Source organism: Sarcophilus harrisii, chromosome 1, assembly GCF_902635505.1.
Source record: "Sarcophilus harrisii chromosome 1, mSarHar1.11, whole genome shotgun sequence".
Lineage (NCBI taxonomy): Eukaryota > Metazoa > Chordata > Mammalia > Dasyuromorphia > Dasyuridae > Sarcophilus > Sarcophilus harrisii.
The window spans coordinates 632,339,875-633,398,403 of NC_045426.1; the positions used below are offsets into that span (position 1 = coordinate 632,339,875).

General features: G+C 35.1%; 1 protein-coding gene, 1 long non-coding RNA gene and 1 pseudogene across 5 annotated transcripts; 1 reads left to right on the top strand and 2 right to left on the bottom strand.

Annotated features, from left to right (window-relative positions):
* Nucleotides 1-9,959: 9,959 nt before the first annotated feature.
* On the bottom strand, nucleotides 9,960-965,443 carry TRAPPC9 (trafficking protein particle complex 9). 3 transcript variants are annotated; one of them, XM_031955089.1, is made up of 23 exons: nucleotides 965,280-965,443; nucleotides 956,826-957,425; nucleotides 942,814-942,959; nucleotides 938,825-938,953; nucleotides 933,228-933,254; nucleotides 916,731-916,852; nucleotides 914,252-914,377; nucleotides 891,815-892,031; nucleotides 874,884-875,027; nucleotides 813,864-813,990; nucleotides 798,073-798,218; nucleotides 790,591-790,676; nucleotides 760,857-760,983; nucleotides 749,727-749,859; nucleotides 741,365-741,528; nucleotides 724,006-724,158; nucleotides 667,752-667,876; nucleotides 500,126-500,268; nucleotides 480,911-481,021; nucleotides 348,895-349,048; nucleotides 293,973-294,063; nucleotides 20,317-20,540; nucleotides 9,960-12,501 (listed from the first exon to the last, which is right to left on the bottom strand). In XM_031955089.1, the coding sequence occupies exons 2-23, from the start codon at nucleotides 957,407-957,409 to the stop codon at nucleotides 12,328-12,330; spliced, it is 3,453 nt and encodes a 1,150-aa protein (XP_031810949.1). In that variant the 5' UTR covers nucleotides 957,410-957,425; nucleotides 965,280-965,443; the 3' UTR covers nucleotides 9,960-12,327. The 3 variants fall into 3 exon arrangements, with proteins under 3 accessions (XP_031810949.1, XP_031810999.1, XP_031811062.1); XM_031955139.1 differs by lacking the exon at nucleotides 933,228-933,254; XM_031955202.1 differs by lacking the exons at nucleotides 9,960-12,501; nucleotides 20,317-20,540 and adding an exon at nucleotides 247,594-247,665.
* Nucleotides 154,438-161,005, top strand: LOC116421837. 2 transcript variants are annotated; one of them, XR_004232401.1, is made up of 3 exons: nucleotides 154,438-154,469; nucleotides 158,381-158,550; nucleotides 160,765-161,005. It is a non-coding gene; the product is annotated as an uncharacterized LOC116421837 (long non-coding RNA). The 2 variants fall into 2 exon arrangements; XR_004232398.1 differs by lacking the exon at nucleotides 154,438-154,469 and having other exon boundaries at nucleotides 158,028-158,550.
* Nucleotides 332,761-334,621, bottom strand: LOC111719147 (annotated as a pseudogene).
* Nucleotides 965,444-1,058,529: the final 93,086 nt, after the last annotated feature.

Below are 1,058,529 nucleotides of genomic sequence, written 5' to 3' on the forward strand. Positions count from 1 at the left end.
TTAACAGGCTTTAACAAAATGAGTAAAAAATCAAAAAGGCAATAGCTTCATACAGAAAGAAACACTTTTAAACCCAAAACTAACAACATTTCAACAATTTTTCCCCAACACAAAAACCTCCCTAAAAAGAACATTAAAAACAAAAAAACAAAAAAAAAAAAAAAAACATAAAAAAAAAAAACCAAAACTCACTAAAAAAAATTTGATAAAGTAAAAACAACTTCCCTAAATTGAATCCAAAAAAAAAAACTCCCAAAAATGCAAACAAAAATTTGGAATTGAAAAAAAAATAACTCACTAAAAAAAAAAAATTAGGAAAAAAAAAACCCCAAAAGCAAAAACAACTCAATTAAAATTCAATTGACATATACAAAAAAAAAAAAAAAACACTAAGAAAACACAAAAACAAAGCAAAAAAAAGAATTCATTGATTTAAATCAAAAAAAACCAAAAAAAAATTAAAAAAAAAAAATATTTACCCGAAAAACAACAACCAAAAAATCAGGAAAAAACCAGGCATTACTACCTAAAAAAGGAAAAAAAAAAACCAATACTTTTCCCAAAATCATCAAAAAACCCCAAAAAAAAAAACCGGAAAAATAAAAAAAAGCTGAAAAAAATAACACCTTCAAAAAAACCCTAAAACCCAAAAAAGCCTTGGGCCCAAAAAAACAAAAAAAAAACAAGCAATCAGAAAAAAACAAATTAAATACAGCCACAAAAAAATCCCAAAAATCCAACTCAAAATTAAAAATCAAAACCAAATCCAATATTCCAAAAGCAAAAACGGTCAGCAAAAACCAAATTTTAAAACATTTCCAAGAAAAAAGACATTTAAAAAAAGAAAATCCATTTTTTCTAAGAAAAAACAAATTTAAACAAAAAAATCTCCAACCACAGGAACTGAAAAAAAAAAAAAACTCCCCTTATTTTTTGAAATAAAAATATTATAAAATTTTACAACAACAAAAAAAAAAAAAGAAATGTCAAAAAAAAAAAAAAAAAATTTCCACCAAACAAAAAACCCCCTACTTAAAAAACAAAAACTTATGAAATCCCACCTCAAAATTGCCAAAAAAATAATAAATTTTAACAAAAATCTTTCCACCTTTAAAAAAAAAAAAAAAAAATACAAAAAAAAATTAAAAAAAAATCCCAAAAAAAAAAAAACCCTAAATTTAAACAAGAAAAAAAAAAAAACATATCTGAAATTAAAAAGGCAAAACAAAATGAAAACCAAATAAAAAGAAAAACTCCCAATAAAAACAAAAAATAAAATCACCAAAAACCCCTATTTTTTTTACAAAAAGCCAAAAGGAAACATTACAAAAAAATAAAAAAAATTCCACCCGGAATCAAAAAAAGGGCCATCCTTTTCTCAAATCAAACAAAAAAATCTATTAAAAAAAAAAAAAACTATCTTCTAAAAAACAAAAAAACACCATACAAAATTTAAAACAAAATTTTACATCAACTTCCCTAAAAAGGGTAAAATTTCAAAAAAACAAACAAAAAAAAGAAAATTCTTAACCTCAAAATAAACAAACCACAAACAAAAAAAAGAAAAAAAAAAAAGAAAAAAAAAAAAAATCTTTTACGAAATAAAAACAAAAAAATATACTTTCTTCTCAAAATAGAAACCTATACAAAAGTAACCATAAAGAACATAAAAAACCCCTCAAAAAAAAAACTTTTTTTTCACATCCCCCAACAAAAGGAAAATAAAAAAAAAAACCCCTAAAAATCCATCAAAAAAGTTGAAACAGCAATCAAAACAATAACTCACTCAAAATAAGAACAAAAAAAACCAAAAAGGGAATCAGCAAAGCAGAAAAAATTTTTCTTTAAACTTACCCAAAAAAAAAAAAAAAAATCAAAACTTTTAAAAACAAAAAAACCAATAAAATCCCAAAACCAAATTAAAATAAAAAATTTAAAAAAAAGTAAAAAAAACTTTGAAATTAAAAAAAAAAAAAAAAAACCTAAAAAAATAAACCGCAAATCCCCAAAAAAGGAAAAAAACCAAAAGTTTAAATCTTAAAAAAAAAAACTTTCCACAAAAAAAAGAAAAAAACAAAATTAACAAACTTTAACAAAGTAAAAGAGGCCCCACCCCCAAAAAATTTATACAGAGAAAAAAGCCATCCCTATTTAAAAAAAAAAAGAAAACAACCAATCACCCCTAAAAAAAAATCCCAAAACCAAATGGCCCCAAAAACCCCAAAAATTTAAAAAACAACACCCCCCAGCATCCATTTGCAAAAGGCAAAAACCAAAAATTCCTTTTAACACAAAACATGGCCAACCAAACCAGGATTGCGAAAAAAAAAATGCCAAACCTCAATGGCAATAAAAAAAACCCCAAAAAAAAATTTCCAAGGAAATACAACCAAGAAAACCCCATTCAAAAAAAAGCCAACACTTAACCCCAAACATTAAAACCAAACCCTCCCTGGCCGAAAACATTTTAAAATTCCTCCACCCAAAAAGAGAATAGAAAAAGGAAATTTTCCCAAAAAAGGCCCCATACCCAGACATCAATTAATAAAAACTAAAACCCCCAAAATCAAAAGAAAACAAAAATTCCCCACCTCCACCCCTTTTAAAAGCCCCACCCCCAAAGACCCAAAAAAAAAGCAAAGCCAACTTCACCACCCATTTGCAAGGAGTGGAAGGAAACCCAAAAAAAGGCTATAAAAAACCACCACTTAAAACACAAAACCCCAACCCTCCCAAGAAACCACCACCACCCTCCCAGCAAAAAAAGAAAAAACATTCCCAAAAAAAACCCTAAAAAAAGAAAAACTTACCAAAAAACCAACTTTTACCAAAAACAAAAATCAAATTTAAAAAGAAAAAAATCTCTTAAAAGCTACCCCAACCCCAAAGTTCTTTTTTGGCTAACTAATCAACCTCAAAAAAAAATTCAAAAAAAAAAAAACAAACTTATGGAAAACAAAATTAAAGAATTCAACTAGGGCAGAACTAGTTAAACTAGTATGGGAAAAAAAGCAAACTCACACCTAACCATTAAAAAAAAAGGCTAAATTTCAACCAATAAAAAAAAAAAATTAAAAGAAAAGGGAACCTCCCAACCTGTAAGAAAAGCCCCAAAAAAAAACAAATCTTTTGTCCAAAAAGAAAAATCAAAAAATTTTAAACAAACAAAAAAGCAACAAGTTAAAGGGAATCAAAACTGGAAAAAATTTTTTCCAAAGGATCTGATAAAGGCCTAATTTCTAAAATATATAGAAAATTGACTCAAATTTATAAGAAATCAAGCCATTATTCAACTGATAAATGGTCAAAGGATATGAACATTCATTTTTAGATGAAGAAATTGAAATTATTTGTAGCCACATGAAAAGATGCTCCAAATCACTATTGATCAGAGAAATGCAAATTAAGACAACTCTGAGATACCCCTACATACCTGTCAGATTGGCTAAGCTGACACAAAAAGGTAATTACGAATGTTGGAGGGGATATGAAAAAACTGGGACACTGATACATGTTGGTGGAATGAATCTAACCATTCTGGAGAGCAGTTTGGAACTATGCTCAAAAAGTTATCAAACTATGCATACCCTTTGATCCAGCAGTGTATCTACTGGGCTTATATCCCAAAGAGAACTTAAAGGAGGGAAAGGGACCCACATGTGCAAAAATGTTTGTGGCAGCCCTTTTCATTGTGGCTAGAAACTGGAAACTGAATGGATGCCCATCAGTTGGAGAATGGCTAAATAAACTATGGTATATGAATGTTTATGGAATATTATTGTTCTGTAAGAAATGACCAACAGGATGATTTCAGAGAGACTTGGAGAGACCTACGTGAACTGATGCTAAGTGAAATGAGTAGAACCAGGAGATCATTATACACCGTAACAACAAGGCTATATGATGATCAATTCTGACAGACATGGCTCTCTTCAACGCTGAGCTGATTCAAACCAGTTCCAATTGTTTAGTGATGAAGAGAGCCATCTACATCCAGAGAGAGAACCATGGGAACAGAGTGTGGAATACAACATAGCATTCTCACTCTCTCTGTTGTTAATTGCTTGCATTTTGTTTTCTTTCTGTTTTTCTTTTTCTTCCTTCTTGATCTGATTTTTCTTGTGCAACAAGATAACTATAAATATGTTGGATCTAACATGTATTTCAACATATTTAACATGTATTGGACTACCTGCCAGCTAGCAGAGGGGGTGGAGGGGGTGGAGGGGAAAATTTGGAACAAAAGGTTGTGCATGGGTCAATGTTAGAAAAATTATGCTTTGTAAATAAAAAGCTTTAATAATAACAATAATATTAAAGGATTTCTGATGTATTTTGTTTAGCTTCTCTTATATATGTTTTTTCCCTTTGTCATTAGAAGAGAAATATGTGCTTTAAAATGTTCCACTATGGCTAGATAACTATGTGTTTCTAGAGTCTTTTTGCAACTCTTCATTAGTTTTTTCAAGCCCCTTATGCCATGCTGATATTTTATATTTACCCTGAAGACTATTCCTGGATAGTTCAACCTTTTCCTTATGTTTCTCATTGCTCCAAGTGTTATAGAATATACTCCTAAAGTATTTAGGTTCTAAAATTATGCTATATTCTTTGTTAAATAATATCTGAGAATAATTTTTTGATTCATCATACCAGTTTTTCAAAATTAATCTATTTTTGTATAGTTTCTTTTATACTTGGCCTTGTAGTTCTTGGATTTGTGTCATCAAATGCAAAAGAAGCATTTCAAAATTTCCATTTAAGAAGGCTAATCTCCTTTTCAAAGTTATTTAAAAAGATCAACTTTATTGCTTTATGTCTGGGCATTTATTTAATTATTAAGCAGTTCTGTAGTGTATTGTGTAAATTTTCATAATGCCTTTAAGTTTTTCCTTTTTTTTTCTTCTTCAAGTTTAAATAACTTTTCATTTCCCACTTTTATTTCATCTCATCTGGGTTTAGAATTGATATCTTTTTTTTTTTTTTATAATTTCCCTACATTAATATATCGCGGGGTTACTTGACACAAGAATATCATAACAAAAAGCAGTATGAAGTCCTTTCAGGTAAGATCTGATTCCTGGTTTTTGTCATGTACCAGGTACATAAAAAAGCACCCTAAAGTTCAGTCTCCTTGTGCTTTTGAAGTTCTTCTATTTCAGTCATCAATGTCATCTATACCAAAGCTGTTCCAGCCAGTGAAGTGTTGGTATTTCTTCATTGTTCTAATATACCTTGTCTTCTTGTTATACCAGAACATGAAGCAGTTCTATTTAGTCTAGGGGAGGGGGCGGAGGGAGGGAGGGAAAAAGTCGGAACAGAAGTGATTGCAAGGGATTGTTTGTTTTTGCCTTTTTTGGAGTATTCTCAGCATAATAGAGAGCTTGGGATACAGCAGATATTTAATAAATGCTAAATATTGATTAAAGAATTCTAGATATGAGGGATAGTCAGTAAAAATATCTGGAGTTCAATCAATAAAGATTTATAAGTATCTACTATGTACCAGGTACTCTGCTAAATGCTGGAGATACAAAGAAATGACAGTTCCTATTTTCAAGAAGCTCACAATCTAACAGAAGATAAGGGAGGGGAGGGAGGTTACCAAGGTATTGAAGAGAAATGATGAGCTTATGCAGAGGGAAGGGGAGGATTGATGATGAACTAGGATGAACTAGCTAGGGTAGGAAATGATCTGAGGTTTCTGTATATGACTTGATTTCATCTTGCAAAATGGAGTTTCTAGAGATGATAAAATCCAGGAAAGTAGCTGAGTAGGAATGATGAGAATTCCCTGGATGCATATGGAGAAGATGGATGAAGTTGGGAGAAAAATGTGTTGTGTCAGAAGCAGAGCGACGAAACTTCTGTCTCTCAAGAACTAAAAGTTTTTCTGCTAATAGAAAGGACTAACACTCTAGATGAATATAGCATGGCAACATCCCAACCAAAATGCATCCAGCCAAGCCAATGATGATGAGAAAAAAAAGACTTCAGCTATTGTGAGACCCCTGAATCACCCAGTTGGACCCTCAGAAGAGCTTGCCTGATTCCGCCTGGAACAATTGCCCAACAGCGGCATGAAGGACCTGTCCAGCAGCCAGCGGCAGGGAGGCTGGGCTTCTTCTTGCAGCCACTGCCCACTCTAGCCTCCTTCCACACCTATTGTCTACGGTTTCCCTTGAAGAGAGATGTGACTCATGCTTCCCTACTCATCCAGCAGACTTCCGAATTCCCATCCTGTATGTTATTGTGATCTTTATGGAAATTGCTCTTCTAGTCCAGTGTTCTTTCCATGTTGCTCTCCCCCCCTCCCCCCCAAGACTTAATTTCTCAACCACTGTTTTCCCACCGGAACTTTGTGGCAATTAAATCGATTCATTCCCAAGTAGCAGAAAAAGTTCTGTGCACTCCAGCTCTGTTTTCAGAGCTTCTCCCCAGGGCTGTTTGTGAAGTGCCCCCAGCTCACCCCATCATACTTTGCAGTTGTCCATAGGCCATTGCTTTTGTCCCTCAGGGCCAGGGATTGGCAGCCTTCTCTAGGCTGCCACTTCATTTCAATCTGGGTCTCTGTGTGTGTGTCTCTCTCTCCCTCCCCCTCTTTTTGTATCACTCTCTGTCTCTCTTTCTCTCTATTCCCCTCCCTCTCTTTTTCCCTCTCCCTCCCTCCATTCTTCCCTCCCTCTCTTCCTGTGTCTGTCTCTTCCCCTCTGCTTCCTTACAAACCCACCTATAATTTTGTTTCTCCTCTGTCTCTGTCTTACCTGTATCTGGCTCTCTAATAGCTCACCCTAACTTTGTTTTTATTTATTTATTTATTTTTTATTTAATAGCCTTTTAATTACAGGTTATATGTATGGGTAACTTTACAGCATTAACAATTGCCAAACCTCTTGTTCCAATTTTTCACCTCTTACCCCCCACCCCCTCCCCCAGATGGCAGGATGACCAGTAGATGTTAATATATTTAAATACAAATTAGATACACAATAAGTATACATGAGCAACCTGTTATTTTGCTGTACAAAAAGAATCAGACTCTGAAATATTGTACAATTAGCTTGTGAAGGAAATAAAAAATGCAGGTGGGCATAAATATAGGAATTGGGAATTCAATGTAATGGGTTTTTAGTCATCACTCAGAGTTCTTTCTCTGGGCGTAGCTGGTTCAATTCATTACTGCTCCATTGGAAATGATTTGGTTGATCTCGTTCCTGAGGATGGCCTGGTCCATCAGAACTGGTCATCATATAGTATTGTTGTTGAAGTATAGAATGATCTCCTGGTCCTGCTCATTTCACTCAGCATCAGTTCATGTAAGTCTCTCCAGGCCTTTCTGAAATCATCCTGTTGGTCATTTCTTACAGAACAGTAATATCCCATAATATTCATATACCACAATTTATTCAGCCATTCTCCAACTGATGGGCATCCATTCAGTTTCCAGTTTCTAGCCACTACAAAGAGGGCTGCCACAAACATTCGTGCACATACCGGTCTCTTTTCCTTCTTTAGTATCTCTTTGGGATATAATCCCAGTAGTAACACTGCTGGATCAAAGAGTATGCACAGTTTGATAACTTTTTGAGCATAGTTCCAAACTACTCTCCAGAATGATTGGATTCGTTCACAACTCCAACAACAATGCATCAATGTCCCAGTTTTCCCGCATCCCCTCCAACAATCATCATTATTTTTTCCTGTCATCTTAGCCAATCTGACAGGTGTGTAGTGGTATCTTAGAGTTGTCTTAATTTGCATTTCTCTGATTAATAATGACTTGGAGCATCTTTTCATATGACTAGAAATAGTTTCAATTTCTTCATCTGAGAATTGTCTGTTCATATCCTTTGACCATTTTTCAATTGGAGAATGGCTTGATTTTTTATAAATTAGAGTTAATTCTCTATATATTTTGGAAATGAGGCCTTTATCAGAACCTTTGACTGTAAAAATATTTTCCCAGTTTATTGCTTCCCTTCTAATCTTGTCTGCATTAGTTTTGTTTGTACAAAAACTTTTCAGTTTGGTATAATCGAAATTTTCTATTTTGTGATCAGTAATGATCTCTAGTTCTGCTTTGGTCATAAAGACCTTCCCCTTCCACAGGTCTGAGAGGTAAACTATCCTGTGTTCCTCTAATTTATTAATAATTTCATTCTTTATGCCTAGGTCATGAACCCATTTTGACCTTATCTTGGTGTACGGTGTTAGGTGTGGATCAATGCCTAGTTTCTGCCATATTAGTTTCCAATTTTCCCAGCAATTTTTGTCAAACAGTAAGTTCTTATCCCAAAAGCTGGGGTCTTTGTCACCCTAACTTTGAATAACTACTTTCTTTAGTTCTTTAAGGTTTACAAAGTGCTTTTTTCATAACCCTTTATGGCATGAAGCATGAATTTCAGTAGCAACTCCATTTTGTGGATGAGGACACTGAAGTTCATTGCTCATTTCTACATAGTTAGAAAAAGTCACAGTCAATCTGGGAGGAGAGAAGTGGAGAGAGAGATCTGGAAATAAAGGTGATGTTAAGAAAAGCGCTTTCAATTTTTAAAAAGTCAGTCAGTATTCAAATACAGGTTTTCAAATGTAGAGTTCTTTCCACTATTGTGGGCTATGTGAAGCCAGCACTAAGTCTTCAGAAGCTTTTTTTTCCAGGTTGTTTTCTGCTGGGAACTGAAGTTCTGGCATAAAAATAACTAAGAAACTTAGCAGGTGCAAGAGTTTGAAACACTGAGCTAATTGTCCAATAGTAATGACAGGGGAGCCTTTCTTATGGTTCAGAGAATGTTAGAATATAAGATGTTACAGCTGAAAGGAGACTTAGAATACAGAATTGAGTTGAATGAGACCTTGGAATATGGAATGTTGGAAGTGAAAAGTATGGAATATAGAATGCTGAAAGTGAAAGGGACCTTGCAAAATAGAATGTTGGAGAAGAAAGTAATCATGGAATATAGAATGTTGGAAGTGAAAGGGACCTTAGAATATAGAATATTTCCTAGCTGTGTGATCCTGGGCAAGTCATTCAACCCCAATTGTCTCAAAAAAAAAAAAAAAACTCAACACAGAATGTTGGAGCATAATGGAACCATGGAATGTAGAATATTAGAAGTGAAAAGGATCATGGAATATTGAATGTTGGAGAAGAAAGGAGTCATGGAATATAGAATGTTGGAAGTGAAAGGAAAGGATATAGAATGTTGGAGTAGAATGAAACCATGGAATATAGAATATTAAAAGAGAAAGGGACATTGGAATATAGAATGTTTGGGTTTTTGGTAAGTAACAAATCACAGGATCTCAGAAGGCTCCAAAACAAATCAAGTTGTCCAATAACAGAATGGGCTGCTTTGTGAAACAATGAACTACCAGAGACATTCCTTCCATTGACTTTCACTTCCTAGGTATTACTACTACCTTCTCTTCCTTCTCTTGCCTCCTAGCTCCAATGATGAATGGGCTACTCATCCAAATTCCTTCTACTCTCTCTCCAAGGCATTTTGTCTATGCTTCAGGCCAGTTCTCACCTAGATATTAATTTCCTTTTATTCAGGTCCCAGACACCTAGTGCATGCCTGGCCTATCCCTGGGTACAGTGCTATGGGCAAAATGAGAGAAGACTGCTTGCTTCTGCTAGACAGTGGATTTAACCTAGCATTTAAGTAAGTGCTAGGTTATCTTTAGACAAGTAATTCTGCCCTTCTGAGCCTATTATCTTAGCTGTGAAATGGGCAGGTAGCCCTTCAGGTAGTCTGGGAAGGGGCTTTGTAAGCCACAAAGTGAATTATTTTTACAGTGTCAATGGGAGTGCTGGGAACAAGACTTGTATCAAGGGTTTTGAACAAAGATGGCTAAGAGGCGAGTTTGTTCTTCCTATAGAACACTGTGGATTCCTTGAGCCAAAGAGGGCCATACTCTGAAACCATATCCAGGAAAGCACACGAGCAACTGTTTTAGCAAGGCAAGATTTTTATTTGGACAATAGAACTTAGATGGGACCCACATTTATCGAGAGCAGATGTTCTGAGGGTTACAGCAAGTAAGACAATTACCTTTTGTTTTGAGAGAAGGCCAAGAGCCCAGGACAATCATAACCTTTAGCTTAACCTCCCTGTTGTGTCCTCATGGGCTCCTTGACACGCTGCATGCATGGGCCCTGATTCTCCTTCAAGAACCATCTAAAAATCCTCTCTGCCTCTGAAGGTGGACAAAGCCACATCTCTGGGCAGGGCAGGGCAGGGCAAAGTAGCCAGAAGTTTAGTAGATAGCATCAGCAGATGGTGATGCTCTCACTTGTTGTAGAGAAATCAGGGGATTATGGCAGTAACTTGAGATAACTCAGACTCATAGCAGTGCTTTGCTTGGGGAAAATGGATAGTTGATAAGACCAGAAACTACAGGCAAAACTCCTACTTCCCCTATACTAACTGCCAGCTTCTGCTTCTGATAGAGGGAGCACTTTGTGAGTTGGGTCCTAAGAATGGACGGGGAACAAGCCTGCCTTGAGATTCTTCAAGTTTATTAGATGGTCTTATTTTAAAGTTTGCTAACTACCAGGACAGGAATGTGGCTGGGTGAGTCTGTGGGAGGTAAACAGCACAGCGCCCAAGGGGCTGGGAGAGGCACTATCAACAATGAGATAGATCATTCTCATCCTTCCTTAGCTCTGAGGCTTGACTGCAGAGGGAGGTGGGATGAGGTCCTAGTTTTGTTTAGAATTCCCAGAGAATGAGCCCTTTCTAGTATCAGGAGGTTTGCCTTTTTCTCCTGATAATACTTCAGAGGGACTTTTTGTTTCTTTAAACTAGGGACCTTGAGAATCCTGCTATGGTAAATCCAACATCTTCACCATTCCATGTAGTAAATCTATGTGTTTTTCTTTCTATTGGGAATATTAAATTATTCAGTTAAAGAAAAATCTGACTACAGTAAATCAAACCTTCTCACGTTGCCCCTCCAAGACTACTTTATATTTTTATAGGTAATATAAACATCTGAAGAGAATGAATATTGTAAGGTCATTGGTAGCAGGGGTTAGATTCCCTAGAAATAATTCAGCAGGAAACAGGTAAATATATAGTTTCCAAAACTATGTTATGTTCAGATGGTTCAAAAGAGTTAGGAGCTAGGCAATTTGGTTCAAATAAAGTGGTCTTTTCTTTTCCTCATGCAAATATACAAAGTATAGTAATAGTATTAAATCTCATAAGGGCAATAGGACCCCTACCCACATCCCGAATGATCTTGCCTCACTTGGGCACCCAGAAACTGGAAGCATAATTTCCTAGGTTTTACCCAGGGAGGGAAGGATCAGAGACAGGCCTTTGTGGTGCAGGGGAAACTATTACTATTGAGGATTGAGGAAACTCCTCTCTCCCCATTAAATAGCACAGGAACTCCCAAGATGACTGGTTAGCTGTCAATTGGGAAGAAGTCTGAAATTATCCAGGGAAACTCTGAACTTTCTAGGGAAAAATGAGAAGTGTTTAGCTTGATTCTTTTCTCTCCAAAGAAGCTACTCTTCCTGTAGATGTAACCCCTAGGGAAGTTGTCTTTAGAAATGATTTTATGTCCACTCCCACCATTACTCTGAATTTTCTCTAGGGCTTTGTAGCCCAAAAGGCTGTTTGTCAGATAGCAAATTTTGCCTAAATTTAAACTACAATTGGGATCAAGGAGGTGTGGAAATACCAAGGCCCTCTATGGCTAAAGTTGTGTTTGTGTTGACTAATGACTGGCCCATGGTGGGCTCTAAGTAATCCCAGCTTCTATTTAAAAAGCTCAGGGAGACAGCTCTGGGTTTGAAAGGCTGAGGATTAGTTTTCCCATCTCTGGGGTATGGTGTGATATGTTGCTGACCACACTAGTGCAGGGCAAAGCTCATAAACACAACTCCTCATGCTATGTGCTTGAAAAACAATCCCTTCTTGCCAACATAATTTAGTGGCTAAGGACATTTATAGAAAAAATGAAGAAAGGGTGAATTAGATATAACCTGACTGTTCATTTTCAGGTAAAGATTGAGAAAGCCAGGGATAAGGGCACAAGGATAGAATAAAGTTGAGAGAGCAATCCACCTTCTATTCCTCCCTCTTTCAGAGAGTGTGTTGGGGAGAGAGGACCTATGCATATATATACCCTTTAGAACCTCTACTCTACTCTGCTCTACTGCTACAGCTGTCTCAATAATTCTCTTACTGCTTTTCTAAGGATGTTAGGTATTTAGCTTTGGGAAGAAATGGGTGTTCAAGTGTCAATGTGGGGTTCAAATGTTATGTAGGCTAGGCAGTTTCCAGTCCACCTGAGCCCATATGACCTTGGCCTTCACGCCTGGAGGTCAGGTCCTTGGGCTCGGATGTGGACGCTGGGCAGGCAGAACCAGGACAGCGGCAGCTCCTTACTGGTGGTGTCTTCATGGAACTTGATATTTAGGTAGAAGTCACCAGTGTAGAGGAAGAGGAGGGCACCCAGACACACAGAGTTCTCTGTTGGTCGAACCTGTTGGAGGAGCAAAGATGGAGGCAGTTGAAATGTTATTGCAACTAGTACAATTGCCTAGATGGTATTTTAGAAAGTAGTTGCATGTGATATCACACAAGATCACTCCTGCCTGTCCCATAGGAAACACTTGATAGCCACTTGTTGGCTGACTCATTGAATGTTGTGGATAGTCTTTTACTCTCCAATCTATGGGCTCTAAAGTATTAATTAGAACTATCCCCCATACCTGAGAACCTACACTTTTACTCTCTCTACCTGCTGTAATCCTTTTTTGCCTTCAAGATCCAGCCCCATTGAAGCTTCTCAGATCCTCCAGATGAAAAGGACCACTGCATTGGCAGTCTCTTACAGAATCTTCATATCTTACCATCACACAGTAGGTTTTTTTTTTAAATTAATATTTGGTTTAATTCAAATAGATGACCATTTATTAACACTTGCAGAGTTCAGAGCTGTATTTACTGTATGTTGTAAGGGAAGAAGTAAATAAAAACTTGTAAAATATGCTTATTACCCTCATGTATCTTTTGTAAATCTGTAAAAAATAAAGGAATTGTTTCTGCTTTGCCATTATTCTTATTTCATTACTTCCCTTCACTCATATATCCAGTCAATTCTCAATTTTTTTTCTTCTACCTCCATAAAACCTTTTGCTTCAATCCCATCTTTCTACTTACTTCAGCGTAGGCCTTCATCAACCTTGCCTCAAGGATCTCCCTAAACCAAAACAATGTCCACTGAACTGCTGGTGGTTTTTCTAAAGTATAAGTCTGACACTATCACCCTCTTAGTCAATACATATAAGTGTCTCCCTATCACCTTTAGGATAAACTCTCTTTAGCTTTCAAAACCCTTCACAAGGCAGCCCCAATCAAGCTTTCCAGTCTTATTGAACTATGTTCTTTTAAAAAAATTTTTCACAGCTTTTTTTTTTCAAAACATATATACGGGTAATTTGACAACAATGTTTCTATTTTTTTCCTCCTTCCCCTGACCCTCTCCCCTAGATGGCAAGCAATCCAATATATGTTAAACATGTTAAAATATATGTTAAATCCAGTGTGTATAAACATATTTATACAATTCTCTTGCTGCACAAGAAGAATCAGATCAAAAAAAGAACGTAAATGAATAAGGACACAAAATGCAAGTGAACAACAATCAAAAAGAGTGAGAATGTTATGTTATAATCCACATTCAGTTCTCACAGTCCTCTCTCTGGATGTAGATGGCTCTCTTCATCACAAGATCATTGGAACTGGAATCAGACATGTCGTCTCAAAGAGTCATATTCATCAGAACTGATCATCATATAGTCTTCTTGTTGCTATGTATAATGATCTCCTGGTTCTGCTCATTTCACTCAGCCTCAGTAAATGTAAGTCTCTCCAGGCCTCTCTAAAATCATCCTTCTGATCATTTCTCATAAAACAATAATATTCCACAACATTCATATACCATAATTTATTCAACCATTCTCCAACTGATGGGCATCCACTAAGTTTCCAGTTTCTTGCCACTACAAAAAGGGCTGCCACAAACATTTTTACACACATGGGTCCCTTTCATTCCTTTAAGATCTCTTTGGGATATAAGCCCAATAGTAACACTGCTGGGTTAAAGGAAATACACAGTTTGATAATTTTTTGAGCATAGTTCCAAATTGCTCTCCAGAATGGCTAGATCTGTTCACAAGTCCACCTACAAGGTATTATTGTTCCATTTTTCCCACATCCCTTCCAACATTCATCATTAATTTTTCCTGTCATCTTAGCCAATCTGAGAGGTTGTAGTGGTATCTCAGAGTTGTCTTAATCACTGATCAATAGTGATTTAGAGCCCCTTTTCATATGGTTTTAATTTATCTGAAAATTTTCTGCTCATATCCTTTGATCATTTATCAACTGGAAAATGGCTTGAATTATTATAAATTTGAGTCAATTCTCTCTATATTTTAGAAATGAGGCCTTTATCAGAACCCTTAAATGTAAAAATGATTTCCCAATTTATTGTTTCCCTTCTGATCCTGTCTGCATTAGTTTTGTTTTGTGCAAGAATTTTTTTAACTTAATATAATCAAAATTACCTATCTGGTGTTTAATTATGAGTTCCAATTCTTCTTTGGACACAAATTCCTTCCCTCTCCACAGATTTGAAAAGTAAATATTCTATGTTCTTCTAATTTGCTTATACTATCACTATGTCTAAAACACGAACCCATTTAGATCTTATCTTGGTATGTGGTATTAGGTGTGGGTCAAGCCCTAATTTCTTCCCAGTAGTTTTTGTCAAATAGTGAGTTCTTATCCTAAAAGCTAGGGCCTTTGGGTTCGGCAACTAGATTGCTATAGTTATTGACTATTTTGTCCTGTAAATCCTAATTATTCCACTGATCAACTACCTTATTTCTTAGCCATTATTAAATGGTTTTGCTTTATAATATAGTTTTAGATCTGGCACAGCTAGGCCACTTTCATTGCATTTTTTTTTCATTAATTCCCTTGAAATTCTTGACCTTTTGTTCTTCCAGATGAACTTTATTATTATTTTTTCTAGATCTGTAAAATAATTTCTTGGGAGTTTGATTGGTATGACATGAAAAAAGTAGATTAATTTAGGTAGTATTGTCATTTTTATTATATTTGCTTGGTCTACCCATGAGCACTTGATATTTTTCCAACTGATTAGATGTGATTTTATTTGTGTGGAAAGTGTTTTTTAGTTGTATTCATATAGTATTATTTCCCTTGGCTTTCCCTTGGCAAATAGATTCCCAAATATTTTATATTATTGACAGTTATTTTGATTGGAATATTTTTGTATCTTTTGCTGCTGGACTTTGTTCATAATATATAAAAATGCTGATGATTTATGTGGATTTACTTTGTATCCTGAAATTCTGCTAAAGTTGTGAATTGTTTCTAGTAGTTTTTTGGTTGATTCTCTAAGGTTTTATAAGTATACCATCATATCATCTGCAAAGAGTGATAATTTGATTTCCTTATATGGCCTACTGTGATTCCTTTAATTTCTTTTTCTTTTCTTATTGCCAAAGCTAACATTTCTAATACAATACTGAATAGTAGTGGTGATAGTGGGCAGCCTTGTTTCACTCTTGATCTTATTGGGAATGATTCTAGTTTGTCCTCATTACATATGATGCTTGCTGATGGTTTTAAATAGATGTTACTGATCATTTTAAGGAAAAGTCGATTTATTCCTATGCTCTCTAGTGTTTTGTTTTTGTTTTTTGCTGAGGTAAATGGAGTTAAGTGACTTGCTCAGAGTCACACAACTAGGGAGGGTTAAATGTCTGAGACCATATTTAAACTCAGGTCCTCCTGACTTCAGTGCTGGTACTCTATTCACTGTGCCACCTGACTGCCCTTCTCTAGTGTTTATAATAAGAATGGGTGTTGGATTTTATCAAATGCTTTTTCTGCATCTATTGAGATAATGATATGATTTTTGCTAGTCTGGTTATTGATAAGGTTGATTATGCTAATAGTTTTCCTAATATGGAATCATTCCTGAATTCCTGGTATAAATCCTACTTGGTCATAGTGTATTATCTTGAGGACGACTTTCTGTAATCTTGTTGCTAGTATTTTATTTAAAAATTTTGCATCAATATTCATTAGGGAAATTGGTCTATAATTTTCTTTCTCTGTTTTTACACTACCTGGTTTAACTATCAGCAGCTAATCACACAGTAGGTTTCTTAATAAGTGAATGAATAGATCCTTACTTAAATGACAAAATTGAGACTTATAGGGATGGAATGATTTGCCCAAAGTCATAACCTCATGGAATTTTGTGTTAGAAGATACTTTAGTGATCATTTTGTCCAAACTTTTCTATTTTGTAAGTGAGGAAAATGAGGTAAAGGGAAGAGAAATGCCTTGTTCAAAGTTATCTAGCAAGGCAGCAGAAGAGCTAGGACTAGAACTTGGGTCTTTTCTGGCACACAGGCATCACAGCTCTTTCCATATGCCCCCAAATACTGTTTGCATCATAGCCAGAAGTCAAACTCAAATATTGTTGTACTAAGTCCAGTTCTTCTTCCCAAGGACCTTATAGTTAATTTCACTCAATTCATAAGGAAAGAAATGATTCAAATGGTCTAAATCATGGAATGTTAGGACTAGAAGGGGCCTTAGAGATCATGTGGTTCAAATGACTCATTCTGCAGAGGAGAAATGACTGTCTGCCCAACGTGCACAATAGAGCAGATCTCCAGGTCCAAGGGTCAGGGTTCTTTTCATTATGCCATGTTGCCTCTCCAGAAATATCACTGCGTTTCAAACCAAGTTTCCTTTAAGGAATTTAACCAAGAGGCAATTAATTTGCACCTCAAATTGGAATCCATCTTTACATTTCTTCCTTCCCAAAGGAACTTCTGACTTCTTCAACTTATTAAGAGGCATAAAACAGCCTTTGTGAAAATCTAAACAAATGTGATTCCATTAAAAAAAGACAAAGGCAAAGTCTGGGCCAGTCTCTCTTTAGGCCATCTCTTGCAAGTAAATGAAAAGGGATCAGTAATAATAGGGAAGAATGAATAAGATCTTAAGACAAATATTTTTCCACTTTTTGATGATTTCAGTATCCAGGAATGAGGACAAATGACTTCCCTCCTCTAGACCTCTGTTTCATCATCTAAATTAAAGGGGATGAGTTAGGTTAATTCTAAGATTCCATCTAGAACTAACATTCTACTCCTTTCCAGATCTTTCATTCTAAAGGCAAATCATTTCAACTTGCTTGATCGCAGTTTCTTCATTTATAGAATGGGCATAACAATAGCACCAACTTTACAGTTAATGGGGGGGGGAGGAGTGCAGATCAGATGAGATTATATTTATCTAGTGTATATATTTATGAATTTCAGTAAACTAAAAAATGCTATTTTACTGATTAGCTATTATAATTATTATTATTCTATCTATGAAACTTCCATATTATGGGAGAACATGCAAAAGAGTCATGAAGTTGCTAAATTAGACATTAAGACTTTCATATGGCAGGATTTTGTTTTGGGGAGCTAATCCTTTTTTCATTATTATTTTCTAAATGTAAAGTTCAGTCTAGTAGATGCTACTGATATAAATTTGTTTTACATATGAGAACAATCATAGACAGGTTGTTATCTGCATCACTGGAGAGAACTTCTGAATTAATGAGATCATAGATCCATCTGGAGTACTTCATGACTTATGCTCTAAGACCCCATCTAATCCAATTCTAACATTCTCAGATTCCATTTTGGAGAAAATGCATTTTTCTGTGGTGGGAGGAATCAGAAGAGTCAAGAACAATTCTAAATATTCTTTATAACCTGGCAAGACTTCAAGTATGTGTCCACTGTTAGACACACAGAGTCTGACTGACCAAAGATGGACCTGAGTAGTGATTATGATAAAAATAAAACTAATAATAACAGTAAAACTATAATTTATATAATGTTTTAAGGTATGAAAAACTTATCTCATTTTATCTTCACAACAACCTTGGGAAGTAGGTGCTATTATTATCCCTATTTAGAGATGAGGAGAATGAAACAGAGAGAAATGAAGTGTCTAGAGTCACAGTGGTTAAGTATCTGAGGCCATATATGAGTTCGGTGTTTCCTAATCTAGACTCCATCTACTGTACCACCTACATGCATTAAAGGTTTCTAGAAGAATAAAAGCAAGTTTTGTTTAAATATTCTAATATTCCAATAGATTTGTGATCTTATTGATAGGTGGGGTGTAATTCCCTCCATTGCTGCAAATGACAACTCAACCATATCTAGCTATCTCTTATGCCTTCCATATATATCTTCTCATGTGTTCCCTAGAAGGATATCTGCCCAAAGTGCTGGGGCACATTCTTGTTTGCTCTTGACATTGGGAGAACGCCAGTTGAGTACATGGGCTGTCTAGGCAGGAAATATACTTCCCTTTATTTTTCTATTTTTGGGGGTTTATTTTAAATTAAAAGAACAGATCTTTAAAATAGCATTATATTAAATCAGTTGTTCCAAGCAGAATGTAACACACTATTGCTCATCCTTTACTCTCAGTACACGATCCGCCTATCTTCTTTTTTGGTCATATAATTCTTTGATAATATCCCTTTCCTTTGTAATTCCTTATTTATAATGTGTTATAGACTGCTGGTTCCCACTATGCCCTATCCTTTTTAGCATCCCAATAGGTGATCATCCTTTGTAGGAACCCTTTCAGTGTTGTGGAATTCATTACTGCAAAAGGCATTTTGGATAGCTGTGACTGTTAAATTCTTCCTCATGTTAAGTCTCCCTGTAATTTCTACTAAATAGTTCTAGTTTTATACTCTGGAGATGGGGTCAAATCTATTTCCTTTTCCACAGTCCTATCTGCACATATCTGAAGGCAGCTGTCATATGTCTTCTAAGTCTTCTCTTTTTCAGGCTAAACATCTCAGGTTCCTTCAACTAATTCATATAGCATAGTCTTCACTCCCCTCACTACACTTCTGACATATCCTTACATGCCACGTTCTTGAAACATAGTGACTAGACCAAAGTACTTCAGATAAAGTCTTAACAGACAACATCAGGATGATCCCAAGTATAAACCTTAAGTCTTGAGTCCATGATTCAAATAGTGTTTTAGTTTGTTTGTTTAGAAAAAGCAGCCATATCACATAGTTGATTCATATTGAACTTGTTGTCCCTAAACCCTTTACATTTTCTCCACCTGTAATGAATACAGAGGCACCTAATAAATACTTCAGAAAGACATAACAAAGCAAGGATGGGAACTCTTTAGGTGAAAAGACTTAGGTGAAACTGGAGAGCACGGCTGGTCACACCAGGTTAGACACCTATAGTTAAACTAAAGTCTGCTCTCAGTGAAAGGAACAACCATAATTTGTGACGCTCAGCCTCTCACCTCTTCCTACTCTCCTCTAAGAACCCGCTGTTAAGATCCCTGGTTTTGAGCTTGTGTCTATTTCAGGTACAGATTCTTGCATCTCTACTGTGCATCAGCTCCATTCTTATCCACCTTACCCCTTTTTCCCCATCTGCACAGAAACTGCTGGACTAATCTAATCATTTTCCTTGCTCTCCATAGCGAGGCAAGGCCAATCAGCACCATGGACAGCACTCAGTTCTATTCCTTATTGAGACCTCAAAAGGAACAGTACAGGAATATGTCAGAAGACCTTGAAGACTCATCTCCCACAGCCAAGATCCAAAACTTCTTTCTGCTGTCATTTTTTTCATCTTCCTAGCCTATTCTGCTTGTACAGCCACAACATGTGTTATTCTTTCCTCTTGGTCTCTTTGACATTTCCTAGTGAGAGTTTTTGTTCTTCACTTTTCAATTTCAGGTGCCAGTGTCTCAGCACTGGCAGCGAGCCATTTCAGGGGCCAAACAGCTTTCTGAGAAACAGGACTTTGTGCACACTTGTGGAATGGGCTTTAGTCTCATTAGTCTAGTAACATACCTAGACAAAAAAAAAGGGGGAAGAGCTTCTTCGAAAAAGTGAAAAATAATGAGGCAGGGCTTGGGCTGTAGGCAACAGGCACTGGATTTGATTAGATGACCTCAGAGACTCCTTCCAATACAAACATCATAGGATTCAGTGATTCCTAGCATTCTATCTACAGTTCTATGATTATAAAATTCCAAGGTTTTATGTCTGAAAAATTCTATGTTGTAGAATTGGATTATAATATTCTTTGCAAAAGAAGATGAGAATTCAGGACTAAATAAATCCACAGGCATTAAGCCTAGAAGTTTTTTCCTTTCTGTTTTTAAAAAGAACAAACCAACTCACTGAGTCAATATAAAAGGTGTTGGATCCCACAAAGGTGATGGCATCCTGAAGCTCATAGTTGTGCACACCATTCTGGTAGTCTTGATAGGGGATTACTGTGAGGGCAAAAGGTCCCACATTTCGCTTGCTCCAATTGGTTAGCCGCACTTCAAGTGGGATGGGGTCACCAACTCGGCAGTCTGCCACAACATCACAGTCACACAGCTGACCATCCACCAGCACATCTGGAAGGCAAGAGAAGAAACCATGGGTGAATAGCTGCATGAATGCAAATCAGCACATTTTTACTGAGTAATTACTGTGTACCTAGCCATATGCTATATGCTAGGGTGAGAGTTATCTGAGAAGGAGGGAAGAAGAGATAGTGCAGGATTTCCATCCATTTGAAAGAACAAATCTTAACATATCAAGCAGTCCAGGTACAATCACATATTTGTGTTAAACAACAACTTACATTGTTATCTTACATTTACATAACACTTTACAATTTTTGAAGCATTTCCATATTTAATCTTTTATTATATCTTTCTAAAAAGAGAATTAATTTTATTGTGATTGCATGAGAAACCTGTGAGATAAATCATGGCAATTGAAAATCTCCAGAAGAGGTATGAAAATTATACTCCTTCTGTGTACTAGAGGTTTTGAGATTTTTATTAGACATATGACCTGACTCACTGAAAAACAGGCCCCCAAAATCACATAAAAAATATGTACAGTTATAAAAATTTTCATCAAAAAATGTCTCATATGGCACAAAGTCTTTGGTGTCAAACTCAAATAGAAATAGAGGCACTAAACTTTATTAAATTTTAAATTTATTAAAAATTTAAATTTTTATTAGTATTTATTAAATATTAATATTAATTATAAATATATATTATATATAATGTATATAATATATATATAAATATATATATATATTAATATTTGTTAAAAATTTTAAATTTTATTAAAAAGATTCTTGCAGGTTGCATATTAATTTAGAAAAGTACATATTAATATTATTTTCTACAGTATTTTTATTTATTTTGTTAAATATTCTACATTTCATTTTAATCTGATTTGGTCAATACTTGAGAGTATTGTGGACTTCAGGCTGGCTGCAGTAGACCTCTGCTATATTTACTGGGAGTTTAGTGAATCCTTTTAAAAATAAATAGCTGTTCTTCAATTGATAAATGGTTAAAGAATGTGAACAGACAATTTTCAGATGAAGAAATTAAAACCATTTCTAGTCATATAAAAATCTCTAAATCACTACTGAACAAAGACAACTCTGAGAAACCATTACACACCTCTCAGATTGGCTAAGATGACAGGAAAAGATAAAGTGAATGTTGCAGGAGATGTGGAAAAACTGGGACTCTAATACATGTTGGTGGAATTGTGAACTGATCCAACCATTCTGGAGAGTAATTTGGGAAAGTAGTCACGGCCTAGTGGGTCTAGTGGAAAAAGCACTGGAGTTAATATCACAAAATCTGGGCACAAGTTTTGGCTCTATCATCTCTTAGCAATGTGATCAAAGATAAGTCACTTTACCTTTCTAGGTTTCATTTTCCTTATTTGCAAAAAAAAAAAAAAAAACTTTTCTAGATAGTGTTTTTAGGTTTACAATCCCTTTCCTCATCACAACCCTGTCTTGTAACTAGTGCAACAATCATACGTCATTAAAAAACAAGCAAAAAACTTTGATTTCATTGGCATAAAGGAAATATCTGATGAAAAATTTCTTTCCTATCAACACCAGTTCTGCAACTCTGAATTTGGGGAACTTCCTTTGGACAGAGGCTGGACATTAAATTTAGTTCTTCCTGACTTAAAGATTGATTCTTCTTACTATCCCACCATGTTGATGATCTCCATTGCAAAGATGAAGAAACAGGGCATGAGAAGTGTCTTGCTCAAGATCATGTAGCAAGTATTAGTGATGTGAGATGATACTTGTTTTGTTGTGGGGATGATAAAAATAACATAGAAGAGCTGCTTTCTAACCAACATGCTCTACAAACATCTACAATCATGTGAACTTTGTCAGGTCTAGGTAGAATAAGCCAGACAGGGAGAGGATATAAGGGGTTTGGATTCTTGGAGGAAGATAAGACAAACTTCATCCATTTTTATAATTTTATTGAGTCCTAGCCTCATTTTCTACCTCTAATACTTATGATTCATTGCTTATGTCTGAAAAAAAATGCTTTGAGATCCCACTGGTGATAGATTGTAAACTGAATTCCTGAATTAATCAATGTATCAGAGAATGGACTTAATTATTTTATTTTAATCTACTCAGAAAATGAAGCTCTTCCCAATGAGAATGTTCTACTTCCCCGCCCCCCCCCCCACTAAATAGTATTTTATTTTTTCCCAATTGCAGGTAAAGATACTTTTCACATTCCTTTTGTATGATTTTGAGTTTCAAAATTATCTCCTTTCTTCTACTCCCTTTCCCCTCCATATGACAGGATGTACTCTGATACAGGTGATATATGTACAATCATGTTTAACATAATTTCACATTTGTTGTGTTGTGAAAGAAGAATTGGAACAAAAAGGAGAAACTACGCATTTCTTATTTTTCTTGACACTGACTTTATATGGCATTTAGATAAGGCTTGGACTCAAATCTTGGATATGCCTTCTTTCTACTCTCATGATTACAACTCTAATTCATGTATCATTTCCTCTTGATTTACTCAATTATTATGATACTCTCCCAACTTGTCTCTAACTTTGTTCTTTTCTAATCCATTCCTTATTCTATTAGCAGAATTATCCTGATGTGGAAGCCATCATTCAGATCCAACATCTTCTCAGTGGTGCCCCACTGCCTAGAGGAAGAAAATGAAAATCCCTTTGCTTAGCATTTAGTTTTTTCTATGATATGACTCCATGCTTAGTTTATATCACTACACTTCAGGTACTCTCTTTTCAGGTCATCTGGACTACCAAATATTCTTTGATCTTACTTTGCCCTCTCCAGCCTTGGTGCTTTTTAAACATAAAGAAATTCTGCAATGGGCTCCCTTCATATTGAGCTCCTGGGGTGGATTCCTTCAATCACTATCTCTTGAAGTCCTTCCCTTCTTTCAAAGTCCTTCTCAGGTGCAACATCCTACAAAAATCTCTCTCTAATCCTCCCTCTTTAAAATGATTGTTGTCCAATTTATCATACCTCTCCTGTGTACTTACATTCTGGTTATATTGGATTTCTTTCTTTATTTCTCATTCTCAGAGCAGATTTTAAGTTCCTTGAAGGGTAAGGGTTTTGCTATTTTTTATTTTTGTATTCCCTGTGCTGAACACGGGCTTTTCAACATACCATGCATGCCTTATAGTCAATGTTTGCTGACTTGTTTTTGGTACTGAATTTTCAAGATCTGTCCTTGTGAACTGAATGTGTTGTTGCCATGTCCAACATCCCAGCCTTCAATGAATGCTTTCTTAGTGCTGATCATTTTGGTAAATCCAAAAAAAAAAAAAAAAAATCAGAGATGGACCTTCTACATGAAATATTTTATTTTTACTGAGGCAGGAAAGTAGGTCACTGAACTGGATCTGAAGCAATAAAAAAAAAAAAAAACCCTTTTGTTGCTTAGAGGGGTAAGCTTCAGTTATCTGGAAAAGCCATGGGGATTTTTTGACAGCATTGGGTAAATGAGATTTGACTGTGTCATGTGTGAATGAGCTAATTTTATATTTGTTGACAGGTTGCTCTGTAGTTCTTCTCAAGTAATTTCTTATATTCATGCTTTGTTTTCTCCCAGACTCCTCTGGGGAAAAGGGAAAATCATCAGAGAATCCTAGCATTGCAGAGTTGAAAGGGACCTTAGTGGTCACTTAGCACCCCTCCCTGATGGACGACGTTTTCCACAACATCCTTGACCACGGCTACTCCATAAATGCTGGCTGACAGGGTCCTCAGACAAGCAGCAGCTCAGGCTGGGAAGGATGATTAACCTTGTGTTGACACCCTGCTGTGGTGCCCCTGCCAACATACCAGAATGACGATGATCTTTGAACCCCAACTCCAAAAGTGACATTCAGAGGGGGTGGGGGTGGGGGTTCAGATTCTACACAGGGATGGAGTTAATTACATTTGTGGCTTCTGCATCCAGAGTTCCTAGGAGGAAGTCAGGCCCTGCAAACACTCTGTAAATGGGATTGTCTTGTTTGGAATGAAACTGATTTCTGCTTGTTATTTATAGATTTCTTTCAGCATTTCTTTCCCTGGAAGGAGGTTAGGAAAGGAAAGACTTTTAGGCTATGTTCAAGTCAATGGGTGTAGTGACAAGTGTGCTGGATTCAAATCATGGCCCTGTTATTTGCTACCTGGGTAATGATAGACATGTCAGTTTGCCTTTCTCGATCAGTTTCCTTATCTGTAAAATAAGAAGATTGAGCTACACTGTTACTTATAAGGTTGCAAATAGCTCTAGATTTTAAAAAACTAGCACTTCTAGCACTGGAAAATCTGGGGCTATCTTAACACAACCTCTGCCCCCGGGGATATGATGGGAAGGCAGACAAATGTTGGTGCAAAACAGAATACATTAAGGCTTTTATGCACCCAATTGCCACATAATGTTTATATGTATATATATAATTTCACATTTAATTTCTTAGTATCAAAGAAATTTTCTCATCGAAGCACTTTTTACAACAGGGAGATTGTCTGATTTCCAAACTGGGTTCTGGTTTGGGAAATGCTGCTCTAGCAGAAAGCGCCCTGGACTTGTGAGCAAAAGTGGCCTCAGCTCTGCCACTTACCAGCTGTGTGACCTTATTTACCACTCAAGTCCCTTCTGCTGTGTGGCACAGGAGAAAGAACACTGCACTTGGAGTTAAAGGACATCGATATGAATTTTGACTCTTTATTATCTGTGACCTTAGCAACTTTATTTCTCTGGGTCTGTTTTTTCTTTCTCTTTTTTTTAAAAGGTAGGGATGGGGGGAGGAAAATGATCCCTTTAGGTCCTACCTAGTTCTATAATACTTTGGTGGGTGTGTAATCTCACCTTGTGGACACTCCTTCCAGCAAGGAAGACTGAAAGCTACCCACAACTTCTTTATTGGTGAAGCCTTCCTCTAAGTCTTCTTGTAATTCCCTTATAAGGGGGTCCATCTTACACCGGAAGGATCTTCCTCAAGATTTCTTCTTAGTTCATGGATATGGTGAAGTGTGAAGGCTGTCCACTGTTACTTTTATTACAGGACCAGTCCACATGCTTTCTAATTATAGTGATAGAAAGATGTCCTGCCTATATGTCACTTGCACAGTGTAGTCTGCTTTCCCCCACCAGATGCCTCCCCACGATCTTTTGGTGACCTTGCAAAGCTTTAAATATTCAGAAGCCCTGGCATTCTATGACTCTTAACATCACCAGAAAAACGCTGATGTTGAAAAGATCCTGCTCTAGAACTCATCAATTCTTTCTTGTTGAACCTCAGCTTTCTAATCTGTAAAGTGAGGATAATCACAGGACTACCCACTACATAGCAGTGCCATGGACTCACATGGCACAATAGCTGTTAATCTGTTAACATAAATTATGATATAAATATGAGCTATAGCAATGATGGGCTCCCCCAGTGAGGATGTACTGAAATACCTTCCATACAGGGGCCATGTTTTAAATAGTGTGGAGGCCATCAGAAGCTAGAATGATATCACTATCTGTACCTTGTCATCAGGCGAGCAGACCGAATGATGTTAATAAAAACTGCCATTTATATATTGCTTTAAGATTGGCAAAGTGCTTTACATAACATCATCTCATTTGGACAATGGTGGTTATTGGTACTGCCACAGTTAGTGTTTGTTTGAAAATCTTGGAAAGGCAGAAAAGTCCTAGCTATAAAAGTTATAGTTCTTCATTTTTGTTTAGTAATTTGTAGCTTATTGACACATTTGCAGAAAGACCCAGACAAATTGGAGCACGTATAGTTAAGGGTAATAAGAATGAAAAGAGGGTTGGAGACCAGGCATCATGAAAACAGATTGAAGAAACTAGAGATGATTAGTCCAGAAGAGATCTGTTGGGAGATAGCAAATTTCTTCAAGTGTCTGAGGGATATTTAGAGAAGAAGGAACAGTTTTATTCTGCTTGGCCCTAGAAGATACCATTAGGATGACTAATGAGTGATTTCTGGTAGAGAGGCTGATTTGAACTATGTAAAACAAACAAACAAAAAAAAAAAAAACACAAAAAAACACTTCCTAATGATTAGGCCTGTACAAAAGGGAAATGGACTGCCATTATCACTAGCAGTCATCATGTAGTATCTAGATAACCACTGAAATGAAACAATGATGATGATGATTTTTAAAAAAAACAACAATAATATCTGCATTTTGGTAATATTTTACACTACATTTTGTAGTGTAATGTGACTTTTGGTGACTTTTGTTGTTTTACACTACATTTACAAAGCGCTTTACCAATATTATCTCATTTTCTCCTCATAGCAACCTTAGGAGATAGGTTTTATTATTAACCCCATATTATAAATCGGGAAACTGAAGCACAGTAAATGACTTGCTGAGGATCATACAGCTATTAAGTTTCTGAAGCCAGGTTTGAACTTGGGTCTTCTTGTCTTTAGGCCCAGAACACTGGCTGGCGTAAAGGAAATTTCTTATAAACTGTGTCTCTGAGGTTCCTTTCTTCTTTGCTATTCTGATTCTGGTCCTCTAAATCCATCGTTTTATTTGACTCAAAGCAATTCAATGAGAGGACTTAAAGTAGAGTTTCTTATTGTCTCAAAAAAGGACAATACAGCAGTAGAATCTAGGGAAAATGACTATATTAGAGGAAAAAAATTTTATTTTATAGGAAAAAAACATTAAATATTAACTCTTCAGGCTAAATTCAGTTAAAAAGCTAAGCTCTAGAGAAGTCAGTATAAACTTTCAGTGTTGTTCAATAGCGGCATACTTACCCTGGGGGAGACGGTTTTGTCCCACCCTGACTTGATAATACAAGCCACCTCACTCTTAGGGGTCTCAAATTTTAATGTATTCTCTAGGTTTAGGCTTATCTCTCTTAAAAATCAGAAGCAGATTCTGAGATCTTTCCATTCTAGATAGAAAAAGATGATATTATAGAAGAACTTAGTTATTTTCCAACATTTAAATAACCAAGAGATAAATAGTACAACTGCTATTATATATACAGATGAAAGAAACTGAGGCTGAGACAGATTGTGACTCTAAAATCATAGAAGTTTAGAGGTAGTAGAGACCTTAGAGGTCAATCCAGCAGAAACAGTTTTCATGAGCTCATTAGGAATCCCCTTTATAGTATCGCTGACAATATTCTAGCTTGAAAACCCCCAGGAAAGCTCACTAACTCCCAAGGCAACTTATTTCACCATAAGACAGCTTGGCTTGTTTTGAAATTCCTCCTTGTATTGGGCCAGAACTTGCCTCTTTATGATTCCCCTCTACTAATCCTAGGGCTACCCTCTGGAGAGGACATCTAATCCCTCTCTCACAAGATTGACAAATAGCTCCAAAAACTTCTTGAATCATGAAAAACGGTGGGGAATATGTCATCCTTTCTACTTCAGTCAGTGTTACTATCCCAGTAATGGGGTCATGATGGGCACATATCTCAGGAAAACTTATTGGATGGAAAATATCTGAGAGAAATAAATAAAACCTCTCAGCTACAAATTCCATAATAGTATGGATTAGGAACAGTGGTTCATTTAACTGGGCTAATTAGCCATCTTCAGACAGAGAGAACATCAAAATTCTAAAATTCCCTGTAATCGCAAATTTGAAATACTTTTATTTTTATTCTTTTGTTTTTGAATCTATCTAGGCACAAATGAGTTCTTCTTCCCACCTTACACAATGCATATATCTTTGCTATCCATTTATTTTGTTCTATTTTAAATTACTTGCATCCGTGTCCTATCCTTCAATCATAATTGTATGCTCCTTGAGAGCAGGGAGCTTGATCTATTTGTCCATATCATTTCCATAAACAGTCCCAGCTATTATTCTTTGCCATAATAAGACCATACCTATGTTCAGTTCTGGGTACCACATTTCAAGCTGGAGAGTGTCTCCCCAGAAGAGGATGACAAGTAGGGTGAAGAGGCTAGACAATATGTCATTCAAGGACTGGTTGAAGGGGAGGTAACACAGTATATAAAGTGCACTGCCTCTTGAATGAAGAGGTCTTGGGTTCCACTCTCTCCTCTGTGTGTCACTTAGCTTTTCTGTGTATCTATTTCCTCATCTGTGAAATGAGGCTATTGTCTTTTCTGTCTGTGGTTACCGGATTGTAGTAATCAAAATTTATGGCTAGCTAGAGAATAAGGAGAGCTTCCTGGTAGGGTGAAGTTTTAATTGCTGAGGCTACCTGGGCAGTGTGCTTCTTCTTGTTGACTGAGAAATGAGTGAGTTCAAGGCTGAATTCCCAGTTAAACTGTGATTTTCTAGTCCCATCTTCCTTCCTACTCAGTTTGGAAAGAAAGAGAAAGAAGGAGAAACAGAGGACTGTCCATCTCGCATGACTTAGCCAAAAGCAAACAGAACTTACTTATTTGATTTATTTCTGACCATATCCTCCTGCATTCTTACATATGTGCCAATGTGGCTGATAAATGCAAAATCTGGCAGTCGCCTAAAACAAATGAGGGGTCTCTAACAGAGTCCCTTCAAGCATTTAAATCTAATTCCCATGATTTTATGTTTAGTTTGGAGAGGAGAAGGGAAGACTTAAGGATGACACAATAACTGTCTCAAGTATCTGAAGTGCTACCATAGAATAGAATGATTATATTTCTTCTGTTTAATGCCAGAAGGCAGAACTAGGAGTAATAAAGTCACAAGAGGAAGATTTCAGCTTATGGTAAGAGAAAAATATTTCCTGACAACTGGAGCTGTCCAAAAATGAAACGGGCTACCTCAGATGGGAGCACTACAGTGATGATGGGTTGGAGATGGTATATGGCAGAGCAGCTGTGTTCAGGCTCAGGATGGACTCAATGACCCCAGGGAACCTTTCTAGTTCTAAAATTCTGTGGATATGAAATATTGTCCTCACTTCAATGATCCCTTTGATTTTACAACTTTAAAAACAAGCTTTTGACCCCAAGTCAGCAAGCCCTGGCCCTAATCCTGGCACAGCCACTAATGGCCCCACTAGCTGTTCTGAGAATTCCTGATTCTGAGAGAAGCACTTACCCAGTTTTCAGCCCCCTTTCTATCTTTTCCAATTTATTATGTGCTTTCTTGCTTAAACCATTCTTTCTGGTCCCTTTTCATAGCTTTCTTCTTTTTCTGACTCCTCTAGCAGGCAGCAGGTAATACATCTTTTCCCTCCCTGAGTGGAGGTTTCAGATTCATTACACACACACACACACACACACACACACACACACACACACACACACCAGTCTTGCTCTATTGTTTGCCCATTCTGAGCTTGCTAATGTTATTGTAAATTCAATTCAAACAAAAGATAGACATGATAGCTGTCAGCCTTAGTGTCTCCTAAGGATGGTCACCATGCAATTGCTGAATTAGTGTTCTCTCTGTCCTTAGCTCCCGCCAGACAGCTCTGGGCACAGAGCAGGTCCTCTGGCCCATCCCATTACCTGCCCTTTGTACTGGGAGACAAGGGCCCTAACAAGCTCACTCCACAGCAACCGCAAATACTGTCAACAGAGTCACTGAGCTGGTCATAATTGAGCATCAGCTCCAGGACTTAACTCTTTGCATAAACAACACTAATAATAACAACAACTAACATTTCAAGGGCAGTTTACAAAGTACTTTCACAGACATTAATTCATTTAATCTATGTTCTAAAGCCCTTCCAAGTGCTGACAGTCTATGATTCTATGGGCTAAACTATGAGTCCAGTAAACAAATCCATCCACACCTTATTTAGAAAACTGTTAAGCAGGTAGTAGAATCCTAGATCCTGACAAGAGACACATGAATCAAAAAGGAATGCAGTGCAGTTGATGAAAGCTAAATACTTTTTCATAAAGAAATGCTCCAAAGGTGCCAAATGGGGTGGGAATCAAGAAATGAGTGCAGTCTCAGCTGGAAAATAGAAACTAATGCCCAAGATAGGGCAAGACTCTTTTGACCTACCATAATCTCAGAGCACAGATTAGAAGGGTCCTTTGCAGGTCTAACATGATATATCCCTCATGGAAAGTTGAAAAGACTTTTCAGAGGCCATCTAATGCAATCCATAACTGATCAGGAATACTCATTTAGTTGCTCCTTGATAATTTCCAAGGTTTTTGCTACCTCCCAAAGTAACCCAACTCGTGTGGGATTATTTTGAATATTGGGAAGTTTTTCCTTTTATGAAGTGGAAATCTGTTTCCCCATAATTTCATTATTCATTATTCTTGTTTCTGCCTCCTGCCAAGAAGAGAAAACACAACCCCTCTTTTGAATGAAAACTCTTTGGATACTTGAAGACAATGTTTACCCCCGGGGCCTACTCATACCCAATTTTTTTGTTGTAAAGCTAAAGATTTAGTATAGGTCTAATGAAATCCTGTATGAGGTTTGCTTGAGGACTAGTCTAGCTAGATTTGGAAAGATTCCTCAGAGATCATCTACTAAGTTAAAAAGTGATTGTGAACTGCATTGGTGGATAAAAGTATAGGTCCCCCAAATGTTGAAGCATCTAAGATGAGTACTTTTGTTTGTCATTTAATATCTACTAGTGGAACTATAGTTGGAAATCTTACATCAGACAGGGTATTCGACTAAATATTTTCTGAAGTCTTTTCTTAGCATAGGATGTTATGATTCCCACTATAGGTACCTTCAGAGATAAAACCCCTTCCAAGCCTGTCCCTTATGTGCAGATAGTTTCAGAGTTTAGATTTCCCCTTTAGGAGGGGATTCTTAGAGATCAGTTAGTATATACTGTCATTTTGCAGATGAGGAAACAAACTTGAAAAAGGAAGTCACTTGTTTGGGACAATAGCCTCGGTCTTCTACTTTAGATCCTCCTACTCTTCTCCTCATTGCACCTCATTGCTCTCACTGGCAGTAGGAGCTTAGTTGCTGAGGCAATAGGAAAGGAGATCCAAGACCAACTGCTCTCAATGTTTTTCTCATAAGAAAAAAGGTAAAGCAAAGTGAAGAGTTACTTGCCCGAGTTTACAAAGCCTGAGGTTTTGAGAAAACAAAATAAGTCATATTTCATATAGTACTTAACTGCTATAAATAGTATGTACAGACATAGACAAATTAGTGATTCTCATAATTCTCTCTGAATTTTCCTAGAGAATTTTTTCTGGATCTCTCCTTTACCTTCTTCCTAATCTATCATATGTCATTGATTTAAAATGGACCTGGCATAAAATATATGCTCTTTGAGAAAAGGATTACAGATAGGATCACACATGTAGATCTAGAAGGGATATTAAAGGTTAATCATTTCAACCTTCCCAGTGCCTTCTCTTTTAAACATGAAGAAATGGAGGTTCAAAAAGGTTAAGTGATTTGCCCAGCATCACATAACTTGTATTATTGGAAGCATGACTTAAACCCAAGCCTTCCTAATTCTAAGGTCAGCACTTTACCCACTGTACCATGTCTTTTCTCCTCCTATCTTTTTATTCCCCCAAAGAGTCAAGCATACAGGTCAATAAATATTTATTGCATTGAATAAGATTCCAAGTAGGCATGGTAAGTATTATATCCTCCATTTTACAAAAGGAAAAACCCCATCATTGAGAGAGACCTGAGTCTCTGGTGGAGAAATAAAATTGATTAATACCCAAAATTTTTAGCGGATCACACACCAGATTTTTTTTTCTTGTACTACAGGTTCTGTTCCATGTTGAATTACCTTCCCTAGAAATTCCTTAAGGCAAATGTTGGATGCCCATCTCCTCTAGGATGTCTGTCATTTGACAAAGAGCAATGAGATAGTTCTGGGGATGAAGATATGTTTATCTTTTGCATATTCATGCAGAGCAACTGGATTCTCAAATCTGCCTCTTCAAAAAACTTTAATCAAGACCCTTTTTAATCCTTAGAGTACTGATCCAATGAGCCACAAAATTTCATTTAATTTTATGCCATCTTTCTTGTTTTTAGTCACTAAATATCCCATTATCTTAACTAATGAAAGTTGCTTACAAGGGGGGACTTTTGTTTTCATCTTTCTTTAGGAAGGCAACTAGGGTACAGATCATGGAGGTAGGAAAAAAAATGTTGAGAGCAAGTGGATTTGGATCTCTTTCTCTACTGCCTCTGTAACTAAGCTCATTGCTTCCAATGAGAGGCAATGAAGTGCAGTGAGAAGAGTGGGAAGTTTAGTATAATACAGTATTGTAGGTTAGTGTAGGAAATCTAGAGCTGTGTTCTTAGTTCTGGCATTATCTTGCAGTGTCATCTTAGACAAGCTACTTCCTTTTTCTAGGCCTTAGTCTCCATATCTGTAAGATAAAAGGGTTGAATTCTATGTTTCCTAGGTAACTTTTAAGATTCAGAACTGAAAGGAACCTTGGAAATCATTCTAGTCTAACCCACTTGAATTACAGATGGAAAAACTGAGGCCCAGAGTGAATTATCTATGGTCACACTGAAAGTTAGTGAAAGAAAATTGTGGTTTTTCTGAGCAGCTATGAATCCTCCACAGATGTTCAGTATAGTGCCTACCATGGAACAGATATCTAATAAATCCTCAATGAATACAACTGAATATGCTAGAGATCAATCACCACAGCCATAATGTTTTCTCTTTCATTAGAATATAAGTTCCTTGAGGACAGAAAGCATTTCATTTTTGTTTTTGTACTCCCAGAATTGAAGAGAATGTATGATACACAGTGAATGTTAAATAAATGATTACTGATTGATGGATGAGTTAGGTCCTTTTTAGTTTGCCAAAAACATTTCACATTTAATACTGAATTTGATACTCATAAAAATTTATGCATTTATTGGAACGGTTATCCAATCCAATCCAATTCAATCAGCATTTATTAAATGTCTACTCTGTTCAAAGATAAAATGAAAAACAGTCCTTATTAGTAAGGATTCAATCTTACAGCTGAAGAAACTGAGACTCAGTGAGAGCAAAATGATTTGCTTAAGGTCACAACCAGTCATGGTCAGACCTAGGATTCTGCCTTATGCCTCTGACTCCAAAGCCACTTTTCATGGCCTTTGCACAAGACATGGCCATTGTACAAGACAAAAACCTCGAATGATCAAATTCCCCTAGTGATCTGGTGCTAGTTCTCTCCTCCACAGTTACAAATGAATCCCTCTCTATCATGCTCCTAGACACTTGTTCATATTTCATGGATAGGTCCAAGGATATAAAGGTCATTTGATTCATCCTGATTTTTTTTCCCACCAAGGGAAAGAAAAGATGGTGATAGACTGAGTGAGCATAAACAGTTCGATAAGAAATAAATTTCACTTGAAGTTTTTCCTGCTTGACACCCAATTCCCAACTTTGACACCAGCAATGTGACCCTGGGGTCACAACTTCATATACTTATTCTCATTACCCACCTTGCAGAACTGCCATGAGAAAAACACTTTGTAAATCCTACAGGCCCATTTAAGTGTGAGCTGTTATTATCATTGTTATTCTTATGACATTCCATTTTATCCTCAAGGGAAACCATTGGTTTTCCATGAGATAACAGCATAGACTGCAGCTGGGACAATTTGTGTTGGCTCTGAGATAATAAACAATTAATCACAATGTCCTGGCCAGACCCCATCTGGAGTAATGTGTCTAGTTCTGGGTGCTACATTTCAGAAAGTAAATTGACAATCTGGAGTCTGCCCAGAGGACAGTGACCAGGATGGTGAGGAGACTAAATCTTATTAGGATCAGCTGAAGGAACCAGGGATGTTGAGCTTAAAGAAAATTTAGTGGGGAAAAATTGGGTTGGAAGGCCTGTCATTGAGAAACGAGAACATTGTTTTGTATTGTTTCAAAGGGATGACTGGAAAGTTCTAAAGTTAATATAAGGTGGAAATACAAGCAGATTTGAATTCAACCAAATCAACCCATCAATCAATTAGCACTGATTGTCTACCTTCTATGCCAAGAGAAAAAAGGTATTTTCCAATAAACTGAATAATCTTAACAATACAAAGGTCTCAACTAGGGAGGAATTTCTTATTACCTGAAATATTTAAGAAGAGGATGGGTAACCATCTGTCAGGTATGAACTTGTAGAGACTGGACTAAATGACCTTTCAGATCTCTTCAAAATTTAATGAGCCGAGTCTCTCTCTGTTTCATGGCTGCTCTTTCTCTCACTAATCAAGCCTTTCCACTGTGATAACCATGTTCCTTTAACTTCACGTTGGGGATGATTTAGCTGAATTGATGTATTTTGTTTACTTCTGGCTGGCATCTGCATCCTGGAACCCTGAGCATTATGTCCTGGGGGAGAGGGGTGAATGGTGGTAGTGGTGGATACAAAGTCAAGTTCCTTATCCAAATAGGGACTTGGAACAGGATGGACCACAGTGGTAATCTTGTCTGCCCCACAGGTGGAGAAAGTGAACTGCTCAAAGTTACACAGACACTAAGTGGCTATGTAAGGATTCAAAGCTGCTTCGGACTATAAATCCACTGCTCTTTGATGACACCAGAGTTGGAACAGAGATACAAACGCTGAAAACAAAATGTTACCACTTTCCTGATGCACGGCTGCTTGCACCATTAAACAAGCTGGCTTCCCCAAGTTTGATTTGTTTACTTGTATGACCTGAAGTCCAGCCAATCAAATTCAAAGTAGCTTGTCTGGTCACCCAGACCTCCTGAACGAAAGGGAAAGAACAAGTGTCACAGTCTGGATTGTTGTTGCTGATTCCATTAAGTAAAAGATAGAATCATGTGCAAATCAGTGGAGGGGGGCTGGCTCATTAAGCCTTTTTTCCCTAGGAATTATTTGTGTACTTGTGGGAGGCAGAGAGGCCTGGGTTATCAGATTATCAGAAGAACAGGATACCTTCAAGTACTGGAGCTTGGTGATGCTCAGATACTGCACTAGAAGACACAGTGATAGCTTATTAACCCTTGACCATCCACTATGGAGTTAAACAGTGACTTCTATGGGTTCTAGGAAGATAGAAAGGGAGCTCTAAAACAGAGAAAGTTCAGTTCCTTTTATAAGTGAGGCTCAAAAATGATGTCAGTTTAGAGAGCAGGGACCACAGTTTCCATTTCTTTTCCATTTTCCAAAGAATAGAAGGTTCTTTGTGTATAAGGCACTCATTAACTCCTGTTTATATAGACAGCACTTATAGGAATAGAAAACACTTTATTACAGCCCCACAAAGCAAGAAATATAATTAATAGAATTATTATTATCCCCATTTTATAGATGATGAAACAGCCTAAGAGAGATGTTATTTGTCAAGCACCACACAACCTAAAGGGTTGTTCATTTCTCTTTACACTTCTTTACACAAAACTAGTAGTTTGTTCAAAATGAAGGTTTACCTCTTTGTGCTGTTTGTGTTATCAATTAATTCAAAAAAAATCTGAACTCCAGAAACACCAAATAAAATATAGATGGAAAAAAAAAAACAAAAACAAAAGAAGACTGCATATGAACCTATGAATCCAGCTGTAGAGCTTGTTTTCATTTTTTGGTATAAAATAATTCCACATGTAATTTTCAAATACAGTCTTTCTATTTGTTCTCTTCTCATTTTTCTTTTTTGAATTTCCTTTTCACTTTTTTCCTTTCCCTCTCACTTTCTCCAAACTGGAAAGAAAAACTATTAACAAAAATGTATAGTCAAGCAAAACTAATTCTCACATTGGCCATAACCAAAAATGGATGTGTCATTCTGCAATTTGAGGTCATTACCTCTTTGGCAGGAAGTGGGAGGCATGCTTTGTCACCAGTATTGGGGATGCATGGATAGCCATTACAATGATCAAAGTTCTTATATTCAAGGTAGCTTCACTTATAGTCTTTTCTACATAACTGAATTGAAAATACATAAATTCTGGGATCTGCTTAAGGAAGGACCTAAATAAGCTAAAGATAGAATAGGAGTGACTAGGATGGTCAGAGACCAGGAGGAAAGGTCACAGGATGGCAAGGTTGAAGTCACTGGGAATTTAGGCTAGAGAATATTTGTTAGGGGACATGATTACTGTCTTCTACTATTTGAAAGGTTCCAAGGTGGAAGAGGAGACAAAATTAATAGTTTTTAAAAAAATTATTTTCAGTTCCAAATTCTCTCTCCACCTCTTCCTCATTCACTGAGAAAGCATGAAATATAATTCCCATTAAATATGTGAAGTCATGTCAAATATATAGCAGAATTACTGTATGCTTGTAGAGCGTAATTTATAGGGAAGCACAATTTATTTAATCTAAAAATGGGCTACCTAAAAATTCAAATTGATTAGTAAAAATTCAAATTGATTAGAAGTGCCTCAGGAAATGGTATGTTCTCTGTTTCTAGAGATGTTTAAGTAGATGTGAATGTTCTCTCATTGGAGGATATCTTAAAAGGAAATGAGAAATAGGCTTTGACTAGTTGATATCTGAAATTCCTTCTAACTCTGTGCTCATCATTCTGAATCTAGAAAGAATGACTTGGTCCTGGAGAGCCATACCATCTTTCCTCAGGAATTAGAGAATGGGAAAAGAAAGACAATATTGTCTAGGACAGAAGTTCTTAATCTGAAGTCTATTAACTACTTTTAAAGGTTCAAAATAATTGTTTTTTTTTGCAATCCTATGTATTTTATTTTTTGCATTTAAAAATATTACTCTGAGATGGCATCCATAAATTTCACCAGCCTGACAAAGGGGTCCTTGACACAAAGGATGGTAAGGCCCCTTAGGGACATAAGCAAGTGAAAGAAAGTAAACAACAATGAGGACAAAAAGAATAATCCTGGGGGAAAGTCCACTTTTAATCCTTTCTCCCCCCTAGATTCTCTATTGCACTTCCAATAAAGCTCAGGATGGGAGAGGGGAGCATTTATTGTACAACAGAGTAGGATATGGGGTGCCTCTTGAATGGTTACTTAATGTCCCTCTCTTCCTACCCCAATCTGTAACTTCTAGAGGATAAGGTTTAAATTTTGGATTTCTCCCAGTTCTGGCAAGGACTCTGCATAGAATGAGTACTTGTTGAATCTGGACAGGTTCCTTGATCTGGAGGGATGTGCGAACCTTTGCTAAATTTCAGGCCCAACTAGGCCCCTACTTAACATTCTGCTGGCTGGAAAACTGCTTTGTCAGTACAAAGGTCTATTTTCTCTGACACATCTTTTGGTAATGATTTATTAAGAATATCATGGCATTCTCCTCTTGGGCCTGCAGAGTTCCCTCTAAGAAGTACTGTAAAACCACATGAGCATTAATGATAATAGTTCCCATTTCTATAGCACTTTAAGGCTTAAAAAATATTTTCTTCACAACAACCCTGTGCAGGATGATCATAGGATTTACAGCTTCAAGAGACTTAGAGATCATCTGGTCCTAACTCATCATTTTATAACTGAGGAAGTTGAAGCCCTGTGGACAAGTGACTTGTCCAAGGTCACAGAGCTGCCAAGTGGTAGAACCAGTGTTTCTGACTCCAAATATTCTTTTCATATGAGTGTAAATATTAGCTCCATTTTCCCAATGAGATTTCCTTGGCTGGGAAAGATTTTTTTTTTGATAATTCTATTTCTATGTAATTGTTTTCCTTGTAATCTTATGCATTTTATGCATATAAAAATAATAATTTGATAAGTGATCCAAAGCTTCCTTAGATAGCTAAAAAAGCTCATGCTTAAAAAAGGCAAGAACTGTGGCCTTAGAAAATAGAATACTAGGACTGAAAGGTGTTGGAATCTTTACAAAGTGTTAAGCCATTAGAGTTGATAGAGACAATAATTATCTAATTTAGCATGGTTCAGTATGATTGATCTGATCTTAGAAGGAGATATTTTGGGCCAGAACTTGAAACAAGGTACTAAGTACAACTGATAGAAACGATGCTTGTGTTCACACCTTTATAGAACTCATAAGTATCTAAGTACTCAATGGAGTTCACACGTTTGGGAGATTTCAGGTTTAGTATGAGATATCCCAATTCATACCTCCCTTAGGGCCAGAAAGTACTCTGGGAGATAACCCAGAATCCCTCTCTCTCCAGAAGGAGGAGTTAACTTTTGGGAGATCATATATATACAGGGAACTCTTAGGGATACAGGGATAACTGGAAATTAGTATGGCAGAAATTAGGCATGGATCCACACTTAACACCATATACCAAGATAAGATCAAAATGGGTCCATGATTTAGGAATAAAGAATGAGATTATAAATAAATTAGAGGAACATAGGATAGTTTACCTCTCAGACTTGTGGAGGAGGAAGAAATTTGTGACCAAAGATGAACTAAAGACCATTATTGATCACAAAATAGAAAATTTTGATTACATCAAATTAAAAAGCCTTTGTACAAACAAAACTAAAGCACACAAGATTAGGAGCGAAGCAACAAACTGGGAAAACATTTTCACAGGTAAAGGTTCTGATAAAGGCCTCATTTCCAAAATATATAGAGAATTGACTCTAATTTATAAGAAATCAAGGCATTCTCTAATTGATAAATGGTCAAAGGAGATGAACAGACAATTTTCAGATGATGAAATTGAAACTATTGCCACTCATATGAAAGTGTTCCAAATCACTATTGATCAGAGAAATACATATTAAGACAACTCTGAGATACCACTACACACCTGTCAGACTGACTAAGATGACGGGAAAAAATAATGATTAATGTTGGAGGGGATGTGGGAAAACTGGAACACTGATGCGCTATTGGTGGAGTTGTGAACAAATCCAACCATTCTGGGGCGCAATCTGGAATTATGTCCAAAAAGTTATCAAACTGTGCATACCCTTTGATCCAGCAGTGTTATTACTGGGCTTATAACCCCAAAGAGATACTAAAGAAGGGAAAAGGACCTGTATGTGCCAAAATGTTTGTGGCAGCCCTGTTTGTAGTGGCTAGAAACTGGAAAACGAATGGATGCCCATGAATTGGAGAATGTTTGGGTAAATTGTGTTATATGAATGTTATGCAATATTATTGTTCTGTAAGAAATGACCAGCAGGATGAATACAGAGAGGCTTGGAGAGACTTACATGAACTGATGCTGAGTGAAATGAGCAGAACCAGGAGATCATTATACACTTCAACAACGATACTGTATGAGGATGTATTCTGATGGAAGTGGATTTCTTTGACAAAGAGAAGATCTAGCTCAGTTTCAATTAATCAATGATAGACAGAAGCAGCTACACCCAAAGAAAGAACACTGGGAAATGAATGTAAACTGTTTGCATTTTTGTTTTTTTTCCTGGGTTATTTTTACCTTCTGAAGCCAATTCTTCCTGTGCAACAAGAAAACTGTTTGGTTCTGCACACATATATTGGTTCTTGGATATACTGGGACATATTTAACATGTATAGGACTGCTTGCCATCTGGGGGAGGGGGTGGAGGGAGGGAGGGAAAAAGTCGGAACAGAAGTGAGTGCAAGGGATAATGTTGTAAAAAATTACCCAGGCATGGGTTCTGTCAATAAAAAGTTATAATTATGAAAAAAAATTTAATAAAAAAAAGATTCAAAGAGAATTTCTCCTTCAAGAAGTTTTAGAGAGAGCTTCTGGGCTCCCCTCATCATATGTACATATAGATATAAATATATAAAAACAATATCATTGGTTACATAATAAACAATGCTATTGTGATTATTATTATTATTAAAATATACTAACTACTAAAAAAAAAGAAAGAAAATAAATTGTGTGCAAAAATGTTTGTAGCAGTCCCTTTTGTAGTGGCAAGGGAAATTGAATGGATGCTAATGGAATATTATTCTATAAGAAACAATCAACAGGATGATTCCAGAAAGACCTGAAGAGACTTACATGAACTAATGCTAAGTGAAGTGAGCAGAACCAAGAAAACATTGCAGGTAGCAACAAGATTATGTGATAATCAACTATGATGGACTTGGCTCTTTTCATTAACAAGATGATTAATGCCAATTCCAATAGATTTGTAAAGGAGAGAGCCATTTGCATTCAGAAATAGGACTGGAACTGAATGTGGATCGCAAAAGTATTTTCACCTTTTTTGTTATTGCTGTTTGCTTGCTTTATTTCTTTCTCATTTTTTCCCCTTCTTGATCTGATTTTTCTTGTGTAACATGATAAATGTGGAAATATGTTTAGAAGAATTATACATTTAACCTATACTAAATTGTTTGCTCTTTGGGGGGGGGGGAGGAGAAAAATTTGGAACACAAGGTTTTGCAGAGGTAATGTTGAAAACTCTCTTTACAGGTATTGTGAAAAATGAAAGCTATTATTATTTTTTAAAAAAGAAAATAAAATGTTGGACAAGATGATCTCAAAGGTTTCTTTCAGCTCTAATAACCGATTGATCACAGGCCATAGGGGGATTCTGTGTAGCCTTTTTGTTGACAGTATTTGTCCAGCCTGTGGGTGGATGTAGAGTAAACAAATTACCAAAGGTTTTCCAAGCAGGCCAGACTATAGATTCTGATACCTGGTAAGACATTTGACATTTTACACGCTTCTTTTGTTGACCACAAAACAGTTGTCAACACAGGTTTCATCCTTTTTGGATCACCTCCTGTTTTGTATATGATCAAAAACATATTTCTTACTGAGGAATATTAACAATGAAAGGTACCCTGGTGTAATGGAAACAACAGTAGCCTTAGGGTTAGGAATCTGGAGCAGACCTTGGCTTAGTTAGAAGCTATTCAACTTCCTAACAATTGGAAATATCCCAAGGTCAAGTGAGCTGTCTGAGGAGGTAATGAGGCAATGAGTCTCTCCATATTGGTCCTCCATAAAAGGCTGAATGACCACTTGTTGGGAATTTTCTGGAAGACATTCTTATTCAAGTATAGATCGAATTAAATGGTCACTGAGGTTCCTTCTAGTTTTGAAATTCTGTGCTTCTAGAAGCATGGACAAGTCATCAAACCTCACTAGATCTGAATTTCCTCACCTGGAAAGGACATATAATAATATTTGCATTAGTTATCTCACAGAGCAGTTGTGAGGGTCAAATGACATAATTGCACAAGAGCTCTGCTGGTACTCCTATCACACCATTCATGTTGGAGCTTCAGAAAAAATGACTGTGAGGAGCTCGGTTCTTGGGATCATGCTGTTTTGTCCCTGGCCATTTTCTACCCTTGTGTAGTACCCATCACATCTCATTCCGCCACCACCTCTGTAATTCATTTAACACTATCACTGCCTTTGGCACAGGGATGCCAGTGGATTGTTATGTTGCATTTATGATCCCCGGAACCCGCCTGACCAAAACATCTTTCCTATCTATCTTTCCCTATTTATACCATCTTCCTCTATTAGAATATAAACTCTCTGAGGTTAGACGCTTTATAGCTTTTGTATTTGTATACCCTGTCCTTAGAATGGTATCTAATACTGAATATTTAATAAAAGCTTTTTTCATTCATTTATGAATATATTCATCTATGAATTACTTCAACAGAGCTATATCTTCACTATGTGGGCATTTTCTCCAGCAGTGCTTATCACTGCTTATCATAAATCCTTCAAGACTTTCTTATTCTACATGGTTCTTAACTATATTTTTCCATCAGTCCTCCACAGATAGTCTATCTATCACATCACTGGCTTTCTGAAGCATCTAACTGGTACAGTGGTTGGAGTACTGGGCCTGGAGTCAGAAAGAACCAAGATCAAATCTAATTTCATACACTTCTGGACTTGTTTGAGGATAAGCCCAACTAGGTTTGGAGAGGTTTATCACCAGACTGGTCCTTGGTGGTTATCTTTTAGTCACAATAATTCTGTTTTCAGCTGTCTGTTTAAAAATTACCTCCAACTTTAATTGAAGTTGAAAAAATGGAGGAATAAATGTCTTTCAATAAAAGTTGAAGAGCAATGATTAACATTTGTTTAGTTGTAATTTAATAAATATGTCAGAAAGACAAATTTCAACTCAAAATAATGAAAGTCTAACCAAGGAAAAGGCCATCTCATATAGTATTGAACACCATGTCTTGGGAAGTGTTCATGGACGTATTAGATGAACATCTATCAGGAAGGTTTTCTTATTTCTAATAATTCTAGGATTGTTTGATTTTATGATTTTGGAATAGGTTTTCACATCTATTATCAAATCAGGATTTTCCAGAAGTCACAGAACTACTACATGGCAGATCTGACTCTGGGTCTTATTTTTTGACTGTTTTAATTTCAAGCCCAGTGTTTTTTCTACTATACCTTACGCCTTTGAACTGGAATGAAGGAACATCATAATTTTATGATCCATTACTGACACTATCAATAGGACATTTTAAAACTTTGTTGGAGGACTAGTCCAGTGACCTTTGGGGAGGTTCCTTCTAGCTCTGAAATTCTGTGATTTGTTACTTACCAAAAACCCAAACAAAAACAAAAACAAAAAGACTTTTCAGGGAAAGAATCATTGTTAACTCTATCTGACAGACAGGAAAACTGAGGCTTAGATAAGCTAAAAGACTTTCCAAAAGTTTGACAATAAATCAGTACAGAATCTTAAACTCTTAGGGCTAGAAGAGACCTCTCTATAGAGCATCAATGAGAAACCCATTTAAACATCACTGATGAATACCCAATCTAGGAAACTTGCTTCATTGTGAAACAACTGAGATATTTTTGTTTATCTTGATCCACAACTTCCCTGCCACCCCTAACTATGACTTCATGACTTCTCCCCCAATAGTTCCACTTCTGCCCTCTAAAGGTATTTAGGATACATTCAATCTCTTTTCCACAAACATGGCAAGTAGTTACTTTGAATGCTAAATATGAGAGCAGAAAGAAACCTTAGAGCTCATCTAATCTATTTGTATCAAACTCAAGTAAAACGGGGCCCATCAATCTGTACATAAAGATGCCTGTAGGCTACATATTGACTTAACTATATAATGTAACATTATCTATGTTTTAATGAATTTTTACTTATTTTGTTAAATACTTCTCAATTAATTTTAATCTAGTTTGGATTTCATGGTATGTTAGATTCCTTTGATCTAATCTAATCCTTTAATTCTAAAGATGAAATGGAGGCCCAGAGAATTGATGTGATTTGTTACCTGTCCAAAGCTATCCCGCACTATCGACTCTACCTAATAGTTCTAGTTTCTAATTGGTGATTTTTTATCAGTCTGGTCTGTTCTAGGCACCTGCACTACTGTGCCCAGGCCATCTCCACACCATGTTGGTAAAAACTTATAGCACACTCTCTCCACTTTCCTCAATTCTTCTATAGCCTCTAGCTATAGGAATTATAATTAAATCAATACTACTAGTTCTGGAAAAAAGAAGTGCCAATCAATAGTCTTATGACTTCATTCTGTGACTTCCCTGACCAAAACACCCCTCTTTGTCCACTAACTCCGATATATGTATTATTTTCTATTACTAGAATACAAGTTCTGCTCTTAAGGGCAGAAACTGATTTGTCTTTTCTATTTGTGTCAGCAGAACTAAGTACCATATATAGCATACAGTAAGCACTTAATAAATGCTTTTAAAAAATCAGTTAATAATTCAACGTCACAAAGTCAGTGACTTTATTTTCATTATCATTTCTCACCTGGCAGTACTCCTTTGGATTTCATTATATCCCCAGGAGTCTCTTCATCCTGCAAGATCACATCAACCCTGGAATATACCCCTCATTAGTGTCCCCCACTCCTGGAGCACTTCTGTCCCCATTATTGGAGAGGGTGGAGAGTGAAGAAATCCCCCCAGGTTCCCCATTTAAAAAAATGTCCAGCCAGGCATCTCTTCATTGCACAGCCAATTGCACTCCTCTGGGCTTCATGATACCTGGTACCTGATCTGATACCCCAATCCCCCTACCCCCTTCACTTTTCAGCTTCTTTTTTTATGTGTTGTCTTCCCCTATTAGACTCTGAATTCCTTGAGAACAGGGATTGTCTTTTGCCTCTCTTTATATCTCCAGGCCTTAGCACAATGCCTGATATACAGTTGACTAAAATAACAGAACTGGTACTTCAATCTAAGTCTTTGCCAAGTCCAAAGCTATTCCTACTATAGTAAGCTTCTTTTAAGTGGGATGATTTGCCATTTTCAGATGGGACACCGAGGACAAACCATATATTTAAAATTCATTCCAGCAGTATCAAGAGAAATCTTTAAATAACTTGATGTTCTATTCCTGAATTTGAAAAGTAGATTCTTTTCCCTCTGATTTCACATAGTGTATTACATGCATCTTTCCTATAAGTATCTTGATCTATTTTCATTTATTAAGCATTTTCAGTGTTAAGGACTGGGCATATAAAGAAACCTAAAATAGCCTTTGCCCTGAAGGACCTCGATCTATTTGGGGTGACAAAATGTAAACAACTATTATATACAAACAAGCTAGATACAGGATAAATTGGAGATAACCACAGAGAGAAGGCACTAGTACTAAGAAAGGGGGGCAGGGAAAGTCATTACATTAAGTGAGATTCTAATTGAGACCATGGTAGCACAAGTAAGTAAGGAAAGGACTCTAGAGACAACCAGTGATAATATGCAACTGGCAATGTCATGTTGGAAGAAGCACAAAGCCAGGGTCAGTAGATCACAGAGTTTTTGGGTATGAGGTGGCAGGTGTTGGGGGAGAGGGGTGAAGGCTATGAAGGGTTCTGAAAGACAAAGAGCTTTATATTTGTTACTGGAGGTGATAGGAAATCACTGAATTTGAAGATGGGGGTGATTGTTACATGTTCAAACCTATGGTTTTAGAAGATCCATTTGGCACTGAACGTAGAATGGACTGGAGTGGCAGAAGAGACTTATGGCTGCAAGACCACCTACAAGTTATGACAATGGTCTAAGAATGAGATGATAAAAGACCTACATTGGGGAGGGTGGCAGTGTCAGAGAAGAGAAGGGAGCTGATATGAAAGCTGTTGTGAAGGTAGAATCAACAGGGTTTGGCAACATATTTGATTTGAAAGGGGGAAGAGAGAATGAGGAGATAAGGATGACACCTAAGTTGCAAGCCTGGGTGTCCAGGAAGTTGGTGGTAAACCTCAACAGTGATGGAGAAATTAAGACAACAGGGGGGTTTGAGAAAAAAGATCAGTTTTGAACATGGTGAGTTTAAGATGTCGATAGGACACGTGGTTCAAGATGTCTGAGAGGTGAGAGTTGGATAAATAGATCTAAGAACCATCTGCATAGAGTTGATAATTGAGCCAATGGAGGCTGATGAGATCACTAAAAGAAATAATATAGAGGGAAAAGAGAAGAAGGCTCCAGACGTAGCCTTGGTGGACACCCATAACTAGTGAGGGCAACATGGATGAAGATGCAGCAAAGGTGAGGGAAAAGAAACAATCAGGGACGTAGGAGGAGAGCCGGGAGAAAGAGAAATATCAAGAAAACCTAGGGCGAAGAGAGGATGGAAGAAAAAAGGATCATCAGCATGCCATGAGACTCAGGTTGAATTTCTTCTTAAAGCAGTATCATAGTTAAGAATGAAGAGGATGATAGAGGTTATTTAGTTAAATCTCTTTATTTTATAATTGAATAATAAATTATCAATAAAAATGACTACCATTTATGTGGCATTTGAAGGTAACAGCACTTGAGCCATATATCTCTTTGCATTAATAAGGTTATAAAGCATTTTATATATTATTTAATATAATTCTCACATTAAACCTGTGGGATAGGTAGGCAGAAAATTATTTTATCCAAGTTTACAAAAGAAGAATATGAGCTGGACTGAAGTTCAGTGACTTACAAAAAGCAGAAGGAAAACTCAAATCCATGTCCTGAGATTCTAGCCCAATATGCTTTGCACTAGAACTAAAGATTAAGCTCTTGTTTCTTAAGCACTCTTCCTTCCTTTGCTCTTTTCATGCCAATTAACTGAAGAACTAACCTGTTGGTAATTACAGAGGGCCAGATGAAGACAAAGTCTAAAGAAAGGTGTATGATCTAATTTGAAAGCATTCAGATAAAGTAATAGTGAGATGGCCACCATCAAATAAGAATGACAAGGAAGCAACACTTACCAAATGTTAACTACAGCAGCCTTGCACATGAGCAAAGGAATCATTGCCATATAGCAAGAAAAGACAGGTACCTTTCAATGGTCAGGCAGAGGGGAGTATCAAGCAGCAGTATGAGAATAAGACAATGCTAAGACTTCATGTCTCTCTTCCTTATGTGATTAAAGAAGATATCCAATTTGTTCAGCTTTGGAATTTTTGCCCTTATCTAGACTCTTTTGATTGATGGGTGAGTGATTGGAGGGCACATTCAACTAGTCTGATCTCTCTAGAGCCAGTCCTAGGCCATCAGAGCATTCTATGCTTCCCATTGTTGACTCGCCCATTTTGCCATCTTCCCCAGGTGGGTGTCTGTCCATGTTTCCTACACTTTCTACCTCTTGCTCTGGGACCAGTAACCATAGGAATATCACCATTGTTCCTGGATCAACCGATTGCCTTATTGATCAATTCACCATCCCAGTGATTCATCAAATTCTCCCTTTCTGGGCCACCAGTCCTATAAATATGTTCTCTTCCCCATGTAAATTCACTGAGGAGGACAACCTTACTTTTGTGTTTATATCTTCAGTACTAAGCATAATCTAGGGCACACAGTGTGCCCTTGAGAAAGCCTTTTTCTTTCATTCACTTTCTACATATTCAGCTTCCTGAAACTGTTCCTCTCCTGGTTAAGAACCTATGGGGGCTCTCCATCATCTCATCTCTTTGTATTCAGTTTCCTCCTCTGTAAAAAAGGCAGTGATTAGAGTACATCAACTCTATGGTCCCTTCTAGCTCTGGATTTCTCTGTTTTATGGTCCTTCTTCAGCTTCTAGTAGGATGAAATCAAATCTCTGTACACACCCCAAAGCCTACTTTACCTACCCAACCTTTTCCTATAATGCTCCAGTTAGGTTGTCCTATCAATTCCAAAACTAGACAGAAAGATAGAGCATTTGGGAATGCAAATGTAAGCAGCCAAGACAAGTTCCTGCCCTCATGATACTTACAGTCTGGGGTGGGGGGAGGGAAGAAAAAACAATACATCATGAGAAGTTAAACCTATAGAGATAAAGTGAACACTCAAGACCTCTGGGGAAGAGCCTAAGTTTGTGGAAGAGGGAGATGAAGAATGAGGCCAGAGGATAAGTATCATCCTGCTCTACCTAGAATTTTTTCTCTTCCAACTATGTAAATTCTACACATATTTCAAGGCCCAGCATTAAATTCTATTTTTTCCTCTTTTCTGATGACCTCAGAATAATCTTTCCATAACTCACTGCATGCATTATTTGCTATCTGGATTTTCTATTTTGGTGCTAGGATTGTGTACAATGTTTTATCTTATTGATGTCATACTATTCTGCCACATTCTTTTTTCATGGATATTGGTTTTGCTTCCCCAATAAGACTGGGTACACTTTGAGGATGGTATAGTGCTATCTACTTCCCTTGCCTACCTATCAGAAGACCTGGTTCTAGACTCTACCATTTACTGGCTGTATGGTCTTGAAGAGGTCATAGCCTTTCCATGCCTCAGTCCCCTATTCTGTAGATTAAGGGGGATGTCTTAAATGACCTCCAAGATTTCTTCTAGCTCTAAATGTCTGAACACAAGATTATACATTGTGTAATATAGTTGCTGAACTCTACTTTGTTCAGAGCACATCAGCTCTAATATGCTCAGTTTTGAGGTATCACATTTTAGGAAGGGCATTGATAAGCTATAGGGCATCCAGAGGAATTGTATCTTAAAGGAAGTGAGGAAGGTAGATGGAAGAACAGAGTATATTTCAGGGATGCAAGCTGCTCCTGAAAAAGTATGGAGATAAGAGATAGAATACCTTTTAGGGCTCAGAAAAAGAGAGTTTGGACTGAGGAATGTGGGAAGGGGAGTCATGAGGCTGCAAGGACAAGCTGAGTGCAGACTATGATGAGCTTTCAAAGTCAAAGACAAGTTTGTATTTTATCCTAAAGGCAAAGGGGAACCACTGAAGTTTACTGAGTAGGGGGGGGTGACCTGGTTTTTGATATATTCTTAAGGGAAATCACTCTGAAAGCTGTTAAAAGTAGAGAATGTTAGATCTGGGAAAGACTAAAGAAATCATGTAATCTAACACTCATTACAAATGAAGAAAAAGAGGTTTTGAGAGGGAAAGTACCTTTTCAGATTCTGAGTGTACCAACCACTGCACAGATTATAATGTTTATTTCTATAGGCTTTTGTTGATTTTAATTACATTCCATGTGTATCCTGCCCAGTAGGATTACAAATTTCTTGAGGACAGAGATCATGTTTGCTTCTGTATCTTTACATGGTAGGAAGCACATGAAGAATTTTTTTTCCCCTGGAAGTAGGAAATTTTTCCCTGAGAGTGGAGAGAGTCCAGACCTGTGGTGAAACACTATGTATTATCACAAACTGGGAAGTCCCATGTAGCCTACATGAGTTAGTCAAGAGGCAATGTCACTTTGATGGTGTCTAACTCTTAGAGAGTTGGTTAGCTCATGGTCACATAGCTTATGGTCAGACAGTATATGTCAGAGGTAAGAATAAAACCCTAGTTTTTTCTATCTTGAAGGTTGCCTTTTATCTAGCATGGGTTTTTTTTTTTTTTTTTTTTTTTTTTTGACCTTCTACATCATAGATGATGTGCAAAAGTCCTTCCATGGAAGGAATTCTCATGCCATAGAAAATATTGTTGTATTGAGAAGTGCAGAACCTGTGATCACAGTTCTAATCAATATTTCTAATCCTCATCCTACCACTAGTCCAAAATGGCATGGGGAAACACCTCTAAATCTGAAATCCTAAGAAACAATAGACAAATAATTAGGAGATTTGAGTTCAAGTCTCAGTTCTTCAGTGCGTAACCATTTAATCTTGAACAAATATTTCCCTTCTCTGGGCCTCAATTTACTTGGCGGAAAATAATTTCTAAATAAACAATGTGACATAATGGACAGAGACATGGTCTTGGGTCAGAAAATCTTAGGTCTAAATTCTGACTGACACCATGGGACCAAAGGCAGGTGACTTTTCAGCACTCTCAAGCAACTTTCTAAGATTATAATGTATAGGCAAGATGATGGTATATATTAATAGAAGGAATTTTCCCTCAGGAAAATCGTTATAAATTACAGGCCCAATCCCCCTATTAAAAATGAAAAAACAAAACAAAACAAAAGAAAAAACCTAAATAGCACCTTCCTAGCTTACCTATTGTATAAAGTTTGATATGAAGAAAAGATATATGAAGAACTTTGAAAAGTATTAAGTCCTATATAAATTTTATTTTTAACTACTTATAGGATAGAAAACTAGAAGAGACCTAAGATTCCATTTAATTGTACACCTAAGAAAGCTGAGGCCCAGAGAGGTTAAGTGATTTGTCCAAAAATACACAGTATTAAGTAGGAAGATGAGGTCCTCTGACTTTGAATCCAGAGGTTTTCCAACTGTACATATCTCTTCCACAAAAGGATCTGAACTTTGCATTTGTATTACAATGGCTTTCCTCACAAAGCTCCAGAGGTGACTTTACATTATTCTTGCCAAATGTTCCACTTTAAGAAAGCCCTAGTGTAGGTCAAATAGGACAGACTAGGAAAGAGAGTTGGTCCCAGTACAGCTGGCTGTTAATCCCCACTGCAAATAAGGAAATGACTGTATGTATATAGATTCTCTTCAGATCTTTCATAAAGAAATTGTGTTCTGATTTTTGGTAAGAAGTGCAAAATAGGTAGGGGTGGGAAAGGGAGAAGGGAAAATATGGTTAAGTAAGCAGAAGAATGGGGAGGAAAGGGAATATGCATTTATGTAATACATAATATGTGTCAGGTATTGTGCTAGCTGCTTTTTACTATTATTTCACATATGTATAAAAGAATTGCATATATTTAACATATATTGGATTACTTTCTGTCTAATGGGAGGGGGTAGGGAAAAAGGAAGGAAAAAAAATTGGAACACAAGGTTTTGTAAGGGTAAATGTTGAAAACTATCCATATATTTTGAAAATAAAAAGCAAAAAAAATCCCACAAATATTACATTTAATTTTTACAACAACCCTATAAAATAGACTTTATTATTGTTCCCATCTTACAGCTGAGGAAATAGACACAGAGATTAAGTGACTTTCTCAGAGTCACACAATAAATATTTGAGGCTAAATTTGAACTCGGATCTGGGCTCAGAGCTTTATTTGCTGTGCTACCAGCTGCCTCATGAGGCAAAAAAGAGGGGAAAAAGAAGTTAATTGAAAGAAATTCCAAAGATCAGATGGGCCCTCGCCCTCTGTCACTCTACAGGCCATAGAATACAATTTAACTGAACATTTGGGTAAAGAACAGAGCACTATTCTTAGAGATAGATATTCCAGTTCTGACACTGGCCAGCTGTTGAGTCATGTAAAATTTTTGAGCCTCATTTATAAAATGAGGTTTGTACTACCCACCTCACAGGTTGCAAACTTTAAAATTCCTACTGAAATGTGTATGAATATTATAATAATTATTATTGTGGTAGTTGGCAAACACTTATCCAAGGTGTCAGCATCACATTGTACTCTCAGGCACCAAGTCCCAATTTGGTCCTTAGACTAGGGTTTTCCAGGCTCTTAACTGTTGGGTTCGCCCTTCCCTATCAACATCCTTCCTAACAGATGATCGTGGTACTACCATAATCTACTTATGTCTCTTGATGGCATATGATCAGAACAGAGAATAGTCAAACGCTTTTCTTCCTTTCCAAAAGTTAGAAGCAGCATGAGATCTCTTGTAAAGTCTGACAATCTAAGAGAAAAGACTTTCACAAACCATACACCACACAAATGTCTCTCACACTGGCAGGCCTCCTTCTTAAATCTCTTCTTCTTGGTGAATCCCTATTTTTAGCATGCCATCAGCTGCCTCTGCCTAACATCTTTCCTACTGACTCGGCCGTCTCGGATAAGCCGACCTTACAGTCACTTGGCTGAAGCTGTGAGCCCTCAATAGGCAACTGAACTTGGTCTGGAACTGGAAATCACTCTAGGTCGTCATAGTGTCTTTGATACTTTCCGAGGCCTGAAGGGACAGACTCAGGCTGGAGAACACTTCTAGGCACAATGTAACCCAGGGAAGATATGATTCCAGGAGGAAATCTTGGTGTCTATTTTCTTTTAGACCTTAGAAATAGTAGAAACGGGGCAGGGATAGAGGGTATACTTCAGACAGGAGGGCTCTGACATTAGCAATCACATAATAACTATAATTATTTGTAGGATTGTCATATGGAATAATAGGGATTAGACATTTTGAACCTGACCTTAGAAGGCAGAACAGGAACAATGGATGAAAATTGGCTCATTTTGGCCAATTTTGGCTCATTGGAAGGAAAAACTTTCTAATAATTAATGCTACTCTGAAGTGAAATAGGCTATTTCATTAAGCTTCTGACATACAGAAGACTTCAAATAAAGTCTGGATGACCAAATCTGGATATTGTGAAGGGGATTTGGACAAGAATTAGACTAAGTGACCACAGAGATTCTTTCTCTCTGGGATTATAGAAATTAAATAGAATTAGATAGAATCTAAAAAGGTAGGAAGACCTGGAAGAGTCAAGGTGAGCTCCTAGGACAGGAAGGTTATAAATCAAATCCAAACAGGATTAAAAAAATTTGAAAGATGGATTCCAGGGCCTGGGAAGTGAAAAGCATAATCAGGGAGAAATGAGAAAGGAAATTCAAGTCTCAGCTCTACCATTTTCCAGCTTTAAGAAATTAGACAAGTCACTTAGTTTCTTTGATTCTCTCTTTTTCTTTCTGGAAATTGGAATAATAATACTGGAAATGACCAACTTCTTAGATTATTTGTGAAAATCAAATGAAATAAATGGATATAAAATACTTTGTGACTATAAAACACTAGAAAAATATACAGAATCACTAAGAGCAGTGAGCAGGAAGCCCCCAGATAAACTTTGTTTTTTTTTTTGTTTTTTTTTTTTTTTTTTTATTTAATAGCCTTTAATTTACAGGATATATACATGGGTAACTTTACAGCATTAACAATTGCCAAACCTCTTGTTCCAATTTTTCACCTCTTACCCCCCCCCACCCCCTCCCCTAAATGGCAGGATGACCAGTAGATGTTAAATATATTAAAATATAACTTAGATACACAATAAGTATGCATGACCAAAACATTATTTTGCTGTACAAAAAGAATCAGACTCTGAATTATTGTACAATTAGCTTGTGAAGGAAATCAAAGATGCAGGTGTGCATAAATATAGGGACTGGAATTCAATGTAATGGTTTTAGTCATCTCCCAGAGTTCTTTTCTGGGTATAGTTAGTTCAGTTCATTACTGCTCCATTAGAAATGATTTGGTTGATCTTGTTGCTGAGGATGGCCTGATCCATCAGGACTAGTCATCATCTAGTATTGTTGTTGAAGTATATAATGATCTCCTGGTCCTGCTCATTTCACTCAGCATCAGTTCGTGTAAGTCTCTCAGGCCTTTCTGAAATCATCCTGTTGGTCATTTCTTACAGAACAGTAATATTCCATAATTTTCATATACCACAATTTATTCAGCCATTCTCCAACTGATGGACATCCATTCAGTTTCAGTTTCTAGCCACTACAAAAGGGCTGCCACAAACATTCGTGCACATACAGGTCCCTTTCCCTTCTTTATAATCTCTTTGGGATATAATCCCAGTAGTAACACTGCTGGATCAAAGGGTATGCACAGTTTGATAACTTTTTGAGCATAGTTCCAAACTACTCTCCAAAATGGTTGGATTCGTTCACAACTCCACCAACAATGAATCAATGTCCCAGTTTTCCCACATCCCCTCCAACAATCATCATTATTTTTTCCTGTCATCTTAGCCAATCTGACAGGTGTGTAGTGGTATCTTAGAGTTGTCTTAATTTGCATTTCTCTGATTAATAATGACTTGGAGCATCTTTTCATATGACTAGAAATAGTTTCAATTTCTTCATCTGAGAATTGTCTGTTCATATCCTTTGACCATTTTTCAATTGGAGAATGGCTTGATTTTTTATAAATTAGACCCCCAGATAAACTTTGACAATAGAAGAGAGGATATTGGTATTCTCTATTCTCTGACGAATATTTTTGCCATGTGTGAGCTAGGTTTGGTGTTCAGGTATTGAACAAGATTTGGGAAGTTCTACTTATATACAGGATGGAGAATTGGAAAGGATATTAGAGATAATTTAATTTAAACCATTTATTTTAATTAGGAAAATGAGTGATCTAATTAAGTAAACTTTTATTAATTACTTAGTATATGCAAGGCACTATGCTAGATGCTGGAGTTATAAAGAAGCTGGCCTAAAAATACTTACATTCTGAAGGAGGGATAAAAATTATGCACAAGTAAACACAAGAAGGGGGAGATTCATTTCTAGATGTAACCACAATAATAACAACAACAGTGTCATATATATAGGAAAAGAAGGTGGGCTTATCAAGAATTGAAAGAGAAGAAAAATCAATAGATAGACTATGTTTTGTTCTGATTTCTATGGAATATTAAAAGTCAGAAGAAACTTTTCAACAAGTTGACTAGGCTCATTAGGGATCTTAACCTGGATTTCTGAACTTTTCATAATATATATATATATTTTGATAACTGTATTTCATTCAATACTATTGATTTATGGTGCATTTCCATTTTCTTAGGAGGTCTTTTTGCACTGTCAAAGGATACATGACAAAAAAATTAAGGAAGGATTTAAGAGAATTGGATCAAAATTATGGAAAATAAAAGTTAGATGGGTTGTGATTTGTACAATAAAAGAGAGTGTTCAAATCAATAAGATCATGGATTCACTGAAGTATTGACAATAGAAACACAAATATCTAAGTATAAATGTGAGATTCCACCCTCAATTATTTAATATAATTCCAAGGTGTTAAATGTCAGGGTGGTCATATGTGATTAAGTTTCAGAAACATAAGCAAGATAGTTTTCACTTTGGGATTTCTTTACTAAATGTAAATTCCTATTTAATTAAGTTAAAATAGGCATAGCATGAATGGCTAATAACATAAGCCAACCATACCACTGAGACTTTAAACAACAGATTAATTTTAGTGACTTATTTCAGCATTGTCATCAAGTTCCTTCTCCTCAAGGAGGTAGATTTTTGTGTCCATATCACAGACACTGTGTGTGTGTGTGTGTGTGTGTGTGTGTGTGTGTGTGTGTGTGTGAGAATCCAGAGGAAGCATTACACTCCTCCCTTTTCTCCACAACTGACCATATTATAGAGGAGACTGGACCAGTAATAGACACTACATCCAGAGGATACAATGAGAATCCAGGCTCAGACAGATAACAAAAAGAAAAAAAAAAAAAAAAAAAAAAAAAAAAAAGAGCCATTCAAGAGAGGAAGAGACTTCAAGGATCTTCATGTCTACTCCTAGAGAAGAATGCTAGCTATAGATTCAGGAAAGGACTGGTTTATCCTCTAGCCACATGAGGTCTCTATACTTTCCCATTCTTCCATGTACCTGTGTGTACTTGTGTGCCCGGCAGACATTAGGACGATATTTTGTATCAATTATAATTGCTATGTGACCTTATATTAAATCCCTTTAAAAAAAAAAAGATAATTGAGGCCTGAGGGCTATATTATTGGAAAGGAAAATGGTAGGATTTCATGAGTTACAGTAATAGAAATCCTATCCTCTTAGGTGTACCCTAGAACCATAATGGGAGTAGTAGTCAGCTACCTTCTTGGGACCTGGCCTCCTACTAGGAGTGCAAATTGAGTGAATGGCCTCAGAAGAGATATCACCTATAACTCACAAAGGCTATATTTTTTCAGAACACTCCTGTGAGATAATTATGCTAGTAAAATATTCCCATTTTATCTGGGGCTGAGATAAGTTCGGATAGTTTGGATCAGGCAGAATCAAGACTCAAAACCAGGAACCATGACATTAAAGGTAATACTCCTTCCATCAACCATGTTTTCTTGAGGTGGGGGTGTGGCAAGGTCCTTCCTTTACTAGACACGTTTCTGTGCCTATGGAATTGCTGACTCTAATTCATACTTCAATGCAAGACTCTTTATGTAGGCAAATCTCATATTATGAGGGTGCCCTGGGGAAAGGATTAAAGTCTCTTATTTGGGAGCATTAAACTAGGGCACAGATGATGTTTCTCTTCCCTTGTTCTCTTCCTATTTAATATTAGCTAGTTATAGATTTCACTTTGTCCTACATAAAATTGCTCCCCCAAATCACTGCCATGTTTATGTTACTGTAGCACAACAGACAGTTTTGTAAAAAAATACCCTACTCTAAACAGATAATGAACTGAAGAAAGATGCTGTTCTTGGTCCCCTTTCTCTAGGTGAGGAAGAGTTGGACTTTTCTTAGGTGATTCTTCTTTATTTCCCCATGTTCAGGAAATCAGAGAATGGGAATTGAGATGTTAATCTGTGGAACTCATAAATTTAGGATTAGAAAAGCTCACAGAGGCCTAGTCCAAACTCTTCTTGGTCTTTATGGTCAGGTAAGTTTACAAACAGGCTAGGAAGCAAAGTCCCTAGTGAAAAACTCATCATGGAACAGTAATAACAATGACAATTAACATTCATATAGCATTTTAAGGTTGGCAAAGTATGTTTATTGGAACAATCTAATAATGAAGGTAGTACAAGAACTCACACCCCCATCTTATATTTGAGAAAACAAAAAAATTAAGTGACTTGTCCAACATCACACAGCCAATAAGTGTCAAGGCTTGGACCTCATGTCTTCTGATTCACAGCCTGATGCTCTTTCAATGATAGCATAGGCACCATGAACCCCCTTGGACACTGACCTGATTTTCCAAAGTTTTCCCCCATTTTTGTGTGGGGATCAGTGTCTTTGTTGGTTTCTTCACATTTGTGATGTATAGACATGAGTAGTTTGACAATCACTCCAGAAACTATAATATTATACTCTGCTAAACTGAGAAGAAGAGAATGGTGGAAAGCTTTCCTGTATATGTCATTGGTTATCTGCTTTGTCAGCTGTTTCTTATTCAACACAGCAGATATTTATTGAGATCCTATCGTATGACATAAACAAGACCACATCTGCCTGAAGGGGGCTCACCATCTAGTAAGGGTATAAGATATAGGCAAAAATAACTAGGCTAAAAAGTCAAGAGATCCTTCAGATCCTGGCCTAGAGATCATATTGGGCTCTTGAAGCCTAGGCCAGCAGAGAGCAAGTCTTTAAAAATTCACGCTTCATCCCTGAGAACCAGTCTAGCAAAGAACATGGAAGCTGAAAGGATGAATAGTCACAAGAGGCTATTTTGGCTATAGCTACAAAAGACGAATTGACTGATCTGCATGGATGAAGAGAGTAGTAATAAAACTTCAAAGGATGATGGTGAAAGGGACCTAAGACATCATCTAGTCTGATCTCCTCATTTTGCAGATGAGGACACTCAGGACCAGAGAAATCAGTGAGCCCCCTTCCCCAAACTTGGTGCCCCCACACCTCTGTGGTTTTCTTTAGCTGGGTCCTTTTATCTGGAATGTTCTTATTCCCTTCTGCCTTTCTCAATCCCTGATCACCCCATTAAAGGAAAAAAAAAATGATACTTTCTCCCTAAGACCTTCTGCAATTAATTCTCTAGTCTTAGACAATTTTGTTCCTCAAACCTTTCATAGCATTTTATTTTCTGTTATTGTCACATATACCATTAGGCAAAATGGGCAGCTCAGTGACCAAGTGTATAGAAGGCTGGGCTAGATGTCAGGAAGACCTGAATTCAAATCCAGCCTCAGACACTTACTAGCTATATGACCCTGGGTAAGTCATTTAATCCCTCCTTGTTTCTATTCTTTATCTGTAAAATGGAGACGTAATGGAGAAGGAAATGGCAAACTACATTATCTTTGTCATGAAAACCTCAAGTTGGATTTGGTTTACAACTGAATAACAACAGCAAAATTATTCAATATAGTGATCTGAGTTGGTGTTTTAAATTCCTTCTCCACTAGAAAATAAGCTTCTTGCGGTCAGGGAATATCTTATCTAAACTCTATTATTGTCCCTAGTACTTAAAATAGTGCTCAACATGCAAACATATTTTATTAAATGTTTGTTTCATTATAATAGATTATTCAAAGTTATGCAGGAAGAAGTGGCAGTGTCAGGACTCGAACTCAGGGATCCTTGAGTTTTTCACAGTATTCCTTTCATAACAACATGCTGACCCATATCTTTGAAGTATTAACAGAGAGAAGGATAAGAACAACAAGGAAAGCACAAAAGGCCATGCTAATTCAGAGGAACAAAGGCCATTTCTTGGAGGGATGAGAGGAAACTTCCTAGAGAAGGCAATATGAATGGAGTCTTAAAGGATGGGAAAGGGTTCAACGGGCAGTAAAAGTGGGGCATGCCAGACAAGGACCTCTGGAGACTGGGCAGAGGTTAAGGAACATACTCAAGGGAGGTCCATAGTCCAGTCTGGGTGGAGTCAGTGGTGCAGTGGATAGAGCACCACGCCAGAAGGCAGGAAGGCCTGAGTTAAAATCCAGCCACACACAAACACTTGCTCTTGCCCATGTGATTCTGGGCAAGTCATTCAACTCTGTTTGATTCAGTTTCCTTATCTATAAAATGAGGTGGAGTGTGGTGAACCACTCCAGTATCTTTGCTGAATGGGAAAAATAGAATCAGACAAGACTGAAACTACTCATTGATTCTACTGTCTATCCACAGACTACATGGACTCTCCTTGAGGTTTCTGGGATAGGCAGGCTTTGCAGCAGACAGTATGATGGTAAGGTCAGGAAACCTAAATTGTAACCCCACCTCCCATGCCTATTCTTAGTATTACCTCTCTGAGCCTCAGTTTTCTCAGACAAAAATGGGGGTAACAGTATTTGAGAAATCTGTCATAGTTGCTGTAAGAAAAAATCTTAATAAACTTAAGGCTACTAACATGGGATATGATAATTATAATGCTACTTATAGTGCATACTTGCACATTATGCCCCTTTAGTGCAGCTGCAGGGAGTACCAAGGAGGGGCAGAGGACCTTTGCAAATAGACCTTTTGCATGAAGGAGCTTCATTATCCATATTACTGAGGCCTCAAAGCAGATGCAGGAAGCCAGCAAACAGGGCTCCCCTTTAGGGTCTTTGCTAACATGGCATCAGGATGGAAGGAGCCAGTGAACAAGCCAATTTCCCTCCAGTCCCACAGTAATAATGATACTAACATCCTTACAATTTTTACATTGTTCAGGCTGTCCTCTGTGTTTAAGATTGCCCTTCCTTCCTTGCTTTGTCTACTACTGAATTTTACCCATTCTCTGAAGTCCACTCATTTATTTCCAGGAAGCCATTTTTGATCCCCTCAGCTGACTTCATAAATAATACCAATAACATTGATAACGACCAGTCATAGTAACAGTTAATAGCATCTAATGCTTTAAAGTTTGCTAAGTAGTTTACAGACACTACATGGATGATCTCAGTTGAGTATTTCAAATTGAGGTCAGGGAAACTGAATTTTAGAGGGTGACTTTCTTGTAATGTCAGAGATTGTCTATATTCTTTCCATTTTACTATGGTACCTCTCACATAGCAGGGGCTTGTACCTACCTCTTTAATGCTTTCACCATGTTAACACTCTGCATTATGGGTGTCTGTGTTGGTATCTATGTACTATGAGGGCAGGGATGTCTTCATATGTAAATTTGCTATTTGCTCTATTTCTAGAATACCATATTACTACAGTGGGGGCTCAGTAATAACAACAGAAATTCAATGAATATGGTAAGAATAAGAAATTCTTAGAGCTATGAGGGACCTCAGAGACTACTTGTTATAAGCCATATCTCAACAAAAACCCTCTAGTTGAAAAGTGGCCATTTACCTTTATGCTTGAAGATGCCCCAAAAGGTAAAAAGTTTAAATTTACTTCTACTCTTAGAGCAAACAATAATGGCTATAATTTTTATCTCAACTGGACTGATTTGATTTATATCGGCAACTCCCACTGTAAATGTACATAATACTTTCTTAGCAACCTAGAGTATTAGGGTTGCCTGGGGCACAGGAGGGTAAGGGACTAACTTTCTCAGGGCCAGGAACAAATGTCAGAAATGGATTTTAATTCCTATCTTCCTGACTTTGAGACTGGTTCATTATTCTTTATGCCATGCAACCTCTTGTTGTCGACAAAATACTACCACCACAAATACTGATCAGAAAGGAAGAAGACAGGTAAATGTTTTTAGAGAATACAATAAACAGACTTAAAAATGTGTCGAAATACCTTTGAAACCAATGGACCTCATTTAGTACAGGCTGACAAGACGTATATACCACTGAATTTTTTGAATACAAATGAAAGTGATCATTTTTGCTTGGAGCTTATGAAACAGCAAATATCCTAGAGTTGGAATCAAAAGATGTTGCATGGATAACATCCACATGGACTCAACCAAACATATGTCAACAAAGAAGAACCGAACAAATGGCTGAGTCAAACACATTTGTTTATGGAAACAAAGAAATTCACAATAGAGATTTAGGATCAAGTTGTAGCTCTCAAAAACCACATAAAAGTTATCCTTCAAAGAGCTTGAACTTACTGATAGATGTAGATTTTGCAACAAAGTAGTGGGAACTGTTTAGAATATTAATGCAGTTTGCAAAGATTTCGTTATCCAGTGGATACCTAAAAAGACAGAATCAACTGGCAAGAAATATACACCAGAAGCTTGCAATCCTTCATAAATAAATAGATGATAAATATTTGTACTATAAAAAAAATCTCCCAAAATACCCTTGAGAATTCAGGAAATAAACTTCACTGTAAATGGAACAATCATTAGATACAGAACTATAACCTACAAAGGTCCAAATATGCCAAATGATCCATAAAAATTTACTATACCAAATACTCAATTTGTAAACTACAAAGAATGAAAAGCTCTTCTAATATAGACAATTCAGAAAAGAAGACCATATGGATACAGGAGAATGTGAACCCATGTCATCTGCTACTCTAGTTGTCTTAAATATGTTTTCAGAAAGCCTACAACAAATGAGTTAAGATCCCAATTTTCATTTGATCACAAAAGACATCATTTTATTCACCTGTGCAAGTTGAACAGTGAATTTGAAGGAAAATAGCAGGAGAACAACTTGTCCTCAGAATGTTTTTGTATGAACATCATCAAAAAGATAAGAAGAATGAGAAAGTGATTTATATAGTGGTTTAAGGCTTACAAAGCACTTTACATACATTATTTTTATATGTTCCTTATAAAAATTCTGTGAAATTTATAGGATAGGAATTATCATTCCCATTGGATAGGTGAAAAAACTGAAGTTCAAGGATATAAAATGACCTGAGTAGATTATAAACATTATGGAGAGAGTTCTAGAATAATAGCACAGCATGGCTTCTAACCATTATTTCTCTATCACTTTGAGATTTAACAAAAAGCTTTCCTTCCCATAAAAGTAAGATCAATCTTCATTTTACAGACAGAAAATTGAATCTCACAAATATCTAAATCCACAAGATATGAGAGTTAGGAATGAGGGTTTTAAACCAAGTCTTTTGGCTCCAAGACCAGAGTTCAGTGGATCAATAGAATCCCTGACAAGTAGTATCAGCCAGGGAAACTTGATATCACCAGTAAAAAAATAAATGGATATTTTTATTTATATATTGTTTGCATTCAGCCCATGTGATAATACTAGGATTTGATTCTTTATAAATCTTTATAAATGATCCTTCCAATTTCAAAAAGTCATAGCTACCCAATCCCTCAAAGTAGGCAATTAGAAGATAAAATTCACAGAACTAATTATCAGAGTGGAACACCAGTACTTTAAATGGAACACAGAAGGCTTCAAAGTATGTCTCAGTGTGTGTGTGTGTCTGTGTGTGTGTGACTATATTGACAATTCCTCCAAGAATTCCATCATGGCCATCACGGAATTCTCCTACGGTCTTTCAAGTAAGGTTGAGAGTTTACTGTGTATCTTCAGAAGTGGGTATATGTCTATCTGGAGATAGAGAACTCAGATTTCCTGACAATTTATACTAGGTGCTATGTTTTGGTAAGAATATTAATAAACTGGGATGACCATAGAAGGGGTAACTGAAAACCAGGCTCAATGAGGATTGATTGAATGAAGTGAGGATATTTAGCCTCAAGAGGAAAAAGAAGATACAGAGATGGTGGGGAAGGGGAAAGAAAGAGATGAGAGTTGTCAACTACCTGAAGAGCTGTCACACTGGAAAGCAGATGTATTCTGTGAGCCACCAGAGGACAAAACTGGGATTGATAGAAGCTATAGGAAGGTAGATTTTGGCTAAGAAGGAGAAAGAACAACGAGACTATTCAATATCAAGTATGTAGCCTCCTAGAGCAGCAAATTCTCCATCATTGGAGATTTCAATAACCACTTAGAAGGATATATGCAAGAGGTAAAGTTTAGACTAGGTACTCTCTGAGGTTCTTGTCGACTCTAAAATTCTGTGACTCTGCAATTCTTTTAGAAAAAGAAGATGAAATTGTTTTGAAATTCCAGAGATGGTGGACAAAATGTCTAAATAAAAGACTGGGGGTGATTAGGGAATGGATCAGTCTTTGTATCTCTCAGGGACTCAACACATACTGATTATTGCCCTGTGAAAAGTCATTTATCTAAATAGATTCCCTCCTCTTTACTTGTAAGTCACATGGGGCTCAATTTGTAGAGCTCAAGGCTTCAGAGGTAAGTAAATCTTGATTAAAGTTAAAACACAGTTAAGTAGAATCTCTTTCCTCTTTTACCAGGAAAAGTATTGCTTCTAAATTTGCCAGCTAGAATTTTCAATAATGGTCTTAATTACTTCTCTTTATATTGACAGTACTTAATTAGTTGCTTTGTTGATACCAGGCTCCTTCTCCACTTTATTTCTTTTTCCTAACACTGACATAGAAGCAAGGCAACAATAGGTTTTCTCCCACCCCTCCCTAAATTTTATACCTATATCAATATACTGACCTACTCTAATGGCTCATCTAGAAGTGAACTTGGGCTCTTTGTGGTTCCTATCAGACTAGAAAGGTCTGGAGTATGGTTTCTGTTTGACCATGTTTTTGTCACGAGAACACCAGTCTAGCTAAATAGTAAGAGGCTCATCACCAGATTGATCACCAAGTAATAAATCTTTTTGAACACAACAACTTAGAAATCATGAAAGGGTTTTGATCTGTACTGGTAGAAGTAAGTCACAGATATTTGAAAATTCCAAGGTAAAGAAAGGTAGGCCCAGTGAAAGCAAAATCCTTAACCAGAATTCTGCTTTAGTTTGAGGGCAGCAGAGGGTGGTAAGAATAAATAGAGCACAAGTCAAGAATAAAGGAAAGACCCACATCTCATGCCAGATGAATCAGGTCTTTACCAGCCACGGTTGGGTTATGTGATTTGAAGACTATTAGAAGTACTAATTGTAACTAAGTACAGAACCAATATGCCAGGGTCAACTAAACAACATTTGTTGTTGAAATTTCTCCTCATATCTGGCTTATAAAAACTAAGCTTAACACACACACACACACACACACACACACACATTTTTCTTTATCATTCTAGAAATGAATGGCTTATATTGGGAAGAATATAAGTATATGTTTTTGAAAAATGTTAATATGGTTCACTTTTATTTAGTAAAACTTTTTTGAGGGATACATTGTGTTTCTTATGCCAGTCATTCACTGGCAAAAAAGAGTTATACAAAACGGACAATATATACAACATTCCATATACATAGTCCTCCATGATTCTTCCAAAGAAGAGGGAAACTTTATCATCTGTTCCTGGAACTTGGCTTATGTTTAGAGAAATGGTTTCCTGGATTCTAAGCAAAGAAAGATGTTTCAAGTTTTCCTTGTAGTTCAAGAAATCAGTAATGGGCAACACAATTATAGCAGAAAAAGCCCTGGATTGGGAATAATGATCCCTAATTTCTAGTTATTTGATTGGCTTTTTTCTGGGTCTTAGTTTTCTCCTTTGTATAGTAAGGGAGCTGGCCTAAAAGACATTTAACATTCTAGAATTCTGAGAATATCCTTGACACACCCCACTATCCTCCCCTCCTGTCTAGTCATAATTCACTTGACCCAATGCCAGAAAGTACAAATGCAAAATAAAATAAAAAAATTAATTTTGGTTTTTTAAAAATACATTATCTAAGGACAACAGAATCCAAGTAAATTAGTTGGTGCACCCAGGAACTTTCAAAATGAGTCATGTGTTCTTAACTTCCAGAAAGCCTGTTTCAGCTGAAGTATATTTAAATTTTAAACTCCTCGACACTCACATTTCCCTTGCCAATATAAATCTTTAGCAGGTTTCCATTCTTAAACCAAATTTTATTCCAGCAAGGTTTGCCTTTGGAATTAATCAAGTGGCCTTGTCATATTCTAGATGAAGCAAATGTCGTGTTTCAGGAGTTTAATAAAGAAGACCATACTTGAAAAAATTAGAAAACATGGATGGAGTTTGGAGATGAGGGATGGGGGATAGGATCCCAGACCACTAGCTCATTGCTATAAATCCGATAGTCTTATTCCCTTCCACTGAAGGAAAAAACAAAGTTGTTTCTCTCCATTAGGGAAAGAAGACTGATTCAGCATAAAACTCAAGAATATTGCCAGGACCAAGCCCAAGACTACCAAGCTGGTAGTCTTCAAGGGATACCAAAACAACTAGTTGTCATTGGAAATATCCAAGTAGGGGGCGAATGACACTTTGGCAGATAACAGATTTCTTCTTTGGGCTTCAGATGTAGGACTAGATGAACAACCCCCTCGTTTTACACTGGTCCCTCCCCCCTCCCGTTTCCAATCTTAAAATTCGATTATTCTGCTTTGGTTGATTCATTCAGTCACAGTGGGGGACAAAGGGATAGAGAGGAAAACAGTTTGGTAGCATATAGATAAAATAACTGGGGATTAAATGATCACAACTTCTCTAATAGTACTTGGTTTATGTATACACAGCATTTAATAAAACATCAAGACAATGGGGTCTAGATCATCAGCCTATAAGTGGGAATATTGCTTTGGGTATGAGAGATCCTGGGTTCTAGTCTTAGTTTAGGAAAGTCAGCTCCCATTTCTAAGTCATAATTTCTTTCTCTGCAAAATAAGATTAGTTTTCATGATCTTAAACACTCTTTTCAGATTTAAAATATTATCATCTGTGTTCTAATAGTCTACATTTTAATAGCCCTTATAGCTCTGATTCTGTGTGCTTGAAGACCCTTTCTCTTCAGAATGATAATATAAAGGACCACAAAAAGATAGCAAACCTCTATCTCTTCCTGCTTCTGGGAACTCAGTAAAAGAAAATGGGCTCAGGGACATTCAAGATGTAAAAACAAAGAAACTTCTAAAATCCTGTTAGTCTCTTTAAGCAGCAGATTATTATAAGGTAAAAGAGAGTTTTCATCATCTTTAATCCAATTAAAGCTTTGCAAGTATTATTTTTTCTCTATAGATATATATTTTAAGTTCTTATAAAACTGTACAATTTCTCTTTTGTTAGCAGGTGCTGAGTAGGAATTGATCAGATCTTCTTCTTATCTTGCCTGGACAATATCATTGCAACATTTTGAACAGATCAGGAAATTAAAGAGAAGCCTGCTTAATATAATTGATACATTGTGGAAACAACATGAGCCCATGTTCCTAATGATAGTCTGACAAGGCTTGATATGCTGAGAAGAGACAAAAACAAAGAAAAATAATTTACTCTTCAGGGAAGTGTATGTTGGATACCATCTTGGTTTGGAGATGGGGATGAGTCTAAGGAGTGTTTTCTAGATCTCTAACATTGTTTGGAACTATGGGATGAGGGCCAAGTTGTTCAATCCCTAGGTCTCGGTTTGCTCATATGTAAATCGAGGAGTTTGGAGTAGCTGGCCCCTAAAGTTCCTTCCAGTTCCAAATCTAAGCTCAACTGAACAATGTATAACATGGTGGGACAGTGGATTGACTTTAGGGTCAATAGACATGGGTCTGAGTCTTCGTTCTACCACTAATTGGCTGTTCAACCTTGGACAAAGAAGTTCTCAAATTTATTTGCTCCTCTTTAAAATGGGAGTTTTAATCCCTACCTTGCCCTGTCTCCATCCTATGGTGATTGTAATGACTGAATCAGATATTGCTGTGACAGAACTTTGACAACCTTAAGATAATACAAAAATTTCAAATATGATTAATTTGGGGGAGGAGTGCAGATAGCATGTTCTATCAGATAGAATAAATATGCTTTATCTATCTACCACTGATAAAACTGCTCCTCTTGGGTGGGAACAGCCTCTAAGATGTTTGCCTCCTGTCCAAATGAAAGAGGAGAATGCATTATTCTCATTGGCAGAGGAGGAAATTTTGACCCAGGGAGTTTTAAGTGACAGATTCATTATCCCTGAGCTATTACTGAACAGAGCTGAAGAGAAGAACAGATTAGATCAGAGATCACAGAACCATTAATTCTAAAAGCAAATACTTATTTCAGGAACTCATAATGGATAAGGGATTAGTCAGTCAATAAGCATTTATTAAGTGCCTATTATGTACCAGGCATTGTAATAAGTGCTGAAGGTGCAAAAACAAACAAACAAGCAAACAAATGAGAATAGGCAAAAGACAGTCCCTGCCATCTCTAATTGGGGAGACAACAAGCAAACAAAAAAGTATAAACAAATTATACCAAGGACAAATAGGAAATAACAGAGGGAAAGCACTAGAATTCAGAGGGAGTACATACATATATCTATATATAAATACAAGTGTTTACAACATATATCACATCCATGTGTTTTATATATGTATATCCACATGTAAACACCATACCATAAAGCACCTTTAGCAGTCTTTGACTTGTCAGGGAGAAGTTTGGAAGCACAAACAGCCCCATATCATGAATTCCAGATTACCTTCATTTTAGAATTGTACCTGTTTATCTGCAGTGTCTGTCAAAAATTTCCATAGACATGGTCTGGCTTAATAGTCTCTTCATTCATCTACATGGAAAAAACCTAGCTTATCAAACCCAGTGGTCGTGGATCTTATTCAAGCAGTCCTGGTCTCACTGAGGAAGGCTGGTAGTATTAGGGGATTGATGAAATTAGTGCTATATTACTCACAGATAGAAGTATGTGGAGGATGTTAGCTCTTTAACAATTTTTTTTTAAATTTTTTTTATTTAATAGCCTTTTATTTACAGGATATATACATGGGTAACTTTACAGCATTAACAATTGCCAAACTTCTTGTTCCAATTTTTCACCTCTTACCCCCCCCCCCCTCCCCTAAATGTCAGGATGACCAGTAGATGTTAAATATATTAAAATATAACTTAGATACACAATAAGTATACATGACCAAAACATTATTTTGCTGTACAAAAAGAATCAGACTCTGAATTATTGTACAATTAGCTTGTGAAGGAAATCAAAAATGCAGGTGTGCATAACTATAGGGATTGGGAATTCAATGTAATGGTTTTTAGTCATCTCCCAGAGTTCTTTTTCTGGTATAGCTAGTTCAGTTCATTACTGCTCCATTAGAAATGATTTGGTTGATCTCGTTGCTGAGGATGGCCTGGTCCATCAGAACTGGTCATCATCTAGTATTGTTGTAGAAGTATATAATGATCTCCTGGTCCTGCTCATTTCACTCAGCATCAGTTCGTGTAAGTCTCTCCAGGCCTTTCTGAAATCATCCTGTTGGTCATTTCTTACAGAACAGTAATATTCCATAATTTTCATATACCACAATTTATTCAGCCATTCTCCAACTGATGGACATCCATTCAGTTTCCAGTTTCTAGCCACTACAAAAAGGGCTGCCACAAACATTCGTGCACATACAGGTCCCTTTCCCTTCTTTATAATCTCTTTGGGATATAATCCCAGTAGTAACACTGCTGGATCAAAGGGTATGCACAGTTTGATAACTTTTTGAGCATAGATCCAAACTACTCTCCAAAATGGTTGGATTCGTTCACAACTCCACCAACAATGAATCAATGTCCCAGTTTTCCCACATCCCTCCAACAATCATCATTATTTTTTCCTGTCATCTTAGCCAATCTGACAGGTGTGTAGTGGTATCTTAGAGTTGTCTTAATTTGCATTTCTCTGATTAATAATGACTTGGAGCATCTTTTCATATGACTAGAAATAGTTTCAATTTCTTCATCTGAGAATTGTCTGTTCATATCCTTTGACCATTTTTCAATTGGAGAATGGCTTTAGCAATGGTTTTTAACCTCATATCCATGGTCCCCCAAGGAATATCACGGAGAGATTTCAGAATAAAAATACGTAGATGGGTTGTGATTGATATTTGTGGTTCATATCATGGTTATACAGAAGTGTTTTAATTCAAAGACTTTTAATAACATCTGATGTAAAACACACACACACACACACACACAAAAACCCCCCAAAAAAACACACACCACCCTAGAAGCCTGGATGGTAACAGAATTAAGAAGATTCTCAGATGGGGATAATTATATATTGTGTTGATTAATGGGACATATTATTGTCAGGGGTTCTGTGGGTTTGAATTAGGAAAAAATGTATCTTTATTTTTATACAGTTTCCCTGTAACACAATGTATTTTGTTTTATGTATTAAAAAACATGATTCCTCCTAGGTTTCATCTCATTGCTATAAAGGGTTCATGACACAAAAAGGTTAAGAATCTCAGATTCCCTCTTATAATTAGAAGCTAAGCAAGATATCTTCTGGAAAAGTGGTTCACATCTTTGCTGAGCATACATCTCTTTGTTATTTGTCTTTCTTCTTATCAAGAATCAGAGGTTTGTTGAATAAAATATCTGGATGGTGGTATCCATTAAGGAAACATGTACAATCTTTAATTCATTCAGATGACACACTTCATTGGAAGATAACCTTTAAGGCAGTGTTTTGCTCTATTGAGTCAAATGTTACTTGATAATCAGCCAACAGTAAGCACAGTGGGATCTTGTATGTTTTATACCTTTCAGTCAATTGCACCACTGTGAAGATGTGGTTCACTGGAGAAAATCATTGTCAAAAGTCTGCCTGTTTCCTTCTCATATTTTTCCTCTCTAAGAATTTTTTTTAAACATTGACATTCTTCCAGGGATGCTATATGATTGGAAATCAGGAGACACAAGAGAATTGCAACTGTGGGTGACTGGAAGGACAATACAGTACAAGATATCTCCAAGATATTACCAATGCTAACTTGTGGGTAAGAAGTAGCAGAGAAAATATCGAGGAATGTGTGGCTGGGAAGAAACGTGGTCAGTCATAGAACACTTACTAGCTATAATGGATGACCAGCCTGAGGGCTGTAAAAAGGTCTAGACAAAGGCTTCCGACACATTGGAAGGATCTTATGTGGAGAATTTATGGGAGGAGATGGACATAAAAGCTCAGAATAAAAATATGTAAATGGATTGTGATTAATGTTCTGGGTGTGGTTCATATTATGGATCCACAGAAGTGTTTTAATTCAAAGACTTTTAATAACACCTGATATATATTTAAAAAACCCACCACCCTAGAAACCTGGATGGTAACAGAATTAAGAAGATTCTCAGATGGGGGACAATTGTATATTGTGTTGATTAATGGAACATATTATCAGGCTAGAGATGGCAGCAAGTAGAAATGCTTTCACTCTTCCTTGCCGCAGAAACGACACCAACATTCCTGCCAACACATCCTTTTCCCTTTTCCTTTTCTAGCCGGACAGTGACTCCAAGAATAACAAATGCTTCTCTACAACCATCATTCAGGATTAATTCTTGAGATTAGATCTGTCACTAGACTCTGTACATTCTGTAGACCTTTTCTCCTAAGCAGCCAAAGCTACTGAAGACCAGGAAAAGGCAGTTATTTCCACTAAAGGCCTCGGCATTGTCAAATGGTTCAATGTCACAGATAGATGTGTTTTATTTCAATGGAAATGAGATGAAAGAAGATGCATGACTCCCTGCTTTGCTATTGCATTTGGAGAACCACTAAGCCTTTCCATTTGCCTTGAAGTTGAAACCTCCAATAAGTATTCTCTCATGCAAACTCCTTGAAAATAAGGCTTGTTTTTTACTTTTCTACTTGTACTTCCTGAACTTAGCAAGTGTGTTACCCATAGTAAGTACTCAAAAAATAAATGTTTATTCATTTGTTGAAGGTTACTTCAGAGGGAGGTCTCTAGTTCTTCTTTGCCCTCACAGAATTTTAAGAATTTGAAAGAGCTTCAAAGATTATTTAGTTCAGGTCTTGCCCAAATAAAATCTTTCCTATAGTATCCTTGGCAAGTGGTCATACACCCTGACTGGGAAGCAAACTCATTTCCTAGGGAGTTCAATTTACTGAACAGGTGCAATTTATGGGAAGGTTTTTCCCCTCCATTAAACCAAAATCTGATGCTAGTAACTTTTACTTGTTACTAATAGTTCTTCCCCATGTGTTCAAGCAGAATAAATTTAATCCTTATTAGGATTATGTGGCATAAGGGATAGAATGCTGGGTTTATAGTGAGGAAGATGAAATCAAATCTGATTTAAAATTAGAGGGGTCCTTGGAGATCATCTAGGCTAATGCCTTCCTTTTACAAATAAGAAAACTGAGGCTTGGAGAAGCAATCTTGCCAGGGATTTGGGGCTGTCATGTCTGCCTTTTATTGTCCCAGGATGATGTCTTCTTCCATTCTCTCCATACCCAGCTTTATTTTCTTTTCATTTGCTTACAAATGTCCTTAAAACTCAGTCCTGACTGAACATAATACTCCAGTAAGGGTCTGACCAGGGCTTGGGAAAATTTGGAGAGAGAGGTAGTATTTTTACTTGACAGAAAAGGTCCAAAAAGATCCCCTGAATAGTTAGAATAATTGAAAAGGGTCATATGTGAAATATTGCATTTTGAATTAAATATAACTGTAGCAGAAGTTTTTTTTTTTTTCCCTGAAAAAGACCTGAGAGTTTTAATAGATCACAATTTCAACATGGGCCAGTGGCAGCTAAGTGACACAGATCACAGAGTTCTTCACTTCTTCAAGAAGTCCTGAGTTCAAATCCAACCTCAGACACTTATTAGCTGTATGACCCTCAGCAAGTCATTTGACCTCTGTCTGTTTTAGTTTCCTCAACAGTGAAATAGGTTTAAAAACAGCATTTACATCTCAGAATTGTGAGAATCAAGTGAAATAATATTTGTAAAGTGTTTAGCATAATGTTTGGGCACACAGTAATAATATGTACCTATTAGCTATAATTGTTACTAAGAAATTCCTTTAAAAACAACAGTTAAAGTTTAATGTCACTGAAACTAGATTCCTTTTGGAACTGCTGATCAACTAAGTCTATTCTCAAAGTTCCAATATTATATGCTCATGAACCCAAATTTTAGGGACTTGTACAAAATAGTAAAATTATAGGAGAGACATTTCTTAAAGAAAGGAAGTTTACTACCCTCTCAGGGTAAATTTTGTTTCATTCAGGCTGTCTGCCATTCCTGAAGTTGTTAACTGTGGGACATTAGCTTTACAAGGTAGATATATCTCTTTTGGCCAAGATATCACAGCAAGAGATATGAATGTAACTCAGTGGTTTAATGTAATAGATATAATTATATGTGTCCTGTTCTGGAGAAAGTTAGTACTGCTTAAGTGGGGGGAAAAACTCCCAATTAGGCATAAATGGTTCTGTTATATTTTAAGAGTTCACCAGAAATTTCATTGTCTTAATGACCAAATATAATTAAAAGAAGTAAAATATTACGCTGGGAGAGACCTAGCCCTTTCTTTTACAGCTAAATGGTGCAATATGTAGAGTACTGAACTGGGAAGTCAGTGAGATGTGAGTTCAAATTCTACTTCAGACACAAGTTGTGTGATTCTAGTCAGGTCAATTCTCAGTCTTTGTTTCCTCATCTGTCAAAATGGACAGAAGAATAGTACCTACATCAAAGGACTGTTGTGAAGATTGAATGAATTAATATTATGGAGCACTATGTATACATTAAAGAGCTCTATGAAAGTTTTATTATTATTGTTTTTGTTGTCATTGCAGATGAGGAAATTGAGGCTCAGGGAAGTGACCTGCAGACCTCAAGGTTGAAGCCAAATCCTCTGACTCTAGTTTGAATGTTCTTTCTTATTGGACACTATACACTTAAAGCAGATTTCTAGGACTCTTTTCAGTTCTAGTATCCTATGATTCTAAAACATGGCTGGAACTGAAAGCAGAGACTATAGGTTCAAATCCTGATTTAACATCTTACATCTTATAAAACTATAACTTCTCTGGGCTTCAGTTTCCTTGATCATAAAGTTGGATTTGAGGATCTCTAAAGTAATTTCTGTCCTAAGGCTAGGAATCTATGGTTTCTGCTTCACTGAGGGGTCAGTTGCATGCCATATTCCTTCCAAAAATGATGACATCTGGACCTGGATTCAGCTTTGTGCTTTACCACTCAATGGGTTCCCTTAGCCAGGGTTCTTTATCCCTCTGAGTATGAGTTTCCTCATGAAGAAAATGAATACAATTATATTTAGATTACTTTTCTCAACAGTGGTATTATGAAGAGTGTTCTACCTGTCTCAAAAGAGGTATCATAGTGTAGTAGAAAGAGCATGGTATAGCGGATCTGGAATTGGAGAATGTAGGTCCAAATTCATATTCTGCTATTTATTACCTGTAATCCCCTCAATTTTCTGGGCCTGAGTTTTCTCATATAGAAAATGTAGTGGTTGGACTGAGATGACCTATTAAATCTCCTTCCAGTGCAAAATCTAAGACCTACAATCTTCTGCATGTAAGTTATTTATACAGATCATTTATATAGTATAATGAATGGCCTACAATATAGAGTGAAAAAGCTTGAATAAAAGAAGTTAGTGTATTCATATATAGTAATTGGTCTATAATACATATTGATGGATCCATAATTACATCCTACCATCTGGGCAGATTAGAATTTAACTATGCCTTTTCATTCTATATGGTTCTTAGTAATGTCCTTTCATGAATGGAGGCTCTATCTCAATGCCTGCTCACCTGGGAAATTCAAAAGCTCTGATGGGTTTCAATGATCATCTCCATGGAAGTGACTCCTGGGCTAATTATATATATAGGTCCATCTTACTATTATCCTAGATCTCACTCATTCCAGATGCAACTGGTGGCCAGAGTTTATTTTTATCTCTGCAACATCTTTTCTATATATTCCCTTCTCTCCATTTATCTTGTCTCCCTTCCCCTATTTCAGTATATTGTCACTTTCTCATCTATACTAATAACAAAGTATATATAGCCTCCTAAATGATTTCCCTGCCTCAAGTTTCTTCCTATTCCAATTCACCATCCATTCATTGTCAAAGTGCAGATCTGACCATGTTGTCCGTTTTCATTTCTTCCCCCTTGCTCTGACTAATAAACTCCAGCAGCTTTCCAATTACCTTTACATTCAAAGATAAATTTCTTTGACTCTTAATGGAATCATCTCAGGTGGAATGATGAAATACATCATCTGCAGGGGAAACTTGTAGATAGCATGCTGGACTTGGAACAGGGAAGAAATGAATTTGAATCTTGCCTAAAATATTTAGTACCTATGGGATCATGAGCATGTAACTGCCTCTTAATGCTTCAGTTTTTTCATCTTTAAAATATGGAGAATAATTATACCTACCTCCTAAGTGTCATTGTGAGAATAAAATGAGGTAATAAAGTACTTTGGAAACTTTAAAGTGCCATGCCAATGTTAGCTGGTTTTATTACTATTGCATATTATTGACATTACCTATATAAGTCCATGTTGCTTCCCCCTTTAAAATGTTAGGTTGTGGAGAACAGAAACTATTTTCCCTTTTGTGTTTGTAGTCACAGTGCCTGGTACAGAGTGAGTACTCAATAAATACTTGTTGACTGATTCAATGTACATCAGTCCTTCTTTTATACCTTTTACTATCTCATATCTAACAGTATAACACTTGGGAAGAACATCTCTTATTACTCCTCATTCATTATACAACCAGCCCCAAATCCTGGCTCTGAAGGCTATTAATAATATTTCCTACACCATTTCCAGCAAGGTATTCTTGGTAACAAGTTGTGGCATATGTATGCCAACTGTATTTTTGTTCACTGCCTTTGGCTTCACAATTTTGATTGATGGGCTTTTGTATTAAGGAGTAACCAGAGATTAGTTATACTAATTTCCCCAATCCATACCAGCCTGATATATTCATTCTGGACCTAGCATATTGATATTTCTAACATAGTTAATGCATATGACCAATGTTAGCTATTATTATTGCCACATGGATATATAGGCATATGCTGTTTCCTCCATTAACATGGTAGGTCCTACAAGGTAGAAACTATTTTCCTTTCTGTCTTTGTAGCCACAGGGCCTGGTACAGCATAAATACTTAGTGGTATAATTCAATGGACTTACCATCCAACTACATTCATAATCTAGACAATGGAAATTCTTCATCTATACTCTATGTGTGGGTGTGTGTATTATTAGAACATTCTCTTAAGAGTAATTATGGATCTCACTGAGGAGGTTCTGTAGTGTTCTGAGGCTTGTAAAAAGTAATGTTTAGAATAATGATTTATTTAGAGAACGTGACATATAAAACAGTATTTGGTATTGATGATAGCTAATAGCTTATATATGCCATACTAGCCTATATACAGTACAAAAACTGTAGTTTCAGTTAGTCAAAGAGCCTAGAAATCAACCATCTAGATTGGATGAAGTACAGAATCATTAAGAGAGAATTAAATGTTAAAAGAATTAATCTTAAGAAAAGGAGGAGGGCTAAGTTGTTTTGTGGCCAGTCTAAGTAGGCTTTGCTTCCCACTATGATCAGAAAAGGCATATAGCTTCAACTCATTTAATTGTGTTGAAGAGATGGATTTTCAGAACATAGTACCATACAGGTATGAGATTGCTAAATATTGGATGTAGAAAAGGCTTCTATGACCTATTCTTAAAGCTCTCAGCTACACTGGTCCTCAATTCTTAAATTTTTCAACTTTGCTTCTTTGTAGCTTTGTTGGGGCAGACTTTTGTTCTTTCAGATTTGGTCATTCCAGTCTATGTTCAGTGTTCTCACTGTCCCATCTTCAATTATCCTCTTTTTCCTCTTCCTACATTCTTTTGACATTCTACGTTTTAAGGGCTTTTTTAGCTCTAGCATTCTATGTTCTTTGTTTTCCCATTTTAAGGTTTTATGGATAGTATGCTACCAACATAAGCCGTGACACTCACTGGACTATATTGAGATTATCATTTTAGTAATAACAGACATTTTTGCTAATGTTCCAGCCTCGATTAGTCTATTCTCTTGTGGGTCCTTAAGAGCAGCAAATACGAGATTAAAATAAGAGATCCATCTGTCAATGGATTCGTTTTCTACCTTGACTCCTAACTCAAGGAAAATTGGGCTGTCCAACGAGTACTGCAATCCTGAAGCAACAAGGCACAAAAATATTCAATAAAAATGGATCAATTAAAAGGATCAAAGGAAGCTGCAGAGAAAAACAGATCGATAGCCTCATCATTCCTGGTCTCTGGGACCTCCCTGTATTTGTTATGTACCAATTAAGCATAAGTTTTCCTTGCAAATCTCTATGCTGTTGAAGAACAGTATCAAATTGATGAACCAATAGCTGCATATGACCAAAAATCCTTTCTCTTAGTCCTTAACAAAGGGGCTCATCCCAGCCCAGAAAAGGGGCATCATGCCTCTAATACTAATTTGTCTCTCCTCTTAGAGTTTGCTTATACTTAATAACTCATCTATGAAATGAAAACAAATGAATTTAAAACTACCCTTCTTTTCCAAACAGAGACCTTAGTATTTCTCTTTCAGCAATCAAAACTGAACCTTGGCCCCAAACCAAAGGTCTCACTCTTCTCATTATTTGACCTGCTCATTTAATTCTCTCTCAGTACTGTTGCTGTTCCTGTCAGGTCAGGTTATTGGACTCAAGTCCCCTTAGTGTGAACTAAAAAAAAGAAGCTTTTGATGGTGTAATTTGAGGTATCAGCTATTCTTAGGATGGACTTTTCTGAGAGAAGACAAGATCTGGGAGTAGGCAGAATGGTGTTTAAAAGTAATTATTTTTTTCTTAATATATGCTCAAGAGACTACAGTTAGAGTTTGTAGACTCTTGCAGTATAGAATACTAGAACTGAAAGATAACTTGAGATCATTTAATCCAACCTTCTCATATCACAGGCATGAGAACAGGGGATCAGAGAGTCCTGCTTCATTACTCTTTGATTTATTTTTTTTTTAATTATGGCAAGAGTTTTTCTTTTTTTCAGATTAGACTGATGTAATAGGACTGGCTCAAGAAAAAATTGTCAAATCTGTTAAGTTTGCATTTTATGGCACCAATCTGCACACTTTTCTCTATTTCATTGAATATTGTTAAGAATCATAGAATCCCAGATTATTAGAGATGGAAGGGACTTTAAGGATTATTATAGTCCAAATCTTCATTTTACAAATGAGAATACTAAGGTCTGGAGAGGTCAAGAGAAGGTCATTAATACTGAACAGTAGTAAATAAAAGAATCATAAGACCTTTTCCAAAAGAGACTCTGAAAAAAAAGGGTGTAAAACTCATTCTTGCTATTGTGTAAATAACAAAGAATAGTGTCAAGTATGCCTTCTCCCTTGAGACTGGAATTTTAACAGGGATCAAAGGCAGGAATTGTGAACCACGAGGGGATAACTGACAACTCTGGCAATCTAGTGAAACCTATGGTCTCTTTCTCAGAATAATACTGCTAAATGTACTGGGGGAAAAAATCCAAAGCAACAAAACACAAAAACCAAGTGTCTAGATCCCAGGTAAGGAACCCTTGATCCAAAAAATGAAGCTCTTATGAAGGGATTTCAAAGCTAAGAAAAAAAAATTGGGGGGGGGGGACAGGACTTGGGAGGGACAGGGGAAGAATTGAGACTTCCAAAGGGCTCTAAAATAATTCTCTCCAATTCTTTCTTTTCTTTTTACTCTCTTCCCCTTGCCCTATTCCCCTTTTCTTCTTCTTCTTTCCTTGTTTCTCTCCCTTGCTTCCCACCTCCCTCCTTCTCTTTGACTGTGTCTGTCTGTCTATCTCTCCTCCTAGGCTTTGTTGCTCTTGTTCAAAGTTCTATTTTATGAGTATATCTTATCATGACTTTCTTTAGATTCAACTTCACATCTCTCCTCCATAGTCTCCTCTCCTCTACCCCAGCTCCTCAGGAGAGGGTCAATAGCAAATATGGATTGTGGGATAGAGATTTAATTAATTAGGCATAAAGGTGCTTTGCAGGGGGTAAGGACAAATAGTGGAAGTGATTTGTAAGTCTGTAACTGATCAGATGAGTAATGTAACACTAATAATGTGGGGACAAAAGTAAGAAAAATACAATTCTGGAATACTACAGTTAGAAAAATCTTAGAATTCAGAAAATTAGAATAAAGAATGTTTGATTGAAGAGAGACTTTAGACATCATCTAATTCAAATGGCCTAATCTGTGGATGAGAAACTAGGGTTGAAAAAGGCAATGACTTGCCTAAAGTCATTACACACACACACACACACACACACACACACACACACACACACCCTATATATATATATACTATATATGTGTATGTGTGTATATGTATGCAGTGCAGAGGAGGTTAGTGGCAAAACCGGGGCTAGTATTCAGGTGTTTTGACTCCCTAATTGAGACCTTTGACTACCTACCACATAACAAAAAGAAATGATTTTCCTGGATGGCCAAACCTACTTTGACCTTGATTTCAGGAATACCATAGAAATTAATTCTTCTCCATAGCTGGAAATACAATTTAGTGCAGTGGAAAGAATGCTAGATTTAAATCAATGAACTTGAGTTTGAACTCTGATTCTGCCACTTATAACTTATGTGCCCTTGGATGTGTCAGGAGGTCCCTCTGGGTCTCAATTTACTTAACTAGAAAATTAAGATATTGAAATGGATGGCTTCTAAGACTCCTTCAAGTTCTACATCTTCTCTATGATCTGATCTAAGACATGGATTCCAATTTCGACTCAGTTACTCATTTATTGTATGATGTTAGGCAAATCAGTTTCTCAGTCTGCAAAATGAAGGGGTTGATGGTCTAGAATGATCTATCTATGTTCTGTTTTCTTTCTATATAATAAAATATTCCAACTCTTATTCAACAATTCAATAAATATCTACTAAGTGATTATTATAAGGCAACATGCTAAATATGAATAATACAATGAAAATGGAACAATTTATTCCTTGAGATCATATACAATATGTACTCAGATCAGGATAATTCAAGGTAGGAAGATAAGGGTTAAAGAGAAACAAAAATCCCCTAGAAATATTTATGTTCTATATTTTCTTACATTCTATGTACTCAGGAATATTGTGGAGGATGTGTGTTTAACTATGATTTGGACTAGGTGCTCTCGGAGATCTCTTCTAACTAGGATTCTATTAATCAGTTTTACTTGAGCATGTGAGTAAAGGATTCAGGAATATCTTTAGAGAAGAGAAGATACCCAAGGAGCCTTAAATTGTACTTATGTTACTCTATCTTTCAGGGGTGATATTAAGAAAATATTTTGTTACCTGCAAACAAGTTGTGATCATCACAAGGCCAACTCCCTGCTTACAGGTTGGATTGGACCAAAACCCAGATCACCTTGAAGCAGGGTTTTTTTTTGCTATATGATGAGAGTCAAGGTACTTCATTTTGGGGGGCAAAAGTTTCTTTATCTGTAAATTGGAGTCAAGGGGATTTCCTGAAGGAATCACTATGGTCTTGCCCAGCTCACTCCTTTAAATAGTTAAGTCCTAGGCTGCAAAAATTGGGTGAAACATAACAATAGCAAAGAATATATTTTATCTTTCCAGTGATCTAGTTTTTGACATGTGAAACCAAACCTTCATTTTTAATCCAATCAGATGCATGTTTAACAGTTATTGAAGTACGTAATTAGTTCAGAAAACCCCATGCCTCTTACTGCTTTGCAAGCAGGCAGAGTGCTGGTGTAGACATTTTTAAAAGGCCTCTATATGTGTAATTACCCTCAAGTCTAGAACTACTCCTGAGGAGCTATTTGGATCTCTTGGGTAAATAATTTACTTTTACAACTTTCCATTAAAGATTAAAGGGAACTAAATTAAAATTAAGATGTATTAGAGTTGGAAAGCAAACTGGAAATAGAGCTGAGAATTGCTCTATTCATGGCATGCTACTAGTTCACTCTTGCAAAGATACTAGTTTGGTGCTAATTCCCAGATTTGACAATAATTTCTCCACAGTCTTAGTAATCCTCTTTCTTCTGGTCATTACCAAATAGCTTGAGATATGACTTTTCTTTCATGAAGGAAAGATAAAGGTCAAGGATGATTCAGGTTGTGAAACTGGAGGGTCAGAAGGATGGCAGTGCTTTCAAGATACATAGTGTAGTGCAGGGGACTTCAAACTTTTTAAACAGGGGGCCAGTTCACTGTCCCTCAGACTGTTGGAGGGCCAGACTATAGTAAGAACAAAAACTTTGTTTTGTGGGCCTTTAAATAAAGAAACTTCATAGCCCTGGGTGAGGGGGACAATCATCTTCAGCTGCCGCATCTGGCATGTGGGCCGTAGTTTGAGGACCCCTGGTAGAGGATAGGGGGCAGGGTTGGAGAAGATAATGAGATCAGTTTTAGACATACTAAATTTTAGATTTTGATGACATATCAGATTAAGATGTCCAGGACATCTTAATCCAGCAGAAAATAGAAGTAGCATCTGAGGGATAAAAAACGGGGAGGGGGGAGAGAGAGAGCGAGAGCTAGAGCGAGAGAGAGAGAGAGAGAGAGAGAGAGAGAGAGAGAGAGAATGAGAATGAATAAAAGAAGGCCATTGGAGTTGGAGGCTCTGCCTTCAAACTCTAAAGTCTGCTGCTTACTCCTTATGTGACTTTGTAGAAGTAACCTCAATTCTCTAGGTATCAGTTTCTTCATCTAAAAAAGAAGAGGGTGGAACTAAAGGACTTTTAAGATTCCTTTCAATTCTGATTACTATGATTCTATGACCTGGTGTCCTGTAGAAGATTGTGACAAGAATATTATGTGATTATAGATCAGAAGTGTTAAACTTGCAGCCCAAACTAGATTAAAATGTAATTATGAAATATTTTAACAAAATAAATAAAAATACAACATAGATAATGTTAATTTGTGGTTTTCTAAATCAATATGTGGCCATTTATATTTGAATCCCATACCATTGATATAGACTGAGAAAAGAAATGTCAAAGGAAAAGAAACTATGGTCAAAAGATGATCCACTTGTGATGAGGAGGATCAAGGAAAAGCCTAATTGTCTTGATCTTAAGTACACGAAAAAAATCCCACGCTTTGAAAAGGTGGTCACTATGTAGCCGAGAAGCAGGATCTCCTGGAGAGAGCTAGATTTCCTTAAGTTCTGCATAGAAAGATTATGTGATTAAAAAAAAAAAAACTAAGATTAAGGGGGATTTACTAACAATACAGTAAAGTTTCAGAGGCCACAAGAGCAAAGTCAGGACAAAGAAAGAAATGGATTGAGGATCAGAAGAGATAATATATGTAAAGAGTTTTATAAATCTTAAAGGGTTATAGAAATGCTAGTTATTAATATGGAAAGAAATAGCCGAGGAGAAAAGTTTTTTGCCTCAGCAGACAGTGGTTCTGAATCATAGGGATTAGAGAAACAAATAATGAGACCCAGAATAGAGGAAGAAATAGTTGATCCAGAATATCAACCCCCAGGGTCCAAGGACAACTGAGCAGAACTAGCAAAAGTAAAACTGGTTTCTTTCTCAAGAGAAATCATTCACACATGAAATATTCTTCTGATCACTATGTTAGTGACTCCTACCTCACAATAACTCAGAAGAACCCAGCAAAAAGAAAATCCAATATATAGTGGTCAGATGTATTATGCAATGAATGAATGATTCTAAAAAGGTGGCAGAATTTCAAATATCTCTTCTATCTCTAAGCCGTGCTCTTTCTTTCTCCATCAAATCTCTCACTTTCCATTTCCCTATTGATTTGTTACTGTTCAGTTGTTTCAGTCATGTTATGATCCTATTTGAGATTTTCTTGGCAGAGATACTGGAGTGATTTGCCATTTTCTTCTTGAGCTCATTTTATAGATGAGGAAACTGAGGCAAACAAAATAAGTGATCTGCCCAGGGTCTCACAATGTGTGGTGCCAGACTTGAAGTCAGGAATATAGTACTGTATTCATTGCACTACCCCGCTGCCTATCCCTATTGATAGGAACTACAAAAAATTTTTTTTTAATTTTGAGTTTTGAAGAAGAGATCCAGGGAATGGAAGGCAGTGAAAGTTAGCCTCTTGGTATTCTCCTACATTTTAGCTAGCTAGGTGGTACAAGGGAAAGAACAATGGGTTTGGAATCAGGAAGACGAGTTCAAATCTAGCTTCAGATATTTACTAGCTGTGTGATCCTAGGGTAGTCATTTATTCTCTGCCTCAGTTTTCTCAGCTGTAAATGGAGTATAAAAATAGCACCTATCTACCTCTTAAGGTTATTGTGAGAATCAGATGAAATGATATTTATAAGTACTTAGAACAATCTCTTGCACATAGTAGGTACTATATAAATGCTAGTTATCATTATATCATCCTAGTCAAAACATTTGTCACCTAAATTGTGTCAACTCATTAAGTAGAAATTCTAATGAGCCCTTTTCTAGTAGTGGCTTTCCCTGGGATAGGTGACTTCCCCAATGCTGATGGTTTGGTTATCGACTGAGAAATATCCATAGAATTAAGAGGAGAGATTTTAGAGATGAATTAGCCATCTTTATTTATAGATGAGAAAACTGAGGTTCAGGGAAAGGAGCTGATTTGGCCATGTTCACACAGATAAGAGCATTTAGATTTGGAAGAAGGACATAGTTTTATAGATGAAGAAAATGAAGATTGCAAAGAAGAAATTAATTGTTTAGAGCTACACAGGCACTAGATAGAAAACAATGAATTTAAACTCAGATTTATTCTCTGATTCTAAAATCCATGAGAAATATTAATAATAATAACTCAATTTATGTGTATTTACAGCCAGAAATCATTTTATAACCACTGTCTAATTTCAGTTCAATTCAACAAGCATTTCTTAAACATCTCTTCTGTGCCAGGGACTGTGCAAGGTACTGCATACACAAATAGTGAAAAAGAAACAGTCCCTGGCCTAAAGGAGTTGTCCTTCCAGTTTAACTAGAGGGAAATAAAATGTGTACAGAAAATATTTTGAAGATAAAATGGGGCAGATAATAACAATTGGGTAAATTGGGAAAAATATCTTGAAGGAAGTGGGATTTGGACTGAGTTTTGAAGAAGAGATCCAGGGAAGGAGATAAGAAGGAACTACATTCTAGGCATGGGGGAAAGGGGTAATCAGTTAGAACAAAGGCAAGGATGTCAGATACAGAAATAGCAGCCATACCATTTGGTTAGAACTAGATTGAATGGAAGGCAGGAATATGTGACCTTAATGGAAGTCTAGATTTCAACCAGATTGTAAAGACAGATGCCAACCAGAAGAGCCTGTATTTCACTCTACAAGCAATGGGGAGCAACATGAGTGGGAGAGTGATATGGTTAAACTTGTGCTTTAATTTGCCAGCTATGTGAAGAACGAATTTGAGAGAAGAAATGGATCCAGATTAAGAGGCTATCACTATAATCTAGAAAATTAGTCAGGAGGTATAAAGACCGCGTATTTTAAAATCAGCGGGAGTCAGGAATTCAGGTTAGGGGAAAATTGTCAATCTTTATTCTCAGTGAAGAAAGATCAGAGGTGGAAGGGAATGGGCAATAGCAATGTGTGCAGATGAGTCAAGAAGGTAGCTAGACCAGCAGCCACACGAACGGCAGCTACGAGCATAGAACCCAGGCCAATCTCTCCCAGCTTCTCTTCCTGTCTCTCTGCCTCCACCCATCAATATCGTCATTTCCTATACAACACATCTGGACTTGCACAGAGAGTGGACGGGGGCCATTCTTTATCCAATCATGTATATTAATAGAGTATAGCCCAATTACTATTTAGCCTCACGTGCTTGAGACCTCAGTGCATCAACTCAAGCCACAGCCCATTGATCATTTATATTAAAAACACTCCTCCTCACCATAGCTTTTCTATGAGTACGAGCATCGTACCCACGATTCTGCTACAATCAACTAATACACCTTCTATGAAAAAATTTCTTACCTATAACTCTGGCAATATGCTTATGATTTATCTCCCTACCAATCACTCTATCCTGCATTCCTCCACAAATATAGAAATGTCTGACAAAAAATTATCTTGATAGGGTAAAAAATAGGGGTGCAAGCCCCCTTATTTCTAGGACAACAGGACTCGAACCTATACCAAAGAACTCAAAATCCTTTGTGCTCCCATTACACCACATCCTAGTAAGGTCAGCTAGGTGAACTAGGTGGTTGTCATGTGAATGAAGAGATGCTGAGGGAAGTGAGAGATGTTATATAAGTAGGACTGACATGACTTGGCAGATGAGTGGATACGGGGATGGGATGGGATGGGGAGTAAAAGTTAAGGATTGGAACTCCAGAGTTACAAATCTGGACAGCTGAAAGAATAATGATACTTTGGTAAAAACAGAATAAGTCAGAGGAGGGCGTAGTTTATGGGAAAATCAAATGAATGACCTGGAAACCTCTCTGAGAGGAAGTAAGTCTTTTGCCCAGGGTTATGCAGCTGCTAAGTGGCACAAACTCAGGTCTTCTAACTCCAGTGCTCTTTCTATCACAGGGAAAAACTATAGATGGGTGATATTAGGGACACCAAAAAATGCCCATTGATCTTTCTCTGGTGCCTCAAATTCTACCATTACTCATTCCTAAAGGGATTATTAACTAATTCCAGGGCTGGAAAGGACCTCTGAGGTGATTTACCATAACCTCATACATACTACAGAAGCTCTTTTATAACATTTGTATGAACAACTAATTAATAATAGCTATCATTTACATAGCACTTATTATGTGCCAGACACTGTGCTAAATGTTTTTATAAATATTTTGTTTCATTCTAACAACAACCCTGAGAGGTAGGTGTTAGTTATTATTATCTCTATTTTGTGGATGAGGAAACTGAGGCAAACAGGGTTAAGTGACTTGCCTACGGTCACCCAGTTAGTAAATGTCTGAAGCTGAATTTGAATTCAGGTCTTCCTGACTCCAGGCCTGGCACTCTACTGACAATAAACTGCCTTAATCCCACTTCTTCACTGTATCTCACTATCCCATGGCCTCCCATGACTCAGGCTCTTAGAAAAATCTTTAGGATGAGCTAAAACATGTTTGTCCCTACATCTTCTACCCAATTCACTGATTGCAGTTTTGACTTACGGAACTAGAGACAAAGGTAGCTCTGCCTTCTAAATGTCAGTCCTACAATATCTAGAGTCAGATCTTGTCATGGCATGGTGTGGGGGAATGCTTCTGATTTAAAAGTAAGACGACAGGTTCCAGTCCAACTCTGTCAGGTACAAGTTATACGGCTTTCTTATGCCTCACACTTTCCTTCTCTGTCCATAACAGAAATTCCATGAGAAAACCAGAAGATCCCACTTAATACTGGAACATTTCTCTTTGAAATGTTTGTGCCTTCCTTTTAGTTGGTCCAAATACTCAGGACACATTCCCTTGCTTTACAACACACTGGCTGCATAATGCAATGCAAGGGACATTGGTCTGGGAATCAGGAGAACTAGTTAAATTCTGGTTCCAAATCTTTCAATAATTTGTGATATATTCCTGGGTACATTCCTTTACCTCACTGGGTCTTAGTTTCCCTATTTACAAAATGAGTGGATTGGATGAAATGATCTCTAAGGTTTTTTCCATTTCTTACATTCAATGCTATAATATTCCATTCAGCTCCAAGTACTATGATGTTGTGATTCTAAGCCACATTTCCAAACAGTTGCCTAATTGAAGCCCTGAAGATAATTCATCTCCTTTTATCTATTCCCTGCCAGGCAGAGCTCCAATTTCCAAATGAACCTCCCTTTGGTCGCTGGCAACAGTTTTGCTAATGCAAATCATCTTTTTCTCCTTGTTGGTCTTGCTTCATCTCTTCCTCCTGAGTCACCAAAGCCCTTGGAGCAGGGGGACATGGAAAGCACTTTAGAAAGAAGCTACTGTGCTAAGAGCTAAGGAGAAGGATTATAGGAAGGACACAAAAAGTGATTTGGATAGAATGAAGAGTGAGTTTACCCTATGGGATAAACTAAAACAGGCAGAGGAAAGTTTCTGATGAAGATAATGTCAGGTAGTCCTTTTAACTTTCTTTTTCCTGAGGCAATTGGGGTTAAGTGACTTGCCCAGGGTCACACAGCTAGAAGTGTTAAGTGTCTGAGATCACATTTGAACTCAGGATCTCCTGACTTCAGGGCTGGTACTCTATCTACCACACCAACTAGGTGTCCTTTTAACTTTTCAAAGCACTTTTTTCATCTATTAGTCATGATAATTTGGCACCATGTTACATAAGCATAAGATGAAGCCCAGAGAGGAAAGGTTTGTGGTATAATAGAAAATTCACTAAGCTTGTAGAAGACTTGGATTTGGGACTATAAGACGTGGATTCAAGTCCTGGCCCTGTTCTTTCCTTACTGTCTGAGTTTAGGTTATTTACTTCATTTCCCTAGATCTCAATTTCTTCTCCACAGTATGGAAAGGGGATGCTAAGTGATCTATAAGGATAGTTTCAGTTTTGAAGTTTGTAGTTCTAGGGAAGTTATATGACTAAAATCACAGAGTACATCACTTCCAAATCTAAGACTAGAATCCAGGTTTCTAGCCCATTACTTCAGTTTGTTGTGCATATCTCAATCAAGCAGTAAGCATTTTAAAAATGCATCCACTATATATGCCAAGTACTGCATTACGGTGATAAGAAGGCAAATACAAATCAGAGATTGTCCCTGCCTTCAAGGGTCTTATCTTCTAGAGGAAAAATATAACATGTTCAGAGACAAATGTGTATAGGCTATTTACAAAACAAAAACATTGTGATTTGAGACTGTAGACAATTGGGAAAAGTAGCATTTGGTCTGAGCTTTGAAGGAAGGCAAGAAATAGAAGCTCCAAAAACTGCAGTTGAGGAAGCAGCACATTCCAGAAGTGAGGGATAGAGCCTTTACAAAGGGTATGCTCTTAAAAATATAAACAAGAATATGAAGATCATAACTATTATATGTAAATTATGAGCCAATTGGCTAAAAATGAGGATCCATGGGGTCTTTTCTACAGAGCACAGACCAAGCATATACATGGTTGCCTTTGTGAATGCTGCTTAAACAATTCAGAGGCCTAGTTCAGGAGCATATTTTAGATGTCTAAAAATTGCTGGAAATTTTAGCTTCAGATAGAGAGTAGCATTTTACTTCTAGGGCTATGATGTGAAAGACATTAGTTTTGTCCTGTTTAGCCCTTGAAGACAGAACTAAGAGTAAACTAGAGAAGTTGTAGAGAAAAAAGATTTTGATTCATTTGATAAAAACTTCCTAATCACTTGCTCAGATAAGATAGAAGGAATTTTATATAAAGTAAGTCCATTTTTAATTCTGATGTTTTGTGATTCTAACACTCTACAAGTTTAAGACCAGAAATCTGTTTAGGATTTTATGATTTTTAAGCTTCGTAGATTTCTTCAATTGTAAGATTCTTTTATTCTAAGTTTCTATGTATTAAAGATATCTGAGTTTAAGCTTCTATAATATTAAGATCCTAAAAGTTTATGTTCTAAAATTCTGCTAATCTAAGAATACTAAGAGTATAGAATTCTATTTGTGAAATTTTAAGTTTCACAACACAGTGATAAAATCATGCATATTAAATTGATACATCTGAAAAGCCATTTGCAAAATCCAATAATGAATCCAATAATGGCCTTTCATTATTGCCTGCCATGCTGAATCATTTAATGGGACAACTAAGTAAATACCTTCTTATATGTTTTTTATGTTCTACTGTGGTGACTTCTTTTGGCTGCATAAGAGAAAATGAAGATACCATTGAAAATGTATATGTAAAACAGAATGACCAGAGTTTGGCAATGAGTCATATGAGCAAGACATTTTTTAAGACCTTTCTTTGTCTAGAAATCATGTCCTTTTCCTCTGCCTATTTGGATTCACAGTTCATAGGAGGGAGTTTTCACCATATCACATGTTACTTGATTTAACACAAAATCAATCTCTAAGGGTCACAAGGACAGGATTTTCTAGCATTAAAATTATGTGCATATATCAAAAGTCCTAAGAAAGGGTATACCTTACAAAGATCCACATGTACAAAAATATTTATAGCAGCTCTTTTTGTGGTGGCAAAGAATTGGACATTGAGAGGATGCCCATCAATTGCAGAATGGCTGAACAAATTGTGATATATGAATGTAATTGAATGTAAATGAATGTAAGAAATAATGAGCAAGCAGATTTCAGAGAAACCTGGAAAAACTTAAAGGAACTGATGTTCAGTGAGGTGAACAGTACTGGAAGAACATTGTATACAGTAACAACACTGTGTGATGATCAACTATGATAGACTTAATTCTTCTCAGCAATACATGGATCCAAGACAAGTACAAAGGACTCATGATAGAAAATGCTATCTGCATCCAGAGAAAGAATTACATAGTCTGAATGGAGATGGAAGAATTTATTTTCACTTTTTTTTCTCATGGTTTTTTCCTTTTGTTCTGAATCTTCTTTTACAACATGACTAATGTAGAAATATGATTTATGTGATTAAATATTTGTAACAAAAAAAAAAAGAAAAAAGAAAAGGTATACCTTGTCTTATCCAACAGTTGCAACCTGTGGTGGCTGCCAATTTTGCTTATCCTTAGCACCAAAGCTGCAAATGAGAGTAGGAGAAAAGACTTAGGGGGAAGGGAAGGATAAGACAGAACAAAATTATCTTTAAATATTTGAAGTGTGATGGAAGAAAGATCAGGCTTATTCTGCTTTGCCCTAGAAGCCTAAGTGGTAGAACCCATGAGGAGGGAGAAGGAAGGATGCCTTCTGACTGTTTGAACCATTGCAACAATATAAAGGAATCCTTCATAAGGATTCATAAAAAATCCTACCATAAGGTAGCAAGATTTCTATCAATGGACATGTTTGTTGGACAGTTCCTTGTCAGAGATGTTATAGAGAGAATTTATGCTTTGGATAGGATCTGAATAAAAGATATCTTAAGTCCTTTCCAATCTGATATTCTATGATTTTATGTGTGGGTAATGAGTCCTGGGAAAAACATCCAGATCAGAATCATTACTCCTGTGTCATTCTGCTTGTTGAAAACAAATCTCCAAGTTACATTAATGATCATCTTTTTCACATTTTTGTAGCATTGTAAAATTTATATTCCTTATACTAATTCTGGGAGATAAATAGTGAAAAATGAACTATCTCATTTCACAGATAAGAAAACTGGGGCTCAGACAGGTCACAATAACTATAAGATGTCAAAGGCAGAATTCAAATTCTGATCTCAATGTAAATTCAAGGTGCTTTCTTCTCCCTCGTGTGGTCTTTGGGATCAGGCAAAGCTGTTGGAGCTGATGCCTCACATGTAAGCAGAACAACTGATTAAATTATGAAACAAATTGATGTAATGTGGAAAGATGGGAGCAATTATCCAACAAGCAGGCTCTGAAGATCTTGAGTTAGAGAGTGTTTTCAGACCAATCTAAGCCTAAGCACTCTCACAGGGTGGGGAAATGAAACTGGCTAGAGGATATTGAATGAGGCTGTGATATTATAGTTATTAATAAGAGTAATAATCATAATTATATACAACACTTACCAATGTGTTGAGTCTAATGCAGCAGTTAGTGAATGGTTTTCTGGGAGTTAATGCTCACCCATGTGAAATGGATGGATTGCTACAGGGCTTCAGTGTATGTAGGTGGGTGTGTTTAATCTAGGTGCATTTGATTTTATATAGTGGACCAGTCTTTGAACAGCTGTTTGCAAAACATATTTGGGGAGACCATAGTATCCTAGAATGTACTTGAAAGAAGACCAAATTTACTCCTTCATTTTGTCTATGGGTAAACTGAGTCCCATAGAAAGGAAAAGACTTATTCAAAGATCCACAGCAAGTAAGTTATAGAATTCAGGCTCAGAATTAGGTCTTTTGATTACAAATCCAGTACTCTGTTCATTCCACCTTCTTGACTCTGTATTTCAGATTAATAAAGGTAATTTCTGAGATAGCTCCTACTCAATTGTTCATTTATTCAACAAACATCTTATTGAGTACTGTTGTGGGCAGAGCACTGGGGGAGAATTGAATAATGATTAAAATGCAGTTCTTCACTTCAAGGAGCTCTTGGGTCTAGTAGGAGATGTCAAGATTTGTAGAAATAACAAAATAAAGATTAAAATGTGAAAAACATGAGGGACAGCAGAAACCTAATAATGTTGATTGATTGATGAGGCCAGATGAGGGAGAAATACTTGTATTTTATGAGGAGGATTAGAGAAGTGGTCATAGAATGAGAGGAAAAGTTGGAAGGGACTTTTGAGGTCATTTGATCCAACCTTTCATTTTACAGATAAAAAAACTGGAGCCAAGAGAAGTGAAATCATTTTCACTTTATGAACACATAGCTATTAAATGGTGAACCTGGGATGTGAATTCAGATACTTAGATCCTCTTATTCAAAGCTATCAATTAATTTGGGCCTTAAAGGACAGAGAGTGTAAATAGAAGGCTAAGAAGAGAAAGGGACAGGACTGGAGGAAAGTTTAAGATGTTTGGAGCAAAGATAAGAGCAAAGAGAATGCAAAGAGTAATACTGAGGGATGATGCTGAAGAAGTAGGTTGAAGCGAGAAAGTCTTGAATGTCAGCACTTAGCACAACATTGAAGCTTAAGAAATGTTTGCTGAATAAATAAACGAACAAATACTTAATTCAACTAAGTTGAATGCAGGTCTTGAGCTTTTGAATTTTTTCTGATTGATGTTGTTTGCTGCTAAAGTATCTCAACAATTTACAGTCCTTCAGTTGCAAAGGAGAAAGTAACCTCCTATTCAGCTGTTCCCAATTGAATCTATGCTATGAAAACCCAAGAGAAGATTGATCTTTGATAAAAAGCATAGAATTAATCATAAAACATTTTGGTTCTCAAAATAGACTCTATCTTTAGAGAGGGGAAACAATTGTAACCAGCTTCTGTTAGATACATAGATGCCAAAACCTCAAAAGATTGGCCAACTGCCTAGTAGTAATCTCTTGCCAATGGCATTACCTGTTATGAATTATTAGTGTTATTACAGTCATGATGGCCAAGTGGATAGAGAACTGGCCTATGAGTCAGGATGGCCTGGATTCAAGTACCACCTCTGACACACATTTCTCTGTGACCCTAGGAAAACCACCGAATCACTCAGTATCCCTAAGGAGCTTTCTAAGATCATAAATTATAAAATAGTTGTCAATCGGAATTGGTAGAGGGATACTGCTCACCAGAAATCATTTGTAGCAATTAAATACTTTATATGTGTTTCATTTGATGCTCACAACATCCCTATTTGGTAGGCAGAACAGGGATCATTTCCCCAATTTGACAAATGGTACAACTGACTGATATTCATATGTTAAGGTCCATTGTTTGTGTGAATGTTGCCACTTTGGAGATCAGTTGAAGGAAGTGGTAATGTTTGAGAAGAATTAAATATGTGAAGACATTAATCATACCCTTTCTATGGATAGAGAAATGGGATTAAATGTATCATGTGTGGTTTCAAAGGACAGAACTAAAAGAAGTGGTGGAAGTAACAAGTAGTGATCTTTTCTCTTAATAAAATAAAGAACTCTTTAACAATTACAGTTATGCAAGAATAGATAGGGCCACCTTGTGCAGTATACTCTCCATTCTTAGTAGAGGCTGAAGGATACATGTGTGGTTCCCTACCTCTCCCTTTCAGCCCTCCTCCAGATTTTCCCCCAGCCATCCCCCTGACACACACACATATTGCCAGTCAGGGAAATCATGGAGTCGATTCTCATATGAAGTGGAGAGGGGTTGTCAATGTAGCTTCTGATGTCCCTTAGAGCTCTGGAACTTTGTAATTTCATGACTTCTTTGGAAAATGACACTCAGGAAGAGGAAGCCAGTCAGCATTGGTTTTGTTTTTTATTTTTTGGAAGGAATTACAATGATGCTGTGTTTGGCCTCCCAATAAATATATTATTTGATGAACTAAGTCTGGATAAGATCTGTTTAATGAGGTGATCCTGAGATTAGCCTGCATTATACTTTAAATCTTAAGACTGAATTTATTTGGTTAATTATTTGAAATCAAAACTGAACTTTTGGTTCTGAAGGCATGATCAACTAAAAGAAAATTCTCAGTGGCAAAAAAGAAACATGTCTATCTGTGCCTTAGAAGTCAGCCAGCCAGTGTAGAGGGCCACAGATAGTGGAGAACCCTGGATGAGGGATAAGACCCTTTAGTGAAATAAGGAATTCTACTGAATGTCTGGTTTGGCTCCCCTTCCTCCCTAAAGGCACCTCAGTCTTCCTGAGAAGTCAGGCGGTGTGACAATGTGTGTTGTAATTAAAGCAGAGTTATACTAAGGAGGCAAGAAAACATCTGCACATAATAGCAAGTTGTTTATGTGTTCCTGCTTGTGCAGTATCCTATAGTTATGTAAGTGTATTATATAAGCATAGGGTATATAATGCTGAGGGTTTCTTTGAATAAATGGGCTCCTACTTAATCATCCTCCTGAGTTCTGCCTCTTTTACTCCTCACCCAAGATCAGAGCTCGGGCTGGTACCAAAGTCCTCCCATGAGCAGATCCAGACAAGCCAGACCTGACCTTCCTCTGAAATTCCAGAATACATAAAACAATTTATTTCCTCCAAACCCACTCCTTCTCCTAGCTTCACTATTTCTATTTATAACACTAACATTCACAACTCTCTAATTTTCACAAAATTGAGTTTAAAGACTTCCTTTTTTTTCCTCTCTCAAAGTCAATTAACAAGTTTTATAGATTCTATATGCTTAATATTTCAGAACCATTGATTGTAAAAGGAGAGACTGAAGGGATGCATGGCACCTTATCTCTCCCTTTCAGTCTGCCTCCAGATTTCCCCCTCCTTACTCTCCCAAAACATACACATAAGATTGGTTTCATGGGGAAAAAAAAACAACAAAATAGATAAAACTGGTTAATTTGATTAGAAAAAGGAAAGAAAACCAAATTATCAGTATCAAAACTGAAAAGGGTGAACTTAGCATCAATAAAGAGGAAATTACAACAGTATTTAAGATCTATTATCTATTTTGCCCAACTGTATGCCAATAAATCTGACAATCTAAGTGAAATGGATGAATACTTAGAAAAATACTTATGAAAGTGGCGAAATGGATGAATACTTACATAAGAGTTAATAAAATATTTAAATAGTTCCATTTTAGGAAAAGAAAAAAAACATTGAACAAACCATCAATGAACTTCCTAAAAAAAAATCTACAGAGTCAGATGGATTTACAAGTGAATTCTACCAAACATTTAAAGAACAATTAATTCCAAAACTATATGAATTACTTGAAAAAATAGATGAAGAAGGAATCCTACCTTTAATGACAGAGATATGGTATTGATACCTAAACCAGGAAGGGCCAAAACAGAAAAAGAAAAGTATAGACCAATTTCCCTAATGAATATTGATGCAAAAATCTTAAATAAAATATTAGCAAAGAGATTGCAGAAAATTATCACCAGGATAATACACCATGACCAAGTAGAATTTATACCAGGAATGCAGGGTTGGTTCAATATTAGGAAAACTATTAGCATAATTGACTATATAAATAACCAAACTAACAATAATCATATGATTGTCTCAATAGATGCAGAAAAAGCATTTACAGAATCCAACATTCATTCCCATCAAAAACACTAGAGAGCATAGGAATAAATGGAATTTTCCTTAAAATGGTAAGTAGAATCTATCTAAAACCATCAGAAAGCATTATATGTAATGGGGATATGTTAGAAGCATTCCAATAAGATCAGTGGTGAAACAAGGATGCCCATTATCACCAATATTATTCAATATTGTACTAGAAATGTTAGTTTAGGAATAAGAGAAGAAATGGAAGGAATTAAGAGAAAGTAACGAGGAAACAAAACTATCATTCTTTGCAGATGAAATTATGGTATACTTAAAGAATCAGTTAAAAAACAACTAGAAAGAATTTTTAGCAAAATAGCTGCATATAAAATAAATCCATATAAAATTACTGGTATTTCTATATGTTAACAACAAAGCCCAGCAGCAAGAGGTAGAAAGAGAAATCCCATTTAAAACAAGTGTAGACAATATAAAATATTCAGAAATCTGCCAAGACAAAGTCAAGAACTATATGAACACAATTATAAAATGCTTTTCACACAAATAGAGTTAGACCTAAACAATTAGAAAACTATCAATTGCTCATGGGTAGGCTGAGCTAATATAATGAAAATGACAACTCTACCTAAATTAATCTTTTTATTCAGTGCCATACAAATCAAACTGCCAAAAAATTATTTTATAGAGCTAGAAAAAATAATAAAATTCATCTGGAAGAACAAAAGGTCAAGAATATTTAGAGAATTCATGAAAAAAAAAAAAGCAAAGAAAGGTGGCCTAGTCATACCAAACCTAAAACTATACTGTAAAGTGACATTTATTAAAACCATTTGGCACTGGCTGAGAAATAGAATAGTGGATTAGCAGAATAGGTTTGGTACACAAAACATAATCATCAATGACCATAGTCATCTAGTATATGATAAATCCAAAGAGTCCAGCTTCTAGGATAAGAACTCAGTATTTGACAAAAATTGCTGGAAAATTAGAAAATTGCTGGCATAAAATAGACAATGACCAACATCTAACACCCTTTATCAAGATAAGGTCAAAATGGGTTCATGACTTAGACATAAAAGATAAAATCATAAGCAATTTAGGGATAGTCTATAAGTCAGATCTGTGAAGAAGGGAGGAATTTATGATCAAACAAAAAACATACTACATTATGAAATGCAAAATGGATAATTTTGATTATATTAAATTAAAAAGGTTTTGCACAAAGAAAATCAATGCAGCCAAGATTAGAATGGAAGCAGAAAGCTGGGAATAAATTTTTATAGTCAGTGTTTCTGATAAAGGCCTCATTTCTAAAATATATAGACAACTTAAAAATAAATATATATATTCTAAAATATGTAGAATCAAATATATAAGAATATAAGTCATTTCCCAACTAATAAATGGCGAGAGGATATGAACAGATAATATTCAAGTGAAGAAACTAAAGCCATTTTTAGTTATATGGAAAAAAATGTTCTAAATCACTATTGATTAGAGAAATGCCAATCAAGATAATTCTGTTGTACTACTTTACAGCTCACAGATTGGCTAAGATTACAGGAAAAAAAATGATAAATATTAGAGGGGATGTGGGAAAACTGGGACACTAATGCATTGCTGATAGATTTGTAGACTGATTCTGGAGAGCAATTTTAAACTCTGCCCAAAGGACTATAAAACTGTATACACCCTTTGATCCAGCAGTGTCACTACTGGATCTGTATTCCAAAGAGATCATTAAAAAAAGGGAACAGAACCCACATGTATAGAAATGTTTGTAGAAGCTCTTTTTTGTTGCTAGATATTTTATATCCAGCAAGAAATTAGAAATTGAATAGATGCCCATTAGTTAAGAAATGGCTGAATAAGTTATGGCATATGAAGTTATGACATAGGAGAATATTATTTTTCTATAATAAATGATGAGTGAGTTGATTTCAGAAAAGCCTGGAGAGACTTACATGAACTGACGCTGAGTGAAGTGAGAAGAACCAGAAGAACACTATCTACAATAACAGCAAGATTATGTGATGACCAACTATGATGGCCTTGTGGTGATTCAAGACAATTCTAATAGACTTACGATAGAAAGATTTAAAAGGTTTGCATATATTTAACCTATATCAGATTGCTTGCTATCTTGGGAAGGGGGAGGCAAAGATGAGAAGGAGAAAAATTTGGAACACAAAGCCTTATAAAAATGAATGTTGAAAACTATCTTTACATGTATTTGGAAAAATAAAATACTACTAAGGAGAAAAAAAGAGAATTTTTTTGGATTATAAAGGACAAAATGAAAATGACTATTAGGAAGTGGATTCTCAAAATAAGTAAAAAAGATAGAGAAAACCTCGTTGCCACTGATGAAGAGTTCTAGACTGTAAATCAGAATGAACTGCAAGCCAGAGTACCAAAAGTGATATGATTGTTAATTTACCTTTAGAGAACTTTAAAAGATTATAGAGACAATGAATAAGTGGTCAAAAAATATAAACACAGTATTTTTTAAATAATTAAAAATTTTAAGCAACTATATGCAAGATTGCTCTAGCTTTACATTTAGGAAATGGACAAAGATATACAAAAATGGAAAGAATTCATATCAGAGGAAATACAGATACACTAATACACTGTTGATGGAGCTTTGAACAGGCACAATCATTTCAGAAAGCAACAAAAAAGAGTGATGAAAATATCTATACCTGAACAATCCACTGCTAGGCATATATCCAAGAGGGATTCAGAAAGCAAAGTCCCATGTAATAATAGTTATGATGTTAATTATCCTGATAATAGTTAACATTTATTTAGTGTTTTAAGGTTTACAAAGTTCTTTATATGTATCATTTCACTGGATCCTTACAACAACCTGTGAAGGAGATGCTATTATTATCCATATTTTAAAAAATGAGGAAACTAAAACTCAGAGATATTTAACTACTTATCCAAGGTCTCATGGTTAAGTCTTAGGCAGGATGTGTCTTTCTGACTACAAATCCAGTGCTCTACTCATTCTGTACCCCAAAGACTAAAATGCTCATAGAAGCACCCTTTTTTGAGGGGAGGGTAATATTAAAATGAAAACTAAGCAAATTAAAATGAAAACTAAGTAAATACCAATCAGTTGAGATATGGCTTAAAAAACTCTGGTACATGAATATATTATTATGCCAGCTAGTAAGTCAAGTCAACTAGTATTTATAAAGGCTTACTATATGCCAGGCACTATTCAAAGAGCTGGATACACACACAAGCAAAAAAGAAAGACAGTCCCTTCCCATAAGGAGCTTACATCAGAATTGGAGAAGACAAAATATAAAATGGAACTGAGAAGCAGGGAGTGGGAGAAAATTGAGAGTCAGATGAAGAAATGGAAGAGGAATGAAGAATGGCAGACCTGAATCTATTCTCAAAATGGAAGTCCTGGAGAAACTCATGAATAGGAGAGAGGGAGCCCTAGGGGTGGAGAGATGTTCTGGTATGAGATGGCCACAGGAGAAAAGTGAATTTCTAGGGTGAGAAGGTAAACAAGGTATAGTAGGAAGGTCCAGAGAGTCAGAAGAAGAACCAAAAGAGTTATAAGAAACAAACAAACAAACAAAAAAAAGAAATCAGAGAAGTAAGATATGATTTATTTGAATTGATGCAAAATAAACCAGGATCAAAATAATGAAAACAATTTACACAATGATTACAGCAATGGAAATAAAAAAGAAAATTTAAATTCAACATTAACTTATAGAGATTTTTAAACATCTATAACAGATGATGAAATAGACATTAGAGAGTGAAATCCCCTAAATGTGGGACTTCAAGCTAGTTTAGCCAAAAGAAGAGATGAAAGAAAAAAAAAGTATCTCCTTCCCTTTTTTGCAGAGGTCAGAGACTATGGCTTTGGAACACTGTATATTGTATTAGATCTAGTTAATACATTAATTTTGCTGAGCTGATTTTTTTTTTTTTTTTTAGTACAGAAGATGGGTCACTGGCTAAGGGAAAGGGAGGGACATATTGGAAATTAAAGGGATATTAAGATATCTATCGTTATGTTTCTTTTTAATGATCTGATTATGTGATAGGATTTTGTGAAAAAGTTTCCTTGAAAGAATCAATGTGCCCATTACTACTTCTTATACTAATTATTCCAATGTCATCTCTGTGTAGGGGATGGGGCCAATATCCCCACCTGTCCCTTAAAGAAATCCTTCTAGTCCTACATTTTCCCTCATTTACAGTTTAGTTGGGGCTTTGTGGTCCATCAGAGACCTAACCCATAGACAACCTAGAACATCAACATGCCCAATATTTGGGATCAACCAACCAGCCACAAATGATGACTTTCTGAGATGGGGATTCATTGGATAAAACAAGTACTCTGGTTTCTGCTGACTGAGAAGAACAAGAGAAAGCTGTCTTAAAAGCATAAGGTCAGCCCTTTTAAAGTTGCCAAGGTTCCTATGTAATGACCCTAGTGATGAGGTTTGGCGCAGGGCAGGGAGTTGTGGGAACCCTCTTCTAGTCAACGCAGATCCTTTGTAAACGAATTTATGAACCTGAAAAATTAAACTGGCAAAAGAAGTTTATTATTAGAATTGAGAAATCAGCTTTTGCAGGCTGACTTCCTTAGTGGCAGGGTCCCAACAGAGAAGTAAAGATCTAGCAAAGAAATCCCAACAGAGAGGTGAAAACGGTCCTGTTGGGGAAACAGGTGAGAAAGATAAAAAGGGAGTAAGGGTGAAAGAGAATGCCTTTTCAGCAGGCAGAGGGTCCCAGCTATGCCAAGGAGAGAGAGAGAGGTTACTTGGCATGATTCCGGCTTCTGGCCCTCTGCCAGGAATTGAGCCGAAGGAACCTTCTTATATGGCTAGCTCTTGGTGGGGGCTGGGAGCAGTTTGAGTTGAAATCAAAATAGAGAATCTTCCAATTGAATGAGTGTCCCTGTACTAATATCCAACTAATAAAGGTAAATAGGAGGGGTCCTAGACTCAACTAGTCCCACCCAGATATGAGAATGAAACCATTTTATCTGATTTCCTGGGGCGGGTCTCTCAGGGGAGAGCTTCTCTGAGGGAGTTTCCCAAGCTTTCCCCCCAAAGTCAGAGAGAGAGAGAGTGTGTGTGTGTGTGTGTGTGTGTTGTGTGAGAGAGAGAGTGTTTTTGGGACTCCCCTCCTCACTAGCAAGAGAGAAATTGCATGTAATTATGGTTCAATTAATAATAATGAATTATCTAAATTGCCAAAGAGCCCTTACTTCCCCTACACAAATCTCTCCCCAGCAAGGACCATCAACTGTCTAATAAAATTTTCATTCTTCACTGAAGTATCTTGAAAGGGGATTAAGAGAATTTAAAACTATTAGAATAGACATAAAATGAGCATTTAACTTCCCTACCTCATCTATCTCTCTATCTTTAAAAAAGAGAGGACACCAGAAAAACAACAGGATTAAAAAAGGGCAAGTATTCTTATTTTCATAAAAGGAAAGAGAGCAGATTCTGTAAACTATAAGTATCAATTCTTGGCAAAATTCTACAGTGTGTTATTAAAGGAAGGACTGATGAACATCTAGAAAAAGAAGCAGTCATCAAAAAGAAGTAGCACTGCTTGATCAATCAACTGAAAATCATTACTGTCTGATTGCTATATCCCAGGTATTGTGCTAAATGCTGGGTATATAAATATAAAAATGAAACAGCCCTTGTCCTCAAAGAGTTTACATTCTCTAAAGGGGGTAAAAATGTTCACAGGTAAGAAAATACAAGCTGTTTACTGGATGCCAATAAATGGGTAATTCTGGAAAGGTCTTGATGTGGGTGTGGTCCCTTTAAGAATTGACTTATTTGGAACTATGCTCAAAAAGTTATCATACTGTGCATACCCTTTGATCCAGCAGTGTTTCTGTGGGTTTATACCCCAAAGAGATCATAAAGAAGGAAAGGGACCTGTATGTGCACGAATGTTTGTGGCAGGTCTCTTTGTTGTGGCCAGAAACTGGAAACTGAGTAGATTCCCATCTGGAGAATGGCTGAATAAATTGTGGTATATGAATGTTATGGAATATTATTGTTCTGTAAGAAATGACCAGTAGGATGATTTCAGAAAGGCCTGGGGAGACTTACACGAACTGATGCTGAGTAAAACGAGCAGGGCCAGGAGATCATTATATACTTCAACAACAATACTATATGATGATCGATTCTGATGGACGTGGCCATCTCCAGCAATGAGATGAAACAAATCAGTTCCAATGGAGCAGTAATGAACTGAACCAGCTACGCCCAGCAAAAGAACTCTGGGAGATGACTAAAAACCATTACATTGAATTCCCAATCCCTATAATTTTGCCCACTGGCATTTTTGATTTCCTTCACAGGCTAATTGTACAATATTTCAGAGTCTGATTCTTTTTGTACAGCAAAATAACGGTTCGGTCATGTTAAAAAAAAAAAAAAAAAAAGAATTGACTTATTCCTGTCTTTGTATTCCCAATCCCTTCCAGTTAATGTAATTATTCATAAACCTTGGTCCCTTTGAATTCCAATAGAAGATCTGGACCTATCCCAACCCTACCCAGATTTGAACCAATTTTGGGGCTACACCCACAAGCCCCTCTAGTTAAATCTCCCATAATAAAAGGGCCAACCTGGGACTCCCTCTTTGCAGAGGTCCCAAACATGCCAGCCATGTCAGGATTCTCTGTCCACTGGACTCTCTGTCCGGTGCCCTCCTTATCTCTACCTTCACCTATTTCCTTACTTCCAAATCCCATAATAAATCTCTTTTATTAATCTAGCTTTTCGGGCCAATAAATGCTTTTATTGGGTACTCATGCCGCCACTAGGCTTCATTTTAATGCCGTATCTTTGTGCCGAAGCCAAAGGGGTTGCAGGGGAACTCTATTTGACTCCCTGTACTCCAAACCTGCCACTAGACCTCAACTAAACCCTAATTTCATTTAGGTACCCCAAAGTTAGACTTCATCAGTCTCTTGAAGGTGTTAGCATTCAAACTGAGCCCTGAAGGGAATTAGAGGCTTCAAGAGAAGGAGCTAAAGAGAGAGAACATTCTAGGCCTGATGAGAATGTGCAAAGACACAGAAGTGAGGAAAAAAATGTGCATTATAGGTAGAAGAAGAAGGCCAGTTTGGCTAGAACTAGGGGGTATATGGGGAGTGGGGTGGGGTGGGATGGGGAAGGTATAATTAGCTTGGAAAGGCAAGGCAAAACCAGTCTGTGAAAGACTTTAAATGCCAAACAGAAAAGTTTGCATTTTATTCTAAGTAAAGGCACGGCCAGACACAATAAAAAGAGCTTCAGGGAGAACTAGAGGGAAGTTTCTTGAAGAGTCTTTTAAAAGTTCTCAGTTTTAACTTTGATCCTGCCAGGTAAGCAGTAAGATCTCAAGAGTTCTGAGCTGTTCTAACAGTAATTATTCTGATGCCTACACAAGTGGGACTTTTGTCCTTTTAAGAAAATGAGCACACAGTTTAAAAAGGAAGAAAGCCAAAAAAATTAAGAGGGCAGGGGAAAGAGGGTGGGATAGTTTTCAAAACAGAGTGAAAAGATTTGGTTTGCTTATCAAAAAACAGGACATGTTGGACTAAGCACTTCGGGTTTTTTTTGGACATATTAGTAGGATGGCAGATCAGGGAAATGTGGCAGTTAAGAGTTTACTTAGATTTCACGGAAGTATTTGAAAAAGTCTTTCATGCTAACCTTATAAATGAGCTATGTTTTAGTATACATCGACTACTGTGCAACCATGTAATCAGGTGGACTTGGAAGGGGTGGACTGATGTGACCCAAAGACTAGATCAATCATCTTATTCAACTTCAGATAAAGAAACTGAGCCCTGGAGAAATGAAATATATTCCCAAGGATACTCTATTAGTAACTAGAGTGCCAAAGCTCAAAGATAGTCCTCTGATTCTAAATCCAAAACACTTTTCACAAAACCATGCTATCTCATGAGGTTCTAAAACAACGAATTCTAAGGCATGCTAAGGAGAGTGGGGCCTGTAAAATTTAGTTCAATGCCCACTCTCTCATAGAAAGGCTTGAGGAATAAACCGTTTTCTCAGCCATTCCTCACAACCCTCCTTTCACTGGCCTCTTTTATTTTTTAGTATATATTAGGCAATTCTATCTAGCTTTGCAATCTTATATATTTCCATTGGGATGCAGCCTGCAATAGCATGAGTACTAGTGATTAACTCCTGATATTTTCTTTTCTTTCCTTTTTTTGTTTTGCTGAGACAGTTGGGGTTAAGTGACTTGCCCAGGGTAACACAGCCAGAAAGTGTTAAGTGTTTGAGGCCAGATTTGAACGCAGGTCCTCCTGACTTCAGGGCTGGTGCTCTATCCTAGCTGCTCCAACTCCTGATATTTTCATAGCACTTTTTGGTTTTAGGAAGAGGTATCATGGCATGGTGAATAAGATTTGGCCTCAGAGTCAGGAAAACATGACTTCAAGCTCTGTCTCCCACATACACTTGTTGTGTGCCAGAGGGGATCACTGAACGTCTCTGGGTTCCAGGCAACTCCAAGAAGATGATTGCAGAGGTCACAATCTTCAGGGCCGAGGGAGCTCCTTATCAAGAGCTTCCTAAATTGGTAAGAATCATAGGTTCAGTGAGAGAAGAGTGCTTTATATGCTTGTGTTATGGTAGCCAAAAATGTGATAGGCAACTGGATAAGGACCAAGTTAGGCAGGAAAACATAGATTTATTTTCCAATGACTTGTCCAGAGTCATACAGTAAATGTTGCAGGGTCCTTGTCAGTGGAAGAATACACCAGAGTTATAGATTTTTGAAGTAATGACACGAGAACAATAGCAATATCATAATCTCTATATCAGTTCACACAACATTTCTCTATATATTATCTCATTTGATCCTTTCAAACACCAAGTAAGTCAGATGATTGACAGATTAGATTGTCAACAAATTAGAGTGCTTCTCCATACAGGAACAGTTTGTTACTAACTTGGAGGGAAAGCTGAACTAACCCATATTTGGCAACAGAGGAACAGAAAAAACCGATTTGACAAAAATAATGGGGAAATTCAAAAGATGCTAAGTGAAAAACCAAAAACTCCACAGGGTACGAAGGATAGTTCATCCATCTCTAAAAAGAGAATTTAACTCCATCAAAAGTAAAGTGCAAGCAAAGCTTAGAAAGGTGTAGGATTCTTGGCTTAGTAAGAAGGTAAATGAAATTCAGTTTTACACTCATAGTAACAATCCTAAGTGCTTTTATGATACCCTGAAAGCTATTTATGGGCCAAAGATCTATGGTACATCTCATCTACTCAGTGCTGATAGAACCACATTGATTAATGATAAGGACATGTCCTGGAGAGATGGGCTGAACACTTTCAGTATTCTCCAAAAAACTGTTATCAACCAACGCTGAAGCCATTGATCATATATTTCAGGTTGAAGTCAATGTCTCTCTGAGATTCCAGAAGAAGAGGTTTTGAATGTCATTAGGCTCTTCTCATGTGACCAAATGCTAGATGGTGAATCTATTTAAGCTGAGATTTCCAAGGGAGGAGGGAACACTTCTTATACAAAGGCTGATTAAAATATTCTAAGTTATATGCATACAATGTTTGTGGATCTGACCAAGGCTTTTGATGTTGTAAATTGTGAAGGCTTGTGGATGTTCATGGTCCAGTCTAGTGGCCTGAAGTTCATCAGTCTTGTATGTCGGTTCCATCAATGCTTGATTGCACAGTTCTGCATAATGGATGATGCTCTTGCACTTTCCTAGTCATCAATGGAGAGAAGCAGGACTGTGTGGCTGCTCCCATGCTTTTCATCATGATATTTTCAGAGATGCTTTCAGACCCTTTAAAGAGGATGAAAGTGGCCTTAAGGTCTCCACTGATAGTAAGTTATTTAACTTGAAAAGGCTGCAAGCCAAGACTAATGTGGAAGGAGAGTTGGTGTGTGATTTTCTGTTTACAGCCGACTGTGTCCTCAATGTAATCTGAGGCTGGGATGCAACCGAGTATGGATTGATTCTTTGACACTTATTTATTTATTATTTTATTCTTATTTATTTTGACTCATTTTATTCTGACAACTGAGACCAAGAAAAGAGAGGTTCTCCAGCAGCCAGCAGCACCACACCATCTGTATGCAGAACCACTTATTACAATAAATAGACAAATTCTGAATGAGGCGGGCAAGTGCACTTACTTTGGAAGCATGCTTTCCAGGCATCCACACCCAGATGATGAAGTTGATGTAAGCCTTGCTACAGCCAGCTTGGTATTTGATAGACTGCAAAGGTAAGTGTGGGAGAAAAGAGGCAGTAGACTGCCTTCCAAACTTAAGGTCTACAGAGCCATTATGCTGACTACCTTACTGCAAGCCTGTGAAACTTAGACAGTAAACCAAACCACGTCAAGAAATCGCTTCCATTTGCATTGCCTTAGGAAGATTCTGAAGATCACCTGCCAAGAACAGGTACTGGAGACTGAGGTCATTTTTTGGGCTGAACTGCCAAGCATTCAAACTCTGCAGTAGAGTACAACTCTGATGGACTGGCTACTGTATTCAAATACTAGACATATAGTTGCCTAAAAGATAATTTTATGGGGAGAACTCACACAATGCAAGCTCTCACATGGAGGTAAGAAAAAGTGAGAGAAGAACACCCTCAAGGTCTCTTTGAAGAACTTTGGAATTGATTATGAGTCACGGGAGATACTGGCACAGGCTCACCCAGCATGTTTTTCTGCGTCAAAGAAGGTTCTGTGCTCTATGAACAAAGCAGAATTTCAGGAGCTTGAAAGAAATGTGAGATGGGCATATTTAGAGACATCAGTCCAAATGTTCACACGAACTATTTGTGCAGAGCCTTGTGAACTTGTATTGGTCTGATTGATCATGGTCAAACTTACAGTATCTGGCCCTTGACAAAGGGACAGAATTCTGGTCCTCTTTCAGCAAGGATAACCCTCAAGTAAGTTAATTTAAGAATTGCTGACTATTTTACAGATGGGAAAAACTGAGCCCCATGGAAGTGAAATGACCTGTCCAAGATTAAAGAGCTAGAAAGTGGCTGCATTAGAACCCAGGTTTTTTGACTTTGAGGTCAGTGTTTTTTTCCATTATACCCCATTATTTATCTTATGATTGGTGGTGCTTAATTATTGGGGTTTGGGGTTGAAAGGCTCTGCCAAGTGATTTAAAATATGGCATCACTAGAAGAGGGCTTATTTTTTATGTTAAACAAATGTATCCATTGTAATTGTGCTGGGGAATGCTATTTCATCCTTTAGAGAATGCTGCAATTAGAAAATGAATTAAAAACAAATTAATCTTTGCCCTCTCCCACTTGGATTGGGCTCATAAGCTTCACAGAGGGACATATGCTTCAACAAAAAGCACCCATATCCATCCAATAAATCTGAGTTTGGAGCAGGGAGGTAGGTTTACATATTATACTTCATTTGCCAGCAAAAGGCAGGAGCAGAGGCCAATGTCTCTACCTTGGGTCCAGTGATAACTTGAATTATACTGCCCAGAACTGAGGTGAAAAGTTTTTTTTTTCTTTTCTTCCTGGCTTTAAAGTTTGAATTAAGTTGGCTGGCATTTAATGAGGAAAAAAAAAACAGATTTTGCTCACGAATAGTAATAGTTCCAATTTTCATAGTTCTTTGTAAAATTCTTTTTTTCTGAGCAACGCTGTGAGGTAGATAATATAAGGAATCATGCCCTCCATTTGATAAATGAAGATATGGGAGATTAAAGGGGGTGTGTGTGTGTGAGATCTGAAATACCAGAAGTAATAAGGGTCAATATGAACTGAGCCAAAGTTTCCCAGACTAATGCTCATTCCATTATCCAATGCTGCCCCTCAAACGTGCCACACAAACTCTGGAATTGTGTTTTGAGGAGAACTGGACTTGTAGTCAGAGGAATCACAGAATTTCAGAGTTTGAAAGGGTTTTTAGAAATCATCTACACCTAAAAAAGCAACATCTTCAGTATCAATCACCAACCAATTAGTGAGTATTTCATAAGTGATTTCTATGCATCTCTGTGCCAAGTGCTGAGGATACAAAGAAAAAGGAAAACAACCAATCACTAAAAACAAAGGGACAATGTTTAAATGGAGGAGTCACTATGTAGTAAACAGATACAGATAAAATAGAGAAAAGGGGAGTTAGAAAAAGGCTTTGGTAGTAAGAAGCAATGAAACAGGTCTCCAATAGAAGGTTCTATTGATTTCAGTCAATAGGACTCATCTAATCTTTCCTTAAAAAGCTCCAGTCTCTGAGAACTCACAGCCTCTTGAGAATGCACATTTATTTCACTTTTGGATGATTCTGTTAGAATATCCAGAGAGCTGAAATCTTTTTCTGACTTTCAATCCTGTGCTTCTCCCCTTGAAGTCACATAATAGGTCTGGTCTGTTTTTTCTTCCATATGAACATTCTTCTAGTAGCAACCAGATCCCAACTCACTCTGATGATGCCTGTTCCTAACTATCTTGGTCATCTTCCCCTTCACAAGTCTTGTTTAAGATTATACTCTTAGTTCTATCCCTAAGTCACTACATGAAACTGGATAAGTTTCATCCTTGGTAAATCAAGAGAGCTTGATCTAAAGCACAAGTTCTTAACCTTTTGTGTGTCATGGATCCTTCTGGCAGTCTGGTGGAGCCTATGAACCCTTAATCATAATATTTTTAAATATATTAAACACATAAGATAACAAAGGAAGCCAATTGTATTGACATATGATTAACTTAATTATTCAAATAATTAAAAAACAAAAAACTAAGAACTTCATGAACCACAGCCTGAGAAACCCCACTGTAAAGGATCTCTAAGGCTCTTTCCATGAGGAGGAAAAGATTTAGCTAGAAAGTAAGTTTGGGGGAAGACTGTTCAAGATGGACTTCGATAATAAACTAAGAAGTTTGGATTTCATCCTTTGGTCACTGGGAAGCCATGCCTGATGGTAAAGGGAAAAAATTGGACAGAATGTTTAAAGAATAGGTCTATTTTGCTGAGGTAACAAGCTATAAATTGCTCCTGGGGAAGATCTCAAACTGTTTTTGAATGATGAGGTCAGTGAGCAGATGACTTTTTTGGGATTCGGCCTGCAATATTGAAAGCCAATTCCTCTTTTCACAGCAAGTCTCATTGTCCATTTTTGTCACCTGAACTCTCCCCTGTATTCTCAATTCCTGCAGCAATGAAACATCGCCATGCAAATATCCAACAAAGTCTGGCACCCAGCAGAAAAATGAAGTGCCCATGCTGCTAACATGGACTTGATCAGATCCCTTTTCAGTGATTCAGGACAAGCTTGAAGTAGCACAAAAGAGAATTATGAAGAATTATATATTTGAAGAATTGTAAGTTAGCGAAAAGAATGTTGGCTTAGAAAGTAGATTTAAATTGAAAGTAAGAACTACTCATGTGACCATAATCAAATCACTTCTCTCTGGACATCAGTTTCCCCCTTTGTAAATGGAAAAATATACTATTCTCATTTTATGGATTGAAAATTTGAGGCAGAGAGGTAAAGATATTTAATACTGTTTCTGCTTTTGGCAGTGTGTAGAGAGGGCTAGATTTGGAATCAAAAAGACCTTATTTAGTTTAAATTCTGCCTCAGACACTAATTCCTGAGGCAATGATTTACATATGTTAAATCAGGTGGACCTGTACCTTTCACTTAAGCATATATCCTCTCATGAAGTATATGAGTTCAGTCCAAGTGGGAGAGCAAAAATATTAATTTGTTATTAATTCATTTTTGATTTATAACATTTTTCAAAAGGATTAAATAGCATTTCTCATAATAATTACACTATGTATATTATTATTCTTATTTTACAAAAGAGGTCATTTGGGTTACCAAGGTCATGCAGTTTCAAATTGGCCGAGTTGGGGCTTAAATTCAAGTATCCTGTGCTATATAGTCTTATGAGCTGCCCTCTATTATGTTGCAATTTTCTCCCTTTTTTGATTCCTGAAAAAGATACCCAAAGCTTGTGATAAATGAGCTTCTATCACAGTTGCTTTGATCTTTGTTTTGCAACCAACACACATGGAAACATAACCTTTGGTGCTACCACAAGATGCATCATGTTAATTTACAGGAGGTATTGCAAGGAGTACCAAAAATGAATGTCACATTATTTATTTTTCTCTGCATTTGGCACTGCAGTTTAGGAACTGGTTCAAACTATGCAGAGCAAAAGCCCATTTGAAAATATGGGCACTCTTGCATACAGTTTTTTGGGTACAATGCATCCAGTCACTTCCCCTGAAATCATCATGTCTAGGAAAATAAGTGATAGCAGAACCGTTTACTTATTCATGACACTCAGATTCAAGATTCTGGATGACAACTTAACCAGGATGCCATTTTAAGGATTCTTATTTCAGGTCAAAATAGATGACCTTGATATCCCTGCCAATTCTGATATTCTACAAGTTAGCAAAGTGATATAATATTGCTAACATTTACATAGGCTGTCCATAATGCCTAAAATAAACATCTTTCCTGTGTCTATCAAAATTCTTATTGCTTCACTTTGCAAAATTTTGGTTTCCTTGTCTGTATAATGAATTCGGACTATACACTAGAAGATCCCTTTTAGCTCTAAACCTATAATCCCATGATCCCTTGATCTTCCTTCAAGGATCAGCTTGGGTGAGAACTCTTTTGCATAGCCTTTCCTGATTTCTTCTCTCCCTCTCCCATCATACTACCCTCACCAAGTCATCGTTATTCCCTTCCTTCTTAAATATTCCTGAGACACTTTTGTGTTAGCTGTTTCATTTTTTAATTATATTAATTCATTTGTTTATGTCATTCCATTCCCAACCCTCATTCCCCAAATGTAAGCTTCAGAATGGCAGGGATTATATCATTTTGTTTATGTATTCCCAGTACAGAATTTTCTGCATAATAAGTCCTTAATAAATGCTTGTTTAATTGAACTGAATAGAATCTTAAGAATTGGAGATGATTTCTGAGGTCATACAGCTCAACTCATACCTAGGCAAGAATACCCATAACAGCATGCATTTCTTAATAGGCTCCACAGTAGAGCAGTAGCCACCAACTCTGACTGAAGGGAGCCAAGGACCTTCTGCTACCTCAACCAATCCTCATTTCCCCATTCCCTAGTTCTCACTGTCAGCTGGATGCTGAGGCCCCACATTTCCACCTCTGCTGAAGATATCCCAAAGGCCCACTCTATTCTAACCTATTCTCTTGGTAGGGGACCATCTGCTCTGTCATTGCTCCCCAAATACTCAGACCTTGCCAACTGCCTTGCTGATTTCCCTGCTTAAATGCTACCTAGCTTTTTCATCTATCATGAACTGAACATGAAGCCTTATTTATATGTTCTCTCAAACTAATTTTAAGTTCCTTCAGATAAAGAATTATCTTAAAAAAAGAGAGAATTGTCTAAACTGTTTTTTATATCCCTAGTATTAGCTTTGCATTATGTTTGCATACAGTAAGTATTTTATAAGTGCTTCTTAATTCAATTTCATTCTATAACAACTCTTTCCCTTTTTAGCTACTTATAAATGTTAGGCAATTTCAGAAAGAGCCCAAGTCTATCTTTGAAACTTGCACCCATCTTTCCCAGTTCTGATCCTTGGGGTAAAGCAAAACAAGCTTGATTTCCTTTCTAAAGAACAATCCTTTGATACTTAAAATGTTGTCCTATTCCCAACTAAGTCTTTTCTATGATAGATATTTCCAATTTTTCTAATTGGTGCTTGTGTAGGATAGACTTGAGTCTTCTTTAGAGGCAGTTAGGTAGGACCATTGTGCCTAGCATCAGAAGACCTGGTTCAAATACAACCTCAGACACTTACTAGCTATGTGACTCTGGGCATGTCATCTTGATTTCTTTGGTTTCCTCAACTGTAAATTGGGGATAATAACAATACCTACCTTGGTAGTTGCTGTGAGAAACAAGTGAGATATTCAAATAAGATACTACCTATTAAGAGTTTAGTACAGTGCCTGGCATATAATAGGAGCTACATAAATGTTTATTCTCTTTATTTCCCTTCCCTTCCATCCTGGTTACCCCTCCTGACCATATTCGAATTTGTCACTGTTATTCTTAAAACCTACCACTAAACTGTAATATAAAAACTTATTCTGTATCAGACTCCCTAGTCTGTAACACCCTTCTTTTATTAATGGAATTTAAAGGTGAATTGGTTTATTTTGGGCTACTCTGAGAATTCTGTGTATACTAGAAATCCAGGGCAAAGTCTCTGTATGAGTTTACTTAGGGGAAAGGGAATAATATCTCCAGGGAACTTATTCTAGTCCTGTCTGTCTGCTGATACAGGATGAGGTTGAGCAAAACTAAACTTGTTTACTCCTCTGAAGGGGATCTGTCTCCTATTAGGGCCCTGGGGACTATTTCTAGGAAAGGGAATCATGTTTACTGTGTCCCCTGGCAAGTTTCCTTTCTGAGTCTCTGCTTGTCTATATGCATTTGGTTTGTTGTTGTTGTTCTTTGGCCTGAGCTGACCAAGACACCAGGAGTTAGAGTCTAAAAATAAGAACACTCTTAAGCTGATCTTAAGAAGTATGTGAGGTGGCTACATGGCACAATGGATAGAGTTCTGGGCTGGACTTAAAGAAGACTCATTTTCCTGAGTTCAAATCTATTCTCAGACACTTAGCTGCGGGACTTTGAGTTTCTTCATTTGTAAAATGAGCTGGAGAAAGGAATGGCAAAGCACTTCAGTATATTTGCCAAAACTTCAAATGAAGTTACAAAAAAACTGGACATGAGTACAAACAACTGATCAAAATGACCATACATGAGCCCTGGTATCTATCACTCAGCTATAACCTGGGATGAGAAGCTGAATTTGGCCATGTAACAGAAACCTCATGGTAAAGGTATAAAATGAGGAAGAAGGTGGTTTATGAGAAGCACATATTCTCTATGACTGCAAGTGACCTGATTTGAAATGAAAGAAAAATTTTAAATGAATTTTAAATTGTACATTTAAATTTTAAATGAAAGACTAAAAAGTCACTAGCCACATTTTCTTTAAGGACAATGCTTCAAACCCAAATCACTCTGGCTCTCATTAATTGGCCAACAATAGAGCCCAGGCCAAGTCCTACTTGGTCATAGTTTGGGCCTTGACTGCCTTAGCGTAAATGTAAAAAGCAATTGTTTCTATTTTGGCCAGAAATCCCAAAAGTCTTCCCCTTCCCTTTTTCTCCCCAACATTTTTTTGACTAGGTAAAAAAGGCTGTTCACCCCCTCATTTCTTAGCTAACCTTAATTGGGCCTTGTCTCAGTCAAAATAAGACTTGTTAAAGACCTTAGCTTATAAAGATTTACATCTCTCACTACATCCAAGGCTATTTCCAGTCATCCTGATCTATATATTTTCACCGGACCCAGATGCTCTGGAAGAGAAAGTGAGGCTGGTGACTTTGCACAGCCCTCCCTCATTTAAATCCAATTCACTTGCCTGTCATGGCATCACTTCCCTGATGTCTCAATCCTTTTTGAGAACAAGGGGCAAACTACAACAATATCCTTTAGAATAGGATTTTCTTTGAGGGATGGGGGAGGGGGGCAGCTTCTCATTGTGATATTCCATAATGAATGGAATCATTTATTTTCTCCGAAGAGTGGTCTTTTTACTGGGACTATAAAACTGAGAGACTCAGCTATCTACCTCTAAAGTAATTAGCTTCAATATAACTAGAAAGGAGTAAACGACCTTATCATTAAATAACAACTCATATTTAGGTTAAACATTGTAATGTGTGAAGGGGAGTAACATGTAATATGGTTAAAAAGATATGATGGGTTTAGGCTGTGAGGATTTTTAAAACCCCCAAAAGGAAGTTGATATCTAATCATAGAATTAATAGGGGATGACCTGAGTTTAGCAGGATACTGACACGTTAATGTCAGTATTTACAAAACTAATTTTGGTCCCATCTTACTTCTCACATAGTGTGATCTCAAAGTCTATCATCACCTGATTGCTCTCTAGCTTACATATATTCTTCCTACAATGGTGTATGAAAGTGAATATAGTGTTCTTGATAGTATGTGAACAAGACTATCATACCTCTTAATTTCTAAATACCATAACTTGTCAATAAAGTCTAAATTTCTATCAATTATTTTTTTGCTGTATGTCACACACTATTAACTCAAATTGAGAACACAGTCTATTAAAAAACATTTGATCTTTTCTCAAAAGCTAGGCATGACTATGCTCTTATTCTTGTAAAGTTTATTTCCCCCCTAAATCACAGATTAAGACATTATTATGAAATAAAAAGAAGAACATAGATGTTTAGAGTTGGAATAGCCTTAGAGTACGGGATGACAGGAAATAGAACATTAAAACTGGGATGATCTAAGGCAATCAAGGCATTGAGGAAAGACTGTACAACTGAGGAAAGTCTGAGGAAGACTGTATGGGACTTGTGAAAAGTCACGCTGCAAAGTACAGGTAGAATTCTGAGATTAGACTCAGGCTATCCTGCCTGCCAAACCACTGCTTGGACTGGAACGAGGAAGCCTGTTTCTCTTCTTATTATCCCATCATCTTTAGCATCCATGACTTTGTCTCTTACCTTGCTCTGTTTCAGTAAACTCTTAACAGTGATGTTAAGTTTTTCTCCCTTGGTTGGAAGAAGCCTCGACTCAGCCCTCTTTCTAATCAGAAATCACTGATTTATAGTTTCCATAAACTATAAAAGTGTTGTCAAACCAAAAGCTGCTATCAGTTCTGTGGAGGTCTTAGGTAGATCACCTATATGAGGAGCAAATAGAATATTCAATGGAAGCGGTTGGCCACTGGCCTAATGGTGCAGATTGTGGTTATTTAAACTTTAAAAGCCTGCTTTCACCCCTAGTTCAGTGTGGTCATAGATGCTGGGAAGAAAAATGGCCACAGGCCCCATGCCAAGCCTTCTCAGTACTTTGCTTTGCGTGCCCAGAAAATGCCTTGGTGGACAAACAGGCATAGTCCATAAAGAAATAAGAATTCACAGATACAAAGTGATATGGACAGGGCCTTTCTTTGGTGGCCAATTCAATTCCAAGAACTACATCAGACCTGCATATAGGAACATGGAAGAAAATGATGGCTGGAATAGTAGAGGGGAATGTGTATCAGACTGGGAAGGCAGAAGACCTAGGATTCAATTTAATCTGTCCTGTGGACTCAAAATTCTGGCTGCAATTTCCTCAGAGATGAGACCTCCCAAAACAGTTGAGGAAATGAGGGCTTAGTGAAGTGAACAGATTTGCTCATGGTCACAGGGAGAGAAAATATAAAAGGGAGGATTTGAACTCAGATCTCTCTGGATCACAAGTCCAGGACTTTTCCCACTATACCATGTTTGCCCTATTTGGGAAAAACTAGATAAGGAATCAACTTGTCTAATATCACAAAGCTAGGGTCAGAGCTGGAATTAGAACCAAGGTTGTAATTCCCAGAACAGGGATCTGGATTTTTTCTCTTCATTAATATCACTTAGGTATCATTATTCATTCCTAAGCTATGGAGTCTTTAAATGTTTCAAGAAGGAAAGACACCCATGTCTTTGATTTGGAAATCAGGAGCAGAAAAAGCATTTCCAGATGACTGACTGCCAATCAGAAGATGGAAACAAGATTCTGTTTCTTCCTCAAGCACAGCCCTCAAAGCAGAGCCATTTGTAACATGGCACTAATGAAATAAGCCACAGGGAGTCTATCCATCGGTGCTCAGGGTATTGGGGAAGATCCTGAGAACGACCTGTTCCTCCCTGCGGCACCCACCTTATGAGGCCTATTCTTTTCTTCCTAATAGCAGGCCTGTCAAACCACCTGCAGTGAGATGGCCACACCTAGAGACCTAACCCGTGTCGGGCTTGCTGCCTGAATGTCATATGCTAGCTGGATTACAGGATTACAGAAGGTTGGAATCTGTGGAAGTCTAAGAAGGTAAGGGCCTTGAACTACAGGATGTGAGCAAATGGCATTTAAGATCTGGAACAGTGTTAGAACACCTAACACTGAAACTCAGAGCTGTAAGGGACCGCAGAAATCAGTGAGGCCGGTCCTCTCCATTAGAGAGAAGAGGTGTGACTTTTCTAAGGTGTCACAGATAGAGATATGCAAAATCAAGTCCCAAAAGGAAGCCTTTTGACTGCTAGGAGGCTCTTCACAATGCCAAAATCCTCCATCACATGGATACACACATTCATGTACACATGAAATTATTTCTATCTTCAAAAAGCTTACAGTTTAGTGATATGTATGCACTTCATAGTATGTATGCATGTAATATATTTATGTATGTATGTATGTATGTAGTTTCCTTAGTCATCAGTTCCAGCTCTCTAACCACCATCACAGATTCCAGTGAATGTCATCTTTACATATCTGTCACCATCCATTCTCTACTAGGAAGCCAGTGCCAATCATGCTTTTTAGAGTGCACATTCCTGGGACATACAAATGCACAGGACCTGAACTCCTCATGCAATTCCATAACTCAGCTTATAGGAATAATTCTATAATTTGGGGATTATATTTTCAGGTAGTCAAAATTTAGACTAAAATAACTTAGCTTTTCTAGAGACCCAAAACTAATTTTTTTTAAAAACAATAAAAGCTCTTTCTACACTTCCTACAGCACAGAGAATTGGAAGTTTCAGTAGATGGGTAAGAATGACTCCCTATATTTCCCTCTGTTTTCCAAGAGGAGAAGTATGGAGTTGGGTTAGGGGGAAAGAAGAAGCTCAGGTTATAGTACAGCAGCCACTAACATTTTCTAGAGAAAATGATGCAGGGCAACACAGACATCAAAGCAAGGAAGATGTCCTTAGGATTTTGTTAATGTCATTCCAGGATTGCAGAAGTACTGTTTTGTTTGTTTGTTTGTTTGTTTTATATGATTGATTTCACTATTAAAGCCCTATGATCCACTTTCTGCTTTGGAACAATCAGAATTAACTTGACTAAATGAATGAAAAAGGCATTTATTAAGTGTTTGTTGTGTTTCAGGCATTGTGCTAAGTACTGAGGACACATATATAAGCAAGCCAGACAGTCTCAGACTTCAGAGATTTTACACTCTAAAAGAAGACAGAGAAGTTAAATTGATTGAATTGACAATTGATTGAAATACCACAAAAATGGCAGGGATGAGGGTGGAGGAGAAAATCCCATATCTTTGATAGTTTAGCAAGAAAGCAGGGATTGGCATTTTGAAGGGGGGATGGAGGGGGAAAAAATCCTGAATTTTACAGCCTACCAGGGGTCCTCAAACTATGGCCCGCGGGCCAGATGCGGCAGCTGAGAACATTTATCCCCCTCACCCAAGGCTATGAGGTTTCTTTATTTAAAGGCCCACAAAACAAAGTTTTTGTTTTTACTATAGTCCGGCCCTCCAACAGTTTGAGGGACAGTGAACTGGCCCCCTATTTAAAAAGTTTGAGGACCTCTGAAAACTATTCCCTCAGTAGGGGAGGAGCATTGATTATCTTGACCTTTTGATCTTAATTGGAAAAGTGGAGTTTTATCACAGTCCCATACCCTAAATTGAAACCTCTGGTGGAATTCTTAGCTGAATTCTTTGCACTGACAAAACCATCATAACTCCACAGTTACTATATCCAATCAGAAAGCCAAGATAGGATGCCAACCCTGCGAGGTTATTTTTGTCCTTTCTTTGCTTTTTAGCTAATGGATTTAGCCTACTCTTAGGAGCATAATAAAAACTTTGCCTATTGATTTGGAGTAGTCTAAGCCTACAAGTTCTTTTGAGACACCAGCTAGTAACCCCAATACACTTTGGGGTCCAACATCACTGAGTCCCAACAGCAGGATTGATTTGATTACTACTCTCATTGTTTGGTTTAGAAAACCATGGCATGAGAAAGGAAGGATCTGAGTGTAGCAATCTGGCAGCAAGAAAATTCTTGAGGAACAGTATGGCTGGTCTGGATTAGGGCTGGATGTGGTGAATTGACCACTAACAAAAAGCCCAAGGGAAGGAGCTGGAGTTGCAGATGGAGAATAGAGTGAAGGAGTATGGTGAATCAGAAAGAAGTGGGAAGTATTTGCATCTCCTAGAATAGCTTCCCTTACTAAACTCTAGGTTTTTTATCTTAAAGTGGGGCATTCATTCATGCTTCCTTAGTTCAACCAACAGACACTAAGTACCAATTATGAGCACTGCATAGTATTGCCCTAATATCACTTAGTCTAGGAAATAACAATGTATATTTCAAGATTTACAATTTAGTATTAACTTATGGGATCCATCAATTAACATGCAACTGAAAGACTTCTCATAATAGATCTTTGAGATAGATAGTTTAAGTACTATTATTATCCCTATTTTATAATGGAACAATTAGAAGCTCAGAGTAACAAAGATTCTTGCCTAAGGTCTGAAGCTCACTAGGCCTTCTCACTTGGTAATGATGTATAAACCATTGATTGGTACATTCTGACTTCAGGGTACACCTGTATTAGACAATACGCTCAGTGGAAACTCTCCCCGTTCTGATATTGGATCTATAATTGACAAGAGATATGTGGGAGGACATGGGTCCTTGGCAAAACAGGGGGCCAAAGTAGATAACTTTCTAGTGTCCTTCCTTGAGAAAAATTTTCTTTTTTTCAGGAAGATGATTGGGATACATGACCCACCATCTAGGAACATTCCAATTATTGTTATCTTCCACTATTGGGGCTTATTTTCCATTCCCAAACGCCCTGACTTCTACTCCGCTATGAGGAATGGAATGGGAGGGTTCTTCTGACTTCTTGGGACAACTGTGGAATAAGTTGCTTCGATGATTCTATGGCTATGATTTTCAAAGGGAAAGCAAAGCGGAAAATACATTACCTTTGTCCCTGAGAATGAGTAACTACCCAATCTATGCCAAATCATCTGTTGTCCACCAAACCAAGAGATGACTCATTTTCTGCTGACTCAGGACTGGATAAGGAAAAAGCTTGCCTATAGTGTGAGTGTTTAGAATTAGCTCACAAAAAAATTACAGCTGGGAGGACTCTCCCAGTATGAATCAGAGAATGTCAGAAATGGAAGAGATATTAGGAAATAGGATGTTTGAACTTAAAGGAGTTTAAAACAAATACTAATAGCAAGGCAAGTTAAGGAGCAGAATTAAAGCAAAGAGTCAGCAGGGACAGGAAAGATGTGCATGTGGAGGGAGATGAAAGGGAGAAAAAAGAATAAAATAAAAAAGGTGTACAACAGAGAACAAAAGAACAATTTACAAAGAGGTAAAGAAAAGATGGATATTCACGAATATAATTTCTTCTATTAATACATACATATTTTCTTGAACTGGTAATTTGTTGTTACATATTTTGAATCTTCCCTGATGGAATGTATGAACTGGAAGAAAATTTAAAATACAGAAAGCTAGGACAGAGGAAGTTAGAGCTGGACTTAGGTTTTGGGAATAATTTTGTCTAAATTTTCTTTTTATGGACAGAGAATTAAGACACAGAAAGGGGAAACTACTTGCCCAAACTCACAGAGCAGTAGTTCAGTAACAGTGGGGACTAGAACTTATATGTCCTAAATATTAGTCTGACCATTTTTCTATTATACTCCACTCTTCCACTTTGTTCTCAAAGCACTAACAAGGATTCGTGACATGGAAATGAAAAGCAGTTAGTGTATAACTAAATAGAAATGTTTCTTAAAAAAATATATGTGTGGGTGTATGTATGTGTGTATATATGTATATGTATATATATACATATATATGTAAACAAAAACAGGAACAGACACCATTTAAAAAAAAATTATTTTGCTTGCCATGGGTTTAGAATATCACATATTCAACTTGGAATGAGGAGGCAGGTTATAAACACAACCTGATCATCAAGCCATTGTTCTTCTCTGAAGCTCCGGTTCCCCTTTTAAAGATAAAAGGGCCAGACTAGATGATACCTAAGGTTTCTTCTAGCTCTGAAATGTTATGATTCTATTCCATGTAAACACAGAGTTAAACTAAGACCAATTTAGAGAAATCAAAGGGAGAAAATAATTTCTTCTATATTTGAAAGTGTTTCTAATTGTTTGCAAAAGATGTTGTTTATCATCAGAATCATTAAAATTAACCACTAATTTTCTTGTAGTTTGAAGAAGAGAAACTTTTTTTCCCCTTGAAAGTAATTTATTGGATTTTTAGACTGGTATCTCCCCCTCCTCCACCCCCCCCCCCCACATTCAGATGTTCTCAGCACTTTTTCTTTTTCTTTTTTTTTTTTTTTGCATTATTTCTTGCATTATAAAGTTCAGGTTATTTGACTTAGCATATTTATCTAGCAAGGCCTGTAATCTTTAAGACTCCTTTAAACATCCTGTCTTTGAGAGTAATGCATTTTACTTGTACAAAAATTTCAAATTCTTTTATTGTTGTTACTTTTGGGTTCTCTTCTTACAAACTGTTCTCCACTTCAGTATATTTGTATTACATAATCCGTTTCCTTTTACTGCTTTGTAAAAACCAGACATTATAGATTTGTTTTTTTTTAATTCTACTAATTGTTTCTGCTTTTCAACACACAAATTCTAACATTTGTTCTCTTATAAGTTGTTCTTTCAACTTGTTATGATTTCAACTTTCATTATGATTTGTCTCTTGAACTATTATGACATTTCTTGCTGAGGTAGCATGCTCTCTTGGGAATCCATAGGGTTCTGTATTTTGCCACTTTCTTTTATCTTACAATATTTGTTGAGGGATATTTGTAATCTTTTAGATGTCTTCTTAATCATCTTCCCTTCTGATTTTATTCTTTTTTGTCTTCATTTATAAGATTGTGATTCAATTTCGTCAAAATCTACTTCTTTCTACCAGCCTCTTTGTGATTATATTTCTTCTATGGAGTAGAGTTTACAATGTTTTATCTCCTTATCAAAAGTTTTTAATTTAACCCATTAAAAGAATTTTGTTATTGTAAATATGGAAACATATCTCTAAAGAAATTAAAAGAAACAAGATTAGTTTAGAGAAATTAATTGAGACAACTTTGATAGAAAACATCTTTTGTTCTAAAGTAATAGATCTGTAGATGGCCTGAACTCTGAACTTAAATCTAGGTCAGCAAGGTACTTAGAGCTAAGCATATACATAGTACTTAGTATGGCGATGTAATGGTACATGCTCAGTGTGCTGTAGTGATGTAATCATACTGAGGTATTTAAGGGAGTCTCAGATTCAGAAGTGCTCTCTCTCAGCCACAGACACAAGAGAAGACGCCAGACTCCATCTTTGACCAGCCACGTGGCCCTCCTGCCTCCTTCATTACTCCACTAAGACTAAGGACTCAGGCTAATGCTGAGGTCCTTCAGAGAGCCAGTCCAGACATTACATGTATCTGTATTTTTACTTTTTAAAAAAATCATAAAATTAAGAAACTAAAAAGATTCTTATTACACCCCCCCCCATTTTAAAAATGAGGAAACTGAGAGCAAGAGAGGTTATGTGACTTAGTAAAGGTCATATGATTAGTGAGTAGCACAACTAGGTTTTGGACATCTCAGAAAAAATAATTTTTTAATATAATCTAATCAAAATCAAATAGGTCAACTAAATTCAAATACAATCACATAACTTTCAGAGCCAAAATGATTCTCAGAACACCATGTAGTCCAACTGGCTTCATTTTGTAAATAAAATTCATTTACAAAGTGACTTTTTTGAGTCACAAGGCTAGTTACAAGAAGAGTCAAGAATTGGAATCCATTTTTCCTAATTCCAAATCTAAATATTCCTATGCTTACTATATTTATACTTGAAGTGACACATTTGTCATTTAATATACTCCAGGAGCTTCCTATTACTTCCAGAATTAAATTTAAAATGCTGTTTAGCTTTTAAAACCCTTCCTATCTTGGTTCCTTCTTATCTTTCCAGTCTTCTTACAACCTGTTCCTCTGTATGTACTCTGCAATTCCCTGACAATGACCTCTTCACTGTTCCTTGCAATCAACACTCTATTCCTAGATAATGTTTTTACTGGCTGTCCTCCATGTCTATAATGCTCTCCTTCTTCATCTCTGTCTCTTAGCTTCTCCTCACTTTTTTAAAGTTTTAGGTAAAATTCTATTTTCTGCAAGAAGTCTTACCATAACCTCTTTAATCTTAATACCTTTTCTCTTTTGATTATTTACAATTTATCCTGTATATAACTTGCTTCTCCATAGTTATATGCATATTATTTCTTTCATTAAACTGTGAAGCTTCTGCAGAGTAGGAACTTCCCTCTTGCCCATTTTCTTTATATTCCAGAACTTAATATAGTGCCTGGCACAAAGGCACTGAAATGCTAACTGAATGACTGACTAAACTGAGTTTTCTCACTCCTGAGATTTTTGTTTTTAGTTATGTTGCCCCCTAATATTTTCTTGTTGCTCACTTTTTTCTTCTTTCCCTTTTGATGGTAGGTTCAAAGCTGTCTATACCTTCCTCTAAATTGAGGAAATTACTTTACACTGGTTTTGATCCTTGCCCCACATAACTTCTAGAGGGATAGGACTGGTAAACTTTCGTAACTCCCTGTTAACACCATTCTCTATGTGTCCCAGGATCCTACTTCCACTTCCTCTTTCCTTTCCTGCCCCACAATGTGGAGCAAGATATGTACATGTTTGAGAAAACAGTTTAGGATCACTTGCACATTGCCTATCATTTCTCAGCATTTACAATGGTGCTTTTTTTATGTACCTAATGGTCCATGGAAATAATTTGTTCTTTTCAGGAATTTAACCATTACTCCTACAATCCAATTTGTACTGTTAATATACATTAGCATGAGGTTGGCAGGAAGAAGTGTTTGTAGCCTATGTGAATGGTAACAAATTCTAATTGAATGGTTTTGTACTAACTCTCAGTGGCAATATGCAGTAAGAGTCTGGCTTAGTCAATAACCCTGAACACAGTCTTCCTCCCTTTTGCCTCTTGTGCCTTTGTTTTATGGAGCTCCCTGTGCTTACCCACTTCGCCAGGCTCCACTGGATGCAATCCTACCTCTCCCGAATCACTATTGCCAGATAGCCTTAGTCCATGCTTTATTTCACTCCCTACTCAAAAGGAGAAAGATAATTCTTATAATCAGAGTTTGCTCACAATACTGCCTTATGAGTAATGAGTTCTTTGCCACTTAAAAGTATTGGTACAGGGATGGATGCAATTAAATAACTCAAAAAGGATGTAGTGTAAGGAATTTGTCTTTCCCCTAGAGCAGTGGTTCTCAAAGTATGGTCTAGAGAATCCTGGGGATCTCTGAAACCCTTTAGAGGGTCTACAAATTCAAAAACAGTTTTTATTTCCAATATGGTAAATGTCTATAAATATAACCCAGATAAACAAAAACGCTTCGGAGAGATCCTCAATAATTTTTAATAGGATAAAGATACTGAAAACAGAAGTTTGAGAACCACTGCCCTAGAGGGATGGACTAGATCCCTCTAAGGTCTCTTTCACTTTAGAAGCATAGATTTTGAAGCTAGAAGGAACCTTACAGACCATTGAGTCAGACTAACCCCATTTTATAGATGAGGAAACTGAGGACCAGAAAAGATAAATGATTTGCCCAGATTCCACATCTATTGAATATCTGAAGTTTAAATACTCAAGTTCAAGGACTTGAACCTTCATTTTTGCCCACCACACCATACTGTCAGCTCGGAGACTCCGAGATTCTATCAAGCATTAACTGTACCTGAGAACAGTTTTAGAAATTTCTAGTCACTTCTCAAAGATTAGAAACAAGGAAACCCAATTCATTTTACTTCTTTCTCTTTATGTGTTTCAGGGACATGAGTCCCATGGCAAATAACTTGAGAAATCAATTAGCTTAACATAGGTTGTTGGGGAAAATATCAACCAAAAGGAATGCATGATTTATCTCATATGTGCCTCTAGGATCCTTGTTTGATTAAAGCATGACAACTAGAATTTATGAGGAGATGAACCTGGAGGCTAATTTGCTAGTGGTCCCATGAGCTGATGTTCTATTATCATGACAGAGTTATCAGCACAAGAGATGAGGAAGACTTTGGATATAAGAATGCTTTTAGCTGTTAGAATTTTAGTTAAATAAAGTTGCTTAAGTTATTATTATATCTTGTAGGATAAAAAAGGACGCCAACCTAGCAACTATTAATTTCTTTTCCCTTGTCAACTCCAACTCAGCCTATAACTGCTAATCCAAGTTCTATCTCTTAACCTGATTACTCCATGTTCAGGCTGATTTCTCTCGTCATTTAACTGTTATCATTGATATTTGTTGAGTCACAAAATGTTAGAATTGGAAGGAACCTTAGAAATCACTTAGGACAAAACATATATTTTATAGAAGAAGAAATTTAGAGTCAAAGGCCTTAAGTGAATCATCCAAGCAAGTAGCTTAGTGGTACACTGAGTAGAGAAGATGTTGGGCCTGGAGTTATAAAGATGAGAGTTGAAATTCAATCTCAGATACTTAATTAGTATCTTACTAGGCAAATTGCTTCACTTTTGTCTTCCTCAGTTTCTTCAATTGTAAAATGGGAATGATAATGGTATTTACCTTCCAGGATTTTTGTGAGATAAATACTTATAAAGTATTTAGCACAGTGCGTAGTACATAGTAGATTCAAAATATATGATTGTCTCTTCCCTTATTCCTCAAGATCACAGAGTGAATAAGCATCAGAACTTACTTGAACTCAACACCATAGGTTTTGGCTTCACAAGGATTAATAGCTAAGTATTTCTGGGAAGTTGGTCATAAAAAGTGAAGAATCAAAACTGGAGGGGGGCAAATATTGATAGTAGAAGTACAAGAAGTATGATAAGAGAGAAAATGCTGGCTGGAGAGTTAGAAGATGTATTACAATCCTGCTTTGTACTTATGTATGTGATTTTGGTGGTGTGGGCCCCTTCTCCTTTTGGGATTCAAGTTGCTTTTCTGATAAATTAATTGTTGGACTAGATAATCTTTTTATTTATACAATTATCATGCCACACAAGAGAAAAAGTAAACCAAAATAAAATGCAAGCAAACAAAAACAAAAAGAGTGAAAATGCTATGTTATGAACCATTCAGTTACCATGGTCCTCTCTCTGGGTGTAGCTGACTCTCTTCATCACTGAACAATTAGAACTGATATGAATCATCTCATTGTTAGAGAGCCATGTCCGTCAGAAGTGATCATTGTATAATCTTGTTGCCATGTATAGTGATCTCCTGGTTCTGCTCATTTCACTTAGCATCAGTTCATGTAAGTGTCTCCAAGCCTTTCCGAAATCATCCTGCTGATTGTTTCTTACAGAACAATAATATTACATAACATTCATATACCATAACTTATTCAGCTATTCTCCAATTGATGGGATCCACTCAGTTTCTGGCCACTACAAACAGGGCTGCCACAAACATTCTTGCACATACAGGTCCCTTTCCCTTCTTTAGAATCTCTTTGGGGTATAAGCCCAGTTTGATAACTTTTGGAGGATAGTTCCAAATTGCTCTCCAGAATGGTTGGTCTCTGTTCACAACTGCACCAACAATGCATCAATGTCCCAGTTTTCCCACATCCCCTCCAACATTTGTCATTGTCTTTTCCTGTCATCTTAGCCAATCTGACAGGTGTATAGTAGTGTCTCAGAGTTGTCTTAATTTGTATTTCTCTGATCAATAGTAATTTAAAGCACCTTTTCATATAAATAGAAATAGTTTCAATTTCTTGATGTGAAAATTGTCTTTGACATTTTTCATATCCTTTGACCATTTATCAATTGGAGAATGGCTTGAATTCTTATAAATTTGAGTCAATTCTCTACATATTTTTGGACTAGATAGTCTTTAAGGTTTCTTCCAGCTCTGAAAGGCTATGAAAGCACTAAATCATGATGAAAACTAGGAAAGCCTGAGAGAAAGGAAGTCATAAGGCATTATGACAAAAGGGGTCAAACAAAGTAGAAAATGTTAATGGCAGGTTTTCACAATGGAATAAACACACAGGATTGGGGCTTGAGAAAAAGCCAAGGGTCAATGGTACAGCAAAATTGAAAACACCAAGAAAGTTAACTTATATAGGAGGCTCAAGGCTGTCAACAGATCAATTCCCTTTACTCACTGTATGCTCCTGTCCTGAGTCCTTTTAATAACAACTTACATTTATGTTGCATTTGAAGTTTACAAAGCCCTTTCTTATAAGAACTCCATGACATAGACAGTGTAAATATTATAATTTATATTTTGGAGATAAGGAGCTGCAAGTTCAAGGATGTGGCAAAATCCTGTTCAAAGACACACAACTAAAAACTATAGTGGCAGTGATGTGGATTCAGGTTCCTAACTCCAAGTACAGGCTCCTTTTCACTATGCCATGCTGCCTTACTTGCATGGAGTTAGTGCCTTGCCAAACCCCACTTCTTTCTGCTCCTTAAAGATAAGCCTGAAAGAAGTCAATTTCTTATCATCTGTCGTATGAAATTTTTAATTTTTATTTTTACAATATTTAAATATATAAGATATTAGAAGTTAAAGAGAACTTAGAACTGAACATGACAGCAATGTGTAAACTGGAAAAATTTTAGAACAAAAGGACCTTGTTAGGACATAGAATATAAAACATTACAACTGGAAAAAAAAAAAAAAAGTTAGGTATCCAATTCACACCTCTCAGATTACCTAAGAAGACAGGAAAAGATAATGATAAATGTTGGAGGGGATGTGGGAAACTGGGGCACTAGTGGTGGAGTTGTGAACTGATCCAACCATTCTGAAGGACAATTTGGAACTATGCCCAAATGGCTATAAAGCTGTGCATACCCTTAGATCCAGCAGTGTTTCTACTGGGCCTGTATCCCAAGAGATCTTAAAGGAGGGAAAGGAACTCACATGTGCAAAAATGTCTGTGGCGGCCTTTTTTTGTAGTGGCAAGGAACTGTAAACTGAGTGGATGCCCATTGGATGGAGAATGGCTGAATAAGTTGTGGTATATGAAGATTATGGAATATTATTGTTCTATAAGAAATGACCAGCAGGATGAATACAGAGAAGCTTGGAGAGAATTACATGAACTGATACTGAGAGAAAGGAGCAGAACTAGGAGATCATTATATACTTCAACAACAAGAATATATGAAGATCAATTCTGATGCACGTGGCCATCTTCAGCAATGAGATAATTTAAGCCAGTTCAAATGATCTTGTGATGATGAGAGTCATCTTCACCCAGAGAGAGGACTGTGGGAACTGAGGGTGAATCACAACACAGCATTTTCACGCTGTTGTTGTTTGCATGCATTTTGTTTTCCTTCTCAGGTTTTTTTTTCTACATCTGATTTTTCTTGTGAAGCAAGATAACTGTATAAATATGTATGCATATAATGGATTTAACATATACTTTAACATATTTAACATGTATTGGACTACCTGCCATCTAGGGGAGGGGGTGGGAGTAAGAAAGTTTTGCAAGGGTTAATGTTGAAAAATTATACATGCATATGTTTTGTAAATAAAAAGCTTTAATAAAAAAAGAAAAAACCAATAGGATAGCTCAGAAGAAAGATTGGGGCAGAATTAAAGCAGAAATAGTAATTTAGCCAAACAAATGAAGTGCAGAGGAAGAATTAGCACAGAGGTATTAGAACAGAGAGGAAGGCCTGGAGTTCTGAAAATCTATTCACATCGGATTAAACAGGTAACACTACATATATACTATGAAGAGTACAATATCTTCCAAAATCTATAAAGAAATAAGGGGGGGGGGGTGGATAGGTGAATGGATGGAGGGGGAAGCAAAGAGTGAGGGAAGAAGACAAGGTAGGGATCCAGGCAAGTTAAGTAGCAGAATCAAAATAAAGAGTCAGCAGAGATAGGAAAGATGTGTGTCTATGTATGTATATATCTACATATGTATATATAAATATGTTTTCTCTTAACTACAGTTTGCTTGGAGGTGGTGGTGGGATAAAAGGGAGAAAAAGAAAAAAGTAAAAAAGGTATACAGCAGAAAGCAAAACAACCATTTACAAAGAAGTAAAGAAAAGATAGACACTCATGAATATAATTTCTTCTACACACACACACACACACACACACTTTCTTGAATTGGTAATTTGTTGTTTTTTAAATTTTCCCTGATGCTCTGCTTGGTATATGACAATGGTCTCTTTTGTTTGGTTTTATTTTGCTTTACATTCCTTTTCTGTTTTACTTATTCCATTTTTAAAATAAATAAATATAAAGATTTATATAGAGATTTAAGGCAGAGTTGAGGAGAGAGAGAATTACAGGCAGACTATTATATTGGAGCTGGGAAATGGAGTGTCTTATCTGAGAAATAGCAAGGAATAAATGTTGCTGGATCAAAGAATAAGGTAAGAAGACTGGAAAGGTAAGAGGGTGTCAGGTTATAAAGGACTTTGAACAACAGAGGATTTATATTTGATTCTGGAGGCAGTAGGGAGTTATTGGGATTTATTGAATGTAGAAGAGATAGAGTGGGCAGGTAGGGGTAGTGGTGATGACATGGTAAACGGTGAACTTTGAGAAGCTCACTCTGGCAGCTAAATGGAGAATGGACTGAAGGAGGGAGAGACTTGAGAAGGAAGACCAAGCATCAGGACAAATATGAGGTGATGAGAGCTTGCACTAGGGGTAGTATCAGAAGAGAGAAGAGGGGACATACAAGAGACATTATAAAGGTAAAAGGGACAAGCTTTGGCAGTATATTGAATGGGAAGGAGGGGTGAGAGAGAGAGAGAGAAAGGAGTTGATTATGACAATGAGGTCCTGAGCCTAGGAGACTAGATAGTAAGTAGGAATAGTAACAGGGAAGTCTGTTTTGGATAGGTTTTGGAAAATAGTTTTGGAGGAATGATAATTACTTTGGATGTGTTGAATTAAGATGTCTACCACTCAGAATATCCAGTTTAAGATGGTTAGTAGTCAATTAGAGATATGGGACCAGAGGGAAGCAGAATAAGTAGATTTCAGAATGATCCCCACAGATATAATCAATGAATCCATGAGAACGGATGAGATCACCAAGTGAAATAGTACAGAGTGAGAAGAGAAGAAGGACACTTGTGGGACATTCATGAATTAGTAAGTATGACATGGTTGAAGATGGTAAACAAAGGAAAACTGAGAAGGAGCAGTGAGATAGGTAGGAGAAGAGCCAGGAGAGAGGCGTATCCTGAAAACTGAGAGAAAAGAGAGTATCAGGAGAAGAGGGTCATTTATAGGATCAAAGACTGCAGCACAGGGAAGAAGGATGCATTTGGCAATTCACTGGTAACTTTAGAAAGAGCAGTTTCAGTTGACTGGATGAGTTCAGAAGCCTTCTTTACAGAGAGAAAAATGGGATTAGAAAGCCTAAATGACATGTTCACGGTCATTTATATAATAAATACCCAACTCACAACTCGAACCTGGTCCTAATGAATCTGGGCCTAGTGTTCTTGGCACACTTCCATGTGTCCTGGCATTATTTATTTTTCTTATATTTTCCTCTAAAAACCTGGAAAACACTGGGTAAAATTTAACATTATCCTATTAAACCTAAGGGCTATAAATATGAAAGGAGGAACCCTCTGCCCTCATGCATGAAGAGAAGTAGCATAAAATAGCCTGAAAAGATAAACTAGATCTAGATTATCAAAGCTCTTTAAATGCCAAATAGAATATCTTATCCTAAAGGCAATAAAAATCACAGAATCTTGCTCAACAGTTTAAGCCTATAGTCACTTCTGTGCTTAGATTGGAGAGGAAAGATGGACTAGATTCAAAGAGGACTTAGAATGCTATTGTAATAGTCCAGAGGAGAGGTGATGAAGGCCTGAGATCTGAGATTAGGGGAAAGATGTGAGACATGTGGAAGAGGTAAAATCAACAATATTTGGTCACATATTAGATATGTACTCTATATATAGTAAGTATATAGCATATACTGAATGCTTACTGACTGACAGTTGACTAATCTCATTGATGAGTTTGGGAGAAGCCAGAGTACTAAAGCTGTTGGCAGCAGAAAGAACTTAGATAAATTATCTGACCTTTCTATGCTTTTGTTTCTTCATAGATGATTACATTAAATGGTTTGCACCCGAAGATGATTTCTAAGGTCCTTTTAGTTATTGTATTCTGCATCCCTATGATTCTCTTTATGGTAGAGACAACAATATCATATTTGTATGGGACAAAGAGAGCCAGCAAAAGGCTCAAGAGGCTTTGGGAACCAATTTAAGAATCATGATATAAAAGAGTTTGGTCATAAAAGTCTGTATAAATTCAATATAAGTTTGACCTGTGATTCAATAAATCAAGGATTAGGGTGAAAGGTAACAAATTTCACTTTAATATTTCTTTTAGAAATTTTTCTATGATATTCTGCTTTCCTTAATAAATCCAAAATTGTTTAATAATATTAATGGAGTTATATTACATTTTTATAATAAAGGTCCGAAAAGCATCCGGATTTTCTATAGAATGCTCCTGTTTTATGAGAGTACATTTTAAACTCTTTGAAGGATGGTTTCATTTTTGTTTTTCTTACTCCAGAAACTAGAAAACTCAATGGCAGCTAATTATCTTGGTTTAAAGATCAAACAGGAGGTGATAGTACATTTCTACTATTTGATGGCTGTGAATCTAAACTATAGGGTTAGTTTATTTCTGAGAAACAAATAATTTAAGAGTAACAATACTTGGCTTTATATAGAACCTTATAATGCTTTACGTATTATCTTTTCACTACGGCACCTAGCCAGAGCTAACAAAAAGCATTAAACCAGATTTTAGGAGATTGGCATTCTAGCACTGAGCTGTATAAGTTCAAACATATTTTTTTGTTTACTGGGGACTCAATTTCTTTTTTTGTATAGGCCCTTGTTGCCTCTCAAATAGGATCTGACATTCTGTTCTTAAGATCTGTTACTGTTCTAATATTCTATGTCCTAAAATTCAATGTTCTCAGGCCCATTTTAGTTCAAACATTCTATTGTGTAACATCTTGTGTTCTAACATTCTGTGTTGAAAGATCTCTTTCAATTGCAACATTCTAAGATTCTGATTTGCTCCAATGGCTCTCTCTGCACCTACAAGAATATGGAAAGTTTCAACAATTTACACAATACTTTCTCAGTTTGCCTTATATCTAGTGGAGGTAGAATTAAACCAATTAGCAGTAGCTTCTAGAGTCACAAGTGAAACCTTACCATTTATTAAGTGTCCAGAGCAATAGGAACAGGCTAATGAGAAGTCTAATTGATATCTGTATACACTTCCTTTTCTTTGGACTTAGGAGCAGAGGCAAGATCAATATGGAGCTGTACTTGGAGATGAGCAGTGAAAGAGATTTCAAATCTCAGCTATATCTGAATCATGAGCATAAATATGAGGGTTGGATTGGCCCTGGGGGAAATCTTTAAGATAGAATATTAAGGTGACAGCCAGGGTGTCTGTGCTAAGGAAAATCCTGACCCTGAAAATCAGTGATGTGCTAAAGAGGCCTTGCAGCCCACAGATTAAGTCAATGAGAAATAGTTTTAATTGTTTTATACGAAGAAAGCAGCTTAATTGTAGGGGATTTTCAGCTATCTCAGATAAAGGAAATATTTTGGGACAATTAAGAGATGGTAAGGAGGCTAATGATAGGAATCAGAGACATCAAGTACTCAATGACCACGGACTTTCTTTTTAGTAACATGTTATCAGAAGGTTTTGTCATTCCCTGGCTGCTCCTCTCTGATAAGATTTTTTTTTTCTTCCCTTTTAATTATATAATGTATTCTGGCTAAGCATGTTCAAGAAAAAGGAGATGATTAGTGAGATGAAATGACTTGCCTAAGATGTCTCAGTAAATAGAGGAGTTGAAATTTGAATTCAATACTCTAATTTCCAGTTTTTAATCTCTGTCTTCCAACTCTCACTACCCTCCCCTATATACCAAACTAAAAGTTGTGATCTAAAGGTAGAATCCTTATATAAAATTAAGACCCGTTTCCTTAAGACAAATCTACAGAGAAGGAAGGAAGTACACAAATCTAGAGAGAAGGAAGGAAGGAAGGGAGGGAGGGAAGGAAGGAGGAAGGGAGGAAGGAAGAAGGGAGAGAGGGAAGGAGGAAAGGAGGGAGGAAGGAAGGAGGAAGGGAGGGAGGAAGAAGGGAAAGAGGGAAGGAAGAAAGGAGGGAGGAAGAAGGAAGGAGGAAGGGAGGTAGGGAGGAAGAAGGGAGGGAGGGAGGGAAGGACTTCTGAAATGTCTACAAAGCATTATCTCATTTGATCCTCACAACATCTACCCTGGGGGGTAGATGCTATTATTATCTTTATTCTATGGTTGAAGAAACCAAGGTAGATAGATTAAGTGACTTGCTTAGGTCACAGAGCTAGTAAGTGTCTGAGGCTAGATTTGAACTGCTATAAACCCAACATTTATTCCATTGTGATAACTAGCTATTTATCTCTATGTCTTCTCTTTAATAGTAGTCTTCAGGAAAGGCTTTATGGAAGGGGTGGGCCTTGAATATTCTATATGATATGGAGAGATGAAATTGCAGTAGGGCTATAATGGCAAAGCCAAGGAGTTGGTAAGGCTGATAAATTCTACAGTATTTCCAGTTGAATGCTAGTTTCCTTTTTATTCAGTATCAGTGCAAGGGACTTCCCTAGTCCTCTAAGTTTTCTTTTTTGCTCAAACTGAGACTTGTTGAAGACCTTAGTTTAAAAAGGACAAAATCTCCCACTGCATCCAGGGCCATCTCCAATTGTCCTGAACTATATTTGGCCACTGGACCCAGATACTCTGGAGGGGAAAGCAAGGCAGTTCTCCCTCACTTCAATTCAATTCACTTGCATGTCATGGCATCATCTCCCTGAAGTCATGGTCCTCTTTGAGAACAACGGACAAGCAACAAGTCTCTTTGTACCTCTTTTCAGTTGTATCTGACCCCATTTGGGGTTTTCTTGGCAAAAATATTGGAGTGGTTTGCCATTTCCTTTTTTAGTTCATTCTACAAATGAGAAAATTGAGACAAATAGGGTTAAGTGAGTTGCTAAGTGTCACATAGCTAATAAGTATCTGAGGGCAGATTTGAACTCAGAAATGCTGAGTCTTCCTGACTCCAGGCCCAGCATTCTTTCCACTGCATCACCTCGCTGCTCCTTTTTTCATGATTTCTCCTTAAATACAGAAAGAAGATTATTATATTTCTTTCTAGGCCAGATTCAAGGAGAAAAATGGATTTTTCAAAAGTAACTGACAAATGTACTTTCAGGAATATCTGGATGTAAGAGATTGTGGTGAATATCAAAAAATGTTTAGAAGGAAGCCAGTGGTTTTTGGGGTTAGAGTTATCAGATGTGCATAGGAAAAAGACAGGTAGAAATTAGGAGGCGAGGTGTGATGTAGTTGGGATAGTACTTCGGGCAGTTGGTTGTAGGAGTCCTTCCTTTGTGTCACCACTGTGATGTTTGTGTGGGGGTTAACAGGTGACTGTTTTGGGACTAATGAGAATTTTGTTAAGATCCTTTTTTTTGTTATTGTTGTTCAGTTATGTCCAATTCTTTGTGAATCTATGGACCATACTGTCTATAACGCTTTTTTGGCAAAGATATAGAAGTGGTTTGTCGTTTCATTTTCCAGTGGATTAAGGCAAACAGTCAGAGTCCCACAGTTACTCAGTTTTAAGGCTTCATCTGAACTCAAGTTGTCCTGGTTCTAGGCCAAGTGTTCTATCCACTGAGCTTCCTAGCTACTTCTGAGATGTACTTTAGTTCTGCTTATCTGAATTGAACCAACTGAACAAGTTTCCAGTTTGCCATTCCTAAAGAAGGATGCAGTGGACATAAGTACCAGCAGAGGTAACTGGCCCAGTCTTTAGCAGAACTGCTATCTTGGGATAAAGGCTATCTCCCAAGAAGCCCCAGGGACTTTCAGCCTATTCTAAACTGGACAATTTTAATTCACTTTTTCTTCTTAGTTTAATCCTTCCTCTGGAAGTTTTATTTACACTATTTATTTCCTTAAATAAAGAGAGGTAATGGAAAAAAGCTAGATGTAGGTCACCAGATCTGGTCCTTTTTCAATTCACTTAAGAACTACGTAACTTGGGCAAATCACTTAATTTAGGTTTCTCCCCCAAATCAAACCCATGTGATTTTGCTACTTCCATTCCTTCCTGGGATCACTGGGAGCTCAAACTAGATATTGGGTATAAACAGTCTGAAAACCACCAACTAAATGATCATTATTAGGATTGTTTATTATGATTGCTGACCTAATTGTGGTAACAATGTGGGGGAAAAAAATCACACAGATATGCATTAGAATCCGAACTTAGCAGCCGTTTATTAGCTGGGTGCCCTTGGGTTGCCCACTGGTTTTTTGAGTAAAATAAGGGTAATTATTCCTTGTAGGATTATAGTAAGGAGGATCAATAGACATAATGCCTATAAAATGCTTTTTAACCATAAGGCATTTCATCAGTTACTATGATTTTTAGTAATAAATTCAAAATTGGTTGAGACTAAATTGCTACAGATTTCTTCATTATTGAAGACTACATTATTGCATTTTTCATCGACAGTATTAAGGCTTCTTGATATTAGGAAGACAGGCAACAAGTCAAGAAAAACAGTTAATTTAAACACACTCCCCCCACACACCCCTTGTCTCCTTGATAAAAAGGAATTTTTTTTTTTTCTGTAACCTGTTGATAAATGAAAGACTTACAAGAGAGTGATAGGTCAGTTTCCATCACCTTGGAAATGCTAAAGAAAATTTCAACATCACCTTACAGCAATAGGACAATCAGTATTCCATACTGAATTTGAGTCTAGAGGCCAGAATCAGTATTCCATACTGAATTTGAGTCTAGAGGCCAGATAAATACCCATTACATTTTCTAGCCATAGCAGAATTAGGTTCTTCCAGGCTTTGCCCTATATTGTTTTCAACTCATCTTTCAATGTGAGTCTAAATTCACTATAAATGCAATTTTCCATTTTTAAATAGGAGAATCTCTTTTCCATAGATGTATAGAATCAGAGACCTAGACTTCAGACTAGTATGCTAAAGCTAATAAGATACCAGAATATACTTCAACATACAGAGGCCTGAATATTTGGCTAAAGGGGATCTTAAAAAGAAAATATAATGTTAGAACTAGAAAGGATCTTAGAGATAATCCTGCTGTATCCTTTCTTTTTTTAGATTATAAGAAAGAAAAGTTAAGGGATTCCCAAGGCCTTAATGGCAGAGTTTATATGCTAGCTCTGAAAAACAAAGTTCTTTCTAGTATACCATATCATTTAGAGGAATGAGTTTTCCCACCCTCTTCCTCTTTCTTCCCACTCTCAAATTACTAAGTGTTCAATCAATTCATCAATCAAGAAATTTTGACTGCCTCTTATGTGCCCAGCACTGTAAGAAACACAAAGCATGGCATCCTGAATAAGTTATCATCAAGCCTGTGCTAAATGGCACAGTGGATAGAGCACCAGCCCTGAAATCAGGAGGACCTGAGTTCGAATTCAGTCTCAGACACTTAATACTCCCTAGCTGTGTGATTCTGGGCAAGTTACTTAACCCCAATTGCCTCCAAAGAGAAAAAAGGAGAAAGGGAAAAAAAGAGAGAGAGAAAAGAGAAAAACTCCAAAGACATAGAACTTGATCACATAAAGTAACATTTCCAATCAGTCAAAAATCTGCCTCCTTATACTATCTATCTTTCATTCCTAATTCTGTCTTTTAGACCAAACAGAACAAGTCCAATACTGTTTTCACACAACAGTCCTTCAAATGTTTGAGGAAAGCTATTATCTATCCTTTAAATTGTTTCTTCTCTAGACCAAAGATCTCTAATTGCCTGAATGATTTATTTTAACCATTGACATTCTGGTCAACCTCTTCTGAATGTGTTTGAGTTTGTCAATCCCTTCTTAAATTGTGGCCCTGAAAAGAAAATCTACCTGTACAAAGATTTTTACAGCAACATTACATGTAATACTTTTATCAAACTCCAACAATCTAAATGTTCAAAAATAAGAAAATGGCTAAATAAACTGAGGCACATTAAAACAATGGTAATCCTTTCATGTGACTGCCTGACAAGTATACAATATATAAAGAAATCTGAAATAAACTCTTTATGAAATAATGCAAAGGGGAAAAAAGGCCAAACTCTAAAAATGAGTTCACACAATATAACTATATTCACAGAGAAAAGTAAATGAGAAAGAATGCAGGGTAATTCTGATAGAGACTTAAGAGATGGTAACTGAAATGAATTGTGACATTTTCAGCATGGGAATAAATTTAAATGCAAATATTTACTAAGGAAGTTCAAAAAGTTGTATTGATGTTCAATGTAAAACTTATTAAAATATTTTAAATCTGTGTTTCTGAAACTTGAACTGGAGAACTGATACTGAAGCTTTCTTCTTTAGTAACTTCAACCTAGAACTTCTGCTTCTTTTTGGTTTTATATACTATCTGCATATAGCCAAGGAGAAAGAGAAAAGACCAGTACCATCCTTAGAAGAATTGTTAGCAGTAGCTAGGTCAGCATTCTCACAGCTCAGCTGCCATAATTTCCTTAGTGTAGTCATAGCTAGCTCCTTGGGATCTATTTAGTTCTTATTAGTCGCATAATGAGATATCTAGTCTTTTGGAGAACAGAGACCTTTGAGTTTTTCCCTAGTTTTTGTCTCTGAACAAGAAGAAGCCAGAGAACATAGTGAGAGAGGAAGTAGTCACTTAAAAAAAAAAAAAAATCCAAACAATGTCAGCACCATGGACAGGTCTATAGCAGCCAACTTGGGGACAGTGAAAGTCAGCATTATGGTAAAGACAATATCAAGCAGAATTCTAGAAGCTAAAAAGTAAACCAGTAAACCAGTGTGAAGAAACAACAAGAGGGGAGATTTAAATAGTAACAGTAAATCCTACTGTCGCCCATACTAGATTTACTTACTATTATGCAGGTTTGTGGAACATTCTGTTTTTGCAAAAAGTGATACAGACCTAAGAAATACACTGAGATTCAGAACATTGTTAGGATGACCTGGGAGTCTTCTCTGATGTGGATACTTCTGTGTATTTCTGATGTGTCAACCTATGAGAAGATAGTTAGGGCATCCATATGTATTGTCTCTTTCCTCTTTGATATCTTTTTGCTGGGCTCCTGATACCTGAGGATCCAAGGGATCAGTACTTTGACACTGGTCCAAAACAGTCTATGCTGGCTTTCTAATACAAATGAGCCCTGATTCTAATAATCTGTATTGTAGTTTAAGAGGCCCAAATACAATCTTTACTACTTCATTTTCACAGTCCCTGTTGGGGGATAAGACTCACTCAGCACCTGGCTTCAAAGTGTAATAAGCAAGAGGATACTTGTGATTATTTTCAAGTTTGGATAGCAGCCAAGTTAGGGCAGAGGAGATGGGGACAAAAAACTAGAAAGGATGGAGCCTGAGTTTATAAATGGGAGTCAATATTTCTGAAGAATGGTATTTATGCACCCTAAGTCAAGTTTTCACTTAGCAATATAGCAGCAGCAAACAAACCAAGCAATAATTGTAAACTGAATAGAGTTTTACCAATGAGTATCAGTTTCTATATTTATTGGCCATTTCAATGATTATTCAAGCAATTTCCCTAATACTCAAACTGTCTGAACACCCTCAGACTATTTACAGCTTGGATAAAGCAAGCTATGAATGGAATCATGCATTACCTCTCATTAGGTCTATGCCAACAAATGTCAGATATTGCTTCCACAGCCCAGCCTTCCTATATTCTGACCCTATTTAATGTTTCCCTCAACTACTCTTTCAATCTTCCAATTTGAAGAATGTTGGCTTGAGGGCCATTAAATGCTTCCCCTTCCCCAAATTTTTATTTTTGCTGCTATTGTTGCATTAATAATGCCTTACTTTCACAACTTTGTGGATTATAGCTACATTTTTCATTAGCAGTCCAAGTCCACAATCTTTGAGCAGCCGAATCAAGAGGGGTAATGGTGGTCCAACCCTGGTAATGAGCTAATATAAAACTAAAGGATAGGAGTAGGGAATATAAGAAGCTGACATAAAAGATAAAAGCACTAGGGAGGTGGTTAAGTCACACAGATGGCCTTTTAACACAATATATACTATATACAATTCTTTCAACATGCCCTATATCCTGATCTAATGCCAACCAGTCCAACATTTTATGGCTGAATCTCTATTCTTACCATTAATTTTCCTATTTGTTTCAATACTTTGGATTTGGATGCTGTAAAGAAATCCAGGTATTGGTTATTTGGAGACTTTTGGCTTATGTTTATGTTTATGTATACCCCCATTTTACCTATAGCCTCTCTTCCCCTCACTGTCTGCCCTCCTTCTTCCTATCATAAGATTAACTGTCTCTCTTTATTTAGCTAATAAATGGCAAGCACCAGACCTCCCTGGGTAGGATCATACAACAGACCTTTACATTAAAGGCAACTTCTATTGTCTTAATCTATACATTCTCCAACTTCCTCCAATTGTCAGAGGCTACATGAAAGGTTTGGAAAAGATAATAGAGACATAAAGGAACAAGATCTAAATCTACTCTTTGGAAAGAATTAGGAATTTTTAATAAAAAGCAATGACCATGTTAGTCTAAAATCAATAGGAAAGACATAAACATTGTCATTTTCTTTTAGAACTACTTTGTACATCACAGGAAAACTTGGTTTAGAAAGATATGAGTTCAGCTACCAGTAGTTTTATTTATGAACCAATGAAGCATCTCTTGGGTGAATAAGAGGAATGTGGGTGATAGTTGCTGAGCAAAGATGACAAAGGCATTAGGATAATTCCTAAAAGCATCATAAGCCTTGATAATTTCTCTTAACTGGGTGATTTGGAAGAGACAGGTTAAGCTAACAGGTTCTGGAGCTCTAACTCCAATTCTAAGAAATCTGACTCCAAACCCAAATCCAGAGTTCTTCACTTTGCTTACTCCAGGTTAGAACCTGCACATAAAATGATGGGGGTTAAGAGATAAAGGGGTCAAGTCAATCCATAGAATCTATAGTTTAGTATATTGGGGAAAACACACACACACAAACACACAAAATAAAACACTGAATTTAAGAGTCAACAGAAACTTGAAATTCAAACACTGATTCTGACCTGATTAGCTACAAGACTTCGTAAATTTTCATTCAAAAATGGGGATAAATGTACCTGTAACACCTATCTCACAGACCAAATGAGATAACATGTAGAGTGATTTGTACATTTCAAAAGTTGATATAAATATCAGCTTCCTGTTTCTTTTTGCTATGACCAGAAAATAATAACTGTTTGGAATTCTCTGCAACTGTGTACACAACAGTTATTTACAAGTTTGTTCATATATTTGTAAGTGTACTGGGAGAGAGCTGTCAAATGTCCAATTTGAGAAACAATGGAATATAGTTGTTTTTTTTTTATAGTAGATGATTCTACATTGCCAGTAACTAAAAAAGGAATTAAATGTGTGTGTTTTTGTATATGCGTGTATATATGTATATGTATGTACACATAAACAAATCCAGTAAAAGTCAATATCAAGGTTAGAATGTGAAGTTTCTTTGAACTGACCAAAAAAAGATCCATTGATACAGTTCTCTCCAATATCATAATCATGTTTCTTTCCACCCTAACTTAATTCTCCGCTTAATCCATAACAATTCTAATAACACACAGTAGGGCAAGAGGGCACAGGGGAGATTCTTTACAATCATCTAAAGGATAACAAGCATAGAAAGTTAAAACAATAAAGTGACAAAAAAAAAATAAATTAGACTCAGAATCTAAAGAGCTAGATCTTAGATGTGGGGCTGCCACTAATTAGCTATGAGACTTCTGGGCAGAGTATTTTATTTCCCAGGGCCTCAGTTTCTACTTCTATGAAGTGAGAATTGGTCATCCCCAGTTCTGCCTCTAACTGCATTTTTTGTCAAATTACATTACCTCTTAGAATCCATTTTTTCATCTGTAAGATGAGTAGATTAGAGCAAATGATCTTAGGATCACAGACATTATAGCTTGACCTCAGAGATCAAATATTTTTGCTTCTTCCTTTTACAGGCTAGAAAATTAGAACCTAGAGAAAGAAGTTTAACAACTTGTTCAAATTCACATAACTAGAAAATGATAGAGTGGACTCTGGTCAGGAAATGAAGGCAGAGGGAAATGTTTTGCCTGAGGTCACACAGTAATTTGGTGGCAAAATGAGATCTAAAATCTCAGCAATTGTGATTGATCACTTCTGCAGTTGTAGTTTTCAGATCTAATAAGCCATATTCTCAGATTCCTTCTAGTTCAAGTGTCTGTCTTCAAATCCCTTCTTTCCTTCCAAGCTCAGCTCAGACAGTAGCTTATCCATATGACTTTTCTTGTTCTTCCTCACTGCTCTTTTCTTCCCAAGCAAGATTATCTTGTATAGCCTTATATACATGCTATCTTCCCCAAGCAGAATATAAGTTCTTTAAAGGCAGATAACACTTTCAATTTGTCTTTATATCCTTAGCATAGTGCTTGGCACATGATAGGTACTAAATAAATTACTGCTTGATTAGTAAACAATAAATGGACTAGGAATTTAACTAGGTACCTTTTAAAGCCCCTTCCAGCTCTAAGATTCTATGACCAACTGTGCTAGGCTTTTGAGATATCAGGAAAAAAAAGGCATGAATAAGAGTTCTTCCCCTCTAGAAACTTTCAGTATGATTGTGGAGATAAGACATATGCATAAAAAAGAAAAGACAAAGTAGAAAAATGGTAAGTGGCAAGTATGCTTTACAGATACTATAGGAATTCAGAGCCACATGCCAAACATGAGAATCACAGAAGAGAAAACTTCCTCCCCCTGGATTGTCTGAGCGAAGTGAAACACTTCCTAGCCCATATCAAACTGTTGTTGTGATTACATAGGTGCCCAAAAGGCCTGTGAATATGAGACAGAGATGACATTACAACAGATGGATGTCTACAGGCCCAAAATAACTCTGGTTAGACCTCTGCTACTTCTTGATAAACAAAAGAATAAATGCCAAGCTAGCTGCATTCAAAGGCAGTGATAGTTTGCACATTTGGGGATTCAAGAACAATTTACCATTTTGTTGGTATTTTATCTCTACAAAATAGGCCTTCTCTGGCTATCCCACTCTAATCTCTTCTTCGTTTGATCTTAAGTATTTACTGTTGGGAATCATGGAAACAGAGAATCTCAGAGTTGGAAGGTCATTTAGTCTGACTCTTCATAATGGAAGGTTCACTATGAGTGAGGTCAGCCCTTTCCATTTTTGAGAGAGGTTAAGGGTCTTGCTTGGGAGTAATGGAGCTAATCGAGTCAGAGGCATGATCCAATCTCAGTTCTTCCTGACTCCAGTTCCATTATCACCCTCTTGCTACTTCGTGAAAGGAAGAAGTCACTTGAGGAGGAAAACAACAGTTAAAATATCTGAGTTCTACTTCTGGATTTCTCACAAATTCACTTTCTAATTAATCATGTGCTTGGACAAATCACTTAAATAGCCTAGTTCTCAATTTAATTACCTATAAAATAAGGAGCTTGGATTAGATGATATACAAATTCCTTTTCAGAGCTTAAATACTATAATTCTAAGGTCATATGACAAAAAATGTTGGTCAATGTCATTATAATCTTCAGAATTCTTTGCATGTAAAGATAGTTAGAATTAACAAAGATATACAAAATTTCATTTGCATTCTACACTATGATAACAATAGTAAAGATTAGTATTATTCCAATTTTCCAGATGAAAAAAAACTTAAGCTTATGTAGGTTGAGCAAAATGCTTGAGGTCACAGTAAGTAAGCTAGTAAGTGGTTGATCTAATTTTACTGGGGGGAAAAAAAAACCTCACTGAATTCAGAGTTAGAATCCCTCCTAACTTCTGTGAATAGGCAAATCACTTTATCCCACTAAGTCTCAATTTCCTCATATTTAAAAAAAAAAAGAGATAATACTTGTACCTTAAAGAATTTTGAGGAAAACTCTTTGTAAAAACTTTAAGTGCTTTAGAAATGCCATTACTCTTGTTATCATATGCTTGCCCTCTCACTGTGCTTGCTATCTTCATACAGGAATACAGATATGATATGAAAAATCCATTTGTCTTGAATGCAAGGTTTAGTGCATGGGTTATTTCAATTATACAAGGTGATGCCATTTCTTCCTTAACTCTATGGAAACCTGCTACAAAGTAAGAGCACTCTTTTCCTTATTCACAAAATGATATCAGCTGATGTGCCTCCCACAACTCGCAGTGAAGGGAGCATCATCAGAAATGACCAGCTGGCCAAGAGCTTCTGAAAAACGATCTGCTCCCTGCAGCGATGTTTGCTTACTGAACCAGATGGACAACACCACATACTGCTGAAAAGCAACCTCCTCTCCTTCCAAAATCAACTGACAGATTTGGAAAAGCCTGTGGATGTCTGCCAAACCGACTGGCAATTCTGGTCTGAGGGTAGTCTCTTCATGGTCTTTGCCAGGAGAATTGTTGGGGGCAAAATAGGATAATAACACATCCATGAGCCAGTACAACCCAAATTACCCCTTTAGCCAATGGTTTAAATGGCTGTGCCTGAAATAGGATTATGGGCCAATGAATGATTTTAGGCATTTTTGCCCAGACATTCTTACCTAGAATTTGCATCAGACTCACAAGCTTTACCTGTGTACTTATTCTCACCTACTTATGGCAACCTTCAAAATACTTACTTATATCCTTCAATACCTATTCATGCCTACACTTTCACCCACTAACACATTTCCTTACAAAAAGTCCATACACATCACACACCTATGCACATGGACAGACATACAGCCATACAGTTATGTTCTTATCTCCTCTCTAATTGATTATCGTATTCTCTCCCTTATGTAGCTGCATATAGATAGATCAATTGCTCTATACACATATATATGTACATATATAAATCCCTATACATATATATATTTATACACACATACATATTCATATTTAAGCCCTTGTATGTGTGTCCTCACTTTCTCCCTCCCTTCTTTCCTTTGTCTTTATGTCTCTCTCCCTGCTGTATAATCCCCATATCTCTTCTCATAAATACTCTACTAATTCCATCTGCCACATGTATACTGACCTCACCGGTATGCACAAAACCATTTTTCACAAACACACGTTCTCTACCATCCTGCTTGAGTCCCTTGAGATAGGGGACTTCTCCTTCCCCTCTCCACCAAAAGTAAAAAAACAAAAAAACACATAATTCAAGGTTTTTAATATTATGGAAATGAGTAAATTATAGGAGAGCAGGAAAAAGAGAGAGGAGGAGAGGAAAATGAAGAAGGGAAGAAAGGAATCAGGACAGTTTTAGGAGAAACATTTTAACTATGAAGTTTCCATTTTATTTTACTGAATCAAAAAAAAAATCATATAACTTTAGAATTTGATATTGAAAGGAGCTTTAGAAGATAAACTTTGACCAAACCCAACCCCTAATTACAACATCTCTGATAGGAGGCTATTCAGACTTCACCTGAACCCTTATAGCACACCTCTAGAGATAGAGAATTCAGTGCTTGCTGAAGCTGGGTGATCCATTCTACTTATGGAAATGCATCTATTAGGAAGATTTTCATTGGTCTGGGTTTAAGTATGCTTTCTCTACAACTTCCTACTCTTTTCTTCATTCATCCCTATAAGGGATGAATCTGTTTCCTTTGTCTCAAGAGGAGGCTTAAAGGCAGCTTTCACATCCCTTCCTCTGTACCTTCAAATCTTTCCCCCTTTTTAGGCTGATGTATACTCAGTCTTGGTCATCTTTCAAAGCCCATCACCATCCTAGAGCAGAAACTAGGTTTCTGGACAGTCAGTCCCTCTCTGATAACTAGAGCTAGTCTGAGAACTTCCTTTCTGTCCATTCTGGAAGTCAAAGGATTTTTTCATATTCTTGCACAACAAATAATTGCTTGTCCCCTTAGAGTCAGCCTTTTCCCCTTGGGACTTGACCCTGATAACGCTAGTTTATGACTGACATTTCTTTCAAACTCCCTGCAGGTTGGCTTTGTCCCAGGTCTTGGTTATCGGAGATGTTGTCTTGCCTTTGGTGCTTACTAAAATAGCCTAGTGCCTTTGTAGGGCTTCTGATTTTGATAACAGACCCTGCTTTCACACCAATAACAGAGATCTGAGGGCAGATTATCAGTTATTTTAAGATTCTCCAGGGGCAGACAAAAGTTCAGCTCTGAGCGTGCTTTGTTTGTTAATCTCAAAGACCCTTGGACAAACAATCATAGAATATAGAATTTTAGAGCCTAAAAAGATCTTAGAACATAGGCCGTTGGAATAAAGAATATTAGGGCCAGAAAGATGTTTCTAACATAAAATGTAAAAATAAAGAACATTTGAAGTGGAAAGAACTTTAATAATATTGTATATTAACTCTCTCTTTTTAAGAGAAGGCTTAGAAAGATTAAATCATTTCACCAAGATTACAAAGCAAACAAAGGTATAACAAAGGTAGGTATTCTGATTCCTGAGCCAGAGATTTTTTTCAAGTCATCTTGAAATGACAAACAGAATTTGCCTGGCATTTATGTAGTGCTTCACTCTTATTAGCAAGTGTTTTACATACATTAAATCATTGGATCCTTGCAACAGTCTAGTTAAGGGTGTCAAGACTGATCTTTTATGTTGCAAGGATCCAATGATTTAATGTATGTAAAACACTTGCTAATAAGAGTGAAGCACTACATAAATGCCAGGATTATGGCACCTGTTTAGATGCCTTACTGTGCTATGGAGTTCTCATGAGTTCTCAAAAGCCATGCCTACATTGGCAGGTCCCAGTCTTCATAAAGTTGGTTACCAGGGAAAAATCTGTTTTAGTACTGACTACTTGAGAAATCACTCTTTCAAGCATGACAGAATTCTGATCTAGGCAGCTGAATGGATTCCCTGCCCCAACAAAGTCATAGATCTTTTAAAGTGTTATTACTAGTATTAGTGATCATGAGGAAGTATGATTCCAAAAAAACAAATAAATACCACTTGTCATATCTAATTTCTGATGAAATACTATTTGGAACTTCTCTAGTTTTCCTTTGTCTTCACAGAACATGCATGTCCCCTGATTTTCCTACTAACTGAGCTCTGTGCTTAATGGTGACTTATTGCCCACATTTTTAGTCTTATGCCAGGGGTTGCTAGGCTGGCGTGGCTGCTAGATTTGGTCCCTCCTGGTCTGTCCTGTCCCCCTGCTATCCGTGACCCTCACTATGCTGACGCTTCACTCTACCTAGAGATGGATTAATTTTTAAAGACAACTTGCCTTCCTTTTCCACAGGGGAAAGGAGTACGGACAGCTTTCTAAATTTAGCTCAGCCTGTCATAACGATTAACTATCACATGGGGCAGGGAAAGGGGCTGATCCAATAGGGAAAGCAGCAAAGAAAGGGAAAGGCAAAGAAGTGATGAGGAGATAAAGTCCATGCTGCAGCTGGACAAACATCTAATGCCAGATGGCAAACATACTCAATTAGGGAGTGTTCTGATTAATGTTCATGGCAGAACCATAAAAAATAGGAATTTCACAGCTCACCATTGTCACACTTGAGTAGCAATCACTTGTTTTGCCAAAATGGGGGCTCTGACAAATTTGTATCTTCTCATAGATTAAACCAAAGAGCATATTCACAGATATGCAGGTTGAAAGGGACACAATTATAGCTGGATATCTTTCGTGCAGTCTATGAAGATGACCTTTGATTTTTCAGGGCACTTTTTAAGTAAAAACTTGCTCGATGCTTTCCTTAAGTGCTCTTTTTTTTTTCCTTTTTGTTTTTTTTTTCCCCTCTGAAAGATGAGAGGTTAGGAGAGATGCTCTCTTAAGTGTTCTTTTAGTTAGAAGAGACTTCAAAAGTCATCTGGGCCAACCCTTAACTGGGTCATGAATGTCATCTCCAAAATCCCCACCAAGATCTTGTAGACCTTCTGTAACAGAGAATTATCAAAGATGTTTAATTATCTGGAAGCTTTTTCATACTTTGAACTTCATATAATCTCCTTGGTACATGCTACTTCACTCTTCTCAGTTCTACTCTGAAGGGACAAGAAGAATCAGTATTATTCCTCTTTACATGAGATATTTTAGATTTTTGAAGAGAACGCTCATGTTTCCCCTAAGCTTTCCCTTCTCCAAGCTGAACACCCTCAGCCCTTTCAAGGCCTAGCTTCTTCCATGATAATAATAACTGATGTTTCTATAGTGTTTTTTATGGTCTGCAAAACCTTTTTTTTTTTTTTTTTTACAATTCTGTGAGGTAGGCCCTGTGTATACTACTGATTCCTCCCTTCCTTTCTTCCTTTTACCTAGGTGATAACAAAAAGGCCAAGAGGAATTTGAACCTGGGATCTCTGACTCTAAATGTAGTACTTTTTCAAATACATAACAATAATCTAATAATAATAAAAGATGTTCCAGGATTCTTACCTAGAGAGATGGCTCAGTTAAAAAAAAATATCTGCTTTGCTCTGGCTATTATTTCTCCACCTTCAAATACTATGCAAAGTAATTTTAGAATGTGTCCAAATAAATTAATCCAGACTTTAAATAAAATTGCATGGAACAGTTCACTCGACTTCTCCTAGCCTTCTAAGATGACCTTCCAGGTACATGCCTGCCCCTGGAACACTAGGGAAAAAAAAATCAGAAAATCAAATCAAAGGGATACTTATTTGAGGCACAACTGTCAAAATCCATCAGTTTGTAATAACAGAAGAGATGCTATGACATGAGCAGGGCATGTTTGACCAGAGTGAAAATTTAGGGAGATGAAAGTGTGATATGAAGGAATTAAGATAGGATTTGGATTCAAATCCCAGTCCTATCATGACTCTGAGGATCACTCTACTTCTCTGGGCCTCTGCTGACTCATAAATAAAGTGATAAAGTTAAACAAGTTAATCTTTAAATCCTTTACAGATCTTATAATTGGAATTTAGGATTATTCTTCCTAAAATTTCTTCTGATAATTTTTTCTCTAACAAAATGTAGTCTTCTCACTATTGAAAATATTGAATAATGATCATAGTTTTAGAAGTGGAATTGACCTTAGAGGAGATCTGGTAGAAACTGATATTAAATGGCTTATCCAAAGTCACATGAGGCATTTATTAAGCAGTAATTATCAAAGTAATTATCTTCTGAATCCACAGCCTTAAAATGTAATTGACATGGTGGTATCAAAGTGAAAAGCAGGCTGGCCTTGAAGTCTGCTCTGAGTTCAAATCTTGGTATCTACTTAACTGTACGACCGTGGACAAGTGTCAAAGGGATTGTTAAACAAAGGCTGCCTTGATTAATTTCATAGTGTCTGGTTTGTGATTTCCATGACATTGGAAGACATGACATTGTCTCTATTACATATCAGGATATTTGTTTCTTAGAAGTTAGCAAATGTGATGTCTTTTCTCTGAGAAATGTAAATGAATTAATATTGCTCCCTAGAAAATATATATCCATATATGCACATTTATACATATGTATATTGATAATCACAAAGTCTTCCCCCTCCTCATTAGGATCTTTGTATACTAAAAATTTATTCCTTCTCTCTCCACCCCCACCTCAAACAGAATGTTAGTATTCACATGCACTATCAAAAAGGGAAAAATTTTAAGCACCTCTAACAGAGACCTTTGATGCTTATTTGAGAGAAAGAAAATCCTCCTGACAGTGTTTGGACTATTTGAAGGCATGCTCTGGAAAGACTCTGACTTATGCTAATTGGCTACTATATTTTTGTATAATAGTACTGTTTTAATTGTTTCTTGAATTTGTTTTGCTTTTTCCTCCCAAAGCATATGAAGGCTTCTCCTGCCATACATCCAGTTTCTTTCTTTTTTTAAAAGCAAAAGCAACTTATTTATTTGCTTGCTTTGCAAGGCAATTGGGGTTAAATGGCTTGCTTAGAGTCACACAGATACTAAGTGTGAAATGCTTGAGGACGAATTTGAAGTCAGGTTCTCCTGACTCTAGGGCCACTGCTCTTTCCACTGTGTTATTTAGCTTGCTCCTACTTTCTGCTATTATAACTCATACACATATGTTAACTAGGAGACAAATGGTCGCCATCATTACTAGAATCACAGATAATAAGATTTTCCATAATTCTCTTGTTACCTGACCTTGAATAGATTGAAAAACGTTTCAATCCAGTAATTCCATCCTACTTGTCAATTACTAAACTCAAAGATCCCAAATTGTAGATCTGGAAATGAAGAAAAAAGAAAACACCTTGCTTCCTCCATCAATCACCATCTTCTGAAATAGAAATAGCATTCCTAACATGCAACCTGAGATGAAACTTTTCCTGTTTGGAGTCATGATAATACAAACATAAAGGAGATGCAGATTTGGAGGATCACAATATCTCTGCTCCCAATTTTAGCTAGTTCTAAAAATTTTTAATTGAATTAATATATCTCTATTAGGCATGCAAAACATATGTTTTCTCCTTTTCTGGTACAGACATTGAATTACCATGTAATTACATACTGGCAGTGAGTAACCCAAACTACACAAGTGTCTTAGCTTTTCTTAATCTCTGGTTCTCTCCCCTGTAACATAGATATAATAGTGCTTGTGCTATGTAGCTCTGAATAGAGATGAAAGCACCTTGAATTCTTTAAAACATCAGAGTATTGTTAGTTCTTGGTATATATAAGCCTAGGAAATTTGACAGTGATCAACAAACTAAAATTGTTATACAATGTATAACTAAACAACATTTATACAATAAATAAAATATGATAAATATTTAAAACCCTATTATGCTACTTTTACAGAACCTGTTGCCAAACAGAAATCACACATTCAACCCTCTTTCCAATGGTATGTAAACAATTCTAGATTAGTAGAGTCTACCTAAGTCCGGGTTATTTTTCACTGAGGTAATTGTAGTATAATAAGACTGGCACATAATAAGTGCTTGATAAATGTTCGATTGGTTGGTTGACTTTTCAACAAACAAATCAACATTTCTCTCAAGCAGCATGATTATTCCAATGTTGCCTGATGCCATGGCTCAGAATGCATCAGTATTCCTTTTCTGGATCTGCCCTATGGGGTAAGATGTAAGGTCTCTTTAAGCCATCAATAATGTTTGCTAATTCTCCCATTAGGATGGATTAAATTTTTGGAAAGAATGAAGAAATTTTTTGAAATCAAGTCAAAAATAGCAAATAGGGAAAGGAACTTATAAAACAATGTCATTGATGGAAGGGAAAATAGAATAAAATCTGAGTTGGAAGGGTTCTCAAAAGACATTTAGTCTAACCCATAACTAAACAGCAATTCCTTCTACAATTTACCCAATAAATAGCCATTCAGACTTCATTTGAAAAAACTCTGCTGATGGAGAATTCTCCTTATTTCCTTTAAGTAGGCCTTAATTTCCCTTTGCAACTTCAATAGATTATTTCTAATTTTTTTTCTCTTGAGTAAAGAAAAATAAGTCTAATTCCCCTTTCTTCAAATACCTGAACATAAAGGTTCCTTGAATGTATGTTCCTCCTGAGTCTTTTCTTCTCCAAATTAAACATCTCTAATTATTTAAATTGATCTTCACATAGCATGTCAAAGGCCCCATATATTGGACACATTGTAACTTACAGATGTCATTCCTAAAATGAAGCAACTAGAACTGAACAATATAGTATCTTTCTTAATACAGTCTAAGATCAAATTAGGTTTATTAGGATCCATATTATACTGATATCTTATCCTGAACTTGCAGTATGCTAAAATCAGCGATCTTTTTCATATGAATTGCTCCTTTTAGCTACATCTCTCCTATCTTGTAATGGCAAAGTTGATTTTTTGAATCTATAGTTCATTAAATTTATTCCAATTGTTCTAGTTTATTAAGATGTTTTTCACTAAGTCACTGAGTTAAAAGTGATCTTGTAAGCAATATGGTTCAAGATATACCTAAAATGTGACTTTTTATTATCCTAGTAAAAATTAGTGGTACAGTTTCCACTTAAATACCTGTAATGATGGGAAAGTCACTATACCACAGATTTAATTGTTAGATAACTCTGACTTGTTGTGGAGACACAACTTTTAAAAATCCTATCATAAGATATGTTAGCAATCCCTATCAATCTAATTTTTTTCCATTGGCAAATTGACAAGCATGCTAACAATATAGAATTTTAGACCATGAAGTATTAGAATTAGAAATCAAAATGGACAATATTGGAAGTAGAACAGACTTTAGAACATAAAATTCTCACATATAGAGTGTGAGAGTTGTTTAGAATACATAAGGTTAAAACATAGAGTACAAAAAATTGCCCAAAGTGGAAGAGATCTAAGAAATCATGTGGTTTAGTATCTTACATTTTAGAAGTGAGAAAACTGAGACCTAGGAATGAGAAGTAACTTTCTAAGATCTTTCTAAGAAGTAACTTTCTAAGTTGGCTAGAAACTAAACTATGGATAGAACCCATATCTCCTAATCTTCAATCAAGGTACTATGCTTATAAAATAGTAGTAACTTAATAAATGCTTGATGATTGACTAATCTACTTACTATAGCACTGTTTCTCTGGTAAATAAGGTAACTGATCAGATGGATAATACTATTTTGGTATAAAATGAGATGTGATTATAACAAAATTATTTTTCTTGTATACTATAATATTGACTTCCTAGGGTTATTGTAAGGATCAAATGAGATAATCTACATACATTTAAATTTTACAACGATAGAGAAATATTAGATACTATTGAAAACTGGCTCTGATAGCCATTTTTTTTCCTTCCCTCTAAAAAAAATGAGTTTCAAACATTTTTTTGTTCAATTGAAGATTAACTGGAACCACTGCCTATTCTCCAATGAGGATTACTTTGAAGGTGATTAAATTCATTTGGCTCTATGGGACTTACTCTGGTCCTACAGGACAAACTTAGGACTAGTGAATTGTAATTGTAGAAAGACATTTTGGCTTAATGGGAAGAATAAGTCCCAATGATCAGGACTGTCCAACAATAAAATGGATTGCATTATCCAATAGCATATGTCCCCTCAGCAGAAGTGGTATCTTCCTCTTGTGAAATGCTATGATTCTAAGTTTTATTATGTTTCTTGGAAAAATAAAAGCAAGTCAGACCTCATTTATAATTAAGCTAATCTGAAAGTGCAAAATTCTGTATTATAGTAAACTGTCCATAAAAAAAAACTTCTGCCAGAGGAGAAGGTTACAGCAGGGGAGGCAGAGAAGATACAATCATGTTATTACAAGAAAACAAGAGTATAACCTTATTGAATGCCGATCTTACTCTGTGACTAACACATTCATTTTATTAAGAGACCTGAATTGGGACATTTGAAAACAGCAATCTGATTAAGTCAGGCTGACTCTCCTCTATCCCCCTCCCCCTGTGTTAAGGAAATTATTTCATGTGTATCATCTTTTCCAATAAAGAGGTATTTTTTCCATTGTCTGGTTGAAGAACATTAAAGTCCTTCCTTGCTAAAGTGGAACACCAGGTGTTTGGGGCTATATCTGTATAAAATGGTAACAATTCAATCTTCAGATCTGGACAAAACACACACTTGTGTATGCACATGTACATGCACACAGCAAAGACAAGGAAAAACTGAATCTTATCACTAATTTATGGAACTAACACCTGCCATTAAGACTCAAATACAGTATGTTTTCTAGGAGATAAGTTTAACCTTGTTTGAACAGGAAAATGAATTGTTAAAACTCATGCTAAACTACTCAGTGGAAATGGCACTAGATTCAGAGAACTTGGGTTTGAATTCTAGTTCTGAAAATCATTTAACATCTCTAGGTATCATGTCTTCTTATGTAAAATGAGGAATTGGATTAAATGCTCTCTGGGGTTCCTTCCAACTTGAAATCTTTTGTTCCTATGAGCTAAGTTTATTGGATCCATGAATTCTGAATCAACCTTCTGGAGGTTTTTGATATCTAAAAATAAACATTAAACAGAATGATGCTTTGTTACTAGGTAGAATCATTCTGGAGTTTCAAAGCATAGTTTACAACTGAATGCAACAAACATTTGTTGAGCCTCCTAGGTCTTTGATACAGAGGATCCATTGCTAAGCATATACCCAAGGAAGGAAAAGACAATAAGGTACCATATATATCAAAATGTTCATGGCAGCACTTTCTGTGGCAACAAAGAATTGGACATAAAGGATTACATGAATATAATGGAATATTATCGTGCCAGGAAAAAAAAAAGATGAGCAGGAATAATTCAGAGCATCACAGGAACAGAAGATTCATATGAACTCATACATTAAAGCAGAACCTAAAAAAAATACACAAAACAACTACAATAGTATAAATTAAAAAAAAATAACAATAAACAAAATTGAGTGCTACTTAATTATAAATGTTGAAATCTGACCCTAGAAATAAGAAAATGTTCCTTCCTTTTGTATATAGGATGGATTCTATGAGTGTGGTACATTATAATACTGTCAGATATAAATGATATGTAGCTTAGTCTAAAATGTAGTTTTTTCCCTTCCCCCTCTACTCCCAAGATTATAAGATAATAGTTTAGTAGTTTAGAGACAGGATGTGACAATTATAAATGTAGATGATTCAAAATCAAAATAGATTAGCAAAAATTTATTTTAAAAAGCACTATAGTTGCAAGGTACTATATCAATGCTGTGGAAGTTATAAAAGTGAAATTTAATTATAGAACCAGAATTGGTAATTCAAATGTTTTTTTTTTTGTCTTTTAAATTTTATGTTTTCAATTAACAAACATTTATTTACTTTCCTTTCTACCCTCATTCCCCTCCCTATCCCCGCCTATGCCACCAAAGGTTATTTTGTCTAATCCACAGCCACATAACTTCTCTAACGTGATCATTTATCCTATTAAACATCCAGAACCACCAAATCAACTCAGCATTGAAAGAAATTTCTGAGATCATCCTTTAACTCAAAAGATAAAAATCCCATCTACAATAAATGACAGCTTAGTCCAGTCTTCATTTAAATAGTTCTAATCAGAAGAAAAGTTCTAATGAATCAGTTCATTTCACAGTACAAACTTTCTAACGGTTAGAAGACTTTTTCTTATATAAAATTGAAATCTGTCTCCCTAGTCTCTTTCACTATCACCCTCACCCTCAACCCTTGAGAGCTTAAGCCAAGCAGATTGTCGTCCATGTGAAAAAGGCAAAGATTAATTCTGCCTTCATGGAACTCATATTCTTATACAGGATATTTTTTCTAAATAAATATACATATATACACACAAATGTGTCTGAATTTGAAGTTCAAACTGGAAGATTATTTTCAATCTTGAGAAATAGTAGAGGGAAAGTCAGAGAAAGTTTTGTAGAGGTATAACTTTTCAACCTAAACTATCTGACTAATCCTTACATGGAAAAATCAAAAAAGAACCTCCAGTTCCTGATGTCTAGACTAAGACCTGATACATCTGCAATAACTTTACAAGTTAAGAACTACAATATAGTTCCTAATATTACCAGGTCCCTAGGCAGTACAAAGAAAATAGAACTTGAGAAATTCAAATGCTTTCTAATAGTTCAGTATGGCTCTATATAAATGTCTTTCTCCTTCAATATAATATACTTAATAGAGATTTTAATAGATGATAGGACAAATGAGTGAAGGAATGAAAGTTCTGGGTAAATGACAAGTAGCACTAAAAAACTTTTCTCATCAATTTCTTTCATTCTGTTCTCATTTTCAGGAGCTCTTGCCTATACTTAAGTCCTGTACAATGCCTGCTACATAAGCCTGTTTCTTACTGCCTGTATAACTGATGGACTTTAAGGATGATAGAATATTTAATAGACATAATTACCCTAATAAACAGAAAGCCTTCATATTTAGGGCTCAGTAATTTTGAAAAAAAATATCCTCAGAACACTAGGGATCACCAGGGGACAACATTTGGCTACAAGTCTTAATAAATCCATTAACCAAGGTGTAGCATGGACAATAGGAATACATGGCATGTAGATAGTGCATTAAGGTTGGCAAGGAACTTTACATATATTACCATATTGGAGTCTTAGAACAACAGTCAGAGATGTACCACAAGGATTCTAACCCCTAGTTTAGAGGTGAAAAACCTGAGGCCTAGAAATATGAAATGATTAAGTGATGATCATAGAGGCAATTAAGTGTCAGAGCTGGAATGTGAGCTTAGGAATTCTTGAATCCAAATCCAGCACTCTAACCACTATACCATGATACTTCCTAATATGGATAGGAGGATTAGAGAGGCACTATGATACTAAAAAAATAAATAAATAAATGGATGAATAAATGAAAGAAAAGGTCACCAACTCTGGAGTCACAGACTTGGGTTCAAATCTCTCCTTAGATACTTAATACGTGCATGACTGCAGGCATGTTATCCTCCTAGGCCTCAATGACTTCATTGAAGTTGCTTCCATTTAAAATCTATTATTATTTGTTGGTGGGATTACTCTTACTAATGCAAATGTGGTTTCTTGGGGTATTGAATTAAGTAAAGAGCCCTATGGTCCTAAAGAATACACACATACACACACACACACACACACACACACACACACACTTATTTATAAACTGTTCTTAAGTGGAAGTTTTTGATAATTGGCCATCACTCTATATATTCTACCATTAAAAATACCAACCAAGTAGACTTTCAATCAGAGGTGAGCTAGAGAAATAATGAATGACAGACTCTCAGATTGGAGAGAACATCAGTCTTTCTAGAAATGAACTATGTACTCCTTTTCCCCCTCAAAAGCATTTAAAAATTTTTAACATTAATTTTTAAAAGTTTAGATTCCAAATTCTTTCCCTCTCTTCTGCCCCTCCCCTACCCACTGAGAAGGCAAACAATATGATATCAATTATTCTATGTATTACTTTTAACTTCTCCAAAGAGTATTGATCCATTCTCTATTAGAGGACCTACAATGAAAGCAACTCATCATCACCACATTTGCACAGATCGTTTAGGAAGCTTTCCCTTTCATCAAAAATAATTTTAAAAAATTTTTGTAACTTTTCTTTGCTGAGCCTAATTCCATCCTGTAAAGACAAACAGAACAATCTAATTCCACCTAATTCTACTTCATTGTTATAGTCATTAAGCTCCGATACCCTTGACATATACCTTCTCTTCTCCTGATTAAACATCCTTAGCTCCTTTAACTGATGCTTGTACGCTATGGTCTCCAGGCTTCTCATTCTCCAGACTATCCAACTATGGCCATGTTCTAGTGTTTCAGTGTCCATAAAATGTGATAACCAGGTCTGAACATTCTACTTCAGCTGGAGTGACCAGGGAGAGGAAAGTTGAGATTGACACTTTCCTCATTCAGGATGTAGGGCTTCAATTACTGAATTAATGATTATGCATCCTCTGGGGAGGAAAGCAAACCTGAAAAATGCAAATTCCAAAGATCCTTTTGTACTTGTTGGCTTATCTGATTTATAGCCCCACAACAAGAGAGGAATAAAAACTCTTGCCAAATGTTGAAAAAGAAGAGAAATGAACTCTGTCATCTGTTATCCAATTATGGCCCTGTCTGACTCTGCTGGACAGTCTTCTGGAGACAGCCAAATTAGGAAAAGGCCAAGGCCACTTCAATCAGGTCACTTCAGGCCATAGCTATGTAGAGCCAGTGTGGTGTGGCAGAAATAATAGCAGCTCATATTTTTATAGCACTTTAAGGATTATTTAGAGTTTTACTCAAAACTTACTTATATGGAAGATAATATAGAAGTATTATACCCATTTCGCAGAATAAGAAACTGAATCTTGAAGAGGAGAAATGACTTGGTCTTAGTTAAAATGCTATTGTTAGAACCAGGATCTAAAATGGATTTTCTGGCTTCAAAGTCAGTAAAATTTCCATTAAACCCAGAAGGTCAGAAAATTTGGATTCAGGTCTTGAATTTCTTCTCTAAGGCTTTGGTGTGTTAGTGCAAGGGATGTGGAAGAAAAGGTCAAGCAATGAGCTGAGAGATGTTCAGAAGCAGTGTGATATAATAGAAAGAACACTAGAAGTGCTTGGAGTCAGAAAATCACAGAAAAGTTCTCATCACTCCATGCCGTCCCCAAAAGAATGGTTCATGGAGGACAATACTTCAAGTGGCTATAAAGCAGATTAATATCTGAAATGCCTAATTAAGTCTGTAAATTATTAACCACATGTGACAATTATAGGGACAGACACACATCTGAATGGATTTAAAAATGTATCTCTCTTGTTCTTGACTTTTGCTTTCTTAAAACAAAAATAAAGTACTGATTATTGCTTGACATCATTATACAGAGACTTGGTTGGTCTCCCAAATGTCTTTCCCCCATGTTCATTCCTGACTCTGGAAAGCCCTTTGTCTAAGCGTAAAATTCCATTCTTCTCCCATGGCCTAACCCAGATGCTACCTTCTATAAGCAATCTTTCCTGTCTGCTCTAACCCATGCTTATCTTTCTGATCTCTTCTAGCACTTCCTATCTAAACCATTTTGCCATTTATTCATATACTATCTTAAGTAATCACTCATTCATTCATTTGCTATTTACTAAGATATTATAGGCATAAGACCCTGATCTGTACTAGTTACTGGGACAGTGGAAAGGTGGATCACAGGATTTTAGAACTGAAAATGGTTTTAGAAATGTGCTTGTCCAATCACCTTATTTTTCCTGAAAAAGAAAATGAATACTAGAGGCTAAGCAATCTTTCCAAAGTCTTCTAGGTCATTCACAAATGATCCAGGATTCAAACCTGGCCTGTCTGACTCTAAACCCTATTATATCATGCAATAATACAAGTACAATAAACAAATAAAATAAAAATAAAAACATATAGTTTTATCAAAACATAAGAGAACCAAAAAGTATTATTCAGCATTTTAAGAAGAAAAGTTCATATCCAGGAAAGCTTTCCGGAGGAGGGAATGTTTGAATTGGTGTAGAAGGGTATGGTAGATTTGCAGTGACAGATTAGAATGGTGAGAGGATATTGGATATGAGAATTAGACAATTATAGAGGAAGGACCCTGAGAGTCTGCCAAATAGGGAGAAATATCTAACTCCATCACATGTACACTATCTTCTCTCCTTATTAAGCTTACTGGGGAACAGAACACTTTTATATTGTTCTCACTATTAAAATTCAATTCAATTAAAATTTATTAAGCATCTGAGTGTACAGGGTGTTCAATGAGGACTAGCACTTCTGGGGTGAGCCCCTCTTCAGGGTTGTTCATCCACTTTTGGTGTCCTTCATCCCCAACGTCTCTCCAAGAAGCTGTAATATGCACACCAGCCACATCTTAGTAAATCATCTCTGGAGATGGCTATCCCAGGCTGAGGGTAATGATGGCCTCAAACGTGAGGGTGAGTTGGGGGGATAAGACTTTTCCAGATGGAATGGGCAGATGAGAACACTTTGTTTCAATGGCCATGAAGGGGGCTGAAGGAGACATTGTGGAAAACTTAAGAACTTGGTTAGGCCACAAAGATGCCAAAATTACTGCCTGCATTCTGAGCCATTGCCGTTTGCTTTGACTTTTGTCTAGCAACTGAACTTCCATGACTCAAGGAGAGTAAAGCTGACAACTTTGTGCAGCTCTGCCTCACTGAAATCTAATTCATGAGTTAACCAATACATCATCCTGTGATGTCACTGATCCTCCTTGAAAATGAAGAATCACAAACACCTACTATGTGCCAGACAGCATGCTGAGTGCCAGCTACAGGTATACAAAAAAAGGCAAAAGACAGTCTGTCCTCAAAGAACTAACAATCTAATAGGGGAGACAACATGACAACAAATATATTTAAAGTAAGTTATATATAAGACAGATAGGAAACAATTAGGAGAGGCAAATATTGGAATTGAGTTATTAGGGAAGGCTTCTTGTAGAAGGTGGGATTTTAGCTGGGACTTAGAGGAAGCCAGGAGTTTAGCACTTGGAGTGGAACAAAGAGAGCATTACAGGCATGGGGGACAGCAAGAGAAAATGCTTTGACTAAAAGATTGAACAAATAGAATGTGTTTAGTAAATGTTTATAAGATTCAATCACAGAACTATATCAGAACTGATAGGGACTTCATCCCCATACTTTAGTTTCCTCAGTTTTAAAATGGAGATAGTAATCTCTGCCCTGTCTTCTTTATGGGGTATTGCCAGGAAAATCCTAAATTGTAAAAATGTTATAGAAATAGAGCTGTTATTATTGTTGTGTGTCAATAATATATTGAATTAATCCATCTATAAGTGTTTATTTAAGTGCTACTTATAGTCTAGGCACAGTGCTGGATGCTGGGCATGAAAAAAGACAAAAATAAGACTGTCTTCCATCCTCAGGGAGCTTACATTTTAAAGGGGAAGACAAAAAGAACACATATGAGTATGTACAAAATCTGTACAAAGTAATTTTGTTGGAATAGGGAAAGACTATCTGTAGGAGGTGGCATTTGAGTAGAACTCTGATCTATTTATAAATGTCTGCCATAAATGTGTGGCTCTTCACAAATAAAAGACACAAAGAAAGCTGAGGACAGAGAAGTGACTTTAGTATCGTCAGAGCACTGTCTATTTTAAGAAGGTGAAATCCAGGGGCTGGAAACCTGGACCCCAATAGCTGTTATATCACAAAAACGTCTTTTTATGAAAACAAGGTCCTCTCCTGCAACTCTGTCCCTGACTCAGAGATCTTGTCCCTTCTGAGAAGGACTTTCCTGTACTTAAATCCTTGTTTCAAAACCAATGTTTGGCTGATTTGAAGATCCCCAATAGACTCTCTTGGCTACTTATTTCTCACTGAAGCTCTTAAGCATCCATTCTTGGAAAGAAGGAGAGACACTGGTGGCAGAGTAGAGAGAGGGATGGTTTCAGAAGCAACAAGACTTGAGTTCAAATCTGCCTCTAACATATAGTGTCTGTGTGATTCTGGGCAAGTTACTTAACTTCTTAGTACTGCAGGCAAATCTTTAAGCCTATGAATTATAGAGACTGTACCAACCTATAAAGGCAGAATGAAGACTGGCTCTGATTGCTGCCCTTTGTACTTTTTAATTTAATTTAATTAATTTATTTATTTATTTTTGATGAGGCAATTAGGGTTAAGTGACTTGCCCAGGGTCACACAACCAGGAAGTGTTAAGTGTCTGAGACCAGATTTGAACTCGGGTCCTCCTGACTTCAGAGCACCTGGAACTCTATCCAATGCGTGACACAGTTGCCCCTGCTGCCCTTTGTTCTTGAAGAAGAATAAAATGACATCACGCTGGGATCAAGGTAAAGCAAATCTGACTATGGCTTATCAGGCCAATGTGAGCTTAGAAGGTTCTACCATCGAGCACAAATGTCCATGTGAACACTTTGTACACCTCACATTTCTTTTGAGTGCAATTCTGCTTTGCTCATAGAGCATGATGAGGGCAAGCCACAGTGGCAGTCCTATGCCAGTGTCTCCCATATTTCCAGAGACTACAAAGATAAATTCTTGTCGATGACCTCTGTAGTAACTCAGAATAATAATTCATTGAGCATTTAGACCAAGTTTTGGGGGAACATTGGGAGGGAATAATAGGAAACTGCTTTGTAAACTTTTTTTGTCCATTATACTCTGCTGCCTTTATCCCTTCACAATGCAACCCCTTACTACCTTTCTAATCTTCTCACATGAAACTCTCCTTGAAACATTCTATTTTCCAACTAGCTTGGCTTACTAGCTGTTCCCCCACACAGGGCATTCTACATCTTGATTCCAAACTTTACTGCTGGTTCTTCTTATATCTGGAATTCTCTCCCTCCTCACCTCTACCTCTTGGCTTTCCAAGCTTTCTTCAAGATTGAGTTCAAATATCTCCTTCAACTGGAAACTTTTCCCAATTGTGTCTTTATATGCATTCCCTGCCCCCCACTCCAGTGTCTTCTTCCTAAGATTACTTTCCACTTAGACTGTACATATTATACACTTTATATATATATATATGTATATATATTACATTACACACACATATATATATGCTATATACAACACATATTGCACATGTGTACATGTAGATACATTTATAATATAAATTATGAACTATGCACATATATACTATATAAAATTACACTATGTGTATATTTATACATACACATATAAACACATAAGACAAATGCAATCAAAGTTATTTGGATAGGCTTTCCTCTCTCTTTTTTCTCTTTCCTTTCCTTTTATCTTACTTTTAATAATAGTTTTTTATTATCAAAATACATGCATAGATAGCATTCAAAATTCACCCTTCCAAAACCTTGTGTTTCAAATTTCTCTCTCCCTTTTCTCAACCTCCTCCCCAAGACAACAAACAATCTAATAAATGTTAGGCATGTACAATTTTTCTTTACATATTTCTATACTTATTGTGCTGCACAAGAAAAATCAGATTAAAAGGGGAAAATGAGAAAGAAAAAAAAAGCAAGTAAACAACAACAAAAAAGTGAAAATAGTATGTTGTGATCCATATTCAGTCTCTACAATGCTCTTTCTGGCTCTCTCCATCATAAGTCTATTGGAATAGTCATGAATCACCTCAATGTTGAAAAGAGCCAAGCTCACCACAGTTATCATCATATAATCTTTTTGTTGCCGTGTACAATGTTTTCTTAGTTCTACTCATTTCACTTAGCATCATTTAAGTTTCTCCAGACTTTTCTGAAATCAGCCTGTTTATCATTTTGTATAAAACAATAATATTCCATAACATTCATATACCATAATTTATTCAGCCATTCTCCAACTGATGGGCATCCACTCAGTTTCCAGTTTCTAGCCACTACAAAAAGGGCTGCCACAAACATTTTTGCACAGGCGTGTAGCAGGCCAGAACTCTGAAAGGGTGGACTTGAATCTGGGACAGCAGGGTGCCTGTAGTTAAGGACCTCCTTGGTGGGAGATGGCGGTTCTCTAAGCACATACTTGATGTAATGTAATGATGTGGTCAATCTAGTTGGCATAGACTTGGGGTAATGTGATGTCATGTTCTATAGCTGCGCATGCCCAGTGTGGTGTGGTAATGTAGTCGTGCTGGGGTATTTAAGGGAGTCCCAGAGACTGTGGGGATCTCAGCCATAGAGAAGACTTCAGGCTCCAGACTCCAGAGTCCAGACTCCATCTTGGACCAGCCACGTGGCGACTTTCCTGTCTCCTTCACTTCTCCACCCTAAGATCAAGGATTTTGCCTGATCCTGAGGTCCTCTAGAGAGCTAGCCCAGACCAGACATTATATGCATAGATCTTTTATAATCTCTTTGGGATATAAGCCCAGTAGAGACACTGCTGGATCAAAGGGCATTCCCAGTTTGTAAGCCCTTTGGGCATAGTTCCAAATTGCTCTCCAGAACGGCTAGATCAGTTCACAACTCCAAGAACAAGGTATTAGTGTCCCAACTTTCCCACATCCTCTCCAATATTCATCATTATCTTTTCCTACCGTCTTACATGCTGTCTCTTTTAATAGGATATTAGCCCCTTGCTGGTGGAAACTTCTTTTTTGGGGGGATGGAGGGAACCTTTCTTTGCATCTCCATTGCTTAGCATTGTACCTGACACATGGTAAGTACTTAATAAATGTTTGTTAAGTGACTGATGTGAACACTGGAGGCAATTTATAGGTAACCTTACAACAGAGAATATTATAACATTGGATATTAGCCCTTGACGGGACCCAATATCATCAAATCCATTTCTTTCACTTAACAGAAGAAGAAACTCAGGTCCAGAATGGGAAAGGCATTTACCCAAGGTAACACCCAAATTAGTGGCAGAGCCAGGACTACAAACCAGCCTACTGATTGGCTTTCAAAAATAAGATACCAAGGTCAATTCTGTGCAGCCATCCTCTACTGAACAACCACAACCAGATTTATATGGTAAGATGGGGTGGGACAGCAGTAGCTTCAGGGGCCCTTCTTACCATAGCCCCTGATACAAAAGGATACCTAACTGTAATGGGCTGAGGTTTGAGTTGATGCACTGAGGTCCCAAGTACATGAGGCTAAATAGTAATTGGACTATACCCTATTAATATACATGATTGGATAAAGAATGGCCCCGGCCCACTCTTTGTGCAAGTCCTGATGTGTTGTATAGGAAATGACGATTTTGGAGGGGTGGAGGCAGAGAGAGACAGGAAGAGAAACTGGGAGAGATTGGCCTGGGTTCTATGCTCGTAGCTGCTGGTCATGTGGCTATTGGTCTAGCTAGCTTCTTGACTCAGCTGCACACATTGCTATCGCCGATTCTCTTCCACCTCCAATCTTTCTTCACTGAGAATAAAGATTGACGATTTTCCCCTAACCTGAATTCCTGACTCCGGCTGATTTTAAAATACACGGTCTTCACACCTAACAAAAGGAAGCATCCCATTAAAATGTTAGAGATTCAATCAGAGTTGAAAAGAAGCTTAGATTTCACATAGTCCAAAGGAATTACTTTATAGAAGAGGGAACTTGAAGTTCAGGAGTCACCCGACTTGTCTAAGCTCCAGTGGCCAGCAAGTGTTGGGGCTGAAGCTTGAAATCAAGTTTAACTCAAGAGTTCAGTTCTCTGTCCCTTAGTATTCTGTAACTCGATAATACCATTCACCACATTGCTTCCATGCAACTTGGCAGAAAGCTCCTCAGATTCTCAAGCTGCAAATCTCAATGTCATATCTGACCTCAGGGGAAAATGCCTGGGTGATTTTTATCAGTTTCTATAAATAGATCCTAATTGAAATGCAAACTTGAACCAATTAAGGATGACTGCTTTTCTCCAGGAAATCTGGGACTGGGCACTAAAGCAGGTGTGGTGTGCCCTCCCCTTCTCTAATCAGGCCGACAGCATACCATTGCAGCACCACCTGTCTGGGTAACAAGTTAAAGCTCTCATTAGCCAGAAAGACTTCTCTCCCCCATTCCTAGGGAACTTCAAGGAAGTTAGAAAAAATAATTCCACTTTAAGAAAACTGCAACTTAACAAAAAGCCAATTTGTATGTGTAGTATATTTGGATTTTAGCCAACAAACATGAATTCCAATCCAGCACAATGCCATTTATTAGCGGGGTGACCCCAGCCTAGTCTATTAACCCTTCTGTGCCTCAGTTTCTCCATCTATAATGGAGAAAAGTCAGGATATTAGTAGTCACTATTAACCCTGCAAAGTAGTTGCAAGAAAAGCATTTTGTAAACCTTACTGCACTACAAAAATGTGTGTGTGTTGTGTGTGTGTGTGTGTGTGTGTGTGTGTGTGTGTCAAATTCTGGGAAGTTTGAACTCTTTTTTAACCCACTTTTTCCATTTAAGAGGCAAATTAATGGCTGGCCTGGTAAAGGAATAGACTAATATAACTAAAGGGAATAACAATAATAATAATCCCCCACCAACACCATCAAATAAACACCTAAAAGTTCTGTGAAATAGACAGGACATGTATGATTGTACCCTTTTAAAAGAAGCAAACTAAGGTCCACCGTTACACAGCTAGTAAGTGTTGAGATTCAAATTGAGATTCAAACCTATGCCTTAGGTCTCAGCACAGGGTCTGGGTAAAGGATGCTTCTCTGGAAATTAAGACAGGGAGGGGACTCTTCATAGAGGGTCGCCTGCAAGGAGAAGGCATATGGCACACTCTGGTTTCTCAGAGCTGGGGTGGGAAATGCAGGGAAAAAAACATGTGCGGCAAAAACAGGCCAATGACACAGAGCTAGAAGGAACATTGGAAATCACTGAGTTGGGGTTCAGACAGCTCAGGGGGACAGTGGGCAGAGTGCTGGGCCTGAAGGCAGGAAGACTAATGTCCCCGAGTTCAAGTTTGGCCTCAGACACCAGACAAGCCACTTAACCCTGTCTGCCTTGGTTCCCTCATCTGTAAAATGAGCTTGAGAAGGAAATGTCAAACTATTCCAGAGTCTCTGCCAAGAAAACTCGAGATGGGGTCACGAGGAGTCAGACATGACAGCAGTAACTGAACAACAGAAGAGGTTCCCACTCAAACAGAAATGGGAGCCACAAAACCATAAATAAGGTCCCCCATGGGTACATCAAATGTGGAGAATCACAGGTTAACATTCTCTCTGCTTTACGGGGTTTTTATTTTTGTTTAGTGTCTCCCCGTGACATTTTCATCTGGCTCAGGCAGTCCTCAGGTGCATGTGGCCCAAGTGATCTGGACCAACCTCCTCAGGTTACAGAAGAGGAAACTGAGACTAATGGAGGGGAACTCTCAATGCACAGAGGATTAGAGGCACGTTTGAACCCAGGCCTTCCGACTCCAAAATTAAGGCTTATTCCATTGCATGACATAGAGGTAAAGGGATTTGGAATTTTTTTTTTCCTGCAGTAGAAGATAAACATTGGTGCTATGAGCAGCACTTGCTTGGAGAAGACGTTATCTAGGGACAGATGGGGCTCCCCTATTTCTAAGAGATCTGATGAGAATTTGTTGAGAGCTTGTTATACAGGAGCAAGTGCTGCTTTAGCAGAAATACAAAGACAAATTCAAGGAAGTTTAGAGGAAGCACTACCACCAACAAACTGGAGGAGCCTGATTTATAAGCTTTCTTCAGGTATAAACTCAAGATGAATAACTTCCCTGAGCAAGGATGAAAAGAGAAGATGCTTTTGTACAAATATATGAAGGATGGGGAAAAATAAATAAGAGAAGTCTCAGTGAGGGGAAAGTCACAAGGGCAGCTGTGAAATGGAAATTCTACAGAACTTGTACCACTCCATGCTACTGTTTTCTGATTGGTGTAGGGCTACCACAGCAAGAATCATAATAATGATAACTATAATAATAGTTGCATTTCCATGGCATGTTCCAGTTCACAGGGTACTTTCCTCATGAGCATGTTATGTTGAAATAGACAGTGCAAGAGGTCCAGTCAGTTAATGTGAACAATTACAATTAATTTTTCTAAAGTCCTTTGATGTTTATAAAGTTCTTTTTCCATTATAGCCCTGTCAGGGTTATCTTCATTAAATCCTTAACCTTTCACAAATCACTTAATTTCTCTAAACCTCAGCTTCCTTATCTGTAAAATCGAAATAGTAACAACTCAAATTTCTAAAATGTTTTTAAGACTTATAAAGTGTCTTACAACAATACTTGAAGTTATGATCTCAGGTGTTCTGAGGTTTAAAAGTGACAAAAAAGCATATATAGATGTGTACCATTACTGCTCCTACCTTTGTTTAAAACCCAACTAAAATACCCTAACCTTCTTTAATCTTCTTTGAGAACTGGAAAGCTAATTGTCTATTAATTGAGAAAAGGCTGAAAAAATTTTGGCATGTGACTGTTTTTAAAAGAAAAAATATTGCAATTATATTATTACATTTTTATAATCGTATTATTTGAGAAATATTGTTATAACAAAAAACACTGAAAATATAGAAATCAGAGAAACGTAGGAACTTTTTATAAGTGATGAAATGTGAAGAAAATAGAACAAAAAGTATAACATATATGATGGTTACAGTAATGTAAAACATAATAATACTAATAAACAATCAAACTGTTATGAATAATACTGGTCCTGGGAAACAGATTAGGACATACATCCAGCTTCTATGAACAGAAAGGTGGGGATTTCAAATGCTGTAGGCAATAAACATTGTTAGAGGAGGCTGGTGAGACTGACTTTACTTATATTTTTCTTTTATCATAAGAAGTAGTTCAATAGTAGTGATAAGAGGTTAAAGGGAACTGGCTATGATGTAAAAACAAATAACAATAAAATGTTCTTAAAAATAAAATTAATTTAAAAATAGATGAAGAGAAGAAATTTGTTCAAGTTCACATGGACCGCAATAAGCAGGACAAGGATAACAGGAAGTTCAGTTTCTCACAGCTATTTCTACTATTCCACAGTATCTTTCTTATCTATTTTCCATCATAGGTTGTCTCCAAGTAAAGCTTGGATAATCATTTGCTAGAGATGCTAAAGAGGGGATTCTCTTTTATTAATGTATTAGACTAGATGATATGTTTATCTGTAATTGTGAACTTACTTTTCGAACTCTGTGATAGTGACTTGTTTGAAACAATGGAGAATGCTGAATTAGCCACCTCTTCCCCCCAAATCAAGCATATCACTGGACTATAAAGTTCTAAGGGCAGGCACTGTCTGTCCTATTCATGTTTCCATTCTTCACAACAAGGAATGTCCCTATAACTTTGACCATTACTACCTGTGGATGACAAGCAAGCTGCTTAACCTCTTTGGGATTTGGGCATATCAACTATAAAATAGGGACAAAAATATTTATACTACCCACCTTACTTGGTGGCAGTGTGAAAGGTCTTTAAAAATTTTAAAGGACTCTAGAAATGTGATTTTTCATTATTATTGCTATCCTCCCAGAGTTCTGAATACAGGCAATACTTCCTAAGTGTTTGTTGATTTAAATTGAATACTCTAGCCAACAATATAACAGAGTGAACACTGCCCTGAGCCCTAGGGGAAAAAAAGTGCTCTAGAAATCTAATAAATGAGTAGCAATGTGGCTAACATCTATCATTGTGTCTAGATACTTTCAAATCAATCCATTAATATAGCATTGATTATATTCATGTAAAACCTTGGCTTTGCTGGGCCATGCTTGATAGGATCAGCATCTTATTTTTAGATGTCTTAGGAATCTAACATTTTCCTTTGGATGAAAATGTTTGGCAAGGAAGATTATAGACAATTCTGTTACAGAAGTATAGGGAGGAAGCATGCTATAAATACTAAGCAATTCCCATGATCTGTGTGAGCAGTGCTTCTATAGCACCTCGATCAGGGTGGGTTCTATGCCAAATGAGCAATACTGAGGTTCAGTGTTGTTCAATACTGCTCTCTACAAACCCTTCCTCCTTTTCAGTACTTTCCTTTAAACCTTCCAGTGTTTTCATATTTTATCTCCCTTCAGACAAATTGAATCTTTTCTCTAGGACAATTTCTTCCCCTATAAAATGAGGGGGTTGAATTATGTTATTTCTAAAGTCCCTTTCAGCTCTAACATTTTATGATTTATCACTCTCAATCCATAAATCCCTTCCATTTCTAATATTCTCTTCTGCATTTGAAGGTTTCTTTCAGTGACGACATTCTATTTTAGGATAGAGAGGCAGCAAAGAGTCATGGAAAGAAGGGGCTGATCAGGGAAGAAAAGATCTGGATTTGAATCCAAACTCTGACACTAATTAGCTGTATAACTCTCACATTTATCTCTGAAGCCTAGGCTTTCTCACTAGGAAAAAAAGACATAACATAACAAATATTCAATTCAACAAGCATTTATTAAGTGCCTCCTTTGTGTAAGACACTGTTCTAGGCACTGAGGATACCAAAATAATGAAGTTATCAATCATACAGGGTTTCTATGAGGAAAGCATTTGTAAACTTTAAAGCACTATAGAAATGTGAGTTGCAGGTAATCAAGCTCCTCTCAATTCCAAATTTTGGAGATTTATGCCTTTTAGAAGTAGATTATATTAAACACATATTTTATAATACATACTGGTATGTCTTAATATTTTCTAATTATTTCAAGTGTGTTTGTTTTTTCTCCTTAAAATATTCTAGTTATTTTTGTGGAGCACCACTATAAATCTTTCTGAGCTTTCCCACAGCACCTAGGTTCAGTACTATGGACACACCATAAATGCTTACAGACTGCATTTTCCCCTAGGGCTCAGGGCAGTGTTCACTCTGTTATATTGTTGGCTAGAGTATTCAATTTAAATCAACAAACACTTAGGAAGTATTGCCTATGTTCAGCACAAATTTTTTTAAAAGGACTTTTTTTGTTTTGTTTTGGCAGTGCTCACAGATAGAGGTTTGAATGCATATCTTCTGAGGAACTGAAGCCTGGGTCAATATCTAGTCTTTCATGACTTAAAAATACCTTGGAAGAATCAAATAGACCTCTCATTTTCAATTGTGAAACTTCCATTGAATTGCATCATCAAACTGTAGGGAAATAGATTCTTACCCTTTTAATTTGAGGCTCTAGTTTACTGGTGAGGAAGAAAATGTGGTCATTCAATATACATGGTCATGGAGACATGTCATTTACCAGACTAATATGATTCCAGTACTTTTTGAAATATGCCAAAAAGCAGTTGAGGAATGGATACATATGGGATCCCCATTTCAAAGAAAATAATGGTTTCTAAATGTTTTATGGCAGTCACAAAATGTTTACTAGTGGAATAAATTCATTCTCCTTTCCTCTGCATCACTCACAATCACCCACTTCACCACCATAACCCCAAGTCCCAACAATAATAGCTTTTATTTCATTTCAAACACATCAATGTCTTTCGCTTCCCATCTCTGAAGCAGCACCTTCTCCATTTTTATCTTCTCCTTTCATGGAAAATGCTATTGGAATAACACTTAAACATTCTACTCTAAGAGAGTAGAATAAATCATTGTAAAGACTAGTTTACTGTATTTCTTTCTCCCAGTTTCTGTCTGTTTCTCTTTCTCTTTTTTCTGTTTATCTTTCCCCCTCTCTCCTTCTTCCCCTTCCATCCCTCTCCCCCTTGCAATGATAATTAGAAGGAGCTTTGTAGAATACATTCATCCCAAATGCCATTATTTTAAGGATTGAGGTAAAAAACAGTTAAGTGATTTGATAGAAGTTATTTCACTATTAAGTATAAATGGCAGTACTGGGATTTGAACCCAATTTTATCTGCAGATCCACAAGTTCTTTCCACTGAACTATATTAATGCTGCCTCAGTCATGAGTGATTTGGTGTACAGTGTACCTGAGACATTAGGTTGCTTAGTGACTAAGGGGAAAAGTTTGTTCAATTAAGTAGAACAAACATTTATAATCATCTACCATGTGTAAGGCACTCTTAGACAAAGTAATTAAAAGACACAATAATCTCTGCCCTTAAGGTACCTGCATTTTACTAAGAAATAAAAAACAAAATGAAAAAAGAACCAAATGTGTCAACCACAGATTCTGAGGTCCATTTAAAGTGGGCTAGGGAGCAGTTTCCTGGGCTAATAAATCCTCTTCCCATTTGGTGAGCCTTATCTCTAGCCTAATTCATGGAGAGTCATCATGCTTTCCCTGGAGAATTCCTAGCATATCTTTGACCTGGATGAATCAAACCTAAGTCTCAGTTCAGGGAATGGATTGTTGGAATGATTATTGATTCCAGAACTTCTGTCTTTAGTTCTGTTTCCCACTATATTGTGCTATGTGTAAATCAGAATAACTGGGAAAAAAGGTTGGCAGAATTCTGGCTTATCCATATATTTACAGAATTCAAGATTTGTTGGGGTCGTATTTCAAGAATTTAGCCCCTTTAAAAAAAAACTTTGACATTTCAGCCCTTTGAATTTTTATTCCACAATCAGACTTTCATATAATTATCATGTATCATTTAGTATTATACTTATTTAATGTCATAGGTCACTGGGTCTAAAGGTGAAAAAGTCAAATTTTTTTATTTTATAGGTGAGGAAACTGAGGTCCAGAGCAATGAATAGCTTGTCTAAAGCCATACATAATAGGATATCTAGAAAAGATTCAAACATATGACTTCCCCAAATCAGAGTCTCACAGATAAAAGAGACTGAAAAAAGCAAGTTAGTCCAATCTATGCCTGAACAGTAATATGAATACAAGAAACTTGAGAGAAGATAGTATGACACATTGGAAAGAAAGCTAGAACTGGAGACATAAGGTCAAACTCTAGCTCAACTACATACTGCCTGTGTGACTATAAACAAGTTTTTTAACTTGATTATCTCTCAGAGATAACCACACACCCCAAAGAATTGGATGGATGTCCTTAGATGGATGGGACGTCATCATTATTAACATTCCTTCTATTGGTGGGGACTGCAGTCTAGCTTTACCTTTGAATTTTACATGTCTTTCCTTAAATGTTTTTTAGAAGATTCATGGCTGGGCTTGAAACCTTGTTCTGGCTGCTTTCACACTCAAGGATGCCAGAGAGCCACAGAATCATCAGAAATTTGTGTTGAAAAGTTCCTCAGAAATGTCTATTTCAACTCTACCTGAAAGAGCATCCTCTCCAACATCTCTGATGAGAGGTCATCCAGTCTCCTCTTGAAAGGCAACCACAGAATGTCTCAGGCTTGCCTATGATTCTTGATAACAAATGACTGGGTTATTAATTGGTGGCTAGATTACAGTATCTAAAAAAAATCTCCATTCTTTTGATTTTAGACAGAGAAGATATGTCCTATATTGTATAGAAGATTTTGAGTTTTTATAGTAAGTCTATCGTACTGTAGGAATTTTCAGAAAAAATGTAATTTACCTATAGTCAGGTTAAGCCTTGCTTAATTATTTTCCTACCCTTATTCCAAACAATTTTAATTGCACTGAATAGGTGTTTCCTGAACTCATTCCAATGAATACTGTCTTTCAGGTTTTTTTTTTTTTTAAGTTCTTGTGAATTGTTATGATAAATTTTTGCTATTAAAAAATCTTTTGCTCTTTCCAAAATTTGCTAGTAAATATACATTAGTAACTACATTAGTATCTAGTATACTCTAAACATTCTGAGCATCAGAAGAACCAGTGAGAGAAGGGAGTAGTATTGTCAGTTGTCAAAGGTAAGAAATTAGATATGTTAGTTGTTATTTCATCTTCCTGCTGTTATGATTGAAATGCAGGAAAAAGAAATGCTTCGGAATGAACTCTCAGGTATATGCTGATTTATGCTGGTCAGGAGAATGCAGTGGCAAAATATCATAGCCAGAAATTCTACTTAACTATCATTGGAAGCTGATATTGCTTTTTTACATATTACCTTCAATCACTACTTGAACATCTAAATGAAGTTAGCTGACCCCAGACTTCTGTAACTTTGATTCTTTTGATTTTCTTTCAGTGTTAAGAATTTAGTTATGAATTAGTCTAAGGATGTTCTAAGCTAGGGCTTCTTAAACTTCTGATACCTTTTTGCTCAAAAACTTTTTCTGCCAAGTATATAGATATACAAATCAAATATTTACTGATAATAAATCATAATTTCACAACCCCCCCCACACACACATTCAGCAATATAACCCCATGTTGGATTACAAACCAAAGTATAAGACGCTTTGTTCCAAGTCAGCCATTGGACTCTATTTATCTGTATTCTTGAGAGAGGCCAAAGAGAGAAATCTAGAATGTAGGTCAGATTCTAGCATGGAGCAGACAGATGAAGTAAATGTATATTCTCATAAAATAAAGTCAATTAGAAAGTAATTGACCTAGCCAGGATTTGAAACTTTCTCACATTTCTTTTCTTTTTCTTTTTTTTTTTTTAACCTGAAAAACTTTCTTAAATTGTTTACCAGAAGGAATTCCTACCCAATTCTTCCCAGGCTTCTAAAAGTGTGAACCCTTTATTGGGTAGTGCTAATTATAAGTTTTTACCTGACCTACTCTAGTTCATCCAGACACAAGGAATTGTCTCAAGAATTAAAATATCTAAGTGTTCAGTGAGAAGAAAAGGAACTAGGTGTATATACAAACCAGCCATAAATTTCAAGTAAACCTTAATGTTTACAAACTGTGAAACACTTAAATTTTTTTAACACATTTGTTTGATTCTTTTTTCACAAAATAAAGTTAGCAACTCATCAATATCACACATGGTACACTTAAATGGTATTAAGATAGAATGTTGAATTAATCTCTTGTTTGAAAGAGACTTTGAAATGCTCAATAAGCAAATCTAAAAAACACTATAATTTGCAGTTGGCAAGGTTCTTTCCATTAAAGCAATTTTCCCAATTCCAGGGGTGGTTGAATCCCCTGAGCCAAAATCCATCCAAGTTCCCATTGCTGACTTTAGCACCAGCCTACTGGAGGGCCTCGGCAGCAACCATAGCTTTACTACTTGCTCAGACTGGGTGATTTCTTAAAGGATGCTCATGAAATATACTTAGGTGAAGAAGTGAAAGGAATCTGGCAAGAAGATCTGATCCCTACATTTCATAGGCACTTTGGGCTGAAGTGAGAATAATAACTCTTTTTAAGTTCTACTGTCTGGTGAGGTGTTAACCAAGGAGACAACTCATCTAATGTGCTGAGTGTGTGTGAGATTTTTTTGCATAATTAAAAAAAACAGAATTTGCTTTGGAAGGTAAGGCTCTTTAAAAGATCCCCTTTTCAAGAGAATCTGTTAATAATTGAATCAAGCTCTGCACACTAGAAAGCTTCTTCAGTGAAATCTACATTAATAGAAAAAGAGGTCTTTTTAAATATCCAGAGTACAAAACCAAAATAGATGAAAAAACACATCATTGTCTAGTCTATGGCATTTGCTAGCTGGATTTCCATTGAAGTAGTATAGCAATATGTATATCTTAGACAAACCCTGAAGTTAGATAGCAATCTGGGTCCAAAATTTAGTAGTAGAGGAAAAACAGAAAGAGGAGATAAAACTAAATTATAGTGGGGAAAGTGGGGGAATTGCATAGTGTTTTTAATGCTCCTAAGTTGCTGCTAGTGGTCTTTCAAAAACACCGATCTCTTTAACAACAATATTTTGGGTTTGTAACTATGTGTGAAAGTATAACTTTTTTTTTTTTTAATTCTGAGTTCCAAATTTTCTCTTTCATTCCTATCCTTCCCTTAACAACTGAAAAGACAAGCAATGTGATGCTAATTATACATATGAAATCATGTGAAATATATTTTCGTATTAACCATTACATTGCATCAGTTCATATAGCTCTTCCCATGTTTTTCTAACACCATTTCCCTTGTCATTAATTACAGCACCATCATAATCATATGCTACAACTTGTTCAGCAATTCTCTACTTAATGGGCATCCCCTCAATTTCCAACTTTCTGTCAGCACAAAAGAGCTGCTGTACATAGTATTGTACAGCTAGGTTCTTTTTTTTTTCCGTTGAATAAAATTGCCAATTAGCATCAGGTACACCTAGATAAAAGGATCCTCTGTAATCTCCTTCTGACGAGTTGTGTAGAATCTCCCACCACCTTTACCATCTCTGATTTGAGAATTTCAGAAGCTGTTTCTGCTGCTGTAACAGTCAACTTGAAGATCTAGAGATAGTGTTGGTGATGAGTTCACTCTGGATCAATTCCTCACTTAATGTCACAAACCTCTCCTATTGCCCTAAGTTTTCTTAAGATGGAAAAATATCTCACTCTCCCCTTTTTATTGCCACTGCCATTCCAAAATTTTATTTGAGGTGTTATTTTAAAGCTATTTATAGGAAAATGTTGGGAGAACTCAATTGGGTAGCTGTTCCTAAATCAATACCTTGATTCAGCCTATTCAATAATGTTCTATTAAAGCTCAATTGATATGGATTATACTGAGGAATTATATACTGAGGAATTAAATGACAAATAACCCAAAGGACAATGGAAAGACTCATTATATATAATGTCTCATTATACAATGCGAAGAACTACTAGTACTTGGGTGGCTGAGATTTTGGGTGTAAACATAGAACCATTTTCCTGGCTGCTTCATCCCTGTGTTCCTGTGCCAGACCATATTCAACTCTCCCAGATCTCTCACTTGGCCATTATCCTCTGCCATAACTGGTGGCAGTCATGGCACCATGGGTTTGACCCATGTTCTTGCATCATCTTAAAGTTAAAGGAGATGAAGAAGGCAATACAGAAGGAAAATATAAGAGACTGGGTATGCTGGGGCAACAGGCATTTCATTCCCCCACCATGGATTGCTCTTGGGAAAGCCCCTAGAGGGAAAGGCATGTAGGATACAGATACAGAAATCTTTGAACACCGTCCTTTGTCTCAGGGGCCAGAATTCCTAGCTATAGATCTGACCAGTTAGTCAGCGATGTTTAGCTCTCACTCATTCATGAGATGCCCTCCTGAAGCAAGAAGTCAGAGTTCTGGCTCTCAGAAGAGCAATTGCTCCTCACCTGTATGTCACTTTTGGATGGTGCTGATTGTAAGGAAATTTTCCTTACATTAAGCCAATATCTGATCCCTTCCTGCTTCTACCTAAAAGCTTTTCTAGGGCCCAGCAGAATGAGCAAAATGGTAATTCACGATATTTATTGATTCTAATTTCACAGTCCTTTCAGGTTTGCAAATCTTTTATAGTTTATAATCACCACAGCCCAGTGTGGTGAAAAGAGGGAATGCTTTTTTTTTTTTTTTTTTTTTTTTTCCCATTTTGCAGGGAAAAACTTGACTGTTTGGAGGAGCCCAAAGTTGCACAGTTAGAGATTTAAAATAGGATCTTCAAAATATACATTCTGTGCTCTTTCTACCACCGAAACACACTGCCTTCTGAAAATATTCCTTTAAACACTCAAATCCAATGATTATGTTCTTCCCCGGACTTCGATCTTCTTGACTAAATATTGAGTTCCTTTGACTGATCCTTATTTGGCATGTACTTCATGCTACACATTCTATCTCTCAACAAACTGAACTACAAAGGAGCACAATGAAACTAAGAAAGTACCTGTGAAATCCTGACTTCAATGCCCCACAGATCTGGTGGTTCTTCTCCTGCCTACTCAGACAAGCATACCTTCATGCTTTAGCAGATGTCTTGAGAGTCGCTGTGGTAAACAAAGGCATCATCTTGAAACCAATGAGGTACTGATCCTGTTAAAACTGAACTACGTGATTTTCTAAATAACTAATGCCCAGGCCCCGAGCCTTTCCTGGGCCTTCCCTACCTAGGAGACATGTTGGTACACTATGAGGCATCAGATGAAAGGACTTCATTGTCCTCAAACAATAATAAAACATAATGTGTCTTTGAAATGATAGCTGCCTGATATAGCATTAACTCTAGCTGGGATCCTTCTCTTTGACTTTTTCTTCTGTTTTTATATGTATCTATTAAGGAAGGAAATATAAAAAATCCTAGATTAGTTTATACTGATTGCTGTTGTTTTCCATAGCATATAATAAAAAAAAATAAATGAGTATGTAGACTCCTTTCAAAGAAACAAAGAAAACAAAGAAAATTTTCTTGCCAAACCCTGGTTAGGTATAGGAATATGAGAAACTTGCACACTAAAATCCCCAAATCTCCATCTGGGAGACTCCATCGCTAGGAATGAAAATTCTAATTTTTATTTCATTTACCATAACTGGCCAAATAAGAAGTCAGAAATTAGGTTTTTACTATATCTTCATATAGGTCTCTGATATAACACTTTTTATAGATAAAAACTCTCTAGAGGTGTTTAAAAACTAAAGACCCAAAACAAAAAAGTCTCCTACACACAACCCCCATCTGGTTATACAGATAGAGCACAGGGACAAGTAATAATCTCTTAATCAATCTTACACGTTTGAGAGACTGAAGGAATCTTCTCAAAGATCTTCAAGAAAACAATCTTAATTGAGTAATTTACTCTCTTCATGTGGGAGATATTGTAGCAGCACAGAGCTCTAAGCTTTTAAGAACCAGAACCACCACTCAAAAGAACATAGTTTTAAAAATGGAGGAAAGGATACTTCAGAGGTCATCTAGGCTAAGTCCCTCTGAGGCTTCAGAAATGAGGTGACTTTGCCCAGTGTCATGTGGGTAGAAATAAAAAGAGCTGGGATTCTGACTTGTATTCTCTAATTTCAAATCAAGTACTCCACTGTAGCATGGACCTCCTCCCAGAGGAGGATCCCAGAATGTTTTGAAATGCAGAAAATAAAATAAGATTACAAAAGAAATCAATTATGTTGAAAAACAATTATCAAGATAATTTTCCCATCAAAATTCATAGAGCTCCCTAATATCTATCCATGGATCTCTTGATAGGGGTAGAAGTCTGCAGATCCCAGGTTGAGGATCCTTATGCATATTAAAGCGCTTTTTAAGTCTTAAAGTGTTACATAAAGCCAAACATGATTACTACAATTGAGGTATTACTATTCAAAGTGCAAATATTTATGTTGAGTCTCTAGCAATAAGTAATTTTGAAATACTCCTGTGAGAACCACATCTAATAACCCAAAGGTTCTTAAATGAGCTCTGTAATGGTATGCCAAACAATGGATCTGCCTAGGAGAGTTTTCTCTTAAAATCTGTCACAGTTCCAGCATGTCAGAGTGATGTCTCACAGCTTGTCCAAAGACTTCAAATTATGGGATTAAAAACTCTACAAGTCGACTGATCTCAGGATTTGGCTCTCTACCACCACCACTGCTAAACAGCAACATACTTCCTTTTAAGAAAGCAGATTTTTCTCCTTCTCAAAGTTGGAAGTAGGAGATAGGTAAGACAGCATTTGCTAAAAGTGCAACACCCACGCCAAAGGAATAATAAGACCTCACATTTATAAATTAAGGCTTACAAATAATTTGACTTATATTATATTGTTTGATTTTTGCAATAACATGAAAAGATAGATTCTCCATTTTCAAATGAAGAAACTAAATTTCAAAGTGGTTATGTCTTGCTTAGAGCCATTCTGCGAGCATTTGAGGCAGATTTTGAATTCAGGTCTTCCTGATTCAAATCCAGTACTACATCCACCAGGCTATATTTCCTCTCTATAACTATTTCCAAGGTCTGCATTATTCCATACATCCCTTATGTGTGTGACACAAAGAATCAAAGCCCTAGTCCTTAAAGGAACCTCAAAAAGGCGATCTCCTCCAACCTCCTCATTTAGTAGCACAGGAATTTGCAGCTCGAGGAGGCTAGGTGATTAGTTTAACATCACACATCAGGAAGGCATTAGAAACTCCAGGCCTCTGACTCCAGAACCAGTGTCCTTTGCCCCATACCCTGTTGTCTCTCAAAGTCCAGCTGAGCTATTTTAAATGACACTTACTCTATTACTGTACTGGACAGTTAGGTGGCACAGTGGAGAGTGCCAAAGTCAGGAAGACTTATTTTTTCCCCCTGGGTTCAAATCTACCTTCAGACACTTACTAGAATATGATCCCGGGCAAGTCACTTAACCCTGTTTTTCTCAGTTTCCTCATTTGTTAAATGAGTTGGAGAAGGATAAAGCAAAACCACTCCAGTATCTTAACCAAGAAAACCTCAGCTAGGATTACAAAGAATTTGACATAACTGAAAACAACTGAATACAACTGAACAATTATGATTAACAAGTGTAAAGGGACTATTGTTGATAACAACAATGTACACATGTTTATGTGTCGCTTGTAAAAAAAATTCTTTATATCTGAATAGCACTATATATTTTTCAAGTCATTATAAACTATATGAAGGCAGGAACTATAGTTCATCTAAATTCTTTCTTTTCACTTTGTGGGCCCTAAATAAATATTCACTGAATTTGGTGAACTGACACTCATTTGATCATCACTACAAGCCTTTCAGGATCGACAGGACAAGTCATTTTACAAATGAAGAAATCAAAGCCTACAAAAGTAAAATGACTTATTAAGTGCTACACAGCTTGTTGGTAAGTGAACTAGAACCCTGGGCTTTTGACTTCTAATATTGTACACTCTCTATTCACCTATAGCAGCTTCCACTCATGAGGATACACAATAGAAACAGAAGGACAATGAATGTAGTGATAAAGAAGAATTTGAGTGCATGAATAAATGTTACTATCAGGATATGATATCCACATTATATGAAAATTCCTAAAAATAGAGTTTGATTTATGATACCAATAAGAGGTTTTTATGTAGTACAAAAAAATTTTAGCAATTGCTTGAGAAGAAACACCAAACAATAATAATGTTTATTTTCTCTCAAAGAGTAAAATATAAAACTAATCGAACATAGCAATTAAGTATAATGTCCTGCAAGAGATAAGATGAGCTATAATGCTTATTTCCATTTCTATTGGGCTCTAAGATTTGCAAAATATTTTCTTAACAAATAACATTGTGGGATAGGTAGTATAAGCATTCTTATCCTTGTTTTATAATGTTCAAATAGAGACAATTCCGATCCATGTACTTACTCTATGATCCAATGACATTTACCTTGTTGCTGTTCCTCACATTCGACCCCCTCCCATCTCTGTCAGTACTTGGAATGCTCTCCCTCCTCATCTGTGGCTCTTGGCTTCCTTCAACACTTAGTTCAAATCTTACCTTCTGCAAGAGAACTTTCCTTGTCATTCCCTCTCTGTTAACTTCCCCACCCCTATCCATGCTTTGCCTCTGAGATTGCCTCTCATTTACACTGTAGATATCTTCTATGTTCCCAGTTGTTTGGGTGTTGTATCCCCTCCTAGAATGTGAGTTCCTTAAGGGCAGGGCCTATTTTTTTCTTTTTATCACTGGTGGTTAGCATGATAACTGACATGCAGGAGGCTTCTGGTGTCCTTCATTCTCAAAGAGGACCAAAAATGATATCACTAAGTTAGAAAATCTAACCTCATTGAAGGCATTTGACAACATGGATGTAAATATCCTGCTAAAAAAAGCATGGGAGCAAGAACACAGCCTTACAGCCTTGTTTTCCTCCAGTTGTCTCTGGGAAAGTGCATTATCCATTGTCCAGAACCTGGGCAAGTGCACCTTTGTGAAATTAATATACAATATTGATGAATTTTTCAGACAACCAAATTTGGACATAGTATTTCATAAGCTCTCATGACTGACCGTATCAAAGGCCTTAATCAGATCTATAAACATTGTATACAGTCCTCTGTTCTGCTCCTGACATTTCTCTGGGATGATGGGCAGCAAACACCATGTTGGTGTTTATATTGGCTCTTATATAGATGACCATTTTCCAGGTGAAGAATAAGCCTATTAAAGAGCACTCTGGCAAGAATCCTGGCCAGGAAGCTCATTAATGCTAGTTGAAAAACTGTCTAGATGACACACTCATTTTCAGATGATGAAACAGAGACTCAAGGACTTACCTAAGACAACGAGTGTTAGGGCAGGGATTCAAGCACAGGTCTTCTAAGATAAGTGTAGAGGGCTGAAACTCTTGAGTTCATGCACTGAGGTCGGTTCAGGCACTTAAGGCTAATTACCATTGGACAATACGAAATACTGATTGGACATGTGCTTGGAAAATGGCCCTTCCTACTATCCTGTGCTGGCTCGATGATTGGTGTATACAGAGAATTGTAGGAGGGACTAGGGGGTAGAGTAAGACTAACCAGGGTCACTGCTGGGCAGGAGACAAAGAGGAGAGGTCGTGGAGATCCTGTGTCCATCCAATTCACTCCTACCCCTAAAAACCAAGATAAAGACTAAGGACTTTTGCTTATCCTGACTCCGGCTGATTCTAAGGTATCCAGGATGCTAACTCGGTCATCACAATAAGTATGACACAGGTATCTAATCTTGAAACAAGGTAGAACCTCCTTTGAAGAACTATGGCCTTGGACCTTATGGATTCTTTTCTAGAGATGACTTAGCTTACATGTTCATCCATGTTTTGGGTCCAGGATCCTCAGACTCTATGCTGCTATCCAAGGCAAATTAATACAGTGTAAAAAAATGGAGTTAGAGTTAAAGATCTGAGCTGTAGGGAATGGGCTTATATTTGCAGTCAGTAATTTCTAGGGTGAGGATAGGGGCAGAACTGAGGAAGGGAATGTCTACCAGCTGGTATCTTGAGTGACACAGCACTCATGCATGTGCATGTGCAGACACACACATAAACGCAGACCCATCTAAAACCACTTATACTATCAGATGGCAAAATGAGTATTGCCACCAATTACACCAATCTCTTGGTAGGCAAATATCATTAGCTTCTTTTAAAAACAGATGAAGAAATTGAGGGTCAGAGATGTAGCTGACAAAGATTCAATACACTATCTCATAAGGTTTCCCTTGGCATTCACTATAATCTGCTAGGGGAGGAACCATCACCATCTTCTTATCCTCAATTAACATCTCCTTCCAAAGCCTTATCATGAAATAGAGACGATTTGAGAGTGACTGGGAGATTCCACGAGGCCAAGTCAAGACCGAGCAAGTGGCTCTTGTGTCTGTCACCTGAGGGCCAAATTTGGAGAGGTTTTTCACCAGAGGATTGGGCAACAGATGATGATTTGTTTATTTCAGACCCAGTATCTTACAAAGACTACTTCCTAAAAACTGAAGGGTTACAATCCAGATTTGTAGAGGGGAGGGCCCATACCAACGAAATCATAATTAACTGACTGACTAGCTGACACACTCATTTTACAGATGATGAAACAGAGGCTCAAGGGACTTACCTAAGACAATGAATGTTAGGGTTTGGATTCAAGCACATTTTTTTTAGTTTGAAGTGATAATTACAAAAATAATTTTGACTACAAAGAGACTTATAATTATAAAACATTTGATTCTCTCCATTAATTCTCAAAACAGCCTTGTAAAGACATCAATGCAAGGATTATTAAGCCCACTTTATAGACAATGAAACTGAGGGTTTAGAGTGGTACAAGGAATGACTAATTTAGTGTTATATGGTAAAAAATATGGTAGAATTAGATGTTCTGATTTCTAATCTGTTCATCTCATTAACTTTCTCACATAAAAATGCATGTGTAACTAGGTAGGAGAACAGAGGGTGGCTGGCTTAAGATTGAATGAAGATGTGTACTGGGACTTGGGATCCCAAGTGGAAAAAAAAAAAAAAAAAAGGGTCATTCAATACTTTCAGGGCTCTGGAGTCCTATTAAGGATCCCAAATGATTGCAAAGCCTTTTAAATTTGCTGTGACTTGCTAGAATTTAGACTCAACTGGCGTAACCATGGAAAATTTGGGGTTCCCTCCATACCACCAGAAGGCAGGGGTAGATAGCTTTCAAAGAGGTCAACAATACATCAAACAAAATTTAAAAAAGAATCACAATTTGAAGAGCTGATTTCTGGTCTCTGATTCAACAGTCGGCAAGAATTTGTCAGATAGAAGCTAAACTCTATTACACAGGTTGTGCTTTGTTAGCTCCATTCTCAAAAAGCTTTCTTCTTAAACTTTCTGAAGGCCAATTAGCAAACAAAGAGGATTTGCCACGCACACTGCTAGTGAATGTCAAACACCACAAAGTGGTTGTTCAGGCTGTTAAGTAAGCACAGCTTAAGTAACCTTTCCAATCAGGGATATTTACACTCAGAATTCACTAGCAGCCCAGAGAGAATTGACTTTTCCTTTTCAGTAAGCCCATTGCTAAACTGGGAAAGAACCTTTACTACCTAAAGCCTTCAGAAGAGAAGCCAAATCCCAAGAACCGAACCACTACGAATGCATCAAGCTTAACAGGCGATTGGCTCCTAGATGTGCTTATCCTTATGTATTCTGAGCTGATTCTCATTCCTCCATCCTCAGACCAATCACACAACGAGGAATATGAAGGACAAAACATGTCTTGGCAAAAGATACAATACAAGTATTCAAAGAAGGAAGGCACAGTAAGTACAGCTGTGACTTAAGTTCTATTCCTCCAAGAAGATAGTCCTCTGGTGGTTTTATATGCTAAGCAAGTGATCCTGGTCTTTTACATCTGGGACAGGGGATATCAAGCAGGTTATACGAAACTGGAAAGAATCAGCTTTGTATGTATCTGTCATCCAGTGACTGGCCCAGACAGCTGAGCATGAAAAGGAACATCTGAATATTAGCCACCAGAGGATAATTTGTTTTTGTTTATTATTTGTTTTTCTTACTACCACAACTCATAGAAGTTGTCAAATATGGATGGGTTGCAATCTGCATCAGTGGCAGGAGTATTCCCTAAAAGATGAAAACACCATTTTTTTGGGGGGGAGTACTGACATGCCTAAATCAAAAATTACAAATGATAATCGTGTTATTTTAACTGAGGGTTTATTTATGCTTCAATAATATTGCAGCGATAGACTGTTGGCTGAAGTGTTGGTTTCCACCGCTTGTTAAACCATAAACATTTTAAAATCAATATATCAAAACCTCAACTTATTTTTCTCCTCAAAGCCTCTCTACTTCCGAAATTCACTGTTACTGTTGAAAGAACTACTATCCTCCCAATCACCACAACCAAAGCATCATCCTCAACTCTCTCTCTCTTCATTATCCAATCTGTTGCCAAGCCTTATTGATTTTACCTTCATAACAACTACTGGACACAACTCCTTTCTTCTGACACTGTACTGCCTTCCTTTTTGAGGTCCTTATCACCTCAGTCTTTATTATTGTAATAGCCTACTGCTTGATCTCCTTGCCCAGATTCTCTCCCCACTGTAATACAAATCACAGCCTCCCCATTCAATAAATTCCAGGGGTCCCAATCATCACCAGAATTGAATATAAAATCTCCTGTTGACATTTCCACAAAGTTACTGCTTTGGTAGAATTCATGTAATTGCTCTCACTCTTATTATGGTACTATAAGACAAGACAACAGGCTTTCATTCCATTATACTTGGTGTAGAAAAACCTGTAAAGGTGGACTAGAAAAAGGCTTCTCCAAGCCTCACTTGTCTTGTTTTTGTTTTTGTTTGTCTTAAATAAGAGATATGACTAGACGAGTCCTAAAATACAAATACTAACATATATAGTCTCTCTCTGGATTTTCCCATCTTTTCTAACAAGTACAGATAAGCGGAAAAAAGCAAAGACTATATGTTTAAAACATACTACCCCCATGAGTGTTTGTTACATACTGATTAGTTATATTGCTTCACAATAAGTGGAAGGCAAAGTGGGATAGCAGGAAGAACACTGGCCTGGAAGATTCAGTTCCTATCCTCATTCTCATAAAAACTGCTAGAATAATTTTCAACAACTTTCTTTGCCTTTCTGATTCTCAGTTTCCACTTTTGTAAAATGAGATGGCCAAGTTGGACCAAATGAACTGTCTATTTCTTTCCAACAATAAGATTCTGTGTCTTTTTTAGAACTCTTCCAGGTCTAGCACACTATATTCTGTATTCTAACATACTCTATGTTCTAAGATCTTTTCTATTTCTAAATTCTAGGAATTTGTTACTACTATTATTCATAAAAGGGGTTAACTCCATTAAGTAAGCTCATATTGAGAAGAGAAATTATAAAAGAGGCTCTGAGAAGCTCTGTCAAAGCCCACAAAGCTACATCAGGGGTTGCCCACTTTGCAAAGAAGGATGCCAACATTCCAATCTTTTTCCTTCTGGCATGCCAAAGAAGGATGGAGAAGGGAATGCTGCACACTGCTCACTGATTCCTGGCTCTAAGAATAAAAATATCTGTTGGAGGTAGGGATAAAGTGTGGTGTAACGGTGGGAGGTCTTATCAGGTCAATGAAAATCACCTACATAACTTCTTGAGTTCAGATTCCCAGAGCTTGAGTTACATTCCCAAGCAATTTTAGTTTCCAATTATTTCTTTTTTTTTTTTTATTTAATAGCCTTTTATTTACAGGTTATATGCATGGGTAACTTTACAGCATTAACAATTGCCAAACCTCTTGTTCCAATTTTTCACCTCTTACCCCCCCACCCCCTCCCCCAGATGGCAGGATAACCAGTAGATGTTAAATATATTAAAATATAAATTAGATATACAATAAGTATACATGACCAAACCGTTATTTTGCTGTACAAAAAGAATCAGACTCTGAAATATTGTACAATTAGCTTGTGAAGGAAATCAAAAATGCAGGTGGACATAAATATAAGGATTGGGAATTCAATGTAATGGTTTTTAGTCATCTTCCAGAGTTTCTCTGGGCGTAGCTGGTTCAATTCATTACTGCTCCATTGGAAATGATTTGGTTGATCTCATTGCTGAGGATGGCCAGGTCCATCAGAACTGGTCATCATATATTATTGTTGTTGAAGTATATAATGATCTCCTGGTCCTGCTCATTTCACTCAGCATCAGTTCGTGTAAGTCTCTCCAGGCCTTTCTGAAATCATCCTGTTGGTCATTTCTTACAGAACAATAATATTCCATAATTCCAATTATTTCTTTATATCAAATCTGACAGTTCAATAGGGCAGCTAGGAACCAGAATTTCCATGCTATCCTAGGGGAAACCTGGGATTTGCTATATAGGGGTAAGGAAGCCACTGAGGAACTGAATAGTAGTAAAAATTGTATGATACAGTAAAAAAGAGTTCTATGTCCAAATTAGGAGTACTAGATTCAATTCCGAGCTTTAATATATACTAATTTTGTGTTCCTGGGCATCCCATCCCCTTCTTGGACTTTCTTCATTATCTGTAAAGTGAAAAGAAATATACTTGCAGAATCACTACTAGAATTCTTTTACATAAGGCTAAAAACCATTTGAAGGTGGGTTACTGGTGACAGTTCAGTATGGATGGGGGCCAAGATGCCAGAAATCCTATGTTGGAAATTCTGACAGGGTAAGAGTGACAGTGCAGAGGACAGGTTGTACAACTATGAGTGCAATCTTGCCAAGAAAAGCTTTCTGGGGGATGAAGGAAAGGCTGGTTCTAGGAACAGGGTTCCACAGGAATAGAACTCTAAGAATGGGTGCCAGAGCCTGGGCAAAGAAGTAGGATTGCACGATATAGCTCATACTAGTAGAGAACTGGAACTGAAAGGAAGTGAAGAAATCTCCTTAAGGAGGCTGCTATATTCCACCTTTCTCAGGCTAGTGCCCTCGAAAAAAGCTCTAGTCACTGCATCCAATTACAACTCTAAATACTTACACTTTCTTTTTCATTTGATTCTCCTGAAAAGGCACTTCACGAACCTGAAAGCACCATATAAATGCGAGTAATATTAAAGTGAGGGCAAAAAGAGGAAAAGGTGAATGATAACCCTCTCTCCTGCTTCTTCTTTGGGATAACTCAGTGATGTTTGTAGATAGAGGGGTTCAGAAAAGCTATCTTTTCTCCACTGTGCCAAATGTTTCCTCTTCTGAAATCAGTAGGGGTGGCTTGAAATAGCTGCAGGTGTGTGTGGCAGATGGTTTTTCCACATGGGGCTCTTCCTTATTAAGTAAGGACTGGTGTGAGAATTTCTCACCTTACAGATATGACTCCCATAAATCAGGGTTAGTGTAGATTGATTCATTGAGGAGGCTAATTGGTCTAACATGTACTGAAAATGATTCATTCACAGCCTCACTGGGTCCCAGCAGTCGCTTCTCTTGTTCATGGCCCTTTGAAGATACTAGACTGAGTTTTCTAACTCTTCAGCAATGAAAGCTTAATCTCACTAAATTGAGGCTCTTGCTTTTCTGAAGAGCCAAGATTTAGGGGAAGAAGAGACTGTTTACTTCCCATTTAGTAAAGGGTCTCCAAATTCATTTAAACTAGATCTGTGTCCTTCAATATAAAGGGTAAAGAAGGTAACATTTTTAGGTAGTACCAGTTCACATTTATATTGTAATTTACAGTTTAGGAAATGATTCTCCTTTGACAATTCTGTGAGGATGAAATAGAATCCTGACAAGTAGAAAGGGCCTTCAAAATGGAAAGAATCACTGAGGTTATTAAGTCATCAATAGTTTAGCCCATCACTGAAAAGGAATACTTTGTACAATATCCCTGACATGTAGAAAAATATCTTCTCTTCTCCAGCCTAAATATCTTTGGTTCCCTTAACCATTTGTCAGTTAAAATGATTTAGAATTCCTTCCTAATCCTGGTCATTCCCTTCTGGATACATTACAATCTGTCAATGTCAATGTCCTGTGTTCCTTTAGCACTCTGTCAGTATCTTCTTCTCCCCTTTTTCCTTCTCACAATAGCTAACATTTATAGAACACTTAGTAAGCTCAGGAACATAACCAGTATAAGATTCTGTGGCAGGATTCAAGTCCTGCTCTTCTTGACTATAGTTAGGAACTCTTATGACATGCCTCTTATTTTGTAATTATTGAAAAGTAATGAAATAATTCCAGGCAAGGAGAGTCTCCTAAATCCAATATCCTTGACTTTGGCCATTGGATTTGGAGTCAGAGACTCTGATCTTAATCTAGAAAAATAACAACCAGGAACTAGGAGTGAGTTGAAGGGTCATGTCAGGGCTGGTGGTCAAAGAGCAAGATAAATATCTAAGAAGCAAAAGAGACAGGGAAAAAATCATAAAGAAAATAACATATATGGATCCAGAATTTAAGCTTTTCTCATAAGAAGTCTTTGAGATTAACAATGTATTGTTCTATTATGAGGAGAAAACAAAAGCTCAGCAAGATTAGAAGATTGGCCCCAGATCAGAGAGTTAATAAATGGTAGAGACAAGACTTGAGCCCATATCAGATCACACAAGGTGGGAAATTAAAGATCATTTAATCAGATGCTCTCATTTAGGGCTAGGACAGAGAATTCCTAGGTCACAATGGTAGTAAGAAGCAAAGCTGAGATTATGACCCCATGTCTTCCCAAATCAAGTCCAATGTTACTTCCAGTACAAGATTACAAATTACCTCAGAGAACATCCCATAGCAACACAGATGCTTCTTCTGCCTTTAATCACCTTCTCTCAGCAAATACAAGTAATAATGAAAAAGAGGAAACAGAAAGAGCAGGTATAGTCAGCGTCCTAAAGACAAAATCAACCTTTTCGCTGGCCAAGAGTTGACTTTGGTTATGATTTCTGAACAAGATAAATCAATAATCAATTATTAACTTTCTACAATGTGCCACGGCACTGAACTAGGCACTGAGAATACAAATGCCAAATAATGAAGCCTTCTTCACTGTAGTAGGAGCAATATCTTAATCCCTTCTCCCATTCAAGTAAGGATAGTTTTATCCTTAAAAGGCATTTTGGCAATCCATTGGACTTGGTTGGTTTAGGAGACCTAGGGGAGCACGAGAAACTCACTGATGCTTGGCTGGTGGATACTAGACATACTAGACAATTAAGGTAAGGGAAATTCATTCAGCTGAGTAAACTGGAAATATCCTCAAAGCCTTATCGTTGTTGAATGTCCTCCTGCTATGGCAAAACAAATCTCTTTGTTTTATCTTTTGAATGACATAAATATCTCATTTTCTTCTAATATTGAACTTGAATTACCAATGGAATGGTCTGAGAAAGGGCAACCCAGACTACCCACTCACTTATGATATTTATGATGGGGAAGACAACAAGGAAATAAGTGTCTTCACAGTAAGCATAAAGAGAAAAAATGCAGCTAAATATTAAGGACTTAAGAAGTATTTTGAAAGGGAGGGTATAAACAAATGAGGAAATCTGTAAATACTTCATATAGAAGGTGGTACTGAGTTAGTTATGTCTTGCATGAAAAGAGGCAGTCAGTTTATAAGGTAGAGGGAAGGAGGGAATACATTACAGATATAGTGGAAAACCAGTGCAAAGGCATTGAGATGGAAGATGGAATATCATGTGTGAGCAAAAGAGAGAAGGCCAGTTTGTCTTGATTATAGAGTATAGGAGGGGAAAAAAAGTGTATAACAAGTCTGGAAAAATAGGCTGGAGATGGGCTGCAAAAGGCTTTAAGAGCTAATCATGGCAGTTTATTGTCTATTCTAGGGATAACTGGATGCCATTAGAGTTTACTGAGTATAGCAGTAGTGACTATGGCCAGATCTGTACTTAAGGAAAATGACTTGGCAGCACTGTGGATGATGAACTAAAGTGAGGAGATGCTTGATATAGCAAGACCAGTTGAGACTATTAAAGTCATCTAGGAAAGAGGTGATGACAGCGAGCTAATGTGGTAGCTGTATGAATTAAAGAGTGGGTCAGATGTAAGAGATGCTGTGGCGGAAAATCTGACAAATGATTGAATATATGGGGTGAAGAGTTGAAGATAATATCAAAGTCATAACTTGGGGAGACTGGAAGATGATTATATCTTCAACAGAAAGAGAGACCTACAGAATAACCATGGGGAGAGAGCATTAAGGTGGTGATAAGAAGACAGAAAAGAAGGCAGTCCTTCCTAAAAGTTTCCTAATATGGAGCTGTAAACTTTCCTACCTCCCAACTTATCAGTCCTTTGTTCTCTCCCACCTTGATATATTTTCTTTAAATTTATAATAAATTCTTTAAATTTGTAATAATTACAAATTAATCACTTGACAAGCCACAACAAGGTTATATATAAGTATAGAGAGAATAAATATAAAAATAAAATAAATACAAAGTAGTTAAATATAAGATTATATGAGAACCTTAGGCTAGATACTGTTCCAGATACTGGTGATACAAAGGGGAAAAACTTAAAACAATCCCTACTCTCAAGGAGATTCAGTTCTATCAGAAGTGAAGAAAAAAGTGAAAGATAAATAGACAAACTTTATACATATATAATTACTAAATAAATATATGATAAAAACAAGGAAATTGTGAAGGGCACTAAGAGTAGGGATAAGGAAAGGTTATGTAGAAGGTTGTGCTTGAGTTGAGGTTTGAAGAAAGCAAGGGTTCTATAATCAGGAAATAAAGAAGTGCATTTCAGGTATGGGAGATGATCCGTGCAAGGAGAAAAGGGAAGTGTCATCACTGAAGAACAAAGAGAAGACTAAATTTGGCTGGACCACAAAGTATAGGAAGGAGAATAATACATGATATGATGAGGTTAGAAAGATAGATTGGATCAAGTGAGAAGCACGTTAAAATCCAAAGACAACTTTTTTTGATCATAGAGGTAATAGGGAGTAACACTGTGTGGGAAAGTAACAAGAGTAGATCTGTATTTAAGAAAATTCATTTCGATACTTTGAGTAAAGGATGCATTGGCATGGAAAGAGATATGAGGTATAGAGAATAGTACAGGTGAAAAATGATAAGAGCTTGGAGAGAAGAAGTGTCAAACCAATGTACATACATATTCCTTTATGCAGGAGACTTATAAGATCTCAGTGTCAGAAATAAAAATCATTTTTTAATGCAAAAAAGGAACATTTTAAAATTTGAAATTTTTTTGTGTAAAGATCAAGAAAAATCTCATGGAGATTGAATCGAAATTAAATAACACATTTTTTTTTTCCAATCACTGTTTTTTTTTTTATTTTTTTTATTTAATAGCCTTTTATTTACAGGCTAAAAAAAATTACATATTTTATTTATATGCATGGATAACTTTACAGCATTAACAATTGCTAAACCTCTTGTTCCAATTTTTCACCTCTTACCCCCCACCCCCTCCCCCAGATGGCAGGATGACCAGTAGATGTTAAATATATTAAAATATAAATTAGATACACAATAAGTATACATGACCAAACCAAAATGACACATTTCTTGAGGTTAAATATTATTCCTAGAGTAAGGGGACTAGTGGAACACAGAAAGATTCAACTAGAGAGAAGTGTTACTATTTTTAAAAGACCACTCGTGTCACCATAGCAACCCCCTATAAACTTCTTAGAGGCCCTATTTTAAAAGATTTCATTGGTTTCAGCTCAAAGATGGTCATGCATTTTATAGCAGAAAAAGAACTGAATCTGAAGTCAGAGGACTTAGATTAGAGTCTCTATTCTGTTCTTCACTACATGTGGGACACTGAGACAAATCACTTTACCTTTCTTTCTGAAATACTCGCTTTTTCATCTGTAAAATGGGGAAACTTGTATCACCATCTTCCCAGTGGGCAATTAGTTGTGAATACAACACCATGTCAATTATATATCAGTGCTAAGAGAAAATATTGCTAATACTATTTTTTCCAATGTCAAAGCTGAAAGTTTTCATTCAAAGCCAATCACTGATCTATTAAACCAATTGGACTCATAAGCCATGGATATTTTCCTTTGATTTAATGAATTCTTCATTAAAATAGTGAAATAAACTAATTACATTGGTGCTGGCAATTCGTATGGAGTGGTTACACTCCATAAGCTTTTGCAAGGATGGGCATAATCATGGTTTCCAGTTTTGGGAAAGAACTGTAGACTGGGAATCTTGAGACTGGGGAGAAGCTTAAGTAATCTTGATTATTGAGAAGTCTGCATTAACCAGAATATCCCATTCATCAGTTTTAGATAAATAACCTTTCTTATACAATTAGTGGGAACTATATATAGGCATGGGAGTAAAGCACTAGTGGAACAACAAGCAACTTTAGAAAAATGTTTATTAAGATGGGAGTATTTATAATCCACAAACAGGAAACATCCAGATTTAGGAAATCACAATTTAATTCAACAAATGATCATTAAACTTCTCACATTATAGCAAGAATCCCCTAAAGAGGTAGCATGACTTCCTCTTGTATAAGGATAACATAGGATACAAACCAAGGATACAACAAAAAATGAAAGTCCTTTCAAGGATCTTATATTCTCCTGGGGAGAAACAGCATGAACACAAATTAAATACAAGGTACAGAGTAAAAAGAGGGATTCAGATTAAAAAAAAATCAGAAAAATGTGAGAAAGGAGTCAGAATTAATAACTGGTGGGTGGAGTGAGATTGTAGAAGTATTCACAGAGGAGGTGGCCCCTGAGCTGAAAAAACTATTGAACCCTGGGTCCTGTTACTGTCTAAGTTACTTAGACAATATTGGTGAAATAAAAGCATTTATAGGATAATGAAAGAAACACTGGTTTTCATGTCAAAAGACTCATCTTGTAAAAGGTACTTGAGAAAGGAGTACAAATGGCGACGACTGAAGAAATATTATCCTAAGTAATGTCTAAGTTGCAAAGTATAGCTGAACAATGCTAGAGGAATCTCAGAGAAGGAAGGCAGTAATGTGGACTGAAAGAAAATGCTAGAAAGGTTTTATAAAAAAGCTGAAAGTGAGAACTGGTCTTTGACCATTTGATACACCCAGGTACTAGTACATTACTGTTTATATTTTTCTGTTTAAACATACTGCTTCCCGCTAGCAGAATAAGGACATAAATTTCCTTAGAATAGGAACATTTCCCCTTTGTCTCTGTATTTCAGGTATTATATCTAGCAGAGTATCAGGTACACAGTAAAGGTTTAAGAAAGGAATAAATTATTAGTAAAAAGAAGAGAGATAAAGCTGTGGGCTGAGATAATAAAAGAAGGTCTCATTTTAAAAACTGATTTGATGGTCTTCATGGTTCACTTTAGTTCTGACATTCTAGGATCCTCACAACAGCCCCCCATTGTATAGATATATTCTTTTCATTGTACAGATGAGCAAATTAAGGCCCAAAAAGAAGACATTTCTTGCCTAAGGTCACCCAGCTGCCACACAGTGGCACTTAGGGTGGCACTGCCACCCAGACTTGAGCCTGTTTCCTATCTATCAGTACCTAGGTCTTTTTATTTTGCTATGTCGTTTGCTACAAAATCAAAAGTACATTATAAAAGTGACATATTGAGGGAAAAGGAAAGCAAAGGGGAAAAGTATCTATATTGTACCTTTTATGTATCAGACACTATGCTAAGAGCTTTAACTATATTATTTCATTTCTTCCTCACATCAAACTCTGAACTTGCTTGCTGTTGTTATCCTAATTTATAGTTTAGTAGAGGTTAAGTGACTGCCACAACTAAGAAGTATCTGAAGCCAAATTTGAACTCAAGATTTCCTGACTCCAGTATTAAAGCTCTATCCTTTTTACCACCTGTCTGCCTCAAATAATAATTGTATATTATCTATTGAATATTTGAACAGATCTAATAGAGGAAGTGGAAGGAAGGGAACAAAAATTTAAATGATACATCCATTGTGTCAGACACTATGCTAAACACTTCATGAATATCTAATTTGATACAACAATCCTGGGAGGAAAGTGCTATTATTACCCCCATTTTATAGGTGAGGAAACTAAGGCATCCAGAAGTTAAATAGCCTGTGCCATAGCTGAGAAATGAAGGCTAGATTTGAACTCAAGACTTCCTGACTCTAGGTCCACTGCTCTATATAACGTGCCACCAAGCTGCCTCTTATTCTTTGTCCCTGGAGAAAACATTAATGGCATTTTAGCTGGAGAAGGCTCCTGGGAGGCAGGTTAGTGCTCAGGCATGCCCCATTGCCCAGAGGTAGGCCAGACTGCTCCATGTAGCAGAAAGTCTGTCATATGATAGGAGAAGAAACAGAATTTTCAAGCCCCTAAATGAGGGAATATTTATATCTCACTGTGAAATGTCTGCTGTTCAAGCCCCAGGGAAAACTTAAATAGATGCTGTTTCTGAAACAATCAGTCTTAACCATGGGGACTATTGTGAATTGCTCTTTGTTTGGGAAAGTGTGAGAGGTGTGTGTGTGTGTGTGTGTGTGTGTGTGTGTGTGTGTGTGTGTGTGTGTGTTGGCCAAGGGGCAAGGCACAGGATCTGTCTGGCCACCTGAGGTCTTAATTTTCTTTTTGACCTCATAATTTGCTACTGAGGACCAGATAAGCAATTAGGATGTCAATCCCATAGGACTAGGGCTGCCTTTCAGAAGCAGCAGCAGGTGTGGATGAACTTTCTCAGCCAAGATGCTATTTCCATGCCAATGGCCTTCCTATCAGGAAGCTGAGACATGAAGAAACATGCTACATGGATATCCTGAAATCAAGCTGTGTGAAAAGAGGGAGAGCAATTAGTATTGTAAAGGTAGAAGGCAAACCTACCACAGAGAACACAGAGTGTCAGGGTTCTAAGGAACCCTAGAATGGAAAACAAAGCTCAAAAGGAATATGCAATACAAAGCAGCAGCCAGCCCTTGGAGGGGCTTTCGAGGAGACACAGAATGTAGAATACAAAATGTTTGAGATAGAAAGGACTTGAGAATACAAGATATCAGAAATAAGTATCATAAAACTAACTATTAGAAAAAAGAACATGAAGGTAAAATGTGATCTTAGATATAACTTAGTTTAATTCTTTAGTTTTCTAGAAGAAAACAGGTTCAACCACTAGAGGTGACTATCCTAAAGTCACATATTAGGTTGGTAGCAAAAGCAGGATGCAAACCCATTGTCCGGTTTGGTTTATTGGGGTAGTATTTGGACAGAATCTGCTCTTGATATTCTTCCCTAAGTGCATTGAGGGCATTAAGGCCTCATATCTCCTGGCTCAGATCACATCATTTTTTTTTTTTTTTTTTTTTTAAACACCGCTTACCCTCAAAACAAAACAACAACAAAAAAAAAGTCACCAGAAAATTTTTTTTAAACCTTACAGTTCCACATTCCCTAAAAGTTCCTTAGCTTGCTACTCAAAGTCTTCAACAATCTGTGTTTACCCTGTCATCCCAATGCTTTCTTACCTTAATCCCCAATATAAAAGTTCCACTTCAGTCACACTGATCTGCACCCTGTCCATTCTTATTCCTCTCTTTTGGTATAATTCCTCTCTCCTATATCATAATCATTTAAAATTTTCTTGTTCATTTCTCCTCTCCTATGGAGAATATATCAGATTGCATCGATATTTACTTATGCCAGAATCCTATAATTCAATTTGATTCAACAAGTATTTATTAATCATCTATTTTTTTCAAATTTATTTTATTTAAATATACAGAATAAGAAAAAAGAAAAACAGAAAAGGAATTTAAAACAAAATAAAAGAGAATATTGCCAGCAGAATATCAAGGAAGATTCAAAATACATAACAACCAATACCAGTTTAAGAAAGTATATGTATGTATGTATGTGTGTATGCAACCAGCAACATCCCTGCCCCACTGCCTTGGCACTCACTGGTTGGACTAGTTCTTTCTTGCTTATGGCCATCACTCTGTAGCCCAGTTGGGCCTGGCCTTCCTAATCAGCCTAGGTTCCCTCAGTCTGCCCAGAGTCAGACAAGGACTCCACAGTCTAGGGGTGAAAGTTTCTGTGGTTCCTGCAGAGGCTCCAGTCACCCTCAGCTAGCTCGAGGGGATCTTCACTTGGTGTTTCTTCAGAGCTAGCCCGGATGTGTTTTACTTCACACAGCCTGAGTCTTTCTTCAGATCTTCTTAGGTTGTATCAGGAGGAACCCAGTTCTGCCCCAAGTCTTTTCAATTTTTCATATGTCTATGTTTTCCTGAGGAGCAAATTTGTTCTGTTTGTGGAGGAAATGTAGAGAACTTGAAATTTACCAACCTGCTCCTTCATCTCCCAGAATCCTCCTCTCTTAGTACCTATTTTTTTTTTAACAGGGTCTTGTATCAGGTCCTAAGAGATGCAAAGATTACATAAATTATGCCCCAAAATCAAGCTGACAAAATTTTGTTAAGCACTTCTTACATGCTAGGCACTGGGCAACACACTGATAATGTGAGGTCCCTTGTTCTCATGCTGCTTAAAAAGGGCTTGGCTTATCCCAACCCTGAAGTAGGTGGTGCAGAGAGAAAGAAGCCAGCTTCAGAGAGGTCATGTAGCTTGTTAATGGCAGACATACAAGCATCCTGATGCCCACTTTACACCACCTCCCACCCCAGCCCACTGACTCTCTGTTTGCATCAAGAAGCAATGGCAAAGAAAGAGGAGTGAGACTCCAAGTTTTTAATACATGAAATGCTACTGCAGTGAGACTGAAGGCAAAAAAAAAAAAAAAAAAAAAAAAAGTTATAAAGCCAGGAATTACTGCCCATGATTTAGCTCTAAAATCAGTCAAAACATTTAAAGTACATTATGCTGACATTTCATTCATTCCTATAACTAAGCTAATGAAATGCCAGGTTAATTAACCTCAGGCCATTTACTTTGTAGAAAAGGCTATTTTCTCCTGGCTGTTGTAAGGAGACTGCTATGACTCCATCAGTGGACAGGCAAATGTTTACAATGACAAGCACCCCAAATCAGGCGGCTCCCCAGATACTCTTTTATGCTGATCATCAATTCCAGGAGGCTGATGGCTCCTGATGCTGCCCTACTGCTCTTCTTTTTTCTTCTTTCCTGGGAGAAGATGCGATCTTTGACATATAGAAGAATGGACGAGCAATAGCAAACAAGTATTGAAAATGGGTAGTATTCTTAATTTTAGGGAGAGATAGGCCATGATAGGGACTAATCAGTATGTTAAGGTAAATAGTGTGAAGGACCCTGTTCTTAGAATGAGAGGATGTAACTAAAGTCCTGGCTCAGCTACATCACCTTGGATAAGTTATTTCAGTCTCTGTAACCCAGTTTCCTCACTTGTAAAATGGGAGTGATAACAATTGCACAGTATATCTCAAGAAGTTGTTGTCAGAAAAGAATTTTTGTAAATAAAGCAATATATAAATAATAACTATTATTTTTATATTTAAAAATCACATGATATCAGAGTTGGAAGGAATTTCAGAGGACATCTAGTTAGAATATAAAATTCATTCATATCCTGGACAGATGGTCATGTGGTTTGTTTGTTTTTTTTAATCTCCTTCCTGAGCTAACTCAAATACCTATCCTACTGTTGGACATCTTCAAAAGTTAAGAAGATGTGTTCTTCTTCTGAATTGAAATATGACTCCATTTACTATTATCCACTATTATCCATTGTGTCAACTAGAATAACTAAATGCCTTTTCCACATTGTGACTCTTTAACCTTTAAAGGCAGAAATTGTTGTAGTCCAAAAAAATAAAAATAAAAATCCTTTTGGATTTTCCTGATTGACCTGTCTCCTTCCAGAGGTCTCTGTGTTCTAGTCATATCCCCTTTCTCTATTTCCTAGCTAAATGATGTCTCTCTGAATGTGATTTGAAAGAATCAAGCATTTGTTAAACACCTCGTATATGGAGAGAGTTATGGTTGGCATTGGCCTTCCTGCTACTGTGAATTTTGTAAAATGATTTAATCACTTTGTAGTCATACCCTGTATATGAATTATAAATACATCTTTCTACTTAGAGCTCAAATATTATTGGTTGAATGAAGAGAACATTGGCTCTAGAGCTAAACAAACCTAGAGGTAAACACACCTCTACCCATGTGATCTTGGCCAACTTACTTAACATCCTTGGGCCTCAGCGAAAATGTTGTATTAAAAGGTTTCTAAGGTCAATTCTAGCTCTGGATGGAGAAGTCCATGATCTTATTTTTTACTGCAAGAAACCTCTCATGATCTCTCCAATATCAATGGATTTTTCTTTTTTCAGACTTAGCAGTTGGTGCCTTTCATCATTTTCCTTAGTTGAAACAAGGAAAATACTTATAAACCACAAAATATATGCAATTAGAGCAGGTAAAATTCATATAGGGTTTTATGATTCACTATATACTTTCTTCACAATAATCCTATAAGGTAGAGAGTGTAAATAGTATCCCTAGTTTGTAGAAATAGATGCTTTGAGAAATTCATTTACTTACTCATAGTTATAAAAAAAAAAAGCTTCAACATTTTGGCTAATGTTGCTATGGAAGAGTGATGGCAAAACATGGGTAAAAATAATACAGCATGAGAAAATGGGTGTGAGACCTGCTTTGGTGGAAGATGCTAACATAAAGGTAAGCACTGATTTTTCCAAGTTTCATCACAACAAAATGTTACTTACTATATATGTGAATCTATGTAATATTCCTACTTCTAGTATATAGGTTTCATGAAGAAAGGGGTCGTTTTCCCATTATATGAACATAATTAAGGATAGCATGATACTTAATAAAATATGCAAGAAAGAAAAGAAGGAGGAAGTAAGGGAGAGAGACACTTTAGCTTCCAATATTAAAGTCATCAATTTACTTGTTTCCCCAGACCTCATTGGTTTACAATGTCAGTATTAATAGGATCCTTAGGAAATAATATTTTAGATTTAGAGCTAGAAGAAATCTTAGAGATCATATAGTACAGTCTCTTTGCTTTACAGATAACGAAACTGAGGTCTAAAGAGATTGTAGCTTGACCAAAGTCACTGAACTCCAAGCATTCTGATCCCAATCCAATACTCTTTTGACTATTACTATGTTGTGTGTCTATGAGATGTTTGGACTTTGTCTGCTGCCACATTATTCACATTTATTCTCAAAAGTTTTTCATGACTATATGGACATGTAAAAGTCATATCAATGTAGTAAGAAATTAGCTGCATGGCCCAAGAAAATCATTCTATGTGCCTGACCCTCAATTTCTCCATGTGTAATATGAAGACAATTATACTGAACAGACACTTGGGATAAAAGCACTTACCACATTTTAAAGAACTATACTGTCTTAGCCACCATCTAGTAAACTATTTCCATTTTATAGATAAGAAAATTGAGGCCAGAGAAATGAAGGGGCTTGTTAAAATTCACCTACAAAGTTAATATAGATGTGGAATGGACAATAAGGTTTGCCCCTGTAGTTTGCTGTTACAGGCATTCGGGACTTTGATGCACATGCATCATATCCCTGGGATTGATTCCTATGAGACTCTATTTTATATATATATATTTTAGAATATAACAATCCCTGTGCATTTTAGCCTACTATATTGCTTTCATCTGAATTTAGTTTTAATTGGGGATGGGAGTAAAGGGAGGTGATCTCTAGTACAAATTCAGTAGGAGATAAATTGTTACTGGTAAAAAGCCCCCAACCCTCTTCTTTTTGTGTTGCCTTCCTAACCCCATCTTTATGTAAACTTTTGTCCAATTGACCACTTTTGGCTTTTGATCCTAAATCTTGAGCATGTTTTTCTATTTAGTCCTTTGTTTTGGTTACCTGATGGATTTCTGGTTTTGATATTTGAACTTTCATATGACTTGTCACAGTTGCTGTGAATGATATAGAAGAGATTTCTATTTTCAGTAGGAGACTGTACTAAATGATTTTTAAAGTCCTTTCCAGGTGGTAGATACTATAATTCAATCTGACTGGGTATAGAGTAAGTGACACAAAGTAGTGTGAGTTACAGTTGAAAACCAATTTTAAAATGAGACTGAGAGATTTTTTTTTTTTGGTGGCCAAAATACCATATTAAACAAAGGAGTCTTGTGGCTAGGAGATATGTATAATAAAGGAATAATTCTGGTGGTAGGAGAACTATAGACTTGTTTCTTCATCATGTTTCCTTTTGTTCAGATACAAATTCATTTGTATGCTAAACATGAGGGGATTTTAGGAATGTATAATTCTAAATTAGATAGTTAGTTACCTGTAATTTAAGGGATCTCTATAGAGGTACAGGTATTTGAAAGACAATTTTAGCCTAGGGACTTTTGTTAGCTGGGTTTATTGACAATTACTAAAGAGTTGTTGGCTGGTCCTTACCAGCGAGTAGTTCTAGCCACTTTATATAAGAAAATTGGAACAAAAATTACTAGCAGGTGGCCCTAAAGAGATGAGCCAAGAAGCTGGTAGCAATGGCAGACACCAGGTACCATGAGATTTAGGAGAACAACAGGTGTGTATGCCCAGCAGTTATCACAAAACCATTAGGGACAGACTAAGAAATCAAGTTGCTCAATGGTCTACTCACACCTTGACAGGAGTAGTCCCAATGAAAACTGGAGCAACGACATTGAGTCAATAAAAGGGAACAAGAATCAATTAAAAGCCTTTGTGCTTAGCACATGATAAGAACTGGTGCTGAAGATTTGGAGGTATGACTTGTCCATTACATGTGTGCCTTGCTCACAAGTAATTAAACAGCTAGCATTTATATGGTATTTTAGGTTTGCAAAGCATTTTAAGTATGCTAACTCATTTGAGTAGCATCCTATCTGTGTGCCCCTTGCACATGATTATTGGGTACATCTACTCTCCCCAGTGATGGTTGGTAAATCTGTGGTACAGTGTGCCCTAGGTTTATGAGAAAGTTCTATTTGTATTTTCTTACTATAATATTTCATTATTTCATTTAATACCTTTGTTTTGAATTGTGTCCTTTGATTCACTAAAGTAAAAAAACAACAACACATCAATGGCAGCTTTTGAATTATGTTTGTGAGTAGATGCAGACTTACTGAAAATACTGAAGATGAAGTACATTTTGGGATCTCTACATATAAGAGGAAGCTGCCTCAAATACTACTGAATTGATTCATTATTACTGAGAGTCTTAAAACACAAAGCTAGACAGGAAACACTAAATGTTGTTCAGTAAGTGAGGAAAATATCAACCAATAGTCTGAAAAAGCTAAATTCTGTATGTTGAATGGATTGCCTTAGTAATCAACTTAGCAAGTTGAAAGGGACCTCAGAGACTTCATATAGCCTAATTTAATAGGAATTCTTTTTTATAATATCTCTCTTATAAGTAGTCTTTCACTTTGGCTTAAATATCTCCAGGATTGGACTCATGGTCTCCTGAAGCAGAATCATTTTAGACTCCTTTAGTTGTTTGGAAATTTTTTCTTTACAAGCCTAAATGTGCCTTTCTCACTTCCACTGATTGATTTTAATTCTGTTTGCTGGGGAGCTATCAATATGAATTTAATCTTTTTATTCCACATTATCTCTTCAAATTTTTGGAAACACTTAGCTTGCCATTACTAAATCTTTTCATAAGGAGAGAAAGTGACAAAGAGAGACAGACAGATTCAGATAGAAAGACAAACAGACAGATGGGGCTTTTATTAAGAACTTAACTATCTTCCAGGTCAGGAGCTAAATGTTAGGGATATAAACAGAAGCAATCAAGACTTTTCCTGTTCTCAGGATGCTTATATTCTAATAAGGGAAAGACAAATAACAAATAAAGAATTAACAAATGTGGGAGTATGTGTGTGTGTATGGGCAGTCACAATGGCATGGAAATGGCTAATATCCTCAGAACTTTCAATCATTTCCCAAATGGCACAGTATGCAGGAGCCACCTTACTATATTGGCTGCCTTCTAGACATGCTCCAGGTTAACCACATCCTTCCTAAAATGCAGGGGCCCTGAACTGAATCTTTGGGGTTTGATTAGAGCAGTTTGAGTCCTTTGCTTTTTACAAGTCTTGGGAGAAGTGCCCAACCAGCTCTAAAGCAATACTGTACTAATAAGAGATGTCCAAATGGTAATGCATTGTTTCAGCAACTCCATTCATCTTTTCTAGTGAGAGTTCCATCTGTAGTCTTTCAAAATATGCACACAGTACACAAAGTATCTTTGAGTTTGAAGAAATTTGAAGCTTGTTTCTGAGACGATGCTATATTTTATTCAGTAGGGATGAGAACTAGTAGCTAAGATTTGAATGATGTGGCTCCAAATGTCTTACCCAGCTCTCTATACTAGCAGGTCCCACACCCCATTGAAAGTAAAGGTTAAGTAGTTTTCGAGTTTGAGGAAAGATGAAGGAGAGAGTTAGGAGGGGGAAGGGTCGGAAATCAGGAAAAGATCTTGGCGTGGTGAGGGAAGCACCTTCGGGCAGGCCCTACTTGATTCTGGTCTCTGTGTACTCCTTTAAGTGAGCAAGGCGCCTAGCAAAGAGAAGGCACTCAATAAATGCTTGGGAGAGGAGACTAGAATAGCTGTCATAATCTCATAAGGAAAAAAGCAGCTCCTTCCGAAGAGAAGCAGTGCTTGGCGGCAGGAACACTAACACAAAATGAGGCACTAAAGATGCTGGGTTCCAGACTTGGCTTAGGTCAAATGACCATTTCCAGCTCTTACTTCCAGGAACGACTCTATATAGAGAGGGAGGGAGAAGGAAGTGTGACGATGCCAAGAACTGGGGGTACGTAAGGGCTGGGGCTGGCGGGAGCCCTTCCTTCCAGAGCCTGGGGCTCAGGAATCTACTTCGACATGGAGTGGGACTTATGAGGTGAAAGGGAAAGAGCAGGTCCAGGAAACCAGTCATTTCCTAGTTATGGGAAAGTCATTTCCATGCTTTCTTTCTCTCATCAGTAAAAGGCGGTAACAGTATCATCACAACCTAAATGACAGTGTAGGGAAGAAAGAGTTTTTTAAACTTCAAAATAACATAATTATATTTTTATAATTATTTCCAATCTAAAGGGATGCAAACTTTCATATATATATATATATATATATATATATATATATATATATATATGCATGCTAGTATATGATATAGTATACTATAGAAATATAGTACATACATACATGAGTTGTCCTAAAGTATATGTATATATATATGAAAAGTATATAAATATAGCATATATATGAAAATATTCATCTTTTGAGATACACATATGTGTTTATATATATGTATATATATATATATGCATATATGTATGAGTGTATAAACATGCTTATATGACTAGTCCTTCCATGAAAGTAGATCATAATATTATCAAACAATTTCGTTACTTGCTGTGGCCAAGTAAAATGATCAGAAAGCTTTGTGCCTCTGCCCCAGTTTCATTATATGTTAGCCAACTTTCTGACTGTGGGCTTCCTTGAATTTATTTAGGTTGGTCACTGATCTACAGAATCACAGAAACTAATACATAGAAGAACTTCTCATCCCAGGAGTTCTTAACCTTTTTGCTGTGTATGCAGTCTGAAGAAATCCATGGACCCCTTTCTGAAATGAAATTTTAAGTGTACAAAATATATAATTATGTAGATGCAGTTATTAAAATATTTTTTAAAACTAGCTAAGAACTGTTGCTGTAGTTCAACTTTAACCTGAACACAAATGTCCTTTACAACATTTCTGACAAGTGGCCATTCAGCCTTTGTTTGAAAACCTCTTTCTCTGACAGAGAAGAGCAATCTTTCAAAACATCTTATTCTTCTTTAGGACAGATCTAATAGCTAGGATAGTAGAGTGTGAAAGAGGAGAAATGTTAGACCGAGTACCAAACTGAAGGTCTACAGGGTCATTGTGCAGATCTCATTGTTGTTCACCTGTGAAATTTGGACAGTTTACCAGCACCATGGCAGGAAATTGAATCACTTCCATTTGAATTGTCTGAGGAAGATTCTGAAGATCACCTGGTAGGATAAGATACCAGACACTGAGATCCTTCCTAGAACTAAACTGCCAAGTGTTCCAGTTCTCCTGCAGAGAGTGTAACCATGTTGGGCTAGACATATTGTTTGAATGCCAAATGTATGCTTGCCAAAAAACTTATTTTCTGGAGAACTCACCCAGGGCAAATACTCACAAGGTAGTCAGAAAAAGTGATACAAGGACTCTCTCAAAGTTTCTCTTAAGAACTTTGGAATTGATTTATGGCATGGGAGAGACACTGGCATAGGACTTCCCAGCATGGCATGCCCTCAACAGAGAAGGTGCTGTGCTTTATGAGCAAAGAAGAACTGAATTAGCTCAGAAGAAACATGAAGTACTCCAAATTAAAGAAGGCACCCCAAATGTTCATATGGACTATTTGTGTCCCACTTGCGGCAGAGCATTCTAAACTAAGCTCGTATTGGTCTGCTCAGACACAGTCTGAGATACTGTAATTCAATTCTAACAGAGTGATGTCAGATTAGTCTTCTTCCAGAACAAAGGACAAGAACCACTAACCAACCACCAACACTAAAAGGAAAGTTTTAATAACACCAAAGGTAAGTCCTTTCTTCTACCTCCCAGCAGAACACTTCCTTCTGCCCTACCTAAACTATGACTACTTGCTCTTTCAAAAGAGGGCTTCCCAATTACTTTAAGATAATGGTGTCAAATCCAAGTAGAAAGAAGGATTTGTGAAACTATAAAAAGGAACCGCCAGGGCCATACTTTTACTTTAAAAACAATGTTATCTGCTTTGTTGATTTTGTTAAATTCTTCCCAATTACAGGTTCAGCTGGTTTGGGCAGCACTAAAGTGACGGGCCTGAAGTCAGGGAGACCAGAGTTCAAATTTTGACTCAGATACTTTGGGCAAATCATTTAATCTAATTTAGCTTAAATGAAAAATGGGAATAATCATTGAACTTTCCTCTCAGGGCTGTTGAAAGGATTAAAGGAAGCAATATTTGTATAGCTCTTAAGACAATGTCTGGCACATGCCTGTTGTTGCTTACCATTGTTGTTGTTGTTATCATCATCATCTATCCTATTCTCTTTAAGATTTTTTCTTATTTAAGCTCAACATCTCAAGTTCCTTCAACCAGTCCTTTTACCAATGTGACCTCCTGCTCTCGGTGTACCTCAGTTTGTCAATTCCTCCAAAAGCATGCACCCCCAAATTGAATGTAGATGTGTCTGCATTAAAGATATTGGCATCATTATAGCTTTTAGAAAATGGACAGCAGTTCTACACTAATATCATAAATGATAATGGGGCAGCCAGGTACCATTTGTCTTCTGCTCCTACCAAGTTAAGATCCTTTTGCAACTCCTCAAGAGACCAGAATAAAAATGTCTTAGAAAGAGAAAATAGCAATAAAATTCCTAATTTGGTCATGAGGGCACTATAGGCACTTTTCCATTCAAGCCACCTGAAGGGCAAGAAATCCCTCAGCACCAGAGAAGGACTAGTTATTCATCATATGAAAGTTATATTCTACTACTGTTCTCTACTTCATCTAGTTATTCAGGGATTTTCAAACCACCTAAAATAAGAATTGGGAACTGGAACTGATTCTGATGAAGGGGTTACTGACCAGGAAGAGGAAACTGCTTCTAAATGCCAGAATTATTCTCTGCCTCCTTACAATAAGTAAGTCTATTTTATTTATTTATTTTTCTTCTTTTCAGAAGTCATAAATACAGCTCTCGTTTGGAGGGCTGACACCTTCCTTGACCTAGAATCTATGTTTTTTATAAGAAATACAGAGTAAAAATTGGACCCACATTCAATTTCTTTACATTTTGGGCTCTGCCAGAGCTGGCAAACAAATGACACAGTTTTTAAGATTTCAGGGTTACTATTATATTATGATCAGGTATCAGAGCAAGTCTTTAGAAAAGTATTATTATCATTGATCACAGAAAGCACATGAATAATGTGAAATCACTTCGTGATCGTAAAAATCTAAGTAAAAGTCAATTATTTTTGTCATACTGCTATTTGTGAAATACCTTTTTATTTTATTTTGTTAATGTCATTTTTGCTACTGCTATTACTATCTCATTAACTGATGTGGAGAGACCTTGTTGCAAAAGGTCTTTACCACCTGAAAAACCAACACTGCCACTTCATGGTGAGAACCATAAACTGCAGGGTGCAGGTTAGTTGGGAGGCTTTGAAGAATGAATGGGCTTAGCTGATTCAGCTCACTTCAGAGAGACAAACATTTCCATCACAAGACTATTAAAAATGCACCACCCTTGGTGGGAGTTAGCTTTCCTCTGGAATCAAACTGGCACATCTTTCCCAAGATACTCTTTTGGTCCTCTATTTCTAAAAGAGCCAGGACTGTTATAATTCTCATTCATGACATTCATTTTTTTAAAGCACTCGGTAGCTAGCCTATACTATCTAGATCTCAGAAAGAAAGAATTATTATTGGATGCAATGGTTAAATAAAGACCACAAAAAAAAAAAAAAAAAAGAAAGAAAGTGGGGAAAGGAGAGTTGGGGAAACTGGCAAAACTTTGTGCAAATATCTTGGCCCTCTTTTTTTTTTTAAGTGTCAAAATTGGGTCTGCTACAAACATGTCTTCAAAACTCTCAACCATTTACTTCAAAGTGTTTCTATGTGCAATCCCTATGGGATCAATTAATCTTCACAATAAAAATGGAAATTTAATTTCCAAAATAAGTTCTAAAGAAAAGGTCAGTTGTACCTCCCAAGGGAAATTCATTTCCCTAGCTTATTTTGTTTTAGATAGGTTTTCAAAGAAATGTGAAGACAAATATCTCATGGTTAAATATTTTGGGGTTCCATTCATCCCCAAAAGAAAAAAAAATAATTTCAAGGAAAAACTCTTCTGAAACTTTGGAGAGTATCTACTCTCTATGCTGAGATCCATACAAATGGGGTCTACATCTTAGATTCTCTAATAATTCACTCAACTATTCTCCCTTAACATTTAAAGGAAATATGAGGTAATGAAAAGAACATTGAATCTGGAGTGAGAAGATATAGATTTGATTTCTTACTTTGACAATTATGAATTGTATGGTTCTTAGCAAGTCACTTAAGTTTTCTGAGCTTCTGCTGCAAAAAGGTAATAATGAAAGTTACTGTTATTGCTGTTATTATTTTCTGTGATGCCCAAACAGCGCAATCTCCATTTCAACAATTGTCCATTTCCTCACTTTTAAATAAAGAAATTATAATTTTTTTTTACAAAAATACAAGAAGTATACAAATCAGAATTTTTGGTTTTAGGAAAACAAATCTAATTGAATTAAGTTCAAAGTCATAATGGGGTGGTGCTATTAAGGCACCACATATTGGAGATTGAAACATTGAAGGAGGAAGAGAAAGCAAGCCAAGGAAAACTAATAGAGGATATTTACATTCAGAGATAATGAGGAGGTATTAAAAGAGAAGAAGTTAAAGATATGAGTAAAGTCTTTGAAGTAGAAGGAGGGGTTATTACTTAGAAGTGGGTCATCAGTAGTTTCAAAAAGTGGAGGACATTGAATGAGAAGAAATAAAAGATATATGAATATTGGTGACCTTAGAGAGAATAGCAGGACTAGAAGTCCGGTTTCAAGGAGTTAAAGAGAGAGTAGAAAATGAAGATGTGTAGGTATTCGTGTTAGGGAACTTTTTCTATTTTTGTCTTTTAGGAATGTTAGCGAGGAAGAGAAAAGATAGAGACAAGCTAAACAAGTATATCTGGGCAGTGGGTGGAGTGACCAGCCTGCAGTCAGAAAGATTGCTTTTCCTAATTTCAATCAGCCACTTACTTGTTATGTGACTTTGGTCAAGTCACTTAATCCTGTTTGCCTCAATTTCCTCATCTATAAAATGAACTGGAAAAGGAAATGGGCTTTGCCAAGAAAACCTTGAAAGGATTCATGAAAAGTTGAATATGACTGAAAAATAGTTAAATAAGAATATGTATGTAATTAGAAGAAGCAGGTACTGAAGGAGAAAATGAAGCTGCTTAAAAGAGAAGAGATGACTATAGGAGCAAACTCTGGGAAAAGGTGCAAAGGAATGAATGAGATCAAGGTAAAAGGTAGAGAGAATGGCCTTAGTAAATAGTATTTTACACACACACACACACACACACACACACACACACACACACACACGTATACTATATTCCTCTGCCCAGAGGAATAAGGGATAGAAGGTGACGCAAAAAATAAATAAATAAGTTTAAAGGAAGAGGAAGGAAGGTGATGGAGGTCAGTCAGAAAATGACAAATCCATGAGTTGCCTTTAGGTTTCCTTCCTTTGAATCCAATGTTTCTTCTTCTGTAGTAGTCTGTCTCCCAACTCAACTGGGAGACTACCCCTTCACAGGATGTGAGGAAGTTCTTCCTCCTAGTGATCTGAAATCACTCTAAAGAATACAGGGAGATTCTGGTAACTCATACCTAAGAAATAATTTTGAAAAACTGACTGTTTTCCACTGTATAACTATGAACTATGTCACATCATTGACATCTGAACACTGGAAACAAATATCCAGAAAGATTAAGTGATTTGTCTGAGGCTGTATAATGACTTGGCAGAATCGGCAGACCAGGACAACTCAAGGACTAGAGCCTGGCCAACCACATCTCAGTAGGGATGAGGCGTCTATGCCTGTGCTTAATTGGGAAATTATGACACTGCTATGAACTCTTCCAAAGAAAGGATCATAATAAACACACTCAACAGCACACAACTTGAATAAGATGAGAGGCCCTATTTACAAACCAAATGGATAAGAATGAACTGGCTCCTGCAATGATCATTAATAACACAATGAAAGAATACTTTATAAGCATTCTTCAGCCTCAAATGTGAAAAATTCCATTAATGGCATATTATGAAATTGCTGCACTTTCCTGACTCCCATGTCTAAGTGCATCAGTTATTTAAAATGTCACAAAAGAGCATATTACATTTACTGGCACTGGTCAAATCTTGTCAGTTATTTGAAGAGTTCTCCATGTTACAAAGTAGGAAGTAAATCTTGAGTCACTTTACACAACAAAGAGTTATTACTAATTAGATTCTTAAGACAAGATCTCAGATCTCAGTTTGGGAAGAAACCTAAAATTTACCTAATTCAAGACCTGTTTAAAGTACAAAACCCACATAAATATGCCTGCAATTTTCCATGCTGACACTACCTAAACACTAGTGATGCAGAACATATAAGGCAGCATTGTCTATTGTGGAAAACCTGATAGTTAAAAGTTCATCTTAGCATTGGTCTAAAATCTAACTTCAATTCAAACCAATATTAAACATCTAATGTACAGAGCACTCTGCTAGATGCAAGGAGAGATATAAAGATTGAATAAAATAGAAGCTCTGTTCTATTGCAGGCAGCACTGTGGAACGATATTCCTCACATTTTTATAGTACTATAAGGCTTACAAAACACTTTGCTCAATAACCCTATAAGGTAAATAGAAAGTGAACTGCATGTGAAAGAATATTATCCTTGGAAGTAGGAGACATGTATTTAAATTTGGATTCAAAACTTAGTAATTATATGATGATGGGTAAATACAAAACCTCAGTGACCTCCGATTTCCTCATTTGTCAAATGGATACAATAATCTTTGTTCCTCAGAGAATTGTTATGAGGAAGGCACTTTGTAAACCCTAAAGTTCCATATAAATATGAATCCTTATCACATATAGAACTTCTAATTTAGAAAGGAGCTGGTAATCGTACAATTTTCTTTTATGGGTGATGGGGAATTGGATCTGATTTTATTGGTATAACAAAATCCCACGATGAAAACTTCTTTTTACCAGTACAGTACTTGCTTTGCAATTTACATTTTCAAAAGATTGTCTACAGCTGGAGGAGATGAGGTGACCATAAAACTAGTTTTATGTCAGAGGTAGGGCTTGAACTTAGGTTTCATAGATTTTGAGGTCAATTCTCTATGCACTATCAAACTATTTCTCTGTGAGCTAAGTAAAGAGTGCTGTGCACAAATAGTTGTAAAACAAAATAATATTGTGTGGTTGTGAAAAGTGCAAATTGCCATGCACATTCTGATAGGGAACGGACCTTGCAATGATCAGCAAAGTTTCCTGGAAGAGATGACTCCTTTAAAGATAAGATTTAATATCATAATTCTCTGGAAATACCATTCACATTTTAAGACTGAGGAAACAATAAAAGAATTGCACATATTTAATCTATATCTGATTGTTTCCTGTCTTGGGGAGGGAAGAGGTAAGGGAGGATAGAAGAAAAAATTAGAGCACAAAGTTTTTACAAAAATGAATGTTAAACTATCTTTACATGTATTGAGAAAAATAAAACTGTTTAAAAAAAAAAGATTAAGGAAACAAATGATCCAAAAGATTAGTTAACTTAAGGCAGGTGATGAAGTCTTTAAAAAAGGAGGTTTGATCTGCTGCATATATAGGATGCAGCTAAAGGACAAACAATAGAGGTAAGGTGACCAGCCGGATAGAAAACTGCTGTAATAATGCATCTACTGATCTAGTTTTGATCCCTGAACTATGCAAAATTTAAGTAAACCTCTTTATTACGACAAACCTTTATATTCATGTATTAAATTACCTCTCCTCCAACATTAAACATCTCTTATAGATATTTCATGGAAGGATCGACACATTAATACACATAATATTAGTAAGACATCCTGAAGAAAATTGCTGAGCTCTCACCATTTGAAAGTTTCCTTGTCAATGCGTTTATCCCAATCCATTTTCTACATATTTACCAGGATAACCTTTCTCAGACATGGTTTTAATAAAGTCATATTTCTGATAAGGATTCCTTAATGGTTACACATTGCTTATTGGAGCAAACTAACTTTTAAGTTGAGCACTTAAGGTTATATAGGTTTCTTCCCTCTTGGATATATGTTTATCCTTTTCTTACTTCCCAATACAACTCACATATTTTAGAGCTCAGAGAAATCTGGTTAAGCAGGATGGCAACATGTCTGGTAAGTTTTGAATGCCAAATAAAGAAATTTGAATTTTATTTGGGAAACAATGAAGAATCCATTGATGACTTTTAAGTGGTATAACCAACTCTTTGCATAAAAGAGATTATTCTGGAAACACAATCAATGAATACATTAAAAGAGGCAAAAGCCAGGAAAAGGAATCAGGCAGATCTGCAATAGTTCAGGTATCTACATCATTGTAAACATGGAGAGCTTGGGGTTGGCAGGTTTTTGAATTAAGAATTGACAGAATTTTTTAAATGCTCATCTATGAGTGATGAGAAAGAGGGTGGGAAGACTCAAAGACAATGCCAAAGTTTTAATATAAATCTTGGAAAATGAAAAGAATTTATTATTTACCATGTGGTTAGTACTATGCTAAGTATAAGGGTTACAGAGAAAAATAATGAATTCAATAGAAGTACTTTTTTTGTACATTTTGAGTTTGAGAACTTGTTGAACATCTAGGAGAAGATAATCCAAAGAAAGCTGAAGATAAAGGTCTAGAACTCAGAAGAGAAGATATCACTAGAAAAAGTTTTAGGACTGATCTACATGGATAAGAGTTGAAATCCTGAGAATGAGTGAGAGTTCCAAGGGAGAGAGTGTAGCAAGAGAGGAGAAAGTCAAGAAAAGGCTTAAGGGGAAATACAAGTTCAAAAGTCAGAAAGAGGAAGAGGACATAGGAAAAGAACATTGAAAGTAGCTTATCTCTGAAGATAAGGGAGGAAAAAGTTGATTATTCAGTGAGAAAGAATGGTCAATAGGATCAAAAATAGCAGAGATGCCTGGGAGGATAGGGACTGAAAAAGAACCATTAGATTTAATGATAAGGGAAACACTGTGATCATTTGAGAGAAGTAGAATATTTAGTTTGGAAGGCAGATGGCAAAGAATTAAAGAGCTGGTAGTGGATGGTGTATAGTGGAGGGACTGTATAGAGAAACCTTAAAAAAAATTAGCAGTGACAAGGAGGCTAGAGATGATATCCAGACAGTATAGAAGGATTTATGACAGTGGATCTGGAGTTCCAATATTGGTTCTTTCTCACTATGACAAGGTCACTCTGTGTGACCTTGGGTTTCTCTGTTCCTCATTTGTAAAATGTAGTACTTAGATGAAATTACTTCTGACTGCCTTTCTGGTTCTAAATTTTTAATACTTTTTTTTTTTTAATTAGAGAGAACTAAGTATTTCTTGGCAAATTAAGTTGATCAATTAATAAACATTTGTTAAACACTCACCACATGACAAGCATTGTGTTAAGTGTTGGGTATAGATAGGACTAAGAAATTTAAGACATGTTCTGTTACTGCCCTTAAGCAATAGCAATCATCCCCTTGATCCGAGTTCCCAAGTATTTATATTTTCTTGTATGTATTACCTTTTGGTTTCAATTCTGCAACAAGATGTCCCTCCCAGAATAAGCTAGTCACTTCTAAACTCATCACTAGCATAAGCCTTGATTGACTCCCCTTGCCTCCCTTTCCCTCCAGATTAAGGGTTGGGGAGCGAGTACCAACTCTTCCATGCCTTTCCCATGAGTACAGAAACGACCTTATCAATTCACTTTGAATCTGCTGTTCTCTACCTGCTTTCAGCTCCCCAGAACAAGATGTCTCAGAGCAAAGCATCTGTGCCTTTTTTTATTCCAAGAAGTTAAACTTTTTCACTCTCCTTTTTTCCCAAAAAATTTTTATGAATCCGGTTTAAAGGTAATTAAAAAAAAAAATTTATTATAAATTATAATTATAATAATTGGGATTTAAGGATTTAAGGGGTTTGGGAAAAGGAAGGAAAGAAGGAAAGAAGGGAAGGAAGGAAAAGGGGGGAAGGAAGGGGGGAGGGAGGGAGGGGAAGGAAGGGGAAGGGGGGGGGGGAGGGAGGGAGGGAGGACGGAAGGGAGGGAGAGAGGGTGGGAGGGAGGAAAGGGGGGAAGGGAAGGAAAAAGGGGAAGGAGGAAGGGGAAGGAGGGGAAAGGAGGAAAGGGAGAAAGGAGGGAAAAAGGCAAGAGAGGAGGGGGGAAGAGGGAGAAAGGAGGAAAAAGGAGGGGAGGAGGGAGGAAGGGGGGAAAGGAAGGAAGGGAAAGGGGAAGGGGAAGGGGAAGAGAAAGGGAAGGGAAGGGAGGGGGAAGGAAAAAAAAAAAAAAAAGGGGGGAAAAAAGGAGGAAGGGGAGGAAGGAAAAAGGGAAGGGGGGAGGGAAAGGGGAAAGGGAGGGGGGGGGGAAGGAGGAAGGGAAAAAAGGGGAGGAAAGGGGGAAAGGAAAAGGGAAAAAAAGGGGAGGGCAAAGAGGGGAAAAAAGGAAGAGAAAGAAGGGGAGTTGAAAAGGAGGGGGAAGGGAGGGAAAAAGGGAAAGGTTTTAAAGGGGGTGTAATATCTTTGAATTTTAAAAATTCCTTTGAAACCTTGGAGGCAGAATTGGTTGGAAGAAAAAAAATTTTGCTGTTTGGCTTTCCTTCTGGAATTTACGGGGAATTTGGGAACTCCTTTGGGGGGGTTTTTGATTTTTCCCAAAAAGTTAAAAAAAAGTTTTTATTAAACTAATAGTTTTGGGGCCCTTTAAAGAGGGAAAGAGAAAAAGAAGAAAAAAAAGAAGGGGTGAAAATTTGGGAAAAGGGGAAAAGTGGGGAAAAGAAGAAATTTCTCTCCCCCCTTTTTTAAAAAAACTTCTTTTCCCTTTCCCTCTCCTTCCCCTTTTTTTATCTTTCCATTTGGTTTACAAAAATCTTTCTTTTCCTTCTTTCCTCTTTTTCCCTCAAAAAAAAAAAAAGGGGGGAAAAAGGGGGAATTTTTTTTTTTTTTCCCTTTTCTCTCCTCCTCTCCCTTTTTCCTTCCTTCCTTCTTTTCCTCCTTCCTTTTCCTTCTTTTTTTCCCCTTTTTTCCTTTTTTTCCTTCTTTTTTTTTTTTTTTTCTTTCCTTCCTCCCTTATTTCTTTTCCCTCCTTCCTTATTTCCTTGCTTCTTTACTTTACATTCTTTCTTCCTTCCTTCCTTCTTTCCTTTCCTCCTTCCTCTCTCTCTTTCTTTCTTTCTTTTTCTTTCCTTCCTTCCTTCCTTCCTTATTTCTTTTCACTCCTTCCTTATTTCCTTGCTTCTTTACTTCCTTGCTTCTTTCCATTCTTCCTTCCTTCCTTCTTTCCTTTCCTCCTTCCTTCCTTCTTTCCTCTTCTCTTCCTTCCTTCCTTCCTTCCTTCCTTCCTTCCTTCCTTCCTTCCTTCCTTCCTTTCTTCCTTCCTTCCCCTAATCTCAATAAGCATTGTTAAAAAATATATACTTTAATGAATGATGAATTTATGATGTTACACTTGACCAATCTAATGACTTTCACCACTTCAGACATGACACCGATTACTCTAGAACCATAACCTCTTCCATTCTCTCACAAGTTAGAATCTCTTTTCATTATAAGTACTCTTCACTTCTGTCACTTTGGAGAGCAAGTCATTGCCACCAGATGTGAAGTACTGACTGACTGGAGGGTAAGAGAATCACTTTGCACTCAGGTAATGTTAATTCTCAGATACAATAAATGATGAAGGCTAGATAAATATTCTTGAATTGTAAATGAAAGAGATATATTTTCTTTACAGAATCATCAATCCTTTTCATTTTATTCCATTGTATTTTTGCAGAGAGATCATATAGATTGACTTGACTATTGAAGCCAGAGACTATGGAGTAATACTGGGAAATCCTGCGGCTAATTTTTGAATCTAGCCTCAGTGTTTCTGGATCACTGCATTTCTTCCATTTAAGGATGGAAAGAATCTAAAATTTCATAAGGGTAATAAAACCATCCCAAGAAGCATGCTTTCTAAGGAACTGAATAAATTTAAACCTAATTGCTTATATAGATGATTGTTTCTATTTTCTACATGCACTCATCCTCAAATCATGCAATAATAGTATCTGGAGTTGTGAAAGACACCAAAGAATATATAATCCAACCCATGCTCCAACCCATGCCTCTGTAAGAATTCCTTCTGCAATGCCATCAATAAGTGCTTGTATAACCTTAACCTGACAAGATTAAGTGATGGGTAATTTACTGTCTCCCATGGTACCATATTCTATTTCTTGGACAGTTGAAAGTACTAGCATCATGTGGGGCCAAAATCTTCCACTTAATTTATTAATCCTGATTCTTCATTCTGGAGCCAAGAAAACATGATTTATTTTTCTTTCATATGACAGCTTTTCAAATATTTTCATAAGTATTACGATTGCCCCCCCTGATTGCAGCAAATTTCCTGGCAAAAACACCTCAAATAGAATGAAGTAGTGACGGTTTACTCAGTTCCAATCCTATTTGACTCTTCTGTAGTTGATGCTGTTTACCACAATCTTCAAAATATTCTCTGGAAAGAACACTGAATCTGGAGTCAGGAGTCTGATCGTGAATGCTGACACTATGATCCTGTAATTCACAAGCATGCTTTACCTTTTTTTACTTTGATAAAAGTACCATTTTCTCATCTGTAAAATAGGGATGATTTAATAGGTGTGTTATAAGAATCAAATGAAATAATCTTTAAAATCCTTTATAATTATATTCAACAAATACATTGTCTTTACTATGATCAAGCATCATTATTATTTTTGAAAAGAGGCATTCAGTTGTCATTTTTTAAAAAATCCCTCCAAACCCTTCTAGATATTAGATTTGAGATATGCCAATAAATTTCTAAGATAAGGAAAGATCAGGTCATGATTTAATCATCTTCAGTGACTTCCTCTCCCATGAATAGAACAATTATAGCTGAGAAATCTAAATATAAAGGTCAGAAATTTAGAGTGCTAATCCTAGCTGTGACAGGAACACACTCAATTGGTTATTTAAATTCTGGCTCTCTGGTTTGAAAAAAAAAAAAAAGAAATCACTGACCTTAAGAAATTCATGGCTCCTCTTTAGTGCAGCTAAGAATCCCTTTACTGTTTATAAGGGATAGTTTCCTATCCTTATTATGATTACTGTTGGAAACTATCTTTATTTTCCTTTTTTTCCTGGAAGAGCTCAAAAAAGTTTTTATTTTGTTTTAAGTGGTATTTTATTTTTTTGAATTTTTAAAAAATGAGTGTTAAAGATTATATGGATAATTTTTAACACTCATTTTAAAATATTTCGAGTTACAGTATTTTCTACCTACTCCCTTCCCTCCTTACTAAAATGATAAGCAATTTGTTATTGGTTATGTATGTTCAATCATGAAAACATATTTCTGTGTTGGTTATGTTATGAAAAAGGAAACAGACCAAAAGAAAAAAAAAAAAACATGAAAAAAATACTTTGATTTGGATTCAGACTCCATCAGTTCTTTCTCTAGATGTGGACAGCATTTTCCATATAATTCCTTTGGAATGATATTGGATCATTTTATTACTTAGAAGAACTAAGATATTCATACATAAGTTGATCATTATACAATGTTGCTGTTATTGTGTACAATGGGGGAACAGTATCTTTCAATAGAAGAGATTATCATATATAAAATATGGGTTGGTGGATTAGATTCAGAAATCTAGAAGAGACCTTAGCCACACTATATTAATATTGAAGAGGATGGAGGCACATAAAATGTTAGACCAAAACCCCCAAAAAAGTTAACTGGAGGAAACCTAAGAGATAATTTTAATTACCTCATAAGAGAAAATTGACAACTACAGAAAGGAAAGATTCCTGTGCCTAAGAGGTTACACAATCAGACTCACTTTCCAGGATTGTTTTTGTATCAAAAACTTTAACTTGGCTCTTCTTTATTACTGTTATAGTATTTATTGGTCCCCTTGTGGGCATCTTTACTTGAACAAATATAAACTCACCTCTTTTATTGACACTTCCTGGCATAGAGACCTGCATTTCTTTGTTCAACCAAATTGAACCTATATTAATTCCTCCTAAAATGTTACCTTTGAAAATTTAAGATTTGAAAGTACCAATTTCTTCTGTTGTTACAGTAGTTTGGAAGCAATTGGGGTTAAGTGACTTGCCCAGGATCACACAGCCAGGTGTGTCTGAGACCAGATTCAAACTCAGTCCTCCTGACTTTAGGACTGGTGAGCTATCCTCTGCACTACTTAGCTGCCCCCAAAGGATACTGTTTCTTATAGAAATAATTATTTTCTATCTGTCCATTTTTTCCCCTGAACATAGTATCATAGAGAGCCACACAGTCTAAAAATAAGACCATGATTTTGTGTTCTGAAATCATAAACATGAAAATTTATGCAGAATTAGGCTGAAGGTTGACATGTGAAGATAATGGTTTTTTCTACTAAGTAGGTCAAAGGTAGGTCAGAAAATTGGGAAATGTTTCATTGAGGTAACAACCTGCTATTTTTAAGTAGGCAAGTTGCAAGTCAATTAGTATTTATTTACTAAGAGTCTGTTATGGGCACAAAGAACAGAGAAGTAAGATAATGTTCAAATCCTACCAGGAAAGAAGCATTTTGTCATATTCCAATTAATCACTACTATGAAACTCAGTGAGAACAAATCTAGTAGAATTATAAATTTGTTTGAAAAAGTTATTAAATAATTACAATAGTTAATAATCCACATTTGTAAAGTGCCTAATTATTTTTCAGCCCTTTAGAATTATTATCCTAGTGTCTTTTAAACATTTTGGCCACATTGAACTTAGGAAACTGTAATATCATGAAGAAATCCACACTTGTCCATCCTGGTGAAGTGAATGGGGTCCCTTTAAGAATTGACTTAATCCTTTCTTTCTGATTCCCAACCCCTCTTAGTTAACCTTTTGATTCACAAATCCTGGTCCCTTTGAATTCCAATAGAAAATCCAAGCCTGTCCCAGCCCCATCCCGATCTGAGCCAACTTGGGACTCCACCCACAGCCCCTCTAGCTAAATCTCCCATTATAAAAGAGCCAAACTGGGACCCTCTCTTTGCAGAGATTCCAAACATACCAGCCACGGGAGGACCCTCTGTCCACTGGAACCCTGTTTCTGGTGTCCCTTTATCTCTACCTTCACCTATTTCCTTAACTATACTTTAATCCTACTTCCAAACCCCATAATAAATCTCTTTTATTAATTTAGCTTTTTGGGCCAATAAATTCCTTTATTGGGAACTCTAGAGCCAATATTACTAGACTTATTTAACTCCATATCCTTGCGCTGAATCCAAAGGGGTTGCAGGGGAACTCTATTCGACTCCCTATACCCCACACCTGTCACTAGACTCAATTAAACCCTAATTTCATTTAGGGTTTATTTAGACCCCCCCCCCCATATCTAGCTCATCACTGGATTCAGAAAGAGAGAGATATTGGGGAAATCCTTTGAGCAAATTTAAAAAAGCCAATTCTATACTGCAAATTTATCACATGCAATAAGTACTTTACATTTATGCTATTAATATGCTAAATATATGCAAATTTTAAATTAAAATATTTTAGAGAGGACACTATCATTATTATTGAAATATTTTTACTAAATTATATTATGCTTGATAGTCAATAACAGAATTCCTTGGAATTATCTTATTCTAGTCTCATAATAGCCATGTGAAGAAGAAAGAGAAGAAAGACTACCATTTTATTGATGAGGAAGCTGAGGCTTGGAAAGATTTAGTGACTTGTTTATAATCCCATAGTCTGGAATTGAACCCAAATTTTCTGAAATTCCATGATTTTTCTGCTCCTGCCTCTCAAAAATTTCTAAATTTAGCAAATGTGACCATCACATTTCATAAATTCAAAATTCAGTTGGGAAAATGAATAAAGTATATATGTATGTATATACACATATGCATGTGTGCATATACACAAAAATTACAAAAACATACCACATATCTGAATTTAGAGATGGTAGGAGTAGTGGTGTGAGCTGCAGAATGCTTAGAATTGGCTGCCAAAATTGTACTGAATTTGAGTTAAAAAAAAAAAAAAACAGATGGTTAGGTAGATTTTGAAACTACATGGCATTTCTTTAATGCAAGAGTAAACTATTATGAATGAAGCTGTCATCCTGAATGGCAAGCTATTTGATTTACAGTTATTCACCTTCTGCTTTTTCCTGGTTCATTTTAATGGTAATGTGAAGCCTTTAGATAAGCTAACACTACTATGGGTGTAAGTCTCAGTTCTAATCTTTAACAATGACATACATAAAGGATATTAAAGGCAAAAAAAAAAAAAGATGAAAAGAGAAAATTGGAATTGGCTTATAGAGGAGATATGGAAAATTAACTGTTGATGTGAATACTTAAGTTCCAAGTAATTATTCAATAAAAGAGATAGGATTTTAGGTCTTTATCTTTACTTGGATCATAGAATATCAGAACTAGAAGGAATGAATATTAACAAAGAAAGTTTTACATGATAAAAAACAAAACAAAACAAAACAAGGTAGAGTCCTTTAGTTTAGGAGTTCTTAACAGTTTTTGTATCCTGGAGTCCCTGGGCAGTCTACTGAAAAGCCAGTGGAGTTTTTCTAAGAATAATATTGTTTTTGTTGTTAAGACATTTCAGTCATGTCTGACTCTTCGTGATGCCATTTGGGGTTTCCTTGGCAAAGACAATAGAGCAGTTTTCATTTCCTTTTCCGGCTCATAATACAGATAAGGAAACTGCAGCAAGCAGGGTTAAGCAACTTGTCCAGAGCTGAATATCTGGTCAGTGTCTGAACTTTGGAAGTGTCTGTCATTTGAACTCTGGAAGATGATACTTCTTGACTTCAGGCCCAGCACTTGATCCACTGAGCCACCTAGCTGTCCCAAGGCATCAAATAAAATAGATTACAAGGAAAACCAATTTACATTCAAATGCAGTTGTGTATGGGGGGAACAAACATAACTTTAAATCCTACCTTCTAGTTCAACTCCTTTTAGAGATGATAAAAGGGAAATGGGGAAAAGGAAGTAACATGCTAAGCAGCTGAATCTGAGATGGTGCCTAGAGCTCAAAAGCAATGTAAGAAAACTTAAATCAAAAGAGCACAGACTCTCAGTCCTGCAATCAATCATTCCACTACACCAAACTCTCCCTTTACTTAAGATATGCAGAGTATCTGATATATTCTTAATGTACCTCACTAACAGTTTTGTTTTTCATATGGTGAGCTCCCTGACATTGGAAGTGTTCAAGGGAAAGCCATTTTGTCAAGGATGGTGTAAAAAATTCTACTACTAGATAGTGTATAGGGAAATGGGGGGTAGGAGGGAGGATGGAATAGATAATTTAGAAGTTAGTAACAAATCTCATAAAGCTGAAAAGAAATTCTGAGAGAATTTAGTATAAACACTTTCTTGCCAGCAATACCTTCTACAGAATTACTGACAAGTGGTACTAGACGGCTTTGGGAGGCAAGTAAATTCCTGGAAGTCAGCTAGCAACCAGGGATTGTACTGGAGCTGAAGGAGCTGGGACCAAACAGTAAGGAAGGCAAGACACAAACTGCCAGAAAAGGATCCTGAAACAGGCTTCCCTGCTCAGCCTCAGATGCCTTTAGTTTTCTCTCCCTCCAAGGAGTCCTAATAGTCTTTGACTCTGGTTTAGGGGCTTACAAAATGAGAAAGGAAAGAGCTAATTGGCTCATATGAACATGAAGGAAAGGATATGGGAAGAAAGAAAAGACAGTTCCCTTACCCCAATCCCTAATCCATTACAAGGTCAATCTGTTATGCCACAGTTCTCTTTTATTATCCTGACTCAGTTTCCCTAATTATCCTGACTCAGTCCTGCTTCTCAATTCTGCAAAATCTCCCTACCTCTTTATCAGAATACTTGATAGAACATCAGAATGTCTCCCCATCCCAAGCTATTAGAATATCAGACACTGTCTATCAAGACGCCTTTCCCCATGTCCAGGTGCCTTCCCCTGATTATGTCATCCCTCTCTCCCAAGGCTCACCCCACCTTGTCAGAGTCCCCTTCCACTCTCAGCACCCTGACTCCACCCCTGTTTCAGTCTACCCTCTGCATCTGAGCCACATATATATATCTCATTGAGAACTCTGATGGTTTGCTGGAGAAGATAGTCTCATTCAGCCCTAGGACCAAACCATGGATCCAATTTGATCCCAGTATATCTCTCCACTTAATAAATTATTAAATACTCTCTAATCTCTATCTTGCTCAGTTTCTCCAGCATTACAAACTCTCCATACCCTTCCACTCCCAAGTCAAACAATATCCACCTAAAATTAGGAAGAGATGGTAAGAGAACTTCTGACCAACCAACATCACAGATGTGAAAAACAAATGATGAAAAAATATCTTGACAGGCAGAAAGTCCTGTACAAATGTGTGGCATTTATGAATGTAAGGTAGAGGTATAAAGATTTAGAAGAGAAAGCAATCACAGTTGTGAAAGCAATACCCTTTCTATTATATTCACATGATGAAAATGACCCCAGAGAGGTTAACAGATTGTATTCAAATTCACACAGAATATAAATGGCAGAGTCACAATTTGAACTGAGGCACTCTGACATCAAATCCAATTAGCTTTCACTTCATCGTGCTGTCATTATTGTGGTGAAAGAGAAAGGGAAAGAAAAAAGGGAATCAAAGTTATTAAGCTTTGAATCCTGGCTTTGCCATGCATCAGTTATGTCTCTTTGGGTGAGCCAAGGAGCGTTATCTCCCCTTCTTGCTCAGAAAGAGGAAGGTGTTGGACCAGAATGCCTCCAAGGTCTCTTCCAGTCCTATCTGATTCAAGGATGTGATGAACCTTTGAGTGGTTTGGAAACTTAATAGTACTTCATTTATCACTGCAGGAAAATTGACCCCAACATGTTTGTAATGTAGAGTTGAATCACTCTTTCCAGTACAGCAAAGAGTTCAAAGTTAATGGTTATTAGAAGATAAAGAAATGAACTTGGAGAAAAGATGATCTGGGAAGGAAGGAAAGAATGACAAGCTAGAGCTAATCTAGTCAGTGATTAAGACAAAGAGAGAGTCTTTCCAGGTCCCCCTGGTCCACCACGACTTTTTAACAGGTACCTCATATACCACTTATTTTTCCACTTTTCTTATTCACTTATTCTATAAATTGCATTGTACTCATCTGGGTTTGTGCTTGATCCCCTGGTGAGCTCTATGAAAGCAAGGACCATATTTTATCTAAAATTTGTCTAGTTCTTCATTGCCTAGCCCAGGGCTATGGGCAAGCAGGGAAAGAAAGCAGAGAGATAGAAAAGGTAGGCTGGATTAAAGGAGACTTATTAAAGGAGAGTTATCTTCAAACGTTAGAATGGCTGTTGTGCAGAAAACATTAGATAAAGGAGAACTACCATGAAAGGATTAAGAGCTCTGATCAATGCAATAACCAATTCAGAAGACAGATGCTATAGCATGCCCTCTGTTGCTAGAAGAGAGATGATATTCTGGGGGCACATGCTGGGCACAGTCAATGTATGAGAATGTTTTACTTTGAGCATGCTTACATATTATGAGAGAGGACTTCTGGGGGTATTTCTGTGTGGGGAGAATTGCTGAGAGGATAACTGTTGGATAGTGATGTTGAAGCAAAAAGAAAAGAGCATCCATGAAATATTAAAAATACACAATTGAGAGCAGAAGGAAATTTAAAAGCAATAGACATGCAGGGCAGTCTGTTACTATTATGTTAAATTTAATATATACTGGAAAAATAATTTGTAATAGTTTATAATTAACTTTTCTCTCCTTTGTATATTGAAATGTTTGTATTTGTTGATATTTATTGAATTTATAATAAAAGTAAAATTAGTCTAAAGGGGAGGTAAAATTTGTTGAATTTTATCTGTGAGAATGGAACTAGGAGCTAGGGCATAGAAATTGCTGGAAGACAGAGTTGTATTTAATATAAGGGATAACTGTCTAAATCATAACAGAATAAATTTTGAAGAAAAAAAAGAAAACCAACATGTATTGAAAGGCATTGCTCTTTAAATTTCCTATTGAGAACAACATACAGGAACTAGTTCTTCAGGTCCTTATACCGAAAGAGGCATCAGGGAGAAAGAAGCAAAGTCCTGAAGAAAAAAACCCTGAAAAAACAGATCATTATTTTTCCATTCTCTGTGGTGTTCTTCTTCTTTTATATAATATAATCGTTCTCTGTGAGAGCAGGTTTCTCGGGGAGCTTTTCTGGAGGCAGCCTTAGTTTCGCTTCAGAGTAATAACCACCTCCAAATGCAGCCAGCAGATAAAATCCAAACGTTTATTTTCTCCTTCCTTGGGCCCGGGTAGATTTCTTAGAGGCCTCAGCTTTCCTTGGTTCCAAGAGCTTTCATTGCTACTTTTTTGCCTCTAGCTCAACTCCAAATGTCTCCAGCCAGCACCAAGGTGAAAGTTGGAATGAATCTGTCTTGGCTCCAAGAGAGGGCTTCTGGCTCTCCCTGAATGCTCTGTGTCTGTCCCAGAGTGCCCTTTGGCCCTGGGAGCTTCTTCCTTATATGAGCTCTCTAAAGGTGTGAACACAAGCATTGTTTCTATCAGTTCCACTTAGTACCTTGTTTCAAGTTCTGGCCCATAACATCTCGAAAGATCAGATCAATCATACTGAACCATGCTAAATTAGATAATTATTGTCTATCAGCTCTAATGGGTTAACACTTTGTAAGGATTCCAACAATTCTCCTAGACCTTTCTGCAACAATTGGGTTATTATCTTTTGGAAATTCTTTCCAGGTTTTCATAACATTTCTGTTATGAAGTGACAGCTATTTCTAGATTTTCTTTGTTAGCTCTCCCATCATCCAGGTCATGCTTACTAACTGTATCACATAAGGTTCTACCCTAGGTCCTCTTTTCTTCTGTCTTTATAATGACTCACTTGGTGAACTCATTAGCTTTCATGGGTTCAAACAACATTGTGCAGATGATTCTCAGAACTATATATCTAGCTCTAGTCTCTCTCTTGAGTTCTAATCCCACATCACTAGGCCTGAATAGTCATATTAAGTTTGTATGAAAACAAGTGCTACTGATGGTAGAAATTCTCTATAGTAGGTAGAGCAACTTTGAAAGGTAGCAGAATTTGGTTCTGAAGCCCTGAAGAATGCTGGGATGAAGTCCATTGTGGGGACTGTGTGGATGTCAATGTAAGGGAAGGACAAGTTTATTATAAAAAAACAAGCCCTTACCTTAAACTGAGACATTAGAGATAATAACATCAATGATATCTGATACAAAATGATAATTTGCTCAATTTATATAATAAGAACACTGCTCATAAAGTACTTCACAGACATCTCATTTGATCCTCACAACCTTATGAGGTGAGCTAATCAACTATTATCTCTTCCTTGCAGATTAGAAAACTGAAGTTCAAAAGGCTATATTCAACAAATACTTAAGTAACTATTACTTAGAAAGCAATGTGGGAAGTACTAAAGATAGAGATAAAAAATGATAAAGTTTGAGCCTACACAAGGAGTTTATTTATAATCTACCACAGTAAGGGTAAGAGAATGCCACATTTATACAAATAAATATACTATAAAGTAGAATAAGATGGCAGCAAAAGAGCCAAAGTTTTCTAAAAAAAAAAAAAAAAAAAAAAAATTTAAGAGATCTAAATAGGAAAGGATCCCTGGATGAAGTAGCATCTGAGTTGGATCACAACAAAAGGGAAGTATTTTAATAATAAAACTAGAAAGGAACAGATTACAGGTACCAGGTATAGGGGGTTTGAGGGGAAGGGGATGGGTTATTTGATGAAGAAAAGACAAAGCAGGATATTTGGGAACATAGCGCATAGGGTATAGTCTAGAACACAGTGATGAATATAGACTAGAACACACTAGAACACAAAAATGAGCTGAAGCTGACCTTGAAAGGCCTTAAATACTAGACCAAAGAGTTTATATTTTACCATGGAGGTTCACAGAACTAGTAAATGCAAAACTGGGACACAAACTAGCTCCTAAACTAATATGCCACAGACCTAATTCTCCAGGAGCATCATCTAAGTTGTCCTACGAAGTATGATATATCTTGGACATATTTTCTAATCAAAGTGTAAAATGAACTCTATTTCTTGGCCTTCTTGCAAAAACAGACACACTTGCAATGATAATAATCTGACTACCATCCGGCTCTGAGAATGTTTTTCATATTTAAGATCTGACAAGGCACATACAACACAAGAGACAGAATGCTCAGAATATCCTGGCAAGATTGGCTCATAGAGCTGTGATTTTTTGGGGTGGAGGTGGGGAACAGAACAAGAGGAGGGGAGGAATACTCATCTAGTTGTAACTTGATTCGTTTCTTTAAAATGAACCCTTTGCCTATTTTATCTGACCAATGTTGATGAATTAGTAAATACCTTCTCTAGAAATATATGATGATGTGGTAATAATAATAAAAGGTATCATAGTAATAAGTTTTATACAGTACATTTCAAAGTGCTTCTTGTACAAGTATGAAATAAATGCTTATTGAGAAATGAATGGTCATTTGATCTTCACAACTCTTTAATTAGATGATAAAATTATAATTATCCTCATTTTATAAATGATGAAACAAAGGCTCTGAATAGTTAAATAACTTGTCCATAATGATCATGGCAATGCTTTAGTATCAGAGCTGGGTTTAAAATAGAGATTTTTCCTAACACCATTTTTACAGCTTTTTTCCACAACTCTATGCTGAAGAGATATAGATATAAGAAGAGAGCTTAGTGTCAGAAGAGATTCTTAATAGGTTTTCCACTGACTTGTGGCCAATCGCTTCCGCTCTCTGGGCCTCAGTTTCCTGATTTGTTATATAGGGATTTTTTAAAATAAAAATTAAATAAAATGTTTTTTCCCTGCTTTGTTAAATTGGCAAATGGAACTGGCTTAATGTTTCCTTCCAACTCAATTCAACAATCATGCATTAAGCACATGCTTTGTGCAACACACTTTAGGTCAACTCCAGAGATACAAGGGCAGATAAGGTTCTATGCTTAGGATCTCATGGGGTGAAAAGATGTATAATTAAATAAATGCAATACAAAAGAGTGTGATAAGTGCAGATAAGAAGACAGTCAAAGAGCTGGGATTCTACTAGATAAACACTTGAGGCCAGGATTAGCAAACTGCACAAAAGGGGGGTAGGGGCATGAAGAACAAGCCACTTCTGCCTTCTGGATTCCCTTTATTCCTTCAAGTTCCCACTAAAATCTCACCTTCCATAAGAAGCTTTTCTAGATCTCCTTAAATAACAATGTCTTTAATCTAAGAACATCTCCAAATTCAACATCTAGCTTGTTTGTACATAATTGTTTTCATGTTATTTCTCCTATTAGACCACAAGCTCATTGAGAGTAGGAACTCTCTTTTGCCCCCACCCCCCCCTTCTTTTTTTTTTTTTTTTTAAATCTCCAGCACTTAACAGAATGTCTGGCATATACTTATATGCTTATATATAAATGTACTTAATAAATGCTTACTGACTGTGGAGATTTATATAGTTCTTTGTTGCTTCCATCCATTCTTTAATTTTATCTTCATAGCCCTATGAGGTAGGTCGAATAAATAATATCTTCTTTTGTAGATTAAGAAGAGAAGGGCAGCATAGTCTAGGAGAAAGAGCACTGGATCAGGAGTCAAAGGACCTGGTCTTGAGTCTGAACTTGATACTTTTCATCTGCATTTACTTTGGGCAAATGATTTCTGATTCTAGGCTGCTGGATGTCAGTCCTAAACTGTCAAATGTGGGGATTGGTTAGAGCAAGAATTCTTAATCTGGGATTCATGGATACGTTTCAAGGAGTTTGAGAATTTGGATAGAAAAAAATTACTAAACACCTTATTGAAATTTAGCATTTGTTACTGCTATGTTTAAACAGCAACATTATTCTGAGAAGGCATCCATAAATTTCATCAGAATATCACAGGGATCCATGACACACATAAAGGTTAAGCATCCCTAAACTAAGGGATCGCTAAGATTCTTTCCATCTCTAGGTCCTCTAAGGTCCCATTCAACTCTCAGAGTTTCATATGTTTCTCTTGGGTCAGTTTTGTGGACCAAAGGTCTGCCAGAAGCAGCAAAAAGTCCTCTTGGAAAATGAAGCCGCATCCCCCTTGAATGCAGGCTATCTGATCTGGAAGTCCTCTGCTTTCCCTGGGATCTGTCACTCCCTGTGGAATAAATTGGGTAGGTGGTGCATTTTCAGAAAGAGCTCAGATGAAAATAGAAAGCTCTTTTAATAGAAAAAGAAGCTTGAAGGAGATCTCAGCACATCTTCCCATGCTGAAGAGTGAGTGCTATTTACTTTTTAATTAGAAGAACTGAAAGGCGAGCTGCCTTAATTGTTTTTTGAGATTTTTTTTTAAAGCCTCAGTCTCTCTGCACATTCAGAAACTTGAATGTATTGGTTGGGGGAGGGGAAATGGTACATTTTGTACTTAGGCCTATAGTAGATAGGGATAACACTGTGTTTCCATAGTGATTAAATGGCCAAGTTGGATTTCCCAATATGACCTATAACACTGCTAAAAATCCTGGTTTATTATTATTTTGAATGACTCTGGGTTTAGTAGTCCTCTCCTTAAGAGCAAACTCTGATTACAGGGAAAAAATAAAATTACAAGTCCAGCTCAGAAAGCTTTTAGCCAAAATTATAAGAGAGATAATACTTAAAGTTATATAAAGTCAGAGAAGAAAAAGAACCATAAAACATAGAAAGTTAGACCACAGAGTGCTGGAGTTGGATAGAATCCTAGAACACACAATGTCCACGAAGAGAATAAGAAAGAATTGGAGCTTAGAGAAGCCTTAGAATTCAAATGGTTTAAATCCTTTCATTTTATAAAGCAACACAATGTAGCTCAGAGAGAATAAATTACTTCTCCAAAGACCCTGTCATTTAGTGGTAAAGAGAATGCTAAGACCCAAGACTCCTGATTCCCGGTCAAAAGTTCTGTCATCCTATCTAGTTTCTCTTCTTGTCCTTTCTAACCAAGTTGATTGAACATTTGATCTAGTCATCCCCTCCTACTGAATTATTTCTTATAGTCTTTTTCTCAACCACTTCTATCTTCTCCAGGGAAACTTCCACTGGGGGCCCTCTGGGAGCCCTCTCTTCTTGCTAGTGACTACCTCTCTCTCTGAACACTTTTCAAGAAAATCCTTAGCCATATTTTACTTCAATCCTTCCTTTTTGGCTACCTCCATAATATATATCCCTGACAATCACCTTGCCTTCTGAAATCACATACCCTGAACAAACTATCTTTATCAAAAACCCTGGTTGTGGTCTGTCAGTCTATTTCCCTGTGGCCCATTTAGCATTCCTATAATTTTCTGGACAAAAGTGCCTCCTCCCCCAGCCTCACTCAATCAATAAGCATGCCAGCCTAGATGAGGAGATGGGATAGATAGGAGGGGACAAGCTTCAGGCAATTCAAACAACCAGCTCCATGTTAACCACCTCCCACCTTAAGGCCCTGATGGAAATATCCTGAGTTTCCTCAACCCAGTATCTTAGGAATAATGGTGATCCCCTGCTTATAGCTGGTCTCCTGCAGCCCTAATGCAAGGAGCAATCTCTGTAGAGAAAGAAGCTACCCTCTTTCCTTATCACCAACAGTAATTGTTGTCCAAATTCTACCTATAGTTAGATAATTCAAAAAGCCATGGGAGCGGCAGTGCCTGTCCCCCCAAAAACCACTAGTCCTGTTTTCAGCCCTCTAAGTACACTTTTATAACCATCATCTCAAGAACCAGCTACTCCAGAGATACATTAAGAAATAGCAACTGTTGAAACTGAATGGATGTCCATCAGTTGGAGAATAGCTGAATAAATTGTGGTATATGAAAATTATGGAATATTACTGTTCTGTAAGAAATGACCAACAGGATGATTTCAGAAAGGCCTGGAGAGACTTACACGAACTGATGCTGAGTGAAATGAGCAGGACCAGGAGATCATTATATACTTCAACAACAATACTATATGATGACCAGTTCTGATGGATCAGGCCATCCTCAGCAACGAGATCAACCAAATCATTTCTAATGGAGCAGTAATGAACTGAACTAGCTATGCCCAGAAAAAGAACTCTGGGAGATGACTAAAAACCATTACATTGAATTCCCAATCCCTATATTTATGCACACATGCATTTTTGATTTCCTTCACAAGCTAATTGTACAATAATTCAGAGTCTGATTCTTTTTGTACAGCAAAATAATGTTTTGGTCATGTATACTTATTGTGTATCTAAGTTATATTTTAATATATTTAACATCTACTGGTCATCCTGCCATTTAGGGGAGGGGGTGGGGGGGGTAAGAGGTGAAAAATTGGAACAAGAGGTTTGGCAATTGTTAATCCTGTAAAGTTACCCATGCATATATCCTGTAAATAAAAGGCTATTAAATAAAAAAAAAAATAAAATAAAATAAATGGTCAGCCAGAACCAAAAAAAAAAAAAAAAAAAGAAAAGAAAAGAAATAGCAACTGTTTCTCTATAAGTGCTGATGGCAAGATCTTCTCAATAACCACAGCTACTGAAGGTCCAAAAATCAAAATCCTTAACACTGATATATTTGACACTATTAAATGTTAATGTAAGAAGCATACATGTTTTCATCAGTGGAAATGATATTAAAGAAAATGCAACACCAGCTGCTTTGCTGTATGTACTCCATTGACGATGGTAAGCACTTAATGAATGGATTTTTTTCCCCATTTATTCATATGAAGCACTATCTCTATGCTTAATACAAGAAACATATATGTTTTATTCCATGGCAATGACACCAAAGAAGATATATTGCCATTTGCTTTGCCATTGTACCCCAATGATCATGGTAAGCACTTGGTAAACATATATTCACATTAAGCACTATCCCAGCACTAGTGCTGGGTACTAGGCTAAGCAATGTAGATATAAAGAAAAAGCAAAAAGCAGTCCCTGCTATTAACAGCTTAGATTCTAAAGAGGACATGGAAGATACAGCATGACAGCATACAAAAAATAAGAAAACAAATATAGAGAGGATGGCCAATGAGGAGACCAGGAAAGGTCTCCTAGAACCAACAGCGCTGGAAATGAATTTTGTAGAAGCCAAGGATTCTACAAGTCAAAAGTTGGAAGGGAGAGCCTTCTAGGCCTAGGGAAGACTGGAAGGAAGGAGATGGAGCATTATATGCAAGAACCAATGAGCAGGTCTGGGTTATTGGGTCACAGAGTGGGAGAAGAGGAACAGAGTTTACAAGATTTGGAAGAGCAAGAAGGGCCAGAAGCTGAAGAGCTTTAAATGCCAAACAAGACTTTATTTTTGATCTATAGGGAATAGGAAGATATAGGGATGTATTAGTAGGGAAGGTTAGTTTCATAGTTAAAGCTAGACTTGAGAAAAATCACTCTGACAGCTGATGACAGAATTGGAACAGGGAGAGAGTTGAGGTAGCAGACCAATTAGAAGGTTAACATTCCTCATGTGTTTTCCCATTAGACTATGAGTTCCTTGGGGGAAGCAAATGTCTTTGTTTTTGTATTTATTATCCCCAGACCTTGGCATGTAGGAAACACTTACATGCTTTTTTATTTATTTGTTTGGCTACTCATTCATTCCTTCATTCACTCAGTGGGTGTTCTTCAATCACACCAAAGGCCCTTTTTGTTTTGGGTCTTGACTTATGCCATTCTTGACATCCAGCATGTCTGTCTCTCTCTGTAACATTAACTTTATTCAATTTTCAAAGCCTATCTGGACCTGCTCCCTCCAAGAAGCATGTACTGACTGTTTCATCTATATGGATTCTTCTTCTTTTTTTAAACTTCTAGAGAATTTAGACTCTATAGCACATGATGCAGTTCTCAATTAATTCAAGAAACATTAAATGTGTAAGTCACAAATCAAATACTTGCTTGTACTGTTTTTCAGTTGTCCTGATAGTACTAATTTCCTCTTGAACAGGAAATGGATCTTTTGACTTCCCTGAAGTCTTAAAGGGGTACAAGAAATATTCTTGTATTTTATTTTTACTAAAGTGGATTCAGAAACAATTATAAGACTTATAAATGTTACTGGCTGACTATTCTATTAATTAGCATTAGTCTAGTCAGTGTTAATTTTAATAAGTTGTGATATCATTGCTGACTGGCTTGACGCTGTCTGAAAGATCAGCTAGTTAATGACAAGGAAAGACAGTTATCATTTCACATACCTTACCCTACCTCAGTCCTCCTGTGATTCATAACAACATTGTACATCAGGCAGCTGTCTAAGGATTTAAAGTGAACCTGAGTTCAAATTATCTACATCACAAATAACAAAATGTGAGAGGTACGGCTAGACAAGAGTCTGCTTGAAAACACTTCCACTGGTTTCAGATCCATAATGAGACACCCCATTGGTTTCTTCCTGCCATTTTCCTGCCTCCTTTTATGTATTGTCTCTCACCTGTGAGACTGTAAGCTACTTGAGGAAAAGGCTGTCTTTCCATTTATTAACTGTATCTCCAATACTTAGCATCTGGGGAGAGGCAGGTCTCAATAAATTCAAAAAGATGAAAGTGAAAAGAATGGAAGAGGTCAAGGGATCTTTGTTGGTCACAAAGTGGAAATTCCAGAAGAAACTTAGTAAAAAGCATAGATGGAGTTGAATTGGAAGGGAAGTTTGTTGATACAGAGTAGAGATTCTAGAAGTCACCGTAGAAAGAGTATGCAGAGTTCGATTAGGACATGGAGGAGGTTGCAGGATTGATATGGGAATGATGGAGCAGGCAGCAGATGTTGGAAAAGGGAGTTTGCTCTTGGAAAGTTGGGCATGTCTTATAGAGACTGAGAAAATAAGAGGAAGAAGGAGTGTGTTAATCTTTGAGAAAAAGAGTCCAAGTATAGTTATCAGGGTATGAAAGGAATTCAGCTGGAGAAGGCAGGTTAATAAAATATTCATGGTCACAAAGCCTCACAGTCCCCTGAGTCAGAGGTCTTCTACCTCATTTTCTAGGAAGATTTGCTCTGCCTGTGCAGGAGCATTAGCCTCCTGGTTTTGTGGAAGTTGGTGGGAGAGGAGGATGTCTTTCTTATTATTTAAATGTTTTAGTATGTGAAACTGCAATTATTTCTTTCACATATATAACAAAATTATTAAGTAAATTTCTTTTCCCCTTTTTTCCCCTTACCCATCTGTCCTAGAGACAGTTATCACTAGAAATAAATATGTAGATATAAGGACATATGAAGGAAGCCTGCTATTTTAAAGTCTATCAATAAAGAAATTACAGTTTAGGGCAAAACAAGTCTTTAAGAAGAGATTCATATTTTAGGTGGCAATTAGATCATCTCTGAAGTTCCAGAATTCTAGATTCCTTACCAAGAACATAAGTAGCAAACCTAGGATTTGAATACAGAACCTCTGAAGGCAAATCTGTTGCTCTTCCCATTAGGCTTGGGGTGAAGGTGGGGGATTTGACAAAATGACTTTAAAGCCCTCTTCTGTTTTCAGAATTTTATAATGTATTGACTAATAATTCCAGGTTGTTTGGTAGAAAAGTGAAAGCAATTATTTTATTTGTTGGAAATTCATTAACTCTTAAAATGACATTAGAGATAATTGACAGCCTTACAAAAGAGAGGTTTTTTTCCCATTAAACCTGAGATCGATAACACCTGTCAAAATGAAATGAGGTAACTTCAAGCCTCATTTGGTATGGAAAATTTTAAGTTTCTTTATGAGAAAGCCTATAGAAGTCTTTAAAAGAAATAAGAGATATGAAATGTTTAAAAGATGATTAAACTCATGTTCCCAAATCATGGAACGGGGAGAAAACTTGAACAATTCTTATCAGTCCCTCACAATGACATTTGTAATGCTGGAGAAACTGAGGCAAGATAGAGATTAGAAAGTTTTTTAATATTTTATTTGAAAGGGAGAGATTTACTGGGACCAAATGAATCTATGGTTTGGTCCAAGGGCTGAATGAGACTATGGTCTCCAAGAATCCAGCATCCAGCCAGCATCCAGCAGTAATTGAAAGTTCTCCATGACATATTTATACACAGTAGCTAAACAAAGGCAGGGGGATGGAATCCAAACTTTGATGAGTGGGAATCTCCAGGCAGGAACCATCAATTGGGCTCTGACAGGCTGGGGGGTAGGACCATAAATTCTAACAAGCTGGGAGTTAAGAAAGTGTCTGGCTACAGACAGAATGTCTGGAGTCCCCCTTTCTGAGTTTACACATTGACAATTTATAACCTTAGAGTAGATAACTCTGAGTTATATCAGTCTTCATGAACCAGAGTGGGGTTTGCAACTAAGGGAATTGAGGCAGAACAATTAAGGAAACTGAGGCAGGACCAATTAGAGAAACAGAGGCAGAACAATTTAGGGAAACTGAGGCAGAACAATTTAGGACAATTAAAAGAACTGTGGCACAACATAATTTCTGTTGATGGGAACAGAGACATTACAAAAAAGGATCTGTCATTATAAAGTGGTGTGTGCTCTCCTTCTTGTAGGTTTTCCTTTAGTCATTCTACTTCTTAAACTCAGAATAGCCTCCTTTCCCTTGTTCAATTTGCTGATCCCCTACTTATTCTTTAAGTCCAACTTAAAAACACTACTTTTTGGATGAACTTTTCCTGATACCCTTTTTTCTCATGAGGAAGGGAGTTCAGCTGAAGAAGGCAGGGACTGTATGTGTGAAAGGAAAGAGTGTGTCCCCAGATTGAAAGGAATGTTTTATATATCACAAAAATTGCTACTATTGCTACGTCTCAGTAAATACCCTTTCTCAAAAGCTAATTGTTTTATTGGTTGATTAATATTAGCAATCACAGTAGATGGGTATTCATAAGCAACAGTACTGGAAAACTACAACTCATCAAAGTTGACTAAACTCAAGAGAAAAGTAATTATTAGTATTTGTGAAATGGGGAGTAACAATAGCATCTAACTCACAAGATTGTTGTGAAAGGATAACATAGGTAAAGTGCTCTGTAAACCTTGAAGCATAAATAAATGCTAATTATCATCATTATTAATATTATTTTTATCACCATCACTGTCAACAGTATTTTCATGAAGAACACCCTCAATGGATGAAGTAACCATACTATTAAAATTCTAGGTTCTTAAATATAAGGTATAATCATATTTAGATTTTTCACATCCCTCTACTATAAACTCCATAAGAATAGGTATCATATCTTTCCTAAATTTTATATTTTCACCCAGAACCTAGTACAATGCTCAGTCCATAGAAAATACTTGATTTTTATTTAATTGATCTATTGAATTAAAACCAAGTGTGGCTAATAACTATGGCAAAAATATTATATGACAGAGCAGAAAATGCTAAGAGCAATTGTGGCAGGAGGAGGGGCAGAAAGAAATTGCATCCATCTTCCAGAAAGGAATTGAATCTAGAAAGAAGACCACATTCTTGGCAACTATTCAGAGCATTCTGCTGAATTCCCCTGAGCACAGGCAAGGATTCTGAGAAATTCCAGTTTATTCATCATTTATTGTAAATGTTTTACTGTTTCAGGCTGTTTCAAGAGATGGCTTTCAATAGAACCTATTTCGTTTTGTCAACTAAAGCATATGTCTTTAAAAAAAAAAAAAGAAAAGAAAAGAAAACTTAATTTTTTGTTATCGCTGTTACTACAAAAATGATTAAGCCATAGGCCACCTGAGAGTTTCAAAAGGCTCTACATTTATTACTTCCTCCCCAGAATATAGCTCTCTTTTTGTGGAAAGAAATCATAATAATCACTCCTATTTCCATAGTTGTTTACATAGTGCTTGCCTTTAAAAATTAGGTGATGTGAGGATTGTTATTATCTAGAATGCGGGAATACTAGAGTTAAAAGGAAACAGATTATTAGAACATAAACTCTTACAAGTGGGAGGGTTTTTAGCATATAGAGCTTTAATTGTGGAAAGTACCTTAGAATATGAACTGTTATAATATGGAAGGCCAAAACTGGAAAACCCTTCTGAGAGCATCATATGACCGTTATCAATTTACAGGTGAAGACATTAACAAAATGTGCTCAATGTCTGATTATTATGAGGGAACCTGAATTCTGATTTTTTGACTCAGTTGACCTCTCTCCATAATATTCCCTTCCCAAATATGAGAAATCCTTCAACAAAATCAGTCTCCTTTTATTTCTCCAAAAAGTCTTTTACCAGAAAACTCAGGGTGATTTAAGTAGCATGCCAGATTTAAGTAATTTAAACAACAGAAAAAAAAAAAAAAATTCCCCCAAGGCTGCACACTGCTTCAGCCTTCTAGGTTCAGTTATACATTCAAAGAATAGGTAAAGCTATTCAAGTAAAGTATCCAAGCAGATATTAAAGATGCCTTTTTTAAAATTTAATTTAAAAGATCCTCTAATTCAACCAACAATATATCTCTATGCTCATCTACACCATCAATAACATTTTTAAATTATTTTGAGCTCAGATCCAATTCTAAACGCAAATACTCCAATTAATGGATGAGGTGGAATCTAGAAAAATGAGTCTTTATTAAAAACACAGAATCACCCCACTAAAAACATGAGAACACAGATTGTTAAAGATGGAAGGGCTTTGAGAATATAGAATATTAAAACCAATTGGGTCTTTTGTTCATTTCATCCAACAAAAAATTGTTAAGAATCTACCCCAAGCAAAGCCCCATTTTAGGCAAGGAGGACACAAAGACAAAATTAAAAACAAGCAAATACAAAAAACAGTTTCTGTTTTCCAGAAACTTTGCAAACATGAGTCAATAAAATAAGCTTTCAGGAGGAAAACAACACTAACACCGACAAGGGGATTAAGAAAAGCTTCTCATAGAAGTGTCACCTAAATTACTTCTAAGGAGTTAAGGACTCTAAGAGTGGAGAAGGTCATTCTAGGCATGGAGGGATTGTCAAAAGGTCCAGCAGGGTCAATAAATGGAGCAGACACTAATGCTAATGCTGGAAAAGATCTTAGAATTGATACTGTAGAATATTAGGTCTGGGAAGGATTCTGGAAAGATGGTGAAGTAAGTCAAAAAATTCCAAGCTCTCCAGATTTCCCTCACAAACAAAACAAGATAGCATCTCAGGGCAAACATAAGTGGGTGAAAAACAATTAAGATTTGGGACAGAATAGGGGTCCTCCTGGGTCAACCAGAGAATATTGGAAGAAAGATCCAGGACCAGGATGTAAAGTACAAACACCTCCAGACTAGCGCAGTAGAAACTGCACATGGGGAGCCCTAAAATGAGCTGGGTTTGGAAGATGCTTCAACTGGAACTACAGAAACTTTCACCTCCTGGACAGGTGGGAAATCAGCATCTGAGTCCAGGAAGACTGAGGGAACTTGGGCTGATTAGGAATGCTAGGCAGGCCCCCACTGTGCTGCAAGAGGAGCAGCCCTAGGCAAAAAGGAACCAACAGTGGGGTAGGGACACTGCATTTGCAGGGGGTGGGGGGTGGGGGGTGGGGTGGAGTTTTTTGATTTAGGTTTCCAGGTCAGAGGGAAAAGCTGAAATAAAACCACAGCCATTTTCCCTACCCAACCATTAGATGTGCTAACACAAATAGTTCTTATTAAAAAAAAAAAAAAAAAAAATTAACTGGCAAAGAAGAAAAAACTCAACTACAGGAACTTATGGGAATGTGGAAAACTGGGGTTCATCTTCAGAGGAGGACAGTGAAGTAAAAAAAAAAGCTTCTACCCAAAAGTTAATGTTAAATGGCTCCCTGCACAAAAATAATTTACAGAAGAATTCAAAAAAGATGTCAAAAATTAAATGAGACTGAAGAAAAAAAAAAAAAAACAAGAAAAACAAGAAAATTGTGAAAAATAAGCTAACCAACTAGTAAAGGAGATACAATGTCTTAAAGAAGAAAATAATTTTTGGAAAATTAGAATTAGACAAAGGGAAGCCAGTGAATCTATAAGAGCCCAAGAAATAAGAAAACAGAATATAAGGAATGAAAAATCAGATGTGTGAAATATCTAAGAAAAACAACAGATTTGAAGAACAGATCAAGAAGACCTGAAAGCTGGGAACAAAAAAAGAACCTTGACATAATAATTAAAAAAAAATAAAGCAAGAAAATTGTTCTAGAGCCTGGAGAGATTAAGTGATTTACTAAGGACCATACAGGGAGTAAGAAGCAGAGACAAAATATGAAAACAAATCCTCTGGATTCACATCCCAGGTCGAGTTGACATTACTCTGTTGTTCAAATTTAAACATCAGTATAACAAACATTTAACCAGATACCTACAATATGAAAATCTTCCTAAATCAACTGGACTTTCAGGGTCTTCGGGTCTTAGTATTTTTGGATAAGATAGAATATAGTATATATTTATGTACCAGACCATTATCCCTGCCCTTTAGTGTTAGAATCTTTATAAGGTGTTAAGTCACTAGAATTGATAGAAACAATGCTTATGTTTACACCTTTGAGAGTTCACACATTAGTTCACAAGTTTGGGAGATTCACAAGTCAGGATTTATACCTCCTACAATCCCTCTCTTGGAGAAGGGGTCAACCTTTGAGTTTACACCTCTAAAAGAGCATAAAAGGAGCTGAGTCACTGGAGTCAGTCAGTTGAAGAGATTGAGAAGCTAGAGACTGCAGTCGGGCAGAACTGGGGATTCAGAAGAGGAGAGGCTGAAGCTGGTAGAAGTAGAGGGAAAAGACTAGCAACAAGAGCTGTCAGAACCAAGGAAAGCTTACCAGTCTATTTTGGAAGAGACAATAACGGATTTAAACTTTTAACACCTGGCTGCATTTGAAGTGATTATTACTTGGAACTGAAACTAAGGCTAATCTTAATTCTAGATCTGCTACATATTAACTCTTATGAATCTGGATTAGCTACTTTCTAAGTCGCAAGTCTCTTTGTTTATGAAAAGAGGGATTCAACTAGATGGTGTCTTTTAGCTCTAACAATCCTTAATGGGAGGAGGTAATCAGGAAAACCTCCAGACAACCTGGGAATGTCCTCTGATTCTTCATCCTCCTTGATGAAAGGAAAAGACCCGTGTGGAGATGACATCTGATCCCATTCTCTTCAATTCAGTGCAAATTGATATTTATTAAATACTTACCCTTAGGCAGACACTGTATTTGGCAGCAGGAAGGCACAGAGTTTAGGTAACATACTGACTCTCTGTTTCTTTCTCTGTCTCTCCCTCTGTCTCTTTGTTTGCACACAAGCACACACGCACACGTATACACACATATATACGCTCTCACAACTTGAAACTAAAATAATGAATGGCAGAGACAATAGAGAAGTACAAAACAATGTGCCATGTGAAGTCCAAGAAGCAATGTGGTTAGCAATAAAAAAAAAAAAAAACAAAAAAAAACTGAAAAGGCTTTTCTGAAGAATATAGTGTTTAAGAGGGTCTTTGAAGAAAGTATAAAAATTAAATAGGCAAAGAGGGGAAGGGAAGAGAATCACAGATTTAGAGATGAAACCAAATATAAATTCCACTGGCATTTAAAACCCTTCATAACCTTGCCTCAACCTACATTTATAGTCTCATTATACTTTATTCCTCTCCATGCACTCCTATCAAACTGGCATTCTTACTGTCCTAAAAACAAAGAACCATGTCTTTCTATTGTCTGTCTCCTCCACCTGGGATATACTCCCTCCTCATCTCTATCATTTAGGATCCCTAGTCTCTTTCAAGACTCACCTTAAATATGAGGCTTTTTCTGATTTCCCCTAAATTACTTTTTTGTTGTATCTTTTATCATACATGTTGTTTTTCTTGACAAATTGCAAGTCTCTTGGGAGCCAGGAGCTGTTTTATTTTTTCTTCTGTACACAGAACTGAACACAGATCCTGGCATAGAGTAGGTGCTAAATAAATGCATGTTGCTTAGAGCAGCAGCAGCAGAGCACCATGAATGTTCAAAAGATGCTTAGGGGATACTGAGGAGTCAAATTTGGCTGGATGTAGGGTTACATGGCAGGAAATAATATAAGAAAGAAATAAGATTTCCACATTTATTATTTCATTGCATCTTCATATAATTTAGTGACAAAACAAAGTTCTGGATGTAGTGATTAGAGAAAACTACATTGAGGAGACTGCATTTGACCTATGGGGTCCTGACAAATGGCCAGAATTTGGCTTAGAGATGATGAGGGATAAGCAGAGGAAGGAAGCATAAAAGTCAGTCAGAAAGAATGACAGGAGTAAGGAGAGGTTCAGAGATAAAAGCCATAATTGGGCCAAAACTAAAAATAGTAAATTATTTTGGTAGAAGTAAAGGGTTAATGATGAGGAATAGTAAGAGAAAAGAAAGGCTAGAAAGAGATGCTTTGCAATATGTTTCTGTAAGAAAAGAACTGTCTTTTGGAAGTTATGTATTCTTAGGAATCAACTTAGGTTGATTTTTTTCTGGGTTTTGAAGAAATGGAAATCCTATTTGTCTGTACCTGTTAATAGTTCCTTGTTTTTCACTCTTCAGTTGAGTGCAGGGGGGAGGTTATGTGGAGTTAATTCCTTAATGATTTAGAAATGTAAACAGAACACCCACAGCCTACAAGAGAATCAAGAAGATCATGATGGACAGAGAATGGGCCAGATATTGGAGTTGAGGCAGAGGGAAGGGCATAAAGAAGAAAGAGTTCTGGGAATAGAGAGCCCTGAGATGAGTAACCCTATTCATGTCTCAGAAGCAATAGGAGGTAGTGATAATAAGGCAAGCTCAACCTAAAAACCTTTAGTAAGATAGATGAACTTAGGAATTTTAAGTATTACTTTGTTATGAGGCATTTGGTAGTTTTCTTTTACTTGTACTTCTAATGATCTTTCCAGGTAAAGTAGCTCTGAAAGTGTGTGTGTGTGTGTGTGTGTGTGTGTGTGTGTGTATACTGAGAGAACAGAATGGAAGTTGTTCTGGTCAAATCCCATCTGAAGTATTTTGTTCAGAATTTTGTTCATTTTAGGAAAGATATTGACAAACGCGAAAATATCCAGAGGAGAGGGGACAAGATGGTGGGGTGACTGAAGTCTTTCAGGACCAAAAAGAAAGTGGACATTTAGAAAAGATGTAGTAGAAATATCACAGCTATTTTCTTTGAAAGACTGTCTTCGAAAGACAGGTTAGACTTGTTCAGCTTGGCCTTACAGCAAAGAACTTGGAGCAATAACAGTCGTGGTAGAAGTTGAAAGAAAGTATATTCTAGCTTGAAAAAGAAAAGTTTCCTAACAACAAGAGCCATCTGAAAGTTACAATACATACTCAGAAGGGAGGTTCCCATGTGAAACTCTCAAATGCAGGCTGGATGACCACTTATCCTGCATGTTATAGGGATCCTTATTCAGATATGGATTGGGGAAGAAAAAAGAACGACAAAAGGAAAAACAAGAAAAGGGAGGGAAAAAGCATTTACATAGTGTATACTATGTGCCAGTAGTCAACAATTATTTTATTAAGGCCCACTATGGGCCAGGCACTATGCTAAGCATTTTTACAAATATGATTTCATTTGTATTGGACTATTTGATCTCTAAGGTGCTTCCACCTCTTGAGAGTCTGTGAATTGAGCCTCTAGTTAAGGTGGCAGCAGAAGAATAATTGGATTAAAGATTTAGATCCAGATACAACAAAAAAAGGATAAGCATTCAAGCTGGGTATCTGACGATCAGGGAAAAAGCAGAAAAAAGTAAAAGATAAAAGCCATGGAACCAATAGCTCCTCCAGAGGAGCTCCAAGGAAAAATGATTGTGTTGGGGAAGTAGCCCCAAGTTCTCTGGGTGTTGTTGCAAGAGATTGAAGTTCTCTGAATAGTTTTCCATTTTATTACTTAGATGACATTCAAATTCTGGTATAAACTTAAAAAAGAATAATTCTTGCCCCCAACAGCCTTTCAGAAACTGTTGCTAACTTAGGAAGAGAATGGATATTTATTGGCTCCTACCTAGTTCCCTATCTATGACACTGGAGACCAGAGAGAAAACTGGTTCTTTCATGCTATAAAAATCAAGACAATTATCTGTGGTGGAAGCAACAGGAATACTAATAAAAGGAAATCATATCAATTTTAGAAGAATGAGTGTACAAATAACCATCGTTCATTCTTGAAGACCACCATTCCTGGGATTCTGTCTACTGACTCTTCTCATGGCTGAGAAGATGTAATAATGTCCTTGTATTAAATCCCTTTCCTCACTAACCCTGTTCTCTCATGTTCCTAGGTACTCTCTTGTGTGGCTTAAATATTCTATAATGAAGGCTCATTGCTTTATGAACTACTATCCCGTCTGGTTCTTTTTGAAAATTTCCTACTCTCTGAGGAAACCAGGAAAATAAAGAATATCAAGACATAAGGTCCTGAATGGAAGTTTTCAGTCTCTTCCTAAAATTCTCTCTTCAAGAAGAATTATATGATGATAAATATTTTAAATGATTTGCTATATCTCCTTCACCATATAAAGAGCTTTCCAAGATAATCCTTGGCACAAAGATTTAGGTCTTAAACAGGTATAAGAAGGAAGAAAGAAATCCTGAGATAATTGTACTCCTGTGGAATACTCTGGATAGTGTTTTTTGTCTCCAGATGGAAAGAGTCAGAGTGAAGGGTGATAAGATGAAACAAACTGATGTCCAAGTTCCTAAGCAACCCCTAAGCCATGGGCACTCATTTAAAGAGACCATCTGCCAGGTATAGCAATAAAAATACCTTCTATAAGCTTGAGCAGCCAAGTCACTTCATGCCAACATTTTACTTCAACTAGCTGGGGCCAGGACCCAGCCGGGGTGCAGTCATAAGTGAAATAAGATCAGCTCCAATGCCCCTCGTCAACATTTACCATAACACACACATCTCCTTATTGCCACAGCCAGTGGGCTTCCCTGCAGGGGATGCTGGGGAAGGGAACCTGGAGTGGGCTTGGATCAGTGTTGTGGAGAAGCATGTACAGACACCCCTTGTTTACTGTATGGTTCACAAAGCAGTCAAAGATCAGAAAAGAATTCTTCCCTCTAAAGATTCTTCGCCAAATGAACAGAAGTTGTATCCATCAGGGTGACATTCACAAAAATAGCCTGGTATAGCAAAAAGGAAAATGACTTTGGCCTTTGCTCTTTCCATGCTTCATGATCTCTCTGCAGTACCTCACATTGCTACACACCTTGATTGTTCTGTGTTCTCTAGGTTTTTAATCACATTACTGGATCTTGGTTCTTTTCATACCTGTATAATTATTCTTTATCCTCTGGAGGAACTCCTTTTGTTAGAATATTTGGTGTTTGTATATATACATACACATTTACATGTATATGCACACACATTACAAATATTTTATGTGCATAAAGTAAAATGCATTATTATATGGAAGTATGTCTGTCTGTATATGTCCAAGGTCCTTTATATATGCACCAAGATTTTAGCCTGATTTATTTTCTCTTCATTCCCTGTGATTTCTTAAATTCCTACAGCTATATTTATCAGTTTATGTAATGATTCTCAGTTACACACACACATGTATTTATATGTGTATGTTTATGTGTGTGTCATCTCTCTTTCTATCTGCTTACATACAAATATATACATCTATCTCTAAGCTCAGTTATTGTCTTCTAAACACTAGCCCCATAATGCCAGTTGTCTATTGAATATTTTGAACGGGATGGCCCACTGGCATCTCAAACTCAGTTTGTTCAAAGAGTTCATCATCTTTCTCTGCTCCCTAAACTAACCATTTTTTGAAGTCTGTAGAATTCACTCTTTCCAGGAATTTAATTTGCAAATTTGTTGGCAGTCAGGTGGCACAGCAAATAGAGCACTAGATCTGAGATCAGGAAGACTTGAATTCTAATCTGTCCTTAGATTAGTATCACTGTCATTTAACTTCTGTCTGCTTCAATTTCCTCATCTTTTAAACTGGTGATAATATGTAAAGATGAGATAATATTTGTAAAGTGGTTTGCAAACCTTAAAAGTACTAATTAAATGCTATCATCATCATCATCTTTAACTCTTTCACTCCAGTCAATAAGCAAGTAGCTTTTATTAAATATTTACTACGTGATCAACCACATATAAGCAAAAAATCAAAAACAAAAACAAAAAAAATCTATCCCTACCATAAGGATTTTACATTCTAAAAGAGGAAGACAATACAACAACTATTCTGGCCCTGAACAACTGATATGACTTTTGTGTATTTTCTATATAGGGGAAAACAGATTCTAATGGGTAGAAAGAAACAAGAAATAAATTTTAGCTCAACATAAGAAAAAGCTTCATAATAATTAAAACAATCCTAACCAAGGAAGACAATGAATTTACTACTCACAATAGAGGCATCCAAGAAAAAGCTGTGTGACCATTTGAGAATCAACAGACTCTTCTGAAAAGGGGCTGAACTAAGGAGGATGTATGGTATGATAGATCACAGGATTTCATGTCATGGGTTCAAATCACAGGTCTGGGATCTTAGGCAATCCCCTTAATCTCTGGTGGTCTCAGTTTCATCATCTATACAATGAGAGGTGAACTAGAAAGAGCCCGTCAGGTACCTTCTAGTTCTAAATCTAAATCATGATCTCTCTGCAGTATCTCACATTGCTGACCACCTTGATTGTTCTATGCTCTCTGGGTTTTTATCACATTACTGCATCTTGGTCCTTTTTATACTTGTATAATTATTCTCTCACTGCCCTTTTAGTGCCTTAGGTCCTCAGGCTGAAGTTCTGAACCTGAGATTTTATACTCTAATGCTCCTTAGTCTAAAGTTTTGGCTCCAACAAGCCTTTGCTTCCATGATTTCTAGGTAAATTACACAGCCGGTGAATGAAATGAGAGGGTACTTTGTTCATTCCTCGGACGGCTTCCTGCTGTGTTGAAATTAATACTAACTGGGCACCTTCTGTTCATGTCCCAGCTTGCTTCTTGGCTGTGTATTTTGTTTCTTGTGATTATTTATCACCATGTTTTCCCTCCAGTCAAACATCTCCATTTTCTGGTACCGGAAATGCTGAAATTCCATTGGTTTCACTGAAATATTTTGCATATTTTCAGTCAGCAATCTGACTCTCATTCACAATCATTTGTTTTTGAGTATGAGTAAGGAACTGAGATGAATTTGCTTAAATAAGCAGTTTTATTAAATTAGGATAATATAGAGCTTAAATTTATAAACTTTAGTTACTATAAAACTGACACTAACATCCTGCCTGTAGCATTCTAAAAAATAATGAATTTGGGTTAATCCATCTTTGGTATGGCTACTTGTAATAGTTTATTCCAGAACTATGTTAGATTTGACAACATGAGATTCCTTAATACAACAAATGTACTTTTGGGGGAAATCTATTCCTGCATAGTATAGAGATATTTGCTAAAGTCATTTAAGCAAGGGCTGGATAATAATTTATATGGGTATTGTAGGGTGAATTTTTTTTCAAGTATTAGTTGGACTATGAATAAAGAGGCTTCTTCCAAAACTGACAATCCATTGATAATATTTCGTGAGAAATCTAATGACAGGTAAAAAGACATTGCAATGAAAATTTTATTGTACTTGAAGTCCAAAGTCCTGGATTCAATGCTTGCTTCTATTACTTACTTTCTACGTGATCTTTGTAATCACAGAAGCTCTCTGGGATTCAGTATCTTCATCTGTAAAATAAGGGAGTCCAGAATACTAATGCTACACCTGGTAACCTTATGCTCTGATAGGAAAATGTTTACTTATCTCCCCTAGAACTCAGGTCATCATATCATCGGCTAGTCATTCCAAACTGCCATTTAAATTCTGGTCACCCTTCTCCTCACGTCAGGATTCAATCATAGTTCCTGACCCAGGTCTCTACTAAATGATCCCTCTCTAAACTCCACCTCCTGCTTTCACATTCTACCCTTCATAAATTGTCTTTTCCCATTAGAAAGGAGCTTCTTGAGGGGAGAAATGGTCTGGCTTATTTGTATCTGTATCCCTAGCACTTAACACAGTGCCTGAACTTAATAAACCTTTTCATTTTTTCATCCTTTCTCTCTCCCTCCCTTTTCTTTCTTCCTTGATTCCTTCTTTCCTTCTTTGTATCCTTCTTTCTTTTTTTTCATTCCTTCCTTTCTTTTCTTCCTTTTTTCCATGATTCGCTGAAAAGCAGTTTTATAGGAATATTATTATGAAATGACACTTGCTGTTGTTATGTCATACAACCAAGCCTGAATTTTTTCTTAATGCATTTCCTTGAACCTGGAATGTGATCTTATTCTATTATTTCTCTTCACTAAAGTCCTAGTATCCATCAAGTTCTTGCTTAAATATCACCCACCATTTGAAGGAAGCTTTCTTTAATACCTTTAGTCAGAAGTGATGCTTTTACTTTTCAGATCTCAAAAAGTACTTTGCTTAAATTTTAATTTTTTTCTCATGTTATTATGAGAATTACTATCTGCCTTAATGCTATACCCTAAGGACCAGGACACTTTTCTAACAGTCTGGTAGCCAAAACCTTCCACATGTTGTTAGAATGTAAGCTCAGGGGCAGCTAGATGTCACAATGAATAGAGCATCAGCCCTGGAGTCAGGAAGACCCAAGTTAAAATCTGGCCTCAGACATTGAACACTTCTTAGCTGTGTGACCCTGAGCAAGTCACTTAACCCAAATACCTTGCCAAAAAAAAGAGAAAGAGAAAAAAAGAATGTGAGCTTCTTGAAAGCAAAGGCCATCTTAATTTTCTTTTTATATCCACAATGTGCAATATAGTGTTTAAACAAAATAAGTGCCTAATAAATGTCTCATTCATTTATTTATTTACATTCCTGTTTGTATTATGTCTGCTATGCCACATGTTCCTGTTTCTTATCTAACTTACAATTTTCCTAACTTGCCAGGTATTGCGCATAGCAAATTTAAGATAAAATATCTGTTGAGGAGAAAAAAATACTGGCTGGTATTTATACTTCTTTATAACTCACAAAGTGTTTTCTACCTGTTAACATCACAGAATCATTTCTGTCATGCAATCTGCAACTAGAGGAGGCTTTCCAGATCAATTTATCTAATCCCCACTTTTGACAGGGGAGAAAATGGAGGCTCAGCTGTGAGAAGTGATTTGCCCCAAGTGATTACCTTTGCATTTCTGTAAGACAGAGAATGCACATATCATTATCCATACTTGACAAAGGGGGAAACTACAGATTAGAAAAGGTGAGTGACTTGTCTGATGTGACGTAGCTAATAAATGTCATATCCAGGAAGTTTCCTCAGGTGCTTAGGGATTTGCTCTTTCAACCTTCGTGCACTGATGAATGAACAATTGATTAATAGAGGAATGAATGGCTGGATGGATGCTCCCTCTTACTCTAAAATGTTATGATTGTTTCAGTGTTAGCCTAGATATCCTCCTACAATGGTTCAACACTGAGTATGGCATTTAAACTGCCTACATAAAACAGATGGTTTCTTCCTTAGATACACAGTGACACTTATCTGTATCTAATGGTCACCGGCTCTGACATTGGCATTTCTAGGATATCACTAAATAATATTTGGGATCTCGATGAAATGAGTTGATCCTTAATGCTCATTTTCCCCAGTCACTTACAAAAAAGATTTAAAATAAATAGAAGCAAGAAGATTTCTGCTTTACTTAAATGAAACTCAAAGACAGCATCTTTACAGTAGGAAGAGTCCCAGATTGGGAATCAAAGGATGTGGTTCCGTTTCTGTGGCTTTCTTACTGTTAAATATTTCACAACCAAACTAGCACAATAGCTAGCATAATGGATCTCATTGGAAAAGCAGAGACACTGGAAGCGGAGAACCACTTGCTTTGCTGGGCTCAGTCTTAAAAATTCAAAACAAAAAAAAAATTATTTTTGTTTAGAGTTTTTTAGGGGGCATCTTAGTTTCTGTATTTGTAAAATGAGAAGTTGAACTAGATAATGATTTCTAGGTGTTTTTTAGCGCTATACCTCATGGTCCCATAACATTCAAATGTAATACTTAACTGTTATATAAAAGTCACAGATGAAGATGAGGAACTGCAGTCTATTATGGATTATCAAACTATTTTGCTGGACTCAATGCTACCTTTCTAAATTCAAATCAATTTAAAACAGACTTAATAAAAGACTATTACATGCATGATAATGTGCTTAAAATTGAATTCAACAAATATTTATTAAGTAACTTCTTTTTATAAGCCTACTATGCTATACCCTGAGGAAATTTAAAAAAAATCTGGCCTCTGCCCTCATAATTACAAATACAAAATATTATAAAGAATATCATAAAGGTATAGAACACGGGACCTCTAACAACATTGTGGTACATAATGATATGTAGAATGCAGATTAGGATAAGGCTGGGAGCCAGGGTAGCTTTTTAATCATGGTAGCTTTCAATTGTTATTCCATTATTAAATCTTGAAGGAATTTATGTAACTCTTTCCTTCTTCTGGATTTAGGTTGAGAAAGGAGTGTCTAGAGGCTATCCAAGAAAATACTGATTCCTGAGGAAGATGCTATTGTTCTTTTCATCTCTGGGAACTCAACCACAGGCAGATAATAGGAAATAGATGTGGAAATTTGACTCTGGACTCTACAGACTAATATGTTCTTTAGAAGCATCTTTCTACATAGCTCACTAACCTATTTATAGAATAATAACAAGAGAACAGTAGGAGATACCTCAGAAAAACTCAAAGGCCAACTTATGGTCTTTCCTTATTTTCTTTCATATTTTCCTAAATATGACCATGTAGAAGTGTTTTTGTTTGTTTGTTTGTTTTTTTACCATCCACTCTCTATTGAGGGATAACAAATGTTATGGCTGAGATGACCATGATTTTGAAGTTCCCATCCCTAAGTTGCAAAGATTAGGAAGGAGTAAGTTTGTATGTGCTGGAAGATTGCATTAATAGTGATAGGGCCTCCTGATACAGATGAACTTGCTTTCTCCATATTCCTATCCCCACAGCAACAGTATTTCTCTCAGCCTCCTTTCCTTGACATCCACCAGGACACTTGTTAGCACAATAAGGGATACTCTGGCTAAGGCAATCAGGAAATAAATTAACACAATTAGGATCAATAAACACACTGTGCTCCCTTTCTGATTTATTAGCCTCATTTTTAATCCACCAAATATGAAAGTTTATAAAAGAGACTTTGATAGATAGTTTAGTGCTTACTAGAACTATAATTATTTTTTAATGTAAAAGTAGGCACATTGTGTCTAAAGGATGTATATTTTAAAATTGTATTTTGCATTCTTTTTCCTTCACATAAGTTCCAGAAGAGTTAAACGAAAAGGGGGGGGAAAAAAGCAACAGAATCAAAGCTAGCTATCATCCTGTATCTCCTCTTCCTTTTGTGGCTAAACTGAGAAGGGTATTGTAATGCTGGAGAAACTGAGGCAAGATAGAGATTATAGAGTTTTCAATATTTTATTTGAATTTCTGAGAGGGGGAGATTTGTGATGACTGCATATTTTGAAATCAGCTAGAGTCAGGAATTTAGGTTAAGGGAAAATCTTCGATCTTTATTCTTTGCAGAGGTGAGGGGGAATGGCGATAGGAAGTGAGAGCAGTTGTGACATGAACCCAACCCGCAGTCTCTCTCCTCTCTTTCTCCACCCACCAAAATCATCTCTACGTCATTTCCTATACAACACATCAAAAATTTCACAGAGAGTGAGTGGGGCCATTCTTTCTCCAAACGTATTAATAGAGTATTGTCCAACTGCTATTTAGCCTCACGTGCTTGGGACCTCAGTGCATCAACTCGAGCTTCAGCCCATTACAGAGATTGTCTGGGGGAAGAGCAGAATCTATTTTGCCCCATAGGGCTGAATTGGACTTTCATCTCAAAGGATTCAGCATCGAATGTGAGATTTCAATGATTTTTATAGGGCTCTAGCGATCAGGAGTGACAAAGGCAAAGGATGGAGTCTGAACACTGGAGAGCTCAGGAATTTCCAGGCAGGGACCATCAATTCGGTTCTGACAGATTGGGAGTAGGACTATAAATTCTGATAAACTGGGAGTGAAGGGGATAGTTAGCTAGAGACAGAAAGTCTGGAACTTAGAGGAAGAGGATGCCAATTAGGTATCTAAGATAGGCCATCTGGAGTTTTATGACTCTTTTGGAATGCCAGAGTGGTCAGATCTCTACAACCCTAAATATCCCAGTCCTAATGAATAGGAAAGGGGATTGCAACCAGGGGGATTGAGTCAGAACAATTCAGGGAAACTGAGGCAGAATAATAAAAGGAAACTATGGCACAACATTATCTACAATGGGTGCCTCCACTTCTTTTCCTCTCATTCTTAGTTTTTTTCCCTTAACTTTGCAGTCTGGTTTCTACTTCATTGTTTAACTGAAATTATTTTCTCCAAAGTTACCATGACTCTTAATTGTCAGTTCTAATGACCTTTTTTCAGACCTCATCCTTCTTAATCTCTGCAGTCTTTGACACTGTCTATAACCTTTTCTCTCTAAGTTTTTATGACACAGCTTTCTCATAAGGTCTTCTTCAACCTGATTGCTCTTTTTCTGTCTTCTTTGTTGGGTTTTTATCAAAGTCAAATCTTCTAACTATAGGTGAATCCTAATGCTTTGAAATGGAATGTCTTTTCTTCTGCTTCCATACTCTTTCACTTGGTTATTTCACCATCTCCTATGTATTCAATCACATATATATTCAATGCATATAATTCTCAGTAATATCTGCCCTTGCCTCCAGTCATACCTATTAATCATATACTGTACATTCTTGAATTAGGTTTCCCACTGATATCTAAATTCAAAAACTGAATTTCTAAATTGAACTCATTTTCTTTACTTCCAGACCTTCTCCTTTTTCCTATTTTTCCTCTTACTGTCAAAGACAATGATTTACAAGACAAAAACTTAACATGTTACCATCTTATTTCATCATTTCGATGGTCGTCTGATATATATCTATGCTATAGATATTATTATTTCCATTTTACAGACATAAATGAGATCTGAAGAGGTGAAGTTATTTGCTCATGGTCATGTAACTGATCAAGAAGAAGATGCAAACTTCAGAACCAAGTATGACTCCAGAGGACTGATGATAGAGGGTGAAGGAGTTGAAATGCAAACACAGTCAATGAACAGTTTTTCTCTGTTTCTGCTCTTCTGTCACAAAGTTGTGTGTGTGAGTGTGTTTGCGTTTGTTTTGTTTTTTAACTTAGGAATGCAAATTTCCATGGAGGTGAATAACAATTGGCAAAAAAGAAAAAAAAAAAAAAAGAAGGGTGACTGAAGCATTTTAAAATGCACAGAAGAGACCTGGAGATTCAGAAGATGACATAAATAAGGAGAATATTATTATATTTGTTATATTATATTTGCTTTTTAAAAAGCAAGATGTAACAGAGATATGTAATTTCAAATGCAATCTTCTTTCTTTGTATATGGAAATCTTCATATTAACTGGTATTTGTTAAGAAGAGAATAACAATTTTTTAGAAAACAGAACTCAAATCCAGGCCTTCCTCATTCCCAGATCAATACTTTTTTTCTACTACATTCCACTACTTCAGAGTGCTCTGGAGTTTAGAACCTAGATGACCAGAAGGATAGTAATACCATCAGCAGAATGAGATTTAATCCCATCCATGACATTTAATATCTGTGTGATCAAAAGCAAATAATATTACTTCTCAACACTTAGGAATTCTGTAAAGAAGGATAAATGTGTTGTAAAAATATGAGCTATTGTTATTAAATATCTAACCATCAGTTGTTTCATCTGTAAAATGAAAATCATTATTTTGCTCTCCATAATCTACAGGTCTATTGTGAAGAAAGTGCTTTGCAAGCATTAAAACTCTTAAAAAAAAAAAGAAATCTGAATTATATTATTTTTAAAAACTATCTTTAGGTATCTAATGTAAGGAAAAAAAACAACAAATTCTTGTTTGACATCACAATATCAAATTAAAAGTGAACAAGAGTTTATAAGGGGGAAAATACTTTTTACTTCTTTTGAGCTAGATTCTGGTTTCGATCTGCACAGACATCCCCCACTGAGATCGTCTTAACAGCAGACCCAGCAAATAAACAAAAGCAGCAGGTATTTTATCACATTTGTAAATTGAATCAGTGCCTTGGCTACTCTTGCTACCTGGGGCCATGACCATTAATTCCCTAAGAAACCACTGAGGAGGTGAAGGCAGTGACAGTCAGCAAGGGAGGCCAGCAGCCCTCCTGCAGGGAAGAAGACAGAATGACAGCCCATCTAACTAGCAAAAGTCCAATCTCCAGGCCTCAATAGAAAGCCTTCATATATTGCCACAGATTAAAAAAAAAATCATCCCCTGGTAGTCAAACCCTTGAGAATGAACTTGAGAATTCAACCTTTCTAATTGAATAGTTACCCGGTTCTATTTTCGTGGTTGTTCAATCATCTCAGTTGGATCCAACACTCTTGTGATCCCATTTGGGGTTTTCTTGGCAAAGATATTCAAATGTTTTGTCATTTTCTTCTTTAGCTATTTTACAAGGAGGAAACTGGGGCAAAGAGAGTGAAGTGACTTGCCCAGGGTCACCCTGTTAGTAAGTGTCTGAAGCTGGATTTGAATTCAGGTGGATGAGCCTTCCTGACTCTTAGTCTGGCACTTTATCCTTTTATCCACTTAAATCTGTTTTTCTGTAACTTCCAGATATTGGTCTGGAGCTAAACAGAATACAGTTAATTATTTTACTTAAAAACAACCCTTCAAATATTTGGAGATTATTACCATGGTCTTTCCAAATTTTCCCTTTTCTAAGATAAAGATTCCTTGAGCTTAAATTGATTTTTGTATGGAAGGTTTCTTGTCTCCTTACTATCGTGGATATTACCCTCCTCTGACTTAAAATGTTCAACCAAAAGAGGACCTAATATTACAAATGCAGAGTATGTTCTAATTAAGACAGAGTACAGAAAAATTACCTATTCATGTGGTACCTACATTACTGGGTTGCTATGAGTTATTGATGATATGCCACATGTAATATCTTTTAAAAAGTTAATATGCTAATTAATGCCAACTAGTATATAGCTGCTGCTCAGCGATTTTCTGGAGATACCATCTTTTGGTAGTAGGCTAGTAGGCTGGCAGACTGGTTCCATAATTTTCAACATGGTCCTTCTTTCAGTTCTGAGTCCATGAGATTCTATCTCTGCTTTTTCCTTGGCTGTTCTCCCATGCCTACAATTTTCTCCTTCCTCATCTCTGTTTGCTGGCTTCCTTCAAGTTTCATCTCAAATGCTATTTTTTTGTAAGTAGCCCTGCCTAGGCCATACTACTGCTAGTGCCTTCAAGTATATAAGTCTTATGTATTTGTCCATTTTGGTGTTTAATGAATCTGTATTTTCACTTTATTAAGCAACAAGGAATCCAAACCAGGGAGTAAGAGATTGCTGAATATTAAAACTGTGTAATACATCACATAGAAAGGAAAGAAAAAAAAATACAAGACTTGTTTTCTATGTAATTATGAAGTGGCAGTATTGTAAGAGCCACACCTTTACCAGATACAATGTCCTTAATCATATTTGAATTAAATAAGAGAAAACATAGAAGGAGGAAAAATAAACAAAGGAAGTAGGGAGAGTGAGAGAGAGAGAGGGAGAAGCAGAAGAATGGAATGGAAGAAGAGAGAGGGAGAAAAAGGGAAAAGAAGGAAGAAAAAGGCAGGAAGAAGGAGAGGCAAATGAAAAATACAATACAGAAGAAAAGCAGACTATTAACTTTCAGTTGCTCATGCTAATAAATGGGAATGGTCAAACAGATAATGTTTCTCTGAGCTGGGATCTGAATTCAATATTGCTAGATTTTTGAATCAAAAAGACTTGGCTTTGAATCTGCCTCAAACACCTACTAGTTATGTGACTTTGAGCAAGTCACTGAAACCTTTCACATTCATTGATTTCTTCGTCTATAAAATGGGGAGTTTACCTCTTGGGGTTAAGATTAGGGATAACATATATAAAGTACTCAGAAAACATTAAATTGCTATTACTATTATTGTGAATATTATTAATCTTATAACTTCTATCTCACAGAGTTCTTCTGGAGATCCTCTCCCCTCAAATATATGTAAACTACTTTGCAAAATTTAAAGTACAATATAAAGAAATACTAGTTAATATTATACCATACTGCTTACATCAGCAGAGAATATGATAAGGCTCAGGAGATGTCACCACCTTCCTTTGAATGCAAGGATGAGACATGCCGTTCTTTTTTTTTCCTTTCCCTAAAAATATGGTGGCAATTAATTTTACTAGCAGAAATGTTATATGGAAATTTATTTTCTTGTATGTCACAAAGACATATAGATGTCCAATATTTAGACACATTAAAGTTGAAGTTGACTGAAAAATGTCTCTTTAGAGACTTGTTTCTTGCCTAGATGACCAGAATCCAAGAAAATCCATGCTTATTTGAATAGAGACATGCATTCCCCCATCCACCATGAGAGAGTTGGATACTTGGCAGATGAATGGGATACCCACCTGCTAGCATGCTTCCACTGAACTTTTCCCAGCTCCTGTCATGCACAGCTTTCTATCACACACAAGCATGTCTAGGAAAGGAAGTTAAAGTATGTCAGGCTGCAGAACACATTTGGGCATCAGTGCAGGTCAGAAAAACAACTGAAGTTACAGATCTGGTTTTCATTAACGCACAGCATTTCTTTTCCTCTAAATCCATGTAAGTTATTAGGCTATCAGAACAGGAGCATGGACATTGTGACATGTTTGATATGACACTGACATCATCACAGTGCCTGGAACACTGTAAAAGCTTAATAAAGTTTTGTTGATTGATTAGGTGAGATCAATTATAACCCCAGAAAAATAGAATTTAGAACTAAAAAAGGCCTTGGGGCCTTTTTTTCCCTCCCTACTTTCCAAGTAAAGACATTTAAGACCCAGGGAAGTAAAATGATTCAACCAAGTCTGAAGCACGTGTTGTTAGATTTTGCGCATAGTACATTCAAAGGCTAGCACGAAACTGGGAATGCTTTGCCTAAAGGGCTGGAATTCCACTACCTATTAGTTTTTATTTAGTTAGTTGATATTTCTCCCTTGGAACCCTCATGTTTGGTTTTTAGATATCTATCTTATGCTTGTGTTTCTGAGTTGAGGGTCAGAAGGATGCATTTTAATAAGACAGACTTTAAAAACAAAATGCATTTATTAAGGGCTTTTTCATTAAAAGAAGTTTTAATTATTACCAAATACTTTTTCCATATCACCTATCCTCATCCTCACAACAATCCTTGAGTTAATGTAACCTATGATCATTATTTTATAACTATAATTTACATAACTATCATTCTTATCTTTATTTCACAAATTAGGGGAATAAGGATCAAAGAAATGAAATTAACTTGCCATAGTCAAATAGTAAACTAGAAGGTCAAGAATCAAACTTTAGTCTTCCAACTATACTCTGCATATATCTCCCAGTAAAACTCACAATCATGCCTGACATTCCTATAGCACTGTATGATTTACAAAGCACTTTTGTTGACATTCAATTTGATTTTCAAAACAACCCTATGAGAATATCAGTGTAAGTATTATTACCATTTTACAGATAAGGAAACTGAGGGTGAGATGTGAAATGACTGGCCCATGGTAACATAGCTACTAAGGGAAAGGATCTCAATTCAACCCCAGTTCATTTGATTCCAGGTTGGAGCTCCATCCATACATCATACTGCTTCTAGAAACCCATACTTCCACACCAGCCAGGTACTGATCACATGTACTGTCTTGTGTTAAAAATTCTAAATATTCTGGGTTAAAAACAAATACCCAAACAATTGATAATGGCTCTTCACATAACTTTAGCTGTTTGAAATTATGCTGACTTCACAAACAGACGGACAACTCATTATTTGCTATCCAGACTGGAACTGGATGTGCCATATAATGCTGGAGACAGATCTGTTATGTAATGAACATTTTGTAAACACTGGAAGTTAAAGTTAAAATTATATAGGAAGGGGTTTGGCTGATCAATTCATAACTTTTGATGGCAGATTTCAGGGCATGATAAATCCCTTCAAAAGAAAATGCGACTGGATAGAAGTTCATAAGATAACATCTGTGGCTTTTAGTTGACTTCAAGATCAATGTGTGTCAATAAGGTGACATCATTGTAAAAAAAAAAAAAGTAATGCAAATGTAGCCTGCAATTAAGAAAGGTAGAATTTTCATTCTAAAGGAAGACATAAATTTTTAGTCAGACCATATCTGATGCCTTGTGTACAATTCTGGAAGCCACAGTTTAGTAGACATTGATGAGCTGGAACACATTCAGGGGGTGAATAGGATGGTAAGGTGCTATAACTCATGTCATGTGAGGGTGAACTGAATAACATTCAGCCCTAATGAAGAGAAAAGACAGGTCAATAGATGTCCCTATTTGATGGGTTACAAATTAATATTGAAATATTTATTAAGCACTTATATTGTGTAAGGCACTGTGCAATATTTTTAGGTTACAAATATTAATAAAAGAAATCCCTGCCTTCAAGGAGATTAGACTCTAAACAGAGAGTGACAAAACCGGAAAGAGAGCCAAAGGTAAAAGGGGTATACAATAGTCAGTATAATTGTGACAATATAGCCTGAAGATATCTTGAAAATAACATAATAGGTCCAAAAATAGGCACAAAAAAATAATAATAATAATAATAAAATTTTAAAAAGTTTAGCTCAAGAGCCCTTGGTCACAACATAGGATATAATATATATATTCTCATTAGGTAAATTAAAAAGAGAGCAGAATACAGAGAAATTTGCCACAAAGATTTTTTTTCCCTCATTTGATCACTTTCCATCTTATTTTACTAGGCACATTAATTTTGTGCAGAAAAATTTCAGTTTCAAGTAATCAAAGTTATCTATTTTATCTTTTGTTATTGTTATCTCTTCTTTTGGGTAGGAATACGTTTCCTACCAACAATTCTATTCGCTTAGAATGTATTGTGGATTATGATATGAGATGGGGGTCTAAGTCTAATTTCTGTCAGATTGCTTTTCAATTTCCCCAATAGTTTTCACCAAATACTTTTTTTTTTTTTTTTGGCTGAGGCAATTGGGTTAAGTGATTTGCCCAGAGTCATACAGCTAGGAAGTATTAAGTGTCTGAAACCAGATTTGAATTCAGATCCTCCTGACTTCAGGGCTGGTGCTCTATCCACTGTGCCACTTAGCTGCCCCCAAATACTTTTTTAAGTTGATGTATGTTTTCAACTTTATTGAAATTGTATTAGTTTTGTTTCTCCCTTATTTAGGCCCTTTACTGAATGTCATATTTATTGCATTATGATCTGGAAAAGGTACCTTTCATATTTCTGCTTTTCTGCATTTGGTTGTGAGGTTTTTATGCTCTAATATATGGTCAATTTTTATAAAGGCATCATATGTAACTAAAAAGAAAGGTATATTCCTTTCTATTTCTATTCAATTTTCTTCTGAGGTATATCACAACTAACTTTTCTAAAAGTCTATTTATCTCCTTAACGTCTTTCCAATTTTATGACTGGATTTATTTATTTCATATAAGGGAAGGGAAAGTTGAAGTCCTCTATTAGTAAAGCTTTACTATTTCCTCTTGTAATTCATATAATTTTTCCTTTAAGAATTTGGGTGCTCAACTATTTGGTCCAATTTACTTATTTCTCCTCTAATTTTTTATATCTTTTCTTTTGTGCTCATTTTACTTTTGTTTATTTTTTGACTTTGTAATTTTTAAAAGATGCATCTTCAGTTCATTTATCTTCCCCACCTGTTTTATCCATCTGATAGTGTATATTAGCAAAGTTATTATTTCTTCCTTGAGGATTAATTTACCTGCTTCCCAGAAATTCTGAATATTTTTTCACCATTATGATTTTCTTTTAAAAAGTTATTATTTTTAGAACTTATTTCTTGACACACTCTTCATTTAGAATTTCATTTTTAAGTCTATATTTTCTTTATAGTCCTTAAACCAATTATTATTTTTATTGGATTGTGACCATTAAAGGATGTACTAAGTATTTCTGCCTTTTTATTTCTGATTATGGTACTGAGAAATGTGTATATACATATATTTTTTGTTGACACCTTTAGGTGACAGTCATATCTCTAACCTCTAGTTTCTTTAGTGATTTTTTTTCAGTTCTTTATTTTTCCCTTTGTTTATCATCTTTCTCCCGGAGAGGGATAGTCAAGTCTTCTGTCACTATTGCGATTATGCCTATGTATTCTTAAACTTCAGATCATATTTCCTTTATAGATTTGGATGAAAAGGAATCTGGAATGTATAAGTTTATTATTGATATAGTTTCCCTGTTTTTCTCTTAAATATTTTGGTTTTGCTTTGATCACAATTTTCATTTTTTTGATTCACATGATGCACAATAAATTTTTTCCCATCCCCTCAGGTTTATTTTGTGAATGTCTTTTTAATATGTTTCTTATAAGCAGCATATTGTAGGATTTATTTTTTATCCAATATATCATTCATTTTCTTTTTATTGGATTGTTTAATCTATTTATATTTAAAGTAATGAAAGTGAACACAGGTAATGGACTTACCTAGGGTAACACAGTCAGTAAATTCCTGAGGTCAGTTTTGAACTCAGGTCCTCCTGATTCCAGGGATGACCTAGGTCTAAAATCATGTGCTCTGAATCTCATGCTAGATGCTATCTGTACTATGTTTAATGCATTTTGGCAAGGAAATTGATGAGCTAGAGCATATTCAGGAGGTGATTAGGATGGTAAGGTATTATCACCAAACCAAGCTTATTAAAAACAAATATTAAAAATCTAAATGTTATCAGAATGCTTACTAGTGAATGCTTACTATTCAGTTTCTTTGATTTCTTTATGGTATCTATTAAAAAACAACTGAGAAATCCTCATGGGTCAAAATTTAGTCTACAAATATTAATTTTCTAGAATTACAAATGCCCAGGACTGGAAGCAACTTCTGATGTCATTCAATTCAATTATTTGTCCAAAGTAGAGAAATTACTCCTACAATATCTCTAACAAGTGGTTATGCAAACTTCAAAGAATAACTGACTTTGTCCTCTAGTTTTATTTTTAATTTTGTATGGATCTTTACATTTCAAATATGTTTCTTATCAACAACATAATATTGGAATTTTGCTCTCTAAATCATCTTACTGTTCTTGTTTTATTAATGAGATCATCTAATTCATGTTCATATCATTGGTTAATTGGATATTTCCCTCCAATTTATTCTCTTGTGTATTTTTCCTTTCTTTCTCTATCCCCTCCTTACAAAGAAAATGGTGACAGAATTGACACTAGTGATCTATAATTGAAGTAATCCGTTTTGGCTCTTCTTTTTCTTTCTTAATTTTACCTTCTCATAATAGATTTTTACTTTTCCCTTACTTCCTTTTAATCTCTCCTTCATGATCAATCTTCTGATAGTGGATTTTGCATTATTCATGACATTCTCATTCTTGCTTTCCTTCTTAATCTCTTCCCCATCTCAACTTCTTTCCCTATTGAATTTGATATATTTCTTTGTGTTATCCAATCTTCTCTGTTCAATTCATGAGGGTGAAGGTCATGTATAGCCTATTATTACAACATATTGTGTATTTTTCATCTAATGCACTTCTATTATGTGAAATATAAGTTGTATTCCTTATTTCTATTTTATTCCTTAATATATTTTCTTTTCTTTCTTAAGACTAACAAACCAGCCACAGTTTCTGTTTGCCTAATTTAATTCTCTCTACATCCCTTGATGATATGAGGGTTTATAATATTTACTTATGTCTTCTCCCTTTACTTAGTGGTGAGTAATTTATCATTATGTATCTCTTTTCAAATGTTCAAAATTATATTCCTTTTTATATGTCTCTGATTCTTATATGAATGTTACAAATTTATCTTTAGTGTTTCCATAGACATTCATGAGAGTCCTCTCTTCTATTAACGATACAATTTTCCTCTTTAAGATTATACTAAATCTTGCAAGGTAAGTCATTTTTAGTTAGTCTTTATTTTCTACCTATCAGAATGTTATATTCCAAAATCTCCATTTATAAAGGTAGTAACTTGGAAGTCTTTTGTAATTATGACTCTGGTTACTTGATATTTGAACTCTTTATTTCTGATTTATTGCAGTATTTGTTTTTTCCTTGACTTAAACTTTCTCCATGAAATTTATGAAAGTTTTCATTTGGGAGTTTCTTTTGGGAAGTGATTGGTGAATTCTATGTTCACTTTCCCCTGTTTTAAAAAAATGGATAAATTTTCCATTTTGAAAGAATTAAGTGGTGAAGTAAAGTGCAGTTAACAAGCATTTTATTAAATACCTAATATGAATCAGTTCCTGTGTCAAGCACTAGGGTTAAAAAGAAAAACCAAAAAACAACCAAAAACTAGTTCCTTCTCAGTCTAAAGGTGTTCACAGTCTCATGGGGAGGAAAGGCAAACTACTATACACAAACAAGACATACACAGGACAAATTGGATGTGATTTCAGGAAAAAAGTTGAGGACCAGGAAAGGCTTTTTATAGACTTGCCTAGAAGGGGATAGCCAGAGAAAAACTTCAGAGTTGGGAGATGGAGTCATATTCAAGGAACATAAAGTCCTAGGGCCACTGGAATGAGAAGACTGGAAATGAGGAAGGTGTGAGAATTTTGGAAAATGAGGAAGGGTCAGTTTATAGGGACTTGAAAAGACAAATAAAGGATTTTGTCTTTGACCCTGGGATCAAGAGGGAACCACGGGCATTTACCAACAAAAGTGGGGATAGGGGACATGGACAGTGGTGCTTTAGAAAGATCAATCTGACAGGGGAGTGCAAGACAGACTAGACTAAAGATTTGGGCATAGAGACCAAGCAGTAGGCTATTGTAAATGTCTAAGCATAGGGTTATGGGGGCCTACATCAGGAGAGGGGTGACACATTAAGAGGGTGATTGACAGTGTCATCAGCTGCCCAGACATCAAGAAGGATGAATTTTTAAAAGACCATTAAATTTGGCAAAGAAAAGATCACTATTAATTTTGGAGAGAGTAGTTTCAATTATTACAATTATATTTGCTAGTATGTGAAAACTGGTCCATTTGCAAATATTTCATATGTTCATAATAAACAATTACTCTATGCTGTTGTTTTCTCCTTCACTGACTCTTCCTGAACTCCATAAAATCTTGGGTGGTATGGAAAAAAGATGTAGTTTTAAGAAACGAATTTCCTCAGAGAAAGAACATCTTTCTTGATATCCACAGATACATAATGTCCCTAATGAACAGTTTCTTTTGATAAAATCAATAAAAATAATGATATGGATCAAATATCTAATAATTAACTTGGTCTGATCTAGTCCAGTGAAAGCAGGTAGTTGTTATCCTAATTGGGTGACCAACTATGGTTTGTTTATCCCTTACAAAATGGGGAAGGGGAGATGGTCACAGCTGCATAAATTACCTTAAGTGGTAGTCAGTTATAACTTTCTTTTCAATTTTTAAATAAGCCAATTCATTCACTTAGAAAAATTAGAAGGTTGAAAGTTTAAAGATCCCTTGCCAGATTGAGCATTCTATGTTCCAAAGTACCTTGGAGACAGTGTGGTATAGTGAATAGAGAAATAGAGAAATCCAACCATTTTGTCTCCATCTTGTTAATTAACTTAGCCAATCTCTACACATAGCTGCCTAATAACCCTCAGGTTCCTTCAATGGTTTGATATCCCCCCTCTAAATTCTGCCTTGTATCTTTCAACTATGTCCTGTTCCTTCATGAATCTTATGACGGACGGACAGACAGAAGGAAGGAAGGAAGGAAGGGAGAGAAAGAGGGAAAAAGGAACAGAGGGGGGGAGGGAAGGAAGAAGGGAGGGAGAGAGGGAGGGAGAGAAGAAGGGAGGGAGGGAGGGAGGAAGGAAGGAAGGAAGGAAGTCAGGAAGGGAGGGAGAGAAAATAGGGAAAAAGGAATGGAAGGAGGGAGGGAAGGAGAGAGGGAAGGAAGGAGGGAGGAAGGGAAGGAGGGGGGGGGCGGGGGAGGAAGGCCTTATTAAGTGTCTAGTATGTGCCAGATTCTCTTCTGAATGTTTTACAAATACTATCCTATTTTCTCTGCACAACCACAGGAGATAAGAGTGATGGATCTGGAGTCAAGAAGAAAGAGTTCAAATTTGGTCTTAGGTACTTACTGGCTATGTGACCTTAGGGTTACTACAATGCTTGATATATATTAGGCACTTAAAATTTATTGGCTTTTTTTCCTTCTTTCTTTCCTTCCTTCTTCCCTCTTTTCCTCCCTCCCTCTCTTCCTCATTTTCCAAAATGCTTAATATATATGTAAGAGACATGTTTAGAGAATGTTTTAAAATACCAAAGATTCTATTATTGAGATGTTGCTTTTATAGATTAGGTATATTCTGGGGAAGAGGTGACATAGCAGAAGGCTGTGAATCAGTCACCCAGGTTCTCTTTGATTCACAAAGAATAAGAATGATACCTGGTTCAGAGGATCTTATTGGGCCTCATTCCTTGAGGAAAAAGCATCTTCAAAGGTTTCCAGATGCTAAGAAGTCTGGGGAAATGCTTCAATAAACAAAATTAATTCCAAGAAAGAGATAGTATAGCTACAAGAATGATGAAACCAGAAACAACCATCTAGACCCTAATCTACAAACCTCCTTTGCCAGGAAGATCACTTTTCCCAAAAGAATTTGCCAAAGACAGAAGTCCCAGTTAGGACTCTAGTCAATGGGTTCCACACTCTATAATAAATAACAGTAGTGTAGACAATAACTAATTTTCACACAAGTCTTAGTTTTTATCTTTGCTGAGTCATACATTAAGAGGAAGGATATGTATTATCATCCCAATCTTGCATTTGAGAAAACTGAAAGCCTTAGGAGTTTCAAATGATTTGCTCAAAAATACAAACCTTGTAGCAGTGTAGGTCTAAAATATAGGTCTTCCAACTCCTAGTTCATTGGGATAGATTATAGAACACTCTAAATGGGCCACTGGACTTTGGCATCATTCATAACATTATATAATATTAGAGCTAGGGGGATTATCTTTAGGATCATTTAGTCTCTCATCTCCCAATTTTTCAACACAAACTCAGAGAGAGAAATGTACTGGTTTATGGTCAAAAAGTTAGTGGCAGATTAAGAACTAAAATAGAAGTCATAAAATAAGAAAATTTAAAGTTAGAAAGGATCATAGTCCTAATCTAGTTAAATCATCCCCATTTCACAGAAGAGAAAACTTTCAATGATTCAACAAGTATTTACAAAACATTTAATATTTGCTAGTCACTAGGCTAAACAGAGATGATACAAAGACTAAAAACAGAAACAAAAACAAATAAAACTATTCCTTAGAGGTACAATATCACACACACAATAAGTAGTAGAACCAGGATTCCAATTCAATTGTAGTTCTCTGATTCTAAACAAATACTGCATAAAGCTGAGGTCCAGACAGGTGGTGTAACCTGCCACAAGTTGCCCCCCAAAACAGCTACAGTTGGATTAGAATCTGGGTGGAGATCAAATCCCTGGTCAAAATAGTTCCAAGATTTCCACAGGATTCAAAAAGAAGCCAATGGTTACAGAACTTGGAGTAGCCATAACCTTTCCAATTCATCACCATAATAGTTAATGCCCTGTACCAGACTTTGTAAAGAGGATCTCTGGCTCCAGCTGCTTTTTGATCAATCACCTTTTACAAACAAATGATACAGTTGGACTCGTGTGTGTGTCAATTATTAAACCATGATTTGCTCAACTCCCTGATGGGAGGGTGGAGAGGGAGTCTATCTTCTCCACAAACACACCTGGAAGACAATGAGATCTCCCCTGTTACCCAGAGTTACACCCTATGGCTACCCAAATAAATAAAGAGGAAGCAAAAGCTACCAATCTGAGAACATCAAACTAATAGGCCAGGGAAGTGACTTGAGGGCAGCCAAATATTTGTTTTGCCTGACAATCAGGTAAGTTTACACTAGCTAAGGTTGGGGGTGGAGAGGATGTTGTAAACCTTCTGTTTGGATTCCCAAGCTATCTATAATTCCAACCCAATGATTCGGCTCCACAATAATCTATAACAGATGACAGCCTTCTCTCTCCCCTGAAATGTTTCAGGAGATCTGTCAATCTTTTCTTTTTTTATTAATATCCCCGCAATATTGCTGCTCTTGTAAATTTGAATGTGCTACTGAACAAGTCAGTCATCAGTCAATAAATGTTTACAATCACTTCCTGGACCCTAGAGGCCACTGAGACCCCTCCAGATTGGGATTATATGTATTAAGACTTTGAGCTAGAGGTATAAGATGAGGATGGGTGACTGTTTAAGAGAAGTTATAAAGGTATGTTGCTCTTCTGCCAATCCCATAGAAAGAGGAGACAATGTTAGAATACAATAGATCTTAAAAGTAATCAAGTCTAACCCCAAAGTTTTTCAAAGTTGGAACTGAGACCTAGAAACAGGAACTCACTTTTTATCATTTAGTCATTTTAGTTGTGTCCAACCTTTCATGATCCCATTTGGATTTCCTTGGCAAAGATATTGGGGTGGTTTGCTATTTCCCTCTCCAGCTCATTTTACATAAGAGGAAACTGAGGCAGACAAGGTTAAGTGACTTGTCAAGGTCACACAACTAGTAAATGTCTGAGGCCAGATTTGAAGTCAGGTCTTACTGACTCCAGGCCTGGTGTTCTATTTACTGTGATCGAGAAATTCACTTGCTCAAAGGTCTAATGAGGATGGAGATGATAACAGAATCAGAGATTTCTCTGACTATAAATTCATTGTAGCTCTCATTTCTTCTCTTTGCCTCAAGTCTCTCTGCACCCTATTTTATCCCCTGAAGCTGCCAGGCATTTTCCCAAAACATAGATCAGAATATGTTGACTCACCCCTACCCTTTCCCCCACTCAACAAATTACAGGGACTTCTTTGCAAACTCTAGGGTAAAATTTTATTGGCTAATAGGGTAATATTTTTTGGCAATTTTTGACATTTAAAGCTCTTCAACATTTCGATCCCTTCTTACCTTTCCTGTATCATTACACATTATTTCCCTCCTCAAAAGCCCTGTGATCCCATCATATCTGTCTACTCATACTTCTCTTCTCTTCCCAATCAGTCCATCTCCTGTGTCTATGCAATGTCTGTCTGGGTACCTGGAAATCAATCCTGCCTCACCTCTTGGAATATCTGGTTTCTTTTATGATTCAGTTCGAGGGTCACCTTCTAAAAGAAGTTACTTCTGATCCCTCAGCTGCCAGAGCATTCTCCAAACTACTTTGTATTTATTTTGAAAATACAATACAAATACTTAAATATGTTCCTGCAGACTCTCTCAGAGGAGGGGGTGTATCTTTGTCTCAGTTATCAACAATAGTGTTTAGAATAGTGTTCAAAATAAAGTAATGTGTTTAATAGTTGTTGATTAATCAGTTCTTTCTATTTCACAAATAACTGTTTTCCTCAAGTGTGAGCACAGCCAGAAATGGTAAATATGCTACTCACTTTTTTTTGGTTGTATTTGTTAATAAGTGTTTCCTTCATCTAACTAAGTGCAGATTACTAAAGAACTCATTGGAGGGGATGAGGGAAAAGTCAGAATAATCAGCTCATGTTGAAAATGAGAAAAAAAAAATACCACCACTCAATGAAGCATCTAGTAGTAAGAGCAAAATTAAGAGCAAATCAAAATAGCACAGAAATAAGAATAATAATACTGGATATTTCTATTTGTATACTTGGGTTCCCTTCTAAGGAGCTGCTTACTCTCACTATAATTTTAATATGTGTCAGCACCTTAACTAGACAGGAAGAGGAAGTAAATCTTTAAAGGACATTAAAGATCACCTAGCCCAACCCTCTTATTTTACACATGAGAAATATGAGGCCTTTGAAGCTAGGAATTACTAAAATGTGAATTATGTTTTGACTTCAAGTCTAGTATTCATTTCATTATACAACACTGCCTCCCTGGTCAGCCCATTTGATTCCTTAGATTCAGTGGTTTCCTGAGCTAGGAGAATCATTTCAGATCAATATTTTTAAAACAGTTTTATTAATACCTTTTCTTTTTTCATCATATTTTGGAATACATTCTTCCCCTCATGGCCCTATGGTTGTGAACATTCCTTGGTACAGAAAGAAAAAAAAAAAAGAGTATCAAAATCACAATGAATTCTCTCTGACAGGGTATGAAATATAATCCATATTTCTAAATGAAAAACCCATGAAAATCCATTATTTCTCAGTCTCTCTAGATCATGGAATTAGTCAGTCAATCAATATTTATTAAACACCTATAATGTGATAGGCATTGTGCTAAGTGCTGGGATACAAAAAAATACAAATTCAGTTGAAGATACTAACTTTGGGTTTTGAACCTGAGGGACTAGGAGGATGGTACAGCCACTGGTAGTAATAAGGAAATTGAGGGGAGAGTCTTTAGGGGAAAAGATAATGAGTTGGATTTTGGATATGTTAAATAACTGCACAAATAGTTCAAGAAGTTTGAAACAGCTGGAAACGTGCAAGACTGAAGGGTAGCAGAGATAGGTAGGATAATCATAATTGTAAAGCACTTAGCACAGTTGCTGGCACATAGTAAGCATTATATCCGCAGGATAAGATGGGTTTGAGAACCATGGTAAGTAAATTTATGGGAGCTAATGAGATCACCAAATGAAGAGAATCCTATAGATATCTATAGTTAGTGTGATCTGGATGAAGATCCAGTAAAGAACACCTAGAAGGAAAGGTCAGATAGGCAGAAGTAGAAATAGGAGAGAGTGGTGTCCCAAAAACCTAAAGAAGAAAGTAACCCTAATAATATTAGCTAACAATGACTGAGAATTTACTATGTGCCAGGAGCTGTGCTAAGAGACTTATATTTATTATTTCATGTGATCCTCATAACACTAAGAGGTAGTCTCCTTGTGACAGATGAGGAAACTGAGGCAAACTGGGTAAAGTGACTTGTCCAAGACCACATAGTCACAGTCTGAAGCTGTTTTGGAACTCGGATTCCATGTTCAGCAATACATAACCTATTTGCCCCTCAAGGAGGAGAGTGATTAACAGTGTCTGGGGCTGCAAAGTGGCTGAAGAGAATGAAGATCAAGAAAAGATCACTGAAAGAAAAAAAAGGAAAGGTCACTGGACAATTAAGAAGTCTTGGTAAATGTGGAGATAACCATTTTGATGGAATGATGAGATCAGAAGCCAGATCATAAAGGGTTAAGAATAGAGCCAAGGGAGAGAAGCTGGAAGAATTTATTGTAACTGGCCTATTCAGGGAGTTTGGTCACAAAGGCTGGGAATCATAAGGAACAAGTGAGAGTTTTCTGAGGGTGGGCAGAGCCATGAGCATGTTGGCAAGTAGCAAGAAAGCAGACGATATTCAGGAAGAGATCAAAGATAAGAGATGGGGTGAGGATGACAGAACCAGCAAGGTAATCTGTTGGAGGAGACAGGATGAAATAAGCTCACTTGTGCAGGTAGCCTCAACCTTCTTTTAGAGAAGTCAAAATTGAGACCAAAAAGCTGAAGATACAGGGCAACATGGCAGAAAGCACTGTGGACAGAGAATGTGAAGATTTAAATAAAAGTCTGCTTTGACACCGAGCAGAGCTCTGGGACCATGTCACTTCAGTTCTGGGAGCTTCCCTTTTCTAATCTGTAAAATCAGGGTAATAATACTTACACTATCTCCCTCACAAGATTGGTTTTGGAGTGCTACAAAAATATGAGTTATTATTGTTCAAGGTCACATAGTAAACTGAAAAGAGAAGCCCTTGAATACTTTGAAAAGTGATGACTTGGAAACTTAGCTGCTGCATGACCTTAGGCAATACCTAAGTTTCCCCATCTATATACTGATGCTTAGCTATCAAATTTATTGTGAAAGTTGAATGAGAACACAGTACTTGCTGAATTCCAAAGCTCTACTGAGAATTGTGCAATTATTATTACAACTACTAGCAAACAGCAGTATACAGAGGAAAGCTCCAGTCTCCTGACTCTAAGCCACTGCTCCTATGAATACTCTGAATAGCAATATCACGTTCTAACACCAGTGGCAAAAAGAGATAGTACATCTCTTCCTTGCTGCATATTACTATTAGAAGTATAATTAGGCATTGGGAGTTCCAGAGATGGAGCCAAGATGGCAAAGCCAAGCCAGGAAGCTGCTCTAGTTCCCCCATTTTCCCTCAAAAAACAGAGGAAACCCTGGTCAATTTCTCAACCTCCTTTAGCAACTAAGACTTGCACCTTCATTTTATCTCAGTCACATGCAGGAGTTTTCATACTCTTAAGCTCAAAATTACTCTACTGATCTTCCTGCATGATTCAGAACTCAGAAATGATTTTTATAAAGAATATAATCTCTGGTCCTTCCACCCTCACTTTGCTTCACTGTTCTAAAACCTTCTTATCATAATCACTTATTCCGTTTTCCCCTGGGTCTTTCAGTTCATCACCCTAATTTTGGTCTCACTTTGTTCTCTTCATAATTCTGACCCTATAGTTAACAAAATAAACACACTTGTCTACTACTCTTAAACCTCTGTCTTATTACTACTCATGCTTTGATAAACCCCAATATTGACTTCTCATCTTCATCTTTGTTCTCTGATCTTGACTGCATTGTTCCAAATATTACTGGATGAAATCACTTAGTCATGTGACAAAGACCACCATAATATGATGTAATATAATATCAGTTGAACCTTCATTGCTGCATTGCAATTTTTTTATTTTCTCAAATAACTCCATATCACTTCTTACAGCAATTTTTCCAAATCTCTATTAACACCCCCTTATCTTCCTTCTTTGGAAAGGGTCTCACCACATGATTTATCAAGAAATTAGAGAACAGTTGCTGTGAACTCCTTACATTTTTATCATAGAACCTCTTTAGATAAGTTCCCACTTTCTCCTCTTTCCTTCAGTTTCTGACAACAAAGTGGACATCCACTCTCTGTATCATGGTCATTTTCTCTTCTCCTATTCTTGGTCTATTTCTTCCCATTCTCTCCTCTAGAATTCTTCTTCAATCAATTCTATCTCCCAACTCACAGTATTTGGTCTGTCCTTTTCCACTGGTTCCTTCCCCATGTCACAAATGCATACAGATTTTGATCCTTAAAAAAACCTGCATTTGACCTTGATACCTGTCAAATTACTATACTAATTTATATCAAAGTCACAAAACAAAACAAAAAAAATTTGTTACATTTATTGTATCTTCTCAGATTTTTGAAATTTTGCTTCTGGCTACATCATTTAGCTGAAATTCCTCTAAGGAATGATTTTTCCAATGCCAGACTTGATGGTTTTTCTCAGTTCTCCTACTTGTAAATGGCTCTACATCTTTTGATATGCTGGCTAATGACTCTTCTCTCTGCTTTCATGAAGCTTCTATCTCATGGTTTTTCTTTCCATCTACTCTGTTGTATTATCACTAGTATCCTTCCCCTAAGTCACTTTTTCATAAAGATTCTATCTTGAGTTTCCTTCTCTTCTTAACCTTTCTTAGGTAATCTTAGCAGCTCTTGTGAGTTCAAGCTTAATTTGTAAGCAGATGACTCATAAATCTCCCTTGTAGCCCAAATTTTTCTCCCAAGTTCAGTTCTACATCAAAAACCACCTGCTGGACTTCTCTACCACAATATCTTCTAAAGATCTCAAACAAAAAATGTCTAAAATGATATTCATTATCTTTTCCTCAAAACTGTTGCTCCTTTAAACTTTCCTTTCCTTCCCCCCTCAATATAATAGTATTTTATTTTTCTCTCAGGTATATTACCAGAAAATTTTTAGCATTCAGTTTTACAGTATTTTGAATTCCAAAATTTTCTCTCATCCTTCCTTCTTCTGAAGAAGGGAAGAAGTTTGATATAGTTGATATGTGTTATTGTGTAAGACATCTTTCCATATTAGTCACATTGTGAAAGAAGAAACCTATCAAAAGGGGAAAAAAACCACAAGAAAGGTTAATATGAGTGAAAAAAAAAAGTTTTAATCAGCATTCAGAGTCGATCAGTTTTTTGCTGGGTATGGACACCATTTTTCATTATAAGTCCTTCAGAGTTGTCTTGGATTATTATTGGATCACTGAGAATAGTTAATTCATTTATAGCTGATCATCTTACAATATTGCTGTTACTTTGTACACAGTACATTTCACTTTGCATCAGCTCATTAAACTTCCCTTATTTTTTGAGGGCATCATCATTCTTCTAATAACCCATGACCTCAAAATATTCCTCAAATATTCTCTCTTCATCTTCCAGCTCCAATTAATTGGCAATTCTTGTGATCATACCATCTTTCACATTTACCCCATCTCTACATTCAGTCATCATACCAAGTCAGATCCTCATAACCTCTCATGTGGAATATTATGCTAGCCTCTTCATGGTTTGCAGCCTCTCTCTGAACAATTTTAATTTAAATCCAAATCTTCTGATTCAAAATCTAGTGAAAACAGAAAGACAGGGTAATGAAAAGTATGACAGATTTGGAATCAGAGTACTTGAAGTTTGAATATTGGTTCTGCCACTTATTCTCTGGGTCATTTCCCGCTTGAAATCTTTAATCTTTCCACTATACTATATTGCCCCCTTTAATCAAATTCATTTTTCAGCTTCTTTCTTAAACAGAGCAAAATCAATATACCTCATTGTCCTAATAATCCTGAGAAACATTTTAAAAGGTTTAATACCAACAATATACATGCCCTTAGAAATGCATACTGAACTGACTAATGGTGAATCAAGTTCAAAATCAAAGGAAGAATGCCACGAACAAAAGGCTTCCATGTACAATCCCTCAGTAAGTATGAATTAATGATCCTCATTATAATTATTGGAATATTAAGGAAATGCTTTCTTTTCAGACTGTACTGTCAACAATCAGGGACAATACTTGGAAAGATGGCAATGACAATGATGACGGCCCAGGATCATAACTTAGGTTGGAAGGGGATCTTAGAAAATATCTAGTGAAGAGATTTTTAACATGTTCTGTAGGTGATACTATAATTTCAGGGGTTCTGTGTACTTTAAAAAATGTTTTCTTGGGCAGCTAGATGGAATAGTGGTTAGAGTAGTGGAACTGGAATCAGAAATACCTTAGTTCAAATATGGCTTCAGACATTTGCTGGTGGTGTGATTCTGGGCAAATCACTTAAACTGTTTACCTCAGTTTCCTCATCTGTAAAAGATGAGCTGGAATAGGAAGGGGTAAATCACTTATTACCTTCAGTAAGAAAACCCTAAATAGGTCACAAAGACTTGGATAGGATTGAACAACAAAACTAAGCTATAAGGTTGGCTGATTGCTTGGGGACTTCCACTAGCGACAGAACAGTCAGTATACTGATGATGAGAGATGGACAGCAAGAAGCCCATAGGTGTGTTTAGACAAAACAAAACAACAGAAAGGTTTTCTTTTTGTCTGGATTTCAATATAATTGCTTTCCTTTGCAATCCTTATTTTATTTTATGTGTTTAAAAAAATTATTCTGAGAAGTGAGCACATAGGCTTCACCAAACTACCAGAAGGATTCATTATACAAAAAAACTAAGAACCTGCAATCTAGTATAATTCTGTCATTTTACAGACTACAAGGAATTTAATCCTCAAGAGTTTAAATAACTTTGACTAGGCTAACATGGCTATTACATGATCACAGCAAAGCTGGAAAGAGAACAATCTCAAATTGTCTGACTCTTAAAAATGATGCACCTTCCATTCTCTACTTTACTTGATGGCTCTTTAGCATAAGGGAGATCCTAAATTCCAGAAAGCCTTGCCAGATAAGTACACTCTCCACCAAGGCCTACTGAGGTAGAAAAGGGCAAAGTATGACCCCATAGATGAGCTGTTGTTTCTCCAATCAGACTAAGGCTCATTTATATCAAAATTTTCGCTACTTGGTGATAGTTTTTTTTTTTTTTTAAACTGGCTACAGGAATTTGGAAAATAGTTTATTAACATAAAATGGGCTGCAATCTGTCAGCAGAGGGTATACATATACTGATGAAACCACAAATAACAATGTATATATAGCTCTCTGTGTACTTGCTGATTACATACCATTTGTAATTTATTTGTCACTTTCATAGTCCTGTGCATTGTATTCCCAACATTTTTGTTTTGTGGATGAGGGAAAAGACTAGAGATGTGAAATGATTTGTCCAAGATCACAAAGCTTAAGTGTAATTGATTTGGACTTTCACATCCAGGACTCTGATCAGTAAACAAGTAAAGAACAAATTCAGTGAATACCCCATGCAATTAAAATATAATATACAAAATATTTATATATATATATATATAATATATATATTTATAAAATAAATATATAAAATATAAAATGATGGATTTCCTTGCTTTCTCTCTGATGTGGATTTTCAGAAAATTTCCAGGCATAAAAAAAGGCAATTCATTTTTCAGAGAGCTACCTGTTGATCCTGTATAAAGACCATTTCCACTATGTGTTCCTACAACAGAATGCTCTGTAATTATCACAATTGTGATGGGAAATCATCATCCACCAAATATATAATATAGTATCCCATTTTGTAAATGGAATGGGAGATTGCAATAAAATACAGTAAATGACATCCCTGTCCCAGCTTCTCCTTTCCAGAAACAAAGAGGCTTTGCAAGCACATTACCATTCTCTTCTCAGCCCCCCCCCAAAAGAGAAACACTTAAAGAATGATTTTTTTAGATTAAAATGTTTTAAAATTGGATAAAATTATCTCTCCATTATAATTTCTTTTGTCATCTAATACTAAAGATAAACGAAAATCCTGCAGTGTTTTACGATGCTTTTCTGAGAGATAAATGAACTGAAACTTAAAGGGATTAATAACTTCTTCAAGGTAGCAAAGGAAGTAGTATCAGAACTAGGATTTAAAGAGAGATGCAAGGCTTTTCCTACTACACAATGCTTCCTTTTGGTGCTAGAGATGGAGACTAATGAAACATATAAACTAAGTGACCCCAAAGCTACAGATTGTCATTAGTATTTCCTTTGAATATAATGAGTACATAGAGAAAGAGAAGATATTCAAATGTGGCATGAGGCAAATGAGTCATTGACTACTATTTTGGCCACTATGCCTGAAGAGCTCTCATCTAGGGATAAAAATCTCTCTCATGCCAGTCCTGCATGCAAACAATTAGACCATTCTGGATCAGAGTGCAAGAAAAAGTTGACACTTACATGATTTCTTTTAATTTTATTTTTTATTAAAGCTTTTTATTTTCAAAACATATGCACAGATAATTTTCAACATGCACCTTTGCAAAACCTTATGTTTCAAATTTTTTCCCTCCTTTCTTCCAACCTTCTTCCCTAGAGAGCAAGAAATCCAATATATGTTAAATGTGCAGTTCTTCTATACATATTTCCATGTATGCTGCACAAAAAAAAAACATATCAAAAAGGAAAAAATGAGAAAGAAAACAAAACACAAGCAAACAACAACAAAAAAGTGAAAATACTATGTTGTGATCCACAGAGTGGTCCCCACAGTCCTCTCTCTAGGTGCAGATGGCTCTTTCCATCACAAGACCATTAGAACTGGCGTGAATCACCTCATAGTTGAAAAAAGCCATGCCCATCAGAATTGATCATCATATAGTCTTGTTGTTGCTGTACAATGATCTCCTGGTTCTACTCATTTCACTTAGCACCAGTTGATGTTAAGTCTCTCCAGACCTTTCTGAAATCATCCTGCTGGTCATTTCTTACAGAACAATAATATTCCATAGCATTCATATACCACAATTTATTCAGCCATTTTCCAATGGATGGGCACCCACTCAGTTTCTAGTTTTTTGCCTCTACAAAAAAGGCTGTCACAAACATTTTTGCACATGTGGGTCCCTTTCCCTCCTTTAAGATCTCTTTGGGATATAAGCCCAGTAGAAACACTGCTGGGTCAAAGGGTATGTACAATTTGATAGCCCTTTGGGTACAGTTCCAAATTGCTCTCCAGAATAATTGAATCAGTCCACAGTTCCACCAATGATGTATTAGTGTCCCAGTTTTCTCACATCTCCTCCAACATTCATCATTATCATTTATCATCTTAGCCAATCTGAAAAGTTTGTAGTGGTATCTCAGAGTTCTAACTTGCATTTCTTTGATCAATAATGATTTAGAGTAACTTTTCATATAACTAGAAATTGTTTTAATTTCTTCATTTGAAAATTGTCTATTCAAAGGTGTTCACTGCAATTTTATTATGTTTAATAAATCATGTGGTTATGGAAAATGTACTAATTATAAGCTCCTGTTAGAATGTAATCTCTTTGTGAGAGGATTGTTGCATTTATTATATTTTAATTTCCAATGCCTAGCATAGTGTAGGCACTTAACAAATGGCTGGTGATTGATAGATATTTGGTCAGACTGAGGAAAGAAATTCCAGATATAATGTCAGAACAGAGTCATATGTTTAACTATAATATTCAAAAAATCCTGAGCAACATTGCATTTTCATCCTCTACTGTATTTTTTTTTTTTTTTTACCTGTAGGGTTTCTATCTTGCCTAGTTTCATACTGGAAGGAATCTTCTGCTCACCGGGGATTGGGACCACTGCGTTCGTACTGTGAGTACATTGCCATCTTGCATGTTCAACCCATTCCACCTGGAATATTCCATTCCCTTGCTGGTTAATTGATAGTAAAGTAATACCCTATATTTCTGTGGAATGAGAAAAGGTAACTATGAACTGATGTGAGCTTCTAGTACAAGTGCTACCTTACGTGTCACCCAGCATAATCACCAAGTGTGTATAAAGTCTTCCTTATGGTTACTTGAGTTTTCAAAAGTAGAAACTAATCAGTCCATATAAGAAAGTAAGATTAGCCTTCCCAGGCATTTCTAAATGCAAGAGGAATGAATACACCCTATTTCCAGTAGAAAATGGATTTCTGAGAGATGCTCATAATGCTATATTCGCTGTCTTTCAGATTTCAAGAATCTGTGATCATAAATTCATGTCTAAAAACTAATGACCTTTACAACATACCCAACAAGTGATCATCCAGCTTTCCTTGAACACATACATGAAGGGAAATGTGACCCACACTATTGAAAGATAGCTCTAATTGTTAAGAAGCTTCTTTCCTCAGTTTGAATAGAAATTTGTCTACTTGCAACTTCTACCTTCTGAACAAGTCAAATCCTTTTCACCCAACAATACTTCAGATATTTGAGAGAGACATTATGTCATTCTAAAATTTTCCCTTCTACAAGGTAAGCATCCCCAATTCCTCCAAATGATGTTCATAAAAGGTATGAGAACTTCAAAGCAGCACTAGTTTTCATTCTTAAAGGAACTAAGAGATCCAAGGAGGTAGAACTGAGAGAGAATAGATTCTGGGCATTAAAAACCAGCAAATGTCAAGATACGGAGACAGGAGATTGAGCTTTATGTATATGAAACTGAAAGTAGGTCAATATGGCTGAACTACAGAGTAAAAAAAAAAACTAGAAAAGTAGAAAGGGGTTAGATTATGAAAAGATATAAATACCATACAGAAAAGTTTACACTTGAAGCTTTAAATAATAGGGAACTACAAGAATTTGTTGGGTAGAGGAATGACATGGTCAGATCCACACTTTGGGAAAATCATGTTGATAGGTGTATGAATAATGAATTGGAGTAAAGAGATGCTTGATATAGAAGACTATTGCAACAGATATAATGAGGACCTGAACTCAGGCTGGTTGGTATATGAATAGTGAGAAATATGAGCTATATGGCGGAGCTAGAATTGAAAAGATTCATTAAATGACTGAATATAAAAGGAAGCTATATAATCTTTCACAATTTTCAGTATCTTTCAAAAGGATGTGTTTCATTTGGCATAGGATTTTCTTAAACCGTTACTTACTTTAAAAAGTCAATATCACAAGCAGAAGAGGCCTAATAAGTATTCATTATGCTAGAGTATAGAACATATTATTCATTTCTAACACACATTTCTAATATAAGTCCCTCATACTACAGATGCAAAAATTGAGGCCCAAAGAAATGAAGTAATTTACCCAGTATCACACACACACACACACACACACACACACACACACACACAAAAAAAAAAGTCTCATATATTTTACTCTTGAAAAGGGACCAATCAGTGTCCAGGAATAGATTCATATTTTTGTGGCCTGGGGGAAGGGGGTTAGTTTCAGCCTCAAAAACTATTGTTTAATGGAATATTCTGAGAAAAATTTCATTTTATCATAGAAATTTTCAAGGAGTTTGTTTGGAAGGTTAAAAATCAGTTCCATTGTCTCTTTCAATGGAGCAACAGCTGCTATATTTGACATTTTATCGCTGCATTACATTTAAGGCCACAGATTTTCATTGTGCATTTGGGACCTTGGAGACAGAGTGCTCTGATCATTTTGTATCTGAGTATTATTTCTCCTAGTGCTACCCTAAAGCTGGCTTGTTAGCACTTAGAATTAAAATGACCTCTTCTGCCAAATTCCAATTACTAAATAAGAAGCTATCCTGGGGAGAATTTCTAGCATTTTTTTACATATTTGGGAAATATTTCCTAAACTGAAGACTAAATAACCCAACCTAAATTCAGGTATTACAAGTTGGTTCTTACACATAATAGGTATTCTATATATAAGAATAAAATTCTTGTTGCTAGTAATAATATTTTAAATTTACATATTTCCTAATCAAATGTTCTCCTTTGCTCCTAGTAATCTCACCATAGTAAAACCTCATCAATCTGCAAGATCAAATAAATAAATATTGGGACTCACATCTCATTGGTATCCATTGCCACTCTGATAAAAGGACAGAGATGAACTCCAAAAACTCTATTATAGGAGAGGGACTAGTCAATAATTTTTTCATTTGTCATCTAGCTTTTTTTTTTTTTTTAGGTATTGTCTCTCCCTGTTAGATTGTAAGCTTCTTGAGGGCCGGAACTATGTTTCTTTTTCTTGTCTGTATTCCCAGAACTTAGCATAATACCTGGAAATACATGTTTACTGACTGAAATGATATTTTATGAGTTTACAAAACTCACACAAACACATACACACACATATATATATAAAATTATATTTGTTTTTCAAAATAAGGCTATGAGGCAGTAATAAATACTGCCTCATAAATTAAATAAATAAAAATTATGTTCTCTATTATACATATAAGGAAACAAGCCTAGAGGGATAAAATATGTTACTGAAAGTCAAATAGTTTAGATACTGTGAAAGTTGGATTCAAACCTATAGACTGAAAATATGGGGGAAAGGAATCTGATTTGTGTTCTTTAATCCAAAAGGTAGTAATGAGGAACAATGGGTGGAACATTGAATTTCCTCATCCACTAGAAACTTTCTATAGTAATATTAAAACGTCATTTGGAATCAATAATTATAAAATTCTTGATGTACATAAAGGATATTGACTAAAGAAGTTGAGCTACAATTTTGAGATCAAATAAAACAGTGGATAATTCTTTTCTAACCAAGTCACATACGGAATAAAGTTTTCAACAAGAAAGCTGTAGTTATGTATGCTAAAATATTATATTACATCTTAAGATCAAAGCTAAATGGGACAAAATGATTTAGCATATTTGGAAACTATGCAATATCATTCTTAACATATTTTGGCAGCATTAAATGATAAATAATGGATTATAAAGGTACCCCAAAAGATGACCATTTCCTTATCAGAAAGGATCAAGATGATTATTTTTGGAGCATATGTCAAAGAGGCTAAAAATCTACAGAAAAGGCTTTGGAACAACCTGACTTCACTTCATCAAAAAACAGTCAAGACTCACAATGGGTTTGTGCGACTAATTTATCTCTGAACACAACATATGAAATATTTAAGATTCAAGAGTGGAATTAAATTATTCTCCATGGGCTATAAGCACATGAACTCAACTTAACAATGTGATGATAAATGTCAAATAAATGACTTAGTAATTCTGATTTATTTAAAGGAATAAGGTTATCCCTTTAAAGAGATTGGTTTTAGTGACCAATACACATAATGCAATTAAATGATGTGAAAATAAGCTCATTTCTGGAAGCTGCAAATATTTAATATCTACCAGAAGATTTGAAAGATATGATTAGGTAGCTACAATTAAATACTAGAAGATCATTCTCCTTTATTAACAACAAATGACAAATTCCCATATAACAAGTTTAATCCCAAATTATCCTTGACAATTCAGTAATCAAACTATCTTGGAAATACAGTTTTATCACAGAGAAAGATATATTGCCCACAATCACTCAGATCTGATCCACAAAAATTCAAGAACATTTTTAATAGTTCATAATATTCCAAATATTCATAATATCCAAACTACAATGAATGAAAAACTCTAAAATTATAGATTTTGTGAAAAAAGGTGAAGTAAAAAGGGAACAAACCATAGTACAAGTCATCCCCACCATCCTGTCTGCTACTAGAATTCTTCCAAAGATGGTTTTGGGAATCTAAAGAATGCAAAGTTTACATCTTAATATTCTTATCACTATTCTTATCTCAGTTGCCAAAAAGTTAATCATTTTATTTAACTATGAAGCACTTTACAGAAAAATAAATATAAAATGGTGAGTTGTCCTCAGATCTTTTTTATTTAAATTCTATGAAAAGATTAGAAGAATGAAATAACAGAAATAATACTAATAGTAAATTATACCAATGGGTCTCAATGGAGGAGTTATTCATAATTACCTTCAAATAAAATAGTCTTAAGTATTGAATAGGATTTTCTTACTTCTACTCCAAACATGTTAACCCCATTGCACTTTTGCAGAATTTAAAACAGTGGACTGATATCATGGTATTTCTCCCCAAGTTTGACTTATTTTCTTCCAAAGTTCATATGATTTTGATCTGGAAGAAATTACAGCAATTATCTATTCCAATCATTAAATTTACATAGAAGAAGACAAGTCCAAAACAGAGATGTGACTTTCTCAAAGTTACAAAGCTAGTAGGAAGACCTGGGAAATCAAACCCCAATATACTGACTCAAAAGCCAGGGTCATTGTCAAAATATCACTTTACTTTTGTGAAGACGCAATTTCAGAATGATTTTAAGTGAAACAACAACAGAATTGCTAGACCCTGGGATCCAGAGCTCTCACAAAGGGGTTTCTTTTTGGGTTTACATGGGCCGTATTCAATTCTAGAGGAGTCTGACTTCTAAGAGCTGAGACTCTTATCATCTTTGACTTTTACATCTTTATTTTGGTTCTTTATATAAGGATAAGGATCTCTTTGCTAGTTGTAAATCACTTAGAGCTTAGGAGATTTAATTCCTGTATAGAATCTCCTCAAAAGGGACTAAATATAAAATATAGGTCAGATTCAGGATGGCTTTTTATTTTCTTCACATTAAATAAAATTATTAAAATATAAACAATGCATAAACAGTAAATGACAATGACTGAAAACAACTTCCTACAACTTCTAATATACTTAGGCATATTTGTATATATGCACAGACACATAGATATATATATAGAGAGAGATACATACAAACTTACATACATAAAACCTCAGAACAGGAAACATTTTATGGGACTGCTAAATATCATTTCACCTTTCCCTCAGCTCTGCACCTTCTACTTCCTCACATTTTATGTCTTATGACAAGCCAAAGTCCACCTAGTGGTAGCCTTTTCATGTAAAATATGTAGTTGCAGAAATCTCTTGTTTCTAGTCAAGTTTTGCCTGAGGAATCTAGGTAATCCCAAGTTATAACGAGAGAGATTCCTGAAAAGTCACTCTCAGAGGGCTGCTTCTTCATCTGTCCCCATGTGCACATACATGTACACGTATACATACACACACATGGGCAGTTGCCTGAGGTTCAGGGTCAGACTTGCCTTGGCAGACCACATACTCAATGCCATGTTTCATCAATTGCTATAACTTCAGAGGGGAAGGGATAGATCATAGCTCATTTTCTACCTTCATACAAAGTCCAAGACAGCAGCTTGATGTATGGAAAAGGGGAGTACCAGAGGGCAGAGTCGCATCTTTTAAGGACTAACAAGAAGCCACTCTTCCTGTCTTCGTAGATTATGATACTATTGCACCAAACAGTATCTCGTACATGGCACAGGGGAGTGGCAAGTCAGGAGAAAGGTCTTATACTTCCCTTAGCAAGGGGCTGAAACCTGTGTGAGCACAAAGCTTATGCTCCAATGGGACTCTCTATTACAGAGATAATGTTGACAAAAGGGAGCTAAAACAGTTTTTGTTGATTCCTGTGGGCAGGAACTTCAACTCTTAGGGGAACCTTGAAGTCACAACCTCTGGGAATAATTACCATCAAGATGATGAGGATGATGATGAGGATGAAGATGAGGATGATGTCTTCGTTATCATCCTCATCGTCATCATGACTTACTATATAATTCTTGTCTCCCTGTCCAAGTTGTGGTTCTTTCCCCTATTATGATAGTGCGTGACTTTGAGTAAACTATGTTACTTCTTTGGACATCAGTGTTATCTTCTAGAAAATGGTCATAATTATCACATTTGTATTACATTTCATGGGGCAGAACAGCATAACATAAAGAGTGCTGAGAACAGAATAATATAAAGAGTGCTGGAGTCAAATGACATGAATTCAAATTTAGAATTGTAATTATTTGCTAGCTGTGTGATTTAGGACAAGTCATGGATCTTCTTTGATTATTCATATCTTCATAATACTTTCAATTGTTTTCAAAGTAATTTCATATTCTCAATTCTCAATTCTCAAAAACAAAAACACCTGATTAAAAAGGTAGTTTCTCTGATTATCAGAGCAATACTTTTCCTACTATATCTAGCTGTTTTTGAACTAACTGTTACACTAGGGATGCTCTGAGTCTTTGGGTTAAATTAAATGACCTCAGAGGATCCTTCTAACTCTGACTGTTAATGAACCCTTAAATACATGTGGCAGGTCACTAATGGATGGCTTTATGGAACAGAGATAATTCCATTCAGAAGAAAGAAGAGTGGAAATACATCTGCTTATACTTCCACCTGATTCTTTGCATGTTGAGAACATACAATTCACATTTAGATAATATCTATTATTTTAATTTCAGTACCTAGAAAAAAAGGTGGCTGGGGAATTACATCTGAGCATGCACTGTTCACATCCTGCCTACCTATATTTATTTGTGTACATAAAAACAGCTTGCATTTCTATGGTATTTTAAGTTTAGAAAGTATTTTCTCCATAACAATTATATTGTAAGGATTATTACCCTTCTTTTATAGATGAGCTAAGAGAGGTTTATAATGTTTAGAAAGCAGATCCATGGCAGTAGAATTTCCTTATCTCTTCTTACAATCTTCTATTGTGACTAAAGCAACCAAACTCAAGTATTTCCAAAAGAAGGGGAGCAGAATGGCCAGTAAAATAAAAACTATATGAAGACAACTAGGTAGCTTTTGACACAGTAGGTATTTAATTATCTTTTGTTGTGGTTGTTGTTGAATCAAATTTAATTGATATTTATTCTGGGGGAAAAAAAGAAGACAAGGAAGGATACTATTGATGTCTTAAAATATTTACAAAGAGAGAGAGGTATGACTTACTCCGATAGGCCTTACAGAGGGCAGGATGAACACCAGTCAGAGGACGTTACACAGAAACAAATTTTGACTCAGCAGAAGGAAGAATTTCTAAAGATCAGAGCAGTCCAGCAGTGGAAAGAGAGGGAAGTAAAGAGCTCTCTGTTATGAGGATCCACAAGTAGAGATTAGATGATAATTTACTGTGTATTCTGTAAAAGTAATTCCTATTTTAGACAGAGGTTACCTCAGAGGTCTCTTCCAGTTCTAAGATTTTGTTTTTTCAATCCTGAAGAAGGATGACACAGTAAATAGTAGAAAGGCAGTGATATTGAGGTTGGGGTGGGATGGGAGACAGGAGGGCAGACAAAACAATATAATACTATACTTATTCTCAGCTGACTCTGTAACCTTTTCTGCCTCAGTTTGAATGTTGCAGCTAAAAATATCATTTGTGGCTGACAGAAACTGGGAGCTTCATGATAGAATGTGGCAAAGAACAGCTGCATGCCCTAATGGTCTTACTATAAATAGACTCTCGTCAAGGCTGATGAGCTCTTCATTAGCAGCCTTCTTAACTACAACCTACACGAGCAGCAATTGCCACCAAATCTGATGTTCTGTGTGAGACTCCAATTCCAAAACATGTCAGCCTTAGGAAGAAAATCAGGCAATGCAATGGGATTAAGGGAAAAGGCCATTCTCTCAAAGTGAATGATCTTCAGGGTCTGACCTCTGCTGTCTGTACTTTAGGCACAGAAAAAGCGTCAGTTCTTCCAGAAGTCAAACACTGGTTTGGTAATAAACAAACATTTACCAATGCTTATTATGGGGCAGGTTCTAGAAATGAAAAGATAAAAACAAGACTTGCCTCCCATAAGCTTACATTCCCTCACGATGGGGCATCTGGTAGAATGCTTTCAAATCTGCAAAGAGATGTTCATTGAATATTTCATGTGATTCTCATTACTTTGTGAAATAGAGGCATTTCTATGCCTCTATGTCAGTATGAAGACAGTGAGGTGGTACAGTAGATGGAGCGCTTAGCTTGGAGTCACAAAGACCTGGGTTCAGATCTGATCTCATCTACTCACTAGCTGTGTGATCCTGGGCAAGTTGTTTAATCTCTCTTTGTCTAATGTACTGGAGAAGAAAATGGTAAAACACTATAGTATCTTTGCTAAGAAAATCCCACTGGCATGCTATAGTTCACAGAGTCATGAAAAGTTGGACATGAACAAAGGAGCTGAACAACAAACTCGGCACACATAAGATTTGAGGAAAAGGGAGATCACTAATGAGTGGAAGGATCCAGGAAAGTATATGCCCTTATTAAAATATCTTGTGTTTCCTTTATATATAAAGTAATATGTAACATTATTTACAATTGGGAAACTGAGGCAGACAAGATTAAATGATTTGCCAGGGATCTGTGTTTCTGAAATTCTGTTATTTTGAGAAGTTAGATGCTTCCCTGGATGAGCAGGCTTCCACGCCCTACCTCAGTGGACAGACCCTATCCTGACTCTATTTTATGAAAAAAAGATAATAAGGGTCCATGAGTTAAAGTGGATGTCATTAAAAAATGGACAAGTTGACACTGCTCACAACATTTAAACACAATATTATAAGTAGTAAGGAATTTTTAGATCCTAATACCAAATATCTTTAGGAAGTCTGGATCATATGAAAATAGTGAAATAGCTGGATGCAGATACTTCTCTTTGCATTGATACACATAAACACTCAGGATAGCATTGCTGGGATAGCATTGTTGGGACCATGGATTAATATCATAACCTTGAAGAAGAGAATACATGTCTTTTGCTTTCATCCACAACAAGAATGAACAATTCAGGAGATAGTCTCTGAATATTTTTCAAAAAGCACCCTTATGGAGCACTTAGCAACTTCTAGATTCTTAGGATGGCAAAGGTGGAAGAAACTTTAAAGGATTGAATATTAGAGGTGAAAAAGAGCTCCATACATAGAATTTTAGTACTTCAGAGGCTATGAGGATGTACAATTTTAGAGTGCATGGTATTTGGGCTAGAAAGGACCCTTAGAGGAGAGAATGTAAGAATATAAAGTATTACATTTGAAAGGGGAAAATGAGATGTCACCTAGCAAAATCCAATAATTTAGGGCCCAGAGAACTAAAATGGACTATCATGTCTGGATGGGTCTTTTAAGGGCAAAGCTCAAATTAGAAGCCAGATCTTTTTGCTCTTAGACCAGTGCGTTTACTAAAAACAATCTTCTCTCCATCTACTAATGACTGTTGTAAGCCCTCTTTTTCTTTTTTGCTATATTTCTTTTGGTTTTCTCCTTTCTAATCAGACCTTTCTTTTTTAGAGCTCAGCACAATTCCTCTGCCTTCTGTTCTATTTTCTCATTAAAAGAAACTCTATGTTCTCAGAGAAGAATCACTTGTCAATGACATTGAGTTATCTTCATAGAAATGCAGAATGCTAAGAACAGGAAAAGAATATAGAATCAGAAGATGAAATGTGGCAACTGAAAGACACATTGGAATATGGAATGATAGAGCTAAAATATTTATGATCTCCATTTATTTTATAAACAAGGCTCCCCATACTATTATTTATATATGTTTCGATATATTTAAAGCCCTAATGGATTTGATGGCAAATGAATTTAAAAATCCATTTAATAAGTCTAACCTGCAACCCAGAACTCAGAATGGTGGCAGTTGGAGGGACTTTAAAAACAATCTGTTCAAATTCCATTACTTAACAACTGAAAAATATCCTCAAGAGGATGTTAGAAGTATTTGTGTGTTCTAAGTCACACATAATTCATGGCAGATTATAAAGGACTGAAACTCAGAAAAAGGTGCACTTGAATCAGACTACCAAGGACTTAAGGCTAATTACCTATTCAATGTGAGACAATGACTCTATTAGCATATGTTTGGATAAATGGCTCTTCTCATTGTTTGGTGCTTACTCAAAGTTTGATATTAAGATAATGGTAGGCAAGGATTAGAGGGTGGGGTGAGACAGGCCAGAGTCACTTTGGGGCAGGACTAGGAGCAGAGAAGTTGGTGACTTTGAACTTGAGAATCCAGGAGCCTCATTGGCAGTTTGTCTGTCTCCTTCACTTCTTCCTGTAAAGACCAAGGACTTTTACTTATCCTGATTGGCTGATCCTGAGGCCTCCAGGGAGGTAGCCTGAACTTAACAACAGATCTCTAATTAGAATTTGAATGACATATAATAAAATTATATGTAATTGAATTGATATACCATTTGATTTTAATCATGGCCTTTTTGTTATCACAAGGTATTCTTATTTTGAAGATGAAGAAATGGAAATTTAGAAAGGCTCAATAACTTATTCCATATTATATGTCTAGTTAGAAGTGGCATTGAGTTTGTAAGTTAGATAGGTTTTCTAGTTCTGGGCAAGATAAAAAGGTAATTGAAACATACTTCCTACTCTCAAAAAATATACAGTTTATTAGTAATAGACAAAATTGGTACAGAAATAATTTAAATGAAAATTAGAATATTTTAAGTATGTAAATCGTATACAAAATTCAGTGAATTAAGAGGAGAGAGAAATAAGAGAAAGCTTACTAGAGAAGGTAACATTTAAGTTGGGTGTAGAAGGATGGATGAATGGACAGAAGTTCAACAGGTGGGGGGCATTCCAGACATAAGGCAGAGTAAATTAAAGGAATGGAGGAAGGAAAGTGTGGGGCATGTGCAAAGAATTAATATTTCAAGCTCTCTGGAATACAGAATAAATGTTAAGGGACAAGTGTTGTGATACGGGAACCACCTGCCAGTGGCTGCTGGAAGTCTAACTCAGACTGTAGAATGAATCTCTTCATGTGAGAGGATGATGATGATACAAAGAGACTGAGAGGCAGTTGCTGTTCTCTGACCTCTCTCCTCTTGCCTCCAATTTATCTCATTCCCATTTCACAAGGAACATTTGCAAAGACTGCTTTGCAACTCCTTCAAGTGTTATGATCCACAGCTGCGAGGTTCTTGGAGAATTGAGCTGCCCCTTCACATCATCATGGTTCTTAACAGACAAAAGTAGCAGTAAGACATGAGGCTAAAAAGGTAAATTGGGGAGGGCCTTAAATGCCAAGTTAAAGAGACTGAGACAGCTGGATCATTTTCTTAGTGCTCATCTTGGGTTTCAGTTTTCAGACTCAATGCTTCCTAACTTTTAATGGCACAATGGCCAATGCTGAGAAGTGGGCACTGTTCTTATTCCCATTTTACAGTTAAGGAAACTAAGATAAACACAACTAATCAGTGTCCAAGACTGGATTTGAACTCGGGTCCTCCTAACTCTAGACTTAATGTTATACACTGTACCGCCTGTTAGAACTTAAAAGTTGTAGAACTTTATAGATAAAAAATGATTTGGAGATTTTATAGCTTTTTCTGAGGCCCCAACAACACAGTTTCTGCATATTGAAAACTTCAGATTCTATACAAAAAGATCCCCAAATTAGGGGTTATCTTGATGCTAACAATATCAGTAAAAGAATTCCAAAATAAGATACAATAAATAAGGTACAATAACAAGGTAAATTTTTAAAAATCAGAAAAGATTTAAAAATCAAAAATGGAAAGAGAAACAAAGGTTACTAATGCAAATGCTGGGGAAAATAGTAGACATACCCTGGACCTGTTTAAAAAAAAAAAAAAAAAAAAACCCAGTCAAGGAGAAAAGAACAAGAGAATTGGAGGAAGTGATTGGCATTTTGGGACTACATCAAAAGGAAAAGGATAAAAGAATTGTAAAGTGATTAAAAGAACACTCATAGAGGAAAGGGAATGGAGATTAATTGACTGAGGCAATTTCGCTATAAAGACTAAGGAAAATGTTAAAGGGGACTGTATTAGAGACATTCATTTATTCAATTCAAAATCACAGGCTCTTAGAACATAAGAATTACAGGATCACAATCTTGAAATAACTTTTAAAAAGCCATTTAAATAGAGTTTTAGAATTAAAACAAAAACAAAACCTCAAAGTGGGAAGGGGCTCTGAGATCTTCTAATTAAAAACTCTACCATGCTGAATGAATTCCCATATAATATGCTAACATTAGTCCCTGGTGATAGAGCAGTGTTCTATGCTGTTGTCATTTTTCAATCATGTTCAATTCTTCCTAATCTCATTCTTGGCAAAGCTTTGTGGTGCATTTCTTTAAAGTGATTTACCATCTCCTTCTCTAGCTCATTTTACAGATCAGGAAACTGAGACAAATAGGGTTCAGTGACTTATCTAGAGTCACATAGCTAGGAAGTGTCTTAGACCATGTCTGAACTCAGGAAGATGAGTCTATCCACTGAATCATCTAGCTGCCCTACACTACTATTCTACTATGTCATTCTATTCTATTATACTGTGTCATTATTACTATGTGTTTCCTTTACGTGTCAAAATCTGCCTGCCCTGGAATCCCTCCCATTGGTCCCAATAATATTCCATAATAGTCATATACCACAGTTTATTCAGCCATTTCCCAACTGATGGGCATCCACTCAGTTTCCAATTCCTTGCCACTACAAAAAAGGATGCTACAAAGTTTTTGTATTTGTTGGTCCTTTTTCCTTTTTTACAATCTGTTTGGGATACATATCCAGTAAAGGCACTTAGATCAAAAGGTATGCACCAAATCTACACTTTTCAATCAAACAATCAATCAACAAGCATTTATTAGCATCTATCTTATTTCAGAGACTGTGCTAGGCTCTGGAGATTAAAAACAAAACCAAAATTAAACAATCTTTGTCCTCAAAGAGCTTGTCTTCTGTTTGAGGAAAAGAATATAAATAAAATACAAGAAAAATATAAAGTATTTCTTTGCAAAGGGCATCAGTCTACTATGAAAGGCAGACTGTAAGAACACAAGATGGATTTCAGAGGGAACATTGGAACACTGGAAGAGGGCAAAGAATAAGTGGGATGGAGACACCAAAGCAATGGAACTGGTGTGGATGGAAATAAGCAGGCAGGGAGTTGTGGGAAGTAAGGGAGCTTTTGGGATGCTCATGATTTAGTAAATGGTAGAGCTTAAGCTCAAAGATTCACAGAAGGGATCTAAGGGATGTTCTAATCTTGTGCCCTTATAAGAAAGATAACTGAGTCTAAAAGAGATGAAATGACTTGCTCAAAGAGACATAAATAATATGTAGCAAAATCTTTGAATTTAGCAGTTGGGACTATGTATAGGAAAGGGTATGGATGGCAAAAGGACTAGGCATGTTTCTTTTTGTGATGTTTCCATAAAAGAACATTTTTAATGCAATATAATTACATACACTGGCAACTCATGTGTGTATGTGGGAAAAAATTGAAGTGGCATAAGTTAATGGTTTTAAAGGGTTTTTTTTCCTCCATGTTTCCAGTCTTCTTGCATCTCATTTTTCTCTTCTTACTCAACTATCTGGCAAAAATGATCTCTTTACTAATGCTCACTGTGCATTATCTTTTCTTAAAAAAAAAAAAAAAAAAAGCTTTTGCAGATTTTTGTTTTACTAAATCACCATAATTTCCCCAACATTCTATAGAAGAAATAGTTTTTTTTTAATTTAATAACTTTTTATTGACAGAGCCCATGCCTGGGTAATTTTTTACAACATTATCCCTTGCACTCATTTCTGTTCCGATTTTTCTCCTCCTTCCCTCCACCCCCTCCCCAAGATGGCAAGCAGTCCTACTAATGTTAAAGAGGTTACAGTATATCCTAGATACAATATATATGTGCAGAACCGAATAGTTCTCTTGTTGCACAGGAAGAATTGGATTCAGAAGGCATAAACAACCTGGGAAGAAAAACAAAAATGCAAACAGTTTACATTCATTTCCCAGTGTTCTTTCTTTGGGTGTAGCTGCTTCTGTCCACCCTTGATCAATTGAAACTAAGTTAGATCTTCTCTTTGTTGAAGAAATCCACTTCCATCAGAATACATCCTCACACAGTATCATTGTTGAAGTGTATAATGATCTCCTGGTTCTGTTCATTTCACTTAGCATCAGTTCATGTAAGTCTTTCCAAGCCTCTCTGTATTCATCCTGCTGGTCATTTCTTACAGAATAATAATATTTCATAATATTCATATACCACAATTTACCCAGCCATTCTTCATCTGATGGGCATCCATTCATTTTCCAGTTTCTAGCCACTACAAACAGGGCTGTCACAAACATTTTGGCACATACAGGTCCCTTGTCCTTCTTTAGTATCTCTTTGGGGTATAAGCCCAGTAGAAACACTGCTGGATCAAAGGGTATGCACAGTTTGATAACTTTTTGGGCATAATTCCAGATTGCTCTCCAGAATGGTTGGATTCATTCACAACTTCACCAACAATGCATCAGAGTCCCAGTTTTCCCGCATCCCCTCCAACATTCATCATTATTTTTTCCTTTCATCTTAGCCAATCTGAGAGGTGTATAGTGGTATCTCAAAGCTGTCTTAATTTGCATTTCTCTGATCAATAGTGATTTGGAACACTCTTTCATATGAATAGTAATAGTTTCAATTTCATCATCTGAAAATTGTCTGTTCATATCCTTTGACCATTTGTCAATTGGAGAATGGCTTGATAAGAAATAGTATTTTTAAGACAAAAGAGGAAAAGGAAAAAAATCAGCATAACTAATCAATACATCAAAAAAAATCTGAAAATACATGCAATGTGTAACATTTATGAACCTCAAAGATCTGCAAAAGGTTAGAAAGTGTTTTCTGATATTTTTCTTTTGAGACATGCTTGTTCTCTGTAATTTTTGAAACACTGACTTTTAATTTGTACAGACATGTTTGTTCTTTCTATGGCCACTGTAGTTACTGTGTATATTATTTTCTTGGAGATACTTAACTTTGTGTCAGTTAATTATCACTCAGATATTTTATGAATAGTAGAGATATTTGGAATGGGATTTTTTTTCTATTATTCTCTATTAGATTTTGTCATTATTATATTTTTTATTTTTATAAGAGTTTATTTTATAAACTAAAATTTGATTGAAACTATTGACTCAATTAGCATTAGCAAACAAGAATAATCTTGTCCTTACCTATCTTTATGCTACCATCTTTTATGGATTCACTAGATGTATGATAATTTTCCCCCATCCCTTCATTTTTATTCTGTGTGTATCATTGTTCCTAAAATGTGTTTCCTGTAAGCAATAGATTGTGAGATTTCATTTTCTTATTGAATCTGTCACTATTTAATTTTATTGGATTGTATAATTCATTCAAAGTTATGAGATTTAGGTTTATATTTTCCTTCATGTATAGAGATCATGCTTTCCTTCAAATGTATAGAGATCATGATTTCTAATATTGATTTTTTTCCAAGTTAAAATTTTTCCAACTTCTTCTATCAACATAACTTTTCAGTTATTTTAGCTTAAATCTATTTTAAAGCTATACTATTTCCACTGACCTCTCTTCCGCTCATCCTCAAGAAAACCTCTCCTTTCTGTTGACCTCATTTGTTACCTTCCCCCCTAGTTTTGGTGTTTTGTTTCTTTCTTTTTCTTTACAGACTTTAAATAGTTATATAATTATTCTATCCCCGCTTTCAGTTAAACATTCAAGTAAAACTTACCTTCATCTCCTTCCTTTCAACTTATTCTGTTAGGTTTTAACATTTTATTATTCTGTGCTTTTTTTTTTTTTTTTTGAAAGAACATAGATACCCCTACTCCCAATTTTCCTCACTATCATTCCTTTCTGGAAAAGACTTTTATTCATGGTCTTTATGCCAATAAGTCTTTCTATGGTCTCTCTATCTCTCGTGGAATTAAAGGTTCTGAGGTATTGATTTAGCTTCCCAAACATTTTCTGTTATTATCCTGTAGATTTTGTCTTCTGCTCTCTTTTTCTTGTGGTGCCTCCCTCATTTAGAAATATCAACTCCTTCAGGGGATAGAAAAGATGCTGTCCTATGGCATTAATTTTCTTCTGTCCCTTATAGTGCCATTTATTATTGATCTTTGCCCTCACTTAAGGTATTTCCCTGCATTTGCCTCAAAATCTTCCTGAGAGATTAGAAGTATTATTATTTTCCTTTCACTAACTTTTCTTGATTAAACTACATCATATATTCTTCTTTGCTTTCTTTCCCCCTCCAGTTTTATATGCACTTCTCTTTAGTATACTTCCTCTAAAACAAAACAAACAAAAAAGCTCAATTATTTATTTATAGGTTGAATTTGAGGAGTCTGACCCATGTTTCAGGTCTGTTTCTCCATCTTCACTGACTTCTGCTGGCATTCTTGTCTCCTCATGCACATTTTTATCATTTAAAAAAAAGTTTATTCCTTTTGGACATAGGCCAAAATTTTTTTTTCCAGGAATACAGAATAATATTTATGATTTGAATTTACATTCCATACTATTAACTTAAAATAAACCCCAGCAACTATGTAATAAATACTATACATCATTTGAACACTTTTCTGTGTTTCCATCTATGTTTCCGTTTGGTTTTTGTTGTATACTTTTTTTCCCCCTCCTTTCGTCTTTACCCCCTTAGAGGGCCACCATTAGACACAAATATGTGTATATATGTACACACATACTTGTAAAACCATACTCTACAAAGCTCTATTTGTCAGTTCTTTCTCTGGATGTGGATAGTATTTTTTGTCATAGGTTCTTTATAACCAATTTAAGTATTTGTAATACTCAAAAGGACTTACTCATTCAAAGCTGTTCTTGGAACAATACTGATGCTATTGTATACAATGTTCTTTTGGTCCTGCTCTTTTCACTCCACCTTATTTCATGCAAATCTTTCCATGATCATCATTTTTTATATGATGATCATTATTCCATTAACTCATATAAAAATAACTTGTTTAGCCATTACCCAATTAACAACCATTCTCTCAATTTCCCTCATATACATTTAGAAATACATTGTTATTTGATTGTTGTATTTATCTCTCATTTTTATGTTTTCTGAGAATACTTGAGACTTTGGATCTAATTTTCTTTCTAGAATATTTCAACTGCTTTTTTAATGAACATCTTAATTTTTTCATTTATGATTAGGATCAAATTATAGGGAGCTTTATCTTAGCTCCTTTCCTTTTCAGAACAAATTCTTCCATTCCTTTCCACATTTTCTAGGTTTTCTGGTCAGTGTAGACAGAACTGTTTTGTTCAAATTTTCATTCTTTTATATTTGAAGATCTGTTCACTTGCAGAATTTATTTTTGTCAATGGAATTTCTAAACTTAATTACTATGAGTCTTGGAGTTAATTCAGAGCACCTTAACCCACCATGTAATCTGTGGATTCTAACAATTGGCTCTTTGTATTTCATGATCAGAAATTCTGATAATTTTTTTATATTATTTCCCATATTATGGTATTCAAGTTTTTTCACGTATTCTTCTGGTAGTTTTATACTGCTTAAATTATTTTTATGGTCATTCTTCAAAATCAATATGTTTTGATTGTACAGAGATTATGCTTTCTAAGTGCTTTTACCTTTATTGACTTTTTCTCCTTCATTTCCATGTATTTACATTTCCAATTGGTTACTGTCTCATTTACTTCTTTGGTGAGATGTGCCACCATAGTAAAAACTTTCTATTCTCTCAATTATTTTTGTTGTATAGGCCATACACTCTACTTTTACAATTTTTATTTCTCTTTATAAACATCCAGGAACATCCAGTTGTGATTCGTGCTTTCTTGGGGATCTAGAGCATTCTCTGCTGCATCAGATGTAGACTTATTTTTCTTTGTCTTTCAATATTTATTTCCAAGTATCCAAGAAATCTTTTATCTGATCTGGCCATGTTTCCTCCTATTATTGATATCTTCCCTTCTTCCTGGGGTCTTTGGTATTTTCAGTGGGTTTTTTCTTTATTTTCTTCTCTTGCTCATTTTCTGTGTCACTTGCCTTTGAGGGTGGTTTCCCTGACAGGTAGACCTCAAAGCATCTCAACCTCCTCCCATGCTGAGGAACAGCTTATCATCCTCTGTTCTGACTCAAGTGACATTTGAACAGATGTAACCCCCGGTTGATGTTGGGCTCTTTCCCTCAGACTGTGGAGTGTCACACAACCATCTTTTCATGTGTTCTATCCCCTTTTCCTCTCTTTCTTCCTCCAAGCTCAGTTATGCAGAACTCTGCATAACAAATTTCTGCCTTTTGGATCTCTGTGCCACTGGGAGAATTGGCAAAGCGTTTCAGGATATAAAGTTGTTTTCTGTAGCAAGTACATAGGTTGGCTTGTGCAGTCACACTTCCAGGAATACAGGAGATGGTGAGTGAAGAAGGGCTGAGGATTTTAAGAGTTAAGAATTGCCTTTTTGGGGTTACTTCATTGGGACACTGCCTTGTTTGGATTCATTGTATCCTAGAACTACTAAGAAAGTTGGTATTGCTTTATATCTTATGTTTAATTCCTATTATGGAGAGATTTGAAAGGCATGAGAATGAGAAAAAATGTCTAATCATCCCTAAGCACCACATGGTAGGTGATTAATAAATTCATGTTGACTTGATTTTCCCAGAAACACACAAGTGTCTTGAATCAGCTCGGACTTTAACCTATGTCATAGGATCATATTTTAGAACAGGATAGGACTTTATAGGCCACCTAATATAACATCTTCAATTTACAGGTAAGGCAACTGAATCACAAAGAGATTAAGTGAGTTGTGTTTAGTCACATAGTTATTAAGTGATTGAGCTTGAAATAACAATCAGATCTTTCTAATTCCAAATCTAACTTTCTATGCACTGCACTATCCAGTTATGTAATGGGAAAGTAGAATGATGAAATAGAATGAGCCTTGCAAGAGAAGTTAGGACACCTAGACCTGAATACTATCTCTGAGACTAACTAGATTAATGAATAGGTCAAGGCACATTCTCCAATCTGAACTTCCCTTGTGTCCTTGGTATGATATTAGCACTACCTCAGAGGTCTTTAAAGCATATCAAATAAAATAACTCTGTAAACTATAAACCAATATAAAATGTCAGACTGTAAAATTGAGTCTAAAAGTTTTACTGCCAACTGTACAAAAACAAAATAGATTTTCTGGTTAGTCTGTCAAAAGCATTGAAATGCCTACTATGTGCCACATTTACACTCAGTGCTGGGAAACAAGGGCAACTAAGTGACATAGTGAATAAAATAACAGACCTGGAGTCAGGGAAACATAAGACACTTACTAGCTATGTGATCATAGGCAAGTCATTTACCCTATCAGTAAAATGAGCTGGAGAAGGAAATGGCAAATTATTCCCTTTTCCTTGTCAAGAAAACCCTAAATGTTGTCATGAAGAGTCAGACATGAATGGAACAAATAAACAACAACCTCAAATCAAGGCAAAACAAAGTTCAAGGAGCTCAAAGTTCAATGGATAAACATTCAAACAACTTTGGATAAACAAGATATATACAGGATAAACTGGAAAAAGACACTAGCTTATTAGGACAGATAGGAAAAAGCTTTTGGCAAAAAGTTAAGATTTTTAACTTGCACTTGATTTTAAAGTCAAGAGGTACAAGATGAGGAGGGAGACAACTCTAAGCACAGAAGATAGCTAGTGAAGTTATATGAAGCTGGAAATGAAGTGTTTCTTTTGAGGATAAAAGATCAGTGTGTCTAGACTAAAGAGTATATGGGGGAGAATAAGGAACACAAAGTCTGGAAAGGTGAGGGAGGGCAGTATTAAGGCTTTAATTCCAAGGAGGATTTCATATTTGATGCTAGAAGTAATAGGGAACTATTAGAGCTTACTGAATATAGGTACAATGTGGTGAGACATGTTTTAAGATCAATTTGAAAACTGAGTAGACGATTGGATTGGTGTTGGAAGAGATTGCCAAAGAGATCAGACAAAAAGCTATTGTAATAGTTCAGGTGGGATGGTAAGGTAATGAAGACCTGCACTGTGATGATGGCAATGTCAGAGAAAAGAAGGGGGTCTACAAAAGAGATTTTATAAAGCTAAAACAGACAGGACTTAGAAAAAGACTGGATACAGAGAGGTAAGAGAGTGAGGAGTTGAAGATGACACCCAGATTGTGAGTTTAGGTAAGTAAGGGGATGCTAGTTTGGAGATAAGGAGAGAAATTGGGGCTAGATAAATGGATTTAAGAATAATTAGCAAAAAAAGACAATTTTATCCGTGGGAGTTGATAAGATCATCAAGCAAAACAGTATACATACAAAAGAAAGAAAGCCCAAAACAGAAAAGTCCCAGAGAATACCCACTTTTAATGGGCATGACCTGAATGAAGATCTACATGAATAAAAAACATTGGTGAGACAGGTAGAGAAAAAGGAGGATAGAATAGGGCCATATTAATCTAGAGAGAAAGTAATATCAAGGAGAATGAGGTGATCAACTGTATCAGAGAGTAAAAAGAAGTCAAGAAGAATGAAAATTGAGAAATGACCACGGAATTTGGCAAGGCAATACCTGAGAGGTTTGGCCTATCAGTGTTTCAGCAGGCAGAGTAGTTTGCAGTCAAACTAAACATGTCACATGTCTCCAACCATGACTTAGATATAAGGTAATGATACAATAATTAATCAGTGGCCTTAGGAGTGAAATTACCAACTTGGATTTCATAAAAAGTAAAGCATTTAATTAGCCAACCCCTCTAGTTTGGACAGGAGATCACAGCATGGTACTACATAAAGAGGAACTTGTCTCTGATGTTTACTCCCTGATTACCTTGGGCAAGTCAAACCTCTTAGGGTCTTAGTTTTCTTATTTGTCAAATGGAGTTGAGATGTGATGCATGCTGCCGCCTCTAAGCCTATAAATCTTCATTACCAGATGAAGCCAAGAGTCACATTATTTCAGAGTCGGTTAGAAAGTACTGTAATGATCATTCAGTCCAGTCTCTTAGTTTAAAGGGAAAGAAAGTGAGGTTCAAAGAGAGAGCAACTGCCCAAGGATATAAACCAAATTGGTAGTTGATCCAGGACCCAATCTTAGATCCTCTTACTGTAAATATGATGCCTTTTCTTCCTTTTATAATGAGCCCATTTATTATTTGGATTTATATAATATGCCAAGTCATTTTTTGTGGCTCTAATTTCTGTAAAGCTTCTAATAGAATCAGAACCCAAGAACCTTTGGAAAATCTTTATTGTGTCATTGCCACTAAATCAATAAGGTAGATCATTCTATATTGCAAGAGGGACAAATACTAGTCCCAACTGTGCATTTTGGGGCAAGAGACTTTCAACCTCTTTTAGAAAGAAGAGTTATGATTCCATTCCTTTTAACTAACATTGGTTTAGTGCCCAAATTGTGTACTAATAGGTTTCAGTGTATTTGCACTTACTCTTTTACATCAGACCAACAAAAAAGTCAGACTGATTTGGAAGAAAACTTAGAGGTCATTTTATCCAATCCTCTCTCTGACACTGGAATCCTCTACAATCACCTCTTTGCATCTTCTATGTCTGTCCCACTGCTCTTGGTCTAAATCTGAAGGGACAAAGAATGTTTCTTGGCAGCTCTATTGGCTTTTATTATCATGTCTCAGCCTAGACCCTGTCTGATGGAAGGTAGTGAGAAAACTATTTTTAGGTAAGTCTTATTAGTTCTGCACTTATCTGAGGTAGATAACCTGGCATCTGTCACGCAGAGGTTTCAGACTTCCAGCCTCAGCTCTTTCTAAAACGTAAAGGATTTTCCCCCCTTCCTTCTTGATATGAAACCTGAATGCTTGCATGCTATGTAAGCAGTTTTATTTCATCACATAACTCTTGGTAATTTTACTGAGCAGATGAGAAATTCAAATCTCTTATTATAGCCTTTAAGAATGCAATAAAAGAAACAACAATTAAAATTGTTATTAATAGCTTTGGGGCAATGAGACAAGCACAGGGCTAGAAATCATGGGACCTAGGCTGGAGTACCAGCTTATAACCTACGTTCCGTGATCTTGGGCAAGTCATCAACCTCTCTATTTCTGAGCTTCCTTTTCTGCCAAGTAAAGGGTTTGGGATATATGATCTTTAACTGTTCCTACAAGTTTCTACACACTTATCTTCCAAGATCCTTGCCATCTCTAACATTCTACATCCAACTCTTTTAGTTGTTAGACTTATACTTATCTCTAAGTTCCAAGTAAAATACCATCTAAGACGATTGGGAGATGGACAGACAATGCATTAAATACTGCATACTATAGAAAGTTTACAATCTTAAGATTAAGATGGTCAATGGCTTGATTTTTTTCAAATGTACTTTGTTAACCAACCAAAACTAATTCATTATTTGTTAAAAAATGACAGAAGTGCTGACTAATATACTCATAGAGAACAGATGTTTGGGAATATCTAGGGTGTAAGAACAATTTACATCACATTATAGTTACTAAGTAACCCTGGGTTAAGCCACAGAGGGTCAGCTGGCAAGTTGATTGGTTTGTATACATACAGTAGTACCCAGATGTTTACTGTCCAATATGTAGCCTGAAAATTCTCCCAATCAAGCTTTTCTCCCTTTCCTCGTACCATAGGAAGAAACAGAAGCTGGTAAGGAAAAAAACAAGTGGTTCTTAAAACTCTATATTATTAGTATTTTGGGGTAGGAGAAACTTTACTAATCATAACCTGACTTTTTACCCATATTTATGGAGGCTGCAGAAAGAGAGATCCCTTTCCCCCAATATCTGCCCACTTCTGGCCTTATGAGAATGCTTTCTTTGTTTAGTTCATTTAAGAAATTTATGTGATCTTCTGAAGACTTTACAAATAGCCAAGAGTAAGAAACTGTAACTTACAAAGCATTGAAGTTTTTAGTTAAAAAGTGTGTAAAGCTTCTAGGCATAACTGGCTATACTCTTTCTTATCTGCCAAGGCATGAGATGTTGAAATGGTGAACTGCCATCCTGCCTCAGCAGGAACCTCAGATCTTGCTTCTCTATTTCCAGCATGGACTGGTGAGAATGACACTATATTTTAAAGAATAAAACCTGGTTTTGAATTCTGGCTCTCCTACTTAGTGACTATGTGACTTTGGTCAGGTTACATCACCTATCTATTAAATGACATGGTCACACATTATCTATAAGGTCTGTTAGAAGCTCTAAATTCTAGGAATTTTCATTCCTGACTCCTTCCAACAACTTCCTGTGTCACAACCTGTAAGAGTCAACAATCTTTCACATTAGCATGGTGCGACTCATTTCCCATTGCTCCAAACTAATGAGGTATGGTTCACACACCGAGGAAGTGTGCATCAATTACTTCATATATAAGGAGTCTAGGTGGCTAGAAGCCTGCATGCTTCATTGCCATCTGTAAAATTCCATGAGAATTTGACAAAGTTCTCAGAAACATTAGGTGAAACCCCCAACAGTAAACTTATCAAAGAATATGCAAAAGACTCAGGGAAAAAATGAAGGCAATACCCACATCAATGAGATCACAAATCTAATGGAAAACCGGAGTATGCAGTATGCTTATAATCATATAAATTCTAGTCAATATCAAGAAATGGGTTATTTATACATACATACCTATCATTTTAATTTTGTTTTGGTATTGTAGAATTAACCAGCATAACATCATTTAAAAAACAACCGCTTTGCTATTTGCTGATTTTAAGAAAAACACAAGTTTGTATTTTCCAAGTACCACTTGTCTAGAGGAAAACAACAAACAATTCCAGTTTTGTCATCAGAAGATCATGGAATAATTAATAAGCTTCCTAGTACTACTATAAATCAGATATTCTAACATACTTGCCTTGACATTAAAGCTGGCATTTAGGCTTAAGCATTCCAATTTATCTCAGTCTAAATACAAGTCACCTTACAGTTTATTTGAAAATTTAAAAGCCATTCTTAGCTCATAGACTGTATAAAAACAGGCAGCAGGTTGGATTTGGTCAGTAGGCTACACTTTATGGAACCCTACTCTAGAATACAAGATCCTGTATCTCAGATATGTCAAAGTATATAGAATTTGTATATTTTAATAACTACTTTTAATAAAGCTAAACAAGAGAGCTAGTCAGATCACCAATATCACAAGCCTCACTGATGCTGGAAAATATCTAACATAACTGCTTCCATCTTGGGAAAGAAACAGATGAGAATGAAGTCTCATCTAACTATATCCAATACTTTTTTCATACCATATCTTCTTTCCCCTACTATGGAATTTGTATTCTTGATCTTCCTTTCTTTAGTGTCTCTGATGAAAAGGTCACTTCTGTTGACAATAATCATGTGGTAGGTGTGAACTTATCCAATATTTTAATAATTTGTTCATTTTCTACCAGATGTCTGAATTCTAGAACCCCAGAGGAATTCTGGCACTGACTTCCACCCACTGAGATTATTATTTATAATAATCTTCAAGTAAAAAAGAGCAAAGACAAATGCAATGACGTCTGTTTGGTATCCAGTTTGTTATTAATAATACACTGATTTTTTTAAAAATAACAAACAAGATAATAAAAAGCAATAGTAAAAAATAAGCTGAATTCTTGCTTTTGGAATTTAATCTTTAGTATTATATTTTAGCCTCTCTTTTCCAGATTTACTTCCTATTATTTTCCTTCATGAAATCAGTAGTCCAAATAAAACAGCCTATTTGCTTTTCTTTTTACCCAGCAGTCATACTTCATCTATATCTTTGTATGGCAGAATATAAGGGATGGAATGAACTCCATCTTTACCTTGTCTCATAGAATTCCTAATTTCCTTTAAGGTTCAGCTCAAAAAAAGATCTTAATCTCATACTACTCCACTCTCCCTTATCTTAAACCCTTCCCTCACCCCCACCAAATTGCTAGTGCTTTCACTTCAAAAGTTATTTTGTATACATTTTGAATTCAATTATCTATTTCCATGCTATAGTCTCTCCAACATATAAGTTCCTTGATGATAGGGGATGAAAGTCTCTGACTGATATGGGGCATGGAGAAAGCATGTAATTGATACTTAATAGATATTTAGTCAATGAAACTTTCAGAGCTTATGACATTGTTCCAGGAAGGGCTCAAGTCTACTAGAAGGACATATTTTGATTCTTCTTAATAAGAAGAATAACCCAGCTACTTTGCAGAAAATAAAAATCTTCATTCCATAGGTTCTGTAAATTGTAACTTTTGATATAGGAAAGAAAATGATTATAAATAAGAAGGGTGGCAGCACCTTTGCTGGAAAACTGATGAACTCCTCAATCTAAGAAAAGGATGCTAGAAGAGGTCGGAATTAGAAGTATAGCAAGAAGTGCTTTTCCTGAGCTTTTCCAATAGAGTAGACAAACCTTATTCATTGTTTTCAGGTTTTGATTTTGTTTTTTGTTTTTAAACAACAGATTAAAAGATTTGATCTAAAACAGGCTCATACTGTGCCTGTGTCATGTCAAGTAAATACAAGTAGAAAAAAATTACTCTGACTTCAAAGCAGTGTGATATGTTCTTTCTTAATAAAGAAAAACAGAAAATTCATCTCTTGGAAAAAAAACAGATCACAATATCTTTTCCTATATATATATATATCAGGAGGTAAGCCTTTAAATAAAAGATTAATAATAACAAATAGAAAAAGTCATTCTTTCTGGGCTATACTCTCTTATTCAAGTCACTTTCAAAATAAGTACTTGTGCATCCTTGTCCATAAAAGTACACAAGGAGCTCGTTTATCCTAACATGATTTTAGCTCAAGAAACTAGGACTAATGGTTGTGAGTTCAACTGAAGCTACTTGACCCTTCTGAAATTACTTGTTGCAGGCTTCTTTCGACAACAAAGTTCAGTATGTACTCTCCACATATTATACTGCACTAAATTCCACTAACTTATCCAGAAGACATGCTTATCAGAAAACCATAACGTGCCATTTTGTTTCAAAAGAGAAGCTTAAATCACAAACCAAACAAGGTGTATATTGATATTTTTTGATAGCAAAGCCAAAGTTCTTTCAAAACTTACAAAACACTGAGATGGAACCGAGTCAAAAAACTCAAACCAAGTTGAAATGAAGTCTTGCTGTTCAATCAATAAATTTAGCTAGCACAATTTCTGAAATCCAATTGTAACAAAATTATCTTCTTATAGCTTCTTCCAATGTAAAGGTTTTCATGCAATATCACATGAATATTTAAGATTTCTCTAATAACTAACCTTTAAATGACTGATTATTAAGTTAAAGAAACAATATATATCCAAGCAAAATTGCTTTATCTTTCAGAGATTACTCACCCCACTGCAAAGGAGCCAACTGGAGATGCTCTAGAACCAGCTGATTGAGGATCCCCTCAACACTTGCTTCCCCATGTCGCTTCAAAGATGGGTAAATCAAAATTAAGGAAAACTGAAGTTCTGAATAAGAAATTCTCCACAAATGCAAAAAGGCATATATTGTACATACTATTGAATTACACCACAGGGAAATAAAATTTTAAATATATGATAAAAACATTAAGATGAGCAAATACACAGAAATTTTTTAAAAATCTCTAAAATAACAGTTTGATCAGGGAAGAAACCTAGGAAATACATGAAAATACAATCACATTTTAAAACACTGAAGATACAACCAATATCAATAGAGAGAAATAAGAAATATAATCATTAGTCTATATCTGAAGTCTTTGTAAAAGAAACAAAGGAATAAGCCTACAAACAAGAGAAAGAATAGAAGAAAAAAGTCAGAGAGCAGCAATAAAGTAATTGGATTAATAAATACAAGTAAGTTGTTAGAGGATATTCCTTTAAGGTACGGATCGATCTAGGTGACTGTTGAGCTTCAAAGCTCCAATTCTGTGATTTTAGAAAATCAATAAAATAAAAAAACACTGATAACTTCCCTTCTTCCAAAAGATAGACAACACAAATTATCAGAATTAGAAAAAAGAAAGGAGAACAATGAATAACCAGGAAATAAAGAAAAAATCAGGAAATATTATGCATAGCTATACCACACCTGAATGATCTAGGAGTCAATTAGTATGGATACATTCTCCAGTGATGCACTGTACAACTCCTCCAAGTCATACGGAGAGCAAGGCGAAGAAACATTTATGAAATGTCAACTATGTGCCAGACATTGTGCTAAATGTTTTACAAATATTCTCTCATTGTATTCTCCTAACAATCCTGTGACGTAAACATTTTTATTATTCTCCATTTTACAGTTAAGGCAGTTAGCTGGATCCTGGAGTCAGGAAGAGTTGAGTTCAAAGCTCTATCTGACCCCAGATAAGTCATTTAATCCTGTTGTCTCAGTTTCCTCATCTGAAAAATGAGCTGGAGAAGGAATTGGCAAACTACTCCAGTAGCTTTGCCAAAAAAAACACCAAAAAGAAGATACAAAGAATCAGACACAACTGAAAACAACTAAACCACCACCTCAAATGAAGAACCTATAGCAAAAAGTGATTTGCTCATGGTCACACAACTATTTTAGGTCAAATTTGAACTTAGCTCTTTTGGAGTTCAATTTCTGGGAATACTTATCCCATTTCACACAAGCAGATCAGGCATTCAGATCTTAATTAACTCAAATAAATAAGCATTAATAAAGTACTTATTATGTACTAGCCACTGTGCTGAGTGCAGGAAATACAAATAAAAGAACTGTTTTTGTGCTCAAGGACCTTACATTCTAATAGGAGAAGATAACATATGAAGAGGAGCTGAAAAATAAAAATCTTATCCATAAGGGCACATATAGGAGAAAGTCCAGAGTAAGGAATGGAGTCCAGAGAGGGATGAAGGCATGACTTAGTATGGAGGTTCTGGGAGAAAAGATGAATTAGAAAAAGGGGATACAAGGATCAAGTGCCCTTCTGTGATGAAAAGACTGATATGACATGGTGGAAGGAGTCTAAAGTATCTGAAGCTGAGCCTAGAAGGAAATTGGCTACCTTTATCTTCTCTTCAGGAGCCTAAGTGTAAATCCTGAAAGAATATGGAATTTCTTATAATTTTATTGGCTTAAAGCCTCCATTGGAGTATACCTCCCTCCAAAAAAAATTGTTAGTGGTAGTCATTATCACAATATTATCAATCCCTTTTATAAACTAACAATTTAATCACTTAACACAATTTAACTTTTATAAGGAGGTATTTCATGAGAAGACACAATGAGAACGAAGTACACAAACCAGAAGCGAAATCTTCCCCTATCCCTTCTTGCCCTTAGAAGGATGGTTCCAGATTTAAAGCATTCACACTAAACTCCTTCCCAAACATAATATCATTAGTAATAGGAACTGTTTCCTTGCTGTAAAAGCACCTTGGTTTGCTGGGTCAGTTCACAGCTGGGCTGGATCCTTAGAGCTGAGCTCTTGATTAAGTCCTTCAGCCTCAGTGATCTTTCAGTTTTCTCAGCTAACAAAGGACAGGGTTCCAGTTCTTGCCGTCTGTGTTCTATAATCAACAAAACATTTTTCCAGCTTTATAAAGCATTAATCATGTATTTTAAAAAAATCTACATGAATATTAATAGACCTATCAATTGTACTAACTGTACTAAGAGCTCACGTTTCTCTAGTGTTTTAAAGTCTACAAATTGCTTTCCTTATGATAGACATGTGAAGTATAGAGTGAAAATATCATCTTCATTTTATGGATGAGGAGAATAAAGTTCAAAAAGTTTGTGTGAATCCTCTGTGGTCACACAACTAGTAAAGGACAGGGCTAGATTTGAAACCCAAATCAAGACAAGTTTTCCTTCTACCATACTGTGTAGATAAGTTATGTGTCCCTTTTGTTGCTAAGGACATCCAAAAGTTAAACCACCCATGCCCATTCATAGCATCTACAATAATCAGGAGAAAGCTCTGGTTTTATGGAAATAATGGAATCACTTTTTAGGCAATCAGGGTTAAGTGAAACAATAGAATAATTCAGAAACAGGAAAACAGTCTCTGAAGACAATGAGATCATCATCTTAGACTAAGCTGGTTCAATATTATAGCAATAATGTTACTGTAAAAGTAGATAGAAGCTTTTGGGGCTATGTTATCTTATTTAGAAGCTTCTAGTCCACTCCATTCCTATTTTGCTCATAAAAAAGCTTGAGTCACGGAGAGGGAAAGGGACTGGCCCCAAATCCTACAATTATTATTTTTTTTAGTCTCATAGGAGGTTGGGGACCAAATATGACATTCATATTTTAAGAATCTGACTTCCATCACAGGCATAGAATCTTAGAGCTAAAAGGACCTTTATAAGATCATCAAACACAAGCCCCTTATTTAAAAAGAGAAAATTAAGGCCTAGAGAAGGCAAATAAATTGCTTAAGACTACACAAAAAGTTAGTGAAAAGTATTGAGACTAGAATACAGGTCTCTAGACTAATAATGAAACTACTGTATTCTATTTCTTTTATATATGAAACAGAAACTGATAACTACCTAGTAAATGGAAGTTTAAAAAAGAAATCTAAATTAGAGTGAAAGTTTCTAAGAATTTGAGCTATCTCAAAATAAAATGAATTACTGTACACAAGAATTAGTGAAAGTTTCATAGCCCTTTAAGTTTTCTAAGTTTCTAATAGAAGTACTGGTTAGGAGAAACATCATAGAAGAAAGTCTTGCTAGGGTTGTGCTGGTCCTTGAAAATCCTTTCTAACTCTGAGAATCTGTGACTGTGATAAAGTGAGAATTACCTGAAAATTCCCCTAGAATGAGGCACATTCACATTCAGGGTCTCAAAATTAAGGATGGTGGGAAGGGTGGGGGGAGAAGCCCTGAATTTGAAGTCAAGAAACCTGAGATCAAGACCTAGATCTGAGGTTTCCTAATGGTATAACTAAGGAAAAATAAGTCATTTAACCTCTCTAAACATTAGTACTTTGTAAACCTGTAAACAGGATAGGATATCAGCTTATTAATAAGTGTCCTTGCTTGCTTTTTAAAACAAAAAAATTAAATGCCCAGGTAATTAATCTCATTGTCACTTCAAGATACCATTCTTATGTCACCTCCTCCAAGAAACCACTGCTAACCCATCAGATCTAATAGAATCTTGTATTTGTCTTATTGTACATTTTATTTTGTATTACCTACATTTATGTGTTTCTCATTTTCCTTAAACCCTGTAAGGGTAAGATTGAATTTTATGTATCTTTGTGTTATTTTTTTCCCCAAAACCAAGTACATGTATTTTAAGCCCATGAATTCATATCTCCTTTATAACAGATGATACGAAAAGATCAGATAATCATACTAATTGTGTATTAATTGTTACCTGACAATTTTCTGTTGTGGAACCCCTTCTTCAACTTCAAAATATTTATGATTTAATTGGTATAGATCTTGTTCCACAAAGCTTATGAATTATTTTTGCCAAAAATATTACTTGGAGGCAGCTAGGTGGCACAGTGGATAGAGCACCAGTCCTGAAGTCAGGAAGGCCTGAGTTCAAATCTGGTCTCAGACACTAAACACTTCCTAGCTGTGTGACTCTGGATAAGTCACTTAACCCCAATTGACTCAGAAATAAAAAAAAACAAATAAATAAGCAAATAAGTGAATAAATAAATAAGTAAGTAAATGTATATGTATTACTTGATGTCTCCACAGAGTCTAGCATACTCCTTTATAGGGTGCTGAAATTTAACAAGTGTTTGTGGAATTCAATTAAACTGAACCTATTAAATCATGGAAGGGTTTGCAATCTTTGTCAATGGATAAAACTGCCTGATGAAAGCCAAGAAAACAAAAATACCATAAATTTATAGGTAACATTATTAATATTTAATAATATGATTGATAATAAATTATTATTAATGAATAACTGTACTTAAAAAAAATTTCCACTGAGAAGCAGTAAAAGCAAATTGACCACCCTCTAGCTAAGTAATCTTTGGTACTTATTTTGAAAATTTATGATAAGAACAAAAAAAACATATATAGGATAATATTAATGTATACTACTAATATTACTCTATAATATTCAAATATATGATGAATTTTGAAGAGTTTTTATTTTAGAAGGGAAATGGAAAAGTTTACAGATCATCCATCTGTAAACTTTATCTCTATTTCTTTGTTTTTCTTTGCCTCTGTTCTCACAGTTATTAATATATTTGCCTGGAATTAGTGGCATGATTTTTGATCACTGAAAAGTTTGATTATTATCTATGAAATTTAAATTAATTGGGCCATATCAGGATGGAACCTATGATGCTGACCTCAGAAGCAGAATCCTCTACTTAACCAAACAAAAAAGTCACAGCAATTTTGTGTGTTCTTTATATAGGGACAGCGGTTCAATAATGATAATTGTTCCAGAATGCCACATTATCCTCAGGGATATGGCTTTGAAAAGATAGTATTGGAGAGCATTGTACTAGGAAACAACAAATACTAGTTCTTTTTCTCACATTTTTGTATAATTTTAATTAATTAAAATTTTTAAAAAATTGAATTCACATTTAAATGATATATAACAAGTGAACTTAATGAAATTCACAATTATTTTAGAGGAAATTTAGAGGAAAAGAATCTTAAAATAAAATGGAAATGTTTCCTTAAGCCTTTGGAGAAACAGAATTTATTAACTAATTTTCTAAGATTTGCTTTGTGTTGGACTTTAAACGAGACTAATACCAAGGTAGCTATTTAATACCACTCTGTCATGAAAGGATAAGTTAACTCAGTAGTTAAGAAGGAACATAATTGCATTCAAAGAGACATAACTAGCTTCTTACCAAGTTCTGCAGCTTTTAGGTTGTAAATTTCAAACTTTTGTGATATGAGGGGCCAGCATATGGGCTCTTTCATCTGAAGATCACTTATTTAGATTCAGGTAAGTTTCAATAAACAAGAAATTCATCAAATGAACAAATTAGATTAAGTACTTGGAAATGAAACTACTTTAAAACTGAATTTATACCCATTTGTAACTGATAATCATCCCTAAGAATTCAATTCAATTCATTTCTGTAATGGGCTGAAGCTCAAGTTGATGCATTGAGGTCCCAAGCACGTGAGGCTAAATAGGAATTGGACCATACTCTATTGCTCTATGATCTATGAGCAATAACCATGGCAGTGACAGTGAAGGCTTCCAGTGACCTCAGCTTACAAATGGGGTTGGGGGAGTGGAGAGGAGAGAGACAGCTGGTCAGGAGGAGATTGCAGCATGCCTCTTTACTAGCACTGAGTCAGAACTTTGTTGTTTTGCTCATACCTGGAAGTGAGTTGCAGTGCCGGCTCATAGTACAAATCCCTAGAAGAATCTCTGAAAACTGCACAAAACCTCTGAATCATGGACAATATATTCTCTGCCTTGGAAACAGTCTTTAATAAAAAGTTAACCACCTAGTAATAGGCTGCAAAAATGAGCAAACCACAGGAAAAGATTCTGACCAGAGAAAGTTACTATGGTAACAAGGAAGATCAAAATACACATTCAAAAGATGCTAACAAAGTCAAAGCCTCCAAGAAAAATAAGAATTGGTCTCATTCCATGGTAAGGCTCAAAAGGGATTTTGAAAATCAAGTAAAAGAGGCAGAGGAAAAATCAGGAATAGAAATGAGAGTGAAGCAAAAGGAAATGCAAAAAATTAATGAGGAGAATGTCTTAAAAAGCAAAACTGGCCAAATGGAAAAGGATGTACAAAATCTCACTGAGGAAAATAATTCCTTAAAAATTATAAATGACCAAATGCAAGCTAATAACTTTATAAGAAATCAAGATACAATAAAACAAATCCATAAGAATGAAAAAATAGGAAAAAAAGTGAAATATCTCACTGGAAAAACAGCTGACTTGGAAAATAAATCCAGAAGAGATCATTTAAAAAAGTATTGGTCTACACTACATACCTGTCAGATTGGCTAAGAGGACAAGAAAAAATAATGATGAATATTAGAGGGGATGTGGGAAAACTGGGATACTGATGCATTGTTGGTGGAGTTGTGAACGAATCCAACCATTCTGGAGAGCAATTTGGAATTATGTCCCCAAAATTATCAAACTGTACATACCCTTTGATCCAGCAATGGGCTTATATCCTAAAGAGATACAAGGGAAAGGGACCTGTACGTGCCAAAATGTTTGTGGCAGCCTTGTTTGTAGTGGCTAGAAACTGGAAAATGAATAGATGCCCATCAATTGGAGAATGGCTGAGTAAATTGTGGTATATGAATATTATAGAATATCATTGTTCTGTAAGAAATAATGAGTAGGATAAATACAGAGAATTTTGGAGAGACTTACATGAACTGATGCTGAGTGAAATAAGCAGAACCAGGAGATGATTATATACTTCAACAATGATACTGTATGAAGATGTATTCTGATGGAAGTGAATATCAAAGAGCAGATCTAATTCAGTTCCAATTGATCAATGATGGACAGAATCAGCTACACCCAGAGAAGGAACACTGGGAAATGAATATGGACTACTTGCATTTTTGTTTTTCTTCCTGGGTTATTTTTACCTTCTGAATCCAATTCTTCCTGTGCAACAAGAGAACTGTATTGTTCTGTACACATATATTGTATCTAGGATATACTATAACATATTTAACATGTATGAGACTGCCTACCATCTAGGGGAGGGGGTGGAAGGAGGGAAGGGAAAAGTCGGAACAGAACTGAGTGCAAGGTATAATGTTGTAAAAAAAAATTACCCAATATTCTGTCAATAAAAAGTTATTAAAAAAAAAATATTGGTCTACCTGAAAGCCATGATCAAAAAAAAAAAAAAAAAAAAAAAAGGGTATTATCTTTCTTTCTTTTTTTTTTTTTAAATAGCATTTTATTTATAAGTTATATGTATAGGTAATTTTACAGCACTGACAATTGCCCAACCTTTCTGGTTAACCTCTGGTTCTAACCTCTGGTCTGGTTCTAACCAGACATCTACCAGAGTTCTTTTTCTGGGCATAGCTGGTTCAGTTAATTACTGCTCTATTGGAAATGATTTGGTTCATCTCATTGCTGAGGATGGCCAGGTCCATCAGAATTGATCATCATATAGTATTGTTGTTGAAGTATAGAATGATCTCCTGGTCCCTGCTCCTTTCACTCAGCATCAGTTCTGTAAGTCTTTCCAGGCCTTTCTGAAATCATCCTGTTGGTCTGGACATTATCTTTCAAGAAATTATCAAGGAGAACTGTCCTGACATTCTAGAACTAGAGGGTAAAATAGAAATTGAAAAATCGGCCAATCAACCTGGTGAAAGAAATCCCAAGGTGAAAATTCTCAGGAATATTATAGCCAAATTCCAGAACTCCCAGGTGAAGGAGAAAATGTTGCAAGCATCAAGAAAGAAATAATTCAAGTATAGTGGAGTCAGTCAAGACAACACAAGATTTAGCAGCTTCTATATTAAAATATCTGGAATATGATATTCCAGAGAGCAATAGAGTTAGGATTATAACCAAGAATCATCTACCCTTTATAATTCTTTAGGGGGAAAAAGGTAGACATTCAATGAAATAAAGGATTTTCAAGCATTTGTGATGATACATCATAGCTAAAGAGAAAATCTGATTTTCAAATACAGGACTCAGAAGAAACAGTGGTAATCAGGAAAAGGAAATCATAAGGGATTTAACAAGGTTTATCTGTTTACATTCCTATATGGGAGATAATACTTGTAACTCATTAGAACTTTCTCATTATTATGGCAATTAGGAAAATATATAGACAGAGTTATGAATGGGATAATAGCTAAAAGATAAAATAAATCATGGAGTGAGAAAGAAATGCATTAGAAGAAAGGGAAAGAAAGAGGTATAATATTGTAAAATATGTGCCATAAAAGAGGCTACAGAATAAGCTTTTACAGTGAAGAGAAAGAAGAAGGGAGTGAACCTTACTTTCATCAGAATTCTCAAACAATAAGGAACTGAGTCCGTTTATTAAAAAAAAAAAAAAAAGACCTATTGAGAAATTGAGAAATGATCAAAAGGGAGTATATATGCCCAAAGGTTATAAAATCATGCACATTCTTTGACCTTTGATCCTACTACTACTAGGCATGACTCTTAAATGAGATTTTTTTAAAAAAGAAAAAGAATCTATATGTACAAAAATATTTATAAGAACTCTTTTCTCAGGACAAAGAATTGGAAATTTAGGGGATGCCCATCAATTGGGGAATGACTAAATAAATTGTGCTATGTAATTATGAAGGAATATTATTGTTTTGTAAGAAATGATGAACAGGATGCTCTAAGAAAAATCTGGACCATCCTTCATGAGTTCAAAGTGAAATGTACTATGTATATAGTAATAGCAAAGTCGTGGGATGATCAGCTGCAAATATCTTTACTATTCTCAACAATACAATGATCCAAGACTACTCTGAAGGATTTATGATGAAAAATGCTATCCATACCCAGAAAAAAAAATGATTGTGTTTAAATACATACTAACATATACTTTAAAAAAATTTTCTTTTTGGGGGGGGAGGGGAGATCTATGTTTTATTTTTCCACAAAACTTTTATTGAAATATTTTATACAACATGGTTCTTTTCAAGGGGGGTGGGGAGCAGGCTAGGGAGGAAGGAAAAAAGAATCTGGAACTCAAAATTTTAAAAGCAAATGTAAAAACATTTGTTTTACATGTAACTGAAAAAATTTTAAAAATTAATAAAATTAATGTTAAAATACCTTCCAAAAAGTACAAATCTGGCATCAGACAGTTTCTAGCTATGTGACCATTGGCAAGTCACTTAATTCTGTTTGCCTCAGTTTCCTCTTCTATGAAATAAGCTGGAGAAGGAAATGGTGAACCACTCGTGTATCTTTTTGTCAAGATGGGTTTCAAATGGGACCATGAAGAGCCAGGCACAATTGAAACTGAACAACTAAAGTCATGTATTGATGGTGACAGGTTACAGATGGAAAGTTAGAATGTTAAACTAGAATTAGGGATATATTAAAATGATTAGATGAAGACATCTGATGTGATAGATATTCCAAGGAATGACATGGAAATCAATTTCAAAGTATGAGAAGAAATAGTTAGGCACTGATTTTTACTTGGAGAGAGTGTATCTGCAAAGATGAAATTATATAGCAAGTAAAAAAGGACTAATGATGAAGCATGCTACCCGCCCTCCAGAGAAAGAAGTGATATTGACTAAATATAAACTGAAACATGCTAATTTTAATTTTCTTTAATTTTTTTTCTTTTATTTGAGTCTTATACAAAATGACCAAGATGGGAATATTTTATATAATTGCACATATATAATCTATATCTAACTGCTTAACCATCTCAGAAAGAGTGAAGAGAAGAGGAATAATGGATAGAATCTGAAATTCAAAACTTTAAATAATTTTTTTTTTAATGGGGAAAAATTTATCAGAAAAGGTGGGACTGAATAACCTGGATAACTGAAAAAATACATAGTTTTTATTTTAATCATGTGGCCCTAGATCAATTATAATTTACTCTGGGGCTCTCAGGTTATCTTCAGAATAAGGGGGTTGGAGTAAATGTTCCCTAAGGTTACTTTTTACTCTAATATGTGAAGATCATGGATAGTAGATGACTAAGACAGAGCTCAGGACTCAGTCTTCTTCTCATCAACATTTTTAATCAATGATTTGGATGAAAACACAGATGCCATCCCTTTCAATTTGCAGATGACATGAAGATGAGAGGAACAACTTATATGATAGATGACAGAAACAGGATCCAAATATTACTGGGATGGAAAACAAGTCTAATAAAAAGGCATTTAACAAATATAAAACTCATTAATTAAAAAACACCTCAAATGTTCTAGTATGAGATAAGGGGAACATGGCTAGACAAAAGTAAGTATTTTAGTTTCATATAACAATAAAAGTAACCGTGATGAGGTAGCCATATAAATTCATGTGATATTATGTTTTATGAATATAGGCATATTGTTAAGACCAAGGTAGGTAATGATCCATTGTCTTTTGTTAAGGTCTGAGTAAGTATAAAGTGCTGTACAGAGATCTAAGTTTTGTATTTGGGAAGAACATCATAAAATGTCTGAAGAAGAAGGGCTAGGATAATAAAAGGCCTAAAAACTAAGTTCTATGGGAATTACTTGAAGCAACTAGGGATGTTTAACCTAGAAAAGACATGACTTTAGGACAATGTCCTCATGTACTTTTAATGTTTGAGAAACTCTCATTGTGAAGAAAGATTAGACTTCTACTTGAGCTCAAATGGCTGATTTAAAACTATTACACACAATTACAGAGAAATAAAATTCAGGTCAACATAAGAAGACCTTCTCACAACTAGAATTGGCCAATTACAGAACAGATTGGCTCCAAAAGATTTTCTTTTCATTAGAAGTCTTTAAGAAGATTTTAGATGACCACATATGGGAAATGTTATATAGAAAATTAATGTTTCAAATATAGGATTGACTGGAGAACAATAATGATCTTTAAGACAGGAAGGCAGATTGCACTGTAGATAGTGCCGTTAAACCTAGAATCAGCAAGACCTGAGTTCAAATTCAAGATCCTGGGCAATTCTCCTAATTTGCATCAATTTCTTCATCTGCAAAATGGGAATAATAATAATAGCATCAACTTTCCAGGGTGGTTGTGAAGATCAAATGAGAAGATATTTGTAAAGCACTTTACAAACCTTATGGCATATAAATGCTATCACTACTAGCATAATGAGGATGATCCATTGCCAAGCTTATAATTTTACAGCATCCTGATTCTAAAAATGCTTATATATAAAGGGAAGAAAGACAAATAGTTACATCAACTAAAATAGAAAAAATAATTTAAAAGTAAGCATTTACAATGTGCTTTATAGTGTAGAAGGCGCTTTTTATGTTTTACAATTTGAGCCTGACCACAACCCTGAAAGATGATTTCATATTTACCCCCATTTCAAATATGGGAAAATATGTTAACAGACATTTTATGATTTGCCCAGTCTCAGAGTTATTAAGTGTCTAAGGTAGGACTTGAACACTAGTCCAGCTCTCTATCCACTATGACACCTTGATGTCCAATGACAAAGAGAGGCTTATACAGAGAGCTAAGAAATTTGAAGTGAGACAGCTTTGTTTTCACCTTGAGAGGTTGTTGGGGACTGAATCAAAGAAGGCTGTAAAGAAAATTCTGGCATCTCAACTGGACCTCGAACTTTGGGAGGGACTTCAACAGCTGGAAATAGGATAGGGTAAGGTGAAGGGCAGTCCCTTCTAGATAGATGTACAATGGTGTGAGCAAAAGCAATGTATGTGAGACGACAATATGGCGAGAGAGAACAAAGAGTATGCAGTGTAGAATGGGTGAAATGGTTATAGCCAGTAATGTGGAATCACTGTGTCCATTTTGGTATGATTCTCTTTATGATTGTTTTATGGAAAGTGTTTTTTGAAACTGTTATACTGTATATAAATCAGAGCTACTACTACTGAGAGAGTAGGCAATGATATGTACATTATTATATGTGCAATTACAATATATAGTATATAAAAATAATACTGGTAAGACAATACAGATATTTAGGATGCTATTAACTTTCATTGTGCATATATTCATACTAGCTTTCATTCTCAGGGTTGTGCAATGAAGTACAGAAGTAATGAAATTATTAATGGCAAATTCAAAGGTGAGATAGACATAATTGATATTGGTTATTTGTTATAAATATTAGGAACTGAGAGTTCTTTAGCTCCTGGTCTAAAAAACAAATCCAAATGTATACCCAAAATAGCATCCTTGAAAACTGCAGGTTTCCACATATAACAGGTTTTCAGTCTTCCTATCCCCTTCCTCCCCCAACATCCCAAGAACTGAGAATCAAAGTGACAGAGAACAGCCAAATCCTGATTTTTTTCTGAAGAACTGAGGGTACAAGGACCTGACTGAATATCTAGTCATCTCTAAATCTGTAACCTAAAGTAAAATACAGCCTTTTACTAACTCTGTGACCATGAGCAAGTCATTTAAATCCTACTGACCTCAGTTACCTCAACTATAAAAATGTATAACATAATAACCTACTTGCTATGGCTGTTGTGTGGATCAAATGAGATATTTGTAAAATGCTTAGCACAGTGTCTAGCACATAGTGATGCTTAATAAATGCTCATTCAAAGGACAGAATATTTTAAACAGACATAAAGATTTTTATTTATCCACCTTAAAAAAGAAGAAACCAGAGGAAAAAGACAAATACAGTCACTCTGTTTCTGTTAAAATAAAAATAGACACACTGGTCATCGTACCCAATTAGTAAGGTGTCTTTGAAATGTGTCACAACACCCACATTTTACTGATTTACTTGGTAACAGTGCATGATGTCCAGAAACACACAGTCTTTAGGATTCAGGCTACCTCTGCTGGTGCATATCTGCTTCCAGATGGCACCATCACTGCTGCGCTTATGAAGAAATCTCACAGTTAGCCAAGAGACTTTAAAAATGCAGTTGCCATGGACTTAATTCACTGAGAAATTTGAAGCGTGAGTGTAAAAAGATAGGCAGTGTAGTATAGTTATACACTCTGGCCATGGGATCAGGAGAATGAATTACAGCTCATGATCAGTCATTACAGTGCTGTTGAACTTTGGGCAAGTATTTAAGTCTCTTTGAGTCACAATTTCTACAAAATTGGGCTAACTCTTTAAGATCCCTTCTAGCTCTGATGTTCTATGTTCTAAGAGCCTCATCAATAAATCCTGGGTTCTACTCCATGAATGGCCAGCCTCAATGTACTTAGGAGCAATGTCAAAAATAAAATAAAACAAAATAAAAAGATAAATGAGGAAAATGATGTGCAGTAAAGTAAGATGATCTGGCCAGATATCATAAAGTGATAAATATGGACAAAAATCCCAGATCGTCTGTCAAATATAGTTGACTTTCAACTAGTCTACTCTTATACACTCATTATTTTGCAATTAAAACATTCCTTGATATTTTAATTGTCTTGAGTCACCAACAAATATGTACTACTTGATAAGAAAATGATAGAATTTGGTCATTATGTACAATAACCGGTCATTCCTCTAATATTCATTGTGATGACTATTCCATTTAACATGTTCCTATTATCCAACAATTATTGATATAGACCCTATCTTGGGTCTGATGGGGAATGAAAAGACATGAGACTCAAATTAATGGAGGAAATCAAATCTTAATATAAGGAAAAATATGGTAAATATGATATCAATAAGTCATAGAAAATTCCAGGAGAATTAAGAAGTGTGAAAACACTTTGGGAGGGGGGAAGTAAAGACAGAAAAGGAAAAGAAGGTTTCATTTGAACTGGACCTTTAAGTTGGTTAGAGAGGCAATAGCCCAAACAAAGCTAACAGTGAAGACCAACAAATCATATGTAGATAACAGTAGATGTATTCCAGTTTGGCTAAAGTAGTCTCTTCCATTAAAATGTAAGCTACTTGAGGCCAAAGTTTGTCTGGCCTTCAATCTGTATCACTAGTACTTGGCATATAATAAGGCTTAATAAATGATGTCCATTCATTTATTCCTGATGTTCTAAAATGCTAGGCCAAGAAGAATGGACTTTATTGTTACATACATACACATACACACATACATACATAGAAAGAGAGAGAAAATGAAAAAGACAGACAGACATTACTGGAATATAATTATTGGAAAGTGGTACCATAATACTATTCTGCCTGTCCTCCTTTCATTTTTCCTCCTCCTTTTGAATAAGACATTCTTTTGTGGAATCATATTCCAGTAATGGTTTTTATGTCACCAAGTCTCAATGATATTGTAAGGTCCAATTTGCCTCCCTGTTTTAAGCTCTCTAATTCATCTTGTTATGTACTGGGGTGGATAAAGATATGGATAGCTATGAATGCTGTGAAAATAAGAATCTACAGGCTATAATAATTGTATGGGAGTGAAAGGTAACAGAGGGAAGAGTTAAAGATTTAGTAACAACGTGTTAAATGCCTATTGTATGTCAGTCACTATTCTGGGCACTGGAGATATAAACATTTAAAAAATGAAACTATCTCTGACTTCAAGATGATTCTGTTCTATTGGGCATAGGAGGGCTAGGTCACTGGTGGTACCACACAGAAAAAATAAAGTCAGTCAATAAGTATTTTTTAATCACTTGCTATAATCCAGGCACTATGCTAAGTAAGGATACAAACAAAGGCAGGATTATCAATAAGAACATTTCTTCATGCCTTGTGATTCTGTGAATCTTGGCCAGAAAATGGTGTTGGCAAGTGACAGTATTCTCCATGGAAAGCTTGAAAGCTGGATTGTAGGATGGGATTTCATAGAAGTAAAACAGCTCGTGGTATGGTGAATATAGCCCTGGCCTGGAGTCAAGAAGAAGTGAGATCAAACCTAGTCTAAGATATTTACTAGTTATGTGGCTCAAGATAAGTTACTTTACTTTGACTTATCTCAATTTCCTCATCTATAAAATGAAGATGATAATAGCATTTCTGACAAATATAAGAATATTTGTAAAGTGCTAAGCACAGTTACTAGCACAAAGTAGGTACTTTAAAAATGTTAATATTTCTATTTTTTTCTTGGCTCTATTAACTATTTCATTAATCCTTGTTTCCTGAAGAACACCCTTTAAGGCTATCTGAATATAAAGCTATTCAGAAGAAAAAAAAGCAGTATGTTGCATGGTATAGTGTAAAGAATCTCAGTTTTTCCATCCATAAAATGGTAATGCTTTGAGTATCTATTTTCCTCAGTTGCTGTGAGTAAAACATTCATAAACATTAAAGCACTATGTAAAATGAAATTAGACTCTAATATTTATTTTTTTCCTATACCTAATAATATTTTCTGAGTCAATGGAGAGCTTATTACATGCAGAAGACAATGGATATTTTTATACAGAGAAGCTAACAAACTTTTTATATAAACTATAGAACTTTATTTATATAAACTGCTAGCTAGGTGTAGATCCTCCTCCTCACTTCACATCTGGAATATCACTACTAATCTGGTTTCCCTGCCTTAGATCTCTCCCTAATGCAACCCACCCTCCATTTAGCTCCCAAAGTTATGTTCCTAAAATTCAACCTTTATAATAAACTCAATAAATTGCAGTGGCTCCCTATGACTTCCAGAATCAAATATAAAATCCTTTGTTTGACATTCAAATCCTTACATAATCTGGGTTCCCTTCTAATTTTCTAGCCCTATACACTTACCCCAATATACTCTTCATTTGGTAATAATGGCTTCCTTGGTGTTCCTCAAACAATAAACTCAATCTCCTGACTCTAGGAATTTTCAATGGCTGTCCCTCAGCCAAATGAAATTTTTATTGTACTCATCTTTTGTCTCTTGGCTTCCTTGGCTCCCATCAAATCCCAATTAAAACCTTACTTTCTACGGGAAGTTTTTTTCTAATCTCCCTTCAAGTTAATGCCTCCCCATCAATTGATCATCTTTAGAATACACAATATAGGGTTAGTTTGTACAAAGTTGTCTGCCTATTAGGCTGTAAATTCCTTGAGAGTAAGGACTGTCTTTTCCCTCTCTTTGTATTCCCAGCTCTTAGCACAGTGTCTGCCATATAGTAGGAACTTAAAATATATAAACTAACCATAGTGATGGAAAAGACCTTGGATATAACCCTCCCCCCCAATTTTATAAAGGAAGAAACCCAGAGAAAAACAATGGCTGAAATTTATGAATTACTAGAATAGCAGAAGTGCTAGTTCTAGAATCTAGACCTCCTGACCCCCAGTGCTACTTTCCATGCTACAGATCCTGCAGTTTACAGACAAATATATGAGAGTTCAGAGAGGGAAAAGTGATTTGTTAAAAGTCACGTATCCAGGAAGTGTTGAATCAAGATAAGCTTAAATCAACCCCTAAGTCCAATGATGCCCAAAGGACCTCTCTGATGTAAGAGTGAACATTTTTAGGGCTATCTCAAAATCACAAGAAGAGTAGGCATAAAAGCATAAAAAAAGTTTTTTTTTTTTTTTTTTTGGTCTAGCTTTCAGATACATGTTCTTGTTAAGAAAGCTGATTTCTTAGATAGCTATTTCTTATCTTTGTTTTCAAAAGGAGACTTCAAAATAGGATGGTGGCTGACTGGTTGTTGCCCTTTATTCTTGAAGAGGATCAAAATGATATCACTATGATAGAATTGAGTTGCAGTGTGTCCAACTGTGGCTGATCAGACCAATATGAGCTCAGAATGCTCTGCCACAGTCAAACAAAAATAGTCCATAGTCCATATGAATATTTGGGGTGACTTCTCTAATTTTGTGCAGTAGGGCAGCTTGAGAGTGCAGTGGATAGAGTTAGATAAGTCTTCCTGAGTTCAAATCTGGTTTCAGACCATTATTAGTTATATGATCCCAGGCAAGCCAATTCAAAATACTTACTCATAGGATCACAGATATAGAGCTAGAAGAGCCCTTAAAGGCCAACTAGTTTAACCTTCTCATTTTACAGATAAGGAAACTGAGGCCTAGGATAATAATTGTATCAGAGGTGAGATTCCAACCCAGATTTTCTGACTCTAAAGTTAGTGCTCTTTTTATTTAGTTCTCATTGAACATAAAATAGTGCAATAAAAACTGAAGGCTTTATACATAACCTCACATTATCTCAGAGACTGTAAGTAGTGTCTAAAGCACTCTGTCAGAATAGGGAGATCTCTATGTAATTATATAAAAAGGCAAGCAACCAGGATCATAATTATAAAGTTGTAAAATAGCATTTATGGCTTTGTAAATTGAGCCAGTGGCATATTTCTATATTCATTTATTTTGTGGGATACAGTACATTAAAAATATACAGCTGAACTAATAAAGTTAATTACTTGACTGGACACTCCATCCCTTACAATCCCACAAATAAACAAAAAGGTTTAAGTACATATTTACAAACATAACTGGCATAATCACTCCAATAAGTGATGCTAGTTTGCAAATTCAGTTCATCAAAGTATAGAGTCAATGAGGTAAATTAAACATAGAATTGTTTGAGGGATCAAAAGACATGGGTTTTATCCCTGCCTCTGCTACTTATTTGCTGGGCAACTTGGAACAAGTTCCTTCTGCTCAGCAGCATTCAGTTTTACCTTATTAACAATGGAAGAGTCACATTGGATAATTTCTGAAGTTATAAGATCAGAGGATTTGGAGCTGAAGCTGTCACCTCCAACTATAGTCCATGGTTCAAAATGCCTAATAGTAACAGCTGACATTTATATGTGGCTTTTGAGTATACAAAATACTTCAATTTAATACTCTGATTTCATAATCATACTAATCCTGGGAGAAAAACAGATGTATTATGTATCTCCATACTGCCAATGAAGATACTGGCTCTCAGAGAGTTTATTAAGGTTACAAATAGGAAGAAGAAGGGATATGAATGCAACCATCTGACACCAAATTCCATAATCTTTTCAGCATACATTATCTCTTATATTCACCTAATCTGACTAACAAAATGCACAGTGAAGTTGGAACTAGAACTCCAATCTTAATTTCAAATTTAATTTTTTTGTACAACTTTGAAGTTGCCTCTTTGCATGTGAACATGGCCTGATTCTGTAAGCAAGTAGAAAAGTAGACAGAGAAGCTTGCTCTCTCCATGGTGTTGAAAGAATATTTCTTGGTAAGGAAACCTTCTGACATTCATAAATCAAGAAGTTGTAAAACTGTTCCTTCTCACTCTCTGAAAGTATATATTCATAGACAATTCTTTTCTCTTAGAAATAGGTTTCCCTTTGGTAATCCTTCATAATAAAAATGAATGTTCTCAGAACACATGATTAAAAAAAAAAGTTGAAAACATACAGAAATGCTTTTGGAACACATAGGTGTTACTCCATTAAACAATAATAAAGGACAATAAAAGTACACTGCTAAATGTAGATTTGCTGGAATTTGCTTAATGTAACCAAAAGTGTTGTACCATCATATGGAATCTATGAAGCAATTAAGATACAAGAATGCAATTAAAAGGTTGTTAATGAGTGACATTCATATGAACTAAAGTGATAATATGCCAACAAAAACCATGAACTGCTGGCTGAAATTACATATCAGAAGCTCACTATCTTTTATGGACTAAGATGACAAACCCCTATACTGCAAATACTGATTTCAAAATATCCTTTAGAATTCAACCAGTGAACTGTACTGGAATTGAACAGTGAACTGTACTGGAATAGAACAAGTATTGTCCACAATTGTCTGAATATAACAACATTGATCTATTAGAAAAATTTCACTTAACAAGAATGTTTTAAATAAATTTTGCCACATGAAAAATAATTTTAGATTATATTCAGCTACAAAAAGAGCAGTTTTTAAATTTACCTATGTAAAACAGTATATACAATATTACATATAAAAGAATAATATCAGGATAGTAACTTATACCAGAACTATTTGTATTTTTACCAAATATACTTCATCAACAAGATGAAAATGAGATAATCATCATGATCATAATCATAGCAGAGACATCTGGTTTGTAGATCTTAAGTCAGGGGAAAAAAAAAAACTTCAATTAACTCTTTCAATCCTGTAGGGTACCAAGAACCCAGCAGAATTCAAATCTTTTTTAGCTTTTTAGGATTGTTCAGAACTTTTACACCATAGATAATTATCAAAATTTCTGGAGTATCTCTATACTATGAGGAAGAATGAGTAAACAATATTTTATTGAGATTAATAATACATCAGTTTAAAATGGATTACATATTAAAGAGAAATTTTAAGATTAGATTATCAACACCAGAAATGAGAGAGTTTAATCCTAGAAAGTGCAAAATTATTCAATGGAATTTATATAAGGAAAGTTTATAATATATTATTATAGGTTGCAAAAATTTAATACCTGATGAATATTTAGCAAATTATGACCAGATGGCAAGAATTACATACTGAAAGCTTATCTTTCATAAACCAAGAAACAACAAATTTTTGTATTACACACCAAGATTCAAATGTGTCCTGGAGAATTCAACAAATAAACTATACAGAAACTGGATCATAAACACAAATAAAACTGTTGCCCAAAATTGCTTCGACGTAGCATTGATCTGTGAAAATTTCAGAATAACATTTTACATAGATGTCCCCATACCAAACACTCATAATCCTCAAGCTATGTAAAATATAAAGTTTTCAAAATCTGCAGATTAGGAAAGAAATCAAAATCATATGAGAACAGAATGAAGTTCAAATCACTTCTGATTGTACTGTCACTGAATTTATTTCAAAGATGAGCCTACAGAAGTTGAACTTATAACAATATGAAATTATTTTATTTATTGTATAATGCTCCAGAGAACATTAAATATAAAAGAAACATGAGGACAATGAATTCTCCCAGAATAATTCTTATCTGAACTTCATCAAAAATAGATGAGAAAAACACAATAATTACTAATGAAAATGTCTCAAAATCAAGAGATTTAAAAGAAGAAATCAAAATCATGGAGGAAAGGAATTAGTATATATCGACAATGTTTTCCTGTATGCTACAGGATTTGCTCTGAAGATGTTTTTCAGAGAGTCTAAAGAAAAGGAACTAAAATTTTTATCTCAATGTAAAGTACTTTGCCAAACACTGAACACAGAAGAATAAAAGTAGTATAGCAACTTGTCCTGGGACTATTTCTATGTCAATTCAATTGAAAGGTAAAGATAAGAATTAAATAGTAATAACAAAAAATCTGAATTCCCCTTGGAAAAGATGAAAATAAGATAATTATAATAACTTATTTATAGAAAACTCTGAGAACTGTGAAACATGTTATTCTAAACAACCATGTCAGATAACTTTAAGTATCATTGTCACTATTCTAGAAATGAAGTTCAGAGGTGAATTGATGTGTAGGGTCATCTAGTTAGTGGTATTAGAAAACAAGTATCTAATATATTCTTCTGCCCTTCATGGGAAAAAGTTCTGAAAAAAGAAAGTTTACAGGAGAAATAAAATGATGACAACTGGGTTCTAAATTTCATTCTGCCATGTACTTATTTTTTAAAAACAATATGAGAGATTTCACTTTATAACATTTAACAAGTCTAATTCAACTACCCTTTGAGAGTTTATATTTCTTGTTTCTCTTTGAAACAGTGTGGCCCAGTTAGAAGATGGAATTTCAAATAGGGAATGGACCCCAGAGGTTAGACTATCAAGCCGAAGGCTAACCAAGAATCCCTTCTAAACCAGCCTAACAACCAATGCTCATCTAGCCATTACTTGAAAATTTCAGTTAGAGACCTCACTTCATCATCCAAGGTACCTGGATCCCATTATGTAATGTAACGATAGGTTTTTTTTTTCTTCTTAAAATCTAAGTCTCTTACAGTTATAATAATAGTCAGACAACTAGGTGACTATAGAGGAAAAAGTGTGAGACTTGTATTCAGAAAGATCATAGTTATCCTGCCACAAATATTTACTACATGTGTGACCAAGAATAAGTCATTTAATCTCTGTGTCAGTTTCTACTTCTGGAAAATGGGTATCAATAATAGCTATTATTTTACAAGATTGCCGTGAGGATCAAATGAGTTAATATTTGTAAAATGCATTTGTTAATGCCAGACATTACTGTTACCTATGTGATGAATTAAAGTTGCATAACATTTTAACAATGTTATCTCATTTGATCCTTCAATTATAAAATATGTTCTACTATTATCCTTATTTTGTAAAAGAAGAAAATGAAACTGCAGGGGCATACAGCTAGTGGTATCAGAAGTAGTATTTTAACTCAGATCTTCTGGATTCCAGGTTCAGCACTCTATGGACAGTGACATCTAGCTGCCTCTGTTTCTGTGTAATTTCTACCTAAGCTCAAATTCCAGATTTGCCATTTCTATTTCTTAAAAAAACAAAAACAAAAAACATATATCCACAGAATTTAAACCAAGACTTATGAATTTCTTTTTTTATAGTTCCAAATTCTCTCCCTCCTCCTATACATTTCTTCACCCAATGCAAAAGCAAGAAAAACAAAATCTATTACAAATATATGTAGTCATGCAAAATACATTTCTGTGTTAGGCAGGTCTGCAATTTCTTACTTGTATCACTTAAAGCAAATAATAACCTCTCACCTCAGTTAGCCATAAGCTTTTCTTTTCTTCTTTTTCTTTTCTTTATTTTATTCTGAATATAAGAAATAAAACAAGCATTTCCATAACATAGAAGGGGGAAGGGGGAGAAAGATTGCACATGAAACTACAAGTCTGTTAGGTGCAACTTGATGTTCCTTTTAAATATATAATAAAATTATCATGTAATTTCCTTTTTTTTTCGTCCCACTTCCCTACCCAATCACATATTAAAATCATTTTATACATATATTTATTGGCTCTTTCTCAGATGCAGACAGAGTCTTCTTCACAGGTCTTTTGTAGTCAATTTGGGGTATTTATAATTGTCAATATGACTTAGTCATTCAAAGTTGTTACTAAAACATTGTTATTACTGTCTACAATGTTCTTTTGGTTCTACTAATTTCATTCTTCAATATATTTTGTGCAAATCTACATATTTTTCTAAGATTATTGAGCTCATCATTTCTTATAGTGTAGTAATCTTCCATGACAATCATATGCCATAACTTATTGTCATCCTCCAATTGATAGTTCTTTGCCACCACAAAAAAGAGATGCAATGAATATTTTAGAACATATAAGTTCTGTTTCTTTTTCCCTCATTATCTCTTGAAACAGATCTAGTAGTGGTAGCTAGGTTAAGGGCTATAGGCAGACAGAATACCATACTGCTCTCAGAAGTGATTGGATCAGTTCACTCTTCCACCAACAGTACATTTTTCTATATCTCCTCCAACATTTATTATTTTTCCCATTAGTTCATTTTAGGTATTTTAGATCTAATAGGTATAAAATGATATCTCAAGGTTGTTTTAATTTGCACTTCTTAAATCAGTAATGATCATTTTTCTATGAATAGGCAGACATTTTTCTAACATTATATAGTTCGTAGGTTTTAGGATTAAGACTGAACCTCCCACTCTATCCACTACATTATGACTCCTGAATGGAACAAAGTTTGGGCGTATAGCATGTTACAGTGGAAAGTCATGGATTTGAAAAAAAGACCTGCATTCAAATTCCAGTTCTGTCAATTACTAAACACGTGATCTTGGGGAAGTGAATTAATAACTTAGAACCTCAGTTTTCCTATTTATAAAAGAAGGCTAGATTATTTGACCTTTTTATATTAATTCAACTTTTAAATCCAATGATTCGGGTCTCATAAAGGCCAATTAAACTGTTCTCTCTTTGATGCCTAAAAGTTGTGCCCAACTCCAATCAGTCATCTGTCAAATACATTAGATCACAGAACATTAACTGCTAAAAGAGGTAAAAATATAGTGATCACAAAATCACAATGTTTCAGAGAGAGAACAAATACCTCCACAGTTCATAGAGTTACCCCTACATTTCACTTAACACATGATTATCTAGTTTTTACATAAGGACTTTTATAATCTACTATGTCCCAAAAGCATATTCTACTCTTGGAGGGTTCTACTGGTTAAAAAGATTTTCCTGATAATAATCTAAATTTATATTTTTGTAACTCCCATATGTTGCTCATAGTTCTGCTTTTTTAGAGCCAAGTAGGGAAAGCAATATAGAATACATAAAATGACTTGCTTCTTCAGCATAAGAATCCTTCAAACACTTGAACACAGCCTCAATCTCTCTTGCTCACAGATATATAGACATTAAATATCATAAGTGGGACATTAGCCCCAAGTTCCAATTACATACTCAAGAACTCTTTCAAAACATGGTTCCTAAACCTGAGAGACTTGCAGACTACCTGAGAAATAGGAAAGGGACATAGGAAGAATAATTAAAGGAAATGATGATGGCATATGCGGCTAGGTTTAAATCTAAGTCTTATCTTCCACATATTTCCAAAGAACTAAGTTGTTGTTGTCCTGTTTTCCCCTTCCTATTTTGTAACACACAAGCATGCATTATATGTATGCATAAATATATGTGTCACTTTATATATATATATATATATATATATATATATATATATATATATGTATATGTATACCATTAATAGAAAATGATTTCTCCATAGCATTAATAACTGACAGCAAAGTGTAAAATAGGTTTTCATATATGTGATCCTTTCAATTCATCATTTTCAGAAAATACTTTGTAGAAAAACGAAGAAGAAACCCAGGTAACAAGTGAAAGAAGAAAGAGCAAACTGAGAGAGATCCAAGCAGACAAGATACATATATTTATAAAATGTTTTTTCAAGAGACCTGGATTATACATACATAGGCTGGAATTTCAATTTGGACCAATGGTTCAGGAGTGTATATGGAAAAGGTTCTATATATATTTCATATATTTAAAGGTTCTTCCTCCTCCTCTTTTTTTCCTCCTGTTTCTCCTCGTCCTCCTTATTTTGTCTCTCTTTCTTTATTCAACATTCATTTAAATGGGTAATTCTTGAATCACAGGAGAGTAGAGCTGGAAGGGATCTTGTTAATGTCATAGTAAAAGCTTCTTGTTTGGAAGAAAATGAAATTGTAAGCTAGAAAGGGGAGGTGACAGAGCTAGTAGGAGGGAAGGGCTTTACTTATTTACATTACTTATTTACCATATCTCATTTTCATGTCTTTTTGATCAGTTTTTATGCATTTGTACAAACTTTACCTTGTTACTTGTTATTTGTTACTCCTTGATATCAAAATGGATTAAAAATCAGGGAATCTTCTATTTGAACTTTGGAAATGCTGCCCATATCTGAAAATTCCTGACAAGAAGTGATATTAGTCTCTGCTTGAAGAACTGTAGTGGGTAAAAACTCACAGTACATTTGACCTTGGAATAGAAATGATTTCTAGGAAGGTTTTCCTTAAACCAAGTGGATATTTGCCTCTCTGGATCTGCCCACTGGGAGCAAGCAAAGCAAACATAATCTCCATTACACATGACAGTCCTTTCAATTCTTGAAGATAACTATGATATGCCCTATGACCCAGTTCTATCATTTCATCTTTGCTACCCTTCCCTCATCCACAGCAAGCTAAAATCCCTCTCCTTTGTATTTATATCACTTTTTCCACACATTATGGTTATTTATGTGCATGTCTGCCCTCCGTGGCCCTTCTCTTTCCATTAGATTGAGACGTCCTTTAATTTTTACTGTATCCTCAGTGCCTAGATAAGTATTTGAGCAGAATAGCTACTTGAGCAACATTTGCCAAAATGAACAGAACAAAATGAATGAATTAACTTCAGGATTCTTTTTTTTTTGTTTGTTTTTTTACTAGAACATGAAGTTTTCTTAAAAAAAAAAAGTATGACCTATTGTTTTAAATTTGGGGGATGGGTGGGAGGGGAGATAGGGAGAAGGATAAAGAAAGCAGAATAACAGAGGAGAGCAGTCAGGAAATTAAAGAAAATTTACAGGTACCTAGGTTGAGAGACAGAGCTGGAAAGGCCCTTTAAAGGTCATTTAATTCAACCTCTTTATTTACAGATGAAATAACTTAGGTCTGCAGGGTGGAATTATTTGTCCAGAGTGACACAGGTTATAAATGACAGATACAAGACTAGAATCTAGATCATCTATCTCCAAGTTCAAAGTCCTTTCCATTGTATTACATTGTTCCCAAGAAGAATGAAGAAGAAGCAAAGTCAGGATGGGGAAAAAAAAATCATAAGAAAAGATCAAAGGCAAATAAACAATTCAATTTCATTGAAGGGAAAGTTTATATGAGGGAAATAGTAAAAGGTAATACTGGAATAAATGATAGGTTATGGTCAGATAATAGAAGATACTGAATTATTTTGTTAGTTAAAAAAAATAATAGCTCAAAGGAATATCTACCTAGTTAAAACACACACACATTCCTTTCACAGCTTCTTTTTAGGTCATTAACAGAGAAATATTGAGTAACACAAGAAAAGCAAAGGGTTTCACATCACTGAGCAATATTTTACTAAAATTCAACCCTAATAACTAGTCCTTTTAAACTGAGTGGATGTCCATCAGTTGAAAAAATGGTTGAATGTTATGGTATATGAATGTAATGGAATGTTGTTGTTCTATAAGAAACGATCAGCAGGATGATTTAAGACAGGTCTGGACAGACGTACATGAACTGATACTAAGTGAACTGGGTAAAACAAGAAAATACCGTACACAGCAACAACAGTATTATGTGATGATCAATTCTGATGGATGTCGCTCTTTTCAACAATCAGGTGATTCAGGCCAATTCCAATAGACCTGTGATGGAGGAGGCCATCTGCATCTAGAGAGAGACCTATGGGGACTGAATGTGGATCACAACATAGGGTTTGGTTTTTTTTCTTCACTTTTTTTTTATGGTTTGCTTGCTTTTAGTTTTCTTTCTCATTTTTTTCTTTTTGATTTGATTTTTCTTGTGAAGTATGATAAATGTGGAAAGATGTAAAGAAGAATTGTACATGTTTAACATACATTGGGTTGCATGCTGTCTAAGGGAGGGGTTGGAGGAAGACAGGGAGAAAAATTTGGAATACAAGGTTTTCCAAGGGTGAATAGAAAACTATTTTTGCATGTATTTTGAAAATAAAAAGCTATTATTAGAAAAAAAAGGAAGAAAATTAGTCCATTATTTATATAACTTAAATTTACCACGACCTGTTTGGCTATTATATGGAATATGATTGATCAAACAGGAAATCCCCTCTCCCCCAGCCCCAGCTTGGGCAACATGAGAAGGAGGAGGGTCTTGGCATTAATGATAACCTTTCAAAAGAGAACTAATAATAACTTGTGATTTCTATAGCATTTTTCGATTTATTAGGCATTTCCTTACAGAAATGAGCTACTGAGTAGGTAATAAAAATATTTCCATTTCACAGAGCAGGAAGATGAGGCTCAGAGTGATAAAGTGACTTATTTGAGGTAAAACTAGCTAGTAAATAACAGAGATGGAACTTGAACCTGATGTTATAGTGGAAAGAAGTTTGGACTAGGTACTTGAACCTGATACCTAGTCCAAACTTCTTTCCACTATAACATACAGTCTCTAATTATTCTCTTAAATCATTATATTCTAGACATTAATAAAAGAACTTTTGATTTGAGACTCTTAGCATTGAATAATGGATCTGGAATCAATCAACCCATTGACCACTTATATACATACCTACTATGTAGCAGCTGGGGTAGCTAGGTGGCACAATATTTAGAGCACAGGGCCTAAAGTCAGGAAGGTTCATCCAGCTTTATAATACCTGTGTTACCCTGGGCAAATCACTTAGATCTATTTGTCCCAATTTTCTCATCTGTAAAATGAGCTGAAGAAATGGTTAACTACCCCAGAATCTTTGTTAAATAAATCCCAAATGGGGTCACAAAGAGTCATCTACAAATACTAACAAACTGGATGACAGAATCATGACTAAAAGGGAAAAAAAATCATAATATACTTAGAGCATTGGGTTGAAATTCATAAGATGGAATACAACAGGAACAAACAAACAAAACAAAACATTTCACAAGTATATGAGTAGGAAGCACAGTTAAACAAAAGTTGATTCCAAAAAAAGATCAGGGGTTTTTCATAGATTACAAGTCAACAGTATGTTAACAATGTGATGTGACATCCAAAAAAGTAAATGGATGTTTGAGCTTCACTATAAGCAGCATAGTGAATAAGATGGTTCCACTGGGGTGACAGCCCCCCATCAGACTGCATCTAGAGAACTATGTTCAGCTCTCTGCACCATGGTTTAAAAAGGACATCAGTATGCCAAAGGAAAGTGTCTAAAACGAAAACTAGTATGGTGACACCTTGAAATGTCAGTTGAAAACTAAGCATGGTTAGTTTGGAAAAGGGAAGATAGAGATAAAAGGGGAGCAGTGATGGTGTCAAGATAGCTGTATTCAATTTTACGAAGGGCTATCATGAGAAAGAAGAAATATATTTGTTTGGTCTGCCCTCAGAGCCAACAATTGTAAACTTGTAAATTCAAGCCCTCCCTATTTCATGAGAGAAGACTTGGGCTGGCGATCTTGGTCCAAAAAGGTAAAGACAGGAGCAATATATGGAAGTGGCAAAGAGGCAAATACAAGCTTATGATTGTTAAGATTAGAGCTGTCCAAAAATAGAATGGGTTGTCTCAAGAAATTATAGATTCTCCCTCCTTAGAGATGCAGAGACTGTATAACAACTTGCTGGGTTTATTGTAGTAGGGTTTCTGTTGAGGTATGATTTGGCATAGAAAGCTGCTGAGGTCATTTCTAACTTTCAAATACTGGATTTTGGAAACTGATTTTTTGCTGCTATGATCAAATGAATAAAGAAAGGGAATATTCTTCTGTCTACTTGATTAAAACTTACAGCTAGCTATTTAGCTTAAAGTTAAAGGAGGAGACATATACAGGGTCTCAATAAGAAGAAAGTCCCCACATACAATAAAATATTAACAGCAGCACTTTTTGTGTTAGCAAAAAATTGATACAAAGTAGACTTCCATCAATTATGGAAGCCCTTCTCTAGAACAATTTGTGGCACACTGAATATAATGTAATATTTCTGTGCTGTAAAAAATGATGAATATAGAGAAGCATGAAAATATCTATGTGAAATGATCCAGAGTAAAGTAAGCAGAGTCAAGAAAAACATGTAAACAATACTTTTTACATAAATGAAAACCACTAAAAAAAAAATCAAAAGTGAATGCTAAAAAATTATTTAAAAATAATCTAGGTAGACTTTTGGCAATCACTACTTAATGTAACTTTTTTTCTGTGTTTGTACTCAGCACAGTGACTGGCATACAACAGACACTATATAAATGTTTACTTCCTTTATTCCTTCTTCCCCACCTGTAGTGTTCTGGTTGGTTTTTTGGAGTTCTTGGGACCAGCCTTGTTTCAGTAGAATAATCACCACAAGAACACCCAGGTGTTAAAGTACAAATCTTTATTGTCTCCTTTCCTGTGGTCTGGGCTAGCTTGATCTCAGTGGAGGAATGCAGGAGGACAGGTCAGCCACCATGGTGGTGTGAGATAGAGTGAATCTCTCTCCTTGGCTCCTAGAGCTTGAGCTCCTGCCTCCAGTCCTCTATCTTCTCTGGCTTTGACCCTGGCTAAGTCTGCCCCAGCTTATATGCTCTATGATAATTAGATCATTTACAGTATGCTGAGAATAAACCAATCATTATATCACTAGGGAACCATTGCTTGTTGTAAGATTAAATCAATCATAGTGAACTAGAGAATTATTAATCACCATGCTGAAGTAGATAACCATTGTCTTATCAATTCCACTGAGTTAGCACCTTGTAAGAATCCTTGTTTCAAGTACAGAGCTTTGGCCCATAACACCCACCACCCTCTTGGTAGATAACAACCATATCTAGTATGATATATCAATACAAAGTTATAGAATTCAGCTAGGACTTTACTGACTTAAAAACACTGTTTCTGTGTGCTCTTCCTCTTCTATGAAAATCAAATTTGCCCTTTTCCAATTCAGTGGTCTTTTTTCCACTTTCCTCATTCATTTACTAATTTTAAGGATTTAGGGATGAATTTTTACTGTATTTCTAGATTTAGAAACTAAAGCTTATCAAGGGTAGTTAGGTATTCTTTTTCTTATTTACTTTGGGCTTCTAATTTCCTTTATTCCTTTGTGTTCTATATTTTTCATTGCAAAGGTTATTCTCTCCATTGTGGAAAAAATAAAATAAAATTAAGAATTGATAACTTTCCTCTTTACTATTATCTATTAGCCCAAAGCAGGGGTTCTATAGTTTCTTTATAATTTAATTTTCTTCTTTTCCCAATATAGTTAAAAAAAAAAACTAACTAAAAGAAAACAATACCTCTTTTGTTGTCAACTAGTTTTCTTAATCAGCCTTATATTATTCTAGTCTTAAGCCTTGTAGACACTATTCATACAGTGCTATGCAACATATCATATCTATATTTGGTCCTTTTTCCCCTTCAGAGTTTCTATTTTTTATACACACCTTTTAAGCATTGAATATGTGGCGAGTTCCTTGCATATTGATATCAGTGTCTTTCAAATGCCTTTCCTTTTAAACTCAACAAAATTAGTTTTTTTTTTTCCCCTTATCACAATTTCATTTTTGAGAGTTTACCAACTTTCTGTATGGTTTCACTTAAGAGAAGAAGCCCTTTATCATTTGGACATTCCATGTCTGAAGGTTTCTTCTAACTTTTAGAATAATAATCTGTGCTTTAGAGGTTCTTCAATCTATAATATGTTATACAGGATCCTATGATTTGGGATGATTTAGTTCAAACCCCATATTTTACATGTTAGGAAACTGAGACCCAAAGATGTGAATTTTCTACTAACATTCAGTGTTTTAGGATTTGCTGCTGAAAGGAAATTGATATGAAATTTTCCAGAGAGGCATTGAGTTTAAAGCTTCTCCTTTTTTTTTTTTTTTTTTCTTCTTCTCAATTTAGGCATCCCCCATGAAGATGGGTTCTTGCCACTGCACCTGTCAATTTCTGTGGGAATAAATACAAGCAGTAAAATGTATCCTAGTCCCATTTCAGGACAAATAAATTAGAAAATTTTCATAAATAGAAATTACACTAATGGAAAAACTGCTTTAAATGATTAATGAGCGCTCTTTACCATAAATCGACTGCCTAATTTGCATCCTGAACTTTCAGAATGCTGATTTAGTTATTATTCCGACCTCACTAAGTGCACTATTTCAGGTTGTAAAATACATTTCTATTAAGCTTCACAGTGACCAAGAAACAAATGTACAAAAACTGCTATACAGACATTCATGAGATGACCTCCAAGTGATAAAAAGTTTTATTCATAGAAGCTCCTAAATAAGAAAAGGAAAGCACTGAATTATGCTGTGGTGGATAGAAGTTATATTCTGGAGAAATTGTAGAACTTTTGGAATATCTTACCCTCAAGCTATATTCAATTTCTATCCTTCCTTTCTCAGACAAACTTCTTGAAAAATTAATTTATGCTTGTTGCCTTCATTTTATCACCTTTCATTTCCCCATCAACACTTTGTAATCTGGTTTCTAACCTCATCACTCAAGTGCAGTTATTCTTTCTAAAATCTGCTCAATCTTATGGTCTTTTTTCAGTCCACATTTACCTTAATCTATTTGTTGCATTGGACAGTTGATCTAGTAGGCAGTCTTCTTTCTGAGTTTTTGTGAAACTATTCTTTCCTATTTCTCCTCCTAAATCCACATTCTTTTAGTAATCTTCTTAACTCCTATGTAGATGGAGAGGATAAATTGAGGACCACGGTGAACACCTACAAGTAAATGATAAGGCTCTAAGGATGCTGATAAGCAAATGAGCCTGAGACATGCTCAGACAAGAAGAATTGTGGAGAGGTCAGCCAAGTAGGGCAGCACTGGGTCAACCATACAGAGTTTTAATTGATCTCCAATAGCATCCATAGTCACTAAATTGATTGATTTCACCATCTAGTTAGGAAAAATAAAGTAAATGAAAATAATTATTCTTTAAACAAGTATTTCAATGAGCAATCTACTGAATTAGTGTATTAGTGAATCTATCTGAGAAACATCAAATGGGGAGCATACTCACGATAGGAATGACTAGAAGAAAGAGGATGTATAGGATACCTTGAAACCATTTAAGGCTTTCAATAGTTACAAGCATCTCCTTGCCACAAACATCTATTTTTTTTTAATATCAACATAACCCAGTTGCATATTATATTATTTTTCCAATGACAATATGCATACCAAGAAGCATAAAATACATTATCAGCTGCTGTGAATAGAACCAAGAGAACATTGTACACAGCAATGACAAGATTATTTGAGGATCAACTGTGATGGACTTGGCTCTTTTCAACAATGAAGTGATTCAGGGTAATTTATAGACTTGTGATGGAAAGAGACATCTGTATCTAGAGAAAGAACTATGGAGACTGAATGTCCATCACAGCATAACAACATTTTTTAGTTGTTATTGTTTGTTTGCTTCTTTTTTCTCATGTTTTTTCTTTCTTTCACTTTTTCATGTGATTTGTTTTTGCATAGCATGACAAATATGGAAATATGTTTAGAAGAACTGCTCATGTTTAATCTCTACAGGATTGCTTGCTGTCTATTGGAGGGGGTGGAGGAGAAGGAGGGAGAAAAAGTTGGAATACAAGGTTTTGCAAAGATGAAATTTTTTTCAGGTAAGTTTCTTTTCTTATCAGATTATTCTTTTGTTTCTTTTTTTAAAATAATATCTTTTATTTTTCAAAATACATGCAAAGATAGTTTTCAACATTCACCATTGCAAAACTTGTATTACAAATTTTTCTCCCTCCTTCTCCATCTCCTTCCTCTCCTAGAGAGCAAGTAATCCAATACAGGTTAAACATGCAATTCTTCCAAACATATTTTCACTTTTATCATGCTGCACCAAACAAAAACAAAAACAAAAAAGATCAATAAAGGAAAAAATATGAGAAAGAAAAAACAAGCAAGCAAACAACAATAAAAAAGATGAAAATGTTATGCTGTGATCTATATTCAGTACCCATTACCCTCTCTGGATGCAGATGGCTCTCTCCACTACAAGTGTATTGAAACTGGCCTGAAATCACCTCATTGTTGAAAAGAGCCAAATCCATCCCAGTTGATCATCACATAATCTTGTCGTTTGCTGTGTAGAATGTTCTTTTAGTTCTACTCATTTTACTTAGCATCAGTTCATGTTAGCCTCTCTAGGCCTTTCTGAAATCAGTCTGCTGATTGTTTCTTATAGAACAATAGTATTCAATTACATTCATATACCACAACTTATTCAGCCATTTCCCAAATGATGGGCATCCACCCAGTTTCCAGTTTCTTGCCATTATAAAAAGGGCTGTTATAAACATTGCACATGTGGGTCCTTTTCCCTTTTTTATGATCTCTTTGGGATACAGACCTGGTAGAGAAATTGCTAAATCAAAGGGTATGCACAGTTTTGTAGCCTTTTGGGCTAGTTTTTTGGGTAGCCTTTTGGGTAGTTGGATCAGTTCATAACTCCACCAACATTGTATTATTATCCCAGGCTTCCTGCATCCCCTCCAACATTTATCATTATCTTTTCCTTTCATCTTAGCAAATCTGAGAAGTAAGAAATGGTTCCTCAGAGTTGTCTTAATTTGCATTTCTCTAATCAATAGTAATTTCCAGCATTTTTTCATATGACTAGAAATGCATTTAATTTCTTCATCTGAAAATTATTCATAACTTTTCAAAGGTGAATGTTGAAAAGTGAATGTTACATATATTCAGTAAATAAAAAGCTATTAAAAAGTGGAGGAGGAAGATATTAGTAGAACACATAGGAATATAATAGGAGAAAAGCCAGTCATGTGAAGATTGAGAATAGAATGAGTATTCATCAACAGAATGAGTATTCATCATTATTGATGAATATTTTTTAAAACTGAAGTAAGCCTTCATGAGATTCTCTATGACCAATTTTTGCCAATACAAGGACAAGATTAGACAGGATATAAGCCAATATGTACTAAGAAAAAGAGTTCAGCATTAAGATCATGCATTCAATGAAGTGACTGAATAAGTACAAATGAAAGGAGTATGTGGATAACAAATATTTGGGTTTTGGAACTATCTTTGCAACAAATTAGCTGTGGGCAAGATTCTTTCTTTACCTTTCTCAATTACATTTTCTTTATCTACAAAAGGGAGAGAGCCTTGTGCAACTTTACAAGGTTATTTTAAGGATAAAAGTGCTATGTCAATATATATGTATAAAAATAAAGTTGCTATTGTTCAATAGTTTCAATTGTGTCTGACTCTTCATGATTCCATTTGGGAGAGTATGAATCTAAAGTATATTTATGTAAAAGTGGCATCATGGGAAAAACACAGCACTAGGAGAAAAAAAAACTGAATTCTAGTCTCAATTCTAACACTTAACAGATGTATGATCGTAGTCAAATCATTAACTGTCAAAGGTCTAAGTTTACATTCATCTATTCATGTTGCAAACAATTATTAAGTACTTGATAAGTTTACTAAACCATTCTGGGTAAAAACTAATAAACTGAGAAATTGCTTCTGCCTTCAAGAAGCTTATAGACTAGTAGAGAAATTATAATACATGCATACAAATAATGAGTGCATATTTAAAGATAAGAAAGAAGATTATTTAGCATTGGGAAGATAGTATAAGGAAGTTCAGAAGAAGGTCCAAATAAACAATTTATTGACAATTTGTTTCTATGGTGATAAAATTAATATACACTTAAAAAAACTAAATATAACAAAAACTTTACATTTTCATATACAATCCTCCTTTCTATGCTTAGTAATTGAAATATTCATGTTTATAAATCTTAAGTTTATAATACATTTTTAAAAAAGAATGTGTTATGATCGTTCAAATTAAAGTAACAGACAGTATTAGGTTGTGACTTCAATGCAAAGATAGGCAGAGGGGAGAAAAGAGAAAAATATGGCTCAGGATTAAGAAATGAAAGAGTTAAGATTTGTTCCTTATACAGACTTATGTATCATGAATGTTTTTAGTAAAAAAAAAAAAATGTTGAGAAGATCTGACATGCTGAGCAGGAAATCACATTTTAAAAATTTATATTTTAACAAACAAAAAAACAACCAAATATGAGATACTGATGTGGGAGTAATTTTCAAATAAGCTAATTTGTATAGTCAGACCAAAAGATCAAAATCAGCAACAAATTGGGAGATTTAAAATGGGAAGATAGGAATTACATTGAAAACAACTGTTCTGACCTATTTTTTAAAATGCCTAAAGTGGAGTTATATACCACATAGTATTCAGTAAGCTTTAGGAAGAGTCTGTCTTCAAAAAAAAAAAAAAAAAAAATCTTTCTCTAACCAGAAAGTAACTCATAGCATATAACAGGCATTTTATATATTTTTATTCAATTGAATAATTGGAAAAAGGTATGTAAAAGACAGATGCCAAATCATACCTAGGAAGTTATCATAATCCACCACTCCAATGATTCAAAACAAGATATAGGGATCATAGTACTATGAAGAACAGAAAGTCAGAATATGACCCTTAATGAAAAGAAACAGCCTACAGAGTCAAATAAAGTATTTGGAGATCACTGTGAATGTTAAAACATATTGACAAGTTTTCTCCATTAAATCCCAAGTACATAGTTGTAAAGGGCTGAAACTGAATAGGTGCATTTGAATCAGACAACCAAGCACTTAAGACTAATTACCTATTGGACAATAACTTTATTAGCATGTTTGGATTTTCTCTTCTCACAGTTAATGCTAACTCAATGTTTGGAGTTAAGAGAATCATAGGAGGGATTAGGGGATAGAGTGAGAAGAGCCAGAGTCACTTTGGGTGGACAAAGAGAAGGAAGGTTGTGGAGAGCTTGTGGCAGTCTTGTCCACCCCCTTCACTTTGCCCCCTAAGACTAAGGACTTTTGCTTATCCTAACTCTGGCTGATTCTGAGGCCTCCAAGGGGCTAACCCGGACTTCACACATAGCTAAGAGCAGCTTGTGAAGTGGGAGCAAGGTCACATGAAGGACCTATTAAAAGCCAAAGTACATAATGTATATGTATTGGAATTTTTTTGATTCTCAAATAGTTGTCAGGACAAACTCTACTTAGGACTGGCATCAAAAAAGCAGGAATAGATCAAGAAAAGAATTAATCTAGGCATGCTATACATGTTCAACGTTGTGTTATTAATATATTATAAGCAGGCTATATCGTAAATTGGCAAAACTATCTTGTAATGGTGGCTAATTTCAAGAGACATATATCCTTTTCGCTCCTTTATTTAAAAACGAGAAGGCATAAAAAGAGTCTTAAGTGTCAGAAATAAAAAACAATTATGGAGACGATCAAGAACAGTACCTTGACTTACATGTCCCTGTGCTGTGTTTGAGGCCTGAGTAATACACCAAAAATGTACTAAGTATACAGCAGTAAGAGATTTGTATTTTTTAAAAGATCTATTCCAAATTGTAAACTTTTAAAATGTTCTAAATTAAGATAACTTTCTATATTAAGAAGTCAAAAGACCTGTGACCAAATCCCTGTGCTAGAAACTGTCCATGTGATTTTTAGCTAACCACAACTCTTCCTAAGCCTCAGTTTTGTTAACTCTAAAATGATAACCTGTAAGGCTATGTCCAACTCTAAGATCCTACAATCACATTGCTAAGTATATTTCCAGAAAAAATCTATTTCTGCTCAATTATACAATTTCCTTAATTATAAAAGGGGGATAACAATTACTTACAGCTCATAGTGTTGTCATAAGAAAAATGGTTTTAAAACTTAAAATGAGGTATGGCCTGTAGGCCTCTCCACTTTATATATGAGGAAATACTTTGAGGCAATACTTTGACAGGTCATGTGCAGATGAGAAAACAGATCTTAAATGATTTGCTCATGAGATCAAAGCAACTAAATACATGAGGCAGGATTAAAATCTAGTTCTAATATTAATTTCCACTCTTGTGTTCTATAATGATCTAAGATTTCACAGCTGGTGAGAAATTGGTCAGTTTTACACCATCATAGGCCATGTGACAGCATTTATTCAAGAGGAGCTATCTCTTAGATAAGTGACTTAGAATATATGCCACTGAGGTTCCATGAATACAATAAGATTTTCTTGGGGGTTAATAGTTACATAGGGATGATAAGGTTGAAAGGAAAAGGAAAAGGAAAAAGGAAGGCTATGTTTTCTCCAAAGGTATTTAGACATATCAAGGTTCCAAATGGGTAATCTTTAAACACAGATCCGAAACCAGGCAGCTAAACTGATGTTGCAAACAAGCATGTTCTTATCCTAAAAGAAAGATTTAAGCTGGAAAATTACTTTTGAAACATAACAAGCTTAATTTCGACAATAATAATTATGATCCACGTGTAATTCAGAACTGCCTAAAAGGTACTGATGATGATTATTTTATTCTCAAATCTTTTACACATAGATAAGGATAAATTTTTCACATCCATCATCTCATCAGAACTTCATATCAAAGTTGTGAGGCTAGAAACAGAAATATCACTTTTCCAGCGTAGTTATTAACAAGTATGACAAAGAATTCAAGGTTTCTCACCCAATAGGGAGAATTTTAAAGTGACTTGCACAGAATATGAAGCATTTATACTTCCATCTCCTATTTTCTTTGCACTGTCCATGTTCCATGTCTGTACTCCCATTTCAACTGACTCCAAGAATTCTGAGTTTCCTTCAAGATTCAGTTCAAGTTCATCACATGAAGCCCTTCTTTGCCACTTCCCCCAACTATTTCTTTCTTCCCCTTTAAATCACCTATTTTGTGTATGGAATACATATATATGTTCTTGGACCTGGCTAGAATATAAGTTTCATGGGGGCAGAGACTTCCTAATCTATCACAATGCCTGGAAAATCAGAGGCCCTAAAAATAGCTTTCTGCCTGATACAGGATTGCTATAAAGATCAAATAAGATAAAATTTGCACAGCTTATTACAAGCCACTATATTATATGCCCCTATATAAATTTCTACTATAAACCTGAGATTCCATGATTCTGCTGCAATCCACATTTTACAAATGTGAAAATTGACACTAAATATTTAAGTGAATTTGCCCATGGTCACATGGTTCATAAGGATCAGAGCCATGACTAAACCCCACAGTCTGTTGACTTTAAATCTAGTGTATTACAAACCTGTTTCTCTTTTATATATTCTTTTTAATAAAATACAGCATAATGCCATTTTCTTAAGTAAGGTTTAAGAATTCTTTTTTGTCAATTGAATGGATCAAAAATAAAAGGATTTAATAAGCACTAATTTCATTTATTTTCAGCATGTTGATAACAACTCTAGTTATCTTTACTCCACCATTACAAATTGTATCCTCACCTGAAATAGCTACATTACTTATGTAAGCATTATTCAAAAAGAAGGCCAGACAAAACTGAAAGGGTGTATCAGTATAAATATTTCACTATTCCCAATAACAAAGGGTTGACATATTCTCCAACAAAGGGCCAACATAAGGTTTAGATGTAGAAGAACACTTAGAAATCACCCATTCTAATCCTCTTATTTTCTAAATGATAAATCTGAGGCTTAAGGAACTTAAGTGAGTTTTGTAAGATCATACAAGTATTAAGTAGGAAGAATATAAACTTCCAAACTTCTGACTCCAAATCTAGCCTTCTTTCTATTCTAGTATATTTTTGGTAAATACAACCCAGCATGGTAGAATGGGAAAAGAGTCAGAATATCAAAATTGGAAGCCTTAATTTCATCAGAAGCACCAATCATGCTTCTGAGATGAAATCGTATGATATATAACTTTGAGCAAGTCACTCAAACTTAATTTATTTACAAGATGGTGAAGTTAATCTATTATTACCTGCTAATAAATATGATTGTTGAGAAAAAGGAACTTTGTAAATGTATTTTCTCCTTTTTACAAATGAGTTTTATTTTCAATACTTATTTTTGCAACTCTCCATATTTACCCTTTCCTCCCTAGCACTCTTTACAAACAAAGAATTTTTAAAAACAAACAATAACATAATAGTCTTCTTAAATGTAATGATCTGATCCCCAGTTTCCTTTTGGCAGTATCATTTCTTGTTTCATTGCTTTTTAAACTGAAAAGTCCAAAAATTATTGGGTTACATATAGTAGTGCCAATTTCTTTGCCCTATGACCAACTAAAAGGAAATCCCTTGTGTAAAGGGCTGAAATTCTTAAAAGGTGTACTGGAATCAGACAACTGAGCACTTAAGACTAATTACCTATTCGACAATGACTGTATTAGGATATGTTTGGAAAAATGGCCCTTCTCACCACTGGTGCTGGCTCAGTGTTTGGGGTTGAGATAAGTGTAGGCAAGGATTGGGGGGCTGGGGGAAGGGTCGAGACAAGCCAGACTCACTAGGCAGCAGGACAAGAAGGAGAAAGGTGGAGATTCTGGACTCTAGGAATTGAGAAGAGATCTTTGGCTAAACTCCTGGCAGTTTGCCTGCTTCTCCCCCTAAAGACCAAGAACTTTTACTTATCCTGACTCTAGCTGATCCTGAGACCTCCAGGGAGCTAGCCTGGGGCTTAACACCCTTGGAGGTCAAACACTTAGAATGAAACCTTAATAACACAACTAAATAATACCCTGGCTCTTATTTAATAAAATACCTTGAAAAAAAGGGCTTTGAGGTGAAGAGAGAGTTTTCATAATGTTTTCCCTAAGAGTTATTGATATCAGAAACTAAAATACTTTTAAATATTTCAATGAACTCTAAAAGTTCCCTTACTCCCTCTGTTGAGATATTAAAATCAGCCTCTCTTATAAAGGAGCATCTGTTTTCTAAAGCAGCAGAGTAAATCAGCCTATTTACTGATCCAGAGGATCCGCACTTCTATTCTGACTTAGGGATGAGAAATGTGTCTGTCCAAAAGCTCCAAAAGATTAGCACAGTTCAATAATCACTTTCTGGTCCAACAAATTCTACATAGAAACAAACTTACATAGAAACACTAGAGAGAAAAAAGACCACACTGACACTTAAAAGCTCACCAGCCACCAAGCAGTGCATAGGTAATAATTCTCCTAACAGTAGGAAAACTACGAAAATACCAATTTTGTTTTTGAAAAAAAAAATTGGGTTCACAAAAAATAAACTTTAAACACAGATCTAATGCAACCCTGTACAGGTTAGTCTGTTTCCATGTCAGATCTAGATATATTTCTTTATCTAGAGAGAGTGAAGATTTATCCCAGCACTTTTAATCCCTTTAAAAATACCAAGTACCAAGTGAATTGAGCTGAATTTCAGAGGCTGTATTAAAGTATCTTTTGAAAATTAAAACTGTGGGTAAAGAACCTTTGTGATCTTTACCTGATCCCCAAACTTTTACTCAGTAGGAAGGTCAATGGTTTCTCATCAAACACATTCTCAGTTATCAGGAAAAGAGAATTAACATCCTATAAAGTTGGCTTCAAGTTCTCAAGCTAAGACTTTCAAGAGACAAATAACAGAATCATACAAAACGTCATGAAAATATTCCACAAAGCAATGAAGGTTCAAAAGTATTTAAGACTTAATAAGAAGTCCCTGATGTTGTCACCTGTATTTGGCTCCTCTGACTCCTTTGCAAACCCCTTCGGGTGTCTTTTTTTTTTTTTTAATCAGCTTGAAATTGAGCATGGTTCCTATGCTCTTTAACATCATTCCAAACAGCAATATTTCCCCAGTCATGGTGACTGCCAAGCAGCCACTGAAACCAGAACTGGACTGTAAAATTTAAAATGCTAGCTAAGTGTTATTGTTGTTGTTTGCCTCTCTGAATTTTATATATTCTGTTGCCATCTCATTCCCTGACACAAGAACAAGTAAGAGAAAAGAAATTAAAACACATGAAGACATGAGCAAACACTTGGTTTGCAAAAATCAGTAGTAGGCATGCCTTGACATAGGGGACTGGGTGACTGTTTCAGCAGAGCAGGTTATTATTGCTAAATAAAAAGCAGGAATAAGCTCACCTACAGCATTATGTAACTGCCCCCTATCATGTAGTTATGTGACATACCACCACTCAGATTTGGATTTATGGAAATTGTGTCTTAACTGTTCCCAGGACAAGTGGGGTCCTTCTGAGCAGGATGTGTTTGTCTATCTGTGAGTAATGAAAAGGGATGAGAAGGTTTCCTTCAGCTGGTCAGATTATGAGAAATATCTATTATTTGTGAAACCTGGGCCCAATTTTTTTTCCTCTAAGGATCTAATTTAAATTAATTTCAATATTTGGTATTTATACATGATAAATAGGGAGATACAAATACCTAAATGGGGCAGCCAGGTGGATGGAATGGAGTGCCTGGAGTTAGGAAGACTCCTTTTTCAGACACTTTCTAGCTGTGTAACCTGGGCAAGTCACTTAATCCTGTTTGCCTCAATTCCTCATCTGTAAAATGATCTGGAAAAGGAAATGGCAAGTCATTCCAGAATCTTTGCCAAGAAAACCCCAAATGGGATCACAAAGAATTGAACAAGACAAGACATGACAAGAAAAATGACAAATACAAGTGTCTTAATACTTGCTTAAAAAAAAAAAAAATGAAGCACATTCATTAATTTCAATGTATCTGTAATAGTCTCTCTTCACATAGGAGAGACAATATACGAAAAGATATTCCAGTCCTTTATTTAGCTGTCAAGCTGTGCATTGGGAACAATGCATAGGCCTGATCATATTATATAGACATCATCTCACTCTGTTTTTCAGACACAAAATTCCAACAGTCTCACACTCCCTCCTCCAGGATCCAATACAAAATCCTGTTTGGCATTCAAAGCCCTTCAAAGCCATTCCATTCCAGTCTTCTTACATTTCCTTACCTTACAACAGGGTGACACTGGTCCCTTTCACAAGATACCATGCCCTTTCATTGGCTGTCCCCTTTGACTGGAACTCTCTCTTGCCTCATTTTTCTCCTGGTTTCCTTCAAGTTTCATCTGATATCCTACTTTCCACAAGAAGCCTTTCTTGATCATACTTAATACTAATGTCTTCCCTTTGTTGGTTATTTTATTTGTCTTATATCTACTTTGTACATAATTATTTGAATGTTTTCTGCACCCTACACTGTGGAGTTCTGGGGGCAAGAACTTTCTCTTGCTTTTCTTTGTATTCCCAGTACCCTAGTCCACTACCAGGCACATAGTAGGCATTCAATAAATGCCTGCTGATTCGATAGTCTTAGCTTATTTGTTGTTCCCCAAATGCAATTCTTCATTCCCTATCTCTGTGCCTTTGCATGGTCTGTTCCATGAAATTCAAATACATTCCCTACTCCTCTCCTTCTCTGAGGATTTTTACCTTGATTTAAGGAATAGCTCAGGTACCATCTCTTATTTGAAGTATCACCTTTTCTGATACCTAAAACTGGATATTCTATACACAAGTAAATCAGAAGGTTTTCTGGAAGGGGTAAAAAACAATATAGTGATCAGCCCACCCAAATATAATCTCTCCATGGTTTTTGGCTTTTTTCCCCCTCTTTACTGTCTTTGTCCAGTTGTTGAGTAGATGGGTATAAATCATACTTGTTGTATATTCAAAACTAGGGGATAATGGCATGTATTACACATTAGACTTGACCCTGACATTTAAAGATGACATTGTACAATCCATTTAGAATAAGAGAATCCTAGAACGTCAAACGAAAGGGACTTGATTATATATTTTTGTTAAAGCTGGAAAGGATCTAAGAATACTAGTAGTAAAGTGAATGTGATTCCATTTGAGGTTTTCTTGGCAAAGAAAATGGAATAGTTTGTCATTCCTTATCCACTTTACAGGTAAGGAACTGAGGCAAACAGGGTTAAATGGCTTGCCCAGGGTCACATGAAGTGTCTGAGGCTAGATTTGAACTCAGGAAGATGAATCTTTTGATTACAGGCCCAGCACTCTACTGCTGATTATTAGATTATCAGCACTCAAAAAGTATTTAAGAAATAGAATGTTCAAGCTAGAAAGGACTTTAGAACACAGAGCCTTTTTATAACACAATGTTTTAGAACTTCACAATATTTGAACATGGAATATTAAAACAAAAAGGAATATTAGAGATTGTCAATTCTATACAACTCTAACTTTTTATAACTGAGGAAATGAAAGTTCAGAGAAGTTAAGCAAATAATGAGATTATGACTGATAGTGCTACTGTTTCTTTACAAGTTGGCTTTTTTCCCCTCTTTACTGTCTATGCCCAGTTGTTAAGTAGATAGGTATAAATCTATTTATAATTTTAATAACAGAAATGTCATAATGGAACATTTTTGCAGCATTAAGTAGTCACCCTTATTTACTAGTTTAATTTGAAAATTTCTAAGATAGTATATAGATGTCAAATTGCATTGAATTTAAAAGATCCTCTAAATATTTAGAAAATACCATTAAAAGCACATGATGAAATTATTGGCCAATTCAAACTTTGACTGCTCCATCTGTTTGGATTCTGACTTACAATAACAAAAGTTGACTGTTCAGTCAATACCAGATGTCACTCCAGATGCTAAAAGAGAAAGACAGAGACAGAGACCAAGATCGTGTTCTTAATGTAAATTATCTCAGTACCGCTTAATTAAATTCATTCTACAGCTCTTCTTAATTGAAAGAACACAGCAGTCAGGTTCTTTACAGAAAACCTATCACGGCCATTGGCTGTCAATGTCTCTAGAGTTCCCATATTTAGAAGCTTGGAGTTGTAACAAAGGAAGGAAAGGGATTTCTCTAAATCATTTCCGCAAAGGTAAGGAAGTACAAGTTTCAAATGGGCTTTTCTATTTTCTTTTCAAAACCAACTTAAAGGTTTGTATTCAAATTTAATTGTTTTTAATACAATTCAAGCTCTTAATGACCATATATTATGTAGCTGGCTTTGAAAGGATCCAAAATTAAAGTCATTATAAGGTAGGTAACCATGGCACTGGAGTCAGGAAGACCTAAGTTCAAATTCAGTTTCAGACACTTGCAAGCTTTGTGACTTTGGGCAAATCATTTGCCCATCTGCTTAAGATTCCTCATTTGTAAGTATACTTGAAACAAGGTGTTAACTCAGAGGAATTGATAAGACAAGGGTTATCTAGTTTAGCATGTGAATTCTCTAGTTCAGTATGATTGAGGTGTTAACTTAGTGGAATTAAGATAATGATTCTCTAGTTTATATGCACTTAGTACATAATATAGTTCTACAAGATTGACACCTACAATGATGTAATTATAATAGAGTACATAAGAGCCAACAAATACTGGATGAGAGACATTCCATCTCCCACCATCATGGTGGCTGGCCTGTCCTCCTGATTCCCCCCCTGAGACCAAGGCTTGTCTGAAGGCCCTCCAGAAAGCTAGGTGAAGGAGATAATAAGACTGTGAAGTGGATAATAGAGACTTTGGACTTCATCCCTGGCTATTCTCATGATTATTATTCTTCTAAATTGAAGGCTGGTCCCAAGACCTCCAGAAATCTAACCAGAACCTTACAAAAAAGGGCAGGAAATAATAATTGCTGCCAGGGGTGTTACAAGGATCAAATTAAGATATCTGTAGGGTACTTTGAAAAACCTTAAATGATATGTAAATGCTAAAATATTAAGAATTTTAAAGTTGGAAAGGTTGTTGGAATACATAGATGCTCTAAGCTAGAAGAGACTATTCAACACATAATGTTTCTGGAATATAGAAAGTTAAAGCATAAAGTAGAGTGTTAAAGTTTTGAAGTAGCTTTCAGATAGATAAAACTCTGATCAGCCTTCTCAGTTTTGTTGTTGTTTAGTCATATTGACTCCCCATGATCCCATTTGGGGTTTTCTTGACAGAGATGCCAAGTAGAGATACTAGAATGGTTTGTCATTTCTTTCTCTAGCTCATTTTAAAGATGACGAAACTGAGGCAAATAAGGGTGAGTCACTTGCCCAGGATCACTCAGCTAGGAAGTGTATGCCTCCAAATTTAAACAATTAGAACTGTATAAGATGGAGAATATACTTCTTAGAGAAGCAGTGATGTACTTAGTGTTACATTTTTTCTGTAGATTATTCTGGATGACCACTTATTAGAGATTCTATTCAGGGAGAAATTTTAGGTCCCTTCCAATTTTGAGATGCTAAAATTCTGCATGATTGATAGTTCTCTAATTCAGAGAATTATGGAATCCTCATGCTAAATAGAGCCTTACAGATCACCTAAGAATAACTGGATATATTATTCTTTAAACTCAATAATCCTGTCATATTAGTTACATTTCAGAGAATTATAATAGTAATTTACAAAATAATAGTAGCAATACTTAACTAATACAACTAATTTCTACTTTCAGTTTTCTGACACAAGAATGACAAAAAAAAAAAAAAAAAGGATGAAGTTGCAGAGAATCAGATAGGAAGGAAAAAGAGGCTTTAGTTGCCTGCAAATTGTCTATTCTATTAGTCTGTGAGCTACTAGAAGGCTGGGATTCTTTTACCTTTCTTTGTATCTCCAGTACTTAGCACAGCACTTGCTCGAAAATGATAATTGTCCTTCATTCTTGAAGAGGATCAAATATCATTACTATGTTGGAGTCAAGTTGCAGTGTATTAAACTGTGGCTGATCATACTAATACAAGCTTAGAAGCTCTACCATAGGTTAGGAACAAGAACAAACAGTCCATGTGAACATTTGGGGTGAAGATGCCTCTATCTGCACATCTTACTTTTTTTTGATTTACCAGGCACATAGTAGGTATTTAATATATTTTACTGGCTGACTGGGGAAAACACATGACACTTACAGAATAATGAACAATTCAGTTTGGCAGTAACAAAAGCTGTGGATAATATTGTGAGAGGAGATAATACTGGAGGTTGTATGGGATTAATAGGAAGAGAAATCTGGTCTTTATTCTGATCTCATCATGAACTAAGGACATGAAATAGGGAAAATTATGTTATCTTTGTATTGTCCTTGCTCATAAAATTAGAATAACAATGCCTGACCTACTTATCTCACTGGGTTATTGTTTAGACAAAACAAGATAAAGGACACAAAAAAGAGTTGTGAACCACCTTATCCCACAATTAAAGTTATTGGGAATTAATAAAATATGTCTTAAACTTTAATACCATACTGCTTATATCATATGTCTCTCCTACATTCACTTTCTGATAAACACAAGAGATCAATCAAGCCAAATAAGTACAATACCCATTTATATAATATAATCTCAATTGGACAAAGCAATCCTTTGACTCATCTCTAATTATCTCTCCCTCCAGAAGCCATCCAAATCTTCTTCACGAAGCTTTTCATGTTTTCTCTTCTCTCAACCTTCTCAGTTGAAGACCTTACTTCATACTTCACTGGGAAATTTGGGGGAAAAAAGGAGGGGGGGAGGTTACTTTATTTTTTTCTTTGTATTCTCAGCATATACTACACTGCCACACCATATTAAAAGATGCTTATTGATTAAGGAATTTTTTCTTACAGTTTCATCTTTATCAGAAGAGGGCAACTGTTTTCCTTCCACTCCTTTTTCTGACCCAAAGTAGTATATCTATCATTTTACCTGATCAACAAGGCTGACATTATTCAATTTGTTATTAAAGACTCTTTAATAGAAGCTTATCTTCCACTGTTCATCTCCATATTGATTATGCTTTAATCATGTTATATTGGCTTTCTATGAATATACACCACACTTAGGTTATGGCTTATGTTAATCACTTATACTTAGAACATCCTTTCCCTCAATCTGGATCTACTGAAATATTAACTAATCTTTAAGAACCAATTCAAATGCCAACTGCTTCAGGAAGCCTTTTCCGATTTCCGTAAGTGAAAAATGAACCCTCCTTCCTAGGAACTTGTAGAATACTTTGTTCCCCTTGCATATATTTTTATATTTTATTACATTCTCTTTTTCCTTATGTGAATCTTAGAATCTTAGCATTGAAAGAGACTCTTAAAAGTAATGGTAATCAGGTAATCACAGTGTGTGTGTATATATATACATTATATATATATTATATACATGTATATATACAATATACATTATATATAATATATATATAATGTATATATACACACACATACACGTGTGTATATATGTGTACATATAAATACATGTTGTACATACATATATATATATATATATATATATATATGTATATTACACTATCTCATTCAAGTCTTATAACGACTTCATGAGTTTGATGCTACAGGTATTATTAGATATTATTCCCATTTTACAGATGAGGTTAAATGACTTGTCCAGTCACATAGCTAATAAATATCTGAGGTGAAAATTGAAATCAAAACTTTTTCAGTCTGAATCCAACTTCCATAAGAAACTTCCTCTTTATTAACAGACTATTTCTCTCTCCATCAACAGATGAACAGCTCGTCTGAACTCCTCCAAGAAAGGGAAACTCATTATCCTGTGGAAACCCATTTAGTCTCAGACAACTTTAATCAGTAAGAAAATCTTGTGATATTTAACAAAATCTGCATATTCCTAGAGTTACCCTCAGGAGATAAGGAGAATAAATGTAATCCTTCTTTGTGCCCATGACATTGATCATTTCATCTAATCAATTAGCACAAAACAAAGGGCTTCACAGAAGTTCACATGAGTCACTTATTGAATGTTCATGAAAAATGTATTTATTCCTGTGCTAGGCACAAAGGGAAAAGAAGAAAAAAGGAAAGTAGAACCTATTACCATGAAGAGAATGCACCTGGTATAAGAGAAATAGCACTGGACTTAAAAGTTAGGAGTCCTACATGTGCAAAAATGTTTGTGGCAGCCCTTTTCATAGTGGCAAGAAACTGGAAACTGAGTGGATGCCCATCAGATGGAAAATGGCTGAATAAATTGTGGTATATGAATGTTATGGAATATTATTGTTCTATAAGAAATGATCAGCCCGATGATTTCAGAGAGGCCTAGAGATCTGATGCTAAGTGAAATGAGCATAACTAGGAGATCATTGTACCTGGTAACAACAATATTATACACTATCAATTCTGATGGAGTGGCTCTTTCCAACAATTAGATGATTTACACCAGTTCCAATGATCTTGTGATGAGAGAGTCATCTACACCCAGAGAGAGGACTGTGGGAACTGAGTGTATATCACAGCATAACATTCTTACTCTTTTTGTTGTTTGCTTGCATTTTTTTCCATCTTATTCATTTTCTTTCTTTTTTGATCTGATTCTTCTTGTTTAATAAGATAATTGTATGAATATGTTTACATATATTGGATTTAACATATATTTTAACAATTATAATATTTATTAGATTGCTTGCCATCTAGGGGAGGGGATGGACGAAGGAGGAGAAAATCTGAAACATAAGGCTATGCAAGGGTCAATGTTGAAAAATTATCTGTGCTTATGTTTTGAAAATAAACAGCTTTAATTAAAAAAAAGCAAAAAACAACATCATCAACAAAATAGTTAAGAGTCCTATAATCAAATGCCTGCTCATGATAGCTATGTCAACCTTAACTTTTCTATGCCTCAATTTCCTCATCTGTGAAATAAGAATCATTATACCAATGTATCTCACTGGGATATCATGACAAAAACACTCTAAAAATGAAGTTTATATAAAAGCCAGCTAGCATTATTCTTAATGAATATGACAATGATATAACATGACTATTAATCTCTAAAAGTCCCAGTTTCCTGCTTTGCAAAATAGGGATAAAAACACTTTGACCACTAACAGATTTTGTAAAGTTGCAGTGCAAACTTTAAAGGGCTATGGATTTGGTCTCATTATTTTTTGGTTTCTTTGGCTAGCAATAGAATATCTCTAAGTCCACTGCCCACTGTGAATCCAACCAAGTTCTGTATGCCTTGAATCTGCTTCAGATACACTTCAATCTAAATGCAAATGTTTCATGTTTCCAACAAGTCCTGAGAGATTGCCTGGGTCCCCTCAGTTCAGGGTTAGCTGAGTTCAGAATGAATAGTGTTGCAGCTCAAAAAAATTGTTTCAACCTGAATTTAGGCTCCTGGCATTTGCAAGTTTGATACCAGATTGGACCAACACTGACTGCCCTTCACACTGGATCTTGGAGACCAAGAAAAATTAGAAAGTCATAAAAATTCTTGATCTATTTTTTAAACAAAGAGATCAGAATCATTTTTTTTTCCAAGGAGAGTAGATGTCTTCTATGAAATACCAAAGTTAAAGTCATATCTTGATTCAATCGATCCCAACACTGAATTATGCCTGGCCCTCTCTCTGCTAAGAGACTGTTGAGAACATGACTGAGTCGTCTGAATGTCCTCAATGGTTACAGATTTTGACTGCATCAATTCCTAAACTATGGCCCCATTTACCAACTATTTTTCAATAACAAATGTCTATGAAAAGTAGCCTATGCCTCCTAGCTCCACTCTCTCACCTGGATTATCACTAAAAATAATAAATAATTGAAAAATATTTATTATTCTTAGTTTTCCTTGCCATCTCATTCTGCGTTTTAGAAATCCTTACTATTCTTAGTAGAAATACTATAGTAATTGCCATACTGTTCTTATAGGGCTATGCCATATTATAATGTTATAATCATTCTCTGCTATCTACATTGTCTGTCACTTTTTGTACATGCTCTTTAAAATACAATTTAACATATTTTAATTTTAATATAAAATTAAAGTTTAAAATTTTTTTGACTTCCATTTTTTAGGACATTCGTTTTTCCATTCCTTTTCAGAATTATTTCTCTATGACTTCAGAATTTCATTCTTAAGAATAGTATCCAACATCCAATCAATTACCAAAATCTATTGGTTTGGCCTCCAAAATATTTTTTCAGATACGATATAAGAATGACCAGGGAAGACTAGTACTTCTGGAGAAAGGGCTGCTGAACCCTTTTCCTTCTTTCCACCATTCGTATCTACCTGATTTACCTAACTCTCACCTGTGGCTCTAAGAAGCTATAGCATGCACAGCAGCCACACTCTGGTAAACCATTTCAATAGAAAGAATAACCTCAGTTAAGTTAGAGAGTCATCTACTTCAAATATGAAAGACTTACTCTGGTGGAATGGACAGTTGAGAACAACTTGTTCCAATGGCCATGAAGGCAGTTGAAGCAGATGCTATGGAGTGCTTAGAACTTGGTTAGAGATTGAAAACACCAAGGTCATTTGTTGCATCTAGAGCTATCACTATTTGTCTTGACTGTCCTGCCACTGGACTGTGAGGACCCTGGAAGAGAGAGTAGCAGATACAGATAGACTGGCACACAGTCTGGCAGGTAGAATGGCACATAGTCACACAGGCAGTCTAGACCATAAAGTCATCTTCTCATGGAAAGCAGTGGTGGGATCTGGCAGCATTCTGGAAAGTGTGCACACTTAGAGAACTCAGTGGATCTGAAATACGAACAGTTCTTGCTAAGAAAGAACTCAGCAGATATTACATCCAAATAGCAGCCCTGAGTGAAACAAGCTGGCAAATGAAGGCCACCTTTTTGAAGTCAGAGATGGACACATATTTTTCTGGAATGGGTATAGTGAAGGGGAGTGCCGTGAAGCTGGTGTAGGTTTTGCAATCAAAATGCAAATCAGAAATTCAACAAACTTGTATGCCTACTAAAAGAAGTATGACAGGCTCATGACAATATGATTGCCACTTGCAGGAATATGCTACACCATCATTATTAGTTCTTCTGTTTCCACAATGATGAATCCTGATGAGGTTGGAGAAAAACTGTATAAAGATCTGGAGACCTTTATCCTCAATGTGTCAAAAGAAGATAAGTTTATAATTCTGTATAATTTTAGTGCTAGAGAAGACTCAGACTACCAGCCATGGAAGGGAGTCCTTGGGAGGAATGGAGTTGGAAACAGTAACAGCAATGGTCATTTATACTGAAGACCTGTGCATCTCATGACCTTCTCATCACCAATATTGTATTCCATTTGCCTAAATGCAATAAAGCTTCATGGATGTACCCTTGCAACAAACATTGGCATTTAATAGACTATGTGATTGTATGGAGCAGAGACGGACAGGATGTGAGAGTGACCAAGACAATGTGTGGTGCAGAGTGCTGGACTGATCATAGACTTATCCTCTCCAAGCTGAATATTAATTCAACAAATGTGGAAGCATTCTGGAGATCCTGATCACAGATGTACCAAAAGAGGATAAGCATAATTCTAGGTGATTTGGATGCTAGAGTAGATTCAGATGACCAGACAAGGCAGAGTTCTTGAGAGGAAAGGAACTGGAAATAGCAACAGCAATAGTCATCATCAACCCTGTCTTCCATTTACCCAAATACAATAAAACCTCATGGACGCACCTTTACAACCAATATTGGCATTTATTAGACTATGTGATTGCGAGGAGAAGAAATGGACAAGATGTGAGCGTGACAAGGAAACATGTGGCATGGAAAGCTGGACTGATCAAATTTTATTTTCTTCAAGGTAGATATTCATATTCAACAAAAGTGGTAATCCCAAGACAAAATGACTACCAAAAGAATTAATATAAACAGATTAGAGAGTCTCTCTGAGTAGAACAGTTTGTTGCTAACATGGAGGGAAAGTTGAGCCAACACACAAATGGCAAGCAGTGAAGGAGAAAAGGACTGGGCAGCTTTCAGAAATCTGGTGTACAGCACTGCATTTGCTCACAAACATCTTGGTTTGACAAAAATGATAGGGAAATTCTGAAGCTGCTAAGTGAAAAATGAGAACTCCACATGTTATACCAGCAGGACAATGTATTCATCTCTAAGTAGGCAGCATTTTAATTTCATGAAAAGTAAAGTACAAGTGGAGCTTAGTGAGCTGCAGGATTTTTGGCTCAGTAAGAAGGTAGATGAAATTCCATTTTATGCTTATAGTAACAATCTAAATTACTTTTATGATATTCTGATGTCTATTTTTTAGCCAAAGGATCCATGGTACATCTCAACTAGTTAATGCTGATGGATCCACATTGATTAGTGATAAGGACAAGCTCCTAGAAAAATAGGCTGAACACTTTCCTAGTATTCTCAAGTCACTGACCGTTTGCTTCAGGCTTTTGGCTCCTTTTGTGTGACAAAGAACCTGGGGCTGATTCTTTTCCAGCTGAAATTTTACAAGATATAGTGTTATGGGCCAGAACTCTGTACTTGAAACAAGGATTCTTACAAAGTGCTAACTCAATGGAATTGATAAGACAATGGTGATCTAGTTCAGCATGGTGATTAATAGTTCTCTAGTTCAGTAAGATTGATTTAATCTTACCACAAATAATGGTTCCTTAGTGATATAATGATTGGTTCATACTCAGTATACTGTAAATGATCTAATTATAAGAGAGCACATAAGCTGGGACAAACTCAGCCAGGGTCAGAGCCAGAGAAGACAGAGGACTGGAAGCAGGAGCTCAAGCTCTCAGAGCCAAGGAGACAGATTCATTCCATCTTACATGCCTTGATGGCAGGCTTCTCCTCCTTCTCTTCTCCACTGAAACCAAGACTTTGGAAGGCATCCAAGAAAGCTAGTGGAAGCCCCAGGCAAAGAGACAAGACTTTGAAGGAGATAAGAAAGGATTTGGCTATTCTTGTGGTGATTAGTTTGCTGAAAAGGCTGGTCCAGAGACCTCCAGAAAACCAACCAGAACATTACAACTGAGGATATCTTGCTCATATAAAGCTGATTGAAATTTTCTGGCTTATATGGTAAGAAGAGGTTATCCCCAAGGAATTCAAGGATGCCTCCACTGTTAATCTCAGGTCTTGGTTGCCTAGGAAAGTTCATCACTTTTGTAATCAATTTCTCAATAAATTAAGTACAAGCCATTCTGTAATCTCATACTATGTTCTACTGACTCCATGTCTGTGCAAATACTTTCCAACGTACTTGGAATGATCTCTCTCACCACCAGCAACCCGCTGAGTTCCCTTCTCCTTCATTATCCTTTGCCATATCCTCACTTTCTTCAAGACTGAATTTAGGTGTCACCTCCTCTATTAAGCCTTTCATGATCCCTGACTGAAAGTAAACCTTTCTCAAATATTTCATATGACTATTTTGGGCCACTTCAATAGAAAATGTACCACATATGCTTATTTTACTTCATAGTTTGTAAACTCCTTTGGAGGAGCAATTATTGTTACATTTCTTCAGCATCAGTCCCAGACACAGTACACTGTGCATTTAATAAATGGTTGCTTTTCACATGGCATTTTTAAAGAATTAAATGACATTTTAAAAGTAATTAGAATGATAAAGTCCAGAAAGTACCTTAGAAATCACTGCCTACAACCTTCATTTTAAATTGAGTCTTAAAGAATGGAAGGGACTTAGGCCAGGCTGTGCAACAACTTTCTGAAAAATCAGTGCTAGAATTAAGACAATTTCTGACCCTACAAAGCCAAGCTTAATGAATTTTAAAAGATTACTAAACAGTGTTTTCAATGTACTCAGACCCTCCCTTCCCAAACCAACAATGACAAAAATAAATTGTAACTATAAATGAAGGGGACCTATTTTGAGCCACTTGAGATCATTTCCAATGTTAATCTCCCCAAAAGGTTTCAAGATATTCTATGAATAGTAGCAATGTCCAGAGTGTACCACTTCCAAAAGAGAGTATCTCTTTCAAAAGTACAGCACTCTCATCTGGGTGAATGGTCTTTGTTACAAAATCTGCATTACTATATTGTGGGCTCGAAAATCTGTGAAATCCTTCTCAGGTTTAACATTCATTGAGTCAGAGAAAATCAGGGCTTAAGGAGTCCCCAGAGTCCTGGAAAAAAACTAATTCCATGCTATATTACTGAGAAGGACCAAACTATCTTCTTTCTGAAGACCTTTAGGGAGATAATCCATTCTACTTGTGAGCAGTTCTCAATATTAGGAGGATTTTTCTCATACTCAACTAAAAGTTCTTTACAACTTCCAAGTTTTGGTATATCTCAAAGATCATGTAAAACAAGTCTAGTTTATCTTTAAAAAGACAGCCTTCAAATACTTGAAGACAGTTATTATGTTTCCCCTAAAGCCTTTCCTTTTCCACTTAAAGAATCAATTGATAAATCTTTATAAACCTTAAAATACTATATAAATGTTAGCTTTTATAATTACTATCATATTATGGCCAAATCTTCACTATTGAAAATATATGGGGACATTTGTAAAAATCTATTCTTATACATCATAAAGAAGGGAAAGGGACCTGTATGTACACGAATGTTTGTGGCAGCCCACTTTGTAGTGGCCAGAAAGTGGAAAATGAGTAGATGCCCATCAATTGGAGAATGGCTGAATAAATTGTGGTATATGAATATTATGGAATATTATTGTTCTGCAAGAAATGACCAACAGGATGATTTCAGAAAGGCCTGGAGAGACTTACATGAACTGATGCTGAGTGAAACGAGCAGGGCCAGGAGATCATTATATACTTCAACAACAATACTATATGATGATCAATTCTGATGGATGTGGCCATCTCCAGCAATGAGATGAAACTAATCAGTTCCAATGGAGCACTAATGAACAGAACCAGCTACGCCCAGCAAAAAAACACTGGGAAATGAATAAGAACCATTACATTGAATTCCCAATCCCTATATTTTTGCCTGCCTGCATTTTGGATTTCCTTTACAAGCTAATTGTACAATATTTCAGAGTCCAATTCTTTTTGTTTAGCAAAATAACGGTTTGGTCATGTATACTTATTGTATATCTAATTTGTACTTTAATATATTTAACATCTACTGGTCATCCTGCCATCCAGGGGAGACTTGGGAGGAAGGAGGGGAAAAATTTGGAACAAAAGGTTTGGCAATTGTCAATGTTGTAAAATTACCCAGGCATATAACTTGTAAATAAAAAACTATTAAAAAATATAAAAATAAAATTTTTTTAAATCTGTTCTTATATATGGGTTCATCCACTGACAGTTTTCTTTCTCAGTAGTTGCATGGGGGTTATACTTTAATCTTAAAGGACTAAAGAGATTAAATGATTAAAATTCACACGATTAAAATTTTAAAATATTAAAATAAAAATTAAACAGTGGTTAAAGGAACATTAGAGATTATCTAGTCCAATTTCTTTATTTGAAAGATTATAACACTAAAGGCAAAAATGCCTAAAGAGTTTATCAATACCATACAACCAATTGTAGGGTTTTTTTGTCTTGGTCAAATGCTCTTTCCCCTTTACAAGGCAGTCTCCCCTCCCTAAAGCCATAAAGAAGACAAATGACTATTAGAATTAAAGAATTTCAACACTGGAAAAGACTTCAATGTAGCACATACCTGAATAGGAATTCCCTTGACCACAAATTACTAAAACCAGAATTGGCAATAATTATTTTTCTCTAAATCAGAGACTATAAAACCCCCCAAACCAATATTTCATTATATGCAACCTTAAAAATGTTATGATTTAAAGAAAAAAAAAACCAACATCTATTTTTTGTAGACCTTCCCATCATGACATTTCTGGGTTATTTATAATATAAGCAATAGTTAGAAATCTATAATTAAATAGCTTATTTGGTTTCCCTTTCAAGAACCCAAACACTTATAAAATTGGTATTAAATTTAATACTCAGTAAACTGGTATTTTTCATTAACAATCCATTTTGTCACCTCTCAAAGGATATGATATTCCAGTGGATGTCTAACTTGCTGTTGATCTCCAGACCCCGAGCTTCCTGCCTCTCCTCTTCAAGCTGTTTGGGGTTTGTAAACTGAGTTCTTTCTGCAGGAGACTCTGGGAAACTCTCAAAGTTGAACTTGTCTACTTGAATCGCCATTCTGCAAGAAGGGATAGCAGGAGAAAAACAAAAGAAGAATGAATCAGAAAAATTATTTCCCTTAAATAAGTTGGTCAAGATCAGCATTAGACAATATAATGAACTGTTAACGACTATTCACAGAATGAGATAATTGAAATTTAGAAGGGACTTCAGTGGCAATCTAGACCAACTCATAAGCCACCACAATTCCCATAAAACATACAAAAAGTGATTTTCATGTCTTTACTTGAAGACCAAAGGGAGAAAAAGAATACTTCTCAAGGTATTCCATTTCTCTTTCATTAATTCATAGCATTTATTTAAATAATAAGAAATAACATAACTACCAATCATTTACCTTTAAATTTGAACAACTGAGATCCTACTTGGAAACTAAGATACAGTTGAAAATTCACACAAGTAAGCTGATGTGTGATTAAAGGAAACACTAAAAGTTCCTCAGAGTAATCTCCATTTTGCAAAGAAATAAAAGAAACTTCACCTTATATGCTTCAGATACTTCAAAGATTCATGATTTTGTTAGTATGGGTAGCACTTCCTCTGATTCAAATCATAATTCAGCAACAATAAAAACCAATATAAACATATTGTTTAAAGGTTTATAAAGCTCTTTCCTTGTAATCATCATATATTAGGTGAGTAGTTCAATACTATTATGCTCTTTTGACATTGAGATAAAGGACTTTCCAGCAGTCACCAAACCTATTTGGTATTGGCTAAGAAATAGATTAGTTGATCAGTGGAATAGGTTAGGTTCAAAAGACAAAATAGTCAACTATAGCAATCTAGTGTTTGACAAACCGAAAGATCTTAACTTTTGGGATAAGAATTCATTATTTGACAAAAACTGCTGGGAAAACTGGAAATTAGTATGGCAGAAATTAGGCATGGACCCACACTTAACACTGTATACCAAGATAAGATTAAAATGGGTCCATGACTTAGGAATAAAGAATGAAATATTAGAGGAATATATGATAGTTTAGCTCTCAGACTTGTGGAGGAGGAAGGATTTTGTGACCAAAGATGAACTAGAGATATTATTGATCATAAAATAGAAAATTTTGATTATATCAAATTAAAAAGCCTTTGTACAAACAAAACTAATGCAGACAAGATTAGAAGGGAAGTAACAAACTGGGAAAACATCTTCACAGTTAAAGGTTCTGATAAAGGTTTCATTTCCAAAATATATAGAGAATTGACTCTAATTTATAAGAAATCAAACCATTCTCCAATTGATAAATGGTCAAAGGATATGAACAGACAATTTTCAGATGATGAAATTGAAACTAATTCCACTCATATGAGTGTTCCAAATCACTATTGATCAGAGAAATGCAAATTAAGACAACTCTGAGATACCACTATACACTTGTCAGATTAGCTAAGATGACAGGAAAAAATAATGATGAATGTTGGAGGGGATGTGGGAAAACTGAGACACTGATGCATTGTTGGTGGAGTTGTGAACGAATCCAACCATTCTGGAGAGCAATCTGCAATTATGCCCAAAAAGTTATCAAACTGTGCATAGCCTTTGATCCAGCAGTGCTACTACTGGGCTTATACTCCAAAGAGATACTAAAGAAGGGAAAGGGATCTGTATGTCCAAAATGTTTGTGGCAGCCCTGTTTGTAGTGGCTAGAAACTGGAAAATGAATGGATGCCCTTCAATTGGAGAATGGTTGGGTAAATTGTGGTATATGAATGTTATGGAATATTATTGTTCTGTAAGAAATGACCAGCAGGATGAATACAGAGAGGATTGAAGAGACTTACATGAACTGATGCTAAGTGAAATGAGCAGAACCAGGAGATCATTATATACTTCAACAACGATACTGTATGAGGATGTATTCTGACAGAAGTAGATTTCTTCGACAAAGAGAAGATCTAATTCAGTTTCAATTGATCAATGATGGACAGAAGCAGCTACACCCAAAGAAAGAACACTGGGAAATGAATGTAAACTGTTTGCATTTTGATTTTTCTTCCCAGGTTATTTTTACCTTCTGAATCCAATTCTTCCTGTGCAACAAGAGAACTGTACAGTTTTGAACACATATAGTGTATCTAGAATATACTGCGACATATTTAACATGTATAGGACTGCTTACCATCTGGGGGAGGGAAAAAATCAGAACAGAAGTGAGTGCAAGGGATAATGTTGTAAAGAAATTTTTTTCAAAATGAAAAAAAAAATTAAAAAGCATATGCTTGGCAAAAAAAAAGAAAAAAAAGAGATAAAGGACTTTCTAAAGTTCACAGAGAGAGGTTTCAAACCCAGATATCCCAACTTCTATGGAAGTACTCTTTTTATTATACCATATAAGACCATAAGTCTTTTTTCTTTTCTTCCTTTTTGAATTTCTCCCCACTCTTTAAATCTTAAAATTAAAGCTACCTAATGCCTAAAGTTTCTGATGCTCCTCAGTGGGTAACATTTTTTCTCAGGACATTTTGGTTGCACTTCCCTGATACATTTATAGTATAAAAGTATATTTACTTTGGTCTCAGGAAGCAGCTAGTTGGCACAATAGACAGAGTGCTGGCCTTGGAATCAGGAGAACTTGAGTTCAAAACACACCTCAGACACTTAACTAGCTGCACAACTCTAAACAAGTCACTAAAACTCATAGCATCTACCTCATAGGACTTTTATGAAGATCAAATTAAATGATATTCATAAAGTGCTTTATAAACATTAAAGTATTACATAAATGTTAGTGATACTAATAGTTGTCTAATTCTAATAGAAGTACATCTATATTTGTGATTTTATTGGTAAATGTAACTCCCAGATAAAGAAACTCTGTTCATGCTGGCTGGCACCTTGTTTGCAAATTAATGTATCAGACCAATATGTATCAAAAGCTTTTTACTCATGGGCAAAGAAAACAGTGTTAGACTTGAAGTGCTGGGGTGGAAAGAGGAGCTATGGGGTGTGTGTGTGTATATATATAAACTTTGTGTCTCTAGTTCTCTAATCACTCTTTTCTAAATCTTCAGTAATTTGACTTCTGACCTGAAACTGATCTCTCCAGTGCTGCCAATGTCCCTCTTCCACCCATTGAGAAGGTAAGTAAAGTCATGCAAAACATATTTCCATATTAGCCATTGGAGGTAAAAAATAAGAAAAAGAAAGTTAAAAAAATACGCTTCAATCTATACTCGGAGTTTATCAGTACTTTCTCTGGAACTGAATAGCATTTTTCAGCACTCCTTTGGAATTGTTTTGGATTACTGTCTTGATCAGAGTAGATAAGTCCTTCATAGTTGATCATCATTACAATGTTGCTGTTTCTGTGTACAATGTTCTCCTGGATCTGCTCATTTCACTTTGCATCAGCTCACATATGTTTTCTCAAGTTTTCCTGAAACCAGTCTCCTCCTCATCTCTTATAGGAGAATAGTTTTCTATCACAATTATATACCCATAGTTTGTTCAGTTAATCCCCACTTGTTGAACATTTCAATTTCCAATTCTGTTACCACAAAAATAGCTGCAATAACTATTTCTGAACATATAGGTCTGACCACTCAATCTTAGTCTCCTTTGGGATCATCAATCATGTCTCACTTGCTAATTAATTATTAATTCCCCCATCTATGTCCTGACCCTCTTCTCTAGGCTCTCTATACTATCTAACTTGGTGATCTCATCAGCCCCTGAGGGTAATTAACTTTTCTATGCAGATGATTCTTGGTTCTTTAAATCCAACATCAGACTCTCTTGAAATCCATTATGACCCTAGTAGCTGTCAATTGGCCAATTCAAATTGGATATTCTATAGGCTACTTAGATTCATCATAATAACCTCTCCACTGATTTCTTCACCTTTGTCTTAGATGCAAAGGTGACCCATCTTTGCCAAGGAAAATTCTTTTAGGCGCACCCTTAATTTCATTCCATCCCATCTTCTATATAGCAAATTGCCCCCCCCCTTTTTTTAATCATCTATTCTGCATTTTTCATTTTATTTCTTTTTTTTAAATAACTTTTTACTGAAAGAACCCCTGCCAGGGTAATTTTTTACAACATTATCCCTTGCACTCACTTCTGTTCCGATTTTTCCCCTCCCTCCTTCCACCTCCTCCCCCAGACAGCAAGCAGTCCTATACATGTTAAATAGGTTACAGTAGATCTTGGATACAATATATGTGTGCAGAACCGAACAGTTCTCTTGTTGCTCAGGGAGAATTGGATTTAGAAGGTATAAATAACCCGGGAAGAAGAACAAAAATGCAAGCAGTTTACATTCATTTCCTAGTATTCTTTCTTTGGGTATAGCTGCTTCTGCCCATCCTTGATCAATTGAAACTGAGCTAGATCTTCTCTTTGTCGAAGAAATCCACTTCCATCAGAATACATCCTCATACAATATCATTGTTGAGGTATATAATGATCTCCTGGTTCTGCTCATTTCACTCAGCATCAGTTCATGTAAGTCTTGCCAATCCTCTCTGTATTCATCCTGCTGGTCATTTCTTACAGAACAATAATATTCCATAACATTCATATACCACAATTTACTCAACCACTCTCAAATTGATGGGCATCCATTCATTTTCCAGCTTCTAGCCACTACAAACAGGGCTGCCACAAACATTTTGGCACATACAGGTCCCTTTCCCTTCTTTACTATCTCTTTGGGGTATAAACCCAGTAGAGACACTGCTGGATCAAAGGGTATGCACAGTTTGATAACTTTTTGAACATAGTTTCAAATTGCTCTCCAGAATGGCTGGATGTGTTCACAAATCCACCAACAATATATCAGTGTCCCTGTTTTCCCACATCCCCTCCAACATTCCGCGTTATCTTTCCCTGTCATTCTAGCCAATCTGACAGGTGTGTAGTGGTATCTCAGAGTTGTCTTAATTTGCATTTCTCTGATCAATAGTGAATTGGAACACTTTCATATGAGTGATAATAGTTTCAATTTCATCATCTGAAAATTGTCTGTTCATATCCTTTGACATTTATCAATTGGAAAATGGCTTGATTTCTTATAAATTAGAGTCAATTCTCTATATATTTTGGAAATGAGTCCTTTATTAGAACCTTTGACTGTAAAAATGTTTTCCCAGTTTACAGTTTCTCTTCTAATCTTGCCTGCATTAGTTTTGTTTCTACAAAAACTTTTCAATTTGATATAATCAAAATTTTCTATTTTTTAGTCAATAGTGATCTCTAGTTCTTCTTTGGTCATAAATTCCTTCCTCTTCCACAGGTCTGAGAGGTAAACTATCCTATGCTCTTCCAATTTATTTATAATATCATTCTTTATGCCTAGATCATGAACCCATTTTGACCTTATCTTGGTGTACGGTGTTAAGTGTGGGTCAATGCCTAGTTTCTGCCATACTAATTTCCACAAATTATCCCCTTTATCATCTCTGTTCTGTTACTAATCTTCAATTTCCTCTTGTCACGAGGCTGCTTAGCAGCATGCTACTGACCAGCTTACTCAGATGCCCCTTTTTCTGAAAAAATTCCCAGCTGATCCAACCACCTGCACTAGCTGTCATTTTATATGTTCTTCCCCTTTTCAGCTAAACTTCTAGAAAGGGCCACCTATATTCTGTTCCTCCACTTCCTTTCCTCTAACTCTTTTCTTAACTCTCTGCAATCTGGCTTCTGACCTTAACATAAAACTGAAATTGCTTTTCCCAAAGTTGCCAATGTTCACAACTTGCACATCTAACATTTTTTCTTAATCTCTTTTTGTTCTCTCTGTAGTTTTTGACACTATAGAGCATTCTCCTTTTTCTGAATACTCTCTCAACTCCAGGTTTTTGTGACATTGCTCTCTCTTAGCCTTCCTTTTAACTTCTCATTTTCAGACTTCTTTACTGGATTTTTATCCAGATTTCCCTAATAACCATTGGTGCCCCAAAAGCTCTCTTCTCTGCTCCCTCTCTACTATCTTGCTTTCTCACTTCTGTTTCCAGTTTCCCTATTACTATAGGGAGTATATTTATTTTCCCTGTTTCTTCCTCATCTCCTAACACATTCACCTCTCATATCCAACTGGCTGCCAAGTCCAGTCATTTCTATCTTCAACATATCCCTATTTATATCTGTTCACTTCTTTTCTTTAAGGCTTCAATCAGGAGCAGCTAGATGGTGCATTGAATAAAGCACCAGCCCTGAAGTCAGGAGGACCTGAGTTGTCCTCAGCTGCTTAATATTTCTTAGCTGTGTGACCCTGGGCAAGTCACTTAACCTAGACTGTCTCAGCCAAGGGGGGGAAAAACTTAGCTCAAATCATACTTTTGTAAAAAAATCACAGTCTTTCCAATTATTGATAACTTCTTTCTGAATTACCTACAATTTATCCTGTATATATAATGATTGTATGATCTCCCCTACTGAAATGTTTCTTCTTGAGGACAGAATCTGCTTTTTATATTTCTTTATTTCCCCAGAACTTAAATACATTTGCTTCTCACTTATAAAGGTTTAATAAATATTGGTTTATGAATTTCTGACATGTCTAAAACAGAAAACGCTTGCCGAAGAGGCAACCTTTCAAAAACTACTTTCTTCCTTTTGAAAGCAATGCCAACTTTCTTACTACTTAAGCTCAAAATCTCAGTGTCATGTTCAGCTTTTTCCTCTCAAGCAATATAACTATCTAACGACTTACTAAACCTTAATGTTTCTTTGTCTATAACATCTCTCACATATACTTCCATCTTCCATTCACAAAGCCAGAATGTAATTTAGACCCTCATCATCTCTTTCCTAGACTACCATAATAGCTTCCTAAATGATATTCATACTCCCTAATCTCTCCCTAGTCCAACCATTCCCAAAGCTATTTTCCCAAATAATACCCCTGACATTGTAACTTTCCAACCCAATAATATTTAATGGCTATTTACAATCTCAAGGATCAAATATAAACTCCTTTGATTGTTATTTAAAATTCTTTACAACATATTTTTACTATCTTTACACATTACCCTTCATGTACTCTATTGTGAGACATACTGGTTCACTTGTCCCTTTACTTTGCCATATTAATATTGCCTTTCCCTACTCCTGCCCAATATGTTTTTGCTCCTAATTCCTATCTTATTCAATGCTTGCTTTCCTTTATATATAATCCATTAAAATATAAGCTCACTAAGGTCAGATGTTTTTTACTTCATTTTATCTCCAGTATTTAGCAGAGTTCCTGGCAGATAATAAATTTATATCATGCACTTGTCAATTAACTGACTAATATGACAACAATATGAACACTGGAATGAAAAGAAAAAAATTTGTGTTCAAATCTAAGTTTTGCACATTTCATCGTATGCTCTAGAGCAAGTCGGTACTTCCTTTACAGCATTTCTTCCTATGCAGGGAGGAAACTATAAGGAAAAGATTACTGGAACTAAAATTTTAGATCTGGGATTGAATCTTAGCTCTGCTATTTACTAGATGTGTGATCATTAGCAAACTATTTAACCTCATGAGTTTTTTATTATACATTTATAAAATGAGTGGGTGGAACTAGATAAACTTGATGTTCCCTTCTGGCTCTTCCCTAAAATGACATTCTATATCCTTAGGTCTCTGAGCTCCAATATTCTAGATTTCACCAAAAACTCTTAATGTTTTCTATTCTGAACTCAAACAGTTTTAAGATTCCTTCCACATTTTACTTTCTACAATTCTAAATTTAAACTCACAAAAGCATTATCAATAGTTTCCTCAGTCTAGGTTCTATGTCAATAAATCATTCCTTCTCAGAGAACCACTTATCCATTTATAGTAATATGTGAAAACTCTTGTGGACAAATGAATGTGTGTAGGTCCATAGGGATTAATTTGATTTAGTAGCAAACAGGAAACTTGGTTTCCCACCTCCTCTAAAGAAGTAGATATTTTCCATCCTTCTAAATATCGATGTAAAACATGGAATTGCCCTAAAGATAAAGGTCAGAACATTTCCTGTTTCACTAAAAAGGTCAAGATAAGTTCAAGACCTCTACTATGAAACCCAAAAGGAACTAATGACTTTCACCTTTCAATCACTTAAAAAGGTATTCAAATAAAGGTTTCCTTTTTTTTCTCCAAAACGTAGTTCAAGGAATATGGTTAGAGTAAAATTGTAAGCCAACTGAGAAAAGGTTACATTAGAGTGGTCCTTATTTCTGTGATACTTCTTGCTATAATATTTTGATTAATATCACACATGTAGGAGTAATATTGTAATAATCCTTGATGTTTACATGATACTTGGTGTTTAAAAGACTTTGACATGAATTTTCTCATTGGTCCTGTTAGCAACCACGTGTGACAGGTAGTTTAAGTTTTATTCCCATTTTATTAATGAGGAAATTGAATTTATAGAGGTAAAATAACTTACTCTAAATCACATAGCTAGAACTTGAAAGAAGGTTTTCTGACCCTGGACCTAGAATTATTTCTTATTCAAGAAGATATGAGTTTAAATTCTGCATTTAACAGAATTAATTATTATGTGACTTGGACAAGTCATTCAACTTCTCCAAATTTCAGCTCACTTAACTGTAAAATGAGGATAATACATATAGTTGTTCTCTAAAGGCAATTTTGAAATTCATATGAAATAAAAAAAAGTTTCATAAATATTAAAGTGCTATAAGGATGTTAATGATAACTATGGCTATGTTTCCATTAAACTGGATTTATTCTTTGCCTGACAAAGGACAACTATCACCAGTATTAGGTGGATTTCAGCTCATCATAAAGACATTTTAACAACTGGAGTTATCTAACAAAGAAAAGCGATGTGTACTTTTGAGATGGTAAATTCCCAAACACTAGAGGCCTTTAAGGAGACAACTACATCAAAAGCATGCAATATAGCAGAGATTCACGTAATGAAGGAGAAGTGAAGCTAAAGGATCCAGAAAAAAACAGCATGGTATAATAGAGAAAAAAAAAATAGAACTAGACTGGGATTTGGAAAGACCTAGCTAAAAGAGTGTGACACCTGAAAAGTGTCAACATCTTGATATTCATAAAAAGACAAGACTGGATACCATGACTTTTAATTTTGCTTCTAGCGCTTCACCTGTGATCTTAAGTTTCCAATCTTTCTTTCCAGTTTCAGAGTTACTTCATGTTGAAGATATGATAATTAAGAATTATTGAACTGCTATTAATAATTTAGTTTTTGTAAGCTTTTAGGTTGATACATATGTGGCAAAGTGCAATGGTTTCAAATCTGAGAGGGAGAGAGTAGTAAACAGAACAAGGGCCAGCAGAAAGAAGAATTTTTCCAAACTGGGGGATTTTTGGCTATGTGTTGCCATAAATTGTCTAAACAACAATAATCCAATATGTTGGAAGCCTTCTTCTGATTTCCTAAAATGCCAGGGTCAATGATATGTACTCAAGCTGTCTTTCATTCTAAATACATCACTAGGTCAACCACTTTGCTAATGTTTGATAGTGCCTTTCATTCCACTTCTTCCATAGAAGCCATCCTGATAATAGGCGTCAGAGTATTTAGGCCCACTATTTCCATTATTCTTTGGGTTATTTATAATCTGAATTCTTCCAATTCATTAAATTCAGTAAGAATTTATTAGGTGCCTATTATTTAGCACAGACACTGTAGTAAGTGCTGAGGACACAAAACCAGAAACTAAATAAGTCATTTCCCCTCTCAACTAAATTATATTCTCTTGAAAAAGCATAATGTTCAATGACTTGTAGCTACAATGCATGTATAATATTGATGTTAAAAAGACTTCTGTGACTGAGAAAACTGTGATCACTGTAATCAGTTGGAAGTTTCACAAATGTGATCTAGCCTAATCTTGTTTTCTGATTCAGTTCTGAGCACTTATGCAATGGACTCTTTACAAAGTTTCCTGATAGACTAAGAAATAAGGTTTTTAAATATATCTTTTCCTGACACAATGGATGACTGGGTTAATATCTTATCTATTCTGATTTTTGTTCAATAATATTGAAAAGGAAATCAACCAATAATAATAAAATGAAACAATACCAACTACCATCATTTATAACAAGAATTAAATATTATAGACACGAATATACTTGACTCAAGAGGTTTGAGTTTCTAGACAACCTGAATTATGAAATCAAATATTAGAAAGGTTCTGTTTCTTTCCTTGAAATGTAAAGTTACTTTTTCCAATTCAGATTTCCTTAAGAAGGTATAGACTCTAAACCTCAGTAGATACTGTCATTCACTTTTTATTTATTTTTCCTTTTCTGAAATATGAAATAATAGATTAATTATGCTAGTCATGAGTAGACAGCAGAGTATTTTCTGATTTCAATAATTCAAATATAAGAGGGAATGAAAAGATATTAGCAATAAAATGTGAGAATGAGATTATCCCTAAAATGAAAAGAATGTGAAGAAGGTTTCTAGCATAATGGGTGCATCATCTGTGCAGGATTTATGAAAAGACATTGTCAAGAATGGAATAAGATAAATAGAAATGAAGAAGTTATGATCTATTTAAGTGAAGGAAGTAGTCACACTGAAGAAATCCATCAAAGCATCAACGCATGTGCCTGATACACCCATTTTATCAGTCCAAGACATACTATGGCAAAATAATGAATAAATAGGTGGTCAATATAGAGCCCTATAGGTTGCTTCTTCTGTCTTCATTATGGATTGATACTGATAATCACATCCTGACAAAAAGGAATTTGTAGTATCTCAGTGATGGAGTGATGAGGCATTTCATCAGTGTTTGGGGTGGGGGGGGGAAGAGGGAGAGGAAGTAGCTACTGTACAGGGACAGGTTGACGGAGAAGAAGAATTTAGATTTCTAGTAGATTTCCAAATTCTACTGTGTTAGTCTTCTGCTCTTTTTCAATGAAAATGTAAGTGTGAATATTGGCTATTTCAATCATTGCTCTGGAGATAGATATACTGGTGGTATTAGTGGATATGTAATCTCACTTTGGGGAATTTTAGATAATGGCTCTGCTGTCCCGTACTCTTTAGGAAATAATGACAGATCTTTCAATGTCTCTGGAAGTACTAACCTAAGCAGATGATTTCTTGAATGGTTGTATTTGCTGCTGGTACTTCTGTCCTGGATATGAGTGTTCAGAAATTGTGACTGCTCTGACTGCTAGGCTGAGGGCACTTGATGTGCTGATCAGGAAATGGTGGTCCTTGTAACTGATAGAGTATCATTAAGCATCTGCTATTTGCCTTCAAATAATGATCTTTTAATACATATCAACAGCTATGTCTTGAATAAACTGTAACTACTACTTCCTACAAACTGGTGTTACTTTTCCATGCTAGTATTTAAAAATTGCACAAAAGGATTCTTACTCACATTTAGCTAATATCTTTATATAGAAGACAATATAGTTAAGAGATCTGTTCAAGATCATAAAGGTAGAAGGTGAAACAGTGGGGATCAAATCCAGTTCTTCTGACTCCAAATCCAATGATATTTCTATTATATTATGATACTTCTTCATTCAGAAGCCTTGACAAGTTCAAAGAGAAAGAGATCTTTCTCTTTGAACTTGTCAATGCTCACCAGACATTTTCAATGAAGCAAGCCAGATTCTAATTTGTAATATGGCTATTTGTCCTCATGACTACCTATCTCAATTTGATTGCAAATTTGTTAAAGGTAAGTAATCCTCAACTTATTTACCTGTATCTCTCCAGGATCCTGTGCTGTGTTTTATCTGTAGTAGATACTTAAAAATGCTTGTTTAAAATTAATTTTGTTGAATTCCAGCATTTCCACAAAAACATTACAATAATGGATCACATAAATATGTGTTTTACTTATATTACCTCACTAGATGGTCATAATCCTATGAAATAAATAATTACTCAGATTTTTATACCATTTTAAAGTTCATAAAGGTTTTTACTCATAATAGCTATCTAAGTTAAGCATTACAAATATTAGACACATACACACACACACACCAGATAGAAATAGAAACTAAGGTTAAGAAAACCTTAACCTAAAGTCTCACATCCAGACATACAAAACCAGGACTTAAACCCAGATCCTTTAATTGGATTGCTCTTTCAAGTACACTCCAAAGATTCCAACAGGCTCATTGTTAATAACAATGTCATCTAGTGTGCTTAAATACATAAATGTACATAGACACTTAGCAAAAGAAGGCTATGGTTACAAAGAAGTCTTCTTTACCTTGCAAATGGTGATAGGTTCTTGGAAGAGATAAGAGTTTTAATAAAACATGAGAGATCTGCATGAAAAGGATGAATTATGCAAAACAATATTCAAGGCCATAGATACTCATGAGGGAAAGGAGAGCTCTGTTTCCTTCTGTGCTCTAATGGATAACCTTGCTAGTGATCAGAAAGGGGAACTGACAAGACTTTTAATGAATAATGAAACAATCATGTTTTGAGGCCATTCACTTTGGTCCTAAAATGAGCTTGTCTGCCCATGACAGTTGTTTGAAGGAAAGTAAGGTATTACTGGCATGCAAAAAGAATAAAATACAAATGAGTAAATGAGGAAGAAAAAAGGGCCAGCCTACAAACTACTGATGAGGTATCAGAACAGCTGGATGTCACTCATCAAAGTCACTTAAGGAGAACAGAGATTGGCACAGTCTTAAAAGCAGAAGTAACAGGAGTGATTAAAGATAAATATAAAATCACAGGACATCAGACAGAAAGGACATAAGATAGCCTCTATTCCAATCATTGTCCAAAGAAGGAGTGTGATTTGCATGAGGCAACATACTAAATTAGTGGTCAAGCTGGAAACTTCCTAAGACAGTAATGTAGAAGACAGAGTTAATGATATGCAAAAAAGAAAAGGCATTTGGGAAAAAGCATCACTAAGTAAAAGCATATAATGTAGAGGGTGGGGGAATGTGTCAGGGAAAAAAAGTTGTATGCAATCATTTCCATAATTGTATAAGTTCTCAACAATGTTGCATTTCCAGACAAAATAGACCAAAACGATCCACAAATAACAATTACCATTATTATTAATGGTCTACAAAGTGCTTTGCTTGCAACAGTTCTGTAAGGTAGGCAGTATAAATGTTATCATCATCTCTTTTTAAAGATGAGCAAGTGAAGTCTCTGAATAGTTTGAGTGACTTTTCTAAGATCACAGATAATATACTAAGAGCAGTATAGAAATCAAGGCCCAGCTAAAGCCCATTCTCTCCATTGAAATCTTCACCATTTACTTTAATATACACTCATCTCTCCCTTCCTTGAACATCCACAAACAGCATTTAAACTCTTATACTACACAACTTAGTACTTGATCACCTACCATCTCATATAGTTCTTTATTTCAGCTATATGAGTCTTCCCTGACTCCACACTGTGAGGCAGGTAGAGGCATTTCAGTCACAGGAGAGTTAGAATCAGAAGAGAATTTAGCCCAACCCCTTATATTATAGCTGAGGAAAGTAGGTAACAAGAAGGGAAATGACTCCACTGAGTTACAGACATAGAAATGAATAGGATCTTAGAGATCATTTAGTTCAAAGATGAGGCCCAGAAAAGTGCAGTCCTTTACTCAAGGCTGCAGAGGGAAGCAGTTGCAGAGCCAGAAATGAATCCCAGTACTCCCATAGCTACATGTGAGATGAAGGCACTTGCCCAAGGTGACAGAGCTGATGAAGAACAGGGGCAGAACATATTAATAGGACTACCAGTGATTTAGGTTTGACTCATATCTCTGCCTCTTACCTCCTTTCCCATCCACAGAAAGTTACTTAAACTTGCCTGGCTTCAGTTTCCTTATGGACAGATTGCATGATTTCTGATGTTCCTTCCTGGTCTAGATCTATGATATTAAAATCTGTGAATTAAGTTCTTAACCTCTCTTAATTTTCTCAACACTACAAATTTAGATTATCTACTCTCAAGGAGGTCTTTGATTCTTTTATTTTTCTCTAATAGGACCTCTATCACAGATTCCACAAACGCTATTCTAAGCCATTTTCTCTGTCTTCAAGATACCTTATATCATCTCTTCTTGTCAAGAAAGTGATCTTATCTCCTAATTTACTGACAAGTAACTTACTAATTTACTGAGAGAAGATGGCCTTCTCTCTATCTTCTCTCTTCTCTTTAACTCCAGCCCTCAATAGTCCATCATCCTGCTTTTCATTCCCTTTGTCCTAGTCTCTAAGGGAGATTTTTTCCTTGCCAAGGCTGATTTCAGGTTCTTTCTCTTGTATCTTCCTATCTCCTGATTCTAGGAACTTGCCCCTAGAATGAATCCCTCTCTTTTATTCATTTTCAAACTCTCTATCTACTTGTACTTCAGATTTCCAACTTTGGAGTCATCCTTTACTTTCTCATCAATATCCATATACAATCAGCTGTTAAGTTTAATAAATACATCCTACTTGTACAGGATCTTTCCTGTCCACCCATGTTCTCTGCTTGTATATTTTGCTGTTGTTGTCATGTCTGACTCTTTATGACCCGTTTGGGGTTTTCTTGGTAAAGATAATACAGTGGTTTATAATTTCGTTCTCCAGCTTATTTTGCAGAAGAAGAACTGAGGCAAACAGGGTTAAGGGACTGGTCCAAGATCAAACAGCTAGTAAGAATCTGATGATAGAATTAAATTCAGGAAGTTGAGCCTTCCTGATTCTGAGCCTGGCAGAATCTGTACCACCTAGTATCTGTCTATTCACACAATCTCTACTCTAATTCAGGCTCCCATGACCTATACTATTATAATAACCTCCTAAATATTCTAAATATTCTCCTGAACTCTAATCTTCTTCAATTCATAGTCCAGGTAGTTGTTAATTTGATATTCCTAAAACAATTCACTTCTACTCAAATTAAAACAAACAAACACTTCAACATTTATGTACTAGATCTTGAGTAAATAAATAAATAATCTGCATCTTGGTATATAAAAACCTTCACGATCTGGCTCTCCTTCCCTTTCAATGTCTGATTTTATATTGCTTGCCTTCAAACTCTCAGCAGTTTCATGACACAACGTTTCATCTTTGCCCTTAAAGATATTTCCTAAATAGTTCCCAATATGTAGTACTGTCTCCCCCTTCATCCTTTCTAGATTCCCTGGCTTTTTTCAAATTACAGTTCAGTTGCTATCTTTTATAAGAACTCTTTCTCTATTTCATGAATTATTAGCACATTCTTCCATATGAAGTCAATTTTAATACAATTTATATATACTTATTTAATTGTGTACATGCCCTATATTCCTTTAGTAAAATGTAAGCTCTTTCAGAGCAGAGATGACTACCTTTTTTTTTTTCTTTTTTTTATACAGTTAGAGTCTAACCCAGGGATTTGATAACAGTCATTTGATAAATGCTGAAATGAACTGAATTAAAAATTAAGGTTCTTCATTATTAACAATATCACCTAGGAATATAACAATATTTTTTTCTCTCTCTTAAAAGAGAAATCACTTGTTGGTCTTTGAAACTCACGAGTTAAGTGTAATCATTTACTGAATGCTCATTTTTAGGTTTAATTTTGTGCCTGACTATGAAAATAAATAACTGTCAACAGTTGGCACTTAAAAAAATTCTTATTTCTAAAAGCTCTATAAAAAGGTGGATTTTTAATATCATGTCATATGACCAGTCTCTAAACAACTGATAAAATCACCAGGGAAGTTATAATGATGATATTTCAATAAAAATCAAGGATCTAGATTTTAAAAAGCCTAGATATAATTACATTGAACTTTCAACCTTGAGATAATTGATAGCTATATGGTGGCTATTTTAAATTACTATCTGCACCACATGGATCTCTTTGACTATGAAGAATATCAGCCCATTTTGTATTTTCTAATGAAATATGATTGTAAATGGAAATGACCTGCGCAACCTGTAGGAATGATCTGGCTTTCCGAATGCAAAGCTAACTTCATGAAGAAAAAGGATTAACATTGATATCTGAACCACAGAAAAGAAAAGATACTGTTTTCATTAATCCCTTTAAAGGTCAATTAAGTTCATAAAACTGCACTTTTATAGTTAATTATTTATTTAAAATAATTTAAGTGAAGAGATTGCCTTGTAAAAGTCAAAGTTTCTGAAATTCAGCAAAAGCATCTTTAGTACCAACAAAATAAAAACCCTGGAGAGGTAGAAGAAAGTCCAAAGTGGCATGATAGGAAGATGCTAATGGACTGGAAACTATTTAAACACAAACTACATCTCAGGCAGAAACCCAACATGAGATAGTGGAATGGTAATGGGACTAAGAATCACAAGACCCAGAGGTGAATCACTTTTCTACCAAGCTTCCGGAAGGCTCCAGGAGGTAGGATACTTCAGCATAGAGTAAGAGAATGTGAATGCTAAATCAAGAAGAGGCTTTAAAATAACAAGTTTTATAATATGAAATTTAATCTAATCAGTAGTGTGACCACTGGACCAGCAAAGTGGATAGAGTATAAAAACTGAAGTCAGGAATATGCAATTTGAAATCTAGTCTTAGAAATTACTAGTTGTATAGCCCTGGACAATCAACTTCACTACCTATCTATAAAATGAAAATAATAATAGCACCCTGGGTTGTTATGAAAATAAATGATAATATTTGATAAATGTTCTGGAAATATTTAAACTTATAGCAATGCTAGTTGTTGTTATCATTTTAATAAGCTTTTACTTCTGATCTCCCCATTAGAATGTAAGCTCTTTGAAGGCAGGGACAATCAATACTTCTGCTTGTATTTGTTTTTCCAGCACTTAAAACAATTCCTGGCATGCAGTAAGCACTTAATAAGTGATTGTTCTTTTTATTTATCTATTCATCTAGACTGAGGCATGTTATGGGCCAGAACTCTGAACCTGAAACAAAAGATTCTTACAAGGTACTAAGTCAGTGGAATTGATAGAGACAATAGTTATCTAAGCATGGTTCAGTATGATTGATTTAATCCTACAAGGAGATGGTATGGGCCAGAACTTGAAACAAGGTACTAAGTGGAATTGAGGAGATAATGGTTAAATCTAGTTTAGCATTGATTTAATCCTACGAATAATGATTTCCTAGTGATATAATGATTGGTTTGTACTCAGTGTGGATATAAGCTAGAAGCTCTCAGGACCAGGAAGGCAGTGCACTAGAAGCTCTCGGAGCTGAGACAGATCATTCCATCTTCCACCTTTGTGGTGGTTGGAGGCTAAAACACAAACCTTTGGATTCAGAGACATTTGGAGAGATTCAGAGGGCAGAGAAGAAGGCAGGAGCTCAAGCCCACGGAACCAAGGAAAGAGATAGGCCTCTAAGAAAGCTAACCAGGCCCCAGGAAAGGAGACAAAACATTGAAAGAGACAATAAAGGATTTGGACTTTAACCCTGGCTGCACTTGTGGTGATTACTGCACTAAAAACGAAGGCTGCTCCCAGAGACCCCCAAGGAAACCTCAACAGAGAATATTACATTTTAGAGAAAATATTACAGAAGTGTTGTTAGGATAGGTAGAAGGAAAAAAGAGAGTGAGCGAGCAAGAAAGAGAGAAAAGAGCCAGAGAGTGAAAATAGAGAATATACAGGAGGAGGAAGTAGTCAAGAGTCCAGTGCTACACAAAAGATAAGCAGACTAAGGATTGAAAAAAGACCATCAAAGTCTAAGTTAACAATGGTAACTCTGGAAAAAGAAGTTTTAATCCAGTGGAAGTAGATAGAGAGTTGGACCTGGAGACAGAAGTCTAAGTCGAGAATTCAGCCCAGACATTAGCTTTTTGACACCATCTGCCTCAAGTTTCTCAACAGTAAAATGGCAATAATAATAATAATAATATAATAGCACCTACTTCCCAGGTAGGTTATAAGGATAAAATAGGACAGTATTTGTAAAGTTCTTAGCATAGTGTCTAGCACAAAGAGGTACTTAATAAACATTGACTTCAATTTAATTATTGGGAAAGGATTTATATTGGAGTTAGCAATTGACAAAGCTTGTAAGTAAAGGTAAAGTAGGCGCGCCTGGAAAGGCAGGCGGTACAATGTCAAATTCAGATATGGGCAAGTAGAATATCAAGGCTTTAACACAACTTAAGAGATGAAATAAACAACTAGAGAACAGATCATCAAGACAGAGCAACAATAAAGGGACTTGTCCATGGTCAATCTCATTGCAGATATAGGATTCAAAACTAAGAACCCAGATCTAGTGATTTTTTCACCACACCATACACATCATGTCTCCTAATTCATTTCTTACCCTAACTCCCCCCAAACACAGATATCCTCACACATAGATGTCACCAGTAAAATATTTAATGCCATTTTATAAATGAGTAAAAGAAGATAAAGTTTAAAGGTCACACAATCTGTGACAAAGCTGGATTTGTAACTATGTAGCCTGATTTTCAATTCAATAATCTTATTACCTGATATTAATAATAGTTGTAATTACTTCTGATATCTATTGTGCAATAACAATAAGTAATAAAATACCCTCACTGTGAGGGGCACACCAATTCTAATGAAGTCAATGAACCATTAAAATTCAACTTCATTATAAATGGGATGAATCAAGCAAGGCACCCACACCCTAAAGAATAGGCTCCTGAATAAAGCAGGAAAACTACAAAGTCTTGGATCCAGATTAGCAGTATATTTTAATTTAGAGTTAAAAGGCTTCTAAGTTCTCCAGAGAAATTAGTTTAAGAATTTTAGATCACAAATAGTCACAATGCCCTACCCAATATGAAGTAATCATAAAACAGAATTCAAAGAGATACTACATTTTAACATGCTAACATACAGAGTATTGTAGTTTAAAAGGTTTAGCCTCTCACTGAATTAATAAGGAAAATGAGGTTCAGAGAGTTTAAAAATATTTTCTAAGACATTACAGCTGGAAAAGATTCAGGGCAAGGAATTATGACTGCTAGTTCAGTCTTCTTTTGTAAAATACCACACTCGCCCTTCTCCTTTCATTGTTGCAGATGGACATTTATTAATGGGTTTTACCTAATTTTCTTAAGAAAAAATGATATCTGGGGAAAAAAACACTGGATGTTGTTTGCATTTAGTGTTCCTCTACTTATGTTTCAGTTCAAAGCAATATTTAATAAGCATATATTGTGTTCATAGTGCCAAACAAGGTGATGAAGATACAGAAATCAAAATATTACCTGCTCTTAACTTGGTTAAGTTGGCAGGTGGAATGGTGAGAAAACAAAAGATAAACAAGGAAATATATGATATATATAACATAAAAAGTTAATTTCAAGACAGGTAAGCATTTACAGCAGCTACCTTACAAGAAAACAATCTTCACTTAATTCAGTTTCCAGTGATTTCCCTGGGTAGTTTTCCCCAGGAGGCATTAACTATTTTAATGATGTACCCAATGACCACCACTGGACCAGAGTCACCTTATCTAGGAGAAGAAACTAGGAACAAAACAATTGTTCCACTCAGAAAGGCAACTGAAAATAAATCTGACCACAATTTCATCTTACTTACTTTTCCAACCCTGGGTTCTGTGATGGCAAAATCTTTAAATCTAAACCTTTAAATCTACAGAATGCAAATGAATTTAACCTTCTTCAGGATAGCTGTTAGTATCAGTAATGAGTGGTTGAAAATAAGTAAAGCATAGCAATAGTACTCAAGAATAAATATCTTTTGAACACAATGTTTCAAGGTCTGAGCGAGGACCACACAAAGGGTGGTGATTTAGTAAAAAATAATCAACTAGTTAATACTTGTTAAACATCCAATGTGTACCAAGAATTAAAGCTAAAAAGACAAAAACAAACTATCTTGGTCTTCAAGAAGCTTAAGATGATTAGATTAGATGACATATATATTCCTTCCAACTCTAAAATCTATGATCCTTTGAATATATATTAGTAAATATAAATTACTTACAAAGTAAATCAAAGTAAGTTTGAAGATAGGGAGATCAACAGTCAAGTGAACAGGGGTCGGAGGAGGAGTTGGATTTGTTTATATGTAGTGGGGAAGATGCCAGTAGATAGAGAAACTAAAGTTTGAAGTGGGTAGGAATAATTAATCATCTTTACTGCCCCACCTCCAATTTATATTCCATTTATATCAACATTTGAATTTATCACAATAATTATGATAAAGATAATTATCAATACTATTTAGCTGAATATAGTGAAATACCACTTTGCTCATAATAATCAAGTGAGATAGACCAACAAGTATTATTCTCCTTTTTATAGATGAGAAAACTGAGGCACGAAGAAGTTAAGTGCTTCCTTTATAGTTACACAGCTACTATGTAACTTGACTTGGGCTCTGTTCTTTCAACTATATGATTAATTCTTTTACCACTTAATCAGGTTTGTTCTAATTTGTCACACAGGCAGAAAAATGGGAAAAGAAATAATTGATCAAGAATTTCAAACAAGATCTTAGCAAACTGTACTTATATAGCTCAGGTAGATTTTTCATAAGCTGAAAGACACTCCTTCCACTCATTCATTCCCCCTCTGCTATTCACTAATGCTTTGAAATTCACATCAGGCATAACTTGATGCTTGAGATCTGTTTCTGGACATTAACTATGTAAAATGTTGCCAGTTTTCACGGCTGGAATTCTCCTAGGTCCAAGTAATCTAAGAAATTTATTGACCACTGTCAGCACATCTCCTGTTTCCCAGCTGTGTGTGTTGATGAAACCTGTCTGCATGTTCTGGATCTAGGGAATCATATCTTAGTGTGTGTGCTCCAGTGATAGTTGGGACCCCAGATTAGAAGCCTCATTAAACTGTACTGTCTGTGTGCAATAGTAATTAAGACAAAAAGAAGTTTGATCAGATAATTAAAGAAAGATACTATTGGATAAAAAAATTAGCAATGGACTCAGATGAGTAGGCTCTTGTGAGAGACAAACTCTGAGGCATTTTCTATTGTTATTCTCTGAGGAAAATGGCTTTGTAATCATGGAGTACACCACTTTTTCAAGAACTTTCTCTTCTTTTTTTTAAATGCTTTTTATTGTTATAGCTTTTTATTTACAAGATATATGCATGGGTAATTTTTCAGCATTGACAATTGCAAAACCTTTTGTTCCAATTTTTCCTCTCCTTCCTCCCACCTCCTCCCCTAGATGGCAGGTAGACCAATACATGTTAAATATGTTAAAGTATAATTTAAGTATAATATATGTATACATGTCCATACAGTTGTTTTGCTGTATAAAAAGAGTCAGACTCTGAAATAGTGTACAATTAGCCTATGAAGGAAATCAAAAATGCAGGTGGACAAAAGTAGAGGGATTGGGAATTCTATGTAGTGGTTCATAGTCATCTCCCAGAATGCTTTCACTGGGTGAAGCTGGTTCAATTCATTACTGCTCTATTGGAACTGATTTGGTTCATCTGATTGTTGAAGATGGCCACGTCCATCAGAATTGATCATCATATAGTATTGTTGTTGAAGTATATAATGATCTCCTGGCTCTGCTCGTTTCACTCAGCATCAGTTTGTGTAAGTCTCTCAGGCCTTTCTGAAATCATCCTGCTTGTCATTTCTTACCGAACAATAATATTCCATAACATTCATATAACATAAATTATTCAGCCATTCTCCAATTGATGGAGAATTGATAGAACACTACAAAGAGGGCTGCTACAAACATTCTTGCACATACAGGTTCCTTTCCCTTCTTTAAAATCTCTTTGGGTTATAAGCCCAGTAGTAACACTTCTGGATCAAAGGGTATGCATATTTTGATAACTTTTTGAGCATAGTTCCAAATCGTTCTCCAGAATGGCTGGATGTATTCACAAAAGAATTTTTTCTTCTTTAAAAATGTGCCAATACCGCATCTCCATTTTACCCCATTTACTATCTTAAGAGTCAAGAGTCACTCCCCAGTCCCTAACATGGAACCTGAAATGACAATTACTCTGATTCTCCATTCTTCGGGGGATAATTCTAGGTTCAAAGTTCTATATATAGTCCAATAATATATAAATATAGAATCTTAAAATTAAATACACAAATATCATTTTTGTATGAAGTTTAAAAAAAAAAAGAACACATAAATGGAACAGTTTAGATATCCTTATGTCTAAAATGATGAAACCTTCCTATGTGGTCTGGACATCTGGATTTAAGAAAGTACATGGCAGTTTCTCTCATCAGTCTTTATTAAGAGAAAAGGAATGAGCATGGTTAAATCCTAAAATAAATTCCTGAGTGTAGCTACCCACAGATTACAAGAGTAATCTGATTAACACACATTAACAAGGCTCCTGATCCTATGACAATTTCCATGGCAAACAAAAAATATATATTTTACAATATACAAAATGCTATGAGATTTTATTGATTATGGATAGAATTGAAGATATGATAGTCATTTCTAACATTCAGTGGTTTGCGTGAAGAAATTAAGGAAGTTTAACATAGAAAAGATAAGACTAAGAGGAAGCAGTATAACTGTCCTGAACTATTTAAAAGACTCTTAGAAAAGAGCAATTAGACATTTCCTTCTAGGTTTCAGAGAGTAATATTAAGAAATTGGAACTAATATGAAGAAATTTTTACTCACTTCCCAATATTATTCCAAACAATTTTGCAAAGTGACCTAATCAAACATTCATTAAGCTTCCTCAAGACATAGGTAGATTTTCCACAGCTAGAAGTATTCAAATACAGACTGGCTAACTATTTGTTAAGTGTGCTATAGAATGGGTTACTGTTTTTGCATGGGCGAGAATAATTGACCTCCAAGGTTCCTTCCAACTATGATTCAATAAGTATCTTCTCCTGAACATCATACTGTGACCCTTGTTTGTATGTCTTTGCACTGTCTATGAACAGATTGTTTTTAATTGTTAATGCAATAAAGAAAAGAAAAAAAAAGATAATGCTAAGCTATAAATCAAAGGAGAAAAACAGTGAAGGGTCCTTTTATTCCTATTTAATATAATTGAGTTTCCTCAAGGGATTTACAAATTGGAAATTGCCAAATTATCATCTAATAGGCAGAAACAACATAGGCGAGACCAATTAAATAGAAGGCAGAAAGTTGTACTACACAAGTAATTAAAAGCAATTCTTTTAGAAGATGGAAATTGGATTCACTTTACAAAAGGCCAAAATTAATTCTCCTCAGCATGGGAAGGAGATATGGATGTATTGCTTAAATGAATGTTTAGAGGGATACACTTTTTACCAGAATATATCATTAAAAAATTAAACTTCACTGGAGATGTTCAGCATTGTTGTGGTCCTTTCAGTAGAGCAGTTGCTTATGGGAAACCAACCTATCACAATAAATCATTATTAGATGGTCAATGAAACAAAGGCGACAGAGAGAGAGATCCCTTAGTCTTATGAGCCCTACTTAACAATAACATATTAGTGTAGTGGGAAGGTGAGCAGCAGGGGCCAAGAATCACAGTTTTTAATAACCTTTCATTTGATTGTCAGTACTGTAAATGATCTTCTCAATGACCAGTGAACAGAGATATTATTGGAGGAATTCAATCATATACATTTTGACATTTTTCTTATAAAGAAGACCAGAAGAAACAAGAAGTCGCTCATTAAAAGGAAAGATGGCTTACGGGTACCTCCTGGAGAAAAATAAAAATAAAAGGAGTTTGTGGAATGAGCTTTAAAGAACATCCAAACATAAGAAAATTATTCCATGGGATATTCTAATGATACATATTTTCAAAAAGATTACAAGTGTAGACTTAGGTTTTGTCCAGTGAAATGGAATATATATTTAATAGACAAGAGAAGGCTTGTTATTGATGTGGGAGTTATTCCTAAATCAGTTGTTGGTTTAATCAATTCTTCAAATTCTCAGATCTAAACTTGCAATTTTTTTTAATGATTAGAAAATAATGAATGAATAAATGAATTTTAAAAAGTTATCTTCCTTAACTTTTATTCAATTTGGTCCATTGTTTTTTAGCCTGTCAAGGTTTTTCTGAAATATTCATTCTGTTATTTAAATTGTTAACTGTTCTTTCCAGTTTGCTATAATCTCAAAATGTGGGAAATATGTCATCTATGTCTTTATTCAAACAATATATTAAATGTTGAATACAACAGGGAGGGAGGGAAGGAGGGAAGGAGGGAAGGAGGGAAGGAGGGAAGGAGGGAAGGAGGGAAGGAGGGAAGGAGGGAAGGAGGGAAGGAGGGAAGGAGGGAAGGAAGGAAGGAAGGAAGGAAGGAAGGAAGGAAGGAAGGAAGGAAGGAAGGAAGGAAGGAAGGAAGGAAGGGGAAGGAAGGAAGGAAGGAAGGAAGGAAGGAAGGAAGGAAGGAAGGAAGGAAGGAAGGAAGGAAGGAAGGAAGGAAGGAAGGGAGAAAAGGTGAGGAAGGGAGGAAAGAAAAGGGAGGGAGAAAAGGGGAGGAAGGGAAAGGAAGGAGGAAAAGGGAAAGAGAAAGAGGGAACAAAGTAGAAAATATATTGAGAAAAAATGCACATTGAAAAAAGAATTATGTTAAAATATTTAAAGAAGCAATTGAAAATCAATAATGAAAATGAATGCCAGAAATTATATTAACACTAACTATAATGATTTTATATGTAAATTTTTTATACAGAAATTTACTAACTGCTGCAAACTTTTTGTTGTTCACCTGTTTTTGAAGACGATGAATGACATCATGGGATGATGTATGACTTATACGTGAATTGGATTTAAATGAGGCAGAGCTGCACAAAGTTATCACCCTTACTTTTTTCCAGAGTTATCAAAAAGCAATGGTAAGACAAAAGTCAGGACAAGTGGCGATTATCCAGGATGCAGTGAAAGATCTTGGCATCTTTGATGTCTGACCAAGCTTCAAGCACTTCATAGCACTTGCTTCATCTTTCTCCACTGCCATTGGAACAAATTTTTCTCATCTACCTATTCTGCCAGGGAACATCCTATATACCCCAAAGTAACTGTCATCATAAGGATATATAAAGAACCCAAAAAAGCCCCTTAGTTACCACGTGACTTACCAAAAAATGTTGCTAAAAGATAACACTATTAAAATTTAAACTCATTTATAATATTTTACAAAGAAAGATGATGGACTATTCTGACCAGTATCAATATTTCATAATTCAAGAAAATAAAATCAATCTCAAGAAAGCTCAGCATGGTAGTCACTTAAATAAAGTTATCCTAAGGGCATTACAAGATAAAAGATATAGATGTAGAAGTAGAAGGAGCACTACAGAAAACTAAGACAGGAAAAGCAGTCAGATGGGATCAAGTATGAATAAGGGTGAGCTGTGTTAGGGGCAATACAATTATAATGGCATTCAGGAATCAACATACATGGTATATAAACTAGGGAAAGTTACCAAAAGTATGGGGAGAAAAATCTCAGATCTTAGTAATGTTGAAAAAAATGGCTGAGAGAACATCAATAACTACCAATCTGCATTCTTACTCATTCTTCCATGTAAAATCTTTATGAGAATTAGCAATACATAAAGAGCATCCTTAATGAGAGTGTTTATACTTTTTCTAAAGCCAGCTTTTTCAAGAAATATTCAATAATGGACCACATTTTTTACCACTTCATAATTAACTAAAATGTATAGTGACTATAAGATCTCAGATGTGCATTGATTGTTGATCATGAAAAGCATCTGATCCAGTGGAAAGAATGATGTCCTACAGGCTCTTTTACAACAAGGTATCACCTATCCATATATCAAAATCATTCAAGATTTCCTAGAAAATATAAGAATAGAAAGAAAATTATTCAATGAAACAAACCTCTGACAACAAATAACAAGTGAGGAACAAAACTTTCTCCCTCTTCCTTTTAGACTTTGTCCTACTCAGAATCAGTTTGGGGTGGGTTTTTTGTTTGTTTATCTTCTATTTTTCTAGGTGCAGGCAATGGAGTCCCCAGATCTGGGTGCTTGGAAGCAGAATTTGAGGACAGATGTTGCTGTAGTCCAGCAGGAAAGTCTTGAGAAGCAAGAGTACTAAGACTCATGCTCAGGAGGCCTTTGGACTTGAAAGTTGGTAGTATGATGCTATGAAGGAAAAATTGTGAACCTAATACCCCTATTCTCCACAAAGAAGTAGACAGAATATGGGGGGATTATGCCCTTCATAGGGGTAATATTTGTTCATTTGTCCTTGCTGTATTAAAGGAAACATGCCTCTTTAAAAGTTAATCTGAAGGTTAATTGGCTAATGGAACTAAGATATAGTTCCAAAAATTTGGGAAATATAATTAGTGAGAGTTTCAATCAATGGTAGAAACTAGAAATTATCAACCCTCACCATAGTAACAGAGGTCAGGAGAAGAAATGTAACCAACTCTACAGTCTGAAGGAACTGGGGATGGACTATTATACCTATAGATACACATAGGTGGCCTCTTGAAGCTTCAGGAACACATGACAACAATCCACAAATGTAATTCCCTTGAGACTTTTGGGAGTAGCAGTATAAAAACATCAATCAGGATTGATTGCCTTAAGAGCTGGGGATGAGGGTGAATCTTGAATCCATACATGGCTCATTTATCTTCCCTCCCTTGTGGAGATCAATAGAATTTGGATTTGGAACTTGGTTTTACTCTGGTGGCTCTCCCTTGTTTAATCAATTCTCAAGAGCTGTGAATAAACTCAATTTGTACAAACTGAATCATACTGCATAGGAAGAGCTGGCCATTTTAAGGAACCTTGCACAAGATGCTCAATGTGAACTAAGAATCTGGTATTCTGAGCCAAACTCAAGGTGAGCTGGAAGAGAAAGAATCTGAGGTCCAGGATCAGCTCTTCCATTTACTAACTGTCACCATGGACAAGTCATGTTACTCTCCTAGAAACAGCATAATAAAGTAGCTGCTGTGCTGGATCTGAAGTCAGGAAGATCTAGGGTCAAATTCTACCTGTGATTCCCTGATTTCCTTCAAGTCCCAACTACCTTCTACAAAATGCCTTTTCTGATCTCCCTTAATGCTAGTCCTTTCTATCTAATGATTTAGCTTTATATATTTTTGCTTATCTCTTTTTTTGATATATAGTTTATTGCAAATTATCTTCCTTATTATGATGGTCAGCTCCTTTTGACCAGTTTTGACTACTTTTTGACTTTCTTTGTATCCACAGTACACAGTGTCTGGCATATGTTTAACAAAGGCCTAGTGACTGACTATATTTGACAAAGCATTTATCACTACAAGGGAGGTTATTCAGGACACAGTCTAAGTTGAAAAGAGATTTGCTGTGGAAGTTTAAAAGGTTCTTTACATACATCCTCTTTGAGATGGCATTGTACTGATCACATCAAGCTCTAGAACATTTGTATGGTTTCATAGAAATGATGTATAATCAACCAAAGTACCTTGGCTTGTCCACATGCACAGATAAGACCAAAAGATGAAGAATATCATTGTTAGATGGCAACAGGTATGTAAATATGAACAATTATTTCACATGACTTCATTTCATAAATACTATTTTCCACTCAAATTGGTATTTCTAGCCTTTCCCTGATGTTCTCCTGATTATCATTCAACTACATGAATTTAGGAAATCTATCTCCCATGTCTAGTTGTTCCAAGAAACTATAGCATACACAGTGACCAAACCTTGGTAAAACCATAGGCTAAACCAGGTTGAGGTTTCATGATGGGCCTCAAACCTTTACGTGATAGAATGAGAGAATAAGAATAATTTGCTCCAATGGCCATGAAGGAGGCTGAAGCAAGGATTGTAGAATACTTAGAGCTGCGTCAGAGATCAAAGAAACCAAAGCCATTCACTGCATCCCAAGTCATTTGTCAGGCCATTGGCACATGTCAAAACCTTGTGATGTCAATGGTTCTCTTTGAAAATGAAGAAAGAATAACAACAATATATGAAATAGACAATAAAGATGGATAATATTTTGAGTCCAGCCCTAAAAAGGAATAAAAAATATTACTTTCAGCTACTTTCAATAACACACAAAGCTCTTCTATTCATCTAAGTTTTCTAGAAAAGCAAAGGCCCATCTTTTCAATACTAACATTCTATCTAGTAAATATAATGGCACTACGGCACAAAACTTACTAAAGAATTAAAAGTGAATACCAGAGAGGACAGGATTTTAAGATATCATCAAGAAATTTAATGGGAGAAAGGGAATATAGATTAATCATATATGCAGAATGTGGGCTGATGAGGGGATAGTCAGAGTGCTTTATCAGCATCTTCTCAACGTCAGGGAAAAGTAAGGATAGATTACTGCATATTGTATGGATCTCTTTTGGAAAATGTTTGGGAGAATGCAGATGGTAGTGCATAAGATGGAAAGGTAGTCTGTGAAGCAAAAAACTTCCAAATCAATTACATCGCAGATCCATTTGAATATCTTGAATATTCAATAAGTGTATACAGATAATAGTATTGTATTATATACAAACAATAGTATCAAATTTATCCTTCATTTGGATCACACTTCAACTCTTTAGAAATAATACCTCACTTAAGACTCATAGCAATTCTAAAGGCAGATGGCACAAATACTATTTCCTCCATTTTCAGAGTAGGAAACTGAGGCTCAAAAAAATAAAATGAAATGGCATTCCTAAAGTCGGGAGAGAAACAAGGCAAAGAAGACACAAATTGGAATTCCAACACCTTAGGCAAATTTGAATAGAAACTGGTGAGGTGGATAAAGTATTAGGCCTGGAGTCAAGAAGTCCCGAGTTAAAATCCAGTATCAGAAGCTTAATTATCTGTATAACCCTGGGCAAGACACTTCACCAATGTTTGCCTAATTTATAAGAGGAGAAAATGGCAAACCATTTCAATATCTTTGCCAAGAAAAACCCAATGGTTCGTGAAGAATCAGACATGACTGAACAACAACAACACTGATATATTATTAGATAGAATCCCTAAAGCTACTTGTGAAGAACTGCCCTGGGCATCCATGTGGCAGAGCTACTGGTTGGGAATTAATTTTTTCAATAGACTTGCAGTGATAAAAGGCAGCCTCAGGGAGTAGGGTATAAAAAAGCACAGAAAAAGGAAAGAAGGCAGAGGCCTGCAGCTGGAGTTCTTGCTTTACTATAGGCAGCAAGGAGCTTGTAGAAAACCACTGTGTTCTCTAGATTCAAGAATATTTGACATGAGTTACATACAATGTAGGGGCAGAGACGTGAGTTTAAATTTACCAATTTTAATTTAGTGCTCTTCCCACTACACTGTGATGTTAAATAAAATCAAAAGGTGTGGTGGGGGGAAGAATGCAGGAAACTGGAAAAAGGCATTAACTGTCATTTCTATCATAAAATAAGTAAGGGCTGAAACATTTTAGATATCTTTAAATATGTGAAAGAGAATCCCAATATAAATGAGAGATTTGGCATTTCCTTTTCAGGCCTTTATGAACGTTGGCCCTCCAAAATTGTTTTCTCTGACAGAAGTAATCATACTGAAATGACATTCTATGTAGTGCAGGATAATTAATGAACAAAGTAGTTGTGACTTAACTAAGTCTGGCTTTTAAAAAAAGTCTACTCACTGTACCAGGAGTGCAGTGAATATTAAGGCTGGTTATTAGCAATATGCCATTGGGCAAGTAAGCTCCTTCTTCTCTTAGTGCCTCAGGTTCTTTCATGTGTAAAATTAGTACCATAGACTGGATAATTTTTTAAGTTCCTTCACACTCTAAATTATATGCATGAGTATGAATGAGTGTACATAGTATGCAGCAGAATGTGTTTTTAAGCAGCTAAATGCCACTATTTTGTTAATAAAATGTCTTAATCACACTAAATCAGTTACCATTAAAAGAAGAGTGCTATTAAATGTAATTACACATTTCATTTATTACAAGTTAAACTTCACATTTACAATAAATGCAATAGGAAGCAGACAGGAAACATGAAGATTTTCCTTACACACTACCAAAGAGAATATAATAGTGTGCATGAAGAGTTGAACACAGGTAAACTTTTATGCTGTTCTATTAGGCATTCTGTCAAGAGATAGAGCAACCTTTTTCAATCCCCACATACACACTAAAGGTATCTCTAATCTAATCAAGAAAGCAGAAGGCATAAGAGCTTATTATATTCCAGATACTATGCTAAATGCTGGAGATATGGAGGGGGCAAAATAGTCCTTGTCTTCATTTTAAAGAAGATATATATATATAAAATCTCTTAATTGTCACACCAAAGGTAAGACAAAAGAGTGCACTTAAGGATGTTCTATTCAATATGTTTGCCAGTAACTTTCATAAAGGGATATATGGTATGTTTATCCAATTTTGAAGTTACACTAAGATAGAAGGGGTTGTTAACAATTCATATGACTGACATGCTTTCCAGAGGAAAAAAAAATCTTGTCAGGCTAGATGTGATAGGCCAAATCTAATAAAATTTAGAATGACAAACTATCAATTCATGCATTGAGAAATAGTTCACACAGGAAAGATTTGTAGTGACTGAAGATTTTAGTGAACTGTAACCTCATTTTGGAACTACAATATAACATGATAGCCAAAAAACAAAAAAATCCTAACACAAACAAAGGCTGAATTTAGCAGAATGATATCTGTAACAAGATGGGGAACATTTTTTTCTGCCATGAGCCATCTGGATATTGATAGCATCATCTCAGGCCCATACAAATTTATCAACTTAAAAACTCAAGCAGTGGAAGGTTGTTATACTTAGCTTTCAGCTTATGATCACCTGCAGTTGCCTTGGCAGGGGAGACCAACTGATTTCCACAGTTCTTTTATGACCTGTGGGCTGGATATTCCCAACTCCTGATATATGACAAGGCAAATGATTATCTTCTTATAACATTATATCTGGTTCTAAACATCTTATTTTAGGAAAGAAAGACACAGAAAAGAGTTAAACTGCCTCTTTGTTTGCTAAAACAATTTTTATTTCAGTGTCTGAGTTATTTGGTGATCACTATGTCTAATGCTATGCAACTAACTTTTTAAAAAAATCTTTTTAAATTTTTTTTCCGGGTATGCATATACATTCTTTTTTAAAAATACTTTTCCTTATGGATCACGTTGGCAGAGAAAAATCAGAACAATAGAGGAAAACCGAAAGACAAGAGAAAAAAAAACAGAAAAAAAAAAAAAGGAAAAAATCAAACATGGCATGTGTTGATTTATGTACAGTGTCCATAGTTCTCTCTCAGATGCAGATGCTGTTTTACATCCTAAGCTTATTGGGATTGCCTTGAATCACTGAATTGATGAGAAGAACCAAGTCTTTTATACTTGATCATTGCATAATCTTGTTGTTGCTGTGTATGATGTATTCCTTGTTCTGTTTGTTTTGTTCAGCATCAGTTTATGTAAATCTTTCCAGGCTGTTCTCAAATCAGCTTATTCATCATTTTTTCTAGAACAATAATATTCCTTATTTTTATATACTATAACTTATTCAGCCATTTCTCAACTGATGGGCATCTACTCATTTTCCAATTCTTTGCCACTACAAGCAAAGCTGCTACATGTAAGTCCTTTTCCCTTTTTTATAATTTGCTTAGGATACAAACTCAAAGTGGCACTGCTGGATCAAAGTCCTTTTATAGTCCCTTAGGGCATAGTTACAAATTGCTCTTGAGAATGGTTGGATAATTTCACAACTTCACCAGGAATGCATTAGGAATCCAGTTTTCCCCCATTCCCTCCAATATTTATTATTATATTTTCCTGTCATCTTAGCTAATTTGAGACTTGTGGCATGGTATCTCAAAGTTGTTTTAATTTGCAGTTCTATAATTAATAGTGATTTAAAGCATTTTACTTTTAAGTTTTTAAAGCATTTGACTATAGATGTATGCAACTCTTTTCTTAAAAAAAGAAGAATGATAAATATGAAACTTCTCTGTGATTTAAGTCATTGCCCTCTCTCGTTTGTATTCATATTTTTCATCTCCTCCCTCTACTCTCTTTTGCATATAAGCTACTGAAAATCAAATAAATGTTAATTTAATTTGGATAGAATTTTTTTTCTTTTTTGAGTTCATTAAGGCATTCCTCTATGTCTATTCTCTATTCCCCCATTCCTCCATCTATAACAGGTGTTACCACATAAAGTTATGTTCGTTTCATATTAATATGTTAGCAAATGAACACTGCAACAACCAAATGTTCCATGAAATGATGTTTCCTATTATCTATAGACAAATAATTAACTAAATATCAACTCCTTTAACTGTCTCCCTAAGAGTCCATGAGTAAGTTTTCCATTTAACTATAACTTCTTTGTCTTATGATTTCACTTATAATGAAAACATTAAAATTGATATGATGTAATTCTTCAAACAGAATTTGCACTTGTTGAATCCATAAGGATCTCAAATTTAGAGTAAAAGACAACAGCAACATTAAAGTTCAAGTATCTTCTGTCCCATTTTTTAGCTGTCCTCATAGAAATAGGTATAGATCTCCATAGATCTAAGTATCACTTTACATTTATTTCTGTTTCATAGAGACTACATTTTGTACCAAACAAGGAACACACATGTTGCAATATGAAACAGAATCCATCAGGTCTCAAAGTATCTAGTGTTTTGGATATCACCAAATAAAACACCAAGAACTCTCCAAAATAGCATTTAACTGTAATTTTCAGAAATTCAACTTAACTCAATAAAACACCATGTAACTCTACAAAGCCAATTCTCCAACTCCAAAAAAGAAAGGAAGGAGAAAAGGGAAGGCAAAAAACATAAGTGGAATAGATATAAATCCCTAGGAAAGGAAAATAAAGGGCATGGGGCATGACAAAAAAGAGAGGAGAGAGAAGGAAGTAGGGAATAAGGAGAGAGAGAAAGGAGATAAAGACAGAGAAAGAAGAAAGGAGAGATAGTGAAGATAGAGGAAGCATTGCAGCACGGTTCTCCCTCACTACGATACAACTACTCTAAGAAAGAGCTGGAGAAAGCACAAAACTGAGTCAAGAATTGCTTTAAATCACTGAACTGTTGAAAAGAAACAAGTCAAGAATTAGTCAAGAATTCACAGGAAAAGTCAGTTAGGCATTTTTTGTCCCCAACATAGTTAAGCTTAGGGAAATATCAGGTAACCTACAGGTATTTGTAAGGGGTCTTTCCAGGAAGTCTGTACATGTAGTCTTCTAGTATAGGGACTAGACTGGAGTCTGCAACTATCTAAAAGGTTAAGATGTAGCTGTGCTTTAACAGGGACCAGACTTGTAAATGGCTACAGTGCGTAGGAACAGAAGCCTGCTTATAGTATATACCTCTAGAATTAGTGCACATATAACAAATAGGGACTTGCAACAATGAATAAATCCATAGTTTAGACTTATGACTGTGTACTAACACAAAAAGAATGAGCATAAATGAGTAGCAGAAGAATGGCTCCAATCTCAGACCTAAGGGGAAAGGGAGTTCAGACCAAAGAAAAATCTAAAGATCTATTGCTCTGAACCTACAAGGTCTTCTAGTAACTAGGTGTGAAAACAGGGGACAGCAGGCTTATACTAATACCTAGACTGAAATTGAAACAGAGAGCTTGAAAAACTAAAAAGGGGAAGAAGCTGGAATAATCAGATTTTGTTCTAAATAACACAACTCTGGACCACTGAAAGTTTGTAGGTTTCTATCCTGACCAGTCTTAAAAGTCTTAAAGAATAGACCACTTACTACTTAGAAAAACCATCTATAGGGCTTCAGAGAATGCATATAAGAACCAAACAAGGTTCTGGGATTTCCTAAAAAAAAAAAAAAAATGTGCAGAAGCTACTACTAAAAACAAGAGTCAAAATCTGGAAGTAAAGCTACAAGTAATCAAAAAAAAAAAAAAAACAGCAATACAAAGAGATATTATGATTCCACACACAACAAATTCAGAGAAAAAATAACTCTCAACACTTAAAACTAAAACCTCAAAGAAAGACATATCTTGGACAGTAGGTCAACTAGAGATCCTGAAGGAAAGGAAGCAATAATATTAAAAACGAAATGAATATGTTAGAGGAAAAACATGGGGCAGATGGCAGGAGAGATTGAGAGAAATATGATCTCCATTAAAAAGACATGGAAGGAAAATTAATAGTTTTGTAAAAGAGATATAATGTCTTGCTCATGTAACAAAGTCCCTAAAATTCAGAATGGACCACATAGAAATTAATGACTCCATGAAATATATTTTTTAAAAGTCAAAAGATTCTTGATAAAAGAAAATAAAAGGTATTTCCTATCTAATAATATGAAAAACAGATCAAGTAGAGACAATCATGAAAAGTCATCATGAAAACTACCCAGATGTATTAGAAAAAGAAGACAAAAGGAAAGTAGAAAGAAGCAACTGATAAGTTCCAAAAAGAAACCCTAAAACATATATATATATATATAGCAGAATTTTGAGATCTATGGGAAAAAAAAGTGGGGGGAGTTTGAAGCTGAAAGAAAGAGCTTAGGTACCAAGAAGACATGTGTAAATGAAACAGGATTAGGCAAAAACAGAGTATTGTTGATATCACAGAGAGTAACAGAGAGATTAGATCACACTATTCCTCAAAGCAAAAGATGTACTTAGAAAAAAACAATACTTTTTCTAGCTAAACTGGATATAATACTTGAGTGGGAAGAGTGGATTTTCAATGAAACAGAGGACTTTAAATATTTCTGATGAAAATACATTTTGAAATAATAACACAACAGTCAAAAGATATATAGAAAGCCAATGAATTAGGGAATAAAGCAAAGAGGTTCTGGGGGAAATAATAAAATAAGTAAAGCATTGGAAATTTTGATTTAAAATAAAGGAAAAAATGAAATTGTAAGTATAGAAATTTAAAAATTAAGAATATTAGAAAGTACTATAGTTAACTATACACTAATAAAACTGAATATTGAAATGAAATCAGTATTTCCAAGAAAATATAAAATTCCTAAAACAACAAAAAAAATGGAGAATTTAAATAACTCAATATGGGAAAAGAAAATTGAATCAATCATACCATATATAAACTCCAAAAAAAAGAGAAAAGAGGGTGAGGCAGGATATTCCCAAATTCCCTGATACTAATATAATCTTGGTACCTAAACAAAGAAAGACTATAGACCAATAGACCCAATGAAATTGTCACAAAAAGCTTAAATAAAATATTATCAAAGAAGACATAGAAACACATCACAAATTTTATACTTTATGATAAGATTGAAATTTTACCAGGAAAACAACATTAGTTCAATATTTAACAAAGTATAAATAAAAATTAATTCCATTAACAGAAATCAAATGATTATACCAATACACATACAAAAATTTTTCATCAAATACCCATTTAGTTTTTCCAAGTACCCTGGAAAACATATTAAATATAGATATTTCCTTAATAAAATAATATCTTGTAGAAAACCAAGAGTTGGCATTGTATAGAATAGGGATGAACTATAGATTCTTTGAATAATATTAGGGATAAAGCAAAGATGTTTACCATCACCACTATTATTTGATACAGTACAAGAAATGATAACTACAGCTATGAAATAAAAAAATGCAGGATAAGCACAGGAAAAGAAGAAACAAAAAAATGATTTTTCGGATACATGATGGTTTACGTAGAGAAACCTAGAGTCAAGTAAAAAAAAAAAATAAGTACATCAATTAATAACTTCAGCAAAGTTTTAAGATATGAAATGAACATGTATACAACATCGATATTTCTGTATATTGTCAACATAACTCAACAGGAAGAAATAAAGAGTGGAGAAGAGGAATAGGCATTTATTAAGTGCCTATTATATGCCAGATGTAGTGCTAAATGCTTTTAAAGATACCTCGAAAATTTAGTGGAATAGGAGAAATTTCATTTAAAAGAGATATTTTCAGTCTAAAAGCATACACTCAGGAACTATATGAATATGACTAAAAAATACTTTTTACAGAAATAAAAATCTCAATAATTTGAAAAATATTACTTACTCAAGAGTAGCCCAAACCTAAATTAAACATGGCATTGCTTTGGGCTAATTAACTATGACAATGTCATAATAATTAAAATGCCAAAAGATTATTTCATGGCATTAATTTTTTTTAAAATTTATTTTAAGGAATGACAAGTCAAGAATCTCACAAAAAATTGTTGAAAAAAAAGTAGAAAGAAAGAAGTCCTAGAAAAGATAATCTCATAGATGCCCAAAGAGTTCATGACCAAAGAAGGGATTTTAGAGAAGATCATGGGGGGGGGGAGGAAAAATAATTATAATCACATACAATGTATGAGTTTTTTGGTAGAAACAAAACAAATATAGTCAAGAGGAATACAGAAAAAAAAAAAAAAAACTGAGAAAACAATCTATACAGCAAATCTTCTGTCTCAGACATCCTGGCTCCTTGCCTCCCAAGTTATCAGAATTTATGATCCTTCCTTAACCCCAACCTGTCAGGACTGAATTTATGGTCCATTCCTGGAAGTTCCCATTCACCAGTGGTCTGCCCTTACCTCTGCCCCCTGATCAGTAGAGTCCCATAACAGTCTCTGGAATCCATCTATCCCTGCTGGATACTTTGAGACAAAAGTCCGATCCAGCTGCCTGGGGTCAACATGGATCCTGTTTGTCCACAGTCAAGTTCTCCATTAAAAAATATTAAAAACTCTCTTATCTCTATCTTGCCTTAGTTTCTCTAGCATTACATTTCAAAAGTTTTCAAAAAATGAAATTCAAATTATCTATTGCCATATTTTAAAAATGATTCAAATTACTAATAATTAGTAAATGCAAATTAAAGTAATTTAGAAGCCCCATCTCATATTCATCAGACTGCAATTTTATTTTTTCATTAAAAAAAAAAAAAAAGCAGAGCAGGAAAAAAAGGAAAACAGAAAAAGAAAACAAAATAAAACAACATTTTCAAGTGCTCAGCAGAACAATCAAGATATATAATTAGATAGATAGATAGATAACTATATCTATCTATGTATATATATATATAAAAACAATAAATTACTAGTTTAGGAAAGGTTATATGATGATGAAAGAAATTATATCTATGAGTGTCCTCCTTTTCTTTGCTTCCTTGTAAGTCATTCTTTTGTTTTCTGGTGCACACTTTTTTTACTTTATTTTTTACTCCCTTTCATCCCTCCCACATCCCCTAAACAAGCATAGCTATACACACATACACACACACACCCCTATATGTATGTGTGTGTGTATATATATATATATATATATATATATATATACACACACACACACACACCTATATATATATATACACACACACACACACATACAGAGATAAACATATGTACACACATTCACATCCACCCACAGACCCACTCATATATACATATAACTATATATACACATAGAGTGATATGTATACATAACTACATATAATCAGACACACATTTTTGATAGATAGAGAGACAGATATAGATATAAACACATATACACATGCATTTACCCATATATAAACAAACAACTAAAACAATATTAGTATGGCTGCCAAATAATTTAGATTTCTCTCTTGATTGAATTTTTAAGTTTGACTTATCTCTTCTTTCCTATCCCTGCTAACTCTTCTGATTCAACTCTGCACCTTAACTTGCCCTGCTATTACTTAACCCCTCCCCACCCATGAATCCTTCCCTTATTATCTTCCCCTACCCTTTGCTTCCTCCTCTGCCCATCTCTCCTTATTTCTTTATAGAATTTGGAGGGTGTTACACTCTTCATAGTATATATGTAATGTTGCTTATTTAGCCCATTCCTGATGTAGGTTTTCAGAATTATGAGGCCTTCTCCCCCTTATAATACCTCTGTGCATTTACTTCCTCCGCGCTTTATTTGTATAACATAATTACTATTTTACCTTTTTCTTTGTGGTTTTGATTTTTTACAGTCTACTCAACTCTACCCCAATCTTTCTTTTGAGCCAGCCAATTGTTGATATCAATCTTAAACATATGATATATATTTCCATGTAAAAACAATTTCTTATGCTAAGTTTCTTGAAATTGATGTTTTATATTGTCTCATATCTTAAACTTTCTATTAAGTTCAGGTTTGGTTGAATGAAACTCCTGAAATTTCTAACCATATGAAAATAGGCTCCAAATCATTATTAATCAGAGAAATGCAAATTAAGACAACTCTGATACCACTACACACCTGTCAGATTGGCTAGAATGACAGGGAAAGATAATGCGGAATGCTGGAGGGGATTTGGAAAAACAAGGACACTGATACATTGTTGGTGGAATTGTGAACACATCCAGCCATTCTGGCGAGCAATCTAGAACTATGCTCAAAAAGTTATCAAACTGTGCATACCCTTTGATCCAGCAGTGTTACTGCTGGGCTTATATCCCAAAGAGATTTTAAAGGTGGGAAAGAGACATGTATGTGCCAAAATGTTTGTGGCAGCCCTGTTTGTAGTGGCTAGAAACTGGAAACTGAGTGGATGCCCATCAATTGGTGAATGGTTGGGTAAATTGTGGTATATGAATGTTATGGAATATTATTGTTCTATAAGAAATGACCAGTACGATGAATACAGAGAGGCTTGGATAGACTTACATGAACTGATGCTGAGTGAAATGAGCAGAACCAGGAGATCATTAGATACCTCAACAACGATACTGTATGAGGATGTATTCTGATGGAAGTGGATTTCTTCGACAAAGAGAAGATCTAGCTCAGTTTCAATTGATCAAGGATGGACAGAAGCAGCTATACCCAAAGAAAGAATGCTAGGAAATGAATGTAAACTGCTTGCATTTTTGTTTTTCCTCCTGGGTTATTTATACCTTCTGAATCTAATTTTCCATGAGCAACAAGAGAACTGTTTGGTTCTGCATACATATATTGTATCTATGATATACTGTAACCTCTTTAACATGTATAGGACTGCTTGCCATCTGAGGGAGAGGGTGGAGGGAGGGAGGGGAAAAATCGGAACAGAAGTGAGTGCAAGGGATAATGTTGTAAAAAATTACCCTGGCATGGGTTCTGGCAATAAAAAGTTATTTAAAAAAAAAGAAAGAAAGAAAGAAACTCCTGAAAATCTGCAAGTTCAATGAATATCTATTTTGTTCGTTCAGTATTAAGAATAATTTTGTTGGGTATGATATATTTGACTGCAAGCCTAGTTGTTTTGTTTGTCAATATATATGATTCCAGGATCTATGGTCTTTGCTAAGTCCTATATAATTCTAATTGTAGCTCCAGCATATTTTAATTGTTTTTTTCCTTATTTCTTGCAGAATTTTGTCTTTGATGTGGGGATTTTGAAATTTGTCAATAATATTCCTATGCATTTTTCACAAAAAATCTCTTTAAGGTGGTGATAGGTGGATTTTTTCTCTCCTTACTTTCCAACATTCCAGGACAATTTTCATGCATTATTGTGTCAAGGTTCTTTTTTTGATCACAGGTATAAGGTACTTCAATTATTCTTATATTTTCTCTTCTTGATCTGCTTTCCAGATCTGTTTTTTTTTTTTTAATGTTTACATTCAGTTCTATTTTTTTTTCCATTATTATGCTTTATTATTTCGTGCTCTCTTTTAGCTTCACTGGCTTTTCCTTGCCCAATTCTAATTTTCAAAGAGTTTTTTTTTTTTTTTTTTTTTTTTTTAATCTTTTGGACTTTGTACCTCCTTTTCTAGCAGGTTATTGTTATGGGCCAGAACTCTGAAACAAGGATTCTTACAAGGTGTTAAGTCAGTGGAAATGATAAATACAATGGTTATCTAGTTTAGCATGGTGATTAATAGTTCTCTAGTTTAGTACATGTAATTAGTACTTCATATTGTTCCACAAGATTCACACCTATGATGATGTAATTATAATAGAGTATATAACAGCCAGCTGGGACTCAGAGACAGAAGTATTCCATATTCAGTTAGGCTCTTGGTAGCTCTCCTCAGGCACTGAGAGGATCAGAGAGAGAGCTAGAGAGGACAAGTGGACTGGAGGTGTGAGCTCAAGCTCTCAGAGCCAAGGAAAGATAGATTCATTCCATCTTCAGTCAGGCTCCTGGTGTCTGGCTCCTGCATTTCTCCCACTGAGACTATGGCCAGTCTAAAAGGTTGTCAAAAAAGCTAGTAGGACCCCAGGCAAGGAAACTAGATTGTGAAGGAGATAATAAAGGATTTGGACTTTAACACCTGGCTATCCTCGTGGTGATTACTCTATTAAAAAGAAGGCTGTTCCAAGACCTCCAGAAAACCAAACAAGAACATTACATTTTGGCGTCTGAACATGAGACTAAGGATCTACATCTGTAACCCAGAAATTAGGATGAGTACAAAAACAAACAAGAAGAAAACTTTGTTAAGGGCTAAAGTAGTGTTTCAGCTGAAATGGGACAAATGTTTAGAAAACAACCTTCTCCACATCAAGGAAAATGTGTCGAAAGCTTAAACTCACAAAAAACCAAGATTTGATTGTAACTTGATCATTCTGCTTTTAGAAACATTACAATATTCATCTCCTTGGTTCTTGCCTTGGTGGCAAGAGCTCTCAGAACCAAGGAGAGAGATAGGCCTCTAAGAAAGCTAACCAGGAAGCAATTTTGAAGGAAACAATAAAGGATTTGGACTTTAACAGCTTGGCTGCATTTGAGGTGATTATTGAGCTGAACTGAAACAAAGGTTGCCTCCAGAAGCCCCCCAAGAAATCTGCTCCCAGAGAACATTACACTTTAGAGAAGAACATTACAATTAAGCACCATGTTAAACTCAATAACCATTGTCTCATCAATTTCACCGACTTAACATCTTGTAAGAATTCTTGTTTCAAGTTCAGAGTTCCATAACAGGTTACCATTTTTTTTCATAATCTTTTTGTTTTTCTTGGATGGTTTTTATATATTTTTAAAATTTTTTTCTCAATGTCTCTCATTTGATTTTTGAATTCTTTTTTGAATTATTCTATAAATCCTCTCTGGGGAGAATGCCATTTAACATTACTCTCTGAGGTAGAAAAGGCTTTTTAAAAATTTTTTTATTTCAGTGTTCTCTTATGAAGATGAATCCCCAGTTTTCCCTATTTCCATGTTAAGTTTCTATGGTTAGGTTCTTTGCTGATTATTATTATTTTTTGATAAGTATTAGTCTAAATACATCTAATTGTGGAATAGGGGTATGGTTCCTCTAGCTTCTCTCCAGCTCTCCCCCCGAAGCAGAACCCCAAATCAAAAACTCCACCCTCCTGCAAGTGCCCTATTCATGGGTATCTTGGCTTCTTCCTACTAAGGGCCACATTTGTGAAGGAGGAGGAGGAAGAGGAAGAGAAAAAAGGAAGAAGGAGAAGGAAGGAGAAGAAGGAGGAGAAGAGGGAAAAGGGAGAAGGAAAAGGAAGAAGAAGGAGAAAGAAAAAGAAAAAAGAAGAAGAAAGAGAAGTAGGAGAAGGAAGAGCAGGAGGAGAGGGAGGGGGAGAGGAAGGAAGGAAGGAAGGAAGGAAGGAAGGAAGGAAGGAAGGAAGGAAGGAAGGAAGGAAGGAAGGAAGGAAGGAAGGAAGGAAGGAGAAAACAAATGATGCAGGGGATGCGAGTAAGCAGGTATATTAATACAGTTAAGTGAAGTGGAGAATAAGTCCAAATCTTCTGGAAAATTATTTGGAACTATGCCCCCAAGATTAATCAATCTGCATGTCCTTTTGTTGATGTGATGGCAAAGAATTCAAAACTAAATTATGGTATGTGGGAGGCAGTCTGTGTACAAAATATAGTATATGGAAATCTGAATGGTAACATGAATGAGATAATAATGGAATACTATTTTCATTTACAATGATTTTTTAAAAAGACTCTTTTATAGAAACCTGGGAAGACAGTTTCAAAATAAAGTAAACTAAATATGTAGAATAACTTATTCAATAACATTGTGAAGATAACTTTGAAAGAACTATGAATAAAATGACTAACTGTAATTCTAGAGAAGTAATGAAGGTAAATTCTACCCACCTCCTGACTGAGAGATGGACTCAAGAAACAGAATGAGAAATATATTTTTGATTACTTTTTTTTTTGTGCTGAGGCAATTGGGGTTAAATGACTTGCCCAGGGTCCCACAGCTAGGAAGTGTTAAGTGTATATCTGTGACCAGTGTAAATCTGAGACTAAATCTGAACTCAGGTCCTCCTGATTTCATGCCACTTAGCTGCCCCCCAAAATATATTTTTGATCAAGTCCAAATGCAGGAATTTTTTTTTGGCTTAACTATGCAAGTTTCATAAGAATTTAATTCTTTATTCATTTGTTTGTTTTCAGAATTGGAGTAGGAGGGCAATCAAGAGGAGTTAAAGAAAACAAATGTTTATTAATTAAAAACTTCTTAGAATAAAAGGATTTATAAAGAGAAAAGTTTCAGAAGAGAAGAGAGGAAGTCCTTCATATGAAATTCAATTGCTCTCCCTCTTTTGGATGCAAAGCCACACCAATCAATGAAAACAGAGTAGCTTTTGTTTGAAGAAGCCATAGAATTCATTGAATTTAAAAACCCAACTTAAAGAGAGGCAGAGATTAATTAATAAATGAGGCAATGATAAGAGCTCTGGATTTAAGAGTTTGAAGAACCAAATCTTAATCTGAGTTTTGCCCTTAGTTTGGAAAAAGGCACCTTTCCCTCAATAGAAAGGAAAATTCTTCATTTGGTTTTCATCCTAATTAACATGGTAAAACTCAGGACAAAGAGAATGAAAGGATTTTAATATAAGTCCTTCAAAGTAGAATCACAGTTGATCACTGAAGATCAACAAAGACTTCAAGGTCAGGGTGGCATTTATAGGTAACTTTAAAACAGCTCAGATAGATCCAACTCAGCAGAAGAGGCCAGGCCCTTCCTTACATTTCAATTACTCTCCAAGGTAGCAAGAACTCAATAGTTCTCAGATAGGAGTAATACAGTTAATTGCAGTAATACAAAAAGCTGAAGATTTTATATCTCCTTCCCCACCTCAGCAGCCCTCAACACTGATGGATAAGGTGGGTTGGGCACAATGGGATATTTAGTCACCATAACTGTCAACACTCCCAGACTTACTTTTATCTTTTGTAGAATACAGAAATAAAAAACAAATGATCACTGTCTTCCTCCTATATATATCTTATAGAGGGATGGAAACCTTGGCTAACTTTCATTATTTTTTGCACCAGATTCCAATTTCCAGAAGAACAAGACTTATTTTATAACTAAACTTTGCATGTTCTACTGTACATAGTTCTATTATTAGTTCAGTGGCCTATATATAGGAGCTGTTTAATAAATATTATCACTGAATTATTGAATACATCAAATTTAAAAATCAGACCCTCATGTATTCTTTAGACATACAGAGAGCACAGTGATTTGTTTATAATAGCTGGAATCCATTAAAGAAATCTGGTCCTCTCCAGTTGTTATTTTTCCTTTTTTTTCTAAGAGGATCAGTGACATCATGGGGGATGTCTCAACTTATTCATGAATTGGATTTAAATGAAATAGAGTTGCACAAAGTCACCAGCCTCCCTCTTTCAGAGTAATCAAAGAGCAATGGCAAGATAAAACTCACAAAAACTGGCAATGGGTCAGGACGTAGCAGATGACTTTAGTGTCTTCCATGTTTGACCAAGCTCTAAGTGCTCTATAGCACCTGCTTCAGTTACCTTCATGCTTGTAGTAACAAATTATTCTCATCTGCCCATTCCATGTGGGGAGTTTTCACATAGGATAGACATACTTCTAATTCACTAACAGGTTTGAGATTTATAGATTACTCTAAACTTGATTTAGCCAGTTTGCCAAGATGGTTTTACTGGGGTATGACCACTGCAAATCTAAAGCTTTTTGGAGCCACAGGTGAGAACTGAAGAAAATGGATACCAAAGGTGGATAAGCAGCTGTGAAAAGGACTTGCAAAAGTCTTCACACCAGAAGTACTAGTTCTTCTTTACTCCCATATACTCCTCCTCTCCAGCACTTCTTAAATAAAACTACAGAATAATTGCTAGATGATCAGAAAGGTAGCTGAAAGGTAGAACTGACAGCAGAGGTTGGGGTGGAGGAAACAATGTCAATCAATGTGCTAATTTGGACCTGAAATAGAAGCTGTAATGCTAACTGGGTGAGCTGTAGTGCTAACTGAATGTAAATATGATATACAAAAGAGTATATAAAAGCTATATCCATATCCTTTAAGCTAAAGGCTATCTCACAAAAAAGCTTTTTCTACTCCCCAAGGAAGTTTTAGTAATTATAACTCTGCTGAGAAGATGTAAGCAAATGGTAATAATAGTTCATCAGAATCAGCAGATGGACAGGCAATAGGACAATGTTAATTCACAGTTCAGTAATGGCTACCAACTGGTCAGGAAACCAGCCAGTAAAATGATTAGCTAAGAAAGAAAGAAAGATATATAAGCAGCAAGCAGCAGCTCAGAAGATAAAGAGATATTTAAGATGGTACTCAATCCTAGAAGATGAAATTTTCCAAAAAGGCAAAGTACTCCAGTATTTTTGCCAAAAAAAAAACCCTAAATGGGGTCATAAAGAATTGGATATGATTTTAAAAGACCAGACAACAAAAGAACAGTAAGAAAAAAGGATAGCTTTTTAGCTTCCAGACAAAATGGGTAAAGGGAGGAGAATGATGTGAATAGGGGCTATCCAAAGGAAGAAATATTATACTTAAATCTGGTTGGCAAAACTACAAATAGGATAAAAAGTACAATGAGATAAATTTCAGATTAGAAAAACTTTCTAACAATTAGAGATATCAAAAAGTAGAATAGATTTTCTCAGAACATAGGAGGTTCCCTCTGCTGGAGATTTTCCAGCATTTTCCACAAAAATCCAGCTTTTGATGGATGACTAAGTTATCATGTATATTGTTATAGAAGGCAAAGGAATAAATTGGATCAGATAGTGGTTAAAGTCCTTCTAAGATCCTATGAAGCAAATTTTAATAGACAAGTAAATTCTGTCTGAAAGGAAAAAGAATAAAGGTAGTCCGGGGTGATGAAAAGATAAGGAGAAATCTAAAATCTCAATATTCATGGCATATCTGGCCAGACCAGGTCAATGGGTCTAAGAAAATTTTGCAACATAGCAGAAAGGCTTGACAGCTACACCTGAATACTGTTTTATGATATAGGAAGTAAGAGAAGAGACTTTCTTCCAAGAGGATATTGTATCTCTTAGTACTTTTTACTTCATAGTATTTTCCATATTGTATTTTAGACAAGGTCTCCCTTAGACTATGTAGTCAGACTTGTCTCAGACCATTTATTAGTAGCCTAGCAGGAGCCTGATTTCTGACAAACTTTGGTGAACTTCACTAACTCTCTCCTATTCTTCAGAAACCAGAGACTTCCAACTCAAGGTCTTCCTCTGTTAGGATGAATAATAACAGCATATCTGTGCACTAGCATCTGAGTCACTGACAGAGTGAAACATTCATTACAGTAGGGCAGGACGGACTAAATCAGGAGACATTGCCATGGGCAAAACCTGTGTAAAACCAAATACTAAAGGAACCTTTCTATGTTCTTTCCTCAAAGAAATCACTCTACAGATAATTCCTCAGGTTGGAAAGAAGATTATCAGAATTACCAGAGAAGATTGTCCCATGCTAGATTATACATCTAAATTCCACTTCTTGCCAATTACGGCCAATTAGTGTTCATAGGAAACTATCTGTGACCTTCTACAGCTGTGTTCCTGGACTCAGGAGGTAATGTGCTACAGAGTTTCAGTCAGAAGCCTGGTAGGTGCCAAGGAACTAGCATTTTCCACAAATTAAATTTCTAGGAATTAGACCAGAATTCAGCAATGTACCATATTTTATGGGATAACATCTGCCTGTGAGTAGCAAAGATGAAAGTTATCATTTAAATTTCCCATAGTGATTCTGTATATTAATATTACAAGGGAAATGATCATGAAACTTTTTTCGCTCCAATTCCCTAGCAATTCAGAACTTAGGATCTTTTGACCATGGCACCCTGAATAACACACTTCATGGTAAAAATAGAACTATGCAATTATGAAGGTACAGGATCAAAATATAAACCAATAACACAGAGATAAAAAAGTGGGTGCAAGCACATTCTCAGACTTCTAGGTATGACTAATGGGAAAATCACTTTTCTTCTTTGAGGTTCCATTTCATTCAGTAAAATAGAGATGTTCCTATATCCACTTTCTAGCTTACAGAGCTATTGTGGTTAAAAAACTGCAATGTGAAGTATAAATGTAAGTTATTATCATCATTTTTTCCTAAATTGTGGCAAGGAAACAATATTCAGATACCTGAATGAAATGTAGAGGAGATAGGGAAGTCGGGACCCTGATGATAAATTCAGTCAACTTCAAACTATAGCTACCAGCCAGTACTACCTGACTTTTTCTCATTGATTACATGAGTATAATTCAAAATATTCATATTTCTTTTTCCATAATTCAATTAAGATCTAAGCTTGTCAAGAGCCACTTGACAGATACTACAGAAAACTTCAGGAAAAGAGACCCTGCAAAAAAAAAAAAAAAAAAAAGATCTGCAAACCCTAATTTCAACTGAAAATACCTTAAAAACTAAGTATATTTGGCAATATTTTTTTTTCTTGCAGGGTTTCCAATGTTGATGTTACTGAAACTACTAAGTATTAATTTATGCCATGTTCTTATCCCATTCTATGATCTTTGGTACTTTAGAAATATTTAGAGACAGTAAATATGTCTCATACTTTGTACCTTAAGATAAACTGTGGGAAAAAAGGATATTTTTCTTTGTTGAAGATATCCGTATAAAGAAATTTTTCTGATAAATCAAGTTAAAAATGATCTTGACCCCTATTAAATCTATGGTTTACTTAGGAAACATGGAAAATGTCATCTGCCATTTTGTTAACACGTGCAAAGTTTATAAAATGGTAACTCACAAACAGCACTATGACATATGGAATACAGGAATAATTATCTTCACCTGAAAGGAAGGCAGGATTCAAAAAAGATTAAGTGTATTCCTCATTATCACACAGTTCTTACATATTGAAGATGAGACTGAAATTCTTGTCTTCTTATTCTAAGACTAGTGCTCTTTTCACTATAATAGGGAACTGATAATCTCACAATATTGCCTTTCAGACTTCATCTGGAGTATGGCATTTAGTTATGAGCGCCATGGTTTACAAAAGTAATTTATAAATAAAAGAATGCCCAGCAGAGGACAACTAGGATAGAAAAGAGTCTTGAGTTCATGACATAGGTGGATTGGTTGAATGTGGATAAATTTTTGTAAACACTAAATCAAAAATAGGACATACTGCATATTAAAAATGTTTCAATAGATATAGTTTTATTATATGAAGATTTATTATAAAATATTAAGGTATATTTTTATAAATAAGTGAATTTAATTATTTTACTTTATTGCAAGTACTTGTATACTATTGTAATGTCAGGGCTTTCTGTAATGTTTGGGCTAGCTTTCTGGAGGATCTCAGGACTAGCCTGAGCCCTTGGACTTAGTACAGAAGTGATGAAGGCAGGAGAGCCAAGAAGATGGTCAAAGATGGAGTCCCAAGGGTTCTCTGTGTGTATGGTTGAGAGGCTCATTCCCAGTCTTCCTAGCCCTTAAATACTTTAGTACAATTACATCACTACAGCAACTGAGCATGTGCAACTATTACATCACCATGTTACATTAAGTATATGTTTACAGAACCATTATCTCATACTGAATAGGTGCTTAACAATAAGCATTCTGCTGTCCTTGATACAAGTACACCTTTTGAGAGTTCCAGCTGGCCCTCAACAGCTTTCTTGGACTACATGGACTACTTCCGTTGCTTGTTAGCAAGTCAAGCAAAAAATGTTAAAATACAGAATATAAACAGATAAGTAAAAGCAAATGAGGAAAAAAAAAATTAACGTTGATAAATGATAAAATGATAAGATGATGTTTTATACTTCACAATAATCAGAATAAATCTTAAAAACCAATTCCAAGACATAAGGACATGAATATGTGCTCTAAATAATATGAGAGATAGTTCAAGGAAAGGATACAATTGGCTTCAAAGCCAAAAAGGCATGGAATTGATTTAAGTCCTGCTTCTGACATAATGACTATAAGACCATGGGGAAATCACTTAACTTCTGAATACTCTAAACAGTACCCTAAGATTAGAAAGTGAAGAAAATCTGTGTTGGTAAACAAAGTTTCTTCATTTGGTGTTATGGGCCAGAACTTGAAACAAGTCAGTGGAATTGATAGAGACAATGGTTATTTAGCATGGTGCTTAACAGTTCTCTAGTTCAGTACATGTACTTAGTACTTACTAAAGTTCTACAAGATTCCTTTGAGAAGCTTGGACAAGCTCAGCCAGAATGAGAACGAGGGAAGACAGAGAAGTGGCAGGGTGTCCTCCTTCACTTCTCCACTGAAACCAAGATCTAGAAGGCCTCCAGAAAAACTAGCCCAGCCCCAGTGAAGGAGACAAGACTTTGAAGGACACAATAAAGGATTTGGACTTTAACAACTGGCTGAATTTGTGGTGATTACTCTGAACTGAAAAAAGGCTGCTTCCAGTGACCCCAAGAAAACCCCAACAAGAGAATACTACATTTTAGAGAGAATATTACAATTTGGAACTTCACCATACCAATGAAAAAAATTCAGTATTTATCCCTAATCCAATACATACATAGTTTTGTAAAGTAGAATTAAATGTATATAAGTTTCTCACTTTCTTCAAAACAACCCTGGAAGCAATATGATGGTTTTCCTCACTATTCACATGAAGAAACTGAGTTTCAGAGAAACGAAATGATTTGTCCATAGACATAGCAAGTTAATATTAATACCATCTGAAAATTTTCTATCCTTTAACCATTTATCATTTGGGGAAAACCTTGTATTCTTATAAATTTGACAACGTCTTTATATATTTTAGAAATGAGATCTTTATCAGAAATACTAACTATAAAGATTTTTTTTCCCAGCTTTGTACTTCGCTTCTAATCTTGTTTCTGTTGGTTTTGTTTATGCAAAATCTTTTTAATTTAATGTAATCAAAGTTGTCCATTTTGCCTTTCATAATGTTCTTCATTTCTTTGGACTTCTCCAAAAATCTGATAGGTAAAGTATGCCTAATTTGTTTATGGTATCATTCTTTATTCCTAAATCATATATCCATTTTGACCTTATTTTGGTATGAGGTGTAAGATGTAGGTCTATGTCAATTTTCTGACATATTATTTTCCAGTTTTCCCAGCAATTTTTGTCAAACAATGGGTTCTTATTCCAGAAGCTGGAGTTTGGGAATTTATCAAATATTAGATTGCTATAGGCCTTGATTATTGTGTTATGTGTATATAATCTATTCTACTGATTTACCACTTTAATTCTTAACCAGTACCAAATGGTTTTGATGATTGCTGTTTTATAATATAATTTTACTTTTGGTATTGCTAAATTACCATCCTTTGTATTATTTTTCATTAATCCTCTTTATATTCCTGACCTCTTGTTCTTCCAGATGAATTTTGTTAGTATTTTTCTAGTTCTATAAAATAATGTTTTGGCAGTTTGATTGGTATGGCACTGAACCTGTAGAACAATGTAGGCAAAATTGTCATTTTGTATTATATTAGCTCAGCCTACCCTTGAACAACTGATATTTTCCTAATTGTTTAGATCTGATTTTATTTTTGTGAGAAGTGTTTTGTAATTGTGTTCATATAGTTCTTGGGTTTCTTTGGCAGAGAGACTCCCAAGTATTTTATTTTGTCTGTAGTAATTTTAAATGGAATTTCTTTTTCTATCTCTTGCTTTTGGACTTTGTCAGTAATATATTGTTGGTGAAGTTGTGAAACAATTCAACCACTCTAGAGAACAATCTGGAACTATGCCCAAAAGACTATAAAACTGCACATACCCTTTGACCCAGCAGTGCCATTACTGACTCTGTATCCCAAGGAAATCATAAAGGAAGAAAAAGGGCCCACCTGTGCAAAAATGGTTGTAGCAACTCTTTATGTGTTAGCAAAGAAATGGAAAAAGAGTGGATGCTCATCAGTGGGAGAATAGCTGAACAAGCTGTGGTACACAAAAATAATATAACATCATTATTCTATAAAAAATGATGAAAAAGCTGATTATAGAAAGATCTGGAAAGATTTACAGGAATTGATGCTGAATGAAACAAGCAGAATCAGGAATACATTGTACAGCAAGAATGTGTGATGATCAACCATGAAAGACTTGGTTCTTCTCAGCCGTTCAGTAATCCAAAGCAATGCCAAAAGACTTTGGACAGAAAATGCCATCTGCATCCAGAAAATGGTCTGAGACTGAATATAAATCAACACTTGCTATCTTCATTTCTTTTTTGGTTTTTAATCTCTCCCATGATTTTTTCCCTTTTGCTCTGATTTTTCTCTCCCAACATGATTCATAAAGCAATGTGAATTAAAAATAAATAAACTTATTATAACAAAAAAAAATTGTCTTGGGCTGGAAAAAAAAAGTTAGTGCCACAAAGTTTCAAATTCATGTATCTTGTCTCCAAGGTCACTGCCCTTCAGGTTCTAACATCTAATATAGCTCCATACTTCATTTAAATATGGGATGATGTGATCATCTTTTCCCAAGTTTATTTCCTATGTCTTAATAACAAGAGTATTTTGCATTTCTATTTTCCTAGTATTAAAAGAGGGGATAGAAATTTCTCATAGTGTATATGTATTTGTATGTGTCTCTACAGATAAATGTGTGTGTGTATATTTATATGTATATATGTTTATGTATGTTATGTATCTCAAATTCAAGCACCATCTGAGTCACAACCATTAGTATTCTCTGCAATTCTAAAATTCTATTCTACCTACAAGAAACTGATTCCTTTTTTCAAAAGAAACAGCACTTATTCTGATGACTAACTCTTAGTTTTGTAGGAAAGATGCTAAAGACCATCACATTGAAACCTTTCAACAATGAATAAATGTAGGTGAGGAGTAGAGGTCGGGGAAAGGAGAGTGGTGGAAAAGAAGAACTTGATTGGAAGGAAATCCAAAAATGAGGATTTTTCCTGTCAAGTTTTACACTAAGACTGGAAGGTCTACTATTGTGATCTTACCAACTCACAGTATTTTAGATCTTCCCTTTTCCTCAAAATACTATTAAAATCTCTTGGTTAAGAAACCTAGTATAGAATAGAGTTATCAAATGCCAGCAGGCTGCTTATAGCCTACAATAGTACTTAAAAGTCTTGAAACTGATTAAAATGTGACTGGAAATATTTGAAAAAAAAAATAAAAATACAATAAAATACTGTTAATGTTACTATGTGATTTTTAAGTTAATATGCACAAGGATCCACAATCATGGTTTAGTGGCCCCATTCCTATTTGAGTGTCATACTGGTGGTGCAGAATAAAGAACACTGAATTTCAAATCAGCAAATTGGTATGCTTAGTCTGTTCACTGTACCTTAGTTCTCCAAACTGAAAGATGAAAGAATTATACTGAATAATTTCCAAAGTCCCTTCAAGTCCCATGAAAGTCTAGAGAAAGCAAGTTGTCTGATTATAAACAAAGTTGGCCATCTTTTTTGTTGCATGGTAACTCAGGTTTTCCTGACTAAACCTGATATTCTATCCACTGAGTTAACAAAATAAATTTACTCCTACTATTATATGGTAGAAATTTTAAATATGATCTTAAGCTCCATTTAATTGGGGTAAAGAAGAGACTTTTCTCATAACAAACTTAGGAGATAAGTAATACAAGTATTATTCTCATCATTCAGGAAAAGAAAATGAGACTTCAGATTTCAATGACATTGAAGGAAAATTTAGATTTAGAAACATATGATTACACAGTATGACCAGTTTGGATTAATGCTATAAAATCATGATTAGTTTAACATTAGGAAAACTACAAATGTAACTGATCACATTAATAACAATAAAAATCATATGATTATTGCAGTAGATGTAGAAAAAGATTTTGACAAAATACAACACATTTCTGTGAAACACACACATGAAAACATAAAAACAAATGGATTGTTGTAAAACATCTTTTAAAAATTGTAAATAGTAAATATCTAAACTCAAGGGGGGGGGGTGTTAAAAAAACGACTTTTCAACATTGCCACTGGAAAAGCAAGGATGTTCATTGTTACTACTATATGACATTCCTATTTATCCTGTCTCTTACACCCGAGAATTTAAGGGTTAACTTCCTTTTTCTTCTTCCTCAACTCTCATGTCTAATTAGTTGCCAAGTACTATTGAATATACCATACCTCCACAAAAACTCTGACAAGCTGGGCATACCACTACCTGCCCCATTCCACAGGAACTAGGCAGTAACATATCCTTATTATGCACATAACCAGTGGCTTCTGATTAGGTTTTTTCCTACTTACTATTTCTCTTTCTGAAATCCATACTTCTTATAGCTCATAATATGGAACTCTTCTGTTCAGAACTTTCTGTGGCCCACTAATCCTTTTCAAAAAAAGTTCAAACTCCTCTGGTTGGTTTTCAAAGCTGCCTACAATCTAGTGGTATATGTCTTTTCTAATCTTATCACATATTACTTCTCTCTTCTCCAACCAAACCTGTTACTTCTCTGTCTTTTGAATATGTTCTCAAAACAATACAATTTTATGCAGACTATTGGTCATTTTCTCCACTGCTAGAAATGGTCAACTAGAGATAGAATCTGTCAGGAATGCTGCAGAGAGAATTCCTGAACTGTGGGCTTGAAACTACTAAGGTCTATTTTATTTCAGTATTTAACAATCTTTTAAAGCAGGAAGCATTGCAGATTTTTCACTATGAGTTTTCTCCTGCTGAAATATAGGTTTGTCACTTCCTGCAAAGTTTTGAGTGAAATTGAAGATCTGATTTTCATCCATATCATAAGAATATTTCATATAGCTAAAAACAATGTTAAAATACTCCTCTCTAGGCAATATTCTCACATTCTCTAGTCTTTCCTTATAGTTCCTATTTGATTTTATATCATTGCTGCTAATATCTCTCTCTCTCTCTCTCTCTCTCTCTCTCTCTCTCTCTCTCTCTCTCCCCCTCTCCCTCTCTCCCTCTCTCTCTTCCCTCTCCTCTCTCTCTCTTCTTTCTCTGTTTCTCTTTATCTCTTTTTGTCTCTCTGTGTCAGCATGTCTCTCTTTAAGTTGTCAGCAGGAAAAACTGAAGACTTTAGCCCAACTCCTCATTAAAATATCTACCAATTAGGGTTGGTCATCACTTGTCAGGGAGGTTCCCTTTCAAAAGGGATTTAAGGTGTTTCAAGGTCTCCCTTAATATCTTTGGTTATCTAGAAAAATCACTGGCCATCAATTTAATGATTGTAATTAATTGACTGTTAATAAATTGACTATTAATTACCCAGAAAATCTTTCTCTTGGGGTTTCCATTTGTCACACTTGGGACTTTCAAGCTCTGGATTTGTGTGAGCATAGAACCAGGTCTCATCAATGATTACATGAAATTTCAGAGTACAGTACAGTATGTGGAAATAGATAGTTAACAAATTTATGGAAGAATGTAATAAATTGATACAATAATGACAGAGTTTATCTCTCAATTAGTGAGTTATTTTTCAATGGAAGCTCCATCAAGCTGAAGTGAGATAACTCTTTTGCAACAATATATAGAGAATATTTGTGTATTACTTAGGAGAATAAACTAGATGACCTCAACAATATCTTCAATTTTAAGATTTACTATTTGAGAGAATAGTATTTGGCAATGTCAAAAAAGGTTCATTGGTACATGTAAAATAAATCCTAGATTTTGAAAATTTTATGTTTATTGTATGAAAAGATCTGAGGAGGTGGATGCCCATCAATTGGAGAATGGTTGGGTAAATTGTAGTATATGAATGTTATGGAATATTATTATTCTGTAAGAAATGACCAGCAGGATGAATACAGAGAGGCTTGGAGAGACTTGTATGAACTGATGCTAAGTGAAATGAGCAGAACCAAGAGAACATTATATACTTCAACAACGATACCATATGAAGATGTATTCTGATGGAAGTGGATTTCTTTGACAAAGAGATCTAACTCAGTTTCAATTGATCAATGATGGACAGAAGCAGCTACACCCAAAGAAAGAACACTGGGAAATGAATGTAAACTGTTTGCATTTTTGTTTTTCTTCCTAGGTTATTTCTACTTTCTGAATTCAATTCTCCCTGTGCAACAAGAGAACTGTTCGGTTCTGCACACATATATTGTATCTAGGATATACTGCTACATATTTAACATATATAGAACTGCTTGTCATCTGGGGAAGGGGGTGGAGGGAGAGAGGGGAAAAATTGGAACAGAAGTGAGTGCAAGGGATAATGTTGTGGAGGTTGTCTGGAGGCAGCTTTAGTCTCAGTTGAAATAAATAATTACTCCAAAATCACAGCCAGCTAGTAAAAATGCAAACGTTTATTTCTCCTTCCAAATTAGCCTGGTTAGTTCAGAGACCTATCTCTCTGCTTGAGCTCTTGCAGCTTTGTCCTTGGCTTCTGCCTCTGCCTTCTTCAGCCTCCAGCCAGCACCAAGTTGGAAGATGCAATGGATCTCTCTTGCCTCGAAGATAGGGCTTGTGGGTTCCAAGAGCTCTCTCCGACTCCAAGTAAAACTCTCTCTCTCGAGCTCACAGTTTCTAGTAACTCCTCAAGCAACTAACTCAAGTAAGTACCTCAAGTAAGTACCTCCAGTCAGTTCCCAAGCTCCAAGAGCTCCCTCTATTTATGTGATCTCCCAAAGGTTAACTCCACCTTCTGGAGGGAGAGGGATTCTGGGTTATCTCCCAGAGTGCAAAACCCTAACCCTGAACTCTCCCAAACGTGTGAACCCCATTGAGTACTTAGATACTTATGAGCTCTCTAAAGGTGTGAACACAAGCATTGTTCTATCAGTTCCACTTAGTACTTTGTTTCAAGTTCTGGCCCAAAATATCTCTTTCTAAGATCAAATCAACTCCAATGGCTTAACACTTTGTAAAGATTCCAACATAATGTGGTAAAAAATTACCCTGGCATGAGTTCTGTCATTAAAAAAGTTATTATAATTAAAAAAATAAATAAACAAAAAAGAAAAAGAAAAAAGAAAAGCTCTGAGGAGAGATCTAAGGAGTCATCTAACCTAATATCTTCCTTTTTCAGGTGAGGGGAATAAATGCAAGAGACAGACATTTCTGGCGGCACATGCATACAGAAATCCATAAACCTAGGGCAACTCAACTCTGTATTATAACTCTTGAAGTCCTTTGTCTCTTCAAAGACAATCTACAACACAAAAGCCACTTCCAATCCATATCTATTTTATGTCCTCACAAATCTCCCTAGGTTCAAGGAAATTTTTTTTTTCAATTTGATAATGCATCAACATTTTTTTAAAATTATAGATACCCAAATAAGGTATTCTGAAAATGTCATATTGCTACAATGTACCCCCTCCACTGTTACAATTCAACATACATAGGTAACCTTCAACATTCATGTATTTAATTTTTGCAACTTCAGGCATTTGTTTGATTTTACTAGTAATCTAATTTTCACTATCTACTTTGTTGTGGCACAGTTCCCTTTTATTGTCCTGACTCAGTTTCCCTAATTGTCCTGACTGCCTCAGTTTCCCTGAATTGTTCTGCCTCAGTTTCTAATTGTTCTACTCAATCCTGCAAAATCACCCCTCCCTCTTAATCATTAGAATATTTGATAAGGATAAAAGATCTTATGTTTTAGAATATCAGAATACCTCTCCCCATCCCAATCTATCAGAATATCTGATACTGTTTTGTCAGATGCCTCTCCCTATCTCTGGGGGCCTCCTCTCATTATGTCATTCCCATCTCCAGTGCCTCCCCCCATCCTGTCAGAGTCCTATTCCTGCTCTCAGCACCTTGACTCCGCTCCTGCCTCGATTTACCCCCTGTGTCTGAGCCATGTGTATATATGTCATTGAGAACTCACATTGGTTGCTGGATGCTTGGAGACGATAGTCTCATTCAGCCCTGGGACCAAACCGTGGATCCATTTGGTCCCAGTAAATCTCTCCCTTTCAGATAAAATATTAATTACTCTCTAATCTCTATCTTGCCTTAGTTTCTCCAGCATTACATTTTGGAAGCTTCCCACTGAGATATTAGAAAATGAGAGCAGGATTAGAGATTAGGGACCTTCAGGTCTCCCTCTTGGGCCTCGGGGAGGCTAGAGATCTGAGTTCTTGGCCCAGAGAGGCCGGCTCTCTGGATTTATTTCCAGAGTTTCCAAGGAAAAAAACAATTTTCAGCCACAGCCACACCTGATGGTGGGCACCTCCATTTCAGCCAGAGTAAATCTAGATGTCTTAGGACATAATCTGACCTGTTTACCTGTTCTGTCTGTCTATCTGTGCTAAATCTGGATTCTCAGAATTATGGGACACTGACAGGTACTAAAATCTGAGAGTAGTGTCCACTGGATGCAGTGTGGCACTCTGGGTGTCTTCTAAGACACATCTGGTCTGATCTGATTCTGAGCACCTTTTTGGGCACTATCTGGTTATATATGTTAAATGCTTTGTTTCGTGTTGTAGTGCAGTCTGTATGATTTGTGTTCTGTGTGATTTGTCTATCTGTTTTATCAATTTAAGAGCTCTGTTAAGTTTTAAGAACACTGATTAAGAAATTTGGGAATTGGTTATTTCAATGTTGCAACTATACTTAGTATAAAATTTGCTTGTGATTTTAAACTTTTTAACTGATTAAGACTGGCAGAAGCAGTTTTCAAAGCCAGCTAATAGGATTTCAAGGGAAAGAGCAATTAAACCTTATCTGATTCAGATTCAAACCTGGCCTAGACTGGGTTAGGCAGATAAGGCCTCTGGAGGACAAAGGAGTTTATGCTAATTGCTTTGGAACTCATGCAGGAGAAAACATTTGATCAGGAATTTTAGGATGATTTTGAAATTGTGGGAAACAATTCTACTATTGCTTTTGCATGCCAAATTTGTTCTGAGTATTCTTTTGGTCAGTTTTAAAATTGTAGGAAATAATTTTATTGTTTGTGAAAGAGAAGTTCTGTTAACTTGTCTGAAAGGAGTCATATGCCTCTAATTAGGTAAAGTATGTTACCTTCACTTTGGATATATAACATTTAAGTTATGTTTTAAATTCAGCTCTGTTGGACATGAGAATACAGGTGATTTTTGAAGGATTGGTTTGTAGGAGTAATTAAAGGTTTAGATGATTTAGGGGAGTAAGAGATACTAGAGATAGTATTGGGAAGGTATTTGGAAGGAGAAAAGAAAAGGTGGGGGAGGAAGAAACGGGAGAGGATTTTTTTGTCTTCAAAAGTGAAAATTAAACTCTCCCCTCCACACCAGTGCTTTTTGCTACTTTAGCAATGGAGCTTGTTTAAGGCATGTGGCTGAGGGAAAGAGAAGAGTTAGGTAGGAAAAGAGGAAAGTTTTTAATGGAGGGATTTCAGTGTGGGGAACACTGAATGGGAAACAGGGGGGAATCTTTTGTCCAGGGGTGCAGTCTAGCCCTGTAGCTGAGCCACATGTGTGTCATTGAGAACTCACATTGGTTGCTGGATTCTTGGAGATGATAGTTTCATTCAGGCCTGGGACCAAACCATGGATCCATTTGGTCCCAGTAAATCTCTCCCTTTCAAATAAAATATTAAATACTCTCTAATCTCTATCTTGCCTCAGTTTCTCCAGCACTACAGTTAACAACCACACCCATTTGTGTCTAATACACAGTAGAGAAAAAAAATAAGAGGTGTGATGGGCCAGCATTGGGTGGAATCTGAACACAATGTGGGTTGGGGACTCACCCTGAAGTATGTGCTTTTCAATCCTGAGCAATTCAACCACCTTCAGAAAGGAAGATTAGAGTGGCATAAAGCCCTTTCCCCCCTTTTTTTTAATTGAAAATAAAATTTTTTATCATGGGGATCTTTTGACACTGGGTCCTTCCCATTCTGTATTACCTCTTCTCAATACTGCATGGGTAATTTCATGATTACTATATTAGGAAAAGAATGCAATGTCAAAATTAATGTTTCATTACAAAGAATTATATGCCAAAAAAAAAAAAAAAAAAAAACCAAACATTTTTTCAACACTCGCTAACTAAATACAGGTTTTGGTGATCCTGGGAATCTAATTTTTCATAAGTTCAGTTGAAATTTTTACTTTTGAGTTACTTTTTAGGAACCAGGAAAATTGAGAATTACTAAATATTCATTCAATGAAAAACAAATTCCCATAAGTCAAAGAAATGCAAAACCTCAGGTTGGTTCTCTGTGCGTTGGAGACAAGCCCAGTCTAAGTCAGTTCTTAACTCAAAGCAGTTTTCTGCTTTGTCCAATCCACTCTTAAGAAATCAAGCCTCTTATCATAGCAAAGTAGATGCAAAATCTGTTTCTCTCTTTTAAACCACAGAGGCTAGTAAAGAAAAAGCAGACATCAATGAGAGGTTTTTTCTCCAGAGAGCAATAAACACAGAGAGCTCTTAACCTAACAATCAGATTGAACTCTCCTTTTTAACAACATCTGAACTGAACAGCTCCTGTAACTGAGTCAACCTTTGTTACTGTCAGTCATCAAAAAGACTTCTCCTTTCCACACAGCAGGCTCTCATTACAACAAGCAAGCATTATCTTCTATCCCTGCTTCTTGGGACTCCTGAAATCACTTGACTTTGCTTCTTCTTTTTTTTTTTTTTTTTTATTCCTACAGTTTCTTCTCTGGTTTCTGATTATTTTCCTAATGACCAGACTCATCTTTAACTTACAAGATAAACCCCAAGAAATGCACTGTTCTGTCACGTATATATCCAATCATACTCATACAATCTTCCCATTAGAATGTAAGCAACTCTTTGATTAAGAGTTCTGTAACCTTTTAAACTCTGAAAACAGTTACATGCAAATAAACTGATGAACAATAATAACCCACAGGTGCCATTATTAAAGCCTTTATTCTTTCTTCATGATTTTCTCATTACTTTCATCTGAGATGAAACTGGCTATCTGGTATTTAGAAGAATCTATGTCTTTTCTCTCAATATTTTATCTTGGTGGCTATGTTGCTTCCCAAGCTGATTCCTATCAGTTTTTCTAATACAAACATTCTTATGTAGTTTTTCTGCCTCTTCCTGAAACAAAGTGTCCACATATAAAAGAGGCAGTAACACATGCCAATATTGATACATATAAAGAGTGTTCTAAAATCTTTCTGCAATTATAAGCATTAGTATCTTAAAATTGCATTCAGATTTTTGAAAACCCCACATTTATACATATGTGTATTACATGCATGTATTTATTATTGTATTGCTTCTGTGCATGTATTTCCCTCAACAAACATATAAGGACATTGAAAGCAGGAACTATTTCATTTTTGTCTTTGTACCCCAGAAGTTAATATTGTTCTGGCACATCACTGGAATTTAATAAATGCTCCTTAATCAGCTTAGTGATGAAAATCAATGTTAGGGTGTTAGAGCAAAATTGTTTTTCTCATAGTCTTATAGTAGCAAAGGTAAATTAAAATAAGAGAATAGTTTTACCAGGAATTTTTTTTCTTTAAAACAAATAACCAATAAAAAAAGTTTCTAGGCATGAAGTGTGGGATATGCATCATGAGAGACTTTTACACAAAAACAGGGATATTGCAAAATGGACTCCTGTTGTAATAAAGATGAGACAAACTACCTTCTGATGGTCAATTCTGAGATTCTTTAATTTTGTGACTTCCCAGAACAAGTCATACTGTCCTGGAAACTAGAACAACTAGAAGGCAAAGGTGAGCCATCAGTTCTTTGATATAAAATATATACAAACATGGAAAACAAAACACAGAAAAGATTTAGCATTTCTAAAGAAATGCATACCCAAGACAATACTATGTTCATTTGGGGGCATTGTATTTTGGGAAGAACATTCACAAAGAAGATGCATTAGAGAAAGGTAACCAATAAAACAATAATAAAAATGGAGACACACCACATGAAGATCGGTTTAAGGAATTATAAATGTTTGGCTTGAATAAGAGTTAGATGAAACATGATGAATTGCTAAAGATTATTTAATGACATATTTAAATGTCACTTTATCCATGAAGTCTTCTTTGATAGGTCCCAAATTTAATAAATTTTCTCTGGGTACTAATGTGGTACTTTTTTTTCATGCCTTAGATGGACTTATCAGTCAACATTACATATTATGGTTATCTGTTTTTGTGTCTTATCCCTCCTACTGGATTATAAACACCATTAGAGGAAGTCATATCCTATCTATGCTTTTTATCTTCCCCAATTCCTAGCACAGTACTTTTTTTTCAGTAGTGATCTAACATGTTTACTGACATAAACAAATAGGTGAAGGGTTGTCATGTGGAGAAGGGATGAGACTTGCTTGAAAAACAGACCAAGAAGAAATGGAAAGTTACAAAGGGGTAAATATTAGCTCAATATTAGCAAGAACTTACTGATAGAATTATTCAGTAGAAGAGGAGCAATACCGAATTTGCCAATTATTAAAGAAATTAGAGAAGAGGCTAGGGATAATCAGTAGTTGGAGATAATATGTGGGGTTCCCATTTCAGATATGGGTTGAACATTTTTGCTTCTGAGGTTCCTTTCTACTCCGAAAGTCTTTAATTCCTTCCTTCACCAATTCCATTCTAGAATCAGAGATAGTTGTCTTTCAAACACTAGCATCTGAGTCAAATATACAGAACTAAAAATTTTACACAAAAAAATTTCAAAGAGATTGGACATTAAATTTCAAATTCTTAAAAAAAGGCAGAAATGTATTAAAATGAAATACCAATTTATGAAAAGCAAAAATATAAACTATGATTTAAGAGTTTCTCAATTTCTAATGAATTCTGGATTTGAACTAGAAGACAAATTCTAGCCCTATCTTATGCCACTAACTTGTTACATGACCATAGATGGGCAATTCCCTTCTCTGGGGCTTAGTTTTCTACCCTCCATAAATGAGGGTAAATTAGATTAAATAAGTCCTAAGATTCTAACTTCAAAATTTTATTGTATAAAGTCATAAAAGAATAGAAATTCAGAGTTTGAAAAGACTCCAATGGCAGTTGAGAATAACTCATATCTGAAAAAGAGCTTTGTCTCTCCAACATATATGTGACAAACAGCCACCCAATCTTTTCATAAAATCTCTAGTGAGGATTAAGCAACTACCCTCCAAGATAATCCCATTCCACTTCTGAGAAACTCTAACTTATTTCCTGACATCAAGATTAACTTTTCCACTTTAAAACTTTTACATGTTTTACTGAGTTCTGTCTTCTGTGACCAAGTAGAATAAATTACAGGTTATATCCAATAACCTATTATGGATTACAATGACTCTCTATAAAACACCAAAGCACTTCTAAGTTATCAAAGAAAGACTTAAAATAAATTAAATACAATTTTAGGCAGTTTCATTTAATTAAAACTTCAATTTATTGTCATTACAAATTGGTGGTGCAGGTTTTTATTTCTTGGAATTACTAACCAAAACATTTCAATAATCAAAGCATTACCTTCCATAACAGATAATAATTTATCATATATTGAAAAAAGTAAGAACACTGGTGTACAATCATAAATCCTGGTTTCAAATTTGGTTGCTATTATCTGGTTTTTATATACCTGAGTAAATTTCTTCCCCTTTTCAACTACAATTTGTTAAACAAGAATAATAACCCTTGTTAGCCCTACCTAGAAAATTATTGTGAATTTCAAATGAACTTACTAACAGTAAAACACTTTATAAGCTGTACAGAGCAGTATAAATGTGAGAGATTAGAAAACTTTCCTCAATATAAGAATAAGAAGTAGCAGAGATAACTTTTCTTTTTAATTTGTATTTGCTATCTATTCAGCTAGTATTCAACAAGTGCTACCATCATCTTCATTTCACATTTCATACTGTAACAGTCTCACAAAGTCAGATGGAAGGAAATGAAAAATCACAAAGGCAAAAAAAAAAAAAAAAAAAAAAAAAAAAAAAAGACAATGGATGAAATTGCCTCAAAGAATGTACCACTGTTACTGCTCCTTATCATTTACCTAAACCTGAACAATGTGGCATTTCTAATTTTGAAAAAAAGTTACTAATATCATGCTGTGACTTGATAGATTTCATTTTACATAGACAAAACATATAGCTACCTTTCATTAGCCTGTGTATTTCACAGATCTGATAAATGCAATCAGGCATATGATAATATCTGTATTTTCATCTCATGGTCCATAAAGCAACATTTGATTAAGTCAAATACTGGCTTTTTAAAAATAAACTTGTAATCTTACTGGTTTTAAGAATTCTTGATGTGGAAGCTCTTGATAAAGAAACTCATGTAGATTTGTATCTGCTCTGAAACTTAGTCTTAGGGAGTTTAGTTGTCTGGGGATACTGAGAAGTTAAATGATGTGTCTAAGACAATACAATATATGGCAAAGGCCAAATGGAAATCCAGGTATTCCTAATACCAAATACTAATTTTTCATCCATTGTGCTTTGCTATCAGGCTATTCTATGTTTTAAAGCCCTTGCTTTTTGTTAATAGTTACCACATTATCAATCATCTATTATGTGATGGTTTATTAAGGATAATATAGTTATAGCACACAAATAATTAAGTTGTTATAAATAACACATTGAAATAGGACTTCACAAGTACAAAGCACTTTACACATAATGTTATTTGATCCTCATCATAATCCTGTTGATATTGATAATGCATGTATTATCACTTTACAGATGAGAAAAAAAATGAGGCTTAAAGAGATAAAATTAGTAAGTCAATAAATATTTTATATGCCTTTTATGATCAGTAAAGAATGGAGTCAAGTGAGTAGCAGAGATAGATAAACAAAGAAACTGTCGAAGTTGCAGCTCTGCCTGAATAAAGTCCTTAATTTGACCACCTCATTTAAAATCAGAACATCATTCTCTGAATCCACAGCTATTTTCCAGAATTTGGGAGGAAGGTTCAAGTTTACTCACTAAAATAATAATAATAATTCAAACACAGAGAGCACTGTTTATAGTACTTTGCAAATGGAGACAATGAACCTTAGCACGTAAGGTAATGTGCCCAAAGTTACATAGTTAAAGGTTGTACCAGCATCTGAACTGAGATCTCCCTGCTCAAAACCTAAAACTCCTTTCTACTGCGCCCCTAGGAAAGTCCCACTTGACCTCTTCAGTTTTTTCATCTTTGTGACTAAACTCTCCTTAAGAACATGATATATACAAATAATTTCAGTTAGTCAATTAATAGATATTAAGCACCTAATATGCATCAGACACTGTGCTAAATGTTGATAATACAAAAAAATATAAAATCCCTGATTTTAGGAAGCAGGACAGACAATATGCAAACAACTACATGTAATCTATAAACAGGATAAATTAGAAATAATCAACAAAGAGAAAGCACTAGAATTAAGGGAGAATGGAAAAGACTTCGTGGATAAAATGGGATTTTAGCTGGCACTTGAAGGAAACCACAAAAAACAAAAGTCTTTGGGGACTCTGGGTTGGGGAGATAAACACAGGAGATAATGAAAAAACTAAGACTGTACTTGATAAAAGGACAGAAATACACACACACACACACACACACACACTCCACATAAATACATACATATATGTATGCATGTATATATGCATACATAATATACATATATACATATATACACATAAATGCATATATATGTCAGTGTACACATATTTAAAAGTTGCTACATATATATACATGAAACTGCAAGCCTAGTTAAATCATTTCACTGCCTGAGAAGGAACTACATCTATTTCTGCCAACATATTGCCTTTTTCCTGATAAATATTACATGTCTCTGGGCTGGAGTGTATTCAGATAAGATGTGACAAAAGCCTGGGTAGTTGGAAGGAACAAATATCCCAGCAAAGCTATTTTATTTTTTTAATTTCAAAGACATCACAGAGCATGAGTTTCTTTTTTTGTCTTTCATTGTCTTCTCCAGTACCTAGCACATATAAACTTGCTGACTGACTTGACTAACTATAAAATGAAAGGATTGGCTTGGGTCCCTTCTAGATCCAAACTTAGAATCTTATATGAGTCAGTCCTATGCACAAAGCAACAGATCCAAAATGAAAACATGAAAATGGAAATTTTTTTCTTTTTCTTTTTCTTCTTCTTCTTCTTTTTTTTTTTTTTAAACAACAAACCATCTCTAGATAAAAACTCCATCTATCATCATGCCTGTAGTCAATGCCCATACTAAGAAACCTGGCACTTCGTTGGAATTACTGAGAATCCAGGAATATGCACATATCACATAAAAAATCACTGAAGGAGGATGTGAAATGAAAGTGAATATCACTACTCTTATTTACAGATCAGGAAACTGAAGGCTAAAGAAGTCACATGACTTTTGGATCACTTACTTTAAGTGATCACTTAAGAGCAATCAGGTGGTATCAAGGGGAGAGCTTGACTCTAGACTCAAGAAGATTTGAATTCTAACAGATCCTCAAAAAATGAGTGGCTGCATAGCCCTGGGCAAGTCACTTTGCCTAGTTTCCTCATCTGTAAAACGGGGAAAATTAGAGTACCCACCTACTAGGGTTGTTGCAAGAAGTCAGTAAGATAATAATTGTAGAGCACCTGGCACTTGGTAGGCTTTATATAAATGTTAATAATGATCACCGTGATCTTCATCACTCACTTCAGTGACCCCTGGTTTCGGCAGCATGGTGCACCCTCCACAACAGTGTGGTTATCTAAAGAAGCTGTCACTTCAGTGTCACCAGACCTGGCTTGGGGTTGAACGAGATGAGGTGAGATCTTTCAAGACAGTTGTGAAAATCGAGTAAGGCTTCATCTATTTCAAAGTTTGAGTAGGCCTGAAGGACTTTAAGCATCAAGTCAAGGGCATACTTAAGTTCCCTCCCTGCTATCCCCTAAGGGCATACTTAAGTCCCCTTGTTATCCTCCTATGAGGTCCCTTTCTGTTAGGTCAAATATGTACTTATTGGTCAAGTTCAATTTCTTGTGTAGCTCCTGAGTTTAGAATGTAAGATCCTCAGCCAATAAGGATGAGGGTCAGTGGTGGGAGGGGGTATTTGTGTTAGGGATAAAAAGTGTTGACCCTGCCCCCTACGGCGCTTCCTCCCTTCTGTCTGCTCCATGGGTGGGACACCCGATTCTTGAGAGATCCTATAATAAACTTTGCTTTGTTTCTAGATATCTCTCCAGCTTTTTTATTAAATGCTGTCTGAACCACACAGGGTGTTCTCCCCAGGAGGTGCTATGTGGGTGATATGGAACATGTCTCTTTAGGTCCTTTACTATTTGTCACACATATAACATTTCTACTTCTGATCCCACAGTGGTATTATGAAAAATACAAATGGATGATGACTAAATAAATGAATGTTTTCACTAATGGCAAATATATGCGAAGTACTGTGTTTAAAGCTGGAGATTAAACATATAAAATCAAGATAGTCCCTGACCTCCAAGAGCTCCCATTCTAATCAGGGATATAGCAGATACAGAAGTATGATAACCAGAGTCGTCACAAAGATGGTCAATGGAACAACAGAACAACCAATTGAAACCAGCTTTCTAGAGGCAGTGATAAATGTTTATTTGACTGTAGCTCTCAGGGTTGGAGAGGACAATGCAGGTAAAAAAAAAAAAAAATGGCCTAATGGAAAGGATGGTGAATGGATTCATAAAATGAGACTATTGGTTTGGCTCATCCTAAGCAAAATATCTCAAGAGCTGCTTGTGAAGGTGGGAGGAAATAGCTAGTAAAAAGGAAATGGTCATCATAATATCTTTATCAATTTGAGCTGTCTAAAAAGAGAAGGCTATTTACACAGGTAGTGATATCACTGTAAGTAAAGATCTTCAAACTGAGGACATATGACTCCTTGCTGAGGACAACAAAAAAGAGTATTCCTATAAAACATGGGTTTTGTAAGATGATCTCAGGTTTTGTTTCCCCTTAACCCCAACTCTAAGATGTTACCATTCTAGGAAACTTGTACTCTTACAAAAAGCCTTTCCCGATATACCTCTTTTGACAATTTCTTTTCTTCCTCACATTTAAAATGTCATTTTCCTTGAATTTTTTTGTTTTTCTTATTCTTATTCTCATTCTTCCTGGAACCATCATTTTAAAGAAAATGTCCAGGCCAGTCACATATTTACTCCCTTTGTCTTTCTGTGGACTCTGGATCTCTTTCTACACCAAAATCCTGCTATGGTATCTTTTATTCCCTCCTTTCCAGCTTTCTATCTAGAATGTGTTATCCTCCCTCATTCAAATATAAGCTCCTTAAATTTAGGCATTATATTTTTTGCTTGTATTTGTATTCTCAACACTTAGCACAGCATCTGATATGTAGTAAGCACTTAATAAATGTTTCCTGTCTAATCTACTGGATGCTACTTTATAATACATTTATTTGTATTTTTGTCTGATGCCTACTATCAGAATGTAAGACTGTATTACATCCTTTTCCCCTCATGACTTCTAGAAGTGCTCTGAACAAAGAAAACAATATGAGGGGAAGTAACTGTTCTAGGTTGCAATTTTTGAAATTTGAGGAACAATGTTTATATACTTGGGGGGAGTGAAAAAATTGTGGAAAAAAGGATGGACTGAATAATCATCAAGAAAAGGTAGGGTTTTAATAATAATAATCTTATAGAATGTCAAAAGCATCTAAAAAGAAGGATTCAAGCAGTTAGTATTTATTTAGACTCTACTATGTGTCAGCAACTTTACTAAGTGTTAGGGATACATAGACCAAAAAGAAGAAAAGATATTCAATGAACATCTGATCTATTTGGGGAGACAACATGTAAATATATAAGCATATGTAAAAATCATACAAAAGAGAAAGAGAATAATCTTAGATGAAAGGCATTAGCTGCTGAGAAGACCAGTAAAAGCCTTTTTGTAGAAGGTAGCATTTGGGCTAAGGATTAAAGAAAGGCAGGGGCTCTGAGAAGCAAGAAGACCTTGATTACAAGCAAGGGTGATAGCTTAAGCTCAGAGGCATAAGAGAGGGAATATTGAGCATTACATTTGAGGAAAAGCAAGTATACCTCATATTCCAAATGGTCATTCTTGACTGATATCTTTTATAACCCCATTTGTGCATAGGTCATCACTGGCAATATACTACAGTGTGCTTTTAGCCAAATTGGTTTTTTCCACTGCTCTCTAGTTATCCACAACTGTTAATCTTCAGAGATTGTATGACACTCCAATATTTATAACCATACAGCATCAGCAGGTGGATAGTGATATTACAAAGCTAGGCTGATGTGTCAGCAAACATCCTGTGGGAAACAGAATGCATGGTACAATTTTCCCATATAACTCACCCTTTATTGTAGGACCCCTTAGTTTTATATATGAAATACACATCTGAGATATATGCATTGACATATAAACTTGATAGACTGCCAAATCTAATTATATATGAGTCAAGACAATAGTTTGCTGTTGTTTTCATCTATTTGTTGCTGTTATTTCTACCCATATAGATTTTTTTTTTAGCTGATCTCTTTGGAGTAGTTATCCATATCACGGAGGAGGTATTGCAACACTACTAGGACCTGACACTTTCAGAAGCAACTTCTTGGTCAAAAACAAAGAAGTTGATATGATAACTTCTTAATCTGCATTCATGAAAATTTGATCCTTCAAAAAGTGAAGAAACCAACAAAGAAAAATCCTGCTCAGAATCGGATTCCTACTAAAGGGAAGAAACCAGTGTCTAAAAACCCTGGGATGAAGTGATAACTTCACTTAAGAGAAAGAAAGAGAGGAAGGTCAAGCACAGTCTGTTACACAATCTTGTTTTGGGGACAGCAGATTCCAAGAAGTCCACAGGAAGAATGAATAGGACTCCTAAATTCAAAAGGGAAAAGTCCTGAAGAATCAAATGTAAAGAATATCAATGGGAAAGAGGAAGAAGAATTATCTGAAGACACCAATAAAGAACTCATCAACCAATTATTATTTTAAACAGATATGTATGATAGAATCAAGAACAGATAGTAATAGTTGTAGAAGGAGCACCAGTAGCAGCAGCAGCAGCAGCAGTACCTTTTATGGAATCTACTATTTGCCAGGTACTGTGCTCAGACTTTACATATATAATCTCATTTGATCCTCAAAAGAATCTTGTAAAATAGGCACAATTATCTTCATTTTACAGTTGAGGAAACTGAGACCAACAGAGGATGAGACAACATTAACATATTCACATACACAAAAGTGAAAAAGGCCAGATTTGAACTCATATTTTCCTGACTACAGGTCCAACACTCTATTCTCAGTCCCACCAGCTGTCTGAATATAATAATAACTTAAGATGGTTATAAAATATAGATATAAAATGTGGTATGCGCCTCTAAAATTAGTATCAGAAGTGTTAAAATTCAGAATGAGTTAAGGCTCACAAAGGAAGCTAAAGACAATAAAAAGAGGTTTGTTTTTATTTTTAGCTTTATGAGAAGAAAAAGATGTATGTGGAAAAAAGGACAGAAGTATTGTTTGGGGTAGATGAGATAATAATACCTGATAAACCAAAGAAGACAAAACTACTGAATTCTTATTATACTTCTTTCTTTGCCAAGGATCATGATCTTTGCACTGAAAATTTTTTAAATTAAAATGGCTACAAGACAAAAAAATACTCCTAATATAAGAAAACAGACAGTATCAAGTAGTCCTTGACAATTTTAAATGACCTGGCCTAGAAGAACTACATTCTTAAGAATTGGAAGCTGTGATTGCTGAGCCACTATTAGTGATATCTGAAAAACCAAGGAAGGTAGAGATTTCAAAATTAGACAGAGACAAACGTCCTAAATTTTGAAAAAAGAGAAGGGAAAATAGAAACAAAAACTGCAAAAAAAAAAAAAAAAAAAAAATAGGCCTGTAAGTTTTAATTATTGAGAAAATTCAAGATTATTAAAAAGAATTGCTAGTGAACACCTAGGAGAAACAGCAGTGATTAACAAGAGTTAGTATTGTTATATTATCAAGGCAAGATCAGGCCAAAAATGTTTTCTCTTTATTTTCGTGATTATTCAAATGGTAGATGAAGGCAATATAATAAAAATACTTTAGCTATTTTTTTTCCCCAAGGCATTTGACAGAGCACCTCATACTTTTGGATATGAAGGAGGAATATGGACAAGCAGCTAAAACAATCAGATGAAAGCAAAGCTGGTTGTGTGACAAAGTTCAAAAAATACTGTTTAATTGTTTAAAATCAACGATGGCAGGGAACCTTCAATGGAGTTTTCCAGGGATATGTGCTTGGCACTGTGCTATTTTCATTCAATCAGTAGACAAGTAGTTACTTAAGTATTTCCCATTTGTCAGGCACTATACTCAAAACTGGGGATACAAGAGAAGCAAAACCAATTTCTATGGTGAAGGATCTTTTATCATATAAAGGAAGACAGCAAATAAATAACTAGTATACATAAGATACATACAAAGTAGATGGAAGCAATTTGGAAGAAGAAAGCATTAATACTCTTTTTTCTGAAATTAGTTCTACCAGTTAATTTTGCATATATACAAGGAAAGATCTCGAGAAAGTAGGGTTTGAAATGAATCTTGACACTGTTATCTTTGTTCATTTTCTTAATGATTTTTATATAAGGGTACTGATATCTTGCCTAGCACATTTGAAGATGATACAAAACTAGAGATCAATTAACTAATGGCCTATGGAGGACTTAAGTTCTGGTAGTCTGATTCTAAGAGAATGCCTTAGACAGTATACTACTTCTTCAGTCATTAAAGAGTGAGATGGCCATATCTCTCTAATTCTACCATCCTCAGAGGCCTGAAAAATAAGACTGTTATCTTCCCTAATAAAGTCATACTGGCTACTCTGGGTGGTGTTCATAAAACATTTTTCTTAATAACAAGCTATGAAAATTTTTTTATGAAAGAGTGTTACAAGAGTGTAGAAAAAGTGTCAGATTAGTAGTACACATACTAAGGTACTATTTTTTAGTATTATTAATTCACTGTGTAACTTTGGGCATGTCATTTTCCATATCTGGGCATACTTTTCTCATTTTTAAACTCAGAAGTTCTGTAAGATTCTATAAAACTAAAATACCTTAACATCCTGTGTTTTGTTTTAAAATTCTTAAAATATTATGCGTTCTTATTACCAATCCAAGTTCTACCATTCTCTATAGTCCAGAAAAACTTTATAGAATTCCAGATATTGCTACATGATGGATGAGAAATATTTTATCAAGTTGAAATAGAAGGAAAACACATATGTTTTCCATATGATGATGAAATAGGTCTAAATAGCCTTTTATTTTAGAATGTTAATGAATTCATCTCATCTCCCAATCTTGGCTATTAGTGCTCTCTTGGAAAAAATTTTTTTGCTGAAAAATCTCATGCTACATTTAAAACCTATAGGTTTTCCTCCCAGCATAAGCTAAGAATAGAATCAACAACAAAATTCCAATTAGTGGCAGTAGCAACAATAACCTTTGTCAAGATAAATTTGGGGTGTAAGGTTCGGTGATAGTTGCTATAGAAACAAGGAGCATTTTGCAAGGTACCATTAATGAGAATGGCAGTAACCGCCACATAAGAAATTAAATAGCTTTGGTAGCTTGACTCTTTCTCTGAAGGGCCATCCTGCAATGTTTGCTTTCCTGTTCTGTTGAAAAACAAAAAAATAAAGGAAGGAGAGAGAAGCAAGAACCCAAAGACCTACAAGACTAAGCATTGCTTGCATTTTGGGTCTAAAAACATTCCCTCAAAATATCTTCCTTAAATAAACATCATAAAAAAAAAGAATTGGGGGAAATGAGTCCTTAGATAGATAAACATATGCCATCTTTAATAAAGTCCTATCCCATTAAATCATTGGAGTTTGGAGGCTGGGTTCTTGAAGTCAATTCAAGTAGAAAAACAAAAAAACAAAAACACTGAGAAATACAACCAAGCTAGAATGACTTTGAACAAAGGCTCTATAATGGGCTATATGTCTGTTGTCTAGCATTGGAGTAACTAAATGTGAAGAAAGTTTGTCACGATAAGGCTTGTATCCCCATAACAAATTTTTTGGCCATAGCTACTCATGACGACTATGTATTAAAGCTAGAAGTGTTGGAATATATAATGATAGAGCACACACCCAAACAGAAAAATGAAAAAAAAAAATCACAGATCCGGGAAAAGAATAAATTAAAATTCAGAATGTCTCATGGTAAAAGGACACACATCAAAGATATGTGAGAGGAAAGAATTATTTGTGCTGTATGGGTCCAATAAAATTAGTTCTGGAATGTTAAATTAGGGTTATAGTTAAGTTGAAGATAAAACTGACATTTCAAACCTAGAACACCAAAAGAATGGTGGTACCTTTGGCAAAAATAGCTAAGTTCAGAAGAAGAAGAAGAAAAAATAATTATTTCTTGTGTATTGATACAGCAATAAAACTAGATCTATCCTAAAGAGATTTTTAAAAAAAAAAAGGATAATCACTTATTTGTATAAAAATATTTATAGTATCTCTTTTTGTGGGGACAAGGAATTGGAAACTGAGGGGGAAATTATTATATTGGGGAATGGCTAAGCTGTGGCATATAATTGTCATAAAAGAAGACAGAGAGATCAATTAGGAGATTATAAGTACAGGTCAAGTAAGAAATGATGAAAGCCTGAACTAGGGTGTGTTCAAGAAAGAAAATCAGGAGAAATTAAGATCTCAGAAGGCAGAAGAAAGGATACTTCCCAATGTCAAAAGCAGGATAAAGACTGAGAAAAGACCTCTAGAATGAGCAGTTAGGACAGTGTTGGTAACCTTATAGAGAGCAATTTGAATTGAGTAATGAAGTTAGAAGTTAGAATAAAAGGAGTTGAGAAATGCGAAAATGATAAAGCAGACATAGTGAGTACAAATGACTTTATGAGTTTTGGATTAACAATTAGGAGAGATATAAAATGATAACTTGTAGAGAAGACAGGATTAACTGGAAAGTTTTTAAGAGCAGAGAATCCTCACACATCTGACTCTTTGTTTCTACTCATGATAAGAAGCCAAAGTGAAACAAATAGCAAGACAAATAAAGAGATATAGCTATAGATAGCTATGATGACTTTTAGGACAATTTCCCAGAAAAGATGGGAGGATGTGAAGAAGAATATAAGCAAAAGGATTGACCATGACAAGGAGAAGGCAATGGAATAAAGGAAGAAGAGGCTCTTAAAGCACAAATTAGATAAAATGAGGAAACTCAATTTTCTCAGAAAAGTATAATATGAAAAATGGAATATTCATTTACTTTTATTCACAGATTAAGTTCCTGCTACCTGCAGTTCAAGAGACAATTTATTTTTAACAAAGGCATTTATTAATATGGTAGAACAAGCATAAGAGATATAAAAAAAATTCCCCCAGAAGTGTGACCTTTCCCATAAATATACATAACATCTGTGAAAAAAGTAGGCTCAAAATGCAGAGTATAATAATAGTTGTTTATATGTAGTATACAAATGTAAAGGGTAATTCAGAATTCCTAATATCAGAAGTTCAGTTTCTTCTTGTAGAGACTTCTTGTAGCTCTTTATTGCCTAGACTACTCAACTTATAGTTCCAGTATCTGATTCTTTCTTGAATCTATAGCTAACATTTCTCTTCACCATGAGAAGCTAGGGTCTCTAAGGCTTCTTCTGTTGTTGCTATCTTGAATAAGATTCTCTATTCTTAGGTAGATACATTATCTTTTTTGATTTAATACTTCAGATGGTATGTCATATGAATGAAGGAAATAAGAAAAAGTATTTTGCTCCACTCCCATGGAGAAGTTCCCTTTAAAGAGGTTCACAGGTCTCATTCTTGACTTCTGGCTTTAACTTTCCAACCAGAGAACTGATAAAAATTCAAACTGTTATTTAAAAAGCCTGTAGAGAAGAGACATGAACAAAGAAGGGTCATTATACTCTCTTCTTAACCCAATCAAAAAGGTTGGGACCCCAAAAAGAGATTACCTAGGCAAAGACTCATCTTATTTAAATATTACATGCTCATCAAGTATTTAGAACCTCACACTTAAAAAGTTATGATTATACTGTGGATTCTCATTAGATGAATAGAATTGCAAGGTAAGATACTCTCCTTTCCAAAGGTAAGAGGCAAAAATCATGTGCCATGAGTGGGAGCCTGAAGAGATAACATAAGGGGCTTGAAAAGAAAGAAGGTTTAGCAGCCTGTCTTAAAAAAACAAAAAATAAAACTAACAAAAACAGGACAACAGGACTCAATGCAGTCTAAAACCATGCTTAATTTTTTTGACTACCCAATTACACCGGCTGATCAGGTAAGGTGGGGGAAGGTTATGGCAGTGCCTTCCCACCCTTTAAAAAAAACCACAATAAATGTTTCTTGACAACAGGGAAGCAAGAAGGCAGGTAGCAAAGGAGGTAAGAAGGCAGGAAGGAAGGAAAAGAGGGGAGAATAGTTAAGAAAAAAAACTCAGAAAGTTGATAAATATGGATGGTAACACTTCTCCCCCTTCCCTAAATTAGAGCTTTCTTTTAGAAGATCACAAAACTGAACACTCAGTGTCTAAATAAGGTTCCCATTATACATAGATTGAAAATCTCACAAAGTTTTCAGGATGCATTCTGTCTTAGATGTGAGTCAGAAAGAGGAAGGTATACACAGAATTTATTCAAAGATGTTTGAACTTTGGAAAATGCCAAGATGCCACAGGTTGATACTTAGAAAGCAGAAAAAAAGCTTGTTAATGGTATCAAGTTCATATCATTCCTAAATAAAGTAAAAGAAAAATTGGACATGTTTTAGAACCTTATAGCAACTTAGAACATGAAACAATAGAAAGAGAAGGTTCTCTTTGAAATACAAATCACTGAAAATATAAGGTTGGAGGAGGAAAAAGAATAAATATTTATTGAGTACTTACCATATGCCAACCATCGTGCTAAATACTCTGCAAATATCTCATGTGAACCTCACAAAGACTCTATGAGGTCTATTATGATCATTTTACAGTTTAGGAAAGGGGAAGACAATGGTTAAGTGACTTGCTCAGTCATATATCTATTTTTGGAGGTTTTTGATTTGAGATTGTATTTGAACTCTGACCTTCCTGACATTAAGCTGAGGACACTATCCACCGTACCATCTAACTGCCTCCAACCATAAGAAATTTTAAGGTTATATGGTTGAGCACTATTTCACAGAAAGGGGAAACATAACTCAGATGTTTGTTCAGGTCACACATATAGAGAGTTTTCATTGGATTTCATATTAATAACTAGGAAGGACTCAAAAGTCAAGTACTCCAACAATCTCATTAAAGAAACAAGGAAATTGGGGCCAGAAATGTTAAACCAAATCCATGGCAACAGAGTTTGTATCTGAACCAAAGTGACAATTCCTTACAGATATAAGACCAGAACTTGAAGCTCAATTCCCAGCTGAATACACTTTTCACTATACTCTACTATACAAAATGGAAAGATTTCACATTTCTAAAATTTGCATAATATTCAAATGAGAAGATGGATCTATGTCCCAGAAGGTTGGGACATTTTTATTAGAATACACATTTGTTGTTGACAAGGTCCTATTGTTTTTCATCCTTTTATCTCAACACATAAAATAATAAGCTACTACACATAATAGGTTTTTAATAAACATCTGTTCTAGTCACATGAAAAGGTGCTCCAAATCACCAAAGATTTGAGAAATGCAAATTAAGACTACTCTGAGATACCACTACATATCCTCAGACTGGCTAGAATGACAGGGAAAGATAATGCGGAATGTTGGAGGGGATGTGGGCAAACTGGGACACTGATAAATTGTTGTAAATGAATCGCTTCTGGAGAGCGATTTGGAACTATGATCAAAAAGGTATCAAACTGTACATACCCTTTGACCCAGCAGTGTTACTACTGGGCTTATATCCCAAAGAGATTAAAGGAGGGAAAGGATCCCACAGGTGCAAAAATGTTTGTGGCAGGTCTTTTCATATTGGCAAGAAACCAAAAACTGAGTGGATGCCCATCAACTGGAGAATGATTGAATAAATAAATTGTGGTATATGAATATTATGGAATATTATTTTTCTGTAAGAAATGACAACAGGATGATTTCAGAGAGGCTGGAAAGACTTACATTAACTGATGCTAAGTGAAATGAGCAGAACCAGGAGATCATTATACACGACAACAACAAGACTATATGACGACCAATTCTGATGGACGTGGTTCTGTTCAACAATGAGATGATTCAAACTAATGCTACTTATTCAGTGATGAATAAAGCCATCTACACCCAGAGAGAGGACCGTGGGAACTGAGTGTGGACCACAACATAGCATTTTCACTCCTTCTGTTGATATTTGCTTACATTTTATTTTCTTTCTCAGGTTTTTTTTTTTCTTCTAGAGCCTATTTTTCTTGTGCAGTAAGATAACTGTATAAATATGTATATATACACACACATATATAGGTATATAGGATTTAACATATATCTTAACATATTTAACATGTATTGGACTACCTGCCATGTAGGGGTGGAGGTGGGGGGAATGAGGGAAAAATTTGGAACAGAAGGTTTTGCAAGGTCAATATTGGAAAATTACCTATGCATATGTTATGTAAATAAAAAGCTTTAATAAAATTTAAAAATAATAAACATCTATTAGATTGGATTGAGTTGCCTAAACATTACAAAACTGACAACCAGGTAAATGAATAAATCTGGAACACAGAAAAATAAAGGAAATCAAGGTGTCTTGATTGAAGAACAATATTCTTAAAGTGTGATACTGGATCAATTTTAAATACTAGAAGGTTGTAAGAGAGAATTGGGTGGTTTCCAGATGACATAGTAGAATAAAATGAATGGTAATAATATGATACATTTACAGTTTATAAGAAGCTTTCCTTATAAAGGTGGAAAAAAATAAGGTTAAGAAGGGTTAAGTGATTTACTAAAAGCCAAACAATTACAAAGAAGCAAAATCAGGACTGGTTTCATGTCTTCTACCTCTAACTAGTGTTTGTTCTAAAATCATGATCTAAAATCATATATGAACTATTTTCACAAAGTAACTCATTGTTACAAATTTATCAAGACAATAAAATAGTGTAAGGAGATTCAAAATAATTGAATATTATTGTTAATAATTACATTAGAAATGTTCCACAACACTAATTGTCAAAGAGATCAACATTTTTAAATGTTTAAGGTGTTACACACCTTAAAAATGGTTAAAATTATTAAATACAAGAAAATTCAATATCCAATATTGCAGAATAAGTATAGGTATTTTTGTCAGTGAAAATATAAACTTGGATAACCTTTATGGGAAGAAAATGAGGCAGTATACCATAACAATTATTACAAAATAATTATATCCTTTCATTCAAAAATGTTATCAAAAACAACTAAAAAAACTGTTCAAAGATTTATACCATAAAATTTTATGCAGTTGCAAAAACAAACATCAAAAACAGAAATCTAAATGTCTAATACTGAAATAACTAATTCACAGAATATTAATATATTAGAATATTAAAACAGTTAAAAACCAAGTATGAGGTACAGAAGTATATGTGGAAAGGTTTTTGTATGTATTAACTACAAAAAAACAATGTTTTTAATTAAATATTTAAAATATCATTGAGCATCACACAGCTTACTAAATTCACTGAGTAACTTAACATTTACATTAATTTCAATGTCTAAATTATAACTTTCAGTCACTTCTTCTATATCTTCATATCTTTCTAAGAATAATGTTTCTTAGAAAGATGAGTTAAATCAGTTTTTTCAACAAAATTCTTTACTCAATCTCTTTTAAATTGAAATGTAATTTTCCAGAATGGAAGTTAAACTGTCTCCTGACAGATTCCTCAAAAAATAAGTTGAAATACCATTGTCTATTATTCCATTATTTCACATCTCTCTTTCCATAACCTATATTCTAGTCAAATCTGTTTTGAACAAAACATTTCATCTCTCATCTTCATGCCTTAACACAGACTCTCTGCCAACCTTGCTTCATGGAATCCCGGGTTTACTGTAAGATCTGTATCAACTTAGGTTGATAACTGCTACAGGAAACCTATTTTGATTTTCCCCTCCTCCCAAATGTTTTCCCAGTCCACAGAAATGATTTAAAAAATGTTTCATACTGAATTATCTATATACATATTTCCTCTATATCCTTTAGAAAACATGCTCCTTAAGGAATGGAGTTATTATTTTTTTTTATTTCTATCATAAGTGCCTTGAACAATACCTGGCACATCTTAAGTACTTAATAAAAGCTAGTTGAATGAATGAACTTCTAATTTCTCTAAGGAAAAATTCGGCCTTCAAACTAAGTTAAAAGTTTTTTACATATTCCGGTCATTCTTAATGATTCAATAGCTAAAAATGCAATAAAGATTTAAAAAAAAAAACAAAAGAGAAAGGAATCCTTATAAAGAAGTCCACAAAGGGAAACACAAAAGATTCTCCCCAGAAATACAAAAAAAAGGGACAAAAACAAAAAACCCCAACAAATATAAGAAAATCCCAAGATAAAGCTCAAGAAGAGAAAGTTTCTACAGTAATAACTGTAAGATTCCCAAAAGAGAGAATGGAAAGGCCACAAAACTTCCAAGAGTTGTGGGAAATACTAATTAAAGAATTAAAAGAAAAGATAAGAAGGGAAATTAGAGTTCATAATGAAAAACTTAAATTTAGAATAGGCTGTTGGAGCAGAGGTTAGAAAAACTTAGGAAAGCAGCAGGCAATCTGAAGAAAGGAATTTAAAAGATGGAAATCAGAAATTCAATGATACAAAAGAAATAATATTACAAAGACAGAAGATAACAAATTAGAAGAGCACATAAAGTTATCTACTATTGAAAACTACTGACCTAAAAAAAATTTAAATAAATAATTTCAAAATGATCAGCATCCCATAAAACCTTGCTTAAAACAAAGCGGGAAAAGCTACTACCAAATTTTAGAAAATCACAAAAAGACAACTGCAAAGAAATATTGGAACCAGAGGACAAAATATAAAGAATAAGAATCCACTTGTCACCATCAGAGAGAATCTGTAGATTTAACCTTTTAAACAATGTGATCACGAAAGTGTAGTGTGTTCTTAATGTAAAAAAATTTATAAGGGGCTAAAAAAGAGATAGATTACATACAATGGAACTCCAATCAAACATACAGGGATTTACATCAAAAGTAAGAAAGAAAAAGAATATGAGAAAGTTAACAATAAGGGAGAATAGTTTGTCCCTTAAAATTATATATACTGAAAAGTTCAACAATTTTTTAAGGAAATTGTTTCTTTAAGAGAATTAGTCTTAGAAATACATTTTTAAAGGGGAAAATGGGACTTTTGCAGTCTTTGAAATTTAAATACAATGGGGAAAATAAGACAAATATATCTAAATGGCTCAAAAATGATAGTTCATACTCCAATGGCAATTTTCAAGTCAACAAGGGCATAAAAGAATTTTGTTACTTTGTGGTTCATGTTGTTTAATTGTATTAGAGAAAAGAGAAATTTAAGTATTCAAAAATATATCAGAGAGAAGTATAGAGGAAGTGAAGGAGGAACTTAATATTTCTAGTCATGGGAGCTCCAGAAGTAGTTTGTCCAAATTTGGAGGTGGAAATCTGGGGAGAAAGAAAAACTTTCCAAAAAAGATTGTGAGCAATAGTACAATAAAGTAATAAGTAGGGATGTGGAATGAGAGTGGAGAGAGAAGAGGTGAAGATGAAGAGAAGAAAAAAAAAATGATGAGAAAAAGGGAAAATGAGAGAAGTGGAAGAGAAAAGAGGATAAAGTAGGGGGGAAAAGGTGAAGGGAGAAGATCCCCCCAAAAAAACAGAATCAGAAAGAAAGAGAGGAAGAAAAGAGAAGGGAAGATGGAAAAGCTTTTAAAAAATCATTCCCCATATGCATCATATTCAGCAAAATATTTCAAGATATTAACTTTCCATGAATTTTTTAGTCATTATTCAATCAATGATAACTTACTTGGTTTCTAATTTTTTCCACCACCCCCCAAAAAAAAAATAATGCCATGAATAGTTTGGTCTATAAATCTTTTTTAAAATGACCTGTTTGTAGTATATACTTAACAGTGAAATATTTGGATCAAAAGTACAGATATTTTAGCCAGTTAATTTGCAATGTTTCAATATGCTCATCATAATGATTATGCTAATTCACATCACCAATATATTAATGAACCTATCTTTTTACAAGTCCTCCAACACTGATTATTTCCATCTACCTATCCCAAAATACAGATATCATTCTGCATTTTGAGTAAATTATCTTTGTCAGGAAGTTTCTAGCTTTCTTCATCATCAATCCTCTGTAATCATAATTGTTCATTACATTCATCAGAGTTCTTAAAGTTTAAGTTAAAGTTTTTAAAATTTAAAGTTCAAGAACATCACTCCTGAATTCCTTCATTGTTTTCCTGGATTCATCATTTATCATTTCTTAAGGCATAAGAATATTCTATTACAGTTATATTTCCCCAATTGATAAGTATACGCTTAGTTTCCAATTTTTTGACACCACAAAAAGAGCTGCTATAAATATTTTTGAACATATGGGTCCTTCTTCTCTTTCTCTAATTTCTTTGTGGAAGAGGTCTAATAATGGCATTACCAGATCAAAGTGTTGTATATATACATAGTTTACTCACTTACTCACTATGTAGACACAATTCCAGATTGCTTTCCAGAATGGGTAGATGAATTCACAGTGCCCAAAAAGTGTGCTAATGTGACTATTTTACAAAGGTCTCTCAAATATTTGTTACTTTTATCAATCTGATCACTATGAGGTAGAACCGTGAACTTTAATTAGTATTTCTCTCACTATTAGGAATTTGGAATATTTTTTCAAGTCAACAAGTATTTAAGTGGAGACTTTAAGAAAGGCAAAAATACATCCTCAAAGCCAATCTTCATTCTCAAGGAACTCACAGTCAAACTGGGAGATAACATAAAATAACCATGTACAAAAAAGATATATAAAGAATAAATTGGGGACAATTACTGCTATGATTAAGGAGGAACAGGGAAAGGTTTCTTAAAAAAAGATGAGACATTAGCTGAAATCTAAAGGAAGACAGAGGAGACAAAATATAGAGAAGAAGAAAGAGAGTGATCTAGGCATGGGGAATAGCCAGAGAAAATGCACTTGGAAGATGGAATGTCCTATTTTTTTGAAGTGGATAAGGAAGATTAGGAGATGACAAGATTTGATTAAATCTGTGCTTTAATCTGTCTATTTGAGAGCTCAGCGGAGTACAAAGTAGGACAGAAAGTAGAACAGCAGGAAGACTGACCTCCAGGATACTGCAACAGTAAAGATATGAGTTGATGAGGTCCTACACCAGGGTAGTGACAGTGTAAGAGGAGAAATAAAGACATTTTATTTGTTTATTCTGGTTTTGTAGGGATTTTCACATTGGTTTTTTTTTTTTAATTCTGTAGATTTTATTTTCTGCCCTCATCTTTTTAATCAAATTTCCTAAAGGTTTATCAATTTTATTAATCTTTTAAAAAAAACAATAGCTTTTAGTTTTATCATTTCTATATTTATTTTTCCTCCAATTTTCAAGACTTTTGATTTATATTTATTTTTAGCATATTTGGGCTTCAGAATATAGGAATGTATATGCAATCTATTAATTCAATTTTATTAATGTATATTCTTAGGGATAAAAGTTTTACCTGAGAAAAAGGTTAAGTGTATCCCAGCAAAGTATGTTGTATCTTCATTTTAATTCTTTTATAAAAAATGAGAAATTTATGATTTCTTTGATCCACTCACTGTTTAAGTCAACATTTTGGACTGTGTCTCTTATTTGTTTTTTCCTTTACTGATAACTATTTTATTGTGCTTTAATCTAAAAAGATTATTACCAGCACACTTTTAAAATCAAAAAATAAAATTACAAAAAATATGCCATGCATATTTCTGTATGGTTTACTTTTATAAAATTTCTATTTAATATTATAAAATTAATAATTCTTTAGCAGTTCTATTCATAAGAGGTATAGGTTTTTAGTTTTAATTTTAATTTCTCTAGCAATTTGCCCAATCCTATACATTGGGTTTGTTTATCTTTGGTAGATTTGCCTAACTCGAAAAAGTAAAATTAAAGTTTCCTATAATTATCATGTTGCTTTTTTATGATTTTATCCAATTCTAGTTTATGCAATTATCCAAATCCAGTTAATTTTTCCTTTATGAATTGAAATGTCATGCCATAAGCTATATATTAATAATGATTTTATTTTTTGTTTACTTTCATCATAATTTAAGTTCACTGTTGATCATAAGAATTTTATTTTTGTTTTGATAAAATGATTATAATTCCTGCTTTTTTGGATTCACCTAATATAGAATTAATTTTGTTCTTGCCTCTCATTTTTATTCTGTGCATATTTGTACTTTTTGAGCATTTTTTGTACATTGTGAGGTTTTATTTTCTTACCCTCTTTCATTTTATTACCTAATCCATTCACATTTAAAGTGTTCAAGAGTTAGGTTTATATTTTTCTGGATTTATGTCACATTATATGAATTCAAATTAGAAAGAAGAGGGGGTAAGAAGATACAATCAGATATAGGCAAAAGTCTATAGCATTTATCTTCCATGAGCTTTTCTGGCTTTTCAGAAAAATAAAACAAAACCAAACAAAATTAAGGAAAAATAGTTCTTTTTTATTGAATTCAAAACATTTCCCTTCCTATTTTCCCCTCTGATCATTTGGAGGTGAACAGAAAGAAGACTGAATCCTTCAGCTTTATGACCTAAATGAAAGCTGATTCCTTTAAATGGTTTTTTTGTATTTTCTGTTATTAACTTTATTAAGTTTTATGTTAAATTTTCAATTATTTCTACCCAAGAATAGAGATAGAACTGAGGGAAGATGCTAGTAGTGAAGAGAGTGTATGTGTGTGCGTGCATGTGTGTGTGTGTGTATTGAGAGGAGAGAGAAAGGAGAATTGGAAATGAGGTCCTATTTATTTGCATGAAGACAATGTACACCCTCCCTAATTCTGAAATATTCACAATCTGTTCTTATGCCACCAGAGCCAATATTCAAGGTCCAATTAAAATGCTTCCTCCTCCTGAAGGCTCTTCTGATTATCAAAAACTAGGACTATTCTTTTGTTTCATGTGATAAATAACAATTCGAACTCTTATTTACCACAATCTGGAGTGTATTAGATTAGAAGTTCCAGAAAGTAAGAACCCTGATTTAATTAACTTTACATCAATTCTACAACCTTAGTTATCATTGATATTGGTCACTGACTTATTAGGTATTTGATAAATGTTTGCTGAATGGATAAATGTACCACACAAATTTCAATCAGTTCAGGAATTGATAAGGAGGAATAGGAAAAAAAAAATTGGTTAATAGAAGCAATAAAATACATAGCAAGTGGAACTTATATACAAATGTGAAATAGTTCTGATCTATACTTACAATTGTTGTTCAGTTATTTTTCAATCACATTTGACCCTTTGTGACTCCATTTAGGGTTTTCTTGACAAAGATATGGTAGTGGTTTGCCATTTCCTTCTCCAACTCATTTTATAGTTAAGGAACTAAAGCAAACACAGTCAAGTGACTTGGCCAGGGTCACAGAGTCAGTAAATCTGAGACTAGATTTGAACTGAGGAAGACAAGTCTTCCTGATTCCGAGTCTGGTATTCAAGGAATCATATACACCATTTAATCAAACTTGAAACCTGTCTAAAAGTTGATCCTATGATAATGATAATCAGTAGTCCTCCAGAATCTTTTGAAGATTTTTAATGTGAAAAGAAATTTACAGCTTCCTGGGGGTACTATATTCCACTTTTATCTATTTATGTTATCCTGTTGTCCAATTTCAATCCCTTTTTCATGGGACAGTCATATATCTGAGGATTAATATCATGTTTCCCTCTTCTTCTCTAGGCTAAATATTCCCAGTTCAACTATTGATTTCATTCCACAGGTTCCGTCAGATTTCATTCTGATTACCCTTTTCTGGATATGCTAGAACTTGACTATATTTTTTTCAGAAAATGTGATACAAATATTATTTTGGTTTCTTCAGTGATCACCAACAAATTTTCTGCCTTGGATTTCTGGATTTTCCACATAATATAACCTCTAAATATATGTGTAATATATATTATATATGTATATCTGTTTGTACATGTGTGCATATACAGTCAGAGTATAGTTCCACTGTGCTTTTTATTATATATTTTCCTCTCTTTGAATAAGGCATGTATTCTTAGTCACATTTTCTTTGCATGAGTCCCATTTCACTAGTCCTCAGATATATTAGGGGTTTTTTTATTAGTACTTTTGATTTATTATCTTTATTACAAATATTTCAACGCATTTTTATAGATATTTCTGAGGCGACAGATTTTTATTATTGCTTTTCTTCTTGGATTTGTATCTCATGCATTACTCTTCTCTTTTGCGATTCTCATTGTGCACTTACTGTCCTCAGTTTGGCATATTCTATGGGTTATTTTCTCTTTCCCCTTCCATTTTAATATAGATTATTGATCATATTTACAAATCTGTTAAATGCTTATTGTCTTGCTTACATCTCTGCTCAACAACGCATTATTTTTAATTTTACTCCCTGTTCCATAAACCCCAATACATTCATAGATATCCTCTTATTAAACAACCAAACCTGTTTTTCTTGTCTCAAATTCTTAACTTCAATAGTTAATAGAGAAGAAAACATGAACCATGGCCCATTTCCCCCCCCCCCCAAAAAAAAACCTTCTTAACCTTAATGATAGTTCTTAGATCAAGGGGCCTTGAGAGAATGACAGGAGACAACATGTACCAAACTACCATATTCTTGAGCACTATTTTTCCACAGACACTGAGAACAATCTATTCTCAGAGAATAGAATATTCCCAAAAGCTTTAGGAAAGCAGTGCATATCTCCAATTTACAGTTAAGGAGACATACTCAAGATGAGGAAAGGAATCTTTAGTGATTTATCATTTGCAAAGCGCTTCGTATTCATTATTTCATTTAATCTTTGTAAAAACCCTATGAAACAGATAGTACAATTATATTTTACAGTTAAGATAACTGTAAGAGGTTCAGAGGGGAAGAATTATTTGCCCTAAGCATCAGCTACAAAAGCATATAGTTATTAAATCACAAAGCCAAAACTCAAGTCCACATGGCCTTTAATATCATAGCATGCATGCTAGTATAGGGTTTTGTTAAATATATTAAAGTTTATAGTTTTTAAAAAATAAACCACAAAAATTTATTCACAAAATATGTTCAATTCATTTCAACAAGCACTTACTAAGTGCCTACTATGTACAAGTACCTAGGGGATAAGCACAAAAGACTTGTGGGAATTCTCTATTACAATAATCAAAAGAAAAGCTGGAGTTTTAATAAAAAAATTGTTGGCAAACAACTCGAAGGCATCAAGAGATGGCTCTGCATCTACATCTGGCATTCCTTAAGTAACACTGGTGAATCACAGTATCTATCAGAATTCATAAACTATCAAAATCCTTGCTTAATTACTTCTTATTCTTGAAAAATCCTAGATTATGTTAGTAGATCGTTAAAGAATATCCAGAAAAAGTAATAGTCATAAAGATCTTTCATAGTTTCATCCAAAAAAGTGCCAGATTAACCTTATTTGCATTTAATTGATAGTTTTAATAAATCAAGGGAATGCTGTAAATATAATTTGCCTAGATTTAAATAAATCTCAATAAATTTGACAAGCATCTATTTAACAAAAGGCCAGCTTCTCTCCCATTCTGCTCTTTACTATAAAGACTTTTGCACCTCTTTCCCAGATGCCTTCTCATCTCACCATATCTGCTGGTCCTTGCTCCTGGGACCAGCTCCACCTTCCCATTGGGGAATTCCAGCCTAGAACCTTTAGCTGAAGAAATACTTCAAATATAGTTTACTGTAGTGTTCTGGTGAATTTTCTGGAGGTCTTTGAGCAGCCTTTGTTTCAGCAGAGTAATCACCATGAGAATAGCCAGGGATAAAGTCTAAATTCTTTATTGTCTCCTTCACAATCTAGTCTCCTTGCCTGGGGCCCAGGCTAGCCTTCTGGAGGTCCTACGGAATGTGTCTTGGTTTCTGTGGGAGAGGCAGGAGGATCACTACACGGTCTCTGTCTTGAAGTCTCAGTCCAAGAGCTTGTGCTCCAGCCTCCGAGTCTGTCTCTAAGCCCTTCTCTGAGTCTATCTCTGGCTCAGACGGGTCTTGGTCTCAGTGGAGAAAAGGAGGACAGGCCTGCCACCATGGTGGTGTGAGATGGAATGAATGAGTTTGTCCCAGGTTATATGGTCTATTATAATTACATTATTGTAGGTATGAATCTTGTAGAATTATATTAAGTACTAAGTACATGTAATGAACTAGAGAACTATTAATCAACATGCTAATCTAGATAACCATTACCTTATCAATTCCACTGAGTTAGGACTGTCTAAGAATCCTTGTTTCAGAGTTCTGGCCCATAACAGTTTACTTCTCTTCCAAATCTATTTCTCTCTAGATTTTTTCCAATTCTCCCTTTTGTTCATAACACCCTCCATTCTGCCTATTTGTAGCTTCCTTTTATATATAGTGTTCCCCCATTGAAATGTAAACTAGTTGAGGGTAAGAATTGTTTTTTCTTTTGCATGTATTTGTATTCCCAGCATTTACCACTCATTCAATTGATAAACATTTAGTAAGCATTTAATAAGTACTCTACTTACCATCTATCACATAGCCACATAAGTCACCTTCAGCTCTCAAGAAGATAATAAATCAAGGAATCTTAAAATTATGTCTCATGGTCTCCTCTGGCAGCCTAGTGAACCTACAGTTCCATTCTCCCAGTGATATTTTAAATGCATAAAATGAAATGCACAAATCAATTATAATGAAATTTAATTACCTATCTATGTATTTATACATATACATGTATGTATGTGTGTATATAATATGTATACATAGATGGAGGTGTGTGTGTGTGTGTGTGTGTGTATAAATACCAAATTCATGGACTTCATATTCAGAATTCTATTTGACAAAATTGCTCAAAGTTGGGGATACAAGAAGAAAAATATGAACATGATAAGTTATGAATGATTAATCATACACAGAAAATCACAGAGTTGGAAAACACCTTAGAATGCGGACCTTTAGAGTATGTGTTTCATTGGGAGGTGAGGAGTAAAGGCAAGGTGCAGATTCCCCGATTGGTTCAAATTACAAAGGAGCAAAGTGATTACTAAATTAAATTATTTTGCTATTTCTCTTAAGCATTAACTTCTGGGACAAAGTTATATGATCTACTGAGGAAAGCCGTGGATGATCATGGCATATATGGCGATCCAAGTTGGGAGAGCAGGAAGAAGAAGAGTATATTTATCCTTGAAGAGGTAAAGGGCAATATCCTAAGGAGGCTGGCTTATAACCTAACTAATTAAAAAAAAAAAAAAAAAAGACCAACACTGTGGAGAGTGTTCCATGACCATGGGGTCTTAGGCAGGGTTGGAACCTGGCAGGAAACTATGGGGATGCAAAAATAGCATAGTCCTTATTGGTTTTATGTCTCCTTGAAAGGAGATCTCCAGGAGAGTGCTGTAGATGCATGGGATGCTGAATGATACAATGAAAAGCCTGTAGTTATAAGACTTGGATTAAAATCTCACCTCATACTAAATTACATATGTGACTTTGGGATTGATGGTGGAACAGCCTAATTTGAGTCACTGTGCATTTACCACTATGCATTTTTTTTTTTTAAATAAAATGTTAGCTTGACATGGAAGAAAAAAAAAGTCTTTGGATCAACTCTGGAATCCACTATTTATTAGCTAGGTGACATCAAGTCTTCTTACCATGTTAAGCCTCAATTTTCTCATCTACAAAATGGGCTTATAATGTCCATACCACCTCAAACTAGTCAATGTACATAAAGGATTTTGTAAACTGTAAAGCATGAAACAAAGACTTTGATAAGGCTAGGAGGAAAAAAAAAACCTCTCACTTTTTTTAAAGTGGTACTCTAAGAAGCTGAATTCTAAGAGAATGAGTTAAGAACTGTGGCAGTTTTCATTAAAATGCTTCAAAGGAAGCAAGATTCTCTAAGCTTTTAACGTTTAACAGCTTTAATAATCTTTGAACAGAAAGAAAGCCATCTTGCAAGTATGAAAATTGAGATCCACTGGCAGACCTCTTAGCCTAAATCACTCTCTTCCCTTCCAGGCCATCTGAATTCTATGTGGAATTCAACTGAAAGCAAAATGAACCTTAAAGGGTCACTGCTAACAGCAAAGGCACAGTGAGACCTGGTGAGTCTCACTTAAGAGAGCATGATGGCACCTCATTTTCCATTGCTAAGAAATTACTATCTTTCTTTTTTTTCAGGGGAGCAAGAGAATGCAGACCTCTGCAAAGTGACATATAGATGCCTCTGAATTACTACCCTATTCCTTGCCTTAAAAAAAAATAAAATAAAAGATTCAGGGTTGCGGGGCGGGGGGGAGGAGAGTTGGGGTAGGGAATGAAGAATCCTGACATTTTGAAGTTGTCTTTATTTTGACTTTATTCCCTGAACACACAAAAAAAGACTTTCATTTAGGTCTTGTACTTTGAGATTTCTGGAAAGTGCTCTCTGATAGATAATTCCAGGTGATATGGTAGAAAGAATGCTAGAGAGAAATCCCAGAGAAGTGCACTGGATTTCTGCCTCTGTCAAAAAACTATGTATATAATTAGGCAATAGGGTATGCAAAGCTATTTTGCAAACCTTCAAGGGCTACATAAATGTCAATTTTTATTGTTATTATTATGAAAAAACAAATTATTTTCCGTCCCTGGGCCTCCTCTTCAGTAAAGCAAAGGGGTTTGGATGATTTTAAATATCTCTTTCAGATGTGAAATTCTATAGTTCATCTGAAATTGAGTGAGCTATTTTTCCAAAGAGAAGTGAGAAGCAATGGAACAAATATTCATTAGCTTCCTACTGTATACAGAAGAGATCATACTCCTTGACCCCATGGTAATTAGAGTCTAATTGAGATCCCCTATTCTCAGAAGCAAGAGAGGCAATTTTCTGTTACTAATCAAAGAGCCAAGATCAATGAATCAAAGAATCTTTTATACAACAGGAAGGAGTTTTCAAGTTCACCTAGCTAAATCATTTTACAGTGAAGCATCCACAACAGTAAGTTATTATAATGACAGCTGTATACAATAAGAAAATAACATCAATATTAACCTATACAGTAACACATATAACCAATAAGTAATACTTCTAAGATTAAGAATCATTAAAATAAGCTAGTAATCACCTCAAAAGTCAGGTATATGAGCATAATATACTATAAATGATTAATTTTACATAGTAAATCATAGAGTTGGAAAATACCTTAGAATACAGACTTTTAGGATTTTCATTGGGAGGTAAGGTATAAAGGTAGAATGTGGATTCCCCAACTAGATCAAAATAAAAAGGGGTAAAGTTTTTACTAAAGCTTTCCGAGGTTAAATTTGGGCTGGATTTAGAGGTAGGTTTGAAATAGAAGATGCATTTTCCTGAGAATGTGATCTTTAAACAGAGAGGGTTTTAGATGGACAGGCATAGAATGTTATAAGGTCAAATGAACTTGAGAACATAAAGCATCTTGTCAGAGTTGCAAGGGACCTCAGTAATCACCTTGGACAACTCTATTTTAGATAAAAATATTTATACCCAGTTAGCTAAGAAACAAAAGAGAAATGTCAGTTTTTCAAACAAATATAACTTTAAAGGTGGACAGAAACAAATCAGGATCAGCAACTTTTTAAAAAATCTGTACACCAGCATCCTTCTCAGGTCATTCCTGCCAGGGCTCCAGAATGTAAACTTCTAAAATATGACCTCCTTTACTTTTAAAAACATCATAAAACAAGTCTGAAGACCAGACTTTTAAAATGTGCTTGTGGTGAATTTGGTGTCACTCAATGGATTAGGATGCAAAAATCTAGGCAGGGGACTTCTCCCCAGCTTTTTATCTTCTTTCCAACATGGCCTAAAAGATCTATTCACTCCAATTAGTTTGTAAGCAGTAAGGGTAAGTTTCTTAGCATTCATTATGGCTAAGATGGTAGAATTGGGAGTTTCAGTATAGCACCTTCATTTTATAGACTGGGAAAAAGAAAGCCCAGGAAAATGACTTGTTCAAAGACATTCAACAAGTTAATATCAGAATCATGATAGGACCAAAGTCTTTTTATTTCCAGAATACAGCTCTTTACACTACATGAAGCTGCTTCCTGTGTGCATATAAATAAATTGAGGACGAGACAGAAGCAAAGATGGATGGAAGGACAAAGGAAAATTGTTTCATGCATCAATAAAGGCTAGGCTATATAAAGTGAACACCATTGCTCTTAAATCATTTGTCTGGCCTTCCCATTTTGTTCAGTTTCCTAGTAGCTAAGAATTAAAGAGAGCAGTTAACACAAACATTTTCTGAACTAATACTAATTAAATGACTCCATTATATCAGCTTCATTTCACATGGGCTTGCTCTCAAGGGGTCTAATCATCTTGCACTTTACTACAAGATATTGTCTTGTTATCCAACTGCCTTGACGGTTTTTGACACTGAAGCATGCCTTTCTTCTATAAGAAAACGATATTGTTCAGGCCAGACCCAAGAAAAGAGATAATGATTCCTCTAGGCAGTAAATCAGAGCTATAAAAAATTATAGGACATGTTAAAAAAGATCTGGGCTGCTAGGGAAGAAAACCCGCTGAGTAGCCCATACCTTTGCCAACATTTCTGTCACCTACAACCGATTCTCATTCTCGCTTCCTCAAAAAGGAAGCTGTAATCAAGCAAGACAGTCATGGTTTTCTTATCACTTTTTTTCCTTCAGTAAAATGTATTCTCTTTGCAGAATATTATAACACTTCAGTACTGAATCCTTATGGATCATTTTTTTTCTCCCACTGAAACTGATAGGTCCTTTAGAAATTAGGCATCTAAATGGCACAATGGATAGAGTGGATAGAATACTGGGCTTGGAGTCAGGAAGACCTGAGTTCACATTTGATCTCAAACTTACTATTTACCTGTTTCCCCAATTTGAAAGAGGGATAATAAATATGACCCAAGTTCCAGAGTTACAGTGAGGCTAAAATAAGCTAATATTTGTTAAGTCTAGTAAAACACATAGTAAACATTTAATTTCCCTCCTTCCTTTTATATTTTATTGCTTAAACAGAGAATACAATTTCTTTGCAGTCTTAATTCATTCATTCAATAAACAGTTATTTAAGTGCCACGTGTTTGCAACACTGTGATAGGCACTGAGAGGATACAAAACTGAGAAAGACAATGCCATTTATAACATGATAATATATACATAAATACAGTAAGAAGATATAAAATGCCTCAGTTCTAAGAAAAAAAGTTATATTTAACCAGGGGCCCAAAATGCCTTCTTGGAAGAATTTACATTTGAGTTGGGCTTTAAAATTAAGAGAGAATTGTGAGAAGCTAGCAATAAATTAAAACCTAACAGAGTCAAGTTCCCCAACAAGCTCTAAAAAAATGCACCAAAAGAAATCATGATAAAGAAAAGAAAAGAGAATCATCAACAAACTCTTCCATTTGTCCAGCCCTCCTCCCCCTAAAAAATTGTAAGGATGGAGTGATCAACCCCCCAGCTTGGTGGGGTGCAAGTTCTAGTACTGCAGCAAGAGACGGAGCCAGAATGAGGAACTCAGGTTTATTAGATTCATCTGTGAAAGGAGACTAATCACAGAAGCATCCAACCCATTCCCATCCAGAGCAAAAAAAAAAGGGTAAGTCCAGCATCCAGGAAGCCTGTGCCCAACCTTGCTTGCAGGCCTGGGCCTAAGACTCGAGGAGCCAAGAAAAGACAAGTCTACAAGTCCTGATGAAGGTAGGTATTAACTACCAAATTCAGGATCAAGCAGGGATGAAGTTTATCATCCAGGTATATATAGGGCTTTTATGGAAGGAAGAATAAGTTCCCAATTCAGAAGATGAAACTTGAGATTTGAATAAACAGATTCTGTTTATTCAAATCAGAAAAACGCCCCCCATCATCAGCAAATACAATAAAAAAAAAATTTTGCCTTGTAGAAGCCCAAGAGTTAAAATCAGAAGAATCCATAAGTCCATAAAATCCATAAGTTCAAGTAAAAACTAAGAGAAAAGAATATCTTGGCTTAAATACCTAGAAGAAATTAAACAAAATATATAAAATGAAGTTGATATGAAGGAAAAATGGTCTGGAAAATTAATATACCTTGCCCATGAATTAAACTTCATGGAAAATAGAATGGGTCAAATAACAAAGAATCTTTTGAAAAAATAAGAAACATTAACACAAAGTTATTTTTTTAAAGAATGAATAAAATATAAGATAGTATAAAAACAACTGATTTGGAAAAGAAGTCAAGAAGATGATTTAAGAATCATCCAATTAATTGAAAATCATTTTTTAAAAGGCTTGAAAATTATATTCCAAGAAATCATAAATGAAAATAGCCTAGATCTATTAGAATCAGTGGTCAAAGTGAAACAATCCAACCTCTTGAAAGAACCTACCTATGTGATGAAAAATTCCAGGAACATCAGAGCCAAAATCCACAGCTTTCAGGTCAAAGAAAAGAACAGAGGAAGGAGACCAATGAGACATAAGATCACACAAGGCTTAGTGGTAGTCACCATAAAAAAGAGGAGAGATGAAATAGATATTACAAAAGGCAGTAAAAAAAAAAAAAAAAAAAAAAAAAAAAAAAACTGTATAAAAAAAAAAAAAATATATATATATATATATATATATATATATATATATATATATATAAATTTGCAGGGGGAAAATAGGCTTTTAAGAGATTCTTTGACTATCCCTGATTAAAAAAAAAAAAAGGCTAGTACTAACTAGATACTTAAAGAAAGGCAGAAGGCACTGGTTCAGTGAGAAGGTTCTATATAAGGATGAAATGCCCTAATGGATGACAAGCAATTGGGTGAGAAGTAACAAGTACACAGTCAAAGGAATAATGTATTCAAGGATTACAGAGAAAGCTAAAAACAGAGAGTGAGTCTAGCATGGTTTTATTCTGTTTTAATGGTTTCAGAAGAGGGAAATAAAAGGGTTAGAAGATTATAAGAGAGAGGAAGAGAGTAAAATAGGGAATGAATTAATTATCCTATAAAAGAAGGATGTATGAGATTAAGAGTATACAAAGAGAAAAAGAACAAATCAATGGATTAGGGATGAAGTCTCACCCCATCCTCAAAATAGAAAGCAACATATTTCTAAAAGCACATAAAAATATAAATTAACAAAACTGAAATAAAAAATAACAATAAGATTTGCTTTTTAAAAACAAGAAAAAAAATTCCCATTAAACAGCTAGTCTAATTAAAAAGGGAAAAACTAAATTTTTCATATCAAAAATAAAAATAATTCACAAAAAAGAATTTTTAAAATCAGAAATTATTTTGCCCAATTACATGCCCCAAATGGATAATTTTAAATAAAATAATACTTTAAAAAATGCAAAATAGCCATATAGAGGAAAAGTATATTTGTAAATAACCCAGTATCATGAAAGAAATTAATCACTAATGACCTCTCAAAGAAAAAAAAAAAAATCCATTACAGCAAGATTATGGGATGATCAAGTATGGCAAACTTGGTTGTTCTCTAGGTTCAGTGATCTAAGGCAATCTCAATAATCTTTAGATGGAAAACATCATCTACATCCAGAGACCTATGGAGACTGAAAGTAAATCAACATATGCTATATTCACTTTTTTTCCTTTTCCTTGTTTTGTTTTTATCTCATATCTTTCCCCTTTTGTTCTGTTTTTTCTCTCACAAATAAGATTCAGAAAGAAATTTGTAATAAATAAATAAATAAATAAAATTATATATATAACAAAAAAATTAAATTAATTTAAAAAAAAGTTTACTGCATGCAGGGCCATCTCCAGTCATCCTGATTTATATCTATCCACTGGAACCAGATGGTTCTGAAAGAGAATGTGAGGCTGGTGACTTTACACATCATTTCCTCAATTAAACTGAATTAACTAGTATGTCATAGCAGCACCTCCATGATAGTATAGGCATCTTTGAGAACAAAAGGCAACAAGAACAACATCAATCGTATTTCTGAATTCTATTATATTGTGAATTTTGAGAGATCATTGGAACAAAAATGTTGTTAAACAAAACAACTTTTTTAATCTGAATGCTTTTTGGTCTTTTAAAAAGATGTAGTAAAAATAGATACTTGAAAAAAGAGAAAAAGAAAAAAAAATTCAACACCAAAAGGATTTATAAGTAAACACTTTCAAATATTTAAAAAGCAATTAATTTCAATAGTTTGTAAATTACTGGCTAAACAAACAAGAAAAAAAAAATGAACCCTTCCAAATTCTACGGATGCAAATATGGACACCTAAACCAAGGAGGGACAAGAAGAAAAAGAAAATTATATACTACTATTTCCTATAAATATTAACACAAAAATAACTAAACCTCAGTTTCCTAAACTATAAAAATGAGAATAAAAACCCCTGTCCTACACATGCAAATATATGTCTTGTAAAAAATGAGTTATTTTTCATCTTCTACTAAAGTCCTTAAGGCTACTGAAGTAAAAACAAATTCTGGTAGGTCCCACATGGAAGGCAAAGTTTTGAAGAAGTGTCTGACAAAGGATGAACTGAGTTTGTTATTTAAAGATCAGGCTTATAAACAGAAGGTTGTCCAAAAAGTGATGAAATTTTGTAGTCAATGAATGAAGTGCAATACAGTGCAAGACAATGACTCATGAAGGGCTATAAAGGAGCTTCCTTTCAAAAAGTAAACAGTATAGTATAGATATAGAATTGTATTTAAAATCAGATGCCATAAGTTTCAAATACTGTCTCTATCACTTTCAATCTGGGCAACTTTGCCCAAATTACTTAACCTTCTAGAACTCATTCTTCTGTTCTATAAAATACATGTTGGACTAGATGGTTGTAATATCCTTTCTAGCTCTAAATCTATGATCTAGTGGTCCTACTTGAATCTGTGAAGAATGTATTTGTACTGCTGAAATCATTAATTCTGAAGATACTGAATAAGGAGGAAAATTACTAACAACAATCACATAAGTTAATCAATACATTATATTTGCACTTTAGCATAACACATAGAATAACAGCTAGGTTTTTCAGTGCTTAGAGTGCCAGGTCTAGAGTCAGGAAAATTCATCTTCCCGAGTGCAAATCTGATCTCAGTCACTTTCTAACTATGTGATTCTGGGCAAGTCATTTAATCTCATTTGCTTCAGCTACTTCATCTACAAAATGAGTTAGAGAAGGAAATGGCAAAATACTGCAGTATCTTTACTAAGAAAACTCCAACATGGAGTCATGATGAGTCAGACATGGCTGAATGAAAAACAAATAACATAAGAGAAGACTGACTGCTCAAAGAGTTCTCTAATGAACTATTTCCAAATGGAAGACACTAAATATTTGTTCTTTCCTAAATTTCCTAAAGAAAACTCTGATAAGTTTGTGATATGACTTGTTATGATCTATGCTTTCTTTCCTACATGACTTTTGTCCACATCCTCTCATGAATCCTCAATATTTCTGATAATCCTGAGAAGTTCTTTCTAGATCTCTTGATATTGAATAGACACTATTCATTAAACTGTGTTCTCAAAACATTACTGGCTCACATACTTTTTCTCACCATATATTTTAATAATAGCATTCTTTATGCTGCTTCTGCTCTGGCAATGTTTTATAATCTACTCACACTCATCATACATTTTCTTCTCCATGACGCTTTGCGAGATCCTCAACTTTCTTTATATTGTTAGTATTCCATAACTTTTAGCCAGAAAAATATTCATGTTAAAAAAAAAAGACCAGCCTTTGTTTCAGTGAGAAGTTTTGTCACTAAAAGTGTTGCACAATTCCTTAAAAGCAATTCAGTCTTGTCTTGTTAAAGAAAAAATTCAACTCTATTAGTTTCTACTTCAATTCGCAAAAACTTTACATGGAAAGAACACTGGAATTTGAGTCTACAGAAAATTTCCCTTCATGCACTGTTTCCATCACTAACTCTCAGAATGATCTTGGACAAGCCATTTTCCCTTGATTACTGCCAACTTTTACCACTAAAAAATGAAAAAAAGTGGAATAGAAGGTTCCTTCCTGTTAAAACATTCTTTCTAATATGTGCTAACATTTTAGTTTTTCTATTCTATCTATACACATCCTATGATTCTATTGTAATCTATTAGTATCAATTTCTTCTGCAACTTATTCAATTTATTTATTCAATTATTAATAAATTAATTTTATGAACATTTGTCATTTCCTCTGCCCAACATAACAATGGAAAAAAAAAGTGATGAATTTTTTTTTGGTATTTTAAGTTCACCACCTCACTTGTATGAAGTGGTTAGTATACTTCATTATTAATCTTCTGGATTAGTGATCTATCATTGTACTGATCAAAGTTCTAAAATCTTTCAAAACACAAGCTTACTAAACATTTCACTTGAAATTCTAGAGACTGTTAGAGGAATAGAAATATTTATGTAACATGAGCTTCTCTGGGAGTACATAGTGCTCCTAATATAGAGATGCCCACAAGGGGCCTTTTTAATATGCCTATTTTGCTTAATATGGAGCCTGCAATGTCCTCTAAAACAAGGGTGAGGTTAATTTTCATTGATTGTCTGTGTCTTTAAAACTAATGGAGCCTGAGACGTGTGCCGTTTTTGCTACTCACTTTTCTGTAATTCTTATCTGCTTTGTCCAGAGAATGAACGTTGCAGCTCACCCACAGCAGCAATGCCATGAATTAAACTGATAAGAAGGGAAGGATTTTCCTTCCTGGGCACTCATTTTTATAGTTCTGAGAAATGGTCCTGAGGGTGTGTATGTTTCTCTTCTGTGTTATTTATCCTCTTCAATTTCAGGTGCTAAAGATGATGCCCATTAGAACTGAGAGTTCAAGTCAGGGCAATATTTGAGCCAGGACTTTCAGGTAAAATGTTGCAGCCAGCAGGCCCAGCACAGAAACCTTGAGAAGCCAAAGTACCCAGGATTCAGGTTGAAGGGGGACTTTTTCCACCTTGGAACTAGGCCTGTGCCCTTAGGGAACTGAGCTAAGTTATAAACCTAATTCATTTCCCCTCACTCAAAACAGAAGTGGTTCAAAGAAGAAGAAAGATTATGCCTCCCGTATGTTTGGGGAGTAAGTTTTTGTTTGTGATCATATCTCCCGAACTGTTTCTGCTTAAAAGATAATTTAATTTTTAGTTTCCATATAGACCTGGGATGTAGCTGACCTACTAACACTTAAGGGAATAGCACTGGTGAGGGGTGGAGCCATTTGCAGAGAGACTAGAAACTTATGGATTCCAGAGAACCCTGGGAGAAAAGTGGAATACCAATTTACCTGAGTTTTAGGCAATGGGGGCTAGAATAATCTATGTTTTAACTTAGATTTTAGAAGAATTTCCTACCTTATTGTTCTGCTCAGAGCTTATAGGAAAGAAAAAGAAAAAACAAGATAAACCAATTATCAATCCATTTCTAAAAAGCATTATTACCAGGAAACAGTATTCATACTTCATGAGTATCCTCAGAAATCTCTATCTCTATGGATAGAGAGATCAGCAAAAATTGCTCCCAAAGCTTCCACATAAAGAGACTCAAAAAATTCTCATCAGCTGTACTTCTTCCATCATGCTCTCACCAGGTATCTTCTTCTCTTCTCAATGCCATTCAGCAGCTTCTTTTTTTTTTGCTCCTGTCTTCTCCTTTTTATATTGTAAACTCCTTGAGGGCAGAGACTATCTTTCTTTTTCTTATTTCTATTCCAGATTAGCACAATGCTTTTCACATAGTAGACACTTAATAAATGTTTATCTCATTGTACTGTAAATATTTCAATGTTTCACTCTGAAATTAACCCCAAGGTAAATGCCTTGCTGTGGTCTTGTTGGAAAAACAAGACTAAAATAATTTCTTTTTTTTCTAAGAGGATACAAGAATACTTATTCTTGAAAGAAATATTTTGATTAAAAACAAGAGCGGATTACCTTGAGGAATGTATTTCTTTCTAATACGGTGTAGGAAAAAATAGTTTAAGAGAGTAGTATCCCTGGCACACAGTAGAGAGTAATGGAATATGCAATAATTGGAATCGGAGGACTTGGCTTGAGATTACTCTTATGTGAATGGCCTGAATCATGTCACTCATCTTCCATAGACTTGGCAATCAGTCAGAAATGGGTAGAATGTGAATAATTAGAAGAATTGTGAAATCTCACAGAAATAAGCCAAAGTTAAGAAAGGGCTGGGATAAAAAGCCCAGTTTCAAGACTTTAAGTCCAATATTGTTTATGCTAGAATTCTAAGTTCCTAAGATTTGATAACTAACCATTTAATAAACCTAAATTGGTATCAAGTAAATATCAATGATACCATTAAACAAAATGAGCAATTGAACATCTTTAACTTCTTTGAATGGATTGCAATCCATATATATTTCAGCATTACCCTTTCGTAACATATTGAACTTAGCATTATGTCTAAAAAGGTTACAAATCAGAGTGGTTATTTTTGTACTAAGCTAAAAATAAAAATGGGTGCTTTGGGATAGGATCAGATTAAAGTAATTGCTCTGTAATATAACACTTTCTACCAAATCTCAGCTACATTAAAGAAAAAAAAAAACTTTTCAATGAAGCTCCTTACAAAGAGCCAAGATTTAACCAAATAGCTCTTTTTTAGTAAGAAACTAGAGCTCTGGTTGAATCTCATTTCCTTTCATTGCCCACTTTTTATCTACCAGTAAAATAGCCAATTGTCATGCAGATGAAAAGTAGAGGAGAAATAGAGGGTCTGAAAATTTCCACCAGTATTTTGTAGTAGCAGAAAAAGTACTGGATTAAAAGGTAATAAAATTGGATTCTAACTAATTACCCTCTTTAAAATGAAAGGACTAGGAAAGATCAAATAATCAGTCAACTAAAAATAATTTGTTAATTATTATTTGCCAGGCTTTATGCTAAGCACGCAGAATATAAAAAAAACCTAAGTGAGCTGGTGCTTGCCTCAAGGAACTTATATTCTCCTAGAAAGATACAAAATGTCCACAAGAAAGTAAGTAAAAGATAAGTATGCATGCATATATAAAAACAAAAACAAATACACTTTGAAGGGTAAGTTGGCACTAATAACTGGGGGAACTAGGAAAGGACTCTTGAATGAGTTGCAACTTGTGAACCTTGAAAGAACATAAGAATTCTAAAAAGCAGAGATGAAAAAGCTGTCCCTTATGCTTAGAGTATTCTAAGCATAAGGGACAGCCTCTGCAAAGTCATGGGGGTGGGAGACAGAAAATAAAAGAGGCCAGTTTGGCTGTGGCATAATGTGTATGATGCAGAACAAAGAGTAATCAGTCTGGAAAGATATACAAGAGACAATATGTGCAGGACTTTAAAAGATCAACAAAGAAGTTTGCATCTCAGAAAGGCAATGAGGAAGTGAAACTTCTTTAGTCCATGAGCAATATAGTTAGTTAGACCAGGGCATTAAGTTCATTGATTTGTCTTACATGTGAAGAAGAGATCAAAGGAGAATTAGGGCACAAATGAATCCAGGCAAGAAATGGTCCCTTTTGGTTCTTATGATCTATTGTATGTTTTAACATTCTACATGTAAAATGCCATCCAGTTCTCATATTCTATGTCTTAAGGTCTCTTCCACCATTACCATAGTATAAGATCTAATGTTTTATATTACAGGATCTCTTTTGTTTCAGTCTCTGTTTAATATTCAAACATTCAGGATTCTAAGATATGTTCTAACTCTAGTATTATGTTTTTTAATCTCATCTTTTATCTTCTGTTGTTCTAGAGCTCTAATGTTCTATTGTACAGTATAATAAGGACCCCTACAATATTATAGATGTTCTAATAAGATGCTTCCTGAGTCTAACATTTTATGCTCTATATTTCAGTAATATTTTATTGTTACAAAACTGGGCAAGAACCTTCTAAAAATCTATACAAGGAAAAGGGAGAAACATAATGAACTTGAAAAGGAAAACTAAGCCAAGGTATAGAAATGTTTTTTTTTTTAAATATAAGAACTATACTTCTTTAAAATCTTTATCTTTAACATATTGACATGTGCCACACTCTGCTGAAAAACAATATACATACACATATTAAAAAAAAAAAACTGACTACCCTCACTCTCATTCTATTTTATCAGTTAACCAATATTGCGTATAAGAGTAAACATGGCCAAAATCCTTGACGAAGACTAATGTGAGCGAATTTATTCTTACTCTCATAAGTATTGGCTCAAAGAGGGAATAATAAATGCAATCAGCTGAATATAGAAATCTATCTTACATATCAAGGAAGTAGGAGGGGGGGTAGCTAAGTAAAAGTTTATACAGGGAGGGGAAGGCAAATCAGAGGAGGGAGGAGATAGAAACAAAACACTGTCAAAGGGGGAAAGAGAAAAGAAGAGAGAAAATAAACAGGAAAGAGGAAAATAGTTAGTAATCATAAATGTGAATATGAATGGGAGAAACTTTCCCATAAAGAAGAAGGAGATAGTGTGGATCAAAACCCAGAATCCTATAATATGTTATTTATAAGAAACCCACTTGAAGTAAAGAAACACAGGCAGAGTAAAGGTAAAGGACTGGAAGAGAATCTATCATGCTTCAGTTGAAATTTAAAAAAAAAAAAAAAAAGCAGGGAACAATACTGTTCTCAGACAAAGAAAAAGCAAAAATAGACCAATTTAAAAAGAGATGAGAAAGGAAATTATATCTTGCTTAAAGGTAAGATAAGTGGAAGAATTCATAACCAAACAAAAGATAGAGTATTAGAAAAGGTAAAGTAGATAATTTTGATTATATTAAATTAAAAAGGTTTCGCACTAACAAAACTAATGCAACCAAATTTAGAAGGAACACAGAAAGCTTGGAAATAATCTTTACAGCAAGAGTCTCTTTTAGAGGCTTCATTTTTCAAATATATAAAGAACTGAGTCAGATTTATAAAAATGCAAGTCATTCCTCGATTGATAAACAGATAAAAGATATGAAGAGGCAGTTTTCAGATGAAGAAATTAAAACTATCTATAGGCACATGAAGAAATACTCTAAATCACTTTCGATTAGAGAAATGTAAATCAAAACAATTCTGAGATACCAACTCATACCTATTAGATTGGCTAAGATGGCAAAAAAGGAAAATGATAAATGTTGGAGAGGATAAGGGAAAATTGGGACATTATTGTACTGTTGGTAGAATTATTAGCTGATCCAACCATTCTGGAGAGCAATTTGAAACTATGGCCAAAGGGTAACCAAAGTGTGCATACTCTTTGATACAAGTGTACTATTACTATGTCTACATCCCAAAGAGTTCATAAAAATATTAATATGTGCAAAAATTATTGTGTAAAAATATTAATAGTAACTGTTATTGTGGTAACAAAATATGGGAAATCGAAGAGATATTCATCAAGTGGAATGACTGAACAAGCTGTGCTACATGAATGTAATGGAATACTATTCTGCAATAAGAAATGATGAATAGGAAGATTTCAGAAAAAAACAAAAAGTCTTGTTTAAACTGATACAAAGTGAAATATGCAGGAAATCATTGCACACAATATCAGTAATACTTTCTGATAATCAATTATAAATGATTCAGCTCTCCTCAGCAACACAATGATCCAAGATAAGTACAAAGGAATCACAAAAGAATGTTACCTACATTCAGAAAAAGAATGGATGGACTCTGATTGCAGATAGAAGCATATATTTCTATAATAGCATACATTTCTATATAATAACAACATTGTAAGGAAGGACAAACTTTGAAACACTTAACAAATTCCAAGAGGAATGATAAAATATGCTAAATACTCCTTGGACAAAGAAATGACAGACTCATGGTACAAAATGAGACAGTTTTTGGATATGCCCAACGTAGGAATTCGTTTTGATTCTGTATATTTGTTACAGGTTTTTCTCTTCTCTTTTTTTTAAAGGTGGGGGCAGATATGCAGGTGAGAAGTTAAAGAGTTGCCCAAAGAAAAAGCAAAGAAGTTTGTTGAAGCCTTTTTTTTATTCACAAAAGAGAACAGAGTGAAGGCCAGAATGAAAAAACAAGAAGGACATCACCAGGAGAAAGGACAAGAAATAGAGTCCAAAGTCTTTATTGTCTCTTACACAGTCTGTGTCTGTCATAGTCCAAAACAGTCTCCTCCAGCAATCTGCCTGTCTGACTTATCCCCAGTTCTTATACACCCTATTGCAATTACATCATTACAGCATACTGAATATGTGTGAACTAGAGAACTATCACATCACCATGCTAAGTACTAAGTATATGTAAACTAGATAACCATTGTCTCATCAATTCCTCTAAGTTAACACCTTGTTTCAAATATACTTCTCCAGAGTTCAGGCCCTCTACATCTCCCACTTTCTTTTGTTTTAGAACACAGGTGGTTACATCCTCCCTGACTTCTCAGGAAGGTGAGAACACCAAACTAGATATTGTTAGCAGGTTTCCTCTGGGCTGAAGGGTCTTACTTGAAACGGGTATACACAAATGCATCACCATGGGAGGTACATGGGAGCACATAGTAATAAAACACAGTAGTAATATAACAAACAACATGAATCAACATGAGGAATTATACTTGTCCATAAGTCCTAGAAATAGTCCAAAATCAATTTATTATCCATTACTTCATGTGTCAGGAATCCTGCAAGTTTTGAAGTCCTGCAATAGTCTCATCATGTGTCAGGAAATCCAATGATTCCTGAGGGTTTTGAAGTTCTGCAACAGTCTTATCAACAATTTTTAATGTCCATGAGTCAGTTGCCATAACTGCCATGCTCTTTCAGTGGTGGGCACAGTCAGCAATGGAACTACCTGATATTTCTTGGGTTTTCTTCATTTCAAGGATCTGCTCTGTCTCTCTCCAATGGACAAGGCAAAGGCAGCTCATTGGCACCCATCTGATTCCTTCTCTATCTGAAGAAATATTAAAAAACTCTCTCCCCCAAGCAGTTAGTCTGTCTGGTGCCTTCCATTCACCACTTTCTGGGTCTCTCCACATCACCTGGCAATTATCTAAAGATAGTGGAGCTGCTCGCACTGGACGCTGCCCTTCCGGTGGGTTATAAAACCTGTCTGCTGCAGCCAGTGCATCTTTGTCAAAAATCAAGAAGCTAATAGTATAAAGAGCTAGATTTAGAAGTTCTCAAGGATTGTTTCTATTCTATCCCTCTGGATAAGAAAAATATGAAAAGATTTGCTTTTTCAGTGTCCAGTGTTAACTTAGCTGAACCTTATAAAAGATATGAATGGACAGTTTTGCCACAGGGAATGAAAAACAGCCCTACTATGTGTCAAATGTATGTTGCCGCTATTCTTACTCCAGTAAGTAATGTTCCAAAAGTAATGTTATTACATTACATGGATGATATCTTGAAGTATGCATCTGAGGAGCAAATGTTAGAAGCATGTCTACAAAAGACCATAGAAACACTAAGAAACTATAAATTGCACATAGCTCCAGAAAAAATTCAAAGACATGCTCCTTTTCAATATTTAGGATATAAAGTATACCCTAAGGTGCCTACAGTACAAAAGCTTTCCTTAAGAACAGAGAAGCTAAACACCTTAAATAACTTTCAGAAATTAACAAGAGATAGCCAATGGATGTGTCCAGTGTTAGACTTAACTATCTACCTATAATTTACAACCATTGCATGACATTTTAAGGGGCGACAATGCTTTAAACTCACCATGCCAGATTACAAAAGAAGTTCAAGAGGCTTTGAGAGAAGCTGGACTGGCTTTATCCAATGTGGTTGAAAGAGTCACTCAAAAACCCTTAGAAACATTAGTTTTTGCTACAAAAAAGGCACCCACAGCAGGCCTTCATCAAGGAGACACTGTAATAGAGTGGGTGAACCTCCCAGCACAACCAGAACAAAACCTCACTCCTTACCCAGTGCTTGTGGCTAGAATTTTATTAAAGGCCATTAAGCAAGCAATACAATTATCTGGGACAAGACCTGACAAGATATACACTTTTATACCAATGTACAAATTAATGTATGCTACAAAACCATCCCAGAGTGGCAGATTTTATTGGCCACAGCTTCAAATTTTACACATGGGTCTCCATTAAAAATAACCCGGCTATTATTATAATTATTATATTTTTCCAGATAGGTTAACTGTTTGGGGGAAAGGGTTTGCTTGTATCTGTAATACAAATATAATATATTATTATAATTGTCAATGGATTTTTGAAGAAAAAGTTTCTAAGGTTCCTCTTAAAGGATCAACTATCTTCACAGATGCATCCAAACATAACATTTGTGCTGTATACTCTCATGACATAATTATAAAGAGAGTAGTCAGAACTCCTTTTCAGCCCACTCAGTAGAATGAATTGTATGCAATCATTCTAGCTCTTACTTATTATCCAGGAGATATAAATATAATATCTGATTCAGCCTATTCAGTAGGTGTGGTACAAAGAATTGCCACAGCCCAAATAAAATATGTAGCCTCTAATATATATCAGCTCTTAAGGAACTTCAAGAACAAGTGAGAAAGCATCCAGGTAAGATTTATATCTTGCATGTCCACTGTCATAGTGAACTTCCAGGTCCTATTTTTTATGGAAATTCAAAAGCAGATAGCCTTCTAACCATGTTGGCCAATATTCCTTTATTCCAAGAAGCCCAAGAATCTCATTCTAAATATCATCATGCTACTCGAGCTTTACGTTTACAATTTGGGAAACAAGAAAGGAAGCTGAGAGCATAGTAAAAGCTTGTACAGCTTTCCTTCCTTTCCATGCTCCTACGCTCCCTCCAGGGAAGACTCCTCATGGTTTGAGACCCAATGAAATCTGGCAAATAGATGTGACCCATTATAAATCTTTTGGTCAAAAAAAGTGTCTTTTATCCATGTTGTGGTAGACACCTTTTCAGGATTCACTTTTGCAATACTAGCAGCAAAACAGACAGCCTGAGTGGTTACTGAATTCCTTATACAAGCTTTTGAAATTATGGGTGTGTCACAAGCAATAAAAACAGATAATGGACCTGCATATACTTTTAAACATTTTGCACACTTTTGTGCACAGTATAGATTTTACACACCACTGGCATACCCTTTAATCCTCAAGGACAGGTACTAGAGAGGAGAAACAGAGACATCAAGACACTTCTCCAAAAAACAAAAGGCATGGGGAGTCACAGGTAACCCTAGAGAACTTCTAAACTAAGTCCTTTACAATATTAATTTTCTGATTTTTGACTAAGATACATTTTAGCTAAGGCCAACATTCTCCAGCAGACAGGTTTTATAACTCACTGGAAGGGCAGTATCCAGTGCGAGCAGCTCCACTATTTTTAGATAATCGCAAGGTGATGTGGAAAGATCCAGAAAGGTGAATGGAAGGGACAGATAGGTTAACTGCTTGGGGGAGAGGGTTTGCTTGTAGCTCTACAAATGGAGAAGAAATCAGACAAGTGCCAACAAGCCATATTCTCCTTGTCCATTGAAGAGAGATGGAGAAGACCTTTGAAATGAAGAAGACCCAAGAAACATCAGGTGGTTCCATCTCTGATTGTGCCCACCACTGAAAGAGCATGGCAGTTATGGCAACTGACTCATAGACATCAAAATTGTTGATAAGATTGTTGCAGAACTTCACAACCCTCAGGAATTGTTGGATTTCCTGAAAAATGTATCATGTATGTAATAAGGATTTGTAGTTTTATATATAATAACCTAGTATTCTTTTTCTGTTCTACTTTGTATTTGGAAAACTTTTCTTATTTGGTGTTTGTTAAATTCTGAATAAAAAAGAAACAATTAAGTCCTTTATTTAATCAGTATATTCCATAAAAAGCATTATATGGATTAGATTCAATTCAGTATAAATATCTTGAGTGTTGATTTGGAATTTTTATTAGATAATTCTATTACATGATTAGTTACAGAAATATTGCTACTCACACAGCTATTTCTCCATGAGGAAAATGACTAAAGAACTATAAAATATTAGTTCCTTTTACTTTCAATTAACTTTTTCAACTAATAAGCATTTATTTTCTTTTTCTCTAATCTCACCTGCACTCCTAGATGTTCCATGGGGAAAAAGAAAAGCAAAGCAAACTCCTTGTAATATAGTAAAGCAAAACAAAAAAATTCCCATGATGAACTTGTACAAAACATGACTCATTTTGCACATTAAGTTCATCCCTTCTCTGTCAGGATATGGATAACATGCTTTTATGTGTCATTGTTATTCTTGATCATGGTTGGTCACTGTAATGATCTTAATTCTTGAGTTTTTCAAAGCAATGCAAATTTACAAAGTTGTTATAATATAAATTATGCTCTTTATTTTGCTGACTTCATTCAGTTCATACTTTTGTTATTTCTTATGTCACAATAGTATAGGCAGGATGGTATCCAAGACTGCAATAGAGTGGGAAAGAGTTGGCAAAAGAAATAAGAATGTTGGCCTTAGCTAAAAGAAAACAATGAAAGGATGGCAAGGAGGTAATTATGAGAGATAATGCTCAACAAGTGTTAATTCACCTAATAAGTTGTAGAATTGGGACCAAAATTCTAAACATATAATGAAACTCAGTGTTTTTTCTATAAGGATGCTCTTTCTTTCTTCTAAAAATAACTCACCCATGCTGAGTTTGTGTCCAAGACTCAATGTTTCTGGATGTATGTGGCCTACACTCAAGTAATCATTCTAATTCTCAATACCGCTATTCTTTTCTCAGTCTTGTGGTCCTCCTGTTTCTGGGTTAAGCTTTCATTATGCTGCCCAGAATCAGGTCACCATTTCAATTCCTGGCCAGCTCAACACAGCCAAATGTGTAGTTTCCCCATCCACCCAGGTTTTCAGCTCTACTTTCTGTGGGAATAACCATCTCCAGTCATCCTGATCTCTATCTGGCCATCGCACCCAGATGCTCTGGAGGGGAAAGTGAAACATGTAATGTTCTGGTTAGCTCTCTGGAGGACCTTCAGACCAGCCTTGGTCTCAGCAGAATAATCACCACGAGAATAGTCAGGGATAAAGTCCAAAGTCTTTATTATCTTCTTCATAGTCTGTCTCCTTTACCTGGGGCTGGACTAGCTTTTTTGGAGGCCCTCTAGAATGGGTCTTGGTTTCAGTGGAGGAATGCAGGAGGCAGGAGAGTCACCATGATAGTCTCTATCTTGAAGTTTATCTCCTCTGCCAGATCTCTTAGCTTTTATATAATCTATTATAAGTACCCCATCATAGGTGTCAACCTTGTAGAATAGGTGTCAACTTGGAGAACTATATTAAATACCAAATGCATGTAAACTGAAGAATCATTATATTAATACTACTGAGTTAACCTTATTTTAGGATTAAATCAATCATACTGAGCTAGAGAACTCATATGCTAAACTAGATAACCATTGTCTTATCAATTCCACTGAGTTAACACCTTGTTGTAGGATTAAATCAATCATACAGAATTCCTGTCCTTTACAGAAACAGGTGACCTTGTCCAGCCCTCCCTCCCTCAAATCCAACTCCCTTGCATGTTATGGAATCACTTCTGATATCATGGTCCCCTCTGAGAACAAAAGACAAACAACAATGACTGTGAGAATAAAAGTTTGGGGCCATATTTGTTTTGGTATCCTCAGCACTTCACAAAGCCCCAGAAACATAGTAAGCCCTTGATAAATTTATCTATCCGTCTAATTTATGTATCATCCATCATCTATCTATCTATCTATCTATCTATCTATCCTTATATTACCCACCTCACAATTCCATCATGAAGAACAAATGAGAACTTTATAACCATATCACATAGATGTCAATCCTGGATGTCATAATTTTAAAAGACTACTAATAAGCTTCAGGAGGGACAAGATTTGTATGATCAGAAGGAAAAGGGATAAGTACAAAAAGACAAATTTATGTATGATTTCAAGAAAAATTTCTTAACAAGGAGAGCTTTCCAAATACGGCAATCACCACTTTGAAGTGCTTATATATTCCCTTTCCTTTGAGGTGATCAAGGAGTAGCTGGATAAGCACTTTCTCCATGTCCATCTCTCTGAAAAAACTCATAACACTTTGGTTCAAATCAAAGATGTGATAGTGACTAGCTATATAACTTTTAAAAATTGATTCTAATTTCTTCAACTTTAAAATGAAATCTATAATACCAGAATCATCTTCCTCATGATATTGTTGTAAGGAATGTATTTTGAAAATCTTAGAAGTACTATATGAATGGATTCAGTCATTTTCAATTTAATTCTTATAACTACGCTGGGAGGTAAATGATACAGTAATTCTTATTTTACATATGAAGAAACTGAGGCTAAGAAACATTAGGTAACTTTTCCATAGATTCTAAGTGTGGAAGGTGGGATCTGAACATAGGTCTTCATTATTTCAAGTCCAGCACCCTCTCTTCTACACTATTTAGCTGCATAATATGCCCGTCAGAATTAATATGATCTCTATAAGTCTCATTTTAATCATCTATAAAATTAACAACATGGGCTGGATAACTTCTAGTTATAACTTCCAGTATGAAATCTATAATCCTGCAACATCAAAGTATATAAGATTACAGCACCTACAACAGGTAGGTAATCTGAGACAATCTCTCATTCAGAGCCTTGCTTTTTCTCCTTTACATAATAAGAGAGGGTTAGACTATGCAATCACTAGGGTACCTTCTACATTTAAATTTATTAATGTCCTAGGCATCTGAAGCTGCCTCAAGGATGAAGGAACCCTCCTTGAACATGCATGGAGCTCAATATTAGCTTGTCCAAAAACAAGCCTGACCTCTCCATCCCACCAACACTAGTTTATTATTCTAATGTTTGGGTACCATTATGTCTTAGAATGTTTCATGGCAGTCCAAACATCTATTGTGCCTATAATATCTATTCAACTGCTCTAGTATTCCCCACATTTTTCTCCCTGGACAGCTGTTGAGAATGATGAGCCATAATTATATGACTTGAGGGTTGATTTAAGGCTAAGAAAATGCAGGAAATAGTCTAATCATTCTCCAAATTTCAAACAGTAAAACATATTTGCTTTTTCAAAACTGCATAAAAAGGACTGATGGAATAAAATAGATAGTAAAATATAATATGGTTCTCAGCTTGTTCCTCAATAAATATAAAGGAATAGAATATTAACAAAAATAACATACAAAATAACAATAATGTATTGTTATTGCAACATTGCAATATATTGCTAAAAAAAAATTTTTTTTTACATGAAAAAACTTCTCTTGAGACAGCTAGGTGGTACAGTGGATAGAGAACCAACCCTGAAGTCAGGAGGACCCGAGTTCAAATCTGCCCTTAGACATGTGTGGAAAAAGGTGAAGAATTTACAAATTAAGCACATATTCATCAGAGACTGTTAGTTAAATTAGATCAAGCCTATAGACCTCAGTTTCAGCTTCTCTGGAGTCACATGATTTTAGATAAGGCCTGGACTACATTCCATTGTCCAAAGAAGGGATTACGTGGCCAAAAAAGCTGTATCTCACCTGTCTATTATATTCCACTGACCAACTAGGGGAACAGTAGACTTATGTGACCAATCACAACACAGAGAGGATTTTGGAGGTTCTTTGTCTGAAATGTATAAAAGTATAAGCATTTTCAAGGCTCTGGCCCTACCTGTTGTGCACTTGGCTCACAGACCAGGATGGGGTCTGCTTCTTGAGATTCTAATAAATAATCTGATAACCAGGTCAAAAGCTTATACAAATACTTTTGTAAGGAAGAGGAGATACTTCATTAAACAGTGGTAAAGTTTAACAATAGATATAGGCCAAAAAATTTGTCTAATATACTTGTAAAAATGGCCAAGATCCAAAAATATAATCAAGAGGTACTACATTGATATCAACAAGCAATAATGTTTCCAAAGAAGAGTACAATAAATAGTTTGAGTCCTGTGTTTGTATAGAAATGGAGAGTAGGAGGGCAATTGAAGATCAGTCACTATCACCAGAAATTATGGACAGATTTTCCTTAAGGAACCTAGACACATTGATCAATCCAGATTATACAAGAATATAGTAGAAACTTTGCAACACACTTCTATAGATCTCCCCAAATTTAGCACTTACAGATTAGCCTAGCAAAATACAACTTACTGAATAGAATTATATATCATAAACTCATGATACTCCATAAAGTAAAAAATAAGTCACCGTATTACAAAAAGAGTCCTCAAAATAACTAAGAATTCAAAAATTAAACTGCACAAGAACTGGAACATTATCACAGAAAGAAATGTCAAAAAAAAAAAAAATTGCCCAAGCCACAATACTGATCTATAACAATTTAAGAACAATAGTTTTTAATAGATATCATTATATTAAATATTCACAACATCCAAGCTATATGAAACAAAGAGATTTCAAAAACAGAATAGGTACTATTTCATTGAAAAATAATCTTATAATCAATTCTGATGGACGTGGCCCTCTTCAACAATGAGATGGACAAAATCATTTCCAATAGAACAGTAATGAACTGAATCAGCTATACTCAGGGAAAGAACTCTGGGAGATGACTATGAATCACTACATAGAATTACCAATCCCTTTATTTTTGTCCGCCTGCATTTTTGATTTCCTTCATAGGTTAATTGTGATTCTTTTTGTATAGCAAAATAACTGTATGGACATGTATACATATACTGTATTTAACTTATACTTTAACATATTTAACATGTATTGGTCAACCTGCCATCTGGGGGAGGGGGTGGAGGGAAGGAGTGGAAAAATTGGAACAAAAGGTTTTGCAATTGTCAATGCTGAAAAATACCCATACATATATCTTGTAAATAAAAGGCTATAATAAAAAAAGTTTTTTTTAAAGAAAAGAAAAATAATCTTAATATAATGTTGTTCTGGTCTTCCAACATAGACAGGGAGACAGAGGAAAGTTCCCTGAATGGAAGTGTCTTAGGGAAGCTGTACAGTAAGAGTATACATTCTGCACAGAATTCTAGTTTGCTAAAACCAAGTAGTTAGAACAAACCTTTGTGGATGAGCTATATAAACGGAAATGGAAATATCTTCAAAGAGGCATGTCATCCTTGTCATATTATCAATGGCTAATTTTCTCCTGGACTACATATTTGGTAGATCTCTTACGACTCCTTAGTAGAAGACATCTGATAAGAGAAAGAAAGCCTCCCTACCAAGAGTACCAAATAGCATAGTGAATTTTGGCCTGGATTTTTTTTTTCATAATAGATTTTATTCTTCCATTTACATATAAAGATAGTTTTCAACATTAATTTCTGTAAAACTTGGTGTTCTAAATTTTTCTCCTTCCCTCTTGTACTTCCCCACACTTCCAAGCAAGCAAAAGTAATCTGATATAGGTTAAACATACATTTAAACATATTTCCATAGTTCTCTTATGTTATGGGCCAGAACTTGAAACAAGGTGCTAAGTCAGTGAAATTGATAAGAGACAATGGTTGTTTAGCAAGTTCTTAACAGTTCTCTTGTTCAGTACATGTACTTAGTACTTACTTAGTAATTACTTAGTAATCTTAGTTCCACAAGATTCACACCTTTAATAAGAGACCATATAAGCTTGGACAAACTCAGCCAGAATCGGAACTAGGGAAGACAGAGACCATGGTGGCAGTGCTCCTGCCTCCCCCACAGAAACTAAGACACATTCAAGCGGACGTCAAGAAGCTGGCACAGAAGCAGAGAAGACAAAGGACTGGCGGCAGGAGCTTAAGCTCTCGGAACCAAGGAGCGGGATAGACCTCTAAGAAAGCTAACTGGGCCCCAGGAAAGGAGACAAGACTTGGAAGGAAACAATAAAGATTTGGACTTTAATTCCTTGTGGTGATTACTGAATTGAAATGAAGGCTGTCTCCAGAGACCCCAAGAAAATTCCTACAAGAGAAGATTACATTTTAGAGAAAATATTACTCTTGGTACATTGACTCAATGTCAATTCATTTGACTCTTTACAGGCTTTTCTGAAATCAGGCTGCTGATCATTTCTTATAGAACAATAACATTCCATTACATCCAAATACCATAAATTATTCAGTCATTCTCCAATTCCCAGATCCTTCCCACTACAAAAAGAACTGCTACAAACATTTTTGAAAATGTAGGTCCTTTTCTCTTTTTAAAAAATCATTTCTTTGGGATAAACATACAGTAGTGAGACTGCTGGATCAAAGGGTATGCACAGTTTTATAGTCTTTGGGGCATAGTTCAAAATTGCTCTCTATAACCCAATCAACAATACATTAGTGTACCAATTTTCCCACATCTCTTCCAACATTTATCATTATCTCTTTCTTATATCTCAGTTAATCTGAGAGATGTGAAGTGTTACCTCCGAGTTGTCTTAATTAGAATTCCTTTAATCAATAGATTTAAAGCATTTTTTCATATGACTAGAAATGGCTTCAATTTCCTCATCTGAAAATTGTCTGTTCATATCCTTTGATCATATTTTTAGAAATTTGACTCAGTTCTCTATATATTTTAGAAATTTGGCTTTTATTGAATCACTGGCTGTAAAAATTGATTCCCAGCTTTCTGCTTCCCTTCTTTTTGGCTGCATCAGTTTTAATTTAGTGTAATAAAAATTATCCACTTTGCATTACATAATGTTTTCTAGTTCTTCTTTGGCCATAAATTCTTCCCTTCTCCATAGATCTGACAGGTAGACTATCCTTTGCTTAACTAATCTGCTTATAGTATTCACTTTTTCTGCTTAAATCATGAACTCATTTAGACCTTATCTTGCTATAAGGTGTTGGGTGCTACTCAATGCCTAGTTTCTGCATGCCATTTTCCAATTTTCCCAGCAACTTTTTGTCAAATATTGAGTTTTTATCTCAGAAGCTGGAATCTCTGAGTTTATCAAGCACTAGATAACTATAGTTATTAATTGCTATGTCTTATGTCTAACCTATTCCACTGATCTACTACTCTTATTTCTTAGTCAGTACCAAATGGCTGTGATGACCACTGCTTTATAATATAGTTTTAGATCTGGTACAGCTTTTGGCCTGGGTTTTTTGCCTGACAGGTGTTTACTGTTAAGTTTTAGATGAAAAGAAAGTGTTGTCTCAATGTCCCACTGCCTAGGCTCTTGCAGCCAGCTGAGTAATGATGCCATAAGGAATAAGAAGTAACTCTGGAAGTGATGTTCAGGACCTATCCCAGGGTACATGTGTGACAAGGACTTCCCCACCAGTCATGTCACATTAGGACATCAACTTGGAGGGCCAGTATTATGAAGGAACTCTACTAAGAATGAAACTGCTCTTTTCAGATATAGGGAAGAGTGTGCCAAGATATTAGAGGAAAACGTTTATTCATTTGTTCTTGGTATAACTTTATAATATCCCTTTATAAAATGCAATTGAAGTAAAAGGTTGAATAGAACTAGGATGGTCACTGGCAACTAACAATAGTGGGAGCCAGTGGGAGACTTGAACTGACAGCTAAACAGTTAAGAAACAAACCCCTGGGGGCACAAATCCCTGAACCTGGTTTTAAAAAAGCAAGCCAGAGCATATGTGCTGAAAGTAGTTCGGTATAATGGAAAGTATTTTGTATTTAAGGGAGGAAAACCTTTTCCTAAGCATTGGGATAGGTTCCCCACCACTGGAGCTCTTCAAGTAGAAGGAAGATGATAACTGGGAAGGGATGTTGTAGAAAAGATTCTTATTCAGACACAATTTGAATTTTATGTCTTTAAAAATTATTTCCAAATCTGAGTTCTGTTGAATCTGTAAAGCAAAAAAGCTAGATTCAAGAATAAGCTGGGACTCTTCCACATTATACTGCTAATTAGAATAGGAAGGGACCTTAGCAAGAAAAGCTAAGGAAGCTCCTACATTTTACCAAAAAGTAATTTGAGACCAAACAAGACTCATTACTGAAAGTTTCCCTACAGAAGAGGAGAAGATTTGGGATTTCAAGTCAAGTTCTTTGTCTTAAAATACAGTGTATTTTCACCATACCACACTGCCTCACTTTTCTTACTCTGTCACACTTTTCTCCTATGTAAAATGAGGATGTTGACCTGAATCATGGATTCTTAATGTTTTTTTGTGTGTCACAGACCCCTTTGGCAGCTTGTGAAGCTCAAAGGCCACTTCTCAGAAGAATATTTTTAAATGAACAAATTAAAAGGCATAGGATTACAAAGGAAATCATATTCAAATACAGTTATCAAAACATTTTTAAGACAAGTTCATGTATCTAAGGTTAAGAACTTTGGGACTGAATGATGTCTGGGGATTGTTTTCACTTCGAACATTTGTAATTCAAAATATTGGATTTGGACTCAAGACACCTGATTTCAAATCCTAGATGCAATATTTACTTATCTATGCAATGTCATAGAACTCTAAATGACAATCTCCTGGGATCAATTTCTTGGTCTAAATAAATTATAAAGTAATCCTTGACTGATTTGTCTCAAAGGATTTTTGATGTTCTTAAAGGCAGTAGTGTCAAAATCAAATAAAAACAGATCCCTGAGGTCTGCATATTCACTTAGAAAATCACAAATTAACATTATTTATGTTGCATTATAGATACTTCCCAATCACATTTTAATTCCGTCTGGACCCCTGCTCTATGTTATGCTTCCAACCATATTACTCTAAAATTCTCCCAACTTCTCTGACGGTCAATGATACCATTATCATCCTAGTCACAGACCAGAATGTAGCAATCATCTTGAATGCCTGATCTTCTTCCTTAGCTCTTCCATATGCAATCAACTGTTAAATGTTATCAATTTTAATTGTGCAATAGGACTACCTCAATTCTATTCATAACTAATTCAATTCATAAATATGAATAACTATTTCTTTAAGATGCTGTACTATTTTATGTGCCTGTGATGTGTAAGGTAATTTACATATCTTATCTCTTTCATTCTTAATAAGCTTTTAAGTGAAGTAGTAGAGGTTTTTTATGTCCATTTAGGAAATTAATTTGAAGCTTAGGAAGGTTAAGTGACCTAGAGAATCATAAATATAGAGTTGGAAGGCACCTCAGAAGGCAAATGATCTACTTCATTTTATATGAGAGGTAACTAGGATATAGAGAGGTTAAAAGATTTGGGTACAGTCAGAGCTAGTCTGTAGTCAGGTTAAAAACTCAGACTTTCCCTATCTCTGAGTTCAGCGCTGTGTAGGGTGACAGCAAGAATAGTCTTTCAAAAAAAGTGTCAAACAGAATATCTATCCTGTGACAGCTTCAACAGACCACCACAACGAAGTCAATACAGGAAAAGAAGGAGCAGGAGGAGCCAAAGATGATTTTAAAACTTAAAAAGTCTGCTAGCTCTAGTCCACCAAGTTTCTTTCTAAGGAATCATCATTTGCCCCAGTTGCTTGAGAGCTTTCCATAATTCATCTGGATATACCACCAAGATGAATGACAGGGCCGATATATTCAAATCATCATATAAATAAACCTTTCTATTGATGACGATGTTTTGAAGGATTCAAAGGATTCATGCCAGACATGTGTGCAGAATCCTAATGCAGAATCACTAAGGGATAAGTTGAAGTGAACTCGAGATTTTAAGCCATGTAATGGACGCTATCTATTACTATAAATTACAAAGTGATTTATTCATACCACAGTTGTCATGAAATTTAATTTTAACAGTTTGAAGAAACAATTACCATGTCTAAGTTCTTCAGTAAATTAAAGCAAATGCTATTGATATCACATTGTATTTTTTTAGTTCATATAGCTTCTTTTAGAAATCCCAGCTCTGTAACTTTGCCACCTTATAAATTGCAAATTAAATGTTTAATTAAATTAGAATTCTATAGATTACATAGAATAATAAAATATTAGTGCTAAAAGGAACTTTTGAATAGAAGATATCACAGTTAAAGCATCCAATGAAGATCAATCTAATATGTATAACTCCTTCATTTTACATAAAGATGAGGAAACTAAGGTTTTAAACAAGGGAAATGATTTGCTACACTAGAATCATAAAATATACTCAGTATAGTATATGAGCCAAGATGAGGACCTGGGTTTTCCAAGTCCTAAGCTAGCACTGTTTCAACTATAACTGCCTCATGTAATTACTCAGTTATACAGATTGAGTAGCTATTGAGAGGTGCTGTAGTACCTCCTTTCATTGGTAGTACATTCATTAATTACTGCCAAAGAACCTCTCAACTCCATAGAAAAATAATACTCCACTTCAGATTGGAAGGGGAAAAAAAGAACAATTCTGAAATGATTTCATGCATATGTGTATATATATGTGTTTAGTATTGCATGACAATACTAGAAAGGGATAGAGAAATTACCCATGAAGTATAAGTTATGAAGAATAATTTAAATCCAAAATAATTTTTGAAAAGAAATAATAAGTAAATAGAATAATAACTATTTTGATATCCAATGCCAATATAAGGATATCAGCAACAAGAACAAAGGAAAGAACTAGGATGATGACAAAAAAGAAGCTCTTGAATTCACACACAGCATTTCTAGTACCTGTTGTTTTTGATTATACAGATCCAAAGATGCATGACACAGGACCTGTTCTCAATGATCAATAAAATAATGAAGAAAAATATACAAAATAATAATTATGTTATAGAATGAGAATGAAATAGGCAAAGGAGAGAACTAAGAAAGTGCTATGAGAAACTTTTAGAAGGAGACTTCACCTTCATCAAAAGAGTTCAGGAAAGACTGTATGGCACTTGAATTAGATTTTAAAGGATCCTAAAGAGATGTAACTAAAAGTGGGGAAAAAAGACAAAAGTGGAAAAGTCTACTTCAGAAATGAGGGGTGGTGTCATGATTCTTACAAGGTACTAAGACAGTAGAATTGATCTGATCCCTCAAGGAGATGCTATGGGCCAGAACTTGAAACAAGGTACTAAAGGGAATTGAGGAGACAATGGTTAAATCTAGTTTAGCAATGATTTAATCCTACAACAAATAATGGTTTCCTAGTGATGTAATGATTGGAGTATACTCAGTGTGCATCATATATGCAAGAAGCTCTCAGGGCCAAAGAGCATTCTGGGAGATTGAGAAGCCAGGATTCAGTTGGGCAGAACGAAGGAAGAGAGAGAAGAGGTGGCAAGTTATCCTGTGGAAAACACTGAAATCAAGAGCCGAAAGGTCTCCAGAAAGCTAACCGAGCTCCAAGTGAAGGAAAGAAAAAATAAAGGATCTGGACTTTAACAGCTGGCTGCATTTGAGATGATTAATTGAACTGAACTGAAACTAAGGCTGCCTCCAGAAGCGCCCCCTCCCCCAAACCTGCTTCCAGAGAACGATTATATTTTAGAGTAGAGAACATTACAGGGTGGTAAGAAAAAGGTATTGGAAAAGGAGAGGACAGGACAGGAACAAGGAATGGATAATGGTCTATTGGTATTTGAAAGAAAATAATATCAGATAAGAGTAGAAAGGTAAGTTGAAGTTATAATGAAAAGGTTGTTCACTGTTATTATCAGGAGTCTATATATTACCCATAATCACAAAGAAGAGGGGGTTTGCACACAAGGAATAAATAAATAATCAAAAAAGTCACTACTAAAAGAATTGCATATCAGTTCCATTTTTGAAGTCTTTTACCAATTAGCTGTATGGATGAAAGATTAAGTGTTCTTCCAAGCGTGAATTATCACCTCCTGGTCTTACATGTTGTTTCTCCCAATTCTGTAAAAATGAAAAGGACTGGTACAGAGGAAGAATAGACAAAGAGGCATTGCAGGCAGGAAAAAGGCTCATAGTTCTGAAAACCCACTCATCAGAAATGGATAAAGTAGTCAGTAATATATATCTATATCTATATATAGATATTTATATCTATATATAGATATAGATATACACATACCATGAAGGGTGTAGCATCCTCCAAAATCTATAAAGGAATAAGAATAGAGGAATGGGCAAGTGGGGAAGTAAAGGGTGAGGGAAGAAGATAAGGGAAGGATTAGTGGGTGGGGGAGGTTAAGTAATAGCAAGGCAAGTTAGGAGCAGAATTAAAACAATGAGTCAGCAGAGATAGGAAAGATATGGGGAGAGGGCAATGTGTGTATGTGTACATATATATTTACATATGTACACATACATATATCTTTAACAATAATCTGCTTGGGAGTTGGGGAAGGGATGATTAAGAAATAGCAAAGCAAGTTAAGGAGCAAAATTAAAGAGTTGTTGTGACACAGTTTCCTTTTATTGTTCTTCCTCAGTTTCCCTAAATTGTTTTGCCTCAATTCCTTTAACTGTTCTTCCTCAATCCCCCTGGTTGCAATCCTTCCCTTCTTGACTATTAGGACTGATATAACTTAGGGCTGGTTACTCTAGAATCATAAAATGTAAATGTTTAATCTCAGATAAAAGGGAGATCTCCCATTTCAGATATCCTGGCTCCCAAGTCCTCCTAAGTTGTCAAGAATTTATGGTCCTCATCCCCCAACCTGTCAGAACTGTATTTATGGTCCATTCCTAGAAACTCCCGCTCACCAGTACTCACTCTATCCCTCACCTCTGCCTTTGTGTCCCCTGAACACTAGAGGCCTATAAAAATCCTTGGAATCTCACATTCAATGCTGAATTCTTTGAGATGAAATTCCAATTCAGCCCTGGGGTCAAATGGATTCTGCTCTATCCCCAGACAATTTCCCCCTCTCAGCAATTCAAATAAAAAATTAAAAACTCTCTAAACTCTATCTTGCCTCAGTTTCTCTAGCATTATAGAGTCAGCAGAGATAGGAAAGGTATGTAATGTGAAGGTGGGGAGGCTATGTGTATGTGTATGTATATCTATACCTATATCTACATATATATACAAATATATCCTTTCTTAACTATACCCTCGTGGGAATGATGGAGAGCATGAAAGGGGAGGAAAGAATAAAGTAAAAAAAGGTGAGCAGCAGAAAACAAAAGAACAATTAAAAGGAAGTATGGAAAAGATGGACACTCATGAATATAATTTCTTTTACATATATATATATATATATATATATATATATATATATATATATATACTTTTTTGAACTGGTAATTTGTTGTTAAAGATTTTGAATCCTTCCTGATGTTCTGTTGGGCACATGACAATGTTCTCTTTTGTTTTGTTTTGTTTTGTTTTATATTTCTGTTTTTCTTTTTTCTTATTCTGTTTTTTAAAATAAAATAAATTTTGAAAAAAAATTAAAGGGGATGATCAAAATGACCCAGGACTTTTCTCTTTAATATTCCATAACATTCTTATATTTTAAGGATATTTCCAGCTCTGACATTTTATGATCCCAAGAGGATCCCAAGAGACCCAAACTGGGTACAGCTATTTTTTTTTTTAAAGCAAGAAAGTTTCTGTGTTACTATCTATTATCTTTATGGTATCTAGACCTGGTACATTTATGTAGTTTCCTATATCTTACTAATTTCTTTTCTTTGTCCTTCAAGTGTTGCATTTATTAAGTACCTATGTGTGTCAAGCACTGTACTAAGTCCCGAGAATCAAAAAAAAAAAAGGCAAAAGTATTCCCTGAGAGGATTCTGGGAAAATTGCAGAGTAGGTCAGAAAATTCTAATTTTTGTAGGTCTGTCCTACAAAACAGCCCTTCAGGATAAAAAGTTGTAATACACACAAACAAAAAACCAAGAATTGGGGCAAAACAGTGATACCCCTGGGAAAAGATTATAAAGATACCAGGGCAGGGGTTTGGCCCCAGTGAAGTGTAATCTCCTAGAGGCTAGTTCCAGTGAAAAAGAAACTAGTAAACCCAGAGGCTAGCTGGCTTGGGAGGTATCCTCCAGCCACAGAAATTTTACCTTCTGGACAGTGTGGGGAGTTGGTCTCCAAGTCCAGGAACACTGAGGGAATATCTACTTATAAGGAATGCCAGGCCCAGAAGTGCGGTCAAGACACAACCCTGCTCAGAGGGAGCAGTACACAGTATAGAAGCAGTGGGACAGGGAAGCTGCTGGCTGTGGGCACTTCCAGGAGATGAAGTTCTTCGTTCCAGGTTCCAGCCAGAGGGAAGAACTGAAGGAGGACCTGAGGCTAGAGTCACTATTCCCCATACTCCAGAACTAGAGTTGATGACAAATGAGCTAGCAAAGGAAAAGAAACCATTTTTCTTCAGAGGAGGATATTGAAGTTTAAAATAATAAAAAGGAAAGGAAAGAAAAGCCCTTCCTACCCCAAAAGAGTAACTTCAAGTAACCATCAAAATTAATACATCAAATAAATATACTTAAAATAGAGGTTTGACCATTACCATTTAAACTCCCCAGAAGCCTCCCTGCACATTCAATTAATTCCAGTACTTCTTATTGCTCCAGGATCAAATATAAAATCATCTGTTTGGATTTCAAAGTCTTTTTTAAACTGGGCCCCAAAATTAATACAAGAACTTTTAAAAGACTTTAAAAATCAAATGAGAAAGATTGAGGAAACATTTTTTTTAAAATAAGAACAATTCAAGAAAAACAAGATAATAAAAAGAAAGTTAACCAACTAGAAAAGGAGATCCAAATTCTTACAAAAGAAAATGACTCTTTGAAACTAAAACTAGGCAAAGGGAAGCCAGCAAAGTTATAAGAAATCAAAAAATTATAAAATATAAAGAATGAAAAGAAGAGAATGTGAGACATCTCATAAGAAAAATAACTTATTTAGAGAATAGATCAAGAAGAGAAAACATAAGAATAATCAGACTATTTGAAAGGTATGATTAAAAAAAGAATTTTGATAAAATAATGCAAGAAATAATTAAAGAAAATTGTCCTGAATTGTTAGAGCAAGAGAAAAAAGCAGAAAAAGAAACAAATTTACTAATTACCACCTGAAAGAGATCATCAGGATCATCATAGTCAAATTCTGAAAACTCCAGATCAAGGAGAAAATATTATGAGCAACATGGAAAAAAGCAATTCAAATGCAGTGGAGTCATAATTAGAATCACACAAGACATAACAGTGGTTTATAGACTACTATATATAGAAGAGCAGAAGAACTGGGGTTGCAGTAAAAAAATATCATACCCTGCAAGGTTAAGCATATTCATGAATGACAACAACAAAATGAATTGTCAGACGTTCAGAATTTTGTTGCAAAAAGGCCTGAACTTAATAAAAAATATGAAACATAAGATTCAAGAAAAATACAAGGTAAACATTGAAGACTAATTATAAAGTACTCAATAAAAACAAATTATGTTTTATATGTAAACCATATTCTAAAATGATCAATAGTAATTGAATAGTTTAAAAGAAAGATTGGGGTAGAGCTGGGAACAATGTGATTCTAAAAAATAAAACTAAGAAATACAGAGGGATTAAATGGTGAAAGAGGGCTGTTAGTTCTGGAATCCTACTTATTGGCAATGTATTAAAAAGGGAAAATACATATACATACATACATACATACGTGTGTGTGTGTGTAATATAAAAGTTTTCTAAATTCAGAAAGAAGAGGCTAAGGGAATAAGAAGGAAGGAGTAGATAAATGAAGGATTTTTACAGGGAACCATACATCAGATCAGAATTAGAGAGAACAACATTTATATTTAGAAGACAATAAAAATCTTCTAATTTTATAATGAAATAAGAGGAAGGGAGAATAACATAAGGGGGTCAAATTATATAGATTAATTGGAATGAGATAAAGAATACACACACACACACACACACACACACACACACACACACACACACACTCTTGAAAGGCTAAAAAATTGCCTTCTAAATTCTGATAGAACCAAAAGGGCAATGGGAGAGGATAAGGAGGGTTGTTTGAAAGTAAAATAGGGTAAGAAACAGCAAGGCAAGATAGAAGTAAAGCAGAGGAGGCAGGAGTAATAGGAAATAAGAGATATACACAAATATAAAGATCATGAGTAGATTTTATTTTGTTAAAAAAGAGCACATATAGTAATCATGATCTCAGACAAAGTTAAAGCTAAAATAAATTTAATCAAAAGAGAAAAATAGGGAAACTACACTATAGGTCATCCACTGTATAAAATAACTAGACAGCATAAAGTTGGAATATTGTGTGTAGGAAATGATAATGTTGGTAGATTTAGAAAAACATAGAAAGACTTAGACTAAAGAAGAGGTTATCCACCTTCAGAAAAACAGAACAAATAGCATAATACAGTTTTACATAAATGCATATGAATTATAGATATTTATGTACATATGTGTGCATACACACAAATGCACAAATATGCATACATATATGCACAATACATGGGTATGATTGTTGAGATTGATATAATATTTGTGTAGGGATATGTTTGTGCATATATGTATGTATATGTGCTTATATGTGTGTATATATGCACATAGACATACTCATAAATGTATATTTTTATACATTTGTGCATTATACATTATAGCCTTCTGTGAGGAGAAGGGAATATGGGGTTGGAGATTAATAAAGTAAAAAGTACACAGCAGAATACAAACATAACATCCATAAGGAAGCAAAGAAAAGATGAATAACTCTGAACATTATGTGCAGTACTGATTATATAGGCTTTCTTGAACTGGAAATCTATTGCTTTTATTTGTTTATTGTTTTATATTTTAAATTCTCTCTTTTGTTTTACTGTGCACATGAAGATTTTTTTTTCATTTCCTATTTTGTAAAGAAAAAAAATTTAAAAAGAAGTAAGCCCTACTTTAAAGGAGTTAACAGTCTAATGGTGGAGACAAAATCAACATGCAAATAACTATGTACAAATAAGATACAGATAGGATAAAGTGGAATTAATCTCAAAGGGAAAGGACTAAATTTAAGAGGACCAGGAAAGATTTCTTACAGAGGAAAGGTGAGAATTTGCCTAAGACTTAAAGGGAGTTAGGGAAGCTAGGAGGCCGAGATAAAAATGCGTAAGTATTTCAAGAATTGGGAACAATCAGTAAAATGCTCACTTGAGAGATAGAGAATAGAGACATACAAAGAACAGCAAGAAGGTCAGTATCACTAGATCACAAAGGACAAAGGAAGGAAAGAAGATTTAAGAAGACTGGATGGGCAAGAAGAGCCCAGTTTAAAAAAGACTTTGAAATCCAAACAGGATTTTATATTTGATCCTAGAGCAATAGGAAGTACTGGAGTTAATTGAATGTGCAGGGAGGCTTCTAGGGAGTTTACATGGTAATGGTCAAACCTCTATTTTAAGTATATTTATTTGATAGCTGAGAGAAAAATGGATCAGAGCAAAGAGATAGACACCTGAGGCAGGACAACAATCTAACATGCTGTTGTAATAATCCAAGGTTGAGATGATGGGTCTTCACCAAGCTGGTGGCACTCATAAGAGAGAAGGATGCATATATAAGATAGGTTATCAGGAAGAAACAATATCCAATATTGGAGTCAATAAAGAACCAGAAGTCAAGAATGACAACTAGTTTTTGAACATAAGTGATTCAGAAAGATGGTGGTGCACTCAACAGCAATTGGAAAGTTCAAGAAGGAGATGATTTAGTAAGGTTGCCTGATATCCTACCCCCTGGTGTTTTGTATTTTACCTAGTGTTAAATGATACAGAATGGTTAAAGGGATGAGAACTGGGAAAAGGTCAACATATCTATCAATTCTGATATCAATGGTAACTTTGGATAAACCAGTTTGAATTGCTAAAAGACAGTTTAGTAAGACAAATCAAAGTCACAGTCATAGTTCACTATTCCTGGGAGGGATCTCTAAAGACCAAAAAGACCATTTGTCTCTTTAGTCACTTGAGAAAACTGAAGGCAAAGGATAATGTATTTATTATTTTTTCTTTACAAAATAGGAAAAGAAAAAATGGGAAAAACAAAAGAGAATTCAAAATATAAATATATTATCTCTAAGTTCACAAGGATAATTGATGGCAAAGTTAGGAAAAGCATTATGAACTAATGCTCTTTCTACCAAACATTACAAATACACTTACCAACACAGATTAATTTTTATCAACTGGAACCTAAACCAAATTTAATCTGAGATCCCATCTTCCTTACAAGACTTAGAAATCAGAAGGGATTATCTGGAGTCCTATAAGTGCCAGACACTATTATTTCTAGAGAGATAACCTAATACAGACACATTTTTCAGAGGGAAAAAAATCACCCCATCAAAACCTAGCAAGAATAAAAACTACACATAGCTAACCATCTTACTTTTTCTCCTAATTCCTGCCTTTAAACTAGTGGTCTTTAAAATCCATTTAGATGCTCCCTCAAACTATCTAAACTGTCAGTTCCTCAGAGGAGCTTCCTAAATCTCATGATTTTTGTTCTACCTCAGGCACAAGCAGGGATTGTTACACACTAGATTTCTCAATCATCAATACATGTTCCATTTCCTAATTAGATGGCATTATCTAATCATAACCTTCCATCATTTCACATCTTCCTATGCTTAGCCCTTCCCATGCTTCTTTGCCTTTTTCACCTGTTCTTCATTCCTGCTAAGACCTCTCTCCATCTCCTGCTCTGACTTTGATAGAATGTGATTTTTTTTTGGTCCGTGATCTTGGTGGGCTTCTGTTTTAATGAGTTAGTGGTTCTGGGTCTTCTGGCTTTGGAATCTGCCTCAGGAAACTACCCAATCTATCTGATTCTGACCACTCCTAAGCCAGATAGTTTCTGGTCTCAGGAAATTCCCATAGATCAAACTTCTGAGACAATAGTGAATAAGACCACTCTAATTCATTGCTGACTGGCAATCTTGTCTGTAAAAATCTGATCAACTCAGAACCATTCCTTCTGGAGACTATTCCTTGCTACTATGAGACATAGAATTAGCCTATCTATAATTAAAGCTGTATATCTCTTTGCTTCAGTTTCTTTACTGAATTCCTTTACAATTCAGTCTACTTAGTAATGGCATTACATTAATTTCAATAAACTTTACCCCTTGAATAGGAGATGGGTTCAAGCCTGCAAATTCTTTTGACATAACCTGTCACACCAGTCTGGGACTTTTGGGGTCCCCCCTTTCCCAACCTCAACAACTTCACTTTGCTCATTGCTAAACTTCAACCTAATCGTTAGCCATTTCAATTCCCCATGGTGTTCTTCTCTTGATTCTCGTTTTCTTTTGACTGTTGCTCTTCTCTTGCCAAACCTTAACCTGAATTACTTTTCCCTTTTGCTTCCTCTGTTCTGATTTACTAGCAATTAAGCACAGTTGAAGGAAATCTCACAATGTTGCTGAGTCATTATTTAACTTCAATTGGGCCCTCCCTGAAGATGGAAGTCCTTTAATTTCTCCCTAATCAGAATTCAATACCTCACTCTCAACAAAGGCTATTCCAAAATGTCTCCTCTATCTACTAGCCTCCCACATCTCCCCATTCCCTCACCTATCCTAAAAAGGTGCTTAAGAAGACCTTGCCTCTTTATGGAAAAAAATTCAGATCAATCAACTAGAACTTCTTCAGTTCTGTTCATTCAGAATCCCAAGGATATCATATCCCATTCTCTCTTCCTTTTCTCAATCTCTGACAAAGAGATTGTAAATATGTTTTCCTGGATCACTGTCTACATGTCTGACTGACCTTTCTCAGTCTTCTTTTTGATTCACAATGTATCTCAAGCCCCACTCCCTGCAGGTTTTCTTCAAGGTTCTATCCTGGGTCTTCTTTTTTTTTCTTCTCCATCTATGCTCTTTTTTGATAAACTCATAAAATCTCACTAGTTTAAACTATTCTTTCTGTGTAGATGACTTCCAGATACATATATCCAATCCCAGACACTCCTTCCCCCCCCTCCCCAACTAAGGCTCAGAAGAGAATCACCAATTGCCTATTAAACATTTGAAACTGGATGGTCTGAAGGCATCTTAAACTTAACATGTCCCAAACTGCACTCATCATCTTTGCCACTAAACATCCCCTTCTTTCAAGCTTCCCTATATTTGCTGAGGGCACTACCATTCTTTCAAGTTAATATAGTCACCATTGGATCAGGCCATCCTCAGCAACGAGATCAACCAAATCATTTCTAATGGAGCAGTAATGAACTGAACTAGCTATGCCCAGAAAAAGAACTCTGGGAGATGACTAAAAACCATTTACATTGAATTCCCAATCCCTATATTTATGCACACATGCATTTTTGATTTCCTTCACAAGCTAATTGTACAATAATTCAGAGTCTGATTCTTTTTGTACAGCAAAATAATGTTTTGGTCATGTATACTTATTGTGTATCTAAATTTATATTTTAATATATTTAACATCTACTGGTCATCCTGCCATCTAGGGGAGGGGGTGGGGGGGTAAGAGGTGAAAAATTGGAACAAGAGGTTTGGCAATTGTTAATCCTGTAAAGTTACCCATGTATATATCCTGTAAATAAAAGGCTATTAAATTAAAAAAAAAAAAAAACAATAATAATGGTTTCCTAGAGATATGATTGGTTTATACTCAGTGTAGAGCATATACTGAGGGGACTGAGAGCCCTAGAAGAGAAGCTTTCAGAGGCAGAGAAGACAATAGAACTTGAGCCAGGAGCTTAAGCTCTCAGAACCAAGGAAAGAGATTCATTCAATCTTTAGTCAGGCTCCTGGGGGACTGAGAAGCTGAGAGAGAGAGCTAGAGAGGCTAAAGCACAAGCCTGGGGACTCACTGTCACATTCATTCATTCCATCTCACACCCCTTTGGTGGCAGGCTCTCCTCCTGCACTTCTCCAGTGAAATCAAGACTCTAGAAGGCCTCTAAGAGAACTCACCAGGCCCCAGGAAAGGAGATAAGACTTTGAAGGAGATAATAAAGTATTTTGACTTCAAAAAAAAAAAAAATAGTCACCATTATCTTGGATTCCTCATTCTCTCTCCTTCAAGAAAATCTTGCTATTTTGATCTTAATAACATCTTTTGCATTCAATGCCTCTTCCCTCTCATACCTATCAGCTTAATTTAAGTCCTCATTACCTCTTGATTATGGCAACATTTTTCTATGGCTAACCTTGCCTCAACTCTTTCTCTATTCTAGCACATGTTATACACTGTTAACAAAAACAAACAAACAAAAAAAGTGTCTGACATATGCAGTGACTTCCTGATGCTTCCAGTACAAACTATAAATTCTTCTGTTTAGCTTTCATACCTTACATGCCTTGGCTGAGCCTACCTTTCCAGCTTCATTGTACATGAGGCACCGACATTTGCTAACCCAGAGAAACTGACCTTTTCTCTATTCCTGACAAACACTTCTTCTATCTCCCATCTCATGCCTTTGCAGCAGCCATTCCACATATCTCATTACCTCTGTCTACCAAAGTTCCTCTCTTCTTTAAGAAGTAGCTCAAATTGTACTATCTGTATGAAGCCTTTCATGATTTCTCCACCATTAGTGCCCTCCCCCAAACTACCTCATCTTTAACTATATTGTACATATTTATATTTACTAACTTTACATTTATTCTGTATGTATTTTATATGTACTTGTTATTTCCCCTGGTATATAAAAGTATTCAGAACCTAGAATGGTATCTAGCACCTAGCTTACTAAATACTTGGCAACCGAGTTATTGATTTATTGTTGTAACACAACAATTTATATTCAAATAGTGCTTTTTGGCTTGCTGAATTTTCCTCAGAACTCTCCTCTAAGATAGGTAGGATAGATATTATTTCCCCTATTTTACAGACAAAAAAAAAAAAAGTTCACACAAATGAAGTGACTTCTCTATGTTTACATAGCTAGTAATTGTTAGAGTTGGGAGTTGAACCCAAATCATCTGAGCTGTAAATCTGGCCGTCTTTCCCTTAAAAAACATACTGCCCCAACAAGTCTGAAGTTGGACAAAAATGAATTTATGAAAAGGAATGCCTAACCTCAAGAAGCAAGAGTAAAAAAAACTTTATTTTTAGTTTTGTGGCCAGAAGATTGCATATGTAAATTGAAACACTCCACTCTATTCATTAGATTTGTCTGAAATGAAATAAAGTGATGGTCCTTAATCAAAGAACCAAAGCAAAAACTGTTTTAACAGGATCTTGCAGAAAGTCATATACTGAGAGATGACTCACTCTTTTGGAAAGGACCTTTAAAGAAGAATCAGTGAAGATAAAGGATAGCTCCTATGACATACTGCTTCAATGTAATTTAAAAAATAAAAAAAACCCACTTCATTACCATCAAACTCCTCCACCTAGGAATTATGTTTGCAATGAACTGGAAAAGTTAAAAACAACAACAACAACAACAACAACAAGGGCTCCCATTTCACTCACTTTAAATTTGCAAAACACTTTCCTTCCAACAACCCTTCAGGAAAGTATTGTACGTATTATGAAACTGTGCTCTGGAAGCAGAAGTTACATTTCCTCTCACTTCAATGCTCTTCAAGGTATTCAATTAACTCATATTAAGCACTTTAAAGGCTATCCCATGCATTTATTATGGGAAGTCTTTATTAGTCAAGATTTTGAAAAACCTCAAAGTATTGCATAAATATTATCTTGGACCCCAAAGGGACCAAGTGTTAGGGAACTTATAGCTCATTTGTAAAATCTACCAAATTCTGGTGGCAGAAAGCATCTATTTAGCCTGGAACCTCTACCTCATCCCGCTCCCAGAAATGTCCCATGTCCCACTGTTCTAATCTGTAAACGGCCTTTGAGTCTTAAAGGATACATTATAAATCTTAAATTAATGACAGAATATCTATTAATGGATAAGACTCATTTCCTTGAGGCCATGAATGAAATGGCTTATTGTTATTTATTTAATAAATATTTATTTTTAACAAAATATTAATATTTATAAAAATATAAAAATAATAATAAAAATATAAAAATAATAATAAATATTTATTTTTTAAAAAATATTTATTTATTTAATAAGGTACCCTTAAGTTTTACAAAGTATTTTTCCTTTAACAACCAAAACAGATAAATGCAACATACACTGTAGTTACCATCCTAGAAATGGGGAAAGTGAGAGGGTAAATGAATACATGTAGAAGTTATGTGAGCAGTTATTTTGTATTACTATGGACCATCACTTTAAGGGCCAAAAGGTATGATGCCAAAAAGATCATTGAAAGTCATCTAAAGGGCCTGAGCCCAGCAACTTCTGACCATCCCCAGGCTGGATGATAGAGTACCTCCGACTTGCCTGGGGGTAGTAACTCCTCAGATACAGAGGATGATAAGTAGAAGATACAACATGGGAGTGAGCCCTAAATATACTTGTATTTTACAAAAGTTCATCCCCAAAAGATAGAATACCAGAAGGATCCAAATAGAGGATGGCTCAGCAATAGCCAGATCTATTTCCTTTTAAGCCTAGGGATCGAATTTTATTGTTCTGACACATACACCAAGCACATGCTTCCGTCCACCACATGATGACTATTTATTGGACTCCAAGGGGCCCCAGACTTTGAAATGCTTCAGTAACTAGTGGAGCCAACTTCTACAGAACTGTACAAATGGCCCAGAAAAAAGGTAGAGTCTGTTGTCCTTCTGGGGGGCACAGGAAGATGAGGAGATCTTATTACCAAGCTGAAGGAAGCTATCCCAATGTGTAGGACTATGTGAAAAGTATTCATAGATCTTTTCTCCTGAGGGATGACCCACAGTCAAGGAGGCCTTCATGCCATCCCACCTAACCGATTATACTGCTACCTCCTTTAATTCCTTCATGTGAAACAGCTCCTTCTTAAACAATGAGGAGATTTTCCAAGACATATCAAACAATCTTTTTCAATGGGCACCTGCTAAACCCTGGTCTGATGGCATCAAAGTGGCCAAGTGGTCATCAAAGGGTATCGTGCCCCTTTATGACTCCAAAACAGGATGTGGGGCATGGCACACAATATCCCTACGCTGGTGAATCAGGTGGTTGGGGAAAGGAGATGGGCAGGCGGGAGACTGGTTTTTTAGTTTTAAACAAAAAGTGTTACTTATTATTTGCAAAGCACTATTCTAGGTGATGGACAAATATAGTTGCCCAAATGACTAGACTCATCTAGCAACACAGGCACATAAAGTCTCACCTCTGGCTACAGCTACATTTGTACACATTATTTTAGCATTCTTTCAGGTTGTGTAACTGCTATTCAATTTTTACTATGAGGAAGTTTGTGAAACGTAGGGATCCAGGCCCAGACTTTATGTCAAGGTTTGAAGTAACTGAGTAACTAGGGGCAGGAACTGGAAACTATGTGGTACTTGGTCAAACTGTGCTCCCAACTCTGCCAGAAGAAATTCCTGGAACATGCAATACACAGCCTCCTTCAGACCCTAAATCATGCCCTCTTTCTACAAGGCATTAATCACTACACAGTTGTGCCACTAACCCAGTTATAAGGGCACTACTTTTTTCTAACTAGATCAGTTCACTAATCAAGAAAAGAGATAAGATCTCTAAATAAATTTTTGCTAAAAATTTGTTTAAAATGTTACTCTACTTTCCTTTAGCTGCCCACAAAAATATCTGCTAATACTGCCATCATTTTAGATGAGTGTCCAAGAACTTTGGTTATTACAGTTAAGGTAGTGGTATTCAATGAATTAAATATTTGGGGAAACTATAACATGATCTGAAATCAAGGAGGAGAAGAATGGAAGGCAGCTTTCTAGAACTGACATGATCTTCATAAGGACTGAAGTATTTTCTTCCATTTGTAAAGAAAAAAAAAAAAAACTTAAATCTGTTTAGATATTTATTAAGTCAAGATTTCAAGATTTGCTTATAAAAAAAAAAAGTTGGTGTACTCTCAAGATTCCACCAAGAAAACTTAAAAGATCTAAACCATCCTATGGTACTAACATCAACAACAGCTTTTTGACAGGTTGCAGAAAGGATCATTTGAGAGAGCAAGAATTTCTATAACACATAAGAGTCTGACAGGAAGATGCTGTGGGTGTATAAAAGGTTGAGGCTGTATTAAAATAGGAGAGTCCCACAGTAGTAAAAGATATATGTACAGTGGGTTCCTAATTTTGTTTTTATATTATTAGTATTGCTTTATTCCTTCACTTTTTTTCACTAACAGTTCTTCTCAGAGTACAAAAACATCCTAAGATGTTATATTTGTTGAACATAATTAATGTCAAATGCAAAAACATATGCAATTATCTAAAGTACCAATTTATTTCTACCTTCATCTTGATCTACACAGACCTGTAGACTTTTAGAGGTTACATATAAAGTCCACCTATCATTTGCCAATCTGTTCAGAATATTCAATTATGTCTATAGACCAGGGACTCTGGTGATGCTAGGATACTTTCTGCAACACCCTGATAACTTCCTGCAATTTCTGAGAGAGAGTGATAATAGATTTCCCCATGGACTTGCTTCCTATCTCAAGAATATGGTATGACTCTTAATTCCTTCCCTTTGTTGGACCTCTGATCAAAGTCTCCCATTTCTCATCTACTGAGTATTATCCATGCTTCTCACAAAAAGTAACACACTTTATGACATATTAGATTAAATTCAGGAGGCAGACAGAAGTCAGAAATTGAAGCCTTAAACACTGTCCATCAAGCATTCTACCATCAAGACTATTGGCTCATCTGAGCATATGGCATAAAAAGACACTATAATAAGGACTGATTTATCTAACTAAAAGATGTCCTTTTTGCATGAATTAAATGATGCCTGTCTTCAATTTTTTTCGTGCCTCTGTAAGACTATTTCCAAGATCAATGATTATTTGGGTGACTTGGAGCTTTGCAAAACATATCCTGTGAGAAGACAAATCAAGAAGGAGAGGACAACCATCACCAGGCCCTCAAAGAACCTTAGGCATAAAGGATATTTTCATGACTTGTGGACCAGAAAATATTTCTAGACACTGAGTGATTCTTTCCATTAAGCAAATGATGAACCCGCAACTTATCAAAAAGGACTACTATCCTATGTAATCATTTTGTATTCTATCCGTCCTTGTGTCAGATTCATCTTGACTCCAAACATTAATCAAAGAATCCTTTCCTATTCCTGGCAATTAGAGACAGACAAGAGAAAAACAGTTCAAAAAATCCTAGATATATGTAGAAAACTTGGCCACCCCCAATATCAAGTAGATTGTCGGATTTCAAATTGAAATGGTGTGATTGAATAGACGGTGATATCTACATTTTTCCCTCAGCAGTACTTTCATTGTACAGACGTTTCAAATTCATGAATCTATGTTGTAAACTTGATTTGGTACTCTAGATAATTTTAGCTTGATCCAACACAGACTTTAAAACAAAAATTTTTTAAAACTCTTTCTGCTTCTGCATTTCTTGGTGAAAATAGCAAAAGAACATTGCTACCACTGATGGCTATTCAAAGGAAGCATTTGGCTTGGAGACTTAGAGCAGCTGTATCACTAAAGGAAAACTGCTTAGGATATAAGAGTACTCGGGTACTAGACAGCCTGCCACCTGAGGAAACAAACACCTTTCCCTAGCATAGATGAGCCATGGTTTCTGAAAATTTTTCTAGCCCCTAATGATTAAGATGGATATCATTACCAGTGTTTCACCACTAATCAGCCTAGTAGTCCCTTGAATCTTTGGGATTGCTATGGTATCAAAAAAAAAAAAAAAAAAAAAAAAAAAAAAAAAAGGCAATGTGTAGAAGTGCTTACCTTTGGCATTCCCCAGCATGTAGAATAAGTTCTTCATTGTTCTTAGCACTGATAGTTAGCTCATGCTCTGTGGAATTGAATACATCCAGAAGGAGATGGCACTGACGGGTACTATGTAGAAAAGATACAGACACATTATTTTAAAAATTATTCACTTTTCACTCTGAAAGAGGTAACTGAAAAATCCTTAATATTTTAAGTCATTGTCCTTCCCTTGTTCTCTCATTCTTCTTGCCCGTCTCCTCCTCCCCCAAGAAAACTTGTATCTATTCACAGATATTTGCAGATCAGAGATTTTATTTTTTAAATGTTGGTTATGAAATGGACTCTACCAAGGTAATATCAGGTTAAACTGCTAAATAGAATCACAGAATCTCACAATGGAAAACGCCTAAATGAGAATTAGTCCAAAAGTTAACAGTCAGTAATCATTTATTAAGCAACTAATTTGTGCCTGACATTGTGCTAAATGTTGAGGAAAGAACCAAAGGAAGGGAGGGAGGGAAAGACAAAAAGAAGGAGGGAGGAAAGGAGGGAAAAACAGAGAGACAGAGTGACAAAGATTCTGTTTTTATGTTATCAAGAAATATCAAGAATCAATATCAAGGAATCAAAATTGATTTCTATATAAATATATATTATATCTACTGTTTCTGATTCTGCTTTGAGGCCAAAGTCAAGTCAATCACTTTCCTATATAATAACCCTCAAAGTACTTAAGAAAAATATCAAATCACTCCTAAATCTATTCTTTTCTAGGCTCAACTGCTTAAGTTCTATTAGTTGATTACTGAAATTGGAAAGAGATTCCTTCATAGCTAAGAGCTGAACTAAATGGCCTTTGGGGTTCTGATTTGTGATTCAAGGATAATAGTTTCAAATCTTCTAGTAATCTTTGTCTCCCTTAGGCAAAATTCTAGCCTAAGAAATATAAATAGAACTGAGAATACCAATGCCTAAGAGAACTAGGTGAAAAAAGATCTGTGAATAAATATTCTCACTAGTGATGTAGGAGAGACAATATACCCTTGTCATTTCAGCAAAAAGGTAGCTGCCAAAGATTGGAAATAGAAGTTTAAACCACTCACAGATTCCCACATTTAATAAGTCAAGGTGAGAAGTCAACTATTCTGCATATAGGAAGAAGCATTCCATTTCCATTTTGAACAATTTTCTAGGAGGCAGCATTAAGAGTGTAAAAAAAAGACAAAGCTTTAAGTCAGAAGATTTAGGTTCAATTTCTTACTTTCTTCTGCTTAAGAGGCACATAACTTTTGGCTAGACACTTTCCTTCTATGTGAATTAGTCAGTCAGTGAACTAGCATTTATTCAGCACCTACTATGTGCTTAAGGGAGGGAAAAAGGTGGAAAAAAGTTCCTCCTCTTAAGGAATTCACAGTTTAATGTGAGGGGAAGGAGTATTCATAAAAAATTATGATATAGATGAGCTATAAAGAAGATAAACTAAGACCATCTCAGATGAGAAGAATTAAGATCAAGGAGAATCAGAAAAGGAAGCCTTGAAGAAGAGGGAATTTTAACTGAGAAGTGGAAGGTTGTATCTGAGGAACAGCAAAAGAGATAATAACTGTCACTACCAAATGTAAGATCAGAAATAAATAAAGATACTAGGATACTAGGAGAATAATGTTTAAAAAGCAAAATTGGTCAATTGAGAAAGGAGGTACAAAAGCTCAATGAGGAAAATAATCCCTTAAAACTTAGAATTGGGAACTTAATGATTTTATGAGAATCAAGATACAATAATGCAAAAACCAAAAAATGAAAAAAATAGAAAAATGTGAAATATCTCATTGAAAATACAACTGATTTGGAAAATGGATCCAAGTGAGATAATTTTAAAATTATTGGTCCACCTGAAAGTCATAATCAAAAAAAGGGCCTGGACATCATCTTTCAAGAAATTATCAAGACAAACTGTCCTGATATTCTAGTACCGACAGGTAAAACAGAAATTGAAAAAAATTCACCAATCATTTCCTGAAAGAGATCTCAAAATGAAAATTCCCAGGAATATTATAGCTATCCAAAACTCCCAAGTCAAGGAGAAAATATGGTAAACATCCAGAAAAAAACAATTTAAATACATTAAAGCCACAATCAGGATAATACAAGATCTAGAAGATTCTACATTAAAAACCCAGAAGGTTTGGAATATGATATTCCAGAGAGCATTGGAGCTAGGATTACAACCAAGAATCAAATGCTCAGCAAAATTGTATATAATCTGTCAGAGGAAAAGGTGGTCATTCAATGAAATAGTGGATTTTCAAGCATTCATGATGATGAAAATTTGATTTTCAAATACAGAACTCAGGAGAAATATAAGCAGGTAATCAGCAAAGTGATATTACAAGAGATTTAGTAAAGTTTGTCTTTTTACATTTTTACATGGGAGGCAAATACTTATAACGTATTTAAATTTTCTCATTATTATGGCAGTTTGAAGGACACAGATGTGAGCAGAAAAAGAAGGGATAATATCTTTTTAAAATTTTGAAATTAAAGAGGGAAGAGAGGAATATACTGGGAGAAAGGGTCTGCCATTAAAAAAAAGGGAAGAAAAAACTTTTACAATGGAGAGGAAGAGGAGAAAGTGAGGGCGAGTGAATGAACTTTAGTCTCATCAGAATGGGCTCAAAGAGGAAATAATATACACACTCAATATGGGTATAGAAATCTATCTTACACTGCAGGAAAACAAAAAGAGAATGAGATATCTGAAGAGGGAAGGAAAAAAGAAAGGGCATATTTGGAGAGGGAGTAGTAAGTAGAAAAACACTTTTGAGAAGTAATGGTCTATTTTTTTAAAAGACTTCTGTACTTTGTGAACTGATTTACTAAAGAAGAGGTTTTTGAACAAGAATATCGATCATGCAGTTGGGCCACATTGCAGGCATCACATCATTAACAGGCCACAAGGTATTCCTGGAAAATCCATTTTACAATCTATTACAAATATGAGATATTTCAAGAGAAGGTAAGTACCCTATTGTGATGATGATATATCCTTAAAATACTCTCCCTTTTCCTATGACTGTTTAACTCTAGAAAGGCGGAGGGCCTACTCTAATGGAGTTACAGTGAATGTGAGACAGTCATTCATTCTGACAGCCATCAACGCCCAGCCTCCTCAGTCAGCTCAAGGCAAACGGAACCTTGAAGAATAAAGATCTATTACACCCTTGTCATAACTTCATGAAATCTTTAATCACAGCAAAATCTTTCATCAGTAAAATGAACTTGTAAAACATTTATCGGGGAAAAGGAATCCAAGTTAAACTGAGGGAAATGAAAGAGCAAAGTTTTACATATAGAGTAAGATAAATGCAAACAGTAATATATGTTAAAAGTTGTACAAATGTGTATATATGCATACACACATATGAATATATACACAAATACAAACTACACACATGCATACATCATATGTTCATATGTGAACATACATACACATGGTTACATAGATGTAACTACAGCAAGTTATGAAGACCACATACTAAGGCATGGGAATAATTCACTGATAAGATACTGAATTGATAAGAAGAAAGTGTATTGATCAAACAACAGTTTCTCAAAGAATGAAGGAATGCACTTATATAAATACACACACATACATACATATACATGCACATGCACACGCACACACACACACACACACACACATACACACATAGATTCTGTTTCTCTTTGAAACCACAAATTAGAAAATTTCAAGAGAGATAATAGATCTGATACAACTGGCACATCTTTCTTTTTCACTTCTTCTGCTTTTAAACTTTACATATGTAAGGTTTTCATTCATTGCCAAGAGTAACACCTTCATTTCACTGTAGCTCCTCACTTCCTAACACGTTTAAACATTAACCTCTGTTCTATATCTGCCAAAGCCCTAGTCCTTTAAGTATCAAAATCACAATATTATAGAATCCCAAGTCAAAAGAAGTCTAAAGTTTAGCCAGTTGAAACCAAACCCAACCAAAAAATCTTCTATATAAAAGTTGGAAATTAACAAAGTACAGAAATAAGAACTGTATCATTTATAAGAGATGTAGGCTAGCATAGGCTCTACTGACATAAATTAAGCAACAAAAGGAATATGGATTTTTTTTAACAAACCAATGCTAACTAATTATTCAAAATTAAAATAACAGAAATGCAAATAATCTATTGTTTAGCACAGTGAGAAAAAATATCTTTGAAATAATCATAACACCAAAGAAGTATTATCCCCTTCTCTTTTCCCCTACATTTGCTTCCCATGATCGTCACGCACGCGCTGCTATCCTTTTAATCTTTATCTCACATTGGACTGCTCTCTGCACTCAAAACATATTCTATTCTCTCGTTCTATTTGCCCAAGCTATTCCCTATACTTGGAATGACTGTCTTTCTGTTTTTGCTTGCAAAATTTCTACTGATTACTTCAAGCAAAAGCTCTTAGGCTTCTCACATACAAAAGTATATTATCTAATACAGCATAAACTATAAAGTGTTGGGATTTCTCATAGAAATCTTTCCCCCAAACTGACACTACCTAATAAGTATTTATCATGTACCCATGTCTAGTGCACTATATAGGGCTCTAAAGGAAACATAATCACAAAATCATTGTCATGAATATCTTCAAAGATCTCATAGTATAATAATAAATATTTTTAAGAAATATATTCTATTGTACACTTTTAACTTATATTGGATTACTTGCTGTCTGGAGAGGAAAGAAGGGAGAAAAAAATTGGAATATAAGGTTTTCCAAGGGTGAATGTTGAAAACTACCTTTGTATATATTTTGAAAAGGAAAAACTATTATTTAAAAAGAAAAAAAAAAAAGAAATATATTCTAACATGCACACCCAAAGTAAGGCTTGAGCTTCAAAACAGTCCCTAGAGCATCCAGTGAAAGAATCATTGCTATTGCTTCTGTTCTAAAAAATATCAACAGAACCAAAACAAAAGATACATTTAAAAAATAGAATATCCTTCTCCTCCTGTATCAGTTCCTTTATGACTTGATTATTTCTTCCTCTTGTATCACTACTGACTCAGTTTGCCGTGTAAACTACCTCATTGTTATTTCTGATTTCTCCCCTATCCCTCATCTCTCACATTCAAATCCCTGTGAATACCATTCCCACAGTTTTTTTCACTTTCCTCCTTTATTTCTACCACCACTACCATATTCCAAGCCTTCCTTACTCTCATCTAGAAAAATGTCAAAGTTTCCAAATGGGTCTTCTCTCTTTTCCTAGTCCCTCTCCTCCGTTCAATCCTTCACACCACTGCTAGAATATTTTTTTGCACATAGCTATATCGTGATGTAATTCCTCTACTTATTTTGTTTAATGAGTTTCTAAGTCTTCAAATAAACTTCAACCTCCTATATTGGGCATTCAAGGTTCTTACATCTGTCTCTATTTTACCTTTTAATCCTTTGTCACACCAGACTGTTAAGATCACAGACAGTGGGGAAAACTCTGGGTGAGGTATAAGACCCTTCAGCCCAGAGGGAACCTGCTGACAGTGTCTGGTTCGGCTCCCCATCTCCCACAAGGGCTCTTGGCCTTCCTGAGAAGTCAGGGGGCGGTGATAACCTGTGTTGTGATTGAAGCAGAGGGATACCAGGTGGAAGAGTGATACCAGGTGGCAAACTACATACAATAGCAAGTTGTTCATGTGGTCCCATGTGGGCAGTATATACTTAGTGCATGCCCAGTGTTTTTGTTACATAAAGGTATGAGGGTGTAAAAAGGGGAAAGTCCTTGGAATAAATGGACTCCATTTTTCCACCATCCTCAGGAGTCCCGCCTCATCACTTCTCTACTAGGAGTGAGTATTTTAATCACCCTGGCATGGGGGCTCTAGAAAGCATGGTATATTTTGTTACCCCAACTTAGGGGCTGTTGAAAGCAGGACACAACAAAGTATACTCAAAATATGACCCATTCTCTTGGTTGAAGAATTTCTACTCATTATTTGAAGCAAAATTCAAATGCCATTTCTATGAAGTTTGTCCCAATTCTGAGACTTCAAAGAACAATTTATTCCATTGCAAGCCAATAGATTTATTCAATTTAAGTACGTATGTATAATTATTTGTGTTTATGACTTATCTAATAAACTGCAAATTCTATGACTGAAACTGTTCTTTTCAAGGTAATCAATGAACTTAAATTGCTTCTCATTCCTCAAAATATTGATAATTTACCCATTAATTTCTCATTCATCATGAGTTCCTTAAATGGAAGCACCCTGTTTTAATAATTTTTCTCTCGTAGTTCTTTCCATAAAATAGATAACAATGAATGATTGCTGAGTGAAAGAAAGATGAAGATGAAACCTTGAGGTAAATCATTCTTTTCTAACTATAATTAAATCACATATACTCTCTTAGTCCCAATTTTCCAAACTGTAAAATGAGAACAAAAATATCACCTAACAAGGGAATGTTGTAGGAATTAAATAAGATAAATATGGAAAACATTTTGGAAATCTTTAAATGTTACATAAATTTTAGTTGTTATCATTATCAGAGTTTGATATTCCAGAAATCAATAATAATGAAAATAATTATTATTAAGAATAACATGAACTGATATTTATGTAGTAATTTTCAGTTTGCTTTCTATAAACTATTTCAATGTTAGTATAAATTAATATTTAGTTCCCAGGTTTAAAAAAAAACAACAACAACTTATTTCCTACTGTTTTCTGGAATATTTTAAGCTTAGAATTCATACAGCTTCTATGTGTAGTCTTGCATGGAGAAATGGGTTTTCTTGTTATGCATTTTTTAAATTTTATTTATTTGTTGGTATGTTTTTAATACACTTTTTTGAGTCACGTTGGGAGAGAAAAATCAAAACAAAAGGGAAAAACCATGGGAAAGAAAAAAAAAAAACAGAAAAAAGAAGTGAACATAGCATGTGTTGATTTACATTCAATCTCTATGGTTATTTTTCTGGATACATATAGCATTTTCTATTCAAAGTCTATTAGGGTTGCCTTTGGATCACTGAACCACTGAGAAGAACCAAGTCTTTCATAGCTGATCATTACACATTCTTGCTATTATTGTGTAAAGTGTATTACTGGTTCTGCTTGTTTCACTCAGCATCAGTTCATGTAAATCTTTCCAGGCCTTTCTAAAATCATCTTGGTAATCATTTTTTATAGAACAATAATATTCCATTACCTTAATATACCACAACTTGTTCAGCTATTCACCAATTGATGGGTAGCTACTCATTTTCTAATTCTTTGCTACCACAAAAAGAGCTACTACAAACATTTTTGCACATGCACATAATCCTGTTCCCTCCTTTATGATTTGCGTGGGATACAGATCCAAATTTCTCTCTAGAATGGTTGGAGCCATTTACAACCCCAGCAACAATGTATTAGTGTCCCACTTTTCCCCACATCCCATCCAACATTTATCATTATTTTTTCCTGTCACCTTAGCCAATCAGAGAGGTATAAGTTGATAACTCAAAGTTGTTTTAATTTACATTTCTCTAACCAATAGTGATTCAGGGAATTTTTTTTTCATATGAATATAGATGGCTTTAATTTAATCATCTGAAAACTGTCTGTTCATATCCTTTGACCATTTATCAATTGGGTATAATTCACTATTTGTGATAATCTTTTGTATCATCAGCACATGGTAGAAAGAGGCTGACCTGCAAATATAAGCTAAATGCTATCCTTTCCTCTTAAGAGTGAACAGGGAAGCGTCGGTTCTTTTGAATCCAAACTCTTCCTCCTAATCCACAGATATCTCGGGGGGGATGATAAATTCTGTCTTGATATTCCTCTCTGAAAATGAAAAAAGGAATACTAAACTTCATCAGTACTCCTGAGGTCTATCTGTCCCTTTTTCCCTAGCCAGAATGCTGATGAAGTCATTGGCTCCACTTCTCTCTCCAGATGTGGGCCTGGTCTGATCTACCATAATACCTACACCATGTAGGTATCCCATATAGACAGATTAATCTTATATAGGCAAATTAGTTTGATCTTTACTTGGTAAGCATAAACACAATAACTATTACATCATTTACATTTAAAATGTGGTGAGTATAAATATACATATACTACATATATATATATATATATATATATATATATATGTGTGTGTGTATGTGTGTAGTATATGTATGAAGGGTCCACTAAAGGACGAGACACCAAGGAGAAAAGGTCTACTTCTACTACAAATCTATTGGCCTTTTCCAAACCTATTATGCTAGACATTTTTCAACATGCCATGCTTCCAGAAGGGACTATTACTCAATATTAAGATCAATAGATTTTTTTTGCAAATCATGTAATCAAAGAATTGAATCCGAATCAGTCTTCATTTTAAAAATTAAAAATAAAAACAAACATATCACAGAAAAATCAGTTTTAGTTTTTTTGTGTGTGTGTAATGAATAGACTGATATTCACCTTTGCAATAGCTCTTTAGTTATTATGTTTTCTCTGTTTGAATGTGTAAGAAGATTTCAGCATGTGTCCACAGGATTATGCTTGTTAAATAAATCTTTTCAGAAATCCATGTCTGACATTCTCGGACAAATAATGAAACCATTTTCTGGATATGCACATAGTCACTTACCAGGGACAAAGAAGATGTAGTATTTTAGTTTAAAATGTATGACAAAAATATTTAAAAGAATAAAATTTAGAATTTTCTGATTCATGAATGTCTATTGTGACTAGAATATTAAAATAGAAGAGCAGAAAAAGAATGCAAAACACATCAGGGAAAGAAATGATCAATTGAAACAATTGCATCAAGCTCTTAATAGGAACAAAGTACTACAGTACTTTAAGTGGAGGGTATAGAAAGATTTTAGATGACACTATTTCTTTATTTAAGACACTTAAGTATGAAGTAATAGAGTCAAAAGAGAAATCCAGTGTAAGCAAGTGAAATGTAAGGAAGGAGAGAACACTTTAAGCTGAGAAAATAAGTAAAGTCTTCATAGAAGAAATGGTATCCATAAGCATGGATAGAAGGAAGGTAGAAAAGTAGTCATTAAGTCAGAAACAAAGAAGGAGTACATTGCAGGCATTAATATCCAGAAATACACAATTACAGGAAATAACAACAAGTTCAGAGAAGAGCTAGTAGTCCATTTCAATTGGAATTGCTAATTCATGAACAATAGTAATATAACATAAGGCTGGAAAAGTAGATTAAAAGCAGATTGTTAAGGATCATAAATTTAAGCTAAAGGAATTTATATTTTATTTTGTAGGAAATCAAGAAACACTGAAAACTATTAAGCAAGGGAACAGTATGGTCAAATTTGTGTCTTAGGAATGTTGTTTTGTGATCTAATTTAAAGGAATGGACTGAATATTGGAGGGAATAGAGATAAAATTATAATAATCATGACAATAACAATAGGTAGCATTTATATAGTGCTTTAAGGTCTCTATTTAAGGAAAAAATTTAGTAAAGTTTTTTCCCCAGTTAGTACCTGCTACATTGTTTTTGACTTCTTTGGACTTCTCCAGAATACCTTTGGGGCTGATAGTATCTTCTTCTTTTCCCCTTTCCACCTCCCCTTGTTTTTTAACTTCCATTTGGACATAGTCTTCCCCCATTAGACTGTAAGCTTTTTGACAATAAGTATTATCTTAGTTTTATCTTTATTTATATCTTGTCTAACACAGAGAGAGTATTTAATAATTAATTATTGACTATTGATTAACATCTTAACTAAATGCCCCACATGCATGTCAAACTCAACAAATCTAAAACAAACCCTTGATTTCTCTCCTACTGACTGGGAAACATTCCTAATTTCCCCCACTTTACTTTTACTGTAAAGGCATTTTGTTTTGCTTCATTTTTTTTACTGGGAGAGGAAGGGGAGATAAAGTAGAATTTTTTTTATTAATTGAAAAAAAATGAAATGGAATTTTTCAAAATACTGTCAAGGGTACCATAATTCGCCCAATTGCCCAGGCTCAGACTCTCAGTGAACTCTTCCACTCTTCATTGTCATCCATGTTGCATATCCAATCCAGAATCATATTATCACTTCCACCTTCACAATGTCCCTTCTATGTCCCTTCTCTCTACCCGCAGAGACACTATTTTGGTATAAGTCTGGTCATTTTTTGCCTAGACTACTGTAATAGGTTTCTGATTCATCTCACTGCCTCATATCCCCACTCTAATTCATCTTCCACTTCTCTGCCAAAGTGGTCTTCCCAAAGCAGAGATCTCTTGTGTTATTTCCCTTTACTTGACAGACTTCAAAAGCCCTATTACTTCCATGATCAACTAAACAGCTGTTTAGTATGTAAAGTCCTTACAATATAAATTCTTCCCTTATTTCCACACTTTGCACTATACTCCCCTATATGGATTCAAGGCCCCAACCAAAATGGCCTTCTTGATGCATGTGGTTGATGAAACTCCATCTCCTAACTGTCAGCCATGCCTAAAATGGTTGCTTTTCTTACCTATATCTCCTGGCTATCTTCAGGGGTGAAAACAAGTGCCACTTTTTACAAGTAAATCTTTCTAGGTATCACACACACAAATAAACTGTTAGTATTTTCCATCTGAGATTACCTTCCATTTATATTGTATCTATCTTTGGCATATACATAATTATTTGAATGTTGTCTCCTTCATTAGAACATGAGCTCTTTGAGAGCATGAGCTGTTTTTGCATTTTTTCCTCCATGTCTAGCACACCGTTAACCACATAGCGTTCAATAAATGCTCACTGATTTAAAAAAAAATCTAAGTTTAAAACAAACTGAAATATCTTCTTAACTCTTTGCAGTTAAACTCATATCTCAAAAATATTCTGGTGCTGAACTTCATAACCAAAATTAATGATTACTGAATGGCCATGTGGTATGAGGGCCCAAGCAAGATGCATTACTCTGTAAAAGTCTCTCTCATTCTTGGTAATAGTTGTTCTCTGTTTACTACTAACATCCAGACTCCTTAGTTTGGCCCTTAGGGCCCTCTGCAATCTACCCCGATACCATTTTAACTTTCCTTCCCACAGCCTAATTACTCTATGCTCCAGGTAATGTAAACTATTTTTGTACCCCTTCTTTTCCACTGAGATGTCGCTGATCATATTGTTTCCTTTCCAGAAGACCTATACAACACCTATACTCTGGCTATTGAAAAACAACTGATCCTTCAAAGCCCAGATGAACAATGTGAGATTTTTCATGAAGCTTTGTCTAATTCTGCTATGGGAAAATGATCTCTTCCTCATGATAATAGCCATTTGTAAATCCTATTAATATATCATCTTTTTTATATTATGGTTGTTTGAAGCCACGTATTATGTCTCCTTTCTGATTATAAACATCTTGACAGCAGGTACCGTTTTATTTTTCATTTTTGTATCCCTTCATTGGACATAGTAGGATATTCCATGTTCGAAGATCCTTTTAAAAACTAATTAAGAAAGGAACAAACATTATTTTTTTTTTTTCTGAAGCAACTGGGGTTAAGTGACTCGCCTAGGATCACACAGCCAGGAAGTGTTAAGTGTCTGAGATCAGATTTTGAACTCAGGTCATCCTGACTTCAGGGCTGGTGCTCTACCTACTGTGCCACCTAGCTGCCCCTGGAACAAACATATTAATTTAAAAAAATATCAGACTTGGTTAAGCATATTGGCCAATCTGTTACACATACTCCCTCCTTTCCTGTAAGAAACAATAATTCACTGGAGACTTTGGATGTCTTCCCATAGTATATAGAAGTTCTTGAGTTCTCTGAAGGCCAATGAAGCACATGCATTTGCTTATCCTACTACAAGTTTTATTGGAAAAATCTATAGTAGAATTCTCTAAATGGGCTAAATATCAAAGCATACACAATGCTAAAGGTAAAATAGCATATAAAAGGGGGTGATGGTCACAGAAACTCATGAAGACTTTCTACTAAGGTATGGGGAACAATAACAAAAGCATGTATTCCCAATAACAATGATCTCAAATATACATAATATTTTATAATTGAGGCAATATTATACCCTTTATTTCATTTGACTATCCCATTAGTTCTATGAAAAAAAACGGGGTAGGAAGTGATTATGCCCAATTTACAGAGAGAGACTGTGGCTCACATAGGGAATGATCTATTACAAAAAGCATAATTTTTTGAATCAGGAAATTTACTTGAAATCTGGTTGTTCTATGTAAAAGACCCCAGATATTGGGGAACTCTGAGAAAAGTATGCTTGAAGCAAAGATACTTACAGCAGGGTATTAACTCAGTGTGATTAATGAGATGAGGCTCTCTAGTACTAAGTTATACTTAGTACTTAGTGTCATATGGTGATGTAATGGTTTTCTAGTTCACACATACTTAGTGTGCTGTAATGATGTAATTGTACTAAGGTATTTAAGGGCTGAGAGGACTGAAAATTGAAACATTCCATCTTTGACCATCCTCCTGGTGACTCTTCTGCCAACTTCACTCATCCACTAAGACCAAGGCTGGTCCCGAGATCTTCCAGAGACCTAGTCCAGACACTACAATTCTATTTCCTATAGATATTACAATTCAGCAAATCATTTCAATTCTCTGAATATCAATTTCATTGCACATAAAATGAGATGGATAGATTGGATCAGATATGGATAGAATTACAGAGTTTGGAAGGGCATTATCAATGATCTGCCCCAACTCTTACTCAAAGTGAATGCACCCAAATTTTACTTAAAGACCTCCAATGACTGAGGAACACACTGCCTTCTGAGACAATGCACTGTACTTGTGAATAGCTTAAATAGCCTCTTTACAACTTCCTGCTTGTAGTTCTTCCTTCAGGACAATGCAAAATCAATCAACCAAAATCATTTAGTCCAAACCTCTTACATTATATAAGAAGTCACCTAATCATTCCCCATGAAGAGTCTTCCTTCATATGTGAAAAAAACAAAGCTGTCATTCCTTTCAAGTACTCTATTCCTCAGCTCTAGGACATTAACTCAGGACCTTTTGCTATTCTGGCTCTCTTCTACATATTTTATCTATCATATCAATGTCGTTCCCACTTTCCTTAGAGGAAACACAGTCTTAAAGTAGAACTCAAATTAGTTTTTAAAGGAATAATTTCCTCATTGTTAAAGGTGTTCAAGCAATATTAAAAACATAATATATGGGAGAGATAAATCAATTAAAAATAAGAGAGTATATATTTCTTATTACTAGAGACTAAAGTCTATCTAGAATAAACCCAATCCCTCCTTGTATTTATTAAATATATATGACCATGTTGTTCTCTGCCAATTGAAACACATTCTGTCCTGTTCTTGGGGGGAAGGAGGATGGAGTGGATGGAATTAATTTAAAAGGTTGTTTCTAAATAGCTGTAGTTGCAAATGGCATTATTGAATGACTTGAAAAGACAAGAATCAGTCAAGCAAAATGAAAAAAAAAAAAAAATGAAAAAACAGAAAAACATGTTAAATACCTACTTGGGAAAACAACAGACCTAGAAAATATATCTAGGAGAGACAATCTAAGGATTGTTGGATTCCCTGAAAATCATGACGAAAAAATGAGCCTAGACACTATTTTTCAGGAAAACATCAAATGGAACTGCCCAGATGTTAAAGAAACAGAAGGTAAAATAGACTCTGAAAGAATTCATCAATCATCTACTGAGAGAGACCCCAAAATTAAAACTCCAAGAAATATTGTAGCTAAATTCCAGAACTATCAGACCAAGGGAAAAATACTACAAGCAGTCAGGGAAAAAAAAAAAAAACACAATTCAAATACAGAGGAGCCACAATAAAGATTACTCAGGATCTAGCAGTGTCCACATTAAAGTATCAAAGAACCTGGAATTGGATATTCTGAAAGGCTAAGGAACTTGGTATACAGCCAAGAATAACTTACTCAAAAGAACTCAAGAGAAGCTAAAAAGGTAAAAAGAACTCTTGAGAATTATATTTCTGTTATGAGTATACATAAAGAGTACATGTATAATTTAGTTTTACCATTATAATATAAAAAAGGAACTAGAGGTGGAAAGGAAATTGTATCAGAAAAAAAGGAAAAGCGGAGGTACTACATCTCATGAAGAGGCAAAGAAAACCTATTATATCTGAGGGAAAGAAGGGAGGGGAATGAACATAGTGTGAATCTTACTCTCATCAGAATTGGCTCAAAGGGAAAATATTAAACATATTCACTTTACAAACAAACTTCTCCCACATCATTGAAAAGTGGGAGGGGAAAAGTGAAAAGGGAAGGGGTAGGATAAATAGAAGAGAATAGAAAATTTTAAGTGAAAGGTTTAAGAAAAGGGAAGGCACTCTAAGGGAGGGGAAGGGAGAGATCCTAAAGAGGGAGGGCTGCATGAGGCAAGTAGTGCTCATATATTCAGTACTGGGGAGTGGGGTAAGGGAGAAAGAAAAGAGAAAAGTATAATTTGGGGTTAACAAGATGGCAGGAAATAAGAATTAGTAATTTTAACCATAAAAGTGAATGGGGTAAACTACCCCATAAAACACAGGCAGATAGCAGCCTAGATTAAAAGTTAGAATAAAACAATATGTTGTTTACTTAGAGAACCCCAGAAATTCTACTAAAAGGCTATTAGAAATAATCCACAACTTTAGCAAAGTTACAGGATACAAAATAAATCCACACAAATCCTCAGCATTTTTATACATCACTAACAAAATCCAACAGCAAGAGATACAAAGAGAAATTCCATTTAAATTAACTGTCGATAGTATAAAATATTTGGGAATCTATCTGCCAAAGGAAAGTCAGGAACTATATGAGCAAATCTACAAAATATTTTATACACAAATAAAGTCAGATCTAAACAATTGGAAAAATATATTAAGTGCTCTTGAATAAGTTGAGCAAATATAATTAAGATGACAATACTACCTACTAATCTATTCATTTAGTGCTATACCAATCAGATTCCAAGAAACTATTTTAATAACCTAGGAAAAATAACAACAAAATTCATATGGAAGAACAAAAGGTCAAGAATTTCAAGAGAACTAATGAAAAAAAAAAAATCAAATGAAGGCAGCCTAGCTGTACCAGATAAAAAACTATATTATAAAGCATCAGTCACCAAAACCATTTGGTATTGGCTAAGAAACAGACTAGTTGATTAGTCGAATAGGTTAGGTTCACAGGACTAAACAGTCAATAACTATAGCAACCTAGTGTTTGACAAACCCAAAGACCCCCAACTTTTGGGGTAAGAATTCACTATTTGACAAAAACTGCTGGGAAAACTGGAAATTAATATGGCAGAAAGTAGGCATTGACTCACACTTAACACCATACACTAAGATAAGATCAAAATGGGTTCATGATTTAGGCATAAAGAATGAGATTATAAATAAATAAGAACATAGGATAGTTTACCTCTCAGACTTGTGGAGGAGGAAGGAATCTGTGACCAAAGAAGAACTGGAGATCATTATTGATCACAAAATAAAAATTTTGATTATATCAAGCTAAAAAGCTTTTGTACAAACAAAACTAATGCAAACAAAATTAGAAAGAAAGCAATAAGTGGGAAAACAGTTTTACAGTTAAAGGTTCTGATAAAGGCCTCATTTCCAAAATATATATATAATTGACTCTAATTTATAAGAAATCAAGCCATTTTCCAATTGATAACTGGTCAAAGGATATGACCAGACAATTTTCAGATGATGAAATTGAAACTATTTCTACTCATATAAAAGAGTGTTCCAAATCACTATTAATCAGAGAAATGTAAACTAAAACAACTCTGAGATACCACTACACACCTGTCAGATGGGCTAAGATGACAGGAAAAGATAATGATGAATATTGGAGATGTGGGAAAACTGAGACACTAATGCATTGTTGGTGGGAACTGTGAACACATCCAACCATTCTGGAGAGCAATTTGGAAATATGCTCAAAAAATTATCAAACTGTGCATACCCTTTGATCCAGAAGTGTTACTACTGAGCTTATATCCCAAAGAGATTTTAAAGAAAGCAAAGGGACCCATATGTGCAAAAATGTTTTTACCATCCCTTTTCGTAGCAGTTAGAAACTGGAAATTGAATGGATGCCCATCAGTTGGGGAATGGCTGAATAAATTGTGGTATTTGAACGTTATGGAATATTATTGTTCTGTAAGAAATGATCAGCAGGATGAATGCAGAGTCTTGGAGAGACTTACACGAACTGATGCTAAGTGAAATGAGCAGAACCAGGAGATTGTTATACACTTCAACAACAATACTATATGAGGACCAATTCTGATGGAAGTGGCTATCTTTGGCAATGAGAGGATCCAAATAAGTTCCAATTGATCAGTAATGACCAGCTACACCCAGCAAAATAACACTGGGAAATGAATGTGAACCACAACATAGCATTTATACTCTTTCTGTTTTTGTTTGCTTGCATTTTTGTTTTTCTTCCCAGGTTATTTTTACCTTCTTTCTAAATCTGATTTTTCTTGTGCAAGAAGATAACTATATAAATAAGCATACATATATTGTGTTTAACATATATTTTAACATATTTAACATGTATGAGACTAACCGCCATCTAGGGGAGGGATGGAGGGAAGGAGGGAAAAAGTTGGAACAGAAGTTTTTGCAAGAGTCAATATATTGAAAAATTACCCATGCATATGCTTTGTCAATAAAAACCTATAACAATAATAAAAAAAGAATGTTCAACTTTAAGCTACCATTAAGATTCTATAGTGGGTAAAAGAATAGTTAAGTTATTTCCCTGGAATGGATGTATTCCTAGTTATTGACTAAGCCACAATACGGATTTCCAATAATCAGTGGGTGAGATTTAGTACTAGTTGGATGGACAGACTTAAAAGAAAACTTAATAGTTCATTCTTACATATCAGGCCCTGATCCTGTATCATTCAACCATTTTTATTAGACACTTGGATGAAAACAGATAAGATCATCAAATTTCAAGATTACACAAAACTAGTAAAACAGTGGAATATAGTGGATGACAGTCAGAATAGAAAAGGATTTTAACAGATTTGGGATAAATCTAATAACATGAAATTCAACAGAAATAATAAATATCAAATCTTGCATTTTAACAAGTATGGTATTTTGACAAGCTGGTATTTTGAAAAAGATTTCAGGGTTCTAGTGGATTGCAAGCTCAATATGAATCAGTAGTGGGATAGAAGCCTTAAAATCTAATGTGAATCTGGACCCCATTTAGAGAAGCCTAGTTTCTAGGAAAAGAAAAGTGATATTTCTTCTATGTTCTATTCTTGTCAAATTATTATATTCAGCCGTGGACATCAAGGTTTAAGAAGGAAACTGGTGATCTAGAATAAGTCTAGAAGACAAACAATAGAGTAGTAAAGAGTCTTATGTCCATTTCCCATTAGAATTAAGTGAAAGAACTGGATGTGTTTATTAGCTTAGAAAAGAGAAGATACAGAAGAGGACAGAATCAGGAGCAATGGGTTTCTAAGTTGAAAAGATGAAAATTTTACATTAATTCAATGTCAGGAAACATTTCCATGAATTAGAGCTGCTCGAAAAATGAAATTAATTGCCTACAAAGGTAGTAAGTCCCCCTTCCTGGAGGTCTAGCAGAAGTTGAACTACCAACTGGTTGGGCATGCTATAGCATATAACATAATACAGTATAGTCCAGTGTAATATAGTATAGCCCAGCACAGCACAGCATAATAATTTCTAAATACTGGCCAAATTACAAGGCTGAAAAGAAGCTTCTAAATCTCAAATTCTATGATTCTACATAGCACCACCCATTACTTTAATGCAGGGGGCTCATGAACTTCTGTGGTTAGAAACAAAATATGTCAGATGTTGGCCAACCTTCTAATCATGAACCACTTCACATTAAGGTAGATTGGTCTTCCAATGTTAAAAACTGACACTCATTCATGTGGACATTAGAGAGGATAGCATACTATGTACAGAAATGGTTTTGAATATAAGAATATATTTCTAAGACACATAGGTTATGTGACTCAGTAGAAGTCACTTATTCCCTCAGTGATAAATACAACTTGCTAAAACTATGAATGGCAGAGCAATTGCTAATCTGTACTAGTTTACAGGGAGGTTCCATATTGTGAGTTTTCCTAAGCCACTGAAATCAAACATCAAAAATAATCTACATTATTATTATTATTATTATTAAAAATTTGCATGAAGATAAATTGCTTGGGAATTATCTATCATGCATCTTCTATAAACATGAGTCTTTACTCCCACTCTCCTCCTTTGATAAGGTGAGAGAACTATAGAAGTGCAACAATTTGATACACCAATTCATTAGTTTTGCTGTATTTTTTTCTTTTCTCTTTTTTTCCTTGTTTGTTTAAAAATATAATTTGTTATATGGGATAACCCAAAGGAGGAGGAACTGGAAAAATCCTAATGGCAAAAAAAGATAGAAGTAAAATTTTAATTTAAAATATGTCTTTTATTAATAACATATAGTAAACTTCAGGGATTGTTACAAGATTCCAGAGAAATAGTAATTATCAGTAACAACTGTATTATACATTTCAAAGTTTACAAAGTGTCTTCTTACATATTTCATTTAATAGTTAAAGCAATCCTGTGAGACAGCGAAGTTATTATTCCCTGAGTAGAAAATTGAGGCTCAGAACAAGTAAATGGCTTGCTTCTCATTCCATAGCTAATCAATTTAATGGAGATAGAATTTAAACTTGGATCTCCAACTCCAAATCCAAATGCTTTTTCAACCAGACTATGCTATTTGTCAATCATTTGACTAGGCTTCAAAAGTACTTCAAATGAAGGGCAAAATTATTTAATGCTAAATTCAGTGATCACTTCCCCAATGATGCCTTCCAAATCACCCCTCTATACTTCATATGAGCTATATCTAATATATCTTTCTCCTTAAATCTCCTTCAATTCTTACAGAACATTTGTAGACTCCCCTTTGTAACTGTCACATTTTATTTTCTCTTATTCTTAATTATCTATCTGCAGCTTCTCCTAGCCAACTGCATACTGCAAAAAGGATTGATGCTGGAGGATTTGACATCTTTGTATCTCCAATCCTGGACACATAGTAGGCACTTAATAAATATTTATCAAGTTGGAACAACTAGAAAATAGATAAACATGATTAAGTTAATAAGAAAATAGAGTTTTGAGGGACGAGTTTACCTTGTTGCAGGCAGTGTACTGACTCGAGTGAAAAACACGGATGGCTCAGCTTCTACATGAATTCCCAAGGACAGGTTCCTGTAATATCCATCAATATGGCCTGGACCCCCTGAATATTTAAAATTCAGAATGGCTTCTAGTGTCTAGAAGGAGAAAGAAAGACACCCAAAAAAGTATTATTAAATACAATATATTAGTTAAATTGTTGATTAATATTATCTTTTGGTGATGCTGAAACCTTAGAGACAAGAGGTAATTTGAAAAACTTACTTCATGGCACCAGAATTTCCCAATTGATAAACTTATGCTAAATATTGCCATGATTACCCACCACAATACCCTTTACAAGTCACATTCTCAACTCTATCTGTGAGATGGAGATCACTGACTAACTCTAGAGAACCTAGTGGTTCCTTTGGTAAAGTTTCCGTACTTAATCATCACTATCATAAAGATATTGTGTAAAGTGCACCTGACACTCTAACACTATAATGTTAGATAATCTCTAGGTTTTATCAAATGGGGTCCTTCATTTACCCACACAATTGAGAGCTGGATATTTCTGGGGAATATTTAGGAATTTTAAGGATTTGCTAGTGCCTTATCCCAAAGAAATTCTCTAATTTACTTTGTCTTCACTTACATATGTACATAGTATTTTCACCCCAAAGACTGTAAATTCCTTGAAAGAAGAGATCATTTCATTTTTGCCTTGCATTAACAGTGCTTAGCTTGTAGCAGATTCTTAGGAGTCAGTTGTACTCCATAAAGACAAAAATCAAATTACTATGTCAGGGTCAACATGTCCAAATATGGCTGATCAGACCCATATAAGCTCAAAAGGTTCTTCCAGAGGTAAGGCGCAAATACTCCCATAAAAAGCAACTAAATGAGAGTTAAGGGAAGTTGTCAATCTCATTCTCTCACCCAGTCATCAAAATCCAGAGGTAAGACAAAAGTCAAGACAAATGGTAATGGCTTGAGATACAAAGCCTAAGCAAGCTCTAAGTACTCCACAATGCCTGCTTCTGCATCTTCATAGTACACTGGAACAAACTGTTCACATCTGGCTATTCCTCTAGGGAAGTTTTCACATCCAACCTTCCAATCACGAACCTCTCTCTTCATATTTGAATAGATTGGTCTTCTAAGGTAAGAAACTTTTATTTATTCAAACAGACATTAGTTAGAGAGGACAGTGTACTATGTAGAGAATTAGTTTGGGATAGAAGGATTTGAGGATCATCAGTTATCCTCAGGCTGGGTTAGACACCTGCTGAAATGGTTTTTCCAGGTATGTATGCACTATGCATGCTATAGCCTCCTGGAGTCACAGATTTGGAGGTCAGGTGTAGACACCAATGGTGGAAAGCAGTCCCCAAAAAGCTCTTAGTAGTTCTCACAGCAAAGGTACTGGGCTTCCCTGAACATCCATATATCCAAGTAGGATCTTAATAATTGTTGATTGAATGCAAGAATGAATAAGCTAACAAAGTGTTGTATAAAGGCAGAGATAGGAAAGTCATAACTGAATGCAAAACCTAAGAAAGGTTTCAGGAAAGAGGTGACAGTTGGGGTTTTTTTTTAACCTAAATTCAGAATTTTATACTGAACCCAAGTCCCTATCTTGGCTAAATCTATGCCTAAATGGGTCATCTACTGAGAATCATAGATTCACAGAATTTATTGCTAGAAAATAATTTAGAATAATCTATTTCAAATCCCTCATCCATATGAGAATACTAAAACTCAGAAAGATTGAGTTCAATATAACACAGGTGGTAATTAATCTAACTAGAATTGGATCTCAGGTCCTTGGATTTCAAAAATGTACCTGTCATACAAAAATGTATGAATCACAGCCTCCAACATGATAATGTGTTTGCAGAGATTCAAAGAAGAAGGATAAGAGACAAGGGGAATGTGAGAGTATCACTGAGAAAGGGAAAAGATGGGAAGGGGATGGGTCTTGAAGAAAAATTTTACTAAGGCCACAATTTTGTTAAAAGCCTTGGCACTTTATTTTTGCTCTTAAGCAAAAGATTAAAATTTTTCATACTCATTCCTTTGTCAGTTCTGTATATATATGTCCTGTTTCTTCAACTTAAAAATAAATTCTTCAAGCAGGAGTCATACATTTTCTATCTTTTGGAAAACTAATATGAAAAATTGGTATTCAAAGAACATTTCAAATCTCATAAAGCATTTCAAAATTATTTTTTCTTATTTGCTGGTGTCAGCAATCAAGTGAGATAAAGAAAGAGTACTAGGTTTTGAGTCAGAGAATTGCGTTCAGATCCTAATTTCACTCTTTATTGTGATGTCAAGCAACTTGTTTAACCATTCTGGGTTTAAAAGTTCTTACTTGCAAAATGAAGGAGAACTAGATTATCTTTCAAGATAGAAAAGGCAGTAATTCTTTTTACCATCTTACAGAAAAAGAAATTAAAACTCTAATAGGTAAAATTACTTGACCAGGGACATAGATAAATGACTTAGCTTCAAGTCAAACCCAGTTTTCTGCCTCCAGATTCACACTGCACCACTGCTCTTTCTACCTCCCAGGATGTTTATATTTCCATAATGATTTAGAGGTTCACAGAATGCTTTTCTATAATGAATCTGTGAGGAAGGCAGTGTAAATATTATTGTTTCCATTTTATTGATAAGAGAACTATAAATACAGGTTGTATCTCATAACAACCTAACTAGGGTCTAATCTCTAAACTCTCTTTCCATATCTGGTATTCTGGGGGAAAACAAAAACAATAGACAAACTCAAAAGACAATGTAGCCACAGCAGCACAGTTGAACACCATCAGTGGATTTCTCATTTCCCAGAACCATGAACACGAGCTGAACAAATTTAGACAGCTACACTGCCTTCAACAAATGTATCACTTCAGCCAAAAAATCCACATCTGATTGAAAATTTGATGATGCATCCCTTTCCCTCTACATTCAAGGTTTAAATTTCAGTCAAACCTTTCAAGCAAGAGGGTGTGAGTTTGTTCTGTCCTGAATGTTTTCATTGAATTCGTTCTTCCTAATTTGTATTGATGCAGGCAGGACTAGAGAGTTTTAAAAAGAAATTGCTGGGAGTGTTGGCAGTGGAACAAAAGGGGATGGAGAAGAACCAGTCAGTGAATAAAAAGGGAGAGGAGAGGCTCCTTCTTCATATTCTGATTTCATAAAACCATAGAGTATTAGCAGTAGAAGGGATCCTAGGACAAAAAATAATTAGAAAGGAAAGGATCCACAGAACTGAGAATATTTGAAAAAGAGAAATGTTAGAGCATAAAACACAAAATGTTTAGAATTGTAAAGGCCAATACCAGCATTATAAAAAGTAGGTTGAGATGTAACACAAAGATAGTCATTATTCAAAGAAGTCTAGATAAATATATATAATGGACAACAACTGATTCTTCTTCTCTTACTAGTACCTATGAATGACTGAATTCCCTACAGAGGGAAGGTGGGAAGGCAGGAGAAAGTAGGGAAAAGGGGGAAGAGAGAGAAAGAAGGATTTATTAAGAGCCTACTATGTGTTAGGCACTGTGCTGATTTCTAATTATTATTTCATTTAGTCCTCACAATAACTTTGGAAGATAAATGTCATCATCATCATCCTCATTTAAGGCAGACTATGTCCAAATGAATACTAGGCTTTCCATTAGAAGTCATTAACATAAAAAAAAGCCTATCTAGCAGGTTAACACCTACACTTTTGAACTCAACTTTCATTTATCAGAAAAATTTAAAGTGAATTATCCAGTTAACCAATAGGGACTATACAGTACATGGTGTTTTCTCACATGGGGATTCTACAGGATTTGCATTTAATCAAATAAATGATTACTGAGCAAAAGGGGCAGAATTTTATTGAGTACATTAAAAAGATTAAATAATGACATTTCCTGTCTGAGAATCCCAGGGTATTATACTTTTGAGATCCAATGGATTTATAGCTTAAGAGGTAGGATGGCTATAGTTTTGAGGGAAGGCATTATTGGATTCATACATGTCCCAAAGCCTTAAGATTCTTTTCATTTTAGAGGAGAGTGGATGATGAATTCACTGGCTGAAAGAGCCTTTAATTTTGACTTTGGTAAAAGCCTAAGTGGTTTAGTATAATCCCTGACATAATAAGAGCTTGATAAATACTTATTGATGGTAACATGCTTATCAAATTTGCCAATGACAAAGTTTGGCAGAATGGCTAACACATTTGATGACAATATCAGACTCCAAAAACCCTGACAGGCTACCCTGAATTGAAACTAACAAAATATAAATTAATAGAAAGCAAAAATCTTGCACCAAAAATGCAAGTGCAAGATGGCTAACAGAGAATCTATATAGGATACCTGAAAAGAAAGTATGAAAGTAATTAGATGTCATCAATGAAATCAAGACCCTAGGCCCTGGAAAACTAGAGTTGGAATCTCAGTGTCAAAAGAGATCTCAAAGGCTATCTAGAGTCCAACACACACATGATTGAGAATCTTGTCTGTTATGGGCATAACCTGCTGGGGCTGCTGGGGATCTAATTCTGACCAGCAAAACAGATCCTTTTATGTGAGAGGATGATAACAAAACAAGGAGATTGAGAGGCAGTTGCATTCTCTAACCTCTCTCCTCTTGCCTCCAATTTATATCATCCCAAATTCACAAGCAACATCTGTGTCAGTAAAGGCTGATTTGCACTCCCTTAAATGTATTATGATTGACAGCTGTGGGGGCTTTTGGAGAATTGACCTACCCCTTCACACTTAGACATGGTCCTTAACAATTCCCCGTTTATTGTTTTATGGGAATATGATTATTTTTCCCCCAACAGCAATCAGTAAGTTTGTCCAATATTGTGAAGCAGATATGAGTCCACATACTGAGCAATGCAAACATCTTTGTCCAAGTCTTTTCTGTCTCATTCCTCTGGATGGTTGCAGAGTGAGACACTGTAGCAGATGTTGAATCTTGTGAGATGTTATGGAGTCAAACCTTCTGACAAATGGAGAAGAGGACGGTAGTCAGAACAGGCATTTTTCCTAAGTCTCTCATCAGTCTCCTGACTGGGGCCTTTGATGTGTTGGCCCATTTTAATGACCCCGACTGAAAAAGTCTTACTGGGTCTCTTCTCCCTTTCCTTCCCCATGGGTTACCAAGGAACTCTCCTGGGAGGATCCCACTCATGAACAGCTCTCAAGCACTGCTGCTTCTTTGTTTCTTGTGCCCCACATTGGGTGTCATTTGTTATAGGAGCAACCTGCTAGTGGCTGCTGGGTGTTATGAAAGCCACCTGCCAGTGGCTGCTGGGGATCTAATTCTGACCAGCAGAATAGATCTCTTCATGTGACAGGATGATAATGATACAAGGAGACTAAGAGGCAGTTGAATTCTCTGATCCCTCTCCTCTTCCCTCTTGCCTCCAATTTATTTCATTCCCAATCCACAAGCAACATCTGCATCAGTAAAGGCTGATTTGCAATTCCTTCAAGTATGTTATGATTCATAGCTACGGAGGCTCTGGGATAATAAACCTGCTCCTTCACACTTAGGAATGGTCCTTAACACTTGTCTACAAAATTACTCTCAAGGGATTATTCAACTTTTTTTGGAAAAGAGAATTCAGCAATTTCAAAAGTAATCCTCTTTGTAGGAAAATTCTATTTATATCAAACTCAAATCTGCCTCTCTGTAATACCTCTGTAATAGCCAATAGCTTTGGTCTGATTTTGCCCTTTTGAGACAAGCAAAAAAAGTTTAATCTATCTTTCACATAGAAATTCTTCAAATACTTATTCCCCTTTTCTCCATGTTAAATATGTTCAGCTCCTTCAATCAAAACTTTTATATAATGATCTCCAATTCCTCCAATTTCCTGTATGGAATAAGAAGTATAATGATGTTTATCCATGCTCTTCCCACAAATTCCTTCCAGCATATAAAGCTATGTCTTTCCTAAAATACATCACTCTCCATTATTGCCACTTCCTGTTCTGACCAAGAAAACAAATAATAATTTCTTTTCCTGAAGTGAAATCTCCATTTACTTCCAACTGTAATCTTTAACCTTTGAAACCAAGTTTCTATAGAGTTTATTTTTATAGGAAATCAGGATTACATATTAATCAATTATATAAATCAATCTATATATAAGGGTTCATGAGCACATGATTTTTTAAGGTTTACACAGCACTTTCCTTATAACAACCTTATAAAGGAGATAATTCAAAAGTTCAAACAAGAAAAGGCTCATTTGAAAGATGAGGAAAGAAGTTCAGAGAGAGACTTACACATGTTTACCAAATTAATGTCAGAGCCAGGATTTAAACTCGAATCTCCTAGCTGTATGTGGATTCTTTTCATGAGGCTATTGAGGTAGGGAAGTGGGACTCTAAAGTTTGGGGTCATAGACTGTGTTGGGAGGTAGGTATCTCAAAAATTTTTGCAGGCTTGAATCCATATCCAAGTCAAGGGGCAAAATTTTTTGTAATTGAAATACCATTACAAAATGGGCTGAATTTCCAAAAGAAATTTGCAGAAAAATAAAAGCAAAGAGACACATTTATCCAGCTTTCTATCACTGATATGCTAATTCTATGGCTTGAAGGTAGAAAGGAAACTAAAATTTTCCTCTCTCAAATTCATATAATTATGATGGTAAGTACAGAGAAGAAAATGGTATGATAAAGTAAGTCTTACAGATGAGCTCTGGTGGTACCTGCTGAAATAAAGACTGAATATGGGTATTTTGTTGTCCATTATTTGTTTTTCCCAAAATCTACAGGACAACTTGGCTCAGGAAACCTAAGACTTTTGGATCACTCAGGCCTATACCAAACTAGTAAACCCCAATAATTTGGGTCATTAAGAGGAACAGTATCACATCAAAAATAAATAGCCTCATTCACAAAGATTTGTTTTAAATCATCATAAAAATGAAGACAGAAGTTATTTTTTCAAAGCCAATCACAGGAAGGCAGTATGGTGCAATGGAAAAAATCCTGGGTTTTTGTTCCTATGACCTGCATTTGTACATTAGCTTTTTTTTGCATAATGTCTACAGAAGTAATTTCCCCCATTCTAAGCCAGTTTCTTCATTTGTAAAATAAGAGGGCTGGAATAGATGTTCTCTAAGGTCTCTCCTAAGGTGATTCTAAGATTTTGCTTAGGGGGAAGGAATCAACTAACAAAAGCCTTAAAACATGTTTTGACTACAGGAGATGAGACCTAAGAATCAAGGAGGAGTACAAGTAAAGGGAATGATTCTGTATTTTTATTTCAAGTTAGTTTTTCTACACACTCTAGAAAATGAAAAATAGGGATGTAATTACCAAGAAAATGTACCATTTAAATTTATAAAAATCACATAGAGAAGAAAAAGGGTTTGTGAAGTTATTGAGTCTACTCTTTACTTTTCCTCCTTTCAAAAATAATTTTTTTCCTAAAATGCTAATTAAGTGGAAAGTAATGGCATTATTTTCATTTTAATGTTGTGATCTGTTGCGAAATCCTAACGACCTTACTTTTGAAACTTCCATATGACCCACTCCTGCTTGTCTCTTTTGACACTACTATCTTGGTGCAGGTTTTCATTAATGCAATCTCACTATTGCAGTAAACTGATGGCTGGTTTCCCAGTCTCAAGATTCTGTCCATTCCAATCCATCCTCAACCAATCTGTCAAAATGATCTTCCAAAAATAAAGATCTAATCATGTCATTCACTCCATCCATTTACAAAATTACAATAATTCCTTATTACCTGTTGAAAAAAACATATAAGATTCTATTTTGCATTCAGAGTTCTTTATAACTTGGTCCCCATTTACTAGTCTTCTTAATATCTTATTTCCTGACACATACACCATTCAATAATGGAAATCTCTACTATCCCCAAAACAAGATAATCTATCTTCCAACTTTGAGCATTTTCATTGGCTAACCCTTTTGTTTAGAATTTTCTCCCTCTTCATCTTCATCTCCAGGCTTCTTTTAAGTCTCAGATAAAATCCCATCTTCTACATAAAGCCTTTCCCAATCTCCTGCTTTTCCTCTGGTGATTATCTCCAAATCATTTTAAACATACATTCTTTGTACATAGTTGATTGCCTGTTGTCTACCCTTGTAGACTCTGAGCTCCTTTGAGAATAGAGACTTGCTTCTGTTTTTCTTTGTATCTATCCCAAGTGACTAGAACATAGCATTTAAAAAATACTTGTTCACTGACCAATTGACAATGATGACAATGACAATAATGATGATGATGACCAACTCATATTTAAATGACATTGTAGAATTTAGAAAGCTTTTCTAATACTAACTCTATGAAGTAGTATGAAGTACTATAAAGTAGTAAAAATATTAGATTCATTTTATATTTAAAGAAACTAAGGCTCACAGATGTTGAGATTACTGTAGCTAGAAATTATTTCTATATGACAATACTAGAATATAAAAACAATTGTTTATTGTCTTGAGTATTAGTCATAAAGAAAGAAAGAAAATCTCAGACTTACAGAAAGAAAAAGTTAAAACGGTTTATCTTGATAAGTTTAAACTTAGTTCAAACTTTTCATTTCTCCCAGCCAGGTGAAGAGCTAGTCTTACTGAGGTCATTGCTGGGAAAAGATTTAAAGCAAAGTCTCCTGCTTTTTAGTTCCAAGTTTTTTTTCAATTCCATCATTATATCCACTGTAGTGAATCTCTCCCCAAATGAATGCCTCCTCTGGGTGTCATTTCTTTCCCTCCTGGCTCTTCATACTCCACTTCAGACTCTAAAAATTTAAGCAACTTTAAATGATCATTGAGTCCAACTATATTATGTTTCAAATGAAGAAATTGAGATTCAGCAAAATTAAGGGGGGGGGGGGTTTAAGTGGAAATGCTGTACTGATTAATTAATGATCAGCAGAGCTATACTTAAATTCACACATTGTTACAAGCAATGAGCAATTAGTAAATTTTCCATTTAAACTCATTTAAGTAATGAAAATCACTATCTGCCTACATTAAGTAGTCTTGCAGGTGTTGCTTATGGAAAATGTCAAAGGAATATACTTAAGTACCATCTTAACTCCAGAATGGGATGTCCTGAAATGTATGTATAAGCCTATAATTAAAATTCTAAGGAGAAAGAAATACTAGCACACCATCATTAAAGAAACACACAGGGAACAAGAAAGAAATGCAAAATGACCTCCTCAAAAGAACTGAAAATCTCCCATTACCAGAAGTAACACATGATATCCAATAACTCAACTCCAATAACATGACTGATGTACATTCTTGAAGTTACAAAAACATCTGATTATATTTTTCAAACTTAAGAAGAAATCTTCATAATACTAAGATCTACATTCGGGGCGCCATCCAGTCTCTCCATACCAGTAAACTGAGGTATGGACAATTTATCAACTCTATTGGTTTAAATCAATGGTAATATAGGAGATAGCATGGTGTTATAGATTTGGAGACAGGAGAGAGCTGGGTTCAAACTTTAGTTCTTACATATATTTGCTAGGTGACTTTGAGAATGTAATTTATCCTTTCTTAGCGTGAATTTCCTTATATATAAAATGAAGTTAATACACTATTTCACAAATTTATTATAAGAAAGGAGCTTTTTTTTTAATCATAAAAAGCTTAATGTGAACTATTATTAATGGAAAGAACAAATCCCCTTAGCACTTTGGGCATTAATGTCTTCATCTAAAAAACAAAAGGATGACACTAGATGAATTCAAAAGGTTTGAAACACAATATTCTATATTTTAACCTTCTTTATTACAAAACTTTTTCCAGCTTTAAAACTGAATGTTAAACATTTACATTCTGAGATGCTTTCTGATCAAGCTATGGAAATGTAAGATTCTTTATAAAATGTTCTTGAATGAATTCTGATCCCCAGTCTCTCACACAGTCACTGATGATCACCTCAGTGGTGATTCTTTTCCTCAGATGAAAAAGAACTTATCATCAGATCCTAGGATATATAAGCCATGTCCACAGGCAACTAAATAGTCTGTAAAAATGAAATCCCTCATGCACGGCCTAAGCTCTGCACATTGGCTCATGTCCAAGGTGACTACTGTTACATTTGGGCCCTTCCACCTCTTTTTAAGATCTATGACTTTAAATTGCTCATAGATCTAGCATTTTATTGACCACCATTATTAGGTATCCATATTCTCCTTGTTTGGTATTTGATTTGTGAACCTCAATCTTTCTAATGAAATTCATTTTAGAATTCCAACTGCCTGCCAGATATTTCTACCTGACTGGCCCACCAGTATCATAAAATCAGACTGATTAGAACCTATAGGACATCAAAGCAATAATGCTCAAAAGATAATCTGGAGACAAATTGTGGAACACCTTAAAAGTTCAGCCAAGGAACTTGAATTTTATCCTACAAGCAAAGAGAGAATCGTAAATGATTTTTGAACTGAGAAGTGATGTTAGGGTTGTGTAATAGAATGATTAACCTGGAAACTATGTGAAGAATGCTTTGAAAACAGAAGATGACAAGGAGGGAAACCAAATAAACAATTAGAATAGTCAAAGCAAGATGTAGGATGATGGCATTAGGAATAGAGAAAAAGTACAAAGAGAAGACTAGAAATTTGCAATTCGAAGTTATTCTCATAGACATATTCAATGAAGTCATAAAGTAGATGAAATAACCAACGGAAATTGTGTAGAGAAAAAGAAGAAAAATAGGATTAGGACAGATCCTCAGGGTCTACTCAGAGTAAGAAAATACAAGAAAGGTGAAATTATGGAAGAAATCGACAAAGCAGTCTTTAAATATCAGTCTTAGCTCAAATTGTTAACATTCTATGCTCTCAAGTATCTTCCACCTCCAACACTGTATGTTCTGAATTGTAAGTTCTTATCATTTTATATTCTCAAGGTCATTTCATCTCCAATAGTCTATAATTCTGTAATTCCTACCTAAACTCTGTTGTGCCTTCATTAAATCCCTAGTCTATGACTTCTGAGAATTCAAATATAACATTGAGCAAAGCTATTCCTAGGCATGTCATGCTTAATAGGCATTATGATGCTTTTATCTGATTGCAATAGGAGTAAAATAACATTTCCATTCATTTAAACTGAATTGGTTGAGATTCAATTATAGCTTAACCCTCTAGAGCTGCACAGAAACATGAAGCAGCTCCACAAATATCCAGTTCTGCTAGGGAAAACAGCCAGGGGCTCCGGTTTGGTGCTGGCGCTACACCCAACAGAATGGGAAAGATCTAATTTTCATGAAATGTTCACGCTGCTGAAAGGGTTGCCCCCAGGCCTGGTTGGCTATAAATTAGGTCCCATGTCTTCTCTTGTCAGTTTCAGCTTTCATCATCAGCAAAAACAGAACCAGGAACATGACTTACAGCAAGGAAAACACTGAAGTGATGCAAGTCCAAGAGAGATTCAATGAAATGAGCAAGCAATAAAAACTCACACTGTGAGTGTAGGAGACCTTTATAGTTTTGGGTGGAAGGCAACATATTAAAAAAAAAAAAAAAACTCAGAGTGAGAATCAGGATGTGAAACCAGGTCTTAAAATCCTAAGCATTTAACAGCAAGAAATATGTGCGATGTAACCAACTTGGGAAAGGAAAAAAAAATGTCAATCACCACCACCTTAAAAAAAATTAATCACATATCTAACCTTTTAACAACCAAAGAACTTGTCCATGTGTTTATTGCTCAAAGGATTTTTTCAGCATTAAATTTGGAAGGGTCTAAAGAAGTGCCCCTTAGAAAAAGCCTTCAATTGTATGTGACTCTCTCTGTTCCTGACTCTTAATTTAATTTGTTTCTGCTGTTCCTTTTCAATTATTCAATCCCTTTCTTCTCCCATGGCCTTTCACCTCATGTCCCATCATTGACAGGCTCCCTCATTAGGTCAGCAGACAAAAACTTTCCAGCTTCCAACTCCAGTTAGGAAATTTCTAGTCTAATGGGAACCTTGACTTCATGGTCAAAGGCTATTTTCTATGTGTTAAGCTACTGTGTTCTAAGGTGCTTTATAGCTCTGATATTCTAAATTATGTGTCTGTAAAGTCCCCACTATTTTTGACATTTTATGTGTTAGAATCCTTACAAAGGGATAAGTCAGTTGCCTAATTTAGCATGGTACTTAGCAAATCCTCTAGCTCACTAATGTATTTAAGTACTCATTGGAGTTCACCAGTATGGGAGATTCACAAAGTTAACTTTGTGAATTCACACCTCCCTTAATCCCTCCCTCAGAGGAGGAGTCAACCTTTGGGAGATCATATATAAACAAGCTCTTAGCTTCAGGTTAGTTAGTTGGGAACATTGCCAAGAGTCAGAGAGGAGCCCTCTGGGACAGACACAAAGCACTCTGGGAGATTGAGAGCCAGAAGCCCTCTCTCAGAGGCAAGTCAGATTCATTCCAACTTTCATCTTGGTGCTGGCTGTCGACCTTTGGAAGAAGAGAAGCCGAAGCTGGCAGAGGCAAAAGATTAGCAGCAAGAGCTCTTGGAACCAAGCAGAGAGATAGGTCTCTAAGAAAACTAACCGGGCTTTTTTGGAGGAAAGCAATAAAAGATCTACACTTTTAACACCTGGCTGCAATTGGAGTGATTATTACTCTGAACCAAAACTAGGGCTGCCTCCTGAAAACCATAAGTAGATACATAAGTAGATACAGACATACATAAATACATAGATAGATACATAGGTAGATACATAGATACATAGAGAGAGGATGACTATATCAGAGAAACAAAGAGATGAAAAGCAACTTCCCTAGTTAATGTATCCATAGCTCCTGGAACATGGCAAGTGCTTATAAATGTTTGTTGATTGACTGATTGGCATTAATATGATAAAAAATAAAATTTGATAAGGAAAAAGGCAGGTGGTGTCATGAAAAATATGAAAAAAAACATGATCACTTTTACCTTTCAGGAGTGCTGAGGAGAAGGATCTGAGAAGTAGCATATGAATTGGGCCAAGTAGGAAAATAAGGCCTCAATTTAATTGGTAGAGATCATATACAGAGACTTGAGGGAGAGGAGATAAAACTAGAATCTTAAGAAGAAGAGTTCAGGGAAAGTACAAAGTTAGTGGAAGAAAAGGGGAAAGAAGATATATAAAAATGAATAGGTGATCCATTGGCTTGGATCTTCAGTCATTTTATGATTAGAATAGGAGCTTCTTGAGTTTGTTGTTATTCAATAGTGTCAATTATATACAATTCTTGTGATCCCTTTTAGGGTTTTCTTAGCAAAGATACTGGAATGACTTGCTGTTTTCTTCTATAGCTCATTTTGCAGATGAGCAAAATAAGTGATTTGCCCAGAATCACACAGCTAGGAAGTGTCAGAGGGCAGATTTTAACACAGGTCTTTCTGACTCCAGGTCCAACACCTGCACCAACTAGATCAATGATGCCTCAAAAATGGAACAGACTGCTTTTATATATGCATTTTCTTTTTATATTTGAAAATATTTAAGAAGACACTGGATAAATTCTTGTAGACATGGGATTCCTGCTTCATAGAGACTTTATGTTTCTGAAGTCTCTTCCTGCTTTGATATTGTGATTATAGTGTCTAAAGAAATATTGACAGAATATATATTTCTTTCTAAAAGTAAGAATGTATGGGTGCTCACTGATCTTAGAAACTTTGTACCATTAGCTTCTGAAAATAAGAATTTGATAGATGCTTATTGATTGACTGAATCAAGGTATGACAGAGAATATGATAGAGAAAAGGATATATAAGCAATGTCTCATGAGAAATTTGAGAAAGAAGGCCTGAGAAATTTTCTTGAAGGAAGTGTATTTGAGTTGAATATCAAGAAGATATGGCTTCAATTCTCTTAGTAAATTAGAAGTCAAATGCTAAGAGTAATGGGGAGAATACATGGAGCTTGGACATTTAGCCATGAAAATACAATGCCACAGAAAGAAAGCATCAAAAAAGGAATGATCTATAGGTCCATAGAGTGGTTCATTACACAGTAAAGTCTTGGAACTTTAGTCATTTATTCATTATAAATGAACCACTTATTCCATACACACATATTCCATATACACTTATTCCAACACACACACGTACACACACACCTGTTCCATTTTGAAGCATCACTAATTGTTAGTAAACATAAACAGAAAGGTTTTGAATTGGTTAAAATGCATATCCATACAAAAGTATGGAGTTTCAAAACTGAGATTTGCATATAATGATAGCAGGAATATAGACGAAGTAGGAAAACAAAAATGATTTGACTCTGATTTCCCTTCAATTTTGACTCAATTTCTTCTATGTATTCCTGAGTCAGGGAGGATACTTAGAATCTGTAATCCTGAATCACATAGATAATTTTCAAGAACAAAGAAAGCATTTGTGATCTCAGTATTACATGTGGTTAAGATAAGATAGAGACTTAATATTGGCCTAAAGGTGCTTTGCCCTTGTTTTTTTGAACTGAATATAGACTGCTATGAGCTATCAACCTGCCCTTATCAGGGAGTGGATTAATTGCCTATCTGCTTTCAAGGCCTGTCTCCAAAATGCTTCCTCTTCTCTCTTATAGCCATCACTTTGGTGCAGGTACTCATTACCTCACACTTAGTTTGCTGGTGTGTTGGCTGTCTCAAATATCTCCCCACTTCACTAAGACGCATGTCCAGCCATGTCATCTTCCTGCCCAATAAACCAATGGCTTGTTGTTGCCTCCAGGATTAAATATAAAATCCTCTATTTGGTATTCAAGGCCCTTCCTAACTTATACCTCTCCTACTTTCCTGTCTTCTTACACTTTACTCTCAACTACACACTCATCACTCCCATGACATGAGCCTTCTTGCTGCTCCACAAACAAGAATCTGTATCCCTCATCTCTAGTCACTTTCTCTAACTATCCTCCATACCTGAAATGTTCTTCTTCAACTCTACCTACTGACTTCCCAGGTTTCTTTAAATCTCAACTAAAATCCCATTTTTCACAAGAAGCCATTCGCAATCCTTCTTAATTTTAGTTCCTTCCCTCAGCTAATCTTGTATATGCCTTGTTTATATTTGTTTGTATTAAATAATGAGTGCAGAGACTGTCTTTTTCTTCTTCGTTGTATACACAGCATTTAAGAGAGTGCAATGAGTTGTTCCCTATATGTATCCCCCAATCATGTAAGCCTCTTCTAAGTAGTTCTTTAAATAGTTGAAAATTGTAATCATGTGGTAAAGAAACATTGTTGTGCTATAAGAAATAACAAGCAGGATGACTTTTAGAAAAATCTGAAAAGACTTACATAAACTGATACAAAGCAAAGTGAGCAGAACCAGGAGAATGTTGTATATAGTAATAGCAATATTGCTTGTATAATGAAAAACTGTGAATGACTTAACAAGAATATTCTCAGTAATATAATGAACCAAGACAATTGTAAAGGGCTAATGATGAAGCATACTATCTATCTCCAGAGAAAGAACTGATATTGTCTGAATACAGACTGAAGCATGCTATTTTTCACTTTCTTTTATTCTTCTTTTTTTTTTTTTAGTCTTCTTGTACAAAATGACTCATATGCAAATGTTTTTGCATGACTGCACATATACAGCTTATAATGGATTACTTACCATCTCTGGGAAGTGACAGAGAAGAGGGCGGAAGGGGGGGGAGGGAAGAGGGATAGAATTTAAAACTAAAAACTTTTTAAAATATTAAAAATTGTTTTCACATATAATTTGAGGGAAAATAAAATATTATGTAGATATATACATAGATATACATAAAATAGTAATGATGATTTCTCTTACTCTACTCTCTAAAAATTTTTTTCTTCACCTGGGATAAATGTTCCCAGTAATTTTGACCAATGACCTAGAAAGGTTAAAGGTCTTTCCTAAAAGGGCACAGCATATCAGTATCAGAGCATAGACTGGAATCTGTGCAATGTCATTTATATTTCAGCAAAACCATATAATCCCCACCATAAATAGCACAGAGCAACAATGTGAAAAAGACACCAGAACAGTGTATAGGAAAGTGAAAATAGTCAATGAAAAAAGTCATTAAAGTGACTGTCAATAATCAATAGTGACTATTCTATTAAACTCCAAAGGCTTGCTATTCCCTTCGAAATCAAATATAAAATCCTCTAATTGGCATTTAAAGACTTTGATAGCAAGTCCCTTCCTATCATTCTAGTCATCCTACATTACTCCTTTCAAACATTTTACGATCAACTAAATGGCCTTGTTGTTCCTTGAAAATTATACTCCATCTCTGAAGTACATATCTTTTTACTGACTCCCAGAATATTCTTGCTCCTCACCTCTTCAGGAGGCTTTTTCACCACCCTCCCCACCCTAATTCGTTGCTAGAATCTTCTTTCTAATAATGCCTTCCATTTACACTATATCTTGAATTTACAAAGTTATCTCTGTTATTCCCTACATGGTATGTGAAGTCTCCGTGGGAAGAGATGATTTTTTTTTTTACCTATCTTTATATAATGTCTGTCCCATAATAAGCATTTAATAAATGCATATTGACTGAACTGGACAACTGAGGGCAAATGGAAGAAGGACATCTTTGCATATATAATTTTCAAGAAAGCAAGTAAAAGAAAACAGTGTAAGACTAAAGGAAAAGAAAGACAATTCAAAAGCTAAAAATGTATCTCAACGGTAGAAACCAGCTTGGGCTTTGAAACATAATATAAATGCTGAAAGGTATCTTGGAGCACAGAATGTTAGATCTAAAAGGAAACATCTAATCCAAATCTTACAAGTAAGGAAATGAGATATTTTGTCCAACATGCAATGCCCAACATAGCTGCTAATCTATTACTCTGTGAAACAAGAATTATTTAAGTACCAGTTCTCCCATAAACATTCAGCCACAGCATCAGCTCTGTATAAGTGACTTGTATCTTTTTAAAGCACAAACCACTAACAGGCCCAAGCTAAGAAAGAAAATGAGAAGCAATGGATGGAAATTAGGGAAAGTAAGAATTTGGGCTCAATGAAAGGAAATGCTCCCTAAGAATTAGGACTTCACAAAAAGTAGAAGAGGCTGCCTCATGAAGTAACAAATTCCTCCCTGGAGTTTCTTAGCAGAAGGCAAATGGGCTACTTGTCAGGCATTTCTAGGGAAGATTCTTGATGAGATAGAAGTCTGATATCATAACCCCAGCTATCTTGTAACTCTCAGATTTAGGATTCTAGGACCCCTACACATGAATACTACAATTTAGCAAGCAAATGAATGCCCAAAAATCGAAAAAAAAAAAAATTAGAAATCAAGAGACCAGGATATAACCCTGAGATTCAACATTTACTAACAGTTTTTTTTAACTTCCTTGTGCTTCAGTTTCCTCATCAGTCAAATGGGAATGAGACCACTTATCTCATGGGATTACTATAATAAAAGAACCTTGCAGGTTGCTATATAAATTTGAGCTATTATTATTTCTAGCAACATTCACCTAAGATATTTGCTCTAAAAACAAGGAATGAAATTATCTAATTTTCAGGGTAGTGATATTTTATGCCAACAGGAAAATGTAAAGAAAGAAGTACAGCTGAAATTAGTATTAAATAACTCAAGGAATCATTAAGGAATAAAGACAGAAGAAAAATTATGAAGTATAAAGATATAAACAGAGCTACCTTTTAAAATGTCATGCTAATTCTTAACAATATCGTACTGATTCCTGGCTGATTTTGGGATCTTGTGTCAGTCACATACTAACCAATTTGCACTTTTTCATGCCCAGTTACACTGGAATTTAATTAAGTTCAATTTGATTAGATTCCAAAAATATGGCTGAACCTACAGTGGGCAGGGTCTCTCTGACCTTTTGAAACTTTCAGCAGTAAGGAGTCAGGGGAATGGGAAATCAGACATTCACAGACAAAAAAAAAAAAAAAAAAAAAAATGCAAATTAGAGTAGGAAGAAAAAAACATAAAGCCAGGATTACATTTACATAGCATTTTACAAAGTGTTTACTTTATATTAGTCCCCTATGAGGGGGACACAAATAATCCTGTGAGGTTCAGTAATGCAATGAAAGAACATCTCAAAAAGAATGGAAAAATTAAGTATTTTTGTTACATTAAGGCAAAGGGCCTAGTAGTCAAGATAGAGTGAGTTCAACTAAGAAAAATATGTAAGGAAGGAAGCAAATTATTACTTTGCTCTTAATAATCTCTCACCATCAATGAATCTAGAGATTAGAAGGGACTCAAAAGATCAGATTCCAATAAAGACAAGGCTGAGTATGAATCATCTCAATAACATCTCCTACAGAAGACTATTAAGTCTTGACATAAATATTTGTAATTCAAGATCTGTAACAGGTAATTATAAATGCACTGGGCAAGACATCAGGTGACAGATGCAAATAAGTGCCACTTATATGATCTGGCAGAAGACATCTAACCTCTTTGAACTCATTTTCTCATCATTCAAATATTAATTGCAGTAACTACTTTTGTATACTTTAAAATTTGCAAAAGGCATTCTGCAATGCACATCTGTGAAGCAGGTAGTACAAATGCTATCATCTGTACTTTCAAATGAAAAAAAAAGTCTCTCAGAAGAGGTGATCTGACCTGCCCAGCAATGCACAGAAAATAAAAGACAGAACATTTTCAAACCCAAGTCTCTTGATTCCAAGTCTTAAGTTTTCTTTTTTGTTCTTTGTTTTTGTTGGTGAAGGTTTGCTTGTTTGAGGGTGGGGGGTTTACACTAAATCAGGATATTCCTAGCACTAGTCTATTATTATCATGGGCTCTTCACCTACATGAAAATATTACATGAAACACCTAACATCGTTCATTCTTCATGATTAATTTCCCTTCTCAAAATGTAGCACATCATCAATATTATTCTATTTAAAAAGACAAAATGATATATTAAATTAATGAGATTTAGATATATATTTTGCTAACATTCTGATGAAATTTGTTTCCCACAAATCTGCTATATTATTCAAAATATCAAAAGATAACAATTAACATTTCTACTAGGGATTTACCATGGGAAAAAGTATGAGAATATCTAAGTTTCCAGGCACATAGCCATCAGTTTAGTGAGCCAATGAGGGGAAGAAAGGACAAATCAACAATCACTAGGATGTGGGTCTTTTTCTTGAGCCAGGTAAGCAGTCCTGCAAAGTCCCAGGATCCATCACTGATGAAGCTCAGCTTGTTGGAATTGTGACCCAGTTTGCAACTGGGACTGGCCTGCCCACTAGAGATCATTAGAGCCTTGATACAGAGAAACAAATTGAAGCTTAGAAGAGTTAAGTAATACAACCAAGGCTGCAACAGAGCAATTTGTCTTGGACCAGAAGATATCCACATCTCAGCCTTACTAAGGGGAAGGAGAAAAGAAAGGGAGAAGGGAAGAGGGGAAAAAAGAGAAAAAAGTAGAGGAGCAGGAGAGGAGAAAAGTTGGAAGAAAATGGGGGAAGGAAATAGGGGAGGGAAGAAAAAAGAGGAAAAAAGAGAGGGAAGGGAAAAGGAAGAAGATGGAAGAGGAAAAAAAAGAAAAGGATTAGAGGGAAAAGAAGAAGATGGAAGGAGGAAGAAGAGAAGAAGAGAGGAAAGAGATAAAAACTTCTGTATCTAATAAGTGTAATCAAGGCAAAAAAATTCCCATATAAGAAAGTCATTTCTTGTGCTACATATTTATCCACTGATCACTTTCTATCACAACAAGGTAGATAGATAGCATTCTTCTTCATCAGACTTCTGAAATCATGGTCAATCATTTAACTGACTTAAGTTTTTAATTGTTCATTTAATGATATTGATGTATAAACTGTTGTGACTGTTGATTCACTTCACAAGTCTTTTCTTATCTCTTGGAAACTTCTTTCTCTTTTTTTATAGTTAGACAGTATTCTATTACATTCATATTCCACAATTTCTTCAATCATTCCCCAAATGATGGGTACTCATTTAGTTTCCAATTTTTTTCCAACATTAAAATACATGCTATAAATATTTTTAATATAGGACTTTTCCCTCTTTCTTTGATCTCTTTGTAAAATAAACCTAATAATAGTAGCTCCAAGTCAAAGAGGGCAGGATTTAATAACTCCTGGGGCATAACTTCAAATTGCTTTCCAGAACATTATACCAATTCACAGCTCCATGAACAGTACATAAATGGCCCTATTATCTGGAAGCCTCTACAAATATTTGTTATTAATCATCATCAGAATTTCATCACCTCAGAATTGCTTTACTATGTGCTTCTATAATAATTTGTAATGTGGAACATGGACATTCTCAGTTTCTTCCCTTAAGAACTACCCATTCAGACCACTTATCAATTGGGGAATAGCTCTTGTTATAAATTTAAATTAGAGAGAAAGAGAAAGGGGGGGGGGGACAGAAAGGGAGAGGGAGGATGAGGAAAATAACAATCTTAGTCACAGAAACTTTCTGCAAAGAGCTTTCTCCCCTAAAAAACTGTTTCAAACCTAATCTTAACTATATTGGATTTGTGGTTAAAAATTTTTAATTTTATATAATCAAAATTGCCCATTTTTTATTCTTTTATTTTCGCTATCCTTTCTTTGGTCATGAAGCCTTCTCTATCCGTAGATTTGAAATGTAATTTCCTCCTCATATTTTTAATTTGTTTATAAAACATTTTTAATCTAATTTATTTATCTTGATAAGACATAAAGAATTTGATACATAAGTAATTTCTGCTGTGACACTGTCCAATTTTCCTAGCAATTTTTTAATCAAGTAGTGAGTTTTTACTAAAGAATCTGAGGTTATCTAACACTAGGTTAGTAGGTTTGTTTGTTGTATATCTAATACATTCCAATGACAAAGCTCTCTTTTTTAAGACCAGTAGTGTTGAATTACTTTGAGAATTACTACTTTATAGTATAATTCAAGATCTGATACTGCTGATATTCTTCTTTCCAATTTTTCCTCATTTTTCATTGAGATTCTTGGCCATTTTTACTTCTACATGAATTTTTTTGGGAGGTCTATAAAGCAATTTTTCAATAGTTTGATTGGTATTGATGTTAAATAAGCAAATTATAAGCAATACATCTGATTCATAGGCAAAAATATTCCTCTAATTATTTAAGTCTGTCTCTGTAATTGGTGTTCTATAATTTTATTTGTATGATACTTGTTTAAATCTTGGTAGCTGTCCATATATATTCTATAGTTATTTAAGGAAAAGTTCTCTTTCTAGGTTTTTCCTGCTAGGTTTTCTTAATGTTATACAGAAATTATAACAATTTGTATAAATTTGTTTTCTATCCTGCAACTTTGCTGGGGTTATTGTTTCAATTATTTTCAGTTGATTATCTAGGGTTCACTATCAGTATTAATCAAAAAGAAATTCTGTAAACATCCTCCTCCTTCTTGTTCTCTTTGCAGCATTTGAAACTCTTGTTCTCTGTCTCCAGCCAGTTATTATCTGCTCTCCATCCATGTCTTCCACAAGGCTCTGTCCTAGGACCACTTCTCACTTCTTTCCATACTACCCAACTCAACAATCACATCAGATTTTCAAAGATTCAGTTATCATCTTTAGAGGATTCTTACATTTATATATTCAACCCAACTCTCTCTCCTAAATTCGAACTCTGTATTATCTGCCATTTGAATATTAAGGACTACACATTCTGAAGACATCTCAAACTCACCATGTCCAAAGCAAACTTTTACTCTTTCCCTCCACTCAATGGGCCTTCCAAATACTTTATTACTCTCTATGGCTATCTTCCCAGTCCCCCAATCCAGAACTTCAGCATCATCGCCTAATCTTCCTTCTTCTCACTGACCCTACATTTCCAAATTTTGTTGTTTCTACCTTCACATCTATTATATATGCACTCTTTATCGACCCAGCCATTCCTCTAATTAAGATCCTCAACCCTTGCCTACTCCATAGAATTTTACTATTCTCCTTACTTCAAGATTCTATTCTCCAGTCTATCCTTCAGTCAGCTGCTAAAGGACCATCACCCAACTACCTTTTCCAATTCTGAACTGTGACCAAATGAATCTTGCCACAGCTACCAGGAAAGTTAGGTTAATCTACTCTCCTGTGGGCCCATTCACCATTCCAGTGTCCTTTCAGACCAAAGTATCTGTCCTTGATAACTCCCTTTCGTATACCATCTCCCTCTATTTGAATTAAACTACTTGAAAACAAGGACCATCTTTGTTTTAATATATTTCCACAGCATAACTCTGTCTAGCAAGTGAAGGAATAAAATAGGCATAAATATACCAAAATGCAATTACATATAGGTTTAAGAAGGATTGGATACGACTAGGAAATAGTTTATGTGAAAAAAGCTGAGGTTTTATTGAACTGCATATCTAATATTAATTAACCAAGTGACATACTAAAGAGCAAAAGACCTAATGGGATATCGAATACATTAATTAAATTTAAAATGTCAAAAGTAACAAGTGATAGAACAGATATCTTCTTACATGATCAGATCACATCTGAAGTCTTATCTTCAGTTTTAAAAGCACAAAATGTAAGGAGGACATTAATAAAATGGAAAAAGTTATAGGCATGTGACCATGAGGGTGAAATCAGAAATAATGTCATGAAAAATCACTTAAGAAAGAAGACATGCTTACCCTGTAGAGCAGACTTAGAAAAGAATGGGCTCTATGTTCAAGTATTCAGAAATTCCATATGGGTAAGTACAATAAACTATTAATTGGATATATATACATATATCTATGCACACACATATGCACACATGCACAATATAAATCATACCAATGCGTACACACACACACACACACACACACACTTAGCACTACCTTTTCCCTGACTGATAAAATTAGAAGGAAGTAATAGGAGGTTCCACAAAACAACAACAATAATCTCAACAAAATGATGGTTGGCATTGAATGGTACAGATATTATTAACATTTAACCAATGAGGAAATAGTTTTAGATAAAACATTTGTTTACATTCACACTTTTGTAAAGGGCTAGACTAAAATGCAAAAGTCTTCTGACTTTTCCATTAGAATTCTAGGCTCTTTAAATTTGGACTTGAGATTCTTCTGGAGGTGAAGCCAAGATAGTAGAGTACAGACATGACTTTCTGTGACTCCTCTAACTTTCTCTTAAACCAACAGCCTCTAACGCCTCTAAACTGGTTCTGGAGTCAAAGACACCACAAATATTTTAAATACAACACATTACCAGAAGAAGATACCTTGGAAGAACTTCAGAACAGTTCTGTTTCAAACGGGCAGGGAGACAGTCAGCCATGCCCGGACCACAGCACAGGGAGCCAGGGCAAGGAGATAAGGTGGGGAGTCAGAGCATTGCAGCTTCCACATACATGGAAATCTTCTGTGAGCCTCTGAGGCTACTCTGTCCAGGTGGTAAGCAGGTGGTTTGGCAAATTTGCCTTTTGTGAAAGACAAATTGTAAACCACTGAGCCCACACCAGAGGACCTAGCCGCCATTACCCAGCACTGGAAATCAATCAACAGAAGTGTCTCAGAGCAAATTAAAGCCTTAAAAAAATGAATAAAAGACAAAAAGGAACTCTCACAATAGATAGCTTTTATGGAAAGGGAGAAAAACAGATCTCAAATCCTAAGGTTCCTAAAGGCAAAGCAACTCCAGATGAAGCCCCAAAGGGAGACATGAGCTAGTTCTCACTTCATAAGAGTTTCTTGCAAGACTGCATAAAAGATCTTAAAAGAGTTAGAAGAAAAATGGGGAAAGGGAATGAAATCATTTCAAGAAGGAATGGAAAAAATGAAAAAAGAATGCAATGAACAAAAAAATTTAATTGACCAGTTGCAAAAGGAGCTAAAAAAGATAACTGAAGAAAATAATACATTAAAATCAGAATTGAACAAATAGAAGTGAATGACTCAATAAGACTTCAAGAATCAGTCAAACAAAAACAAAAAAATGAAAAAAATAGAAGAAAATATGAAATATCTCCTAGGAAAAACAACTGACCTGGAAAATTAATCTGAGAGAAAAAGTCTAAGGATTACTGGGCTTCCAAAAAGCTATGATGAAAAAAAAAAAGTAAACCTAGACATTATCTTACAGGAAATTATAAAATTATAAAATATTTTAGAATAGATATTTTAGAAGCAGAAGATAAAATAGTCATCAAAACAATTCAGCAATCACCTCCTGAAAGAGACCCCAAAATTAAATCCCAAAGGAATATCGTGGCTAAATTTCAGAACTATTGCACTAAGGAAAAGATGCTGCAAGCAGCCAGAAAGAAACAATTTAAATATCGAGGAGACACAATTAGGATTATCCAGGACCTAGAAGCTTCCACATTAAAGGATCAAAGGGCCTGGAATCTGATATTCTGAAAGCAAAGGAACTGGATTTTACAGCCAAAAATGAGCTATACAACTAAAATGAGCATTATCTTTCAAGGGAGAAGATGAATATTCAATGATATAGGTGAATTTCACCTATTTCTAATGAACAGACCAGAACTGAACAAAAAATTTGATCTCCAAACACAGAACTCAAGAGAAGCATAAAAAGATCCAAAAAAAAAAAAAAAAAAAAGGAAAAAAACTTTTAAGAACTATATTTCTGTTATGAGTATAATTAGAGAATGTGAGTATAATTTGACTTTATTATCATAATATGAAAAAGAAATTAGAGGTGGAAAGGGGGATCATACTGGAATAAGATGAAAAAGGAGGTAAAATAAGAAAAATTACATCTCACATAGAGGCATATTTGGTATCACAAAAAAACTTGTCTTACCTTATATAGGAGGGAAAGGGGGAAAAGAAAGGGAAAGACTAATAGAAGGGAAACAGAAGAATTGGGGGAAAGATGTAAAAAAGGGAGAAGGGCTCTAAAGAGGAAGGACTGTTGGAGGGAGGTGATCATCAAAAGCAAAATACTGGGGAGGAGGGAAGGAGGATAGGAAAGAGGAAAGTATTACCTAGGGTAAATAAGATGGTAGAAAATACAGAATTAGTTATTTTTAACCGTGAATATGAATGGGATGAATTCTCTCACAAAATAGAAACAGATAGAAGACTAGATTAAAAGCCAGAATCTTACAAATATGTTGTTTACAAGAAATACATTTAAAACAGTAATACATACAGAGTGAAGGTAAAGGGCTAGAACAGAATATATTATGCTTCAAGTGAAGAAAAAAAGCAGGGGTAGCAATCCTGATCTCAGATCAAGTAAAAGCAAAGATACATTAATTAAAAGAGTTAAAGAAGGAAATCCTTGCTAAAGGGTACCATAGATAATGAAGTAATATCAACACTAAACATATATGCAAACAAGTGGTATAGCATGGAAATTCCTAGAGGCGAAGTTAAGAGACATGCAAGAAGAAATAGACAATAAAACTATACTAGTGGGGGATCTCAACCTTGCTCTCTCAGAACTAGATAAATCAAACCACAAAATAAATAAGAAAAAAGTTAAGGAAGCAAAAAAAAAAAAGTTAGAAAAGTTATGATAGATCTTTAGAGAAAATTAAATGGAGACAGAAAGGAGTTTACTTTTTTCTTAGTGGTTCATGGAACTTATAGAAAATTTGACTATATGTTAGAGCATAAAAACCTCAAAATCAAATGCAGAAAGGCGGAAATAGTAAATGCATTTTTTCAGATCATGATGCAATAAAAATCATATGCAATATAAGGCCAGGAGAAAATATACCAAAAAGTATTTGGAAATTAAATAATCTCATCCTAAAGAATGAATGGGTGAAACAGCAAATCATAGGCACAATTGATAACTTCATCCAAGAGGTTGACAATAACAAGACAACATACCAAAATTTGTGGGATGCAGCCAAAGTGGTAATAATGGGAAATTTTATATCTCTAGATGCTTACTTGCATAAAATAGAGAAAGAGAAAATCAATGAATTGGGCTTGCAACTAAAAAAGCTAGAAAAATACAAATTAAAAACCACCAATCAAATATCAAACTTGAAAGTCTAAAAATAAAAGGAGAGATTAATAAAATTAAAAGTAAAAAAAAACTATTGAATTAATAAATAAAACTGAAAGTTGATTTTATGAAAAAAACCAACAAAATAGATAAACCTTTAGTTAATTTGATTAGAGAAGGGAAAGAAGAAAATCAAATTGTTACCCTCAAAAATGAAAAGGGAGAACTTCCTACCAATGAAAAGGAAATTAGAGCAATAATTAGGAGTTACTTTGCCCAACTTTATGCCAATAAATTTGATAATCTAAAATGAAGTGAATACCTACAAAAATATAGATTGCCCAGATTAACAGAAGAAAAAAATTACTTAAATTACTTAAATAGTCCCATTTAAAAAAAAAAAGAAATAAAGAAAGAAATAGTTGGTTGGTTCTATTAATCAACTCCCTAAGAAAAAATCCCCAGGACCAGATGGATTTGCCAAAAAACAAAACATTTAAAGAACAATTAACTCCAACAATTCCTATTTGAAAAAAGAGGGAACGAAAGACTCCTACCAAATTCCTCTTGTGACACAGACATGGTACTGATACCTAAACCAGATAGAGTTAAAACAGAGAAAAAAAAATTATAGACCAATCTCCCTAATGAACATTGATGTAAAAATTTTAAATAAAATATTAGCAGAGAGATTACAGAAAATAATTTCCAGGATAATACACCATGACCAAGTAGGATTTATACCAGGAATACAGGGCTAGTTCAATATTAGGAAAATTATTAGCATAATTGACTATATCAATAACCACTTAACAAAAAAATGATTATCTCAATAGATGCAGAAAAAGCACATGATAAAACCCAACATCCATTCTTATTAAAAACTCTAGAGAGTATAGGAATAAATGGGCTTTTCCTTAAAATAGTAGCATCTATTTAAAACCATCAGCAAGCATCATATGTAATAGTGATAATTCCCAATAAGATTCCCAGTAAGATCAGGGGTGAAACAAGATTGCCTACTATCACCATTACTATTCAACGTTGTATTAAAAATACTAGCTTTAGCAAAAAAAAAAAAAGAAGAAAAAAAGATTAAAGGAACAGAGTAGGTAATGAGGAAACCAAATTATCACTCTTAGCAGATGATATGATAGTATATTTAGGGAACCTTAGACAATCAACTAAAAAAACTATTAGAAATAATCCACAACTTCAGCAAAGTTGCAGGATACAAAATAAATCCACATAAATTCTCAGCATTTTTATACATCACCAACAAAATCCAACAGCAAGAGATACAAAGAGAAATTCCATTTAGAATAACTGTCGACAGTATAAAATATCTGAGAATCTATCTGCCGTGGGAAAGTCAGGAACAATGTAAGTAAAACTACAAAATACTTTCAACACAAATAAAGTCAGATCTAAACAATTGTAAAAACATCAAGTATATGATATATTGTTGATGGAGTTATGAAGGATCCAGCCATTTTGGAGAGCCACTTGGAATTATGCTCAAGAAGTTATCAAACTATACATACCCTTTGATCCTGCAGTGCTACTACTAGGCTTATATCCCAAAGAGATGTTAAAGGAGGGAAAGGGACCCAAATGTGCAAAAATGTTTGTGGCAGCCTTGTTTGTAGTAGCTAGAAACTGGAAAATGAATGGATGCCCATCAATTGGAGAATGGCTAAACAAGTTATGGTATATGAATGTTATGGAATATTATTGTTCTGTAAGAAACGACCAGCAGAATGATTTCAGGAAGGCCTGGAGAGACCTACATGAATTGATGCTGAGTGAAATGAGTAGAACCAAGAGATCACCGCACACAGCAACAATAAGACTATATACAACAATCAATTCTGATGGACGTGGCCCTCTTCAACAATAAGATGATTCAAACCAGTTCCCATTGTTCAGTGATGAAGAAAGCCATCTACACCCAGAAAGAGGACTGTGGGAACTGAGTGTGGACCACAACATAGCATTTTCAGGTTTTCTGTTGATGTTTGCTTGCATTTTGTTTTCTTTCTCAGGTTTTTTTGCCTTTCTAGATCCAATTTTTCTTGTGCAGCAAGATAACTGTAAAAATGTGTGTGTGTGTGTGTGTGTGCGTGTGTGTGTAGGATTTAACATATATTTTGACATATTTAACATGTATTGAACAACATGCCATGGGGGGAGGGGAAAATTTGAAACAGGTGGTTTTGCAAGGATCAATGTTGAAAAATTACTCATGCATATGTTTTGTAAATAAAAAGCTTTAAGAAAAAAAAATAAACTTGGACTTGGCCCTTGGGAAACTAGTTTTGACAAGTAAACTTTCACCAATTCTTGTATAAAATTAAACCTCCCCACATCTTCCTAGTCATTTCAATACTAAGCTGCTTTGTTCTCAGGTCATCATTTTCATTTTCCTGTCACTAGAAGCCTGGGACTCTGGGCTCTGGTAGATGAGCCTGATCTTTCTCCCAGTGATTCTTCCCTGATTCTCCCTCTGATTTTTCTCTGATATTTCTCTGTCTCTGTCTCTCTATCTGTCTCTCTCTCCTTCTCATCTCCATCCACCCCCCCCTACACACACACACACACACACACACACACACACACACACACACACACACACACACACACACACACACATCTTGCTTCTCCTAAGGATCCTCTTAAATCTTTAGGCAAGAACCCTGTGATGGCCCTGTTCACCAAGAGTCCCAAACCTCTTTGTTACTATCCTAGTAACTACTTGATTCTCTCTTCAGGGGGCCAATCTCTAGGCATTTAAAGGGGTTGGAAGTCAGGTGTTCCCAGTGGGGGATTTTTCTTCAACTGTTCTTTGAATAATCTCCTGATGCTATTGCTCAATGAAATAAAGCCCCAGGAGGTTCTCTCACATTGTATATATAACAGTTACCTAAATATATAAAGCAAATTATAGGTCAAGGAACAATTTTCCTCAACCTTACTGAGCAGAAGGCAATGTGTGACCACCTCCCCTAACCCTGCCCCTTGCTGCTTTCACCCTCACAGCATCCTCTCTTCATTTTTCTTGTTCAGAATGAAAATATGCTATTTTCCCCCACCTTTTTTTCACCGCTATAACATTTATCAGGAAATGAATATTTCATGTCTTCTCTCATTCAATTTCTTGAAAATACCTCTCTATTCTGAGGAGCCTGAATAGAAAATTTCTATTAGCCTCTATCATTTCCTAAGACAACTTTCTTAGGCAATCCAAATTCATACAATCATAGGTGCAATGCTTCAAACTACAGAAGAAAACTTGGCTACCTTCAGAAAATCTTGTACAGACTCCACTAATGTTTCAAAATGAAAAACAACATGAAGTCCACTAATAGTAATGGTTGAATGCAACTTGAGCTATAAATAAAGGGAGGGATATGTTTTGCCTTCTTATTGAGACAAAACAAGGACATTGGAAATCACATTGAAAATGGAGATTAAGATTTGTGTCCTGACTCTACCATAAATAATATTCAGGGTGTCAGTAATGATGGGATTGAATGTTTTTTGAGGTCTCTTATGTCTCAAGGACTCTAGCATTCTATATAATCCTGGACAAGCCAAAAACTAGTGGATCCAGAAGCCAAAGACTTAGCTACAAATCCTGGCTCTGCCACTTACCATTGTGAGACTTGGAACAGCATTTGTATTCCTCAGTTTCCTTTTCTTTAAAATGAGAATAAACATGGAAACTCTGGCTCTCTTCCAGCACTGTTGTCATTCACTGATTCAAAAAGCATTTATTAAATACATAATATGTGCAAGGCACTGTGCTAAGAAGTCAAGCAACAAAGGTATAAATTAAAAATAGTCCTTAATATACTTCTAATTTCCCAGACAATACCACCATGATTCAGATGCTTTCTCCTAAAATTTCCTTCAGTGTGTGAGGCCTTCTCACACTAGGACATGCCTCCACCATTTCAGCCCCTTTACCTCATTGGAAATTTCTTCCTAGAGGCTTTCATCTGGGGGATGGGCTCAGGTCAGCCATGCTTCATTATTGCTTTTTATCAGGCACTGAAGCGAAATGTAAATATGGAGAATAATCTTTTCCTCCACTGAGGACCCATAAGGCACTCAACTTAGGTCATTATGGGAAGAGGAATTAACAGCTTTCCTATGGAAGAAAGCACAGAGAGGGAGGAAGGCAGAACTCAGTCACATCCAGGGACAGCTGCTCTCAATTATTCCCCAACATTGCTCATTAGGAGCAGGGTTTTTAAAGACAACATCAGGAAAAGAGCTAATTCTGGTCATCATTAATTGAGTCAACATAGTTCTGGATAAATCAGAGCAATTATACTGGAGCACAACAGAGGATTTACAGCTCAGTGAATCAAGATGGATATAGAGATCCAAAGAAACTTCTGCATTAATGGTGGGCTTGGAATTTCTGCTCTGCCCTTAAGAATGTGAACTGTTCTAAGTCAAAGAAACCTAGAAACTTCTTTTCTTAGTATTGGAAGCCATGACTTAGAAAGATACACATGTGTATGTATATCTATCTGTCTATACAAATACGGAGAAAGACACCTACATACAAACACAGATATACATATGTATACACATATGCATAAACATATATAGTTGCAACATAATCAACAATTATTACACAGTTCATAATATATTCAAATTTGTTTTTGCTGTGATGGGGAAGATTTTATTCAAAAATCCATTTAAGCAAACATTAAGGCAACTCACTATGCTAGGTGCTGAGGACAGGGAGACAAAAAAATAATCTGACAGAATGTGCCCTCAAAAAGATTAAATTTTATTGAGGGCCTATAATATAAGCATAGATGTATAGACACATGGGTGTTAGAGGAGAAAAAGAGCATTAACAGCTTGAGGGGGAGGGATGTGAAAGCAATGAAAGACTTGAAGTAGCTGATCAGAGCTGAGCCATGAAAGAAGGTAAGGATTTAAGAGTCAAAGAGGAAGAAGTACATGCATGTGAGCCCTGGAAGAGCCCTCCATGGCCCAGAGATAGGATGCAGAATGCTGTATCTAGTAGTAGCTTTGCCAGGAAATTGAATGAATCAAGAGGACTAATGTGAGATAAGGCTAAATTGTGGAGCCCTTAAATACCCATGAAAGCTAAACCAGTGATGTGCCAGCTCTGTCAGAGAGAAGCAAGTTAAAAACAGATTGAATGTCTATTATATGAAGTTAAACGTGATCATTTTTGCTGTCACTACAACTCACAAAAATCATTTCCTAAGGCATAAATGGACAGTGATCTTTTCTTCAGGTGATGAAATACTCACATATGTAATAAAATTACAGATCCTTGAAAAATCAAAAGGAATGTTATTGTAAGTATTACTACAGGTACTATTGCCAAAGCTACAAATCTTGTAATTAATAGTAGAGCAGAGACTAGAATCCAGATTGCCTGACTCAGTGTTCTTTTCACTAAATAAAGACCTTTTAAAATGTCTATGCCTTTCATAATTAGGTTCTAACTCACCTAGGATCTTGACTCACATAATCTAAGAAACAAAGCTAGAAATAGCTCCCCAAAATGGGTAAAGACACTTCTAAGATTTGTTGGAATCTGTTCATGGTATGGTAAATTATGGAAGAAACACATTTAGTGCACATTCAATGCACCACAAAATGTTTACCCAGCTCATCCATCTCTAGTCTGTCTTGCTAAGCCACTGAGCAAGGAAATTGCAGCATCCCTTGGTAAAATAACACAATGGCAGGGCCCAGGAGCTGTAGCTAAATATAGCTCTAGCAGTTAAATAATGCAGAGCTGCCTGTCAGAAGGTTGGGTTGTTCCCCTCTCCACCCCCCCAAATCAGACCACTCAGTAGAGAATTCCTTTCAGAAACATGTACAGCAGCTCAATAAATTCGCCTGGAGCTTAGGAGGCAGATTTTAAATTTGAATGTACTAAAAATAGCCTTGTTTATAATGAGAGTGAAAATGTGACCAGAATATTGGACCATGTAAAAATCATTGCCAGTGCCCTATGGCTGCCTGCACAGTAGCCAATGGGGTGAAATGAGGGTCACTATTCCACATAGATACATAGGTCCATGATGCAAATAGAATACTAAATGACAGCCTCCAGGATAAGGGAGACTGAAGATTCTTCTCACAGGAAGGGAGAAACAGTAATTGGAAAAGATCACCTTCCATCACTTTCTATTCTGTAAATGGGCAATTTAAAATGGACAAATTCAAGTACTATTAAACTGGTAAAGGAGAACCAGGACCAATGATGGGGAGAGTAAAATAGGGGAGGGAGAGGAAGGAATGATGATGAGGCAAGAAACACCTAGAACTGAAATGGACTTGATAATACAATATAGATCATTAGGCCTTGGAACATCAAATGTTACAACTGGAAAAAATCTTCATAATATAGAAAGCAAGGACATAGAATACACTGCATGTTGTAGTGTTACCCTCAAGTAGAATATAAACATCACCAAAGAATATTCCATTTCTATTAGCACTATAAGTCTTGCAAAACCAGACATCCAGTGGCTGTTTTAAAAATATTGACTGACTCAGCTTGCCATCCAAACATGACACTAGGCCTCTCTCTGATACCACATTTCATCATGAGCAGGTTTAAATAACTAAGGAGGATATTTCGTTGGACCTATGACTATAATTTAACACAGAGCCTTGGGAAAACTGAAACTAAAAGGAAAATGCAAGGCTTTTTCTCCCCAGATAAATAGATATGTTTCAGTCTGGGTTTCAATTACTCCATTATTTCAACATAAATGTACTTCACAAAGTTAGATCATTTAATATAACAGTCCTTATATTTCAAGACCTAAGAAAAATGGGCTCTGCTCCTGCATCAGACCATTAGCTTATTAACTGCTATATCCAGTCTCAGCTAGTAGCCAGTGATATAATAAGATCACATAATCATATAGTATCAAAACTGGAAGGAATACTTGAAGTCATCTAGTTTAATACCAGCAACTCATGTGATCTCTGCTAGAACACTTCTAGAGATAGGGAATGCTCTACTTATAAGTAATACCAATGTATAATAGGAAAATTATAAATATTTTAAAAATCCTCATAGTAAGCAAAAAAATTCTTTTCTTGCCTATAACTTCACGTAATAGATTTAGTATTTTATTTTTGAGCTAGGCATAATACTTCTAATGCCTTGTAGATATGATATATGGTATCCCCAAAGTTCTAATGAAGCAACCCCTCAGAAAAAGATACTAAAGACTCCTATGTGAACATATACACACAGGACTCCATTACCATATGCTGGTTCTTAGTCCAAGTGCAGAGAGGAGTATTACTAAAGTAAACAAGGAGCTAGGAGTCCTGAGGAAGAGTATCACTTTTGATCACAAGAGATCAATGACCCTGAGGAATTGTACCACTTGCAATCCCAAAGGGAAAAAGGCCCTATGGAACAATATAACTTCTGGTCCCTAGATAGCACTATCAATTGCAATCCCAAAGAATGAGGGGACCATCTTTCCCCAGAATCCACTGTTAGAATCCTTACACAGTGTTAAGTCATTAGAGGTGATAGAAACAATGCTTGTGTTTACACCTTTAAGAGTTTACACATTAGAGGTCACACATTAGAGCTCACACCTTTAAGAGAGTTTACATATTAGAGCTCACATATTGGAGTTCACAAGTAGGAGAGATAGACAGTTAACTTTGTAACTTTGTGAATTCACACCTCCCATAATCCCACTCTCGGAGGAGGAAGCAACCTTATACCTCTAAAAGAGCATAAAAAGAGCTGAGCTCAGTCAGGAAAAATCAGTTGAAAAAGATTGAAAGCCAGAAGTCAGTGAGTTCAGAAGATTGATAGAGCCAGAAGTCAGTTCAGAAGATATCAGGAGTCAGAGTTTAACTAGAGGCAGAAGCTGGCAGAGGCAAAAGACTAGCAACAAGAGCTCTGGGAACCAAAGAAAGCTAACTGGGCTATTTTGGAAGAGACAATAAAAGATTGAATTTTAATTCCTGGCTGTATTTGAGGTGATTATTACTCTGAACCGAAACTAAGACTGACTCCAGAAAACCTCCCCAAGAAACCTGCTCCCAGAGAGAACGATCATATTATACAAAAAAAGAAGAACACTACAATCCACCACTTTGAAAGCACCAAACTTCCAAACTCCCAGAATATGCTGTGAAAACAGCAATTAAAAAAAAAATCTGAAGCCTAGAACAGTGTCCCTCCACCTCAACCCTACCCCAAATATACACAGAGTCCAACATTAACATAAAATTCAAAGTCAAGAAATAGTCTGAAAGAAGAAAGCAAAATAATAATTAAAAAAAAAAAAAAAAAAAAAAAAAAAGAACCTGAACTTAAAAGCTATCCTGGTGAAAGGAAAGATCAAGAACAAACTCAAAAGCCATTGATATCAGAAGAGCTACAACCAAAGCCTCAAAGAAAAAAAAATGTATTCACAATGGACAAGCTTAACGAGAATTCCTGGAAGAGCTAAACTCACTTTCAAAATCAAGAGTAATAGAGGGAAAACTTGCATAAAGAATTGAGGAAAAAAAGACAATTATAAAGAGACCATGAACAACAGAATGACACCTTTAAAAAAAAAAAAAAGAGTCAAAATAGAAATAAAAAATTCAGTTGATTAAAATAATTCCTTAAAAAGCAGAATTGGTCAAATAGAGAAAGAGATATAAAAATTCGCTGAAGAAAATATTCAAAATTAGAACTGAACAAGTAGAAGCTGATGACTCTAAGATAATAAGAAACAATAAAACAAAGTCAAGAGAATTTTTAAAATTTTAAAATGTAAAATATCTCATCACAAAAACAACTGACCTCAAAAATAGATTAGAGAGTAATAACTAAAGAATTATTAGACTACATGACAGCCACAATTGAAGAAAAAGCCTAGATACCATATTTCAAGAAATTATGGAGGAAACTGGCCCAATATCATAGAACCAAAGGGTAAAATAGAAACTGAAACAATACACTGATCACTGCCTGAGTTTTGGATACTATGTTAAAGGAACAAAGGGTTTAGAATGTAATCACCTGGAAGGCCAAAGAGCTAAGAACTACCTACCCATAAAACTGAGAATAATCCTTCAAGGGAAAAGATGGAAATTTATTGAAATAGAGTACTTTCAATCATTCCTGATGAAAAGAAATGAACTTTCCTATACAAAACTCAGGAGAAGCATAAAAAGATAAACTTGAAAGAAAGCCTAAAGGTCTCAAGAAGATTAAACTATTTCCATTCCCACAAAGATGATTTTTGTAACTTCTAAGAATGTTATCATTATTAGTACCGTTAAAAGGAACATATAAACATAGACAAAGGGCTTGGGAGTAAGTCAATTATATTGAGATGAGGTAAAAGAAAAAAATAGATGGGCAAGAAAGAGGGATGTCCTAAGGGAAGAGGGAAAAGGAAAGAAGAATGGGGAAAATAATCTTACATAAAAGAGGCACAGAAAGAAGAGTTTTTTTTAAAGTAGAAAAGAGGAAGATGATAAACCTCACAGCCATCCAAATTAGCTTAGAGAAAATATACACACATCAAGACACACACAACACACACACACACACACACTGTACAAATTTATCTTACCCAACAGGGAAGTATAAAGGAATGGAATCAGAAAAGAAGAACGAAGAATGATAAGAAGGGTAGAAAAAGAAAGGCAGTGTTCAGAATTAAACTATACATTAGAGGAAAGACAAGATAAAAAGAGAAAATGAAGGATAAACAAGAAAAAAATGAATGAAGGGAACTATGCAGCTAATAATCAGAGCTGCAAATGTTAATGGGATAAGCCCACTTATAAAATGAAAAAGAATATGGATCAGAAATCAAAATCCAACTATGATTTTTACAAGAAACAGAGGGGAACACAAAGGGTTAAAATAAAGGGCTAGAGAAGAATGTATTATGCATAAGTTGAAGTAAAAAAAAATAAAGCAGAGGCAGCAATTATCATCTTAGATAAAGCAGAACTAAAATAGACTTTATTAAAAGATACTAGCAAGGAAACTACATTTTGCTAAAAGGCTTTGCAGAAAGTGAAATAATATCAATGTTAAGCATATGTGCACCAAATAGAATAGCATCCAAATTCTTAAAGGAAAATTTAAATGAATTATTGGAGGAAATATATTTAAAAGCTATACTAGTGAGGGCCTTCAAGTTTCCTATCTCAAACTTAGATAAATGTAACGATAAAATAAATTTTAAAAGAATTTAAGATTAATAGAATCTTAGAAATTTAGATAAAATAGATCCCTGAGGACAGATGAATGAGAATAGAAGAGAGTATGCCTATGCCTTTTTCTTGATATAAATGATGCCTTCACAAAAACTGACTAGTATAAACTTAACCAAAAGATTAAACATACTTTTTTTCAGATAGAAATGCAATTAAAAATGTCTTACATAAAGGGCTATGGAAGAATAGATTGCATATTAATTGAAAACTAAATAATCTAATCCTAAAGAATGAGTGGGTCAAAGAAAAATTCATAGAAACCATCAGTAATTCCACTAAAGAGAATGACAACAATCAAACAACTCATCAAAATTTGTGGGATGCAGTCAAAGCAGTATTTATAGGAAATTTTACATCTCTAAATGTGGACATCAATCAAACAGAGAAAGGGCAAATCAACAAATTAAGCATACAGGTAAAAAAGAAAACTAGAAACATAACAAATTAAAAATCCCCTATTACATACCAAAATGGAAATTCTGAATATTAATAGAGTTTCATAAAATTAAAAGTTAAAAAAATGACAGCTGGACAAATTAATAAATAAAACCAGGTCCTAATTTGGACAAACTAATAAATAAAACCAGGTGCTAATTTTATGTGGGAGAAGGGAAGAACAATAACATAAACCACTGGTTAATTGGATTTTTTTTAAAAAATCAAGGCAAAAATCAAAATACCAGTATAAAACCTGAAATGTGTTAAAGCATCACTGATAAAGATGAAATTAAAGCAATTATTAGGAGTTATTTTGCCCAACTCTATTCCAGGAAAACTAATAATCTAAGTAAAATAGATGAGTATTTACAAAATAACTTAATAAGTTGCTCTTTAACAAAAGAAAAAATAGAATATTTAAATAACCTTATCTTGGAAAGAGAAATTGAAAAAACTATATATAAGCTCTCTAAGAAAAAAAACACTTAGGCTTAGATAGATTTACAAGTGAATTTTATCAAATATTTAAGAAACAATTAACCCAAAGATTCTCTAAACTATTTGAAAAATAGGAAAAAGAAGTCCTACCAAATTCCTTTTATAACATAAATATGGATCAAAAAAGGAAAGTGGGAAGGACCTATTTGGCCAAATTATTTATAGCAGATCTTTTTGTGGTGGCAAAGAATTATAGACTAAAAGACTGCCTATCCATCTATGAATTACTAAACAAGCTGTAGTATATGACTGTAGTTATGATTGTGATGGAATATTATTGTGCTATAATAAATGATAAGCAGGATGCTTTCAGAAAATCCTAGTAAGACCTATATAAATTCAGGCAAAGAGAAAAGAATAGAACCAGGAGAACACTGTATACAGTAACAAAAAAACTGCAGCAATGATACATTATGAAAGAGTTAGCTATTCTAATCAAGACATTATTGATCCAAGACTCTTTCAAAGGACCCATAAAAAAAAAAAGATATCCATATTCAGAAAAAGAACTGATGGAGTCTGAATCCATATTGAAGCACAGAATTTTTTTTTTTTTTTTACATTTCAGTGTATATGTGTGTGTGTGTTTTCTTTTGAAATAAGGCTAATAAGAAAACATGGTATTGAAAGTCAACATTTTAAGAAATGAATGTTAAAAAATTATAAATGAATTAGAAATATTTGACAAAATTAATAAAAATATATTTTTGAAACAGAACAACAAAGATAGTCTTGCTCTTAAATTCTCTGATTCTATGACTCTCAGTGTCAGAACAAATTTTCTACTTCTTTTGCATTCTACCAATGTCTCCTACAGCACCTAATATACAATGTGGCAACAAGCAGGTCCTAATTAATGTGATTGATTTACTGATAACAGGATAATAGCTGTCTAATATTCTCTTGTGCATATATGAAGGTTCACCTGTATTATGTTACCACTTACCTTTTAAAAAAATGTTAATTCATATAACTTATTTTATACTATGCTTTTCCATATATATATATATATATATATGTATATATCTGCAGAGCTACCTCAAGAAAAGAAAGGGAAGCAGGGAAGGAAAGAGGGAGGGAGGGAGGGAAGGAAAGGAGGGAGGGGAGGGAAGGAAAGGAGGGAGGAGGAGGGAAGGAAGAAGGAAGGAAGGAAGGAAGGAAGGAAGGAAGAGAAGGAAGGAAGGAAGGAAGGAAGGAAGGAGGAAGGGAGGGAGGAGGGAGGGAGGGAGGAGGGAGGGAGGGAGGGAGGGGAGGGAGGGAGGGAAGGAAGGAAGGCAGGAAGGGAGGCAGGAAAGGAGGGAGGGAAGGCAGGAGGGAAGGCAGGAGGGAAGGCAGGAAGGCAGGAAGGCAGGAAGGCAGGAAGGCAGGAAGGCAGGAAGGAAGGAAGGAAGGAAGGAAGGAAGGGAGGGAGGGAGGGAGGGAGGGAGGGAGGGAGGAAGGAAGGAAGGAAGGAAAGAAAAGAAAGACAAATCTAACAGAATATACAATGTTCCACCAGCGTAAGCCCCCCACCAATTCAAAGAATGGAACAAGAAACATTTTCTTGTCTCTTCTTTGAGACCACGATTTCTCATAATTACACAGAATTCTCTTTGCTGTGTTGGCTTTTTGTTGTTGTTTCTATTTATGTGGTTGTCATGGTTCTCTATCGTTTGTGGCTCTACTTACTGCATTTTGTCACTTTATATAAATCATCAGACTTGTCTTCATGTTCTTTATATTTGTTTCTTATGATGGAGTCATATCCCATGACATTCACATAGCATAATTTGATTAGCCATTCCCCAACTGATGAGTGTCTACTTTGTTTCCAATTCTTTGAGACTACAAAAAGTGCTACTATTAAAATTTTAGTGCATATGACGTTTTTTTCCCTAACTTTAACTTCCTTGAGGTATATGCCAAGCAGTAAGATCTCATTGTCAAAAAGCATGAATATTTCAGTTTCTTTCCTAGCATAATTTCAAAATGCTTTCAAAACTGTTATAGCACTCTATCATCCATCAACATTTAGTCAGATTAATCAACAAGTCAACAAACATTTATTAAGCATTTATTATATGCCAAGCACTGTACCAAGTTCTAGCGACCCAAGCACACACACATAATAAAATAATAAATAAAAATGAAAATCACCATTCCTGCTCTGAAGGCATGTACACTGTAACCTAAAGGAGAACACAGAAATAATTACGTTTATTAAAGAAAAGAGACCAGATAGAAGGTACTTCACAAGGAAAGGCATTTACAGAGGGATAATAAGGGATTGGAAGGGGAATAAGGGATTGGAGGTTCTGGGAGAATAGGAAAGACCTCTTTCAGAATGTGGTCTTTGAGCCAAGTTTTAAAGAAATTTAGGAAAACCAAGAATCATAAGGGAGAAGGCACAGCATGCCAGGTATTATAGACAGATTAGTAAAGACAAAGACCTTGGGACAAAGACCAAATGAATATGGGCCAGTGTTGCTAGATCATGGAGTATGAAAGGAAATATGAAATGACTGAAAAAATGAAATGGTGCTAGGCTAAGAAGAGCTTAAAATTCTGAAGATCTGACTATATTTTATCATGATTAAAATGAGGAGCCACTCACTGGACCTCACTGAGGAAAGGTGTGACATGGCCAGATATATGCCTGAGAAAAATGATTTTGGTAGAGGGGGTAAAAGATTTGAAGATCTGAAGATTACTGCAGTAGTTCAAGATGATATAAGGACCTCAACTAAGGCTTTAGTAGAGAGATAAGGCAAATAAAAAGTTGTCAAAGTAGAAAAGATAACATTTGGCAATGGATTTTATACATGGAGTGAATGAGAATGAGGAGTTTAAGATGACCTTGAGATTCTGAGAATAAATAATAGGATGATGGTAAATAACTGAACATAATAAAAAAGTTAGAATTTAGATCTCCTATTCCTCAAGTGGGAGATCTAAACATTCAAAATGGAGATGGAGATTCAAACTGGAGCTCAAAAGGAAAACTGGGACTGGAAATAAAGAACTAGGAATAATTTGAATAAATTTTAATGAAAAATATGAGTCCTAAAAAAATAATCAAACAAGACAATATAGAGCTAAAAGAGAAGAGAGCCCAAGAAGATTCTTGGACTATGACAACGGTTAACAGATGCAAAACAGGAAAGTAGAATAGTAGAATGAGAAGAAGTTAGATTGGATAAGAACCAAGATAAAATGGTGTCATAAAACTCAATAGAAAACGAGAGATTAGAAAAGGAAAAAGTGATCAACATAGTCAAATATGACAGAGGTGTAGAATCTCCAAATATAAGTGGCACTTTCAAAAAGCTTTGTCACAAAGTAAAGGAGAAATATAAGATGACAGCTATTGGAAATGGCCAGATCAAGTGAGGTTTGGGGTTCATAAGTGACAAGAAAGAAGCCAGTAGAGATAGACTGAAGATAACAGAGAATAGGAAGGATAGGCAATTTGCTGAAGAAATTGGAAGGGGATGGTATCGAAGACCCATGTAGAAGAATTTGCTTTGGCAAGGAAAACAGTCATTTGTTCATGTGAGAACAGAATAAAGTATGAATAATGAAAGATGCAAAGAAAAGAAATGAGAGCTCTCAACAAATGATGTCAAATTTTTCAGTAAAATAAGAAGCAATTCTCAGTTTAAAAAAAAAGGGTTAGGGAAATGAATTCAAATTGAGGAGACATGAAAAGATTTGGAATGACTAGAAAATGGAATAGTACATCAATTCAAGAAAATATCAAAAAAGATAATATTTACCAGGGTATAGGCAGGGTCAATTAATACTGCAACATTACTTTGCAATAAACCCAGTAAGTAGCAAGATTCTGTGATTTTCTCTAGTTCTGTTCAGTAACACATGAATAGGAGTGAAAGAAACAAATACCAGGTGCAATTCAAGACTGTGATTTGGTAAGGCATATAGGAAAATATTGGCAACAGGAAAAGAAGGCAAGAGATTCTAAAGTGGAGTATTGGGTAGAATTGAGTAAGGGAATACACTATAGCTAATGTTGGGGTGATAACCCAGAAAAATAAAAAATTAAGACTTTGGAGGTCACGGTGAAAACAAGGAAGAGGGTTAAAGCTAGTAAAGCAGAGGATAAGGTGCAATGATAAAAAGAAATACAAAAAGAGGAATTTCAGAGTTTATGATTAAAGGTATGGAACATTTACAAGAACAAAGATGCAAAGGGCAAGAACTAAGATGTGGTTATCTCTTTGTGTAGCTGAGGTGAAAGGAGGAGTTAAATCATGAAGAACTGAAAAATTAGACAACTTGAGAGGTAACAATATGTATGCTGAAGGCCCCTAAATTGAGGGCAGGAGTTAAGATAGAAGAGAAAAAGTTGAGCCACTAAGGGAAGGAAGAGAATGTCCTAGAGGCAGGATCTGGGTTGGGGAATAAATGAAGGAATAAACTAATGAACAAACAAGTAAATAATGTAAGCCTTCAAAGGAGAAGAGATTGCTTAGTTAAAGTGCTAGAGGGAAGGAAAATCTGGAAAAGGAAATAGAAGGCAAGGGGTATTTCAACCCTCCCCCACAACCTGACTAATCAGTATAGTGAACAGGGTATGAAGAATGTCTAATCAGTACTTGGAAAAAAAAAAGGAGTGACAGCAAGAAAAAGCCATATCTCAGGGACAGAAGATGGAAGGATTTAAAAAAAAAAAAAAAAAAAAAGGTTTAAGATAAAACAAGTTAGTTAATTATGGAGCTGAGCATCTCTATGTGCCTGTCTTTTCATAGTGTCCCCCCACCCACCCTCCCACCCACTAACCGACTATTCCCTTTTTTTTCCACTGAAGATACAACAAAGTCAGAAAACTAAGACTAACGAACCACAAGTGTAACTCTTTGCCCATTTAATACCTAGTCATTCTTCAAAATCCTGTTCTATTAGCTGTTCCTTGAAGTCTTCCATAATTTTTCCATTTGGATTTGATTCACATGGTCTCTGGAAAACTGTCTCTCTCATTGATATTAGGACTAAGGATAGTGATTTCCCTAGCATAAGTGAGGAATCTCTATGCCAACGCTGGCACCTTAGTAGGAACTTAGAATCTTGAAGAGCAGAGCACTGATGGATGAAGTCATTTCTTGAGGGCCATACAACCTATGTTAAAAGTGAGACCTGAACTCAATCTTTCTTGGCTTCAAGGTAAGTTCTCTTTCCATGACTCTCTGCCAAGACTCTCCTTTTCCATGACTCACTATGAATAATTATTACCCAATTATCTACAAATATGTATGATTGCTCTCTTACTGAAGCTCCATCATAGATGGCATAATGTCTTAATGATCTCTGTAACAACCCAAGCAGCTAGCACAGTGTTTGTACATAGGTGGCATTTAATAAACGTTTGTGTAACTCATAGGGGAAGGTTAATATATGAAAGCCCAATCCTTGAAGCATGTAAATTTTGCTCAACCTGATATTAACCTATGTGGAGGTTTTTAGCTTGCTTCTAAAAATGCGCACTGGAAAGGTTAGGCTCTTTCTTTACCTTCCTTATTCAAAATATGTACATGCATTGTGACTTTCCTGTCTACTTACTGTGAAGTTCCTAAAAGCCTTTTTAATTGGCTCCAAAAATAGAGCTAACAGAAGAACTCTCATGCGGTCAGCTTTTGAGTAAGGAAGGGATAAATTCCGAGGACCATCAGGTAGAGAGAGTGGTTAACCACAGCAATAATAGCAAGCAGTACTCTACCTTACCTCTGTAGTCAGGCCATCACATGATAATAGCAGATTAATGTAACACCTATCTAGAAAATAAAGTAATGATTCATCTATTTGGTATATACCAGGGCTTCTTAAACTTTTCCATTCATGACCCCTTTTCACCCAAAAAAATTTTGCACAACCCTGGGTAGATAGGTATATAAAAGAGGAATACAATTATACATAATCAAACATTTATTGATAATAAGTCATAAAGAAATATATTTTAAAATAATTCTTTAGTGTATATATATATATATATATAATTTTACCATTTATTAAAGATGAAAGCAAATTTGCATACTAATTACATGAAGGTACTTATTAATTTTTACATAAAGAATTAAATCTTTATAGAATATTTAATATCTTTTATTTTTTAACTTTTAATACTTTAACATTTTTTGTTTTTACTATTGCCACATTTTTCACACCCTCCAACATCAGTTACATGACCCTATGTGGGATCACAATCCACAGTTAAAGAAACTTTGAGTCATAACACAAGTGGAAGAGAATCTGGCTGTGGGATCATTTATAGTTATCACCATTTTAAGTTTAAGCTCTATCTCCCCAGGTATAGGAATAGTAGAGAGTGAACTCGTGCTTTTGTACTTAGGTTGTAGTTTTATGTAAATTAGCTATCCCTTTGCAAAAACTAATTGATATTAAGTGATTGTTATTAAGGAAATAGCAACTGGCTGATTGATATCTGGACAATAATCACTAATTAGGTAATGTGAAAAAATAATAATTGGAAATCGATATTGCTGAAATGATGCAAATAGAGCTTCATGGCCAATAGTATTAGAAAAAGTCCAATCCTTGAGAATTATTCCCTAAAACTTAGAAGGGAAGACATAATCTATCCTGGCTCTGAGAACGCAATATATAAGCCTAAGAAGGGGTTAGCTAGAGGAAATATGTGCCACGTTTTTTAAATGAATGGAATTAGATTCAGAAAACCTGAAATCAAACAATGGTTCTACCATGCCATGAATTTGACAAATTAGTTATCTGTTTTCAGCCTCAATGTCCTCCTTTATGTAAAAAAACAGAGAGAATTACATCTACCCACTATCTCTCATGGTGTGTGTATATTAGGATCACATCAGATACATGAATAAATACTTTGAAGAATTTCTAATCTCAACTGATATGAGGACTCTTTAATGGTGACAATCACAACTCATCTTTCTCAGCATCTATGATTCTTACTCACATCATCCTCTCAAGTTCTCTTTACTCAATCAAACATGCTATTGTGGGTCATCCTTTACATTTCTTGATACTATATAAATACTAATGGAGCATGTATGCTGTCCTTGGCTTGTCATTTACTTTTGCTACAAGATAGTTATTGGGGTTTTTTTTTATCCAATCACCTTTTTTTGGTATAAATTTCAACTCTGTAAGATAAACTTAAAATTGCTAAACTACTACACAGAATTATTACAAGTATAATAATGCCATCCTTACTATTAATATAGTCTATCAGAGCACAACACTCAGTTTTTCTGGAGTGATAACTTATCCACAATTAGTTAGAACTCAAAAATAAAAGTATCAGTGATGTCAGTGACAAATACAAAGGAAGGAGACTGCATTGGGAATATCTGAGGAGACTGTAACTTCAAAATACAGCAAACTTTCTCATAGTCACAGGAGATTTTACACACATTATCTTAAACACTCACGTTACACAGGTGCTACACAAGATAGCTTGGTTATTTGAGGAACCTATTGAACCTATTGAAATTACTAACCCAAAACAGAGTTCTGTGCAATTTGAAGACTATTCTGTGGCCCAAGTGAGCCATTCATAAATATTTAAATCCCAGAAACTAATTGTGTCTATATGTTTTGAAGGATCAAGGGATATTAGGTTAATGGGAGAAGCGGTTTATATATAAACATTTTTTATACAATCATTTAATGTTCAATAAGGCTGATTAAAAAAATGAACAGGAATTCAATTAAACAAAGATTTAACAAATGTAATGGTACTACTACAGGTAAAGCACTGTATTCAGTCTTAGAGGGGTAGGAAAAGTTACACAAAAATTTTTAAGAAATATGAAAATCATAGAATGAAGATAGAGAGACAGCTGAGTTTCATGATCTATAAAATGAGAAAATTGAACTAGATGATTTTAAGAATAATAACCCTTTCTATATCATAGGTATGAGGCAGAATGGTGCAATATTATAATGAAGGAGCCAATATGTAAATAACTAGACTTATGCATGGTATATACAGAGTAGATGGAGAGTAATCTAACAGGGGAAGGCACTAGCAGCTAAGAAAACAGTAAAGGTCTCATACAAAAAGTGGAATTTCAACCTGAGTGTTAGAAAAAGTAATGTTATCTATGAGGAGAAGGTAAACCAGATGATCATCCCAGGAAGAGGAGATAACCAGTGCAAAGACACAAAAGATGCCGTGTGAAAGTGATAGCAAATTGACCACTATAGCTCTAGACAAGAGTTGATATAGGGTAGGTAGTAAACTAATCTATTTATTTAGCGCTATACCAATCAGACTCCCAAAAAACTATTTTAATGACCTAGAAAAAATAACAACAAAGTTCATATGGAAAAACAAAAGGTCAAGAATTTTCAAGGGAATTAATGAAAAAAAAAATCAAATGAAGGTGGCTTAGCTGTACCAGATCTAAAATTATATTATAGAGCAGCAGTTACCAAAACTATTTGGTATTGGCTAAGGAATAGATTAGTTGATCAGTGGAATAGATTAGGTTCAAGGGATAAAACAGTCAACAAATATAGCAACCTAGTCTTTGACAAACCCAAAGATCCCAGCTTTTGGGATAAGAACTTACTGTTTGATAAAAATTGCTGGGAAAATTGGAAACTAATATGGCAGAAACTAGGCATTGATCCATACTTAACGCCGTACACCAAGATAAGGTCAAAATGGGTTCATGACCTAGGCATAAAGAATGAAATTATTAATAAATTAGAGGAACACAGGATAGTTTACCTCTCAGACCTGTGGAAGGGGAAGGTCTTTATGACCAAAGCAGAACTAGAGATCATTACTGATCACAAAATAGAAAATTTCGATTATAACCAAACTGAAAAGTTTTTGTACAAACAAAACTAATGCAGACAAGATTAGAAGGGAAGCAATAAACTGGGAAAATATTTTTACAGTCAAAGGTTCTGATAAAGGCCTCATTTCCAAAATATATAGAGAATTAACTCTAATTTATAAAAAATCAAGCCATTCTCCAATTGAAAATGGTCAAAGGATATGAACAGACAATTCTCAGATGAAGAAATTGAAACTATTTCTAGTCATATGAAAAGATGCTCCAAGTCATTATTAATCAGAGAAATGCAAATTAAGACAACTCTAAGATACCACTACACACCTGTCAGATTGGCTAAGATGACAGGAAAAAATAATGATGATTGTTGGAGGGGATGTGGGAAAACTGGGACATTGATTCATTGTTGGTGGAGTTGTGAACGAATCCAACCATTTTGGAGAGTAGTTTGGAACTATGCTCAAAAAGTTATCAAACTGTGCATACCCTTTGATCCAGCAGTGTTACTACTGGGATTATATCCCAAAGAGATTATAAAGAAGGGAAAGGGACCTGTATGTGCACGAATGTTTGTGGCAGCCCTTTTTGTAGTGGCTAGAAACTGGAAACTGAATGGATGTCCATCAGTTGGAGAATGGCTGAATAAATTGTGGTATATGAATATTATGGAATATTACTGTTCTGTAAGAAATGACCAACAGGATGATTTCAGAAAGGCCTGGAGAGACTTACACGAACTGATGCTGAGTGAAATGAGCAGGACCAGGAGATCATTATATACTTCAACAACAGTACTATATGATGACCAGTTCTGATGGACCAGGCCATCCTCAGCAACGAGATCAACCAAATCATTTCTAATGGAGCAGTAATGAACTGAACTAGCTATGCCCAGAAAAAGAACTCTGGGAGATGACTAAAAACCATTACATTGAATCCCCAATCCCTATATTTATGCACACCTGCATTTTTGATTTCCTTCACAAGCTAATTGTACAATATTTCAGAGTCTGATTCTTTTTGTACAGCAAAATAACGTTTTGGTCAAGTATACTTATTGTGTATCTAATTTATATTTTAATATATTTAACATCTACTGGTCATCTTGCCATCTAGGGGAGGGGGTGGGGGGGTAAGAGGTAAAAAATTGGAACAAGAGGTTTGGCAATTGTTAATGCTGTAAAGTTACCCATGCATATATCCTGTAAATAAAAGGCTATTAAATAAAAACCAAAAAAAAAAAAAAAAAAAAAAAAAAAGATATAGGGTAGGTAGTCAAATGTTAGGACATCTAACAGGTGAGATGGCCTACTTGAGCCCCTATCAGGTCTCTCTCAGATAAAAGATTCAAAATCTTCATAATCTATGGTCACTTTGAATTGAATCTGTTATAAGGTCCCTTACAGGTCTGGATTCTGAGTTTATGAGTAGCTCAGAGATGAAATCCAATATAAGAAGCCAATTATTAAGTTTTTGAAAATCACTTCAGAGTACAAACCTTGCAAAGATATTTTTACTAAATGTATCATTAAGACAGTGAAGTCAACGGTTATGTGCATCTTTCAGAGAGATCAGGGGCTGTCATCTTTTAGGAAAGCAACAGGTCTAATTTTTATAATGGTTACTGTGTATTATTGAAATGTATTTCCAGCTCGAAGGCCAGCCTTTCCAGAAATTTATCTTCTTCAAGCTTTAGTTCAGATGCCACTTCCTCTCAAAAGCCTTTGTCAATTACGCATCTAAAAGTGTTTTCACATTCTCCTCAAATATTCCCAACGCACTCTGCTTTCTTTTTTTTTCAATCACTGATATTGATTTCTGTGTAACTATTATATGTAGAACATAAACAGAAACACTTAAAAAAAATTAGGTTTGTATAAATCTGATTCCCAATTCTTATATAGAAATTGTTTAATAAATTTCTATTCAATTGAATTGATAGGAAACAAGCATTTATTAAGAGCCTACCATATGCCACACGTTGTGCTAAGAATTTTACAAATACCTCATTTGATCCTTACAACAACTCTTCAAGTTAAGTGTTATTATGATCCCCATTTTATAGTTGAGGAAACTAAGGCAGACACAGGTAAAGTGACTTACCCTGGGTCACACAGTTAGTGAGAGAGACTATGTTTGAATTCAGGTCTTCCTGATTTCAGGTCCCTAACATCACAGCATGGATCCCATCCCCCACAAAAAAAGAAAATCTGAAGTTTCTTCTTTTTTTTTTTTTGGGGGGGGGGGAGGTGTTGTTTTGTTGTTGCTGAGGCAATTGGGTTTAAGTGTCTTGTCTAGGGTCATGCATTAAAGTGCTAAATATCTGAGGCCAGTTTTGAGCTTCTTGACTTCAGGGCCAGTGATCTATCCACTGAGCTATCTAGCTGCCCCATGAAGTTTTTTTCTAACAATTGTGCTCTCCCCCCCTCCAAAAAAAAAGTATCAATGACTTAAGAAGCAAATGGCTAGATTAAATGGTTCCTTAATTCTACAAATGACAAGTAGTAAAGAAGAGGATATAAAAGCTAAAGGATAGGACTTAGTTTCTGTGGAGCAAAATTTGAGATCCTCATCACCATTTACCACCTTTACCTTACAGATTTGTTGCAAGGGACAAGAAACTTAAATAGCTGCCATAATTAAAAATATCCCAGGATGTTGACATTGATTATGCTGCTGGAAAATGGGATCTCCAACAATGACACCCTAACAACTAGGTTTGTTTTTCTCCTTACTTTCCTTCATATTACTACTCTCGATCTAGCGCCCTTTTCATTATCCCCTGAGGGGGCTGACATACTATTTGAAGAGACACATGAAAAAACTGGATAATAACATAACAACAAAATAATCAACTAATGATTGGTGTAGACAATGAGAAACCCAAAAAGTAGATCACTGTGTACTGGATCAGTAGGGGAAGGTGTCATTCCTAAAGAAAGTTGGATGAATTTGGCTTTGAAGAATGAATAAGATTTAGAAAATAGAATGGATAAGATTTAGAAAATAGAATGGTAGAAGGCATACCTACTGAGAACAGCCCAAACAAAAGAACAAGAATAGGAATTAAGAGTAAATTTTCCCTTCACTGAATCCTATTAACATTTATGTGCCTTATAAGTTTACACTGCACCTAGAGGAATATTTTACAGTATGTAATAGAGCCAGTTGTTGAGCTGACATCTCTCTTGCAGAGCCAAAGTATTATTTATATTCTAGGTTTCTAGGGAGACTAGGGTAGAGAAGGAGATTATTTTTACGTCATCAAAGGTGATAATTTATATCTAGAACAATTTGAGTGGACAAATGTCTAAATCTTCTGGAAAGGAAAAAACTCCCAAGAAATTAAATATGAATATATTGTTATGTCTTTTAATATCCCCATAAATATACCATCAGGTTTATTAAAAGCTTAGAATAGATTATTGCATTTTTAAAACATGTCACTTAATTGTAAGCCTTTCAAGAAATAAGCTTCCATCTCTCCATACACTAAATGGTACATTGTGTTACTTTATTACTACTTCCCTATTTCCTTCTAGGAGCCACAACACAAGTCCTGTGTTTAATTCCCAGGCAAATGAAAGATATTGTTTATATACTTCTCCATGGATTATCTGATAAAAGCAATAGCAGTGCAAGATTTCTCACCAGTGTGAAACACAAATCTCTTTGCTAACAGAATCATAGACTCGAGAATTTTAAAACAGGAAGAATCTTCAGAGGGCATCTATGTTGAACTATGCCTGACCAGAAATCTCTTCTGTAACATTCCTGAAGAGACTATTTCATTCCACTTGAACATTTCTACTGACTGACTTCCTATCCGGGCAATCCAAGCTCTTGTGGAGCAGCACTCATTGTTTGGAAGCTCTTCTTGTGCTGAGCAAAAATCTCACTGGGATTTCTCAACCCCCAACTACCCTAGTTCTGTCCTCTAGGACCAAGAAGAACAAGGAATCCCTGTGCCTCATGTTCGCCCTTTAAAGGCTTGAAAACAATATTTTCATCTCCACGGAGTCTTCTCTGGAAGCCAGCGTTGATCCCGGTTCTATCAACTGAGCTCAGGTTAACAGGGGTAAAGTTAGAGCCAAAAGTGAGCTAGCCCAGCAGGCCCTTATTTCACAGTTAGTTAACTGAGGCCCACACAGAGAATCACAGAGTTAGTCCTAGAAGGGCTTTCAGAGATCACAGAGTCAAATCTTTCTATTTTACATAATAAAGAACAAAAGAGGAATGAGTCTTGTCTAAAATCAAGGTCTTCAAACATAGTTTCTACAACTGAAATCCAGAGTGCTTTTAGCAGTCTGGAACCTCTCCTCATATAGCTTGTTTAGTCTCCAACCCTCTAATCAATCCATGTATCTTCTACTGGACATACTGCAACTTATCATCTTTCCTAAAAGTTGGCATCAAGATCTAACACGGTACTTTAAATATGTTCTCATCCAGGCAGAAGACAGTGTGAAAAATCAGAATGCTTCATTTCCTGTATTAAATTCAAAATTATACTTCAACAAATCTTTTATTAAAGCCTACTAAGTACAAAGTACCATTCTAAGCATGATAGATAAAAAAATTTCTTCCTTAAAGAAATTGTTCCATTCTACTATGTATAAAAGAATATAAGAAAAATTAGAATCATAAAATCATCTCAAGTTCAGAATTCAGAGGTCATCAAATCCAATGCCCTAATTTAAGAGATAGAGAAACTGAGGCCTAAGAAATGAAAAATTCTGTAAACCATTGCATAAATGTTGTATTGCAAAAAAAAATTTTAACAAGTATTAACAATTTTAAACAATTCATTTCAATTAAATGATTATGCACTATAAATACTAAAACAAACAAACAAATAGAGTTAGTATTCAAACATAATTTCTATGACTCAAATCCAGAATGCTTTTAGTAGTCTGGACCCTCTCCTCATCACAGTATCTGAAGTCACTTTTGAATCCAGATCTAACTGTACTACCAGGTGCCTCTACTGTTCTTTCCACTTGGTATTACCCAGAGGCATAAGAAAAAGACTTCACACAGCGTGTTGCACTGAGCTGAAAATGAAAAACAAGGACTCTCAAAATAAAAATAAAAAAGGAGTACACTGTAAGAAAGAAGACTAGATGATTTCATGAAAGCATAGAAAAAGGAACTACACTATCAAGTTCAAAAGTCTCTACTATGCATCAGGGATAAACAGTCCATATGAAGACTATTATGAAGCGTCTACTATGTTTTAGATAATGTGCTAATCACTGAGGACAGAAACAGACAAAAGACAGTCCTTGTCCTCAAAGACTTACAGTCTAATGGGGAAGTCAATGTGCATAAAAATATTACAAAGCAAGCTATATAGAGGATAAATAGATGATTAATGGAGGGAAAGTACTGGAATTAAATGAATTAGGAAAGGCTTCCAGGAGGAGTTGGAATTTTAATTGGGACTTGAAGGGAGTCAAGAGGGTCAAAGCAAAATGGAGAGAGAATGTTCCCGACATAGAGGACAGCCAGAGAAAATATCCAGAGCTGAGACATGGAATGTCTTGTTTTTGGAATAATCAAGAGGCCATTGATGCTGGATCTAAGAGTACAGGGTGGGCAGGTAGATATAAGTCTGGAAAAGCAGAGGAGGGTAGGTCATGAATGGTTTTAATTGACAAACAAATCATGTTTATATTTTGATCTTAGAGGCAAGAAGAAGTAAATGGAGTTTGTTGAAGGGATTGGCAGAGAGAGAGAGAGAGTGGGGGGGGGGGGGGGGGGGGGGGGGGGGGGGGGGGGGGGGGGGGGGGGCGGGATACCTAGGCTTCAGAAAAATCACTTTAAGGGCTGACTGGAGGATGGAGTGGAGTAGGGAGAAACTCACCAGTACCAGAACAACAGGAGGATCAGAGGAGAAAAAGGGAGGATGATATACAAAAGATTTTACAAAGATAAGGTGAAGTGTATCATAATAAGTCTATTATTTTATATTTTATTCACCAGTCTGATTCTTTTGTGAAGGTTGGCCTAAATCCAAAAATTAACAAATTGGAATAATATTTATTTTTCTCTATTTCTTGCCTCTGGTTCCTATACCAGTTTCTCACTTCTTTCTAAACATTTACGACTGGATGTTTAAGTATTTATTATTAAATTAGAGCAATCAGTAATTAGAGCAATTAGAGCAACCAGTTATATCATACACTAGAGAAACTGTGTCTTCAAAACAGGAAAGTATTTCCTCCATTAAAATCATTCTATGACATTTCATGGGGGTGAACCTGGATTTTCAAAGGTTAATCTGTCAAAGTACAAGCTTGCACATCATGCTATCATCTGAGGATCAACTGATTTAAACCTGGGAAACATCACCAATCTAACTACAAGGTGATGAATTTTTATCCCCACAGATATAAGGCCACCTTTTTCACAGAACAGTGACAGCAGTGGATTCAATATTCACATGCTGATAAAGCCATGAATCCCGTGATAGTGAATCATACATTTTAATATTTAAATATGCTTAGAGAGGCATAGTGGGCATTCTTGCAAACCAAGAAATTCTCTGGGCTCCACACCTCATTTTGAAAACTATCACCCATTAAATTTGAATCCAAATTTAGTATTCTTGCTACAAGACCATTTGTTAAACATCTTTGCAATCCTTTCAACTTTATATTAATATTTGTAAGCACAAAAAGACTTTTGTTTAAGAATTGAAAACTGGATTAATTCCATTATCTCATCCAGACATTTCTTTGCAATCTATTCTCCTACTGACACTCTCTGACCCACAGGACCTCCAGAAACTATGGGCCAAAGACATTTAATTCATTAAATGTCCCCAATTCGGAGCTAAATTATTCTTATTTGTAAGTGTAAACTCCCAAGGCCTAATAGATTCAAATTGGACCATACTGTAATATTCTTCTCTAACATATAATGATGTCTATCAATTCCACTTACTTAGCACCTTGTAAGAATCCTAACACCATAACTCAGGTGTCATCACTTTAATCTAGCTATATTCTGCCCAGACACTCTGATATAAAACATGTAAGCCTCCTCAAACTTCTCTCTGGGAACCATAATTGAATCACTACTACTATGGCTTCTGGAAAGGATCAATTAATCAATTCCTCGGTATCACCATGACTCAAATCACCATGACTATGACTTCTCTGATCAAATCACCATTTTCTGTCTAGTGCTCCTCTATATTCATTATCTACCTTCATTAGGATATAAACTCTGTGGGATAGGAACTGGCTCATTTTTGTGTTTGTAACTCCAATGCTGAATAAAGTGTTCAGAATATAGCAGTACTTAATAAATGTTTATATTTTTTCATGTATTATTTATTCATCTACTTTGCATTTTAGAAATTATGTTTTTCAAGGAGTTGTTTTTCTTTTTCCATTTCACCCCTAAAACTATTTTTTAAGAAGTGATTTTCTTCAGACAATTTCTGATTCCTTTTCTTTCTACTCTTCACCATCTTGTCTCTTCCCCTCTGTTTCCTTTCCCAGAGCTTTCATTTCCTTTCCTCATTTTTCTTCTAACTCTCTTTTAAGATCCTTTTTGAGTTCTCCTAAGAGAACCTTGGGAGATTGAGACCAACTCATATCACTCTTTGACACTTCATCTAGAGATGCTTTCCCTTTAGTGTTCTCAGGGTTTGAGATCTGTTCTTCCCTGTCTCCAAAAAAGCTATCTATGGTCAGAAGTCTGTTGGCTCTTTTGCTCATTTTTAAAGGTTGAGGACTGCTCTTAGGGGAGCATTGTATCAAGCTTCCTCTAGAGGCCACAGTGGCTTCACATGGCCCTGGGACCTGTGCTTCCAGTTTCCTTCCCATGTTGAGCCAGTGTGGCCAAGTACTTCTTGTTATTCTGGGGTCCGGAGCTCAGTATTTGCCTTCTGTAGTTGTGTTGGAGGTCTACAGCTAGTCTGCTGCTCCACTGGCTTCTGAACCAGGATAGAGGAACCACACTGTGTATTTTGGCTAAAAGCCCACTGAAGCCTCTCCTCCTTGGGCCTCCCTACAATGCACTGAGTTGTGCCTGTGCTGGCCTGCACAGACCTTCTCTCCCCTCATGGCTGACTGAGACAAACCTTCCTTGAAGTTCTTCCAAAATATCTTCTGCTAGACATTTATCACACTCCAAATGTTTGTGGGTTATGTCACTCCAAAAGCCTTCAGAGGCTTCATCTGTGATTCTGAGGGAAAGATCTCAAAGAGCTGTCTAGTCTTCTCCATTTTGGCCCCACCTCCTATTCATCTACTTCCTCTGCTTTTATTCATTATTAAATGCTTCTGGGAAATGTTATTAAACTTAATGACTGGGTCCACTACACATTCATATTGTCAAATCTTATGGAACCCTCTTTGTGGTGATGGCAATTCCTTTATACATCCTGACAGACTCTATTATATTCCCAATAACAACTATTTGAAACCTTCTCTTTTGGAGTCCTTTCTGCTTTATTCTTGAAAATGGACCTTGCCTCACTGAGAAATCTCCCCTATTCCATACCTCAAAACTTCATGACTTCATCTCTTCATCTTGCTTCTTTCTCCAATTTCCTGAAGCCTTCTTTTCTCTTTTCCAGTAGCTTACCACTTCAAATGATCCATTTTCCTATGTCATTATCATCAAACTCTCCTTAGTTTTTTGCTTCTTTACACTAAGTACAAACTTTAATGAATTTATCCCATATCATCTCAAATCAACTTGTTCAAAAAAGAACTCATTATATTCTTCCTTTTAACACATAGCTACTCCAAACTTTCCTGTTTCTATTGAGAATAGTGATCCACGTTCACAACTTTTATAGTTATCTAAATTCTTCCCTCTCCTTTGCTATCCCCTTCACTATTCATTAGTTTCCAAGTCTTCTCCATTCTACAATCAACACTATACAATTGTTCTCTACAATGTCATATCTGCCCAATTCTCTATTCATATATCTCTCATTCTAAGAAAAGGAAGATCCAGGCACTTTTCTGATTCCAAAAGAGAAACTTAGTATAGATATTATGCAAGAAAAAGAATTTTAGAGGCAGAAGACCATTGTCCAAATGGCAGCTATTTAATTTAAGTAATCACTTTAGCCACCTGGTTTCAATGTCCTTATTTGTAAAATGGAGATAAAAATACTTACACAAGACTTTTATGGAACACAAATTATATATATATATATATATATATATATATACTAATATGCATACAGTAATATACATGATGAAAATGAATATACACAAATAATGTATTTGTAAATACTAAAACTACATAGGAAGGTCAGTTATTATTAGAATTATTCTGCAATTGTTAGAGCTATTAGAATTTTATAAAGGTAGAATTTTAAAGAAAGCAAGAGCCATTGAGATGACAGGATTTTGAGCTAAAAGAAACCAAAGATATCAGTTCATCCAATGTTATGATTTGGTACATTAGAATGTTGTTGGGGTTCAACTGTGCTTAATATAAAATACCTCATTGGAAGAATAACTGACCTGGAAAACAGATCCAGGAGAGACAATCTAAGAGTTACTGGATTACTTGAAAACCAGGATGAAAAAAAGAGCCTAGACAACATCATTCAAGAAGGAAAACTGTCCTGATATCTTAGGATGAGAGGGTAAAAAAGCCATTGAAAAAAATCCACTAATCCACTGAACAAGATGCCAAAATGAAAATTCTAAGGAATATTGTAGTTAAATTCCAGAATTATCAGATCAAGCATAAAATACAGAATATATACTCTTTACTACTCTCTGCTTCTTAAAAAGCACACTTTCCCCTACTTTCTTTAAGGCTCAGCTTAACTACCACCTCCTACATAAAGTTTTTCCTGCACCATTCAGTTATCAGTGTTCTCTTCTCACCCTAATCCCAATAAACTACTAAAAGATAAAGAATCCTGTATTTATTTTTCTTTGAATTCCTAAGGCCTAACACAATACCTTGCAAAAAAGAATCTCTTAATAAATGTCCTTTGAATTGAATAAAGATGAAAACAGTGAGCCCATCAGAGTGAGATAAACAAATCTATACCCATTATTCTCTGAAGTTATTATGAACCTATTTGTTCATATGGCATCTATTTGTTGATCCACTGATGAACAAAATATTAACCATGATGGAGGGCACTGAAAATAAAACATATAAATAATTCAATATGTTTTGAGTTCTTTGAAAGAAAAGTGATAATAGCAGTTACAAGAAATTAGACAATCTCATTTTGTATGGTTACAGATAGCAGAAGCAGGACTAGTGTAAGAAGTTATAGGAAGCTAAAAATCAGAGCATTAAAGGAAAAATTTAAGAATAAGAGCTGTCCCTCAATGAGATAGGCTATCACAAGAAAGAGTGAGTTTCCTGTGACTGAAGATGGACAAGCAAAAGTTAGACAATCATCAACTGGAAATGTTAGAGCACAGCTTCTCATACAAGTGCAGCAGATTGAGTTTAGGGGATAGAGGTCATCACCAGGAAATTCAGAAAACAATACGCGACTTCATACAAAATCATAAGCATGTGTGTGTGTGTGTGTGTGTGTGTGCGTGCGCGCACAGGTGTTTGTACCTCTATCTGCTTAGTGTATTTCTAGAAAGTTTCAGCTAATCAAAATCCAGAGAAGGACATCTAAAAGGATCAAGGAGAAAGGGTCAGGGAATATGGGACCTGTTCAGACTAATGCTCATGCCACAGGTCAATTAAAGTAAAAAGGAGCAGGCAAAGGTTACCTAAGTTACCTAAGCATAGACAGAGTTCAGAATCTGAAAAGTAATAGTCAGGATTACTAAACTAATGAACAGGGCTGGTAAGAATGTAGATTATATAATCTCCCTTTCTTCTGTTCTGTTTGAAACTTCCTGAAAGTTACAGGTAGCCCACAGTTCAAAGGTATTCATTATCATTAGGGAATCTCAGGAGTGCACATAATTCCCATTCCTGATGAAGGCAGGAATGCCAGGATGGTTTCCTACACACTTTAAAGTAATTTTTCAAAATTCCAAGTAAACAATGCCTTCTACAACACTTCAGGAAGAAAACATAAGTGATTCTGACTAGAACAATTTTAACTTTCAAAGAAAAATCAAATATTTTCTTCTTCAATCTGTCATCCTACATACCAATTCAAGCCCATTCAGTGAAACTAGACAGGAAGGGAAAGCCAAAGAGGATGATCACCTGTCTTATTCAAATCTGAAATCAAAATGGATTAATTAATCCATTTATTTTCTACAGTCAGCAATCAAAGTCTAATTAGTTTATCACAAACAGCACTATTCTGGACACTTGTTCAATCCTCATTCATTGCAATGCTTCATTTGCCATGACAATACAGCTTTGCCTAATAAATTAAGTCAGTGAATATTAACTGTTTGAATTATGCATGAACTTCTCAGTGTCAATGTGAGTTTGATTATTTAATCTGTGTTGCTATATATTGAGTAATTCACCCTTGAGTTTCCTTTGTATCTTTGATACTTTTTTTCTAAAAATGATAACATTATAACATTTTTAAAATGAGAAGGAAATTGCTTTATGAATGTGCATGAATAGTCAGGTATGGTCCAAAGTTCACTCATTGACATAAATAGAGAACAGAACCCTAAAATGTCAGAGCTGTAAATGACCTTGTAACAGACCATTAAAACACAATGAGAAAGGTGAAACCTAAGAATAAGAATGTTTAGACAGATTCTAAAGGAAATTAAAGTTTTAAAGGACCTAGGAACAGGAGATGTCAGTCTTAGAAGGGATCCTAACAAAAAACTCAGAATATTGACTGTGATCATTGTAAAAGGCCTCATAGGTCATCTCATATAATCTTCATATTCTAAACATGAGCAAAAGAGACCCAGAGTTACTGGCAGAGCTGTAACATCAACTCAGGTTTCCGAACCCCAAGTCCAGTGTTCTCTCCACCACAATATTCCCATCTCTCTCCTTTATCCCTTCCAAACTCATATGAGCCAAAGACAGAAAAATTACAAGGTTAATATATCATTAAACAGGAAAACAAAATAAAATCAGGGTCAAGGAAGGAAGAAAGAAGTAGGAAAGAAACTGTAATTCAAAGTGAAAGTCAGAAGTCCTCTGGGTTCTGAGACAACTGGTCTCTCACCCCAAAAGAGTTTTAAGCACATACACTAGATAAAGTCACTAAGAGCCAACTGCTGAAAAGAAAGGCAAAGAAACTAGATGAGTTTTTCAAAGAAAAGGAATACACACACAAGCAAAAAAGATTAAAGGGAATCTGAGAATGAATACAGGAGAGCCAATAATAGAAGTAGAAACCTAAAAGCTGAAGAAAGGGACATATGAATGAAACTACTTTATACTTAGGGGGTAAGAAGGAAAAAAGAAAAGTAGTTTAAATTGACTACTTACCATAATTATCCAGAGAGAAGAGTTAAGATTTTGCAGATGCAAATAGCCATATCCAACAAGCGATTTCCTTGTCAATTTTGGAAAGCTTTCAGAGATAGCAGGAATGATAAATATACTAGTATAGAAATCCAGACCTGGATCCAAAGCCCAGCCTCACTACTACTGAAGTAGGTGGGCATGTTATTTAACCTCTTCTGTGTTTTAGTTTCCTTATTTGTCTAATAAAGTTATTGGAAATTTCTAACTTTCCTTCTAGCTCTAATAACAATTCTTTTTTATGAGGAAAGTGCTTAATAAAGTATTCTATAAATTTAAGCTCTTATTATCACTAATTAGGATGGGAAATAATACTGTATCAGTAATATAACTCTTTCAAATATGCTCCTCCAGTCTTACTAATTATCCAAATTCTACCCATTCTTCTAAGCCTACTCATGTCCCAAATCTTCCAAGACGTCTTCTCTGACTAGCTTACTGTAATCTTTCTTCCTTCTTGAACTCAGCAGATGGAACAATTCGGTCAGTCACATATTAATATTCTTCTGGGAGTTATCATATGATTGCTTCACATGTTTAAACCCTGATAACAAGACTGTAAACATCAGCAATGCCCACCTAACATATATCTGAAAGAGTTTCAGGAGGAGCCTGATTATTTCATAGATAAGAAAAAAAGAGATTTTGATCATTTGGGGAAAGCCACATCTCGAGGGAAACCTCAAGCAGGAAGAAGCAACTGTTTGACCAATACCAAGCAAAATGTGCAAAGTGGGAGATGGGAGAGAAAGTTAAATCACTTTGCCCAGTGGCAACTGAATAATGAAAGGATCTTGTTTGGACCATGCTGGCACATCACTAATATGGGGTAGGAAGCAACACAACTGATCATAAAGAAAACAAATGCTTCGAGGAGATAGCATGAATTGTGCAAATGATCCCCTCTCTGCCACTATCTGCATTATACTTCTTGATCAAGTTCTCACATGTGGTCCCACCTCTCTCTCCCAGGTTTAGTTTTCTCACTCATCCAACTCCCATAGAATTTAGTATTCTGAAGACTAGCTGGGACCAATTTACCCTAGCTTTTAATTATGATTCCTCATATCTCCATTTGGATCCAAGTGTTAAAGATAATCCCAAAACAAAGAAAATATGAATAATGGTAATGGGCAATCTGGAGTACATTACAAACAAGGAATTTTATAGTACAAACAGCATAAAAGATGACATGAGAGGAATATATGATCAAAAGTGAAAACAAAAAAGTTGACTGATGAATGAAAAGGTTAACCAACAGACAACCCTTATGCTGCAATAGGATTGTCCTAATTTGAGAGAGTAAAAGAACACTCCTAGTATATTGGGTAAATCTCCCGTAGTAGATTTGAGGAAGGGCATGAATAAGCATCACACAGGATAGGCAGGCTTATGATCTGTTACTAATACCTACATCGATAAAATAAAAAATACTTTTGGAATATGGAGACTAAAATTCTGAGGTGTCTCTACCTTATCAGTACGATACCTAAGTAATACATCAGCAAACTCATAGTAAGGCCCTTAAGGGTAGGGACCCTCCTTTCAATTTCTTCGCATTCCCCACTTTATTAAGAACAGTAGTATTCTTATACTAAAAGAAAATGGGGTACAGTGAGAAGTCAAGGTTTTGAACATGAATAGTAATAAGGAAGTTAGAAGGAGAAGATATTTTAAGTAGTAAAAGTTTAGAGACTGAAGGTCAGTAGAGGGGTTGGAGTTGGATAAATAGATCTGAGAATCTTCTGCAAAGAAGTAATAATTGAATCCAAAAGACCCAATGAGATTATGAAGCAGAAAAGTTTAGAAAGAAAAGAGATGATCATCCAGAAGACAACCTTGGGAGACAAGAAAAGTTAGTGAAGATGATGTGGATGAATATCCAGCAAAGGAAACTGAGAATGAATGATGGGACAGACAGGATGATATATGTAGATTAAAGTCCTAAAGTATGAAGGCAGATGCTGAGAAAAGGGGTTTGAGCAAGGGATTCATTAATGAAGAAAAGTGAACTGGATTTAGACAAATTTTACTAGATAAAATAATTAATAAAGGCTTATATTACGTTATACAATATTAAAAATTGGAAATATAAAAACAAAAAAACAAAATGGTCCCTACACGCGAAGAGATAGCATTCCAATGGGGAAAGGCAACTCATAAACAAGAGGTTATGAAGAAACCATGTGAAGGGCAAGTATCTCTAGACAAGTGCCTAGACTCTTACCTCTCTCACTCCTGATGCCATGTCCCATGAATTCTGCCTTCCCAATATCTCTTGTATATATCTCCTTCTCTCCTCTGAATCATTACATTCTATGCTGATTTCATCAAGTCCAAAATATTCCTGAACCTCCGAAATGACATCTTTAATCACTAGAAAGAGGTTAGTCTATTGTCCTCATACTGGGGAATGGGGAAGTAGAAGGGAAGTAAGTAAAGAATGTCTATTGCTCAAATATCTTGATAAAAGTAGATATAAAGTAGAATGTAGAATTTATAGAGTATATCTACCTTGTATATATATGGTTTGGGCCTAGAATTGACTCCCTTTGGGAAATAGCTAATTTCTTTTAATGACCCCAACTTTCTTCTCAAAAGCCTATATTTGTTATACCAATATCTTTCTAGTCATGATACAAGGCTTATATTAATAGAACATTAATTTATTCAACAAGTATTTGTTTTCTGTACCTACAATGAGCCATAAACTATGATAATCCTTGGGACATAATGAAATAGTCCCTGACTTATGGGAGGGCACAGATGAGAATTTCACAAGATGGCAGGCATGACATGGGTTGAGAGCAGTATTGTGGGAGCAAATATCCTCATCAATGAAATCAGAGATCCACTGGGTTATTATAATAACATGAAGTTGTTAAAGAAATGGGAACAATGGGTCTAAAGAACTTGAATATATAACATGGCTTAGTTATATGTTTCTTTTTTATATAGGATGGGGTATGGATTAGATCAATAAAGGACAAAAGCCCATTCCTTTCTAAGTTACCTATGTAAGGGGGGGGTGGGGAAGATTTTAAAGGAACACAAGAGATAATATGTCTAAGCTTATGATTTTAAGCTTATTTCAGTACCAAGACTTGACTTGTATTATGTTTTTGTCATAGATAAAAATCAATTCTTCAATGATCTTGGGAATGAAACAAAGAATACTACAGAGTTTTAAAGCAAAACTCCATTCGCTTAGTATTATATAGCAAAGAAAATAGCTGGAATTCTCCTTCCCTTCATGCTCATCTCTTTCTAGTGAAGTTTATCCCAACCTTTAAGGTTCAGCCTCAATACCATCTATGTCTCCCATAAAGCTTGCTCTGCTCCTGTAGCTCTTTGTTCCTTTCTCTTATCACATTCCTAGATAAATCATTATACAAACATAGGAGACAGAATATTAGAACTAAATTATATGACATAAATGTTCAATCTTAGAGCCTTACAGAGACCACCTAGTGCAGTGGTTCTCAAACTTTTGTTTTCAGCATCTTTATCCTCTTAAAAATTATTGAGGATCTCTCCAAAGAGTTTTTGTTTATCTGGATTATATTTATGGACATTTAAAAACTGTTTTTGAATTTGTAGACCCTCTAAAAGGGTTTCAGAGATCCCCAGGATTCTCTAACCAGACTTTGAGAACCACTGGCCTAGAGCAATGGAAAAAACATTGCACTAAAATGTGAAGACTTAGTTCAAAATCCTATGTTTGGTGCTTAATTAAAATCATATTTAATCCTGTTTTCAAAGAACTTTCAAATACTTGAAGACAATTGTCCTGTTCTTTCCCCACCTCAAATCTTCACCTTTTTAAGCTAATTCTTAGTTCCTTCAACCAGGGATCAAATGATATTATCTACAGTCCCTTCATTATCCTTTTCATTGTGAGCATACTCCACTTTGACAATGTCCTTCCTAACATATGGCTCCTAGAATCAAATGGAGTAATTCATATTGGATCTAGTAGGGGAAGAATCCAGTCAGATAAATACTTACTAAATAAATAAATATGGGTATTTATCTGACTGGATTCTGCCCCTACTAGATCATGGTTTTAATTTCTCTGCTAGAATAATCTTCCAGATCTAAAGACTTTGAATTTCATGTAGTTTTGAGATTCTTTGTTTTCAACTATGACAGCATTTACTGAAAATGATGCATTTTTTGATCAATATGATTAGGAAAATAAATTTATCAATGATGATATTTAAGTTCCAATAGAATTTATCTGTTGAACATATGAGGGTGGTTGGCCTATATGAGGCTTGTGATTATTATATTTCCATTTAATAAATGGAAAAATTAGGCCCAGATAGGTAACTAGTATTGATAGTAATCATAATCATAGGAGTAGTAATGAACGGGAGGGGAAATTTAAGATAATTGACTACAAACACATTTAGGAATATCATTTTATTTTAATAGATGTCATTCTGACAAAAATAATTCATAACCTCTAAGCTAAATGAAACTAAAAACTTTCATCTTTTGAAAAGACCCAGAAGATCAAGGAGAACAAAAAGGCCTAGGAGATCAAAACAATGTTGGAAAAAGATGAGATATCTGTTAGTCCTCTTGTCCCACCTACTACTGGAGTTTAACAAAGGGTGTTTTCAATAAGTCTATAGAAATGTTATTGTAAGCTGTATAATAGTTCATAGTATGTTAAACATAAAAGAATACAAACAGAACAATAATTTGTCCCAGATTTGTTCTCACCTGAATTCCAATTAAAAAAAGATGAGGATGAGATAATGGTGATGCAACAATGATGATAATTCACATTTCTATATTACTTAAAGATTTAAAAATCCATTTCTTTCATAATGCAGAGAAATAGATAAACAATACAAGTATTATCATTCACATCTGTATAGATGATGAAATGAATAGACATAAAAAAATAAATGGCTAACTACCTGATTGAAATAGTCAAATATCAGAACTGGAATTTGGAGCAGGTTTCCTGATTCTAAATCTAATCTTTTTTTCAATACCACACACAAGTTGTCCATCCTCCCCTTTATCCCCCCAGTGATGAAAGGAATCTAATTCTTAACTAAATATCAGTGAGCCAGGTCCAATATTTATCTTCCCTTGATGAAGAATATGCTTAACTAAATGGTTCATTATTTATTCTTCTCATAAAGCTAAGTCAATTGATGAACAGGTTAAGTCCCATTTGGAAATAATATTGCCATATCAGCAGCCAGCAAATATAATAGTTTGATGTGACAAATACTTAAGGGAGGTAAAAGATATCACAGGCACCACATTTAAAATCTTAATGCATTTTAGAAACTCAATTAATATTAAGATTGTGACAGTCATGCAAAAGGAGATTAGAAAGTTAAGTAATAGACAACATCATATATGAAAATACAGTCCTTGACAGACTGAATTATTAACTTGGACCTTTTTTTTTCCAGCCAGGTGTTTCAAATTAATTTTTTTTTGGAATAAAGATTTCAACCAAGAGCATAAAACACATTATTTTTTAATGGAAATAAATAACAGCTCATGAGAGGTTATAATCATGTACACTCTGGTAAAAACTATTTTCTTTAAAATCACATGAAAGAATTTAAATAGATATGTGAATTCCTTGTGTAAGGATACTTAAAATAGATACTTAATGAGATAACCAATATACACTAAGATGCATGTTTAAATCAGAAGTCAGTAATGTTAAAACTACATATAATGGTTTCCCTTCAAAGAAAATTATATTCTTTAAACAAAGGCTTCTTAACTTGACTTACCAACTCATCTCAGTTCTCTATATACTGCAAACATGTACACAAGAACCTTCCCAAAGAACATCTTTGATAATTCTTTAAAACGTATCATGGAGCCCTATCACCAACAAGATCAAATCCAAGCTCTTAAGTCTTGGATATTCTGGTGGCACTTTTCATGGATCATCACTTAAATAATACTTTGGTTTGCTATTCTCTGGACACTTGACAGTTTATCAGTGTCTCTCTTGCACTATGGTGCCCAGAACTAAAGACAACATTGCAGACAAGGGTTTAAAAAAGGTAAAATGCTCCTGGCCCCTTTTTCCTGAAAACTATGCTTCTGGATCATTATTTACTTCAACAACAATACTATATGATGATTAATTCTGATGGATGTGGCTATCTTCAGCAGTGAGAAGAACCAAATCAGATCCAATGGAGCAGTAATGAACTGAACCAGCTATACCCAGCAAAAGAACTCTGGGAGATGACTATGAACCATTACATAGAATTCCCAATCCCTCTATTTTTGTCCACCTGCATTTATGATTTCCTTCACAAGCTAATTGTACACTATTTCAAAGTCTGATTCTTTTTGTACAACAAAATATCTGTTTGGACATGTATACATATATTGTATTTAACTTATACTTTAACATATTTAACATGTATTGGTCATCTGGGGAAAGAGGTGGGGGGAAGGAAGGGAAAAGTTGGAACAAAAGGTTTTGCAATTGTCAATGCAGAAAAATTACCCATGCATATATCTTGTAAATAAAAAGCTATAATAAAAAAAATTTTTTTAAATATGCTTCTTTTACCATAGTACAGCATCACATTATAAACTCATTATTGAGCCCTCAAATCTACCAAAACCAATTTTTTCAAACACCTATCATCAAACCATATAGCCCTATTCCTGTATATGCAAAATTGATTTTCTGAATTTAAGTATGACACTATATAGTTATGTCTATTAAATTTCATATTACACTCAGCCCAATAATGTATTGGAGCAAGAGTTGTCTGCATCCAATCAGTATAACAGTGTTAACTATGTCTCCCAGTTTTACGTCATTTGAATTTGATAAGTATGTCATCTATACCTTTACAAAAGCGATTGATAAAAACATCAAACATCACAAAGACTAAGTCCCTGGTTTCAGTGGAGAGGCTTGCCAAGCTGATAGTGGACTATTAGCAACTACCAATTTTGTCATTTAGTCAGTTCCAAATCCATAATGCTTCTTTGTTATAATCTAGGTATACTATTTGTATGATATCCCTGTGCTCTTCTACTTTAAAAATCATGTCCTCGAAAAGAAAATAAGACTAGGCTGGCATGAACTATGCTGGTTTTTTGTAAACACTGCTTCCGTTGCAAGATGTTCATTAAAATCTCTTTAAAAATCTATTCCCAGCATGGACCCACACAACACCGTATGCCAAGATAAGATCAAAATGGGTCCATGATTTAGGCATAAAGAACGAGATTATAAATAAATTAGAGGAACATAGGATAGTTTATCTCTCAGACTTGTGGAGGAGGAAGAAATTTGTGACCAAAGATGAACTAGAGATCATTATTGATCACAAAACAGAAAATTTAGATTACATCAAATTAAAAAGCCTTTGTACAAACAAAACTAATGGAAACAAGATTAGAAGGGAAGCAACAAACCAGGAAAACATTTTCACAGCTAAAGGTTCTGATAAAGGCCTTATTTCCAAAATATATAGAGAACTGACTCCAATTTATAAGAAATCAAGCCATTCTCCAATTGATAAATGGTCAAAGGATATGAACAGACAATTCTCAGACGAAGAAATTGAAACTATTTCTGGCCATATGAAAAGATGCTCCAAGTCATTATTAATCAGAGAAATGCAAATTAAGACAACTCTGAGATACTACTTACACACCTGTCAGACTGGCTAGAATGACAGGAAAAAATAATGATGAATGTTGGAGGGGATGTGGGAAAACTGGGACACTAATGCATTGTTGGTGGAGTTGTGAACGAATCCAACCATTCTGGAGAGCAATCTGGAATTATGCCCAAAAAGTTATCAATCTGTGCATACCCTTTGATCCAGCAGTGCTACTACTGGGCTTATACCCCAAGGAGGTACTAAAGAAAGGAAAGGGTCCTGTATGTGCCAAAATGTTTGTGGCAGCCCTGTTTGCAGTGGCTAGAAACTGGAAAATGAATGGATGCCCATCAATTGGAGAATGGTTGGGTAAATTGTGTTATATGAATATTATGGAATATTACTGTTCTGTAAGAAATCACCAGCAGGATGAATAAAGAGAGGCTTGGAGAGACTTGCATGAACTGATGCTGAATGAATGAGCAGAACCAGGAGATCATTATATACCTCAAGAACAATACTGTATGAGGATGTATTCTGATGGAAGTGGATTTCTTTGACAAAGAGAAGTTCTAATTCAGTTTTAATTGTTCAACGATGGACAGAAGCAGCTACACCCAAAGAAAGAACATTGGGAAATGAATGTAAACTGTTTGCATTTTGGTTTTTCTTCCCGGGTTATTTTTACCTTCTAAATCCAATTCTTCCTGCAACAAAAGAACTGTTCAGTTCTACACACATATATTGTATCTAGGATATACTGCAACATATTTAAGATGTATAGGAATGCTTGCCATCTGGGGGAGGGGGTGGAGGGAAGGAAGGGAAAAGTTGGAACAGAAGTGAGTGCAAGGGATAATGTTGTAAAAAATTACCCAGGCAGGGGTTCTGTAAATAAAAAGTTATAATTAAAAAAAAAAAAATTAAAAATACAACTATTAAAAAGAAAAAACAAAATCTATTCCCGAATTTTCATAGGAATCAAATTTAAGTCCACTGAATTATAGTTTAAACTCTGTTCTCTTCTCTTTTTATTATAAATAAGATTTTAAAAAAAAAATTTAATCAGAAAAACCTTTGCTTTCTCAGGTTCTGCAGTACAACTCCCATTCTCCATGATCTGCAAATCTGAGAAAGTGAGTGCCACAACAATCACATTCTCCCTACCCTTGTTCATTCAATAGCCAAGGTTCATCTGAGTCAAGAGACATAAATTCAGAAAAAGTAATTAGGTGCCCTCTAACTTTCTCTTTTATCTTCTACCTAGAGATAGCTAGATGGGTAATTAGAATACTGATACTAAAGTCAGGAAGACCTCAATTTAAATTTGACCTCAAACATTTAACCAGGTTCTGTGATGTGGGAAAACTACTTAACTTCTAATCTGTATCAAGTTCCTCAATAGTACCTACCACTCAGGATTTTGAGGACCAAATGAGATTATATTTTTAAAGTGCTTAACACAATGCCTGATACATATTAGTGCTTAATAAATGCTTGTTCCCTTCCTCTATCCCACATTTGGTCTTTGTAATGAACTTCCTATCAATGGGATTCTTTATTCAATGCCTATATCTGACTACTAGGCAAGAATGTTTTATAGGAGATTCCTCTTTGGGTACAGGTTCATACATATTTTAGGCACTGTATTGCCTAAAATAGTGTTATTACCCTACAGCTACTACTCTCTTCTATAACACATTCATGCAGCCTTTTCTAGCTTATTTGACTACTACCAGAAAATCTTTTCGCACCACTTACTAGATCCATGGATTTGATTGGCCTATGAATTCTGATGCACAGAATCATGGAACATTAAACTAAGAATAACTTTAGAGATCAAAAACATAACAAAAAATGCATTGGAAACTATCAGGGTAATTTAATATTCTACTTATGATATTCTTTTAGATTCATTCATTAATTACTTATTAATAACTATAATAACTTTTGCCCTCAAAAGCGCCAGATTAAAATGCACATTACTTTAGATAAAACTTGTCTTCTACTTATAATTATGAAGGCTCTAAATATAAATTTATAAAATTCTAACTATAATATTTATTAATATTTTATAGTGGACATTCTGAACTAAAATAAGCATTCCAGAAAGATCTTATAGGCTTATTTTTATCTGTAAAACATCATATTAATGTTTTTATTTTATAAAAATTCTTTAAAATAAATAACATTTTAATAAAATAAGTTGCAACCTGGAAAATGTTTCACACAACGTAATAATTGTACAGAGATTTAATTTCTATGTTGCCCTTTTTTATTTGAGCAAAGATTTCAAATATTTGGCTCTATATCAAATAAACACAGTCTTAAAATTGGTTTGCAATGTAATTGGGTAATTATTTACTGCTTAAAGTACCATTCAAGAATTTTTAATATGAATTAGTCCCTTGCATCATCATCTTGAACTCCTAAGGAGTTCATGAACTACTAAACAAGAAACACTGATCTATCCTCAACCCCCTCATTTTACAAATGAGAAAACTGAAACTCAAAGAAGTTAAGTTTTCCTTAAGCTCCTAAGTAGCAAAGCACAAATGTGAACCAAAGTCTTTAAGATTTTAAATTGATAATATGCCCAGTTTTAAAGTAATATACTGTATCCTTTTATTCTCTCATAATATAATTCAAAGCGTACTTTCTTTCCCAGAAGGTTTCTATCTATGTCTTATTAATTACCTCTAATCAATGCCATGGGATAATTATATCTTCCCCTTCTACCTATGCCTATAAGGAGAAAGAATTGTACTAAAGCTACATTATTCAGGTTCTCCTAAATATGTTACTGGTAATGTTTAGCCAGCCTATTAGATAGTGACTGTGGCAAGAAATGATAGGATCTGCATTAGGTTAGTAGCACTGGGATGAAGAGGAAGAAATGAGTCTGAGAGATACCAATAAATTAGAATTAAAAGAACTGAATGAATACAAAGTTTGAAAGAAAGGGCACAATCAGTCATTATTCTTTATGTAGCAGAAGGAATAGAATAATGAAGCAAGAAAGTTCATTCTAGGACTGGAGAATAGTACGATGTAGGAAAAACCAACATGAGTTTGCCGAACAGCAAGTAATACCTTGTATCTTTGTCATGAATTCTAGTTTTGCCTTCCAGCTGTGTCACCTTAGAAAAGAGACTTGCCCTCTGAGCCATAATAACTTCTCTTACAAAATGGAGGGATTAATACTTATATTTACTATTTATTTCACAAGACAAGTTTAAGAGCACATGAAAATTAAAATGAGACTTATTGATATAATTACTGCTACAAAGAGTATATTGCTCCTACTACTGCTGTGGAGTTTTTTAATGCCTTCTTATTGAATTATACTCCATGCTCTCCCTAAAGCAATAGCCTGTGACATTTCAAGTTAAGTACTAATGATTAATCATTTCATAATTATCCAAAAATGAATTACTTATATGATGATTTCAAATTAATTAACAATTGATAGAACTTAACCTGCTGAAAATATACATTTTAAAATTGACCAGTGTGTTCATAGCTTTGTTGGCATTTCAGATCTTTTTCTCTTTAGCTAAGATGCAGAAAAACCCTTCAATAATTAAAAACTTTGCAATCACCTCTACTCTGAAAAAATAATTCCTACCAGTTTAAGAAGTCATGTAGTTATGAGCATTAAAGATTGAGCTGAAAGAGTGGAATAGGGGAAAAGTTTGTCAATTATGAATCATACAAGAAAATCAATATCTATCTTATAATCACTTTTTAGTTTTGATTCATAATTGTATTCCTCAGCGTATTTATCTTCACTTACCAGATTTCCCATCATTAAGTTTAATAAACTTGCCAAACATTTATTAAATTTCTAGTAATAAGGGGATTCTTTCTTGATGCAGCTAAGTTACATAATGGATAAAGCCATGGGCCTGAAGTTAGGAAGACTTGAATACAAATATACTTTCCAATATTTATTAACTTGTAAATCTGGGAAAATCACTTAGCTTCTCTTTCTGCCTCAGTATACTCAATGTAAAATGGGGATAATATTAACACCTACATGCCTGGGTTATTGTGAGGATCCAATGAAATAATATTTGTGAAAAGTTTAGCACAGTACCAGGTTAATTGCTTGTTTCCTTCTTTTAAGTCAAGATAATTGCCTGAAAGTTTTCAAGTAGATCAGCTCTCCCAAAACCACTCCAACAAAAACCTAAAAATTATGCTATGCCAAAAAATTATCAAGAAATCAATGGGGGGCGGAGCCAAGATGGCGGAGAAGGCACATGCGACTTTCTAAGCTCTTCTCTTACCCTCTTTATCAATATTATATCAAGCCTCAAAAATAGTCTTGACTGCTACAATTCGTAAAGATAAGAAGTATAACAACTCACCAGCCCAAGAAAATCTGCAGTCTCGCCAAAAAAGGTATGTTCCCAGACTAGGGGGGAGATCAGCATAGACTGGGAGAGAAATTAGGTTCCTAGGAGAGCCTCAAACGGAAAGTGAAAGCACAGATCTCAGCACAAACTCCCAGCCCCAACTCCCAGTACAAGGCTTTTCCTTGGGGCAGTTGTGAACCTGCATGGCAGGAGGACGCATCCCGGGTTAGCCTCTAATCTGCAAAGGGGGAACTCGGCTTGGGGCCATAGAACTTTCCCAGGGCCGATTTGTCGGGCAGAGATGCTGGGGAAGAGACTGCCCAGCAGAATTCCAGTAGAATCGGAGGTTTGCGGTCAGCTGCTAATACTCACAGCCCCACAGGAGGCTCTGGCCTGGGGCAGTAACACTTTCACCCCTTAGTCTCTAGGCTAGGGCAATCCCTAACCTACACAGCCCAATTGGGCACTTCGGTAGCAAGGCCAGTGCTGAATCCACCTCCTGTTGGGGGAAGGGAAAACTCTCACTCAGAGCACTCCCATACCTCAGAACCGGAAACCGGTTTACATCTCTCTTGTTCTGCAGAGGAAGCTGGTAACCCCCTTGCCTAGGAGGCATACCCTAAAGGCTTTAAAACATGAATAAAAAGATGAAAAGAACTATGGACAGCTTCTATGCAGAAAAAGAGCAGGTCAGCAAACCTGAAGAGACTAATAGCAAACATGCACCAGATTGTCCTCTTTTACATGATGCTCTCATAGAAGAGACCATTAAAAGTCTCAAAAGAGAGTTAGAAGATAAATGGGGAAAGGAAAGAGAAGCCTTACAAGAGAGCAACAACTTCCTGAAATACGAATTGGAAAAAGTAAAAAAATCTCAGGAAAGTAAGAACTGTTAATTGGAAAAAATAAAGAATTCACTAGAAAGTAGGATTTGTGAATTGGTAAAGGCAAAGACCCCGCAAGAAAGTAGGATCTGTGAATTGGAAAAAAAATAATTAACTAAAAAAAAAATTAGTGAAATGGAAAAAAATTCCACAGATCAAAACAATTCTTTTAAAAACTCAATTGGACATATACAGAAAGAAATAAAAAAGCTAATGAAGAAAATAATTCTTTAAAAATTAGAGCTGAACAAATAGAAACTAATGATTCATTGAGACAGCAAGAATCAGTCAAGCAAAATCAAAAAAATGACAAACTGGAAAAAACCATGAATTATCTACTTGCAAAAATGACATACTTGGAAAATAGATCTAGGAGAGATAATCTGAGGATTATTGGACTTTCCGAAAATTATGATGAAAAAAAGAGCCTAGATACTATTTTACAAGAAATCATCAAAGAGAACTGCCCAGATGTAATAGAATCAGAAGGTAAAATAGGCATTGAAAGAATTCATTCAACACCTTCTGAAAGAGACCCTAAAATAAAAACCCCAAGGAATATTGTGGCCAAATTTCAGAACTATCAGATTAAGGAAAAAATTTTACAAGCAGCCAAAAAAAAAAAAAAAAAAACAATTTAAATACCGAGGTGCCACAATAAGGATCACCCAAGATCTGGCTGCCTCCACATTAAAGGATCGAAGGGCCTGGAATCTGATATTCCGAAAGGCAAAAGAACTTGGAATGCAGCCAAGAATAAACTACCCAGCTAAGCTGAGCATTTTCTTCCAGGGAAGAAGATGGACATTTAATGAAACAAATGAATTCCATTTGTTTCTAAGGAAAAAACCAGAACTAAACAAAAAATTTGATCTCCAACCATAGGACTCAAGAGATGCAGAAAAGGTAAAAAGAACTCTTGAGAATTGTATTTCTGTTGTGGATATACAAAAAGAATACATGTATAATTTGATTTTACTGATATAACATAAAAAAGGGAAGTAGATATGGAAAAGGGATGATGGCAGAATAAGGTGGGAAGGAGGGATAAAAAGAGGGAAACCACATCCCACAAAGAGGCAAAGGAAACTTATCATATCTGAGGGAATTTAGAGAGGGGGAGGAACATTGTGTGAATCTTACTCTCATCAGAGTTGGCTCAAAGAGAAAATAATTGACATTTGTTTTAGAGAAAATTCTCTCTCGCCTCATTAAAAATGGGGAGAGGGAAATGGGAAAGAAAAAGAGTAATAAGGGAAGGAAGGGGAAAAAATTCAAAGGGGGGAAGGGAGGGATTCTAAAGAGGGTAAGCATTGTGATATAAGTGGGGTATATAAGTTCAAAAAGGGGAAGAGGGTTGGGGAGGCAAGAAAAAGTAAAGCATAATCTGGGGTTATTAAGATGGCAGGAAATACAGAATTAGTAATTCTAACCATAAATGTGAATGGGATGAACTCCCCCATAAAGAGGAGGCAGATAGCAGACTGGATCAAAAGTCAGAACACTACAATATGTTGTTTACAAGAAGCACATTTAAAGCAGGGAGATACATATAGAGTAAAGGTAAAAGGCTAGAGCAAAATCTATTATGCTTCAGGTGAAGTCAAAAAGGTAGGGTAGCCATCCTTATCTCAGATCAAGCAAAAGCAAAAATTGATCTAATTAAAAGAGATAAGGAAGGAAACTACATCCTGCTAAAGGGTAGCATAAACAACGAAGCAATATCAATATTAAACATATATGCACCAAGTGGTATGGCATCCAACTTCCTAAAGGAGAAGTTAAGAGAGTTGCAAGAAGAAATAGACAACAAAACTGTAATACTGGGAGATCTCAACCTTGCACTCTCAGAATTAGACAAATCAAACCACAAAACAAATAAGAAAGAAATTAAAGAAGTAAACAGAATATTAGAAAAATTAGGTATGTTAGATCTTTGGAGAAAACTGAATGGAGATAGAAAGGAATATACCTTCTTCTCAGCAGTTCATGGAACCTGTTCAAAAATTGACCATATATTAGGACATAAAGACCTCAAAATTAAATGCAAGAAAGCAGAAATAGTAAATGCTTTCTTTTCAGATCATGATGCAATAAAAACTACATTCAACAAAAAGTTAGGGGTAAATAGACCAAAAAGTAATTGGAAACTAACCAATCTCATCTTAAAGAATGATTGGGTGAAGCAGTAAATTATAGATACAATTAATAATTTCACTCAATATAATGACAATGATAAGACGTCATACCAAAATTTGTGGGATGCAGCCAAAGCGTTAATAAGAGGGAATTTTATATCCTTAGAGGCTTACTTGAATAAAACAGAGAAAGAAAAGATTAATGAATTGGGCTTGCAACTAAAAAAACTAAAAAAAGATCAAATTAAAAACCCCCAATCAAATACTAAATTTGAAATTCTAAAATTAAAAAGGAGAAATTAAAAATATTGAAAGTAAAAAAACTATTGAACTAATTAATAAAACAAAGAGTTGGTTTTATGAAAAAGCCAATAAAATAGATAAGCCTTTGGTAAATCTGATTAGAAAAAGGAGGGAGGAAAACGAAATTAGTAGTCTTAAAAATGAAAAGGGAGAACTTTCCACCAATGAAGAGGAAATTAGAGAAATAATAAGGAGTTATTTTGCTCAACTTTATGCCAATAAATTTGATGACCTAAGTGAAATGGATGACTACTCCAAAAATATAGACTTCCCAGACTAACAGAAGAGGAAGTAAATTGCTTGAATAGTCCCATTTCAGAAAAAGAAATAGAACAGGAAATTAAACAACTCCCTAAGAAAAAATCCCCAGGACCAGATGGATTTACATGTGAATTCTACCAAACATTTAAAGAACAATTGGCCCCAATGCTATATAAATTATTTGATAAAATAGGGAATGAAGGAGTCCTACCAAATTCCTTCTATGACACAAATATGGTACTGATACCTAAACCAGGTAGGTTGAAAACAGAGAAAGAAAATTATAGACCAATCTCCCTAATGAATATTGATGCTAAAATCTTAAATAAGATATTAGCAAAAAGACTACAGAAAATCATCCCCAGGATAATACACTATGATCAAGTAGGATTTATACCAGGAATGCAGGGCTGGTTCAATATTAGGAAAACTATCAATATAATTGGCCATATTAATAACCAAATTAACAAAAACCATATGATCATCTCAGTAGATGCAGAAAAAGCATTTGACAAAATCCAACATCCATTCCTATTAAAAACACTTGAGAGTATAGGAATAAATGGACTTTTCCTTAAAATAATTAGCAGCATTTATTTAAAACCATCAGTAAGCATCATATGTAATGGAGACAACCTGCAACCATTCCTAATAAGATCTGGTGTGAAACAAGGTTGACCACTATCACCATTACTATTTAATATTGTATTAGAAACGCTAGCTTTGGCAATAAGAGCTGAGAAAGAGATTAAAGGAATAAGAATAGGCAATGACGAAACCAAATTATCACTCTTTGCCGACGATATGATGGTATACTTAAAGAACCCCAGAGATTCTACTAAAAAGTTATTAGAAATAATCCACAACTTTAGCAAAGTTGCTGGTTATAAAATAAACTCACATAAGTCATCAGCATTCTTATATATCACTAACAAAATCCAACAGTCAGAGTTACAAAGAGAAATTCCATTTAAAGTAATTACTGATAATATAAAATATTTAGGAATCTATCTGCCAAGGGAAAATCAGAAACTATTATGAGCAAAATTACAGACCACTTTTCACACAAATTAAGTCTGAGCTAACCAACTGGAAAAATATTAAATGTTCTTGGATAGGGTGAGCAAATATAATAAAGATGACAATATTACCTAAACTAATCTATTTATTTAGCGCTATACCAATCAGACTCCCAAAAAACTATTTTAATGACCTAGAAAAAATAACAACAAAATTCATATGGAAAAACAAAAGGTCAAGAATTTCAAGGGAATTAATGAAAAAAAATCAAATGAAGGTGGCTTAGCTGTACCAGATCTAAAATTATATTATAGAGCAGCAGTTACCAAAATCATTTGGTATTGGCTAAGGAATAGATTAGTTGATCAGTGGAATAGATTAGGTTCAAGGGACAGAACAGTCAACAACTATAGCAACCTAGTCTTTGACAAACCCAAAGACCCCAGCTTTTGGGATAAGAACTTACTGTTTGATAAAAATTGCTGGGAAAATTGGAAACTAATATGGCAGAAACTAGGCATTGATCCACACTTAACACCGTACACCAAGATAAGGTCAAAATGGGTTCATGACCTAGGCATAAAGAATGAAATTATTAATAAATTAGCGTCAAAATGGGTTCATAGGCATAAAGAATGAAATTATTAATAAATTAGCGGAACACAGGATAGTTTACCTCTCAGACATGTGGAAGGGGAAGGACTTTATGATCAAAGAAGAACTAGAGATCATTACTGATCACAAAATAGAAAATTTCGACTATACCAAACTGAAAAGTTTTTGTTAAAACAAAACTAATGCAGACAAGATTAGAAGGGAAGCAATAAACTGGGAAAATATTTTTACAGTCAAAGCTTCTGATAAAGGCCTCATCTCCAAAATTTATAGAGAATTAACTCTAATTTATAAAAAATCAAGCCATTCTCCAATTGAAAAATGGTCAAAGGATATGAACAGACAATTCTCAGATGAAGAAATGGAAACTATTTCTAGTCATATGAAAAGATGCTCCAAGTCATTATTAATCAGAGAAATCCAAATTAAGACAACTCTAAGATACCATTACACACCTGTCAGATTGGCTAAGATGACAAGAAAAAATAATAATGATTGTTGGAGGGGATGCGGGAAAACTGGAATACTGATGCATTGTTGATGGAGTTGTGAACGAATCCAACCATTCTGGAGAGAAGTTTGGAACTATGGTCAAAAAGTTATCAAACTGTGCATACCCTTTGATCCAGCAGTGTTACTACTGGGCTTATATCCCAAAGAGATCATAAAGAAGTGAAAGGGACCTGTATGTGCACGAATGTTTGTGGCAGCCCTTTTTGTAGTGGCTAGAAACTGGAAACTGAGTAGATGCCCATCAATTGGAGAATGGCTGAATAAATTTTGGTATATGAATATTATGGAATATTACTGTTCTGTAAGAAATGACCAACAGGATGATTTCAGAAAGGCCTGGAGAGACTTACACGAACTGATGCTGAGTGAAATGAGCAGGACCAGGAGATCATTATATACTTCAACAACAATACTATATGATGACCAGTTCTGATGGACCTGGCCATCCTCAGCAATGAGATCAACCAAATCATTTCCAACGGAGCAGTAATGAATTGAACCAGCTATGCCCAGAGAAAGAACTCTGGGTGATGACTAAAAACCATTACATTGAATTCCCAATCCCTATATTTATGCCCACCTGCATTTTGGATTTCCTTCACAAGCTAATTGTACAGTATTTCAGAGTCCGATTCTTTTTGTACAGCAAAATAACTGTTTGGTCATGTATACTTATTGTGTATCTAATTTATATTTTAATATATTTAACATATACTGGTCATCCAGCCATCTGGGGGAGGAGGTGGGGCGTAAGAGGTGAAAAATTGGAACAAGAGGTTTGGCAATTGTTAATGCTGTAAAGTTACCCATACATATAACCTGTAAATAAAAGGCTATTAAATAAATTAAAAAAAAAAAAAAAAGAAATCCAACAACAAGTGACTTTTCCCAAATCAAAACTGCATAAAAATTCAGGCAGACAGAAGCCTATGGGTATTGATTTAAATGAGCACATCTCCACACACACACAGTCACGCATATTCACACACAAACACAATCTATCTGAACTATTAAGTATAGACAAACATGCTCATGCTCACCAATCTCAACAGGGAAACAATGGGGCACGTTTGATGGCAAGAGAATAAAAAGGGAAAATAATCAGAAGGAAAACAAATTTCTTAATCCTGAAGGAGAGATTAAAAGGTGGTCCATGATCATAAAGATAGGAAGCCAAGAAAGTAACTTTCTGTACCCATGGCCATATCCTACCCCACATGCTGATAGCAGTTTGATTGGAACATCTTGCCCATGAAGTAAAGTAAAACTCAAGATATAAGTTACAGACACATGGCAGAGGGCATCAAGAGCAAGGCTAAAGAGGATACACTTTATTCTCAAAGTCATGAGGAAACATAATAAGCTTATGAGCAAGAATGTAACATGATCATACCTATACATTTGGAACAATATTTTGGCCATCGTATTTAGGAGCAGTAAAGTAAGGAAAATGTGGAGGCTGGTGACCAATTAGTAAGCTATTCATTCAATTCAACAAAGTTTTATTCATTGTCTTACACTTGTCAGGCAAAGTCAATGTTAAGTACTGGGGATAAAAAGATGAAAAATGACACCATCTTCATTCTAATGAAGGATCTGACAAGCAGACAAGTATGATACAAAGTAGAATGTATAAAGTACAGAGGGGCAGACTAGGTAAAGAACATGAGTAATCTGAAGAAAGAAAGATTGCCTCCAGAGAGAGGAATGGTGTTTAGGTAAAAAAAGAGGTGGTCTCCTCCTTAACTGATGACAAAAGCTATTGCAATAGTCTAGCAGGAAAGAATTAGGGTATAAACAAAAATGAGGCAATGCAAGGAAAAAGGATGGGAGAGAAGTGAGAGATTCTTCAGAAACAGACATAAAATTTATTTTCAAAAATTAAATCCCCTCTCAAAGTACAAAAATGTGCTATTAGAAATAAGACTAAATAGAAAATGCTGTGGTTTCACATAAAATTTTTCCTTCTGAGTTTTTCCTTGTATATGGAAATATACAAGGTTTACAGATATCTTATCAAATCCCAAATCTTTTTTTAAAAAAAATTCAAGAATGTGCTACAAGATCTGGAGATGGGTCCCAAAGACAAATCCACATAAAGTTGGAAAAAGAGCAATAGCATGAGTAAGAGCAATAGCAAAGGCAAAACTCCCAAGATAATGGCTTTTAAGTAATCACATTCATTCTGGTCTATTGGTCACAGAGCTAAAAGTTTTTCTCTTTAGGTCTGCCTTGGATCCTGGTCCTTGGGAGAGGATCCTATAACACTGATCGACCTTTCAGTGACTGTTCCATTACACCAACCAGCATATCTCTTCACAGCACCTTATCCTAAGGAAGAGAAGTCAAAAAAATTTAAAGAGCTATATCCAGTTAGGTATATGTATTCTGGTTGTTTGCATGCTAATTGGTTCACCTTAAATTGAAAATGTTCAGACTTCAAGGTAAGATCCAAAGCTACACAAGGGGGAAGAGAGAAGAAACCTATTATGTGTAAATAGAGATCCACTTACCAATAGAGTAAATGCCTTAAATAGTCTATAATCATAGAGAAAACCATGGAGTTTGGGGGCAGGAAGGAAACTTTTTAAAACTTGACTTCCAATAAACTCATTTGACTTGTAATACAATATAAAATGATATTTCCCTAAGTCACATGATGAGTTTATGGCAAAGCTAGGACTAGAAACCAGATCTCTAATAAAAGGTTCCTTAAATTATACCACAAAGCTTTTTTTATCCTTAATAATTCAACTAGATTCTTCCCAGGAGAGCAAATAAAGCTATTTATTTTTGTAGTGTAAATCATGAATTTTCATATTCTCACTAAAAACTTAGGTCATTCTTTGAAGCATTTTACAGATTATATACAGATGATATGTTAACTCCTCATGTCACCTCTAATCTCCATTCAATTAACATCCTCAATAAACATCTCTTTGTTTTTCAAGGGTAAGGTCTTCCTCCCTGATTTAAAAAAAAAAAAAAAAAAAAAAGTGTAGGGGGAAGAGGAGAGAGGAGAGAACCAACAGTTTTCAAATGAAAACAAGAAAAGAAAGTTGCCAGATATAACTAACAGATTAAAACTTCATGCCTTGCTGAAGAGAATCAGAGGCTCCTCTAGGAAGACTATGACCCATTTATTAATTCAAACCTGTGTGAAGCTTGCATGCACACACACACACACACACACACACAAACACCCAAGGTAAAGAAAAGGCAAAAGCGATTTATTATCATCTCCCAAGAAAGGTCAATTCCCAACTGACAAGGTATTGTCAGTAAAGGAATTCAAAGCACAAACTGCAAAACACAATATTAAAAAGAACAGACACTCCCACCCCACCTAACACTCTAAACACAGATGTCTAATCCAGAAACAAAAGGATATTAGTAAATAACAAACTCTTAATTTAAATTTCTCTAGAGAATTGCTATACAAGCAGATATTCTTGGATGAGAGAATTCTGCTACCTAAATTCCCAAAACTATCATCACCTTTAAAAGAAGTACTTAAATGATAATTAAGAGGTGGGGGGAAATGCAGGGGAAATGTTCAACTTAATATTGCAAAGTCTTAAGGACATATGCCCATGAGAAGTCTTCACTCAGTTTATCCCATACAAGATCTGTTTGAAGAAAGACCATCTTTTTCTTCAATTGTATCTTTACAATCATTGGAAGAAGCCAATAATCCAGAGGGATTCAGCAGTAAGCTTTCTTTCCCTCCTGCTTATACACCAACTTAAATGAGAGATATCACTGAATTGAAGGATTGCCTGAACAAGAGCCCTCACTGTCTATCTCAGCCACAGCCCAGCAGTCTATGTCAGTGCATCACCTCCCATTTCTCTTATCTGACTAGTTTGTATCATTGTTAAAAATGAACATTTCTTCAAAGTGCCAACAGAACTCACTCCAAAGACTACTGAATTTCACTCTCTCAATCCTCTCTTTCAGAATGAATATGGATCTATAAAAGAAAAAGCTATTGGGATAGCTGGAGTGAGTCAGCTCAACTCTCCATATTCACAAATAATAAAAAGCCTCTTTTCTAACTATAATATCCTACAATCACAACCAATAATACAGGGCCATCTTACAGATTAGATCATGATCCTGGAATCTTTAAAAATATGGCAAAATTGTTACAAACAATAAAGGAAGCAATGGAGTAAAATAATATTATTTTCCTTCTATCCCTCTCCTTCCCAAAAAACATTTATCAAGTGGTTTGCATTTATTCTACTATATTATTTCATCATATTCCCATAAAAAATTCATACACTTGAAATTTTAGAGCTGGAAGATACTTTAGAGATTATCTACTTAAGGAAAATAGAACTAGAAAACTGTAAGTAGCTTTGGAACATAGAATATTGTTAGAGCTGGAAAGAACCATAGAACAAAGCATGTTAGAGCATATCAATATCAGTGTTGTCCACAAAATTTTGCACTTTTTAACTCCTGAGATAATGCAGAAGGTTTTTCTGAATAACCAAAAAAAAAAAAAAAAAAAAAGATTTTGTGTCCATAAATGTAGAGGGCTGGATCTCTGGAGAAGTATACTTGATACAAAGTGTAACTCAGTGGAACTGATGAGATGATGGTTCTCTAGTTCACATATATATTTATGTATGGTGTATATGTATATATATTTGGTGTATATGTATATGTATGTATATATGGTGTATATGTATATATATATTTATGTATACATATTTATGTATATATGGTGTATATGTATGTATATATGGTGTATATGTATGTATATTTATGTATACATATTTAGTATGGTGATGTAATGTTCTCTAGTTCCCACATATTTAGTATGCTATAATGATGTAATTGTACTAAGGTATATAAGGGCTGAGAAGGACTGGAAGTGAGACATTCTATCTTTGAGCAGCCTCAAGGTGGCTGTCCTACCTTTATCACTTCTCCACTAAGACCAAGGACTTGGGCTGGTCCCAAGAAGCTCCAGTAAACTAGCCCGAACATTACACATAAGCCTACTATGAAAATATTTATGTGTTGTATTTTTCTAGGGACACGAATTAACCTTCACCCAGAGAATTTCCAAAATGATGCCATAATGATCTGTGTGGATCAAGATCACCTCTAACTCTTCTCTAGTTGACCCCTACCCTCCTGCTGTTTTGCACAGCTTGTGAACTATTATCTGCAAATCCATCATGTAGTGAACATTTGTTTTTCCTGGAAGAAAATTATTTCTTGGGAAAAAACCACTGTCAGAAGTATTTGTCTTAAACTACTGCCTTTCTGAACTTCCACCAAATCTCTCCTTTTAAAATCTTTACTCAACAACTTTATAAAGCATGATTTGGAAAAGCAGAAGAGGGAAAATGTAGCATAGAACTCTTGACAGCATCAGAATTTTTAAAGTAAAGAGAGTAAAGTTTACCATATGTTAGGAATCATAAGAAATAAGGTCCAACTCTAGTTCTCTTTACCACAATACCCAGCTAGAAGAGTCAGGAGAATACTTCATGAAGGTGAAGGAAGTTCAGCTAGGATACACACATGGAGAATGGGTAGGGGACACACACACACACACACACACCCCTACACATATATACATAAGCATGTATGTGCATATACATACATATACATATACATATTCATACATTTGGATTGTGTCCATGTATATATATATATGGATTATGTGTGTGCGTGTTTATGTGTATATGTAAAATTGGTCATAACACTGGACTAAATGTAAGCAGATAAAAATAGCAACAGAAGATTTAGTAATGGGTACCAAAATGTTAGCTTCACAAAATAAAATAGGGAAGCATATGGCAGTTTGTTTAAAAAGCAGTCAGAGGAATAATATATTTTTAAGGCTTAAGTTCTCCATATGACTCAATAGTTTGATTTGGCAGTCAAAAAAACTACTACAATCTTAAGATGCATTAAAGAAGTATTGTAATTGGGGCAGGATCTATATTGATGTGTGTGTGTGTGTGTGTGTGTGTGCGCACAATATATAACATATTACTCTATTCTATCCTTGCCAGAACACATTTACAATTCTGTGTTTAGTAGTGAGTGCTAATTTTGCCTTAGAAAAGTAAAATGAAAAGTGTCAAAAGAAGGCAACAAAATGGTGAAAAGGTTCATGATGATGTCAAAGAAGAATGAGGAGAAGAAAGTGGGAACATTTAGCCCTGAAGAAATTATTGAAGGAAGGCATGATAATTACATTCAAGTATTTGAAGGATTTTTGTGTAAAGAAGATTAGACTTACCCTACTTGAACTTAAAAAGCAGAATTCAGGGGTAGCATGAGTTACAGAAAGACAAATTTTGTCTCCATTATATGAAAGATTTCTTCACAATTAGAGCTAACAGTAGAATGGGCTTCTACACTCAAGTTTGACTTCATACACACACACATACAGAGAGAGAGAGGGAGAAGGGGAGAGGGAGAGAGAGAAGGGGAGAGAGAGAAGGGGAGAGGGAGAGGGAGAGGGATAGAGAGAGAGAGAGAGGGATAGAGAGAGAGAGAGAGAGGGAGAGAGAGAGAGAGGGAGAGAGAGAGAGAGAGAGAGAGAGAGAGAGAGAACACCTCTGCTTTAGAACCAAAAAGCCTAGGCTCAAGTCCTATCACTTACTATCTAGGTGATATTGGGCAACTCTTTTGATTTTTCATATTTCAGTTTCCTTCTATGTTTGACGAAAGGTCCTTTTATAGTTCAAACCCCTATGAATTTCTATAACATTATCAACTGTGACCAACAGGTCTTTTTCATAACTGTACATGAAGTCCATCCTTCCTAATCTTGTATTTTTGCAGCTTGTTTTTCTTCAATAACTATTCACTAAGAATGTGCTCATTTTTCAACTCAAAAGCCCAGAAACATCTATGGAAGTTACATCAACATGTTATCAATAAAAGTAAAGGTGATGATATCTTGAATATTTGTGATCAGAGACAACGCCCACTCATGGGGGCAAGATCCCATAGTCACAAACATTTGTAAGAGTTAAAACTGAGTGAAGAAAGATCAAATTGCAAGTTTCCAAATGTGCACCTGACAGATGTTAAATTAACATTGAAATGATCTTCTCAGTACTTGATCATAGCAAAACAAATTAAATCATCAATAGAGCAAAGACCTTTCATCATTTCCATGTGGTACCGCTAAAAAAGTGATGATCAATTACATTAATTAATAACAATGTCTCTTTTAGATAACAGCTCATAAAAAAGGGAAGAATATAACAAGATAATGTGGCTAGGAAATATGTTCAATTATTAATTATTTTCAAATATATATGTGTATTATATATGTGTGTGCACATACATATATGTATACTTCTAACATGAATTATTTCCTAGTGATGCTGTATGACTTTAAACTGTAAAAGCACTACAATTTCACAATGACACTTGGTAACCCAAAATATAGTGAGAAAGTACTTTGTGACTATAAGTAAGATGTAATAAGTCAATTGCAATAACTTGCCTATAAGGAATTTCACATTAAGAATACAAAAAACTAGAAAGTATGCGAGGTAATTGCATACTATATATTATATAATAAATGGATAATTCAATTGATATGCCGTAATTGAAAATTTCAAAGGATTTTTTCCAGAACACTGGTAAAGTCTTCTTCCAAAGATTTCAGAGAAGTGAATAAGAATCAGAGGGGATGATTCTCCAGTTGAAAAATGGTCAAAGGATATGAACAGACAATTCTCAGATGAAGAAATTGAAACTATTTCTAGTCATATGAAAAGATGCTCCAAGTCATTATTAATCAGAGAAATGCAAATTAAGACAACTCTAAGATACCACTACACACCTGTCAGATTGGCTAAGATGACAGGAAAAAATAATGATGATTGTTGGAGGGGATGTGGGAAAACTGGGACATTGATGCATTGTTGGTGGAGTTGTGAACGAATCCAACCATTTTGGAGAGTAGTTTGGAACTATGCTCAAAAAGTTATCAAATTGTGCATACCCTTTGATCCAGCAGTGTTACTACTGGGATTATATCCCAAAGAGATTATAAAGAAGGGAAAGGGACCTGTATGTGCACGAATGTTTGTGGCAGCCCTTTTTGTAGTGGCTAGAAACTGGAAACTGAATGGATGTCCATCAGTCAGAGAATGGCTGAATAAATTGTGGTATATGAATATTATGGAAAATTACTGTTCTGTAAGAAATGACCAACAGGTTGATTTCAGAAAAGCCTGGAGAGACTTACACGAACTGATGCTGAGCGAAATGAGCAGGACCAGGAGATCATTATATACTTCAACAATACTATATGATGACCAGTTCTGATGGACCAGGCCATCCTCAGCAACGAGATCAACCAAATCATTTCTAATGGAGCAGTAATGAACTGAACTAGCTATGCCCAGAAAAAGAACTTTGGGAGATAACTAAAAACCATTACATTGAATTCCCAATCCCTATATTTATGCACACCTGCATTTTTGATTTCCTTCACAAGCTAATTGTACAATATTTCAGAGTCTGATTCTTTTTATACAGCAAAATAATGTTTTGATCATATATACTTATTGTGTATCTAATTTATATTTTAATGTATTTAACACCTACTGGTCATCCTGCCATCTAGGGGAGGGGGTGGGGGGTAAGAGGTGAAAAATTGGAACAAGAGGTTTGGCAATTGTTAACACTGTAAAGTTATCCATGCATATAACCTGTAAATAAAAGGCTATTAAAAAAAAAATAATCAGAGGGGATGAAAAGGCAGGGATGAGTGACAAGCTTCATTGGACAGAGAAGCATAATAAGTGAAGTTGATCAGATTCCAGATCCACTGACATATTAAGCATCATTTTCAGTTTTAAGCCTTCTAAAAAGGCTTAGATGCATAGATAATCCTTGATGTCTCTTGCTAATGCCTTGAAAAGATGTATAAAAAGATCAAAATGATTTGAGGAGGGGAAAAGGGGGTAGCCAGAGGATGATTCATAGAATTACAGAATCTCAAGAGTTGCAAATTACTTCAGAGGGCAAAAAACACAACTCCCATGTGAAGAATGCATCCTTTCTCCAACATTCCAGACACCTAGTCATCCCTGCTGCTTCTGAAAACCTCCAATGACAGGAAAACAATGATCCTCTTCCTCTGAAATGTATATTCCATTGCTAGAAAGCTCTAATTTTTAGGAAATTCCTTCTTAAAATAACCTAAAATATAATTCCTCCCAATATAATAGGCATTTAATAAGTATTTTCTAAATTAAATTAATCTAGACCTTCCAACTTCAAATACTATTTCTGTTTTCTGATGCCCAGAATATAAAATCCCTCCTTCCTGAGACATCCCTTCAGGTAGGAAAGATAGTCCTACTTCCAGAGATGCTACAACCAATACCGTCATGATATATTCTCAAGTCTCTTCATTCTCTTGGTTATTCCTTCTTCTCTGAAGTCCATTTTGTCAATGCTCTTTCAAAATGCAGAGGCCAGAATTGAAAACAGCACTTCCTTACCAAGGACAAAATAAAAATCCCAGAGAGAGTTATTTCCTTCAAGCTTCTTTATTCTGGATTAATTTTTCCATTTAAATAGATCCCAACCTCTGGAAATGCAATCTTCATAGAGGAAATATTCATTGCTCAATCTAAAAATTGTTTTATTGAGTCCTACAGGAGCCATTCACTAATAACTTTTGACTTTTCACCCCCTTTGCATAGGGAGGAATGTGTAACTGCCTGGCTACTTCCAACTGATAAGCCAGAATTGAAAGGACTTTGGCCCTTTCAGAAAGGAAGAAAAAGGGAAGGAAAATGGAGAGAAATATGAAATAAATACCTGTGCTATACCTCAAATACAATGTACATTAAGTACCTTTCTATTTCCCCTTTTGGAGAAACCTTATAAGTCAATCCAAACCTCAGCTTAAATTAGTCTCCAAGGTCCTAAAATGGGGGTAGAATGAGGTGACAAACATAATAAAAGGTAGTCTTGCCTCATTCTCATCATCTCATCAAAAGTCAGATTTCCTAGGAATAAATCCCATCAAAATGCCTATAAAAGTTTAGAATAGATGAGCCCCTTAGTGGAAAGAGTAGTAAGCATGGTACCCCAGCCTCTATGAATCCATGTAATATTAAAACATTAGATTACTGGACTACGTGAAATTTTGGTTTTAAAGAATCTTGCTTGTGTCCCCTGGGGTATTTTATAAATAAGGTTAAACTTGAGGGGATGTATCCTTAATCTAGGATCTATTAAACTTGTTTATTTTTAATATCTTGGTTTCAATATAATCCTTGTAATCTTTTGTATATTATTTTATTCACTTAAGAAAACTATTCTGAGGAGTTTATAAGGCTTCATTAGACTGCCAAAGGGATCCGTGATATTTAAAAAAATTGAAGAATCTCTGCTTTGGGGTATTTTGTGAAATGACTCTTTTTTAATATGTTAAGTTTGTTTGATGAAGTTATTTCTGTATCAACTTCCTTTATCTTCTATTTCTGAATAAAATTTTCATTTTATAATGAAGGTCATTACCAAAAATTTAATATGATTTTGTGTTGTTTGTTTTGGTGTTTGTTCTTGGCTTTTGTTTGATTTTTGAGTTTTTATAATTATAAAGCCTTGATTACCCTTAGTCTATCATACTCACAATATAATAATCACTTTCAACATAATAATGTGGAAAACAGGGGCAAGTTGTTTAGCTTCATGTAAAATGAGAAGCAAGTACTAGATAATCTCTAAGATTTCTTCCAAATTTAAATTCAATAGTGGAGGAAAGGACAACTAAGCGTTAATTGTCTCTGCTAGTGGCTGCTGACTCGGTGGTTGCTTCAGTCAAAGTGAGATCTGTTGAAGTCCTTAATTTAAAAAGGCCAAGATCTACCAGTGTATCTGGGACCATCTCCTATCGTCCTGATCTACATTTGACCATTGGCCCCAGAAGGATCTGGAGGAAAAAAATGAGGCAGGTGACCTTGCCCAGCCCCTCCTCACTCAAATCCAATTCACTTGTATGTCATGGCATCACCTCCCTGATGTCAAGGACCTTTTAGAGACAGAAAAAGAAACAACAACAAGCTAGATAAGAATTGTTTACTTAAAATTAATAGCTTTCTAATAATTCTTTCTTTAACTTTAAGCAAATGAGATCTTTTATATCTCTCCTGTTACTCCAAACTTGAGGCTACAGTGCTTGATCAAAAATAATCTAGTGAGAGGAAAAAGAGTAACCAGGCAAAAAGTTTCCAACCCACAACTAAGGAAGAGAGGGGAGAAACAGCATCAGACCCCTAAAGGGAGAAGAAAAATATAATTGAATACAATAAGGCCCTGGTTTCTTTTCCTCTTCCTGCTGAGTCACTGGCCCCTAGCTCCACTAAGAGAGATGAATCAGGGAAAAGAATATAAGAAGAACTCAAATAAATCAATTTTTCTCACTGTGAGTAACATAAGTAAAAACTGCATTTGGAAAGAAGTTTGTAATCTTCAAATAAAAGGAGGTTAATATAGTTAGAAAGATCAGTGGAATATGAATAAGGAAATCTGAGTTCAAGTACTAATTTACTATTAAATTTAATTGATATTTATAACAAACAGAAATAACTTCATATCCATAGGCCTTGGTTTAATCATCCATAAAATTAGAATAATAAATTGTACTATCTATCTCAAAGTACTACTATAAGAGAAATACCATAGGAAACTATAAGATATGAATCACCACTATATAAGGAATAATTATTATAGTCTAGATGGCCTTTATATGGAGATATAAATATAATAATATGGAGATACATGGACAGATTACCTAATATGTGCTATCAAAGATATAACAAAGGGTATTTTAAAGTGCTAAAAAATTTAAGATCAAATCTCCTTATACCTGGAATTATTTATAACAAAGAAGGAATTTTTCATTATAGAATGAAAGCTACAAATACCTAGTAGAAAAGTAATAGTGAACTAGGAACTAGTAGGGATGAAACTTAGCATAATGAAAATAGTGCTGGATTAGCAATAAAAAAAAAACAGAGGCTTAAATCCCAGTACTGTCACCAATTGGCTAAAAAACTTGCACAAAGCACTTACCCTCTTTATTCCTTAATGCCCTTAATATAACAGAATCAGGAGGCTGAATTAGATCCAAGAGTCCTTAACCTAAAGCGTATGAATTTAAAAATATCATTTTTGGTGACTGCATCTCAACATAAGTGAGGCAGCTTAAGAGAAATAACAGAGCAATGGATCTAGAATCAGGAAAATATGAGTTCAAATCCATCCTCAGATACTTAGTAGCTCTATGGCCCTAGACAAGTCACCAAAAAAAAAAAAAAAACAACACACCTGTCTGTCTCAGTTTCCTCATCTGTGAAATAAGATAAGAATAGCATCTATTTCCCAAGAGAATTTAAGATAAAATAATATATGTAAAGTGTAAAGATATGTAAAGATACTAACACATGTTAACTAGCAGTAATATATTATTACCATTACCATTGTAGTAGTAGTAGTAGTAGTAGTAGTAGTCGTAGCAGCACTAGTAGTAGTAGCAGCTAATATTGTTATTGCTTTCCATTGTAGTCTTGTGTATTTTATTTTGTACATTCTAAAAATATTCTAAGAAAGGAATCTATATAGGCTTCACAAAGTTGTCAGAAGTGTCCATGATAAGAACTTCTGACTAGATAATTGATAAATTCCATAAATTACTTTTCTACTAGGTATTTGTAGCTTTCATTCTATAATGAAAAATTCCTTTTTTGTTATAAATAATTCCAGGTATAAGGAGATTTGATCTTAAATAAATTTGTGATTCTAATTTCTTTTATAGTGACAATATTCTATGGTCAACCATTCTAAGCATACATCAAAAATTATATGATTACATAATTCAATGATTATAATTTTTTATATTCAATGATATATACATAAATGTGGATATATGCAAATATATTTTTATACACATATATATAGACATATCAAAAAGCAATTAACATTGTTTACTTATTCTGATCATTAACAAAAATTCATCTGAAAAACATTTTAAGGCCCATGTGGTCTAAGATGCTTTGTCTATACTCTAAATGTAGCAAAAAATTAGAAAAGAGAGAGATCACTCTGGGTAAGAGATTACTTAGGAAAAGATTTTCATATAATTATAAGACTCAAGTAACTTAAACGTATGATGACTTTATCCCTACAAAATTACTGCTGACCATGTTACTGAACTGAACCTACTCTAAACAAAGTTATCAATTATGTCTTAAGTAAAATACTAAGGCCTTTCCTTGGGCATCATCCTTCTTGATCTCTCTGCTGCATTTGACATTCTTGAGCACCCTTCCTTCTGAATGTTCATTCCTCTCTGGGTTTTCATGACCTCCCCCTTGACTTTTCTCTTACTGCTGAACTCTTTAATTTCTCTGCTGTATTATCTTCCAAAATATGGTGTCTAGTGGTGAGTTTATATCAAAGCTCTAACCTGGACTTTCTTCTTTTCTTTCCATTCACTTTTTCCTGATTAACAAACATGGGACTATTTGCTCTTCTTCCTGATGTTCTCAGTTGCTAGTAGTTATCCTCCTAACATTTCCTCATATCTACTGTTTCTATGCTTACATGCACATGCAATCTTTTCTTACTAGACTGGTAGCTCTCTGAAGACAGGGTTCATATACACTTTTGTCTTTGTACCCTCATCATATATCAAGAGCCTGATAGACAGCCAGTGCTTAACAAATGCTTGTAAATTGACTGATTAAAAGTTAGACCAAAGCAATCTACTGACCACAGGACTGTTTATGTTGAAAAGGTATATTCATTTCCATTTTATGGATAAGAAAACAAAAATACGAAAAAGCAAAATGACTTCTTCAAAGTCATGTACAGAAAGGAAGTTAAACTGCAGAATGAGGAAAATAAAATTTATGTTCCCATTAGATTCCAGGTTGCACATGGGGATGGGGGGGAAGGGGGGAAGAGAACCTCTTGGGCACATATCAAAGAATACAAATTTTAAGAAGTTCTAAATGATAAATTATCCAGGAATCAACTTAGCTTTTAAGAATGAATACAAGTTTATACCAGGAAATGCTCAAGAATCACCCGAAGCTGTCCTAGGCTGATTGTGAAATGTTTCTTAATGAGCTTCTTTGGTTTGAAAAGAGCTGAACTGCTCCCATGAAATGATAAAGGCAAAATCCTACATAGGGAACACATAAAATGTTATACAGATATAAGGGATTATTGCTTGACATGTTCCTTAACCCACAAAAGGGATAAAATATGCTTTATCAAACTAAGCAGGGGTTCCAAACTACAGAATTTAAAAGATTAAATTTCTGTTCTTCTATTCCAAGGCCTCTCATGGTATAGAGGTAAGCCCAGATTCCTGATGGCTATGCCAGTACTGCATAAGCTCTGGGCTAAAAAGCCCTATTAGGCTACACAAATTTCCACCTGACTACAAACTGAAATTATTTCCCAAGAAAAAGCCTAAAGCCTAGCTAAATGCAGAGAGGAGTCATCACCAACAGAAAGGCCACTAGATAAGTCATTAGCAACCCTTTAAAAAAAAAAAAAATAGCCTTGAGTCTTATGTACTTTCCTTCTGGTTTCACAGTAACTGTAGTGGAATCACAATCAAAAGGAATAAAGGGTGCTAAGAATCACACAGTATTAAGGCTTTCTGTAAAAGTTATATGATTTTTAGTTCTTCTAAATGTGAGATCTCTTCCCAATGAGCTACAAACTGATGAGTAGTGAAACACAAAAAATATTAGTGAATCGTGCAATCCCAGTCCAAAAAACAAGCAAACAAAAGAACTGACAATTTCTCACATCACATATATAAAGACAATTAAGAAATATCATTTCATAAGATACATGCAGTGTCCATAATGAGTTACAACATTAACAACAGCCACTCACATACCATCCATCTATTAGAGAGACAAGAAATTAGAAAAGTTCTATGAAAAAACATGATGAGCTCTACAAAACACCCCAAAACAACACTTACTTTATAATTTAGTGACTTATATGAAGGATATATGAGGATGACAAAAAGCATACTGAAAAATATGGCTCATATTTGAGAAAAGAAAGATATCAAAGACAAGTAAGCCATTCTGAAGCACCATGCCCATACATCATGAACATGGATTCTAAAAAAGAGCAGAAAGATGAAAAGAATAGCTAGAATTTTCTTGATGAAGAACACTGAAATGTTTCTATTCATTTATTATCTATTATTCTACTCCTCCCTGTACCTTCCTCAACCTTTACCTCAACCCTCACCTTAAATACCAGTTCCACCTAGCTCATCAACCTTGTTTCAGCTTTCTTTTCAATCCTGACCTTACATTTAACCACTTGAACTTTACAATGCACTCTACCCTCAAATGTTTTAGAAACTTTGGCCTATCACCCCTCATACCTTGCCAAACCATTTTAGATTAATCCTCATCATCTGTCCATTTCTAGGCATGTGATAATGGTGCAAAAAGCCATACAACCATACTCATTAGTTTGCTGAATTTTAATATTGTCTAAAATCAACTCAATCATCAATGTCACAAGGCAATCTTTATTACTTGTAGTCCTTTCTGTGACAGGACTACTGTCTACCAGTGTTTCCCAGCAACAATGATTAGTGCCAGGCTTCTTTCCTTTCTGAGACAAAAATTAGTTTTCCCTAACAGAGATAATGCTGGCCCCAGGATCCAGTTGGCCCAATCTCCTATGATATAATTCCTTCCTTGTTCACCTGAAGATATAAAAAGTCCCACCCGCATGGAGTCTAAGACTCTCAAAACTGATAGGTACCTGAGACAACATAAGGTACTGATGAGATACTGAGCAAAAGTACCTGTACACAAGGCAAGAGAGGCCATATCTATCAGAGCTAAAAATATACAACTGTATCTTTGTCATATTAGGGCAATTAAACTATCTTTTAACTATTCAATAACTTATGAGTACTTACCTCATTTCATTCCAAAAATCAACCTGGATTAAGAGAGTGCTGGTGTTAGGCCCATTTCCCACACTGCTGAATATCCCATAGCTACTATTCCAAACCTCTTCTCTCCTCAAGTTTCCTATGCCATTCCCTTTTCACAATTTTCTCTGCAAAAGACCTCTCCTCATATTCTCCTCCTGATTAAAATGGAGACCATTGTCCATAAGATCCACCTCTCTACAACTCAAAAGCTCTTGACGTCATTCCTCATTTTCTTAATTTACTCAAGGATAGGGACTAGAGCTGTGATTTAACATGGAAAGAGCATGGTATAATGGAAAGAGCTAGCAACCTGGAATCATGCTTCAAACATTTACCAGCTTTCATGACAGGACAAAAGCTCCTTTAACCCCTAAATCTCAAAAAAGAAGCATACAAAAGGATCTCTTCCCATAGTATCCCAAAATTGGCAACTATAGATGGCCTTCATATTGAGGGATAGCCAATCAAACTGTGAAAGATGGATATGATAGAATGGTATTATGCCATAAGAAATAACAAAAATGTAATTTCAGAGGAAATTGGGAAGATTTATATGAACTGATACAGAATTAACAAAACTAGGAAAAATTCAATATAAATAAAAACAATTTTGAAATATTTTTGAATTCTGATCAATGGACTGATAAATCATAAATCCAGAAGACTTAAGATGAAAATATAAAATAAGACACATATCTTTGAACATGATCAATATTCAACTTCATTATAAGGATTTTATTTTTCTTTTGTTTCTGCTGTTCAAAATATTACTGTTGTTATTTTTATACCATTTAATAATGATCTGACAAATGAGCTGTACCCACTGACAGACTTCTTACTAAGCTTCTATTTTCAAAAACCTCAATTCTCAGACCATACAAAAAGCTGGAATTATGGAAATGCCTTTGGGGAATGTATAAATTTCTCCAACCAAATTTATCACCTTCATTCATTTTGCTATGTTCTTATTTGGATGAATAATTGCTCAACTACTCTCCCTTCTCCCAACAGTTCAAGCTGAGAAAAACTTTTAATTTAGCAAATATTTATTTTCTAACATTTAATAGGTAGGCCTTTAACCAAACAAGGGTTTGATATAAAAGTAAATATAATGCAAGTCCTGCTTGTAAGAAACTAAAAATCAAAAACAGATAAAAGATAAGTACACTAATGAGTATGATATAAAGGGAAATAAGAGAAACACATAGGAGAAAAATAGTAATATGTTACAAGAAAGGTGATGTTAGGGGCCAGGAAATGACTTCATGAAGATGGTAAGAATTAGGCTTTCAAAGAATACAAGTACTTCAACAGACATGGACTATGATATGATCAAAGGTACAATAATAAGAATACAGTAAATGGAGTCTAGTTTGACTGTAATGAAAAATTCATGAAAGAGATTAGTATGAAAAGTTACTAAATGGAAAAAATACATCTAGACCATAAAGGGCCTTGAGAGCCCTAGTCAAAAGTTAAATTTGATTCAATAAGCTGAACCACAGAAAACTTTTGAGTAGGGAAGTTTTACAAAAATAGCAGTTGAATAGGAAGATTACTCAGAAAGTATATACAGAATGTTTTTCATAAGGCATTGAATGGAAGCAGGAAGACCATTTAGGATCTCATGACAACAGTCTAGGTCTAGGAAATAAAGAGAAATGAAGACCTGAATTAGCATGGTACACCTTAAGTAGAAAATATAGAATAAGTTATCTTGGGAGAGAGTGGATTTTCCATTACATTGAATTCCCAATCCCTATATTTATGCCCACCTGCATTTTTGATTTCCTTCACAGCTAATTGTACAATATTTCAGAGTCTGATTCGTTTTGTACAGCAAAATAACGGTTTGGTCATGTATACTTATTGTGTATCTAATTTATATTTTCATATATTTAACATCTACTGGTCATTCTGCCATCTGGGGGAGCGGGTGGGGGGTAAGAGGTGAAAAATTGGAACAAGAGGTTTGGCAACTGTTAATGCTGTAAAGTTACCCATGCATATAACCTGTAAATAAAAGGCTATTAAATAAAGAGAGAGAGAGAGAGAGAGAGAGAGAGAGAGAGAGAGAGACAGACAGACAGACAGACAGACAGACAGGGTTTTCCCTTAAAAGAGATCTAGAAAAGGCTGGATAGAAGTTTCCTGATATATATGACAAACATTGTGTTCTCTGAAAGACATCAATACATTTGAGATGCCATTTTAAGTTCCTTCCAATTCAATGATTCCATGAAACCTCAGTTAAATAGCTTGATGCAATTTTATCATAAACATTTTGAAAGATAGTAATAGAAACAGCTTCTACCCACAGTCAAGGAAAGGGTATTTCAACCCTGGGTCAAACTATAAAAATGGAAAAGTCTGAGAGGGACGAGTAGAACAGCAATTGGCTCCCAACATTTTGTGGAGAGAAAAGCAGGCATTTTTTTTTTTGGTTTTGAGGTGAAAGGATGAAGTGATAACTGGCAGCAGCATTTGTGACTCCTTCATAGGGAAACACACAGGAACATTATCCAGACATGTGATGTACCAAAAAGATTAATAGCTGACAGAAAAATAAATGAATAGATAAAGCTTCTGAAAATATTTATAACTTTAAAAGTGATTAGGAAAGGAAGGATGCTTTACAGAGGAGGAAATCTGTTCACACACTCTATCAAAGGTGACAGTTTAATAAGGTAACTGCTGAAGAAAGCTGAAGAACAATCACTATGACTAAGACTTGGCTGTGTTGTGCTTCATGAAATATTCACTGTTTTTGCTAGAAAAGAACACCTCAGAGGGGCCTTTCTCCATCAAAGCTGTTAGGATCCAGCCAAAAGAGTGCAATATCCAGAGACAGAAGATGGGTGTTCAAATTTCTGGTTTTACATTATTACTTATCTGAGAAGGGTCATCTCTCTCCCTGCATAGATCACAAACTTTCTGAGCTTTCTCATCCTATAGAATCCTTAACAATGAATTTCCAAATATTCCCGTTAGAGGAATCTATTCAAGTTACACTGGAAGTTCTCTGACTATCTTAATACTTTACATCACTCTGACCTGAATTTCTCTCCCTATACAGGACTACCTCAAATCCTTGCCCAGCAATGTTTATCTTGAATAAGACATTTTATGTCATTTCTTTTGAGCAAATCATAATTCACAATATAAGTCATCCGATTTCCTCACCAAGATTCCTTCCATTGCCATTTAATTCACCAGAATTCTTTTATCATGCCAAGATAACCTATAATCTATTTTTTCAGCCATATAGCATCACCAAGAGACAAAAAGATAAACAATAAGAGCGGTAGCTCAAATGCATAGTTATTAACTATTTTAAAAAAAAACTTTAATCAAAGCATTCATGTGTGGTATACAACGTTAATATCTATAAATGGAGATAAGTGAGAATATTGAGATAAAAATATGAGTTTTGATTAGAAAGTAGACTTTTTAATCTGGAACTTTTGATATAAATATAATAAATGCTGCATTATACTTAATTACCTCTTTGAATTTCATTAGTGAACAAGAGAAATGCAAAAATCAACTTTAATAGGAGACTGAATGCTATGTGTATTATAAAATTCTGTGATATATTAAGGAAGGGAAAATTACCAGATCTGGGAAAACTGCTAGATTTAAAGTGGGAAGATCACAGTTTACAATCTCCTGAACCCTGATTAGAAAGAAGTCTGGCTCTTAATGTCTTTTTTTAAAAAATTAGAACAGATAATGTTATGTATAAATGATTACTGAAAATTAGAGAAGGGTGGAGATATAGCTTAAGATGTGGGACAGCAGGGGGAATGGGGGGAGAAATCTGATCATCTACCCATTTCTGTCCCCTATATGGGCTACTCAGCTGTAGCCAAAATGAAAATAAAGTACACTGAGAACCACAATGAAAACAAGAGGGGGGAGGGAAGAGATGATAGAGAAGGGAGGGAGGGAAAAAGGGAAGGAGGGAGAAAAGTAGTAAGTCAAAGAGGGAGGCTCATGATCTTGGGCAAGTTACACTTCTCATTATACTTCTCTGTATCTTGGATTTCTCTTTTGCAAATTAGGGAGATGGACTAAAATTCTAGCTCCAATCCTATATTCCTGTAGGATTTGATATTTGGCAAAAAAGATAAAGGCCCTTTGAGACTAACTATGGAGAATAAGGTCAGAAAAAAGGCTGGGGATGAGCTAATTCAGAATGTCCCAAATATGAAATACTATTGCATGGTGAAACAGAAAGAGAACTGTCAATTAAGATGAACTGGACAAGTTACTTTAGATTTCTGAAATACAATTTTCCCTTTTACTCCAAGATAATATCTAATATCGTTTCCAGTTGAAAACTCTGTTATCCTATGAGAACACGCTGAAGGAGAATAAGTCAAATTATAAAGCCTAGTATTCTAATCCTGTGGAATTCTTAAATTAATCCTAGTGGCTAACAAAGTTCTCATCTGCAGCATGAAGAAAGAGATCATTCCAATACTCTAATACAGTCATACTACAGATCAGTTATATTCTCTTGTTGTGGATATCACAATTAAGGAAAAATATTTATAATCTGGAAACTATACAGAGGAGAATGAACAGAATAAAACTGGTTAGAAGGTCATGCCACAGAAAGATTGAGGATTAGATATGTTTTGCATGGCCATAGAGTATAGAATTAGAAGCAGAAGTGGATGGTGCAAAAAAAGTAATTCAGGTTAAAGTAAGAACAAATTTTCTAATAACTGGATCTATCCAAAGTTGAATGGCTTTGCCTCAGAAATAAAAGACCTTTAAGGTAAAATTGGACAACCATTTGTTAAGAATACAGTAAGCAGATTCTTTGTCAGGTATTGGTGGGATTAGATAAATTAGATATATTTGTTTCCTTCCAATTCTAAAATTCCTGATATGCCCTAACTAGCATAAAATTCTGACATCTCACACTGGGAAAAAATTCAGGGCAAGTTCTTCCACTAGCAGTGATAATCACCCAAATCTCAGGATCATCAAGCAGTAGTAAGCTGTTGCCTCTGCTAGTCCTTAAAAGCAACACTTGGAATAAGAAAATCAAGATAATCTTCATACCATTCCAATTGCAAGTCTTCATGTATGATTGCATCGTTATGGATGAGTGTTAAAGAACGTATACTAAAAGCTCTGGGTTCAAATCTCAACTCCATCTACTTGAATATGGATCTCAGTGGGCTAATCAAAATAATGATGATTTCTAAAATCCTATATAGTTCAAAATCTTATGATTCAATGAGTTGGAATTCTAAGATCATGATGCCTCCAATACACAAGGTGAGATTTTTAAAAATAAGTTTATAATAGCATAAAGAAATAAATGGATAAAATTCCATCAGTGTTAAAAGTCAAAATGTATATGAGAACTATGGTTTTAATATCAACTGCTTGACTTCTCTATAATTTATATTTGAATTAAGTATGATATAAAACATTATGTTAATATAATTATTCTATATACTTAAGGGTAAAGTCCAGGCTTTGGCACTGTAATTATTCCTAAGCATGTCATTCATCCCTTATAATTACTTTTCAAGCACAACAAATTTCATACAGACATAAAGAATAAGAATATAGATAAAATGCACATTATTATGAGAACAAATAATAAGCTATCCATATGCTGGATTGTATAAATGGGAAAATCAGGACACAGTGGGACTAGAATCAGTAAATCAATATACATTTAGTAGTGTGCCAAGTATTGTGATAAACAGCGAGATTTGATTAGAATCCCAGCTTTGACATCTCTCAACATTGGGAAAGTGAAGAGCATCCAGAGTAAGGCCACAAGGAAGGAGGGAGGGAAGTGAAAGTAGAATGAATTGGTCAGAAGAAAAGAAGATTTGGAAGGAAGATGAAAGCTTCCTTTGGGTATTTGAAGGGCTTGTGTCCAAATGGAAGAATTAGGAACAGAAGGTGAAACTGCAGAGAGCAGATTCTAGGTCAACGAGAGGCAGTGAAGCCTCTATCACAGGAGATCTTCAAGGAGAGGCTGAACACCTGCTTGTCAAAAATGACTGAGAGTGGGATCCCACGGAGCAGCCTGTTAAACTGGATAACCTTTGACATCGACGCCAATTCATCAATTCTATGGTTTAATTATTATGGAGAAGGGGAAACAGGTAAATTCAGGGCTCGTAGAACCAGTTAACTTATCTTTAACTTATCTTTAAATGAGACAACCAACCAGCAGATGAAAGAACAATGTGCAAATCTCTCTACGCACCAAAATATTGTGTAACAAAAGTTATGAAGAAGCTTGCGGGGAGAAGGATCTCAGAGGGAACTGTGTGTGGGTGGAGGGAGGTGAGGGGAAGTAGCTGGAGGAGATTCAGCTGATAGAAAGCACAATTTGGAAAGATAAACCAGTGACCCATTTATCTGCACAGAGATGGAAGGAATCTCTTCAGAAAACAGAATTACCAATTCATTAAATTCAGTAGATTTATTTTCATTGTGTAGTTCCTTTGACCTGTGAAGTTCAAGAGGAATGGATAAATAGTAATGATGATAATAATAATAATAATAATATTTTTTTAAAAAGCTAAATTTAGAAAGTCTTTAATATACATTACCTTGAGTCTAATAATAGCTTTGTAAGGACAAATATGATGATTATGATGATGATGATGATGATGATGATGCCGCCCATTTTATTGACGAAAGAAACCAAAGCTAAAAGAGATCAACTTTTTGCCCACAATTATACAATAAGTGTCAGAGGTTGATTTTGGCCCCAAACTTTCCGACTCTAAATCCAAGCGTCTCCTGTCCACTGCATTGCTTGATTGGCTGTTACTTAAAATATTTGCATTAGCCATCTCACTGTACTACAGTCAGCGAAGTGCTTAGTAAACTATTAAGTGCTATATAAAATGGACTCCTATTAGTGTTGATGGAGAATCAGTTACATTTTAGCAGTATCTACTGGAGTGTACAGCCAAATATCATTCCTAGTTTTCTGTACAAAAAGGAAAGAAAAGTGAAGGAAGATAGAATAAAGCACAGCAAATGGATACAACATAGGGGGACAATTTTTGATAACTCAGAAACCTTGATATTTCATAGCCTATATGAATAATATTATTACATAACTTAAAGATTCAAAAACAGGGGAAGATGTATTTTGCTGGTACCTATGGGAACCTATGAAGAACTATCCTGAAACTCATGAAATTCTTACCTGAAATATGTGAACATTATTCATTTATATGCAGGGTATTTAAACCTCATTAGAATTCACATATTATGCAAATTTCAGAAAATTCAGTTAGGGAAGCATGAAAAACATTTTCCCCTCTCCACCTGAGTGTGGAGGAGCTATTGCATAGAACCAGAGGGATGGAGATGACTCATTTGTTTGCTTTTTTAAATGATTATTATATTGTAGCTGATGCTGGTAATTTACAAATTTTAGGATGTTATTATATACTGAAGTGCACTCCTTATGAGTACTAAAACAGATTCCCAATTGCTTTGTTTTAAAGGAAATAAATTCCTTCTGGACTTGTATGTAAATCTAAGCAAAAACAACATTGATATTTAGGGTATGAAACTCTAACCAGAAAGGGGTGGGAGTGGGGGTAGGGCAGAAGAATAAAAATAATAAAGGATAAAGGGGAACCCTACCTAACAATACAAACTAGTAGGATTCAACAAATGGTCAAAAAAAAAGTTACAACAAATCTCCAAGTCTTGGATTTAAGAAAATTCTTATTTTATTCTTACCTTGGCAATCCACTCATTGTATGACTCTATGATAATCACTTTCTCTCTGGTTTCCTATTCTATAATATAAGGGCTTCTAGCATTTTATATTCTCAAGTTTCTCACAAATGTAACATTCTCACTTCCATGGCTTACCCTCTAGAAAAAGAAAAAAAAAAAAAAGATAACTTCTACTTCTACAACTAAATTCAGTCTAATAAGAATGGTTAGCACATTCTCATTTACTCTTGGTTCTATATATTAATGGCCACAAAGCCAGACTGTTCCAACAAGTCAAGTGAAACCAGGTGTAATTAATTAGAACTATAATATCTTACACTTGGGTCCCAAAAGCAACTATCAAGTGCGAAATAGAAAGATTATGACTGGAGAAGAATTTCCATTTTTAAAAAAAATTTTAAAAATTCAAAATGGTTTTTGTTGTTGTTGTTGTTTGTCTAGACTTGTGATTTCATCAACCATATATCATTTGGAAATGAACATCCTATAAGCACTGAAAAATCTAGGCATACAAATCAGGACTAATGGATTTAAAGTCAGAGGGCCAAAGTTCTAATTCCACTCCAGATAATTACTGCCCAAATATAAATCACTTAATTGTTATAGGTCTCAATATCTTCATCTGTAAAATAAAACAGATGTTGTCTCCCCCCAACAGAATGTAAACTCCTTGAGGGCAGGGACGATTTCTTTTCTTTCCTTATTACTTAGCACAATACTTGGTACACAACAAGCCCTTAATAAATGCCTGTTAACTATTTTTAAGATTTCTTTCAACCGTAAAACTATGATTCTATTGTTCCTTCAAACCTACTCTACTTCCTAATTTCCCTGTTTCTGTTGAAAGTACCACTATCCTGTTAATCACCCAGGTCCAAGCTTGGAGTCATTTTCAATTCTTTACTCCCCATTAAACAATATATCCAAGTCCAGCTGATTCTCCCTCCATAGTATCTCTAATGTTAATCCTGTTTTCTCTTCTCCTATAATCAACAACTTAGTCTAAGTCCTTATCATCTTTCTTCTAGATTACTGAAATAGCCCATTATCTGTTTCTGGTCTTTCCCTTTTCTATTCCAACTTCTATACATTTGACAGATTATTAAAGGCTCCACAAACTCCTCAATTTGGCATGTAAAGCCCTTCTTTTCCCACTGACTCCACCCTTATTTTTTTCAGGCTTGGTATACATTGCTTACTTTTATACATAATATGTGGTTGTCCAAACATGATATTCCTGTCATTATAATATATATGCATTATAAAAGCTACCTTCATATCTAGAATAGACTCCCTTTTCATCTCAATCCTTGCTCAGGTGTTGAAACAAAGACTTTATCACCACAGTTGTGACTAACAGATAGATAATTTTATTTAGTAATTACTACATGTCCAGTGTAATGCTAAAAACTAGGGCTACAAATATAAACAAGAAGGCCAGATTTTGCCTCAGAGAAACTCATATTCTATTTCTTCTCCAGTTGTTAAAGCTATCATGTCTAGTACAATATAAAAGTAAAATGGTAATAAAGGTTGTTTCACTCCTGATTTTATCAGGAGTGCTTCTAGCTTATCCCCATTTCATATAATGCTGAAACATATTCTAATAGGGAAAAGAAAACACATGGTAAGAATTGTCGTGAAGGAAATTCAGAGTCATAATTTGTAGACAGTGGTGTGACAAGTGACAAGGCCTGTTCTGGGTAAGGTAAGGAGAACATTTACCTATCAGAGACTAGGCTTCTTATAGAAAAGTGTATAAGGTTACCACAATAAATGTGAGGAGATTGGAAGGGTGTCCAGACAGAACATGCAGACTGCATGATTGGTAAAATGCAGCTGCAAAGTATCCTCATTTACTCTGAAAAGTTTACATATTTATTGTAAAGATGCCCCATATTCATAAACCAACAGAATATAAATTCCTTAAGAAAAAAAATTGCTTTGCTTTAGCCCTCATATCACTAGAATTTAAGCCCTGGGTTTTGGTTATAGTAAGAATTTAATAAATGCTTTTTAATGGAAGGAAAACAACCTTGAAATATAGTGATCAATGAGTTGATGAGTGCACTGAATGAATAAATTGACCACACAAAATCATTTGACTGTATAACAGAATCATAGAACTATAGAATATTTGCTCTATGGAAATACTGCATCCAGTATAAGTATTTATTTTTACAGAGGAAGAAATTGGGACTCAAAGGAAAGAAATGATTTTCACAAAATTAGAAAGTGTTCAATAGGCTTAGAAACTTAATGTCCTGATTTCTAGTCCCAGGACTTCCTGCACTTGTCTCCCTCAATGCAAAAATTCTTTGTTCAAGGATAAAATAAATATCCAAAATCAAGTAGAGCTTCAATCAAGTGTCATAGTTCAGTATTTTTAAGGATTCTTTATTTCATTTTTATGGAGACTAGAACTACTAACCCAGACTGCACCATCTCCAGAGTTGAAAAGGTAGTTTCAGTAAGAATAATAAAAAGTTAATTACCTGGAAACAAATTTTTGACAATAAGCCTCTCAATTTATTTAGGCTGATACAAAATCAATACAAAAAAAAAAAACAAAAAAAAAACCCAATACGTTTATATAGCTGGTCTCAAAGTCTGTTAAGACTCAATATAAAGTTCATAGTCTATGGTATAATCTTCAAGATTCCAAGGTTACTTGCAATGCCATTAACAAAATAATTAATTAATAAATTAACAATACCATTAACAAAAGGAAAAAGCCTATGGGAAATACCCTACCAATAGTTCAACTACTAGAACAAAGAAAGCAACTTAGAACTACACCACAAAAGCCATTAAATGTGCATATCCTTTGACCCAGAGAAATTAGTGCTAGGCATATACCATGAAGAAGTAAAAGAAAGATGGAAAGGTCCAATTATGTACAAAAATATTTATAGCAGTACTTTTTATTAAGGAAAGAAATGGAACCAGAATGGGTAATTACCAATTAGGAAATGGATAAATAAATCATAGGATAAGAATGTAACGGAATATATTATGCCTATGAAAGAGGCAGATTTCAGAGAAATCTAGGAAGATTGAAACTTTAGTAATGTGAAAGAACTAGTAATATTCCATAAAATGACTATAATAATGAAAAGGAAAACAATTTTAGTGACTTAAGAACTATAATCAATGCAATAACCAATTATGACTTCAGAAGATTGATAATTAATCATATTCCTTATCTCTTGTCAAGGAAGTAAAAGACAAGAAGGGGAAAATGAGACATGAATTTTTCATACACAGCCAATGTATAAATTTCATTTTACTTGGCTAGTTAATCTTTTACAAAGGAGAATTTTTATCTTGGTGGAAGAAGAATAGCAGATTGAAGTGAAGAGGAGAAAAATGTGTTGTGATGATAATATAAAACAAAAGATGAAAAGAGAGTCAATGAAGCATCAAAAGATACACAGAAGAAAGGAAAAGATCAGAAAAGGACAAAGACAAACATGCCAGTTTTATTACTATCAAAAAATGGCACATACCACAAGTTCTTCATTTATTTGTATACTGATATAGTCCTACTAATTATATTCATAATTTTAAAAGTTAAAAACAAAAAAATGCCCAATGAATGATAAAATTAATTTGAACACATATTAGGTATATTTTTAAAATATCTGTTTACATGTTACGCCATACTTCAGAGGAAGGTAACAGAAACATGGAGAGCCCCAGGGAGAAATATGAAAAGAAGATATAAACAAAAAGCCAAATGTAATTGTGTCCAAAACACACAGAGAAATAGATATTTCTCTATGTGTAGCTTCCCATAAAGGGAGCTACACATAGAGAGATAAGTATATATACATGGAGTTAGAGAAGACACAGACAGAGAGGACATGAGGTCACAAAGAAAAATACACACACACACACACACACACACACACACACACACAGGCCCATATACAGATACAGGGAGATAATCAGAAATATAAACAAAGATGGAAAGAAACATGCACAGACAATGAAATAATGAAGCAGATATAGAGGCAGTTACAGAAACATACAACCATACACAAAGAGATAGAAACAAGGAGACACAAATATAGGAAAAAAAGTCGGGGGGAAAGCATGCATGTGCACATGGTAATAAAATGAACAAGAATGATGACCCAATATACCTTGTATGAAAATAATTTGCCCTACATCTTGCTTGATCATTAAGTCTTTAAGCATCAGAAAAGGGAAACAGGTCATGGCCCTATGACCACCCACAAGAGACATAAATAGATTACAGAATTATTCAGGCTAACACTATGTAATATACCAGCAAACTTTCTTTACAATAAAAACTATACCAATAATGGTATCTAGAATGTCTTTTATTAAATCATCAAAGATAAAAAATGGCATAACTAATAGAAGGCTCTGAACTAATAGGTTTACGTTCCTTTCTGAACATTATTGCCAAACACATTTGTATAGAACCAAATGATGATGTTAGGCAAAGGTATGCCTATGGGGAGAAAAGATTTCAATACAGAGATTCTACAGGTCTACGTTTTTATCACTGGTGTGAGGACTATTAATGAAAAGAGTAACAATAACTCTCTCCTAAATTCTTCTTCTGATAACATTATAGAATGAGGGTAACTGGGATCTCAAAGATTATGCTAGCATAAAACAACCTGGAAAGGCTTTTAATAAAAGCTCAGCAAGAAGTGATATGTCTGCTATTCAAGAAACATCTTCTTTTGGTATTGAAAAGAGGCTCACCATCAGAAGGATGACATAGGAAACATGATCATGATGACTATAAAATAATGAATTCTTTTTTCATAACTCAACAATATGTGCTAAATAAATATTGAAAATCTGATGATCTACATCAATGGAAGGACCACATACACTGAAGAAACCAGGAATATTCTGAATTACTAAAACAGCAATGGTGGTAAGTAGTGATTATCAGTGTTGCAGCAGCAGAAGTAATAGTATGTGTTTTTATAAATGATTTGTTTTATAATAACTCTCTGTAAGGTACATAAAGCCTATTTAGAGTAATTTTATCGAAACATTTAATCTTTAAACACACACATTTTCTCCAAGCCACATAGGCTTTGTTGTTGATACCCAACAGCTTTTAGAGTCTTCCAAAACTATAGCTATTAAAGTATTGTTTTGGCAATAGCACTCAAATTCAAGGAGAGAATTTAATATTAAAGAACTCTTAATGCATCTCTAAAGATGAGGAAGTGAATAAAAATATAAGGATAAAGAAAGTACTGGTTTATAGGCTTTCATATTCAGCTACCAGGGCCCTATAGATAACAAAATTCCAGCACATAAAAATATTAGAGGGAGTACACAGTCTCTTTCTAAAGATTATATAGCCACATGCACACACATGTACACACATATGTACATATACACCTATATATATGCACTTTATAAAATTAATCTTTTTAAGTACCAAAATATTAGCATTACTATTGAAGTAAGAATTGTAAACTATCAAACTTACCAAACAATTCAAAATGATGATCTGGGGATTTGTTTTTCACTTGGGCTAAGAAAACATAGAGACTACATTCATAAAATAATTGACAATGGATTTAAAGATTTTAGGTTCTCTAGTTTGGTTGTATTAAGAACAAGAGGAATAATTATTCAATGTGTTTTTCTCAACTTCTTTGGTAGAGTTTACTTCATTCTAATAGTTGTAGCATTATTATAACCAAAGAAGTAAAATGATATAAAGAAAAGAACATTTAACTAAGAATAGGAAGATGTTAATTTGAATTTTGACTCTTGCCACATACTAGGTACACATGACATTTTTTGGTCATTTTCATTTACTAACTCAGTTTCTTCATCTATTAAATGGAGATATTATTTGTATGATCTATCTTAAAAATTGCTGTTGGCAAAGTACTTTAAAAGCCATAAAGCATGAAAGAAATCTGAAAAATCGTCCTAATCTTCTTACTTACCTAATTCAATTTATACTAAAATTGCTATAGATTTTACTCTTTATGGAAAATATTTTCTTATCTCCAAACTATATTCCAACCTCCCCCACTTATTATTGGGCTCAGAAATCATATTTAGCATGTGTGTCTCATAGCACAATTTATCTGAGTCCTAAGAGCAGTAGAAAATGAAAAGAAACATATTTGCTTATGACTTCCTTCTCAACCTCTTTTTTTCTCTTAGTAGAAAAAAGTTTATTACTATGTTTAATTCATTTCAAAAAGTAACTTTTGAGCACCTAGTATATTCAAGGCACTCTACTACACATTTAAAACCCATAGACAAGATTTAACTTTTTTTGTGGGTGTGCTATAATCTAAGGATCTTTATAGTCTTAAAGGTTATTTTCAAAATTTATGGGGGAGTGGGGGAGTAAGAAATATTGATTCCTGTTCGTTTCAGTAGCTTACAAATGAAATCTCCAGTTCAAATCAACTGCCAAACATTTAAGTAACTACCATAATAGGGTAAATAATAGGGTTATAATGACAAAAATCAAAGTCTCTTCTCCCCAAAAGGTTAGAACTCTTCCAAGGAAAGCAACACATACATATATAAGCATATGCAAAAATATACATAACAAAATAAGAACAAGGCCATTCCAGAGAGAATGTTACTAGACGCTGGGGATGAGGGGTGGGGTAGGCAGTAGGCGGTAGTACCTCCTTCAAGTAGGAGATGGGAAATGAACTGAAAGTATAAAGTAAACCAGAGACTTTTGATACAAAAAATATATGGGAGTACATTTCTGGCATGAGGGTCAACCTATGCAAAAGCACAGAGATTAATATCATGAGTAAAGTGTAACAAGAAGGTCAGTTTGAATGGACCATAAGAGAACATGAAGGGGAGACATATATTAATGAGGTGAAAAAGGTGGGTTGGAGACACATTATGAAAGCTTTTAAATAGGAAACAAAAGTTTTCTATATGGTCCCAGAAAGCTGGTAGAATTAATTAACACAGGGTCATGATGTACTTAGATCTGTGTTTAAGGAATATCACTTTGGCAGCTGTGAGAAGGATGGACTGGGGAAGGGAGAGTCTTGAGCAAAGACCAGTTGGAAAGCAAATATATTGGTATCCAGAAGAGAGGTGATGAAAGCACCATGAAAGAAAATGATTCTTAGAGCAGACATGAAACAAGAATTGTATTACAAAAGCATTGAGAAGATGAAATGCTTTATTCAGAGAACAAGTGAGCCAATTTGGACAAAATTTAAGGTGTATAAAGAAGATTAATATGAAATACTGCTGAAGAGGCAGATAGAAGCCAGACTATGGAAGACTTTAATGATCATTGTGAACTGTTTATATTTCACATATACCTCTGCCTTTCTTTACCAAAACCTCATTTTGCATTCATACCATGACCCCTAATCACTTAAATCTAATCCCTTAGCACTCAATTTTCCCCTAGGTCATCTCTACAGCCACTCTCTCCTCTTTTCTTCATCTTGACCCCTTGACGAACCATTTGAATCCCTAACACACATAACATTTCATCAATTACATCCTGCCAAGATTCAGCCTTGGAATACTCCTATCTTACCTATTATTGTCAAGGGCAACAGCATCTGAGGAGTCTATAAGGATCACAACCTAGAGTTCACTCTCAATTCCACATTATTTCTCATGCTCAATTTCCTATCTATACCAAGCCCTATCAATTTCTTCTTTACAACATCTCTTAAATACACCTGCCTCCTTTTTTCTTCCAACATTGTAGCATATCACCTCATACGTGGAATATTGTAATAGCCTGCTGATGGTCTGCGTACTTCAGGTCTCTACCCCTACAATCCATTATCCCTTCAGCCACCAAAGCTATTTTCCTAAAACATATGTTCAATCATATTATATGCATACTCCATACACATCCATACATATATCCATACAATTCTGATGGCTCCTTGTAAAGGGCAGGAACTCTGGAGAAATATACTTAAGGCTAAATATGATTGATTTAATCCTACAAGGTGTTAACTCAGTGGAATTGATAATACAATGGTTATCTAGTTTAGCATGTGAGTTCTTTAGTTCAGTATGATTGATTTAATCCTAAAATAAGTTGTTAACTCAGTAGAATTGAGGTAATGATTCTTTAGTTTACATGTACTTAGTATAGTTGTACAAGTTGACACCTATTTTACAAGACTGACAACTATGATGATGTACTTGTAATAGAGTATTTAAACTGAAGTCAGCCAAAAAAGATTCCATCTTTGATCAGCCTCTTGGTGACTCTCCTGCCTCCTACACTTTGAGAGAGACTTGACCCGCTCCTGGTGGCTCTCCTGCCTCCTGCATTCCTCTACTGAAACCAAGACACATTCTGGAGGGCCTCCAGAAATCTAGCCCGGCCCCATTTGAAGGAGACAGACTTTGAAGGAGATAATAAAGACTTTGGATTTTATCCCTGACTATTCTCAGTTATTATTCTGCTGAGCCCAAGACTGGTCTTGTGACCTCCAGAAAGCTAACCAGGACTTTATAGCTCCTTATTGCCTCCAGGGTCAAATACAAAATGTTCTGTTTGCCATTGACAGCTCTTTACAACTTAGCTCCTATGACTCTTCCAGTTTTGTTTTGTTTTTTTCCCACCCTAACACATATTCTTCATTCACACTGGCCTTCTTGCTGTTTCATGAACAAGACACTCCATTTCCCAGCTCTAGACATTTTCTCTGGCTATCTCCCATGCCCAGAATGTTCTCCCTCCTCATCTACTTATTGCCTTCCCTGGCTCCCTGCAAATTCCAACTAAAACCCCATCCCCCCAGAAAGCCTTTCCCAATTTTAATTCTTTTAATTCTTGTACCTTTCCTTTCTTAATTATTTCCTATTTGTCCTATACATAGCTTGTTTGAAGTATTCTCCTGGAGTAGAAAAAAGAAGAATGCTGTAACCAACAAAAAACAAAAACAAAAACAAAAACAATGGAAGTGCAATCAGAAAACTTCCATTCAAAATGTGACTCTTTACTGGTTATGTGAATCTTGCCAATTTAAAATCTCTAAAGTTCTTGTCTTTTTCATTTGCAAAACATACCAAACAATGCCATCACTGTTTCTATTCTCTCTCTCAGTCTGCAATTCCTGCAGTAGAAAATATATACATATATACTATTTGCCTTCATTTCCTCTCCTTAATCTTCTAAATAATCAGGCTTCAAAACTCATACCTCAATAGCCCTTTCTGAAATCACTAGCAATCTCTTAATTAGCTTTGATTGATTTTCTCAAACCTCATCCTTCCTTGATCTCTCTATAGCATGTGTCATTGCTGACTGCTCACTCTTCCTAGAAAGTGTTCCACTTTTAGTTTTTGTGATGCTGCTGTGATTTGGTAGTTAAGAGTCTGGTATAGCAGAAGAAGCACTGGATTTGAAATCAGAGGAACTGGTATCAAAATTTAGACTCAGCACTACTACTTCTTAGGCAAAGTTTCTGGATTAGAAATAAGAAATTTCCCTTATCTAGTAGTGTCCAAGCACCCTGTTTAATTTCTAAAACACGGTGATTGATAAATGCTTAATAACTGTTTCACCTCCTCATAGTCTGACTGTGTTTCCTTTATTGGATTATTTTTTACCTGCATTCATACATACAAACATAACCACAATTGTCCAAAGTTTTGTCCTTGGGCTTTATACCAGCTGGTCACTTTAAATGACCTCATCTTGTCCCATTGTTTAATTATTAACTCTATGCTACTGATACACAGATCTATATTTTAAAAACTAGTCTTTCTCCCCGTCCCAGTCCAGCATCATCAACTGCCTACTCGACTTATCAAACAGAATAGTCTATAGTCAATTCAAACTGAAAATATCCAAAACAAAACTCAATTATTACCGTTGCCCCACAAACTTCCCTATTTGTCAAAAGTATAGCTATCCTTATATTATTGTTTTGTAAGAAATGACCAGCAGGACGAATACAGAGAGGATTGGCGAGACTTACATGAACTGATGCTGAGCGAAATGAGCAAAACCAGGAGATCATTATATACTTCAACAACGATACTGTATGAGGATGTATTCTGATGGAAGTGGATTTCTTCAACAAAGAGAAGATCTAACTTAGTTTCAGTTGATCAAGGATGGACAGAAGCAGCTATACCCAAAGAAAGAACACTAGGAAATGAATATAAACTGCTTGCATTTTTGTTCTTCTTCCCGTGTTATTTATACCTTCTAAATCCAATTCTCCCTGAGCAACAAGAGAACTGTTTGGTTCTGCACACATATATTGTATCCAAGATCTACTGTAACCTATTTAACATGTATAGGACTGCTTGCCATCTGAGGGAGAGGGTGGAGGGAGGGAAGGGAAAAATTGGAACAGAAGTGAGTGTAAGGGATAATGTTGTAAAAAATTACCCTGGCATGGGTTCTGTCGATAAAAAGTTATTAAAAAAAAAAAAAAAAAGTATAGCTATCCTTCCAGTCACTTAGGTTTACAACTCAGTGTCAATCTGACTTCTTGATCTGACTCATTTTCATATCCCACTGGCTGTCAAATATCATTGTCTCCTTTTACATCTTTATCATTCCTTCACTCATACAGTTTCCACTCCCACTCAGAATTCTATCAATTCTTGCCTAGCCATTATGGTAGCCTCTTTACTGAGTTCCCTGCCTTGTCTCATCCCTTTCCAATCTATCTTTCTCATTGTTGCCAAAGTGCCTAAAATATAAACCTGAGTCATTAGCCTACTCAATAAACTATAGTGCCTCCCAATTATCTTCAGGATCAAATATAAAGTATTCTGCTTAACATTTAGTCTTTCACAACCTGGCCTCAATCTAATTTTTTCATCTTTTACATCACATTTTAATCCAGACATTTAATGAGTTTTCTCATTATCCTTTGTCCATAGTACACAGACACATCTCTATGTCTTTTCATCTCTGTAAATCCCTACTTTCTCTTAATACTCAACTTAAGTATCATTCCTGATCCACTCAGCAGCTAATGCCCTTTCCACAAAATCTCATTGTATTTTTTTACGTGTCTATATCATGTAATAAACTATGTTTATGAGGGTAAATAGGTGGTTCAGTGAAGAGAGTATCATACCTGGAGTCAGGATAACCTGAGTTCAAATATGGCCAGACACTTGTTAATTGTGTGAGCCTAGCCAAATCACTTAATCTCTATTTGCCTCAGTTTCTCATATGTAAAATGAAGACACAGTAGACCAGGAAATGGCAAACTACTCCAGTATCTTTGCCAAGAAAAAATTATGGACAAGTCTTGGGGAGGTGGGGAACACAAAAACACAACTGAATGACTAGACAATATTTTACTGTTTATTGTCTCCCAGGATAGGCTGCAAGTTCACTGAGGCAAAGAATGATTAAATGTTTCTTTGAATCCCCATTGATAATCACAGTCTCTGTCATACAGTAACTGGTACTTCATAAATGATTGCTGACTGACTTGAAAGATTAATATGAAGAAAAACCTTTGTAAATCATAAAGTGCTACATAGATATGAAAATATTATTATTGGTCATACAACAATAGTATCAATGAAAATCAATTTCCTCCTAAACTTAATTCATTCATTCATTCAATATTCAAATTCATTCTAAATTTATTTATTCATTCATTCAATAGTTACTTCTATGCTACCTGTGTGGAGAACACTGTACTAGGTAGGTACACAAGGATACTTCAATGAGACTGTGATCCATGCTAACTGCAGATTTCAAACCATCCACACTTTCTCGTCCTTTATGATTATTTTCTATATCTTCCCATAAATCCTCTAACAATAGGCAGTCTATTCAATGTAATATGGAACTCACTCTAGACCCACTGGTATTGCTTTGATGTCACTATGATATACTGGTTATTTATAAATTATCCTTTATTCTCAGTAAGTGACTGGTCTCAATTCCTTTTCATGCAATGATTCTGATCACATGGAATGATTATCTTATCACTCATGGAATACAGTCAGGCAAAAACAGTGTTTCCCTGCAACCATAGTCTCTACACATTTCCCTAGGTTTGTTATTAGTATCTTTTTTATATTTGTAAGTTCTATTTTTCCTTCAGGGATCCAAAAGTCTTTTTCTCATTTCCCCATTTCCTTGCTCCAATTAAAAATTATTTTTCTTCCATAAAACCTAAAATAAAATGTTTTTTTCTCTTTTCTTGTTTTTTAAGCTTTTTATTTTCAAAACATATGCACAGATAATTTTCACCATTCACCTTTGCAAAACATTATGTTCCAAATTGTTTTTTCTTCCTTTCTCCCCACCCTCTCTCCTAGACAGCCAGCATACCAATGTTAAATATTCAATTTTTCTATACATATCTCCATAATTATCATGCTGCACAAGAAAAATCATATCAAAAAGGAAAAAAATATGAAAGAAAACAAAATGCAAACAACAACAAAAAGGTGAAAATACTATGTTGTGATCCTCAGTCCTATAGTCCTCTCTTTGCATGCAGATGGCTCTTTTCATCACAAGATCCCTGGAAAAGGCCTGAATCATTGTTGAAAAGAGCTACGTCCATCAGAATTGATCATTGTATAATCTTGCTGTTGCTGTTAACAATGTTCTCCTGATTCTACTTACTTAGTATCAGTTCATATAAGTCTCTTCCAGCCTTTCTGAAATCGTGCTGCTGATTATTTCTTATAGAACAATAATATTCCATAACATTCACATATCATAACTTATTCAACCATTCTCCATAAAAAGATAGTTTGTGTTTCTCATACACTAATCTTATTCTATGTAGTAGTTATTTTTCTCTATGTTTAATACCTGTTATTGAACTTTAAGCTCTTTGATAGCTTATCACTTCTTACCTATATTACTGTAATAGCCTCTTATTTGGTCTCCCACTCACCACTCCAGACCATCCTACAACTAATGCCAAAGTAATTTTCCTTAAGTACATATTTGACCATCTGAATACCCTGATTAATCAATTCCAAGACTCTTTACTGCCTCTAGAATAAAATATAAATTCCTCTATTTAGCTTTTAAAGTCCTACACAAGCTGATTTTCAATTTAAGGGACTTTATTCCCCTTCATGCTTCTATGAACTAGAGAAAAGCGCCTTCCCTGTGCTTTTTATCTAGAAAAATCACATCTCCTGTCTCCTTACCTTTGGAGTAGCCACTCTACATGCTTGGAATGTACTTGCTCTTCAACTGAATCTTATGGTGTCCTTGTCTTCAATTAAGATGCATGAAATCTTTCCTAATATCCCACCTTCCAACTTCTAATGCTCTCTTTCCCAACGTACCTTGCAATTCATTATTGTACATAAATTTGTATTTGTTCACTTTATAGTTATGCTGGATATGTTTCTATAGGTACTAATTTCCTTTCCTACTAAAGACTTATTAACACTGACCAATACAACACTGTACCATAACTCCAAAGGACTCAATTTATAAAATGCTATGCACCTCCAAATAAAGTACTTATAGACTCAAAGTGAAGGCTGAAGCATTTTTCCTTTCTTTATTCTTCCCAAAACAGGGCTACAATGTTGTGTGTGTGTGTGTGTGTGTGTGTGAGAGAGAGAGAGAGAGAGAGAGAGAGAGAGAGAGAGAGAGAGAGAAATTGGTATCATATCTGTTGTTATTTCAATATACAGGGAAGGGACTGGTGGAAGTTAGAAAATTTAGAACTGAAAATAATTTCTTTAAAAGTGGAGAAAAATAGTCTTTATTCACTCATTCAAAAAATTCAATTTTTATAACAAAAAGGAATTGAAAAAATTTATTTGAGGTAGGAAGAAAGATAACAGAGTTCAGCCCTAAGTTTTGTTGGTGTTTATTTATTTTCAGTTTTGTCCAACTCTTCATGATCTTGTCTGGGGTTTTCTTGGCAAATACACTTGGAATGTTATGGAATATTATTGTTCTATAAGTGGCTTGCCATTTCCTTCTCTAGCTCATTTTACAAATGAGGAAACTGAGGCAAAGAAGGTCAAGTGATTTGCCCATAGTCACAGGGCTAATAAGTGTCTGAGGCCAGATTTGAACTCAGAAAGATAAGTCCTCCCAATTCCAGTCTATGCACTTGATACACTGCATCATCAAGCTACCCGCCAGTCCTAAGAAAACAGTGGTCAAATGAGGCCTGACAGTGACAGGTCTTGTTAATGACAGAGCTGTAATTTCAATTAAGATTTTCCAGCACGTACTTTAATTTACTTTTCATTATTCCACAATTCACAGTGAATAAGCATCTAACAGTGCACCTTGCTTGGAACTGAAGATGCATATGCAACCTTTTCACTGTGGAACTTCCCTTCTCCTTTTAGAGTGTTTTGAGTTTTGTTTTGTTTTTTTTTCTTCATCCTGGATAATTGCTTCATCCCTCCTGTCACAAACTGGTTACTTCTAAGAGCCATGAAAGGAAAATACTTAGGACAGTCATATTTACTCCATTCTTTTGCAGGTTCTTGTTCCAGACTCTGAACTTTTCTATTTCCTAACCCTACTCCTCCATCCAATTTTAAGCTTTTTCTAATGTGTTGTTTTCCTCTTCAGAACATAAGTTCCTTGAGGTCAGAGACTGTCTTTTTGTTTGTTTTTGTTTTTATATGGCTCAGCACAATGTCTGGCATATCATAAGCATTTTATAAATGCTTGCTAACTTGACTTGGATATATATATGTGTGTATAAGTAATATCAGTATTTAAAATCAAACACAGGATCTTTCAAAATAGTCTTTCTTTAACTAATATGAATCTGACTTGTACTCTGAGAATATTAGATTACTCCCAATACTGCCTCCCTATTTCTTTTTGTGGTTTGTTACTTTCCCTTTATTTCTGAATAATCAATACCAAAGAGCTCTATCCATCCTTCAAAAATGAAGACCAAATATCCATATTGGTACAGATTTTTTAAAATTACAAAACATTTTAGAAAAACAATGTTTGCTGTTTTTCAATTTCTCCAGAAAATTTCAAAAGAATTATTATCAGTAAATGATGTCTAATCTGCTGCCTTACGCTGACACACTCAATGATTTTTCTTAAAGATACTAGATGATACACAAATCTTTTTTCTCCATGGGAAGAATAACACTAATGAAAAAGCTAGGCCATCCATTCAGAATCAAAGTAAACATGAATTAGTGAAATTCATCACTCAAGCATTAAAATAATTAAAAATTCAACTGTAGTATCAAACAAAAAAGTCTAAAACTAAATAGTTTTTTAAAATGTGGTGTGAATAAAGCATTATAAGACCAATACTTCTCTCACACAAGATTCTAAGATTCTGATGATGAATTTAAAAGCATGTCCCTCTCTGAGCCTCAGTTTTCTTGTCTATAAAATAACGCTTAAATCTACTTTTTGAGGCATTTACTCTTGCCCGATGTAAGACATTACGGTTAAGCTTCTCCCCCACCCCCCTGCTACACTTACACACACACACACACACACACACACACACACACACACACACACACACGGCTCTCTCTTGAATTTCCTTTTTTTTTCCTTCATGTAACTGAAAGTGAGCACCCACAGAACCACATCACAGAAAATGACAAAGTGTAGAATGTCTATGTTCTGTACCAAAGGAGGGTGTGTCCAAATCAATGAGAATTCAAATTTAGTAAAGGAATGCAGTAATATTACAATATTATTTTTTTTGTTTGCCACATCACATGACTGACTCATGATAAGCTTAAAGTACATTAAAATCATAAGTCTTCTTTAGATGAACTAAAATCTATCCATTTCTCCCTTACCTTATGTTTATAAAGGTAATATTCTGAACCCAAGTACAAGGCTTTATAATTGCACACCAACAGTTCATCTGATTAAGGAATCTATGTAGTATACACTGGCAAAGATGGTTTTAAAAACAATGTTGGCACCCTACTGACTTGTGCTAGAAAATGTTTTTTTAAATAAAAAGCTAACTTTTTTGCAGATGGGGAAAACCTTCTGTATTCACAGTAATTAATAGTATTTCCTTTCATTTATCATTTTTATTCAGTGTTTAATCATAAAATGCCCTCATTTTTGTATTCCCTTATTCCTCAGCAAACTGAGCTGGAGCATTCTGCTACAGAGAGCCTTGGAAAAAAAAACATATGGATTTATAGACTATTTCATGGCCAAAGGGTTAATGGTAACCATGGTAACTCCTTCCAAGAATAGAATCATCTGTAGCAGGATTCATGCTGTGGCAGTTGACAGAATGGTTATAAATATACCTATTAGAAGCCTGGGCTGAATCTTTAAACAGCACTGTTGGGAGGGGAGTTGGCTAAAAATAGCTCGACAATATCGCACATGAACACTTGTCCTTAGAAACACTGCTTCTCCCCCACCCTGCTATACACACACACACACACACACACACACACACACACCTCTCTCTTGAATTTCCTTTTTCTTTCCTTCATGTGACTGAAAGTGAGCACCCATAGCATACAATCAGCAACGTGACATTTTCTGACCTTCTTTTCCCAAGACAACACTCCAAAGAGAAACAAAGAAATCTGAAAAGACAATTGTTTGAGCCCCAGATTCTAAATGTATTACATCTCTTCAAACAGTGAAAAAGTTAACATTATCAACCAAAGTAAAATGTTTGACCAGCAATTAACACTGTTCACAATTTTAATCCTTTCAATACACATTGGAAAGATGCATGTTGTATAATAAGTTCAGTTAAGTCAAAAAATACATCACAGGAGGAGCCAGTAGTACATAGATCCATTTAATAACATTTTGCATTGTTTTATTTTAGAGGTAGGACAGACCTTAACACTTACAGAAGAACACAGAATGTCATAGCTGGAAGGAATGCTTAGCACAGTGCCTGGCACACAATAGGATCTTCATAAATGTTTCTTTTCTCAGAAAGTAGTCATGTAGTCTAAAGTTTTTAACCTTCAACATAGTGATACCTAAAAAAATATCCTATCCCATTGCTGGCAACCTCTCCATGGAAAAAACAACAACAAAAAACAAAGAGTAGTAATCTAATCGGAAATTTATTAACTTGTCTTTTGATCTTAAGATGCTTTACATTTAAATGGAGCTTTCGAATCCTGAAAACACCTCAGAGGCCACAAATAGTCTCACTGTACCTAGAGAATGAGTACTTCTCCAACATACACCCAAAAAGTGGTCATCAAATTCTTTGTGTGGAAATTTTCAATGACAATTCCTAAGGCAACTTCTTCCCCTTTTGGGGCACTTCTAACACCTAGGACACCAAACCTCCATTTGCCTCTGAAACATCTCTCTATTGTTCCCAGTGGACCAAGCACAAGAAGTAGATTTAATCTCTTGGATGCAGCCTCTTCAAACCTTGAAGGTGTAGCTGTTATATCACTGTCAACTCCAATCTGCTTCTTCTCCAAGCCAACAGAACCACATGGAAGTGGCCGCCGACTTTGTCAATGCCCCACCCCACCTATGGAAGGCAGAACTAACATTCTGATGAGTCAGATCAAGGCAGTGGACCTTGGGACAAAGCCAGACCTGGTCTGGGGCACGTGACTCTCTCAGGCAGTCAAAAACTCGCTAAGCTTTTCTGGCTGCCATTGCACAGTTCCAGCTTATACCGAGGTGGCTGTCCACCAAAATCTCCAGAGATTGTTCAGAAAAACTGTCCAGCTATGCCTCTCCCATCATGTACTTGTGAAGTTGGGTGTTTTTTTTTTTTACTCCAAACATAAGACTTTACATTTGTCCCTCATAAATCTTGACTTATCAGAAAGATTTGGTTTGGTTTGCCTTCTAGATTTACCACCCAAGGTGCGAGCTATACCATATAACTTTTAATCAGGGGTAAATTCAATATGCATTCCATCTATGCTTTTTTTTTCAAGTCATTACAAAATCTATAAGTGATAAAAATTCTTTTTTTGCTTCTCCTAGTTCAAATGAAAACTTAAATTCAGAGTTCTGAAATGCAAAGTGTAGAATTAAAGGCTAAGAGTTGAAGGAACCACGATTTAATCTAATCCAATACATCATGCAATGTTTTCATATCTCTGAAAGTTCCACTCACTCCTATCAGAACTTCCTCTCCCAAACCACAGAAGCCACCTCACCTTGGAAGTTCACTCCAACCCTGGAGTTTCTAAACTTTTAAGTATTCCCTGTCCCTGTAGCCCCTTCCTCTGAATAACTGGTTTCTTCTAGAAGGTTCACTTTAAGGAAAATACTATGTCTTCCTTCCTCTCCAAGCTTTACTCTTGAGGGTCCCAATTTCTAGACTTTTTGAACTGTTCCCCATTGGCTATCTTAAGTTCTCTTCCTTCTTCTATCTCCCACCTTAGTCCCACTTTTTAGTTCTCTTTAATGGTTGTCTGCTTTTCTCTTTGAGGGGAAAGACTGTCTTTCTGTATATATGCATTTGAAACTCCCAATATTTAGTATAGTAACCATACATAGTAAAAGCTTAATAAATGTTTCTTGATTTGATTAGATTTGATTTACTAAATCCCTTCTAAAGCAGTGCTAACAAGCTTCTGCTTGCTGACTGTCTGCTATATGGAAGCTCACTTCCTATAAATCAAGCATGTTTTATGGTGAGGAAGTTCTGATTATTAGAAAATTTTTCTCTATATGGAGCCTATTTTATCTCCCTAAGCTTCTTATTCTACTGAATGCAAAGTTCATCAAATCCCTCTACCTGTATAAGACTGGCAATTAGCCCTCTAGGCTTCTCAGTTCTTAAAAAATTATGAGGAATGTGCCATTATTTTCTCTTCTGTCATTGTTATTCTCTCACACAAAGAAGCTGTATTTGGATGCACATTTCAGGAAAGCTTAAGGGATGCACAGAAAATCTGAGATCCTGCCTCCTAAGGAATCATAAATTGTATCCCATGATGAATTAGGAACATTCTAGAAACAGTTCACGCACCTAAGACAGTAATCATTTTTACATATGAGGAAATATAATAAAGTTAAAGTCTATTACAGACAACATTAAAACCAAACATATATAAATAATGTCATGTTCAACCCTCTATCTATTTCTGACTCTATCATTGAAGTGATTTTTCCCTCTCATATTTCTAATTTCATTTTATTAAGACCTTTCTTATACAATTATCTTATTAAATTTTATATTCTAGTAGTTTCCATCTATACCTTACTCCCATTCACCCATGAGACTATAATTAGAAGACAGATATAGTGTCCTGCACATATACTCAGTAAAATCCACCAACACATTGATGAATTTCTCCTCTTAATGACAAGAATTCCAAGTATTTGAAATCTCATTGAAGTAAATTGTTTAATATATAGAGAGATAGATAGATCTAGATATATTCACATCTGAATATCTACATCCTCTTATTCTGGGAAAGTGGAAATGATGTTGGTTTCCTTCATTCCTTATGACTCTTGTTAATATTTTTTAGTAAACCTTCCACATGGGGTCCATCAAACATGCCAGGGAACTTACTCTAGTCATTACATGGATAATCCTGAAATATATAAAAGCTATCTGCCAATTATCACTGGCTTTTGCCAAGCAACTGATTGATCTTTTTCAGACACTTATCCTGCAGTCTTCTTTAATCTTATAATCTTCCCTTGGAGATTATTTCCTATAAGTTCTATGATATACAGATATAGGTATATCTATATCTACTTATATGTACACAAACACACGTGTGTGTGAATATGTATGTTGTATGTAGATATAGATATACCTTATAGATTTTTGCACATTAACTCCCCTATCAAATTGTAAGCACCTAAAATGTAGAGACTTGGTTTTATCTTCTTTTGTATCCCCAATACTTAGCAAAGTGCCTGGCATGTAGTATACATTTAATAAAGCTTGTTGACAACATAATTTGTAATCTCATAATTTATCACATAGTAGGTATTTAATAATAATATTATTGTTTGGGCTGCTAGGTGATCCAGTGCATAGAGCATCCAGCCTACAGCTAAGAAGACTCATCTTTTCCGTTCAAATCTGGTCTCATATTTCCCAGCTGTGTGATCCTGGACAAGTCACTTAACCCAATTTGTATCAGCTTTCTCATCTGCAAAATTAGCTGAAAAAGGAAATGGCAAAACACTCCGGTATCTTTGTCCAAATGGGGACATGAAGAATCAGATATAACTGAAAACTGAAAAACAACAGTTGACTATTTCCCAGAGTTGTTGTGAGGTCCAATTAACATATGTAAAGTGCACTGCAAGCCTTAAATTACTACATAAATACAGTTTTTTAAATTGTTGTTGTTGTTATCTCTATGATTTTTAAATTTTATAGCATTGAGCAAGTTATTTACCTCCTCTGGGCTTTAATTACTTACCTTTAAAAAAGAGAGATTTGGACCAGATCACTTCCAGGGTTCACCTGCATTCTAGCATACATTTTTACTTAATTGTAAATTATGTCTTTCTTACGTTTTCCTAGATATTAAAAAATAAATATGAAAAAATAAACCTATTCTTAGTGAGCATATTCAAAAAGTATGCCTAAAATATATCTGGAATAGCCATGAAATGAATATATTTATAAGTTCATTTTCTGTTCAATGTTGTGAACAATTAATAATCATGTGTTTGTATGGTTTACAGTAATAAACTATTATAACTGGACGCAGCCTCAGAGGTCATTGAAATATAGTTGATCATTTTATATATGGGGAAACTGAGGCTTAAAAGGGAGATGACTTATATAAGATCAAATAGTAATGCATGATAAATGTTTTGAGTCCTTCAGTCTCATAAGTACTCTTTCTACTGCAGTCTTTCCTGTGCAAGTTTTATTCTGATGATTCTCAATATTTCTTAAGTTATAACTTGTACACTTATAGATTAATTTATTCATTTGAATACTAGATGCATCTTGGATATGGCAACTGATTTTCAATGACAAGATTTATTGTGTTGAAGAATCAACTCCCTGATTTCCCTGATCTCCCTGACAGACCTCTGCTGGAATCTTTGTCAGTTTTGCACAGTAAAAAAGCAAAGGTTTATTTAATTTTATCATCACATTCTTATTGATCCAAGATCTTATTAAAGTAATGCTTTAAGTGGGATTATTTTCAGTTCAAAGAGATTGCAATGACTTCAGCAGATTGTGCCAATATCCCTTAGTTATATGAAGTGTCACATACTTGCTACAATGCAGCTGTACTTTTTTGGCATCAGACACAAAAGGTACCCAGAGAGGTATTAATTTCAGATTTTAGTGTCCTCTATCTTACTCCAATTCAGAAAGAAAGTCACACAAATTCATTTATGGAGGCAAGCCCCAAAACACTTATACTTATCTAGCTACAACAAAATTTTGGGAACAAGAACATCTAGTTGTCAGCACACAAATTATTAAAAACCCTTCCGTAGAAATATTTACAATATTTGGCTTACATGTTATGTTAGCAACATTCATACTTTAAATTTCTCAGGAATCTTCCTCATATGCTATTTGGATCCTGTTATGTTGCTGCTCAAAAACTTTCCATGGTTTTTCATTATCTCAAGCAGTAAATTTAAGTTCTTGACTCTGTTGTTCAAGGCTTTCTATAAACTAACTTCAACTTTCTAGCTCCAGTTCAGTTTATGTTATCTAACTTCATGTAATCTATACTTCAGGTGTACTAAACTATTCATGATTTCTTGATTTTATCCAACTTTTTTCTGCCTCTATTCATACTTCTTGGATGTGCTTGGCAATGGACTCATTCCTTTTCTTTCCACAGTCATTGTCTATTGAAATGTTTCCTTTCCTTCAAGATCCAACTAAGGTGCCATTTCTCACATCAAGGATTCCTGATCTTCCCTGGAATAAATAATTACTCCCTCACTGAAACTTTCATAAAATATTATTTTGATCTTCCTTTGTTCTTAACGTAATTCCAATATTTTCCCCCGGGAGATTCAGTTGTGTTCTTGTCTCTCTGATTAATGTAACACAATGTCTTTCTACATCCTTTTCTCTGGTGTCCCTCTGGATTGTTGAACATTCTTCAGTATAGCTTCCCATCCAACTATTTCTAAGTTGAGGTTTATATCTTAAATTTAAGTAAGAAAATAGAGGCCATTCACAATGAACTCCTTCTACTTCTGTGCTCTACATATAAAAATCTTTTGACATTAATTTTCCATTTTCTTTAAATATTCGATCTTTTGATATAAGGGTGACTTCTCAAAAAAGCCATCATTTCCTTCATCAATCCTGATAAAAGTCCTTCCCATCTTCTCTACAAAACTACCAACCAACAATGATGTTCTCTTCCCATTCTTTATTCTTGTATTGACTATTTTCCTGCTGCTCACAAACATGTCCAAGTCTCTACAATCTTTTTTTTTTTTTAATTCCTTTGACTCTACCCTCCTCTCAATCTATTTTGCCTCCTTTATCTTTCTCAAACTCTCTCCTGGGGGGGAAAAACACTTAATGTTTCCATTTCCCTTCCTCTTATTCATTACTCAAACCATTATAATCTGGCTTATGATCATATCCCTCAACTAAAACATTTCTCTCAAAATCACTAATGGTCATTTAATTGCCAAACTCAATGACCTTTTTTCAATTCTCACCCTTTTTGACTTTTCCTCAGTATTTTGCAATGATGACTACCATTTCTTCCTAAATATTTTCTTCTCCCTCTATCTCTTCTCTTCTGTCTTTAATGACACAATTTTCTCTTGATTCCTCTCCTACTTATCTAACCTATTCTTGTAAATTTCTTTTGTTGAATCATAATCATCCATATCCCTGAACTTAACTATACATGGACCCTAACAATTCTGCCTTGGACCTTCTTTTCTCTTTACATCTTCCCTTAGTAATCTCATCAACGCTCATTGGTTTATTATCATGTATAAACATAATTGACAAACATATACATATATATATATATATATATAGGTATATCAATCGACATGTGTAATTATATTATATATATATATATATATATATACACGTGTGTACATATCTATGTGTATACATACATATATGTATATATATTATATACACACACATACATATGTATATCAAGGTCCAATTCTGCATTACCAATTAATTCCTTGCTGCATATATTCTAAAAGTATCTTAAACTCAATGTGTTCAAAATAGATATTATTATATCTTATCCTGAAACTATTCCTCTTCTAGATTTTGCTCTTTGTGTCAAAAGCACCATCATGCTTCCAGGTATAAACTTCACAACCTTAGTTATTCTCAACTTCTCATTTTCATTTTTCCCATATATCCAATCAACTGCAAAGTCAATTACTCTTTAACATATGGATATTCCTGTGCATCATCCCTTTTTCTCTACTTATACAAACATTACTCTCGTCTAATCCTTCCTCACCTTCTACCTGGACTATTTTAACAGCCTTCTAACTGGTTATCTAGTCTCAAGTTTCTCCCCTCTCTTAACTAGCCTCTGCACAACTATAATATTTATAAAGCAACATTGTCACCATATCACTCACCTGCTCTATAAACTTCTATGTTTCCTTTATCTCTAAGATCAAGTACAAATTCCTCTGTATGGCACCTCTGAAACTATACCCCCAAGGCTTCTCGAGACTTATTCTACATTAGCTTCCTACAGGGAATTAATTTTGTATAACTATTGGATTATATTCTCCAGTCTAACTGACCTTCTTATTGTTTCTGACACATAACATTACATATCTGTCTTTGCATCTCTGAATAAGTATACCACAGGCTTAGAAAGCAGGATATAATCACATTCATTCCTTAGTATTCATAACATCCTTAAAAGTGGAGTTCAACTACCAACTTCTACTTAATACCTTTTTTTTTTTTCTTGCTGAGGCAGTTGGGGTGAAGTGACTTGCTCAGGGTCACACAAGCCAGGAAGTGTTAAGTGTCTGAGACCAGTTTTGAACTCAGGACATCCTGGCTTCAGGGCTGATTCTCTATCCACTGCACCACCTAGCTGCCCCGACACCTTTCTTGATAACCCCAAATGCTAGAACCTGTTCCACCTCAAATTGAATTTAATTTTGTATATGCTAATATGAGTACCTTTTCTCCCCAATGTGATGAAAAGAAATGTTTTGTTTTTAATCTTTCTGTCCTCAGTATCCTGCATAGTGCCTGCTGGCATATGGTATGTGCTAAATATTTCAGATAAATACTTATTACTTCCATCATTTCATGCCTGGTCTATCTCCTCTGTGAAATGGTCTGTCTCCTCTGTGAAAATCTCCAAGTCCACTTTCCCCCCCAAAAAAGATAGAAGACACCATAAGAAAGAATAAATGTAAACAAATGTATTTGAATTTTTTTATCATCAACTAGACAAGTAGGAGAGACATGGCCCCAAAGAATTTTAGATGAAAAAGAGCAGAACTTTTTTGGTGTTGGCAACAAAATCAGTCTTACATACATTCTTTTGTTTTTTAAAGCACTGGATTTGGTGACAAAGACTGAGTCTTCCCTGGGACTTTGGATAAATAATTTGTCTTTATGGAGAGATAATTTCTATAATGGAAAATGAGGTGTTTCTTTGAAATGATCCATTATATTCCTTCCAGCTCTCAATTCTACAAACCTACCCCTCCAGAAGTTAAGAAGTAGGTATATGTACCAGTCAGGCATCTTAAACTTTATGGTTTTCCATACAATCTACATGCTATCATATGACACTCCATCTCCCATCTCATTGACTTTGCTAGTCTCACCTTTACCACCACAAAAAAAAAGGAAGTCCCTGCTTCCCTTCAAGACTTGGATCAAATTCCATCTTCTGAAGCAAGTTCTTCTGGTCCCCCAAACTGCTAGTGGCTTTTGAATATTTAATGATTTTCTGAAACATATCACATTAACCAGATTAAAAACCCTGACTTGGTTGTACTAAACAGTATTTCTTTCATGACTGTGGGTCATAAGAAGCCAAACCTCAGATAGGATGCCACTTAATTCTGTTCAGAACTCTAGAAATAGCCTTTTTCTGTACTAGAAGAAAAGTAACTATTTTGTAAGAAGAAAAAATGTGCTTATGATATAATAGAATGGCCCGTTTTCTGTGCTCTCAAAGATACAATATCAGGTTCACTACAAGTCAAGCAACAACAATTTGGAGGAAAATAAATACACACACACACACATATGCAGAAAATACGAAAATGAAATGTTAAAAAAAAGAATGACATCTTAACATTAGTTTCTAATATACTGAAAAAGATAAAAGATTTACATAAATATAATACAATGAGATTACAAATGCCTCTAAAAAAGATTCAGGACCATAAAAATTAAGACCTGAATAAGACATTCAAAATACAATTCTAAGTTATTGATTCAGTTTGAAGGCAAGAATTCTAACCAGAGAAATACATAACATCTTAAAACATTAGATTGAAAGTTCAGTTAACTACAACTACATCTTCAGTTCAAAAGGGTCAGAGAGGAGAGGAGTCATATTTTAAAATATATATATAGCAATTTTTTTGTGATAGCAAAGAATTGAAAACTGAAAAGCATCTATCTATTAGGGAAGAACTAAAATTATAAAGATGATAAAACATTTCGCTGCAAGATATGATGAAAAGAATGGGTTCAGAAAAATTTGGAAATACTTGCATGAAATAAAAGTGAAGTGAGCAGAACCAGTGGAAGAATTCGTACAATAATAATAATATTATAAAGAAAATCAACTTTGAAAGAATTAGGAACTGATCCATGCAATGATCAATCATGATTTCAAAGAATTTATGATGAAATATGCTAATTACCACTAGAGACTTGATGGATTTAGGATACAAATTGAATCATATTTCATTTCTTTCTTTCTTCCATCCTTTCTTTCTTTTTTGCAGGGAGGTAGGGAGAGGAGAATATAGCTAAAGCAGAGATTTGTTTTGCATGACTATACATATATGTAATAGATTTTATTTTTCTAACCTCAATGCTTGGAGTAAGGAAGGAAGGAGGGAGAGATTTCAGAAATTAAATTAAATTAAATTGAATTTTTAAAGAAGTTTAGGCCACACTGGTTCTTTCAGATTAGAAGTATACTTAGAAAAGAACTTTGGTAGTATAGTAAATAGAATAACAGACTGGAAGTTAGGATGACTTGGCTTCAAATTCTGCCTGTGGTACGTACTACCTTTGTGTCTTTGAGCAAGTCACTTATACTCTCTGGGGCTTAGTTTCTCATGGATAAGATGAGAAGCTTGATCACCATGACCTCTCATGATCACTCTCCCCTTACCACTAAGATCCTTTTATCCTCTAGATTTCATTTGTATGATTCCAATGTTTGGAACCTAGAAAAGTGAATAAACTTTTTAGCAAGAAGATAAATCATGTTTATTCTGTAAGCCTAGGACATGGGATATTCCAAATCAGCACTCAAAAAATATATCTCATTTACTCCTGAACTTTTTTAAAAGAAACCTCAGGAAATTCCTTTAATTGTGGTGCTCATGTCAATTTTAAGAGAAGTTGCTGCTTGGGACTTCAAAATTTATGCTGATTTTTTCATATTAAAAACTTCATTTACTCTATTTTGTGAAAAAAAAATCTGAATTTCTGTCATTCATTCACTTACTATATGATCTTAGGGATATCACTTCAACACTAACAGTCTCAGAATTGTCCTCTGTATAATAAAATCTATATGACTTTGAAGGTCCTTCTAACTCTAACTAATCTATGATTAGATAACCACTAAGGTCATGTTCAGTTCTAAAATTCTAGGATTCTATTATTCTTGTCCACAAGAAATAATTGTATATTCCATTTCTCTGTTGATCTTGAATTTTCTTTTTCATTAAATTTGGTATTATATCTATTACATTAAAAAAAAAAAAAAAAGATACCACTTCATCCAATTCTCCTCCTGCTGAGCATAACAATGGAATCACTAGAAATTCAGAAGAGAAAAAAGAAAATCACCTTTAATGACTCTAGAGGAGAGGACAAGCTGTCCCTGTACCACAGAAATGCAGTGTTTCTCTTCCAAAGTTTACATATAATAATCTGACTCCAACCCTCTTTCCTCCCTATAAATTAGAAAATTATGTATATAACAACCTGACATAACAAACAAGTCAGAGACCTATTTAAATATCTTATACCTATGGCCAAAAGAAAAGTTAGCACTGTGTTTAGAGTACAGTAGCATAAGATATTTTAGTTTCTTCTAAATTTACCACCTACCACTCAAGAAAAATGAGAGGGAAAATCAGATCTTATAACTCTTCAAGCTCACTAGTAGACATCAAATATCACAAACACAATAGGGAGAAAGAAATACCATAACCAAACAATTGAAATACTCAATTTCCAAATGCTATTCTTCACACCACTGAAATATGTCCAGTTGAACAATGCACTGAATAAGGGCAGCACTCTGTGGTGAAGCAGATGAAGTGCAATTTTTTAAATCATCAGAATTTTCAAAAATGTATCAGAAATGTTTTTGCTCTTATCTTGTTTGCCTCAATTATAGATACTTCCATGAGCAAGAGAGTATTTATATGTACATATATATTTTAGATAATGATCAAGTGCAAGAGATGGATTATATTGCTCTCTACCACATTATCTGAAAAGATCTCAATTCAGATCATTGCTTTCCATTGATTCTGCCATGGACTACTTCTGTAAGTCCACAGAGAATTTCTTAAAGAATCACAGAATTTTAGGATTCAATGAAGCCTTCAAGGTCATCTGGCTCAATCATTGGCCTTAAATAATCCAACCCTGAAATATCCTCCAGAGGTCAGCCTCTAAATGAGCATCCTCAAGGAGGGAACATGAAAAGGAGCCTATAACAATATTAGATAGGCCCAACTGTTACAAATTTATTCCTTGCGTTTAGCTTAGGGGAAAAGAAAAAAATGAAAAAGAAAAAAAAAATATATATATATATATGTTTTGGCTGAGGCAACTGGGGTTAAGTGATTTGTCCAGGATCACACAGCTAGGAAGTGTTAAGTAGCTGGAGCCATATTTGAACTCAGTTCCACCTGACTTCAGGGCTAGTACTTTATCTACTTTTTTCTATAAAATTCACGCTTTAATGTCAATTCTCTCCTTTGGATTCATAGAAAACAAGTCTAATTTTTCTTCCCTATGACAACCTTTGCTATATTAGGAAAGAGAAACCAAATCTCTTCTAAGTATTCTTTTTAATTATTCCATTATAAGAAAAATCTAGGTAGAAGAAAAAAAGAGATATATAATTGGCCCAGATCAGTTCTGCTGGCCAGAATCCTTGGACATGAGCATATCTAGGAATGATTAAGATTTGTCAAGTGGGGTGCAGTAGATAGAGCACCAGCCCTGAAATCAGGAGGACCTGAGTTTGAATTTGATCTCAGACTTAACACTCTCTACTGTGTGACACTGGGTAAGTCACTTCATCCCAATTGCCTCAGGGAAAAAATAATAATAATAATAAAGATTTGTCAAATGACTAAAAAGGAATTGATTTGTCAAGTGACTAAAAAGAAGCTGAAGAATATCATTGGATACCCAAACCCAGTGTACATGTCCTCATGAAGAGAAAAACTTAGATCTGTCAACCAGTCAGGACATGGAACATAGCAAAAAGGCCCAGATCCACAACCCCAAATACAAAGATGGAAAAAGGAAACCCCAAATCCTCATACACAAGTTAAACCTCTTGGAAATGGACCTTGAAAAAGAATCTTGTGTTCCTTTAAAGCTTTATTTCCTATTGTTATGTATGACATTGTCTTCCTTTGGTTAAAGACATAAACATACACACACACACACACAATATACACATTTATGCTTGTATGCATACCCAAACATATGGCATATATAAGTGTAGATGTATATCAAAAGAGCCATGAAATATGGGTTAGAATAGATGGCTGAGGACTCTCTCCAACTCAAATTCTTTCAAAATCTCTCATATCTTTTATGAAATTAAAGGTCTGGGAATTATTTATCCCTTTGAAATATTAGTTGATATGAAAGAGATTTCCATATCATAAGGTATTATATAAATGTGAAAGGCATAGCTGTAAAACAGTGAAACAGAATATTTCAAAAAGAATACTTCGTCATAAACCTCTCTAACCTAGTTGTGCCAAGAGGTAGAGAAATCATCCTGGGAAAATAAAAAAATGAAGCGAGTGTGGAATCAGATGTGGTAGCAATTCTATCAGAGCACAAATTATCTTGCCTATGTCATTCAAATTCCATGAAAAAAAATGGAGCTAACTGTATTTACACTAAGTTTATAACAGAAGATATGTGGACTGAAGAAGATAGATCAAAGGGTTTGGTAAAGTTCATATGGATAGAGAAATATGAGTTTATTCTCTAACACTGCAAATCTCATCTTATATGACATAGGCCCTCAATAAATAAGTATTTACATTTCTATTTAATACTTTAGAAAATGTGTCTACTCCTTTATTTTAAGGAGGGAGATGAGACAGTAAAATGTCTCTTTTATTATTTTTATAATAATTCTCATTTAGTTATCAGGCTTAGTTATTAAGTGTTTTCTTCTTGAGGCAGATAACACAAGCATTATTATTACCATTTACAGGTGAAAAAGCTAAAACCAAGAAAGGTAAAAAGACCTATAGATCATATCATAAGTGAATAGTTGGAATCTGAATGCATACCCAGATCTTATTCCAAGCTGTGGGCTCTTGCCACTATATTATGCTGATGTGGTCTTTTTTTGTGTGTGTGTGAATAATTACTCATTTCATTTTAAAGAAAAAGAATAATATACTGATCTAAAAATATACTAATCAGTTCAGATTACAGAGATAGGACTAGGACAACTGAAAAATCACAATAAATCCATGGCATTCAGTTGAGGCTGAGAAAGAAAGAAGAAAGTTTTTGCAATTAAGCAAAAAGAATACTCAGAATCCATTAATAAATGGGCATGAAGACAAAAATCAATAAAGAATCCCAAAATACTTCAACTAAAAAAAAAAAAACAAAAAACCAGCTATCTTACATCTTTAATGAGAAAAGTGAAGTATGGGAAATAAGAAGGAAAAGAATCTTATTATGTCTACTGATAAAAAGTAAGTGAATGACTCCTCAGGGAAACAAGGTCAACAGGCCAGAATGACAAAGAACCATTGAATGTCAGAGCTAGAAAAGTTAGAAAGAAGCAGACACAAACCAGTCATTTTATAAAGGAAGAAAATTAATGCTCAGAAAGGGATAGTAATCTTTCTATTACCATATAGTAAATGAAAAATATGTATTTAAAGAATATTGTTAATGAATTTATGTCAATCCAGGAGGGTCACATTTTAAGAAAAGCATGAAACAAACTAGAATGGGTACACTGGAAAGAAAAGAGACATGCATAGACTCAAATAGATACCATAACAAAGAATGGTTAAAGGAAACAAAGAGGTTTAGCCAAAAGAGATTACTTGGGAGGGAAAAAGGAGATTATGGTAACTATCTTCTAAAGCAATCATAAGACTTTTTTCTGCTGGGTACCATGGGACATAAAAATCAAGAAAACATGCATTTATTAAATATCCACTATATGCAAAGCACCCTGTGTTAGACTCCACAAATAAATAACAAGTAAGTTACCTCCTGTCCTCAAATAGCTTACATAATACTGAAATAAGGACCAAAAAAAGAGACAGCATAGCACAAAGGAAAGAGCACTAACTTTGAAGTGAGAGGATCTAAGTTCCAATCACAGTTAGGGCATAGCACCCAGCCCCATCCCACTATACCCTAATGATCTGAAAAATCCAAGTAAACTTTTTTGGTCCTCCCTTCATTCCAGAAAAAAAAAAAAAATGTTGAATTTTTTTTTCTTTTTATGGGTATTTATAGATCCATATAAAATTTGGGCTACATTTTTGATTACTCATTTTATGTCATATGATGGCCCTTGCATGTCATCTGTGGTTTCTACAAAACTACCCCAAAAGTCCCATTTAATTTCTTAATTTCTTTAATTTCTTTCCCACCCATGAAATACTGAAGCTGTTATGGAGAAAATTGAAATGTGAAAACGACGCCATACTGCCTCAGTTACTTCCTGTGGAATCTTTGGCAAGTCTTAATCTATCTGTGCTTCAGGTTTATAATCTACAAAATGAAGGATTTGGATTAATTGGCCTACAGGATCCTTTATATTTCTAAATCTATAATCCTGTAATACAAGGGTTAGAAGTCACAAAAAAAGGAAATTTAAGTATGATATGAAGAAAATGTCAAATAATTGGAGTTATGAAAAAGTAGAATAGATTGTCTCAGAAGATAAATGGTCCCCCTTTTCTCAACCTTTCCAAGCAAAAGCTAAAGGGTAACTTGTTCTGGTGAGTTCAGATGGCCTCTGAGGATCGTTTCAAGAGATTCTGTGATGCTGTGAGTAAGCCAAACTGCAAAAAGGACTTCTTTATGTAGGATTAGTCCAAATAGGTACAATCTGGATTCATAACAGCAGGAAAAGCAACAAAATAAGAAGAATCAATACCCAAGTACTACAAGAGCTGATTAAGGACATCTAGAGCTATAGCAACACAAAAACATATTGTATGCAGAAAGAGGTAGAGAAAAAAAGTCTTTATAGTCATAATTCATTATGAAGAGTCATCTTTATTTCTGTTCAACCTGAGGAATCAGGTCCTCACCAACAGATAGAGGTTTATCAGGCCAATAACATACTGCTGCTTTGCTTCACATAATGCCCTCATATGATGGATTCATCTCTCAGCACTAACCAGTGGGTCTATCATCTAACAACAACAACAACAACAAAAAAAAAAAAAAAAAAAAAAAAAAAAAAAAAAAAAAAAAAAAAAAAAGAGTAAGGTTATAAGGGGAGGAATGACTATGACATGTTTTTTTCTGAGGCAATGAAGGAACCAGGCACTAATCAAGAGAAGGAAACAGAAAGTAGAAAATAAGAGTGGGCAAGATGGGGATGCGGAGCACAGAAAATAAATATATTAAAGATGGCATCCAAACTTGACAGATCACTTTTAAATGAGATATGATAAATGATAAGGAACCACTGAAATTATTGAAACCAGATAGGTGGAACACTGGGGGAGTGAGTGTGGGAGATTCTTTAAAAAAAAAAAAAAAAAATCACAACAGTATTACAGGAAGATTAATCTAGCAATAGAAGGAAAATGTATAAGAGCAGAAATCAAGGAAAACAACTAAAGGATTTTTGGCACAATTTAGATATTGAAGCCCTGCACTAGAGGTTTATTTGTAGGAAAAGTAGTGAAGACACATGTAAAGGATAGGAAATAGAACTAGGATTTCACTAGTATAAGGAACATCAGAATCAGAAAGCTCATTATAGTAATGAACTTAAATACCTTGTTTGCAATTTATAGTCCAACAAGTAAGACTAATGCACTGAGGAATGTAACTTGCCCAGGGTCACACAGCCAGCTGGCACAAGAAGGCAGGACTTGAACTAAGGTCCTGTTGGTTCTGAAACTGGTACTCTACACCCTATACCATGAAGACTATTCAGAACTCTGGAAAGACTGAGAACACACAGATGATGAGGGTTTGTGTAGCAGTCTATATGTCAGTGAAAAAAAGAAAGTCATCAGAACTATGGGCAGCACAACAGATAAAGCATCAGCCCTGAAGTCAGGAGGACTTGAGTTCATATCCAGCTTTAGATGCTGTGTGAGCCTGGCCAAGTCGCTTAACTCCAAGTGTCTCCAAAAAAAGGTCATCATGAAGAGAAATTTTTAAACTCAACAGGATGTATGTCCTGCCACAAAATCAATCCTGTCCAGGGCTTGCCACTGAAGATTTCAATGGCTTTCTCCTAAAAGTTCAACCTAAGAAAATTCTGACACACACTTAAGGCTTCTGTCTATGTCATTCATTTTTCTCAGTGCAGGTATGAAACACGATGATGTGAGAGACTGAATAAAACTTAAGAGACTTTGGTGACTGAATGACTCATTGGAAATGAGAAATAAAGGAAGTCAGAAGTTAAAGATGATTACAAGATTTTGAACCTAGGCATAGAGAACAAAGGCATCATTCAGAGAAACAAAGAAATTAGGAAGTGAGATCATTAATTGTGTTTAGATACAGTGAGTATGAGGTGACAGTCAAGATCCACATAAAAATACCTTAGACTAGAAATATAGTCATAGAAATAGAAAAAAAAGGCCTGATTTATAACATTCTGTTAATATTTATTATTATTATAATATATTATATCAATATATATAATATGTATTAATATTATATGTAATATAATATTATAATAAAAATATGTTAATATTTATAATATTCTGTTAATGGGGGAACATGCTACTGGTAATTTTTTTTTAGTAAAGTTCTCAGAAGACAATAAGCTTAATACTTTAAAAAAAAAAACAATTGTAATTATGAGAAAGTTTTCAGTGTTCTAGACTAACTAAAGAGAAAGTTTCACTTTCACAAAAGTCTGAACTAAAGGGCACCATTCATGAAATTTTGTTCTTTAAAATCAAGAGCGCAGGTCTTGTTGTTGAATTGGTTGAAACAAAATAACAAAAAGAAGGGATTCAAATAGATTAAAAAATATAGCTAATTATGTATATTTGTTTTTTTTCCTTCTCAAATCACCTATCCTTCCTAAACCAAAATTACTTTCTTCATGGGTAAAATGAAAGGATAAGGCTATGGATTCATGATCCTAGACTCTCCTTTCCCTGTTGGATATCATATTATTCCATTAATGATCAAAATCTAGGATGTGGTATAAGAGACATCATTTAGGAACTAAAAACATCTAAGAACAAAGAAGGAATAGAAAAGAAGGTGGGTTGATCATGTTGCAAAAGGGAACTACAAATATATGCACAAAATGTAAAAATGATCTATCAGAAGCTCCCAACACATCAAATGGGTCTCAAGCGAACAATCCATGATGGAACAAGGACAGAATTAGAGCAAAAAAGGAGGCATAGGTATGCTGTGCTATGCATAAAATGGGAAGAGCCATGCTCATAAAATTCTAGATCTACTGAAACAAGATGTGTAAGGTTCTGAATTTCATATTAGACCACAAAATAAATATAAATAATATAAAATATTTGGAAGTCTCTTCACCAAAACAAAAGCCAGAATTTGAGTGTCACCCTTTAAAGTTGGGTAAAATATCAATAGGCAGAAATAAGATGGAAGAAATATAGAATACTACGAATTAGAGTATGTAAGCAAAGATACAAGGACAGGAAAGTTGGAGACAACGTAGAATAACTTTTGGCCAATAATTTTGTATTTTAAAAGAATGCTGTCATTCATAACAAATAACAGCATATGAAAATCCACCAACTACTGAGAATCATAATTGATTTTAAATGATTGCTGTTCATTGTAAAGGAGATTCAGTAAGCCAGCAAAGGGAGAGTTTTTCCTGCTTGGAGCAGGGGGCCTTTATATCTATCTTAAAAGTCTTTTAAGCATCTAAAAAGATAGCTAATTATTTTTTATTCAATTAAGAAGACAACAATACAACTAAATTTAAATGCCTGCAGAGATTCTTAAGGTAAGCTGGCTCATTGTTATCTCTCAAATTAATCATGTAAACAACAAAAGAAACTGATCTCAGTGGGATCAGAAAATCTAATACAAATTTCTACAAAATGAATTCAGTTTAGAGATAAGGCTAATCTAAGAAAACTAAAAAGCAATTTGGTTTCTGATAGAGGCAGGCCACACAATATGTGAACATAAATATAACTGGAAAAACTGTTGCTCAATTGTGTCAAATTGGAAAGTAACTCTTTAAAAGAAAGAAAAATGAAACCTACAGATTGCAGATATCTTGATGATAGCTCACATTTTTATCATATATTATGACTTTCAAACTTGCTTTCTTCATAACAATCTTTCAGGTAGAATGTTCAGGTATTGCCCCTTTTTTACAGATGAGGACAAGATAGCACTTGAAGGTTTTTTCAATGCTTTACAAATATTTTGTTTGATCCTCACAGGAAATTTAAGTTAAATGCTATTAATGTCTGAAGATGAGGAAAAGTGCAACTGGAAGAGCTAAAGTGACTAGCTTTCGGTTAAGAGCTAATATGTATCTCGAGGTAAAATCTACCTACACTGTGCCACCTAGCTGCCTCAGACTTGAGTTCAAATCCTAACTTTGTCTGTTGCTAACTGTAACCCTAAGTGGTTAAGCCACTGTTATATTAGACAAGTAGCTTCTCTTTCTCTGGGCGTCAAGTTTCTTCATCTTTAAAATGATAAAATGAATCAAATATAAAATCCCACAATCCTAATTATTAAAGGCTTAGCAAAAGTCAGAGCCAAAAATTAAAGGAAAGTGATTCATTCCATCTTTATTAGCCTCTTAGTGGCTGGCCTGTCCTCCTGCTCCCCCCACTGAAACAAGACTCTAGAAGACCTCTAAGAAAGCTAGCCTGGGCCCCAGGCAAGGAAACTAGATTGTGAAGGAGATGAAAAAGATTTGGCTATTCTTGTGATGATTAATCTGTTGAAAGGAAGGCTGCTCCAAGTCCTCCAAAAACCAACAAGAACACTACACAAGCAAACTGGTTTTTGACAACAGACATTTACTTATAATTTCCTTTATGCAGAACACTTCTGGCAATTAGATTTCCATGAGAAAACTTGAGTAAATAAAATGTCCAGGTTGCTGACAATTACAGAGAATTCAACAATTGACTAAGCGTAATTTATGGCATTTGTATTAAGTACAATCTTTTGTGTGTAGCAAAATGATGGATGGGAATCGTAGGTTCAACTTTGAGCTTAGTATAAATCTAACTATATGCTTCTAAAATCTAACCAAAGTCTAGCCTATTCTGGGAATATTTGTATCTATTTTCTACTTATGCCTACTAAGTCACTATAGTATCATGCCTTAGGAAAACAGATTTCCAGAATAATTATCCATTGTAATTTTCTCTTTAAATTTCAAAGATATTTTACAAATAAGGAAACTAAAGTCTAAAATAAATACAAGGACACCAGAGGTCACAGAGGTAATAAGACAACTAGAATTCAAACCTAAGTCCAAAGATCCAAAGATCTTTCTCCAGTATGCCAATTAAAACTGTTCAAAAATAAAATGCAATGCCTTAAAAGAGAGAGCAATTCTGATCACTGGCCTATCACAGACTAAAAGCTGCAGGAGACCTTACAGGCCATCTAGCCTAGGCCTTCCAGTTTTACAGATGAGGAAGCAAAGGCTTAGATGATGTGTCTTAGGTTACAAAGATATTAAGAAAACAGAAGAGGCAGACTTTCTGAACCCAAGTCTTAGGCCTTTCCACTATCCTACAGAACACAGAATGTTTGTATTTGAAGTGAGTTGCTCATTCTTCAAATTGAGACTACAGGAATCAGATGCAATCATAGAATTTCTGAGTTGGAATGAAATTTACAAGCCTGCTGGTCTAATTAATATCTGAACAAAAATCCTCTACAACAAACTCCAATTGGTCAAACCACTTAAGAGTACTAGGTTCTGTGCTGCATCTCACATGTTAAGAAAGTCACTAACTGAAAGCATGTCTAGAGGCAGTTAAGTAAAGACGGCAAAAAAACTGAAGACCAAGACATACAAAGTTTAATAGTCAAGGAGCATATAATAACCTATTCTGTTCCAGGTACTGTGATAAAGGTTTAATGGGGCACTGATCAGGGAGGTTTACCTCATAGAAAAAGAGATTTAGTAGCAATGATAGTTGCTGTCAATTACCTCATGGGATATTTTTGTTTTGTTTTGTTTTTATTATAACTTTTTATTGACAGAACATGCATGAGTAATTTTTCAATATTGACCCTTGCAAAAACTTCCGTTCCAACTTTTCCCCTCCTCTCCTCCACCCCTTCCCTACATGACTGGTAGTCCCATACATGCTAAATATGTTAAAGTATATGTTAAATACAATATATGTATACATATTTATTCAGTTATCTTGTTGCACAAGAAAAATCGGATTTAGAAAGAAGGTAAAAATAACCTGAGAAGAAAAACAAAAATGCAAGCAGACAATAACAGAAGGAATAGAAATACTTTGTTGTGGTCCACACTCATTTCCCAGTGTTCTTTTGCTGGATGTAGCTGGTTCTGTTCATTACTGATCAATTGAAACTTATGTGGATCCTCTCATTGCCGAAGGTAGTCATCTCCATAGAACTGATCATCATATAGTATTGTTGTTGAAGTGTAGAATGATCTCCCGGTTCTGCTCATTTCACTTAGCATCAGTTCATATAAATCTCTCTCAATCCTCTCTGATTCATCCTGCTGGTCATTTCTTACAGAATAATAATATTCCATAACATTCATATGCCACAATTTATTCAGCCATTTCCCAGCTAATGAGCATCTACTCAGTTTCCAGTTTCTAGCCACTACGAAAAGGGCTGCCACAAACATTCTTGCACATACAGGTCCCTTTCCCTTCTTTAATATCTCTTTGGGATATAATCCCAGTAGTACATTGCTGGATCAAAGGATATGGAGAGTTTGACAACTTTTTGCTCTCCAGAATGGTTGGATCCATTTATCAATTGGAGAATGGCTTAATTTCTTATAAATTAGAGCCAATTCTCTACATATTTTGGAAATGAGGTCTTTATCAGAACCTTTAACTGTAAGAGTTCATTGCTTCCCTTCTAATCTTGTTTGCATTAGTTTTATTTGTACAAAAGCTTTTTAACTTGATATAATCAAAATTACCTATTTTGTGATCAATAATGATCTCTAGTTCTTTGGTCACAAATTCCTTCCTCCTCCACAGATCTGAGAGGTAAACTATCCTATGTTCTTCTAATTTATTTATAATCTCCTTCTTTATGCCTAGATCATGAACCCATTTTGATCTTATCTTGGTGCACAGTGTTAAGTATCGGTCAATGACTAGTTTCTGCCATACTAATTTCCAATTTTCCCAGCAGTTTTTATCAAATAGTGAATTCTTATCCCAAAAGTTGGGGTCTTTGTGTTTGACAAACACTAGATTGCTATAGTTAACTATTTTCTCCTGTGAATCTAACCTATTGCACCGATCAACTAGTCTATTTCTTGGATTATTTTTTTAAAAATTGGAATTAGATTTTTGAGAATCTTGGTGGCACTGTGGATACAGTGCTGGGCCTGGTACAAACAGTACCTGGTAGAAAGAAAGTTCATATCAAGCCTCAAATAGTTACTAGCTATGTGACCCTGGGTAAACCATTTAAACATGTTTGCCTCAATTTCCTCATCTGTAAAATGATCTGGAGAAGGAAATGACAAACCACTCTAACATCTTTGCCAAGAAAATCCTAACTGGGGTCACAAAAAGTCAGACCTGACTGAAACAACCCAATTAACAACAATGACAATAATAAAAAATTGGAATAATAATAGCATCTACTCCCAGTGTTGCTATAAAGATGACAAGAAATATTTGTAAACACTCAACACAGTGCCTTGCCCAAGAATACGTATATGATATTAATGTTAGCTGTTGCTTGTTGTGGTTTGTTCTGTTTTGCTTCTGAGGGTACATCAAGGAACAATACTTAGCAATAGTACAGGAGCAGAGAGGTAAATTTCCTAAACATCAAATCTCTCCAATACTGTGATCAGAGATGTTAAATTGTGCATGATCCCTTATAGAAGGTGCTGCAGAAATTTTCAGGCTAATAGGAGTTTAGATTAGATAGTCTCTAACGTTCCTTCCAACTTGGAGTCACTGTTGGTCAGGCCAGATCAGGCTTCATTCCACAATACTCCCAGCCTACTTCACACACACACACACACACACACACACACACACACACACACACACAATTTCTTTGACCAAAACCTTTACATCACAGCCCCCTAGAATTAGCTATATTTTTCCTCAGATGAGCCACATTAGACTTTATACACTCTGCCAAGACCTACATTTCATTGGCAAAGTTTTTTAGAAATGGATTAGGACATTTAGCTTCTTCATAACAACCATAAACCACATTTGCCTTATATTCAAGATTTAAAAAGTATCTTCATAACAGCAACCTTTTAAAAAATGTATTATTTATGATTTTCTTTTTATATAAAGGATATTTAGATTTAGAAAGTTCTTTCTACTATAATATGCTGTCTTTCATACCATATGAAGGATAAAATGATAGGCTTTCCAAATCATCACTTTATAGAAATGATTATGTTAGTAATTATTATTATTTTTGCTTACTATATATATCCTCTAAGCTTTGTTTTTCAGAATGGGGGAGAGGGGAATGGATGAGATCACTAAACTCTAACCCTTTACTTTTATAACCACTGATGGGGAGAATTGCTCAATGTTTTATTTAACAGTTCATCTGCCATAACAAAAGGCTATTAACCTAATTGTTACTGCTGGTACTACTGCTCCTGATAATTAAATTACATTTATTACTCCTTGAGTTTCTATTCCTACAGCCATTGTCTACACACCTGGCTAGCCTGTTTCTGAGTAGACTGATTATTAGGCAGAGATAAATGTGATGACCAATTCCTGCTGTACTAGTGATTCTGTCTGACTTGTGGAACTAATGGTTTTATATTTGCAAGGCAATGTTCTTGCTGCTCAGAATATAAAAATGAAAAAAGATAGCGTCGGCCCCTAAGAAGCTTGCTATCTAGAAAAAGGATATAACATATACAAACAAGTATAATATTAGATTTAAGCTAATGAGGACAAAAGCTAGAACCAGCCTTTAGGAAAATTTAAAAGAGAAAGCACCTACTATGTGCAAAGTACTCTGCTCTAATGAAACTGTTCTTTAAAGTTCAACTCAAATGCTACCTCCTCTCTGATTTATCCAATGATAAACAAATATCATGTACTATTTTAGATTAGAATTATCTCAGTGTTATATTCTCATATCCCAGATAATTCTAGTCCCAATTGTATTTTTTAACCTCTCTGCAGTATTTAACAATGATTGATCTTAGATTCTCCTCCCAAAGTTCTTTCAAGCCTCTCCTCCTCTCAGTCTGACCATTCCTTCTCAATCTCTTTTCCTGGATCCTTATCCATATCACACTCAACAGCCATGAGTGTCCTCTAAGACCAGAGGTCCTCAAACTACGGCCCGCGGGCCAGATTCGGCAGCTGAGGACATTTATCCCCCTCACCCAGGGCTAAGAAGTTTCTTTATTTAAAGGCTCACAAAACAAAGTTTTTGTTTTTAATATAGTCTGGACCTCCAACTGTCTGAGGGACAGTGAAATGGCCCCCTATTTTAAAATATTGAGTACTCTTGCCTAAGATCTTAGGCTCTTTTGTCTTTTTCTATTTCAGAGATTATTGACCTTTTTTATACCATGGACAGCACTGTTAACGTGACAAAGGCTATGGATCTTTTCTCAGGATGTTTTAAATGATTAAAATAAAACAGGCCTCCAAAGGAAACCAATTATATTGAAATAGTCATTAAAATATTTTTTTAATTAATGTACTTTTTAAAAACCCTTGCATTCATTTTGTTTGATAACTTCAAATCAACTCCCATGAATTCAATAACCATCTCTATTCAAAAGCTCAGATTTATATATCCAGTCTTTCTCTTGTCCTATAGTCATACACAATTGCCCTTATTACATCTCCAACTAGATGTCCTATAAGTATCTGAAATTCAATATGTCCAAAACAGCTAGGGGGCACAGAGCAGCTCTAGACTTAAGAATCATAAAAATCTAAATTGAAATGTGACTGCAGATACTTTCTATCTATCTGGCTCTGGGGAAGTCACTTAATCTCTCTCTACCTCAATTTTCTCAATTGTAAAATGGCAATAACAGTAGCACCTCCCACCTCCCAGAGTTATTGTGAAGATTAAATGAAATCAGGTATGCAAAATGTTTAGCAATGTCTGACACATATTAAGTTTTTAATAAATGTTTCCTATCTTTTTTCCTTTCAAACCTTTCCATATTTCAAATTTTCCTATTGCTAATGACTTAGTCTCCCAGATCTACAAACTCAATGTCATCCTTTACTACTTACTTCTACTCATTCCACATGCCCAATCTGTTGACAAATTTTGTCATTTCCACCTTCATGACATCATTCCTATATGTCTCCTCTGCATTTCATAGCAACAACCATGGTATAAGCCTGCATCACCTCTGGTCCACAATATTATAATAATGGATTCTTTTCCTCAAGCTTCTCTCTCTACTTAAAACAATCCTCCACCCATTGGCTAAAGTAATTTTTCCTAAAATGCACATCTGACTATGTCATCCCTCCCCCTAACCCATAAACTCAAAGGGTTCTGAATTCACTCAATATAAGTTCAAATAGGAAATTATCTATTGCCCCTTAAATTTCTTTATCACCTATCCTCTTCCCATCTTTCCAGCCTTCTTACACTTTACTTAAGTACCCTAAAATTCAGCTATATTGACCTGTTATGGGCCAGAACTCTGAACTTAAAACAAGGATTCTTACAAGGTATTAAGTCAGTGGCATGTACTTAGTATTTAATATAGTTCCTATATGATAATGGAGTATATAACAGCCAGCAAAGGCTGAGACAGATTCATTCCATCGCCCACCGTTGTGGTGGCTGGAGGCTGAAGCACAAACCTTTGGACTCAGAGAGATTCATTCACTTCATCTCACAGCACGATAGTGGCAAGCTCTTCTCCATTTCTCCACTGAAACCAAGACTCCGGAGGTCCTTTAAGAAAGCTAGCTGAGCCCCAAGTGAAGGAGATAAGACTTTGAAAGGGATAATAAAAGACTTTAATTCCTGGCTACATTTGTGGTGATTACTGAACTGAAAGGAAGGCTGCTCTGGAGACTCCAAAGACCTCCAGGAAACCGAACCAGAGAACATTACATTGACCTACTTCCATGCCACCTCACTCCTCCATGCATTTTCCAGGTATGGTAGTTTCCTATTACCTAAATCTAAACTTCTAATGATACACAAAATAAAAATGATACGCCTAGATAGGACAGATAACTATAAATCCTAGGTCCTTTTCATATAACTCATACTTTATTATATAACAAGAAAAATTGGGATTATTTGTCAGAAAATCACATCATCATATCAGAGTAGAAGGGGATCTCTGAAATCATCTAGTCTAATGTCCTTAAATGTATCTGTAGTTTGAAAGACATACTTTCTTGTCAATAAATTTGCTCCACTCCTACACAACAATGGCATTTAAATTTTTTTTTTCAAATTCCTGATTTTCATTTTAATCCTTATATAAAATCTTTCCAATGAGATTATATCAGAGAGGAAACTGGGTAACTGATCTAATGTACTACAATGCTAGAATGATGAAATTCTCTCTCTCAAAAATATATGGTTAATCCTACAAAGTTACTTTGATTAAAAGAGACAATTTTGCATTTCATAAATGTAGAACTAAAATGGAAAACAAATAAAATTCAGTATTTATTACAAAAAGAATAATGGTGGTAACCACTGAGACATGTCTGCTTCAGTACATACTAAGAGCTGATTAAAAAGTAACTTGTTCCCTGAAATACCAAAGCACTTAGAAAATTAATTTGAATGACATTTCTTTAATAATGTCCAAATCGTTACAATTTTTTGGTGTGAGTTTTTTTTTTTTTTCAGATGAAAACAGTAAATCTGGTAAGGTCCTGAGATGGCAGAGATAGAGAAGGATAAATTGCCTAGAAGCTGAAGTCAGAAAAAAACTAAGTTAAAATTACAGCTGTATCATTTACTAACTGCATGTCCCAAGAAAAGCCCTTTCACTTCTCTTAGGGCCAAAGTCATTTTGTCTGTAAAATACAGATAATAATGTACATCTGTATTTCAGAGTTCTTATGATAAAAGCACTATCTAAACCTAAAGGTAATATAGGAACCTGAATTATTAGTTTAGTCTTCCAGTACAACAAATTTGTCTAAACAAAATTCTTCCTTTATCTTCATACTGACTTTGTCCAAAACTAGAGTGTAGTCTTATAATCACATTCTTAGCAAGAGAATGGGAATGAAAGCCTTTTTTTTTTAAATAAAAAGCCTTGATGATTGAAAATAATAATAAAAAAAAAAGGCATTACTTAAATTCAATGAAATTTGCAAAAATTATTCTAAATATTATCATTGTTATTTTTGAGTGGATATATATGTATATATACTGATGTATATATGTTCTTTCAAATATATCTTATTTTAGGGAGTAGCTTTGAAATTATTTTGGTAATAAGAATCAAAGTAGTTATTTAAAAATCTATGTTAATCTTATACCACAAGGGTCCATATGTTACAATCCTTACTAATTAGAAAAATTATACCATCATAGAATCTTTAGAATTAATAAATATGAGAGAGTTCTACTCTAATCCATTCAGCGCTCCTCCAATATCCTTGACAAGTGATCGATCATATGTCCGCTCCTTCAATCCTTCCAATGACAGATAGTTCCAATTGAGATAGTATGAAATGACAGTGGAAAATGTTACAATAGCTGAGTGATCCTGAGTCTGTAAAAATTACAATATATTAATTATTTATTAACTATTTGTGTGACTGTGGGCAAGTCACTTACCCTTTCTGTACATCATTTTCTTCATTTGTAAAAATAGAAGAGTTTAACTAAATAATCTCTAAGGCTCCTTCCATGTCTAAATTTATAATCCTATCATTAACTAGTCTCCATCTGAATACTCTCATCAGAAGAAGTACACTTCATTTTCAGATTCTAATTACTGTTAGGAAGATTTTTATTTTATTGAGTGAATATCTTTTAATATGAATTAAGTTTGAACTGTTGTTTCTAACTCTTCCCTTTAAGGACAAGAAAAAAAAATGTCCACCTGACAGTCTTCCAAATTTATTGAAATTTTCTGGATACTCTACAACTCCTTTCTAGGCTAACCATCTCCAGTTCCTTCAACTACTTCTTAAATGACAGACATTTGTTATTGTTGTTCAATCTTTCAGGTATGTCCAACCCTTTGTGACTTCAAGGACCATTGTACACCAATGCTATTCATGGGGTTTTCTTGGCAAAGATCCTCAAGTACCTTGCCATTTCCTTTCCCAGTAGCATAAAGCAACTATAGATTAGGACCAGGATAACACAGCTAGAGTCTGAGGCCACATTTGAATTCAGATCTTCCTGAACTACAGACCCAGCCATCCATACAGTGAGCCATCTAGCTGCCTCCAGCCATATGAAATGCCAATTTTAGAGCTGGAAAAAGTTGCCCACTTCAGAACACACTGGTCTTTCAATTGTAGTTCTCTGGATACACTACAACTTCTCAGTGTTCCTCTTTTAAACAACACTTTTGTTGTTGTTTGCTTGCAGTTTGTTTTCTTTCTCATTTTTTCCTTTTTCATCTGATTTTCTTGTGCAGCAAGATAATTGTATATACATGTATGCATATATTGGATTAAGCATATATATTTAACATGTTTAACAAATATTGGATTACTTGCCATCCAGAGGAGAGGGTGCAGGGAAGGGTGCAAATTTGGAATACAAGCTTTTATGAGTCAAGATTGAAAAATTATCCATGCATATGTTTTGAAAATAAAAAGCTTTAATAAAATTTTTTTAAAAGAAAAGATATATACTAATTTAAGGAAGTAGGATTTATGTTTGGCCTACTATTGGGGAAAAACAACTTTTTGGATAATTGTAGTTAAAAAAAAAAAAAAAGGACAAAACTACTATGGCATGCTACCTCTCACATTGTAATGCTTTGTAGAGACAGACAGAGATGTAGAGAGATTCAGGGATGCAGAGAGAGAGCTGCAGAAACATACATTGCTTCCTGTTAACCCCTGCTGAGATCATCACTAAAGAAAGGCTGTTTAACACTTTAACATTTAACATGGTCTTGTCTCCATGTCTATCTGGGGAAGATTGATATGTATGGTCCTGGCAATCAGTAGCCAAGGAGTGAGAGGTTACAGTTGTGTATATTAATGCATGCAATTGCTCTCTCCTATTATAATTTTAGCTCCTTGTATTGTAGTTGAAAAAAAAAATGATTGCTTTGTGAAGAAGGAAGGAAGGAAGGAAGGGAGGGAGGGAAGGAGGAAAAGAGGGAAGGATGAGGGAAGGAGGAAGGGAGGGAGGGAGGAAGGAAGGAAGGAAAGAAAGAAAGAAGGAAGAAAGGAAGAAAGGAAGGGAGGGAGGGAGGGAGGGAGGGAGTGTAGAGGGCTGAAACTGTGAAAAAGTGTACTTGAATCTGAGACAGCAAAGCACTTAAGGCTAATTACTTACTTCATGTGAGATAATGGTTCTATATACATATATTTAGATGAAAGGGTGATATGATGGCTCTCCTCTCCTGGGACCGGCGCTTGCTGAATGTGTGATGGTGAGGTAATCATAGGCAAGGACTGGAAGACTGAGCGAGAGAGTCAGAGTCGCTCTGTCGCAGGATGAGGAGAGAGAATTCAGGCTCCGGACTCCAGAGTCCAGGATTCATCTTTGACAAGCTACATGGCAGTTTGCCTGCCTCCTTCACTTCTCCTCTTAAAGACCAAGGACTTTGACTGATTCTGACTCTAACTGATCGTGAGGCCCTCCAGAGAGCTAGCATGGACATTATGAGAGAGGAAGGGAAGGAGGAAGAGAGGGAAGAAAAGAAAAATATAGAAATTATCTAGTATACTCCCTGATTTTAAAGATTTGGAAAGTTTGGTAGAAATAAGATAAGTGGCTTGTTCAAGAAGCAGAATCTAAAGACGAGTTCTCTTACTCCAAAGCCATCATCATGCCATCGTCTCACTCTTCCCTTAGCTATCTTGTTGTTGCTCCTATCAGCCATTTATATATGTAATTTTATTTCACAAAAAGGTCTGTGGTAGGAGTGTTCTCAACTATGAGCATGACACTTTCCCCAGACTTCAGTCTGGACAGTGCTAGCTCCATATTCTATATGTCCATAAACTTGATTGTACACAGTGAAATGAAATCCAAGGGAAAATACAGTATTTCATACCTGGAGTTCCCTATGTATTAATTCTAGTACTGTTAGCAGACCACAGACCAGGAGCTCAGCAAGAGACTCATCACTAAGCAATCCTTGATAATAAAGACTGTAATTGCCCAGGCTACTCAACACATTGCTATGCTTTACTAAAGAAAAATCTGAACTTCATTGCCTTAATCTAGCTATCTAGCCATACATACTTCACACTCCTGGAAATGTCTGTGTATTTTTAAAACCAGCAGGCAGCTGATTAAACCAAATGCCCCAAAGCATAGGATTGTGATCTGAATATATTTCCACAGCTGGTAAGCAATGATGAGATTAAAACCTTCACATTGGGAAACATTAATTTGGGTTGATGTTGATCATGAAAATAAGAATTCTTGATCGCAGAAAATCTGGAACCTACTTTTAAATGGAATCAACTAAATAGTTAGTCAAGATTATGTTCTGTGGAAGATACAAAGAAGTATAAAGCACTGTCATTACCTTTAGGACATTACACCTTACAAAAAAAACAACAGCAGTAAATAGTATGAACTAATATATAATTACCTTGTGATTTATAAAGCCACATGGTATAGTTTTTAAAAAAGAAATCTATATCAGATCTATTACCTTTGCAACTTTAAGCAAGTCACTTAACAATTCTGGGCCTTAGTTCCCCAAACTTCATAAAATGAAGTGTTTGGATAAGAACTTCACCTTGAGTATAGGAACTTTTTTAAATTTATAATTATTTTTTCAGTATTATTGTCTTTATATATATATTTTATGAATTCAAAAACATTATTTTTAGAAAAGATTCATAGCTTTCACTAGATTGCTCAAAGCAAGAATATCCAGGCTCCCTTAAGGCAGGTGCATCTTCATTTGATGGCAAACAAAAAGAGGATAACAGTAACCAAAAGAAGATAGGCCTGACCTTAAGTGAAGCTTCCTCAATCTTAGTGGTTGAAGACGTGTTTTCCTCTCCTCTCTAATTTATCATCCCTTCTTTCCTTCCATCCAAAAGACATTTAAATGCAAAGCACACTGTTGTTTTTTTTTAAGATATTCATTATTGTTTAAATTACATTTTAAAACCTGATTTCTCTAGACAAAAGTTAATATTGTTTTAAAAACACCAGAATCCCAAAGGGGTCCATGGCACGAAAAATGTGAAAGACCCCTAGACTAGATGATTTCTAGGATCTCCTCTAGCTCTAATTCTAAGATTTCATGTTCCCATGGGAAAGAAGAGATCAAAAGACTATAAAGGGAAAGAAAAATTTGTGTTGCAATAAAAATAATTTCTTACATTTATAGGATTTTTTTCTGGTTTATACAATACTTGTCTTTTCATTCCATTCAATGGTATTTTTTTTTCCAAGTACATGGAAAGATAATTTTCAACATTCACTTTTGTAAGTTTTTGTGTTCGAAAGTTTTTTCTCCTCCATCTCTTACCAATTCAAGGTCTGAACTCTGAGATACCACTACACACCTGTCAGATTGGCTAGAATAACAGGGAAAGATAACGCGGAATGTTGGAGGGGATGTGGGAAACACTGATACATTGTTAGTGGAATTGTAAATACATCCAGCCATTCTGGAGAGCAGTTTGGAACTATGCTCAAAAAGTTATCAAACTGTGCATACCCTTTGATCCAGCAGTGTTACTACTGGGCTTATACCCCAAAAGGGGTATAAAGAAAGGAAAGGGACCTGTATGTGCACAAATGTTTGTGGCAGCCCTCTTTGTAATGGCCAGAAACTGGAAAATGAATGGATGCCCATCAATTGGAGAATGGTTGAGTAAATTGTGGTATATGAATGTTATGGAATATTATTGTTCTGTAAGAAATGACCAGCAGGATGAATACAGAGAGGATTGGTGAGACTTACATGAACTGATGCTGAGTGAAATGAGCAGAACCAGGAGATCATTATACACTTCAACAACGATACTGTATGAGGATGTATTCTGATGGAAGTGGATTTCTTCGACAAAGAGAAGATCTAACTTAGTTTCAATTGATCAAGGATGGACAGAAGCAGCTACACTCAAAGACAAAACACTAGCAAATGAATGTAAACTGCTTGCATTTTTGTTCTTCTTCCCGGGTTATTTATACCTTCTAAATTCAATTCTCCCTGAGCAACAAGAGAACTGTTCGGTTCTGCACACATACATTGTATCCAAGATCTACTGTAACCTATTTAACATGTATAGGACTGCTTGCCATCTGGGGGAAGGGGTGGAGGGAGGGAGGGGAAAAATCGGAACAGAAGTGAGTGCAAGGGATAATGTTGTAAAAAATTACCCTGGCATGAGTTCTGTCAATAAAAAGTTATTAAAAAAAAATTCAAGGTCTGGTCCATCACTTATCAATTGTATTAACTAGCTCATTTGAAATAGAGAAAGATAGGTTAATGAATTGGGCATACAACTAAAAACCCTAAAAAAAGAACAAATTAAAACCAGCTCATTTGATTTAACTTCTCTCTCTGAATTTCCATTTCTTGATCAGTACCTTTACTAGATCCACAATCTTACATTTCATTACTAAGGGTACTTATTCTCTTGATACAATCATAACTCCCCCACGTCTTTCAAGAGAATGTTTTAGAGTTGCTAGGTCTAAATAATAAAACAGCAGCAACAACAAAGTCCCCACCATCCAGTGACCATCCTTATTCTGAAAATTTTCAAATTTAGTTAGCCTGGTGCTCAGGTGACAACTCCTTTAAACTCTGCACTCTATCCACTGACAATCTAGCTGCTGCAGTAGCTAGAAAAAAAAAATACATCAAAGACAAGACCTTCAGCACATCCTCTAAGAAGGAGCCACAAAAAGACATGGGCAAGAAGTAAAAAAGATGAGACAGTTTGAGGCAGTATACTCTGTTCTCATAAAAAAAATTAACCACAAGGATGAAATTCTAGGCCTGAAAAAAGTAACATCTAAGTATTAACACCACAAAAAAACATTCTAACCTATCTTTATAACATACAACATACTATATATTATCTAAGCTGATGTCAAACAGAGTTTAGGCCACAGGAATGTTACTCAAATTAAATTGATAACTAAATTAAATTAAATTTTAATTAAGTGCAATTGGAACATATTTAACAAAAGAGAAGTACAATAAAACATTCTAGAGCACCTAGGTTACACAGTGGATAGTGTACTATGCTTGGAATAAGAAAGATTTATCTTCCCTGAGTTGAAGTCTGGCCTCAGACACTTAGTAGCGGGTAACTCTGGACAAGTCACTCAACCCTACTTGCTTCAATTTTCTTATCTATAAAATTAATTAGAGAAGGGAATGGCAAACCACTCTGGTATCTATGCCAAGAAAATTGCAAATGAGATCACAAAGCGTTTGACACAAACAGAAAAACAACTCAACAATAAGAATAACAGCACCACACAGATAATATTATTTTGTAGGTTCCTAAACCAATATGCATCCTCTAGGAATCCTTATGTATGGTCTTCTCTTCAGATTTGACCTCACTGACTTAAATCTTCCTTCTTTAGACAGACAACTTGCAAAAGTTGACTCCAGGGCTCCTACTTAAAAACTGACCTGTAGTCAGTTACAGTTTTCACAGTCATGACTCCAAATTTCTCCTGCATCAGCCCTTGACCTAAGATTTGACAAACCATTCATTCACCACTCCTCCCCATTGGATACAAGTTGAAATTCTGTCTTCTTCATTTGTTCCCAAAGCAGTCAGAAAAAAGTCATTTTTTCCAATAAGTATATAAGATGAGCCCTCTGGAAAAGCACCTATTTTTTTGGAAGTTCTGCCACCTGCCTGGCAGCAGGCTCAGCAGTTCAGCCACCATGGCCTAGATATGGGTTAGCAACACTGAATATCTATTTGAGGTACTGGTTTAGAAAAGGGATGCTCAAAGTAAACAAGAGTTGTCTTAACTATCAAGGATTATTTTTTTTTAATTTAAAAGGGATTGCTAGATGTAAAAATTAAAGAAACAATTAACATTTATCAAATATCAATCCTAAAAATAATGTCCTATTCAAGAGCCTTAGCATAAAGCTATGTACAGTGAACTGGCACAATTGTATTCTCTTTCAAAAGTAAAATTTAATAATACAAATACAAAAGCATCTTAAGATAACACAGGAACTAGTTTTTAAAATGTTTTAATACTAATTCTTCTTCCTCCTTAAGTGTTGTACTCATTCCTTTAAAATATTTAAAACACACACACACACACACACACACACACACACACACACACACACGGAAGTATGCTATATTTTAGGCAGGCTCTTTATGCTAGATTGATGAAAAGATATGGAGTAAAATTACACAGACGACAATAATTCAAACTTCAAAAAAATACACAGCTGAAAGAGGTCTTAATACTTACATGTTCCACAACTGACATTTTACAGACAAGATAGAGATTGCCATCTATGTGGATGGAGGAAGTAACTACACCAATATTTCAACTGAAATATCCTCAGACATACATAAAAAGTAAACAACCACATGATTATTCTATCACTTTAGAGAAAGCCACAACATTTTTATGAGTACATATTTTTTTTTCCTCTAGTAGATCTTCAAATATCTTGTAGTAATTAACTCACAAATTAAGTTAAAGTGTTTTCTGATTTTCCCTTTGGCATCATTCAGCTTATGACTGCAACTACTCTCTTGCACTTAATAAACACATTAAATAATGAAAGGAAACATAAATACAATAAAGTCAAGATAAATCATTTTGGTTGCTGTGGGCTACTGCTGAGCCTTATAATGCCATTTTCTACCTTGAGACATTTGCAAGGGATTTTATTTTGTCCTCCAAAGTCTCATAACTCTGAGAGGTGCCATTTAATTCCATCATTCACAGCTGGAAATAAGAATTTCCTACAGTAAATAGTACAAACTGGATCTAATAAAAGCATGAAGGGCTCCCATAACTGAAAGTAGTGAGGATAATACTGCATAAAGGAAACAGACAGAAATGTGGACTGGAGAAGGGAGTACAGAGGAGGGAAGAGTACATGACAACTTTATTTCAAGCTTTATTTCAAATATTTCCAATTATAACTAATTATTCTTGCTAACTAGCTCTCTAATTCTATGTTCATAATATTTGTAGTCCTTGAATAGCAAAATCCCAGTTACTCCATTCTACTTATAGCTCTATTACTCTCACTATATACCTAATCACATGCCATTTGCCATGCCAATCAGTTTCCCACTGGGCCACTCTCAGTTTCCCAAAGAAACATGACCTTTCCTATCTCTACTGATCTTTTCATATTTTCCCTTATCTTAAAATAGCCTTTTCCCCACATCTTATTCTATTAGGGTAATCCCAGAATCTTACAAAACAACATTCTGTACCTTTTAAAAGTTAAGTATCAATTTAATTTATGACATTTTCATACACTATTTTGTATTGTATGTGTCATATTTCGCCACCATTATGAATTTTGTATATTCTTTATTCATCCAGCACTATATGCTTTGTCCCCCATTTAAGGGGGGGCATTCAGAGAATTCATTTCACATTTCTGACCTGGTATTTCCTGGATTTAAGAGCTATAAAAATTTATCATTATACAAGATGAAAATAACTCTGAAACTGCCACTTTCTCAGATCATTTCCCACTCTGGTAGAAGGAATGATCATTCCCCAGCATCAGGTAGCCTTTTCTCAACCCCCTTTCCTGCTCTTCTCAGTGCCTGGAACATAAGCAGACAATAAATGTTCATTGGGACCTGACTCTGCTGTATACACTAGGTACTTAATGTTTGCCAAATTGAATTTATAGTGTTTAATAAAATATTTAATTCCAATTGAATTTTTAAATAGATAGCTATATCTCATATTTTGAAAAACTCGCAAATTAAAAGGTCTCTTTGAAATCTCTCTAAGTTGGGTATAAATAATTTTATTATATTAGTTCTGACTGAAATTATTGAAAAATTATTTCAAATTGAATTAAATTTTATTAGCATAATTTACAAATTATCAAATTCCACATTAAAAGAGGGAATATGAAGGATTTATTGTTAATTTTACTGATCTCTATTATTAGGCAATCTTTTCAAAAATCCTCTGCAATATATGAAGTGCACTCAGATACATGTATACTTGTATATTATTTATAAGTGTTGGATGTAGAAGACCACAGATATTGGGGAACTCTGAGAAAAGTATACTTGAAACAAAAATACTTACAACAACGTGTTAATTCAGTGTGATTGATGAGATGGTAGTTCTCTAGTTTATATACACTTGGTATTTAGTATGGTGATGTAATGGTTCTCTAGTTCACACATTTTCACTATACTGTAATGATGTAATTGTAAGAGGGTATTTAAGAGTCAAGAGAACCCAGGACACAGGTGAGTCAGAGTGAACAGACTGTGAAGGAGACAATAAAGACTTTAGACCATCCTCGTGTTAACTATCCTGCTGAAACCAAAGCCTGTCCAGAGGTCCTCCAGAAAGCTAGCCGAGACATTACAGTTGGATACCAGGAAGAATAAAACAATAACCTTTGACCTCATGGAGCTTATAACCTACAAAAGAAGATTAAACACACTCACAAATAATCATAATAAATGTATGAGTAGGAAATAAATGTATGATGTAGGAAAGATTAAAGATAATAAATAGATAATAAAATAAAAATTTCTATGATGCCACGGAAATTCTGTTGTAACATTCATTGTCGGGCAAGCAAGAAATTTTAAGTTAAATCCTATCTCTGCTGCAAACTTGCCATAGAACTTTTTTTTTCCTTCTTCCCTCAGTTTTCTACTTTGTAAGATGAAGTATCTGGACTGATCTCTAAGACCTCTCTCAGCTCTAACATTTTAAAACTTCAGGTTAAGTGATTTCCCTAAAGTCACATAGGGAGTCACTGGCCAAGTCAAGACTAAAGCTTGCAAGTTGATTTTACTATACTAGCTGCCAGCTACCTTTTTTTTTTTTTTTTGGGGTGGGGGGAAGGGAGTAAAGAGAAGGAAAACAAAAACCTTTAAACATTGCCTTTTGTTGATCATATTGTATATCAAAATTCAATAAAATCCCTCATTATGCCTGTTTCTTCCCAAAGAGGATGAAGGACATTACTGACTGATGTCTTGCAAGTGGATCACACTGAAGTGAGGCAGAAGGGTGAAGTCAGTCATCGAAATCCAAGGGCAAACAAAAAGTCAAGATGACTGGCAATGGCCCAGGATGCCACATCACAGATCAAAGAAAGTTCAGATTTTCTTGGTCTTAATACATGAGGTTTGGAAGGTCCTACCCATGCTAAAGATCAGGGCCTTAAAACAAAATTTAACTGTGTCTTTTCTAAAGTTGCAGCCTAATTGCAATGAGGTGTATTACCAGAAGTTTTGTCCTCAAGATGAATTTTTGTTGCTATTTTTAGGAAGTGATGAAACCATCTACTACTTAGGTATGGTGGAAGAGTTATGATTAGCATAAGCAGAGGAAAAATCCTAAACAATAAAACTAATGTTCTCTGAAAAATTAAAGTAAATATTGAGGATAACTTTCAAAGACTTAATTCTAACCAATGACAATTCCAGTGGATTTCTGATGAAATATTACTTGACAGAGAGGTGATGGGCTTAGGGGTGCATATCAAAATAAATATTTTGTGGATATGGCAATACAGGGATTTGTTTTGCTTGAGTACATATCTTTGTTATAAAGGTTTTGTTTTTCTTTTTATGTTTTTTTTCTCCAATGAGGAGGGGTAACAATTGGAAAGAAAAGATATGTTTGTTAACTGCAAAAAATAAATTTAATTTAAAATTAATAATTGTAATTTTAAAAAGAAAAAGCAAAGTAATCTTACATATATGCAAGCTGGGTGAACAAACAAAAATATTTTCAGCTAAAGTCAAATGGACTGTAATTCTCTTTTTTTTATACCTAATTTATGCATTCTGATCAATACAGCAACAAAATTGTGTTCAAACTCAAAGCATAAAATCATAATGATACAATTCAGATTGAATCATATACATCTAAATGTATAAATACTTTTAATCTGTTAAAAAAAAAAAGGAAGCAAGTGTATAATAAAATCAAATGGTTGCCTACACTAGGGAGAAGGGTTAATTTTAAACAACAAAAATGAAAATGCCTTTCTATGAAAACATGCAGAATTGTTGACTGGATGTTCCTATCCAACACAATTTTTCTAAATTGAGATTAATGACAGGTCAATACATGAAATGCATATAACAGAGATCTTAAAAACCCGAGATAAGCTGCTGGGGAAAAAACAACTGTCCATTTGTAATAGATTCATAAGCTCTCTAAGACTGCTTTTGGCTGACTTAGCCAAAGTTTACACCAAGTTCAAATATAATCTTAAATCCACAGTTAGAACTGTCTGAGGACACAGGAACAAAACAAACATAGTAGAAAATAGGCATGCTGATTTCCCCCAGGGTTGCTTTAAAAATTGGAAAAATAAGTTGGGTTAATGATGCCAAATGATTGATGACAATATGAGCTTTTCAAAAACAGATGAAAAATTCTGAAAATTATTAGAATGAATAAGAAAATAAGGTCAGTAGATCAGCCTCAGTAATAGTATACTACTAAACAGTACCTTTATCTCCTAAGGATTCCAATATGGTTTAAACACAGTCTAGGCTTAAAAAAGTCAACTGCTCTGGCAAAAAAACAAAAAATAAAAAATAAAAAACATTTCTATAGCAAAAATATGAAATTGTGTCCATCAATCCTGAAATATTAGGACAAATATCTAAATAAAAAGTTATTAATGAGTACAGACCTTAGCCCTATAGAATCTAATTTCAGATCTGCCTAACTTCATTATAAAGATGTTTTTGATCTCCCAAATCTTCAAGGTGCAATTCATACATTAACCCTTCTAAGAAGACAACTGTGGAAGGTGTGAAAGGGAACTGGATTTGGAATCCAAATATTTGGCTCCATTATTTACTACCAGGATGACCTGACTCTGCTACTTGTTAACCACATGATCTTGGTAATAGAGCCTCAATTTACTTATCAGTTAAATAAGAATATTACTACTTGTATTATCTTCTACAATATGAATCAGTTTCATTATGAAACAGCATGAGAAGTACCATGTAAATAAAATTATAAATCCTTCAACTACATAACATTTTTTAAATTATCCAAAAAATATCACTAAATTTTATCCCTCTATGATCTCAATTATAGAGTCCAAAAATTGACTTTTAAGTAAAATTTAGGAGAGGGAGATATAACATACTCTTCCTTGGACCTCTCATCACATTTTATTTTTCATCTCTGTTTTTCACCTTACAGCATTGCTGACAAACAAATCAAAAGAAAAACATTATAAAGTATTAAACAAATGTAACAACATTACCCTCTGAGCATCTTATCCAAAATTATTTATCCCATGTCTGTTCATAAAGCACTTTATATTCTTATACTTTTTCTGTATTAAGCATTTCTAACTTATCTATCTATCTATCTATCTATCTAATGTGTGTGTGTGTGTGTGTGTGTGTGTGTGTGTGTTTTGTCTTCCTCTAGGGCCTTGTAAATAAGTAATCAATAAGTGGTTGTTGAATATTCTAAGTGATAATGGCTACACACATTTTTAGGGGGCTTTCAAAAAATTTAAGAAAAATACTCTTCTCATAACACTGACGAAAGAATGTTTCTTTCCAGAACCTGTGAGGGAAAAGATCATCACGTGTCCTATATAGTACTGTGACCAAGAACCCCACATTATATTTTAAGAAGGTGTCAAAGTCTATAAAGATCAGGGTTGGGCAAGGTGATAAGCTTAAGAAATTGATTATATTCAGACAAGAGAATTCAAGGCTTAGAAAGAAGACATCAGTTGAGGAACTGAATATGAATACTATGAATAAAAGAATATTGTGGTATTGTAGGAAATGACTAATGAAGAATTTGGAGAGATTTGTATAAATTGATGCCTTCAAGTGACCAGAACCTGGAGAATAATTTATTCAAAGACAATAATAATGGAGAAAGTTATGATTTCAGAAGAGTACCCATAAAATGCATTCTGTCTTTCTACCAACGAAGTGAAATATGGATACATTTTCATAAATGAGCGAGATCTTTTGTTTTTTTAAGCTGGAGTGCCTTATTATTACAAAGGAGAAAAGGACTCATGATGAAAAATATTATCTATCTCCAGAGAAAGAACTGATGTTGTCTGATTAAAGATTAAAGCATGCTATTTTTGTCTTTATTTCTATCCTTTTTGTTCAAGTAAGTCTTCTTGTTTAAAATGACTAATATGGATATGTTTTACATGATTACATGATTATAACCTATATCAGATTGCTTACTCTTGCAAGAAAATGGAAGTGGAGGGAAAGAGGATAGAAAAAATTTACAAATCAAAACTTAAAAATAAAAACAAAGGATATTTAAAATTGTTCTATATGTAATTAGAGAAAAATAAAATATTAAAAATAAAAATTGTTACAAGGAAGAGTTCACTTGGATTTCTCTTGAGGGAAAAAATCATTGAGAGATATCACTGACTTAAAAAAATTAAAGAACATAAATACAATTTTAAAAATTAAATAAATTCAGAGGATGCCAAGCTATACTTAAGACACTGTCATATATAAAAAGGATGAGACCTGTTAAACTTGGGACCCCAAAGAGTTGGTGTTTTTTATTCTTTTTTCCTAGATCATCATACATATCAGGTCTCATAAGGTTCTATTCTGGTTTCTCTTTTCTTTTCTTTCTAAAAATCTCCTCATCACTTTCCATGGGTTTATCATCACTAAGAAGGTGATTCACAAGACTATTTAACTACACCTACATTTATTCTGTACATACATGTGTGTATGTTGTATCCTCTCATAGAATTGGATAGCTCCTGGCAGAGGGATGGTTTCATTTTTTTTTTCTTTCTAGTCTTAGTACCTATCACAAGTGTCTACCACTCAGCAGATCCCTAATAAATACCTGATGAATCTTTGGTGGAGCTAAAAGTCATGGGTTCAAATTATTACAAAGCAGGTTTCAGGTCTATATATGGGGGGGGGGGTGGGGGGAAATTCCAAATACTTAAGAATTTACAAAAGTAGAATGAGTTACCTTTGGTAAAGAACTGAGGGCAAAGTTATTAATTTCCAATCATCTGAGATCTTCTAACAAAATATGGATAACCACTTGCTGGAAATGTAGATATGACTCCAAGAAGCAGCAAGTGTTAACTCTAATGTTATATTTGGAAAACTAACAAGTTTCTTTAATTTTAACTCCACTGCAACTAGATAATTAATATCTCTTCCTCAAAATCTTACTCCCACTTTTAATTTTTCTCTTAGCAGATAAGAATACTTCCTATTTTGTAAAGAATGAAACTGATATTAAATTCCTATAATCTCTGTACATTTCAAAATGGCACTCAATTGATTTTTAGTCATGCTTGACTCTTTGTGACTCCATTTGAAGTGCTCTTGGAGAAGGTACTGGAATAATTTGCCATTTTCTTCTCTAGCTCATTTTAAAAACAAGGACATGAGACAAGATTTAAGTGTCTTGCCCAGGATCACACAATTAACAAGAGTTTGACGCCATATTTAAATTCAGAAAGTGAGTCTTCTTGACCATCCAGGTCCAGTTCTCTATCCTCTGTGCCATCTTGCTACCCTGTTAAAATTTTGTACTTCTTATCTCAGAAGAAGAGGGTTCTCTGCCATTTTGCAAAGGCTAACCTCTCCTACTCTGAAGATTTCTCAAAGTTTGGTGCATACCCTAAATTCTTAATGATTAAGCCAGTGGGATGTAAACTGGCAGGTCTTACAAAGTCATCAAACACAGAATCTAATTAAAGTCTGATTTTGTTCCTAGACCTCCTTTCCTATATGAGAAGGGATTAGTAACCATGAGATAAAGTTTTCCAACCATAAGAAATCATGAAATTATCTTCTACTATATGAATCAGTTTCAATATGAAATGGCGTGAGAAGTGCCATGTAAATTAAATTATAAATCCTTCAACTATATAACATTTCTTAAATTATCCAAAAAATATCACTGTTTTATTCCTCTTTGATCTGAAGTATAGAGTCCGAAAATTGACTTTTAAGTAAAATTTGGAAGAGGGAGATATAACATACTCTTCCTTGGACTTCACATTACATTTTGTTTTTCATCTCTCTAATAAATTTATTATCTATTACTGTGCACTGCAGTACTGATACATACATACACACACACACACGCATTTTAAAGGAAATATGATATGTTGTAAATAACATGGCTGGGTAAAGCAACAGAATAAAATGTAACACTTAAATATGATTTCAACATTCACTAGCTTGTGAAAATAAGCAAATCACTTATTTTAAAGCCTCATTTCTACATATGAAAAAGGAAGATAATAATATTTGCATCACCTATCCTAAAAGGTTATTATGAAGAAGGCAGTTTGTAAAACTTAAAATGATAAATAATTGTCTTATGCTTTGTATCATTCCTAGCACTAGAGCTGATTTCCTCTTCTGTAAAATGAAGGGATTAGAACAGATTATCTCTATCTAAAGCCTTCTCCAGAACTAAAAGTCTACAAATCCATGAAATGTTTACTGAGCTGAAACCATCATATGTCACCAAAACAGAATCTGTGATGAGCCCATAAAGAATTGGCACCCCCTTCTCTCTTGGCAAACTCTGCTATTATTGGGAATTCAGAATTGCTTTTCAGCAGGATTCAAGCAGGTGTGAGGTGTTTATAAAGTTATATTTTAAACAGAGGGAAAGAGAACAGAATATATTTAGAAGCTAGAGGGCATACTATAAAAATGGCAGTTTGAATATCACATATTGGAGAATCATCAGTGAACAATCAATACAACCAAGTCTGAAAGTTTTATGTGTGAGGATCCTTCACAAGACTTGGAAAAGAACCTACTCATGAAAAATAAGGGATATTGACTGGTCAAAAACTAACCAAGGAAGATTTTTTTCCTATGAAAAGTTTTGAATTTGCTGCTCACAGTACTTTAAAATTACAATCATAGAATTGAAAGGGACTACAGAAACCATCTAATCCAATTTGTACCTGAACATATACCCTAGGTAGGGGGGAAATAAAAAGAATTCCAAAATCAACTCTAAGCTTTCAGATCTTTTTTTTTTTTAATCTCCTTATAGAGAGCACAGACATGCCTTAGTCTCTACTGATGGGTTACCATTACTGAGGCTGCCCTCAAAATGAAATAATTGGCTCAAACCCTTGGGAAGAACTTTTAGCAAAGAAGCTATCCATTTCAACTAATGTATAAAAAGAATTCCCATCAATAGCTTTAAGTATATTTCATAATTTCTTTTCCACTGTCATTCCAGGAACATTCTATGAGTTAAAGGTCAAGGGTTGCAGGGGGAAAAGAGGGGAAGTTTTATTTCAAGCAATACTACTAGATGTCTTGTAGCAGAGCAGATATTCTCAACTATATGGACTGAGAGGGGAGTTCACAAACAACATTTCTTAAGAGGCTTATCTAGGAAGTATTATTACAACACCTAACCATATAGTCAAAGAAAGGAGATTTCCTGGGCAGATTTCTCAGTCTTGGGAGTTTCTTAGCAGATAACAAAAATTCAAGAATTCAAGGAATCAAACCTTTTATCCAGAAAAAAGATAATTTCCTGAGTAGCCTGCAATGTGGGGTGAGAAATTATCATTTACCTAATTCTAAAAGCTGGATATAAGAGTCATGAACATGGGGAAGCAAAAGATTTGATTTAATTCTTCAATGCCATCTTATATTATTATGAGAATCAAAACTACTGAAAAGGGGGTAATCTATGTACCATTCCCAAGATGGGAAAGTCCAAACCATAGAGTGATGAATTTGGGATTGATATGCTCAATCTTTAGCCAGATAGGTGTAGTCCAAATATATCCCAGGTTCTATCTTAGGACTTCTATTCTCATTATGGAATATTATTGTTCTGTAAGAAATGACCAACAGGATGATTTCAGAAAGGCCTGGAGAGACTTACACGAACTGATGCTGAGTGAAATGAGCAGGACCAGGAGATCATTATATACTTCAACAACAATACTATATGATGACCAGTTCTGATGGACCAGGCCATCCTCAGCAACGAGATCAACCAAATCATTTCCAATGGAGCAGTAATGAACTGAACCAGCTACGCCCAGAGAAAGAACTCTGGGTGATGACTAAAAACCATTACATTGAATTCCCAATCCCTATATTTATGCACACCTGCATTTTTGATTTCCTTCACAAGCTAATTGTACAATATTTCAGAGTCTGATCCTTTTTGTACAGCAAAATAACGTTTTGGTCATGTATACTTATTGTGTATCTAATTTATATTTTAATATATTTAACATCTACTGGTCATCCTGCCATCTGGGGGAGGGGGTGGGGGGGTAAGAGGTGAAAAATTGGAACAAGAAGTTTGGCAATTGTTAATGCTGTAAAGTTACCCATGCATATATCCTGTAAATAAAAGGCTATTAAATTAAAAAAAAAAAAAAAAAGGACTTCTATTCTCCCAATATATCACTCAGCAGGTTCCATCTAATCAACCATGTATCAGCTTTATGCAAATAAGTCTCAGATCTATTTATCCAGTAATAACCTCTCTTCTGACCTTCAGTCTTACATTTCCAACTACCTATTAAACATCTCAAACTCAATTTGTGAGTTCCTTCAGTAGAAGTCCCCACACAGATAAAAGTGAAAAAAAAAATGAAAGAAAATCTTTTGTTGAGTGCTTCCTTTACACTCAATATTGCACTAGGTATTAGAAATACCTACTTTGGGGAGATTACATTCTAGAAAAGGAGAACAACACATCTGAGGGAGAAGTCTTTTATTTTGGTATGAAGAGTGAAACCATAGGGGAAAACTATCAAGCATCTTTCAAAAGCAATAGTAATACTGGTTTGATAAGTATTATCTGATGTCAAAAGAAGAGAGAGCACTCTGTTGAAATATGAGGTGATTATGAATATACTGGCATTTTGATTCATTTTATTTTATTCTTACAGGTATTATTATGCTCATTTAACAGATAAGGAAAATTGAAGTTCAGAGAAGTTCAGAGACATGTTCAAATTCACACAACTAGTAAACAGATGAGGATTCAGATTTGAATTTGAATTCAGATTTTTTGAATTCATAAAGTTTCTGTTGTTTCTGTCATATAACACAAATGGCAGTCAATAATACTCAAGATTAAACTATTAAAATTATTGCAATAAGTAAGGATCTATTACAAGATAAATCTGGAAAACTAACTCATTTAAGTGTTCACGCCAAAGCAATCTCAAAACAAATCTCAATAGAAAAGTATCACACCTGCTTTCTCACTAAAGAAACTGAGAGGATGCTGGAAGCTGCTATATAATTTCATTTTTCATCTCTCTTACTCTAAAAATACTTAACAAATAAACTGTAATGATGTTGCGATATCAACAGCAAAAAAATGCAAATTATCCTTTTTTAAGAGAACATTTGTTGTTTATTATTATTTTCTAAAATTCAGAAAATATATTTACATATAATCACATAGGTGACTATACTGAGATTAATTTTCTATACATATTGTAAAAACAATTGTACCTTTCTAGAAAAAAAGCAGAAAATACCTCATTTCTTTATGAGGTTTATGCATGTTTTATCTATATTTGTTAAATGTCTCTTATATGATAAGTATTTTTTAAAAGGATATAAAAATCTAAAAGGATATCAGGTGAAAGAAGCCTCAAATACCATATAATCCCATCTCTTCACCAGCAGAACTTCCCTCTACAACACTATTGGAAAGAACAATCGCTACTTTGATGTTTTCCACTAGAAGGACCTAGACAGCTCAGTTTTTGTAACTTCTTCCTTAAATTGAGTCAAAATTTTCTTCTTGCAACTTTCCTCACATACAAAAGAACAGTCAGTATTATTCCTGTTCCATAATGATAGTCCTTAAATATCCTTGGAGATAGCTATCATGTTTTAAGGAAGTCTTCTCTACACAAAGTATGCTCTTTTCATTGAACTATTCTAATGTGCAATCTACCACAACTGATTTTGCAGATATATGATGATATACTTGGAAAATCCGAAAGATCCAACTAAAAAGGTAGTTGAAGCAATTAACAATATTAGCAAAATAGCACGATATAAAGTAAATTCACATAAATCATCAGCATTCCTATATGTCAAAAGCAAAAGTCTGAAAGAAAAAAATAGTAAGAGATACTCATTTAAAATAACAACACAGTATAAAATATCTTGGAATCCTGATTAAATACACCTAAGAACTACATAAACACAATTATACAAAAGTTTCATACAAATAAAATCAGATCTGAATAACTGGACAAATATTAATTCTTTATTGGCAGGCAGAGACCATATAATACAAATGATAATTTTACCTAATGTCATTCCAATTAAATCACCAAAAAAATTATTTAATGAATCAAAAAATATAAAATAAAATTCATTTGGAAGAACAAAGAGTCAAGAATATCAAAGGAAGTAATCTTTCAAAATGTAAAAGAGGGGAAAAGTTGAAGATAATAATCTTTGTATTTGACAAATGTAAAAAGATTAAAAAGATTTTGGAATAAGAATCCATTGTGACAAAAAACATTGAGGAAAACTGAAAAGCAATAGCGCAAAAATTAAGCATAGACCAAGATCTTCCATCATTTACCAAGATCAGGTCAAAATGGATACATGATAATAGATATAATGAGAGATATCACAATAAAATTTAAAGAACATGGATAATTTTGATTACTTAAATTTTAAAAAGTCTTTACAAATAAAAAATATATAGTCAAGATCAGAAGAAAAGCAAAAGAAAAATTGGGTGAGGGGATTTTTAGAGAAAAGGGTCTCGTATCTTAAATATATAAAGAATTTTGTCAAATCTATAAAGAATATGAGTCATTCTTCAACTGATAAACAGTGAAAGGATATGAACCAGGCAGTTTTCCTATGACTAACTGAAAATAATTTATAGTCATAGGAAAAAATTATTTATTTAAAAAATTGATTAGAAAAATGCAAATTAAAATAAAGATACTGCTTTATATCCATCAGATTGGCTAAAATGATCAAAGGGAAGAGTAACAAATGTTGGAGGGTATGTGAAAAAATTGGCACACTAACTCATTGTTGATGGAATTATGAACTGACTGAACTATTTTGGAGAGCAATCTAGAATTATTTCCAGACTTATCAAGCTGCCTATACCAAGGAATGCCTGTCATTTGGGAATGCTAGCACAAGTTGTGTTATATGATTGTTATGGAATGCTACATGGACAAGTTTACATGAAATAATAAAGAAGAAAATGATCAGAGTCAAGAAATTATGTATACAGTAATAGCAATACAGTAATGGCAATACTTTACATATATATAATGTTTTATTATATATACATATATATTATTACATATCCATTTTTGTATCAGGCATATTATAGATATATATCCATTTTTGTGTGTAATGGTAGCCATCTCTAGGGTAGGGAGGAGAGGGAAAAAGGGAGGGAAATTTTACATGATAGCTATTATATATTTAAAAGGAATAGCAAATTATACATAATAGATTTGCAGTTTTGTGAGCAATCTTTTTTAAAAAATTATATCATATGAAAATACTTGTTTTCTACAGTAAATTGAAATTAAATAAATAAAATATTTTTTAAAAAAAACCTAATCAGATCAGCATTTGCTCAAATGCAAAGGAATATTTAAGGCCATCAACACATAGAAAACTAGTCATTCTAATCAGATAGCAGTATAAACAAACAATATTGTATAGAAGAGTTCAGTAGTACTATTGCTTTTACATGCTTTTTTTCTTTTACCTCTAACAAATTCCTCATATCAGCCTGAGCAATTAAGATGAATCAACAAATTGACTGAGTGCTTTCTATTTGTCAGTAACTGTGCTAGAACCTAGAGATACAAACAAAAAGCTTATATTCTAACAGAGAAACAAGATGTATATCCAGAGGCATCCATAAAACTCATGTAGCATATCAAATACAAAAGAAAAAAGAAGCAGAATTAATCAGAGTCAGAAAGGGAAAGGATAAGGAACATTAAGAATTGATGGGGTGGGGGGGGGTTGCAGCAGATAGCGTGCCAACCTTGAAAACAGTAGGACCTGAGACTGGTCCTCCTGACACTTAATACTTCCTAGTTGTGTGACCCTGGGCAAGTCACTTAATCCCAATTGCCTGGGGGGGGGGGGGGGGAGAGAACAGAATTGATGGGGGAGCTAGAAATAATAATGAGGTAAAGATTTTTTAAAATTAAAAGCATTATGAAATCTATGGCAAATATAGCTTCCCTTCTTGGGGTCTCAGTTTCCTCATTTTTAAAAAGTCAGATCAGGTATTCTCTAAGATGTCTTTTTCTGTATGGTAGTTGCTAAATAAATCATTGTGAAAAGAATTAAATTTTATATTATGCGTTTAAATGTTCTGTGTTCTAAGGTTTCTTCTAGTTCTCATACTCTATATTCGTAGATCACTTGGTTTTAAAGCCTTAAGGGGCTCCATTATTTTATAGATGAAGAAATCAAAGCCTCAAGAGTTTAAATGCTTTACCCAAGGCCACCAAGACCACAAGTGACAAAGGTGGGATTCAAACCCAAGGTCTCTATGTAGTTTTCTATTTACCATATCACATAGTTGAAGTAATGTCCTCTTCACACTAATGTTCTATACACAAATACTTCTATGTTCTGTGTATGATCCCTTCCAGCCTCACTATTCCACTAAACTTTCAACCATTTCAACATCTACACTTAGTTACAAAAGCATTACTATCAAACCAGCTTCCCTTCAAGTTGTATCATTCCTCAGCCAGCTGACAGCTGAGTTAACAAGCTTCTGAGCTATCAAGCATACTACAATCATTCACTCTATCACCATTTTTCACTCTTAATGCTGCTTCTGCCTTCTAAACATGCCCCTAATATCTGTAAAAATAATATTCTGACAGCTCTAAGAAAAAGCCATCATGTGTCAATACAGAAAAAAGTGAGATACCATTGCTGTTATTAATAGCAAGAAGTGAGAGGTGAGAGTTGTATAAAAGAGGTACTAAGTCTTCCTTTATGTCTGGGGGAAAGCAATTATTAAATGACTAGAAGTAGATAGGATTGCTTGTCCTCAAAAACTGCATAAACTTCATTTAAAATCCAAAGAAGACCAATATTTGCAGCCCAGCTCTGCTATTTACTAGCTCTGTGACTCCTACAATCACAGTCTCTCCCTGGTTTCTATTTTCTCTTTCGTGACATAGACAAAAACCTTCACAGGTGAAATTGGAACCTAGAGATACAAGGAGTTTACCCAGAGAGCTACACATGGGAGAGCCAAGACCAGAATCCATGTCTTCTGACTACTAAGGCAATGCTATTTCTATGTCACCTTCATAGAAGGAAAGGACTAGATCATCTGTATGAGCCTTTCTTGATCATAATCCAAAGGTCTTGAAACATGCATTTGTAACTTAAAGCAATATATAAGTGTAAACTATAATTATTATATCATTATAATTATTACAGTATTATGACATATAATGATATCTATTCTAGTGGTATTCAAGGAGAAAATGGATAAACATTTGTTAGCAATGTTCTAAACTAGCCATGTCAAACTCATGGCCTGCAGAGACCTGAAAATTCCCCAGTTCAGGGTCCAAACCAGAGTAAAATGTAATTGGAAAATATTTAACAAAGTAAATAAAAATACAATATGTTAAGCTATAGTTTTCTAAGTCAATATGTAGCTCACTGAGATCCATTTCTATTTTAATTTGATACTACTATACTAAACAAGATTTGTGATTTGAGAACTTTAGAAATGACTCAAGGTTTAGGATTCTGTGGTTATCATCATTATTCCCTTAAAATTGGAGAAGGATTGATAAAGAGAGATTTCTAGGCATGAAGTTACCATTCTCAAAAATTATATTAAGTAAAAGTTAAAGCCTGATTATTCTCATTTTATGGATAAGAGAACCAGAGGTAAAGTGATTCGCCCAAAGTTGTATCACCAGTAAATGTCAGAAGTAAAACTTAATCCAGGTATCCCAATTTCATATCCAGTTTCTTTCTATGCAGTATCAGCTTATTTGAAATGGCAATACATATGTAAATAAAAGTCTGAAGAAAATATACAGAATTCTCAGTTTTGATAAGTAAACTTTCATAATATTAATCTCAAAAATGACCTCCTAGAGCAAATGGCTGACCTGGAAACCTGGTCAGTGTTTTTTAATGACCAAGAATTTAAGAAGCAACAATTAAGACAACTTCTAAAGTATTGCTGTCAATTGGCCAAGTCATAAATCCAGAAAAAAAGCCAACAGCAGGAAGGATAACTCTTTAAGATTACTCCTCAAAAGTGCATTTCACTATTGTAGATGAAATATTGAAAAGATTTTTTAAAAGATCAGGGCAGTTTAACAGAACTCTACCAGACCTGACTTCAAATCATATGTCTAATACAAACAAGCCATGACAAAAGACACATCATTTTACAATTCAATGTGCCAGGAAATTCTCTAAAACTGCAAATTTTACAATGATTAAACATTTTCACAAGAGTTCTCTTCACCAAGGGAATTACATGTTTTAATACACATACACACACACACACACACACACACACACTTAATTTCTCTAACTTTTGATTTCTTCATCTGTAAAATGGAGAAAACCTATACTATCAATCCCACAAAATTCTTCTGAGGACAGCACTTTGTAGTTTTTAAAGGGCTAGAATAGTATGAGTTGTTCATGCCATCTTTGAGGTTCATTATTTTTTATCCATTCAGCATCCAAGATGATGTCCCCAGGGGCATCTAGTTGGCCCGGGGGATAAAGCATCAGACCTGAAATCAGGAATACTTGAATTCAAATGCAACTTCACATACTCATTAGCCATAAATGGAGATAATAGCACCTTCCTCCCAGAGGTGTTGTGAGGATAAAATGACATAATATTTGAAAAGTATTTTTAAGAATTATAAATGCTATTCAAATGCTAGATTTGGTGAAGAGGAGGAGGAGGGTGTAGTAGAAGATGATGAGCAGAGAAGAAAGATGGCATTATGACTGGAAAAAGTAGAAAAATCTCCAGGATCTAAGTCAACAAATATTTAGTTAGCGTCACCTATGGCCAGCAAACAGCCATTTTTAATCCAAAAACTAGTTCTTTTTAGTCAAAATATTTTTTGAGCTGTCCAAAATACATACAAACTCCCTAAAATGAGATCTAATTGAGAGGATGTGTGGGTGTGTGTGTGCATAGGTGTGTATACAATAAAAAATGATTAAATAAAATTATTATAAATGAAATATATTAATTTATTGAGATAGATCTTTTTGTTCCTTTGTTTGCATTTCTTTCAATTCCAACTAGGATATCATATTCATTTTTATCACTGCTCTCTCTGTTTTAGACCCCCATTCATCATCATCCTCAAAGGCAGTGCTCAGAATTTGTTCAGATTCAGAGTGGAAAGGAGGGTAGTCAAGAGAGAAGGGGAAAAATTCATCCTATTTTCAAACTAATAGAGTAGATTTACTATCTTTCAGGATAAACTCTCCAAGTTACAAGACACTAAATCTTGATTACAATTACTTTCCTCAACTTCATAACAATTTTGAAGATTATGAGATAACAAGTTTTGCAATTATCACACAAATTTTGCCTGCGTTCCAGTACTTCACCCAACAAACTTTGCCTTCAAAAATTTACAAAGATACAAAAAGGGCAAGTTGCCCAAATAAAGGTTTATCTCTTGTCTAGCCATCACTCACTTACTTTTACATGGCTGAAATCACCAGCCTTGCTGCTTTCTGAGGGATTCACTGGTTTGCTGTCAACTCGAGGCTTGACAACCTGTCGAAAAGGACTGGAAAGAGGAAGACCACTAACACTGATTCCATCTAGAAAAAAAAAAAAAAAAAAAGGAAAAACATGGTAGTGAATGTCAGGCAGACAGCATACATTTGTGATTGGCTCAAAGGCTTAGACATTCCTTTGGAACTCAGCTGCAGGAAAACTGGTCCCTCATGGTAAAGAGAAATTTTTTCTATGCCTCTTATAAAGGCATTAACCTTCAAAGTTTAGAAAAGCATTATAGCCAAGAGACTCTTAAAGAGTACTCTACAAAGTCAGAAAAGAACTTCCAGAAACCAGGAGTTGTGAATTGCCTATTTAACACATGTGAATGATGTCACAGCCATTCTGCCCAATGTTTTTTGGAGAAAGTGCACACTAGATTTTTAAGGGTAATGATTTTTGATAAGTATAGTTCTTGCTATACCACCTTAGTAAATACCATTTTTAAAAAATAATTGGGTAGAACTGTGAAATGATCCAATCATTCTGGAGAACAATTTGGAAGTATGTAAAGAGCTGCAAAACTTTGCATGCCCTTTAATCCAGCAGTGTCTCTACTGGGCCTGTATCCCAAAAGAGATAATAAAAGATAGAAAAGAACCCACATGTGTAAAGATATTTTAGCAGCTCTTTTTGTAATAGCAAGGAATTAGAAACTAAGTAGATGTCCATAAGTGAGGGAATGGCTGAATAAGCTATAATATATGAATGTAATGGACAATAATATGATATGACAATATGATTTCAGAAAAGCCTGGAAAGATTTACATGAACTGAAGGTGAATGAAGTGAGCAAAACCAATAGAATATTGTACAAAGCAACTACAAGATTATATGATGATCAACTGTGATGTATTTTTCTCAGCAATGCAATGATCCAAGACAATTCTAATAGACTTGTGATGGAAAATGACATTCAAATCCAGAGAAAGAATTATTAAGACTGAATATGAATTGAAACATATATTTTCACCGTTTTTGTTTATTTGCTATTTTCTTTCTTGCATTTTTCCCCTTTTGATCTTATTTTTCTTGTACAACATGAAAAATAGGAAAATATATTTAAAAGGATTGTACATGTTTAACTTAGATTACTTGCTGTCTTGGGGAAGTGGGTGGTAAAGAGAGAGAGGAAGAAAAATTTGGAACACAAAATCTTACTAAAATGAATGTTGGAAACCTTTTTTTTTTTTTTTTTTGCTGAGGCAATTGGGGTTAAGTGACTTGCCCAGGGTCACACAGCTAGGAAGTGTTAAGTGTCTAAGACAGATCTGAACAGTGCTCTATCCACTGCACCACCTAGCTGCCTTGGAAGCTATCTTTATGTGTGTTTAGAAAAATAAAATACTCTGAGGAGAAAAAAAGAGAAATGGGGTCATTGGCTACTTATCAAGGTGAATCAATCATACAAGTACAGGCTCATGTGCAAATGTAATAGGACCCAATCAACCAAGGTCAACCCCTAAAGTCTTGAATTAGAAGTCAATCACCTCCTAGAAAGCAGGCTTGCCAGTTTGGATGGGAGTTGATGAAATATCCCTTGAAGAGGTGCTACACCTAAATGGATTAAAGCTGTCCGATATAAGTATTAAAAGAAGAAAAAGAAATAAAAATAATACTTGAGGATTTGATCATTTACAAAGCAGTTGTCTCTTAACACTTCTATAAATTTGACAATATTAGGATCTCTATTTTGCTGATAAGCAAACTGTAGTTCTGAAAAGAAAATACTGTAATTGTGATCACAAAATAAAGACAGAAAGGATGACAAATAAGATCTTCTGACTCTCACTCCACAAAGTCATGCTCCCTAACTAAAACATTAGAGAACCAAACTCAAATCATATATCCTCACTTCACAGTGAAAACCCATCCAAAACTTAACTCAGTATTCATTCTCTTGCAATCATCTTAACATTATATTTTATTCTGCCACTAACTTTTCAAACCAATCTTGGGCTCATTCCTCCTCTTCCTTCATTGTGTCAAATAAATTATAAGTATCACTATTAGCCTACATCCCAAAGAGATGAAAGGAAATGGAAAAGGATACATATGTACTTTTTTGTTTTGTTTTGTTTTGTCATAGCAAAGAACTGGAACCAAGGGATCCCTTGGTTCTATTAGAGAGTAGCTGAATAAATTATGTCATATGAATTAATTAAATGCTATTATGCCTCCAGAAATAACAAAAGGATGGGTTTGGAGAAAACTGGGAAGACTTATGCAAATTGGTGCATTTTGAAATGAGCAGAACCAGGAGACAATTTGTACAATGACAATAGTGTAAAAACAAATAATTAAATAACATAATGCTCAATATGATCCAAGGGAATTAATAATGAATCATGTTACCTCTCTCCTAAATGAATCAAAAGTGATTCTGAGTACAAAAAGAGATATATGGTTTTTGAATATGACCATTGCAGAAGTGTATTGTGCTTACCTATGTGTTATTTTCACAAGGGTAAAAAGTGTTGCTTTTCAGTGAAGTGATTCAAGTCAATTACAACAGAATTGTGATGGAGAAGGCCATTTGAACCTAGAGAAAGGGCTATGGGGACTGAATATATTTTGTTGCTGTTGTTTTCTCCTATTTTTTTTTTCCTTTTTGATCTGATTTTTCTCATGCAGCATGATAAATGTAGAAATATGTTTAGAAGAATTGCATATGTTTAACTTTTATTGGATTATTTTCTGAGTAGGGGAGGGGAGGGAGATGAAAAGGGAGGGAAAAATTAGGACACAAGGTTTTGCAAGAGTGAATACTGAAAATTATCTTTGAATGAATTTTAAAAAATAAAAAAGTTAAAAGTTCTTATTTATTATTTTTCTTTTTCCCCTTTTTCCTTTAATGGTGGAGAAGAGGAGAGAGAGAAAATAGTTTTCTGTTCATTTAAAAAAAATTTTCATCAGTCAAGTATCTTTAGAAATAATAATTTGCTGGGAAAAATCTTAGGGCCAGAAGATTCTACTGTACTTTGCTTTACTGTATTTCACAAATACTGCATTTTTTAGAAATTGAAGGTTCGTGACAATTCTGTGGGAAGCAAGATTATCAGTGCCATTTTTCCAATAATATATGCTTATATTATATCTTTATGTCACATTTTGATAATTCTAAAAATATTTCAAAGTTTTTTCATTATTATTATTATTATATCTGTTATGGTAATTTGTGATCAGTGATCTTTGATGTTACTATTGAACTGTTTTGAGAAACCAGGAACAGTATCCATAAGAATGCAAACAATAAATGTATATGTTCAGATTATTCCACAAATGGTCTATTTCCTCATTTCTCTCCCTCTACTCAGGCTTTCCTATTCCCTGAGACACAACAATGAACTAAGTGTTCAAGTGAAAGAAAGAGTTAACTCATGGAGCAAATTTCATTCTCCTCTTACTTTAAGAAATTGCCAAAGCCACCTCAACCTTCACTAACCACCACCCAGATCAGTCAGAAGCCATCAGCATACAGGAAAGACCTTCTATCAGCAAAAAGGATTAAAACTTGCTGAAGTCTCAGATGATGATTAGCACTTTTTTAAAACAATAAAGTATTTTCAATTAAGGTATATACACTGTTTTTTTAAAAGACATAATACTATTATGCACTTAAAATACTATACTGTAGTCTATAGTATAAATATAACTTTTATGTGGATTGAGAAACCAAAAACCTTGTGTGACTCATTTCATTATAATATTCCCTTTAAGGCAGTGGTCTGGAGCCAAATCTACAACATCCATGAGGTTATTACTATATTTGAGTTTGAGTTCTTTCTTATTAGATGAAGGACTATAATCTCTATAAATCTTAATATCTTCATTTGTAAAATGGAAATTTTTAAAAAATCATATTAGCTATTTTCCAAGGATGTTGTAAATTCTGTAAACCATAAAACTGACATTATTTCTAGCAATCTCAAACCTCAAGGTTTGAAAAGGATTAGGAAAAGAACTAGGAAAAATAAAGGTCAATGGCACTGATTCCACCTAGGAACAAAAACTACAAGTTTTTAATTCACAAAAACTAAAACTATAACTTACAAGATAATCTTCCTGACTCTAGGCTCTTTTCTATACAAGTACTTCAAAATTTATCGTCTTTGAAAAATATTTTCTTTTCGTTATTTTTCATCCAAAAAAGTCCTTAATTGGAAGCCATTTACCACATTGTCAAATGTAAATGTTTATCTGGTTTTCATTGATCTTTCAAATGTAACTGATAGTATATAAGCTCAATTTTATTTCCTATAAACCTCAAAAGACACTGTTCCTGTATAGTCAGAAAGGTTTCTTCAATATCCCATGACAATATCACATTCATTCCCTTTCCTGCACCATCATTCATTATATTTCTCTGCTACTCCTCTTTCACTATCCTATCCAAATCCTACTGTTCAATATTTAAGCAATCTCATTTCCTTCATGAAGGGGATTTCTTAGCTTTCATAAACCTAATCATTTAAAATCCCTTACTATATTGACAATGTTACTTCTATATTTCTCACCTTGTTTATAGGCTCTTTGAGAGTGGGGAACTAGATCTTCTCAACAATCATTAATTGAGCAATCATTAACATTCAAAAAATATTTATTATTTGCTTATTCCTAATGCAATACCAACCTGCTTCAGTAGTAGGAGAGACAGAATTTTAGATAAATCATCATCTCTGCTATCACAGAGCTTATAGATAGTAACAAGCTAAGAAACATACAGAAATAAATATAAAATAGCATTACATTAAGGTAAGTACATCAGGGGAGTTTCAAAGCACTACATAAGACCTAAAGAAAAAAAAATGTCCTTTATATTCTAGTTTTGAGGATATAATAGATGATCAATTCTTCAAAATACTATTGACTTGAATAAACAATCTACATTCAAGTTGATTTTCATAATTATTTCTGTATTGCTATTCACTGTCATAACTATTAGATAATATCTATGTTTTATACACAATAATCACAGATTCACCCAACACATAAAACTTGAAAAGTTGCAAAGATCTTAGTAGCCATCTAATTTAATCCAGGCAGACACCAACAACAGATGAGCAGCCCTTAAAAGGACTAAGCAAATCCTCACACCAGAGTTGCTTGTCCTTCTTGAACAACTCCTTGATTAGTCTTCTAAGGGTTTCTATCACAAAGCACAGAAGACAGATATCTGCTGAGGAAGATTTAAGGACAGTAATGAACAACAGTGATATGGGAGCCCTGTTTAGCTCTTTCGTCTCCTGTTTTTGCCTGCCAAGGAGAATGACATTTGGCTCAGAGAAGACAGAATTAAAATGACTAATAGGGAGTTAAATTACAAGATTTGTACAGAGACCATCAGAAAGCATTTAGCTGCCTCTGAAAAATTCAAGTTATCAGTCCCAAAGTACTAAAAGAACTGAGAGAGAGGTTCACTGAGCTACTGTCAGTGATCTTAGAAAGATTACTTACAACATGAAAAGTACTAGAGAATTAGAGGGCAAGGGTTGTAACAGTTTTCAAAAGGGAGAAGAGAGTATAAAGTCTATAACTATAGACCAACTCCCAGTATAATTTGAAAAGAAATTATGTAAGAAATAATTAATGAGCATAGAGAGCAGTAATTTCAAAAAATCAGCTTTACTTTATCTAGAGCAGTATATATAATGATAACTTTGTTTTTTTGTTCACAGTTATTACAGTGGTAGATAAAAATAGTTTAATTTTAGCAAAACACTGACCAAACCTCCTATATTATTTGTATGGATTGATACAAAAAAAAAAAAAAAAAAAAAGGCACAATTGTATGGATACAAAATGAGTTGAATAACCAAAACCAAAGAGCAGTCTTTAATGTTTCAATGTCAACATGGAAAGAGAAATCCCAGGAATTTGTGACTGGCTCTGACCTTGTATTTAAAAATATGTTTTTGTCATTGCCTGGGGGAAAGATTTAAATGGCATGTTTAACAGATTTGCAATGAACTATGACAGAAAGGAAAGAGAGTTAAAAAAACCAGATAATAAAATCAGAATCCAAACAGACCTTGAAGAACCATACTAGCCAATTATAATTAAATATATCATTAGAAGGTTGTCCACCTAATGGGATTTTGACCATAGTAACTCATTAAATTTTGTATTAAGGCATGAAAACTATACTCTGTTTCAATAAGGGGAATAACATTACCCATGGCATCACAGAAATTTGAAGTTCTTTAAAGTCAGAAGAGAAAATACTACTAACATTTTTTCTTTTGTATATAAATCCTATTGATGTGCCATAGAATCCTAGCATTTGTGAACTGCCAGTTTATTGCTTTCTTCTATTATGTATAATTTGAATGTTTTCATCAACTTAAATGGTGTTTGCCTTGGATTATAACCTCCAGATTACATAGGTGATTTTCTTTGTATTACCACTACCATAGATTTATTCAATTCAACTCAGTATGAATTCAATAAATATAACTATATGTAAGGTACTATATTCAGTAATGGGTATGAATTAACTGTGGTCTTATAGTAGACACACTACATATAGATATACTATATATGAATTTACAAATATATAGTAGAGAAGATGAGACATGAATCGATATCAATAATGCCAGGTAAAATGTGACAAGTTTAAAGAGGTGACACAAAGGAGTTGAAAAAAATGTAATTTCTGATTCTGGGTATAAGAGACACATTTTTCAATTGGATCTAAAGGTGATAGAAGATTATATGAAGCCACAAAGTGTAGTGAGAAGAGCACTGGACTTGTGCTTCTGATATGGCTCTGCACCCTCAAACAAATCAAATAGCCTCTCTGAGTCTCTGTTTCTTTGTTTGTCAAATGAAAGGGTTGAAGAAGAAAAAAAAAAGTTGGTAGCATGCCAGCTCTAAATCTCTGATTGATTCTGTAATCTTAAGAAACAAGAGATTCACGAGATCCTTTCAGGTAGAAGGAATAATAAGCAAAAACAGAGTGAGGAAACAAAAAAAATGGCCATACTTAGGGAGTGCCATATTGTTCAATTTAACAGGCGCATAGGATAGCTGACGACAAAGAGTGAGAAAATAACTGGAAAAATAAGTAAGGGTCATATCACAGAGAACCCCGAAGTCTAGGCTTTGAAGATAAGACTTCATATAGTAAACAACAGGCAATCGCTAAAGATCCATAATGAGAAGAGCTACCTAATCAGAGTGACAGATTGAAGGAAGGTTGTTCCAATTGTAGTATGCAGCCAGAACTGGGGAAATGAAGGAAAAGATAAGAGAAAAGACTAGTGGTAAGAAGACTGGATTAGGAAACTACTGCAGTAATAATGAACCATAAAAAAGAGCAGCCTTGACAAGAAGGATGAAAATTAGGGGTGAAATGTGAGAGACTTACAGAAACTCTAGGGGCAACATGGTACAGTGAAAAGAACACTAGTTGTGGAGGCAGATGACATGGAATAAAACCTGCTTCTAGTTACTTGTCAATATGACCTACACATGTGGCAAATCACAATAATTTCCCTGAGCTTCATTTTTCTGATCTGGACTCCACATTCTTTCATTACCTCCCCCTCAAACTTTGAATCTGTGAATAACACAAATGTACTAATAATTGCCACATATAGTACTTTAAAATGGGAAAAAACACTTCCCTGTGAAGGAGACCAATTAAGGAACACAAATATGATTGTCCTCATCCATAAGACGGAGACTCCACAAGGCTAAGCAGCTTACCTAAGACTGTATAACTACTGAATATTAAAGCTAGGATTTGTATAAAAGTGGCTCCTGAATCAAAGTCCTATAGGTTTTTTGCAAAAACATGCATCATCTTGTGGCAATACAAGGATAGTGAACAAAATGGACACAATAGACAAGGCATACCAATTAATTAGATACAGAGACAGGACAAGGATTGATGATGAATTTACTATCTAAGGTTACAATACCTCTAAGTAAATGGAAGAATAATATTATTACCAGATAAAGAAAATTTAATAAAAGGCATCATTTTTTCAGAGAAACAAATAACTTTTTGAAAAACAGTATTTTCAGAGGATATAGTTCTACAGATTTAAAAGATGCCACTAAAGCACAGCTGATGGGAATTATTGCCTAAGTGGCTGCCCTGTAGGAGACAAAAGAGCTAAAAAACTGAGTAATTAAGAAAATCAGAGGTTGGCTCAGAATTCTCATCTTTCCCCGAACACTGATCTCAGTAGTAACCAGGGCAGGAGGCCAATGTACCAATTTGTTTAGTTTTCAGCTATAACATCAGATAGAGCACAGAATCTGGAGAAAGAAAGGCCTAAGTTCAAATCCAACCTCAAACATTACTAGCTATGAACCTAGGCAAGTCACTTGACCCTGTTTACCTTGGTTTCTTCATCTGTAAAATGAGAATCATTTTTGCTATTTTGTTTGTTGCATGTAAGGATGAAATAAGATAATGATGTAAAGCACTTAAAAGAGTGCCTGACACAAAGTAAGTGTTAAATAAATGTTAACCATCATTAGCTATTATTATTTAGCCTCACAGTACACATTCTCAAAACTGTCATACAAATAAAGTTCCTGTTGCCAGGAAAAGAAAATGTATTACCTTCACATGAGGAAATAGGTTAAGAAAAAAAGCTTCAAAAGAAAACACTGATAATTCAGGACTAATAATGATAGTAGTTAGAAGTAGGAAGAGTACATCATAGTAGTAGCTGTTGAAGGATAGAAAATAATTTAATCATGGTCTCAGAAACTAATTCAGTATTTTAATCTGAACAGGTTATCCAGTTCAATTCAAAACAACAAATGTTTAATGCTCTTCAAAAAAATCAATCTCTACATAATTGACTACATCAATAACCAAACTAATAGAAATCATATGATTACATCAATAGATGGAGAAAGAGCATTTGATAAAATCCAACATCCATTCCTATTAAGAAACATTAGAGAGCATAGAAATAAATGGAGTTTTCCTTAAAACTATCAGTAGCATCTATTTAAAATCATCTGCAAACATTTGTAAACATCATATGTAATGGAGATAAACTAGATCCCAATAAGATCAGGGATGAAACAAGTTTGCCCACTATCACCATTACTATTCAATATTGTATTAGAAATGTAAGTTTTGGCAAAAAAAGAAGAAAGAGAAATTAAAAGAATTAGAATAAGCAATAAGGAAACAAAATTATCATTCTTTGCAGATAATATGATAGTATACTAAGAGAATCAACTAAAAACTATGAGAAACAATTAACGATTTTAACAAAGTTGTGGCATACAAAATAAATCCACATATATCATTGGCATTTCTATGTTACCAACAAAGTCCACACCAAGAGATACAAAGAGAAATTCCATTTAAAGTAACTGTAGATAATTTAAAGTATTTAGGACTCTACCTGCCAAGACAAAGCTAGGAACTATTACATAATTACATAATACTTTTCACACAAATGAAGTCAGATCTAAACAACAGGAAGAATATCAAAAGCTTATGGGTAAACCAAGCTAATATAATAAAAATGACAATTCTACCTAAATTAATCTAATTATTCAGTGCCATACTAATCAAATAGCCAAGAAATTACTTTATAGAACTGGAAAAAATAAGGTCAGAAGACAGAAGGTCAAAAATTTCAAGGAAATTAATGAAAAAATGTAAATAAAAGTGGCCTAGTTGCACCAAACCTAAAATTATATTATAAACCAGCAGTCATCAAAACCATTTGGTACAGGCAAGTTACAGAGTAGTGGATTGGTGGAATAGATTAGGATCACAAGACACAATTATCAATAACTATAATAATCCAGTGTTTGATAAACTTAGACACTCTAGCTTCTGGAAATAAGAACTTGTTATTTGACAAAAATTGCTGGGAAAATTAGTTTCTGCCATACTAACACTGTATACAAGATAAGGTTGAAATGGGTTCATGATTTAGACATAAAAGATCATACTATAAAGCAAACTAAGAGAATAAGGGATAGTCTATCTATCAGATCTGTGCAGAAGGAAGGAATTTATGGCCAAAGAAGAACTAGAGAGAATTATGAAATGCAAAAAAAGGATAATTTTAATTATATTAAATTTTTATACAAAAAAATGCAGCCAAGATTAGAAGGGAAGCAGAAAACTGGGGGGAGGAGAATTTATATCTAAGTGTTCTGATAAAAACCTCATTTCTAAAATATAGAGAGCATTGACTCAAATTTATAAGAATACAAAAGCCATTCTCCAACTGATAAATGGTCAAAGGATATGAACAATTTTCATACAAAAAACTTAAAACCATGTCTAGTCATACAACAAAAGTTCTAAACTACTATTGATTAGAGAAATGCAAATTAAGATAAGTGAGCTACCACTTCACATCTCTCAGATCTGCTAAGATGACAGGAAAAGATAATGATAAATGGTGGAAATGTGGGAAAAGTGGGACACAAATGCATTGTTGGTGGAGTTGTGAACTGGTGTAAACATTCTGGAGAGTAATTTGGAATTATACTGAAAGGACTATCAAACTGTGCATACCCTTTTATTCAGCAGTGTCTCTACTGCATTTATATCCCAAAGAGATCATAAAAAAAGGGAAAAGGATCTATAGGTACAAACATGTTTGTAGCAGTCTTTTTTGTAGTGGCAAGGAATTAGAAATTGAGTGGATTCCCACTTAGTTGGGCAACAACTGAATAAGTTATGTCATATGAATGTAATGGAATGTTATTGTTCAATAAGAAACAAGCAGCAGGATGATTTCAGAAAGGCCTGGAGAGATTTACATAAACTAATGCTAAATGAAGTGAGTAGAACTAAGAGAACACTGTACATATAACAACACAATTTTTGTGAAGATCAACACTAATTGACTTGGCTCTTTTCAACAATGAAGTGATTCAGGCCAATTCCAATGGACTGGTGATGGAGAGAACCATCTGCATACAGAAAGAAGATGTAGGGGATGAATATAGATCACAACATATTATTTTCACTTTTTTATTGTTGTTTGCTTCCATTTTGTTTTCTTTCAATTTTTTTGTTCCTTTTTGATCTGATTTTTCTTGTGCAGCATGATAAATGTGGAAATATATATAGAAGAATTGCACATGCTTAACATATATTGGATTGTTTGAGATCTAGGGGAGGGAGGTGAAGGGAAGAGAGGGAGATTTCGCAGGGTGAATGTTGAAAACTATCTTTGAATGTATTTTGAAAATGAAAAGCTATTATTTTAAAGAGAAGAAGAAAAAAGCTAGGATTTCAGTTTCTGCGCTAACCTCAGCAATAAGAGTCGAGAAAGACATTAAAGGAATTAGAGTAGGTAATGAGGAAACCAAACTATCACTCTTTGCAGATGATATGATGGTATACTTAGAGAATCCCACAGATTCTACTAAAAAGCTATTAGAAATAATACATAACTTTAGCAAAGTTGCAGGATACAAAATAAATTCACATAAATCCTCAGCATTTTTATACATCACCAACAAAATCCAACAGCAAGATATATAACGAGAAATTCCATTCAAAATAACTGTCGATTGCACAAAATATTTGGGAATCTATCTACCAAAGGAAAGTCAGGAAATATATGAGCAAAATTACAAAACACTTTCCACACAAATAAAGTCATATTTAAATAATTGGAAAAATATTAAGTGCTCTTGAATAGGTCAAGCGAATATAATTAAGATGATAATATTACCTAAACTAATCTATTCATTTAGTGCTATACCAATCAGACTCCCAAGAAACTATTTTAATGACCTAGAAAAAATAACAACAAAATTCATTTGGAAGAACAAAAGGTCGAGAATTTCAAGGAAATTAATGAAAAAAAAAAATCAAATGAAATGGACTAGTTGTACCTGATCTAAAACTATATTATAAAGCAACAGTCACCAAAATCATTTGGTATTGGCTAAGAAATAGATTAGTTGATTGGTGGATTAGGTTAGGTTCACAAGACAAAATAGTCAATAACTATAGAGGAATCTAGTGTTTGACAAACCCAAAGATCCCAACTTTGGGGATAAGAATTAATTATTTGACAAAAACTGCTGGGAAAATTGGAAATTAGTATGGCAGAAATTAGGCATGGACCCACACTTAACACCATATTCCAAGATAAAATCAAAATAGGTCCATGATTTAGGCATAAAGGACGAGATCATAAATAAATTAGAGGAACATAGAATAGTTTACCTCTCAGATTTGTGGAGGAAGAAGGAATTTGTGACCAAAGATAAAAACCCTTTGTACAAACAAAACTAATGCAAACAAGATTAAAAGGGAAGCAACAAACTGGGAAAACATTTTTACAATTAAAGGTTCTAATAAAGGCCTCATTTCCAAAATATATAGAAAATTGACTCTAATTTATAAGAAATCAAGCCATTCTCCACTGATAAACAGTCAAAGGATATGAACAGACAATTTTCAGATGATGAAATTGAAACTATTTCCACTCATATGGGTGTTCCAAATCACTATTGATCAAAGAAATGCAAATTAAGACAACTCTGAGATACCACTACATACCTGTCAGATTGGCTAAGATGACAGGAAAAAATAATGATGAATATTGGAGGGGATGCAGGAAAACTGGGACACTGATGCATTGTTGGTGGAGTTGTGAATAAACCCAACCATTCTGGAAAGCAATCTGGAATTATGCCCCAAAAGTTATCAAACTGTGCATACCCTTTGATCTAGCAGTGTTATTACTGGGCTTATATCCCAAAGAGATACTAAAGAAGGACATGGGACCTGTATGTGACAAAATGTTTGTGGTGGCCCTGTTTGTAGTGGCTAGAAACTGGAAAATGAATGGATACCCATCAATTGGAGAATGGCTGGGTAAATTGTGGTATATGAATGTTATGGAATATTATTGTTCTGTAAGAAATGACCAGCAGGATGAGTTCAGAGAGATTTACACGAATTGATGCTGAGTGAAATGAGATCATTATATACTTCAACAACAATACTGTATGAAGATATATTCTAAGGAAGTGGATTTCTTCAAAAAAGAGAAGATCTAATTCAGTTCCAGTTGATCAATGATGGACAGAAGCAGCTACACCCAAAGAAAGAACACTGGGAAATGAGTGTAAACTGTTAGCACTTTTGTTTTTCTTCCCAGGTTATTTTTACCTTCTGAATCCAATTCTCCCTGTGCAACAAGAGAACTGTTCAGTTCTGCACATATATATTGTATCTAGGATACACTATAACATATTTAACATGTATAAGACTGCTTGTAAGGGGAGGGGATGGAGGGAGAGAAGGGAAAAGTCAGAACAGAAGTGAGTGCAAGGGATAATGTTGTAAAAAAAAAAATTACCCAGGCATATGTTCTGACAATATAAAGTTACAATTAAGGAAGAAAAAAAAAAGGATTTCAGTTTCTGCCTTGTGCCAAACATTATGTTACATGTCTGGAGTGAAACATAAAAATGATTATGTCTGCCCTAAAAAAAAAAAAAAAAAAATCAAGCTCTATCAGTTTGGCACTAGGCCCACAGGGCTATAAAACTGTTTATACCCTTTGATCCAGCAACACTCCTGCTAGGTCTATATTCCTAAGACATTAAAAAGAAAAAGGGAAAGGAGTAACCATTTGTTTAAAAGTATTTATAATAGCTCTTTTTGTGGTGGCTAAAAACTGCAAATTGAGGGAATGTCCATCAATAAGGGAATGGATAAACAAGCTGTGTTATCTGATAATGATGAATATTATTAGCTATTAGAAATGACAAACAGAATGATTTTAGACAAAACTTACATGAACTGATGCAAAGTGAAATAAGTAGAACCAGGAAAATGTTGTACACAGAAACAGCAATATTATACATGAAGAACTGTGAAGACTTAGCTATTCTCAGCAATATGATCCAAAATAATCACAAAGATCTAATGATAATGCATACTATCTGTCTGCAGAGAAAGAACTGATTTTGTTTGACTACAGACTGATATATGCAATTTTTCACTTTCTTTCATTCTTTTGTGCTTTCTTAGACAAAATGACTAATATAGAAATGTTTTACATGAATACATATTTACAACCTAAAAACAACCTCCTTGTCAGTTCTACCAGCACAAAAGTGTTCCTTTACAATCCTGAAGCACTACTAAGTAAATCATTCCCCAATGGAAGGGCATACCCTCAATTTTTAATTCTTTACTACCACAAAAAGAAGTATTATAAATATTTTTGTACATATCGGTCCTTGGGCTTTTTCATTGATATCTTTGATATACAGATTTACAAGTGTTGTTGAGCCAAAGGATAGTCACAATTTCATTATCCTTTGGACATTATTCGAAATTGTTTTTCAGAATGGTTCAATTAGTTTATGACTTCTTTTTCTATACTGTTAGCCAATTCGATGGGTGTGACATAGAACCTTAGACCAACTCTATCTATTATAAATTTGGGAATGCTGGACAAATCACTTACGCTCTCTTGCCCTTGATTTCTTAATCTGTAGAAGAAAGATGTTAGGCTAATAATATATAAAGTCCCTTTGGGCTCAAAATCACTAAATCTAGTATACTATTTTTTTTTTAATGGTCTAAGTAAAGTAATGGACTTATTCTTAATATAAATCTTTGGGAAAAAAAAAAGAGAGATGACCAATTGTAAACTATACTGTGGACAAGATTCTAATTTATGGGATTTAGGCAAAACAAGGCCTGAGGTCTGTCTGGACTCCAAGATTCTTTGATTTTATGGGCTCAATATAAGGAAAGATTTTCAAACAATTAGAACCCCCAAAAGAAAGAATGGGAAGCTAAAAAAAATGACTCCCTTATTTCTCCCTTCAAGTTCTCCCTTATTCTCCCTTCAAGTGAAGAGAAGATGACTATAGATTGGGTATTTCAAAGACTCTTTTTTCTAAAAATTATTTTTAAAATTTTGTATAAAACATTTTATTTCCAAAACACATGCAGAAATAGTTTTCAACATTCATCCTTGCAAAATCTTGTGTTCCAATTTTTTTTCTCCCTCACTTCCTCCAACCCTTCTCCTTGATGGCAAGTAATCCAATGTATGTTAAACATGTACAATTCTTCTATACGTATTTCCACAATTATCATGCTGCACAAGAACAATCAGATCCAAAAAAGAAAAAAAAAAAGGGAAAATAAAATGCAAGCAAACAACAACAAATAAGTGAAAATACTATATTTATCCATGCTCGGTCCCCACAGTTCTCTCGCTGGATGTAGTAGATGGCTCTCTCCATCACAAGACTATGGAACTGTACTGAATTACTTCACTGTTGAAAGCAGTCCATCAGAAGTGATCATCATATAATCTTGTTGTTGCTGTGTAAAATGTTTTCTTGGTTCTACTCACTTCACTTAGTATCAGTTCATGTAAGTCTTTCCAGACCTTTTTTCCGAGACTCTTGATCTGGGATAAATGGCTACAAGAGTGCTTCTGGTTCAGATAGTCTGTGATTTTCAATTATACCCAATCCTTTTATTATATTAGCTATAAAGGAAACTTTACTGCATACTTGCTAGACAAACTTCTCATTTTTCAGCAAACAACCACATAAATTAGGTTAGGCTGAGTTCACAGCCAAGGTGTATGTTGTGGAACCACACGGAATACACTCATTACCCAGGGTCAATCTCAGCTGAATAAATATAAGTTTTGCCAGGAGACCTAGATAATGGAATCAGTACAAAAGCCACAAATGCCAAAAAAAATAAATAAATTTTCTAATCAAGTTTTTTTTAACAGAAGGCAGTATTCTTATATAATTTATCATAAAATAATGTTAAATATTGTTGCTCTGTCTCATTTAACTTAGAATTCATAATTAAAACATCTTACATATACATCACACATTATGATTAACAAGAGACTAAAAGATTCATGAAGGCAAGGATTAAAACTTCATTATTAACCTTTTCCAGGACTTAAAAAGGTACCTAATAATTATTTATTGAATTGAATTTGTTTAATTGAATGGTCAAGTGTAACTATCCCAGTTTTAAAGATGGAGAATCTGAGACAAATATAGAAAAGTTATATGCTTCACCAAAGGTCAAACATATACATTACACTATACAATCTTTAATATAATAATCATGTAAGAAATGAGATAAAATTTGTAAAAGTATATAATTGCAGAGTTTGGCACTATCTGAATGTTATCTATCATTGTTATTATTGTTATCATTAAGTCAGATTTCTAGACACTTACAAATTGAAAATAAAAAATTTTTTAATTTAAGGTAATCCTTTGAGAAAAATAAAATTTATAAAATGATTTCATTTCAATTTCAAAAAGCACTAATTTGGTAACTTTTATTATAAAATTATATCATTTGATACATAATGCAAGCATTTTTTGACACATTAAAACAAATGTTTCAGGAATGCTTCATGAAAACAAAACTCATTTAAAGTTAACTTCTGTGTGTCCAGATATTTAATTCAAAGAAGAATATTACGATATGCTATACTCAACCTACCCTAAGATAATTGAAAAGAAAACAAGATCTGTGTCATACTTTGAGATTTGTGCTGAAAGGAATCTAGTATTGGGGAAGAGTGCTAAGACTAGGTCCAATGGGGAGAATCTGAAAAACATAAATCAGGAAGCAAAGGTTCATTCAATACAGAATGCAAAAGTCATCTAATCCAACCCATGCTTAAAGGGCAAATCAACAAGCATTTATTAAATCTCTTCTATATATCATGCATTATGCTAAGTGCTAGAGATATAAAGAAAGGTTAAAAACAAAAACAAAAAACAATAGTCCCTATTGTAAAGGAACTCCCAGTCTAATGAGAAAGACAATTTACAAGCTACATATAAACAAGACATAGCATAAACTAAAGACAACTAGTGGAGGGATGGTATTAGCATTAAGAGAAATGCTTCTTGTAGAAGGTAGGATTTTTACTGGAACCTGAAGGAAGTCAACAAAGCTCGAAGGAAGAGATGATGACAAAGATTTCAAGGAATGAGACAGCCTGTAAAAATGGAGCCAGAAGATGATATATCTTATGCAAATAACAGCAAAACCAGTCTCATTGGATCACAACTGGTAGGGGGAAAGGGGATGGGGAGGGTTTGGAAGGGATCAGGCTTTAAAAGGCAACCAGAAGATTTTATATTTGACACTTGTGTTCAATGGGTGACACTGAAATTTAATGAATAGGAGGTTCTGACATGGTCAAAATCAGGGTTTCAAGAAGAAGAGTTTGCTATGTAAAGTATGGTTTGGAAGCAGAAGAAACTTGAGCCTTGGAATCCAACCAAAAACCTTATACAATAAGGAAGATGTGAAGTGTTGTGGGCCTTTACAGTGGGGAAAAAGTATCAGAGGAGGTAAGGGGGAACATAAGAGAGTTGAATAAACACCGGAAAGACTTTTTAAAAAATTTATCTTCTATTATATAAGCAAAAGGAAGCCACTAGAGTTGGCTGAGTATAAGAGTTATTTGGTCAGATCTGCACAGAAGGAAAACACTTTGACAGATATGTGTAAAATGTACAGGAATAGTGAGAGATTCGAGGAAGGAGAATCAGAAGGATACTTCAAAAATCTAGGCAAAGGGTTATGAAAGCCTGAAATAAGATGAGAGCTGTATGAATGAAGAAAGGAAAATGGCTATAAAAGATATTGTGAATATAGAAACTGAAAATTTGTAATGTGATACGTGGTTGAGTAGACATGGAAAATATTCTTTTGATTATAAATTTGAATTGATTCCTTATATATTTTATAAATGGGACCTTTACTTTTAAACATTATTGCTTTTGTCTGTGGGAAAAAAACCTTTTTAATTTTATGTAATCAAAAGCATTCATTTTACCTTCTGTAATCCTCTCTATCCCTAGCTATTCTTTTATCCATAGACAAAACAGATAAATTTTTGCTGGGTCTTCTAATTTGTGATATCCCAATACATGTCTAAATGTTTGTCATAAAGATTTTATAAATATGAGGAATTAGGGGTATGTGTCAGGAGTTATAGAAGTTCTAACTATTATTTTCAGAAAACGTTAATATAGATTCCCCCCCCTCATTTTTTTTTCCATTATTGAGATAACTTCTAAAATTACATAAGAATTTAGGCACATATATGTGTATATACAAATTGAAAATAGGCACATATATGTGTATATAACTTGTTCAGGTGGGAAACGTAGCACATCCCTGAGATTTTCCAATAAATCAATAAGTACTTATTAAGCACCTGATATGTTAAGCACTATATTAGGCACTTTGTATACAACAGTTCCTATTTATGTTTTCCTTCTAATAGGAGAGAGAAATATATAAAAATATGTATAACATGCAAAATCAAAGAGTAAATACAAATACATATACATATATGTGTAAATATGCACACTGAGAAAGTAATTAAATACAAAATAGTTTGGGACAGAGGGTACTCATACATTTCTCATCTTCCCACATATCCACCAACACTAAAAAAAGAAAAACAGTGTTTTGGAACATGACAAATAAAGCAAAATAAATTCTCACATTAGTGAAATTATCCATGGGTTTTGATTAGTTCTCTATAAATGTTAGTTATTAATTAATAGCCCTACATTACATAAGCTTATTGATTTTTTTTTCTGCTCTTCCCAATACTATCAACTCTAGTTTGCTACTAAAAGTAGAGTATAACCCCATAATTTTCGTGTTGATATGAGGTGACATTTTAAAAGCATAGGTTGTAAATTACTGCCTTTCCTTGTTATTTCTGTAAGCCAAAGAAAGTATATAAAGTTTCATTCTTTAAAAAAGTAATCTACTTATATAAGAAAAAGCAATTATTTTCAGGAGTACCCATTTTTTAAACATCAGCTCCTTGTTTTAATCAATTGAGACTTGTTTTAAGTCTCATTTAATAATAATGATGATGATGAAGAAATCATAATAATTATTATTATCATCAGAGGATCACTGAACAAAGTTACCTCTTCATTGCAACTTTCAAGGAAATTTTGAAATATTTTAAAATAGGTCAAGGAAGCACCTTGTTGGAAGACGAACTTTAAATTTATATTTTGCTTTACCAAATCAGATGTTGTTTGATAATAACAAACAAGAAATGCAGGAGACTCTTGTATACTATTTTTCAGTCACTTAGGGGCTAAAGAAAGTGGAAAAAACTTGCTATTTCCACTCCGATATCTTCATAAAAATTACTAGAATAACAAATAAAAATAAGAAAGCGATTTATTAGAAAATAAATAATAACAAGTATGTGAGAAGGAATGTGGAATAATTTGTAGAGATAAGTCTCAAAGTCAGGAAGACCTCTAACATACATATGGACTGTGTGAAAAGAGGAAGTCACAGAGTACCTTGGTGCCCTCAAAGGATACTCTTAAGATGGTTACAGAGTTACAGAGTAGGGACTGATCTTCCCTCTGGACATTTTCTTTCTTTCAGTGCACAAGTGAATCTGTAACCTTAATGATCCAAGAGTCCCTTCCAAAAATATGGATTGCAACTCATCCATGACATTCACATTTTGAGGACACTAGTTCTAGTACACCAGATGGAACCTGGGTGGCAAAGTGGATAGAGTGCTAGAATTGAGTCAAGAGGATCTAAGTTCAAATCAGACATCACCTGAGTGACCCCTGGGCAAGTCATGTAACCTCCGTCTATGTGACAGAGTGCCTCATTTCCTCATCTGGAACTGGGGAATAACAGCAACTTCCTCAAAGAGAGGTTGTAAAGGTCAAATGAATAGGATTTGTGTAAAGTGCTTAGGACGGTGCCTGGCACACAATAGACATTACATAAATGCTAGTTATTGTTATATTATTACTACTATCATATTATGCCTTGCTCTTACTATCTTCTCTTTCTGGCATGTAAATTCCCAAAACAAATGAAATTTTAAAACTGTTTCTAATTTAATATTAGTAACCCAGAATATAAGAAAGAACAGCAACTGAAAACTAGAAGATATAGGTTTAATTCCTGACTCACAAAATTATGTTTACTCTTTCTGATAACTCAGTTTTAATGAAGATAATAAATGTATATATTGCCAACCCACCTTGCAGGACTATTATAAGAATCATGTGAAATCACATGTATTTATGTATGTATTATGTATATAAAAAGTAACTTTAAAGCACAGTTAAATAAGCGGTTATAATAGAAGGATGAGTAAGAAATAGTTATTTTGTGCCCAGGTCTTCACTTTAGGGATTAAAAAAAAAAATTACATTCAAAATATGAATCCTTTTCTGGTCTCTAAGCAGAGCCATCTGAGAACCTGGAGCCTTCAAGAAGCTCGAAGAATGTTAGAGGTGAAAAGCGCTAGAGGGATCATCTAGCCAAATCCTAGTGGGAAGTAAAGTTAAAAACTTAAAGTGATTGGCATTGCCCATACCAGATCCTCAGACTACAAAGGCCAGGGTGCTGCTAAAAAGAGCTGAACATTTCAAGGCAGTCAGAAGTAAAAAGGGCACCACAGCAAGCAATCGAACAATTCGTCTAGTCTCAGCAGGATTTTGCTGTTTTCACTCCAAGGGGAATAGGAAGGCAGCTCTAAATTGTAAATAGGAACAGATGATTGCAAGCTTAGGTGGGAGGAAAAAGAGAAAGCATGCTTGCTCAGGCAATGGGGAGAACCAGAAGGCGAATAGAAGAGAGAACAAAATATGTTCAAAAATGGACAAACAGCATGGGATTATGGGGAAGGAGAGAAATAGGAAGAGATTTTCAGGGGGAGAGAAAAAGAGTATGATATTCAGTCATTCAGTTCATTTCCTTGCCAACATGGCTATCACAAATAGAACAGAGAACAGATTGAGATGACAATTAATAGGAAGACAGAATAAAAATGCAACAGACAGATGAAGGCAGCCCACAAAAAAGATCTATGAGTTTAGTGGGCTTATCATCACAAGAATAGTGTTTATTGTATTTGAGTCTGTGAGTTTGTCATGAATGCCATAGAGGTTTTTAGAAGAATGTGTTTTTTTCATTTCTCACTAAGATCATATAATTTCCCTAATAAGCATAACTACAAAGATGGTATTTTTAGGGAATAGAAATAAAATATTCTATAATCCACCTCTGGATGAGCATAAGTTCACAGAATCTTAGAAAAGACCTCAGAGTATATCTAATCCAACTATTCATGATACAGATAAAGAATCTGAGGCAAGAAAAAATTGTGACTCTTATGAATGCACATCTTGTTAATCCAAGTCTTGTACTCTTTCCATTCTTTCACTATTCAGACACACAGGACAAAGTTGAAGGCCATAAGGGAAACAAAACAAACAAAATGTACCATGCAGCAAGAATGTGAGACTGTCTATTAACTATGGATACATTACACTCCTAAAACAGTTCCTAGAATCTTATTCAAAGCATAGTTACTTTCATTTTATACACAATGCTAGCATGCTCAGTAATCTGATATACCATCTCCAAAGAAATCTGTCAATCATTATAAGAAAGGGGAAATAGAAAACAATATCTGGCACTTGTTAGCTATTGGTCCACTGGGCAATGATTTTAAAAAATCTCGAGAACTAACACAACACAAACATAGGGAGCCAGTATTAATGCAGGAGCAAGCCACCTTACATATCTCGAAAAGTTCTGAAGTCAGAACTCTTTCAGAATTCAGACCAATAGGTCATGTGTTGATTATGATCCAGAGTCATTAAAAAAAGAATAAAAGATATATGATTTCCAAAGCAATGAAAGAAATAATTTTTTATAAATATTTCCATTCGCAGATTAAAATTCTGAAAATTATGGTACTTGGAGGGATTAAAATCTAACCATCCAAAAAGTTATCTATGTAGAATAATTCCTTTCACCCAAGGATCTGAAAAGTTAACGTTCTTATTCTATTTATTCACATTCAAGTCTTTACATATCTGAAAGACAACTTGGGAAACTGAATCAGTTTTTTTGTGTAGCTTATAAATAAAACTTTTATCAAAGAAATTTGCTGCAAAGATTTTTTTCCCTATTTAACTGCTTCTTTCTAATTTTAATTTCATTAATTTTGTTTGTATAATTTTTTTTTTAATTGTATGTAGTCCAAACTGTCCATTTTACCTTCTGTGATTCTCTTAATTGTTGGGTCATGAACTCTCCTTCTAACCTATAAAAGGATGACAGACAATATTTTCCTTGCTTCTCTAATTTGTTTATGTAGTCATCCTTCATTGTCTAAGTCATGTACTCAATGGGATCTTTTCTTGGTACATGCGCACAACTCCTTTTAAATGTGTCTTCCAATTCTTACTTCTATGAGGAAGCATGGTATGGCAAAAACAAACAAACAAAACATACCAATATTTCAGCAATGATAGGGCATGTCCTCAAATCCTGCCTTTAAAACTCACTATTTGGGACAATCCCTTAATCCTCATGGGCTTCAGTCTCCTCAGGTATAAAATAAGAAGAGCTAGAACAGATGGCCTCTCTAGTCCCTTTCAACTCTAGATTTATTATCTAGTAAATTTTTCATAGTCCTATTTCAACAAGCGAGATTTGGAGATGAACCACAGGGAACAACATGCACTCATCCCAGAATCTCAGTTTGAGGAGTGCATCCTGGAAATTCACCTCATTATTTCCTACCTGGCTACTTTTCTTGATTTCATGACCTCTAAAAATTCATCATTCTGCAAAGTGAAATAAACTCTAAAACTATCACTTCCTCAGATCATTTACCACCCTAGAGCAAGATACCCTTCTCTCTACCTTCCTGCCTCCACCACTACCCCATCCAGCTTTCCAGCTTCTTTTTTATTTGTGCTCTTACTCCATTAGACTGTGAAGTCCTTGAAGGTAGGGACTGTCTTGTGCCTTTCTTTGCATCCCCAATGTTTAACACAAGTGCCTGGCACAAAGTAGGCCCTTAATAAATGTTTATTAATTAATGACTGTTTACAAGTCATTCATTTCTTCTAGGATTCAAGTATTATAATATAATAAGAAAAATAAAAGGAAGACTAGGATTCAAATTTTGATTCTGAGATATTAGCTATGTGACCAAGACTAAATCATTTCATCTATCCAATCAGCAACTCCGGAAAAAAGGGTACAATAATACTTGTCCTATCTATGTCACAGAATTATTATAGGAAAAATATGGGGCAGTAAAGGCAGGCTGACTAAAGTATAAGGACACTCTAAGGGAAAGAGTAGCGCTAGTTGGGTTAAGCCATCTCACATCCCACTGCAGACAGCCTAGAACACTGAACCTATAAGTTCCTGACCATCATTCCTACTTTCAGCCATACCCCTCAGCCATAATGATGGGAAAACAACCCTTTTGGAAAAGGGGCCCCATCATCAGTTCAAAGAACAAATGGAAAAGTAAGTGAAAGAGTGCGAGAAATGGCAGCATCCTCCAGACTACCAATTCCAATTCTAGCCAAGATCAGGAGGCGATGTGACCTTGATAACTGCCTCTACAGCTGCTGCAGCTTCCCCCTTTACCTCCTCACAACCACAGTTACTAAAGACCCTGAAAAGAAAGTTCTTATAATTAGAGTTATTGGCACTGTCAAGAAACAGATATGTTGTTATTAATGGAAATTACAATAAAGAAGATGCATCACTATCTATCTGCTTTGCCACTGTACCCTCAGAAGCACAGAGTCTTTTTTATCTGACTTGCACCTGAAATTTCCTTTGAGTTGTCTCCCTTTATTAGTATGTGCGTTTGAAAGCAGTGACTGTATGGATTTTTATTTGTATCCCTAGTTCTTAGTGCTTTGAACAAGATTACCTGTATTTTCATTCATTTTATTCATTACAAAGTTGAACATAGTATAAGATTAAGGTTACAAAATAAATAGAGCCAAGAATAAATGTAAATGCATATATTTTGTTATCCACAACTTATAAACAAGAAAAGTAGGTGAGTGATTTGCCCAAATTTCTACAGACAGCAAATGGAGAGACTCTTGAACTCAGGTCTCCTAATTCTGTCTAGTAGCTATTTAAATTATACCAGACAGCCTTTGTAACAAACAGTCACTTTTAAGAGTGTACTGGGCAGAAAAAGACCCAATTTGACAGACTAAATAACAGATAGCATAAATGGGGGAACACTCTTTTTTAAGATATGCTCTAGGGAGGGCACTTTGGCACCTTTCCCTTTATTCACAGCAGGTATGAGTGTTTGGGGCAGTTGCAAGGGCACACATGATACTTTACCTTCCTCTGCTCAAAATGCTCCTCCAAACTGCCAACCAGACTCAGGTAGAAGGCCAGCAGGAGAAGCATGAGGATGATAATGGTTAAGAAAGTTTATTAAGCAGTAAGAGCCAAAAAGTAGTGTGCCAAGCAGGCTGTTTTATATTTTTATCTGACTTGCACCTGAAATTTCCTTTGAGTTGTCTCCCTTTATTAGTATGTACGTTTGAAAGCAGTGACTGTATGGATTTTTATTTGTATCACTAGTTCTTAGTGCTTTGAACAAGATTACCTGTATTTTCATTCATTTTATTCATTACAAAGTTTAATATAGTATAAGATTAAGGTTGCAAAATAAATAGAGCCAAGAATAAATGTAAATGCATATATTTTGTTATCCACAACTTATAAACAAGAAAAGTAGGTGAGTGACCTGAGGCATTAATTAATAAGTACCAGCAGGTGGTACTTATTATATATAATAATATATATATTGAGGTACTTATTTCAGTGCACAAATGAATCTGTAACCTTAATGATCCAAGAGTCCCTTCCAAAAATATGGATTGCAACTCATCCATGACATTCACATTTTGAGGACACTAGTTCTAGTACACCAGATGGAGCCTGGGTGGCAAAGTGGATAGAGTGCTAGAATTGAGTCAAGAGGATCTGAGTTCAAATCAGACATCAACTGCTGATGATGTGATCTGCTGGTACTTAAACAAGGAGATGCCAACTTTAGCTCAACCTTGGCTTATTCATCAAAAGTGAGAAAGATGATATGAAAGAAAAAAGTGGGCAGTCATATGAGTTAAAATAATCTTAATGATGATGTACATGTATCAGTCTTGAGGAGAGGGGAGTTGTAAAGGAGAGAGGGAAAAATTTAGAGCTCAAAATCTTATAAAGATGAAAATTGAAAGCTATCTTTACGTATAATTAGACAAAATACTACTAAGTCAAAAGAATCATGAGGAAAGAACATTTATTTCCTTTTTGTAAAAAAAAATTAAATTACGATTATTAAACCAAATTGATCAATAGAACAAAATTCCATTCAATAAGCAGAACCAGGAGAACATTATACACAGAAACAACAAGATTATGCGATGATTAATTCTGATGGACATGGCTCTCTTCAACATTGAGATGATTCAAACCAGTTCCAATTGTTCAGTCATGAAGAGAGCTATCTACAATCAGAGAGAGGACCCTGGGAACTGAGTGTGGTTCACAAATAACATTATCACTTTTTGTTGTTATTTGCTTGCATTTTATTTTTTTTTAACTGGTTTGATTGGATTTTTCTTGTGTGACATGATAATTGTATAAATATATATGCATATATTGGATTTAACATATATTTCTATCATTTTTAACATAAAAAAAATCCATTTCAATATTTGCAGAGGGCTTCAGCTAAACATCACTTTCAGGGATTTTTGTGGTTTATCTGTTCTCTAACCTGATAAGAAAATATTTAACATTCATCTACAAAATCATAGGAAGCAATAATTTTTAAAAAATACTCCATTTGGAATATTATTCTTACTAGATATATACCCCTAAATATATTCCTGGGTGACCATTTGGCTATGATGTAGGGAAATTTTTGTTCATTGTGGATTACATTTAGAAGGCCTCTAGAGTCCCATCTAACTTAGATTGTGAGATTCTGTAATAAGTCATTTTATCTTTCTGGCCTTTAACTCATCTTAATTATAAAGCAATTAAATTAAATCATTTCTACCTCTCTCTAATTTTATGTTCCTGGATATGGTTGGAACTGAAAGTTGGAAGGTACCAAAAAAGCCATCTACTCCAATGTTAATCCTTTTCCACAAGTTTCCTTATAGTAATCACCCAGCCTCAACATGGTTAAGAAGTCTAGAAAACTGGAACTAGAAATATAAGACTTTGAAAACATTTCGATTTTCTGAACCTTAACTGGCTCAACTAATTGAAAAATTTTTAAATGAAATCTTCACAGACAACAGTAAATCCAGAAAATAACTAACTATAAGATACTATTTGTAAAAACAGCCGTTTCCTTCCCTCACCCTTCCCATTTCCAAACTGATTTCATAACAAGGATGTAAGGACTGTTCAACATGAGGAAAACAATTAACATGAATCAAAGATTAAAAACCACATGATTATTTCAATAGATGCCCCAAAAAGGCTTTGACAAAATAACACTCATTTATGTTGCTCAATATCCAAATGGATCTGCGATCTCATCCATTGGTATTTATCCTCTAATGACGCAATTTGCAATTTATTCCTGACCATCTATGCTATACAACTATTGTTCCTGACCTCCTAGAAGATGACCAGAGGTCACATATTCACTGTGTAGGAAGCCTTCCTTGATTTTTTCTGCTATCATGAAAATACTACCAAATAAAATCTTGTCATTGTATTTTCTTTATTACTCTATAACAGTAAAAAAAAAGGGATTTACTATAGAATACTGTCTGTAAAATTTTATCCATTTTCTAATATTCTCATCATATCAGGAGAGGATTCTCATAAAAATTTAAATAGATTAAAAAAAAAGTAGTCAGAAGTCTAATATTTGTTTATGGTCTTGCAGTCATTGCTATTAGTAGAAAGAAGGACTAATCCCCCCCCCCCCCATATCTTTGCTATCTTCCTTTCCTTCAGATAACTTGTCAATCAATCCATCCCACAGCCATGATACTTACAGCACAGATCTTCTCTAAGTATATACACTTGGTCTAGGCTGACTTCTTTTTCAGGCTTTGTTTCTTACTGCCACTTTGACCTACTATATAAGTGCATCCAGCACAATGATATTAGTTTACAAATGATGGTTTTGCTCTCCTTGCTGGTGAAAAAGCTTGTTATAAAAATCTCAAAAGATATTTTCCATTTTCATCCTTAAATGCTCTCAGGAAAACTTTGCTTAATTCAGTTTCCCACTAAGCTTTCTTTTCCCCTTCAGAGCTCTGTTTGATAAGGTAACACTGTTCAAGATCTTCTATCATCTTTCTTTGTTATTTTTCACAAATGTGTTTATATTCTAAATGGTTATTTTTTTTGGCCATCTCCTTCTATATGGTAAGCAAAATGTTTGCTAATTTAAGATACTTTTTAGGTTCTTTTGGTCTCCAACTACATCAATTAATTTATATCAATTAAACCTTTGTATAAAATATCATAATTTGTATCACTATCCTTTCTGCTCCCTATTACTTATTTCAGTCAGTAACTTGTTTAAATAAGCAAGAATTGAATTATTTCATATCATCTTTTTTCTTATTCTTTTTTTACACTTTATATTTATATATTAACTTTGGTCTTTGTTCTAAAAAGCTAGTGATCAGACAATGCACGCATAACTTTTACTTAGTGTCAGTTCTTTTGCTGTAAAAGGATGCTCAATTTCATTTGTTTGTGATATTCTTAGATGTTTGCCATATTCAAAATCCTAAAAAAAAAAAAAAAAAAAAAAAAAAAAAAAAGGCATGGAAGAGTTCTTTATAAGGATTAAGAGCAGGTACTGAAATCAAGCATTACTTCCAAAGCAAAAGCACTAGAAATCTTTCTAGGACAAAAAGAGATTAATCAAAGATACTATCCCCACTCCAACTATATATACAAAATTATATTAATTTTTTTTAAATTAAAAGGTATGAGCATTGATAAAAAGGAGACAAAACCATTCCTATTTTGGATAACATAATCAAGTACTTAGAAAACCCCAGAGAACCAATGAAGAAATTAATTTAGATGATTTATAATTTCAGCAAGGTATCAAGAAACAAAGTCAACCCTCAAAAATCATCACTATTTCTATTTCATTAAAAAAAAAAAAAAGGAAAAATAGTACTAAAAGTAATTCCACTCAAAATCATTTAATAATGTATAAAATATCTAGGAGATAGACTATCATGATATGTATAAATTTCATGCCAACAGCAAAAATTAAAAGAGTACAAATTCCCATGCATATTTTCTTCACTCTACTTCAGTTACATCAAGAAATGGTCCTACCCTTCCTTAATGTTATTACCCACAAGTCCACTTACAAGTCTAAAAATAGTGAATTTTCCTTATTTAATGATAATCTTTTATCTTCCATCTCATTTTAGGCCACATTCCGGATAAACAAACTACTTTTTGTCCATGCCCTGATCTCCAATACTTTTCATTCCTCAACACTGTCCTGGGGCATTACCCTTGCTCTGGCTACCTTATCTTTTCTTCCTAATCTTGATCCCTTGATAAACCTGTTCAGCTCTATATTATCCTTTACTCCTGAACCCTGGTCCTTTGTCCTACATCAGAGCATGTCTTGCCAAATGCTAACACTGGATAACTCCTACTATCCAACTAATTCACTAATATTCTTGATGAATGGAACTGAAGGAAATTATAAAAGCGTGCTAACAGGGTATAATTCAAGTTTATACTAGCTAAACTCAAATGAACTCTTATTGTAGCAAGGCAATCTTATAATTTTTCCTTCATTGATTCCCTATGCCATTTTCCAAACTATTCCAAACCTTTTCCTTTATCTTCAATCCTTCCTATACCAAATCTCTTTTACTCTCATCTTGTATTCTGAGAACTTCACTTCATATTTTGCCTAAAAATTTGTGGCCATTAATCAATTTAGTATTACTCTTCCTAAACCTATTGTTGTCTTCACCATGACCTGTAATCTCTTTACTCCTTAGTATTTTCTTAGCTGTTCATCCCTGATGTGATTACATTTTCCTCCCTTCCCAATCCCTGTGAATCAATTCAACAATATCATCTACTCCTGAATCCCTCTCTTCCCTTGTCCTCTTATTGCTTATGCCCAACCCCACCATCCATCCCTCCATCATTCCTACTATGTGATGCTGAACAAACTAGGTAAGTTACACAAATGTGCTGATTAGATCCATCACAAATTTACATTATCTGAACTAGGCCACTGATAGCAGCAAGGCAATCTTTTTACTCCTCCCTAATCTACTCTTCCCAACAGCTGTTCTAACTCTTGTAAAAAATGGACCCCAAGATGAGATAAAAAAGATAGTTTATTTCCCATAGAGAAGTTGCTAAACAGGTGGATTCAACCAATCAGAAATGGGTCCATATATCCTTTTTAACCACAATCTTACCGCAGACCCCAATTTGGCTCAAATTAGTTAGGGTCAATAACCTGGCAAAGGCAAATGGGGAATGAGCATGCTTAATAGACTAATTGTATATTAACCAACACATCCCATAGGAAGAATTTTCTGCTATCTTTGAACTCGGGATGTATGACAAGGGAGGAGGAACATCTAGGAGGGCATGAAGAAGATGAAGTGAGTCAACAGAATATTAACCAATCAGGAAAAACTGGGAGGAAATTGGGTGGTACATGGGAGGGGTTTTGTTAATAAAAGCACACTCTCATTTCTGTACACAGTGCACCCCTCCACCAGGACATGACTACTTCCTACAGGAACATAATAAATGCTCCTTCACTTATTCCATAGACTTCTTGTCACTTTGGGGGATCCTTGGACCTCTGACCCCTTCATAACACTCTCTTCTTCTTTACTTAAACCTCTCATAGTACCACTCCCCTGACCATCTGAGCTGAGAACCTAACTTCATACTGAGATTCCTCTTCTCCATTCTTTATCTCGCAAAAACCACTCATCTTTCTGACCTCATCCTCCACTATTTCTTCTTTTACTATAGTATCTGAGGAAGAGGTGGTCCTTCTTAGTGAAGCCAACCCCTCTATTGTATCCTTAATCGCATATTTCCTTACTTTTTATTCAAAAAACTTCCTTCATTATTCTTCGCAATTTCTTCTTCACTAGTTCCTTTCAACTACCTGCAACTATATCTAAATCTCCTCTAGGTCTTGCTAGTTATAATCTTAGCTACAATCTTTCTTTTTATTCTTAGACAAATTTGAAAAACTATATATTCTCAGTGCTTCCACTTCCTGACCTCTTGTTTTCTCTTCAAACCTTTCCAGTCTGCTTTTGGATCTCATAATTCAAATCAAGCTCTTTTCCAAAGTTACTATTAATTGCTAAATCTTGTCTCTTCTCATTCCCCATTTTTTAAAATCTCACTGCAGCAGCTGACATAATTACCTTCTCCTAGAAATCCCTACTTTTCTATTTTTAACTATTTTTTCTATTTTAATCCATGCTCTTTCCTGATTGTCCTCGGTCTCCTTTAATCATTTATCACTCATGTCTTATCCACTAATTACAGGTACCTCCCAAGGCTCCCAAGACTTCTTTTCTTTGTGTATTTTCTCAGGTGGGGACCTCAACAATTATGATGGTTTCAATCACTATCTCTATGTCTATGGTTTCTAGATCTATATATGCTGTTAGTTTCTCTTCTGAAATGAATTGCCTCTTGAATATTTCAAATAAGATTTCCTATATGCATCCAAAATTTAACATGTCCAAAACAGTCTTTACATTTTTTTCATCAAACTCAATCTTCTTCTGAACTTCATTATTATTGTCAAGGGTACTACCATCCTTTCTTACCTATAATCTCAACATCACTGACATTTACTCCACTTATTCAAATAATTGTTACTTTATTATTTCCATTTCTAAAATATCTCTCTAATAATGCCATTTCTCTCTACTCACCTAGACACCATCTGGTTCATACCTTTATATCACTTCTCACCTGCATGAGTGCAACAACCTCCTATTTGGTCTCTATTTCTTACATCTCAACATCCCAACTCATTATTATCCTAAAAAGTAAGTTGAACCATAAAACTCCCAATAAAGTTCAATGACTCCACAGTTTCTCTAGGATAAAATTTAAATTCCTCTCATTTTTTGGCTTTCTTTACATCCCAATCACCTAACAAAGTAACTACCACATAGTAGATGCTTAATAAATGCTTGTTGACTTGACTTATTTGGTATTTGGACCTTTTTTATTTTTTTAGTCTTCTTGCATATCTTTCTCCTTAATGCTTTCCATAGACCAGGTATATTGGCCTAATTATTGCTTCTTCCACAAGCAAATGACAAATCATCTCCAATCTCCATGTCTTTGTTCTGTTTGATTCCTATGCCTACAATGCAATCTCGGCCTGTCTGAGAACATGATTTCCTTTAAAACTCAGCTCAATTACTACCTTTATCATGAAGTTTTTCCCAGCTATCAATGTCTTCCCAAACAAAACTACATTAATTTTATTTTGAATAGATAATGAATAACACATACATACACACACACACACACACACACACACACACACACGCAATTGTCTCTCTCATAATATATGTAAAATTCTTGACAGCAGAAGACTTTCACTTTTGTCTATGTATCCAAAGAAATTAGCAGACCACCTAACAAATACTGAATGATTGATTAATGTTAGGGGATCTTGACCTATGTCTTGCCACAGGACTCATGACTCTGGAAAAGGTGACACTAATGACTTTATATAGTTCTGCCTCAATTAAATACAAGTCACTTGCAAGTCAAGACATCCTCCTCCTGATATCTCAAATGTCTTCTTCAATAATGAAGAATGTACAACAACAATTAATGTTACAGAGGTAGGGGAGCAGAACTGAGCTGAGCACAAGCTAAGCCATTCTCTCATTGGGTCATGACAAGGAAAGAATAAAGGTGAAAAAAATTCTCATGTCTAAAAACTTTTGAGTTCATAGATGAGAGTTCATAGGATCAGCAGGGTTTCAAATCATGGAAACAGAGAGACCATTTGAAAGAACAAACTCATTTTACAAATGAGAAAGCTGAAGCCCAGAGAGGTGAAGTGACTTGACTGAGGTCAAAACAGGAAACAAAACTGGAAATTAATGTCCAGGTCCTCTAGGTCTGAATCCAGGGCCCCTTACAACTACACCATGCTGCCTTTGTTCTTTGTCTCTAAGGCCATCCCTGGAAGGAGAAGTGGCCAGATCTAACAAAACAGCAGAGGGTTTGATGGGAGATGTGTAATACTGAATGTGTTTCATTGGTCCATTTTTCAGAGAAGTTACTTCAGTGGTTCATTGTTGGAATCTTTACAAACTGTTAAGACACTGGAGTTGATAGAGACAATAATTATCTAATTTGGCATGGTTCAATATGATTGATTTGATCTTAGAAAGAGATATTTTGGGTCAGAACTTGAAACCCGATACTAAGTACAACTGATGGAAACAATGCTTGTGTTCACACCTTTAGAGAACTCATAAGTATCTAAGTACTCAATCGAGTTCACCCGTTTGGGAGATTTCAGGGCTTAGTATGAGATCCGAATTCACACCTCCCTTAGGGCCAGAGAGCACTCTGGGAGGTAACCCAGAATCCCTCTCTCTCCAGAAAGAGGAGTTAACCTGTGGGAGATCATATATATACAGGAAGCTCTTAGAGCTGAAGAGAGTTTTCTTGGGAACATTGACTGCAGTAGGAGAGGAGCTCTCTGGAAGGAATTTCTCCAGAACATTGACTGGGGTCCGAGAGGAGCACTCTGGAAGGAAGCCCACAAGCCCTATCTTCAAGGCAAGAGATTCATTGCATCATCTACCTTGGTGCTGGCTGGAGTCGGAAGAACAAACCTTTGGATTTGGAGACATTCAGGCGGAGCTCTTAGACCCAAGCAGAGAGATAGGCCTGTGAGCTAACCAGGCTATATTGAAGGACACAATAAAAGATCTGAACTTTTATCACCTGGCTGTGTTTTAGAAAAAGAACACCACAGTTCATAAAAATGCAGACACCATAAATGCCATCTGGTTGCTATGAATTTCCTCAAGAAAAAAGAAATGCAAAAACTTAAGTTAGTATGAGCAGTTGGTTGGGAAGTCAACCAATACATGTGGTTTATTTCATAAGGAAAAGAATTTCATCCATTCAGAAACTTTAGAAAACTCACTTCTAAGGGCAAAATAAATATAGATAAAGAAAGACCACTTAATAGCAACAACCAAATGGAAGCTTCCACAAGCCTTGAAATAGCAAGGCAAAAAAAAAAATCTAAATTTCAGTCAGATTTTTTTGCTGCCTCTGACCAATCATTTATATACTGCTGTGACCTATAATTCTCCATTCATTAATATCTTCCACTCTCCCACTGCATTCAGCTACTACAGCTGTGTAACCCAGAGTAGTGCCCAGCAAATGCTTAATGAATGAATGAATTTGCTTAGAATCAGAGTAGAAACATGATCCAAAGGTCATTTATTCCAATTTGCAACAAGATGCATTTCTCCCAATATATCCCTGAAAATCAGTAATCTTCTCAGTATTGTAGAAAATATCCACACAAATAGTAAAGAAGGTAATAATAACCAAGAAGTCATTACTCTTCAAGGTAATATATTTCAGTGTTAGAAAACTTGAATTTTTAGGAAATTCAACCTTATTTTGAACTAAAATCTAATACCACATTTTCAATAAGTTTTATTGTTTTTTACTTTATTTCCCAAGTCATTTCGCTATTGACCCCCATATTTAATGCTCTCTTGCTACAAGGAAAAAACAACTAAAATGTCCAATACAGTGACTGCATCTAGTAGTCATCTCTGTTGTAACTTCTGCCAAACGACCCTAACACTCATGTCTAGTGAACCAGAATAAGTCTAATACCTTTTCTATAATATGGGACTTCAGTCAGTTCAAAACAGTGACTATGCCCAATGAAATTCAATTTAAACATCACAATCTAGCTGTTAATGAAGTTATTTAATTTTCTAGTGCTAAAATTGGTAGACCTAAGATCTATGCCTGACTTAGTGAATAAATTTGAACAAGTCACTTCCTTTTTTGGGGTCTACATTTCACTTATTTCATAACAGGAGTGTGGCACATAAGCAAGAGTATTTACAACAGTATCTCTCCATGGGAAGAACCTGAGAAGCCTGAATCTCGGAGGATTAAGAGTCCACATAGGGAAAATCTTAGTGAGACAGAAGATGGAGTATGAGACAAACCATGAATCAGCCATAGATATTCCATAACTGTCCCAATATGACATGTTAAAGAGAGGGGGCTCTTTAATTGATTAAAAAGGAAGTCAAGTAAGATAAGGTTCATCTACTTTATCTTCTTGACTCAGGTAAAGTGAAGGAACAGAGTCTAAAATCTTATAAGTTCAAAAGGCTCAAAGGACACCTCAACACCCATTGCACAATTCAGATTTTCAATAAACACAGCATCAATGCCACCAAGGCATGAAGGGACTGAAGGCTCCTTCAGCATCTCAGAATTCTAGAACAGAGGTTTGCAGTCAGTGCAGGGCCTCAAAGATTAAGGAGTTCCCATTAGGATCTCTGCCCAGCAGTCTAGCAGGACTCATCCAATAGTGATGGCACCTCTTAGTGTGAATGAACTTTTCAGGATCAATGTTGTGTCAGAAAGGGGCTAAACACTTTCCCAAGAGAGTGAGGAGAACATCTCCCAAACTATGGGAAGACAGAATATTTGGGCTTTGTTCTTGCTATAGCTTCAAAACAAACTTCTCTCTGCCTTCCTCCCCTTCCCCCATCACTCTCTCTCTGTCTTCCTCCTTTCTGCCTGTCTTTCTCCCCTCTCTGTCTGTCTCTGTGTTGCTCTATGTGTGTGTGTCTCTCTCTCTGTCTCTGTCCCTCTTGCTGTCTCTCTCTCTGTGTGTGTCTCTATCTGTTCCCCCTCCCCGTCCTCTGTCTCTCTGTCCCTGTCTCTCTGTTCCCCACCCTGTGTCTCTCTCTGTTCCCCCCTGTCTTTTTCTGTTTCTGTCTCTGTATGTCTCTCACTGTCTCTCTCTGTTCCCCCCTTTTCTCTGTCTCTCTCTGTTCCCCCCTTGTCTCTTTCTATTTCTGTCTCTGTGTCTCTCTTTGTTCCACTCTCTCTCTCTGTCTCTTTCTGTTTCTATCTCGGTGTGTGTCTCTCTCTGTCTCTCTCTCACTCCGTCTGTGTGTGTCTCTCTCTGTCTCTGTCCCTCTTGTTGTCTCTTTCCCTCTTGTTGTCTCTCTCTCTCTCTCTGTTCCCCCTCCCTGTCTTCTGTCTCTCTGTCTCTGTCTCTCTCTCTCTCTGTTCCCCACCCTGTGTCTCTCTCTGTTCCCCCCTTGTCTCTGTGTCTTTGTTCCACCCTCTCTCTCTGTCTCTTTCTGTTTCTGTCTCTGTGTGTGTGTCTCTCTTTGTCTCTCTCTGTGTCTCTATTTGTCTCTGTCTCTGTCTCTCTCTGTTCCCCCCCCATGTCTCTGTCTGTCTGTGTCTCTGTCTCTCTGCCTCTCTCTATGTCTGTGTGTGTGTGTGTGTGTGTCTCTCACTCTCTGTCTCTCTCTCTCTCTCTCTGTCTGTGGTGCGTGTCTCTCTCAGTGTCTCTATCTGTCTCTCTGCCTCTCTCTATGTGAGTGTGTGTGTGTCTCTCACTCTCTGTGTTCTCTCTCTGTGTCTCTGTCTCTCTGCGTGTCTATGTCTGTCTGTCTCTCTCTCTCTCTCTCTCTCTCTCTCTCTCTCTCTCTCTCTCCCTCCCTCCCTCCCTCCCTCCCTCCCTCCCTCTCTCTCTCTCTCCCTCTCTCTTTCTTTCTCTCTGATTTACTTAGGCACCAAAATATAGGTAATTCATTTGCTTATTCACCCAGCTGAACATACACTGAAGCATAAGGGCTAATCCTTTCCTACTGCTTCACACAGAAGATCCTAAACTACCACCAAAGTGCTTCCCCTTCAAATAATAAGTCAATTGACTCCAAAAAATCTTAATCAAAACATTTGCTAAGCAAAAACAAAAGTATGAATAATTATGACATAACATCCAATTCATACATCTAGGGCATAATATCTCTCTCACATTTTGTCCTAGGGGACACAAATGTGGAATTCTACAACAGTAAGGTAAAGAACCCACATGCAACTCACAACTTTGAACTCCAAGGTCCAATACTTTTTTTTTTTTCTCCAAGGAGCATTTGCACAAAATGGCATCATTGGGGAATATATTAATTCTGCATTCACTTAGGCTGTTACACAAACACTGAAATATGAAAAGAAAAACTTAAAATCTGGAGTCAGGAGATGTAAATTTGACTCCTACTAATATTGCTTAATTTTAAGGAAGTTACTTCACTGTTCAATACCTATTTTCTCAATACTAAAATTAGGGAGTTGAAGAAGATCTCAGAGGTCCAAGTTAGCTCGAAAATGTGATGATTCTTCAGGTAGTGATCTGTTATTGAATGTATTTTGGCAGAAAGTGAATGGACAATTCACCTGTTACAAAGGCTGCAAGTGATAGACATTGCATTAATGACTTCTGATGTTTCTACAAACTCAGATTCCAAGACTTATTATCAGCTCTTTTCCAGAAATGGGAGGAAAATAATGGGAAGATATTGAACATATAGCTCTCCACCCTTTCACAACATATATCCATAGGCCAGGAAGAACAGCAGAAATTTATTATGATACCTTGGAAACCTCCTTGGACTCATTCTGCCCTCAGTAAAATATTAATAGTTTAGAAGAAGAAGAATAGCTAATATTTATATAGTGCTTTGAGATTTGCAAAACACTTTATATATGCTAACACATTTAAGTCTCACAACAACCTTCTGAGATAGATACTATTAACCTCATTTTGCAAAGGAGAAAACAAACACCAAGAAGTCTCCTGAACAGTCAAACAACTATATAAGACAAGACTGTAACCCAGATTTTCTGATTCCTAGTCCTATACTCCATCCACTATATTACTTACCTGCCTAAAGCAAAGTCAGTAGCAGTCCTCAGTATATAAAAGAATTATTATTAGCTCAGCTTGACTACTATTAAAATTCATACATGCTTCCGTACTCCATATTAAATACTAATCATCTTCTTAGAGACTGAGGTAGCCGCACAGACCTAGAATACTAACAGGCAGTCTGGAGCAGAGACAATCCCCTTTCTTGCTTCATTTGTAACCTGTGGGGTAATACCAGAGACCGAAGAGACTCCTCATAACAGCATGGATGCTGTCCTACATTGTTGTCCCTTAAAGTCCCACGCACAATTTTATTATTTATTTCATTATAGTTCCACCAGTACAGACCTGATTGTCCCCTTTCTCTCTCAAATACCCTGGTCTCCAACTCAGACAGTCCATAAGAGGTGTGATCCAGTTTCCTACACTGAGGCAGTATAGACAGCATTAACTTGTCTCCATCTGACATTCTCAGAATCTCCTCTTCACCTTCTCCCATTGTGGTTCTCCACTAATCATTGGTATGCTTACCAGTGGCATATTATATCTACCCATCACCAGTTTCCTCCTTCTTCATCTCATCCTCTTCTCTGAGATGAACAGAAGTTTTTCAGAAAAATACGTTGTAGATCTTCAAATTCTATATAAATGATAGTTACTATTATTCATAAAGCACTCTACATACTTTATTATATCTAGGCCTCATAGCCAGCCCCCTTTAAAATGAATAGAACTAGACTTACTTCCATTTTATTTATGAGGGAACTAAACTTTAAGGAGAATAGATTTATAAAAAATGGAAAAACAAGTAGTGCTTCTACTTTTGTTTGACTGGAGCTCCCTCCTAAGAATGTACACAAATGAAAACAAGGAATATGAAAGACAGAGTCTTGGTCTAAATAAAAATATGTGCTCACCCCCCATTGAGAGGAATAAATGGATCAACCAAGTTGAAAGCTTGGTACATCCATCACAGCAAGATTTTCTGTAATGATTTTAGAGCTGTAAAAATGCTGCGCATTCCTGAAAGATGAAGAAAGTAATTATTTCTTCATTAAACAATCAGTCAGCCATATTACTAAAGTTGCAAAGCTGACAACTTCAGGATGAAGTAACAATTTAAGAAAGATCTCTACAATGCAATATAGGCTTGATTTCTCAGGACAAACCCTACTTATCATGGACTTTGTGAATTCCTAATGAGAGTATTTTTAGTATCCTATGTATGAGGCTAAAGAAACAAATTTTGAAAGAATCAAAATACAGGACCCAAAAAAGCAATGAAAAGACACATGACAGCTATAATCAGAGTACATCATGGGATCCATGAAGACTTCACACATCTTTTTAATTTCCCAACTCTGATGTAACCCCCCACCCCCACCCAATTCCCAAATGCTATCAGTTATAGGGTCATATAATTATAGGATCATAGATTTAGAACTGAAAGGAAACTTAAAGGCCTTCTACTGCAATTCCTTCATATAACAAAGGAAAAAACTGAAATCCATAGAAGCTTAGTGACAGGTCTAAGATCACAAAGATATTAAGTGGGAGAACTTACATTTGCTCCCAGCTCTTCTGATTAAATTCAGTGCTCACTCTCTTAACACTGTGTTAATCTTGCACCTGTCACTAAGCTTCTATGGATTTCACTGCTCAGCCCTTTTTCCCCATTGATACTCTCTTCTCTCTGGATTTTGGGCACTCCTCTCTTCTGGTTCTCTTCCTATCTATCTGATCAGACTCCTTTGCTAGACTCCTATATAGATCATGCTCTCTAATCATAGATGAGGCTCGGGGTTCTGTCCTGGATACCTTTCTCCTTTTAAATCACTTTACTTGGTGATCGCATAAGTTTCCCATGAATTTATTACTGTGTCTGTGTTGTTGATTTTCATATCTACCTCTCTTGCCCCAGTCTCTCTGCTAACCTCTAATCTTGCATCTCAATCTTCCTTTCAGACATCTCTAGCTGGACATCCAGAAAAATTACAGTTTAAGGTATATTAAACTCAACTTGTTCAAAAAGAAGTGCATTATCTTTTCCCCTCAACTCCTTCCTTCCCCAGTTTCCCAATTAATCACAAATGCAAAATCATCTTCCCAGTTTCTCAGCCTCAAAATTCCTTACTATCTTTCATCTCCCATTTACAAACTGTTACAAAGGCCTACTGATGTTCCCTTTGAAATAACCCTTGTAGACACCCATTGTCTTCTCTGACACTTGACACTCCTATGATACAAGCTTTCATCATCATGCCTAGACTATTATAATAGCTTGCTGGTGGATCTCAAGTTTCTTTTGCAGTCTAATTCATCATCCATTCAGTCACTGAAATGATTTTCCTAAAGCCCAAGTCCAACTATGTCACTTCCTATTTAATAAATCCCAGTGGCTCCCTATTGTCTCCTGGATCAGACACAAATTTTGGCATTCAAAGGCTTTCTTAACTTAGCCACATCCTATATTTCTAGTTTTTTTACATCTTACTTTCTGATACATATTCTTCAATAAAATGACACTGGTACCCTGTCAGTTCCAAGAACAAAACATTACATCTCTCAAAAGAAATTCTAGTGCCTCCATTTGTTAATTATCTCCTATATATCTTGTATATATTTGTTTGAATGTTGTCTCGCCCATTAGAATGTAAGCAAGTTCCTTTGAAGGTAATGACTGTCTATTAAAGAACCAGATGATCATCACCAAGTTTGCCATAAGCTAATGAAATTCACCAGTTCATAAAGAGATTACATTTGTGGTGTATGTTCAGCATCTAATGGAGGAAAAAAAAAAAATGAACAAAAATACTATATATAGAATAAATAGGAAAAAAAGAAGGAATATACTATTAATCAACAAATGTTGATTTGTTGTACCTACTATGTGCCCATTCACTATGCTTGGCAAAAGACATATAGTTGATTCTTAAGATTCATCCACAAATTAGCTTTGGACATTACATTGCTAACAAAATAACTTAACATCCTAAGTAGTATTTTTAATAAAGATTCCACACTATTGATTCACATGCTGCCTGCAGCTTGAATCAACATAAGGTCTATAATTCTATGATTCAACAATATTCCTATTCACTAAACATTAAGAAAAAATCCATTTTTTAAAAATATACATATGCAAAGGCAAACTTCTTACATTAAAAACCATAACTTCAGACCACAACTCTTCTATAATCTGAAAAATTAAAAGTTGTTAGAACAAAGCATTTCTTCTCTATGAAAGGAGCAAAGAATTTCTCACACACATACTTTAGTACCTGGCCGCCTAGTCAAGTTTGGTACAAGAACTATGTTAAAAAGACAGGATTGGGGTAGCTAGGTGGCGCAGCAGATAGAGCACCAGCCCTGAAGTCAGGAGGACCTGAGTTCAAATGTGGCCTCAGACTTAACACTTTCTAGCTGTGTGACCCAGGACAAGTGACTTAACCCCAATTGCCTCAGCAAAAAATAAAATAAAATGACAGGATCATAAATTTTTTACTTAAATTGATGTTTCCAACAGATCACACATGTCTCCTCCTTAGAAAACATGTAAAGGAATTTCCATTATCAGGCCTGGACTATAATTTTATGCCTTCCCCATTCATTAAGCTTCAAAAGGAATACTTGAGGCGGCATGATGCAAAATCAATTTACACATGAGTGTAAGAATTTTTTCAAGTTAATCAGGGTAGGCAAATAAAATATTATTACAATTATTATTCTTGTTATTATCATTATTAAAAATAGCTGTTTTCCAAAAAGCTTTAGGGCTTGCTTACAAAATATTTCACAAATATTATCTCATTTTCTCATGTGAGGTAGATGCTGTTATTATCTGTATTTTTCACATCAAGATACTGAGGAATACAGATAAATTAAATAATTTGCCAAAGGACAGAAAGCTAATAAATGTTTGTGGCAGGATCTGAATTCAGGATTTGCTGACTCCAAAGTCCATACTCTATTCTCTGTACTACCTAATATCAATGGTTCACTATAAACATCAAAGTCTATTCATTCAATATTCATTAAGAACTGATTTTGAGAAATGTACCGTACTAGGTGGAGAAGATACATATTTTAGGTAATCACCCACCCCTATGAAACTCAATAATTTAGTAGAGCAAGAAGACATAAGCACAGATAATTTTAATAGACAAAAATGTATGGTAAGGGTTACAGGATGGGTAAGAGTTCAGTGAATAAAGGTGGAAAAGTATATTACCTTTTAAAGTAATTTTTTTAGACTTTAAAAGAATACAGAGGACAATGAAATGCTGAACTTTATAATTATTATTTAAGAACTTAAGAGAAACTCACTTGTTAATATTTGAATCATAGGGAAAGACAACAAACCTATAGGGAATCAATTTCCAAACTTTACAAATCTCCACAAACAAGAAAATCTAAGGCAAAAACAACTTTGGGAGTTCTCTTTGCATGGATTACACTGCTTCATAGTTACAAATAAGCTTTTTCTCTTAAAAACAAAACTTATCAGGCACATGAGCATTCCTGATAGCAACAGTATAACAGAAAGAATGTTAGTCTCTAGTTAGGAGAAGAGCAGTTAAGACTTGTTTCTGACTTTAATTTGCCATATGACACATAACTTAATTTTTCTAAAACCTCAGTTTAATTACTTGTAAAATAAAATGGTGGGGAAAGAATGGGATGGAATTATCTCTAAGGTCTTTCCAACTTTTCTATTTTTATTATCTGCTTTTAGAACTATTGATCTTATCCAGTATCATAGCAACTTAAATGTAGATTACTAGAAAGTTAGCCATGATTGCCTCATTGACTACAGAGCTTCCCTTTCTAATATATTCGGTTTGTCTTTATCAAACTAATATTCCTTAAACACCACTTCCATATCACCATCAGCTCAGAAACAATTATGAAATCAGTCTTCTAGGATTTTAAGTATAACATTTTGCTACATTTATTTAGAATTTGACATTACTGCAAAGGGATGTAAAGAGGCCAGCCATTATTAATTTAAAAAATTACTTTTACCCCCAACCCTAAAAATATGGGCGACACCAATACCCCAGTTCTACCAGATATACAGATCTTCCTCAAGTGCCACACCAAGCTGCAGTGCCACAACAAGATGCAAACTGGCAGGCCATGAGCTAGGCATGTGACAAAAAGTCTCAGCAGCAGAGGCTCACTACCCAGATGTCTGACTGTGAAGAATGAATCCACATCAACTGTTCTGAACAGTGCAGTTTCGACCACAACAAGCAGCTTCCAGAGTGTGCTCTGCCTCGTGTGCAGGGCCAGAGCTACCAAAAGATGCTGCAGAGAAATGAAGAATGATTATGTCTATTTTCTGCCCACACACACGAAGGAGAAGGGGAAAAAGGGAAGAAAAAGACCAGCCTGGTAGCTCATTAGAAGGATTCAAAAAGTGGGAGGATGAGGTAGAATTTTTATCTACCTTCATCTAGCAATGAAGGAGATTAGACTGTATGCCTGATTTATAAAAACTGGACTAGTCACTAAAAAGAATCCAAATGAAAACAAATATGCCACAAAGGACTACTTGGCTGACAATATGAACAATGTGAAACCTTAAAAAAAAAACCCAACAAGATGGCATCATAAGCATACAAGATGATGAAAGTGGACAGACCAATAAGCAGTGAGAGAAACAAAAACAAAATGACTTTCTGTACAGTTGAAATAATAAAGTTGCTGAAGATAATAAAAGACTACTAACAAGTTTTCATTACCACACAAGATTGAGCTTTCTTTAGGCAGAACAGTGAAAAGCATCTACTGTATTCAACTTCCAATATTCATTCTCAGATTATTCCATTTTTCATATGTTTTCTAACTTTGTGCCTTCCTCACCAAAAATTCTGCCACATGTGTCTTTTAGTTCTGTATTATTCTCATTTCAACAACTGTCTTCTCAATATAAATCTACAGACTATATGTTTGTCAACTATAATTAGCTCAGTAAGCATGGCTAAGACACCTACTTTCATATCCATGATTCAGTTTTTTTCTTGTTACTTGTCTTAGTTAAACCAGAAATGCCAATAATTGTTCCTTATTTAATAGCTTCCCAAGTCTCTGATTTTTAAGATTCTTGGTATAATATAATGTCAGAGTTTAAATGTTTGCCTCTTGTCTTTCCAGCTTTAGCAAAAGCTCCTTACCTTTCTGCTATACAAAGTACAAAAACAATGAAACTAACTGAAGGAGGAATGGGGTGATTCAGTCCAGATCATACAGTAGAAGAGACATAAATATAAATGATGACCCTCCAAATAAAAATCTTCAACAATGTTCCCCTAAGTGAAAAAGTATTCAATAAAAGAAATCCCAGAGGAAAAATTGGGGTCTTCATAAAATACTGAGGGGCTTTATGAGTGGCATATAGACTGTTGGCAAGAGAACAAAGTTGACAAGGGTTATTTCAATTTTTGTATTTGACAGGCTTTTTTTTTTACTTTATTGTGGCTCAAAGCCACATTATCTTATCATCTTTATAAAGTTTCCTTTTGAAATTCTGATATTTTATAAGATACGTGATTTCACCAGAATTCCATTCACATTCCATCAAAAATCATTTTTTTATTTCTGATCATCATTTCTTCCTTCTCCTATAATATCTATAGAGTGCTCAGCTCAACCATCCAATTGCTAAAGTCCTTTTCGTTTCTTTTTTTTTAAAGGCTAAGAACCATAATAGAATCAGAGAATCTTGGAGCTGGAGAAGGACCTAAAGAATCATCTAATTGAAGCGTTGTCCAAACTTGAAAACACTAAAAGAAATCTTGCCAGTGATCATCCAAGTTCTTTTTGAGGCTTGTTAGAAAATCATCTCAAGAAAAAATTAATCTCAGTGGTCACAGTCTATCTGAAACAGAATCCTTACTATCACACATCTACCAAGTGAACTTCCAAACCCTGCCTGATGAACTCCAGTAAGGTAAAAACATACAGTTAGAGAGATACAGTCCATCTCATTTTGAAATGGTTCTAACTGGTAGGAATTTTTTTCCTTATATCTAAAGTCTAAATTTGCCCCTATTACAACCTATATATCCATTGCTTATAGATTTGTCACCTATGATTAAGAACAAATTTAATCCTTCTGAGTGAATGGTGGTGTGAAATACTTAGTTCAAGATTAGCTTGCTTTGAGTCTCGTATTCAAAGGGACACTGTAAATTAAAGGTTATTGTTTCATTAATTGGCTAAGTGAACAACAAATGAATCTGGGGCCAATTTGGTGTCAACCTTACATAAGTATTTTTGCTAGTTTGTACAATACATCATACAAACACAGTGCTACCATGTTCTAATTCCTGGGCATAGCTATCAATTTGCTCAAAAAAATTTTTTTCTTCTTTGGCAGGACTGCCTGTTTCCAAAAACAGTTGTCTCATCATCATCAAATTCACATAGTATTTTATAAGTTGCAGTATAAGATTAAGGATAAGGAATTGGCTTTAAATCAAAAAGAGAAGGGAATAAACACTTATTCAGTACTTACTATGTACTTAGGGCTTTATAAATACCATCTCATTTAATCCTCACAACCCAATAAAATAGGTGTTATCATTATCTCCATTTTAAAATTGGAAAAACTAAGGTAATGAAAGGTTATGTGACTTAAACAAGTGAGAAAGCCAGAAGTGTCTAATTTTAGATTTGAATTCAGTTCTTGAACTAAGATGTCTTTGACTCCAAGCCTGAGATTCCCTCTACCATGCCACCTGAATAACCAGGAAAAAAAAACCTGTTTTCAAATCCTTTTTCTCACATATTTTCTAAGTGATCCTAGACAAATCACTCAGGCTCCTGACTTAAGAGAATTCTTTAATGCTGAGCAGACAAAATGCCAACCTATATTAGCAAAAAAAGTTTCCTTAGGGACAGCTAGGTGGTGCAGTGGATAGAACACTAGCCCTGAAGTCAGGAGGACCTGAGTTCAAATCAGACCTTAGATACTTAACACATCCTGGCTGTGTGACCCTGGACAAGTAACTTAACCCCAATTGCCTCAGGAAAAAAAAAAAAAGAAGAATAAAGTTTCCTTAATTCAGAGTTGTTCATGTCAACAAAATCACAGATCTCATCTCTATACTTATATTTTGCAATTTGACTCAATAATTCTGTTTTGTAATTTGGATTATAAAATTATATAAGAATAAGTACGTGAATATAACAACAGTTGGGATTTTGTGACAAAATATAAATGCTTTTACTGATAAACTACATTTCACCTTATGAAAACAAAAAGAAAAGAATATTTAAGAAAAAGTCAGGACAACTCTCAAGTATTAACTTTAGGCAACTTACTTCAGGGATTGGTGAGAAAGTATATTACATGCTTGGGTCCCATTGAAACATCCTGTCTATGCTCTCCATGCCACAGGGAAGTACCAGCAGACCATGTACAGCAATATACTGAAAGCATTCATTTCCTCATTAGATAGAAGTAGTTTTCAATTCTCTCAGATGACAACTTAGCCCATTACTTGCAGGATGAATCACTGGCTAAGTTAGTACAGCCAACTGAATTGCCAAAGAAACATTTGGCTTCCAGTAACTAGTATATGGAGATTTAGAACCTAATGTGTTATTGCTAGCTGTGATTGCCTTTAAGATGTTTCCAAGGTTCTAGGTGAATGACAAACACCTGAATTTGCATTCCAACTCTCTAGGGTAATTCATAAGAGTTATTTTTTCACCTGACTTCAAGCCAGAGATCTGAGTCAACCCTCACACCTGCAAGAGAAGCTAGCCTCAGGGTAGACACACTTCCATAGACCATTAAACCAGTCAATGTTGTCTGCAATTTGAGCAGAATCTCAGGGCTTCCTATGATCCCAGAAATTTCTTATCTCCACACCACCACCACCACCACCACTATCACTGCTGTAAAGCCAATAATCTGGGGCTGAAGGAGCAGCTGACCTTTCCTTAGCTAATAAGTCTTCTGATAAATTATCATTTGTGATTCAGGAGTCTTGGAAGTAGCTTGGCCTAAATATAAAACTCATCAAAGCTTTATAGTGAATCATTAACTTTCCATTCCCTTGCAATACAAAGAAGTACAGCCAAATAAACCACTGGGCATAACAAAAACACAATGAATAATCTGACAGAAAAGTTTAAAAGGAAAAAGAAATACTTGCAAGGGTCATATCAAGTAGAAGGTATTATAACTTCTAAACAATAACTGACTTCATGAGGGAATAACATGTAAAGAAGGGGGAAAAAAACTGAATTTCAAATCAAAAGACCCAAGTTCAAATTCTAGCTCAAAGACATAGAGGAAGCCCTAATTTCTTTGAGTTTATATTCCTCATCCACAAAATACATGGTGGAATCAATTTTTTAAAATTATATTAAGTTCTAAATCACTACTAATTAGAGAAATACAAATTAAGACAAATTTGAGTTACCACTTCATACCTCTCAGATTGGCTAAAATGACAGGAAAAGATAATGATAAATGTTGGATGGGATGTGGAAAACTGGGACCAAAATGTACTGTTTGGTAGAGTTGTGAACTTGATGCAACCATTCTAGAGAGCAATATGGAATTATGCCCAAAGGGTTATCAAACTATACATACCCTTTGATCCAGCAGAGCTATTACTGAGTCTATATCCCAAAGAGATACTAAAAAAAAGAAAAGGACCCACATGTACAAAAATTTTTGCAACAGTTTCCAGTTACTGAGTGGATGCCTATCAGTTGGAGAGTGGCTGAATAAGTTATGGTATATGGCTGTTATGCATTATTATTGTTCTATAATAAATGATGAGCAGACTGAATGTTAAGTGAAGTGAGCAGAACCAAGAGAACATTGTATAAAGTAACAACAAGATTATATGATGCTCAACTGTGATGGACTTGGCTCTTTTCAATAATGAGGTAGTTCAAGGCAATTCCAATAGACTTGTGATGTAAAGAGCCATCTTCATTGAAAGACATAGGTGGAATGTTCTCTCTAAAATGTAATGTTCTTTGTTGAGGCTTTCTTGAGGTCTCTGGAGGCAGCCTTTGTTTCAATTCAGTAATCACCATAAGTGCAGCCAGGGATTAAAGTCCAAATCCTTTACTGTCTCTTTCAAAGTCCTATCTCCTTCACTTGGAGCTTGGCTAGTTTTCTGGAGGCCTTCCAGAGTCTTGGTTTCAGTTGGAAAGCGAAGGGGGAGAACCTGCCACCAAGGTGATGTGAGATGGGATGAATATGTCTGAGTCCAAGGGCATGTACTCCAGCCTCCAGCCTTCTGTCTATTTGTCTCTGAATCTCTCTGGCTGAGGCTTCTAGCTTATATGCCCCATATTGAGTACAAACCAATCATTATATCACTAGGAAACCATTATTTGTTGTAGAATTAAATCAATGCTAAACTAGATTTAACCACTGTCTCCTCAATTCCACTTTGCACCTTGTTTCAAGTTCTGGTCCATAAACATCTCCTTGTAGGATTAAATTAGTCATACTGAACCATGCTAAATTAGATAACTATTGTCTCTATCAATTCCACTGACTTAGTGCCTTGTAAGAATCCTTTGTGTCAAGTTCAGAGTTCTGGTCCATAACACATAGGTACAAGGATAAGATTCCATAAACCTTAGCCTTCAGTTTCCCTCCATGTCCTTGTGGTAATTATAGTACAGTGAACTATTATATTCACCTCTGTTTTGCAGCTGCTGAATAACCCTGGGAACAAATATAGTTTAAAGAACATTGTCCTGGGTGGATTCCAGTCAAATCCACCATGGACGGGCTATCTATACACTGGAACTAGCCCCTCCAGGAGTAAAGTTTCCCTCTAGACAGACTCTGCCAGTCTGGCCCACTTCTGGATTTACTCAAGAAAGTGAAGTCAGTAGTCACCTTTGTTACCTGGTCTATTTAAGTCATGATAGAGCAATAACCAAATTGGAATCTCACCAATGGAGAGGACGTTCTGCCTGGGACTCTCCTGATCAGGACTTGCAGGGCTGTAATCTGGGATTCCCCAACCAGAGGTCGGCAAAGTTGGTGCTTCCCCGAATCGGTGATGTATTCTTTCTCCTCTCCTCTTCTGGTTTATGTATCTCTTAATAGTTATATTAATCATAGGATGCATTAAGTGCTTTTATTGTAAGAACTGAACTGCCAATTCTTTTCATTTTTTTTTTGTAATTCATTGTTATTCATTTTATATTCATTGTTATTAAACATTTTCATACAACCTGGTATCTTAGGTCTTGTTGTGGAAGCAAACCATTCTGTAGAAACAAATTCATAAATCTTAACCTAACACTTATTCAGAGAGAGAACTATGGAGATTGAATGTGGATCAAAGTATAGTATTATCGCCTTTTTGTTATTGTTATTGTTGTTTGTTTGCTTGGTTTTTTTCTCTCATTTTTTTCCCCTTTTGATCCAATTTTTCTTGTACAGCCTGACAAATATGGAAATATGTTTAGATGATGTGCATATGTTTATTCTATATTGGATTGCTTGTTGTCTAGGAAAGTGAGAGAGGGGAGAGGGGAAATTTTGAACACAAGACTTTGCAATGGTAAATGTTGAAAACTATCTTTACATGTAATTAGAAAAATAAAAAGCTATTTTTAAAAAATAGGATGAAACTCACTAAATCCTTTTTCATATCAAACAATAAATGTTTGTTGACTGAATGAATTAACTCTACTATTTCCTCCTAACTTTTTTTTAAACTACCAGACAACTTAAGCAAGAAAATAGGGCTACAAAGGAAAAAATGAAATATAAACTGGCTTTTGCCCACAGAGATTTCTCAACCCATGGAGGGCATAGAGCAGCATTAGAGAGAAGAAGATGATGTTTAAATATCTCATTCGTTTAAACTCAAATGTCACATTTAATTATCAGATAACCTCTTTTTTAAAATAAGTAAAATAAATAAGTAAATAAAAATAAGTAAACAAGAAAATCAAATTAACATGATGTTTGGAACGAAAAACAGGAGAAAATAAAACTTTCTTTCAAAACACAAATAAAAGGAAGCTGTCTGGTGAATTTTATCCTCCTATCTTATCAAAACACTAATTCTCAGAACTTAAAAAGCCATTATGTTAAACGATTTTCCATGTGCAAAGCCCTTGTACAAAGCCTGTCTTGTCATTTTAGACAACATCTTTATGAAATTCCATAATTTGGGGGAAAAACAATTTCTCCATTCTATTCATGTGATAGACATTAGCAACAAATATAATGTTTAAAATTATTATTTCAAGGATCTGAAAATTTCAAAAAGGAATTCCACAAAACTAGACTTCTAAACTTGCTAAATTGCTGTGAAAAGATCTGCAATTTTTTGTTAAGGGACAGGTCAATTCTCCAGGAGCTTCCACAACTGTGGATCATAGCATCTGAAGGAGTTGCAAGGCAGCCTTTGCTGACACAGGTGTTGCGGACTTGGAATGAGATAAATTGGAGGAAGAAGGGAGAGGTCAGACAACACAACTGCCTCTTAGTCAAAGAGGACAGAGAACAGCAACTGTCTTTCAGTCTCTTTGTATCATCCTCTCACAAAAGAAGATCCATTATGGGTTGGATCTCCAGCAGCCACTGTCAGGTGGCTCCCATGTATTCCAACAGCTCTCCCGTGTATTTCCAACAGTTTTCTGATCAAAAGCTGACTCTCACAAAATGATAGAAGTTGGAAGACAACTATTTACTCTAATCTATATCACCCCCTATCTCTAAATCCTTCTGAAACATGTCCAAGAAACATTCATCCAGTCTTTGCTTAAGGACTTCCAAAGACAGGGAAAATCAATGTCTCCCAAGCCAGCCTTCTTTTGTCTTTTCTAATTCCTAGGAAGTTTTTCTGGACATCAAGCTAAAATTGCCTCTGAGATTTCTATCCATTGTTTCTAGTTTTCCTAATTTGGGTCAAATAGAACAAGTTTAATCCCTCTTCCACAAAGAAGACTACTATAATATAATAATGATGTTCCCTTGAGCCCTCTTTTCTCCAGGCTAAACATCCAGTTTTTGCAAATGGTCTTTAAACAACACAAACTAAAGGCTCTTTGCCCATCTACACTGTTGTCCTCCAAAAAGTTACAGTTTCTCAGGGTTCTTCCTAATTTATATGGCTAGAATTGAATACAATAATACAAGTCAAGGTCTGATAAAGATAGCATATAGTAAAGATATCACACTTCCTTACTTTTTGAAGCTATGTTGACTCACACTAAGCTTGTGACAGTGGATAGAACATTAAACCTGGAATTAGTAAAAACCTAAGTTCAAATTTGAACACAGATATTTACTAGCAATGTGACCCTGAGCAAGTCAGAACTTGTGTCTATCAGTTTCCTTAGATGTAAAATGAGGATAATAACAGCACTTAACTTCCAGAGTTGCTGTGAAGATTAAATGAGATAATGTTTGTAAAAATTCTTGACACATAATAGACTTTATAAAAATATTTATTCCATTCCCCTTCCCCTCAGTTCACTAATGTCCCCAGATGTTCTTCAGGGGAAAAAAAGGACTGTAAAAATGTCTCCACCTTATACTTGTACAGTTGATTTTTAAACCTATTGTTAAACTTTATTAAATTTCATGTTATCAGATCCAGCCCCATGTTCTAACCTGCTAAGATATTTTTGGATCCTGATTATCATTCAATAGTTTAATTGTCCCTCCTAGCTTTATAGCATTTGCAAATTTGATAAGTACTTCATCTAAACTATTACTAAACTCACTGATAAAAAAAAAATGATAGCACAAGACCAAACACTGATCACTGAGGATATTCACTGGAAACAAGAAATATTAAACAATTAATAATTATTTTTAGGTCTGGTTATTTAGCAAGTTCCAAATGCATCTAGCTATATTACTGTCTAGCCCACATCTCTCCATCTTTTCCACAATATGAGCATCAGAAACTTGGAGACTTCATCGAATGTATCCCTAAAATCTAACTAAACTAAATCTATATCATTCCACTAATCTATTAGTTTAGTAACATGGTCAAAACAAGAAAATATAGTTAACCTGGCAACATATGTCCTTGATGAAACTATGCTGGCTCTCTGTGATCATCACTTTCTTTTCCACATGTCCAATAACCATCTTGTTCTCAACATTCTAAAAGGCTGATGGTTTTTTGAATCGAGCTCAGTGTTCTATGTTGTCCAGGTTCAATTCTCTTCTCTACTTTGAAATGTTACAATATTTGCCCTTGTCTAATACCACATTGCCTCTTCTATTCTCCATGATGTAAGATTAAGAACAGGGGATGTGTGATGATATCTGCTAATTAATTCATTATGCAAGGATGCTGATCATCTGGGTAAAAGGACTTGAACTCACTGGAAAAAGCTAGCCTCCTCACTTGTCTTGGGTATCAACAACTTCTATGCTTCCCTTTCTAGGTCAAAGATACTCTTTTTGGTGTGGAAAATACAATGAAAAAAAGAACTGAGCAGCATTCCTGTGTCTCTCTGATTAGTTAACATAGAGCATTCCACCACAAATTCTATTCTATTTCTCTTCTTCTTTTTCTCTCTAATATAGCTTTAAAAATTCTTCTTGTTGATCCTATCTATCCTCAGAAGGAGACAAGTAAAGTGAACTTCTTTTCTCACAGTCATACTCAATGGCATTGCAAAGTTTTAATGAGGATAACTCCCTTGAAAATCATAACAGAATAACTAGAAGACATCGATCATGTTCCATCACGAATAAGAGTTTTTAAGGAATTAGTATTGTACAATCCAATCACTTGCTGAGGACGTGCATGAAAGGAACATATGGTGGAGGCTTCTCTTCTATTATCAGATTTACTTTATGTGAAAAAGGTCTTTGCAGAAGCTTGCCAAACTATAGCATCCATCTTCACATGAATATATTCCACCAAGTCTGGAATGGCCTTCTTCCCATATTCCCATCTTGGCCTGTTGATATCCTATCAATCAATCAAGACCCAGCTACAATGCAATCTCCATCATGAAGCTTCTCTGCTTCTCCAAGTATGTGAATCCTTTCTCATTTAAAAATTCTTTATGTTCCCTTTTTGTATTTATCACATTCTGATTTGTGTTGCATTTATCACTATTAGTGTCCTATTCCTATTCCTGTTCCTAGATTGTAAGCTCATGCCTCATTTACCTTTGCATTTACCACTTCCTAGCCCAATGTGCATCTATTAAATACTAATAATTATTTGTTGCAATAAAAAATTGCTATTGAACTGAACTAATTTTGAGCACTTCTATATTTATATTCTTTATTATACAATTTGTTGCATGATGGTAAGACAGTACAGGAGAAACTTGAGAGGATATCTAATGCTACTCCCTCATCACACAGAAGAGAAAACTAAAGCCCAGAGGAGAGAAAGTCACTAAGCCAATATCACACAAGTAATAAAAGGCAGAGCTAGGATCTAACCCTCAATCTTTTGACTACAAACCCTTTATTGTAAATGATGCTGCCTTTCTGAACTGACTTCAATCCTCAAAGTGCACCTAAAAGGCCTCATATTGGATTAACATATATATATTCTATTATATATGTGCTACTAATACCAGAAATTTGATTGAGGCATGGAATGCTTTCAAACAGCTTATAAATTGTTTGATAATCATCATCCTAAAGTTATTCAATGCCCTGTTTTGTAGGAAACAAAAGGTGAATTGCTAAACCCAGCTCCATATTGCTCCCTTAAAATCCCCAATTAAATTGGCATGTAGTCACTAAAATGGCAAAATTAGTCAGCGAGTTCAGATTTCTGCCTCCCAGAATTCCAAACTGCATCCTGAAGACTAAAAATATGACCCAGATGGTCAAAATCAGAAGCCACCATCACCTTTTCCTCCGTTTCTCACATCCAAACCTTCACAGTAGGAAGACCATTTGTCAAGACCTACCACCTGGGAGAACAACTAATCAAGCATTCCTAGGGCAGGTGTCAGTTCTATTTATTCCAAACACCCCACTATACATAACTTCCTCCCCCTTCCCAAACTCTTAGTAACCTTCTGTCAGTTGATATGAAACCTTATTCAAACATAGCATCTTAAACAAATTTACAAACACTGGGGGGAGGAGGGGATTTTTATTTCAAATCCTCTTAGATTTATTCATCTTTCCACCATAATGTTTCTTTGATGGTACTAGGTTTTAACATATTCAGCAAAAAAAGTTTTTTCCCATAATTCTTTCAGAAATATTTAATAACATCATTAGATCAACATTAAATATGATATCTACAAAATTTAAAAATCTTAGAAGTTATGTGATTTTTAGAATCCCAGAATTCCAAAACAGGAAAGGATTAAAAAATAATCAAATCCATGACCCAGAGCTAATGTATCAATTATGAATATGACATCTCAAAAAGTGATCTTCTAGGGTCTGGATAATAGGGAATTCACATTATCACAAGAAAGTTCATTTTATTTCTGAGAAACTCCAATAGTGTTTCCTCTGTTGAAATTTTTTTGGAAGACAAAAAGCAACAAAAATGTTTCCATTTTTGCCTCATCTTTCAGGAAATTCAGAGATCAATTCATTATTTCCAATTTTAGTAAATAACTCATTTCAGGTGCCTGGTTAGCATTTATCAGGAATAAGACGACTATCTCCAACTACTTAAAAGATTATTAAATGAAAACTGGATTAAATTATTGTTTTAATTCTCCAATGTACACTAGTGGAAGTAAAATTAAGAATTAAAAAAAATTAGGAATAGTCTTCTACTAGGATAGAAGATACAAAAAGGTAGTTGTTGTTTTTTTTTTGTTTTTTTTTTTTTGCTTGATTCAAGGAAAAACTACCCAATAATTAGATCTATCCAAAAATGCAATGAAGTCCCTCATAGCAGAAAATATTCAAGTACAGGATCCATGACCACTTGCCATTCTGCCGGGAAAGGATTTCAGATAGGAGTTAGTCCAGATTCTTTCATTCTTTTCTAGGTTATACTCCTAACTCAATTGGATCTTCTCTAAAATGACCTTAGGAAACTCTTCACTCTCAAAATTCACTCCACCCCCGGACTCCATATACCCACTACGGTTCCTCCCAGAACCATCTTTTTAAGAAGGTCCACACTAGACATGTCTTTATATTAGTCTCCAGGTTGCACTCCTGAGTGTCTGGAAATACCCCACAATGCCTCCACGTTTGTTATCCCAAGATGAGTAGCTCCTCTTTGACATGTCCTCTTCTCCCACTGGAATGGAAGCTCCTTAAGGGCAGAGACTACTTTACTATCAGCTTGTATTTGTATTCCCCTCCATCACTTAAGCACAATACCTGGCACAAAGTAGGTACTTAATAAATGTTTACTGAATTGAAGTGAAAGTGCTCACAATCCAATCAGGGGAAACTTCAAAACACATACACACATATGTGCGCGCACACACACACGCTATATATGACAAGATATAATTAATGGATGGAAGGCATCAGAATTAAAAGAGGTTAGAAAAGGCTTCCTATGGAAAAGGGAATTTTAGTCAAGATGTGAAGTGAGGGAGATCAGTTGGCAGAGATGATGAAGAAAAGCATTATGGGCATGGAGAACTGGAGAAAATGCCCATAGCTAAGAAATTGAGTGTTGAATTTATGAAACAGTGAGGTGTAGATGAGTAAGTGAAGGTGAATAAGGTATAAGAAGGCTATGAATGATAAGAAGGAATTAGGTTATGAAGAACTTAGTATGCCAAACAGAGAATTTTGTATCTGATGCTGGAGGTGATGAGGAGCCATTTGATTTACTGAGTAGGGAGGTGAAAATGTTGGATGTGGCAACAGCGTAACTGTCCAATTATTACCCTCAAAGGATAAAATGATTTTGAACTTGAAGGGATGTTAAAGATGATCTAATCCAATGGTTTCATTCTGCAAAATTAAGGCTCAGGGAAGTAAAGTAATTTGCCAAAGAAAGTAGTATAAAAGGAATTTAAATTAATATCCTCTTAAATTTTTTAAAAACAATTTTAATTAAATATTTAAAAAGGAATACTAGGCGTCCTTTAATAACACTAACCATATCTGAGTTTGAGTTTGTCTCTGTCATTTCCTAGCCCTATGACACTGGACATCCTTTCTGAGCTTGGGTTTTATTATTTTTACAATGGAAATATTACAATCATAAATCATAGGAGCATAGATTTAGAACTAGAAGCATCTCAGAGGTCATCTAGTCTAAGCCCCTCATTTTATACATAAGGAACCTAAGAAAGGATAAATGGGAATTCAGGTCAGGTCCTCTGACTCCACTATTGAATGCTGGCTTCACTAGCTACTTCAAAGAATTAGAAGAAAAGTGACCCACAATTCTTAAAACATCACATTCATGTAATTTATTATTAGTACATAATTGTTTTTTGATAAAGATGGAACAACCCCATAGAAACAACTCCATTTTTTCTCTTCCCTGGAGAGTCAATCGAAGCTCATCTGAATGATTAAGGACCTATAACTATAAGGGGCCTGATGTAATCACTAAAATGTCATCTGCAGACGATGGCATCTAGAGAATTTCACCATCTTTAAGGAGTCTCTCTTTGCCTTAGACTCTGGGCTGAGCCTCCCCCATGACAGAGACAAACACCCTTGATGAGCATATATCTCCCTAACTTAATCTTTGCCTGATAATAATAATCATCAGGTCACTTCTGCTGCTTCATCACTGAAGATATTTTTATATGACTTGGATATGTGAACAGAGAACTTATTCATAACCACATATCTCTGGGACAGACTTTGTAAGTGAACAGTCAGCTGACCCCAGGATTAAATAGAAAGATGATAAAAACAGGCTGTGAAATAAGACAGTTCTTTTAGTAACTCCAAGATTCGCTTTGGAACAAATGCCTCTCTTTTTTTTTTTTTTTTTTTTTTAAACATCAGGTTTTTGGTTTTGTTTTATTTTACTTTGTTTATTTAAAAAAATACATCAGTGATGACATATTCCTTACCCATAGGACAACAGAAAGCAGCCTAGTTAGCTTGTTCATACTTGTTCAGGAGGATCAATGAAGTGAAGGATATCAGAGAAATGTATGATTGGAAGAAAAAGTAAAAAAAGACTGTCTGCTTACATGGCAAGATCAAGAAACTCCTGATAGACAATCAGGAGTATGTTTCTCTTGGTCCTCATATACTATGAAAAAAACTGAAAGAATGCCCTCTGCATATTGATTGTCTCCTCTTCTGTGATAATTTGTCTTTGCACAGTATCTATCTATCAAAGTGTCTAACAATGTAACAGACATTTAATAAATGCTTATGATTTAAACTGAATGAAATAAAATGGGAAAAGGAAACTTACCATCATTGAAATCTTGCAAAAGATTTTCCTGACAGGAAAAATCCAATTTTACTTTGATATTTACAGTGAATGTTGCTGTCTTTCCTGGTTGTAAGGGAAACTGAGCAAGTGTTTCTTCCAGTTTCCAACTCAAAAAGTCACCATACAGTTTTTCTAGAAAATAAAAGTACACATGATAATTTTAGAGGAAATGTGTCACTGTATAACAATAACCAAATAAAATGAAAGATATTTTATGCACAAGGAAATCCAACTCAGTTTAACAATCATTTATTATTATATATTTTTCTCTTTTTTTCTTTCTTTCTTTTTTTTTTGCTGAAGCAATTGGAGTTAAGTGACTTGCCCAGAGTCACACAGCTAGGCAGTATTAAGTGTCTGGAAGTATTAAGAGGCTGTATTTGAACTCGGGTCCTCCTGACTTCAGGGCCAGCACTCTATCCACTGCACCATCTAGCTGCCCCATATTATATATTTTTCAGGTATTATGTTGGGCACTAGAGATACAAAGATTAAAAATAATAGGGTCCTTGCCCTTAATAAACTTATAATCACTTAGGAGGAATAAGAAGACAAATTTAAATGAAATAGTTCCAAGTACTTGGAAAAGTGAACAATACTTTAGGAATTTAGGAGAGAACTAGAACTAATAAGGAGACATTAAAGGGAAGCAAACAAAAAAATATAAGAAAAAATGCTTTTAACAAAAAAGGACATTTGACAATGGAATGAGCTATCCCTATATGTCATGTATCATCCTTGGAGGGTTTCAAGCAATTGCTAAAGAGAATAAGATGTTAGGAGGGAATGAAAGCTATCTTAAAGTACTTGAAGAGCCATCAACTAAAAGAGGTATATGAATTTTTCCATTTGCCCCCGTAGTTCAGAACTAGTAACAATGGATAAAAATTGCAAAGAGGAAAATTTAAGCTTCGTAAAGGAAGAAACTTCATAATAGAATCATTCAAAAGTAGAATGGATTGACTCAGAAGAAAGCAGATTCTTCCTCATTGAAAATTTCCAAGAAGGAGTATTACTGAGCTTTTATTAGGTATATTTTTAGAAGAGATTCTTTTCAGGCTAAATTAAATGATCATTGGTGTCCCTTTTAACTCAAAAAAAAAAAATTGTGATTTTATAACTCCTTGTAAATATTGTATAAGTTATTAATATTTCTATATGGAATTGTAGTAATACTATCAAAGATCCATTCAAATTCTGAGATGCTATAATTCTTATGAATGAAATAATTGTCTACTGGATGTCTTCAAGGCAGAGATCTAGGTTTCGAGTAAGCAAAAGATTTCAAATAACTACATACAAAACAGAAACAGGCTACATCTAGAAATAGTGAATTTCCCCTTAGTGGAGTTCTGTAAGGAGGCTGGATGGTCAATTCAATGTGTTGGCTAGTTTACTTAAACTATCCCTATCCCTCTTCTGCTCTCAATTCCTCTCTCTCTCTCAGAAGCATAAAGAGAAAGAAAATGAGAAAGTATATATTGGGAAATACAGGTAGATAATTTAAAAGACATAAACAGGTCAGCATATAAGTTGGGGGTTTAAGCATAACTAAGATTCTAATTTTTAAGATTCTGAATTAAAGAGTAAAAAGGAGGTTATTTCATTCATCCATTTACTCAACAAACATTTATGAAGTACCTACTAAATATATAACATCAAGCTCGGTGCTTGGGAAGACATAAAATTTAGACAAAATGTGGTGCTAATATACAAACAACTATGCTATAAACCATTTCATCTAAGAAAATCTAAGAAAATTACAAACACTGTTACCTGAGCTCTAAGAAGAGGAATGGCTTTACCAGATGGGGAAGGAAATAGAAAAAAATTCAATAAATAAAATAGAGAAGGATATTTCAAGCATAGGAAACAGCCTGATTCCAAGCAGGAATCAATCAAAAATTTTCATATATATATGAAATACATATGTGTGTATATATATATATATATAAATAATATGCATATATATGCATATGTATATGTATTACATATACACGTATGCCTCTATATATACATGCAAACATACACATATATACACTTGTTGGGCTAAGGGCTGGAGTTACAAAGAAAAATGCAAGCAGTCTCAAGAAGTTTACATTCAAGCAAGGGATATGGCATGAATGAGCATATACAAGATACATATAGAGTGCATACTGGAAAATCTTAAAGGAGACAATATTATGAGATGGGAATAACAGGAATGATTCCCTGCCCTTCAGCTAAATCTTGAAGGAGGATAAGGAATCTAAGAGACAGAGATGAGAAAGGAAAGCATTATCTGCAGTCAATCAGCAAGCACTTATTCAGTACTTATTTTGTACTGGACACTGTTAGACACCAGGGATGTAAAGAGAGGCAAATACACTGTTACTTGACCACAAGGAAATCATATTATGATAAAGGAGACATGTGAAAGTTTAAGTTCATTCAACATCTATACAAAGTAGAAGGAAGGTAATCTCAGATAGAAGATGATAGTAACTAAGAAATCCAGGGAAGACTTCCTACAGAAAAGTGGGATCTAGCTGAGACTTAAAAGAAGCCAGCAGAGTTAACAGATAGAGGTGATGAGGAAGAATAATCCAAGCTTAGAGAATGACAACAAGGATAAAGGCACAGACTTAGGAGCCAGTGCAGCAGCAGGAATAGATCCTGCATCCCAGGGACTGAAGCTCCTCAGTCTGCAGAGTTTGCAGAGCTGAGGGGATGGGATCACTCAGAACCCCAGAAGGGAGGAAGTAGTCTGCAGAATGGTCCATTTCTATTACTCAAAACCTGGTATAGCTAAATCACAAAGTCCACAAAAGAGAGTAAAATATAAGACAAGAAAAGTATGAAAGGATTTTGTATTTCTATTCTTATACAAAACTGGAAGCCACTGAAGTTTACTGAACAAAGTAACATGGTCAAACTTGTGATTTAGGAAAAAAATTTTTATTACCTATCTTTGGGAAAGACAGATTCGAGCAAAGAAAAAATAATTCAAAAGCTATTCCAACATACTGATCAAAAAACAGTAAGGGTCAGACATGTGAATAGAGGGAATTGGGAGAATGTGAGAGAGATCATCAGTGATGAATAAACAAGACTTGGAAGCTTACTGGATAGATGAAAAAGAACAAAGAGTTATGGATGGTTTTGAAGTCCTTGGAATGATGATAGTGCCCTCAACAGAAATGATAAAGTATAGAAGATAAGTAGATTTGGGAGAAAATAAATTAACTCTATCTTGAACATGTTTTGTTTGAAATGTCTACAAGGCATTTCACTTTGAAATATTCAATAAGCATGTTGAGATGCTGGACAAGAGATCAGGAGAATATGTAGTGGTAGATATTTGAGGGAATCATCTGCATAGAGATGCTAATTGAACCCATGTAAGCTGACAAGGTCACCAAGAGAGTGTAAGAAGGGAAAAGAAGGAGGTCCAAGACAGAATCCTGTGGTCTACATACATATCCATTAGAAAGACTATGTGATTTTTTTCCCCCAAGACCACAAAGCTGACAATTATCAGAGAAGACTCAAATCCAAGTCTCATAAGACCATCATTCCTTTGACCACCTCTTTGGGTTTATTTGTGCAATTAAATGTGTTAAACTTTATCATATGCAGGTGTTCTATTTTTACCATTAAATTTTAAGCAAGTGGCAGAGGCTAAATCTTTTCTATAATTATTTACTACTCACAAACTACTTCTTAGTGACTCCCAAATTGTATACAAAATTGCACTGTTAGAAACACTACTGGTCTTAGAGCCAAAGGTCTTGGTTCAAATTTAAGCTTTGCTAAACTATGCCTAATTATAGATAAATTATCTCATGTATGTCAGATTCAGTTTCTTATTCTATAAATGGAGAATGATAAAACTTGCATCATCCTGGTCTATGGGTTATGAGAATGATTTGTAAAACTCAAAGCACATTAGATATGAAATTATTATTCTCATGTATTTGCTGATTTAACAGTAAAAACTGTGAATATGTAATACTACCTCTAGTCTAATGAAATATAGCTTTTCCCTCTACCATGCAATCACCACCAAACAAGTTAACACAAGATTGAGACAAATGGTTGCCAGACTACATGAACTCAAGACATAAAAGCATTTGGACAATCATCCATGGGAGTTCTGCCTTCCCCAGAAACAAGGGAAGTACATACTGGGTTTGGTTTTTCTAAACTATTTTCCATCTGTTAGGTTAATACTACTTAACCTTATCATGAGGCACTGCTGCCAAGAGCAGCAGGCTTAGACCAGTGCACACCAAAGATGTCCTCTGAAACAGGACTCTACCCCCTGGGCTATTTCTGCCAACACTGGCACTGGGTGATTGCTTATACTCAATAAAATATATGTAGTCATTTTTGGATGATTTTCCTCTATATATTCTTACATCTCCATTGACAAACAAGGAGTTGGAGGAAGAGGGCCTTGTTAAAGAAAGAAACAAAACTTTAGGAATTATTCCAGCTGCCATCTGGAAATACTATATATGATACCAAGTGAAAAGAGCTATTAAAAAATTAGGAAGCGCATCAGACAAGTGATTGAGGAGGACATGAGTTCTGTCACTAACAATTTATGTGATATTAAGAAAGTTACAACTCCTGTGGTCTTGGTTTTCCTATAAGTAAAATGAAGGAGTTGGATTTAATAAAACTTGAGGTCTATTTCAAATTGTAAACAATTCAAATCAACAAGAACTCATGTTTGCAGCTACTTAATGTAAGAAACTGAAAGTATCTCTTCAACTACCAGATTTATATCTTGAACAAATAAATGACTCACTTAGCAAATCTGGAACATTCTGAGTTCAAATGAGACTCAAATAAAATCACAGAATTTAGAGGTAGAGAGTACTTTAGAGATCATAGAGTTCAACCCACTCATTTACAGAAGGTGAGGTTGAGGTCCCAAAATATTGAGTGACCAGTCCATCATCATGTAGCTTAGTAATGTGAATCAGATCTTTGGATCCCAAATCGAGTATATTTTTTTGCTCTACAAAAGGATGACTTAAAAAGAAAAGAATCAACATCAAAAAGTATAATTTCAGCAATGTTCTTGACTGTTTAAATTGTTTTTCATTTCAAAAAAGAAGTGTTTCAACTATAAGAAAAACTATATTTAAATGAACTATTAGAAATTCTCCAGGAATCATTAGTGCCTGCTACTACTAAATGATGTCCAAGGCTAAATCAGTCTTAAACAAATAGATTCAGATGGCAGTTATTTTTTAATGAAGGATTGAAATGAAAAATATCAGCTATTGTTTAGATTTGGCTGCCAGGGACGCATACCAAATAAGACACCATCCCTACAATTCCACCCTAAAATACATGCAAATTTAAATACATTTAAACTACAATTACATTATCATCACAATGTTAGAGCAAGCAGGGATCTTAGAGATTATCTAATTCAACTCTCTCGTTTTTTAGATGAGGAAACTGGGAACCAAAGTGTAACATGTTTCATTTTTGGATACTGAGAAGAATGTGTCTCAAACAACGAGAGGGCTAGAGATGATACCGTATGGGAATTAAGGAAGAAAATGGGACTATTTAGCAAGAGAAGAAAGGGGGAGATGTGACGATCAACTTTTTGAAACTCTGTCACCTGGAAAAACGATACATTCTGATGACTCCAAAGGATAGAAATTAGGATAAATGAGTGGAAATTGCCAAAATTAATGTTCCCGTTTAACATTAGAAAAATCTTCCTAACAATTAGAGCTGTCTAAATTAGCTGGGCTAATTCAAGGAAAAGTAAGATCTCCTTCACTGGTGATTTTCAACTAAAGACAAGATAAGCCTCTGCTGAGGGATACTGTAGAACAGATCTCCTGCTTCATTGAAGGGATAAGCTATATATCTTCTGAGGCCTGTTCAACTTAAAATCTGTAAGAGGAGAAATGATTTACCCCATCCCACCACCCCCCCTCCCAAAAAAAAAAAAAGCCTTCTGAATTACCACTATGGAAGTGTTTGACTTTCAACTACAAAGTTAAAACAAGGGAATCAAGAGAAAGAATTGCTCCGTAATCAAGAGAAATAAACCACAGATTTAGAGCCACAAGGGACTTAGAAGTCATATAATTCAATTCTCTCATTTTACATGTAGAAAAACTGTGGTTTTTCCTTGGTCAAAAGGTAGCACCAATGTAATCGTGCTTTGAGGGAGGGAGGAAGAAGGGAAGAAGGGAGGAAAGGAAGGAGGGAGGGAGGAAGGAAGGAAGGGAGGAAGGAAGGAAGGAAGGAAGGAAGGAAGGAAGGAAGGAAGGAAGGAAGGAAGGAAGGAAGGAAGGAAGGAAGGAAGGAAGGAAGGAAGGAAGGAAGCCAAATAGATGGAGAATTAGGACTCTACCTTCTTAGCTAACCTTTTGGTTTGGATCAAATAAAGTTGCATACTAAAGCAAAGGAGATCTTAGTATCTCATTCTAAATTACATAGTTATCTGTAACAGAGGGCTCCAAACTCCAACATGACACGGGGATGAAAGAGAGGGAAACATTTAATGAGGAGACTGGTTTTTATTGCCTGGCTTTTATTAACAAGTTGTGAAGGTTAAGACTAAAAATCTAGCACCTTATTCTTACCCTAAATAGATTCTAGCCACTATATTCTGAGATTGAAGATAAGATAGCAAAAGTATCCCTGAAGAGATGAGCCTAAGAGAATAAAAATTCTGTAGCTACCTGCTCAAATTCAGTTGACACTGCATGTTCAGCAGTCACTAAGGAAACAGCAGAGCAAAATATGCAGCAGCAGCAGCAGCAGCAGCAGCAGCAGCAGCAACAGCAGCAACATAACCCACCAAGGGAGACTATTTACACTGTAGATATTAGAAGATAAACAGAGGCCACTCTGCCAGAAAAAGCCTAGAGCGAACAGTTTGATATCACTAAGAAGATATTTTTGTTCTGTAATATCAGTGATCTGATCTGGAACATTCCCTACCCCAGTACCAGGTACCTGGCCTTCATTGATATGTAAGACTCGTTATATGATTCCCTTTGTACGCATATCTCATTGATGGTGTATTTATGAGAGAGTGTGACCTCAGCTTATGATCTGTGGTGAGTTTTCTTGCTATACTTTTTTCATATTTTTGCCTTTCCTGTGACTGGCTAGAGAAAAACATGTTGCTGGCAGCTCATGAGCTAGAGTTTCAGTGGATGTGATTCCAAAGAGAACTTTGAACATGGAGCACCTATTTTGGCAGTCCAATGTTTGAGACATTGTTTGAAAGGGATATATTGGGCCAAAATGGTTTGAGATAAAGAAAATAGCAGAGTAACAAGTAATACAGATCTGGAGATGGCATTCATAATTCTAATGTCCAGTTTTCTCATTTTCCTTATTCAATATACAATTTACAATTAGTTGTACACATAAAGCTCCATGGTATTAATTAAAATGTATTTCACTTTGCCTGAAAATAATTTATTCTGCATTTGCAGCCACTCTTAAACTATAAAAAATTCAAGTTTAAATCATAAATCTATTTTGGCCATGTCAACATGAGACCATTAAATGGTTTGCATTATAGATTTTAGGCGGGAGTTTTAAATATTTTTAATGTATATATAAAGTGCAATACTACTACTATTGAAGATAATAACAATACATATTTACATTGTCCTTTGAGGTTTAAAAATGATCTTTTCTTATAATAATCCTGTGACACAGCTCATAGGATCATGAGATTTAGAGTTTAAAGGAACCCTAGAGATAATTTAGTAAAATCCCACTTCAAGATTAAATAGATATTAGAAACATTGCTTGTATTTAAAACTAGATACTTCAACTCCAGGAGTCTTTATTCTGAACAACACAGAATTATTAATTCCATTTGGAATTTGGGGTTCAGAAGTTTAATGACCTGTGATTCAACTACTAAAAGTTTAGTTCAATTAAACACATATTTATTAAGCAAATATATGTATACAGTACTAGAGTAGAAACTCGATAAAAAATTAAAATGAAATCGCCGCTGCCCTTGAGGAGCTTATATTCTATTGATCTCAAAAGTCATCTGAAATTATTCTCTCCCAAGTTATCAATACCAATTTAAGTTTCAAGTCCAAAGCCTCATTCTAAATTCTCACATTTCTTGGCTTCTCCCTCTCTCTGGATACTGTTTTCCTCTGGAGTTTCATGACACAGCTTTTTCCTAGATATTCTCCTACCTATGTCATTGCTCTTTCTCAGGTTCTACAGATTCTTTCCTGTATCATCATCCATCTCCCATGTCTATGCCTAGAATATCCCAAGAATCTGTCATGCTATCACTTTTCTGCTTTTCCTACACCCTCTTGGTAATCTCCTCAACTAACAGTTCAATATATCAGCTCTTCGTAGAGGTTTCGCAAATCTTTATATCCCACTCTAGCCTCTCTCCTAAGCCCTAGTGCTACATAATGTTGGACATCTTCAGATGTTTCATAGACAACTTACATTAAACATGTCCAAAATTCATTATCTTTTCACAAAAAGTCTTCTCCTCTTCCTTAGGTCCCTATTTCTATTGAGGACACCACCATCATTCCAGTCACGCAGGTCTGCAACCTCAGAATGATCCTCAAGTCTTAGTTTTTCCTCACTCCTCATAACAAAATATTTTTTTAAGTTGCTGATTCTGTCTTCATAATACATCTTGCATCAATCTCTTTCTAATCAGTCACACAGCTATCACTACGGTTAAGGACTTCATCTTACTTGAACTACTTCAGGAACTTCCTAAATGTTTTATGTTGGACTGCCTAAGTTCCAACCAACCTGTACTACTTGGCATTCATATACTCAATATATTTAGAGTTATAACAGATTTTAAAGGTTATCAAGTCTACTCTCCCCTTTTAACAGATAAAGAAACTAAGGATAAGAGGCTGAGAGACTTGCACAGGATCAATTTGCTAGTAAGTATCTAAGTCAGATTCAAAACCAGGTCTTCTTGGCTCCTGGCCCAGCACTCTATCCACTACAATGTTGCTCTTACATGATACTGTCTCCCTTATACGGGATGTACAACCATCTCACCACCTTTGCATGAATTTCCCAACTTCCTTCAGGAAGTTTCAGATGATTCCCTTCATCCTCCAGAAGTTAGAACACTCTTGCAAAGACATATTTTGCATTTAATTTTCTCTGTGTTGCTTTCCTCTACAGATTTAAGCTCCCTGAGTACGGAAATTGTTCTATTTTGTGGTTCAAGTAATGCATATTGCTTGGTATATTTTTTTTCCCCAAATCAGATGTGTAATTTCATTGGCACAAGGAGCTTCTTGTGAGAATCCCCTCTAAAAATTTCAAATTGGCTCTAGTTCTGCACTTTACAACCATAAAGAGTTGTCTGGAAGCACTGAGATATTAGTGACTTGCCCAATCACAAGGCCAGTGTGGATCAGGGGGAGGATGGATTTTAATCTAGCATTTCCTGATTCCAAAGCCCAGTCTATGCATATCCTCTCAAATAATAGGGAGTAAAAACTTTTTGTTACTGTTAAACAAAGCAAGTGATATAGGGAAGAGGCTAAAGACAGAAATGGGAAAAAGGAAAAAGGGAGGCATCTCCCTCTAGTATATAGATAGTTTATAATTATACATGTAAGTAATTATTTATATTTCCACACAAGAAAGTTATTATTTTGTTAAGTGTTAAAACTTTGATTATTTAGAAATTCATTTATGTAGAACATATTCCCCAACATCAAACAAGTCTACATTTTACATTATAAGGTGGAAATTTATGATCTATTTAGGACTTTCTGAATCATGAAAAATGAAATCATCAACTGCTCCTCAAGTTTTATGTAATTATCAGAGACTCTAAGTTTCTATTTTTCATTTTAATTGTTTTGACACATAATTAACTATGACTGATTAAATTTGAAGAGATATGAAGATAGATACATAGACAGACAGATGAATATTAACAAAAGACTACTGGATATGAGAAGTGAGTATATATATTTCTATATGAATATACAGATGTATATAATAGCATTTTATGACCTTTGCAATATAATAATTTGCTGTAATATTAATAGTAACTTATTTCAATACTCAAATTTTGTACTAACAAATGATTCTGATCATATCTATATTTTAACACTGAAAAGTCACTGAAAACTTTAACATTATTGACTTTCCATTATTTTCCAAACTGTTATTATTTGGTTTGAACTTAAGAAATTCTTTAAATGGCAACTTTCATGAACAAGAATAAAAATCAGACTCTTACCTCACATTAAATATTTGTCCATTCTGATATCAAACCTTTTAAAAGCAGGTATCCCCCACCACCACCATTTTAAAAAATGAGACTAACAAAAACTGCAGCAGTTGGAATACTGACGTTCATCTTCAGGAGAATAAAATTATCATCACTGTATTTTCTTTCCCTTTGTCCACAGAGACCTGGTTGAAATTTCTATCATCAATTCAATTTAATTCCATTCCTATTTTCTAAGGATCTACAACATGTACAAAGGAACCCATCCCAGCTCACTCTAGTAGCAGTACATAAAACAGATTGGGCCGAGAGGGGAAAAAAACAAGATTTAGGCCTGGGCAACTGGGAGAAAGGAGATGTCATTTACATAAAGAGAAATTAGGAACAATAGTAATTGTGAAACAATTGGTTTAGTAAATGAATTATACAGAAAATATTTACCTACTTAAGCAAATTAGTATAAAATGACTTAGAAATACCGACTTCTAAATAAACACCAATTAATTTTTATATCTTATTCTATTTCATCCCTAGCCAATTCAGTTTTCTATTCCACTGGTATTCAATAAATGACATTTGCAGAATAAAGGTAAAAGTGAATAAATATCAGGCCCTTACAAATATCTGTAGGAAATGCTACCTATTCTCAAACTCAACTCAGAATGATCCATCTGAATTTGGACTATAAAACAGACCCACAAAACTGCATTGATTAATCAGAGATAACCAAAGTAAGCACTGAGCAGAAACCAAAAAGGGGGGGGGGGGGGGAAGATCCCTAAAAAAAGACACCTAAAGAGAGGAGAGTGGAAAAAAGAGAAGTTTGTTTACCCCAAAAAGCCTTCCCTCTGGGCTATTAATGGCGGTCTTGGATTGCCCCTTTACAGTTGTACATACTCTCACTTATATGAGGGACAAAGAATGTGCCCAAACTTCAATCAGAATTCTGTGTCTAGTCATGGACAAGCCATTGCAACACTTTCATTCTAAGAGATGGCAGCCATAAAGAGAGGGACCATAGGGCCAAGTGATGGGTGTGCCTTAACTCCAGCCTTCTGGGAGAATGTTAGTGGGTCCCAGACTGAGATTCATTCTAGCCTATGACTCCAAAGTTAAAAAGTAGTCTGAAACTGATTTATTATGGAATAACTATCTAGAATTTGTCCTCAATTACTACGAGTATTTCAGATACTGTAAATTGCTCTTTAGCAACTCCAAATTGGTTTTCTTAGTGTGGAAGTGAGGGGTGAGGAAGAGGAAGTTCAGGTATTTAGAGCAATATCATAAGGCAAGAAATCTGTATGAGTCCCAGGAATGAGAACAAAATTCGCTAGAATCTCCAGAGGTCCAAATTAGTTGGCCTTTTCCAAGAAAAGTCCAAACCAAGTTACAGTTATTAGTCAAAAGGACTAATCTCCAAGGAAAGGTGATACATATCAGAAAAAGAACTTTATTTAGAGATTAGTATATACAACTTTCGTATTACTTAGCCATGACTATGAGGTAGAATAAGTTTTGTATTGAACATGACATACAGCTTGAGTGTCCACTTGTGAACTAGGGTCCTTTTATCTATATTTGTGGAAATCTAGAGATCAATGCTCTGTATTCTAAAGTTTATGGTGGAAATTCTTGGAAAGGATAAAATGAGCCAAAGATATATGTGATACAGAGGTGGGCAAAGGAGGGGAAAAATTGGGGAGAAAAATTGAGCCCAATTAATCTAAATAAAAAAACTACGGAATTAGTCCATAGGCTATACTATTTTTATAGATATCTCATTATCCCAAATCAACTATAAGTTCTTTGAGGGAAGGGATCATATGATAACTAAATGGCATATTTTATCCAGTATGCTCCTAATTTGTTGTTGCCATCCCAAGTAGACAGAAGGTTTGTAAAGGGCAAGGAACATATCCTAAATACTTGAATACATACTTAAGCATTTGATAAAAGCTTAGTGCTGACAGAGGTAAGCAAATTGAATTTAGAATGTTTATTTTAAATGCATTAACTAGAAGCAGGTAGATAGCACAGTGGATAAAGCACTGGTCCTAAAGTCAGGAGAAACTGAATTCAAATGCAACCTCAGTCTCTTAACACTTCTTAGCTGTGTGAACCTGAGCAAGTCAATTAACCCCAACTGCCTCACCAAAAACAAAAACAAAAAAATAATACATGGGAAATGCATTATTTTAATTCATTTCTATCAAAATTAGAAGCATGAAAAATTCAGAGTTCCAAAGCAATGCTAAACTTAACAGACCTAAAATAAAAGTTGATGCCTAGTTGGGAAGGGATGTTGTTATATTTCTACAACTTAATTTTATATTGTCTCTGCTGCCCTCCCCTGCCCAAATACTCAGTTTTACTCATCCTCGCAGCTTAAGACTTTATTTTCACAGTTTCTTCTATTTTGCAGTCCATTTATTAATGCTGACAGTTTTTTGCTACTGTAGAACATAAATGACAGGAATTAGTCCCTTTTGTATATTTTGGAAGCAGATGGTTTATTTGCATGAATTTAATTTCCTAAGAAAAATTATTACATTTTGGGACTTGAATAAAATAAGAATGATTGTTTTTATTTTTCATTTAAAAATGCATTTACTTGAAAATGTCAATAACTATAGATTTTTACATATTTATACATCCATTTACAAGATTCAAGGCAGCATAATTCAGGGGAAAACATGAAGGCTTTCAGAGTTATGGACTCTAAGTGAATGGCTTTCAGCAAGTCTCTTTAAAACCTTGGGTTTCAGTTTCCTCATCTTACAATGAAAGAATTGGACTAGATACCTACTAAGGATCTTCCTATTTCTAACATTATCAGTCAAGAAGCATTCATTAAATGTTTACTATCCACATCAGGTACCATTCTAAGCAGTGGAGATAGATGAAAAGAAAGACAAGAAGAGAATATAAGCAGTTTATATTCTAATGAGAGAAACTTACCTCAAAAATGAGATACACACAAGCTCTATACAGAGTAAAAAGAAGGCAACATAAATGGGAAAGGCATCAACAAGAGGGACTGGGAATAACATTCTGCAAAGGGTGAGATTTCAGCTGAGAACTAGAAATTAATAAGTGGAAAAGTGGAAGACTCCACGCATGGGGAAGAGCCAGGGGAAGACCACTAAGACAAGAGAGGAACTCCATGTTAATGGAATTGCAAGTAGGCCAGTATTGCTGGTTTGTAGAATGTGTGACAGAGAGTAATGATTAAGAAAACTATAAAGTTTTAAGGTCAAGAAGAACAAGTTTATATTTGATCCTACAAGTAAAATGGATGGAATTAATAGAATTTATTCAATAGGGAATTAATATAGTTACTCTTGGGAAAAAAAATAATTACCTTGGAAGCTAAGTGGAGGATGAATTATACTAGGGAGAAACCTGAGGAAAGAGATAAATTAAAAGGTTATTGCAATAGTGCTGATAATTGGTGATGAGGGACAAGATTGGGTTGTGGTTATATGAATAAAGTAGATGTACAAGAAAGATGTCGTGAAGATGCTGAACTGAAAAGAACTGGCGACAGATATAATATAGAGGTTGAACCTGAGTGAGGAAATCAGTACAATATCAAGGTTTTTAATCTGGAACATTCAGTTTGAAATGATTAAAAAGTAAATTATAAGTCCCAATCTCTCAACTATAAAACTAGGATAATAAATGCCAACTAACTTCCCTCATGGGGGTGAAGATCAAATATGATTTTTTTAATGGATTCAAATCCTAGCTCTTCCATTTATTATCTGTTTGACCTCCTGAGCAAATCATTTAATTTTTCTGGGACTCAGTTTCTATATCTGTAAAATGAAAAAAGAAACAAGTTACTTTCAGCTCAAGCTTTATGATCCTATAAAGCTACATAAGCATAATGTATTATAGAATTACAGAACTTTAGAAGAAAAGGGAGGCAAACAATTATATAGCACAACCCAAACTCAAAATATAATTTTCACAATAAAGTACCCAAAGTCAAATCACTACTTGAAAGACCTGGAGGAAGAGGGAATCATACCTTTGGAGGATGCTCATGTTTTCTCAAAAGATAGTAAGAGAATAAGAGGCATGCCTCTCATATGCTGGATGGATATTCCTAGACAAATTTCCATTAAAAAAACGGACAAGAAGTGTTAAGGGGGTCACAGCCTGCCCTCAGTGAATGAAGCACTTGAAGAACTTAGGTGAAGCGAACATCAAAGAGAATTTCAGCAATGGGAAATAATTAGACAAAGGCAATAAGGCAGGAATGCATGCCATTAGTACAGAGATAAGGAAATAACTAGAGAATCATACAATGAAAAAGAAAATTTAACTTAGAATAGATTAAGGAGGTCAACTAGCTTGATCACCATTACCAAGAGACCTCAGATCCGACAACAGAAATCTCTTCAACCAACATCCTTGACAAGTGTAACATCTGTATAAAAATACCTACTCCCTATTTTTCAGAACTAGTTTTAGCTTTTTAAGTTGCTCAGGTTAGTATAATTCTCACAACTTTCTGACTTTCTTGTGTTTGTTTAATCAACTTTAAAAATATCAAGCTTTAGCGAGGTCCTAGCCCAACACTTCTTGACATCTCTGGCCCTCTGGCCTCAGCCATACGTTCCTGCTAAGGCTAATCAATACTTCAAAGTTCAGTCCTATGTATTATTTCTTTTCATTCTCAATACATCCTCTCCTGTGAGGTAACTGGCCAACGGACTAGGGCAAAAAGATTTGAGCTGGTAGGTTAGATTCAAATTAGTCAACAAGTCAGCCAACAAATATTTGCTAAACATCTAGTATATTCCAGGCACTGTTCTAAGGGAGACACAAATAAAGGAGAAAGAAAGTCCTTGATCTCAAGGTGTTTAATGAGGCTTGTGATCCTGACTCGCGTGTCCTGAATGTACCTGTTTCCCAATCAGAACAACACGTTGTTAAGCACAGAGATAGTCTCCACTTTCTATATATATCTCCAAACAAGTAGTTGGACCTGTGCTTGGTGCCTAATATCCTGACTGATAGCAAGTTGGCCTATAATTATTCTTAGAATAAGGGAAAGGAATTCCCTTTCTCCATCATAAAAAACATTGATTAGAGTAAGGAGACCTAGAAGCAAATGCTTCCTCTGATTGCTTATTAGCAGTTGATATCACAGTGATTTTGCCAAATCACAATCTCTTGGTGCTCTCAATTTCCTCATCTGTAAATTATGATGTTTGCTAGATGACTTTTAAGGTGCTCTTCAGCTCTAAAACCTATCATTCTAAGAACATTCAGTCTAAATGGTACAAAATATTACATAAAGAAACAATGTAGTCTTAGAATCAGAAAATGTCTCAATCATACTTGCTAGCAATGTGACTGAACTGCAAGATCATAGAGTCAGAGCTATAAAAAATCTTGGAGGCCATCATTTGACATATGAAGCCAAAGGGAGGTTACATGACCACCCAGGGTCATATGGTTAGTATATGATCTGGATGGTAAACCCAGTACCCTAACAACTATGCGAGGAAAATAACGTTGTCTAGAGAGTCTTGGATTTGGAGGCAAAAGACCTAGATTGAATCCTGTTTCTGTCATTTACTGCCCTGGTTTCCTTATCCATAAGATTATCCATATTATACTTATGTATACAATATATATATCATACAATATATATGTATATCAATGTATTATAATATTATTATATTATACAATATATTATACAATACAATAATACAATAATATACATATAATAATACAATATAATATAATATTGTATTGTACAATATTGTACATTGTATTGTACAATAATATACAATACAATACAATATATATGTATATTGTATGATATTGTATGTATCAATATATATATCATACATACATTATACTATACATTATACATTATACATACATACATTATACTAATCCATATTATACTTATGGATAATAATCCATAATACTTATGGATAATAATCTTTAAAGTCCTTACTTAGTATAAGATCTAAAGTACTTCTGTAATTTATATGTATGTCACTTGAGGACAATGATATCTGCCCTATCTAACACGATATAAAGTATTATAATTATATCCTTAGCTCCAATATATCCTTCCAGGATATACAGAAAAATTGCAGATAAGAAATATCTTCACAAAAGTCCTCTGTGTATTATTTTATTTATTGTTGCTCATAGAAGTGTATAATCTACCTACCTTAATTACCTCACAATGTTCTCACATTTGAATGACCATATTTCCAGGGGGGGAAAGGAAGAGGGCTTTGTAGGCTGTGACAAAGGGTAATGAATCCAATAATAACTTAAGAAGTACATTATTAGTGCCTACTATATACCAAATATTGGGTTTTCATTTTCACTAGAAAGAAAAAACTAGCATCATAAGTTGGAAGTCACAAGAAGGCAGACCACTACTGAAGACAAAAAAACTTCCTAATAATGACTACTGTTGTAATAATGGAAAGCTCCGTTTCTTAAGGTAATGAGTTCTCTGTCAATGAAAGTGCTCAAAAAGTGTTTAGCAACCACTTTTCTGGCTTATGGCAGAGGAATGTGTGCATAAGCAGGAGGTTAGAATACAGAGTTTCTCAGGTAGCCGTCAACTAAGGCTCTATTGCACTATACATCCTAATTTTATGAGTGGTATAGGAGAATGAGGACAATTAATCTATCAATAAACATGTATTAAGAGTCCATTATGTGCCAGGCACTGTGCTAAATGCTGCACTGTACTAGTATATACTGTTTATAAATCACCTCATGGACTCACTATTCTCTCCAGAGAAAACTCATGACTGGGTGGATTTTGATTTTGACTTGACATGACAATTTTTATGTGCTAAATGTCCTAATATCTTAAGTGTTATACTTATTTTTGTGACAGTCAAAAAAGCAAAATGGCCAGTTTGAAAAGTAACACTAACTCTCTGAGCACATTCATTGACATCAATAGGACATGAGTACATTTTTGCTTAAGAACAAGACACATGGGGAAATTATCTGTGCTCTTGTGCTTGAGAACTAAGGAAGCAGGATGTGACCACTGACTTGTTAGCAGTAAAAGAAATAAATAAATCAAAGCCAGCACACCTTTGGTGGTGAGAATTTTTGATGTGACTTCTAGTTTCTCCAAAGGTTCAGTTCCAATGTTTTCCAATTTAATGTCAAGTTGCTGGGTCTCTCCATTATAAAGCTGGACAGACACATTAGTGGAGATTTCATCCCCAGAGGAGGGCTGCAAAGTACGGGCTGACCTAAAATAGCAATAAAACAAAAGACTGACTCAGCATTTTAAAAATTATTCATATCATTGAAAAAGATATATATACTAGAGACATTATAAAAAGTGAAGAGAAATTATGAGCCAGGAAAATAGACTTTAGGAATCAACCAAACAACAAAAGTATAAAATATATGAAGTTATATTTAATCTATATGTCCTTAAAATTCAGTTAGCATGCAAAAATTAATTTACATTTTTAATCCTATACCAACCAAATTCCCAAAGGGACAAAAATATGGAAAAAAATAACAAAACTCATTAAAATGTTAAAAGAAATAGGGACAAAGAGGAATAACATTGCCAGGCCTCAAAATATCTTATAAAACAGCATTCACAAAAACTATCTGTATTGGTTAATACATAGAAAGGAAGATCAGTGGAATAAAATAGACAAATAAGAATCAGAAACAATAGAATTCAAGAACCCAGTGTTGCATAAAATGGAAAACATAAATTACCTAAGAAAAAAACTCTAAAATGATAAAAATTGGTGGGAATATTAGAAAGCAATCTTAATGAAATTAAACTCAGATTAACATCTTAGATCATATTCCAAAATATATTCTAAATAGCCATTCAATCTTTAAAAGATCATACTATTAAAAAATTACAGATGATATAATTCTCATAGTTATGTGTAAGATATATATATATATATATATATATATATATATTTTTTTTTTTTAATTTCAAGACAATTAAGGTTAAGTGACTTGTCCAGGGTCACACACCTAGTAAGGATTAAGTTTCTAAGCCCACATTTGAACTCAAGTTCTTCTCACTCCAGGATCTGTGCTCTAGGAAACATATTCGTAACTAAAGAATAGATAGAAGCAATTACTTGAAACTAAAAAACTTCTGTATAGACAAAACACACCTAGGATAAGAAGGGAAATGGATGAATAAAGGGAAAGAGAACCATTTTATCAAATTTTTCAGAAGAGAAATTCATATCCAAGCTATATAAATAATACATACACGTATATATGCACACACATATGTATACAGTAATAGACATTTCCTAATACATTTGTGTTCAAAGGGTAAAAACAGTTGCCAAAAGAAGACTAAAACTTACGTGCTTATTTATTACAGCAAGATCCATGAAACAAACATGAAATAGGCTACCACATATAAGAGCAAAAATTAAATTAAAGACATGTATAACAAACTCTATATGCCATTGGTGAAAAAATGAAAGGGAATTCACAATTCTTAACAAATGACCTCCTGACAGTGGGTCAGCAATGTCATCCTTTATGTACAAAGGCTGGCACATTCTTATACATAATGGATTGCCAACCTAAACTTAAAAAAAAAAAAAAAAAACTTGTGAAAGGAAGCCATATTTTCCAAATGTTGCTTGAAAATCTCTGTTTTAAGGATTTAAAAAATAGGGCTAACTTTAAAATAAATTTTATTTTAAATATACTTAGTACTCTTCTTCTCATAGTTAAACATTTGAGAAGACTAATTTGTTTCTATATGATGGTTAACAGTTGACTTCCCGTTTAATTCCTGATTTCACACTTTATTTTAGGGCCAAACTCTGCATAATTCTGGAAGGAATGTTTGAGCTGGTCCTGCTGATGTTTTTGGGGGAAGGGGTATCATATTATTCCTACCAATGATATCTAAAAGACCTGAAAACTTGCAGATTTGATTTTGGACTTTAAATTAGGGTTAAGCCCTGCATATTCTGAAGGTACTATCTACATTAAACAGGTGTACTTTTTGGTCTGGGGCTATTTTTACTTTTATTTGGGGGAAGGAAAGTGGGAACAAAGCAGAAGGAAGAGTTGAGCGTTAAATTATTTCAGGGACAGTTCAGGTTAGAGATCTGTAAACTTACGAGTATTCCCAAAGTGGTCTGATCCAGGATAAAGTCTGAGAGCTGCCTTCCAGGTCTGAGCTCCACCAGTTCCTGACTTGGATTTGAGCTTGAGAACACATCGGTAGGCTTGCCCCTAGTTGAAGCTCAGACACTGAGCTGGGCTCAGACACTACCAGTGCCTAAGCTTTCCATCTGGTTCAGTGACAAAACTGCAGGCATGCCTATGGTCTGGTATTCTTGCCAAGGTTATTTTGTTCTTTAGACTTTAGACTGGGCTGAAATCTGGAACCAAGAATATTGCTTCACTCCTGAGATGAGAGTCACAAAGCTGTTGCTTGTTTCTGTACTTTATTCATGTTGAGTACCTCAAGGCACTCAACTGTTCCTTACTCTGTAATGTCACCCTTAGGCAGAGGTCCTTGCTCATTCCTCCTTGGATTACAGGATTGACTAGTGAATGACAACATTGTCTGGTGAATCCTGTTCCTTCATTCTGCCCAAGGACAGGTCCCTCTATGTTTGTCTGGAGCCTCTTCCTGCTCTGCTCCACAGTCATGGCCTTCTTTTGATGACTATTCCTATCTAGACCCTGTACAAAGACATCTCTGTGTCTGTGTGATGATCTAAGCTAGAAAAATGATGCACCATCAGTTGGGGAATGGCTGAAGAAGTTATGGTATATGATTGTTATGGGATATTATTGTTCTGTAAGAAACTGATTTCAGAGAGGCCTATAGAGCCTTACATGAACTGATGCTAAGTGAAGTGAGTAGAAACAAGAGAACATTATACACGGCAACAACAATATTATATCAACTCTGGTGAATATGGCTCTTTTCAACAATGAGACGACTCACTTCAGTTCTACTGGTCTTGTATTGGAGAGAGCCATCTGCCTGTGGGGACTGAGTGTAAATCACAACATAGTTTTTGTTGTTGCTGTTAACTTGTTTGTTTTTTTCTTTCTCATTTTTTCCTTTTTGATCTGATTATTCTTATACAACATGACAATTGTGGAAATATGTACAGAAGAATTGCATATTTTTAACATATATTGGATTATTTGCCAGCTAGTGGAGGGGATAGAGAGAAGGGAGGGAAAAAAATTTGAAGCAGAAGGTTTTGTAAGGGTGAATGTTAAAAAATATCTATGCATATGTTTTGAAAATAAAAAACTTTTAATAAAAAACTAAAAGAAGAGCTTGGCTTTATATCTTTCTGCTGCTCTACCATCTGGGTTCCTCCTAACTCTTTACTTTTCTAGTGGCCTAAATAATATTGTGCTCTCTTTCAATGCAAGATGGTCAACAAGTTTCTTCTTTAAATCGTTCCATATTTTTAACTCTGAAAGATCAATTTAAATAATCATAATGAAATGCCTATTTTTTCCAAGGCTTATGCTACAGATCAGGAATATAAAGATTGAGATATCACAGATTAGGTCATTAAAAGTAGGGACTTTTCTTTCCTTAGTAGAATAAAAAGGTACTATCCATTGTTTTTTTATCTTAGGAAGTAGAATTTTTTTAAATGTGAAATCAAAGGCTTTCACATTATTGCACTGAGGTAACTTCTCTGGAGTATTTTCATCATATAGGAAGATTTCCTCATAGGATCTTAGATTATAGTTGTTAAATGTATCTCTAAGACATATGACACAATGATTATGTCTGAGTCACTGATTGTTATCTTGTTCCAGTATCTTTCCCTCTCCTTTTCTTTCCTGACCAGCATAGGATAATGGGCATTTGGAGCATTCTGTTCCTTTGCTGGATCCAGATAATATAAACTAGGTAGGGCAGTAACTGAAATTTTCGTGAAACAGATTTTTGTGAACATTTTATGGAGAAATTAGGATGTCAGGAAATGGAGAACAATGAAGTTATGGGTTTTTTTTTCCTCAGTACCAAATTGAATTGATGGCTACTCTTGGTTTAACTAACTGAAATAAGAGTGTCTGCATTTGGAATTAGTGTGGCTTAGCCAGAAGTTAGTATGTTGGGGAAAATTCTTAAATTCCCCACCAGAAATGTGGATAAAAAGATAATCCTTCCTAAGTATATAGCATGTTACAAAGTACCATTCTCATAACATCCCTATAAAGTAGTGATTCCTATATTACCCCTTTCAGACCCAATTATTATACACTTCTTTCCTCACGTATTCTACATCCATGACAATATATGATTCTGCCTACAGGCCTTTTTTGCACACTGTAGGCCCTCTGTTTTCACCACTGACCTAGAGAATCCCTAGCTTCCTTCAAAGCCCAGCTTGGGTCCATCTTATTCTGAAAGCCTTTCTTGCCCCTGAAATTGGTAGCAGCCTCTCCATTCCCAACTACTTAGTTTCACTTTTTATACATTGTGCGAATACTTATTCGAGTCCCTTCAGGGAAAGTGGCACTTCATTTTTCTCTCTTTATTGCTAGGACCCAGTCCAAACTTGACCCACAGCAGTTGTTCAAGAAATGCCTGTTTAATAGGATCAGTTTAACTGATGAGAAGGGCCCAAAATTCAGAATTGGGGTGATGTATATAGGGTTACACAGCCACTGAGTAGGAGAGCAAGGCCAGGAATTCTGAGCTGGTTTATGACTTCTCATCTAGGGCTCTTTTCACCACAGTAAACTGTCCCATTAAAATCCTGCTGGTATAGGCCTGAGTGGGTCAGTTCTTAATGATACAAGGAAAATTCCAAGAGCTGTTTTTCTTAGAGGGATCCTTGGCACAAGAAGTGAACATCGGGGCACAATGTTGAGTCACTCAATTGTTTTACTGAAAGAGATTTTGTTACAGATTCTACATGTATACCCAACTTTTAGTATCACTGTGGCTTATATAGATAAAGTAGATAATTGGTATTTTGTATTCTTATTGTGAATGTATCCAGAGTTCATACTATTCCCAGAAATGAAACAGACTGTCCTTCATTTGTATATATTTCACTGACAATCATAGGAATCAGGAAAATGTCACTGTAAGTAATAAGCTTGGAACAAGCTAGGGATCCCAAAAGCCAAAGGATAAAGGGAATTAATTTTAAGTCAGATCTAATTCACATCAGTCCAGTGTTCATGACCAAGACTGGAATGTAATAAGATAATCATCAAACATAAAATACAAGAAAAATGGCTTTACCTATAACAAAGGAGTCAAAGGATATAATTGGTAAAAACCAAACATTGTTCCACTGCCTTCCCATTCATCAAGGCAACAAGACAGAATCAAATGTTCACTATGCAAGTCAATGGAAATTCTGCCAAAACTGACAAACATCAACTTCTTATAAGCTATATTTTTAAATATCCTAGGCCTGAATACCTTACCTTCTTACCCACTTAAATGGAAAACATCCTAGTTCATGTAAAATAAATATTATTTATATGACAGAGTTCAATCTAGCTATTAAGCCTATACAAAGTTAAAGAGATAAGAGGTGGAAGGTGAGGTATTTAATAAGCAAGCCAGTTTGGCTTGAACCTAGAATGCATTAAGAAGAGTAATTTGTAGTAAGTCTTGAAAGGCAGAATGGAAACAGATTATGAAGATCTCAAAAAGGTTAGTTTCCATTTTTACTCTAAAATAGGAAACTAATTTGATCTTCTAAAGCAACAAGTGACATATTCAAGTACCTGATATAGGAGTATTAATTCAATAGTTGTATGAAGAATAGGTTGGGAAGAGGAGTTAAAGCAGAGATGTCAATTAAGTGGCTAGTACAACAATTAAGTGGCCAGTTGAAAAACAATAAAAGTATAAATTGAGTTAGCAACATCATGTAAGTGAAGTAAAGATGGATGTAAGCAAAGATATGGAAGGCTTAGAAATTCATTGAATACAATGGGAGGATGCTAGGAGGAGAAGTTAATAAGTGACAGTGTAGTGATGAAAATGACTCCATAATTGCACAGCTGAGAGACTAAAAGAATACTGAAACCAAGGAATTTGAAAGAGGGGTAGGGTTGTAGAGAAAGATAATGAGTTTTGTTTTGGATAATTTAAGTTTGAGATGCTAATAGGATATTCACTTTGAAACCTCCAATAAGTAGTTCATGATTCAAGATTAGCACTCAAGATAGATATATAGATTTGGGAATTATCTATATAGAGATCATAACGGAATTAAAATTAAAATATAAAGAGAAATTATTAAAAGAAATAGGGACAAAGAGGAATAACATTGCCAGGCCTCAAAATGTCTTATAAAATAGCACTCACAAAAACTATCTGTATTGGTTAATACATAAAAAGGAAGATCAACCAAAAAATACTTTTAATAGACATATAAACAGTAAGAACAAATACAGGTACCTGGGGAATACAAATGAGTGATAAAATTTTATCAAATAATGAGTCTCAGGAAAGGTAAAGTTCAAAATAAACTAAATCTCGCAATGAATAATAAACACATGAAAAATAGCTGGTTTTTTGTTGGGTATGAGGAAGAGGATCAGAAGTTTCAACTGCTACAATGGGTAGATGCAATAATGATGAATATAGTTTGGAAAATAAGAACTGAAACGATTAATCTACCTTCTATTTCCTAAGGATAGAACAAAAACTATTAAGAGACATTTGGGAACAAGTAGGTGGTACAATAGATGGAGCATTTAGCCATAGAGTCAGAAAAACTTGATTTCAAATCTGGCCTGTGATACTTACTATGTGTGATAAATAAAGAGATGATAAAACAGTAAGTGCCCTCAGATCACCAAGCCAAAATGAAATACCTAAGGAGATGAAAAGGATTGATGAATGTGACCCTTATCTATCATCAGTCTTTGAAAAAATAATGGCCAACGTTAGCGGTGCAATTGAATTAGAAATGGAGATATGTCCTCATTTTTAAAAAAGGAAAATTATAGATCTGTGGACTTGCCTTCAATTCCTGGAATTCATTAAAATTCAACTAAGTAGGTTGCAATATGGGAAAAACAAGGTCACAAAAAGGACTTAGGGATTGAGATGTGTGTCTTGGCAATATCAATATTAGTCAACAATGAGATATGATAGTTTTTTTTTTAAGCTAAGATAAAATTAAACCTCAAAAAATTAGTGTCCAGAATAGGGGAGATGATAGTCCCAACTCAACTATTCTCCAGTAACACCATATCTTAGAAATCAGGGCATCAAATTTTAAGGAGGACACAAGAAACCACAGCAAACTAGGAAATAAGATCAATATGTTGAGGAACTAGAAAAGACATCACATAGGAAATCAGTGGAAGGAACTACAAATGTTTAATCTGGAGAAGAGAAGACCTAGAAGAGACTGTCTTCAAATTCAAGACAATTATGAGAAAGATGAACTCACAGATCTAAAAAGTATAACTAGAAACAATGGATAGAAGCTGGAGAAAGATAAATTTCAGCTTGATACAATCCAAAACTCAAATGACTTGCTTCAAGACAAAAAAATTACTCCTTACAAGAGGTCTATGAGGCTTCTTTAACTTTTTCTACTTGCAACCCTTTTTGCCCATGAAATTTTTATGTGATATAGATACATAAAACAGGTATGCAAATCAATCATTTACTGATAATAAATCATAATTTCACAACACCCCCCACTTTCAGTTACAAGACCTCATATAGGAACAAGAACAACAATTTAAGAAAGTGGGTGCTATCAGTACTGATAAGAGAAGCTGTAGAGGAAATTCTTACTCAATTGTCATTTTGATTATTGATTAGACTATTTTATGGCCCTTTCAATTCTGACATTCTGTGAATCTGTTTTAAAATTAGGGAAAGAAAGAAAAAAAGAGATAGAAGGAGAAAAGTTATGAAGGATAATGAAAAAATTGTAATAAGCAAATATTTAAGTTCCCACCATATGCCAAGAACTGTTCTGAGCACCGGAGATACAAAGAAAGGCAAAAAAAAATTTCAAAATGGGGAGAGGGAGGAAAGGGAGAAGGGACTATATAACTCTGATGATTTACAAGCTTAATATTAAAAAAAGAGAGAGAGAAGAGAAATTTTTCTTTATATATATTTCATAAGTAAGAGTTCCAAATTCTGCTAAATCCCTTTTAAGTCAGGTCCCATTCTTCCCCAAGATTACAATTCTACAGCAAAGTTCACACTTCATTATGATTGTTATTGGACATATATTTTCCTTGTACCATTTCTAATAGCTTTAACCAAAACCTTTTCCTACTTAACAATCCTAAAATAATCCCCCATCCTGTCATTGTTCAAAAGAACTATTAATGAATGAGATTATACTTAGCCTCTGTGTCAAGAGCAAACAAATCATTTGAAGACTAAAGTTTTTTAAAGCAAGAATTTATTTTTTAAATGTAAATTTAAATTCTTTTCTTTGCTTACCTGGGTAATGAAGTGCTTATCTGCAATCTTGGCAAGGCAGGAATAACTTCTACTGTGGAGCCATTGGTCTTTATTCCTGGTAGGCTGTCTAGCAAACAATCACTAAACACCCCAAAAACAGTAGTATGATAACCTGAAAAAAAAATTTACGTCTCAGTGAATCTTGAAAGCTTTTATTCTTAAGTCCTTCTGATCATCAAGAATATTCATTGCATGGCTATTCAGGATTCCACATTACTATTTACCCATATAAAAAATGCAGAATAGGGCAGTTAGGTGACACAGTGATAGAGCACCAGCCCTGAATTCAGGAGGACTTGAGTTCAAATCTGATCTTAGACACTTAATACTTCTTAACTATGTAACCCAGGGCAAGACACTTAACCCCAATTGTCTCATGAAAAAAAAATTAGAATGAAGCAATACTTCTCTTCTCTGCAAGGCATAAAAAAATTTAGTAAATATTGTAAAAATGCTTTGGAATGCTTTTAGACACAGGAAAACCCAATGACTAAGTATTAGTCTTACAACCAGACATCTGTAATCTGAAAAATAATATACTCTAAAAATTTATGATTTCATCAATCCAACTATGCTTTGAGAAAGTTTATAAATGGTTTTGGCAGAAAAAAAAAAAAAGATGAACATTATGGCTAGTGTTCTGGAAATAAGCTTTTATTTCTTGGAAATTTCTAGGAAATAAACAGACTTTAGATAGCATCACAAAGGCCAAAACTCAGCCAATATCTTAAAACTTAACTTTCTTGACAGAATTTTTGGAAACTAATGCTCCATGGGCATGAGCACAGTCTTTCAGGTGCTAAAGTCACATTACCAACATAATACAAAGTATAAAAAATATGATTTTAGTGGAAGAGTGTTTACAAAAACTGAATTTCAAAACTGAATAATTTTCAAAGTGATTTGAAATGAGATTGTTGGCAAACATGCAAAATTACAGAATAACAAAATAACTGAGAGAGAAGGTCAGAAATTACCTAGTCCAAAGTTTATCTGACTAAAAATTTCCAGTTACTTAATAAAAGATTAAAATAGACTATAAACATAGATATAATTATCATAAACAATATACATCCATATTCAAATATCAACCTTTGGTTAAATGACAATGACTATTTTTCACTAGCTTTAAATCAACTCTTAGGTGAAAATAAAAAGGTTACTATATAATTATAAATAATGTTCTTTTATAGATATTTAAAGTCTTGGCTTCTGCTTCTTTAAGACCTCAATTTCAAACACTTCCAATTTCCTGTTCTTTCATTTTCTTCCTGTTGAATTTAACTGACAAAACAATCCTCTCAATCATTTCTCTTGAACTTTCACCATTACCCATTCTGGTATATTACCATGTGTAACTTTAACTACCTCAATCTGTTCTTCTAACATTGTGATCTTTGTCAGGTCCTCCAGGACATTCAATTTGCTTATCGGTAAATAAGGAACTTAGACTAGTTGCTGTCTAAAATCTTTTCTAGTTCTAACTGTTCTATATTCTGTGTTCTAATGTTCTTTATTGAAAAGTCTCTTCCTAAAAAAAAAAAGAAAAAAGAAAAGTCTCTTCATGCTATAATATGCTATTCCTTTCTACCATCACACACTGTATCTGAAGGCCCCCTTATCACAGTAGCATTCTACAGTCTAAATTCACAAAATCCTCAGACATTAGTGATGGAATGGACCAAAGAGATCATCTAATTCTACCCCCAACTTTAGAAATAAAGAAAATGAGGCAAAAGTTGTTATGTGATTTGCCTAAGATCAAGAGAAAGCTGATTTCTTGGGGATTCCTACTTAAACACTAATCTATATTAATCAGTCCATTATGATTTTGTAATGGGCAATCATTTATAGTAATTATTCATTAGCAAAACATGTCTAGTCATTTATCTAATAAAAGTATAAATAATTCATATTTTGTATAAGTCACAAAAGAATGTAGATTCTGATGGGAATGCTTTTTGCAGACTTCACTCTTATATAACAAAAATTACTTGTGTACCAGCCACAAGGACTGCTTGTGTAACTACAGGATCATGAGAATGCTGGCATGAAATATCTCTACCCTGTTTCACCCACATTCCACGCTGGCATGACAGAAAGCCCCTAAATTTCCCCAAAATATTTTTGGGGTTGTGCTATTCGCCTAACCCAAAGAGTATCTTTGACCACCTAGTCAGGGAAGATATTTCTGGAAATCTTGTGACCCTGACAGTATTCATATTTTAGTCTATGCTTGTAGTATTCAATGAAATCACTCTTCTATTTTTAGCATAATTGTTACCCAATAAAAGTAGTGCCCTAAGAGTGGGTGGCACCTCAGATATAGAGAAAGAGGTCTAGAGTCTCCTTAGTTGAAGGCAGCCAGACTCCTCTAATAAAGTGCTTTTGGCTTGGAACTCTACCTCAGTATCTCTTGTATAGGATGGGTTTTTTTTTTTGACAGTCACATAGGTAATGAAAACAACTATATCTGAAGCCATTATATTTAACAACTGAGTCTTTGCTCTTAAGGAGCTTACATTATAATGGAGGGGACAATTTTCAAATAACTATGTAGATACTCTATGTAATTGCAAGGTAATATCAGAAAAAAAAAGTACTCAGGGAAGAGAGGAAAACAGTAACTGTGACAATGATTTGATCTGAGTCTTAAAGGAAGCTAGGATTCTAGCTTTCTTTAAGATAGGAAGAAAAAGTATCTCAAGAATAGGGGATAACTAAAACAAATATATGGATTCAGGAGACAAGACTTTTGTGTGCTACAAAGAGCAAAAATAGTGTAAACAAGTTGTAGAGCATATGGATATGAGGGAAATGATTATTAATAACTAATGATTTGGGGAAATTCAGAGTTCCCCCTTTTCCTCTATCTTCATTTCAAGACTTTTATCCATAACTCTGAGGCACCACTATACATTTCTCAGATTAAAATGACAGGAAAACGGATGTGGGAAAACTGGAACACTAATCCATTGTTGGTGGAGTTGTAAATTGATCCAAACATTCTGGAGAGCAATTTGGAACTATGCCCAAAGGGCTATCAAACTGCATATATCATTTGCTCCAGTACTATCAATACTAGGTTTATATCCCAAAAAAGATCATAAAAAAGGGTAAAAGACTCACATGTGCAAAAATGTTTATAGCAGCCCATTTTGTAGGGGCAAGAAACTGGAAACTGAGTAGATGTCCATCAGTTGGAGAATGGCTGAATAAGTTATGGTATAGAATGTTATGGGATATTATTGTTCTGTAAGAAATGACCAACAAGATGATTTCAGAGAGGCCTGGAGAGACTTGCATGAACTGATGCTGAGCGAAGTGAGCAGAACCAGGAGAACATGATACACAACAAGATTATGTGATGCTCACCTGTGATATATTTGGCTCTTTTCAACAGCGAGGTGATTCAGGCCAATTCCAATAGACTTGTGATAGAGAGAGAGCCATCTGCACCAGAGAGAGAGCTTTGGGGACTGAGTGTGGATCATAACATAGTATTTTCACCTTTTTTGCTGTTGTTTGCTTACTTTTTGTTTTTTTTCTTTTTCTTTTCCTTTTTGATCTAATTTTTCTTGTGTAGCATGATAATTGTGGAGGTATGTATAGAAGAATTTTAATGTTTAACATATTAGATTACTTGCTGTCTAGGGAAGGAGATGGAGAAAATCTGGAACATAAGGTTTGTTGAATGTTGAAAACTTTGCATATGTATTAAAAATAAAAAGCTATTATTTTAAAAAAATGGGGACTCTGAAGGTTGAGCTAACCTCATCCTCTATCTGAACCCATCCAACTTACAAGGAATCTCCAGTCTATGGTAAATTCCATTCAATCAAATTTTGGGGGGAACAGAAACTCTTGTCAAAAATACCCAAGATTGGGCATAGTTTGGGTATAGAAATATGATTGTAGAGATAGTTCAAGAGTGACATGACCTCACTCTCAGTCCCTCATTGAAGTAAACTCACCACTCTTAGTAAAATCTACCTTTCATTAGTTGTTAGAATTATCATCGTTTTGAATATTCCTCTTCCAAAAGGACAAAAAGATGCCCACTGCCATGATTGCCTTTATTCTATGAGAGAGATGGCCAAATGACATCTGTGGCACCAATTAGAAGGCCATTGATTGCAAAGGTACAAAAAAATAAGTAATGAGGACCTGTAGTAGGGTGATATCTATGGGAATAGAAAGAAAATGCATATGAAAAATGTTATGAAAGTAGAAAAAATATAGAAGCAAATGGGATATTTAGGATGATTACAAGTGAAAAGTCAAGAATGACACTGAGGTTACTATAGGATTGGGTGAATGTGAGAATGTTGGTACCCTAAAGAGAAATAGGGAAGGAGAAAAGGAGGGAAAATTTAGGGAGAAATATGAGCCCTGTTTTAAGAGACATTTGAGTTGGAAATACCTGTGGGATTTTCAGTTTGAAATGGCCAAAAGAAATTTGGAAATGTCATACTAAAACTTAGAATAGAGACAGGGTTTAAATATAGAGTTCTTGGAATCATCTGCCCAGAAACGATAGCTGAATCTAGGAGAACTGAGATCACAAAATGAGATTACATTGAGTGAGAAAAAAAGTGCAATATAGAATCATGTAGAATGCAAGGACTAGTGGATATGACCTGTATAAAGATCTAACAAAGGAGGTTGAGAAGGAACATTCAGACACACAGTAGAAAAACAAAGACAATATTTTCATGAAAATCGAGAGAAAAGCATTTGGGAGATGTTGATCAACAATGTCAAAACCTGTCAAGAAATCAAAAAGGATAAGGATGAGAAAAGGTCATCGTATTTTACAACTGAGAAATCAATGGTAACTTTGCAGAGAGAAGTTTCACTTAAATGAGGACATCTAAAACCAGATTTCATAAGATTTAGCAAACTGTAAGATAAGAAATTAAGATACTTAGTGATAACTTTCCCAAGGAGTTTATCTAGGAAGAGGAGGAAAGATACCAGACAATAATTAACAGAGATTGTTAAATCAAACTGTGGCTTTTTAAGGATGAGAGAGACAAAAATGTATTTGTAGGCAGCGAGGGGTCAAGAAAATAGGAAGAAATTGAAAATTTAAACATTTATCAAGCACCTACCATGTGCCAGGTACTATACTAAACTCTGAGGAGAGGGAAGAAGGGAAGGGCAGGAGGGAGAGAGGGAAGGCTAAAGAAGGAGGGAAGGAGAAGGGAGAGGAGAGAGAGGAAAAAGAAGACAGAGGGGGGAGAGAGAGAAGGAGAGGGAAAAGAGGAAGAGAGAAAAAGAGAAAAAAGAGAGAGAGAGAGAGAAAGAGAGAGAGAGAAGGAGAGAGGTGTTAAGTGGACATTAAGATAGAATGCTAAAGTTGCTTAATTTTTATTTCTATCATCTCCTTGTCATAAAGTGGGCAGTATTTTTCTCTACCGGTCCTGTAAAATCATGGTTGACCATTTCAGTGATCAGAATTATTAATTCTTTCAAAATTGTTCATTTTTATGACAATTATGATCTCTCCCAAATAAATCATAAAAGAAGGAAAGGGACCCACATGTGCAAAAATGTTTGTGGCAGCTCTTTTTGTAGTGGCTAGAAACTGGAAACTGAGTGAATGCCCATCAGTTGAAGAATGGCTGAATAAGTTATGGTATATGAATGTTACAGAATATTATTGTTCTATAAGAAATGATCAGCAGGCTGGAAAGACTTCCATGTACTGATGCTAAGTGAAATGAGTAGAACCAAGAGAACACTGTACATAGTAACAAAAATATTATGTGATAATCAATTGTGATGGGCTTCACTCTTGCTCTTTTCAGCAATGTGGTGATTCAGGCCAATTTTAACAGACTTGTGATGGAGAGAGCCCTCTGCATTCAGAGAAAGGACTATGAAGACTGAATGTAGATCACTATATAGTATTTTCATCTTTTTTGTTATTGTTTGCTTGCTTTTTTTTCTTTCACATATTTTTCCCTTTTTGAGCCTATTTTTCTTATGCACTATGATAAATGTAGAAATATGTTTAGAAGAACTGCACATGTTTAACTGATATTGGAATACTTATCTAAGAGGAGGGGGGAAGGAGGAAGAAAAGTTTGGAACACAAGGTTTTGCAAGAGTGAATGTTGAAAACTATCTTAGAATGCATTTTGAAAATAAAAAGCTATTGTTAACAAACAAATAAATTATTATCCTGGTTCTACTTACTTCATTCTGTATCTTTTAATATAAAAATCCTAAGTTTCTCTTCATTTCTTAAAGCATGATAATATTCCTTTACAATATTAGAATATAATTTCTTCTGTCATTTTCCAATTAATGAGTATTCTCTCCCTTAGTTACTAGTTCTTTTTCACAACAACAACAACAACAAAATTGCAAAAAATATTTCTGTACGTATAGGGGCTTTTCCTCTATCTTTGGGGGGTAAGCCTTTTAGTAATTGTCAGTAGGTCAAAAGGGAAACAGTTGATTAACTTGGGGGGCATAATTCTAAATTGCTTTCTAGAATGTCTAAACCAATTCAGTAATACATCAACAATGCTTCAATGTGTCTGTTTTTTCATAGCCTCTTCAACATTTGTCATTGATCTGGAGTATATAAATGGCTTCAGTTTCTTCTCTTGAAAACTGCCAGTTCATATACTTACATCATTCATCAATGAAGAATGGACCTTAGTCTTATAAAATTAAATCAATTTCTTGTATATCTTAGAAATACCTCCTCTTCCCCTTTCTCTGCAATGCTTCTCCATATTCCATATGCTTTTCAGCTCCTTTCTCCGTGTAATCTTTCCCAATAAAGTATAAGCTCCCTGAGGGCAAAGATTAGCTTTCTTTCTACTTGTATTTGTATTCTCAGTGTTTAGCATAATACCTACAAACTTAGAAAGTGATTAAAAGATACTTGTAAACTTGGCTTTAAAATGAGACTTTTATCAGAGAAACTTTTCGACAGATTTTTTTTTTCCTGTTTAGAGAGGAAATACCTGTTTAGGTACCAGTTTTGACAGAAAGAATCTTAGCTATAATGGGATCTGTTTATGCAGAAACTTTTAAATTTTATGTCATCAGGATTGTCTAGTTTATCTTCTAATATCATCTCCATCCCTTAGTCATAATCTTGCCCCATCCTGAAATCTGGAAAGTAATTTCTTCCTTATTCTTCTAAATTAAGAGTCAGCAAAATGCTGCCCACACCTGTAGCTAATAATAATTTATATATATAAATATATATATAAAATAAGTTTGCATTTAAAAATTTCACGCAAATAATTTTGTATTTTAAAATGTAAAAGCCATTCATAGCTCAGTGAAAATATAAAAACAGAAAAAAGGATTTAGCTTGTGGTCATACTTTTCTGGCCTTTATTCTAAATTTGTTTATTACGAGACCTTTTAGAGCTATCCTATATATCTACGTGCAGCTTAACTTGATATATCACGTTAGATATTGGTTTAAGCCTAATTTCTGCCATATTGAAATAGTTTTCTATCAAATTTCTATCAAATATCCTTACCAGTAGCTGAGTATTTGGGGTCTGTTGAATTTCTATATGTTGTGCACCTAGCTCTACTTCTTAACCAATACCAAATCATTTTATTACTGCCTTCTAACTATTTTGATATTTGATACTGCTAAACTCCCTTTTCCCCTTTTTTTTTCATTATTTCCCTTGAGAATAGTGATCTTTTGTTTTTCCAGATGAATTTTGTTCTTCTTTTTGTCTAGTTCTGTGAAATAAAAATTTGGCAGTTTGGTATGGCACTGAATTAGTAAATTAATTAGAGTAATATTGTCATTTGATTATAATGATTTGGTCTATCTATGAGCAATTAATGTTTCCCTAATTATTTTGGTATCTTTATTTCAATAAGTAGTGTTTCTAATTGTTTTCGTATAAATTCCTTTAAGTTATCAGAGTTAGTAAAACACCAAGTATTTATTAGTCCTGCTGTTATATTAAATGCAATTTCTCTTTCCATCTCTTCCTGCTGGGTTTTACTGACATCATACAATGTTAATTTGTGCGAATTTATTTTATATTCTGCAACTTTACTGAAGTTATTGTTTCAATTAATACTTAATTATTATCTGACAAAAAAAAGTGGTAATTGTTTCTCTTTCTTCTAAGCTTATTGCCTCAATTTCTTTTTCTTGTCTTATAACAATAGCCAACATTTCTAAAATTATGTCAAGCAGAAATTATACCAAAGGACATCCTTGCTTACCTCCTGATCTTACTGGAAAGGACTCTGCTTTATCTTCATTACTTATGTGCCATGTAAAAAAGTGGCTCCATTTATTCCTATGTTTCATAGTGCTTTTCAAAGAAATGATTATTGTATTTTGTCAAAAGCTTTGTCTACAACTTGATGATTTTGTTATCATATTAAAGTGGTGGATGTTTGTAGTTTTTCTAACATTAAACCAACTCTATAGTTCTGGAATAAACACATGTAGTAGTATATAATCTTTGTGATATGATACTATACTCTCTTTGCTAACATTTTATTTTAATTTTTGCATCAATGTTTGTTAGGACTATTGGTCTACAGCTTTCTTCTTCTGTTCTAAGAGTTTACATGAGGGAAACAAATACATATAAAAATATGTAAAAAACCAATATAGAGTTACTAAATACAAATATATACAAAGTAATTAAATTGTAGGTGATTTGAGAAAGAAGGCACTAGCAGTTATACGATTTGCTCAGTGTTAAATAACCAAATGTGCCATAGACAGGACCTGAATACAGATCTTCCTTACTCTTAGGTCAGTTTTTCTAATTATTTTGTCATAATACTTCTGATTTCTGGTAAGTGTAGATGTTTAATAATTCTCTAGTTAATTTAAGTGAATAACAGGAGAGAGAGATGAGACTAAAAGGTCTAGTTTGTAGAGAAATTTTTAATCATCAGCTTAGAAATTATGAGTAAGGAGGGAACATAGGTTCTCTAAAGGAGTGAGCATAAGGAAAACAAGAAGAGAGTCATGAACATGGCTTTGAGATATCCACAGTAATTGATGATTAATTAGAAAAGAATCCCCCAAAAAATAAGAAAAGGGAATCTAAGAAGCAGAATAATAAAAAGGGCAAAATTTTGCAGAAGCATAAGGAGAGAACAGTTTAAGGGGGAAAATAATGACCCAGGCTGTCAAATACAGCAAACAGGGTCAAAGATATAAGAAGTGAGAAAACTCATTTAATAAATAATGAAAATGATAACCTTCAGTGCATGGAAGTGGGGAAGCCTGAAACCAGACTGAAAAGTTCAGGATGGACAGAACAGGTGGTAATGATATTCAAAAAGTGTAAATAACACACCTATACTAGTTATTGACTCATTAAAAGTAGAAAGGATGGGGTCAATAATCAGTTTCATCAAAGTAAGGAGACAGACATATTCACAAATTAAAAAAAAATAGCTTAGAGAGAAAGACTGATGCTTTTATAAGAGAAAATTTGGGAGAATATCCCCCAAAGTATTACTCAAGAAGTCAGGAAATCTGGGTTCCCATCACAAGTTTTGCCTCTAATAAGTTGTATGAACTAGGCTTTTCGATATTAGTTTATTCAATGTTAAATAGGCATAGTTTCAGCAATAAAACTCTAAGAAACTATAAATGAAATTCAGAGGGAAGGAGTGAATAACACATCTCATAAAAGGTTAAAGGATATGAACAGACAATTTCAGAGGAAGAAATCCAAACTACTAAGAATCATATTTACAAAATGCTACAAATCACTAATAATTTGAGAAATGCAAATTAGAACAATCTAAGATTCTTGCACCCAAAACATTGACAAAGATGACCCACCAAAAAAAAAAAAAAGAAAAAAAAAAGAAAAGAAAAATGACAAATGTTAGAGGGGCTGAAGAAAAATAAGCACATCAATGCACTATGAGTAGAGTAATAAATTAGAAGTTATTATTGAAAGCAATTTGGAACTACGTACAAGAATCCACTAAACCTTTAAACTTATGAATACCATTGCTAGATCTATCTAAAGAGATCAAAGAAATAAAAAGATTAAAATGTTTTAAAATATGTATAGTAGCACTTTTGGTAGTGGCACAGAAATTAAGAAGCTATCCATTAATTAGAACAAATTATGAAACAAATTAATGGAATTCTACTATGTATAATAAATGACAAAGGTGATGAGTTAAGAGAGAGAAAACATGTATGAACTGATTCAGAAGAAAGTAAGCAGTATCAGAATAACAATTTACACAATAACAACAACAACAAAAAAAAAGATGATCAGCTTTGAAAAACTTATTAACTCTGATCAATGCAGTGCCTAACCATGATTCCAGAAGACCAGTAATCAAGTATATTGCTTACTTAACTCTTGACTGAGCAGTTAAATCTCAAGATGCAGAAGGCAAACATAATTTTTGGACATGGTCAATATCAATTTTTTCCCTTAACTATATATTTGTTATAAGGATTATTAATTGAAAAAAAAATAATTTTTTTTAAAAAATTTAAAATCAGGCAAAACTATCAAATGTTATATTCAGCTTGCCATCTTTTTTTTGGCAAAAAGTCATGACTAAAAAATAAGTGGGGAGCAGCTAGATGTGTAGTGGATAGAGCACCAGTCTTAGAGTCAGGAGGACCTAAGTTCAAATCCAGACTCAGACACTTAACACTTATGTCAACACTTTGTGACCCTGGGAAAGTCACTAAACCCCAACTTCCTTCCCCCCCCCAAAAAAAAATAAAAAAAGCATAATTATTCTTTGTGGATATTTTAAATTCCTGCCCTCTCCATCTCTTACACCTCACCTTTCAATAAATCTTATCATTTCTCCCTTTATATTTACTCTCTTCCTTCCTCAATTCCAATCAATTGTGCAAATTCTACAAAATTTATCTTTCTTATGAACCAATCTGTTCAAAATCCCATTGCCTACTGTTTGAGCTCACCAGCTTGACATTCAAGACCCTCCACAATATGGGAGCACCTTTAAAGCCTTATCTCATAGAACATCTCCCCCCAACCCCATGAATTCTGTGCTCCAGTCAAATAAAATGACTTGTTCTACCTATTTATATGTCTCATATTCTCCTAAAACTACAAAGCAAAGAGTACTTACCATTAATAGAAATCTGCCCTGTACTCCGAGGAACACCAACCAGTGTCACTGGATAAAGTCCAGATTCAGCAGGGAGAGAAAGAGCCGCAGGGAGAGATTCAAATTCTACTCCACTTGTTAGGAGACCCTAAAACAGAAAAAAGTATGTAAGCAAACAGAGAAAATACTTATATCAGTTACTATTTTGTTGTATGTTAAGCCTATGGTAAGAGGATTTATTAAAAAGCTAAAGATGGGAGAAAAAATTTAAAAATATGAAGATGATCAAAAGAAGAATAAAAATAATAATCTGAAAGAATGAATTAATAATTATTCACCATGATTAATGGTTAATGATAACAGTTAACATTTATATAACATCTTAGGATTTCTTCACATAGTTTTTAAGGTACTTTTAACAGAGGCAAAACTCAGGATTAACACAAAAAAATCCCTCCATCCTCTCCCATCTTTTTGCCTTTTGACTACCTAAACACTCTATCATTCTCTCAAATTAATATCATATATCCTGCCTCCTTTTCACAGCCAAACTCCTAGAAAAAGCTATTTACACTTGTTGAATCTGCTTTCTCACTGTCCATTCATTTCTCAAGCCTTTAAGATCTGATTCCATCCCCACATTACTCAGCTGACATAATTCTCTCCATAGTTAATGATTTCTTTATTGCTAAATCCAATGACTTTTTTTTTTCCAATTCCTCACCTCTTTGCCTTTCTGTAACATTTGGCATTAAGAACAACTTTCTTTCTTCTAGAAACTCTTCCTGCATCTTTTTCTCAATGACCACTTCATTCCATGTCCTACCTCCTATGCATAGATAAATTCCAAAGCTCCATCCTGGACATTCTATTCTGTTCTCTTTCATTGATCATCAGATCCCATGGATTCACCCCTCATGTCTATACAGATGACTCCCAAATCTGCACAAGCAATTCTCAAGTCTCTTCTGAGTTCTAGTCTTCTATCTTTTTGATACCTATGTGATGTATCCTCATGGATATCCCATAGGCATCTCAAATACAATGTCTCTAAAACAAACCTAAATTATCATTCCCCCTTAAATTACTTCTTTAATTTAAATTACTTCTTTATTTCTATTGATGGTACCATAACACAGATTCACAATCTAGTAGTTAACCTCCATTATGGAATTCATTCCCATTTAATCATTAATCTAATCAATTGCCAAGTCTTGTCCATTCTACCACATCTCTCATATTTCTCTTTCTACTTAAACAGTTTCTTGTAACTTTAATCTCAACGATTAGCCTCTAAATTGCACCTCCTACACTCAGCCAACTTTTTGTTCAAACTATCCTCCTCACAGCTGAGGAACTGATATTCTTAAAGCAAAAATTTGACCTGATAGAGGTAGCAGCAAGTGCCTGAAGTCCGTGCTATTGGGGAAGCTCAGGTTGACATGTCACTTGAGTTAGGGACTAAAGGGGTGAGGAGAACAAAGATGACTAAAGAGAACTGAACTTGCCCAAGTTATAGATGAAACAAATCAAAGTTTCTGAGCAGATAAGAAATGGGTCAGCCCATGAGTCATCCCTGCATTTCCAGCCTAGAGGAGATAGAGACTCAATCCCCCACCACCAAGAAAAAGGAGCAAGTATGACTGGCACTTTCCAAATGTGAAGCTTAAGTAGTTCTATTACATTTAGGAAAAAATTTAATTTAAATAACCTTACAACCTAGGTTCAATCTGTTTTTCCAGGCATACCAAATATTCACTGTATGAATCCTTACAAAGTTTTAAGTCATTAGAATTGATAGAGATAATAATTATCTAATTTAGCATAGTTCAGTATGATTGAGCTGATCCTACAAGGAGATGTTATGGGCCAGAACTTGAAACAAGGTACTAAGTGGAATTTAGGAGACAATGTTTAAATCTAGTTTAGAATTGATTTAATCCTACAACAAATAACAGTTTCCCGGTGATATAATGATTGGTGTATACTCGGTGTACAGCATATAAGCAAGAAGCTCTCAGGGCCAGACACAGAAGCCCACTCTCGGAGGCGGAGACAGATTCATTCCATATTCCACCTTTGTGCTGACTGGAGACATTCGGAGGGAGCTAGGGGCTGAAGCTCAAGACTTTGAAGGACACAATAAAGGACTGGATTTTAACTCCTGCCTGTGTTTGAAGTAATTATTACTTCGAACTGAAACTAAGGCTGCCTCCAGAAACCTCCCCAAGAAACCTGCTCCCAGGGAGAACAATCATATTATAAAAAAGAAGAGAACACCACAATTCACCTTTATATACTCTATACTCCAGCAAAATGTTCCACATCATACTGTTCCCTGTAAATTATATACCATCTCACATCTTTACATAACATTACAGATTGTGCCCCATTCCTAGAATGCTCTCCCTCAGCTCTGTCTCTCGGAAAGCATGGTTGTCTTCCAAACTTAGCTCAATCTCTAAAAATAACAATAAGCCTTTTTTGAGTTTCTCAACTATTAGTACCTTATCCTGAAAAATTTTTGTGCTGATTTTATCTCTATCTTGTCTGAGTACAAGTTGTACCTTATCCCAGATTAATTCACCCAATCAAATGTGACCTTCTTGAGGGAAGTGAATGATTTTTTGACTTAGCACAGTGCCTAGCAATTAATAGGCTCTTAATAAATGTTTCTAAGATGATTTAAAGCCTCCAAAGCCCAAATAAACTTCTTTCTCCTCCACAATGCTTTCTCTAGAGTCAGCAAGAGTGAGTTAGCTGCAAAGACAGACTTCTCTCATTACTGATAAACCACTGAGTTTTCCATTATACCATATTGGTTCTTGATTCCTTAAAAGCTAAAAATGACCTTTCTCTCACTAATCACAAAGAACTTTCTTATGAGTTCATCACATTCTAATTTATTTCATATTTCTTGTGTCCACATATTATGTCCCTTTTTAGTCTATAAAGGCAATGAAGATGGACATCATGTCTGCTTTATTTTTGTGCATGCCAAGTCCCAAATAACAATCAAAGCAAATATTTTTATGGGTTTTTGTTGAATAAATAACGGGGACAACCTCACCTTAATATTGAAGCAATTTTCTTTTTTACCCAACTAATATCACTAATAAAGAAAAACTGATTGTGTTTCCTACGCTTAATAGGTAAAAACAATAACAAATAAAGAAGGAAAGAAAATCATTCCATATAACTTAAATGTTACATTATTAAATTATTTCCTTTCCCCTCAAAACAAATCTTAGCTCCTTAAGGACAAAGATTTTTGCATTTTTGTGTTTGTGACCCCACCACTTAATTAAGAGCCTGATCAAGAGTAGGTAGATACTTAATATATTTTTCCTCTGTAATGGGATGAGATGGTATGACACGGAATGGAATAATCTATGACTTGTGATATACATGATATGTTTTATATAATATGATACATAATTTTCCCTCTATCCTCCTAGGAAGCCAGAGATCTACCATTTTCAACATCTCCTTCTCTATTTCTCCCATCTGCCACCCTGAGTCTTATGTTGCTAAAGGACTATGTAAACACATGAATGAACAAATGATATACTATAATGTTTCCTCAACAATGTGCTTCAGAAAATGGAAGGGAAGAGAAGGAGAAGGGAGGGGGAGGGGAAGGGAGGAGAGGGGGAGGGGAGGAGGAGGAGAGGGGAGGGAGCTGTACTGCTCAACTGGCCAGTTCTAATTGGGTTCCTAGTGGAACCAGATCTACTACTACTTATAGTGATTGATGTTTGTCTTTCATTCTCAAGGAAGACCATAACATCACGAAAAGGATGCCATGACATGCAAGTGAATTGGATTTAAGTGAGAAAAAACTGTACAAAGTCACTAGACTCACTTTCTCCTCTGGAGTTATCTGGGTCCAGTGACAAGATTTAGATCAGGATAACAGGAGATGCCCCCAAATGCAGTGGGAGACCTTGGCCTTGTTAAGCTACATCCCATAAAATAAACTTCACTTGTATATGATAATCATGTAAAATAAGTATAGCAAGTCATCTTTTTGGCCATGTTTGAAAATATTTGTTTTACTCTTCATTTGCCTGTTAACTCTTTGCCAAGTGAGGGATGAGGGTATAGGAGGTAAGAAGAGAAGAAGGCATGCTTTACTACTTAAAGAAAATAAAAGAGGGACAAATTCTTCCTTTTTACCACTTTCTTATTGTGAAGAGGTGAGTAGAAGGAAAGAAAGGGAAAAATAGAAAAGAACAGGATGAAGGGAAAGAAAAAAGAGAATTAATAAAAATAGATGGCAGAATAGATCAGAAAACAGAACCCACCAGAGAAGGGTGTCTATAAGAAGTACACTTGAAAAAGAAAGATGAACATGGAGCTAAAATGAGGGCTAAAGCAAAAATTTTTATGCTTCATCTGAATTCAATAAAGCTAGAATAAAGATAAATTTCATATTTGGTTAAATATGGAAAATAGAAAAAATTAAAATATAAGCAGGAAAATTATATTATGATAAAAAGCACAAGTAATGAATTGTTATTAGAACTTGATTTATATGTATTATATTACAAATATTTTTATATAAAATATTATATTCAATAAAGGTCCTTAAAAGAAAAATTAAAATATAATCAGAAGCTAGATAACATGGCTCTGGAGAAGAGATGAGTCAAAAAACAAACTACAGAAACAACAGAAAATTTTAATTTAAAAAATGGTTACAAAGAGACAGCATACCTCTGGTTCCCAAACTGTACTTTTATTGCCCCAAGGTGATAAAGTAAATTCACAGGGACACTCTGGAATGTATTAAACATTCAAAGGAAACACAAAAATACTCAACATCGATCAAATATTGCTTAAACTACTACTTGCTCAAAGTAGTTCATGATTTTACACTACGTGTTGCTATATCCTTTTGTAGATGTTTCCAAATATTTGGGATTTTTGTGTGCTTATACCTTCTGTTAGGCCACAATTATTTTTTTGCTTGTGACATCATATCCATGCAAAATTGCATTTTCGGCAATAATAGGATTTCTATAATAAAAAGTCAATGCTACTTGAAAAAGGGTAACTAGGTGTAGTCATTTGAAAAAGTAATGGGTATAAATTGAAAGAAGAAATTTTTAAAAATTTCATTCTTATATAACTGCAATTATTCTGCTAGTGAGATATTTGTCTCACTTGATTTGCCTCTTGGTCATTATTCACTTTCTAAAATCTTGGGAATCAGATTGGTGACTCTATCCTTATTTCCTATTCCACATTGATTTTCCTTAGGTTTTGTTTTTTTTTTGGTGAGGAAACAGGGTCAAGTGACTTTCCCAGAGTTACACAGCTAATAAGTATCATAATGTCTGAGGCCAGATTTGAACTGAGGTCCTCTTGACTCCAGGGCCAGTGCTCTATCTACTGCACTACCTAGCTGCCCATACATGGATGCTTAGTAAGCTGTTTGAACATAATAATTAGCAAATGGAACTGTTAGGTATTTCTCTTGACCTAAGGGTACCAAGAAAAAATTGCTGTGACACTAAGGGTACTGTGAAATTCTCAGAAATAGCATGAAAAAAATTAAAATTACTAACACTAAAAATTCTATGACCTGAGAAAGTTTAACAATCTTTAGTTTACGGATGCTTAATTTTTTTTTTTTTTTACCAACAACAACAATAACAAATAAAAACCCCACATATCAATGAGTTGGGCATGCAATTTTTAAAATTTGAGCACCAAAAAATGTGAAATCACCAATTAAATAACAAAGTCTAAAATCTAAAAAAAAAAAAGTTAGTAGGCTATTAATTCCTCTGAATGAATGTTAATATAAACATTTTAAATAAAATATTAGTAAGTAAGTGAAAACATACACTCTGACCAGGTTGGATTTATATCAGGAATAGAGTTAGTTCCAAAATAATATAAATATCATAAATTATGTTAACCATATAAATAATACTTTTAGTGTTTAGTACAAAATTTCTTCTTTGTATCTACTCCAGGACTCAGTAAAACATGATATACATATGGGATACTCAATATTTGTTGCTTGATTTAATTCTAAAAGATTTGCACAAAATCAATCACTGAAATAGAAATTAAGAGGCCTGAATTCCATTCTAAGTTCAACAGCTTATTTACAACAGCTGAGTACCTAAATGATTTTTGATCAAATGATCTTCAAAATCCTTTGCAGCTCTAATATTCAATTAATTTGTGGATTTATAACCCACAAATAATCTACAGGATGACTTTTCAATCCTACCATCTTAGTTTCATTGTAGTTCTTTCTCTTGTCCAAGAGATAGTTAACAAAATAATATATGTAAAGAGTTTTGTAAATCATAAAGCACTATATAAATGTCAGTTCTGATTATTTTTATTGCATCTACTTCCTGGAATTCAAAGAGGTCAAATGCAAAAATACATGTTTTATTTCAAAAAGGAATAATTCACATATAAATGAATAATGACTAACAGAAATAGTTTCCTCACAAACTTTTGAGGTTAGGGCCAAAGGAAATTTTATTTTTATTTTTATTTTTTTTTTACATTTTACAGTTAAGAGAACTGAGGCTCACAGAGATCAAATTACTGATCTGTGGTCACCCATTCCTACTCTGCCAGTGCTTGCTTCCAGAAATACTGCACTATTTGCCACTACATCCCATCCTGCCCATCTGAACATCGGGGCACTTGCTCACAGCACACCACATAAGTTGTCACATACTTCTCCCACATCTGCCTGACCCAATCCAACTATCACTTTCTCCAAAAGGCAGGACTAATTCTCCCAGGCAGAAGTAACCATTCCAGTTTCTTGAGTCTTTGGTATTGAACTCCCCTGACAATACAGCAGGACTGATTGCGCATTATATTTATATGAAGGGATGACAGGATCACAGAGCTGGGAGAAACCTCAAAGATAAATTTCCTTTTTCTTGCAGTTGAGGAAACTAAGCCTGAGGGAGATGGAGAGACAGGCCTGAGCATACTAGTAGTAAACATGAGAAGTAACATCTGAAACTACATCTTTAACTTCGGAGGCAGCTCTTTCCTCTAGACTAGGACTTATTCCCATGTAAGATTTCAAGGTGCTTGAGGATAGGGTAGCATCATTTTTCACCTTTTTTTTTTTTCCAGGTCAGACACCAGCAGTGTGACTTATAAATAGAAGTTACTTTTAAAATATTATTAAATCAAAATTCTTTGGTGATAGGCTACATTGATTCTAAATTACAACACTGCCTCAGAGCGGGAAATGGGCATTTGCTATGACTCTAAATCACCATGCAACACTGGATAAACTATCTTTCCTCCCTGAGTTCCAAATTTCTAATCCATAAAACAGGAGAAGGGGGGAGTGACAGTGGGGAGAATGAACTAGATGATATTTAAATTCTGTTAAATAAAAAAAAAAAAACAGCAAGGGATGATGGAAAAAATCTTGAGCTTGAAATTAAGCAAAAGCTGAGTTCAAATCCCATGCCTAATCATTTTCTATGCAACTGAAGGCAAACTGCTAAGAAACTTTCAGCTTTTTTCATTATCTGTCAAGAGAGGGTTAAGGGGGAGCTTAGTAATTCCTATAGTACTTACCTAATAGAGTTCCTATGGGAATCAAATTAATGTATATAAAGCACTTTATTAAACTTAATAACATACATACATACATATATATATATATATATATATATATATGTCAGCTATAATGATGATTATTTCTTCAATGAAACAACCTAATATAATTCCAGGAATACTAAGAATATTCAGTGAATATTATCTGAATGCTTATGTTGGAGCCAATGACAAATTAACCAGAAGACACAAACTATATAAAGGAAATTGTTTTTAAAGAAAACATATAACAAATTTTCTTATGATCCATGTCAACTAGAAATTAGGTCTATTAAAGTTGTTTGTTTCTTTGTTCTCAAACAGAACCAATGACATCATAAGAATGATGTCTTGATTTTCAAGTGAATGAATTAAGCAGAGCTGTGCAAAGTCATCAGTCTCATTCTCTTCCAGTCATCAAAGTTTAGTGACAAGACAAATCAGGACAACTGACGATGGCCTAGAAGTCAATGGATGACCTTGTCGTCTTGGATGTCTAACCAAACTCTATGTGCTCCACAACACCTGCTTCAGCTGACAAGACAAGTCAAAATGACTGGCAATAGCCCAAGATGCAGCCAGTGACCTTGGCCTTTTTAAGTCTTTCCCAGGTCTTAGTTTGGCTAAGACAATGCCCATTCAGTGATTACAGGATAGCTTTTGTTTAGCAAACATAAGAACAAGGGAAGTTGTAGAGAGTTATCAGTTCAATATAATGAAAAACTTCTTAACAATTAAGAGTTGCCTCAAAATAAAATGAGTTACCTTTACAACTGGAGCCAATATTAAATGACTTTTGAGTCCTTCTGACTCCAAGAGTCTATGGTGTTAATTTTCACAAGAGCCAAATTATTCACTTACTTAAACTTCAGGTAAGCAATTTATTTCATTTATTTGAAATTATGGTGAAAATCTAACCAGTTGTCCTCACTTTGAAAGTTCATGTATATTTTTAAAAGATGAAAGTTCAGAATAATAATGATAGCTAGCATTTATATAGTATTTTAATGTTTGCAGAGCACTTTTAAAATACTCTTTTATTGTTATGTTTATTGAATGTGAGTAAAAATTCTGTATGGTGTTGAAGACATAATATTTAATTTTCTACTAAAACAGCCTTATGGTGATGAGTCCATATCAAAAACAAAAGCTCACCCCCCAAAAAGAAATTCCAGAAAATAGTGCTTCTTTTTCTGTTTTAGTTACAAACATTTAAGCATAAGATTCAAACAGCAGCCTTTGAAAGGAATTGGGATGGCATTTAACTAGACAAAGGGTGCCCTCAACAGCTGACAGAGTGGTACCACTGCTAGGCTTGATGCTTTATTTGTTAGACAGGTTTCCTTGAGTTCCTTTTTTTTTTTTTAAACTAGATTGGAACCAGTTTTGTAAAAATTCACAAAAAGTACATATATTCATTCCCCTTTCAGAAAAGGGGAAAGGTCAACTCTATTTGACAATTTTAAATTTAACACCAAGTTGAAAGGGTTCAAATATGAAAATAAAAGTACTTCTGTGAATATCAAGGAGGCATCTAAAGACTATTCTTTCATCCCTTATTGCTGCTTTTCATTCCTATCACAGGTCTCGCAAGCAAGAAGCAGACTTTCAAAAGGAGAAAAAATTCCTCTAGTGAAACTGAATTTTAAAAATGAAAAATCTGCAAAATCATTCCTAAAGCAAACTCCTGTTTACTTGGAAAAATCAAATTTTGATGAGCAGTACAAGAATCTTAGAAGGTTCAATAAAAAGGGATTTCTATTATTACCCAGATTTTTCCTTTTTTTATAGATATAAAAAAGCTGACACTTAAAAGTAAAATGCCTGCCAATTAGTAAACAGACTCAAGGTTAGCTAATCTGATTTTTATAGGCCAGTCAGTGCTATCTCCAATTCTCCCAAACCCTTTTCTCTATTCTATAATACATAAACCTTATAGATAATATCACAAAAAGGTAGCACATAATGGTGCTTAATAAATATTTACTGGCTAATGAATTACTTTAAAAAAATTCACCCCAGGGCTAAAATTTAAAAAGTTAAATCATTACAAACACTACCAGAATAATTACTCAGTATCTGCTACTAAATTGACCATTATTTGTTAGAAGAATTATAGAACATAAATGTAACTACTACTTTGGATGATGTAATATGTAAAATTTTTGGACCTAAAGTATTCTAGATAACATCTAGTTTCCCTCATGCCTCAATTTTGCCAATAAAGGAGATATGGGAAACTTTTTTTCTAACAAGAGTCATTTGAATATTTATAACACAAGCCATACAAAATTAACAATTTAAAGAATTCAAGTAGGGAAGTTGCTGTTACCTATGGTTGGCTGGGCTGAGCCAGAAGAAATTATTTTCTCCCACAGGCCTAACATTTCCTATCCCACCAATAAAGAAAAAGACCCAAAAGTACAAGAAAATATAGGAAAGCACAATAAGCTGCACTCTCAGAATCAAAAGACCCGATTTTAAGTTTTAACATGAGCATTTATTACCTATATTGGTTCAGTTTTCTCAACTGTAAATGAAAGGGTTGGCTCATTAGGGTCCCCACTATCTCTGACAATGCATGACTCTAAAACCAAAGACTCTTAACATTACATTATTTTGTACTTAATTGATAACAAGAAAAAAAGGCAATGTAGCTTAAAAAGATATAAAATCTTTATTTTAGAACATATATTCACATTTTGTGTACAACAAACACAAAAATATCAAGTTACTAAATCCTCATAAACTTCCCCATCAAGAAAGATAATTCATCTTAATAAACTGCTTTTCATATCATAGGACAAATTTCCTATGCACGACAAAGGACACTAGCTAAGTATTAAAGTGAATTATACTATGGATAACAAAGTATTAAAAAAAAATAGATTAATGAAAAAAGCTGTTTTCCCCCATGTGCTATTTTTTCTATGCAGATTCAAACCAAGTGCTGCTATATTCAATAATAAACCAATTGACTTTTCTTTTTAACTTATTTTTACTGACAATTACTTTGAAGTGCTATGATTTCAGTATAAATTAACAATTATACATAACTAGCTAAGATGAATAGATGCTTTCCGAAAACCCCAGAAAGACTTATATGATGATCTGATACAAAATGAGGAAAGTGAATATTATACATAGTATCAGCAATATCATATAATAACAGTGAATGACTTAGCTATTTTAATCAATAATACAATGATCCAAAACAATTCCAAAGATCTTATAATGAAAAATGTAATCCAACTCCACAGAAAGAACCAAAAGTGTCTGAAGGCAGATAGAAGTATACTGATTTTTCATTTTCTTTATGTTTTTTTCTTTCTTTTTGTTTTTTTGGTGTTTTCTTTTCAACATAGCTAATATAACAACATATTTTGCATAAATGTACATGTATACTTAAATCAAATTGCTTATCTTTTCAAGAAGAGGGGGAGAGGGAAGAGAAAAGGAAGAAAAATTGGAATTCAATTAAAAAAAAAACAAATGTTAAAATAGTTTTTCTAAGAAATTGAAAAAATATAAAAATACAAAATGAAAAAAGTATATATACACAGTAAGCACTCTTCTAATTAAAGATACATGTATACTATTTTAAACTGTCATCTTGAAGACATAGACTAATTATCTTTTTTTTTAATTTGTTTTCTTTTCTTCCTATTTTGGGTGGAGAGAAGGACCAGATAACTAGGGTTAAGTAATTTGCCCAAGATCACACAGCTAGAAAATATTAAGTGTCTGAGGCTGGATTTGAATTCAGGTCCTTCAGACTACAAGAATAATGATTCATATATCCATTAAGCTATCTAGCTGTCCACCCAGGCTAATTTTCTAAAAAGCACAAAAAAGAAAAATTAATAATCTGCCTAAACAATAATAAAATATTCTGAATACTTTTAAGTAAGCCTTTCTTGATCTTACCTTCCATCCCTTACCCCAAATTTTCTTTAATCTTTTGGCTCACTTAGAGCAAAAGCTTGTTCTTTAAAGCCTCAAAGTAATACGTTTATACCTTTCTTACATACTTTCACATTCTGCTCTGAACATAGTTGTATTCACACCTTATCTGGATTACGAATGTACATTCAATGAAAGCAAATCATGTAGAATCAGTAAGTCAGTAAATAAATGTTTATTAAACGCTTACTATATTACAGGCACGGTGCTAAATAGTGAGGATACAATTATGAAAACGATAGTCCCTGCCTGAAGGACCATATAATTAAATGTAAAAAGCAAGCAAACTTGGGAGTTATCTTTGATTATTCCTTTTCCCACACCCCACATTTCCAAAAAATTCATAATTCCTATATTTTTATCTCTAGAAAATGTATCACATATCTATATGTTGCTCTTATTTTCTATTTTAACTGTCCAAATTCTGGCCCTACATTTCCCCTCAACTAATATATACCAGGGCTTCTTAAACCTTTTCCACTTATAATCACTTCTGTCTAAGATATTTTTATGAGACCTGAGTATATAGGTATACAAATCAAAACATTTACTGATAATAAATCATCATTTCCCAACCCCCCACATTTAGCTACACTGTCCCATATGGGTTGTAACCCACAGTTTAAGAAGCTTTGATCTATACTACCATTGCTCCTAGAAAGAAAAATTTATCATAAAACATCACTATTCTTCTCACACCAAATAATTTACTTGCAACTTCTCCCTTGTAATTGTTGGCTCCCTAGAACAAGACAGTTCTTTGAAAGCAAGAACTGTCTGGTTATTATATTTGCATTCCTCATGGTTGACACGGCACTTGGCATATAATAAGTACTTTAAAATGCTTTTTGTTTATTCATTGATCAATAATACCCTCCTAAAATGTCTTCCTACTTATAATCTTATTCCTTTTTCTTTGTTTCCATGACTCACCACTCACTTTATTCTTTCTATTTAATTCTGTCCATTTGCAGTGTCTAAGTTATGAATGAAGAAAAACAAGCTCTATCAATCCATCAATACAGAAGAGTTTGGTAATCCTCTTAATTTTTCTAGTGTATAGAGAGTTAAGCAGAACTCTTTTGGGTGATTTTGAGTGAGTGAATGATTTGAGTGATTTTAAAAGACTTTGGTTTGATAAAATCGGCACAATGCCATTTACAGATAGAATCATAAGAAGACCTATAAAGAATGTCTCCTCATCTTGGATCCTGCACTGAACTCCTCTCTGACAGTAGTGGACATCTTTGATAAACAAGTTTCTCCCAATTTTATCTCTTCTTGCTATCAGTGGGGAACTAAAGTTATGTCTCTTGTTTTATCTCTCAAATAATCTTGTTTGAAATGTTAAGTTTGAAGATATTCATTGGAGATTGTCTGTTGGAAGACAATCTTTAAATTGGAACTCTACTGAATCAACCACTTTTTTTTTTAAAGTCAATAAGAAATAAATAGGATCTTGTATTATCTATATATATTTCAATCAATTTTGTAAAGATAAAATGTGGCTTATTGTGGAATGTCATTTCTAAAAAGCTCCCTGTGCCTTTCCAATACTCTTGAAAAGCACATCTTCAATCATACATAAATCATTATCATAAAATTTTACATAGATGGAAAAGTAGACATAATGGTAAGCATTCCTTCATGAATTAGCCATCTCTAAAATGTCATTTATCAGAATAAAGATCAAAACTAGTAAAAAAAAAATTAGTAAAATAGAAATGAGAAAAAGATATGGCTTACAATGAAAACATATTCAATCCCATCTGTTTAAACAAATAACTAAAATATTGAAAAATGGAAAATAAAAGAAAGAACACTCATATCAATAATAAATTGTATGAAGAAGTTTAACTGATATAAATTAATGTCACCACATGGAGAATATAATATACTAAAAATGATTTCAGTCAGAAAACATTCACTCTACTTGCCACAACAATAATCTGGCAGCTGAAGACCACCTAGGTTAAGAAAACAAATTTGCAAACTATTACAGAAAAAATTGGGACATGATTAAGAGAATTTATCACATCATAAAAGAACAAAAAGCAGTGAAAGGGTAAACAATATTAAAGACAGTTTGGTAAAAAGCCCTAAGTAAACATCCCAAAAAGCAGTTAAGCATGAAATTAGATGGGGAAAAACAAACAGATAAAAGATAGAAAATATCTATCAACATTCATGGTGCCGCCATTTTGATATCCTGGGATCAAAGTACAGGGTATGTTTCTTAAGAAAACAAAATGGTATTGAAGAATATAAGATGAGAGAAGCTGAATAAGACCATGAATATATAAAGGAGGCCTGGGATTGAAGCAAGAAAATTGTTAGAGCATTTGCAAAAGATCAGTTCCCAAGATCCCTGAAGAAGGGGAAGGTATAAAAGGCATACAGAAGGAAAAAAACTCAGATCTGATTTTTAATTTATTTTAGTGACTGAAAGGATAGCAAAAAATATTAACTCATAGGCACAAACTAAGTACTCAATAAGTGTTAGCTAAAATAAATAAAAAAGAAATAAGCCAATAAAGAAGTTCATTCATTATTTTCAAATACATGTAATTCAAAAATTTTATAGTGACTTATATGGATACATTTTTTTACATATTAGTAATCATTATTATTCAACATAACACATTTATATAACACACGGTATATTTTTACAATTACTTTCATCCACATACATCCTCAAAATCTCCTGGAAAAGTAGTTCACACAGACATTTTATGTTCCTCTCATAGATGAGGACAAGAGATGTAAAGTACTTTGTCCAAAGTAACACAATTCATTACATAACCTTTCTTCTAACCACAAAAGTTAAAAAAATTCTTTATAACCAATTATTTCTTTAAAAGTAACTTTTTTGTATCATAAATTTAGTAAGGAACAAATGGAACAAAAATAGATTGAAATTAGTAAATAGTAAATTATAATAATAGTAAATTAATACTAATTCTAATAGTAAAGTAGAAAAATAATCTGAAATTAATAAACTCAGAATGAATGTGATTCAAATGCATTAGAGGGATTTCATAGCACACTCATAATTGCTGAGTTATCCATTTAATTTATGGAAGAACACAAAAATCATTTTGCACAGTGTTTACTGAACAATATAATCAATCTTTGTAGCTCTATATATATATATATATATATATATATAAATTTTAGTTCAGCCAAGTATTGGCTAAGTATTCAGCCAAGTATTGGTAAACTTGGGCAAATCATTTCTGTCTTAGGTTTAATAGTATGGCTAATTCATAAAGATCCATGTCAAAGAAGAAAAAGTAGCAGAAGTCCAATAAATGAAATATTAAAATGTCATATGCCAAACATAATCATTGATTTCAAAAATCTAAAAGATGACAATCAAATAGAAGAAATAAATCACAAACTCAGGAAAACATGGTATATTGAGAAAGATCATGAGAATGAGTCTGAGATCTTAATTCAAAACCCAGCTCTGCAACAATGTCCTACCATGAGCATGGAAACTCATTTTCCCTTCTCTTGCTATTATTCAGTTGTTTCAGTCACATCCAACTCTTTGTGATCCCATTTGGGGTTTCCTTAGCAAAGATAATGGAGCCATTTCCATCTCCAGTTCCATTTTAATGATAAGGATCTGAGGTAAATTTGACTGAGTGACTAACCCAGAATCACATAGCTAGTGTGTCTGAGGACAGATTTGAAATCAAGAAAATGTCTTCATGACTCCAGACCTAGCACTCTATCCATTGTGCCACCTAGCTGCCCTTCCCTTCTCTAAGTCAGTTAACTCATCTATAACATACAAGTCAGATTTTAATGTCTCTAAGATCTCCAACTATAATGCCTTATCCTCAAATCAACAAGCCAAGGAACACTTTACACCCAATAAAGAAACCCAACATCCTTTGTTCCTCATCAGTCCAATGCCAAGAAGTCTGGCTCCAAAGTCTCATTCCCTCCCTAAACAAGCTAAGACATACTGGGAAGTTAATATGCCTTGTAGAAATATATACACTAAAACCAAAGTTCCAAATTCTATCTACAACAAGATTAATTCTGTATTAAAACAAACAAACAAACAAACAACAAACAATAAAGCAAAACAAACAAAAAAAAACTTTAGGTCTGTTGAAGTTCCTCCATAGAAATACAGGTCCTATGGGATTGTTATCTCGTATTTGCAGTTACCCATCTCACTATATTATATATTCAGGCATCTTCTGCCCAAACTTAAATTCATGTAATATTACTTTGATTGCCCTAAAAGCCCACTAACACCTGATATATCTAGAATTTTACATTTGACTTTAGGAATACCTGAGTCTGAATCCCTCTTCAGATATTTACTATTTACTGCTTTATGATCCTGGACAAACTACTTAAGTCCTCTGGATCTCAGTTTCTACATCTGTAAAAACTTGTGCATCAGACGTGATGGCCTCTAACATACCTTCCAGATCTAAATCAATAATCTTATGAATAGCCTGTTCATTCCTTTGAAACCCTCTACTTTATGATCAAATCCCTCTATATTTTCAACTTTTTGATAAAAAAAAATTATTTAGTTTGTCTTAATAAAAAGTTTTTGACCTTGGAGGACTCCATGTTTTCCCTTCAGATTCCTTATATTAGTGGCTAATTCTTCTCCCACTACTCCCAAATGACAGTTCCAGGAGAAAGAACAGGTATACATCTACCTGATTTTTCTTATGCATCCTGACAAATATGGAAATATTTTAGAATAACTGCACATGTTTAACATACATTCAATTGCTTCCTGTCTATGGAGGAGGATGGGGGAAAGAGAGGAAGAAAAATCTGGAACACAAAATTTTGCGAAGGTAAATGTTGAAAACTATTTTTGCATGTATTTGGAAAAATTGAAAGTTATTAAAAAGTGCTTTATAAGAAATCTAACAGAAGAATGTTACAAGAGAATGAGGTACAAGTCTTTTCTGTCATTTTTTTTCTATTACTAGAGGTATTCCAAAGATGCTTTCCATGAATATCTTTTTTCATTGCTACTTCAAATTCATTCTTCTACCAGCATCTTTCAGTGACCACTGTTGATATCCACCTTATCTAATTGCATAACAATCTCCTAGCAGGGCTTTAGAAGCCATGATGAGCATTAGAAAGACTGAGGCTGCAAACTAGGCTCAGTGACACCCAAACCAGGATCACAGACTACAAACTGAATATCAAAAAGATCAATGCTTCAAATGCTTTCAGAGTGCATCTCTGAAACATCATGGATAAAAGTAAGGTACACAAAATCTGAGAAGGATAAATACAGTGATTTTCAAAAAAGGGAAAAAAAATTAGTATTTAAATAATAAGTTAGAGAACTTAACTTCTTTGTCCCCATAGAAAAGTTCCAATAAAATCCCAAAAGGTATTTTTAAGGTGGTAACTTAATAATTAGAAAGAAGTAGTACTGACTATCAGGAGAAAATACTGCTTTATTAATAAATCATGGCAAACTAACCAGTCACATTCTAAATAATTATTAGACTGACAGAATGATGTTCACATCACTTCCCTACATTAACAAAACAATAAACAACAAAGTGTCACTGGCTCTTCTTGTGGAAATACCAGAGAGATATAAGGTACTAAAGTTAGTTAGTTGACTTGGATTCAAAGACCTGGATTCAAATTCCACAAATGGTACTTCCTTGCTAAGTATTACTTAACTTCTCTTTACTTTCTTCTCCCTTAAAATGGGGATAATAATATCTACATTATTTACCTGACAGTTATTGTAAGGCTCAAATGAGATAACTTTAAATGAACCAACAAATTCAGTTAAAAAAGTTAGTAAGTTGACTAGTATTCAAAGACAACGATTTACTTTAAAAAAAAGGGAGGGGATTTAGATAGAAATAATCTAAAAATAAGTCACTATCCCATATTTTTATTTATTTAATATTCTGTAAAATTGTAAAAGTATATAAAATAATAATTTTTATAAATAAATATAAGCATTAGGATAAAAACTCTTTACATGCAGACTCATGGAAAGCATCTTTTGAGCATCTTTAGCAGCAGAAAAAAATGACATAAATGACTTGAACCTCATTCTCTCATAACATTCTTCTGCTAGATCTCTATATATTTTTTTTTTAATAAATCACTTTTCTTTCTTTTTTCTTCATTAAGTGACTTGCCCAGAGTCACACAAGTAGGAAGTGTTAAGTGTCTGAAGCTAGATTTGAACTTAGGTCTTCCTGATTTCAGGGCTGGTATTCTATCTACTGTGTCACCTAGTTGCCCCATATAAATCACTTTTTAATAACTTTGTATTTTTCCAAATACATGCAAAGATAGTTTTCAACATTCACTTTTGCAAAACCTTGTGTTCCAAATTTTTCTCCCTCTTTCATCCTATCTTCTTCCATGAACAGCAAGCAATCAAACATACTTTAAACATATGCAATCCTTTTTTTTTTTTTTTAATAGCCTTTTATTTACAGGATATATGCATGGGTAACTTTACAGCATTAACAATTGCCAAACCTCTTGTTCCAATTTTTCACCTCTTATCTCCCCCCCCCCCCAAGATGGCAGGATGACCAGTAGATGTTAAATATATTAAAATATAAATTAGATACACAATAAGTATACATGACCAAAACGTTATTTTGCTGTACAAAAAGAATCAGACTCTGAAATATTGTACAATTAGCTTGTGAATATGCAATCCTTCTAAACATATTTCCATATTCATTATGCTGCACAAGAAAAATCAAGTCAAAAGGTAAAATTTTTTGAAATAAAAAAACAAAAACCAAGCAAACAAACAACAAAAATAAATGAAAATACTATACTTTGATCAACACTTAGTCTCCATAGTTCTTTCTCTGGATAAATATTGCTCTTTCCATTTCAAGTCTAATGGAATTACCTTGAATCATCTCAATGTTCAATAGAGCCAAGTCCATCTCAGTCGATCATCACATAATCTTCTTATTACTGGGTACAATGTTCTCTTGGTTTTACTCACTTTACTTTGCATCAGTTCATCCAAGCCTTTCCAGACTTTTCTGAAATCAATTTGCTGATTATTTCTTATAGAAAAATAATATTCCATAATATTCATATACCATTACTTATTCAGCCATTCCTCAACTGATGGGCATCAACTCAGTTTCCAGTTACTTGTCACTATAAAAAGGGCTGCTACAAACATTTTTGTACATGTGGGACCTTTTCCTTTTTTTATAATGTCCTTGGAATACAGATCCAGTAGAAACACTGCTGGTTCAAAAGGTATGCATAGTTTGATAATCCTTTGGGCATAATTCCAAATTGTTCTCCAGAATGGTTGGATCAATTCACAACACCACCAACAATGCATTAATGTTCCAGTTTTCCTACATCCCCTCCTACGTTTATCATTTTTTCTTGTCACTTTAGCCAATCTGATAGGTGTGAAATGGTACTTCATAGTTGTCTTAATTTGCATTTATCTAACCAACATTGATTTAGAGCATTTTTTCATATGACTAGAAATGACTTGCATTTCAACATCCGAAAATTATCTGTTCATATCCTTTGACCATTTATCAATTGGAGAATGGTTTTTATTTTTATAAATTAGAGTCAATTCTCTATATATTTTAGAAATAATGTCTTTATCAGAAACAGTGACAGTAAAAAATTTTCCCAACTTTTTCCTTCCCTTCTAATCTAGGCTGCATTGGTTTTGTTTGAAGAAAAACTTTTTAATTTCATGTAATCAAAATTATTCACTTTGTATTTCATAATGTTCTCTAATTCTTCTTTAGTTTTATCTGTACAAAAACTTTTAATTTCATATAATCAAAATTATTTACTTTTCATTTCATAATGTTCTCTAATTCTTCTTTAGTTTTGTTTGTACAAAAACCTTTTAATTTCATGTAATCAAAATTATTCATTTTGCATTTCATAATGTTCTTTAATTCTTCTTTTGGCCATAAATTCCTTCTTTCATAGATCTGAGAAACTATTTCTTGTTCTCCTGATTTATAGTATCATGTCTAAATCATGAACTCATTTCTACCTTATCTTGGTATAGGGTAATAGATGTTGGTCAATGTCTAGTTTCTGCCATACTATTTTCCAGTTTTTCCAGCAATTTTTTTCAAATAAGTTCTTATCCCAGAAATTGGAATGCCTGGGTTTATCAAGCACCAGATTACTATTGTCACTGATTATTGTGTCTTATGAACCTAACCTATTCTGCTGATTTATTACTCTATTTCTTAGCCACTATCAAATGGTTCTGATGACCACCATTTTATAATATAGTTTCCAGTGTGATACATCTAGGCTACCTTCCTTTGCATTTTTTTTCATTTAATTCCCTTAAAATTCTTATCTTTTGTTCTTCCAAATGAATTTTGTTATTTAGATTTCTAAGCTTCCTGTTCCATGTAGCTAGGAAATTACAAATATTTGGTTTATATTATTACAATATTCATTAAGAACACTGCTCTTAAAATTTTATGGACCCACATTTTGATAAACCTTTTTATTATTGTCCTCTCCCCCAATTTTCCTTGCATGAGGCTTATTTTTACATACATAATATTTCCCTATTATAATATAAGCATATACTATTTGTCCTCAGATCTCTACAACCTAGTAGAGTATGCTGCACATTGTATGTATTTAGGAAATACTGAAGTGAATGAAATCCTTATTGCTGTCACCTCCTGACTTCTTTGAATATATTAATCACAAGTTTCATAGTTTTTTCACTATTCATACCTTGCTATCAAACTGAGGAATTTCAATATCCATGCTGATGATTTCTCTGACAAACCAATCTCTCCTTCCTCAACATCATCACTGATCACCTCCTCCATTCTAATTACCCACCATCATGATCACATCTAATATCACACAATTACTCAAACTTCCATAGCTGAAGTTCTCAGAACCTCAAGAATCATAACCAGCTTCGAGATCTATCTCAAAAAGATATCATCCATTTCCTTCTTTCTGGCTAGGTAGTCTTTAATCTAGCAAGAACTTCGGGGGAAAAAAAATTCACTTCTGTTGTTCTACTTTCTTCACAAATAAGTTCTCTACTATATTCTCATTTAGCTCCTGCATTTCTCCATGGTCATATATCTTCTTTATATAATCGCTATTCTTTCTCTTTTTGTCTAATCTTTTCAATTTTAGTGATAACTGCCCTTCTTTCCCTTACCAAATTTAAAAATATATATATTCCATCAAATATCAGTGATATTTGTGATGATCAATCACACTTTAGTGATACTAAAACTATATCTCCGAAATCCTAGCCATTGCTCTGTCCAATATACCACAATAACTTCGTATTATACTAAGAAGTTGAATCAGATGAAGGCCTAATCAACAATCATTTATTTAATGTCTACTATCTGCCAGACATTGTACCAGTTTCAGTGAACATAAGTGAACAAAACCCTATGACCAAAGAGATAACTGAAAAACATAATGCAAAATATTTATAAAGTACACAGCAATTTCATGTGACTCTAGCAGGTACGGGCTTGATGAAAGGTTTCATGTCACAGGTAGCATTTGAACTGAACTCTGAAGGGAGGTAGGGATATTACTAAGTAGAGGTGAGGATACTGTGCATTCTAGATATGGAATATATCCTGATCAAGGCATGGAGGCAGGAGATGTAACATGTAAGGAATAACAAGAGGACCAATTCAGTTACATTATAAAGTCTGAGAAGGTGGTTCATGTATAATAAACAGTAAACTGTAATTATTTGATAAAGAGCTTTAAATGCCAAACCCATGTAGCTTCCATTTCTCCCAGACACAAAAGAGAGCTATGGGATTGTTTGTTTTTTAAATCAGATGAGTTACTTGGTCAGAACAGAATATTCCTGGAGAATACTGTTGTATCCACAAGAATACTCAGGATGGGAAAGAGGGTTACTACACATAAATCCACTGGAAACTTATTGCAGTAGTGTCAACAAGAAATAATAAAGGGCCTGCACAAGGGTAATTATGATGAATAAAATAAAATATCTGGAAGATAGCAGAGTAGGTCAAAAAACTTTCGCTATCCAAATTTCCACCACAGAAACAATTAGATAAGGGAATGCAGAACAGAGGAAATAAAACAAAAGTCAGGATAAAGCAGCTGCTCTCCCAAGACAATTTGAGAAAACCCTAGGAAAAATGAGACCTCCATGGACAGAGGTTCAGCCAGAGTGAAGTGCAAGCACCTCCAGGCTAATTCTGCAGAATCAACAAACAAGCCTTGTGGGACAATTGGATTTGGGGCAGCCTTAGACTGAACCTTGGAAATTTTCATTGTGGGGGGCTGAGAGCAGAATATTGAAGGGCTTTCCACTGTCATGGGACACCATACAAATGTGCTGACCAGACATATCCCATGTGGGAAGTATAGTAGCAGAGGGGCAGGGAGCACCTGCAGAACAGCAGAGTCCCCTAGTTTCAATTCCAGGGAAGAGAGAGTTGCTGTAGTTTGCAGCCAGAGGGACTGAAAAGGGTAGAATCCTATGTGAGATAGCCTGACCTAGAGTTGTAGCTGTGGTTTAGGAGTAGTCAGGGAACAGAACTAGGAAAATAAAAGTTAAGAAGGACTTGAGCTTTGTGCCATTATTCCCCATACCCTGAACTAGAATTCAAGTTATGCCTCTGTTTCCCTATCTCAGTTTCCCTTAAATTATTCTGCCTCAGTCTTCTTGATGGCAACCCCCTTTCCTGGCCATCAGGACTGAGATAATTAGGACTGGAAACCCTGGCCACTAGCATTCCAAAGAGTCATAAAACTCAAGATGGCTTATCTCAAATATTTGGGAATCTTCTGCCTCCGACATCCTGGCTCCTAGAATTTATCCCAACCTATCAGAACTGAATTTATGGTTATGGACATGGACAGTGGAACTGTTATGTTTAAATTTTAAAACTTAAAAAAAAAATGTGAGGAGGTAGAATCCCAAAACAAGGTTAACAGGATGAATATGGGCAAGGTGAGAGAGAGAAAATAGAGTTGAGGATGTCTCCAAGTTTGTTCATCTGGATTACTATACAGATGGTAATGGTCTCAATAGAAACAAAAAAGTTAGGAAGAGGAGTGAGTTTGGAGCAAAAAATTCCATTTTGGACATGTGAAACTGAGATATCTATTGGCATCTAAGATAAGACTTCTGAACTAGAATGAATTCTCAAGAATATTAATTTTTAACATCCTGAATACAAGGATATGTATGCTGGCTCCATCTCAAAAATACTGAACTGGTTCAAATAAAAGACAAACTTTTTTCCTCTCAAAATCTTGTTTCTATAACATCTGAGTGAAGTCTATAATCAATGCTATTTTTCAGTCGATATCTGTGTGCTTTTTTTCCCCTTTTAAAAAGATCTCATTTAATGGGTGTGACCTAGATTCAGGACCAGCCTGTATTTGGACAGATATGGGATGTCCAAATTCTACAAGTCTTATGCTTCCCAAGGAGGCCTAACTCATCAAATATTTACATGTACTAATAGCTTTAATCAAGGCAGAAAACCTTAAACAAATAATTAGCTTTGACTGTAGAATTACATACAAAAACACTATTGATGACTATGCCAACAGCTCTTCATTATGATAACCAATATTTGGGTTTTGAGTCAGAAAGATCAGAAATTTTTCATTTTCTACTTAATTTTTTCAACTGAAGAAACTTGGGTGAATTTTTTGTATACTTTAAGGCAGTACATTTATTTAGCATTTTACAATTTATAAAGTTTTGAGAACCACAACACTTGACAGTTAGGTATTGTGGATACTAATCAATTAACTAACCAATCATTTGTTAAGTATCTACTATATGCCAGGCATTGTACTAAGTACTGAGGATAAAAGAGAGACAGAGAAAAAGAGACAAATAAAGAAACAGAGAGAGACAAAGAAAGAGACAGAGAGAGAGAAGATATGAAAACTAATTTTACAGAGAAGAAAAATGAGGATCCCAGAGAAGATAAATAACTAGCCCACAATCACATAGTCCACACGTAGTAGAGCTAATAAATGGTAAAATTATTCTAATACCAAATATAGCATTCTTTCCATTTCATAGCATTGTTACTTTTTTTGAATCTCACCTTTTCAAGTAATCTGCTTCTAATATTTTTCATAGGATACTCTCTTTTGGGGAAAATTCAATAATAATAAAAACTTATTTTATACACATTAGATTTTTTGTGTGTGTTCTTTCTCCACAAATTCCCTACATAAATTATCTGCATAAGGAATTTTTTGTTTGCTTGAAATTTAAATACAATGAAATATTCTAATCTTCATTTCACTATTACACTAGAGAAATTTGCATGCTACTCTAAATGTATAAATGGTCTCATTAAGAAAAAAAATACATTTTATTTATGTATATCATAAATGTTTAATCATAGATTATATCTATAAAGTGCTTTAAATATAAAATTTTCCACAACATCCTTATGAGGCATTTATTTACATGTAAAAAAATTATCATCTTTGTTATATCAATTTGATGTTTCATGAAGAAATTCCTAAATTAGCTTTATTTATTAGTATCAGGGAAGAAACTGATTGTCTTTGATGGGCATGATGTTTTGTCAAATAGGAGGACGGGGGAAGGGGAAAACAGAGTTGAGAAGCAAAACAACAAGTCTGAAAATCTTGTGACTTTACAAGTAGTAAATACTTTGATAAAATTAAATCAGGAATCTGGCAACTCCTTTATAAGAACTTAAGTAAAATGTAGGCACCTCAATGAAATGTCCCCTTATTCTCTCAGGCTCCTTTGAACTTTCATAGTATCTTTGTGTCTCTCTCATTATACTTTCATACTGCATCATGATTCTTAATTATTTTTCTTCATGTCTTGGCTCCTCCTTCACTTAGTTCCTTGAGGACAGAAACCATATCATATTTTGTCCTTCATTCATAGTAAGTGTTCAGTGAATTGAACAAATACTCATTTGCAATTTAATTTTTTCCTTTTGCTAAACAAGTATTCAATGTCCACTATACCCAAGAAACTATGCTAAAATGGTATCAAAACTCACATCACAAAGAAAAGGAAATAATCAAAAAATTAATTTCTTCAAATAGTTGTCACTTTACCATAATTAATACAATCAAGACTCTCAAGACAATTAATGAACATATGACACATTTTAGAAATGCAAAAGCCAAAGATCAGAAAATTCATAAATAATCAAGAGAAAAATATTAACACCACAAAAATGATGTTTTAAATCCTAATCAGAAGATAGAGGGTAAGTTATCTCAGATACTGCTAATTTAAAAGTACTACCAAAAAAAATTTCAGCACATAAAAGAGAAGACTCTTAGTGAATGTGATCTTAGAATTAATAAATGATTATTGGATTTATTTTAATAGTTTCAGAGGTGTAGTTTGCTTTCTGGAGGTCTTTGGAACAGCCTTTGTTTCAGTAGAGTAATCACCATGAGAATAATCAGGTGATAAAGTCCAAAAGTCTTTACTGTCTCTTTCACAGTCTGTCTCCTTACTTGGAGCTCCGCTAGCTTTCTGGAGGCCCTTCACACAGGCTTTGGTCTCAGTGGGGGAAGCAGGAGGACAGGCCAGCTAGCTCCAGCCTCCAGTTCTCTGTCTTCTCTGAGTCTCTTCCATCCTCCTCTAGGTCTAACTCTGACCTGTTAAATACTCTTTTACAATTAAATCCATTCATCATACTGAGTATAAGCCAATCATTATATCACTAGGGAACCATTATTTGTTGTAAGATTAATTCAATCATACAGAGAACTATTAATCACCACGCTAAACTAGATAACCATTGTCTCATCAATCCACTGAGTTAGCACCTTGTAACAATACTTGTTTCAAGTATACTTCTCCAGAGTTCTGGCCCATTACGTTTCCTGCTTTCTTTTGGTTTTTTTGTTTCTTTTGCCAATTAAATTTGGAAAATGTATGTGACCCATTATAAATCTTTTGGTCATCTGTCTTTCATCCCCGTTGTGGTAGACACCTTTTCAGGATTTACTTTTGCAATACCAGCAGCAAAAGAGACAACCCAAGTGGTCACTGAATTCCTTATACAAGCATTTGAAATTATGGGTGTGCCACAAGCAATAAAAACAGACAATGGACCTGCATGTACTTCTAAACACTTAGCACACTTTTGTGCAGAGTATCAGATTTTTACACACCACTGGCATACCTTTTAATCTTCAAGGACAGGCAATAGTAGAGAGGAGAAACAGAGACATCAGGACACTCCTCCAAAAACAAAAGAAAGGGGAAGCCACAGGTAACCCTAGAGAACTTCTAAACCTAGCTCTTTATACTATTAATTTTTTAATTTTAATTTTTGGTGGAGATGCACTGGCTCCGGCAGACAGGTTTTATAACCCACTGGAAGGCATTGTCCAGTGCGAGCAGCTCCACTATCTTTAGATAATCGCCAGGAGATGTGGAGAGATCCAGAAAGTGGTGAATGGAAGGGATCAGATAGGCTAACAGCTTGGGGGAGAGGATTTGCTTGTACCTCTATGGGTGGAGAAGGAATCAAATGGGTGCCAATGAGCTGTATTCGCCTTGTCCATCAGAGAGAGACAGAAAAAGAGAAAAATCTCAAAACAAAGGAGAAGACCTAAGAAACATCTGACACTGAAAGAGAATGTCTGAAAATGAAACTGTTACAGAATCATTGGATTCCCTGAGATAAAAAAATTGTTCATAAAATTGTTGCAGAACTTCAAAACTAGCAGAAATCACTGGATTCCCTGAAACATGATAAGACTGATACAGGACTTCAAAACTTGCAGAAATTATTGGATTCCCTGACACATGAAGTAATGGACAATAGATTGTTTTTGGACTATTTCTAGGCCTTATGGACACATATAATTCTTCATGTTGATTCATGTTGTTTGTTATATTACTACTAGCCTATGTTACTATGTGCTTGTGTAATATCTCCCATGTTGATGGATTTATGTATACCTATTTCAAGTGAGACCCTTCAGAAACCCGCTAATCTGGTTTGATTCCCCATTTCCCTTTGGAGTTTTCATCTCCCTTCCTGAGACGTCAGGGAGGGAATGATTACCTCCTTTTTTGGTGTTTTCACCTCCTTTTCTGAGAAGTCAGGGAGGGCATGACCACCTATGTTCTAAAACAAAAGAAAGAGGGAGATGTGATGGGCCAGAACTCTGAAGAAATATACTTAGGCAAGGATTCTTGCAACAAGGTGCTAACTTAGTAGAATTGATAATACAATGGTTATCTAGTTTAGCATGGTGAGTAATTATTCTCTAGTTCAGTATGATTGATTTAACCTTACAACAAATAATGGTTCCCTAGTGATATAATGATTGGTTTATACTCAGTATGATGAATGAATTTAATTGTAATAGAGTATTTAATAGATCAGAGTAAGACCTAAAAGGAGGATCAAACAGACTCAGAGACAGAATCAGATTAAGAACTGGAGGCTAGAGCTGGCTGGCCTATTCTCCTGTTTCCCCCACTGAGACCAAAGCCAGTCTGAAGGGCCTCCAGAAAGCTAGTGGAGCCCCAGGCAAGGAGACAGACTGTGAAGGAGACAATAAAGATTTTTGGACTTTATCACCTGGCTATTCTCGTGGTGATTACTCTGCTGAAATGAAGGCTGGTCCAAAGACCTCCACAAAGCAAACCAGAACACTATGCAGAGCTTACCATTAATATATACTACTGAGTTAAACTTACAGGAACCAAATTCAGCTCCAGAAGAATGAAATTTTTAAAGAAGATTTTATCTTTTAAATTTTAAAGAACAAATGTTCAATGATGGAAGGGTTATTCTGAAATAATAATGATCAAAAAACCCATATGGAGAATCCATATTTCAGGTGGGAACTAATTTAGGCAACTCACAAATTTAACTTCTAAAGATTTTTCTGTAATTAAATGCCCAAGAAATTTTTAGAACCCATTCCACCTAATCAGTTCCACCTAATACGTTGTTTCAAGTTCTGGCCCAAAATCAGATCAAATCAACTCCAATGTCTTCACACTTTGTAAAGAAATGTCTTAACACTTTAGTAAAGATTCCAACACCACCCCCATTGATAACACTCATTAATGATTAAGTTTTACTGGAAACCCAAATTTTCAGCAGTTCTCACAATGTCAATCAGACTATAAATTTTTTAAGGGCAGAGACTAGGTCTTATTTATGTCTGTACCATCTTCTAGTACCAAGCACAAAGTACTATTACACACAAAATACTAGAATCTAGAGAACCAGGATTGAAATCTATCTCTTCTAATTTTAAAAATCTTGAGCAAGGATCCTGAGGCTAAGAGCTACTCCTCACCACCCCAAGTCCACTCCCCACAGACACTGTGTAGAAGAGTTATACCAATAGAGAAAGGGCCTATATTATCAGCCCTACCTCTTCCACTACCATATAGAATGTAAACTCCTCAAGAGGTACTATGCTGCTTTTCTACTTGCTTATATACCCATTAAGATATTGCTTTTCACATGCTAAATGTATAAAAATTTTTTCATTTACTTATTATGAATCTCAGTTTCCTCATCAGGAAAATAAAAGAGTTGAACTGGAGTACCCTTAAGGTCCCTCCCTGCTCTAAATCTATGATCCTATAACTAGGAAATCTGAACACATCAATTAATTTTAAGGCAGTTATATTAAAAAAATTTCTTTTAATAAAAATAAAAGGAACTACAATTAAGAGTCAGAAAACAAAGATCAAATCCCAATCAGTTCCACTCAGGCTTTGTGTACCTAAGTCTGTCACCTTACTCTCTGACGTAGTTTCTTGATCTATAAAATGGGAATAGTTGATTTAAAATAGAAGGGTGTAAACAAATTGAAAAGGAAAAAGAGAAGAGATAGGAAAAGGAACACATTAGTATAGAAAGAAGAAAGGGGGCGGGGGGACAGAACTTGGTATTTCCCATAATTCTGAGTTTGTGAGAAATAAAATACACAAATATAAAGGAAAAAATGGAAAGAGTGGTACCTCATGCTTATCTGACAAAAGAGGACTAAACACACACATACACACACACACACACACACACACACACAAACTCTGTGCAATACATCAGATTCAGATTCAACAGAGAAACAAGTGGAAATTGGAAGTGAGGTGTTAAGACAGAGAATAATATTAGGGAAGAATAGTCACAAACAAACAAACTCCTTAATCCTGCAAATGGGGAGACAAGGAGAGGAAGAAAAGTGGAAGAATTAGAATCTAAGGGAATGCCCTAGTTTACTTTTTAGATAACTGGGGTATAGTTAAATAAACAGTGGTCTAGGAAAATAATAGAATGTTATTGTCTCATATGAAATGAATGAATAAAATAACAGAGAATTCTGTATTCTGACACAAAGAGAAGTGAGAAAAATCAGAACAATTTAGACTAGGACAGCAGCACTTTAAGGAAAAACAACTGAAAGACTTCAGAGCTTTGATCAATACAATGACCAATCTCATTTCCAAACAATGATGAAGTATACCATTGTCCAGACAAAAGTAAGGAACCGAGGATAGGAGAGACACACACTTTGGACACAGCCACTGGAAAGATACGTTTTGTTTGACTAATTTTATTACAAGTTTATTGTAGAGTTAGTTTTTTTAATTTCTTCCTCGTTTTCTCTCTCCAAGAAGACAACCATAGTAAGATTTTTTTTTTTTTAATGTACAGGAAAGAACAGGAGGAAGTTCAAATGGAAGCACAGATAAACAAAGCAGTTTTGAAATTAAAATGCACATTTTTTCATAAGGTGGTTTTGTATAGTGGATAAAATCTTAGGTCTGAAGGAAGGAACACTTGAGTTGGAATCCAGCCTCAGCTATTTATTTGCTGTGTGACTGAAAAAATTACTTAACCTCTGCTTGCTTCAGTTTCTTCAACTATAAAAAATGGGGCTAATACCACATACTTTGCAAGGTTTTTGTGAAGATCAAATGAGATAATATTTGTAAAGTGATTAGTGCAGAGTTGGAGAATTAATTTCTCTTCCTTTATCCTTTCCCACGTTTTAAAAAAGTAACTGGTATGAAGTGGAAAGTTACAGTTTCACACAGAATCTTATTTCGTGTTTTAATGTGTATAGTACTAAAGTCCCTGTTTTATTTTTAAGTTCAAAACCATATATAGTGATAAAGAGCCATGATACTTACCATATTTTCTACACGAAGTTCAAATGGCATTGGATTATATACCATAAGCTGGACTTCACAAACATCTCCTTGAACCCACTGGAAATCTATAAAAACATAACAAGCAACATTAATTTTCACATTTACATTTAAAATGGCTTTCAGGATTTTGCTTTAGCCACTGGTTTCTCCCAACAAGGCAGACAAATACAATCACTATTAGAGAATGAATTCAAAACTAATTTTTCACTAGTCCTCTCCACCACAGAGCAAAGTAGGATGTACAGTAACAAGTTATACCTGCCATAGCAATAGTCCAACCTTAAAGAGATCTGCCTTACGGACCTACATTAGGGATTTATTGGAAGAAGGCCCGATTTACTTCTGCATTTAAAAAACAACAACAACAATAACAACAATATGCTAGTCAACAATGTAGTGGGCGCCAGCTCATATGATTAGCCTTATAATACAGAAGGATCAACAATCTACGCACAGGAGCCAAAAAGTATAAGAATGATGATTCTGGAATGACTGCAATTAATCTTCATCATTCATCAAGTAAGATACCAGTCATTGGCCTCAACTATCCTCAAGTCTATAAGAGTCAAAGACTAACAGAATGAATATTAGAATTGGAGTAAAATTAGGGACCATATAATCCAACTTCCTAGTTTATTTTTGGGTTGTTTTTTTTTTTTTAAATATTTTTCATTGATACTTTCTGCTTTTACATTAAATTTATTTCCAAATATTATCTTTTTTTTTCTTCTCTACCCAACAAGTCTTCCTCTGTAACAAAGATTTTAAAAAAAGATAAAAATCAGTTCAAAAAATGTGTAATGTTCTACATACATTTCCTTACACAGAAACAAAAGGAGGTAAAGTTTCTTAACTATTCTCTAGGATCATTAATCATTACAATTATAGAATGTCCAGTTTTATTTTATTCTTTTTTACATCCCAACCCTCTCACTTTATAAAAAAACGAAGGCCCAAGAATATTAAACAGCAGAAACTAGGACCCACAGGAAAAAAAAAAGAAGAAGAAAATTCAGAAATGGATATAGGCAAATAAGTCACTATTGATATGACTACATTAACCCTAATAAGTACCTTTTTTTAAAATGTTCATAAGAGATTCATAGTTTCATATACAATCTTTTATTTCTATTTGTATATGAAAATGATGATGGATATTGATATATGTCAAATTCACAACTTTTAAAAATTGGGGAAGAGATAAAAAATTTAAATAGGCAAACTGTTTACATGCTAGAGTACTAAAAGCTGGCTATGTAAATAAAGTAAAATTATACTTCTGATAAAGTTCTTTGACTTTTCTCCTGATCTTCAATCTCACAGTTCTTACTGCCAAATGGACAATTCAAACTAGATATCATAGAAATACTAAACTCAACCCATCCAAAACTAAATTCACTACCTGTGTTCTCCTGTCCAAACTCTCTCTTCTATCCCTATGAAAAGTACCATTCTCCTCCCAGTTAGCCAGGCTCAAAATCTTGGTGTCATCCTTGATTCCTCACTCTCTCTAATTTCGAAACAATTGCCAGGTCCTATCATTTCTACCCTTGTAAACAGCACTTTCTCTTCTCTAACACTGCCAGCACCCTGGTGCTGGTCCTCATCACTTCTCACTTGGCCTGTTACCACAGCTGGTTGATTTTACTACCTTAAGTCTCTCTCCACTTCAATCCTTCCTCCACTCAACTCCCAAATGATCATCCTAAAGCACAGGTCATTTCCCCTTGACCTCTATTCAGTCAACTTCAGTAGTTCTCTTTTGTTTTCAAGATCAATATAAAATCTACTGTCTTTTAAAGTCTTCCCTAACCTGGTCCCTTCCTCTCTTTGCAGTATTTTTGCACCTTAAAGACATCTACAACCCACCCACATATTCTATAATCCAGTGCCACAGTCCTCCTTGCTGTTCTTAAACAAGGCATTTTACCTCCCAACCCCAGGAATTTTCACTACTTCCTTACTTTTCATTTATGCCTGACATTTTCCCAGGCTTCCTTCAAATCTCAGCCAAAGTCATGCCTTCTGCAAGAAACCTGCAGAGCTCACCCTTCATTCAAATGCCTTTCCTCTGTTGATTATTTCCAAATTTCCCTGTTCCTATCTTCTTTATAGAGAGTTCTTTGCATATCCTCCATATGATTGTTAGCTCCTGAAAAACACAGGCTGTTTTTTGCCTTTTTTTCCCTTAGTACTTAGCCCACTGCCTGGCATTTTTAAAAAGTCACTTAATAAATGCTTATTGACTGACTTATTGACTAAATCCAATGCCTCTTGATACCACAGAGCTGACTCTGGGTTCTTAAACACCATGAAAAAAAAAAAAGAAAGAAAGAAAGAAAAGAAAAGAAATTCTACCAAACTAGAAAGGGTTCAAGAATAGGCTTGGAGTTGATAACTGTTGTCCGAAGACTAATCTAGCTAAATTCTAAGAGGCTTAGGACCTCAGCTTGAATACTGGGTGAAATTTTTGGTTCCAGAACATTTCTAAGTAAGGAAAGAAATGCAATTTCATCATCCTGAGAAAATTACAGGATTTTGAAATTCTGCAGTATTACTAGCCTTGCATTACCTACTTCAGAGAGCAGATATAAAGAAAGCACTTTGTAAATTATTACAATACAACAGAAATATGTGCTATTATTGAACACATCTCTAATTCAGTGAAAGCAACACTAGATTTGATGTTGGAAGACTGAGGAATTAATCTTTTTTTTAATAGCTTTTTATTTACAAGTCATATGCATAGGTAATTTTATAGCACTGACAATTGCCAAACCTTTTGTTCTAATTTTTCCCCTCCTTTCTCCTCCCCCCTCCCCTAGATGACAGGATGACCAGTTGATGTTAAATATATTAAAGTATAAATTAAATACAAAATAGGAATACATGACCAAACCATTATTTTGCTGTACAAAAAGAATAGGATTCTGAAATGTTGTACAATTAGCCTGTGAGGGAAATCAAAAATACCAGCAGGCAAAAATATAGAGATTGGGAATTCAATGTAATGGTTCTTAGTCATCTCCCAGAGTTCTTTCTCTGGGTGTAACTGGTTCAGTTCATTACTGCTCCATTGGAACTGGTTTGGTTCATCTCATGGCTGAAGATGGCCAGGTCCATCAGAATTGATCATCATATAGTATTGTGTTGAAGTGTATAATGATCTCCTGGTCCTGCTCATTTTACTCAGCATCAGTTCGTGTAAGTCTCTCCAGGCCTTTCTGAAATCATCCTGTTGGTCATTCCTTACAGAACAATAATATTCCATAATATTCATAAACCACAATTTATTCAGCCATTCTCCAATTGATGGGCATCTACTCAGTTTCCAGTTTCTGGCCACTACAAAGAGGGCTGCTACAAACATTCTTTAACATACAGATCCCTTTCCCTTCTTTATGATCTCTTTGGGATATAAGCCCAGCAGTAACACTGCTGGATCAAAAGGTATGCACAGTTTGATAACTTTTTGAGCATAGTTCCAAATTGCTCTCCAGAATGGTTGGATGTATTCACAATTCCACCAACAATATATTAGTGTCCCTGTTTTCCCACATCCCCTCCAACATTTGAGGAATTAATCTTAAGGGAAAAAACCTTGAACTACATGCTTCACTCAGGCTAGCTGTAAATTTAATACATTATAAGCCATAAAATGCTATATGCACAGCAGCCAATCAATACCATTTTTTTTTGTTGTTTTGGACTTATAATTTTATTGGCATATGGAATTTCTAGTAAAAGAATTCCCTCTAACAATGAGTGCAACCTGGAATCTGTTCCACAACTTGTAGCCTTAAAGACTTGGTCAATGTACTGAGAGATCACATGACTCAGCCCACACAAAGGCAGGACTTCAAACTAGGTTCTGACTCTAAGTCTAGCTCTCTGCACACTATCCGTAGGCTGACACTCAGCATAATTGTTATTGTTATTGGTGGTGATGGTTATGGCATTGGTATTAATCATTTTGGGAAAACCAGAATGGGTACCCACTAGCAAAGCCAATTTTGTTTTTTGTAGTTTGGGAGTTACTCTGCCCTTGACAAATAACAATAAAATTGAGCTTCTGTCTAATAAAAAATTTCTTCCCATTGAACCTAGTTCTATTTTACCCTATTTTCACAAAAACAAGTTAAGAAGAAAAAAAAATGCTAGCAATAAGGGAGTTAGGCAAAGACATATAAGTTTAACTAGAAAACAGCAGTTCACCTTAGTGAACTCATAGTACAGACAAAATTGCCTACTATTTACCTATTGTGTTTAGTTAGAATAAATGGAAAGCATTGCATTGTATTTGTTTTCCTGGCAATCATATGAATTAAGCAGGCAAACCATTTATCAGGGGGCTGATTAGGTTCATTCTACTGTAGATGATATAGTTATTATATTAAATGCTCAGAATAAGTTTCTTTGAAATACTTTTATATTTAGTAACACCAGGCAAACAAGCTGGGATTTAAATGAGCAATCATGCACATTTGCATCATCTTTAGACTGATTTCAATTTAGATCTCTGAATAAGTTTTTAAGGCAAAAACTGTGTGTGTTTACATGTAATGTCAAGGTTCAGAGACCTCTAACTGCCAGAAGTCTGACATAAGCAAACTTGAGAAAAAAGGATAAATCTCAAGAGGTGTCATCAATGATACAATTACTGCCAAACTTATGACATAAGAGTTCTCTTGCCAAGTCACCCACTATCCTTAACACTTTCACAAGCTTACATTACAGACCAAAACAGAAGATTAACCAGGGACATTCAACAAAGAAAAACAAATTATAGAAATCTATGGAAAACCACCCAGGTAACCACACTCCCCAGTCATGTGGCTCAACAGTTTCTAGGTGTAACCTGCTCTCTAACTTTTCTTCTGTTAACAAAATTAGCTCCCAAATTTAAGAAAAATCAGTGTAGGTCAAAATATAAATAGGCAGTTCTCAAAAGATGAAATCTGAGTTCTCAATAGCTCTATGAAATAGCATTCCCAAGCATTTAATGCAAATTAAAGCACCTCTGAGTTTCCACCTCAAAGTTATTAAGTCATCAAAGATTCCAAGAAAATCCTTGAAAAATGTTGGAGGGGCTATAGAAAAACAGCAACATTTCTATTATGTTGGTAGAGAAAGAATTGGTCTAGATATCATGGAAAGCAATTTAGATTTATACCTAAAGCAATAAACTATACATCAATTTTGACCCAACAAAACTACTACTAGGCCTAAATCCCAAAGAAATCAAGTTGGGGGGAAAAGGGAATTTGGGAGATGGTGTGTGTGTGGGTTGGGGGGGGGGGGAGGTTGTTGGATTTGGATTTTGTGCAGTAGTAAGACACTGGAAACTAAGGAGGTATAAATCACTAAGGAATAGCTAAGCAAAGTATGTAGGTAAATGTTATGGAATATTATCACACCCTAAAAAACATTATGAAAGAAATGGTCCCAGTCCTGGGTTGAACCAGAAACTTGACACTACTTGTATGAACTGATACAAAGTGAAGAGAATAAGAGAACAATTTCTACAATAACAACAACACTGTGAAGATGAACAATTTTGAACATAATAAGTCATTGATACAGTAACCAATTGATTCCAGAAGGTTAATAATACAAGATAGATTATTCCTCTCCTAACAGAAAAGCAGAAAAGTGATAGATTCAAATTCAGAATGAAATACACACACACACACACACACACACACACACACACGAAAAATATAAGAATTTGTTTTAACTATGCATATTTATCATTAAAATTTTGTTTTTCTTCTTTTTCCCAAGGGAGGAGTTGGAAAGGTGGGAGGGAGAGAAAATATATGTTTATTAATTGAAAAAATTCAAGAGAAAAAAAGTCTCAAGAATAAGACTAATTATGCTTTTAAAAGCTTAAAACAAACACTCTGAGAATAAGAGAAATTGATGTTCTCATTAGGATGTCTTTCTGTCTCATACCTCACTTATTCTGTCTTCCTGAATCAAAGTCAAATAAGCAGATATTATTAATCATTAGATATGCCCCCAGATACTATGGAACAATATGAAAGAGGAAGAAAGCAAGCATCTTAGTCTTCAGGGAGCATAGAATTTCATGTAAAATAAGATTTACACACATGAAATAATTAGAAAAAAGATATAATAGTAAAATCTTAAAGGAAAGAAACCTTTTGATTTTTTTCCTCACTATTCAAAGTAAATGGTCTATTCACCTCTTAATAAATATATCCTTATTTCTGCAACTTCACTGTTCATATTTAAATTTGCTTCTCATAGAACTTGTTAATTTGGGTGTGAGTTCTGGGAAGCCATATCTCATTTCTGCATTAATTGAAAGAATGGGGATACAAAGTTGGAATTCCTTCTGTTTTGTTTTCAGTAATCAGAAGAACATGGAGAACTAGGCTCAGTAATATGAGAGGGAATAGCCATTGATAATACTTGAGCCCAAAATAGGCTGATATGCCTTGCTTGAGAATACAGCTCTACTGAACTTGTATATCAAAATTATCAAATGAGATTATCAGTGAAGGTCCACTGCAATCTGAAGAAACACTACTTTGCTAAATATATCTCAGAGTACCTTCTACCATTTAAACTAGAATAATACATTTCTTGTCCTTTCTGAAGCTGTCATTGTGCCTTCTAAACATAATCACAATACTAAATTAATAAAAATAATAATATATAAATATAATTAAAGTTATGGATTGGGAGCCACACCTCTGAGTTGGAAGAGATGTCTTTTGCTATTATCTGTATAATCTCAGACAAGTTACTTAACATCTCTGTACCTCAGTTTCTTCATCTACAAAGTGATAAATTGAACTAGAGGATCTCAACTGCTCAATCCAAGTCCAGGATGTAATAAATCTCATGAAACTCAACTTAAATGGCAGTTCCTCTAGGAATTGAACCTCATTCTGGATACTGGACTTCTCATTTCTGCATACTGAGACAACTAGGTTAGCTCTTTTGTCAAACTGCCAAGTCACCCCAACCCCATTAAAACCCAAAGGTCTTTTTCGCAAGAGCTTTTGTCTACCTACATCTCTATCATTCTATGTTAGTGAACTAAGATTTTAAACCTAAATATTTATACTTGGGATTTGGAAAGGAAAGATAATGATTTACTCATGAAATACTCAGTTAGAAATGTCCAATAAGCAGTTGGTGATAAAGGGCCAGAGCTAAGAAACTAGAACTAGATATAGAGATCTAGAAGTCATCTGCAAAAAATAATAATTAAATCCACAGGATCTAATGAGTCAGCAAAGGCGAGAGCATAAAGAAAGAGGAAAATGAGAAGAAATAAATCAATAACTTACAGGCTTGTTAGACCTTGTAGAAGGTCCTACAAAGGAATGGATGTACAGTACCACTCATTCAAATCAAAGGAGGGAAAAAAAAGGATGAAGAAAATGCAAATCCCAAAACATGATTCATAGAGCAAAAATTACTCACCTATTTTCTTGCTACGTTCTTCTCCACGGTTATGTGCAATAATTGGAGAGTAAATGAAGGGGCTCTTAGCTGACATGTTTTGACCCAGTAAGCTTTTCATTTTCTGGGGCCGAAGACTGGCTGGGAGGTTCAAGAGTTTCACACGCCTATTGTTTCAAATGGAACAGCAACAACAACAAAAAAAAAACATTTAAACTTTTTCCCATTCAATTTCAAATTAAACATGACGAATTACACTGATACAGATAAAATCATTTTTAGCAAAGTAATAAATAACAATAATGATGATAATCACTCACATTTGTATCTACCACAAAATGCTTTCTTTACAATAATTTTAGAAGGTAAGTAATAGAAATATTATTATAGTCTTTTTACAGATGAGGGAAGTAAGGCTAAGACACTGCCAGATGATTATAAAACACAAGAACTGAAAAGAACCTCAAGATCACTTTGAGCAAAACCACAAACAGCAAGTAGAAAAGAAATAATTCAAAGTTGGATCTTCTACTTTTAAGTTTGATGATTTTTTTTCCCTTCATCACACCCACTGAAATAAAAGCCAAAGAAAAGGTTATAAAATAACAACAGAAATCAAGATAATGCTGTAAGAACTAATTTAAGATTTACTAATGAAGGAACAATTACAAACCATGAGATAAAAATTGCCATACGGAATAATATGGGTGTAGCTACCTGCTGGGTCTTCTGTGATTAACCATCATCAATGCTCCATTCCCTAACTATGGGTGTGCCTAAAGTATCTGTGCTGGTATCTTTTCTTTATACTCTTTCCCTTTGTCTTGGTGAGTATGTTAGCTTCCCTGGACTCATGTATCATCTCTACGAATAAGACTCCCATCTATACATGCAGTCCTACTCATTCTTTTTCCTACAGAATCTTTCCGTGAAGACATCCCACAAGATTCAACATTTTCAAAAGAAAACTTTTCTTTTTCCCTCAAACTGAACTGTGTTCCTAATTTCCCTATTCCTGCTGAAGGCATGACTATCTTCCCATTTACCCATATTTTCAAAATTGTAATAATCCTCAACTTTTCATTCCTTCTCACTACATAATCAGTCCCTGGTCTTGCTGTTTCTTCTCTCACATCTCTTATATAAGCCAGTCACACAACCATTTCCTTAATTCAATCTCTCATCAACTCTTACCCAGGCCATTCTAATAGACTCCTAATTTGTCTGTTTTCAGTCTTTATCTTCTTTTTCCTCCCACACATAACTTTAATAGTGATATTCCCCTAAAGCACAGGTCAACCCATGTCACTCTTTTGCTTAAAAAGCTTCAATGGCTCCCTAGTTAACAGAGAGTGCTGGTAGACCTGGGTTCGAATCTAGCCTCAAACACTTATTAGCTTTATGTCCTTGGACAAGTTAATTAACTTCTGTCTGCCTAAGTTTCTTCAACTGTAAAATAGGGATTTAAAAAAAGCACCAGAGATTATGAGGATTAAATGAGATAATATTTGTAAAGCTCTTAGAACAGCATTTGGCTTGTAGTAGGAGCTTAATAAATGCCTATTTTCTTCTTTCTTTCATTTTTTCCCTTCCTTTCTTCTTTCCTCTAAAGCAGGGGTCCTCAAACTATGGCTGGGCCAGATGCAGTGGCTGAGGACGTTTATCCCCCTCCCCAGGGCTATGAAGTTTCTTTATTTAAAGGCCCACAAAACAAAGTTTTTGTTTTTACTATAGTCCAGCCCTCCAACAGTCTGAGGGACAGTGAACTGGCCCCCTATTTAAAAAGTTTGAGGACCCCTGCCTAAAGCCAAAAGGAAAACTAATGTATTTGGAATACAAAATTGTCTTTAGCCTAACTTCGCAGGCTTACTGCACACCTCACTGCCCTGTGCAAATTCTAAAATAAAAGTTGTCACATACCCTATGTGCTATTGTCTCTATACAACATCCTATGTCCTATCAGTATATCTTTGCACGTTCTATCACATCTCTATACCTTTATATATGCTGTGCCTGTCACGCGAAGTACATTCCTGTTTCATGATTCTGTTACATCCTTTCTAAAGACTAATCTGTCTTTTCCCCCTGATCTTACCCCCCCCCACCCTGCTACCCTACCACTAGAAAATAATGCTTCCCTAAACCTAGAAATTACATTATATCTACTTTGCATATTTTTATTCTCTTATCTTTTTGTCCAAATCTTCTTTTTTTAATTAAAGCTTTTTATTTTCAAAACATATGCATGGATAATTTTTCAACATCAATCCTTGCAAAACCTTGTGTTCCAATTTCCCTCCTCTTCCTTCCACCCCTTCCTCTAGATGGCAAGTAATCCAATATATGTTAAACATGGTAAAAATATATGTGAAATTCAATACAGGCATACATATTTATACAATTATCTTGCTGCACAAGAAAAATCAAATCAAAAGGGAAAAAAATAAGAAAAAGTAAAATGCAAGCAAAAAACAACAAAAAGAGTGAAAATGCTATGTTGTGGTCCACACTCAGTTCCCATAGTCCTCTCTGAGTGTAAATGGTTCTCTTTTTCATAATATCATTAAAACTAGCCTCATCATCTCATTGTTAATACATCCATCAGAACTGATTATCATATAATCTTGTTGTTGCTGTGTATAATGATCTCCTTGTTCTGCTCATTTCACTCAGCATCAGTTCATGTAAGTTTCTCCAGGCTTCTCTGAAATCATCCTGTTGATTATTTCTTATAGAATAATAATATTCCATAACATTCAAATACCATAACTTATTCAGCCATTCTCCAACTTAGTTTCCAGGCCACACTAAGGGCAGCCACTTAGTTTCCAGTTTCTTGCCACTACAAAGAAGGCTGCCACAGACATTTTTGCACCTGTGGGTCCCTTTTCTTCCTTTAAGATCTCTTTGAGATATAAACCCAGTAGAAACACTGCTGGATCAAAGGGTATGTACAGTTTGATAGCATTTGGGGCATAGTTTCAAATTGCTCTACAGAATGGCTGGATCACTTCACAGTGTCCCAGTTTTCCCACACCCCCTCCAACATTCCATCACTGTCTCCCTGTGATCTTAGAGCCAATCTGAGAAACGTGTAGTGGTACCTCAGAGTTGTCTTAATTTGCATTTCTCTGATCAATAGTGATTTAGAACACCTTTTCAAATGACTAGAAATGATTTTAATTTCTTCATCTGAAAATTGTCTGATCGTATCCTTTAACTATCTATTGGAGAATGGCTTTAATTCTTACAAATTTGAGTCAATTCTCTATATATTTTAGAAATGAAGCCTTTGTCAAAACCTTTATTCTCTTATCTATGTAACTATTGCATCCTTGACAGAATATAAATTGCTGGAGATCAAGGGATATCTGTTATTTTGTCTTCATATCCCCAGTTGTTGTTCAGTCATTTTTCACTTGTGTCTGACTCTTGGTGACCCTATTTGGGGGATTTTCTTGGCAAAAATACTAAAGCAGTTTGACATTTCCTTCTCCAGATCACTTTGGAGATGAGCCTGTAAACAGGCTTAAATGATTTGCCCGGAGTCACACAGCTAGTAAGTGTCTGAAATTGGATTTGAAATCAGGTCTTCCTAACTCCAGGCCCAGAATACTAACGATTATACCAACAAACTACCTGGCACTTAGCAAAATCACATAAGTATACAAGAGGTTGTTAATGTCTATTGATTGCATGTGGATTTTTTTTTTTTTAAAGCAAGACTATCATGATGTCCTTTAAGTGTAAACATATTACAGAATCATCATTCAACAGAGCATATGCATCCCGAGTTGCTTTTTGAGCAGTATTCTAGACAAGTGCTAATTCTTCCATATTCTCAGGGAGAATATTCCCCAACAGCCTGGATTTGTAAGATAAATTTTGAGAGTTAAAAATTTAGCAAATTGTTAAAGGGCAAAATGGACCTTCCTGACCCTAATGAGAATCCAGCTCATAACTTCTGCTGAATATGCATGATATATAAACTAAGTACCATAAACAGCTCCCAATATTCTTAAGACACTATACTTGGGAAAATAAGCATTAATAACATTTATAAATTACAAAAGGAGTTTTCAGAATGAGATATTCTTAATTAAAATTATTTCATCATTTTATACCTTCAGACCACAAACCAAAGACTTTGAAGGAGAGATTTAAGATCGACATGATTATTGCCACTGAATAGGATAGTACAGAAGAATTATCAATACTTGAAATATAAGGGAGAGAACTAGAAAAGACGTACAAGGACTCAGATTTCAGCTTAAATTTGTAACCAAAGAATTGTAACAGAGAAAAAAAATGCTTGCCTTATGAGCAATGAATCTCTTATCACTAAATAAGTTCAAGCAGAAAAACCTATTGTAAAAGGCATTCATGTTTCAAAAAAAAAAAAGTGAGATGACCTTGGAGGTCATCTTAGGAAGATCCTATGATTTTACGAAATGACATAGTCACCTGGTACATTGATGTATAATCACCTGACATACTGGCTTTAAATAGCTTCCTCCCCTAAGATACTTTCTGTATATACTAGAGCAGAAATTGAGCTTCATTTAACACTTGTATCCTTTATCTCCACAAGGACTGAGCACAGTGCACCATACATAGAAGATAATTAAGAAATATTAAATGAAGTAAATGAATGACTGATTCTGATCTATCATAATCATAGAATTTTGGCACAAAAAAGCATCTAAAGAAATAGCACATTGGAGTTTTTATGTACGATCAGGAAGGAAAGCAACATAATAATTGAACATGAGCACTTCCTCCTATTTGATCATTCCTACAAAATGTCACTTCATTTAATAATTGAAGTATAATAAATGCAGAATAAATCTTTGTTGGAATTGCCGGTAAAAGACCTAAGTTGTTAGAAATTTGAATCAATACTAATATAGAACAAATAAGACCATATTTGGTATATAATTATGCTAATGGTAACACAGTTTGAAGAATAATGTTTTCAAAGATAAGTTATTTTTAAAAATTCAATATGGAAACTGCTGGCATTTTTAAAGAGCTTAAAAATAGAACCAAATAACGCTCCTCTAAATGTTACATTTAATTGGAATTGAGTAAAGCAAGATTAGAACACTAATTAGAGAAGAGTCATGTAAATCAGAAAGCAAATGTATTGACAGGAATGACTCAAACAAAATACTTTTGCTTATTTGATTCTTAATTTGTTGATCCAAATGTTTCATACATAGAAATTAATCAATGTAGTTGATTCTCTAACTAAACTACATCACTTGTAAGTCACAATATATACTACATGTTATCTCACTTCTCTTCTTTTGCTGAGATTTTCATCTAGAAGATATTCTTTTCATATCTCTAGCCTAAATGAAAACCTACACACACTTCAAGTCACAATTCAAATTGCCACTTCCTTTAGGTACTTTTATTTGACCCATATTTCTTAAATCAGAAATAGTCTTCCTGCCCATAGTACTTATTTTGTCCCTATATAATTCACTTAAAACTTTCCATTCTGGATCATAGTTAGTTGTGCATATCCCCCTACTGTAATGGAGGTAGGGGTAGGTATAACAATGGATAGAATGGTAGGGCAAGAGGCAGGAAGACCTGAGTTCAAATCCAATTTCAAACACTCATGTGTTGTGGGACACATGAACAAATCGCTTAACCCTGTTTAACCTCAGTTTCTTCATCTGTAAAATGAGCTAGAGAAGGAAATGACAATCAGTATCTCTCTCCAGAAAACTTCAAAGAGGGTAACAGAGTCATACCTGACTGAAATATCAACAACACCACTAGAATGCAAGCTTCTGTAAAGCAGATGCTACAGATGCTCTATGATTAATAAGTATTTACTGAATTGAGCTGATATCAGGGAAAATATTAACTCCACAAAAAAATCTAATTTATAAATTTTTTATGCACATACATTTACATTTTATAATCTATTATCACCTAAGTCCATGACTGTAGGAACTATGTGATTTGTTAACATTATGCATATGTTATCATCAGCACAAAGTAAAATCCCTGATGTATAATACAATTTAATGACTATTTAACATTGGAATCATTTCATAATTTGCATTAGTGCATACCATCAGACATCTATCAAAAGTTCTGAACTCTCCAGAGGAAGGTACATTATACCAAATGCTAGGAAACAGTTCACAATTACACAGGACTTGACAGGATGTTGTTCCATTGTGTCCAACTGGACTATAGTCCAGATTCTATGGACTATAGTAGGCCAATGCTATCCTTGAGGTTTTCTTGGCAAAAGCACTACAGTGATTTGCCACTTCCTTCTCCAGTGGATTAAAGCAAACAGAGGTTAAGTGATATACACAGAGTTACACACTTGAAAAGTGTTTGAGGCAGAATTCGATTCAAGTCTTCCCGACTCCAGTTCAGCACTCTTTCCACTACGCCACTTAGCTGCCTGTAAATGTAAAACCCTACATCTGATTTTACACATTTCAATCTATTATCCTCTATTTTGCTCTTTTCCATAAAGTTTTTATCATACTTTAGGTCAGGATCATTTCTAGTGTAGACTACACAGTCTTCTAATTGGCTTTGCTATTTCAAGTCTCTCTCCTCTCCACAAAGTTACCAAAATAATCTTTCCAAAGCCCAAATCTGACAAAAATGACAAAAGAATGTTTCTGAAACCTAGATCTGACAATGTCATTCCCTGCTTGAAAATCTTCAGTTACTCTCTACTGTCACTAGAATAAAATAAAAATTCCTGAGCCTGACATTTAAAACCCTCTGTAGTTTGGTTTCAGCCTACCTTTCAAGTCCTATTTCACATTACTCTCCATCAAACAATCTACTTGTCAAACTGGCCTACCCTCTGTTCCTCAAATTTTACATTCTATCTCCTTTCTTTGTGTCACTGCACAGTGTCCTCCACATTCCCTAGAATGATTAGTGCTGCATTTATTTATCAGTTGTTGTTGTTGTTGTTGTTGTTGTTGTTGTTGTTTAATCTGATCACATACTCCCTTAAAAAACGAACTGGGTGGTTTTTTTTGGAGGTTTTTTCCTTGATTTAGCAAGGTGCTAGAAATGCTTAATGATTTTTTTTTGGATCTATTTGGTAGATGTTTAATTAGTCAGTCAAATTAGATTGAATAATCCTATACAACTCATAGCTGAAGTGTGATTACCTTCATTTTACAAACAAGCTAAGTGAAGTTCTGAGCAATAAAAGTGATTGGTCAAAGATCATATATCTGGTAAATAAAATGAAAAAATCTGGATTCAAACAAGGTTCTACTGACTTGTACACTACAAACACAGTCTTCACTTAAAGAATGGAAATCTGAAGGACAAAAAATAAGAGCTTAATGTCTTCCTAGGATTTAAAGTCATTATAACTGACTAGCTTGCAAAACTCTCTGATGATGATAACGTTTAGCAAATGGAGAAGCAGAGAATATCACAGTATGCAATTCAGTTTTCACCAAGCATGCTATGAAATGTGTCACACACTAATAAGTGCAACCCAGAGAGAGAAAAGAGAAAATTTGTTTCAATGAGCTGAAAACTGGCTGTAGGCCAAAGAAAGAAAAAATAAATATAAATATCTTATTCTGGATCAAGAGAATGAGAAAAGAAGTTCTATTCTTAGAATAGCAACATGTCTTGTATCATAGTGAGTAAATAATGAGGATCCCACAAATCCAGATTTATATGTGTGGGGTTAGGCATTCTATGAAAAGATTCACCATCTTCTACATGGATTCACAAGAAGAGTCTTTCCAAGAGCAAACTGATGAATTTAAAGGTGATTATAATAATATTAGCAACAATAATAGCAACAAAACAATAATAATAATAGCAGTTAGCATTCACATAGTTCTTTAAGGATCACAAGACACTTTTACATGTTCTTTTCACTCATAAAAATTCTGAGAGATAAATGCTACTAACCCTACTTTACAGAAACTAAGACATGGAATATTAAATGACTTATAGAGGATTACAGATGCATAATTGCTCAGCAAAGTGACTGGCACACAATAAGCTTTTAATAAATATTTAATGACTGAATGAAGCAGAATTTGAACTCAGCTTTCCTGATCCAATTCTTGCACTCTATGCACTGCATCACTTAGAAGCCTAAATACATAAGCTTTCATCTCTCCTTCAGAAAAGTGGAATGGCCAAAAAAAGAAACAAAACAAACAAACAAACAAAAAGTCCTCTAAACTTTTCTACATGCAAACTTCATAAAAGAGCTGTTTCACACAAAAAAGAGAAGACTAAAGGGAACATGGTAATAGTTGCTTTCAAGAACTTGAAGCAATATTAGATAGAAGAATTAGAATTATTCTGTTCATTCCCAGAGAGCAGAATTTACAACAAGTTGCACAGGGACAGCTTTTAACTCAATGCAAGAAAAAACTTTATAACATTTAGAGTTTTCCAAAAGTGAAATTCAATAGCACAAGATAAAATTTCTCCTCCACTGTAACTCTTTGAGGTGAGATTGGACAGCTATTTCTCATAGATGCTGTAGAAAGGATTTCTCTTAGTTTGAGGCTTAGAAACCTCTACAGTATCTTCCTGTTAAAGATTCTATGATTTTGAGAGAAGTAAGTTATAAGCATTAAAGAATGAAAGCAGAGGAAATTTAGGTGTAAGAAGAACAGAAAGGGGGAAGGGACAAGTTAAGAAGAGCTTCTGCCAAAAAAAGGATTTTATATCTGATAATGGAGGTGGCAGAGAGCCACTAGAGTTTATTGAGTAGAATGGTGACATGGTCAGTCTTATTAAGATCCTTTTGACAGCTGAATAAAAGACAGACCAGAGTGAGATGAAACTTACTGCAAGGAACACAACCAGCAGGCTATTACAACAGTCAATGTGTGAGGTCATGAGAGCCAGCACCTGAGTTAAGGCAGTGTCAGAAGAGAGAAGAAGATATATGTGAGAGATATTACAAAAATAATCTTGGCAACAGATTAGACCTAGGGTAAGAGAGCAACCTATGTTACAAGTTGGGATGACTAGATGAGCAATGGGGCTTTTGTGGAGAGTATAGGACTTCACTTGAAAGAGACATAAGTCATCTTAATGATTAGAGCTCAGTGAAAATGGAATGGGTTGCTTCAACAAGTAGTGAATTCACTAGTATTGAAAGTGTTCACAGAGTGACTGAATAATTACTTGGTGGTGATACTGGAGATAGACTTACTTTGAGTGAAAGTTGGACTTCTGGAATTCTTCCCAATTTTGCAATTAGTCACCAGGAGAATTTGCAACAATAATAAAGGATGGCACAAATCGAAATTAAAAGACAATATTTCCATTTGCAGACAACACAGTAATAACTGCAATATGCCCTAGAACATGGTAGAATCTCATCCATAATAGTTTAAAAGGTTTAGTATAACTAACCACAAAGAAAAAAATGTAACTAAAGAGTGTTCATTACCCAAGCTGACGTATATATGGACAACCATAGTGTTTGTCAATTATCATTTATTAGGCATTTACCATGTGCCAAGCACTGTGTCAAGTATTGAGGATACAAAGAAAAGTAGAACAACCCCTACCCTCGAGGAACTCACATTCTAAAATGGGAAAAATATGTAAACAACTATGTTCATACAAGATAAATATAGTCTGATTTGGTAATTAGGAAGGTAATAGCAGTAGGGTAAAGAAGATGAATTTGAGCTGAATCTTAAAGGAAGTCAGGAGGTGGAGATGAGGAGGGAGAGAATTACATGAATAAGGTACAGAAGCTAATGGGAAAATACCAAAAGAAAGTAAATAAATAAATAAATAGATGAAATTGTGAGGAACACAGCAAGAAAGTAAAGAAATATGTTTCACTAACAGAGAAATAGGAAGGAAGTGGAGAAGATGTTGAGGAGCAAGTGGATTAAAGGAGGGATAAATCCTAAGCAAAACAAACTCCAGGGATATTACACCAACACACACACACACACACACACACATATGTATGTATATTTGTATGTATGTATGTATGTATAACTCTTTTTGCAGTGCAAAGAATAGGAATCTGAAAGGGTGCCTATAAATTGGGGAATAAATGAGCAAGTTATATGTACGAATGTGATGAAATACTATTGAGCTAGAAGAAATGATGAACAGATTATTTCAGAGAAACCTGGTAAGGAAGTATGAAGAGATTCAGAGTAAAGTGAAAAGAACCAAAAGAACAAATTATGTAATGAAAACAATATGGTAAAGACATACAAAAATTGGAAACTCTGATCAGTTTAATGACCAACTACAATTCCAGAAGACCAAAGACAAACATGCTAATCACCTCCTAATTAGACAAAGAGAAGAATTAGAGAGGGGAAAAAAAAAAAAAAAAAAAAAAAAAGGGGGGGTTTGGTTTTCTTTTCTTTTGTTTTTCTCAATGAGGGAAAAAAGGGGGAAATTTGAGGTAGGAGTGTTAAAAGACAGGTTTTTGCTGGTTAAAACAAGTTTTTAAAATTTTTAAGTGGGGAAAAAAGATACAAAGTTAATACACTCAAAGTCACATATCAAATGGAACTTTTTTTAAAATCGGTTTTGAAAATCTCAGCTTCAGCACTCATATATAAGCATGTATCTAAGTCACTTTCAAAATTCAATTATATTATGTTCAGGATTTTTCTGCAGTATTATAAAAGTTTTCAAATTAGATAGAATCTGACAGCTCATATTAATTTCACAAATGAGTACAGAAGAACATTAACTTGCCCAACATGATATTATCAAAGTTAAGACTGGGCCTCAGGTCTCGTGAGTCCTCCCTCAGTGCACTTTCTACCTCAATATGTTTCATCTCCAATACTGCCCCTTTTTTCTCTATAAGCTCCTTGAAGACAGGAACTGTTATTCTTTTTCTTATCTGTATCCATACTTAGCATAATATCTGGCATACATTAGGTGTTTAATAAATGTTTACTAACTATTGATTATTGAAAAAAATACAATCATCTGATAACCAACTTAAAATCTCTGTACAGCTATTTATTCAATACCATAATTCTATTCAGGACTTCCAGGAAAACAAAGATAAGTAATACACAATCCCCCAACTTCACAGAAATAAGTCTAATTAGAGATAAAACAGATAACAGCTGGCATCAGCATAGCCCTTTAAGATTTATAAAACATTTTTAAAATATCATCTCATTTTATCCGCACACAAACTCTTGGAGGTAGGCATTATTGTTATTCCCATTTTACAGATAATCTTTATCTGTAAACTGACTTTAACTACTCGCCCAGATTCACACAGCTTCTCTCATTAGTTTTTCAACTTAGGACTTCAAATTCTGGCTATAGTTCTCTATCCATGGTACAACCTAGGTACCTCTGAAAAAAATAACAGCTAATAGCTAATATTTATATAGTACTTTAAGGTTTGAAAGATGTTTTATGTTTATTACATCATTTTATCCTCACACAATCTAGTGAGGTAAGTGCTATTATTATCACGAATTTACAGACAAGGCCCTTGAGGCCAAATAAATGGCTTGCATAGGTTCACACAGCTGCTAAGTATCTGAAGTAAATCTTGAACACGGATAAACATTTTACAAATACATTAAGATGAAGAGTACATATTGTTATGAGACAACAGTACTGTACAGTGGAAGGGACAATGAGCTTGGAGAAAAAACAGAGAGAGGCCTGCGTTCAAATACTTTCTCTGATTCTGATACATATATAATTTACAATCTCTGACTCTAAGTTTCAACTACATAGTGAGACACTAGATCTCTGAAAACTTAAATGTCAAATATTATTTTTCAATCAGAATGGGGAGGGAGAGAGCAAGAACAAGAGTGAGAGCGAGAGTGGGAACAAGAACAGGAGCAAAGAAAGAAGGGAGAAGGAAAGATCACAGCATCATGAAAGAAGCATTTCAGTAAATCTAGGTGGAGGAAAAGCAGAAACCAAAGAAGCTAAAATATTCTGAACAAAGAGAAGACTGTGAGCAGAGATGGGAAAGTACAGGACAAGTTAAGTGAAGGACAACTTCCTAAATCTTAACTAATATATCCTGGAACAAAGGCCTAAAGCATGGCTAATTTAGAAAAAATACACTTAATTTTACATCATTTGAGGGATATGGCTACTTTTCTTTCTGCTTCACAACAATTTTATAACACTGTTCTTACAGAAGAAAGGTTCGAGTTTTATAGACAGACTAGAGCAAGGGTTGGCAAATCATGGCCCTTGGCCCAAATCCCACCCAGTTCCTTGGTGGCTAGAGTTTTCTGGCTTCTGGCCTAGAGTAGGATGATTCAGATAAACAAGGATGTCATAGACTAGAAGCTGCTAAGTACCATCATGAATACAATACTGAACTTCTAGTGAGGAAGACATGACAGTCCTGTCTCAGGCATTTACTACATCTGTTGACGGGGTAAACTCTGGCACCCTGTTTTCTATCTAAAAAATGAGGATAATAACAGCACTTAGGTTGTTGTAAGATTAAATTTAAAAAATAAATGTATAGCATTTTGTTCAGTTTAAAGAACAATGTAAAGTTAACTATTTTTAGCTATTATATGAAAGTTTAAAATGATTTTTAGTGTTTAAAAAGCTCAAAATAACAACCTTGTTTTTCAAATTTTGGAGTAATCACTTAGAAGAGTTAATTTACAGTTTAAATGATCTATACAACAGAGTGTAGACCTTTGTCTCATTCTTTTAATATTTCTAGGATATTCTAACATTCAAACTATCCATATCTCAATTATAAATTTTACTTAATAACTGGTGATTTCCCTTTCTAGTCATACATATATCCTTTTTTTTTTCATACACATATCCTTAATAATATTTTGTCATTAAGCACTTGCCATCCATCCCTAGTAATATGCTTCAGACTGCTTAAATCCATCCTACCCCCTTTGAGTTCTTTAACAATTTCATTCTTCTGGAATGCTAACAGTCTTTGATTTGCATCATTGAAGATTAGCAGAAAAATACTGGAAATACGGTAATCAAAGGCAATTTGTTTTACTAACAAATTGTCTGAGGAGAAAAGGGATATAGCATTTTTTAATCATAAATGTATTTTTATTATGAATTAATAATCTATATATATATATGCACTATTGATTTGTTCAAATAGTAAATGGTGACTTAAAATTTTTCCACTTTGATGTTTTCTTGTACTACTTTGAAATCTACAAAGATCCTGAACTAAAGAAATAGAAGTAACTGCACAAAGATTCAAAGGTGTTCCCATGATTGTGAATCACAAATGCTAGATGTCTTCCATTTAACCAAATATAGGTTTGGCAGTTGACTGATTATAAGTTTCAGGAAAAAGTCAACAAATATACACTGAAAGTATCACTAACAGTTTTCTTCTATTTTTTTTTTATTTGAGCGACAATAATATCCAACATAGCTGCTAAATGCTGAGCAATACTTGGAAGTCAAAAGCATATCGACATATTCTTCCAAATAATGCTTTGGGTCCTACTTGCCAAGCATTCTTCATTGCCAACTTTTCAGGTATCATTTTATCTTCTATTGTCTTATTCTAAGTCTTATCTAATTCCAACCTCATCTTCACAATTCACTAAGTTCACAATGTTCACTGTGGTCTTGAAATGTCAAACTTAGCATCCATCTCTTCTTATGCAAATTTGACAACATCTTCTGTTCTAACTCATTCTTCTTACTGTTGAAAGAGTAATAACGTCTGTTCAGTCCATGAATTGATGCCTGGATAGATGGCTTGCTTAAATGATCCAAATTTGAAATTGTCTGTGTTCATGTCCCAAGATTATAATAGTTGTACTGATCGGTCTGAAGGCATTAATAATTACTCTTCCTTTGACACTCTGAAAGCACTATGTATTTAAAATCAAGTGGGATGAAGATCTTTCCTCTACCTGATTCTGAATCCAAGACATCTCTAATGTCTACCCAAGATAAAGAAATTAACTCCAAATGTGCTTGATTCACTGTATGTCACTATCTGGCATATGCTTAGTCTTCCATATATCTAGTTTTATCAACTATATATGGCTAAAGCCAATCGTTTTATATTCCTATGGCTTTCACTGAGGTAGCTTTGTCATCTCCTCAGGCTGAATGCAACTAATACAATTTCACCTGCACATATAGCATTTAGAAAACTGTGCCACAAATAAAAGACTCTTGTACCATGCAAACTATCACCCATAACATATATGAACATTTTAGGTGAATATCTCTCTCCTTATTTATGCTTTGGTTGATGTCAGTACTCAGCAGAATACTAATAAAAAAAATTATCTTCATTCTTGCATCTTTCACAGAATCTTGTAAAATGGAACCATATAGGTGGGGGCCAAGGGATGTCTTATTTGAGGAGAGCCTTCAAGGTTCACCTTCAAGGTGGTACTTTGTTATACTTGGTCAGGTTTGACTGCTCTTCCTGACTTCATTTTAAGTACCAGAGACATTTCTTCATACCAGGAGTAAGGCATGAGACAGGAAAATATCAGTGGGCTAAACTCAAAAGTGAAAAAAAAGGTTAACTATAAAAATGCCAGCAGGACTGTTTCATTCAAGGTATAATTATTGAGAGACAGCTAGGTGGTACAGTGGATAGAGTACCAGCCCTTTAGTCAGGAGGACCTGAGTTTAAATTTGGTCTCAGACACTTACCACTTATGAGTTGTGGGATCCTGGGCAAGTCACTTAACCCCAATTGCCTCAAGGGAAAAAAAAAAAGTCAAAGTATAATTATTGAACTATTCCTCTGGCTCATGATGGAACAAAAGCAAAACTTTCCCCCTATTTTTTTAAACTTTGTTTATAATCAATGGCCTTTAAAAGTTGTGGCAATAAACCACTCACTATGGCAGATTCTCCCCAGACGAAACAGCTTCACAAATGAGCTTAACAACAGATTATCTGTCTTCTGAACCAACTCAAACACAGGAAGTTCAATGCCAAATGGTATAACTACAGCATGTGCACGTATATCCCCTTTTCCCCTATGCACACACCTATTATGTTTTACCTTTGATAGATCTGGGTACAGGCAACTCAAAACTTCTCTGACTTATTACTAAGATATATCTATTAAACTATAGAAAAACTATAATTTCTATTCCAATAAATTTCTAAGCCAACAAAATCACAATTCTTGGTGAAACAACACATACTCTGATGTTCAATATGAAGTGGACACATGGAATGATAAATGCAATGTTGAAAAATAGGGTTCAGAATCAATAAATGAAAGTCCAAAGCTTGTCAGATGTCTTGCACCCACATTTTGTTAATACACCCTTAAAGAAGAAAGTTATAAAGCAAGGAAGGGGGGGGACACAAAGGAATATTATAGAAATATGGTTTTATCTGATGGGAACAAGAAATATCTGATAATAGATATAACTGTCATTTCTGAATATGTTGTCTATACATGGTCAAATCACAAAAGGGATAATGCAATGGTCAAAGTAACACCAAATCAGAGTAAATGCCCAATGAGACCAAAGAAAATGAAACTACATATAATAAGATTATAACAACTCCAACCCAACCTGTTTAAACAATCTATTGATTCCAAACTAGGAAGAAAATATCAGCAATTTATAATGAAAGCTCATTTGCATAAGATTACAGAAGCAGATGACAGATGATTATCAAGACACAGTGAATCTCAAAACAGTAAAAAGCAGGTGGGAATCAAACAAGGTTAGAGAGTTTGGTATTGGATCCAACTAAGTTGGATCATCTTTTACAATAACATGCTCTATACTCAAACCTCAAACAAATGAAGAATTTCTAAAGTCCAATTAGACTGGAATTAATCTTACCTCACAATGGGAAGTTTCGTAAATGGGACAGGAGGTAAGTTCAGTCCATCTGGGAGAGAGAGAAGTTCCATTGTTCCTGGGCATTTTGAAGTGTAGCTTTCTAAGCTCTGTGTCACATCCTTTTTTTCTAAAGAAGGGAAAGAAAATAAAGTCAAGATCTATCACACAAAAATGATTCTGACATTTTCTAGAGCATAAAAAATACAGAACCTTAGAATGTTAGTTAGAACTAAACAATTATACAGTAAGGATTATGTAGCCTAATTTGCATTTTTACATACCAAGATCAGAGGTCCAAAGTTGCACAACCAGAAAACAGAAGAGGCAGATCTAGAACCCTCAAGTGGGTAGCAGCACCAGAGTTTGAACTCAGGTTTCCTGACCTCCATTTTCTCCCCTTTATCATTACATTCCATCTACCTAGTGTGAGTTCTACTACATCTCAAACAAGTTGCCAAAGTGAAATGGAAAAATAATAAATATTTCAACATAAAGATAATGATTTTAGAGAATTAGAAACTATAGTTTAATCAGAAAACTATGAACCAAACAAATTCCTTTATCTATTTATTGGTGATGGTTGTTTTTTGATGAGACTAGAAAAACAACTATACTTAATTTTGAGTTGAGTATATGGAAAAATATGAAATATAATAATAAAAATTTTCTTTATACATAAGTCTGACAAAGAATTTCAAGTGCTATCATGAAAATTATCTCATTTGCCTAATGTTAAGTATATTGAGTTTAATTATATAGGTTATACTCTATTATGTTGTCTCTAAAAATTCCATAGTTTTCAAAATGAAAGAAATTAACCTGTGCATCCAACGTTCAAGAGACTCATGTTAAAATGAAGACCAAAATAGAATTGCAAAGACCTAATTTCTAGTCCCACACACAAGGAATTGTCTCTATATTGTATAAGTCCAGGGCCTAGTACATTACAGGCAACTCAGTAGGTGTTTAACAAATACTTATTAGATTCACTGGAAAAGACATTTCACCTCTCTGGTCCCCTTTTTACTGAACCCCACCATTAAATTGCTCATTTAACTTCTAGTCAGGTTGGAGAATAAGCCTTGTAAAAAAGACAATTTTTACTCAATTGAAAGTGTTTATAGTTTTAAAATTTTAGTTCTCTTTTAATTCATTTGTTAAAATCGGAATTTACCAAAAAATTATTCAAGTTGACACTAATGAAGTCCGGCTTGTGTCTCTCATTATATAAAATGCATCAGCCACTTTTAAAGAATTTGTTTTAGTTTTAATTTTTTTCCTTTGTAACAAAATATAAGGTTGGGTTGTTTTTTTTTGGGGGGGGGGGTTTGAAGCAAAATAAAATAATGATTTTGTAGAACAGTATAGGAAATAGCAACAAAGGTGCTGAAGAAATCCAATTTCCAATTTTTTCAGCATCAGTTTTGCAAATTGGAGGCAAAATTCCATCTGGTGCCATTCCTCCTCCTCCTTCTCCTTTTCTTTTCAGCAAGATGTTAATAAGGCTCACTGGATTCACCAGTACCACATTTTTTGTTAGGTTTTTTCCAAATTGCATGGTACTTTTAATTTTAAATGTCACACAAAAATCTCAAGATATAACTTTAAAAGTATAAAAAGGGTAAACTTTTGAGGATGAAAATAACTTTCTAAGACAAGATATTTAATAAGCGAATTTCTTACAAGTCTTAGAATAATAAAATGTTGGACAAGGGAGAATCTCACAATATTAAAATATATATATAACATCAGACCTAAGTATTTGTTGACCTTCATACTTGAAGAGGATCAAGATGACATCACTATGGTAGAGTCAAGTTACCATGTGTCCGATTGTGGATGATCAGATCAATATAAACTCAGAATGCTCTGTCACAGGTTGGACACAATTAGTCCCTATGAACATATGGAGTAGCTCCTCTAATTATGAGCATATAATTTTTAGGGTAACTTTTCTAGTCTCTTCCTCATACATGGAGATGAGCAGTGTGATACTTAAAAGGCTGTTCAGATATCCAGGGCTCTATTGCTTCCAGTAAAAATGGCCTCTGTGGAGGGTTGTGTGCAGGGTTGTGACTATAGCTCCAAGTGTATCCACACTTGCAGCTTTATCACTTACCTATTGCCACAGAACTTTGAAATGGTTAAATGGTATGCTGATGTCTTTTGATTCCTGTGAAAATTGGATTTACATGAGGAAGAGGTGCACAAAGTCCTCAACCTTGCTCTTCCAGAGCCACCACTGCCCAGTGGTAGGACAGAGTCAAGACAACTGGAGAGGATGACTTTGGGGTATTGGTTGTTCCACCAAGCTCCCAGTGCCCACACCACCTGCTCCACCTGCCCTCAAGGCTGTTGGAACAAACTGTTCTCACCCTCGAGTTCTACCAGGGGAAGTCACCCCCTCACCCACCACAGGGTTTGAGACGCCTTGGTTAACCTCCTCTGGTATAGCCCGTCTGCTGAACGATTTACGGCAGTGTGGCCGCTGTGCGTGCAGCAGCTTCTTGGAGCCCCACAGGAGAGTTAGGGGGATCAGATGGACACCGAGAGGGAAAGCAGTCCTGTAAGGGGCTTCGCAGCCTTCACCCCAAAAGGACTGGTCTTCCCTACAGTTAAGAGATCTGAAAACAAAAAATCTAATCTAGAGCTAGAAGCCATCTCAGAGATGATCTAGTCCATCCCAAAAACAATCAACTGGGAAAGCTTAAGTCCAATCAAGTTGTGACTAGATTATTAGTGATGACTAGAATTCTAACCCCAATTCAAATGGTCTATTTTTCCATTCCTGTTCCTTGAACTATATGGAATCTAAAAGGTATGTTTTGGACTATTTTTAGATCCTGAAAAAAATGTTTGAACACTGTTAGCTAGAGTTTCATACCAACTCCCTATTACAATTTATCCAAAAACACAATGTATCTATAAAGGGTTGAAACTCTGAATCGGAGTGCTTGAATCAGACAACCAAGCATTTTAGGCTAATTACCGACTGAATGTGAGACAATTACTCTATTAGCATATGTTTCCATGAATGGCCCTTTTCACCATTGGTGCTGGCTCAATGTTTGGTATTAAGATAATTGTGGGCAAGGATTAAAGGGTGGAGTGAGAGAGGTGAGACCTCACTTTGTGGCAGGATGAGGAGGAGAGAGGCTGGCAACTCCAGACTAGAGAATCAAGGAAGGATCCTTGGCAAAACTCCTGGCAGTTTTGTCCAACTCCTTCACTATTCCCTCTAAAGACCAATGACTTTTGCTTATCCTGACTCTGGCTGTTCCTGAGGCCTCCAGGGAGCTAATCTGGACTTTACATTTTGGTGCCCAACATGGATTAAGGACCCTAATTTCACTAAAGAAGTCCTCAGTGATCAGGAAATAGGGTATTATAATAGACAAGCAGGGACCTTGCTTTGTTAGGAGCTAAACTAGTAATTCTCATTTACTAGGTGAAATGGGGCAGATATTAGGAAAAGATTCTTCCCCCAACCCCAACCCCACACCCACCACTGTCCAAGCGGGTGCTATAGGAAGCATACTGAGACTGATAAAGAGACAGAGTTTGAGTGTAACTTGGAAGCAGATTGATGGACTCGTGAATACATTAGAATGCACATCCCCTTGGTTGTTCAAGGAAGAAGAAATAGAGGCAGATAATTGGAAACTAGTAGGAGATCAACTATGTGAACAATATAATGATAATGGTCCTGATTCAATTTCCAAGGAAACATTCTATATATACAACATAATACAGTTGACTTAAAGAATCCTACAAGTAGAAACTAGGCATCGACCCACACCTACACCAAGATAAGATCAAAATGGGTTCATGACTAGGCATAAAGAATGAGATTATAAATAAATTAGAGGAACACAGGATAGTTTACCTCTCAGACCTGTGGAAGAGGAAGGAATTTATGACCAAAGAAGAACTACAGATCATTACTGATCACAAAATAGAAAATTTTGATTATACCAAACTGAAAAGTTTTTATACAAACAAAACTAATGCAAACAAGATTAGAGGGGAAACAATAAACTGGGAAAATATTTTTACAGTCAAAGGTTCTGATAAAACACTCATTTCCAAAATATATAGAGAATTGACTCTGATTTATAAGAAATCAAGCCATTCTCCAATTGATAAATAGTCAAAGGATATGAACAGACAATTCTCAGTCAAAGAAATTGAAACTATTTCTAGCCATATGAAAAGATGCTCCAAGTCATTATTAATCAGAGAAATGCAAATTAAGACAACTCTTAGATACCACTACACACCTGTCAGACTGGCTAGAATGACAGGGAAAGATAATGCAGAATGTTGGAGGGGATGTGGGAAAACAGGGACTCTGATACATTGTTGGTGGAATTGTGAATACATCCAACCATTCTGGAGAGCAATTTGCCACTATGCTCAAAAAGTTATCAAACTGTGCATACTCTTTGATCCAGCAGTGTCACTACTGGGCTTATATACCAAAGAGATTTTAAAGAAGGGAAAGGGACCTGTATGTGCAAGAATGTTTGTGGCAGCCCTTTTTGTAGTGGCCAGAAACTAGAAACTGAGTGGATGCCCATCAATTGGAGAATGGTTGAATAAATTGTGGTATATGAATATTATGGAATATTATTGTTTGGTAAGAAATGACCAACAGGATGATTTCAGAAAGGCCTGGAGAGACTTACATGAACGATGCTGAGTGAAATGAGCAGGGCCAGGAGATCATTCTATACTTCAACAATAATACTATATGATGACCAATTCTGATGGACCTAGCCATCTTCAGCAATGAGATGAACCAAATCAGTTCCAATGGAGCAATAATGAACTGAACCAGCTATGCCCAGGCAAAAAACTCTGGGAGATGACTAAGAACCATTACATTGAATTCCCAATCCCTATATTTTTGCACCTGCATTTTTGATTTCCTTCACAGGCTAATGGTACAATATTTCAGAGTCCAATTTTTTATGTATAGCAAAATAACGGTTTGGTCATGTATACTTACTGTGTATCTAATTTATATTTTAATATATTTAACATCTACTGGTCATCCTGCCATCTGGGTGAGGGGGTGGGGGGAAGGAGGGGAAAAACTGGAACAAGAGGTTTCGCAATTGTCAATGCTGTAAAGTTACCCATACATATAACCTGTAAATAAAAGGCTATTAAAAAAAGAAAAAAGAATCCTGCAAGTTACAGAAAAAAGAAAAATTTTAAGGACAGCCAGATGAGGAAGTGTGAGGAGAAAAAGAAAGAGAAAGGAGAGATTAATGGCAATATCGACTTAGGGCATGAGTGAACTTAAGTGAACTTGAAAGGCATGGTGATTCTCACTCTCACAACCCAGCTTCAACTCTGCCTACACCCAAGCTGGTCCTTGACCCTCCCCCATCAACTTCACCTTCCCAGATGGAGGAAGGAAGAATAGTGGGAGGGGCTGTGACACCATAAGCACCCCCCTCACACACAATCACCCCCTCCTATGAGTAGATTGCAAAAGGCACTACTTAAAGCCACAGAAGAAGGGCAGGATTTAGCTGATTTGAGAATAGAAATGTATCCTGTGATTGAACAACTTAACTCTTCAGGTCAAGAAAGTAGAAGATACACTCTTTTTGATCTAGAAATAATCAAAGATCTGAAAAAGGCTTGCACTCTTTTGGGGGCTATATCAGCTTATGTTAAGATATTATTATTACAGAATTTGACTTATGAAGTCTTAACCCCTAGGGACTGGAAATCTATAGCAAGGGTATGCTTAGAAGCTGGACAAAACTTGTTGTGGCTTTTTGAATATAGTGAGCTCTGTAGGATACAAGCCCAACAAAATAGTCATTGTGGAGTTCATGCTCCAATCACCTGTGACCAACTAACAGGTGTAGGCTCTTATGCAGACAATTAAGTATAGATTACCCCAGAGCAGCATATGAGAAAATTGCTGCTGCTGCTATCAAAGCATGGGCTTTTTCCCCAGCCTTCACAAAAATAGCACAAGGGCCAAATGAACCCTTTGCTAACTTTGTGGGACATTTGCAGACAGATGTCATATGAACTATTGGTGAAAATGCAGCAACAGACATTATGATAAGGCAACTTGCTAAACAAAATGCTAATGAGGTTTGTAGAAGAATTATACTAGGACTAAGCAAGGATGCTTCTTTAGAGGAGATCATAAGACGCTGTGCCACAGTGGACACAAATACCTTTTATAGACTCCCTAAGATCCCCTATATAGACTTATATAGACTCCCTAAGATCCCAACATGGGCAGACAGGGTCCCTTTTGGCAAGGGACTTCCAGAGAGACTTGAAAATGCTTTCAATGTGGTAAAGTAGGGCATCTGACAGCTCAGTGTTGGCATAGAGACAGAGTGAGAAAACAGGGTGGGAGAACAAGACCCAATATCCCAAGTCCAAAATGCAACAGAGTCTTCCATTGGGCCTCAGAATGTAGATTGATTCAGGGAAACTGAATAGGGGACCCAGCCCCAGGGCCCAAAACAAAAAATACTTGGGACATGATGGCAGCCGATGCTACACCCAGAGTGCCTAGAAGTCCAGTATCCAGACATGATCAATTAGCTGGGAAGCAATCTGATGGGAGAAAGGGATTATACAATCAATCAGCCAGGAAGCAACCTGATGGGAGAAAGGGGAGAATAGAGTTGTATGCAGCTAGGATTACTGGGATACCCCCTGGAGAAGTGAAATCTGTTCCTCTCCAGCCTATGGATCCCTTGCCTCCAGGCATAGTAGCTTTGACCATTTCGCCTCCTAAGAGTGCTTACAAAACAGTGTCCATCCATACACTGATGTGGGAAACTGGGGAATGTGTAGATAATATCACAGTCACTAATACAGGTAGACAATGTGTGACTTACCAACCAAAAGAAGTAGTAGTATCAAGTTTACTGATACAGACTCCTAATAAGCAATGTGGTGATAGTCATCCAGATTCTGACTCCAAGCAACAAAATCCAGGAATATTCTGGACTGAAGCTGTGACAGCTGACTGACCTATGCTCATTATTTATATAAATGGCATACCATTAGAAGGATTGGTAGACACATGTGCAGATCGTACAGTCATTAGAGGTGCCAAATGGCCCAGTCACTGGCCAAAGATTAAGGCAGACACTTATATGTCTGGCATAAGAGGATCAATAGCAGCTGAAGTTAGTGCTACCACTTTGAGATGGACATTGGAAGGTGAAACAGGAGTTTTTTTTAACTCATTTTATAGTTGAAAAATCCTCATCAATCTGTGGGGAAGAGACATGTTACAACAATTAGGATTAGTACAACAAATGAGTACTTCGGTTTTTTAGGTAGGGCTGCTGTTGAAGGCCTGCCAACACTTTCACCTGTTCCTATTCAATGGAAAACTGTACACCAGTGTGGATAGCACAGTGGCCTTTAACCAAAGATAAAATTCAGGCCTAATTAGATATAGTACAGGAGCAACTTGACCAAGGACACTTACAACCTTCTCTAGGTCCTTGGAATTCCCCAGTATTTGTTGTAGGAAAGAAATCTGGAAAATGGAGGATGTTGGCTGATTTAAGAAAAGTAAATGAACAGATGGAAACTATGGGAACTCATCAGCCTGGACTTCCATCTCCTACTCAGTTGCCTAGAGAATGGCCTCTTTGGATTATAGACATTAAGGATTGTTTCTATTCTATCCCTCTAGATAAAGAGGATATGAAAAGATTTGCCTTCAGTGCCCAGAATTAACTTAGTGGAGCCTTATAAAAAATATGAATAGACAGTTTTGCCACAGGAAATGAAAAACATCACTATGTGTCAAATGTATGTTGCTGCTGCTCTTACTCCAGTAAGAAAAGCATTTCCAAAAGTAATGTTATTACATTAACATGGATGGTATATTGGGATGTGCACCTGAGGAACAAATTAGAAGCATATCTACAAAAGACCATGGAAATACTAAGGAACTACAAATTGCATATAGCTCCAGAAAAAATTCAAAGACATGCACCTTTTCAATATTTAGGATATGAAGTATACCATAAGGTGCTCACAGTACAAAAACTTTCCTTAAGAACAGAGAAGCTAAACACCTTAAATGACTTTCAAAAATGAATAAGAGATATCCAATGGATGCGTCGAGTATTAGACTTGACTACCTATCAATTACAACCATTATATGACATTTTAAGGAGAGACAGTGCTTTAAACTCACCACACCAGCTTACAAAAGAAGCTCAAGAGGCTTTGAGAGAAGTTGAACTGGCTTTATCCAATGTGGATGAAAGAGTCACTCAAAAACCCTTGGAAATATCAGTTGTTGCTACAAAAGAGGCATCCATAACAGTCCTTCATCAAGGAAAAAGTGTGATAGAATGGGTGAACTTCCCAGCACAACCAGAACAAAGCCTTACTCCTTACACAGTACTTGTGGCTAGAATTTTATTAAAGGCCATTAAGCGAGCAGTACAATTATCTGGGATAAGACCTGACAAAATATACACCTTTTATACCAATGCACAAATTAATGTATCCAGAGTAGCAAATTTTACTGGCCACAGCTCCAAATTTTACACACAGGTCTACATTGAAGATAACCCGACTATTATATAATTGGTGATGGATTTTTGAAGAAAAGGTTTCTAAAGTTCCTCTTAAAGGACCAACTATCTTTGCAGATGCATCCAAACATAATATTTGCGCTATATACTCCCGTGACTTTAACTATAAAGAGAGTAGTCAGAATTCCTTTTCAGTCCACTCAGCAGAATAAATCGTATGCAATCATTCTAGCTCTTACTTATTATCCAGGACATATAAATATAATATCTGATTCAGCCTATTCAATAGGTGTGGTACAAAGAATTGCCACCGCCCAAATAAAATTTCTAGCTTCTAATATATATCAGCTCTTTAAGGAACTTCAAGAACAAGTGAGAAAGCATCCAGGTAAGATTTATATCTTGCATGTCCATTCTCATAGTGAACTTCCAGGTCCTATTTTTGATGGTAATTCAAAGGCAGATAGCCTTCTAACTATGTTGGCCAATACTCTTTTGTTTCATGCAGCCCAAGAATCTCATTCTAAATATCATCAGGCTGCTCAAGCTTTACATTTACAATTTGAAATAACAAAAGAGGAAGCTAGGAACATAGTAAAAGCCTGTATAGCTTGCCTTCCTTAGCACGCTCCTACGCTCCCTCCAGGGAAGAACCCTCGTGATTTGAGAACCAATGAAATTTGGCAAATGTATGTGACCCATTATAAATCTTTTGGTCGTCTGTCTTTTATCCATGTTGTAGTAGACACCTTTTCAGGATTCACTTTTGCAATACCAGCAGCAAAAGAGACAGTCCAGGTGGTCACTGAATTCCTTACACAAGCATTTGCAATAATGGGTGTGCCACAAGCAATAAAAACAGATAATGGACCTGAATATACTTCTAAACATTGTGCACACTTTTGTGCACAGTATAAGATTTTACCCACCACTGGCATACCCTTTAATCCGCAAGGACAGGCAATAGTAGAGCGAAGAAACAGAGACATTAAGACGCTCCTCCAAAACCAAAAGAAAGGGGGAACCACAGGTAACCCTAGAGAACTTCTAAATTTAACTCTTTATACTATTTTTTAATTTTTGGTGGAGATCCACAGGCTCTGGCAGACAGGTTTTATAACCCACCAGAAGGGCAGTATCCAATGCAAGCAGCTCCACTATCTGTAGATAATCACCAGGTGATGTGGAGAGATCCAGAAAGTGATGAATGGAATGGACCAGATAGGTTAACTGCTTGGGGAAAAGGGTTTGCTTTTTATCTCTACAGATGAAGAAGGAATCAGATGAGTGCCAATGAGTCATATTCACCTTGTCCATTGGAGAGAGACAGAAACCCTTGAAACGAGAAGAGAAGACCCAAGAAACATCAGGTGGTTCCATCGCTGACTGTGCCCATCATTGAAAGAGCATGACAGTTATGGCATTTGACTCATGGACATCAAAAATTGTTGGACTTCCTTGAGCCCTGCTGCTCTGTAAGCAGAGGCCGAGTCATGCACAAATGACCACAGACCTAACTCACAATGATGCTCCCCTAACATAATTGCAACAAGGAACTTTGTGTATTGCTGATTAATTCTGGGGTTATCAGGGAGAGACTTAACCTTGCCATAAGTCTTTGGCTTGTTCTAGCTTTATTTTGATTTTTATTTGATCTATTTACTTCACATTGGATTGGTCAAAATTATGGTGCCAAGACCTTCTAGAGGAAGGTAATTCAAAGATTTGAATAGTTAGAAGAGAGAATGTGTGGAATGTTGTGCCACCTTTCCCTTTTAATGTCCTGACCCAGTTTCTCTAATTGTCTTATTTAGTTACTCTGCTTCAGGTTATAACCTTTTCCTCTTAATGTTTGATGAGATAAAGGTTTTATATCTTTAGGCTATAATCATTCCTTCTTAATGTTTGAAAGGATAAAGGTCTATCCATTTTAGACATCATTAGAATATCAGTAACCTCTCCAGTATCTCCCTCCATTATGTCATCCTAGGTGCCTCCCCCCTATTAGGTTATCCCCCTCCAGGTACCTCCCCCATTATGTCATTGTTCTTGTTATCTTATAAAAGAGTCTTGCTGTCTGATATTCAGGGCTGGATCCTTTGAGACCATAGTCTGATAGTCTCGTTCAGCCCTGGGACCAAACATGGATCATTTGGTCCCAGTAAATCTCTCCATTTAATAAACTAGTAAATTGTTCTCTTAAAAAAAAAAAAAAAAATTGTTGGACTTCAAAATCCTCAGGAATCATAGGAATCCCTGAGACATGAAAAGATGTTGTAGGTCTTGAAAACCCTCAGGAAGGTTTTCCTGTTGTACTTCAAAACCCTTAGGAATCATTGGAATCTCTGAGACATAAGACTGTTGCAGGACTTCAAAAACTTGCAGGGATCATTGGATTCCCTGACATATGAAGCAATGGACAATAGGCTGGTTTTGGACTATCTCTTGGCTGCTGAAGGAGGCATGTGTGTGATTGTTATTTAGATACCCTCCTTCTAGGACTTCTGGAAATCTTTTACAACACCATGTTGATTTATATTGTTTGTTATATCACTATTTGCATGTACAATTCATGTTTGTTACACCACATTGAGCCTGCATTGACTGTGGGGAGAGTCATCACTAATAGCCTATGTGTTATTGCTATGTGCTTGTGTAATACCTCCCATGCTGATGGGTTTATGTATACCTCTTTCTAGTAAGACCCTTCAGCCCAGAAACCCGCTAGCAATATCTGGTTTGATTCCCCACTTCCCTTTGGTACTATTCATCTCCCTTCCTGAGAAGTCAGGGAGGACGTGACCACCTGTGTTCTAAAACAAAAGAAAGCAGGAGATATTGAGTGCTGAAACTCTGAAAAAGATATGCTTGAATCAGATAACCAAGCACTTAAGGCTAATTACCTATTCCATATGATCATGATTCTATCAGCATATGTTTGGATAAATGGCTCTTCTCATAGTTGATGCTGGCTCAATGTTTGGTGTTAAGATAATTGTAGGCAAGGATTAGAGGACAGAGGGACCTAGGCCAGAGTCACTTTGCAGCAGGACAAGGAAGAGAGAAGTTGGTGACTTTGGACTCAAGAATCCAGGATACATCTTTAGGGAGCCTGTGGCAGTTTGCCTACTTCTTTCACTTCTCCCCCTAAAGACCAAGGACTTTTACTTATCCTGACTCTGGCTGATCCCAAGGCCTCCAGAGAGCTAGCCTGGACTTAACATTTATCAAAGCTTATATATAGTTGGTAAACAGACTGTCATCAAAAGAAGAGATTCTAACAAGACTAAGAGTTTGAAGATTTACTGGTTTTAAATTTCAATAGAAGACTCAAGAAAAAGGCTCACTGGTTTCTAAGCAATTTGGTATGAAAAGCCCTTAGATATCAACATAGAAACATTAATTTGGTCCCTTAATGATTTCAAATTTCAGTTATTATATAGACTTGTCACTAGCATACAAGACAAAAGCTAAAAATGCTAATTATCTCTTGACTAGATAAATATCAAATTAATGTTTAAGATGAATTCATTTCACAATTCTTAATGCTTATTTAAAATGATATGGGAATTGTAATAGTAAGGTTTGGAGGCAATTTCTATAACATTTAAAGTTGGAAGGGAGCTTAGAATCACATACTGAACATATTAATTGTACATCAATTAGAAGTAGAAAGCACTTGCCTAAGGTTAAAGAATTTTCACAAAGGACAATTTTTCTGATAATATTTAATGTAGTTTTACAGGTACAGATTTCTAAAGATTCAGTTGAATCACTAAACTTGACAATCAATCAACAAACATTTCTTAAATGTTTACTAAGAGTTAGATACTCTGTTATGCAAAAACAATCTTAATTATTACAAATGGAATACAAAAATGAGGAAGTATGCATATATTATTTAATCTGTGTAAATAAAGGTAACCCTTGTAACTCAGAATGAAGTCATAGTTACAAACTAAAGAAGTAGTATTCTATAAACTAAGCTATTTTTATTAGATCTGAAAAAAAAAGGTTAATGAATCTTTTGATATGAATCAGCCATCATGGGTAACTGAAAATAAATATGAAAAAAATAAAAATCAGTATACCTGAGAAATCTGTACTGGCTCCTAGGGGAAGCTAAAGTTTTCTAATGGATTCATCAAGAAATGTTAATTTATTCTACTTTTCAAAATAACAGAATGGATATTGTTCAAATTTTCTTTAAAAAGACACTTTATAGTAGACTGATACATAACCTAAACAACTTAAGCAATATATTTTTTTTCCTCTAGAAATTTAAGAGTGCATTTAACTTTAAAGAAAGCTCAGAAGCTCTCCTTAGCTACAGGGTTCATTAAAAAAATACAAAATGTGCTAATCAAACTTTGATCATAAATAATTCACAACTGGTCTGCCTTTCCTAGGGTTGACATTTACATGAAAATTGGTTCAAAGTTATTTCACAGTTTATCTGTTCTTGTTTCTTCTAAGTAATAATCTCTGACAAGCGTGCCTACAGTACGTCAGCTAAAATGCCCTGAATACGTAGAAAATGGAAGACAAGAAGAACTAAATGCATACAGCATCACAGGCCCATCAAGACTGTCTACTAAAGAACTCTAAAAAAAAAAAAAAAAAAAAAAAGGTCAAGCAAGAATACTGAATAATATAGGGAAAAAAGAGGATGTTTCACATGATACTCCTGAACAAATGATTCACTATAAAATCTGACTTAAAAAGTAATAATCATAGCAACTACCCTAGAATAATACTTTATACTTGCAAAGTGTTTTGCATACATTAATTTCATTTAAACTACAAAACAGCCCTATAAAGGTGGAAAAGCAAGAAATATATTAATTCAGGCGAGGAGGAAACTGAAATTCAGGAGCTAAACTCATTTATGGTCAGAAATCTGCAAAAGTGGCAAAACAGATTTAGATTCAAGTCTTAAGGAAATAACTTCTTTCAAATAAAATTTTCAAGTCAGGGATATTACACAATATAATTTGAACGCTTTTAGTTAGGAGGGGATAAAAATGAGGGAAGACAGATTATGGCTACCTGTCTTCAAGATTTGAAGGGCTATCAAGAATGAGTCATTTCTTCTTACTTATTAGAATATAACAGATGTCTGGTAAAAAATAGAGGCATAAAAGGATGCATAAGAGGTCAGCTCAACTACAAGTATTCCAGAAAAGATCTAAAAAGAACACTGGACCAAATAATGATCAAGAAATCTAAAAAGAAGCTAACGTGCCTTCAACCAGTCCAAATCTACAAAAAAAGAAAGACAGAAATTTGCAAACACTGAGAAAGGGTACTACCAAGAAAGATAGTCTAAACACAAGTTAACAAGCCAAAATTCTGCCAGCAGTTAAATCAAGATGGCCCTATCTGTTCTACCATATAGTGTACCGTGATGGGGAAAGAAAGCTCTTAAAAAGAAATAGAATAGAATAAGTGGGAGAAAATTCAGTTAGCAAAAGTGGTTGTAAAAAGCATTTTGAAGCAAATTTCCCTGATAAGGCTTCATTTAGTCAAATTTATAAAAAATAAAATAAAATGAAAAATGAGTCAATGTCCCAACTGACAAATGATCAAAAGATATGATTTATGTCCAAAGGGCTATAAATTCATGCATATCCTTTGACCTAACAATACCACTACTAGGTATGATTCCCAAAGATTTTTTTTTTAAAAAAGGAAAAGGACCTATAGGTACAAAAATATTTATAGCAGTTCTCTTCTCCTGCAAAAAAATTGGAAATTGAGGGGATGCCCATTGATTAGGGAATAGATGAATAAATAGTTGTATGTGATTATGATGAAATATAATTGTACTGTGGGAAATGATGAGCAGGATGTTTCTGGAAAGTCCTCCATAAACTCAAGTAAAGTAAAATGTATTGCAAACTAATAGCAATGTTCTGGGATGATCATCAGTAAATGATTTTGTTATTATTAGCAGTACAGTGATTCACAACTACTCTGACGGACTTATAATGAAAAGTCCAATCCACACCCAGAGAAAGAACTGATTGTGTCTTTATATAGATTAAAGTATACACTTTCTTTCTTTCTCTCTCTCTCTTGGATTTAGCATTTTTTTAAATTATTTTTTTGTTTTGTTTTTAGAGTGGGAGATATGTTTTCTTTCACAATATAAGTTTTATGGAAATGTTTTGCATAACTTCACATGTGGTTTTTTAATGGGGGTTGAGGGAAGTCTGGATTTCAAAAGTTTTTTTTTTTTTTAATGTAAAAAAAAGTGTTTTAAATGTAACTGGGGAAAAATATTAATTAAATTTTTAAAAATGTTAAAGGTCAGAAATAGGCAGAGTTTTAACTACTCTGACCAAGGTTTGAAGAACCAAAATAGTTCTGACTAGATACCCCAGGGAGGTTGGACGTCTTCAGAAATCTGCTCAAAGGGATCCTAAAGACTTTTGCAATCTTAACTCTAGATGTTCCAAGAAGACTAAAACCTTCCAGCTTACTGGCACACCAAAAATAGTTAAAGTCGGTGGCCAAGCCCAGGAAACAGAGCTCAGGAGGGAAGAAGGATTAAGCATCCCTTTTAAGAGTGTAGGACAGGGCCAAAATTGGTATTGACATAAAGTACCAAATAGTACTATATACCGAAAACATCAGATATATAATATATAATAAGATATCAAAAGAGATGGCTGTTAGCCATTTCATTAGCCAATAGGTACCAATAATACCTCCCAAAAAAGAACTTAAAATGTATTGCCAGAAATTTAAAAGTTCGGGGAAACAAATTAAAGGTTATATGATTATATCCTCTTCTCCGTTTTTCACTAAAGCAAGAAATAAAGATGAAAAAACAAAATTTTTTGTGAAGTAAACAGTTGAAAATGGTAGGTGAGTATGGGATTTGGATTTCTGAACAATAGTGTAAAATATAGAATTTACAGATTCCTAAACAGAGAAATATATCTAACTAGGGTTTGACAAAAATATAATTTGCCTTGTGTCTTACTAACCATTAAATGGACTTTGAAATAAAAAAATGAAGCAGGGATAAAACTGTTTATGTGCATGCAACAAGATATATTATAGATAAGAGCTACAATGAAAGAATATTAATAGAAGTTGAAATACCCAAACAATCACGAGAGTTAAAACCCAAGGAAAAAAATCAAAATAAAACCCATGGCCTCAAATATTTACACATAATTGCTCAAAGTAACAAATAAGAGGACATAGAGTTCCTATCACAAGGAAGCAAATTTGACTTCATTTATCACTCAACTTGGTAGGATGGAAACCATGACTGGAATTTCACTTTAGATGAGTAAGCCTTATTAAAAAAAAAAAGAAAGAAAGAAAAAAAAGACAATTAATAAGCACACATACATATCATTGTCATTATTATCATCATCTAGTTCAAAAACCATGATCATTTCAACTCTACTATTTTTCCTGACAAGAGTGTAGAAACCTACTCCCCTATACCTCTACTCAGACATCTGGAACTTTCTGGAATTTTAAAAACACCCCTTACTGGCCATCACTTCTCTAGTGCATTTTAAAATATAAACTCCAAGAATACAAAGAATATATTTGCTTTTTCAATTGTATCCATAGCATTTAGCATATGGCTTAGTTTATATTAAGTGCTTTTATGTAAAGTTCTTTAAACACCAAATGATGAATTATGATCCATAATAGAAGATACATGGCATAGAAGGGTACAAAGTGTCAGGAAATTAAATGAGATAAAAATTGTTACCAGATAATAGGACTATAGGACTATATAAAAGGGGAGGGGGTAGAAAAAGAGAAAAGAGAACCACCAAAGCTACAAATGGATTCTCCTCCCATGAAAATTACTCCTGATAACCACTGGTTCAAAAAGTTACCAGAGCATAAGTAATCTTCATTCTCCCATCTCTCTCTCTCTCCATCAAGAACATGTCATACTAGATTAGCCTGGTTTTTTAAATCTAGTTTACTAAAATGTATTCTGTATATAGCATTGCCTAAATTTTTGCAAACTGATAAAGTACCTAATTATATTCTTTTCCAAAATGTAGAGAGATGGGCTAGATGATAGAACCGTTATATGGATTCCAAACTATTTGACTGTCCAGACTCAAAAAAATTGAAATAACCTAATCTGAATTAACCTCTCTTCTCTTCTTAAGTCTCTTGCTGCATTCCCACCCCATGCATTCTCAGCTAAAGACCTCACCTCATACTTAAAAAAGAAAACTTCTTTACCTAGAGCTCCCTCTTCAATACTCCTCCTCACCTCCTTATCAGCTCCTCTCCATACAGGCAAGAGACCTCTTTCCACCTTTTTATACTACAAAATCACCCCACTATCATTCTTGGGTAGGGCCTACATCCTGAAAGACTATTACATCCTACCACCTCACAATATTCCACCATGCCTTCTAGATGACTATATTATCTCTCTCCTCCCTTTCTCTGCCTTACTTTTTTTTAAAAAGACCTATACTCTTGAATGCCTTCACATCTCCTCTCACTCTCTTCTGAACCCTATGTAATTTGCCTTCTAAACTCATTACATAAATTAAAATGCTCTCTCTAATATTACCAATTCTCTTAATTGTCAAAGTGCTTCTCTATCCTCATCCTTCTTGACCTTGATGCTATTAACACTCTCACTCTTTGGATGCTCTCTTCTCTGGATTTTTGTGCCATTGCTTTCTCTTTGTTTCCTCCTGCCTGAGCACAAATGCTAGGTGTACCCCTCCACCCACTTCTGTCCTCTTCTCTTTTCAGTCTATACTCTCTCATGTGTTGACCTCATCAGCTCTATGGGTTTAATCAAATCTATGCAAATAACTTCTAAATCTACAATAATTAATCTCTCTACAAGAGAGCTAGGACTGCATCACCAACCTCCTGCTTTTACATTTCTAATTGGATGTTCATATCTAAAATTTGACATATCTAAAAATAGAATTATCTTAAGCCCCACCACCAACCCATCCCTGCGAAATTCTCTATTATTTTCCGATTGGAGAATATCATGATTTTCTTAGCTACCCAAGTTCACAACCTTAGCATCATCCCAAGATCTTCAGTCACATTCACCTGACATATCCAATCAGTTGTCAAATTTTGCCATTTCTATCTCAATCACACTTATGGGATATGCTCCCATCCTGTGGTTTCACACAATAACACCCTGTTCAGACTCTAATCACTCCTTACCTAAACTAGCACAATGGTCCCTTTATTTGTCTAACTGCTTCAAATCTCCCCATCTGAATACATCCCCTACATGCCAAAGTGAATTTCCTAAAGCACGAGTATGACTGTCAACACACACATACACACTCATATTCTCTCTCTCTCTTTCCTCCCCCCCCTCTCTCCTTCCCTCCCTCTCCCTCTCCCTCTTCCTCTTCCTCTCTCCCTCCCTAACTCCTATAAATAATTAACTCCTATAATTAAATGTAAACATCTACTTAACATTTTTAAAGCCACAAACCTAGACTCTACATTTTTCCAGTGTAATTACATATTTCACCTTTCCATGCTCTCTATGAGAGTATACTCAGACATACTGGCTCACTTGATGTTCCTCACACAAAGCTCCATCTTCTATATCTGAGTTTTTGCACTAACTGCCATGACAGGAATACTTCCTGGCCACATCTCCACCTCTTAGAATCCCTGGTTTCCTTCAAGATTCAGATCAAGTGCCATAGTTTACATGCACTCTTTCCTGGTCTTTCCAACTATCTCAGTCTTCCCCTTACCTTACATTTCATTTGTATATATTTGCTATAGAACTATATATGTATATGTTTTCTCCCCAACTAGAAGGTAAACTCTTTAAAGATAGAAGCCATTTTGATTTTGTCTTAGTATATAAGTACTTAAATAAAATATTAACCACAGAGAAAACATTTAACAAATGCTTTTTGATTGATCAACTGGAAAAGTATTTAATGGAGTATCCAAATGATCTGTGCTTTTCTCCAGATTAATACTTTCTGTCAATGAATTGTACAAAGTCTTTGATAAAACACTTAATAAATTTACCAGTAATACAACTGGGAGGGAAAACTGAGGCACTGGGAAAAAGTCAGGATCTAAAAAGATGTTGGCAAGCTAGACAGGAGAACCAGGAGGATAAAGTAGAAAGTTACAAAGAGGCAATTTGCACATGACGTCAAGAATAATTACTGAACAATTAGTGCTTCCCCACACTTGTCTGATTTTGCAGGGATTATCCTCTCCCTATAAATCTTCAAGGATTGCTTGAATGAACATTTACCAGGTATGTTTCAGTGGAAAACCTTTTTTGGCTATGTCTTGAATTAAGTGGCCACAGAGATCACTTTCAACTTTTAAAATTCTGTGTTCTCATGTGAAAAATCTGTGCCTAACATACAAGTTTCATCAGGCATTCATTCATTCTATAAAAATTTATTATGTGATGCCAATGAGGTAATTGATATAAAATATTTAGTTATCATGAAACACACTATACAAATACCAGAGATCCTACAGATGGAAAAAAATCAATTAAGCTTTTTAAAATCTGCTATATGGTCAAGTCAGGTGATCATCCAAAATACCAACAATAAAACATCATAGTGCCAGACTAATGTAAGAAAAACTATAATATATATATCAAAACAAGACTTGTAATGTAATATACTTGTCATGTAATAGGAAAAACAAATCTTCCTCTCCACACAACTTTGATTAAATAGAGAAGCATGCAATGAAATAAGGATAGCAATGTTAACTGCCTCCTATCAGCATTACTTAAACTATTTTTTCACTTAATTACCACAGTGACAGTTTAGATTCCTTGATAAGCAGTCACTCGGGCACACTGAAAGATGAAATATTTTTCCTTAATCTATTCAAGCATATAAACACAGTCTGCCAAACTGAAGAGCAATTACATTAAGCCACTAGCTATTATATAATCTTCAACTCAATCACTACCTAGAAGATTTTTTCCCCAAAATATCTTGAAAAACTTAATCATAAGCCTCAAAATAGGTAAGAGAAAACAGAGACATGTGATACAAAAATAATAAAAATATAACAGGAACTCTCAAGTGGCCATTGTACCCAAAGCTCTTGGGAGATGAAAAGTTTAAATAAGCCATGGGTCACACTCTCACAGAGACAATCTAATAAAACATTTTGAAACAAACAACAATCAACAAGGGGAAAGTAATTTATTTTAAATTAGAGGTACCTATGAAATGGTGGCTGGAATACTAAACTGAACTCTACTTATAGCTCTACCACTAGTTGTGCAACCGAGGACATATCTATTCCCCTTTGTGGCCTTGATTTTTCTCCCTTATAACATAAAGGAGTTAAACTAAGTAATCTTTAAAGTTGCCTTCTTCTTCCATGATTTCTATTATCTAGTTTATCCTTATTCACAGCAATCTGGAGTAATTTAAGTAAACATCATCTAAAAATAAAGGGATGTGCTCTCAAAGGATACTGTAGGTACATAATAAATGTTTGTTGACTTGATTTCTCATCATTCCAGAGGCTTTTTTCCCTAATATATGGGGCTATCTTGTGTTATGCACTAGTCACACATTTCTGACTATAAGATATCTCCTTTTTAGATGTTCTGGCAGTATCACAAACTCAAAATATACAAAAACTTCATTAATCTTCCCTAAAAAAAAAACCTATTATTGATATCAACTTTCTTGTTTTTGTGGACATCCATGCAGGACTGAAACTTTGGAGTCTTTTTTTACTCACTTCTATTCCTCAACCTCTCTATCAAATAGTCTCCAAGTCTTGATTATTTCTATTATTGCAAATTATCCTTCAAATCAAGTTTTTCTACTCCTTCCTAAGAGATTTAACCAAAGTGTTGCCTTCCTTCAATCTCTCCATATCTATTAGTGTCCGGTCATATCAACTCTATCTCCAAAGTATCTCTTATAGCCAACTTTTTCTTTTTACTCATACAGCCACCAACCTATTCCAGGTCCTTTTCACTTTTCATCTAGTCTATTGTAATTACCTAACAGAGATTCCTGCTTTCCATTTCTCCCAATCCTCCACACAACTACCAAAATGACTTTATTAGTCTAACAAGTCAATTTCAGTGATTCTCTATTGCCTCTAGGATAAAATACAAAATCTGCATCTTCTTTTTCAAAGCCCTTTACAAACAAACCTAACTTTCCAGGCTTATTTTACATTATTCCCCTTTCACACAATTGAAGCAAATTGGCCTCCTTGCTTCCCTGAATATGGCACTCCACCATTTTACCCACGTTTTCACACTGGTTCTAACTTCTATGAGAAACCTTTCTTGATTCCACTAGTTGTTAGAGCTTCCTCTTACTTCAAATGATAACATATTTATCTTATTTGTTCATATGTTATATTTCTTAATAAAAGTGTAATTAGCCTGGGGTCCATTAATTTTAAATTTTTATTTAAAAAAAAAAGTTTGAATATTTGAATAACTATATTTCAGGACAATTGGTTTCCCTCATAATATTATGAATTTTATTTTATGCACCTAAAAACATAATTCTGAGAATGAAACCAAAGGCTTTATAAAGTGACAGTAGTTCCATGACACAAGAAAGATTAAGAACCCTTGCCTTGGTAGAATATAAACTCAATGAGGAAAAAAACTGTTTTTCATTTTATTCTATCCTCAACTTCTAACAAATTCCCTTGAATATAAAAAATCTTTAATATTTGCTTTATAATGAGGAAGATTAATATCATGCTATATTATTTAATAACCAAAATTACTCTGTGATTCATCTATTTCCTCATTGTTGTCAGACCCTACTTTTAAAGGGAAGGCAGTTTCTGAAGGGACAATTGAGGAATATGATTACTCCCACCCCCCAAAGCATTGCCTCCTTAACCAGCAAGAGTTGTGCTCCTCCCAAATCTACTACCCCTTCCATTTACCCATTAAGCATTGAACCAGCTTGATCTAGTCCTCCTCAGACGATGTGTCCCTAGTCTTTACTTTTCTTTCATCTAAGTTAGGGGTAACCTGGTTTATAAGAGAGGGACCAAAATGAGGAAGATTCTGATTGGGATGGATTTTTTTTTGCCAAAATGCTGGAGATAAATAAGTCTCATAAAACAAGTAATATTCCTTAAATGTCAGCGATAAGCATAATCAAGCCACATCTGAAGCCCAGACTACTTTCCCTAGCTATAGACAAATCCTTTTCCCTGAGAATGTCTGTACCACCAACAACAACCCAAGATGAAGGAATAGGAAATAGTTGAGAACTATTAACCCATCCCCTCATTAAAAGATCCACCAATCAGAACTGCCTTACCTTTGCCAGGGAAGATCAAAATGAAGTACTGTCAGGCCTGGCATACACCAATTTTTTAAAAGCTCCATCAGCTCTCACTCCTAATTCTTTAACACAAATGGAGGCAGGTCAAAGACCATTTTATTAATAGGTTTGGTACCTTATTAAAACAATTATCTTGTTCAGAGAATTGTCTCAGTTTACCCTTTTGCTAAATTTCACTTTAAACAATTCATTAAAAATGTTGTCTTCTTCCTCCTTTGCATTTGGTTCACTCCTACATTAACATAATACATACCTACTATGTAGGCATTTAGTATTTACTGAATTGAATTGTTAAAAGGTTGTTTCTACATTTTTAGATTGTAAGCTTCTAGAGGAGATATATATATTTGTACACACACACACACACACACACACACACACACACACACATAGTAATCTCTGAATCTTACTCTCTCTATAAAATGTAAGATGGACATGATAATCTCTAAAATATCTTCCAGCTCTTTATATCTACAATCTCAGTATCTATCTCTGCATCCCTAGCACCTAGTACAATGCCCAGGGCAACGTAAGCACTTAATGAACAATTCTCAAAAACAATTTATGCAACAGGTATGTTGTTTATAAAATAAAATGTCTTTAATGTGAAGCAGCACTACATAAAAGAATTTGATTATGACCTCTTTTTTATTTAAAAAAAAAAAAATCCCTGACCAACTTTGTACAATCATAAAGTTTTAGGTTTTTTTAGTTGTTGTTTTTTTAATTATTATTTCTATTTTTCTTCAATCAAAACACACATTTTGTCAGCAATATGCTTTGCCTTATGCAGTAGTTGGGTGTTGACAGATGGTAAACACAACTACATGAGCTCAGTGAATCCCATATCCCCAAAGTAAGAACTTAAATTCATTTGTGTTAGGAAAGGATAAATGAGAATGGGAAAGGAAAGAAAATGATTCAATTGTGAGCATGAAGAAAGGACAAGTCCATAGGATCATAGATTTAGAGCTGACAGGGATTCTGGAAGTCATCAAGTGTCAATCTACTCTTTACAAATATAGGACAGAAAGACCAACTGACTTCTCCGGGGTCATCCAGCTAGGAAATATCAGACCGAATCCTAATCCAGCTCTTGTTGCTCTCAGTCCAGTGCTGTCTCTATTCTACTAGGCTGCTTCTCAGAGGCAGCTGACAGCTCTCTCATGACTAGTTCTCATAAACTAGTGGGGAGATGCTTCTCCCTTTTTATGTGCTTTCTTCCTTCATTAGAACACAAGCTCTGAGGACAAAAACTGTCTTCTTTTGTTTTTAATGATTTCTTAAATTTTTTTTCCAATTACATGTAAAAACAAATTTTTAAGATTCACTTCTTATCTAAAATTTTAAGTTCCAAATTTTTTCTGACCCTCTCTCCCTCCCTCCCTCCTCTGTACCCTCCCTAATATGGTAAATAATTTAATATAGGTTATATATGTGTAATTATATAAAACATGTCTGTGTTATGCATGTTATAAAAGACACTGAGCAAAAATAAAAAAAAACATGGGAAAAAAAATAAAGTTAAAATAGCAGGCTTCAGTCTGTATTCAGCCTCCATCAATTCTTTCTTTGAATGTAGATAGTATTTCCCTTCACGAATCTTTTGGACTTGTCTTGGATTAAGACAAGAGAAAGAAGAGCTAAATCAATCACAGCTGATCATTATACAATGTTGCTGATATTGTACACAATGTTCTCCTGGTTTTACTCACTTCATGCAGCATCAGTGCATATAAGTCTTTTCAGGTTTTTCTGAAATCTACCTGCTCATCACCTCTAATAGAACAGTAGTATTTCATTACATTCATATACTATCACAACTTGTTCAGGTATTCGCCAATGGATGTGCACACCTCAATTTCTAATTCTTTGCTACCACAAAAAGACCTACTATAAATATGTTTGCACATAGGGTCCTTTTCTCTTTTTTATGATCTCTTTGGGATACAGACCTAGCAGTGGTATTGCTGGATCAAAAGATATGCAGAGTTTGATAGTCTTTGGGCATAATTCCAAATTGCTCCCCAGAATGGTTGGATCAGTTCACAACTCCATCAATAGTGCTCTTGAGGCCCAGTTTTCCCACATCCCCTCCAAGATTTATCACTTTCTTTTTTCTGTCATATTAGCCAGTCTTATATGAGTGAAGTAGTATCTCAGTGTTGCTTTAATTTGCAATTCTCTAATCAATAATGATTTAAAGCATTTTTTCTTATGACTATAAAAAACATCAGTGTCTTCATCTGAAAATTGCTTATTCATATCTCCTTTGACAATTTATCATTTGGAGAATGAACTATCTTTCTCTTTGCTTATAAGCCATAATCCCAAGGGTTAGCACAGTGCCTGGTTTACAAAAAATGCTTATTAGATATCTGTGAACTGATCAATGCTGGTTATATAGTCTGGTTGTTTGCTTCTTCAAAAGGGAAAAGTACTAATAAGTAAAATTTAGCTGGACTTTACAAGTGGGCAACTGACAGAATTAAGAAATCGTCCATGCCAAGTAGAATACCATCATTATCTAAATATATGAGTTAAGAACTTATCCATTTGAATTCAGACCCACAAATCTGTCTCATCTTGCATTCTGTAGAGAATGAACCACCTTCAAAGAGACTGGTTTGTGTTTATCTATCTATGGACAACAGGAAGAAGTCAGAATACTAACCAAAATTGGTCAGATATTAAAAGGAAGCCAGCATTAATGAGATCTGGCTCTATACCATGCTAAAGATGTTCCAGTATAAAAATTCAGTTATTAACAACCCTCATCTTTATTCATTAAGAGACAGAATAATACAGAGAGTAAAAGATTGATATTGAACTCAAGAACACCTAAATGCAAGTCTTGTTTCTGACACACAATATTTGTGAAAGCCTGAAGTCATTTAACTTTTCAATATGCCCAAGCAATTCTCTAAGACTATAAATCAGTGATTACTAATTAGCATAGGATGCGAGTTTTCACACTGAAAGTCCCATATACCAATGAAAGCACAGGTCCAGATGCTCATCAAAAAAAAAAAAAAAAAAAAATTCCTTGTACTTTAAAACTATAATTATAATTATGAAAATTATTATATAATTATTAGTATATTTGCTACATAGTATTATTATAAATTATAATTACTTGTATATCTATTAAAAACTACATTATAATTATATTATTATTGTAATTATAATTCTAACTCTCACATATAAAGAAAATTTCTGAGGTATATAAAAGACTTTAGTACGGAAACTCTCAATCTATCTATATCAGTAACTGGCCTCTAATATGTGTGTGTGTGTGTGTGTGTGTATACACATATATACCAGATAGATAATATCTATATTTATATATCTATATTACATGTTATATATAAATATAAGAAATATTTCTATAAACTTTATTATTATATTCTCAGAATTATAAGCAACATAATATTTATATAATACAAAAAATTAAAAAGAGCTCTCCTCACAACAATCCCATAAGACAAGTAAAACAAATCTTATTATCCTCATTTTAAAGATATAGAGACTGAGATTCAGAGTCACATGGCTAAGAGGCATCACAGATAAGATTCAAACCCAAGTTATCCAGAGCAAGGAACTTAGAATATTCTTATACTTCTATTATTTTTGTCTTCAATTTGGTTCCAACCAAATTTTCCTGTTTTGTTTCCCACTACTACATACTCACTATTCCCTAATGTCATCCTGTCCCTTCCCACCTCCGTGTTGCTGTTCAGTTGTTACAGTCATATTTGAATCTTCATGACTCCATTTGAGGTTTTCTTGTCAAATATCTTGGAGTATTTTGTCATTTCCTTCTCTGGCTCATTTTATAAATGAGGAAACTGAGGCAAAAAGGGTTAAGTAAACTAGGACACATAGGTAGTAAAAATCTGAGGCTGGATTTGAATTGATTATATTAAAATATAGAATATAATCATCAAAATAATTAATTACAAGTTCATAGATCCCAAGCTGAGAACCTCTAGTCTACTTTAATCCTGGCTTTCCTGTTTCCAAGCCTATCCCTCTTTCCACTGTGCCACCAAGCTGCCCCAAATATCATCATTCCCTATTATAAAAGCCTTTCCCTACATATCTTCTTATTTACATTATTTTTTTTCCTTTATGAGTCAACATGCTGCTTCTTTCATGAAGAATTCCCTGAACTCACCCAAATATTCTGACTTTAACTGTTCTGTGCCTACCTCAAAACACTGAAATGACTCTGAACTTTTTGACACATTTATTAGATATTAAAATTTTGCAATTCCTGATATTGTTGAACTTAAAAAGCTGGGAAAAGTTTTAGAAATCATCCCGTATAAGGGTTCTTAACTTTTTTTGTATCATGGGCCATTTTGGTTGTCTAATAAAGACTTTGGACCTTTTCTTGGAATAGCAATTTTAAATACATAAAATAAAATCCATAAGATTACAAAGGCAACTGATTATATTGGAATATAGAATATAGAATAAAAATATTTTAAAACAAGTTTATAGATCCCAAGGTGAGAACTCCTAGTCTAGTCTAACCCTCTTATTTTTATACATGATGAAACTAGGAACTAGACAGATTCCATGATTTGTCTAAGGTCACATAGAAATTAAACCACAGAGGTAGAATCAAAACCTTGGCCCAAAAACTTCAAATCAAATATTCTTTGCATTTGCTCTGTTACTAGATCCTAATCTCCTCAAGTGTAGAGATTGTATTATTTTTTCATCTCTGCATAGAAATGCCTAATATTCATTCTTTCTGGTTCTTTGTTATTGTTGTTTTGAGAAACAAGGGACTATAAGGTAAAGAAGGTCTTTATGAGTTTCAGGTATTTCTTCTCTAAGGATAAATGTTAGCATGTACATGTGGATATACACACATATGTCTTGTTAGTGCATGTCTAGGTCTTAAAATTGTTTCTGGTTTTGGTCCCCTAACAATCTCTAACATCTCCCCTCCCCTGCTTCTAAGACAGTGTAAGTAAATTTATTAGTAGTCACTATAAAATAGCAATATCAGGAAAACTGCAAAAAGAAACCTAAAAGTCACATCAGACCATCTCAAAAGATTAAAATTTACACATTTTATCATATACTAACCAAAAATCACAAGCTAGTAATATGTGCTTAAGTGGGAAAGCCATCTAGGCTTTGCTGTTAGGGCTTATTGGTTCTATAATTTGGAAATCCCAGGCAAGTTGCACAAATCCACAGTAAAACTGAGAGAAATTATTATTTCTCACATATCAATAACCAATTATTGGAGAGATTCAGGGTTTTTCTCTTCCTATTTCCTCTTTCTTTCCTATTTTCTCTACTAAAATAAATCAGCCATTGAAAAATAGGCTGATAATTTTTAATATTCTCCTCAATTTTGTTCAGAAGCTTCCCAACTGAGGAAGATTAGTTCTGATAAAAAAGTAAAACAAATTTAATAAATCTGGTGAATTCTAGCCCACTGTATTCTACTTAGCCTTGGGGATAAGGTATGGGAAGTGGGGTCTAGATTTTTTCTAGATTTCCTGGGGCTGGAGGTGGCCTGCGTAGAAATAAGTAAGAATTACTTAATCAAAGTCAGTTCCCCAACTCCTCATAAGAATAGATCCACCTCTTATTATAATACTCCATTCTCATTAACTTTTAACCAATCGAAGTTGAATGGGAAACACCCATTCTTCGAAGGGCATATGAGTCAAGACACTACCATGATCTAACTTTGGTTTATGAGAGACAGCTAAATGGTCATACTTTTATCAATTATTTGTTAACCATAATTAATAAAATTATTAGTTACCCAGGAATTGTCTCAAATTTTTTACACATCATAAAACCATCAGAACATCAAATGCTATCAAATAGATAACTATCAAATAGATAACTCTGAAATTATCTTTTTTTTTATTTTTTTTTCAACAAATAGCAAGATATATGTATTTATTACATTTCTTTTTTTTATTATTATTTTATTTATTTATTTATTTATTTATTTTTATTAAATAGCCTTTTATTTACAGGTTATATGTATGGGTAACTTTACAGCATTAACAATTGCCAAACCTCTTGTTCCAATTTTTCACCTCTTACCTCCCACCCCCTCCCCCAGATGGCAGGATGACCAGTAGATGTTAAATATATTAAAAAATAAATTAGATACACAATAAGTATACATGACCAAACCGTTATTTTGCTGTACAAAAAGAATCAGACTCTGAAATATTGTACAATTAGCTTGTGAAGGAAATCAAAAATGCAGGTGGGCAAAAATATAGGGATTGGGAATTCAATGTAATGGTTTTTAGTCATCTCCCAGAGTTCTTTCTCTGGAAGTAGCTGGTTCAGTTCATTACTGCTCCATTGGAAATGATTTGGTTGATCTCGTTGCTGAGGATGGCCAGGTCCATCAGAACTGGTCATCACATAGTATTGTTGTTGAAGTATATAATGATCTCCTGGTCCTGCTCATTTCACTCAGCATCAGTTCGTGTAAGTCTCTCCAGGCCTTTCTGAAATCATCCTGTGGGTCATTTCTTACAGAACAATAATATTCCATAATATTCATATACCACAATTTATTCAGCCATTCTCCAACTGATGGGCATCCACTCAATTTCCAGTTTCTAGCCACTACAAAGAGGGCTTCCATAAACATTTGTGCACATACAGGTCCCTTTCCCTTCTTTATGATCTCTTTGGGATATAAGCCCAGTTAACTCTGAAATTATCTGAAATTATGTTAACTTTATAAAGTTATGCCAACAACTTTGAGATAATCTGAATATATTAAAGAACTAATCCTGAGGTGAAATGGATAAAAGTTAGTCTTTTATCCCTAAAAAAAACTTTTATCTAAAAATGGGATTCAAACTTCTTTCCCTTCCCCCCCAAATATCTGAGTCAATACTGCCAATTCCCAACTCTAATTCCCAGCTTTTTAAACTGTGGGTCATAACCCCATAATGGGGTTTCATAACAATGTGGGAGGGGTAAAATTATGATTTCTTATCAATGAATGTTTGATTTGTTTAGCTATTTTATATACCAATATATTTAGAATCATGTAAAAATTTCTTAAATGAAAAGGGGTCTAAACTGAAAAGTTTAAGAAGCCCAACTCTAATCCAGTTATGTAACTGTGTCTCTCCCCCTCCCTATCCCTTTCCCCTGCTGACTACCTGCCTTCACTTTCTATCCCCTGTGCCCATGCCATTGACCTCTTTTTATTTCTTTACTCTGTATTTTCTGTGCTCCTCGACCCTGCGCCCTCTGTTTTATTAAAGGATGACAGCTGCTTCGTTTCCCACTGCTCTCATGATCTTTCCCAGCAATTACCCAAAGAAATGGTTATGCCTGCCCCATTTCATAATTTCATAAATTAATTATCAATTCAATATTTATGTGTGCATGTATATTGAATTGATTATAGATATAGATATATATATATATCACAGATACACATATACACATACACTTATGTATACACATACACTTATGTATACATATATCTCTATGTGTACTGTTAAAAGTAAAATTTAACAAAAAAATAACCTAAGGTAATTCTCTGAGCAAAGTAACAGTTTATTAAGAAGGCACCAAATCTATTAATGAAAGGTCTTTGGCCTGCCTCCATATGTGCCAAGAGTAAGAGCCAATAGAGCTTTTTAAACTTGGGTATGTCTTCCTTCTCATTTGGAAGGGAGGGTAAAGGCAGGACAATCTGGATTATTGGACTTTTTTTTTTTTTTTTTGCTGAGGCAATTGGGGTTAAGTGACTTGCCCAGGGTCACAAAGCTAGGAAGTGTTAAGTGTCTGAGGGCAGATTTGAACTCAGGTCCTCCTGACTTCAGGGCTGGTGCTCTACTCACTGCGCCATATAACTGTCCCAGATTGTTGGACATTTTAAAGAGAAAATGTGTTATTTCATCTTTGGGAAGGAGCAGTGAAGGGGGAGATTCAAAATAATTCTCAGGTAAAAGGATTAGTCTATAGCTAAGGAAAGTGGGCTAGTCTTCAGATGTGGCTGTTTATGTCCCTTTTTGATACTTAAGAAATTGTAGTCATTTTATGAGACCCAGCTGCCTCTAACAATCTTGGCTAGAAAAGCAGTCTTAATCAGGTTCTCTGACTTAGATGAACTCACTAACTTTGATGAAGAAAAAGCAAGGGCATAGAAACTTCCTGCCCCTAGATATAGGGTCTGACAAAATAAAAAAGATGAATCACAAAGTAATACTGGTTATAAGTAATAATACACAGTATTAATTTTCCTCAGTGTATATATGTCCTATTGGTATATGTATATGTGGGTATGTATGTGTGTATATGTGTATGCATGTATTTATATCCTACTAGTATTTGTATATATATATATGTGTGTGTGTGTGTGTGTGTGTGTGTGTGTGTGTGTATACAGATATACACACTACCAGGACACATCCTCAAGAATATACCACTTTAAACATAAAATAAAATTTTTCTGAGGTCTTCACAATTTTGATTCTTTAACTTGATGATCACAAAATATACTGTAACTGTACATTTTCTTCAACAGCTATTTCAAATATTCCCAAATACATTTGCAACACAGCTGAGGGTCATCAAGGAAGGGCTGCTTCTGGCTAAAAGCTAAACTGTTTTGTAGTCAGAAAAGAACTGATAGAGAGTTGGGAAATAGGGAATAGAGACAATGTCAAAAATTGAGGAACACTGAATAGATTATACAACACAAGCTTTGCCACATTCTTCCTTTTCCTAGGAATTACGTTAAGAACAAACCCTTATATCTAGTCAAGAACCTGACTTCCCACAAAACACCAACTCACTGTGGCTGAGCAAGACTTAATCAACTGTGACGCTGATGAATGGCAAATTTTTCAGGCATTCTCTTTTGGCTGGGTAGCATAGGAATTAATTGATGATGAAACATAGGAGTAGCTGAATATATTAAATCTGGCATTTTCTATTTCTTCCTATACTGGCTTTTCAAACAAGTGACAACTTTGCTTGGCTTGATACATAACCTTCCTTGTGTAGTGACAAATTAAAAGGGTGGCATCTAACACAGACAAGCTGGGTTGACAGCAGTAGATAAAATAACAATACCAGAGCTCATGCATTCAACAAACCACACAAAACACCACTTTTAAGGTTTATGAAGTGGTGGAAGCAAAACTACTATCCAGGCCTGAGGTTGGTCAATTCAAAAAGTGAACAAGCACTTATTAAGCACTTACGATGTAGCAAGCACTATGATATAAAAAAATGTAAAAGCTGTTCTTACTTTTAGGGAGCTCATATTATGATAGAGGCAGCTGACATGCAAATAACTATATACATTCAAGATACGAAAAGTTGGAGGTAATGTCAGAGAGAAGGCACTAGAACATTGAAAGAGACCAGGAAAGGCTTTTTGCAGGACTAGTTTTTCAAATATTATTATTCCCGTTTTCTAAATGAGGAAACTGAGGCTCAAAGAGATGAAGGACATTACCCAAGGCCACAAATACTGTGTGTCAAGGACAGAATCTGAAGTTGAGTCACCTGACTAGGAACACAAGACTTTCCCTTACATAGGCTGTTGCAGGCATTTGCTGATTAAATACCCAATAACGCAGCTTTTATGCCATTCCCATGATGCACTTAGAAATCATATTCAAGTAGTTAATCTGTTTTATTCTCACCTTCTTCAAAAACTCCAAGGATAACATGAGGTGACCACTGATACAAAATTCTGCATCGTTCCCAGCATCGATCGTGGCAGCAAAAGCACAATAAGAGCATAATAAACATTTGCCAAATTTGCTGAATTATTCAATGTTAAGGTCAGCAAAACAAAGGCCAAGAAAAGGAAAGTGACTCCCCCCACAACCCTGTAACTGCTTGACTGAACTAAGAAGCAGCAAACTTATATTTGAATTCTACTTCCACCACTATCTAATTTTGCAGCCTTAAATAAATCATTTACTGTCTTTAGGTCTCAGTTTCCTCAACTATAAAATGAAAGAGGGGCTGCTGGTGGCAAAATGAATGGAGTGCTGGGCCTGGAGTCAAAAAAACCATCTTTCTGAGTTTAATCTGGCCTCACACTTACTAGCTGTGTGACCCTGGGCAACTCACTTAATCCTGTTTGCCTCAGTTTCTTCATCTGTAAAATGAGCTGGAAGAGGAAATGGCAAACCACTCCACCAGTATCTCTGCCAAGAAAACCCCAAATGAAATCACCAGGGGTTAGACATGACTGAAAAATGACTCAAAAACAAAAAGAAGGAAGTGTCATTTGAATTAAATAATCTCTATAACCCTGACCAGCTCTAAAATTTTGTGATTCTAACCTTTAACAAGTTGCTGTTACAGAAAAAAAAAAAAAAATCATCACAAACTAGAAATACTTTACTGCGAATGTTGTTTATACAGTAGCCAAATTAAAAAAAAAAATTAGAAACTAACCTCAAGTTACTTTGTATGAAAGCAACATATGTTGAAGCATTCCTCTGAGAATCAATGTGTACCTAATGCCTGAACATCTTAATTTAGTGCATGGCAAAGCAACTTCCATGATTTATTCTAGAAAGGGATTGTTGAGTAAAATGAATGGATGCAAGAACCAGCAATGCTATGGGAAAGTAAGAAGAATTTAACACACAACTCAGGTCTCAAAAGTGGACTACTTTAAAAGGGGATTTTGGGTACTCTCATACATTATTCATAGAATTACAGAATGAATAGCTCTAGAAAGGATCTTAGAAAATAGTCTCATACAAACATGCATGTTTGTAGTATATCACCTTCTTCTCTGTTCCAAAATGATACTATCAAGTGAAGTTTTAAGCTCCTTTGCTAATAATCCATAATCCAGCACCAACCTAATTTTCAAGTCTTATCTCACACTCTCTACTTCCATTTATTTTACATTCTAGCAAAATAGGACAATAACAAAATTGGAACTGGAAAACAATTAAAATGCCAGATATGAGATAGAACAAAGTGAGTTTTCTCCCCTGGAGTTCTAGAAAATAACTTTAGATTTAAACCAGAAACTAAAATGCTTTCCCTAGTATTTTCTAAAGCTTATTTGTGATTTTCAAAGGGATAATTCACTTCATTTTCCAAATCATCAAAAATCTTTTGAGTATCACTTACCAAATAGACTCTTCAGAAATTGTTATCAAGTTTGAAGATTGTTTTACCCTTAGGCAAAAGTAAAACCATCATCCTTCCTATCCATATGAACAGGGAAGAGCAACTCAGGCAAGAGCACTGGGCTTGGGATTCAGGAAAATGGTTTTCTGGTCTTAATTCTATAGGACCATGCTGTGTCCCCTTAGGACCTTTCTGAACCACCTCTGTAAATGGAGAAGTTAAGTTAGTTAAAGATGCCTTCAAATGGACAATAAATTCCAGGAAAACAGAGTAAACATCTAAATTTAGAGCTCTCACATTGTTCTAGAACACTACTTTGCATATATTCGGGAAAAGAACATACTATTTAGTGAAAGAGAATTTAATTTGGAGTCATGAAATCTAGAATCCTAATTTAGCTCCAGCACTTATTGAGTATGTGAAGCATACTGGGATTGCTAATCCCTGCAGATTAGGAACACCAGACCCAGTTGTGCTGTAGAAACAGGACCTTAGGGAAGAAGGAACTAGTCTAAAGAGAGTGCAGAGAGGCAACAGGTTAGGAGTTGCAGGAGGGTGGAGTTTTTTTTTGGTGTTCCAGGTCACAGGGGGAAAGACGAAGTGCAGCTAGAGGCACAATCTCCCCACTCCTCCAATGAGAGGTGTTTACATTAATATTTCTCAAAAAAAAAAAAAAAAAAAAAAAAAAAAGAATTGTCAAAGAAGAAAGAACCCAATCATAGAAGCTTACTACGGGAATAGGAAATACCGGGTTCATCTGCAGAGGAGGATGCTGAAGTAAAAGAAGTTTCTTCTACTCAAAAGAGTAACTTTGAATGGCACCCTACTCAGAAAAAATTTTTTATAAAGACTCAAAAAAGAATTTAAAAATCAAATGAGAGATATTCAGGAAAAACTAAAAACTAACTAAATAAAAACCACCCAAGAAAAACAAGATTATGGGGGGAAAAAAGTCAACCAACTAGAAAAAGAAATGGTCTTAAAGACAAAAATAACTCTTTGAAAATTAGAATTAGGCAAAGGGAAGGCAGTGAAACTATAAGAGCCCAAGAAATAAGAAAACAGAATATACGGAATGAAAAAATAGAACAGAAGGTGAAACATAAGAAAAGAAAAACAACAATCTAAAAAACAGATCAAGAAGAGAAAATATAAGAATAATTGGACTTCTGAAAGTTGTGACTTTTGACACTATATTGCAAGAATTTTGACACTATAATGCAAGAAATAATCCAAAAAAACTGTCCTGGAGTAATAGAATATGAAGAAAAAGAAGAAATTGAAAAAATCCACCTATCATCACCTCAAAGAGTGATGATAGGTGGGTTTTTTTCTATTTCTACTTTTCTATTTTTACTTTTGTGGAAAAACACATAGGAATATTATTGCCAAATTATGAAACCCCCAATTCAAAGTGAAAATTCTGAAAGAAACAAGAAAAAAAAAACAATTCAAATATGCTGGAGCTAACAATTAAAATTGTACAATTAGAATATGTGCAGGACATATCAGCAGCCAAAAATAAAAGACCACAGATCCTGGAATCATATACATTATTAATCAAAAGAACTACACCTGTGACCAAAACTATCATATCCAGCAAAATTATCTATAATATTGAATGAAAAAAGAATGGATATTCAATGAACTTCAAGATTTTCAGGTCTTTCTTTCAATTAAACCCAAACTAAATAGAAAATTTAACATATAAGAGTCAATATCAAAGATCAATTTCAAGAAACTTAATTAACACAGACAAATAGTTTGTCTTTTTTCTCATGGAAATATGTACCATATATTTAAGATTGGCATCAGTAATTAGCCCAAAAGAAAGAGTGGGGCAGGGTTGAGTATAATCTGACTCTAAAAAGCAAAACTGCTTATAAAAAGGTAAAAATAGTAATTATGTTATACAAATGAAGTGTAGAGAAAGAACAGATACAGAGGTACTAGAAGGGGGAGGAAGGATATTATTCTGAAAACTTACTCATATCAATAACATGGGAAAAACAGGCAACACTATATAGTTACCATGTGTATAGCAACTTCCAAAATCTATTTAAAAAAATAAGGGGGGAGCTATGAAAGGAGAGGGAAGAAATGGATGGAGGAAGAAAAGGAAGGGATGAGGGACAGGGGGAGAGTTAAGTAACAGCAAGGCAAGTTAAAGAACAGAATTAAAGCAAAAGAGTTACCAGGGATAGAAAAGATCAGAAATAGAATTATTAGGGGGAAAAAAAGTACACACTGATTTTAAATTAAGTCAAACTTAAAGATTCAATCAAGAAATAAACCTAATTATATGTCAGCCAAACTAATATTCTTTTAAATGTATGTTTACATATGGGTCAATATTTCTGTCTGAGTATATGTAGATATATAAGCATACTGCTCCATGTATGTGTGTATATAGATAAATGTACATGTGAGTGGGTCTGTAGGTAGCTGTGAATGTATATGCATATGTATATTTGGGGGGGTGGGGTTAGGGAGATATATGTATATATCTATATAACTTATATCTGTGCTTAACTATAGCCTGCTTGGAGGGGGCAGTGTGTTATGGGCCAGAACTCTGAACTTGAAACAAAAGGATTCTTACAAAGTACTAAGTCAGTGGAATTAATAGAGACAATAGTTATCTAATTTAGCATGGTTTAGTATGATTGATTTGATCCTACAAGGAGATGGTATGGGCCAGAACTTGAAACAAGTTACTATGTGGAAGTGAGGAGACAATGGTTAAATCTAATTTAGCACTGAATTAATCCTACAACAAATAATGGTTTCCTAGTGATATAATGATTGGTTTGTATTCAGTGTGGAGCATATAAGCTAGAAGCCTCAGCTAGGAAGATTCAGAGACATCTGGAGAGAAGACAAAGGACTGGCAGCAGAAGCTTAAACTCTCAAAACCAAGGAGAGAGATAGGCCTCTAAGAAAGCTAACCAGGCCCCAGGAAAGGAGACAAGACTTTGAAAGATAATAAAGGATTTGGACTTTAACACCTGGCTGTACTTGTGGTGATTACTGAACTGTTGTTGAACCTCAACAGAGAACATTAGATTTTAGAGAGAACATTATATTTTGGCGCTCAACGTGGGGCTGACACGAGCCTGAGTTCAGTGGAAAAGTCTCCCTGACCCAGAAATTAGGGTGACAATAAGAAGGAAACTTTGTAAAGGGTTAAAGTAGTATTCCAGCTAAAATGGGACAAATGTTTAGAAAAGAGATTTTTCCACCAAAAGGAAAATGTGTTGAAAACTTGGTCAGATTGATAAAAAATCAAGGTTTAATTGTAACGTGTGGGGGATAACGTGTAACGTAATCATTGAACTTTTAGAAACAGTACAGTACATATCTCCTTGGTTCTCTAAGGAAAAAGAATTGAATCCAGACGAGTGGAAATTAGTAGGAGAGCAATAATAATGGACCTGACTCAATTTCCAAAGAAACACTTTACACATATAACTTAATATAACTGTCTTTAGGAAATTATATGTTATAGAATAAGAAAAAAGAGCAGGAGAGGGAGGATCCAGATAAACTAGGTGAAAAAGGTGAAGAATCAAATGAGAATGGAGTTAAGTATAATTCTGAGTGTGGTGATTCACAGCTAGAGAAATTAAGGCATTCCCCATCCCCTGACCTCCCTCCCTCAATTAACCCTTCATGGGTGGAGGGAGAAGGAAAAGGGGAAGAGGCAATAATACAATCAGCACCACCTATGAAGCAGTCTATGACAAAATTACAAAAAGCACTGGTTAAGGCAAAAAAAAAAAAAAGGGACAGGATATATCTGATTCAATAAATGCATACTCTGTGATTGAAGAGCTTGAATTCTTCAAGTCAACAAAGGAGAAGATACACTCCTTTTGATCTGGAAAAAATTAAGGATTTGAAAAAGGGTTGCACACTTTATGGGGCTACATTGTCTTATGTTAGGATGCTACTAGATAATTTGGCTTATAAAATCTTAACCCCTAGTGATTAGAAATCCATAGCAAGGACAAGTTCAGAACCTGGACAAAACTTGTGCCTTTTGGAGTATAGTGAATTATGCAGGATACAAATCCAATGCAATAAGCAAACTGGAGTTAATATACAAGTTATCTTTGACCAAGTAGCAGGTGATGGTCAGTATGTACACAATTCAGCACAAATTAATTACCCCATAGCAGCGTATGAGCAAATTGCTGCTGCTGCTACAAAAGCTTGGGGCACCCTCCCAGGAAAAGATCGAGGGGAAGCCTTCACGAAAATAGAGCAAGGTCCCAATAAACCTTTTGCTGATTTTGCGGGATGTCTGCAAACAGCTGTCACAAGAACGATTAGAGAAAATTCAACTACAAGAATTATGATAAGACAACTGGCTAAGGGATTACATGATCAGTCAAAAAGCAATCAGATGGCAGAAAAGGATTACAATTGGGGAGAATACAGGCTTTTTTAACCCAACCAAAGGGTGGTGTCCAGTGCAAGCAACTCCAATATAATGAGCAGCTTCAATATAATTCCCAGGTGATGTAGAGAGATCCAGAAAGTGGTGAATGGAAGGGACCAGATAGGTCTGCTTGAGGAAGAAAGTTTGCTTGTATCTCTACAGATGGAGATGGTTTCTACAGATGGTCAATGGAAAGAAGGTTTGCTTGTATCTCTACAGATGGAGATGGTCTCTACAAATAGTCAATGGAAAAGAAAGCTCTCTTCTTGGCAAGGTTCCAACAGGACTTTTGCCCACTATGAAGATACCTTCTTCTCAGTGTTAACCTTTGTTATTTCCCTGACAGGACCTTGCCACTAAGAAGTCTGTGCAAAGCTGACTCCTCATTGCCAAATTCCTAATGAGGAGTTCTGCGCACTAAGAAAGCTTCCTTCTTAGTGAACAATAAAATTCCCCTTTTTTTGCCACACACAGACTTTTGGGTTTGCAAATTCTTTTGCATTGGACCTGCGCTGACCAGAGGGGATTCCCCACCCCAATTCCCACACATCTTCTCTACCACTAGCCTCATCATTTTTACCTCATCAAAAAACCATGGTTGGTGGAGGATAAGAGTAAGAGGAAAGAAATCCCTTCTCTATCAAAAGAAACTTGTTTTAGATCTTTCTCCACTTCTGATCTCTGACTTGGCATCCTCTCTTACTCAAGAACTGCTGAACATCATCTAAATCTCCCAAGTGGAATGCTAATTTGTTTGCTTAAATAATCAAGTTATTCCCTTCTTGCCTCAGAGAGGTATTCTTGCTTCATTTATAAAGGGACTACAAGGTGTCACACCTTCTTGATACATTAAAATCTCATCTAGTATTGTATATCAATTTATCTGGGAGATTCAAGGGGAAATGGATGTGGAGCTGGGTAGTAATGGTCATATCTTTCTTGTAATGTTCTCTCTAAAATGTAATGTTCTCTGTTGAGGTTTTCTTGAGGTCTCTAGAGGCAGCCTTCGTTTCAGTTCAGTAATCACCACAAGTGCAGTCAGGTGTTCAAGTCCAAATCATTTATTGTCTCTTTCAAAGTCTTGTCTCCTTTCCTGGGACCCAGTTAGCTTTCTTATACTCCAGATCCTTTATTATCTCCTTCCTAGGGCTGGGCAGCTTTCTGGGGAGCTTTTTAGTCTGGCCTTGGTCTTAGTGAGAGAAGTGCAGGAGTCTAGGGCAGCCACCAGGAAGATCAAAGATCAAATTGAATTTCTCCCCTTGGTTCTGAGAGCTTAAGTTCCTGCCACCAGTCCTTTGCCTTCTTTCCAAATGTCTCTGAATCTCCCTGGCTGAGACTTCTAGTTTATATGCCCCACACTGAGTACAAACCAATCATTATATCACTAGGAAGCCATTATTTGTTGTAGGATTAAATCAATGCTAAACTAGATTTAATCATTGTCTCCTCAATTCTACTTAGTACCTTGTTTCACATTCTGGCCCATAATATTTCCTTGTAGGATTAAATCAATCATATTGAACCATGCTAAATTAGATAACTATTGTCTCTCTCTATCAATTCCATTGGCTTAGTACCTTATAAGAATCCTTTGTTTCAAGTTCAGAGTTCTGGCCCATAATACTTTTTTATACTCTACACACCACTCCCTCCACCCACTAGTTAAACATTTGCTGTTCCAAACAAAACCACCAAGATTGGGTTTTGGGGTTTTTTTTTTTTTTTTGGATGGTTGGTTGGTATTGTTAGTTTGTTTTTTGTTTTTTTGTTTGTTTGTTTCTTTCTTTGTTTTGGGGAGGGGTTTTTGTTTTGTTTAATTAATTTTTTTGTTTGTTTGTTTTTGCAAAATCTAGAAAACACTGTACACAATCTGGAAACTGACATTCTTCTACAAGGATACAGTCCTACCATGGCTGATGGGCTGCATTACAATAATGTCTAAATTAATGATTACAAAACTTTAACAACAACATCATTTATAAAATCTTGGGAATTCTTGCTTCTATAGTACTTGCAAAGCCTTCTCTAAAACAAAGATAATATTGAAAAAAAAAATAAGCTTCCCATATCAGAAGAAAAACTTGGTCCTATGGCATGTGAAAGATGAAATGACTCAGGAAAACAAAGGTTTGATCTTCTGAGTATATAGATATATCAAGCAATGCTTGCCAATTGCTCAACAAACTGGGACCAGACTTGCTCACTGAAGGACTCGACTTCAAATATAGGGGGAGACAGACTTTCATCCATTAAACAAATTAACTAAATAAAGTCAATTAATTAAAAGGAACCAAAGATTAGAGACTTTCCAAGTTGGAAGGGGAAGGGAGAAGAGGTGCAATTTGCTGAATTCAGAGAAAAAAAAGTGTCTATAAACAATCAAAGGAACATGGAAACAATAACTGATTGATCAGTACAAGGCCAGTTTTCAGATAAAGCATATGGGGTTGCTTGAGATGTACAATTGTGAGAAAACTCCCTGTTTCAATTTTTGGATCTGACTGAGTTTCTGGTCAACATAACCCAGATCCTTAATTAATAGTCTCTAAACTACAGGTAGAGATTGTCTAGGCCACATAAGGCCTAAGTTCAAACAATGCAATAAGGTTTTCTTCCAATTCCCACAATTAAATAAACTTTTCTCACAAAACAGATTTTGGACTAGACTCGAAATTTAATAGTTCCCAGATTGAGTCACAAGATAGTCAATGTCGTTCACACAATTCTCACAATTAACTACTTGCTGTCCTAATCCTGTAAATTCCCTCAATTTTCTCAACTCCCAAAGAGCTATCAGAACAAATGAGGCTTTCTCTATAGTGTAGAGGGCCAGTACTGGATAAGTGTAAGAACAGCAAGAGTCTGGCCCAAGTATTATTTGAGATCTGCTCTCTGTTAGGTAGGGCAAGTCATTCAAACTATTGGCTCACCATCTCCCAAACAATGAATTATAAAGACATATTTGATAAATTTAGAATAATCTTGATGTAGAATGCAAGCAATAGGAACAAGGCATTTTAACCATACTATTTACCCCTTAACAGGGAATTAAAGACATACTTGAGGTAAATATATTAGTATGATAGTTTCTGGTATTTATTACTGTTTCAACAAATTCTTTGTTATTGATAAACATCACAATTATTCTATTGGTATTGAAGAGCATCACATCTATGCTTTTACAATTCTATGTTGATAAGTATCTTGGTATTGATAGTTAAGGTAGATACTGAAATGTCAAAGTATGGAAGGTATATGATGTCACCTGAAGGTAGTTAGTAATATTGTAACACTAGCCTAAAAGGTATATAAACCCTGGTACTCAGATAACTAAATGGAGATTGCAAAGCATATCTTCAATCTGGCCTTGTGTATTCATTCACATTCCTGGTATTCACTGGAACTGGAAAACTACAGGGATTAGAGACCTCGAGTTGCCTAGTCACCCTTTATGTGAGAAAATAAACCATTTTGTCTTGGTGATAGTATAACAATACAGGAGAATGGGGTGGATATTTACCCATTTTTTTCTCTATCACTAAGGAAACCTCTCTGCTCCAGGTTTACACAAATTCCAAGTGCTAAAATATACCACACTACAGCATTAATCTTTTTCTATTACAAAGGAACCCATCCTCTCTAGACTCCCTCACCCAGACTGTATTTAACCTAGGATGGGAAGAATAAGTGAGATGTATGTGAAATTTTCTCTGGGTCCCTTAAACAAATAATACATTCAACTTTTCTGCAAGGATCCCTGCTAGCTAAAGACTCTCCATCCCCGCCCCCAACCCCTTCAACCCTTCAACCCCACCCACGAGTGGTGCTATAGAAAGCATGCTTAAGCTGATAGAAGGACAAGGGCTACTTATAACTTGGGAATAGGTAGCTAGACTTCTGGGTACATTAAACCACATCTCCCCTTGGTTCATAGAGCAGGAGCAGATCTCTCGAGAGATCTGGTCCCTGGTTGGACAACAGTTGTCTGCATTTTACAATGAAAACGGTCCTCATTCAATTTCCATCGAGGTATTTTATTTATACAATATAATTCAGTTAGCATTAAGAAACCCTATCCCTAGAAGAAAGAAAAAACCCATTACAGATCCCTACAACATATAAAGAATACAACTAGAAATTGGAATTCACCCCTTAGTAATGTTATGCCATAATTCTCTTTTATTGTCCTGACTCGGTTTCCCTAATTATCCTGACCCAATCCTGCCTTGGTTTCCCTAATTGTTCTGTTTCATTTTATAATTGTTTGCTCAACCCCGCAAAAGCTCCCTTCCCTCTTTATCAGAATATTTGATAAGGATAAAAGATCTTATGTTTTAGAACATCAGAATGCCTCTCCCCATCCCAAGCTATCAGAATATCAGATACTATCTTATCAAATTGCCTCTCCCCATCTCCAGTGTACTTCCCTCCCATTACGTGATCCCCATCTCCTGTGTCTCCCCCCACCCTGTCAGAGTCCCATCCCCCTCACAGTACCCTGACTCTGCCCCTGCCTCAGTCTACCCCCTAAGTCTGAGCCACGTGTATATATGTCATTGAGAACTCACATTGTTGGCTGGATTCTTGGAGACGATAGTCTCATTCAGCCCTGGGACCAAAAACCATGGATCCATTTGGTCCCAGTAAATCCCTTTCAAATAAAATATTAAATACTTTCTAATCTCGATCTTGCCTCAGTTTCTCCAGCATTACACTAAAGCAAGCAGCTAACTTTTTGTTTAAAAGTAAAACAAACTCAAAAAAGCAACAAAAAAAGCGTGGCATTGTCCAAAAGGAATTAGTTAGGCCTGACACTCAGGATTCCTAGGCTGTCAGAAAACCTCATCCTGTTGTGCCAAAGTTTCCTTTTAATGTAGTGACCCAGTTTCTCCAATTGTCCTATTTAGCTATTCTGCCTCAGGTTATAACCTTTCCCTCTTAATGTTTGATGAGATAAAGATCTACCTCAGTTGCTCTGCCCCAAAACCCCAGGCTATAATCATTCCCTCTTAAATAGTTGATGAGATAAAGGTTTTATATCTTTAGGTTATAGATATTCCTTCTTAATGTTTGACAGGATAAAGGTTTATCCATTTTAGATGTCATTAGAATATCAGGAACCTCCCTCCATTGTGTCATCCTAGGGGCTTCCCCCACCATTAGGTTATCCCCACCTAGGTAGCTCCTCCATTATGTCACTGGTCTTGTTATACTATAAAAAAGCTTGCTGTCCCAGTAGTCAGGGCTGAATTCTTTGAGATGATAGTCTCGTCCAGCCCTCTCTCCATTTAATAAACTACTGAATTGGTCTCTAACCTCTGTCTTGCTCATTTTCTTTAGCATTACAATCCTAAAAATCTGTAGTCCATTGGGATTTCAAACTCTCTGGGTTTAGAGCACTACAAAGCAAGCAATCCACATTTCTTTAAAAGCAGACAACAATGAATATGGACTTTTTCCCACAGCATGTCCTATAAGAATTGCTAGAACTATGCTGGAGATGTGATATGACACCACCTATGATCTGTTCCACAACTTGGGATGTATGGGTGTTCAGAAGTGCGAGAGCTGCAAAGCCCTTTTCAGGGCTGCTTTCCACCTTTGGTGTCCACCTTCACCCAATTCTCACCTGTGCCTCTAGGAAGCTATAGCATGCACAGCAGGCACATTCTGGTAAACCATTTCAGCAGATAGGTTAAACCAGGATGAGGGTAACCAACGGGCTCAAATCTGTTGGCAAGTCAGAGGGGTGTGTGCCTCAAGTCTGTGGAATGGGCAAATGAGAACAATATGTCCCAACGATCAGAAAAGTGGTAAAAGCAGGTGCCATGGTGTATTTAGTGCTTGGTTAAACAGTAAGGATGTCAAAGTAACCCTCTGAATCCTGGACAATTAACAATCATCCTGATTTTTGTCTTGCCACTAGATTTTGATTGATTCTGGAAGACAGAGAATGAGGCTGAAGACTTTGTGCGACTCTGCCTCACTTAAATCTAATTTATGTTCAGGTCAAAAGATATAACCCCTATCATCTAACCTTTTCCTATAGAAACTTCATACTTGTATCCTTGCAGCAAACACTGGCATGTAATAGACTATGTTATTATATAGAGAAGAAACAGAATAGAGGTACAAAGTGCTGGACTCACTATAGATTTATCCTCTCCAAGCTAAACATTCATAAACGACAAAAGTGGCAGCTCCACGGCAAGACAACTACCAGAAGACTTACTGTCTATAAATTAGGAAACTTCTCCACATTGTCGCTAACTTGGAGGGAAAGCTACACCACTACATAGCTGGAAGCAGTAGAACAGAAAAGGAGTGTGCAGCTGTCAGAGATTTGGTGGAAAGCACTGCATCTACTCATCTAGGTCAGAACAATCATAACATCATAAACATCAAAACCTGTTTGACAAAAATGAAGGGGAAATTCAGAAGCTGCTAAACAAAAAGCAAGAAATTAACAGGGTATGATACTGACTGGATAGTTTGTCCAGCTCTAAGAAGACAGCATTTAAATCCATCATAAATAAAGTGCAAGCAAAGATTGGAGAGATGGTTCAGTAAGAAGGCAGATGAACTTCAGTTTTACACTCTAAGTATCAATCCAAAGCACTTTTATGATATCCTGAAGACTGTGTATGGACCACAGACCTATGATGCATTTCAACAGCTCATACTGATGGAGCCACATTAAATGATAAGGACATGATCCTGAAATGGGATGAACACTTCCACAATGTTCTCAATAGATTGTTATGAATCAGTGCTAAAGTCTATATACCTCAGGTTGAAGTCAATCTCTCTTTAGTCAAATTTCCATCTAAAGAAGTTCTGAATGCCATTAGACTCTTGTGGAAAAAACATTTGGTATTCATTCTTTTCCAATTAAGATTTATATGGTTGGGGGTCTACTTCTCATATAAAAGCTGATGAAAATTTTCTGGGTTATATAGTAAGAAAAGGTTATCCCCCAGGAGATAAAGGGCACTTCTACTAACCATCTCTACAAAGGAAAAAGAAACAGGATTTCTATGACATTCATAAGATATGGATAGGAAGGGTGTCTCTCTTTTAATCACTGCCTACAAGATTGTGAAGACATGGGACACTGACACAGGGCCACTTAAGTATGTCATGTAATATCTCCAAAGAAACATGAGCTATGGAAATTTTAATTCATCTCCACTCCAAATGTACATATGGACTATTTGTACTCATCTTGTGATAGAGCCTTCTAAGCTCATATTGGTTTGATCAGCCACAGCTGAACACACTGCACCTTGACCTCAACATAGTGATGCCATCATCCTTCTTGAACTTAGCAGTGTTATTTCTATTTGTAATCAACCAGCAGGCACAATTTGCTTTCCACAGTCATTTACTAAGATGGCATCATAAGAACAGCAGCTACAAACATTCCCCTGTAAGACCCCAGGCACACTCTTCTACAAATACACACAGCAAGCATGGGGAAAATGGGTTCAAATGTACAATGACAGTTAGGCACAGATGTAGGAAACACACAGCAAAAGCAAACCACAACTCCTGGCACTAAGTGTCCTAAAGGACCTTTTTTTCTTCCTGGATTCCTCATTTAGCTCTCCTTTAGGGGTGGTCTGCTGACTTGGTTGCTCAGCTGGTTTTGTAGGGCCTACCCCGTCACAGCTGGCTTTCTCCTCTGCTGCCAGAGGTTCTCAAAGCTCTTTCTTACTTCAACTCTTTCTGTAACTCTGTCTCTGGTGTGCCTCCAGTGATCCATGCTGGATACAGTATCATTGGTCAAGTAGCTTTCCTTCAAAGTGACAGGACCATAACTCTCCTGCCCCAAAATCAAAGCTCTGACTCTTTTTTCACTTCTGGAAACTGGTTTGGAACTGTGTCCTCTTCAATTTTTTCAGGGATTTGCTATCCATAGTCCTTAATTTGTGTTGTCAAGTTCAGTCGTATTTCACTCTATGTGATCCCATGTGTAATTTTCTTGGCAAAAAATAAGCAGTAGTTTGCCATTTCCTTCGCCAGTTCATTTTATAAATAAGGAACTAAGGCAAACAGAGTGAAGGGACTTGCCTAGTCACATAGCTAGTAAATGTCTCAAGCTAGATTTGAACTTTGATCTTCCTAACACCAAGACTAGCATTCTATCCATTGCACCATCTCACTACCCCTAATCCCCTTTCCTCCCCACCTACCACTAATCTATTAAGGCTAATTTATCTACTCAGATAATTCAATTGTTTCCTCCTTGATTCAGAGAAGTACTGGTATCTCATAGAGAATTATAGGGTATTACATCTTGTTAACAAATTAAATCTTCATCATATGTAACCAGATTTTGTGCCTAAATCACCTGAGCTAAGATCTGATCCTTAGAGGTGATCTAGTTCAAACTTTTCATTGAAAAGAAGACCCAGAAAGGTCAACCAATATGCCCAAAGTCGCATGGTACTAAGTGGCAGCATTAGGATTAGAAACTAAATTCTTCAATTCCAAAATCAAAACTCTTCCCATGGCATTCTATCAATTTATTCAACTGAACAATTTTATTCCATTTTTCTAGAATTAAATGCAGACCATAAAATTATTGATGATTCTGAAGGAATAACTAATAACATGGGCAAGATGAACAGAAGCAGAAGGTACTTATTGTTCAATTAAGCACCAAGGCTTCTGTCAAACTAGAAAAGAATTTGTTCACTTCTTTACTGAACACAGAAGTGAGCACAGAGTCAGAATGTCCCTATAGCAAGATCAAGGAGTTCTTACCCAGAATATGCTGAGAAGTTAACATAAACTACCTAAAATCTGAAAGCCAAAAAAAAAAAGATTCTGGACTGGACACAGAAATGTAAAGAACATAAATAGAAAGACAACGTCACATGAGTATACACACATATATACATACTGTCCCAAAAGTTCTTAGTGAAGTTTTTAAGATGAAAAGAATGAGAGAGAGTACATGCAAGAGAGAATGAAATTGAGTGTAAGAATAAGAGAGAGAATGAGAGACAGAGACAAAGAATGAGACAGAGAATAAGAGACAGACAGAAAATGAGAAACTGGCGCCTGAATGTGGGGCATAAACAGCAGCATCCGACAGCTGTTTGTGAGTAGGATCCTTTCAGAGTTCCTTTGGTAACCCACAGTAAAGGAAAGGGAGAAGAGACCTGGTAAGACTTTTTTAGTCGGGGTAATTAAATGGACCAACACATCAAAGGACCGAGCCAGGAGACTGATGAGAGACTTAAATGCCTGTTATGACTACAATTCACTTCTCCATTTGAAAGTTTACCTCCATGACATCTCACATGATTTAATACCTGCTACAACCATCCAGAGGTGATAGTGTTGCTTGCATTCCTCAGTGTGTAGACTCAGATAATTTGCTATTGCAAATGCACAAATTTACTGATCATGCTGTGAGGGGAAAATATCCATAAAACCAAAAAAGGGGAATTGTTAAGGGCGATGTCTAGGCGAAAGGGCAGGTCAATTCTCCGAGAGCCTCCACAGCTGTGAATCATAACATCTGAAGGAATTGCAGCCTTACTGACACAGGTGTTGCTTGTGGACTGGAAATGAAATAAATGGGAGGCAGAAGAAAGAGGGGAGAGCCCAGAAAACGCAACTACATCTCAATCTCCTTGTATCATCATCATCCTCTCACATGAAGAGATTCATTCTACAGGTCTGAGTTAGACCTCCATCAGCCACTGGCAGGTGGCTCCCATATCACAACAAGAGACAGAGACAGAAATTGAGACAAAGACAGAGAATGAGATCCAGAGAGAGACAGAAAGACAGAAAATGAGAGACAGAGAGAGATTGAGACACAGAGACAGAAAAACAAAGACAGAGAAAGAGAGATAGACAGAAATAGAGAAAGAGAAATACAGAAGCTGTAACCTGGCCCTGGAATCATGGGTCTCAGGTTCTGGTCTTGGCTGTGATCTTTATTGCTTTAACCTGAACAAGTCACTGAGCTTCTCTGAGAATCTTAAATGAAGATCACAGATGCAGCCCTATCTTCCTTGAAGGACTGTTTAGGGATTACAATGAAATAAGACATGCCAAGATGGGCCACACTGTATACACACAGGCCCTGCCCTATCTACACTGCCAGATGCTGCCTAATCATATACCAGTATTTGGAGCTAAACTGTCAATAGTTGCATGAAAACTCCATTTAAAAAAATGATATAAAGGAATGCCTATAAATTAACTCATGATAAAATCTATAATCTGCAAATAACATAGTAAAGTTGCTAAGGCAAGTTGAAGTATATATGATAAGAAATCACAAGATTTTAGATAATATAGTTAAACCTTTCTCATTTTATAGAGGAAGGAAACTAAGGTCTAAAGAGTTTATATGGTTTCCTACTAGAACCATTTATATTAAACACCTAAATGAAAGAACACTATGTTAGGTGCTGAGGAGGAGCTTTCTTCTCTCACCTCACTCCAGGAGATAACAGTCTAGCAGAGGGACAAGAGATAAGCTCAAATAACTCTCACAAAGTATATCAAAGACTGATCCAGCCATTCTGGAGAGCAATTTGGAGCTATGCCCAAAGAGCTATCAAACTGTGCATGCCCTTTGATCCAGCAGTGTCCCCATTGGACCTGTATCCCAAAGAGATCATAAAAAATGTTTATGGCAGTCTTTTGTGTGGCAGTAAGGAATTGGAAAATGAGTGAATGTCTCTTAGTTGGGGAATGGCTAAATATGTTATGGTATGTGAAAGTAGTGGAATATTAGTATGCTATAAGAAATGATGAGCAAACTGATTTTAGAAAACCCTGGAAAATCTTACATGAACTTATGCTGAGTGAAGTGAGCAGAACAAGAAAATATTGTATATAATAACAGCACTATTATGTAATGATCAATTAAGTTAGACTTAGTTCTTCTCAGTAATTTAGTGATCCAAGGAAATTCCAATAAACTTTGGATGGAAAATGCCATCCTCACCTACAGAGAGAATCTGAATGCAGATGGAAGAATACTATTTTCATTTTTTTTTCTGTTTTTTTTTTTTTTTGTCATAGTTTTTCCCTTTTGTTGTCCTTTTTCTCTCCCCAAATGACTCATGAAAATATGGGGGAAGGGAAATGAATGTATATTTATAACCTAAAAAATTAAATTAGAAAAAAAAAGACAAAGTATATCAAAGGGTTGTGAAACAAAGTACAAGGTGATGTACGGAAAGGTAAGGTATCATTATAAATGGACTGAAAAAAGGAAATGGCTTAAATGATGAGTGCAGGTTCAATAGATTTAAAAAAAAAAAATAAAATAAAAAAGACAGATATTTCAGAAAGAGGTAACAACACTAAATAATGCCACAAAGCCAAGAGGTTGCAAGACTGGGATTCCAACTCGGATCTTTAGTGCCTAAATTCAGTAGCTTTCTAAGGTACCATTCTGCTACTCACCAGCCTGCCCATCACAATGCCACATTTGTCACAACATTCCTATGAGGTCGGGGATATAATGGTTATTAAAATACTGAAGCATGATTTTCCACTTCTGCATCCAGGGTCCCTCTTATTTCATAACACCAAATGTGATCCACCAAAAAAAGAGTCAGCTCATGTAGAGACATTTACCTGGCCTGCTGAGAAACAAAACCTCTGAGCAAACCATCTTGGTATGTGGTAAAGAGGAATCTTTTAGCAAAGGCTCTAAGGCCTAAAAGAGAACCCAAGAGTTAGAATCTAAGGTTGCTAAAGAAATTTTATAAATAATAACTAGTACCAGAAACAAGGGAGGATTAAGGGAAGTACTACATCTTTATTTCATCATTTGTACAAAACACTGAAAATTTATCAAAGGACCCTGAAATTAAAAAAATTTTATTTTCTCGTAAAAAGGCATACCCTATAGACATGTAGCTGATACTGGTCATACATAATACAATAGACAGAAGATCATTTCTAAATTGGGCTACTCCCAATTACTTATTTTTATGTCCTTCCAGAATTATAAAATCTCAGTAGTTAAAAAAGTCCCTCAGAAGTCATTCTCAACAATTACCTGAAGGATAACACATCATCAACAAATGATCATTCAACCTAAAAGTAAATATATGTAATAGTAGGATTTACTATCCACTGAAGTAACCCCTCCCCCTATTTTTTTGGACAGCTTTCATTATTAGAAAATTCAATATAATGAGTCTGATTTTTGACATCCTATAACTTTGACACCAGTCCTGTCTTCTGAGCTTAAACAAAGAAAGTACTCTCCAAAGAGCTAAAGACATTACTCTTATTTCTATTAAGTCTTCTCTGGAATGAATATCCACATTTCTTTAAACCATTTCTTGCGAGGATAGTTTTGGCTTCTATCATCTGAATATTCTCTGTCTTCACAATATCATTCTAAAATGTCCTGAGGCCAGGACAATGGATGGTTAAAATAGCACCTTAACTATTACCAAATAGTGAATCCACTAAAGCCTCAGGAATTTTTCACATGACCCATGGTTTAGTCACATCTCACCTCACCTTTTTACTTGGATTACTGATTTTCTGAATATAAGTAAAGGACAGTTCATTTATCGCTAATAAATTTCATCTTCTTCAACTAAAACCCTTCTTCCCCTCTGGCCCATCAAACACCAAGGTGCCCTAGATTTTTAAAGGCTATATCAAAACAGGGAAAATTCAAGCAAATCTTACCAAACTGGAAAGACTTCAAATCTAGGCCAGGAAAACATGAAAGGGTAAGAATGCTTGCCCTAAAATAAAGATTCTTCTCTATTCCATTCCTTACATTTATTTTCCATTTGGAAATTTTTAGTTTAAAAGAAGAGAAAAAAATATGGATCCATATATACTTTTAAGAACACAGATTGGATAGAAAGTAGTTAAGCATCCTCCTTTAGCTTTTACCTACACCCCAGTTAAAGGTAAGATAAAGAAACTGATCCACAATAGTGGACAGAATGAATTGTATGTTAACAAAGTATAAAAAAAATTTTTTTATCAATATTTTAATCTAATTCAAACATTTCTTAAGTATCTTCTATGGGCAAGACACTGTATTAGATACAAAATTAAAGGAGACAATGATTTGTTTGATATATATATGTTTGTGTGTGTCACATAACTAGGAACATAACTCTGCCAGATTTTAACTCAGGTCATCCTGACTTCAAGGCTAGTGCTCTATCTACTGCACCACGAAGCTACCCCAGTATATTTATTTTTAAATTGCTTTGAAAGTCTATAGAATTATAAAGTCTTTCATAGCTGAACTTCCCTGGAATCTTATAGGTCATCTAATCAAGTTTCTCTTTTAACAGATGAGAAGTTAAGAGGTTAAGAAAAGGGAAGAGAATTGCTTAATGTCATCCTAGTCCTGTTTTCAACTCTGAAAGAAAGCCCAAGGAATATATTGAGAAGAAAGTATGTCTATCTACCTCAAAAGAATCTCTATAGTCCTCTTAATAAGTAACAACACATAAATGCAAAGTCAAGATTTTAACCCAAATTTCCCAATTTCCAATCTTTTCATAACATCATGTTGTTCTCAACATTACAATCTAATAGAATTAAAGATTGTATAATTAAATGTTAAGCGTTAGATTAACCTCTAATTATTCTTTACAGGAAAGTATTTTTATCTACATATATATTCAGGTCAACTGTATATCCTAACTGGAGCTTGTTGTAACACAGTCTTTATAATAGGACAATCTTATATCTTCATTAACTAATATTCTAGGGCAGCTAATGTTAATACTATATCTCTTTGACAGAGTTTATAGCTATTTTAATAATGTTCCTATATTAGGCCACAGATTAACCAAGTTTATAATTTACACAATCTGTTCTGAGCTAAAGAAGATCACAGAAAAGTTCTAATGAACATATATTGTAGCTTTTCAAAATTATATAGTTTGAAAGCAGTCAATACATTTACTGATACAAATGAAAACAGTCATTTATACTATTATAAGATAAGGCTATTAGCAATCCCAGGGCTTTTCTGTATGATCTCACCATAGTATGGATTAAAAAGTAGACATTCAAAATGACATCATTAATCTCTAATATTTAAGGAAGATAAGTGGATTTCTATATGTTACAGAAGAATAAACATATTTATTTAGTTTAATTTAAAATTGTAGTTAAAAAAAAAACTGGGTATGTGAATGAATGGGTAGTCATGAACTTTTTGTGACCCAATTCCTCTGCTTAAAAATCTTACCTCCATTTTCAATAGCCACTACTTACCTGCCCTGATGAAACTAAGAAGGAAAGAAAAAGATATCATCAGCATCCAAAGTATTAATTTGGTCATTAAAAATGACAATATCAATTAGCATGTTGGCATCATGCCAGGTGTCCCTTAGTGAAAGGAATAACAACGAAAGCAGCAATTACTACTGCCAGATATCCATCATGCAGAGATCTCATCATATTAAACCAAACCATTAAGAAAGTGCCAGTGAGGCAATTTCTCACTTTCATTCAAAATTTAGTGTCAGGTGTTAATTTATATCTGTTGCTCTGCTCAATCTGATTAATTAATCCTTCATTTACTCAACAAGTAAAATCAATAAAGATATGTTTCTAAACTGGGTTTGTTTTTTTTAAAAAAAAATTATCTAATAAAACCAGTAACTTCTGCCATTAACCTAAATGACACTGAAAATCAAGGGGAAAACACTAAAGTTTTAGATGAAAAGTGAACTTCACTAAACAACATAATCGCTGAGTCAAGAAAATCAAGAGAAAACAAGCAGCAAATGTTACAATCATTTTCCTTTTTACCTAAATTATTCTACCTCCAACAGTGAAATACACATCTTAAAATAGGCAGAAAGGCTAATGAATGGAGCCTTCTGGCAAGCCAAGAAATCTCTAACAAGAAAAAATTTTGTCAACAAGAACATATAGTCTATTTTGTTGCCAAAGGAACCTATCTCTCATGACATTTTTTTTTCTCAAATAACAAAGAATAATACATTTTGGAAAGGTGTGTGTTGGAAAAGGTGAAGAACTTACAGATTCTAAAGTAGATCAAGCCTTATAGGCCTCAGTTTCAACTTCTCCGGAGTCACATGATTTTAGATAAGGCCTGGACTATGCAGCTGAAGAAGCTGTATATCACCTTGTCTACTACATTCCACTGACCAACTAGGGGAACAGTAGATTTATGTGACCAATCACAAAATATAGAGGGTGGGATTTTGGAGGTTCTTTGTCTGAAATGTATAAAAGCTGTAAGCATTTTCAAGGCTCTGGCCCTATCTGCTGTGAAATTTTGCTCGCAGACTAGGATGGGGTCCGCTTCTCGAGATTCTAATAAATAATTCTGCTTTCTATGAGTGATCTCTGTAGTAGTCAATTTGGGTAGGTCTTTTTGTCCCAAACAGGTGTATTCTATGACTTGCAAGAAAAAAAAATTTCACCAACTTAAAAACAATTAAGTTGGATCTAAAATCTGGGTCTTCAATACTCTTACTGCCCTAATATCAGAAAGATCAAAGTCCAAAGGAAAAAACATGATTTAAAACTTTCCTTCTAATGTTACTCATTGTAACTGTAGGCAAAAAGCATTTATGTGAGCCATTGCTAAAATATATATATATATATATACATATATATATATATATATACTTGAATTCATATTTATATACAAAAACTTAAAAATCCATTAATTTGGGTTATATTTATACTTCTGTCAATTGTAATCATTCCTTTATTTCAACTAAGACTCCTTTGCATTTCTCATCTGATAAAAAGTTATATAATGATATCAATAAAGCAAGCCAGGAAGCATTTTATTAAGCACTCATTAAGCATGGCTACTGTGCTAGTAACCTGGGATAGATGAAAATGAAATAATAGTCCTAGCCCTCAAGGAATTCATATTCCACTAGAAAAGACAATAAGGACATATTTAAATATATATAACAGATTCAAAATAAACACAGAAGAGGCGGCAGCACCTAGGATATATAGCAAAAGTTTCAGGCAGAACAGATGTTCTTGACATCTTTTTGTTTCATTTTATTTTTTTAATCAAATATCCCATTGAAGTTTGATAAAATCTATGGACCCTTTCCTATAATTATGTCTCTAAATGCACAGAATATATAGAATTGCAAAAGAAATAAATTATACTGAAATAGTTATAAAAATATATTTTAAAATAGACCACAAGTTAAAAACTCTTAATGTAAAAGCTTTGAAGAAAATTAGGGATTCTAAGCAGCATATATGAAAACAAAAGCATTCTAAGCCTGTGAAGAAAAATAAGATATGCACCAACACGTGTGAAGAATAGAAGAAGGCCAATTTGTGCCCTAAAGTATGTAAAGGGGAGTAACATCAAATACGGATAGAAAGGAAGGTAGGGTTCACATGGTGAAGGGTTTTATGTGCCAGTCTGTATTTGGTCCTAGAAGTAAATTAATCCCCAGAGTTTATTAAGTAGGGAGACAGCCAGAACTCTAATGTTCTACCTACCAGTAGATAGGGAGTTAAACTCAATGACCCAAAGCAGGAAATGTGGAAATGAGTGAAAGGATAGAGGATCTTTGCTGCACATTGGGGCACACAGGTGAATGATTCAGGAAAGGCTCAAAAGACAGGTTGAAGCCAGATTACAAAGAGCAGTCAAAAGAATATCGAGCTCTCAGCAGGATGCTTTTCAGAGACTTACATGAACTGATGCTAAGTGAAATAAGCAGAACCAGTTGTCATTGTACACAGCAACATCAAGATTATAGGACGATCAATTCTGATGGATGTGGCTCTCTTCAATATTGAGATGATTCAGAACAGTTCCAATGATTTTGTGATGAAGAGAACCATCTACACCCAGAGAGAGGACTGTGGGAACTGAGTGTGGATCACAATATAGCATTTTCATTCTTTTTATTGTGGTTTGCTTGAATTTTGTTTTTTCTCATTTTTTTTTTCCTTTCTGATCTGATTTTTCTTGTGCAACAAGATAATTGCATAAATATGTATGCCTATATTGTATTTAACATACACTTTTACCATATTTAACATATACTAGATTACTTGCCATCTAGAGGAGAGAGTTAGGGAAAGGGGGAAAAATTGGAACACAAGATTTTTCAAGGATCAATGTTAAAAAAAATCATCCTTGCATATGTTTTGAAAATAAAAAATTTCAACAAAATTTTTTTAAAAAAGAAAGAAAACCTATACAATAAATACTACGCATTTTAATTAAATTAAATTTAAAAAAACATATCGTTCTTCAGGGGAGATAGGAAATACAGAAGGCTTTTTATTTTTTATTTCTAATTTAAATGTTATAGATATAACAATATATTAGGAAAATCAAATCTGGTTTTCATATGTAGAAAGCCATCAAGAGAGTTGTAATTAAGGAGTAATAAGGACCTACCTTACCACAGTGATATTAGTGAAAATGTGCAAAAGATCAATCTAACTAAACTTGACAAATCTCTGTGAAACATCATGTGCCAAGCACTGGAGGTTAAAAAAACAAAAATAAAATATACCCTAACATCAAGAAGTTTCTATTATATTGGTGGATTACAGTATATTCTTTAAAGTAAAGAAATATTCTCACACACACACACACACACACACACACACACACACACACACATATATAATATGAAGTAAATTCAAGTAGAGATGGCACTAAAAACAAGGGAAGGGCAGAGATAAAGGAAGGCCTTACATTATATAAGTGGTTCCTGACCTCTGCTTTGAAGAAGGCTAGGCATTATAAGAGATGGAATTAAAAAAGTGCATTATAGACAAGGGAGACCACATAAGCTAAAACATAGAGGTAGAAGACAAAATATTACACATAGGGAACATCAAGTCAGTCAATTTGCTAGGACTAAAGGATGCATTAAGGAGAGTAAGAGGAAATAAGACTGGAAATTTAAACAGGATGTAGGTTTTAGATTGTTTTAATTGCTAAGCTGAGGATTTCATTTCTTATCCTAGAGAGAAAAAAGAAAACTACTGAAAATTTCTGAGGCAAAGCTAGAGGACCTGATAATTGATATATGTGTAAAGTTATAGCATATAAAAAGATCATAACCAAAATTTTAAATATAGGTGACTAAGGGATACCACTAGAAGAAAGAAGGGGAGGAAGGGGAGAAAAGATTTGAGGGAAATTCAATAAGTTTGTTTTTGGATACATTAAGTTTGAGGTCACAGTAGAAAAAACAGGTAGGTACAATGAATTATAAGTTTGACATACAGCATACAGTGAGAAAAAAGCTCCAATCCATCTACCCATGGTTCTCTACATCCTATTTCTGTGTGTTTTTACATCAGGATTGTTAAGAAAGCAGAGAAAAAAGTAGAGTATAAGAATCAGAATAGAGTCATCATAGACTATTAAACTATAGTTATGTTAAACTATGTACTACAAGTTTATAAAATACTCCCTAAAAAGGGATTTTAAAAAATCTTGTGAATTCCAGATAACACAAAAAATACTTGTTAAAAACTACCATCATCATCACTCCTTCTCTCCAGTACCTACTATGCTACCAAAGAGATACTAAAAGAACCTTCTAAATGAGAAGATCAAAGGAATATTATGCTAGATAGGTCTTCCTGAAGAGCACTGGCATCTCATACTCAACATGTGCAAAATGAAACTGTTGTTTTCTCCTTTAACACATAGACTCTGTAGGCATATTACTTTGTTTTATCTTTAAAACAATACTGTGAGATAAATACATCAGTACTTCAAAAATCTATAATTTTGGTCAGCTTGGGTACTACCCTTTCCTTGATGCAGGTTGCAATCTCTCTATAACTTAGCAGATATTCTCTGCTGTGGTAGAAAAATTCATCACCTTGCAATCAGTGTGATGTTGAGCATCTCCAAGTGGAGCTAGGCTGGTTCTTGAAACAACTGAGATACAATCAGAATCTTGGATTCAGTTTAGTGTAGTCTCTGAGAATTCAAAAAAACTTACTCCACATTGTGATGAGGTATAAAATAGAACTTTACTGGAAAGTGAGGCAAAAAGGAAAGAAAATATGAATCCCATTTTAAAAGAGAAACTAGAATCTTGGAAAGGTTTAAGGACTTTCCCAAGATCTGCTAACTATAAGGAATTCAAACCAGAGTTTCTAATTTCAACTAGTTTTTCACCACTACATTTTTACATGTGATAAAAGAATTAGAAAGTCTCTCCAATTTTTCAACAATCACATTATTGCATAAAATTCAAATATTGAAGTAATTGAAACTAACAACTGAAAAATACTTCTTAGCTGCTGTGCAACAAGGAAATTAAATGCACACATGTGAGAAAATACAAAACAGGCTTACTCTAGCAGTCTCAGTGTTTTCATCTACAAAATGGAAACAGTAACACCTAAACTCCCTTCTTCATAGTAATGTTATATACAAAACATTTAACATACTACAAAAATGTAAGGTAACCATGTAATAAAAATATTCCTAAGTAACAAGACTACAAAACAAAAATAATAATAGCCCAATTTTATAAATGAGGAAATTTTATAAAGGTCCTGAAGAATTAAATTACTTTGTCTGAAGCCAAGCTAGTTACGGTCAGAATGATGAGAAGAGAACTTTCTAGACCTCTTGACTTCTGTCCTTTTCCAAGCAGTTCCAAATAAACCAACTACCATTAACCTGAAGACCTTTAAGGGCATTCCTATTGGTTCAACATTATTAAATCACCCAAGTTCTTCTACTTTCAACTTAACTACCTTTGCATCATTAATTAATTTGACCTCATAGAGTCAACATAATGCAATAACATTTCACATGAAAACAAAAATGACATCTCTTCAATATAAACAAGACAGACCTGTCATTTTGGTTAATCTCTCTGGGACAAAGACACAACTGAGGATGCTTTAGGAAAAAGATATGCTTGATTATTATGCCATGTGAAATTTATCTTCTTAGGGGGAAAAAAGTCTGTTAAGTAGGAAGAACAAATTTACAGGAAAAGATACTAGAATTGAAGAGGCTCTGGGTTCAAAATCTAGTACTGTCGTTTATCATCTGAATCAGGTAAATCATTGAATTTCCATGGATCTTAATTTCCTATTCTGTAAAATAAGTGATTGGCCCAGGTCTAAAGTTCCTTCCACCTCTAAATCTATGAGCCTAAATTCAAGATAAGGATGATAAATCTTCATATACTTATTACCAGTAAGATCATCAAATTTAATGACAAGTAAAGTTCTTTCCAACTCAGATTTTTTTAAGAGGTGTAATGAGAGAAACTGGTACAAATTCTGATGGACATGGCCATCCTCAGCAATGTAATCAACCAAATCATTTCCAATAGAGCAGTAATGAACTGAACCAGCTACACCCAGCGAAAGAACTCTGGGAGATGACTAAGAACCATTACATTGAATTCCCAATCCCCATATTTTTGCTCACCTGCATTTTTGATTTCCTTCACAGGCTAATTGTACAATATTTCAGAGTCTGATTCTTTTTGTACAGCAAAATAATGGTTTGGTCATGTATACTTATTGTGTATCTAATTTATATTTTAATATATTTAACATCTACTGGTCATCTTGCCATCTGGGGAGGGGCTGGGGGAAAGAGGGGAAAAATTGGAACAAAAGGTTTGGCAATTGTCAATGCTGTAAAGTTACTCATACATATAACCTGTAAATAAAAGGCTATTAAATAAAAATAAAAAAAAAAGAGAGAGAGAAACTGGTACAATGAGAATTACTGCCCTTAGGAAGAGAGGGGAAAGAAAGAAGGGAAAGTGGTTAGAAGAGAGTGATACCCGGATTCAAGTCTGGTTTTAGCATTTATTGGTTTGTGAGATCTTAGGAATTCATTCTCCAATTCTCTAAAACAATGATAATACCTATCTTCTATACTTCACAGAGTAGTTAGGTGGCTCATATGATATAATGCATATAAAGCTCTCTGTAACTATACAGGATTATTGACTGTAGGTTGTACTTATTAATTCCAGGAGTCTCAGCTTTTAATAATACTTACACATATATAATACTTATACATACATAATAAAAAAAGCAAGAAAGGTGAGAGAAAAGAAAAAGACAAAGACAAAGGGATAGAAAGAGAGAAGAGAGAAAGGAGAGAATGAGAAAAGATGAATGGAAAGGAAGAAAGAAAGAAAAGTAAAAAAAAAATCATTATCATTATGGAACCATCTTTCTTTTAAACACAAACTGCTTGGTTGAAAAATCTAAGGTAATCAAGTCTAAGTGTTTGGCAACTACCAGAACTGAGATGATGAGGCTCTTCAAACTTAAAAAAAAAAAAAAAAAAAAGTGAATATCACAGAAATAAATCTTACTAGGACAGCCTAATTCAAACTGAGATTTAGAATTTATTACTTTCCTCTCTGGTACTTCTGGGAGATATCATAAAACATTTTTCAAAACTGAGGTATGAAAAGAGCACTACACTAGGCACTAAGGAGAGACAACAGCAAGTAGCCAAGTACAACTTCCTAAAAATTCCTTTAAAGAAAGAAAGTGATTTGGAAAACAGAGAAAGATTCACATATAGCCACAGCTAAATAAAGAACTAACTTTTCTTTTTAGCACTCACTAAAGTAAAAATTAGGATCACAGTTTAACAACTGAAAGGGACTTTAGAGGCCACAAAATTCAGATGTTTTACAAATGAAGAAACTAAATGTGAAATCACATAGCTGCTAAATGTTTAAGGCAGAACATGAACTTCTATCTACAGGGTCACCTAGCTGCCTTACTACAAAGTGTCTAGTTTAAAACCATGTGCCAATTCTGGATGAAATACCTATAAAATTAACTAATATGCTATCTATAATATTAAATGAATATAAAAAGAATCTACAGATCAAAGAATGTCACCACACTGATTCAAATTAAAAATCAGAATTTTCTTTCCGGCAATAACTAATTATTGTTCATAGGTAAATTAAAATGATAAAAACGAGAAGGACCTTCTACTTGGAAGAACTAAAGAAAGGGCAGCAATAGCCAACAATAGCAAACTCTAGAAGAAGCTACTGAAGAAGAAATTATCACTTGATAACCTCCTCTGGCGGGGAAAAAAGACTCCAAATATTCAAGATTGTAGATGTCTAGGAATTTCCCTAGATGTTATAAACAGAGGACAGTTGTTCAATAATAATAGTAATTATGATAATATTAATAGTAATAATAAAGCCAGCATTTATATAACACCTAACATGTTCCAAGTACTGTGCTAAGTGCTTTACAAATATACAATTATATTTCACTTGATCCTCACAACTCTGAAAGATAGGTGCTGCTATAATCATTCCATTTTACAGATAAGGAAACTAACGTAAACAGAAATTAAATGACTTGCCCAGAATCATACAAGTATTTGGGGATAGATATGAACTCAGAACTTTTTAACTTCAAGCCCAACACTTTACCCATTGCATTACCTTGTTACCTAGTAGATGTCTATTTATTAACAATTTGGAAATGGAAAAAAGAGTAGAAAGCAGTCCCATTTTGTTTTCCTCACTCATTCAATAAAACATTTCTTTGTTAATTTTGTAAAGAAGATCTTGAAAAGGAAGGGAGAGAAACTACATTAGAGCACTGAGTACTATCAGGTAGTGGTTTTCTAAGTGGAGGCTACAAATCAGAGGAGTTAAAATTGCTCAAATATATAACATATCGTTAATATTGTGACAGTCAAAGGCAGAAGGACTATTATAATGATTTTGATGCAAATGATTCCCAAATCTAGATCTCACACCTTAACCCCCATCCCACATCTCTACCAAGCTGCAGATACATATTTCCAACTGACTGCAGGATACCTTCACTTAAATGTCCAAGAACACTTCAAATCAGACCTTTCCCAAAACAAATTCATCCCCTTTTGCCCAGTATTTACCATTTCTCCCAAGTTCTCTTGTTCCTACTAATGGCACGACTATACTCCTAGTCACGTAAACTGAAAATGTCAAAACTATATTTGATTCTTCTCTCTTCCTCCTCTCCTAATATTCAAATCATCATCTTGTCCTATTTTATTTGGCCTCTGAGATAGCTCCCAGAATTGTACTTATTTTTCCACGTATTACCTCTCTCTTGGAATATTTTAATACCTATCTAATTTGTCATCTAATAATACCTATCTAATTTGTCTCTCCTCTCTTCAATCTATTCTTTCATTCAGTTGCCTATATAATTTTCTTAATGCATCACTCAGGTCATACCAGTGCCTGGCAAATATAGACACTATATAAATGCTTATTCTCTTCTCTTTTTATTTTTCATTATCAGAATTGTTCCCCATCACTTCCTCCAAAAAAGATATAAATGCCTTTTATATATTTACTTAAAATGAGCACCCTAAATTACAAATGTAGGTAGCTGAACATAGCCTGCTGGACAGTATTTATTTACTTCCCAGAACAATTCCTGAGCTGAGGCAGAGAAATGGCCAGCCTTTTTACCTGTGTTCTCAATGACTATTGCAATTCTCTAGGTGTTAGTATGCTTTAAAAAGAAAAATAAATTTTTCATAAAATTTACTCACCCTGATCAGACAAAAAATCCAACATGGTCTGTAAAAGGAAAGACAAATGTCTCACTGAGAGTGCAGGATTCCCCATTCTTCTGGAGGCATACACTAATTCATGAAGCAAACGCATCTGCACTGCTGCCCATCCTCTGTGAGTTCCTACAAGGGAAGGATCATTTTTAAGTGTTCAAAAAATGTTAAGTAGCCTTTAAAGAAATGCATAATGATGAACTATGTAGAAACTTGATTATTTAAAAAAATGCATGGACTCTCATAGCATCATAGCATTTACAACTAGAAAAATTCTCAAGATTAATAGATTCAAGCCCTTCATTTTATAGATACACACAGTCATGTGGGTAACAGAGTCTGAATTCAAAACCAATGTCTAGAATAGATTTCATTACTTTTTTCCCCAAATCCATTTTTCTTTGAGTTTTCTTTTCCCCCCAAAAGGTACCACCTCATTCCCAAGCTCACAACTTCACTATTAGTCTTCATTCCTCACTCTACCTCACATAACCAATCAGTTGTCAATATTGTCCTTCCTATTTCCACAACTCCAAATCTAACACACTTTCTACTACACTGTATTCCCCTCTCAAAAATAAAGAAAAATCATGGATTATAGACATATACCAGGTAGAAAAGAATGAAATTCAGCATGTTATCAAGGTTTTTAAACTACTTTGTCCAATACTATCAACCAAAAGAATACTTGACTAGGACTCAGAAAATCTGAGCCAAGTCTTGGATCTCTGAACAAGTCTTTTTGGGGACTCCAGTTCTACTATCTCTACAATGAAATTAAAACCTTCCTGATAGCTATATAAAATATAAGATACAACTGGACACAATTTAAGAAAAGCCATTTTGCAACTGAATTACTAGAAGTTTGGGACAAAAAATAATCATCAACTCTTTCACCATTAGGGATATAAATATCTAATTTGTAAAAATACAATAATCTACCCCCAAAACTTGTGATATTTTAAGAGGTCTTTATTAACCCCACACTGATTTCAATACCTTACGAATCTATGATTTCATCAATATGAATATCCTCTCCAACAAAGAAATTTGTAATCCCTCTGATCTAATCATATCCTATCTTATATCACACTTATTGCTTACATGTTGTGAGATGCCTGAGGTTAAGAACTATGGTACTATTCATGCATTCAGATCCTAAATCCCTAAAAATGACTTTTCCAGTAAGTCACAATGCCTACTAGTATCTTAGGAATTCTTTAAAATACAAAAACAGTAAGACAGTACCTTTAATATAGCAGTTATAGGTAAGAGAAAAAGAAAGTCCTCTAAAATTATCTATCAGTGGAAGCAGAAGCACCAAAAAGCAAAGCAATGAATTTTCTTTAGAGGTATCTAATTTAGTCATGAATTCAAGAAGATCCAATTAGACTAACTTCAATGCTATCCTATTAAGTCTATTTTCTAATTTTCAAATTGGACCAAATATGGCATTGCTGAATTAAAAAAAAAAAAAACAAAACAAAAAAAACCCTAATGATCTAGCTAAGAGAGGATTAACAACAAATAAGCCTAGGTTTTATGGCACTGCTGAACATTAATATTGGCTAAGCCATAACTTGTGTAATTCAAATTACCTTTCCTATAAAAATAGAAAGACTTTTTTTGTTAAGATAGATAGATCTGCAACTACAACTAGAAAAGTATATAAGCCCAATAAGCTGCTAGGGTGATAAATTTTTCAAGCACAATATTTTTAATACTTAAAAGTAAGTTTCCCATTTTTAGGGTTTATTGCAACCACTATTTTGGCCATTAGCAAATCTATTTGATTTGTAAAGCTCCCCTTTTAAACTTTCCTAGAGAAAATGTAATCCCTCATAGACAGAAAAGACAGAACAAAAAGAATAACCAAAAAGTCATGCACTCTCAACATTAACAAAATAATAATAACATGAATATGTGCTTATTATGTGTTAGGCACTATTCTAAGCATTTTTACAATTATTATCTCATTTGATCCTTCACAACAACCCTGGAAGAGAGGTGCTATTATTATGTCCGTTTTACGGCTGAGGAAACTGAGGAAAACAGAGGTTAAGGTACCTTGCCCAAGATCACATGGTGTTGAAGTATCTATGTCTGATACCTAAGTATCTATCCTTTGTGTTAGCCATCTGTGTCATAAATTTTCCTAAGATGGAGAACACACAGAATTCTGAAGAAAATACATAAATATTCCCACTTATAAAGTAACTTGTCATCAATGAAAAGGTTCATTTTAAGCAATTGTTTAATCTTAAGCAAAAGCTTAATCTTAAAAAGACTGATGAAATAAGAGAACATAGCCTATTGGAGAGGAGCTAGCCTTAGAGGCAGGACAACCTGGATCAAGTCCAAAATATCACACATCCTGGCCACATAACCCTCAGCAAGTCACTTCAGCAACTCAGTACCCCAGGCTACTCTCTGAATATAAACTGAATTGAGGATTGATCAGTGATGGACAGAAGCAGCTACACGCAAAGAAGGAATACTGGAAAATGAATGTAAGCTGTTTGCATTTTTGTTTTTCTTCCCGGATTATTTTTACCTTCTGAATCCAATTCTTCCTGTGCAACAAGAAAGCTGTTTGGTCCTGCACACATATATTGTATCTAGGATATATTGTGACATAGTTAACATATATAGGACTGCTTGCCATCTGGGGGAGGGAGTGGAAGGAGGGAGGGGAAAAATCGGAACAGAAGTGAGTGCAAGGGACAATGTTGTGAAAAATTACCCAGGCATATGTTCTGTCAATAAAAACTTATAATTATTAAAATAAAATAAAATAAAAATTTTTATTACATGAAATTTAAAAAAAAAAAAAACTGAATTGAGGAAAAGTTCCAATGGGCTTGAAGCTCTCCACCAGGAGCTCCCTTATACTGATTAAAGCACAAATCTGAACTTTTTTTTTTAATCTTCAAAAGTACCATTTCAATTTGTGAGAGTTAACTTACCTTTCTCCCCAAGTACAAGTCAATAACATTCCAGTTACTCTTTATTTTCATGTAATAAAATATTTTGAATTCATTATTGTTACAAAGCACTTTTACATCCATTATCTTATTTGATTCTCACAACATCTTGGTGAGGTAATATGAATAAGACAAAAACTGTCTTTGCTAATAAATTGGCACATAGAGAATCTGAGGAACTTTTTGAAAAGTATACCACTAGCAAATGGCAGAGCTAGGACCAGAACCCAGGACTTCTGACTAAAATTCAGCCCCCTTTCTACCACACCACATTGTAAAATACTAATTGTATTTGGCACAGAAAAATTTGGAGAGTTGAAATCTTGTTAAATGATTAGCATTGTCATCTGTGATGCTATGTGCTCTCCTCATTTACTCCCCAACTGTGTCACATAATTCAGAAGTGAATGATGTCTGTTTGTATGAAATGTAACTATGACAAAGAGGGGGGAAAAGGAAACAGAGGGAAAAAAAAAAAAAAGCAAAAGAAGTCACAAAGTGGATCTATGGAAGGACAGTACCTCCATGCTAAGTAGAAGTACCAGGTCTCTACTAGGATAAAGCAGCTGTTCTGGTATTAAAAATTTTATGTGTTTATGTTTAAAAGCATTTGCAATTCAAGTGTCCATTTACCAGCTGGCACCAATGCATACTGACCACCCAATCCCCATTATTACCCAAAACTTCCTTAACAAGCCTGCAGCAAAATCAAAAGTTCCAGGAAGAATTCCTTCTCAGCTACTTTATAATTCCAGTCAATAAACACAGTTTTTTTTCCCTCCTGGAAATGTTATGTTGTATTACAAAATCCTGCAAAAAGTTTTCCTCTAACTAGATACTCCAAAGGGTCAGCAGTAAATGTGCTGACAACAGACAACAGAAGCACTTAGGGTCCACAGACAACAGAAGCACTTAGGGTCCTACTGTCTTCAGCTTATTAATGCATTGAGTATATCTAAAGTACAAAGAACACTTGCTGGTATCAGAGAAGCTTATAAGGACAGGGCTACATAAATCTTTCTTGGTCACTATTTATTTCCCTGTCATACTTCAATTGCTAAAATAAAATGCTGCAGCACCCATACATTTATGAGTAGGTCTGTACAGTTTACAGAATTTTGTTCTAGTTTGATCATTACTCTCTCCCAGAATGCAGACTTACAACTACATCAAGGAAGGTGTTAAAATGCGCACTGTAATAACAGCAACTATGAGGTTAGGAGGTTAGAGAATGTCACTCTGACAAAAAATTCCACATGTGTAAGTAAAGGACACTTGAGCTATCCAAAATAACTGGGTTCAGTTCTTCCCAAAAAGTTAAAAGTAAAGAAATAAAAGGGCACACACACTGAGAAAGTAGAGTTGCTTGGATTTTTTTCCTTCAGGAAAAAAATCTGCTACTAAAGGAAATTCAGTGTAAAAATCCCACCTATAATAAGAATATTCACTTTTTCTGATAACGAAAACTAGAAATCGGGTAGATGGCCATGGACAGGAGAAGAAATCCTGAACAAAATGTTGTATAAGAATGTGATGGACTTTGATTTTACTTTAAAATAAAGTAGATAGGTAGAATTCAAAGAAATACCAAAATACTCATAAGAAGTGACATATAACTTTAACATATTTAACATGTATTGGTTAACCTACCATCTGGGGGAGGGAGTGGGGGGAAGGAAGGGAAAAATTGGAACAAAAGGTTTTGCAATTGTCAATGCTGAAAAATTACCCATGCATATATCTTGGGTATAAGCTATAATAAAAAAAAAATAGAAACTCAAATTTAAAAAAAAGTGACATATAGTATAGCCAGAAGAATAATATACATAATAAGATATACAAAAGGAGCACTAAAATTAAGATGAATGTTGAAGAATTATGAAATCAATCAAAACTCCAGAAGACAAGATGAGGAAACAAACCTTCTTGCTTTCAGTAAAGAAATGGGAAATTTGCTCTATACCATCAGACTTGGTCAGTCTGCTTTTTCTCTTAAGAGTTTTTCTCTGAATAGCAAGTAATCTATACGAGATTACTTGCTATCTTGGGGAGGGAGAAAGTAAAGTAGGGAGGGAGAAAAATTTGGAACACAAAGTCTTACAAAAATGAATGTTGAAAACTATCCTCACATGTATTTGGAAAATTAAAATGCTACTGAAATTTTTAAAAAGAGTTTTTCTTGTTACAAGGAAGATTTTGTGGAGGGGAAAGATACCCAGAATAAACAAAGAATATGGCACAAGATATAAACTCTAAGATTTGTTTTGGGAAAAAAAGACAAAATAAAGCACAGAAGATATCGAGCTCAAGTCCCTTCCCAACCATTTGCTAGTTGTGTGACCTTTAGCAAGCCACTTAAATGAAGTCTCAGTTATCTCATCTATAAAAATTTCACCAATATCAGTCACATTATCTGCCTCACAGGTCTGTATCATGAGGATAAAAGGAGAATGTGTATAAAAACATTCTGGAAATTCAGAAGTGTTTCTCATAGCTTCTTTCCTTTCCTGCTAAGACATGTATCTCTAGAGAATCTTTCTAAGTCAGAAGCTTTGGAAATACAGAACTACTCTTTTTTCTTCTGCCTACATTCTTGAAGTAAATAACTCACCAACAATTCAACAAATATTTATTAAACCCCTAGCACAGCTTAAACATGACTGGCTTCTAGTCAAGGATAGAGTGAAGCTAAACAAGGGTTGGAAAGAACACCATGTGCTTAAAGCCCAAAACAATTAAATTAAAAAAAAAAAAAGATTTAAAGATTAAAAGCAAACATTGCCAGAGATTCAGGGCAGGTGAGGGAGGGGAGATGCCTACATATATACAGCAAACTAGATTCCACAAGGCAGAAGTGGGGAACTTTTTTTCTGCCAAGGGTCATTTGGATATTTATAATTTCATTCTAGGGCCATACAAAACTATCAACTTATAGAACTCAAGCAGTGAGAGATTGTTATACTTGAGCTTACAACTCATCATCAATTGTGCAAATGACTTCACAGGCTTTATACAGCCAGCAGGACATCCTGCACCCTTGCCAAAGGGTCTAGCCACATTGTGGGAAGTAGGATACCATTAAATAAGACCAAAATCCATAGCAAACAAACTCCAAGGAAAGTGCAAGCAATAAAATTCATAAACACTGAGATCTAGACCAAAATCACAAAATAAAAGTAACAAGCCAAATGCAAGGGGACAAATTTGACCTTCTAAGTATTACTGAAAGTCAGTGGGATGAAACTCATGACTGAAATATGATTCTGGATGAATAAGACTTATTCCAAAGTGACAAGATAAATCAATGAGGAGAAGTCACATTCTACATCAAAAAGATAAATTCACGGAAGGAAATTCAGGAAGCTGAAATCTAAAACACAAAAGTATCTGGATAAAGATCATTACAAGAAGAAATAAGGCAATGGTGTCACCAGAGTAAATCATATACCAGCTAGATAGGAAGGAAAAAAGGTGTTAAATTCAAGAAAAGCATCAAGGCTAGGGGTAAGGCATCGTATGCCAATGATTAGGGGGAGCAAGGAAAGAACTTCAATTATTGAGACATCTCTTGGAGTTTTCTTGCTAAAAAAAAAAAAAAAAAAATCAGCTAGGATTTCAGGCAAAATTGGACTACAATTACTTCTTAGATTGTGATTCCCAATCCTACTATCTCAATAAACAAATTATCCAATGTGTGTTAACGAAAATTAGAGCAAGAATAAGAAACATTAAGAAACATTTCTATATAATAAAATGCTTTCTGAAAAAAAACAACAACAAAGGACTCTGTGAAGACAGTTTCCCTTAATTGCTTCCCTGATGCATACTCATCATGACCAACTCTAATAAACCTACTTAAGCAACATCCATTAAGGTCTCTGTTACACAGGATAAACTCATTTTCCCTATAATAGTAATGAAAATATCCTTGAGACTTAATTGGCTCAAGCCACTGACAAAAGATGAATACCTTACTACCTCCTAACAGTTGCTCCTCCAAATTGATTAATCAATTCTGTGGAACCCCCACCCAAAAAGGAATAAAAGTAATAAAAAACTCTAGGATGGATGAAAGCAGAATTTTAAAAAGAAAACAGAATGGAAATTAATGCAGAAATAAAAGTTCTTAAATAAGAAATCAATAAAAAATAATTAGAAACATGACAGAATCACTACAAAATAGACACAAAAAAAGAATGACATATTTTGACTTCAAAAACACAAAAGTAGAAAAATGTTAACAAAAATCAAAATACTAAATATACAAAATATACTATGTATAGAATATATATATATAAATACATATACAAAATATTATAAATATACAAAAGTACTACATAACCCAAAGTAACCAGCATTGAAAACAGGATGCAGAGAGATAAGAATAATTTAAAAATATATAAATGTAAAAGCCTGAATACAATATGAAGATAAAAATGTTTTACATTATCCAGAAGTTCCCTGTAAACATGGAACAAAGTATTGATTGATAAAATTTACAGGCTGTTATTAAATAGAAAGTTCAAATTTAAGTCACCAAGGTGTCAATGTTGCTTGACTGTTCTAATTTGTTACAAGAAAGATTTCAATTAATTAATATACATTTATTAGCACCTATGTGCTAGGTACTATTTGTGAGTTAGGCAGTAAATATCCTCAAACTGCTATAATCTAGTGCTGAAAACAATAAAAGTCATATAGATAAGTAAACAAAAACATATTAAAAAGAAATACAAAGAAATGGGGGAAGTGAGCAGAAACAACTGAGGCAATTTTTCAACAATGTTTTGCCCATGCATATTTTAATAATCATACAAGATTCTTGAAAGATGTAATAAGATAGCTTTTTTCAAAGACCCTCTGATAATATTAATATCAAAAGAAGCAAAAAAGCAAAAAAACAAAAACAAAAACAAAAAACATGGGAACCTATGCTTGTCCAAGGTACTTATCACTATTATGTAGAAGTTCAGAAGAGTAAAACTGAAGAGGGAATTCCTTAGAAATATTGAGGTGACCCCCCGCCCTGAAGCTCCTATTCAGACTACATAATGACTATGGACTTAGAAAAATACTGCAAATGGTCAATAAGCCGGGCCCAGAATTGAAGAGAAGGAAAATGGATAAGATTGTATTAAAAAAAAAAATCATACAGCTGTTGTAATGACACCCTAAAACAAAGTTCCATCTTTGTAACACTAAATAAGTCATGAAATAATACAATTTCCTAAAAGGGAAAGCTGATGGTCACCAAAAGAGTAATGAAGAAGTACATGGTGGTTATGAGCAAGCTAAAATACAATATAAATAAGAAATTATTCAGAAATGAAGCTAAAATGCATGAGTAGAAAAACATATCTGCTAGTCATGTAGTAAAAATGAGAAATAGCAAATTGACAGTCTCTATGTTCCAATGATACTCACATAATATTTTAAAAACATAAGGAAGCTTCCCAGCATTTTGGATGAACTTCCTATGGTACCTTTGTGAGAAGTCATGGACAAAGGTTACAAAAGATGAACAGGTATATAGGAGTTACAAGAAGTGCCCCATATCAATGAGATTACAGAACTTTTGGAGCATTTGAATATTATTGTTAGACTGAGACTTAGTAAGAGTGGATCCATAATTGGGATATGGCTGTGAATAGTTATATTTTATTTAAATGAATCAGATAAATAAAAAGACAAGTCACTTAAAAATGTTGCCTGCCTCAGTTTTCTCAATTGTAAAATGGGGATAATAATAGTTCTCTCTTGTTGTGAGAATGAAATGAGAAATTGTAAAGCAACTTGCAAAGCTACATGCTCTGTGTATGCCAAGTATTATTATTATTATTATTACCACTATTATTATAACAGCAGCAATATATACTAAGGAAATCTACTCATGTAGAAATTCAGTGGAATGGAAAATACTGTGGAGAAGGTTTAGGTAAAGAAAAAGAATATTAGTTAGAATCTGATAGATACCACTGATTCTATGGGAAAAGATTTAAGAGATCCAAAAAGACAGATGGAATCCTATGATCTAAAATTCTAAAGGAAAAATCAGCTCAAGAGAGAGAAGAAATGAAATCCTGAAAATACACATTGAAACAAAATCCAATAAGAAGGAAATGTGGGAGAGAGCACAACAGAGTAGGAAAAGCCCTGGAACTGAAATCAGAAGATCAAGGGTCAAATCTCAGTTCTGCCATTTATTATATGTGTGATCCTGGGCAGTTCCCTTCACTTTTCTCTTTCCTTTTCAATTTCCTCTTCTGTGAAATAGGAATTTTACATCCACTTCATAGGGCTGTTAAAAGGGTCAAGTGAGATAATATTTGTAAGGAGTTTTGCTCAGTGCCTAACAATGAGCACAGTAAGTGCTTAATAAATGCTTAATCCTTTCTTCCTTCTCTCACTTTCAAAATCCTGATCGTAGTTGTGAGATTACTTTTGCAGACCAGCAAGCTGGCTGGTTTGGCTAGAGCCAAATAGTGTATGAAAGAGAATAATGGTCAAGAAATCTGGAAAGGAAGGGTAGCCAGAGTGGATGCCTTTTTTGTCAAGATGCTGGAGGAAGGGACTTTTCTAACCTGAGTTCCTTATCCTATTCATTGACTCTTCAGAACTGATGAAAAACTAGTAGAGGCATAGGGCACTAGGTGGTGTGATTTATAATGTCCAGGGCTAGTTCTCTGGAGGACGTCGGGATTAGACTGAGTCCTTAGTCTTAGTGGAGGAGTGAAGGAGGCAGGAGGGCCACATGGCTGGTCAAAGATGGAGTCTAGAATCTGGCATCTTCTCTTGTGGCTGTGGCTGAGAGAACATTCCCAGTTGTTCTTAAATACTTCAGTACAATTGCATCACTACAACATACTGAGCACACAAAACCATTACATCCCCATAGAGAACCATTATGTCACACTGAATAGGTACTTAGCTATAAGCACCATGCTGACCTAAACTGAAGTACACCCTTTAGGAGTTCTGGCCCTCCATAAGGTGGAACAACGAATAGAACAGGATGGCCCAAGTTCAAATCTAGCTTCAAATATCTGACATTTACTAACTGTGAGGCCTTGGACAAGTTCCTTAAATTTGGAAGAAGGCTATCCATCTTTCACTGACCATGTAAGGGAAAATTTTTGATCAGAAACAGGAGATTAAGAAAGGTAAACTTCTGGAAGATCTATCCAAATTCCAAGGCTTGAGTCATGTGATCTACAATAGACCAGAAAATGTGAAGAAACTAACACAAGGTCAGTTGATTGTCAGCCACTTAGATGGCAACAGGGAGGTTAAGGAATACTTCCAGGATTTAGGTGCACCAAGGATCAGTGTCCAACTTGCCCTGTTACTTCAAAAACCTACTTTCAAACCCAGAAAGTCCCTAATGGGAAGTGACTACTTGCGGTGCCTGCCCATAAATGACATCTCAATGAACTGGATAATAGTGACCAACCTGGGTTCAGCCTGCTGAAGTTACTATATTTCAAAACACTAGACTTAACACCTCTAAGCAAACAGCTACAAAGTATATTATACATGATTAAAAATCTCGCCAGAAGAGTACAAGAAGCTTGACTTGGCTAGCACTTGGCCAATATAATTTATTTCTATATCATGAATCCAGACCAAGATGTGAAACTGATCATGAAATTCAACCCAAAGCCAGTGGCTCACAACAGAGCCTTTGAAGAACCAAGAATAATTCTGCTGCTTCCTTCCTACCCTGCCATCATAGCCCAAGGATCCTGTTGGAAGATGCTTCAAAAGCTTCAGATGGGAACAAGTAGCCCCCAATAGCTTTAAATTTTGGTTTGGGGGCTTTTTAAAGGCCCCACATCAAACATCCTCAAATAGTTTTATATGTCAAAATTCAACATTTCCTATTTAAGTATGATGAAAGTCTTCATCAAAATCACCACTTGAAAAATCATAGTCAAAAACCTTAATGACAAGTAGAGTTGCTTCTGAAGCATTACCAGTCATTCAAATAAATGTCCTTTATCAGGAAGTAGTTACCAGAATCCAATATCTAAAGAAACTACAGTGTGTTTTACTGTATTTAAAAACTATTTATTTATACATTTCTTTAACATATCTCATCCCTCCCAAAACATGAGCAACACAAAGCAAATTACCTGGTAGGAGAAATGTCTGTAACTACTGTTATCAAAGGAAAAAGTAAAGATGCTAAAAATGTTTAATTTTCCACTTGTAAATATTTTTTAATTAACATTGGGGCAGCTCAGTGGCACAGTGGATAGAGCACCAGCCCTGAAGTCAGGAGAACCTAAGTTCAAATTAGGTCTCATATTTGAGACACTTCCTAGCTGTATTACCCTGGGCAAGTCACTTAACCCCAATTGCCTCAGGGAAAAAAAAATTTTAAATCCACACAATAAATATTTTATTATATATTAAGAGACTAGTAGTGAGAATATTATATGATGTTAATTTAGAGACAAAGAGGAAGAAAAGACCAATGTGGAACAAAATAATTTCTCCTGCCCTAGAGAAGCAGATGAAAAATGACTATTCAACTAGTACTAAATTTAAAATGTCAAAGATTTTAAAAATGGATCCAGATAAATTATAAAGATTTAGTTAGGATATATTTTCCAAGAAAAAATTAAATTAATAAATTTTTCCAAAAACCAGAATTTAAAATTTTTTATTTTTCCTAAGAAAAAGAAATTTTTTTTAATAAGATAAATAATTGCCCCTAAATAACCAATCTTTTTAAACCGGGTAGTTAAAAAAATCAAAAAATTTTCCCAATTGAAAACTTTTAAATTTAAGGGGAATTTGGAGCTAAAAAAATAAATTTCATTCCCAATTTAAACAATTCAGGCAAAGAAAGTGGAGAAAAGAATACTTAACAAGAGTTTTAAAATCCGTTAAATAAGGCCCAGTTTACCCATTTTCATCAATAAATGAAAAGTCAAGCCAAATTTTGTTGAAAAAAGCATTTTAACCATTTTACAAATGGGTTATTTGGGAGAAATTTTTGTTTTTAAACTATTTTTTAAAATGATCCAAACCCAATTATTTTTTGTTTATTTATTTTATTAATTTTATTTTTCAAAATTTAATGAAATTTTTAAATTTGTTTTCAAAATTTAAAAATTTTTTCCCCCCTCCCAATTAATAAAATTATTTAAATATAGTTTTTAAAAATTAATAATTTCACAATTACTAAAAAATCAAATCCCCTTAAAAAAAAAGAGAAAAAGAGAGGAAAAGGAAAAAAGGAAAAAAAGGGGGGGGGGGGAAAAAAAAAAAGAGAGAGAAAAGGAGAGGAGAGGGAAGGGAAGGAGAGAAAGACAGAGAGAGAGGACAGAGGGAAGAAAGAGAGAGAGAGAGAGAAGAGAGAGAGAGAGAGGAGAGAGAGAGAAAAAGAGAGAGAGAGAGAAAGAGAGAGAAAAAGAGAGAGAGAAGCAAAACAAAATGCAAGCAAACAACAACAAAAAGAGTGAAAATGCTATGTTATGAACCACGCGCAATTCCCATGGTCCTCTCTCTTGTGTAGATGGCTTTCTTCATCACTGAACAATTGGCATTGTTGAAGAGAGCCACATCCATCAGAATTGATCATCGTATAGTCGTTACCATGATGTATAATGATCTCCTAGTTCTGCTCATTTCACTCAGCATCAGTTCATATAAGTCTCTCCAGACCTTTCTGAAATCATACTGTTTATCGTTTCTTACAGAACAATAATATTCCAGAACATTCAAATACCACAATTAATTCAGCCATTCTCCAATTTATAAGCATCCATTCAGTTTCCAGTTTCTTGCCATTACAAAAAGAGCTGCAACAAATATTTTTGCACATGTGGGTCCCTTTCCCTCCTTTAAGATCTCTTTGTGATATAAGCCCAGTAGTAACTCTGCTGGATCAAAGGGTATGCACAGTTTGATAACTTTGGGGGCATAATTCCAGATTGCTCTCCAGAATGGCTGGATCCATTTACAATTCCACCAATAGTGTGCATCAGTGTCCTAGTTTTCCCACATCCCCTCCAGCATTTATCATTACCTTTTCCTGTCATTTTAGCCAATGTGAGAGGTGTGTAGTGGTACCTCAGAGTTGTCAATTTGGATTTCTCTGATCAATAGTGATTTAGAGCACCTTTTCATATGACTAGAAATAGTTTCAATTTCTTCATCTGAAAATTGTCTGTTCATATCCTTTGACCATTTATCAATTGGAGAATGGCTTGAGTTCTTATAAATTTGAGTCAATTATCTATATATTTTGGAAATGAGGCCTTCATCAGAACCTTTGAGGTAAAAATGTTTTCCCAGTTTATTGCTTCCCTTCTAATCTTGTCTACATTAGTTTTTTTGTACAAAATTTTTTAAATTTAATATAATCAAAATTATCAATTTTGTGATCAGTGATGATCTCTAGTTCTTCTTTGGTCACAAATTCCTTCCTCCTCCACAGATCTGAGAGGTAAACTATCCTATGTTCTTTTAATTTGTTTATAATATCACTCTTTATATTTAGATCATGAACCCATTTTGACTTTATCTTGGTATATGGTGTTAGGTGTGGGTCAATGCCTAGTTTCTGCCATATTAGTTTCCAATTTTCCCAGCAGTTTTTGTCAAATAGTGAATTCTTATGCCAAAGCTGGGGTCTTTGGGTTTGTCAAACACTAGATTACTATAGTCATTGACTATTTTGTCCTGTGAACCAAACCTATTTCACTGATTAACTTCTCTATTTCTTAGGCAATGCCAAATGCTTTTGATGACTGCTGCTTTATAATATAATTTTAGATCTCGTACAACTAGGCCACCTTCATTTGCATTTTTTTTCATTAATTCCCTTGAAATTCTTGACCTTTTGACTTCCAGATGAATTTTGTTGCTATTTTTCCTAGGTCAGTAAAATAGTCTCTTGGAAGTCTGATTAGTATAGCACTAAATAAATAGATAAATTTAGGTAGTATTGTTGTCTTTATTATATTCACTAGACCTATCCAAGAACACTTGATATTTTTCCAATTGTTTAGATCTGACTTTATTTATGTGGAAAGTGTTTTATACTTTTGCAAAGGAACTATATGGTTCCTGATTTTCTCTTGGCAGATAGATTCTCAAATATTTTATACTATTGATAGTTATTTTAAATGGAATTTCTCTTTGTATCTCTTGCTGTTGGACTTTGTTAGTGATATATAAAAATGCTGATGATTTACGTGGGGATTTATTTTGTATCCTGCAACTTTGCTAAAGTTGTAGATTATTTCTAATAATCTTTTAGTTGATTCTCTAGGTTCTCTAAGTATACCATCATATCATCTGCAAAAAGTGATAATTTGGTTTCCTCATTACCTACTCTAATTACTTTAATCTCTTTTTCTTCTCTTATTGCCAAAGCTAGCATTTCTAATACAATATTGAATAGTAATGGTGATAGTGGACAACATTGTTTCCCTTCTGATCTTACTGGAAATGGTTCCAGTTTAACCCCATTACATATAATGCTTACTGATGGTTTTAAATAGATGCTACTGACTATTTTAAGAAAAGTTCATTTATTCCTATACTCTCTAGTGTTTTTAATGGGAATGGATATTGGATTTATCAAATGCTTCTTCTGCATCTACTGAGATAATCATATTTTTTTTTAATTTGGTTACTGATATAGTCAATTACAATAGCAAAGAATTTAAAAGAAAATGCATAATCTGACTTTTCCACTATGTGATGCTAAGTATCTAGCTTGATGGTTATTTTTCTTTTGCACCAAAATAACTAGTCATTTTCACATTTCAATATAAGCTTTTCCCTATTGTAAGATAGAGGAAAAAAAAAAATATCCCTTCACTTTGAGGGGTCATCCTCTAAGCAGAGGCTGAAAAGATAAAAAGTTTTTCCTTATTAATGCAGAGCCCAAGACATGACTGGACCAAGGAATAAAAGCTTTGGTTTCAGCTTGGAAGTAGTTCTAAGATCTCTTTCAGCTCCTACATTCTTATTTTATGAAAAGACATAATTCAATTTAACAAACATTTATTAAGTGGTTACAGCAGTCAAGGAAAGCACTTTACCATGCTTTGACTTTAGAAAATAAAAATGTCCATATCACTACAAATATTATTAAACATTTACTTAATACCTAATATGTTCAAAGCAACATAAGTAAGATCAAACATTTTAAATGCATTTTAAATCTTATATTACCAGATTTAGGTTTCTTCAATCACTTCTGTGAAATTATTTTCTCACTTTGAAAAATGAGATAAGTGCTACCTAAATGCCACAGAAAATAAGAGATCAGGGATATGAAAATATTTTATAAAATGAGAAATGGTACAAATATTAGTGATAATTATTTTATCACTAATCTATACACCTGGAAAGAGCACTCAGGGGTTCTGATCCCTTTGCCCCGATTTTAACAATAATAATAATAATATTAATTTAATAATAATGATAATAGCTAAATTTTTTATAGTGTTTTAAGGTTTGCAAAGTGTTTTACATGTATTACTTCATCTGATCCTGTAAAGTAGGTGATATTACTACCGACATTTTACAGATAAGCAAATTGAAGCAGAGAGATTTTAAATGACCGTTCCAGTAGCACAAAGATAGTAAGAGTCTGAGGTAGGAATTTTTCAGCTCATGCTAACTCCAAATCCACTGTTATCCATGGCACTACCAAGCTGCCTAATCAAGATTAGTAATTAAAGATGGCTTTTAGTCTCATTTTAAAAAGTGAGAATATTTGAATAGAAAATTTAGTTTTCAAAATAAACTGGTATTCCCATGTAACTCAAAACTTAAGTCAAAGAACCAGCAATCAATGTAGTTGGGAAGTTTTTGAGAAAAGAATAATGTCTGAAACTTTTTCAGAGAAGGTCCCTATTTACATTAAGACAGGGCTTGTTAAATTTTTTCTATTTTCAACCCCTTTTTGTCTGGGAAATGTTTATGCGATCCCAGACATATAGGTATATTAAAAAGATATACAAATCAAACATTTACCAATATAAAAATAAAGAAATTTATTTTAAAACAATCTTTTGATACATATATAACTTTACCATTTATTAAAGATGAAAACAAATTTGCATACTAATGATAAATAAATGTGTTTAATTTTGCATGAAGAATTAAATCATAGTGGAATATATGATACCTTTTACTTTTGCCAAATTTTCCATGACCCCCACATTTAATTATGTGATCCTATTTGGGGTTGCAACCCACAGTTTAAGATTTCCCCTGTACCAATGAAATCTTTAATCCAGTCCCTATCTTGTGTATTCATTGAGATAAAGATAAACACACATCTAATTGTATGTATGAAAGCATATGCACAAATACATATTACACAGAATATTCCCAAAAGCTTAGTGCAATGTTAAACTTAATTATTAATTAGCTTTGTATCCCACAGCTTAAAACTTTCTTCAGGTTTTTACCGCACCCTAAATATAGTATATTTAGATAGAGAAGTGATATAGATCGTCTCTGAAAAAGGGTGTACTCTTAAAGCTATATGTTTGCAAGGAAAAAGAGAAACACATACATATGAGATGTCTTCTCACTGCTAGTGCTTTCTCTCTGAGACTACTTCCACTTTACTCTGCATATTTCTTGCATGTTGTAGTTGTTCAAGTTGTCTCCCCTATTCAGCTGTGAGTTCCTTGAAATTTGAAACTGTTTTTTGCTTTTCTTTGTATTTCCGGAACTTAGCAGAGTGCCTACTGCAGGAAGTGTTTAATAAATGTTTGCTGATTTTTTGTTGACACTTTAAAAAAACAAAATTAAACTAAACAAACAAACAAAAAAAGCCAGTAATCACAGTTTCATATTTAAGTTTCAAAGAACCTGGATATGAATAAAAAATAAAGATACATTCTTAGCAATTGCTTAATTAATATCTTTTATTCCAACAGGATTGGAACTTACCTTTGTTGAAGTCCTTAGGATCCAATGACAAACTATAGCCAGGAAGAGTCTCCAAAAGCAGTTTGTAGCAAGCCCTCCATCCAGGCTCAGCAATACTAGGGGCCACACACTGCATGGCGGCTACTCGCTTGAAGAAGGCAGATTTGCGATGGAAACCAATTAGCTCATAGAGCTCAGAAAGAATGCTGTAACGCTGGATTTTCTCTTCTTCTGAAAGCTGACATGCAGAAAGATACAATCATTAATTAATTAATGAAAGGTATTACTCATGTTATAAAAGTTATCTTTCAAAATGTACAACTTATAAACATACCAAAAATATAGATCCTATTAGCAGAAAAGAAAGGCCAAAGTTTAGAATGTAGGTGTAAGAAAAATTTTTTAAATTTGACATGAGGCAAAATCAACTCATTGCTAATATAGTAATACACATGACAAGGATCTTATTTTTTGTGATTCTTCATATATGTCTTTTGTTCTTAAAGGAAAATAAGCATTTTATATGAGCTCTCTATATTATAGTGTATTTACAAAGTAAATACTATTAGAGGGTTCATTTCATTGTAAATAATGAATGAGTATGACTTTGAAATAAAATATAAGTAAGTTTATATATTTATATTTAACAAAATATAGATAATTTCATCTTCTAACTTTTAAAATAAACATTAAACCTTTTTTTAAAATAATAGCTTTTTATTTTCAAAATAGATGCAAAGATAGTTTTCAACATTCACCCTTGCAAAACCTTGTGTTCTAAATTTTTTCTCCCTCCCTTCCCCTCATCCCTACCCCTAGACAGCAAGTAATCCAATATATGTTAAACATAAACATTAATTCTTATAAAAATGCATGAAGTATTGTTTGGCTTGGAGGTTATAATTTTATTTTAAAATTTCATGAACATATAATTAAAAACATCCTTCAGTCCATGTCTTACTTGTATAATATAATAATAAAGAGTTTTATTGTTACAAATATATTTGAAGGCTTCAACAATTTTCTAAGGCCCTCTCTTTTGAAGTATCTTTTTAATGGTCAGCAGGAGAAATGACCTACAAAGACCAGGTGGGGATACAAAATAGTATTAAGCAAGGACACTTTTGAACAAAGTCCAATTTTAAAAGTGGTGAGTTTATTAGTGTATATTTTCATGTGATGGTGATTTTTACTTCCCTATATGTCATAAAGAAGCAGTATGCTACAATGAATAGAGAGCTGACCTTAAAGCTACACTGAAAAGACAAGATGGAATCATAGATAGGATCTTGGTGAAACCCTGAGAAAATGACTTAACTCCAGACAGCTGTCCAAAACTAAAAGATATAAAAATGCTGTTCATTTGCATTGAAGAGAGCTTTATCATTAGGAATTCTATACAATAGAAGTCACAAGAACAGGTGGAAACAGCATACAACTTCATGACTATATATAGGGACTCAACTAATATGAAATCATAGGAATAATGATGTCCAGGATACAAAATGAATGGTAAGAAAAATTATGAATTAAGGCTAGAAAAGAAGACAAGAACTATATTAGAAAAGGTCTTTTATTCATCAGGCAGAAGAAAATCATGAATGATTTTGGAGCAGAGGAATGTTTATGTTCAGATTTATGCTTTCAGAAAGTTATAAACAGGGGCAGCTAGGTGGTTCAGTGGAGAGAGCACTAGGCCTGAAGTTAGGAGGACCTGAGTCTGGCCTCAGGTACTTAACACTTCCTAGCTGTGTGACTCTGGGCAGATCACTTAATATCAATTGCCTCAGGAAAAAAAATGGCTATAAACAGAGCACATGAAAGAAAATTTGCACTGGACAAAGACTGGTGTCAGAGAAATTAGGGTGATGGAAAAATAAAACAAGTAAGAATAAGGGTCTTAATGAAAGTAATGACTATAGCAGTGAAAAAGACTTATTAAGACTGCTTATGAATTCAGTTATCTCTATGCTGAAGGTTCTCAAATTTACATATTCAGACTTCCCCGAAGTCTCAGATAAAAATGCCACCTTCTACAGGGAATGTTTCTCAATCCCCTTGAATTCTAGACCTTCCCTTTTTTGATTATTTCCAATTTAGTTGTTTATCTGCTATCTCTCCTATTGAATGTGAGCTCCCTGAAAGCAGAGCCTACCTTTTATCTTTATATCCTCAACATCTAGCAAGTACCTAGCACAGAGTAGGCACTTAATTAATATTTATGAACTGACTGCCTACAGAACCCAACAGAGTCCCAACAACAACAACCAAAAAAAATCAGCTTTCAACAATAAATTCAATAAAGTTGCAGCACATAGGATAAATTCACAGAAATCAAGAGTTCCTATATATCATAATTAAAACCTAGGAGGGAGACATGGAAAGAGAATTTTCAATTAAAATAACTACACAGTTATTTGTGTATTTGGGAAGCTACCTGCCAAAACACAAATAGGAACTATGTGAATACAACTACAAAATATTCTCCAAAGAAACAAAGATAGTCCTAAATAGAGAAACAATAACTGTCACTGGAAGGCCAAGTCAATATAATAAAAATGACAATACTTAAATTAATTTACTTACTCAGTAACATATCAGTCAAGCTGCGAAAGGATTATTTTGTAAATCAAGAAAGAAAGAATTGCAAAACTCATCCAGATGAACAAACATCAAAAATTTCATTAGAAATAATGGAAAAAGTGAGAAAAAACTGAACTTAGCAATACCAGATCTCAATTACACAATAAAATAGTAGGCATTAAAATAATTTAGTATTGGTTAAAAATAAACTGATCAATAGAAGTTTTGGTTTAAAGCAAACTGAAGCAAAAAAACATAGTAGCCCGGTGTTCAATAAACTCAAAGATTCAAACTACTAGCATAAAAATTCATTTAACAAAAACTGCTAAGGAAAATGGAATGCCATCTGGAAGAACCCAGGTATAGATAAACATTTCGCACTTTATACCAAGAAAAGTTCTAAAGAAATACATGACCTAGATGACATCATATACTAATCAGAAGAGTAAGGAAGAAATTACCTTTTACAGATATAAATAGGAGATGAGTTCATAACCAAACAAGGAATGGAGAGGATCACAAAAGATAAAAATGGATCATTTTGATTATATAAAATTTTAAAAGGTTTGCCTAAATAAAACAAACACACTCAAAATTAAAAGCGAAACAAGTAGGTAATTGGGGGGAAAAAGGAAATCTTTGCAACAAGTTTCTCCTTTATAAAGGTCTCTTACCCAAGAACTGATTAAATTCTCCAAATGCTAAATGACCAAAATTTATAAATAGGTACTTCTCAGGAGAAGAAATTCAAGCTATCTACAGCCATTTAAAAAAATGCTCCAAATTAATAATTAGATAAATGCAAATTAAAACCACTCTGAGATTATACTTTATTCCATATCAATTAGCAAAAAAAAAAAAAAATTTGAAAAGGAAATAACAAGTATTGGAGTTTCAGAAAAACAGGCAGATCAGTACACAGTTGGTAGAGTTAAGAATTGGAATAACCTTTCTAGAAACAATTTAGAACTGTGCCTCAAAAATTACTTTACTGCACATAATCTTTGGTCCAGAAATGCCAATATGTGGCCTATATACTCCAAAGGGATCAAAGAAAGAGGAAAATGATCCATATTTACAAAAATATTTACAGTGGCTGCTTTTTGTGGTGGCAAAGAACTGTAAACTAAAAGGGTATCCTTTTACTGAGGAATGGTTGAACAAATTATGAACATAGTGGAATATAACTGTACTATAAGAAATTAGGAAAGGGACAGTTTCAGAAAAAGTTGGGAAGCTCACTATGAAATGATGCAGAGTGAAGTGAGCAATATTGGAAGAATGATTAATAGATTAATAATACTTTAAAGATAAACAACTCTGAAAAACTTAGGAACTCTGATCAACATAATGGCTAACTATGATTCCAAAGGACCCATAATGAAACATATTTCAAACCTCCTAAAAGAGAGGTGAAGGACTCAAAGTGCAAATTCAGATTTTTTTTTTTTAATTTGGCCATTGGTTAAATTTCTTTTGTTTGACTATGCCTATTTGTTACAAGAACTTTATTTTTTTTCTTTTAGAAGGTAATGGGTGTCAGACAAGCAAGATGAAAGAGATAGAATATAGATTTTGACCTGCTCTGCTTCCAACTTGAGTCAATTTCTCTATCCTCAGACAGCCTGGTGGTCTCCCAACTCATACAATGGTACGAGACTTAGTGTAGACACCCAAATAGTTTAGCCTACTACAGTTCAGAATTCAAGATATCCACCAGCTTCCTCCTGGATAGTGGGGATTAAAGGCATATACTACCCCCAGCCCACAAGAATGAAAGATTGTAATCAAGTTAGTAATATAAGAAAGGTTCCAATAAAAAACTGAGAAGTGAATTAGTTTCAAGAAAGTAAAAATACAAGAGTAAAAAACTAACTTCTAGTATCATTTGACAGAAGAAACTAAGAGTCAAGGCCACACAGCTCATTAGTGGCAAACCAGGACCAGATCCAAAGCTAATGCTGGTTTTCATGCTACAATGCTTCCCTTGTGAAGTGTGTATATTGAAGACTTAGGTTGTTAGGTTCTTATGGATTCCTAATATATGAAAACCTGGAGATCATAAAGTGATCTCAGATAAAATATCAAGGTAAGAATTTCATGAAGAAGTTTTGAAGGAGTATCTAATTCCACGACTCATTTCCAACATGCTATTTGTTTAAGGAATATTAATCATTACATCTTAGTTCCAATTCTTCAAGAGACTTCAGAGTCATGAAGTATGAATCCAAGGCCCAGAAGCTTACAAGAAGTCAATGTTTCAAAGATCACTTAAGACAAGTAATTTTATTCATAAAATAGATTATCTGGGGAACCTAATTAGAAATTCAGCATTTAATTCCAATCTAAAATAGGGCTTTCACTTAATATATCTTTCAAAAATCTTTATTAAGCATCTATTAAGCTTGAAGCAACTGTGCTTCAAAGAGAAAAATGGAATTGTATTTCTAAGAGTTCACAATTGTAGAAGTTAATTCATAATTTTTACAATTATTTTTATAATTTATTAATATATTTTTTATATTTTATAATTTTTATTATAATTTAATACTTCCATTGTATCAATACATTTTTTTTTAATGGCACCATGCATGAAAGGTAGTATAATCCATTTAACTCTTACCTGTGGCTCCAAGAAGCTGTGGCCAGCACAGCAGCCACGACCCAGATGGGCTACCATATAGAAGGCAACCAAGGGGTTTCAAACCTTCAGTGAGTTGGGAGGTACCTACCCCAGGCTTTCTCTGGAATGGTCAGAGGAGAACAATTTGTTCCAAAAGCCACAAAGGCAACTAAAGCCAAGCACTGTGGAGTGCTTAGACGTTAAGGCCCCCAAAGTCACTCATTGTATCCTGAGTCATCGCTTGTCATCTTGACTCTGTCCTGCCACTGAACTGAGAAGACTGAGTAAAGCTAAAAACTTCATGCAACTCTGCCTCATTTAAATCCAATTTATGCGAAGATAAAAAGATATTCCCTAACCCCCCCCCAAAAAAAAGACTAAAAAAATTAGGTGCCGTGCATAAGAAGTAGTGTTATGCACTAAAAGAGTGATGAATTTGAAATCAATTGAGATCTGAGTTCAAATCCTTCCTCCTACATTTATCAATAAAGTAATTGGTAAAACTCAAAAGTGGGAAGGATGCTGAGACAACATAAAATATGTAAACTGTTGGAGTCAGCAAATATCTTGTAGGTCATCTAACTCCTATATTTTATAGATATTTATAACATATAATATAACATATATTATTAATCTAACATATAACATATTATTAATCTAAATTTACACTGTGTAAAACATAAAGTACTTTCTTCATAATATCTCTGTATGAAAGTGGTACAAACTCCACAAGGGTAGAGACTAAGTCTTAAAATTTCTCTCTTTCAACATCATCCAAAAAATTACCATACAACAGAGATTAAATGTGTTTTGAACTGAATTTCTTGAATTCAATTTTTGGAGCAAGTAGTCCCATAGCCAAATAAGACCCTACATGTTAGTCCTTGCTTTGCATTCTATGTAAACACATTTTATGAACTAAGAAATGGATTGCTAAGTAGATTATTTGAGCTATTATCTTGACTTAAAATATCACTGCTTCAGAAAGAACATAAATACTTCCTCTTGAGAAGTCTGAATTGACAAGTTTAGTACTAAAAAGCATCCCCATCTCTATCTCCACCTTCCCACCTTCCTCTCACACCCAAGGAAATTAGCTGTAAGAGACATTAGAAATCATCAGCCCAATCCTTTCAGGTTAAATTGCAAACTAATGTTGTACAAACAGCAAGCCCTGAACAGCCACTTATTGGTTTATACAAATATCTCAGTCTTATGTAAAACAGTTTAGTATCACTTCCATTAATGAAGCATGAAAAGAAGGGAAATCAAAACAAAGAATACATATTCCATCCAAAGATTCCTTAGATCCTCACAGGAAGCTTTCTTCCTAACATGCCACTGACAAAGTATTGAACAAGTTCATTTTCTCAGGTCACTCTAAACACAGTAAAATGTTTAAGTGCTACTTCAGAAAATATACCTAAGATTCTCCATCACAGGGCTACAACTGTCATCAACAGGGACACTTCTGAAACTATAATGGTCTTTTCATAATTTCTGGCTATATTTCTCTCTTTCAAATAGATGTTATTTAGCTAGAGTACCCAAATACAGAGACAGCTAGTTGGATGATTGGTTGGTTGGTTGGTTGTTGACCTTTGTTCTTGAAGAGGACCAAAATGACATCACTGTTAAAGAGTCGAATTACATTACGTCTGACTGTGCCTGATCAGATCAATATGAGCTTGGAATGCTCTGCCACAGACTGGACACAAACAGTCCACAGGGGAAAGAGTCCTGAGCTTAGAGGTAGGAAGGCCTGAGTTCAAATTTGGCTTCAGATATTTGCTAGCCTCAGACAAATTATTTAATGTCATCTCTACAGTGAGCATAATAATAACACCTACCTGGGGTGGGGGGGTGGGGGGGTTGTTGTAAGGATCAAATGAAATATTTGTAAAGCATTAGCATAGTACCTAGCATAAAGTAGGCGCTATATAAATGCTAGCTATTATATTGTTATTATATGTTACATATATTGTATATTATTATTATTAAATACAAAGCTTTTCTCTAAATCTGTGAATTAGATTTAAAGCACAACACCATAGCAAGACATTTGAGATATTTCAGTCACTTCTACATATCTCATAGGGAAAAAAAGGATAACTTGACAAATACTAATATAACATATTTAGAGGCTTTTTATCAATTTCTGCTATTACTTATTCTAATTTATCTTCATGCAAAAAGCTATTTCCAAAATGCGTTTTTCTAGACAGTTACTATCTGGAACTGACACTTAAGACAGGAAGGATTTCATTCATCCATTCACTAAATACTTGTTAAATGTCCAAGTATGGGGGAAATTTAGCAATTAGATAAGATAGTCCTTGTCCTGGGGAGTTTATAGTCCCTAAAATCTTGGGCTAGCCACAAACTCCCTAGACCTCCATTTTCTAAAAAGTCAAATTAGGGGATTAGACTGGATAATCTCTACAATCTCTTCTAGTTCTAGATATAGATCAATAAATCTATAGTTTCAGGTTTTTCTAGTTTGGTGTATACTCAAATATAATTGAAGGATAAAAAATACCTCACATTTCTAGAGTACTCTATGGTTTACAAAGTGCTTTAAAATCTTTTTTTTATTTGTTCCTCACACCAAAGCCATAGGGGAGGTAGAACAAGTATTATCCATTTTACAGATGCCCTTGCAACCAAACTCCTTGAAAAGGCCATCTACAATGAGTGTTTTTACTTTCTTTCCTATCATTCTCTTCTAATTCCCTTAAAATCCACCTTCAGATCTTATCATTCAACCAAAACTGCTCTTTCCAAAGTTATCAATGACTTTAGTTACCAAATCCAAAAAGCCTTTTCCCAGTCTTCATTCTTCTCAACCTTTTTGCACTTTTGGACACTGCTGACATTCTTTTCCTTCTTAATGTTCTCTTCTGTCTAGGTTTTTAGGATACCACTGTTTTTCTGCCTATCAAAACACTCTTCCTCAGTATCCTATGCTAGATCCTCTTCCATCTTCCTCCATATCCTCTAACTGTAAGTATTCCACAGGTTTGGGTCTTAGACCTCTTCTTCTCACTCTATATTACTATATTTCCTGAAGATCTCATGAGCTCCATTGAGCTTCTTTATGCTGCTCTAATCTCTCTGCTGATCTGTACATCTCCACCTTTCTTTTAGATATCTCAAACTAAATTTCCAATAATCCTAAAATGAACTCATTATCTTTTTCCCTAAACATTGCATCCCTCCTTCCTAATCCCTATTACTGAAGAGGGTACCACCATCCTCCCAGTCCTTAAGGTGAACAACCTAAGTGTATTTCTCAACTCCTCACCAGCTCTCACTTCCCAGATCCAACCTACTGAAGAGGCCTGAAGACTTGAATTTTGCAACATCTCTCCAATATGCTTCCTTTTCTCCTTTAGCATTGCTCCCACCTAGGAGCCCTTATCACCTCACACCTACACTTTTACAATAGCCTGCAGGTAGGTCTGCCTGCCTCAAATCTCTCTCTAATCCATTCTATCAATAAAGTAACTTTCCTAAAGATCAGATCCAATCACTACATCCTCCCACTTAACATCCCAGAATCAAATACAAATCTCCAGTTGGGTGGGAAAATTCCTTCATTACCTTGCCTCCTCCTACCTTTCTAGGCATCTTATACCTTACTCTCCAGCACATATTCCTTATGACATTGACTTCCTGGTTTATGCATGAACAAGACACTTCATCTCTCAGCTTTGGACTGAGAATATTTTCTCAGCCCATTGGATTTCTTGACTTCCTTCAGATCCCAACTAAAATCTTATCTTCTACAAGAAAACCCTCCCCAAACTCTCTTAATTCTAGCACCTTCCCTCTATTAATTATTTTCTCTTTACCCTTTGTAAAGCTTTTTTTGTACATATTTGTTTGCTTGTCTCCCTCATTAGACTGTAAGCCATCAGAGGGGGCAGGAACTGTCTTTTTCCTCTTTTTGCATTGTCAGCACTTAATACATTGCCTAGTATATAATAGTTGCTTTATAAATGTTTATTGACTGACTGAATAAATGAACTACTAAAATTAATGCTTAAAGTGACTGGCACCAATATATTTTCCATTATATTATGCTGTTTTGGTCCTCTACATATGAACACACTGGGAGGAGATTGGTGCTCTAACCTTCAGCCTTCTAACCAGAGTAGGGAAGGAGACTAAGGGGATAGCAACAGATAAGCTTATCCTGGGATGGGGCATCTTGTTCAGAGTAGCAGAGAGTGAAGATCCAGAATATAAGACAGAGGAGACTTGATTAGATAATACAATGAGCACCAGGGATCTTGAATCAAAGAGGAGAATTTGATTGACCAGTGTCACAAGCTACAGAAAGATCAACTGACCACAGTTCAAGTCAACAAATAACTTTGGAAAGAGAAGTTTCAGCTAAATGATAAGGCCAGGGTAAAAAATGAAGAGGATTTAGACAAAAAGAGAATGGGAAGAGATAATTACTATTGATGGTTTTCTTGTAGAGTTTGACTGAGGAGAGAGGTACAGGATAATAATTGGTAACAATAGTTAGAACATAGCCCAGGGTTATAACCTTATGGTCCAATATTCTTAAAGATGGAATTTTCTATAAGGGAAACATTCCATATTTTTTTTAAATACAAGTATAACTAAGTAGTTTAGGGGCAGCTAGGTAGCTCAGTGGATAGAGCACCAGTCCTCAACTCAGAGGAACCTGGCAATTTAAAGTAATTTAAGAAAAAGTATAAAGTTAGAAAACTTAGATATTTTTTAACATCCTCAAGAACCAATCAACTCAATTCCCACTTTTGTTGTCAGGAATCAGAAGGCTTCTAGTCTAAGCCCCTCATTTTGTAGATGAATTAGCCAAGGCACAGAGTAATGAGGCGATTTTTTCAAGATCAGAATGATTTGATATTACTGTTAGAACTAAAACACAGATCTCCAATTTTCTTCAGAATACTACAGAATTATATGAGGCAAAATAAAGAGAAAAGACAGGACCAAAATTTGGGAGTATACGAAGGAAAGAAAGATAAAGAAAACTGTCATTCTTAAAGGCAAATAAATTAAGAAAATTAATCAAAATTGGAACAAGAGGTTTGGCAATTGTTAATGCTGTAAAGTTACCCATGCATATATCTTGTAAATAAAAGGCTATTAAATAAAAATTTAAAAAAAGAAAGAAAATTAATCAGTCAGTTAATCAAAAATTTTATACTAAGATTCCTAAACTGGAACTCAGAAAAACTTGGCTCTCATTCCAACTCTACAATTACCAAACTACGAGGTGAAATTCATGACAGAGAAGTTTCTATGTGACTGGCCTCTGGGGAGCCCAGGATGACAAGGGGCCAGATTTTGGAGGGAAGATGAGTGCAGAAGAAGGGATAAGAGAAGGCAAAGTCTGAAGCCATCAGGAAGTAATGTTACAAAAATTTGGAATATTGTTATGGTCAAAGGAATTAATATTCCTCAAATATCTTCAAAATCCAACAAATTGAATGTCAATCCCAATTCTGCCATTTACCAACTATGTGGCCACAGACAAATTACTCAAACATTTGTAAGTGGCTTATTTGTAAATGTAGATAAGACTATTGACACTGACTCACAGAATTGTGCTGACAAACACTTTGTAGACCCTCAAGCTTTGTACCAAATTCTATTCAACAAAGACAAGTTACATTCCTAACATGTAACAGGCACTAAATGCTAGAGATACAAAAACCATCTCAGATGTCTACATCATATCTACTCCACTATATAAATGTAAACTATTATATACCACAGTTCGTTTCAGTGAGCACTGATGTTGCAGACATCTATGTATCAGTGTGAACCATATTATATATTCTACAAACCTTCAAAGAAAAATAGAAAAGATTTATTCTATTTAAAAAATAAACTTTTTTCTCAGAGAATGTTAGTCTTTTTTTTTTTTCAATTCTAAATTCTCTCTCTCCCTCTACTCTTTCCTCTACCCATTGAGAAGGCAGGAAATACAATAAGCCATTGTACATATGAAGTCATATAGCCATGTTGAAAGAGGAAAAAAAGCAAGAAAAATAAGGAAAATGGGAGGGGGGGAGATGCTTCAATCTGGACCCAGAATTTATCAATTGTCTCCTGAAAGATGGTAGTGACTACTCATCATGAATCAATTGGAACTATCATGATCACTGTACTGATCGAAGTAGTTAAGTTTTTCAAATTTCATTATCATTATAATATGTTATTATTGGATACAATATTCTCCTAGTTCTGCCCATTTCATTTTGCATCAGCTCATGTAAGTTTTCCTAGATTTTAATGAAAGCATCTCCCCCTCATTAATTCTTTCAACATAATAATATTCCGTCACAATCATATACCACAACTTTGTTCAGTCACTTACCAATTGATGGATGGATATTCCTTCAATTCCCAATTTTTAGCTACCACAAAAAAGAGCTGCTAAAAATATTTTTGTACTTAAAGGCCCTTTTCCTTTTTTTCTGATCTCTTTGGGATATAGACCCAATAGAGATACTGCTGGATCAAAGTTTTATAGCCCTTTAGACACAGTTCCAAATTGTTCTCCAGAATGGTTGGACCATTTCACAAGTGCACCAACAAAGCATAAGTGTACTTACTTTTTCATATTCCCTCTAGCATTAGTCACTTTTCTTAGAATGTTATCTCACATAATCATGTATACACTAAAATTAGCCAATTTTAAGTAAAGGGAGTTTATCTTCCTTAGAACAAAATATATTATTATGATATAGTAGAAAAAATTCTGAACTTAGAATCAGGAGACTTGGGTTCTAGTCTTGACTCTAATTTTCAATCTGACCGTAAAAAAATCATGTTGGGTCTCATATCTCTACTTTAAAGGGACTGGATTATATATTTGCCAAGAGTCTTCTAGCTCTAATCTTATGTTCCAAGATTCCTTATACTTTATACATTCTATGATGCTTCATTTAATTTCAGCAATAGTAGAAAAAGCCAACAAAGTGATGTCAAACTCCATCTCTAATTCTGCTTAATAACAAAGCAAGTAATTCAGTCCACTGGCTGCCACTTATCTTTCAAAAGCAGACTTTGGCCTGTTACCTCTACCTAGTGGCTTCCAAAGTATATTGTTGGGAAGTATTCTACTTAGAATAACAAAATTGTTTCAGCTGTTACAGAATGAAAAATATAATTTGTTTAAAATAATTCACTGGATATGCCACAGAAGTTAATGTTTAAAATAATTCACTGGATATACTACAAAAGTTAATATTGATTAGTCAAAATGTTTGGAAAATAGGGGATTCTGGTTCATTAAATTATCTAGTTAACTCAGAGTTAACCTGAAAAGCACATTTCGTATAAGATGCTAAAAAAAAAAGTTTTATAGAATATATTAGTCCACTTTCTTCTGACTTCTGCTATTACTTCATTTCTTGAATTTTATCCATTGAATTATCAAAGGAATGTGGCATTTTGTCTTAAAGAAATGTGGCTTCATATTTCATTCTTATAGAGAACTCAGCATTACAAATTCCTTTCATTGATATAGGTTAACCACGTCTCTGAAATTTATCTTAGATATTATCTAAATGGTGAAGTGACCTGTCCAGGGTCACAAGATCTCAGCAGTAAGATATAACCTAAATATAGACATTATATGATGAAACATATTTAAAGACATTAATTTTTTATTTGCTTAACTTAAATAATTAGCAAATCAAATAAGATTTTCAAAATAAAAACTATAAATGTCTAAGAAATGTTACTGCATCTTATTTATCAACCCTTAACTTTTCCTTTAATTCCTCTTATCCCTATATTCAGCTGCAAAAAGGAAGTCGAGGTTCTTTTCATTTACCTACTTAATTTTATGTCAAAACCCTCCTGGGGCTTGTGCCTGGCTCTTTCTAACTTGTCTTCAAAGACTTGGCTGACATTAAAGTCCCTCCACGTTTACTTATCTATAAGCTGCCAGTAGCTTTGATTTTTTTTTTTTTTTTTTAGGAAGGAAAAGTCTTTTCTATGACTGCTTCCCTTTAAACTTCTCTTCCCCAGCAAGAAGTCATGTCCCTACCCCTAGCTTTCTTACTCATCCAGCAATTTCTTTGTTCTGTCTCTCTTCCTCTCTCTAGGCAAGAGCTCCATTGCCTTCTATCCAAAAGTTGCCTCTATTGTGAGAACCAAGAAGCAAGGCATCAGGCATCTTTTCCTCTAAAAGTCACAAAAATATCAAGTGTTAACTACCCTAAGAAACTTTCTACCTCTAAAACACCTCAATAGTTGGGTTTTTTGTTTTGTTTTGTTTTCTTTTGTTTTGTTTATTTATAAAAGTTTCTCAAAGAATGTTTTATTTATAGAAGTTTCTGAGAGAAATGGAAGGGAACTCAGAAATCATCAAGTCTAACCCCTCCCTTTTTTCCAGATGAAAAAATAGGCAAAGAGAGAAAAACAAACGGTAGAACCAAGTGCTAGTATAACCTAGATCAAAGCCCAGGTCTTTTAACTCCAATCTAGTACACTTTATGAATTCCAGTAGTGTAGAAAAATGTTAAATTACTTTCCTGGATTACCTGGATCCTCTATTCCTAATCTAATTATACCTAATTATCACCTAAGTAAAGATGGTAAATACTTTTATAGATAAATACCTTTTATTCAATCAATATTTTCCTATAAAACCCTGTATTAAATGGTTGTGAATTCACCATCACTCAGTCAAAGACATTCTCGAGGAACTTACATTATAATCTGGAGCTGAACTGAATAACCTGCCAGATCCCTTCTATCTTGAAGATTCTCTCCTCCCATGATGATCATAAATTCTCCACTCCCTCTGTTTCTATACACTGGTTCTATTCAAGGAACAAGGTGCTTTCATCTTATTCTTTAGTATCTCAAAGGTACAGATGTACAACTGTCAATTTGTTGAATCTCATTCTTTTTCTGGTGGTACAGGGGCTGAACAAAGGCCCTAGGCCCAATTCGACTCTTGAGTGGTAAGACATTTCCACCCATCCCCTTTCCAACTTGGTCAGGACTCCTTCTCTCATTAATCAGTCTGACCACCTCCATAATCACCCCAGCTTCTAGAGATTTGTTATATTGATATTGAAATCAGATACTTGATCTGCTTATCCCACTAAAACTCAGAACTGAACTCAAGAGATTTGCCATCCTCAGCCATCTCAGGGATTAAAGGAATGCACCACTATATACAGATGACTCCCATTATCAATGCATAACCAGCCACTATTTTTCCAGTAAAATAAATCTTTGATAACTTTCACATGATTTATTATTATCAATCACCATATTTGGACTCTAGCTTGATTTACTAAAGACAACATATACAGAAAGAATAACTCTATGTGGCCACCACATACAAAAGAAATCTATTCTGTAGACTAAATAGTATTTCTAAGGAATTCTAATATTGATCCTCAAGACATTTCAAGCAGAGTAGATTCCAAATAGCAAAAAATAAAAAAAAAAAAATAAGCATTTACTCTAACTACCACTACCAAAGGCAATCAAAAATTATATATATAACTAATAGATAAATATACCTACATTTTTATCTCTATACAATTCATTCAATAAGCATTTATTAAGTGTCCACTATGTTTTAGGCATATGAAAATGGACAACACAAAAAATAAATCATAACCTTGTTAAAAATCTAAGAAGTAAGAATGCACATTTGCACAGAAAACTTTCTACAATGAAACATATCTTTATAACCACTGGAATATAAATATGGATACTTTATAATCACTGGATTATAAATATGGATATAAAAAATAAAGGATTCCATTAAAGTTTGGTAAAAAAAAATAAAATAAAATGAACATCTGGAGACCCAGACAAGATCTCCTACCAGAATATAAAAATCTGCTAAGTACTGATATCAATAATGGTGACACTTATGTTTGCCTAAGATGGTTTATTAACCTTGTGGTTAATAAATATGCAATAATTTGGAACTATGCTCAAAAAGTTATCAAACTGTGCATATCCTTTGATCTAGCAGTGTTACCACTGGGCTTATATCCCAAGAGATCATAAAGAAGGGAAAGGGACCTGTATGTGCACAAATGTTTGTGGCAGCCCTTTTTGTAGTGGCTAGAAACTGGAAACTGAATGGATGTCCATCAGTTGGAGAATGGCTGAATAAATTGTGGTATATGAATATTATGGAATATTACTGTTCTGTAAGAAATGACCAACAGGATGATTTCAGAAAGGCCTGGAGAGACTTACACGAACTGATGCTGAGTGAAATGAGCAGGGACCAGGAGATCATTATATACTTCAACAACAATACTATATGATGACCAGTTCTGATGGACCTGGCCATCCTCAGCAACGAGATCAACCAAATCATTTCTAATGGAGCAGTAATGAACTGAACTAGCTATGCCCAGAAAAAGAACTCTGAGATGACTAAAAACCATTACATTGAATTCCCAATCCCTATATTTTTGCCCACCTGCATTTTGGATTTCCTTCACAGGCTAATTGTACAATATTTCAGAGTCCGATTCTTTTTGTACAGCAAAATAGGTTTGGTCATGTATACTTATTGTGTATCTAATTTATATTTTAATATATTTAACATCTACTGGTCATCCTGCCATCTGGGGGAGGGGGTGGGGGGAAGGAGGGGAAAAATCAATGCTGTAAAGTTACCCTTACATATATCCTGTAAATAAAAGGCTATTAAATTAAAAAAAAAAAAAAAAAAGAAAAAGAAAGAAAGAAATGACCAACAGGATGATTTCAGAAAGGCCTGGAGAGACTTACACGAACTGATGCTGAGTGAAATGAGCAGGGACCAGGAGATCATTATATACTTCAACAACAATACTATATGATGACCAGTTCTGATGGACCTGGCCATCCTCAGCAACGAGATCAACCAAATCATTTCTAATGGAGCAGTAATGAACTGAACTAGCTATACCCAGAAAAAGAACTCTGAGATGACTAAAAACCATTACATTGAATTCCCAATCCCTATATTTTTGCCCACCTGCATTTTGGATTTCCTTCACAGGCTAATTGTACAATATTTCAGAGTCCGATTCTTTTTGTACAGCAAAATAACGGTTTGGTCATGTATACTTATTGTGTATCTAATTTATATTTTAATATATTTAACATCTACTGGTCATCCTGCCATCTGGGGGAGGGGGTGGGGGGAAGGAGGGGAAAAATCAATGCTGTAAAGTTACCCTTACATATAACCTGTAAATAAAAGGCTATTAAATAAAATAAATAAATAAATAAAAATAAAATAAAATAAATATGCAATAGAAAGTTCCAACAAAAATTCTTATCAGTGTTGATCAATCTAACCATTCACATAGATACAACAAAGTGGATGAAAATATATATTATATAGACTATGAAATGCAGCTGTAAAGGCAGCTTAGCAAATTACTGCATCAATATATTTTTCTTAGACAAATGATACAATGAATTGGGCCCAAAATTAATAACAAGAAATGGAAACGAATCACATTTCAGGAATTACATAGGACTCTTAATGATTTCCAAGTGATTGTTCCTTAACACCAATACACTTCTAGTGATGCCAGATGTTTCTGAATCATGAAATGTCAATTAATTCTGAAGATAATTAAAATTACAAATAACCCAAGAGACAACAGAAATACACATACCAGGTGTATGCTAGGTACAGCATGTTACCAACAATGACTTATCCACAAGATGTTACATAAAAGACTATTAATACACTAAAATTCTATGAGTCTATTAAATGTTTTCAGAGCTCCAGGGGAGCTTATTATTTAAAGAACACCTGCAGTGAATTCTTCTATAAACTGCAGAATAATTTTGAAATACAAGTAAATTAAGATGTTGCTATCATTTTGTAAGTTCAGATTTTTGCATGCAAAGACCTAAACTGAGGAAACCTATAATGCTTAATCACACTACATTTCTTGTCCAAGTTTCTAATCTATTAATTGAGTCATAACTGGAATAAAAAAGTGGAAATTTCACTCTCAAATAAAAAGGATTCAATTCTACAAAGGGGCAGACTTGATCAAGAATCAAAAGCATGTTCTATTTCAGAAAGTCACTTCCCTCTTTCATTTTTATTATTCAGTCCCATCAGAACTCATTATTTTCCTGCCTGTTTATCTGGCAAGCATACAGTAAAATAAGCCAACTAGAGAAAAAAATATTGCTGGGAAACAAGAAACATGGTTAAACTGAATTTCAGTGTTACAGTCAAATAGTATAGAAATCAAAGCTACTCATTTGTTATAGCATTTCACTACTGACATCTAGTGTTGATTTAACGTAACAGAAGAAACATAGAAAACTAACACCAGAAAACTAGCCCACATATTGCAAATGGAAATATATTATTTTTATACAATAAATGTAGTTATACATCTACACATGAAAACAACTTCACAGCATGCCAAGAATTTGGATGCTAATTCTGAAAGGCAATTCTAGGTCTTAAGTAAGGCCACCTTCTAAGATCAGACACGCCTAGAGAGTCACTTGTAGGAATGATCTGAGAGGCCCACAGAGAAGGTGCATCAGCCAAAAAATATCTCCCCCATACAGATACCATGCTGCTGGAAACTCTGTTAGCTTTTCATTATTTGCTTTGAGTATTCTATTTTAAAATTAAAAAAAAAAAAAAAAAAAGGTTTAGAAGCTTTATGTAATGAAAAAATATCAGTCTCTGAGTCAGAATGCAGGAGTTCAAGTCCCAGGTCTTACTCCAAGCAAAACTCTTTGAAACAAATAACACTTGCACTGCTTAGATCAAGGTCTTACAGTGAGAAGACAGTAAGAATGAAATAACATACCATAGAGAAAATTTTTTGTAATAGTTAAACAATTTTGAAAGTGTAAGCTTTATTTTTAGCATAAAAATGTAGCAGCTAACATTTACACAAAGCATCCCAAAAATCTTTAAGGGATTAAAACTGAACTAAGACTTTTGGCATTGTCTAATCTCCAGTATTATTAAGAAATGAACTTTGCAGGTAATTAATGTTTACTCTTTAAGTGCCAATTTTTTTCTTTTATTTAGCCTAGATAAAAAACATCCTAAATTATATATAATTATAAAACTGTCTTCTAAAACAGAAGTTAGGGGATGAGATTAGAACTGGCCCTGTAATTTCACTGAAATAGAGAACTTATTGATAAGGAAAATTCCTCTCCCATGCAAACTGGCACCTTTTCTGCATTTTATTGGCAAGTCTTGTCAATTCTACCTTCACAACATCTCTCACGTTTTCACTTTCTGACATTACCATCCCCCTAGTAAAGGCCTTTGTCACTTATACAATGGTAACTGAAATAAGCTCCTTCTACATTTCCAGTTTAAGGATCTGAGTTTGCTTTTTTTTTTTTTTTTTTAAGCATCTTACTACATATTCTAAGATCAAATGACCCTGACCTTTTCATTGTTTCTCAAACAAGACACTTCATCTCTAACTCTTGGCATTTTCCCTAGCAGTCCCCCATCCAGTAATGTTTTCTTTCTTTATTTCTTTGGCTTCCTTCAGATCTCCACAAAAATCCTACTTTCTGCAAGTCTTTCCTGGTCCCTCTTAAGGCTACTTCCTTCCATCAGAGATTATCTCCAATTTATTCCTCTTTAGATTGTAAATTCCTTGAGGGAAGCGACTAAAAACCTTTCTGTGTATCCTTACCGTTTACTTCAGAGTGAGCACTTAATTAACTGACTGATTTACTAGGGCTGGAGAACTTAGAAGTAACTTGTGGGGCAAGAGTTCTGATAACATTAGCTCCCTTCCAATGATCCAAGGTCACAATATCAATCCCATCCTCCACACTTTTCTGTCACTCATACTGTATATTTAATCAGTTGCCAAATCTTGTAATTTTCTCTCTATAACACCTCTCACATAATTAATTCCCCTTTGCTCCACTCACAAATAGCCCTGGAATTAAGGCCTTCATTACCTCCTGCCTGGACTTTTGCAATTGCAATGACCTGACTGGTCTTACAGCCTCATCTCACCCTATTCCAAGCTATCCCACACACAGTAGCCAAAGTGATTTTCTTCAAATATAGATCTCATTATGTCATGATTCTCTGCAACAAACTTCAATAGCTCCCTATTAATTCCAGGATCTAATGTAAATTATATTGTTTAACATTTAAAGCTTTCCACAATGTGGCCCCTTTCTTCCTCACCAATCTTACTATGTTCTCTTCCCTTCCAATATAGGCATAGTGGTCTATTAACTGCTTCTCATTAGCACATTCCATCTTTTACCTCCGTGTTCATTTTTCATTATCCACCCAATGTTCTCCCTTCACAATCTTTGCTTACTAGAAATCCCTCAGCATTCAGCTCAAATGTCATCTCTTTCAAGAGGTAATTTGCAGCCACCTTAGCTGCTAATTTCCTCCCTCTAACGTTAACTTCCATTTCCTCTGTCTTTATATTGTATGTTCTGACTTTATATAGACAGTCTCCCTGAATAGAAAGTAAGCTCCTCAATGGCAGAGGATACTTTTGCTCTCCTTTTAATCTTCTCATCTTAGCATAATGCCTTGAATATAGTAAGCACTTAATAAATGATTGCTGCCTAAGTCATGGATAAATTCAATTTTATTCCATGGAGTACTGAAAAGAGGAATGAATTATACAATCACAGATCCTCAATTGGAAGGGACTAAAGAGGTCATCCAGTCCAACCATTATCTGAGCAATAATCTATTCAACAACATCCCCAACAATCCAGGCACTGTTTGAAGACCTTAAGCAATGGAAACTCATTAGCTAAACCTTAAATAAAGAGTTATATAAACATGAAAAGTTTTTATTTTTATTTTTTATTTTTTTATTTTATTTTATTTTATTACTGCTGTAATTCAATCCTAATTTTGGGTAATACTAATTGTCAGGAAATGATTTCTCTTGTCCATTCAAAATCTGCCCCTCAGCAACTTCTACAACTTGTTCCGGGTTCTGCCCTCTAAGTTCAAGGAAAGCAAGTCTAATCATTTTCCAAATATTTAAATAGACTCAGGATTAAACTGACTAAACATCTACAGTTCTTTCCATAAAATATCCAATCAAATATATTCTTCTATAGGGTCAGTCTCCTTACAATCCTTTGTCCTTTGCTCCAATTCACCAACATTCTTTCTAAAACTCAGTACCCAACACTGAATGTTATATTCCATGAGGTTCTACTAGAGCAGAATACAATGGGTCTATCACCTCTCTCATCCTGGACACTAACTATGCTTCTGTGAATGCTAAGATTAAATTAAATCAGCTTTTTTGGATGACACTATTCTCATTGTTGACCCATCTTGCCTTTAAGTTCCTAAATTCTCTTCATTCCCAGTATTTTTCATATTAACCATTATCTAGCCATGTCTGCCTCAGCCTGTATTTGAACAATGATTCTTTGAACTCATGTATGAGTTTATAAATTTATTCCTATTAAATGATATCTGAATTAAGTGTTGGAACTAGGATTAACCAATCATCCCAAACTCTTTCCAGTCTGCCACCCTAATTTTTCAATATCAGATACAAAATCAAAACACAATTTAGAAAATAATCATATTTTATTTTGGGGTCTAAATATCTAATAGTCTTTATTTTTGTTGGTCTTCTCTAGTACTCCAGCTGAAAGAAGATTGAACCTCTGCTTTTTTGAATCTATAAATGAGTGCATTGTCTTTAGATTCCAAAGCTAACATGATTATCAATCTACTATAGAAAATTTCATTAAACAAATCTCTATTCTCATTAAATTAATTAGTCAATTTGAAAGGACAACAAATTTTGAATTCTAGAACTTAAATATTGGAAACCTAATAGACCCACACATTATAGTGTGTTATTTGTATTTTATATTTCTAACCATTCTGAAAGATATTTTGGAATTAATCCAGAAAAAAATCATGAAAGAATTCCTATCCTAAAGCAATTCTTCTATTGAGTATATAAGGTAAGAAAATCAACAAGAGAAAGAAATATTATATATATACATATTATAGAAAAGGAGAAGGTAAGTGGTACAATAAAGAGAGAAGCTACCCTGGAGTCAAGAAGATTCCTCTTCTGCTTACTTACTTATAAGACTGCTTACTAACTATGTGATCCTATCAAGTATCTTTGCCAAGAAAACCTAAAATGGGATCATGAAGAATCGGACACAACAGAAAACAACTGAACAATAGCAACAAAAACAAAGACAACAGACAAATCAATCAAGATTGTTTTACTATAAAAAAACCTACAAATAAAGCAAGCATCAATTGATTAGAAAAAGGCTAAATTATGGTATAAGAGCAGAATGTATGATACACTATAATACCCTTATTCATAGAAACATGAGAAAGCTGATTAAAATTAAAATAAAGAGAACTGAGTATGCAATAATTAAAATAATGAAAGGATAAATAACACTAAAGAAACCAAATCAGATTCATTTCAATGAACAATCTTGGTCAATGAATATATATTAAAACACAACACACTCTTCTTGGAAGAGAGTTAAGACTATAGAGAATAGGAATGTTATAGATGTTGTCAGATTCAATCAATTTAAAGGTCAGTTTTGCTGAATAATTTTTCTTTGTTACATGGATTAAATTGGGGGAAAAAGGGAAAAAAATCAGGAAATAACCCTAGTATAGAAAATACTATAAATATGACAGAGGAGATTCTTTGCCTCAATTGCTACCTATCCTTTACCTCAATTGCTACCTATCCTTTACCACTGAGTGGATATGGCCTCAGTCAAACTGAGACCTGTTGAAGACTGTAGCTTAAAAAGGTCAAGTTCTCCCATTGCATCCAGGGTCATCTCCAATTGTCCTGATCTCTATCTGGCCACTGGACCCAGAGGGCTCTGGAGGGAAAAGTGAGGCAGATGACCCTGACCAGCCCTACTTTACTTAAACCCAATTCACTTACATGATCACCTCCCTGATGTCATGATCCTATTCAAGAACAAAGGACAAACAACAATAACAAATATTAAGTCACACTAAATAAAACACCTTACATTTATGTCAAACAATTGATGGCTTTTTTAATCATTATTGTTATCAATAATCAAATTTTGATAGACAACAATGAACTATATGTGGATTGGGATTTGAAGTATGGATGGAGTATCAATACTCCAATGCTGCATGAGTCTATTCACTTAACCTCAAAATCATTTATATAACTAACAAAGTAATATCACAGATATCATTATATCCCTACCTGGCGAAGGTTGATATAAACAGCATTCTGGAGAAATTCTGATGCTTCCATGCTCCTCTTCTGAATTGCAAGGACTCTCACTGCTTTGACACAAGCTTCCAACTCAATTACACCAGCATTCTTATACTGAAGGACATGAGAGAGAAACTTAAGAAATTCTAATAAATAAAAGAAGCTTCTTACCTTTCAAACCTTAAAACCACCTGTTCTGCTCAAGTAGATATGCCAGTTCTCTTTGGTCAGCCTAATACTGAGTTATTATAATTACAGAAGTCTAACAACTCTTTTTTTTTTTTTAAATAAGTAAGGAAACTAAAATTCAGAGAAGTTCCCTTCGCTATAGTCAACCCAGCTAAGAAGTGTCAGGGATGGAATTCACCCCCAGGTTCTCCTGGCTCCAAGGGCCCAATCTTGCTTCTATAAATGGAGAAGAAACTTTAGAAAAGAGAATACCAGTCAGAAGCTCTAGAGCCTGAGTAGCAACACAGTAGAGTGAAGAGAAGGCAAGTCCTAGATCAGGAAGACATGGGTTCTGGGGCAGCTAGGTGGCTCAGTGGATACAGCACCAACCCTGAAGTCAGGAGGACCTGAGTTCAAATCTGTCCTCAGACACTTATCATTTCCTATGTGACCCTGGGCAAGTCACTTAACTGCAACTGCCTCAGCAAAAAAAAAAAAAAAAAAAAAGGTGGGGGGGGAGAAACATGGGTTCAAGTGCAGATTCTGACATGTTCATGTGCGAAGTTTGCAAGCTGACATCCTTACAATGCCCTTACCAACTTAGAAAGGAAACATTTCCTTATTAAACATGCTTTACAATGATGAAATCATAGGTATGGAACAAAATAAATAAATAACCATGTATCTATCAACGAATAGTTTACAAGCCAGGCTAATTTAAAAGATAGCTAAACCGTTCACAAGTTATAAAGTAAAGAATTAATTTGGTCACCTTTCCCATTCAATTACTTAATAATGTATAAAGCTAGGAAAAATTTCATGATTGGAGTCTTATAAAGGGTTGCCCGTTTTCTCTCCCTTTCAATATATTTAATGTGCATGTAATTTGCATTTTCATACATCTTATTAAAAATATCATTTAAAAAAAATCTAACTATTTATCTTAACTACCAACACATAAATCAAAAGTCCATCAACTTTTATGTGGCCATTTAATAACACATTTTCAAAATGTTTGGGCAGAATAATACCACAAATATTAGTGAAATTCATGTTCTTTCAAAGCCCTTAAGATGGTTTTTATCAAAGTAGTGACATGTCAGTTAAGTTTCCCCAACCATCACTTTCTTGCTATTAACTGATCACAAAAATAATATATAAGCAATGACAAAAAAGACATTTATCAACACTGAGCCAAGATATTAGAAAAGAACTGAAAATTGCCAATCTAGAAGAAACTAAAGGAGATGCCAAGGCCAAATTCCTTCTGAAACTATAACACTACCACTCATTTGTGTAATGCTTGAGAATCACAGAATTTCATAGGTATAAGAGACCTCTGCTAAATGCTTCCTCTGAAGCAAAACTGTAGCATCGAGGTGTTATGTTAAACATTAGTCTATGTTAATGAAGCTGAACACACTATCAAATCTTCCAATGACACTAGAAAGGTCGAGATAGCACATGTGGTGTGCAAGGACCAGCCAGGTTAAATGCAAATAAAATCAGTACCAGATTTTATTTTATTTTATTTATTTACAGACTACTAGATATTTAGGTAAGAAAGGGTTATAATCTACATCAGTAAAGGGAACTTACTTTAAGGGAACATAAATATCAAAGGAATCATGAATCTTGTGAAATGTTAGGGAAAAAATTCTTTATAGTTGAAATTTTCACATAACCCATATCTGAAACATATAGAACCCTAGAGACATCCAGAATATAATTTGTAAACACTGCTTGAGAACTTATTATTTAGTAGCAGGTATTCTATTTTATTCTGGTCTTCCAGATATTTCTCTAGCATATTGTTAAGAGTACAGTACTAAACATTCAGAAAAGTGGATTCCAATCCCGGTTCTATCATTAAGTGTGTAACACTTTGATGAGTAGCTCAAGTTCTCTGTCTCAGTTTCTTCATCTATGATATATATATATATATATATAATAGCAACAGCAAGCACTTATTAATCACCTATGTAAATCATCTATGTAACTAAGTACTGGAAGGAATACCAAGTATAGAAAAGATATGCTCTCAAGAGACTTATAATATAGATAATACTAACTACCCTAGCTTAATTTGCAAAGATGCTGTCAATATGAAATAAGACACTAAATGCAAACTGTGTTCTGAAAATGTATAAATGCAAGGGGTTGATACCCAAATATAATATAAAAACAAAATTCCCAGGCCTTTTTTTAAAAGCAGAATTATGCTATCATACCACGTAAAGTTTAAGTTTCTGCTGAAGTGGTAAGATTAATTGAAAAAATTTATATTACATGAAATCACCTTGCTATAATAAGAAATGGCTTCTTTATATTTATCAATGATGTCTTCAGGGCTTAGACAGTTCTTGGCTCGTCCTATTTCTGTACTGGTGTCTGCATTTATGCCATTAGTAGTAAGAGCACCTATAGAAAGGAAAGAAAAGAAGTAACAATGTTATATTTTTTCTATTTACTGGCATCATTATTACTAAAAGTTGATAGCTTGAATGTTTAATCAATATCTGACAAATTATAAAATCTTACAAATTTTAGTGGTCAAATCTCTCTAAAATAACGCTTTATCAATAAACCAAATGAATTAACATTAATTCAGAATAAGATTTCATCCCTATTAATATACACGAAATTCATTAATAGAGGTGAGAAGTTTATAACAGCTAGCTTAAATGTCCTTAAGATAATGATAAAAATCATGCTTCTTCCTGTTTTTATTGCTCTCAATAACCAAAGACCATACTACATGCAATCATCAGCTGTAGGATAAATTTTACAGAAGTTTCTTTATAATTTTGCCAACTTCATATAAACACTTAAAAGAAGGCAAGAGCAAAATATTTAAATTTTTCAGTCACACAAAGCAAAAGAAGATCAAAGAAAATTTAGTCACATGCATATACCACTTAAGGAGGGGAGGAAAGACCACACTAACACATGACAATGGGGGGGAAAAAAAAACTATTCTTTGGGATTTTTTTCTCTTTATGACTTTGCAAAACACATAAACCAGGCTTACAAAAGAAAGATTTACCAGGGAATAAAAGGTTGGGATGCCATATTACATTAAGGAAGGCTCCTGGATAACATAGCAAGCACAAGGGAAGACAGGGTCATGACTAGTATATCACCACCATAAAAGAATGCTGTATGAGCAGGGAAACCACAAGAAAATAGAAATGGTATTTTTTCTCCCTTTTGTGGTACTTTTACTCTCAAATGCCTTTCCCAGCTTTGAAATCATTTCTATACATTCCATTTCCCAGCTCATTCTTTGGATATGGAATCTTTGGCTCAACTTAGCACAAACTCTGGTTTATTCTAATTAAAATCATGTCTTTCTTTCTCCAAGGTTTCCTGGGAACAGCCAAATGACTTTAGTGGAAAAGTCTAAAAAGGGGGGCAGAGGGGGAAGGATGTGACAGCATCCTACCTATCCTACCTATCCTTGGAAAGGGTAGAAGGTTGCCTTCCTTTTTCAAAAATATGACAGTAATGGCATGCTTTTCTGGTACTTAAATTTTAAAATGCTACTTGCATGGTCATTAGCTAATCTTTTGAAGTAGTATTTCTCTCTATCCAGGGAGTCCTGGGAATTCAGATGATCCACAAGGGGTGGTCTTTTTTACATTATTCAGATCTCTCATAGGATAAACATAGAAAGAACTTTTCTTTTTAGCACAAATTAGCAACAGTGAATAAAATATAAGCACTGTCCTACTGATATCTCAAAACAACTTAATTCCTCCTATCAGCTGATATGATCTGAACAGAACCAGCAGCTTAAGGCAAATGCAAAGGTGAATGAGCTTGATGAAGAATACTTTAATATTACTATTTAATAAGTGTTTATATTTTTATTGCCAAAGAAAATCCTACTCTTCATGATACCTAGACATTCACGTTCCTATGTTAACTCAACAGTGGACAGTAATAGAGGGTACAATTTTCAAACATTGCTTAGAATGTGTCCAATTGCTCTACCCTGGACTTTGGAATAGTAGGCAAGAAGTATTTATTGAAGTGCCACTGAAGGTTTTTCTTCAGTAGTTCATGATGACAGAGGTGCTCTATGGGATCTTCTGTCTAGTCCAAATGGTCCATCAGTCAAAAAAAAGTTAAATAACTGTGTTCTAGACAATTCTACAAAGATGGGAATTCCTTAATATTCTAAAAAAAAAACAAATTGTGGTGCCTCTTTTTTTAAGTAAATGGAGCTGCTGGGAAATAGAAATCAGTCAAGATAATTTTACCTTCAATATCTGGGCAGATCTTATCAAAAATAAACCTTGAAAATTACCTAGTATAGTACAATCTGGGGAAGGATAATAATAAAAAAAATTATGTCAGATCAATTTAATTTCACTCAATAGTAGATTAATAGGCCATGTAAACAAATATAAGCAATAGAGAAAATTTGTCTCAACTAATAAACCTTCCAATGCCATTCAATAACACACTGAGGAGTAAGGTACCTATTTAGTCCTAAGTGCTACCTTTCAGGACAAAAGCAGGGACAGGACAAAAGCAAAGATTATGGGAAAGGAAAGAGAAAAGCATCAGGTAGGAGATCAGGACAGAAATAAAACAAAGCAGAAGTTGAAAGAAAACGAAGCAGTGACTAAAAGAAAGACAAAAGATAGAAAACAGAGAAAGAAAAAGAATCATGCAAATGCTTTCCCTATCTCTGGTTTGGTGAGTAGAGAAATGAGGCCATCCATCTATCCATATGGTACCCCAGAGGAGTCAACTGACTGAAATGCTAAGATTTATGTTCACTAATTCATTAATATGTTTAACACTAAGAAGAATACCCTGAAATACAGGAAAAGCAAGAAAAGAATGTTAACACTAGAAGGAACATTCAAGATCACTTAGTCTAGAAGTATCAAACTGCAATAGGTATCATTGATCCCTACAGAAGGACCTCTACTGCCACATACTGACTTATAAAACCACATATTAATATTATATTAGGAATTATTATATAGTAAATATATATAGAAAATATTAAATATTTCCTAATTATACTTCAATAGAGTTTGGACCTTACTTTGCCTCAAAGCAGTTGGTTAGCCTTGAGCTTGATATCTCTGATCTAATCCATCTCCACTTATTTTACAGATAAGAAACCAAGGGCTGCATAACCCAAGAATGATTGCTTTGTGAAGAAGGAAAGAAGGAAGAGAGGGAGAGAGAGAGGGAGTGAGGAAGAGAGGAAGGAAGGGAAGAAGAAAGGGAGGGAGGAAGAAAAGGAGGGAAGGAGGGAAGGAGGGAAGGAGGGAGAGAAGAAGGAAAGGAGGGAGAGAGGAAGGGAAAAAGGGAAGGAGGGAGGAAAGACAAAAAAACTAGGGACAGCTGGATGGCCCAGTAGATAGGCCCTGGAGTGAGAAGGACTGTATTCAAATCCAACTTAAAACTTATTAGCTATGTGATCCTGGGCAAGTCACTCAACCCCAATTTCCTCTCAAAAAAAAGAAAAAAGAAAACAAAGAATAATCAGCCTCATCGTCTTCCAGTTACAATGGTCCCAAATGTAGGGGAGATCTTGGCTTTTATAAGCTAGGTCTTTCCCAGGTCTCTGTTTGTTTGAGGCAATACCTATTAGGAGCAGAATCTAACTTCTGATCTAGTTGATTAAATATCTTCTACCAGGCCAATTATAGAAGATAATGCTTACCAGACCTCAACACTTCCTAATATGCTGTTTTGTGTCCACAGTTATTTTTGCTTTTGTTTTGTTTTGCTTTTTTTTAAGAATCAAATTTACTAGAGTCTGGAAAAGCAACACAAAAATTATGAATATAAAAGAAAAATTTGTCCTAGAGAAAAGATTAAATGAATTGTGGTTGTTTAGGCTAGAGAAGAAAATGAAAGGGAATGATAAAATAGAATACCAGCTAAGTACTACAGGGAAAACATAAAAACAAAAACAAACAAAAGTTATCAATGAGTTTATCAAGAATAAATACCAGGCAGACAAAACTAAATATAGTAGACAGAGAAGTGGCCTAGAAACCGGAAGACCTGAATTCAAGTCCCATCTTTAGCACATCCTGGCAGTGAGATCCTGAGCAAAATTACCAAGCCTCTCAGTGATACTAGCTACTCTATAAGACTACAAATTGTAGGGAACAAGCTGGTTTCCGATGGTGAAATAGATTTCCTCATCAGGAGAGTTCTGTCTATGCCAATGAAATCACATAGAATTAAATCCCTATCCCTAAATATTAGGCCCTGAGGAAATGGTTAATAAAAAAGGCATAAAACTAGTATAGTATAATATTTTAAAATATACATAAACATAGAAGAAAAAAAGGGGAGATAAAAAGCCATATGAGCTACATAAATAACTACTCTTTTAGTCTGGTTATCTAACTGGTTCTCAATCAATCTAACTATAGATAGTCCAAAATAATGTTATGGAGGTTTCATCAAAAGTCTTGCTGTAATCGAAGTATAATATATCCGTGCTATTCCCTTAATCTACCAAGAGAATATTATCCCCTTTCTCTTCTCTTTCTTTTCTTTCTTTTTTTTTTTTTTTGGCTAAGGCAATTGGGGTTAAGTGACTTGCCCAGGGTCACACAATTAGGAAGTGTTAAATGTCTGAGACCAGATTTGAACTCTGATCCTCCTGACTTCAGGGCTGGTGCTCTATCCACTGTACCACCTAGTTGCTCCTATTATCCCCTTTCTTGTTAACTCTCCAGAATTTCTTATTCTCCTTCTCCCATAACTTTTCTTTCTACAGTAATTCCACAGTATTGTCCTCTAACACTGATTCATTAGATTGTGAGTACCTAAAAGGTAGGTGTTGTGCCACAGTTCCCTTTTATTGTTCTTAGTTTCCCTAACTGTCCTGCCTCAGTTTCCCTGAATTTTTCTGCCTCAGTTCCCAATAGTTCTGTTCAATTCTGCAATACCACCCCTACCTCCTAATCACATGATTCAGATAAGGAGAAAGACTTTCTATCTTAGAATATCAGGTGCCTCTCCCCATCCCAATTAATTAGAAAATCAGGTACTTCTCCCCATTATGTCATCCCAATTTATCAGAATGTCCTGTGCCTCCCCCCACCTTTTCAGAACCAGATTGATAGTCCCATTTCCACTCTCAGCATCCTGACTCCGCCCCTGCCTCTGTCTACCCCCTGTATCTGTGCCGTGTGTGTGTGTGTGTGTGTGTGTGTGCATGTATGTCATTGAGAACTCACATTGGATGCTGGATTCTTGGAGATGATAGTCTCATTCAGCCCTAGAACCAAACCATTTGGTTCCAGTAAATCTCTCCCTTTCAAATAAAACATTAAAAACTCTAATCTCTATCTTGCCTTAGTTTCTCTGGCATTACATTTTGGAGGCCCCAGGGAGATATTAGAAAATGAGAGCAGAATTAGAGATTAGCATCCTTCGGGTCTCTGCCTTGGGCCTTAGGGTGGTTGAGGATCTGGGTTCTTGGTCTGGAGAGGATGGCTCTCTGGATTTCTCCAGTCTCTGGGAAAGAGAGCAGTTTTCAGTCACAACCATGCCGGATAATGGACACTTCATTTTGGCCACTGGGAGAGTAAGGGATGTCTTAGACATAATTTGATCTGTTTACCTGTTCTGTCTGTCTGTGCTAGCATCTGGATTTTCAGAATAATAAAATGCCAATGGGCATTAAATTCTGAGAAGGAAATCATTCCACGTCACTGGGTGATCCCCTCTGGTTTGGGTGTCTTCTAATACACATCTGGTCTGATCTGATTCTGAGCGCCTTTTGGGGCACTCTCTGGTTATATGTTAAATGTTTTGTTTAATGTTGTAACTGTGCAGTCTATGTCTGTGTGATATATGTTCTGTGTGACTTATCAGTTTTATTGGTTAAAGAGCTCTCTGCTAAGGGTTTAAGAACAATGATTAAGAATTGGTTATTTCAATGTTGCAGCTGTGCTTAATATAAAAATTGCTTGTGATTTCTAACTCCCTAACCTGTTGCACTGATCTGTAAGAACAGAAAAACCTTAGCTATTTTTAAACTGACAGCCGGTTTTTCCTTGAAGCAGTTTAAAATTCAAGCTTGGCTTGGGCTGGGCTGGGCTGGGCTGGGCAGATAAGGCCTCTGGAGGACAAAGAAGTTTATGCTAATTGCTTTGAAACCTAGGGAAAGGTTTTGGAGAACTTGTTTAAATCTAAAAAAAAAAAAAAAAAATGCATTCTTTTGGGCAGTTTTTAAATTGTGGGAAATAATTATACTATTGCCTATGCAGGCTAGTTTGGGTTATCTTTAAGTATAAGATCTTAAGAACAATAGCTTGTTAAAGAGAAGTTCTGTTAACTTGCCTGAATGGGATCACTCTAATTTGCCTCTAATTAGGCAAAATATGTCTTTGCCTTCTGAAATATATTGGGTAATTTGTTAACATTCTAAGTTATGCTTTAAATCCAGCTATTCTACACATGTGGGTTTTTATGGAGTCATACATTTATTCACTGTATTGTGAATCTTAAGTTTTGAAAGAAAAGAGAATAAAGTCGATTTAGGAGAGACAAGAAAGAAAATTTACATGTGGAAAAGAGGTTGGGTAGGGTAAGGAGAAATGGGATCTTTTGTCTTCAAACATAAAGATTAAATTCATACAAACACACAAAAACATACACACACACACACACACATCCCACTGCTCTCTGCTACTTTAACAATAGAGCATCTAGTTAACTGCCTAAATCAAAGCAAATAGGAATTAGGGATTCCCATTGTTTCAGGTATTTTGAGAAATATCCATCACTTTCCCCAAGTTCCTATCTCTTCCTCCTTTTTTTTCTCATGGAAAGGAATTATCAAATAACCATCCCACATATAAATCCCAAGAGTGAATTAAAATTCCTATATATAACAGACTAGTACAGTAGGGTTTCCTAAAAATCCCTCTAACATAACAGCAATAGTTACACAGTTTTAACAATTTACATCCCGAATCTTAAAACACACTGTAATAGATGACCCAGTCAGGGTTTAACAGTCATTCATCAACCATTCCCAAATTCCCCATATCAGTCCAAAGTACACTAGGATCAGGGGCGAAGGTCTCTCATTCAAAACTGCTTCAGGCTGAGAAAGAGCAGACAGAGACCCTCAGTCTAACTCACTAACTCACTAGTTCAGACAGAATTGGAAATCCTTTAAACAGTCCTTTTTATTTTTTATTCCTTGCTTAAATTTACTGGACTATGATTTGCTGGTTATGCTTTAACTTTAAAATCCTGCTGGAATTGCCCTGGCCGACTCAGTTTTGGGGATTATTTTTTAGAAATAATCAGAAATCAGATTTCTGTCTTGGGACTGGCAATCTCTCTGACCCATTTCTTCACTCCTGTAACCCCAGGTCCTTAATTAGTATTTCAGCATTCCCAAAGGACCTTACAGCTTTGTATCAGGCCTCTAAAAGTTCGGGGTTTGCCTGCCTTGATCTAACTGTGCATACTCTGACACTCTGCTCAGAAATCTGGATCCTTTCTGTAGCCCTGAGTTTCCCTAATTGTTCTGCCTCAATTTATAATTGTTCTGCTCAGTCTGGAGAAACCACCCCTCTCTCTTAATCATAATATTTGATAAGGATAAAAGATCTTATATTTTAGAATATCAGTATTCCTCTTCCTAGCCCAAGCTATCAGAATATCAAATACCATCTTATCAAGATTCCTCTCCCCATCTCTGGGGTGCCTCCCTCTATTACGTCATTCCCCTCTCTGGTGACTCACCCTACCCTGTCAGAGTCCTGTTCCTGATCTCAGTGCTCTGACCCTGACCCTGCCTTAGTCTACCCTCTGAGTCTGAGCCACATGTATATATGTCATTGAGAACTCACATTGGTTGCTGGATTCTTGGAGATGATAGTCTCATTCAGCCCTGGGACCAAACCATGAATCCATTTGGTCCCAGTAAATATTTCCTTTTCAAATAAAACATTAAAAACTCTCGAATCTCTATCTTGCTTCAGTTACTCTGGCATTACAGTAGGGACTACCTTTAACTTCTTTTTTGTATTCTCAATTCTTAGTACAATGCTTGGCACACAGTACTTAATAAATAATTATTTATTTATTATTTATTTATGTAATAAATAAATAATAATAAATAATCTACTTAATAAATGATTGTAGACTAATACCTGATTAACATCTGGCAACATTAAACGGTATCTACTTGTGCAGAAAGAAGTAATAAAATAACTGTCAAAGAAATGTTATTAAAAAAAAAAAAAACCAAGCACTTAAATATGCCATAAGTTTGTCATTAAAAAAAAGCAAAGTTGCCAAATTTCTAAAGAAGCTGATACAATATTAATTTATACTTGTACAGCTCTTTATACCATACAAAGCACTTTTATATCCATTATCTCACTGAAGCTTCAGAAAAAAAGCCTGGGATTATCTCCATTTTATTGAAGGGATGCTAAGGACCATAAGATTAAAAAATACTTGCTCAGGGTCATCCAGCTAATTAGGAATATAGAGTAACAACGAGAACATAGATCTTCTATTTTCTTCCAGCCATATCAGGCTGCAACATTTTTAAAAATCTTCCTCAATAACCTCAATAAATAAACTCTTTAAAAATTGGGGGAAAAACTAAACTATAGGCAACTCCAGATGTAAAAAAAAGAAGGAGGAAACCTAGAAATCCCAGTCATCTAAGTCTGACACTAACTCAATATAATGAGAGAAAAATCTATACCTCAAAGACATTGGAATTCTGGGCATAAAACAGACTGAAATCAGTCCAAATCGTGTCAGACAGAAGCAATGGTGTTTTTTAATAGAATTCTAAAATTAACAGATGGTGGAAAAGCAGAAAATGCTTTATAGAAGGGGAAAGGAAATGAGTTTTTTCTTCTATGAAATACTTATATTACTTTTCTTTTCTCCTCCACCCTCAATTTCAGGCTCCCATTCAAAAGAATTGAAAGGTCTGAAATAGACTCACAGAAATTCAAGGATTCAATGGGAATACTAACACACGATTATTTATAAGGTTAATAATTGTTTTAATCAAGACACATTGATTGATTAAATCCTACCTTTTATATACTATCAGTGGAACTACAGATAAGTCACTTAACCTCTCCTTAGTTTCTTCATCTATAATACAGAGATAACTGATAATACCTCTCACAGGGATGTTAAAAGAAACAAATGAAATGTCACAAAGTGCTTTATGAACATTATAGCAGTATAAAAAAAAATGTCAACCATTATTATTATGTGCAGACTTAGTGTCATGGAAAATTCAGAAGCAAAGATTATTTTAACAGTCTGAAACCAACATAATTTCTATTGATGGATGCATGTGATGGGGGAACCCTGAAACTGTCCTCCTTGAAACTGTCCTTCTTGACCTTCAGGGTGAGCCCTGAAACTCTCCTGACAGGGACCCACCCTTCGGGGCAATTAAGTGATTTCATTAAGATTGGCCCAGGCCACTCCCTACTTAGCTCAAACTTAAGTGGTCTTATTTAGCTGGAGATCTGAACCTGATAATTGACCTCTATTGAGCTAAACTTTGGCTCAGGACCACTCCCAGTAAGTGATCTCATTCAATTGGAAATCTAGGCCTGGGGACAGTGACAACATTGCATTCAACTGAAGCTTCAGTCTCAGATTTTCTATTTAAAGGGCAATTTGGGGGCTCATTTCTTTGCAAAGGCCCAAAAGCAGGACCATGGCTTGTCAAGGAACCTCTTTATCTCCTTAGCATAGCTGCCAACAAGGACTCTTTGTGCACTGTGAAGACATTCTCTCCTCAGGGTTAACCCCTTTTTAATCTTTTTCTACTAGATTTCTCTGCTATTTTACTTCTCTGTTGGGACCTTGCCACTGAAAAATGTAAAACACTATTGAAATGTCTTCTGTTTGGCTACCTTGTTGCAAATATTAATAGAAAAAGTTTCATTAGGTGATTATTTTTTGCTTCCTAGCAAAAGGTGACTTCTCAGTGCCAATAACATTTTTTTGCCAGTCTAACTTTTTGTGAATTATTTCCTGCACCAACCAGATGGGTCCCCACAATTATCTGCCCTGCACCAAACCTCATCATATGGATGGTATTTCTATACAGCTTTAGTTTTATCACCCCTAAAGCAAAGTTTACAGAATCTCAAAACTGGAAGAGACCTCAAAAGTCATTTAATTTGATCTACACTTAAATTGAAATTTGTATCTGTCTCTCTCTTTCTCCCTCTCTCTCTCGCTCTCTCTCTCTCTCTCTCTCTCTCTCTCTCACACACACACACACACACACACACATATCCCTGATATGTGAGATGGAAATATAAAGGCCACCTGCAACTAGAGCAACAACCTATTTCACTTTTGGACATCTCTCATTGTAAAGAAAAGTCTCCTCAAATGAGCCAAAATTAGCCTCTTTATTTTACTTTTTTGTTTTTCCATTTTGCATTCATGTATTTTATAAGGCAGGTAAGCAGAACAGTGGATAGAATACCAGACCTGAAGTCCCAAGCTCAAATTTGGCCTCAGACATTAGCTATGCAATCGTGAGCAAGTCCTTTTACATCTGTTTGTCTCAGTTTCCTCAAATGCAAAATACAGATAAATAGCAGTACTTGTTATGAGGATCAAATGAGAAAATAATTACAAAGCACTAAGTGTACAGTGCTAGGCACACAGTTAAGTGCTCTGGAAATTCTAGCTATAATTATTAGTAGTAAAGTCTCTCACCACACTAAAGTATTGGTCAGAAGTAATTAAGTTCTCAAAAGCTATGCCAACAGAGCACAACAGAGAAGCTCCTACCAGGCCCAAAAGGATTTGAAAACAGGAGCAGCTCATCACCAAAACTGGCCACTAGGTGATGAACCTTATCAGGCACAAAAGTCCCCAAAGATTATCTAAGATGTAGATGAGCTTTAATCTAACTTGCTAAAGAATGTCACCCTTACCAAGGAAATCATGATGAAGGCAATCAAATCAAGTTTGCCCAGAAAAATCATAAAATTATTCTCCATCAGTGTATCTACTTTGTATCTATTTGTAGTAGCTAAAATGACTCACAGGACAATAACACTGAATGTTTTCAACTCTCAGTACCAATCACTAGAAACAAAAGGACCTTGTGGTGATGCAGACAATATGCAATGATGCAATGAGAGATTGAAAGAAAAAGAAAGACAAAAACAAGAATAGAAAGGGAAAAGGAAAGGAAAGAGAGTAAGAGGCAAAAGGGGAGGAGTTGGGAATAGCCTCATATACTAGTTCAATATTTTTGTACTGAAAAGGCACAAAATAAAACTTCGCTTTCAGCATTTGACTCCAATATCCATTTCTCTCTTCTAAAACCATAGGAAAAGTCCCAAGTAGGTTGCTTTCTTTAAGTTAGCCAGCCAGCTTCCCAAGTCCCATAACAAGTAAACGCTCTAGTGTCTTTCCCAGTATATATGATGTAGAGAAAAGGATATAGCACTTTAGAGTCACAAGGAACTGTGTGATCCTATATAAGTTGCTTCATTTCTCTGAGTCTCAATTTCTTTACCTGTAACATAGGAACAATTATATCTATAATACCTTCCTCAAAGATTCTTGTGAGCCTTAAATGAGATATTTGCCAAGTACTTTATAAAACTTCAACAGTAGAGATACCTCTTTTTGTTTAAGTGTAAAAAGGATGATAATAAGATATACTACTCATTTCACAGAGTTGGGGGGAGGGAAGAATCACTTCATTAAATGTAAAACACTATTGAAATGTCTTCTGTTTGGCTACCTTGTTGCAAATATTAATAGAAAAAGTTTCATTAGGTGATTATTTTTATAAACTCTTTCCAGTAAAATCCCTGCACCGAAAATCATGCCATCACAACCAAAGTGTATCAAATTAGGCTAGATATTGTCTACAATCAAGATACTACTTTGGATCACAATCATTCAAGTTGTCCAAATGTTAATAATTCCTGAGTAAATTCAGGTATGTATGAAGTTTATTCTTTGGGTCACAATATTCAGATGCACTACAATCTTATAAAAAGTTCCTTCCCTGCCACCTATAAATATAACTAAATCTCCCCAAACTTGGGGGGAAAAAATCCCATCTAACTTCTGAACTTCACTTCTTTTGAGAATATCACTACCTCTTTTCCATCACCCATATTCAGAACCTTGCCATTATACCTTATTCCTCAATCTCCCTCTACCTATACAGCTAATCCAGTTGTCAAATGTTATTTCTACCTCCACAATTTTATCCTTTTCTCCCTTCTTACACAAGCTCACTTTAGATCCAGCCCTCACAATCTCTTAAGTAGACTGCTAGAATAACCTCCTAACTGGTTTATCTGTCTCAAGCCTCTCTCTTCAATCCATTCCTGACATATATGTCAAAGTGATTTTCCTAAAGAAGAGGTCTGACTATATCCCATTCCTATTCAAATTCCAATGGCTTCCTATTATTTCTAGGACCAAATATAAACTCCTCCTGGCTTTTAAAGCCCATGATGTACCTTTTAAAATATATTATACACTTGTATGAAATTGCTTGCTTTCTCAATGAAAGGGAGTGAGGAGGGAGGAAGGGAGAGAATTTGGAACTCAGTTTAAAGAAAAAATGTTAAAAATTATTTTTACATGTAACTGGGGAAAAATAAAATACTAAACAAATTTAATAAAAATATATTATACTCCATTTCCTTTCCTGCATCCTAAAGTACAGTCCAATTGCCTTTTTAATGATTTCTCACATATATTGGTGCCATTTCATCTACCATTTCTACAATTTTGCACTGGCTGTTCACCATATCTAGAACATACTCCTTACAAAATAGTCTCTGAGAATTCCTCATTTCCCTCAAGATTCTATTTCAGAGATCTCAATTATGCATAAATGTCCTCCTAATTTTCCCAAGGGATAAGATCCTCAAAAAAAATTACCTTGTCTTTATTTTATATGTACTTATATGTGCTTATTATTGTCTCCTCAAAAAATGTAAGCTCCTTGAGAGTAGATATTGTTTCTTTCTTTTTTTTTTTTTTTGGCCTAAATCACCAGCACTATATTTGCCCAATACATAGTAGGCATTTAATAAATACTTGCTTGTGGTTTCTCTTCTTTTTCTAGAATATGATCATTCTCTGAATGCAGGTTTCTTGGGGAGGTTTTCTGGAGGCAGCCTTCATTTCAGTTCAGAATAATAATCACCTCAAACACAGGCAGGGATTAAAGTACAGTCTTTTATTATCTCTTCCAAAATAGCCCAGTTAGTTTTCTTAGATACCTATCTCCTTCCTTGGTTCAAAGAGCTCTTGCAGCTTGTCTGCCAGCTTCAGCCTCCAGCTCTCTCTGAATCTTGGTTCTACTCCTCTGAATCCTTCATTCTGCCCGACTGCAGTCTTTAGCTTGTCAATCTCCCGAACTCACTGACTTCTGGCTTTCAATCTTTTTCAAGTGAACTCACTTCACTACTTCAGCTCCTTATATGCTCTTTTAGAGATGTAAACTCAAAGGTTGACTCCTCCTCCGAGAGTGGGATTATGGGAGGTGTGAATTCACAAAGTTACAAAGTTAACTTGGTGAATCTCCCATACTTGTGAACTCCAATGTGTGAGCTCTAATGTGTAAACTCTCTTAAAGGTGTGAGCGCTAATGTGTGAGCTCTAATGTGTAAACTCTCTTAAAGGAGTGAGCTCTAATGTATGACCTCTAATGTGTAAACTTTTAATGGTGTAAGCATTGTTTCTATCAATTCCATTGACACTTGCTGACCTATTAAATCAATTCTCTTCTCATTATTAAAACATAGATCAATCCATTGATATTACTATTTGGCCTATATACTTCCAAAGAAATTAAAGAAAAAGGAAAAGTTTTTATACAAAGAAAACTATTCAGAAGTTTCTTTTTTGTGATATGTGGTAATGAAATGCTACTATGCTCTAGAAAACAACAAAGGGAATAGTATCAGAGAAACCCGAGAAGATTTGGAGGAAGTGATGCAGAAAAAAAGCAAACAGAACCAGGAGAATCATTTACATACTAACAACATCATAAAAATGAATAGCTTTAAAAGACTTAAGAATTCTGAACTATGTAATAATCTACCATGATTTCCAAAGGAGTGAAGATGAAGAATACCACTCACCTTCAAACAAAAAGATAATGGACAAAATATACAAAATGAGACACACCTCTAGGAATATGGACAGTAGAGATGTGTTTTGCTTAATTATGTATACTTGTTACAAGAATTTCATTTTGATTTTTTTTTCCATAGTAGGGGAGACAGTAGGAAAAGAAAATAAAAACTTAATAATGATAAAAAATGAATTTTAATTAAAAAAATTAAACATATCAACAATATATAGAACCAAAGAAAATATATACTTTATAATCATTATTTAATTCCATCATATTTTATAGACACTTTTAAATAACCCGTTACTCAATATATAAATATATATACAATGTGCGTGTGAATATGGAGATATAAATATAGTACCTACTATATCCAAAGCATAATTACAAGCATTAAAATGGAGGAGTAGGAAAATTAAGAAAACATCTAACTTCAGAGAGTTCCCAATCTAACAATAGAAATAGATTACAGATATAAAAAGATAGTTAACAGTACAAAATACTAGCCTAGGGAATCAAAGAAATAGTGGAGATAGTTCAGAGAAAAAAGCAATTACTATAGATTGTGTTAATCAGATAAAGTCTAGAAGACTGATTTTGGTCAGATAGTGATATAACCAAAACCTCATAACTATCAATGTTTTTTTGGCTAGAAGGTTATTTAATTTTTGAATAAAAGAGTACCTTTAGAACAGATACCTATTTGCTTGCTAAACCAGAGGTCTCAGTAGGAAAGAGGGATTATATTCTCTTCCCGACTCTGTCCCTTCCCTCCAAATTCTACCTACAGCTTAGAAACTGAACTTTCTGCCTTAATGAAATGTTTCAATATTGGTATTAAATCATTTTCTTAGCTTCATTCCTGAAAGACTTCATCTCATAAACAAGACCTATGCTAAGATGAATTAAAAGTCTGAATTAACAAAAAATCTACATTTTTATGTCCAAATAACTGGTTACTTTTCAAAGTCTTTAAAGTTTAAAATTAAAAAAATTTTTTTTTCCTTTACCATTTTCTCAAATTAAGCTAGTTCCTCAATTAAAAAAAAAAAAAAAAAGATAGATATATTCATTCATGAACAATTTTTTAAATCTTTAACATCTGAGCTAAAAAGGACCATAGAGATAATCATTTTCTCTTCTAAAAATAATAAACTGGGCCTCAGAGAGATTAAATGAATTTCCCAAAGATACACGGCAGTGAGGTCCTATAGTTTCTAATCCAATTTTACTTCCACTTCCCCATAAAGAAAAAAATCAGTGGCAAAAATCATGATAATTATCTAAAAAAAAACCCCTTTCTTCCCTGTGAGTAATGCATTTATATGGAAATGCTGTATGGATTTGCAACAGTGAATCCAAAATCCTATCACTAAATAGCTTATAAAATAAAATATCAGAAACAATATCATAATTTTCAAAGTTCCAAGAATGAAATCAGCACCATGAATCACTTTTTCAGATTAAAATAGCACAGAACTCAAAAAATGAAAATTAAATAATAAATAGTACAATACTTAACAAGTATCATCTCACTAACTTGATCCTCATAATAGCCCTAAAGATATCACTATGTTTTACAAATAAGAAAACTAATAATAAATAGACAATGGACAATGGACACAACAGGAACCTGAAGAAGACTTAAAGTTATAAATATTATAAAAACCTTTTACTCTGAAATTGTGTCTAACTGTAAATGTTGCAAAATAAATGTGATTATACTGAGATTTAATATTAAGTTTATATAAATTATTTTAAAATTAATTTTCCTGTTCATAAAACTAGCAAAGGGCCAAGGAGAATGTATCTCTAATGTCCAGCATTTTTGTACTGGAATCCGGAAAATGACTTTAAATTTGGCTAGTGTGACTTTGAGCAAGACATTCAATCTGTCTTCCTCAGTTTTATAATCTGTAAAAAAGTAATAGTAATAGCACCTCCTTTACAAGATTGCTGTGAGGATCAAATGAAATAATATTTGTAAAGCACTTAACACAGTGTTGGGCATAAAACAGACATTTAATTATTTGCTCCTTTTCCTTTCCTATATACCTTAATAGCCTTGAGAATTAAAGCATTATGAATGAACTGAAAATGAATCATTGAATTAAAAATGAATCAGCCTAATCTGAAAGTATGCATGGTAAGATTAAGATAAAAAAAGAAAACTGAATGAGAATGAACAGACAAATGAAAAATGTTAAAGAATTAGTGACTGAAAATTGTTTTTAAAAAATTTTATATGCTAAAATTTATGTAAATAGTTACTAACCAAGTTTAATTAGTTGCATGTGGCCTGATATTAAAATTTTCATAATTTTTAAATATATAATTATTTTAATCAACATGCCTAATCAACATGCTTCATGCAAAAAACAAAATGAAGTAAGCCTTAAGTATCAAATCACTCCCTTAACCCATTTATAGCCAGGATCTTTCTTCTTTAACAAATTTGAGGAAACAACTATGATGCCTCATCAAAACAGAAGAAAGAAAAATCTGATTTTTAATTTTCCCACTTTAAAAGCACCTACATGAACCCCTTTCAAAGATCATAATAATTCACAATCCAGAAATTAACAATTCACAACACCATAAAACAAGCACTTTATAAAATTTAAACAACAAAAGAAACTAAGCAGAGATGGGGTGTACCTGGATCAATGAGAACTTCTTGTGCCCCTGGAAGAAAGAACAGATCATGACCTTTCATTTGGCAAAAAAACTACTGTAAAATAAATTACTGTAATACAGTTAAGTTTATCTTTTAAAACTGAAAATGCTGCCATTAAAATAACAATTTATAAATAGCAGATAATAGAATGAGTTATTATGTATTAAACTCATACTAAGAACTTCTCAGTTTCAAAGGAAAAACAATTAAGGTACCAAAAAAAAAAGATCCCTTCACTTTGTTATCAAAAGCTTTTTTTAAAAAAAAATTTGATCCTTCATCAAGCTGTCCAAATATGGATAACTACTAAAACTATACTGCAGAAATTAATTTTTTCATCATAATAATACAAAGGTATAAGTACTATCTTCAAGATTTAAGTTCTATTGTGTATCTAATTTATATTTTAATATATTTAACATCTACTGGTCATCCTGCCATCTAGGGGAGGGGGTGGGGGGGTAAGAGGTGAAAAATTGGAACAAGAGGTTTGGCAATTGTTAATGCTGTAAAGTTATCCATGTATATATCCTGTAAATAAAAGGCTATTAAATAAAAAAAAATTTTTTTTAAAAAGTGTAAAAAAAAAAAAAGATTTAAGTTCATTATCTATTATTACCAAAAGAAAAAATTAAGATAAATATGCTAATAAGCTGCAAAAAGGAATGGTTTATTCCTACGTGTTATTTGTTAAGCTAGAATTAATCAATAGTCTCAATGTAGTATTTTCATTATGATTACTGCCTTTACCTAATTGATATCTCCTGTACATTTTAAGATGTACTCTTCATTTTTTGAAATTTTTTTTTTAGTTTTACTCTTCAGTATTATCTTTTTTTATTGTATTATAAAATATATGTACAACAGCAGTGCACAGACTTAATAATTCAGTCAGATATCATACATATAGATATTAGAACCTGCTTCTGACATGTATCATCTAATTAAAGTTTGGGGAGAAGTTGCCTCTTTGTTTTATGGAGAGTGGTTCCAAATTTTAAGTAACAGCTCAAATTTGGAAATTAGTAGGTAGGAAGCTCCCATTTAAATGTGAAATGCAATTTTGATATAAAAAAAGGTCATTTCTGAAGGAGCCAGAACACTTCCATGACAATGCTGTCATATGTAAAGGCAAACAGTCTTCATTTGATTCCAATAAACTCCATGAATGTGCAAATGAGAGGGAAAATCTTTGTGGGAATGTAATATAAACTTCAGAAGAATGTTATGTGATCGTCCATATATATGAAGTTATTTTTTGGAGGGAGGAGTACAGAAAGATGTCAATGTTGAAACATAATAAAAGTCTAAGGGAATAATAATTAGACATATAAGAAATACTATCAAATCCTCTGGCACATTCTACTACATTCAAAAATCTATGTAGATTTGGTGATATAAATAAGTGGGATGAAAGGGAGTCTACCTTGTGAGATTACTTACATTGTTCTTGGGTAGCTTTTTGTTTTTTAAACAAATTTTTTTTTTCCAAATATTCAAAATATTTAGGAGGAAACAGGTGTAGAATCAGATGCAACAGCACCATCTATGGCCAAAAATGAGAAAGCTACTGTGCAATAAAATTGAATCTTTGTGACTGAGAAAGATCAGCCACAAGTCCAAAATATAAAATGGGTGAGGAAAGGGAGAATGATAGCAAACCAAAGATTGGAATTAATAGTCTTTGGTTTTCAATCCTAAGCCTAAAAATACTGAAAGATGTGAATGCAAGAGTCACTCTAAGATGTAAACCTCTCGGTCTTAAACTAGAAATGTTTTTATATATTTAGACATGAATCATTTTTCCTTGCACAGATAAAGACATTGAGGGCCACAGCAAGTAACAAAGTCAGGACTAGAAGATTGGTTAGATTGATTAAAATCAAGATTTATTTCCACTCAACTGAAAAATTACAAAACTCTAAAATAATCCTACATTTGTAGAAGTATGTATTCTGTCATTTCCATTTATGCTTGTAAAGATTTACTGGGGTTGGACTAGATGACTTCTTCCAAGGCTAGGATTCTATGATGAAGTATCTTATAAATATTTACCAAAATATTTATAATGATAAAAACATGTAATTTGGAAAGAAATAGTTACCTTCCTTACACCAGCACTTCACTTACCAATATTATCCCATTTTAACAAGGAAGAAAAATTGGTATATGTAATATAAAATATGCAATTTTAATTTATTTCTTTAGCAAAATATAAAGCATATAAAAAGAGAAAAAAATTAAACTTTCTCAAAATGAGAAAAGAAAACAGCTAAAATATAACTAAAGTAAAAAGATTAAATGGCAACTTTCAATGAACTAAAAGTTTAAAAGATTTGAAAAGCACTGATATGACACTGTGGATTTTGAGCAGCACAATTATATTTTCAACAGTGGAAAAAGTTATTGAAGCATCTAAAAGTAATTCTCATGTACCCTATAGTACAAGTAATCTTTAATACAAAGACAAAAATACGTGATTTCTTCAAGATTTTAACAAAATGAAAATTGTGTGCACCTCAATTTCTTAAATAAATCCATATATATACATGCACATATGTATATGTATATCATCATCTACTGTATTCTGAGATGAAGCTCCATGTTAATCATAGTCTGTGCAAGGTATGGCCAAATAGATCAGTGGAAGACTACTTGTCCTTTCTATAATGAGCAAAGATGAACACAAATCAAAGGAAAAAGTTTAAATTAATTTTCAATAAAAAAACACATAAATTTTTGTTCTCTCTCAAGAGGAAAGTCATTAATTTACCCCACACACACATTAAAGGAATACACAAAACTAATTGAGAATTTTTAAAATTTATCTTATTAACAAACACTACTAGGAAAAAACATAATTATCAAATTCATTATTTATGGTTGAGCTGTGATTCACCTTCTGCTCTGTGCTGTCAACATTTTTTTGAAGTGTACTTCTTTAAAAAAAGGCAGCAGAGTGGTACAACAGAGCAAAGAACTAAAAGTAGTTGGGGAGGTTTTGTTGTTAAATAACAAAAGTGCACAACCCTTTGCTCTTTGGTGCTATTAATTCTGATGTTTTCGCTGATATCTCCTCCAAAAATTTGACTAAAATACAAATAGCTAAAAATCGATTTCCAAATCACCATACCCAGAAAACTCGTTAAAATGCAGGAAATGAGTAAAAGTGGGGAAAAAAGGCATAGAAGAAACATCATTGAATGTCAACAATTCAGTTTTTTTCCAGAAGTGATTTTGCAAAGTTAAATTTAGTATGAAACGAATGTAATTTTATTCCTTGGTCATTTATGAGTTTATGCACCAAGAAGCCCTATTTAAAGTTTAGATTAATTAAAGAACAGCTCTAGAGTCTAGTGAAAGCTCAGTTAATTTCACTATCAAAGAAGACTACGTAATAGTATAAAGAAATAGAGAATACAGAATTTTAAAACATTTGCACAATCATCTCAATCTTAACCAAAACAAAATTAGTACTTCTCAGAAGAAATTTCTATTTAGAATAAGTAATATTTTAGATTTGCAAAGGATATAATTCTTAAAAGTGTTCATGAATGCCATAAAAGACGTATTCTTACGTGGTTAAAAGTTTTTATGGTGTTAACTTCCTTCAGCTGACTGACCCTAGCAATTGCAAAAGCAATTACCTCACATACAAAGCAGGGAGCTAAACTGCTAATCTGAATGAATACTCTCAATTCCAGAGTTAATACAATAAATTATGGATTGGATTGAGACTGGGATTTCTGCAAACTGTATGATCCTAAAATTAATATCCAAAGTTTGCTCATATCATCACACTTTTTAAAAGATCTGAGAGATAAGAAACTTCAAGTTACTACAATAATGATGAAGCCTCTGAATGAGACAAGACTTGCTTTCTAAATTCTCTCTTGGAATCTCCAGGATGTGCTTCCTCATAGTCTGTGTTCAACAGCAAAAAGTTCTTCAGATTCTTCACACTGGGTAAAGCTACATAAAGACATTTCCATTTTACAGACAAGGCAATTTTAAAACTTTGCCTATACTCGACAATAAGAAAAAGAGACTATATCTCCTAATAAGCCTCTCTAGAGAAACTAAAAATCAAATTAATATAGGAACATGCTTTTACAAGATAATTTTTCAAATTATATAAATAGACAAAAGGACCAGCAAAATCCTTCCAGATGAAAGGCACTTCTGGAAATGGAGAAGAAGAAAATGTAAACTTTCTTTTAAAGAAGTACTTTCATTTTTCTAAAGGTTCTTAAGGATTTTGCAATTAGAACTTGACTTAAAATGACAAGAAAAACTTAAAATACCACCATGTCATACAGTAAGCTAAAACTGACAGTAATGAATAATTGTACAAATGTAATGCAAACCAAAATTGAAAGATAAGGAAAATGACTGGTATAATTCACATTTGAAACATGCAGTTTTTTATAAATGACATCTCAGTCAACTTCACCTTCTGTTCAAGAAAGTGGCAAGTAACCAAGATCATGAAGAAACCTAAGTTGAAGAAGTCTAAACAGGTTCAGGAAGATTTAACAGAGCTATAAAATGCAAATGATTAAAGAAAGCTATGTACTGACTATGAATATTGAAATAACACTAGTTCACAAAAGATCAAAAATACTCTATCTATATTCCTCGCTAGATGCTGGGAACAAGTTGAAAAAAGGAAATGAAAAATTCAAGGTATTCTAACCACTGGATTTACATGAATTACCTAGGTTTAGATGCAAAGATTCCTGAGCTAAAAGGAGCCTTAGTCTAATCCTCTAATTTTAGAGAGGAAGAAACAAAAGTGACTTGACAAGGTCATTCAGATAAGCTCGAATCAAGTAAAGGTGGGAGTTCATGTCTCCTAACTCCCAATCCAGTGCTCACTTTTAATTTTTTGCAAATAAGAAGGGCAATATCTATACATAATACTGACAAATCTACTTATTAATATGATACATGTAAAGCCTTGGCTTTTGTTATCTCATCCAAAAGATTAAGAACTGTACAACAGAATTTCTCTATTCTCTCAATATAAACTATATCCTGAAGTACTCATTAGGAGCTGCTTCCCTGTTTGAAAAGAAATTAAGAATTCACAAGTTTGATACTTCATAGCAGCACTAACTTTTTTTTTTAACTCTTCTGTAGTATTACAAAAAATAATTCATTCAAACTTTCTAAGTCAATAAGAGCTTGATCAACCAGGGAGGAAACAAAGCCAACATGTCCTGAATCAAATGTCACTATCAGGGGCTCTGGATTCATGGTTTTCTGTACTTACTTTCATCTACTAATTAGAAATGATAAAAAAGACTTGGTATCAAAACCTTTGGTTATGACTCACCTGCCATAAAATTTTATGCAAATATTCTAGCATTCAACCAGGCATTCTAATCAGCCTGTACAGGACATTAAAGAGAAGCTGAAAGAAACTGCCTTGCATGCAAGATTGCTAACTCAACAAATTGTGAATTTAGCACAGTATCCTGTCCAACTCAGAAAGGGAAGAGGGGATGAAATGCTATCCTCTCTCTCTCTCAAAGCCTGAGAAATACCACAAATCAAGGACAAGCACTAGACCTACCTGGTCGATGCCGGTTGCCTGTATCAGCAGGAAGTGAGCTACCTTGTGGCCGTCGAGCTCCGGCTTTGCCCCCTGTGCCACCAGGATAGTGATAGATAACAGACGCAGAGCACAAGCCTTCAAGGGCAGCTAGGCAGCAAAAAAAGAAACAGCACGCAATCAGTGAAGTGGCACATTCATCAACTCAAACTGCGTTTGGAATTGTACTCTTGTACTTGCTACCAATTACATAGTTGCTGAAATGAACAATAGTTTTAGTGGTTCAATTACTTATAAATGCTAAGTTTCCTCATGATAGCAAAACGTCAAAACTGAAGGCTACAGTATTTTTGCTATATCTATGTTTATATGCATACATATATACATTTATATGAGTGTGTATGTGTATATGTACATTTACATATACACATGTATATACATACTGTCACAAGGACTCTCTCAACTAGATGGGTCCTAGAATAGCATGAGAACAGGAAATTTTGCTCCCTCTGAAGATAAAAATACTTTCTTGTCCTCTGATTCCTTTTCCCTGCCCATTTTCCCTCCCCACAAATGAAGTGGTTCCCATGGTTTTTTTTAAATGCCTATTACATATATGCATATACACACACACACACATGTACAATCAGATACGGACACACACATACATGCACATTTTTGTGAGGGGAAGGTAGAATGGATAGAGTATCCCCTATCATTTCATAGCATGTGGCTCAAGAAGCCACTACAATGGCAAAGACCTTTCCATAACATGTCCCCTTAAAAAGTAAGGTTCAGAATCCAGCCATTCTGGAGAGCAATTTGGAATTATGCCCAAAAAGCTATCAAACTGTGCATATCCTTTGACCCAGCAGTGCTACTACTGGGCTTATACCCCAAAGAGATACTAAAGAAGGGAAAGGGACCTGTATGTGCCAAAATGTTTGTGGCAGCCCTCTTTGTAGTGGCTAGAAACTGGAAAATGAATGGATGCCCATCAATTGGAGAATGGCTGAGTAAATTGTGGTATATGAATGTTATGGAATATTATTGTTCAGTAAGAAATGACCAGGAGGATGAATACAGAGAGGATTGGCAAGACTTACAGGAACTGATGCTAAATGAAATGAGCAGAACGAGGAAGGAGATCATTATATACATCAACAATGATACTGTATGAGGATGAATTCTGATGGAAGTGGATTTCTTTGACAAAGAGACCTGAGTTCAGTTTCAACTGATCAATGATGGACAGAAGCAGCTACACCCAAAGAAAGAACACTGGGAAATGAATGTAAACTATTTGCATTTTTGTTTTTCTTCCTGTGTTATTTCTATCTTCTGAATCCAATTCCCCCTGTGCAACAAGAGAACTTTTCAGTTCTGCACACATATATTGTATCTAGGATATACTGCGACATATTTAACATATATAGGACTACTTGCCATTTGGGGGAAAGAGGGGAGAGAGAGAGAGGGGAAAAATCGGAACAGAAGTGAGTGCAAGGGATAATGTTGTAAAAAAATTACCCTGGCATGGGTTCTGTCAATAAAAAGTTATTATAATTATAAAAAAAAAAAAAAAAAAAAAACCTAAGGTTCAGTTTGTAGCAATGGTTGACACGCTGTTTGAAAGCTGGCCTCCATCTCAAAGACAGCTCTACCTCTTATAATAGGTGTAGAATTCCACCTCAGGTTACTCTACAATCATTTATCCTGTCAACTGTTATGATTTCCTAATAATCTGAAGCAGAAATATCCCATTTCAAGACTGAACAATTTATAGAATAGAATGGGCTATCTTGGAATCCAGGATGTTCAAGTAAGATAACGCAAGTAGAAGGAAAGTTAGAACCCAAGACTATGTCATAAAAGTTGACTAGAGAGCAACAGTAGCATGACTGGACTGTGGGAATGCCCATTAATTTGAAGTTTTGAGAAAAATTACACATTGATAAATCTGCAGAAACAGAGGCAGAAAGACTAGAAAGGTAGTAGTAGTTCCTAATAACCATTTTTTAGACCATCAATAAACATTAATTTGGTTACTGTACATTAAATGTGAGATCCCTGTCTAGTAAATGGACATGTGTTGAATTATATCAATCATGAGATTATTGCTAAGTAAAATCAAAAGATGTTAGTAAGTTGAGGGTAAATTTTTTTTAAATAGCTTATAGTTACTTTTTGGAGAGATAAAGAAAGGAGCTAGTAGAGTGGGTTTTATTGTACTCTTAAAAGCAACAAGAAATATTACTCCATGGGATATGTGGTAATCACTCATTATAGGACTAAGTAATAGTTTTAAATGAAAATAATTACAGATTATGCACCAAATTTGATTGCAAGAATAATATGGTAACAAAATTCTAAAAAGAACTTAATAAGATCCTTTAAATCAATATACATTCTGAGAATTAGTGACATCAATGTAAAATAGGCAAAGGTGTGAGGATAGAGAGACATGTGTGAGAGACCAAAAACTGTAAAAACAATATCAACACTGATAAAGTTCAAAAAGAGATATAACTGACAAGAGAAATTAAAGACGATGAAAACAAATTTTAGCTATATTTGTTAGGAAAAAAGTAGGATTTTTTAAAAAGCTTTTTTTGCTTGGAGTGGACACAATGATGATTGTCAAAAGAAAGAAAGTGAGATCTTAAAATCTTGCTTTGTTTTGTTTTTTTTTTCCTCTATCAAAGAAAAATATTACCTTGGAAATAATAGAAAAAAAAAGCTAATAGGTAGTTGACACTGAGGGTAAGTAAAGAGATAGTACGAGAATATTTAGTTGCCCTTAATGAATTCAAGTGTGACCCATTTAAACAACAAATAAAACTACCGTGGCCAAAGCAAACTGAATGAACAGAAAGATGAGATTTCTGAGCCTCTGTCAATAAAGTAGAAAGATCACAAAAATAAGGGACGTTTCACAAGATTAGAAAAGGAAAAACACAATTTTCAAAAAAAAGGGAAGAGAACAGTGTACAACTATAGACCAGTAAGCCTGACTTCAATTCCCCAAAAAACTAGAATAAACCATTAAAATTGCTGAATATCTAAACAGAAACGGTGGTTACCAAAAGCCAGAATAGCGGCTTTATTAAGAACAGGTCACATCAGAAGAAAAATCTTATTTCAGTTTTTAAAGAATAACTAAACTGGCAGATAAGAGAAAAGTTTGTTATAGGTACACTTTATCTAGATTTTAGCAAGCTTTTGATAAAGTATCTCATACTATTCTTGTAGAAAAGATGGCCAAATATATAATAGAGATTACAATTAGCTGAATTCAGAACTAAATGACTGGCCAGATTTTTTAAAAATGACAAATGGTTCATTATTAATATAGCAAGAAGTTTCCAGTGGAATGAATGCCTCAGGTATCTTGGCTTTGGCTATGTTTTATTTAACATTTTTACCAACTGATTTGACTGAAATCTAACATACTGCATGAAAAGTCAAAATCCAAAAAGATCTTGGTAGGCTAAAGCATTGGGCTGAATTTAATAAAATGAAAAACATTAGGAACAAAAAAATTCTTACTCAGTTGTAAGAATAAAAAAATCATATAAAAAAATCAATTTCACAAGTACAAAATTAGGGGAATAGGGGCTTAATGATGACAAGCTCAATATGAATCAGTAGCATGGTACTGAAAACCATTAAAAAAAAACCTAATGTAATATTAAAAGAAATAGTTTCTGGGAACAAGGAAGTGACTGACCCTCTTGCATTCTATCTTTTTCAGCCTGTATTAAATTCTGGGCATCTGATAAATTTTTTTTACATAATTTTTATTACAATATATAAAATGCAGTATATATATATATATATATACACACACTATATTCAACACATAGGAGGCATGAGGTTTGTTCAATGTATAGTTTTTCATTTTCCCCCAGCACCTAACAAGGTTCTTTATTCATAAGTGTTGCAAAAATCAAAAGAATTCCAAATAACAAAGAGAGGCTATCATCCCACCAGATCTTCATTAATCTTACCTCCAAGCCATAAAAAGTCATTCACAGATCGTAGAAGCTCCACAGACATGTGGTAATGAACCAAGGAATCTTGTAGCATCCCTGCCTGAAGGCATAAGTCACCCACATGTTTCCGCATACGCCCCTGACACCTCTTCTTATAGTGTCTAGAAGAGAAAGTGCAATTCAAGTGGATAATTATTAGTTTTATCTCTTATCCTATACTTCTTATCTCATAAGCAAGCATATAACTTAAGCGCTTTTCCTCTGACTAGAAAAAATGCTAGAAAAAAGTAATAAGAAAATTTCATCTAATTGGAGAATCATTAGATTCAAAGCTAAAAGAAGAATCCAGAAAGGTTCAACTCCTACATTTTACAGGTAAGCATGCTAAGGCCCAAAGAGGTTAAAAGACCTGCTAAGTCACACCACTAGAAGGGGTCTCGGCTGGCATTCCCAATTCCATCTCCTCCATTCTATCCCAGGCTTCCTCCCCTAACATTCAAAGTCAGCAACAACTATTACTGATTAGGCTGGGGAAGAAGCTGAATTGTTGTCAGGAAAAAGGATATAGGTTTTTTTTCATCTCTTCTGACAACAATATAAGCTTAAGAAAGTTTGATTTTTTTTCTTTCTTAAAATCCACAAATTTAGGTGTAAATCACTTAAAATGATACTTAGATAATATATCTTTTATGGGGCAAGAGATTCCTACTTCAGCTTCACTGTATAATGATCTTCTGGCTCTACCATGAGACCCTAGCCCAACACCATTCTATAAGGAGGTCTTAATGTTGAAGGCTAATGTTAAAGGAAGGTTGAATGGGACTTCATTAGCTCTTTAAAAGTTGATAAGAATCTTGACTGAATAATGCAAAGCCTTTAAAAATAGTGGCAGCTAGTGGAAAGAACACCAAACTAAAAAGTAAGGGATTCTTCTCATGTCATTGCTAAATTCCTTCACTTCATCTGCAAAGAACCTCAATATAGAAGCCTGGGGCAGATGATCTCTTAAGATTCTTTTTAAGTGTTGATTTAGAATTTTTATTAAAATGGATAAGTTCCACTGCAACTTTCTTGAGAGATTCTGAGTGTGTTTTGGTTATATTCAAAATACGAATTTTTGTTTATAACAATATTTTATCAGGTAAGGAATGGAAGAATAAGAGAACTCCAAACCCTTTATTTTATCAACATGATTTGTATTACTCCTAATGAATTCCTTAATGGCTACATTCAGAGCTGAGTCTTTGAAGATTTGAAGATTGAAAACAGATAAAGAGCTGGAAACCATGGCTAAGAGACTAATTGTTTCAAAGCACAATTATAAGAAGTAAGAAATCTCGAAGCTGTGTGACTGTAAGCAAATCATTTAACCTCTCTCAACTTCAGTCTCCTCTTCTGTAAAATGGGGATAATAACATCTACCTCCCAGAATTGTTGTGTAGATCAAGGAAGATCCTTTACATATACAAATACTTTACAAATCTCAAAGCACTACATAAATGCTAGTTATTTTGAGGCAAAAAAGAAAAATATAAATATTCACTAACATTTTAAAACCTACTCAAACTAGCTCTACCTTTACTTTTCCTTCTGCTGATGCCTAGATATACTTTTATTTTTTCTGTGTCTGTCTTTCACTCTTTCTACCCATACTTTTCTTACTTTGTCCCCACCCAACTCCACACTTTCACTAGAGGAAAAACTTGACCAAGGAAGAATAATGTATGTACTACTACTGCACTACTACCAACAGTTGCCTTCACAGCCATGCAAAGGACTACCTGGACACTGTTTTTGCAGTTTTTTGGGAACCTCTCCTCTCAGTGCCTCAAAAACATTTACTAAATAACAGAGAGGTCTGCTAAAGGTGAATTTTCTAGTGATGTTTGTCAGGGTTCTCCTGTCACTCTCCATATCCCAAATGACTATGAGGACCTTTAGAATGGGAAGATCTTAGACTATAAATGACTACAATCACTGATGTCTGACTTGCTGTGTTAATGCATGATAAAATGCACAAGCAGATAGTTAATAATTATTTTCTGATAACTCAGAATTAGTCCTAGTCTAAAGGAATTGGAGACATTTGTGCAGACCAAGAGTATAGCAAAAGGAAAGCAAGGGCCTTCCTAAGCAAGCATGTTTTGACCAGCCATTTGTCATTTGTCATTTGTCATTCATTTGTCAAAGGCTATATCTTTAAGGCCCTAGGGATGCATACCTATCTTTATTCAGCCACCTCAGGATTTTCCTCCTTATTTGATCTCCTTTCTGGAAATAGGGATGTTTGGAGGCAACTCAAAAATTACTGAACATAAGTGTATTCCTTATGGGTATAATTTTCTAAATATAATAAGTATTAACCATAATACCCAAAGTACTCTAGGGTTCATTAATCAAGAATCAACCAAAAATAACTTTGTTTCAGCCCTTATTGTTTATATTCTATACTAGGGACAGGAACAGAAACTTTCCTTGGCATAGAAAATCCTCAGGTGAAAAAACTCTCTACCAGTGCAGGTTGATATTTTCTATACAACTGATAATCTTAGAGGGCTGCCTAACACATTGAGACATTAAATGATTAGCCCAGGATCACAAAGATGGTATGTATCAGAGGCAGGACTCAATTCAGTCTTTGCTGGTTTCAAGGACATCATCCTGCCTCTGCTTCTAGAAATATTCCTTCTAAAACAATTAATATACTTTCCTGTTAAGTTTATTAAGTGTCAGAAACTAAACACAGGGAGATAGTTCTTTGACAGAGATTATAATGATTCAACTTTCTGATGCATCTGAATTTTATTCTGGACAAAGGGAACATAGCATAGTGAAATAGAACACTCGAATTAAAGAACAAGAACCTGGGTTATTATCTCAGATCTGCCCTCCACAAGCAGGAAAATCTAAGCCTCAGTTTCCTCATCTATAAAATGATAAAGATAGAATTTACACTACTTTCTTCTTGGGATTACTGGAATCAAATGAGATGATGTATACAAAATGCTGTTACATAATACACTACCATATTATTATTGTAAAGAAATCTATCTATCTATCTATCTCTATATATATGTATATATAAATTAATAGAATACTATGAACTATCATTCTAGATCAATTTAGAGCCAGAAGGGGCTTCAGAGAAAGTCAAACCCTCTCGTTTTACAATTTAAGAAAATGGAGCCAAAAGAACCTTAAATAACTTGCCCAAGTTTATGCAGATAATATATGGCAGAGTCAGAATTCAAATATAAATCACAGAAAAAGAGATTTAGAACTAGAAACCTTAAAGACCATCAATTCCAACTCCTTCATTTCATAGATGAGTAAAATACAGCCTACAAAAGTTAAATGAATTGCCCATCATCACCCTACGGGAATCTGAGGCAGTACTGGAAACTAAGTCTTTCTGACTCCAAGACCATTAACTTCTGCCAGCAGTACAGTGACTTAGAAAATGACATATTAATATTATCTAGGTCCTACTCTATTTTATTTCTTTTATTAAATATTTCCCGATTTTACTTTATATCTGGTTCTCCTGCACTGTGGTGGCAACAGAATTTGACCCAGCTGTAGCACACTGCTATTTGATAATCTAGAGGGCTTTTTGTATGTACTATGCTGCCACCAACAGATCACATTTACAACAAGGCTTGCCTGTTACAAAGCACTGAATATTCACTGGTCAATGGCAGGGACGATATACAAATGGACAAGCTATGCAAATGGATTTAAAACTTCTTTGATAGAGCTTATAATTGCATGTTAGAAAATTATTTTAAGATATGTTTTACTTCTAGCATTTATCCGTTATATGTACATAGGTACCAGATGGTATGTGCACATATAATAGCAATGAGAAATTTCTGTATGTTCATATTTTTAAATATGATTTCTAGGTTTTTTTTAATGTTGAACCTATTAAGTTCCAACTGACAAGAGGAAAGAGATTCAAATGTGAAATTATAAAGCTATAATCTGCCAATAATGCATCATAAAGCCTAAACACAACTCCTCATTGGGAGCGCCAGGTAACCTATTCTTTTTTTTTTTTTTTTTGCTGAGGCGAATGGGATTAAGTGACTTACCCAAAGTCACACAACTAGGAAGTATTAAATGTCTAAGATCAGATTTGAACTCAGGTCCTCCTGACTTCAGGTCTGGTGCTCTATCCATTGCACTACGTAGCTGCCCTGGGGTAATCTATTCTTAACATTCCTCCATATTTTATGTTCATTTATGACAACACTATACAGATCTCATGGAAACCCACACATCTCCCACTAGAAGTAGAGCTTATTGAGCTGGTCCCATCATCCATCAATCCATCAGTAGCACATTACTTGCAGCAATTTTGATGCCATAAAGGGCAGGGTTGGAACCTTAATGCAGTTACAGTCAAGCTCAATCACACGCATCAATGCTCCTTTTCAATATGAGGAAGCAGTTGGAGTTGAACATACTTTAAATGGCTAATGGACAACTGTTAATCAATGATAAATAATTTTACAGAAGTTCTGTAATGGCTTTTATTTTCAAGCCTAATACTTTATTTAAATGTCAATATGTGGCTATGAGAATATAAATGGAAAGAGCACAAAAGCAAACTAAATGCTGGGTATTATAATGACCAAAACTGTCCATAAAGAAGAAATGAGAAAATAAAAATCTCTCCCTTCTTTGCAGAAGTAGGAAACTATCGTCACTGGACATTACACATACTGTCAGACACGAATGATGCCTGGTTAGTTATGCTAAAAAGCATGATGGTTTTTTTCTCCCTTTTTTTATTCATTCAAGGGATGGGTCCTTGGAAAGGGGAGGGAGAAGAATATATTAAGAAATAAAGATGATGTAAAAATGAAATATTTCAATAACAAATTTTTTCATGTTGATGTAATCTGTTAGCACATCAAAAAACTTTTCAAAAAGAATAAACATATGAACAGTTTTCAGACAAAGAAAATAAAGCTATCTATAGTCATGTGGAAAAAAAAATGTTCTAAATCACTACTGATTAAAGAAATGCAGATAAGAAACAACTCTGAGGTACCACCTTATCCCCATCAGATTGGCTAATATGACAGAAAAACAAAATGACAAATATTGGAGAGGATGTGAGAAAATTGGAACACTAATGCACTACTGGAGTTGTCAACTGATCCAACCATTCTGGAGAACAATTTGGAACTATGCTCAAAGGGTTATGTACTCAAAAGGCTTGCATACCCTTTGACCCACTTCTAGGTCTATATCTCAAAGAGATTTTTTTAAACGGATCTATATGTACAAAAAAAAATGTATAGAGCTCTTTTTGTGATGGCAAAGAATTGGAAATTGCAGGGATGCCCATCAATTAAAGAATGGCTGAAGAAAATGATAAGTTATGGGCCAGAACTTGAAACAAGGTACTAAATGGAATTGAGGAAACAATGGTTAAATCTAATTTAGCACTAATTTAATCCTACAACAAATAATGGCTTCCTAGTGATATAATGATTGGTTTGGTTTGTATTCAGTGTGGAACATATAAGCAGGAACTGAGAGCCACAGAAGAGAAACTGGCAGAGGCAGAGAAGACAAAGGACTGGTGGCAGGAGCTCAAGATCTCCAAACCAAGGAGAGAGGCCTCTAAGAAAGCTAACCAGGCCCCAGGAAAGGAGACAAGACTTTGAAAGAGATAATAAAGGATTTGGACTTTAACCCCTAGCTACTTTAACCTCAAAGGCTGCTCACAGAAACCTCTAGGAAACCGAACCAAAGAGAACATTACAGTAATGGAATATCCTTGTGTTATAGGAAATTACAAGCAGTAGGCTTTCAGAAAAATCTGCAAAGACTTTTATGAATTGATGAAAAATGACTAACCATAAATGACCTAACTCTTGTCAGCAATACAATGATTCAAGACAATTATGAAGGATTTATGATTTTTAAAAAATGCTATCCACATCCAGAAAAAGAACTGATATAGTTTGGATGCAAATCAAAGATACTTTTTTTTTTAACTTTATTTTTCTTGAGTTTCTTTCTGTGTTTTGTTAGGATTTCTGTGTTTTTCTTGCAGGGGAGGGAGGGAAGTTGTCTATGTTTTCTTTACAACATGACCAACATGAAAACGTTTAGCATTACTATACCTGTATAATCTATATCAAATTGTTTTCCTTCTCAAGGGGGAAGGGAGGAGAAAGAGAATTTGGAACTCAAAATTTAAAAAAAGACAAATGTTAACCCTCACGTGCAAAAATATTTATAGCGGTCTTTTTTGTAGTGCCAAATAAAGGAGTGGATGCCCATCAGTTGAGAAATGGCTAAATAAGTTATGGTATATGAATGTTATGGAATATTATTGTTCCAGGGCAGCTAGGTGGCACAGTGGATAGAGTACCAGCCTTGAAGTCAGGAAGACCTGAGTTCAAATTTGGTCTCAGAGACTTAACATTTCCTAGCTGTGTGACCCTGGGCAAGTCACTTAACCCCAATTGTCTCAGCCAAAAAAAAAAAAAAGAAAGAAAGAAAGAAAAAGAAAAAGAAAAGCAAAGAAATGATCAGCAGGATGATTTCTGAGAGGCCTGGAGTGATTTACATGAAATGATGTTAAGTGAAGTGAGTAGAACCAAGAGAACATTGTACTCAGCAATTAATTATATATGATTATGTGATGATCAACTTTGATGGACTTGGCTTTTTTAAAAAATGAGGTAATTCAGGATAATTCCAAAAGAGCCATCTACATCCTGAGAGAGGACTATGGGGACTGGATATAAATCACAACATAGTATTTTCACCTTTTTTGTTGGTGGTGCTATTTGCTTGCTTGTTTTTTTTCTTTCTCATTTTTTTTTTTCTTTTTGATCTGATTTTTCTAATGCAGCAGATAAATGTGGAAATATGTTTAGAAGAATTGCACATGTTTGACCTATATTGGATTATTTGCTGTCTAGGGGAAGGAATAAGGAGAAAGGAAGGGAGAAAAATTTGGAATACAAGGTTTTGCAAGGGTGAATGCTGAAAATTATTTTTGCATTATTTTGAAAAATAAGAAGCTATTATTAAAAATAAAATTAAAAAAACAAATGTTAATAATTGGTTTTACATATAATTGGGAAATGAAATATTTTTTTAAAAATACACACTATTATGCCACAGTTTCCTTTAACTGTTCTGCCTCGGTTTCCCTGAATTGTTCTGCCTCAATCTTCTTGATGGCAATCCCCCTTTGACCATTAGGACAGAGATAATTAAGGCTGGGAGTCCTGGCTACTCTAGCATTCCAGAGTCATAAACTTCAGATAGTTTATCTCAGATACCTAGATGGGACCCTCTGAACCAGACATCTTGGCTCCTGGTCCTCCCAACTTATCAGAATTTATGATCTTTCCTTACCCCCAACCTGTCAGAAACAAATTTATGGTCCATTCCTGGAAGTTCCCACTCACCAGAGCTCAACCCCCCTCTGCCTTTGTTTCCCTTATCGCCAAAGCCCTATAAGAATCCCTGGAATCCCTACCTCCCTGCTGGATACTTTGAGATAAGAGTTCAATCCAGCCTCCTGGGGTCAACATGGATCCTGTTTTGCCCACAGTAAATCTCTCCCTCAAATAAAATATTAAAAACTCTTTAATCTCTACCTTGCCTCAGTTTCTCTGGAATTACAACACAAATCTTATTTACCACTCTGCAAAATTATCAAATGTTATTTTAACATACTAGCAGATCTAAAGAAAATAACAGCAATAACTAAAGTAAATCATTAAGTTAAAAAATGTAAGTTTTATTACCTCTATAATCATTCCTTTATCAAATTTTCCTAGAGCACTTTGATTCTTCCTAAACCCATAGCTAATATCTCCCCCTTCTGCTGTGGAAAGTAAGGACTGGGAAGTTTTCATCTTTTTCATCACTAATACTAGAGGAAAAGTGGAAGAGGGAAGAGGAAGGCTTGCTAATTGGAAGCAAACATTAATCTCAACAAACAAAACCATTTTTTCCCTCCATAAAACTTAGGAGTTGGACTACATCTCTAAGCTTCTTCCAGCTCCAATACTCTTGTTGATGATTCCATTACATCAAAAATTAATTTCTGATCTGACAATTTATAACAATTGTGCTATTGTGAGAAAATATTACTGTAAGAAATGGATGGGCATTTGGTTGGTTTCCATAGTTATGAAAATTAAATTGGAGAAATAAAACTTAAATTAGAAAATTGAAACCCACAAGGACATCAAGGAATAATCAAGGGTGAAGTTATGTTCTCTCAAAAGAATGTAAGCGCCTTGGGGGCTAGGACTGACTTTTGTAATCAGGGGTAGTGGCCTGACATTTGAAAAGTATTTTTTGTTCTTTGTCCTTGGCCCTCCTCAATTACCTTCCCCTTCTTGAATAGAAGCATGTAGGAGGGAGGGACTGACTATGTAATGAGGGGTGGAGATTCATGTAGTGTAACTTCTGTAACATACAATAATGGTGAATTAGGGGAGACTTGTACTTCAGGATAGGAAATAAAATGTTGCCTTTGAAGTTTCAAAGATGTCTACTAATCTAGGCACCTATTCTTGCAAGAATGTAAAATAAATCTTTCTAGTGGAGTTCTTGTTAAGATATTTTGTTTCTTACACTAATCTTCCCCTAAGTTTGACTTTCTAGGTTGGAAATATTAAAAACCTAACATCATATGAAATTATCCTAAGTCACACACTAAAATACTGTCTAATAAATTTATTATCCAATTTTCCTTATTATCCAATAACTTATCTATATATAGGCCTTGGATATAATTTAATGTCCTTGGTCCTCAGTTTCCTCATGTTTTTATGGATGAAGAACTGAGACCCAGAAAGAAAAAATTAATTAACTTGATTATATATTAGTTAGTGATAGAGCCAGGCCTAGAATCCAACTCTCCTGGCTCCTGTGTAGAAGGTAAAATGGTCTCTTCTAGCTCTAAATCTATGCTCTTATAAACAATGGATAGAATGAAATTTGGACATAGCATTGGCATACTAAAGCAACCAGCATTTTACTGAGGAAATATAGATAAAATATACCCAGCTGGTCCTGCTACAAAGAATGGGCAAAAGAATTCCACACAAATTGAGGAATCCAGAGGACAGTTTGAAGTGAATTATTTTGGTATTTTTCTTTTGCATATTTCATTCAATTGTCAATGCAGGCAATTCTCCTCAACAGACCATAGAAGGAAATTGTTAACAGATACAAAATATATAAACCTACACACATACATACACACATTCACACACAAAACAATGAAACAAAAAAGCTTCAATATTTCATTAAAATTTTGTAACACTTCCATTCATAAGCCCTCAGGCAAGAGATAGAAAGAAGGCAAGAAGGTTCCTAGGCTTACACAGAAAGAAATAAGAATGGATAACCCTCAAATCCTTATTTGAATCCTAAAGGAATTACTTTCTTTTCACCCAGTCTAAAGAGATGTTTAAATAAGGCAAAAGCTGGGGGGAGAGAATGGTAGATGATTGAAATACTTACTCCAAGGAAAGACAGAGAGACAAACATGAAAGGAGCCAGGAGACCTAAATTACAGACATGGCTTGAGGACTTCTCAATATATAATTTGGGCAAATCACATTTCACTTTTTTCATCTAAGAAAAGAGGGAGAACTTTAGAGAACTGAACCTCCAACATTCCTTAACATAATAGTATGTTATTTTTAATAATCTTTTAGGGTTTCCAAAATGTTTTATGTGTATTATTTCATCTGATCCTCAAAACAACCCTTTGGGGAAAGTGCTATTACTGAAGTGCCCCCATTTTACAGATTAGGAAACTAAAATCAAGCTGACCAAATGAATGACTTTTCCGAGGTCACAGAACTAGTAGATCAAGGACTCTTTCTGATTCCAGGTCCATGGATCAACCTGTCACCTTCATGGCTGTCTTTCAACCTCAGTCTAAAATTCTGTGCATGTCTCCCTCCTTTCCCCCATCCTCCACTCAAGAACACAAATGGTCTGCTACAGTCATATCTTAACAAAAAACTGAGGCAAAGGGAAATTGAATGGCATAGTAATGTAAATGCAGAACAGAACTTAGCACCTCAGCTAACTTCTAACCTTCCCTTACAGTACACTGTCTTACTACGCTCAATTGTATGCTTATTAATAAGTCATATCATGCATGTAAAATATTGACAGCCATGAATCACATGCCTAATAGATGAAATTAAAAGATTCAAATGAAGCCAAGCTCAGTGACTTTAGACTTCCCTAAGCTAATATGACCCACTAAGACAATATATACCTGACACAATTAGCATTTCCAACCTTTGAAAAAATATATATATATATCCATGGTACCAGCATATTCTAAAGACCAAGCAGGATCCCCAAAGCAATTATTTTAATATACATGAAGCACCAGCAATGGCTTAAGGCAGAAAGGCCAAAAAAAATTTACTAAGTTAACATATGGGTCTAGGCATCATTAAGCTATGGTTATATATATACACACACATATATATATATTTAGAAGCAGTACAGAGCATGGGAAGGCAGCAAATACAGAAATCTAACTAGGTTTTAAATGCATTGTATTCACAGCCTACCTTTTCAGACCCAACAACATACTCACAGGGCAGTATGATAGAAAGAAAAGGAAAAAAAAGAAAGGAAAAAAGGAACAAGCAAAAATTAGAAACACACAGGAACAAAAAAATTTTACTAGCTACAACACCATCCAAACCACAAAGAATCTACCACCAGCTTGTGTATATATATTTGGGGGCAAAAGTTTAGTTCCAAGTAAAGTATACCTGTAGGGCAATCAATCACACTTACAATACAACAGGCCAAGGGACAGTCACTGGAAGCAAAACTTGATGAGAGCTCCGGGAGTTACAAGTTACAAGAGTCAGGATCATTTCAGGATGAATGTGGGGTTCCAAGGATAATAGATTTAGATCTGGAAGATCATCTAGTCCAACCTCTAATTAACAAATAAGAAAACTGAAGCCTGGGAAGGTTAATTGATTTGCCCAAGGTCACACAAGTGGCAAAGCCAAGGATTCCTCTGATTCCACATTCACCATGCGCCATGCTATAACCCTGCTGCAGAAGGATACAAGCAAAAGCTAGAAACCAGGGAATCTTCATTCAAAACATGTTGTAAAGTCAAATACTTAGTAGTGAATAAGGTAGGAAAGTGAAAGAAGGAAAAGTTTACCAAGTACCAAATAACAATATAGTTGGTTTGTTGATTTTGTGCATGCCCAAGATATTTTATTTCTTTCCCCAAATGACAGAAGGCTAGAAGGTATAAAATCCTAGTGAGGAATCCCAGTAAGTCTCCAGCATGCCTTTGTATAAATTTGTTTGCTGAGAACTTAGGAATATGCTCCTACTTATCTAAGAGAATCTCAGGAAACATTAGGGGGGAACCATCATCCTCCTAATGCTTTAATATTGAATAGTACCTTCTTTGTTCTCAGCCTATAAAAACTCTTTGGTGGAAAGGGATTTTGAGAACTCAGGAAGTTTGGTGCCACTTGCCTAACAGCCTCTCACTAAAGAATCTGAATAGCTATGACCCAGGTTCTCCCAGCTAAGGAATTCAGATGTTGGTGTTTACTTGTAGAAGTGATAATGTATGCTGTATGTTGTCTGTTTCTTATGTCGTCTTGGTGATCACTGTATTTGTTAATTGCACATTACTTTTATTCTATAAGCTTCCTCTTTTCTTATATCTTGCTGAAATCATGGTTCTGAGCAGTAATAAACTTCTGTATTTCACTTTTTTTAAAGTCTGTGCCTATTGAATACAAAATCCTTTGAACTTATAATTATTCTACAGATGGTAAAAGTTGAAGAGGGGCTAATACAATTTGCCCTTAGAAAGAAACATCAGTACTTAGCCCCTTGCTACTTCAGAAGGAATGTGTGGAAAAGGTGAAGAACTTACAGATCAAGCACATATTGATCAGAGACTGTTAGCCAAATTAATTGAAGCCTTAAAGGCTTCAGTTTTGGTTTCTCCGGAAGTATGTGATTTTAGATAAGACCTGGACTACATTCCATTGTCCAAAAAAAGTATACTAGTGAGGAAGCTATACATCTACTACATTCCACTGACCAAATAGGGGAATAGAGACTTATGTGACCAATCACACCATATAAAGGGTGGAATTTTGGGGGTTCTTTATCTGAAATGTATAAAACCTGTGAGCGCTGTCAAGAGAGTAGCTCTCTTCTGCTGTGAAATTCGGCTCACAGACCAGTATGGGATCTGCTTCTCGAGATTCTAATAAATAATTTTGGTTTTTATGAGTTATCTCTGAGTAGTCAATTTGGATAGGTCTCTTTGTGCCAAATAGGAATAACAATTGCTCTCCTTTCCATAGCACTTGTGATTTCAAAGACTTTTAAGTGCATTACATGTCCCATGAGCCTTACCACAATCTGAGAGACAGGAAGTAGGCTGCTTATACCAGCAGTGTGGTCCTTTCTTGCAAACCAGGAAACCAAAGCTTAGAGGGTCAGTGACCAGCCCAGAGTCACACACCATGGAAGGCCCTACTGGAGTTTCCAATCTTCTAGCTCTGACTACAATACTTTTTCTTTATCACTGCTTTTCAAATAAAAGGGTAACAATGAGAACTATTTCACTTGATATCCTGATGTACTTAATATTTATAGATGGATTTGTGGGTTTTACCATTTTTAAAAGATTATTATGATTTGTTCCTCCCAACCATGTCCTAAAGTAAGTCAAATAAATTTGATCTTTTCTAAGTGAGGAAATAAAATTTCAATGCAGTCTCATTCATTGAGCATTTATAAAGCACCTTCTGAGTGCCCGACATTGTGCTAAGCCCTAGACCTACAAAACAAAATTGAAAACATTCCCTAGGTCTCTAGAAGCTTACATTCTACATTGTTCTCCAAACTATAAAAGCTGGCAAGAAGGAAAGGCTTGGATTGCTTTGTTCAAGACTCGCAATACTGTGTTGAGCCCACTCTCTCTGGTTCTTACTTATACTTTTAGCTCAGGGTTTATCTACAACCTATTACATCTCATTTCAGTTGGACCAAAAGGATCATCCACTTTCTCCTATTTATGAACTCATCCCCTTTCATTACAAAGCCTAGAATTGACTTAAGCAAATAAGAGTAAGTCAGATGATAGAAGAAATTTCTTCAAGTAGGAAGCAAGATCATTGCTATAAAAGGAAGTCTGAATCCTTCCTTTCCCACCTATCAGACAGCCATTTTATAATGAGAATAAAAACATACAGCAAGCTTAAAGATTTAAAAAAAAAAAACTACTATTAGCACAGAGTAGTTCTCTATCTGACATATATCACCACAACCTCCCTACAAGAGCAGAAGGGAAGAATGAGACACAGTACACATTAGCTTTGGAGAGGCAGGGCATTATAATGAAAAAGCAGCAGACAAATATCAAGAGATTCAACTCTAGTACTGCCACTAATTGACAGTGTGGTCTTGGGCAAGTAATTTGAATCCCTTTGGGCCTCAGTTTCCTCATCTGTAAAATGAGGGAACTAAATCTGATCAGCATTCTCCAAATTTAGCTTGAACAGAACTCTGGTGGTGCATACAAGTATTCCAAGAGGAAATATCTGGGTTTCACATTTTAGAGTGCTAAGTACTAAATTTTATTTTAAAGCATTTATACAAGGATTTTTTTTTTTTTGCTATGACAACAGCTAATTTTGCTGAATTAAGTCTGTTTTAATATCAAAATTTCCCTGATACTGTCCTCTGTTTTATCTTTAATCCCACAAATATTTTGTACCTTGAATTTCTCTGGACCTGAATTCATGGGCTCCTATTATAAATTTCATGCACCAAAATGTTTTATGATCAAATTAGTTTATGAAATGCTAGATTATACAAGCAATATTTGACCCTTCAAGCTCTCAAATTCAGTGACTATCCTTTTCTTTAGAAAGGGAATTCCAAAGTATTATGCCTCAAGGCTACTACTTCAGTCTTGCCTGGCAGTAAACACTACTTACCTGCTATCTGTGTCTAATCCTACAAAGTCCTTCTTTTCAAAAGGTACACACAGGAGAGGAATCTTATCTCCAGACTTGTCAGTGGCTCTATCCAGACGCTTAGATTCCAGCACAATAAAAAGGGATTCAATGAAATCCTCAATTCTCTTCTCCACTGATTCACACTCATCATAATTGGGATAAAATGCCACATCAGTCCGAGGCTGCTCTGCAATCTCACCCTGCAGCCCAAAAACAAACAACCGAGAATCGTAGAGTGTAGAACCATAAATTTCCTTTTGGACATGGAACTTCTCAAAGGTTTGTGGCCAATCCTTGGCAGAGAAGCAGTCTGTTACTGTGATGAGGCCCACAACTTTTCGGTGGGTTTGGAAATCTCCCCATTCATTGTTCTCAGGGGGGTAATGATGCCTATAGCGGATGTACAACACTCGTTGAGAATCTCGCACATTTATCTGGCTCACAGATGAAATTCTTTTGTAGATCCTGAAGAAATTTTCCTCTGAAACAATCCCTACTGGCTGTACCACAACCAGCAGAGTTTGATGGTCTTCAGCACACTGCATGTAATCAGGAACACTCATTGTAGAGCCACTGGTGCTATTCAAAAGTAAAGAATAACTGATAAAGATCTCATTTTCAAGATATATAAGAAACTGATTCAAATTTATAACAACAACCATGTTTCAACTGATAAATGGTCAAAAGATATGAATAGGAAATTTTCAAGGGAAGAAATTCAATCTATCTATAGACACGTGAAAAATTATTACAAATCACTAATAGAGAAAAAGCTAATTAGAACAATTCTAAAATTTTACTTCACACCCAATAATATTAGTAAAGCTGACCAAAAAAGTAAAATAACAAATGTTACAGGCTTTCAGAAAAATAGGTACACTGATATACCGCTGGTAGAACGTAAACTGATCTATCTGTTCTAGAAATTAATTTGGAACAACATCCAAAAAACTCTTAATGTGCATACTCTTTGACCCAAAGATACCATTGGGGCTCACACTCCAAAAAAGATTAAAGAGGAAAAGATCTCATACATACAAAAATACTTAAAGCAGGGAGTGGCTCTCAGTTAGGAAATGGTGAGACAAATTGTGAAATATGAATGCAATGGAAAATTTTTATATTATAAGAAATGAGGAAAGAAATGGATTAAAAGAAACCTGGAAAAACTTGTATGAATTGATGTAGAGTCACACAAACAGAATAAAGAAAAAAATTTCAATTATTATAACATTATAAAAATAATTTTGAAATACTTAAAAACTAATCAACTACGATTCCAAAGGACCAAGGAAAAAGAATACATCCCATCTCCTAAAAGAGAGATGATAAGCTAAATATACAGAAGGGAAAACATTTTTAGACAGAGCCAATATGGGAATTTGTTTTACTTAATTTGTTATAAGAGTTTTTATTCTTTTTAATTTTTTTCTGGGGGAGGAAGAACAAAATAATAGGGGAGAGAGGACAAAACAAATGCTTGTTAATTAAAAACTAATTTTAAAATAATAATAAAGAGAACATAAAATGCCAATGATTTCTAATGCTTGTCCTAATCCTTTGGGATATATTAATTGCACTATTTATTATACAGGCAGATCTTGATAATAATGACGCAGACAATGCTATTACAAGTGAAGATAAGAAAAAAGTCTGGACCAGCAGATTTCACTAGTATAAAGAATTCCTTCTCCCACTGCAGTATGGTACTTACTTTTCAACTTATAAGGCTGTCCTGGCTTCAAAGTTAACTCTATCCAGTACTCCATTGTAAATAAGTCTTACCATAAAATGCAAAGACCACACTGTAATTCATTCAGCCAGTCATCCATTTAGGATATTGATCTTATTCCACACTAGTATGTAGTCTAAGGCTGCATTTTCACAGAACCAAAGTAGTACAATAATAAGCCTAAGCAAAATAAAAACAATGGTAGAGTAGATCTTTGGTATTCTCTTGCCTCTCCTTTCAAGAATCCCCTTTAGCCCCTTTCATTGGCTTCTCCCTCTACAAAAACTCTCATGCAGTTTGTAGCTCCTTAAAGTCTCATTTCACTGAAGTATATCTAGGCTTACTATCCATTGTATGGTCTATAATTTTCTTTTCCTCCATCTTTCCCCATTAAAACTTAATCTATTTTATGTCCCTTCCCTCATAGCCCTGCTCTCTATTAGATGACAATGGATGGGGATGGATAGACCTGTGTGTTGTAAATATCTGTTACAGCATCTCCTTATCTAATGGATAAAATATGGTATCCTAGAAAACTGGTAAAAAAAAAAAAAAAATATATATATATATATATATATATATATATGCTTTGGGTCACAGGGACATTTTGGACCAGTGGGCATGTGTCTTACTCCAACAAGTGTATATATCCAACCAGCCATAACACTGATAGATGTAAGTACTCACCTATATCTTCCAGGCACCTTCAAAATAAAACAAATAGAGAGATAAGAGTGACAATGAACAAGAGGACAATACAAATGCAGAATAAACCTCTGGCCCTAGAAGTAAGCTCTTATGAAGACTTAAAAAGATAATCTTCTCACCAGTTTATCCTGTATCATTTTATGGCTGTCTCCATCATCCATCTTTAACATAGATAGATCTACAAAAGGCATAACATTGGACTAGGTGACCTCTAGAGAGACAAGTTGGTGTAGTGGCTAGAGAATAGACCTTGAAGTCAGAAAGACCTGGATTCAAGGCTTATGTCTGATAAATAATAACTCTGATTATTTCTCAGTCCTCTGAACAATTCTCTAAGACCACAAGTTACAAAGAAGGGGCTAACATATACTGGTAGAGGGAATTTCTTCACTTGGAAATTCTCTATACTAATGAAATCACAGGTCTAGTTCCTACATGGCCTCTAAAATGAAAAGGTTAGGATTTGGGTCCCAAATTTCAAAATTAGGTTGTGGAAAAGTAAAAATTTTGAAGCATAAAGGAAAGTGCGATCTACATCATTAACACACTACTTATTGTCATTGATCCTGGATGTCTGACATGCATCAAACAGACCTAGGATAGAAATGCCAACTGCATTTGAAGGCAAGGCAATGCACTATGCACTATCAACTAAAAAAAGAAATGTATTTTGATCTTACAAGCATTAAGAAGCCTACACACAGAACCCAACTCTCTTAACTCTCAAATAGTTTACTTAATTTAATGAGAGGCAACATGATATGGTATAGGAAAGATGAACTCAACCAGGAGTCAGGATACTGGGTTGTATAACTAATTCCTTGACTATGTGACCTTAGATATAACTCTGTGAACCTCGGTTTCTTCATTTATAACAAGAGAATGGATTAAATTATTTCTAAAGTCTCTTAGAAGTTCTAAAATCCTAAGATTACTTCAACCTATAAACCATGTGATTACTTCTTACAATGCCTTTATTCTGTGAAGGTATTAATACCAAACACACAAACATATATTAAGCTAAATTTCTAGGATATTTTGAATGCACTTACTATTCAGTATAATAAACATCTATAAAAAGCACTGCTTAGGGAGTTCTGCCTGGAGATAAAGTAATAGAACAAAATGACTTTCCTGGGACCTTTCCAATATTGTAAAAGAACTCCAAAATAAAGAAAGTTAAGTCCATGCCAAACTTTCAGCAAGCAACAAAGCCCCATAGTTGCCCAGGTTTTGGCCAAACTGTCAGTTTACTTCTGGCCTAGGACCCAAAAATATTGCTATGCAGAAGGTAATACGTCTCCCATAATTACCCAAACAACTGAAGATTGCTAACTTCCCCTATGCAGAGTATGATGAAACCGAACCCACTATCAGCACACAATACTGGTGTCCAAGTCCTAATTAGTAATACACTGTATTTTTTCCTTTTTCCAACACATGAGAATAGTTGGCTACAGCATTCTAAAAGTCTCCCCATGTAATACTCAGAATAGTGGCACTCCTTCACCTTCTAAATACTACAACCTCACACACTTTTCTTCCTTCATAAAAAGTAACAATAGTTCCTTTCATTTGAACCTTCATCCATGTGGATTTCACAAGATCACAGAATATCAGAATTGAAATGGACTTTAAAAGATCATCAAATTCATTACTCTCATTTTATAAATAAAGAAACTGAGACTCTGGGTACTAAGTGAATTGCTCAAAATCACAGAGATTTAAAACAACAGAGCCAGGATTTGGATTTTGACCTAAACTTTTTTGACTCTAAGCCCAAGGTTCTTTCAGTAGTACATTAAATTCCTTGAGGGCAAAGATGATTTCACCTGTTTTTCTGTATTTCTGTTCCAAACACAGTGCTAGTAGGTAACTGAGTGATTGATTATACCACAGTCTCAAACTCTTACTCTCCAAGAAGGTTCAAAAAGCAAAAATAAAGGCCCAGTTCTTACACTAGAAATCCAACATTCAAAATGTATTTAAAAGTATTTATTAGGAAAGATGATCAGGGGGAAATTAAGTAAATATAATTCAATAAATTCAATAAAAAAGGAAGAAAATGGAACCAGGGAAGTACTGATAGTGACTTTCGTATCTTGACAGTTTCTGGAAACTGTCAAGAGTTGAAAGTACAGTTTATTTCATTGCTTCTTGATTTTTTTTCTATCTGTCAAACCATTCCTTCTCAGGATCTTTTGCTAGATCATACATGGTCTCGTCGTAACCATGTATGTTCCCCAAGGATCTTTCCTAAGCTCCCTTCTCTTTTATTTTAGTTGATCTCTTCAAATTCCATGAGTTCAGTTACCAAATCAATCTATCCTGAGCTCTAGTACCAAGGTATTAACTGCTTAATGTATTCTGCCAACTAGATAAACCACTGACATCTCAATTTCAGTACATCCAAAACAGAAATCTTTCTGCTAAACCCATGTCTTCCCTACTTCTCTTGAGGGTCTCACAATTCTAGTCACTCAAGTCAGCAAGCTTAGTCATCCTCTCATTCACCCTCCCATCTCCAATAAGTTGTCAAGCATCATTTTTCTAGCTCCACAGTTATACTCTGGTATTCTTCTCTTCACTCACACAGTCACCACCTTACTTCAGACCCTCAGCATTTCAAGTCTGAACAATTGCAATAGCCTCCTAATTGATCCCTTTCAAAAGTTTCTCTTTTCTCCAATATACCAGCACACAGCTGCCAAAATTATATTCCTATAACACAACCCTAACCATGCTATTCTTCAATCTGAAGCTTCAGTGGTTCCTGTTGTTCCTAGTATAAAATACAAACTTTGACATTTAAAGCCTTTCTTTCATAGTCTGGCTCAAGCCTATCTTTCCAAGCTTTGTACCTCCTCTGTCATAGACTGTATTCCAGCTAAACTGGCCCACTTGCTGTTTCTTACACATGACATTTCTTCTCTATCTTAAAACTTTGTGTCTTTGCACAGACTGGTATCCTTTGCTTAGAGGGCATTCCCTCATCAATCATCTTTTACTGGAAACCCTAAATGCCTTTGAAGCTTGATTCAAATGCCACATGAAGCTTTTTCTGATACTCCCTATTGATAGTAACTCCCTCAACACACATCGAAATTACTTGATATTTTGTCTATTTTATATTTACTTTTATGTTAACATTTTTCTTCTGATAGCATGTAAACTTTTTGAGAACAGGAACTAGCACAACTCCTAGCAACACAGTAAACACATAATAAATGCTTGCCCATTGATAGGGCACTTTAGGCTTGCAAAGTGCTTTCTTGTGGATCAATAAACATGTGAATAACTAACAATAAACAGAAGAGAAATAAGTTGGCAATAATCAACAGAGGGAAGGTATTATACATGTTCCTCACAAAAACCTTGTTAAGAGTAGCACAAAAATGACCATACGTGTAAAATTTAAACTCAAAAATGTAAAGTGACTCTCCAAAGTCACACAGCTAGGAAAGGAAGCTTTCTCAAACCTCAAAACTCAAAACTCAAACCAGCCACTCCTAATTCCAAGTCCAGTGCTCTTTCCACCTAAATTGCAAGCACTTTAACCAAGAATGGGAGCCATCATTCATAGAAGATATACTGGGAAAGGAGGGAGAAAAGCAGCCCTTTTTTAGACAGGTCATTGTAGACATACATTGCAATACAGGTCACCGATAAGGAAAAAATTTCCTTTAGTTATCAGCACTTATTGAAATGGATATAATTCTTACTGGTTTCCCAAGGAGACAGAATCGTTTTAGGGGAAAGGGGCAAAGCAGATAGCAAGAGAGTATAGAGGATAACCATAAACAAAGAAGAACCTGAAGATGACCTATTTAATGAATGTGAAACATTGGAAAATAAATTAAAAAAGGAAAATTTAGGTCTGATTCCTAGTTCTACTAGTTAATAACCATGTGGATTTCATTTCATCTCTGAGCCCACATTATTACCTAAAAAATAAGAAGTTTGGACTATAACATGATAAAATGTATTTTAAATAAGACTTCAGTTTGAATACTATGATCTGCTACCTTTAGTAAGCACAGGCAGTGATCACAATAATGTTATATAACAATTTTTTAAAATGCCATTGGAGCTAGATCACCTGGATTTAAATTTTTTTTTTCCAAAGTCATCCATGACCTCTTTAATATATATATATATATATATATATATATATATATATATATATATGTACACACACACATCTTTTTATTGACAGAACATATGCATGGGTAATTGTTCAACATTGTCCCTTGCACTCACTTCTGTATCTGGATTCAAATCTTGAATCTACCTTTTATTCTTACAACCTTGCAGCATTAGACAAGTCATTGCTTTTATCTTGGCCCTAATTTCTTATATGCAAAATTAAAGACTTAATCTAAATGAAGCAGCTAGAGGACTACTTAGTCCAAGTGTTGGGACTTAGAGTCAAGACCTGAGTTCAAATCCATTTTGTGGTTTAAAGTTAGCAAAGCAGAGTTGTGACTTGCTTCAGCCATTTACTAGCTGAGTGACTTTGGCAAACCAGTTAATTCAGTTTTCTCATCTGTAAAACAGCACCAACTTTACAGGGTTGTGGTGAGGATCAAATGAAAGAACATCTCTAAAGCACTCTGCTAACTTTAAAATGCTATATAAATGCTTTTTTATCGACGTTGTTATAGGGGCAACTAGGTGGCATAGTGGATAGAGCACTGGGCCTGGAGTCAGGAAGAGCTGAGTTCAAATCTTATTTTAGATGCTTACTAGCTGTGTAACTCCTAAATAGTACCACTTGTTTCATCTAATCCCAAGAGTTCTTGTGAACTTTGTAAACTCATCCCTTCACTCCAAACTCCTCTAATACCAAAGCTTTTCATAACCTGGCCCTTCCCCTCACCTTTCCAAAGTCTTCTTTCTAACCTAATCCTGTAATATTGAAAAGCTCTTCATAACCTGGCCCTTTCCCCCACCTTTCCAGTCTTCTTTCTAACCTAACTCACCTCCACTCACACTTTGATCCAGGAGCACCCACCTCTTTGCAGGTCCTCCAAGGAGACACACCTTCTCCCAACTCTAGCCATTTTCTGTCTCCCAAAACAGGAATGCTTGCTCTCTCTTATCTTTTTCCTGCAGCCTTCCAAAGCTTCCTTCAAGTCCCGGCTAAAATGCCACTTTCCACGGGAGCCACTACCCACAGCCCCAACGCTAATGCCTTCCCTGTTTTAGCCGGCACATGGGCTCGTTTGTGCCTGTGTTCTCCATCTTTAGATGTGGGCTCCTCGACAAGAAGCCCTCTTCTGCCTTTCTCTGGACTCTGAGCTTAGCACAAGAACTGGCACACAGCAGGCATTTAAAAAGGGTTGATTTGGGGACCACAGACATGTCAATAGCTAAGTGGAATCTCTGCCTTTCATTGTCTCCGAGGGAAAATTGGGGGAAAAAAAAGAAAAGTTGATTAGGATGAGCCCTTCCAACTCTGAATCTGTGATCCTACAAAGTGATAATTATCCGAAGTCATCTCACAGCTAGAAAAAAAACACAAAAGCAGCAGAGCCAGGTTCCAGTCCCGGGCTACGTCAAAGGGCTGTTATGAGAAATGCACTTTTAAACTTGACATCAGCCCCACGGAAATGTCAACAGTCAGCTGCGACCGGCTCACCACCAGCCACTTCCCTCTCTTCGGCTTCAGTCTCCCCACTAGAAAAACCGGGGCGAGATGGACCGGCTCTCTGAGCAGGTCCCTCGCAGCTCGGCCACTCAGGGACAGCAGCCGACGAGAGGGACAGGGGGCAGGCGGCGGGAGCGGGGAGATGAGGAAGCTGGGGAAGGGACCGGGCGCGGCATGCGGGGCGGGCGGGGCGCAGGGCCGGGAGGGGCCGGAGGGCAGAGGCAGGTGCCCGAGCAGCGGACAGGTGAGCGCAAACCCCGGCTCCCCACGCTTGCGGCTCCTGTCCCTGCTCCTCCTCCTCCTCCGCTCCTGCCGAAGGCTCAGGCCCCATGGATGCACTTACACAGCCGGCGGCCGTGGTACCGGACCGGGCCGGGACGAGAGGACCAGCCGGGCTGACGGAGAGCGCAGCAGGAGCCTCCTCAGGGGCGGGCGGTCCCGGCGTGCGCGGAGCTTCCTACTTGTGCCCTAAACCCCCGCCCGCCGATCAGCTTCTGAGCATGCCCAGTGCAGCCCCGCGAAGCCCAGTCCCAGGCGTCTGAGATCCGCTTCTCCGGGTTTTGGAAAGAGCCTCTAAGGAGGAGGGAGTAGAAGCTCCCGCCCTGCGGAGCCGGGGGCTCTCACCTGGAGAGGGAGAGCAGGAGGGATTAGAAAGAGGAAGCTAGGGAGGTGGGAGGGCGGGTGCTAGAACTTGAATTAGGGCTGGAAGGGAGCTCCCAAGCCGTCTCTAAGGACTTGCCCCAGAACGCCAATGAAATAACTATGAAAAAGTCTTTGCAGATTTTCGAGATATGTGTGCATTTGCATCACACACCTATGAACACACATGCACGGGTATACAATATTTGTCATCGTCGTGTTCGACTGAGGAATGACGCAAGCGGAGTTGTGACTTGCCCCAAGTCACGCAGCTAGTGTCTGAGGCAGGATTTGAATTCTGATCAGATACAAGTTAACACACACACAGACACACTTTCACTTCAGGACTCCAGAACTAACCAATGAGTAATCTCTATAAACAATAATCACACATGCACAATATGCAGATCACAGTAAATTAGTAGTAATAGTAATTAATAAATTTAATGAAGCATTCATTAACTATCTGCTATGCATCTAATACTTTGCTTATTTTATTCTTTAAAATTTTATGAAATCGTGATACTCTGTATTAAAGACAATACTACTTGCCCTACTTTTGGTAAAGAAACAAACTATTTATTGCTTTGGGGGGAAGGAGAGAGTAAAATAGCCTGCTTTCTTAGGTTGGGAAGAGCTCCCCAAATCAGGTGTAGCAAGTTCCATGGAGCCTTTGGCTATGGAGGGTTCTGAGTTCTGGCATGGTTTCCTTAGACCCTGATGAACTATTGGGAAAATTGGAAACACTTTATATACAATATACCCATGAATAGATATATAGAGATATCATATATAATATATATGGCAACTATTATTATTTTGTAGATAATGAAACAGAGGTCTCGAAAAATGAAAATTTGGATTTCATCTGGATTCTGGATTGTAACATTCACCTCTTGGTGAATTTGGTGTCATTCCTTAAGATACTTTTTGCCTACTTTTGGTGAACAAGCAATTGACCAATATTTATTGAATTGTTTTCCTGGAGTAGAGGGTAATATAGCCACTTTTCTTAGTTTGGGGATAGCATCTCAAATCAGGTGAAATAATTCCCTTGGAGCCAAGACATTATGGAAGAATATGGTTCCAGCACTGTTCCCAAAAGTCTATCTAATTATGAATTAATAATTGGATAAGATGGCAACTGGCTTGAGAAGGCTATTAACTATAAAAGTAATTTAACTGAGTTTTAATAAACACGTGTGTTGGATTAATCCTTTACAACTATAGGAAATGCATGAAAGAAAATTGTTACCATCACTCCTAAAGATCATAAAATCAAACTCAAAGGCCATCTAGTCAAGAGGTTCTTGGAAAACAAGAGAGACACAACGACTCAATGCTGTCCAGATTAAAAAAAAAAAAGAAGAGAATAGAATCTGTGGATTACAGGCCAGTGAGCTTGACTTCAAATCCTGAGAAAACTTTGGAATGAGTTATTAAAGAAATGGTGGAATATACCTAAAAGGGATGCAGCAATTACAAAGAGCCAATCTGGCTTCATTAAGAGCAGTTGTGCCAAGACCAATCTCATTTCCAGTTTTGTCAGGATAAACAAACTAAGAGAGGAAGACAATGTACTAGATATTTACCTAGATCAGCAAAACATCTCCCAATACCCTTATGAAGATGGATTGATTCTTAAAGTATGGGTCATGACCCAATAGGAATCTCATAACTGAATGTGGGGGATCATAAAATTATGTTATTATCAGTAAATGTTTGATTGGCATACTCATTTTATATATTTATATAACAGAGCCCACATAAATTTTTCCCCCCTGAGGCAGCTGGGGTGAAGTGACTTGCCCAGGGTCACACAGTCAGGAAGTGTTAAGTGTCAGAGATCACATTTCAATTCAGGTCTTCCTGACTTCAGGGCTCATGTGCTAACCATTGCACCAGCTAGCTGCTCCTGCCACATAAATTCTCAGGCTAAGAGGTGGCTAGTGGAAAAAGTTTAAGAAGTCCTAGATTAGACAATACAATAAGAAGTTTTCAGAATGAATCAGACGGCAGAACCAAAAGAGTCATTTTTATGCTTCAAGGTCATGATGGCAGGAATTCAATCAGTCAGTTAAGCAGCATTTTTTAGGTGCCTACTACATGAGCCAGGCATTGTGCTAAGTATTGACACGACAATAAAAACAACACCTGCTTTCAAGGAGTGCATATTCTTATAAGTAAGCCAACATGTACACAACTATGTACAAGCAAGATATATTAAGGATAGATTGAGGATAGTCTTATAGGAAAAGCACTATAAAGACTGGGAAAGGTTTCTTGCAGAATATGGGACAGTAGCTCAGACTTGAAAGAAGCCAGAAATGAGGAGAGAATTCCAGGCATGGGGAATGAAATGCACTGAGGAAAAAACAGAAATTAGTTCTTGATTTATTATTTTTAGTCAGAATATACAGAAAAATCCAAAGATAGTAATCCAGGAGATACACGGTGAAAATATACTGAGTCAGAAAATGAAGGAGTCTCTTGTTACTGGATTGTAACATACATTTTGGGAAGAAAGATATTTAAAAAAAAAAAAAAAACTTGGAAAGATCAAAAGGCACCAGATTATAAAGAGTTTTGTTTTGTTTTGTTTTTATACATGACCAAACCGTTATTTTGCTGTACAAAAAGAATCAGACTCTGAAATATTGTACAATTAGCTTGTGAAGGAAATCAAAAATGCAGGTGGGCATAAATATAGGGATTAGGAATTCAATGTAATGGTTTTTAGTCATCACCCAGAGTTCTATAAAGAGTTTTAAAAGCAAAATGGAGGATTTTACATTTGATCATGGAGGTAATAGGTAAGAAAATCAATTTGACAACACAATGGAGGATGGACTGGTATAGGGGAAAGACTTGAGATAGGGAGACTAACCATCTGGCTAATGCAATAATCCAGGTATGAGGTGATGAAAGTGTTCGTTAAAGTGTTTGGTAGTGTCAGAGGAAAGGAGACATATAGAAGAAATGCCATAAAGCTTGGAAAAGACGACATGACTTCTAATTGGATTAGGGATAGGGACAGAAGAGAGAGTAGAACACCTGGGTTGTGAGTTTGGGTGTTATTACTAGTGGAGTTCCCCAGAAATCTACAAGGTTTAACAATTTTTACCAGTGACTTGGATAAAGAAAATATGTTCTATATTGGATTACTTGCTGTCTATGGGAAGGGATGGGGAGAGAGGGAGGGAAAAAAAAATTGAAACACAAGGTTTTACAAGGGTGATTGTTAAAAATTAAATATGCGTATGTTTTGAAAATAAAAACATTTACTAATTTTTTTTTTTTTTTTTTTTAAAGATAGTATGTTCAATTTGCAGATGATATAGAGCCAGGAGGAAAAGCTAACATGCTGAATATCAGTCAGGATCCAAAAGCATCTTGATAGGCTACAATAAGGATTGGCAAACTATAACTCATGATCCAAATCTAACCTGCTGTTTATCTTTGTATGGCCAGGGAAATAAGAATTTTTTTTACATTTTTAAATGGACACATGAAAATAATATTAGATACAAATTTTGGTATCCATAAAAAAAGTTTTCTTAGAACACAAGCATGCGCATTCATTTAAACATTATTTATGGCTGCTTTTGCACCACCAAAACAGAGTTAAGTATTTGTGACAGAGACCATATGTGGTGCTCTCCTCACTTCAAACAGCTGCTCAGTACACTACAAATCCCAGTGACACAGTTATAACTGGATAATCTTTTGAGTCCCATCGCCATAGTATGACCTTTTTTTTTCTTTTATCAATGCATACTTATCATGTCAAAACAAAAAGATGAGGAAAAAATAGGCTTATTATGATTATTTTTACTTAGAGATGAGATTGAAATTTTTCCGAATGAGAACTATCTTTAATCATTATTATCAAAGATTCAATAACTTTGGAAATTAGCTTTTGCTGTAGACTTGATAATACTTCTAAAATGAAATCAAACCAAAATTGTAAGACAAAAACAATTCAACGACACCTAAACAGCTAGAATCACAAATAATATCAAGCTGTTTTCCATGTTTGAACTATAGTTCTAACAATGTTTTTCAGACTTCAATATAAGTGCAAAAGAATTTTACATCTTTCAAAATCCATTTGGCTATTCAATTGAGGAACTTCCACTAATCTTAAAATGGAAACTGTTAACATGCAATGACCTGATAAAAAGAAAATATCAAGAGAACAATCTAAAAGAATTCTGAAAAATGCTTTCTAAGCAATAAATATACTCAATTAAAATCATATATTCATGAAATAATACCAGTTTTTATTAAAGCCTATCTTTGTAAAAAGACATTTTCAAAATAAAATATACAAAACCTCATTTACAGATCAACATTAACAGAAAAGCAGTCTTGATGATAGAGAATACTATGAATCCTAATTAGATGAAATGTTATCCCCCCAAAAAATTCCATTCTTATTAGTAGACCAGTATTGGAAAAAAAAAAAAAAATTACTCAATTATTATTTTGTTTTGAATTTCATTAATAAAAAACCTGAAATTTGTTTTCTCTCATTATGTAAGTACTTATGTAACAGCCTCAATTTTGCTTCTTGGTCCACAAAGCCTAAAACATTTATTATCTGTATCTTTAGAAAAAATGTTTGTTATTCCCTGGCCTAAAACACTGAAATAAAAGTGATAAGAAGAAACCCAGTAGAGATAAAAGTGAAATCTTACATTTGAGTTTAAAACATCAATTTCACAAATTAATAGGGGAGCCAGCAGAGATTCTACAAAAGATCTGAAGGTTTTAGTGAACTCAACACAAGTCACAGTAGGAAGTGACAGCCCTAGTTGGACTTTATTTAAAAAACACTGTGTCATTTCCTGAACCACAGTTAAAAAAGAACATTAAGTCCTTAAGAGAGCAACCAGGATTATTGAGAGGTTTGAGTCCAAGACATCCATGAAAGATACTTCTTAAGTCTCCTTTACTGGATTCTCATCTAGGTCATGGCCTCTAACCTTAGTGTCCCACAAGACTCTGTCCTAGTCCCTCTTGTATTCTCCCTCTATACTACTTTACTTGGTGAGCTCATATGGGCCCCATGGATTTAATTGCTATATCTATTCTGATGATTCTCAAATCTGCTTATTAACTCACATCTCTCTGCTAACCTCCAATCTCAATCTCCAACTGTCTTTCAGACATTTTGAATTGGATGTCCAGTAGATATCTTAAATTCAACACATCTAAAATCCAACTCATTAACTCTCCTCACTTCCAAACTTGCTGATTACTATTTAGAGCACCACCATTCTCCCAGTCCCTCAAGTTGACAGAAGTTCGCATTACCTCATACTTATGTGTGGGACAGTTCAGGTACAAGGTACAGTTCATGGCCCCCCTTCCCAATCCAATTAATTAGTCAGAGACATCATCAGGTACAAAGAGAAAGCATTTATTTAATCCCTGCAGGGAAGAGGCCCAGACACACATGTGGGAGCCATCCCAACTCCTGCCATGGGCCCCTGGAACCTGACCTGCTTGTCCAGGGTTTAAAAGGCAAAGGAATCGAGCCTTTTCATTGAATAGACTAAAAGGATGTAACCATCCTTGACCAATAGTCACCAGTGCTGGCTGCCTCCCACAGATCATGTCATTTCCTGCAACTTCCTGCATCTCAGGTTCAAAATTCATTCCTCCAGACAAAAATAATCTCCCCCAAGGTCCCAGTTCTGGAAACAGGGATCATGTGACAATACTGAGAAATACTTCATCCAATCAGTCCCATTCACTTAGATTATTACAATAGTTTTTTAATGGATTTTCCTGTCACAAGTCTCTCCTCACTCTAATCCACCCTCCAGTTCAGCTGCCAAAGTAATTTTTCTAAAACACTAATCTGACCATATTGATGAGGTCTGGATTTCAGGATTCCCCGTTAGGGAACCAAATGATGAGGTCTAGATTCAGAGAACCAAAATAATGAGATTAGGGTTCTTGGTTGTCAGGGAGTTAAATGATGAGGTTAGTGGCAAGTTTGGGGTTCAGGGAACCAAATGAAGAGGTTTGGCTCCCCTAAATCCCCTTTAGGATTCGATGCAGGATAGGGAGTTGTGGGAACCCCCTTTTGGCAGTGCAGAAGTCCTTCATAAAGGAATTTAGTTTATTATTGGCATTGGGAAGTCAGCCTTTGTTATGCATGAATAGAAAGGCTGAATTCCTTGGTGGCAAGGTCCCAACAGAGAGATATAAAGTCTTGATAGGGAAATAGTTGAGGGAGATAAAGAGAGGATAACACTGAAAGAGAATATTATTTTAGCCGGCAGAGGTTTCCTTGGCATAGTATGGCATGGTCTGGCATGGCATGTTAGGTCTTCTGCAAGGACTGAGTTTAAAATTGGCTCTTTTAATAATAGAAATGTTGGCTACAAGCTGAGGTTTGCTCTTGATAGGGGCTGGTCAGCTTGAGCTAGAATTAAATAGAATTGAATGAGTGTCTCTAGGCTGGATCTTTAATTCAATGGGAAGCTTAATAAGTAATGTTATCAATGCGGGTGGTACCCATCTCAGGAAAACAGAATGAAGCTATTAAGATAGTTCCCTTGGTTGAGGTTCCCCTACTGAGGCAGGATTCAAGGAGACTTTCTCCTTGAAGGAGTTTCTCTAGTGCTCTACCTCATGGCTCATTCCCAAAGTCAAAGGAGAGAAAGAGAAAGAGTTTCCAGGCTCCCCTCCTCAATATCACATACACACAATACCTCTATGATCAGATACAAAATCATCTTTTTGGAGTTAAAAGTCTTTTCGCTATTCTCAGAAATACTTTCGTCTTCCCCACATATTCTGTGACACTTCTTTGCTACATCTCACTCCAGGCATTTTTCTCTGGCTATCACTCATACCTAGAATGCTCTCCTTCCTCAAATTCACCTACTGGCTTTCTTCAAGTACCAACTAAAAACTTGCTTTCCAAAATAAACTCTTTCCAGTCTCTTAATTCTAGCACCTCTTTTTGTATTCCTGCTGCTTAGCATTGTGCCTAGCACAAAGAAGTCAATAAATGCTTATTGACTGAATGACTTAAGTATTTCTTCCTCCAGACGTGGATACATTAGCACTACCTGTTCAGGGTTTCTATACTCTATCTCACCACCACCCCTCCCATTTGTTATAGATGAATAGCATCAGAAGAATAGTATCAGCAAGTTGGTTTATCTCAAAATGCAGGCCTAACATAGTCTGCATATCATTCCCTTGATTCCTGACTACAACTTCTATCATGTTATCTCTCCCTATGCCTCACCCCTCTTTAAATCATTCCTCATCTATCCTGAAAGCTCCAGTTCCCCCACTCCTAAATACTTCCAACCCAACTTCACTTTCTTCCCTACGGTTTACAAATTCAACTCTAAACCGTCCTCACTTTAAACTCTCCTCAGCTAAAAACTCTAGCCCCCTTAAATCTGAGACCCCACTTCTCATCCCCAGCCAAATTACTTGATTACTTCTACCATCTGCCACCTCTTCAATTTATATGAGCCTGAATTGAGCTAGAGAAAGCCATCTTACTTAATCTGTTGACTGGTTATGTTACAGATCCATTTTACACAACTTCAAATAAGCCCTCACTACAAAAAGACCCAATCCTTTTATTCTTCTTTAATTGATTCTCTATCTCCCTTATCACAGACATTCTTTTCTATTCCAGACATCTTTTCTCTTCAACACCACTCCTCCCACTCCCATTCCCATGAACCATTTTGTTGAGAAAATTGAACTCCTTTCTCACTTCTCTTTATCTATAAACTCCTTGATGTAATCCTTCACTTCTCCTTTTCTCTCATCCTTAATACACAGTAATCCTTCTCATATGCACTTGGTCCCATTCCCTTTCTTCCATAAATTGCATCAATTGGTCTCCCCATTTGAATCTTCAATTTCTCCCTTCCATTGCTCTAAGACAACACACTACATACTAGTTCATCAATTATCATCTCTCTCAAATTTTTTGAAAAAGTATTTACATTGACTGCTTCCACTCCCTCTGCTCTCACTTACTCCTCAACCCATTTTCCCTCACATAACTCAAATGAAACCATTCTCTTCAAAGTTTCAAATGATTTCTTAATTGCCAAATCAGACAACCTTTTTTTAGTCTCTATCCTTTTTAACCTATTTGCTACATTTGATACTATTAACACTTTCCTCTGTTCTCTTCTCAATTATGCTATCCTGCTTTTCACCTTATCTATCTAACCTTCTTGCTCAGATTCTTTGTTGTTTCCTCACTCAGATCACATCCCCCTGACTGTGCATATTTCCCAGGGCTTTTCTTCTTTTCTTACACTTGCTCTAATCAGCCCTCATGGATCAAATAATCATCTTGATGTCATTGATTCCCTGATCTACATATTTTGCCCAGACCATCTTCTGAGCTTCAATCCAGTGTCATCAATTACCGATTGGACATTTCAAACTGAATGTCTCAGGGACATCTCAACCTCAACATATCCAAAACAGAATTCATTACCCTTCCCCATCCTTCTTTAAAACTTTCCTATTTCTATGGAATACACCACTATTCTTCCAACCTCCTGGGTTCATACACTGAGTTATATTCAATTCCCTGCCCCCTCACCTCACATATGCAATCAATTGCCAAATCTTGCTGTTCCTATCCTTCATCAACACCCTTTACATTTAGCTCTCCTCTCTACTCACACTTTTGTTCAGACTCTCAATATGTCTCACGTCTATTATTGCAATAATCTCCCATTCCTTAACCATCTCCTCACTTCAGTCAATCTGTCCTTTTACTCTCATCTAAAGCACAAGTATGACTATGCAATTCTCTTATTCTGCAAACTCCAACAGTTTGCCAATAGCCTCTGGAATATAATCCCTTTGTTGGCTTTTAAAGTCTGTAGCCAATTAATGATTCATGATGAAAAATGCTATCCACCTCCAGAGAGAGAAATGATGGACTCTTAAGGGCAAAGTGAAGCATATTTTCCCCATTTTTTTTCTTGTTTCATCTCTCCCCCCCCAAAAAAGGGGGCAATGTGTAATGTTTTGCCCAACTTCAATAGATATCCTATTTCTTGCCTTCTCAAAAAATGGGAGAGGAGTGCAGGGAGAGAATTTAGAAATGAAAATAATTCTTTTTTAATTTACTGTGGGGAGAGGTTTAAAAAAATTGAAACCTATCATAATCTTGCCTCAATCTATCTTTCCAAAACCTTTGTATATACTCCCCTTCTTTCATTCTGTCATCTAGACAAAATGGTTTTCTATCTGATCCTCAAAGGGAACATTCTATTTACCATTTCTGTACCTTTGAATTAGGGCTGAACTTTATGCCAGGGACCCTCTTCACCCCTGAGTCATGGAAACAGTCTCTTCAACAGATAGTTCAGATACCACCTTCTACATGAAGCATTTTTTTTTTAATTCCCTCAATTGCTGATATCCTCCTTTTCAAATGGCCCGATATTTAACTTAATTTTCTTTTCTTTATTCTCTCTCTCTCTCTCTCTCTCTCTATATATATATATATTTTTTTTATTTATATAGATACTTGTAAATTCCTTTCAAATAGGGACTGCATCATCTTATTTGTATGACCACTTTATAGACCAATTTACATAGCAGATGCATAATAAATACTTGATTGAAATTTAGCCTGGAGAAAAGAAGACTCAAGGGGACATAACAGCTATCTTCCAGCATCCGAACGGGATGGCCATAGAAAACGGATTGTACTTGCTCTGTTTGACGTGAGAAGGAATAATGAATAGGTAAGGTCCTACAAATAAAAAAAATTAAAAAAAAAATAATAAAGGCATGTTTAGGCACGAAGTCAGGAAGAAACTTCCTAAGCAGTAGAACCATAGGGAATTGTTTCCATTTGAGTTGCCTCAAGACGTTAGCGGGCTCCCTTTTCCAAATTCAAGCACAATCTGGATAAACGTAGACTATGTGAGAGCAGTGAGACTCGATAGAGGCTCACAGAGTTTCTCGCGAAGTCCCAGAGAGCAGGAAATGTCTTTTGTCCCTGTATTCCCGGTGATGTGCCCGGCACGTGGTAGGAGCTTAATAAATGTTTACTGATTGATTTACAGCCCTCAAATACTATGATCTCGGCATGAATGAAGGAACGAAAGGATGAATGGAACTACTCTGGGACTTCGTTTTCTCAGCAGTAAAATGAGAAATCCGAACGTCTCTTTCGGAGAAGTTCACTAGAACGGATATTCAGCAGGGAAAGAGAGCCCCAGCAGCTGCTTTAGAAAACCCCGAAGAGGTACAAACCCCAGTAGCCAATCGCCTCCCCGCCGGCTTCCTAGGGTTCCAACCGGGGGTGGAACTCTCCTGGCCTCGGGACGGACAGAGCGAAAACCCGGAGTGGCACAATCCGGACGGGATCCACGGTGAAGATCGCGCATGCCCAATACCCGCGGTGTCTCGAGCGAGGATTTTTCTCGCTCCAGGTCCCATGGGGGAGTTCGAATTCCAAAGCGACCGCCAGGGTGTACACATAAAGAAAGTAAAACTCCACCCCTTAGGTAAATACCTCCCCCCATACACACACACACACACTCCCAGCGGTAAAGACCCTACTCCGAACAGCCCACTCACTCCACCCGCCCTTGGCAATGCCCCGTGAGGTAAGAAAGAAAGTCAAGTTCTCCGTCGGAACCACGAATGAGTCACGCAGACAGGCGGAGGGAAGGGAGCGCGGGGAAACAGCCGGAAATGACGCACAACCGAGGTGACGCCGGGCTAGGGGAGAGGGGGGGGGAAAAAAAACCAGGTCTAGTTGCCTTGGAAACCGATCAGCTAGCCTGCGTCGGGTGTGCGTCATTCGGCTTCTCTGGCCCCAGCGTCTCTGACGTCGTGGCTCTGTCCCGGGTCTCTAAGTCCGGGCTATTGTTTGGATCCTAGGGCGGGGAGTCGTCAGTGACCTTCGCGGATACCTCATCGCGGCCTCCTGCTTGGACTCTTTATCCAGCTCTTAGAACGGACCCGTCTGGTCGCTATTAGGTGGCCCAGTATTGGACCCGAGTTCAAATCCTATTTCAGACGTTTGACTATCGTTGTCCCCGGGCAACTTATTCAACTTTTCCCAGACCCAGTTTCATTCATGTTTATTAAAACTTCAAGATGGCGATAGCGCCTTACTCCCAGGGTCGGTGGGATGACATGAAACGCTTGGTAAAATTTAGAGCTCTATATGGACGCGGGTGACATTCTTCCTATTTCACAGGTGAAGTAAGGAGTGGGGGGGAGGGGGGGAAAGGAAAGGGGTCAGCAGTGCTCTCATTAACAAGTCAGATCAACGAGCACCTACTATGTGCCAGTTAAGTGAGCTGGGAATTCAAAGAATACCCGCGTTCTAACGAGGGAGAGAGACAGGATCAGTTGGAGGTCGTCTTAGAAAGAAAACATCCAAGGCAGGGTTCCGTCTAGGACACGAAGGAAGCCAGGAGGTAGCATGAGAGGGAGAGGGTTCCAAAAAATGGGGGACAAGCTATGAATCACCGGGAGACGAGGAAGAGGGGTGCAATTCCAGGTAGGAAGGAGCCAAGTTATGAAGAGCCATGAAAAACAAACAGAGGGCTTTTATTTTTGATCCCGGAAGTAAATGGAGTCTATTGACATGGTCAGAATTGAGCTGTAGGAAGTGGAGGACGGTTTGGAGTGGGGAGCCGGGAGATCAGCAGGTTATTTCGGTAGTCCAGGCAGGTAATGAAAGTCTGCACTAGAGTAGTAGCCATGCTACAGAAGGGGGAGAAAAGCAGCCTAAAAGAGCTTTAGGAAGGTAACTTTAGGAAGGGGACTTGGCAACTCATTGGATGGGGGGGTGAGAAGGTTTAAAGTTGAGAATGACAGTGGGGGTGGGGGTGACTGAGAGGATGGTGGTACCCTTAACAGTAGTAGAGATTTTAGATCAATATATAATTCTCAGCATTCATCTAATGAATTTCTGTGTAAAAATTTTATATGAAAGAATAAATAAAAATAAAATAAAGATAAAAAAAAACAGTAATAGAGATTTTTCGAAAGAGGAAATGGTTTGGAGGGGGAAAATGAGTCCAGTTTGCTCATGTTTAATTGTAGATGTCTATGATACATCTAGTTAGAGATGTCCCATAGAAAATTGGAAATATAAGACTGAATGTCACATGTTAGGGGTGAGAATCATCTGCTTAGAGAAGATAATCTTATCATGCATTTATCTCAAATGCCACCTTCTAATGGGGCCTTTCTTTCCTGATCCACCCAGCTTCATCCCAGCAATCAGCTTATATTTTCCCAGTGTATATGTGTTTGTAAAACATGTGTGTAAAAGGTAGTTTTATAGTAGAAGGAGAGCTCATTATGGAGTCAGGAAGAACTTAGCTGTGTGACCCAAGGAAGTTACCTAATACAACTTAAGACAGGAGTTCTTCACCTGTATTTTGAAAAGTTGTTTTTTTTAATATTGTGATAATATTCAATATAATTGACTTCCTTTGAAATGGTATGCATGTTATCTTATTCATTTAAAAAACATTCTGAGAAGTGGTACGTAAGATTCACTACACTGATAAACCCTAAGACATGACACAAGCCTTAGATTCTAAGTTGCAAAGAAGACAACAACCTACTTCAATAGACAGTATTTTCTGAAAGCAATGGAGTCACAGTCCCTGAATGTAAACTCTTTGTTGGTGAATTCATTTTTGTCTCTGTATATCCAACACCTAACAAAGTTCTTGAGTTGGGAGCCTGGATGACCATATCCTGTGCTTTATATTCTGTGTAAAAGTTAATTGATATTAGTTATTAGGATAAATATTCAGATTAACTGATATGGATATTCTTCCAACTTTGCAAAATTATAACCCATCTTGTGTCCCATCCATCTATGTCATCTCTCAAGAGTCCTTCCCAACATTCTGAAAGCTTTCCTTTCTTCTGCTTGAAAACTAGAGTGTTTCAGAGAAGAACATAGCTAGCTATGAGTTTTTTTCTTTTTTTTTTTTTATTTAATAGCCTTTTATTTACAGGATATGTACATGGGTAACTTTACAGCATTAACAATTGCCAAACCTCTTGTTCCAATTTTTCACCTCTTACCCCCCCCACCCCCTCCCCTAGATGGCAGGATGACCAGTAGATGTTAAATATATTAAAATATAACTTAGATACACAAACAATAAGTATACATGACCAAAACATTATTTTGCTGTACAAAAAGAATCAGACTCTGAATTATTGTACAATTAGCTTGTGAAGGAAATAAAAAATGCATGTGTGCATAAATATAGGGATTGGGAATTCAATGTAATGGTTTTTAGTCATCTCCCAGAGTTCTTTTTCTGGGCATAGCTAGCTATGAGTTTTGCTTGGCTTGGAAACTGATGATCCCAATTGGTCTCCCTGCTTCCAGGCTTTTCTGTTCTTCAATTCATCCTTCCACACAGCTGCTAGATTGGTATTCATAGAGTACTGGAAGGCAGTGGCTTCCTACTGCCTATATAATACAATATAATCTTCTCCCTTTGATATTTAAAAACCTTCACAAATTAGCACCAGGCAATATCTTTCCAGATTTATTATAAATTACTTTCCTTTAAATTCTCTATATTGAAGCTAAAGTAGTAGATATATATATATAATGATATTTTATATATATATATATATTTATACATACACATATATAAAATGAGGTGAGGCTGCTTTGTCACTTTCCTACTTTTCAAATTTGAGAGATTAGTTATTTCAAATAGGTTGTCAGGTGATTTAAGGTGGGGGCAAATGTCTTATCTTTAGAGTAAATTTGGTGTCATCCAAGATCTGGTCTGTTCCAGATATAGTTGTTTCCCTGTAATTAATCTCATCAGACCATCAGAACGTCTAGGTCGGACCAGAGATCTAAGATATTGGAGGCCTCCCTTTAAGATGCAATTAGGTTGAGATTCTCCTTATTTACAAATTCTTCAAGGTACAATTCATAAGTTTTGTACATTTCTTCCACAAGGCTCTTCCTAAATATACCTTCTCCTGTGGGCCTCCCCCCCAAATTACTTACATTTATTTTTTAATAATTTTATTTTACTTTTATATGTATGTATTGTTTCCCCTCAAGAGTATGTAAACCCCTTATTAAGGGCAGGAACTGTTTCATTTTAAAATGTGTATCTTCTGGGCCTAGCATGTGCGCAGAAAAGAACAGGGATATTGATAATGCTTGTCAATTAGTTAATTGATTAATTCCAATATTCTGCCTATAAGAAAGCCCCATTTTTTAAAGATTAGGAATATTGTTGATCTACCTTGGTGGAGGGGGTTTCCTTACAGGTTCAGATCAGACACAAAAATGTTCTTCTTGTAGTGATCTGCAATTACTAGTCATAGAATGTTACAATCTTCAAAGAATTAAAACTGAGTGTCATTTAAGATACTGGAGAGGCAAATAGTTGATGTGATTAGGTTGTAACATTAAAAAATGTGATTATCATTAGTAATTGTCACAAAAAATTGAGAATAATCATAATACCAGATATATCAATAAATATTCTTTATTGATGATGTTCCAAAGATAAGTGATTTTTTCAATGTGATTTTGTAATGCCAGAGAAACTGAACAAGATAGAATTTAGAGAGTATTTAATAACTTATTAAAGGGGAGAGATTTACTGGGACCAAATGGATCCATAGCTTGGTCCCAAGGCTGAATGAGAGTATCCAATCAAAGAATCCAGCAGCAAATATCAGATAGAGATTCCTTCATAGGTTTATAAGAACGATGACATAATGGGGGAGGTACCTAGGATGACATAACGGGAGGTACTGGAGAGGCTCCTGATATTCTAATGATATCTAAAATGGATAAAAATCTTTATCCCATCAAACATTAAAAGGAATAAGTATAGCCTAAGGTCTAAGATATAAGACCTTTATCCTAACATTAAGAGGGATGGTTATAATCTGAGGCAGAGTAACTGAATAGGACAATTAGGGAAACTGGGTCAGGACTTTAAAAGAGAACTGTGGCACAACAATTTAGCACTCTGGAACATAATGGATGGTCCTCAAAAGTTGCTGTAGCCAAAAAAAAATTATCTTCCTTTAGATGATCTAATTATGGCCTTACCTGTATTTAGCAGACAACAGATATGCTTTCCATAAGCAACCAGTTTTTAAAGACTTTCCAATTTAGTGGGTCTAGTAGAACTTGGCTTTGTTGAAATTGCCTTCAAGAAGCAAGATCGCCTCCATACTTTAGTGAGGCTTTGGAAAAGGACTTACCTAGAAGCAAAATGTTTGCACAGGTGTCACACCTCATTTACTTTCTAAAAACTATACCAAAGAAATGTGATAGCCTAGGAAATTTTAAATGATTTATTTTATTTTTTTTTTTTTTGCTGAAACAATTACGGTTAAGTGACTTGTCCAGGGTCACCCAGCTAGGAAGTGTTAAGTGTCTGAGAGCAAATTTGAACTCAGGTCCTCCTGACTTCAGGGTTGGTGCTCTATCTACTGCGCCACCTAGCTGCCCCCAAATGATTTATTTATTTATTTATTTTTTATGTAAACTCCATGTTTATTAGATGCAATAATGATCTGATATATATATATATATATATATATATATATATATATATATTTTAATTTAATAGCCTTTTATTTACAGGTTATATGCATGGGTAACTTTACAACGTTAACAGTTGCCAAACCTCTTGTTCCAATTTTTCACCTCTTACCCCTCACCCCCTCCCCTAGATGGCAGGATGACCAGTAGATGTTAAATACATTAAAATATAAATTAGATATACAATAAGTATACATGACCAAAACGTTATTTTGCTATATAAAAAGAATCAGACTCTGAAATATTGTACAGTTAGCTTGTGAAGGAAATCAAAAATGTAGGTGGGCATAAATATAGGGATTGGGAATTCAATGTAATGGTTTTTAGTCATTTCCCAGAGTTCTTTCTCTGGGCGTAGTTGGTTCAGTTCATTACTGCTCCATTGGAAATGATTTGGTTGATCTCGTTGCTGAGGATGGCCAGGTCCATCAGAACTGGTCATCTAAATGATTTATTTTCAATGGTAATGCCATTATGATTTCTCCAGTCTCCTAAGTTTTAAACCTTGCTATAATCTTTATCTCATTTCTCTCTTTATTCTAATATTCTAATAGACATTTGATTTTCAAAGTCCTTTAAAACTACTCCTCTAACATTTGTCCCTTTTTGAAATCCTATTACTACTGCCTGATACAGACCTCATTATTGCCTGTCTAGAATATGAGCAACAGTCTTCTAATAGGTCTTATCTTCCTTCTTTCTAATCCACCCTTTATACTGCTTCCACAATAATCATCTCTGTATGCATTGATCTGAATCTCTAAAGTATTACTCCAAATCCTTAGCATGGCATGGAGGTGACCCTGGATTCTTGAAGTGTATGATGTAAGCTCTGGCAGATCCTAAGCAAGCTGGAAAAACTTTTGAGTATGGTCCTAAGTAGAGACAACACTCTATGAGAACTAGCAGAACTAATATGGAGAAGCTCATAACCAGGCTTCAGGTAAGATCAGGCTAAGATCATCTATTAATTTGTAATTGCAATCTGCATTGATTAAGGGATTATCTGCAATGATGAAAAATTAAATCTTTAAAGCAGCATAAATCTCATACTACCTATCTCAAAATATTAACGTAGTTCCCTATTGTCTATAAAGCTCAAATTCCTTTGTCTGGCATTCCAGAATGTGAGAAATAATTCATTTGGTCCCTATTCTATTCCACTCAGCATTAACCAATTTGACATGGTTCCATCGGGGTAGTGATTATAAGTGCTCTATATTAGATCTCAAAGCTGTGAGCAGCAGATTCTAAATTCACTTACTTAATCATAGAAAGTTACCCAGAAACCCTCCTCTCTTGTATTTCCTTGAAATGATGACCAAGTCCAGTGTGGAAGAGGTGACTCAATTTCTTGGAAAGTCCTCCAATTTATTTATTTATTTTACCTCCTAGACCATTCATTCTCTCTTCTTCAACATGAGCAGATGACCATCTTATTACTGCTTAGTAGAGATGCCCCATGCTTTACCCAATCTATGATAGCTTGTATCATCTCTTACTACCTTACCTAAGGAGAAGCCTGTCTATGGAGATATTTCTTGCTTCACCCAATTCATGACCCTGCTGACATATTATTTTGTCTATTTTAGCTTTTACATCATATATCGATCAATGGAATTATTTTGTGTTTTGGTTTAGCTATTCTTGAATGTCTGGACATCTAGCCCTATAAAAATGAGGCCCTAGAAGGAGGGGGCATCTCAGATAATGAGGAAGATCTGAGGTCCACTTCATTAGAGGGACCATGGACTCTTTAATAAAATGTCATTGGATCAGAGTTCTTCAATCTCTTTTATTGTGGGTGAGATAATTTTGACATCCATAATAATCTAATGTCATCCTAACAACCCTTCCCCCACCCTTTACACTTCTTTCTTCCACATAAACCCAACTTTAGACAAAGTGGATTATTTTTTGTCCCCCAAATGTACGATATATTTTTCCAATTCTGTGCCTTCACTTATATTATTCCTTGTGTTTGAAATTGTCAACCAAAAGCTGTCATTTGAAATGAATCTATCATTTAAAGCTGTATTCATATACTACCTCCTTCATGAAGTATTTCCTAATGCCATCAATCAATAGTCTTCCTTTACAAAGCACTTTGATTTTTACCTTCTGATGAATTTATCATTTATTATTTCTTTTCTATTATCACAACTGTGTAGGTGAAACCTTGACAAAATATAAGCTCTATAAGGGCAGAGACCGTGCCTTGTCTAAATTTTATATCTCCCCAAGTACTTAGCACGTGTAGAGAGTGGGAAGGGACCACAGAGATCCCAAGCCCAACACCCTCACTTTACAAATGAGGAACATGTTGCCCAGGAAGATTGAAAAACTTGCTCAAGATTTCAGAGGTTGTTAACATAAATGTTTAATTTATGTTTATTTATTTGAAATTAATGTTGAAGTTTGACTTTTATCATTATACTTGTATCAGGGACTTCTTTTTGACACAAAGAGACTTCCTAAATTCCTGACTCACTTTGTCCCACCTAAGTAGAACCTGGGAACTTCAGTATCCAGCATAGTCTTCCAAAGACAGAAATCAGCTCTTCTTACAATTATTCAGACTCACAATGGATTAAACATAGAATTAGTTTTATTAACACAATAAAGTGTAGAGAAGAAAAAAAAAAAACTCATTCAAGTCCCCAGAAATCTGTACAGTTCCTTTAAGAATACTTTCCTGGTGGGGGATCCAATAGGCAAGGAAGCTAGGAATGGGTCTCCTATTGCTCATAATAGCTCCCAACTGGTGTTATGGTGCTTCTTGGTATTCACGCTTCTTCTGAGAAGATGCAGGAAGGAGGCCAGAGGTTAGGAGATTCTTTGGCGACTCCAGCCATCTACCTTTTCATCCAAGTCTCACAGCTTCAACTTCCAGGTTGCCATGGGAACCTGCCTTCTATTTACCTACTTCAGTTTAGGGTGAAGCCCACCATTTATCTATTCCTTCAGCTAGTGCCTAGGTAGTAAGTCTCTTGCTCAGGTAGTGTTTCCCAAAGAGCTTTCTTGGGAACTCAAAAAGAAACTTGTTCCACTATTTCTTTTTGCCTTTCTCCCATCTTCTTTCAGGACATTTAAGTCAGGGATTCAAATGATCCCAGGAGTAACTTGAAAAAGCAATAGAGGAGGCAGCTAGATATGTAGTGAATAGAGCACTGATCCTGAAATCCCTAGGACCTGAGTTCAAATACAGCTTTAGACACAAAACACTTGCTAGCTGTGTGACCCTGGGCAAGTCATTTAACCCCAATTGCCTTACTCATTACCCCCTTCCCCCCCCCCCAAAAAAAAAAGAATAGTGGAAGGAAAGAGTTATTCTGTTCCAAGACAAATGCAGCCTTTTTTGTCTATCAAGATAGAAATTAGGAGGTAAAGCTGAAAGGGAAAAAGTCTTCATAAGGAATGTAGACTGTCAGCTAGGTTCAGTGAAACTTTTCCTCTTCTCACCAGGGAATTCCTACTTCCTAGTCAGCCCCTAATGACTCTATGTCATTAAGAAAGAAAAGAACTTTCTCTGGAAAGTTGAGAGGAGAATGAAAAATGAGTGAATGAGGCAACATGACTCTAGACCAGGCTCCTTGGAGGAATCAAAAATGGTGTTTGGCTCATTTTAAGCTGATGGCAGAAAAACCCTGGATTCAATCTAATTCTACCTTTTGGGAAATTTATAAAATTATAAATACTCAAACCAATAAAATTCTCTCTCATTTTTGGTTAGAAAAACCAGATAGGATTCCTTATCCTTACAGCCACTTCCAAACTTAGCATTGAGACAGAGAGCTTCTGATTTCTTCTATGTATACAAATTCCATGATGTTTCTTTCTTCTCCTGAAACACCCTCCTCACAATTAAGGATATGCTTGGATCCAAAAACAATTACTATTTATCATATTTTTATCTAAAGAAAGCCATTTTGGGTACTAATTTAAATAGAAGGTATAAATATATCTTTAAAGGGAAAATATCTTTAGAATAAACATCTATCTAAGGCAACAACAAAGGGAGATGGAAAGTAGCCACTCTTCTGTCTGTTACTTATTCTCCCAAAAAGAAAGTCAGCAATCACTAGTGACTCTGACCACTGAAAGCAAAGACTACATGTCTCCCAGCTCAGGCAGTAGCTTCCACAGGAACTTGTGGTATTGTGTTCATCTTCCCAGTCTCCATTTTCCTGCACCAGCTATCACTACTCTTATCTCTTCACTGCTATCATTTCTGCTGTGGACCCTGCCTGCTTTTTCTGTTGCTATTTCTATCACAGTTTCTTGTTTCTTCCCCTGTCTTATATGAGCTGTGAGGATTTTTATTACAATACCCATTCTCCTTTGAGCCTCAGGTCCATCAGGTTTTCAGAGAAAACCTCTTAAGGAATCAAGGATGATTCACTTAATGCTATTGGCTCAGGCCTCCAATATGCTGCCCTCTGGGCCACTTCCTAAAATTTTAAACTGAGAATCATTTTAGTTAGTCAGATATAAGAGGCATTTAGGGGTATTCACTATAGTGGTGAAGTCAGAACAGTTACTATAAACATCCCTCAAAAAAATCTGACAGCTTCCTCAAGTACATATAGATTCTAAGGAAAATTGGGCTTAAGCTCAGAAAGCATAATTGCCCAGAAATAACTCAACAGTTATAATGTTCTAGGAATTCTTTTTTTCTTATTCAAGGGGTGTTCACAATATTCCCTCAAGGCATAGTATATATATAATTTTTTTTTTTTAATTTTGCTGAGGCAATTGGGGTTAAGTGATTTGTCCAGGATCACACAGATAGGAAGTCTTAAGTGTCTGAGGTCAGATTTAACCTCAGGTCCTCCTGACTTAAGGGCTGGTATTCTATCCACTGCACCACCTAGTTGCCCCACAGCATTCTTTCAAATCTGGTCTCTTTGGGGATCCATGGGGATCCATTAACTGACTTCTGATCTTTTCTTGATTCCCAATGCAAACTATCCAGTTGGCTGATTTACCATCCTCCTCCTAGTCACCCAGGCTAAAAATCTAAGTGTAATCCTTGACTCTTTATTCTCTCTCAACCCATCCCCTTCATATTCAATCTGTTGCCAAGATTTGTCAATTTTACTTTTGAAAAAAAACTCTTATATACCTTTTTCTCTCATCTAATACTACCATAATTTGGTACAATCCCTTATCACCTCATTTTGGACTATGGCAATAACTTGCTGGTTGGTCTTTCTGCCAGAAGATTCTCCTTTGACAGTCCATCATCTATTTAACTACCAAAGGGATCTTCTTAAAGCAGGTCTGATCATGTCACATTCCTTCCTACTTCTCCCCCTCCCCCCCAGTTAATCAGTAAATTTCAGTGGCTTCCTTTCACCACCATCATCAAATGTAAAATCCTGTTTGGCATTCTTGTGGCCCCTCTAACTTTCTAGAAACTTAGACCTCTTTCTCTCTCCCCATCCCCAACATGTACTCTTCAATTCAATTCTCCTCGTTATTCCTTAGACAAGAAACACCATCTTTGGCCTCAGAAAATTTCCACTGGCCTAAATTTCCATGCCTAAAATGCTCTTTTCTGTCATCTCTATCTTGCTTCAAATTCTAGCTAAAATTCTCACCTTTTAGAAGTCTTTCTCAATCTCCCTTAATTATTTTAGCATCTTCTCTCTGTTCAGTCTCTATCTCTGTATATATGTGTATATGGAGATAATGTATATATAATATATGTATGTATATATGCAGATTATATATACATATGTGGATATACATATATCCATATATGTATTGTATGTTTATATCTTCATATATAGAGATACATAAATCTTCATGGAGAAAGAGCTATAGATAGATATAGATGTACATTTATATATACATACATATATACTTATATATCTACATAAAGAGATAATGGCAATTACGTAGCTCAGTAGATGAAGTGCTAGATCTGAATGTCAGAAGAACCCGAGTTCAAATATCTACTTAGACACTGACTTAGTTTAGCTCCTGTTTGGCTCAGTTGTCCCACTTATAAAATGAAGATAATAATAGCACCAACTTCTCAGGGTCATTATGAGAATAAAATGAGATAATAATTGTAAAATACTTAGCACAGTGCCTGGCAGAGGGTAAATGCAAGATATATGTTGGCTATTATTATGAACAGATTATTTTCCATAGCTATTTGCATGTTGAGAGCAGGGACTGTCTTTTGCCTTTCTTTGTTCCCCAGCACTTAACACAGCATCTGGCACATAGTAGGTTGTTAATGAATGCTTGACTGACTGATTGATCCAGGATGTATCTAAAGCACTGTGGGAGGATGACTGAGTATTCAATATTTTCCAGATTTTTTGTACCTCTGAAGATATTCATTCTCTAGCTCAGGCTGGGAAGGGAAGAAGCAGAAATCCAAAACCTGTCCTTTCCCAAGTCTGTTCTTCTTTGTTGTTTGTCCTTTATTCTTGAAGAGGGCCAAGATAATATGAAGAAAATGTTATGACTTACAAGTGAATTGAATTTAAGTGAGGGTGGGCTGTAGGAATTGAACAGTTTCACTCTCTCCTCCAGAGCCATCTGGATCCAATGGCAAGATACAGATCAGGACAACTAGACATGGCCCTGGATGAAATCTCTCTTTAGGGACTTGCTGGAACCTTACCTCTTGGCTTTCCAGTCAGTGGAATTTATTAAATCCAGCTAAGTTGATGTTTTCATACAGGCCCCCAGGGTGATAAAATCCCTCAGTCAACTGGAACAAACTTCCTGTCTGGTGTCATTACATTTCATCCAATTTCTTTCAAAGACTTTTTGCACTTGGTCTAAAACCTTTGAAGGAGATTTATTGTCTGATTGAGCTTTTTACTTACGTTAAGTGGGGTCATTTGATGAATAAATGTGTTGAATAAATCAATCGTCACCCCAACCCTTTACTTTTAATACTACATATACCAGAAACTCAGACAGTCAGGCTCCAAACATTTTTTACTGCCCATAGGAGTCTGTTTCAAAATGTAGTTACTCAAAGATTCATGTCTTTTCTACATAAGTAAAAATGAACTCAAAATATAAAAAAGAAAATGGTTTTGATAGAAGGGACTGTAATGCCAAACATGACCACCAGATGCCATAAGAAGTTAAGTAGATACTATATCTACTGTGCTGAATTACTCAGATAATTGCCTTCATACTCCATTTCACTCACTGTTTTACTGATAACCAATCCATTTGGTGCTCCATTTCCCTCAACAAGTTCTGAGTAGATCAAAGCTAACTTTGAGGAGGTTTTACCCAAAGTTGGCGGATAATTTAGACTTATTTTTAAAAATCTGAATTACTTAATGAATTGATTCTTCCCTCCAACTCCACCTTGGGCAGTAGAAAGTAAAAAGTCCTCAGTTGTTAACTCTTAAAACAAAATTCTGATCATTTCTTCTAAGTTTGAAGATCTTAAAATTTCAGGGCTCAGGTCAATTTCCTATCTCTTTGTGACAGGTTGTAAGGTTGGAAAGTTTCTTTCACACATTTTGCTTACCTAAAACCCTTACTGAGTTTTATTTCAGTTCTTTCCATTACACTTGAGTTTTTCCTTTGAATTTTGACATTTCAATATGTAAGTAAATAAATACAACTTTGAAAATACCTCTGCTTGTTTGTACTCCTCAAAAAATCACTGACTGTTTTCTCATCTGTAAAATGAGAAGGTAGATGAAATGATCATTAAGTTCTCTTTCTTTCAGAACTAACATTTTGCATTGAAGGATTTCTAAGTATTTCCTTGACTTAGATTGAGACAACCTTAGGGTGCTTAAGCTGCTGCCCCAGTATCTAGATGCCTTTTTTATATCCTTCCTTTTTGGCACAAACCTTGGGAATCTTGCTGAAACTACTTTGCCCTAGGAAAAGGATTGCTGCCCCAATTTTTTTTTCTTTCACATGGAAATAAGTACAGTGTCAACTCCCATATATATATACAGATACACATATACATATACATATATATGTATATATATATATATATACACACACATATCACATTCAAACACATGAAGTAAACAGGTAAACATGTAATTAATTAAAGGACCCTAGGAAAAATCTCTCTATACAACATAAATCCTTAAATCCACTATTCCTTTGAGTTAAAATAGTAAGGAAGCGAGGAGGAAGAATAAAAATAATGAATTTAATGTTAGTTGACCTGTATTTGATTCCCTCTTCTGTCATTTAATACCTATGTGGTCTTGAACAAGTTGCTTAGATGTCTTCATCTTTATATAGTGATTGCCCTGAACTCATCATCCCAGTGTAAGACTGGATATATATATCACTCTGAAGCCTAGGGTATCCTTGAGGAGTTAAGAGGGGTGATTTTTCTCTAATGTCCTCAATCTGCTTGAGTTCCCATTCTGGTGCTACCCTCACACTATCCTCCATTGGTGACAAAATCCCTCAGCCAACTGGAACAAACTTCCTGTCCGATATCATTATACTTCATCCTCAATTCAAAGGCAACTAGATGGTTCAGTAGACAGAATGCTAGGCCTAGAGTCAGGAAGAACTGAGTTCAAAACTAGTCTCAGACACTTACTAGCTATGTGACCCTGGGCAAATTATTTACCTCTATCTCAGTTTCCTCCTCTGTAAAATGAAGATTAACAATAGCACCTATTTCCCAGAATTGTTTTGATGATGAAATAAGATAATATTTATCAAACCTTTAGCCCAGCACCTGGCACAGAGGAGGCACTTAATAACTGCATATTCTCCCTTCCTAATTTAACCAATTAACATCAATTGGTTAAATTTTTGGAAGAGATACTGAAAAGATATGACAAGTACAGAAGTACCTGCATTTTCCCCCTCCAACAGTTGGGGGCATACTTTCCCATATGTTGATCTCTGGAGATAACAGGTTCAAATTTAATTTAGTTTCTAAACAGCATTCACCTAACAGGTTTACTTCTAATGCAGTATGGTGGGTAAATGAGCCTTCATTTCTTCTCCTGAAGGGCTAGGTTCCTCCAGAACCTCAATATTGGTCTGGTTGGACACAAAACCTGGCATGAACTCTAGTTCCTGGTCCTTGGATAGTTCACCAATCTGACATTTCAAAACTCATAAGTAAACTATTTCTGATACTCAGCGACAAGCAGGATAGAACAAATGAAAAAGGCAAAGAACAGAGATCTGGATTCATGAACTACATATTTGATTTGCCAAGGAAGGCCTCAGGCCTCTCCCTTACATTATTTATTCTTTCTCAGTCACCAACAAAAATTGGTTGTTTAGAAAAGAAAGATCAAAAGATGGAAGAAAAGGATCCATATATACAAAAATATTTATATATATTCTTTTTGTCCTAGCAAAGAAGTACTCATCAACTGGATGACAGATAAAACTAAAAAAAGATATGAATGTAATGTGATTTTGTTCTGGAAGAAGTGATGAAAGCAATGGAAAGGGTCACTATTATTATTGTTATCTAATGGACTGACTTAGAAGAAAGTAAGCAAAACCAAGAGAACAATTTATGCCATAACAATAACATTGTAAAAACAAACAACTCTAAAAGACTTAAGAATTCTCATCAAAGTAGTGACTAGCTGTAAGGAATTAAGATATACCATACCATCTATTTTCTGATAGAGAGATATATACATTTTTGGAATTTGTTTTTCTTGACTATGCTTAGTTGTTACAAGAGTTGTATCTTCTTTTGGGGAGGGTGGAGTCACAGGAAGAAGGGAAAATAAATGCTGGTTAACTAAAAAAAAAAAAAAAAGATAAATCTGCCTCTGCTTTTATGAAGGTGCCAATCTATTTTGGATGATTCCTAGTTAAGCACAACTCAAATGCTAACTCCTACATGAGAGCTTTCTTGACACACAATTATTAGTTCTCTCTCTCTTGATACTATTGTTTTAGTATTTTTCATGCCTTTTTATTTATCTGTGTATGTAGTATCCTCCCAATAGAATGTAAGCTCCTTAAGGGTAAAACTGGTTTTGTTTTTGTCTTTGAATTCTAAGAGCTTAGCACAGTAATTTGCACATGTTTACTACATGAATGGAAAAAAGATCTTTCCCTGAGGGGCTTTTTTCTTTATGAGTTAGATAAGGCTGTGAATTTAGTATTTAAAAAAAAAAAAAAAAGGCAAAAAACAAATTGCAATAGTCCTAGATATGGGCAGTTTCATAAACTCCTCAGCCAAAAGCAGCTTTGATAAAAAGCAGTAGCTTAGCAGGGAAGAAACAACCCAGCAAAAAAATGGCAGCAGTTTATTTGCTCAGAGAAGCAGAGCATATTATAGCAGCATTCTTCAAAGGAAGGAACAAGAGGTTGCATTAGAGACACAGAGGAATGCCAATTGCAGAGACTGAATGGAATCACAGTGGACATACCCACTGTAGTTGATAGCCATGGTGGTAAATTGTCTGGATATTGCAGATTATGCTAGTTTGCATCTGCGAAGATTTTTCTTTCTCTATTATTCTTAATTAAAAGCTTTGCAATTCAATTTATGGTTTCTTTTCTGTTAGAGTGCATTGGATCTTGAGCCATAATTGAATAATGATGACTATCCAAACCATTCCACTCTGAACTTGGTGCATAGCTCGTGTTATATCATCAGATTGCTCACATAAAGAACACGCAACTCAATTTGGTCATGGCAGTGCCAAGAGGCACTGGCCCAAGAGGGCCCAGTAGGCCCAGAGCAAGAAGATACTGCAGAAGATGATGGCATCAGGCTGAAATAGAGGGTTGTTATAAGACACATATTGAGTAAAGGTCAGATACGGAAGTCTTATTGTTATATAAGCAAAGGCAGAGAAATATCAATAGCATGTCAGGTAAGTGAGCTCTGAATTCAAGTTCCTACCAAGGTAAAAAATGTAGGAAAAAAAAATGGAGGAAAGCCATTCCAGAGCTATAAAAGAACTTGGAGTTGATTCAAAGTCTGTTGTTGACCCAAGAAGACCAGTGCAAAGCAAAAAAAAAAAAATTTTTTTCCTATGTTTAGATACCAGGGGAACTGGGGAAGGATAGAGAGGCAAGCACATAAATATAAGGAGTGGTGTTGACATGACTGATCATTTTACACTCAAATGGAGGCCATTTTAAAGATGGAATCACTAATATTGGGAAAGAAAAGATATGGAGTCTCTTTCTCCTTGTCTCTATACTACTTTCATTTTTAAACATTTTTAATTATAGCTTTTTATTTACAAAACAAATACATGGGTAATTTTTCAACACTGATCCTTGAAAATCTTCTGTTCCAATTTTTCCCCTCCTTCCCCCTACCCTCTCCCCTAAATGGTAGGTAGTCCAATACATGTTAAATATGTTAAAGTATATGTTAAATCCAATATATGTATACATATTTATAGAGTTATCTTGATATACAAGAAAAACTGGATCTAGAAAGAAAAAAATCTGAGAAGGAAAACAAGAATGTAAGCAAACAAACAGAAAGAGTAGAAATGCTATGTTGTGGTTCACACTCATTTCCCATAGTTCCCTCTCTGAGGGTAGCTGATTCTCTTCATTACTGAGCAATTGGAACTGGTTTGAATCATCTCATTGTTGAAGAGAGCCATGTCCATCAGAGTTGATCATCGTATAATATAATGATCTCCTGGTTCTGCTCATTTCACTCAGCATCAGTTCGTGTAAGTCTCTCCAGGCCTGTCTGAAATCATCCTGCTGGTCATTTCCTACAGAACAATAATATTCTATAACATTTATATACCACAATTTATTCAGTCATTCTCCAATTGATGGACATCCACTCAGTTTCCAGTTTCTAGCCACTACAAAAAAGGCTGCCACAAACATATTTGCACATGTGGGTCCCTTTCCCTTCTTTAAGATCTCTTTGGGACATAAGCCCAGTAGTAACACTGCTAGATCAAAGGGTATGTATAATTTGATAACTTTTTGAACATAGTTCCAAATTGCTCTCTACAATGGTTAGATCCATTCACAGTTTCACCAACACTGTATCAGTGTTCCAGTTTTCCCACATCCCCTCCAACAGTAGTCATTATCATCTGCCTCTTCCTGAGCAGTATGATTAAATGAAGCATTTTTAAAGTGCTAACTATGTGCAAAGCACTGAACTAAATGTTGGGATACAGAAAATAAGACAGCCCCTACTCTCAAGGAGCTCCCATTCTAATACTTTGATAAATACAGTCCAAAGTCACATGGAACTACATCCAGTGATAAAGATTAGCAACTTATCTATCTTATAAATTATAATAATAGCTACCTATTATTATAGAATGCCTATAATGTGACAGGCACTGTGCTAAGTGTTTTACAAATATCTCATTTGGTCCTCACAACAAATGTGGGAGGTAGGTGCTATTATTATTATTTTTATAGGTGAGAAAACTGAGGCAAACAGAAGTTATATGACTTGCCCATGGTCACCCAGCTAGTAAGTGTCTGAAGCCAGATTTGAATTCAGAGTTCCTTATCCCAGGGCCAGTGCTCTATTCACTATGCCAAACAGCTGCCTATAGTCTATATTTTATTGTTTAAATCAGGAAAATCTGGGTTCAAGTCCTACCTCTGTGTGATCCTGAGCAAATTTCTTAACAACTCTCAAAGACTAAAAACTGCAGAATAATGGATAATCTGCATAAGAGTTTCCTATAAAACTGGAGTTTCCTATAACAGTGAAATTACAAGTTCAAATTCCACCCACTTCCAAAGAGAGAGAGAGACAGAGAGAGACAGAGACAGAAAGAGATCATATGAACATTTAAGCCTATTGTCACATTGTTGACTGTAATATTCTCTCTAAAATGTAATCTTCTTGTTGGGGTTTTCTTGGGGTTCTCTGGGAGCAGCCTTCGTTTCAGTTCAGTAATCACAAGACTACAGGCAGGGGTTAAAGTCCAAATCATTTATTGTCTCTTTCCAAGTCTTGTCTCTTTTCCTGTGACCCAATTAGTTTTCTTATAGTCCAGATCCCTTATTATCTCCTTCCTGGGGCTGGGCAGCTTTCTGGAGAGCCTTTCAGTCTGGCCTTGGTTCCGACAGCTTGAGTTCCGGCCTGCCTTTTCTGTCTTCTGAATCTCCCCAACTTCCAAGGATTTGTGCTTCAGCCTCCAGCCACAACAAAGGTTGGAAGATGGAACGAATCTGTCTCAGCCTCCAAGAGCTTCTAGTGGGCTTCTGTCTCTCGCTCTGAGAGTTTCTAGTGTGCCTGCCTTCCTGGCCCTGAGAGCTTCTAGCTTATATCCACACTGAGTACAAACCAATCATTATATCACTAGGAAACCATTATTTGTTGTAGGATTAAATCAATGCTAAACTAGATTTAACCATAGTCTCCTCAATTCCACTTAATACCTTATTTCAAGTTCTGGCCCATAACATCTCCTTGTAGGATTAAATCAATCATACTGAACCATGCTAAATTAGATAACTATTGTCTCTATTAATTCCACTGACTTAGTACCTTGTAAGAATCCTTTGTTTCAACTTCAGAGTTCTGGCCCATAAGAGTTGACTGCCATGAAATAGACATATACAAAATACCTATCATCCTGGGTTCTAGCCACACCTTGTCTAGTCCATTCTGATGTCATTGAAATGATGAAATTAATTTCTTTCCCATAAATTGTATCTTGGATGTAGCCCATCATTCTAATATGTTGACATCTTGATGGGTACCATCATTATGTTTGCAGTTTCTCCCAGCTTTGTGACATCTCCAAATCTGATAAGCATGCTCCCTTGCATGTGGAATGACTCACAATCAAGGACAGAGTCTTACAGCCCTCTACTCAAGACTTTCATGCTGGGTTATAAGTGGTCCTTTAATGACTGTTCTGGGCTGGATGTACAACCAGTTTTGAATCCACCTAACTATCCTAATACCATATTGACCATAGCTCTCAATTTTACCCTCAATATCATGAAAGACTTTGTGAACTACAAAAAAAAAAAAAAAAAAAAAAAAAATCAAAGTCTGCTATTCATTCAGCATTCTCCTGATCAACCAGTTCAAGAGGACAGGCATACACTTGTGATTTCATGGAAACGTCTAGTTAAGGAAACTCTCTCTAGTAGTGTAGGTGGCCACCTCCTCTTCATCTTAGAAAGTGGCCTCAGGTCTCTAGACTGTAATGGTTTGGCTCCCTTGGGCAGTACATTTCAGAGGCAGATTGCCCTGGCTTTGACATGAGCCCTCTATTCTTTACATAAGGCTATATTCCTCTCATACTAGTTTAGTAATCCTGTTAAAAAGGAAATGAGTCTCATTAGTAGGCATGGTATGAACTTTATCCTAGATTTTAGGAGAATGGATATCAGAGTTCAGAGGAATAATGTTAATAAATTTTCCTTGTAACAGCCCTGTCTGGGAGGAAATACAAGCATTACAGTCCCATTTTGGAGATGAAAATATTGAACCATAGATGACTGGTCCATAGTAAAACAGATAAGAGTTTTAGGACTCAAACTTGGGTTTCTAAAACTAAGACCTGTATTCTTTCTAATAAACCACTGTAGCCTGAGAATCTATGAAGGAAAGTCATTGGAGCCATATGAGGCTCTCAAAGATAAAATTCTGTTGACACAGTCACAAAAGATTTTAATGAGAAACAAAGGAAAAAAAGAGATATACTTAAAGAAACCACTGCATATTCTGGAAGGCAGAAAGTATATAGAGGGAAGTTTGGGTAATATAAAACAAAATATAGCATCAAAAATTTATTTTCAAAAACATAAAATTATCTTATTGCCTAATTCAGATTTTACAGAGACATGCAAAAAGGGAGATTTATATAAAATAGCACAATTTCCCATGAGAATAATTTCAGAAAAAAATAGAGTCCTTAGTTACAGAATTTCAGAATTGGAAGATATCTCAGAAGTGATTTAGTTTAAGCCAGACATGAACATGTATCTATTTGATAAACAAATGGGATAAGTAGTTATTGAGTCTTTACTGGAAAATTGCAGTGTGCTACAATAGTAAGAAAGCAAAGAAAAAAGAAAGTAAAAGAAAGAGAGTAAAAAAAGAAAGAAAGTAAAAAAAAGAGAGTAAAAGAAAGGAGGGAAGGAAGGACAGAGAGAAGAAGGAAGGAAGAAAGGAAGAGGGAGGGAGAAAGGGAGAAAGGGACAAAAGGAAGGAACGAGGTAGAAAAGATAGAAAGGAAAAAGGGAAGAGAGAAAGAAGGAAGGTATAGGGCCTACCATGTTCAAGGTACTGTGCTAGGCACTTTAAAAATATTATCCTATTTGATCCTCACAACAATTCTGGGAAGTAGATTATTATAATCCCCACTTTACAACTGAGGAAACCAAAGCAGCAATTAAGAGACTTGCCCAAAGTCTCATAGTTTGTACAAATTTGAGATCAAATTTGAACTCAGGTCTCCCACTCAAGGCTCAACCTAACACCTTTTTTTGGAGGACGAGGATGGGGATTACTACCTAGGGAAACTTAGCAAGTCAATTAATTTAACTTCATGAGTTTCAGTTTCTTCATCTATGAAAATATGGGGGTTACAGATTTATTATAAACTATGCTGAAATTACTGAGCCACCAAATGATCTCCCTTGTTCACATAGGATTGAAGATACCCAAAAGTAGAAGAGCAAGAAATATGAAGTTGTCTTGAAACCTACAAAGCCACATAACCAAACATTCAAAGACTTAAGTCAATTAATTTATACTCATACCAGTGTGGTCTATAATCCAAGCAAGCCTTTTGTCCTGCATTCAGATGCTTGCCTGGAGGGGATAGGAGGTGTCCTAAGGGACTGATTGAGGGCCAGAAATAAAGTGCAATTGCCAGAAGTTTGACTGACAGTGATATTTTGTGCCCCACCCACATGTTGGAGTTATTGGCTTTCCCTGAAAAGTTCAAAGCCTACATGTGAGGAGAAAAATTCTGAGCATGTATAACAAGAATTCACTGAAATATTTGTGAACAGGAGAGATTGCTAAACTAAGTGTACCTTGCATATAATCGCACAATTATTGATGCATAGGTTACTTCTATGATTGTTATGCTTCCATTTTATTATTTTGTAAGGCATGTTTATTTAGTTATGTACTTACATTATGCTTATGGTATATTAACACCTATTGCTACTAGACACTGTTTTCCTTGTTCATTTGCACATAAACCAACGATTATACTTTCATTTGTTCTTTATAGGCCTGTTGATAGTATTATACTTAGCAAACTTTGTTTTGCCATTTATAATTACTTGCTTGTGGGCTATGAATAGGAATACACTCTTGAGGACATTTACAATGTATATATAATGTAATATAAATATTAGACATTAGAGCACCCTGATACTTTTGTAATGCCATGTCTGGTGCAACTATTCTTAAGGTACATGTGAGATATGTAAGACATGTAAGGTACATTCTTAACAGTAATATGAGATAATTACCTGGGACATAAGAATAACCTTGTTATTACAATGTCTTGATATTTATTTTTATACTTGTGCTATGTAATTACATATTTTAAGTATACCCTGGTCAATTTTGTAAAGGACTGCAAAATTTCTGGCCCCAGGGAGGACTGTAACACCTGCATTATGAATACTGCTATGGAGAAAAGAGATTCAAACATATGCTATCCCAATGTTCACCAGGTGGTGATATCTTTGAATTTAGACTTCTGAGACTATAGTTTGGATGGCTTTTGAGAGAAGAAAAAAAAAAGTTGGAAAGTGGAAAGAACAGCTATTTTTCCAATTACCCATTATAAAGAGGGGCACTCAACTTTTGAGTGTCAGCTTCCTCCCTGCCCCTTTCCTGCAAGAATCAATAAGCAGACAATTAAGAAGTGTCTGCTAAGGAAAAAAGGCCACTCTTTCCCTTTGTCCAGGAGCTGATCAGTATTATGAATGTAGAGCAAATGATAGAACCTTATATTATCGGCCATTTGCCTATTAAAAAGGGACTACCTCAAAGTTCATATTCTATTAAACTAATGGATGATATTCCTTTCCTTTGTGAGAGGGTAAAATGGAGGAGAGAAGTTGATTCTACCTCAGTGGTTGTGGCTTCTTCTTATATAAAGGAACTGTTCCTCATCTTTTCATTATGTTTTTTGGTTGCTATTTTTTACTGTCCCCTTTATATAAAAGAAAATCTGGTCACCACTAATTCTTATTTGTGTGCTTAATTTCAGAGTAGTTAAAAATGTTAGGATTTGTGTGGAGGAAGAAACATCTCTCTTTCAGTGTAGCTGAGGAATAGGTAAAGACAGGTTAGACACTGACACCTGTAGTGTTCGGGCTAGCTTTCTGGAGGTCCTTGGGATCAGCCTGAGTCCTTGGTCTTAGCGGAGAAGTGATGAAGGAATATATATATTTCTTAGAAAGGCAGCTGGGTGGAGTAATGAAGAAGCACAGGACTTGGATTCAAGAAGTCCTGAGTTCAAATATTGCTGCACTAACCTCAAGCTTTGTTGTAAGGGTGTGTAAATATGGTAAAGCATTTTGCAAACATTAAGGCATTATAGAGGTGCTAGCTATTATTATTAGATAGCATTTTCTAGAATTTTGACTGAAAAAAGGAGGGGAGAAAACAATAAAAGCCTAAGGAGATCGATATTGGAATCTAGTAAAGGCTTTTGTTTTGTTTTTTAAGGAGGGAGCAAACTTGGAAGTTTTTAGGTAGTGATAAAAGATACAAAAGATGCCTCAGAAAGGTTAAAGATTATTATTATTATTAATTTTTTGCTTTTTTCTGAGGCAATTGGGATTAAGTGACTTGCCCACCGTCACACAGCTAGGAAGTGTAAAATGTCTGAGACCATATTTGAACTCAGGTCCCCCTGATTTCAGGGCTGGTGCTCTGTCCACTGCACCACCTAGCTGCCCCAAGATTAAAGATTAAATGGAGATCTAGAGATGATTAGAGGAATAATGTGCTGAAAGAAAGTCACAAGATATAGAGAGAGGGATTGGCCTTGGTGAAGACAAAGGTCACTTCTTCATCAGAGACCGGGTTAAGAAGGAGGGAATGAGGAGAAGATAATGTAAAAGGTCTATGATATCATGTATTCTCTCTGTCTATCTCCATCTGTCTCTGTCTTCTCTGTGTGTGTCTTTCACAGTGGATTGAGCACCAGCCCTGAATTCAAGAAGACCTGAGTTCAAATTTGACCTCAGACACTTGATACTTCCTAGCTGTGTTTCCCTGGGCAAGTCACTTAATCCCAATTGCCTCAGCAAAATAACCAAAAACAAAACAAACAAACAAACAAAAAAAAAAAGCATTAGAAACCATGCCCATCAATTGGGGGAATGGCTAAAAAAGTTGTGGCATATGATTGTGATGGAATATTATTGTTCTATAAGAAATTACAAACAAGATTATTAAAAAAAAACTAGAAATTTTATATGAACTGATGCAAAGTGAAGTGAGCAAAACCAGGATAACATTGTACACAGTACTAACAATATTGTGCAATGAAGGATTGTGAATGACTTAGCTATTCTCAGCAATACAGTGATCTAAGAAAATCTCAAAGGATTCATGACGAAACATGCTATGAGAGAAAAAATGATTGTCTCAATATGGACTGAATCATATTATTTTTCAGTTTTTTTTCTTTCTTTCCTTTCTGCCTCTCTCCCTTTGTCCCTTTTTCTTTTTTTCTTTCTTGCACAAAAAAAAAAAAAAAAAAAAACCCACTAATAAGATTGCACAAATAGTCTAGAAACTGGAAAAATGAATAGATGCCCATCAATTGGAGAATGGTTGGGTAAATTGTGGTATATGAATGTTATGGAATTTTATTGTTCTATAAGAAATGACCAGCAGGATGAATACAGAGAGGCTTGGAAAGACTTACATGAACTGATGCTGAGTGAAATGAGCAGAACCAGGAGATCATTATATACTTCAACAACAATACTATATGAGTATGTATTCTGATGGAAGTGGATATTTTCGACAAAGAGAAGATCTAATTCAATTCCAATTGATCAATGACGGACAGAATCAGCTACACCCAGAGAAGGAACACTGGGAAATGAATGTGAACTGTTTGCATTTTTGTTTTTCTTCCCAGGTATTTTTACCTTCTAAATTCAATTCTTCTTGTGCAACAAGAGAACTGTTTGGTCCTACACACATATATTGTACCTAGGATATACTGTGACATATTTAACATGTATAAGACTGCCTACCATCTAGGGAAGTGGGTGGAGGGAGGGAAGGGAAAAGTCAGAACAGAAGTTAGTACAAGGGATAATGCTGTAAAAAATTATCCATGCATATGTTCTGTCAGTAAAAAGTTATAATAATAATAAAAAAAAACTCAGTCCAAATCCAAAAAAAAAAAGATTGCACATATATAACCTATATTAAATTGATTACCATCTCAGGGAAAAGGGGAGAAGAGGGAGGGATAAAATCTGGAACTCAAAACTTTTTTTTTAAAGTTAAAAATTGTTTTTAACATGTAATTGAGGAAAATCTAAAAAAAATTTTTTTGGAAAACTTTTGCCACAAAATTACTACAATTGTGAAGCTTTTTGAGGTTTGTTTTTTAAGAATTTTATTTATACATAACTTTTCAGGGGATTATCTTACATGAGGTATTAGTTGTACCAATATATCTTATTTGGTGTCTATAAGATCTGCTTATATGTAGAGTAGGCAGATAGTCCATCTAACTAAAAGTCCCATTATTATGGAATTTAAACTTCTATCACAATAACTAATATATATGGAGTCTTTTAAGGTTTGCAAAAATTTTCTTTCATTATTTAATTTGGGCTTCACAATAACTCTGTGAAATAAATTCTAAACATATTATTATGTCCAGTTTACAAAAAGGGAAACTGAGACCTAGAGAGGTAAAGCGACCTGCTTTTGGTCAGAAAGGGAGTGCTAGAGAATTGAATTTAGATCTTCTTGCTCCAGGTTTAGCATTCTTTCCATTATGCCTTGCTATTTTTTTTAGTCATTCTTTCTGTACCTCCTGGAATATAGATATGTTAGTCATTGCCGCCCCCAACCTTAATTCATTACTTTCTACTTGGATTGTTGTAGTAGCTCATAACTGCTCTCCCTGGGCCTAGAGTCAGAAAAACCTTAATGCATTTCATTTGCATTCATATGAAGTTTCCATCTCATTTACTAGTGGACAAGTCACTTAAACTCTGTCTCAGTTTTCTTAGCTATAGAATGGAGATAATAATAACACCTACCTCCCAGAGTTGTTGTGAAGATCAAATAAGATAACATTTTAAAATTGCTTAGCATAGAGCCTTTCAAATAATAGGTTCTATGTACATACTTGTCCCTCCTTTTACATACCTTCCTAAGTTATCTCCCTTCTGTACAAGTATGATCATGTTATTCCCTCTATGCAAAAACCTTTGATGGCTCCATATTTCCTGTATGATAAAATAAAAACTCAAATGGTATTTAAGGTCTTTCCTGATCCGGATTTAATGACCTTTTTAGCCTTATTTTATTTTATCCCCATTTAGTCTACATTCTACTTATTCACTGTCTATTTATCGCTTCATCTCATTTTACCCTCTTCTGCGCTATGCCTCTCTGTGGTTTATCTTCATAGTTGAAATGCCTGCCTTCCATATATCTGCCTGTTGAAATATTTTTTTTTCCTTTCAACATCTATCCCAGAATGGAAGTAGCATTATATTTCATCTTAGAGGTCCTAGGTTCAAATCTCTCTCTATCTTTCACTTAAAAAAGGGAATTAGATTGGATGACTTCTAAATTCTTTTTCAGCTCTAAATTTATAATCTTATCATCAAGTGCTATCTCTTCTATGGAGTTTTTATTTCCCTTCTCAAATTTTTAAAAATATTTTGGACCTCTTCTTTGCCCTTGTTACATTTTACCTTGAAGCATCTTTACTCGTGTTCATACCCTTTCACCTGCTGCCTTTCCTCAGTTCTTCACATTCATTCCATTCAATCCTATCATTGCCTGATTGCTTATCCCTGTCTCTCTGTTTCAGTGGTGCCCTCTGAAACATGGATTCTATTGTGTAGTCCAATTAGGCTTTAGAGTTACCTGCTGTCTAATGTAATCCACATAAATTGTGTACATCTAGGCTGCTACTTAACTCATTACCCTATTAATTCTCACCCACCCAAATTCCAAGGCAATCCAGGCATATATTTGAATATTTCCATATTAATTATTAAAATTTCTAACTAATCATTTATATTTGAGTCCACTCCAGTCTATAAAACAATATTCCTTTTGATAAACTAGGGAAGTATCCTCTCCTATAAGCAGTTGCTCATCTCTCTCATATCAAAACTTCTGATCTTCTAGACTTAGATAAAACATCAAAATTATTGACAGACAATTGGATTAATGGAGTAACATAACAAAACAACATAAATAATTATTTATAATGTTTTAAATGTGACAAAGATCATAGCTGGATTCACTTCTACCTATCAGTTGATTCTTGATTCCTTCATTTTGGAACATAGTCATATCAATTAGTTTTCAGGATATTAGTCAATGTCTCTTTAAAATTTTCAAATATTTATAATATGAGGGTTATATTCAATTTTCTCAGAGGCTAACTTCTTTCTTTTTATCTGCTTAGTCTTTTTCTAGCTATGATAAGTAATTCTCCAGAACTACAGTTAAACAGTCTGTTTTCACAGATTTGACAAAGAATGACAATTACACTCTTCACAGATGACCATTAAAACTCACTCTTTTTATGAATGACAGATAAAACTCTCCATTTCCTTAAAGAAGAATAACCATCAAACTATCACTCTTCAAGATTCCACTGCCTTTTAAAAATATAATAGCAGTGTCTATAGTTTCTGTGGAATAGGCTATTAAAGGTTGTATTATGATTGTTAATGAACTGTCCTTTTTATTAGAATTCTTCCTCTCATGCTCCTAGTCTTGTAGTCATGGAAACCAGCCTTCCTCAGAAGGCACTGAATCCATGGATACCCTCTCCAGTCAATCCCTACATACCCTGGACCAGAAGGAGGAGTAAGCATACTGCTTGCTCTTCACTGACACTTCCAGACCCTCCCCCATCACCATCACTTAGCAACCTTTTCTTCTAAGGTTCACTTTAATCTAAGATCTTTCTATCTAGATCTTTATGGTAATTTTGTTGGCCCCCAGGTTGTTCACTCTCCTTTTTCAAGGAGCTCAGTATCTGGCTCATAGTTCTCTTCTCCTTAACCCCTGATTTCATATATGGACAATCAATAAATATATTTATGTCCTTTCAACCAGCCTTACTTCTTAATTCACAAACCTCTTCAGTTTCGATGACCTGTAACTTCACTTCACCATAGCTTCACAAAGAAATGATTGTCATGAAGTTGCAGGATACAAAATAAATCCATATAAATCATCAGCATTTTTATACATCACTAACAAAATCCAACAGCAAGAGATACAAAGAGAAATTCCATTTAAAATAACTGTCAATAGTATAAAATATTTGGGAATCTATCTGCCAAGGGAAAGTCAGGAACCATACAAGCAAAACTACAAAACATTTTCCACACAAATAAAGTCAGATCTAAACAATTGGAAAATTATCAAGTGCTCTTGGATAGGTCGAGCGAATAAAATAAAGATGACAATACTATCTAAATTAATCTATTTATTTGATGCTATACCAAACAAACTCCCAAGAAATTATTTTACTGACCTAGAAAAAATAACAACAAAATTCATCTGGAAGAACAAAAGGTCAAGAATTTCAAGAGAATTAATGAAAAAAAAAAAAAAAAAAAAAAAGCAAATGAAGGCCTAGCTGTACCAGATCTAAAACTACATTATAAAGCAGCAGTCATCAAAACCATTTGGTACTGGCTAAGAAATAGGCTAGTTGATCAGTGGAATAGGTTAGGTTCAAAGGATAAAATAGTCAATAACTTCAATAATCTAGTGTTTGACAAACCCAAAGACCCCAGCTTTTGGGATAAGAATTCATTATTTGACAAAAACTGCTGGAAAATTGGAAACTAGTGTGGCAGAAATTAGTCATTGACCCACACTTAACATTATATACCAAGATAAGGTCAAATTGGGTTCATGATCTAGACATAAAGAATGATATTATAAATAAATTAGAACATAGGATAGTTTACCTCTCAGACCTGTGAAGAAGGAAGGAATCTGTGACCAAAGAAGAACTAGAGATCATTATTGACCACAAAGTAGATAATTTTGATTATATTAAGTTTAAAAGTTTTTGTACAAACAAAACTAATGCAGACAAGATTAGAAGGGAAGCAATAAACTGAGAAAACATTTTTACATTCAAAGATTGTGCTAAAGGCCTCATTTCCAAAATATATAGAGAATTGACTCAAATTTATAAGAAATCAAGCCATTCTCCAATTGATAAATGGTCAAAGTATATGAACAGAAAATTTTCAGATGAGGAAATTGAAACTATTTGTACCCACATGAAAAGGTGCTCCAAATTGATGAGAGAAATGCAAATTAAGACAACTCTGAGATACCACTATGCACCTGTCAGGTTGGCTAAGATGACAGGAAAAGATAATGACTACTGTTGGAGGGGATGTGGGAAAACTGGGACACTGATACATTATTGGTGAAACTGTGAATGGATCCAACCATTCTGGAGAGCAATTTGGAAGTATGCTCAAAAAGTTATCAAACTGTGCATACCCTTTGACTCAGCAGTGTTTCTACTAGGCTTATATCCCAAAGAGATCTTAAAGGAGGGAAAGAGACCTACATGTGCAAAAATAATTTCTTATCCTTTTCCCCAGCTACTATATTCCTCTCCCTTTTCTTTCAATTCTTCTTTTAAGGCCATTACAACATACCAGAACAACTCCCAGGCCCTCCAATTATGATTATATTCCATTCAATTGAGGTCAGTACAACCATATCTGTTAAGTACTTTCTATGTTCCAGATATTTCAGGTATACTGGATAGATGCTAGGACACAAATGCAAAAATAAGTCAGTATCTTCTAGTTGTTGACATTTTACTGGGGAAACAACATGTACCAAAATAAGTCAAGATAAAATATATAGAAAATAAATTAGAAGTAATATTGAGATGGGAAATAATATAGACAACCAGGAACATCGGGAACATCCTCAAGTAGTAGGATATGGGCTAAGCCTTCAAAATAAGAAAATAGCCATGGATTCCAAGAGGCAGAAGTGAGGAGAAAGAGCATTCCAGACCATCCTATGTAACTGGATTGAGGTAAGGAATAAAATATTGTATAAGAAAGAGCAAGTAAGACAATTTTCTGGAATGTAAGGTGTTAAAGAAAATGAACTATTGAGGTTGTAGAGTCAAAAGAAATGTAATTGATTGGAAAATGAGGAAGAAAGGAAGATTAAAGGTCATCAGGTTACAAATCCAGATGAATAGAAAAAATGATGCCCATTCTGCTGAGGAAGTCTTCACACCGACTGGTTTGAGAACCATTAGTTAGCCTTAACCTAGTTTAGCCTATCTGCTGAGACAGTTTTACTGGGTTTTGGCTGTGGCTGTGGCTGTTGGACATACTTATGGCTTCTTGGAGTCAAAAGTGAGAGTTGGGTGAAGGTGTGCACCAAAGGTGTTATTCCTCTATACCCCAGAGGGTTAAGAAGTTTCTTTTATAGACAGTTTCTCAGATTTCAATTTTTGCTATTGACTTGAATACATTTTTGAGTTAAATCCTCCTGGGGTACCCCTCCCAATATTTGAGATTCAAAACATTGGATCTTTATGGACTCCTTTGATATCTCAGAGCAATATTAAAGGACTTTAAAGCTTCTAGTCCTGGGCCCTCTAGATCCTGGGACCTATACCACCTCACTGATCTTTATTACACTGGTCACTGCCTGCTGTTACCCCTAGAACTTTCAAGATCTTTACCCTGGATTTCCCAAGCACTTTGAGGATTTCTTAGGAGAATGCCCTGTTCTTAATGTCTATATCCCAAAGAGTTTATAAAAGAAAAAAAAGGACCCACATGTGCAAAAATGTTTGTAGCAGCCTTTTTTTTTTTTTTTTTTTTTGAAGTGATAAGGAACTAGAAATTGAGTGGATGCCCATCAGTTGAAGAATGGCTGAATATTACGGCATATGAATGTCATGAATGTTCTATAAGAAATGATGAGCAGGCCAGTTTCAGAAAAGCCCAGAAAGACCTACATAAACTGATGTTGAATGAAGGGAGCAGAAGCAGGAAAACATTATACAAAGAAAGCAACAGCGAGATTTTGTAATCATCAACTATGATATGGTGCTTCAAGATAATTCCAATATACTTAGGATGGAATATGCCATTTGCATCCAAAGGGAAAACTATGGAGACTAAATGTGGATCAAAGCATGCAATTTTCACCTTTTATTTGTTTATTTCCTTTTTTTCCCTCATTTTTTTTTCCTTTCGTTTTGATTTTTTCTTTCATAGTATGACAAATGTGAAAATATGTTTAAAATTATTATACATATATAAACCATATCAGATTGCTTGCTGTCTTAGGAAGGGGATGGTAGGGGAAGAAGGGAGAAAAATCTGGAAAACAAAGTCTTACAAAATTAATGTTGAAAACTATCTTTACATGTAGATAAAAAAAAAATACTATCAAGAAAAAAGATGTCTTTATTTCCTTACAAATCACTGACTTTTCAGCCCCTTACTGACTGACTTCCCACTCAACTAAAACTGTTATCTCCAAAGATATCGACAATTTCTTAATTGCTAATCCATGACTTTTACACAATCGTCATCCTTCTCAACGTCTATGGATCTTTTGATACTATTGACACCTTACTTCATTTTGTTACTCTTTCCTACCTTGTTTTCCTTATTCCCTACATACCTATTGAATTGCTCTCTCAGCTTCTTTTGCTGTATTGTCATGTATATGATACATGTATTTATATGTGCATGTATACAATACATATATATCATATTATATCATGTATTATCTCTCTCCTTAGCCTAAGTCCTAAAGTGCGATTTTCCTAGACATCTTTACATGGTGATTCAATCTCCAAATCAATATGTCTAACAAGTAACTCATTATCTTTCCTCCCAAACTGATACCTATTCCTTAAGTTCTTTATTTTGGTCAAAAATACCATCGTTTTTCTATTCATCTGGATTTGTAACCTGATGACCTTTAATCTTCCTTTCTTCCTCATTTTCTAATCAATTACATTTCTTTTGACTCCATAACCTCAATAGTTCATTTTTCTGTAATACCTTACATTCCAGAAAATTGTCTTACTTGCTCTTTCCTATACAATATTTCATTCCTTACCTCAATCCAATTACATAGGATGGTGTGGAATGCTCTTTCTCCTCACTTCTGCCTCTTGGAATCCATGGCGATTTTCTTTTTTTGAAAGCTTAGTGTAATGGGCTGAAGCTCGAATTGATGCACTGAGGTCCCAAGCACATGAAGCTAAATAGTAATTGGACCATACTCTATTAATATATGCTTGGAGAAAGAATGACCTCTGCCCACTCTTTGTGCAAGCCCTGATGTGTTGTATAGGAAATGACGTAGGGACGATTTTGGTAGGTGGAGATAGAGGGGCAGGAAAAGAGGCAGAGAGAGACTGCTGGCTGGGTTCCTGTCTCAGTTGCTAACATTGCTCTCGCCATCCCCCTTCACCTCCACAAAGAATAAAGACTGAAGATTTTCCCTTAACCTGAATTCCCGACTCCAGCCGATTTTAAATTACGCGGTCATCACAGCTTAGTCCATATCCTACTACTTGAGGATGTTCCTGATGTTCCTGGTTGTCTATATTATTTCCTATCTCAATATTCTAATTTATTTTCTATATATTTTGTCTTGACTTATTTTGGTACATGTTGTTTCCCCCTAGTAAAATGTCAACAACTAGAAGACACTGACTGTTATTTTTGCATTTGTGTCCTAGCATCTATCCAGTATACCTGAAATATCTGGAACATAGAAAGCACTTAACAGATATGGTTGTACTGACCTCAATTGAATGTAACATAATCATAATTGGAGGCGTTGTTCTGGTATGTTGTAATGACCTTAAAAGAGGAATTGAAAGAAAAGGGAAAGAAATATAGTAGCTGGGGAAAAGAATTTAAAAAATTATCTCACATTTGAGATGTGCGTACATATACACACATACACACACACACTCACAAACATACAGATATGTCTATACAAATAACTAGGAAGGGGGGAAATAGATAGCCTCACTCTCATTTGAACTGGTCATATGAAGGAATAATAAACATACATAGTTATACACAGAATACATTTCACTAAGGAGGTAGACAGTATGGAAAGGGAAGAGGGAAAGAGGAAATGCAGGGAGGGCAGATTAAAGGAGAGATTAGTTTTATGCATTATAAACATAACTAAGGAATATGGGTTTCAAAGGATAGGTTAAAAGAAAGAAAGGATAAGGATCTGTTATTAAACTTTACATGAGAGTAGAGGTGGAAGAGGAAAACAGAAGTAAATTAAATAAAACTTAGAATACCGATGCTGAGCTCACTCCTTTCTTAAAACTCTTTTTTATAAAGAGTAGAAAGAAAGCAAAAAGAAGGAAAAATAGAATAGGATGTAAGGAAATACACAATTACCAATTATAATTGAATGTGAATGGTATAAACTCATCTATAAAACGTAAGAGAAAAGTAGAATATATTACCAAGAAGAATTAAACATAAGAAATATGTTTGTTATTTAACATGTATTAATCTACCTGCCTTCTGGGGTAGAGGGTGAGGGGAAGAAGGAGAAAAGTTGGAACGGAAGGTTTTGCAAGGGTCCATGTTGAAAAATTACCCATACATATATCTTGTAAATAAAAAGCTATAATAATAAGAAAAAAGAAATATGTTTGAAAAGGAAAGATATCTTCAGAGTTAAAAACAAAGGATTGGAGCAAAATCTATAATACTTTAGCTGAAATAAACAAATAAAAAAAGGCAGTGATAGCAGTCATGATCTCAGATGAAGCTACAATAAAATTTACTTAATTAAAAGAGATAAACAGGGAAACTACATTTTGCTGAAAGGAAAAGCTAAATGAGAAAAAGAGATAGAGAAATAATTATCAGAACTATATACCAGAGGACCTTCATTTATCCCTCTCAGACCTAGATAAATTGAACCAAAAAATAAACAAAAAAGAAGTAAAAAGACCTCTATAAAAGACATTCACCTCTAAGTGAATGGGTATAAAATGAAGTATACATATTTCTCAATGTTTTAATATCTTTACAAAAATTGATCATGCATTATGTCAACCCCCCATATAAATGCATAAATATCAAACACACCTTTTACAAATGATAAGGCACTAAAAATTATATTTAACAAAGGACCATTGAAAAAATAATTAAAATTGATTAGAAATGAAAAACTTATTCTTAAATAATGGATGGATTAAAGAATAAATAATGGAAACAACCTAATTTCAATAAAGATCATGACAACAAAAAGAAAGCATATCAAAATATTTGAAATATAGCCCAAATAGTTCTTAGGGGAAATTTTATATCTCTAAACCCTTTTATAATAAAAGGGAGAAAAGAGCAAATAAACAAATTGGGTATGCAACTAAAAAAAAGAAAGAAAAATTAAAAATTAACCCCCTCCAATTAAACACCAAAATATAAATCCTGAAAATAAAAGAAGAGATTAACAAAACTGAAAGGAGCTCCCCCAGTTGAATTAATAAATGAAATAAGGGAGTAGCTATTGATATAAGGCGATAGATCACTGGGTCTAGAACATCTGAGTTCAAATTTGAACTTAGCTACTCACTATGTGGGAGATGTAACTTAACCTATTTTCATAAATTTGCATAAATTTTTTCTATGATATAAATCTGATATCTAAACTAGGGAGAGTCAAAACGGAGAAAGAAAACTATAGGCCAATATTCTTAATAAATAATGAAGCAAAAATGCCAAATAAAATATTTGCAATCAGATTATGTCAGTATATCACAAAGATTATATACTATGACTAGGATGAATTTATGTCAAGAATTGAGGGCTGGTTCAATATTAGAAAAATTATCAATATAATTTACCATATTAATAATAATAATAAACATCATGTGATTATATAACAATAGTTATAGAAAACTTTTTGACAAGATACAACCCATTACTGTTTTTAAAAAATAGAAATCATAAGAATAAATGATCTTTCCTTGATGTGATCATAAATACCTATCTAAAACCAAGTGCCAGTATTATCTATGATAAGGATAATAAACTAGAAACTTTTTCAGTAAGATCAGGAATAAAATAAAGATGTCCATTATCACTGTTACTATTCAATATGGTGCTATTAGTGCTAACTAAAGCAATGAGACAAGAAAAACAAATTGGCAGAATAAACATAGGCAAAAAAACAAACAAAATTATCACTTTTAGCAGATACTATGATGGTTTATTAGAGAACATTATGTTGTTGTTCAATTGTGTCCAACTCTTCTCAAACCTATTTGGAGTTTTCTTGGCAGAGATACTAGAGTGGTTGCCATTTCCTTCTCCAATTCATTTTTACAGATGACAAAGCTGAGACAAACAGGGTTATGTAACTGCCCAGGACAGTAAATTATCTAAAGCCATATTTGAACTCAGGAAAATGAGTCTTCCTGAATCTAATCCTGGAGTTCTAATCTACTGCACCACCTACCTGCCCCAGAGAACTCGATAGAATTGACTTAAAACTCATTTAAATAATTTTTAATTTTAGGGATGTTGCAAGATATAAAACAATCACTCATAAGTCACCAGTATTTTTGTATATTATCAACAAAATCCAGCAGGAAGAAATAGAGAAATTCTATTTAAAAAGAACATAGAAAGCATGGAACACTTAGCAATCTACCAATTCAGACACACAGAGGAACTTTATGACCATGTTTACATTCTTAATGCAAATAAAAACAGATCTAAATAATTGAAGAAATGTTCATTGCTCTTGAGTAGGCTGAGTCATTATAATAAAAATGACAATTCAATGCCATACCAGTCACACTACAAATATGTCTATTATTACTGTTAATATTCAATATGGTACCAAATAATTATTTTAATAGAACTAAAAAGTAATAATTATAAAATTAATCTGAAACAAAGGGTCAAAAATCTCAAGGTAATTAATGCAAAAAAGTGTGGAAAAGGGTACCAGATCTCAAACTATAATATAAAACAGCAAACATAAAAATAATATGATGCTGCTTAAGAAATAAAGAATTTAAACAGTGAAACAGGTTAATTTCACACCATAAAGAAGCAAAGGAATGCAACGGTCTAGTGTTTAAAACCCCAAATCCCAGTTATTAGGGTTAAAACTTACTATTTGATTGTAAAATCTTTGGGGAAAGTAGAAATCTGATAGAAACCAGGTATAAATCAATATTTTATAATACAAAACAAGATAAGCTCTAAATGGGTATATAACTTAGCCATAAAGGGTGACATCATAAACAAATTAGAGAAGCCACGAAGAAATTAACTTGTTGGATCTATAGATAAGGAGAGAGTTAGTGACAAAAGAAGGGATAGGATCTCAGAAAGTAGATAGACAAATTTGATTACATAAAATTTAAATGTTTTTGCACAAATTAAACCCAAACAGCTAAAATTAGAAGAAAAACAGGAAAGGGGGAGAGGGAGATATTCACAGCCAATTTCTCTGATAAAAGTCATAGTTCTAAAATATAAAAGAAATTGGTTCAAATTCATAATAATAAAAACCATTTCTCAATTCATAAATGGTCAATGAATATGAACACGCAGTTTTCAAAGGAAGAAATCCAAGTTATCAATAGCCATATTAAAAAATGCTCAAAATCATTAACAATTAGAAATATGCAAATTAAAAAAAATTCTGAGGTTTGCCTCTTATCCATTAGACTGCAAAATTTGATAATAAGAAAAAAATTTTTTTAAGAAATGAAAAATGCAGGGGTAGCTAGGTGGCATAGTGGATGGAACACTGGTCCTGAAGTCAGGAAGACTTGAGTTCAAATCCAACCTCAGACAATACTTCCTAGCTGTGTGATCCTGGGCAAGTCACTAAACCCCAGTTGACTAAGAAAGAAAGAAAGAAAGAAAGAGGAAGGGAGTGGGGAGGAAGGGGGGAAGAGAGGGAAGAAGGGAGGGAGAGAAGGAAGGAAGAAAAATGAGAAAAGCTGGAGGGGCTGTGGGAAAACAGGTACATTAATGCACTATTGGTAGAATTGTGACCTGGTACAGTCATTCTGGAAATAGTTTAGAACTATACCTTAAAAGCTATTAAACTGTGCATACCCTTTGACTTAGCTATACCTCCACTAAATCTATACCCCAAAAAAGATCAGAGAAAGAGGAAAACGATCTATATGCACAATAATATTTATAGTAATTCTTTTTGTATTGGCAATGAATTGAAAAATAAGAAGGGAATCCATCAGTTGAACAAATTACATAAGAATATGATGGCATGGCATAGTTTTAGAGAAAATTTGGAAGACTTACATGAACTGACATAGAGTAAGGTGAGCAGAACCAAAAAAACTAATCATATAGTAACAACATCAAAAGACTTGAAAATATTGATCAATTACAATGCTCAGTTACAATTCCAGAGGATTTCAAGATGAGAAATTGCTATGCATCTCTTAGAGAAGTGCAGACTGAGATGTTTTTCAAAACTATGGACAGTTCAGGAATTTACTTTACTTGAATATGCATATTTCAAACAAGTACTTTGTTTTTCTTGTTTTCTCCATGATGCAGTAGGGTAAGTAGAAGGGAGAGCAGGAAGGTTTTTGCTTGAAAAAAAAATTTTGTTAAATAAAGTAATTGATAATAAAATACAACTTGCAAATAAATTATTAACAATGGGAATATAAATATAAGTAAAGATTATGTTAATGAGATGATGTTTGGGAATTAATAAAAATTTGTTTTCTTTTTTGTTTATATTTATCACAGTAAACCAAATGTAATACATTTTCTACCTATAGATGGCAACACTTATACAACTTTGTGTTTTCTGTTTTAATCCTTGATTCTACTTGGGAACAAACATGTTGCTACAAAAGGAAGAGATGGAATTTAGAAATAGAATCCTTTAATTTCAGAACTGAAAGGGACCTTTAATCATGTGTTACTAGATTCACAGGATGAAAAAAGTTAGCAGTTAAAAGGATTTTAGGGATGATCTAGTCCAACTGGCATATTTATGGATATGAAATAAAGAAAGCAACTTCAGAAATATTTTCATACAAATAAAACATGAAAGTGTTCACTTAAACTAGCTCCACCTCTTAAAAAAATACTTTAGGAAGCTGATTTTCAAATCATTTCGTGTAAAATGTTATGTAAATAAGAACCTAGAAACATCAGAAGACTTGGGTCAAAGACAAAGGAAATACTGTATGGTTCTGTCATGTAACTTGCTTGGATTTGGGAATTATGCTTAATGCCATCCCACATCAGAAAAACATTCCAGAACCACAGATCATGATCCCATTCCTGCCTGTCTCCCTAGGCTGTTTTGAGCATGCACCCAGCACAAGATAGAATATTTCAGCCACTGACCACAGGTAGGAAGATGCTGAAGTCCTCTGTACTGAATTCATAGTAGATCAACAAGACTTTAGAGGTGGGGCCCAGGGAGGCTTGAGGAACATGAAAACATATCCCTGGGTATTTGGTTGCTGTGAAGTAATCACACTCCTTATTGAGGGTTGGCCTCTGGCTCTCACAGTTCATTACATGCCAGGGTTATGTGGTTATCTTTTTAAACTATGCCATATGGTATTCCTTTCTTGGCCTGCCAGGATTTATACAAAAAGATGGAGAGTTGGGGGCAAGGCAATTGTGATTTATTTACCCTTTGTTGATTATTATTGAGTTGTTCATATTTTGGGGAAATTTCAGCCTCTAAAACTCTTATTTCTTATATTTACTATACATGAGTTTTTGTGTGGGTTATTGGGTTAGAATTATGTTGTTTTTTTTTCCAAATTTTTTTTCTAACTCCTTTTAGATCACTTAAAATGAAATACAAACATCAGACCGTTAGATCTCTGGAACTTTGGTTCCTTTTGTTAAAAATTTCTGCTTCCAATTGAATTGGATGATGTCAATTCTCAGAACAGTCTGTACTTGAAACAACTGTACCTCTAAAGGCTTCAGAGTCAAGTAATGTGAGTAATAAATTTCATGTACCACATCACTTCATTTTAAAAAAAAGTGCTCATTTAGAAAGGCTTTAGGCAAAAGAACAAAGCAAAGAAAACTTGTCATTCACTGCTTAAGCTTCTTGTACAAATTCAGGCAAAAGACATGATGAAAAGCTGAGCTTTTCACATTAATTCTAGGACATCATCTTTGGAGCTTCAAAAGGAAAGTGAATGCAAAAAACAGGTTGCAGCAGAGTAAAGACTCTTTCCTTGTGGGAGAAAGGGTCTTGGAAGAGACCCTTAAAGGTGTTTTACCAGCAAGAGGAACACTATTTAAATCAGAGTCAAACACCCAGCCTCCTCACAGTTCTCCTGAGCCTGACCAGAACCAGATTAAAATGCAATTGGGAATTATTTAACAAAACAAAACAAAAAAAAACACAATAAACATAAAAAATGTTAATTTGTATTTTTCTAAGTCAATATGTAGGTCCCCAGGGATCCTACTGACCAGGCTTAGTGGCCCTTCCCCCATTGTTATTTGAATTTGACACCACTCATTTAGGGCATAGACTTGTGTTTGAATCATGTCTGGTCTACTTAATAACTGTGTGACTTTAGACAAACTACATAATCCATTTGGGCAAAGTTGGCTTATCAGTGTGCAATTATAGCTCATGCCTCCACCCAAGGATTTCCCTTGGAGCATCAGGATTTGGCTTATTCCTAGGATTCCCCCAAAAGGAAGCCCTCAGTTCACATAAAAGCATTCAATTTAACAAGGCATCAAATACATAATAGATCTTATGTAATCTAATGAAAAATTTCATTTAATGAAACTTAATCTAATGGAAAAACAAGATAACTCTTCTTGGAATGCTCTTCCAAGGGGGGAATTTATATAATTGTCCACTTGACTATAATGATATAACTTGCATTTTAGCGTTTTTTAATATAGCAGTTTGTATTTTACAAAGCACTTTGCAAATATCATTTCAATTTATCCTCACAACAACGCTAGAAGGTCTTGTTATCTTCATTTTTATAGATGAGAAAATTGAGCCAGACACAGATTATGTGACTTGTCCATAGTCACACAGCTACTAAGTGTCTGAGGTCAAATTTGAACTTGGATCGTCCTGATTCCAGGACTAGCAACCTAACTGCTGTGTCACCTGGTTGTACCAAGGGAAAGAATAGGTTTAATTTAGTTATCTTTCTGATCTTGACTCTTTGTCTTTTAAGGAACCACACAGAGGCTGTGATTCTTTAGAAAAGCCAGTCTATCCAAATTCTGTGTCCCTATTGCTGATCTATAACTCTTCCCCAATGTTGAGTCTATAATTATTATTCTACAACACCCCCTCTCCTGGGAAGTGGCGTCATTATAAAAATGCAGCTCTGTGGCCATGTGTTTATCATCAGCGTAATAACAATCATTGGTCCTTATTGCTGATGCATCTCTATAGCTATGCATTTAACTAATAACTAAAAAATGGTTTATATCAACAGGGCAATCGAGATTCCATATCTTATCAAAAAGTTGGACTAATGTAAGGAACTTCATATTTGGCCCCTTGTTCAGGAAACAGTAGAAGAGAGAGGGGCTTGCCTAATTCCTCTGGATTTTCTGGGCATACTATAAAGGGAGATTGGACTAAATAATCACTAAAGCTCCTTTCTCACACTAAATCTTATAATTCACTCAAGATACTGTCGCTAGCTTGATGAAAGTCAAATCAACAAGTATTTATTAAGCAAATGTTATGTCCCAAGTATTGTACTAAGCCCTTGAAACATAAAGTAAAAAATAAATAAATAAAACCAGAGTCCTCAAAGAACTCAAAATCTAATTACGAGACAACATGCAAGCAAACAGCTTTGTACAGGCTATAGAACAGGATAAACTTGAAATAGTTTCAGAAAGAAATGGTTAAGATTAAAGAGGACCAGAATATTGATGCAAAATTTTATTTAGTTGTTTTTTTTTTTAATTCATGGAATAAAACAAGCATTTCCATAATATTATATAATAAAAAGATGATTGCACATGAAACTGCAAATCTATTATATACAACTTGCTAAAGCCTTTTAAATATATGTTATCATGTATTTGTTTTTTTTCCCCTGTCCCTCCCCATCTATTGTTCTACCATTAGACAAACAAGTGTGTTTATATATGCATATATATATATATATATATAAAATTTATTCCATACATACTTCTATTTACCAGTTATTTCTCTGGGTGTAGTATCTTTCTTCATATGTCCTTTATAGTTAATCTGAACTTCTTGAAGAAGGTGGGAATCGAGATTTGAAGAAAGTCATAAAAACCACAAGACAGAGTGGATGAAGCCGACACACCTACTCATATCAGCTTATTGGAAATTGGTATCCCACATTTATTCTGGCAATGGACCCACATGACTTTTATTTTCTTGCCATATGATACCTTGCCTCTTACTGTTCTGAGTGAAGAACTTGGATCTTCCTGATTCCAGGACTAGCATCCTATTTGCTGTGTCACCCTGTTGTACCAGTGAAGGATAGATTTAATTTAGTTATCTTTCTGATCTTGACTCTTTGTCTTCTAAGAAACCTCTAACTCTAAGGTTCCTTTCAATTCTGAGATTTTATGGTTCTGTGTATCACCATGATTAGAAAGGCAGGGCAAGATGGGGCAGGAAAGCACCAGCTGTTGCCAATTGCCCTAAGCAGAACAGCAGCTTCTTTTGCCCTATTGGTGGTAGTTAAAGATCTGAAGAGTCGATCATTGAACTAATGTTTAGATTATTCCAATTTACAGAGTGTGCCAATAGTCATAGCAGTTTTAAGCTTTTAGAGCTATTAAATTATTGTGATTGTAATTCTTTTTCTTTCTTTTTTTTTGGAAGGAAGGAAGGAAGGAAGGAAAGAAGGAAGGAAGGAAGGAAGGAAGGGGGGAGGGAAGGAAGAGGGAAGGAAGGGAGGAAGGGAGGGAAAAAGGAAGGGAGGGAGGAAAGCAAGAGAGCAAGATAAAACCTCATGTCTAAGCAGTATAACTGGAGTCTGGTTACATGGATAGCTTTCTCTGTTCCCATTTGCTTTATGTCCCTGATGATTGATCATTGGACTTTGTTATAAACTGTTTGAGTTCTTAGCTAGGAAATATAACAGACTGAGCAGTTAATGAGTGACTCTGTGGCACAGATCAATTATAGCTGCATCCTTGAGAGCTTGTAAGCCTTTCTCTATTCTTTTGGGTACACCTAGTTGGAAGTCATGTTGTTGAGTTGTTTTTCAGTTGTATTTGACTCTTGTTGATGTCATTTGGGATTTTCTTGGCAAAGATACTGGAGTGATATGCCATTTTCTTCTTCATCTCATTTTATAGATGAGGAAATTGAGGGAAACAGTTTAGTGACCTACTCAGGATCACATAGCTAATAAGAGTCCAAGGCCAGATTTGAACTCAGGAAGATGAATCTATCTACTTCACCACCTAGTTGCTGGACAAGTTATGGGACACTGACAAAAAAAAATCATCTAAAAATTGTGGCACTATGTTATAAAAATCTAGTTTATGAATGATGAAAAAAATAATAAAAATGAACCTTTGATTAAAATATATTCCAGACTTTCTTGTATGTGTTCAGATAAAATTATATTTCTCTATATTGTTGTTTGGGACATTTATTTTATTTAATCATAATATTAACTGAAACCTGGATCTGCCATTCGGAGACCTTTATTCAAGTGCTTCCTCCCCATTCTAGATCAAGTGCTTCCTCCCCATTCTAGACTTTCTTTGCCCCTACTATAAAATAAGAGAGTTAGATTAGATGAACTGTACTCTTCTTTTTCTATCTAAGATGCTAGGACTTAATGAAAGTGTCATCTTAAAAACATAATTAAAATTCATACTCTCTTAGTTTTTGCTATCTACATCTAGCACTTTTATTCCACCTTGCACCTAGTATGTGCCAGATTCTGTGCTAATTATTGAAGTATAATTGGGAAGAAAATAGTTTTAATTATTTTGGATCAATGAATGAGCGTTTTTCACTTTACATTAATTTTTTTTGACTATCTTTTGTTTTTATGTCACCTTTACTTCCGGATGTATCCCTTCCCTACTCTTTTATCCACAGTCATGCCTTGCCAAAAAAATAAAATTAAGTGAAAAAAAAAAGAGCAATTCAGCAAAACTAACCAACTTTGCTATAATAAGTAGCCTGTTTTAAGGTTAGCAGCAACACATCAGCCCTTCAGCTCTACATAGTTCCTTCCTCTGCTGCCTTAAGGAATTTATATTAAGCAAAAAGTTAGGATTATAAATCACAATCACTCAGAATCCTGAGTTAGGAAAATTCCTAACATTTAGGCCGAGGTTTGGCTCTCTGTTCTAATTTAAATTTATATTTATCTCTAGCTGATCTTTTTGTGGTTGAAGCACTATTTAGGTTACCAGAAATATGGTGGTAGAGAAATGAGCAGGGTATGTTAATAGACAAACACTGAGAGGGAGCATTGGGGAAAAAAAGAGACATTTTTTTGGAATTTCCTTCAGATTGTGAGGAGGTGTGTATAATTGAGGGCTTCTGTTCTGATAGACCCTCCTGACTCACTCCCTTTTCTGCCTCAGCTCAGTCATATCTTTTCTTTTTCCTTTGCCTGTTGACTCTGTGCCACTAATTTTTCCTAGCTTAGCTCTTCAGATTCCCCTTTCCTTTATATCTCTGGGTTTTCATTTGGTCTTCCATTTTATACAAAACCCACAGGAACATGATTGTGTCTCCCCACATAATAATAGCACATTTTCTGAATGATATCATCAATCAAAAACCTTTTTATACTTCATATAAGTCCTTGAATTGATTCTAGAGATGATTAGATCTTGTTAATAATAGTAACAATAGTAATATTAATAACTTTATTGTCAATGCTTTATATTAAGTCATTTGATCCTCATTACAACTTCGTGGGACAGGTGCTATTATTATCCCCATTTTACAGAAAAAGAAGCTTGGTACTGAGAGATGGTCATTGACTTGACTAGGGCAAAACAGCTAGTAAGTGTATAAGACTAGATTCAACATAGATCTTTCTGACTCCAAGTCTATTTCCTGCCTACCTTGATGCCTAATTTATATTTCTGATTGATTTATTCAATCAAAAAGTCCAAACACTCCATAATTGCCAAGTAGGAAGTATGTGAGACCCTTCTTATAATACCATGAAGCATTAGTCTACAGAATTTTTCATCGAATAATCTCCCAAGAATCTCTTCTCAGGTTTTCTCTTTGGGTGTCAAGATAGCTGAAACACTCATCATTTTCCATAAGTTATCAGGAAAAGCTAGGAAAGAAAATGCATGACTGGGATCTACCCTGAAAGTCAACTGTAAATAAAGAGGAAAAGAGAAAGGCAATAAGGTGGTCCTCTCTTCTTTTATTTTATTAGGAATTGCAGAAATGGTGTCTCTCTCCTACCATCTTAAGCTAGTTCCATTAGTCAGTTACACCTCTAGTCTTGAGGCTGACCTGGTTTCCTTTCAATAGTACCGGACTGGGTCCAGTTGTGTGAATTCTCAAAGTCAATTGCTAGCATATATCTTCCTCTGGTAGGTATCAAGCTCTCTTTTCTCCTGAATGATAAAGAAGGAAGAGTTTAAAGCTCAAGTGCAGCAAGTGAAAAAGAAAGCCTCCAAGAAAGCCTAAATATTGGTTTTGTCTGTTTTCATTTTCCTGTCATGAGTGAACATTCTTAAACTTCTATTATCCCAAGCCCTGGGGCAAATAATAATTAGGGGGATAGAGGAGGACATAGCTTAAGCAGTAGTTACAACACAGTGTAAATGATAAATAAATGAAAGAGCTAGGAGCAAGCTACAAGAAGGGAGATGATATTTCTCTCTATTAAATGACTGGCTGAACCTAAGCATGACCTCCTTCCCCACTCCCAAAAGAAAAAAGGAAGGAGGGAGCACAGAGTAGCAAAAAATAAACTGAATAAATCGGTGGAGTTTGAATGATTAAGAGGAACAAACAATTGGACATAGAATCTTTGTGAATACAAAGGTATATAATGAGTTGTGGTAAAGTTAATTATAAAGGGGAACTGGAAGAGCCTTTAGATTCTGTAAGTGGAATTCTCCAAGAAGATTGTAGGAATACCTACAAACTGCCATCTTAGAATTTCTCAACCTTTTCATTTTCTGCTAATTTCCAGCCTATAGCACCAGCCATAGCAAGGCTCTGCCCTATCACAGTACATTTAGAAGTATTTGTAGTCCCTTCATGGCTTGAACGATATTTGGTTATGAACTTGGTTGGTTGGTTGTTATTCTTCATTCTCTTTTTCTGTCTCTCTATCTCTCTCTTTTTGGCATCTAAATTTTTATTTATTTATTAAAGCTTTCTAATTTTCAAAAGTTATGCATGGATAATTTTTCAACATTAATCCTAGCAAAATCTTGTGTTCCAATTTTTCCCCTCCTTCCTATCCCCTCCCCTAGATATCAAATAATTCAATATTTGTTAAACATGATAAAAATATATGTTAAAATCCAATATATGCATACATATTTAAACAATCATGCTGCACAAAAAAAAATCAAATCAAAAAGAAAAAAAATGGTTATCATTCATTCTCAGAGAGAAACAAAATGATGTCACTATGTTACAGTTGAATTATAATGTGTTCAGCTATGGCTGATCAGACCAATATGAGCTTGGAATGCTCTGCCACACAAATAGTTCCTGGGAACATTTGGGGTGGACTCTCTAACTTTATGCATCTCGCATTTCTTCTAAGCTAATTCAATTCTACTTTGTCCATGGAGCACAGCATCTATTCTGATGAAGGCATGCTATGCTGGGTGTTCTTGGGCCAGTGTCTCCTATGTCATACAACCGATTCTAACGCTCTTAAGAGAGATCTTGGGAGTGTCTTTGTGTCATTTTTTCTGATCATCTTGTGCACTTTTGCCATGTGTGAGTTCCCAAAAATAATCTTTTTGGGAAGCATACATTTGGCATTCAAACAATGTGGCCAACTCAATAGAGTTTGTGTTCTCTGCAGTAGAGTTGGAATGCTTGGCAGTTAAAATGAAGAATACTTAACTAAAATAGGAAACTATGGCTCTTAGCAGTATGATTTTAGGCAAATCACTTAACTTGTCTGAATTTCAATTACTCCATCTGTAAAATGAGAATAATAATGACTTCACAGAATTGTGGTAAGACTCAAAGGAGATAATGTTAGCAGAATGTTTTGTAAACTTTAAAATACTCTATTTTATTTGGTCATTTCAATTCTGTCTGACTCTTTGTGACCCCATTTTGGGTTTTCTTGGTAAAGATACTGGATTTCCTTCTCCAGCTCATTTTACGGATGAAGAAACTAAGTCAAATAGGACTAAGTGACTTGCCTAGAGTGACGGTAAATGTCTGAAACAGAGTTGAATCTTCTTAACTCCAGGTTCAGTACTTTATTCACTTTGCCATGTAGCTGTTCTAAACCACTATTTAGGATTATAGATTTGGACCTGAAAGGGTCCTTATCAATCTCCTAGTCAACCACACCTTTATAGATGAAGAAACTGAAGCCTAAGGAGGCTTTGCCCAGGTTACATAGTTAATGATTTGAACCTAGGACTTCAACTCCAGTTCTATTCCCATTCTGCCATACAGCCCTTCAGCAAGCTATTGTTACCATTAAATTCATGTTTTCCTCTGTCTTCTCACACTTGACTCTTGCAACCTGAAACTTCCTAATCCACCTTCTGCCTCTAGCTCTTTCCTTTCTACTCAGTTTTGTACCAGAAGATTGCTCTGTTCATCCAAGTTTCACTTTTGTGGTTACTATTCCATAACTCTTCACTCCCTGCTCCTAAAACAGGATCAGGTTTGACCTGAATCTATAAGCCCTGCCCAAACACTTCTCATTCAACCACATACCTAGCCCTAACCAGATGGGGCTAGCTATATATAGCTAGAATTCGCATTATATCCTTTACTTGTAATCAACACCTTCTTCAATGTATAATTTCCCATAGGAGCTCAAAACAGGTGTTATTATTCCTTTTTTTTTTATTCCAATTAACTATTATAACAGGAGATTCAAAACCTATTTCCATAAAATTTTCCTCATTGGTAAAGATTGGTTTTCCAATGCTTGGTCTTATGCTAATGAGTTTGAGCTCCTGATTACACTGTTTTCCCTTTTCATCTCAGTCTGCTTTGACACTAGAGAAAATTACAATGTTTTTCAGTAGTATCAAATCAACATTTGTGGCCCCATATATCCAGGGCAAAGCTTCTTAAACTGTAGATCACAATCTCATCTGGAGAAATGTGGGAGGTCACAAAAAAATTGGCAACAGTAAAAGCTATCAAATATTCAGTCAAGATTTAATTCTTTATATAAAAATAAACAAGTATATATATCTTATTAATAGGAAAATTTGCTTTTGTCTTTAATAACTGGTAAAATTATATGTATACCAAAGAATCTTTTAAAAATAAATTCATGATTTATTTTTAATAAAACTTTAATTTGTGCACATATATATGTGTATATATATATATATATATATATATATATATATATATATGAAATTGTATTAAAATTTCTAAGGTGAAAAAAAGTTATGAATGGGAAAAGTTTAAAAAGTTCTGATTGTAAGGGAATGAGGGTGGCTTAGAATCCCTAGGACCTGGGTTCAAGTAGAGGTCCTGTACTTGATTTATTGATGCCAATATAATTATTAACTATGTGAACCCTGTAAACCCTGTCCCAAAATCCATTGGGATTCTCTCCTAATTGGGAGAGCTGGTGAAAGTGAGAGAACTTCAGTTCAGTTTCAAGTTTTCAAGATGCTTTGAGCTTCAAGTCACTTCAGGTACTTCTGACTTTCAAGTTAGAGAAGAGATGGAAAAGCCAAAATCCCTTTGAAGTTGTTGAAGGAAATGATGCTGGGAAGGTAGGTAGCATATCTTTATCCCAGCTAGCTATTGTAAAGACTGGGAAATTTTCCCTTGGGCGAGATCTGGGATTCTACCCTTGGTTGAACTGAGTTACCTCACTTCCAATGGGAGAACTCCTTCACTCTGTATTGCAAGTATTTATTCTCCCTGATTTCTGTATTGCTACAATTTGGATAAATGAGTTTTTTTTCTGCTCATTATATGTGTTCATTGCAGAAAAAGGGAAAAGGATCAAGCCTTGGATATAAAGCTTGGGGTCTTTCTTTTCCCATTTAATGAGACTTAGTGATCAGAAGCTAGATCAAACCTGATCATGTCTCTTAAGCTGATAATACTTAAGGGAACCGATCCAACTCCAATCCCTTCTCTCTGAGGAGAAAAGAGTATTGACTTCTGGCCCCAATTTCCTCTTCCCCCTCATGGCAGGAATTAAATTCTCTCTCTTGAAGTGGGGAGAAAAAGAGAAGGTACCTCCCTTTGAGTCACACAATGACACTCCCATGCTATGTATGGGTAGGGGATAGTTTTCATCTAATGTGGGCCCCCTTTACAGATGGGACTTCTGTCCATGGAAATATAATTTCTGGTCACTTATTTTTAATAGGAATTGTGTTTTTGAAGAATTTTTTTTAACTTATCAAAGAAATCCATTTATCCAAATTGTAGCAAATCCAATCAGAGAACCTATTACAGAGAAGAATATACATGCAATAGAGGGAAAAGGAGCTCTCCCATTAGGCTTGAGATAACTCAGTTCAACCAAGATAATCCTGGATCTCACCCAAAGGGAAACTCCCCAAAGTCTTTACTGTAGCTAGCTAGGATAGGAACATAATAAAAGTTGCTAGCTCCTATCATATCTTCCCAGAGTCCTTTCCTTTAACAATGTGAAGTGGGGATGGCCTTTTTCATCTTCCTTCTCTAACCCAGAAGCCAGAACTGCTTGAAGTGACTTAAAGCTTGAAGAATCCTAAAGAAGGCTGAATAAGAGCTGAAGCTTTCTTTCTTGTCGGCTCTACCCTGCCTCTCATGCAGGGCAGGATATTCATCTTCACTAATAAAAAGATGTCCCATACTTTGGACCAGGGTCATACTTGGGTAAATCATTAACCTGAGTCTTCAATTTCTTGTCTAAATTATAAAGATAATACCTTGTACTACTTAAGTGTTGGGATAAAAATGATTTATAAATGGTTCATATTAACTATATAAATGTGAGCTATTATAATTTTTTTCAAAATCAAGTTATAGGAAAGTGGTGGGTTGTAGGATATATATTATAGAGTGTTAAAGGGTTAGTCTAAATATTAAGGGGCTAATTATATAGTCCCATGAAATAATTTGCTCAGTTTTTTTTAAGTTAAAAGAGGGTAGGAACTCAATATTTATTAAGCACCTACTATATAACATTAATTCTGCTAAATGCTTTACAAGTATTGTCTCATTTGATGCTCATTAAAAGAAGTAGGTACTATTATTATCTCTATTATTATGTATTATTACAGTTAAGGAAACTGAGGCTGAAGGTTGCGTGAGTTGCTTGGGATTATTCAGGTAATAAGTATCTGAGACCAGATTTAAACTATTTTTCTGACTCCAGAGCCAATGTTCTATCCACTATGCCACCTAGATGCCCCTGAGAGAAGGTAGATAGATAACCAACAACATTCCATTGCCCAGCTGAAGAGGCTTCTGTGTCAGAATGAGGTCAAAGGGATCCTTTGATCATTTACTTGATTATGGTTTGGACAGCCTCTAACTCTATATACCTCCTCATATAGTTGTCTTTATTTGTTGTATGAGTCAATGAAATAGGACTGAAATCCAGCAGTACTGAGGATAATAGCTTTTGATCTCAATGAAATAAGTTTATAATGTGGAAACATGGGATCATAAGATTTGGTTGTTGTCCTTCATGTTCAAAGAGAATCAAAATTATACCATTATGCTGGGACACAGGTACTGTGTGTCTATGACTGATCAGACCAATACAGATTCAAAAGAGCAGGCACGAATAGATCATATGAGTTTTCAGAATGGAAATGTCTCTAAATTTATAAATCTCATCTTTATTTTGAGCTACACAATTCTGTTTTGTATGTAGAGCACCTTCTTTGATATAGGTGTCTAATGCTGGGCAGTCTTGTGCTACTGTATCTCATGTCTCACAATGAATTCCAAAGTTCATCAGCGAGACCTTGAATCCTCCAGAGAGTCCTTGTATCACTTCTTCTGACCACCATGTTGAAGGGGGTGTGAAACTGTGTTTCCTTTTGATCTGTAAAATTAACACTCTAAAATTGTGTATCCTTTGATCTGTAAAGAAAGGAGATTCAAGTCTCAGGCCCTTCTGGGAAGCATATCTCCCCAGACAAGTTAAGTGGCATCATCTGACTGGGCCATTTCTAAAACAAATCACCCTCCACCCCTACTCCCCACCCCACTGGAAGCTGGATCCTCATTCAGAATGTCTTAGAAGTGATTTCCATCCAATTGGAGATCTGGGCCTGGGGACAAGCTTTCTTTTCAACCTGAAACCTGAGCCTCTGACTTCCTATAAAGGTATTTCTAAACTCACTTCTTTGCAGAATGTTCAAAGTAGCATATCTTGCCTCTTTGGCATAGCTGCCAGGACCCTGCCCACTGAGAAGACATTCTGTTCTCAGTGCCAGCCTCCATTTCCCTAATAGGACTTTGCCACTGAAGAAGTAGTTTTTCTAGCAAAGCTGACTTCTCATCCAAAAATAAATTTCCATTTTTGCCACCTGAAACTCTTTGGGTTTGTTAATTCTTTCACGAAGGACTTGGACCTCCAATCAAACGGGGATTCCCACAACTCTCTGACTGCCACTAGAAACCCATCATTGTGAATATTTGCCTTGTGTGAGTTCTCCTTAAAATAGGCAAATGCATATTTGGCATTGAAACACCGTGATAGAATTTGAATACTTGGCAGCTCATCTCAAGAAAGAACCTCAGAGTCTGGGACCTTATTTTACTATGTGATTTTCAAAATTTTCCTAAGACAATTCAGATGGAAGCAATTTAATTTCTTGGCATGGCACTGGTAGCCTGTCCAGATTTCACAAGCATACACCAATGAGGTCAGCATAACCTGTTGATATTAAGTCTTCTGGTAGCTTTTTTGCCTTGTGGCCACTGCTTTTGTTGAATGTAAATGTTTAGCATGGAAATGATAAGTCTGTGATTGGTCCAGCACCCTGCACCACATATTACTTTCATCATTCTCACATTCTGTCTGGCTCTTTTCCTTGCAATGACATAATCTAATTGTTAATATTAGCTGTGATGATGCATTAATGAAGTTTTATTACATTTAGGTAAACAGAAAACAGCATTGGTGATGAAAAGATCATGAGACACACAAATCTTCAGTAGTGAATGGTCATTGTTGCTTTTTCTGACTCCATTTCTCCTAAGGACTTTTTGCTATGTCTGATAGTCTGATAGTGAAAGTCAGATAATCTATTCTAGCATTAAAGTTATCTAGAATTACTAGGTTGTTCTCTTTTTTAAATCAGCTAATAAGTATTTATTAAGTTTCCTCTATGTGCCAGGTACTGTGTTAAATACTTTGAACAAATATATCATTTGATTCTCACAGCAAACCTGCAAGGAAGGTGCTATTATCCTTATTTTACATTTGAGGAAACTGAGGCAAACAATTAGGCAGTAATTTTTTTTTATAATAACAAGTTTGCCTTTTTTTGGTAGATTGACAATGAGGATTTCCAAATTTTCATTATTGTTCTCTGACCTCATCAGGGTTTACCATGGTCATCATGGTAGGAGCATATGCATAGATGTGGCATTTTCCTGTAAGTGGCAATCACATTGCCAAGAATATGTCATTTACTTCTTTTTGGAGGCATATAAGCTTGTTAATTAGATTAGTTTTGATTGCAAAACCTACACAGTTTCATGGAGCTCCCCATCACTGTAGACACTCCAGAAAAACATCTATTAGTGAGCCTTCATTTACCAGCCTTGCTTCATTCGGGATTACTAATTTGCCTTGCAATGCCTGCTAAGTTCTCTCAACAAGAGCTGTTTGAGGTTTCAGGTCTACTGGATTTCATACTGTCCATAAGCATTGGCACATTCATGTATTGAGGGTAAATGGAATTATCTTTACAAAAGTTTTCATAGGGGCAGCTAGATGGTGCAGTAGATAGAGCACTGGCCATGGAGTCAGAAGGACCAGAGTTCAACTCTGACCTCAGACGTCTAACAATTAGCAGTTGTGTGAGCCTGGGCAAGGCACTTAATGCAGCTGCTTTAGAAACAAAAAAGTTTTTATGCTTTTTTAATGTTTTGAGGTAAACAGGCCATGGTTAGATGAGGTGAAATAGACTATTCTGGAGGCACATTTTCTAGCCCTTTCCTCATAACAGGAGGTGAGTAGTGCAGTCCTTAAAAGGGTTGTTCAGATACCCAGGGTTGTTCAGATACCAGGCTTTTTTAGTCCAGCAGGATGATCCTGTGACCTTGCCAACCTGTCTGTATAATTATAGGTCCCAGTGTATCTGTATCTGCTGCTTCATCACTTCCTGCCACCACAAGACTTTGAGATAGGTAAAAATGGTAAAATGATATGGGTGACTTGAGCATATATTGGATTTAAGTGAGGCAGATTTTACTAAGTTGTCATCCTCACTCTGTCTTTGAGTCATTCACTTCTAGTGGCAAGACAAAAGTCAAGATGATTGACAATGGTTTGGGATTCAGTGGATGAACTTAGAATATTTGTTGTCTAACCAGGCTCTAAACACTCCATAATACCTGTTTTTGCTGCCCTAATGGTCCATTAAAAGAAATTGTTCTCATTTCTCCATATCTTCATAACCTTGGAGTAGACATTCCATTAATTGACAAATGGATTTGAGGCCCCTTGGATATACTCAATCTGGTTTAATCAACTTGCAGAATTGATTTACCAGGATATGGCTACTGTGTATGCTACTGCTTCTTGGATCCACAGGTGAATGTTGGGTGAATTAAGTGGAAAGTAGGCCTTACACTGGAGGTATTAGTCTTTCCTGAACATCTGTACTCCTCATAATGAGATTAGAGCTGATGAATAACTGAGAGCTCATTTAATGTTATCTTCTTAATTTTAGAAAAATGAGAAAATAGAGGCCCAAAGATATTTAATGAGTTACCTAAAATCAAATAGGTAGAAAGAATTGGTAATAGAACCCAGATCCTTTGATTCAAAAGCATCCAGTGTTTTTGCTACTGTGCCAAGTGCCTCACATATTGCAGATGAAGTCTGCTGTATCCAAGGGATAGGGCCAATTTTAAGAAAGACAAGATTGAGTAACTGCAGAAATATCTTTGTGTGAATGGTTGGTCCATTCTGCTTGATGATATATTTTATGAGTGTTATGCAGATGACATTTTGACATGAAAGGTCCTGAAAAAAGTATATCAAAATCAGAGAATTGTCCAACATTGTATTAAACGGCAAATTCAGTTCATTAGGCTGAATGCGGAAGTCCAAGTAGTGCCCTACTTTCCATTTTGAAAAAGCAGTAAACGCAGCTGGAAAGACAAGCATCAACAACCTTTGGGACACCCATCAACTTAATCAACATATTTGAATCTGCATTCTTCATATCTCATATTTATTATTATTTTTTTTTGTAATGTCTGGACTAGCTCTCTGGAGGACCTTGGAATCAGCCTGAGTCCTTGGTCTTAGGGGAGGAGTGAAGGAGGCAGGAGACTCATGAGGACAGATGGTCAAAGATGAAGTCCAGTGTCTTCTTTGTGTCTGTAGCTGTGAGAGTCCTTCTGTGTCTATGGCTGAAAGAGTCCTTTGTGTCTGTAGCTGAGAGAGAGTCTTTCTGTGTCTGAGACTCCCTTAAATACCTCAGTAAAATTACATCACTATAGCATACTGAGCATGTGCCATTACATCACCATATCACATTAAGTATATGTTTAGAGAACCATTATCTCACACTAAGTAAGCACCTTGCTGTCCTTGATTCAAGTACACCATTTCAGAGTTCTGGTCCTCTACATCTCCTGCTTTCTTTTGTTTTAGAACACAGGTGGTCACACCCTCCCTGACTTCTCAGCCTCCTTCAGCAGTCAAGAGATAGTCCAAAACCAATCTATTGTCCATTTCTTCTTGTGTCAGGCAATCCAATGATTCCTGCAAGTTTTTAAGTCCTGCAACAGTTTCATCATGTGTCAGGGAATTCAATGATTTCTGCAGGTTTTGAAGTCCTGCAACAGTCTTATCAAAAAATTTTGATAATCATGAATCAATTGGCACAACTGCCATGCTCTTTCAATGGTGGGCACAGTCAGCGATGAAACCTCTAGATGTTTCTTGGGTCTTTTCCTTTGTTTCAAGGGTCTACATGCCCACTTAACTTCCATTCACCACTTTCTGGATCTCTCATATCACCTGGTAATTATCTAAAGATAGTGGAGCTGCTTGCTTGGACACTACCCTTCTGGTAGGTTACAAAACCTGTCTGCCAGAGCCTGTGCATCTCCATCAAAAATAAACAAATTAATAGTATAAAGAGCTAAATTTAGAAGTTCTCTAGGGTTACCTGTGGCTCCCCCTTTCTTTTGTTTTTGGAGGAGCATCTTGATGTCTCTGTTTCTCCTCTCTACTATTGCCTGTCCTTGCGGATTAGAAGGTATGCCAAGGGTGTGTAAAATCTGATACTACACAAAAGTGTGCAAAATGTTTAGAAGTATATGCCAGTCCTTTATCTGTTTTATTGTTTGTGGCACACTCGTAATTGCAAAAGCTTGTATGAGGAATTCAGTGACCACTGGAGCTGTCTCTTTTGCTGCTGATATTGCAAAAGTAAATCCTGAAAAGGTATCTATTACAACATGGATAAAAGATAGACGACCAAAAGATTTATAATGGGTCACATCCATTTGCCAAATTTCATTGGGTCTCAAACCATGAGGGTTTTTCCCTGGAGGGAACATAGGAGCATGGAAAGGAAGACAAGCTGTATAGCCTTTTACTATGCTCCTAGCTTCCTCTTTTGTTATCTCAAATTGTAAACATAAAGCTTGAGCAGCCTGATGATATTTAGATAAGATTCTTGGGCTGCCCGAAATAAAGGAGTATTGGCTCACTTGGTTAGAAGGCTATCTGCCTTTGAATTTCCACAAAAAATAGAACCTGGAAGTCCACTATGAGAGTGGACAAGCAAGATATAAATCTTACTTGGATGCTTTCTCACTTACTCTTGAAGTTCCTTAAAGAGTTGATATGTATTAGAAGCTACAAATTGGGCTGTGGCAATTCTTTGTACCACATCTACTGAATAGGCTGAATCAGATATTATATTTACATCTTGTAATGGGCTGAGGCTTGAGTTGATGCACTAAGGTCCCAAACATGTGAGGCTAAATAGTAATTGGACTATACTCTATTAATATACATGCTTGGATAAAGAATAGCCCCGCCCACTCTCTGTGCAAGTCCTGATGTGTTGTATAGGAAATGACGATTTTGGTGGGTGGAGGCAGAGAGACAGGAAGAGAGGCTGGGGGAGATTGGGCCTGGGTTCTATTCTGGTAGCGGTTGGTTGTGTGGCTGCTGGTCTAGCTAGCTTCTTGACTCAGCTGCATACATTTCAATTGCCCATTCTCTTCCACCTCCGATCTTTCTTCACTGAGAATAAAGATTGACGATTTTCCCCTAACCTGAATTCCTGACTCCGGCTGATTTTAAAATACGCGGTCATCACAACATCTCCTGGATAATAAGTAAGAGCTAGCATGATTGCATACAATTCATTCTGCTAAGTGAACTGAAAAGGAGTTCTGACTACTCTCTTTATAGTTAAGTCATGAGAGTATACAGCACAAATGTTATATTTTGATGTATCTGTAAAGACAGTTGGTCCTTTAAGAGGAACCTTAGAAAACTTTTCTTCAAAAATCCATTGCCAATTATGTACTACCTGGGTTATATTTATTGGAGACCTGTGTGTAAAATCTGGAGCTGTGGCCAATAAAATTTGCCACTCTGGGATGGTGTCACAGCATACTTAATTTGTACATTGGTATAAAAGGTGTATTTCTTGTCAGGTCTTATCCCAGATAATTGTACTGCTTGCTTAATGGCCTTTAATAAACTTCTAGCCACAAACACTGGGTAAGGAGTAAAGTTTTGTTCTGGTTGTACTGGAAGGTTCACCTACTCTATCATAGTGTCCTTGATGAAGGACTGCTGTAGCTGCCTCTTTTGTAGCAACAACTGATATTTCCAGAGGTTTTTGAGTGACTCAACCACATTGGATAAAGCCAGTTCAACCTCTCTCAAAGCCTCTTGAGCTTCTTTTATAAGCTGGCGTGGTGAGTTTAAAGCACTGTCTCCCCTTAAAATGTCATATAATGGTTGTAACTGATAGGTAGTAAAGCCTAATACTGGGCACATCCATTGAATATCTCCTATCAATTTCTGAAAGTCATTTAAGATGTTCAACTTCTCTGTACCGTAAGCACCTCAGAATGTACTTCATATCCTAAATATTGAAAAGGAGCATGTCTTTGAATTTTTTCTGGAGCTATATGCAATTTGTAGTTCCTTAGTGTTTCTATGATCTTTTGTAGACATGCTTCTAACATTTGCTCCTCAGGTGACATCCCAAGATATCATCAATTTAATGTAATAACATAACTTTTGGAAATGCTTTTCTTACTAGAGTAAGAGCAGCAGCCATATACATTTCACACATAGTAGGGCTATTTTTCATTCCCTGTGGCAAAACTGTTCATTCATATCTTTTATAAGGCTCAGCTAAATTGATGCTGAACACTGAAAAGGCAAATCTTTTCATATCCTCCTTATCCAGAGGGATAGAATAGAAACAGTCCTTAATGTCTATAACCCAAAGAGGCCATTCTCTAGGCAAGTGAGTAGAAGGTGGAAGTCTAGGCTGAAGAGTTCCCATAGTTTCCATCTGTTCATTTATTTTTCTTAAATCAGTGAACATCCAGATTTTTTTTTTTTTAACAACAAATACAAGGGAATTCCAAGGACTTAGAGAAGGTTGTAAGTGTCCTTGGTCAAATTGTTCTTGTACTATATAATAAGGCCTGAATTTTATCACTTGTTAAGGGTCACTGTTCTATCCACACTGGTGTATCAGTTTTCCATTGAATGGAAACAGGTGGGAATGCAGGCAGGCCTTCAACAACAGCCCTGCCTAAAAAGCACTCAATTGTAATCCTAACCGTTGTAAAATGTCTCTTCCCTATAGATTGATGGGGATTTTTTCAACTATAAAAGGAGTAAAAACTCCTGTTTCACCTTCAAATATCCATCTCAAAGGGGTAGCAATAATTTCAGCTGCTATTGATACTCCTATGCCAGACATATGGGTGTCTGCCTTCATCTTTGGCCAATGACTGGGCCAATTGGCACCTCTAATGACTGTACCATCTGCACCCATGTCTCCCAACCCTTCCAGTAGTATACTGTTTACATAGATAGTGAGCATAGGTCAGTCAGCTGTAAGAGCTATAATCCAGAATATTCCTGGATTCTGTTGCTGGGAGTCAAAATCTGGGCAACTATCACCAGATTGTCTATTAGGAGTATGTATTAGTAAACCTGATGCTACTACTTCTCCTGGGTGATAAGTAATACATTAACTACCTGTATTAGTGACTGGGATATTAGCTACACATTCTCCAGTTTCCCAAATCAGTATATGAATGGACATTGTTTTGTAAGCACTCTCAGGAAGTTAAATGGTCAAGCCTACTGTGCCTGGAGGCAAAGGATCTATAGGCTGGACAGGGACAGATTTCACCTTTCCAGGGGATATTTCAGTAGTCCCAGCTGTATACAACTCTATTCTCCCCAATTATAATCTCTTTCTCCCATCAGGTTGCTTTTCGCAACCTGTCTTGATTCAAGTATACCTTTTCAGAGTTTTGGCCCTCTATAATTTTTCTTAGTCATTTAGTATGAACTTTATATTTATAGCTATTTGCATTTGGTAAATGCATTTGAATACATGACATGTCCATAATTGATTGAGTCTTAGTCTCCATCAGTTTTTGAGGTTTGCCTGTTCAGTTTTGCTCATTTGTCTTTTTTAGGTCATCTCAGTTCATGTGTTCTTCTGGCCCTGCTTTTTTTCCCTTTATATTATTTGATAATGGATATTCCAAATTTCTTTATATTTCTTCTCTTTGTCAATCTTAATAGCATCATAGTATTATGTAACATGAATGTGCCACAATTTATTTAACCATTCCTTACTGCTAGACATTTGAGTTTGCAGGGTTTTTTGCAATAACAAACAATACTGCTATAAATACCTCTGAAAAATCTAGGGCTTTCTCTTTTTTTTCTTTTTCCATTTTGATCCATTTTTTTGGATTATACTTCTAACCATGGAATAATTGGGTCAAAAGATATTATTTATTTTTAATCTTTTCCTTTTTATTGTCAATTTGCTTTTTCAAGTAGGTCATACTAGTATATGAGGGTACCTCTTTTTCTATATATTACCAATATCATTATATTGCTTTTCCTTGTTTTTTAAATTTATAAATGAAATTATATTAAATATAGATCCATTATATCAATTTCATGCTTTGCAATTATTTTCATTTAAATAAATTAAACATTTTTGTTACTCCCTAGAGGTCTCCATTAGGATTCTTTACCCATTTACTCCTAATAAGAGAAATGATTATTAATAACCAAATATTTGGGGAGACCCAGAATTCTCCCCCTTTTTCTAAAATCTTTCTTTCAAGGATCTGCCTCTGAAGAGCAGGACTGATGATAGAAGGTAGGATTAATATTCTCCTCAAATTATGCTACCCAACCCTACAAGGAATGTAATCTAAGTGAAACTCCTGGTCCATTGTGTTCTGTTCAGGTTTGACTAGGGGATATAGATGCTTTATCTAGATTTCCCTGAGCCTAGTGGTGATTTGAAAGTAAATGGCATGATCAAAGTTGCATCTCCCAGGCTCTCATTAAAATAACTTCACCACTTATCATAATATTCATTCTCTCATTAATTGTTGATCAATCAGAGTTGATTGCCATTCTCAGGAAAATCCATTCTTCCAAGGGTATTTAATTGTCAGGCCATTGCTATGATTTGTCTTTGACATTCAAGAGTGTCACTAACCCATTTTGTTGGTAACATGCTAGCATTATTAATAAAATGAAATTATTTCTCTCAAACTTTCACACTACTCACTTTTGGTCTTTTATGGATACAGTCTATGTTCTGTTCTAGTTTTTTATTATTTTTTTTTTTCACTTCACATTATTTCAAAAGAGACAGTTGAATGGGGCAATGGATAAAGTTCTGGGCTTGGAGTTAGGAAGATATGATTTCAATTGTAGCTTAAAAACTTGATAGCTTGGTGCCCCTGGGTAAATCAGTTAGCCTTTGTCTGCTTCAGTTTCCTCTGTTACAAAATGGAAATAATAAGAGTACTTACCTACCAAGATTGTTGTAAGAATCAAATGGGAATCTATCTATAATGCTCCTGGCACATATTAGTTGCCTAATATATATTTTTTCCTTGCTTTACATATTTTTATATTCCTTGTACTAATCGATTTCAATTGCTTTCCAAATCAATTCATGGCTGTACCAATGATGGAGGTTGGTGTAATTGTCTATCCATATTCTTTCCAACATTTAATTTTCTGTTGTGTTAATTTTAGTAATATGTGTCTTTTATAAATCTGTTTCCTTTAAGTTTTTCTATTTTTTAGAGTACAATTTTGTGAACTGCTCCCTAATAATGATTTAAAGTTCCTTTCTGTTTATTTTTATCTTTTTTTATTTGTAATTTTGTGAGTTTGTGTTTTTTTCTCTTTTTAAAGTTTATTAAACATGCTGATTACCTCCATCCATGGCCCATTGAAAAGTTCTCTAAGAAAGAAACAATGTTTTCAGCCAAACCTTTAAAGGCTGTATTTTGGCACTCCTCCTATAACAAAGAATGGTCATCTTTATCTTGTCATAAATTCTTCATAAACAATCAGCAGGATGATTTCAGAGAGACCTGAAGAGACTTACATGAACTGATGCTAAGTGAAATGAGCAGAACTGGGAGATCATTGTACAGGACAACAGCAAGATTATATGATGATCATTTCTGATGGACGTGGCTTTTCTCAACATTGTGATGATTTAGGCCAGTTCCAATGACATGATGATGAGAGCCCAGAGAGAGAACTGTAGGAACTGAGTGTGGATCACAACATAGCATTTTCAATTCTTTTGTTGTTTGCTTGAATTTTATTTTCTTTCTTATTTTTTTTTTTGACCTGATTTTTCTTGTTCAGCAAGATAATTGTATAAATATGTATGCCTATATTGGAATTATATATATATATATATATATATATACGTATATATGTGTATATATATATATATATATATTTTTTTTTACCATGTTTAACATATATTGCATTACTTGTCATTTCAGGGAGGGAGTGAGGGGAAGAGGGAGGGAACTAGAACACAAGGTTTTGCAAGGATCAGTGTTAAAAAATTGTCATTGCATATATTTTGAAAATGAAAAGCTTCAATAAAAAATAAAATAAATGGCAAAATTTTTTTTTAAAAATTATTTGTAGATTATAAGTAGTTAGAAACAATTCTATTATCATAATAATAGCTATCACTTCTAAAGTGCTATAATTTATAAAACATTTTTCTTACAACAATGTTAGAAAGTTGATCATACATGGATTAATATCTTCACTTTATAGATAGGGTTAAATAATTTATTTGAAGCTCTGCTGAGTCATAGTGACAGAATTGCAAGCTACCCTTTGGTCTGGGATTCTTCTCTTGGTTATTACTCTGAAGTCTTCAGACTGGACTGGAAGTTAGAACTGAAAACCTGCTCTGTTACTATGATTTAAGCCAAATCACTGCCATGTTCTTCTGAATTTGTTCTATCAGTACACAGCTTAGAGCTTGTCACCACTCCTTACTCCAGAATGCCATCCCTGGACTCAGGGGCCTTCTTCAATCTGTCCTGAATCTGTGACCCAGAACTAGAAGTGAGCAATAAAGCTGCCAGTTGGCATCTTGTCACCACTTGCTATCAGTGAATGCATCCCATTGACTCGGGTTGACTTCCTTCATCTAGTACACTGATCCTGTGCCCAGATATTCTGAGGTCAGTCTGCAGATCAATCTAGAAGCTGCCAGACCTTTATCTTGTCTCATGCTTGCACAAGTTGACTAGTGTCCAATTTATATGGTAACTTAGATCTTCCTGACTTGATTCTAGTCTGATCACAGCTGTCCAGATTGTGTGGAGTTTCTGGAGGACTCTCAGTAGTTTCTCTCCTGCTCAGACTTCATCCTTCAGATTTGTTCTACAGTTTGAGCCTCTTTGTGAAGATTATATCTCCATGCAAAGCTGGATACAGAGGAATTTACTCATGGTAACTTAGATTTCCATCAATTTTGAGGATCAGTCTTCAAGATAATGCATGCTTCTAGATTGTAATGGTTGTGACTTTCAGGAGCCTCTCTATATTTTTCCTTTACTAGTCAATTGATGTGTGTATGTTCCCAGTCAAGATTTTGTACATGTCATATAGTGTGTAGTACATCTTCATCTTTGTAGAAGTAATTTATATCTGAAGGATGGATTAGAAGAGGAATTACATGGATTGGCTTATGTAGCAATATTACACTCAATTTTGAGTTCCATGGAACTCTTCCCAAAGTGAGATGATATTGTACAACTGCTTTAGATCTGAATCTGGATTTTTGCACTTACTCCTACTATATCTTCTATGAGATTACTCTGTAGTTGTCTTCTGTTAATGATTCCATAGATGTCCAAGTTGATGTGTACATGCTTGCTATTGTGTATTCATCTTACATTTTTGTAAAAGCTAATTTATATAATTGGAAGGATATTGGATTGGAAAGAACACATTGGATTGGGGCTTATGAGCAATAGTATTAGCAACCTCAATCATTCGAGTTTACCTGATGATGGAACTCCTCCCAAGTGGATACTATTTATTACAACCATACTTACAGATCCTGAATCTTGGAATTTTCTGCCACTACCCTCCAACAGTCTCTCCCCACTTGAGATTACTCCTGTAGTTTCTTCCTGCAATTAATGAATTCCACTTAAGAATGTCCAGTTGAGGAAATAGCCACAATAGCCATATTCACCTCTATTCCTGCTATCTAGCCTATTTTTCTATGTCCATTCTATCATGGGGGCAACTAATTATCTTGTTTTTGCTTTATAACCTCCAGTAAATCACTCCTTCTTGAGATAGGCTATTTTTATTTTGAGGCATGTCTAATTATGAGGAAATTTCCTCTAAAATCAAGCTAAATTATGTCTCTCTACAATCTTCACTCATGTCTCAGTTTTGCACTGCATAAAACAAACTTATCCTCATCTCCTCAAAGACAATTATTCAAATATCTAAAGATAATTTTCATTTCACACAATCACTAAATTTCAGATTTTTCAAAGTTGGAAGAACTCTTGAGAGCCATTTAATCTTGGTCCATAAACGGATGGGGAAAAAATGGTGATATTTATTTTCACCAACATTCAACTAAAATTTAGTATTTCCTTCAATTCTAAATATAAGCAATAAAATTTAGTGGGCCATAGGCTTCATCAAATTGTAAATGGAGTCTATGATCCCAAAAAGTTTAAAAGCTCCTGATGTAGCCCAACCCAAAATTACCCATCTCATCCAATTACCATATTCAGTTTCTTCATCTGGATTCTTCATATCTTGTTGTTTTTCAGACATTCTAAAGCTCATTGTTTCAAATATATGATTGTGGAATTTAATTCAATTGAACTAGCATTTATCAAGTTCCTATTATGTGCCATTTAGTACTCTAGACTGGTCTGATCAGGTGGGACTCTCACATCCTTCATTTTGTCCAATATATGTCTTTCAACAGCCTAAAATGGCATTAATTTTCTTGACTACTATTGTACTTTGCTAATTCACATTGAGCTCATCCTATGTCATTCAATATATTAATTATCTCTCTCAGCTATGTGCTATCCATAACCTTGACAAGCATGCCATCTATGTCTTCATTCAAATCATAAATACAAATATGGATAAGCACAGAACCAAGTACTGATTCCTGGGCCACTTTGTTAGAGACTTCCCTTCAAATTGACATTGATCCATTAATCACTACTCTTTGGCAATGCTTAATGCATTGCTCTTTAGTGGCTCCCTAAGGCCCAACCAATTAAGTTTGAATGACTTTATATGGCATCCCAAACCTTCCATAATCTGGCACTATCCTGGCTTTATCACCTTTTCTCATACTATTTCCCTTCACGTAATCTATCTATTAAGTCATCTAAGATACCATCTGTCCTTGGAACAAGCTGTGCACATTCTTATCTCTATGATTTCATTTAGATAAGACAAGGTACATCTTGTATCTAGAGTGTTCTCCTTCCTCACTCCTACTGGGAAAATTCTTACATTAGTTAAAATCCAACTCAAAGGTCTCCTCTTTCATGGGCATTTCTTTGAATCTTCCTAGTTAATAATGTCCATTTTCCCCTTAGACCTCACAACATATTTTGTTTTGAGCCTCTTTAATGCATTTGTACTATTCTGCGATTATTGACTACTAAATTCCGAATACAATAAGGGCATTTACTATGCCTTATCTAAATCTTGTATCTCTTCTGGAATCCAGCTCTGCACTCAATAGTGCTTAATGTTTATTGGATCAGATGATATTCCTGTAGTTCCTTCTGAATACTGTTCACTTGAGGAAATAGTCATACTAGCCATGCTTACCTGTAACTAGCCTCAACTGCTGTTTCTCCAGGTACCTGGGCTCCAAGTGGGTACCTGGAGGTGGGTACCTTCCCATACCCCTTTTCTGCTCATTTTTCTAAGATGTCTTCCTCCATTAAAAGGTGAGCTCCTTGAGCTTGGGAACATCCTTTCTTTCCCAAGGCACTTCACATAGTGCATGGCACATAAGAAGTGTTTAAAAATGCTTTGCCTATTCTCTTTGCTCCATTGAGGACCTGCTTCTCTAATCCCTGGTACATGGCTCTTGCCTTGGATTGTTATTTGTTTTGTTTTGTTTTTTTTTTTTTTATTTAATAGCCTTTTATTTACAGGATATATACATGGGTAACTTTACAGCATTAACAATTGCCAAACCTCTTGTTCCAATTTTTCACCTCTTACCCCCCCACCCCCCCTCCCCTAAATGGCAGGATGACCAGTAGATGTTAAATATATTAAAATATAACTTAGATACACAATAAGTATACATGACCAAAACATTATTTTGCTGTACAAAAAGAATCAGACTCTGAAATATTGTACGATTAGCTTGTGAAGGAAATCAAAAATGCAGGTGTGCATAAATATAGGGATTGGGAATTCAATGTAATGGTTTTTAGTCATCTCCCAGAGTTCTTTTTCTGGGTATAGCTAGTTCAGTTCATTACTGCTCCATTAGAAATGATTTGGTTGATCTCGTTGCTGAGGATGGCCTGATCCATCAGAACTGGTCATCATCTAGTATTGTTGTAGAAGTATATAATGATCTCCTGGTCCTGCTCATTTCACTCAGCATCAGTTCGTGTAAGTCTCTCCAGGCCTTTCTGAAATCATCCTGTTGGTCATTTCTTACAGAACAGTAATATCTTGGATTGTTATTTGTTTTGCAGTTCATGTTTATTATTCTTGTAACTAACCCTTTGGATTCATATGACCCACCTCTCTGCTTCTTGCAAGTGTTATGTTCTGAGATTTGATTACAGCCTTCCCTGCTTAATTAGATCTACTAAACTGACCCTATACACCTTAGCATCACCAATTAAATATCTATGATATTCTATCTATGGATAAGGATCATCCATAGATCCTGCCAAGTTCTCTTCATAGGAATAGAACAGGCCTATATTATCTGATTCTGATTATCTAAGTAGACACTTTTCAATGGTTTATTTTGTGATGCGGGCAACAACAGACACTATATTCAAAGCTAGCATTTATATAGTACTTACTATGTGCCAGGCACTGTGCTAAGCACTTTACAATTATTATCCCTTTTGAGTCTCATAACAACCCTGGGAGATAGGGGCTATGATTACTCCCATTTTTATGTATAAGGAAACTGAGGCAAATAGAGATTTAAGTGACTTGCTAGTTTCTGAGGCTAAATTTGAACTCATATCTTCTTGACTCCAGGACTAGTGTCTTACTATCTGTATACCACCTAGCTGCAAGAAATAGAGAATCAAAGAAAGTACCAGTCACCCTGCTTAGTAAGCATTGTTCTATCTCCACATCTATTTGCTTCTCTCTCCACATCCTCCCCTGCCCTTTTTCGCCTAGGGCCCTCTCTTTTTCTTTCCAGAATCTAATGAAGTCCCAGACCTGTGGCATTCACATATAGTTTAAATACTACTGTCCCCTTCAACTGAAAATACAACAGGGGGTTGTGGTCCCTATTACTTCTAGGCTCTGCAGTGGGGACTTGCTTTTTGTGCATCATGGAGCCCTTAGGTATTCTGGGGAAGCATAAGGAATGCTTCTTGGAATACTGTTTAAAATGCATAAAATAAAAGATAGAGGATTACAAAGAAAGTGAAAATAAAGATGCTTTTCCCCCTATCCAAGTTCAAGGACCACCTAAAGTCTATCCATGGACTCCGTTTTAGATATTTTCTCTGGCTAATCTTTACTGCCTGCCCCTACAGGAAAATTCTTATCCTTTTTTGAAGTCAGTGGTTGTTAATAAATCACTTAGAACACATCAGTAAGGACCTGAAACAATTTACTTAAAGTGGTAAGCACTGAGATCCAGGAAATCCATCAGTAGAAAGCATTTTCAATTTGCATAAGCCAGACAAGCTGTTTCAATCCAATGACTAGGTCCTGACCCCAAAGTTGGTCTAGAAAAAGATAGAAATGTTGGGGCAGCAATTTGCTGCTGCTGCTGTTCTTCCTTCATTTTCAAAGAGGACCAATGATGTGATGGGATGGTATCATGATTCGCTTATGAATTGAATTTAATCAAGACAGATTGCACAAAGTTGTCAGTCTCCATCTCTCTTTCAGAGTCATCAAGGGCAATGGCAAGACAGAAATCCACGGCTCTTTTCAACAATGAAGTGATTCAAGGCAATTCCAATAGGCTTGAAATGGAAGGAGCCATCCACATTCACATCCACAGAGAGAACTATGGAGACTGAATGTGGATCAAAGTATAACATTTTCACTTTTTTGTTATTGTTTGTTTGAGGTTTTTTCTTATTTTTTTTCTTTTCCCCTTTTGATCTGAATTGTCTTATGCAGCATGATGAATATTGAAATGTATTTGGAAAAAATACACATGTTTAATCTATATTGCTGGATATGGGAAGGAGTGGGGGGAGGAAAGGAAAAAATTTGAAACACAAGGTTTTGTAAAGTTGAATGTTGAAAACTATCTTTGATTGTATTTGGAAAAATAAAAAAAACTATTAAAAATAAAATAATAAAATAAAATATTTTCTCACTAAAAAAAAAAGACAGAAATCTGGAGAATGATCCAGGATGCAGTGGATGATCTTGGCATGTCTGATGTCTGACCCAGCTTTAAGTGTTCCATAGTGCCTGCTTCAGCCTCTAATCCTTGAAACAAATTGTTCTATTTGCCTATTCCACTGGAGAATACCCCACATACCCAAAAGTAATCACTATAACAAGAAAACAAGATTAGACTAAGAAATTCTCTTCCAAACTTCCACAGCCCTATTCCTCATTAGGACTGTGACCTCATAGAACACAAGCCTTAGAAGTTTGACTTCTGATCTCATCATTCCAGTAAAACTGCTTTCTCCAAAAGATCTTTTGATTGACCAATTTAATGGCTTTTTCTCTATCCTTACCCTTCTTGAAGCCTCTGCAATCTCTGATAGGGTTTTTATACTCTACTCTTAGATAGCCTTTCCTTTTAATAAATCCTCTCCAAGACTGGGCTATCCCCTGGTTTTTGTCTTGCCTGACTATTCCATTTTACCTCATATTCACTAACTAAAGCTATCCCTCAAGTCTTTCCCATGCTTTTTTATCTTCTCCCTCTATACCGTCTCAATTGGGGACTGTATGCACTTCACATACAGTTTTAAGTATTACCTCTATGTAGATGATTTCCAGATGTATATATCTAGTCCTACTTTTTCTCCCGAGTACCAGTTTCCTATCACCAACTTTTAGATATCTCAAATTGGGTATCAAATTGGATTGAACATGTTATACTCAACATGTTCAAAAGACAACTCAATATTTTTTCTCTTAAAATCTTCCCCACTTCTAAATGTCCCTATTGCTCTGAGGACTATTAGGTAACACAGTGCTGGGCCTGGAGTCAGGAAGAAATCTTCCTGAATTCAAATCTGGTCTCAGTCTAGCTGTGTAACCATGAGAAAGCAAGCTAACTGTTTGCCTCAGTTTCCTCATCTGTAAACTGAGCTGGAGATGGAAATGGCAAACTACTCCAGTATCTTTGCCAAGAAAATCCCAAATGAGATCATGCAGAATCAGACACGATTTAACAACAACAACAAAATACTATCATCCTCCTACTTGGCCATTCTCAAAACTTGTGTTTTCCTTGAGTTCTCAGTCACACTAAACTCCAAACATCTAAACCTTTGCCAAATCTTGTCTTTTCTGCTGTCATCACACTCCTCAGACGGTCCCCTTCTCTCTACTCACACAGATCTGTTACTTCAAATCCTCATTATCTCTGACCTACACTTTTGTACTAGCCTTCTAAAGGGAATTCCTGCTTCAAGTTATTCTCCACTCTCCTCCATCCTCCCCTCAGCTACCAAAATAATTTTCTTAAACCACAAGTCTGAACACGTTGCTCACTTTCCCCTGTCTACTTACCAAACTCCAGTGGTTTTCTAATACCTCCAAGATCAAATACAAAATCTTCTGTTTGAATTTAAAACACTTAATAATATAGTCCCTTCCTACCTTTCCAAATTTATGTAGCTTTATTCCCCTCCATGCTTTGTATTCTAATAATGTATAGTCCTTATTATGTGCCAGACTCCGTGCTAAGAACTTTACAATTATTATCTCAGCTGTTCTTCACAAACACTCTGGAAAGTAGGTGCTATAACTAAATCAATTTTCAACAGAGATAGAAACTGAGGCAAAGGTAAATGACTTCCTCAGGGCCATACTGCTATTTAGTCACTGAGACTGCATTTCAATTTAGAACTTCCTAACTCCGGGTCTGGATATTTAGCTGCTTCAACATCTACCATCATGGGTCTACTCCATCTTCTGGCTCCTTTACCTTCACATTGGTTGTCCCCTATACCTAGAATATTTTGTTCTTCACCTCTACCTCTCAGTTTCCCTGGCTTCCTTCGGAGTTCAGCAGATCCAATTTTCTGCAAAAGAATTTTCTTGTCCCCACCACCACCCTGCTTCTAGTGTTTTCCCTCTGAGATGACTTATATACTCTGTATATATCTTGTTCATACATAATTGTTGGCATGCTTTCTCTCTCATTAGAATGTGAATTCCTTGAAGGCAGGAACTACGGTTGTTTTTTTCCCTTTTTCTTTGTGTGTTCAAAGCTTAGTATAGGGCAGGCACATAGTAAATAGTTACTTAATAAAAGTTGTTTACTGAATGAAACTCAATCAAAATTTGTCTTTTGTCTTCTAAACAAGGTGTTATTGGACATGCCTATTTTTAGAAGAAATATTGAATGTTCTAAAGAAAGACTTACCTAAATGCATATTAAAGCATACTATTTTTCATGTTTGTGCCTATGTGTGTTTCCCGTTGGTCTGTATCTTCTTTCACAACATGATTAATATGGAAATGTGTTTTGCATTGTGTATGTGTAACCTATATCAAACTGCTTACTGTTCAGGGAAGGAAAAGAAGAAAGATGAATTTGGATCCCAAAATCTTTAAAAAAAAAAAAAAAGTTGAAATTCTGTTCACATCTAATTGAGGATAAATATTATTTAAAAAAAACAGACTTACCTCCTAGTAAGATCATCAGATTGATCAGGGAACTCCCTTTATCAACCAATGCAAATAAAAATAAATTCTTATCAGCCCTTGTTAGTTGTACTCATCTTGGGTCAGGAAACTGTCATTCCCATATTTTTAGTTTTGACCTAGAAATCCACTTCCCATTCTCAGATCCTCTTTTCTTTTTTAAAATTCAATTTTATTTTATTTTTTAATTCACATTCTCTCCGTCTCACTTCCCTTCCATTCCCTACCCCTAATTGAGAAAACATGGAAAATAAAACCCTTTGCAAGATACATAAAACAAATTCCCACATTGATCATTTACACACATATACATATACACACATATACACACTACCTACCTCGATCTGCATTCTGAATCAATCACTTTTGTATCTAGAGGTAGATAGCATTATGAGTACTCTAGAATTTAGTTAGTTCTTGATTACAGTTCCTAAGACTTTTGAAATTGTTTATCTTCACAATATTGTTGTTATTGTATTAAACTGTTCTCTTGGTTCTACTGGCATCAGTTCATTTAAGTTAGACACCATATTTTCTTTTTCTTTTTTTTTTTTATTTAATAGCCTTTTATTTACAGGATATATACATGGGTAACTTTACAGCATTAACAATTGCCAAACCTCTTGTTCCAATTTTTCACCTCTTACCCCCCCACCCCCTCCCCTAGATGACAGGATGACCAGTAGATGTTAAATATATTAAAATATAAATTAGATACACAGTAAGTATACATGACCAAAACGTTATTTTGCTGTACAAAAAGGATCAGACTCTGAAATATTGTACAATTAGCTTGTGAAGGAAATAAAAAATGCAGATACCATATTTTCTTAAATATGCTTTTATCTTTGATATTCCTGGACAATATTAATGAAAACACCACCTGTGCCCTATGGTTTTCACTCTCTGGTTCAAGATTCACATCTCTGGCAATGTTTGAATTACCAGATCCAGATAATAATCAAACCTTTGAAAAATCCTGGGAGTCAACAAATCAACAAACATTTATTATACACTTATTATGCACCAAACACTGTGCTAAGCACTGGGAATGCAAATTGTTGCTTGTCCTTCATTCTGGAAGAGGACCATGACATCAGGAAGATGATGCCATGACTTGCAAGTAAATTAGGACTGTGCAAGGTTATCAGCCTCACTCTCTCCTCTGGAGCCATCTGGGCTCAGTGGTAAGATGTAGATAGGATGACTGTTGATAGCCCTGGTTGGGGAATACAAATACAGAAGAAATAAAGGCTCTAATCTCCAGGGGTTTATTTTCTAGTAGGAGAAGTCAGCATATAAAGAGAACTGAAAAGAAGAATGATGGGGGATCCTGAGAATACTTAGTCTGAGTATTTCTTCAAAATGAAGGGAGCAGGAGGAGCTAGGTGGCGTAGTGGATAGAGCCCTGAAGTCAAGAGGACCTGAGTTCAAATCTAGCCTCAGACACTTAATACTTCCTAGCTATATAACCCTGGGCAAGCCTCTTAACCCCAATTGCCTCAGCAAAGAAATAAATAAATAACAAACAAAACAAAATAAAATGAAGGAATCATCTCAAAATGGGAAGATTCTCTATCACACATTAGATACATACCCTGGGATATAATCAAGTTCACAAATAAATACCTTAGTTCCCCCTAACAGGGAATAAGCAATACTACTGCTCTTCCTTTTTCTGTCCATTACTTGATAATCTCTCACCTAAAAAATGCCTGTGGATCTATGACTCCTCCTCTCTAGGATTCCATTTCTTTCTTTTCTTTTCTTCATTAAATGAGAAGGTCATTTCTCTTTTTCACATTCTTCAATCCTGTGGGTCTTCAATGACCATATTTCTAAGCTTCTTTGGCTAATTCTTGGCTTCTTTCTTCTTACATGATCACAGAAGCACTAAGATGTGAGTAGCACAAGTTGAAATTCAGTGCCCTACTGTAAAACTGTGCATACTCTTTGATCCATATCCCAAAGAGATTACAAAAGAGAGAAAAGGATTCACATGTGTAGAAATATTTATAGCAGCTGTAAAAAATTGGGAATTGAGTAGATGACTATTAATTGGGGAATGGCTGAATAAGTTATGGCATATGAATGTAATGGATTATTATTTTTCTATAAGAAATTATAAGAGGGATGATTTCAGAAAAGCCTGGAAAAAAACTTAAATGGATTGATGCTGAGTGAAGTGAGCAGAACCAGGAAAATATTGTACACAGTAACAAGATGATTATGTAATGATCTATTGTGATGGTCTTGACTCTTCTCAGCAATGCAGTGATTAAGACAATTCCAATAGAGTTGGGATGGAAATTGCCATCTGCTTCCCCAGAGAGAATTATGGAGACAGAATGTGGATCAAAATATAGTATTGTCACCTTTTTGTTTGCTTGTTTTTTCTTTTTCTTTTTTTTTTCCTCTTTGGGACTGATTTTTCTTTCACAATATGACAAATATGAAATATGTTTAAAAGGATTGCACATGTTTAACCTATATCAGTTTGCTCCCTTTGGGAGAGAAGGGGAAAAATTGGGAGACTTACAAAAATGAATGTTGAAAACTATCTCTACGTGTACTGGAAAAATAAAATGCTATTGAAGGGGAAAAAAAAGAAATTTGGGGTCCTTCTGTATTCATAAAAACCTCCTTATCCTTTGTAAATTACAAACTATTATTATAACCATAACAATTTATATTCCTATAGGCCTAAGATTTTTGCAAAGCCCTTTTTTCCCACAATAACCTTGTAAAATGGATAATTATTATTTCTCTTTTCCAAATGAAGAAATTGATCTGAATTATTAGCATATAGTGATACAATTAGTAAAGAACAGAGATGGGATTCAAATAAAGAGGGGTGTGTGTGTGTGTGTGTGTGTGTGTGTGGTGTGTGTGTGTGCGCACGCATGAGAGAGAGAGAGAGAGAGAAAGAGAGAGAGAAACAAAGAGAGACAGAGACAGAGACAGAGAGAGAAAGAAAAAGAGAGAAAGGATACCTGTACTTTTTTCCTTCCTTTTCTCCCAATCTCCTGCTGCTTTCAGGGTTAAGTGAATAAATATTCACACATATAAAAGTTGTGGAGATAACTTGTTTATACATTATTAACCCTTATTCTAGGTCAATTTGCATAATTAAAATCTCTTATATAAATATTTAATTATATTCTATCTCACTAAACAATCATTATTTTCATCATTATTAAATATTTCCCACTTTGGGAGACATAGATATGACATGATCTTAGATCTTTGCAATCTTCCTGATTCCATCCTAAAGCAGGTGGCCTGACTCAAATCAAAGAAGAACTTTTAATAGCTAGAGTTGGAGGACTATAGATACAGAATAGTTCTTATGTTGTTTGTTTTTGCTTAACTGTTATTGTTACAAGAATTGGTTTAATCATTGGAGAAATAAATTTTTATTTACAAGTTTTTAAAATCTATAAAACTAACTCCTCCTCCACCAATTAGAGTGGTCCAAAAAAACTCATGAGTTGATGATCTCCCTATCTTTGGAGGTATTTAAGTAGGAACTAGATGGCAACTTCTAAGGGATGTTGTAGAAGAGATTCATCCATTAAAGAAGGTTTTGGACTTGACCTCTAAGCTGTATTTCAACCTTTGGTTTTTATAATTCTTAATTTCAGTAGGTAAAATGCCTTTGGCATATTTAAATTTTCAGGTGACATGATTAAACTTCTATTATTTATAATGAATAAATATTTTAGGATCACTAATCTTGGACCTTAGGTTTGGGAATTTTTTTCCATTTTAATTTCTTTTAATATTTGTTTTATTGTTGTTTTTTTTAGGGGCGGAAGAGGGAGGAGGCAATTGGGTTAGTAAGTCTTGTGTCAAGTGTCTGAGGCTGGACTTGAACTTAGGTCCTCCTGACTCCAAGGCCAATGCTCTATCCATTGTACTACCTAGTTACCCCATCATTGCTTGTTTTGTACAGACATAGGTTAAAATATATAGGAAATATAGGATTTATTTGAAAGGAAGAAGAAAGAAGTGCTGAAATAGTAACATGGGATGTTCCTCATAAAGAGGCCAAGATTCTTTATCTTCATGTCTTGTGTTAATGATAATCTCCCCTCCCCCCTTTTTTTTAGCTTAATAAATTAGCATGATAGTGTTAGAAGGAATGGGTCTGATTTTTAGCTGCATTATCCTACATGCAGCCCAGTGATCTCCTTTTCTGAGAAATTTTAAAAGCTGTCCCCTACTTGTTAGCTCTGATGTAAAATTATAAAATAGAAATCTGGTAGGGTTTACTTAAAAAAAAAAAAAAAAAAAAAAAAGGAAAAACCTGGAGTGTTTTAAAATTTTTGTCGTTCTGAACTTGACAAACATTAACATGTTAAGAATAGAAAAAAGAGGATTATGTAGGTATATTATATATGAAATCATGATAGGAAGTTCTCTCTCAATCCTCACTCACAGTGTCAGGCTAGGTCCCCAGAGGGCAACGGCCTCTGGTCCCTAAAGAATTCTAGGGAGAGCTGTAAGGATTTAAAAAACTCCTTTTTTAGGGTTTTATAATGCTAGTTTTCAACCCCCCATTCAAATATTTCCCCCAGCTATTAGTTGATAGCAATTACTCAAACAGCTTTTAGAAATTTTGCTAAAGTAGTATAGTAAGAACAGTTAGTAGAGTGTAATAAGAATATCCCCTACCCCCATCCCCAAATACATTATACATTTTCTCACCAGTTTATACAAAGTCCAAGGGAAAGTGGGTTCAAACTTAGAGAACACGGGTGGTGAAGGGTAACTCATAGCTCTTGATTGCTGGAAATTCTTTTTCACTTGTTGCAGAATATCATGAAAGTACACTGTAGCTTTTCTGTGTGGTTCTTTGTAAAGTCTTATAGCTGGCTTTCTGCAGTGTTTTCTTCACTTTCAATGTGGATATTACCCCCAGTTACTGTCATTGCAGGAAGCACTTTAGGATTTCTAAGAAAAGTCCCAGATCTTTTGACTCTCCAGAGTTCACAGGTTTGACTTCTGCTCAAGGGAGGTGGTTAAGGCACTCTGTTCCCCAAGCAATTTCTCTTCAAGATTTTTTAATGATAAAGGACTTTTGGAATCTTTGGTTAATTGATTCAACTGGGATATCTAGGGCTTGTTCACATTTAATTACTATCTCTGATTGACTTAATGGAGGTGGTCTGGAATGATAGAGATATCTAGGCTTGCATCTTGCCAGTTACTTTGTGAGGTGGGAGTGATTTTATTATATGACTTTACCATTACAGAGCCAGTTCATTTTTCTAAAGAATACAACAAAATTTTAAAAGCTAGTTCTAAATGTTTGTCCCATGCTTTTGGTCTATGTCTTCTCTGATCTAGACCAGGTTGAAGGCAATTGAGGGTCTCAAATCTGTCAGGTGAATTAGAGGGGTTTCTACTCCAGGCATGTGAAGATTTCCCCTGATGAAATGGTGTAAAGGTGTAATGTGGATAAGAACAACTCATTCCAATAGCCATGAGGGCAGCTGAAGGCCTGATTAGACACTGAAGATGCCAAGGTCATCCACTGCATCTCAAGCCACACCAGTCATCTTGACTCTGCTTAGATTGTGATGACTGGAACAGAGAGTAAGGCTGACACCTTTGTGGAACTCTATTTCACATAAATTCAATTTGTGCATGAATCAAAAGATATCATCCATACCATTTTTCCGTTTTTCTTATTTTAAAATCCTGTAATGATAAGCAAGTGAGAAGTAGCAGGGGCAGATATCCTAACCAGCAATTAGTCACAATCCTCCACATAGGTGGCTTATACCATAGGGTGGTCTTCTCACTAGAAGCAACAGTAGGATTTGGTGACTCCCTAGGTATCTGAGGACTGCTCATCTCCTGATGTAAGGAAGGGGATAAAAAAAGGTGCTTTCAAATTGTCTGTTTACTCAAAGCTGGCCTGGTTACCATGATGGGCAAGGATCCCACCCTATGGTCAAAACACAAAAAAGTATAAAACTTCACCAAAGAATATTTATATTTATAGACAACACAGTAGACCTGAAAGACAAACAGGTCTTGCTGTTAAAGAACTCAGCAGATATTGCATTCAAGTAGTAGCCCTGAGTGAAACAAGGCTAGCAAAGGAAGACCGGCTTATTGAACATCAGAGCTGGATACCTGGTTTTCTGGAGTAGCCTCAGTGAATGGGAATGGTGTGAAGCTGACTTTGCAATTAAATCTAATCTAGTAAATAAGCTTTTATGCCAGCTATAATCAGGATAACAAAAGATCTAGCAGCTTTTATATCACATGACCAAAGGACTTGGTACATCATATGTCAAAGAGCAAAGGAGCTGGATTTGTAACCAAGAATAACTCAGCAAAGCTAAATATAATCCTGAATGGGGGAAAAATAGATATTTAATGAATTGAAAGAATTTCAAGTATTTATGACAAAGAACACAATGGAAAACGACATATAGAAGATATAGGAGAAACATAAGATAAACATTAAAAACAATTAAAAGGGACTCAATAAGATCAACCTGTTTATCTTTCATATGGGAAAAAGTATAATGTTATCATGACTTGGGTAACTTGGTTGTTGTCTTTCATTCTGGAAAAGGACCAAAATGACATCACTATGTTAGAGTCAGATTAGTGTGTCTGACTGTGGCTGATCAGACCATTTGAGCTTAGAATGCTTTGTCATAGGTCAGACATAAATATTGCATTTAGATAGACAAAACACAGTGTTGGTGATAAGGCCATGAGGTGCAGAAGTCTTCAGTAGTAAGTCACTATTGCTGTTCCTGTTTCTGACTCTATTCCTTCCAAGAACTGTGTACCATGTCTGGTAGTTGTGCCTACTCTAGCATTAAAGACTCAGAATAATAATGTCTTCTTTTGGCACAAACATTTTAGGGTAGATTCTCTAACTATGCATCTCATGTTTCTTCTGAACTAATTCAATTCTGCTTTGATGAGGGCAGGCCATGCTGAGTAGTCCTCTGTCATTATCTCCCACATCATTCAATCAATTCAAAAGTTCTTGAGAGACTTTGAGAGTGTCCTTGTATGGATTTTTCTGACCACCTTGGAAGCATTTGCCCTGTGTGAGTTCTCCATAAAATAATCTTTTTGGCAGGAAAATTTGGCATTTGAATGATGTGGCCAGATCAGCAAAGTTACTGAGTTAGAAATGTACCCTACAGAGAATATTGCATATGTTGTCAGTTTTTTAAATGAATTGATAATTTTTTCTCATTTTTTTCTTAAAAAAAAAGTCATTGTTATATGGGATGACTTTCTGAGAAGAGAAAGCAGATTTAATTCAAGGGAATATTTAAGTGATATAAAAACAAAAGCAATTAATAAAAATTCTTTTAAAAATAAACTGCATTATGACAGAAACTAGACATTGACCCATACTTAACATCATATACCAAGATAAGATCAAAATGGGTTCATGATCCAGGCATAAGGAATGAGATTATAAATAAATTAGAAGAACATAGGATCATTTACCTCTCAGACCTGTGGAGGAGGAAGGAATTTGTGACCAAAGAAGAACTAGAGGTCATTATTAATCACAAAATAGAAAATTTTGATTATGTTAAGTTAAAAAGCTTTTATACAAATAAAACTAATGTGGACAGGATTAGAAAGGAAGCAATAAACTGGGAAAACATTTTTACAGCTAAAGATTCTGATAAAGGCTTCATCTCCAAAATATGTAGAGAATTGACTTTAATTTATAAGAAATCAAGCCATTCTCCAATTGATAAATGGTCAAAGGATATGAACAGACAATTTTCAGATGAAGAAATTGAAACTTTCTAGTCAATGTTAAGGTGTTCCAAATCATTGTTGATCAGAGAAATGCAAATTAAGACAACTCTGAGATACCATTACACATCTGTCAGATTGACTAAGATGACAGGAAAGATAATGACTAATGTTAGAGGGGATGTGGGAAAACTGGGACACTGATACATTGTTGATGGAGTTGTGAACAGATCCAACCATTGTGGAGAGCAATTCGAAACTATACTCAAAAAGTTGTCAAACTGTACATATCTTTTTATCCAGCAGTGTTATTACTGGGCTTATATCCCAAAGAGATTAAAGAAGGGAAAGGGACCTATATGTGCAAAAATGTTTGTGGCAGCCCTGTTTGTAGTGGCCAGAAACTGGAAACTGAAAGGATGCCCATCAATTAGAGAATGGCTGAATAAATTATGGTATATGGAATATTATTGTTCTATAAGAAATGACCAGAAGGATAAATACAGAAAGGCTCGGAGAGACTTACATGAACTGATGCTAAGTGAAATGAGCAGAACCAAGAGATCATTATACACTTCAACAACAATACTACATGATGATCAGTTCTGATGGATGTGGCTCTCTTCAACAATGAGAGGATCCAAATCAATTCCAATTGATCTATAATGAACAGAACCAGCTACACCCAATGAAAAAAAACTGGGAAATGAGAATAGACCACAAGGTAACATTTCCACTCTTTCTGTTATTGTTTGCTTGTATTTTTGTTTTTTCTTTTTCAGGTTATTTTTACCTTCTTTCTAAATCCGATCTGTCTTGTGCAACAAGATAATTATATAAATATGTATGTGTGTATATATATATAGTATTTAAGATATACTTTAACATATTTAACATGTATGGGCCTACCTACCATCTAGGGGAGGGAGTGGAGGGAAGGAGAGGAAAAGTTGAAACAGAAATTTTTGCAAGGGTCAGTATTGAAAAATTATCCATGCATATGTTTTGTATATAAAAAGGAATAATAATAGTTTAAAAAAAGTCAACAAAAAATTTTAAAAAATAAACTGCATCAAAAATGATGCACTGGCTCTTTTCAAAAATGAAATGATTCAGGCCAGTTCTAATAATGGTCTTGTGATAAAGAGAGCCATCTGCACCAGAGAGGATTGTGGGAACTGAGTGTAGATCATAACATAGTATTTTCTCTCTTTTTGTTGTTTGCTTGCATTTTTTTTCTTTCTTACTTTTTTTCCTTTTTGATCTGATTTTTCTTGTGCAACATGATAATTGTAGAAATATGTATAGAAGAATTGTACATGCTTAACATATATTGGATTACTTGCTTTCTAGGGGCAGGGGTGGGGGAAAGGGAGGAAAAAATTTAGAACACAAGATTTTGCAAAGGTGAATGTTGAAAATAATCTAAGCATACTTTTTAAATTTATCTTTATTAAAGCCTTTCATTTACAAAACCTATACATGGGTAATTTTTCAACACCGACCTTAAAAAGCTTTGTTCCAAATTATCCCCTCCTTCCTCCCACCCCCTCCCCTAGAGGGCAAGTAGTCCTATACATGTTAAATATGTTTAAATATATGTTAAATCCAATAAAAGTATACATATTTATACAGTTATTTTGCTGCACAAGAAAAAATAGAATCAAGAAGAAAGAAAAAAAAACTGGGAAAGAAAACAAAATGCAAGCAAACAATAACAAAAAGAGTGAGAATGCTATGCTGTGGTCCATATTCAATTCCCAAGCATATGTTTTGAAAATAAAAAGCTTTAATTTAAAAAAAAAAAGAATTGCACATGTTTAATATATATTGGATTACTTGCCATCTGGGGAGAGGTGGGGGGAAGGGAAGAAAAAATTTGGAACACAAGGTTTTGCAAGGGTGAATATTGAAAATTATCTGTGCATATGTTTTGAAAATAAAAAGCTTTAATTAAAAAGGATACACAATACAAGCAAAATAGTACCTACTGATTTTAAAAAATGGAATTATTCAAATAAACAAAGGTTCCCAAAATATAATTCTAGAAACAAGTTCAGATTCAGAATTGGAAGGAACCTCTTATCTAGCCCATGCTCAAAAATTTTCATTACAACATTCTTGACAGACGGTTATTTACCTTTTGCTTGAAGTTCTTTAATGAAGGGGAATCCACTACCTTCTTGAGGCAGTTTTCTCATTTTTTTTTGTATAGCCTTAATTTTTTTTCCAACTCTTTTAATACTTTTAGCATTGCTTTTTAACATTACAGTCATTTTCCCTTAAATCCACCTTCTTTATAGTAATATTGAATTATTCTTATTTACACAAAACTGACTTTCAACATTTTAACCCATTTACATAAAATTTACTCACAGAATCACTGCATCTGGTAACAAAAACCTTATTCCATATCTGTAGGTTCTACTCCTCTACTTCTCTTATCAGTTTATAGGTCTAGCTCTTAGAAAGTTTTTTCCTTATTTTAAGCCTAAATTTATTCCTTTGTAATTTCTACCCATTTTTGTTCCTAGTTCTTTTCTTTTGTGTCAATTTTCCTTGTCACATGACAATCCTTAAAATGCTCAAAGACAATTATAATATTTCCTCTTAGTATTCTCTTTTTTTTTAGACTAAACACGACCTGTTTCTTAAATCAAACTCCCTTAAGAGAGCCTTGGTATATAGTACTAGAATGTAATAGTCCCATTGGACTTAATCTGCCATATTCAGGCAATAATATTAATTTCTGAGTGTCACATTTTAAGGAGGACATTGATAAGTTAAGAAGTGTGCAGAAGTGAGCAAACAGACTAGGGAAAATGCTCAAGACCATGCCATGTGATGATTAATTGAAGAAATGGGGGAAGAAAAAAAAAAGAAACAAGATCACTGCCTTTAAGTAGTATGCTATACTGTAACAGAGTTTTGTCTTGTTCTACAGGGGATAGAATGAAAAGGAATATGTGGAAATTGCAAGAAAAAAAAGTTTAGATTTAATGGAAGAAAAAAATTTATAATATTAATACTACACAAAAGTAAAATTGGCTCCCTTGAAGGGATTTTAAGAAGCAGCTGGTTGACCACTTGTCATGTTGTAAAGATCATTTGTGTTCAGAACAGATGTTTTGTAAGGTCCCTTTCAACTCTCAGATTTTATGATACCGTGAACTTGACTTATTCCTGGTAACATTCTAGAACTCATTGTTAAAGGCATGTTATATGAATCTTTAGAAAAAGGAGAACACAATGGCTTCATTAAGAATAAATCAAATTAGTATAACCTCATTTTTTTTTTATCACAGGACCATTAAATGGAGGCTAGATTGGGGAATGCTACAAACATAACATGTAAGATTCCAGCAAAGCATTTGACAAAATTTCTCATATTGTACTTATAGAAATCTATTTAATAGATGATTGGTATAGTTAGGTGTATTTATAACTGTTTGAATGATCAGATTCCAGAAGTAGTCATTAAGGCTAGATGTCACCTTGGAGGGAAATCTTTGGTAGAGTACCACCTCTCCCTGATTCCCCTTCCCCCACTGATCTGTTTGATCTGTTCTTTCTCCTGTACTGTACAATGATTTTTTGTTTTTTTTATTGAAGACCAAGATGAAACTACAGATAGTATGCTTATTAGATTTAAATATGACACAAAGCTAGGAGGCTAGCTAATATATTAGGAGACAGAGTATGATTCAAAAAAATGTTGACAGTCTGTAATGATGGCTTATAATGAATGAGATGAAATGTAACAGGGATGAATGAAAAGTTGGATCAAGGTCTCAGCAGGATAGACACCACGAGAATGGTCAAGAATAGAGTCTAGATTCTTTATTCTGGCCCAGTTTTGATCTTAGTGTAGGAGGTATGCAGGCCACCATGAGGTTGGTCAAAGATATACTGTCTACCTTCTTAGCCCTTATATACCTTATTATAATTACATCATTACAGCATATTGATTATGTGTGAACTTAGAGAACCATTATATCACCATAGTAAGTACTAAGTATATATGTGAACTAGAGAACCATCATCTCAACATCTTGTTTCAAGTATACTTTTCCAGAATTCCAGCTCTCTACAATAACATGGGAGTCAAAAGAAGTATTACGATACTAGGATCCATTAAAAATATTGTATCCAGAATAGAGGGTAACTGTCCCACTATATTCTGATCTGCTTAGAATCTGGAATAGTATTTTGCTCTGGGAGCCACATTTTAGGAAGGATATATGTCCAAAAGAGGAACTCATAATGGTTAGAGTACTGGATCCAAAAATATCAGCTCAGGATTGACTGAAGATACTGGGAATATTTAGCTGGGAAAAGAGAAGACAGAGAGGACATGATCACATTCATCAGATTTTCAATGTGGGCTTTCCTGTAGAATAGGAATCAGATTTGTTCCATTTCATCCAAGCAAGCATAGCTAGCAGTATGGGTTGAATTTCAGCAAGGCAGATTTAGGCTTGATGAAGGGTCAATCTCCTAGCAATTAAAGCTGTTCAAAAGAGAATAGGCTCCCTCAGGAGGGAGCCTGTTATCCCCTCTTTGAAGGTCATCATTTTTAAGCTAGATGGCCATTTGGGGGTGGGGTGGGTGGTGGGTGGAGGAAAGAAGGGATTCTTGATCCTATATGATTTGGTCTATATGGCCTCTGTGGTCTCTTCCAGTTTGTGATTCTATAAATTATTTCTTGAAAATGTAGCCTGACAGGTCTGTGAAAGGTGGGAAAGAGAGTTCTTGATAGGCAGCCAAACCCATTCAGGCCTCCCCAAGTTGCCTTGGTGATGGGGTGGGAGGGGGAGGAGGCGGAGGAGGGAGCAGTGGAGAGAGAACAAGAGGGGTGTGATTTAAATGAGAGCCTCAGGTCTTTTTAGCTTTCACTGAAGAGGCCACTTTTTTCTTCTTTTCTCTCAGGCTGCCTCTTTTAACTCTGCACAGTTCCAGCTGCCTACTCCTTGAAGCAGCTTGGGGTCCCCCAAAACCTTTGGCACAGTTTGTAACATCTACTCTAGCAAATATATTGCATGCAGGTTTTAATAGATTACTATACAGTCTATGAATTGATTTCTATAAAGTTTTAAAATATGTATGAAAAGCTTACTTAAATTAGTATCACTTAATAAACTATATTCTCAATTTTTAAAAAAATTATTAAAAAGTACTTTAAATAATGTTGGCCTTTAGACACATTCTTTCAGGATTTGAAACCATAACATGGTAGAATTGATTAATAGAGTGGTTAGATCCATATTTTAGGAAGATTTTGTTGGCAGCTCTGTAAAGGGAGAAGTGATAAAAGTCAAAGAAATTTATTTTATTTGCAAGACAATTGGGGCTAGGTGACTTATCCAAGGCCACAAAGCTAATAAGTATTAAATGGCTGAAGCTGAATTTGAATTCAGATCCTCCTGATTCTTGGGCTGGTGCTCTATCCATTGCATCATCTAACTGCTCTGAAATTTCTTTTTAAAAATGTGAGATAATATATTGCCTGGGCCATTACAATTGCCTCCTAATTGATTTCCCTGCTTCTTGAACCAGAATAGGGACTGTGAGTGGAGAGAAGGTGAATGATGCAGGAGGTAAGGAATGTAAGGAGCATGTCTGAAAAGGCAAACCTCATGTTTTCTCCAGACTACATCCCCCATAATGCTTGGAACTAGAGAAATTTGCTGATTAGAAGAAGTTACTGAACTTGAAATACCTAGGGGGTCTGAGTGTGGGAGGTTTTGAGAAGAGCTGGGGAGTAGAAACAGGAAGCACAGATTGTTTTAATAAGTCTAATTCTTGCCATGACTGGTTTCCTCTCCAGAAAGCTGTTCTTGAAGTTGCAAGGCCAGTGAGTGTCTATCTGGTAGAAGTAGTAGTGGGATGCTTTGCTCCTCATTTGTGATGCCTATCCAGAGAATTTCTTTCTTTCTTTTTTCTTTTTTCTTTTTTTTTTGGCTGAGGCAATTGGGGTAAAGTGACTTATTCAGGGTTACACAGCCAGGAAGTGTTGTGTCTGAGGTCAAATTTGAACTCGGGTCCTAAGGAATCTTAGAATACTGACACAACTTGAAAATTGCCTAAGTGTCTTTTTCATAGTGCAAAGAGGCAAATGGGAGGTAATAAAGAATTGGGGAGGTAATTTGGAGAAATCTGTGGAAGAGTTATATTTGGGTATATGTGGGAAATTTCCTTTCATTAAATATCTTTTGCTTTTAACTAATGTGTCTTCTGGTTAGCTTAAGAGTGGAGGCTCAAGATGGCATGACGGCACAGTGGATACAGCACCAGCCCTGAAGTCAAGAGGACCTGAGTTCAAATGCTACCTCAAATACTTAACAGTCCCTAACTGTGTGACCCTGGGCAAGTCACTTAACCTT

Coding starts and splice junctions, on each gene's coding strand:
- TRAPPC9 (XM_031955089.1), bottom strand. CDS start 957,409: ATGAGTGTTCCTGATTACATGCAGTGTGCTGAAGACCATCAAACTCTG. Junction 741,529..749,726: donor ATAAGCACTTCATTACCCAG/GTAAGCAAAGAA, acceptor TTGCTATTTTAG/GTCAGCCCGTACTTTGCAGC. Junction 724,159..741,364: donor AAAAATTCTCACCACCAAAG/GTGTGCTGGCTT, acceptor TTTATTTTCTAG/AAAAACTGTATGGTGACTTT.